Source organism: Tamandua tetradactyla, chromosome 2 (genome assembly GCF_023851605.1).
Source record: "Tamandua tetradactyla isolate mTamTet1 chromosome 2, mTamTet1.pri, whole genome shotgun sequence".
Classification (NCBI taxonomy): Eukaryota; Metazoa; Chordata; class Mammalia; order Pilosa; family Myrmecophagidae; genus Tamandua; species Tamandua tetradactyla.
In genome coordinates, this window is record NC_135328.1 from 94325952 (window position 1) to 95479384 (window position 1153433).

The 1153433-nt window shown below is 37.6% G+C and overlaps 4 protein-coding genes, 1 long non-coding RNA gene, 1 other non-coding gene and 2 pseudogenes across 27 annotated transcripts; 6 read left to right on the forward strand and 2 right to left on the reverse strand.

Annotated features, from left to right (window-relative positions):
* The first annotated feature begins 137813 nt into the window (after positions 1-137813).
* LOC143661110 (uncharacterized) lies at positions 137814-167930 on the forward strand. 2 transcript variants are annotated; one of them, XR_013164411.1, is made up of 4 exons: positions 137814-137919; positions 138580-138796; positions 167628-167723; positions 167818-167930. It is a non-coding gene; the product is annotated as an uncharacterized LOC143661110 (long non-coding RNA). The 2 variants fall into 2 exon arrangements; XR_013164412.1 differs by having other exon boundaries at positions 138580-138790.
* On the forward strand, positions 161961-162172 carry LOC143675119 (U2 spliceosomal RNA; annotated as a pseudogene).
* An 85885-nt stretch (positions 167931-253815) lies between the features above and the next one.
* RFX3 (regulatory factor X3) lies at positions 253816-635887 on the forward strand. 10 transcript variants are annotated; one of them, XM_077148292.1, is made up of 20 exons: positions 300875-300978; positions 370161-370219; positions 423544-423668; positions 491117-491214; positions 516000-516258; positions 536111-536185; positions 543952-544133; positions 547841-547960; positions 559783-559904; positions 561690-561802; positions 572427-572542; positions 572999-573153; positions 577067-577164; positions 580312-580461; positions 594559-594767; positions 611342-611495; positions 624944-625006; positions 625907-625949; positions 628953-629053; positions 630347-635887. In XM_077148292.1, exons 1-20 carry the CDS (start codon positions 300971-300973, stop codon positions 630431-630433), a joined length of 2337 nt encoding a protein of 778 aa, XP_077004407.1. In that variant the 5' UTR covers positions 300875-300970; the 3' UTR covers positions 630434-635887. The 10 variants fall into 10 exon arrangements, with proteins under 10 accessions (XP_077004406.1, XP_077004409.1, XP_077004413.1 ...); XM_077148290.1 differs by lacking the exon at positions 630347-635887 and adding an exon at positions 404681-404741 and having other exon boundaries at positions 300959-300978; positions 628953-630334; XM_077148291.1 differs by lacking the exons at positions 300875-300978; positions 370161-370219; positions 630347-635887 and adding exons at positions 253816-254062; positions 255263-255320 and having other exon boundaries at positions 628953-630334.
* A 17123-nt stretch (positions 635888-653010) lies between these two features.
* LOC143673590 (histone-arginine methyltransferase CARM1-like) lies at positions 653011-959233 on the forward strand. Of its 9 annotated transcripts, none has more exons than XM_077148304.1 (14): positions 653011-653419; positions 655721-655946; positions 781926-782051; positions 839889-839995; positions 841259-841363; positions 858266-858376; positions 913725-913902; positions 919490-919580; positions 937031-937112; positions 938345-938430; positions 941655-941744; positions 944246-944383; positions 954967-955056; positions 957647-959233. In XM_077148304.1, the coding sequence occupies exons 3-14, from the start codon at positions 782030-782032 to the stop codon at positions 957654-957656; spliced, it is 1110 nt and encodes a 369-aa protein (XP_077004419.1). In that variant the 5' UTR covers positions 653011-653419; positions 655721-655946; positions 781926-782029; the 3' UTR covers positions 957657-959233. The 9 variants fall into 9 exon arrangements, 8 of the variants coding, with proteins under 8 accessions (XP_077004419.1, XP_077004417.1, XP_077004418.1 ...); XM_077148302.1 differs by lacking the exon at positions 653011-653419 and adding an exon at positions 653473-653695 and having other exon boundaries at positions 655726-655946; XM_077148303.1 differs by lacking the exon at positions 653011-653419 and adding an exon at positions 653473-653619.
* A 30058-nt stretch (positions 959234-989291) lies between these two features.
* Positions 989292-989398, forward strand: LOC143675198 (U6 spliceosomal RNA). The gene has a single exon (XR_013171441.1). It is a non-coding gene; the product is annotated as a U6 spliceosomal RNA (small nuclear RNA).
* A 23189-nt stretch (positions 989399-1012587) lies between these two features.
* Positions 1012588-1076408, forward strand: PUM3 (pumilio RNA binding family member 3). 4 transcript variants are annotated; one of them, XM_077148308.1, is made up of 18 exons: positions 1012590-1012792; positions 1015379-1015470; positions 1016773-1016988; positions 1019663-1019798; positions 1020403-1020478; positions 1021893-1021986; positions 1022287-1022353; positions 1023352-1023526; positions 1024390-1024493; positions 1025483-1025561; positions 1027866-1027964; positions 1028877-1028930; positions 1031819-1031899; positions 1043472-1043614; positions 1044276-1044498; positions 1047665-1047752; positions 1050450-1050540; positions 1054015-1054317. In XM_077148308.1, exons 1-18 carry the CDS (start codon positions 1012752-1012754, stop codon positions 1054145-1054147), a joined length of 1992 nt encoding a protein of 663 aa, XP_077004423.1. In that variant the 5' UTR covers positions 1012590-1012751; the 3' UTR covers positions 1054148-1054317. The 4 variants fall into 4 exon arrangements, with proteins under 4 accessions (XP_077004427.1, XP_077004423.1, XP_077004425.1 ...); XM_077148310.1 differs by having other exon boundaries at positions 1012773-1012884; XM_077148309.1 differs by lacking the exon at positions 1012590-1012792 and adding an exon at positions 1013339-1013454.
* Positions 1076409-1111597: 35189 nt separating this feature from the next.
* On the reverse strand, positions 1111598-1123029 carry KCNV2 (potassium voltage-gated channel modifier subfamily V member 2). The gene is made up of 2 exons (XM_077134732.1): positions 1121610-1123029; positions 1111598-1112413 (listed from the first exon to the last, which is right to left on the reverse strand). The coding sequence occupies exons 1-2, from the start codon at positions 1123002-1123004 to the stop codon at positions 1112132-1112134; spliced, it is 1677 nt and encodes a 558-aa protein (XP_076990847.1). The 5' UTR covers positions 1123005-1123029; the 3' UTR covers positions 1111598-1112131.
* A 2754-nt stretch (positions 1123030-1125783) lies between these two features.
* On the reverse strand, positions 1125784-1128977 carry LOC143661130 (L-lactate dehydrogenase A chain-like; annotated as a pseudogene).
* Positions 1128978-1153433: the final 24456 nt, after the last annotated feature.

The window sequence follows — 1153433 nt, forward strand, 5'->3', positions numbered from 1 at the left end:
GACACACCCAACTGTGGGTGGTAACTTTTGATTAGATGGTTTCCATGGAGATGTGTTTCCACCCATTCAAGGTAGGTTGCTTACTGGAGCCTTTTAAGAGGGAACCATTTCAGAAAAAGACACAGAGCCCACGCAGCCAGAGACCTTTTGAGATGAAGAAGAAATATGCTCCTGGGGGAGCTTCATGAAGCAAGAAGCCTGGAGAGAAAGCTAACAGACGCTGCCATGTTTGCCATGTGCCTTTCCAGTTGAGAGAGAAACCCTGAATGTCATCAGCCGCCTTGAACCAAGGTATATTTCCCTGGATGCCTTAGATTGGGCATTTCTATAGCCTTGCTTCACTTTGGACATTTTTATGGCCTTAGAACTATAAACTTGCAACCTATTAAATTCCCCTTTTTAAAAGCTGTTCTGTTCCTGGTATATGGCATTCCAGCAGCTAGCAAACTAGAACAGCATGTGACAGAAAAGCCAAGGACCAAGGGTCGCTGGCAGCCAGCTCCGGAATGCCAGTCTTCTGAAAAAGAGCATCACTTTGATAATGGCTTGATTTTGGACTCCTCTTAGCCTCAAAGCTGTGGTCAATAAATTCCCATTGTTCAAGCTAACCCATGGCGTGACATTTGTTTTGACAGCTGGCAAACTGAAACAAACAGTATGTCATTGCCTGGGTGTCATTCTGAATCGTCCTCCTATTATCTCCTCAAGTCCCTGGATTAGGTTAGAGATGAAGCTGTCCCTCCAGTCATTATTAATCCATTTTGGGAATGCAGAATAGCAACGTGCCAGTATTTTCTGTGAAGCTGAAAACAAGAAGAGGGTCCGTTAGCAACACTTCTATTTGACGTGGTGCTCAAGGTTCTGGTCAGCACAGGAAGGACAGCAAAAAGAAAATAAAGACTTCTATTTCCGCTAAGATGGTGAACCACAGGCAGCTGGTTCCCTTCCTCACAATCAAACGTGCAGAAACTATACCTGTGAGAAGAAAACCTGGATTATAGAAACTAACCACAAAACCTGAAACAGAAACTCCTGGAGATGCTAAAGACAGCGTTGAGTGGTGTGATGGGTGGAGCATCGATAGTATGGAAGGGAGGTAAGAATAAAGATACAGCCCTGTAAGAGAGTTTCCTGGTGGAGTGGCAAAGAAATAGTAAGTGATGCTATGATTTGGGGCACTTCATCTTGGGGGCCCCACCCTTGACAAATATCCCTTTTCTACCATGCCCTAGCTTTATTATTACTATTTAAACGCTGGCAACAAGCACCGTGTGTGTGAATGTGTGAGAGAGAGAGAGACAGGGGAAGTTTTAAAGGAGAAAACATTTTTTATTGATTTACTCTTCAAAATGTGTGTGGTGCACATATGTGGTGGGGGAGGAAATGCAAGTAAATACAATCTGGGGCACCTCTCTCAACTACTGTGCCGCGCACACACGGACACACGTGTTATGAGGGAGTAGATCAGGCTTTTTCTGTGTACTTGAGGCCTGAGGCTGAGAGTTGAGAACCCTGCAGGGATGTTGTAAATTATGAAAAAGGCAATGCTGTGATTGTCAAACTTTAGTGTGCATTCGAATTATGTGGAGATCTTGATAAGAGGCACAGCTGATTCCGCAGGGCTACGGAGGGGCCTGAGACTGCATTCCTCACAAGCTCCCAGGTGAGGCTGATGGTGCAGGAAACCGGACCACGCCATGTGCAGCAGGCAGCTGGTAGAAGGCAGGTGTGCCATAATTGTCAGCTAATACTGACGGCTGCTTCCAGCTTCAACAGAAATCAGCCTGGAAGTCCCTTCACCTATGGCCCTTGTCACATTATTACAGATCAGCTTTGGGACAAAAAAAAAAAGATTAACACCTATTCTGATTTCCACATTACCTAGAAGTCCACACTTGACTGAATTTTGGTTAAAAATTCAAACTCTTTCAGCAGTAAGTTGCCAACCTCTATGTTTTTGCTTATATACACAAAAGACTGTGTATAGCAATTTGCTATAGACATTGATGAATGTACGTATAAAAAGATAAACATCTCCCTCTCAGAAAGGAAGACTAGTGCTATTTAAAGGGACGTTGGCCAATGTCTGACATTACAGAGATTGCTTCTTCACATCTTCTCATATCTGTGCTACTTTAGTATCCTTAGCACTTGGCCCAGAGATTTTCTGGTCTCTGTGTTATTTTCCTACAGTGAGTGTCCCCTACACAGACATCAGGGAGCAAAGAGGAAAGAAAGCTACAGTAGACCCATTCAAAGGCTCAGCTCCTCTCTGAAGCCTTCTCCCAAGACACTTGCCCTCCCTAAGCCCAGCAACCATTCCTAAAGAATTAAGTCCTCTCTTCTCCAGGTTTCCACAAGCTTTGAAGCATGCCCTCTAGGAGGACCCATTAAAGTTTCTTATAGTTACTTAGCGACATCTCCTCCACCCCACTATCCTGTGAACTCCTGCATGACAGAACTTGCCACTCATTTATCTGTGTATCTCCTAAGTATAGCAGGGTTCCTGGCACAGTGGAGGCACTCAGTAGACTCTTGAGTTAAACTGAATGGAATTCAATTGCAGGTTAATGAAGAAATTATTTCCAAGCCCTTTGGAGAAAGCAGGCTTTATAGCTTCCGGGTAAGAATGGGATAAGGACAGCTCTAGGATGCAGAGATGTGAGAGGATACCACCTGTGCGGGGAACTACAAGTCTTCAAGCCAGGCTCACGTGCACCAAGTGAGCAGGGATGGGGGAAAGAACCAGGAGACAGCTTCTGAGGGGTTGCAGACACCACTAAAGAACTTTGAATTTCTCCTGTGGGAGCTGGAGAAGCATAAAACAATTTTAGGCTCAGGAGTGATATGAACTTATTTGCCTTATAAACTGTTCTGACAGAAAAATAGTGGATAGATTTGAGTGGACTGAGACTGGACGTAGAGACTTAATGATCAAAACCCTGGTTCTTTGAGAATTGGAAGGATAATGTTTAATGACCCAGGGTAGGCATGCAAATGTATCTGTTTCCTTAATACCAACCTAGGGCTGTCCAGGCAGGTTCCGTTGTTTTTCTAGAATTTTTAGAACCTGTTGGATTATGTTTGAAATACAACAAAAATGGGCCTCTCCTCCAAGGATAGGAGACATTTATTTTGCGTTAAAAGCCCATAAATGTATTTAAGAAACTAGGGGTGGCCATTTTGGCAGGATGAATTTCCCATCAACCTACTTGATTTCACTTCCTGCCTTTCCTGAAATGTATGTATATAGACAGCAGGAGACTCCCCGCTGAGTTCTGCATTTATGCGCATCTGCCGTCCAATTTACAGCTTGCAAAGGAGGTGTTAATTAGTTGGCAGAAGCACCTGAACACGGAGTACTGGGTTGCCTGAGGGGGTGGGAAGGTCTCTGGCATTTCCTTATTCAAATAGGCAGGAAAAAAGAAGAAAGGAAACTCACATTGCAGTCCAAAATGGCAACCTTCAAGCCAAAGTAAAGTGGTGTAATTATAGCAGATACCTCTTTTTCTCCTTAAAAAAAAAGTCTATTTCTGGATTCATGCAATTAATATCAAATTAATATCAAAGGCTCCTAAGAATGTAGTTTGCTTTAAATTACTCTCTAAGTTGTAAAGATCTTTCAGAGTAGCCAGGGTGACTCTATCGCTTTCGAATGGAGCAGAATTACCATCGAGGATGGAAAAAGGCTAAAGCCACAGGAGAAGAAACAGAGAACGTGTCTTATAAGAGGGAAGGCGGTGAGCCAGGGCCAGGAGCATCTAGGTGTGGGAGGGGGAGAGGGGAAGTCACAAATCCAGGTGGTGCTCAAAGAACTTTTCATTCGTGTTCAATAAAAAAAACTTGGCTGAGTTGAAATAGGTGGTTCCAGACAACCATTGGTTGGGGGAAATCAAAGCTAAATAAGGATCAACACTGGCTTTCTTCAATTTGTATGAAAAAAAAAAAAAGAAGCTCATCCTATCTCTGTAATTCAAAATTAACAAATAGTTGAGATAAAACTGTAGACAGGGCTCCAGGGTGTGAGGCATCTTCATTTTAGAGATGACACAACAGAGGTGTAGTAAAGTAAAGTAACTTTCTCAAGAATATTGATGGTAGAATTATAGCTTGAGCCTTGGGTTCCTGATTCCCCATTACTTTTTCCAACACACTGTGCTGATTTCCTAAAGGTCTTTAGAACACTTTTGGGCAAGAACCCACCCTCCACCCCCATCTGATTTGGCACAGCAACTCTTAACAGCAGTGAGATGTACAGTGTCATTGCAGGAAGGGTAGCAGGATCAAAATTTTAAAAGACATGATAAGAAAAAAATGATAATTTGATCCAGCAATCATGCTCCTTGATATTTACACAAATGAATGGAAAACTTAGGTTCGCATTAAATTTAGCATGCAAATGTTTACAGCAATTTTATTCGTTATTGCCCCAAATTGGAAGCAACCAAGGTGTCCTTCAGTAGGGGAATGGATAAACAAAGTGGTACATCTATAGAGCAGAATATTATTCAGCCACAAAAAGACATGGAAGAATTTTAAATACACATTGCTATGTGAAATGTTAGTCTGAAAAGGCTATCTACTGTATGGCTCCGACTGTATGAATTTCTGGGAAAGGCAAAGCTATAGAGACAGTAAAAGACCAGTGTTTGCGGGATGTTGAAATAGGAGGATGAATAGGTGGATCCCAGGGCAATTTAGGGCAGTAAAACTATTCTGTATGGTACTATGAATGGTGGATACATGACATTGTGAATTTCCCAAAATCCATCTAACTGTACAACACAAACTAGGGACTTCAGTTAATAATAATGCATCAATATTGGTTCATCAATTGTAGCAAATGGACCACACTAATGCAAGATGTAATAATAGGGGAAACTATGTGAAGGGATTGCGGGTAGGATGTAATAGGAACTCTGTATGTTCTGCACAATTTTTCTATAAACTTAAAACTACTCTAAAAGAAATAAAGTACAGGTAGTGCAATAGCAACTCAATGGTAGAATCTCGCCTGCCATTTCAGAGACCCGGGTTTGATTCCTGGTGCCTGTCCATGCAAAAAAAGAAAAAATAATAATAATGAAGTATACAATTACCAAAACAAAGTAAAAAAAGATTGGGCACAAGGTGTGAATCACCCTCTTGTTAAGGCCTCTGGTGACCAACAAAAGGAAATCAATAAAACAGTTGGTGAAATATAAACTTGAAGTTAGTTAATAGATACTACATTCACCAATGGAGCAGAAGACATGGTACAAAAAATTCAGAGATTCTCATATTACATTTATAATGAGTATATGAAGGCAACTTACTTTCTTACTCTGAAAAATGCCATTGAACCTTCAAAAAATACAAAGAACTGCTAAAAGGAGAAAGGTCCATAAACTGATCTCTCAGCAGGCTTAGAAAGTACTCTTTTAGACTTCCAAGGGACAAGGTAACTGAACAAAGAGAAGAGACCCTTTTCATTCCATCCAGGGTGGGGCTGCACCTAGCTTCTGATGAGGTTGAATTGTCCACACAGAAAAAGACAGAGTAGAGGAAATTCAGTGAGGGAGGAAAATGTGATCTGAACCTCTCTGGGAAGCTCAGAGGGCTTCAAGCTCTGCTGCTTCCTACAGGAAATCCTAATTAGCCCAAGAGAGGACAAGACATAACCACGTGTGCGTGTGCGTGTTTTCAAGACGCACACCCCCGGAAGGGAGGAATTCTTAAGGTATATATGATCAGAAAGGGCTGCAGAGGAGCTTAGTAGAATGTAGACTGGTTAGTGGTTCATTGATTGGGAGATAACTGCCCCAGAGAATCGTGGTTGGGGGCCAGCTTAGGGCTCTTCTTAGCTGAGTTAGCCTTAGGTCACTGCACTCAAAAGCTTGAGGCCAGAGATTGGAAAATCAAATAGGATTTCCATACTCAATTTTATTGAATACTGTTCTCTGTGAATTGTCTTAAGCCTCCAGTTCCCAGTACTAATCTGGCACATAGTAGAGCTTCACTAAATGTTTACTAATGAGAAAATTAAATGGCAAAGGAAATTCATGCATTTCCTGCCCAGCCTTTACCCCCTATATATAAGCTGTGAGGATGTTGGCAGAGATGGCACAGGCTACCTTTAGTTGAAAATAAGGCCTTTTAAGTTATCTTGTACTAGCCTTAAATAGCCCATAAAGCCCAGTAAAGGAAAACTAGAGTGACATTCCCATTGCTTGAAGAGTTGTAATAGAAGATAATGGAGTAGGGTCTCCTGTGAATTGGAGAGAACTGGGTTAAATCCAAGATCCCCTACTTACTAGCTATGTGACCTTGAGAATGCTGTTTAATCTTTCTGAATCTTGATTTTCTTGTCTGCAAAATGGGCCTGATTTGTACAGGCTAGATGTGGGGATTAATAAAATAATATCCCCTAACTGGCTAAAGTGAACAGCCCAGGGCAGCAGGCCAATACATTCACTTACCCGAAAGTGAACTTTGGAATCAGTTTATCTTGGAGGGCTCACCAGGAAACTTCATTGCCAAAACTAGGCACTTCAAGCCTGGGAAATTTATTAAGATTTTTATGGCCAAGGTGGGTGTTTGGCAATGCCTACTTTTAAAGTTTTTCTAGTTAAATTATTGTGGCTGAGTACTATGGTGTCAAACCTTGGTTCTGTTCATTCATTTTGGGAGTGCTCCTAATTGAATTTTTGAGAAAAAGATTTGACCCTGTCCATAGATACTTCCTTGATCCACCTCTTGTAATAGCTGGGTTGGTTTTCCCTTCAAGCACCTTATCTCCCCATGTTCTTTTCTCTCTTTCTCTCTCTCTCTTTTTTTTTTTTTTTAACTTTTTTATTGTATAGTATAACATATGTAAAAAGCAAAGAAATAAAAAAAAAAAAACAATAGTTGTCAAAGTATTCGTCAACAAGTGGTTACAGGACAGATCCCAGAGTTTGTCATGGGCTACCATATGATCTCCTCAGATTTTTCCTTCTAGCTGCTCCAAAATGTATCTCCCCAGGTTCTTAACATCTCACAAAAAGATGCCAACCCTAACCCCAGCTCAGGCAGTTGCTGAGGCATATGAACTTGCAATTAACAAAAAAAGCACTGGACAGCTGCCTGTGAGGTACTTGCCAGAGTATAATCTGAAATGTAATGTGGCTCAGCACTTTTCAAAATATCAGTTCAAAAACATATCTTGTTACTCTAGAACTGCTTGAAGGTTTACTCTTTCAAATCTATCCCAAATTAAGGCAGACCACCATGGAGTTTAGTAATGGGATTTATTGTCTTAACTCCCACAGAAGTGGTCTTCCCAAACTGTGTTTTGATAAAAGGGCTACACTTGGCTTCATTTTTTTCTCATCTCGGGTTTTATGAAACTATATTGTCCTTACTGAATGGACATTGTTCAGGGTGCTGGTCATGTCTTCATACTTTGCTCTCTTTGGAAGGAAACCATGGCAAAAATTTTTCTTTGATGTGGGTATCAGCCAGACCTTCCTGGAGCTACTGGTTCATTATTTTTTTCTTATGGACATGGAATTGTGTCTGTCACAGATTGTGCTTCCATCATTACTTTGTTTACTACAAAGATTCCTGCCTGTAACAAAAGGCATGAAAATTCTTAATGGGATTTTTGTGTGTTAAAGTCACCTCTGGCTTTGTCCTGCATCATAATTTTCCCTTTGCCATAATTTTCTCATTTTGTTGTTGCAGTTGTGTGTTTGTGTAGATTTAGATTTGCATATATTTAGATTTCTGCAGATGAAGATTTTCTTCCCGAGAAAGGGAGAGAGGAGAAAGGAAAGAAGAGAGAGAGGGAGAGGAAATTTTTGCAAAAAAGGAGAGAGAGAAAAAAAAAAGGAGAGAGAATGAGAATGTATCATTCAGAGTTCTAGACTGGAAACAATAAAAACCAATTCTTCTTAACTTCACCATTACTTAAAGGAATTTGGGGGAAGGCTATCAGGTTAGCTCACAAAATTATTAGGAAAGGTGAAGAACAAGAACTGGGCCTTAAAAATAGGTACCAACACAGAGAAATAGGGAAATTGGCACTACAGGCAAACCCATGTACAGGAACAGTCCAGCAAAACATTGCTGGTTCTGCAGCTGGGTGGTGCGTCCTCTTCTCCCGGCAGGGGGTGGAGACTTGCTTCTTTCATACTAGGATTTTTCTGAAATAAGGTGTGATTTTAGATCATACATAGTCCTAAACAATAAATATCCAGGTATCTACCAGACATACAAATTCACACAAAGAGATTGAGATTCTAAAAAATAAAATAACCGAGGTAGCATGGTGACCTCATTTCAACCTGTTGACATAGAGAAATGATCTAGGAATTAAAATCATATGTAACTATTCTATGTAACTGCCTCCTCAAACTGCCATTTATGGGGAAATTGTAGAGCCAGAGATGGTTATGTTTGCACAGCTAATCATGATAAAAGGGAGAAAATATGCTAAAATTCCAAAGCATGAATTTTGAACCAGTTTTTTTGTTTTTTTAATGCTATCACCCAGCAACCAGGGCAAATGTATGACACTGAAGACCTGACAGGTAAATGAATGCTTATACGTTTTTTTTTTTTTTTCCTCCCTTGGAAAACAAAGATGACCCACTTGGGAGCCTCAAGGACTACTGCCTCTCTAGCTAAAATTCTAGACAAGAAGCGCAAGCAGTCTGCTTCATAGTTTGTCCCTCTAAGAGTCCTGTTTGGTTTCGTCTTGTCCTTCCAAGAGAAAGATAAAGGAGAGGTCTCCGCCTTGTTGGTGGAAACATTGACATTGAGTCCACCTTGTTGCACCAACCAAATGGAAAAGAAAAAGGAGAGAGGGCAACGAGAAGGAAGAGGAGGGGAAGGGAAAAGCAGGGAGGGAAGAAAAGGCAAACCAAAGGAGAGAAAGAGTTCTGAAGAAGCCACAAGGGAAAGAGCACTTGTAGCCCCATGGCTTCTCCATGTGGAACCCAGATACACAGCAACCCTCAGATCTGTGAAGGCTCAGGCATATCCTGGCGGACTTCAAGCTCTCTGTCCCTCTCCACAGCCCCACTGCACATTTTATGATTTGGAGGTCAAGCTTCACTGAAGATTGCACGTGAGAAATAGATGAGAAAATTTTCACTTCATATACCCACTCTTCACTGTTTCAAACAACCTAGAACATCTACGTCAGACAGGCCTGCTGTTTGTAGTTTCCTCTCCAGTATGGGATCCTGTTCTCTCCTTCCCTAGCACAGTGCTTGCTTGTCCTCAACTCAGCTTCTGACTTTGTAAAACTAGAGCCCTGTGTTTAACAGAGCCATATCCCTCATACTCCTTAGAATATAATTTACTGACCATCTGTTGTTACCTGAACACGGCTTTTTGGGGGGTGATCTCTCAGACACACATGCACGCATGCACGCACCCACACCCACACATACTGACATCAAGTGGCTTACAGAATATTCTTCAGTTCTATAAAGATTCTATATAGGTAAAGTAAAATATAAATTTCTCCATCCTTTTATACATAGAAAGCTTTGCTTCTTCGCTCAGTGGCTGAAAATTCCATTATGTCTAGGGCAATTTGAAAGATGCTCGTGCAAAACCTGAGTGTCTAGAAAGTTTCGGGGATACCCAAAGTCTGCCTTTAATATAGTTCTGGAAGTAAGTGATTGTGTATCTAAAGCTTTTGTCCCTGCCCCCTTTATATTCTATACAATCCCCTAAAAAAATATATTATCACAATGGAATGATCTTAGTGGCTACAGAGAAAAGGAACTAAGTAAGGGAATTCCCTGACAGAGAGCTGAAAAACTCATTCCCTTTCATACATAACACTGTATTTTTACACAGCAAAGATGGCTGCATTAAGCTGCACAACTTGAGGTTACCAGTTCTACCTCCTTGCACACCAAGTAACCTCTGAATTAAAACTGATTGCCCATTGTTCTAGTTTGCTAGCTGCTGGAATGCAATATACCAGAAACGGAACGGCTTTTAACAAGGGGAATTTAATGAGTTGCTGGTTTACAGTTCTAAGGCCGAGAAAATGTCCCAATTAAAACAAGTCTATAGAAATGTCCAATCAAAGGCATCCAGGGAAAGACACCTTGGTTCAAGAAGGCCGATGAAGTTCAGGGTTTCTCTCTCAAGTGAGAAGGCACATGGCGAACACAGTCAAGGCTTCTCTCTCAGCTGGAAGGGCACATGGTGAACACGGTGTCATCTGCTAGCTTTCTCTCCTGGCTTCCGGTTTCATGAAGCTCCCCGGGAGGTGTTTTCCTTCTTCATCTCCAAAGGTCACTGGCTGGTGGACTCTCTGCTTTGTGGTGGTGCAGTGTTCTCTGCTCTCTCTGAGTCTCTCATTCTCCAAAATATTTCCTCTTTTATAGACTCCAATAAACCAATCAAGACCCACTCAAACGGGTGGAGACATGTCGTTACCTAATCCAGTTTAACAACCACTCTTGACTAAATCACATATCCAGGGAGATGATCTGATTACCGTTTCAAATATACAGTATTGAATAGGGATTATTCTACCTTTATGAAATGGGAATTTGATTAAAACATGGCTTTTCTTAGGGGGCATACTTCCTTTCAAACCAGCACACCCATGTAGATTGTCCTACTAGAGAAAGATGCATTGGCATGCTGACATGAATGTCCCAGAACAGCCCTCTTGCCTGTTCTAAATCTTGCAGTAAATAAATTTGTCTATTTAATAACTGCGATAATAAACCCCACTCTTTTGTGAATCTGGTCTTTCTGGGATAATCTCTTGGGCCTACTTCTCTGTTATTGTACTGAGGATATCATATTTCTAGATCTACAAAGCTGAGCAGCCCCGCATGATGCTCAAGGGGTCCTGTAGAAGTTTCAAAAGGATTCTTGAATGATAACAAGGTTTATCATTTATTGAGCACTTGTTATGTTGTGGGCACTTTTCTACATACCCTTTTGTAAGAAAAGAAATAACTAATTTAATCTTACACCATCCCTATGAAGCAGGTACTGTAATTATCAGCATATTATAGATGAGAAAAATGATGCACAAAGACAAATTACTTGCCCAAGTGTAGAGTCAGGATTCAAGCCCAAACAATCTGGTTCCCAAGCTTGCACTCTTGAGTGTTACTGATGACATTTATACCTCTTTGTTCTACAACTGAATATTTTGGACAGACTACAAATTGCACATCTGGAAATTGTTCATCTGAAATCATTGGATAGAAGCTATGTCTAGTGGCTTAGAATTGCTTTGATATTGCCAAACACAATGAAAAAAGAAGCGGTGTACATAGTGTATGCTGGGCTGTTTTACAAACTGTTTTGGAGTCTTATCTTTAGCATGGGAATGGACCCAGGAGACAGCAAAAATCCTCATAGATATTGAAAGTCATTCCAGGGAAACACCCTCCTTAGTTGGCTCATAGAATCTTTTTCGCCCTCTACCACTGCGATAACAGCTCTTCACCAGTTATTTCACAGACATCAAATCACAGCATTGACAGACATCATAATTTGAAGATTCAGTTTTCAGCATTCGCCAATGATGCTTTCAAGGTCATTCCTAGACTTGCATATGGGCGAGCAAATATGCAGCAAAAAATTCCCAAATAAGGTCAAACAAGCTGGTTCGATAGCTGCTAATTCAGTATTCCTGGGGGATTTATCAAACATAAATAATGAGAATCAGCTGTCTCTGGTAGGGAGCATGGAGACTGTGTGGTGAGGAAGCCAACCTGAGCAGCCAGCATCAAGCCTCATGGCCTTCAGCAAAGGGAAGGATGATACAGTGGAAGCTTAAGGAGACTGCTGGATGATACTGGCTGGCAACTTCAGCCAGAGTCCCCTTTCTTCAGTTGCTACCCCTCCCCTGTCATGTTCTGTAGGAGTCATGTCTTCTGACTTACTAAGGAGCAACGTTGTTTAGACTTTCTCCATTCAGACACAGCACAGGACTTACGACCACCTAGAGTCTGGTGCTTTGTACCATTCTTCCTTTGCTTTTCTATAGCAAAATCTTGAACATCTTCTGAATTTCAGAGTTAGAGTCTGATAGACTCCCACTCCATAACTGAAGCTCAGGCCAAATGAAATCAGAGTGAAGGTAGAATGTCTGCACCAATACTGAAGTCATTTCTCCCAAAAGGACTTGGCAAAAGCCAAATCATTAGATTGGAGATTTTCTTCTAGAGTCTTCCAGAGTCTTCTAGTTTCAACCCTTTGGCTATATCAACTGAGAAATCCCCAAGTGTAAAGCCCAGGCTCTTCTCCACTAAGCAATACCGCCTCTCTTTCAATGTGTATTTAAGTCTCTCCTTTGTGGGTTTTGTATATAGAATTCTCAGTGTGCTGGTTTGAATCTGTGGTGAGCCCCAGAAAAGCCATGTCCTTTAATTCTCATTCAGTACTGCTGGGTGGGAGCTTTTTGATTATCCATGGAGATGTGACCCACCCAAGTTGTGGGTGGTAACTTCTGATTACATGGCTTCCATGGAGAGTTGTCTCCACCCAACCAAGGTGGGGTTGCTTACTGGAGTTCTTTAAAAGGGAACCATTTTGGAAAAAGCTTTAGAACCACAACAGGCTATGCAGCCAGAGACCTTTGGAGATGAAGAAGGAAAATGCCCCTGGGGAGCTTCATGAAAGGAGAAGCCAGGAAAGAAAGCTAGCAGACTTTGCCATGTGCCTGTCCAGCTGAGAGAAACCCTGAACTACATTGGCCATTCTTGAGTGAAGGTAACCTCTTGTTGGTGCCTTAATTTGGACATTTTCACAGCCTTGAAACTGTAAACTCACAACTTAATAAACTCCCCCTTTTAAAAGCCATTCTGCTTCTGGTATATTGCAAACTAGAACACATAGTTAAAACACCATTTTGTATCAATAATAAATTATGTTAGAAAGTTTACTGTAAGGAAGGGAGAAAAGCATTCCACTATATAACTTTGCAGCCTCCGGTCAGAGCAGCTGTTCCTGAGTGTACAACTCAAGTTCCTGCCTCACAGGCTTCTCTCTCCCTAACTTCTGACCAGAGTCCAGTCGTCCCCACTCATTGCACTGGTCTCCACTCTCTACCTGGCCATATCTTAGCCTGCCTGATCTGCATCTCCTGTGTGATCAAGTCTTTGTTTCTACGTCTCCTGGTGCCTTGAACCCCTCTCATTATTCCATGACCTCCTTCAGCTTCAGCCAAGTGTGACTCTTCTGGCCCCTCTCTGCTGGTCTTCTCATGGAAGACCAAGCTCCTGGCCATTTTCCTTTCCCATTCACCAGATTTTTTTGAATGAATCATTAATTTTCATTTTAGTATCTCTGTTCTGGAGTCACAAATGCCCTTAGGTGATATGGACAAGCCTGCCAATTTCCATCCTATAAATACTGAGGATCCTTACTTGTATGTCCCATGTAGCAACTAATCAATTTGGTTTAATTAAAAGTGTACTTATTTATTGTTTTGCCGCTTATGAAATAATACATACTCTAACTTTTTTTAATTGCAAAAATATATAACAGAAGGAGGCACAGGTTATTTTTACTTACATCCCCATGAGATAGCCACTGTTAACTGTTTGTTGTACAGGGTTGCAGCTTTATATATGTATATATTTATATATATATATATAAAACTGGAGTTTCCTGAAACTATGGTGGAGTCATATTATATATATTGTTTTGGAACTTGCATATTTTCACTTAATAATACATCCTGTACATCTTTTCCTGTCAGCACATATATATCTACCTCATTTTTAAAAAGCTTACACAGTGTTCTATTATATAATCGTACCAAAATTTATTTAACAAATCTCTAATGATAAACATCTGGTTTGTTTTGGACTTATTTGCTGTAACATGTGCAATGAAATCCTTGAATAACTATTTTTGCTTACTTGTGTGAGGATTTTTGTAGAGGCTGGACTTTTGGATATGGTAACACATCCCTGAGTCTCAATTTGCCTTTCAATAATATGAAGACAACTTGCATATTTTTGTGATAATTAAATGAGATAATGAACATTGTAGTGGGCATTTGCCATTCACTCTACCTTCCTTGTATCTGAACTTATATCTATGTTGAGAATTATCTACCTTTATGAGCTTTGATTGGGGACAAAGACTTCCTTTCGCTGAAGTATCAAAAATGCCAAATACTCACCTTCCCAGATTCTCTTGTGGCCAGGACAAATCATCTGACCTAGGCTCCACCACTGAGAAGTCCCTATGATTTGACTTGAAAGCTAGTTAAGCCAAGGGACTAGAAGTTCTCTCTCTCTCTCTCTCTCTCTGATGACCACAGCAGTTATGGTGGCCCTGATAGCAGTGGTGAAATAGCTGTGGTACACACTGTAGGTCTAGTGTTTGGGTGATGAACAGCAGCCAGACCTCTTCATTAGAACAGCTCTCAAGCACAGTTTTGGCAGCTCAGCCTCCAACCTCATTCTTCAGACATCCCACAACTGTGAGTTGCTCAAAAATCTTGTGAATAAAGTCACTTTCTGGTTATATTAGCCAGGGACATTTTTTGTTGCTTTTAATTAAGAACACTGTCTGCTACATTACAAACAGCTGTAAAATCCCATATGAAGATAAGAAATGTGGCAGATGATCTTGGTTGCCTGCTCCCAGAGCCATTCTTCCTTCTTCCTTGGTAATAATAATAGAGTGGGCATTTGACTCAATTTCAGATAAGGTGATATGCAGAAGGGACTTGGGACTTCTGAGAAAGGGCTTTCCTTCCTTCCTAATGAGAGAGAGATTTAGAAAAAGAAAACCTTTGGCCCCTATTCACTCCCTCTCTAAGACTTCTGCTTGGGATGCTGTCATGGGAGAATGAGTTGCTTGGAGATCTGGTAGCCATTTACTTACCATGAGGAGAGAGAGAGAGTGACACCCATGCATTGGGGCTGACAAAGCTCAAGAAGGGAAAGAGCCTTGATCCTTAATAACACCACTGAGTTTCCAAAAAACTGGAGTAGGCTATTCCCAGAACCTCTGTTCAGTTAAAAACATATGGTCATAGGATGGATGGGTGGTTCTATGGTAGAATGTTCACCTGCCATGCAGGAGACCCAGGTTCAATTCCCAGTCCATGTACCACCAACCCATCCATCCACCCCCCCAAAAAAATATCCAGTCACGATTTAAGTCAATTACAATCAGGTATTCTGTTTCTTGTGGCTGCACACACACTAACTGTTGCAAGACATTTTTACTATCATTTTAGCAACTGAGAGAGGCTGGGCAAAGCGTTTTGAGGCTTTAGGATCTCAACTGTCTGACCCTTTCTCCAACTGCATAACAACTCCAAATTACTTATGGCATCTAGATCTTTTTTGTTTGTTCATTTGTTTGTTTTTTGCATGGGTAGGCACCAGGAATTGAACCCAGGTCTTCAGCATGGTAGGTGAGAACTCTGCCTGCTGAGCTACAGTGGCCCACACTGGATCTTTTTAATTCAAATTTAATTTCTTTTTAATTCAAAGAAAACTTAGTTCAGTGCTTTAGTGTTCAAAGCTTGATCTCATTGAAGTACTCTCTTGGAGTCTATTAGATGGTCCTAAATTGGCATAGATCAAAATAATCTTATGGGCGGGCCGCGGTGGCTCAGCGGGCAAGAGTGCTTGCCTGCCATGCCGGAGGACCCCGGTTCGATTCCCGGCCCCAGCCCATGTAAAAAACAAACAAACAAACAAAAAAATAATAAAATAAACAAAATACTTTAAAAAATAATAATAATAATAATCTTATATACACTGAAGCTTAGCATAAGAATATATGGTACTCAGGGTCTCCTGACACACCTGCAACTGACTTCCCAGGTTTTGGGTTCACATCGTATGATCTCATCTTCAGACTATGCTGATCCCATGGAATTTTCAAGATGTGACAATTGTCCAGCTTGACACTATTCTGTCTTCTTTAACTTTTGTCATCTCATTCTAGCCTTGAAACAACTTGATGAGGTAGCTACTATTTCTCTATTTTACAAACAAGTAGAATGATGCTCAGAAAAATTAAGCAACATGCTAGTAAATTGTGGAGATTCTTTTTTCTGCATCTTAGTGGTTCTCATTGGCTGCCCATTGAAATATCCTGGAGATCTTTAGAAAATAGTGGTCCTACACCTGGAGATTCCAGTGTAATGGATCTGGAAGGAAGCCTGGACACTGGAATATTTTTAACAGCTTCATTGAGGTCTAATTTACATAGCATAAATTTACCCACTGTAATTGTACAATTCAATTATTTTCTAATAAATTTGTAGAATTGTGAAACCATCACCACAATGTAGTTTTAGTAAATTTCCATCATCCCAGAGAATTCTCTCATGCTAGTTTGCAGTCTATCCTTGTTCCCACTTCCAGCACCAGAGAATCACTGATCTGCATTCTAGCTCAATAAATTTGCCTTTCTGGACATTTCATTTAAATGGAATCGTACAATATGTAGTATTTGCATCTGGATTCTTTCACTTAGCATAATATTTTCATAATTCATCTGTATTATATCATGTGTCAGTAGTTTGTTGCTTTTGATTGATGTATTGGACAATATTCCACTTGTATGGATATACCACATTTTGTTTATCCATTCGGCAGTTGGTGAGCATTTCTTTTCAATTTGGGGTTATTGTGAATAATGCTGCTATGGACACTGCCTGTGTGATTTTTTTGTGGAAATATGTTTACATCTCTCAGAAATATTTTTAGATAAAGAATTGCTGGACCATGTGGTAACTTTATGTTTAATTTTTTAAACTTTTCTTCTGCCCATTTAAAAATCTGATTGTCTCATTATTGAATTGGAAGATTTCTTTATATATTCTAGAAATAAGTCTTGTCAGATATTGTTAAGGTTTGAAACTGTACATACCCGAGAAAATCATGTTCTTAAAGCTAATTCATTCCTATGGATAGAGACCTATTGTGGGGGGAACATTTTAATTAGGTTATTTCAGTTGAGGCATGCCCTAGGTCTTAATCCTTTTACTGGTGTCCTTTATAAGAGGAGGAAAGACAGAAAGAAACAGCAGAAGCTGGAAGAGGACACAGAATCTGAGAGAGAAGGCCACAGAAGCAGAAAGAAAGCCACTGAAGTAAAAAACTGGAAGCAATGCAACCCAGAAGAGAAGAGAGAGACCAGCAGACAGCACTACGTACCTTGCTATGTGACAGAAAAATCCAAGATTGCTGGTAGTCCAAGAGGAGAAGCATTGCCTATTGATGCCTTGATTTGGATATTTTCATGGCCTCAGAACTGTAAGTTTGTAGGTTAATAAATCCTCATTGTAAAAACTAACCCATTTATGGTATCTGCTTTTCAGCAGCTTTAACTAAAACAGATTTTTGTACTGATAAGTGGGGAGCTGAGATTGCAAATACCAAAAATGCTGGAATGGCTTCATAAATGGGTAAGGGAAACATTCTGGAAGAATTGTGAGGTGCTTGATAGAAAAGTTCTAGATTGCTTTAAAGAGACATTTGGTAGAAACATGGATGCTAAAAGTATTTCCAAAGAGGCTTTAAACAGAAATGTTGAATGTGTCATTGCCAACTGGAAGAAAGGCAAACCCTCATTTTAAAGTGGCAGATAATTTGGCAAAATTGAGTTCTATTGTAGGATGGAAGGCAGAATTTGAAAGTAACAAGCTAGGATATTCAGCTGAGGAGCTTTCCAAACTGAATGTGGAAAGTACAGCCTAGCTTTTTCTTGCAGCTCAGAGTAAAATGTGAGAGAGAAGAAATAAGCTGAGAACTGAACTCCTGGGCACAAAGAAACCAGAAATCGATGGTTTGGAAGACTCTAAGCTTCCAGAAAGTGAATCCCCATAGAATAGTAGAATAGATTCCCAAGTGAAGCTGTAACTGAACATGAAACCAGTTAACCATTTCAGTTCAAGTCAGGACTGGAAAGACAGTTATCCAGAGAGGATCTGTGGATGGTCCTACTATATGGCAGTTGGGAACCATGGGTACTCCATGTGAAACTGACAAGTTTTTTGTGAGATCTGTGTGCTGGTTTGAAAGTATAATGTACTCCAGAAAAAACATGTTTTAATCTTGTGGAGGCAGCCATTTCTTTTAATTCTGTTTCAATATTGTAGGTGGAAACTTTTGATTAGATTATCTTCAGGGAAATATGATGCACTCATTTGTGGGTGTGACCTTTGATTAGTTGGAGATGTAACTCCACCCATTCCAGGTGGGTCTTGATTAGTTTACTGGGATCCTTTAAAAAAGTAAACATTTTGGAGAGCATTAGAAATGACAGAAGCCTCAGAGCCAACAGAGAGAGAGCCAATGGGAACTTCACAACAGAACTGATATAGATGCCAACATTTGTAGAACAGAGACATGAATGTTTGGAGATGCTTGGGGCCAAGCAGATATCACTAGGAGATGTTAAGCAAGCCAGAACCCAGAAAGAGCCAAGGGAAGACAAGAGCTGAAGGCCAGCCCTGGACAAGCAAAGTGAGAAGTCCCCACAGGAACAGAGGCTGAAAGCAATGGAGTCCAGCAGATGCCAGCCCAATGACTGCCCAGCTTACAGAAGTGTGCCTGACCCATTGGCCTTTTTTGAATTAAGGTATCTTTACCTGGATGCCTTAGTTTGGACATTTGTGTAGGCTTAGAATTGTAAACGTGTTAATTATTAAAAGCCATTCAAATTCTGGTATATTGCATTCCAGCAGCTTGCAAGTTAACACAATCTGTGTGAACAGAACCACTGACTGTCTGTACTAAAACAGACAAACTGAAGGAAAAATGACCTCAAAAGCAAAACTATGTATGAGGTCTAGAGTGAAGACATCTTGGGCCAGAAGAGTGGATCCACCCATGTGTGTGGAAAAGGTAAATAAGTCCCAGAGCTTGCAGAGGGCAGGCTATCCCACCTCCTTGTTTAGGATGAGTGTAACCACTCCAGAGTTCTCAGATGCCTGGGGGATTGAAGAGAGATTGACTGCCCCATTGTTCAGGAAGAGTGCTGCCGGCCCCACTTTTAGAGGTGTGGAGCACATTTCCTGGGAATTGGGGAGAGTCCAGCTGCCACCCCACTTTTCTGAGGGGTTGAGACTGTGTTCCAGAGATTGCAGATTCTGGCCATTTTCCCCATGCTTGGATATGTTGGGGTCTTCCTTCACCCCAGTGTTTGGAGAAAGCATGGTCATTATGCAAGTCCTTGGAAAGGGTGGGGTTACCACTCTGTGAAGCCTGATGGAAAAGGCATCATCTTTAGATGACTCTCAGACCCTGAAATCTAATGGAGTTATCCCTGCAGGTTGTAGGAACTGCCTTGAGCCCATGACCCCTGTTTTTCTTCCAATTTCTTCCTATGGAAATGGGAAGCCTTATTCTGTGACTGCCCCACCTTTGTTTTGGAAACAGATTTCACAGGTCCACAGCTGAGGGGAATTGTGCCCCAGGACAGACCACATCTGAAACTGATTTTGATAAGACTTTGTACTTAATATTGTTGCTGAAATGATTCAAGACTTTTGAGATATTGTGATGGAATGAATGTATTTTGCATATGGAAAAACATGTCTTTTTTTGCAACTAGAAGGTGGAGGGTGATGCGTTGGAGCTGTATTTACCCTAGAAAATCATGTTCTTAAAGCAACGCTATTCCTGTGGCTGAAGACCTGTTGAGGGTGGGACCTTTTTATTAGGTTATTTCAATTGAGGCATGCCCCAGGTGGGTCTTAATCCTCCTTTATAAGAGGATGACAGTCAGAAAGAAATACATACAAGCTAACAGAGGACACAGGAGCTGAGAGAGAAATCCACAGAAACAGAGAGAAAGCTACTGAAGCCAGAAGCTGGAAGCAGCAAAACCTAGAAGAGAAGAGAGAGGCCACCAGACAGCACCATGTGCTTTGCCAAGTGACAGAAAAGTCCAAAGTAATTGGAAGCTGTCTTCAGGGAGAAAGCGTTGCCAGTTAATGTCTTGATTTGGACATTTTCATGACCTCAGAACTGTAAGTTTGTAAGTTAACACATCCCCATTGGAAAAGCCAACACATTTTATGGCATCTGCATTTCATCAGCTTTAGCTAACTAATACAGATATATCATTCACAAATATTTTCTTCCAATCTGTGATTGAGTTTTTCATTTTTAATGGAGTTTTTTTGAAACACATAAGTTTTTAACTTTGATGAAACGTGAGATATCATTTTTTTAAATTTTATGGATCAAGATTTTGCATCATATCTAAGAACTCTTTAATCAACCCAAGGTCATGAAACATTTTTCCTATGTCTTCTTCTAGAAGTGTTACAGTTTTGGCTGTTACATTTAAGTCTACAATCCATTTTGAGTTAATTGTTTAGTATATTCTGAGGTTTTGCTTATGGGTATCCAATTGTTCTGTCACCATTTGTTGAAAAGACTATCCTTTTCCCCATTGAATTGTCTTAGTATCATTGTTGAACTGACATTGGGATTTTAACAGCTCTCCTGGTGCAGGCAAAGTTGAAATCCAAGCTTTGTGAAGGCGCTAGAATTTCTAGGTCTCTTATGCCTTTCCATATTAGGCAAAGATCTTAATATGCTCTTGAATCCAGAACACTTTTCTAGCCTGATCAATTCTCTGATTTTTACCCCTGGAATTTTTGCTGTCTTTATCTATCTGGATAGAAACCTCCAGAGGAAACAGACTATGCAAAAGCTATATTACCCTTAGAAATAACACAGCCTACACTTATAGAACTCTTTTATTACACCTTTCATGAGTCACACCCATGTCTACTTCTCTCGTTAGACTATGAGCTTGTCAAAATCAAGGGCTGTGTTTTAATAATACAAATAAAATTAATATCTACCATTTTGAGCTCCTGCTATGTTCCAGTGCTGTGCTCAGCACTTTATGGCTATTATCTCATGCGGTTGTCATTTTCCAGAATTTCAACTTGTATTTCATAGTGGTTAAGTATCTTGCCCAAGGTCACACAGCCAGAAGGTAACAGAACAGGGATTCAAACCATGGAGAGTCTGTCTATAAAATCACACACACACACACAAACACAACAAAACCAAACAAGGATCTCCAGAAAACAGCTCTGGGTTCTCCAATCTGATGCTGATTAGTAACATAAATATAGCATGAAAAAATCTATGTGTAGTCAAAGGGTAAATGGAGGGGCTTACAGAAACCCAAACTGTGGCTTTGGATAAATTAGATCTCTCCATGAGGTGGCACTCATAGGCTTTTTAAAAATTTTCTATCATGATGACAATTTGGAGCTTTCACCCCATTGTCTAAAGCTGTGCTTCATGTCACAATTTACATGGCTACTTTACTGTGCTTTTGACGGTGTTTCTCCCATTTTTGGCAATTGTCAATACTGATCTTTTCTCCGGAATGACAAGCTATTACAGTGAGACTCTGTGGAGGCACGTGTTCCCTCTCCCCAGCTATTCACAGATATGTGATACTTTGTCCATAGCCCTCCAGTGCTGCCCTTATGGCCTCTACATTTCGAAAAATGTGCCTAGGTAATTCCTGACACCTCTGCCCAGACCACCCTGGTGAGGCCATACATCTGTTGCATTCAGAAACAGGGCTTGGTTCTGTCACTTTCTGATTAAAAATGATATTTGTGGATCCAGGGCTGCCTGTACTCAGCAGACAGTATAAGAATATGGGCACTGGATTCCACACCTGTTCTGCCAAGCACAGCTTGAGCTGCTGCTACCCTGTCTGCCTACTGCTTTCCAGACAGCGCCTCTTGCTCTTCTAGTCCAATCCATTGCATAGGGGTTCTGTGTCTCTGCCCAGGAAGTTGGAAAAGTCTTCAGCTCTGGATTCCATAGAAAAAAGCTAAAGCTGGAAAGCAGCTGACCCAACCCAGTGACTCTCAAGTTCTTGTCTTTGTAGCTCTCAGCTATCTGTAACCATTGCCTGTCTACCTTAACAGCCTCATGGAGGTAAATCAGAGTTTCTCCACTTAGCTGTTCTGTTGTTTTTTGTTTTGGTTTTGATGGAAACTAGTAGTCCCTACCCTTACCATGAGCCATAGCTCCAATAATGAAGTAAACTGTCTTCAAACTCAGCCCACATAAATGTAATTAAAATGCAATTCAGTGTCCATTAGTTATTAGATGTAACCTGTGGCAGCATTCACAGGTCTGTGGTGGTCAGTTGTGTTTTACTGAAACAACCTGTACCTGAATTTGAAATCTGTAGTGAGCACTTTTCTGCTTACAATTCTTTAGGGCTAATGAGCTGATAATGCCCTGATCACTTAAGAACTGTGGTTGGTTCAGTGACTTTAGATTGCATCCACTGAAAACCAGGACAAGGCACAGTAATTCTTTTGACCCCTGATACGTGGGATTTTTTTGTGGAGGATCAGAAGGAGCAGTATTTATATAGTCAAGAAGTCTGGGTTTGGATCCCAGCCCTAAAACTCTAGTTGGTTTATTTTGAATAAGCTTTATTATCTGTTTAGAAAGAGGACTGGACTCATTATTCCCAATTGTTATCCTATGCAATGCTATTCTTATAATACACACCAGGAAAATTGAACTCAGTGGCCATTTAGTTGGAAAAACTTCTTTGGGAAACTATCTTGTCTGCCTGGAAATCCCTTTGCCCCCTTCAAAGCATCCCTCTAAAATTCAATGCCCCGTGAAGCTCACCTTGATCAATCCTCCCTAACAGAATCATCTATTCTTTCTCTATTCTACTCCCACACTACTTTTCCAGTTCTTCTATAGTGCTTATCCCATAGTACCCAGTTTATTTTCACATATGTCTATCCAGCAGCAACTTGAACTCTGAAAAGTTAGGATCTTGGCCACTTTTTCTTTGTATATTCAAGACTTAACAGAAGTGTTATACATAGTGGGTGCAAAATCAATGTTGATTTGAATAAATAATATTTGCTGCTATTGGATGACTGGGTTCTGTTTGCACTTAGCTGTACTCCTGTAACCATTTGTGTTGGTTACCCACACACATTTCTTTCTTCATTTCCTTGGGAAACAACTTTCCTCAGCATTTAATTCCGTAATTCTGGTCCATTCACAGTACTTTGCCCTTGTCCACAGGAACAACCATGGTGTGACCTGGGCCAGGCTAACTGTTTTACCTTATCCTCCTTTACCAGATGTTATGAATTGAATTGTGTCCTTCCCACACCCCCACCCCAAGATATATTCAAGTCTTAATCCCTAGTCCTGAAATGCTACCCTATATGGAAATAGGGTCTTTGAAGATGTTATTTGTTCAGATGAGGCCCAACTAGATTAGGGTGGATCCCATCCAATATGACCCGTGTCCTTACAAGGAGAGGAAATTGGACACAGACAGAGGAGAAGATTCCATATGATGACTGAGGTTTGAAACCCAACTGCCAGGGACTGCTAGCAAACCTCCAGAGGAAGAGGCAACAAAGATCCCCATACACACACTGATTTCACACTGCTAGCTCCAAAACTGTGAGACAAAATGTTTCTGATGCTGTAAGCCACCTAGCTTATGGTAGTTTGTTACGGCAACCCCAAGAAACTAAAACACCAATGGTTAAGTAAGGAGGGAGCATGGGACCCAAGCTCCTTCCATCATGATCCTGCTCTGGAGTTTATTCCACTATTTTTCATGAGTGCTTTATCAAGTTCTTATTTTTATGTCAATTAACAATTTTAATATGTAAAATTATAGGGGCAGTCAACCCAATTAATGTACCCAGTTTCAGCTCTGGGGCACTGTTCTAGTTTGCTTGCTGCTGGAATGCAATACACCAGAAACGGATTGGCTCATGTCCACAGCAACAGAACTAGGTGCCTTCACCTGGCCAAGTTGACAACTGAATCTAACTACCACATGTCCACCTCTTGTCAACTTGGCAATTACGTGCATCACCTTAAACAATATTAAGGTGCAAGAAATTCTCTTCTGGCTGTGGACCTGTGAATCTCAAGACAAAGTATCTGATGCCAATATGAAAAGGAGGATAAACACAGGATCCATAGGGAGAAACTGGAAGGAAAACCTGCAGGCAAACACTATTGGATTTCAAAGTCTGAAAGTCATTTATCCTTTGGCTTTAGAAAGTGGCAATCCCACCCTTTCTAGGGGCCTATGCAGTGGCCCTCCTCTTTCCAAATCAACCTCGGGGAACATCGAGGAGACCACCTCTCAGCTCCACTCTCTCCAGACATCAGGGCCACCCCTAGGCTCTCTGCCATTTCTGGGGCACATGCTCAACCCCTCCATGTGGTGGCAGCCAGGCTCTCCCAGTCCCCCAAGGAGCGTGCTACACCTTTTCCAAGGCCTGCGGCTACACAACTCTTCCACTGCCACAAGGTGGGAGGCTCATCCTCACCCTTCAGGGTAAACTCACCCTCTCCATATGTATGGGTGGGTCCACTCTCCTGGCCGAGGTTTCTTGCCTTCAGACCCAAACTTCCATGTTTCTTACTCTGCAAACTCCAATCTCTCCCTTTTGTGTCCTCCTTTGTCAAGATTGGCCGTGGTTTCATTTACACCAACAGTCTCTTCAAGCACTGCAGGACTTCTCAATCATTCTCTTTCACTTCCTCCAAAATCTTCCCCTTAGCCATCCAAAACACCATTCCAACATTTCTGGTATTTGCAAACTTCAGCAGCACCTTACTCCTGGTACCAAGATGTATTAGTTAGGGTTCTCTAGAGAAACAGAATCAACAGGGAACACTTGCAAATATAAAATTTATAAAAGTGTCTCACGTGACCGCAGGAACACAGAGTCCAAAATCCACAGGGCAGGCTGTGAAGACTACGACTCCGATGGATGGTGTAGATGAACTCCACAGGAGAGGCTCACCAGCCAAAGCAGGAAAGGAACCTGTCTCCTCTGAGTCCTCCTTAAAAGGCTTCCCATGATTAGATTAAGCATCACTCATTGTAGAGGACACTCCCCTTTGGCTGATTACATATGGAATCAGCTGTGGATGCAGCTGACATGCTCATGATCTAATTCTATCAAATGTCCTCATTGCAACAGACAGGCCAGCACTTGCCCAACCAGATAAACAGGTACGACAACCTAGCCAAGTTGACACATGTCCCTGACCATGAAAGTTCACCCCTTGTCAACTTGGCAGCTATATATATCACCTTAAACCATACTTAATTTCCAAATGAAAACAATAAAGCACACATTTTTCCTTTTACCTGACAATACTCAATTGTCCTGCATATACTGGAAACACATTAAATCTCTCCAAAATAGGGTGCAAATCCTTGGGCAACATTCATTCTTAAACTTGATATCTTACAACTTAAATAGTATAACATGAACAAAACAGCATTACAGTCCTTGTTTCTGTAACTGATCACGTGGTCAAAGTTCATATTTATCACTACCTTCTTCCACTACCCATTCCATGTTCCCTTAACCCTCAGCAAGCACTTCAGCTGGCCAAGTTGACAACTAAATCTAACTACCACAGGCACCAATATTCAAGGAAAGCACTGTGATATGAATGTCTACACATCCCCAAACTATGGTCACAGATAAATGTGACATTAATTTTTGGCACCTTGTCAGGAACTTTTTCATCACAGTCTACTTGACTGCTCAGTGGTGTTTGATTCTTTTCACCATTGCCTCCTTCTTAAATGCCATCCTGTCTAGTTTCTGTGACCTAGCTCTCTGCTGGTCATTCTGTTTTCATCTTCTCTGTGGACTCCTCTTCTTTGTTCTCTGGGGTTTGTGTCCAAGTGGAGGAAGGACAGGAGTCAGAAGCTGCCAGTGGCCATGTATCTGTGGAAATCTGTTTTTAGCAGAAGACAATGAAGTCAAACAGAGCCAGGTAGGGTGGAGAGATGGAGGAAGAGTGTGCTGGTTTGAAGCTACTATGTACCCAGAAAAGCCGTATCCTTTAATCCTCATTCAATATTGCTGGGTGGAATCTTCTTTATTGTTTCCATGGAGATGTGACCCACCCAATTGTGGGTGGTAACTTTGGCTTAGATGGAGATGTGTCTCCACCCATTCAAGTTGGGGCTGCTTACTGGAGCCCTTTAAGAGGAAACCAGTTTGGAAAGAGCAACCATACAGCCAGAGACCTTTGGAAACGAAGAAGGAAAATGCCCCCAGGGAGCTTTGTGAAACAAGAAACCCAGAGAGAAAGGTGCAGACATTACCATTAGCCTTCCCAGCTAAGAGAGAAACCCCGAACTTCATCGGCCTTTCATGAGTGAAAGCAACCTCTTGTTGGTGCCTTAATTTGGTCATTTTCATTAAAACTGTAAACTGGCAACTTAATAAATTACCCTTCTTAAAAGCCATGCTGTTTCTGGCATATCGCATTCAGGCAGCAAACTAGAACAGAAAGGAAGATTGCAAGTGAGCAAGCTTCAGCTGTGGCAAATCCCTTAAGTCCCGACATTGCTCTTGTTCCTGAAACTCTCCTTTTCATTCTGTTTTCCTCCCAGTGGCTTTCTAACATACCCTTTTATGACTTAAGTGAGTGAGTTTCTGTTCATTGCAACCTAACTTAACTAGACTCTACAACCTCAACCCATCCTTCAGCTCGTGTCATTCTGGGAATAGGAATGCTGAATGTCTTAGCACAGTGCAATAAAGACACAGTCCAGTGTCTCAGCCAGAGATTCCAGGGCCCAGGAAGGGCTTTTCCAGATCACAACGCAGGGAACTAATGTTTTGCAATAATCCTTCATTCCTGGTTGGACTTTTAGAAATCAATCTACTCCTTGCCTCCAGCATAGCCCTCCAAGAAACTGGCAATCCTTTAGAAGGAGTCCTAAATTTGGATGCTGACTCAGCCAAAAAAAAAAAAAAAAATTCTCCAACTAATTTAATTCTGCAAACCTCACCAGCGACTGACAGTGTTCCAGATTGGGAGCACTGTCACTGAAGGCAGCAAGTTGTCTGCTGTTATTTTCTGCTTTGTTCTAGTTTAATTGTTTTTGTACATGTGCCTATTACATGAAGAACTAAGTGAAAACTCTACAGGACTGAAAATAGCACTTAAAATAGCCTTATATCCGTTCAGAGTCTCTTGTTCAATTCTGTTACCAGACAGGTATTTTTCAGAATGCAAGATTGATATATACACACATAGAGTGGGTCTGGGGGAAATGATGGCTACACTTTCCCTTGCCTGCATCCCCTCTGGCAAATTCTCCCATTAAAAGTTAGGTTTCCACCAAGAAGCCTACCAGTTAAACTCTGTGCTTCACATTTCATGGTGGCAAAGCAGATAAAAGTTATGAGAGAATTCCCAAGGTAAAAGCTGTCATCTCCTTAATTGAATGGAGCTGGATTTGGGTAAAGAGAAACTCTGACAAAAATAGTACTATGCTATTTTAATATTGTTACAAACTTTCCTGCATGTTCAAGCGGTAATGTTGAGGCTAATTCACTATGGATGGATTCATTTCTTGCCCATCTTCTCTGTTCTGGATTACAGATGTGGATTCCCACAGGCTGCAGGTTTTTTGGGGGGGGGTGGGGCATGGGCAGGCTCCAGGAATTGATGGGTCTTTGGCATGGCAGGTGTGAATTCTGCCACTGACCACCATTTTTGTGCCTCTACAGGCTGTGGTTTGCAACATCTGTAAAGGCAGCCTTCCTAAAGGGCTTGGCCAGTAGGAGGGATGGGTCCTACTTATCTTGCCACCAGGATCAGAGAGCTTATGTAAGAGTGGAGCCAATAGATGGGGAGCAGAAGCTAGAGATGGAGAGAGAAACTGGGTTCCAGTGGCATTGTCTGAGCTTCTGGATTAAGCTGTGCCTGAAGTGAGCCATCTCTGGGCTTTTCATTCATATGACCCAGTAGGTGTTCTCTTTGCTTTAGCCTGTTCGGATTGATCATTTATTTGTTTCTTTGTTTCACTTGCAACTGAAAGAATCCTAACTGATACCAGCTCACTTCAGTGTTTGGATGCTTTCCCTCTGAAGAGGGATCCTTTAAGGAAGCAGGAGAAGCATGCAGTAACCCATCCTCACCTCTGTGCCCAGGCCACACGTAGCTCCTAGCCCATTTTCCTGCTGCTGTCTCACCTCGCAGCTACCGACTTTGCTATGTCCACCTGGATTCACTCCTGAAGGAGCAAACAAAGTAGGAAGTAGAGAGCAAAGGTTCTCAGAGTATGACCCCAGAACCAGCAGCTGTCAGTGTGGCCTGGGAACTTGTCAGAAATGCAGATTCTCAGACCTTGCCCCAGACCACCTGAATCAGAATGGGAGTGGGGCCTAGCGATCTGTGTCCTAACCAGATCTGCAGGGCGTTCAGACGCTTGCCAAAGCTTGAGAACCGGTGACATAATCTTTGTAGACTATAAAGCAGACATGATTAACATTTATAATGAAGAAAAAAAAATTTACTGGATATTTTGAAAAAAGTAATAGACCAAGATGGTATCTTTTTTTTAAACATGTTTAATTGTTAAATATAACATATCTACAAACAAAAGGAAGAAAAAGCAATGATTTTCAAAGTGAGCTTCAACAAATAGTTACAGAACAGATTTCAAAGTTTGTTATGGGCAACCATTCACTATTTCAGATTTTTCCTTCTAGCTGCTCCAAAACACTCGAGGCTAGAAATACTATTTTTCTTTTTTTGTGAAAAATAACATATATACAAAAGGAATAAATTTCAAAGCACATTCACAAACAGATTTCAGAGTTGGGTATGGGTTACAATTCCACAATTTTAGGTTTTTACTTCTAGCTGCTCTAAGATACTGGAGACTAAAAGTAATATCAGTATATTGATTCAGCAATCATACTCATTTGTTAAACCCAACCTTCTTTATATAACTCCATCATCATCTTTGCTCTTTCCCCCACTCTTTAGAGGTATTTGGACTATGTCCATTTTAACTTTCTCATGTTAGAAGGGGCTGTGGAGATGGAAGTAGTTGATGTTACAGAGAGGCTGGCCCCTTCTGCATTTCAGCACTTCCCTGGTCCAGGGACTCATCCAGAGGTTGTAGGTTTCTGGAAAGTTACCCTAGTGCATGGAACCTTTGTAGACTCTTATGTATTGCCCTAGGTGTTCTTTAGTGTTGGCTGGAATGGTTTTGGTTGAGGTTTGGCAAGTTATTATAGGTAGCAATGTCTAACTGAAGCTTGTGTGAGAGTGACCTCCAGAATAGCCTTTCAACTCTGTTTGAACTCTCTCAGCCACTGATAGCTTATTTGTTAACATTTCTTTTCCCCTTTTTGCTCAGGATGGCATTGTTGCAAGATGGTATCTTATCAGGCATATTTTATGATGCAGAGATGCAAATCTCAAGTGGTGTGGTAAGTTAAATATGACTTTTGGCAATTGTGCAGACCAAAACAGGACTTAATGGATCCCTGAACTTTTCTGTACACAATACAGGTGAACTGGAAAAAAAAAAAAAAACAGGAGAGGGAGGGTTTGGATGTTTCCTCTGTGGAAAAAAGATGATTTATAATGCAGGTATTATATCGAAAAATAAGTTTCCCAGACAATCACTTTTAGAAATTGTCTCTGGTTGCTAGTCTAGTCATTTCAAGATTTGGGGGCAGGAAATGGTAATCATTTGATTTCTTTGCAAAATATATTTAGTTCCTGTTAAAATAACTATTAGTTCCAATAGCACCATACCTTAGAATGTTGCCTGTTTTTGTTTTTTGATGCCTGTATTTTGGAAGAAACTGTGAGGAAACTCATCTCTCCTGGTCACTGGGTATGCTGGTGGCCCTGTTCATTTAGTGCATCGCCACCCCTGGAAGGTGGGTTTCCTTTCTGAACAAAGACTTTCAATAGAGCCCACGTGATTTAACAAAACCCTCCTCACCTGCACACACCTGAGCCTTAGCATTTGCACTCAGCATGCAGGTAAAGAAAGAATGTAACCAGCTCCCTGGGGACTAGGAATGGCCTTGGCTTTTCTGTATTTCCTCCCCGCCTCCTCCCAGCCCAGCCTTCTTCCTAGAGAGGGTGGCTTGGTAGTGACGTCCTTTCAACACTTGAGGACAGTGCTCAGCAGTAACTGGCGAAAGCCCTGGAGCCCAGAGGAACAGCTAAACTGGCCCCGTCCAGCTCCCAAGGGCGGGTGGTGGGGGCAGGAGCGGGTGCGGGGCCTGACCGCCAGGGAGAGTGCAGGGCGACACCTTGCCGAATTCTGAGGCTTTTTCCCTAATGTCAGCTGCGACTCTCAGGTGTCTACAGGGAGCTCCGAAAACAGCCCTTGTTGGCTACACCTCCTTCTCAGAGTCGTCTGTGAATTACCAACATTTCATCCTGTCAGGTGGACTCTGTCCACATCCATCTTGGTCTCTCCCTCTGATGCCTGAGAATTAGTTGGTATTCAATAAAGCTGCCTTTGTTAAATGCCTGCCGAATGATGTAAGGCTCTAGGATGAAGGCCAATGCTTCTACACACACACACACACACACACACACACAGAGGCCCTCTTCTCAGCCATGAGGTTTATTATTTTTTTTATTTTTTTTTTTTTAAAGGAAAGACAGAGAGAAGGAAGGAAGGATAGAAGGAAGGAAGGAAGGAAGAAAGGGAAACATTTTTAAACATTTTCTTGTTTTTATTGTATTCTGTTTCTCCGTTTTTGTTACATGGGCTGGGGCCGGGAATCGAACCGAGGTCCTCCGGCATAGCAGGCAAGCACTTTGCCCGCTGAGCCACCGCGGCCCGCCGAGGTTTATTATTTTAAGAAGTGCTGCAGTAACAAAATTGAGCAAGGGAAGCTTGCTTTCTCCCTTACTGCAGCACCTGCCCTGTTGCCTGCTTCAGAGTGAATCGTGTAAAATCCCACTGCCAGCATGATTATCTCCAGGACGTCAGCTGTTTTTCCTTTCTGACTCAGGTGTGGCAATAAGAGCCCAGGTCTTGCCGTGGGGCAGACCTGAGTCCAAATGCTGGCTCTACTACTTATTTGGTAAATCCCTGCCCTCTAGCATTCAATAAGTATTGATTGAGCACCTCCTATATTCCTGGCACTGATTTACACTTGGAATTCATCAGTTAATGAAATAGACAAGATCTGCCTACATGGAGCTTATAATCCAGGAAGAAAAGACAAATGATAAATATAATGAATAAGAAAATATATACTGTTAGCAAATGGGAATTGCTATGAGAAAAAAATGCTGATTGGGTCAAGGCACAGAGAGTCCCCGTGTGAGGGAGGCTCCGATTGCAAAATCAAATTAGGTGGTCAGCACAGCCTTCAAGAACTGGATCTGAAGATGAGAGGGTTAGATAAGCGGGTTACCTGGAGAAATATTGTTCCAGGCCTACGGAGCAGCTAGAGCAAAGGTCCTGAAGCAGGGGTTGGCCTCCAAGCCACTGGAAGAATGCATCCCCACCCTCTGAGCAGCAGACTGTTTTGTGATGTTAAAGGTGAGGCGCCTCCCGTGGAGACCTGCGCACCGGAGGCACTCACTAAGCTTCTTCCCCCACACCAGGCTCCCAGTCATTCTGTCTCTTCCTCTTCATGCTATTTCCCAATGGCCCAAGGCCTTAGATTCCATAAGCCTCAGTCTCCTCATCTTTAAATTGGCATCAGTGTTAGCACCAACCTGCCAAGACTGCCGAGGATTACATGTGATAAAGCATTTTTGCAAAGCCTTGGCTCAGAGTGGATGCTCAACCAACATTGGCTCTTATTAAAAGAAAAGAAAAACTTACCAAGTTATTGGGTGCTTTGGCATGCATGATTTTGGCCGGTTTTCCCATTTCCTATCCTGCGGCCTCTCAGAGACCCTAACGAACCTTCTCCAACAGCCCTGCTCGTGTCACTCAGCTGCTCACCTTCAGTGGCCTCCAGCGGCACACGGGTGAAGGCCAGAGTCTGCAAACCTGCCACCAACTGACCCCAGCCTCTTCGCTGGTCACTCTCCCAACAACTCAGGCTCCATTCACACTGACCACGCGTTTGTCTTCCCAAACTCTGCAGTCATCTTCAGGCCACGGAGCATAAGCCTGCTCCCTCGGCCTTCTAGAACATCTCCTTCCCCTCTCTCTTCCCAGCTCTCCACTGGGAGATGTCCTATTCTTCCTTTAAGCGCTACCACCTCTGTAAATCGGACTTGATTTCCGTGGAGTATGCACATATATCAGGTACTTCTGGCATATCCCAGAGCAGGAGTGATATTAAAATATTTAACAGCTGTTGTAGCCTGGACATCGACCAGTCAGAATAGTTACTGGCCAGAAGCAGTTTATACACACCAAGGGACTATCAGCCTTCTCAGCCAGTACTAGGCATACACTAGCCTCCACCTTCCATTTGATTTTTTGGGGGTCCGGTGGGAGATGTAGGGTCCAGGACTTGAACCCTGGTCTCCCATATGGTGGGTGAGAATTCTACCACTGAACTACCCTTGCACTGCCCCTGTATTTGATTTTAAGGTCCTGTATGCTAGAGACCACCACTTATTTATGTCCATACCCCCAAAGAATCCCTGATATTAACTAATTTCTCTTTAGATATTTTCTGAATAAACAATCATATGAAAAAGAGAAGCAAAGGGCCTGCTTCCTTAGCTACCACCTCAGCACTAATTTCTCACTCTCGGTGCTGCCTGGATGAAAGAACTCCTCAGCCGCGCTGCTTTCTGCCTGGTGGAAGGCCAAGTTCCTCACCTCTCACCCTCTTCTTCCTTAATGCTGTTTGAATCAAAGACACTCATACTGGAGCTAAAGGTATCTCCCCAAGAGAGTTTTCCCAAATGGTGGAGCCAAAACCCATAATAGCATCCTCTGCCATCCGTTCCAGTGAACACACTTGTGGGCGCTGAAGGCACATGTTTGGGGCAGGCGGAGGTGGTTTGACTTCGCTGCTTCCAGCTCCGCTTAGCTTTGGCACCTTCTGTTGCCTGCTTTTACTCACTAGTACACGCACCTTTGCTACTCTGAACTTTAAGTGGGTTTTGGCAATTGTTTTACGATTTGCTCCCCATCGGGAAAACCAAGCTCCAAATAGGCCAAATAAATTGGCTGGCCATTTGAATAAATGATTGTTTTTCCTAAGTGGCCCCTCATACATAGCCAAAGTCCATAATTTTTGCCAAAAAATAAGCTAGAGGGAAAGTGAGAAAAATTTGATTAAAGAGGGTCAGACAATCTACATAGATCCCAAAGTTGAGGCTGAATTCAAGGTTTCTCGAGTACCCAGGGGCCCCGGGAGTTTCAGGAAGCCCCAGCAAGGGGTTGGTGGGGGCAGAAGCAGGTAGGACTCCGGGTGCCACGACTACTCCCAGCAGAGAGGCTAAGTTTCTGCCTGTTTTGTGTATTAGGCTTCCACCTAAGAGTTTCTTGGAATAAAGAGTTTGGGGGTTAAAAATGGTTATAAATCACTAACCCAAGCCCAACCAGTACATTTTATAATTGAGGAAAACAAGAAAGGTGAAGTGTTTTGCCTGTGTCCTCCCAGCTAAGTGGCGATGGAGCCAGAATTCAGTTTCAAGTCATCTCATTCTAGAGCCAATACCCACCTTCGGTCCCCAGCTGCCTCACTGTATTCCACATCTGTTGTTGCAACTTTCCCAATATTTTTCTTTCAGTCAAGGGGCTCTGCTTCAACTGGTGGCTGGGGGGTGGGGTACCTGACTCGGCTGGCCCCACCCCCACCCCCACCCCGAGTCTCCAGTCCCCAGAGACAAAGTGCTAGTCTCAGGGTGCTGCAGAACCTCAGCAGGGCCAGTCAGCATCCTCCCTTAAGGAGTGATAGGGACAGTGAGAGAGAGAACATAGCTGTCCTTTGATTGAGAGGGCATTAAATCTCATGAAAGCTGGAGCTGCTGGAGGCCCTATTTGCAATCGTGGGGAAGGATTTTTTCAAGAAGGAAAGCAAATTGAAGTGATGGAGAGAGAGAAGCAGGTTCCTGAAGGCATTGTTTGAACCCTTCGACCCAGCCTTGTCTGCAGCTTAGGTTAGCTCTGGACTTTTCAGTCATGTGAGCCAGTACGTATCTATAAAATTTTTTGCTTAAATTAATGCAATTGGGTTTCTAGCATTTGCAATAAACCATCCTGCCTAATTCATGCACTAAGGCAGTGTTTATTTATTGAGTATTTTATAATACACCCAGCTCTTTCCATTATCCCAGGTTAACAGAATTAAGTGGAGCTATACTTCCTTCTCCCAGAACACTATCGCCTGCCTCCTGGCCACAACCTTGCCCTGTCAAGCACACATGAAACCCAGGGCATTATAGCATACCAGAGAGGCTCATTTGTTCAACAGATGTTCTTGGAGAGCTCTGTAAGTGCAATTCCAATTTCTCACACTTGATGTGAGCCCACAGTCTAGCTGGCAGTCAGGTAGAGCAGGAAAAATATTGGCTTTGGGCTAAACAACTTGAGATTGTGTTTGATGACTTGCCTTCCTGAGTAGTGCCATCACAATAAAGGGAAAAATTCATACACATCAGTCAAGGTCTAATTGGGAAAACAGGAACCACTTCCAGGGTTGACAGCAAAGCAGATTTATCCAGGGATTGGTTACACAGGTGATGGACGACCTGAGAAGCCAAACAGGATGGTGAGGCAACCCAGCAAAAACAGGAAGCTACCACTTCTAGGACTGGAAGGACACAGGAGGAGGTGGTGATCCTGGAGCCTTGGAGCCAGGGCTACCTGGTAGAAGTGAGTATACGAGGGGGCCTGTCCCTGGGAACTAGAGGCACAGAGGACAGTCAGCCACCATGGGAGAACGTGGCTATGCAGATGGAAGGTAGGGTGAGGGGAGTGGCTTGAGTGAGAATACCCTGGTTCCTCCCTTTTTCCTAGCTACAGTCAAGCAAGAACCATAATTTGCCCAGCATGATGCATCACAGGGAGAAATACAAGGGTAGGGAGACTGTGATAGCCCCAGGCCTATTTGCTGCTTTTCACAGGATTAAAAAGAGGAGGGAATGTTCAGTCAGTCCAGGGAAGTACAAGGTTCTTCTGCCTGAGTGGGAGGCTTCTTCTGGCTAGTTTTCATTTAGGAAAGCATTGTTCTCCTTTCTTTCTATCACTTTCACACTGAGCAGACACTTGCTACTGAGTTGCATCAGCCATGCCCTGGGAACAAACAGTGGGCGTTGGCAGCAGCCTCATCTCCAGAAGCGGCTGACCAGAGCCTTTTTTTTTTCCCTCTGCTGCTGTGCTCTGGGTGGGTACGTCCCTGGTGATTTTCATTAAGCCAGCAGGAGACAAGCTTTTGGCTGTAGGCACACCCATCTCATGGAACTTCATGGTTCTGAACCTGCCAACGTGTCATTAAAAGAAAGGCAGGCCATCTGTGAGAACCAACAGTTTAGAGATTCCAAGAAAGGGGAAAGAACTTCCTGAAACTCTCTGGTCATCTTCTCTGCCTGGTCTTATTTCTGTGTGGAATGTGCCAAGTTATGAAAGCCAGAAGGTCATTGGGCAAAGTTACTCATTTATTGGTGCTTTATTGGGTCCAGCCCCAATTTTTTACTGTTTGCATCCCAATAACGTTGACCTGGCAAGGAAATACTGCCTAATCTCTGTTGATATTGGGAGGGCCTGCAGTTCATCAAGTGGAAAATTGGGATTTAATGGGCAATGACTGTAGGGAGAAATTGAGACATCTTCTTGTGTTTTGTGTGTTATAAAAAGTGTTATATGACTTCTAACTGCTTAATTATAGTGCTATTCATTCAGCAAACATTTGTTGAGTAATCTATCAGTGTGTCTTAGTTTTTCCTTGGAAAACAAAAAGATGAGCGCAGAACCATGGCCAGTGCCCCCAAAACATGTGAGATCCCCTATTATGGGTTGAAACGTGTCCCCTCAAAAAGATATGTTGAAGTCCTAACTCCCATCACTTCAGATGGAGTTAGTTCAGTTAAAATGAGGTCATATTGAAGTAGCGTGGACCCTTGATCCAATATGACTGATGTCCCTAAAAGAGGAGAAGGGACACAGACACAGAGATATGCCAGGGAGAAGGCCATGTGCAGACAGAGGCAGAGATTGGAGGGATGCTGCCACATGCTGTGGAATGCCAAGGATTGCCGGCCACCCCCAGAAGCTAGGAAGAGGCAAAGAAAGAGGCTTTTCAAAGCCATCAGAGAGAACATAGCTCTTCTGACCCCTTGATTTCAGACTTCCAGCCTCAAGAACTGCAGGAGAATACATTTCTGTTGTTTTAAGTTGCCCTGTTACAGGAGCCTTAGGAAACTAACAGAATCTCTTTGGTATTTGCTCTTTTCAAGAGACCACTAAAGTCTAAGCAATTTTAAAAATAGCTCAATTTTAGATAGAGGAGACAACTTACTAATTCAAGTCTGCAAAAGGATGATGTTGCAGAGTGGAAAGAATACAGACCCTGAAGACAATTGAATTTGAATTCTGATTCTGCTGCATTTCAGCTGCTTAGACTTGGATGAATTGCTTATCTTTTCTGAACCTCAACTTTCCCATCAAAAGAATGGGCCTCACTATACCCATCATATGTGGAAGAATTAGAATAAGGAAATGTCTCACATAGTATCACTCTGGTGGGCACACAGGTGCTCAGTAAATTGTAGTTATGTTTACTTACTCTGTATTGCTCAGGCATGTATCTTCACCAAATTGAAGCAAGCTCACATTATTTATCTTTTCCTTAATCCCAAATCTTTCGCCCTTTAATCCCTAATTAGGCTAGCCAGGCACACACTGTTGTGTCCTTTTCTACAAGGTAGATATTTTGTGATCTCTTCCCCTTCCTACCTCCTCTCCCAAACAACCTATGCTATTGTGCTGTTCTTGGTTTGTGGAATGCACCTAGTATGGTGCCTAGGAGAGAGCAAACTCTCAGTAAATCTTGGTTGAATGCACGAATGAATGAGTGAAAGACCAAGTGATCTAGCTGATCTGATGAATGAAACAAACCATAAGGCTCTATCCAAACATGTTACCAATCCGATGTATCTTGTATATATTTTAGGATGGGATTACTGAAGTTATTGCAAATAACCCAAAACGAAGATCTCTAATGTGAAAATTGCAGGGATTCTCATATTAGAGTTGCCAGGACAATGAGTAGGGTAAATCCTTTTGGGAGGAATACGTTAGGGGGTTCCTCAAATCATATCCTGGATTCTCACCCTTTTGATATCCTCAGTGAAGCATTATCATTACAGTAATTATAGGGATCATATAATTGGGTGTTCAGTGATTTTCAGATAATCATGAGGAGTGGCTTAGAAGCTTTTTAAAACATTGCATGAAGATTGTTTCTAACGTCTCATGATCTCCCCCTGTAATGGTTACCTCCAGTAGCATCCACACTGCTGCAAAGTTTTGGGAGAGCACTGGTGATGGATGGGTTCAGTTGTCTTTGTAATAATGGTAGGACACCAGGTAAAATTTGGTCTGCAGCCTGTGTTCATGTAACACTGGTGTCCAAGCAACTGCATCTCTCACTTTGGCCTCATCAATACGAGGCTTTAAGCAAGAAAGTTACCCTACCACAGACCAGAGACTTGAACAAATGGAAAACCATCCCCTGTTCTTAAATGGGATGACAATATTAAAAATATGTCCATTCTTTGTAAGATAATTTATAAATTCGATGTGATTCCACTAAAAACAAAAGGAAGCTATTTTATGGAGTTACACAATTTGTTAGTAAAGTTCACATGGAGAATCAAACATATAAGAATCTAAGAATCACTAGGAAAACACTAGAAAAGAACATGTACAAGTGGGGACAGCACTACCCGCTATTAAAACATAATGTAAAGCTTCTGTGATTAAACCAGTGTGATACTGGTACATAAATAGATACATGGACCAGAGGAACAGAATAGAAAGTTCAGAATTGGACCCAAATACATATGGCATCTCTGTACTATTTTTGCCACTTTTCTGTAAATATAAAGATAATTCAAAATACAAACTTAAAAACATAAAAACAAACACCGCTATTCATTAGGGAAATGCAAAGCAAAACCACAGTAAGATACCCCTTAGACCCACTAAGGTGGCTATAATAAAAAAAAGATGGAAAATAACAAGTATTGGTGAGAATATGAAGAGATTGGAGTCCACATCTATTGCTGGTGACAGTGTAAAATTGTGCAGCACTGTGGAAAACAGTTTGGCTCCTCAAAAAGAATAACATTGAGTTACCATATGATCCAGCCACTTCAACTCCAAGATATATATTCAAGAGAACTGAAAGCACATGTTCACAGAAAAACTTGCACACATTCATAGTAGCAGTATTCATAATAGCCAAAAGTGAAAACAATCTAAATATCTATCTACTGATGAATAAACAAAATATGATACATCCATACAATGAAATATTATTCATCTGTAAAAAGGAATGAAGTACATGCTATAACATGAATGAATCTTAAAGACATTATGCTGAGTAAAAGAAGTCACAAAAGGCCACATATTCTATGATTCAATTTATATTAAATATCCAGAATAGGCAAATCCATAGAGACAGAATTAGTGGTTGCCAAACAATGAGGGGGAGAAGAAGTGGGAGCCACAACACACAAAAACAAGGTTTCTTTGGGGATGGGGGTGATGGAAATGTTCTGGAATTAGATAGCGGTGAGGATTACATGACATTGTAAATACAAAACCACAGAATCGTGCACATTAAAATGGTGGCTTGTGTTATGTAAATTTCATCTCAATAAAAAAGATAACCAACATACACAAAATCTAACATGCAAGCAGGAAACACTGCCAGCTAGCAATGGCTGGTGCAAGTTCCATTTTCAGAGGGCAGGCAATGAAGACCGCATTTGGTGAAAAGATCAATTGATCACTGGCACAGTCCACCCCTTTAGATCTTCCGTTCTGTATCTACTCTACTACACACATTTGAATTCCTGTGCACTTTGAAAACAAAGGTCTGTATAAATGTGATTTCACAGGATATGCTTTCATTCTTAGATGTTTTTCTCTGTATTGTCTATCTGAAAACAACTCCATTTGAATTCTAAATTATTTTGGATCCTATAGGATAGTTCTACATCACTGCTGTCACAAAAAAAGAAGGAATGTGAAGGCTTGTGGGGTTTTTCTATTTTTAGTGATGCTAGAACAAAAACACAGAAGGAAACCAATGAAATAGGTAATATAGGTGAAACAGTCCTAGAAAGCCCTGAAGTTTTTCCCCACCCGGAATAAAACGGAACCTTGATTTTATTCAACTGGGCTCTGAGTAAAAGTCTTACTCAACTTACTACTGAGTAAGTATGGATAAGAAGGCTGCTTCTCTCTCTCTCTCTCTCTCTCTCTCTCTCTCTCTCTCCCTCCCTCCCTTCCTCTCCCTCCCTCTCTTTCTTTCTCTCTCTATTTTTGGATCTGGACCGCTTCTGGAGACTCTTCAGTTGGAGTAGACTCAGCCTCAGCCTTCCTGAGGAAAGGCAGACTTTGGATGAGTGGTGGGGAACCCAGAAGCAGAAGATTTAGGTGGAAATTTCTGGAATGGTGAGATATATATATATATATATATATATCCTATAGAATGACTGGCTTGAAGAGAATTAATTTAGAGACTTTGGTGTTTAAATCTCCCTCTGTGTGTCTGATGTTGCCATTTCATATAGTGAATTTACTCTGTGAGTAACATATAGTTGCCACAGTAAGGGCTAACTCCACGTGAAGCCCCTTAAAAGATCTGTACTCATCTTAGGGTGTATCCAGTAGTGAATGTTCCTCATAAGCACAGTGCCCCTTCTTGTGGTGAGGTAACAAACAGATGGCTTTGGCACATGGTTCTTGCACCTAAATTGTCAGTAAGCCAGCCGTCATGCTTCGACTCCAGAAACAAACATTCCAGTCCTTGCAAAATGAGGAACACAAGAACTTCATTCAGCACTGCTTTCAGCTGTGAAAAGAGGAAAGTATTTATCCATTTCACACAATAGCAATTACCTAGGAGATGTTGTATTTTCCTTTAAAGATCAAGTTAGGTGATTTAGTTTTCGGTTAATTCTCTCACGGTTAAGGAAATGCAGTCTATTTGAATATCCTAAAGTAAAATTTTCAGCTATAGTTTTGTGTGAACAAGAGCTGGGTAAGTAGAAGAGTGTGGAATTTTGAGTGCTCAAGTTCTGTTTTAACCAGGACCTTCAATTAACTGGAATTTCCCCCTTTTAAGAAGGTATAATTTTAATAACTCATATGAAAGATTTTAAAACAATTTCTGGGGCATGCTTTGGGACAGTTTACCTTCCAGACCTCTAATTCTGTAGAAATAGAACTGATGTTTAAAAAGATGATCCTAAGTAACTAGAAGATTCCCCACTTTTCAGAAGAAAGAATTCAAGTCTGGTTACTCTACTAAACTGAATAAGACAAGAAATAGGATAAATGCATTTACAAAAACGTTTCAAAGGTAGAGATTTTTTAAACAGATATTTTTATTGAGAAATCTTCACACAAATACAGTTTATCTATAGTATACAATCAGTAGCTCACATTATCATCACATAGTTGTGTATTCAACATGATCATTTTTAAATGTAAAAACTCATACATCCTATACCCTTTACTCCTCCTTCTTATTGGCCACTAGTATTTCAATCTACCTAATTTTTTTACCCCTTATTTCCCCCCCCCATGTTATTCATTTATTTTTATCCTTGTTGTTTTTTTTTACTAATCTGCCCATACCCTGGATAAAAGGAGCATCAGACACAAGGTTTTTACAATCACACAGTCACATTGTACAAGTTATGTATTTATGCAGTTGTCTTCAAGAATCAAGGCTACTGGAACTCAGTTCAACAGTTCCTCCAGCCACTCCAATACACCATAATCTAAAAAGGGATATCTATATAATGCGTAAGAATAACATCCAGGATAACCTCTTGACTCTTTGAAGTCTTTCAGCCACTGAAACTTCTCATTTTTCTCTTCCCCTTTTTGGTCAAGAAGGCTTTGTCAACCCCATGATGCCAGGTCCCAGCTCATCCCAGAAGTCCTGTCCCATGATGCCAGGGAGATTTATACTTCTGGAAGTCATGTCTTATGTAGGGGAAAAGGCAGCAAGTCACTTGTCAAGTAGACCTAAGAGAGACAGAGGCCACATCTGAGCAACAAAAGAGGTTCTCTGGGGGGTGACTCTTAGGCATGATTATAAATAAGCTTAGCTTCTCCTTTGCAAGAATAAGTTTCATAGGGGCAAATCCTTTGCAAGAATAACATTCATAGGGGCAAACTCCAAGATTGAGGCCTTAGCCTAGTGAATTGGTTGTCTCCACTGCTTGTGAGAATATCAGGAATTCCCCAGATGGGGATGTTTAATATTTCTTCCTATCTGCTCAGTCCCCCAAGGGGACTCTCCAAATACTTTTTTTTAATTCTCTTTCCAAAGTACTCTGGGGTATATTTGGGGCATCAAACAAACCCATACAAACCAAGAAGATCTCACACCCTATTAAAGATTCCATGTAATTATGGTGTTCGAATAAACTGACCATACAACTTAGATAATGCGCTACCCAAAATATAAATTTTGCACCAAATAAACATCTCTTTCTTTGGTGTCATACAGAAATTGAAGTTTTAAACCATGTATTCTGGTTTACCTTAGTCCTATCCATATCAGCTTCATTCATATCTCTAGTTGAGGTCTGATCACTTTTTCTAACAGTTGCTATATGGGGTAGTGCTGACTTTCATAGATTCAGTGCTCTACCTCTGAGTCTCAGGTGTCACATAAATACCTGAAGTTTCTTGGAATGACCACGTTATACACAAATAGCTCAGTATCTCAGAATTCAGGAATAACAGTTACAACTCCCGAATACATGTGCCTGCTGTAAGAGCTTACAACCTAAGACTCTTTACTATAGGACCCAGCCTGATAACCCATGCTCTTGACTTCAGGTTCTCCAATTTGTATCTTATAGTTAGTCCATATGAGTGAGGCATAATAATATTTGTCTTTTTGTTTCTGACATTTCACTCAACATACTCTCTTCAAGGTTCATTCACCTGGTTGTACCCCTCACAACTTCCTTCTTGCAGTTGCTCAGTAGTCCGTTGTATGTATACACCACAGTTCCGGCTTCCATTCCTTAGTCGTTGCGCCCTTAGGCCACCCCTGCCTCCATAAACACCAGTGTGCAAATGTCCATTCGTGTCCCCCCTCTCAGTTGCTCCAGGTATATGCTCAGCAATGGGGTTGCAGGATGATATGGCAACCCCACCCCTAGCCTCCTGTGGAACCACACACTGCCCTCCAAGGGGCTGCACCTCTCAGCTTCCCTACCAACAGTGAACAGGTACATCTCCTCCACATTTTCTCTAGCACTTGTTTCCCGCTGTTCATTTTTAAACAGTTTTATTTGCACATCATACAATCCAACCTAAGTAAATAGACATGCTTTGCCACCATAAAAAGATAGAGGTTTAAATGAAAAAAAAATTGTGGTTAATGCTTAATTAACTACACAATCCTGTATCTGGACCACGAGATTTCTGGGTAATTGAAGTTTTATGAGTATTCATATATAAAGCTTGTTTTCATACATGCCCTCCTTAAGAATTCTTAGAGTTGTTTATATGTCTGTCAAGTCCTTGCCTTAAAAATGTGGCACGTAATCGAGTTACTTTTTTTCTTCTGTGAAAACACTGTCAGAGACAGTACTCTGTTTCAGTCTGGAAGCATTGTTTGGCCCCTGCTTTGTTTGAGAGAATCCTAGCCTGGCTTTCCTCAATAAGCCTCTGCTTGACTTCCACTGGCCAAAATCCATAGATTAGGAGGTCCCTGTGGGAATTAATGGGGCAAGTGTGGGAGCATGAGGAAAAGAAAAGATGTAATATCCAATTCCCGACAGCAGTCCACTGGTCCAGGCTTGTCCCCCAGTTTTGTGATTAATCATGCTCCTTCACCTGGTCTTTGTTTACATTTGACAGCGCCCCACTGAACAGAAAATAGCAAAAGTAGCCAGGAGAAGGGAATTTGGCAGAGCCCTTCAATTAGTAGCTAATGATTAAATTCATTTGGTATTCTTTGTACCATAATGACATTATTTATAAGGAATTCTTTTGGTGGGAGTGTGGCTGGCTTTTACACTTCTAGCAACATTTCTCATCCATTATCACTAAATAATGTTTAGTTCTGGTAAATCCCTTAGCAAAGGCTTCTTATAAAAGAACTAAAAAAGGAATAAATCCTCTGCGATATTACAGGATTCTAGCTGTGTGCCTCCCACGGACTCGCACGAGAACTGCTCAGCTTTCAACCCTGTACGTTGCTTTGAAGATGGAATCCATGTGCCTATAATTCAGGCATAAAAAAAGGAAGCCATAAATATTTCGAACGGAGCTAACATCTGCATTGGTTCGCAGTATTTTTGTCGTGGTAAAGGAGAGGAGAGTAAAACGCTGACGTTTATTTGCTACCCCTTTTTCTGGGGAACTTATGTTAATCTCTTTGGGTACAGGGAATTAGCATTCACTTGTTCGAGAGCACAGATAGGGAGGGCAAAACCGGAGGAGAGGGGTGGGGGTGGGTAAGAGGAGAAAAATCAAATCATTTTTGATAACTACCTTTTATTATTTAGAAGCCATTTATATATCTGTCCACATAAGCCTCTGAGATGTAGCCTATTGTTCCTCCACAGGGCACGTGGTACGAACACCTGCCACGCCCAGCTTTCTAGCTTCCAAACGGCAGCTGCTGGATTTCAGCTCCTCAAGGTGTGGCTTGTGCAGCTGCCAGATGAGCGGCTTTCATGATTGCGGAGTTCCTATTTTGAATCAGGCTTGCAGGAAATTACGGGTATCTGTTTTATTTACTTGGTTTTAAAATGTTTCTTGCACGACTTTCTTTTTTGCAGCAGAAAAAATAAATTGTAGAAGACGTTATCTGTGCGCTTGAAAGATATTCTGGGTTGGGCAGTGGGTTCCTCTTTTTATAGGCTGTAACGTGGGCCTTGGATGTTTAATAAAAGTCCTCAGTCTTTCACCACCAGTTTCTACATGCAATTTTTTCTTTCTTTCAGAAGTCACATAAATAGCCTATTAAATGGAATTTTACTGAGTGCATGTCAAATAGTATCAAAGAGCTTTTTGCTACAGCATTGAGGTGGCCACAAAGGAGCAAGGGCACCTGCTCTTCATTCCACCATGCTGAGTAAATTCTCCTAATACCCAGTCATCAAATGAAGGGTCAGGGTCAAGATTTTTAATTACTATACTTTATGGAATCCGTGAAGCCACTAAGAAAGAAAAAAAAATACTGCCAATTAACTCTAACACACTATCAATTGTATGACTGATTTCAGAGATATTAAAATGCAACCAAAGTGTGCATCTTTAAATTGATGAAAAGTGGTCATTAGTCCACAATTATCTCCTGAGTACTTTGTGGGTCAGCCCCTGTGGATGCTGTGCACGGGTGTGGGACATGGCCACGGTGTCAGGGAACTTATGGTCCCCTTGGGAAGCTAAGACCATCGCACATGGAAGAAAAGGAAAAACAGGCTCTTCAACATAAGGGACAAGGCTGAAGGCGGTGGTGCTTCAGAGAGGGGGAAAGTGGGAGTTGCAAAGAAATCTTAAGGGAGCGATTTAGAAGAGAAACATAAGCTGAGTGGTAAGGATAGCCTCATGAGTAGAGGGGAGAATTCTGAAGTAAACCAAAGGTTCTGACATCCGTGGAAAGGGCAGGCAATGATAATAGCCTGATCAGGCTTTGGAACCAAACTGCCTGGATTCAAATCCCAGCTCAGCCAGTTACTGGCTGCATAACTTTGGTCAACTTGCTTCGCCTTTTTGCACTTCAGTTCTCCCATTTATTGAGGGACATTAAATTCATTACTGCGGTTAGAACATTACTTAATACACAATAGGCAATCAATAGAGTTAACTCAGAAAACAAGCATAATGGCATTTAAAGGGCTGGTTGCCTAGAACTGGACGGAAGAGGTAGAAATCGGGGGCCAGGGAGCAGCTGGGGGTGTTGGGAAAGGTGAAGCTACCCTGGCCTCTTTGTAATTCCTTAGACATAGGAGCACGCTGTAGCCTTTGCATGAGGCATTTCATTGGCCTAGAACATTCTTCCCCTAGCTAGCCATCTGACTTGCTCCTTTCCATTTCTTTTGGTACTGTGCTGAAATGTAGGCTTATTTGAGGAGAGTTCTCTAACTACACTATATAAAATGTTACCACCACCCCCGATCTGTAAATTTCTATCTCGCTTACTTTAATTTCTACAAGACAGCTCTTATTACTACCAGTTATATTAGAAACATATGCATTTGGTTAGGGGTGCGTATTTATGTGTGTCTTATCGTTCTCCTGCAACTAGAATAGAAGCTCTAGGAGAGCCATGATCAAATAGATAAGAATAGGGAAGGCTAAGTCCTCAAGGCTAGAAAACTTGGGGACTCGGAAACATCTGTATAAATAACCCATCAGTGGAGTCCATTGTTCAGAATGTTAGCCTACATCTTGAAGATATATACATATATACCGTGGAGTATGTGAAGGGAGGGGCTATGTCAATTTTTTATTACCTAAGTTCTTGGCACACCATAAATGCTCATCTCCTCGTCTATGAATGAACAAAGTAACATCTCTCTGGAGAGAGGCACCTCCTCAGGAGACTGATATGTCCTTTTGGCCTCTTAATTGACACCCATGGCTCAGAGGGCTTGGGACTCCTAACCATCAAAATCACTCACTGTGGAAGGCTGAATAACGGCTCCAAAAGGCTGCCAGGTCCTAACCCACATTACCTTGTATGGCAAAAGAGACTTTGCAAGGGTGATTAAATTAAAGATTTTGAAATGGGGAGATTATCCTGGATTATTGGTGGGGCCTAAAAGCAATCACAGGTGTCCTCAGAAGAGGGAGATTTGTTTCCAGAAGAAGAAGAGGATGTGATGGGGTGAAGCAAGATGCTACAGTGCTGGTTTTGAAGATGTAGAAAGAGACCAGAAGCCAAGGACTGCAGCTTTAGAAGTTGGACAAGGCAAGGAAATGGATTCCCCGCTCAGATTCTCCACTAGAGCCTCTGGAGGGAGCATGCCCTGCTGAGACCTTGATTTCAGTCCACTGAAACTGACTTCAGACTTGACTTCCAGAATTGTAAGAGAATAAATGTGGGCTGTTTTAGGCCACTAAATTTATGGTAATTTATTACAGCTGCCACAGGAAAACACACTCACCATCCGGGTTCTGTGGGCATAGCGGTCTGTGTGCTGCCTCACAGCCATCCGACTGGCAGTGCCGTTTGTTTAGGGCAATAGATGTAGCAGAGAGAAAGACTGACGAAGGCCAGGGGGTTTCATGTTTTGTTTAGGCTCAGGACAGAACATAAAAAAAAAAAAATCTCACTCCATCAAAATGTTAAGTTCTTGGCTGTGAATAGTAATTCTCCTGCTTCAGGTTTGTCCTACTGGGGTGGAAAGGACAATGAGAATTGTCCTGAACACCTACTATGTGCCTATATTTGAGGCATAAAAAACTTTTGTTCATTTAGTCTTTTATTATACTGATAAGGGAATTGGCATATGAAGACCCTGTAATAAAAATATAAAAAGGGCTTGTGAACCACAATTCTGTACATGTGAAAGATATTTTTATTACCTAACCTTGTGCTGTGCCCACCCAAGTACAGGTTCAATAAATATGGAATTTAAATGACATTATCCCTGCTGCTAAGAAACTTACAACCTAGGGAGAAAATATTTATATTGGAAAAATAATTTTTCTACATATTAAAAGGTTTTGTAAAACTATGATAATTAAAACAATGTGATCCTAGTATAGGGATCGACCGAGTACCAGAAGACCATAAAACTCTAAGAACAGAAAAATAACTTAATTTCTAATATAAGTGACATCTATTATTTGAATAGAAAAAGAACAGACTATTAAATGAAAAATTGTGATAAAACCAGCTAAACTATTTGGGGGAAAAGTTTAATTCCCTAACACATACTTCATACCTAAAGAAGTCTCAGGTGTGTTGAGACTTTAAATTTAAAGCAAAAATCAAAAAAGTGTGATATAGCAAATTCAGAAGAAAGTACAGGTTAATATTAATTAAACTTTGTAATGGAAAGACAGTTTTAAAAATTATACAAGGAGAAATGTCATAAATTTAAAATTTTATAGGTTTGACTACAAAGCCCATTAAATTTAAAGTTGTTTCCTTGAAAAGAGTAAACAAATACAAAAGATAAAGCCTGAGAAATAATTACGGGGTGTGAAAGAATTCAGCTACAGGAGGTTCCTTGCATTGTATATGTATATATGTATAAAAATCTGGAGAGAAAACATCAATATATTAAAGTAATATTCTGTTAGTAGGATTACAGGGGAATCTGGATGGAATGAACCCAGAGAAAACATAAACTTCTTAGAATTCTCTACCCATTTCCCAATTTATTGCTGGAGATTTCATTGTTAATTTAAAAGCAGAATAATTTAAATGACTAGACATCTGCATATAGATTATCCTTTGATTCCTGCCCTTATTCTACAAAATGAATCTCAAACTTCAGTGTGTTTAATGTAAGTCAATTCTACTTTGGGTGATTTAAAGGATTTTCAATGTTGACTTTAGAAACAAAACCCTATATAAATGCAGCTTCACTATAAAGGTGAGTTTTCCTTTATTTATTTTTTTGCTTGTTAGAGAAGCTGTGGGGTTATAGGCCAATCATGCATAATATACAGGCTTCCCATATCCTTTATTTTTATTTTACTTATTTTAATATGGAAATAAAGCTGGTGTGTTCCTCTTTCTCCTCCTTTTCTTTCCCTTCCTCCTTCTTTGCAACATTAGAACACTCGAACTCATTTTAATTTAGAGAGGGGCAGTACTCCCTGTAGATTGGCCTACAAATACTTTGCCTGGAAGGAGTATGAATATAAAGCCCTAAAGGAAAGGGGGGCCAGTTTTCCTGTTGTTAGTGATTCTGTTGCAAGATTTAATGACAGTAAAAAAAAATTGGTTCCTTTGCTCAGCGTGTGGGGAGGGAATTGGGGATTGGAGGACTCAGGAAAGAAAAAGCAAGCAAGCAAGCAAGCAAGCAACCTGAAGAGTTCCCGTAATCCTGGGAATTAATCCTGGGGAAGGAGGCCAAAAAGTTCTGGGAGAAGGAGATGAGTGAACCTGGACAAGGGTCACTTGAAGGGACATTACACAAATGTCTGGAAGGGTCCAGCGCTCACCAGCCAACTGTCCAGCCCCTAAACAGTGGGAATTTTCTCCTGCCCGTGTACTGGATTCTTCAGTAGCTGCAGGCAGGAGGTTCCCCCCGGCTGGACTGCACCAGCTGCTTGGCCATCAGGGTTTGCCCCCATCTGTATCATGAGACTTAGCTTGGTCCCTGTCCCATTACCCAGTATGAACATCCCCTCCCTGCAAAGTCACAAGACATCTTTAAGCCCAAAGATGGGGGGCGGAGGTGGCAGGAGGGGCAAGAGGTGGAGGGTTGGAAAGGAGATTGGAGCCTTGTCATGGGGATGGAGAACAAGCATGACAGAGTACTTTAGACACCCGGGCTGGGATGTGGTTAGCAACACCCCGACTTGTACATTTCCTAACTTTGTAAAAATTAAATTAAAGAAAAGCCTTAGGCAATGGGATAAATGACAAAGGATGATATAGATGTAATTATATATAACAAAAAAAAACAACTCTGCTTCCAAAAATAACAAAAACCAGATTAAAAAAGCAAACAATATAATAGAAAAGACATTTTCAACAACTATACCTTCCTTTCCCCAGTTTATGCAGCATTACGGCTACCATGATCCAGTAGGACAACGGTGATGTCAATTTGGGGTGATTTAAAGGATTTTTGAAAGGGCCATTTCTTTCCGGCAAATCGTTGCAGTGACTGGGCGCTGGCTGGCATTCTTTGAAAACCTGAATCCAGGGGCCTGCAGAGCTGGGAGGCGCTGCCGAGCTCTGCTCATTCCCAGTGGAGACAGGCCAGGAGGACAGTCTGATGAAGTTTTAACGCTGTCTGTCCCAAAATGGGGCCAACCAGCTGAGACTAAGCAGAATGAGAAATTGAGAAGGTGGACTATTGTAGTCGGTTGCTTTGTCATTAACGTAAATTAGATGGAAGATTTCATTTCTGGACTCTAATTCCTCTGTGTAAATTTTATAATGGGAGGAGTTAATGTAGTCAGTTTGAGCCTTTTTCAATGTTTTCTATAGATATATTTTGAAACGTCTGGTGCCATATATTGGACAAAGTAATGGACATAATTTGAAATCGAAAATTGTAAATATTATGGAAGCAAAATATACCACCGTATTAAGTGCTTATCTCTGGGCAGTAAAGTTATACATGATTTCTATTCTCATATGTGCTATTTTCTTTTTCTATATCTTTGAAATTCTTCAATGTGCATACATTTTTTTTACAATACAAGGAAGCAAAATACATTTTAAAAGCAATTCTGAAATGCATCTATATTCTTCCTTTAATAAATACATTTTAAAAGCAATTCTGAAATGCATCTATATTCTTCCTTTAATAAATACATTCGTCATCAGTTAAATATCATTCTACTAGTTGTGCTTGAGCTGAACCTATTTGTTCAATGAGGGATATTATTTGTTGGAAAATTGTTGTATCTATGCTGTGATACAATCTGAAAAGCATAAGCCTCATAAACTCCCAACCTTTACTTACATTCTCCCTCCTTGCATTCCTTCTAAATGAAGAACTGACCTTGTCTCGGTGTTAATTCCTTTATACTGCCAGATCGCTGAATTTACCCAAGACAGGAGAACAAAAGGAGTGAAGAGGAAATAAAGAAAAAGCGAAACAATTAAAAAACTTTTTTAAAGTCACAGACAAGTTCTTGCTCTCCATTGAGAGCTATTGAATTATCATTTTCCTTTTTATAAAAATGCATGGAAAGAGAAACTTCCAATCTCCCCGTCCAGAGGACTGTGCCTATACTAATGTCATGACTATATGAATTCCATTTCTTTCTGTTTTGCTTCCAAGAAGTGCATTTGCACCAGATGACTCTGGCATAACAAAGGTTACCCTAAAAGCTGGTCAATAATTGATATGAAAGAATTTGTGGAATTTTGTTGTTCCCTGATTTTCTTGTTGAAAGGGAGAACAAAACAAGGAAAAACCCTAAAAGCTTTTCGAAGTAGATGTTACAACAGGTTCCAATTCTCGAAACAACCACTCCGTAATGGGGTGTGTTATAGGACAATGTGCTCCTGTGGTTTGGTCTGTGGCGAAGTTGCCAAAACTCGCTGGCCTGTGGCTTCATTGTTCTCTGTTAAAGAGCGACAGAAAGAATGAAAAGGGGGGTTTTAAATTGTCTTGCTTGTTTTCACAGTTGTTTTCCAGTTAGTGTGTTCTTCCCACTTGGCCACAACCCACCCTTGTTTCTAGAAATGGGGTTGGTCTCCTCACAGGCTTACCATAAAACATAATGCAGCACTCTTCAGCTAGGGCTATCTGGGAAGCTATTATGAATAAAGTCTTGGATGTTTTATGCCAAGTGTTTGGGTATTCAGAGTAATTTCATGTCTTCTCTTTCCTTTAGATGAGCTATGAGGACATGCCCTATTTAACAGGTAAAAGAAACTTCTATAGGATATTGCTATCTGAGAGGCCTTCTGGTATGCACCCCCCTTTCCTTTTAGGACCTCATATGGCTGCAGAGGGCCCCAGACAATGGTCCAGCTCCCACCCCAGCCCTGGCACAGTGCAGGCGTGTGGCTTAGGTCATCCAAGAAGCTGGTCTGTCCTGGGATTTTGCCTCTTGAATGTGACAAGGGAATATCTAATGTCCCTAATTCCTTTCTTCCCATTCTCTCTCTCTCTGGGCCTCTCATTTATCTTCTTAAAAAATCATGTATAGTGATTCTGACATGCGAAAGTGCTAAATTTAGGGGGTGCAAGGGTAGTGTTCAGTAGTAGAATTCTCATCTGCCATGCAGGAGACCCCGGTTCGATTCTCAGTCAATGCACTTCTCCCAAAAACAAGCAAAGAAGCAAAAAGCAAACAAAAACCAAACCAACCAACCAAACAAAATTTTAAAATGGTGCTGCAATAACAGGATACTCACATGGGAAAAGAATGAAATTTGACCCCACCATTCAGCATACAACAAAAAAAGTGCTAAATTGAAAGTTACTTTTAAAGTGAACATGTACAACCAGCACCCAAGTCAAGAAATCGTCATTTGCCAGCCTTCCCCCACAAAAGTCTTTGTTATACCCTGTCTTAACCTCAACTCTCTCCTTCCCCCAGGGTAACCGTTAGCCTGACTTTGTAGTAATCATTGTCTTGCTAAGTTTTAATTTTATCATCCAAATATGAATCTATAAACCGGACAGTTATGTTTTGTCATTTTTTGAATTTTATGTATGTGAAATCAGATAGTATTTATTTGTATCTGGCTTCTTTCACTCAGCATTTCATTTGTGAATTTTATCTGTGCTGTCCGGGTGAAACCAGTGCATTTATTTTCATAGCTATGTAACATTCTATTGTGTGAATATAACAGTATATTCATCCGTTCTACTGCTGAAGGCTAATCTGAGATTTGGGGGCTGATACAAACAATGCTGGTGTGAACAGGCTTGTATATTTTATCCTGAGGTACATAGACACAGATTTATCCAGGATATATAAATGGCTGAAAGCAGAATTGATGGGTCATAAGTTTTATGTCTCTTCAACCTTACCACATAATGCCAAAGAATGTTCTAAAGTGGTTATTCCAGTTAACACTCTGGCCAACAGCAAATGAGCTTTCCTATCAAAAACTGTCCTCACCAACCCTTGGAATCATCAGATTATTATTATTATTTTTTAATTTTTTGCATGGGCAGTCACCAGGAATCGAACCCGGGTCTCCTGCATGGCAGGCGAGAACTCCACCACTGAGCCACCATGGCCTGCCCCATCAGATTATTCTTTAATGGCACTATCAATGATTTGCACATTTATAGCTCTCTCTTTTGCATTGAGTGAAAGTAAGCCAGAAGAGTTTCCTCAAAGTCTCACGTGTGGTAGGGTAGAGTAGTGGTAGAAGCACTGATTTAGGATTTAGTCTGTTTGGGTTCAAGTCCCAGCTGTATGTGGTTAGAGCTAGTTTCTCAATCATTTGGTGCTTCATTCCTCACACCTGCAAATCAGACAATGTGGTGGATTGCATTACGGAAACTCCAAAACACACGTTCTTGGTCTTAATACTTTCCTGTGGGTGTGAACACAATGTAAATAGGACCTTTTAAAGATGTGAGTTTTAGTTATGGTGTGGCCAACTGAATCAGAATGGCTCTTAATCTTAGTACCAGAGGACTGCGCAGGTGGGAGGGGAGGGGAAGGAAGAGGGTGGGAGTCAAAGGAACCGGAAGAGAAAGGAAAGGAGACAACTATCTCCATTGCGGAAAGCCAAGGATCCGAGGAGGGCTGGCCATCGACACCAGGGTGGGAGAAAGCATCCCCCTGCTGATGCTTCCATTTTGGACTTCTAGCATCAAAACCACAAGCCAATAAATTCCCCGATGTTTAAGCCAGCCCATTGTGTGGTAATTGTCTTAGCCTGGAAAACTAAGACAGTAATAATGTCTCATCTCAGAGTTTTTTGTGAACACTATATGACTTAATAAACTTAAAGCATTTAGCACAGTGCTTGGCACATAATGAAAGCTGTGAACAAACAAACAAAAAAAAGTCTAGGATGCAGTTGCTAAAACTTAGAAAGCTTAGTGTTGGAAGGAAATATGGATTATTCATTTGATTTATTACTCCAACAAACATTTGAAGGCCTATGGGTTTGAAAAGGTAAAAGACATGGTCCCTCCCCTCAAGAGAATCAAAATTCAGGGAGGAAAGGCAAGTAACACCAACCACAACATGGTAAGCACTATAATGGTTTCATTAGTGGAATACAGAGGAGGAAGCTATTAATTAGGCCTGGAAGTGGGAAGTTGGAACAAAGAAAACTTCATATTGGTGGTAGCAGTTGAGATAACCTTCACTTTTTGAATAGGAGTTCAGCAAACAGAAATATGAGAGAAAGTTCATTCCAAAAAGAGGTAAAAGCCTGAAGGAAAAATTACAGAAGCAGTAAGAGTAGAGAGCCTGTTTAGAGAATTCAAGTTGGTAGGAGATGGTTAAAATATTTTTTAAAAAATATTTAAAAGTGGCAGAAAATTAGATTAAGGTCAGGTTGTAAAGGAATTTTATGTAATGCCTAAAAGTTTGGCATTTATTCTTTTCCTGAAAGGGAAATCCTAAAGGTTTTAATCAGAGGAATGACCTAGAATGCTGCAATAGGGTGATAATAAATTGTGATAGATGGATTAGCTCAGAGGGAAGAGAGGAAAAGTAGGTACATAACTATATTTGAGTCCATGTCAGAGATTGGGACTGAGTGCACTTTCTCTGCTGGCTCTGTTTTCAGACAAAACTTGCCTCTTGTAGTTGTAAGTCCACTGTAGCAGCTATAGATCTTGCAACCACTTACCTTCAAATCCATGAGAACAGAGAGTTACTCTCTCCAACAGTTAAGCTGCCACTTGTTTATCAGAAGGGTGAATAGATGCTGGGTAGCAAAAAAATAGGAGTCTCCCATTCATAACATGGAGACCATTTAGGAAGTTATTGAATGGATCAGGCAAGACTTTGCTGGAAAGTTAACTGGAAAGAAGGGGGTGAATAGGAAATATGTATGAAGGAAAATGTGTGGTTGGATTTGACAATTGATTTGATATGAGGGAAACCATGTGGGAGGAGAAGGTTAAGATGATTCCAAGGTGGCCAGAAATATTTGGGAGAATGGTGAGGTCATTACAGAGATAAGAAGCACAGGTGGAGGAACAGGTTTGAGGACCAGATGAGTTCCAGTTTGGACTTGCTGAGCTTGCAAGGCTGGCAGTCTATCTGTGGAAAGGTTGACCAGGCAGATAGAAGAGCAGGTCTGTAGATGGCACAGTACCCTGCACACAGCATCTCCATAAATGTTTATTCAATGTGAAATAAAGATGAAACCAGTTTCCATGTTAGTATTCCCACAGTGATATTGACTGCTTGGGTCCTTGCCGAAGTGAAGCTTGAACACATCCAACTTAAAAGTAATTGCTTACCACTTCTGTGCCCTCCCATATGTTTCTTCTTCCAGTTCTTAGCACAATGTTTAAAATAATAATCAAGATTGGGGGGGGGGGTGTACCATTCAAACACATAGTCATTCTTGACCTAATATGATTAATTACTAGAGAGATAGGACTTATCAAAAGTGTTTTCAACTCTGTGCAATGACACACAAGATTGGCAAGGATCCTGAACTTAGCCTTTAAGTGAACACATTTTCCAGCCTCATTGCACCATCACAAATGCAACACTTAGTTGCTTATTTCAAAGATTTCGTCTTACAGTCACACTGTGTTAGATAATGGGTTCCCACTTTTGGTTCAGGAAATGTGCTCAGCATAGATACGGTTGTTTAAATTTAAGAAGGTAGCTTGTATTCCTTTCCTCTGCCCTCAGATTACACTTCTAGTCTAGGGCTTAACAGTGTCTCCAAGAAAACTTCTCATTTCACTGTGGAAGTAGTTGGAGACTGGCAAATTCCATTCTCAGAACGTGTTCCACAAAATCATTCCCCTTTCCCCCATTAGTCTCACCATTGAAATATCTGTGTGTTTATCTCCTCTACCAGTGTATCAGAAGGCAGGCTGAGTTTTGCTCATCTTGGGGTCTCCCACCTAAGTTCAAATGAAGTACATAAGTACACGGAATATATCAGTAAGAAGGATTGTTTATCTGGTCAGGTCTGCATGAAGTCACCATGCTTATCTTCCTTCTGTTTACCTTGTTCAGGGACAGTGGCTTTGCCAAGAACCACTTAGAAGCTGAGATGATTTAATGGACATTGAGTAAAAACAAGGTCACATATTTTGCCTATAGTAATAGAACTGAAGTCTAGCTAGTTTGTTTTACTCAATTGGATTCTGTTTGAAAGATTCGCTGCTAGAGTTCCCTTTTAAACCTTCAATTCAGAGTTTCTCTTTCACCCCCAACCCTACTCATCCTAGCCAGGTGCCCATAACACGGCAACATGGGAATCTCTGACTCATCCTTGCAAACTTGAAGCTGTATAATAGGATACATTCTCCTTTGAGTAATTTTTCCTGTGCAACACATGCTGACACATTAGAAATTGTGAGAAGAAATTTAACAAAAGTCATTGGCTTTTATTGCTTCCTTTGCAAAAAAAAAAATCTTTATAACCAATTAATTGCACACTTGGTACCATATAATTACACCCATTTCAAAAGCACCCACTAGGAAAAAGGCACTGGAAAGTGTTTCCTTTGGAAGTCATAAAAATTAAGAAATTCTCTAGGGAAAAATCTTAGCATGTTCTTTCGGCTGCAAATAAAAGAACTTGGTAAGGCTGAGGGACCCTTTGAAGAGAAATAGGGAACAGACCTCAATGTAGAAAAAAGTTTAAAAATGAACACTGAGTTAGGGAGTGCAGAGTGGCAGAGTACACATATGTGAGCTCTGCCTGTTTACTCTTCTCTGAACTCTGGCAGATTGCTGCAGAAATGAGGCATGTTCCCTCATCCAAAGGCAAAAAGCCTGGGTGTTTGAGCCTTTTCTTATATGTTTGATAAATTGTGGTTTTGCTGTGTACTGCTTCTAAGATAGGGAATGTATTCCTGAAGCAGACCACAGAAACTTTCCCTGAGGACTTACTCATTCTTTTAAGGTTCAGCTCAAATTTCAATGAATCCCTTTCAGATTCCCCCCAAATACTCTATTTCCCAGGTGTTGGTATGGTTTTTTATCTCCCACATCTATTGCCATGTAACTAAGGAAACCACAACTAATGGCTTAAAAAGAATAACAATTTTATTGCCCAGTACTTTGTGAGTCAGGAATTTAAGCAGGGCTCAGCAGGGATGGCTCATCTCTGCTCTGTGTGGTATTGGCTATGGTGGTTCCATTGGGGCTGGAGGATCCAGGAAAGCTTCTTCATGTGTCTGGAGCCTCAAGTGGAGTGTCTGGGGAAAGGTCAAGTGTCACTCCAGAACGGTAGTTGAGCTTCTTCTTTTCAGGGATGCTCAGGGCTCTGATCAAGTGAAAATGGAGGCTTTCAGATGTCTTACAGCCCAGGTGCTGAACTAGCACAGTGCTACTTCCACTGCATTCTGTAGGCCAAGACAAGTCGTAGGGCAGCCTAGATTCAAGGAGAGGGAGACAGTCAACTTTCATTAGAAGGGGAGACATGCTTGAGCAGGGAAGAAAGGAATTGATGGCGGATGGCTTTGTAGACCATCTGTTGCAATCTCTTTTGTAATTTTATAGTGCCCCCTTGATCCCAATATTCTTTTATTATTTTTCTGCCTACCCTATAATAATATGAGCTTCTCAAGAGGCAGAACTGAGGACATATCCATTGCTGCGTCCTTCCCACATTACGGGTGCAGAGACTGGTTGGATAAATAAATCAACCAGTTGGCTGAGGGTATAAGGCAGGGCTTCCCCCCTACTGTAGATATCTTGGAGAGAGCATTGGCTTTGGAATAAGATGGTATGGGTTTGATTCCCACAATTTGCACTTCTCTGTGAGTTCTACTTACTCTTTATTTCTATTTTCTCACTATAAATTGAGGTGGTAATTCACAGTTCATGGAGTAATTGTTAAGAGTAAACAAGTTATTGTTCATGCCAGGAAGTGCTTAGCACATGGGGTGAGGGTGTTGGTTAGAGGAAAGAGTCTTAATCCTGAGTTTGGATTTGAGTACTCTTTGCACTCCTCAAATGGCCTCATGCTTTATCCACACATTTGAGGAGAAAGGGTTCCTCAATAGGTGGTTAAAAGCAGAAGAATAGCTTATATACAGCCCAGGATATAACCCCATTAGAAAAAACTACTGTAATTGGCACTTAGCAGAGTTGCTGATGAAAGACTGCCATCAGCCCCCAAGCACAGATGCACATGTGGATATCAAATAAGGTGTCCAGTTATGCCAGTGGTGATTCGAGTCTATCCAGGCCAATCATTTCTGTTGTTCATTGGGATTACCTCTCACTCCCATAGCTGATTTACCTTTCAAAAAACTGTGATCAGTCCATGGATTACCTTGGCAAAGCGTAACTAATGGACAAAGGAAGCAGGTAGGGAGGTGCTTAAATCTAAGGACCTCGACATCGCAAAGAGCAGAGGGTCAACCAGCCCTAGCTAATGCTAGTTCAGCCAGCCTCCTATGCAAAACCAAGGACAAACAGCAGTCCTTCACCTTTCCTTAGTGTAGTTCTCAGCCTTAGTAGTCCCAACTCCTGTTTATAGAGCATATATTTTGTTTTGCCCCTTTTACTATTCTGAAATTAAATTCATAGAAAAAATAGCTTACCTGTAAACACATTTTCAAAAACATCAGTCTAATGCTCTAACTGTACAATAAAGGAGAAAGAAGAGAAAAATAATTTACAGTGAAGAAATATGTGTTTCGATAGGCACTTAGGTATAATTACACTAAAGAGAAAAATGAAGTGGTCAAATGCACATACTTAAGATTCATAAGTTTGGAATTAAGATAATTTCAACTACTGTGGCAGTTTAAAGCTGTTATATACCCCAGAAAAGGCCATGTTCTTCTATTCCATTCCTGTGGGTACAGACCTATTGTAGGCAGGACTTTTTGATTAGGTTATCTCAATTGACATGTGACCCACCCCATTCCAGGTGGGTCTTGATCCCCTCACTGGAGACCTTTATAAGATGATAAAGGACACACAACATCAGATGGCTCAGAGAATCCTCAGGGGAGCTGAAAGATGAATTTAAGGAAAGCTCATAGAGAAGAATCCCGGAGAAGCTAATAGAGGGCCCACAGATGCCCAGAGAGGAAGCCACTGGAACCAGAAGCTGAAAGCAATAAAACCTGGGAGCGAAGGACCAGCAGACACCAGCCATGTGCTTTCCTCTGTGACAGAGGTGTTCTGGATGCTGGTGACCTGTCTTCAGAAAAGATATTGTCTTGTTGATGCCTTCATTTGGACATTTTAATGGCCTTAGATCTGTAAAATTGTAAGTTAATGAGTCCCCATTGTTAAAAGCCAGCCCATACTGGTATATTGCATTCCAGCAGATTTAGCAAACCAAAACAAGTTGTATAACCCCTTTTAATCTTATGTCCCATATTTTAAAAAGAAGGGCTATGTAGGGGGTGCAGTGGTAAAATTCTCACCTGCCATGTGGGAGACCCAGGTTTGATTCCTGGTCCATGCACTTCCCAAAATCAAAAAACAAAAAAGCAAACAAAAGAAAGAAAACAAGCAAAAATTTAACAAATGGTACTGCAGTAATGGGATACTCACATGGAAAAAGAATGAAAGGTGACCCCTGCCATACAGCATACAAAAAAAGAAAAATAAAGGCTATGTAATAGGTATCAGTGGGTATTTACCTATGGATGTATATAAATGTGCATACACACACATATATATGTGGAAATCTATGAATGTTTAAATCTGTGAAAGTTATAGTTACAAATGCAAACTGAAACAGGCATGTTATATTTGTGACTCAGATACCACAAGCAACATTAATGATTTGAATTTTAAAATGGCGAACAAACCTTGGAAAAGTTCTGAATCAAATTAAATTCTGTATATACGGGACAATTTTTTTTTTATTAATTAAAAAAAGAATTAACAAAACAATTAAAAATCATTCCAATCTACATGTACGATCAGTAATTCTTAATAACATCACATAGTTGCATATTCATCATTTCTTAGTACATTTGCATCGATTTAGAAAAAGAAATAAAAAGACAACAGAATAAGAATTAAAACAATAATAGAAAGAAAAAAAAAAACAAAAACAAAAAACCTATACCTCACATGCAGCTTCATTCAGTGTTTTAGCATAATTGCATTACAATTGGGTAGTATTGTGCTGTCCATTTCTGAGTTTTTATATCCAGTCCCGTTGTACAGTCTGTATCCCTTCAGCTCCAATTAACGGGACAATTTTTTAATGGAGAGTTCAATGCATATTACAACCATGTAAGACTACTTGGTGTTTATATACTGAACCAAGTAAGGATCTACTCTTGGATTATTATGAACAAGTTTTTCACTTGCATAAATGTCCAGCTTCTCAAACTGAAAAGTCTGCAAATTTGAAAATTCACTTGAGGTAAGACAAGTCTTTTGTGTCAGGGCTATTTGCACATATAACGTCTCTGATACCCACCCAGAGAATTCCATCAAAATTATAAGCCTGCAAAATTATTGTGCAAATCAAAGCCCCTGCAAACTTCCTAAAGTGGACCTAGCACTGATGTGACTTTTGAAGTCCATCGGTTTTGTGCAGTGAGTTTACAAAATGTCTCTTTAGTGATATTATCTCACTGGATCATCACAACAGAGATACTATTATTTCTATTTTTTACATTGAGGAAATAGGTTCAAGAGATTAAATGACTCACAACAGGTAGTGAGTAGCGGTGTTGACCCATATTTTCTTATAAATGGTATTGGATTTTGACTCCATGCTCACACTTAATGCAAAGACTGAAAACTTGTTTCCATCATTGTGATATCTTTTCAAAATGTATTGGGACTGTATTAGAGGCTCCTGAATCAGGAATGCAGAAGTTATGGTCCTAGGATTTGCTGACTCACAGAATAGGGATGGAGGGTCACTGTGCAGCTATGACTTCTGGCTTTTCACACCTTTAATCTAGTCTAGACTTGCAGATTTTAAGATGCCCTGAAATAATGAGTTACAGCAGTTGAAACAGGTGAAATGCTTGGAACAGTGCCTTGTACTCAGACAGCACATAGAGTTAGTTTAACAGACATTAGCCATGGTTACTAGAACATTTGGGGGAAAACACAGGTTTATGGAGACGGTGGTAGAGGTGGTGGTGACTGGCTTTCTTATGTGATCAAATTCAGTTCAACATCTTTGATCATTTACTATTTGCAAAGGTTTTTACTAGCTCCTGTAGGACATTTGAGTAGGACCTTAAGTTGTATTGGAAGAGAGGTTGGGATAAGGCAGAATGAACACAAATAAAAAATATGTCAAGAGACAAAAGTCTTGAGAAGAATAAACACAACATTATGAGGCATTAGGACTTCCAGCTTCTGTAATAGCAGGGTTCAAAACAAGGAGAAATCATAATTATCTGGAATTTCAAAAAAGGGAGAAGTTACTCAGAAGAATGGCAATTTGACAGTGAAATTGGAGGAGAGGCCCAGCAGAGCGAGTCCCCAACGGAAAGTGCTGCATCAATGAAACCACAAAGGTGACTTTGAGAAATGGGTTCACCGTCCACTTTGGCTAGAGGCACTGTTTCCAAACCTACTAAACGTAAGAATTACCTGGAGAGCTTTTAAAAATACGTACTCCTGGGTACCAGCCCAGACTTACTGAATCAGCATCTCTGAAGGTGAATCTAGAAACTTGCATTCTTTCGTAAACATCTCAAAGAAATTCTGACGATCAGCCTGGTGTGGACCCAAAGTGTGGCCTTCAGGTCAGCAGCAGCAGTGGTACCCGGGAACTTGTAAGAAATGCAGTTCTCAGATTCCACCCAAGACCTGAGTCAGAGCATCTGGGAGAGGAACTGGGTACCCCACCACTTGTATTTTAACAAGCTCTGAAGGTGATTCTAAAGCACACCCAAATTTGAGAGCCACTATATTAAAGCCAAGTAGAAAGATGTCCTCAACTGTCAATTTCAAGGAGATAGCAACACCACCTTTCACCTTCCTTTCTTTCCCCATCCCCAACCCCAGAATCTTAGTAGCGAAGAGGAGGGAGAAAATTAGGTCTAATTCTTGCCGTCTGTTTAAATTATAATAGTGACAGTGACAGCATTAACAATGCCAGCTACTTCTAATACGTTTTTCTCAAACTCATATAACAACCCAAGAGGTAGATTGGTATTATTTTGCTTCTGCCCTTGAGAAAACACTTAGAGATTTTAAATAATTTGCAAGGTCACACAGGTAATAAATAGCTGAGGGGAGATTTGAACCTCAGGGTTTTTCACACTATGCCAAGCTGTGTCTCCTCTGACCTTTCTTCGATTAAGAGAGTAGAGCTGGCAGGGGATTTAGAGACAATGAATGCCAGTCTCCCAATTCTGCAGCTGAAATCTAAGGCAAGGAAACGTAGAGTGGATCAACCAATTACTGGGAAGATTGGTGGCAGACTTGGGTTTCAGAGGTAGAGATTGTGTCTGTATTTCAGTCCAGGGTTGTTTCCAATACGCCACGTCTTGGTTTGTTCTCAAACTGTTGGGGAAATTGTTACATAATGTTTAAATTTATGTAGGAATGTGACTAATCCACATTTTTGGGTATTAGATCAGAATGTAGAATATAAATGAGGAAAGCACTTAATTGGAAAGCTCAAGAAATGGAAGGGCTGGGAAGGGCTGGGAAACAGAACAACAATGAAATGCAGGCTCTGTGAATAGTTTTTAGGCTATTACGGGTATGAACTGCAGTTTACTACATCTGCTGAGATCAATTCCATGTTACAGCTGAACACTCGCAGAGCCATGCGGCATTCATGTTTGATCAAGTAAAGTATTTGGTAATTACTCATCTGCCCGACGGATCACTGCATGTGTGCATCAAGCGAAAATTAAATGTTTGTTGTAGTTCTACCTGTCTCCAAACAACTGTCTGCATTGTTCAGCAAAGCCCTGATCACAGCAATCTGTTCACCATTTCAGATTTTCTCTCTCTTTTAAAAAAATCATTATTTAAAATTCATTTTTTTCTGTAGAAAAGATAGCAATGAATAGAGCTTCCTTTCTTTAGAAACCTGTCATTTGAAGAAGCACAAAGAATGAAGATGGAAGGAAAATACATATTTTAGTCATAGTTTTGTGTCCTTTTAATTATAATTATCTCAGTGCTCTGATATAAAAATATAGAACATTTAGCTAAAATAGATGAAACAGATTTCTAAATGCTGCAGCTGAGCACTCTGTACTCTTATCTATTAGTGTACCTAGCTGGTTCTAAGTGCTAGACCACAATCACAAAAACCTAAAAGTGTTATAATCTTTAGGCTGTTGTTTAATGTTATTTTATTGAGATATATTCACATGCCCTATAATTACCCAAAGTGTACAATCAGTGGTTCACAGGATGATCAGATGGTTGTGAGTTCATCACCACAATCAATTTTTGAACATTTCATTATTCCTCAAAAAATAGAAATAACAATAAAAATGTAAAAGAACATTCAAAACCTCCCATATCCTTTAACCTTCCCTATTATTTATTTTTGTTTTTGTCCTTACAGAACAGATCCCAGAGTTTGTCGTGGGCTACCATTCCACCATCTCAGATTTCTCCTTCTAGCTGCTCCAAAACACTGGAGGTTAGAGGGAGTGTTAATATAGTGATTCAGCAGTCATACTCGTTTGTTAAATCCTATTTTCTCTGTTATACCTCTTCCTTCCACTTTGATCATACCCCAGTCTATAGGGATCTTTGGGCAATGTCTGTTCTCGCTTTTTCATGCTGAGAATGGGTATCAACACTAAAGGATGGGGAGATGTAATTAACTGATAATCTTGGAGAGCCTGGTCCCCTCTGGAATTCAGAATTTGTCTGATCTGGAACCCTTTGGGAATTATAGGTTTTAGGAAGGCAAACTTAGTGCACGAAACCTTTACAGAGTTTCAGTTTGAGCCCTAGATGTTCCTAAGAGTTAACAGGAGGGATGTTGGTTGGGGGTTAGCAAACCTTCGCAGTGAGCACTATCTAACTGAAGCTTGCATAAGAGTAGCCTCCAGAATAGCCTTTTGACTCCATTTGATCTCTTTTGGCCACCGACACCTTATTTTATTACTTCTTTTCCCCCTTTTGGTCTGGAAGGTGATCCCACAATCCCACAGACTAATCTCTAGGAGCCACGCCCCACATTGTCAGGGAGATTTTCACCCCTGAGTGTCGTGTCCCACATAGGAGGGAGGGTAAAGATTCTCCTTGCAGTACTGGGCTTAGAGAGAGAGAAAGAGAGAGGCCACATCTAAGCAACAAAGAGGCTTCCTGGAGTAACTCTTAGGCCTCGTAGGGAGTGGTCTTAGCTTATCTCCTATGGAAATGGTTCATAACAGAAAGCCTCAAAATCTAGGGCTTCACCCATTTTCTTGGGCATCCCCAGTGGTTGAAGGGATATCCAGGCTTTCCCAGATGGAACAGTTTAATAGTTCCATATGTATTTATGTATTATCCCCTTTGGACCCTATATAAAGTTCTATACCAATACTTTTAAAGTACCAGCCACCCATAGTCTGAGCTGCATCTTGGTGTTGGATTAAGCTATACAGCATCACAAGGTCTCGTTCACATTCTGGACTGGAAGTTCGGGTTGTTTATATGAGCCGTCCTGACAGGGTGACTTAGAGTATGTGCTAGAGAAAATTTAGGTTCAAGACATCATAAACCTCTCTGCCTTTGGTCTCATACAGTAGGTAAAAGTCTAGAGTACATACACTATCATTTTTTACCCTGTATTCTGATTTACTTACCTTAGATCCAGCCAGATTGGCTTTGTTTATATCTCTGATTAAGGCCTGATCTCTTTTTGGGTTACTTCAACTGTTATTGTATATAGCTATGCTAACTTTCAGGGCTGCAGCATTCCATCTCTGGGTCTTAGGTTCACAGAGTTACTCAAAATTCCAGGGGAACACCTGCTGATACACACATAGTTTAGTGTCTCAGAATCCAGAAATACATTTACAACTTCAGACCAAATGGGATTGCTTTAAGGGCTTGTAATCTAGACTCCAATTTTCATGTAAGTATTTTCTAAGAGACCTTAGCATATTTGTTTTTCGGTTTCTGGTCTATTTTGTTCAACACACTGTCCCTAAAGTTTATTCAATTTGTTGTCAGCCTTTTGACATTCTTCATTTTTGTACCCGCTCCATATTCCATCATGTAAATGTGTCACAGTTCGCTATCTGCTTTTCAGTCATTGTATCTTTCAGCCCTTCCCATCTATTGGGCATCATGGATAATGTCCAAAATAACAAGCCATGTCATACTGTAGCCTTGCTTGGTTGTACAATCAGCAGCACTCTCAGATTTAGACAATTTTCATTGGTCCATAATGAAAAGAACTGGCAAACACACTGTCACCAACTATCAAATAAAACTTACCCTTGTCACTTGTCTCTCCTTCCTTCCCCAAATAGTTGCCTCTCGTATTGCTATAGTACAATTGATGTATTTCTGTTAACTATTGGTCATAGTATGCATTTTTTGCTTTCCTACATATCCTTCTACTATTGAATCTTTGTCCACTATTGAACCTTTGAAACAGTTCACACAAGAGCTTATTTATAATTGTAGATTTAATCAGTGGGATACATGGACCTATACATTCCCTTTCAATCATACTTACCATCAATATGGCAATGTTACTTATAAACCTGCAAATTTGTTACTGTCACTTGAATCCATTCCCTTGCATTTAGATTCAGCCTCTGTGGGTAGCCTTTCTTCTGCTTCTAGCTTTTATGTAACTCTAGCTCTGCTATATTCTACAATTTAACCTCTGAAATTACCTTTACCAGAGTCATAATAGCACAATCATACAGTATCTGTCCTTTTGTGTCTGAATTATTTCACTCAGCATTATGTCCTCAAAGTTCATCCATGTTGTCATATGTTTTGGGACCTCATTTCATCTTACTGATGCATAATATTCCATCATATGAATATACCACATTTTGTTTATCCACTTGTCTGTTAATGGGCACCTGGATTGTTTCCATCTTTTGACAATTATGAATAGTGCCCCTGTGAACATCAGTTTGCAAATGTCTGTTCATGTCACTGCTTTCAGCTCTTCTGGGTATATACTGAGTATCGGTATTGCTGGGTCATAGGACAATTCGATGTTTAGTTTTCTGAGGAATCGCCAAACTATTTTTCACAGTGGCTGCACCATTACACATTCCCACCGACAATGAATAAGCATTCCAATTTTCCACATCCTTTCCGACATTTGGAGTTTTTTTTTTATTTCCTAGCAGCCATTCTTATAGATGTGAGGTGGTATCTCATTGTCTAAATTTGCATTTTTCCTTTAGCTAATGAAAATAAGCATCTCTTCATGAGCTTTTTAGCCACCGGTATTTGCTCTTCAGGAAAGTATCTATTCATATCCTCTGTCCATTTCATAATCGTGTTGTTTGTTCTTTTGTTGTTGAGTTGTATAATTTCTTTGTGTACACAGAATATCAAGCCTTTATCCAATAGGGGGTTTCCAATATTTTCTCCCAATGAGTTGGCTGCCTCTTCACATTTTTGACAAAGTCCTTTGAAGCACAGAAGCTCTCAATCTTAAGGAGTTTCCTTTTATCTCTTTTTCTTTTGCTGCTTGTGGTTTAGCAGTGAAGTTTAAGAAGCTACCTCCTGTTATTAGATCTTGAAGATGTTTCCCTGCATTTTCTTTTAGAAGTTTTATGGTACTGGCTCTTATATTTAGTTTTTTTAATCCATTTTAAGTTAATTTTTGTAGGGTGTAAGATAGGGGTTCTCTTGCATTGTCTTGGCTATTGATATTCAATTCTCCCACCCCCATTTATAGAAAAGACTATTCTGTCCCAGTTCAGTGGACTTGGAGACCATATAGAAGATCAATTGCCCACAGATTTGGTGGTCTATCTCTGCATTCTTGGTTTAATTCCATTGGTTGACACTTCTATCTTTGTGCCATTACAATGCTCTTTTGTCCACTGTACCTTTATAGTACACTTTAAGGTCAAGAAGTATTAGTCCTCCCATTTCACTCTTCTTTTTTTAGGCTCTCTCCAGCTACTTGGGGTCTCCTTCCCTTCCAAATAAATTTGATAAGTAGTTTTTCCTCATCTTCAAAGTAGGTTTTGGTTTTATGTACAAGTCCTTGACATCCTGATAGTCTTATTCCTAGATACCTGATTTTTTGGTAGCTATTTTGAATGGATTTTTTCCTTAATTTCTTCCCAGATAGGTCATTGCTTTTGTATAGAAACATTACTGATTTTTGTACATTAATCTTGTATCCTGCCAACTCTGCAGAATTTGTTTATTAGCTCAAGTAACTTTGTTGTAGATTTTTCAGGGTTTTCTAAATATAGGATCATGTCATCCACAAATAATGAACATTTTACTTCTTCCTTTCCTATTTGCATGCTTTTTGTTTCTTTCTTCTGTCTCATAGCTCCAACTGAGACATCTAGTACAATGTTGAATAACAGTGGTGACAATAGGCATCCGTGTCTCATTCCTGATCTCAACGGGAATGCTTTCAATTTCTCACCATTAAGTATGATACTGGCTGTGGGTTTTTCATATATGCCTTTTGGGATATTGAGAAAGCTTCCTTCAATTCCTACCTTTGGAAGTAGGAAAGGATACTGAATTTTGTGGAATGCTTTTTCAGCATCAGTTGAGATTGATTACGTGATTTTTCCCTTTCAATTCATGAATGTGGTTTATTACATTGATTGAATTTTTTGTATTGAGTCACCTCTGCTTTCCTGCTATAAACCCTATTTGGTTGTGATGGTGATGTATGGTTTTTTCAATGTGCCATTGGATTGGATTTGCTAGTATTTTGTTAATAACTTTTGCATCTATGATCATTTGAGAGATTGGTCTGTACTTTCTTATAATGTCTTTAACTGGTTTTGGTATCAGAGTGATCTTAGCTTCATAAAATGAGTTAGGTAGTGATCATTTTTCCTCATTTTTTAGGAAGAGTTGAATAGGATTGGTGTTAGTTTGTTTTGTTTTTTGGAATGTTTGATAAAGTTCCCCTGTGAACTTGGGCTTTTCCTTGTGGGAAGATTTTTGATAACTGATTGAATCTCTTTACTTGTAATTTGGTTTGTTGAAATCTATTTCTTCTTAAGTTAGTAGAGGTAGTTCATGAGTCTCTAGGAAGTTGTCCATTTCATCCAAGTTGTGTAGTTTGTTGGCATATAGCTATTCATAGTATTCTCTCATGGCTTTAAAAATGTCTTCAGGATCTCTAGTAATGACCATTGTCTCATTTCTGATTATATTTATTATTTCTGATTATATTTATATTTATTATATTTATTTCTCGCTTTTTTCTTTGTTAATCTATCTAGGGATACATCAAATATTTTAATTTTCTCTTAGAGCCAACTTTTGGTTTTGTGGATTCTATTGCTTTATCATTCTCTAGTTTGTTTATTTCTTCTTTAATCTTTGTTATTTCTTTTTTTATTTACATTTAGTTAGTTTGCTCTTCTTTCTTTACATTCTCCAAGTGAGCAATTAAGTTCTCAATTTGTTCTCATTCTTGTTTTTTTAATATAGGCATTTAGTGTCGTAAATCTGCCTTTCATCACTGCCTTTGCCACATCCTCTAAGTTTTCATATGTTGTATTTCATTATCATTCATTTCCAGATATTTACTGATTTTTCTAGCAATTTTTCTTTGTTCCACTGATTATTTAAGAGGGTGTTGTTTAATCCTATATATTTGTGAAAGTTCTGGTTCTTTGGTGATTATTAATTTCCAACTTCATTCTACTGAGGTCAGAGAAAGTATTTTGGATAATTTCAATCTTATTAAATTTATAAAGACTCAGTTTGTGTCCCAGCCTATGATCTGTCCTGGAAAACATTCCATGTGCTCTACAGAAGTATATATACAGTAGTGTTTGGGGATATAATGGACTATGTATGTCTATTAGATCTAATTTGTTTGTCTTATTGCTTAGATTCTCTGTTTTCTTGTTGGTCCTCTATCTGGTGGTTCTATCTGTAGTGCAGGGTGGTGTACTGAAGTCTCCCACAATTATCATTGAAATGTCTATAGCTCTCTTCAGTTTTGCCAATGCTTACCTCACGTACCTTGGAGCTCCTTGATTGGGAGCATAAACATTTATGATTTATGATTTTTATTTCCTCTTGATGAATTGTCTCTTTTATTAATATTTAGTATCCCTTCATGGTGTGTCCTATGATATCTTTACATTTAAAATCTGTTTTATCTGATATTAGTATAGCTACTCCTGGTTACAGCTTGCATAGTACATCTTTTTCCATTCTTTCACTTGCAATCTAATTGTTTGCCTGGGTCTAAGATGTGTCTCTTGTAAACAACATATATGTAGATCATATTTCTTAATCCATTCTGCCAATCTGTATCTTTTATTGGTGAGTTTTGTCCATTAACATTTAAAGTTATTACAGCAAAAGTAGCTCTTAAATCTACCATCTTATCCTTTAGTTTTTATTTCTCAGAGTTATATATTCTGTTACCTCTCTCTCTTATTATCCTTTAAATTGCCCTTATTGATACTTTTCAATTCTGTGCCTCCCTCCAGACCTCCCTCTCCTGTCTTTTATTTTCAGCTGACAGAACTCCATTAAGTATTTGTTATACGGCAGTTCTCTTGTTAACGAGTTCTCTCCATCTTTGTCTTTGAAGACTTTAATTTCTCCCTTAGTTATGTTTTTCTTATTTTTTTTTTCCTCTCCCTTAATTTTGAAGGAAAACTTGACTGGATAAAGAATTCTTGGCTGGAATCCACTTTCATTCAGTGTCTTAAATATATCATACCACTGTCTTCTTGCTTCCATGGTGCCTGTTGAGTAGTCTGAACTCTTTCTTATGTATTTCTCCTTGTATGTAGGAGATCGCTTTTCTTGTGCTGCTTTCAAGACTTCCTGCTTCTCTTCAACATTTGACAGTTTGATTAGTGTGAATCTTGAACTAAGCTTATTTGGATTAAACTATTTGGAGTTCATTGATTTACATATTTATGCCTTTTGTAAGAGTTGGGAAGTTTTATCCAATTGTATCTTCAATGAACCTTTGCAGCCCTTTGCTCTTCTCTTCTTCTGAGATACCAGTGACTCTTGTATTTGTGTGTGTTTTATTGTTCATCATTTCCCTAAAATCCAATTCTATTTTTCCATCTTTCTAACCATTTGTTCTTTTGTGTGCCCTAGTTCAATTGTTCTGTCTTCTAGCTCACTTATTCCTTCTTATGTGTCTTTGAATCTGCTATCATGTGTCTCTAGTATATTTCTAATTCGGTCTACTGTATCTCTCATCCCTGTGAGATTTGCCTTTTTTCTACTTAATCCTTCAAAGTCTTCATTATGTTCTTCTAGTGTCTCCTTAATATCCTTTATTTCTTTATAAATACACTTGTTCCATATTCTGTGTCCCCTCCAGAGTTTTGATTTGATCATTTGGCTGAGCCATTTCTGCTTGGATCTTCATGTGCTTTGTGATTTTCTGTTGTGTTCAAGGAATGTGATTATCTGAATAAGGTTATTTTGCAAGTTAGTTTCCTTCATTTGTCTAAAGTTTTTTATTTACTTCATTTTGCTTTGATGGTTTCCTTTTGCATTTGGTTTGTCAGTAATTCCCCACCAAATCAAGGCCCAGATCTCATGTACAGGGTAGAGTTCAACTTGAGGGAATATTAAAAGCTCGGCCAGAGTGCATGGGTATTTTAGTGGTAGAACCGCTGCCTACCACACAGGAGACCCGGGGTCAATTCCTGACCCATGTACCCCAAAGAAGAATAAAATAAAATAAAATAATAATATAATAATAATATGAAAAAATAACAGCAACAAAAAAACACACCTCATTAGTAGTAGGCCCAAATCAGAAGGAGATAGCCCGTGATACACTGGAAATGAACTTAGACTGGTACCCACAGAAGGGAGAGAGAATTTTCTTTAAAAATAAATAAATATATAAAATACATAGAAAAATAAAAATAAAAAGATAATACTACTAAAAATGCATGTAGAAAAAATACATTTAAAAAGAAGGGTGGGCTGGCCATGGTGGCTCAGCAGGCAGAGTTCTCTTGCCTGCCATGCTGCCTCGGTTAGATTCCCAGTGCCTACTCATGCAAAAAACACAAAAAGCTTATGGAGGTAGTGAGTTGGCCTACCTGTACTTACTACTTCTTATCAGCTGGTGGTGCTCCTGAAGTACCTCCTTCCTCAGGCCTGCCCCTCCTGGAACCCTGGAAGCCAGTGTGAGTCAACTAGTACTTGGGGGACCTGCCAACCTGCAGCACCAGGCAATGTGTAACAGGGGATGTGTTGATTTGCTCAAGCAATGACACCGTATCTGGAACAGCAGCTGCAATTAGAGTTACTACCTGGTTAAGATTATGTTAATCCACTGTCATCCTCCAAGTCCCATCTGTTTTCTGCACAGGCTAAATGGGAGAGTTGAATGAGATGTGCTGGAAATCATTACCCCTACATTCTTCAAGTCCATAAGAGTGGCACTAATCTCTGAAATCCTTCCAGGAATACAGTATTGCTTCTGATTCACTATTTTGCTGGGTAGAGGCAGTTATAGTGGCTTCCACTTGGCCTTTCCTACCATAATAGCCCTCACTCCATAAATCAGAACCAATGTGAGGATTCAGCCAGTTGATTTCAATTATGCATTCTGGAGCTGGAGAAATAACCACAGAGTAGGTCCAGGGACCCACTGGATCCACTGTGAGATGGGCCTGAGCTAAAATTCCATCAATCACCTGAACTCCATAAGCCCCTACTTTGACTAGTAGATTAGAGTGACATTTTGTGTCCCCTGGTGTCCGCGACTTCTCGCTCAGCGTCAAGCCCCCGGCCGGCGGGTGAGACAATGAGGAGAGACAGAGAGACGCAGACAAATCCGCGCTGGTGAGAAACACAGATCCAAGACACGCAGCAGTTGTAAGCACAGACCTTTACTGGAGTTAAGCTTGCATTCTCTGTTACAGGTTCCGCGCGGGACAAGATGCCCCGCGGGGGAGCAACCTCTATGCGGCCGTCAGGCACGGCTCCCTGTGGGTCGTCTCCGCCCACCCCGTCCGGGTAACCTCTTATATACTGTGCCCAAACCCAATAGGTTAGTGCCACGTATACAGAGGTGATTGGAAGATAGGGTTGGTGGGCGTGTGCGTCATTTGCAAAAGCAGGATGTGAGCGCCATCTTAGCTCACTCGATGGGCGGGGGGAACTCTAGAGCAGGCTGCAGCGTGTCCACTAGGCCAAACCCGGAAAGCGGCTCTCTACATCTCCCCCTTTTTGTTTTTATAAGAGGCATGGTCCGTAGACCGTATTCTTGTACCCAGTGTCTCTATTGATGATGGTGCTCCCGTGGGCCTGAGTGGCTCACAACATAGTTTGGTGCTTTGGGGAGTCTGGACTAGGCTCGCGTCATCACACGACGGAGCCTCTGGCACCGACCAGAATGCTCACCTCATATAGAGACCGGAGAGTCCGTGAACTGGATACCACGTGACTCCTCCCTGCAGTGCTTTGCCTCGCAACTGGGTCAAGCGGGGATTATGAGAGCGACAGCCAGGGCATAGGAAACGCTGCGGAGGCCTCGGTGCAATGGCTAGAGCCAAGCCCAGTCTGGCCAGGACTGCGGCCGCAGCTCCACCGTCGAGGCGGCTAGGCGCGCAAAATTAACAGCCTCTGGTGTCTAGCTAAACACGGGTAGTGGCCAGGGAGCCTGTAACAAACCTTGCTGACAAGAGCTTTGCCCCAGGTGATTCAGACGGGCTATCTATCGAGGAGGGACGCACACCCACATTTGACTGGGAAGACATAGCTAACATGGTAGAAACACGTAGTTGCTGCTGTGTCTGGAACAAGTGTTCTAACAAACATTTAACAGTGATTAAGCCCACTAATAGTCCCACTGCCACGAGAATCCAAGTAGTCAAATTGGGCCAAGAGAACCATGAGGTGACTCGGTTCCACAGACTTTGTACAGTCTCGCCCAGTTTGGAAAGGTCGAAGGCAACGGGGGTTATTAAAACTGGTCCCCCTTCTAAACAATCGAAGGGTGACCGGCGCTTTCGTTGCCATCTCGTCAGTCGCCGCCGTCATCAGCAGAGTTGGAGGCCTGATCTGATGGTTCAGGTTGAAGGCTTGTTGGTTTTTTAGGCAACAGCTCCGTGGCCTCCTCGGGCGATGTCACGGTTCTCACCAGTCTTTCCGGAACCCACACTGGCTGACGTCCTGGCTCCTGGGGAAAAACACAAACAGAGCCTCTGGCCCAGCTGAGCACTGGGTCAGGGCCTTGCCATTGTCCTGACAGGACATCCTTCCAACGGACTAGACCTCTATGTGGAGGACTCGGAGTGGTGTGCTGTAGGGCAGGTGTCATTCCTTGTGCATTTTCATTAAAAAATTATATGTAAATAAGGCTACAGACAGTTGAGCCTTCGGGGACAGGCCGTGGCCTATTCCCCCTTTCTGTTTTTTGAGCAAGTCTTTAAGAGACCTGTGTGCTCTTTCAATGATTCCTTGCCCTTGAGGGTTGTAAGGGATACCATGTTTTAATTGCACTTCCATATTTGCACAAAATCTTTGGAAGGCTTTGCTGGTGTAAGCAGGTCCGTTATCTGTTTTTAATATTTTCGGCTTACCCCAAGCTGCCCAAGCGGCAAGGCAGTGTGCAATTACTTGGTGGACTCTTTCTCCTGATTCGGCAGAGGCAAATAAAACTTGAGAACAAGTATCCACTGACACATGCAGGTATTTAACTTTACCATACTCTGAGTGATGGGTGACATCCATTTGCCAAATGTCTCCCGGGATGAGACCTTTAGGGTTAACTCCAACTGAAGGGACTACCCTCTGTTCTGCACAATTATTGCAGGCTCTGACTATATCTCTGGCAGCTGCACGCGGTATGTGAAACTGTCTGACTAAGGTGCTTGCATTGACATGAAATTTAGTATGAAACTCTTGGGCCTGTTGACACGGTGTCAGCGCAGGGAAGATATGTGGCTGTCGAGTGGCCACATCCACTACGTGATTTCCCTGTGCCATGGGGCCTGGCAGGCCTGTGTGCGCTCTAATGTGAGTTATGTAGAAAGGATGTTGTCTGGCACATATTGTCTCTTGAAGTTTGATAAAGAATGGTCTTACTGAGGAGGAATATTTTATAATGCCCACCGTCTCTAAAATATTTACAGAATTTACGACATAAATCGAATCAGATATAATATTTAGGGGATCGGTAATTTCTTTCAGGACTGTAATAATGACCTGTAATTCTACCCATTGAGGTCTCTGTGGTTGGAAGAACACAGTTTTAGGAGAACCTCCTTCTACGCAATATGCTCCTGAACCGGAGCTGGAACCGTCCGTGTACACGGTGAGGGCGTTCACTAGTGGCTTAGATGAAGTTACCTTAGGAAAGATTACTGGGTGACGGGTGACGAATTGTAAGAGGGGATCTTTTGGGTATTGGTTATCAATTTCTCCCGAAAAGGTACATCGGAGGATGGCCCACTGATCTATACATCCAGTAAGTATCTCAAGTTGCTGAGAAGAGTAAGGTACTCTGAGGTACTTAGGCTGTTGGCCAAAATGCTGTATGGCCTTCTTGATGGCCTCCAATGCCAACTCTGCAATTGCTGTAGGAAAATGCTCTAAACTTTTCTTAGGGGAAATTCCAGGGTGGACCCAGAGTAATGGTCCCTGTTGCCATAGCACTGCCGTGGGCTGTAGTTTTGTTGGCAGTAAGCAGGCTTCGAATGGCTTTTGGGGGTCTATTCTTTTTAAAGCAGCACTACTGAGCGCCTGTTCTACCTGACGTAGTGCTTGCCTCGCCTCTGGGGTGAGACACCGGGGCGAGTGTAGGTCTGAATCTCCTTTTAGCAAATCAAACAAAGGTGTTAATTTGGCATTGGTGATCTTTAAGTACGGACGAACCCAATTGATATCTCCCATGAGTTTTTGCAGATCATTAAGGGTATGTATGTCATCTACTCTGAGAGACACTTTTTGGGGGGAAACATGCTGAGGCATGATTTTTGCCCCCAGGAAGGTGGTAATCTCTGTCATCTGGATTTTTTCAGGGGCCACTTCCAGGTTGGCTTCTCTAAGACTAAGGACTAAATGTGATAAAGCTGTTTTAAGAAGATCTGTGTCTTTATGGGCTAAGAGAATGTCATCCATATAATGGATGATTTTCACTTGGGGGAACTGCTGCCGAGTGCTGGCTAGCTTTGTAGCAACATACAGCTGGCACATGGTAGGACTATTAGTCATGCCCTGGGGCAGGACCGTCCACTCGAAGCGTTGACAGGGCTCCTCTTGGTTAAGAGAGGGCACAGTAAAAGCAAATTTTGGAGTATCTTCAGGGTGAAGTGGGATGGAAAAGAAGCAATCCTTAAGATCTAGGATGATAATGGGCCAGTGTTCTGGCAAAGCTGAGAGGAGGGGTAACCCCATTTGAACAGGTCCTAAAGGCTCCATACAGTTATTGATGGTTCTTAAATCATGTAACAATCTCCATCTGCCTGATTTCTTTTTTATGACGAATACGGGTGTGTTCCAAGGCGATGTGGAGGGAATGATATGGCTCTCTTTTAGCTGTATAGACACTAGAGTATGCAATGCTGACAGCTTTTCTTTTGGTAAGGGCCACTGAGGCACCCACACTGGGGTACTGGTCTTCCACTTTAGTTTTATAGGTGTGGGTGGGAGTCTCCCCTCAGTGGCCCCTAGGAAAAACCCAGGCCTAGTCTATTAAAATTGGAAGCAGTCTGTACGGGCATGGTGTGTCCCTGCAATGAGGCTCCTAAGCCTTTGCCAGGGACATATCCCATTCCTTTTAAGAGATGCTTAGAGGCCGGAGAGCAGTTACTGGTCAATGTAACATCCATCTGGGCTAGAATGTCTCTTCCCCATAAGGACACAGGCAAGGGTAGTACATAAGGTTGAAAACTGCCTTGATGTCCTTCTTCATCTGCCCAGTGGAGGGCAGTGGCACTCAGCATGGGTGCTGAGACCTGGCCTATTCCTCTAATGGTGTCCTCCGCCTTGCACGTCGGCCAGGTGGAGGGCCAGTCTTGTTGTCTTATAATTGATCGATCGGCCCCGGTATCTAGCAGGCCCAGGAAGGATCTGCCTTGTACCTTAATAGTCAGCATGGGTCGAGACTCCAGAGACATATGGAGGCCCTCAAAAACTTCTCCAGAAGACCCAAATCCCTTATCTCTTCTCTGTCTGGGTCTACTCGGAAAGAATGTATGTAAGCTGGGTAAGAGCAAGAGCTGTGCCAGCTTATCACCTTTTGCAATGACCAGAGTACCTTGCTGAGATTGTACCATAACTTGGGCGTAACCTGTGAAATCTGAATCTACAACGCCTGGTATGACTGTTAGTCCTTTCAGGGCTGTGGATGCCCTCCCTATTATAAGCCCAACAGTCTTCGTTGGTAAGGGCCCTTTAAAGGAGGTCCCTATCAACTGGACACCCATGGAGGGGGTCAGTACAAGCCTGGAGGTGGCACAGAGGTCCAGTCCTGCTGATCCAGGGGATGCGCGAATTTGGACGGGTGTTGTGTCGCCGGATGGCATGCAGGGGGGTCCACCGAAAGGGTGGACCCCCTCTGCCCGTTTTTTGGGTCCTGTTCAGGACGGCCAGAAAGGTGCACACCCTGCGCATTGAAGGCTGACCTACAGTCTTCTGCGCGATGGGGTCCCTTGTGGCAACGGCCACATAGCCTGGTTGCCGCATATGGTCTACCAAACTGTTGAGTGGCAGGTGGTTGGCCTTTATTGGGACAGTTTCTCTTAATGTGTCCCAACTGGCCACAATGATAACATCCTCTTGGCTTTGTTCCTAGGTCTTTGGATTTCTTTGCAGCTACTTGTAAGGAGCTGGCTAGCATGGCAGCTAGACCTGCATTAGTTAACGGGCTACCAGCATCCCTGCAGAGCCGAACCCATTCTGTCAAGCTTTTCCCTCTGTTTTGTGCTAGGATAACTTTACATTCCTTGTTGCACTGCTCAAATATCATTTGTTTAACTACAGTCTCTGCCACTCCTGGATCTGAGAAAATTCTCTCAGCCGCAGTTTGCATTTTGGCTACAAAATCCACGAAGGGTTCTGTGGGGCCCTGATGTATGTTGCTGAGTGAGGCTTGAGCCTCTCCCTCACCTGTCAGCTTTTTCCAGGCTCCTACGAAACAGCGGAAAATCTGGGCGTAGACTTCTTGAGGGAACCCTGTTTGATTCTGGGAGTGGGCACCTTTCCCCAATAGCATATCTGCATTCCACCCGCCATGTCTCCCCGCTGCGTTTTTTGCGGCTTGTTCCTCAGCTAGCTCCTCAAACCATGCTTTCCAATCTATATACCGGCCCTGTGGTAAACAAGCACGGGCCAGCTGAAAAATATCTGCGGGTGTATGATTCAGGGCGGAGAGGTTTTCAATCATGTTCAGGGTATAAGGGGCATTGGGGCCATACTGATGGACAGCCTGCCTCAATTCCTTTAAAATTTTGTAATCATATGGCTCATACTGGTTATTACCTTGGGGATTGATAATAACCGGGTACATCTCTGAGACTGGTTCTGGCTTAAGCGGCTGGCAACCACCCATCATACCGAAAGGTCTAAAGGCTGAAAAGGGGTTCCATTTCCAGAAATGTCTCCCTCCATCACTTGGTGACGTAAGGTCTCGAGGGCTCGCATACGCAGGCGGGGGGTACGGCTGTAACTGCCCCTCCCCCGACCAGCCTGTAAGGGGTTCCGGGTCTCGCAAAGGAGGACCACTGTAATTACCTGATTCGGCCACCAGAGGGAGCCCGTGGTGAGGGTTTTTGGCGAGATCACCAAAACCATTCACCGGAAACTGTTGCATCCCCGGGGGCGCTGGCGGAGCGGAAGGCTGCGTGGGTGAGACAGGGGGCCTCCCCCAATCGATCGGCGGAGGCGCGTCTGCACCCTCGGTCTCATTACTATCTGACTCCGAGTCAGAGTCGTCCGAACTAACGTCTGACTCTGGCGGCTTGCAAGTGGGCGGCTCACTTTCACAGGAGCCGTCCGCTAAAAGGGTCTTTAAGGGAGCTAACAAAGGTGAACTTCCTGACTGCCCCATGCTTGCAGTCGGCACTGTCTTTAATCACTCGGAGAGCTCTTCCGAGTCACTGGGGCTACCTGAACGCCCACAGCCCTTAACTCTCACGTAATAGGAAGCACTCACCTTCTCGCGGTGATCAAACGCGGGAAGTCCGCTGTGAGCTCAGGATGCGCGTCCTCACCAGCTCGAGAAAAGGCAGCAGAAGGGTTCCCCGTACGGGCCACCACTTGTCCGCGACTTCTCGCTCAGCGTCAAGCCCCCGGCCGGCGGGTGAGACAATGAGGAGAGACAGAGAGACGCAGACAAATCCGCGCTGGTGAGAAACACAGATCCAAGACACGCAGCAGTTGTAAGCACAGACCTTTACTGGAGTTAAGCTTGCATTCTCTGTTACAGGTTCCGCGCGGGACAAGATGCCCCGCGGGGGAGCAACCTCTATGCGGCCGTCAGGCACGGCTCCCTGTGGGTCGTCTCCGCCCACCCTGTCCGGGTAACCTCTTATATACTGTGCCCAAACCCAATAGGTTAGTGCCACGTATACAGAGGTGATTGGAAGATAGGGTTGGTGGGCGTGTGCGTCATTTGCAAAAGCAGGATGTGAGCGCCATCTTAGCTCACTCGATGGGCGGGGGGAACTCTAGAGCAGGCTGCAGCGTGTCCACTAGGCCAAACCCGGAAAGCGGCTCTCTACACCCTGGAATTAGTATCACTTCTAAGCCAACGTCTAGTAATCCAGGAAATGTCTGACCATTTCCTTATCCCCAGTGCACAGTTATCCTGATAAAAGGCCATAGGTCTCCTTGGGGAAGGCTAGGAGGAAGGTTAGCAGTGTGAATTTGGGGTACTATAAAAGAGTCCTTCCCTAGAGGTACCCAGCCCTCCCCTCATTCAAGGGGTTCTGGGTCTGTAAACTTTTTCAAGTCTGGAAATTAAGAGACCATAACATTGTTTTTGTAATTAGAGTTCAACTTCTGTTCATTTGACCTAGAAGTCTTCTGCTTATACAACTCAAACAAGAATTTAGGAGACTACCATGTATTTTACTTCTAGGTACCCCATGATATAACAGCCAATGCCACAAGTCTCTAGGAGCCAGATTATTTTGAATGCTGCTTTGAATCTGCTGTCTATTATGGTCATGCAAATGTATCTATAGTGATTAATTGTTGCTACATGGCTTTTGCCAGCTTGGGATCTGATCATCTCCAAGGAGTTTAAAGATTCCAGCTCAGTGACAGCAGTGCACACAGTAAGATCTTACATACAGAGAAAGCTGACTACAGAACTGGTCTCACAAATTTATTCCTCAAAGTCCTGGTAAAGGTCTGTCCTCTGGACATTCCTGGGGTGTGTGAGCAGATCTTCCATGTTAAATCCACTCTAAAATTCCAATCTCTTGAACCTTTTGGATCCCCCATCTACATTGTGCCAGGGCAGTTCTGGCATTTTGACCTCAGGTTAGACATGTTGATCCATGTTTCAGCCAACCACCCACACAAGCTGTTAACACCCTTTCTGACCTTTTGAGCTACAACACTGAATGCAGAATCTCTGCTTAGTGAGCCCATATCAATATTCAGCTTGATTCAACTTTATATTCCTTCCACCATTATCCCACAACTTTAGTATCCATTCCCACACATATTCCCCTGATTTCTGTCTATAAAGATTGGGAAACTCGTGCAGTTCTTTTGAAATATAGCATACCTCCTCATGGATCACATTTTGTATCTCACTTTCCAGGGCCCAGGGGCCTGCTGGGATTTCAGTCTAATTATAGGTTTTGAAAAAAAGGGGGTGGTGGGTGTGGGTCAAGAAAATAATTAGAAATTTCTTTCAAGCCAATTACCTCAGGGCATTCTGTTGTAGTTTCATCTGATGAAACAGGATTAGTCACTCCAGACAGAAGAGTGAGGGCTGTTTTCCCAGGGAAGGCAGTTATAGGTTCAGCAGGCAGTGAAGGGTTAATCTCTTTAGGTAGAGGTAGGATGACCAACTCCTCTGGTCAGGCTGGAGATCAAGTAGTTGTTTCCTCAAGGCAGGTGGGAGGTCAGGAAGCTCTTTCCTCAGGGTAGGCTGGAGGTGGGGCAGTTATTTCCTCAGGAATGACTATTACAGGTCTATCCAGCAGAGACTCAGCAGAATCCAGGGTTTCCATGTCCACATTGCCATCATTTTCAAGCCATGTGTCCCCATCTCAAGTTTCCAGATCCCATTCTTTTCCAATCAAAGCCCTTACTTTAATAGGAGACACACTGCAAGGTTGAGATTTTAGTTTATGTTGTAAATCTGCTACTTGCACAATGAGGCTTTGTGTCTGTTTTTCAGAGATCTCAAGTCTGTAACCAGAGGAAATAAGATTTTCATTCAGTGCACACATAGAAACTTTTACATCTTTCATATGGTACTTAAGTTGCAGATTTGAAACCTTCAGCTCATCCCTTTCCCTCATAACTGTATCCAGTATATGTAAGAGCAACCAACCAGCATCAACATACCTCTTAACTCCACAAAACTCCATTAAGGAGCCAAAAAACATTCTCACCCAGAGCCTTGCCTCGTATAATTATACAATTAGCAGAATCATATGATGATATTTTGTGTATCTCTCTTGCCAGTTCATTCCATGGACTGTCAGTGCCATCTTTTTTTTTTTTTTTTTGCATGAGCAGCCCACGGGGAATTAAACCTGGATCTCCAGCATGGCAGATGAGAACTCTGCCTGCTGAGCCACCATGGCCCACCCTATCAGTGCCATCTTGATTATTGGAAAGAGAGTTGTTAGTTCCTTTAAGTCTAGTCAGAGTAGAAAACTAAATGTAAAAACCCATTTTTAAGACTGTTTCTCAAGAACCACTCCCATGTCAAGTTGTGTTAGTCAAGATTCTCTAGAGAAACAGAACCAACAGGAGATATCCCTAAATATGAGACTTATGAAAGTGTCTCACAGAAACATGGGAACACAAGAGTCCAAAATCCATTAGGCAGGCTGTGAGATGGGCAACTCCAATGAAGGGTCTTGATAAACTCCACAAGGGAGGCTTGCTGGCTGAAGAAGTAGTGAAAATTCTCTCATCACCCCTAAAAGTCTTCAACTGATTGAATAAAATCCAAATGATTGAATTATCTCATTTATGGGAGGCATACTCTTTAATCTCATTTTCTGGGAGGCAGACTTTTAGTTGATTGTAGAGATAATCAGCCACAGCTGCAATCAACTGACTGGTAATTTAATAAACCAGCCTTCTGGTTTATCAGCCAGCCATGAAATATCCTTGCAGTAAAGGTGAGGCCAGTGCTTGCCTTACCAGACAACTGGGCACCATCACCTGGCCAAGTTGACATCAGAACTTAACCATCACAGCCACTCTAGTAGATTTGAGATGATATCTCACTGTGGCTTTGATTTCCATTTACCTCAGTGAAGTTGAGTATACTGTCATGTTTCTGAGCCATTTGCATTTTGTCTTCAGAAAAATGTCTATCCAGATTTTTGCCTATTTTTTTTATTGCTTTTTTTGTTTTGTTTTGTTTTTTTGTTGTTGAGTTGTAGGATCTCTTTATATATTCTGGATCTTAAACCCTTATCTGATATGTAGTTTCCAAATATTGTCTCCCAGTAGGTAGACTGCTTTTTTACTTTTCTGGCAAAGTCTCTTGAAATTCAAAGTGTTCAATTATGATTAGATCTCATTTCTCTATTTCTGCTCATGCATTAGTTGTAAGGTCTAGGAAATAACTCCTATCACAAGATCTTTAAGATTTTCTTCTAAAAGTTTTATGTTCTCAGCTCAAATGTTTAAGTCTTTAATTCATCTTGAGTTAATTTTTGTGTAAGGTGTGAGATATGTGTCCTTTTTCATTCTTTTTGATATGGATATCCAGTTCTCCAAACAACATTTATTGAGGAGGCTGCTGACCCCCAGTTAAGTTGTCTTGACCACCTCATCAAAGATCAATTGTCCATAGATGATAGGGTCTATTTCTGAACACTCAATTTGATTCCATTGGTCAGTATATCTATCTTTATGCCAGTACCACTTTTTGTTCACTGTAACTTTGTAATATGCTCAGGTAGTGTGAGACTTCACACTTCAGTCTTTTTCTCAAGATATGTTTAGCTATTAGGGGCACCCTGCACTTTCAAATAAATTTGATTATTTTTTTTTCTATTTCTGCAAGGTAAATTGGGATTTTAGTAGGTATTGCATTAAGTCTAAAAATCATTTTGGGTGGAATGACATCTTAATTATATTTAATCTTCCAATCCATGAACATAGGATGCCCTTACACTTATTTAGGCCATTTTTTCTTTCTTTTATAAATTTTTGTAGTTTTCTGTGTATGGGTCTTTTGTGGCCTCGGTTAAATTCATTCCTAAATATTTTATTCTTTTGGTTGCAATTATAAATGAAGGTTTTTTTTCTTAATTTCCTTCTCATGTGCCCATTACTAGTATATAGAAACACTACTGATTTGGGGGTGTTGATTTTGTCCTCTGCCACTTTGCTGTATTCATCCATTAGCTCTTCTATTTTTGCTGTAGATTTTTGGGGATTTTCCAAATATGATATTATGTCAACTGCAGTGAAAGTTTTACTTTTTCCTTTGCAATTTGGATGTCTATTATTGCTTTTTCTTGCCTAAATGATCTAGCTAGAACCTCCATCACAATGCTGAATAACAGTGGTGACAGTGGGTATCATTGTCTTGTTCCTGATCTCAGAGGAACAGCTTTCAGTCTTTCTGCATTGAGTATGAAAGCTGCAGGTTTTTCATATATTCCCTTTACCCTGTTGAGGAAGTTTCCTTCTATTCCTATCTTTTGAAGTGTTTTCCTCAAGAAAGGATGTTGAATTTTGTCAAATGCCTTTTCTGCATCGATCAAGATGATCATGTGGTTTTTCCGTTTTGATTTATTCATGTGGTATATTACATTAATTGATTCTTCTGTGTTGAAACAACCTTGTGTACCTGGGTAAATCCCACTTTGACATGGTGTGTAATTCTTTTAATATGCTGCTAGATTCAATTTGTGAGTTTTTATTGAGGATTTTTGTATCTATATTCATTAAAGAGATTAGTCTGTAATTTTCTTTTCTTGTGATATCTTTGTCTAGGTTTGGTTTTAGGATATTAGTTTCATAGAATGAGATAGGTAGATTTTCCTCTTCTTCAATTTTTTTGAACAGTTTAAACAGGATTGGTAATAATTCTTTCTTGAATGCTTAGTAGAATTCACATATGAAAATATCTGGTCCTGGGCTTTTCTTTTGGGGAAGATTTTGATGACACATTCAATCTCTTTATTTGTGATTGTTTTGTTGAGGTCATCTATTTTTTTCAAGTCAATATTAGCTGTTCATGCCTTTCTAGGAAGTTGTCCATTTCATCTACATTGTCTAGATTATTAGCATAAGGCTGCTCATAGTTTCCTTTTATTATCTCCTTTATTTCTGTGGGATCAGTAGTTATGTCCCTTCTCCCATTTCTGATTTTATTTATTTGCATCCTCTCTCTTTTTTTGTCAGCTTAACTAAAGTTCCATAGAATTTATTGATTTTCTCAAAGAATGAACTACAGGTTTTGTTGATTCTATCTATGGTTTGCTGTTCTCAATTTCTTTTATTTCTGCTCTAATCTTCATTAATTTTTCCTTCTACCTGCTTTGGGATTAACTTGCTGTTCTCTCTCTTTTCCCTCCAGATAAACAGTTAGTTCCTCAATTTTTGCTCTTTTTTCTTTTTTTAACATAAGTACTTAGGGCAACAAATTTCCCTTTCAGCAACCCCTTTATTTCATCACATAAGTTTTGATATATTGTACTTTCATTTTCATGTGCCTCAAGATGTTTACTGATTTCTCTTGTAATTTCTTAAACAACCCACTGGTTGTTTAAGAAAGTGTTGTTTGGTCTCCATATATTTGTGAATTTTCTAACCTTCTACCTGTTATTGACTTCCAACTTCATTCCATTATAATCCAAGAAAGCATTCTGTATAATTTCAGTCTTTTCAAATTTATTGAGACTTGCTTTGTGACCCAACATGTGGTCTGTCGTAGAGAATGATCCATGAGCACTTGAGAAAAATGTGTATCATACTATTGTGGGATGTAATGTTATGTAAATGTCTAATTCATTAATTGCACTATTCAAAATCTCTGTTTCTTTAATGATCTTCTGTCTAGATGTTCTATCCATTGATTAGAGTAGTGTATTGACATCTCCAACAGTTATCATAGAGGTGTCTGCCTCTCCCTTCAGTGTTCTCATTGTGTTCCTCATGTAATTTGGGGCACTCTGGTTTGATACATAAATATTTTTTTACAGTTATGTCTTCCTGAGGAATTGTCCATTTTATTAAAACATAGTGTCCTTCTTTGTCTTTCAATTTTTTTTTTACATTTGTAGTCTAATTTGTCTGATATTAGCATATCTACTCCCACTCTTTTCTGCTTGTTATTTCCATGAAATATTTTTTTTCTAACCTTTCACTTTCAATCTATTTTTGTCCTTAGGTCATAATGAGTCTCTTGAAAATAATATAAAGATGGGACATGTTTTTTAATCCATTCTTCCAGTCTATGTCTTTTAACTAGGGAGTTTAATCCATTAACATTTAATGTTATTACAGTAAAAGTAGTACTTTCTTCTACCATTTGGTCTTTTGGATTTTATACGTTATACCTTATTTCTCTCTCTCTCTCTCTTTTTATCTTCCTGATAATCTTTATTTCTGCACTCTTCTCCAAACCTCTTTCTCCTGTCTTTTCATATCTCCCTGTAGTGTTCCCTTTATTATTCCTTGTAGAGCAGGTCTCTTGTTCACAGACTCTCTCAGCATCTGTTTGTCTGAAAATACTTTAAGTTCTCTCATTTTTGAAGGATAGTTTTACCAGATATAGAATTCTTGGTTGGCAGGTTATCTCTTTCAGTATCTTAATTATATCATTCCACTTTCTTCTCATCTCCATGGTTTCAGCTGAGAAATCCACACACAGTCTTATCAAACTTCCTTTGTATATGATGGATTGCTTTTCTCTTGCTGTTTTTAGAATTCCCTCATTGTCTTTGACTTTTGATAATCTGACTAGTAAGTGTCCTAGAGTAGATCTATTTGGATCTATTCTGTTTGGGGTATGCTGTACTTTTTGGATCTGTAATTTTATGGGTTTTTTAAATATAAGAAATGTGAAATTTTCAGTGATTATTTACTCCATTATTCTTTCTGCCCCTTTTCCCTTCTCTTCTCCCTCTGGGTCCCCTGTAATGCATATATTTGTGCACTTCATGTTGTCATTCAATTTCCTGAGAACCTGCTCCTATTTTCCCATTCTTTTTCATATCTGTTCTTTTATGTGTAGGTTTTCAGATATCCTGTCCTCTAGTTCACTTATCCTTTCTTCTGTCTCTTCAAATCTTCTGCTATACATCTCCATTGTGTTTTTCATCTCTTCTATTGTGCCCTTCATTCCCATAAATTTTGCCACTTGTTTTCTCAAACTTTTGAGTTCTTCTTTATGTCCACTCGGTGTCTTCTTTATATCCTTCATCTCTTTTGCCATACCTTCCCTCAATATGTTGATTTGATTTTTTGATGCCATTTTGCACATCTGTTCCAACATACTTAATTAGTGTATCTTGTTTGAAATGTTAATTTATTCCTTTGATTGGGCCATATCTTCATTTTTCCTAGTATAACTTGTAATTTTTCTGGTGTCTAGGTATCTGATTTCCTTGATTAGTTTATTCTGGAGGTTGTTTTCACTCTTTTATCCAGGGTTTTCTTGTTGGTTGGCTTTGTTCTTTATCTGTTCTTTGGCATTCAGTTCAACTTATTCTAGACTTCTCACATTGCTTCTGTTTAAATGATCGGAATTTTTCAGCCATTGTTTTTTGGTTCTTTCTCTGCTTGTATAGAATCTTTTTTTTATTCTATACAAGCCTTCCCAGAAGTGATCGACCCCTATCAGATTTTCCCAGACCAGGCAAGCCCATGTCTCAGCAGGAGGGTATAATTAATATCAAGTTTCCCTAAGCATGAGGCTCAGCAGGTTGTCAGACTTTCCTATGAAGCATCTAGACTCTGTGCTTTTCCTATCTTGACCACCTGTCAGCCTGCAGCTCCCCACCTGAGCAAAGTGATATGGTGCTTTAAATTCTCAGTAGGCCCATCCTACCAGGGGTGTGGTTAAGGTGGATGCTGAAGTAGAAGGCAAGCTTAAGCTGTTTCTGATTTCCAGCTCCTAAGGACTGAATTATCTGAAGGAGTTTCACCACTTGAGCTGGACCTTGCCTCCCTTTTCCTGGGGATAATACAACCTTACAGAATTATCTCCTCTATTTAACTTATTACTTAGTCTCTCAGACATATCTTAACTCAGCTCCTGTAATCAGTTGGAAGCATGGGCACATAACAGAATTATGGCCTTTGAAACTTAAGGACAAATCTGTAAGAGGACTTCCGGGAAAGACCTCTCTAGTCTTACAAAGAGGCAATAGTAGAGATGGCATTTGCAGCCTCTGGTTGTCACAGGCATGAGGGAAGTCAGCTTGAAGAAAGCCAATATGTGCAGAAGGACAGAGATAAGAGAATCAGAATCAGGATCTGACCCTGTTACACCCAGAAATTTCCTATCTTTATACTTCTTGTATAGTGGGAAAATGAATTTCTTTATTGCCTAAAATAGTGGTTTTCAAACTTTAGAGTCCATCACAATGATGCAGAAGGCTTAAAACACAGATTGTTGGTTCCCGCGTCCAGAGTTTCTGATTCATATATCTGGGGTGGAGGCTGATAATTTGTCTTTCAAACAAGTTCCCATATGATGCTGACATTGGCTGTCCAGGGATCAAACTTTGGGAAACATTGATCTAAAAGTAAATTGAAATAAGGTTTCAGTTACTTGCAGCTGAGAGAATTCTAATTGGCATATGTAAGTGGGAAGCAAATAAAAAGATGTAAAGTCCTTCTGCCTTCCAGGAACTTACAAACCTGATTTATATTAACCAGAAAGACATGTTCTATCCTGCCTGTCCTTTCCACTGCAGGTACCAATGCTTAAAAACACGTTGATCAAAATCCTGAAGCATAATATATTTACAGACTAAAAAACATGAACCTTGGAATTAAGTCTTGGACTTAAATTAGAGCTCTCAGTAGTAGCTGCCTACATTTATAAATTATTTAGATTCTGTACATTATCTTATTTATAAATGGGAATTGAGAATTTATCCTAAGGATTTTTGTGAGGATTATATGAAATAGCATGCAAAATGCTTCTATCATAGCCCCTGATATATTGTAGATATTCCAATTCTCTTTCTTTTCCTAACTTCCTAATATAAGGTACAACATACAAGGAAAAAAAATGGAAAGTCTTCATTGTCTAAAACTTTACCTGAAATTGTGTACTTGTAAGACTGTCTATGGGAACAGAAGTCTTCATAATACAAAAAATTTATGAATGAACCATTTATAATGTCAATACTCATTCAAGCATCCCACCCTGCTAAAGTGTACTGTCTTTTTCTACTCATCTGTATTGTAAAATCTAAAATTTCAAGCGCTGTCTTAATGTCTTTTAGACTCACATGTGGGGTCTTAACCTAGTGGATTTCAGTTCTCTGACAGCCTGCAAAATTATTCAAAGACAATCACATCTTGTGGGAACCATGGATCACCCCCACTCTCATCTTATTGCAATGCCTGTCCACAGGCCCTGCTTTTCTTTCTGCTCCAGAGAACAACCCCTATATGGCTTTGCATCCTGTGTGTTGTCCTCCTCCCTGGGCTGTGAGTATGTGTGACTCATACACTGCTGCCAGGCTCAGCTGTCCAGTGTTAGGTGTCATAGGTTCAATGATCCCCAGAACCTTCAAATCACATGAAAGGCCCCCAACAAGGAGGTTCTGGCAAAAGTAGATGTGAAAATTTTGAAGAAGTGAAAAATCTGGAATTTTGATGCTAGGACAGACTCTTTAAGAGAATGATTTGAATATCAAAGGCTTAAGAGAAACCCTCAGTAAAAGTGTTGCATGCTTTTGCACAATGATTCTCTCTATGATCATGCAGCAAAAGAAATATGGAAACAAAGGATGTTTGATCATACTTTTTAAACTTTTTTTTATTGTGAAACATAACATATACACAAAGAAAAGAAAGAAAAAGAAATAATTTTCAAAGTATGCTTCAGCAAGTAGTTACAGAACAGATTTCAGAGTTTGTTATGGGCTACCAAGCCATTATTGCAGATTTTTCCTTCTAACTGTTCCAAAACACTGGAGGCTAAAAGAAATATCAGTATAGTGATTCAGCAGTCATGCTCACTTGTTAAATCCTCTCTTCTGTGTTATGACTCCTCCTTCTCCTTGGATCATACTTCCAATCTATCAGGATCTACAGTGCTGAATAGGGATTAAAAGAAATGACTGCCTCCATAAGATGGATCAGGATTAAAATGTGGCTTTTCTAAGGTACACATCCTTTCAAACTGGCCCATTCCTCTTTTGGTCAGGAAGGCATTGTGCATCCCATGGTGCCAGGGCCAGACTCATCTCCAGGAGCCATACCCCACATTCTCAGGGAAAATTTCACCCCTGAATATCATGTCCCATGTTGGGTGTGGGGGAGATGGGTAATGATTTCCCTTGTAGGGTTGTATTAGAAAGGGAGAGAAACCACATCTAAGCCACAAAGAAGGTTTCCTGGGGGCACTCTTAGGCCTTATTATAGGTAGTCTTAACTTCTCCACTATAGAAATAAGTTTCATAAGGCAAGCCTTAAAATCGAGGGCTTGACCTATATTCTTGGGAGTCCCCAATGGTTGAGAGGGTACCTGGGGTTTCCCAGATGGCAAAGTTTAATAATTCCACTTTTTTTTCCTTTGAACCCTCAAGGGACTCTACTAGTACTTTTTAATTATCAGCCCACCATAGTCTGAGATACATCCAGGTATTACATTAAGCTATGCAGCATAATAAGACCTTTTTCCCACTCTAGACTCCAGGAGTTGGAGTTGTTTAAATGAGTCATGGACAGTTTCATGTGTCAACTTGGCCAGGTGGTGGTACCTGTTTGTCTGGTTGGGCAAGGCTGGCCTGTCTGTTGCTATGAGAACATTTCATAGAATTAAATCATGAGCATGTTGGCTGCATCCACAGCTGATTCCATTTGTAATCAGCCAAGGGGAGGATCTTTTGCAATGAGTGATGCTTTATCTAATCACTGGCAGACTTTTAAGGAGGATTCAGAAGAGACAGGCTTTCTTTCTATTTCATCCAGTGAGCCTCTCCTATGGAGTTGTACAGACACTCCAACAGAGTCCTCAGCTTCACAACATTTACCCTGTAGATTTTGGACTCTACGTTCCCGCAGTTATGTGAGACACTTTTATAAATGTTACATTTACAATATTTCTTGTTGATTCCGTTTCTCTAGAAAACCCTAACTAATACAGCTTGGTACCAGGAGTGGGGTCTTAAGAAAAAGAATCTTAAAAATGGTTTTTTACAATTGGTTTTCTACTCTGACTGGACTCAAAGGCACTAAGAACTCTGATTCCTGTAATCAGAATGATACTGCCAATCCATGGGGTAAGTTGGCAAAAGAGATAGTCAAAATATCACCATTTGATTCTTCTAATGCTTCACTTGTACAAAGCCAGGCTCTGAGGGATAATGTTTTTGACACCTTTATGGAGTTTTATGGAAATAGGAGGTATAGAGATGTTGGCTGGTTGTTGTTAGATACACTGTATACATTAAAGAATGAAAGGATGGACTTAAGGCTTCAAATGAGGAGCTTACGCACTGTCTGACAGATGTAAATGCTTCTATAAGTGTCCTGAAGGAGAATTTTATGTCATGTAGCCATAGACTTGAGATCTCCAAAAATCAGACTCAGGACCTGATTGTTAGAGTAGCAACTTTCTAACATCAACTGAAATCTCAATGTTGCATGGTGTCTGCTGTTAAAGTGAGGGCATTGATTGGAAAGGAGTGGGACCCTGAAAAATGGGATGGTGACATATGGATTGAAAATGATGTTGGTGGCAAGGTTGAAACCCTAGGTCATGCTGAGTCATCTCTAGATAACCCTGTAATAGTCTACCCCTAGGACAGAGCTGCGTGCCCCACCTCCAGCCTGTCTTGAGGAGTTGTATGGTTGGCTGAAACATGGATCAAAAGGTGGCCAACATTACCTGAGGTTAAAATGCCAGAACTGCCCTGGTATAATGTAGATGAGGGGATCCAGAGGCTTAGAGATTTTGGAATGTTAGAGTGGATTTATCATGTACAGCCTGCTCTTTCACTCCAGGAATGTCCAGAGTGAAATACTACCTTTGTGGTAGTTAGATTCAATTGTCAACTTGGCCAGGTGAAATCTCCTAGTTCTGTTGCTGTGGACATGAGCCAATGGTATGTGAACCTTATCTGTTGTTGATTTACATCTGCAGTCGGCTAGGAGGCGGGCCTTCTGCAATGAATGACATTTGACTTAATTGGTTGGTGCTTAAATGAGAGAGCACAACATAGCACAGCAAAAGCAGCTTGGGATAACTCATCTCAGCACTCACAGCTCAGCCCAGGCCTTTGGAGATGCAGAAAGGAATCACCCTGGGGAACATTGTTGGAACCCAGAGGCCTAGAGAGAAGGCCAGCAGAGATTACCCTGAGCCTTTCCACGTAAGAAAGAACCTCAGATGAAGGTTAGCTGCCTTTCTTCTGAAGAACTAACAAAATAAACCCCTTTTATTAAAAGCCAATCTGTTTCTGGTGTATTGCATTCTGGCAGCTACCAAACTAGAACAACCTTTTGCCAGAACAGTGAGAAATAAATTTGTGAGACTAGCACCATCATCCCTGAAGAGCTCTGTAGTTGCACTTCTCTGCAGTTCAGATATTACTGTGGGAACTGCTGTCACTGAGCTGGAGTCCTTAAACATAATGGGATGACCAGATCCCGAGTTGGCATAAGCCAGGTGGCAGCACTTAATCGCTGAAGACAGGGTGGATGTGGCTGTTATAATAGACAGAAAACTCAAAGAAGGAGTCAAAATAATCTGATGCATAGAGATTTGTGGCATTGGCTAGTAAATCATAAGGTACCTACAAGTACAATAGATAGGCAGTCAACTAAATTCTTGCTTGAGCAGTACAAACAAAAGAGTTCTAGGTCAAGTGAACAGAAGTCTAACCTGAATTACAAAAACACAGAGTCATGTCCCCTTAATCAATTTCCAGACTTGAGACAGTTTACAGACCCAGAGCCCCTTGAATGTAGAGGAGGCCAGGTCCCTTTGGGGGAGAATCCTGTTACACTGCCACAAATTTGTACTGTTAATCTTCCTCCAAGCCTTTCCCAAGGAGGCCAATGGCCTTTTAACAGGGTAACTGTGCATTGGGGAAAAGGAAATGATCAGATATTTCAAAGATTATTAGACACTGGTTCAGAAGTGACATTAATCCTAGGGGACCCAAAACATCAGTTTGGTCCACCAGTCAGAGTGGGGACTTATGGAGGTCAAGTGATCAATAGAGTTTTAACTCAGGTCTGTTTCACAGTGGGTCCAGTGGGCTCCCAGACCCATTCTTTTGTTATTTCCCCAGCTCCAGAATGCATAATTGGAATAGACATACTGAGAAACTGGCAGAATCCCCACATTGGCTCTCTAACTCATGGAGTGAGGGCTATTATGGAGGGAAAGGCTAAGTAGAAGCCACTATAACTGCCTCACCTAACAAAATAGTAAATTAGAAGCAATACCAGATTCCTGGAGGGATTGCAGAAATTACTGCGACTCTTGAGGACTTGAAAGATACAAGGGGGTAGTGATTCCCACCACATCTCCATCCAACTCTCTTATTTGGCCTATGCAGGAAAAATATGGGTCTTGGAGGATGACAGTGGGTTATCATAAGCTCAACCAGGTGGTAACTCCAATTGCAGCTGCTATTCTGGATGTGGTATCATTGCTTGAGAAAATCAATACATCCCCTGGTACTTGGTATGCAGCTATTGATCTGGAAAATACTTTTTTCTCAATAGCTGTTAGTAAAAGCCACCAGAAACAGTTTGCTTTCAGCTGGCAAGGTCAGCAATATACTTCCACTGTCCTACCTCAGGGGTATATAAAATTTCCAGCCTTATGTCATAATCTTGTCCACAGGGATATTGATTGTTTCCCCTTCCCACAAGACATCGCATTGGTCCATTATATTGATGATATTATGTTGATTGGACCTGGTGAGCAAGAAGTAGCAACTACTCTAGAATTATTGGTAAGGCATTTGTGTGTCAGAGGATGGGAGATAAATCCAACAAAAATACAGGGGCCTTCCACCTCAGTGAAATTTCTAGGTGTCCAGTGGTGTGGGGCATGTCAAGATATCCCTTCTAAGGTGAAGGATAAGTTGCTGCATCTGGCCCCTCCTATGACCAAAAAAGAGGCACAATGCCTAGTTGGTCTCTTTGGATTTTGGCAACAACAATATTCCTCATTTGGATGTACTACTCTGTCCCATTTATTTAGTGACCAGAAAAGCTGCTAATTTTGAGTGAGGACCTGAACAAGAGGAGGCTCTGTGACAGGTCCAGACTGCTGTACAAGCTTCTCTGCCACTTGGACCATATGATTCAGCAGCTCCAATGGTGCTGGAAGTGTCAGAGGCAAATAGAGATGCTGTCTGGAGACTTTGGCAGGCCCCTATAGAAAAGTCAAAATGCAAACCCTTAGGATTTTGGAGCAAAGCCTTGCCATCTGCTGCAGATAACTACTCTCCTCTTGAGAAACAGTTTTTGGCCTGCTACTGGGTCTTAGTAGAGATTGAACACTTAACCATGGGCCACCGAGTTACCATGAGACCTGAGTTGTCTATCATGAGCTAGGTGTTGTCTGACTCACCAAGCCATAAAGTTGGGCATGCGCAGAAGAACTCCATCATAAAATGGAAATGGTGTATACGAGATAGGGCCAGAGCGGGTCCTGAAGGCACAAGTAAGTTTCATGAGGAAGTGGCCCAAATGCCCATGATCTCCATTCATGCAACACTACCTTCTCTTCTCAGGCCAGAGCTATGGCCTCTTGGGGAGTTCTTTACAGTGAATTGACTGAGGAAGAGAAAACTCGGGCCTGGTTTACAGATAGTTTGACATGATATGCAGGTACCATCAGAAAGTGGACAGCTGTAGCATCCAACCCCTTTCTGGAATGTCTTTGAAGGACAGTGGTGAGGGGAAATCCTCCCAGCGGGTAGAACTTCGAGCAGTGCACCTGGTTGTTCATTTTGCTTGGAAGGAGAACTGGCTGGAGGTGTGTTTGTATACTGACTCATGGACTGTTGCTAATGGTTTAGCTGGATGGTCAGGGACTTGGAAAGACCATAATTGGAAAATTGGTGACAAAGAGGTCTGGGTAAGAGATATGTGCACAGACCTTTCTGAGTGGGCTAAAAACATGAAGATATTTGTGTCCCATGAGAATGCACACCAGAGGGTGACTTCAGCAGAGGAAGGTTTTAATAATCAAGTGGATAAGATGACCTGCTCTGTGGATACCAGTCAGCCTCTTTCCCCAGCAACTCCTGTCATTTCCCAATGGCTCATGAATAAAGTGGTCATGGTGGTAGGGATGGAGGTTTTGCATGGGATCAGCAACATGAACTTCCCAAGGCTGACCTGGCTACAACCACTGCTGAGTGCCCAATCGCCAACAGCAGAGACTCATACTCAGCCCCTGATGTGGCACCATTCCCCAAGGTGACCAGTCAGCTACATGGTGGCAAGTTGACTACATTGGACCACTCCCTTCATGGAAGGGGCAGTGATTTGTTCTAACAGGAATAGATGTATTCTGGATATGGGTTTGCTTTCCCTGCACGCAATGCTTCTGACAAAACTACCATCGGTGGGCTTACAGAATGCCTTATCCATCGTCATGGTATTCCACATAGCATTGCTTCTGATCAAGGAACACACTTCACAGCAAATGAAGTGTGGGAATGGGCACATGCTCATGGAATTCTCTGGTCTTACAGTGTTCCCCATCATACAGAAGCAGCTGGATTGATAGAATGGTGGAATGGCTTTTTGAAAACTCAGTTACAGTTCCAATGAGGTGGAAATACCTTGAAGGGCTGGGGTAATGTTCTCCAGGAAGCTGTGTATGTTCTGAATCAGCATCCACTGTATGGTGCTTTTTCTCCCATAGCCAGGATCTGTGGGTCCAGGAACCAAGGACTGAAAATGGGAATGGTACCACTTACTATCACCCTTAGTAATCCACTAGGAAAATTCTTTGCTTCCTTTCCCTTGACGTTGAGCTCTGCTGGTCTACAGGTTTTAGTTACAAAAGAGGGAGTGCTTCCACCAGGAGAAACAAATTCCATTGAACTAGAATCTAAGACTGCCACCTGGTCACTATGGACTACTCATGTCCTGGATCAACAAGCCAAGAAGGGGATTACATTACTGGATGGGGTGATTGGCCCTGACTATCAGGGGAAAATAGGACTACAACTACGCAATGGAGGTAAAGAAGAGTTTTCTTGAGATATAGGAGATCCCCTAGGGCATCTTTCAGCACTACCATGCACTGTGATTAAAGTCAATGGAAAACTGCAACAACCCATCCAGACAGAACTACCAATGGCTCTGAAACTTCAGGAATGAAGGTCTGGGTCACCCCACCAGGCAAAGAACCTCGTCCAGCTGAAGTGCTTGCTGAGGGTAAAGGGAACACGGAATGGGTAGTGGAAGAAGATAGTGATAAATATGAACTGCTACCATGTGAACAGTTACAGAAATGATGCTGTTTAGGTCATGTTATACTATTTAAGTTCTAAGATATCAAGAATATTATCCAAGGGCTTGCACCCTATTCTGGGAAGATATTATGTGTTTCTGGTTATGTGCAGGACAGTTGAGTATTGTTAGGTGAGGGAAAAATGTGTCTTGTAGTTTTCTATTTAGAAATTAGGTATGGTTTAAGGTGATGTGTATAGCTGCTAAGTTGACAATGGGTGGACTGTCATGGTCAGGTTCATGTGTCAACTTGGCCAGGTGTTGGTACCTGTTTGTCTGGTTGGGCAAGTGCTGGCTTGTCTGTTGCTATGAGGACATTTCATAGAATTAAAGCATGATCGCCTCAGCTGCATCTACAGCTGATTCCATTTGTAATCAGTCAAGAGAAATGTCTTCTGCAATGAGTGATGCTTAAGTTAATCACTGGAAGCCTTTTAAGGGGGATTCAGAAGAGACAGACTCTCTTTCTACTTTGGCTGGTGAGCCTCTCCTGTGGAGTCTGTCCAGTTCCTCCATCAGACTCATCAGCTTCACAGTCTCCCTTGTGGATTTTGGGTTCTATGTTCTCACAGTTATGAGACACTTTTATAAATTTTATATTTACAGATATTTCTTGTTGATTCTGTTTCTTTAGAGAACCCTAACTAACACAATGAGCTACCCAGACAAGTTGATTTAGAGTCTGTGTTACAGAAAATTTAGGTTCTAGACATAATAAACCTCTCTGCCTTTGGTATCTTACAGTAGGTGAAGGTATAGAATACATACACTATCTTCTTTTACTTTGTATACTGATTTACCTTAGTCCCAGCCAGACTGGCTCCCTTTTTTATCTCTAGTTGAGGCCTGATCTCTTTTTGGGTTACTTTAACTATTATTGTATATAGCTATGCCAACTTTCAGGGCTGAAGTACTTCATTTTTGGGTCTTAGGTGTCATAAAGTTACTCAGGGTTCCATGGAAATACCTTCTGATACACACATAGCTCAGTGTATCAAAATCTAGAAATACCCTTATAACTTGAGACTGAGTGTGGCTAATAAAGGCTTACAATCTAGGCTCTAATTTTCTTATAAGTATTTTCTGAATAAGACATTAGCATGTTTGTTCTTTTGTTTCTGGCTTATTTTGCACAACACATTGTCCCCAAGGACATTTATTTAATTTGTTGCATGCCTTTTGACATTCTTCCTTTTTGTATCAACTCAATATTCCATCATACAAATGTATCACAGTTCACCATTCTGCTTCTCAGTCATTGTACCCTTTGGCTCTCTCCATTTATTGGGCATCATGGATAATGTCCAAAATAACAAACCGTGTCTTCCAGTATCATCACTTGTTTGTACAATCAGCTGCATTCTCTATTTCAATTTTGGTCTATAGAGGCAAAAATAATGACAAATCCTGCCTCCCCAAATATCAAATCAAAACTACCCTTTATCATTTGTCCCTCCCCTCCAATTAGTTGCCCCTGGTATTGCTGTGGTACTGTTGATATCTTCCTGTTAACTATTTTCCATAGCATGCATTTTTAGTTTTCCTCATATGCACCTCTACTATTGACTCTTTGTCCACTATTGAACCTTTGAAATAGTCCATGCAAGAACTTATTTATAACTGTAGATTTAATCAGTGGGGCACATGGCCCTAATCATCCCTTTTCAATCATATGCACCTTCAATATGGCAATGTTACTCATAACCCCACTAATTAGTTACCATCAACTTCTATCTATTCCCTTGCATTTAAGTTCAACCTCATTGGGTAGCCTTTCCCCTGTCTCTTGCTTCTGTGTACCTCTAGGTCTGCTATATTCTATAGTGTCACCTCTAAGATTACCTTTACCAGAGTCATAACAGTGAATTTGTACAGTATCTATCCTTTTTTGTCTGACTTATTTCACTTAGCATTATGTCCTCAATGTTCATCCACACTGTCATAAACTTTGGACCTCATTTCACGTTACTGCTGCAATTATATTCCATTGTATGTATACAGCACATTTTGTTTATTTACTCATCTGTTGCTGGGCATTGGATTGTTTCCATCTTTTGGCAATTGTAACTAGTGCTGCTATGAAAATCAGTGTGCTGGTTTGAAACTATTACATACCCCAGAAAAGCCATGTCTTAATTCTTATTCAATCTTGTAGAGGGAGCCATTTCTTTTAATCCTAATTCAATACTGTAGGGCATAATTTTTTTATTAGATTATCTACATGGAGATGTGACATGCTCAATTGTGGGTGTGACCTTTTATTAGATGGAGATGTGATTCTACCCATTCCAGGTAGGTCTTGATTTGTTTAATGTAATCCTTTAAAAGAGGAAATATTTTGAAGAGAGTCAAAGAGCTGACAGAAACAACAGGGCTGACAGAAACTTCAAAGCCAAGATGACACAGATGCCAACACTTGCAGAACAGAGATACGAATGTTTGGAGATGCTTGGAGTTCAGCAGGTGTTATCATGAGATGTTAAGCAATCCAGAACCTGGAGAGAGCCAAGGGAAGCCAAGAAATGAAAGCCAGCCTTGGAGAAGCCAAGTGGGGAACTCCCACAGGAACAGAGACTGAAAGCAACAGAGCCCAGGAAAGGGACCAACAGATGCCAGCCACATGACTTCCCAGTTGACAGAACTGTTCCAGACTCATGGACCTTCCTTGAATTAATGTATGTTTCCCTGGATGCCTTAGTTTGGACATTTTTTGAATAGATTTAGAACAGTAAACCTATAATTTATTAAATTCCCTTTATAAAAACTGTTCCAATTCTGATATATTGCAAAATGGCAACATTTAAGAAACTAAAACAATTGGTGTGCAACTGTCTATTTATGTCACTGCTTTCAGCTTTTCTGGGTATATACTGAATATTGGTATTGCAAGGTTATAGGGCAACTCAATATTTAGTTTTCAGAGGATTCTCCAAACTGTTTTCTGCAGCAGCTGCACCATTATACATTCCCACCACAGTGAATAAATGCTCAAGTTTTTCCATATCTTCTCCAACATTTGTAGTTTTTTGCTTGTTTCAGAGTAGCCATTCTTATAGAATGAGCCATTCTTATAGGTGTGAGGTTATATCTCATTGTCGTCTTAATTTGCCTTTCCATTATAGTTAAGGAAAATGATCATCTCTTCATGTGCTTTTTAGCCCTTTGCATTTACTCTTCAGAAAAATGTCTATTCATATCCTCTGCCCATTTTATAGTTGGGTCATTTGTGCTTTTGTTGTTGAGCTGTATAATTTCTTTATGTGCACAGGATATCAAGCCTTTATCTAATATGTAGTTTCCAATATTTTCTCCCATTGAGTTGGCTGCCTCTTCATGTTTTTGACAAAGTCTTTTGAGGCACAGAAGCTGTTGATCTTAAGGAGTTCCAGTTTACCCCTTTTTCTTTAGCTGCCTGTGCTTTAGGTGTAAAGTTTAAGAAGCTGTTTCCTATTAATAGATCTTGAAGATGTTTCCTTGGATTTTCTTCTAGAAGTTTTGTAATACTGGCTATTATATTTATGTCTTTAATCCATTTTGAATTAATTTTTGTATGGGTTGTCAGGTAGGGATCATCTTTCATTCTTTTGACTATTGATATCCAATTCTCCCATGCCCATTTATTGAAAAGACTATTCTATCCCAGTTCAGTGGATTTAAGGACCTGACCAAAGGTCAGTTGTCCATACATTTCACGGTCTATCTCTGTAGTCTTAATTCAATTACATTGTTTGATACTTCTATCTTTGTGCCATACCATGCTTGCTTTTTTTTTTTTTTTTTTTTTTTTTTTACCACTGGGGCTTTATAGTAAGCTTTAAAATCAGGAGGTGTTAGTTCTCCCACTTTACTCTTCTTTTTGGTATATCGTTAGCTATTTGGAATCTCCTTCCCTTCTAAATAAATTTGATAACTAGCTTTTCCAAGTCTTCAAAGTAGGTTTTTGGAATTTTGGTTGTTATTGCATTGTAAATCCAGGCAAAGATATCTTGGTTCGAGAAAGCCGATGACATTCATGGTTTCTCTTTCAACTGGAAAGGCACATGGTGAACATGGTGACATCTGCTAGCTTTCTCTTCAGGCTTTCTGTTTCATGAAGCTCCCCAGGGGCATTTTCCTTCTTTATCACAAAGGTCTTTGATTGTGTGATCTCTTGTGGTTCTCCTGGCTCTCTCGTTCTCTCTCCAAAATGCTTCCTCTTTTAAAGGATTCCAGTACACTAAACAAGACTCACCTGGAATGGGTAGGGTCACATCTCCCTCTAGTCAAAGATTAACACTCACAATTAATGGGTGCCACATATCCATGGAGATAATCTAATTAAAATATTCCAACATATATTATTGAGTAGAGATTAAAAGAAATGGTTGCGCCCACAAGATTGGATCAGGATTAAAACATGGCTTTTCTAGGGTACATAATCCTTTCAAACCAGCACAGTTGTATTCTCATTATCACTCATCTCCAGATATTTGTTTCTCTAGTAATGATTTCTTTGGCCAACTGATTAAAAGTTACTTAAAATTGTGTTGTTTAATTTCCATATATTTGTGAAAGCTCTGGTGATTATTAATTTCTAACTTCATTCCATTGTAGTCAGAGAAAGTGCTTTGAATAATTTTAATCTTATTAGATTTATAGACTTATTTTGTGTTCCAGCACATGATCTATCCTGGAGAACATTCCATGTACACTAGGGAAGATTGTATATCCTGGTGTTTGGGAGTATAATGATCTATTTATGTCTATTAAGCCTAATTTGTTTATCTCATTGTTTAGGTTCTCTATTTCCTTGTTGATCCTCTGTCTGGTAGTACTATCTATAGTGAAGAGTGGGGTATTGAAGTTTCCCACAAGTATTGTTGAAATCTCTACAGCTCTCTTCAGTTTAGCAATGTTTGCCTCATGTACTATGGAGCTCCTTGATTGGAAGCATAGATATTTATGATTGTTATTTCTTCTTGGTGAATTGTCTCTTTTATTAATATGTAACATCCATCTTTGTCTCTTATGATATTGCTACACTTAGTTTATTTTAACTGAGATTTATATAGGTACTCCTGCTTTGTTTTGGTTGCAACTTACACAGAACTTTTTTTTTCATCCTTTTACTTTCAATCTAATTGTGTCCTTGGCACTAAGACACATCTCTTGTAAACAGTGTATAGATGGATTATATTTTTAATCCATTCTGCCGCTCTTTATCTTTTAATTCATGAGTTTAGTCCATTAACATTCAAAGTAATTACTGTAAAAGCAGTTCTTTAATCTACCATCTTATCCTTTAGTTTTTATTTGTAAGATCTATACATTCTTTTCCATTTCTCTTTTTATCCTTTGAATTACCCTTACTAATATTCTGCAATTCTGTGCCCTCCTCCAGACCTCCCTCTCCTGTCTTTTATTTTCAGCTGACAGGACTCTCCTAAGTATTTCTTGTAGGGCAGATCCCTTGTTGACTAGTTTTCTCAGTCTTTATTTGCCTTTGAAGATTTTAATCTCTCCCTCAATTCTGAGGGACAACTTGGCTGAATAATGGATTCTTGGCTGGAAGCCTTTCTCATTCAGGGTCGTAACTATATCATACCACTGTCTTCTTGCTTCCATGGTGCCTGTTGAATAACCCAAACTCCATCTTACATGTTTTCCCTTGTACGTAGGAGATTGCTTTTCTTGTGCTGCTTTCAGGACTTTCTGCTTCTCTTCAACATGTGACAGTTTGATTTATATGTGTCTTAGAGTAGGCCTATTTGGATTTATTGTATTTGGAGTTCATTGGACCTCTTTGATTTGCATATTTACATCTTTTATAAAAGTTGGGAAGCTTTTATATCTTCAACTAACCTTCCCAGTCCTTTACTCTTCTTTTCTCCTTCTAGGACACCAATGATTCTTATATTTTGGTGGCTTTTATTTTCCATCATTTCTCAAAGATCCAGCTCCATTTTTTCCATCTTTCTTGCCATTTATTCTTTTGTGTGCTCTATCTAGTTCAATTGTTCTGTTTTCTAGCTCACTTATTCTTCCTTCTGCTTCTTTGAATCTGCTATCATGTGTCTCTAGTATGTTTCTAATTTAGTTTTCTGTATCTTTCATCTCTGGGGAATTTGCCATTTTCCTATTTAATATTTCAGGTTCTTCTTTGTGCTCTTCAAGTGTCTTCCTGTACCCTTTATATATTTATAGCTATCCTATATTCTGTGTCCCCCCTGGTGTTTTATTTGGTCATTTGGCTGGGCCATTTCTGCTTGGATCTTTACATGCTTTGTAACTTTCTGTTATTTTAGGGGCATATGATTATCTTAATGAGGTTACTTTGTCGGTTGGTTTTCTTCACTTGTCTAAAGTTATGTGTTTATTTGGTTTTGCATTGAAGGTTCCCTTTTGTACTTGGTTTGCCAGTAATTCCCTGCCAAATCAAGGCCCAGATCTCATGTATGGGATACAATTCTACTTGAGGGTCTATTAAAAGCTAGGCAGGGGTCATGGGTATTTTAGTGACAGAACACTCACCTGCCACTCACCAGACCTGGGCTCGATTCCTGGCCCATGTACCCCACAAAATAATAATAATAAAGTTAAATTAAAAACATCTCAGTAGTAGTAGGCTGTAAGGTCAGAAGGAGAGTGTCCAAAATATATTGGGATTGATCTGAGACAGGTGCCCACAAAAAGAGGGAGGGGTAAGGGATATGTATGAGTTTTTTCTTTTTCCTTTTTATTTCTTTTTCTGGACCGATGTAAATGTTCTGAGAAATGATCTTGGTAATGAATATACAACTATGTGATGATATTGTGTGCCATTGATTACACACCAAGTATGGAATGTTCATACTTTAAGAATGTTCCTGTTGTATGGTGATTGGTTTTGTTAATAAAAATTTTGAAAAAATAAATTAAATTTAAGAGATAAAACAAAGTAAAAATAAATATATAAATAATAATAAAAATATATTTAAAGAAAAAAAAACCCTAGGCAGGTAAGGAGTGTGCCAGACTGTAATTACAGCTTCTTCCCAGCAGGTGGTGCTCCTAAGGCACCTCCTCCTCTAAGGACCACCTTTCCCTGATTTCAGCAGCTGCTGGTAAGATGGCATGCAGGATGGATGGAAGGCTACTCCCGTTGTGTGACGGATGTGCAGGATGCAGGAGCTGATCATAGTGCCCATGGGAGTGGCTAATCCACAGCACCTTGCACCCAGCAGATCCACCGTTCACCATGCCCGACAGGATGGTTTTCACCTCGCTTGGCTGAGCAGCTGCTCCCAGCACTGGGGGTGTGTGTGACTTTTTCCGGTGGATGGCCAGGCTAGCCTCCAGGCTCCCAACGGGCTCTGCTGCCTACAGACCCACACTCAGAGGTTTCCCCAGCCAGCAGCTGGGGAGAGAATGGTCAGTTCTCTCAGAGCTACCCTGTTCTCCCCATCCGGTTCTCCCCATCCCGTTCTCCCCACCTTTTTCCTCCCAATGAAATATTAGAGACCCTCTTCAATCACATATTCCCAGGTCTGCAATCCTGGTCATTTTCTCCCAATCCCCTACCTTGTTCTACAGAGCAGGGGTGAATCCAGTCTACCCTACTCCACCATCTTCCCACAAGTCCCCTGATCTTTTTTGTTGTTGTTGAAATGACTTCCAGCTAAATAATCAACATATTTCAGCCCTAGAAAACTAATACATATTTGGTATTGTTACCTGGATCCTGTTAAACATAAGGGAAAATAAATAAGTTTACACAATTTTAGTATCACATGTAAGGTAAAATTCTAACCAAAATATTTCGCTCACTGTTCAAAGAAAACTTGGCTTCCACTTTAAGTAGATTCACTTTTGATGTTGAGGGAAAGAGAAATCAAGACTTCTTAAAACTGCATTGTCTGTACAATACCTGAAACTTCTTTAAGAGAAACTGCCAGTTGCACCCCAACATCCATTCTTTTCTTCTTCATTAGTGACAGAAAACTGCTTTTTAGCTGGACCAGGGTTGTCTAGGTAAATATCATTATCTAATCTTATTTAAATCTGTGACTCGTCAATGAGATGTAGTGGAAGTGTTGTGCGTGACTTTCCTTAAGATTGGAGCCAAGAGGTGTGATTTCTCTCTCCTTCCTCATTCCTGCTATTTGGAATGCGGTTAGAAGTTCAGCAGCCCTCCTGGGTTGCGAGGTGACACCCACATGGCGAGGGTGGTGGAAAAGGGAAATGTGGTGTCTGGAATCCTGACATCCCCATGGAGCTCCCATCCTGGCCTCGAAATGCCTATTTCTGGATTTTCTTATATGACATATAATTAATAATTATCCCATTAAAACTACTGTAAGGGTCTACTGATACATATAACATAATTCAACCTGCTGTACAATTTAAACTTTGCTGAAGATCTATTACTGATTTTTGAAGTATAATTTTACTCGTTGCTTTAGACTATGAGGATAGGGGATGTAGGCTGACAATGTGTGTAGAAGGGAGGAGAGGAAAGCAAACGTGTCAAGGTTGGATATTAAACAGGGTTACAAAGAAGCAAGCAGTCATATGTAATTTGTTTCACACCTGATTTAGTGCTCAGTATAAATATACTCGATAGGTTACTTCTGTAGATTATTCACATTTCGTTTGTTATGTTGAGTCTACAGCGTTTGAATAGGAAGAGCCTGCTCTGGACAATTGCGTGATCTACCCATTTCAGGAGTCCTCTTTACCACATCCCTGTAAGATGGTCATGCAGCCTCTGCTGAAATGCCTGGTAAAGAAGTCAAGGTACAAGGTGACCCAGTCAATTGGTAGGAGGACTTCCTTGTATTGATTCAGAATCTGCGTATTCAAAATTCCTACCCACTAGGTCATAATCCTATACAGCTGAACTTCCTCTTTGTTGTCCTTTTGGTTATTATAGGAAGCTAATGTTGTAACCTCATGCCTTCTCAGCTGTATGCTGGATGACCCAGTTCATTGATTTATTCTCCTTTTGAAGAAGTCTCTAGACTTTTCATCCCCCTGATCACTTATTGATGCATCCTAGGTTGTCAGCAGTCTTCTTTATTTCATCATACTGTGTTTTACAGGAAGCAGAGGGTCATCATCTGCTGTCATTACATTTTTTATAGTTGACGTCTGCAGTCTGTATCCTCTGCAGCCTTCTCTCCTTTTCACAAAACAGAAGCATACCATTTTTTTTCTCATCTTTCTTTGAAGCCTCTTAAAAATGCTTGATTTTTACTAAATGGGAGGCATGAAATCACCCTCCAAAATAAAAACAAACAAACAAATATAATGATCTGGGTAGAGAGAGCAGAATTCTGCGATATAAATCCAAAGTGTTTAAAACCCCCAAACTAAATGTGATAAGGCATGTGGGTTTTAAAGATAGATTGTATTCCTTATAATGCTCTGTGACCTGTTGGGCTCAATAAAATATTAGTTGACTGACTGATAATGTTCAAGGCTAGAGAGAATTGGGGCAAAAACTGATGCATCTGAGGATAAAAAAATCTACTATGATCAGAGGAAATAATGGAGAACCAAATAAGAAATATTAGACCAGGCCAATTGTTTCTTTTTCCATGTAACTATACACACACACACACACACACACACACACACACACACAGAGAGAGAGAGAAAGAGCTAATAAAGCCTTTTGCAACTTGCAGTGTTTCCCAATTTAAAAAATAAAAGCAATAGGGAGCTCCATGCACTCTTATCTTTTTCACAGATACCTGCCTCCTCTGGGTCCTGGGATTAAACCTCCTTTGATCACTATTTTACCCTTCAGCCATTCAGTTCCCCATTGACAATGTAAATGGCGCTTTGAAATACTCTTCCTGCTACTGAGTTTGAGGATGCTTGAAAAAGTAGTACGTTTGCAGGGGTTGATGTTGGGTTATATGATTTCACATAAAATAGCATAAGATCATGGGACAAGTCCTGATTCTTAAGGGTTAGAAAACCCTTCAACTAGAAAGTTCATTTTTAAGATTTTTATACTAAGAGGGAAAGAAAAAAAGCATGCTGATGTTGACATGGACCACGTTTTTTTCATGCTAGTTCTGTCAGGAGTTTAACAGGCCATAGGTAGTGTTTTTCTAACTTTAAAATCTGGTCCTGCACTGTTTTACATTTTGTAGAAATCTTTGCTCCGAAGTGGTGGGGAGTAGAGATTTCCAAAGGCTTCTGGACGTGTCTAACTAACCACGCCTAACCAGGCTTCTCTGTCTTGCAACAGGTCTCGTGACCTCTCTTTTAATAACTGACTTTAGCCAATTCTTGTCTTTTCTTGAAGCAACCATAATCCCACATGTGCCCTCCTGGTATTGTTACAGCATCACTGACAACACATAGGAAATGACCAGCAGTTGTGGGCCTGATCAGGGGTCCTGAGAGCTGCCCTATGCCCTGGGTTCTCTAAGAATATTGAGAGCTAACATTGTCAACTGTACCAGCTGTCCTAGTGAACTCTCCTCTCCATTCCTTGGTCCTGACAGCTATTTCTGCAGTATCTTCCTATAGTCTGTGACATAAGATTTCTCCACCTTTTATTTGGAAAGAGGAAGAATAGAATAGAACAAAGTGAATAGGTCCATTTTTGTCACCAAATGGCTTGGTGCAGTTACTCACCTTCTCGGGCTCAGTTTCTAAAATGTGAGAGAAAAGGATAGAATTAGATTTTGAAGCCACTTTCAGTTTTCAGATTCTACTTCCAGGACACTTCTGGCTCTAATATTGCATTTTTAAACTGAATCTTAAAGAAATACAGATCAAGCAGTTCCACCTGAATAATAAGGCTCTTGTTTTGAATAATAAGGTTTTTCTTGGTCTACTTTGGGGAAGGAGGAAGGTTGTGGGGAGCCGCCTTTGATTCTTAAACAGGAGTCACACAGCCCTGGGAAGAATTTTATAAGCTGAATCTATTTCTCCTTGTGGCTGAAGCATGGTTCATTTTTGAGCTTTCAAAGGATGTAATTTGGTTTCTTCAGAGGGCACAGGTTAAAAAGAATCAAACTGCCTATAATTGCTTCATACTAAAGACATTTAAGGCTGTTGTCACAGAAAAACTGAGATAAGTACTTTGAGCTGCTCAAAAGGAGGTATTCAGTCAAGATATCATCAGATTCACCAAGGCCTGTGAGATCCTTATCCTTTATGCCAGCGCCAAAATCTTCATCGAAAAGTTTCATTAATTTGTTCAACTGGGCAGAAGAAGTTCCACAGAATAATGCTAACATGTTCCCCCGATTGACCTACTTCGGCCCTCCAGGAATCCAAGTAGAGAGTAAAATCTGACATGAGGGGCTTGTGCTCCACCTGCTTTCCAAGAATGAGATTCAGCTCATAAATCTCAAAAACAGTAGCTTGATAAGCCTTCCATTTTCTAACATTGAAAAAGGGAAGCAATTTTAAAATCAGAAAACTAACTGGATACCATGTTTCCTCTTTCTCCTTTTTAATAAGTTGGTTTAGTTAGAAACGGCATTTCCCTTACCCATTGAAATGACTTGCTTACTGCAGTGTGTTAGTAGAGGTCTATAAAGAGTAAGGTTCGATACTCGATAGTGGGGGATGGCCTGAGTCAGTGGGGAGAAAGATTAGCAGGCTACATTTCCTAATGCACAATTCTAAAGAATTCAGTGGTCTCTGAGTGTACAGTGTACATACATGAGTCAACAAGTAGACAAAGAAAATTCAGACCTTTGATGACCCCTGGTGAATAAACTAAGCACTGCATTGAAATGCAGCTACAGCTGCAGCCTTTCCTTGCAAGGAGCCCCCTGAATCACGCCTCTCTTAGGTAAGGCAAAGGGCTTTTTGTTTTTGTGTCTTAATTTTGTTTTCCCCTAAGTGCCTATTTCATTTCACATGCATTATACACTTGAGGCATCTGAATCCCTCTAAGCGAATCTGATTTTGGCAATCTCTGTCGATTGAAATTAAGAACTATGTGTACAGACACTATTTTATATCTGTGCTTAGACCCTTAGACACTAGCAGTGATATTTATGGAACACTAAAGACTCCAATCACCTCTGTAAAGCAAAGTCAGTAACTTTCAGATTAGGTGTATAGTTAGTATTGTTTTTTGGAGGAGTTGAGAAGAATAACTCAACCTTCTTATGTAACCCAAACTTAAAATCAGAGTTTAAAGGTAATTACTTGTCTATAACTCCTGAGTACCAGCTAAAATGTTTTTCTATGCAGCAAAAGTCTGCATTTTTGTAAACAGCTGCGTGTGACCAGCATGTGGTACAAGTGAGCCAGAAAGCAGGCTGTACTTTGCCAGCTTGCAGGGGAGGAAAAGAATTTGTTACTGTAAAAGAAGGATAGGAAGAAAATTGTAGCCATTTTTGGTGTACACCCCAGGCATCCAATTATAAAAGTGGTAATGCCACTGCCTACTCATAATCACCTAGAATTGAACCCGCCTGATAGTTATAATGGGGTGGAATTCTGAATAGTTTATACCATGAATACAATTTAGTTTATCAGTCATTTGTGAACAATAATCACTGGCTCCTAAAGTCTTCGCTGCCTGGACTGGGGACATTTTTTACATTTCTACGGTTGATGTGTGCAGAGTGTTGAATTGTTGAATTTTATTCTCTTCCCACTACCCCTTTATATCATCACACACTAAGACATGTCTTTAGAAAAAATTCAACTAAATTACATTTTTAAAAATGAGAAACATATTTCCTCTACATATGCTCCGGCTTTGAGGATGGCCATCTTGGTGTCTGGCTGAGAGCTAAGGGGCTCATGCAGACGTGAGCAGTGATTTTCTCATGCGATCAGTAGTAGCACAGTGCTAGGAGGTTGTCCTCCCGTCCTAGACAGAGGACGGCATGCAGAGAATTTAATCATGCCAGAGATCTAGGATTTCAAAGGTGGAGACAATCTTAGACGTAATTTAGTTCCTCCATTGCCTCCTCCACTTTGCAAATGAGAAAACTGAAACCCAGAATTGGGTGATGTTTCTAAGGCAGTGCAGGTGGTCCCAGGATCTGCTGTCTCCCGGTTCTCATCTCCGGCCTTTGCATTGCCCTGCCTTTCTCGCTGCACGGCGAATGTGTCCTGTCTTTTTAGAGGGGAGCCAGGTCATCCTGGGGAGTGTCAGGCAAATTGTTGGATAAAAAGTGAGGTGGTGAAGGGAATATAATGTAACATTGAGAAGAATTTGAGAAACAACTCAATATGAAGGTACATTTATATCTTTTTAAAGCTTTTTTTAAATAACCATTGTATTAGAAAAAGTGTTTTGTTTTTAACCATAGAATCCATCTATTTTAAAATGCTCATTACATGCTTTAATGACTATTCAGCTTATGGCATTATATATAGAACATTATCGTTTGCAGAGTTTGCTAATATATTATAGGTGTGATTGGTGAGCATATGCTTGACTGGACAAACAACTTGATAAGGATTTACCTATAGGTCTCAAGTTACCCAGATTAGAAACTTCAAGGAGTCATAGTAGGTTTTGAAGCAATATTTTTTAACGAATGAATATATGCACACATGAATTCTAAATGCTGTGTCAATAGGTAGGTAGATAGAAATGAAGACGTGGCCTTTATGCTCAAGGAGATTATAATCCTGGGGGAGGAAATAGGCATGTTGCTCATGGTTTCTACTCTAAAACAGATTTCTAAGGATTGTTCTAGAAACACAAAATACTATGGGAACATGTGTACCTAGTAGTAAATATTTTATTGAAAGAATAAGGAAGGAAATAAATATGTGTAGAACAGAAAACAAAGAACAATGATGAGTGTTGTTCTAAAATATTAACAGCAATGCTCGGTTGAAGAGATAGTATTTAAGCCAGGGTTTAAATGGCAAATAGTGGTACAGATCAGAAAGGATGTAAAGTCAGAGGGGCTGCATTGGTGAAGCAAAGGTGTGAGCAGATGCTTCTAGGGAAATGCTGAGTGATCCAGTTTGGCTGTCACATGATGAAATGTAGGATGGGATGGCACAGATTTGTCTGAAGACCGATAATGGGAACACTAGGAAAATCTTGGGTTTTTATGGAGAAGTAATGGGGAGCTGTTAAAGGTTTAGGAGCGGAGAAGTAAAATGATCTGTTAATATCTACCTCATAGGGTTGTGTGAGGATTAAATGAGATGGTACATACAAAGTTTTTGGAACAGTAGCCAGTTCATAGGGAGTGCTCAATAAATGTTAAGTACTATCATCTTACAATAAATGTCAGGTCTCTTTCTGAAGAATAATTATGATAGGAAGAGATTGAAGTCAAGGGAAAAGATAAGCTACAGCAGTAGTCTAGGTAAAAAGATAATAATATCCAAAATTTAGACAGAGGCAGTAGGCAGTAGGCATGGAATGCAATTGCAATTCAATGACATTTTAAAGTAGAATTAAAATAACTTGATCACCAATTGGGGGGAAGCCAGCCCTTCTTAGCCTTGCTTTCTGGGACAAGAGTGATATGAAAACAAGGAAATCAGAGGAGGAGCATGTCTGGAAGGCGGGTGATGGGTGTATGGTGGATGCCTGGGAGACAAAGATGTCCAGCAATGCATTAGATACGTGAGTTGCTTTAACTCACTCTTTTTTCTTTATAAAAGAGGTCTGGCCTAGAGATGTCAATTTGGGAGCCATCAGCATATAGGTGAGAGTTGACACCGTGTGAGTGATTTAAATGATCCAGAAAGAAAGTGTAGAGGAAGAAGAGTACTGTGGGAAGGAACCTTGAGACTGCTGATTTTAGTGGGTGAATGATATAACTTGAGATTTTCAGAATGTCGTTCTTACCAATCATGCTATTTTGCATGCTATTGTCTGTTGCCCACAAAAGCAAAACACAGAACAAGGCAGAGTTATTGCCAATACAAATATTTTTAAATGAGACAACATAATCAATAATTACCTTCTTAACCTAAATTCAGGCAAAATAAGCATGCAGAGATTCCACCATAAACTCCTCAGTTTATTGACATATTTTCAATTAGAGAAGTGCATCTTCATTAGAAGCAAACTTTATTATTTTTCCCTCTTGATTCTAATATTACATGGAAACTACCCTTTAACTATAGGCCTCCTAGCTTTCACTCCATGGCAATTATTTTACACGAATATACCTCGTAATATTTTACGATTTATATTTCTATGCAGCTTATAAAGTTCTCACAGGATTCTCACGGCAATTTCATGAGATTGAATGTAATTATTGCCATTTTACAGATATAAAAATTGAGTTTAAGGGGGTGCAAGGGTAGTTCAATGGTAGATATTCCTTGCCATGCAGGAGAACCGGATTTGATTTCTGGCCCATGCACTTCCCAAACAAACAAACAAAAAACCAAACAAGCAAAAATTCAGCAAACGGTGCTGCAATAATGGGATACTCATATGGAAAAAGAATGAAATGTGTCCCTGCCATAAGCATGCAAAAAATAAATAATAATAATGCATTTCCTAGATCTGACTGCTGAAAGGACCAATAGCTATGACAATGCAGAAGAAAAGTCATCTCTGGTGTCCAGATTTTGGTTTCTAAATACTATTTCATATCGAAAGGAATCACAACTCTTTAGGAAATATCTGATTTCTGGGCCTTGGTTGTACAAGGTAAGCCTGGATCATTTTAAGGCCAAAAAGCTATGAAGTATTTAAAGATGAATGGAGTAATATCTTAAGGACAGACAACACAGATTTCAGGAGCTCCTACAACCGAAATTTGAGACAATTTGAGCATCAAAAAAAAAAAAAAGAAAGAAAGAAAAGAATGGCTAACCAATTGAAGTGCATTGAAAATGTAAAACTTTATAATTCTATATGATACTCAAAAAGAATTTACAAAAACACCAAACCAGAGCAAAAAATTCATCTTGCATCCCCCGGGATGTCTCTTACACAATTCCTTACCTTGAAAATTAGTAATTAAAGGGAGAGAATTAAACATTTATTCTGCCTTTGATGAGAGTAATCTCTTTTTTACAGAAAAAAAAAGCTAACTAATAAATGCAGAAAGAATGAGAGAATCAGCAAAAGACCATATTTTAATCCCTAATGAAATAATTGACTTAGATGAAAGCCATGGACAACTGCCAAAACTATTAGGCACAAGGTTGATAGAGAAGTATGTATTTGCTTGCTACTTGTAAAGGGAGACCCATATCTTTTGAATGGAGAGAGCTGTCTGTTGGCCCCTTCATCCACTGATTAAACATAGAGTCATTGAAAATGGGACAACCAGACAGTAAATTCTTCCTGGTGTAATGCAATATTATGTAATATTAGGAAATCTTCTTGTCAAAATGTTTAACACAAATTTAATCAAGCCTTTAGATCCAAATTCCAGTTTACAGAGAATACAGGGGTTGGAGGAAAAAGTTAAACAATACTGCAAGGAAACAATCAGACTAAACCAGAATGTAGGACGTTCTACAGGACAGCTGATCTGAACTCTTCAAATATTTAATGACATAGGGGGAAAAAAGTGGTGGTAACTCTCCTGTATTAAAGAGACCCAAGACACATAACTAAATGAGTGCACAGTCCATAACTAGATTTTGGTTAGATAAATTCTTGGGGTGACTAGGGGAAATGTAAATATGGACTGGATATTAAGGATCTATTTTTTAGGTATGCTAATAGGATTGTGGTTATGTAGGAGAATGGCCTTAATTTTTGGAAACAGATGCTAAAATTGTTATGGGTGATATATCATGACACCTATAATTTATTTCTAAATGGTTTAGTAAAACATTATCTAGACAGATAAAACAAATATGACAAATTGTTAAAAATTGTTGAATATGAATACCAAGTATATGGGTGTTCATTGTGCTGGTTTTCTACTTTTTTTATATTTGAGATTTTTTTCATAATGAAAATAAAATTCAATTAAAATATTTTAATCCATATTACATATATAGCACATGTTTTCGCTTTCTATATATGTATACAGAACACCTATCACAATTGTAGATGTTCAAATATGTTATTCCTTTCCTTAGACTATAAAAAGAAAAGAAAACCTCTATCTTTGGCTCAGCTTAAATTCTTTTTTTAGAATGAAGTGCAGTTTAAGCAAACATTTCTATAAATAAATAAACAAAAAAGCAAACAAACTTCTCACCCTACACTCCCCTCCACCCCATTCCTCTAATTGATTTACTTGGCTTCCCTTTGTTGTATCAACAGAGAGAGACTTCAGCTTTTAATTCACTCTGGATGGTGCCAGAGACATTTCTGCACTTATTCAAATCATAAGGTCAAAGAAAAAGAAAGTGGGAGAGAGTATGCAATGGGAAGACAGATGGAGTGGGGAAGAGATGGGAGACAGATGGGCCTCTCTCAGAGCAAGCAATGCAGCCATAATAATACAACTATAAAAACAATTCAAGAATGGTGAAAATGCTCAGAGTTTGGCAGCCCAACTTGCTAGAAATAGGACCAGAGGTGACCTAGACTCACCTACCCTGCCTAAAATCAGGTTCTTTCATCCCCATGGAGGATCACCTTGGCCTATTTATGTATAGACGGGCCAAGGTCACTCACACATTAATTCATGTCTAAATTAGGGAATATATAATCAGTCATTCTTTCAACAAATTAATGTACCAAGCTCCTACTATGTGCCAGATATTTTTCTAGCAGTTCGGGATTCAACAGTGAGCAAAACAGACCACATATTCCTGCCTTTGTAGATAGATAATAAACAACAAACAAGTATGTTAAGGAGGGCATATGCTACGATTTAAAATCAGGGTGGATGGGTGGGCCACGGTGGCTCAGCAGGCAGAGTTCTTACCTGCCATGCCGGAGACCCAGGTTCGATTCCTGGTGCCTGCCCATGCAAAAATAAACAAATAATAAATAAAATAAAATCAGGGTAGCAGGATGGGCCTCTCCGAGACCGTGTCTTTTGAGCAGAGGCTTTGACGAAGGTGGAGTCAGCAGTGTTGATGACCGTGGGACGCTCTTTGCAGGCGGAAGGAACAGCAAATGCAAAGGCTCTGTGGCAGCAACGTGCTAAGGAATTCCCAGAATTGGAGCAGAGGCTGGGTGACCAAGAGAAGTTAGTGAGAGGAAAGTAGTAAGAGATGAGGTCAGAGGTAACAGTATTCAGATCACAAAGGGCCTTGAATACTCCGAAGAATGTGACTTTAAGTGAAATGGGAACCACAGAAAGGCTTTGAGAAGAGCAGTGACATGAATGTACACTATTTTCTGCTTCCTTCATTGTGAAAAAATGGGTTTTGTTTATGGAAACATAGCTAAATTGGTCATCATAGATGACCAATTTTTTAATGGTGTATTTTTGTTTTTCCTCTGAGAGATATGTTAAATTGACATATAACTCAAAATTTCAAATGTCAGAAAAAAACATGGATATGGTAGAATTCTTCATGGAACTCAATATATGCAACTTATCTTTAGTCTATTTTCTAAAGGAATAATGGAAGCGTATTTGGGTATTTTCAAGAAAAGGAAAAAACAATGTTGTATGAGGTTAACTAGCTGTCAACTAAGTCTTATTAACAATCTAAAGTGTTATGTATTTTTTAATGAAAATTAAAATTCTAATTTATTTACCAAAAAAAGTAAATAAAAGGAAATGGAATTGGATCAGATGTTTACAGGGTTGCGAAGCAAGAAAAGGAAACAAATGTAGTTTACCAACTCTCAGTATCAAATAATAAGGTGTTAACTTTTTCATCTACAGGGATAAACTGTTTCCATGGTCTAAAGTCTATGCATGAATTACCTTGTGTTTCTTTCTGTAAAGTTCATAGAACAAGATAATGTAAAGTATCTTCAGGGTTGATGAGGGTAGGGATGGAAAAAGTACATATTACAAGGACCCAAGAGCCTAGAAGTCCCAGACCCATCTGTATTGCATGTCAATATAAATCTTGTTTAAAACTGCATGGACAGTCGGCCCTTGGTAGGGTGCCAGAGAAAATGTTTTTGAGCAGAACCGAGCCCATTCTCAGGGGCCTCGCTGAGGCTCTTCAATGGTGGTTATGTAAAAGATGCTGGCCATCTTCCCTGGTTGTTAAAGGCAAAGGACATAAAGTGAAATTGTAATTCTGGAGACACATTTCTAAATAGCTCGCAAGTTACTAAGTCAGAGATTTGACTTGATTCAGAAATAGAGGTTAGAAAATCGAGAGGAAGAAATGAAAAGTGCCCAAGCTTTATGGCCCTCCCATCTCTGAATGATCTAGTCAAGGCTTTTGAATTACATTCAAACAATTCGAGATTGGGGTTGCAGGTGGGTTGTGTTTGCTTGTTTGCTTAATAGTTCTGTGGAGGTATTTTTGACATACAAACTGCACGTACTTAAAATGTGCATTTGGAAAAGTTTTAACATGAAGGAACACACAGAATTAAGATAATGAACAAGATGTGTGGTGATTCAATGGTAGAAGGCTCGCCTTCCATGCAGGAGACCTGGGTTCGATTTCTGGACAGTGCAATCCCCCTCCCCCGAAAAGGTAATGAATATATTCATCATCCCCCAAAGCTTGCTTATTCTCCTTTGCAATCCCATCCTTCCATCCTTCCCTCTATACCTCCTCCTCAGGCACCCCTGTCAATATGTATTTGTTTGTATTTTCTAGTGCACTTATGAAAATGGAATTACACAATATATATTTTTTATCTGATTGTTTCCAATTCAGCATAATTATTTTCAGATTCATCTATATTGTACTGTGTATCTATTAATAGTCCAGTCATTTTTAATTGCTGACCAATATTCCATTGTATGGATATATCATGGCTGGTTGTACCATTCATCTGTTGATATACATCTGGATTGTTTCCTATTTGGGGCTATTATAACCAAAAATGGTATGAACATTCATGTACAAATCTTTGTATTGACATATGCATTTTCTTCTCTTGGATGAATATCTGGAGTAGAGGACAAACATTTGCTAGAAGTATATTAAAATTTTTCAGGAACTTCCAAATTGTTTTCCAAAATGGTTGTACTTTGCATTCCCAATATTGTATGAGAGTTCCAATACTTCCACATCTTTGCTATAATGTATAAGTATCTGTCTTCGTAGCTATTCTAATAGATTTGTAGTGGTATTTCATTGTGGTTTTAATTTGCGTTTCCCTCCTGACTAATGATGTAGAGCATCTTTTCAGGTGTTCAGATGCTGTCCATATATCTTCTCAGGTGGAAAGTCTATTAAAATATTTTGCCCATTTTTAATTTGGGTTGTTTATTTCCTTATTATTAAGCTCTGAGACTGTGTGCACGTATGTAGGTATATAATGAATATATTCTGAATATAATTCTTTAACAGAAATATGTTTTGAAAATGTTTTCCCAGTCTGTGCCTTCTTTTCTCATTATCTTAGTAAGTTTCAAAGAACTAAAGTTTTAAATTTTGATTTAATCCAATTTATCATTTTGTCTTTTATGGATTGTGCTTTTGATGCCATCTCTAAGCAGTCTGTGCCTAAATCAAGGTCACAAAAGTTTTCTCCTTTGTTTTCCAACAAGTTGAATAGTTTCAAGGTTCTATATCTAGGTCTATTATCATCTTGTGTTAAATTTTGTGTATAGTGTGAGATATAGATTTAAATGATTTTTTTCCTTGTATATGGATATCCAGTTGGCCCAGCACCATTTATTGGAATGACTATTTTTTTTCTCATTGAATTTCCATTGCACCTCTGTCGAAAATCAGTTGGGTATACATGTTTGGGTTTGTTTCTGAACTCCCTATTCTGTTCCATTCATCTATTGGTCTATCTTGTTACCCAGATCACACTGTCTTGATTAGTGGAGACTTATAATAAATCTTGAAATCTGGTAATGTTAACCCTCCAATTTTGTCTTTTTTCAAAGCTCTTTTGGCTCTACTACCTCCTTTACATATGAATTTTAGAATCAACCTGTCAATTTCTACCAAAAAAATAAATTTAAAAACCTGTTGAGAATTTCATAGGAATTGCATTGAACCTACTAATAAATTTGGAGCAAATTGACATATTAACAATATTAAATCTTAGGACACACGAACAAGCTATATTTATCTGTTTAAGTTTTCTTTTATCTCTTCCAGCAATGTTTTGTAGTTTTCATTGTACAGGGCTTGCACATCTTTTTAAAGACTTTTCCCAAATATTCCATATTTGTCGATGCTCTCGTAAGTTGCTTTCTTTCATTCTCTTTCTTTTGGGCCAGTCTGGATAGAGGTTATTGGTAGTTATCTTTTTAAGAACTAGTTTTTTGTTTCACTGATTTTTCTCTACTGCTTTTCTGCTTTCTAATCCATTGATTACCATGCTTATCTTTATTATTTCTTTTATTCTAATGTATTGGGTTTAATTTGCTCTTCTTTTTCTAGTCTTAAGGAGATGTTGATGTTATACCATTTATATATAGCATAATAACTTCAGAATAATATACTTCCATTTTTTTACTTGCTGACCTTTATTTATTTGTCATACTTTATTTATACGTGTTATAAACCCAACAATTGTTATTGCTATTTTGCTATTCTTTTGTTTTTTATAGTCAGATATCATCTTTCTCTAAAGAGATTTAAATAGTAAGAAAAAATTCATGTAATTCCCTATGTGGTACCATTTCTGGTGCTCTTCATTCTTTTCTGTACATCAAATTTCCGTATACTATCCTATTCCTTCTCCCCGAAGGATTTTTTTTTTAAATCAACATTTCTTATAGTGTGGGTTTACTGTTGATGAATACTTTCAGCTTTTGTATGTCTGAAAAAGTCTTTATTCCACTTTTATTTTTGAAATTTTTCTGGGTAGGGAATTCTTGGTTTAGTTTTTTCTGTCTTTGTTTTTTTCTTTTAATACTTTAAAGATTTTGCTCCATTGTCTCCTTGCTTGTATTTCTTATAACGAAAACTCTACTACACATTTCTTTTTTCTTCTGTATATGTAGTATCTTTTTACTCTGGCTGCTTTTAAGATCTTCTCTTTATCACCGCTTTTCGGCAATATTGTGGTGTGACTTGGTAGAGTTTTCTTCCTGTTTCTTGTGCTTAGGGGTCATTGAGATTCCTGGATCTGTGGCTATGATAAAGTTTTCATCAAATCTGAATATTTTTGGCCTTTATTTCTTCAAGTATGTTTTCCCTCTTTCCTCTTCTTTAGAGACTCCAGTTACATTTATATTCAGCCATTTGAAAATGTCAGCAACTCACTGATGCTCTGTTAATTTCTTAAAATTGTTTTTCACTTTGTGTTTCATTTAAGTAGTTTCTATTGCTGGCTTTTAAGCTAAATGATGTTTTCTTTTGTAATGTCTAATCTATTAATTCCATTCAGTATATTTTTCACCTGAGACATTTATAGTTTTCATTTTTGGAAGTTCATTTTGGGTCTTCTTATATCTTCCATGTCTCTACTTAGCTTTTTGAATATATGGAATACAGTTATAATAAGTGCCCTTACCTGCTAATTCTAATATCTATGTCAGTTCTGAAGTGGTTTTGGTTGATTAATTTTTCTCCTTATTATGGGTCATATTTTCCTACTTCTTTGTATGTCTCATAGTCTTCAATTCTGTGCCAGACATTGTGAATTCTACTTTGTTGGGTGTCGGATATTTTTGTTCCGGGGTACAGTCAAATTAATTGGGAATAGTTTGATCATATTGGCTCTTGCTTTTAATATTTGTTAGATAGGTCCAAAGTGCATTTAGTCTAGGGTTCATTGTTCCCCACTACTAAGGCGAGACGCTTTTAGGTGTTCTACCCAATGCCGCATGATTTATTTGACTTTCCAGGCTGGCTACTGGAAGTCGTCACTATTCCTGACTCTGTAGAATGCTGGCTCTGTTCTCTCCAATCCTCTCATTTGACTCCTTTCCTAGCCTCAGGTGGTTTCCTCATACACACAGGCACCAATCAGTACAGTACTGAGTTCTTGAGCAGGACCCTTCATATATTTCCAGAGATTTTATCTGTGCAGCAATATCCTCTCTGATACTCCATTCTGAAAACCCCAGTCACCTGTATCTCCCCAAATTCTCAGTTCTGTCTCCTCAGCTGAGAGATAAGAGTCTCCTGGGCTCCACCTGAGTTCTTGCTGCCTATATTGCAGTCTGGCGGTTCTCTTAAGCCATTGAATAAACTTGGGCAATCATAGGTCTCACGTCATTTGTTTACTATCCTACTGCTCCACTTTGGCCAGAGGCAGAGAACACTGGTGAGGTTATTAAGCAGAGGAATTCTATATTGTTGACTGAAAGGATATTTAAGAGTTATAGTGTCTGCACTTTAGGAGCAGAGCTAAAATTTTGTTTAGGAATTAGAGAGACTGCCTTCTTTACTTTTGCACTTAACCTAGGAGTTGTTTGCCAGGTGCCTTGTAATTTCCTTATTTGATTTTTCAATGTTGAACTAAAGCAACTAAACTCATCTGATCTAAGTCACATCTTTTAAAATGCAAACTCCCTTGGGAACTAATGTCTAATAACCTGTAACCTAAAAACTTAATGGCTACCGATTATTGGGAGTTTACTGCTATAATCCAGGCACCTGGCTGAACATTTGACATCTATTAATTAATCTAATCCTCACATTGACCCACTGAGATAACTTTGTAGCTAAAATTACAGCAGCAGTTGAGAAACTTGCCCAAGAATCAAAAGTCCATAAATCTCAGAGGTAGGATTAGAACCTAGATTTAGATGGCTCCAAACCTTTGCTGCTCAAAGTATGATCTGTAGACCAATATCAGCGGCGGAATCTTAGGCACTGTTCTTGAACTGAATTTTAACAATGTCCCAGGGTGATTTGTATGGATTTCAAGTTTGAGAAGCCCTGTTCCAAACCATGCTCAACCTGTTCTCCCTGTCAGATGGTTGAGGGAAGGACATCAAGGAAGAGGATCCTTAAGAGAAGGAAAGCAAAATAATCTGATGGGTTGGAGGACTGCACTTACAGTGCAGACCAGATTGGGGCTATGTGGTATATGAGCTATCAGAGGTAATATCAAAAAGCATCTAACTCACCGTGTATCGAGAACTGCTCTGAAGGGCTTTCCAATATGAACTCACTTAATCCTCATGACACATCTGTTAGGTTTGTCCTCATTTTATAGATGAGAAAAGTGGAGCTCAGAGAGCTTAATTTACCCCATCCAGTTTATAAGTGGCAGAGCTGCGATGTGCCCTCAGGCAGTGTGGCTACAGAGGTTAAGCTCCAGATCATGTTGCCATAATGAAAAAGCATCATGACTTGGGCAGAAGGAGGAAGAAGATGACATAAAACCAGGAAGGGGAGGAGGGATACAAAAGGATCATAAAGGCCAAAGCTGTGCATAGTTGTAGAACCCCAAAGTGTGCAAGGACCTTTAAAATATCTGGAAATGTCTATTTCTTTTGCATATCTTGAATTTAACATGTTATACTTGCGGGTGAGCATAATTAAATAGTACTGAAAATTTCTTGTCTATTAAAAGAAAACACGAGGAAATAGAGAGTAATAACTTTGGCTATGCAATTTTCTACTAATTCTGTGGTGAGCAGAGAGAACAACATATTCAGAGGCTATTTCTGTGTACTGTAAAGTAAAGAGAGATAAAATTTGAGAGCTACTGGTCTTCATTAAAAGGATAAAGCATTGCTGATTGGTATTTCCTTTTAGTCTTTATAGAAGCTTTAAATTTAAAAGGACATTGCCCCTTGCTGATATTGGTGAGGCTTTTTGCTTTATGTGGAGTGGTTTAATTGTGCTCTCACTTATTAGTTAGGTTTACTGAGATATATTTAGATATAATCTATAGTCCCTCCTCCTAGGAAAAATAAAATACAAAAGTACATGTCAGCTGGCTTTGGGGGCACAATTCCAGGCCTGTATCTTTTATTGTGCATTGCCTCAGTTAATTAGCTTTCTAATTATGATTTATTCTAAATTGTTATTTTAAATCCATGCTCAGAGATTGTGTTCAGGTGACATATTACTCCAGAAGTAATAGGGATTTGGTTATCTGCCTTTAGCTTTGAGAGTTACAAGCAAAGCATTGTTTCTGTGCTTTCTTTTTTTACACCAACCCTGGCTCTTTTCAATGTTCTAAGTCACCCACCGGACTTACCCGTCGACCAGAAACTGTGACTATTTGACTTCATTCTCAGAAACTGTCCATTTCACTTTGATTGGTGACTTGTTTTATTCTGCTCCATTTCCATTTAGCTTTTTACTTTGCTTTTGCCCCTTCTTTTTTTAGGCGAATTTTTGGACTCATAGTTCATAATGTTTTCCTCTAACCCTTGGTGTTACATTGCACTTCAGCCTTGACACAGCCTTCTGGCTCCTCCTGCTCTTGGCTGGCTGCCCTGGATTGCATGTCTGCTCACACAGTTTCAGGCTTTGGAGGACGAGTGCCTTGGCTGGGTGTATTAGGAACCCACAGAAGAGGGACAGGCATACCCATCCCTTGAAACTGCCAGGCCAGGAAAATTACAGATAGACCACTTTTAAAAAAAAAATTTTTATCTTTTTTATTTTTTATCATCAAACCAAGACACATACAAACATGAACATTCTTAAAATGCAAACATTCCATGTATGGCAGACAATCAATGGCTCACAATATCATCACATAGTAGTATATTCATCACCATGATCATTTCTTAGAACATTTGCATCACTCCAGAAAAAGAAATAAAAAGAAAAAACTCATACATCCCATAACACTTGCCCCTCCCTCTCATTGACCACTAGTATTTCCATCTATATATTTTAACCTTTGTTCCCCCAATTTTTTTTCTATACCTCTTACCCCTCCCTTTCATTGATCACTAGTATTTCAATCTACTCGATTTATTTTAACATTTGTTCCCCCTATTATTTATTTATTTTTAATCCATATGTTTTACTCATCTGTCAATACCGTAGATAAAAGGAGCATCAGACACAAGGTTTTCACAATCACACAGTCACATTGTGAAAGCTGAGATAGACCACATTTGACTACAGACACTGTCATTCCCCTGTGGGTTCATCTTTCCCCATATATCTAGAAGATTTGATGCTGCTGTATACCAGAAAAACAGCTCTGATCTGTGTGTCATTCTCACCATAATTTGCTCCTTACTAAAGGATAGATATCTGATCTGTCATACCTGAACAGGAATTTGTTTAAAAGATACTAGTAGATTGTAATAATATGTAGATCAAAATAATATATGTGTCTGAAAGAGATCTTCTAGTTTATGTACTTAAGCTGCCATAATTTCTTCCCTGAACAAAATGAGTTGTAAGTACAAACAAAACAAAACAAAAATTAACAACAGTGACAATACCCCTCGTGTTAGGAAGGTCTGATTCTATGGCACCTGTCTTCACTCTCTGCTGCTTTCCTCCAGATCCTTTCTTCCTGGAAACACAGCTGCCAAGCTGGAGATTACATTGCTCAGCTCCCCTTGCAGTTCCATGTGGTCATATGACTGTTTTAAACCATAAGATATTAGAGGATATGGTGTGTTCAAATCTTATTTCATTTGCAGATTATGATAAGCTTCAGGCTCTGGACTTTTTCTCTATTCCCATATTCTGTGTCTGGAAGTTCATAAGTAACAGCAACCTATCTTTGACTACATGGATGCCCACCCCTCCCCAACCAAAACGGATGACAGATCCTCAAGATGGAGGGAAAATGGGTCCCTAAATTATCATGTAGAGCAGAAATGCCTTACCAGTCTTTACTAGCTAAGATGTTACATGAGAGAGAAATGAACTCCCATCTTACTTGGGTTCTCTTTATTATAGCAACTTTGAATTAACAAATAAACAAACCTATGGGTAAAAAGAGTCTGAATCATCACTCTAGGAAACTAGGGTTCAAAGCGCTGGGTTCTAGTTCTTAAACATTTCTCAAAGTCCTGGATCTCACTCCTCCCCAGGAAGAGTAATTGATTTAAGGCCCTCAGTAATTGATTTAGGATTTTCCATCCTTAAAATTCTGTGATTTCAAGCCTTTTGTTCCCTTTAACATCTCATGGGCACTTTCTGGTCTTTCTCTTAAAGGACTGGTTTGATTTACCTCCAAGCCAGAATAGGGTATAGAAGCACCAGGTAAGGCCATGCCTTCTCTCTGTAGGCTGCCATTTCATGTGGAGAGTGTCCTCTCTGAGCTTCCCTTGGTTGGATTTCAAGACTGAGGGCACATAGAAGCTTAATCGGTGAGAGAAGAGCCTTCTCCTGATGCAGAGACCCCATGCTAACCCTCGTCAAATATTTGAAGGGTTTTCATGCAGAAGAAGGATTAGGCTGATTCTAAATCATTCCAAGAGATCCCAAAATAGGATGCATAGACAGGAAGCAGAGATTAAGAGTTGGGCTAGACAGGTGAGTGGCTAGAGCAATAATAAACAGAGGGAGGGGGAGGCAGGCTAACACGCTTGGAAATATCCTGAGATAGAGAACAATGGATGTGCCTGAACTCCTCATAGGAAGGGTATTGCATGTGATTAGAAAGATCTGATACATAAGCAGCTTTCTGTGCACATCTATGTATATGACGGAGGGAGAGGGAGGGGTTGGTTGAGATGGAGTGATTTGAGAGATGGTGAGATAAAAATCAAAGGAAAACATTACCAGATTTAGCAAAGTATATAAAAAAAAAAAGAGCAAGAACCAAGATACCCAGTTAAATTTCTATTTCAGAAAACAGTGGATAACTTTTTAATGTAAGAATTGTAGACTATATATGACCCTGAAGGTGTCTATGGTCTAAGCCCTAGGACCTATGAACATATTTCCTTTCAGGTTGTTTTGGTTTGCTAATACTGCCAGAATGCAATGTCCCAGAAATGCATTGGCTTTTCCAATGGGGATTTATTAGGTTACAAATTTACAGTCCTGAGGCTATGAAAATGTCCAAATTAAGGCATCCAGAGAAATATGGACTCTTTTTTGACTCTGAAGAAGCTCATGGTGTTCCTGGGTTTCTCTGTCACATGGGAAGGCACTTGGTGATGTCTCCCAGCTTCTGGTCTCAAATGGCACTTTCAGTTTCTGGCATCTTCTGCATCTATCTCCAAAGGTCTGTGTCTGGTTTCATCTGTCTGCACACTGTGTCGCCTCTGAGCTCTTTTTCTTCCCATAAGCTCCATAAAGATCCAGTAAACTAATCAAGACCCACCTTGAATGGGTGGGCTCACAACTCCATGGAAATAATCTAATCAAAAAGCAATGCCCACAATTGGATGGATCACATCTCCATAGAAACAACCTAATCAAAAGACCCCACCCTACAATAAAGACAAGATTGGATTAGGATCAAAAGAACATGGCTTTTCTGGGGTACATAACAGTTTCAAACCAGCACACACAGTAAATGGGACTTTACTGGTTTGGTTAAATTAAGGATCTAAGGATCTTGAGAAAGGAAAGATTATCCTGGATTATCCATAAATATCCAATTAATCACAAGGGTCCTTATAGGAAGGTGGCAAGAAAGTCAAAGTCAGAAGAAGGTTGGAGTGATGCACTCTGAGGATGGAGGAAAGGGCCATGAACCAAAGAATGCAAATTGCCTCTGGAAGCTGGAAGAGACAAAGGAATAGATTCTCCCCTGGAGCCTCCAGAAGGAACACAGCACTGCCACCACCTAGACTGCAGCCCTCTAAGACTCATTTTGGACTTCTGACTTTCAGGGCCAGAAAAGAATAAATTCGTGTCATTTTCAACTGGATACCATCCCCTGAGTTGCTGATTCAGGAGGTCTGGGGAGTGTCTTGAGAAACTACATGTCTAACAAGCGCCCAAGTGCTGCTGCTACTGTTGGTGGTCTGGGGCCTCCGAGATCCCCAAGGGCCCTTCAGCCTTTCTTTTAAAAACATATTGAAGATATCTGTAGCCGACATTGGTTTGAAGGGGCCCTGGAAGAGGCACCCATAGGGAACATGGACAGTCTCCCAGCCCAAACTCCTAAGTCTTGCAGTTTCTTACCCACAGGCTCTCTGTATCTCGCAGGTGTCTTACTCAGCCTGCCTGCAGGGCAGCCCGGAAGTGCTGGGGATTTGTCACCCCCATGGAAAGCCCTCAACCAGCCAGAGAAGACTTTGCTAGATTAGTACCCAAGCTTCCCAGGTCCTGAGTAGGACTTTTGAAGTCGGTCCTTCCTGATACCTGAGGACGCTCGACCTTCAATCACCCACAACAGACTGAACACTTCCTTTATGGTTTCTTCTTCCTTCCTATCGCACTTCCTTATCCCATCCCTCTTTCCTACTTCCCAGGATCATCTCCTAATAAACGACCTGCACCCAAATCCTCCAACCAGGATCTGCTGCAGGGGAGAGGGGACCCTAACAGAGACATCTCTCCACCTACTATGTTACCCAGGCACCCACGTATCTTGGTAGGATAGAATTGGAACTGGTTATCAACTGGGCATGGGGCATCGCCTATTATTAGAGGTGAGTAGTGCTTGGGTCACATTTCAGCAGGAACAAAACAAGAGGCAGTAATGAGCAGTCCTTTAGAGCATACGCTCTGAAACCACACTGCCTCGTTCAAACCCTGGCTCTGCCACATGCTGGCTGAGATGGACAAATTATCAAAGCCTTTGTGCCTTAGTTTCCTTCTCTTTAAAATGGGGATAAGAATAGTTCCTATCATATAGGATTTGAAGGATTAAATGAGGCAACACATAAGAAGTTCTTAGAACATGGCACACACTAGTAAGCTCAATAAATGTTAGCTTGTTATCACATTTCTGAGCAGGGGAAGCTTTCAAATCTTTCCAACCCTGATGTACCTTCTCTTCATATCAGGAACAGAACAGCCATCTCTCTGACACTTGCTAGAGCAGACAGCTGGCAGGGAGCTCTGTGTTCTCTCATTGTTTAGTACTTTCTGAAAAGTGAAATGACTCTCTCTTGTCCTTCTGTTAGCCTGTTTTCTTTGTTGATTTTGGTAAATTACCAGTTAAAATTTTAAGAAAGGATAGATGGATGCAATAAAGGACAGTCTTGATCATTCAAAGTTATCAGCAATCTCTGCCTCTAGTCACAACTTTATAGGATATGATATGGAAGAGTAAAAGTACCGTTGTGTTTTTAAATAGTTTTAATACGAACAATGTGTCCTCTCTAACAATGTGGAAAATACAAAAATACAAGAATATAAAGATCAACCATGATAATGCTACTTCTTGCTAAGGTTTTTGGTATATTACCCTATATGGCTTTCTCTATATATGTGTGTGTGAAAGATATATAGACAGATGGGTAGATCGATAGATAATAGAAATAGATAAAGGAAAATACTGGTTGCTTTATAACATTTTTCACTGTTCAATATCGCCTTAGCAGCATTCTAAGTCTTGAAATAATCCTCCATAATATTATTTGATTCTCTCTATTTTCAGAGAGTGACATCTCCCAATCCAAAGGCTATTTTATAATCTAACTAATGACTCTGAAAATGAGACAAACAAGAAATAAGAAAAAAAAATCTATAGATAAATATCCAGATAAAGATTAATGGGATTAGCAAAAACAACCAGTAGGGATATGCTACTCACATAATTTTTTGATTGGAATTAAGATCACCAAACCTTTTCCTAAAGCTGCTATAAAAACAGCACTCAGAGTTCTTTTAATCCCCTCTGTTGGACCCTAGCATTCCATAGGAAGAGTTACTAGAGATGGGTTAAGATAGACATTTTATCAGCATTAGCAAGGAGAGTTATCAAGTTGACTAGAGTGTGAACCACTTCTAAGCCAATACATAACTCTGACTTCAATTGTGGGGAGTAAGGGAGGAGGCAAAAAGTAGAGATGCAATCAATAGTTTCTTCTCTACTTTAAAGGTTATGAATGTGAGTGAATTATGCAGGGTATGTTCCATTGTGGAGCTAGAGAAAGTATAGGTTATTTTTGTCTTTTTTTAGGTATTTGACGTAGTAGATGCAAGACATTTACAGAAGCTTCCCTCAGTCTTTGTTGACAGGGGCACACTGTTCCACTTACCGCCAGAGAGAGGGAGTCTTGCTAATATTTCTCCTTAATGCACCATGGAAAATCAAATGGTCACATACCACCAGGCCCAAGCAGCATAACCCAAAAGCACTTTTTAATATTTATAATTATTCCCTAAGTCATGAAAATGTACTAAGTGTACTAACATATTATACAAAGGTTTTCATAGAAAAGAATTAGGGATAAAAATGGCTAAGGGATTTTAGGTTGATCTTTGAGCAGTTGCTGCCACTAAACTAACTCAATAATTATTTAACTTAAAATAGTGCTTTGAGGAACGGAAAGAATGAGAGACCCCATTCATGTTAGTTCCTTTTTATAACATTCCAGTTGGCAAGGAAGCAAGAATGCATACCAGGAAAGGTCAAGGTAATTTGGAAGGAATGATGTCCCCTCCTACCCCAGCTGAACAGTCTAGTTGTGGAATTTAAAGGGAAATGAAGGCAGAGGGACTTGGAAAACTGCCAATTAAGGGATAATATTGAGAACTTTGAAACAGAAACTTGGATTTTCATGTGGAAAAGACTGGAGATGTCAGTAACGTCTTAAAGAAAAAAAGACTATGATTCACAGTGTAGGAAATATGGGAAATCTCGCTTTAACATACTTTGTGCAGGAAGTAGAAATAGAATACAAGCAGAGAGAATGAAAGGACTTGACATGCTTATTGATAAGTAGAAAATGAGTCTGTGGGCAGGAGAGAAAGGAAGAGAGTTCCTTAGTTGGATCTGAAAAATGAGACTCAGCACTTGCTAAGTATCTAAATATGCAAATATAAGCAACAAAAGGGTAAACTGTTGTAAGTTGGTTTGACTCACACTTCTTTTGTTCAAGTAACTGTTGGGTAAAAGGAAGTGAACCTAGATTAAACTCAAGGGTGGACATTAGTAAAAGCAAATATCTTTACATTTACAAGTGTTTGAATTTCTCACTTCTTAATTTTTGCCTCAGAGAGGCAAGTTTAGTTTGCCAAACCCTTTCATGCGCTAACATCGCAAAGTAAAGTAAACCTTACAAAGGCGAACAAAGGCTTTGCGTAAGCAAAATAGCACAGACAGTCTTGAGACATAAACAGAACCAAAAGTATTAACTTAGGCTAATTTTTCTTTCCTGTTATTTGCTTTGCCTGTAAACAACGATCCACCACCCATCCAATCTGGTCTCCAGCCCATAAGGTCAATTTCCTTTTGGTATTGCTGTTTATTCTTTTCAAGAGGAAGTGAACTATTATTGGTTCATGGCAAGATTCAAATGGATGCTGTTTACTATACATCACCAGCCAAATTAGAAGGGAACAAATTATTCACTAACTCATAACTGTACTGGAAGAAGAATTTTAAACCCAGAGATCCAACAGCAGCAGGATCTGTTAACATTGGGAGCTCAGCCAAGGGAACAGGACATAGCCAATCTAAAAATAAAAAAATTATTGTCTATTTTATCCTTATACGGGGGGGGATTTGGCCCCAGAGCATTTCACTGTATTATCACTACTAAGATCAGAACTAATTTTCATGGACAGACCATTAAGTAGATGGCATGATTATTTATTTGACCAGCAATTGAAGAGCTCAGGTTAGAATCACTCAAAGTATTTTGAATTGATTACTCAACTGAAAAACTAAATTCACGATGCAGGCACCTGATAAGCATTAAACATGGAATTTTAAAAATTGAATTGAAGTGACTGGTAGCTTGATAGATTCATTCAAAATGAGTCATATATCTGTTGTGGAATAATATAGCACAGAATGAAGGAAGAACTCATTCATGACTGCAGAGAGCATCCAGTTTAGCTGAGCTGAGGGGGGTATTTCTCTCTGCTTTAAAATCAAGGGAGTCAGCTAAGCAGAGAGAATCATGTAGAGGGAGAGACTGAGATGGGACTTGCAGGTAGGATAGGTAAGAAGGTAAATGGTGAGTGGACATGGAAGGGGGGTGGGGTTCTCAGACCTGGATGCCCACCTTCCTCTTTGTCTGACTCCCACTACTTGTTTGAAAATCCGCTAACGTTTCACTTTGGCCGGACATTGTTCCTGACCCCTTAGTTGGATGTCCCAGCTCTGCACCCTTTCATTCCTTGGCCTCCCTCCACCAGGTCGGATTCATCTCTGACCTTTGACTTTCTTCTCTGTCTCACCTACAAAATTTTGTTTTCATTCATTCATTGTATAAACATACACTGTGTCCTATGAGCACAATGCTGGGCACCGGGGTTACATGAACAGGACGCAACAAACCCGTGTTCGTGAAGCTTATGTTCTAAGGGGAGAGGCATAAATGTTTAAAAGTAAACAAACAGGGGGTGTAAAGATTATTCAGTGGTAGAATTCTCACCTGCCATGCAGGAGACCCGAGTTTAATCCCCTGCCCATGCATTTCCCCAAAAAACAAACAAACAAACAAAACAAACAGAAATTCAACAAATGGTGCTGCAATAATGGGATATTCCCATGGAAAAATAATGAAATGTGAACCTGTCATACAGCATACCAAAAAAAAAAGTAAACCAATAGAAAATGAAATATATACTAATTAGATAAGGCAGTCAGGAGAAGGCTTCCTGAGAATGTGGCAATTAAATGGAGACTTAAGAACAAGAAGGGGTATGAGGCAGAAGTATGGGGCAAGTGAGGGAGTAGGTGCAGGTGGGTTGGAGGATTCTAGGAAATGGTAATGATAAATACAAAGGGCCTGATGTGGAAAGACTGAGTGCTGTTTCAATCATTCCTTTTGTAAGTATTTGGAAAGGGGGAAGTGAAGGATGATTCCTAGGAGACTGCCTTTAGAAAAGTATGGAGAATTAGGCAGGGCAAGGCTGATAGAGTGGATGCTGTGGCCTGCATGCCTCTCTCCTTTCCCTTCAGACCCGAGACCTCACTCCCCCAGCTGCTGGGAATGTTGGCTGATAAGGGCTCATTGCTCTATCCGTGTCTGGATTTGCCCTCACCCAAGATAATGAATGCCCCTCCTAGGGGGCAGCTCAGAGCCAGTGACTGGTTGATGTGGAGGTACAGAGGCCTGCCACCTTCCCTCCAGTCTGGACCTCTCAGCAGGCCCTTCTCAGCTCCAGAGTTCCCTATGGAATCCAGTGAGGTTTTCATTGCCATCCGACATAGTTCAGCTTCTCCCTCTGCACAATCCTGCTGCACATTTCCACGCACAGGTGTTGGCCCTGAGTGCACCCCCTGATAGCCCGCCTGCATGCAGATCTTCATCACAGGGTCTTTTTCCCAGGGAATCCAACCTGAGATGACTGCCCAGAATCAAGCTGGGACAGAGAAATCAAGAATTCCACTTTGGAAAAAGTAAGTTTGAGGTGCCTCTAAGACATCCAAGTTAGTAATTGAATGTATAAGTCAGGATTCACACAGGTCTGTTTAGAGATATAAATTTGGGAGTCATCAGTATGTAATGTATTTGAAGCCATGAAAATATATGAAATCAATTAGAGCTGCTATTGCATACCTGCAATGTGGTTTAGTGGGACTGAAGAACTAAATTTTAGATTTTATTTAATTTTTAGTAATTTAAATAAAACAACTGATAATTCAATTATGGGTAAATTTTTAAGAATGCTTAAAATAACTTGAGTATGTGATTCTGCTTTTTCAACTGTAAATTTTATGGGATCCAAATAGATCATGTATTTCTGACGAAAATTTAGCATCTAAATTGAGAAGCACTAAGTATAAAATACACACAGGATTTTGAAGACTTACTATAAAAAATGTAAAATATTGCATTAATAATTTTTATATTGACTGCATGTTGTACTGATTATTTTGGATATATTGGGCTTAAAAATTAATTTCATGTTTTACTTTTTAATATTTTTAAGGTGGCCATAGAAAACCTAAAATTAGTGTGGCTTGCATTATATTTTGGTTGGGCATACTAGAAAGAGTATGTACACGGAGATGAGCAAAGAGCCTGCACTGAAATGGGGCAGAGGATAAAACATCAGACAGGGACAGAATGAGTAGCTGGAGAGGGAAAGGGAAAATCTGGGGAGTGTGGTGTCTAAGAGTCTAGCAAAGTGTTTCAAGGAGAGTGATCATTTATGTGGACTGCTGCTGAGAGGGAGCCTTCCATGAGAACAGAAAAGCATCTGCTGGATTATTTGAAGGGAGGATCTGGTATATTTCTGAATCCCCAATAGCTGTTATATAAAAATCACTCAGCAAATAAATGCTTGTTTAATGAATTCTTGAATGAATGAATTGATGAGGTAAAATGAAATACACTAACTAATGGTTTCCAATTCAGAAGGAGAAAACAAGGGAAAAAACCCAAGCAGTTACTTTCTCCTCTTCTACAGAAGACAGTTCTTTAAACTATACAAATGAAAACGTTTTGTGAGCCCTATTATGGGAAACCACCCCATAAATGAATTGATGAGGATGTTTTGGGCAAATGGGTGAACTCAGTAAAATAACATGGCTTCTCTGAACCTTTGTAATTGGAGGAAGTAGTTTCTATATTGAGGCGTCTTTGTGAGGATTAAATAAAATTATTTAATGTTTGTAAAGTACCTACAGTAGTGCCGATAATATAACAAATGCTCAGCAAATGTCGTTGCCTTTATTGCCATTGTTAATATCATTATTGTGAGGTCAAGTTCAAGTTTGGTTCCCAGATAGAGGAGCTAATTTTACTCTATGTACTTGCCTCGAGGTCAGCCATTTCACAATGCTCATTAATAAGCACAGTAATAGGGGGCCAGCCATGAAGTATAGGCCTGAGATGGCAAGTAAGTGGACCTGTATCCGTACCCACTACTCCTACACATCACAGACATAAGTAACCAGTCATGGCACCCTTTCCTCCTGAGCCTCAGCACAGCTTCTCAGAATCCTTCCCAGCTACTCCTTCAGGCAGCTACCAGCACAGTGATCAAGAGTGAGCGCCTGAGATGAAACCTGCGTAGTAAAACCTATATATTAAGAGTTAGCTTAAATATAATAACTCATAGGGAAAAGGTACTCTGGGGGCGAGCTGGCTGAGTGATATTATTTTTTTAGAAGGTAAAATAATGGCCTTGAAGAAAGAAGTGAGTTGACTAATGCAATGAGCAAAGCTTGTTCTGATAGGAAATTTGGAGATATTATCAAAACATCCTTTTTCTCAGGATATTGTTTTGTCATAGTAAGGAAAATGTTGAGGGTAGTTTAGGAAAAAAGACAATTGAGCAAAACATATGCTGAACACAGTGTTTCCAGGAACAGCCACTGAAGAATCAGGAAGATATCATGTCTTGCCTTTAAGCCCTTCACCTCGCTCTTTTAAATGGAAACACAAGTGCCTGAGGATATTTGAAGCATGACAAATATTGGAGCAAGTGCTGATCTAAAGCCCTGTAAAGAATTTCCATGCCTGATCATATAACAGATGGCTCCCTACAAGAATCATTTTAATATTAAACAGACAATTCAGGCCTATGAAAAATTCTGCCATAAATCTGAAATTGAAAATATTAAAAAACATCCATTCAAAAAGACTATAATTTTTACAAAGAATTCCTTATTCACTTCAGAGCTTAGGTCAGGAGAAGGGCTGTCCTGTGTGTGTGTGTGTGTAAAGGTGGGTTTAAAGTCAAAGTAAAGGACTATAGACTTTTTTAAATTCATTTTTTGAGATACATTCACACACCATACCGTGCATCCAGAGTGTACAATCAGTATCATCATCACATTTGTGCATTCATCATCATGATCATTTTTAGACCATTTGCATTATTCCAGAAAAAGAAATAAGGAAACAAAGGAAAGCCCTAAACATCCCGTACCCTTTTTCCCACCCTTTAATTGACCACTAGTATTGGACTCTATCCAATTTTAAGACTTACACTTGAAGTGGGTTAACTAAGACATGCAGTATTGTCAGAAATACATATAATCAGTGGAACAGAAAAAAAAATCCATAAGTAGATCCACCAACACAAGTCACTGACCTTTTTTTTTTTTTTTTGGCTATATAGTTTTACAATCATCATCAAAGACCAGTGCTACTGGATTACAGTTCAACAACTTCAGGTATTTCCTTCTGGCTATTCTAAAATACTGGGCATTAAAAAGAAATGTCTTTAGAATGAGTCAGCAGTCACAGTCATTTGTTACATCCTAATTTTCAAGTTACACTTCCTGCCTCTAATTTGATCTTCCTCTCAATCTTCAGGGAAAGTAAACTCACTAAGAAAAAGTTTTTAGAGACTTAGATAGAGTTTGAGCCCTCCCTAGATTTTCAGAATTACTGTTGATTGGGGCTTGGCATACTGTGGTAGTTTGCAGTATCTGGCTGAAGCTTGCATAAGACCAGAATGACCTCTCGATTCTATCTGAAATCTTTCAGTCATTGAAACTTTATCCATTTCTTTTCTTCCTTTTGGTCAAGAAGGAATTCTTCATTCCACAGTGCTAGGGTCAGGCTCATCTCTGGGAGGTATGTCCCATTTGCCAGGGAGGCTTGTACCTCTAGGAGTCATGTCCCTCATGGGTGGCAGGGGGGAGATAGGGGGGCAGTGAGTTTATTTGCAGAGTTGGCTTAAAAAGAGAGGCCACATCTGAGCAACAAAAAAGGCTCTTTGGAGTTAACTCTTAGGTGTAATTACAAGAGGCCTAGCTTTGCCATTACAGAAATAAGTTTCATAAGGGTAAAGATCAAGGGCTTGGATTATTGAATTGAAAATCCCTAATGCTTGAGAGAGTATTAGGAATTCCCCAATGGGGAAGTTTAATAATTCCTCATTTTTCTCCAATCCTTCATGGGGACTCTGCAAATACTTTTTGTTTTCTACCCACACTACTCTGGAATGTAGCCAAGTATTACAGTCTATAGACTTATTTTTTAGTCTATAGACTTTTAAAAATCTTCTTAGATATGAAGAAGAGATTTGTGTGTGTGTGTGTGTGTGAGAAAGGCCTGTGCAATTGATCTTCTCATTTGCCAGTACTCAATGGACCCTTCCTTACCCCATAGGACCCATAGACTCCCCTGCTTCTGTATGTCAGCCCCTGGTGGATACCCAGGTCTTGTCCAGCCTAGATCCCATACTCAGCCATTGGGGTTTTTTTTGCTTTTTTAAAGGGGAATTTATTAAGTTGCAAGGTTACAGTTCTAAGGCTGTGAAAATGTCCAAATTCAGGCAAGGTTATAAAAATGTCCAATCTAAGGTGTCCAGGGGAAGATATCTTGGTTTAAGAAGACCGATGATGTTCAGGGTTTCTCTCTCAATTGGAGGCACATTCAGCCATTTTTTTAACATAACTTTTTTTATAAGAGAAGTTGGTGATTTATAGAAAAATCATACATAAAGCATGGGGTTTCCATATGACCCCCACTCCATTATTAACACCTTGCTTTAGTGAGGCATACTGTTATAATTGATGATAAAATATTATTATAATTGTACTGTTAACTACAGTCCATGTTTACATTTGGGTTCACCATTTGTGTAGTATAATCCTAGGGGTTTTAAAAATAATTTTATTCTAATAACATATAGACAACCTAAAATTTTGCCTTTTAACCACATTCAAATATATAATTTTGTGGTGTTAATTCCACTCACAATATTTTAGTACCATCACTGTCCCCCATGACCAAAACTTTTCCATCATGCCAAACAGAAATTCTGTACCAAGTAAGCATTAATTTCCCATTCCCTACCCCCAACATGGTCTCTGGCAAACTATTTTAGTTTCTGACTTAATGAATTTGTCTGGCCTAATGATTTCATATCAGTGAGATCATACAATATTTGTCCTTTTTGTCTGGCTCATTTCACTCAACATGATGTCTTCAAGGTTCATCCATGTTGTTGCATGTATCAGAACAGCATTCCTTTTTATGGTTGAATATTGTTCCATTGTATATATAGACCACATTTTGTTTTTGCATTCATTGGTTGATGGACACTTGGGTTGCTTCCATCTTTTGGCAATTGTGAACAATGCTGTTAAGAATATTTGCGTGTGAATATCTGTCATATGGTAATTCTATACTTGACTTTCTGAAGAACTGCCAAAGTGTCTTCCACAGTGGCTGCACCATTTCACACTCCCACTAACAATAATGAATGTTCCTGTTTATCCACATCCTTTTCAATACTTGTTTTTGTGGGGGGGATTTGTTTGTTTTTAACAGTAGCCATTCTAGCCACAAAGGCATCTTGTGCTCTTGATTTGCATTTCCCTAATATCTGCCATTTTTGACACCACCCTTTCTGGGACTCTGGAATCTCTGACTCTCTTGATCTCTTCCCACTCCTCCTGTTACTCCAGCAAGTGCCCTGAGGGTCAAGGTTTGTGAGGGTGCTCAGCTTCTTGAGATCCTCAAGTAGTTGCTGCTGAGATTTTAATTCAGTAGTTAGACATCATTTGGTTGAGGTTTCTCTTATTATTTTTTTTTCATTGCTCCTGTTCTAGTTTGCTAGCTGTCAGAATGCAATATACCAGGAACAGAATGGCTTTTAAAAGTGGAATTTAATATGTTGCTAGTTTATAGTTCTAAGGCCAAGAAAATGTCCCAATTAAAACTAGTCTATAGAAATGTCCACTCTAAGGCATCTAGGGAAAGATACCTTGCTTTAAAAAGGCCGATGAAGTTCAGGGTTTCTCTCTCATGTGAGAAGCCACATAGCAAACACAGTCAGGGCTTCTCTCTCAGCTGGAAGGGCACATGGCGAGCACGGTGTCATCTGCTAGCTTTCTCTCCTGGCTTTCTGTTTCATGAAGCTCCCCGGGAGGCATTTTCCTTCTTCATCTCCAGAGGTCGCTGGATGGTGGACTCTCTGTTTCATGGTGATGCAGCATTCTCTGCTCTCTGAATCTCTTGCTTTTTCCAAAATGTTTCCTCTTTTATAGGATTCCAGTAAACTAATCAAGACCCACCCGAATGGGTGGAGACATGCCCCCACCTAATCCAGTTTAACAACCACTCTTGATTGAGTCACATCTCCATGGAGATAATCTAATTAAAGTTTCAGGCATACAGTACTGAAAAGGGATTAGAAGAAATAGCTGCCTCCACCAAATGGGATTAGGATTAAAACATGACTTTTCTAGGGTACATACATCCTTTCAAACCGGCACAGCTCCCAATACATTTCCCACCAAACTTTAGCCCTGAGCAAACTCTCTCTCTCACCCCACCATTTTCATATCTGCTTTCTTTACAGAGAAATGGGAGAAAAGACCTGCCCAACAGCTAGTCCTAGACAGGTGGCACCCAACTTCCCCTTCCTGCATGGTAATGGCTACAGAGCATCAAGGAGCTGCACCAACTTCTATAGGGTCCAGCTTCTCTTCCATTAGAACTGCACTAGTTCAAGAGGGGGTTTCAGGAGGCACAAGGACATTTAATAGTTGTGCATTTATCTTTATCTTTTTTGCAAATTTCTTCATGAATTTATTATATATGTCCCCAAGCTATTTTATTTCTCCTATTCTCACATTCATGATACATATGAAGCACAATTGATGGGAGGCCCTTTAGTTACCTGAGAGTCCCTTGCATCAAGGGTGCATACCTTGACAGTGTTCTAAAGGCTGGTGCACAGGAAACCCAAGCTACCTTATCACAGTATGGAAAGCCTTGTCTTCTTTTCCCACTAAATTACAGTGAAAATGTCACTGTTTTATGTAGCATTATGGTGCATAACTGTTCTCTTTTGATTACTTGAAGAATTTATTGAAACAATCCTGAAAGACATTTTTTTCTCCCTCTAATGATATGGAAGCTGTATTTTTCTTGTCAGTTTCAAACATCATCAGGTTGATCTGTAGTGGTTAATTAAAAAATCATCTAGACACAAGCTCAGCACATTAGCTATAGCTTGTATCAAAAAGATAAATCAGGGGTAGTGCAATGGTGGCTCAGTGGCAGAATTCTCACCTGCCATGCTGGAGATCCAGGTTTGATTCCTGGGGCCTGTCCACGTTAAAAAAAAAAAAAATAGATAAATCAGTATGTCTCCCCTTAGTTAAAAATATTTAATGCTTTTATTTTTTTTTGTAATGAAAGAAATTAACATCACAGATAGAGATGACTCAGGAAGGGGAAACTACTTACTTCTGAATGTCTGGTAATTTAAACCTATAATTATTTTCCCATAGCATATTTTTTATGCTGTTACTAAAGGAAAGTTCTGAGGGCTATAGTTAAGCATTCCAAGTTCTCCCATCCACTCTTTATTGATTGATTTATCAATTATGTTTTAAAGTAAAATGTAATCTTGGGATATACAAGGTAAATAGGTCTTAAAAGTAAAAGATCCATTAATTTCAAGGTTTGGTTGTTGTATGATTAAATAAAACAAGGCACAGTCTCCAGCCTTTCCAATATGTTGCAACACTGATCCAATGCCTTGATAAAATGACTAATTAGACAGGATGATGGTAACATGAAAGGAAGACTTTGGATTGTCTATAAAAAATCCAGGTGATAAGTAATTAATAAAAAAATTATTTTAAGTGAACTTTCACATGCTTTTTGTCTATAATAAATGACAAACTTCCTAATTTTCTTGCTGTAGCATGTCTATCATTTCATTTGGTCAGATGCACTTTTCCCAGTAAACTTCAAAAAATAACAACAGAAATTCCTGTCTTTTCATATACTAAGAAAGAGGATTGGCTACTGAAATAATTGATGGAAGACAACATACTCTGTGGCATGAGTTGTTTTTAATTTTTTGTACTGTTACTAAAGTTCTGAGGGCTGTAGTTAAACATTCCAAGTTCTCCATTTCCATCTTTACTGATTCTAAAAATTTTACACAGAAAATGCTTTTGAGGCTAGAACAACAGCAATTGATTAACACTGTTTTCAAGACTTCAAGTTTCCAAAGCAAATTTGTACATTTATTTAAATATAGTTTTTAGAGAAAAAACCACCACCACAATTTCATAGATTTTATTGCAGAGGAGATGGCTAAGGAAAAACAAAATGTGTAAATGTAAAGTTGGTTTAAAGGCCCAAGGCAAGGTAAAGGGAGGGAATAAAAAGCAAGGATACCAGATGCTAACCTGAGGCAGACAGTATGGAATCAAAGGACTCTTGATAGTCCAAATAGAAAAATATTTAAAGCAATCATCTGATTCCATGTGTTTGTGCAATCAGCTAACGCTAAGGTATTCTCTCTCTCAAACCATAGACTCTGTCTCTCTCCCTATCCAAACATTGCAAGACAATTTTGCCAAACTCTGCTCTGTTGAACTATGCCAAATAATTCCTTAGCCCTTCTCCTGCACCATGATATCCATAAAATCTCTTTAGAGTTTATGAGTCAACTGGTTTTCTCTTCTTTACAATTATCCAGTTCTTTAAAGAGCCATGGAAACTAAAAGAATGTACTGGTGTTTTGTTGGTGGTGGCAACTTTCTTTTTGTTTTATTTTGATTTATTTATATTATATTTAATGAAAGCAGGAAATGTCAGTGCAAGATGAGGTAGTCAGTCTCAGGTGTCCTTTGCTTCCCAAATAGGAACTCTTTTGTTTCCATCCACCAACATTTCTGGATACTGCCAAGTCAATGTGCCCTTCTTGATTTGAAGAGCCCCCTGGTTATAAGCTATTTCCTTTTGGAGGAGGGTAATAGTTCCACAGTTCTGAATAAGGGAATGGGATTTAGGTTTAAGTTTTATCCTGGTAAAGCCACCAAAATTTTTACTTTAACAAGTCCTACATAATGCTTACTATATGGCAAGAATTACTCCAAGCATTTTCACAAATATGCATTCCTTTATTTTAATCCTCTTGCTAACCCCATGACTACATGGCTTTTTTTTTATATCCCCATTTTGCAGATTGGGAAACTAAAGCACAGAGAAAATGATTAATGTGCCCATGCCCCCACAGCTAGCGAGTCGAGAATCAAACCAGGGTTGAGATGTTTTCCACCACCTCCCCTAGGCTGAAACCCTTGGAAAGCCTCGGGCCTGCTACCTGAGCTGCACAAATTCAGGCAGGGGAATAAATACAACAATATCTTGATCCCATGCAGTCCTCTGAGAAGAATCACACAGCACAGTCCTCAGTGAAATACACACACTCTATAGGTACATGTGTTAGGAGTATTCATTCATCACTTGAGAACAAAATTGTGACTGTTTATTGGTGTATCCCAGGGACAAGCACAGTGTCTGTTTCCAGTAGGAACTAGCTCAGTAATTACCTGTAGAATGAACGTGTGAATGGATAGAGGGATGGTACTTAATATATAAGCTACGTGCGTGCAAGGCACAAAAGGACACCTTTGTCAGAGAGCAACCAGTGCTACATTGGGGCAAATATGCTTATTTTACATCCTGCAGGGCATCAGCAGTGTACTTCACAAACTCTTCTTGTTCTGACAGGCTGACAACAAAAATGGTAAGTAATGAGGTCACAAATTTTAACAAACACCTCAGTTGAGTATAGCTAGTTCCTTTACTTTGTCTATAAAATTAACTGTGCTTCTCCTGAAAATCAATATAAACTAATGGCTCAGAAGGGACATAAATTAACTAAAGTCTGATCTATATTAAATTGAGTTCAACCCAGTTATTGAAATAGTCCTTTGAAATAAACTTTAGTCTCCCTAGGCAAAAGAAGTGAATAGTTCTTCACAGAGCCTACCCTTTCTCCCGCTTCTTTCTCTAAAATGGCATCTGTGTGTTTAGGGGCAAGGGGGCCCATGCATCTTTGTGGGGTATGGAATTGGGTGGGGAAAGGACACAAGCTGCTTCTTGAGTGTGGGCTGGCTAGAGAACATCAGTCTCTGGAATGTTGTTCTTTGCCTATCTGAGTCTTGCTTGCCCTGCTACCCTTGCTGCATTCTATGGCTGATTTAACTTGAGATCCATTCGTTTGACTCAAGCTCCTGCGGTGTTCTGAGCTTGCCTCCTCACTCCATTCCTGCAGCCCTAGAACCCCTAGAGCCCCCTTGAGTGTCCAGCCATGTCTCTGCCGAGCCCTCTGACTTGGCAGCCTGCCCACAACATGTCATCCAGCCACAGCAGACCTCATGGAATGTCCACTGAATTCAACTCAATATCTGCACCATTTAAGAATTAAGGAGGGCTTGGAAATGTGAAACCACAGGAGCCCCTCTTGCTACCCTGTTATTTTTCTGTGGGTGTGCCCTAGGGCAGTGGGGACAATAGCTCTTTGTTACCTTCAAGTTTGTCATTTCTTACCTAGTGCATTTAAGGCATCATTTATTTAATGCAACCCACCTTTCACCCAGAGCACAGACAGTGAAGCCAGGACACTCATGTTGGTCTCCTCCCTGTGTCCTTTCTTTCCCTGTCTTCCTGCATAGTTTCAGGCACCAGAGGGGTAAGTTTTTCTTTTAATTCTTCTATGTCATAGCTTTTTTCTTCCTGACTGCAGATCAGCCTTAAGGACAGGCTTGGTCTTGATATGTTAAATTAGGCATACAGGAATTTGGAAAAATCCTTTATCACAAAAAATAACCTGGCTCACAGGGCATTGTCTTTGTTAGTAAATCCTATTTCTAATGTCAAGAGCTGAATATTACCTCCTCTTTCTCTTTGCATACCTTCCACTTTAATTTCTAATCTTCTCTCAAACAGATGGATACCTGAGGCAAATTAGAGTAAACTTGTACTCAGAAAGGCAAAAGAGTAAACCACTTTAATGTTTAAAATAATCGTGTAAAACTGCATTCTTTATGACTCATTGTGCTTTAAGAGTGCCCAGACTCAGGGATCTTGTTAGAATATGTATCTTTTGCCCTGATTGAGGAAAGCTAGGTGTTGGTTCTATACCTTTGACCTCGTTTCGCTTGCTGTTTTGCCTATAGTTCCAACAGGATCAGAATGTAACACACCCTGTACGCCACTGATTGTACCCAAAGCAAACTTACAAAAATTGATGCCAACATTATCACTTGGGAATTGCATTTTATTATAGCAGAAATAAAAAAATAATGGTCTTAATTAAATTAGGTGTTTGGTTTTTCCTGCCTAATGATAGCTACATTCCTAGCCCTCCTGGCAGTTAGACAGAACCAGATGAATGCTTCTGACCGACTGGCTGAGTGGGGAGATGAAGTGAGACCACTCATGTCAGCTGAGGAGCTGACATGTTCCAGATGTTGCAGCTGCAAGACGACGAAGCCGCCACACCTGGGCCCCTGAATGGTGCGCGGATCAGGGCTGCTCCAGCAATCTGCAACGGACGTGATGTGAGAGTGAGAAATAAACCTTTGTTATCGTAGGCCACTGATATCTTGGGATTAAATTGTTACTGCAGCAGAACCTAGCCTAGCTTGTCAATAAAAATGAGAGGAGCAAAGGACAAAAGGCACAGGCCTGCTTTGTCCTGCCCTCTTTTAAGGAGATTTCATGGAAATTCTGCTCAATATCATTCACTTATTAGTCTTATTAGTCTAAGCTGTGTTACAAGACCACCCCTATCTGCATGGAAGGCTGAGAAATATAATTTTTTACACGTTGTATCCGATAAAATCAGATTTTTGTTAATAAGAAAAAAATGGGAGGATAGCTATTCGGTAGGCAACTAGCATTCTTTGCCACAGTCTACCCCCTTGTTACCTGTCATTCAAATGCACCCTTATTTCTAATGGTGTGCTGGAGCTGCCTTTACTAGTTCATAATAGCTGATTCTTGAAATGTCAGGAGTCTTGTGAGTTCATTGTTAAACATAGCCATTAATAAGAATTAAATTGCATAAACTTATGATTCACTAAATTATGTTAAAAACAAAATTAGCATATACTTAAAACACAACCCTTCCTAGTTACTACATTTTACTATTATCTTTGTCCTTAAGGTTATTTGTGCCTATCTATTGACAGAGTAGGAATACTATATAATGGTGCACTACTGGACATCTTTTTCTAACACTGCTGTCAGTAGAATCGCATCAGTAGCTTGAAATAAACTATATTGACAGTTTTTCCACCATGGAGCTCAGCAAACATTATGAATCAGGGCTTGATTTAGTAGCTTTTGTTGATTGTCCAGACTTAAGAATGATTGAGAAAATGTTAATGATGCAAATTAAACTTTAAAAAGTGTGTTGTGACCACTGCTCCTGTATTATAAATGGCGCAGAAAACTGAGGAAATATATTTCCGATGTTCTAAAACCACGATCCGATTCAACAAAAATGGGGCTCACGTCATTAATAAATAACTAAAGTTCACGAGCATCTTCATTGCTTCATTTCCATCGCACCTGCTGACATAAAAAAATATATATCAAGCAACATTCATGTTCAGACTATACTGTTTGTCAGATGTAGTTTTGTTTGTCAAGAAAATCATTCTGCTTGTCAAAAAAAAAGGAATCTGTGAGCTCTTTCTCCGCCGGCGGCGCTCCCGCCGCCAGCCAGCCCTCCTCTCCCTCTTTCTCCGCTGGCGGTGCTCCCACCGCCATCTTGCCCTTCTCTTTCCCCTTCTGCTCCGGCGGCACTCCATCCACCATCTTATCCTTCCCTTTCTCCTCCTGCTCCGGTGGCTCTCCAACCACCAACGTGCCCTCTTCCGCCTTCACCAGCTCCTCCGCTACCGTCCTCGACAGCCTTGCCACCCTCACCTTTCCTCCTCCAGAACAGCTACTGGGGGAGTGGAGACAATACAGAGCAGCTCCCGGAGCCACGACGGAGATCAAAGGGATGGCGTACCCCATGCTGGAACGGCTGACTGTCTGGGAGAACCAGCTCCGGTGAGATCGCCGAGGGGCGCGGGCTTTCCCGAGCGGGACAGCAAGCGGCCGGAGTCCCTCCCTTCCTCCTTCCCAGGCCAGCTGGCAGAATTGGGCAGGCGGTCCCCTCGGGCCGTGGCGGCTGGCACCCACACCACGCGAGGCCCCCCGGACCAACTGAGAGAGTTGGGTCGGAAATCCCCAGACCGCGGAGAACGGTGACCGGGGGGGTCCCTTCCAAACACGTGACTCCCTGGTCCGGCTGGGAATGGTGCACTCCCAGGCTGCGGCGGCTGGCGCCATCCCGCCACGCTTGGCGCCCCGGGCTGACTAGGAAATTGGGTCAGGCGCTCTCCCGGGCTGCGGCAGCCGGCGACCCTCCATGCATTCGGACCCCCAGGCCGGCTGGCACTCTTCCAAGCCGCTTCGGGTGGCGAACCTCTCCCACGGCAAGAGTTTTCCAAAGTTAAAGGACCCACAGCACCTTTTACTGGTGGAACCCGTAGACAAACGTGTGCCACGAGCGCCACCTACTGGGCAGGATAAGAAAAACAGAACCCAGAGATTTCACAGAAAAATCTTTCAACCTGCTGGGTCCAGCACCCAGGGAAATCGGACTAAATGCCCAGACACCAGCAGAAGATAACGGATCACGCTCAGAAAATTGAAAATATGGCCCAGTCAAAGGAACAAACCAATAGTTCAAATGAGATACAGGAGCTGAAACAACTAATGCTGAATATACGAACAGAAATGGAAAACCTCTTCAAAAACGAAATCGATAAATTGAAGAAGGACATGAAGAAGACATGTGCTGAACAAAAAGAAGAAATAGAAAAACTGAAAAAACAAATCACAGAGCTTATGGAAGTGAAGGATAAAGTAGAAAAGATGGAAAAAACAATGGATACCTACAATGATAGATTTAAAGAGACAGAAGATAGAATTAGTGATTTGGAGGATGGAACATCTGAATTCCAAAAAGAAACAGAAACTATAGGGAAAAGAATGGAAAAATTTGAACAGGGTATCAGGGAATTCAAGGACAATATGAACTGCACAAATATACGTGTTGTGGGTGTCCCAGAAGGAGAAGAGAAGGGAAAAGGAGGAGAAAAACTAATGGAAGAAATTATCACTGAAAATTTCCCAACTCTTATGAAAGACCTAAAATTACAGATCCAAGAAGTGCAGCGCACCCCAAAGAGATTAGACCCAAATAGGCATTCTCCAAGACACTTACTAGTTAGAATGTCAGAGGTCAAAGAGAAAGAGAGGATCTTGAAAGCAGCAAGAGAAAAACAATCCATCACATACAAGGGAAACCCAATAAGACTATGTGTAGATTTCTCAGCAGAAACCATGGAAGCTAGAAGACAGTGGGATGATATATTTAAATTACTAAAAGAGAAAAACTGCCAACCAAGACTCCTATATCCAGCAAAATTGTCCTTCAAAAATGAGGGAGAAATTAAAGCATTCTCAGACAAAAAGTCACTGAGAGAATTTGTGACCAAGAGACCAGCTCTGCAAGAAATACTAAAGGGAGCACTAGAGTCGGATACAAAAAGACAGAAGAGAGAGGTATGGAGAAGAGTGTAGAGAGAAGAAAAATCAGATATGATATATATAATACAAAAGGCAAAATGGTAGAGGAAAATATTATCCAAACAGTAATAACACTAAATGTTAATGGACTGAATTCCCCAATCAAAAGACATAGACTGGCAGAATGGATTAAAAAACAGGATCCTTCTATATGCTGTCTACAGGAAACACCTCTTAGACCCAAAGATAAACATAGGTTGAAAGTGAAAGGTTGGGAAAAGATATTTCATGCAAATAACAACCAGAAAAGAGCAGGAGTGGCTATACTAATATCCAACAAATTAGACTTCAAATGTAAAACAGTTAAAAGAGACAAAGAAGGACACTATATACTAATAAAAGGAACAATTAAACAAGAAGACATAACAATCATAAATATTTAAGCACCGAACCAGCATGCCCCAATGCCGTGAGGAATACACGGCAAACACTGAAAAGGGAAATAGACACATATACCATAACAGTTGGAGACTTCAATTCACCACTCTCATCAATGGACAGAACATCTAGACAGAGGATCAATAAAGAAATAGAGAATCTGAATATTACTATAAATGAGCTTGACTTAACAGACATTTATAGGACATTACATCCCACAACAGCAGGATACACCTTTTTCTCAAGTGCTCATGGATCATTCTCAAAGATAGACCATATGCTGGGTCACAAAGCAAGTCTTAACAAATTTAAAAAGATTGAAATCATACACAACACTTTCTCGGATCATAAAGGAATGAAGCTGGAAATCAATAATAGGCGGAGTGCCAGAAAATTCACAAATACGTAGAGGCCCAACAACACACTCTTAAACAACAAGTGGGTCAAAGAAGAAATTGCAAGAGAAATTAGTAAATACCTCGAGGCGAATGAAAATGAAAACACAACATATCAAAACTTATGGGACGCAGCAAAGGCAGTGCTAAGAGGGAAATTTATTGCCCTAAATGCCTATATCAGAAAAGAAGAAAAGGCAAAAATGCAGGAATTAACTGTCCACTTGGAAGAACTGGAGAAAGAACAGCAAACTAACCCAAAGCAAGCAAAAGGAAAGAAATAACAAAGATTAGAGCAGAAATAAATGAAATTGAAAATATGAAAACAATAGAGAAAATCAATAAGACCAGAAGTTGGTTCTATGAGAAAATCAATAAGATTGATGGGCCCTTAGCAAGATTGACAAAAAGAAGAAGAGAGAGGATGCAAATAAATAAGATCAGAAATGGAAGAGGAGACATAACTACTGACCTCACAGAAATAAAGGAGGTAATAACAGGATACTATGAACAACTTTATGCTAATAAATACAACAATTTAGATGAAATGGACGGGTTCCTGGAAAGACATGAACAACCAACTTTGACTCAAGAAGAAATAGATGACCTCAACAAACCAATCACAAGTAAAGAAATTGAATCAGTCATTCAAAAACTTCCTACAAAGAAAAGTCCAGGACCAGATGGCTTCACATGTGAATTCTATCAAACATTCCAGAAAGAATTAGTACCAACTCTCCTCAAACTCTTCAAAAAAATCGAAGTGGAGGGAAAACTACCTAATTCATTTTACGAAGCCAACATCACCCTCATACCAAAACCAGGCAAAGGTATTACAAAAAAAGAAAACTACAGACCAATCTCTCTAATGAATATAGATGCAAAAATCCTCAATAAAATTCTAGCAAATCGTATTCAACAACACATTAAAAGAATTATACATCATGACCAAGTAGGATTCATCCCATGCAAGGATGGTTCAACATAAGAAAATCAATACCATATCAACAAATCAAAGCAGAAAAATCACATGATCATCTCAATTGATGCAGAGAAGGCATTTGACAAGATTCAACATCCTTTCCTGTTGAAAACACTTCAAAAGATAGGAATACAAGGGAACTTCCTTAAAATGATAGAGGGAATATATGAAAAACCCACAGCTAATATCATCCTCAATGGGGAAAAATTGAAAACTTTCCCCCTAAGATCAGGAATAAGACAAGGATGTCCACTATCACCACTATTATTCAACATTGTGTTGGAGGTTCTAGCCAGAGCAATTAGACAAGAAAAAGAAATACAAGGCATCAAAATTGGAAAGGAAGAAGTAAAACTATCACTGTTTGCAGACGATATGATACTATACGTCGAAAACCCGCAAAAATCCACAACAAAACTACTAAAGCTAATAAATGAGTACAGCAAAGTAGCAGGTTACAAGATCAACATTCAGAAATCTGTAGCATTTCTATACACTAGTAATGAACAAGCTGAGGGGGAAATCAAGAAATGAATCCCATTTACAATCGCAACTAAAAGAATAAAATACCTAGGAATAAATTTAACTAAAGAGACAAAAAACCTATATAAAGAAAACTACAAAAAACTGCTAAAAGAAATCACAGAAGACCTAAACAGATGAAAGGGCATACCGTGTTCATGGATTGGAAGACTAAATATAATTAAGATGTCAATCCTACCTAAATTGATCTACAGATTCAATGCAATACCAATCAAAATCCCAACAACTTATTTTTCAGAAATAGAAAAACCAATAAGCAAATTTAACTGGAAGGGCAGGGTGCCCCGAATTGCTAAAAACATCTTGAGGAAAAAAAATGAAGCTGGAGGTCTTGCGCTGCCAGACTTTAAGGCATATTATGAAGCCACAGTGGTCAAAACAGCATGGTATTGGCATAAAGATAGATATATCGACCAATGGAATCGAATAGAGTGCTCAGATATAGACCCTCTCATCTATGGACATTTGATCTTTGATAAGGCAGTCAAGCCAAGTCACCTGGGACAGAACAGTCTCTTCAATAAATGGTGCCTAGAGAACTGGATATCCATATGCAGAAGAATGAAAGAAGACCCATATCTCACACCCTACACAAAAGTTAACTCAAAATGGATCAAAGATCTAAACATTAGGTCTAAGACCATAAAACAGTTAGAGGAAAATGTAGGGAGATATCTTATGAATCTTACAATTGGAGGCAGTTTTATGGACCTTAAACCTAAAGCAAGAGCACTGAAGAAGGAAATAAATAAATGGGAACTCCTCAAAATTAAACACTTTTGTGCATCAAAGAACTTCATCAAGAAAGTAGAAAGACAGCCTACACAATGGGAATCAATATTTGGAAATGACATATCAGATAAAGGTCTAGTATCCAGAATTTATAAAGAGATTGTCCAACTCAACAACAAAAAGACAGCCAACCCAATTACAAAATGGGAAAAAGACTTGAATAGACACCTCTCAGAGGAGGAAATACAAATGGCCAAAAGGCACATGAAGAGATGCTCAATGTCCCTGGCCATTAGAGAAATGCAAATCAAAACCACAATGAGATATCATCTCACACCCACCAGAATGGCCATTATCAACAAAACAGAAAATGACAAGTGCTGGAGAGGATGCAGAGAAAGAGGCATACTTATCCACTGTTGGTGGGAATGTCAAATGGTGCAACCACTGTGGAAGGCAGTTTGGCGGTTCCTCAAAAAGCTGAATATAGAATTGCCATACGACCCAGCAATACCATTGCTGGGAATCTACTCAAAGGACTTAAGGGCAAAGACACAAACGGACATTTGCACACCAATGTTTATAGCAGCGTTATTTACAATTGCAAAGAGATGGAAACAGCCAAAATGTCCATCAACAGAAGAATGGCTAAACAAACTGTGGTGTATACATACGATGGAATATTATGCAGCTTTAAGACAAGATAAACTTATGAAGCATGTAATAACATGGATGGACCAAGAGAGCATTATGCTGAGTGAGTCCAGCCAAAAACTAAAGGACAAATACTGTATGGGCCCACTGATGTGAATGGACATTCGAGAATAAACTTGGAATATGTCATTGGTAACAGAGTCCAGCAGGAGTTAGAAACAGGGTAAGATAATGGGTAATTGGAGCTGAAGGGATACAGACTGTGCAACAGGACTAGATACAAAAACTCAAAAATGGACAGCACAATACTACCTAAGTGTAAAGTAATCATGTTAAAACACTGAATGAAGCTGCATCTGAGCTATAGGTTTTTTTTTGTTTTGTTTTGTTTTAACTATTATTATTACTTTTATTTCTTTTCTCTATATTAACATTCTGTATCTTTTTCTGTTGTGTTGCTAGTTCCTCTAAACCGATGCAAATGTATTAAGAAACGATGATCATGCATCTATGTGATGATGTTAAGAATTACTGATTGCATATGTAGAATGGTATGATTTCTAAATGTTGGGTTAATTTCTTTTTTTCCCATTAATTAATAAAAAAAAAAAAGGAATCTGTGAGAATCAATTGGCTATGTGGAATTTTCCATAAAGAGTGTTGTATATTTTATTCTTTTTAAATCTCGTGCTACACATTCTCGTACTGGTAAAAATTTATAATAAACATATATAGACACACACAACACCTCTCACCCCTCCCAATCATTCATATATATCAGCACACCATTGTTTCTCTCCATACAAAGGATGTACTCACTGCCATCCTAAGAGAAATAACCTCAAAGTCACTTCCATTTGCACCCAGCTCAAAGTTCAGGCTCTCTGGATGATATGCCGTCTTTCTTTCAAATACAAACATGGTTCATCATGGTCTGTTGATCTATAAACTAAAAGACAAGCGATCTTATGCCCTTAATACACAAGAGTGCAGAAGGAACAGGATAGCTGCAACAACATGCTGCTATTTGGAAAGAGGAGAATGGGAATCATACAGCCATCAATTAGCCATGGCAATGAAGAAAGTCTACTTGGAGAGAAGGGCAGGATTTCCTCTTGTGAATGAATAAGTGCCTTGATCGTATCTGGCTGTGCCTGTCCATGCTCTCCGTGGATCCCTGTTCGGCCTCTGGTTCCCCTCTCTAAGGGGGCTTGGTAGAGATGCCTGTCCTGGGGTTACACCCCTCTCCTATGGCTGGCGTTTCAGGGACCCGCACCGTTTCAGCAGTTTCCTAGTCACGTGCTGTTTCAGGCCAGTCTTCATGAGAGGGAAGCACTTTGGAAACACATTTCCCTCTAAATGTCATAAAATTTTGCTCTATTTGCTTCTGGTCGATTCCAGTTTTAGAAATAACAGGCTAAGAGCTTGTCTAAGTGTAGATTTTAAGCCTGAAGTATCTTCTGCCTTCGGTTATTGGTTTCTCTGCTCTGCATATCTCCCTTGCCCTGGCCTTGATAAGTGGCTGTGCTGAGGAGTTAGAGGTAGGCTCTGTGGAAAGACAGCTTCCTTAATCCCTGCATGGCCAGCAGGCTTTCTGACTTTTTCCCATGGAGCACCAGTGTTTTCTTCTGCTAAAAGCTACTGTTTGTCACCCACTATTTATATTCCACTGCAAGTTTGGAGAACAGAAGCAGTTGGCTTCAGGACACCCTTTTCTATAGCTTGTAGATCACACACAGAGATGAGTCTCTTGAAAAAATAGTGGTTCCTTCCTTATCTGCTTGTTGCCCGAGTAGCTCTACTCCAATGTCATCTCTTCAGTAGGGTTTTACTGGAAGTGATAGAGGTAGCTCTTGCCAATATATAAGGTGTTTGCTTCCATTTCCCCTAATTTTACAGCCTCAGCCCATTGCCTACATTCCAACCACAGCAGAAAACAATTTGATCCAATCCTCTGCCACAGCAAGACAAAGATGATCAGCTTTCCAGCAGAGAACATCCAAGTCTTTTCTTTCACCATGACAATTCCACATACAGGTCTGCTTAAAGCATCCCTCTTTCAGATACCGAATTCCGCTTTCAGTTAAGAATCGTATTCAACTCTGAGTTACAGAAACTTGTAAAGCAGTAACTTAACCATTAGTAATTTTGTGTTTCCCATGAAACGAGGAGCCTAGATAGAGACCACGCAAGGCAGGTGGGATAGTTCCACCACTGTGTCAGGCGGTTGCTCCACCTTCGGAACTGAATCCTTCATCCAGAAGGCAAAAGGCAGAGGGCAGGCTGTATGCCAGAGCATTCCAGTCCCCTTCCAGGGGCTTCCCTGAAATCACCTTTCCAAAGCCAAAGCTTTTTATTATTATTATTATTATTATTATTTATGGTATAATAGATCAGAAATAGAATCTGATCAAGCCTCAATCAGACATAAAGTTCAGATTTTTCTACACCTGTTATTATCTTTTTACTATAACGGGGAAAATTCCTAGATTCAGTTGCCAAGGACAACACTGATATCAAATTTTGGACTTTGGTAACCATAGTAGGGCTTTTGTAAAAGGGGTTATAAAAACCGAAAATAGCTGTTGATGGTTGGATAAGACACCTGCCTCAACTTTACAGTTCTACAGCAATCATTGCATTTCATAGATTTAAAAGACATTCCCAGCTGGGCTTCAGTAATTTCATTTACTCCAAAATATCAGCATAATCACATAAAAGGGAAAAAGGCCCCAGGAGAAGTTCTCGTGCTATTAGCAGTAACGTATATAAAGCTCTTCTCAGACAAAAGCTGTTAATCATGTAATTGGAAAGGGCTAAGAAGTCATTTATGCCATCTTGGATAGATAAATGTATATCCTAACCTTAAAAAAATACATCCAAGGAGGAAGATTCAAACTCTTCTTTTGTTGGCTTAATTATTATGGGCAGTGCCTTGGAGCAATGTTAAAAAGCAGTGATGATTCTAGTCCTTTCAGCCGGTATTTATTGAGCAACTACTGTGTGTATATCACTGCTGGAGAAACAAAGTATGGGATAATGTCTCTGGCAGCAAAAGTCAAAGAAATAAAACAAGGAGAAGGGAGAATGTTCAACGGCATAAAATGGCCTATAAAGGATTCCTGGGGCAGGGAGTAGGGAGTTGGGGGCACCGTTTTTCAGCAATCCATACTCTGCCCTGTAAGAGAATGATCTTTAAATTATAGATCTAATGGCTTTTTCAGGGCTGTACTTACCTGGAGTACAAAATTTAAGGGCTTTTTCCAAAAACTTGACAATCTAAGAATATCTTAATGAAATATTTTTTTAAAAATGGAAATTAATGCAAAAGATCCATGATGAACGAAACACCAAAACTTTAAATAAAAACAGGATCTGATGGTACTGGGCAGAGGCAAAAAAAAAAACGTGTCCCTATATATATTTAAAAACTTTTTTTAAGTGGATATTTTCCAAAACATTAAAGGAGCTGAAAAAAATATTGAAATATTGAAAAGGAAATATATTAAAACTCACATTATTTTAAGTCATAAATATTTTATTTATATCAAAAACATGATTTACTATAATTTTACAGCTCTGGATTTAATGACTGCAAAGTCACCAGTAGTATTTTCAAAATTGATTTTTCACCTCTATACCTTTGCTCACATAACCACTTCTGCCTGGAATGTCCTTGCCCAAATGTATGCCAGGTAATCATTTAAACATTCTCCAGAAATAAACTTTTCTTGAGCCACCCTCCCCTGCCCTTCCTTCCAAATCAGGCAGAATTTTCCACTCTTCCTTTATGCTCTTCACTGTAGCCTATACTTACAATACTCAGAGCACCCCTGTAGCACTTTAAGCATATGTGTTTTATTCTTTGTCTTCCTCTAGAACATGAACACCGTAAAGGCAGGTACTGCTCTCATTCATTGTTGGGTCATCACACTAGCATGAGGTCTGGGATCCTGTCATCAGTTAATATTTGTTGAATGATTGAATTAATGGACAGGAAAGGGTGGAAAAAGGAAAGGAAGCAGAACAGTTTAGTTGGAAATTTGGAAGATCCGTTAGATAAAGCCAAACACTTATGTTCAGACAGCAAAAATTCATAGTACATTACTAGCAAACAACCAAGTCATTCAATTTAGCTGACTAATTAGTTAATTGAATTCGACTTAATCACTTAGCTGGCTATCATTTTAGCAAATCTAATCTGTTGGCCCCCTGTTGAAGGAGGGATGAATTTTAGGCAAGTAGACAAAAGGAAAGTCTATTGCAATAGTTTGTGTCTGACATGTCAGAGGCCTGTAAGAAGATGGTGGAAGAAGAAAAGGAAAGCAGAGGCTAAATGGAAAAGTTATGAAGAAGGAATAGATTTGAATCGATAACTAAAAGGTGGGATGCCATGAGGCTTTCTGTCTCAATGAAATTTCAGAAAAATTATGCAGATGCTGTTGGGGTCCAAGGCCCTTATCTACATCCAAGACCATTTATCCTTTTAGCTCTTGGGCATCAGACCCAGGGTCTGTGAGTTTTTCAAGGACCTATACAAATGTTTGAGGCATTAAAAAAAAAAAGAATCATTGTCTCCAAAATAAGAAAAAAATCGCAATGTTGAAATTAGCAAAAGTTAAATTAAATCTTTATGAAAGTATTTGAAACAGAAGAAATATTTATTGCTCCCAACTATGTGAGGAGGATAACAACATTGAAATGAAATATGAACAAATGTTCAATAAACGTCTAAGCTGTGACATTGGATCAAACCATTACAATTAATGTAGAATGTAGGTGCATTTTATTGTGTGAAATACTCTCCAAAAAGTAAGAGTTCAGGGAGCCTAAGTGCTATCCAACAACCTTGTCTACATGTCATTGTGGTACAGTCCATGTCATGCTGCTGACCAAGTGCCATTATCTCTGTGTCTTCCAGGTAAATTTTGAATGGTAGGTGAATGTCCTTAGGAAATGGCTCCAAGGGCATTGGTTTCTAATGATCTGAGTCTGAATCCCAAGTGAGAACTTGACATGAAATGCTGTATACCTTGGTTATCGTATTTTTTCAAAGTTTGTTTTGTGTTGATTAAAAAAGGAGTTCTTAAGAATGTGTTTCAATGAAAATATGTTCTGTTGATGGTAAATACACACAGAGATGTTTATTAGTAATTGACATTATAAGCACTAGGGGATGAGCTGATTTTATCTAAAGTGCTAATGAAACGTACCCTTTACTCCCCCTGGAGAATACAGTATCTGGTTTTGACACAATGGATAGCAAGTATACCGTGCTGGTTTGAAAGTGCTGTGTATCCCAGAAAAGCCATGTCATTTAATCCTGATTCAGTATTGAGGAGTGAGAACCCTTTGATTAGATTATCTCTGCAGAGATGTAGCGCTCCCAGTTGTGGGTGCAATCTTTTAATGAGATTATCTCCATGAAGATGTGGCATGCCCAACTGTGAGTGTGGCCTTTTGGTTACACAGAGATGTGGCTGCCCATTCAGGGTGGGTCTTGATTAGTTTGCTGGAGTCCTTTCAAAGAGTAAACATTTTGAAGAAAGCCCAGGGCTGACAGAGAGAGCCAATGCAGATGCTTGGAGAGCAGGAGTAACAGAGATGACAGTCAGCATGAGATGCTCGGCCCAGCAGACGTCCCCATGTGCCTTCCCATGAAATGCAAAGCAAGCCAGAACCCAGAGTTGTGTCCCAGAGGAGCTAAATGAATGCCCACAGATGCTTAGGAAGGAAACCACTGGCATCAGAAGCTGGAAGCAACAGAACCAAGAACAAGGACCAGCAGATGCCAGCCATGTGCCTTTCCAGCTCACAGAGGTGTTCCAGACAGCTTCAGCCTTTCTTGGGTATAGGTAACCTCTTGTGGATGCCTTCATTTGGATATTTTCAAAGCCTTAGAACTGTAAACTTATAACTAATTAAATTTCCTTTTTAAAATCTGTTCCATTTCTGGTATACTGCATTCTGGCAGCTTAACAAACTAATACATATACCTAGGCTGAATTTAGTCATTGAATATCAGAATAGTTTGTTACTTCCAATAGTGAAGAACATTAGCCAGTTCTTTAAACTACCTTGCAATATAGCATCCATAAATTGCTACTCCTGTGCCATTTTAAAAGCATAACCTTAGGAACTCCATCTTTAACAACACAAAGAACTAAATTACAGAGCACTGATCTTGTTCAAGTAAAGTTGATTTCTCACTATGACAGTTGCATGTGTATGTGGTAGGGTAGTAATATAAGCAGCTGTGTCTCTTTGGTGAAGACCTGGATTCCTTAGCAGGTGTGATAATTATGCTGGAGAACACCAAAAGTCATCTGCATTGTGATATTAGTGGACGGCTCCACTCCAGTGGGCTAGTATCTGCAGTTACAAGGCACATCTGGAAATGATTCCTCAGGTGCCATTTTCCAGATTAGTATATTTTTGCTTTAAGCAACTGTACCTGGCAAACTGGGGAAATGGAAGTTTAATTCAGAGGAGGAGAAAATGGTCTTTGCTGTTATCCCTGCCAAAGTTCCTTGGAGCATATTCAAGAGGGTTCAACTCTGGAAGGAACGTAATTTGGAGTCGGAACCATTTAATTCTGGTTTTCTCTGCTGCATCAATTGAACCAAGTTAATCCTAGTATTAAATCATTAGAAACAATCATTTGCTTGACTTATTTTGTGCTGCCCCCATGAGAAGCTAACATTTTCCTAGAATTCCTATTAGTGGATGTTTGTCAGAGACTTCATATATCCATAAACCCTTACATTCTGCCAGACACGTGCTTTCTTTTCCTCTCCCTTAAAGCTCAAACAATGGGTGCTAAAGTTTAGACTAGAGATTATATTTTGAGTCTCTTGTCAAAGGAATTTTTTTTCACCTGGATCTCGATGTACCTTAGGCTATTTTTTCTCCTTCTTAATTCCAGTTCTGAAAAGGCCAAATAGAACTGCTAATGTTCATTTCCACAAGAACATCTGTCATAGGCAGTTGCTGACTTACTAGTAATATTCATCTTCTCTGCCAGATCTAAATTGGACCTGGGAGAATTTCCACACTTGCTGGTAAACTATTAAAGTCTCCATATTGGGACATTTTCCTGAGAGAAGATATAGTTCACATATGTCTTCTTAACTCCAAGGAAGAAAATTGCACCCAAATGGTAAGCTGTGACTCCTTTTGGGAGGAAAATGAGGATTTCACAAAAAGTAGAATTTCTCTCACTTTGGCTAAAAAGCAAACTCATTTTCTCACCACCAAATCTAGCAGCTATGTACACAAATGTCCACATATTCTACCTCTCCTCATTACAGTGGACAAGCTGTATCCAATCACATTTAAGGGTAGCAGCTCTAACTGTGCATGGAATCCCATTCTTGTTCTTCTATTCTTGGACTCTGCTCGCAGTTATTCTTTTTCCCCTACATCAGCAATTTTTCCTTTCTCCTTCACATCAGTGTATAAATATGCAATAATATTTACCATTAAAAAAATTAAGTCTTTTCCTTGATTTCCTAAGCCCTCTAGCCACTGCCTAGTTTCTTTGTTTTCTTCGTTACTGTGAAATTTCTCAAGAGAGTCATCTGTGCTTCCTGTTTTCATTTCTCCACCCTCTAATCACACTCAACCCACACCAGTTTGCCACCACCACGTCTCCACTGAAACCTCTCTTATTAAGGTCAGCAATGGCTAGAGTGACTTCATGCTCTCGTTTACCCAGGGGAGTCCCAGTATATTGTTAATAATTTCCCTTTTACTCTTAAACATTATGATTTGGACTATAAATTACATGGGCCATAAGCCATCCTACCAATGGCCTCCATCTTGCAAGCTTTACTGGTCTCTCTGTACTTATCTTTTTCAGTCTCCCCATGGGGCTTCTTCCTGACTTTTAATTCAGCTCTCCTGTTTATTCTCTTCTTTTCTCTTTCTACACCTCTCCAGAAGTCATCTTCTCTAGTGCCATGGTTTTAAATACATCTATATTCTGACAGCTCACAAAATAATATCCACATCTCTGTCCTCTTCACTGAACTGTAAGCTTTTACTACCTATTTGGTAGTTCCACTTCATGTCGATTAGGCATCTCAAAGTTTACATGTCCAAACAGAACTTTTTATTTCCCTCCATCATTTACCTATTCTTCCCCTAGTGTACCCACACTCAGAAAAAGACAACACTATCATCCCAGTTGCTGGACTTGAAAACTATGTGTGATCCTTGATTGCAGTCTTTTCTTCACAACCTACATTCAGTCTTTGGCCCGTCTTGTTGACTACCTCAAAACATACCATTGACCTGACTTCTCATCATCTCCCCATCAGCCCCAATGTCCAAGTTACCTTCATTCGTCATGAAGGTTACCAGTGTTCTTCCTGATTCTGTTCGTGCTGCTTTAAAGAGAAACCTTCATCATGCTTCCCAACTGTACATCAGGTTATATTATTATTCAGATGAAACTCCCCTCCCCCAAAGAATTCCCATATAGCCATGAGAATACAACCTAAATTTCTGCCCATTATTTCTAAGACCCTAGTTTCTCCTATCTCTGTGAATTCATTCTTTATCATTCTCCCCCTTGTTCTCACTGCCCTTCCCAGGTATAGGGCCTTGTGCTATAGCTCATACATGCTGTGATGGTTAGGTTCTAGTGTCAACTTGGCCAGGTGTGGTGCACAGTTGTCTGGTCAAGTAAGCACAAGCCTAATTGTAACTGCAAGGATAATCCATGGCAGGTTGATAAACCAGAAGACTGGTTCATTAAATCATCAGTCAGTTGATTGCAGCTGTGGCTGATTACATCTACAATCAACTAAGGGCATGTGTCCTATCACTGAGATAATCCAGTCAGTCGGATTTGATCCAATTGGTTGAAGAATTTTAAGGGGGATGAGAGAATTTTCACTGCTTCTTCATCCAGTAAGCATCTCCCTGTGGGATTTGTCTAGACTCTGTGTTGGAGTTGTGAGCTTCATAGTCTGCATTATGGATTTGGGACTCTTACATTCCCATGTTTTCATGAGATACTTTTATAAATCTCATATTTATAGATATCTCCTGTTGGTTCTGTTTCTCTAGATAATCCTGACTAATATAGGTAGTACCAGGAGTGGTTCTTGAGAAACAGAATCTTAAAAATGGGTTTTTATCATTGGTTTTCTCCTCTGATTAGACTCAAAGGCACTAATAATTCTGTTTCCAGTAATCAAGATGGCACTGATAGTCCATGGCATGAGTTGGCAATAGAAATATGCAGAATATCATTTCATTCTGCTAATTGTATGGCAATACAAGGGAAGGCTCTGGGTAAGAGTGTTTTTGATACTTTAACGGAGTTTTGTGGAGTTAAGAGGTACAATGATGATGGTGGGTTGTTCTTAGATATCCTGGATGCAGTTATGAGGGAAAGGGATAAGCTTAAGTCCTCAGATTTGTAACTTAAATGCCATATGAAAGCTATAAACATTTCTATGTGTTCCCTGAAAGAAAATCTTACTTCCTGTGGATGCAGACTTGAGATCTCTGAAAAACAGACACAGAGTCTTATTGTGTCTCACCCTTGTAGGTATCTGCTATTAAGGTAAGGGCTCCGATTGGAAAAGAATGGGATCCTGAAACATAGGATGGGGACATTTGGTTTGATAATAATGGCACTGGGGACATAGAAACACTGGATTATGCTGAATCTTTGCTAGCTAGACCTATAAAGAACTGCCCTGAGGAAACAGCTTCCCAACCTCCAGCCTGCCTTGAGTAAACAGTTTCCTGGCCTCCAGCCGGTCCTGAGGAGTCAGCCATCCACCCTCCACCTAAAGAGATTAACCCTTCAGTGCCTGCTAACCCTGTAACCACCTCCCTTAGGGAAATAGTCCTTACTCTTCTAATCCTGCTTCATCAGATGAAACTGCAATGGAATGTCCTGTGGTAATTGGCTTGAAAGACACTTCTGATTCTTTTCATGACCCACCCCCACCACCCATCTTTTCTTCAAATCCTATAACTAGGCTAAAGTCCCAACAGGCCCCTAAAAGTGAGGTACACATTGTGACCCACAAGGTAGTATGCTATACTCCAAAACAACTGCACGAATTTTCCAATCCTTATAAACAGAAATCAGGGCAATATGTGTGGGAATGGATATTAAGGATGTGGGATAATGGTGGAAGGAATATAAAGTTGGATCAAGCTGAATTTATTCATATGGGCCAGAGATTTTGCATTCAATGTTGTAGCTAAAGGGGTCAGAAAGGGTGTTAAAAGTTTGTGTGGGTAGTTGGTTGAAACATGGATCAACAGGTCAAAATGCCAGAACTGCCCTGGTACAATGTAGACAATGAATTCCATTGACTTAGAGAGATGGGAATGTTAGAGTAGATTTATCATGGAAAACCTGCCACACACCCCAGGAATGTCCAAAGGACACACCTTTTACCAGAACTTTGAGGAATAGGTTTGTAAGACTAGTGCCATGTCTCTGAAGAGCTCTGCAGTCTGCCTTCTCTGTAGGTCAGATATTATCATGGCAACTGCTGTGACTGACCTGGAATCTTTAAACGCAATGGGGATGATCAGATCCCAAGTTGTCGAGAAGCCATGTGGCAACAGTTAATGGCTACAGACAAAGTGGGTGTGGCCACCATAATGGACAGCAGACTCAAAGCAGCATTCAAAATAATCTGACTCACAGAGATTTGTGGTGTTGGCTAAGTAGGTCATGGGGTACCTAGAAGTAAAATAGATGGGTCGTCTACTAAATTCTTGTTAGTAGACCCAGAAGGGTTCTAGATCAAGTAAACAGAAGACTAATTAATTACAGAAACAGAGAGTCACAGTCCCTTATGCAATTCACATACTTTAGACAGTTTACAGACACAAAGCCCTTCGATAAGGGGAGGGCCGGGCACCCCTGGGGAAGGACTGTTTCATATTGCCCAAAACTTACACTGTTCACCTTCCTCCCAGCCTTCCCAGAGAGACCTATGACCTTCTACCAGGATGACTGTGCACTAGGGAAAAATAAATGATCAGATATTTCCTGGATTACTAGACACTGGCTCAGAAGTGACACTACTTTCAGGGGGTCCAAAATGTCACTCTAGTCCACCAGTCAGAGCAGGGACTTCTGAAGGTCAGGTGAGCTAAACTCCTCCTTATGGAGGAGGTCCATCTCACAGTGCGTCCAGTGGGTTCCTGGATCCATTCTGTGGTTATTTACCTAGTTCTAGAATGCATAATTGGAATCGACATACTCAGCAACTGGCAGAATCCCCATATTGGTTCCCTGTTGAGATTACCCTTCTAAGGTGAAGGATAAGCTGCTGCATCTGGCCCTGCTTATGACCAAAAAAGATTCACAATGCCTAGTTGGCCTCTTTGGATTTTGGAGACAACATAGTCCTCATTTGGATGTGCTACTCCAGCCCATTTACCGAGCAACCAGGAAAGTTTATAGTTTAAAATGGGGACCAGAACAAAAGGAAGCTCTGTGACTGGTCCAGGCTGCTCTGCCAGCTGCTCTGCCACTTGGGCCATATGATCTAGCAGGTCCAATGGTGCTGGAAGTGTCAGCGGCAAATAGAAATGCTGTTTGAAAATTTGGCAGGCCCCTATAGGTGAATCACAATGCAGATCCTTAGGAATTGGGAGTAAAGCCTTAAAATCCACTATAGATATCTGCTCTCCTTTTGAGAAATAGCTTTTGGCCTGCTACTGGGCCTTAGTTGAGACTGAATTCTTAACCATGGGCCCCAAGTTACTATGAGACCTGAGTTACCTATCTTGAGCTGGGTGTTGTCTGACCCACCAAGCCATAAAGTTGAGAGTGCCTAGCAGCATTGCATCATAAAATGGAAATAGTATATATGAATTAGGGCTAGAGCAGGTCCTAAAGGCACAAGTAAGTTACATGAGGAAGTGGCCTCAATGCATATTCACACACCCCCCCCCCCCCACCAAATTACTTTCTCTTTCCCAGCCCACAGCTATGGCCTCTTGTGGAGTTCCTTATGGTCAGTTGACTGAGGAAGAGAAAACTCGGACCTGGTTTACAGGTGATTCTGCACGATATGCAGGTACCACCAGAAAGCAGACAGCTGCAGCACTGCAGCCCCTTTCTGGGATGTTCTTAAAGACAGTGGTGAGGTGAAACTCACTGTGGGTGAAACTTCTTCAGCCAGCAAGCCTCTCCTGTAGGAGTTCGTTGAGACCCTTCTTCAGAGTTGCCAGCTTTGCAGCCTGCCCTATGGATTTGGAACTCTTGTATTCGCTCTGTTGTTGAGACATTTCTATAAATCTTATATTTACAGATATCTCCTATTGGTGCTGTTTTCCTTAGAGAAACCTGACTCATACATCTACCACACTTCTTCCTGCCTCAGAACTTTTGACCATGCAGTTCCTTCTGGTTGAGGAACACTTCTCCTGGTCTTCCCATTGCCTTTGCTCCCTCACTTCATTCAGTGCCTAACTAGGCGGCTTCAAATTTCTTTCCAACACTTACCATTACACAACTTTTTACTGCCTTTGTACGTGTTTATTTTCTACCCCCTTTCCTCATCATAATGTAAGTTAAAATAAAAGAGCAAGGATCTTGTCTTCTTGTTCATCCCTATATACATAGTGCCTGGTGTAATATTACCATCTAATGGAAGCTCAATAAATATTTGCTGAATGAACAAATGAAACACAGATTTCAATCGAGTGAAATCAGAATTCTGAACCTTTCTCATCATCTCATCAGGGAAAGCCAAACATGAAATCAGGTGTGAAACCAAATTCAAATTTATGCTGCGGTTAGTTACTAGCAGGGAAGAGAATCCAGGAGTGTTAAAGCTTGGGAAGTTTACTTTTTTATAGTTCACATGGATGTGTTTCCCTTTCTAAAAGGGACACAAGTCACCCTGATGTGTAGCTCTTTGGAGGCTAAGTTAGATTAACTAGCTCTTCAACCATTGTCTTCTGTTCAGAAGACAATGGTTGAAGAGCTAGTTAATCTGTTTGCCTCTCTACTTGCTTAATTTTTGTTCCATTGTCTACGTTTTTTATCTGTCTAGCTGAATGATATTCCCATAGCCTGTAAATTCCCAGAAGACAATGGTTGAAGAGCTAGTTAATCTGTTTGCCTCTCTACTTGCTTAATTTTTGTTCCATTGTCTACGTTTTTTATCTGTCTAGCTGAATGATATTCCCATAGCCTGTAAATTCCCAGAAGACAATGGTTGAAGAGCTAGTTAATCTAACTTAGCCTCCAAAGAGCTACACATCAGGGTGACTTGTGTCCCTTTTAGGAAGGGAAACACATTCATGTGAACTATAAAAAGTAAACTTCCCAAGTTTTAACACTCCTGGATTCTCTTCCTTGCTAGTAACTAACTGCAGCATAAATTTGAATTTAGTTTCACACCTGATTTCAAGTTTGGCTTTAGGGGAAGTTTGGATGGGAGATAGAGCAAAAAATACACATATACTCCCCCAACTCCCAAGAAAAATGAAAACTGTATTACAATTGTAAGAAAAATAATAAGCAGTCAAAAGTATATATTAAATATAAATTATGGGAAAAATAGAAATAATTATCTTTTATCAATATGAGTATCTATCAGCTATATCCAAGTAATCCATATCTCCTTCCTTTCGTCAACTTTATTCTTATGAATCTATATCAAGGCGAAGTTTTGTTCTCCCTAATGAACATCAACTCTCCGCTGTGCATTGGTTGAGTCCACCTCTCTTAGTGGCTTATAGCAGCATGTTCTAGCTCTGAAAACCCCAAACCCAGCAGTAGCTCTTTTGCTGGCATTACAGCTGGGAAAAATAAAAACTCTTCATTGATTGCAGGGAGTGATCTAGGTACACGTAGAGTTTCTAAATTGCTTTACAATATGGTAAATACTGCAAGCCGAGAGCCATCTAAATTGCAACATAAGTGAGACTGATAATGATAAAATATGTTAGTCTAAACACATCAGCTGAAGAAGTCATAGATATGAGGTCTCCCTATGAGCTGGATGAAGCATCCGTCAAGACTGTTACCTCTTGCAAGGATTGATTGTACAATCCTTGAAGGAGACTTCTATTTATTAAATTGATTTCCCAGTTACTCTGAAACCAGAAAGGAAATGGAAATATCCCTCAAAGTAAGTTAATAAACTTGTCATTTGATTTTTTATTTTTAAATATTAACACTTTTTGATGCATTAATTTTGTTTTATTTCATTTGGAAACAATTAACAATATAGTAAAAGACATTGTATAAAGATATTATGACAGCTGTAGTTATAATGGTGAAAATTTTGGAATAGCCTAAATGTTATATGCTTAAGAGTGGTCTGATAAATTGCTTGGTGATAAATTCTTATAATGGAATAGAATTTAGTCATTTAAAAACATGTTCTAATGTCTACATGATGATGTAAGAAAATGTTCACAATATAACATTAAGTGAAAAACTCCACTTAGTATTATCCCAACTTTATAAACATTGAGTGTGTGTGTGTGTGTATAAACCACTGGAAAGACACAAAATATTAATGATGGTTACATCAAATAAAGACTAAAAAGATGTTTTTTTATTCTAGTTTATATTCTATTTTTCTTCTATCTTGCATATTTTTGTAATTTCTAAATTTTGTCTGAGTATGCAATACTTTTTAAATCTGAAAATTATACATAAATTTGCATATATTTACATCTATTTATGTAGTATTTTAGTCAAACATGATTTTTTTCCCGAGATATACTGCATTTTTTGTACACACTCTGTCCCTGTCAAAAAAGTAAGTTTACTTCATGGAGACCACTAAGTTCTAAATTAGTTATTTAAATCATTAAGGATGGAGTCCCTAAGAATCTACAATTTGAAGGCGGGACTTAAATGAAGGTATAAGTACAACACTGGAGGACATTTTAAGAATTTTTATCCTTTAGTGTGATCCCACGATGAAATGATGAAATTAAGAGTCTTATTCAAAATCCAAATACCAAGTTGCCTTTTACTCATCAGGTGCTTGAGGAGTTAATTTAAGGAAAAACGAGTATCATGAATTGTGACATATCTATTCTTCTACCCCTCCCCCAATCTCTGAAAATATCCAGAAGTTGCTTTAAAAGCTATGCAAAAATGGCAACCCCCCCCCCTCCACCATACAGAGAAAAGATCAAGGGAAGGAATGAAAGATGAAGCAGCAGATGAGATAATAGACAAGATAATTACAGAGCTTTAAAAGCCTTGGATTTATTTTTAAGATGTAAGAGCTCTATTTAGAAAAGCCCATAGCTAACTTTATGTGAATCTTGAATGAATTGTTCTGAAACATGTGAATAGTAATGAAAAGAAGTAAGGCAAAGTTTCCTTTGTTTTCTCTGCAATACTTATCTTGGCTGGCCCCATGGCTGAGGTGGTCCAGTGAGGTTCTGTTTTCCAGCTAAAGGTCAGTGCCTGACCTTCCCATCAGTAGATCAGGGCTTGGGAATTTGTAGGGCAAGCCATTGCCCTCTCCTTGATATTCCACCATGGCCTACCCAATAAAATTGCTATCCTTTTGGAAGAAGTCGGAAGGATCTTGTCTGTATTCTCTCTCAAACTACTACCCATGAAGTAAAGAACAGACTGAGCCTTTTTCTATATTTTTATTTTTGAGCTGGCGTCTTCTCAAGACAGCATTTGCTCTTCTCCCTGGAATCTGCCCACTGGCTACACATGGCATTCTCTACATTGCCCTGCTCTGGACTACAGCTGAGAGTCCTGCAGCTTTCTAATTTCTCTACCTAGGACTGTATGGGTAAATGGCCACGTGCTCTAGACTCACAGTTGAGAAAATATTTAAAGGCTGATCCTTTGGTCTCTATCTCCAGGTGGTTCCAAATTCAGAGGGGGAAAGGAGTTGGACTGCTACTTCAGAAAAACCCAAAAGGCTGTATTTCCTTCACTTAAATTTATCCTGTCCTGCCCACATTATTTCGGGATGTATCTGTCATGTAAGCAACAAATAAGGTGAATAGCACCAATGTTGCCAGTCAAGTGAAAGGTTGAGATTTCGGTTACAGAACACATTCTAATTGGCATATGTTCTAATTGATAACATTTACAGGTATGATTTACATGAGAGTGGAGCTCTAGAAGCAAAATCTCAGCATTCTTGTGAAGAAAGGATTTATTTTTGATAACCGGAGGATTAGATAAAGTATTATGGCTTCTTGGACAAGAGAATGAATTAGGAGTTTATTTTGGAATTTTAATCTAGTTCAATCCATATTTATGGCAACATGATTATGCTCAAAAATGGTAACAACACCGTTTTTTTTTCAAGACTAATTTAGACCCACAGTACTTGACTAGTGAAGATGTATTTTCTTTAGTGTAGGAATCATAACTCTCCTTTAAAACTAAACAGATATTGATTATCTATCAAGAATGGAATGATCATATGGTAAGAATGTGTTTATATGTTGTTATGTTGAATTAAAAAAACTAATTAATATCTGATACGTTCTCTATCCGAGGACAATATATTAAATGGATTTTTGGAGTTGGGAGATGGAATAGGAGCTTGCTCTGTCCACTCCACGCATCCACCTGGTATTGCAGTACTTCCAGGAACGGTGCAAAAACAAACAAACAAACTAACTAAACAGAGCCAAGTCATGTAGTTTCAATTCCCCAAGAAGGAGGTGCCACAATGGGATTAAACAGACAAGATTTTTCTTAGGGGAACTGCCTACATTTGTGTGAGACAAAATGGGGAGGGAGCCTGAAAAGTTGAGACTCTCCAGAAGGAGAGAAAAAAGGGAAGGTTGAGTGGAAGCATTTAGTCACAGAGCCTTCAGAGAGCTGCCAAGTCTCCGAGGGAGGGCCCTAATTTAGTACCCACCCACCCCGCACGGCCATTGGCCCAGAGTAATGCGGGAGGCGGGGCCTCAGCACAAACGTGGTGAGGGAAATCAGAGGCCCAAGCTGGTGCTGTGGAGAATTCCCTTCCTCATTTTGGTTTCTTAGGGACTCATTACCGTGGTCACCAAACCAGAGATTTGGCAACCAAGAGAATCAAAGCACCATATTTCCACTGTAATTTGCAATTATCCCACCAGCAGAATGTTAGAGAAGACTAAATTAAGAAAGTCACTAATTTTAGCATATTGTGTACATAACTGAAATATCCCGAGAAAAACAATTTGATAAGGAACAAGACAGTCTCAACGGGTATTCAGAATTTGCCAAGAATCATTCATTTGCCCCCCCCCCCCACCAAGGTAAGGTACTCTATATAGTATTCCAGACTGTTCCTTCATCAAAAAAAAAAAGTTTATTCTGCATAGTAAGTTGCTGTTACCTGCTAAATATCCGGATTCCCAGTGTGTGTGTGTGTGAGAGAGAGAGTGATGTCTAGTGTTGGGGAGTGAAAGAGAGAAGCAGAGAGAGGTTTAAGATCCCTAGAGCTCAAACACATGTCAGTATTCAGTCAATAGCTAGCTGGCACATGTGGAGCTAAATTTAAACATATGTTTTGGTTTAAAAAACCATGTTCTGACTGCCAAAGGAAGAGAGGATCTTAAATTTTTGTTTCAACCATCCTGAATTTATAATAGGGCGGTTTTATGAAGCAAAACATAATAAAATGCGTTTATCGGGACCATATTTATGTTTATACCAGAAGAACAGGGGTCATAATTTATCTGAAATTTTATGGTGGATTATTCCAGGAATTTATTTTCCAAAGCTTTTGCATATTTCCACATAGGGCTGTGTAATGTAAGTTTTACAATGAGTTCCTAAAATAAATCAGGTTTACTACCACAGAGATCTTTTTTTCAACTGAGTATGCTAGGATCAAATGACATTTCTTTGATGTAAGGTGAGACCCTGAAATGGCTTCTAGGGTACAACCTCATCAAATCTTTTGACTTCACTATGAAGTGGGATGGGGCACATTTTATCTCTAAAACAGATATGCTGTAGTCCTCCCCATGCAATCCTGGATTGCCAAAATCATCCAGAAGCCGTGTACATATTCGACCCCAAGAACTCTTCACCCTTATTAAATAGTTTTATCTAAATCATGTTCCAGCATTATGCCTTCCTTGCCTTCAGTTGATAGTTTGTAAAAAGTGGCTGTCTGAAGCTTGCCACTTCATATTGTAAGGATAACACTGAGACCACTGCATGTTGTGTTAAAATATCCCTTCCTTGGGGGGAATTTCTCACTTGTCTCAATTCTTGAAAAAACTATGTTTCTCCAATGCAACAGATAGATATTTAACACACAGACTCTTTGAGTCTTGATTCTGACCATGCTTTCCTCTGCTTTGACTGCTAACAATATCAGAGGCAAATTCACAACTGGTCTTTAACCACTGTGTATACCTCATAGTGCATATTTCTGTCCTAAATATAACCAGTTTCACTCCAATTTTCAGCTTTCACCTTTACCTTTTTCTAGGATATGTATTATTATTATTATTATTTTTGCATTCCACAGCAAATAACTTTTGGAAAGAAATACAGTGTCAATAAAAAGATCTGTAAACTTTGAGGTTCTAGAAACCAAATCTAATGATTTGTGAACCTGAAACCAAATCCAATTCTTTCCAAATCCCCAAGGACCTTTCTTTTCTTTTTTGGGTGAGCTCTATGGTAGCTCACCCTCTGGAGAAAAGCAATTAATCAATACCCAGCATCTTGTCAGAGAACATATCCGTAGTTTACTAAAATGAGGATATGAATTGGCCCTGGCACTAGTTATATGGATATATTCAGTGAGTACATGCATGCTCGTGTGTGTGTGTGTGAGCACGTCCAGCACAAGTGGGGAGCTCTGAGATCCATCAGGCGATGTTGTCCTCTGGTTTCCATCTTTTGCCTTCTGCTCCTTCATTTATTGGTTTTCCAAAGCTGTCACCTTAACAAGTTTAATTCTCTCTAAAAGCACACTTCTCATCCTTGTATTCCTGCAGACTCTGGTACCTGAACTCTTTCTTTTATGTGATGCAAACTTTTACTTTTGCACTCCGACCCTTTTCTTCCGTGTCCTTATCAGCTTGGCTTTTCTTCCTCCCTTTTCTTCTGTTCTGCACAGCCTTTGACACCGAGCAAAGTAACATCTGAGACTCTTGTTAACACTGCTTTCTTCCTTCCTTCCTTCCTTCATTTTTTTTTGGAGAGACCATTACAAATTTACAGGGATAAAAATAACAATATGAAGGATGTATTGTGCAAATTTTTTTAAAAGCCTGCAAAACAGCAGAAAGAAATCAATTAGAATCACCATGGCAACTACCAACAATTTTATATGCAAGAACAAAATAAAATAAGAAAAGTAACAAAATAGAAAATGCATAAACTGATTGAATTACAAGTAACCTAGGTGTAGGGACTTTGTTTATATCATGAAATAGACTATTGTTAATGAATGCTTAGTGATATAATTTTTCAGTTAAAAGAAATTTTGCAAGACAAGTTTAGACAGACTGGGAAAGGAAGCAAAATGTATCTATTGCAATGAAAAAATAATATTTTTTTTCTGGGGAAAGATTACCTCTAAGAATATTTAAAGCCCACATATCAAAGAAAAATTTGATAGAAGTAAATTAAAGAAATAGGATGGGATACCAACAGAAAGGACCTGTGGAAGTCAGAAAAGAACAGGGGATTCTAGGTCATGTTGTGATCTGGGTTTCTGTCCTGTTCCCCTAGAGTTGGGATAACAACTCCCATACTACCAGTAGAAGCTGAGAGATGAGTGGGCTCAAACCTTCCTGCACATTAAAATCACCTGAGTTATCTAGATCTGTGTAAATCCAAATTACTATGTTTGGAAAACCATCCCAAACCTATTAAGTTAGAATAGCTGACGGTGTAACTTGGGCGTTAGATTTTTTTTTACACTTTTTATGTGATTATAATATGCACCAGCATTGAAAACTAGGGTTGAGTCCATCTCCCAGCTTGCTTGTGCTCTTTACCCACCTGCCATATTACAGGGAGCTTCTTTAGGTTTCGGTTGGGGTTCTTGGGTAGGAAGAAAACTGGCTTCCCAGAGATGTCTGCTTCTTAATCCCTTCTTGATAGGTTAAATCACATGGCAAAGGGGAATTATGTGTGCAGGTGGAATTAAGGTTACTAATCAGCTGACCTTAAAATAAGAAGATTATCCTGGATTACCCAGGAAAGTCCAAGATATTCATAAAGATCCTTAAAAGTAGGAGATGGTGGTATTGGGGTGGGGGGAGAAGAAAGAGTACCAGTGAGAGGGCAGTATGAAAGACCTCATCCTGATATTGCTGGAGAAAGGGGGTCATGAGCTAAGAAATGCAAGCAGCCACTAGATGCTGGAAAGGCAAGGAGACACATTCTCCTTTAGGACATCTGGAAGGAATACAGCTCTGCTGAGATCTTGATTTTAGGCCTTATTTTAGACTTCAAATGATCTTAGGATGATAATAAAAATTTAATAACTAAAAAAATTTTAATAATAAAATGGTATAAAATTTTTATGTATTTATAAATATAAATTTATTATTAAGATAATAAATTTGAGCATTTTAAGCCACTGAGTTTGGGGTAATTTGTTATAGCAGCAATACAAAACAGATAATATCCTATCTCTTTGGATTATCAAAAAAAAAAAAAAAAAAATCCTGGGCCCTATGTAGTCCAAAGAAAAGTCAATCAGTACAGCATCTATCCTTAAACTGTTTCTTGCTCCCCCAACATGTCGCTTTTGTGACTTTATCTTCACAGACCCAGAGAAGATGCAGGTTCACTCTCAGATGCTGCCCCATTGTCCACATTCCCAGTCAGGCCCTTTTGGGCCTTTAAGACTTTTGGCTTCTTCCATTTTTATCTCAACCAAGCGTCTCCTACAGTTTTTCTTCCTCAGTTGCTTCCTAGGTACCCAGCCCTTTCACTGACGTCTCCTCCTTTCAGGAATCGACACCTTCAGGGTTCATTTAGGTAGCTTTTCCTTTACCAATAGGAAAGCATTAGCTTCCTGATTTTACCTCCATTTTTGGATCAATGGGCTACTTGCCCCAAGCCTTGGCTTTGAGGTAACCCGTTCTCTGTAATTTCTGGATGCACAGGGCCTCGTCTGACCCTTCCCCCTATGAAACAGGTGACGCCCCCTGTACCTACCCCTTGAAGTATAGTCAACTTCACTGATTCCAACCCTCTTTTCTCCTTCCTTTCTAAATGTGAGTTACTCATAGATCAGTAAAAAGCAAACAAACAAAAAATTGCAAATTAAATCATCTCCAGCAGGGCATCCTGTTATATGGGACCTTCTGCGAATGTGCAACCTGAGAATGATGCGGGCTCACAATGAATGTGGTGAGGTTAAGGTTGTATTTCTTGCTTTCATAGGACCTTGTAGGTACTAACAGAATGCTTATGTGTCTCACAGCTTTGTTTGATTTGAAAGTTGGTGCAAGGACTATCAACACTCAGACTTCTCACCATTGTAAACATGAGCCGGAAATCATGTTGGAGTCCACACTCTGCCAACATGGCATTGCGTGTGTGACCATCACCTCCCCTTTTGTCTTGTCACCAGGGGGACTCCATCTCCATCCATGCAACCATCCAAACCCTAGGAGGGAAACGTTTGATATTAATTGTTAACGGTGATGTGAAATAATATACCTCAAATTCCACTCCCTGCCACTTGGTTTCTCTGTGATGAGAAAGGATTGTATGTATTTGTAATTCTGCCCAGATAAGGATGATTGAGTTTCCAAGTATAATAATTTTTTATGATTTCTTCTGCCACGGAGTAAAAAAAAAATCAGTAAAATATTCTTGAGAGCCCATGTGTGAAAACATCAGGTGGATTTGTCAATATTCTGTGTGTAGAACGGTGAGTAGAAGAGTAGTGGGGAGGAAAAATGGGGACGAGAGAGAGGAAAATTATAAGGAGATTAGTTGATTGCAAACTGGTGAATGCATGAAATTTGTGTTTAATATTCTTTTCCTTTCAGGTTTTAGAGTTAGAGATTTTGTTCTGGATAAAAACAGTACTGGTTTATGATATGTAAATTATATCTCAATAATGCTGTTAATTTTTTTTTTTAAAGGCACTGAGAAGCTGCCTCAACTTTAGACCTAGCATCTCCTGTATATTGAGAGGTATTCTGGAACCACAATCCAATTTCAGGGGAAAGCAGCTTAATGTAAGTAGAGAAGTAGATACAATTTATTCCTTATTCTTGTCACTTCAGCCAAATGACATGCAAAGCTGTTTAATTAATCCACTCTCTCTCCTAGAACAAAGCTTATTTAACTTCATGCAAAGTGTTTACCAACGCAAGAATCAGCTTTAAAAGTGATTATCTTTAAGTCCCTAATGAGCTTCTGCTTAGAACTAAAGGTGATGTAGGAAAACATTTTATTTTTATTTTCTCTTCAATATTAAGTGGGTAATATAAAAGCAAATGCTATATGGTGCGAAGATAAACCAGAATCCTAAGGTTTTTTTTTGTTTTTTTGCCAACAGAAAACATGGAATCCTTGTGGGAAAAATTACATTAGTATATTATAAGCTCTAGAATACAGTAAATGAATAAATGGCATGTTGGGGAGAATGTATACACATATACATGTTGGAAAGTTCATCATATGTTCTGTATAATGATTAGTCACTATCAGAGTCTAACAAAAACTATTCAAAGAAGAGTGATACGAGGAAGCTATACTAGAATTAGCAGATTAAAAATATAGGGCCCAATTTTTCATTTTTTATTTGTGATTATAACTTTACATTGACATCAAGGAAACACGTTGCAGTGGTTTTAGTGTTAGCTAGATCTGGGTTTGTGGGCTAGTTTTGCCGCATACTGACTTTTTCACTTTGGGCAAGTGACTTTACCTCTGTAAGTCTGTTTCCATATAAGTAAAAGGGAATGGACAAAAAAAATACCTTGAGTGGTTATTAAGAGAAAATAATATATGTAAAATACCTTGTACATAATCGGTGCTCATTAAATGTTTGTCTCCTCCCTTCCCCTCAGTAAGTCTTTTATGCCTAATAACAATGGAAAATTAGTTTTTCTGGGAAATAAAAAAAGAGAGAAGAATGATAGAAGTTGAATGGGAAATGTAAAACATGTTGAGGAGTTTCCTTTTGCATGTATTTGCTTGGCAGTTAAATTAACCAAGCTAATCATAAACTGATTTTTTTTCTATTTTCTTCCATCTTAGCTAATAAGCTGCTTTTTGTATTTACGTTTGGGGAAACAGATCCCAGCAATGAGAATGAGACCAAATTAAATGCATTTATAACCAACTTGAGGAGGCTTTTCATTCAGGAAAGTAAAATAAGTAAAGCCCTACAGCAGTGGTTTTTGAAGTATAAAATATAAAATCGGTATATTGGTTTCAAATAGCATTTAAAAAAATTAGAGTAGACTAGAACAAATCAGTGTACCTTGAAGGTAAGTTTTAGTCCAAGAAACACACATCCATATTCAATACATCTGTGTGTATTGGGTCACATGCAAAATGTACTTCTTTAAAAGCCTTTGTTCAAAAGGGAAAGAAATAGCTATGTCCCTTTTCAATAAATTAAATTGCCTCTTGGCCTTGCTTGAAGACACAGCATCATTGCTTCTCAGCAAAGGAGATGTCTATCTTAAGATGCTTATCCCTGAGTTAACTCCAGACCAATTATGTATGATTACAGATCATAATGTCCCTTTTATAAATATTTCCATACATTTCACCAGGAAAGAGCTGTTAGAAACATTATAAGTTGAAGTGAAATTAAATGACATTTTCGTTTGCTTCAGATTCCTGATAGCTCTGCTGAAAGGTAGTACCAAAAACCTATTACAAGATGAATACAAAATGAACTTTCTCGTTTTTTTCTAAAGAATATTTTTCCTAAATAATCCAAAAGCCATGGATAGATGAAAGCACTTGTAAAGTATTGCAAGATGTAAAGTATTGCAAAAGAATAGACTCAGAAAGAGATTGGCCCTGAGGAAAAGTCAAAACAAAAAAAAAAGAAAAGAGCAAAACAAAAACCAGAATGGGAGCTAACTAACACTTAATGTGTTCCTGCTCCCCACCAAATGTTCCATCGGGTGCTTTAACATAATTATCTAATTTAATCCTTAAACCCATTTTATAGCTGAGAAAATGAGGCTTTGATTGGTTAAATCACTTACCCATTGCAGCCGCAGTCCTAAACCTGATCTGCCTGCCTAACTCCAAGCGTGAGCTTTATCCTCTTGCATTTGTGTTGGGGTACTTGTTCTCCCAGTTCCGCTCCTTCCTTTTCTGTCTCTGCCCAACGGAAACCACCTCCTCCGCTTCCATTCGTTTCTCATGCTTTCTCCCCATCAGAACCTTTTGTCTGTATGAAGTTATTTATATCAAAATGCTGGTAGCTGTGTTGATGTTAGTCACATCGTAATAAAGATCAAATCTTAAGTTGAAGAACTTCCTCCAAAGTGACGTTTCAAACAACGTGGCAATGGTCACGGAAATTTAGGGGATGGGACAAGAGATGAGAGAGAAGTTCTTTGTGATGCTCCTGTATCTTACCAATAAGAAATTGTTCAGTTCTACCTGTCTTTAAAAGCTAGTCCTGTCAAGCTGATGGAAAGTTAGCCCAACTTCCAGTACCATTCAGGATCAACCTAACGCTTCCATGTCCTCTGCATTCTACGTTTGTTTTAAGTCCAGACCACTTTAATTACATGCTGAGCCTTTTCTTGTTTAAATCTAAAAACAAATTACAGTTAAGTAAGCCACCCCATTTTTTGTTAACTATCAATTTTGCAGAGACTTTATTTTCTTCTCCTTTTGGAATTCCACATTGTACAATCTAGTAAATGCGCACAAGAAATTATTGACAAAAAAATTCAGAATCAGTGGAAAGAAGTAAGCCTTGTCTTTCTTCTGGCAGTGCATGGTTTCCTTGCTGTAAAGTTGATGTCCAGTCCTTACATTATCCACAAATAGTGGAGCTTGGGTTCTTCTTCCTCCATCTCACCAGAAGCCAGTGGTTCCCTTTGGCCTTAGCACCTTATATTCTTGGGAAAGTATAACTTGGTCATAGTATTTGCTTGCATCTTATTTAGATTTTTACATCTATCTTCATGAGTGAAGAATAGCTGGTAACTTCCCCTTCTCTTATTACAATGGCTATATTTTAGTATGAAAAACTTATACTTCAGGGGGTGCAAGAGTAGTTCAGTGGTAGAATTCTTGCCGGCCATTCGGGAGACCCAGGTTCGATTCCCGGCCCATGCGCTCGCCCCACCCCCCCAAAAAAAACAAGCAAAACAAAATAAACAAACAAAAATTCAACAAATGGTGCTACAATAACAGGATACTCACATGGCAAAATAATGACATGTGACCCCCGCCATACAGCATACAAAAAAAAGGGAAGAAAACTTGTGTTACAGGTATAAGGGTAGTTCAGTGGTAGAATTCTTGCCTGCCATGTGAGAGACCTGGCCCATGCACTCCCCCACCCCTCCCCAAAAAAGAAATCAACAACTGATACCACAATAATGGGATACTCACATGGAAAAAGAATGAAATGTGGACCCGTTCCCAACATACTGCATACAAAAAAACAACAACAACAACTATGCTAGCCTCATAAAATGATTTTGAGAGTACACCCTATTTTTCTATTCTCTAGAAGTTTTTTATTCTGTAATAATTTTTTCCTTAAATGCTTGATAGAACCCACTGTTTTATTTATAGGATGGTTTTTAATTGCTGAGCCAGTTTCATGAGACTATTCACAGTCACTACTTCTTGAATGTGTAAGTTAAATTTGTATAGAAATATCTCCATTTAATATAACTGTCAAATTTAATTGACATAAAGTTGCTCATAACAGCATGCCTTTTCATTTGTTTTAATTTCTGTAGGGACTGTAGTGATAATCCCTTACTCATTTCTGATATTGGTTAATATGCCATCTCTCTTCTTTTCTACATCAATCCTGCCAGGGCCTTTTCTCTTTTATCAGTTTGTTCAAAGAACCAACTTTTGGCTTTGATGATCCTCTCTATTGATTGTTTTTTTCTTCATTCATTTTGCCCTAATCATTATTATTTCTCTCCTTATAAATTCTCTAGGTTTAATTTTCTGTTCTCTAATAATATAATATATATATTGTATATATAATATAAATATATTCTTTATATATATGCTTTGTCACTGATATTTTAACATTTCTTCTTTTCTAATATATTCATTTTAGGCTATGACTTTCCTTTTAAGTACTGAATTAGCTGCTTTCCGCAAGTTTTGATTTGGTATGTTTTCATCAGCATTCATTCCAATATATTTTCTAATCTCTATTGTGATTTCTTCTTTTACTCATCAGTTATTTTAAAATATATTCCTTCTGGTGAATAGAACATTTTATCATTAGGTAGGGATGCCATTTCTCACATTTCTCCTCATGCTTTTTGACTTAAAGTCTACTTTGTCTGTTAATATAGCTATAGCTGATTTCTTTGATTTCCTGGTCAAATGCTATATCATAGTTTTATTTTTCTTTATTCTCAAACTTTCACTATCCATGTGTTTTAGACATGTCTCTATAAACGGTGTATAATTGGGTTTTCTTTTGCTTTAAATAGAATCTGTACATCTGGCTTTTAATTGAGTATTTGTTCCTTTTATACTCAATGTAATATTTGAGTCAAATCTGCCATCCTATATTCTGATATTTAGCCCAACTTTTCTACTTTGGTTATTATATTTTAACATTCAAATTTTTCTCTCTATTAGTTTCCAAGTTTGTGATCTTTCCCCATTTTTAAAAGTATTTTAGTTACAAATAACACGTTCTCTTTTCAAATCAAATGTTGGTGTTAATTTTAAAAAATCATTCCTTTGCTTACTAGCTTCCTTGAGAACTATAAAGAAGTCAGTTTTCAGTCTAACTGTTCATTTGAAAGTAATTTTTCTTTTTACTCATACTGCTTATAAGAATTTCTCTTTGTGTATGGTTGTCTGCTGTTTTGCTATGATGTCTAGGTGCGGATTTCTCTTTGTTTATCTTGCTTAGGATTTTTTGGGATTCTTTAAATTGTGGCTTGATGTCTTTCTTGGTCTTGAAAAATTTAGAGCTCTTATTTCTTCGAATTTTACTTCTATCCCATTCTCTTCCTCCATCCTGTCTAGACTAGGTACACCGTTTGTACCATATGCCCCTTAGCCACTCTATCTGTTCTGGATAGTGTCTTCTTCTTGTCTTCCATCTTATAAAATTTTAACTTAGCTACATTTAATTTGTCCATTAACCCATCTTAATTTAAAGCATTGTATTTTTCAGGTTTGGATTTTTTTTAAATCTGCCCTATTACATTTTAGAGTTTCCAGCTCATGTCTGATATTTTTGAGGTTTGGATTTATTTCACAAATGTAGCAAGGCTGGTTACTTTATGAACCATGCCTGATAATTCCAATGTCTCAATTGGAGGTCTTCTGCTACTCACTCATTGCATCTTGTTCCCTTATAAGGCTGATTATTTTTTACTGCAAAGTGAATATTATATTTTGCATATTATTTGGAAGAATTTTTGAGGCCTAGAATGATGGTCTCTTCTTCCTGAGAGGATATTCATTTGCTTCTGCAAAATAGCTGTGGGTGTTTATCAGTCCAGGAATATCTTAATGTAACTTCAAAGTTTGAGGTTGCTTATACCACCAGATGGTACAAAACTGGCTGCAAATCAATGCAAGGGCTAGTTTACTTGCTGTTACTTATCATGTTAGGGTGGGACCCTCCAGATTCTCAGCTTAAAGGGGGGTTAACTTATCAAGTCCTTACTCTTGGCAGGCTGCAACCTTCAACTTCTGTTTGCCAGCCTGGGGACATCACCAAAAGGGAAACAGCTTTGCAGCTGCTTCTCTAGGATTGACAAAAGGAAAAAGTAGCTTTGATCGACTGGACTTATATCTCTTGTTTCTTGTCTTCTCCTTGATCTTGCCTCCACAATTCCTCACTATTTTATAAGCCCTTTGATGCTTTCAAGAAGAAGTTTTTTCAGTGGGGACAACCAATTCAATAGGCTGAGCCCTCGATCATGAGGTTTGCCCCTGTGAAACTGATTCTTGCAAAGGAGAAGCTGAGCCTACTTATAATTATGCCCAAGAGTCACCCCTAGAGAACCTCTATTTCTAAGCCAACTCAGTAGGTGAACTCACTGAGACATAACTCCCAGGGGTATAAATATCCCTGGCAACATAGGACAGGACTCCCAGGATGAGCTGGAACCTGGCATTAAGGGATTGAGAAAGTCTTCTTGACTAAGAGGGAGATGAAAGAAATGAGACAAAATAAAGTCTCAGTGTCTGAGAGATTTCAAACAGAGTCAAGAGGTTATCCTGGAGGTTATTCTTATGCATTATTTAGATATCCCTTTTTAGTTTAAGGTGTATTGGAGTGGCTAAGGGACGTACCTGAAACTGTAGAGCTGTGTCCAGTAGCCTTGATACTGGAAGATGATTGTGTATCTATAAAGCTTTTGCATTGTGACCATGTGATTGTGAAAGCCTTGTGTCTGATATTCCTTTTATGTAGGGTATCGACAGATGAATAAAAAATAAGGATAAAAAATAAATAATGGGGGGATAAGGGTTAAAAAAAATTAGGTAGATTGAAATACTAGTGGTCAGTGAGAGGAAAGGGTAAGGGGTATGGGATATATGCGTTTTTGCTCTTTTTTTAATTTTTTAAATTTCTTTTTCTCAAGTGATGTAAATGTTCTAAAAATGATCATGGTGATGAATACACAACTCTGTGATGACATTGTGAGCCACTGATTGTATACTATTGATGGACTATATGTGTGTGAAGATGCTTTTTGTACTTCATTCAGTTTTTTAGTTGTCATCAGCAAGAAGGTTAGTCTAAAATGCCTAGTTAGCCATTTGGGGAAGTAGAAGTCATTAAGATACTATGTAGAGATATACTATTTTGATATAAGATTTATCTGTGGTCTATAAAATAATATGTAGAGTGTAAAATTTTTTTCAGAAATAAACAAGTGATCAAGAGAACTAAAAAGAAAGTATTGGATTCAACTAGTAGTTTCCTCTGGGGAGTGGTATTGAAGGAAAGAAAGGGATCGTGCAGATAACTGTTATTTTCATAATTAGCCATGTGCACTAGTTGAACTTTTAATCATGGATATGTATGGTAGAGACCACAAAATGCCCCTTCTCCCTTTTAGTAATAGAGGGCCTTTCAGCTACAGCCTACATTTTTTTAGCCTCATGGAAAGTGTGGCCAGCTAAGTGTGGCTGTGTGGCTCAGATTTGGCCAATGGAGTGTGAATATCAATGACATGAAAAACTTCCTTAACGTCATTTTGTTTAAGATGAAGCCGCTTACTCTGGACTTCCTTCTTCTGGAATTTAGACATCAACATGAAATGGCTTTAGCCATGCAAGTAGTTGAAGCTTTAACCACACAAGGCAGAACAACAAGACACAAAGAGCCCAAGTTTGTGGGTGACCTGCGATTTGTGTGTTCTGGGTCACATGTCTTCCTCTAGACCATCCCATGAGGGGAACTTCCATTTCTGTCATATTTAAGCCATTGTATTTTGGGTCTCTTTGCTGCAGCAACTGAGCCCTCTTCTAACTAAAGTAGTGTGGAAAATAGCTGGAAGAAATGAGAAAGCAAAGTATTTCATTAAAAGAATAATAGTGCCAGGAAATATGATTTTAGAAGAAGAAGGTTGGTATGACAGACTTCCTCATGAAAGTCTGGGAGAGTAGATAGCAATATATACGTATCAACAAACAAAGGATGGCCTTTGGGAGCATACAGAGAGAAAAGCATGAGCAGAGTGAAAGGTTTGGCAGCTGTGCTGAGAGGAGAAGCTAAATGTGAAAAGCCTGATTAATGACAAAAGTTCTCTTACCTAATTGACATCAATCAAGTATGAGTGATGAGTCTGAGTACTTATAATCTTCCTAATCAGTATGTAATTTATACAGATCATAATCTGTAGACAGGTAATTTATAGAGTACAATCTAATAATAATAACAGCTGATGTAATTGAGCAATTTCTTAGTGCCAAATACTGTGCTATGTCCTTTACATTTATAATCTCATTTAATCCTCATAGCGCTATGATGTAAGTACATTATTATCCTCACTGTACAAAGGCTCAGAAAGGTTCAGTGTTTTCCCAAGGTCACACACCTGGTAGGTGACACAGCTGGCATTGAGAGTCAAGGTGTTTGGTGCCAAGGTACTTAGAATCAACAACTATGCAATATAGTTTTTTGGGTTTTTTTTTTTTTTGCTCCAGAAAGCTAAGAATATCTAATATGGAAGATGACATTGTAGGGAAGGATATTAAAGAGAAAAAGAGGGGGTAGAGTGTCAGGGTATGGTCTTAGGAGTAGAACACCTGGGGCTGGCAGTAGCAAGTGTACCTATGGCAGAGGTACCTATGGGCAAGGGATTTTTTCCCCCAGTTTGATAAGCCCATTTTAGTAGAGATCCAAACAGCAGCAGGAATGAAAGGCCAGTGTGCAGAATCTACATGGGAAAGGGTGGGACCTAAATCCAAAAGGCAGCTGGGAACAGCTGTGGCAGCCGTGGCAAAAAGTGAGTGATGGAATAGTTGAGACTTCGGGGGAATGAGAAATAAGGTAGAAAAGCTAGAGAAAGAAACAGACGAGGGGCTGGATGGAAGGGACTTTAGGGAAGAGTCAGATGAGAGAGTCTAAGGAGGACAGAAGCAGATTGGTAGCACTCAATTCTCCCCTGAAAAACAGAACTGATGATAGCAATGAAAACAACAGCAGGCAGAGGGACTAGAGAAGGCAACAATGAGAGAGGGGAGAAGGCTTGGCAGGAACTTGGCATTTTACCTACCTGGGGAAAGTTTCGTGTGTCTTTTTTTTTATCTTGTGGGTCTTAGGAAAATAATCAGCCTTGCAGAGATCATTTTACTCAAGTGTCTATCTCTTAGACTGTCACTTTTCTAATTATGTGGTTTATGGAAAAAAGCAGAATGGAAGTCCTTTATAGGGTGATATTTTGATATAAATAGGGCTTGGGCGAAATATTTCATTTTCTGCTTTCTGCAGTTAAATTCTGCATCCTCTGCAGGGTTATAATTTACCATCGAGCCATTCTGCAGAGGGTTTGAAGAAATGGGGCCCATGGGCCAGCTCAACCCCTGACTTGCTCTGTGTCTTGGAGTAACTTCCTTATCTCTGAGACAAAGGGGTTGGGCTAGAAAATGACTTCTAAGATTCCCTCCAGTTCTTTACTTTTGTTTGCCTTATGCCTTATTAGTGAGATTCTGCAGAAGACTGCTTGGAGCACTTACCTTAGATTATGGGTCTGATTTCCCACCACACCCCTAGGGACGCACACACACACACACACACACACACACACACATTCATATCTGCTTATACCCACCTAGATGCTGTGATATATGCCAATGACCTAGTTGTAATTATTTATTAATATTTCCCAACATTTTACATAGCAACAGACATAGAAAATCATACTTGTACTGCTGCTACAAGAGCTAAAGAACACATTGTCTTGGCATACCTGTAACCCAGTCCCAATGGGACTAATATGTCTAGTTTTACATATATATGGAGTTATGCTCCATAGAAACCATTAGAAACTTAATTCACCCATAAGGCAGAATCACACTGCTGGCTGTGCATTAGAATCACCTGGGGAGAGTTTATAAACTAACAATCCCAAGAGTCCACCCTAGGCCAATTAAATCCAAATAGCTGGCGTGGGGTGGGACACAGGCATCAGAATTTTTAAGGAGGTCTCAAAACATTCTCATGTGCAATGATCTGAGAACCATTGTATAAGCATCACATGAACAGTAGCTATGTCTTATGAACCCAAACATAGTCCTTAATACTTTACATGCACTTCGTAAATATGTGCGGAATTGATTAATTAATCCATACCCTAAAAGGCACAGTCCCAGAGCAAATTTTATTGGTTCCACCCTCCCAGGAGGGCCATCCCCATAGTCATTCCTCAGTACTCCCTTAGCTTTCTTCTCTTCCTTCATCCCAGATTGATGCTATGTGCCAACTCTCAATAGCTATCGCTAAATCCATCACAAGATGTTAAGCACTAAGATTCACCTTCACTTTGCCAGTCCCATTAAAATCCCGGAAATACATGGAGGCAGTATGGTACACTGGACACATCGGGGGCTCTGGAGTCTCAGAGAGCTGGTTTTGAATCCCAGCTTACTCATTGATTGATTATACACAAGACACTTGGCAACCCTACCCTTAAATTTTCTCTTCTATTGGATTATGGAAGCAACCTACCTCAGAGTGCTGTGAGTGATGATTAGAAGTTAGTTAAGTGTCCGGGACATAGAGAGTAAAACATAGGTAGCTTCCATTTCTATTATTATTGTAGGAGTAAAACTTTTGGTGGGTTACCTTTAAACCTATTCCTGCAGGCGCAGCTGACGGGGAAAACTTCGTGTGAACCCAAAGGCATTTCTTCAGTCCCTCACAGGTGGGCAAATGGCTTATGTTTCCCTCTTCATGTTCTTTTCCCAACACCCTAGCCTTTTTTTTTTTTTCGATTTCTCTTCCAAACATTGGCTCCATGTTTGGAAATCCTGCCCAAGAAAAGCCACTTTACAGATGGGTCTTGGAGACATAAAATATCAGTCACCAGGTCAGTGGGATTTCTCCACCTCCCGGTAAGGGTGGATCTTGGCCCGAAGGTCAGAAAGGTAATAAGGGGCATGAAGCACGGGTATGGGGAGAGAGCACCGTCCTCAGCCCTCTCATCTCACCAGTCATCCCTGTATTCTAGAATCAGGAGCTGGAGACCAATACCAGCCTCCCCCCGAAGTAGCAATGACTAGATCATGGTTACAACCCTTCATTAATTTCTTTTCGGTACAAATGGGTTCAGGGGGCATCTGCCACTACCCCTGCCCATCAGCAAACATTTCTAGGTAATTGATGAAGATTTGGAATTTTTAAAATTGCATATTGGCCTCTCCCACCTCACGCTTTTATAGTATAATAAACTTAAAATATTTTTTGGAGGGGGGTGTGTGGTCTGGGAATCAGAGCTGGGTCTCCCGCATGGAAGGCAAGCATTCTACCACCGAATCACTGAATTTAAAACATTTTAAAAGAACATGTATATTTACACACATATGTATACATATTCTCATATCTCCTCAGATTTCAATTTGAGAACTTCTATAGAATATTACTTTGGTAAGCAAGCAGCAAGCTAGCTACCATTTACTGAGAATTCATATCTTCTGGTATGTTTTTATTATATAGAGAACACTTTAAAATTTATTCTGCTGTTTTCCGTGCTTTGGCACATGTGGAGGTGATGTTTTAGCAGAGTTATGTAACATCCAAGGCTGGACATGGCAATTCTAACATATATTCTTGGTTTGCCTACACGATAAACCATGTACCTCTGCTCATAGATCCTTGCCAAAATTATAGTTTTCAGAAACTTCTGCAAAACAATTTAAACAGTTTTTTTTTTTTTTTTTTGCCTTGCCACCAAAATGTGCGTTCATTTTTCTACACCTCCACACCTGGCAGTATTTCAGCCTAACATTTGCTACAGTATTTTGAGTTCATCTTGTTTATTTTCTGCTTCATTTTTTCCCTTGATGTACTTTTTATGTGTAAAACCAAAGCTAACATTTCCCATGTATACTGATATACTGCTTAGCCCTGCTACTAAACCATACTCCTCATCATTAAAGTACACTTAAAAGTAACATGAACTACAGGGTTTAGAATTTTTACTTCCAATATCAGTTTTTCTAGCCCTTTTGCAGAATAATATTTGTTAGGTTCAGATCCATGGTACACAATTTCAGAGCTGTACTAAATGTGTGTGTTTGATATGAAATATGATTTCTTGGAAAATCATATTTCACAATATTGATGAGGTATCAGTTTTGCAATAGGACATGGAATGCCCGTTGCTTGTAGCATTGATGAAAGGATACAGTGTGATAGTGTAGGAAAAGCCCAGAACTTGAAATGAGGTAGTCTAGATCAGTTGTTCTCAAAATGGAGTCCCTGGACCAGGAACCTACCTGTGTATCACCTGATAACTTGTTAGAAATGCAAATTCTTGGGCCCTACTCCAGACTTACTGAATCAGAGACTCGGGGTGGGGATCCAGTGATCTGTGTTTTAACAACACCCTCAGGCCCACTACCACATGCCTTGGTTTTGATGCACGTTAAAGTTTGAGAATCAATCTATTCAACACCTTAATTCAGCTGGTCAACTTGTTTTGTGATCTTGGAAACTAACCTCTCTGAGCATTGGTTTTCCGTTCCACCTTCTTTCTTCCTGTTTTCCTTTCCTGCTCTCTGATTATTTAGAGGCAGGAAGGCAGGTCTGCTGGTGAAATGGATGTTTTACTGGGGACTAATATGCCAGCCTCCAGATGCTCCAGCATCCACATGATTGTCTTGGCTTTCTTCGAGTTTGCGACCGGGAGGTATCTCTTCTCATACCCCACAGTGAGGTTTCCTTGGGTGGGTTCTCTCAACTGGCTCTTCCCAGTACATCTGTGAAAAGATGGGCGTGGTCCAATAACCGGGTCCTCTGTACGCAGAATGTAAAACACTTCAGGACCCTTTGTCCTCAGCTGTGGGCTTTCACTATAATTCCAGACCCCCAGGAAAAAATTCCACTTGCTGTTCTGTTATGTGTGTAAAATGTGGATAATTATGCACTGTACTCTCTCCATTTCATGGAATTATTATCAGAGTCAAATGAGAAAATGATTATGAAAGTACTTTGAAAACTGTCAAGCACTATAAAATGCTAGTTTTTGTTGTTATCTAATACTCTTGAGAAATTTTTCTGTTCTTCTCTCTCCATCCTTTGTAATTCTAGTCTCAATAGAGAAAAGGACGCCTCTTCACTTTCCCATAAGTATTTTATCATCAGGCACATCACTCTCATTTCTGTTGTGTGGAGCTATGGTACTCAAGCCTCTTTTGGTTGCAAATAAAAGAAACCCATCACAAACTTGTGTGATCCAGAAGTGGGATTCATGGGAAAGAGACAAGAGCACCCCACAATCAAAGGTAGGGCAGAAGGGGGCGGGCCGGTACCTGCTCATGCAAAAAAAAAAAAAGGTAGGGCTGTGGTTTGGGCCTCAGAGATGGGAACAAGTGTGTCAACTTTGCTCTGACTTTTTCCTCTTCTGCTGTGGCTCTCAGCTCTGTCAGTCTTGATTTTGTTTCTCGGTCTGGCTTTTTTCCTCCCTGAGGAGGGTAGTTACTACCTGGCAGAGAAGCAGCCACCACTTGGCAACCCTTGAGTGAGGAGATGGCATCTGTCTCCCGCTGTCTGTGTGCTCATCCCAGGGGGGATCTCTGAGTGGACCAGGAGACTAGAGCCTGGCCCAGGCCACGTGACCCCCTGACAAAGGGCAAGGTGAGCTCATGGGACACGTAATATGTTACAAGAAGAAATGTCGTAGGAAAGCTCGTTAGGGAGACCAAATCTTAGCTAGCTATCTGTAGTGGTTAGGTTCTGGCATCAACTTGGCCAGGTGATGGTGCCCTGTGGTTCTGCTGCTATGGACTTAAGTCATCAGCATGTGAAATTCTTCTATGACTGATTACATCTGTGGTCGGCTAAGGGGCGTGCCTTCCACAGGGAGTGAGGCTTAAAAGGAGAGGTCAGAAAAGAGCGCAGTGCAGTTCAGCACAGCCTGCCGCAACTCTGCGCAGAGCTCAGAGCAGCTTAGACCCAGATGTTTGGAGATGCAGAAAGGAATTGCCCCAAGGAAAGCCGTTCAAACCCAGGAGCCGGGAGGGAAGGCCAACAAACCCGCATGCCTTCCCACATAACAGAGAAAACCAGAGGAAAGCCAGCTGCCCTTCCTCCAGAAACTATAAATATATAACTAAATAAGTCCCCTTATTAAAAGCCAATCCATCTCTGTTGTGTTGCATTCTGGCAGCTTTAGCAAAACTAAAACAATCAAATCTTTTTTTTTTTTTTTTGGGTGCATGGTTGGGGAATCAAACCCGGGTCTCCCACATGAAAGGCTGGCATTGGAACCACTAAACTACCCGTGAACCTGAAAGAATCCACTCTTAGCTAACTGTCTAAGAGGACTAGTGGAATCATCTGGATATAGTGAGTTCTGTTACAGGGCCTGGAAGGACACTTGTGTCACTTCCTGTGGCTCATGTGAGTACAGATTGGTCCTAGGAAAAGGACTTCTTACAGTACTCACACATGAAAATAATATAAATATCTTTTTCTAGGTAAAATAACCCAGCCATAAAAGGGTTGTTTTTTTTTTTCCAGTTGATTTCAACAAGTAATGTAGTTTATCACTTGTCAATGAAGAAAATCTAGACAAGAAATATAACCCACAACATTGAGATGGTAAGGAGCTAGGAACCGTGAGGCCTCCCCTCAAGAAGCTTACTGACCAGGGAAGGAAGTAGCCAAGCATTGTAATCCATTCCATCATTTTCACAACAGCCTTCATCAAGGGAAGGACAATGAACACCTTATGTTTTTAAGTGGATATTAAATTGCTTATTATATAACTGTATCGCTTCTCTCTGAAATACAGGTAACAAATGCTCAAACATTGTCTCTGCTATTGAAAATTCCAATGTTTTCACTAGGATTTGATCCCTACTCCTTAGATAAAAAATACTTAGCATTTCTTCCATTCTATCTATAACAAGAGACAGCAGCTTCTTCAAACATCAATAGTGCAGTGTAAATTTATGGCTGCAGATGCAGTGTTTGAAAAGTTGAGTATTCCCCGAGAGCCCCGGTGGCAGCAACTTATGAATTTATATGTTGTTACAGATTAAAGTAATTACTTAGACTGGCTCAGAGAAGCCAAATGTAATCCCCACTCTTAAAACAAGCTATGGATTGCAATTTCATCTTGAAAGCCCTGGTTAGACTGGTACATCTTATCAATAATTTTGAACACTATATTTCCACTGAGAAATTATAAAAGAAATAACTACCATGCAATTTCTTCATGCTTTGCATTCTTTCTGAGTCGGCAAACATAAAAAAGTCAGCAGGTGGAGCTCCTATTCCCTTGACAGGTCTGATAGAAGTCCTTCTCTTGAAAGAACTTTCAATTACAGATTGTCTCCTCCGGCAGCCCATTCTGGGCTCCCTATAGACAGTATCAGAATAATACATGAAAATGCAAGACTGTGAGACCTTACAATATGCTCTTTAGGTCATGAAGGAGAAGAGAGAATGAAGAGCCAGGAATCTGGGGTTTTTTTTTTCCCCTTTGCTATTTTCCCTACTTTACATTTATTTTCAATTAATAAAGAAGGTGCCATCCTCTAAGCCTAATCCTGGCAGAATGTCCTAATTCATTTGTTCCCTGGTACTCTGCACTGGTTCTCTGTCCTGTCTGTGATCAGTTACCTTGTCACATTGTGGCACTGGGTTTAGCTTTTGATCTGATCAGGCAAACAGTATGCCGAAAGCAGAACGAAAAAATCATAGATCCGTGAAATGCTTTGGACTCCCCTTCCAAAATGTTTGAGGCTTGGGGCTCAGTTAGCAAGCAAATTTGTGAAACATTTAAGTACTTTCCTGCTAACAACTAAGTCTGACAACTTCTCTAAATTTTTCCATAAGGGTATGTGATTGCCATTTTACAGTGGGGGATTACAATAAAAATTCCCTTTTAATTCACCGCATTTGATATGCACATAATTCTTTTAGTGTGAAACCTACTTAATGTCTTATTCAATTTGCCATTTCTAAAGGAGAAGTGAGAAATTGGGTGATCAAATACATTTCTTATAAGGACCTGGCACGTGGTATCATGTGACAGCAGATGGCATGTGAAAGCCTTTGTGGGAAATATGGGCCTTGTTAAATAGGCTGTGAATGTGCAAGGTTGTGCATGTCTCCTCGGAGTGTCATTCAGTCACCCTAAGCATCTGCAGGGGAATAAGCAGCATCCCGTTTACTTTCATAACGAAAACTAATGTGAACAACCTCAGGAAAGTCATGGAGCGGCAGAGACACACGGCCTGTTGCCATGTGGTCAAATGCAAAGACCAGAGTTAAGAGCATTCACTCCACAGGGGCACTGAGCTTGGACAGGCCATGGACATTTGGAATTTATCAGCTTGTTCCCTAGGAAGCCACAATCAACTGAAATCTCAGGGGCCACCAGTGGAGAAGCAGAAAGAGCATCAAATTCCCAGTTTGTTATTAAAGTTCCTCTTTTACCATCCTACTCTTTCTGGGGAGTAGGAGACGGCGCTTTGTGCTCCCAAAGCTATCTCCTGAGCTGAGGTCTTCAAACTCTTTACACACTGAGCATTTCATAGCTCTTCTCTTGATTCACACCGAGGAGGAGCTAAATTTTGCTCTGCAATACACATCCAAGGCAACATGCTAATGAGAATTATTATTAAGCAATGTAGAGTTGGCACCAGTCTCTTGCAATCTGCTCAGCAGCAGAAGCAGGAAGGGCAGAGTCAGAGTCAGAAAAGCAGCTTTACTGAATGCTCTTCTGGACCCAATTAGTTTTGGTCACTTTCAACACCGGGCAAAGCCAAGTATAATTGTCAGCTTTCACAGACATGGCACACCACTTCCACGGTGATATATCTGGCCTCTCCTTAAAGGGACTTCTAGATTTTACTGTTGCTTTAAAATACCTCTCTATTCAGAATGACAAAATCAATACTGTAGAATCAATTAAACAAGTCACCAGAAAGACCAATTTGCCATGCATTCCTGGATTCCTCTCATTTTAGTAGCCCATCCAGATAGGCCCATCTCGCTCCCCAAATAGGAATTCCGTTTCAGAAGCTTTCCAGGCATAGCTTTTGAAGTAGGCTATGACAGCTTAGCAGATTGAAGAGCCTGTACCACCAATCACTGTCAAACACAGGGGCCTGAAATTACAGTTAATATGACCTCTGAGGTTAGAGTGAACCGCCTTTGTGAAGATGGAGCATAAAGCAAATTATTTGGAACTAAACCACAAGACCAAAATAAAAAGCCATTTTCATGTTTGTATTGATTCGTTATTGAAGATACTTTATCAGGCAGACTTTTACTGGCAAATGTGGGGTGATTTTAAGAATAAAAGACAGGGGTGATATCAGCAAGCTGGTGGATAAGACACTCCTGGTGAATGCCTCTTCCCTCCCCCTCCAAAACAGTGAAAAAGAGGCCGAATCTGCTCATGACTAACTTTTCCAGAACTCTGGAACATGATCAAAAATAGATAACCCAGCAAATACTAAATCCGAAAAAAAAAATAAAACCTAAAATCAGTAGGAAAGCTGCAGGACACATCCACTTGCCCTAGACAAGGATGTCTCCTTTCACCACTGCTGTTGACCACTGGACTGGGAATTCTAGCTAGAACAACAAGGCAAGAAAGGGAAATAATAGGCAACCAAACTGGAAAAGAAGAAGTAGAACTTTCTCTATTTGCAGATATGTTCATTTATATAGCAAATCCCAGAGTCCCCAAGAAACTTACTAGAGTTAATAAAGGAATTGAGCAAAGTTGCAGCCTACAAGAATTAACATGCAAAAATCAGTTGTGTTTCCATACATCAACAATGAAAAATCTGAGCTGGAAATTGAAAAAAAAATGCAATTCCACTTACGATATCATCTTTATTAAAAAAATAAATAAATACACAAGAATAAATTTACCGAAGAAGTGAAGGACTTATATAGTGGAAACCATAAAACACTGCTGCAAGAAAATAAAGAACTAAATTAATGGCAAAATAACTTATATTGGGCGGGCCACTGTGGCTCAGCAGGCAGAGTTCTTGCCTGCCATGCTGGAGACTCGGGTTTGATTCCCAGTGCCTGCCCATGCAAAATAAATAAATAAATAAAAATAATTTATGTTCATGGATAAGTAGATGTAATATAGTGAAGACGGCAATACTACCTGAAGCAATTTACAGATTCAACACAACCTCTATCAAAATCCCAGCAATGTTATTTTGCATAAATGGAAAAACTGATCCTCAAATTCGTATGGAATGGCAAGGGGCCCTGTATAGCCAAATCAGTATTGAAAAAGAACAAAGTTGGAGGTCTCACACTCTGAGATTTCAGAACTTACTACAAAGCCACAGTAATCAAAATAATATGGCACTAGCGTAAAGGTAGACATATAGAACAGTGGACTAGATTGAGTACAGAAATGAATCTACACATCTGTGGCCAAGTGATTTTCCATGAGAGTGCCAAGTACATTAAGTGGGTAAAGATGGTCTATTCAGCAGATGGTGCTGGGAAAACTGGGTGTGCACATGCAAAAGAATGAAATTGGACTCCTACCTCATATCGTATATAAAAATTAAGTCAAAATGGATAAAGGACTTAAACATAAAAGCTAAAACCATAAAGTTCTTAGAAGAAACGTACGGAAAGTCTTAATGACCTTGGACTTGTCAGTGATTTCTTATATTTGACGCCAAAAGCATAAGCAACAAAAGGAAAAATAAATAAAATTGACTTTATCAATATTTTAAAATGTTTGTACTTTAAAGGTCAATATGAAGAAAGCGAAAGACAACAAACAGAATGGGAGAACATATTTGTAACCATGTATCTGATAAGTGCTAAATATCCAGAATATATTTTTAAAAACTGTACAATTCAACAACGAAAAGAAAAACAGCTTGATTGAAAAATCAGAAATGGTCCATTTAATGAGGAAAGAATAGTCTCTTCAACAAATGGTGCTGGGTAAACTATATATCCACATACAAAAGAGTGAAGGTAGACCCTTAACTCAAACAAGAAAACAAGAATGAACTCAAAATGGATAATAACTTAAATATAAGAGCTAAAACTATAAAACTGTTAGAAGAAAAAATAAGGAAATATCTCACACTCTGAGATTTCAGAACTTACTACAAAGCCACAGTAATCAAAATAATACAGCAATTTACAGATCCATTGCCTAATACAAGATTCTTAGACTTTATAACCAAAACAAGAGTAACAAAAGAAAAGAATATATAAATTGGAATTCATAAAAATTCAAAACTTTTGTGGATCAAATGACATCATCAAGAACATGAAAAGACAATCAACAAAATGGGAGAAAGTATTTGGAAACTATATATTGGATAAGGGTTTAATATCCAGAATACATAAATAATGCCTACAACTCAACAACAAATAGACTACCCAATTAAAAAATGAGCAAAGTGCTTTGAATAGATTTTTTTTCCAAAGAAGACATACAAATGGCTAATAAATACATGAAAAGATGCTCAACAATATTAACCATTAGAGAAATGCAATTCAAAACCACAATAAGATACCAGTATATTCTCACCAGGATGGCTATTATTTTAAAAAAGATGATGACAAAAAGAAAAGTGTCGACAAGGTTGCAGAGAAATTAGCACCCTTGTATATTGCTGGTGGTATCTGAAATGGGGTAGCCACTGTGGACATTAGTTTGACATTTCCTCAGAGAGTTGGAATTACCATATGACCTGGCATATTGAGGAAATATTTTGTATTTAGCAGCTTTGGACTTACCCCATTTTGAATAACAGACCCTCCAATGGTTTTGTTAAGAAGCATTAGGAACTTTTAATCCTAGCTGGCCTTACCTGAAAACCATACTGGCCAAAAATGACTCTCTCCAGTGAAGAGGCTACACTCATCCTTAATCTTGCAGACCCTTCTCCAGCTCTGGTCACTTGATCCTGGGCTGAGAGCACATTTCCCTTTCACTGGGTAGTGAGCAGTCAGCTAACTCACGCTGTCATTATCTGATAATCGCTTAATGAATCCCACTTCTTAATTTGCATTTTAATAGGAAAGAGTTCCAAGTAAAAGAAGGAGAAGGAGGAGAAAAACAGTTTTTAATGCTACGAATTTTATATGTATTAGATAGGGAATACAGAAGCAAAAGATTGCTCTGCCAGTTCTTAAGCTTGTGATGTATGTAGGAACAGCTCAACTTATGAAATGAAAAGAAAATTGAGCTGAAGATAGCGTACTCCAGAACGGTGGTGGGGCCTTTGCTACACTTGACTCATTCACAGCAATTGTGTTTCCTGGGGATGAGGGTGGGGGAGTTTCACAACTATTTTGGCTCAGATAAGTGAGGGGAAAAAAAGCTTGGCTGAAGGGATAGACTAGCATGACTCCACAATCATGTAGCAGTGGTGTGCTTGGGAAGGTAGGAAATTATACAATCAACCCTTGACACTATTTCCTTCAGATCGCTTCAAATGTTAAAAAGGAAATCAACAAGTAGAATTAAAGAAGCCTAGAATGAGATGTTAGTAAACCTCTGCTGTGTTTCCATCTGATCCTTACAAAAAATACTTAAATAAATCACCTACAGGGAAAAAAAAGAAGTCACTCAAGGCCTCTTTGTTTCTGTACACCTCTCCTGCCTCATCTTTTCCCTGCTTCACAATTTTTTTCTCCCTAATGTGAATTGCTTAATGATTTCCTCTTACACTGACTGTTTCTTTCCTTCATACCTTTGATCATACTGTCTCTTCTTTCTTCACCCCTTCCCCAACCTTGTCTACCATCCCCCCTTTGCCTGCCTAATGCCTACTCATCTTTCCATGTTCAACTCAAATACCATCATCTGCAAGAAAATTTTCCTTTTGTCCATCCCCAAACTGAAGGTGACTTGAGTATCCCCTCTAGGTAATTCTAAAATACCCCACTTACTTCTCCATCACTGTATTTAACCTATTTTGAAAATTCACTATCCTGTGTGTCAGTCTGTCCCACTGTACTGTGAACTCCTTGGAAATAAGGAATCAGTCATTCCTTATGACTCAGGTCATTTAACTTTTCCCCATTAACACAGCCTAGAAGTCCCTAATTATTATTAGTTATTAATTATTTTATTTGGTTTTAAAATAGAGCCAAAGAAAAAGTACTGAGATTAAAATCATTGAGTCATATAGACATGTTTTTACTTTAAAAAAATAGAAAGGTGGTTTGCTGAATTTAGATGCTACTCCACCCTTTTCAATAGTAAAATACTGAACTCACCATACTTGGCTCATCTATTTCCTAGTTCTAAATTAATGATATAAACAAGCTCACTAAAGAGTGTCAAAAACTTGTCAAACATCAGATAGCTGTTACGTAACATTTTGAAGTCAAGGTTATTATATACAGATTGCATTTCCATTTAAAATTTCTCATGTTCTGAAAAATTAAGGAAATATACAACTCGGATTTTTGCAAACTGCAAATAGTTTGAAAGTGTTCAGAGCCATTTGAGAATTCTAAAGCCTGGCTGGAGATAGAATGTATAATAATAGTGCTAGTCTCACTCAAAATACTATTATCATTTTAGCAAAGGGGAAAGCCAGATGGGAAAAGTCTTGGATCTTTTCTTTCATAATTGTTTAAAAGCTAAGTTCATATGAAAAACTAACTTTATGAAAAAATAATTTCCTGTTATTTTTTGAACCCCCCCAAAGGTTTTTAAAAAGTCTCCTTCAGGTAGATATTGTTGGTTTTCCTCTCCCCAAGAACACTCCAATTTTTGTTCATATATCCATAGCTCCCTCACCTGCAGCTATGTGTTTCAATAACAGCCTCAACCCTTTGTTAGTGAATGATTCAAGAACGGGGCATAAGATACAATACTAGCTAGTGAGATCAAGGATAACTTGTTGGAGACTTCTAGAAAATGTTTCCTTATATTTGAGAGAGAAACTACAGAAGAGGTTTTATGCACCCGTGAAGTTAGGAAGCCTCAGCCATTCCACCAAACCAAGGGCAGAGCCAAAAGAATCTCCTGGATTTCTATAACTTGCAGTGGAAAGAATCCTTATTAACATACAGCAAAACAATTCATTTAAATGACTAATATATCTAATGTGATAGTCTAAAAAATTTTCACTATGAAATAAGTCAGCTTCTCTTTTTTCTGTTCTTGGGCTAATTGCTTAGAGTTTGGAGGGGTGTCAATGTTTTTAAAACTCCATTACTTTACCTACCACAAAGTTGACCATCTATTTATTTCTGCATTTTAATGGACTCTCTTATCAAATCGTGAGAGGATGCCTCCTGCATCTCCTCCTAAGGACGTGGTTCCACTAGCTAATGGTGAGTGTATTAACTCCACACAAAGAAAATTGTGTGGCCGTGACTAAATCCTCAGGAGATTCAACCATCTAGATGCCCCATTAAATTTTGTGTTTTCCTGTGGAATATTGCTGTACTGTGATATTTTTGCCTTATAATCTTGACATTACTCCATTTAAGTAGAGTAATGCCATTTGGTCTTAAGCATTCTATGGTTCCCAATGTTGGTGAGTTAATTAAGGAATCTATAATATAATAAAAATAGAAATACTGTAGTACACCGATCTTCAGGTAAAGGAAATTACTTATTTGGTACGATTTTTTTTTTAATTGAAGAATAGTTTCACCAAGAAGCTGGCAAAATATACCATTTTTGGCCAAAGAAATTTTGAATTATTGAAGGACGTTTAAATGATGCAACCTTCATTATGAAATATTATATGACAATAATAATGATGATAATATCCCAAATTTATTAATTACCAAGAATCAGCACTACCCTCAACTCTTTTGCTGTATTACCTCATTTAACCCTCATAATAACCCTGTGAAATAAAGTTTGGTATTTCCTTCACTTTACGTATGAGAAAATTGAGGCTTAGTGAGGCTAAATTGTTTTCTCTCAAAATCTTCAAAACCCATGTTCTCAACCTCTGTTCTAAATAGTCATCCAGTAACTGTCAACGATGTGGTTGAGTCCAGAAAAGGCAGTGTAGTCTCCAATTGCCATAATAGTGGTGGCAGGTCAGAGATTCTGCCTTGTGTCAATAAGATCACATCTGAGGCATTGCCCTGAATCATGGGTATCACCACTGAGGAAAGATAATAGCAAAAATTTAACTAAGGGAAGATAAAAAGTGTGGCAGGAGTCTGGAAAGTATCTCAGATGGATTGGGCAAGGCATTTAGTCAGGATGATCATCAATTTTTAAAATGATGTCTTATTGTTACAGAGACAACATAGAGGCATTGTAGAAAACATGGAAAATACAGATGTGAGAGAAAAAAAATAACATCACATCCCACTGTCCAGAGACTGCCATTTTTTAACACTTTAGTGTGTATCTTTTGGATTGTATGTGTGTGTGTATGAACATGTGTGGTCCACGTTCTGATGGATGTGGACCAATTGTAAGTAAAATCTCTTCCAGATGTTACTTCAGTGAAGGTGTGGGCCCCACTGAATCAGGTCGGGTTTTAACCTGGATCACTGGAGTTTACAGGCAGAGTGAAAGTCAGATGGAGAGAGAAGCCAGGAGAGACCACCGTGTGCATTGCCGTATGCTAGAAAAGCCAGGGACCAAGGAGTCAGCCTCAGAATATCAGCCACAAAATAATACATACTATATAATACCATTTATATGATGCTCCAGGACAGATAAAATTAATTTGTGGTGAAAGAATTCCACTGACTGCATCTGTTGCAGCGTATGGGAAGGGTGAAAATTAGCTGGGGAGTTAGTTGCATGAGGAACATTTTGTAGTGATGGAAACATTCCATATCTTGATAGTTTTGTGGGTTATACTATTATATACATTTATCAAAACTCAATAAAATATATACTTAAGACTTATGCATTTCACTGTATGAAATTATATCTCAATTAAAAAGGGAAAATAAACACATAAAAATTTTAAATTAAAAAACATAAACAGGCGGGCCGCGGTGGCTCAGCGGGCAAGAGTGCTTGCCTGCCGTGCCGGAGGACCCCGGTTCGATTCCCGGCCCCAGCCCATGTAAAAAAAACAAACAAACAAACAAAATATAATAAAACAAGAAAATGTTTAAAAATGTTTCCCTTTCTTCCTCCCTTCCTTCCTTCCATCCTTCCTTCCTTCTCTGTCTTTCCTTCCTTTCCTCCCTCTCTCTTTAAAAAAAAAAAAAAAAAAAAACATAAACATTAGTAAATCCAATCCAGCAAAATATAAAAGGGATGATATATCATGATCAAATGGGATTTATTCCAAATAAGACCATTTTACCATTCCAAATTAATTATCGTATTTCACCATTTACAGAAAAATGACATGATCAGGGATTGGCAAACCTTTTTTGCAGGGGCACACTGTTTATATTTTAAATTTGGAGGGCATATGGATCTCATTGCAATTACTCAACTCTGCCGTTATATGCAAAAGCAGTCACAGACAATATGTAAGTGAATGAGCATAGCTGGGCTCCAGTAAAGCTTTATTTACAGAAAGAGTCATCCAGCACACGGACTGCAGTTTGCTGACCCCTAACCTAGACAGATGTATTTGTGATCCATGATTTAAAAAAAAATAAATCTTAGCAAATTGGGAGGGTATACAGGTGGTTCAGTGGTGGAATGCTCGCCTGCCATGCAGGAGACCCGGGTTCAATTCCCAGTCCATGTACGCCCCTCCAAAAAATATATAGAAAACCTGGAATAGAAGTAACTACCTTATTGTACAAAAATGTCTGCCAAAAAGCTATACTTAATAGCATACTCATTTGTGAATTCTTGGAAATGTTTCTTGTGAAATTAGGTACAAGACAAAGATGCTTCTTATCACTATGTCTATTCAACATTATACTGGAAATCCTAGCCAATAAAAGGAACGGAGGGAGGGAGGAGAGAAAAAGAAAGAATTTATCGTTGTTTGCAGATAATATGATTGTGTACCTGGAAAATCTAAAAGAACCTAAATGATCAGTGAATTTAGCGAGATTGCTGAATTCAAAGTCAATATAATTTCAAATGTATCTTGCAACATAAAGATAGAAAATAAATATTTGTAAATGATATAATCTACAATAGTATTAAAAAACCATCAGAAACCTAGGAATGAATCCAATCAATAAGTGAAAGACATTGCTGTTAAAAAATACGAAACATTTTTAGAGAAATTAAATAAAACCTAAGTAAGTGGAAGTATATAACATGTTCACAGATCTGAAAACTCATTGATAAATAAAGCCATTACCCCCAAATTAATCTATATATTCAATTCAATCCCAATAAAGATTCCAACAGGTAACTATTATTTCTAGACCACTGAAAAGCCAGTGTAAAGTTTATAGGGGGTGCTATGAACCAAGAAATACAAGGCAGTCTTTACAAAGGGGAAAGATGAAGGGCTTACACTAACTGATGCAATACTTGTTATAAAGCTAAGGTAGCTAACAGCAAACCAACAGAAAAGGGATGAATCCAGCACAGACCCACATATATCAATGATTTATGAGAAAAGAGACACTGTAATGTAGTGGAGAAGGCATTTTTTTCCAGTAAATAGTGCTGCATCAATGTGATACACACACACACATATATATGCATATATATACATATATTGTATATATATATACATATACATATATACATTACATTGATTACATATATATTTATTTGTCATCAAGCAAATTTAAATTAAAACCACAATAAGATACTACTACAACCCAGCCAGAATGGCAAAAATGAAAAAGACAGAAAATACAAATTATTAACAAGGATGTAGAATAGCTGGGACTACCATATACTGCTGGTGGAAATATGTATTTAGACAATCACTTTTGAAAACTTTTTTGAAGTATATGCTATAGCTGAACATAAGTACACTCTGACCCATAAGTTGCACTCCTAGGCATGTACCCACTAAAAATGCAAACATTTGATCACCAAAAACATGTTTATTGCTATTCAGTGCCACACTGACATAGCTAAAAACAGGACCTTACAGAAATGCCCATCAAAACAAACTGTGGTATATTTATACATAGCAATACTAAACAATGATGACAAAGATAGCAATAGGAATGAATATCAGAAATATAATATTGAACAAAATAGTTAGATCTAAATGTACGTTTTACATGATTCCGTTTATGCAATGTATAAAAATAGAAGAAACCAATCTATGCTGTTACAAATGATATTCATTCCTATTGCTATCTTTGTCATCATTGTTTAGTATTGCTATGTATAAATATACCACAGTTTGTTTTGATGGGCATTTCTGTAAGGTCCTGCTTTTAGCTATGTCAGTGTGGCACTGAATAGCAATAAATAGTGGTTCTTCTTGGGGAGTGGGGTTATAGACATAAGAGTATGAAATGAAAACAAAAGTCAGTTGGGAGCATCTGCATTCTTTGTAAAAGGGACAGATATCATATCCTCCTTTTTGTTTTTTTCTATCTTGATGGGATATAAATCAGCCTCGACGCACAAACATATATTCCGGCCCTCAATTGGATAGGGCATAAGTTGTTGTTTACTTTATGTGTTTATGCCTTTATAGTATTTTAAGTGGGATTTCAGAAGGCACTGAATGTAAGTGTGTGTTCAACCTGCTATGTTTAACTGGAACCCTAAATATTGTCTATTCAGGTCTGACATTTTAAATAAGCAACATAAAATGTGCTTGAGAATGATGGGCAGCAAATTCAGGGTGGTGGCTGTGATGTGGGGAGAGAGGGAGAAGAATGGGATTGGAAACAGGTTTAAGGGAGCTTCAGGATTAACTATATCTGTGTATTTTGTGACTTAAAAACAAAGTATGGCAAAAATATTCCATTTGATGGGGCCAGGCAGGAGTTGGATACACAAGTGTTTCTTATGTTAGACTTTATGATTTTAAGTATGTTAAAAATTTAAAAATAAAAAAGACTGTACTGAGAAGGAACTGTTCATAAATGCACACGAAGGTAATGAGGACAAGGGCCCTGAAACCCTGCCCTGTAAGGGCAAGAAAGTGTAATATTAGGAAGGAAATAGGCAGAATCTGGAAGAAAAATCTAGACCAAACCACAGCATGGATATTTCATTTGCCCACGTACAGCTGATTGGTGATATCAGTGCCTATTCTCTAATAAACACACTCATGTAGATATAATTAGGCCTTAATTAGATATAGAATATATATATTTCTCTCATTAAATACTGTGGACTTGATCTTTTTAAAACAAGTTTGCTTCTTGTTTTTAAAAAATCTGGTGTTTTATAACTTCTCCAAATTTTGTTAGGCATAGATATATAAACATGGGCAAACCGTACATCAACATTCCAGAACTTAGTAACCAAAACAGGTAAGCAGCCCCCTTAAAAATATATAGCCTTAATGAGACTGACTCCTTTCTGTGTGGTGTTGTTAGAGAAGCACTAGGTAGAGCGTGTTAGTGATCTATATTTAAAGCCAAATTTTAAATTACATGCTTATACATGTTTGATTTCATTTAGTATAGGCTACACATTAACAACAACAGAAGTACAAATCAGATTTTCATTTGGAAACGTCCTCGAGGAGCTGTTAACTCATTAATAAATAAACTCAAGAATGTGCAATCTATGCACTGTACTATATCTAGAACAGTTACCTCAATACTCAATAGCACATGATCCCAAATGATCTGATAATACAATTGTTTCAATAATTATCATTCAGCCACAGAGATGCTTGCCTATGAAATTGAATCAACCTCAATTACCCAGTTTTGGGATTCATAATGAAATATTGAATGGGTTTTTATCTAAATAAGTTGACTATTTTTCTATTGTAAATGTAGCTCTAAATTATATAATTTTTCCAGATTGCTAAGTGATTTAGTAGAATAAGCATAGCATTTAGAATCAGACCTAGTGTCCAGCCCCAGTTATGCCATTCACCAGAAGTGCAATTTCAGTGGGTTATTAACATCTTTGAGCCTCAACCTCTTCTTCTATAAAATGGGGGCATATGGTTATACCTTTTATAAGGAGTTTAAAATAATCTATGTATAAGTAATCAATATATGTTAGTTCCTTTCCTGCTGTCACAAAATCTATCACGAAAGTTATATCATTAACTAAATGTTTGAGAGTCCTCAGGCCATTAGCAACCAAGCAGTAAGAGACAAGAAATCTTTTACTTCAGCTGCTTGAAACAATTGATTTATTTTTCAAATAACTCAAAAACAAACAGAAAGCAACCTATCAGTTGTAGAAAGGCTTGAAAACTACTTACGAGGCCTCCAGGCAAATTTAGTTGATTAACCGTTTTACTTTTGCCTTCCCACTGATAATGAGTCTGATTAAAGCAGAAGGGAAGTAAGCACTAAAGAATGAAAGATTTAGTTCAGTGGTGGGTGAAAAAGACGGGAGTTTTACAAATGGAATCGCAAGTGTTTTAAACTTGTCCTCAATGGGAGTGATGTCATCAATATGGCAACATAAGACATCCCCTGAAATGTCTCCCCTCAAAATCAGCTAATAAAAATGACAAATCCCACCTCCTTAGAATGTTGGAGGATCAGAGACACTGGAGAAGGACTGCACAGATGTTGAAGTAGAGGAAAAGAAAAAAGAATCTCCAAGATCAAGTAGGAAATTTCCATTCTGGAGCTGCCGTCTGGATGCCTTCCCTGCACTCAGTCCCATGAAGCTTGGGAGTCCTGTCAAGGCACCAGCCTGTATCTTCTTGCTATGATGCAGACCACAGAGACACTCACTGCAAGTTAGAACCCCACACATATCGAGGCAAAGGGACCAAGTGTGCAGAGGCACAGGGTGGATCGTAAACCTCTAAGGCATGCTGCATGCCAAAGGGCCCTCAGGGTGAAAATAAGTAAAGGGAGGCCGTGGCAAACTCTTGGCAAAACATGCAAACATTCAATCCAGTTTCTGTTGGTTGGACCACTTAAAGGTAAGACAGACTTTTCTGGACTAACTCACCTTTCTGGGATGATTCCATCTGACTCCCCAGGGTGAGATAATCTAATGGGGAAGAAACTCAGAGGCAGAAAAGCCTCACAGGAAAAAAAAAAAAAAAGAGGAGGAACTGAATTGCTGTAAGATAGGATAGGTCCCAGAACTGAGCAAAAGAGGACATTGAGTGAGGGAGAGAGAATTTAAGCAAATCATAGGTGCTGAGGAGCAAATTCTGCACAAAAACAAACAGAGCAGATCAAGATTCATAGAGAAGGAACAGAAGAGAGGAAGCTTTCTCACAGAGGTGAAACAATTGCATGCAAAAAGGCAATCTTAAAAGTTGTACCACATATCCAGGGTAAGACTCAGGTGCAGAAGAGCTGAGAAAATCTGAACAATTAAACAGGAGCTACTCTAAAAGTCCAGAACAAGTTGGACCAAGCATCAAAAAAAGAGCCTTAGCACAAAAGTAGGTAACAGTAAGAACCTGGGCAAGAGGAAGAAATGGACCCTCAGATTTAAATCATCAAGATAATCAGATGTCCAGACTTCAACAACAAAAAGTTACAAGCCATACTAGTACACAGGAAGATAAGGTTCAATCAAGGGAACAAATTAAAATGCCAGATAAGACACAAAATTTGGAAACTAATAAAAAAAAGTTCAAAGAAATTTAAATCAATTCAGGGAAATAAAGGAAAATATGGACAGAGCTAAAGAATATTAAGGAGACAGTATTTTAGCATAAAGAAGAATTTGAAAGTTTAAAAAGAGACATAACAGAAATTATGGGGATGAAAGTCATAATAGTACAGACTAGAAAAATACACTAGAGGCAGACAACAGCAGGTTTGAACAGGCAGAAGAAAGAATCAGTGAGCTAGAAGACAAGACAATCGAAACCATATAGTCAGAAGAATTGATAGAGGAAAGAATAGAAAAAACTGAACAGTGTCTCAGGAATTTGAGTGACAGCACAAAGAGCCCAAACATATGTGTTATGGATGGCCCAGAAGGAGAAGAAAATGGAAGAGGGGTTTAAAGAGTATTTGAGGAAATAATAGCCAAAAAATTCCCAACTCTTATGAAAGCATACATATCCAAGTCCAAGAAGTACAACATATTCCAAATAGAATAAATCCTAATAGACCTACTCCAAAACACTTATTAATCAGAACATCAAATACCAAAGATAAAGAAAGAATTCTGAAAGCCACAGGAGAAAAGCGATTCATCATATATTCTCGATAAGACAAGAGTTCTGATTTCTCAGAAACTACAAAGGCAAGAAATCAGTGGTATAATACATTTAAAGTACTGGAAGAGAAAACCTGCCAGCCCAAACTTCTTTACCAGAAAGACAGTCCTTCAAAAAGGAAGGATAGTTGAAAATATTAACAGATGAACAGAAGCTGGGAGAGTTTGTTAATAAAAGACTTTCCTTACATTATAAAGAGATTGTTCAACTCAACAACAAAAAGACAGCCAACCCAATTACAAAATGGGAAAAAGACTTGAACAGACACCTATCAGAAGAGGAAATACAAATGGCCAAAAGGCACATGAAGAGATGCTCAATGTCCCTGGCCATTAGAGAAATGCAAATCAAAACCACAATGAGATATCATCTCACACCCACCAGAATGGCCATTATCAACAAAACAGAAAATGACAAGTGCTAGAGAGGATGCAGAGAAAGAGGCACACTTATCCACTGTTGGTGGGAATGTCAAATGGTGCAAACACTGTGGAAGGCAGTTTGGCGGTTCCTCAAAAAGCTGAATATAGAATTGCCATACGACCCAGCAATACCATTGCCAGGTATCTACTCAAAGGACTTAAGGGCAAAGACACAAACGGACATTTGCACACCAATGTTTATAGCAGCGTTATTTACAATTGCAAAGAGATGGAAACAGCCAAAATGTCCATCAACAGACGAGTGGCTAAACAAACTGTGGTATATACATACGATGGAATATTATGCAGCTTTAAGACAGAATAAACTTATGAAGCATGTAATAACATGGATGGACCTAGAGAACATTATGCTGAGTGAGTCTAGCCAAAAACTAAAAGACAAATACTGTATGGTCCCACTGATGTGAACCGACATTCAAGAATAAACTTGGAATATGTCATTGGTAACAGAGTCCAGCAGGAGTTAGAAACAGGGTAAGATAATGGGTAATTGGAGCTGAAGGGATACAGACTGTGCAACAGGACTAGATACAAAAACTCAAAAATGGACAGCACAATAATACCTAATGGTAAAGTAATCATGTTAAAACACTGAATGAAGCTGCATCTGAGCTATAGGTTTTTGTTTTTGTTTTTTTTTACTATTATTATTACTTTTATTTTTTTCTCTATATTAACATTCTATATCTTTTTCTGTTGTGTTGCTAATTCTTCTAAACCAAGGCAAATGTACTAAGAAACGATGATCATGCATCTATGTGATGATGTTAAGAATTACTGATTGCATATGTAGAATGGTATGACTTCTAAATGTTGGGTTAATTTCTTTTTTTCCGTTAATTAATAAAAAAAAAAAAGACTTTCCTTACAAGAATTACTATAAGAAGTTTGGCAGGTTGAAAGACTAGTGACAGTAACTTGGAATAGTGTGAAGAAATGATGATTTTCAGTAAGGGTAACTAAAAGGGTAAATGCAAAACCGAATAGAATTGTATCCTCAATGTACATCTCTACTCTTTAATTCCTGTAAGAGCCAGAATATGGTTGAACCAGAAAAAGGCCTATTACTTAGTAATGCACATGGAAAATGCAAAATGGGGCTGTCAAAAGGAGATGACACAAATAGATAAAATCAGAAATGGGAAGGGAGATATAACTACTGACTTCATAGAAATAAAAAGGATCGTAAGACAGCAGTTCCTCAGAAAGCTAAATATAGAATTACCTTATGACCCGGCAATCCCATTATTACTTATATATCCATAAGAATTGAAAGCAGGAATTTGAACAGATATTTGCACACTGAAGTTCATAGTGATATTATTCACAATTGACAAAAGATGGAAGAAACACAAATGTCCATCAACTAATTAATGGAAAGACAAAATATGGTATATACATGCAATGGAAGACATGCTGTATGAAATAAAAGAGACACAACAGGAAAATATTGTATTATCTCACTGATATGAAATAATTAGAATGAGCAAATGCATAGAGTTAGAATCTAGAATATTGGTTACCAGAGGTTTGGTTTGGAGTAGAGCATGGGGAGTCAATACTTAATTTGTACAGAATTTCACTTTAGGCTGATTTAAAGTTTTGGAAATGGATGGTGGTGATGGTAGCACAAATTGTGAGTGTAATTAACAGCATTGAATTATGTATGTGAATGTGGTTAAAAGTAGAGATTTTAGGTGATATATAAAATTTATAAAACATAGGACTATATAATGCAGTGAACCCTGGCGTAGAAAATTGGACTATAGTTAATAGTACCAGTATAAAAATGTTCTTTCATGAATTATAACAGATACACCACAGTGATTCAAGGTGTCAATAATAGGATGGAATATGGGGGAAAAATACACCCAATGTAAACTATGGACTATAGTTAATACTGCAATTTTAATGTTCTTTCATCAATTGTAATAAAGGTACGATGCTAATGTAAAGTGTCAACAATAGGGGAGTATATAGGAACATTGTAATTTTTACATGTTCTTTCTGTAAACTTACAACTTCTCTATTTAAAAAAAATTTTTAAAGGAATAACGTTCTGATATCGCTACAATGTAGGTGAACCTTGAAGACATCGTGAAAGAAGCCAGAGACAAAGGTCTCCATATCATATGAAACCATTTATATGAAATATGCAGAATAAGCTAGACTAGATTAGTTGTTGCCTAGCGCTTGAAGGCCAGAAGGACTGTGGGGAGGACAGGGAGGTTGAAGGCTCAAAGTGCAAGATTTCTTTCGAGTGATGAAAATATTCTAAAATTGATTGCGGTAATGTTTGCACAACTCTCTGAGCATACTAAACATCATTGAGTTGTACACTTTAAATGGATGAATTGTATGGTGTATAAATTATTACTCAATTAAGCTGTACCCCACCCCTATTTTTTTAAGTAAACAGTTAAAAAAAAAAAAAAAAAACCTCTTCCCAAATGAAAATGACCCTTGTGCTGTATTGTTTCATGTTGCCTTTAAGTATTTTTACATTTTCTTAGGTAGATTATGTTATTTCAAATCCACATCTTTCCAAAGCATTGGCCAAAAAATACTTGTTACTGAGTAAAATGGCTAGTATCTTTAAGAAAGATACCATTGATACTGTCCTATACTGCAAGCTACTATGAAGCAAAAAACAAAACATGCTATGTACTAGTAAGAGGTAAAAAGGGAGAAGGTACTGCTATATTATCATTTGCCTTTTGATTTAAAAAAATAATTTTCTCTTGAATGAATGAAACATCTTAATGGCCTAAGAGACTTCAATGCCTTTATGAAGAATTAAAATTATTTTTTTTTCTTTACAGTTTGAAGGGTACACTTCATTAGGGATTTGATGAGAATCTCCACAGTGACTTTCTCATATTACAAAAGCTGTGACCATCCTGGCACCACGGGATCAATAATGCCATCCTGACCAAAAGGGGGAAAAGAAGTGGAACAAGTATGGTATCATGGCTGAGAGAGTTTAAACAGAGTCAAGAGGCTACTCTAGAGGTCACTATTACACAAGCTTCAGTTAGACATTGCTACCTACTGTCATTTGCCAAACCCCAACCAAAATCATTCCATCCAATCCTAAAGAACACCTAGAGTGTTATATAAGATTCTACAAAGGCTCCATGCACCAGGGTAACTTTCCAGAAATCTACAACATCCAGATGGGTCCCTGGAGCAGATAAGTCCTGAAATGCAAAGTGGCCAGCCTCTCCAGAACATCAACTAGTTCCATCCCCTTATCCCATATTATAGACAGCCCCTTCCAACATGAAGTTAGAATGGGCATAGCCCAAATACCCCTAAAGAGTGGGAGAAAGATCAAAGATGAAGTTATACAGAGAAGGTGCGGTTAACAAATGAGTATGACTGCTGAATCATTATATTGATATTTCTTTTTGCCTCCAATATCTTAGAGCAGCTAGAAGTAAAAACCTAAAATGGTAGAATTGTAACCCATACCAAACTCTGAAATCTGTTCTATGACTAATCGTTGAGATGTGCTTTGAAATGTATTGTTTTTTAGGATATATATTATTTTTCACAAAAAAAAAAGTACATATATTTCTCCTAGCCTCCAGTGTTTTGGAGCAGCTAGAAGGAAAAATCTGAAATAGTGAAATGGTAACCCATAACAAACTCTGAAATCTGTTCTGTATCTACTTATTGAAGTGTACTTTGAAAATTATTGCTTTTTTATTCTTTGTATGTATATTATATTTGACGATTTAAAAAAAAAATTTTTTCTAAATAGCTGTGGCCATTGTTATGACCACACTCCTGCTCCAGTTCCCTCGGAGAATCACTGAATGGGAGGGAAGTCATGGCTGCTGGGGGTGGTCAGTAAACAAGAAGAAAGGTTTCGGCTCACCAAGAATCATTTCAATTGAGTGTGAAATGGGGCAGATCAACAGGTGTCTTAACTATATTGGCTGCAATCTACAGGAAGAAAATTTCTCTGAAAAAATGTTCTATAAATCAAACAATAAAGATTATTTACATACTCTCAGTCGAGGAACATGTATTGTCAATGAGGCAGGCTGTCTCTGGAAAAATATGACCTACTCATTTTCTAACCTCAGTGAAAAGGTCAGCTGAAATAGTGATAGTCAGAATAGATAACTCTGAATGGTGATTCCCCAAACCAATTTGCAGAAAGATGCTAGGCAGGCTGGATAACAGTCACCTGGGAAGCTTCTTAAAAATACATATACCCAGATTTTGGCCCATGGATTTTGATTCTGTGGGTCTAAAATAGGGCCTAGAATCATGTATGTTTAAAAACTCTCTAGGTAAACTAGTTAATTTATGATGCATCCATATAATGTATGTATAATATATATGTGAAAAGAATGAGGAATTTCTTTTATGTGCCATTGTTGGCCAATCTTCCAGTTGTTTTATTAAGTGAAAAATGCAAGAGTGTGTAACATATGCTAGCTATAGTTGTAAAAAGAAGGATAATTATATATATTTGCTTATATAGGCATGGAATATGTAAAGAAATTTACCCAAAATGTTGACAGTACTGAGTGCCTCTGGTGGGAAAACTGGATGGTTGACAAATAGGTAGGAGAGAAAGATTTTTCCATAGCATAACCCTCTATGCCTTTAGAAATTGGAGCCAAGTAAAAATACTATAAATTCAAAAATGATGAATAAGATATTATTTATATAATACTCATGACAAAATATGGCATTTAAATAACTCTCTAGATAATTCTGATGATCACTCAGAATTTTAACTACTTGTCAAGAAATATGTAATATGCTACATAATACTGGAATAATATGTAAATTTGCAGTATAAAACATTTCCACGTCTCTAAGAGAATAACAGTTTCTCCTTCTGTGAAGAAAAAGCACAATAAAGCTAAATATAGGGCAGTTGCAATAACGTGAATGATACATTCCTGAAAACCTCCCTTATTTCTAGCCTGTGTACTTCATCTGAGACACCTCATAGATGCCACCAAGCTTACCAATAAATGCATTGTTGGAGAAGAAAGAGAGAAAGGGGCAAAAGGAATAATTAAAGAAATAATGACAGAGAACTTCCCAAACTTAGCAAAAGACATGATATGAATGTCTAGAGAAACACCACACAGGATAGATATAAAGAAAAATACACCCCGCCCCCCATTGTATATTGATCACACTATTGAATACAAAGGACAAAGAGAGAGTTCTGAAAGCTGCAAGAGAAAAGCAACATGTTTTGTAGAAGGCAGTCCCAGTTAGATGGATTGCCAATTTCTCATCAGAAACCATGGAGGCAAGAAGGCAGTGTGCTGAAATATTTAACGTTCTAGAGGAAAACAACTGCTAACTAAGAATTTTATATCTAGTGAGACTTTCTTTCAAAAATGATGGAGAGATTAAGACATTCCCAAATAAAAGCTGAGGAAGTTCATCACCACCAGACCTACCCTACAAGCAATACTCAAGGGAGTTCATCAATGAAAGGAAAGGACAGTAGACAGTGGTTCATAATGGCATAAAGAAATAAAGTCCTGTGGTAAAGGTAACCATTTGGGTAATTATAAATGCCAGTGTTGCTTGTATTGTTTGGCATGTAACTCCACTTTTTACTTTCTATAGGTGCTAAAGTGCAAATGCATAAAAAAGTAATTATTAGTCTATATTTTTGGATGTACAATGAACAAAGACATAAGTGATAACAAAGACAAAAAAAGTGAAGGGACAGGGTAAAGGAAAAGTATATGTATGTTACTGAAGTAAAGTTGGTATCAAACCAAATATGATTGTTATATGTTTAGATGATAAATTTTAACATCTTGGTAACCACAAGAAAAACAGATGAGAAATATATTGAGATAGAAAAGAAAAGCCACTCTTTATGGTACAACTCACAAAAAAACATTAAATATATATAAAAAGTGGGCATTAATAGAGGAATTGAGGTACAAAAAAAGTATAGGACATACAAAGCCTAAATAGCAAAATGGCAGAAGAAAGTCCAGCCTTATCGGCAATGACTTTAAATATAAATGCATTAAACTCTCCAGTTAAAAGGCAGAGATTGGGAGAATGGATAAAAAATGATGATCCAACTATATGCTGTCTGCAAGAGACTCACCTTAAATTCAAACATACAGGTAGATTGAAAGTGAAAGGATGGAAAAATTATAATATGAAAATAGTAACCAAAAGAGAGCTGGGGTAGCTATACTAATGTCAAGTTAAATAGACCTTAAGTCAAAAACGGTTACAAGGGACAAAGACAGTCATTATATACTGATAAAGGTGACAGTTCAAAAAGAAGATGTAACAATTACATATATATATATATATATGCAACTAACAGCAGAGCCCAGAAATATATGAAGCAAATACTGACAGATATGAAGAGAGAAATTGATGGTTCTATATTAATAGTAGGAGACTTTAATTCACCACTTTCAATAATGGATAGAACATCTAGGCAGAAGATCAATTAGAAAATACAAGACTTGAATGAAACTTGAAACCAAATAAACCTAACAAGGATGCACAAGTGTCAATAAATTTAAAAATATTGAAGTCATACTAAGTGTATTCCCCACCACAACAGAATGAAGCTAGAAGTCAGAGGGAGAAATGGAAAATTCATAAATTTGTGGAAATTAAACAACATACTCTTAAAGAACCAGTGGGCTAAACACCCTATTGATTAAAAAAAAAATCACAAATGAAATTAAGAAATATCTTGGGGCAAATGAAAATACAAATACCGAAACTTATGGGATGTAGTAAAGTCAGTGCTAAGAGGTAAATTTATAGCTCTAAATGCTTACATGAAAAAAAAAAGAAAGACTTCAATTTTTTAATGAGAAAGTTGAATCAGATCAGTTTCTCACAATTTGGAGTGTACTGTGAATAGAAATTCAAAAGCTATTTCTGGTATTTTATAAAGTCTAATGAAAATAATTTAACTATCCTTGATAAGGTTGTCAAAGTATAAGGTGGGAGACATAGCACTTGCAATTAAAGCAAACAAGAGAGCAACACCCAGGTAAATACTGTAGAATTTTCAAAAATCCTGCAACATCATTATGTGATAGATATTTCCCATGTCATATCACTCATAAACAGAGGCACAAATCCACTCATTAAATAAATCATTGTAAGCTTTTTGTTCAATTCCCCCAATATTATGAGTGGGCCCTCCCAGCTTCAGAGCGCTCTAAACTTTCCATTATCTAGAGGCACTTTCTCCTGTTAGTAGTTGCTCTTTCATTCCTTATTTATCATCCTGTCATAAATGTTTGAGCTTCAGTACCCACTGTTCCACTTTGACCATGACTTTGTTTTTATCTTACTTCATTTTTCAACAGAATTTGACATAGTTGATCATTTCCTCCTTCTTGGCATGATTTCTTCTCTTGACTTCCTGTTTAGCACTGTCTCTTGCCTTTCCTCCTAACTCTCACTGGCTGATTTTTCCTATTCTTTTGTTCTGTTGCCTCCTCCTCCTCTACCCTATCTCTAAATGTTGGACATAAAAGGGCTCAGTAACTGGGGCTTAAGTGATCTCATTGATTCTCATGGTTCAAATAGCCTAGACTCTCAAATCAGTATCTTCCACTTTCTTACCTCTCCCATGAAACAAAGACCCAGATATTTAACTTCATACTTGACAGTTGCTCTTGAGTAACTAATATAGGCATTTTAATTTACCTCAATATATCTATAAGAGAGCTCTTCATTTTTTCACCCAAGCCCATTCCTTTCCTAGGTTCACAGGTGTTTAAAAATGGCACCACTTCTACTTGGTAGCTCAGAACAAAATCTTCAGAAACATCCATAACTTTTCTCTTTCTTTCTCCAATCTACCACCAAGTTCTATCATCTCTACCTCCAGAAGCAACCTCAAATCTATTTCCCTTTATCCTATTTCCATTGTCTCCATAGCAGTCACCACCTTGTCTTGCCTCATATTGCTATAGCCTTCTGCCGGTTTTCCCTGCTTATGCTCTTGCTCTCTATAATTTATACTCCATGTAATAGCAAGAGGGACATATTTAAAATGCAAATCAGATCATGTCACTCCCTTGCTTAAACCCACCAAATGCTTGGCATCCTTTCACAGCTAAAAGCTACATATCTAGCTTTGCTCTACGATATCATGTATAATCTGGACACTGGCTCTCCAAACATTATCCAGCCTGTCCACAACCTTTCAGCTAAACTGGCCTTCTTTCACCTAGGGTCTTTATACTAGGGCCTTTCCTATTCTTGGAATGCTTTTTTATCTCAAGGCTGACAGATCTGGGTCCTTATTATCATCCAAGTCTCCCTTGAGCTATCAGCTCCTTAGTGAGGCCTTCACTGGCCACTCAATTCAAAGCAGCCATTTCCTGTCTTTACATCCTGTTTAGTTAATTCTCTGCCTAAAACTTAATACTCTCTGGCATTATTCTTGTTTGTATATTTTTGTTCTGTTTTTCCCCCACTCTAATTAAGCTCTATAAGAGCAAAGACTTTGTCTGTCCTACCCCTGCTGTTGCCACAGGGCCTCAAAAAAACTTGGCATATAGTTAGGTACTCACTGAAAATTTGTCAAAAAAATATGAAGTAATTAAGAAATATTGGTTCCTTGGATAATAGCCAAAATAACGAGGAGACAGTTGTCCTTATTTTAACCTCAAAAACCTGTTTGAAATTCCAATTACTCTTCTGTACGATAAACTTCACTTATTTGAGGACAACTGTTAACTGATGTCCAAGTCTTTTCTTTATCAAATAAAAAACTCTTGTTTCTAAAATTTTCCGTTTTGGGGAAGAAGATTTAGGACAAAATACACAGTGGACATGAAATGTCAATTGCTCTCCACAGACTTAATTGCATTGGCTTTTTATACAAAGCCCAGTAAATTTGCCCAGGCTTGCTAGATTATTTAGCCTCTTGACAATCCAATTTTTTTAAAAATCAAATATTAATCAGTTTACTGGGTTAGGGATCCTATTTAGAGACCCTGAAATATCCTAATTTTAGCAATTATGATGCATTTTTCTTCAATCAGATTTGCTTCATGATAAGCACAGGCAAACTCAGAATTTCAAGCCTGGCCTTTATACCATTCTTACCTCCCCACCTCTCTCTTTCCTGACTGACCCATCAGTAACAGTGTCATCATTAATTTGCTGTCCAAAAAAAGGAACAATTTCTCCTGTACTTTATTAATTGCTAAAATCTATCAAGTGCTTAGCATGTGCCAGCCAATATTTTATGTTCTTTACATAGCTTAATCCATTTAATCCTAATGAGCTATATGCAGTTATTTAACCATTTTACAGATGTGGAAACTGTGGCATAGAGTGATGATGTTGTAATGTGTGATCTTGGGTGGATTTTGAAAAACCTAAGTGTAGCTTTTATATTTATTCTTAATAAGCTGCATCTTGCTTTATTCAACCTATGCTAAGATGTTCTGGCAGCCTGATTCTCTCTTCAGTTATAACTTAACTAGTTTTAAGTTATCCACAAATCTGATAACCTGCCATTTATGTATTTAGCCAAGTTGTTTATAAAAACATACACCAAGAGCAGGTCAAGAATGGGGTTCAGGGATATAACCACTACATATCTCTTTCTCAATAGACAATAATGCATTTATCAATATCCTTTGAAATGGTCATTTCATTTTCATTGATCTTCTTCCCTAAGGGTACCATCATCTAGTTCACCTTCTTCTATCACTGCTGTTGACATGAGTAGATACACTATTTCAATGGCATTCTTGGGATATGCCCACCCTGTACTCTTTAATGGCACCACAGAATACAGATTAAGATGGTAGATTCTGGAATTTGGCTACCTTGGTTCACATCCATGATCCCCAACTTTTAGCTGTGTGGCCTTGGAGTAGTTACTTCATTAAACCTCTGTTACCTCATATATAGAATTGGAAGAAGAAATGTTTATGAAGAGTAAGTGAGAAAATGCATCTTATCCCTAACATTGAAGAAGTGCTTAGTCAATGTTAGGTCTTCTTACTATTGTTTTAAGTAACCTACACAAGAAGAAATTGAAGTTAGTTTTGTACAGTTGAATCTTTATGAGGCCATGCCCGGTCCTACACTTCCCTTTGTAAGAATATACATGCTCTTCTTTAGTACTATTTGAAAAAACATCCATTTTAATATTCCATTGTATAATTTTGCACAGGGGTCAATGTCAGTTTCAGTAATCTAATGTTGTAGAATTTACCTTTTTCCCTTACTGACAGTTGGCACTGCATTTGTTCTTCTCCAGTCCTTTGACACCTCTTCATTTCTCCATTGTTCCTTAGAGGTAACAGTTGTTCCATCAGAAGTTCGCTCCAACCCTGCAGTGGAGTTAATCTCAGCCAGGGAACTTGATGTTCTTTATCTCCTTACCTATCATTGACGTCAGTTGCTGCCTGAAGCTAGTTTGTTCTACCCTTTCCAGTCTGAGGATCATTGTCTTTGATGCAGAAGACAGGCAGAACAGGGACAGAGTGGTCCTGCTTTCTTTTCGTCGTCTGCTCTCACCATCTGTCTCAAGCAGAGGGCCTACCCCTTCCTGTTTGTTCTACTTGCTCATCCATACAACTTCTGAAATCTCCCTTTTTGCCTTATTATTTTATACAAAGCTTAATCCATGAGAGTTTATGCCTTAACATATTCTTAAAGACTCATATACAAGTATTTTAAATTTACCATTGGTTATGCAGTCTTCTTTCTATCTTTTGTTTATGTCTTTTTAAAATATAGGTTCGGACACTTCCAGACTAAAATGACATTAGAAGTAGTTTCTCCAAGTTTCTACTTAAAATATCTTTTAAGACCCAGATTAAAAACGAAAACTCATACGCAATATGAGATTCTGCAGAGTTTAAAATACTACTATTTTTGAATTGCCTGCCAGCCATGTCTCAGTTTTAAGTGGATTCAGAAAATCAACTTGTGAAGTAAATTTTAAATGAGGATGTGATGTGGGCTAAGATTATAGCAGTGGGGATGGTAGTAAGAGGACAGATTCTCTATATACTGAAAGTTGCACCAACAGGACCTACTGATGGATTGGATGAGGGTTGTGAAAGAAAAAAGAATCAAGGATTCCAAAACCCAGGATTTTTTATTTGAGCATTAAGGTAGTAAATCTATTTAGTAAGATATGGAAGACTTTGGAGGAGCAAATTGGGACAGGGTATTAATAATTCTATTTTGGCTATTTTAATTTAAAGTCTAAGTTTTCCACTGGACATCAAGATTGAAATGCCAAGTAGGATGTAGGAGTTTGGAGCTCAAAAGAGAGGGCCAAGGTGCAGATATAAATTTGAGTTATCTGCTAAAGATGGTATTTAAAGCATTGGGACTAGCTGAAATCATTTAGATGACATCACAGAGGTGAGTAGAGAATCAAAGAAAGAGCATAGGTCACTAAAACATTTAGAGGTCTGGTGGAGGAGGTGAAGGAGTCTGCAGTGAAGCAGCCAAAGAGATGAGAGAAAAGGCAGACAAGCATGATACCCTGGAAACCGAGTGAAGAATTGTGTGTCAAGGAGAAAACAGTCCATTATGTCAAATGTTAATAGCTCAAGTAAAATGATCTCAGAAAAGTGACCATTAGATTTAGCAAGATGAGGTCATTTCATTAGGGAGGCCAGGAGATATACCCAATTAGAAGAGATTTGAGGAGAAAATGGAAGTGGAGAGGTAGAAACAGTGAGTATAGACGGCGTTCACATTTTCTGTGAAGGAGAAAGGATTGGGGTGGTAGCTAGAGTAGGATATGGAGTCAAAGGAAGGTCGTTTATTTGTTTTGATGGATGATTTTTATGCATGTTTGTGTTTGTATAGAAAAGATCCAATTGAGAGGGAGAAATTAATAATCTAGTACAGAATCAAAAGAATGGCAGCAAAAACAGTCCTTAAAAAAACTGAGAAGTGATTATGCTAAGATAAGTGCAGTGTGACACTTCCATTATAACTCAGACATAAGCCAATATCTGTGTACAGATACAAGGAGCTGATGGATAATTTGGTCAAAGGACAAAAGAGTTCTTATTGGAATGAAACTATTTTTATATAAAATATATGAGAAGTTATTATCTTGGAGCAAGAGGGAAAAAGGATGTTGGAGATTTTAAATTACTCTCAGAAAATGGAAAGTAAATTTACTAGAGAAGTGGGATAGGATTGTTTGGCACTAAGTGACCATTTAAGGTGTGTGGTCATGGATTTGAAATGACTTTGGTCAGTAATATATGTTTCTCATCAGTAATATTAAGTGTTGTGAACAAATGTGGGGTGAGTAGTTTATTTAAGGAATCTTAGGATTTTTTTTCTGGGTTATGCCCCAAAATGAGAGAAATGGGCAAGTAAGTTAATGGCAGTTATGAAGGAATAATTATAAGTTTGGACTACAGGATCTAGACTTGGAAACAAGAGAAGAGAAGGAAATAAAAAGGGTCAATATTTTCTTGCTTTTGCTTGCTTTGGGTTTATCTTCCTCTTATTTGTTTAATTTCTTAAGGCAGGAACTTAGATTATTTATTGGTTTGAGGCCTTTCCTTTTTTTCTTCTCCAATTTTATAAGTTTTCAAGTACCATTTCTTCAACTACTCTTTCAACCCACTCTCTTTCTTCTCTCTTTCTGGAATTCTCATGATACAAATTTGGTTTTGATATTGCCCTACTTTTCCCTGAGCATTTGTTTAATTTTATATTTTAATCTATTTTTTCTCTATTGTTCAAAGTGGGTAAATTCTATTGTCTCTCCTCAAGTTCATTGATTCTGTCTGTCACCTCTACCCTACTATTGAGTCCATCCAGTATGTTTATATTTAAATTATTTAAATTTTAAGTTCTATAATTTTCATGTGGTTCTTTTATTTGTAACTTCTGCTTATTTGCTGTAATTTTATTCTGTTTCAAGAGGATTTGTAATTACTTATTGAGGTGTTTGTATGATGGCTGCTTTAAAATCCTTGCTATGTAATTTCAAAATCTGATACATCTTGCTGTTAATACTAATTCATTGTCTTTTTTTTCATTCAAGTTGTGAATTTCCTAGTTATTGGTGCAACAGTGCCTTTTTATTGTATTCTGGACATTTTGGCTATTGTGTTAAAAGACAGTGGGTCCTATTTAGTCTTCATTTTTTGCAGCTATTCACCCTATTTAGCTTCAGCAAGCAGATCTTGTCCTACTCTTGTGGGCTGTGGTTCCAGTGACAATTTAATTTTCAGAGCTTTTGTGGTGCTCTTTTAGTCTGGTTTGTTTTTCCTGTGACACTGGGGTTCCCACAGTTCACTGCTGATTGCTGCTTGAGAAGGCAGAAGGTACACAGGTCAGCCTGTCTGGTCCCTCTACATTGAGGAAGAGTCTCTGACCCACAGAAACAAAGAACACTTTCCAGGCCAGGCATCTTGGTGTGGCAAAATCCCGTTTGTGGTGCCACCCAGACACCTGATTGTCTAAGTGAATGGCATGAACTTCAAACAAAGAGGTGTTTGTACACAAGAGTTCGTTATGAATTACTCAGGCCAAAAACCTGGGAATCATATACAATTCTTTCCTCTATGTCAACCAGAAGTTAATTTTCCAAGAATTAATGAGGCCTAAATTTCAGTGCCACTCACTTGCAGAAGCCCTCTCTAAAATCCCAGAACCTAAGTGTGCTCACATGGTCACATAGTTAAGCGAAATTCACAAAAGTAGCATACTTTAACTTCAATTAGTTAAGATTATGCCTTTTCCTATTCTGACTTCCTCTGTCACATTCCCCTTATGTCCTTGTCACAAACACTTTTGGAATATGGTTAAGGGAATATTGAGCTAGAGATAGTTTTAGTTTGGATTTAGAAGGATGTACTTATGTTGCCCACAGACGCTCCTGTAAATAGTTGAGTTATTGCTAGTCATTCTTGCATAGGTGGTACTTCTAAGAAAGTTCCTAACCACCCTTTATGTGGACACACACAACTTCATGATATAAAGGTTCAGGGCCAGTGGTTGTCTTGCTATATGAGCATGATCTCTGTCAGCTAGAGTTTTGGTTAGGGAGGCAAACTATTTTAAACTTAGGGATTTTAAACTTAGGGAATGAGAAGCTAGTCTGTGGCCAATTTTTCCTATCATCTGACACGTAATATTGTAAGTGGAGCATTTAGAGCACAAAAGGAAAATAGAAGTTTTCTCCTGCTGTTCAACAATGCAGCATAAACAATTATAAACAATCCATTTCTTATTTGATGAAAATTGCATGAAGTAGAATTTATCAGTATTTTTATATGTAAATGATATAGCACAAATATATTTATGTGTGAAGTTTTATGTTTTAATGTATCCCAACTTTCAATAACAAAAACAAACATTTTAATCAACCATGCTAGAAGAAAGATTGAATTATTCTTTTGATTGTTTTAGTCTTTATTTAGAAAGTAAACTCACAAAATCAGTCACGTGAGTTTACAGCAGTATCAAAGAGTTTATAGCCAAAATTAAGCAGTTGATTGATTAAAAATAGAATGTTACTTTTTAAAACTTTATAATGCGTATAGTATTTGGAAGTTTCTTAAAATTTAATTTGTTGTGGTTTCTCTTCTCATCTAAAGAAATACTCTTATTTTTGGCGGGGGTGGGGAGTGAGTGCATAGATCGGGAATCGAACCCAGGTCTCCCGCATGGCGGGCGAGAATTCTACCACTGAACTACCCTTGCACCCTCTCATTTTAAAAATCTGATTTGGTATAATTTTGTATTTTTTTCATAAGGAGAATTTCCCAAAACTTGGATCCAATCCTACTTTCTTTCCACTTTTAAACCTATTTCCAATCTATCTGAAAATCCTGTTATTGTCACCTCTAAAATATTGTCACTTCTCAACTCTGTCTACTTCTCCCTACCTTCTTCTGCCATCGCTATTAGTGACTACTTTTACCTCATAGACAGTGGCACTAGCTTCTCTTCTCTGGGCAGAGATGTTTTAATTTATAATAATAAAATTTATTATTTTTTCTATTTGTTTTTTAAGGCTTTATGGTCTTGCTTGAAGCCTTCTCCATTCCAAGACTTAAAGAAAAAGAAATCCCTTGAGTTTTCTTCCGATATTTTGGTATTTTTTTTTATGCTTATACTTTCAGCAAATGTAGTATACTTTTGTGCTTTTTCAGATAACTCACCAGGAATGCTATTGCTTTCTTCATTTAGATTCCATTTCTACTTGGATTTATTTTGGGTGTTATTTTTTCATTGTACTTATGAATGGAATTTCCCCCATACCAATTTCTAATTCTAGAATGTTAGTAGAAAGAAAAGCTATTAATTTTGTATCCAGCCAACCATGTTTACAAATTCTCTTATTAAATCTAATAAGTTTTAACAGGCTATTTTGTGTTTTCTAAGTATATAATCATAGCAACTGCAAATAAAGATAGTATTATCTTTTCGTTTCCTATAATTCAACTGCTCTGATTTTTTTTAGCTTCATCACATTTAGAAACTCCAAAATAGTGTTGAATATTAGTGATAATATCAGAAGTCCCTATTTATTGCTAATTTTAATAAAAATGACTTTCAAAGTTCACTGTTGAATATAATGCATTGTTGGGTTTAGGTAGAGTTGTTTTAAATTTTCCTTTAGGTAGCTTCCTCTTGTTGCCCCCAGCTTGAGAATTAATTGGTGTAAATTCACCATATAAAACCCTACGTTATGATAAACCCAGTCAGGGGGTTGTTCCTTAGCCTCCATTTCTTAACCAGAGATAGCTTTGTCCGTTGGGGGACACTTGACAATGTCTAGAGATATTTTTGATTGTCACAACTGAAGGGGGCTGTTATTGGCATCTGGTGGGTAGAGTCCTGGGATACTGCTAAGTATGATACAAAGGACAGACAACTTCCCACAACAAAAGTCAGCTGACCTAAAATGTCAGTTCTGCCAAGACTGAGATGTCCTGCCCAGCCAAGACCCTGAAAACCCCCTTCTCCATAGGGAGGACAAGGAAAGAGCCACCCTGAAATTGACTGTAAAACACTCTGGACCCTGGACTGAAAAATGTGGTTCTGTAAGGTGGGAAGAGTGAGGCGCTGGCTCTCTCTAGTAGTTGGTAGTGCAAGACTGTGGCTCTATTAGCCCTTGAACTGAGGCCAGCAGTGAGGTTTTGGTTTTGAGCAGCATGCCATGTATGAAAGAGCTCCACATTTGTCTTTACCATCCCGCCAGGTGGCAGCACGCCTTTAGGGCTGGTGGAGAAACTGGTTCTCTTGTAGTGCTGTTAAATACACCTGCACTTCCTCCCTCCGCTGTCACAACCCCTAGAGAGTTTTGTTTTATTCCTATTTTATTTAAAAGTTTTCTTAGGAATGGTGATTATATTTTTTCAGTGCTTTTTATTGCTAAATATAACATATTTACAAAGAACAGAAAAATGCAATAATTTTCAAAGTGCACTTCAGCAAGTAGTTACAGAAAAGATTTCAGAGTTTATTATGGGTCATCATTCAATTATTTCAGATTTTCCTTCTAGCTGCTCCAAAACACTGGAGGCTAGAGGAAATACTTTTTTTTCTTTTTTGTGAAAAATAAGCATATATACAAACAAGGAATAAATTTCAAGGCACATTGCAGCAATTAGGTTGTAGAACAGATTTCAGAGTTTGGTATAGGTTACAATTCCACAATTTTAGGTTTTTGTTTCTAGCTGCTCTCAGATACTGGAGACTAAAAGAAATATCAGTATAATGATTCAACAATCATACTCATTTGTTAAACTTTCCTTCTCTATATAACTCCACCATCACCTTTGATCTTTCTTCCACTCTTTAGGGGTATTTGGGCAATGCCCATTCTAACTTTTTCATATTGGAAGGGACTGTCAATAATATGGACAGAAGGATGAAAAGAATTGATGTTCCGGAGAGGCTGGCCCCTCTGCATTTCAGGACTTACCTGGTCCAGGGACCCATCTGGAGGTTGTAGGCTTCTAGAAAGTTACCCTTGTGCATGGAATCTTTGTAGAATCTGATATAATGTCCTAGGTATTCTTTAGGAATAGCAGAAATGGTTTTGGTTGGGGTTTGACAAGTTATGATAGGTAGCAGTATCTAACTGAAGTTTATTTAGGAGTGACCTCCAGAGTAGCCTCCAATTCTGTCTGAACTCTCTCAGCCACTGACACCTTATTTGTTTCACTTCTTTTTCCCATTTTGGCCAGTATGGCAGTGTTGATCCCATGGTCCCAGGGCTACATTCATCCCTGGGAGTCATCTCCCACAAGGAATAGTGATTACATTTTATCAAAGGCTTCTGATGGTAATCATTGAAAGAATTGCATGAAATAGGAACTTGTCAGTGTTTCTACATGTAGATGGTATTTTCATCTGAATTGTTGATGTGTTGTATTACCTTGATAGCTATCTTCATTTCAAAAGTAAAAGGAATCTGCAATTTTTTTTAATACTTACCTTTATGGTTTTATATCAAGGCTATTCTAACTTATTTAGAAGTGTTCCTGTTTTCCTACAGACTAGAATTGGTGCACTAACAATGAATATATTCACTAATGATTAGAAAGAATCTCTAAAATCATATGTGCTTGGTTCTTCTTTTAAATGATCAATTTTTAACATTTCTGATTTGTTCTAGAATTACCTTCCTGAGCCAGTTTTGGTAATTTCTTTTTTCACTAGTCTTTTGATTATTCCTTCCTCTTCCAATCTATATTCTAGTGGCCGAAGTCATCTTTTTAAAACGGAAGTTATGTCATGTCACTGCTCTGATTAAAACCCTTTCCAATCAATAAATAAAATAAATTTTGATTTCTTCACTATGGCTTATAAGGCCCTTAATGATCTATCTTGCTCAATACAACCCTTTCTTATGCCACTCTTTCCTTTACCATTTCATTTTAGCCACAACTGGTATACTGACCATTTCTCAAATATAGGAATCTCTTTCCTCAAGATTCATTTTATGGGCTTTTTTCCCCTTTTCTTGGAGAGTTTTCCATTCCTTGCTTATTTTCTTCGGGCTGATCCTTTTTCTTGCTTTAGAAGTCACTTTTTAAATTAGCCCCCTTAGACATATTCCCTGGCCATGTGATTTAGCTAGATTTGCCCCCCACCATAACTCCCACCATTACCTAAAGTAGGCAGAGATATTCTCTTTCTGGTAGCCACAGAGGCAGAATGTAGTTGCCAGAAGCCACTCAATTATATTTTCCTCTTAAAGGAAAATGCATGAAGATATTAGGTTGCTCCCTAAGAGAATTATCCTCCCCCCGTTACTCTGGAAAAAGCACATGGTATCAGATCCCAATGCTTATAACTTCCTAAACATAATTTCTGCCACTAAGAACTTCTCAATTCCTTTTGATTCTCTGAAGACAAACATTTATATGGATTGCATATAACTGCCAGGAATATTTTAGGAATGCAGCCATATAGAAATTAATATGTATACAAGCACATTAATGTTAAGAAAGGGGGGGGAGAGAATTTTTTTTTTAATCACAGTATTGACTACTTTTTTTTTTTTAATTTAGTCTCTCCAAATGGCTTGCTAAGAAATACTATTTGGCAAGATATTTCTCAATCTGGTTTATGTTGTCTGTTGTAATTTTACTAAGCCCAGAATTTTACCAGTTTTGAACGTATTCCCAAATATCTTTAATGATAGATGCAACTTTAAAAAAATCAGCAATAAGGTTCACAATAAGGTAGAAAAAATGAGTCTAAAGGAATACTGAAAATTGCATGAAGAAAATTCACAGTATGAGCAAACAAAGAAGTATACCCATTTGTGATTAACAATGAAGTAAAATGATTACTTTGAAAAAGATTTCCTTTACCAATTTTGGCATGAAGGTATTATCAAATATAGTGAAGGCCCCTGCTCTCTCTCCAGCATTTTAAATTTCTGAAACCATCCTGGATGTCAAATTCCAAAGACAAATGTCAAGACCCGAATAGGTTAGTGACCACAAGATAGTCCAGTTCGTGCGCCATATTTATGGACACACATTATTAGGGCGGAAAACACCTGTTAGGATCTGCCTAGTAAAGATTAATGAGTTAAAGTGTTAAGGATGGGAATGATCAAGACTAGTCCTAGATTCCTTTTCAAATATAACCTCAGATCAGGCGATCCTTTTGCCTTTAAAATGATAAAGTTAGATTCTCATTGAACTTCAAAAGAGGAAGAGCCATTGTGCAGCAGATGCTTCCCTGCTAACTCAGAATCATTCATGGGAATTGTCAATTTGTTCTTCCAAAAATATCAAATATGATGAGAAGAAAGCAAATGTTTTTGCTATCAAAGACATAGACATTTGGTCAGAGCAATAAAATAGCCTCAAATGCCAAAAAATAATAAAGAAAATGTGGAATGGGTAACTTCCAAAGTTATGGGAATAATTTTACTGTGTCTTACTACATGATAAAAGTTGACATGATTCCTAAGTACCCACAGATGGAACACGAACAACTTGTTAGAGCAGAGTCATGATTAGAGGCTTTATTATATTCATGGTATAGCCAGAAATTTTTTTGTCTGTTTCAAAACAATTGTATATGTATATAAAATATGCAGTTTGTGGCTAATTTTCTATTGGTAGTGATGAATTTAAGCCAATACAACCTCTCTTACAGCAAATGTTACACATTTAAAGGATGGCTGAACTGGGCTTCAGGTGGCATCCATAAATATAGCAGTTTCTATTTTGCTCATAATTAACTGGCTTCTTCTATAGGGCTAAGTCTCACATTTTTAGTTTAACATTATACATCACTTAGACATTCACAAACTGCTTCTGCCACACAAATTAACCCTTATTTTCTTTGGCTAAAAGTAGGAATTAGTAAAATTAAAGAAGATATTATTAAAAACACTATAAAGTACAAATTAAATTTTTCCTTATATGCAATTTAATCAGTAAGAAAGTATTATGATGAAATGGTTATATAGGATTGGGGAAAGTGGGTAGAAAAAGGGAAACACATTATTAATGTAGCTTAATGCACTGCTGTGAAAAACATGGACTTTACAGTCCAGCAGATTTGGGTTTGTGTCATTGTTCCCTAATTGTGAGCTCTGTGACATTGAGCAAATTTCTTAAGCAATTTGAGTTTTGATTTGCTACTTTGTAAACTTAGGATAATAGAACTTCAGAGAGTCCTGAAATAAAGAAGACAGAATGGCTGCACAGTATGGGATACATGAACATCTCACAGATGTTCAGTCTGTGAGAGATATTCAAGTGCCTTGTGCATGCCATTTCATTTAATATTTACAAATTTGGTTCCCCATCATTGCTGTGCATTAGTATTGCTAAAAATACTGATAAAAATACTGATGCCTAGCTTCATTCTGAGGTGTGACCGGCATTTTGGAATGTTAAAAAGTTACCCACGTAATTCTAGCATGTAGCAAAGTTTAGGAACCACTTCCTTACAACAATCCAGTGAGCTTAAGTATTAACATACTCATTTTAGAGTTTCAAAAATACAAGACAGGGAAGGCCACAGTGGCTCAGCAGGTAAGAGTGCTTGCCTGCCATGCCCGAGGACCCGGGTTCGATACCCGGTGCCTGCCCATGTTAAAAAAAAAAAAAAAAAAAAAAAAAAGACAAAACAAAGCAGAGTTGGAGCATTGATTTACTGAAAATCACATGGTTAATGGTTGGCAGAGCTGGGCTTTGAACATAAGCTCGACCCTCAAGTTTGGGCTATAGCCACTACACTAGTAGCTCTCAAAGTGGGATCTGCAAATCCCTGGAGGCCCCCAAGACTTTTTCAGAGGGTCTGGGAGGTCAAGCCTATTTTCATAATGAGGCTAAGATGTTATTTGCCTCCTGCACTATGTTACATTTGCATTGTAGAGTAAAGCAATGGTGGGTAAACTGTAGCCATTTAAGCCAAATGAGGTAATAATGCTGTTTGTATCCTAAGTCTTTGCATTCTTCCTCACCTCCCACTTGCAGTAAGGGCAGTGCTAGCATCACTTAAAGATGTCTGTGACAAAGCAATGAAACTTACTAATTTTGTTAAATGTCGACCCTTGAGTCCCAAGTCTTTTTAATATTCTGTGTGACAAAATGGGAAGTATGAATAAAGCACTTCAGCTACATGTCAATGTACAATGGTTGTCGTGAGGAAAAGCACTTGTGCAAATGTTTGAGTTGCAAGCTGATCGCACAACTTTTTCATGGTACACAACTGTTACTTGAAAGAAAAACTTTGGCCATTCAAACTAGAATATTTTCCAGAAATTTTCTCAAAACTCATGAAGTGAACCTGTTACGCAAGGAAAAAGAAGGACAGAATTGTTGCCAGTATAAAAATTTGAGCTTTCCAGTGAAAAATTGGAATTTTGGAAAACATATCCATCACTGCAAGCTCAAATTCTTTCTCTGACTTCAAGGCTTTTCTGATGAGACTGGTAGTCATCTTATTTGAGGTGATATTTTGTATAATAAAATGTATCAATGTTTGGAAGATGGGCATAACTCATTGAACCAGTATTTTCCTAATGACCAATGTGTGATGTTATTAAATCATGTGTGGGTAAAAGATCCATTCAAAGTGCAAGTTAGACCAATGGATTTCAGTACTTTCATGTAATAAAGTACTGAAAGTTCACTGATATGATTTCAGATTACACATTGCAACTAACCATTAAGAAATTACACTTACTGAGTTTGGTATAGTAGCAAAGAAAAATATCCACAATTATCTGATGAGGCTAATAAAATACTCCTCCCTTTTCTAACTATCTGTGTGGGGCTGGATTTTTTCATATACTTCAATCCAAACAACATATTGCACTAAATTGAATCCACAAGCAGTTAAGAAAATCCAGCTGTTTTAGACAGACATTAAAGACATTTGCAAAACTATAAATGATGCCACTCTTCTCACTAATTTTTTGTTTTGTAAAATATAGTTATTTTTCATAAAAATATGTTCTTTGTGCCAAGTTGTGGATTTCATATTATTTTAAACGCATTAATAAATATTTGTTAAATTTCTAAATTTTGATTTCTAATGCGATCAATAATGATAGCTATAACTCACATAAACAAAGGCTTTGATTTGCAGTGCTCAACAATATTTAAGAATATAAAGGAGCCCCAAGAGCAAAAAGTTTGAGAACCATTACTGTAACATAGTGGTTCTCAAACCAGGGTTTAGGAACCTCTCAGGGCCTACAGACATGTTCAAGAATCGTTCGGTTCACTATAAGAATTAAAAAATTTGATGCTTATATCAGATAACAAAAATAATGCAGACATATCTGGATCATCTGGGCATCATCCTTACATGGTCAGATGATTCGAGTCAATGGTTATGCTTGTGTTTAAGGTCAGCTTGCCCCAAAGACCAGTAGAAGTACCTTAATTGTTATAGGTGAATGAGAAAAGAACAGAGACAATTATTGTGCCAATAATAAACTCGTACCAAATGAAGACAAATGACAACCTTGTATAAACAAATGTATTGTATTAGTTTTAATTGCAAAAAAATGGAGAAATCAAAGTATCGCCTACAGTGATATCGATATCCCATGCTCAACAGCTTGTACTATACTGAACATGCAGTCCTCGGCTCATGTCAGAAGCGGCAGTTTAGTAAGAAAATGATCATCTGTTGCATTAGCTGAATGTAATTAATATACATTTTATTGGTTGTGTAGTTTTGTTTATAATCAGTTGGTAATTTTGCTTTGATCTTATAATTATAAAAATGTTATAAGCACGAGTTTTTAAATACTTAATCTTGTGTTTGTACATATTTAAGTAACATCATAATACAAGTGAAGCTAACACTTGCTGTCTGTGAGATTTTTGCTTTAAATAGTTTATATGTATCTCCTTTGAGAAACATCTCACTGTAGCATGTTGCAGGACTAATGATAAAAATTTTAAGCATATCAAATGAATTTTTTGTTATGTTTTTCTTTCTTTCAAATGAGTTTTGCTAACGGCAAATGAATTGTTTTTTTCATAACACATGACTCTATTTTCAATCTAAAATAATATTTTCAACTTACAAAAGTAACAAATACCTATTTTAGAAAATTTGAAAAATACAGGAAAGGGAAAGAAGAAAATTAAAATTACCCAAAGACAACCATTGTCAATCTTTTAATACATTCCCTTAAATTTGTTAATGCATGTGTAATATTTAAAAAAAATAGCATCATACTCTCTATATTGTCCTGTAATTTGCATATCAGCCCATTCAAGCCTACCAGTTATTGGTTAGTTAACAATCAATAAACATTTATTGAACACTCTCAAGTAGGAGAAGTGAGGCAGTATCTTGAAACACCTTCTGAAGAGTGTTATAACAATTTATCAAAATTCTTTAAAAGGTTCCTCTGCATTGAGTAAAACAATTCCACTTCTTGGAATTTATCTCAAGGAAATAATCAGTGCTGTGTGCAAAAATTGAGATGTAAGGATATCCATATAGCACTCTATATTATAGTAAAAAAATTAGAACTGGCCGACAGAACTAACAATAGAGCACTGCTTAAATTATTATAGTTCACTGTTATGATTTTTCCAAATGTTCAACAAAAAATACATATCACTTTTTAACTTTTTTTTTTGGTATGCTGTATAGCAGGATCACATTTCATTCTTTTTCATGTGAAATCCCGTTATTGCAGCACCATTTGTTGAATTTGTTTGTTTGTTTGTTGGGAATTGCATGGACTGGGAATTGAACCCGGGTCTCCCACATGGCAGGCAAGAATTCTACCACTGAACTACCCTTGCACCCCCTATATTTTACTTTTTTAAGACAAAAAGCGCAAATGTTACTTCATTAAAAATTAAATATCTGGAGAATAAGGAGGTTTAAAAGTTCAAGAGTAAACATTCTCAACTGGAGGGGCCTGAGAACATTCAAATGAAGGTATTCAGTAGGCAGGAAGATAAATGACTGTGAAGCCTGAAACAGAGGTGTGTGCTGGACGGCTGATCCTCTTCTCACCGGTTAGAGTGATTTAAAACTACTGTAGCTCCTCCATTTATCAGTAAGTAATAAAGAATTCTAAGACTTCCTTACTATTCTGGCCTCAGGACTGTATCACTTTCCTTCCGTTTCCTCTGCCACTGTCTTAATTTAGCCCTGAATAACTCATGGCTTGAAAATTTCAGAAGAACTTAAATTTGTCTCCTTTATTCCAGATTACCTAAATCTCTATCTATTCTGTAAACCTCTGAAATAGTACTTGTGAAGTGTCATTATGTCATCTGCTTTAAAAAAATCGTATAAGTTTTCCCGTTGCTTACTACCTGGCAGTCCAAATATCTTAGGCTGACTTTCAAAACTCTCCATAATCTGACCCCTCCATTGGTCTAACTTTTCATATGCCAGCCCATTCAAGAACCTTACTCACCTATCAAATGTAGTTCTTTGTTTAACTCCATTTATTTTTCTACTTTAGGCCGTTTACTTATACCTCTCCCTCTGATTCAAATGCCCTCTGTATCCCCACCTTTTCAAATCCTGCCCATTCTCTGAAGTTCAGCTGAAATGCTAGGTCCTCCAAGAAAGTCTCCCAATTGTCCAATCACTTTCAATTAATTCTAACCCCACTGGAAATAACCGCTCCATACTAAAGTTCTCACTCATGTATAGCACTCACATGATATTTATCTCCCACCTGGAATATAGTTTACAGTTCACACTGTACCTTGCATTTGAAACATTATAATTCTCACAAAAATACGTGATTATGTAGATTCACGATATTTAAAAATTGTTAAGACTGTGTAGCCTGAGATCATGCAAGTAGTAAGTAGCATGACCCAGATGTAAATCCACTACTTTCAAGAAAGGGACACAATTCCTGAGAAGACGATTGTTTATATTTTGAGGATTTAAAATAGGAATTAAAAAGTGAAGAGTAGGGTGGGCCATGGTGGCTCAGCAGGCAAAGTTCTGTCCTGCCATGCCCAAGACCTGGGTTCAATTCCCGGTGCCTGCCCATGAAAAAAAAAGAAAAAAGAAAAAAAGTCAAGAGTACACACTTCTCACAAGGAGGTAACAGAGAATAAGTGAGGCAGACTCCGTTAAGATAATCTATGACACTGGACAGTCAGCCTGAGGACACAATGGCCATTTGGAGAGCCCTGCCTTCTCTAATGGGAAGTGGTTACGCAGTTCCAAATAATTACGGCTCCAGCAGATCTTCATGTATTATGTGAAATCTCCACATTCTTAAGCACTGACTAATGGATTTGAGTTTAGAACCCATTACAAGCCGACATCCGCTAGGCAACTAGATTTGTATGAAAGTATTCCAATATAGGACCCTGGGTGTGAACAGAGCCCTTTCCACTCTTGGAGTGAGAATCGTCCCGGTGGACAAGAAACCTGAGATGGTGGGTCTGGAATTGGGGCTGGGGGGGGTCCTGACATCCAGCACTGAGAAGATGGCTGTTATGGCAACTGACAGCTGACGGCTAAGTGCTCCAATACTTGGCGCTGCTGCTTCGCAGCACATAGAGGGACATGCTGGGGATTTGCCTTTCCCTCGACTTTGAAGAGCACGACTTCAACCAGCTTCTGTGCTTTAGACACCTCTACTGGCCAAGATTGCCACTGCTGTTCTGCTGCTACTCTCCTCTGCACAGGTCAGCCCTGAGGCTAAAAGTCACTCTCAGGATTCAGAGAAAACTTTGTGACCCGAGGAGACATATAGGGGATGAGATTGGTCACAGGTGTGTAGATGGGGACAAGAAGATGTTCTCCAGTATATACCCTCTGGAATGGACTGTGTCCTATTGTTACTTCCAGAACTGTGTAGAGCAAGGGTTGGTGAACTTTTTCTGGAAAGAGCCAGATGGTCAATATCTTACACTCTGTGGCCACACATGGTCTGTCACATCTTCCTCTTTGTTTTTGTTTTGTTTTGTTACCGTTTAAAAATGTTTCTTTAAAAATAAATCTTTCTTAGCTTATTGGTTATACAAAAACAGATTTGGCACACGGGCTGTATTTTGCCAACTGCTGGTGTAGAGAAGCATCCCCTGTCCATTGTGTGCACCATGCTTCCACCAGATTAACAGCCATGCAGGAAAGAAACGAATTTTTGCATCTACCACAGTTTGTAGAATAATGCCTTGTAAGTAGATGGACTCAATGAATATTGGCAAATCAAAGAAATCACAATTAGGAAAGGAGTTTTCAAATATTTTAAGCAAGGTGATGCTGTCATATATCAGTTCTAGGATCTATACTTCCTAGAATTTTCTCTAAACACAAAGTATCAGTGTGTTTAAAGAACCTCATCAGAAAGAGATACTAGGACTCATTGTTGGTGGCCTGACTTAATAGAGAGATATTAGAAAATCTGACTTTCTGGATGAAAGGCAAAAGGGAGCAGGAGCTAGTTTCTTCTTTCTCTCTATAAAGAAACCAAACTAGTTCTGTAGAAAATAGGCAAGAAGAGGTAGTAATGGCACCTGTGCTTCATGAAAAGAAGAGACAATAAGCATGAAAACCCTGTAATAACACCATAAATTTGAGATGTTTTTAAAATGTTTCAAATGCAAGGTACAACTATTGGGCAAAACTTACTTTTATATGAATAACTATGGCATGTTTCCAATGAGTACATTATTGCATAAACTCCCTTTGTGAAATTTCTACTTCAAGGGGGAGTTTTATGGTGTTCTCAGGTTTCCAATATAAAATGTAGAACTCCTGTAAGTGTGGAATTTTATCTCTGAGTCAGTAAAATTATTTCCCCTTAATAAATTTCCTCTATTTGGATTTATGCTTGCAGTGCCCACACCACCCCCTAACAGTATGTAATGGAGGTAAATTAACATTCTCAGGTCCCTAGGATACCAGTTTTTATACTGTCTTCATTTGGCTTTGCTATGTGTTAGCAGGGTCGATAGCTCCAAGTGTGATATGAGGGGCTGCAAAAGGGTGTGTAACCTCAAAATATTTTATTACTTGCATTCAACAGCGATAACAGGATTATTTTGTTAAAAAACGTTCTCTTGGGTTAAGGCACAGAATCTACAGAGTAGCCTGTTGAAATGGTACATCCTGAAAAGAAGCAATGACACCTCAATTAGTCCTTTATTAGCAATTAAGAACCCAGGAAGGATCCATTCCAGGTCACTAACCCTCGATTGACCAGCAAAAGCCCTGAAAATGTAAGATTTGATGGTAAAAGAGTTCTGGTGATCCAGTAGAGAAGACTGGCCTGGGTAGGACTGATGTGGGGACTCTTGGAAGTGAAGGTGTGAGAAAGGGACAATGGAAGGAATATGCTGAGATCATTTTAAGGAAATATAAAATATACATGTATCTCCTTCATAAAGCTGACCAGACTCAACCCTGGTGCTGTAAGTGCCATCAGATCAGTAGTTTAGTCTCTTCAGGTACATAATTCACTAAAGGGACTAGAAACTTCAAAAAAGGAAACAAACTAATTTATTAATATATCCTTAAGAGCTTTAAGTGCCTATTATAAATGTTGCCCTATTTCTGGTATTGCTAAGAGAGGAGAGGGAAAAGTAACATGTTCTGAGCACATAATATTGGTCATTTATTTACCTTATTAATTCTTTAGTTACTTCATTTACTCCCCACAACCACCCTGTGAAAGAGGCAGTAATTCCTTCACATTACAGGCAAGAAAATTTAGGGTCAAACAGGCCACATGACTCATACAAAGTCACTAGGCTTAATGTTTAGAGTTTAATAATACTTAGTGCCAAGCATTATTCTAGAGGATTTACATAGTTCTCTTATTTAAACATCAAAGAAGTCCATGTAGTGATCTGATGCTCAGTTAATTACTTTTCTCGAGATAAGAGGGGATGCTGAGATTTAAGCACACACTGTCTGATTCATCCTAGCCCTTACCTGCTCACTGCGTTCCCTTTAGGATAAGAAGCCCCTGCCTTCTGTCCTAGCTATGCTGCCCATTTTGGCATACCACATGCAAAAACATGTTATATAACCCATATAGTGGAGTTAAAATGTAACAAACTCCCTTAGACTGGCAATAATTGTAGATTCCTTTTTTCAGTAACTGATCTAAACCACTTTGTAGACCCTCATTTCCAATTTAAGGTTAGGTAGGGAAAGATGGAAGAGAGGATCCGTAAGTAAGCTGATTACAAATATTATAGACTCATTTCAGATGAGTATTGATTTAACCAAAGTTTAAGACTATCAGCTCTGTTTCTCTTCTCTCTTCCTATTTCCTAAGATGATATCTGTGTTCAAGAAGGAGGCAACTATGTCCTTGTAGTTGGCAGAAGGGGCTTTGGGGTATGAATGGGTGGTTCGCATGCCCTGTCTTTCGGGTTTTCTAGTTATTTTCCCTGACATTTGTCATTCTTGACAACTAGATACTAGAATATCATCTCTGTTGAAGTCCATAGTCTGTTCTTCATTGATTGGCCCTGGCTTCATTCATCTTGATCTGCCCTGATTGATTCCTGCCAAGGGTGGTGTTCAGCAGCTGACCATATCATATGGCACATTTGATGGACATCAGAAACCGATGGGCACATACGAGCAGAGCCTCCTGGCATCAAGAACCTTTAGAGGTGATACCTTTGCATTCCCTAATCTCTGATGGGAGACTTTCTCTAAGGCTTCTCCATGAGGTTCCTTTCCCTGATGGGTGTGGAGAGATGGGGGTGATAGCATCAGAGAGCCAGGCTTTAGACCCATTATGTAATCTTCTTTAGACCACTGGACATTTAGAAATCCATGCCAAGTCAACACTGGCTCCAGTGAAAACTTGGGGATGATTTCCAAGCTTACTGGGTCATGCTATCATTTCTGATAGCCTGGGGAGGTGGGAGGCATCAAGTAGGATGCGGTGTGTCTCTGAAAGGACATGGGACAAATTTACACTGGGATTCCCCCACCACCTCGTGTACTTTTTTTTTCACCACTCTTTCCAGGGTTTCAGGCTTGAAGGTGAGCAAAGACTTTGTGTCTGATTTTCTGGCACTTCCAGCCCCTACTCCAAAAACCTGAACATCTCTTACTTCCCCTTATTGGCTTTCAGAAACGTACTCTATGTTATATCTTCCTCCTCTCCCCTTCCACCGAGATATAAAGGTAGAAGGCAGCAGTTAAAGGAGCCATCTTATCAATAAGGGAGGATATATATGGAAGCATATCACAAATTTTATTCTCAATTACACAAGTAGAAAAAATATAGAGCAGAAGAAAATTAGCACATCTATAGACATAATCATAGACCTTTGAGGATTTTTTAAATTGTGAAATAAAGATACATATAAAAACCACACACAAAACACACATACATACAGAGTTTACTGAATAATTATTAAGTAAATATCTGTGTAACTGCCACCTAGTAAATAAATAGAACATTTCCTGTATCTTAAAAGCCCCCACCTTACCCTGTGTGACCTTCACTGATATAATACTCTTCTTATTCCATAGAGGGAACCCTATTCTCAATTTTGATAGTCACTATCTTGAGTTTTTTCAATTCATTATGGAATTTTAAAGTTGGAAATGGGTTATTGATAGTCTTGTTCCAACACATTTCAGATGAGGACTTTGTAGCTAAGAGAAGAAATATCTCTCCCAAAGTCATGCAAACTGGTAGTCCAGGATCAGAAACCAACTCCTCCAATCTCCATTGCCTTTTGATGTATATAATTGCCCTCTCCATGAGTGCTTTAGGAATGTACGGCAGAGCAGGTGTGTGTATGTGAGTGGGTGTGGGCGTGGGTGTGAGTGTTTGTGTGTGTGTTGGGATACTTGGCAGTAATAATAATAGCTGTACTTTACTGAGTGCTCACTAGGGTTCTTACAACAACCCTGGTACACTTTGGTAGATATTATCATGATCTTTGTTATTGTTATTCCCACTTTGCCGATGAGGAAACTGAGACTCAGAGATATTAATTTGCTAAAAGTCATCCAGTTAATACGTGGGAAAATCTGGATTCCAATTTATCCCTGCCTGATTCCAAAGCCTGAGCTCTTGTGTACTTCTCACTAAAAACATCTATTTATTGTTATAAAAGTAATGCATTCTCATGATTAAAAAATTCTGAGATATATCAGTTAGGAATGTGTTTATAATAACATGAAAGCCATACTAATGGTTTAGAAAGATAGAAGTTTATTTTGTCCACACAATGAGAAGACTAGGGAGTAGATAGCTGGCAGCTAAATAACAACAGGGATCTGGACTTTGTCTGTCTTCCCAATCCATTATCCTTATTGTACAGACTTTGTATTAAAGATTATTGTGTTAAGGTGGGAAAGAATCACTATACTTCCAGGTATTGCATCAACATACCAGGTGGAAAGAGAAGGAAGGGGCTCCTTATGAGTGAAAAAAAAAAAAAGGGCTTTCCAAGAAACCCTTAATTTATGTCTCATTGTCCAGAATTGCATCCTGGGTATCTTCAGGAGCAAGGGAGCCTAGAGGAACATTTTTAGAAAAGCACACCGTTACTCTGGACAAAATTGGAATCCTGCTGTTAAGGATGAAGGGGGATGTGGATTTTGGATAAGCAACTAGCATCGCCTTCTGTAAATATCATGGGAGAATATCAGATGAAATAAATATTTTCATACTTTCCTCTGGAGTCAAATTTAAAGGACAGAGTAGAAATGATGGAAGGAGAGAGTGAAACAACTTTAGTGATGCAAAAAGGGACATGTGCAAAAAAATAAAGTTGAGACTGAGCAAGCAAATCGGGGAGTGGAAGGAAGATGCTAATTGGCAATGGGCCTTAAAGGTTTGGCTATTATACAAAAAGACTAAGAAAGTCATTGTAGATTTTGAACATAAGAGTGGAATGTTTCTAGAATAAGAAAACATATATCTGTTGTCATACTGAGATTCTTAATCTCGTTCCAAGTTGAGTCAATATAGTTATCAACACTTTGCTGCTTACCACCTCCAGAGAATGTGGTAGAGAATATGAATAGATCATTGGAGCATGATTCACCATTAATTAACAGCATTATTCTTTTTAGTGATTTATAAAAGACAAAGGTACAATTACTGTATAGCTAGAAACATGTGTAGATATGAGTGTCTCTTGTTTTCTAAATCGCTTCTGCTCTGAACATCTTTTTAAAAACCACATGCATTTGTTTTAAGCTTTAAAATGATCGGCTAATTCCATTCAGGTGCACGGTATATCTATTAGAAAATACTTCCTTTCCTACAGCCCAAATGACTCAGAAAATACCAATTTCATAATTTTTACTTATTTGAATTGTAAGTGTCAGCAGTGGTAAAAGGGGAACCTGTTCTCAGATGCCATTAAGAAGAGATTACAGTAGTCTCCTGAAATATACTGAGCTAGTACTCAGTGCTGTTGGGGTCTTTCAGCACCCAAAACTGAGAAACTCTTCTGAAAGTTCTTTCTAATTCTTAAGGAATTTTGGCTTTTTTTAGGAAACTCAGGAGGTGACATTTTCATGATTCTGCCTGTACATGTTTTCTCCTCCTGTAATCACATGGTTTTGATGTTCCTGAATTTAGGAACCCCCTCCCCCAACATATGAAACGTCTTAATTTGAAGTCAAAGTTTTTACTATAATATTTTTTATTATTTGCTTTTCTTTTTGCCATTGGAAGTTATGATAAAAATTTGTTTGTGGTACAATTTCCTCTACTGACTTTCTTTATGTTTCCATAATAATTTTTAATATGAACGTTAATTTTCATTATTTGTGTATTGCACTTATTTTAATCAACTAACGTTCATATTATTTAGTGTAAAAGGGTGCACTCATTTCTCAAATTTAGTTGTCTACCTTGATTTTGTGTCAATAAATTATCTCATATTGTTCATGATCAAATTGATAATAGTAAAATCAATTTATAGCCTACCAATTGTATGCATGACAGTTGGACTCCCATGGATTTTAACTTTGAACTATGTGCCTAAAGTTGTAAACATTATTTCATTGAAAATGTAATCTACTTAAGAAAATGCATTTTTTTGCCAGGGCAAAATTACTTGAATAATAACAGCCATTTATATTTTAAAATATGCATGAAGGAATGCCTGGTAAGCTCTTAGTAAAAACATGCCATCTTCCTTAATAAATATAAAAGCTGAAGGAAACAACCCCAAATAATATCCAAATTATATATATATATATATATAATACCTTATTGAAGATTGAAGGATAGCCAAACAAATCTAGGTGATCTGGCTCTAAAATGTTGCTTTTTTTCTAGCCTGTGGCCCATTCCAATTCTGTGGAAGCCTAACTAGGTAGAGTAAAGCTAGCTGCTAATCAGAGAAAGTATCAGATGTTTGACACAATAGATGATTACTTCTTGCTCTTCCCAGGCTCTATTCAAGTGCACCTCTGCAATCTTCCATACATCTTCCAAGGGCCCAGTGTTTGGTTATATCAAATCAGATGGGGAAAAGATTTGGAGATTTGGCTCTTGTGTATTGTAGTCTGGGGTGGGGGTGGGGGTGGAGGTGGGGGTGGGGCAGGTATGGACCATGTGGCAGTTGCTGTGATGGAGAGGGCAGGCTGCAGAGGCAGGGGCTCACAGGCTGCCTTTTGCTCTTGAATGTAAATTAAATCTGTGGTTGAAAGTGGGACATACTCCATCCACACAGGGCTACCCCCACTCCATATTCATCATACTATAAAACCTAGCAAGCTGCATTGGTGTACTCTGTGGCCTTGACTGACCTTCTAATGTCTTTCACTCCCTTCTTCATATCGAGGACTGTAATTAGTTCACAGAAAAGTTAAAACCTTTCTTTACTTTGTTTTTGCACTGTGAAGTTGTTCATGTGAGTATTTATATTTTGCCCATCTATTATACTCTTCTTACTGTTTGAAAACAAAAAAAAAAACTTGACTGAAGCTAGGCAGGCTTAAATCTGAAAGCAAAAGGAAATTTCCCTGTGGTAATGACAGTTTAGTCAGCAGGTAAAATCTTTTTGCTGCCTCTACAGTCGTGGTGGGAGACCAGGATTTGGAAGAGTTTCTGAACTGTTCTCCTTGCATACAGATCTCCTTCTCATTTCCTTCCTCTGGGCCTCAGTCTCTTGGATCCCACTAAAATACCAAAACACAAAAGTTAGAAAGAGGACAAGACATAGTAGTTCATGAAGGGCAGATCTGAATGGAAATAAGAATGAATTAGGAAAAGCATTTTCCCTAAATATACCATATGTAATAGGAATAAATTATCTTGAAAATAGTGGCATGAAATTGATTATCAGAAATAAAAAAAAGGTAGTTACTTGCTTAAAGTATAAAGCAAGATAAAGAAAAATAATATGTTATCCATACCTAATTCTGTCTAGGCGAGAGAGTATTTTGATTTGGTTGACCCCAAATTTTACTAAAGAAATATCCTACAAGGACCTAAGAATACTATGACAGACCACACATCATTGATATGAATTTCTTTCAGGGAACACCCAAAGCTCTTAATTATGGCTCTCCCTAAGAAACTTAGTGGTTAATAATTAATTAATTAAGCAAACTTTTATGGAAGGTCTACTTTAGTAGTAAGTACTTGACCTTTGATCTTTAAGAGCGTCTCAGTTACTGGGAGAGACAGAAAAAAAGATAGGATTAGAGAGAGTGGGGCTGTGATGGCTGGAAATACAGATCCACATGAAGAAGCATCTAAAATCATCCTGGGGAACTGGTAAAGGCTAATTCTAGTAACGAGCTCACATTCTGGAGCCAGACTGTCTGAATTTAATTCCCTGCTCTGTAACTTAATTATTGACTGATATGGTACAAATTGATTCATTCCTCTAAACTTCAGTTTCTTAACTGTAAAATTAGGAAAATAGAGGCACCTTTAAAGGTTTTCATACAGTTGAAATGAGATTATGTACTAAAGCATTTGGCATAGTGCCCATAGACTGTAAATGCTCAATTTATGTTGGCCATTACTATTTACAGAAGCGATGATGCTTGAACTGGATTAAGTAAGGAGTAGGAGTTAGAGAACAGGGAATAGGAAGAGACCATTTCAGGGAGAGTTAAAAACATGTAATAGGCACAGAGACATGAAACAGCATGACATCTCTTGGTAATGGCAAATGGTTTATACCTATCACACTTTGATTTACTTTCATTAAACAAATCTTGCCTCATAGTTTGCTTGGAAATAACATAAAGAGTTGTTATAAACATCTGTAATAGGGATTTCCTTCAAATATACCTTCTTCTGAACACTTCTCATTCATTGGTTAATTTAGTTTCTGAATTCAATTCAGTTCAGTTTCCTACTTTGGTTTGTGCTCTTGATCTAACTCTCACATTTGGAATGTTTACTGCAGGCCTGATTATGGACTTCTAGAGGACATAACTCCTGGCATTTGCCTAGTGGCTTTATGCCCTACACTACATTATAGGTACGGCTTGCCATTGAGCTGCAGCCATCCTTCTGGGTACTCCCTAGCCTAGCCTGCCACCAATCCTGCACCACCAGACAGCACAGAAGACTGGGCAACTTTTCTAGAGAGGTAGGCAGGTACCAAGTTATAATGAGCTTTGTGTATTAAGTTTAGGCATCTGAATATTATCCTAAAGCTCTGAAGAACCATTGAAGAAATTTAAATAAAGGCATGATCAGATTACTATTTTAAGAAGATTACTTTAGTAGCAGTTTCCAGATCAGAGATAGGAAAAACTGTTGGGAGACTCTCCTCAGATAACCCCAGTGAGCTGAGAACCGTTCTAAAATAGTGGCAGTGAGGATGAAGGAAAGCAGTGAGTATGAAAGAGATTAAGGAGATAAAATGCCCTGGACTTGGTGACTTGGCTATAGGAAATAAATAATATAGAGAGGGCTGGGGTTTCTTCTAGATTTCTAGGTCAGGCAACTGGGAGAGTGGTGAAGCCATTCATCAAGAAAGGGAGCACAGGATAAAACAATTAAATTTCAAGGGTGCAAGGGTAGTTCAGCGGTAGAATTCTCACCTGCCATGTGGGAGACCTGGGTTTGATTCCTGGCACATGTACTTCCCAAAAAATAAACAAATAAGCAAAACAAACAAAACCAAACAAACAAACAAACAAAAAAATTCAACAAATGGTGCTGTAATAATGGGATACTCACATGGAAAAACAATGAAATGTGACCCCACCATACAGCTACAAAAAAAAAAAATTAATTTCAGGATAAAATTAATGAGGTCAAATTTTGGATATTTTGAGTTGAAGGTGTTCGTGTGGCATCTAGGTGCACATGCCCAGCAACAGAGGCGTCTGGCCTGCTTGAACATTCAGATTCTTGAATGAACATGGGAAAAAGGATCTACTTTAGGAAGATCATGATTCTCAGTTTCAGACTAGTTAAATATCTTCCAATATAAATGAGTAATTCTTCTGTTCTAGAGAACAGTGTCAGTGATTTTGGATGCATACGTGAATCCTAGAGGGCTGGCTCATCCTTGGATTAACTGGTAGGACCATTCCAAATGGCTTAGTGATCATACAGTTTGCCTTTTTTTCCCCCCTGTATTAATAGGCAAACCTCTTAAGCATTTTTAAAAATCTGGATTCAACATTAATTCAGATGGAACTATTTATTTATTTTGAAAAAAAAGGATTCACATTTGGTCAACTTATACAACTATCAGTAGCCTGAAGGGGCAGCATCGTGGGTGCAGGCTGAGAGGCCGCCTCAAATGGGTGTGTATCTTGGCCCTATATCAGCTACTAACTTATGACCTTGAAAAATTATTTAAGCTCTTTGGGCCTCAGTTTTTTAATATATAAAAATGAGAATTATAATAGTATTTGTCTTATAGGGTTGCTGTGAGGATTATATGAGTTAATCCAAAGAAAGTGCTTAAAATAATGCCTGGTACAAAGACAGCCTTCAATAAATGTTAGCTATCATTATTAACCAAGATAATACAGCCAAACTCTATTGTAAAGCATCTCACTTAACTACTACATAATTTTAGCTTTATTGAAGGTAAAATTATACTTCTGAGCATAGGACTAGAACATTACAAATTTATATGCCACTTTGATTTTTTTAAAGATCATTTTTTTGACTAATGAAGGTTTTATATATATGTCACATTCATAACAGTGTGCATGTAGAGCCACATAAACTTAAGAGAAAAATTGCCACAAATGTGGCTAAAATAAACATGTTAGGATATGTAAATGATACCTTTGATTTACATAGCACTTTTTAAAAAGTCTTCAAAATATTTTATAAGTCTAAATTTTTTTCTGGAAACTTGAAAAATATCAATGACATTAAAAATATCTTAAAATATGCCTAATTTCACAAAAAGAAATGTGGTGACCTTTCCGTGGTGAAACAGACTTTCCCATGGTGAAACACAATGACATTAATTAGATCAATAAAATATATTTATATGGAGGAAGTTACCTTAATAAATAGTTGCTTCATCATTACTTTACTGTTAGAATTTTTATATAAAGTCCAGAGTTTATGCAAATTCAAGTTCTAGCGCTTCAATTGCAATCTACTCATATACATGTTTACTAATGGAAAGTAGCATGTAGAATTTAAACATCTATTAAAATTATAAAACTTCAAAAAGTAGATTATATTGAAATAGGTGTGTATCTATTGAGGAACTCAAACACTGTGGTGCTGAAATAACTACAGTTATTTCACCAATAACCAAGTAGTCCATTTTAGACTATAAACTAATGATGAATCGGGGCTGCATTGTTCACGTTTCTAAGGTAATCAACATCACAGTAAACTATGTGCTAAACTTCAGAAATTGTCTACTCCATTTATAGATCAAACATTGAAGCTCAGTGAGATAAAGTGATCTTTTTCAAAATAGGATAGTAATAAAGCTAGTTCTAAAACCCAAATTCAAAGTAATCCGAGTAAACTCTTGTGACGCTAGACTTCCAGGAGAAATTTGGACAGATAATATGCAACTTTTAAAATAGGATGTACAAAAAATTTCAAATAATTTTGGAGGTGATTAGTGAGAAGTTAAATCTAGGATGTTCTAACACTAATATCACATTAATATGAAAATAAAGGTATGTTTAGATGAAGATTATAAACACTCTTCTTGCTTTATAAGCTCCCATTTGCACACTTCAGAACTGGAAAAGAGAACTAATTATATAACCTCCAAGTTCACTTGAAAATCCATTTTGAATTCACAAAATGTACCCACCTGTGATAGGGAAAACTACAGCACAATGAGAAATTAGAAATCAAGAAGATTTCTCTGTTTTCTGTGGAGAAAACTATATGAAACAATAAGTAATTGCAACAATATTAATTAGAAATCAATAACAGAAAACTCCCAAATATTTGAAAATTAGGCAGCACCTGTATAAATAATGTATGGAATAAAGAAAAAATAATAAGAAATATGTGAGCTGCAGGAAAATGAAATCAAAACATATCAAAATCTGTAGGATACAGCTAAAACAAAGCTTAGAGATAAATTTATAGCTTTGAATGCTTCTATTAGAAAACAACTTCTAAAAGCCATGATATAAACTTCCAAAGTAACAAGCTAGAAAAAGAATAGCAAAAGAATAGAAGAAAAGAAAAAGAAAGGTAACAGCAGAAATCAAAAAGAAGATGGACAAACAATAGAGAGACAGTCAATGAAAGCAAAAGTTTTGAGGAAAGGAAAAAAAGATAAACTTTTAACTCTACTGAACAAAGATACAGACAGAACATATTAGTTTCCTAGGGCTCCTGCAATAAATTATCACAAATTTGGTCACTTAAAACAACAGAAAAATATTTTCTGACAGTTCTGGAAGTCAGAAAGTCAAAACCAAGGTGTTGGCAGGGCTGAACTCCATCTGGAGGCTCTATAGGAAATTTTGTTCCTTGCTTCTTCCATCTTTTGGTGACTCCTGGCATTCTTTGCCACTCATCCCAATCTCTGCCTCTGTGGTCACATTGCCTCCTGTCTTCTTGTGTCTCAAATCTTTCTGTGACTTTTTCTTTTAAGAACACTTGTCATTGGATTTAGGGCCCACGTGGATAATCCAGAACGATCTCCTCTTCTCATGTTCCTTAACTTAGTCATATCTGCAAAGACTCTTTTTCCAAATAAAGTAACATCCACAAATTCCAGGGACATGGATATCCATTTTTTTAAAAAAACTTTTTACTTTGAAGTAATTTCAAACTTACAGAACTATTGCAAAAATAATATAGAACTCATACAGAGAACTCCAACATACTTCCCACCCAGAAACCCAGTCACATCAACTTTTAACATTTTACCACAGCTTTTAGCCATATCATTATATCAACCCCCTCTCTTTCCTATCAATCACTCATACTTTTCTCTCTCTCTATTTTTATCTCTTTATCTCTAAACGTATGTAGAGATAGGCCAAAAACTGCCCTTTCCTGCCTCAAAGATACCCATGTCACAAGGATTTGGACAGATATTTATACATCAGTGTTCTTAGCAGTATTATTCACAATAGCCAAAAGGTGAAAGCAATCCAAATGTTTATAAACAGATGAATGGATCAACAAAATGTGTTACATCCATATAATGGAATGAAATTCTGAAACATGCTACAACATGGATGAATCTTGAAGACATCATGTTCAATGAAATAATTCAAACACAAAGGGAAAGTTATTATATGATTCCATTTATATGAAATATACAGAATATGCAATTTCATAGAGACAGAAAGTAGGGTTCAGGTTACCAGGGGTGAAGGTGGGGAAAGTTGGGTTGGAATGGATAGTTAATGCTTAATGAGTATAGGCTTTCCATATGGGTTGATGGGAAACTTCTAGTAATGGATGGTAGTGATACAAATTACTAGTATCAGGAATTTTAAAAGGAGATATCACTACTAATCCTAGAGACATTAAAATACCGTAAGGCATTAAAAACAGTTATCCCAATAAATTCAACAATTTAGATGAATTGGGCAAATTCCCAAAGGGATAGAAATGATCAGAACTGGCACAAAAAGAAATAGAAAATCTCAATAGCCCTTTATTAAGGGAAAAAATCAAATATATGATTATGCATTTTCTCATTGAGGAAACTCAGCCTGAATTACTTCTCTTGGTAATTCTATCAAATAGTTAAAGAAGAAATATTGGTCCCATAAAATTCTGTCCTTCCAGAAAATAAAGGAAGAAGAAATATTTCCCATCTTATTTTACAAAGCCAGTATTACTCTGATGCAAAAACAAAAGAACAAAGACATTATAAGAAAATAAAACTACAGAACAATATGCATTATAAACCAATATACAAAATCATTTCCAAAATTTTAGGAAGAACAAGTAGGCTTTATCTCATGAATGCAAAATTTAAAACCAGTCAATATAATTCATTATACTAATAGCAATGTGGAGCTATAGAGAAGTTCTTTTTTTTGTTTTTGTTTTTTAATATTTTTGCACAGTAAGGGCTTTCTGAGAAAAATTTACAGAAATTGGGACCTGGGTTTAAAAGATTTGGTCTTAAAAGACAAGCCTTAAAAGCTTGTGAGAATTCCAGAGGGATTTACATTTCGGGGGCGGGGGGAGGTGGGTATGCAGGGACTACTGAGACATCCCTAGTAGAAACACTAGATATTTTTCTATTTGTTTTCTCTTGGAGAGATTTGTTTACATTTCAAAGGATAAGGACCTTCCCATTATATTTCCCCTTCCTCAGAAAGAGAGTTGAGACAGTTGTTCCTCTCACCTAAATAAATGATCAAATTTATTTTGGGGGGTTCTTTTCCTACAGTAGACTTTGTAACTATAGGATGACATCTGATTCACATCACATTGTCCCAGGACTGAGGAGTAGGGGAAATAAAAAACCTGGAATGGTTATGAGTACATAAAAGCAATAACAATCTCCATTACTCTGGCAACCTTATGCCAGACTTTGGGATAATTATAATAGAAATATCAAAAATTTAAGAATAAAGAAGAAAAACCATATGTTCATTTCAATAGAGGTAAAAAAAATGATGATTCTCTCTAAAGTTATCTACAGATTCAATGCAATCCTGATCACAATTCCAGCTGATTTCTTTGTAGAAATTGACAAGCTGATTCTACAATTCATATAGAATTGCAAGGGATCCAGAGTAGCCAAAAACAATTCTGAAAAAGAACAGAGTTGGAGGATTCACTCTTTCCAATTTCAAATTTTACTACATGTGGTAGTTAGATTCAGTTGTCAACTAGGCCAGGTGAAGGCACCTAGTTCTATTGCTGTGGACATGAGCCGATGGGTACATGAACCTCATCTGTTGCTCGTTACATCTGCAGTCTGCTAGGAGGCAGGCCTGCTGCAATGAATGATGTTTGATTTAATTGGCTGGTGCTTAATGAGAGAGCTCAACGTAACACAGCCCAAGCAGCTCAGCATACCTCATCTCAGCACTCGCAGCTCAGCCCAGGCCTTTGGAGATGCAGAAAGAAATCACCCTGGGGAAAGTTGTTGGAACCCAGAGGCCTGGAGAGAAGGCCAACAGAGATCACCCTGTGCCTTCCCACATAAGAAAGAACCTCAGTTGAAAGTTAGCTGCCTTTCCTCTGAAGAACTAATGAAATAAATCTCCTTTTATTAAAAGCCAATCTGTCTTTGGGTGTTGCATTCTGGCAGCTAGCAAACTAGAACACTACAAAACAACAGTAATCAAGATAGTGTGGTACTGGCACAAGGGCAGACATATAGATCAATGGACTAGAATTGGGAGTCCAGAAATAAATTCACACGTCTATGCTCAAATGATTTTCAACAAGGGTGTCAAGACTATTCCATTCAGTGGGGAAAGACTAGTCTGGGTGCTGGGACAACTGGATAAGGACATGCAAAAGGATGAAGTTGGATCCTTACCCCATACATTATATAAAGATTAATATAAAGTGGATCAAAAATCTAAATGTAAGAGCTAAAACTATAAAAATTTTCATGGCCTTGGATTTGGCAAAGAATTCTTAGATATGATGCCAAAGACAATGAGCAACAAAAGAAAAATAAATAATTTAGCCTTCATCAAAATTAAAAACTTTTGTGCTTTAAAGTTTCATTCATTAGGGGAAGTTAAAAGACAATCCACAGGATGGGGGAAGTATTTATAAATCACATAAATGATAAGGGACATGTATCTAGAATATATTAAAAAAACTCTTGCCACTCAATAATAAAAAGAAAAATAATCCAATTTAAAAATGAGCAGAGGATCTGAATAGACATTTCTCCAAGGAAGAAATACAAATGGCCAGTAAGTATGTGGAAAGATGTCCCACTTCATTAGCCATCAGGGAAATGCAAATCAATACTATTATGAGATACCACTTCACACCCACTAGAATGGCTAAAATTTAAAAAGTTAGATAACAGCAAGTGTTGTGAGGATGTGGAGAAATTGGAGTACCCATGTATTACTGGTGGGACTATAAAATTGTGCAGCCACTATGGAAAACAGTTTGGCAATTCCTCAAATGATTAAACATAGAATTACCATGTGACCCAGCAATTCCACTCTTAGAAAATAAAAATGAAAAGTGAAAACACATGTACACACAAAAACCAAAAACTTAAATGCAAGTTTTTATAGCATTATTTTTCACAGCCCAAAGGTGCAATCAATTAAAGAAAATCCTTACTTTTTAACTGTATACTTTTTATACAATTAAAAATTATAATCTAGGAATGCCTAGAGTGTACAATGATAGTGACTAAATGTACAAATTAAAAAATGTCAATCTTGCAGGGTGTTGAAAATAGATGGTAATTCATATTTTAAAGCTTAAAAAATGTCCATCTATAGATGAATGGATAAACAAAATGTGGTAAATCCATACACTGGAATATTACACAACCTTAAAAAGAAATGAAATACTGATACAACATGGTATACATCCTGATACATCCATTTCAAACATGGATGAAACTTGAAGACATTATACTAAGTGTAAGAGCACAGTCACAAAAGCATATACTATGTGATTCCTCTCATAAAAATGTCAAGAAAAGGGAAATCTATAGAAACAGAAATTAAATTAGTGGTTGCATAGGGCCAGGTGTGGTGGTGGGGCCAGGGAGGGCATTGTGGCATGTGGGAGAGACAGAGTAATAGCTAAAGGATATGGACTTTCTTTTTGAGGTCATGAAAAATGTCCTAAAATTGACTGTGGTAATGGATGCACAACTATGTGAATATACTAAAAGCTACTGAATTGCATACTTTAAATGGGCGAATTGTACATTATGCCTTATGTATATAATTATATCTTAATAAAGTTGTTGGAAAAAAGTATATGAAAAATTCACTTATTCATAAGAAGAAACCAGCAAATTAGGAATAGGAGGGAACTTTCTCAAATTACTAAAGCGCATCTACATAAACTTAACATGAAACATCATATGTTATAGTACACAACTAAATGCTTTCTACCTAAGTTTAGGAAGAAGGCAAGGGTATCTTTTCTTACTACTTCTTTCCAACATTTTACCAGAAACCCTAGCCATTGCAATAAGGCAAGAAAAATAAATAAAAGAGAGAAAAATTAGAAAAGAATAAGTAAATTTCTCTTTATTCCCAGATAATATACTCATGTACATGGAAAATCTTATAAATCTACAAATAGCTATTAGAATAAATAAGTAATTATATCCAGGACATATGATAGAAGATCAATATATAAAAATCTGTTTTATTTCTATATACTAGCAATTAAAATTTGAAAAAATAAATTTAAAAATGCCCATTTATACTAACATCAAAAATAAAACACTTAGGAATATGTTTAAGAAAATGCATGCAAGACTTATACACTGAGTATTATAAAATATTGTAATACTTCTTGGAGAAATCCAAGAAGGCCTAAATGCATGGAAAGGTATAACATGCTCACTAACTAGAGGATTCAGTATTGTTAAGCTGTCGGTTTTTCCCAATTGGACCGATAATTTCAATTCAAAATACCAGCTGGGCTTTCTTAGAGAATTTGACAAACTGATTCTAAAATTTATATGGAATTGCAAAGGATCTAGAAGAGCGAAAACAATTTTTTTAATGAAGAACATATTTGGAGGACTTATACTATCTGATTTCAAGACTGACTCTTAAAGCTACAGTAATCAAGACAGTGTAGATTAGTCATTGGATAAAAATATAGATCAATGGAACAGAATAGATTCTGGAAATATACATACAGTTCTGTAGTCAACTAACTTTTAACAAAGATGCAATGATAATTTAGTAAGGAAAATACAGTCTTTTCAAAAATGGTGCTGGAACAATTGGATATCTGTATGGAAAGTTGTGAATCTTGACCTTTACCTAACAGTCAATGCAGAAGTTCTCATGGTTCTAAGCATAAAAGCTAAAATAATAAAACTCTGTTAAGAAAATAGAGGAGAAAATCAAATTATCCTGGATTAGGCAAATACTTCTTAGATTTAAAAAAGGTCCAAACCACAAAACACGATTGACAAATTGCACTTCAAAAAAATTTAAAACTTTTGCTCTTTGAAAGGTATCATTAAAGAAATGAAAAGGCAAGCCATGAACTGGAAGAAATGTTTGCACAATATATATCTGACCAAGGACTTGTATCCAAATATTAAGAACTCTTGTAATTCAATATTTAGAAGACAAAGAATTAAAACAAAAGAAGGGAGGCAAAATATTTGAACAGATATTACACAAAAGAAGATATATGAAAGGCCAATAAGTATATGATATGGTGCCCAATATTAGTATTCATTAGGGAAATGCAAATTAAAAACACAGTAAGATATTACTATGCTAAAATACCATATACTAAAATAGTAATATGCTAAATGAATAGCAAAAATTTTTTAAAAGTTACATTATCGGGCAGGCCACGGTGGCTCAGCAGGTAAGAATGCTTGCTTGCCATGCCCGAGGACCCGGGTTCGATTCCCGGTGCCTGCCCACGTTAAAAAAAAAAAAAAAAAGTTACATTATCAAGGATTGGCAAGGATAGGGAGCAATTAGAACTCTCATACATTCTGTGCAGGTTTGAAATGATGTATGTACCCTAGAAAAGTCATGTTTTAATCCTAATCCCATTTTGTAAAGGCAGCCATTTCTTCTAATCCCTATTCAATATTGTATGTTTGAAACTGTAATTAGATCATCTCCCCGGAGATGTGATTTAATCAAGAGTGGTTGTTAAACTGGATTAGCTGGAGGCATGTCTCCACCTATTTGGGTGGGTCTTATTAGTTTCTGAAGTCCTATAAAAAAGGAAACATTATGAAGAATGAGAGAGATTTGGAGAGAGCAGAGCAGAATGACATAGCCATGAGAAGCAGAGTCCACCAGCCAGTGACCTTTGGAGATGCCTCCCGGGGAGGTTCATGAAACAGGAAGCCAGGAGAGGAAGCTAGCAGATGATGCCGTGTTTACCATGTGCCTTTCCAGATGAGAGAGAAACTCTGTGTTCACCATATGCCCTTCCACTTGAGAGAGAAACGCTGAACTTAATTGGGCTTCTTGAACCAAGGTATCTTTCCCTGAATGCCTTTATTTGGACATTTTTATAGACTTGTTTTAATTGGGACATTTTCTCAGCCTTAGAACTGTAAACTAGCAACTTATTAAATTCCCCTTTTTAAAAGCCATTCAATTTCATTGCTATTGCATTTTAGCAGCTAGCAAACTAGAACACATTCCATTTCCAAAATAATAAAGATACTTTGGAAAGCATTTTGGCTGTTTCTTATAAAGTTCAACATCAACTTAACATAAGACCCAGGTATCTACCTGGATGAAATGAAAATACACACAAACATTCATAGCAGCAATGTTTAAAATAACAAAAATCTGAAAACAAATTGTGGTATATCCAAACAATGGAAAACTCCCCAACAATAAAAAAAAATGAATTACCAACATACAAAATAATATAAAAAACATTCTTCTACTGAGAACCAGCCCAAGAAATTCCTAAATATTCCATGTTTCCATTTTTTATGACATTCTATAAAGGGAAAAATATAGTAATGGGATTACAAAGCTCAGTAGCATTCTTATACCTCTCCTGCTGCTAAAGGGAGCACAACAGAGACTATCACCCTGAGGATTGACTCCTGGTAGAGAGCAGTCTTTCTCAAGAGAAATCTGACAATGAAGTGCACAACTTACCCCTAGATTGCCCAAAATTCTGAGAGGACTCTAGCAGGATGTGGCACAGGGGAAGTTCCTTTGTGACACAGATCTAAATCACTTTCTTGCCTTATGGGGCTAATCACAAACACATTACTAGGAAGGGACTACATTTTAATTTTATAGAGCTTCACAAGTGCTCTCCACAGTACGTTTTTCTTAATTACTTTTAGAAAGAGACAAATTATCAGCAATTTAAAGAATGAACAAAACTTTAACAGATTTTGAGCTAAAATATGCAATGACAAAAAGATTATAGATATTAGAAACCACCAAAGTTTTTCATTTCATTTGCTCTTCCTTTGTTAGTGTTTAGGTTTGCTAAAGCTGCCAGAATGCAATATGCCATTAATGGATTGGCTGTTGTAAATTTGTAAAGTTACAAGTTTCAATTCTAAGGCCCTGGAAATTTCCAAATTACGGCACCAACAAGGGGATACCATCACTCAAGAAAGGCTGATCTAGTCCAGGGTTTCTGTGTCACATGGGAAGGTACATGGTGACATCTGCTGTCCTCTCTAGGCTTCTGGCTTCAAATGACTTTCTCAGCAACTCCAATCGTCTGTGTCTGAGCTTTCTTCAAAACGTTCTCCTTTTAAAGGACTCCAGTAAGCTAATTAAGACCCTTCTTGAAGGGGTGGGGTCACATCTTCATGAAAACAACCTAATCAAAGTATCACAACCAACAACGGGTTTGCCCCAACAAGACTGACTTTTCTGGGGGAACCTAACAGTTTAAAACCAGCACAGACTGTGTAGCACTGTTCCAAATTGAGTTAAGATGCTCTTCTTTGGAGTATAGTTTTCAAACATAACTCTGTTCCCCATAGAGGAAATAGTTGAGTGTAAGGAATACAGACTAAAAGTAGCAGATCAGCAAAGTGGTTAAGAGAGTAGTCTTTGATGTCAGATTCCCTTAGTTTGGCTCAGATCTTAACTCCAGCATTCACTAGATGTGTGGCATAGAGAAAATTATTTAATAACTTTGTTTCTTTAGCCGAAAATACCTACATATAGAGTTGTTACAAAGATTAGATGAAATATACATGTATGAAACTTGAGAACAGTATGTAGCACATAGAAAATGGTTGTATTAATTAGGATTAGGTTCAACTGTGAGACAGAAAACAAGTTTGGTGTCTGTTTCAAATGTAAACATAGCTAGTGCAGGGCAGTACAGTGGTCTCACAATCATTAGGGACTTAGTCTCCTATTTTGTTATTCCATGTGCTTAGCTTGGTCCAAGTGTGTGGCATCCTTGTCCTAAGTAGCAGGATAAAGGAGGGAATAAAAGGATGAAGGGGCAAAGAGGTAGGCTGCCTCTGAAGGAAGATTTCTTGGAAGTGGCTTCATGAACACTTCTGCCTGCATCCCATTAGCCAGAGCCCGGTTATAATACTCAACCCAGCTACAAGCCAGACCAGAAAAGGAGGGCTTCAGGCCAGCCCAAACCAGGAATAATTCTAGTATCAAAATAAAAGGGGAGGATGCAAGGGTAGGTCAGTGGTAGAATTCTTACCTGCCATGTAGGACACCTGGGTTCGATTCCCGGTCCATGCACTTCCCGAAAAAAACAGAGAAACAAAAATTCAACAAATGGTGCTGCGATAACAGGACTCACGTGGAAAAATAATGAAATGTGACCCTGCCATACAGCATACAAAAAAATAAAAGGGAAGACAATTACTAGCAGTCTCTGTCAGGCTGTTCCATAATTGTTAGTTACTGTTACTTTATTACTTAGGTCACTCACATATCAGTCTACAGAACTGGTAGTTCTTCCTAACTCATGTGATTTATTTTAATTGGACCTCTCCATTGAATCTGCCACTGAAATGCACACATTAACACAGAGCTCATTATTTTATTTTCCTCTCTTCTCCCCTTCTAAATGTTCTGCTCAAAGTTTAATACTATCCTCTTATATTCATACCTATATCCATAATTTTGAGATCTTATTTACTAATTTATCCTATCTCTGCCTTCTTCAATTACTCCATGAGCTTATTTGGTATCATCACAGTCCGAAAAGGAAACAGATGGCACACTAGAAACAGGGTAATTTGTGGTGAGTTAAAGTACAAAGGGCCTGTTTACTAAGATGTGGGTGTATGAGAACCACAAAGGATGGAGCAGAAACCCAGAGAGCACTCGTGCTGTTACCACCACCAAACCCAAAGGGAAAAAGGTGATGAAGAATCTTCACTCAAGGGATATAGCTATTTTGAAGCAAAAACCCTGACCTCACTTTCCTCCCTTCCCACCTCTGATCTCTTGCCAGTGGTATCCATCAATGGAAACCACTGCCAACCAGAAGGCATGGGAATGCAATGATATGATCTGTGGAGGTCAGCCTTCTGGAAAACAGGGTGAAGAAGAGTAGTGAATGAATCTGTAGAGACAAATGGAAGATATCTGGGAAAAGGATGGACTCTGACTTGTAGTTCTTTTGTTATCTTCCCTTCCTCCTTGTTCCCTACCTCTATGTCCCTGGAATTGTATATTTTTCATACTCAGTAATTTTCAAGTACTGTAAATATTATTTCCTCCATACAATTTTTTAAAGAATATATTCTCTCACTATTAACTATATCTTGCCTCTAATAGCCCTGCTCCCCTCAATTTATTGGTTAATTCTCCAAAAATGAACATAACAAGCAAATCAAGTCAACCTGTGAATGCACATTACTTAAAAAAAATCCTATAGACCACAGTAACCATTTTAGTTGATTATACTTTTTCACTACATTTCCTCCTTACCTTTATATTACTTCATTATAGTTACACCAGATTGTTTGTGGATATTTAAGCAAGGTTCCTGTCAACTTCCTTTCCAAAAGTGTTACAACTTCAAGTTTACCTTACTTATTTCTGACAGGTATATTTTTTGAAGTCTAAAATAAACTTACAAGATTTTATTTTCCAAAGGTGGTTGTCAAATATAGAGGTGTGGCTTTTTTTAAGAGATGCTAATAAATTGCAGTATTTTTTATTACAACTAACTTAAAAATATTCTAAAAACTTTTATTGAATACTGCCTTAATTTACTCTCATCACTGAGAACTCCCACTCAGAAGAAGCTCCATTTTCAATACACTTATTTATGCATCATTCAGTTTTGCCACCTCTATACCTGTTTCCTTAGAAGCTGAGGTAGTTTCTGGCTCTTCTAGAAACACAGTGTTTTGCATTACACTGCCGGATTACTGAATCAGTGTTGGATCCAAAGAAAATAATATGGACATTTAATGTAATTTTGCTTTAAAAAATCTTTTTAATTGATGTCAGAGAGAATTTAATCTTAATTATTCATGTTCAAAATAGGCATATTTAACCATATGAAAATCCTTTGTCAGAGACTGTTTCACTGATCTTTTTTATTATTCATGAGTAGTTCTTGACTTTCATCAACCTACAGCAAAAATTACTGTTCTTTAAGGGTTATTTCTTCTGGGTGAAGAATGGTATCACAATTAACAAGAAGTCTTTATTTATTTTGTCACACATTTGACAAGTAGGTTATCTCTGAAATATGAATCCAATTGTTTTTACTTGACTTTCACGATATGTAATTTTATGATGATGTAAAGATTGCAGTGCTGAATTAGGGTACTGAGTTCAAGTGCACTTAAGTGATTATCATAGAAAATTTTTGTTATATTGTTTTTTCTGATCTTTGTGAAACTAGTATTCAAAGTTCACAGTAATGTTATCTCAATGGATTTTGATATTTTCTGGTTAATTATCTCCTTCTAAAGGAAGAAGGAAAAACAACTATTTGAGACAAAATTATTTTACTTTTAGTTTTTCTACTGTATTTCAGGGCCATTTTATCCATCAATCAGTATAGTTAGGGATTACATCCAAAGTCCTCTGAAAATACTGGGGACCTGAAAAAAAAAAGGTTTACTTTGACATATGAAAAGAAAGCTCCAAAATAAAAAATTAAGTACCTAGATTCCCATTTATCATATGTAATTCTTAGTTGTGTATATTTTATGTGAAATGTTGGTGCATTTTAATATGTTAGATATGATGTTGAGATGGGTGGTCTCCAAAACAAAGTTTTAGTCAGTATTTTCATATTAAGCCAGATCTTTGAAAGTCTTAAAACTGGCCTTAATCTCTTTTATAGTAAAAGAAACTGGATACAATTTCAAACTGCTTCAAGGCAAGTGTTTTAGATTCCCGTGTAAGACATCTATTTTTGTGTTCCCTGACCTTCAAAATAAAAATGATAGTAAGCAAAATAAAATTTACGGACAAATATTGCACACACATAAATTTCCTCTTTTCAAAACAAACAAAAGGCTCAAAAGAGGCAAATTCATGCAAACTCAATTAATGATTTTTATTTTTTTCTTCATTAGTGGATGTACTTAGTTGGTAACAGTATTTAAAAGGGTGAAAAAAATTCAACTACAAACTGTAACAACTGACATAAGCATACAAAACCAAATTTAAATGTAGGCTTTATGTAGTATTGTGATCTTTGGGGGAGGGATGTCTGACATGTTCCCATGGGAAGATAGTTTTAGTGTAATATTACAACAAGAGTTTTTTTTCCTAGACTCTACATTATATTTAAAAAATGTACTGGAAGAGAGCGCAAATTTGAGAAGAATTTTTAGAAGTTAAAGACTTTGGATAAAATAAAATCACATTTTTGGCAAACAACTTCTGACAACTTTGAGTGAAAATAAAATCCTTTTCAGCAAATACTATTCACATTAATTGGTAATTAAGTTATAGGAATTAATCTCTAACAGTTTCAAATTCATTATCTTGAAAGAAACACTGGTGCAAACATCTATTAATTTTATTTATAGTAGGTAGTTATGCCATCAAAATTTTTTCTACTTTCACAAAAGTACTAAATGGATATATCTGTTTGTATTCTGGATCAGTTCACCTGATATTCCATCTTTGAAAAATCCATGAAAATTAGAATTTTGGAATTGAGATCATTCAGGCCTTTTAATCCTAAAAAAGATTTACAAACTTTCTTTCATCTCCAAAGCCTAGAGTCCTGTTACCTAGACAGTGTATGTGACTTTCTCAACCAGTTCAGAGTTAATATCAAATAGCTCCTAAGTATTTCCAAATGTTACCTCAGAATAAGATTACTTTATGTCCACTACATTTAAGATAATTCAATTCCAATATGAAAATAGGAAAAATTTCTGCCTAATCATCTAGTTCACTTTAAGCCCACAAAAGTGATTCCTTTGGTGTTTAAATGTATTCAGGATTATAAAATAGAAGAAATTTCTCTAGCAGCAAATCAACATAATTTATTGCATGCTCACACTTAATATATACTTGAAAATTTTCCAAGGATAATTTTATTACCTATTATTTATCCTTTTCTCTGCAGTGTTGAGTGAAACTATTAAGGATAAAAATGAGTAACTGGGTAGGTAAATATATTAATAAACAATGTTATTAAGTATTTTAGGGGTTTAAGGGTAGGCAATTTGAGATGTGACTCACCCCATTCCTGATGGGTCGTAATCCTTTTACTGGAGCCCCTTATGAGAGGATAAAGGCCACTGAAAAAGCCTAGAAAGCTCATAGGGAGAAAAGCTCCAGAGATGCTAAGAGAGGACCCACAGAAGCTCAGAGAGGAAGCCACTGTAACCAGAAACTCAAAGCAACAAAACCCAGGAAAGAAGGACCAGGAGACACTGCCATGTACTTTCCATGTGACAGAGGTGTCGCAGATGTCATCCTGTTGATGCCTTAATTGGGACATTTTCATGGCCTTAGAACTGTAAATTTTAAGTAAATAAATCCCTATTGTCAAAGCCAATCCATTTCTGGTATATTTCATTCTGGCAACTTTAGCAAACCAAAACACTCCTTATACCCCCTCTTTTATTGATGCTTAATTTCGTTACAGTTGATGAAAGAATATTACATTACTGTTAACGATATTTGCATTAACTGTATTTACCATACATTAACTACATTTACCATATACCACCCTGCTATTAGCACTTTGTAATAGTGACATATATTTGTTCTAGTTCATGTAAGAACTTTCTTATATTTGTACAATGAACCACAGTCATCTTCCACAACAGGTTTCACTGCTTTATTGTCCCATGATTTACCCTCTAGCTTTCCTTCTAGTGATGTACATGTCCCTAGACTTCCCCTTTCAACTATATTCACATGCAGCACTGAAATTACACTAAATAGGGCGGGCCATGGTGGCTCAGCAGGTAAGAGTGCTTGCCTGCCATGCCCGAGGACTCGGGTTTGATTCCCGGTGCCTGCTCATGTGAAGAAAAAAAAAAGATTACACTGAATAGTATTGTACTACCATCACCTCTATTTATTCCCAAACACTTAAAATCTAGCTTTTTAAACACTCTGTATACCTTAAGCATCATAAATTAGCTTTTAATAGCCATCTGTGTCTAGTGGCTACCAAATTGGACACCAAAGAACATTTCCATCATTGTAGAAATTTCCTCTCCAATAAACACCACTTCACTGCCCCCACCCATCAAATGAAAATACTAAAGACAAATTTTGCCTGTTCTTGCTCCTTATATAGATGAATGCATACAGTATATACTCAGTGTCTGGTTTGTTTGTTTTTTTTTTTTTTGCGTAACATGTTTTTGAAATTCATTCATGTTATTTTATCAGCAGTCCATTCCTTTTAATTGCTCAATAGTATTCCACTGTATGAATGTATCATTGTTTATCCATTCCCCTCTTGATGGACATTTGGAATGTTTTGTTATTTGGTTTTAATGTTGAATATAAATATTATATTTAATGTTCTACATTAATTGAAAGGGAAAAAATTCCATGTGTATATCAAATTTTATCTTGGCCTTAACCAAAGTCAACTTCTGAGTCTATTTTTTGAAAATTAAAATTATTTTAAAATTTTAAAATTAAAACCTGAATTTTAATTCCAGGTTATCTGTAAGGATTGAAGTAATTCTATCCTTAAGTAATTATTTGGTTTGTATTAAAGAAAACACAATTAGAAAGACCAATCTACCAGGGTTAAAAAAAAGGTAATTTTTTCAAAACCAAAATATATTTTGGGAGGGCTGGGCAGGGATGCTCCAGAGAATGGTGACAAATTATTCAGAGTTTTGAATTACCTTGGCCTTAATCATCCTGTCATTCCTGATAATTATCACATGCCCACAGAATTTCAGAACTAGTAAAGAAAATTAGTAATACAAAAATGTAATTTCACAGAACTCTTCATATAATAAGTGTTCAATAAATATGGTTGAAATGAAACAATTCATTTTACATGAGAATTAAGACTCTAGGTATCTCTCAATTGAAGAAAACCAGATATTTTAATCAAATAAAAAATAATTTAAAACAAGTTGTGATCTTCTACTTTATAAAAGGATTCATCATACAGTAGTAAGCTCTCACAGAATATATTAATTTTAAGTCTCATACATATTTTTCAGAAATAAACCAATCATATATCAGTACATTATCTTTTCATATGAATCTTTTCCTTCAAGCATTAATATTGGAACAATTTATTAGTTCTTGAATATGCAGTAGTTATCATTAGGAGGAAATAACTTAATACATAACATTAAAAGAAAATCTATCATTAAGAATATGCTAAAGTAATTTATAAATTATATAATTCAAATATCAGAACTTCCTATTTTTTTTTCAAATGCTTTGGACACAGATGTGTTAATAGATGTCTCTGCCAATCTGAGAGCAAATACACTCCAAGTTCAAAGGACACAACATTTTAAATTGATTTTTGAGCATTTTCATAGACAGGAACTATATCTGGTACTATTTTAGGTACCCAACAAGTAATTATTACATTGACAATTTAAGTTCATTGAATTTTCCAAGGACTGTGAGATATTTATTTGTCAGATACAATTTCTTGTTGGGTCCAGTATGCACAGCACTGTAACTGGTGATAATTGTTAAGCTACTGCTGACCCTTTTCTATGGCTTCTCAACAAATAATTATTTCTTAAATATATGTACAAAATACATGAAGATGTAACTATGCAGCATAGTAAAAGGACCAAAAGGGGATCTTATCAGAACTGACTATAGGCAAAGGGACCTCAGCCTCCTTTTATAACTAATTATAGTACACAATATTATCTGCATACTTAATCAAGTATGTTTCTCAATTTTATAGCCTGAACTGGCAGCTTGATTATTTGATTGAGTGGGGTGGTAACATTGAAAATTTCCTATGATGGTAACCTCACCATGTTTAGAAGTACTATTGTCTGTTATCCTAAAGCAGGGGAAAAGTCTACATTCTAACTTTTCAAGAATTCACTTAGGGAAATTTATCTATTCCTATCTTTGGAGTAGGTCAAATCAGGAAGTAGGCAAAAATGTCTCCAAGAAGCTTAAAACTGATGTTACAACATCCTCGCACAAAGGTCACACACTTTTCTAAAGGAGAGTTCTTCAAAGTACCTATTTATACTCCTCAGACACAGCTTTGAACAGCTTCATTATGTGCTATCCTTGCCTGCAGATTAAAAGCAGTAAATTAAAAGGGTGGGAAGGATAATAGAACTATGTTCACTGACAGTAGTAAGAAGCAACAGCTGACAGTGAGGAAAAGGACAGGCAAACTATGACATACTATTCAGAGCCCTGTAGTGTGAGCAAACAGCCTTGCACACCATTATAGGGACAACTGAGGACTTTATCTGTAAATGTAATAAATGAATATTCATAAGAATGACCACTTTTCATATAGTTGGAATGCATACAACGCATACCTTATTTCCCAAATGTACTTCATAATTATTTTTTTAAATGAGTTTAACTGTAGTTGTTCATCACAGTGTCATCTTCTCAGACCAGAAAACCAACCCTACTGCCACGCTGGATCATGAACTCTTCTTGAGTTGGCACTGTATTCGCCACTGTTCACTATTACATTATGACACATTATTATAAGAACCCATAAATACATGTGATTACCACATGCAACGTTACTTTTTAAAATCTATTGTTGAAATAGTTGGTTCCTAAAATGCCTTTACCTAATATTCCATGGCACAGAGCCATCCAAATTAAACCACTTTTAGGACTCTGTGTGCCCGTTTTCTCTAAAATGAGAGTAATTCCTAGCTAATGGGAGTTTCGTGAGGATCAAATAAGATGATGCATGTAAAACACTTAGCAGTGTCTGGAGCACAGAATGTGCACTCAGTAGTGGTCAGTATTACTATTTTAGCACCCGTGAACTCCTGTCGGCTCAAATCCCTTATTTTGCAGGTGCAACATTAAGCCTCGAGAGAACTGATTTCCTAAGGCGTCTAACGTTATTGTCTTGGATAAGCGGCTTAGCTGCTCGTGTTGGAGGTTTGGGATATTGGCAGGGCCCAGGGGAATGTGCATGCTGGACTCCAGTCTGCATAAAATCGGACGAACACATGTATAATAAGCTGTGCTGTACAATGGGTGTTCTAGATGGCAGATTGTGTACTAACATTTATCACAGACTGAAGCTATTCGTTTATCTCCCTACTGCCGGAAACAGAAAGATCCTGTTAAGATCAAGTAACCAATGCTAAGGACGGGGCAACTTACAGGATTCGGGGTTGATTTCAAATCTCAGTTCAACAAATTTTGTGCTTTAAATTTTCTCTCAATAGGGACGAGTACCTCACTTTTGGGCTTAAGATAACGGTAAATAAAAAACTAACACAATGCTGTTTCAGGCAGGTATGTTACCCCACCCCTGATGTCCTTCGTTGAGCGGGAGCGCCATGCGTTTTCTCATACTCCTGGAAGTGGAATATCTCACTTCTTAACACTTTCTCACAGCCCTTTAGTTAGGGAGTGATGACCGCACCTCTTCGCTCTGGAGGGCCGGACTTGATCGGACTGCTACCTCTGCCCGCCACGCCGCGGCGGGACCGCGGGAGACCGGCCCACTGCCCACACGCGACTCCCGGCTCGCCTCCCCTAAGATGGCGGAGGAGGCATCGCACTCAGGCCCCGCCGCCCGCCCTCCATGGAGTCGTAGCCTCAGGAGGATGGAGCCGGCAGGAGCATGGAAAGCTGGAGGGCCAAGGCGGCTCGGACTCTAGTCCAGCGCGGACCCCGGAGGCCTCAAGCGTCCAGGTACCCGATAAGACACGAAGCCTCTGCCACCAGTGACACCAGCCGCGCCTGCAGAAGCAAAAATCGGCGGCATATCCGGGCCTCAGTGCCTGCCCCGCCCCGGAAATGGCGTTTCGGGCGGGGCGGAGGCAGGAGCCATTCTTCAAAGGGGTTTCTTACCCCGCCATAGCCTGTTTCGGCATAAAGTGCCTAGGGTCGCTCTCTTGCCGTCACCATCCCCCTCTTTGGCATTTGCCGTTACTCTCTCGAGGCTCTGGGGCTTCTCTGCATAAAGCTGGCTGCTAAAACGAGCAGCTCGCGTTTCACGGAGCTCGCACAGCGCCCCAAGACTCTTTCACCCTCGCCCGCGCGTGTAGTAGCGTTCCTCCGAGAAGACGCTTGTTGACCTCAGTCCCGCAACTCTAAGCGAATCTCCGAACGTTCCTCGGATCCCCGAGCTCGAGCCCCCCTAGACCCCGGCCGGGGGACTGTCTGTCACGGCGCGCTGAGCCCACCCCTTCCGGCGGCTTCGCCAGGCCCGCCTCCTCCCCTCTTCCCTCCCCCACCCCTCCCCGTGCGAGTGTCTCCCTCTCCCTCGCTCCCTCTCTCTCTCCCTCTCTCTCTCTTTTGTGAGTTATAGCAACCGTTGCCTTGTGAATCAAGCGCCATAGTCACCGTAGTCCTGGCGACTGTTACCCATCAACAACAACTACTCCTCTCCTCCTCCTCCTCCTCTTCCTCCTCCTCCTCCTCCTCCCCACCACCACCATCTCCATCACCCACCAACAACACCACAATAATCCACAGCCAAGGTGAATATTCTTCGGTCTCTACATGTGTGTGGGAGCGTGGTGGATGCGTGTGAACTCGTGTGTCCGTGCGTGTGTTCGTGTGTGCAGGCTGAGTGTGGCTGTGCGGGGGTCTCACTCCTGACACCGGGGGCTGCCGCTGGGGCGCTGCTGCCGAGGGGCTCGGTCCCCCGGGCTTGTTTACAATGGACCCTGCGCGCCGCGACTGGGTCGGGGGTGTGGGCGCCGCGCCACCAGCCCGCCCGCCCGCCGGCCCCGGCCCTCCGCTCGCCGCACTTCAGGGATGGAGCGGGCTCTCGGGGGGCTGCGAGCCGAGCGGGAGAGGGAGCCACAGTTTCCCGATGCGGATGGTGGAGCTTTCTCTTGGGTCTGGTCTGAGGAGGAGGGTCAGGTGAAGAGAGAGGTTTTTTTCCCCCCTTTCTTTAATTTTCTTCTTTTTCAAAGCTGCTTGTTTCCTGCTTCTTTTAAAATCGAAATAGACAACCAAGTGCAAGGGGAGAGGACCCAAGAGGTGGTGTGTTGTTGTTGTTGTTCACTTGTGGGGCCTTGTTATGGGTTTTGTTATTTTTATCCTCGTACATCGGTGAACTTTTCCCACGTCTGTTCCCCCTTCATGTTTGCCCCTCTTTGCTTGGTGCTAAATGGGCTGCTCTTTCACCATTGTCAGCTTCACGATTTTCTTTTAAAACTGTGTTTTCTTTGTGCTGCAAACAGTCTTAATATCCATTCAGCATTCTTCCTTCCCCCTCTTTCTTCTCCCCCCACACCCCTGGCACACACATTGAAGCCAGGGGCCTCTTCTCTGGACTCTTTTTTGCTGCACTGGGAAAGAGAATTTTTTTTTTTAAGACTATCTCTCTCTCTCTCTCTTTTTGTGTGTGCGTGTGCGTGTGTGTGCTTGTGATTTAAACCGGATGCAGGGCATCTGTGATACTTCGGTTAGTAGTTATTGACAGTGCTTTATCCTTCATGTGGAGGTGGGAGGGGTAGTAGTGAGGTTCCATTTCACTTTGAACCTCTCTCTCTACAGTGAGTGTTAACAATTTTCATTGTGGGTATGAGAGTATGAGACTGTGTGTGTGATAAACAGGGAAAGGACATAGGAAAGCTTTGTGAGAACTCAGTTTACAATGTTATTTGTGACAGTTATGGTACTTAAAAAGGCTTTCCTTTTTTCATCTTCTCTGTTCCTCTTCCTTTGAGAGTTGAAATTGAAGTCAAGTTGTTCATAAAGAATGTATGAAGCTTCTCAACTTGAAACGTGTGTATATTTCACTTTCTTTGTGGTTGTTAAGATCTAGGCATGTGTGTACTTAGCATATTCTTTTTATTTACTTTTTGGTTTTCTTTGGATAGTGGCTTAAATTTGCTCAGGAGAGAGAACTTTTTAAAGTCTTACTAAAATTTAATTTTCTCTGATTTGAGTACTTAGCCCGCAAGTAGTAGGTTTCATGGTTAGAGATAACCCAGTTTTACAGAGTCCCTAAATTTGTTCATTTTGAAGTCTAACTTTTAATTAATTGATTATCACTAAAGAATTTTGATGATGAGTGTGCGCTAAAACACAAAAAATGTACTATTATAGTTGCACATATTTAAGTTTCCAATTTGGGATTTTAAAATACTGATTTAAATATTATTCTACCATGAAACATATTGATTGAACTCACAGTGCAGTGTGTGACAGTGTTAATTATTCTTGAGATTGCCAGTGAGCAGGTTGGGTAACTGTAATGCTGTTAAGGCTAATATTTTGTGGAATAAGAGTTGGGGGTTTAAAGAAACTTTCACCCTTTCAATTCATTTCCTTGTGAATGCTTTTCAAAATGAATATTTTGTTCTGAAAGAAGTCCTTTTCAGAAAAATCAAATTCCTTAATATTTATATTTACCCATCCCCTCCCAACCCGGGTTCCATGCAAATCTCTAATACTAACTTGTATTTTTTTCTTCTGTTCAGATGAGTGTCAAATGCCTGAACACTTTTGGATGGTGAAGCTCCTGGCTCCTATAAACTCTCTCTGAAGTTAATAGGAGTTTTGCTGTCTTGAGGCAGTTTTAGACCTTATGCCATTGACTTTTCAATAGATTTTTAGTTGAGTAGATTATATACTATAACTTAATGGTTTTGTTTATTTATTTACACTGTCTAAAAAATTTTGGAGGGCATTTCATTTATTATACATATCAGGTTTTCTATAAATTTAGGTTTTCATTCAAATCAGAGAGTAGAACTTGAATTCTATTACATGCCTATTTTTCAAAACATATATATAGAATAAAAGTTGCTCTTTGAGATGCTTTGGGCTCAGTAAGTGGCATTATTCATATGGATTGGTTAAATAATTACCAGAAATACTTATAATTGGTAATTTTAAAATTAAACACAATAGTAAATATGTAGCATTAACGCACTCAAAAGGTTTAAGGACTAATAAATTTAATATATTTTAATCCAAAACAAGATATTGATTCTTTTTTAAATATTTTTTCTAACAGGGACCATATTATATACTGGTATTCTCTCATGTTCTCAGTTTTTAGACTAATGGGAGTCTGTGAAAGTGACCAAGCTGGAAACTAAAACTATTACATAGGAATCACTTATAACCTGTTTGCATAACTGAACGAATATCTGTGGTTCAATGCATGTCATAATGTCTGTCTCAATCTTTATGGATTGTTTTGCCTAAGAATTGCTTTAAATGGTATAGGTATATTTGTGTAATGTGTTTACAAGAAATAAACTAAAATGCATTCCTAACAGTTTTTGTATCAATCTACAGTGTTTCTTTAATTGGGATAATTATGCCTAATTTAAAACATTTTGTATTATTCCCCCAGAATTCAAATAGACTTATTCTCTACTTGGGTTCCCAAATAAAAGATTTATAGACTAATAAGGTTAACATACTTTAATCCAAGCAAAAAGAAAGGATTTACCCTAAACAAATTTAATGTAAATTATTTTACTAAAAAATTAAAAAAGAACAAATAAAATCAAGATAGATTCAATCAATGCTTTATTTAAGTGCTGGTGTATGTTACTTCTGGGTAATATTTTTCAATATTGAAAAAGTTGGCATTGTGTGTACTTTTCCTCTAAACTTCCAATGGAAAAAAATCAGTAGATGGACTATATCATTTTGCTTTTCAAATTTTAAAGTGTGTTTGTGTTTAAAAGGATGTATAATTAGCATCAGATCTGTGGGAAGAGTTAAAAAACACTTTAACAATTTAGTAGGAATGCTACTTTGTTCTTGATATCTATAGTGGAGAATATGTTGCAAGAAATGAGAATATACAAGTAAATTTTTAAATTGTGAGGAGTGTGCTAGCTATTTTGATTTACACTGAGTTTAGGCTAAAAATCCTCAATGTTTTCTCTCAGTTCCTTTAAAAATAGTTTCCTTAATTATTGGCATTTAACTCTATTTGCTGTATGCTCTGAGAGGCAAAACAGGTTTTAAATTCTTCTCTGTTCACAGGTGCATAGTGTTCCCATATTTTGGAAATCCAAGATTCAGTGAATATGACTAGATCTAGCTTGTTAGGGACAGATGGCTGCTTTAAACAGGTGTCACTTTCATTTCTAGTGCTTTGTGTTGGGACTTCCAGTGGTTCACAAAAGCGTTGTCTAAAGCAGGTGGCATCCTTTCCTTTTGTTGTCAGTAAAATCTACTTTTAGAGTTAATTATTTTCCTAGCAAGAGGGCCTTTTTATTTTTTTAAGTGAAAGTTCTGAACTGCTCTAATCAAGATTCAGAGACAACAGCTTCTATCGCTGATTATCATTCTGTTTTCAAGATGTATGAGTTATAGGTCCTTTCACAAAACACTTAACCAATTCTTATTAATAATGGTAAATTCACTCTGAATTCAGAAAAAGCGCTCAGAAGCACTTTACACACTCGTGGAGTAAGATTTATTTGATGCAGAAAGCCAAGGCAGATTTGAATAAAGTGAAATTTGGTTAACAGGACAAGTTAACTTTTACCATTCTCATCCTTACTTACAGAATTCTTTTTGACTGCATTGTTTTAATTTGAATTTTATATGTGAAAAATGTTTTCTGTTCTTGTTTTAATGTTTTAAATATTTTCAAACTAACATTTTTTCTGACCTATTTCAATTGATGATATAAAGTTTTTAGTCCTCTTTTAAAATGTAAGTTATTTTTAAGGATTGAACTACAGGAGTAACTAAAACAGTATAAGCCTGTTAAATCTGTAAGGTTCAGTTTTGCTCTATGATTCTATCCCTTTTGTGGGAATTTTATATGTCTTATAACACATGCACCAGAGGGTGCTGTGCTGTTTGCAACATGAGATATTATCACAAAGAATGTGGACTGATTAGAACTTTCATTTAAATAAAAATTTCAATTATATATGCATTCATGCTTATAATAGCCTTGTTTCAATGGAGTTTAAAATTTAATATAGCATCTTAATTGGCAGTTTCATGTTAAAGCCTGTCTCTCTTGTACTAATATATATTAGCACAACATATAACGATATCAAGATTGATCTCTTTGGCATAGTCTGAATATTATCATTAGCCCTAAAGGCACATATGTTTATCATCTTCTTAAGCGGGCATTTAAATTTCTGTCTCAAAAACTTAGTTTAACTTGAGAATCACACTTTTTTGCCAGTATGGCTTTGTAATCCATGAGTTTGACGTTGTTGGCACATCTAAATATATTGTGTATTCTTATCAGGATAATAAAATCAATTATAATGGTAATATCAAAATCTACCTAGAGAGAACTCAATCCCCACTTCATGTTATTGAATAGTCTGGTTTGGTTATTTAGTTTGACTTTATTATTTTAAGAGTTTTAGACTTTTAGCCTTACTCAATGCCGTACACTTCTAAACTGGGAATGGTCATATATTGCTTTCTGTAACTAGTATTTTTTCAGGAGGTCTATTGAATCCAATCTTTTGGGCTTCTTTTTCCATTGACTTTCTTTCCAAGCAGTATATGCTGTAAAAGACATATACTGAAACAGTGATATTTGGTATCTTTGTCAAGTAGGTTTAGACAGATAGTTTCACGGTTATATTGTGGAAATTTTTGCCCAAATGGTGGATTTATCTGTATTGTTAATCCATGCTTAACTACAATCAGCTATTTGGAATATTTCTTAGCTACTTGGGATACTTCTTAAAAGTAACTTCATACTAAGGCATAGCATTTCATGTGTTGTAATGCTGCAAAGAATCGAAAACATCAATGAAAAATAGCAATATTTTAAAATTCTAAAATGGTTTTCTAATGTAATCCTACAATTTACTGGTACACTTATGTCACTAAAATTTTAAAATTTATAAATGACTTGTTATAGTGTTTAAAAACCTTTTTCTTTGAAGTTTTATATTTCATATCAAAGGGCTAGATATATTTAATGAAAATAAATCAGTTAAAAGCTTGAATTGTGTTTAAGGTATCCAGAAATAGATATGTGTTTTGTTTTTTAAATATGGATGGGATAAGTATATTGTTTAAGAACACAGGCTTTGAAGTCAGGTTCCATGTAAGTATATTATCTTGGACAAAATATTTAACCTTCACTGTGCCTCAGTTTCCTCATCTGGAAAATAGGATCACTAGTACTTGCTCTTATGGGGTTTTATGAGAATTAAAAGCAGATAACTCATGTAATGTGCTTTGCTTAGTGTTTCACAGAGAATATGTACTCAATGCATGCTTGCTATTATTTCTAAGGAATACTGAGAAGTATTCTAATCTTTTTGCTGCCCAAGGATCCTCTCAGTATATTCCTCTGACCACCTCCTTTCCAAATGAACCCTAGGTTTTGAAAGACTTTTTTCTCACTCAAGAAATTATTCCTTCTTCCCATCTTTATTGAATAAATCAAAGACATGAAACTATCAATCAAGGATTACCATTTGATAACCAGTTTTATCATCACACAGAATGTTAGCCCAAGTTATGTTTTAGTGTTACTCTGTGGCTTGATTATGGGTTAAAAAAAAAAAACCCAAAAATAATGGAATCCTTTAACTACTTTTGCAGAATTCTTGGTCCAAGGATCTTAGACTAAGAACTAATGATGCAACATTTCATAAACTGTTACACCTTCCTATTGTCCATTTCATTGTCCAATTTATGTTTTCTTTTTCATATCTGCTGTGTGTGAATAAATTTGAAAATATTTTGAACCTTATAAAGTTTATACTAAATGTTGTTATTGATACATATAATGAGGACAGTAAATAGCCTAGCTGGTTGTGTGAAGAGTTCATCAAGAAATTTTTCCTACAATTTTATACTGCTTAGAATGATTATTATTTAACTAAGGGTAGAAAAGTATGTGAAGTTACAACTCATATACCTGCAGCAATAAATAATTTTGGGATAATTTGCAAACTCCCATCTTGAGTTTTGTAAGGGTACGTTGGAACATAATCTAGTATAATATACAATATGAAAATAGGACAAATGTAATCATTGGCGCCTTTCCTTTGGATGTTAAAGATGTTTAAAGAAGCAGTTTCAGGTTGGTTTCTATAAGGTTGCTATTCATTAACTGGCTGTATTTCTATTTTTTGTGTGTGAGCATTTTGATTTTAAAGAGCTCTAAATGGCCCTCATCTTTCTAAAATCAGAAAAATGATTTATACATTCCAAATGAAAATTGACTTGATACTAGGTCATATTTTTTTGCTGAAGCATTGCCTGTTATACAGGCTTTTTCCTGTGGCCCTCATCTTACCCATTCCCATCCTCCCCTTTAATGTTTAATTAATTTTATTACCTCTTTACATTATTTTTATTCATAATTCCCCCAACATATAAATTAAGCTGTCAGCTCAGCCATCTCTTCTGCTTTGTTTCTCCAATGCATATGACAGATTCTTAAAGAAATATTTAGGAAAAGGCTAGGAAATGTGACTTAGATGGTAAATTTATATATTATTCTTGCCATTCCCAAACATTTATTACTTTGAATTTCTATCTATCTGACTACCTCTTAACAAATACCTATCCTTGTTCCAATAGTGATGTAATCCAACCATGTTTTTGGGAAGGTTTTTCCCCTACTTCTGGCTAGGTACTGGCCTTTGGCTAAGTGCCTTAGGGTTAATTCTTTAGTCCAGAAATATTGTGATTGTACAGTCACATTTTCCTGCCTGTTGCTGGCTCTTAACTCCTGGATTTTTCCTTCTCACTTTTTTTTTCTTTTTAATTAGAAGCAGTGGTACCTAGTCTATGCTGTTTGCCTTCGTTTTACAGTGTGTAGTGAAGATGACCAGAAGTTCTTGATGCTTCCTCTTTAGGCAAAATATGGGTAGAGGATAATAGGAGCTGGGTCTAGGAAAACTAAGAGACCAAGACAGCTGGCCTGAAAATAAAAGTGCATTATTTGGTGAGAGGAGATGTATATTTTGAGAGGTAATGGAGACAGGAGAGAGGGGCACTACTCTGAGAAATGAAGGACTTCAAAAGTTCCAGACAAAGGAGGGTAAAGAGGAGAAAAGGTTCTGTCCTGGTACTCAGTCTGTCACTAACTGTAAAATCTTTAACTAGTCATTTAATTCTCTGAGCTTCTCTATCTTTAAAGTGAAACAGTTGGGTTGTGTGATCTCAAGCTTTTCAAGCACTAATAGTTTGATTCTATGGTAAGATTGACACTGGGAAAGGGAAAACATGCTAATAACATGGTTCCAAAAATTGGTGTGTCCTTTACTGATGGTCTCACAAAGCTATAATGTTCCTTGTTTGTTGCTTTAGATGAAAATAATAAAGAATACTCAGAGCTTAGGTCTGAGAATAATACACCACATCTTTGGCAGTGTTTCAGAAGGTCCCACCATTTCAGTGGCCCCTGTAGGGAGCTGTTGCCAGGTGCAACATTTCCGCCCCTACATATGATTAGTTGAGTCTCACAGCTTGAAATCATGTCTAAATCACCTCTGTATATGTGTGCCAAACATGTGTCTGACAGTTGGGGCTCCTGCCTGTTGCTCACCAATGAGATATTTAAAACAGAACATAAATTCCTGAGTATGTGGATATGCAGTTTGAGGGCTGGACAGGGACGAAGGGATGGGGAGAGAAAAGGGGAGAAGCTTTCATTAGAAATAATCAAAATTAATTTAGGTACCTGTTTATCTCATTTTTCAACAATCCTTTCCCAGTTATTAAAGCCTTGGCTTTTTCCTGGATGCTATTCAGCTGGGTTTTGAAAAGAGCTAAAGTCCTGTCAAGGAGTCTGGCAGGTTCTGATGGCCTTTGGGTTACTTTGGAGCCTTTCTCTGGGAAGCATTGTCATGATCTACACTAGTATTTTTTTTGTATTTTTCCATTGAGAATAATTACTGCTTTTTTTCTGAAGTATTTATACTTAGATAAGTATTAGTTGTTTTCAGGTTTGCTAGAAGAAAATTTATGTGTTTTGGTCAAGAAGTATGCCTTTTCATAAAACTTTATTTTAATGTTAATTTGGTGGGTAAACTAATAAAAATTTTTGAGTATGGCAGGCTAGGAGAGGAAGCATTTTTGCATTAATTCAGGGTAAGGTATATATTCTGCTATAGCTCAGCTCTTTTAGCAGCCTAATAGGAGAATGTATAAACGATTACTAGTTTGGAATTACTGTTGCTCTTTGTAATTATTTTAGAGTACTATTTTTTGTTGAATAGTATAAACATTTTCAAGTTTCTGAACTATGTTTCAGATTTGAATGCTTGATAGCATTCATACATTTCAGTGTAATAACAATTATCCTTAAAATGTATCTATCTGAGCCTCTTGAATCTCTGTCAGCAGAGTTACCTTAATGTGCAAAACCATTTTAAAAATTCTTTGCTTGTTAAGTTTCTTTGGTGCTTATTTCACATGGTTGGGGTTGGGAGGATTGCTGGAAGGAGGCAGGAAGTAGCAGATACATTTGGTAATTATATCCCTTTTCCTTTGTTAGATAACAGTGCATTGTATATTCTCTCCAGTTTATTCTCTTGGAGTGTGATGTTTTGGTGGTGGTGGTGGGTTGAGGTTGAGAATTGGGGGCATGGGGAGGAAGAGACAGAAGCCACCCAACTGACCCAGCCTTTCTTCCAGATCTATTTCCATTTCTGCTTCAGTACTATGCAGAGGATGTATACTTTTATGGGAAGAGGTTGGCTGTTATTTTATTTCTGTCAGAGATCCCTTTTCTCCTAAAGACTGACTGATTGTGGGTATGGTCTCCTTTACAACATTAGTGGATATGCAATAATAACCTCTTTCTGAGGAATCTATATTGTGATTTAGTTATGCACAGATTTAGAAAGGTAGAAATAAAAGAAAGTAGTGAGGAAATCTAGTTCATGTGCCAGGTGTGGAAGTGATGCCGTAAATCTACTTCTGTGTATTTGCTTTGGACAGATGGTTTTGTATGTGTGTGTGTGTATTATGTATGTATGTATGTAGAACCCAAGGTTTTCTTTTATTCCTATTTATGCTGCCATTTTGAAGCACCAAAGTACAATCTGTTAAACCAGGCTTTCACTGATGGAAATCTGACTATATCTGACGAAAGTCTTAGAGATGAGTTTTAATGAAATGTTAGCTAAAGGGCCGTTAATTAAAAACAATAAGAGTATTAAGTAATCTGAAACTCAGGTTTACCACTTAAAGGTGCGATATGTATTTTGTCATGTCCCAATGTAAACCGAACATGAGAAATAATACACAGAAACCAAGTAAACTTAAAGATTCTTCATTTTACAACATGATCTTATTGCATACTTCTAAAGGGCATTTTTAAACATTTTGTTTTAAAAAGTCACTTTATGTAGTTTTAGGGTGTACTTAAAAAATTTAGCTTTGTTATGTTGGCTTTACAAATTCAATATAATGTACATTTTGCTTGGTGCATTTTGCTCATTAAATTTTGTATACACATATCTTGAAACAATATTTGGAGCATTCAGTGTTCTCATCCCGATTCTCTTTTCTTTAAAGAGGTTAAAATTAGGGAAAAGGTTTGATTTAAGTTCTTTGAATGACCTTTGTGTGCTTTTGGGAACAATTTTTATTAGTACCTCACATCGTATGATTTTTAGAGGCTACCTTTAGTTAACAAAGGCTATAAATGCTGAGGTTGAGTTCAATTGTAGTTAAACACAAAAATTGTAGTTCATTCCGATTATAGTAACTTAAATTGTATTGCTGAATCAACATTTGATCTGTTCCTTTATTTTTAGAAGTCTGCTGAATTTTGAAACTTAAAACCTTTTAAATAATGTTGAATGAGTAGAGCTGAATAATAGATGTGGATTTATATTTCAGCCAAGGTTTGAGAGTCATATGGCTTGGAAGTGAGGTAGAATTTTTTTCATCTTTGAAGCTGGAAGATGTCTTTGAATGTCTTGTTTGGTTTGACATGCATAAGCTTTTGCTAGGGTGGATAGAAATACATGTGACCATGGACCAGAGATATAGATCAGAGGAGGTCATTGCGGTCATCCTTATAGTCCACTCCTGATATTTGACCTTCAGTCATGCTGCCCTTAATAAAAGCTTCTCACTTGGATAATATTAAGACTCTTCATTAAATTGTGTTTTTGTTAATTTCCATTGTCTTTTAGAATTTCCCAAATGTGCTATAGCACAGTCTTGTGCAATGCAATTCATTATATGTGAGTTTTGGAAGAAGTGCCAGTTTACCATTTGGTTTACAAACCTTAGGAAGTAGGCCAATAGATGGCATACCATGCCGAGAACAATACCTTAATTTGAAGGAATGAAATAAGAATAAGTGTGATTAAGGGGCAGGGTCAGACTGTTGGAAAAACTAGAGTGTGAACAGCGATAATATAATGTTGAGAAAAAGGTCACTTTAGGAGCTATGTAAGAAACTCAGTTTGCCGAATTCAGCATATCTAATAATAATGCTACTACTATTAATGGCAGTCTTGCTAATATTTGATTTAAAAACAGTCTAGCAGGGACATGGAAGATCATTGAATGCATTAGTCTGTAAGCCTTTAGTTTTAAATCATTGCGCTTTAGCTTTCCAATTAAATGGAGAATTGAAGGATTTAAATCAATGTGTATTAAGTGCCAGTGTTATTTTGGCAAATTTAGGAATCCTGAGATGACTCAGACTTCTATTGAATTTGAAGTGATATTGTGAAAGAAGAGAGAAAAATGAGGTATTAAATGCAAAAGTACATATCCTAGCTATGTGGACTTATTTTTTTAAGGTTTAAAATTTAGAAGGCTACAAAAACGACAGATAACATTTGGGAATCAATGAGGATGAAAAAGAAGAGTAGGAATTGGATGAAAGTAGTGGAAAAATGAATGAATAATGTAATTGGATGAAATTAGTGGAGAATTTAGAAATAAAGATTTAAAAAGGTAAAATGGATAAATCAAAGTATGACTGGTGAAATAATGTGTTGGATGAGCAGTCTTTTTGGGCCTATTTTTATTTTAACTAATAGGAAAAGATGATGAAAAGATTAGTTTCTTTATGGGCACGATATATATATTTTTTAATTTGTTGGAAATATTTACAATAAAGCTCTGGGACCCTTGACTTACTGTGTGGGGTATGACTAATATTAAATGTCATATATAGAAAAACAATAAATTTAGATATTGCATCTGGGGTTATCTTGTAATTATTTTATTATTATAAACTAATACAATATTAGTATACATGTTATATAAAATTAATTTATTTAATTGAAATACTACTTTGATAGATGTATCTAAAGCAGTCTACATCTGAGAAGTCAATATATAGTAGAAAACTGTATACTATAAACCTATACAGTTTTAAAAATTTTTTAATTATGGAGCATTTAAAACTTGCATTAATATAATGAACTTCCACTTATGCATCACCCAGGTTTACAATTAGTGCCTTTTATTTAAAGCTGTATAAGTTGAAATACTTTGTTTATTGAAATTAACTTGAATCCTTCTTTATGTTGTGTTGCTTTGAAAAAATTTAAACCTCATGTAGACTCAGTGTAGACTTGTAACAATGCTTACATTATGTTTAAGACAAAAATATTTAAAACTGATTTATCTTCTTGTTTCCTCTTGGCACAGCATTTCTAAATCAGGAAACTTGTTCTCAGTTGCTGGTCAAGTCTTTTGTTTAATAATTCCAAGCTTACTCTAATTGAAATCTGACCTATCACTAAAAGAGGGAGCAAGTAAAAGGATAGCTGCCTATGTTTGCAGGACACAGGAAAAAAACTTGTCTTGAAACATACCTCTCAGGGGTGAAATGTGGTTAATCTTTTGTAAATCATTGTTTTAACTTGTTTGTGGGTAGATTGGGTAAAGTTCGGGGCTCTCTTATAAGTCAATAAGGGAAGAGAACCAACTGGCTCCTGGAATAGCCCCTTCAAAATTAGCTGTCTGGTTAGTGGAACATACCGTGAGTTGTTTGTAATAAGACATAGAGATCCATTGACAGGAGCTGAAAAATTAGCAGCCTGTTAATGGTAATTTACGATATCATTCACTATAGTTTAATATTTTCTGATTCACTGTCTTCAGGGAATGAGGCAATCCCCTTAGTTTTTTGTTTGACTGAGGCCAGACAGGTATGAAAGAAGCTCATTTTCTAATGCTGAAGTCAATTGGAAAAAATCTGCTACTCATGTTGGAAATGATCCTGTAATGAGCAGACAAGTATGTATACCAAATAGTGATTAATGGCATTTTAATAAACCATATAAAATTTAGACCTAAATCTCTTTATTTAATAGCAGATATTTCCTTGTTGTTTGAATCTAATTAAATTTTAAAGCATGAGAAGTACATTATACTATATAGTGTCTGCATTGTCTTTTCTTTTCTTTTTTTAGTTTACATGACTTGACTTTGCTAAACTTTGATCCAGAAGTTCAAGTAGAAAGTTTTAGTATTCAATAGACTTAAGATATTTGGTGCCAGTCTTTTTAAATATTTTTACCACAGACTAATAACTAATACTCAATGGTAAAGTGATATAACCAAAGTGATGCACTAATTAGTGATATTGTCCTGTAACGAAACTACCATTTCGTTTTTCAAAGGGTTATATTTAATTCTGTCTGACATTAGGAAACTTCTAAGTTAAGTGATCCCACATAATAGATTTTCATGTATTTAAGCTTTCCAAAAGTAGAAGCTGTAATATGTGCAAGAGAAAACCTGTATAAAAATCAACCAAACAGTGTTTGAACGAAACGTAAATGTGTAATCCTACAAAACTAAAGATAATGGAGTCTGGGCAGGCAATGGTGGCTCAGTGGCAGAATTCTCACCTGCCATGCTGAAGACCTGGGTTCCGTTCCCGGTGCCTACCCATATAAAAAAACAAAAACAAACATTTAAAAAAAAAGATAATGGAGGGCATTGCGATGGTGGCTCATGGCAGAATTCTTGCCTGCCATGCTGGAGACCTGGGTTCAATTCCAGGTGCCTGCCCATGCAAAAAAAAAAAAAAGATAATGGAGGGGGGTGCAAGGATAGTTCAGTGGTAGAATTCTTGCCTGCCATATGGGAGACCTGGGTTCGATTCCTCGCCCATGCACTTCCCCCCATCTCCCGCCCCCCAAAAATACTACATTTTTATCTGTATCATATGTATTTCCCCTTGCTGTGTATATCATACACAGTATATTTGTGAAAATAATTATCAGGGCTAGCATGCTCCTATTTACTTTTTTGAGGGTACAGGGTAATTCTAATTATTCTAAAAATTGTATAAATCTGTTGAATTATGAAGTTTTGAATTTGAAACATTTGTTTCTGTAGGTCACTCTCTTGTAGAACAAAAGTAAAATACTGGCAACTGAAATAGGTTTAACAAGCTGAGAGTTGTCGGGCTGAGCTTTAAAGATGTTGCAGTGCTCTTAAATAAGAATGAACCAACCAAATGAATATGTGAAGGGACTTTCCTTTACTCCATAGTAACCAGAATCATTACCATCAGCCATGCTATATTATATGACTTCTTCTTTTCCTTATTTGAGTTTTTGGAAGTGTATGTTGTCCACTGATTAATAGTATAAGACTTCGGCAGGAGTAAGTAATTCCAAGATTTTGTCTTATTGCCCCCACCACCACCCCCTTCTCTCTGTGTTTTAAAAGTGAACCTTTGAGGTCAGGGTTGAACTTAGTTTTGCTATTCTGCTTAATGATAAAAATGAAAAATTTGAGTAGTAAGACAGTTAATTATTTGACATAGTCCATCTAAGAAAGATCAAGAAAATGGCAAATAATAGAACTTTCCAGTGGTAACCTGATGACCTTGCCAGTCTCATTTGTGATACCAAATCTGAAAGGATACATTTATATAAAACAGAAGTAGGTTCTCTATAATGGAAAAGCCATTTGTCATTTGCTCTTAACAAGTTAAATCCCTACAGACAGACCTTTCTTGTAAAACTGTTCCCTTTGGATTTATCCTCACCTTCAATAAAAAAGGAGATATGATAAACAAAGGTCTGATGAAATATTAGTTAGCTCTTGCATTTTTGTCTAAAAGTTCCTTATTTTTAATTCATGATTTTATTTAATGTTACTGTTTAGTCTGTATTAAAAGTCTTACAGTACAATGCATTAAATTAATTTTGCTTCGTGCTAATTGAAGAAAAGCAACTTCTAGAGTTAACTGTATTCTTGATCTGCTTTCATAACTACTGGCCCATGAAATAGAACAAAAAATGCATATTAAGAGAGTCTCAGTCAGATGAAAGGAGAACACTAAATATTTACAAGTTTTAAACTGAGATTTGAATACTAGTGGTGACTTCTAAGATTCAGTTACCAAAGTATCTAAATACTAGGCTCTTAATGCTTGTTAATAGAAAGAGGAAGAATCTAAAATATAGAATGTGATCCTAATATCTTAGGAATAAATCTAGATTCATTTTAAACTATTTCTAAATGTGGACTATTAGAATCCTCTAAAAAGTAGGTTTTTTAGATTTTTTTTTCAAATAGCTCAGAGTTTTCTGTTTCTCTGGGTCATAATCTTCAGGATTCCTCATGATATCATTGCTTATTTGGCAAAGGCATTTAAGAAATATTTGAGTGCCACGATGTGCCACAAGACTGCTGTAGGCTTTGCTGTGAGGAAGCTTAAAATTTAGGATACTTCTGAAGCTTTTCACAACTGCATTCTCAAATTTATATTTCAGCACTGTGTTCTATGACTGCTTTTCTGGCTAGCCTGGTTTATGGTATTATGTTATTCCTTAAGAACTTGAACTTTGGAATCAACAACCCTGGGTTTGAATTCCAGCATGGCCGCTAACTAGCAGTTTGACCTTGGCCAAATTACTTAAACTCTGTGGAATAAGATTAATATCACCTACTTTAAAAGATTGTTACAAGAATTACATTAGATTACATAGGCTAAACATTTCTGTGCTGGACATTTAAGGGCTTAGTAAATGGCAGTTGCCTTTGCAATTCTTATTTTCTCCTGAATTTTGCATTGTCCTTTGTTTTCTTTGAAATTTGGTTCTCATCTTTTAGTAGAATGTTCCCCACCCTACTAAAACTCCTCTCTCCTAAAGTTAGACTTTAATATTCCCTAACTTAATGATTTCAATTCTCATGAATTTCTTATTATCCCTGCCACTGATTTGCAATTGTGACTTGGATTTTTGTTTTTTCATTTGTAAATGTTAATCTTTTCAAATTGTAAGCTTCCTGAGGGCAGAAGACTACATAATAAATTTTTTTTTTTTACTCAGTCCAAGGCTCCATGCCCTTTTTTCCCAGTAGAGGCAATCAACAGATAACTGTTAATTAAACCTCAGATTGTTCATTTTATCTCTAATGAAGTTAGAGAACACATTTAACCATTTTATAATTTTGTGTCGCCTCAATTTTATAATGAATATTGGAATAATGCAATTTTATTTTTCTGAATGGATTTACTTGCTTTTTTTTTTTTTAAAAAGGATTTAATGGTACAAATTCATGAATTTTGGTTATTTCTTTAAATATGGCATCATCTAGCAGCCAGTTGAATTTGGACTGACCTTAATCAAGATCTCTTTTTCTCTTACGTTTTGCAATGATGTTTTGTCACCCAGCTCTGTGTGTGTGTGAATTCAAGACTTCTGTGGATTTCCTTACTGTTCGGAAGACTTAATTTCTTAGTATCAGGAATTAGGGGATGCCTTTTAGGATCTAGTTAGTACCTTTTCCCTATTTCCTAGTTGTGGCAGGAACTGCTGCTCAGTATGGGAGAGACGTGGGATACTATGGGAAATTAGCTTTTTGAGGGACTAATAGTGAGTACCCTAAACCTCTTGAGTTTCTCCTTTTGCTACTATACATTACTGTGCCTTCTGGGGCATCAAACCACAGGATCAGGACTTGAGTTCCAGGGTTACACCAAGGCAACCAGGGGTATCAGGATGGAATTATTGTAGTAGTCATATCCAAGGTTGTATTTTGTGATATTTTACTAAGGGTTGTATTATGGAAAAGTTTATCTGTTTTAATGACTTCTGCTGAGACTTCACCTTTAAAAAACTTTTTATATGAAGCTCTCATTCATAAATCCATTCAGCACCCTTGTTAATCAGTGTATTTTCATTCTGTGCCATTTTTTTGAGGTAATGAGTTTGGTTAACTTACTTATGAAGTAATCTTAACCTCTTTCCAGTCTCAATGAGTGCCCCTCCATTTCGATAAGTTTAGGTGTGCTTAAGCTCATTTTCACTTTTTATACTAATTCATTAATTGAGCAGATATTTGCACATGTAATATGGATTAACAGTGAATTGCTATAGAACAGAACAATAAACAAATTCAATCAAACTTCTGTCATTGAGGAGTTCACATTCTAGCAATTGGAGATGAGGGAAATGAGAATGAGAAAATGAGTGTATTATAGCTGATGGTTATAAGTTCTGTGCAGAAAAATAAAGAAAGGGGGCTAGGGATAGTGGGTGATGGGATGGAGTAGCTTGCAGTTTAAAATATAGTGCTTAGGGAAGACCTCACAGGAGCAGGCAATTTTTGAACAAAGATCTGTGGGAGGTAAGTTTTGGATGTTTCTTCAAATGTGGTTTTATATATTTATAATATTTATGCATTAATTGATGCTAACCTTCCTTACATACCAAAGAGTTCTGATTTTTTACATACATCCTCACATGGTAGTTTTCTTTCTACCTTTCTCTTTGCCTTGTTTTGTCATTTTTATATGGCTTCCCTGAATATCCAGCTTTTTCATTTCCATAGATTTTGATGTGATTGACCAAAACTATGGTTTTCTATAAGGAAATATATGGATGTGTTTTTGATGGGACCCTTTCAAAAATTACTTTAGTTAGGGTGTTTTTTTTTTTTTTGAGGGAGTGGATGTTTTAAATCCTTTAAGTCTGCTCTATCTGCTTCTAGATCTGAGATTCTTCAGAAACACTGTATCACTAAAACATATCATAAAAAAATGGACAGAAGTTATACATGAAGTATTACAAATAAAAATCACAATAGGCAAATAGAAGTTAGAATTAGATAGACTGCTAGTTTGGTCACTTATGCACTCAATTTGCTGATATGGCTAATTTAAATTGGAGAAAGAATCTTTGCACTGATAGCTTCTATGACCCAAGTGCACTTCAGTCTCTTAGAAGATGTGAAACTAGAAATTAGTCATTGTATGCATAGTCTAGATACATCTATCATTATCTAGTCATCTTTGATCATGGATTTATGAATGGAATTTATTTGTAAAATTTGGTATATGCAAAAAGACAAGTGAGAGGTTATTTAGATAAATAAAAGTTACTATTGGAGGCAAATTGCCTTGAATTCTGATATTTTGACAAATAAATTGTCATGCTGATATATTTAGAATGGGATTTTCAGTATACTAATGTCAAAATCATATTTTCCATTTCAATTCAATGTCAAATATTCAGCATTATGTGTCTGTCATCCATTATGAAATGCACAGTTTGACAGCATTTGAGGTTTTGTACTGTACTCGAATACTTCAAAACTGGCACAAAATAATATTTTTTAACATTTAATTTAGGGAAGTAAAAATTGTTGAGAGAAGTAGACTTACTCTCAGATTTAACTTATAGACAATATTTATTTCTTATCCTGCTCTCTGTCTTTCTTGATACCTGGTTATTTCTGACATAAAATAAGAGAAGCCAAATTTAGTATTGCCTCTTGTTTGTATCACTGTTATGTTTATGAAAAATTGTGTGAACTGTAAAAGACTTTGCAGAGTGTTGAGTATACTTATCTCATATTTCCCCCTGACTTTGTAATGAGAAAAATTTTAAACATATACCACAATAAACATGATGAAATAATGAATTTTTGTGTATCCATTAGTATAACGATTAACAGCTTGTGATCAGTCTTATTTTAACTATACCCTTTTACTCCCTACTCACTCAATTATTATGCCCTTCACTTTTTTTTCCATTTCTTCTTTTTTTTTACACTGGAGACTAAAAGAAATATCAATTTAGTGATTCAGCAGTCATATTCATTTGTTAAACCCTACTTCTGTATAATTCCACCATCACCTTTGATCTTTCTATCCCACTCTTTAGGGGTATTTGGGCTGTGGCCATTTTAACTTTTTCATGTTGGAAAAAGTTATATGCCCTTCACGTCTAACTACGGAAAGAAATCCATTACGGCTGAGTCAGGGTTAGTACTCTGACTTCAGTTCACTGCTTTGCTTTACCATGTTGAGTCATCTCCCCTATGGATAGAGGGATGGATGTAAAAAAAAAATCATGCCAAGTATGGTTTAGTTTAAAAATGTCATTTAAAATTTTGAATTGTGAACTTTGTATTTCTGGTCTCAGATTTTTAGTTGAAATAAAACAATCTTTCAAATTTGGTGTAGAGCTCCACAAAGATTCTTTGCTAGTACTTTGTGAGAAAAGTAACATTTGCTTCTGCATTAAGATGGTTTCTTTTATATTTTCAAAAGATTTCCAAAGTACTTTTCCATAAATAATTTGAAATATTTATTTGAGTTTTTTGGCATTTATGATGTGATACAACTGAGATTATCCTTTGAGTTTATGACATATTACTTCAAAATATCTTTTCAGCATCCTCAATTATGCATTAAAAAATGATCCTATACTGCTTTTTTCAAAGTTTTTAAATATATAAAAATGAATAGTAATAGTTAAAATAAATGCAAATGATTTTTAATTTAAGACGTTTTTAAAATGTATTTTTAACTGGTATCACTCTCTTAATTAGTTGTTTATGTGATATTCCTTTAAAAAATTACTCAAAGAAATCAAGCTAAGTATAAGTATAAACATCCTTTGCACATCAACATCTTTTTTAACCTTTAAATAAATTATGGAGATAATTTGAACAATATTTTAGGAAATATATTGTCAGGGCAAAGGAGAAATGTGTGACATTTATGAAGGTAATCACAAGATTTAAAAATTTTTACAGTTGGTAAGATCTGAGAATTAATAAAAATAATTCTAACCTGTAAGTCATTGGTTACCAACCTGATTATGTGAGGTATCAGAAAGCCTACAATTCTTGATAAAAAGACTTTGAAATTAATTTTGTTCTCTTCAGCAACTTTAAATGAGGATCTTTTATTTTCATTTTTTAAAAGGAATGTTGGTATGTAGAAATGAATCACATATGATAGGATGTTGAAAATAAAAACACTAGAATTTGCAACTGTCTAAAAGAGGCTTAATTCCATGGGTGAATAAATCAATCTGTGTAGTTACATATGGTTTATGATTTCTGTAAGGATGCCTCACTTTATAATTAGATTGTGGCAGTGTAGCTTTGGAGACACAAAGGCCCAATGAACATCATGAGGCCCTCTCAACAAGACTTTCAGTATGGGATATCCACCCCTACCAGTTTTGTTTTAGTCCCTTTGCCTTTTGGTTAATAGTGCCTGACAGGATCCTAAGTATTAATGTAGCATGTTTAGAACTTAGATTCTTCCACCATTAATTCACTTAACTAATAATCGACCAAGTTTTAAATAAATGAGTTGAAAATTAACAAATTTGTCTAGCCCATGACTTGTGGAACATAGACTCCTAAGTAGAACTGACTTTAACTGTGTTGACATCCGTGTGTGTGTCTGTGTATGTGTGTGTGTCTCTGTGCACCCACATTTTAACATTTTGTTCTTGGTTGGAATACAATTTTCAATTTTACTTACTTTAAAAAATGTTTTCTATGCATTTGGCCCTGAAGCTATGGAATTAAGTTAAAATTCTCTTATCCCAAATGAGAATTGAAAAGTATTTAAATTTTTTTGTAAAATTAAATGTAAAACTCAAGTTACTGATGACTCAGTTGTTAAGTCATAAATGTCTACTGACATCTCTGCATCTTTTAAGAACTTTTTTTTTTCCTGAGTTGATCATGCCTTCTAAGGATGGACCAAGGAAAATAAAATTGTTGAATATAAAAATTTCATGTGTTTTCTCTTTCTTCCTCATCTCTAAAATTAATCCCCAAGATTCTATCTGCAGAATTCTTTCAGTTATTACTTTTCTAATGCATTCTTCTCTTTCTTTGAGATCCTTTCTTCTACCCTTTTCTCCCATTACATTTGCTCTCTTCTGTTCTGTTCTATGTGACTTTACTTATAGGCTGTTTCAGTTCTAAGCATTCTTACCTCACACTAAATTTTTCAGCCCCCTCCCAGGCTATGTCAGCTCTCCTTTATTATTGTGTTCTTATTCTTTCTTTTTTTTGATAGTTGCACATTCTTCTGTTGCTCCTCAGGACTTTTAGAGAAATAATTTCTTTACTCTGCAATAGTGTGTCATGAAAATAGGAAATGAAAGCAACTAGTGAAGGAGATAACCATGGCTATTTTAAAAAGATTGCCTTTTATAATTGACAGATTATTTTAAAAAGTGTTCTCAGAGTAGTTAGATAAGATCGCTAATGTTGTCATGAATATAAAGTACTCCCTGACTTGAAAAAAATATATATTTTAATTTTCAAAAGTTTCAGGCATTGTTAATATAGCTGAAATATCCTTGGGAGGTTCTATAGACAGAGATTTTCAGATTTAAGATGATTCTTGTTAAATCATATATTATTTTTATTGATCTGCGGGTTTTGGTATTCTGTGGTAGAAGACAACTTCATCTTTTTTTTTTTCTTAATTACTTTATGAAAAAGGCCTACCATAAATAAATAAATAAAAGTAAATGCAATTTTAGCTTTTAAAGGAGGTAGAAGTCCTCCCTTAATACTGCCCACTTTTCAAATTCTCTTTCACAAAATTTGAGTTTGGCAGTATCTTATAGATAAAATCTATCCTCATTTACATTAAAGTAATGCTACCTAACTGCAGTGAATGAATGTGAATAATTACTGCGCATTAATCTTTAAAGTTATATATTTGCATATGATTGGATAGAATAGGTTTTAGTTTTAATATCAAATCACTATTGACCAAAGTGAATGAAAAGAAAAACAAAGACACATGTTTTTATAATAAATGAAATTTAGAGTTTCTTCCATTTTTCAGTGATTCTTTTTTGGGGGGAGGGGCTTTTTTTGGTTTTACTAAAACTTGATAACTTCTGGGTTCCGAGATTTAATTTGTTTTTCTATTATTGGAGTTTGTATGAGAGATTGTTTTTTTAGAAATTAAAGTTGGAGCTACTGTAAAGTATACTGCCTTTTTTCCTGAAACTTTCTCCGTTCATTTATATACAGTATAACGTTTCAGGAGACTGTATGAAAATAAAAACCTGTGAGTGGTAGGTGGTATAATTGAAATGTAGGTCATAATCTGTTCTTTGTTTGTTTTACCAAATTAGTTAGGGATTCTGAGGATACATTTTGAATATTTGTGTATGTTTAGCATTTTGTCCCTTTGTTAGAAATCTCTCAGTGTGACTTGCTTTTAATAGGATGTGTCTTGAATTGTGGGCCAATCACTCTTGAAAAGTATTAAGCCCTTTAAACATACTGGTCAGACACATGGAGGGGAGCCTACAGGTTTATTAGCCCTCCTTAGCCTGAAAGCACAGCATACCCTTTTAGGTTGCACAGCAACAGACTCCTAGCAACCATAATAGATTGAATTTCTAAGAGTGACCAGGCCGGATATAATAATAAAGCAAGAGGTACAAACAGTTGTCATGGTTTTCTTTTCACAGTAAGCTAGTTTGATTTGAGCAAGCTTAGCCTTTCAAAAATGGGCAAACTTCTTATAAAACTACTATTGTTTGTGCATAGGGCTTCTGGCATTAAAATAACAATAACAGGACCAAAATTTAAAAGCTACTAGTTAAAAAAATTAGTATGCTCAAAATAAAATAAGACAAAAAAATTGAAAGAATTATGTAAGAAGTTTCCAGAAAGTGTTTTTTTTTTGAGTTTTTACTATAAAACATAAATTGAACTATAGCAAAATAATCAAGGGTATGTTTTTTAAAAATAAAAATTATATTTGCGGTTTCTTTCTCTTTGGGGTTCTCTATTCTTTATTTTAAATTTCTAACAACTCCTTTTATTTTTATTAACAGCAATTTAAGTGGCTGTTAATGTAAAACTGATGATTATAACAGACTTAAACTTTAAGAAAATAGGCTGTTTAAATTATATATAATAGTGTTTTTGAAATTATGAACTAATAACTAATAGAGCAGATAATTTATTTTATAAAAAGAATGAGTTAGTAAGATATGTAGCCCTCTACAGTGAAAGTAAAAGTGTTTGTGTTATTGTGCTGTAACTTTGTCCATATTTCTCATGTGTATCCTTTAAGTATTTGTTTATTCATGTAGCCATGAAAAGATTAATTCAGATATATTCACACCCTGAAACAGGATGCCTCCATCAAAAGAAACAGATCCTCATATAGCTGTTTGAGTTGGGAGTGGAACTGCAGTCTTTGACAGCAATAAGCTGTAAATATACACACATGCTAATACCCTTGATTTGTTCATCTTTTGTGTCAGCATTTGGAAAAGATTGTTAAAGTGGCAGTTATAGTAAAGAGTGGCAATTACAGTAAAGAGCAAAAATTAGGTATTTGTGACCTATTATATTTCATTAAAAGACTTCCTTATTAAAATGGCACCGCTTACTCTGATTACTTGACAGCTGTCCTAAACAGATTAGGAAATACACAGTTTCAGTTAAAGGTAAAATCAACCTCTTAAGCAAGCAAATGGCATAGAACACGTAAATGGTATAGTATAAACTATTCTTTTAAGCAAGAAATTTGCTTTTTGGTAGAGATGTATATCAGTGATTAAGTGGCATGCTCTTTTGCATCCTTATAATAATAGCTTACCCACAGAGCCATTTTCCCATTGAGATATTTTAATACACCCACCTAGTATCATACTAGCTTCCTAGCCAGAAAATGTTATTATGAGGCATAGATCCAGGGATCTGTGTGGCGTCAGTAGAGAAGCTTTTTTTCCTGCTAAGTGATGAATTACTGTTCCAATTCAGTGTAAATACTACCTTTACCAGAAAGAACTTCAACTTTAACAAGTTTCATCACTAACTTAGTAATTTTTAAAATATTTTAAAATGTCTTTTTTCTCCTAATAATTCAACAGTGAGTTTAATACTTGAATTCACAACGTTGAACTGTCTTGCTTTTCTAGAGGAAAACTAATGTGGCTCTTGTTATCTTAAATGCTATTCTGATGTGTGTGTGTATGAGTTTACTGCTGCTTACTTTGTTCCATCTATATTATACATAGTGATTATATATCACTTTATAGAATGGTCATACCTACCAATTATTCTGTATTATAGTTTAGCAGTTAAATAACTCAACCTCTTATGCACTGTAATGATTCATGACTTGATCCTTATTGTTTACATCATAAGGCATGGGACATGTTCTGCACATGTCAGTCTGTGTATATCCTATCACAGTTCACCCTTGAAGATACACTACAGGTTCAGTATGACGCAGATGTGTAAGAAGATTACTTTCCTCAATTAAGTTTGAATATAGATTCCTGACAGAATTGTGACAATATTAATAGAAGCCTGTTGTAGTACTTGCATGGAACTTAAAATTTCTACAGAGATCGAAACTATGCTGTGATACACCCTTATGCTAGTTTTACATATGAAAATATCCATGACTCCTTGTTAAAATATTATTATTTAAAAATATATAATATATAAAATATATAAATATTAATATTTATATAAATAAATATATTTATATATTAATATTATTTATATATTTATATAAATATATAAATATTTTTAAAATAATATTATTATTTTAAAAATAAAAATATCTTATGCATGTTGTATAAGGTGCGTTAGATTGCAAAATTGTTAGGGAAAGATATGAGTCTTGGTCTTTTGAGTAAAACAAACCCGAGTTCAAATTCTAGCCCTATTATTTGATGGTCAGTTATCCTTAAACAGACTTCTTTATAACTTTGATTTCAGATTCCTTGTGTGCAAATGGGGGATATTTCCTACCAAATGGACCTCTGAAATGAAAGATAAAATGAGATAAGTGTATATAGAGAGCTTATAGTGGTATCCTAATATCAGCACTAAACTGTGGTAGCTAATCTTGTTTTTTCTTTATGGTAGGATGTGAGGAGGGTTTTGTGGCAGTAAAGGGTAGCAGCAGAAAATAGTAACATGGAACTGGATTTAACAAAAAATCAAAATTCTTCGAAGAGGGGTATTATACAGTGTATATTCAGTCATTTTCAGTATTTGTCAGTTTGTGAGAATTCTAATTTAGAGTATACGGTTGTAAAGTGAGCCTTCTTGTTCACAAATTCAGTCTTGGGGCAAGATCTTTAAAGATTTCAAGAGCAATAATTGACAGAAAAATATGCACTAATAGATAAAATGCTTATTACCCTGTGCATAGGGTGGAATTTAAAGAATAGAGAACATTTAGTTATTTTAGTATGTATGTGTGGTGAGCTTTGTATTCCTTAAACACTTAGCCACTCTTCAGATTGTTCTTCTATATCAAAAATCCTTAAGAGCAGAAGTGGGTGTACTGCCCAGCCTTCTGTTAGCACCTTAAAATTTTCATGTAAGGGAACTGAAAATGAATATCCATGGCTTCTGCTAAGAATTATGACAACAGTGTATTCATATAAAAAATCTGGTCGCCTTTGGTACTTTTGGCCTGCTCCTCAAAAAATGTCTAACATGCTCATCATTAATTTACAAAACATTGTAGTTTAGATTTTAATATATTCCGTGGGTGCTTAAGGGATAATGCAGGCATTTAATTTAATGAGAGAATCTTGCGAAAGGAATAGAAGTGGTTTGAAATAATAAAGATTTGAAGTAGCTAGAGGGATTAAACTGGTTTAGGCAATGGCTATCCTATTTCAGTCTTTGAGGAAGGTAATTCCAGCCCAAGCTTAAGGAAAGGAAGGGTACAGAATGTGCTCAACATTGCCTTGATATTTTAAGTGTGAGAAAAATACCAGGCTAAAAGCCATACTTGGAACCAGGGGAAATAGTACTTAATGTTACACAGTTACAGTCTTTCAGACAAAAATCACTGTTACTGGTATTTCTGCAAATTTTTAATTAACGATTTTTTCCTGAGCACTACTTATATTCTTATAATTAACTGTCATTTAACAGTTATTATGCTGTTTAATGAATAATTTAAAGAAATGCCAAAAATATTAAATTCAGAAATTTAAAATTTTAGAGTTAAGATATATTCTCTTCTGATAGCGACCATTGCTTGTTATCATTGAATATGTAATGTTGATTTATCTTCTATATATGGTACAATTGTCCACTTGTAAAAATGTAGAATATAACTGTACCTTTTATGCTAAATTGAATATTTATGGCCCGTTTAGTGAGGGTTCATACATTGGCTTCATGAATTCTCTTGCTTCATAGAAATTTTTCTCCATAAATGGTGATGTTCTTACTTTGGAGTTATTTTTCTTTACTTGGGAGAAATATGATAAATAGTGTTTACATATGGATATGTTTATATATATATATATATATATATATATATATATATATATATATATATGGGAAATTATGTTGACTTTCTTTTCAGTGCAGGCTAAAATTACACCTCTTCATATTGAGATTTGTTACGTGAGAAAAAACTAAAACCACCAACTATTCCAAACTCTCATTGTTGGTAGGTCTTTTAGCACCAAAATCTCGTAAGCAAACTGCATACTGTGGTTTTCAAAGTGTGATTGAAGTACTTCTGGAGTTCACCCACCCCATTATATCCCCTCTTTTCAACTACATATCTATGTGAAGCTGAATTTTCTTCGTATACTTCAAAACAGCAGATTGAGTGCAGAGGAAGATTTGAGAACCTAAATGTCTTTTACTAAGCAAGATATAATAGACGGTTAGAAAAATGTAAAACAGTGCCACTCTTCAATAAAATCTTTTTTGTTTTGGAAAACTTAGAGATATTTAGAGATATAAACTTAGAGATATAAACTTAGAGATATTTCATAAAAATAATTTTATGTTAGCATGTAATGGTTTTATTGTGATTTTAAAATTAATTATAAATATTTATTATTTTCCATTATGATGAATATGAATAGTTATACCTAGTGACATGCTAAAGCCTGCTCTTACCAGCTCAAGAAAGCCAGTATTGTTCATCTCTTCCCAATTCTGTAGTCAGTGATGTCACATTGTTAGCTTGAAAGTAATCATGCTGGAAATGTTTACAGTATGGAAACCAACAAATACTACAAATCTGGCTTAAAAATTTGGGGGGAGGGGAGGGAGTGGGTGATAGAACTGGTTATTAAACATTTACCAGCACATTGCTGGATATAACACACATGAAAGTTCTTTGAGGTTCTCAAAAGTTTTAAAATTTAAATGAATTCCAAGACCCAAAACTCTGATTATAAAAGAAGTGCTGCTTAATACCACATGATACAAACAATGCCAGAGTATCTGCAAATATGTAATTGAGGCATTTTCAAATGGGAACTCTTGTCTCTGGAACTATCTTACCACCCTTGACATACTGCCTTCTAACAGGATTAACTCTATAAACTCATTTGAAGTCAAAGGATATGTCATATCTCATGGTTCTCACTATGCTAAGTACATTGTTTAATGTACTATGTAATGATTAAATACTATCAGCATTATGGGAGTATAGACAAATGGGAGAAAAAGATTTTGGGGTTGAGTAGTTAGGGATGCCTGCAGGTAGTAGTTAAGGCATGAAATGGATTTTAGAAGTTACTTGAAGGTAATTGGCTGTGAGGAAGGGGTTAAGCACATGCTAGGAGTAGAGGCAGTTGTGATCTTGGGGTGTTCAGGGAACAACCTCAAGAGTTTGTTGGGAAATGGTGAAGTACATACAGTGGGAAGGGAAATGAGGTTATGGATTTGGAACTTAACTGGATAGAGCATAAACAGCTAGTGTATATTAAAGTGGATCAAATGTGAAGATGAAAACAACCCTTTAGGGAGATTAATCTGGCTTATTTGTATAGGATAGGTTAGCAAGGAGTGAGTCTGAAGCCAGGTAAACGTGTCTTATGCACCTGAAAGGAAGTATAGGGTGAAGAATTTGGGCTTTTAATTCACAAAGACCTTGGTTAGAATCCTGCTGCTGCCACTGTTAGTTTCAGTTCTTCTTTAAGAATAGATAACACTTAGTCAAGGGGGTTGTAAGTGTTACAAAGAGTATGAAAGAGCCTAGCAGAGATGCCTTGTGCTGTGCTAGGACCCTCATTGAGAGGTGTTATCAATACTACTACTATGCTAGGATCCTCATTGAGAGGTGTTATCAATGCTACTTCTACTGTTAAAATAATCATCATTATTTGGTGGGTTATAATAAGGATTGGAGCTGGGGAACCATCAGTGGAAATAGGATGGGACCAGGTTCATCCTTAACACTAGTAGTCAAAAGAATACAATTGGAAGCTTATTCATTATATTCCTAAATGTTTAAATGTTGCAAATCAGCTAACAAACTGTTAATTAAAATTTATTTTCCGAGATTGACCGGTAAACCATTTCAACAAGCTGAATGACCAGATTTGAATTTAGGATAATCAAGATTTTTCAGGCTTATATTCTAGTGACAAAATGAGAACTGGCCTTCTCAGCTATCTTGTTCCTATCTTGCAGTTCATTCCTTTTAGCCATACCCTAGGTTCATTTCTTCTAGCATAACCACACTGCAAGCAACATTGTCCTACCCCTCTGTTCTAGTTTGCTAGGTGCTGTAATACAGTATACCAGAAACATATTTTTTTGCATGGGCAGGCACTGGGAATCGAACCCAGGTTTCTGGCATAGCAGGGGAGAACTCTGCCTGCTGAGCCACCGTGGCCTGCCCCAGAAACGTATTTTTAAAAGTCTTTTAAAAAGGGGAATTTAATAAGTTTTTAGTTTACAGTTCTAAGGCCAAGAAAATGTCCCAATTAAAGCAGTCTATAGAAATGTCCAATCTAAGGCATCCAGGGAGAGATACCTTGATTCAAGAAGGCCGATGAAGTTTAGGGTTTCTCTTTGGACTAGAGGGTACATGGCAAACACGGCATTATCTGCTAGCTTCCTCTTCAGCAACCCGGGAGGTGTTTTCCTTCTGCATCTCCAAAGTTCGCTGAGTGGTAGACGCTACCTTGTGGTGCTGTGGCATTCTCTGTTTTGGCTTTCTCATGGCTCTGTCGTTCTCCTCTGCTCTTTCTGAATCTCCTGGCTTTCTCTCTTGTTGTTCTCTAAATTTTTCCAAAGTGCTTCTTCTTTTAAAGGATTCCAGTAAAACCAATCAAGACCCACTTGGAATGAGTGGAGACATGTATCCACCTAATCAGGATAATACCCACACTGATTGAGCCACATCTCCAAGGAGATAAGCTAATTAAAGTTGCCGACATACAGTACTAAATAGGGATTAGAAGAAACAGTTGCTTTTATAAGATGGAATTAGGATTAAAACATGGCTTTTCATCCTTTCAAACTGGCACACCCTTGCAAGCTATTTCTTGACTGCTTCTGGGCCTAAAGTTGTGCATGCCTACATCTCCTGCCCTGGGGAGAGTAATCTAGGGCTGTGCAAGAGAATTTGGGGTCTTCAGAATCTGCTGAGGTATTCTAGAGGAGTCAGAAAACATGTCCCTGGGCTGTGCAGACTTTTAATTTAGGATGTGATGCTTGGCCAGAGGACAAAAGCGGGCTCTCTATAGTGTAAGAACCAGGGAAGTGGCCCCTCTGGTCTGGGTCTCAGGGTGGTGCTGTAAGGAACCATCTGTGAGGGTGACAAATCACCAGAATTTGTTCACTGTTTGACTAATGTTGAAAATGATTATTGGTTCCAGAGGAATTGTAGAGACACTGAGAAAGTTTAAAGTATTTGGGAACACATAAGTTGGGACCTGAATGCAAAATAACTATTTTACCCACCGTTGTTTCCTCCAGCACTGAATCACCTCTGGGCATATTATCAAGCACAGAATAGTACCTTAATAAATGTTGAAGGGCAAGATAAGGATATTTTAAATAGTTGTGCCAGAGATAAGAGGAAAATCATCATAGACTGTAGAAAATAACAAGGTGGATAAGTTTTCGTGGGGTCAGTGTAGAACACTGGATATTAGGAAGAAAGCATCTGCTGTAATTGACATGGTAGTCTGTGAATGACTTGTGTATAGAACCAAGTATATTGCATTTTTGTTTGTGTGGTGCCCAGCATAGTAGCTAGTCTTAGTAATTGAACAATTAAACAAAAGAAGACTTCTAAGAAATGAATTGGGTTTTAAGGTCAAAATGTTGACAAAGACAAATTTTTATCTTTAGTGCACTGGTATAGTAGCTGAGGAACTATAATTAACATGCAATAATTAACATGCAATAATTAACAGAATGAAGAGATCCTGAGCAACTGTGATAGTATTTGAGAGATGAGGTGAAGAATGAAATGTTTTCGAAGAGGAGGTTTTATTTGTGACCTGTTTAGAGAGGAGTACAACAGATTTCTTGTAGATTAGCCTAAATTTCCTGACTTGATAGTCACAGACACTTAAGAAGTTAAATATAGGGGAGACTAGTTGGAGAAAAGGATTATAATTAAAAGAAAAGGTAGATTTATCTTACAAGCATATTTAGTTGCAGGTATGTATAACGTGTAGAAATTTTGTTCTGAGTTGTCGTGGAATATTGTTTATTCACTTAGTTTATGATAAATGTGTACAATAATATCTCGTGTTAGCAAATACACTATCATAATGACAATAAAGCTGGTAGGTAGAGCTTTAAGATCTCAGTAATAAGTAAAAGGAAAATCTGATTATAGAGTTAAAATTGCCAAGTTCTTTTTGAGAATTCAGTGTGTTAATTAGTGCAAGATTATTGCATTTTTGCTGTATCTGACTTGTAATCACCTAAATACACAGCTAACACCTGTGATTATTTTAGTGATCCTTGTCTTGTTTTGTTCATGCAACCCCAAATTTGTGTATTTAGACTGTTGTCTGTGCATGTGTACTCAGCTGTGCCTGTTAGCTTTGTTAATTTTCTAAGTGAAATGAAACAATATAAAAATTTATGGCAACTGTCACTTAATGTCATCTTTACCTTTAAAGAAAAAGAACAAAACTAAATGATGCCAAACCCTTTGATAATGTTTATAGTTGATTAAATGATCAGATATACCCTGTACTAAACTGATCTCTGGTACTATGGGTCAAATTAAAGGAAAAACATTTTTGAGCACATATAAACAAATACACATAAGTGTATGTTTGTAATTATCCAATACATTTCATTGATTTAAAAATAACCTTCTTTGTTCTTTCCCCCTGAACCAAAGATTTATGGTTTTTTTTCACATTTCCAGAAAATCAAATTCATGTTCATCTTATTTTCCTCAGCTTTGTGATCTTGCTTTTTTTGTTTTAAAGAAACAAATTTTATTTATTTTTAAATAATCAGCAAATGTATGTCAGCAGCTAATCCCTTCTCACTTTTGCTTCTCTAAATACTAGAAGTTAACAGGCTGATTCTCAGGATTTTTACAACTTAAAAGTTTATATTCTTTCAAAGAATTCTTTTCCCCATTACCTTGCCTTACCTATTTTCCTTATTTGAATAACCTGTTTATTCTTTGAATTCTTATTTTTTGAAAAGTAAGATTTTTTCTCTTCTCCTATCTATTTTGGTTAAATAGGAAACATTTAAAAATATAAGTGCAGTTTTGCAGAGAAATACTTTAAAAATAATTCTGTTGTATGGCAGTTAATATTTATCTATAAACTCAATAATTTAAAAATCATCACAATTTCTAGATACCAAATTGTTAGAGAAGTTACAGATTTACAGAAAATTATGCAGAAAATACAGAGCTCCCATTTATACCTCCACCCCACCCCCACACAGTTTTCCCAGTTATTAACATTTTGCATTTGTGTGGTACCTTTGCTACAATAGATGAAACAGTGTTATTATAAGTTTACATCAGGGCTCACTGTATTGTACAGTCCTGTGGTTTGTTTAAAAATATGTTTATTCTAGTAACATATCTACAGCATGTTCTAGTTTGCTAGCTGCTGGAATGCAATATACCAAAAACGGAATGGCTTTTAAAAAGGGGAATTTAACAAGTTGCTAGTTTACAGGTTTAAGGCTGAGAAAATGTCCCAATTAAAACGCATCTATAGAAATGTCCAGTCAAAGGCATCCATCCAGGGAAAAATACCTTGGTTCAGGAAGGCCAATGAAGTTCAGGGGTCTTCTCTCAAATGAGAAGGCACATGGCAAACACAGTCAGGGCTTCTCTCTCAGCTGGAAGGGCACATGGCAAACACGGTGTCATCTGCTAGCTTTCTCTCCTGGCTTCCAGTTTCATGAAGCTCCCCAGGAGGTGTTTTCCTTCTTCATCTCCGAAGGTCGCTGGCTAGTGGACTCTCTGCTCTCATGGCTATGTCGTTCTTTTCTGCTGTCTCTTAACCTCCTATTCTCCAAAATGTTTCCTCTTTTATAGAACTCCAATAAACCAATCAAGACGCACCCAAATGGATGAAGACTGTCGTCATCTAATCCAGTTTAACAACCACTCTTGACTAAATCACATCATCCAGGGAGATGATCTGATTACAGTTTCAAAATACAGTATTGAATAGGGATTATTCTACCTTTATGAAATGGGGTTTTGATTAAAACATGGCTTTTCTAGGGGGCATACATCCTTTTAAACCAGCACACAGTGTAAAATTTCCCTCTTTAACCACATTCAAATATATAATCCAGTGGTGTTAATTATATTCACTATTTTGCCTTACCATCCATTACCAAAACTTTTCCATCACCTGAAACAGAAACTCTGTACTAATTAAAGATTAACTTCCTGTTCTCTAATCCTTCCAGTCCCTGTAATCTATATTCTAGTTTCTGACTCTATGAGTTTACTTATTTTGATTATTTCATATCAGGTCTTACAATATTTGGCCTTTTGTGTCTAGCTAATTTCATTCAACCTGATATCACACGTATCAGAACTTCATTCTTTTTATGGAGAAATAACATCCCATTATACATATATACCACATTTTATTTATCCATTCATCTTTTGATGGACACTTGGGTTGTTTCCATCTTTGGCAATTGTGAACAATAGCATTGTGAACATCAGTGTGCAAATATCTGCCAAGTCCTTGTTTCAATCCTTTGGGCTGGGTCATACTTAACTTCTGTACTTAACTTTGTGGGGAACTGCTAACTGTTTTTCAAACTGGCTGCACCATTTTACGTTCTGTTCAACAATAAATTAATGTTCTTTCTCCATGTCCTCTCCACATTTTTTTATTTTCCATTAAAAAAAAAGTAGCCATTCTAGTGGGTGAGCAATGGTATCTCATTGTGGTTTTGATTTCCGCTTCCTCAGTGGCCATTCATGTTGAGCATCTTTTTGTGCGTCTTTTGGACATTTCCATATCTTCTTTGGAAAAAGGTATATTTTAGCCTTTTGCGCATATTTTAATTGGATTGCTTATCTTTTTACTATTGTAGGGTTTCTTTATGTATTGGGGATATTAAACCCTTGTTGGGTATGTAGCTTAAAAATATTTTCTCCCATTTTATGGACTCCCTGTTTACTTTTATGAAGAAGTACTTTGATGAAGTTTGTAATTTTTATGGCGTCCTATTTATCTGTTTTCCTTTTGTTGCTCATGCTTTTGGTATAAAGTCCAAGAAACTATTGTTTAAAACAAGATCCTGAAAATCCTTCCCTATACTTTCTTCTAAGAATTTCATTATTTTGATTTCTATTATTTAGGTCTTTGATCCATTTTGAGTTAATTGTTCTATCTAGTGTAAAGAAGGGGTCCACCTTCATTCTTTTGCATATAGATATGCACTTTTCCCAGCACCATTATTTAAGAAATTATTCTTTCCCAAATGAATGGACTTGGCATCCTTGTCACATATCATTTGGCTCTGAACTTGTGAATTTATTTTTGAATTCTCAGTTTCATTCCACTGGTCTCTATGTCTGTCCTTAAGCCAGTACAATTTCTTTTTTAAATTTTTTGACCATGCTGTTTCGATTATTGTAACTTTGTAATATGTTTTAAAATCAGTAAATATAGATTCCCTATCTTTGTTCTTTTTTGAGGTGGTTTTGGATATTTGGGTTTTCTACCCATTCATATAAATTTAATGGTTGTTTTTCCCTTTCTGCAAAGAAGACTGTTGGAATTTTTGTTGTGATTACATCGAATCATAAATTGCTTTAGGTAGAATTGACATCTTGACAATATTTATTCTTCCAATCCATGAACACAGAATGCCCTTCCATTCATTTAGATCTTCTTTGATTTCTCTTAGCAGTGTTTTGTAGTTTTCCTTGTATACGTTCTTTACATGCTTGGTTAAATTTAATCCTAGATATGTAATTCTTTTAGTTGCTATTGTAAATGGGGTTTTCTTCTTGATATCGTCTTCAGATTGTTCATTATTAGTTTGTAGAAACACCACTGAGTTTTGCATATTGATTGCGTATCCTGCCGCTTTGCTGAATCTGTTTATTAGCTCTAGTAACTTTGTTTTGGATTTTCCAGGATTTTTTGCATAGAGGATCATGCCATCTGCAATAGGGAGAATTTTACTTCTTCCTTTCCATGTGGGATGCTGTTTTTTTTTTTTCTTTCCTAATTGATCTGGCTAGAACTTTCGGTGCAGTGTTGAATAACAGTGGTGACAGTGGGCATCCTTGTCTTTTTACTGATCTTAGAGGGGAAGCTTTCAGTCTCTTCCACCATTGAATATTATGTTAGGAATGGGTTTTTCATATATGCCCTTTATTATGTTGAGGAAATTTTCTTCTATTCCTAGTGTTCTATGTATTCATTTAAAAAGAGCTGCTGGATTTCATCAACTGCCTTTTCTGCAGCAAATGAGACAATTGTATTTTTTTCCCTTCTTTCTATTAGTGTGGTATTTTACATTAATTGATTTTCTTATGTTGCATACTTTGGATAAATTCCACTTGATCATGCTGTATCATTCTTTTAAAGTGTGTTGGATTTGGTTGGTAGTATTTGTTGAAGATTTTTGCAACTTTATTTTTAAAGGGATATTGGTCTGTAATTTTCTTCTCTTGTGTTATGTTTATCTGACTTCGGTCTTAGTATGATGTTGGCCTCATAGAATGAGTTAGGGAGTGTTCCTCTTTAATTTTTTGGAAGAGATTGAGCAGGATTGGTGTTATTTCTTCTTAGAATGTTTGGTAAAGTTCACCTTTGAAGCCATCTGGTCCTGGACTTCTCTTTGTTGGAAGGTTTCTTATTATTTACTCATTCTCTTGTTTTTGGTCTGTTGAGATCTCCTGTTTCTTCCTGAGTCAGTTTAGGTAGTTTTTGTGTGTTTCTAGGAATCTGCCTCCATCATCTAGGTTTTATAATTTGTTGGCATACAGTTGTTCATGGTATTCACTTATAGTTACTTTTATTTCCATGGGATAGTAATTCCTCCCTTTCATTTCTGATTTTAGTAATCTCTTTCTCCTTTATTGTTTTTTTAATTCTTGATTTCATTGATCTCCCCTTTAATCTTTGTTATTTCCTTCTTTCTGCTAACTTTGGGTTTAATTTGCTCTTCTTTTTATGGATGCTTCAGTTAAGTTAGATCTCTAATTTGAGGTCTTTCTTTTTTAATTTAAGCATTTAGATCTCTAAATTTCCTTTCTAGCACTGCCTTTTTTGTATCCTTAAGTTTTGGTATTTTGTGTTTTTGTTTTTATTTGCCTCAAGATATTTCATCATTTCTCTTGTGATTTCTTCCTTGACCCATTGGTTGTTTAAGAGGTTGATGTTTAATTTTCACATATTTATAAGTTTTTTTCAGTTCTCCAACTGTTTTGGGTTTCTACTTTCGTACCATAGTGTTGTAAGAAGATACATTGTATGACGTCAGTATATTTGAAATTATCAAGGCTTGTTTGTGACTTAATATATGGTCTATCCTGGAGACTGATCTATGTACACTAGAGAAGAATGTGTATTCTGCTGCTGTCAGCTGAATTGTTCTTTATATGTCTCTTAGGTATAGTTGGCTTATATTGTTGAAGTGTTCTATTTCCTTGTTAATCTTCTGTCTACATGCTTTATTCATTATAGAAAATATTGCTGTCTCTTACTATTGATGTAGAATCTTTTGTTTCTTCCTTCAAATCTGTCATTATTTGCTTCATACATTTTGGACTTTGTTCTCATCATTACATCTTGTTGAATCAAGCCCTTTGTCACTATGTAGTGACCTTCTTTGTCTATTCTACCATTTTTTGACTTAAAGTCTGTTTTATCTGATACCAGTATATCAATCCCACCTCTTTTTTTATAATTTATTTTATTTCATTTTTTTAAATACCAAAAAGAACACCAAATAAGTGTAAACATTCCTATTTTGATCATTCCATTCTACATATATAATCAGTAATTCACAATATCATCACATAGTTGCATATTCATCATCATGATCATTTCTTGGAACATTTGCATCTATTCAGAGAAAGAAATAAAACGAAAACAGAAAAAAAAATTATACATACCATACCTCTTACCCCTCTCTTTCATTGATCACTAGCATTTCAAACTAAATTTATTTTAACATTTGTTCCCCCCACCATTTATTTTTATTCCATATGTTCCACTTGTCTGTTGACAAGGTAGACAAAAAGAGCATCAGACACAATCACACAGTCACATTGTGAAAGCTATATCATTATACAGTCATCTTCAAGAAACATGGCTACTGGAACACAGCTCTACATTTTCAGGCAGTTCCCTCCAACCTCTCCATTACATCTTGAGTTACAAGGTGATATCTACTTAATGCATAAGAATAATCTCCAGGGTAACCTCTCGACTCTTTGGAATCTCTCAGCCATTGACAGTTTGTCTCATTTCAGTCTTCCCCCTTTTGGTCGAGAAGGTTTTCTCAGTCCCCTGATGCTGAGTCTCAGCTCATTCTAGAGTTTTTCTCAATCCCTTGATGCTGAGTCTCAGCTCATTCTAGGATTTCTGTCCCACGTTACCAGGAAGGTCCACACCCCTGGGAGTCATGTCCCACGCAGATAGGGGGATGGTGGTGAATTTGCTTGTTGTATTGGCTGGAGAGAGAGACCACATCTGAGCAACAAAAGAGGTTCTCTTGGGGATGACTCGTAGGCCTAATTTTAGGTGGGCTTCACCTATCCTTTGTGGGGTAAAGTTTCATATGAACAAATCCCAAGACTGGGGGACTCAGCCTATAGCTTTGGTTGTCCACACTGCCTGTGAGTGTATCAAGAATTCAAGGTTCCATGTACTCATCCCACCTCTCTTTTGGTTAATATTTGCATGGCATATTTTTTCCTTCCTTTCACTTTCAACGTACTTGCATCTTTGAATTTTTGATGAGTCTCTTTTAAACAGTAAATACTTGGGTTATGCTTTTTTAATGCATTTTGCAGATCTGTGCCTTCTGACTAAAGAGTTTAATCCATTTACATTTAAAGTAACTACTCATTATGCAGGGCTTTCTTCTGATATTTTGCTATTCATAAATCTTCAACCTTTTTGTCCCTTAATTTTTCTTTTAATGCCTATTTTCATATTTTTTGTTGTTGATTTTGTAATGTACCATTTTGATGCCCTTGTAATCTCTTAATGTATGTATATTTCAGATATTTTCTTCATGGTTACCAAGGGGCTTAGATTTCACATCCTGAGTTTATCGTGATCACGTTTGATTTAAAATCCGCTTAACTTCAATGGCATACACATATCCCTCCTATATCCCTTGCCCACCTTATTGTTGTACTTGTTACAAATTATATCTTTATATATCATCTGTCTAAAGCCACCATTACTTTTTATGCATTTGCACTTTAGATCTTTTAAGAAGATTTTTTTTACTTCTTTTTTGGGGGGAGGAGTTACATACCAAAAATACAATACAATAATACTGGCATTTTTAATTACCCTTATTATTACCTTTATTGGAGGTCTTTATTTCTTTGTACTGCTTTGATCCAGTGTCTAGTGTCCTTTCCTTTCAGATTGAAGACCTTTCTTAGCATTTCCTGTAGGACTTTAGTGGTGACAAAATCCCTTAGTTTTTGTTTATCTGGGAGTGTCTTAATCTCTCTCTCATTTTTAAAATACCTTGTCACATGTAAAATTTCTATTTGGCAATTGTTTTATTTCAGCACTTTATTTTGTCCCTCTGCCTTCTTACCCCCATGGTTTTGATGCAAAATTGGCTCTTAATCTTAATGGATTTCCCTTGTCTGGGACTTGTTGCTTTTTTCTTGCAGCTTTTAAAACATTTTCCTTTTCCTTGGTGTTTGCCAGTTTGTCTGCTTGTTTCTGGGTGCAGTTCTCTTCAAGTTTATCCTGTTTGGGCTTTGTTGGGCTTTTTGAATGTGCATATTTATATCTTTCATTAAATGAAAGATATAACGGGACGTTTTCTGCCATCATTTCTTTGAATATTCCATCTACCCATTCTTTCTTACTTCTTCTTTGGGATCCCCATAATTCAGATCTCTTAGGCTCTGTTCTCTTTTTTTTCATTCTTTTTTCTTTCTGCTCCTCATCTTGAATTATTTCAACAGTAGCCTCTTGGAGTTCAGTGATTCTATTTTTGTGTCATCTTCAATCTCCTTTGAAACCCTGTAGGGAATTTTTCATTTTAATTAAAATTTAAACTCCAGTATTTCTGTTTCTTTCCTTTTTATACTTTCTGTCTTTTTATTGAGACTCATAATATTCATTCATTGCTTTCTTGATATCTTTTAGTTCTTTCTCTGTGTTTTCCTTTATCTCCTTGAGCATATTGAAGGTCATTAAAAAAAAAATTGTCATCATGTCCAAAGTCTGGTTTTCTTCACAGACGTCTTCTGGATTTTTGCATTGCTCCTTTGGATGCATCATCGTTTCCTGTTTATTTATTTATTTATTTATTTTTTTATTTGTTTGTTTGCTTTGTATACCATATATTTTAATATTTTAAGGTGTTAACTCTGGGATTTCGTCCCTGAGCTGTCTGTTCCTTGTTTTTGAATCCTGCTAGTGATAATGACAGAGATAGTATGCTTTCCAGTAGCTAACCAAACAAACCAATACATAAACACCTTGGTCTTTGCAAACTGACTTTGCATTGGCTGATGCTTTCCTTGCCTACTTGTCAAGAAAATTAGCCCTGGGCAAAAGTGAATTGAACCTGTGTCTTGTTCTGTGCTTATGCTTGTTTGTGGCCCTAGGAATTCCTCAGTTACAGGAATTAAAATGGTCCCTCTACTCCTTGTGTAATAGACTTTTTCACCTTTCCACTTTGCTCTTTTGTTTGTCTTAAAGCAGGTAATCCTTTGCCTTTGTCAGATTTGATTTAATTGTTTTTTAAAGAACTGCTTTAGCTGACTTGAAGCTGCATATGTATGCAGGATAAGTTCCTGCAGGATGAGACAGAAATGTTGTGTTCTGGTTCAGTCTTTCATGCTGCCATCTGATAGATTGACACCAGGGGTTATTTTGTTCCTTCTATATAGATCCAGGGACCTACAATAGGAGCACAGGCTGGCTCCACATACTACTTGGGAGAGGTTATGGAGGGGTCAGCAAGGGTGCCACTAGCTTCTGTTACCAGTTTTTAAAGCTGCATTTTCTTGATTCAGTGCTTGCCCAGGAACTGCAACCCTTTGCTGCAGCTCTGAGGAGGATGGTGCTGAGTGGTAGCTATTCAAATATTCTTTGGGTAACAATGCCCTGGAACTTGTTACGCTGCCATCTTTATCAATCAAGCTTTTTTTTTTTGCATGGGTAAGCACTGGGAAGTGAACCTGGGTCTCTGGCATGGCAGGCGCCTGCTGAGCCACTGTGACCCTCTCAATCAAGCCATTTTTTAATGTTAAAATCATTGTTCTTTTTTAGAGATTTCAATACACTTGGTCATTCTGGCATTAAAATATAGGCTACATTGACTCATGGAAAGAATATGAAGCAATTTGATTACATGATCTGATTACGTTATGAACTATATATCTATAAAACAGGCTGTTTTAATAAGTCAAGCATGTGTTCTTATGCCAGAAATTTTTCAGTAGCTTTTTCCATACATTAGATTTTGAAATAAATGTTCTCTGTTTTTGATTATTGGCAATTTTTAATATAATAAGAAACTTTCTTTTCTTTCACTTTGTATGTATTAAGAGAATACAGTGTTTGACTGGTTTTTCTGTTATGTGATTGCATTTTATACTTTTTTTTATTAATTAAAAAAAAATTAACTAACACAACATTTAGAAATCATTCCATTCTACATATGCAATCAGTAATTCTTAATATCATCACATAAATGTATGATCATCATTTCTTAGTGCATTTGCATCGATTTAGAAAAAGAAATAGCAAGACAACAGAAAAAAATAAAACGATAATATTCAGAAAAAATAAAAATAAAAAATACAAAAAATATATATAAAAACAAACAAACAAACAAAAAACACTATAGCTCAGATGCAGCTTCATTCAGTGTTTTAACATAATTACATTACAATTAGGTAGTATTGTGCTGTCCATTTTTGAGTTTTTGTATCTAGTCCTGTTGCACAGTCTGTATCCCTTCAGCTCCAATTACCCATTATCTTACCCTGTTTCTAACTCCTGATGGTCTCTGTTACCAATGACATATTCCAAGTTTATTCTCTAATGTCGGTTCACATCAGTGGGACCATACAGTATTTGTCCTTTAGTTTTTGGCTAGTCTCACTCAGCATAATGTTCTCGAGGTCCATCCATGTTATTACATTCTTCATACATTTATTCTGTCTTAAAGCTGCATAATATTCCATCGTATGTATATACCACAGTTTGTTTAGCCACTCGTCTGTTGATGGACATTTTGGCTGTTTCCATCTCTTTGCAATTGTAAATAACACTGCTATAAACATTGGTGTGCAAATGTCCGTTTGTGTCTTTGCCCTTAAGTCCTTTGAGTAGATACCTAGCAATGGTATTGCTGGGTCGTATGGCAATTCTATATTCAGTTTTTTGAGGAACCGCCAAACTGCCTTCCACAGTGGTTGCACCATTTGACATTCCCACCAACAGTGGATAAGTGTGCCTCTTTCTCCGCATCCTCTCCAGCACTTGTCATTTTTTGTTTTGTTGATAATGGCCATTCTGGTGGGTGTGAGATGATATCTCATTGTGGTTTTGATTTGCATTTCTCTAATGGCCAGGGACATTGAGCATCTCTTCATGTGCCTTTTGGCCATTTGTATTTCCTCTTCTGATAGGTGTCTGTTCAAGTCTTTTTCCCATTTTGTAATTGAGTTGGCTGTCTTTTTGTTGTTGAGTTGGACAATCTCTTTATAACTTCTGGATACTAGACCTTTATCTGATATGTCGTTTCCAAATATTGTCTCCCATTGTGTAGGCTGTCTTTCTACTTTCTTGATGAAGTTCTTTGATGCACAAAAGTGTTTAATTTTGAGGAGATCCCATTTATTTATTTCTTTCTTCAGTGCTCTTGCTTTAGGTTTAAGGTCCATAAAACCACCTCCAATTGTAAGTTTCATAAGATATCTCCCAACATTTTCCTCTAACTGTTTTATGGTCTTAGACCTAATGTTTAGATCTTTGATCCATTTTGAGTTAACTTTTGTATAGAGTGTGAGATACGGGTCCTCTTTCATTCTTTTGCATATGGATATCCAGTTCTCTAGGCACCATTTATTGAAGAGACTGTTCTGTCCCAGGTGAGTTGGCTTGGCTGCCTTATCAAAGATCAAATGTCCATAGATGAGAGGGTCTATATCTGAGCACTCTATTCGATTCCATTGGTCGATATATCTATCTTTATGCCAATACCATGCTGTTTTGACCACTGTGGCTTCATAATATGCCTTAAAGTCCGGCAGCGCGAGACCTCCAGCTCCGTTTTTTTTCCTCAAGATACTTTTATCAATTCGGGGCACCCCGCCCTTCCAGATAAATTGCTTATTGGTTTTTCTATTTCTGAAAAATAAGTTGTTGGGATTTTGATTGGTATTGCATTGAATCTGTAGATCAATTTAGGTAGGATTGACATCTTAACTATATTTAGTCTTCCAATCCATGAACACGGTATGCCCTTCCATCTATTTAGGTCTTCTGTGATTTCTTTTAGCAGTTTTTTGTAGTTTTCTTTGTATAGGTCTTTTGTCTCTTTAGTTAAATTTATTCCTAAGTACTTTATTCTTTTAGTTGCAATTGTAAATGGAATTTGTTTCTTGATTTCCCCCTCAGCTTGTTCATTGCTAGTGTATAGAAACGCTACAGATTTTTGAATGTTGATCTTGTAACCTGCTACTTTGCTGTACACATTTATTAGCTCTAGTAGTTTTGTTGTGGATTTTTGCGGGTTTTCGACGTATAGTATCATATCGTCTGCAAACAGTGATAGTTTTACTTCTTCCTTTCCAATTTTGATGCCTTGTATTTCCTTTTCTTGTCTAATTGCTCTGGCTAGAACCTCCAACACTATGTTGAATAATAGTGGTGATAATGGACATCCTTGTCTTGTTCCTGATCTTAGGGGGAAAGTTTTCAATTTTTCCCCATTGAGGATGATATTAGCTGTGGGTTTTTCATATATTCCCTCTATCATTTTAAGGAAGTTCCCTTGTATTCCTATCTTTTGAAGTGTTTTCAACAGGAAAGGATGTTGAATCTTGTCAAATGCCTTCTCTGTATCAATTGAGATGATCATGTGATTTTTCTGCTTTGATTTGTTGATGTGGTGTATTACATTAATTGATTTTCTTATGTTGAACCATCCTTGCATGCCTGGGATGAATCCTACTTGGTCATGATGTATAATTCTTTTAATGTGTTGTTGGATACGATTTGCTAGAATTTTATTGAGGATTTTTGCATCTATATTCATTAGAAAGATTGGGCTGTCGTTTTCTTTTTTTGTAATATCTTTGCCTGGTTTTGGTATGAGATTGATGTTGGCTTCGTAAAATGAATTAGGTAGTTTTCCCTCCACTTCGATTTTTTTGAAGAGTTTGAGGAGAGTTGGTACTAATTCTTTCTGGAATGTTTGATAGAATTCACATGTGAAGCCGTCTGGTCCTGGACTTTTCTTTTTAGGGAGCTTTTGAATGACTAATTCAATTTCTTTACTTGTGATTGGTTTGTTGAGGTCATCTATTTCTTCTTGAGTCAAAGTTGGTTGTTCATGTCTTTCCAGGAACCCGTCCATTTCCTCTAAATTGTTGTATTTATTAGCGTAAAGTTGTTCATAGTATCCTGTTATTACCTCCTTTATTTCTGTGAGGTCAGTAGTTATGTCTCCTCTTCCATTTCTGATCTTATTTATTTGCATCCTCTCTCTTCTTCTTTTTGTCAATCTTGCTAAGGGCCCATCAATCTTATTGATTTTCTCATAGAACCAACTTCTGGTGTTATTGATTTTCTCTATTGTTTTCATGTTTTCAATTTCTTTTATTTCTGCTCTAATCTTTGTTATTTCTTTCCTTTTGCTTGCTTTGGGATTAGTTTGCTGTTCTTTCTCCAGTTCTTCCAAGTGGACTGTTAATTCCTGCATTTTTGCCTTTTCTTCTTTTCTAATATAGGCATTTAGGGCAATAAATTTCCCTCTTAGCACTGCCTTTGCTGCGTCCCATTGGTTTTGATATGTTGTGTTTTCATTTTCATTCGCCTCGAGATATTTACTAATTTCTCTTGTAATTTCTTCCTTGACCCACTCGTTGTTTAAGAGTGTGTTGTTGAGCCTCCACGTATTTGTGGATTTTCTGGCACTCTGCCTATTATTGATTTCCAACTTCATTCCTTTATGATCCGAGAAAGTGTTGTGTGGGATTTCAATCTTTTTAAATTTGTTGAGACTTGCATATGGTCTATCTTTGAGAATGATCCATGAGCACTTGAGAAAAAGGTGTATCCTGCTGTTGTGGGATGTAATGTCCTATAAATGTCTGTTAAGTCTAGCTCATTTATTGTAATATTCAAATTCTCAGTTTCTTTATTGATCCTCTGTCTAGATGTTCTGTCCATTGATGAGAGTGGTGAATTGAAGTTTCCAACTATTATGGTAGATGTGTCTATTTCCCTTTTCAGTGATTGCAGTGTATTCCTCACGTATTTTGGGGCATTCTGGTTCGGTGCATAAATATTTATGATTGTTATGTCTTCTTGTTGAATTGTTCCTTTTATTAGTAGATAGTATCCTTCTTTGTCTCTTTTAACTGTTTTACATTTGAAGTCTAATTTGTTGGATATTAGTGTAGCCACTCCTGCTCTTTTCTGGTTGTTATTTGCATGAAATATCTTTTCCCAACCTTTCACTTTCAACCTGTGTTTATCTTTGGGTCTAAGATGTGTTTTCTGTAGACAGCATATAGAAGGATCCTGTTTTTTAATCCATTCTGCCAGTCTATGTCTTTTGATTGGGGAATTCAGTCCATTAACATTTAGTGTTATTACTGTTTGGGTAATACTTTCCTCTACCATTTTGCCTTTTGTATTATATCTATCATACCTATTTTTCCTTCTTTCTACACTCTTCTCCATACCTCTCTCTTCTTTCTTTTGTATCTGACTTTAGTGCTCCCTTTAGTATTTCTTGCAGAGCTGGTCTCTTGGTCACAAATTCTCTCAGTGACTTTTTGTCTGAAAATGTTTTAATTTCTCCCTCATTTTTGAAGGACAATTTTGCTGGATATAGAAGTCTTGGTTGGCAGTTTTTCTCTTTTAGTAATTTAAATATATCATCCCACTGTCTTCTAGCTCCCATGGTTTCTGCTGAGAAATCTACACATAGTCTTATTGGGTTTCCCTTGTATGTGATGGATTGTTTTTCTCTTGCTGCTTTCAAGATCCTCTCTTTCTCTTTGACCTCTGACATTCTAACTAGTAAGTGTCTTGGAGAACGCCTATTTGGGTCTATTCTCTTTGGGGTGCGCTGCACTTTTTGGATCTGTAATTTTAGTTCTTTCATAAGAGTTGGGAAATTTTCAGTGATAATTTCTTCCATTAGTTTTTCTCCTCCTTTTCCCTTCTCTTCTCCTTCTGGGACACCCACAACACGTATATTTGTGCAGATCATATTGTCCTTGAATTCCCTGATACCCTGTTCAAATTTTTCCATTCTTTTCCCTATAGTTTCTGTTTCTTTTTGGAATTCAGATGTTCCATCCTCCAAATCACTAATTCTATCTTCTGTCTCTTTAAATCTATCATTGTAGGTATCCATTGTTTTTTCCATCTTTTCTACTTTATCCTTCACTTCCATAAGCTCTGTGATTTGTTTTTTCAGTTTTTCTATTTCTTCTTTTTGTTCAGCACATGTCTTCTTCATGTCCTCCTTCAATTTATCGATTTCGTTTTTGAAGAGGTTTTCCATTTCTGTTCGTATATTCAGAATTAGTTGTCTCAGCTCCTGTATCTCATTTGAGCTATTGGTTTGTTCCTTTGACTGGGCCATATCTTCAATTTTCCTGGTGTGATTTGTTATTTTTTGCTGGCGTCTGGGCATTTAATCAGATTTCCCTGAGTGTCGGACCCAGCTGGTTGAAAGACTTTCCTGTGAAGTCTCTGGGCTCTGTTTTTCTTATCCTGCCCAGTACGTGGTGCTTGTCTGTCTGCTGGTCCCACCAGCAAAAGATGTTGTGGCTCCTTTAACTTTGGAAGACTCTCGCTGCTGGGTGTGTGGTGGAGACAGAGGAAAGGGTGTAGGTTGGTTTTAATCCTTCAAATTGTGAAGTCCTGGGATCTGAATTCCTTGAGAGAGGGATTCCACCTGAGTTGCGTTTCACCCCTCCCGCGGGGAAGGTTCAGGTGGCAGAGAGCCCTAAAAACAGCCTGTTTCTGTGTTTGCGGCAGTTGTAACCTATGTAATCCCAGCGTTGAGCCCAGAGGCAATGAAGCCTCCATAGAAACAGCCGCAGAAGTCTCTGTTTCGCCCCCTTTCCTCTTTTTCAGTTAGCCCAATCGGCGACTTCCACCTTGATCAGTTTCGCCTGAGCTAAGGGCCTATTTTTAGTAGTCAGAAGTTGTTCCTTAATGCCACTATTGGTGTTAGGTTGGGCTAGTCTCTACTACTGTTGGAGACTCTTTCCTTTCCCTCTGGGAAGTCGCCTGTGGAGGGGGTTGCCATCTGCCATGGCTTGGGGAACCGCTATTCCGAGGCTACCAGCTGGCCCGGGAAGCCACGTGTGTGGAAGGGGCTGCAGTCGCTGGCCACCGCGGCTTCGGGGACCGCTGTTCCAAGGCTACCAGCCAGCCCAGGAAGCCGCGCGTGGCGGAGGGTCGCCAGCTGCCGCGGCTTGGGGAACCGCTGTTCCAATGCTCCCAGCCGGCCCGGGAAGCTACGTGTGTGGAAGGGGCTGTGGTCGCCGGAAACCGTGGCTTGTGGGACCGCTGTTCCGAGGCTACCAGCCGCCCCGGGAAGCCACGCGTCGGGGAGGGTTGCCGGCCGCCGTGGCTTGGGGAACCACTGTTCCGATGCTCCCAGCCGGCCCGGGAAGCCGCGTATGTGAAGGGGCTGCGGTCGCCGCGGCTTGGGGAACCCGATCCAAAGCTCCCAGCCGGCCCGGGAAGGAGGGAGGGAGGGGCTCCGGCCGCCAGCTGCCTCGGCCCGGGGAAGCACGCGCCTCTCGGGGACCTCACTGCAGCGGAGTCTCTTAGCCGGTCCAGCCGTTCCGGAATGGGTTACGCTGTGTGTCTGGTCTCTGTTGTGGCTCCGGGAGCTGTTCTGTACTGTTTCTATTTCTTTAGTAGTTGTTCTGGAGGAGGAACTAAGACCCGCGCGCCTTACTAAGCCGCCATCTTCTCCGGAAGTCCCTGCATTTTATACTTCTAAATGCTTCAAATATCTTAGTGTTTATGGTACTATAGAAACTGCAGGAGAACTTCTCCTGAAATCCCTTCCCTACCTTTTTACCCCCACTATCCCAGGTAGGGTTAAAGGATTGCTGCATTTAAAAATAATGAATAGCAAACAGACTTTATTGGAAGCAGTGAGAAAGAACACTAAGGCTCCTGTATTGTGAACATTTCCAGGTAGTACTCAGGTTGGTGTAATGATTCATCTGTATGCTTCTATCTAGCATCCTGATATGGCAGTCAAATAAATGGATGTCACATCATTTCTATAGTTGTTTCATAGATTACAAAAAATTAATTCTGTATTAGAGTAAATTCAAATTAAAGGTAGAAAAACATAGCAGTTGTCCTTAGGAAATTCAGCCAATGACATGGCAGCATGCAGATCAGTGGATATTAACTATTCGGTAGAGCAATTGGCTAGCATATTGCTGATGTCATAATTCCCCTACTCAACAATGGGTTGGTTATGCTGGAAGGTACAACAGTTTGAATGTATGAACTTCTGCTTCCACTACAACAGGACTTTAAAGGAAGGCCTGCCATTGACACATGGAAAGGTAAAAAGAGCAGGGGTTGGGGATGGGATGTTTATTGGAGGGATAGGCCCAGTGTTTGTGAATACACTTAAACTAGTCATCATTCATTAGTCCTTGAGATATATTTGTACCCAAATTGCTTCTCTACCTTTACAGGTAGTTAAAATGCAATAGGGAGTTCCTTAAGGATGATCAAACATTGCTGTTTTATCATTTTTTTAATTAAAATGTGAATCTATGTGATTAAAATTGGTATCATTTTAAGATAATCACATGGTTAACTTTTTGTAAGATAATATAATTTAAAGTGTAAACACTTTTAAGTTCATATATTAGTTTTAGCAGCCACATGGTTTCTGTCAAAGATATGATGATGGTGTTGAATCCATCAGCCTTCACTGGGAGCAAACTGCTCCTTGTTTCAATTTGATGTATTGAGTCTTTCTGTTTAAGTAGCCGTTGTCATTTGGGAAAAGTCGTCAGCTTCTGTGGGAAGATAAAAACACAGTCTTCTGATTAGGAAAGAAGGCTCAAGAGAAATAAATTGGAGCTATACCATCCATTTCAAATCTGTGGTTTTGTAAATGTCCTAAACAGGTGCACCTCAAGTTCCCCTATATATTTTTCAAAATTTTATTATGGATGTATGTTTGTAAGAAAGATAAATAGTTTTGTATTTAAAATCTTTGTGACATGATTTATAACAAATAACTATGCAATTGTGTATAGATGCTATAATAATTACAAATAATGTTTCAAGGGTCCCTACCCTTCTCTTTCAACCATATCACACTCTACTTTGATCATTATACTTACAATATTGTCCCAATATCAGATTGTATTGTACTATCCATTTCTGGATTTTTATAATCAATCCTGTTGAACATTTTATACTCCTCCAACATCATATGCTCAAACTACCCTCTTTCTATCTCTTGATAAAATTTGTTCTCAACTTTAAGTCTTAGAATTTGCTTATTAATGTTCATATTAGTGAGACCATACAGTACAAAAGAGACCATTTGTTCTTTTATTTCTGGCTAATTTGGGTCAACATTATGTCCTCAGGCTTCATCCATGTTGTTGCATTTGTCATGACTTCATTCCATCTTATAGCTGTGCAATATTCCATCATATGTATATACCACACTTTGTTTAGTCGCTAAATAAATCCCTTTTTATATAAAAGCCAGTCGTCTCTGGTGTTCTAGTTTGTTAGCTGCCAGAATGCAATATACCAGAAATGGAGTGGCTTTTAAAAAGGGAATTTAATAAGTTGCTATTTTACAGTTCTAAGGCCAAGAAAATGTCCCAGTCAAAACAAGTCTATATAAATGTCCAATCAAAGCATCCATCTAGGTAAAGATACCTTGGTTCAAGAAGACCAGTGAAGTTCAGGGTTTTTCTCTCAAGTGAGAAGGCACATGGTGAACATAGTCAAGGCTTCTCTCTGTTGTAGGTAGAGCCAATTGCTCTACCAAATAGTTAATATCCAGTGATCTACATGCTACCATGTCATTGGCTGAATTTCCTAAGAACAACTACTATGTTTTTCTATCTTTAATTTGAAGCTGGAAGGGTATATGGTGAACACGGTGTCATCTGCTAGTTTTCTCTCCTGGCTTCCGGTTTCATGAAGCTCCCTGGGAGGCATTTTCCTTCTTCATCTCCAAAGGTCGCTGGCTCATGGGCTCTCTGCTTTGTGGTGCTGCAGCTTTCTCTGCTCTCTCCAAATCTCTCATTCTCCAAAATGTTTCCTCTTTTATAGGACTCCAGTAAACCAATCAAGACCCACCCAAATGGGTGGAGACACATCTCCCCTAATCCAGTATAACAACCACTCTTGATTAGGTTACATCTCAGAGAGATTATCTAATTACATACAGTATTGAATAGGGATTATTCTGCCTCTACGAAATGGGATTTTGATTAAAACCTGGCTTTTCTAGGGTACGTACATCCTTTCAAACCAGCATATCTGGTATGTTGCATTGTGGCAGCTTTGGCAAACTAGAGTACTGCATTTCTTGGATCTGTAATTTTATGTCTTTCCTAAGAGTTGGGAGATTTTCAGTGAATATTTCCTCCATTATTCTTTCTGCCCCTTTTCCCTTCTCTTCTCCTTCCAGGATATCAATAACACATTTGTGCACTTCATGTTGTCATTAATTTCCCTGAGACCCTGCTTATATTTTACCATTCTTTCCCCTGTTTGGTTTTTGTTGTAGGATTTCAGATGTCTTGCCCTCTAGTTCACTAATCCTTTCTTCTACCTCTTCAGATCTGCAATCTGCTGTTGTTGGGCTCCATTGTGTTTTTCATTTCTTCTTTTGTGTCTTCCATGCCGATAAGTTCTGCCATTTGTTTTTTCCAGCTTCTGTGTTCTTCTATATGGCCACCCAGTGTTTTTATATCCTTAATTTCTTTTGCCATATTTTCCTTCAGCTCATTGATTTGGCTTAGAAGATGTTTGAACATTTTTAACTAGTTGTTTCAGTTCCTGAATCTCATTTGTAGTGTTGGTTTTTCCTTTGACTGGGCCATATCTTCATGCTTCCTAGTATTATTCATGACTTTTTGCTGGTGTCTATGCATCTGATATGCTTGATTAGTTTATTCATTTTCTTTCTTTTACCTTGGGTTTTCTTGTTTGTTGGCTTTGTTCTCCATATGTTCTTTGCATTCAGTTGAATTTATTGTGGACCTATAGCATAGCTTCTGTTTAACTGATCAGAATTTTTTAGCTCTTGTTTTTCTGGTTATTGCCCTGACTATATGGAACCTTTTTTTTTGAGGAGGTCTTCCTAGATTTGATTGATGCAAATCAGATTTTCCCAGACCAGACAGCCCCAGGTCTCAGGGTTGATGTAATCTGTATCAGCGTTCCCTGAAGATGAGACCCAGTAGGGTGCTATTCTTTCCTGTGAAATCTCTTGATTCTGTGCTTTACCTATCCTGCCTAGCAGTTGGTAGTTGTCAGCCCATAGCCCCTCACTGGTGTAAAGTTGTACAGTGCCTTTAATTCTCAGCAGACCCTGCCCCTGCCATGGCCATTGTTCAAGCAGAAGATGGGCTTAAGCTGCTTCTATTTCCCAGCATCTGATTTCTCTGAATGTGAGCTCCAATTTATTCTGGGCCCTGTAACCCCTCCCCCTTTTCTTGGTTAGTTACTTTGTCTCTCAGACTTATCTTAATTCTGCCCTTTCCTGAGGCAGTGCTGACGGTTGAAAATGCCTGTTTCTTTCTTTAATGGTCTGCTAAAATCTCAAAAAAATAAAACAAAATAAAGAAAAGGAAGAAAAAAAAGTTCTTTTCAGAGCTGGCTCCCAGTCCCCCAATTTGCCAATCAAGAACCAGAATTGGTACCTCATTCTTTGTGCCCCTTTTCTTGGGCGAGAGCCCTTTTCTAGTATTCTGAGCTCAGTTGAATCTAAAAGCCTATATATAATTATTGTTTTTTTCTACTTGCCCTGCCTCCTCTCTGCTGGGAGAGACCTCCCGTTCCTTTTGTTCTTTCTGTGAGTTTATCTGCCTCAGAACTTGTATTCAGCAGTCTGAATTTATTATTTGAATCTGCATTGGAGCTTTTTTTTTTTATATTATATTTTATTTTTTTAATACATGGGCAGGCACTGGGAATCGAACCCGGGTCCTCTGGCATGGCAGGCAAGCGTTCTTGCCTGCTGAGCCACCATGGCCCACCCTGCATTGGAGCTTTCTTGAGCTCTCCTTCCTTTGCTCCTCATAGAGACTGCTGCTTTTTCCCATAGAAAAGTGACTCCAAAATAGCCTGCCGTGCTACTGGGGAAGAGGCACCTGCCTACACATTTTGGGAGCCTTTACTCGCAGTTCTGTGCTATGATTTTGGCTCTTTCATGCACATTGGTGTACAATGTGTGTCTGGTCAGGGAAGTACCCCAAAGAGTTGTTCCAGATCATTCCTGGCTATTTACTAGCTGCCCTGGAGGACAAACTAAATTCTATACCTCCCTATGCTGCCATCTTGCCTTGCCTCCTGAGTATGTTGGTTCTTAAAAGTAATATCCATCAGCAACAGTCTGTTTATAGTGTCTTAACAATGCTATGATATGGTATAATTTGTGAGCAATAATAATAACAGTGTCTAGAAATAATTTATTGTTCATGTTATAGAATTCTAGAATATTTAATAATAATGAATCCAAAAATATGTGCCTTTAAACCTTTTCTCATCTGCAAATAGAAAATAAATCCAATCAGTGGTACATCAAAAACATCATGAAATTTATTAAGAGTAAAATGTTAATTAATCCCACAAATTCAAGGTAAGAGTAATTGTTTGGACTCAAATATAGCATTCTACCAATTGAATATGTCTTCACAATTTTGTACTCTTAAAAATGAGTATGATTCTCGAATTTGTATCCAAAAGCTGACAATTGCTATTTTTCTTAAACTTGACCTTCATTTATCTCTGTAGAGTACTGTGTTCAATCATTTTCTCCAAACTTCTATACATGGAAGAATTGGAGAGGCACTGAAATGTACAGGAAAAATGGATATTGACAGGAGTGAGGAAAGATTCAAGCTGTGGAAGATTTTTAATCTAAGAAAGGAAAGAAAGACCTTAAAAACCTATTTTCAAATTTATTTGTGTTTTCCTTTATATTTTGTTACAAACTTCTGGCTAAAATGAATAAAACAGTATAATGACTTGCATGTTAAAGAGACCTTATCTCCTTAAAAACAAATCTAAAAAGAATCAGTTTAAATTATAGAAAGGGTAATTTTGAGTTATCATAATTAATCCCTAAAAAGTTATAAAACTCTGGAGTAAGCTACAAAGGGGTATTTTGGAGGTCACACCCTTTAAAAATCTGTAAGTCATTCAACTAAATGATGCATGCATTATTCTTTAAGTCTCTACCAGGCTTAAGTTTCTTTGATTATAATTATGTTGCTAATTGCTTGGTAATGTAATGCTTTGTGTATATAAATGTGTAACTAAAGATGATAAATGTAAATTATGAGATTCTTTTATTATTTCTTCAGGATCAAATAAAAATTCCAAGTGCATTTCAAATTTGGAATTATAAAAAGATCTAAAATGCCTTTACTCTGAGATATAAAAATTTCATATCATTTTGTATCCTTTAAAAATATATTAGAAAAAAAAGAAAAAAAAATATATATAAGAAAGCCAGGAATTTGTCAAGAATGAAACTATATCCCTTGAGAAGGTGGTCTGGTACAAACAGTTCATGGCTGCTCAGGTCAGTCAAACCTGAGCTTGAATCCTGGTTCACCCACTTATTATCTCTGTTTCCTTATCTGTAATATGAGGACAACAACTGTTGCCTTGCAGATGTGTGACAAAATAAGGCATGTATGTAAAGGCACTTAATACAGTGCCTGTCACAGAGTAGTGATTAAAAGTGAGAGTTCCCTTCATTTTTCCCGGAAGCCTAAAAGTTTCTCCAGTAGTTTGGATGAGGGAAACCAACAGAAAAAGGGAGGGGATGTAGGGACAAATTTTACTTCAGTCATTTCCATTTTACTTCAGTTACTTCCAAGGGGAGATATTGTTCAATGTATTTCTTGTATTTTTACTTCCCAAATTTTGCTCTATCCCATAAGGTCAACAAAACTTGAATTGCTTTATTACATTAAGGGTAAATCAATTTTGGTTCTACTTTTATCAAAGAGTTCAGTAACAAATCAACTTTTAGGAAGAAAGCTATGCAGAGCTCTAAGTACGAAGCCAAATGTGAAGCATAAAGTATTAAATGTTCTTAGATCTTAACTTCTGGAGAAGCTCTTAGATTTTATCAAAAGAAAGTAAATGAATTTACTTAAGAATTAATGAGCTAATAAGGGATTGATGCACTGCACTTTTTATTAGCATAACTGAGGGGGAAGGGCCCCTCTAAGTCCTTATAATGAATGCAAGGGTCCCACCTTCAGAGGGCCCCTCCTTTGGAGAACACCCGCACTCACCCTCTTTGTAGTGTACTTTAACTACACATTAAACTTTGGGCTGTACACACACATATGCACACACACAAAGAATTAATGTGGCAGATGCATTCTTTTCTTTCGATTTCTTATGGCCAGTGAATTCTCAGTTTGTTTTACTTTGATTGGCAAAATTGTCTCAGATTCTCTTCTGTCTACTACTCACCCTAATCCCCTGCTCCCAGCTTCTATAAGTCTACTGGCTTCTTCAACTTCCTGCATAGTTTTGTATCTCATGTAGAATCTAGCTAGCACTTTATAACAATAATATTTATTAAGTGCTAACTATATGTAGACACTGGGCTAAGCACTTTGTATAAACTCATTTAAGCCTTACAATAACTCTCTCTCAGAGAAGTCAGTGCTGCAGCTCCATGATCCCTTCTACTCATTTCTGAAATTCAAAAGGCTCTGAAAATCAGTTGGGTTTCCCTAAACTTGTGGCAAAGCTACTTTGACTGCAGAACCTGAACTAGATGAAATGAGACTATTTGGGTCTTTATTCTACAATTTGAGCATTCTTTTGCTACAGAAATGTTAATGTGTGTTATTTTGGTTTGCTAGCCTAGATCCAGCTGGGGTGTTACATATAGTTTGGTATTATTCTAACATCCAAACTATTCTGAATAGTTTGACATGTCTGATTCAAGGGTTTAGAATAAGTAGTTTAATTACTCAATTTTACAGATGAGAAGACTGATGCTAGAAGATGTTAAGTAAATTGCCAAGGTCATTCAGATAATAAATGGTAAAGCCAAATTCAAACCTAACAGTCTAATATCAGAGCCCATGCCATCTGATTGTCAAGGCAAGACTTGAACTTAGTTTGCACCAGTATGTATGTCTGGAATTGGCAGCAATTGATGATCTTTACTAATGGAGGAAGGCATATATTTGGAACGATGTAATAGGAGATGATCCCCTTATAATTTGTGTTTGTGGGTAGAGTATGCTTTTCTACATATTTTGAGGATATATGTATCTGCTTATAGAATTCCCATACATATAATGGAGCCAGGCCAAAAGGCTTATCTTACATAGGAAAACTGTCTAGTTTCTTCCTGTCTCCTTCTCACTCCTTTTTACTCTCTGTATTCACTGATAGAAATTGCTTGTTTTAACTTCTGTTCAACTGTTATTGAGTGCCTGCTGTGTAGTAAGCTAGAAATACAGTGTTGAACAAGAAATTCATAATCTCTATCCATCAGGGACACTATTGTCGTCCTGTGTGGGACTGTTCTTAGTGGGTACCCTAGCTTGCAGCATGTATAGCATTTCTGGCCCAGAGTGACATTGAAAAACTGTCCTGCCCTCCCCCAACTTTGTGACATCCAAAAGGACTCCAAACATTTTCCAAAGTCCTCTAGTAGGGAGTGGGGTAGTGTTATTGCCCCCAGGCACCAATCAGAGTCAGTCCTAGGGTCGGATCTACCCACTTGCTCACCCACTGTTGCTCCAAGTTGAATAATAGATTTTAAACATTATTATAAATGAAAATTGTATTATATTCTGATAATAATAACTCTATATTCTCCCCACAATAGTGCATTAGTGTTTGTTTTTTTGCATGCTGTCCAGCACTGGGTATTATCAGCCTATTAGTTTGATTTTTGCCAATCTGATAATTAAAAAAAAAACTCATTTGGATTTGTATTTATTTGATAACTAATGCCAAAATGGACATTCTCATGTTATGAAATGACCTCTAAATTCATGGTGGCTCATAAAATGGATTAAAGATTTAGGAAAAAATAAAGTTGCTAGAGATATATTTCAGTGATTTTTTTGTAATCTTAGAAGAGTATTTTCAGATGGGAAACCATTTTGCAGATGAGGAAGATGATGAAGTGCTTGTTTTAATTATCAATAATTGTGTAATTAGATATGTGTGCTGTGATTACAGTTTTAGCATTTGCTAAAGTGTGAGAGAATATTTTGGTATATATAATTGAAAGACTTTCTTTAAAGCCAGATGGACCTGGTTTTGTTTATTTGTTCTTTAATTTAGACAATCAGTATTTAACAAGTGCCTGTTATACATTAAATACTAATAATGGATTTGCCACTTAGTAGCTGTGTGACCAGGGGCAAGTTACTTAAAGTGGCCAAGACTATTTCTTTTTCTATAATAAAGGATAATGCTTACCTTGTTGATTTATTGTAAGAGTTAGTTTACTGGAAGTGTCTAGCAGCATCTGACATATAATTGGACAGCAATCAATCATAAGTAGATCAGTGTTATTTTTCTTCATAGAAACAAAACATAATATAATGTTAGCCCATTATTATATATAATATCATTGCTTTGGTAGTTATTTAGCATATAGACTAATTACTATGATTATTATAATTTTATTAACAGACAGTAGATCCTAGCTAGGTCAACTAGATTTAAGAGCCTGTCAGGTAAATAATATTTCCTTATATCTGTATAGCAATTTACAGTTTTCCAAACTCCTTCTCATTTCCAGTTTTATTTGTCATACACATGTTCCTATGAGATAGGCAGGGCACATATAATTTTCTCTGTTTTGCAAGTGAGGAAGCTGAGGCTTGGAGAGATTAAATGACTTGTTCAGGGTCATATGGTTTGTAAGTGATTAATCATGTTCATAATTTCCTTCTACCTGTAATTAAGGTTCTAACTGAATGTAGATTGACCCTTGGTATAGATAGGAGCAGGGAATGAAATCTGACCATAATTGCCCACTCTTTATTTAGCTTTAGCCCTTTTATAGTTTTTTGTACTTGTTCCCATTTCAGTCTTTTAAACATTGGCCTTAATGATTTAATAGTCTGTTACACTGATGACTCCCAGTGAACTGTACCTATTGGTGGTCATGCCCTTGTTACTCCCTCTCCTTTCAGTCTGGGCTGGACCTGTGGCTTACTTTGACCAACAAAATGTAGTAGAATTAAAGTTGTGTCAGTTCTGGACATGAGCGTAAGAGGGCCTGCCGGCTTCTGCTTTTGTGCATTTGGGAGAGCTGAACCATCATGTAAGAAATCTATGATTCTATAGAGACCATGTGGAGAAGAGGCCACAAGGAGAGGGAAAGGCTCTGAGAATATGGGAAGAGAAGCCAGCCACCCTAATATCTAGCTGAGCACAGTTCCCACATGCCTGCTGAATGCAGTCACATGAGGACCACCAGCAAGGCAAGCAGAAGAGCTGCCTACCTGAGCCTAGCTCAGATTGCAGAATTTGAGCAATTGAAATGGTTGTTTTATACCAAAAAGTTTTGGGGGGGTTTTGTTACAAAGTAATACATAAGCAAAAGAAATACATCAATGTTTTTGAAAATAAGTTTTGCTTAAGAGCATTCACTTTTCCTGGACTGCTTAGACAACTTTCATCTTTCCCTGGCTTGCCAGTGTCAGCTAGTGTAGAAGAGAGGTGATAATAATGGATGCTATCCAGAAACTCATTTTACTTTAACTGCACAAATTTGGCCTAAACTTCAGTGAATCTGTAGTAAACCCAAACTCTGCTCTGAGTCCCCTCAGAGAAAGAATCTCAGGAGTTAGGTATGCCTCCTTTGTTCAGGTCTCTGATTCTTTTTCTCTGTTGATCTTCCTACTCTCAGTCTTCTGTGAGTGGGAAGACTTTTTTCATCCTTAGTAGTCGGAGTTGAATTGGATTTGGCCCAGGTCAACTGAGTAAAGCAAGATGGAATACACTTTCCTTGTCACTTGAACTTGATTCTGTTTTCCAGAAAAGATTTGGGACGCCTTTTGGGGCTGAAAGTGGATCTCAGATAGGAATTACCTTTATTTTTGGTGATTCACGTATTAATAGGAAAGATGCAATACAGTGGGCATTGCTCGGGGCAGCATGCAGTTTTGTTTTTGTTTTTCACCTCTTCACAAATCAGTTCCCTTCTTATTTAACTTGAATAATTGCAGTATTTTTCAGAACTATACTTGTTTTCAGAAGTTTCTACTGAAGATAAGAATCGATGATGTAAAAATTTATGTGTAATTTTATAATAGAATCAGGTTGTTATTTTGTTTACAACATTAATTGTTTGGTCATAAAAATGACATGAAGAGAGATTTAAGATAGTACCAAGCTTGACTGCCTGCCAGTATGGTGGAGTAAGGACCTCAGTAAACGCACTTTCCTCTAAAACATTGAAGACACAGTCAGAACAACTAAAACCAATAATTTCAGAATCCTGGCCACACAATGAAATGGAATTGTCCATCCAAGAGAAACTATTGACCCTCAGTTAGACAGTGAGGTCTGTTATATTTTAACTTGGGCTATTCCCATCTTCTCTTCCTCCCCTGCTTAGTGGTGTGACTGGCAGTATAGAAGGCATTGGAGAGATCTGACCACTTTGGAGCTCCAGTAAAAGCACCATCCCCAGAGTTCAGTTAATATTTTGGCCAAACTTGCAGCTCCCTGGGAAATCTCTATTCTCAGGATGTGGTGGCTATTTGATTTGACTCAGAGCTCAGCTCAGCTGGGAGAAGAAAAGTCTACTCCCCAGAGCATTACTGAAACAATAGCAAACCGTTGGCAACATCTCAGCTCCCTAGTGCTGGGATTTCATTTGGGGCAAACAAGAGCCTGGCCCGGAATTTAAAAGGAAATCCTGGAGAACTAGCCAACCATAGGAAACTTTGAAAAACTCAGACATATTCCTAGATATCTAAAAGGCTGTATGATGCACAAGGCTGTTTGTGTACATGGCCAGAAAGGACCTGGGAAAGGAGAAGTTCACCTCTGGCTAACCTTGAGGCTCTGTGTAGGGGAAAAGTAAATCTAAGGTTGTCTTGTAAACTGCCTGAGGTTTGAAGGTGTGACTTCCTATACAGATCCCTTTGGCAAAGAATAGAAGACATACAAGCAAAGAATTTTAGGAAATCTGACCAAGGATTCTCTGGCCATTGAATTATATTAACTGAGGAGTTACACTTGGGAAGCCAGGTTTAAAAATACAAAGAATGTTTAAACAAGTGCTAACAGAAAACTCAATGGCAACACACTACAGGAAATACAGAATCTATGGAATTAGTTCATGAGAGTGCTAAAAAAATAAGGAGCAATAAGAAAAAGAAAACAATTCAATGGTAACAGAAAAACCTTGAGTGGTGATAGGGGAATCTGATACCAAAATTGTTAAAATACATGATTTAAAGTTTCCAGTTTTTAATTAGAACTTATGAGACATGTAGAGAAAGAAATTTCCACATAATGTGGGGGGAAAAAAGAAAGAAAATTGTCCCTGAGGGAGCTCAGATTTAAGACTTAATAGACAAAGACTTTAAATCAGTTTTTATAAATATTTTCAAACAGCTAAAGGAAACCAAGTCTAAAGAAAGAAAAGTATGAGAACATTGTTTCATGAAAGAGAATATTAGTAAAAAGAAATTATAAAAACATTTCAGAGTGTAAAAGTAGAATAACTGAAATGTAAGGTTCACTGCTGGGGCTTGTGATGGTTAGGTTCTGGTGTCAACTTGGCCAAGTGATGATGCCAAATTGTCTGGTGGGCAAGCACTGGCCTGACCATTGCTGCAAGGATATTTTGTAGCTGACTGATAAACCAGAAGGCAGATGTATTAAATCATCAGTCAGTTGATTGCCTCTGGCTGATTACATCTGTGGCCAACTAAGGTGTGCCTCCCACTGATGAGATAATTCAATCAGCTGAAGACATTTAAGAGAGACTTTTTCACTGTTTCTTCAGCCTTCAAGCCTTTCCTATGGAGTTCATCCAGACCCTTCATTGGAACTGCCAGCTTCATAGCCTGCCTTGAGGATTTTGTACCCTTCCATTTCCGCAGCTATATGAGACACCTTTATAAATCTCATATTTACACATGTATCCTGTTGGTTCCATTTCTGTAGAGAACCCTGACTAATACAGAGCGCAACAACAGATAACAACTGGCAGATGGGTCAGTGAACTTGAAAATAGGTCAATAGAAATTATTCAGTCTGAAGCATAGAAAAAAAAAGAATAAAGAAAAATTAATAGAAACTTGGAGACCTATGAGACACCATTAAGTGTACCAACATATGCATAATGGAAGTCCCAGAAAGAGAAGAAAAAGAGGAAGTGGCTGGGAAAAACAAAGAATAGTAGAAAAATCCCAAAATTTGATGAAAAATATTACTCTACACATTCAGGAAGCTCAATGAACTCCGAGTATGAGACCCACACCTACACACATTACAGTCAAATTCACAAAAGTTAAAGACAAAGAGAAAATCTTTAAAGCAGCAAAAAGAAATATGACATAGCATAAAAGGGATCTTCAATAAGATTAACAGCTGTCTACTTATCAGAAACCGTGGAAGCCAAAATACATTTTCACATTATTGAAAAAAAAAACCTGTCAACCAATAGTTCTGGTTCCCAGCCAATAGTTCAAAAATGAAGGGGAAATTAAGACATTTCTTGATAAACAAAATCTGAATTTGTTGCTAGAATACCTGCCCTATAAAAAATACTAAAGGAAGGCCTTAGGCTGAAAAAAAAGGACACTAGATAGTAACTGTAATACACATGAAGAAATAAGGAACAAGAGTAAATGTAACTACATAGGTATTATGAAAGGTTGTACACACACATACAAATGTATTTTTTGTGGCAACTTTCTCTCTCCTGTTTGCTTAAAAAGACAATTGCATTAGGCAATAATTATACAATTGTGTTGATGGGCCCATAACATATAAAGATGTAGTTTGTACAACAATAGTACATAGGAATGGGATAGAATGGAAATATGTTTGAGCAAAGTTTTTATATACTGTTGAAATTAATGTTTATCCAAAGTAGAATGTTATAAGTTAAGGTGCTAATTGTAAACTACAGTGCAACTACTAAGAAAATAATTTTTAATATATATTAAGGGAATTTTAAAAGTACACTAGACAATATTTCACACCAAAGAAGGCATGTATATTTTTTCTGTGTAGGTTTAGCTTTCTCTCATCCATTCATTTTTATAGTCTCCTAACTCAGTATGCACATAGTCTTTTTTAGGTCTGTAGGTAACCTTTTTGCCAAGATCTTGAAGCCTGAACTTTGCTTTTAATAACTCCTAGAGATCTCAGTTCCAAACTGGGGAGAAAGCAGAAAACTCAATAGTTCATATAGGAAAGGTGTGCCTGTTATTGTTACCACACCAAATAGGAAACTGTAGCAGCTAATACTTGAAGTAGAAAAGAAATAGAAATTTTTTTTCCTAGCCCAAGATTGCAGCTTTTACCCCAGGTAGCTTATAGTGACTACTTTGATTTTTGGGGAAAGTTAATTAAATGTAGGGAAAAATTAAATTTGGTAGGTTATTCCTACTGAAGTGCAGGTGAAGTATTTGACCACCTTTGAGATCCTTAAGGGATTACATAAATTGATTCAGACTGTAGTCTGTTGAATCAGAACAATTGATCTTTGGCAACATTTTTTTTTTTAACTTTTTAAATTGTATGGTATAACTTATATACAAAGCAAAGAAATAAAAACAATGGTTTTCAAAGTACTCTTCAACAAGTAGTTATAGGACAGATCCCAGAGCTTGTCACCGGCTACCATATGATCCTCTCATATATTTCCTTTTAGTTGCTCCAGAATACAGGTGTCTTAGAGGGCTTAAGTATTTTTTTACCATCACAATCGACTTCTTTTTTTTTGTGAAAAATAACATATATACAAAACTATAAATTTCAGAGCACAGTACCACAATTAGTTAAGATATCTTTCTCTGGTTGCCTTAGTTTGGGCATTTCTATGGCCTTAGAACTATAAACTTGCAACTTAATAAATTCCATTTTTGAAAGCTGTTCCTTTTCTGGTATATTGCATTCCAGCAGTTCAGCAAACCAAAACACCTTAGTATTCATTCTTCAATGACGCAGCAACCTGATCATTCCACTCACAAAATAACTGTTGAAAATCTGATTTTTTAAAAACAGTGAGTGTTTCTTAAATGCTTTAGACTATAAATTTTCCTTAGGGACAGACTGTATTCCATATATTTAATATGCATGGCATAAATTGAGAATTTGTATTTAAATTCCACTTTGCCACCTTGAGAAGTATTTAGAAAAATATTGAAGTTACTAGTTTTAGCTTAACAAAAGTAAAGAAACAGTGAAACGAAACTTAAATTGGAAATCATAATTATTGGATAAATTTTGAGTCGTAATTATAATCTAGTGATAGACATGTATTATTTTATCCTCACAATATCCTCTAGGGTGTTATTATCTAGGTTTCATAGATGAGAAAAATGAATTAAGAAGGCTAGTTATTTGTGTAAGGTCATTTAACTAGTAGATGGGGGAGCTGGTATTTGAATTGTGGTACTCTGTTGGTCTGTTTAAGGCTAAATCCTAGCTTTTAAATATTACTTTATACCTTAATATCCGGTGCTTTACTATTCCTGGCCTCCTTTCAAAAACTTCCCTCTTCCTGTCAATTCCAGAGATAACATTCGATGACTTGACAACAGTGACCTTTCTAAACAAATAGAGAGTGTTACAGAACCAGATGGCCCAAGATTGTATTTTATTTTTCTGGCTCAAAATAAATTGCCTGCTCCAAGACTGATAAAGTCCAAAAAAGACCCTTCTGGGGTTCAGGACTTCATCAGACCACTTGGCCTAGCCAGTGCCATTTAGCATGAGCCAGTCATGAGTACAGAGCCTTTTGCATTTATGCTATAATTTAGATTAAGGTCTAATGAAAGGGCAAGAAGCTGGTTTGCTAAATGAAATCTTGCTGGCCTTCGTAGTGACAGTACATTTGATAGAAAGGCTTTGAGGGGTTGAAGACAGAAGAAACACACAGTACTACTGTCTGTCCTGTTAAATGGATGTGATCAAGGACAAGGCTGATTTATAATTGAACAAGCTCTCAAATTAGGCATCTTTTTTTTTTCCTCCAGGAATTTGAGGAGTATTTTTCTAATGATTAGCAACCTCATCTATTAATACAAAATCTGGGTGGAAATCTTCTTGACAGTCTTAGACAAATATATTTAGAAAATAAATTCTATATTGTAAACATAAGTTATTATGTCACATGTAAACATAAAAATAATGCTTCAGTGACCTCAATTATATTTAGTGTTTTTCAAACTTAGGGAGACCAGGTTACATAGGGTAGGCATAGAAATGTTTCAAAGATATGTTGAAGCCAGTTTATCTAAGTCAACCTCGTAATTAACAGTAAATACAGTAATAAAAGAAGCATGTTTTTGAGACTTGGCTTTGCCATTGCTCTCTGAGGATTCTTGAGTAAGTCATTTAAACTTTCCGAGTCTCAGTTTTCTCATTTGTAAAATGAGGCCAGAATAATATTCCTTGCCTTGTTTCATTACAGGCTTGATCAAAGGGCTGAACAAAGAGACATGTGACATGGGTGCTATTATTCAAGTGGCATCTAGTATATAGTGGGAAAGGTCCTGAGTTGATTTGGAAAGCTCTGTATCCTGCTTTCTATTTAGTAGCTTGTTGATTTGGGGGCAAGTCACCACTATCTTTAATAAGATAATGTACTTTACAGAGTTGTGAGAATTACATTAGTACACATGCTATTTTTAACATTTTTATAAAATATTGATGGAGTAGGAATTAGAACATTATCTTGAACAGATTTCAAAAAGTTAGAAAAGAAATAACCAGAGGCTTCTTGTCTGTTCCTAAATATCGTAGTAAACATAGTCCATAGGATATTAGAATGTTAGTGCTAGAAGACCCTTGAAAGTCATCTATCTGATCCCTTTCATTTTAAGACAGGGACTTCCTCTCCTAATCATTTTTTTGTCATATTTGCCACATTTACATGCATTGTGGTTAACAGTGGCACCAGCATCATTAGTTGTAAAGGTGGCAACAGCTCTCAGTCTCACTAAGGATTTCTAAAAATGTGAAGTCCTGGCAGAGAGGAGCTGTTTGGAGGTAATATCATGCTGTGAAAAGAAACTGGGCTTTGTTGTCAAAAGTTGGGGATGGGGTCTCGATCCTGTCAATTATTAGTTCTAAGACAGTGGGAAATTCACTTAGTGTTTAGTACAGTCTACACGGTACAATTATAACTGCTATTTCTGTACCTACCACCTAGGTTATATCTGCATCTATACCTAAACCATGACTGATAACTCCATATTTGCATGGGGTATTTTGAATCCGACATGAGTTTAATTTTTTTATTGTTTATTCTAATTCTTTTTTTGTTTTAATTTTTAACTAGCAAAGTTGTAGGTTACAGAAAAGTCATATAAAATACAGCATTTCCCATATAGTCGCCCATTGTTGATACTTTGCTTTAGTGTGGTACTTTTGTTACAATTGATGAAAGAATATTAAAATTGTACTATTAACTGTTGTCCATAAGTTTTTATTAGTTGTATTTTTCCCCCACACACCACCTTATTATTAACACTTTGTGTTGGTGTTGTAAATTTGTTATAATTCATGAAATAACACTTTTACTAATAACTATAGTCCATTGCTTAGAAATTGTCATATAGTTTTATGCTTTATCTTTTAATTTTTATTCTAGTAACATGTATACGACATAAAATTTCCCCTTCTAACTACATTCACATATGTAATTCGGTGCTGTTAATTACACTTACAATAATGTATTAATAATGTGCCAACATCCATTTCCAAAACATTACAATCAATCTAAATAGCATTAACTTCACATTCTCTACCCCCAATCTATCCCCTGTTAACCTGTAATCTAGACTCTAACTCTGTGCATTTGCTTATTGTAATTAGTTCATATCAGTGAGATCATGCAATAATATATGCCCTTTTATGTTTGGCTTATTTCACTCAGCACAATGTCTTCAAGATTCATCTATGTTGTCACGTGTATCATGACTTCATTCCTTTTTACAGCTGAATAATATTCCATTGTGATACCACATTTTGTTTATCCATTCATTGGTTGACGGACCCTTGAGTTGTTTCCATCTTTTGGCAGTTGGCAGTATTGCCACTATGAACAATGGTGTGCACATAAATATCTTTTTGAAACTCTATTTTTAATTCCTATGAGTATATACCTAGTTATGGTTGCTGGGTCATGGAATTATGTACTTAGCTTCCTGAGGAACCATCAAAGTATCTTCCACAGAGGCTGCACAATTTTACATTCCCACTGAAAATGAATAAGTATTCCTATTTGTCCATATCCTCTCCAACACATGTTATTTTCTGTTATTTTTTTTAATAGTAGCCATTCTAGTAGGTGTGAAATATCTCATTATGGTTTTGATTTGCATTTCCCCAATAGGTAGTGATGTTGAGCATCTTTTAATGTGCTTTTTAGCCATTTGGAAAAATGTCTCTTGAAGTCTTTTTGCCCATTTTAAAGTTGGGTGGTTGTTTCTTTATTGTTCAGTTGTAGAATTTATTTATATATTTTCGATATGTAACTCTTATTGATTATGTTTTTTCCTGTTGATTAGGTTGTTTTATCACTTCTGTGACAAAATCTTTGATGCTTAAAACATTTTAATTTCGAGGAAGTCCCATTTATCTATTTGTAGCTGGTACTTTTGAGTGTAAAGTCTAAGGAATCATTTCCTAATGCAGGATTCTGAAGGTTCTTCTTTACATTTACTTCTAGAAGTTTTATAGTCCTGGTTCTTATATTTAGTTCTTTGATGCATTTTGAGTTAATTTTTGTATATGGTGTGAGATAGGGGTCTTTTTCATTCTTTTGCATATGGCTATCCTGTTCTCTCAGCAACATTTGTTGAAGAGATTATTCTTTTCCAGTTGCGTAGACTTGGTAGTCTTGTCAAAATCAGTTGGCTATAGATGCCAGAGTCTGTTTCTGAACTCTGCTTGAGTCCATTGGTCTGTATATCTTTCCTTGTGCCAGTACCATGTTGTTTTGACCACTGTAATTTAGTAATAAGCTTTACAATCAGGAAGTATAATTCTTCAACTTGATTTTTCTTTTTCAAGATATTTTTGACTATTTGGGCCCCCCTACCATTCCATTTCTGTAAAGTAGGCTGTTGGAATCTTTACTGGAATTGCATTGCATCTGTAAATGACTTTTGGGTAGAATTGACATCTTAATGATATTTAGTCTTCCAATGCATTAACACAAATGTTCTTTCATTTATTTAGCTCCTCTCTGATTTCTTATAGCAATGCTTTGTAGTTTTCTGTATAAAGTTTTCTTTACATTCTTGGCTAAGTTTATACCTAGGTATTTCATTCTTTTAGTTGCTATTGTAAATGGAAATTTTTTTCTTGATTTCCTCCTCAGATTGCTCATCACTAGTAGAAGCACTACTGATTTTTGCATATTGATCTTGTAACCTGCCCTTTGCTAAACTCATTTATCAGCTCTAGGAGCTTTATTGTAGTTTTTCGGGACTTTTATTGTAGTTTTCAGAATAGGATCACATCACCTGCAAATAGGGTAAGTTTTACTTTCTTTCTGATTTGGTTGCTTTTTATTTCTTTTTCTTGCTTAACTGGGGACAGTATTCCAGTTCAGTGTTGAATACTAGTGGTGACAATGGGCATCCTTGTCTTATTCCAGTTCTTGAAGGGAAAGCTTTCAGTCCTTCACCATTAAGGAGGATTTTAGCTGTTTATATAGCTCTTTATCATGTTGAAGAACAACTTCTTATTCCTAGTTGTTCTCAATATTTTATCAAGAAGGAGTGCTGGATTTTGTAAAATGCCTTTTGTGTATCAATTGAGATGATCATGTGATATTTTCCCTTCCTTTTGTTAATGTTAAGTCTCCAATTACAATTGTAGAGATGCGTTCTTCTCCCTTCAGTTTTGCCAGTGTTTGCGTCATGTACTTTGGGTCACCATGGTTAGATGAGTAAATATTTATGATTGCTATTTCTTTTTGTTGGATTGCCCCTTTTAGTAATATATAATATCCTTCTTTGGAACAGCTTTGGACTTCAAGTCTATTTTGTCTGATATTCATGTAGATATCCCAGTTCTTTTGGTTACTATTTGCATGGTATCTCTTTTTCCACCCTTTCACTTTCAACCTATATGTGTCTTTGGGCAGAATTTGAGCCTATAATTTATATGTAAACAACATCTAGTTGGATCATGCTTTGTTATCCAGTGTGTGTCTTTTGATTGGAGAGTTTAATCCATTAACGTTCAGTGTTACTACTGTGAAGTCAATATTTCAGCCATTTGTCCTTTTCCTTTATTGCAACCTCCTTCCACCCTGTTCTCATTTCTGTTTCTGCATATTTTTAAATAACTTTATTTATTCTTTCCCTGGGTTTATATTACACAACCTACATCTGTAACCTAATTTGAAAAGACACCAACTTAGCTTCAGTAGCAGACATGTTCTCTGTCCCCATATCCCTCTGTTTCCCTTTTTATGTTATTTTTGTCCCACTTTACCACCTTATATTTTGCATGTCCACTATCAGGAAATGTACCTTTTTCTTGATCAGTTGTGTTCTGACTCTTATAAGAATTAGAGTTGTATTCAGGATACTGTCTGTTTCAATTTGATAAATTTGCTGGAAAGCAGTATTTCAGGAATAGCTGTTCCTGAGTGGGTTTTATATGGGGATTTATTAAGTTACAAGTTACAATTCTAAAGCCATAAAAATGTCCAAATTAAGGCGCCAATAAGAAGATAACTTCTTGAAGGAAAGGCAACATCTGGGTTCCTCTCTCACATGGGAAGGCAGATGACAACGTCTGCTGGCCCTCCAGGGTTGGTTTCAAAATGGCTCTCTCAGCTCCTGTGAGTCCGTCTGGCTTCTGCCAGGTGCCTTCCTTCTACATCTCTAGACATCTGTGTCTGGGTGTCTGCTTTCTGTATCAGCTTTGCCAGCATCTCCAAACGTCTGTGTCTGATTTCACTTTTCTGCTCTCTGTGTTGATTCTGAGCTCTTTCTCCATGAGCTCCTTTAAGGACTCCAGACTAACCTTGAATAGGCAAGGTCAAACTTCTATAGAAATAATCTAATCGAATGGTCACACCCGCAAGTAGGTGGGTCACATCTCCATGTAAACAACCTAATCAAAAGAGTCCACTCTGCAATAGGTCTGCTCCCACACGATTGGATTAGGATTAAAAGAACAAGGCTTTTCTGGGGTACATAACAGTTTCAAACCACCACACCGTCCTTGATTTTTGCAGTTACCCTTTTAGTTACCCTTACTGATATTTTTCATTTCTTCACACTACTATCTTGTCCATTCAACCTGCAGAGCAGCCTTTAGTAGTTCTTGTAGGGCAAGTCTTTTGTTGACATATTCTCTTAGTTTCTGTTTATCTGTGAATATTTTTAACTCCCAGAGAAAGAATTTTTGGCTGGTAGGTTTTCTCTTTCAGTTACTGTTTTGTTTTGCTAAAGCTTTCAGAATGCAATATACCAGAAATGGGTTGGCTTTTTCAATGGAAATTTATTAGGTTACACTTCTACAGTTTTAAGTCCATGAAAATGTCCAAACTAAGGCATTAAGAGGAAGATGCCTTCTCTCAAGAAAGGCTGCTGGCATCCGGAGTTCCTCTGTCACATAGGAAGGCACATGGTGACATCTGCAGGTCCTTCTTTCCAAAATATCTCTGAGTGGGTGTTATTCTCCTAGGTTCTGGTTTCAATATGGCTCCCTTAGCCCCTGTGGGTCCTTCTGACTTCTCCTGGGGCATTTTCTTCTTATAAACTCTCTCCAAAATGTCTCTGCCTTGTATCCTCTCATAAAGGACTCCAACAAGGAAATTAAGACTCACCTTGAATGGGCTGGGTTACATCTCCATGGAAACAACCTAAGCAAAATGTCCCACCACAATAGGTCTGCACCCAGAGGGATGGTTAAAAGAACACAGGCTTTTCTGGGGTACATAATAAATTCAAACTAGCATGGTTCCTTAAATATATCTTTCACTGCCTTTTCGCCTTCATGGTTTCTGATGAGAAATCGGCACATAGTCTTATTGTGGATCCTTTCTATGTGATACATTGTTTTTCTCTTGCTACTTTCAGAATTCTCTTTATCTTTGGCATTCTAAATAGTATGTATCCTGGAGTAGGTCTATCAGGATTTATTCTGTTTGTTGTATGCTGTGCTTCTTGGACATGTCCTTCATAAGAGTTGGGAAATTTGAGGCTATTATTTCCTCAAACATTCTTTGTACCCCCTTTTCCCTTCTCTTCACCTTCTAGAGCATCTATGACCCATGTGTTTGTGTACTTTGTGCTGTTACTCAAATTCCTGATACTGTTCAATTTTTTTCTATTCTTTTCTTTGTCTGTTTTCTGACTGTATGATTTTGATTGTCCTGTCTTCTAGTTTCACTGATTCTCTCTTCCTTCTGTTCACATCTGCTGATATGTGCCTGTACTGTAACTTTTCATCTCAACTAATGTATCTTTCCCCATAATTTCTCATATTTCTTTTTGTATTTTCAAATTCTTCTTTGCGATCACACATTGTCTTTTTAATATCCTTTAGCTCTATATCCATATTTTCCTTCATCTCTCTGAATAGATTTAGTTGTTTGAACTTCTTTGATTAGTTGTTTCAAATTCTATCTCCTGGGTACATGGGTAGTTTAGTGATTAGAATGCCCACCTTTCATGTGGGAGACCTGTTCAATTCCCAGACCATGCACCTCAAAACAAAAACAAAAACAAATTCTATCTCCTGATGTTTTCATTTGCTTCCTTGACTGAGCCATACCTTCCTGTTTCTTAGTATGGCTTGTAATTTTTTGCTAATATCTGGGCATCTGATTATCTTGATAATTTAACTCTGAAGGGCATCTCTCTCTCTTGTCTACAGTTTTATTATTGATTTGCTTTGTGTTAAGGCTCTTCTTTTACTTAGTCTAACTTATACTAGACCTTAGAATGGCCCACATTTAACTTCAGATTTTCTCAGCTCTTCTACTGATTATTGCCCTGAATAGGTGTTATAATTTTTAAGGTTGCACTATTTGTGCAAGTGTTTCACCTCCAGGAGAAAGATTCCTTTTCTGTTTCTTTGCCAGAATCTTGATCTGTTTCTTTTTGTGCAGAATTTTCTCCCCAGCTTCTACGATTTCTATCAATTCTTTCCCTCACTCAGTACCCCCTTTCCTTACACTTTCCAAACTGTAAGGACCCATCCTGTCTTATAGCAGTTTAGTTTAAACCCCTCTACCTCTGCCCCCCATTTTTTTCCTTTTGTTTGAGGGTTTACTTCCTCCAGTTTCTTACCTGTTAGGGTATCCCATCCCAAGGAGCCAAAAGGCGTCAGTCCAGAAAGGGGAATTACTATAGAAAATCCGTTCTACATTTAAGTGGCCTGGACAACAGAAACTGGATTCAGTGAACACATCTTTCTCCAACAGTTCTGTCATGGTCTCCCACTCTTCCCACCCCTGGAGGCCCTTTTGTATGTAGCATGACTTAGAGGCATGTGTTCTTCTCTAGGTTTGTGTGGATTTGTGTCCCTGTGCCTGGATATGCATGGGGTTTTAACTTGCTGCTGTGAGTTGCTCTGTAGTCTGCCTCTGCAGCAGGAGGGCCTCAGGTTGCTGCCTCTCAGTGACTCTCAAGCTGTGCAGGATCAAGTGAGAGGGAGCGTTACAGACTATTGGGTCTGGGATGGAAATTTTCTACCTAATATTTTTCTTTTTCTTTGAGCATTTGCAGAGTCTTTCTCTAGTCTCTATCAGCTTCCAGCATTCTAAGCAAGTGGGATTCATCCTTTTATTGGCTGAATCTCTGGGGACACTTTTGCAGGGGATGTCTTCCATTGTCGTGTTGATGACATCACTATACTAATGGTTCTTGACCTTTTCTTTCTTGCTTCCAACAAATTTTAGGCTGTGGAAAACATTAGTATTCCTTAGAATAAGCTGGGAGGGGTTGTAGCAAATCAGAGTCTTGAGGCTGTGTATCAGGTGTAGTTAGAAAAGCCTTCCCTTTAATTCTGGTTTAGGGGGATATGAACATGGAGCTATCTGTAATTTTTGAAACTATAATTCTGTTAGGGTGCATATCAAACTTTTTCTTTATTGATTTTGTAAATTTTGATTTATCTATATTGGTTTGCTTATATTAGGCCTTCCATGTGTTTAAAGTTCATTAGAAAATTAAGAGTGTTGTGTAAATGTAGTAGTTGTAACAAACCGAAAACAGATCAAAATTGGAAGTCAATTTAGTACGTGAAAGCAGATCCAACATCAATCTAGTTTGATTCTCCATGAGAATTCTCTATATAATTTATTTGCTTGCTTAATTGCAAGAAGCTAATACAACTAATGCAAATACATTTAGAAGTGGAAAATACCAGAGACTGTAAATTCCTTTGGTCCTCAGGCGATGGACTGCAGATGGATGCCTTTAACAAGGGGTCTCAGGAGCCAGCTCTGAGGTGAGCTTCAGCAGAGGCTCCAAAGTCAGCAGCAGGAGGCACTGGTCACCATGCTTTAGCAAGAGCAATGAGAGCTTCTTTGTAGTACAGCACAGACACTGAAGCTGGGAATCAGTGACCAGGTGTCAGTCTGCCTCAACCTGATGCCCACTCAAGAAGCATGTGCACTCAGTTTTTATAAGAAGTGCCCATTTGGCTGGCATCAAGCCAATCCATATATTTCTTCACACAAATGTCTGGCTATCAACTTAATATAAAAACATGTTTTTCACAGTTTGTTTGCATTCTGTTTGTGTTCAACATGCTTACAATATTTGGATTTTTTTTTTCTCAATTTGTTTACAATGTTTTTTGGGGATCCAAGATCATTAATATCATTTTGATATGCAATGAAGTAACATTGTTTTAATGTGAAATTTTAAAAATGTGGTCAAGTATATTCCTGTGAGAAGAGTTCTTCTAAGAAAAATAATAGGAAAATAATGTTTTATAAAACCACTGAAAGCTCAGCGCCAATGCAAAAAATATATTCATAATTAAGAAAAGTAGGCTTTGTGTACTTCTTTTTTTTTTGGCATGCTTTGGGAATCAAACCCAGGTCTCTGGCATGGTAGGCGAGAATTCTGCCACTTAGTCACAGTGGCATCCTGTGTACTTTTTTGAACTTAATGTTGAGATTCCCTAGTTTGTATATTGATCAGAACAAGTTTGGTTTTGTTTGGCTTTTTAAAACTACTCTTTTCATCTTTATTTGATATCCTGGAAATTTAAAAGTTGGTTCTTAAATTTGAAAAAGAAATTCAAACAAAACCAATTAGTTATTCAGTTTAGATTCTGAGACTAGATTGGAAAATGGAAGATTGCAGATAAAGAGAATAATATGCTCTCTTTATTTACAAGCCTGTGATTTAGGGTGGGTTTTCTGTCATTTTGCAGCATTTTTTACTTTGGAACATGTTTTTTTCCCCTCTTTTTCTTGAATAAATGAACAGCATTTCTGTCTTCATCATCTGTGTAGCATTTTTTCATTGTAATCAATCTGGGGACTTTCATTGGAATGTTTTTTTAATATGAACTTGTATGGGGAGGCTTTACATATGTCTAAACTTTGGATACATTAATTAGAGAGTGGTTATTACAAAAATTGGCAGATTTTAAAATATTAACATGAATGGGTTATAAAAAAGATACAAGTGTGTAGTTTTACAATTTTCAACTTATTTTTACATTGTCCTTCAGAATGCTTAATATTTTATAATAAAATTATGTGGGATGTTTTTGCAGAAAAAGAAAATCAGGCAAAAATATGAGAAAATGTTTTTGGTTGTCCAAGACTAATGTTGACTTAAATAGGTCTAGGTCTTCATGGTTGGCAGCTGCAGATAATTAGCTTTTTCTTCCTTAACAAAGAAAGCAAATGGAGCCGCAAGACATCCATTTGCCTTTTCTGTCATCATCATAATAATGTATGTATTTAACTTCTGCAGTTCCTTAAATTGATTTAGTGCTAAGCTGCCTACATTACATATAATAGGAGTGACAAGTGAAAGTGGCAGCACATGTTTGCGTGGCAGAAAGGAGCAGTGATTGACAGTATAGTTCCTTGCTATAAGAAATAGCAGTGTATGGCGCTCGGAAAGGGCAAGATACATACTTCTTAAAATTGGAGAGCAGATTCATAAAATGAATTTTGAAAAGTGATTGCCACTTGGTGTATTTTATTGTTTCTGTGTTCTGGGCTGTAGGTGAGGGGCACAGAGGGAAAGAATCTCAACCTGACTGCTTAATATGAGGAAATTCCTTTTAAGCATATTAGTATTTGTAATTGAAGACTGATATTTCCAATTGATAAATCAAATTATGATTTTGGACTAAGCAACTGAAAATGTCCTTCAGCTATAAGTGATTCACCTTTATTTGAGAGAAGCCAAATAATCTATTCAAACAAGGATTTTAAAGCCATAAACTATTCTTCAGTGTGAATATTCATTTTCACTTGTCTCTAGAATTTAAGGCATCATTTCTAGAAAGTAAGCACGTTAGGGTTTGTGGGTTTTTTTGGTCAGACGGTGGCTAAGTGTGAGCATCTTTTTAAAGTACCCAGAATGTTGTCTTTCCTTTGTTACTGGGACACATGCCCAGAAGCTGTGGTTGAAAAGACCCTTGGTAGTTGTTATTGAAAAATGTTCTATGATGAATCCAGAACACTGGGCTTCATATTGTACCTTGAAAATTTTTCTTCTTTTGGTAGCAACTCTTTGTTTCAGGGGGTGTAGGGCATCCCTGTGTGTCCTTATACTCTGGCAGCCTCTACTGGCCATTGCAAAGAGCAGCGCTGACCTCTCTTCTTTTCACTCCAGGTTGCATATGATGTTTTTTAGGTCCTAACTCTTTCGTCACCCCCTTTTAAAGACTGGTTTATCTGTTTGGTGTCTCCACTCATAGTTATTAATATGTTACTAGTCCAATGTTCTCATCAATAAATAATAACATATACGAATGAAATCTTTAAAACCATGGAAGAAGTTAGGAAAATAACCTTGCCTTGAGAAATAATTTCCAACTAAAGAGATAAGACAGTCTTACCTTTTTGTGGATTTTAAAGTACTTTCTCAGATGTAAGCCTTTTAACCAATCCAGAGATTAGGCATTTATTTGTGGTGCAAGAACACACCTGATCTTCTGTAGGAAAGAAAGCCTTGGTTCAATGATAGATTTAATTAAACAGATATTTATTAATTCTTTAGCTTTAGGTGTACCAGCTATCTTAGAATTTTCCAGAAAGTAGCTATATACTCTTTCTAGGCTTTATTATGAATTTGGATAAGCTCTGGGTATGTGTGTGTGGAGGGGTGGAGATTACCATCATTTGCTTTAGATTTAAGTATAGAAAAACATTTACAAATATTTTAAAGTAAAATATCCAGTGGCAGTAAACCCTGGGTTATTTTGGTTTTAAGAGTAAAGACTTTGTATAATGTTTGATCTCATATCTTTATATTGAGGCCAGTATTCTACCACAGTAGATGATTTTCCCAACAAAATAGATCCATTTCTTGACATTTCATTTTTATTAGTGGCTCTACAAATCTGGTTATCTTGGGGTCCCTTGGTATTTTCAAATCAGACACTAATAGTATCTTTTTATACAGAGTCTCTTGTAGGATGGTTTTCCTTCCCACTGCCGCCACTTATTAAACTACTAGTAGATCTCCTTGCTTCTACTTTCTTTGCCTTCTAATTCAACCCATGCAACCTGGTGCTAAGTATTTGACTAAAACATTACTTTTATCACGTTATACTTTTTAACAAAGAATTTATGGTTTTCTTAAGAAAATTGGGCTGAATGGTATACAGAAAGGAGCAATAAAGTAGCACTGGGCTAGGTGAAGTAAGATAAGCTTTTTTTCCCTTTGCTTTAGCTACGTCAATCATAACAGTATACTTTCCCAAGCTTGTTTCTGCATTCTATTGACTAGTTGTGAAGATTAGTTGAGATAATGTATATGAAATTGCTCTGAGCTCTGCAAAACTCTTATTACTTGTATAGGATAAACAGACCAAATTCCTAAGTCTAGAATTCCTTTCCATACAGCTCATTTTATTATACTCTGTGCCTGGCATATAATAGATACTCAATAAATTTTTGTTGAATAAATAAATCCTATCTTTCCAATTATATCTTCTACTTCTCTCTAACCTTCTGTTTCAGTTAAGTGTCTCTACTCTTTCCCCTGAAAGTGTTGGTCACATTGCCACATCTGTATCATTCTCATGTTCTCTGCTGTGGTAAGAATGTTCTCATTTATCTTTTTCAAACATGTTTGAGAATAATCAAATTCCGCATGTGTCACTCTGGGGCACTTTTGCTTTCATTTCGATCTCAGGAATACTTTCTTTATTACTCACCATTCTATTTTGACATATATAGTATCATATTAATAATTTAGTATTATTCATAATAACATCCTGTGTGCATGCCTTCTCTTATGTGTACTATAAGCGCTTGGAGGACAAATAATAGCTTGATTTTCCAGTTACTTTTTAAAGAATATTTAAATTTGATTTGTAATAATTAGATTGACATACTTATGAGAAGTGGTTTATATTCTATTTGTCAGGACTTAAAGCTTAGAATAAGGGTTGGAAAATTGTTATAAGTGGGATACTAAGATGCTGACAGGCTGATAATCTGATTCTTAGGGATGAAGATAATAGATTGTAAGGGATGTGGCGAAAACCCCCTCCTCCCACCCCTGGAAATAAATGATCATGTTATTATCAGTTTGTAATTTTTCTATTTTAATAAAGCATCCCTTTAAAATATACTTCAATAAGTAAACAACTCCTTATGTACTATATAAATTAAGTGAATAATATAAATTATGCCAATATAAATTAAGCAAACAAAGGCATAGAAATTGTAGGGATAAGAAAGAGAGACTTTTCCACTGATAACTTTAAAAATTTCTTTTTAACATTTGCATGTTTACTTATTCAAATAAGTTGCAGTTCTTCTTGGATGGGTTAGTTATCAGACATTCCCACACATGTATAAGTCTTCAACATATATTTGATTCCTTTTATTTTTAATTTATTTTTGGGTGCATGGTCCGTGAATTGAACTCTGGTCTCCCGCATAGAAGAGATTTGATGAGTTTTGACAAATATATGTGGTTCTGAACAACCATCTTGATACAGAATATTTCCATCATCCCTCAAAGTTTGTTCCTGCCCTTTTTTAGTCAATCTTCTATTCCATTCCCTGGCCCTTGGCAACCAAAATCCTGTTTTATATTGCTTTGGTTTCAGTTTTTCTAGAATTTAATGTACATGGAATCATATAGTATGTAGTTTTATTTTTCTTTCTGATTGCAATTATTTTGTCAGAGTTTACTCCTTTTTATTCCTGAGTAGTATTTCATTGTATGGATATGCCACAACTTGTTTATTCTGTTTTCTGGTTGATGGAAATTTGAATTGTTTCTAGTTTTTGGGTATTAAGAACAAAGCTGAATTTCACATTCAGGTATCAGTGTTTATGCAGACATATGTTTTTAATTTGTTCTGATAAATGCATAGGAGTGAGATTGCCAAGTAATATTGTAAGGGTAAGTTTAACTTTATTACTAACTACCAAACTGTTTTCCAAAGTGGCTGTGATATTTTTCATTTGCTCCAGTATATATTAGAGTTTGACTTGTGCTGCATTCTTGCTGACACTGGGTATTGATGGTGCTTTTAATTTTAGCTATAGTGCTGGTGAATATATAGAGGAACTCAATGTAGTTTTAATTAGCATTTCTTTAGTGACTTATGATGTGGAGCATCTTTTCATATGCTTATTGGGCATTTGACTATGTTCTGTAATGTGTCTGTCCAAAACATTAAAAAAAATTTATAAAAATTTTGGGTTTTGGGTAGTACTACGGTGGCTCACTGGCAGAATTCTCGCCTGCCATGCGGGAGGGGTTTGATTCCAGGTGCCTGCCCATGCAAAAAAGGAAAAAAAATTATATTTTTGTCTTCTTATTGGGTTCTTTATATATATTCAAGTCCCTTATCAGAAACATGTTTTCAAACTTTTTTCCCCCCAAGTCTATGGACTTGTGATTTTGTTTTCTTTAGTGTGTTTTTTCAAGAAGCAGAAGTCTTTAATTTTGTTGAAGTTCAGTTTATCAATCTTTTTCCTTGGTACTTTGGGCTTTTCTTTGTATGTGGAGTATTTAAAGTTTTGTTTAACCTATTATCACTTAGATGGTCTTATGCATTTTCTTATAACAGATTATAATCTTATGTTTAGGTCTATCATATATTTTGTGTTAAATTTTATATATATATAATTTTTCTATGTGAGTTGAGGGTCATATCTTTCTATATGGGAATCCATGTGTTCCAGTACCATTTGTTGGAAAGACTATACTGTCTCTATTGAATTACCTTGCTATTTTTATTGAAAATCAATTGACTATATACTTGTGGGTTTATTTTAGTTCCAACTCTCTTACTTTCTTTTTTTTTTATGCCTTGCTTCCTTGATTACTGTAGCTTGACAGTATTGAAATCAGGTAGTATAAAGACTTCATTTTGTCTTATGTTTCAAAATTGTTTTGGTTATTTTAGGTTCTCTGAAGTTTTATATAAATTTTACAATTAGCTTATCAAATTTTGCAAAAAAGCCTACCAGAATTTTTATTTGATTGGAATTGTACTGACTCTATAGATCAATTTCAGGAAAATCAACATCATAATATTAAGTCTTATGATCCAGTAGCATGATAAATCTGTATTTACTTATGTCTTCTGTAATTTTCTCACCAATATTTGATAGTCTTTGGTGTATACTTCTTACATATTTTTTGTTAGATTTGTTCCTAAGTTTATCGTATATTGTGTTTCTTGGTTGCCAAAACAAATACCATACAATGACTTGGCTAAAACAAGAATTTATTGGCTCAGAGTTTTGAGGCTGAAGAAAGCTGAAATTGAGGTATCAGCAAGGCAGTACTTTTCCCCTGAAGACATTCTGGCAATCCTTGGTCAACTGGCAGTTCAAATGGTGGCATCGTCTCCTTTGTCTTCCAGCTTCCACTCTTTCTAATGGCTTTCTCTTTCTGTCTGAATTTCATTTTGCTTATAAAGGACTCCAGTAATCTGGATTAAAACGCGACCTTGTTCATTTGGCCACACTTAACTAAAAATAATATATTCAAGAAGTCTTATTTACAGTGGTTTCATATTCACAGGAATGGATTAAGATTAAGGGCATTGGGGGGAGAGGTTACATAATTCGACCTACCACACTGTTGTGAATGCTATTGTTTGCTAGTATTGAAACATTCTAGTGTTGAAATATGTGACTTTTTATACATGGATCTTACAGCCTTGTGGTGTTACTAAATTTACTTATTTCTAATAGCTTTTTTTAATAGTCTTTAGGATTCTCTGTCTTAACAATCATGTTGTCTGCAAATAGATATTTTACTTCTTCCTTTCCAGTAAGGCTTTTTAAATTTTTCGTGCTTTATTGCATTGTTTAGGAACTACAATGTTGAATAGAAATGATGAGAGAGGATATCCTTGTATTTTTCTTGAGATGAGAGAAAACATTCAGTCTTTCACCATTAAGTATGTTGTTAGCTTTAGGTTCTTTGTAGATGCTGTTCCTTAAGTTAAGAAAGGTTCCTTTTATTCCTAGTTTGCTGACAGCTTTTATTTATCAATGAAGTTAAATCAAGATGATTGTATACTTTTTTCCTTTTAGTCTGTTACCATGGTAAATTATTGGGGATTGCTATTCTAAGGGAAGGCAACTTTGAATTCTGGGATAAATGCCATTTTATCACAGTTCTCTTTAGGATATATTTGCTGGGTTTGACTTGTTAGGATTCTCTTATGGATATTTTTGTGTTTGTATTCCTGAAGGATATTGGTCTGTAATTTAATTTTTTTGTAATGTCTTTTGTTATTATTTTTTTAATCAGGGTAATGCCAGCCACATAACATGAGTTGGGAAAGATTCTCTGTCTCTTATTTTCTGAAAAAGAATGCACCAACTGATTTATGAATTGTGAAATAGAGAAGTTCATTTGTGTTGTAATAATTTATTTATGACTGAAATAAATATTTTAATATGTGGTAAATCCATTTGGATGTTTTCCAATTGTAATTGTATCTAAAACATAACAGAACAAAAAACAGACTCATTTATGCAGATATTTATTCATATGGGTGTTTGTAAAACTCTATATGCATATTCAAAAAATAATAATTTTGGATTTAAATTGGTAGCAACAAAGCATAAATATGTGAATGCATATTTCATAGAGATGTTAATATTTACATTTTTGTTCACTTAGAAATTTTGGGATATCTCCTGCGTATTCTTATTTAATTAGTTTACAGTTCAACTTTTAACAGACTTCTTCAGTGGTAATTGTTATGTTGCAGTGTGGCTGAATTTTTTTTTTTTTTTGAATCTTTGATCTAGAAAAATATTTTTCTTGTAGTGCATTTTCCTAGTGAGAAACTTTTCCTTGAAAATGCAATAGTTACTAAATTCCATCTTTTTTAGATGAGAATACTCCTGATAGATGTGTTCCTGTTTCTTAGTCACTTATTTGACTTGATCTCATTGGATGTGACTTTTTATATGTTTGTGGATCAGAATGAAAAATGCTATTTACCTCAGTATGTTAATATTGTTTTTGGAGGATGGAGAAATTGGATTAAATGAATAAAAATGAACTATACTGGATAATAAAGAAACACAAAACTCAGTTAGTTTCTATGAGATGATAATAGTTTGTCACTCTCTAATGTACTTTCAAGAGTATTAAAATTTCAACTTTGCCAAGAGCTTTATAAAATCTGCTGTTTGTTTTATCTGTCTAGCTTAGATTGTAAACACCCTGAGGAGCAACTCCATGCTCTATTAATCATTTAGCATGACCTTGCTTGGATAAATATTATGTTGTATTAGAATAATGATATTTCAAAACTATTTGAAAAGTTGAAATTATATGAAATAGGATTTCATAAGGTCCTTAAATAGATTCTTTTTCATTTTTCCTTGTATTACAATCATGAACTTGAAAATTCTCTCCTGTGTAAGCTTGCTAAATGATTACTTTGGCATTTAATACCACCTACATAATGACTCAAGATACAAGGATCAATTGCTGTAACTAAATCATTAAACATATTGTTGATAGTTTGCATTATTATATTTTATGAAGTATCTCACCCCATGAGTTCCATTTATATTTATTTACTGTATGGAATGACATAAAAAGCCAAGTTATGAATTACTCTTTTAAGGCAGCAGTGGCACTACTACTGTAATGTATATTTTAAACAAATATTAATGAAGAGAAAGAATAAGAAATTGTAAATGTCAGTGATGTTATAACTCACTAAGAAATATCTGATTTTGTAGATTATGATAACCTGTCATCTTCCAAGAAAAAATGTTCTGTGAGAACATTAAATATATCAAAGTAAGAATACAATAAAAGTACTGACAGGCATTTTTAGTTCTCTGTTGTAACATATAGTAAAAATAGGTTGCTTGCTAGGAAATTGATTGGTTAAGTCATCATCTAAGCCTCCTCTTTTCTCACTGTAGAAACAGTAGTATGTATTCCTGGAAATGGCAAGAAAATAGCAAGAGAATTAAGGAGCATTTTTTTTTCCTTCTTCAGAGTGGACATGTATGGTTTATAACTGACCGTTAATGTTACTAGTGATGTAACATATTGTTTGAAGTTTTTTGTAACTTCTAATCTTCCTGCTAAACCTTAGGGGAAAAGAAGTAAAAAACTAGTTCTGAGATCCTTGAAACCTTGTACTCTTCAGTTAAGATGGACAAAGAATGAGATAATTGATATGAATAAGGTTTTACAGTTACATTTATTTATTAGTTTAATGTTAAATTTTAATGCTGAGAAAAATAAAATTAAACATTGAAAATTATATTTTTGCTTTCTAAAAAGTTGGCTTATTTTGTTCTGAGTGCATATATATAATAGAGAAAAACTGGGCTGATATCAGGCTCATGAGTGTTTTATTAAACAAGAACTTTTTTCTAACAACAATAATAGATGTAATACTGATATTGTCAATATGAAATTTAGTTTTAGGCGTGTGTGTGTGAAATGTAAGTGTATTTGTGTTTTATTTGTATCCATTAATCCCAAGTATAAGTATGTACTGTTTTGTCTCATAAGAAAATTTTGGTGTCTTAGTATAATAAAATTTAATTTTTGGAGCCTAGGGTAGATTTAGTGTCCTTTTTAAGTACTGATGTATTAGTTTTAGGTTCCCTCAGCCTTTGCTTTCCATTGCCAACGTGTCACACACCCTGTGATGAAGCTGTTTGTACGTTCATGTGCTGCTTGGATTGTAAACCAGGGTGATAGCAGAAGGCAAGAGAAGGATCCCAGAACAGAGTCTTGTGCTATATAATTTATCTTTTCAAATTGGGAAGCTATTATAATAAATTTTTATTCTCCATAATGTCACTATTTAATTATTTAAAAACCTTTTTGTCCTGATAATGAAAGCAACACATGTATTATAAAGAGAAAGGGAACTGTTATCGATAATCTCACCACTTATGAATAGAGTGTGCCATCTTTAGGTAATAATATTTAAAATTGTATTTCAGTCATTATTAGGAGATGCCCTCTTTTAAATTCTTTGTTCTGTCAAAATATAACTTATTTAAATAGAATGGGTAATAAATGGTAGGATGAATTGAGGGGGCTGAGGTGACATTTCCTAAGATTGGTGGGTAGGGGAAAGAATCCTGGTCTAGTTACTGAAGCACAGACCAAGAGGGGGAAGCCAAACCATAGCAAAACACTGGTCCTCAGGAATGTGCTTGTCTACTGGAATGTAAGATTGTATAAATACAGATTACTATTAAACATGTTATATATTATTTACCTATACAACAAACCACTTAAAATTCTTTAAATTTATTTTTATTTTGATTGTTTTTCAGTTAGTTTTCTGCACCCAAATAACAATGTCTTCACTATAGAGTAGAGTACCCAGTAAATGTGGCATTTTTATGTTTTTCAGTACGTTATTCTCAGAATTTAGTCAGTAGGATCTTGTTCTGGAACTTCCCAGGTGTTTCTTCCACTTTTTGCAGATTCGATTGGGGTAAAATTCATTCCTGTTTATCTAAGTAAGAACCCTTTGGTAAAATTCCTTTGATTTTGAGATAACTAGATGAAATGTGTTGCATAAATCATTTCACAGAAAACAGTTGTCACCTGGCACTAGAGCTTGATGAAATTTAAAAATGTTGGCTCATTGCCTGCAGTGTTCAGTTGCAGCTCTATAGTAAGTCTGCTTGTACAGATGAAACAGTTCTTGGTAATGCACGAGTCATCTCTCATGTAGTAGGGTTTGTATAAGTTTATATCAGAAACCTCCAATCTGAGGTCCCTAGAGACATACTCAGTGAGAGTTTGTTTTAATCTCTCACTGGTCTTCCTTTAACCTATTTATAAGAAGATGGAACAGGCCCTCGGCTTAGTGGAACCCTTAGTTTTTATGTAGGCTAGTATCTATCCTGGCACAGGAATGTTTTCGATAGTCAAATTTGGACTTCAAGATGCTGCTTTGTTTTGACTGTTTTTGTTTTTTTTTTTGGTAGGGGTTAAGGCGATAGCAACCATTACTCCCTGTTAGACCGTCTCTTCACTTTCATATAGTTCCAAAAATTCTGCATCCATCTTTTCTTTTTGGCAGTTTAGTCTAAAAACTAGCCTTTTGTTACATCACAATAAAGACCTACTCAGCATGTGCAGAAAAAGCGTAATGAACCTATGCTCTTATATTCCAGAAGGGACCATAGCTATAGGGCTATATCTTTCACACTGGGCCAAAATTTATTCCTGAAAATCACAGTAGAATTTGCCATTCTCTTATGTTAAAAATTATCGTCTTTAGCAAAACATACAAATTTCTTTGGCTGCCAAACGGGTACATAGCCCACTAAAAAAAAATCCCTTTATTACCAGTTTCACCTCCCTTATTTTCTCCACTTCATAGGTAACTATGCTGATATTTTTGATCTGAATCTTTTTATTTGTGTGTGTCCTATAAAATGTTCGGAGTTACGTGTGTGCATAAATACTTGTGTATGCATATATTTAAATTTGCAGTACTAGAATTATGCCCTCAACATTATTTTAAAGATCTTTCTTTTGTTATTGGATATATATCTTGCTTGTTTCTTCTAACTGCTGCATAGTATTCTGTAGAGAACATTTGCTTCATTTGATTTATACCAGGAATTTGACACCTAGATTACAGGACCCTTTTGTAATTTACCCCACATTTTCAGACTATCACTTTAACTACACTCCATGCAACTTAAATGCTGGCCACATGAAGCTAATCACTCTTTTATAAAAATAATACACTTTTTCATAGTGCCTTTGCACATGCTGTGTCCTAGGATGTTCCAGCTTTCTGATGGCTACCATTTCACTCCTCAAGACTCTACTTAGATGCCATTTCTTTGATGAAGACTTCAGCAGCTAATTCATGCTGAGCTGGTTGCTCTGCTCTCTGTGCCCACATAGCACTTACTTGTCTTGGCAATATAGAAGCATGTATTTCTGCTGAGATGTCTGTATTTCCCTCTGGATTCCTTGAGGGCAGGGACAAGGTCTTAGGCATATTTGTATTTTTTGCTCTACTTTGGCGAATTGCATGTATTTGGTAAACAATAAAACATTTGTTCAATGAATAAAGTGTTTGGAGGTTCTTTGGAGTGAATGCTGGCAATTAAACACAAATGATTCTCATAAGTAAGAAAAGGTTGGGACACAATTACAAAAGTCCTATAAAACTGAGAGAATGGCATACAGAAGGCTGAATCTTAAAATGAATTGAGGCTTGTAAAGATGCCAAGGACCACAACATGGTTATGTTCAAATCATGATGGAAAAAAGAAAATGAATACACCACTGCTTGGGGCAGATGGTATAATACTAGATGTTGGAGTGAAGTCAGAGTCCCAAAACTCCTGGGTTGGTTTCAATTTCTCTATCAAAAGAAAATCCTACACTAATACAGAAAGAGAAACTACTAATGGTAGGCAAGGGAATTGAAGTCCAAGGAAGGTGAGGCAATGATAAGAAAGCACTGATGCTTTCAATGAGTTAATGTCCAGAATTATATGACTTGCAGATATGAATATGTTTTTGATCTTTGAGAAATTATGGTCAGTACCAGGGTGCTGAAAGATTTAAGATCATGTGGGTTCTGTTTTTATTTTCAAAAAAGAGAGGAGAAATGGAAGTCTCAATTATAAAACAGTGGGTGCCATGTCTAACCTTGGTACAATTCCTTAACTGATTGTTAGATGGTTTGTGATGATTTACCTAGAAAAGAATGAAGTTAATAATACTCCACAGACCATGTAGGCACAATAGGAATGTGTCATGTTAAATTTGTATAATTGTTTTCCTACAGAGGTGGAATAAGTTGATTTTAACAAGACTTTGGAAAAGTGTCTCATGATATTTTTATGAAATAGATGGTCAATTGAGGACTGGATTATGAGCATAGGTAGATTCAGAGATGGTTGAAAGAGTTTTATGAATGGATTGATGTCAGCTTGGAGAGGTATTTCTAGTGACATGAGATGATTCTCTCTTTTATTCTGTCCTGTTAATCATTTTTATCACTAACTTGGATGAAACAGGCTCATCACATTTGCATATCACAAGGTTGGGAGTGAAAGCTAATAGTTTGGATAAGGGAATCAGGATGAAAAACAGCTTAGCCATCTGAAATAATTGATTGAAACTAAGATAGTCTTTTAATAGTAATTAATGTAAAATTCTGCATGTAGGTTCATAAAATTATCACACTAGTCAGAGAATCAAGAAGGCATGTTTTAAAAAGTAGTTTATGTGAAGAACTTAGAATTATGATTTAACTGTCACTGCCATGTTCCAATCGCAGACTGTTTTAATAGAAATGCAGTGTTTGGGACTGAGAAAGTGCAGTCTCTGTGCACTGGTCAGAAAATACCATTGTGTTCATTTATGGCTTCCAGGTTTTAAGATGAGTCTGGGAACTTTGTCATAGAAGGAAAAGTTCAAAGAATCAGAGTGCTTACTTTATTAAAACATAACTTTTTGTATATTTATATGGAGTGAGTGAAAGGATTATCAGAATAATACTTTCAAGTATTTTAAAGGCAAGAAGAGTAATTATCCAAGTTCTGCATTTATTCAGCTTGAAAATACACAGAAACACACAAATATTTAATACCTACTGTGGGGCTGGAAATTGTTCCAGAGACTGTGAATATAATAGTGATTAAAAATAAAAAAGCTGGGCTCATCCTTATCTTTCATGGCACTGATAATCTGGTTGTAAAGGAGGACATTAGCCAAATAATCCCATGAGAAATGCATAGCAGCACAACTATGATAACTGCAAGGAAACAGAGGTACGTGGTAGTGTGAAAGCATATAGTAGAGACATTTGACTTGGTTAGTGAGATCAAGGAAGACTTGTCTGAGGTGAGCAGAGTAGGCATCCACTGGGTGCAAAGAGAAGGGAGGGTTCCAAGCTGAGGAAGCATAGCATGGTGGTTAGGAGGAACAGAAAGTCAGCCTGACTGGTGCACAGAGAGTGTGCTTTGCACTTGAGGAGGCAGAGCCCCTCAGCCTATGAAGGCCATGCTAAGTGTTTATCAACATGAATGGCAGTAGTAGATGGGCCAGTTACTGTGTACATGTGAAAAGGAACTTTTTCTAACAACCCTGTGAGGTGTAAATATTGTTATTCCAGCTTTACATATGAGGAGGAAGGTGGGTTTGGAGAGGTTAAATAACTAGGAAATAGAGAGGCCTGGCACTCTGATTCCAAGACTACTATGCTATCAGGAAACAGCTGACTTCATAGGAATTTCAAAAGAATTTGATTAAAATCATTTTAGACCAATCTGGAGTCGTGCTTCTTGTGATGCTACTATATTAGAAGGAGATAACATGACCGTTGAGCCAATGCAAAGGGAGAAATCAGAAACCTATAGTAATCCCTGTGAAGTAAAGGCTTTTTAAAAAGTATTTAAATGGCTAATACATACACACAGTAAAAAATAATTCAAATAGCCCAAGAATGCATGCATTGTGAAGCATGTTGCCTTCTGGCCTCCTCCTCCTCTCCATGGAGCAACTACTATAGCCAATTTCTGGTTATTCTGTAGATAAAGTAAATATGAATTGATTTTTTTTTTTGTAATGGCACTGGAGTGTTAATTCTAACAGAATAAACTGGAAACAGCCAGATTTAGCACCGGGTTGACATCCTAGTAGGCCAACCCAGGGAGGGCTAAGGCTGATACAAGTGAGACTCTCTCAGTGATGAATATAGAAAGGCAGTCAGCATTAGTTCCTTTCCTCATGGAGGTAATGGAGAGCCCTCAAAGCAGGTTAGCCAGACTTAGTAACCAAAGCTTCTTGTGTCTAGCCACATATGGGATAGAGGCAGAGAACATGTTAGGAGCCAGCAGCATGCTCAAGTCATTAGAATGGGAGTTCTAGGGGAAAGTCAGGGAACCAGTCTGAATTCTGGTCTCAGGGGAGCTGGACTACCAAACAGGGTGCTATGCAAGGGAGTTGGGCCCAAAGGGAAACAGTGAAGGCATTTGGTTTCCAAATGACTTGGGGTCATGCAAGTGCAACAAGATCAGAGAGGGACCAATAGCTAGCTTAACTTGCTGTTATCCACTAAGCCAGTAGGTTAGAGTTAAATTCTTTACTCTGGAATAGCAATGTCTCCAGAATCTGTGGGCTAAACTGGCAGGTTAAGTGAGGTTAACTTCAACTTTGATGACCAAATAGAAGGGCCAGTAGAAGAGCAAGACATTGAAAAGTTCTAGAAAAGCAGAATCATAGTGTTAAAGTTGGAAGACATGTAGTTATCAAATTTGCACTTATCTCCACCTCCACCTCCCAGTATTATAGATGAGGAAGTTGGTTATTTAGGTCATTGCAATGTAAATGATCTCTGGATTTGAGAGTGTGGTAAAGAAATAAATGTACAATTGAAATAATCTAAACCAACTAGAGTTTCTACAGTAAGGTAGGTTGCAGTCTTCAGAGGGCCAAAGCCAATAGCAACTCTCTTCTCTTTCTGTCTTCTCTCTCTTTCAACTTTTTAAATAAATGTCAACTTCAGATAGATTTAGATTTATAGAAAACTTGTGGGGACAGTACCAACAGTTTTCATATTCTCTATACCCAGTTTCCCCTATTATTAGTAGATTTTTCTGCTGTAAAGTTAATCTTTTTCCTCCCTTTCCGCAGTGCACTTTTTGGAAGGCAGTCGCTATGTGCAGTTTACACTAAAGGACTGGAGAATTAGGGTCCACCTGCTTGAGGGTGGAGTAACATAAATTATTTAGAATTCTGCATAAGAGATTTGTCTCTTCACCCACACAATTTATTTCTTCTGTCATTTATTATATTAGTATTGATTCATGTATATTTATTTTAGACTTTGAGGTATGATCAAGTCCTTTGTTATTTATTGGCAAGTTCTTTCCATTGGTTCCTGTGTCTCTTTGACATACCCCATCACTGTGTGTGTGTATTTGTGTGTGTGTGTTTCCTTTTTGAGTTCTTCCTTGCTCTTTTGGCACTGCAGGATGCTCCAGGCTCACCTTATCTATTTCCTGCTCCAGTCCTAGAATCGGCCATTTCTCTAAGGAGCCTTAGTTCCTTTTATTGGAGAATGGTAGTAGAAACCAAGATTTGGATACCAAGTGTAATAGCAGCTCTTTTAAAACTAAATCTTGAGCAGAAAAGAAAGTTTAACTATTGTTGTGAATTAGGTCATTGCAGTACTTTATTAATATTATTGGGATGTGAAATTTTTCTGAGTGAATTGAATGGAATGATCCTAAAAATCTTTAAGGGAATATTCTAAGAAGTATTATTTTGTTATTGTTTTCTGTTCTTTTTTAAAGCAACTGTCCTTGATGTCACTTTATTTTATTATTATTATTTTTTGGTGTCCTTTACTAGAAGGGAAAACTTCAAAATATGGTAATTTGAAACAGCTTGAGATTAACTCGGATATTTGAATGATCTTATACTCCCATTAGGAAAATTAGAAAACACAGAGTCTATGAAGACATGTATTATATTTGTGTGAGGAACAAGACTTTTTTTCATCATTAAGCATTTTAAATTTGTGTTTTTAAGAGAGGATTGGGAGAGAATATTTTCATTTCTTAAAAAAAGAGGAAGAAAAAAATAAAGTACAAAAGAAGACCATTGAGCATAGTTAAAATATTTGCACAGTGGTCCTAACTGATTTATGTTGTGCCAAAGGAACTGGCCTTATTTAAAGATTTGACTGTTCTAACTCCCGAATTTAGATTTTATTAATCTTGGGCACTTGTAGATAGATCAAAAAGCTGTTTTCAAAAGGGTTTTAAAGGGATTTGTGTGCATTTGCAGTCTTGGTAGTACTGATGAACATTTCTTAAAAGCTTATTTTTAATTTTTCATCCAGCCTCGCTAAGCAGGTATTCCCTTTTGTCCTTTGAATCTACTATTTCAACTAGTAAGATGAATTTTTGCAGGTCATGAAATAACCAAGTCGGTAGAATAATAAGGTCTCATAGGTGAAATGCATAAAATGTATATTGATTGCAAAAAAACAAAATCATTTTCTAAGAATTAGCCATATGTTTTTCTTAGCCAATACTCATAATTCTTTTTTCTAATCTATTATATTTTAATTTTATGCTTCAGTTTCTGTAAAGAATACTCTTTTAAATCAATGTAAATAGAAAAATGTGGAATAAAACTAATAGTCTGTGATTGCAATTAGTAAGAAGCATAGCACTAATTAGAAAAAGAACCAGACTATGTAAAAACTGAAGCTAAAGTAAATGAAGTGATCTCTAAAGAAAAAACAAATGTGATTCAGTGCACAGAAAAACTGAGTGAAGCAGAAATGTTCAGGGAACCCTAGAAGAACTGGAAAACCTCAAGCGGGGATAGAACTTGTGTAGAGATGGGGAAATAATAAAAGAAAGATTTCCAAGTAAGGCTTACCAGTGAGTTTTGAGGCTGGCCAAAGCTGACTGGGAAAATGTGAAAAAGTGAGTGTCTTACTCAGAGTTTGGTGAAGGTGTTGAATCCATTCTTGACAAGCCTGTAAACGCTTTGATCTTGGCTACTACATGGTGAGGAAACAAATTTATTGTGTTCACAAGGTGCTAGGGGCTGTTCTCCATGCGGTTTATTTAATTCTTGTGTCAGTTTTCTTTGAAGGAGAGTATTATCAGCTACAGTTTTACAGGTGAAGCAAAGGAGACACAGAGGGGGCTGAGAACATGTTTAAACCACACAGAAATTAACTGGAGATAAACTAAGAGTAGCAGCATCATTTTTATTTCAAAGCAGCTTAGGGACCAAGAGAGATACACAAAGACAAATGTGGCATAGGTGCAAATTCTTAGGCAGTTTCTTGATTGAAATGGTGGCAGGTTTAAGTGGAACAGATGAAAAATGTGGGTTATGATAGGCTACTGTATCTTGAGAGGGCCTGAAAAATGGGAAGAGGGCCCCACTTCTGATAAAGCAAATGGGCTTAGGAACTAGCTGCAAAGGGAGAAGATGAGGTTATTTGGTCCTTTTAATTTGCATTTCACATTTATTCTGAATTATCAAGATCTTTACAGACTGAAGATGGTGATTTTGAAGCTTCTTTTGGAAGGATAAATTTTAGGAGTTATTTTTAGATTCTGGAAAACTGATTGTAGTATGTTGGTTAGTATGTTAGTCCATTTGTGAATGGGACAGGATAGTAGCTAAAATCATTATGAATTGTATGGATATAATGTTTTTTAAATGGTGTGCTTATGTTTACAGAGTAAATCTCAAGAGCAAATTTATTCTTGAAGTTAAGTAGGCTAAGTGGGGAAATGCATGATTTAATCTAGCTTTATTGCTGTCCAAATCTCTAGACTGGCCTTTTCCTTTTAATAAAAATGCTTGTAGTTCCTTGTCTTCCCATTAGCTCATAGTTGAGAGTTTTGTTATGTTGTCTGCAAGATGGGACATATTAGGCTTGCCTGATTAAAATTGTTCATGGGAGATCAAGCAGACAAGGGACTTTTAGCATAATGAAAAACAGAATTGCTAGTCTTCAAAGATGAGATTTCAGAGATTTTTGAATGTATAACCACACCTGTTGTAGGAAAGTAATATGTTTATGTAATTAGATTCTGGTTCATTTCTGAGCACTTATTTAATTCACACATGGTATACTTTCCTTTTATGGACTATTATCTTCTCATGCAGAAAACACAAGAAATGTTGAGAGAAGCCAGAACTTGAATGAACTGAAAGGTTCCTTTTGAAAGATCACAATGTAACAAGTTAAACAACCAGTTACCTACTTAGGTTAACCTGCATATTTATGAAATGAGATGTAGGAGCAAAGTTGAAACTGGTAAATGGAAAAATCAAAACAAATTACATATCCTGTGTTCTTAGTCTAACCTGAGAAAATTACACCAGCTTTTGGAAAATAGTCTCCTTTTGTTTAGTGGACACCTTAGTCCAAAGTTTTTATTTTTTGTCTTCCCATTTTGCAGCCCCAAACTTTCCATTGCTGTGCTCTGAAAGCATTGTTATTATCCTCATTTTACTATCATGTTTGAGAGAGAGAAAAAGATTATACCAAATGTAATTTAAAATCACCTCTTTTTTTGTCTTTTTAAAGTAAAGTCCAAGGCTATAGACTATTTGAATACTTTATTTACTTTATAGAATACTTCAATTTTTTCCTGTATTTTTTAAAAATGCATTTTAGTTCTTCAGAAAGGAATCATTTGTAGCATAAATCAAAATGTTATTGCTATAATGAGGCAGCATTTTAGAAGAGAATTACCAAGGTGTGAACTTTTTTTTAAACCTTCATGTATAAAGCATTAATTTCATAGACTGAGGACTTCTGAACATGTGAACACTTCTTCAGGGAAGGCATTTTCCTCAACAAATAAGTCATGCTTTGTTTTCACCCAGTGGATTGCTTTAGAACATTTCTCATGTAATTAAAATAATTTTTCCATTAGCTGAGAGCGGTTCTCAAAGCTTTTTTACTTTTTTTAAAATTCAATCTTATTTTGCATTTTTTAAAAAAGAATTGTTTCTAGCCTGATTTTAACATAAACAGCAGAAACCCAAGTTATTTCCATGTCAGCTCTGGGCAAGAGAATAAAAAGAGAAAAGCAGACCTCAAACCAAACTCTACCATAAATTACTCCAGTTATATTATGATTGATTTTAGTAATCTTATCAAACATACATTGGCCAGGCATAAAAATGTTTTAATTAAAAGTCATAACGAATTGAGGAAGAAAGGAGCTTGAAATTTTAAATCGTGGGAGTTTTTTTTTGATATCTAATATTATCTACAGAAGGAGAGCACCAAACAAGGTTATGTCTTAAAGCAGTAAAATCTGTGAATAGTTTTGTTTGTGGGAGGAGGTTACAAAAAGGTTATTCTTCTGGTGTTCTTCTTGAACAAGTAATCAGAGTCAGTTCACAGATCTCTTGGTTTCCAACCATTTTATAATCTTGAGAATTATTTTTTGCATCAAATTACATATGACCCTTTTTTTTTAAAATGTAATTTTGAGATACTGTCACATACCATGCAGTCCATCCAAAGTATACTATCAGTGGTTCACAATCACCATTCATTTTTAGAACACTTGCATTACTCCAAAAAATGAAATTAGAAGAACAAAGAAAATCACAAACATCCCATACTCCTTACCCCTCCTGCTTACTGACCACTAGTATTGTAATCTACCTAATTTTAAGACTTGCAGTAAAGGTAGATGAACTAAGACAGTGTAGTATTGACAAATACATATATATCAATGAAACAAAATAAAACATCTGAAGTAGATCCATATAAACATGGGCAACTGACTGTTTTCTTTTTGCAGTATAGTTACATAATCATTACTAAAGATCAGGGCTACTGGATTACATTTCAGCAGCTTCAGGTATTTCCTTCTGGCTATTCTAAAACATTAGACTCTAAAAAGGAATATCTATATAATGAGTTAGTAGTCACAATCATTTGTTAAATCCTAAGTTTTCAGTTATACCTCCTTCCTTTCATTTGGTATTGCTCTCAATCTTCAGGGCTGCCTGAGCAATGACCATTTTAACTTCTTCATGCTGGAAATGGGTATTGACCTTCTGGGTTAGAGAAATGAATCTGGTTGCTGTTCTTGGAAAGCCTAGTATCTTTGGGTTTCAGGATTTATTTGGCCTATGATTAATCCAGAAGCCTTAAGTTTCTGAGAAAATAAACTTACTAAGAAAAACCTTTATAGAGACTTAGAGCCCTGAGCATTCCGTCAGGTTTTCAGGAATACTGTCTGTTGGGGCATGGCATACTGTGATAGTTTGAAATATCTGGCTAAGCTGGATAAGAATAGCCTCCAGAATGACCTCTCAATGGCATTTGAAATCTCTGAGCCACTGAACCTTTATTGTATTCCATTTCTTTTCCCCATTTTGGTCATTCTCAATCGCAAGATACCAGGGCCAGGCTCATCCCTGGGAGTCATGTCCCACAATGCCAGGGAGACTTAAACCCCTGGGAGACATTTTCCACGTAGGGGGGAGGATAATGAGTTTATTTTCAGAATTGGCTTAAAGAGAGAGGCCGCACCTGAGCAACAAAAGAGGCTCACTGGGGGTGACATAATAACATGCAGGCCTAGCTTTGCTATTGCAGAAATAAGTTTTTTAAAGGCAAGTGTCAAGATTGAGAGGTTGGCTTATTAAATTGGGAGTCCTTAATGCCCAAGAGAATATTAGGATTTCCCCTTGTGCAGAAGTTTAGTAGATCCACATTTTCCCTGAGTCCCTCAAGGGGACTTTGCAAGGTTCTTATTTTCTGCCCCAAATACTCTGGAATATATTTGAGTATTACACTAACCTGCACAGAATAATAAGATCTCATTGTACAGAATAATAAGATCTAATTCCATATTCTAGATTTTAGGTCTAAACTGACCAGACAGGTTATATTAGTGTGCTACAGAAATTTTAAATTTTAGGCCAAATAAGCATCTCTTCCTTTGGTCTTCCACACAGGTTGAAATTTTAAAATACAGGCAGTATCATCATTTACCCTCTATTCTGATTTACCTGAATCCTTACCAGGTCCATTACATATATATCTCTAATTGGAGTCTGGTCTCTATTTCAGCTTCTTTAACGGTTACTGTATGAAGTAATACTGGCATTCAAAACTGCAGAACTCTAATTCTGAGTCTCACGTGTCACACAGATACCCAGTGTTCCAGGGAGCTACCAGGTTATAGACAAAGAGTACAGCACCCTAGAATTTAGAAATGACAATTAAAACTCAGGAATAGATGTGTTTGCTGTAAGAGATTACAATCTAGGAACTTTTACAATGGAGCCATTTTTGAGCATTCTGTACTCCTTAATCATCAGTTGCCCAATCTCTGCCCACTTCCTCTCTCCAATAACCTATGCACTGGAATTCGATTCTCAGAGTTTGCTCATTATATTTAGCTTATGTTAATGAGACCACACATTACTTGTCCATGTTTTTCTGGTTTATTTTACTCAATAGAATGTCCCCAAGGTTCATTCCCGTAGTTGCATGCCACTGGACTTCATTCCTTCCTGCAGTGGCTCATTATTCTGTGGTATGTATACACCACATTTTGCCCTTCCATTAATCAGTCAATGTACCCTTAAGCCACCTCCATCCATTGTATGAAAAATGCTGCCATAAACACCAGTATGCAAATACCTATTCATGTCCCTACTGTCAGTTCTTCCAAGACTTTGACTTCTAACGGGGTTACACGATCATGTGTCAACCCTATATTTAGTCTCCCATGGAACCACCACATTGCCTCTAGACGGGCTGCACCATTCTATTTCTCTGTGGTATAATCACACAGTTATCCCTAAGTTATAATCGCATAGCTATACATTCATCACCAGAAGCTATTTCCATTTCTTCCACAAAGAGAGAAGAAAAGGAGAAAGGAAAAAGAACAACAATGAGAATCCTATACTCCCCTCCCCATTACATCCCTCATTATTGACATTCAGCTTTGGTATATTTCACTTGGTATAATTAATGAAACAACACTACAGTGTTACTGTTAGCCATATACCCTATTTTGTATTAATTGTATTTTTTCCATATACCATTCCCCTTTTAACACCTTACAATAGTGACCTTCGATTGTTCTCCCTCAAGTAAAAACTGTCTTATATTTGTACATTTAATTACCATCATTGCCCACTCTAGGTTTCTCTGTTATACGGTCCTAGTTTTTATCCTTTATCTTTCTTTCTGTGGTCATACATGTTGCCAGCCTTCCTCTTTCAACCACCTTCACACACAGCTTTGTTTAATATACTTACAGTATTGTACAATCACTCAGTATTGTGCTATCCACTTCTAGATCTTTGCAATCAGGCTCTGTTGAACATTTTATATTCCTTCAGCATGAAGTGCCTAAACTCTACCCTTTTTCTAACTCTTGATAACCTGTATTCTCAACTTTAACTCTCAGAATTAGTTCATTATAGTTAGTTCATATTAGTGAGACCATACTGTATTTGTTCTGTTCTTCTGGCTAATTTTGTTCAACATAATGTCCTTCAGGTTCATCCATGTTGTTGCATGTGTCATGACTTTATACCATTTTACAGCTGCATAATAGTCCATCATACGTATATACTGCAGTTTGTTTATCCACTCTTCTGTTGATGGACATTTGGATTGTTTCCCTCTGTTGGCAATCATGAATAATGCTGCCATAAATATCAATGTGCAAATGTTGATTTGTATCCCTGCTTTCAGTTCTTCAGAATATATATCTGGGAATGAGATTGCTGGATCACACAGCAGCAGTTCTATATTTAGCTTCCTGAGGAACTGCCAAATTGCCTTCCAGAAGAGCAGTTGCACCATTCTACATTCCCACCAACAGTGAATGAATGTGCCTATTTCTCCATATCTTCTCCAGCAATTTTAGTTTTATTTTTTTGGAAATGGCCATTCTAGTAGGTGTGAAATGGTATCTTATTGTGGTTTTGATTTGCATTTCCCTAATCTCAAGTGAGTTGAGCATCTTTTCATATATTTTTGAACCATTTATATTTCCTCTTTGGAAAATTGTGTGTACATGTCTTTTACCCATTTTTTAAATTGGGTCATTTGTCTTTTTGTTGTTGAGTTGTAGGATATTTTTAAATTTTCTGGATATTAAGCCCTCATCTGATACATGGTTTCCAAGTATTGTCTCCATTGCATAGGCTGCCTTTTTACTTTCAAGTCCTTTGATGCACAAAAGTGTTTAATTTTGAGGAGATCCCATTTATCCCATTTATCTGTTTCTTCTTTCATTGCTTGTACTTTTTGGGTGTGGATTCTAGGAAACTGCCTTCTATCACAAGATCTTTAAGGTGTTTCCCTATATTTTCTTATATGTTTTATCATCTTAGCTCTAATGTTTAGTTCTTTGATCCATTTTGAGTTAATTTTTGCGTAAGGTGTGAGATGGGGGTCCTCTTTCACTCATTTGGATATGGATATCCTATATATATATATATATGTGTGTGTGTGTGTGTGTGTATATATATATATATCCATATATATATATATATGGATATATATATATATATATCCATATATCCGTATTTGTTGAAGAGGCTGCTCTGTCCCAGTTGAGTTATCAAAAATCAATCAAAAATCAATTGGTTGTAGAAGAGAGGATCCACCTCTGCATACTCTGTTTGATTCCACTGGTCAGTACTTCTATCTTTGTGCCAGTACCATGCTATTTTGACCACTGTTGGTAGTATGCTTCAAAGTCAGGTAGTATGAGACCTCCCACTTCATTTTTCTTTTGTAAAATATTTTTAGCTATTTGGAGCACTCTGCCCTTCCAAATAAATTTGATTACTAATGTTTCTACTTCTGCAAAGTAAGTTGTTGGGATTTTAATTGGCATTGCATTAAATCTATAAATCAATTTGGGTAGACCTGACATCTTAACTATATTTAGTCTTCTAATACATGAACATGGTATGTTCTTCCATGTATTTAGGTCTTCCTTGATTTCTTTTAGCACTATTTTATAGTTTTCTGAGTATATATCTTTTATGGCTTTGTTTAAATTTATTCCTAAATATTTGATTCTTTTAGTTGCTATTGAAAATGGAATATCTTTCTTAATTTCCTCCTCAGGTAGTATATTGCTGGTTTATAGAAACACTGGTGTTTGCACATTGATCTTGTATCCTGCCACTTTGCTGTACCGGTTTATTGGCTCTAGGATTTTTGTTGTAGATGTTTCAGGACTTTCTACCTATATGATCATGTCATCTGCAACAGTGAAAGTTTTACTTCTTCATATCCAATTTGGATACCTTTTATTTCTTTTTTTTTCCTAAATGGTCTAGCTAGAACTTCTAGCACTATGTTGAATAATGTTGAATGGTGATAATGGGTATCCTTGTCTTGTTCCTGATCTTAGAGGGAAAGCTTTCAGTTTTTCCTCATTGAGTATGATGTTAGCAGTACGGTTTTCATATATGGCTTTTATTATGTTGAGAAAGTTCCCTTCTGTTCCTAGCCTTTGAAGTTAGTTTTCATCAAGAAAGGTTGTTGAATTTTCAAATGCCTTTTCTGCATCAATTGAGATTATCACATGGTTTTTCTTGTTTAATTTATTGATGTGGTATATTACATTAACTGATTATCTTGTGCCAAACCACCCTTGTATCCCTAGAATAAATCCTACTCGGTCATGGTGTATAATTATTTTACTGTGCTGCTGGATTCGATTTGCAAGTATTTTGTTGATGATTTTTGCATCTATATTCATTAAAAATTAGTATGTAATTTTCTTTCTTGTGGTATCTTTGCATGGCTTTGGTATTAGGGTGATGTTAGCTTCATAAAATGAGTTATGTAGCTTTCTCTCCTCTTCAAATTTTTTGAAGAGTTTGAGTAGGATTGTTACTAAATCTTTCTTAAATGTAATCTGAGAAAGTACTTTGTATAATTTTGATCTTTTAATATTTATTGATGCTTTTTTTGTGCTCCAAAATGTGGTCTATCCTGGAGAATGATCCATGAGCACTCAAGAAAAAATTGTATCATGCTGTTGTTGGGTGCAATGTTCTGTAAATGTCTGTTAAGTCTAGATCGTTTACTGTATTATTCAAGATTTCCATGTCCTTATTGATCCCCTATCTAGATTTTCTGTCCACTGATGAGCATGGTGTATTGAAGTCTCCAACTGTTATTGTAGAAGTGTCTACTTCTTCCTTCAGTGTCATCAGTACTTACCTCAAGTATTTTGGGGCACTCTGGCCTGGTGCATAGATATTTATGTTTGTTATGTCTTCCTGCTATATTGCCCCTTTTATTACTATGTAGTGTCCTCTATTTCTTTTAATGGCTTTATATTTACTCTAATTATTTTGATGCTAGTATAGTTACCCCCACTCTTTTCTGGTTGTTGTTTGCATGAAATCTTTTTCTAGTTTTTCACTTTCAACCTGTTTCTGTCCTTGGGTCTTAAGTGAGTCTCTTGTAGACAGCACATAGAAGGATCCTGTTTTTTGACCCATTCCGCCAGACTATGTCTTTTGATTAGGGAGTTTTATCCATTAATATTTAATGTTATTACTGTAAAGGCAGTACTTTCTTCATCCATTTTGTCTTTTAGATTGTCATATTTTAATTTTATTTTTCTCTCTTTTCCCTATTCATTACCCTTACTTCTAAATTTCATTCTATACTCTTTTCCAAACCTCTTTTTCCTGTCTTTTCCTATCTGCCAGTAGTGCTCCCTTTGATATTTCTTATAGAGTAGACCCTTGTTCATGGCCTCAGTGTCTGCTTATCTGTAAATATTTTAAACTCTCCCTCATTTTTGAAGGACAGTTTTGCTGAATATAGAATTCTTGGTTGGCAATTTTTCTCTTTTCAGTATCTTAAATATGTCACACCACTGCCTTCTCACCTCCATGGTTTCCATTGAGAAATCATATTTCCTTTGTATGTGATGAATTGCTTTTCTTCTGCTGCTTTCAGAATTTTCTTTGTCTTTGACATTTGTCAATCTGATTAGTAAATGTCTTAAAGTGGGCCTATTTAGATTTATTCTGTTTGGGGTGTGCTGTATTCTTGGATCTATAATTTTACATCTTTCCTGAGTTGGGAAATTTTCTGTGATAATTTCTTCCATTATTCTTTCTGTCCCTTTTCCTTTCTCTTCTCCTTCTGGGCCACTCATAACATACATATTTATGTGCTTCATGTTGTCATTCAATTCCCTGTGACCCTGCTCATATTTTTCCATTCATTGGCATGTAGGATTTCAGATGTCCTGTCTTCTAGCTCCTAATCCTTTCTTCTACCTCTTCATATCTGTCATTGTATGACTTCATTGTGTTTTTCATCTCTTCTGTTGTGCCTTTCATTCCCATAAGTTCTGCCATTTCTTTTTCAAGCCTTCACGTTCTTCTGTGTGGATGTCCTATGTCTTCTTTTTTCATCCTTTATCTCTTTATCCGCATTTCCCTTCAACTCATTGGATTGATTTCCAGGATTTATTTGAACATCTTTGGTTAGTTGTTTCAACTCCTCCTCAGTTGAGGTGTTAATTTGTTCCTTTGGTTGGGCCATATTGTCATGCTTCCTGATATGAGTCATGATTTTCTACTGATATTTAGACATCTGGTTTTCTTGCTTAATTTATTCTGGAGGTCATTTTCTCTCTTTTGCCTAGGGTTTTTTGTTGGTTGGCTTTGTTGTCTATTTGTTCATCTCTCTCGCTAGTCACTTGTCAAATTGGCTCTGCCCCTGGACTCCCCCCAAAACCAGATGCCCACTGTAGCCTACCTCAGGGATGGGAGTTAGGCATTGGGCACCACAGCAAGGTTTCTGTGTGTATTAAAAATAAGTCTGCTAGGATGCAGTGGTGCTCTGTTTGTTGCCGGCCCACAAGACCTGGGTTTGTTTTAGGGCACTGCTTTAACAGTTGTGTTGCCTTTATTCTTAAGTCAAAACAGTGGTTTGTTCCCAAGCCAGGGGGTCTAGACACAATATCCAATGGGTCTAACATATTTTTCTGAAGATTCTCTGAAAAAGCCCTTCAGTTCCCTTGCAGTTTCTGGTGTGCCCAGCAGATGGCCCTGTGGGATAATGTAATTGTCCTTAGACGCTATTTGCCTTATAGCCCTGGTTACACCTGTCTGGACAGAGCTGGGAATGCAGGCATCTTGTGCCCTACCCCCCTCTTTTGTGGCCAAAATCTGGCTCAAGTGGGGCTGTGTTCCCCACTTTATTTTTTGCAGAGTACTCTCCCAGCTGACCCAGTCTTTGACCAGCCTCCCAGTAGGAATAACTCTACCTGCTGCTATTTACCTCAGGGTTGGGGGAAGGGCTTTCAGACCCAGAGAGGGAGCTATGGACTCTGTCCATGTTTTCTCAGATTCTTTATCCCTCACTGACCTGTACTTGAAATGTTCTCTCCCATACCCCAGGTCTCCAAACAGTGAGAGTCTGTGTCATTACTGTGAGAGAATTTATATTCTGTGTCTCCAGTGGGAGGTATCCTGACTGCTGTTTCTATGCCCTTTCAGTGCTGTGTATGAGACCAAGTGAGGAGGAGGGGAGAGGACTGGCCACTCCAGTATGGAGGTCTCCTATCTGATAGTATTCTTACTCTTCAATTTGACATTTGTACGTCCTTGTATATCTTCTTCCAGAGTTCTGAAAAATTCAAAAAAAATTTTTTTCATTGGATCTCTAGGGAGAGATTTTCAATAGCTGTTTACCTACACTTACTTTTGAGTAAATTTTTAACATCTCAAATCATTACTGCTCAATCAAGTAGTCTAGAAAATAGTAGTTGCTTCAGTTTTAAGACATAATTTAGGATCAAATCATATAGAATTAACAAGGTTTAATATATGTTGTCATTGAGGCAACTAGTATGTGTCTGTCATATATAGTACTATTTATTTTATATAGCCCTCTAAAATCCCTTAAATTTTCCTTAGTCATGTTTAATTTCTGATCCTGATTAATATATCTATTTCTTTGTTTATTTAATAAACATTTATTGAACCTTTCTCATGTATCAGGTCTTGGGCTTGGAACTTTGAGGAGATGTTTTTTGCAGGAACAAACAAATAATTATCAGAATTTAATAGAATGGTCTAAATGTCAAAAGAACAGTATTTATAATTGAGGCTGAAATTTAGGATCATAGAATCCTAAAACAGAGGAGGTGATATTTAAACTGAGTCTGATGATTAAAATTCGTTTACCAGGTCAAAAATAAGGGGAAGTACAACAAATTCAAATGCATTATATATTTTTAAGGACTTGCAAATACTTTTTTTTTTGGAATATATAGGAGAAGTAACTGGAAATGATGCTGAAATAGTAGGCAGGAAGTGTCCTATCCACCATGTTGAATGAGAACCATGAGAAAGTTTGTATTTGGAAAAATAAATTGGGCAGGTTTGTGGGAAATTGTTAAGAGATGGCAGAAAGAGACTGCATGCAGTGCTTATCAGTTTGCCTACCCACACAACCACCCACACACCCTCTTTTCTTCAGTCAACTAAGAGGCAATCTTATATCATTGGATTTCAGAGACAGACTGATTTGACTTCAACTAAAGATATCTTTAACATCTGTCAGCATAAGATTTTTCATCTGTAAAATGGGGCCAGTAGCTATTTTGCAGTGTTGTAAAGTTCATGTGTTCAAAATGCCTTGCTTAAATTTCTGGACTTCTAGTAGATACTTTTAATGGTAGCTATTATTATCAACTATTGAATTCTAAGGGCTTAACTTAGAATTGCATAGTAAAAATTAATAATGTACCCTACCCTCAAGAACTTTTTAATAATTTACTCTTTGAAAAACAAAAAGAAAAATACACACGCTTTATCTGTGAAGATTTCTTTATTGCTTTCCCTATATGAAAGATAACCCCGCTGAAAATAGACAAATGTGTTCTTTGACCTTGTTCATGTGGTTCCACATATTTAAACCAGAGTGTTTCGATTGGTTAGCTTTAAAGTCCATGATTATATGATTAAGTAAGTTTCTCCCTGAGTAGAAAGTATTTTTTTCTATTCCTCTAAATACTGCTGTTAGAGATCAGGAAATCCTGTCTCCTATCCCAAATAGGAATTTCTTCTATTACCTTGCTAACAGGTGATGAGTTCTCTGCTTAAACTCTTTCTATGAATAAGGAGAAAGCTTTACTGTACAAAAAGAAAACTTTACTACACATTTCATGTTTGGACAGCTCAATTGTCAGAACACTGTGTAGTTGACGCCGTTTCCTTTTAATTCATACTGCTTTGGTACTAGTTTTCTCTTGAAGCCATATAGATTAATTCTAATTGGTCTTTCACTTGCAGTGCTGTCAGCTGTCAGCCAGAAACCAGCATTCCTCTTTTGAGTCTTCTTATATCCAGGTTAAGGATGTCCCAGGTTTTGTTGACGTTTTCTTTTTCTTTTTTTAAACAGCTTTGTTTAGAAATATTTGACATACAGTAAATGACATTAAAAATGTATAATTTGATAATTTTTATGTATTTATATGTATGAAACCATCACAATCAAGATAGTGAATATACTACCACCCCTTAGCATCCTTTATATTCTCATGCCTCTCCCCCACAAACTATGACCTCTCTGTGCCCCCTTTCTTTGTAACCACTTATGTTTTCTGTCATTGTATTAGTTTATATTTCTTAGAACATTATATAAATGAAATCATACTGTATACATTCATTTTTGTCTGACTTCTTTCATTCAACATAATTATTTTGAGATTCATCTAAACTTGTTAACATGTAAAATAGTTCTTTCCTATTTATTGATAGGCAATATTCCATTGCTTGTGTATACCACAATTTTATTCATTCACCTATTAATGAATAATTGTGTTGTGTCTAGTTATTGACTTTTATATTTAAAGCACCTGTGACCATTGGTTTTGAAGACTTTTTATGAACTTATACTTTTTTTTTTCTCTTGGGTAAATTCTTAGGAGTGGAATAATCATATGGTAGGTATATGTTTACTTTTTAAGGAATTATTTTTCAAACTGGTTGCATCATTTTACATTCCCACCATCAGTATATAAGAGTTCTAGTTCCTCTACATCCTTAGTATGCTTGAATGGTCAGCCTTTTAAATTTTAACTATTCTAATGGGAATGTGGGGTTATGCCTTTGTGGTTTTAACTTGATTGTCCCAAATAGTTAATGATGTTGACCATCTCTTCATGTACTAATTTGCCATCTATATATCTCCTCTGGTGAAGTGTCTATTCAGATGCTTTGCACATCTTTAATTTGTTTTCTTATTATTGAGTTTTGAGTTCTTTATACACTGTGGATATCACTACTTCATTGGATATGAGCTTTGCAGGAATTTTCTTCTAGTCTATAGCTTCTCTTAATAGTGCCTTTAAAAGAACACAAGTTTTTAAATTTTGATGAAGTCCAGTTTATCAGTTTTTTCCTTTTCTGGACTGTGTTGTTGGTGTTAAATCTAAAAAATCTTTCCCAAACTCAAGGTCAAAATACTTTGTTTTAGTAGAGTTTTAACGTTTAGATTTAGGTATATAATCCACTTCTTATAAAAAACTTTTTGCATTGGAATAACTTAAGATTCTCAGAAAAGCTGCAAGGATAGTACAGACAGTTCCCATATACTCATCATCCATTTTCTCCTATTGTTAATGGTTATTTTATTTTTTTAATGCTTATTTTAAATAAGTACTGTACATTTGTCAAATTTAGTAAGTAACCTTCATGAATTACTATTAAATAAATTCCAAACTTTATTTGTATTTCGCAAGTGTTTTTACCAATGTCCATGCTCCTTTCTAGAATTCAATCTAGGAAACCACATTCATTTAGACATTGTGCCCCCATAGTCTCCTGTGTTTTGTGACAGTTTCCCAATCTTTCCTTCTTTTTTTTTATGACTTTAATAGTCTCGAGGGGTACTGTTCAGATATTTTATAGAATGTCCTTCAATTTGGGTATGTCTGCTGTTTTTCTCTTAATTTAGAATGGGGTGGTTTTTTGGGTAAGTGCCCGTTTATCTCATCATGTTAAAGATTCATACTATGATGAACATGGCTATTCACTGGTGTTGCTAACCTTGATCTCCTCGCCAAGATAATGTTTGCCATGTTTCCCTATTGTAAAGCTAATCTTTTGTCCCCCTTGCCATATTCTGTTCTTTGGAAACAAGTTAGTATAGCTCATGTTCAAGAATGGAGGATGGAATTAAACTCTATCCCATATAGAGGGGTATCTTCATAAATTGTTTGAAAATCTTAGGTAAGGAAGATTTGTCTCTTCTCCCTCATTGGTATATTTCATCAAGTCCAATGTAATCAACCTGCTGCCATGTAGCCAGCTGATCATCTCGGGGAATGGTGCCATATTGGGGGCTGAGTTTGGGTCTTTGCTTCTGGTGGATTGGACACTCAGCAATGGCTGTAGCCAGATCCACCTTGGTAAGTAGAAGTCCATGTTGCTCAGCCCATGCATAACCTCCATCCCTAGCACTGTGACCACTTTGTTTATGAGCCCATTGGGCGATGAAAGGAATTGCTGGGGAAGGAGGCTGACTGGTAGCCACAGAATGGGTCATCTTATCCACTTGATCATTAAAACTTTCCTCTGCTGAAGTCACCCTCTGATGCACATTCACATGGAACACAAATATCTTCATGTTTTTAGCCCACTCAGAAAGGTTTATCCACATACTACTTCCCAGACCTTTTTGTCACCAATTTTCCAATCATGCTCTTTCCCAGTCCCTGATCACTCAGCCAAGCCATTAGCAACAGCCCATAAGTCAGTATACAAACACACCTCTGGCCAGTTCTCCTTCCAAGCAAAATGAACAACCAGGTACACTGCTTGAGCACTTCCTTTTTCTGACAGTGTAAGATGCTTGAGACTCATATTTTCTGTGCCTTTCAGCCCTGCAATCAACCATTTTATGAAAGAGCCCTTGTTCTTTTTATTGGAGTATGATATTTGGAAACCAGAATCTGGGTACTGCATATGCACAATGATGCTACTAAGGTATCAGTGCATCTAGGTTCTTTCAGCAGACAAAACTAGAAAATACATTTATGCACACTAATCCATGTATTTATATAATTACTACTGCATACCCCATATGTATGATTTTCCATTTGCAACTATACTAAGCTAAATGTGCATTCATGCTGGTGTCTCCTATTCTAATGCAGTACCACATGGTTCATTCTAACATGGTTCATTGCTCATCTGTAACTTCCCTCTCTAACAGTAAGAAGCCTGGGTCCCACCATACACTTTCTATTTACTTATTTGTTCAATCCCTGTATACATGTAAAGTAGTTTTGGAATTGTTAATCCGTGCCCTATAATCCATTTTGAGTTAGTCTTTGTATATGTATATGTATATGTATATGTATATGTATATGTATAGATCAAAAAAGAATATCATATTTGTTAAAAAGACTATCTTTTTTTTTTACCACTAAATTGCCTTGGCACCTTTGTTGAAAATTTTTCATTCATTCATGTGTGGGTTGATTTCAGCACTTTTTTTTTTGTTCCATTGGTGTGTTTGTCTGTCTTTATCCAGATAATTTGATTATTACAGCTTTATAATATCTTCAGAAATCAGGTAATATTAGTCCTCTTTTCTCCTTATTCAAAGTTGTTTTACTATTATAGGTCTTCTGCATTTTCATCTTAATTGTAGAATCAACTTGTCAGTTTCTACAAGAAAGCCTGTTGGGATTTGGATGTGGATTGTTGTCAAATCTTTAGATCAATTTGGGAAGAACTGACATCTTAACTATACTGAATCATCTAATTCATAAACAAGTTAAACCTTTAAACTTAGTTAGGTCTTTAGTAGCTCTCAGAAAAGTTTTGTAAGATTTGTAGGTTTCACAATCTTTTGTTAGATTTATCCTGAAGCATTTCATATTTGTTCATGCTATTATAAACAACATTATTTTTTTAATTGTAACTTTAAATTTTAGTTGTTAATAGACCTAGAATTGACTTTTAAAGTATTGATCTTTTCCCCAAAACCTTGTTAAATTCACATATTATTTTTTTGTAGCTATTTCATAGATTCTGTCTATTTTTCTACTTACAGGATCATGTTGTTTGCAAATAGATTTATTTCTTCCTTTACAATCTGGGTACCTTTTATTTTATTGTCTTGCCTAACTGCACTGACTGATCCTCCAGAGCATTATTGGAGAGAAGTGATGAAAGTAGACATCCCTGTCTGGTTCCTGATCAGAGGGAAAGCATTATTTATCACCATTAAGTATGATATTAGCTGTAGGTTTTTCATAAATCCCCATTATCAGGTTAAGTTCCCTTTTATTATTACTTTCCTGAGAGTTTTTATTAGAAAGGAAGTTTGGATTTTGTCAGATACTTTTTTTGGTGCCTTATGTAAATGAGCATAAGGTTTTGCTTTTTTAGTTTTATAATATTATAATTACATTTAAATCAGCCATGGAGTCCTAAATTGATCAAGTCTTCAAATCCTTAGAAAGGCCTTCCTTGGCCATGGCATATTATTCTTTATGAATGTGTTTGATTTAATTTTTTAAAATAATTTTTCATTGATGTTCCTGATGGATATTGGTCTATAGTTTCCTTTTTTTGGTAATATCTTTGTCATTTTTTGCCTATAGTGCTGGCCTCATAGTAAAGTATAAGTCTCCTTTTCAATTTTTTGGAAAGTATAGAGTTAGTGTTTCTTCTTTAAATATTTGGTAGAATTCACCAGTGAAGCCCTCTGGGCCTGGAGTTTTCTTTGTGAGAAGGTTTTAAATTATAATTAGAATATCTCTAATAGATATTGGTATATTCATGTTAACCCTTCCTTCCTAAGGGTTTTGGTAAATTGCATCTTTCGAAGAACTGGTTATTTCTGTTGTCAAATTTGTTGGCATAAAGTTGTAATATTCCCAGATTCTGCAGTGATTGCAGTTTTCTGATTCCTGACATTACTAATCTTTTCTTTTTATTTGTAATCAGTCTGTCTAGAGGTTTATCAATTTTATTGACTAGCTCAAAGGCTGAACTTTTGGTTTCATTGATTTTTCTTTTTGTTTTTCTGTTCTCTGTTTCATTGATTTCTGTTATTATGCTTGTTTTTTCCTCTTTTCTGCTTACTTTATGTTTAATTTAGTTTTCTTTTTATGGTTTCTTAGATTAGGGAAGCTGAGGCCATTGATTTAAGACCTTCTTTTCTAATATAGATAGATGTTTAGTACTATAAATTTTCCTCTATTTAAAGTCCCCACAAATATTTAAATGGTGTATTTTCATTTTCACCCATTTAAACATAATTTCTAATTCACCTTTTGGTTTCTTCTTTGACCTTTAGATTATTTCGAAGTATCTTAATTAGTTCCCAAATTTGGGAGGATTTTGCAATGATCTATTACTGTTTTTTTTAATAAATTAGGTCATTTGTGAGCAATGAACATACTTTGTACAACTTGAATCCTTTTAAGTTTATTTGGACTTTTTTTTTTACCAAATATATGATATACTTTGGCTTCTTTCAGTTTTTGCTTTGTGTATTTTGAAACTCTTTTATTAGGAGGATAAACATTTAGGATTAATAAATTATCTTGATGAATTGGCCTCTCTGTTATTATAAAATTGTCTCTTCTATCATGGGTAATTTTCTGAAGTCAACTTTTTCTGACATTATCACCATTCCAGGTTTCTTTTGATTGCTAGTATGGTATCTCTTTCTCTGTCCTTTTATTTTCAACCTGTTTGCATCTATTTATTGTCAATTTCTTTTTTTTTTTTTTTTTTTTTTTTTTTTTTTTTTTTTTAGAGAGAGGGAGGAAAGGAAGGAAAGACAGAGAAGGAAGGAAGGGAGGAAGAAAGGGAAACATTTTTAAACATTTTCTTGTTTTATTATATTTTGTTTGTTTGTTTGTTTTTTACATGGGCTGGGGCCGGGAATCGAACCGGGGTCCTCCGGCACGGCAGGCAAGCACTCTTGCCCGCTGAGCCACTGCGGCCCGCCCTATTGTCAATTTCTTATAGGCAGCTTATAGTTTCTCTTAGGAAGAATTTCCTGTTCTTTTAGGAGTTCAATAATCTCTGCTTTTTAATTGAAGTATTTGGATCATTTATACTTAATGTGATTATAGATATGGTTCCTTTTAAATCTTCACCTTCCTGTTTCTTTTTGTCCCATCTAATCTTTGTTCCCCATTTTCTTTTCACTCTCTTTTAAAACATTTTTTTTTGTTTATTGTTTCTTTCATGATTTCTGGACTCTTAAACATTCTAGTTGTCCTCCTGAATTAGTTTCAGTTTTTTTAAGATAGATAAATTGTGTCAAGTTTTTAAAGCCCAAATGTCTTTTTAGTGCTTTTGACTAGGAATTTATAGGGTTATTGTTTTGGAAGTCTTAAAAATTGTTTGCTAATTTTATATTTACCATTCATAAAAATAGATTTTAAAGTATTACATGTTTCAGTTGATTTTGAAAACAGTTTTTTATGGGGAACTGTGTTTCTGTGCTCTAACTCTGTATGCAAGACTTTGTATTAGGAGGTGGTTCTCTTGGGGCCTGAAAGATAGGATCCTTACTCATTGGGACCATATGGATAAGTCAGCTGGGATTCCAAAGCTTTGGAGTATTTATCTATCTTGATATAGTATCTTTGCTTCCTCATTTGGGAGTGAGAGAAAGGAGAAGAGAGAAATTGAAGTCTGTCCTCCTATCCATCCCTACCCATTTCTTCTTAAATAGAAGAATTTATGGAATAAATTTGTCAAAAAATTGAGAAGCATTTCCTTATCTAGTATTTTTAACTTAATAATTTTATTGAGTTATAATTGACATAAATAAACTGTACTTAAACTACATTTATAATTGAATAAATTTTGACATATCTATACACCAGTGAAATATCACCACAGTCAAGATGACAAACATCCATCATGACCCAAACTTTCCTCATTCCCCTTTTTGATCCCTTCCTGGCCGCCAACACTCCACTCTCACTCTATTACTTTTGAGCATTTTATATATCACTGTGCTAGTCTCCAACTATGCTGAGAGCAATCTGAATGGTTCAAATTGCTCTCCATGTGCCAACTACTGTATTTTCTTAAGTTTTGTTTGCAGTTGCATAGGATTTGAATGGTCTGTACACTTATTCTCAAATGGTTTAGGAAAAATACTAGTGCTAGTGTTATAAATTTTCTGCAAGACAGAAATTATTTTAAAATAAAAAATTACGCTATTGAGGGACATAATCATGTATAAAATGTCGTTCTCAAATTAGGTCCTGGTCAAAATGGGAATTTCAGAGTTTTAAAGGAAATTACAAATTACGTAAATATTTACTTTGGGCGTAGCATAAACTGATGCTTATGGTATTAGGAATTTATGATTTAATGCCCACAACCATAGTAAGTAGTGGATGTTATTTTCTATGTTTAGGCTATCATGGTGCCTTTAAGTAGCTTCTTCTCCCTAATAAATCACATATAAAGCATGATCTTTTCCATTGAATATTGCCTACTCTTCATGTAGCCCCTTATATATTATTCCCTTTCTATCCAATTTTAAATAAGTGTATCAAAGATGTCATCCAACATGGAGAGAGGGATAGGTCTTGTGATTTCTGTAGGAAAGGAAGGGAATGCTGTAAAGAAGGGGAAAAGGAGAGATGTGGTTAGGCTTGAGTAATGCTGCAGCTATTTTTTTAATCAGATTTTGAAATAGGCAAATCATCACCTATCTCCAATTCTGGGAAATGGGGAGTTATGAGATCTGTGTGTGAGCTTCTATTCAGTATATACTGGAAATAGTTCCATTCACTTGGCTGAAGAGAAAACTTCTCCTAGTTCCCCCTTGAATGAAGTTGACTTGTTCCTACAGGCTTTCCTTGAAGTGTCTTTTTAGCCCCGGAATTTTGTTGAGGTAACTCTAGTTTCTAGAAGATATATATATATATATATCAGATATTCTTTTTCATTCTGTATTCTAAGTCCATGTCTTAAAATTTCAGAGAAGTAGAATGTGGTTCATCCTATGAAATGTAGGAACTTTCTGCCCTGTTTACTTCAGACAGTTGAGTGTCTGTGGTGGTTAGGACTGATGATTTGTAAGCTGGTGAATGATGCCAAAAATTAAATGTCTCCTGAGGACAGTGGAGTTTATAGTCTAGTATCTGTAAATATTAGGGCATTGTGCCAACTAGAGCTGGCATAATTTTGCAAGCAGGAGCCCTTTGCAGAAGGATCCACAGTAATTAACAAATTCAAAGTGCAATATTTTCCTTCCATTAATTTGGCAGAAAACAACTATATATCTATAGCAAGAAAGCTTTTGACATTTTCTTTTGCCTCTTAGAAAATAATGGATATTTTGAATTGTGATATAAACAACACTGCTGGGATTGTGTCATTTCCATTTTAACTTCCTAACAAAAATGTGTATTACTCAACTAACAATTCTTTTTGCAAAATTAAGTAGGAATAGTTGGCTGCAGGGTTGACCAGAATTGATTCACATTTTGTGGCCACTGGCTTGCAGGAAATTATTAGGAAGTTTATTAGGTCATTGCTTTTTACATCCTAGTCCCTGTATGTCTGAGTTATAGAATTCCAGTTGGGTATGATAGTTACCTATCCTTTCTTCCTTCTCAAATTCACTTTTACTCCAAAAATTGCATAACATTTCTCTTTTCTGATGCTTCTTTTAGGTTAAGGGAATATTTATCTTAAATCAGCTCAATCCAAGAGTTGTTAATTTTTAATTTTAACAATGTACTTAGGCATGAAGTATTTTGAATGATTTAAGAGTCCAGTGATAGCAAAATTTTCACTGGAGGAATTTTATAAATATTTGTTTTCAGATGTGTTGGTCTTCATATTAATATTCTTATCTCTTTGTAGTGTTTATCCTTTCACTAAAAATTAAAACTCTCCTTTTTAATACTCATATAGTGATTGAAAACTTGATGATTCCTCAATTTAACATTTTTCCCTCCTGTAGTTTTTTAATGCAATTTTATTGAGAAATATTACATATTCACTTATCATATAATCATCCAAACTGTACAATCAGTGGTCCACATTATCATCATATAGCTGTGCATTTGTCATCATAAGAGATTTTTGAACAATTTCATTACTCCAAAAAAATAAAAATAAGAATAAAAGTGAAAAAAAAAAAACACCTCAAAACAACCTATACCGGGGGTGTAAGGGTTGTTCAGTGGTAGAATTCTCCATGCCAGAGACCCAGGTTTGATTCCTGACCCATGCACTTGCCAAATGAACAAACAAGCAAAGAAATGAACAAAAAAAACAAATAAACAAAAATTCAGCAAATGGTGCTGCAATGAGGGAATACTCACAGGGAAACAGAATGAAATGTGACCCCCGCCATATAACATGCAAACAAAAAAAAACCCAAAAACAAACAAACAAAAAACATTGCATACCTCCTCCATTATTTATTTATTTTTCTTTCTTTTAATTTATCTGGATAAAGGGAGTGTCAGTCACAAGGTTTTCACAATCACGTGGCCACACCTTAAAAGCTCTATAGTTAGTCATCTTCAAGAATCAAGGCTATTGGATTAAAGTTCAACAGTTTCAGATATTTCCCTCTAGCTATTCCAAAAACTGAAAGGGGATACCTATATACTGCATAAGAATAACCTCCAGAATGACCTTTCAGTTCTGTTGGAAATCTCTCAGTCATTGAAACTTTGTTTCATTTCTCTTCCCCCTTTTGGTCAAGAAGTCTTTCTCACTTCCAGTATGCCAGGGTCAGGCTCATCCCCTGGAGTCATACCCCACTTTGCCAGGGAGGTTTACACCCCTGGGAGTCATGCCCCACGTTGTGGGGGAGGACAGTGAGTCACCTGCCCAGCTGACTTAGAGGGAGAGGCCACTCTGAACAACAAAAGTGGTGACTTTTAGGTATAATCATAAGTAGGCTTAGCTTCCCTTTGCAGGAATAAGTTTCAAAAGAGCAAGCCTTAAGATCGAGGGCCCCAGTCCATCAAATTGGTTGTCCCCAATGACTGTGAGAATATCAGGTCTTCCCCAAATGGGGATGTTTAATATTTCTACATTTTCCCCCAGTCCTATGAGGGGACTTTGCAAATACTTTATTTTCTTCTGCCCAGATTACTCTGGGAGACACTGGGGCATCACATCAACCTGTACAAATTAGATTAGATAGTATGCTATGGGAAATATAAATTTTGTACCAAATAAACCTCTTTTCCTTTGGTCTTACACAGAAGTTGAAGTTTTAAAATACAGTCAATGTCATCTTTAACCCTTTAGTGTGCTTCACCTTAGTCCTATATGGATCAACTTCATCCACGTCTCTAATTGAAATCTGATCACTTTTTTCAGTGTTTCTAACAGTTTTGTGTGGAGTAATGCTGACTTTCATAGCTGCAGAACACTAACCTCTGAGTTTCAGGTGTGATACCAATACCCAAAGTTCCAGGGAATGACCAGGTTATACACAGAGCTCAGCATCTCAGAATTTAGAAATAACAGTTACAACTCTGGAATAGATGTGACTGCTTTAAGAGTTTACAATCTAGGAAGCTTTATAATAGGGCTTCATTGATAACCTATGCTCTCAAATTTAATTCTCAGTTTGCATATTATACCTCCTGTAGTTTTGACATATTCTTTGGGTATATTTTGCTTCTATACAGTCTTTATAGACTGAGTATATTTAGGTCTGAACTTACTGTGCTATTTTTAATATTATTTTGGTCTGGAGTATCAGAAATCCATTTCACTGTATCAAAAACCAGAAATGTGGAAGGATATTGAAATAACTCTAGAAATTCCAGAGGTCAGCTTAGCCTCATGAGGGAATGGGAACCCACAGTCAGAAAAGCCTTTAAGATCTTAGCTAGTACTCTCGTCATCTGTTATGTTTGCTTCTATCCATATATCTCTTTTTCACACACTATATATTTACTTTTAGTGCTTTCTAATTCACATGACCAAACGCAATAGCCCATTAGTCCTTAGTTAATCTATTAGATGTGACCAGCTTAGCAGAGAAACCAACATCTTAGTCCTAGTTCCAAATATCCCAAGAGAGAATTTGGGCTACCTTGTGTCTGGTTTTGACCCTTGATCCAATCAGTGGTTGCTGATTCAGGTCATAGAGTACAAATTTGGCTCCTGGAACCTGCTCAATAAAAGGCAGTCTTTTTTAGCTGGGCAGATAACTTAAAAGGTAACTGTACTGTAAAAATAGGACAACTAAAAGAAATCCTATGTGAGCGTAAATCATTATCTATCCATTTATTCCATAAATATTTTGTGCCTACATGTCAGCAACTATGATAATAGTTAGGGATCTGGTGGTGAATGAGGTAAATGTAGTTCTGAATAGCCTGCATTCTAGTGGGGGAAACAGAATTTTGAAAAGGCAGCATGCAAATAAAGTAAAATAATTCTAAAATTTGATAAGAGTTTGAAGAAGACATGAGGGTGAGACAGAGAACCATATTTGGTGTGGGATATAAGGGCACTTGCTCTCTGCACTTGTTTTCTGAAGAGCTGACATTTATGTTTGGGCTTGAAGTGATTAGAGAAGACTGTTCTTATTAGGAAAAATAGAATGAGGGACCTAGAATAGTGAAAGTAGTAATGATGGTCATTGTGGATGAAACATGTTTCAATAAGAGAAAAACTTGGAATGAATTTGTCAGTAACAACTAGTTTCTATTTTGTTGACTTTGATTTAATTCAGTGATATTAGAAAATCTACCGTGTTAATGAAGCTGATAGGTTTGGTAGACCATAATGCTAAGATGAACATCACACACTTAATGACATAGCAGAACATGACATTACATTAGAAGTTTATTCTTGGTTTATTCATTCATTTCTTAAACATTCATTGAGTACTTTATTATGTGTCAGGCACTGGCTCAGGCACTGAGGCTACATAGTGAATAATATGGTTAGGGGCCCTCTTCAAATGAAGCTTATAAGAACCATCCTACTCAAAAAATGTGATTCTCTGACCAGCATCATCAATCATCCGGAAGCTTATTAGGCCCCACCCAGACCTCCTGAATCAGAATCTTAACATTAAGATTCCCATGTGGTTAGTATGTACACAGAGTCTGAGGAATACTAGCGTGAAGGTTGGCAAACTATGGCTCTCAGATCAAATCCAGCTGACAGCTTATTTTTGTAGGTAATGTTTTATTGGGACATAGCCATGCTCACTTGTGTACGTATTGCCTATGGTTACTTTAGTAGTACAATGGCAGATTTGAGTACTTGCAACAGAGACCCTACAATCCACAAAGTGTAAAATGCTTGCTGTCTTGTGCTTTACAGAATAAATATGCAAAACCCTTTTTCTGGAGTATAAACAAATTGCTTGGAATGCAGAACAGAAAGATTAATTTTTGTTTTATTGTTAAAAGCTTTTTGGAATAGTTAGTGTTGAACTGTTCTGAAAAGCAGTGATTTACTTCACAGCCTATAACTTGTAATCCAAATGAAGTCAGAGCCACAGAACACAATAAAAAATTTAAAAGTATAAGTCAAACTTTGAAACTGATAAGATCATGAAAAATTGAGGAGCAGGCCTAGGAGATTTAAGAATTTTGGTGTCATTGTGATGAAATAAAATAATAATAATAATAGTGTAAATTAGCCTTTAAAACTTACTTTAACAAGTGCTTTTCAGGCACAATTGTTCATTTGATAACAGTGTTGGAGATTGCCAGGGCATGTGTTTATATATCTATTTTGTCTATGAGAAAACTGAGACTAAAAACAATCAAGTGTTTTGCCAATAGTGGAGCTGGATCTGAGCCTTCAGATTAAACTGATTATATTTCACTGAAGAAAATATCTCAGGAGATTTGATGGTTAGAATTTAGCATGCTAGCTATATACTATTCCAAGCTTTAATTCACAGTACCCCCTGTTCTTACATATCCTAAGTATTAGATTTACATTTAAGATTTCCTTTGTTACTGAAATTTTTTTCTCTTAAATGCCACTTTCTTTTGTTGAAAATTATGCTAGACACTGTGAATATATGGAGTATTTCTGTTGTTATAAAACTGTGATGATTTTAGTATAGAAAATCATTTGCTTGATCAGCCATGAGTGAGGAGGGAAAAAGAAATAAAAATTGAGAGAATAAGTGACAGTAAGAATAGTTCAAAATAATGTGGACAAGAACTTCTACTACTGGCCTTTATAGTAACTGATACTGGACTAACATACATGCCATGAACAATGTTATTAATGAACAAAATACAAACAATTATTAATAGGCACTGGACAACAGCAGTCCAAAAATGTGATCATTGAGAGGAGAGAAACTCATAATAAGAGCCCCATATTTGCCCTGGCTCTCTGCCGATGAACGATTTCTTGACTGTGTCATAGGGACTTGAAGTCCACGTAGAGATAGTGGCCCTTCTGAAGCAGTTGGAACCTATGGAGCAGGGCACCAGAAAGGTGATTGCTGCACAGAGAGTGGGGCATCTAGAATTCAGAGTGTTGGTTCTCTGTGGTTCTCTGAGTCCTTGACTGAAGGATAAACTGCAAGACTTTGCAAGCTTACCAGAGAGTGTTTACTAAGAATCTGAAAATGTGAAGAGATATTCAAGGTTCCTGGGAGATTAGAGTTCAGTCCCAAGTAGAATAGAGAGACCTCAGTAACATTCCAGTCATCTAGCTGAGAAACAAAAAAGTCCATACGATAGGAGTAAAGAACACATCCTAGTGTAAGGCTTACACAACATCTACCCTAACAAGTCTAAAAGCAGACTTCAACAAATCTTCAGGGAAGACACAGAGATAGAAATTTGATCCTACCAAGCTAGAGGAGCTTGAGAAACACCTTGGGCTTTCCTGAAAATCATCCTAACAAAACGTAATCTCAAGCCTAAATAAGTTCAGGGTGTTCAGCCAGTAATTGTACTGCCTAAGAACAAAGGTTTCCACATCTCAGAGGAACATAGCAGGAATCAGGTTCTATATATTGTTTCATCCGCAATGTCCAGCATTCAATACAAGATTATTAGACCATGCAAAGGAACAGGAAAAATGTGATGCCTAGTCAAGAGAAAATAGTCAGTAAAAGCAGTCCTTGAGATAACATGGATGTTGGATTTATCAGACAAATGTTTTAAAGAAACTAATACTAATACTCACACACAACACACACTCAAGGGCTTTAAGACCTTGGTCTTAATGAGTTAACAAACAAGAAATCTTGTCAGAGAAATTGAAACTAAAGAGCCAGATTAAAAAAAAATCTGGGAGGAAAAAGAACTGTAGTTAAATTTATACTGGTTGAATTAACAGCATATTGGAGATGGCAAAAAAAGTCATTGAACTTGAAGCACTTCAATAAGTTTTATTCACTCTGAAGAGCAGAGAGAAAAAAGATTGAAGAAAGATGAACAGAGACTCAGGGATCAAGAAGCTTAGCAAACTCCAGAGGATAAATATACTATATTGGGCTATAGCAATGCACATTATAGTTAAATAACTGAAGTATCCAGTGGTCATTATTCAGGTGGTGAGGAGACTGTCAAGGGTCTCTAAGTATTCCATCATTCCTTCAGAAGGAGCATTTAACTCCATCTTCCATGTGGAAGGATATGGTTCAGGGAAGGTAGATTTTTTTATACATTTAAAAATTAGGGAATGTGGTATTTTTACATACATAGGCCCATTTTAAAATAAATGGTTTTGTTTTTCAGATTATAAAAATAATGCATGGTGGGTGGTGCAACAGTGGCTCGGTAGCAGAATTCTCACCTGCCATGCCAAAGACCTGGGTTTGATTCGAGCCTGCCCATGCCAAAAAAAAGGAATGCATGGTCTTGTGGGTTAAACTGTGTCCCTCCAAAAGATATGTTGAAATCCTAACCCCAGTTTCTGTGAATGTGTTTTGGAAAAAGGGCCTTTGCAGATATAATTATGTACGATGTAATTAAGTTGAGATCCATGTAATTAGATTACGTGGACCTTAGGTCATATGACTGGTTTCCTTATAAGGAGAGATTTAGAGACGTGGAGAAAAAAAGGCCATGTGAAGATGAAGGCAGAGATTAGATTTATGTTGTGACAAGCCAAGAATAGCCAAGGCCTGCTCTCAACCATCAGAAGATAGAAGAGGCAAGGAAGCATGCTTCCCTCGAGCTTTTGGAGTATGGCCCTGATGATATCTTGATTTCAGACTTCTAGCCTCCAGAACTGTGAGAGAATACAGTTTTATTTTTTGTTTTAACTTTCTCCACACAGTTTGTGGAACATTGTTATGGAAGCCCTAGGAATCTAAAACACATGGTGTTTTGTCACTGGGGAAAATATGGAACAGTATAAAAATAAACTAAAAATTGCCTATGATCCCATGGCTTTTGACCCTTTCATTCTACTGTGTTTATTTTTTTGTTGGTTTGTATTGCAAAGTGGTGGGAACCACAAAAAAAAAAATGTACAAAGTTTTCTAGGAATCTAATACACATGGCCATTGGAGAAAATATAGACCAGTATAAAAATAAAATAAAAATTGTCTGTGATTCCATGGGTTTTAACCCTTTCATTTTACCATGTTTATTTTTTTGTTGGTTTGTATTGCAAACGGGTGGAAACATAAAGAAATATACAAAGTTTTCTTATTTAAGGTATTTTACTTTCTAAAACAAATCCTAAAAGCTTAATATCTACCTAAGGTTTTTAATCTTAAATTAAATTAAGACTAATATTATCCCCTTTATGAGAAAAACTTGGGTTGATTTCAGTCTATATATATAATTTTAGAGCTAATAAAATTATGGTTGAGAAGTTATTGATAGAATTTTAGAGGGAGAAAACCTGCTTTATAATTTCTAGCTGTCTATTATGAAGTCTGAATACATAATTTCTTTTTAAGTTAATAAGCTAGTCAATTAAATGTTAGATTGACTGAAATATTATTTATCATTTTTCATCCCCCATTTCTTGATGATTCTGCCCTATATGAAATTTTCCACTAATGTCTATGAGTATTTAAAATCATTTTTTTCATTCAAGTAATATTTAAACAACATTAAATTAAAGTGATTTTGTATCTGAAGGTTACCAAAGACAGCCTCCTATTTTTCTTTATTCAGAGATTTTTATCAGAGGAATAAAAACTGGAGTCTGCAATGGTTCTCCAAGTTCCAAAGTGGTAAGTGAGACCAATCAAGTCTTTTCTTACCAGTATTTACTGATTATTTTTTTCTGTACAGTTCTTAAATATTTAAAATGATGAGTCTGGGCAGGCCACAGTGGCTCAGCAGGCAAGAATGCTCGCCTGCCATGCCAGAGGACCCAGATTCGATTCCCAGTGCCTGCCCATGTTAAAAAAATAAATATATAAAATAAAAATAAAATGATGAGTCACTTTAACCTGAGATTCTATACTTTTTTTCCTTTTAGCTTTTTTATTGTATAATATAAGATATATACAAAGCAAAGAAAGAAAAATGTAATAGTTTTCAAAGCATTCTTCAACAAGTAGTTACAGGACAGATCCCAGAGTTTGTCATGGGCTACCATATCACCATCTCGGGTTTTTCCTTCTAGCTGTTCCAGAACATTGGAAGCCAGAAGGAATAAACATTTTTTTATCATCGCAATCAACTTTTTTCCTTTTTTGTGAAAAATAACATATATACGAAAAAGCAATAAATTTCAAAAGCACAATGCAGCAGTTAATTATAGAACAAATTTCAGAGTTTGGTATGGGCTACAATTCCACAATTTTAGGTTTTTACGTCTAGCTGCTCTAAGATACTGGAGACTAAAAGAAATATCAGCATAATCATTCAGCAATCATACTGGTTTGTTAAATCCTACCTTCTCTGTCTAGCTCTACCATGACCTTTGATCTTTCTATCCCATTCTTTAGGGGTATTTGGGCTATGTTCATACTAACTTTTTCGTTTTGGAAGGAGCTGTCAGTATTGTGGGATAGGGAGATGGAACTAGCTGATGTTCTGGAGAAGCTGGCCCCTCTAGGTTTCAGGAGTTATCTGGTCCAGGGATCCATTGGAGGTTGTAAGTTTCTGGAAAGTTACCCTAGTACATGGAACGTTTGTAGAATCTTACATATTGCCCTAGGTGTTCTTTAGGATCAGCTGGAATGGTTTTGGTTAGGGTTTGGCACCTTATGATAGGTAGCAAATGTCTAACTGAAGCTTGCATAAATGAGAGTGGCCTCCAGAGTAGCCTCTCGACTCTATTTGAACTCTCTCTCAGTCACTGATACCTTATTTGTCCCACTTCTTTTCCCCCTTTTGGTCAGGATTACATTGCTGATCCCATAGTGCCAGGGTCAGTTTCATCCCTGGGAGTCATCTCCCATGAAACATCCAGTTTTCACCCCTGGATGTTATGTCCCATGTAGGGGGAGGGCCATGATTTCACTTGCAGAATTGGGCTTAGAGAGAGTGAGGCCGCATCTGAGCAACAAAAGAGGTCCTAAATCAGTATTTTTTTGGAATGTGGGGGAGTGCATGATCTGAGAATCGAACCCTGGTCTCCTGCGTGTAACGTGAACATTCTACCACCGAACCAGCCATGTACCCTTCCTTTTTAGTGGTTTTACCATCTGGTAGTTTTTTAGTCTGGTTGTTAGAAGTTCTATGCTTGTATCCTCCGGACTTACTTATTTTGAAACTGTTTCTGAGAATAATTGTGCAAAATTTTGTGGAACAGAAGCTACTTCCATCTTGTCAACATTTTCCTTGTACTTTTGGAGCTAACTACCTGAAGTCCCAAAAGTTGTGCTCTTTGATCCAACTTCTAATTGATTGTGGTAGTTTGAGTATAGAGATGGTATCATCTTGTTTTTACCCCACCAATCCAATACCACTTAGACTCATTAACTCTGGAAATTGATGAGGAGGGGGTAACTGAAATGGATCTAAAGCATTTAAAATAATTGCCCATAGGAAATATCCATGTTGGACAAATAAAAGATGCTTAAAGAATAGGGACTTATATCATCTCTGTGTTAGCATCAGAATTTATTTAGTTTGTAGACCTGGCTACAAAGTCCAAAACCAGTTTTTGAGTCTTATTGACATCTTTTGCCTTCTAGTCTATTTTCCTTTTCATAAAGTTCCTGCTTTCTCATTTTTATGGCACATTAAAAAAAAAAATTTGTAATTCAGAAAAAATCCCAACTCAAATAGATTTAAGCCATAATGAAATACATTAGTTTATGTAACCTAAAAGTATAAAGACAGGGCTACTTTATGAATGATCCAGTAGCTCAGTGACTTCCATTTCTCTGTGCTGGATTCCTGGTGTTGGTCTGACTCAGATATTCCTCTTTTCATTACAATATGGCTTCCAGTAGCTCTTGAGACTTATTTCCATATTTACATTCATTAGGAAAAAGAGTATTTGTCTCAGTATTCCTAGCAAAAGTACTCACATATTCTCTGATTCGACTAGGATAGGCCATATTTTAACCTCAGAACAATCACTTTGGCCATGATGATGGAAAGTCCTAATGGTGTATCTTGGATTGTGTGTTCCATGCCCAGAGATAAGGGTGAAGTCACCTTTTTTGGAATCCTTGGATCCACAAATGAAAGTGTGAGCCTTGGGAAGAGAAAAGAGGAGATTAACTGTAGAAGGAGATGATTAACATCCATTACTTATGCCCTAGTTCTTTTCATCCCCCTGTAGTTTAACCTTTAAGATCTACCTTTAAGTCTCATCTTTGTCTTCTATCATACCTGGCGACTGTTAGGGAATGCTTTTCCCCCTGAACGTAGGGAAGAACACTATTGTCCTGGCTAATCATTCTCTATTTACAGGCTGCACAACTTGTCATATTTCTCTGTGTCAACCCTTTGGGTGTTAGGAAGTACTTGAAATTGAATCAGAAAGTGAATTACTGTAATGTGTATTGTATTTTCCCATAGGATAGGTTTTCACTATTAGGTGGTTTATACCAAACAAGAATTCTGCTTTGTGTTGTGATGTACAACAGAATGTTTAAAAATGCAAAGCACAATTTAATTAAAGGGTATTTATTAAACACCCAAATATGGAAGGCATGATAGAAATAGAAACTATAAAATTCAATAGTTTAAAATTTTGCTTCAAGTTTATAATAGGAACAAAATACACTCCAGTTATTAGGAAAACAAGAGGGTTTAATGTATGAGAAATTGTACTTATACAATAAATGTATAATTCGAATATGTCAAATTTTATTATGAAACTAATATGCTAGCTAAAATGATATTAATCTGATATTTAAGTCACAGTGATTTCACTTATTGCTGTAGAATAGACAGTTGCTTTGTTTTCAAATCTGTTTAGGTGATACTTAAAATTAGGCCTAAGGGTCACCCCTAGAGAACCTCTGTTGTTGCTCAGATGTGGCCTCTTTTTCTAAGCCAACTCGGCAAGTGAACTCATTGCCCTCTCCCTCCACGTGGGACATGACTCCCAGGAGTGTAAATCTCTGGGGCAATGTGGGACAGAAATCCCGGAATGAGCTGGGACCCAGCATCATGGGATTGAGAAAGCCTTCTTGACCAAAAGGGGGAAGAGAGAAATGAGACAAAATAAAATTTCAGTGGCTGAGAGATTTCAAACAGAGTCGAGAGCTTATCCCGGAGGTTATTCTTACACATTATATAGATATCCCTTTTTAGTTTATGGTGTACCGGAGTGGCTACAGTGTAGTACCTGAAACTGTTGAGCTGTGTCCCAGTAGCCTTAATTCTTGAAGACAATTGTATAAAGATATAACTTTTACCTTGTGACTGCATGATTGTGAAAACTTTGTGTCTGATGCTCCTTTTGTCTAGGATATGGACAGATGGATAAAAAATAAATAAATAGGGGGTACAAGGGAAATTCAGTGGTAGAATTCTAGCCTGCCATGTGTGAGACCCAGGTTTGATTCCCAATCCATGCACTTCCCAAAACACAAACAAGCAAAACAACAACAAAAAAAAAATTTTTAAAATTTCAGCAAATGGTGTTGCAATAATTTAATACTCACATTGAAAAATAATGAAACCCCACCATATAGCATACCAAATAAGTAAATAAATAATAGGGGGGGACAAAGGGTAAAATATATTGGGTAGATGAAAATACTAGTGGTCAATGAGAGGAAGGGGTAGGGGTTATGGCATATATACATTTTTTCTTTTTGCTTTTTATTTCTTTTTCTGGAGTGATGCAGATGTTCTAAAAAATGATCATGGTGATGAATATACAACTATCTGATGATATTGTCAGCAATTGATTTTACACCATTTATGGAATGTATATGTGTGAAGACTTATCAATAAAAGTATTTTTAAGAAATCTCTTCATTCTTTTGATCAGTCCAGAGGATTGAGATCGGGCCTTTTTTTTCCCTCTTGCTAAAATTTCCATTGGCAAGCAGAGATATGCAAAACTGTTGTGTTGTTTTTAGAACTACCTTACAGTGATAGGCCTTCAGTAAATATTTATTGATGGTAAAATATTCAGTAAATATTTTATTTCTTTCATGGAAATACATTGCTTTGAAAGCAAGGAGTGGCCTAATTGATTTTTTCCCTTATCACTTTATTTTATTCAAATTACAACTATTGCTGCTCAATTCTGGGTTAAATAAGGGACCCTGGGACACAGCAAATTCTGTGGAGTCACTGTTCCTGACAATTTGTTGGCTATCAAAACCCTTCACACTTCACTGGAATGTTAGCAAAAAATAAACAAAAAACCTGACTTTCAAATGTCATAATATATATAATTAAATTATATATTATATATAATAACATGTATAGAATTGTTTTCCTTCTGTGCAAGGAATAAACTACAGATTGAATGGATGAAGACAGGATAAATTGTAAGTAGGTATTAGTTGGGACTCTTATAGTGATTGGAATATTTTATTCTAAGTTGCAATAAACTGGGAGTTTTCTTATAGTATATTCTTTATAAATCAGTGTCAGTGCCTATAGTGAAGGACCAAATATGCGTTATTCATTACTATATACTTGTGTCTTGGATTCAGTTAGGTACTCATTCAAATGTTTGTTTGAATAAGTGATCAACCTAGTTTATAATACTTGAGGGAAATTTCACTTCAGACTCCTAAATGATTAAATTTTAGGATTGTATGGGTTCTTAGGGAACATCTAATCCATCCTTTTATCTAATGCCCTCTCCAGTAAGAGTGACAGGAAGAATTCACAATGAGAACTCAATAATAATCTTATCAGAAAGCCCACATTATGTTGTATCGAGGAGATAGTAAATATTCAATGAGTGATTTGATTTTTAAATCTGAGCTCTAATTACAGCAATTGTCTTCTATATTTAGAGCACATAATTTGCTTCTATGTAACTTCCACCCCTCTATATGTAACTTCCACCCAGTAGGAGTAATTTCTTTTCCTGAAAAGATAGCTCTTCATGCATGTGACGGCAATGTATTTGCATTTTGTCTTCTCATCACCAGGCTTAACATTCAAGCATTTCTCACATATGGTAGTATTGTTAGCCACTCAGCATTCAACATACCCTTAATTTTCTTTAGTTTTTATTGTTTCCCTTAAATTATTTATAGGAGTAAACAATATACACCTAAAATGATCAGAGCAGTGGGGATATTTCTTCTCTTGTTGTAAATATGCCACTTCTAAAATTTTAAAAAATCAACCTAGTTGAGGTATATATATTATAAAATATCTAATACCTATAGTAAAATGCACCCTTTTAAAGTGTTTATTTCAATTGAGTTTTAAAAATATATATCCATATAACTGCCACTACAATATATTGAGCATTTTTCTACTCCCCAAATTTCCCTTGGGCCCTTTCTCAATCCCATCCACATTCCTAATCCCCAGCCTCAGGCAAACATTGATCTCCTTTCTGTCACTGTAGATTAGATTTCTGTTTTCTAGAAATTTCTGGAATCACGTGATATTTAATTTTTGTGTCTGACTTCTCTTGCTTAGCATAATTTTATTGATGTTTATCCATATGTTGTGTGTATGAACAGTTCTTTTCCTTTTATTGCTGATTAGTATTCCATTTTATGAGTATACCACAATTTGTCATGTCACCTGCTGATGAACATTTGGTTATTTCTAGTTTGGAGCTATTATGAATAAAGCTGCTGTAAATTTTTTTCACACAATTCTTTGTGCAGAGAGATGCTCTTAATTTTATTGTATAAATAATGAGGAGTGGAAATATGGAGTTGTATGATCAGAGATGTGTCATTTTCGAAGAAGCTTCCAAACTGCTTTTTGAAGTGGTTGTACCATTTTACACTGCCACCAGCAGGGAGAATGTCTTCTGGTTGCTTAGATGCCATATTCCACAATATATATTATTAACTGTCTAATCAAATAGTTAAATTGGGCAGAAATATAAAGTATTGAGTCTGACTTACTCTGAAAAGTTCTTAACTGACATAATGAGTGATGCCTATTAAATTTTATATGTAAATAACTTGGAAGACTTGTTGTTCCCAGGAACATCAAAGGACACAGAAGATGGGCTTCTGATAAGGCAGTAGAAGGGTTTCTCTTTAAATGACTCAAAATTGATTTCTATGGCAAACCCTGAATCCTGTGAGGCTGGGCACATCCACTCCATGCCAGAGCAAAATAGCCACCATGTTTCTGCCTTTGACTTTAGATCATCTTTTCTCTTTAAAACACATGCATACACGCATATACACATATGCAAACACGTACACCTCTACCACCATCACCATCAATCACAACAACCCAGATGACCCAAGTTTGTTTCAGGATCTGTTCTGGCAATGGAGGGAAAAGCCAATGTTGACTTTGGAATCAACCCTGCTGGGCTGAAACAAAGCCAGCCTTCTCCTGTGAGAGGGATGCTATTCATTGAAATATGTGCCGTGATGATTTAGCTTAAGATTTTTTTCATCTGGGATATATACCATTAATTAAGTTTTGTTCTCTCACTTCCTTTCTATAGCTGCTGCTGCCCTCCCTTAACATCTTTTTGACTCTAAAGATCTTTTTCAAATCAGATCTTCTTATCCAAATGCCACCTTATTTTTTTTCCCCAGTCATCATCAACAACTCTATCATGGTTCCCAGGAAACTGTAAAAAAGCACAGACTTTTGACTCTCAGAATAAATAGTTCCCATCAACAGCATCATAGATCCTGGTGATAAGCTAAAATTGCCTGGTGGAGTTAACTTGTTAAAAGGTATTCTTATGTGCATTGAAGGATTGTTTTAGAGATAGAAGAGCAGAGAGGCAGGGAAAGAGAAAATATATTAGAAGGAGGTTTGAAAGGAAGACAGCATTACTCTATCAGGGTTGCTTCCGATATGTGATATCCATATCATACAATATTAAATCTAAGACACAAGTGTATAGTAATGAATAACGCATATTTGGTCCCTTCACTGTAGGCACTTATACTGATTTATAAAGAATATACTATAAGGAAACTCCCAGTTTATTGCAACCTAGAATAAAATACTCCAATCACTATATATGATATCCATGTCATACAATATTTCGTCAATTAACAGTAAAGAAGCCCATGTCTTGATGTCTCCATTTGTAGAGATAATAGTACTACTTCTGTCATAGAGTTATTGAGTTGATCAAATGAATTAAAATTGCTGAACGACTTGGAATGCTGTGAATTTTAATCTGCTGTTATCTTGTGTAATAATAAGCACTGAAGTATTTGCTTTATAAAATGCACACACCTTCTGTCATACATTTTCATAAAATAGACTAGAAAATGTTAACAGTGGTTCACTCTTCTTTTTGTTTTTATGTATTCAAGTTTAGATGAAAGGAGAATAGTCAGCTCTTAGGAAAAGAAGTGATGAGGTCATGGTCTTCAGTAATACTGTGTAAGCAACTGCATTTAATCAATAGGGATTTCTTTTCCATTGTTTTTGCTAGTTTCCTCCAGTGACTTGGTTTGAAGTACTCTGTAAGCCTTGGTAAGCTTTGAGTTCAGAATATATTGTATATCACACTTAATATGGTGATCTGGGTAGATCGTCAGATGTTCATTAATATCTTATTTTGTAATTTATTATGGCTCTAGTTGACTATTCTTAATGTTTGTTCTGGCCCAGGTACTGATGTGACCAGTTTGCAGGGGACAGTCAATCCAGGGCCAGGAGATATTGTATTGATCAGTCATGGCCTGTTGTCTTTTTATGCACATAGTAAAAATATTTACCTCTGAGGCTTCCACAAATTTCATTATTCCTTAGGCAAGTTTCTGAGGTAGTCATAGAACTTCACAGAAGAGAAGGATTCATATTTATTGATTTCAGGTATCTTTGGCTGTGGGGATCAGGATTTGAGGGATTTAAATGGACAAAATGATTTTTTAATGTCTTCAGTCATTGAAGAAAAGAACCAGGAATATGAAGAGGTAAGAAAGTCAAAGAAGGACTAATGAAGAAAGGTGGCTAGGGAACAATATAATGGGTCATAAGAAGAATTGATGACTTTGTCCATGTGAAAACTGCCTCCTTCAGCTTATCTCTCTTCTTTCATCAGCATGGGATATAATGAAGTCACTAAACATCTGCAGTTAGTTTAGGGAAAGATGGAAGTCAAGTTTCTGTTTATTTACTGGTTAATGTGACCTCAAGTAAGTCTCTTAACCTTCTTGCTTCAGTTTTTTCACCTGAAAGAAGGAATTATTAATAAAAATTCCTGTATTGCCTTTTCACAGGGCTGCCGTGAAGATCAAATAAAATAATGTATGTAAAAATACTTTATATAAATCTCTAAGTATTTGATGATGATGATGATGATGATGATGATAATGATGTTGATGATGCCTGAAATCGGCCTTTAAAGCCACCATAACTTATTTTACTTTGGGCTTCTGTTTTCAGGTTTCTGTTGTCTTAATGGTCTACTTTTGGTGAAGTGAACTATATTATGTCCCATTAGTACTCCACCCATATTCAAATATCTTTTCTTGGCCTTGCTCTCTCTCCCAAGTGGTAAAATCTGCTGGTTGATATAGTTCATTGCAAAAACTTGAAGAAGGCAGTATAAATGCTAAGAGCTTTAATATACTGCTGATTAACTGAAGGATGGACGGGGCTGGGAGACACCTCAGAGGAACAAGTGGTGCTATGGACTCCTTTTGTACTTTCTGCCTTGTTTAGACAATATTCCTAATTGCCTTCATGTACTGTAATGACCACTTATAATTTGGGATGTGAAGAAGTGTCTATGTGGTGTTTGGAGAAATGAAAGGTAATTTTACAAGTGCAAAGGATGATATTAAAGATATAAGAAACTCTAATCATCTACTTAGTTCTCAAAACGGTAGAATAGATTGTCACATTGATGTGATATTTTATTACTATATTGATTCAGCCTTATGCCTATTTAGCCCCCCATTTGAGGAAGGGCTTTGCTGTCAATGTCAAAAAAGACAGAGCATGCATTGCAAATAGTAGTTTTATTAAAATAGGAAACTTTTGAGATACGTAAGTGAAAATATACTTGTTTTACCTTATTCTGGAGAACAGATAAGAAACTCAGATTATTTTAATTTGAAAAAACTTGTCCTTTTGATACTTGGAAGAAATTACAAAGTATAATTATATCAATTTGGTAGTCTTTACAATTTGATAGTACAGCATCTATTTTTGTGCTTTTAGTAATGTATGCAGTGTTGAAAGCATTGAAGTTGCATAAAATAAAAAAATATGAAATGTGCTCCACATTTATTTTGTTGTTTTTTTTTTATACCAAATGGAGTTTGTTCAAGTGATCTACTGCTGAATGCTGTCTTTTTAGCCATTTAAAAACAAATTTAGAAATAAATGTTCTGTCTTTAAAAAATTATAATATTTAAGCCATAAATTCTGGTTGAATGGAGGACATAATAAGGAATAGTTGAAGGCAGCTGGATATCCCTAACATGTAACTTTAGTATCATATTTATGTGATAGTCTTAAATTTGTTGTTTGATCCAAAAACATTCCATATAATAGGTAATCTTTCTTTGGATCATTGTCTCTTGCTTCGAAAAGAAATTATACCAGCTTTGTTTTGACATTGGTTTTCAAATAATTTCTAAGCCTTTTTTTTTTTTTTTTTAGCATTTATGGATTGGAAGCAACCTATTTTTCTGTGCTCTCCTAGTTGTAGCCACCTAATTAAAAAAATTCAAGTCACTGTGTTGACATATAATCTTCAAGTCTATTAAATCAATTCTGTGTAATAATAGCCATCATTTAATTGAGTTTTGCTATGCATCAGGCACTTATAAACCCATAACGGGTGTTATAGGAGTTAGGCACTATTTATTTCCATTTTACAAGTTATTCTCATTTTACAGGTGAGAAAATTGAGGCTTTGGCAGTGAAATAACTTGCCTAAGATTATGGCTACTAGCTGTTGTGAAGCCAGGACAATGAATCCAGGCAATATAGCCTGAGAATTCCATTCTCTTACCCATTATGCTAGGCACTCAAATACAGAAAACTTGTGTATGAATTACAGAATGTTTTCCACAGGTGGTGTGGTGTGCTTTATAAACTCCAGTTAGGTCATGTTGGTTGAGAGTGTTGTTCAAGTTTCCATATCTTTATTGATTTTCTTATAACTTTTCAAGTATTGAAAGGGGGCTTGTAAAAGCTCCATCTTTGATACTGCATTTGAATATTTCTCTGTCAGGTCAATTAGTTTTTGCTTTATATTTTTGAAGTTCTGATAGTAGATGCATAATATTTAGAATTGTTATGTTTTCTTCCTTAATTAATCCTTTGTTATTATGAAATGACCCTCCTTATCCCTAATAATATTTCCTGCTTTGAAATCTATTTTGTCTGACATTAAAACAGCTCAGTACAGTATGTCTTTTTTTCATCATTTTACATCTGTGTCATTTATATTTAAAGTGGATTTCCTGTAAACAACTTTTAGTTTGGTCTTGCTTTATTATTTGATTTGACAATCTCTGCCTTTTCATTAGTGTGTCTAAACTACATATTTTGTGATTATTGAAATGGTTGGGTTTAAATCTACCATGTTGCTGTTGTTTTTTATTTGTCCCATTTATTCTTTCTTTTATTTTTTTTTACATATTTTAATTTAAGAAAACAAACAATGCACTTAGAACCACCAAAAATGGTTATAGTTAGCTTAACCATAGGCATATTTAAATAAAGTATCCCTATAATCATTGTAAGGCCTGTGTTTGCACAGTAAGTTTCATAAGCCAATTTAAAATTAAGGCACGAGGAAAAAATCTACATATTCAGATAGCAAAGTTCTTAAATTCTAAACATTAAAAACTAACTTAGATGCCATTTGATCAGCTGTCAAAACTGTGAATGTTCTCAAAATAGCAAGTAGAAAGTTCTTACAAATATCTGCATTGCTATAGAAATGACCTATAGTACTAAGTGATTTCCTTATTTCAGGAAAATATGAAGATACAAATATTTTTACAATTAACATATGGAACTCTTAACTTAAAATGGATATCTTATTTAACTTATCCATAGGCGTATTAAAAAAAACTCTAAGTATCATCATAAAGCCTATTTGTATAATGTGTTTCATAAACCAATTTAAATTAAAGCAAGGAAGGAAAAAAATCTATAAATATAGGTATCAGAGTTTCTTGAATTCTAAATATTAAACATTATCTTAAATACCATTTGATTAACTATCAAAACTGTGTGTGTTCTCAAAATATCAAGTAAAAAGTTATTACAAATATCAACTTCACTATATTAGTGAGTTATGTTACTAAATATTTTCAAATTTTTGATTTCAGGAATTTATTTTATCTAATATTATTATAACTGCCTATAGTTTTTGTTTTAAAATATGTGTATATACTAAGAAAAGAAAGAAAAAAATCAATAATTTTCAAAGCACACTTCAACAAGCAGCTATAGAACAGGTCCCATAGCTTGTCATGGGCTACCATGCCCTCAACTCAGATTTTTCCTGCTAGCTGCTCCAAAACACTGGCAGCTTTATCAGAGTCACAATACTGGAATCAGACAGTATTTGTCCTTTTGTGTCTGACTTATCTCGCTCAGCATTATATCCTCAAGGTTCATCCATGTTGTCATATATTTTGGGACATCATTTTTTCTAAATGCTGCTAAAGATGAGCAGCTCTTCATGTGCTTTTTAGCCATCTGTATTTGCTCTTCAGAAAAGTGCCTATTCATTTCCTCTGCCCATTTTATAATTGGATTGTTTGTTCTTTTGTTGGTGAGCTGTATAATTGCTTTATGTACGCAGGATATCAAGCCTTTATCCAATATGTGGTTTCCAAATATTTTCACCCATTGAGTTGGCTGCCTCTTCACCTTTTTAACAAAGTCCTTTGAGGCATAGAAGCTCTTGATCTTAAGGAGTTCCCATTTGTCTTATTTTTTCTTTCACAGCTTGTGCTTTAGGTGTAAAGTTTAATAAGCAACCTTCTATTACTAGATCTTGAAAATGTTTCCCTACATTTTTTTTCAAGTGGTTTTATGGTACTTGCTCTTACATTTAGGTTTTTGATCCATTTTGAATTAATTTATGTATAGTGTAAAGTAGGGGTCCTCTTTCATTCTTTTGGCTATTGAAATTCAGTTCTCCATACCCATTTATTGAAAAGACTATTCTGTCTCAATTCAGTAGATTTGGGGGCTTATCGAAGATCAAATGTCCATAAATTTGGTGGTAAATCTCTGCACTCTTGATTCTATTCGACTGGTCAGTCCTGTCTCTGTGCCAGTACCATGTTGTTTTGACCACTGTGGCTTTATAGTAAACTTTAAAGTCAGAAGTGATGGTCCTCCCAGTTTGCTCTTCTTATTTAGGATATCTTTAGCTATTCAAGGTCTGTTTCTCTTCCATATAAATTTAATAACCATTTTTCCAAGTTCTCAAAATAAGTTGTTGGGATTTTTATTGAAATAGCATTGAATCTGTAGATTACTTTGGGTAGAACTGACATCTTGACAATACTCAATCTTCCTATCCAGGAGCATGGAATATCTTTCCATCTATTTAGGTCATTTTTTATTTCTTTTGGCAATTTTTGTAATTTTCTGTGTATAAGTCCTTGACATTCCTGGTTAGGCTTATTCCTAGATACCTACTTCTTCTGGTTACTATTCTGATTTTTTTCCTTAGTTGTCACTTCAGATAGGTCATTGCTTGTGTATAGAAATGTTACTGATTTTTGTACATTTATCTTGTATCCTGCCATTTTGCTGAATTTGTTTATTAGCTAAGTAGTCTTATTGTAGAGTTCTCAGTGTTTTCTAAGTATAGGATCATGTCACTGCAAACAATGGAAGTTTTATTTCTTCCCTTCTTATTTGGATGCCTTTTAGTTTTTTCTTCTGTCTAATTGCTCCAGCTGGTACATCTAATAGAATGTTGAATAATAAAGGTGACAATGGGCATCCTTGTCTTGTCCCCAATCTCAAGGAGAATGCTTTCAATTTCTCATCATTAAATATGATACTGTGTATGGGTTTTTCATATATGCCCTTTATGATATTGAGGAAGTTTCCTTCAATTCCTAACTTTTGATGTGTCTTTATTGGGAAAGGATGCTGGATTTTGTTGAATGCTTTTTCAGCATCAGTTGATGGGATCATGTTATTTTTTCCTTTCAATTTGTTAAAATACATTGATTGATTTTCCTATGTCAAACCATCCTTGCATTCCTGATATGGATCCCACTGGATCATGTTGTATAATTCTTTTAATGTGGCATTGGATATGATTTGCTAGTATTTTGTTAAGAATTTTTGTATCTGTGTTTATTAGGGAGATTGGTCTGTAGTTATCTTGTATTGTCTTTATCCAGTTTAAGTATTATAGTGATGTTATCTTCATTAAATGAGTTAGATGGCATTCTTGTTTCTACAGTTTTTTGGAAGAGTTCGAGCAGGATTGATGTCAGTTCGTTTTGAAAAGTTTGATAAAATTCTCCTGTGAGTCCATCAGGTCCTGGCCTTTTTGTGTGTGTGTGAGAAGATTTTTGATGACTGATTGGATCTCTTTACTCGTAATTGGTTTATTGAGATCGTCTATTTCTTCTCAAGTCAGTGTAGACAATTCATGTGTTCCTAGGAATTTGTCCATTTCATCTAAGTTATCTGGTTTGTTGGCATATAGTTGTTCATAATATTCTCTTATGATTTTTAAAATTTCTTCATGATCTGTGTAAACCCTTCTCTCATTTCTGATTTTATTGACTTGTGTCCTCTCTCTTTTCTTGTTAGTCTAGTTAGGGGACCATCAATTTCATTAATTTTCTCAAAGAACTAACTTTTAGTTTTGTTGATTCTTTCTGTTGTTTTATTGTTCTCCAGTTTGTTTATTTCTGCTTTAGTCTTATTATTTCTCTTCATTTATTTGCTTTGGGGTTAGTTTGCTGTTCGTTCTTGAAATTCTCCATGTCCCATTTATTCTTTGGTCATTTTTTCTTCTTTTTGGTTACTTCAGTAATTTTTATGCTCTGTATTACTTGCTTTATTGGCTTATTGCTATACTTCTTTGCATTGTTCTTTCCGTAGTTGCTATATGGTTTACATATGCCTTTTTTTTTTATTTTTATTTTTATTTTTTTTTATTTTTATTTTTTATTAACGGAAAAAAAAAAAAAGAAATTAACACAACATTTAGAAATCATACCATTCTACATATGCACTCAGTAATTCTTAACATCATCACATAGATGCATGATCATTGTTTCTTAGTACATTTGCATCGGTTTAGAGGAACTAGCAACACAACAGAAAAAGATATAAAATGTTAATATAAAGAAAAGAAATAAAAGTAGTAGTAATAGTAAAAAACAACAACAACAAACAAACCAACAAGCAAACAAAAACAAAAAAAAAACCCTATAGCTCAGATGCAGCTTCATTCAGTATTTTAACATGATTACTTTACAATTAGGTATTATTGTGCTGTCCATTTTTGAGTTTTTGTATCTAGTCCTGTTGCACAGTCTGTATCCCTTCAGCTTCAATTACCCATTGTCTTACCCTGTTTCTAACTCCTGCTGAACTCTGTTACCATGACATATTTCAAGTTTATTCTCGAATGTCCGTTCACATCAGTGGGACCATACAGTATTTGTCCTTTAGTTTTTGGCTGGATTCACTCAGCATAATATTCTCTAGGTCCATCCATGTTATTACATGGTTCATAAGTTTATCTTGTCTTAAAGCTGCATAATATTCCATCGTATGTATATACCACAGTTTGTTTAGCCACTCTTCTGTTGATGGAGATTTTGGCTGTTTCCATCTCTTTGCAATTGTAAATAACGCTGCTATAAACATTGGTGTGCAAATGTCCATTTGTGTCTTTGCCCTTAAGTCCTTTGAGTAGATACCTAGCAATGGTATTGCTGGGTCGTATGGCAATTCTATATTCAGCTTTTTGAGGAACCACCAAACTGCCTTCCACAGTGGTTGCACCCTTTGACATTCCCACCAACATTGGATAAGTGTGCCTCTTTCTCCGCATCCTCTCCAGCACTTGTCATTTTCTGTTTTGTTGATAATGGCCATTCTGGTGGGTGTGAGATGATATCTCATTGTGGTTTTGATTTGCATTTCTCTAATGGCCAGGGACATTGAGCATCTCTTCATGTGCCTCTTGGCCATCCGTATTTCTTCTTCTGGTAGGTGTCTGTTTAAGTCTTTTTCTCATTTTGTAATTGGGTTGGCTGTCTTTTTGTTGTTGAGTTGAATAATCTCTTTATAAATTCTGGATACTAGACCTTTATCTGATATGTCGTTTCCAAATATTGTCTCCCATTGTGTAGGCTGTCTTTCTACTTTCTTGATGAAGTTCTCTGATGCACAAAAGTGTTTAATTTTGAGGAGCTCCCATTTATTTATTTCCTTCTTCAGTGTTCTTGCTTTAGGTTTAAGGTCCATAAAACCACCTCCAGTTGTAAGATCCATAAGATATCTCCCAACATTTTCCTCTATCTGTTTTATGGTCTTAGACCTAATGTTTAGATCTTTGATCCATTTTGAGTTAACTTTTGTATAGGGTGTGAGAGATGGGTCTTTTTTCATTCTTTTGCATATGGATATCCAGTTCTCTAGGCACCATTTATTGAAGAGACTGCTCTGTCCCAGGTGAGTTGGCTTGACTGCCTTATCAAAGATCAAATGTCCATAGATGAGAGGGTCTATATCTGAGCACTCTATTCGATTCCATTGGTCGATATATCTATCTTTATGCCAATACCATGCTGTTTTGACCACTGTGGCTTCATAGTATGCCTTAAAGTCAGGCAGCGCGAGCCCTCCAGCTTCGTTTTTTTTCCTCAAGATGTTTTTAGCAATTCGGGGCACCCTGCCCTTCCAGATGAATTTGCTTATTGGTTTTTCTATTTCTGAAAAATAAGTTGTTGGGATTTTGATTGGTATTGCATTGAATCTGTAAATCAATTTAGGTAGGATTGACATCTTAACTATATTTAGTCTTCCAATCCATGAACACGGTATGCCCTTCCATCTATTTAGGTCTTCTGTGATTTCTTTTAACAGTTTTTTGTAGTTTTCTTTATATAGGTTTTTTGTCTCTTTGGTTAAATTTATTCCTAGGTATTTTATTCTTTTAGTTGCGATTGTAAATGGGATTCGTTTCTTGATTTCCGCCTCAGCTTGTTCATTACTAGTGTATAGAAAAGCTACAGATTTTTGAATGTTGATCTTGTAGCCTGCTACTTTGCTGTACTCATTTATTAGCTCTATTAATTTTGTTGTGGATTTTTCTGGGTTTTCTACATATAGTATCATATCGTCTGCAAACAGTGATAGTTTTACTTCTTCCTTTCCTATTTTGATGCCTTGTATTTCTTTTTCTTGCCTAATTGCTCTGGCTAGAACTTCCAACACAATGTTGAATAATAGTGGTGATACGGACATCCTTGTCTTGTTCCTGATCTTAGGGGGAAAGTTTTCAATTTTTCCCCATTGAGGATGATATTAGCTGTGGGTTTTTCATATATTCCCTCTATCATTTTAAGGAAGTTCCCTTGTATTCCTATCTTTTGAAGTGTTTTCAGCAGGAAAGGATGTTGAATCTTGTCAAATGCCTTCTCTGCATCAATTGAGATGATCATGTGATTTTTCTGCTTTGATTTGTTGATATGGTGTATTACATTAATTGATTTTCTTATGTTGAACCATCCTTGCATACCTGGGATGAATCCTACTTGGTCATGATGTATAATTCTTTTAATGTGTTGTTGGATACGATTTGCTAGAATTTTATTGAGGATTTTTGCATCTGTATTCATTAGAGAGATTGGTCTGTAGTTTTCTTTTTTTGTAATATCTTTGCCTGGTTTTGGTATGAGGGTGATGTTGGCTTCATAGAATGAATTAGGTAGTTTTCCCTCCACTTCGATTATGTTGAAGAGTTTGAGGAGAGTAGGTAGTAATTCTTTCTGGAATGTTTGATAGAATTCACATGTGAAGCCGTCTGGTCCTGGACTTTTCTTTTTAGGGAGCTTTTGAATAACTAATTCAATCTCTTTACTTGTGATTGGTTTGTTGAGGTCGTCTATTTCTTCTTGAGTCAAAGTTGGTTGTTCATGTCTTTCCAGGAACCTGTCCATTTCTTCTAAATTGTTGTATTTATTAGCGTAAAGTTGTTCATAGTATCCTGTTATTACCTCCTTTATTTCTGTGAGGTCAGTAGTTATGTCTCCTCTTTCATTTCTAATCTTATTTATTTGCATCCTCTCTCTTCTTCTTTTTGTCAATCTTGCTAAGGGCCCATCAATCTTGTTGATTTTCTCATAGAACCAACTTCTGGTCTTATTGATTTTCTCTATTGTTTTCATGTTTTCAATTTCATTTATTTCTGCTCTAACCTTTGTTATTTCTTTCCTTTTGCTTGCTTTGGGATTAGTTTGCTGTTCTTTCTCCAGTTCTTCCAAGTGGACAGTTAATTCCTGCATTTTTGCCTTTTCTTCTTTTCTGATAACGGCATTTAGGGCAATAAATTTCCCTCTTAGCACTGCCTTTGCTGCGTCCCATAAGTTTTGATATGTTGTATCTTCATTTTCATTTGCCTCTAGGTATTTACTAATTTCTCTTGCAATTTCTTCTTTGACCCACTTGTTGTTTAAGAGTGTGTTGTTGAGCCTCCATGTATTTATGAATTTTCTGGCCCTCCGCCTATTATTGATTTCCAACTTCATTCCTTTATGATCCGAGAAAGTGTTGTGTATGATTTCAATATTTTTAAATTTGTTAAGACTTGCTTTGTGACCCAGCATATGGTCTATCTTTGAGAATGATCCATGAGCACTTGAAAAAAAGGTGTATCCTGCTGTTGTGGGATGTAATGTCCTATAAATGTCTGTTAAGTCAAGTTCATTTATAGTAATATTCAGGTTCTCTATTTCTTTATTGATCCTCTGTGTAGATGTTCTGTCCATTGATGAGAGTGGTGAATTGAAGTCTCCAACTATTATGGTATATGTGTCTATTTCCCTCTTCAGTGTTTGCAGTGTATTCCTCACGTATTTTGGGGCATTCTGGTTCGGTGCGTAAATATTTATGATTGTTATGTCTTCTTGCTTAATTGTTCCTTTTAATAGTATATAGTGTCCTTCTTTGTCTCTTTTAACTGTTTTACATTTGAAGTCTAATTTGTTGGATATTAGTATAGCCACTCCTGCTCTTTTCTGGTTGTTGTTTGCATGAAATATCTTTTCCCAACCTTTCACTTTCAACCTATATTTATCTTTGGGTCTAAGATGTGTTTCCTGTAGACAGCATATAGAAGGATCCTGTTTTTTAATCCATTCTGCCAGTCTATGTCTTTTAATTGGGGAATTCAGTCCATTGACATTTAGAGTTATTACTGTTTGGATAATATTTTCCTCTACCATTTTGCCTTTTGTATTATATATATCATATCTGACTTTCCTTCTTTCTACACTTTTCTCCATGTCTCTCTCTTCTGTCTTTTTGTATCTGACTCTAGTGCTTCCTTTAGTATTTCTTGCAGAGCTGGTCTCTTGGTCACAAATTCTCTTAGTGACTTTTTGTCTGAGAATGTTTTAATTTCTCCCTCATTTTTGAAGGACAGTTTTGCTGGATATAGGAGTCTTGGCTGGCAGTTTTTCTCTTTTAGTAACTTAAATATATCATCCCACTGTCTTCTAGCTTCCATGGTTTCTGCTGAGAAATCTACACATAGTCTTATTGGGTTTCCCTTGTATGTGACGGATTGTTTTTCTCTCGCTGCCTTCAAGATCCTCTCTTTCTCTTTGACCTCTGACATTCTAACTAGTAAGTGTCTTGGGGAACGCCTATTTGTGTCTAATCTCTTTGGGGTGCGCTGCACTTCTTGGATCTGTAATTTTAGGTCTTTCATAAGAGTTGGGAAATTTTCAGTGATAATTTCTTCCATTAGTTTTTCTCCTCCTTTTCCCTTCTCTTCTCCTTCTGGGATACCCACTACACGTATATTTGTACGGTTCACATTGTCCTTGAGTTCCCTGATACCTTGTTCAAATTTTTCCATTCTTTTCCGGATAGTTTCTGTTTCTTTTTGGAATTCAGATGTTTCATCCTCTAAATCACTAATTCTATCTTCTGTTTCTTTAAATCTGTCATTGTAGGTATCCATTGTTTTTTCCATCTTTTCTACTTTATCTTTCACTTCCATAAGTTCTGTGATTTGTTTTTTCAGTTTTTCTTTTTTTTTTTTTTTTTTTTTAAGAGAGAGGGAGGAAGGGAAGGAAAGGCAGAGAAGGAAGGAAGGATGAAAGGAAGAAAGGGAAACATTTTTAAACATTTTCTTGTTTTTTTTTATTATATTTTGTTTGTTTGTTTGTTTTTTACATGGGCTGGGGCCGGGAATCGAACCGGGGTCCTCCGGCACGGCAGGCAAGCACTCTTGCCCGCTGAGCCACCGCGGCCCGCCCCTGTTTTTTCAGTTTTTCTATTTCTTCTTTATGTTCAGCCCATGTCTTCTTCATGTCCTCCCTCAATTTATCGATTTCGTTTTTGAAGAGGTTTTCCATTTCTGTTCGTATATTCAGCATTAGTTGTTTCAGCTCCTGTATCTCATTTGAACTATTGGTTTCTTCATTTGACTGGGCCATATGTTCAATTTTCTGAGCGTGATCCGTTATCTTCTGCTGGCGTCTGGGCATTTAGTCAGATTTCCCCGGGTGTTCGACCCCACAGCTTGAAAGATTTTTCTGCGCAATCTCTGGGTTCTGTTCTTCCTATCCTGCCCAGTAGGTGGCGCTCGTGGCACACGCCTGTCTGTGGGTTCCACCAGCGAAAGTTGCTGTGGGTCCCTCAACTCTGGAAAACTCTCGCCATAGGGGAGGTTCGGCAACCTAAGCGTCTTGGAAGAATGCCAGCCGGCCCGGGGTTCCAAACGTGGGGAGGGTCGCCGGCCGTCGCAGCACAGGAGAGCGTCCGGCCAAATTAGCCAGTCGGCGCGGGGCACCAAGCGTGGCGGGAGGGCGCCAGCTGTCGCAGCCCGGGAGAGTACACTGTTCCCAGCCGACGAGGGAGTCACGTGTTTGGAAGGGATCCCCCGGTCACTGTTCTCCGCAGTCTGGGGGTTTCCGACCCAACTATCTCAGTTGTTCCGGGGGGCCTCGTGTGGTGGGGGCACCAGCCGCCGCGGCCTAAGGGGACCGCCTGTCCAATTCTACCAGCTGGCCCAGGAAGGTGGAAGGGAGGGACTCCGGTCGCTTGTCGTCCCACCCAGGAAAGCCCGTGCCCCTTGGTGATCTCACCCGAGCTGGTTCTCCCAGATAGCCGTTCCAGGAAGGGGTCTGCTGTCCCTTTGATCTCCGTCGTGGCTCCGGGAGCTGCTCTGTATTATCTCCACTCCCCCAGTAGCTGTTCTGGAGGAGGAAAGGTGAGGGCGGCAAGGCTGTCGAGGCTGGTGGCGGAGGAGCACGGTGAAGGCGGGGGAAGAGGGCACCGTGGTGGTTGGAGAGCAGCCGGAGCAGGAGGGGGAAGAGAGGGGAGAAGGAGGTCGGGCGGCTCGGCTGCTGCGGGGCTTGGGCGCCGCGCGGCGGGCCGGCGGAGAAAGAGAGGGGAGAAGGAGGTCGGGCGGCTCGGCTGCTGCAGGGCTTGGGCGCCGCGCGGCGGGCCGGCGGAGAAAGAGAGGGGAGAAGGAGGTCGGGCGGCTCAGCTGCTGCCTACATATGCCTTTTTAACATATCACAATGTGTCTTCGAATAATGTACTCTGATGCATATAGTACAAGAAAAAACATTGATTCTTAATAAAAGATAGGGCAATGGAAGGGAGGACCATATTGAAATCATGTTGGAATGTATGTATGAGAACGTTTGAAAAATGCCTCACCCAGATGCTCTTCTGTGGGTTGTTCATGCATAGAAGCATTGATAAAACCCCCTTTGTTCTTCTATATGAGAAACTGCTGCTCAAGTTAAAGTGAGTTTACTAGATGGCAGAAACAGGTCCAACATAGCAAAATACTGGTTTTGAAGTCAACTAGACCTAGCACTATCACTTACTACGTATGTGATCTTGTAAAAGTTACTTAACCACTCTAAATTTCATGTCTGAACTGGGGAGGATAATTATCACCTCATATGGTTGTTGTTCTGTGTGTTCACATAGCGTTTGATTTCTATCTTGGTTGTCAAAATTAAATAGTATAGTATTTATAAGTCATCTATTTACTTGGCTTGACATTGTAGGGCTTCAAAAAATTTTTGTCACATAAGGATTATGGATGTTGTTGCTTGCCTACTAAGCAAGTCCTTTTATTTTATTTCCAGAGTAAATTATCTCTTCAAAATTTAGACCCTCCTTCAAACTTTGACCATTTTGTGCATATGCCAGGATAGAAATAGTTAATGTAGATGAGGTTACTATATGGAGCTGTGATAATTAAGCCAAATAGGTTCAGAGTTTGAGGTAATCTAGGCAGTAAATAAATCTTCAGACTGTTTAGAGGCTGGACATTAGGTGGCTTTATCCCCTACATTCTAGGTGGTGATAGAAAGAGAGAGAGGTTGAGGTCTCAGCAGTGATGTGGTGTGAGGGGAAGTATCTCCTTGAATCTCATTGTGTTGCATTTGCAAAGATGCAGCTGTTATTATGGAACTAGAACTTTCGTAAATGAGAAGAACCTGGGACAATAGATTTTAAAGTCATCATGATATACAAGTGGAAAGTTGAAACTGCAAGTATTATTTGAGGGCTAGTGTGTGCATAGAAATATAAAACCACAGAAGGCTGAGGATGTTTCTGAGGGAAATAGTCATTGTTGGAGCCAGAGAAAAAGAGGAGGCCGCCAAGGGAGTTAATAATTTCATTATCTTGAGCTCTTTCCCATCATTGAATGGCAGTGATTTGCAATCAGTGAGGATATTAGGTTTCCCGGTGCTAAAACAAGTATCATACAGTGGATTGGCTTAAAAACAGGAATTTATTGGCTTATGTTTTCTGATGCTAGAAGGCTTGCTTCCTCCTGTGGTCAGTATCTTCTGTCTGGCAGGTAATCTTTGGAGTTCCTTGGGTTTTCTGTCACATGGCAGTGCACATGGTGGTGTCTTCTTTCTCTTTCAGGTTCTGTTGGCTTCTAGGTTCTGACTGCTCCCCTTGTCTTCTCTTTCTGTGTCCATTTCCTTTGCTCATAAGGGATTCAGCCATATTATATTAAGGCCCACTGTCATTCAGTTTAGGCACACCTTAACTAATATCATCTTCAAAATTTATAAATGGATTCACGCTTAGAGAACCAGGGGTTGGGACCTGAACATGCCTTTTGTGGGGGACGTGATTCAATCCCCAGCAGTGAATGCCTGTTTATTGAATTTGTGGTAGACTTCAATCGTGAATCTAATTTATTAGTTTCATTTCATTCATTCTTAAATAGATCAGAAACTATTATTGTGCCTATAAAATGCAAGTGATAACTAATGCAATGTGATTCTTTGGTAAGGCAGCAAATATGTCTTTGGGTTTTTCAAACTAGCATGTATTGAAAACTAAAGAAGTCCTGTGGTATTTTATACTTTCTCACTGCCTTTGCAAGACCATGATTTTACTCTTGAGTACCATTGTCATAACAGTTGAAAATTTCATTCCCTTGGAAATATGAACAACAAAAAAACATAAGCAAACTGGAATATGGCAAGAGAGAGCATAGGTTTTGCAGTCCGATAGAGTTTGATGTTTATACCAGTGTTATCCCTTACTTGCATTGAGGCTTTTTGGACCTCAGTGTCCTTTTCAGTAAAATGAAGAATAAGACATATTTCATATGATTGTCATGATAATTAAGTATTAAGTTTAATAACAGGCATATGGTTGGCACTCATTAAATGGTAGCTTTTTATTTTTGGCTTTTGTTTTTAATTGAGGAGGTGAAATTGGGAAAAAAAATCCCAATTATTGAGAGAATCTTTCAGGTACCAAACACCAAGGCTTGTTTTTCTTCTTGTTATCTAGGTGTGGAGCCTATGTTTTTTTCTGTTCTTGATTTATTACTTAGTATTTTACTCCCACACTGAGATATGCAAAAAAGCACAAAAGGTTTTTGACTTGTAATCTTACTCACAGTTAAAGAGAACTGCTATAGTACAGAACATTGCTTGTATTTGCTCCAGCTACTTTGACTCCGTGAATAAGTTAAAAGCAATGAACTGTTAGGTTAAACTCCAGATTCAGGAAACATCTGTTCCTTGTCTTCAGAGAAAGAACGTGAAACTGGCATGGATTCTTAACATTGTATCTAGAATCAGCTGTAGTTTTAAATCTTTTTCTCTATTGAGTTTAAGTTAAACCAAAACATGAAAAAGCATATAATATAAAGGTGGGCCATAAAAATAAGAGTTCACTTCTGAGAAGCTCAAAAATTATAATTATATGATATCCCTAGGATAGTGATTAAATTTACATTTGCGAGGGAACATAAATCACCTAAATTATAAATTGTTAGTTATTGTTGAGCCTGCTTATAATATCTAACAAAATAATTTACTGGGTAAATCAAGTGCACATAAAGAGTGCTACTTGATATATATTATATTATGCTTTAACAAATATTTTAATAATATTCTCTTAGGAAGATGTAGATGTTTCTATTGTGGGCAAGTTGGACTGAAAAGCAGGGTATAGCTTCCTTAGGAGAAAAGGTTAAAACTGAAAGAAACGTAGATGTTGCCTAAGATGATAAATTTTTTAGAAATTTCTGTATGTTTTCCAAGAAAAAACGTTTTTCATTTTTGTTATTGTTAAACTGAGATAAATTTTCATTAATATAAAATGAGCCAATTTTAAGAACCAACTTAAGAAATTCCATTTGTAGATTCATCAATAGAAAACATAATAATCCTGTGCCCTGTTGTCTCTGTTTATTGATTTTTATTCAGCTCACTATAGACACAGATTTTCAGCATTGGTGGTAGCTTTATTAATATTCAATTTGGAAGAAAATGAATTTACTATTATAATTACCAATATCAATAATAAAAAGTAGGAAATTTGTAATTGTTTTCTGTGAGTTCAAATATATCAGAACTTCATAGATTTGACTCTTTCTGGAAGTAACATTGTAAATAGGGCTGGCATTTTTAAAAAATAGGTGTTTTTTGTTTTTCCCTTTTTTTGTGAGCCAAGTTACAGCTTTTGCTGCAACTACATTGCATCCCCTGAAGCCACCTTAGGGACTCACAGGTCTCCCTGGCTCACATGGGTTTGGAGCAATAGCTGTTGAACTTCAGAAATGCCAGTTTTACTCTTTGCACCTTTCTTTTATGTTCTTTTACTCCATGTATTTACCTTAAGTAAATGATATATTTGTTTAGAGCCCTCACAAGAAAAAAAGACAGCTACCTGAGTTAATCTTTACATATTAAGTTGTCTGAATCTTTGCTTCTTTTACTTTTCTCCTGCTAATGACTCTTTGTGCACTTAAAATAAAAAATAAACTAGATTACTTTGAGGTCACGTTAAAAGCTAAATTCTATAATATATGATATCTCTAATAAAGTGGTACGACAGAGCTTCATTATGGAGTACAAATAGAGCATGGTACAAACCCTGGCACAGATCATGGCCGTTATTTGAAGGGTCTGTGAGCCTACATTTCTTTGGATATGGCCATGTAAAATAAAGTAATGTGACATGACTAGTATTGTTGCAGCATAAAATTCTTGAAAGTTCAAGCCAGGAATATTCAGTACTGCTAATCTCATTTCACAGTTAACTTTGTTTTGAGCCCCTATATATTTTGTCTCTGTGGCATATGTGTAAGTATTGAAAAGTAGTTTATTTGTCATTTTGACATCTATAATGATTGACGTGATGTGGGTATAAGGTTGGACGTATGTGTTATGACAAAATTAGTTGTCAAGATGTGCAAAAATAATTGAAAAGAAAAAAATAGTTGATACAACTACGCCACTTGCTGAGTCAGCCTAAATACTTAGCAACTTGGAAGAGCTGTTCTGTAGGCAGCTTTTTAACTATGGGTCTTAGTAGGTCCTTATGTTGGGAGTGGGGAGGTGGGGAAGAGAGAAAGAGAACAGAGAGGGAGCAGAGAAAGAGGAGAGAAGGAGGATTAGCCTACATTAACAAAAATCCTGTTGCTGTTTTAATTGAAAAAAATAGTATATTATTCAATGTTGAATAAGCCTTATAAGGGAAGGGAACAGAGTTTTCATATGTAAATAACCTTTCAGTTGCCTTTAGAAAACAACATCCTTGTAAATCTGGTTTGTGAGAACAGTGATTCGATGTAACCATGAAAAGTAATTGGGCCATATTTATGTGCATTTTGAATATAATATGTAAATGTTAGCTCACTTTTATGGTACAAGAAAAACATTTACATTACCTTCAAAAGAAAGGCTACTTAGAAAATATGATTTCTGAGTCGGTTATAGGTGGTGTTTGTTTCTGTCTTGTTTTAATATCCCTCACTATTGCAGAGTACTGTTTCTATATAAATTAGGTGTGGACATGTTGTGAGTTAATGTGTAAGCTAATAAAAAGCATTATATGATTAAAGAAATCAAGCACTATGGTTGGTTTAGGAATTACATTCGTACAGAACAACTTTTAAGTTTTTTTAAAAGAAAGCATGAATATGTAAAGAGGTAATTCTAAAATATTTTAACATGAATAAATAGTACAAGCTGTGGAAAGCTTATAAACCTGCAATCTAAAACTGATTATCCTTAGGAGCATCTAATGCTGTTTGACAGTGAAAGTGGACCACATAAAAGCTGTTATGCAAACCATTACATTTAAAAGTTGTCTATCTCATATGCCAAAATAACACTTTTTTGCCCCAAGTGAAAATCCAAAATTTGTTCTGTTTATTCAACACACAATTACTGTGTGTTGAATCTCTTCCCCTCCTTCCTGGCAGGCTAGAAATTAATCTTTTTGGTTTACAGTGTAAATACTGTAAGTCAGTTTGTGCATTGTAGGTTGCATACAGATGTAATAAAAGTCTAAGCTTGAAACGCTGAGATGCTATATAATAATACTGAGCGTGGAACACTCAGATCCTCCATGTGTCTGAGAAGAACACATTTTGCAAAATGATCCAGAACCCCTGGAGAATATAAAGTCTGGTGAACCATTTTAGTTGATATTTCCACACACACACACACAGAGTTTGTCTTACTTGAAATATTGTTAAACACCCCAAAAACAGTGGCTTATTCATTTATGTAAGAAAGAAACTTGGAAACATCTAAGAGACTCTCTTATTTTCAGATTGCATTCTCTATTTTATGAGTATTTCTTACATTGTGTAATAAGCACTTCAAGCTCCTGGCAGACCTGGGTACTTCTTTTTGAGTGTCTGCCTTCTTTCTCACAAAGCAAAGAAAGAACTTCTGGCTGGAAATTAGGAGTCCTAATTTTAATGCCAATTCTGATACTAACTAATGGACATTTGATTTATTGGCCTACGTTTCCCTGTGAAATGGAAGCCTTATCTATGTTCTCCTAGATGTGTTCTAACTTTAAAATGCTGTGGCATTGGGAAGCAGTTCAGTTATCTAAAAACTGGTTATCTCTCACTCCCCAAATTTACTGAATGATCAATTCACTGAATGGATAGTTCACCTAGAATGAGTTTGCTAAAATGAAAATTTGCTGAATATCCATTTTGTTAAATATACCACATATTCTGATTTATCAGTTTGCCTAATGACCAGTTTTCCAAATTGTCAACTGTCCAAAATGTGTTTCTATTAACAATGTAAGTTTATCACAAATCATGTTGCATAGGATAGTTGCAAAAGCCCATGAAATTTTTGATGAAAAGCTTTAATCTGGTTAAATTTTTCTTTAGCAATTTCACTCCAGACATTTTGCATCAGAAATATTTTTTTAACTTTTTTTATTGTATAGTATAACATATATACAAAGCAAAGAAATAAAAAAGCGATAGTTTGCAAAGCACTCTGCAACAAGTAGTTACAGGACAGATCCTAGAGTTTGTCAGGGGCTACTGTATGGTCCTCTCGTTTTTCCTTGTAGCTCCTCCAGAATATAAGAGGCTAGAGGGCTTAAATATTATTTTGTCATCTCAATTGACTTTTATCCTTCCCTTTTTATGAAAAAATAACATATATACAAAAAAGCTATAAATTTCAGAGCACAGCACCACAGTTGTAGAACATATTGCTGAGTTTGACATGGGTTACAATTTCACAATTTTAGGTTTTTAATTCTAGCTTCTCTAAAATACTGGAGACTAAAAGAGATATCAATTTAATGATTCAGCATTCATATTCATTTGTTAAATCCTATCGTCTCTGTATAGCACCACCATCACCTTTGATCTTTCCCTCTCTTTAGGGTGTTTGGGCTATAGTGATTCTAAATTTCTCATATTGGAAGGGTCTGTCACTAATATAGGGTAGGGAGATGGAACTATCTGATGTTCTGGAGAATCTGGGCTAGGTTTCAGGACTCATCTGGACCAGGGACCCATATGGAGGTTGTACGTTTCTGGAAAGTTACTCTAGTGCATGGAACCCTTGTGAACTCTTATATATTGCCTTGCATCAGAAATATTTTATCAGTTGAGTCCAAATTTATTATTTATGCTCTTTCAGTTGTTTAAAACACAAGCAACATATTCATCTAGTTGAACTGGCTAGCAAATTTTTCAATTAAGAGAAATACAAAATGAATTTAACTGGATGGAACATGTGTTTTAAGAAAAAAAAAAAATGCCCTACTGTCATTTGTAGTCACCATGGCCTTCAGGATAAACACGGTCCTTTTGATTTAAAATAAATTCTTTGTCAAAGTCATTGGTCCAGAGAATGGCAGAATTACAGAATATAGTTATAGGAATTTGACCATAGTACTAGGGTTACAGCAAAATTTCAGATAAATTAAAACTTTGAATTCATAATCTTGAATATCAAAGAAAGCTTCACGATTCTTTTAAAGACTTATTTGTATTGTTTTATTCAATACAAACGTCTATGAAGAATGTAAATGGTTAAAGGAGACAAGTTTTGAGTGATTATAAAATTTGGTATATTGGCCATTTGGTAAAAAATTAGTGAGTTAATTTTTGGCAAAGTAGATTTAGTGTCATGATACTCCCATTATCATTTCTGGTGAGGGTGGGGGATTATGAAGCTATCATGCAAGAGTAGCCATTGAAATTAGAGTCTTTTTTTTCCCTCAGTGACCCCTATAGCCAAAGGTGGGACCATTTGGAAGATCTCCTTCCTCTGTGTGAATTTGAGTGTGTGTTTTATGTTCTGTGTGTCCAACCTAACTTTTGACACTAAAGACCCATCATCTGTGCACATAACTGTGTATGTGAGTCATGGCTGCTGCAATACAGAATTTTTGAGTTATTAAAGAACTACAATAAAAGATCAGCATGAAAATGGAGAAATTTATTCTTTTACTTTTCTCCATTCTTCTTGATCACAGTAGCAAATATGTTTCATATGAGCATTTGACTGAAGCAACCAAATAAATAGGTCAAGGCACATAATCATTTAGTTGGCATATGTCAAGGAAAGATGACACTGTGTGCAAGTAGGAATATAGATGATAATTGGACTATAAGACTGTAAACCTCTATGGCATTCTATGGGCCTTAGTTTCTCTGTATACTATCTTTGGCCCACAACCTTATTAAAGCACTGCCTGCTTCTCAATGATTGCCCTGAATTGCAATGCCATTAGGTAGTGAAGTTAAATGTTTTTTCTTTGACATTACTAAACACAATTTGTGGCTATATATAAAGGTCAAGGGACAACAATTCCTAGCTCATGTACCAAAGAGCACCTGAGAGCTCAACTCCTAGCTTTTAGAAAGAAAAGACATTGCACTTTGGTACATTCACTTTTTAACATTTTCTGAGGCCTGATTTAAATTTCAACAAGGCTACCTGTGTTGATCCCTCAGCAAAGATGGTATAGACTGCATAATTCAGACATTTTGATTAATTTTAGTTGCAATACATAGAATAGATAACCATTTTGTCAATACAGGTATTCTGAATTGCTGGAAATGAAATTAAGACAGTTTTTTCAGAGGATAGTATTATCATGGAAAATTATTAAGGGGTTAAAAAAACTGCAACATTTCCAATCCCTACAACATAGAAGGTTAAAAATGTAGAAAAGACTGCTGTTCTAGACAAGATCACATAGTAGTTGGTCTGTGAAACATTTTAATTGTCATATTAAGACTAATGCTCCAAATGGCCAAGTTAAAAAAAGAAATAAAAAATTTTGCTCCTGGAACCTAAGAAGTGATATGGTATATTCATGTCCTCATTCTGCCTGTTTCTAACTATGTGACCTTGGGCTTGTTTTGTTTCCTAGCTACTAAAACAAATAACATATATGGGGATTGGCTTAACAACAGGAATGTATTTGCTCATGGGTTCAGAGGCTAGAAGGCTTGCTTCTTCCTGGGGTTCATATCTTCTGGCTGGCCAGCAGTCCTTTGAATTCCTTGGCTTTTTCATCACCTGGTGATGTCCTTTCCTTTCTAGTCTGGGTTCCATTGACTTCTGGTTTCTAGCTTCTCCCATGGCTTTCTCTTTCTGTGTCCTATTTCCTTTGCTGATAACTTCACCCATATTGGAATAAGGCCCATTCTCATTCAGTTTGATCACACCTTAACTAATAGCATCATCAGAAGTCCTATTTACGAATGGGTTCACAACCACAGGACCAGGGGTTGGGACCTAAACATGCCTTTTGTGGAGGACATAATTCAACCTCCATCAGGGGTTTGAAACAATCAGAGGTGTTTAAGCTTTCTGTTTGCTGTTTATGCCTCAGTTTTCTCATCAATTAAACATTGGATGATAATACTACCTACCCCTGAAGATTTCTGGATAGATGAAATAATGCATGAAAAGTCCATACATAAAATGTATTAATTGGTAACTAGAGGCTTCCTAGTATACCTATTTTTTGTGTGTATGAAAAGTTTGAATGATTGCTAAGAAAACAGAAGAATGTCAGTTGAATGTTGCTAAGCTCAAATAAGTTTCAAGTGTCAAATTAATGATGCAGTTAGAACAGTTACTTTTAGAATAATTACTTGCTCTTAGAATTTTAGCTATGAAGATTAAAGATCTGAGTTCTTCTATCTCATAAAAACAAAGGAAGCTTACCAGGCCACCTTTTCTAAAACAACATGATATCAGAATTAGAACAATGGACCTGAATCCACAATTCTGTAAGTCAGGTTTACTTATTAAAACAAAATAAATGATGTTAGAAAGCTCAGAGCAGTAAATTGCTGAAGACTTAATTTTCTTATTTGAGTTTATTTTACCCTTATCTTGTTTCTTTATAAAAAATTATATACAAAATCTTTTGAGGTTTACAAATCTTGGGATATTGGTGTTATAAAGTTCTGTCACAATGGGAATTGAAAGTGAAGTCACATTAGGAAATTAAAAATAACGTTCTTAACTTGATTGGAAATACTATAATAGACAATTGAATGTATAGGAATTTTCAAAGTGTTAAATGGCTTCATTACAGCAGGCTCTTGTAGCACATTCAAAGGTGAAAAAGATGTATGCATACTCCATGTGTTTGTGGAGTTTATAACCTGTTTGGTGAGACACTTACGTTACAATAGGATAATTTCTGTGCACCGAGTAGACCTAGGGTACTATAGGACCACGCAGGAGTTATACAGACCCAGGCTAGTTAAAAGGAGTGGGGAGAAGCGGTGGTGGTTTTGGGGACTTTCTAGAGGAAGTGGTATTAATGGTAGAAGTCTTAAAGGTGAGTAAAGTTGAGAGGAGGTGGGAAGGAAAAATTGTTTCAAGCAGAGGGAACATCTTTTTCAAATGCCCCAAGCAACAGTAAACAAGACAGGTTTGGGAAACTGAGGACAGTTCCATAAGACTGGATTGTTCATGCTTTTGGGAAGGTGATAGGCAGGAGCTCTATTTTAAAGAACCTTAAAAATTTTGTTTGCACTTCATACTGAAGGGTTTGCAGTTCATACTGAGGCCACTGAGGACCTATTGTAGGGATTGGTCCTAACTCTAGGATCTACAAAACAAATGGAGAGATGTGGGTAGATTTTTGAGAGGTAATTAGGAAATGAGTCATTGGGCTCAATGATTAAATTTGAGGATGGAAGACAAAAGAGGACCGGCTTTACTTTTTGGCTTCTTGGAGAAAGAAGCCAAGATCACTACTGCTGCCTTACGCCATTAGTAGATTTTGTACTCATTGAGGGCAGAGATTGTGTATCCCCCACCTCATGTAACAGCAGTTAACTGGCAGAAGGCTTTTATATTATGAAAACTTTAACTGGGCTTTGATGATTTCATTTGAATGATTGGACTTGTAACAACAGGTTATTGAAACAGGGTGTTCTAATTTGCTAGCTGCCAGAATGCAATGTACCAGAAACAGAATGGCTTTTAAAAAGGGGAATTTAATAAGTTGCTAGTTTACAGTTCTAAGGCTGAGAAAATGTCCCAATTACAAGTCTATAGAAATGTCCAATCAAAGTCATCCAGGGAAAGATATCTTGGTTCAAGAAGGCCAGTGAAGTTCACTGTTTCTTTCTCAAGTGGAAGGGCACATGGCAAACACAGTCAGAGTTTCTCTCTCAGCTCGAACACACTGTCATCTGCTAGCTTTCTCTCCTGGCTTCCTGTTTCATGAAGCTCCCCGGGAGATATTTTCCTTCTTCATCTCCAAAGGTCGCTGGCTGGTGGACCCTCTGCTTTGTGGTGCTGCAGCATTCTCTGCTCTCTCTGAATTTCCCATTCTCCAAAATGTTTCCTTTTTTATAGGACTCCAATAAACCAGTCAAGACCCACCCAAATGGGTGGAGACATGTCATCACCTAATCCAGTTTAACGACCACTCTTGACTAAATCACATCATCTAGGGAGATGATCTGATTACAGTTTCAAACATACAGTACTGAATAGGGATTATTCTACCTTTATGAAATGGGATTTTGATTAAAACATGGCTTTTCTAGGGGCATACATCATTTTAAACCAGCACACAGGGTTTATCAGGTTCTTTAAAATCCAGAACTGTAGTGCAGTAGAAGAAAAGGTATTGGCTGGAGATTTGGGGGAATTGCTTGTACATAGGTAATACTCGTTAGAGGCTAAATTCTTCAAAACTGAGTATTGAGAGAGCATAAGAGACATCCCAAACTCAACTCTTGTTTTGGGCTCAAAGGGAAGAAATCAGAACTTTAAGGGAAACAGACAGGTAGGAAGAAAATCAGAAAAACAATGTCTTCGAAGGCAAGGAGGAAGAACTTTTCAAGCAGAAAGAGACTATCATTAATTTCAAGTATAATTTGATAGCACAATGAGTCTGAGAACTAAGAAAAGGTCATAGAGTTTGTAGATTGAGATGGTTTCTTAGTAGCTTTAGAAAGAATTATTCGAGTGATGTGGCCGAAACCAAATAGCAAGCATCAGTTGTTGAGTAGAACACTCAACACTCTTGTGAGCAAGTTTGGTGATAAAAGGAAAGATTAGGATAAGAGCAATTGTTGCCTCTCCACTCCCCCAGGGAAGACCAGCAAAGTAAAAGAAAAAGAGTACAGGAGGAAAGTGAAATTCATGATGTGAATTTTCATAGTTATCCAAAATATTACATGATGACAACTGCTTTTAATAACTTATGGCTGATTTTAAGCATATCAGTAACTCCAGTTAGGGATAGTAACTAAAGATTTATAAAATAGCCTAAGATAAGTTACTTTAGAAGATAAAAGTATATGGCAAGGATTTATTTCAAGGAGTCAAAAAATGCCTTAGACTAAATCATAAGGACAGCCATACATTACCAATTCCCATAGAATAAGCTCCAAGGGAGCAGTGTCTTTAATTTGGTATAATTAACTTATTTCAAATATTACTAGGTTTTACAGAGAAGTATTTTTTTTTTAATTAAGTGTGTGAGCTTATAGAGTTGGCTAGATTCTTCAACCAGTTTTTTGTTTTTTTTGCTTGGTAGGCACCAGGAATCAAACCCAGGTCTCCTACATGGCAGGCAAGAACTCTGCCTGCTGAGTCACCATGTCCTGCCCTCTTCAACAGTTTTAAATTTAATCCTTTGGCCAAGTTGTTGTTCTAAGTGTATACTTATATACATTTTTATAATGAAAATCAATGTAAAATTTTATTTGAGCAATACCACTACATTTTACAGCAAGTGTTCCAGAATTTATGTGTATGTGAATACATAGATTTTTAGAGAAATCCTCCCACACCCGTGTTCACTGCATTAACCAAAAAATGGCAGTAATGAAAATTCACTTCTCTAAGATACTATACATTTAAAGTGGGATATATTGTTCCATTATTAGCAATGTTATTATACAGTATTATTTTCCCCTTTTAGATATGATGAACTCTTTGAGCCTGTCATTAGAAGAGTTAGAAACTACAAAAGCCTATTCTCCACTTTTATAAAAAGGAAAAGAAATGAGAGACCAATAAAAAAGATAGAGAAATAGAAACAATTCTTGTGTAGGCACAAGAATATAAGAAGAAAGTTATCATTGGAGCCTTTCCTGGTGTGAAGAAAATTGAAAGTTCCTATTCTTGCCTTTTTTCCCTTTAAAATCCAAAAGAATTATTGTGTTGGAGCAACATTGCCTGCTTATTTTTTTCATTACTCTCTTTAAGTAACATTGCCTTTTAAGCTAATCTTTACCTTTCCCTTGCTCTTGTACCTTCTAAAGTGAGACCCGCTGAAGCCGTAGTTGGCAAGCTTATTCTTATTTATATGTCAGCCCAAAACAAGGTAGTTTAGGTATTTTCATGGGTGGGAAACCCACGCTAGTCAGTGTATGGGAAAAAAAAAGAGAGAAAAGTTTTGTATTTAGATGTTAGGAGGAATGGACAGCTGACACTAGGGTTAGTTTAGAAATGGACTAATTGTTTGCTTGGTGTGACTAAACACCAAGATATTCCCTACCTATATCTTCTCAGTTTGAGGTATTTGGAAAGAGGTACCACTGCTGTTGTCAGTTTGTATATAAAGGAACAGAATTGAAATTCATGTACTGGCTCTGGGCAATAGTTATCAGGCAGCGTCATAAAGAAAGGATCGCATCTGATCTCTTGGAATGTGTTTTACAGATTCCCTTACTGTGACACAAAATGACAAGGGTTATGGAGCTAGCAATGAATGGATCTATAGGTAAAAATTTCTAGAGATATTTTTAAAATAGCCCATTCTATTAGAAACATTGAAAGGATTATTTTTTCAACCCTATGCGCCCTGCATAGTATATGGTAATTGATTTAGTAAAGCTCATATTTCAGAAGCCCTTGTCTCCTCCCTGGCCCAATTTGTCAAAAAGAAGATAGTGGAAGAGTCACTGCATGGGTGTTCTCTCTCTCTCTCTCTCTCTCTCTCTCTCTCTCTCTCTCTCTCTCTCTCTCTCCCTCTCTCTCTCTCCCTCCCTCTCCCCCTCTCCACATGCACACACACACAGAGACATACATGCACACATTTTTTGATTCAAAATGAATTTTCACTATAAAAAGTTAAAAAGAATGTATTAATATATAAAATAGAAACTTAATACTCCTATAATCAAACTCCTCTAAGGTAACTACTATTTAGTTTATAGTATATGCCTCAAGAATTTTTCCTAAGCATTTAATGATATGTCTGTGAATAAATTTGCATCATGAGCACATATTGTTTGGCAACTTGCTTTTTATGTTTATGACATTGTAGATATCTTTCCATGTTGGTTTTTATAGACCTGAATGTATAAGATTCCATTATAGGGATATAAATTATAATGGTTTATTGGTTTTCCAATTATGGTTGTTTTGAATATTTATTTGCTATTATGAGCAATATGTAAGTGAGCATCCTTCTGTTTGTGTATAGTATTACATCCATGTACTCACTTAACTGGGCCCTTCTTTGATTTTTTAATTAAGATACATTTAAATTCTTACAACAACAAATCTTTGTATTATTTTCTATTGCACCTGTAAATATTTTTTAAACACAAGATTAGTGCTGGTCTCTTAACCCATGATATGCTTTTTCATATTGTACAGCTGTAGCTTTGATGACTTCGTAAGAGAGTGTATTGATACCATTATAGGCACGATACATATTTGCAATTCATATGATGTTAGTGTCTGTTTGCTCAAATTTAAAATTCCTTGTGTCATCACCCAAAGTCTCCATAAACTGCATTGTCTATTTAAAGTTGATTTCACTAAGAGCACATTAGCAGGGTGATGACAGGAAGCCAGTGATGGAGTGAGGTAGACCTGGACTGGAATCCTGGCTTAAGCTCTCTCTTAATAGCTCTGTGACCCTGGGCAAGTTACTTCATCTCTCTAAACCTTATTTCCCCCTTCTATAAATGGAAATATCTACTTCAAGGAGGAAAGTAATGAGAATTAAATATATGCAAACCATCTATCACATCGTATGTTTTCAATAGATGGTAGCCATTACTATCTGTAATAGTGAAGATTACAGATTTATTATGAAACTCTCAGTGTTCATCATCTTTCAGTTCTTAGTGCTATTATTATTAAATACTCCATTCTGTAGATCCTAGTCACTCTCAGGATTGAGTTGACTAGTAGGGAGAAATATTTAAAACTTTATCTCATAGAATTTGTAAGAATCTTTCTGAATATTGCATTATTTTATGTTTAGGCCCTCCTTCTAGTAGTATAGCACGCAGGGCGGGGATGCTTAGAGAGTTTTTTGTTTGCTCATTTGGCTTTGTTTTTCTTTGTTTTTCGGCTATTATCTGGACACTATCATCTTTTAGCATATAATGTCTAGGTTAGACTGATTTGCCTATTAATTTCATTCATGAAATTGGGTGAGTAAGAGAGTCACATGAGTAAGAGAATGTGCTTGGTATCAGTGTTAGACTGGGCAAGAAATTGGTTCTCCTTTCTTCAAGATTACCTCTGTGCCTGATGACAATTTAATTGGAAGTAAATAGCAGATAAAATAATTATTATATGATTTAGCAGTGTGGCACCAATGGCTTTTTTCATTTTATTTTATAAAGTAGTTATTCCTTTAAGATAAAAGTTGTTGGAGAAAAAAAAAATTTACCAAAAGAAACAGTTTTTCATAATCTTTTCTGAGTCAGGAAAAGAATTAGTTAAGAGAAAACCTTTGTTTGAAAAGTGAAAAAAGTTACCCAGGCAACCTGTATTTGTCACCAGTGTGCTGATTAATCTTCACCAACATTAATCACTGTCATCAGTTATCACAGGAAGATGACTACTGAGCCGTCTGCACTATTATCATTCCATCATTTTTCAGCAGATCAATTTAGTACAAAAGATTTATTGTACACAGTCATGAGAATTATAACTTCATACCTAAATAAAGGGGCAGAGCTTTTATATTATAGAAAAATCGTGAGTTTTCTTTTTCATGCCTTCTTTTGCTTGATTTATTGATTTGATACAGGCCTTTTTTTTTTTTTTTAATGAATGAACTTTTCATAGAGCTGTGTTTTAAAGCAGGCTTGATATTTGACTGGTTTATAGCCTAACCAGTTTCTTTCATTTGTGCTAGGTGAAGGGCAAAAAATGCCAAGCTATAGTATTTCGTATTTGTATGTAAATTAATAAGCTCAATGAATTTTTGCCAGTTTCATAAAACTAAAATCATCACATGATTACTTATAACTAAATTCTAAATAAATATTTGCAATTTCTAAAATGGCCCATTAATATTATATTGTCTTTGAGAGTTTGCTTAATACCCTTCAATTTTTTTAAAAAGAATCAAAGTGATCAATATTTTTTCATCATCTTCTCAAGAATAGTCAGAAATGTATACTGCATACTAATTTTATGCTTAAGAAAGTTAATATTAGCAATTTTTTCCCAAAAAGCAAAAAATAGTTGTCTAAATTTTAAGGAAAAGAAATTTTAGAAATTTTAATTGCAATGGGCATTATATAAAGTAATATGTGTTTCCTAACATTTATTCAAGAATGCTGATGCCTAGTCAGAATATTAGAAATAAATGTTTTATGCTGTGGAACTTTAATTGTAATGATTTTGGGTCTTTCTCTGTGTAAAAGCACACAGATGTTAAACTCCTTGTTCTGTATTTTTAAAACAATGATTTTCAATTGTGAAAAATTTATTCCTGTGATGTTATGTTGAACCAGGTTCCTAGTACTCTCATAAATGTTATTTTTGTGTGGTAACATTTTAGATGTAATTTATTTTTACTGTAACAATTAGTGACTATCATAAGAATTTTGGTTAATTTGGCTCAAGTAGAATGTGTAACTAGGATATTTTGTGTTTCTGCTAAGGAAAAAGGAAGGAAATTCTCTGGTGTACTTGGAATTAAACTATAGCTCTTGATTTTCTATACTGAATTAAAACCTGTTATATTCTTCAATATAAAACACAATACAGGCAATGTAGTGGAACAAAATTTTACAAACTTCACTTTTTAGAAGAGCAAACTATTTTAGGATGAAAGACTCCACTAAAAAATTAGATGGATACTACGTATTTTTAAAGCTATCCCAGTTATGGAGGTCTGTTTGATAAGTAATTGGTTAGGCCAGACTGTTAAATCATTTAATCTGGCATGTATATTACATGTAACAAAAGGAATCCTACTGTGATTTGAGTGTATTAAGTAATCTTCAGGAAGTTCCACAATGAACATTTGAATAACTAAAAACTTGCAGTAAGGCATGTTTGTTCCAAACACATTTGCTATGCCTAGGTTTTGCCCATCAGGTTAAAGAAATGCTAATCTTGTCACATTCAGCAGCTGGGTTTTACAATATTCTTTTCCTTCTTCTAGGGGTTAATTAGCCTTCTTTCAAAATGTGGCCTATTTAGCTGTAGATTCGCATGATTCAACCAAAGCTGGCTGTACAAAGCAGAACCGTTAACAGGCGGGTGTGTCCAACTGCTTAATTAGCCAGAATAAAGAGGTCCTTTGTCAAACAAGCATCTGTTGCTCATGACACACCTGACAGCCACATTAGGCAAGGATGACTAGACTGAAATTGTGCATGTCTCTCCTGCAAGAAAATGCAACTCATTTACATATGGGCTACATCATTGACAAACTGTAGGGGTTTATTTAGCTTATCAAAATGGATTAATGTGACTGCATTTGTGACTGATAAACAAATATCACTTGAAAGGAGGCTGTAAAGGAACTAAACTAACCAAATTACTCCCAAACATAAACAAAACACCAGAAACCACTGCTGGATGAATGGGAACACAACAAAGTACGCATAAACTGTTAGCTGGGTCTGAAACAAAACCTACCAATGGAGTATGCTAAGACATTACCCTCTTATGATGATCTTTGCTTTGCAGAAATGTTGGAAATCTACCAGAATACTTTTAATGTGTCAATGGGTTTAAATGATCTGTTTAGCAAAATTTGGCAGGAGGGTTATTCTCCTTAAACATGCTTTAACATTCTGATTGATTTGCTATTAAATCAGATTTTCAGAATTGATCAGTTAATTTGCCTCTGGCAAAATGCTTATTAGTTGAATTTTATTATAATATGGCCTCAATAGAAAGAGAATACTTCCCAACTTTAGTATCAGAGGGAGAGGGTATGTCTGCCCATTGTTATTGGAAGTATAGAGCAAATACAATGACTTGAGAATCCCAAAGAGTTTGCTGTTCTGGACCAACAGTCTCTAATTTATCATTTGGAAGCCCTGTCATCATCACGATACTACAAAGCAGTATATGTGATGGTTGATACAGATTTTTAGAGTCTCGAAGGCATAGCTTTGAACTTAGATTCTTCTTCCCCTTACTAATTCTGTGGCTTTTGGCAAGTTATTTAATCCTTCTGTGCCTCAGTTTCTTCATTTGTTAGGTGGGAATAATAACACCTCTGTTATGGGGTACTTCTAAGGATTGAGTGAGCAAATGTGCTTAAAGCAGTAATTGCAGTGCTTGGTGCCTGGAAAAGATTTATTAAATGAGATCTCTGATTATGATTATAACATTTTGTGTGAATCTCTGGAAAGGATGTGATTGAGACCCATTTGCAGGGTTCCTTCCAAGGCATGAAAGCTGACAGAGAGCTTCAAAATCAGAGGATAATGAAGTTTGTGTCCATTAGGAAAAATGGAGATGAAAATGAGAGGCCAAGTTCTTATCAATTGGTGGGACCCTATAATTCAGGAGCCAGGGGGATCATATCAATATGCAGTGATTTTGGAGTAAACAAATATTCTAGGACAATTGTTGGTGGTTCTGGATTAGGCTTTATGTACCTATTTTGGTGTGGTATGTAGACAAAGCTAGAGGCTGGATGGAAATTCTTCATTGAAAGGAAAGTGAAAGAGTGTAGAGGAGGAGAGTGCTTGAAAAAAAGGAACAGATAGACCTCAACAGCTCAAGGCAAGCTTTATTAGAGAACTTGAGAGGAACAGCCCAAGAAGCAGTCAAGCCTGGAGGACTGACTGAACCAAGAGCCACTCTAAGGGGAGGGAGAGTGGCATATTTATAGAACAGGGCTTGCTGAAATCCACAAAAGAACAATGTCTTTGTGGTTAAATATCTGTGGTATGTTTTGGAAATTGTTTGGAATAGGCAGGTGGGGCTCTCTAGTTCACCAGGGTGGGTGAAGTTCAATTAGCCGCAAAAGCTTAGGTCAGTTTTCACAGGTCAGGTCAGTTTCCTGTTTTCTATTAGTTCCATCATTCCAGACTCTGGAGGAGTATGAGAAGGGAGTGGGGCGATGTCATCATAATGGCTGCTTCCTGCTGATCAGGGGACATCATGAGGGGAGGTCCTTGGTGAGCCTGGAGGAGGAACATTGCTTTCACATGATCTGGAGTTGCGGCTTGGGAGATGGCAGTGACTTGTCTGGCAAGAAATTTTTGCAAGAGATTAATAAAACAGGGAAGGAAAGAGAAAATTAATATAAGACACATGAGGGGAGTTATAAAGGGTATGAGCCAAGAGGGGAGATTACCTAGGGCCCGTAAGGAGTTAGGTGAAGTTTGATCCCTGATTCTAGTAGCTAGGTCTCTAAGGCATTGGACTCCATCTCAAACTAAGTGAGGTTGGTTAGTATAAAAACAGCACTGTTCTTGGAGTAATGCATAGATGCCTCTGTGTGCAGCTATCAAGAGGTTGAGCCCATGCCTGTTTTGTAAGACTACTGCAGCTAAGGAGTCTACTTGGTCCTGTAGAGCAATAAGCTGTTTTGAGATTTCCTGGAGGCTTGAAGCCAGTTGTTGTGACAGGATGGTAAAGCTATGTAACGGCACACATAGTCCTGCTGTTCCAGACTTACTCCCAAGTGTGGGGTCATGTTAGAGGGGCTGGTGGACAGAAGGCTGTAAGAGTTGGTAACAACAGGATGGGTGCGAATGATAGCAGAATTAAATTTTCGAAGGTCTTGAACTAAGCGGTACCAACCCGAGGGTTTTCATATTCCCAGAATGGATGTGTTGTGGGGGGAATGGACAAGAATCAGAAGGTGAGATGTGAGAAGGTGGGAGATTAGAGGCTGGAGACCCTTAAGGGTAGAAGGAGAGAGGGGTATTGGGGCACTGTAATGATGGAATTGATGTTTTAGAGCTTAATAAGGATGAGGGGATGATGAGAAGCAATTTGAGGATGGTCTTTGTCCCAAATGGCAAGTTTGATATGGGGGTCAGACAGTTGAGGGGGCTCATGGGGGTGTAAAGGCTTGGGGAATTGGGAGTCAGTCTGGGATTGCTGTCCTGGTTCTACTGTTTGGAGTAAAATGATGGCCGTTTCACATAGGGGTGAGATGTGAAGGGAAGCTCAATGCTTACGGAGGATATCTCTTCCTAAAAGGGAGATTGGGCAAGTGGGGATGATAATGAGTGAGTAAGTGAATGTGTGGTTTCCGAAGGAGCAAAGGAGGGAAGGGGTTTTGTGGGGATAGGTAATAGTTTCTGATACTCCTACTATGGGCTGGGTTCCTTTTATCGTGAGTCCCTTCCATGTATTCAGGAAAGAGAGAGTTGCCCCAGTGTCAACCATGAAGGAAACCAGGATATGCCTGGCCACTGTCCCTACTACCCTGGGCTCCCCGGGATTGTCACGCTCAGTGGCAAGGCCAGTGGAATCTGGGTTCCCTCCAGTAACTATGGAAAGGGGTTTTTTGGTTCTGTAAATGGGAGGCCTGAGGGGCGGAGTGTCCACCCCTGAGGACAATCCACTTTCTAATGTCCCCATTGTCCACCACTACTGGGGCATGGCTTGGAGGGAGGTTTAGGGTTTGGACAGGCTTTTGCCCAGTGCCCCTGGTTGCCACAATGGAAGCAGGCCCCAGGTGGGTCTGTGGTTTTATGTCCCAGGGAAATGAGAGGCTGGGGTGTGGGGCCATGTTGAGGACCATGTAGGGTTGTGGCTAAAAGCTGGTATTTGGTCTTGAGGTTTTTCTCTCTTTCTCTCCTTGCCTCCTTGTCCCATTGTTAAACACTTCAAAGGCTACATTGAGGAGTTCATATTGTGAAGTCTGTGGGCCTTGTTCAAGCTTTCTTCAGATGTTAGGGGCAAATTGGCTGATAAATTGTACAACATGTAAGAAGAGGGTGCCTTCTGGTGTGTTGAGGTCCAGATTGGTGTATTTTATTACAGCCTTGGTTAGTCTGGCCATAAAGAGGGAGGGGTTTTCTTCAGGCTTCTGGGTAATTTCCCAGATTTTTTCATAATTTACCTGGGTATCGGTGTTCTTGAGCATTCCTTTGGGTGAACAGGCTATCATGTGGTCCCTATTCCGTATTTCGGGGTCCCCAGGTTGGTATGTCCAATCCAGCTCACTGTTGGGGAGTGCCAGATCTGCAACTGGGTTAAGGTTTCTGTTTTCACCATGAAGGCGGTGCGGTTGCGGTGGGCATGAGGATGTAATAAAGATCTGACCATTCAAGGAGGTAAGCCGAGTAAGGTGGAAGAATTCTTTGTGATATTTGGTAGGATTCTCAGAGAAGGAGCCTAATTTTTCCTCAATTTGGGACATGTATGCCATTGAGAAGGGGACATGAAGCCGAACTGGTCCCTCCACTCCCGCCACCTCTTAGAAGGGAAATATGTGGTGAAGTAGGGTTTGGCCTGATAAAGATTTGGAGGGTATATAAGGAGGGGAGGGCAAGGCTGCCTGGGGTGTTGCAGCTGGGGGTTCGATGGGGATATCCAGTGGGGGAATAGGAGGGGCGGGTTAGGGTTTTGGGGAGGGGGTTGGTATGGAGGGGGATCATCAGCAGGGTCTGGGTTGGTAAAGGTGGGGGTCAGATTGGGGGAGTGTTTTCCTGGTGTGGCGGTGGGGTTACCAGCTAGGAGTAGTTGGAGTGGAGAGCATGATTTACATGGGGAAGGTCTGGAGCAGAGATAGTAACAGGCCTGGAGATATGGTACCTCAGACCACTTGCCATTTCAATGGAGGAAGGAGTCTAGTTTGTTTAGAATGATAGGGTCAAAAATTTCAAGTTCTGGCCATCGATGTTGATTGTCTAAATTGTATTGGGGCCAGGTCTGGGAAAGTTGGAGGAGTTTAGTGGCCTTTAAATCAGGAATTAAGCCTGAAGTTTTTAGATTTTTTTATGAGACAGGCTAGAGGTGAGGCTGCCGGGATGGTGGTCCCGGTCCCCATTTTGAGGGAGAGATAGCAGGGAGAAAGGCTAACTCTGAGAGGCCAAAAGGCTGGGGCCTTCAACACCAGGCAGGGTATCCCCTATCTGGTGAGAGGCCGAAACGGAAACCTCGTTGGGCAGGGAGGATGTCCCCTACTCCACCCAGCTGAGGGGACCCCCGGGGTCTATGTCAGGAGAGAGAGAGAGAGAGAGAGAGAAAGAAAGAGCCCATAGAGCACCTCCGTGGGGAGACAGTGAAGGAGGGAGACTCACCTGCCAGTGATGTCTGAGGGCATTTTTAATCAGTTGGTGATGGATGCAGTGGCTGAAATGACAAGGGTCCACTGATCCAGATGTTTTAATGAGAGAACAGAGGGCTAAAGGTTGCTCAGGCTCGGGGTGTGCCGAGAGGACCAATAAAGAACACACAGAGACCACAGTAAGACCACAAAAGCCACACACTCCTAAGAGAGGTGAGCTTCGGGTCGCTTTCCAGCAGCCATTTAGCCTATAGTAAACTCAGAGGGTCACTCAAGTCCCATGGAGCCAGGAGTCGAAAATGATAGAAAAGGAAGGGAAGGTTTTAAGGGGAAAGGTTCGAATGGAGGGGTAAAGAGCCAGGGATTGGGGGGGTTCCTACCTTAGCCCTCTCCTGGGTTTCGGCACCAAAATGAAAGGAAAGTGAAGGAGTGTAGAGGAGGAGAGTGCTGGAAAAGAAGGAACAGATAGACCTCAGCATATCAAGGCAACTTTATTAGAGAGCTTGAGAGGGATGGCCTGAGAAGCCCTCAAGCCTGGAGGACTGACTGAACCAAGAGATGCACTAACGGGAGGAAGAGTGGCATATTTATAGAACAGGGCTTGCTGAAATCTACAAAAGAACAATGTCTTTGTGGTTAAATGTCTGTGGTATGTTTTGGAAATTGTAGTTCTCCAGGGTGGGTGAATTTAATCAGCCGCAAAAGGTTAGGTCAGTTTCAACAGGTTGGGTCAGTTTCCTGTTAGTTCCATCATCCATCATGCTCTAGCTTTAAGTCATATAAGCCATTCTTTCCTACATATCTTATTTCCCTCACTTTATTCTGTAAAAATTGCTCCCGTTAAACATTGGTATCTGGAAAAGATTTATTAAATGAGATCCCTGATTATGATTATACCATTTCTTTCTCATTCTTAAAGTTCACCATTTTGCTTTTCTTTACTTTCCTCTCTTTTTTATCATTGTTATGTCTGTTATGAAATACAAGACTTCTATCATGGTCTAGTTTCATGTGTGCTTTGGTGTTGTGTCCATACTCTCCTTTCCTATTTCCTAGCTGTATAAATACTTCGGTGTGATTGAATATCTCTAGCTCTCAGCTGACTCAGTGGGAACTATGAGGAAACTCATAGTTCCAATTACTTAGTTACACATTTCTGTTTTAGGTAGTCAAAGCTAAAGTATTATTCTTCTGCATGAAATAGGTGAATTATTACAAATGTCATCAATATTGTCATAAAACCCAAGAAGTAATTTGCTACTTTAAATCTGGATATTTGTACTAAATTTCTGGTTACCTCAAAAGAAGTCACAACTTTAACTGCCTATAGAGTCCCAAGCAAGTAATTTAGTAAAATATACCCATTTAAATAATTTGCCAATAAGGCACATAAGCGATACGGGCTCAGGTTTTCTAAATTTTCAAAAATTTTAAGAGAATATGGAATTCTTTTTTAACACAGAGTTTTCTGATTCTTTCATTTGCACTCATTCTGAGCCAAACAAAACCTGTCAGGTCCAATGTAGGCCACAGGAGACCATATGTCTTGTATCTTCTTACATGCTCTCTCAGGTGTATTACTGGCAGTTTTTAGGAATTGCTTCAAAAGTAAATATAATTTTCAAGAAACTTTCTTTGTATCAGTGCATGCCTTTTGTCTTAAACAGTAGATGTCAAAGTATGGGTCATACCAATGAGGGAGGGGTGTCAACTGGTCTGTAATACAATGTATGGGTACATGAGGGAGCCTCAGAAAGATTCCCTTCCAGCACTTGGGGAAATAAGAGGAGCAACTTTTTTGAATTGAGTGACTTTACTATTAGAAACTCACCCACCATTGATTGAGCAACTTAATCGAGAAGCCATAATTAGCAACCTTGTCTCCCCTATCTGTCCACTAAGCTGACAAAGGCTACCAGTCATTATGGAGTTGGGAGGAAAGACTGAGAAAACTTTACTGAAAAAGATATCTAACATTGGCTCATTCCTTCCTGCAGAAAAACATTGCATCACCTTCACTAATCTCTCCTCTGCTGTAGTTCAAATGACATCAACAGTCTATAAGTATGTAATAAATCGAAGGACTCTGCTTTTGCTTTCTTTTTTGGGAGGATGGTTTTTTGTTTTGTTGTTGATAAAGAGGAAGTTTGGGATCCTAATTTGTGTTTCTCTTACTCCAAATTTTGAAAATCATTTGTCCTACAGTAATGTTAATTAGGCAAGAATTTGATGTAGTGAATACTGTCACTCTGAAACATTTCCAGACATATATCTGTTGTCGTAGTGCCAGCTCACAGGATATATTTGGGGTCCTATATGCCAATCTGAAGCAAGATATAATGTGTGTGTGTGTGTGTGTGTGTGTGTACCTGTTTTGGAGATCAGTACTATGTTTCTGTATTTTTTTTTAATAAACCAGCATTTAACATTTGGGAGATTTGCATGAGAACCTTGTTTTCAGCTCTTTTAGAAAAATTGGCAGCTTCAACTTGACTTTTCTACATGTCCACAATTGTCTGGAGCTGTACATTAGCTGATCCATATAAATGGGATGTTAGCTATAGTCTCCATCACTTTCCTTTTAAATATTTTTAATTTTTTTAAACTTTTTACTTTGAAATACTTTCAAACTTACAGGACAGTTGAAAAATAATACAACCCCCATACAGAGACCTTCAACATACTCTATCACTCCCCACCCTGATACCCACCTAACCACCCCATACCTAAATCCACCAATTTTAACATTTTGCCACATTTGCCATGTTTTTCTATCTGTCCGTTTGTCTATACATCTATGTATCCATCTGTCAGTCTACTAGTCTATTTATCAATCCATTTTCTGAACACTTGGGTGTAGGTTATATACATCATGCTCCTTAAATACTTAATAATACTATATATATTTCCAAAGAACAAAAATACTCCCTTATGTAACCACCTTAAATGTAGTTTTCCTTAACATTGATATAAAGTTTACACCCTATATTCCAGTTTTTTCATATGTCCCAATAATGTCCCTTTGAGCCTTTTTCCTCCTTTGCTAGATCCATCCAGGATCCTGAATTGCATTTAATTGTGGTTATCTTTTTAGTTGCTTGTTCTCCCCCCTCCTCCCTCCTTCTCTTCCTCTCCCCCCTCCCTCTCCCTCTTTCCCTGTCTTCCTCTCTCCTGCCCTCCCTTCCTTTCTTTTCTCACATATACAACATATACTTTCCCATCTCAGCACTCCCAAGTATTCCTTTCAATGGAATTAATCACATTTACAGTGCTGTGGTACATTCATCATCTTCCCGAACAGAAAACCTACACCTGTTATTTACATTAATTCATCATTCTTCCTTACCCTGGGGCTCTGGTAACCTGTACTTTAATTTCTGTCTCTGTGAGCTTGCCTATTCTCTAATATTTTATTTGTGGTTAACAGGGGGTTTAAATTTAACATCCTAAATCTCTAACACTCTCGGTTGCTTTGAAAGCAACTTAACTTTTTTTTTTTACAATGAGAGTAGTGTTTTATTTCGTAAAGTGGGTGATAAGTAAATGAGTGTTCATTGTTTTTTTTTTTTTACATATGCAATCAGTAATTCTTAATATCATCACATAGATGTGTGATCATCATTTCTTAGTACATTTGCATCGATTTAGGAAAAGAACTAGCAAAACAACAGAAAAAGATATAGAATGATAATATAGAGAAAAAATAAAAATAGTAATAAAAATAAAAAATAAAAAATATATAAAAAGAAAAAAACAAAAAACACAAACAAACAAAAAAAGAACTATAGCTCAGATGCAGCTTCATTCAGTGTTTTAACATAATTACATTACAATTAGGTAGTATTGTGCTGTCCATTTTTGAGTTTTTGTATCTAGTTCTGTTGCACAGTCTGTAACCCTTCAGCTCCAATTACCCATTGTCTTACCCTGTTTCTAACTCCTGATGGTCTCTGTTACCAATGACATATTCCAAGTTTATTCTCGAATGTCCGTTCACATCAGTGGGACCATACAGTATTTGTCCTTTATTTTTTGGCTAATCTCACTCAGGATAATGTTCTCTAGGTCCATCCATGTTATTACATGCTTCATAAGTTTATTCTGTCTTAAAACTGCATAATATTCCATCGTATGTATATACCACAGTTTGTTTAGCCACTCGTCTGTTGATGGATATTTTGGCTGTTTCCATCTCTTTGCAATTGTAAATAACACTGCTATAAACATTTTTGAAGGACAATTTTGCTGGATATAGGAGTCTTGGTTGGCAGTTTTTCTCTTTTAGTAATTTAAATATATCATCCCACTGTCTTCTAGCTTCCATGGTTTCTGCTGAGAAATCTACACATAGTCTTATTGGGTTTCCCTTGTATGTGATGGAATGTTTTTCTCTTGCTGCTTTCAAGATCCTCTCTTTCTCTTTGACCTCTGACATTCTAACTAGTAAGTGTCTTGGAGAACACCTATTTGGGTCTATTCTCTTTGGGGTGCGCTGCACTTCTTGGATCTGTAATTTTAGGTTTTTCATAAGAGTTGGGAAATTTTCAGTGATAATTTCTTCCATTAGTTTTTCTCCTCCTTTTCCCTTCTCTTCTCCTTCTGGGACACCCACAACACGTATATTTGTGCGGTTCATATTGTCCTTGAGTTCCCTGATACCCTGTTCAAATTTTTCCATTCTTTTCCTGATAGTTTCTGTTTCTTTTTGGAATTCAGATGTTCCATCCTCCAAATCACTAATTCTATCTTCTGTCTCTTTAAGTCTATCATTGTAGGTATCCATTGTTTTTCCCATCTTTTCTACTTTATCCTTCACTTCCATAAGCTCTGTGATTTGTTTTTTCAGTTTTTCTATTTCTTCTTTTTGTTCAGCCCATGTCTTCTTCATGTCCTGCCTCAATTTATCGATTTCGTTTTTCAAGAGGTTTTCCATTTCTGTTCGTATATTCAGCATTAGTTGTCTCAGCTCCTGTATCTCATTTGAACTATTGGTTTGTTCCTTTGACTGGGCCATATTTTCAATTTTCTGAGCATGATCCGTTATCTTCTGCTGGCGTCTGGGCATTTAGTCAGATTTCCCTGGGTGTTGGACCCAACAGGTTGAAAGATTTTTCTGTGAAATCTCTGGGTTCTGTTTTTCTTATCCTGCCCAGTAGGTGGCACTCGTGGCACACGTTTGTCTCCGGGTCCCACCAGTAAAAGGTGCTGTGGGTCCTTTAACTTTGGAAAACTCTCGCCGTGGGGGAGGTTCACCAGCCGAAGTGGCTTGGAAGAGTGCCAGCTGGCCTGGGGGTCTGAACGCGGGGAGGGTCGCCGGCCGCCGCAGCCCGGGAGAGCGCCCGTCCGAATTTCCTAGTCGGTCCGGGGCACCAAGCGTGGCGGGAGGGCGCCAGCCGCCGCAGCCCGGGAGAGTGCACCGTTCCCAACTGGTCTGGGGAGTCACGTGTTTGGAAGGGACCCCCCCCGTCACCATTCTCTGCGGTCTGGGGATTTCCGATCCAATTCTCTCAGTTGGTCCGGGGGGCCTCGCGTGGTGGGGGCGCCAGCCACCGCAGCTTGAGGGGACTGCCTGCCCAGTTCTGCCAGCTGGCATGGGAAGGAGGAAGGAAGGGACTCTGGCTGCTTGCCGCCCCACCCCGGAAAGCCCGCGCCCCTCGGCAATCTCACCAGAGCTGGTTCTCCCCGACAGTCAGCCATTCCAAGATGGGGTACGCTGTCTTTTTGATCTCTGTCGTGGCTCTGGGAGCTGTTCTGTATCGTTTCTACTCCCCTAGTAGCTGTTCTGGAGGAGGAAAGGTGAGGGTGGCAAGGCTGTCGAGGACGGTGGCAGAGAAGCCGGTGAAGGCGGAAGAGGGCATGGTGGTGGTTGGAGAGCTGCTGGAGTAGGAGGAGAAAGGGAAGGATAAGATGGCGGATGGAACGCCACCGGAGCAGAATGGGAAAGAGAAGGGCAAGATAGCGGCGGGAGCGCCGCGGCTGGAGAAAGAGGAAGAGGAGGGCTAGATGACAGCGGGAGCGCCGGCGGAGAAAGAGAAAGAAGAGGGCTTAATGGCGGCGGGAGCGCCGCTGGGGGAGAAAGAGGAAGAGGAGGGCTAGATGGTGGTGGGAGCGCCGGTGGAGAAGGGGGAAGAGGAGGGCCAGATGGTGGCGGGAGCGCTGGTGGAGAAAGAGGAAGAGGAGGGCTGGATGGCGACGGGAGTGCCACCAGTGGAGAAAGAGGAAGAGGAGGGCTGGATGGCGGCGGGAGCACCGGCGGAGTAAGAGGGAGAGGAGGGCTGGATGGCGGCGGGAGCGCCACCAGCGGAGAAAGAAGAAGAGGAGGGCTGGATGGCGGCGGGAGCGCCGCCGGAGAAGGGGGAAGAGGAGGGCTGGATGGCGGCGGGAGCACCGGCAGAGAAAGAGGAAGAGGAGGGCTGGATCCAAACCTATTGATTTATCATTACATTTTATGTATTTGCCTTTTGGATCCTATAGGAAGTAAGAGTGGAGTTATGAACAAAAATACAATGGTGCTGGCATTTATATTATCCATGTTGTTACACTCACTGGAGATCTTTATTATTTCATTGGACTTTAATCTATTGTATATTGTGCTTTCCTTTCAACCTGTAGAACTCTCTTTAGAAAGTCTTGTAGGGCTGGTCTAGTGGATGATGAACTCCCTCAGGTTTAGGTTATTTGAGAATATCTTAATCTCTCCTTCATTTTTGAAAGACCGTTTTGCCAGATGTAGAATTCTTGGTTGTCGTTTGTTTTCAGCACTTTAAATATGTAATTTCTCCTTGCATTATTGCCTCCATGGTTTCCAATGAGAAATTAGCACTTACTCTTATTGAGTATGAGATGTTTCTTCTCTCTTATGGGTTTTAGAATTCTCTTTATCTTGGGCATGTGACAGTTTAATTATAACCTAGCACAGTGTGTCATTTGGACTTACTCTGTTTGGAGTTCACTTATTGGATGTATATATTCATGTCTTTTGTGAAATTTGGATAGTTTTCAGTCCTTATTTCTTTGAATATTCTCTCTGCCCCCTTCTCCCTTTCTTTTTTCTGAGACTTTCACATGTGTATATTGGTATACTTGATAATTTTCACAGGTTCCTCAGCCCTCTGATCACGTTTTTGTCATTCCTTCTTTTTGCTTTTCAGACTGGTGATTTTAATTGTCTTGTCTTCAAGTTCTGTGATTTTTCTGCCAGCTCCAATCTACTGATGACCTCCTTTAGGGAATTTTTAATGCCACTATAGTCTTCAGCTCTGTTTGGTTCCTTTTTATAATTTCAATCTCTTTGTTGATATTCTCTTTGTCTTCATCTGTCGTTTTCCTGCTTTCTTTTAGTTTGTTATCTATGGTTTCCTTTGGCTCTATAGCATATTTAGACCCGTTTTAAATTAAAAAAAAAAAAGCTTGTCTTGTATGTCCCAGGTCTGGTCCTCCTCCCTATGGTTTCTAATGCTTTAATCTTCTCCTTTGTCTGGGCCACTACTTCCCAGTGGAAGGAGGAGAAGATTTTTTTTTCTTTGTTTGTTTGTTTTTTAAGTTTCATAACCTTTTGTTGAAACCTGGACATTTTGATAATATAATGTGTTATCAGTGGAATGTAGACTGTGAGCTCTCTGTTCCTTAAGCTTATATCCAGTTAGCATTATGCTAGAGCTTTTCTTGAATGCTCAGAACTAAAAAAAAGAAAGAAAAGAAAAGGAGAAGAAAAAAAGAAAATGACCATTCCAGTTTTTGCAGATTGACCTGTGTTAGCACTCACCTTCAGGACTTATCTATATGATGAGTTTAGAGAATAGCTCCAGGCCAAAGTATAGGGGCTCTCCTGATCCTTTCTGTGCACGGGACTTATCCTGGACCTATTGCTTATTGCCCTTGAAATTCCCCTGTTTATATGGTTCTAAATGTCTCCTCTTCCCTAGGAAACAGTTTTTCTCATTGTCCTTGGCTCTACGCTGTATGTAGAATCCCTTGCTCCAAGTGATGTAACTTGACTGTTCTCTGACATCTTTCTGTAGGAGACGGCTGTGAGCTGCCTTCTATACTCAGGGCAAGTTCTGAGAAGGTGACCCTCAGGCCACCACCAGACAGATTAGGCCAGACATATATGTTCCCAGTGTGTGCACAAGGGTTACTGTGCTGCCTCGAAAACCAGGACTTGGGATCTGCACTGAGAATGCAGGCCAGTTTGGAGCTGGTGAAGAAGGGTGGGGGTGGTGCTAGCCTAGGTGCCAGGAAATCTGACAACTTTTAAGTAGACTTGTTTTTTCTTGGTGCTCACCCTGTTACTGCAAACCATTAACTGTTTTCTGGAGCTTTGAGAAAGATGTTTCTTCCAGTTCTTGCTGATTGTTCAAAGCTTCTGTCTGTTCTAAACCATTTTTTATGACATCCTTTCATGGAGAATTCAAAGAATGGTTTTGAGACTAGGAGAAGTCCAAATTCAAAGTATCAGCAAGGTAATGGTTTTCCCCCAAAGTTTGTAGCATTCTGGTGTTGGCTTGGTCCTTGGGGTTTCTTGGCTTGTATCCCTGCCTTGTGTCTGGTGGCCATGTCTTCTCCTTTTACTTCTTTTTAGTCTCCTGGCCACCCTTACTCTCTATGTCTGAGGGTTCTTCATCTGTAAAATGGAGACCATAATGGAACCAACCACCTTGGGTTATCACATGGATTAATTTATTTATGGATTAAAATGTAAAGCATTTAGAATAGTCCTTAGCATATGTGAAGCAATCACTGCTATTATTGCTATTACCTTTTGTATGTGCTAAGGTTTATTGTGATGCTTTAGGGTCTTGACTAAAAATAAAAAAATAAGAAAATACTCAATCACCTTAAGTGATGTCGATTTCAAGGTCTAGAAGAAAAAATAAGCATAGATTCATAGTAAAAAGGTCTAGTCCTTACTTCTATCAACTTGAGTGAGTCTGTTAATCTCTCTGGACTTTCCTTTCCTCTTTGATATTTTCAGAAGTCCATTTCTAAAATTAAATGAGATGATAGAAAAAGTTTGTGAAGAAATTGAAAGAGGTCATGCTGTAGCAAAAGAAGCTGAGAGGGGTAAATTTTCTCCTTGAAAGAACTGAACACTTTCAGAATTTTCTTAAGGAAAATTAATGTTCAGCATATTTTTCACAGATTTAAATCATAGTCCCGTATTATTTAAATCATCGTGCAGTTTTCGTCTTAAGCTACCAAATAAATATTGTCATCCCCTACCCTCCACCCCAGGAAAGAAAATTAGAATCTGGCACCTGCTCAACAGTAAGGAAATTCATGTTTTGTCTATTGAATGTATAAGTAGCAAAGGGGACTGTCAAGGAAAGGAGGCCTGAGGAAACACTGCAAAATGTAATCTTGGATTGGTAGATCAGGCATGAGAGAACTAAGAAATGTAGTACAGTGAATTGTGTATGAGAGAAAGGAAAATTTCTTTTTTTTACACAGAAAAAGGTATCCTTCTGTGTAAAAGTATTATTATACTTTGACTTTAATATATCATACCATAGACAGAGAAAATTAGTGAACATGTTCCTTTGGCTAAGTTTAGGCTATATCAATTTGTTTTGGGATATACATTAATTTTTTTATGATTTTTATATAGTAAATTTTTAAACAAGAAAGGAATTTAGAATTAATTTATTCTAAACTGTACAGTTATAGTAACATCCTAGTAGCCTGTAAAAGGGTCTAGAAAGTACAGTCCATAACATATTTACATCCATTTAGGCTTTGTGCCCTGAGAATTAAAACTATCTTCACATAATTTCAGACCATAGCTTGTAATGCTATTAAAACAGTTTATATATAGATGATACCTAAGGAAGTTGAATTTCAATTAAATTTAACCTTTGTAGCCTCAGTATAGGAGGTACTAAAGGGATTTTTTTTAATGTGAATTAGACATTTTTTGTATTTGTTTGAAAAGCGATCAGAATTTATATAATGGCTATATGAACATATATGGAATATCATGTCAGTATGTTGGAGTAAGAGATATTCTGAGAATTGAAAATTACTCTCAGTCTAGAATGTTAAGAACAAATGTAATAAAGCAGTTCATGCAAAGATAAAATTTTCAACTTTATTGTTACTTATTATATTTCAGAGACCATCATGCAGACATCAGAGACTGGGTCAGACACAGGTTCGACAGTGACTTTACAAACATCTGTGGCTAGTCAAGCCGCAGTGCCTACACAGGTGGTACAGCAGGTACCCGTGCAACAACAGGTAAGGAGCTGCTGTTCTTAAGGAAGATGCTGACTCTTGGGGATAGCTGAGTCAGAAGATTATTTGGATTATACTTTCTTTATTCACTGGGGGCTAGGGAAGGTGTAGTTTTTAGTTCAATTCAGTAAATGTTTCTTAAGCATTTCTTAGATTTGCCAGGTTCTGTGCTATGCTGTAAGGTTACAAAGGTGAATACTCAAACTATCATCCCTATTCTGAAAGAGCCTCCCTTAACTCCTAAGGTTTGTTTTTTTTTTTCTGACTTGACCACTCTAAGAGGGCTTTCTCTTCCTCTTCTCCCTCTTTCCTTTATCATAGCTTCCTATTTCTTTCATATGTAATGTCAGCAATAATATATTTTATATAATTGACTCACAGTAATACCTAATAAAAGGGAGTATTATATACATTACAGGCAGGGATTTTGCCTTTATAGGTTTGAGAAAATGCCTTGTGGATTATGCTGGCTGATAAATACTGTTTAATGAAAATAAAATTATCTTAGAGGTGTGGAGATGTGACTCATCACATTTTAAAAATTAGGAATGAATTCATCATCAGCTGTTTACTACAGGTCTTATTCATACTCTGGGCAGTTTGCTTGTTTTGGAAAGATATGGACAGAATAATGCCATTCATGCCAGTTAACAGTTCTGCATGTGAATTTTGCACACATTGGCCTGTCATTTCATCTAAAGAGTGGTGAGAAAATAAGTGAGAAAGATCATATGTAGTAAAGCAATATCTTGAGACTAGATTTGCCTATAATTTCTTTAGTATCAAGGAAAATCTTCCACAAATAATACTCTTACAATTGTAAATAGGTAGTAAATTGTAAACAGGGAGAGAGATATCTTCCTAAATGATAGACAGAGGGACTTAAGAGTTTTTTTTCTTTTCGGGAGAGAAAAAGAGTAGGATGCTTGGTGGGCAAGGGTTGTGTGCTAGAATCACAGAGAGAGCCTTTGACTCTCTGGGTAAGTAAAGGCATCTGAAATAACTGTGGGGTTTTTATTTAGTTTGTTTTGTTTTTTAACCTTAGCATGTTTGTCTTCCTGGCCCCTGTCATACATTGACATGTGTCATGCCTAACCCTCATGCTCCTGATACATTAGGTTGAGCCATATGTAGTTTTGAACTACAAAAACAATGATTTCATATGTTTCAAGCTAGTGGTTATGTTTCTTATCCTTCACATCTTTCTTTCCTTTTTACCATTAAAACAAGTCTCCCAAAGTGTTGTTTTAAAAGATTCTGGTCTTATTTATGTCATAGCCAATTTAAAGACTCTGAATGTTATTTAGAAAGATAGCTTATAAGGAAATGTTGAACTGTTAAGCTTGCTCTGGTTTGATTTTAGACTCATTTGTGGAAGAAGAATGGCCTTGAGAGTGCCTATTTCTAGCTGTTCCTATCTCTAGAAAGTGACTCTTAGGACATTAACAAGTGTGTAGTACATGCCTGACCCTCTTTGCTGGGCTCTGACTTTTCTTACTTCTTTTCCTTTTCTTCTTCTCTTCCTCCTCCCTTCTCTCTCTCTCTCTCTCAAACTTTTTTCTTTTTATCTAAGTTTTATGTGTATATAAAGAATCAAATAGTTCAAGTTTTTTTTTTTAAAGCAGTCTTCATCCTCTCTCTACCCCATAATCCCTCTTCAGAGGCAACTACTTTGAGCTCTTTTAACCCATTATTTTACTGATTTCCTCCATGTCCTTAAATAGCATACTTACTGCTTTTTAAAACTTTTTTAGTGTTAAGTGTTATCTTAGCATGCTTTTCTCTTTGGTCCCTACCATATACATGCATACAAATGTACATCCTTCCCATTCCTCATGCTCCTGGTACCTAGTATGTTAGGTTGTACTGTATGCAATTTTTTATCTACAAAGACAGTAATTCCATATGCTCTAACATAATAGTTATGCTTTAATTTTGGTAGATTGGTATTCAGTGCTTACATTACCTTAACTATAAAAATCCTACTCAAATCTAGCTACACAGTAAATTGTGATTACCTCCCTTTCCTGCAAAACTTACTTATTTTCTCTGAACTTAATGATTATATTCGTTCTTGAAGAATTCCTGCTCAGTTCAGTATGATCTGCTCCAGTCTGGATTGCAAGACTTTTGCTCAAGTCCCATCCTGATATCTCCTGTCGTCCTGGGGATTCCCCTCTTTTCTTTAATATTGGCTTTCCTGGTTCCTTAATCTATGTCTTAACTTCTTTTTGGATTTATTTCCTTGGTTTGGGGGAGCACAACTTCCATTGACTTCCTAAGAAGTGGTAAATATTTGAGCTCTTGTGAGTCCAAGAGCCGATTTATTCCATCTTCACAGTAATTTGGTAGTTGGCGGGGCATAGAATTTTGGCTTGGAAGATGACTTTTTTCAGAATTTTGAAGATTGCCCCATTTTAGTTTCTGGGGTTGCTATTGAGAAGACAAAAGCCATTCTGATTTCTGTTCCCTTGTAAGTCATCTATGTAATTTTTTTCTTTCTAGAAGCTTATAGAATATTCTTTTAAATCCAGTTTCTCAAAATTTCCTCATAATGTGCCTTGATGTGGGCCTGATTTCATACACTGGGGGCTAGAATCTTGATGGACCTGTTTTATCTGGACAGTCTGTTCTTCAGTTCTGGGAAATTTTTCTTCAATTTTTAAAATTTATGATTATGTCTCCTCTGTTCTATCTTTCTGGATTTTTTTTTTGTATTTTGAACTCCATCTTCCACCCATCTATTATTTTCATTTATTCGCTCATGTTTAATTTTCAAAAGCTTTTTAAAAATTCCTTTTATGTTCCTTTTCATAACACCCTGTTTAATTTTGTGTTTGTCTTTTATTTTTCCCCACCAAATAGTTTTCTTCTCTTTCCATGTTTCTTTCCTTCAAGATGCTTTGCTCTGTTTGTTTCTTACAGTCTCTGTCTTTCCCATTAAAAGCTTTTCTCAGATGTCTGGTAATCTTGGGGTGTTTATTCATATTTGAAACTGTGGGGATAAAAAGCTGATTTGAATGCATGAGTGGGTCTTGTTGACATCAAAATAGGTCATCTGACTGGGCTTTTAAATTAGGGCCCTTCTGATTTCTTTGTTTTTCTTCTTGGACTAGTCATACGTTTTAGAGACTTGTCTGACTCCCTGCGTGGTGGGTGAAAGCTTGGTTGACAGCATTCTAGGAGCTGAGTGGGAGAAGAGAGCTGGATATTTCCTGCACTTAATCCTGCTCTTTTCTGTATGTTATTGCTCGTGCTCATTATTCTTCAGGGCAGAGATGAAACCTCCAAACTTAAAAATCAGGGAAGGCCAGTTACCTCATTGCATGAGGTTGGTACAGGGAATCTGGGAATCCAATTGCTTTACAAATAGAATTACTTTTTATATTAAATATATATATTAACCAAAATTTATATTGCTATTATAAGTGGAAAACCAGTATCACCAGTCATAAACAGAAGATTATATGCAAGTACACATGTGCATACACACGTATATTTCATCATGTCCTCATGAAAAATAATTTGGACCAAACTGTGGAAAACAATGTACTATGCCATAAGTCTCACCCTCAACAGACAAATGTATTTTCCAGTTCTTAAAGTTAGCTCTATCCTCTGGGACATTTAAGGCAGATGATAACCTTACACGCCCTTACACCAAATGAAGATGGTGAGAACTCTCATTATCTTTTTGTCAATGAAGTGTTTTATTTCACATAGTTGGTTGATATGATATTTGCCTGAAAACTCCTGTTAAGTTGTACTTCCAGGCTTATTGGGAAGGATTTTTTTCCCTTTGTCATTTATTATTTTTTTCTTTCTTTTTTCCCAGTTAGAATAGTAGCATCTTTGAATCTCCTCAGTGTATTGTAATGGTATCCATGTGAACATCAGTTGTCTGTAAGTGGAAAGATTAGTGCTATATTAATTTCTTACAGGTGAAACATGTCTATAGCTTGGTATTGTTAATGCGTAGATATCATCTTGAGTTTTTAAACTATAGTGGAATACCTTTAAACACTTCCAGTTTTAGTCAGTCATTCATGCTAGATATTAAAATTTTGGCATTGGTCATCAAAAGCCATTAGGTTTATGGATTCAACTTTTCATTGTGCTCTTGCTTTGCCTACTTTGACATAATACCATAGCTATTTTTTGTATGCTGAGATGATTAATATTAAATGTATTAGAATGTTGAGAGACCATTCTCTCATATTAGAATTATTGAGAGAATTTCAATAACCTAGTGTTATATAGCATTGTTTCTTCAAACCCTGAGAGGACTAATTTCACTATGTAAGCGCTAAGTAAAATGTTCTTTTCTAAAATGATTTCTATGGTATTTATTCTGTATGACCTCAAGAATCAATTTTTCATCTTTCCTTAGACAATGTGGTTCAGGAATGGAGAATTCTGAGCAAAGAATAGCAAGGTCTGGTTATATAATACCTTATCAAACATCTTATCTTACACAATTTTCCATTATTCCACAAAACAGCATAGAGTTTAGCTTCCAAATATAGATGGAAAAGAAGATGTTGTTTTCCAATTCAATAAAATCTATAAAAATATTCAAGTTGAATATCTTAATTAGAAACTACAACTTTGACATTGCCCATCCTATCATCTTTATTTTTAAAAAAAAGATATTTTGGACTTATGAGTCTCTATAGAATATGACTTAGCTAGAAATTGACCATTTACCCTCCACCCCTAATAGTGTCCTCTACCTTGAGAGATTTGTTAGAGCTTCTTGCAGATTATTCTTATTTATGCCACATCTGAGGGGTCTTTCTATGTCTCCTACTAGACCTAGAAATTAAATTCCAGGACAAAAGTCCAGGAGAGGGAAAAAGGGAATTGTCTTCCAACTTCATATTTGCTCACATAGCCAGTCCAAAATAGGTTCTTCTCAAGGTAGAACCTAGACAAAAGTAGGAACTTTCATTCCCTAATGTAGTCCTGGGCTCCTGTTTCCATGAAAACTGCTAACAATGAGGATGATTCCTAAATCATTGTGAACCAGGGCTCCATACTTTTTTCTCCCTTTGAAGTTCCTAGTTTTCAATGCCATTGTAATTAGTCCATGTGTTATTCAGGGTTCTCAAAAGAAATAGAAGCAACAGGAGAGCTCTGTAAATATAAGATAAATATACACATTTATGATTGATAAATGTGTCTCACACAACTGTGGGAATGGAAGAGTCCAATATCCATAGGGCAGGCTGTGAAGCTGGCAGCTCCGATGAAGGGTCTGGACGAGCTCCCAGGAGAGGCTCGCTGGCTGAAGAAGCATTAAAAGAGTCTCTCCTTTAAAAGCCTTTAACTGATTGAATTCTCTCATTGTGGGAGACATGCCTTAGTTGATCACAGATGTAACTGGCCACAGATGCAGTCAACTGATGATTTAATACACCAGCCTTCCAATTTATCAACCAGCCATGGAAGATCCTTGCAACAACAGTCAGGCCAGTGCTTGCCTAACCAGACAACTGGGCCTCATCACTTGGCCAAGTTGACATCAGAACCAAACCATCACAGTTTACCCCTTGACAACTTGGCAGCTGTACACATCACCTTCAAATATGCTTAACTTCCAAATAAAACTCAATAACAAACATATGTTTTGCCTAACAATAACCAGAAACATACCACATCATTCTAGAATAGGTGCAAGTCCTTAGATATCATTCTCTTTTAAGCTTCATATCTGTTCTAGTTTGCTAGCTGCCAGAATGCAATATATCAGAAACAGAATGGCTTTTAAAAGGGGGAATTTAATAATAAATTGTTGCTAGTTTACAGTTCTAAGGCTGAGAAAATGTCCCAATTAAAACAAGTCTATAGAAATGTCCAATCAAAGGCATCCATCCAGGGGTACCTTGGTTCAAGAAGGCCAGCGAAGTTCAGGGTTTCTCTCTCAAGTGAGAAGGCACATAGTGAATACAGTCTGCTAGCTTTCTTTCCTGGCTTCCAGTTTCACGAAGCTTCCTGGGAGGCATTTTCCTTCTTCATCTCCAAAGGTCACTGGCTTGTGAACTCTGCTTCGTGGTGCTGCAGCATTCTCTGCTCTCTCCGAATCTCCATTCTCCAAAATGTTTCCTCTTTTATAGGACTTCAGAAACTTATCAAGACCCACCCAAATGGGTGGAGACATGTTGTCACCTAATCCAGCTTAACAACTGCTCTTGATTAAATCAAATTTCCGGGCAGATGATCAGATTACAGTTTCAAACATGCAGTATTGAATAGGGATTATTCTGCCTTTACGAAATGGTATTTGATTTAAACATGGCTTTTCTAGGGTCCATACATCCTTTCAAACCAGCACAATATCCTACAACTTAAAATAGTATAACATGAACAATACAATTTATGTCATATAAGAAGATAACAAGATATTTGCTTATGTACAAATGTAAATATATTCATAACAAAATAGGGAGGAAATATTACTACAATCACAGTCCCCATTTCTGTAACTGGTCACATGGTCATAGTTCATATTTATCACTAGCTCTTCTACTACCCATTCCATGTTCTCTTTACCCTCAGCAGGCACATCAGCTGGCCATGGTTCTTTGCCAGGTGGGGTGACCCAGACCTTCATTCTTGAAGTTTCTGGGCCATTGATAGTCCTGCCTGGATGTAGTTATTGCAGTTTTCCATTGATTTTAATCACAGGGCATGGTAGTACTAAGAGACGCCCTAGGGGATCACCTCTATTCCAGGAAAACTCTTCTTTACCTCCATTGTGAGGTAAAACTCATTACCTCCTCTTGATAGTCAGGATCAGTCACCCCAGACATAGTAATTAACCCAATTTCAGGTCTGTTGATTCAGTGGCATGAGAACCCCAAGGTTCCCAGGCGGCAGTCTGAACTTCTAGTTCATCCTTATGTCTCCTAGTTGTAGCACTCCTCCTTTTAGAACTAAGACTTGTAGAACCATAGAGCCTAAGGGTTCAGGGAGAGGAAGCAAAAATTTTCCTAGTGGATTTCATGGAGTGATAGTGCGTGGTGCCACTCCCACTTGCAGCCCTTGATTCCTGGCCCATGAATCCTGGTTGTGAGAGAAACAGCACCATTGAGTGGACGCTGATTCAGAGCATATGCAGCCTCCTGAGAACACTAGCCCAGCCCTGCTAGGTATTGCCACCTAGTTGGCACCATATTTGGGTCTTCAAAAGGCCATTCCACTATTCTGTCAACCCAGCTGCCTCTGGATGAATGGGAACGTGGTAAGACCAGAGAATTCCATCATCATGTGCCCATTCCTGCACTTCATTTGCTGTGAAACAGGTTCCTTGATCAGAAGGAATGCTGTGTGGAATACCATGATGGTAGATAAGGCATTCCGTAAGTCCACATATGGTAGTTTTTGTGGAAGCATTTGCATGCAGGGAATGCAAACTCATATCCGGATAATGTGTCTATTCCAGTTAGAACAAGTCACTGCCTCCTCCATGATGGAAGTGGTCCAATGTAATCAACCTACCAACAGATAGTATACTGATCACCTCAGAGAATTGTGCCTTATCCGGGACTGAGTATGGGTCCCTGCTGCTGGCAAACTGGGCAGTCAGCAGTGGTCATGGCCAGATCAGCCTTGGTGAGTAGATGTCCATGTTGCTGAGCCCATGCATAACCTCCATCCTTACCACCACGACCACTTTGTTCATGAGTCCATTGGGCAATGAAAGGAGTGATGGGGGAAGAGGATGACTTGTATCCACAGGATTGGTTATCTTCCCATTTGATTATTAAAATCTTCCTCTGCTGAAGTCATCCTCTGATGAGCATTATTCCCATGGAATACAAATATCTCCATGTTCTTTGCCCACTCAGAAAGGTCTATCCACATACCTCTTCCCCAGACCTCCAATTTTCCAATCATGCTCCTTTGAAGTCCCTGACCATCCAGCCCAACCATTTAGCAACAGCCCATGAGTCAGTATACAAATGTACATCTGGCCAGTTCTCCTTCCAAGGAAAATGAACAACCAGGTGTAATGCTCAAGTCCACCTACCTGGAGAATTTCCCCTCACCACTGTCCTTTAAGGACTCCCAGAATGGAATTGTAGTGCTGCAGCTGTCTGCTTCTGGGTGGTCCCTGCAGATAGTGCAGAGCCATCTGGAAACCAGGCCCGAGTTTTCTCTTCCTCTGTCAGTTGACTGTAAGGAACCCCCAAGAGGCCATGGCTAAGGTTTGTGAAAGAGAAGGTAATGTAGCAGGAGTTGGGGTCATGAGCAGTTGGGCCACTTCTTCATGTAACTTACTTGTGTCTTTAGGACCTGCCCAAGCCCTATCTCTAATATACCATTTCCATTTTATGATGGAGTGCTGCTGTGCATGCAAACTTTATGTCTTGGTGTGTCAGGCAACACCAAGCTCATGATAGGCAGCTCAGGTCTCATGGTAAGTTGGTGGCCCATTGTTAAGTGTTCACTCTCTCCTAAGGCCCAGTAGCAGGCTAAAAGTTGTTTTTCAAAAGGAGAACAGTCATCTGTAGCAGATGGTAAGGCTTTGCTCCAAAATCCTAAGGGCCTACATTGTGATTCTCCTATAGGGAACTGCCAAAGGCTCCAGACAATGTCCCTATTTGCCACTGACACTTCCAGCACCAATGGATCTGCTGAATCATATGGCCCAAGTGGCAGAGCAGCTTGCATAGCAGCCTGGACATGTTACAGAACCTCCTCTTGTTCTGGTCCCAATTCAGAAATAGCAGCTTTCTGGTGATTGGGTAAATGGGCCACAGTAGCACACCCAAATGAGGAATATTTTCTTCAAAATCCAAAGAGGCCACTAGGCATTGTGCCTCTTTTTTTGTCATAGGGGCCCGGGGCAACAGCTTATCCTTCATCTTAGAAGGGGTATTTTGATATGCCCCACACCAATGAATATCTAAAAATTTCACTGAGGTGGAAGGCCTCTTATTTTTGTTGGATTTATCTCCCATCCCTGACACTCAAATGCCTTACCAATAAGTCTAGAGTAGTTGCTACTTCTCACTCACTAGCTCTAATTAGCACAATATCATCAATATAATGGACCAGTGTGATGTCATATGGGAGGGAGAAATAATCAAGATCCCAGTGGATAAGATTGTGACATAGGGCTGGACAGTTGATATAACCCTGAGGCAGGACAGTGAAGGTATACTGCTAGCCTTGCCAGCTGAATGCAAAATGTTTCTGGTGTTCCTTACTGACAGCTATTGAGAAAAAGACATTTGCCAGATCAATAGCTGCATATCAGGTACTAAGTGATGTGTTTATATGCTCAAGCAGTGATACCACATCTAGAACAGCAGCTGCAATTAGAGTCACCACCTGGTAAGTTTACAATAATCTTCTGTCATCCTCCAAGTCCCATCTGTTTTCTGCACAGGCCAAATAGGAGAGTTGATTGGGGATGTGGTGGGAATCAACACAGCTGCCTCCTTCAAGTCCTTAAGAGTAGCACTAATCTATGCAATCCGTGCGGAAATATGGTATTGCTTCTGATTCACTATTTTGCTAGGTAGGGGCAGTTCTAGTAGCTTCCATTTGGTCTTTCCTACCATAATAGCCCTCACTCCAAGAGTGAGAGAACTAATGTGGGAATTTTTAGTATGTCAATTCCAATTATGCTTTCTGAAACTGGGGAAATGGCCACAGAATGGATCTGTGGACCCATTGGACCCACTGTGAGACAGGCCTAAGCCAAAACTCCATTAATCACCTAACCTCCATAAGTCCCTACTCTGACTGGTGGACCAGAGTGATATTTTGGGTCTCCTGGAAATAGTGTCACTTCAGAGCCAGTGTCTAACAGTTCCTGAAATATCTGATCCTTTTCCTTTTCCCCAGTGCACAGTCACCCTGGTAAAATGCTGTAGTTCTCCTTGGGGAAGGCTAGGAAGAAGGTTAACAGTGTAAATTCTGAGCAGTATAAAAGGATATTCTACAAGGCCACCTGGCCCTCCCTCATTCGAGGTGCTCTGGATTTCTAAACGGTCTCAAGCCTGGGAATTAAGAAGTTGTGACTCTCTGTTTTTATAATTCAAGTTAGACTTCTGTTCACTTGACCTAGAATTCTTCTGCTTATACAGCTCAAACAAGAATTTAGTATACTGCCCATCTATTTTACTTCTAGATACCCCGTGATCTACTTGTCAAAACCACAAGTCTCTGAGAGTCAGATAATTTTGACTGCTGCTTTGAGTCTGGTATCTATTATGGTGACCACGCCTACCTTGTCTATGGTGATTAACTGTCACCACATGGCTTCTGCCAACTTGGGATCTGATCATCCCCATTGTGTTTAAGGATTCCAGCTCGGTGACAGCAGTTCCCACAGTAAGATCTGACCTACAGAGAAGGGTGACTACAGAGCTCTTCAGGGATGATGGAGCTTGTCTCACAAATTTATTTCTAAGGTTTTTGTGAAAGATGTGTCCTCTAGACATGCGTGCAGTGTGTGGCAGGTCTTCCGTGATAAATCCACTCTAACATTCCCATCTCTTTAAGCCTCTTGATCCTCTCCTCTACATAGTACCAAACATAGTACACAACATAGGGCAGTTCTGGCATTTTGACCTCAGGTAATGTTGGTCACCTTTTGATCATGTTTCAGTCAATCATCCAAACTGTTAATATCCTTTCTAACTCCTCAAGCTACAACATTGAATGCAGAATCTCTGCTTAATGGGCCCATATCAATTAATTCAGCCTGATCCAACTATTTATATTCTTTACACCCTTAATACCCCACACATGTTCCCTTGATTTCTGTCTATATAGATTGGAAAACTTATGCAGTTCTTTTGGATTATAGAGTACCTCCTCATGGGTCACCTTTCTGGGACTATTGGGATTTTAGTCTAGTTATAGGTCTTGAAGAAAAGAGAATGATGGGGTTGGGTAATGAAAAGAAATAGAAGTGTCTTTCAAGCCAATTAACCTCAGGGCATTCCATTGCAGTTTTATCTGGTGAAACAGGATTAGTTGCTCCAGACTGAGGAGTGAGGGCTGTTTCTCCAAGGGAGTGGTTATAGGGTTAGCAGGTACTAAATGTTTAATCTCAGTAGGTGGGGAGGTTGAATGGCAGAGTCCTCTGGGGAGACTGGAGGCTGAGAAGCTGTTTCCTCAAGGCAGGCTGGAGGTCTTTCCTCAGGTCAGTCCATTACAGGTCTATTTAGCAAAGGTTCAGCAGATTCCAGGGATGCTCATTACTATCATTATCAAGCCATATATCGCCATCATTATCAAGCCATATATCTCCATCATTATCAAGTCATATATTATCATCCCACATTACAGGGTCCTATTCTTTTCCAATCAGAGCCCTTACTTTATCAGCAGACACCCTGCAAGTTTGAGATTTTAGTTTATGTTTAAATCTGCTACTTGCACAATGAGGCTGTGTGTCTGATTTCCAGAGATCTCAAATCTGCGACCACAGGAAATAAGATTTTCTTTCAAGGTACACATGATGAAGCATCTAGATGAACTCCACAGGAGAGACTCACTGACTGAAGAAGAAGCAGTGAAAGAGTCTGTCTTCTTCCTTAAAAGCCTTCAACTGATTGGATTTTCTCATTGTTGGAGACATGCCCTAGTTGATCACAGATGTAATCAACTAACTGATGCAATCAACTAACAAATGCAATCAACTGACTGATGATTTAATATGCCAGCCTTCTGCTTTATCAACCAGCCAAGAAATATCCTTGCAGCAATGGTCAGGCCAGTGCTTGTCTGACCAGACAGCTGGGCATAATCACTTGGCCAAGTTGATACCAGAACCTAACCATCGCAGTCCTCCTCTCTCTCTCATCCCTGCCTGTCTTACCTTTCTCTTGGAGAAGAACACTAATATATTTGCTCGAGTGGTCTCTATACTGCTTCTTCTAAACCTAATATCCAGGTACAGTGGCATTCTGGGTTGAGGGGCTTCTATTTGAGTTCAAAGAAGGTTCCCCCCCCCCCCTTCAAACAAGCTTCCAATGTTCTTCAAATTCTTTTATTATCACAAGCTGTGATAAAAGCTTTACTTTTTCCTGCCCAGGGATGCAGAGTTTGCTTAAAAGTAATTGAGATGTTTAAAACACCTTTTTATTTGATAAAATCTCATTTCAAGATTATATTCATGAAGTAATCTTTGATTTTATATAAATCACCTAGTTAGGCTGTGATATTTTGCGTATAATTTGAGTTGTTGAAATAGAATATCTACACAGCTATATTTTTTTCTTTTCATTCAGATTCCATCTCTCACATATTCAATATTTCCACCTAAAGTTATGATACATTCTGCAAAGTTGAATATATTATCTTCATGATCAAAGAGATAAATGTCATTTTCTTTGGAGAATAGATCCAACCAGAGCTGTCAGTTAGGTTTCAGGTGAAAGGAAATCTTCAAAATGTGTAAATTTTAAATGAATTCTCTTCAATAGATCTATTTTTTATGGCTATCTTAAAATGATTCTTCAACCTTTAAAAATAGATTTTAGGAATTGACATTTGATGTGAATACTCCTGAGGTCTTTACACTCCTTAATAGTGTGGGCTGTTTCCTTTCTGACTTCTGTTTGTCGTGTTCTTGGTTGGATAATATCACAACCAGAAAGAGAACATGATCATTATCAGTGTTTTCATGAGAAATCTTCTTTGTTGGTTTAAATAGTGATTTTAAAAAAAGTGCCTATAGTTTGTTAATCTTATAACAGAATATTCTATTGGATCAAAATTTGATCAGTGGAATCTACATGAATCGCTTTGCTTATTTGTGGAGCTAATCCTGATGTAATGCATTATATTGTTCCTGTCTTTATCTTCTTTTTCTGTTCAGGGTCAAGAGGCTTGCTTTCTGCGCTTTGTAGCTTTGATGGACATGAATGGAATTCTTTTCATTTAAGACTATTATCTCATATAATCAACTGAAACAAAGATATTTTTCTCTGGTTGGCTCTGATCTGGGACTTCGTTCCCATTGGCTTGGTTCCCTGAGAGGACAAGGTTCTTACAATTAAGACTGTGGCAGACATCCTAAAAGATGGGGTTACATTTTTAAATGAATTCTGGTTGAATGCTTTTTTTTTTTTTAACAAAAGACAGTGATTTTAGCTCTTGAAAAGCACATTTATTTTTAGAACCAGAGATGCTAATTTTTAGAATCCATTATAAAAAAATAAGGTGTTTCAAAGGAACATACAGATATACAATGGAAATAAATATTTCTGTGCCAATCCAATATGAAGACCCTTAAAGTTGACCATCTCTACTGAGTATTTGTTAAAAATAAGAGGTCTCCTGTTTACATAGTTTAGCAGTAGTATTCTCTGCTTCTCCATTGAATGATTTAAAATATATATATATTCTTACCTGGAATTTTATCATTCTGATTCAGTTCTAGATACCATATTTTAAGACGAATATGCAGACACTATGCTAAGAGCTGGAATATCAAAGGTAATTTGACATAGAACCTGATCTCAGGAAACCAACTTTTGAGGGCAATAAACATTATTATAGAATTGGATGCAAAGTGCCTCAGGAGCAAAAATCATACATGATATTGGGAGTGAGGGTCAGGGATGACTGCACCAGATATTTGACACTTGAGCAGTTTACTGAAGGGAAATTTGGAGTTTGCAAGAAAAACATATTTAAAGAAAGCATTTGGGGTAGAGAAAGGAACGAAGGAGCTCAAGGGAACTCAGAGAATCTGTACATGGGGAGCTTGGGAGATGAGGGATGTGGAACAGTGTTGCACAAGAACATCCTGTGGGAGGTTGTTGGGTCTATTTGTGGTGTCCTCACCTGTGTCCCCTACCTAGTATTTTTATTTTCTTTCCTCTTCAGTTGATTTATGTCTTTATGTATTCTCCCACTGCCAATTTTCCTGATGCTTTTATCCCTTGTCTCCTCTACTGGTCTATTGCATTTTCTATTCTATTTGCCTTTTGTTTGGCCACTTCTTAACCCTGTGAAATTGGATGCCACCATATAACTATTGATACTGAGCACTTTGGACAAAGCCAATTCCAACAGTTATCTGTGGTATCTTTCTGGACTTTTTCTGACACTTGATACTGTTGGTTATCAGATATGTCTCTCTTCCATGCCTTTTAGACTTCCTCTTTTATTTGTGTGAGTGCTTTATCATCAACTGAAGTAGATTTTGTAGAGGTTAAGAGAGTGGGCTGCATAGGTAGAAGGTATCAATTCAAATCCTAGCTCCAGCCTGTTCTTTGGGAAAATTATTTAATCTTTCTGATACTTAATTTCCTCATCTATAAAATAGGGATATCTGAACTCCTATGTAGCTCACATATTAAATAAGATGTATTTAATTTAGAGCGGTGTCTGGTATATACTAAGCCCTTAATGCTTTTATTATATTTACTGATTGTTGCTATTTTTATTCTAATTATTATTTTAAATAATATTTTTGGTTTACTTTAATGGGATTTTTGGGGGGATTTTTTGATCACCTTTTCTGTAAGGTTTGGCCTTTGACCTTCTCTTTTTTCCCCAAGTCTAAATAATTTAGCATATGTGACTGTTTAGTCTTAAAACTAATGTTGCTTTCATCATTTTTACTGAGCAAGAACCTCTGATCTTTCCCTGTAGCACACTGGATTGTGGAGTCAGGGAGGCTGGGGTGCTAGATCAGAACCAACAACCAACATAGTCTGACCAGCAGGGAAAATGTTGCTGTTCTCTACTCTGGGTGGGCAACCAGTGCAGTCAATATGGTAATTAGAGAAATGCCAGCAGATTTCTTAATAAAGATCAGGAATACCTCCAGTATTTAGTCAGCTCCTGAAATAATAATTTTGGATCAAATATGGTGTTGTGGTAGGTTATAAATCTTTAGAAAATAAAGGTGAGAATAATATATTAATATCTTAGCTAGCTTGATTAGAATTAGGGTTTTTAATTAGAAAAGGCATTTAGTGTAACTGTTCCAAAGACTTTCCTGTGTTGAATTGCAGGGATATTTTTCTTCAACAACGTACCTAGTTGTATAGAGTTATTTTAATTGATCCCATAATTTTATTCTTAGAGTTATATAATTTGTTTCCTATGAATGTCCAATCTGCTTATCAAATTTTCAACTTCAGTATCAGTACTCTTTTTGCTTGGAAAGTTCAACTTGACCTATAAAAATTTTCACAGGTAGAAAGTAGAAACCATTGGATAGTTGGTACTCCCGTTTAGCATATAATCTAAACATAGTTTAAACAGACCCCCTCTGCTCTTGCCAAAGCAAATCAGAGGAATTCCTTATGCTAAAAATGCGTCTTCAGTATAGTAGATTTCAATAAATGGCTGAACCAATTTGCTGTTGGTGTCTGAAAGTACAGAGAAATTTTACCATCTAAACCAACATTTTACCATCCAAAGTAATAACATTGTTGTTCTTGGTCTGAGAGGGTCAGGGAAAGGCTTTGCAGTGGAAGTGCCTTTTAAAGCTAAGATTTGAAGTGTATTGATGGGGTGGGAGTGAGGGTTGTAGGAGGGAGAAGAAATGTTTTCTGCAGCAAGTGTGTATGTGAAAGCCCTGCATGGGAGAGAACTTATTGGGTTTGTGGAGCTGAAACAAAGTCTAAATGGCTGGAGAACAGAGTGGGTGTGGTGTTAGGTGGCAACTGGTCAGGAATCCTGATATTTTAAGTTTATAGATTGTATTTCAGTCTTCAGTAAGCTATTTAAGTTTTCAATAGCAACTTCATTTTGAAATTGTCCACAGTTGAAACAACTAATCAATAATAGCAGCTACTATCTACTGAACACCTTTCAGGTGCCATGCCTTGTGCTAGATGTTTGACTCCTTGTTTCTAAAGCTTACAAATCCTGGAAGGTAGTTGTGGTGTTATCTCCTTTTAATAGATGAGGAATTGGTAGCTCAAAGAATTTGAATAACTTGCTTTGCTTCAACAGTCAGTTGGCCTTGGCATTCCATACTTACATTCAGAAGTATACTCTGAATCAGTAACTACAAAATATATGTGTGTGGGTTTGATGTTATGTTTCTCTCAGGAGTGTGAAGTATTTGTCAATACCCTTTTTTAGCAAATGAATCTCCTCTTTGAAGATGTTTTTTATAGAAAATAGAAAGTGCTCAATATGTATCAAAGGAATATGCTTAATAATACAAAAGCTGAGCTGTTCTGATTGAATTATTATGTGTGTGTTGGAAAAACGATATGGACTTAGTTCACTTAGCTTCTTCTTGTCCCTGACAGTACTCCTGAGATGGCTTTATGGAACACAGTTTGAGAATCATCTCTTCTCTTGGTATCTCTTGTATGCAGATGAATTATTCATTAAGATTCTTCAAGCTCTATATGTGTATGAAACTGGTGTGTCAGCAGGTGACTATCATTGAACACTTATGTGGTATAACCCTTCTATCCATAATAAATAGTCATTTGCTCTTTTAATCCAAAGCTGATTTTAGAAATAGACACATAGGTAATGCCTCTTTATTTTCTTAAAAAAAATTTTTTTTTGACATTAATCAGAGTAAATCCTGCAAAGACTTCTCATGGTTCATTTTCCTTACAGCTCTTATGAACTGATAGACTTCCTATTTAGAGAAATCAGAGCCTTTCTCTTTGCTTTGGCTGCCTGGTAGCTCATTGGTAAATCTGATGCTGAACGAATATACTTTTCTTCAATCAGGATTTCTTTTTTATGATTTTTTTTCTCTGTCTCATTTTTATACTTGTTGGTTTTGGGTTATTAAGTATTGATAATTTTTCATCCTATTCTGTGCTTTTTTATTATTAGCAGTTTCAGCTTTTTGGTTTTAGTTTCAGCTTTTAAAAATAAGATTAAAGAAAAGAAATGAAATAAAAAACTATTCATAAGAAAAGTTAGTTCTTCAAATGTAAGAAGGTAAGGTGATTCTTAAATATAAATGTTTATTAATATAATTAAGTTTAAAGCAGCAAATAACAGGTTAACTTTGTATCACGTCACTAGTAGAATTAAATGGTAACAGAGTCTAAAATGAATTCATATCTGTAGGTTGAAATGATCAAAGCAAAACAATTTCTGAAATTTTTGGAAAGTGATAGTAAATAAGTTAGTTGTACTTGTAATGAACAAACCTAAGCTTTAATTCCCAGCAATAATGATTTTTCTGAATTTCCTATTGAACTGACCATACTATAGATTACAGTCCTGTTTTTGACCTTTTTTGTTTTTGACATTATTATAGGCAAAGCCTTTTTACCAATAATTTGGGGGTATTTTTCACTTTCTGTTTTTGTGTTTATTTTCAAGTTTTTATGTTTACTTTGAAGTTCACTAAGGTGATAGTTATAATATTTAAAAATCATGACTACTCTTAATTTTTTCCTAGAAATTTCATAAATACGTTTTATAAGAATTGAGTTTTTTAAGCTACTCATTTTAATTAGGTATTAAAAATTACTCAACAAAGCAAAAGTGCATCAGAAAAGTTGAATAACTCTACTTATTATTTGAGTAAATAATATGGTCTAGAAAAGCTAATATAATAAACAGTACCTATATTCTTTAAGTGTTCAGTAAAAAAATAGATTACTGACAGTGCTAATTAGGTTCTTTAATAATTTTGGTTTTTAATATTGTCTTAGATCTCAGGAAATTTATTTAATAAATTTCTCAGTAGAAAATATATTTAATGTTTGAGTTTAAATTATATTTGTAATTATATTTGATTGGTGATTAAATTAATATCAAAAGGATGTATTTTTATTCTGGTGCTTCCTAAGAAGCAAAAATTATATTGCCCTAAAATATTAATGCGAGGCAAAGGGAAGGTGACTTGAATTTGAAGCTTTCTGGCATTGAGCAAGTCACTTTAACCTGTTGAGTTACAGTTTCTGTGAATGATTATGGAGATTCATTTGGCAAACCAGTTGAGCATCTGTTTGTGCCAGGAACTGTGCTTGGTTCTAGGAGACTGGCAGGTAAACAGAAGATTACATAGAGAACGATAATGCCTGAAGTATACAGATGGGGCTGTAGAAACAATAACATAATATAATATATAATTTAATATAACTTGGAGGTGAGTCAGGCATTGGAGGGAGCATTCATGGGAAACTTCCTAGAGAACGTGGTACCCTGAAGAAGTGCCCCCAGCAGCTTTGTTATCCTTATCTTTAAATGAGGAAATGATTTGCTCAGAATTGTTATAAGAATCAAATGGGTTAACCTATGTCATAGTGCTTTGTAAATTGAAAGGCATTTTATGGATATGAAGACAAATTATTTATTTGTATATTAGACACTCTGCTAGCAACTGAAGATAGGAAAATGATTACAAAGGGCAATGTTGCCCAAAGTCTGCTATATAGATGTATTCTCAGGCATGTGCTAGTTCGCTAAGTTGTTTTTTTTCCTCTTTTGCTTTGTATTTAGAAAATTTTTATAACAAGCCTATGAATGTATTCAAGATTGTCTAAAAGAGTACTTTATTACTGAGATTACCACTCAATTTCAGTGCTTTTTCGTGTGTTTATGGCCTCTTTGGTGCTACATGGGGAGCACCTTGGGCTAATGGGAAGGAAGAAGAGAGTCAGCCTTAAAAGGCGAATGATGAAAGTTAAATTATATCACAGGTATGCAAAAAAAACCTCCATTATACAAGTCTCCTCCCCCCCCATTATCATGTTTACATCTTGGTTTATGTCTGTACATGTTTACATAATATTTTATAGAATACTAGAAGTCACCAGTCCTGTCCCAGAGAAACCTATCTGGCCCCCCAAACTAGATTGAGTTTCCCTGTTATGCCTTCTTCTAATCCCAAGTATCTTTTCCTCACAGATAGTTTCATATTTGGGACTTTAATTGCTTTATGAAATTAGTATTTTTCCCCAAAAGTAGATAATAAATTGATCACCCAGGGACCATGTCTCCTTTTGCACCCACAGTAGTCGGGGCTCCTACACTCTGTCTGACATATATTATTTACTGAAAAAATGTTTGTGGAATTAATGAATTAATGAACTAGTGAATACTGAAGTGCCTTCTTAACTGCTATTGATTGAAAATATTTTAATCACATTAGTGTTATGATTGAAAATATTTTAATTACATTAGTATTAAGTATACACATGTACTCACATCCAGTTTTTTTTTAAACAGTATTATTAGCTGTTTCTAAAGTGAACTATCTATAGCCCAGGTTTGAGCAAGATAATCTGTTATAGTACATGAGGAAATATTAGAATTTCTATTTTTATTTTTTTCCCTAAAAAATAAGAAAGAAATGTGTCTAGGATATAAGAAATTACGTATATCACATGTATAACTGAGATGTGATTAGGAAAGAAGGATTAGTGATACCTCCCTTATTTGTTCATTGCATTTTCTGTATTTCTAGCAATGTGGATTAAAGGATATAGCATGTAAACGTAATTAAATTAATTTCATAATATGCACAGGTGGTTTGAGAATTTCTCTCATAGAACATACAAATGGAAGATAAGACTAACATTGCAAGCACAAACAAATAATAAGATGGCAGAATGGGTACCTCTCCATTTCTTTGACACTTACATGACAAATTAAAGACACTATATAAATGATAAGAAGTTAGCACCAAAAATTCTAAATACTTTAAAATTTTTTACATGAATTTATGAATTTATTTCCCTATCTTTAGTGATGAACTTCTCACTTAAGTATATATTGTACCATAATATTAGCTTATTATGTTGTATCAATTAAGAGGACATTTAAATATTTCATCTTTAGTTCTTTCATTTATAATTCCGATTTTCATAGGTTTTGTAAAGTCTATAATTCTATTAATATACTAGAACATGTATATAATTTATAAGCAATTTTATAAGGGAAAATTATCAAAAAAATTTTGGGAACTACTGAAGTATTGACTACCATGCTATAGCTTCCAGAAAGAAGGTGTAATTTATGTAGAATAAAATTCACTGTATTTAAAACAATCAGTTTGATGAGTGTTGACAAATACCACACTTTTATAAACACCATCACAATCAAGTTACATACTGTTTTCCATCACTCCAAATAGTTCCCTGTGCCTCTACTCTCAATACCTTCCTTTGCCCATTCCCAGCTTTAGAACAATACTGTCTTCTGTCATTTAGATTGTTTTGACTTTTCTGAAATTCAATATAAATGAAATCATACAACAGGTATTCTTTTGCGTGTGGCTTCTTTTCCTCAGCATAAATTTCACACTGTATTTAACCGCATGGCCTTTTCCTTTGTGGTGGTGAATAGTTTTCCATTGTACTGATGTGTATCACAAATTGTTTGTTCATTTACCTGTTGTTGGACATTTGGGTTGTTCCTGCTTTTGAGCATGCATAGATGTCTTTTTGTGGGCACATGTTTTTATTTCTCTTGGGTAAATATCTAGTAGTAGACTTGCTGGGTTCATGTGGTAAATGCTTGTTTAACAATAAAAGAAACTGCTAAACTGTTTTACAAAGTGGCTATACCATTTAATATTCCCAGCAGCAATGTGTCATAGTTCTAGTTGTTTGACATCATTGCCAGCCTTGATATTATCTATGTTTTTAATTTTAGCCATCGTGTTGAGTTATACAGTGGTATGCCATTGCGTTGTGTGTTTCTTATTTATTTTTTAAAACTTTTTCCTTTGAATTTAGCTGGAGAATCTGTCATTGTGGTTTTCTGATGACTAATGATGTGGAATATCTTATGTGTTTATTGGCCTACCATATATATTTTAATATGTTTGTCCACTGATAGTTTATTATTCTTCCATTTCTGTTTTTCTTAAAGCCAGTAAGTACCGAATTTTTGTGAAATTAAATTTCTACCATACACTTGGATGAGGTCAAATAGTTTCTTAAAAAATTTTAACTTAAAACCAGGGAGGACAAGAGCAGATAAAATTTAATTATGAATTAACTAGTTGGGCTATATGTTTTTGTTTGTTTGTTTGTTTGTTTATTTTATTTTATTTTTTATTAATTAAAAAAAAAGATTAACACAACATTTAGAAATCATTCCATTCTACATATGCAATCAGTAATTCTTAATATTATCACATAGATGTATGATCATCTGGGCTATATGTTTTTAACAAGAAATAGAATTATGCAATAAAATTATATGAACTTTAATTTTAGAAATTGTCTTATCAGCTTGTAACATTAAGAAATCTGAGAATTTAAGGATAGTTGGAATGCTAATAAATTTAATAAACAGAGTGGCTGCAGTGTGCCATGACCAGAACTGAATAAGATAAACTACTACAAATAAAGTCCTAGTCACTGAAATTGTGAGCCAAAGCAAGCCAAAGCTCACCTGGTATAGGTGCAACAGTGAAAGTGCTGTAATGTGCACTGTGTGAGCAGAGGAGGAACTGTCATTCATTCTGCTGGGTCTTCAAAGAGGAGGTGACAGCTTTGCAGAGAGATTAAAAGTCATCTTATATCTTCTGAATTTTCTATTTGGCCTTCTGATTTTCATCAATTAGGTGATGCTTTAATGAAATTCTGTAGAAAGCATGTATAAGTTTTAGTTGCTGAAGTTCATTTCTGAGGTCACAGAGATTAATGGTTATAATACACATACAGCAAATATGTGTAATAGTTATGGAATAAATAACTTTTTTGGGTCTAATGTGTTCATTTACCTTGTCTCAAGATCATAATAAATTAAATGATTGTTGTTAATTTTAACTCAAATTGTGGAGCCATAAAAGATCTTAAATGTCATCTAATATAGTGGGATTTTTTTACCTAGGTCTTTTTTTTCCCTAATCCTCCTCTTCCTTCTTCCTCTTCTTCTTCCTCCTTTTTCTCCCCTTCCTTCTGACAAACAGCTCTCTCTGTTTAAGTGATCTTCCTAGAACTCATTTGGAGGAATGAGGTTGGAAAACCTAGAGCTTCACCTTTCCCCACCCTGTTTATCCCTTAAGGGGATACGAAGAGAAAAAACTGACATAGTATGACTTTTTAATTTTATGCTTGAGGAAATTGAGGCCCAGATAAATGTAGGTACTTGGCCACAGCCACTCAGGAAATTAAGACATGAGTTCTTAACAATTTATTTAATATTTTTCTTAATCTGTATAGGTCAAAGAAAACTTGAGAGATCTTTAATAATTTTTTTCTTAATAGAAGTATACTCAGTGTTATCTATTCTGTAGTTTGATATTTTTTGAATTGGAAACTTGTATTTCATTGGTGTGATTTTGAACATGGAATGTGAATTCCTGTTGGTGGGATGTGAAGTGATTTTAGGTGGTCTGAGATGTTAATAGAGGACTTCAGATGGTTCTGAGAAACAGTTAAGTAAATATTGAATCACAGAGGGAGAGAATTATTTCCTCCTGCATCTTTAACTCATTTGGAATAGTTGAAGAGGTCAGTTTGGTGCAGTATATCCATAACACCTCAAAAATACTTGCTAATATTTCTTCACTCCTATGTACGCATTTGAAAATAAAAAGAGCAAGCTTTTGACTCAGAGATAACAGGTAGTGATAGATAGCTAGTATGAAATACCTTTGATTGGATAATATTTATTATTAGTGTTATTATATAACAATAAGAGATAGAAAGATAGTTTCCCATTTCCTGTTGAATTATATATTTTTTTCAAGAAATTTAAGTAAAAATTGGGGATAAATTTAAAGGAGCTATTTAGAATATAAGAGGACAAGTACTACATGGAAATGGCATATCTGTTGCCTTAGTTTGGGTACCAAAGAAACAGACTCTACTAGAAGGATTTGATGTATGTAGTTTATTTCAGAGGCAATCCCTGGAAAATACCAGTAAGGTATTGGGCAAGTGAGACCGGGACGCGATTTTATTAAATCAAGCTTTTATTGTTATACAAGTTCTAAGTATAGATAACTGGAGAGTGTTCATATTGGGGAAATCTAGGAGCCAGTGTTGCACCCCTGTCTCAGAGGTATCCTACCGGAGGGGTGAGGTAGCCTGGAGTATTTACACACTGACTCCTTTCAATCATTGTCAGAAGCACAGTGGTGGGTGTTGGTGGTGGTGTACTTTCCTGGCTTTTCTGGCTGATGAGCAGGTAAGCAACGAGGGTACTAATTGTCCTCAGGTAAAGGAATCCAGATGCTGTGATGAGAAGCTGAATTGTGTACACTGAAGTGGGAAGGGGAAGGGTGTACAGGCCTGGCACACTGCATTTGTTACATGTGTATTAGGAGAATGACTACCTTTAGGAATTGCTATGCTGGCTTAACGTTTTCAGACATGGCTTTTATAGCTATCTTTGTTGTAAGGCTCTAAAATCTTAAAACCTCAAAGGGACACTTTCTTGGACCTAAACATATTCCTTCCAGTTGCCATTTCATTCTATCTCCTTTGATTTTTTTCTTAATGGGTACAGAATTCTGAAGTTCTCTGTTCACATAGTAGTACTTCATCTAGTTGAATGAACACTATTATTAATTCCAACCTCAACTTACTGTTCTCTACTGAGCCAAATTATTTTAGCCTTTCTTTGTTAAGCCATTTCCCAATTGTTTAATAATTTATATTACTCTTTCCTGGGCTTTCTCCAACTTTTATTCATCTTATTTAAGTTGATGAGTCTATTTTGCATAAGTGCTTTTCAAGGTAATACATTTATTGAAGAGAAATATTAATATAATTTATATTTCTGGCCACAGTAAAATTTCATAATTTATTAATTATCATCATTTGAATGTCAATTTAGATTATTTTAGTTATACAAATTACCTGAATTATCATCAAAGTCATATTGTATCTCTATCAATTATTTGATAATTACTATAATGTATTTTTAAGGTAAATGAAGACACTGCTTTAATCCAAAATTCTTTGATCTAATATAAAGTGTTGACATTAAGCAGTAGAAATGAACTCTGCTAAAGAAATTGAATTGGTTACATTATTGTAAGTTTCTAAATTTGCTTCATCTTATTGATTCTTTTGGCTAAAAGTATTTTATTGCTGGCACTGAAAACAGGGATATCTGGATTTTAGAAATGAAAACCACTGTAGACTATAAACAGATAACTGATGTTCAGAGAACGCACTCTTGATAGCACCTAGTAATATCCCATTTCCACGGTGTATGAAAAATAGCAAATCAAATTGAACTGGTTTGCTTTTAATCAGTTTTTCCCTCAGGGAGAATAAAATTATTCAGTTACTACTTTGCTTCATTTTTTTTTTTTAAAGTTTCATTTCATGTTAAAGCACAATGATTTGAGGAATCATTGTTTCTAATTATAATCTTGGACATTATTCCTACCAATGTTTTATTGTACTAACTAATATAGTTAGTAATTTTTAAACCTTCCTAAATTTCACTTTATATGTATTTTGTAATTTGGATTAATAATCACATTGAATGCTACATATAGCCTACATGTACTCATTGGATAATTTGGTTTGGTAATCAGTTCAGTCCTTTGGAAGACATCAAATGCTTAACTGGCAATATTAAAAAAAAAAACAACTTGTCTGTAAACCCAGTTGGCAATTAATTCAGCCCAAAATTACCCATCAGCCATTTTTGTAATCCATATATTTTTGGTTGTTTATCCTTGGCTTCAAAACATTTTTTGCTTTTGCTAGTGTAAAGATCTTCATATAAATAATTATCTGATGTGTTGTCAGTGCTTAGAGGGCTCATTTTTTTTTCTCTTGGAAGCAACCATTTCATGATAAAAGTTCAATTTCTACTATTTTCATGAATTTCATTTTCGTAAAATAATATATTGGGGGTGCTGTTAAATATGGAAGTCATGAAATAAGGAAAAATAAAACTGATTTACTTAGGAATACTATGAGAACTGAATTTTTTCCTCTCTTCATTGTCATCATTTTCTTCTCCTTTCTCCCTTTGTGTGCCTTTTGTCTGCATAAGTTTCTGTTCTTTGGAGGGTCAGAGGTATTTTTCTAATTTCAATTTGTGCCTCCCTTCTTTCCTTCACCACATCCCTATGAAAGATTTACCATGCACCAGGCATTGTGATAAATTGTAAAGAAGAAACAAGCATTGTTGCTGCCTTCATGGAGCTTACTTACAAAACCAAATTCTTTCTGTCCATCATTTCAGAATTAGTATTGTCTTTGTAGGAAAGATAGTTATACTACGATGTAAATGGATGGCCAATTTATAATTATAAGCTATAGTGCTTAGAAATGGCAAAGCATTCACTCAAAGGAATCATTCTCCATTGTGAAGTTCCAGGCAGTTTGGCAGGGAGGTGAGAAATAAATTTGGGGTGGCTGGGTTTTCCAAACACCTGTCAAAACTGACTGCAAACCTAGTCTACCAAAGTGCAGGTGCAGCTTGGTAGTTGGATCAATAATACCTTTTATTTACTGAATCAAAACCATAGTGTCATCAAAGAAAATCAGTTAAGTAAATCAAGATCTCTGTTCATAATCCTGATAAGATTTTCTATCAGCACTTTGAGGCAGGTACTGGTTCCACCTCTGGGTCTATCACTACCATTCTCTAATTTATAATCCATAGAAACTGGAGTTTTGAGACCGGTAATATTGGGCAGGCCAGTAATTTTAAAAATCAATTTTGAGAAAGAGTCAATTTCTAAAATTTACTCCATCAGTGAGTAAATGTGTTTTCCTTTAATCAACCCTTATAATCTTGTTTATTTTAATAATTCTAATAGCAGTGAATCATTCCATATTATATTATTTTCTTATCTTTAAATCATCACAATTCTCAATCTTGTTTTCCTCTAATTTTTAGATTCTAAAACTTAGTATCTTGCTTTCAGTATTCTGTTGAAATTGAAATAATATTCACTACTTAATATTTTTCTTTTTTTACCTTATTTATTCCTTTGCTTTTCAATTTTACACAAGTATTACATGCACTATATTTTATTTTAAAGGATTTAAATAGTATAGATGCATGAGGGCAAAAAAAGTGATGCTTATTTTATTCTCAGTCTTGTCATCCTAGCATCCTTTCAAATTTTCAAGATTTTTTTTTAATTATATAATTTAGCCATACATCTGTTCAGATTTTTCTAAGCTGATTTCAGAGTATGAATAATTCAATATTTCTTAGAGTATGAAGAGTTTTAGAAATTTAATATGTTTTTCAGTTAAGATAAAGGCAAAAAGTAAATGGTGGAATAATTTATGCTACTGGAATTGAGATTGCTAACTAATTCCTGTCTTACCAAAAGCCTCTATTCTCCAAGAAACATTTCCCAAAATACTGTGTTCTCTTATAATATATAGTTACTATTATACGTAATAGTGACTATAATATATAATGTATAGTGTATGTAGATAAAATACTGACTTTCATTAATGTTACATAACATGAAATAGATTTGGGATTTTCAGAGCTTGAGAATCGTTATTAATATCCTAAGTTTTCATTAGGTGCTTTACCCAGTCACTTTAAGATTCCTTCTTGTGCTTTGATGTTTTTGTTTTTTTGATTTTACTCCATACCTTATAAGAAATTAGCTTTTCATTTCCCCTAAAGTCTTAAAATTCAGCAAGAAGGAAAGGATTTAGATCGGCAGATGTGTCAGTATCCGAGACTATCAATGAGAGTAAAAGTGAGGAAAGGGAATGAGGTTCTGACTTTATTTTCCTCTCCCTGGATGAAAACCCATGCCACAGATGATGGTAAAAATTGCTTTGGCACCTATCTGGATAACCTTTCTAGTGCTGTATAACAAATTACAACAAATTTAGTGGTTTAAAACAATACCCATTTATTATCTCAAAGTTCCTATAAATCAGAAATTTGACAAACTTGACTGTGCTCTCTGCTCTATGACTAACAAGACTGAAATTAAGGTGTCTGCTATCCCGAGCTCTTATTGAGAGGCCCTGGGGCAGAATTTGCTCAAAGCTCTCAGGTTTTTGGCAGAATTCATTTCCTGTTTTTGGATTATGGATTGAGGCCCTGATTTCCTTGCTGGCTGTCAGCTGGCCTCTACTTTCTGCCCCTAGAGGCTACCCACATCACTTCCTCTGTGTCCCCTACCCCACTCCTTCTTCAAAACGGGAATGGAGTGCTGAGTCCTTCTCATGTTTTGATTTTCTCTGACTTCCTCTTTTTCCTCCAGTGGGAAAAGCACTCTACTTTTAAGAGTTTGCATGATTAGTTAAAACCTACTCTATTTTCAAGTCAGTTGTGCCATATAGTGTAACATAATCACAGGACAGATATTTTAACCACATTCACAGGATATGAGTATTGGGGTTTGCAGTGGGCTGGGGGAGCATTTTTAGAATTCTGCCTCCCATACCACTTTATACATCAATCATCATAATAGCTCACTCATAACCAGTGAGCTGGGATGAAGCTGTAACTTACATATAAAAGGCTATTTAAAAGGTCTAAATTTTAAAGTGAGATTTTTGCTACAATGGATGTATGGTGAGACTGCTATACTTTGGAATGATGAGATGACTCATTGTAACGAATTCATTTTTCTTCAATCTCACTGTGTAATTTAGTTGCATATAATCCAACTAAAATATTCAGCATTGTTTTCTTGAAATTTGAAAAGCTGAATTTGAAGTTCATGGAAAAGAATACACACAAGAATTGGGACTTGGAAAGAAAGAATAGTGGTGAAGGAAGGAAGAGTGCCTAATCTCAGAAGATACTCTGAAGCTATAGTAATAAAAACTGAGTTGAATGAGGAAAAGAATAAACAAGAAGATCTATTCATAAACGAGAACTTAGTTCATGATAAATACATCTTTCAAATTAAAAATGGATAGTTTAATAAATGGTATTGGAGAAAATTTTATATACCTATATCTGAATACCCAAAATAGATTATAGATTTCATCAATTTTAAAACTATAAAGTCAATAGAAATACAGGAGAATTTTTTAATATATAATCTTGAAAAGGGAAGATTATCCTATGTAGAACATAAACCACCACAAGGCTCTCCAGCTATGTGTGTTTGTATCTGTCTACAAGTGCATGCTGCATAACTGTCTTTATTTACTCCATAGGAGTCCATAGTACAGATAAAGCTTAATTTATTTAACCATTCTACCATTGATGAACATTTAGGTGCTTTTTCCTATTATAAAAATGCTTTAAAGAATGAATACATCTTGTTTTATTTCTACACGCTATAAGGTTGATCCTCAATATGTTTACTAGCCATTTGCTTTTCACCTTTTGTGACTGTCCTATTCATATCTGTTCTTCATGCATTTTTCTACCGCATTGTTTGTCTTCTGTTAAAAAGTTGTAAGATATTGTTAAATATACTGACATTTTACTTTCCATGAATCTCATGTCTTTTTCTTTTAACTTTATTTATAGCGTTTATTATTTTTTACTTGACAAAATATATCGGTGAAGAAAAGCAAGGAACATGAAAACATGCATAATATTCGCCTGGTTCATTTATGCATTCCTCCTCCCCAGACCCGCCATCAAAGATACTGCATCAGAGACATAAAATGCTCACCTATGTTTTTTCTCCCTTTATATTTAAATGGGAGTCCTATGGCATTTTCTGGATACTGGATTGTGAGCAAAAGTGACGTGTATCATTTCTAGCTAAGGCATTTAGGAGCTACTATGCCACCTCTACAATTTCTTAATTCCTGCAAGTCTATATCAGGATGAAAGACAAGATGGCAGAGCTTCTGTTAACCTTGGTCTCTAATTGGCCATATGGAGCAGGGCCCCCTGTCCACCTGTATTAGATAGGCAACAGGTATTAAAGCACTGAATTCTGAGGGTTGCTTATTGTGGCGGTTAGCATTAACTATTCTGATTAATACAGAAACATATGTACACATAAATGTGAATTCATTGGTAGGGGATTGAAGAAATGCTTACCATCCTATGGGGAATCAATATGTCTGGGGGGGATTAATAGGAAGTGAGTGTGAGCATAAAGGAGATGCAATCGCATTTTAATCTGATTATTTCCTCACTGTTTGACTCCTTTATGAAACTATATTTATATATACATTTTATTATTAAAATATTGGGATAAAGAAAGTGAACCATTGCTAAAAAAAGTAGGTAATATATCAACACTTTTCTTCAAAATTAATCAAGCATTGATTGTGATATGATTATGACCGCTACTCATTTTATTTGTGGATTTAGGTAAAATAATAAATGATACCATGAAGTAACTACTTCTGTTAAGTCATGTATAAAATGTAAATCTAAAGTGGAGAGTTTTTGGTGATGTCTTTATTAGCAGTATGTCTTATAGTGTGTCATATGCAGTACCATATTTTCTAATGTTTAGTCTTTTGCAAGCTGCCTCATATTTTTGTTATAACCAAGTTTGACTGATACTGTTATATTTTTACTTAGTAGTTTTCTATAGAATTACTTAAATAAATTAATTGAAACTGAAACTCTCTCTCTACTAAAATGAAAAGACAGTTTCGTTAGCCATAAATACAAGGTAACTGTAAAATTAAATAGTGAAAAATAAAATAATGCTATATAATTTGGCTGTTGCTCTTGCTTAATAAGACACTAACCCCGGGGCCTACTTTCCACTAAAAAGTGAGACCGTTAAGTGTGAGAGGTGGTAAAGACCGAGACTTTCTCCTTGACATACTAGAATGATTTAAAGAGAATTGAAAATGGAGTAAATTCTTAATTTATTTTTCATTGTTATTAAATGCCCTGTCTTTGTACCACCATGATCATTTCCACATTTGAGGAAACACTGGTGTTGTGTGTGGAAAGTCAGATTTGGAATCACTTCCAGCTATCATTTACTGTGACTTTGGGTTGTCACTGTGTCTTTGGGCTTATTTTACCATTTGTAAAATGAAGATAAAAATGCCTACCATCTTTACCTCACCTCATGATCGTTGTGAGGATCAAATGAGGTATTTTGCGTATAACTTTTATTAGTTGTATTAGCAATAGTTTAATACTATTCTGTTCTGTTACTTATAACATGTAAGTTTAATGTGCTCAACCTCTTAATTCCTAGTACCCAACATTTTTGCTCTCTTGCAAATATGCATAATTACCATAGATGTTGGAAGCCAGTGTGAATTTGCTTCTATCTATTCCCACTACAGGAAATACATTTAAAGTGCATATTCTAAGAGTCTGTCTGGAGTTGCAAAACTTAACATTATCTTTATGTAGAGTTAGACTTTTTTAAATGTGCTGTGTAATTATACTTATATTTTAAGTTTCTTTAGTTACTTTTATTACTGTATAGGCTAGAGCCTTCTGTTCCAAGGACCTCTACTAATGCTACAATAAGTTTGGTATGCTTATTATGTTTGCTTTTTCAGGGCACCATTATGTTTTTTTAGTAAATTCCTTTCCACAGAAATTATTAGTTTGGTAGAATCTTAGTATTGTCTGGGCTTGCTGGGCCCCGAGGGAGATACTATTTAATACAGTGTTACAATTATGACAAAATGTTATTCACTTTGTAGGAAGTAGTTGTTACTTTGTTCCTTTTGAGTCACACACAAAAAAATAGGCTTATAAACTTTTATGTAATATCCATCATTTTGTCATGGAGAAATCATTCTAAACTAAATCTTTGGTGAGTCACCTCCTTGTTCTCAGAGATATCTTCCTCTTGTCATTGGAAACCTGCTTTCACCTCTTCCAAGTAGCTTCTGCTCTTTCCTGCTAATCCAGTACTTTGGAGAGATAGTTGATGAGCAGTTGGGATTTATTTTGCTAATTCAACCTTACCATTATATTCTACTTGAAAAGTCTAAGTGTTTAAATATTTACACTTTCCTAACAACTTCGAATTGCCTATGGGGTCGCATAGTTTTAATAAAAATAATTCCTATAAAGCATACACTTCATGTGTTTGGCTGTAGCCTTGTTGAAGAACCAGGCTTTGTGCTGTTTATTGGGTTTGAATCTGCTAAAGCATTATTTATTTACTTAAAGTCTACTAATAGAACACTATATCCAAAAGATCTGAGAATGTCTAAAAATCAGAAGAAGTTACACAGTTTATAAGTGTCAACACAGGGATAGTGAGTTTACAGTCTAAATGAACGAATTGCATTTTCTACATAAAATGAATTCTGTAATTTCCAATCATATTTATCACATGCTTTGGTTTGAAGTTTGAAGGGCTTCCATTCATGGAAGGTTAAACAGGAATTTTGTAGTTAACATTGAATATCCTAGGAAGAAATTGTAAATCAGTGTTAAATATTCAGGGAATCTTGCTCTTTCTCTCTAAACACAATAGAGAATTTAAAGAACACTTTTTTCCCCCACCTGTGTTATCTTTTAACCATGTCTTTTGCTCACTGTGCTTCTATGATCATAAAATATAAACTTCCTTTACCTGAAGATTGCTTTCAACATTCACAGTACTTGTAGGGTTGTTTCTTGCAAGATTCATTGCGTACCCTTGTGACATATAAGTTCTTTTACTTTAAGCCTAAAGACTGAAAAAATGTTTTAGGGTTATGATTTCGATATCCAAAATCCCTGCCTGGTTGAGGAGACCAATTTTTCTTTTATGGTTTTTCTCATCTTGCATCTTCTCTTCTAGTATGCCCATTTTGTACTTTCTAAATTTACTCATCTTCCATCAATTCCTTTATTTCCCTATAGTTTTTCTGGTTCAGGAATATTGAATGGGTTCTGTTTCTTCTTTTCTCTCACAGGGTAGATTTTCTGATTAACTCTTTGTGACTACTCTGGATGTCTTATGTCCTTATTGCCGTTTTATTAATAGTGGTTGCAATTTGGATCCTTTTTTTACCCCTCTGCTTCTCTTTTGGTCAGTCACATCACAGCCTCTCACATAGCTATTTATACAAGACCCATCCTATTTACTAAGAACTTTCTCATATCTCTTCTGTATCTATTGAAATCATCCTGATTCAGTTTTTGACAGTTCTTTGAAATCTTGGGGGCCAACTAAATATGTCAGGGATGTTCTTATATGAGAAAGGCAACGAAGATCTTAACATAATAAACAAATATTACAAAGATACTAGCATTGTTCTTAACTGACGGTAAGCTTAACAATTATAAATCATTTCATTTTCTACTAAAAAGGATTTCTGTTTTGAGATGTGATTCACTTTATTTTTCTTGAAGCACATCCAAAATAACATATTGTATAACTTTTTCCTCAAAATGTATTAATTCATTCTGTTAAACTAGCACATTTCTGTGTTAGGTAATTTGTTTTGCTGTTCATTTCTTTTATAAATATTGAAACTTATGAAAATGTACACAAAATAAGCAAATGCATTTGTAATTCTACATTTGAATACTGAGATGAGGTACTTTCATTTATTTAAAAATGTATCAGTAAGAGAGCATTTATTGACTTAATCTATTTAGTGTCTACAAATGTAAGTACATTACTGCATATATTTATACTGGTTGGGATAAGGTTTTTTTCCTTCAGTTGACAAGGACAAATTTCTGGTACAGAAAGTTACAATGGTTAGACCTCATTGTTGACATATTCTTATGTACCAGGTAACCTTTCAAAATAAGCCTAAGGTTATTTTTAACTTGGTATATTCAGGTCATCTTTATTCATTGAACACTTAATTATAGAAATTGTTGAAATTTCTCCCTTTGTCTGTCTCTTTTTAAGCTGACATTTTGGCCACTTCACTGATTATTAAAATTCAAAAGTGGTTAAAAAAATTGTTCATTTTCTTTGGAAGCATGTCTGAGAATTTATTTTGGAAAGTAGATTGAAATTGAAACAAACACATTTCCCATACAGTTTATTTAATCATCTCCTTCTTCTTTCACTAAGGGCTTTGGTAGGGTAGCCAGTAAATGTATCAGTTTATAGATTTCTCAGAGATGGGTGGGAAATGAGCATTACTGGAAATAGTAGTGAAATGCCTATGGGACCCTAGTTTTCCCATGTCTTTTAGAAATGCTAATCAGAATACTTTCTGTACTAAGGTAATGGCAACTAAAATAGAAAATAAAACTTATAATACATAACAGTTTAGTTATTATTTAAAAACAAATGATGTTTACCATAAAAACAGTATCAAATAGTATTTGAACAAATTTGAAGCACAATTATTTTAGGAAAGAGCAAGAGCAAGATCATTTTAAAATTTTATCTTTGTTCTTTCATGGTACATTAAAGGACATTAAAATTGATAGAATCAATCCAAGAAGTGCAGTGTACCTCAAACATAATAGATCCAAATAAATGTATTCCAAGACACTTGCTAATCAGAATGTCAGATGTCAAAGAGAAAGACTCTTGAAAGCAGCAAGAGAAAAGCAATCCATCACATACAAGGGAAGCTAAATAAGACTATGCATAGATTTCTCAGCAGAAACCATGGAGGCAAGAACACAGTGGTATGATATATTTAAGATAATAAAAGAGAAAAACTGCCAACCAAGAATTCTGTATCCAATCAAATTATCCTTCAAAAATGAGGGGGAAATTAAAACATTTTTGGACAAAAAAATCACTGAGAGAATTTGTGACCAAGAGACCAAGCTCTGCAAGAAATATTAAAGGGAGCACTATAGACAGATAGGAAAAGACAGGAGAGAGAGGTGTGGAGAAGAGTGTAGAAATGAAGACTATCAGTAAAGGTAAAAAAGAAGAAAAAATAGATATGGTATATGAAATCCAAAATGCAAAATTGTAGAAGAAAGTACTGCCTTACAGACATAGCACTAAATTTTAATGGATTAAATTCCCCAATCAAAGACATAGACTGACAGAATGGATTAAAAAACAGGACCCATCTATATGCTGCCTACAGGAAATGCATCTTAGATAAGGGTAAACATAGGTTGAAAGTGAAAAGTTGGGAAAAGATATTTCATGCAAGCAACAATCAGAAAAGAGCAGGAGTAGCTACACTAATATCTGACAAATTAGACTTCAAATGAAAAACAGTTAAAAGAGACAAAGCAGAACACTATGTATTCATAAAAGGAACAATTCAACAAAAAGACATAACAATAATAAATATGTATGCACCAAGCCAGAGTGCTCCAAAATACATGAGGCAAACACTGAAAAGAGAAATAGACACATCTACCATAATAGTTGGAGACTTCAATTCCCCACTCTCATCAAATAAATAAAATCAGAAATGGAAGAGCAGACATGACAACTGACCCCAGAGAAATAAAGGAAGTAATGAGAGGATACTATGAACAACTTTATGCTAATAAACTTGACAATGTAGATGAAATGGATAACTTCCTATAAAGGCATGAGCAACCAACGTTGACTCGAGAAGAAATGGACGACCTCAACAAACCAATCACAAGTAAAGAAATTAAATTAGTCATTAAGATGCATGATCATCATTTCTTAGTACATTTGCATCGATTTAGAAGAAGAACTAGCAAAACAACAGAAAAAGATATAGAATGTTAATATAGAGAAAAAAATAAAAATAATAATAATAGTACAAAAAAAAAAAATTAGTCATTAAGAAGCTCCCCAAAAAGAAAAGTCCAGGACCAGATGGCTTCACATGTGAATTCTACCAAACATTCAAGAAATAATTAATACCAATGCTGCTCAAACTCCTCAAAAAAATTGAAGTGGAGGGAAAGCTCCCTAACTCATTCCATGAAGCCAACATCACCCTCATACCAAAGCCAGACAAAGATATTACAAGAAAACTACATACCAGTCTCTCTAATGAATATAGATGCAAAAATCTGCAACAAAATTCTTGCAAATTGAATCCAGCAGCATATTAAAAGGATTACACACCATGACCAAGTAGGATTCTTCCCAGGTATGCAAGGATGGTTCAACATAAAAACATCAATTAATGTAATACACCATATCAACAAATCAAAGCAGAAAAACCACTTGATCATTCCGATTGATGCAGAAAAGGCATTTGACGGAATTCAACATCCTTTCTTGTTGAAAACACTTCAAAGGATAGGAATAGAAGGGAACTTCCTCAACATCATGAAGGGAATATCTGAAAAAACCACAGCTAACATCATTCTCAATGGGAAAAAACTGAAAACTTTCCCCCTAATATCAGGAACAAGACAAGGATGTCCACTATCACCATTGTTTTTCAACATTGTGTTGGAAGTTCTAGCCAGAGTAATTAGACAAGAAAAAGAAATGCAAGTCATCAAAATTGGAAAGGAATAAGTAAAACTCTCACTGTTTGCAGATGATATGATACTATATATTGAAAACTCTGAAAAATCCACAGCAAAACTACTAGAGCTAATAATTGAGTACAGCAAAGTAGCAGGTTACAAGATCAACACTCAAAAATTTGGGGAGTTTCTATACACTAGTAATGAACAATCTGAGGGGGAAATCAAGAAAAAAATTCCATTTACTATTACAACCAAAAGAATATAATATTTAGGAATAAATTTAACTAAGGATACAAAAGACCTATATGCAGAAAACTACAAGAAATTGCTAAAAGAAATACAGAAGACCTAAATAGATGGAAGGGCATACCATGTTCATGGATTGGAAGACTAAATATAATTAAGATGTCAATTCTACCTAAACTGATTTATAGATTCAATGCAATACCAATTAATATCCCCAAAATTGATTTTCAGAAATAGAAAAACCAATAACCAAATTTATGTTGAAGGACAGGGTGCCTGAAATAGCTAAAAATATCCTGAGAAAGAAAAATAAAGTCAGAAGTCTCACAGTACCTGACTTTAAGGCTTTTTACGAAGCTACAGTGGTCAAAACAGCATGATACTGGCTTTAGGACAGATATACTGACCAATGGAATTAAATGGAATGTTCAGATATAGACCTTCTCTTCTATGGACAATTGATCTTTGATAAGGTAGTCAACCCATCTCACTTGGAACAGAACAGTCTCTTCAATAAGTGGTACCTTAGGAACTGGATATCCACATGCAAAAGAATGAAAGAAGATCCATATTTCACATCCTATACAAAAATTAACTCAAAAGTAATCAAAGACCTAATCATTAGGTCTAAGACCATAGAAGTTTTGGAAGAAAATGTAGGGAAATATCTTATAAATCTTATAATAGGAGGTAGTTTCCTAGATCTTACACCCAAAGCATAAGCATTGAAGAAAGAAAGAAAGAAATGGTAGCTGCTCAGAATTAAACACTTTTGTGCATCAAAGAACTTTGTCAAGAAAGTAAAAAGACAACCTACACAATGGGAGACAATATTTGGAAACGATATATCAGATAAAGACCTAGTATCCAGAATATATAAAGAGACTGTTCAACTCAACAACAAAAAGACAAACAACTCAGTTACAAAATGGGCAAAGACATGAGCAGACACTTCTCAGAAGAGGAAATACAAATGGCCAAAAGGCATATGAAAAGATGCTCAATGTCCGTGACTATTAGGGAAATGCAAATCAAAACCACAGTGAGATATCATTCACACCCACCAGAATGGCCATTATCAATAAAACAGAAAACGACAAGTGATAGAGAGGATGTGGAGAAAGAGGCACATTTATCCACTGTTGGTGGGAATGTCAAATGGTACAACCGCTGTGGAAGGCAATTTGGTGGTTCCTCAGCAAGCTAAGTATAGAATTGCCATATGATCTGGCAATACCATTGCTAGGTATCTGCTCAGAGGACATGAGGGCAAGGATACAAACGGACATCTACATACCAATGTTTATAGCGGCACTATTTACAATTGCCAAGAGATGGAAACAGCCCAAATGTCCATCAACAGACGAGTGGCTAAATAAGCTGTGGTATGTACATGCGATGGCATATTATGCAGCTGTAAGGCAGAATAAAGTTATGAAGTATGTAACAACATGGATGGACCTTGAGGACATTATGCTGAGTGAGATTAGCCGGAAACAAAAGGACAAGCACTGTATGGTCTTGCTGATATGAACTAACATTAGTGAATGAACTTGGAGAATTTCAGTTGGTAACGAAGACCATCAGGAGATAGAAATAGAGTAGATACTGGGTAATTGGAGCTGAAGGGATATAGATGGTGTAACAGAACTGATTCTAAAAATTCAGAAATGAATAGCACAATACTACTTAACTTCAATATAGTAATGTTAGAATACTGAATGATGCTGAATGTGAGAATGATAGAGGGAGGAGGCATGGGGGCACAAATAAAATCAGAAAGATAGATGATAAAGACTGAGATGGTATAATCTAGGAATGCCTAAAGTATACAATGATAGTGACTAAATGTACAAATTTAAAAATGTTTTTGCAAGAGGAAGAACAAAGGAATGTCAGTATTGCAGGATGTTGAAAATAAATGGTAATTCATATTTTAAAACTTTATGTGTGAGACTGAAGCAAAAAGGTTATTTGGTAACAAAATTTATATTTTGACTAGTGCATTTCCTAATATAACTTATGTGGACAGCTTAATTGAACATCATAAGTACATGGAACCTTGAGTAGGGCATGAGATTTTGTAGGTTTGTCCAGAGTGATGCCATGATAAATCCCAGAGTGATTTGAACAGTGAAAAAAAATTTTTTTTTCTTAGTCCCCATGGGGGAGTGGTGAGAAAGGGGGAAAATTCAACTACCCTATGTGGAGAATTCCTAATATTCTCACAAGCAGTGGGGACATCCAAAGCAATAGGCCAAACCCTCAATCTTGGGGTTTGTTCATATGAAACTTATCCATGCAAAGGATAGGCTAAGCCTACTTAAAATTAGACCTATGTTTCACCCCCAGAGAACCTCTTTTGTTACTCAGATGTGGCCTCTCTCTCTCAGGCAACACAGCAAGCACACTCACTGCCTTCCCCCTATGTATGTAGGACATGACTCCCAGAAATCCTAGAATGAGCTGGGACTCAGCAACAAGTGATTTAGAAAACTTGATCAACCAAAAGTTGAAAAGCGAAATGAGACAAAATAAAAAGTCAGTGGCTGAGAGATTCCAAACAGAGTCGAGAGGTTATCCTGGAGGTTATTCTTACGCATTAAATAGATATCACCTAGTTAGTCAAGATGTAATGGAGAGGCTGGAGGGAACTGCCTGAAAATGTAGAGCTGTGTTCCAGTAGCCATGTTTCTTGAAGATGATTGTATAATGATATAGGTTTCACAATATATGATGTTTTCTTCATGGTTCTTAAAGATGATTGTATAATGCTATAACTTTCTGTGATTGTGAAAACCTTGTGTCTCATACTCCTTTTATCTATGATATGGACAGATGAGTAAAACATATGGATTAAAAATAAATAAATTATAGGAAGAACAAATATTAAAATAAATTTAGTAGATTGAAATGCTAATGATCAATGAAAGGGATTGGTAAGAGCTGTAGAAAAAAATAGGGGAAACAAAAATTAAAATATATTGGGTGAATGGAAATACTAGCAGTCAATGAGAGGGAAGGGTATGTATGAGATTTTTTTTTTTTCTGAATTGATGCAAATGTTCTAAGAAATGATCATGATGATGAATATGCAGCTATATGATGATATTGTGAGTTATTGATTATATACCAAGAATGGAAGATCATATGGTAAGAATGTTCATGTTTGCATGTTGTTATGTTTAAAAAACATTTTTTTAAAGTGATACCTTTTTTTCAGTTCACTTTGTAATAAACATTTTTGGTGATTCTGTTATGTTTTTTATCTTTTTTTTTTTTTTTTTTGCATGGGCAGGCACCAGGAATTGAACCTGGGTCTCTGGCAGGCGAGTACTCTGCCTGCTGAGCCACTGTGGCCCACCCTGATTCTGTTATTATTATTATTTTTTAAATAACACAGTTGTCTACATTTAGAAGATACTATAGATTATACAAACATTCAATAGGCATTTATTTTGCTAGTTGCAGGGGAGTATTTAATTATTCAGTAATTTTAAATATTTAAACTTTATTTACACTGTGCTGGGCTCTTTGGGAATATATAATAAATATTAAAATGTTGCTGCTTTATGTATGCATTTGGGCCAGGGTTGAAGATGGGCTGGGATTCCTCCATTCTCATTTTCCATCCTGTTTGTGGGTTTGAAAGTCATGGTAGATTCATTCTGTGGACAGCTCTCTTCCTGGATTAACTGGCTTTAATTTGAGGTGTAAGAGAGCATTTCTGTAGCTTTCCGAATGCAGCTTTCCTAATAATAGAGCTCTCATTGCTAAAAAATCAAATGACAAACCCTAAAGTAAAACCTAAATAATTAAAAGACTTTCAACAATCTTACTCTTCGGTGAAATGAGACATATAAAGTAGTTATTTTTCCTTTTCTTCTTCATCATTTTTCCGTTCTTTTTCTACTTTTTAATTCTCCATTTTTATCGCTTTCAAAGGAATACCTTCTCAAATTTCAAGCAGTATATGCAGCTAACATTTCTCAGCATCACTAAACAGTTTCAAAGATGTCTTCAGAATTGTTTCTTAATGTTATTAAAAACCCATGCTTACTGGGGAGTTATAAAAATTTTAGTATCTCAAAAATATGCTTTAATGTAATCTTTTTTACTATTTGATTTGGTCTCCCATTCATTTTGCCAGTTACTCAATTTGGTAATATAAATAATTATGCCCTGTTTTTTACATTGTACTTTAAAGTTCCCATGTGATCAAGGGACATGTTTATATATTGCTGTCTTAGAATAGTTGGGCAGTACCTATTGAGACATTGTATCCAAGACACTTGATACTTTCTAAGTTTTATTTGTACTTTAATTGTACAAGCTCATGGTATGAAAGAAGATTTATAGAGCCTATTTGTAGCTGAAACCAAGTGAGATCTAAAGGTGAAATTTGCACAAAAGTGGAAAGCAAAACTCTTATTTCTGTAATATCTAATCATCTCACTAATTATTCAGGATACATTTTCAGATGTGCATACATGCTTTGTATTTATACTTAATTGCTTTGGAGACTCACAAAAGTCCTTTAGTATAAATCATATATCATTATTTTTATTTTACATATGAGGAATGACTACTTTAAGAAATAAATTGACTAGCCTAGCACACAAACAGCCGGTAAGTATCAGTATAAGAACCTAGAATGAGTTCTTCTAATTCCAAATTCACTGATCCTGCCATTTCACCATATTGCCCCCCCACCCCCACAGGAAACCAATTGAAAACAAAAGCTAATATTAAACCATGTATTACCACCTGTATTAATGAGTGGTACTTTTTAGAGAAATTAAATCTTTAATTCGGTCTAGAAAAAGAAGTGCATTTGTATTGGTTGATGAGAGAATATATTTGGAGAAAACAACCTGAGCAAGGACAAAGTAGTTACAATGAGCAAAATCTGAATGTGTGATATAAAGTAATAGAGAGGTTCCATTTAAAAATACCCATCATGGGTTGAATCGATTTAATAGGAGGATATTGTGTCCTCCTCTCAGTTATTTGTCTTCATCTAAAATGCGGTAGGGAGGAACTTAAGAATTTAAACAAAAGGGTTATAATGTGAAAAAAGAACAAATATTTTTAAAAAGCTAAAGATCAGTCTTCCAGTATTAAATATAATATTTTGGTTTTGTTCTTGTTGTTTTTTCATAGATGCCCTTTGTCAAACTTAGAAAGTATCCTTCTGTCTTTAGCTTACTGAGAATTTTTGTCATGAATGGATGTTGAATTTTATCAAATGCTGTTTCAGCATCTATTGAGATTATTGTAAGTTTTTTCTTCTTTATTCTATAAAATATTGCAGTGGGTTGAAGCTGTATATGCCCTACAGTAACATGTTCTTAAATTTAATCCATTCCTGTGGTTGTGAACCCATTGTAAATAGGACCTTTTGCTGAGGTTACTTCCATTAAGAAGGTATGGCTCACCTTAGTCCTGGGGTCCTTTATAAGCAGAGGGAAATTCAGGCAGAGAGAGAAAGCCACAGGAAGGAAGAGACTGGACATCAGTGGAGCCCAGCAAAGAAGGGAGAAACCCGGAAACACCACCAATCTGCCTTGCCCTGTGACAGAGCAGCCAACCCCAGAATCCCATCCTGGGAAGAAAGCATTGCCTTGATGATGCTTTGGTTTGAACTTTGTTTTAGCCTCAGAACTGTAAGCAAGTAAATTCCCATTGTTTAACCTGATGCATTTGGTCAGTATTTGCTTGAATAGCCTAGGAAATTAAAACAAATATCATAGGATTATATTAATGAATTTTCTGATATTAAACTGACACTGCTTTCCTGAGCACAATCTCAGAGATTGTGATGTATTATCCTTTACATACATTACCAGATTTGATTTACTTGTGTTTGGTTAAGGATTTTTACATTTATGTCTGTACTTTTCTTTCAATTTTTTTTCTAGTTTTAGTATCAGTGCTAAACTCATACAAATAGTTGGAAGATGACCCTTTATTCTCTGTTTTGTAAAATATTTATGTTAGGTTTGTATTTTTTATTTTTTTGTAGTGTTTGATAGAACTCAGCAGCAAGCCTGGAGTTTAATTGTGGGAAGGGTTATAATAAAAAATTCAATTTTTGTGTGTATATGAATATATATATATGGGATATATATATTTATTGGCATTAAATTGTCTATATTTTTATTATCCTTATGTCTCAGGATATATAGTGATATTTCCCTCTTCATTCATAATATTCATAACTTATATTTTCTTCCTTGCTAATCGTGCTTAGATGTTTATAACTTTTTTTATTTTTTCTTTTGCTTTGCAGATACCTGTTTCATTGATTTTTGTTTTTTATTAAATTTCTTCTATTTAAGTTTATTGTCTTCTAGTTTCTTAAAATGGAAGATTAGAGTATTATATTGGGGGAGGGTGTCTTTTTTCTAATGTGTAAGCATTTCAAATTGTAAATGTCCTTCTATTCAAGGCTTCAGCTATATTCCAAAAATTTCTCTGTATTACGTTTTCATTATCATTCAAAATTTCTTAATTTTCTTTGTGATTTCTTCTTTAAACTATGGATTACATGAAACTGTGTTGTTTACTTATAAATATTTGGGGGGTTTCCAGACATCTTTTTATTAACAATTTCTAATTTAAATCTATTTTTGTCAGAGAACATTCTATTTATTATTTTAATCCTTATGTATTTGTTGAGACTTGTTTTTATGGCTTACCATGTGAACTGTCATGGCAAATGTTCATGTGCATTGCAGAGCATATTCTGCTTTTGTTTCGTGGATCATCATGTAAAGTCCTTTATCAAGTTGGTTGATGATTTCCATACCCTTACCAAGGTTTTGTCTTTTTCTTCTATCAGTCATGGAGAGAAGCATGTTGAAATATTCAATTGTAAGTGAATTTTGCTATTCTTTCAATTCTGTCTGGTTTTGCATCATGTGTTTTCAAAACATGTCTTTTGGTACAAAGACATAAGATTTTTAAATTTCTTCTTGATTGTTTTATTAAAGAAATATCCCTCCTTATCTCTGATAATTTTCCTTGTATTGAAGTCTACTGTGATATTATTATTATAGCTGTTTCATCTTTTTTATGGTAAGTGTTTGCAAGGTCTGTCTTTTCACATCCCTTTATTTTCAACCTATCACTCTACATTTAAAATGTGTTTCTAATGGACAGCATATAGTTGGGATCTCACAATATTACCCATTCTGTGACAATCTCTACCTTTAGATTGTAGTATTCATCTGGTACATTGAGTGTAATTATCAATATAGTTTCATTTAGTTTTAGCGTCTTGCTATTTGTTTTCTATTTGTCCCAACTTTTATTTTTTCTACATTGCTTTCACTGGATTTATTTAATATTTTCTAGTATTATATTTTATCTCCATTATTGGCTATATTATTTTTTCTTCAATATTTGTTCAAGGGTTTACATATTTATCTTTAATTGATCACAGCCTATATTCAACTAATATACCACTTAACATATAAGAATCTTACAATAGTTTATTTACACTCTCCTCTCCCATCTCTTTTACTGTTTTTATTATACATACATTTCACATCTATACATATAGTAAATCTTATGATATATTATTATTATGTATCAGGATGCTGATTACCTTTTATATAAATTAAAATACCAGAAAACAATAAAAATATCCATTTGTATTCACGTGCAAATTTTCCACTTAAGTGCTTTTCATTCTTTATATGGGGCCCAGTTTCTATCTGATATTATTTTTCTTCCAGAAAATAGCAAACTTTCTCATTACCTTTACTGGAGGTATGCTGAAAGAAGAGCTCTCTCAACATGTTTGTCTGCAGAAGGATTTCACCTCTAGTTTTGGAGATTTTCGCTGATTATGGTGTTCTAAGTTAACGTTTTTTCTTTCAGTACCTTAAGGATGTTATTCCATTGTTTTGTGGCTTTATTTTTGACCAAGAAGTTTTCAGTCATTCTAATATTTAGTTTCTTATATGCAATGTGTGTCTTATTCCCGTCTGCTTTTGAAGTTTTCTCTTTATTATTATTTGTTTTTGGCACTTTGATTGTAATGCACTTTTTTTTTAGTTTTCTTTGTTTATACTACAGTGTCTGTTGAATTTCTTAGATCTGTGCTTTGGTAGTTTAATCAAATTTGCAAACATGTCCTCTATTTTTTTGCATATATATACTGTTCCTCCTTCTCTCCTGGGATTCATGTTTTGGTAGACAACTTGATATTGTCCCCGTAGTATACTGACCCTGGGTTCCTTATTTTTTCCTTTTTTTTTTTTCTTTTTGGTTTGTTCTTTACATCAAATAGTTCATATTAGAAGTTTTTAAATTCACTGGTATTTTCTTTAGCAGTATGTAATCTACTCTTAATCCCATCCGGTGAATCTTTAATTTCAGATACTGTATCTTTCAGCTCTACAATTTCATTTGTTTCTTCTTTATAATTTCCTCTTTTTTGTCATATGTTTGTATTTGCCATTAAATCCTTGAGCAAATTTATAATGGGTGTTTTAAATTATTAATTTTTATTTCATCTCTGCTATTTCTGGATCTTTTTTTATTGGTTAATTTTTCTTTTGGTTGTGAAACACGTTTTTTTGCTACTTCACATGCCTAAAATTTATTTTATTGAGGTAAAATTCACATAACATAAAATTAATCATTGTAAAGTAAATAATTCACTAACATTCAGTACATTCACAATGCTGTGTAATGAGAACCTCTATATAGTCCCAAAATATTTTCATCACCTCAAAGGAAAAAGCCATACCCATTAAGCAGTTACTCCCTAGTCCCTTTTCTCCCAAGCCCCTGGCAACCACCACTCTGCTTTCTGTCTCTATGGATTTACTTACTCTGGATATATCATATAAATGGATCATATAAGTTACCTTCTGTTTCTGACTTCTTTCACTTAGCATATGTTTTCAACATTCATCCATGTTGTAAAATATGTCAATACTTTATTTCTTTTTTCTTTTTCCACATGGGCAGGCACCAGGAAATGAACCCGGGTCTCCAGCATGGCAGGCAGAAACTCTGCCACTCAGCCACCGTCGTACCGCCCATATTCATTTCTTTTTAAGGGCCAGTAATATTACGTTGTACATATATATCACAAATTATCTGTTCATCACATGATGACCATTTGGGTTGTTTCTACCTTTTGGCTATTGTGAATAGTGCTCTGTGTATATTTGTATACAAGTATTTATTTGAGTTTCTGTTTCAATTCCTTGGGTTATATGACTAAGAGTAGAATTTCTGGGCCATATGGTAATTCTGTGTTTCATTTTTTGAGAAACTATTTCAGCAGCTCTCCAGTCTTCAACATCCTCATCTACACTTTTTATCTTCTATTTTATTAATTACAGCCGTTTTAGTCAGTGTGAGGTGATATCTTACTGTGGTTTGTATTTGTATTTTCCTAGTGAATAATGATGTGTTGAACACCTTTTCATGTGTTTTTTTTTTTTTTTTTGCCATTTGTATATCTTCACGGCAGAAATGCCTATTCTAATTCTTTGGCCCATTTTTATTGGGTTGTTTGTCTTTTTGTTAGGTTATTGAATATACAACATATATAAAGAATCTTATGTGTAGCTAGACCCTTATCAGATACATTATTTGCAAATATTTTCTCTAATTATGTAGGATGTCTTTTCATTTTCCTGATACTATCCTTTGATGCAAAAGTTTTTAATTTTAATGAAGTTAAATTTATATGTTTTTTCTTTTGTTACTTATGCTTGCGTTACTTCAAAGCAACCAGGGTCAGGCAAATTTACCATTATGTTTTCTTTTAAGAGTTTTATGATTTGAGCTTTTATGTTTAGGTCATTGATCCATTTTAAGTTATTTTCGTATATAGTGTAAGTTTGGGTTCCAACTTTATTCTTTTGCATGAGCATACCCAGTTGTCACAGCAGCATTTGTTGAAAAGACTATTCTTTTCCCCTTGAATTGACTTGGCACCGTTGTGAAAAATCAATTGGCTATACCTGTATGGATTTATATCTGGAGTTCCAGTTCTATTCCATTGCTTTCAACCATGTGCCAACCTTATGCCAGTATCTCACTGTTTCGAATACTATAGCTGTGTAGTCATTTTGAAAAAAGAGAAGTATGATTCCTCCAACTTTATTCTTCGTTTTCCGTATTGTTTTGGATAGTCATATTCCATTGCAGTTCCATGTGAATTGAAGATCAGCTTCTCCATTTCTGAAAAATAAAAAAGGGACATGGGAATTTTGATAGGGATTGCATTAAATCTGTAGGTCCCTTTGGGTACTATTGCCATTTTAACAATATTAAGTCTTCCAGTCCATGAACACACAATGTCTTTAATTTAGGTCTTTAATTTCTTTCAGTAGTGTTTTGTCATTTTAATGTACAAATCTTTCACCTCCTTGGTTAAATTTAATCCTATGTATTTTATTCTTTTGAATGCTGTCGTAAATGGAGTTGTTTTTCAAACCTATTTTTGGATTGTTCATTGGCTTTTTGTAACTTTTTAAAAATATTTTATTGACAGGTCTTCACACACATGTATTCCATACATGATGTACAATCAGTAGCTCACAATATCATCACATAGTTGTGTATTCATCACTATGATCATTTTTTAGAACATTTGCATCACTCCAGAAAAAGAAATAAAAAGAAAAATTCATACATACTATACCCCTTACCCTTCCCTCTTATTGACCAATGGTATTTCCATCTACCCAATTTATTTTACCCCTTATCCTCCCAATTATTTATTTACTTTATCCATTAATTTTTTTTTTACTCATCTGTCCATGCCCTGGATAAAGGGAGCATCAGACACAAGGTTTTCACAATCCCACAGTCACTTTGTAAAAGTTGTATCTTTATACAGTTGTCTTCAAGAATCAAGTGTACTGGAATACAGCTCAACATTTCAGGTACTTCCTTCCAACTACTCCAATACACCATAAACTAAAAAGAAATTTCTATATAATGCATAAAAATAACCTCCAGGATAACCTCTTCACTCTGTTTGAAATCTCTCAGCCACTGAAATTTTATTTTGTCTCATTTCTCTCTTCCCCCTTTTGGTCAAGAAGGCTTTCTCAACCCCTTGATGCTGGAGCCTCGTTTATCCTAAGAGAGTTAGAGATTTACACCCCTTGGTGTTATGTCCCATGTAGAGGGGCGGGCAGTGAGTTCACCTGTTGAATTGACTTAGAGAGAGAGAGGCCACATCTGAGCAACAAAAGAGGTTCTCTGAGGATGACTTTTAGGCCTAATTTTAAGTAGGCTTAGCCTATCCTGTGCAGGAATAAGTTTCATAAGGGAAAACCCCAAGATTGAGGGCCTAGCCTCAATCTGAATTTGGTTGTCCCCACTGCTTGTGAGAATATTAGAAATTCTCCAAATAGGAAAGTTGAATATTTCCTCCTTTATACCCTGTCACCCAAGGGGACTTTGAAAATCCTACTTTATTCACTGCCCAAATTACTCTGTGATATATTGGGCATCACACTAACCTAGACAAACCAACAAAATCTCATGCCCTATTTAAGATTCCATGTACTTATGGTGTTCAACTAAACTGACAATACAAGTTAAATTAGGAAATGCACTACTCTAAATATAAATTTACACCAAATAAACATCTCTCCCTTTAATCTCACACAGAAATTGAAATTAAAAAAAATGAACAATATCATCCTTTACCCTGTATTCTAATTTACCTTAGTCCTGCCAAATCAATTTCATTCATTTATCAACTCAAAGTTTGATTACTTTTTCAACTTTTTAAACAGTTCCTCTATGGGGTAGTGCTGACTTTCATAGCTTCAGAGCTTTAACTCTGAGTCTCAAGTATCACATAAATACCCAAAGTTTCTGGAAACCACCAGGTTATATACAAAGAGCTAAGTATCTCAGAATTTAGAAATAACAATTACAACTCCTGAATATATGTGACAGCTATAAGAGCTTACAATGTAGGATCCTTTACAAAAAACCCCAACTGATAATCCATGTTCTTGACTTCAGTTCACATAGTTTTTATATTATAGTTAGTTCATATGACTGAGGCATGATAGGTAATATTTGTCTTTTTCTTTCTGAGATTTCATTCCTTAAGTTTCATTCACCTAGTTGCACGCCTCACAACTTCATTCCTTCTTGTGACCGTTCAGTCATCCATTGTGTGTGTATACTACAGCTCCCCTTCCATTTCTCAGTCATTGTACCCTTAGGCCACCTCCATCCATTGTGAATTGCAAACACTGTCACCATAAACACCAATGTACAAATGTCCATTCATGCCCCCAAACTCAGTTCCTCCTGGTATATACTGAGCAACAGGGTTCAGATCATGTGGCAACCCCACCCCTACCTGCTGTAGAATCATCACACTGCCCTCCAAGGGACCATACCTTTCAGTTTCCCTACCGATAGTGAATAGGTATACCTCTTTCTCTGCATTTTCTCTAGCACTTGTTTCTCTCTGTCCATTTTTTTCTCTGTGTCCATTTTTAAACAGTTTTATTCATACATCATACAATCTAACCTAAATGTGTTTGTCACCATAATCTATATGAAGACATTTCCTTTTTGTTCTCGTTTGCTAGCTGCTGGAATGCAATGTACCAGAAATGGAATGGCTTTTAAAAAGGGGAATTTAATAAGTTGCTAGTTTACAGTTCTGAGGTCTAGAATATGTACCAATTAAAGCAAGTCTATAGAAATATCCGATCAAAGCCATCCAGAGAAAGATACCTTGGTTCAAGAAGGCCGATGAATTTCAGGGTTTCTCTTTCAAGTGAGAAGGCACATGGTGAACACAGTAAAGGTTTCTCTTTCGGCTGGAAGGGCACATGGTGAACATGGCATCATCATCTGCTGGCTTTCTCTCCTGACTTCCTGTTTCATGAAGCTCCCCAGGAAGCCTTTTCCTTCTTCATCTCCAAACTGCTGGCTGGTGGACTCTGCTTCATGGTGCTGCAGCATTCTCTGCTCTCTGTGAATTTCTCCCTTCAAAATGTTTCCCCTTTTTATACGATTCCAATAAACTAATCAAGACCCACCTGAATGGGTGGAGACATGTCTCCACCTAATCCATTTTAACAACTACTCTTGACTGAGTCACATCTCCAGGGAGGTGATCTGATTACATTCTGAAACATGCAGTACTAAATAGGGATAAGAAGAAACAGCTGCCTTTACAAAATAGGATTAGGATTGAAACACGGCTTTTCTAGGGTACATAAATCCTTTCAAACCAGCACATTTTTCTTCTATAAAAAATCCATTCCCCATGCCTCCTGCCTGTTGACATTTAGTTTTGGCATAATGACTTTATTACATTCAGTGGAAGCATATTACAATGTTACTGTTGACTATAGACTCTAACTGTACAAGTGGTTTTTGTATTTTGATCTTATACCCTTCAACTTTGCTGAATTCCTTCATTAGCTCTTGAAGTGTGTGTGTGTGTGTGTGTATTATTTGGGATTTTCTATATATAGGATTGTGCTGGTTTGAAATTGTTATCTACCCCAGAAAAGCCATGTTTTCTTTTGTAATCCAGTCTTGTGGGGCCAGACCTATTGTCTTAGATAGAAACATTAATTGGATTGTTTCTGTGGGGATGTGACACACCCAGTCATGGTTGTGACCTTTTGATTGGATTGTTCCCATGGAAATGTGGCAGACCCAGTTGTGCATGTGCTCTTTTCATCAGATGAAGATGTGATTCCGCCCATTCAGGGTGGGTCCTGACTGGTTTAGTGGAGTCCTTTCAAAGAATGAAAAATTTTGGAGGAAGCTCAAATGCTTAGAGAACAGTTGCTTCAGAGCCAACAGAGATGCAGACATTTGGAGATACTTGGAGTGCAGATGCCAAGACAGGGAAATTTGGAGATGTTGAGCCCAGCAGATGTTGCCATATGCCTTCCTATGAGATGTTAAAAAAGCCAGAACCCAGAGTTCCGTCCCAGAAGAGCTAAGTGAAGGCCTATATACACTTACAGAAGCAACCACTAGCATCAGAACTGGAAGCAGTAGAACCAAGAACAAGGACTAGCAGATGCCAGCCATGTGTCTTCCCATTTGACAAACATTGGCCTCTCTTGAGTCAAGGTATCTTTCTCTGGATGCCATTTTTATGGCCTTAGAACTGTGAACTTGTAACTGAATAAATTCCCTTTTTAAAAGCCATTCCATTTCTGATATATTTCATTCTGGCATCATTTAACAAACAAAAGCAAATATCATGTCATCTGTGAATAGAAAGTTCTACTTCTTCCTTTCCAACTTGGATATTGTTTACTTCTTTTTCTTACCTAATTGCTCTGGCTAGAACTCTCCATACAATGTTGAATAGCTAAATGAATGCAGGCATCTTGTCTTGTTCCTAAACTTAGGAAGAAAGCTTTCAGTCTTTCACTATTGAGTATGATGCTAGCTGGGAGTTTTTCATAAATGCCCTTTAACATGTTGAAGAAATAAAATTCCCTTCTATTCCTTGTTTTTGGGGAGATTTTTTCTTGTCATGAAAGATTGCTGTCTTTTGTCAAATGCATGCATGCAGTTAATTGAGATGACCACAAGTTTTTTTCTTTCATTCTAATAGTGTATTACATCGATTGATTTCCTTATTTTGAACCAACCTTGCCTTTTTTGGGTAAAGCCTACTTGGTCATGTTGTATACTTTTAATAGGCTGATGGATTTTGTTTGCTAGTGTTTTGTTGAGGATTTTTACATCCATATTCTTCAGGAATACTGGCTTGTAGTTTTCTTTTATTGTGGTTATCTGCCTGGTTTTGGTATCAGAGTAATACTATGTTCTCTATTCTACTTTTTGTAAGAGTTTGAAAAAGATAGATCTTAATTATTCTTTAAATGTTTGGTAGAATTTTCCAGTGAAGCTTTCTGTCCTGGAATTTTCCTTTTGGGAAATTTCTGATTACCAATTAAATCTTATTTTAAGTTGCTAATATTTTCTATTTCTTCTCGTGTAAATTTGGTACTTGTGTGTACTCTCTAGTGAATTTTTCATTTCAGTTATTGCTTTGTTTTAGCTTCAGAATTTCTGCTTGGTTCCTTTTTATAATTTTTATCTCTTTATTCTTGATTTGTTCATGCATCTTTTTCCTGGTTTCCTTTAGTCCTTGGTCCATGGTTTCCTTTAGCTTTGGGGGCATATGTAGGACAGTTGATTTAAAGTATTTGTCTAATAAATTTAGTGTCTGTATATGGTTTGGGAATTGAACCTGGATCTTCTGCATGGAAGGTGAGCATTCTACCACTGAACCACCGTGCACCGTCAGAGTTTGTTTTTATTACTTACTGTGGGCTATGGTTGTTTGCCTGTTTAGTGGCTTTTCTAATCTGTTTTTGTAAAGTTCATATTCTCTGTCCTGTGTGGTCTCTGAACTGTATGTTTTATGAGCTTGGGCTCTGCTAGTGTTTTGACAGAGGCTTCCTTGAACATCAGAAGTTAAAAAAAATTATGAAAGGAGTAAAAACTCCCCCAGCTTTGCAGATTTGGTTTCTTCTGAGCTTCTCCTTTAATGCTTAGCCAGCCTCATATTTATAACTTTGCCTTAGTCTTAACTTCCTGTTTACAGTGACTCCAGAGGTGAAATTTTCACATTTTCAGATGTGAAAGCTTAGTTAGGATTTTCTCAGGTCTTTTTTGAGCATGTGTCCAGCCCTGGACATGCACATGGCTTGTCAAATTCCCCATTATGTGGGCTATTTTGAATGCCCTAAATTTCCAAAGATACTCTGTCCCCAGTTTTTTTTCCAAGAAGTCGGTTCATCTATTGTTTGCCTCAACTGTAATCTTTTGCCCCAAGCAGCAGTGGGTTATTTATTTCTCTTACAATGCTATGGAGAAATGCTCTGGAGTCCTAATATTTAATTCTGACAGATTTTGCCTGAAGTTTTTGTGTTTTTGTGAAAGGATGGGCCCTTGGAGCTACCAACTCTGCCATTTCTCCTGATCAGTCATATACTGATTCTTATTTAAGCACATGAAAGTGTAACCACGTTTCCTTCCTGAGTAAGGAAATGTATATAGGATAAATAAAGGTAAGTGCCTGGTGTTCCTGTCAGCAACCTCAGACAGTTTAGAACAGATAAACATAATTCTTTGAGAATAAGTTCTGCTGTATTTCCTTCAAAAGTATGGTCTCACACTGGTAATGCTAGCTGCTGTCTTCAAGACCACCGAGCCATGGAAGGGGGTAGAGTAAGGGCAAATACAAACACTGCAAATCTTTTCCACAGTTTTTTAGTTGCATTTTTCTTCATTCATTGTTTATTTGGTGACTATAAGCTTTTGACTGTTTTTGGAGTCCTAATACTTGATTCTGACAGATTTTGCCTGAAGTTTTGGGGTTTTGTGGAAGGATGGGCTCTTGGAGCTACCTACTCTGCCATGGTTAAGTGCTCAGCCTGTACTAAGGCCAAGTAGCAGACTAAAAGCTGTTTCCAAAAAGGAGGGTGGTTATCTGTAGCAGATGGCAATGCTTTGCTCCAAAATCCTAAGGGTCTGCATTGTGATACTTCTATAGGGGCCTACCAGGGGCTCCAGACAACATCCCTATTTGCCACCTACACTTCCAGCACCATTGGATCTGCTGAATCACATGGCAGAGTAACTTGCACAGCAGCCGGGACATGTTGCAGAGCCTCCTCTTGTTTGAATCCCCACTCGAGAAACAACTTTTCTGGTCACTTGGAAAATGGGCCAGAGTAGTATACTCAAATGAGGAATATGTTGTCAGCAAAATCCAAAGAGGCCAACTAGGCATTGTGTTTTTTTTTTTTTTTTTTTTTTGGTCATAGGAAGGGCCAGATGCAACAGCTTATCCTTCACCTTAGAAAGGATATCTTGACATGCCTCTTCCACTGTACACCTAGAAATTTCACTGAGGTGGAAGGCCCCTGGTTTTTGTTGGATTCCTCTTCCAGCCCCTGACATGCAAATGCCTTAAGGTAGTTGCTACTTCTTGCTCACAAGATCCAATTAGCATGATATCATCAATATGATGGGTCAGTATGATGTCTTGTGGGAGGGAGAAGTGATCAAGGTCCCTGTGGACAAGATTGTGACATAGGGCTGGACAGTTGAAGTAACCCTGAGGCAGGACTATATACTGCTAGCCTTGCCAGCTGAAGGCAAACTGTTTCTGGTGGTTCTTACTGACAGGTATTGAGAAAAAAGCATTTGCCAGATCAATAGCTGCATACCAGGTACTAGGCGATGTGTTGATTTGTTCAAGCAATGATACCACATCTGGGACAGCAGCTGCAATCAGAGTCATCAACTGGTTAAGTTTATGATAATCCAATGTCATCCTCCAAGTCCCATCTGTTTTCTGTACAGGCCAAATAGGAGAGTTGAATCACCATGCCTGTATCCTTCAAGTCCTTAAGAGGGGCACTAATCTCTGCAATCCCTACAGAAATATTGTATTGCTTCTGATCCACTATTTTGTTAGGTAGGGGAAGTTTTAGTGACTTCTGTTTGGCCTTTCCTACCATAATAGCCCTCACTCCATGAGTCAAAGAACCAATGTGGGATTCTGCCAGTTGCTCTTTATGTTGATTCCAATTATGCATTCTGAAACTGGGGAAATGACCACAGGATGGATCCGTAGACACATTGAACCCACTGTGAGATGGACCTGAACTAAAATTCCATTCATCACCTGACCTCCATAAGTCTCTACTCTGACTGGTTACCACAGTGCTGTTTTGGGTCTTCTGAAATTAGTGTCACTTCTGAGCCAGTATCCAATAATCCCTGAAATATCTGATTATTTCTTTCTCGCCAGTGCACAGTCATCCTGGTAAAAGGCTATAGGTCTCCTTGGGGAAGGATGGGAGGAAGGTTAACATTGTAAATTTTGGGCAATGTCACAGGGACCTTCCACAAGGGTACCTGCCCTCCCCCTCATTGAGGTGCTCTGGGTCCATAAACTGTCTCAAGTCTGGGCATTGATTAAGGGTTTGTGACTCTCTATTTTTGTTTCTCAAGTTAGACTTCTGTTTACTTGACCTAGAATTCTTATGCTATACAGCTCAAATAAGAATTTAGTAGACTGCTCATCTGTTTTACTTCTAGGTACCCCATGATCTAACAAGTCCCTGCAAGTAAGGTTATTTTAATTGCTGCTTTGAGTCTGCTATCCATTATGGTGGTCACACCAACCTTGACTATAGTGATTAACTGTTGCCACATGGCTTCTATCAACTCAGGATCCAATCATCCCCGTTGTGTTTAAGGATTCCAGCTCAGAGACAGCAGTTCCCATAGTAATATCTGACCTATAGAGAACAGCAACTATAGAGCTCTGGAGGTATGATGGAACTAGTCTCATGAATTTATTTCTCAAGGTTCTGATGAAAGGTATGTCCTCTGGACATTCCTGGAGAGTGTAAACAGCTCTCCCATGATAAATCACTCTAACATTCCCATCTCTGTAAGCCTCTGGATCCCCTCATCAGTATTATACCAGGACAGTTCTGGCATTTTGACCTCAGGTGATGTCAGTCACTTTTTCATCTGTATTTCAGCCAACCATCCAAACAACCTTTTAATGCCCTTTTTAACCCCTCAAGTTACAACATTGAATGCAGAGTCTCTGCTTATGGGCCCATATCAATAAATTCAGCTTGATCCAGCTTTATATTCCTTCTACCATTATCCTATACCTTTAATATCCATTCCCACACATATTTCCCTGATTTCTCTCTGTATTAATTGGAAAACTCCTGCAGTTCTTTTGGAGTATAGTTTAGCTCCTCATGGGTCACACTTTGTACCTCACCTTTTGAGGCCCGTTGGGACTTTAGTCTAGTTATAGAACTTGAAGAAAAGAGGAGTGGTGGGGTTGAGTTATTAAAAGAAGTAGAAGTGTCTTTGAAGCCAATTACCTCAGGGCATTCCTTTACACTAATCCTGGTAAAACACGATTAATCTCTCCAGAGAGGAATAAGGTCTGTATCCTCAGGGGAGGTGGTTACAGGGTTGGCATGTACTGAAAGATTGATCTTGTTAGGTAGAGGTTGGATGGCAGACACCTGTGGGGAGACTGGAGGCTGAGAAGCTATTTCCTCAAGACAGGCTGGAGGTCGGGAAGCATTTTCCTCAGCCACTCCTGCCATCACCTAATGGGCTCATGGACAAAGTGGGTGTGGTGGCAGGGATGGACGTTATTCCTGGGCTCAGCAACATGGACTTCCACTCACCAAGACTGACCTGGCTACAGCCTCTGCTGAGTGCCCAGTCTCCCAACAGCAGAGACCCATACTTGGTCCCCGATCTGGCAACACTCTCTGAGGTGATCAGCCTGTTATCTGTTGGGAGATTGATTATATTGGACCACTTCCATGATGGAAGGGGCAGCAATTTGGTCTTTCTAGAACAGACACATACTCCTGATATGGGTTTGCATTCCCTGCATGCAGTGCTTCTCCAAAAACTTCCATACTTGACTGGGGAAAAAGGCTGGGGCCAAGATGGTGTGGGACTTTGTTTGTCCTCCAGAGCAGCTAGTAATTAGCCAGGAGCAGTACAGAAAAACTGGTGGGGCCATGTCAGTGACTGGACAAATGCCGTACCCCAGTCTGAGCAAGCTGGAATGACTGCGAGCCCACCCAGAACTGTGAGATCTTCAAACCATGGTGGCTGGTGCCCCTCCCCCACAGGCTGCTCCCCAGAGGGGATAGGAAAGAGACTTTACGAGCAGCAGGGGCTGAGCACAACCAAACTCTAATTGTGGAATTAATTAACAAATTCTGACTACTAAAAATAGGCCTCCAGCTCAGCTGAACCTCGAGTAAAAGCGGAGGTTGCTGGTTTTGCCCAGGTGCAGAGGGGTCAGGGCTGATGGAAAAAGAAAAAAGAGAAAAAAACAGAGCTTTTTTGGATCGTACAGCACATAATACTTAAAAGCATCTGGGCCCTGAAGGAAAAGAGAAGGTACATAGCACCTGGAGATACACAAAGCAAACATACCAATTTAAGCTCTTGATTGGCAAACCCGAGGAACGGGGGTCCTGCTCTGAAAAGGAATTTTCTTTTTCTTTTTTGTGGCTGTGTTTCTACTGCTTGACTACTCTTTGGATACAAAGGCTTTTCAGGCTCCAACTGCTCCAGGCATAGGCAAAATTAAGCTTGTTAGAGTGTTTGTCTGATGCTTCTGCCTTCCTTGGAAGAGGGGTGGATCCCAGCAAAGGTGGATTCCCTCCCTCAAGGAATTTAGACCCCAGGGTCTGGAAAAGATTTGAAATGAGTAAAGCCAGTCTACAACCTCTCCTTTGTCTCAACCTAACCCCCAGCAGAGAGTTTGCTGAAGTTAAAGGTACCGCATCACCTTATGCTGGTGGAACCCACAGACAGAAAAATGCCACATAGGAAAAATGCAGAGTCCAGAGGCTTCATAGGAAAGTCTTTCAACCTGCTGGGTCTCACCCTCAGGGAAAACTGATGCAGGTGACTCTTTCCTCCTGAGAGGAGGCCAGTCTGGTCTGGGAAGATCTGGCTGGGGTCTATAATACCTAAGTAGATCCTCCTATGGGTGGGGAGGGTGGGGGGTGGGGGGGGAGAAAAGGCACCATGCAAGTAGGGCAAGAAACAAGAAAACCAGAACTGAAAAATTCTAATCTGTTAAACAAAACCTAAGCTAGAGGTCTAGACTAAGCTGAACTGAATGTCAAAGAACAGATGACAACAGTCATCCAGCAAGAAAATCCTAGGTAAAAATATTGAAACGAATCTCCAAAAATACTAATTAAGGAAATTAAATGCCTAGACGTCAGTAAAAAATAACAAATCATACTAGGAAAATTGAAGATATGGCCCAGTCAAAGAAACAAACCAACAATTCAAATGAGATACAGGAGTTGAAACAATTAATTCAGAGTGAATAACAGTGGGAAACCTCATCAAAAATAAAATTGATGAATTGAGGGACGATATAAAGAAGGCAGGGAATGAACAAAAAGAAGAAATTGAAAGTCTGAAAAAACATAATAGAACTTAGGGGAATGAAAAGGACAGTAGGAGAGATGAAAAAAGCAGTGGAAACCTACAATGTTAGATTTTAAGAGGCAGCAGATACGTCTGAAATCTGACAAGCAAAAGAAAATATAGGGAAAAGAATGGAAAAATATGAGCAGGGACTCAGGGAATTTAATGACAACATGAAGCGCATGAATATACATGTTGTGGGTGTCCCAGAAGGAGAAGAGAAGGGGAAAAGGAGGAGAAAAACTAATGGAGGAAATTATCACTGAAAATTTCCCAAATCTTATGAAAGACTTAAAATTACAGATCCAAGAAGTGGAACATACTCCAAACAGAATAGATCCAAACAGATGTACTCTGGACACTTACTAATCAGAATGTCAGATGTCAAAGAGAAAGAGAAAATCTTGAAAGCAGCAAGAGAAAAACAATCCATCACATACAAGGAAAGCCCAATAAGGCTATGCATAGATTTCTCAGGAGGAACCATGCAGGTGAGGAGACAGTGGGATTAAGATACTTTATTTAGTATCTTAAAATGTCTCCTTAAGATATTTTAAGATACTAAAAGAGAAAAACTTGCAAACCAAGAATTCTGTATCCAGATAAATTGTCCTTCAAAAATGAGAGGGAAATTAAAACATTTTCAGGCAAAAAATCACTGAGAGAGTTTGTGACCAAAAGACTGGCTCTGCAAGAAATACTAAAGGGAACACAAGAGACAGGTAGTAAAAGACATGAGACAGACGTGTAGAGAAGAGTGTAGAAATGAAGACTATCAGTAAAAGTAAAAGAAGAAAAAGTAGATATGACATATAAAATCCAAAAGGCAAAATAGTAGAAGAAAATACTGACTTACAGTCATAACACTAAATTTTAATGGATTAAACTCCCCAATCAAAAGACATAGACTGCAGAATGGATTAAAAAACAGGACCCATCTATATGCTGTCTACAGGAAACGCATCTTAGACCTGAGGATAAACATAAATTGAAAGTGAAATGTTGGGAAAAGGTATTTCATGTGGATAACAATCAGAAAAGAACAGGAGTAGCTATTTTAATATCCAACAAATTAGACTTCAAATGTAAAACAATTAAAGGAGACAAAGAAGGACACAATGTATTAATAAAAGGAACAATTTCACAAAAAGACATAACAATCATAAATAATTAATATAATAAATACATAAATATAAATATTTATATTTATGCACCAAGCCAGAGTGCTCCAAAATATATGAGGCAAACACTGAACAGAAAAATAGACACATATACCGTAATAGTTGAAGACTTCAATTCCCCACTCTCATCAGTGGACAGAGCATCTAGATGGAGGATAAATAAAGAAACAGAGATTTGAATAATGCAATAAATGAGCTAGACTTAACAGATATTTATAGAACATTGTACTCCACAACAGCAGGATACACCTTTTTCTCAAGTGCTCATGGATCATTCTCAAGGATAGACCATATGCTGGGTCACAAACCAAGTCTCAGTACATTTAAAAAGATTGAAGTCATACAAAACACTTTCTCAGATCATAAAGGAATGAAGTTGGAAATCAATAGTAGGCAGAGAGCCAGAAAATTCGCAAATATATGGAGGCTCAACAACACACTCTTAAACAACCAGTGGGTCAAGGAAGAAATTACAAGAGAAATCAGTAAATATCTCGAAGCAAATGAAAATGTAAACACAACATATCAAAATTTATGGGATACAGCAATGGCAGTGCTAAGAGGGAAATTTATTGCCCTACACGCCTATATCAAAAAAGAAGAAAGAGAAAAATCGAGAAATTAACTGTCCACATGGAAGAACTAGAGAAAGAACAGCAAACTAACCCCAAAGCAAGCAAAAGGAAAGAAATGATGAAGATTAGAGCAGAAATAAATGAAATTGAGAACATGAAAACTATCGAGAAAATCAACAAAAGCAGAAGTTGGTTCTATGAGAAAATCAATAAAATTGATGGACCCTTAGCGAGGTTGACAAAAAGAAGAGAGAGGATTCAAATAAATAAAATCAGAAATGGAAGAGCAGACATAACCACTGACCCAACAGAAATAAAGGAAGTAATGAGAGGATACTATGAACAATTTTATGCTAATAAACTCGACAATGTAGATGAAATGGATAACTTCCTATAAAGGCATGAACAACCAACATTGACTCAAGAAGAACTAGACAACCTCAACAAACCAATCACAAGTAAAGAAATTAAATTAGTCATTAAGAAGCTCCCCAAAAAGAAAAGTCCAGGACCAGATGGCTTCACATGTGAATTCTGCCAAACATTCAAGAAACAATTAGTACCAATCCTGCTCAAACTCTTCAAAAAAAATTGAAGTAGAGGGAAAGCTCCCTGACTCATTCCATGAAGCCAACATCACCCTCATACCAAAGCCAGACAAAGATATTACAAGAAAACTATATACCAGTCTCTCTAATGAATATAGATGCAAAAATATGCAACAAAATTCTTGCAAATTGAATCCAGCAGCATATTAAAAGGATTACACACCATGACCAAGTAGGATTCTTCCCAGGTATGCAAGGATGGTTCAACATAAGAAAATTAATTAATGTAATACACCATATCCACAAAATCAAAGCAGAAAAACCACTTGATCATCCCGATTGATGCAGAAAAGGCATTTGATGGAATTCATCATCCTTTCTTGTTGAAAACACTTCAAAGGATAGGAATAGAAGGGAACTTCCTCAACATCATGAAGGGAATATCTGAAAAAACCACAGCTAACATCATTCTCAATGGGAAAAAACTGAAAACTTTCCCCCTAATATCAGGAACAAGACAAGGATGTCCACTATCACTATTGTCATTCACCATTGTGTTGAAAATTCTAGCCAGAGCAATTAGACAAGAAAAAGAAATACAAGTCATCAAAATTGGAAAGGAATAAGTAAAACTCTCACTGTTTGCAGATGATATGATACTGTATGTCAAAAACTCTGAAAAATCCACAGCAAAACTACTAGAGTGAATGAATGGGTACAGCAAAGTGGCAGGTTACAAGATCAACACTCAAAAATCTGTAGAGTTTCTATACACCAGTAATGAACAATCTGAGGGGGAAATCAAGAAAAAAAACTCCATTTACAATTGCAACCAAAAGAATAAAATATTTAGGAATAAGTTTAACTAAGGATACAAAAGACCTATATGCAGAAAACTACAAGAAATTGCTAAAAGAAATACAGAAGACCTTAATAAATGGAAGGGCATACCATGTTCATGGATTGGAAGACTAAATATAGTTAAGATGTCAATTCTACCTAAATTGATTTATAGATTCAATGCTATGCCAATTAAAATCCCCAATCTTACTTTTCAGAAATAGAAAAACCAATGACCAAATTTATCTGGAAAGGTAGGGTGCCCTGAATAGCTAAATATATCCTGAGAAAGAAAAGTGAAGTCGGAGGTCTCACGCTACCTGACTTAAGGTGTATTACAAAGCTTCAGTGGTTAACACAGCATGGTACTGGCATAAAGATAGATATACTGACCAACGGAATCGAATAGAGTGCTCAGATATATACCCTCTCATATATGGACAATGGATCTTTGATAAGGCAGTCAAGCCAACTCACCAAGGACAGAATAGTCTCTTCAATAAATGGTGCCTGGAGAACTGGATATCCACATGAAAAAGAATGAAAGAGGATCCATATCTCACACCTTATACAGAAATTAATTCAAAATGGATCAAAGACCTAAACATTAGACCTAAGACCATAAACTTTTAGAAGAAAATGTAGAGAAATATCTTATAAATCTTATAATAGGGGGTAGTTTCCTAAACCTTACACCCAAAGCATGAGCATTGAAGAAATAAAGAAATAAATGGGAACTTCTCAAAATTAACTTTTGTGCATCAAAGAACTTCGTCAAGACAGTAAAAAGACAGCCTGCACAATGGGAGCAATATTTGGAAATGATATATCAGACAAAGGTCTAGTATCCACAATATATAAAGAGACTGTTCAACTCAGCAACAAAAAGACAGACAACTCAATTCCAAAGTGGACAAAAGGCATGAACAGACACTTCTCAGAAGAGGAAATACAGATGGCCAAAAGGCACATGCAAAAGTGCTCAAATTCCCTGGCTAATAGGGAAATGCAAATCGAAACCACAATGAGATATCATTCACACCCACCAGAATAGCCATTACCAATAAAACAGAAAACGACAAGTGCTGGAGAAGATGTGGAGAAGGAAGCACACTTATCCACTGTTGGTGGGAATGTCAAATGGTATGAGCGCTGTGGAAGGCAGTTTGGCAGTTCCTCAGCAAGCTAAGTATAGAATTACCACATGACCTGGCAATACCATTGCTAGGTATCTACTCAAAGGACATGAGGGCAAGGAAACAGACATTTGCACACCAATGTTTATAGCAGCATTATTTACAATTGCCAAGAGATGGAAACAGCCCAAATGTCCATCAACAGAGGAGTGGCTAAATAAGCTGTGGTGTATACATACGATAGCATATTATGCAGCTGTAAGGCAGAATAAAGTTATGAAGTATGTAGCAATATGGATGGACCTTGAGGACATTATGCTGAGTGAGATTAGCCAGAAACAAAAGGACGAATACTATATGGTCTCACTGATATGAAATAACATTAGTGAATGAACTTGGAGAATTTCAGTTGGTAGCGAAGACCATCAGGAGATAGAAATAGAGTAGATACTGGGTAATTGGAGCTGAAAGGATACAGATGGTGCAACAGAACTGATTCTAAAAATTCAGCAATGGATAGCACAATACTACTTAACTATAGTATAGAAATGTTAAAACACTGAATGATGCTGAATGTGAGAATGATAGAGGGAGGAGGCGTGGGGGCACAAATAAAATCAGAAAGAAAGATAGACAATAAAGACTGAGATGGTATGATCTAGGAATGCCTAAAGTATACAATGATAGTGACTAAATGTACAAATTTAAAAATGTTTTTGCATAAGGAAGAAGAAAGGAATGTCAATACTGCAATGTGTTGAAGATAGATGGTAGTTCATATTTTAAAACTTTAACTTATGTGTGAGACAAAACAAAAAAAATGTTTATTTGGTACAAAATTTATATTTTGACTAGTGCATTTCCTAATCTAACTTATGTGAACAGCTTAAGTTAACACCATAGTACATGGAACTTTGAGTAGGGCATGAAATTTTGTAGGTTTGTCCAGAGTGATGACCCGATAAATCCCAGAGTGATTTGAACAGTGAATAAAAAAATATTTGCGTAGTCCCCATGGGAGAATGGTGAGAAAGGGGGAAAATTCAACTTCCCCAAGTGGAGTTTTCTTGATATTCCACAAGCAGTGGGGACAACCAAAGCAATAGGCTAAGCCCCCAATCTTGGGGTTTGTTCATATGAAACTTCTCCCCACAAAGAATAGGCTAAGCCTACTTAAAATTAGGCCTAAGAGTCACTCCCAAGAGAACCTCTTTTGTTGTTCAGATGTGGCCTCTCTTTCTCAGCCAACACAACAAGCAAACTCACCCCCCTCTCCCTTCTATATGTGGGACATGACTCCCAAGGATGTGAACCTTCCTGACAACATGAGACAGAAATCCTAGAATGAGCTGGGACTCAGGATCAAGGGATTGAGAAAACCTTCTTAACCAAAACTTTGAAGAGTGAAATGAGACAAAATAAAGAGTCGATTGCTGAGAGATTCCAGAGAGAGTCGTGAGGTTATCCTGGAGGTTATTCTTACGCTTTTCTTATGTTATTCTATCTTATATAGATATCACGTTTTTAGTTAAAGTGTAATGGAGAGGCTGGAGGGAACTGCCTGAAAATGTAGAGCTGTATTCCAGTAGCCATGTTTCTTGAAGATGATTGTATAATGATATAGCTTCCACAATGTGACTGTGTGATTGTGAAAACCTTGTGTCTGATGCTCCTTTTATCTACAGTATGGACAGATGAGTAAAATATATGGATTAAAAATAAATAATAGGAAGAACAAATGTTAAAATAAATTTAGTAGAGTGAAATGCTAGTGATCAATGAAATGGATTGGTAAGGGGTGTAGGAAAAAATAGGGGAAACAGGTTAAAATATATTGGGTGAATGGAAATACTAGCAGTCAGTGAGAGGGAGGGGTAAGGGGTATGGTATGTATGAGTTTTTTCTTTTTTCTTTTTACTTCTTTTTCTGAATTGATGCAAATGTTCTAAGAAATAATCATGATGGTGAATATCCAACTATGTGATGATATTGTGAGTTATTGATTAAATATCAAGAATGGAATGATAATATGGTAAGATTGTTTGTGTTTGTATGTTATGTTTAATACATTAAAAAAATAAATAAAACCAAAAAGCTTCCATACTTGGACTTACTGAATTCCTTATCTACCATCATGGTATATTCCACACAGCATTGCTTCGGATCAAGGAATCCACTTCACAACAAATGAAGTGTGGAAATTGGCACATTGTCATGGAATTCTCTGGTCTTACCATGTTCTTCATCATCCAGAGGCAGCTGGTTTGATGGAATGGTGGAATGGCCTTTTGGAGGCACAATTACAGTGCCAATACCTAGCAGGGCTTGGCCAGTGTTCTCCAGGAACCTATGTTTACTCTGAATTACTGTCCACTCTGTGGTGCTGTTTCTCCCATAGCCAAAATTCATGGGTCCTGGAATCAGGGGCTGGAAATGGGAGTGGCACCACTCACTATCACCCTAGTGATCCGCTAGGAAAATTTTTGCTTTCTGTCCCTGAAACCTTAAGCTCTGCTGGTCTACAAATCTTAGTTCTAAAAGGAGTGCTCCTACCAGAAGACACATCATTCCATTGAACTGGAAGTTAAGACTGCCACTTGGCCACTTTGGACTTCTCCTGCCATTGAATCAACAGTCCTGAAATGAGATTACTGTTCTGTCTGGGGTGATTAATCCTTACTAGCAAGGAGAAATAGGATTACAAATGTAGAATGGAGGTAAAAAAAAGAGTTTTCTTGGAAAACAAAAGATCTCCTATGGCATCTCTTAATACTGCCATGTTGTGTGATTAAAGTCAATGGAAAACTGTAACATCCCAATCCAAACAGGACTACCAATTTGTCCATAAACTTCAGGAATGAAGGTCGGGGTCACCTCACCTAGCAGAGAACCATGGCCAGCTGAAGTGCTTGCTGAGGGTAAAGGAAATATGGAGTAGGTAGTAGAAGGAGGTAGTGATAAATATGAACTATGGGCGTATGACCAGTTACAGAAGCAAGGACTGTGATTGTATAAATATTTCCTCCCTGTTTTGTTAGGAGTATGTTTGCATTTGTACATAAGCAAATATCTTGCTTTCCTCTTTTCATTTGACATAAGTCGTATCATTCATGTTATAATATTTAAGTCATATGATATGAAGTTTAAGAGTGAATTTTACCCCAGGACTTGCACCTTATTCTGGAGAAGTGTAGTGCATTGCCGGTTGTGCGTAGGACAATTGAATATTGTTAGACAAAACATATACCTGTTTTTGCATTCTATTTGGAAATTGAGAGTGTTTCAAGGTGATGTGTATAGCTGCCAAGTGCCAAGGGTGAACCATGATGGTTAGGTTCTGTTGTCACCTTAGCCAAATGACACTAGTTGTCTGGTCAGGCGAGCACTGGTCTGACAGTTGCTGCCAGGATATTTCTTGACTAGTTGATAAACCAGAAGGCTTTTATATTAAATCATCAGTCAGTTGATTGCATCTGTGGCTGATTACATCTGAGATCAACCAAGGTGCACCTCCCACAAGGAGATAATCTAATCAGTTGGCTGGCTTTTGAGGAAGAAGAGAGACTCTTTCATTGCTTCTTCAGCCAGCACTCCTCTCCTATGGAGTTTGTCCAGACCCTTCATCAGAGCCCCCAGTTTCACAGCCTGCCTTCTGGATATGGGGCTCTTCCATTCTCAGAGTTGCATGAGACACTTTATAAATCTCATTTTTACAGATGTCTCCTGTTGGTTCTGTTTCTCTAGAGAACCCTGACTGACATAAGTTTGTACCCTTCGATTCTACTTTCTATGCTTTGCATACATGTGCACACACATGCAGATATATATTTTAAGCATAAAACAAATAGCATTTTAGGTATTGTTATACAACATACTTTTTCACTTCATGATATGTCTTAGAGATCTTACCATTTAGGTACATATCAATATTACTTTATTCTTTTACTATCAGCCATGTATTCTATAGAATCACTTACCATAATTTAATCACTCCACTTTTCATAGTCATTGAGGTTTTCTTTCCTTACTTTTGTATCTTATAAGCTGTTCTTTTTTTCTTTTTACAATATTGTACAGCATCTCTAAGCCATTAGTTTTTCTGTAAAAGAGATTTGCAAAAGTGTCAAATGATGTGTCCATTTATAAATTGCCTGACTAAAAATCTTTTATATATTCATATTACTCCTAAAATTGTGTAAGGATGCCTGTTTTCATACCCGTTGATAGAATTCCTTTTGTAATATTTGCAGTTCTGAATAATAAAAATTGTAATTCTCTTATTCCTCTTGATGTTGAGCTTTTAAAATCTATGTTTATGGTTCATTTATAACTGTACTTTTGTGACCTGCTTTTTAATACAGGTTGTCACTGTTCTATGTTTTAATTAATTTCTTGTTGATTTATGAGCTCTTTATTATCAAGATACTAATCCTATATTACGTGTGTTCCAAATTATTTAACACAGTAGATTTCTTGTCTTTTAACTTTGTTTATGGTGTCTTTTTTTGTGAATTTTAGGAAGCTGTCTACATTCTAATGTATATATTTGCATGGTTTTATGTCATGCTAACCTTTTTTTTAAGATTTAGCTCTTTAGTTAACTAGAATGCGTTTGTGTGTTTACAAGTATGCGTATGTTTGGCCATTTTTTTTATAGAGCCAGTAGCCTTTCCTGAAAATGTGAAACCTCATTTACTTATATTTATGGCTGTGCAAATGGTTTTAGCAGCATAGTCTTTTATCATCTGAATTTCATAGCGTAGGAAATTTTTCTGTAATCCTAAGGAAAAATAAATTCATTCATTTTTAATTTTATGACATAGAAACTTCAAAGGAGTGATCTCCAGTATATATTAATTTTTAAAAAAAGAGCAAATTTGCATGTAGTATGCTAGTTTTTATCTCAGAATAGCTTCATGTGAGCATGTGTAAATATATATGTGGGTATCCATATAAATACACACACACACACACACACACATATGCATATATTTCCAAAACAATATAAAGAAAAGAAAAACAGTGAAGGAGTAAAACCAAGAATTAAAGAAAATGGTTAACTAAGGGGAAGAAAGAGTAAGCATTGTATAGGAGAACAGTCATGGAAGCAAAATTTTCTATAAAACAGGTGTTCCTTGTTTTATAGTTTTGACTTTGGAACCATGTGAATGCTTTACATAAATCATGAAGCAAAATTAAATCAAAATGAAATAAATACAGCAAATTATAAAAATGAAAACAAAATGATAAAAATTAGTCTAACTGCATATCAGTTTAGTGTCTTATTTCAAGTGACAATGCATGGTAATAACCAATTATCCATCCTTAGAGGCATATATCCTAAGGGAAAAATATAGCAGGAAATATTAAATGTTTTTTAGTTTTCATATTGTTAGGAATAATAGTATTATTTTTCTTTTGAAATTATTAGACTTATAAATTAAGTAGGAATGATAGAATTAGACAACCACAATTTTCCAACCTCTATTTGAAATAACATGACTGTATTATGATCATAAATAGCTACTAATATCCTCAGGTAAAATGCTGAAAGTGGGAGCATTATAATCAATGGATCTGGCTGACAACACTTAACTCCATCACTGATCAAATTTAGTATTGCCCAAAAAAGCGCCAATCAGTTGTTATGTCCTAACTGATATGATGCAGTAGAAAGTATACAGCACCTCTATGAAGTTTTCTTGTTAAAAAAATGACCCTGTTAAAACGCCTAGATATCTACTTGCCAGCTTATTTAACATAAATGGGATAAAGGAATATAATAAATAGCATCTCAGAGATGCTGTCAGCTACATCTGAAATACTGGAAACTCTATAAGACAAATGACACATTTCCTTCAGTAAGTAATAGGTAAGAAATAAAAAGGACAGAAGAGCTTTTACACATTAACAGAGAAAGATAATGTCAACCAAATGCAGTATTTAGACTTTGGATCCTGATTTGAACAAACCATCTGTAAGAAGACACTACGATGATAAGGGAAATTTGAACAATGACTGGATTTCATATACTATTAAGAAGTTGTTAATGTTTCGTATGTGCCTTAGTATTGTTTCATGCTAAAAAGAGTTATCTCTTAGAAATACAGATTGAGATATTTCTGGGTAAAATGATAGAATCTCTGAGATTAATTCAAATAATCTTGTTGGAGAGTTGAGGGGGAGATCTGGTAAGGATTATTGAACTTGAATGATGAGTACATAGAGTTAATTTTTTTTAAAATATGTTTATGTATGTTTAAATTTTTCTATTATAGAATTTTTTAATTTTAAAAATAGGTAAATTTAGCTTTAATCAACCAGGTTAACTGAATTTGATAAATCATCATTTTCAAAATTTTACACCTTAATGTTTTTTTTTTTTTTTTTTTTTTTAGAAGGAAGGAAGGATAGAAGGAAGGAAGGAAGGAAGAAAGGGAAACATTTTTAAACATTTTCTTGTTTTATTGTATTCTGTTTCTCCGTTTTTGTTACATGGGCTGGGGCCGGGAATCGAACCGAGGTCCTCCGGCATAGCAGGCAAGCACTTTGCCCGCTGAGCCACCGCGGCCCGCCCCACCTTAATGTTTTAAGAGTGTATATATATATACACACATACATATCTGCAAGAATGTTGTAAAATTCACAGTATTCAGTGTAACTACTACAGTTGACCTAGACCCAATATGCCCTTATCTTCAAATTACATGAATGCAGTAGTCTTCATGAGAAGCCAAACTCATATTTATCAACATTCTAGACTCACTTTTAAACTAAATATAGCACTGTATTCTGTCATATCTACCTCTCACCAAGCTTCTAATATTTGTTTTTCAGGTACAGCAGGTACAGACTGTACAGCAGGTACAACATGTCTACCCAGCTCAGGTGCAGTATGTGGAAGGAAGCGATACTGTCTATACCAATGGAGCAATGTGAGTTTATGTGTCAGAGTCTTTAATTCTCCAATTTAGGGTGAAATAGTGTACTTTCTGACACTGTCCATTGTTACCAAATTGTTTTCTGTGTTTTCATAGGAGTCCTCTACTAGAATGGAATTTAGATTGAGCTATATTTAGAGCCTCGTCTATGTTTATTAACAATGTGTGTTTACTTTTTCTCTCCCTTCACCCTAGTAGAATAGTTTAATAATTAAAATTTTTATGTCTTTAATAGTTTTTCCTAGTCAAGAAAGAATTAATACCTCTTGTTGGTGATTTTAATAATACTATATAAAACCTGTACAAGAAATATATGTTCATTTGAGTATAAACTAATACAAAACCAGTCAGTGTGTTAGGATGGTTTAAAAATATTTTTAAAACTAGGTACTCCACTTAAAAGTACTTGATACTCTGTAAATCTCATTTTTCCTTTTTGAACCCCTCCTCTTAACTTATCTTCTTTGTCTAACTTCATTTGAGTTTTCAACCACTGAGATTAAGATGCAGGAAGTTATTATAAATAAAAAGATTAAGAATAATTACAAGTCAGCATGATTGTTTTCACTTACCATTTGGGTTTTTATAGGTTTGCAATTTTTTGACACTGAATGAGTCAAAATGAATTCACCTAAATGAATTCAGATTTTCTCACGGATTTTTCCACCCACCTCTCCTCATTGTTTGTGTTTCTCAGGATGATAATCTCTGTTTTCTTTGTTCTTACTGTACCCACAAGGGCCGGGATTTTTTAATCTGTTTTATTCCCTGTGAAATTTCTAATACCAATGTAGGAATTCAATTATTGTTATCTATTATTTTGATTAAGAAACTTAAAATCCTATCTTAACTGTGTATTAGCTTGATACTCTTGGTCAAGATACTTAATCATCTGAGTTTTTAGTATTTTTCATTGGGAAGTGGGAAGATAATAATCTCAGTCTTCTTGGGTTGTTGTGAAAGTTTGGAGAAATATATTTAAAGTGACTAACATTGGACCTAGTACATATGGTACATACATAAGAGCTCTTCATTGACCTTGACCCTTTTTTCCTCATTGTTTTTGGTCATTCAATTTATCCATATCACCATTGCCTTAAAACCTCCCATAACCTTTAAAGTAAAATCCAACTCTCTACTTAGGCATTCTCCCTATTCCTGCCTCTCTAGTTTCACCTTCTGCCTATTCCAGGCACAGTCAATTTTGTCACTTCCCCAAAATGCTCCACTTTAATGTTTCTGTGGTTTTGTCATGTGGTTTTCTCTGCTAGAATACCAACCTTCTCTTTCTTCTTCCCAGCCGCCCCCCGCCACACCCTTCAGCCTAATGTGATCTTTATAGACGGGCATCAAGCATCTTCTCCTGTGTGACAATCACTTCCTGACTCTCTGCTGCAGCTAATTATCTCTCCACATCCTAACTTTCACTTCCAGCATTGTATTGTGAATCTTGTTTATGTTTCCCATACTAAGAAGAACTTTCTCTGGATAGGAACTACTGTTCTTTCGTTGTTTCTTATATCTAACTAATAAAGAATTAACACATTTCTGTTATTCTATTAAATGTACAACTCTTTACATATTTTAGACAAACTGTGGATATGTTTTACCTATTTTTAGGTAGACCTAGGACTTCCATGAGCCCGCCTTTGGAACCTTTACCATAAACCCACACTATTGTTAAAATTTATGCAAGGTAACAGAGATGCCTGCCATTTTGACTTTTATGCTATGTAAGAAAATCAGCGGGTTTCTAGACATTGCTAGAGATTACCGAGTCATCAGTTATTATTTCATTCTTTTCTATAGTATATCTGCCACAAGATATCCCAAATAGCTACAAGTATATGGATTTTTTTTTCTAAAATACAGCCTTCTTTTAAGCTTAGTCCATTCCCATCTTTGTTCATTTACCACCCAATTTGATCTACTCGTCCAAAGACATACTAGGTAAAATCATACTAGACACTCACTGGAGGGCTAAGTTACCACTCTGCCATCTGTAGTATTTAACCTTGCATTCATAACCATGTAACTGTAATCTTACATTCGTTATAGCATTCCTATCAGCTGAGAATCCCAGAAATTCTGACAAACAGAGGCTTAAACAAATTAGTACTGTTATTTTTCTCAGGTAGTAAGTTTGAGGGTAGTGTATTATGCAAATCACTAGCATTGTGTGGTACAAAATAAGCCTCATTGGACAAACTCTTACAAGCTGCCATTAGGCAGAGGGAGCATAGCTAAACTGGATGCACCCTGGAAATTGCTACAGTAGAAGGGCTCTGCCCCTACAATGTGCTATATATTTCAGGGAGCAAAAGCAGGGAATATATAGCTGGTTATGTGATATTAGAGCATCCTTGTAGAGAAAAATGCCCTTCTTAGAATAGAGTTGATAACTTTGGAATGTAGCTTCTGCTATCTGCCTGTTCTTCCATTGAGCTAACTCAGAGCTGCTGAGCCAGCTAATTGCTAAGCCATCAAATGAGCCTCTAGAACCATCCAGAATTGTGTTTTCTCTTATATTGCCGACATTGTCTTAGCAGCCCAAGAATTTTAGGGTCAGGCTTTTTTTTGCATGGTCACAAGATGTCTGCTTTAGTTCCACCCATCACATCTGCAAAAAAAATTTCTGGCTTTCCCAGAAATTCCCAGCTGACTTTTACTTTCAACCCATTGGCTAGGACAATATCATATAGTAATGGCTAGCTGGAGGACAATCTGGGGATGTGAATTTGTAGCTTTCAATCTGTATGGTAGAAGAAGGCGAGGAAAAAGGGAAGTTAGAATGGCTATTGAGAAACTTAACCCTACAGTATCTGTCATGGTCACTTGTCATATTTGTGTTGGTCTAAGGTAGAGTGGAGAGATTAGACTCTGCTACATATTACTGTATGACTTAATGTCTAACCTGTTTTAGTTACCTAGCTGCTAAAGCAAATACCATACGGTGGGTTTGTTTAAACAATAGAATTTATTGGTCCAGAATTATGAGGCTAGAAGAAGTTTAAAATTGAGTCACCAACAAGGCAATGCTTTCTTCCCAAGCTTTGTGGCTTTCTGGAGCTGCTGCCAGTAGTCCTTGGTCCTAGACTTTTCTGTCACTTGGCAAAACACATGGCAACCTCTTCTGCCTTCTCTACTTCATCTGACTTTCACTCTTCTTACAGAGAATTTACTAATCCGGATTAAATCCCAAACTGATTCAGTTGGGCCACACTTTAACTGGAATATAGTCTTGAAGAGATCTTATTCACAATGACTTCACACCCACGATAATGTGGACCAAGACCAAGGATGTGTCCAAACTGTGGTACACAATTCAGTTCACTGCAGTCAGACCTCTGGCCTCCAAAAGACATGTTTTTGCCTCATGCAAAATATATTCATTCCATCACAACATCCCCAAAACCTTAAGTCATTTCAGTAACAATGCTAAGTATAGAAAACTTTACCTATTTGCTTCCCTTTTTCATCTGTGAAATAGAGATAATTAGCTTATTAAAAGTGCTCTCATAGCACGTGAGAAATAATGAGTACTCAGTAAACATTAGCTATTGTTGTGATATTATGTACTATTTGTTTACATTTTTCTCTCCTACCTATGATTCTGAATGCTGTGTATTGTTTGTAGATGTTTAAATTATACCATCATTGTACTTAGGGTCTTCCACATAGTAAGTAAATGAACTGTATGAATTCATTCATTAAAAAAATCTTAGAAAACTAGTATCTTCAGGGTTGGTGCTTTTAAATCATGGGGTCTATTTAAGTGCAGAAATTATTCAAAATAATATATCTAGTGCCCACATGTATTTTCTGTGGCCTACTAGTTCAGTTTGTTAGATCATGACTAATGACATCTAGGTCATGAGTTCATTTGTTACAAAGTCTAATTAGCTTTGATTTAATCTGTGGGCCTAGATTTTATCCCTAAATCCAATCAATCTTGTCACAAATGTGCACCCTTGGCCAAGAGGAAGAAGATGCAGCCTTAGAAACCTTTTATTACTATCAGGTATACTTTTTAAATACAGGTTTTGTAGCATCATTTTCATATTAACTAAAGAAAAATCATTGTGCTGCCATAAATTTACTAAAAATTTCCATAATGAGAGGTCTATGAATTTTTTTTTCAAATAAAACATTTTCCCCAGCCTAATCTAATACAATCTTTCTGAAATTTCATAGTTCTGAAATTTTTCTACTTATAATTTTTGTCTGTACTTTTTTTTTTTTTAGGGATTTTATTTTCTCACTTTTTATCTTATATACCTCTATGTGTATTAGGAAAGAGTATTTCATTTTCTTCTATTTTACCACATTGGATTATTAGCTTATGTTTGATCCCTGACTGGGATCATAGTCGGATTCCCACTTCTGTGTGCTTCTAAATGCTTTTTGCTAATAATATTCTCAGAAGATAGAGATTCTGATCTTTAGCCTGAACTGTCAAGCACCAGCACCTGGCCTTGCAACCTATGTGTGCTTTCTAAGAACACAGCAAGGGGATGCTATTAAGAACAGGTATGAATGAAGCTAATCTGGATAGGACTAAGGTAAATCAGAATACAGGGTAAAAGTGCTATATTTAATAGCATCCCCTTGTTGAGTAGCCATAATTCATGGGATCTCTCTCAAGAGGTGATGATAGTCTTCACAGAGATGTGTTATCACTTATAAAAATGTGTAACCAATGCAATTTGATGATAGTAAAGGATTTTACTTGGTTCTTGCTATGAACATGTGCAATTATTGCCTTCATAACAGTTTTAACAGCATGTTAGTCAGTGAGCTTTTATTCCAGTGGAACAATTGAGACTGCTCTGAAGTGCTTGGTATTGAAGTACTATAGCTTTTATAAAAAAGAGTTTTTATTGACAAATCCTCACACACATACAGTCCATACATGGTGTATAATAATGGCTCACATCATCATCACATAGTTGAACATTCATCACCATGATCACCTTTACAACATTTCATCACTCAGGAAAAAGGAATAAAAAGAAAAAACCCATACATCCCATATCCCCACCCCTATTTCTCATTGACCATCAGCATTTCAATCTATCCAATTTATTTTACCCCTTAGCTCCCCTATTATTTATTTATTTTTTATCCGTATTTTTTTTACTTATCTGTCTATACTCTGGATAAAAGGAGCATCAGACAAAAGGTTTTCACAGTCACACAGTCACATTGTAAAAACTCTATAGTTGTACAATCGTTTTCAAGAATCAAGGCTATTGGAACACAGCTCAACAGACTCAGGTACTTCCCTCCAGCCACTCCAACACACCATAAACTAAGAAGGAATATCTATATAATGCATAAGAATAACCTCCAGGATAACCTCTCTACTCTATTTGAAATTTCTCAGCCACTAAAATTTATTTTGTCTCATTTCTCTCTTCCCCCTTTTGGTCAAGGTTTTCTCAATCCCACGATGCTGGTTCCCGGCTCTTTCTGGGAGCCCTGTTCCATGATGCCAGGGATATTTACATCCCTAGGAGTCATGCCCCATGCAGCAGGGAGAGAAGTGAGTTCACCTACCAAGTTGGCTTAGAGAGAGAGGCCACATCTGAGCAACAGAAGAGGTTCTCTGGGGGTGACTCCCAGGTACAACTACAAGCAGACTTAGCTTATCCTCCGCCGGAACAAGTTTCATAGGGGCAGACCGTTGGACCATAGGGGCAAATCAAGGACCCAGACCATTGATTTTGAGGTCCCTACTGCTTGTGAGAACATCAGGAATTCTCCAAATGGGGAAATTGAATACTTCCTCACTTCTTCCCAGCCTCCCAAGGGAACCCCATAAATAACTTTTCTATTTACTGCCCAAACTACTCTGGGACATATCAGGGCATCACACTGACCTGGACAAACGAATACGATCTCACACCCTATTCAAGATTTCATGTATTTATTGTGTTCAACTAAACTGACCATAAAATTAAATTAGTTAATATACTACCCCAAATATAAATTTTACACCAAATAAACATCTCTTCCTTTGGTCTCAAACAGAAGTTTAAGTTTTAAAATATGGACAATATCATCCTTTACCCTGTATTCTGATTTACGTTAGTCCTATCCAGATTAGCTTCATTCATATCTCTGGTCAAATTCTGATCACTTTCTCAACTTTTCAAATAGTTCCTGCTAACTTTCGTAGTTTCAGAGCTCTAATTCTGAGTCTCAGGTGTCACATAAATACCCAAAGTTTCTGGGAACGACCAGTTTATATACAAAGATCTCAGTATCTCAAAATTTAGAAATAACGGTTACACATCCTGAATATATGTGACTTCTGTAGGAGCTTACAGTCTAGAACCTTTACAGTAGGCCCCAGCCTGATAACCGATATTCTTGACTTCAATTCACTGAGTTTTTATATTATAATTAGACTATATGATTGAGGCATGATAATATTTGTCTCTCTGTGTTTCTGACATTTCATTCAACATACAGTCCTTAAGGTTCATTCACCTAGTTGCATGTCTCACAAATTCATTCCATCTTGCATCCACTCAGTAGTCCATTGTATGTATACACCATAGTTCCCTCTTCTTTCCCTCACCTTAGGCCACCTCCATCTATTGAGAATCCCGAACACTGCCACCATAAACACCAACATACAAATGTCCATCCCTGTCCCCACACTCATGTATATATACACTCCATGTATATATTGAGCAATGGGGTTACAGGATCATATGGCAATCCCACGCCTGGCCTCCTCTCGAACCACCACACTGCCCTCCAAGGGTCTGCACTTCTCAGTTTCACTACTAGACAGTGAATAGTTACATCTCTCTCTGCACATTTTGTCTAGCATTTGTTTCTCTCTGTTAATTTTTAAGCAGTTTGATTCATACACCCTACAATCCAAACTAGGTAAATAGACATGCCTTCACCACCATAATCTGTATGAAGATATTTCCTTTTCCACTGAGAATCCATACCCCTCCCACAGGCCCCTCCCGCCACCTGTTGATATTTAGTTTTGCCATAATACTTTTGTTAACATTCAGTGGAAGTGTATTACAATATCACTGCTGACTATACACCCTAGTTTGCATTGATTGTACTTTTTCCTATATGCCATCTATTTAATACTTTGCAATATTGATATTAATTTGTTTCCCTTCAAGCAAAAACATTTTTATATTTGTACATTTAATCACCATCATTGTCTACTCTAGGCATCGTAAGTTATACTGTCTCAGTCTTTATCCTCTATCTTTCCTTTTGGTTTTATGTGTGCCCCCAGCCATTCTCCTTCAATCATACATTCAGCTTCATTTGGGTACTTATATTATTGTACTACAGTCAGGTAGTATTTTGCTATCCATTTCTGAATTTCAGTCCTGTTGCACAATCTGTATTCCTTCAGCACTAAATGCCCAATCCCTACCCTACTTCTATCTCCTGATAACCTGTGTTCTTAACTTCAACTCTCAAAGTTCACTCATTAATGTTAGTTCATGTTAGTGAGACCATGCAGTATTTGTCCTTATGTTTCTGGCTAATTTCACTCAGCATAAGGTCCTCAGGGTTCATCCATATTGTTACATGTTTCATGACTTTATTCTGTTTTACAGCTGCATAATATTCCATCATATGTATATATTATGGCTTTTTTAGCCACTAGTCCATTGATGGACATTTGGGCCATTTCTACCTCTTGTCAATTGTAAATAATGCTGCTACAAACATTAGGATGCAAATGTCTGTTTGTATTTATACTATATATTCAGTTCTTCTGAATATATACCTAGTAATGGGACAGCTAGATCTATACTTAGCTTCCAGAGGAACTGCCAAACTACCTTCCAGAGTGGTTGTACAATTTTACGTTCCCACCAGCAGTGGATAAGTGTGCCTCTTTCTCCACATTCTCTCCAGGACTTGTCGTTTTCTGTTTTTCTTTGTTTTTTTTTTTTCATAGTGGCCATTCTAGTAGGTGTCAGATGATATCTCATTGTGGTTTTGATTTGCAAAGTTGAGCATCTTTTCATTTGCTTTTTAGCTATTTGTATTTCCTTTTCTGAGAAGTGCCTGTTCTTGTCTTTAGCTCATTTTTTAATTGGGTTGTTTGTCTTTTTGGTTGTTGAGTTGAGGAATCTCTTTATATATTCTGGATACTAAACCCTTATCTGATATGTAGTTTCCAAATATTGTCTCCTATTGCATAGCTACTTCTTTACTTTCCTGACAAAGTTCTGTGATGCACAAAATAGTTTAATTTTGCAGAGATGCTATTTATCTGGTTCTTCTTTCAATGCTCATGCTTTGGGTGTAAGGTCTAGGATACAGCCTCCTATCAGAAAATTTAGATTTCCCTATATTTTCTTCTAAATGTTTTATGTTCTTAACTCTAATGTACAGGTCTTTGATCCATTCTGAGTTGAGTTTTGAATAGGATATGATATGGATCCTCTTTCCTTCTTTTGTGTATGGATATCCAGTTTTCTAAACATCATTTATTGAAGAGGCTGTTCTCTTCCATGTTGGTTGGTTTGACCACCGTATCAAAGATCAATTGTCCATGGATTAAAAGGTCTATTTCTGAACACACAATTCGATTCCATTGATCAATCTGCCTATCTTTATGCTAGTATCATGCTGTTTTGACCACTGTAGCTTTGTAATATGTTTTAAAGTCAGGTAGCGTGAAACCTCCTACTTCGTTTTTATTTCTCAAGATACTTTTAGCTATTCAAGGTACCCTACCCTTCCAAATAAATTTGGTTATTGGTTTTCCTATTTCTGCAAAGTAAGTTGTTGGAATTTTAATTGGTGTTGCATTGAATCTATGAATCAATTTGGGTAGAATTGACATTTTAACTGTATTTAGTCTTCTGATCCATGAACATGGTATGTCCTTCCATTTATTTAGCTCTTCCTTGATTTCTTTTAACACTGTTTCTACTTTTCTGCATATCTTTTGTATCCTTAGTTAATTTAAATTTAAATATTTAATTCTTTTGGTTGCTATTATAAATGGAATGATTTTCTTGATTTCCTCCTCAGACCACTCATCACTAGAGTAGAAACTCTACTAATTTTTGGACCCTTCCACTTTTATGTACTTGTTTATTAGCTCTGGTGGCTTTGCTGTAGATTTTCTGGAATTTTCGACATATAGTATCATGTCACCTGCAAACAGTGAGAGTTTTTCTTCTTCCTTTCCAATTTGGATGCTTTTTATTTCTTTTTCTTGTCTAATTGCTCTGGGTAGAACTTCCAACACAATGTTGAATAGCAGTGGTAACAGTAGGCATCCTTGTCTTGTTCCTGGTCTAGAGGGAAATCTTTCAGTCTTTCTCCATTGAGAATGATGTTAGCCATGGGTTTTTCATATATTCCTTTTATCATGTTGAGGAAGTTCACTTCTATTCCTATCCTTTGAAATGTTTTCATCAAGAATGGACATTGAATTTTGTCAGATGCCTTTTCTGCATCAACTGAGATGATCATGTGTTTTTTTCTGCTTTGATTTGTTAATATGGTGTGTTACATTAATTGATTTTCTTATGTTGAACCAGCCTTGCATACCTGGAATAAATCACACTGGTGTATGATTCTTTTAAAGTGCTGCTGTATTGTTTGCAAGTATTTTGTTGACAATTTTTGCATCTATATTCATTAAAGGGATTGGTCTGTAATTTTCTTTTCTTATAGTATCTTTGTCTGGCTTTGATATTAGGGTGATGTTGGCTTCCTTGGATGAGTTAGGTCTTTTTTCCTCCTCTTAAGTTTTTTTGAAGATTTTGAGCAGGATTGGAACTAATTCTTTCTTGAATGCTTGGTAGAATTCACATGTGAAGCCATCTGGTCCAGGACTTTTCTTTTTGGGGAGCTTCTTAATGACTGATTCAGTCTCTTTACTTGTGATTGCTTTACTGAGGTCATCTATTTCTTCTCAAATCAATGTTTGTTGTTCATGCCTTTCTAGGAAGTTGTCCATTTCACCTACTTTGTCTAGTTTATTAGCATATAGTTGTTTGTAGTATCCTCTCATTACCTCCTTTATTTCTGTAGGGACAGTGGTTATGTCTCTTTTTATAATTCTGATTTTATTTGTATCCTTCCTCTCTCTCTCTCTCTCTCTCTCTCTCTCTCTCTCTCTCTCTCTCTCTCTCTCTCTCTCTCTCTCTCTCTTTGTCAACCTAGCCAAGGGTCCATCAGTTTTATTGATTTTCCCGAGAACCAACCTCTGGTTTGTTTGATTTTCTTGTTTTCATAATCTCAATTTCATTTATTTCTGCTCCAAATTTCATTATTTCTTTCCTGTTTTTTGCTTTGGAGTTATTTTGCTGTTCTTTCTCTAGTTCTTCCAGGTAAACAATTAATTCCTCGATTTTTGCTCTTTCTTCTTTTTAAATATAGGATTTAAGGCAATATGCTTTCCTTTCAGCACTGTCTTTGCTGCATCCCATAAATTTTGATATGTTTTGTTTTCATTTTCATTTGCCTCAAGATATTTACTGATTTCTCATGTAATTTCTTCCTCGACCCACTGGTTGTTTAAGAGAGTGTTGTTAAGCCTCCATATATTTGTATGTTTTCTGGCCTTCTGCCTGTTAATGATTTCCAACTTCATTCTACTATGATCTGAGAAAGTGTTTTGTTTGATTTCACTCTTTTTAAATTTATTGAGAGTTGCTTTGTGACCCAGCATGTGGTCTATCCTTGAGAACGATCCATGAGCACTTGAGGAAAAGGTGTATCCTGCTGTTGTGGGGTGTAATGTCCTGTAAATGGCTGTTAAGCCTAGTTCATTTATCATATTATTTAAAAATCTCTGTTTCCTGATTGATCCTCTGTCTAGATATTTTATCCATTGATGAGCATGGAGAATTAAAGTCTCCAACTATTATGGTAGAGTGTCTACTTCTCCCTTCAGTGCTGTCAGTGTTTGCCTCATGTATTTTGGAGTACTCTGGCTTGGTTCATAAATTTTATGATTACTATGTCTTCTTGTTGAAATCATACCTCTGCCTTCTTGCCTCCATGGTTTCTGCTGAGAAATTCACACAAAGTCTTATTGAGCTTCCTTTGCTTTTCTCTTGCTGCTTCCAAAATTCTCTGTCTTTGACATCTGATAATCTGATTAGTAAGTGTATTGGAGTATACTATTTGGATCTATTCTGTTTGGGGCATGCTGGAGTTCTTGGTTTTGTAATTTTATGTATATCATAAGAGATGGGAAATTTTCAGTGGTTCTTTCCTCCATTGATCTTTCTCCTCCCTTTTCTTTCTCTTCTTCTTCTTCACCCATAACATGTTTATTCAGGCACTTCATGTTGTCATGTAATTCCCTGAGACCCTGCTCATATTTTTCCATTCTTCTTCCTGTATTTTCTTTTGTGTGTCAGAATTCAGTTGCCCATTCCTCTAGGTCACTAATTCTTTCTCATGCCCCTTCAAATCTATTGTTGTAGGTTTCCATTGTTTTTTATCTCTTCTGTTGTGCCTTTCATTCCCATGATTTCTGTGATGTTTTTTTGAACTTTCTATTTCTTCTTTTTGTTCACCCAGTGTCTTCTTTATATCCTCCCTCAACTCATTGATTTGATTTTTGATAAGATTTTGCATGTCTCTTTGAACATCCCAAATTAGTTGTTTCAATTCCTGTACCTCATTTGAAGTGTTAGTTTGTTCCTTTGACTGGGCCCTATCTTTGATTTCCCTGGTATGATTCTTTTTTTTTCTTTCCTGGCATTTAGGCATTTGATTTCCTCAGTAAGCATATTCTGGGGGTTGTTTTCCCTCCTTTACCTAGAGTTTTCTTGCTGGATGACTTTGTTCTCTACCAGTTCTTTGACATTCAGTTCAACTTATTCTAGACCTCTGGCATAGGTTCTATTTAACTGATCAGAACTTTTCAGTTCTTGTTTTTCTGTTTCTTGCCCTGCCTATATTGAGCCTTTTATTTATTCATTTATTTTTTGAGGAGGGTCTCCTTAAATATTATAGACCCCAGTCAGATATTCCCAGATCTGACAGGCCCATGTCTCAGGAGGAAAGAGTAGTCAGCATCAGTTTTCCCTCAGGGTGAGACCCAGCAGATTGTTAGAGTTTCCTATGAAGCCTCTAGACTTTGTACTTATCCCGTCCTGCCCAGCCTCTGGCACTTGTCTGTCTGCTGCTTCCCACCAACATAAAATGATGCAGTGCCTTTAATTTCATCAGACTCTCCCGCCAGGGTCATGGTTGACACAGAAGTCAGGGAGTAGGATGGCTTTAATTGCTTCTGTTTTGTAGTCTGTGGGGCCTCAATTCCTTGATGGAGGAATTATGCTTGAGCTGGGCCCCACCTCCTTTTCTTGGTGAAGATATATCCTTTAGGAAATTAACTCCTCTCACCTGACTAGTTATTTTGTCTGTCAGACAAGCTTAATTCTAACTTTGCCTAGGACAGTGCTAGAGCCTGAGAATGCTTCTAGTTCTATTTAATGAGCTGTTTAAAGGGTTAAAAAAAAAAAAAGAAAAAGGTCTTTTCAGAACCTGACCCTGCTCCTTGGATTTGTCAATCAAGAACTTGAGTTGGTCCATGGCTGTATGTATCTCCAGGCTGTATGTGCCCCCTTTTCCTCGGGATCCAGCCCTTTACCAGTATTTTGGGCTATCCAATTAAAAAAGCCTCTGTTTGTTTGTTTCCATCAGCCCCACCTCCTCTCTCCTGGGGCAGAAGCTCCTAGTTCCTTAGTGTTTATTCCTGGTTTATCTGTGGTAGGGACCTGTTTTCAGTAGTCAGAACTTGTTAATTCATTCCGCAGTTGCAGCTTGGTTGAACCAAGCCCTTTCTACAAGTAAAGTCTGTTTCCTTTCTACTTGCTGAACCAGCCTGTTGTGTTCGTGGGGGAGGGGCACTAGCCTCTAGAGCTTAGGAGACTTACAGTTCTGTGTGGAATCTCATCCATTCCACCTGGATGTGTGTATGCTGTGTGTCAAATTACTGATGTTCCCCCAGCAGTTGTTCTATACTCTTCCTGGCTATTTACTAGCTGCTCTGGAGGACAAACTAAATCTCACACCTCACTATGCTGCCATCTTGATCCTTGTGCACTGTAGCTTTTTACTCAAGGGAAAAGGTTACTTAATTCTCTTTTGCTCCTATTTATTTGATCTTTGCTTCTGTAGGAACCCAGTCTATACCTATATCTATATAGCACTTTTTACAGTAATTTTCCCAAGTGATTTGCACAAAGGCTGGATCATGGTCTTGTCCATTTCTAAAGATTCTTATAAATTATGATCTCTAATCATTTAGAGCACTATGATTAACCAAAGTGGAAATATTGAAAACCATGTAAATAAAGATGGTCCATTTCAATAAAAAGATCTCAGTAGAGCTAAGAAATTAAATTTTTAAATGCAGCTTTTTCTTCCCCTATTCTTTTTTTGATCCATATCTCTCCTATCTACTCCTCTTATCTTGCCAGTCAAAGTAGAAATAAAGACAACATAATCGAATTAAGAAATCTGTTTTTATTTTCAAGGATTATCTTATATCACTCTAAAGCTGATCCAAGGTTTAGAGATGAACACTGTTTTAAAATGCAAAATGTTTATTCTATGGGTATATGTCATAATGAGGTTTCTTATAATCCATCCTATTTAGTAGATTATAGATTTCTTATGAACCCAAATATAGTATTTTCCAAAGTGTATTCCAAAAAAACACGTTAATCCCATAAAAGGGTTTTGTGTCTAAACAAGCTGGAAAATACCACATGCAGATCTTCCTCCTTGAGGATGTGATTTCTAATAGTCTTTTAAAGGCTCTGAGAAGTCCTATAGCAAATACATCCAATGTTTTAAAATCTGAACTTCAGAGTCCTTTTATCTGAATAATATCCAATAGTATCAGATAGCACACTTTGGGAGATGGTACATAATATGTTAACATTGAATTGATATATTCAGAATCCATAAGCATATCAATAGGACTCACACTCACATTTTTCAAATAGTCATCTCTTGAGAATTATATATTTAGTCCATTTTATGAGATCATGTAGTTATTTTTTCCATACACTTCTTAAAAAGTAAATAAGATTTTTAAGTGTATCGAAAAAATAACTACATGATCTCATAAAATGGACTAAATAAGGAGCCTTCAAAGTGATGCTCTTCAAGTTCTTTTTTCCTCTTTAAGTAAAGCATGAAGTTGCAGTATTTGGAGATAAAGTTTATGCTTTCTTACTGTGCATCAGATGGTCTGCTTAAACTAAATGGTGATATGAAATTTCTGTGATTGAGATGGAGAGGATACTTTCTATATACTTCTACTGGATATACATTCAAATTGCTATAGGATTTGGCTTGTCATTTGTGTTTCAGTAAGTTTATCACTCCTTAAGTGATATCCAAGTCCTCTTGGATAAGCAATTGCTATTTTTCAGAAAAGAGCATGGCGATCTTTCTACAATTAGAGAAAGGGCCGTTTTGTTAATCACAGAAAATTCCTCACCTCTCCAAAAAGCATTCTGGTTTCTCAAAATGTCATCGTTATAAAGGTTATGGAGATCATTTATTACAATCCTTCCACTTTAAGGTTAGTAAACTGAGGCCCAGAGAGGTACAATAGCTTGCCCATGTAGTTAGTTTCTAGAGTTCATATCATCTGACTCTCATCACATAGTCCTTTCCAGTGACCTATAAACACTAGTGTTTTGATCCTGAGTTATTTAGAGAAATGGAATTAAGTAATTTAGCTGATAACCTCAGGCAAAGAACATATTTGCACACCTAGGTTTCCTAATCTGTAAAATAGGCATTAATAGTAAAGAGCATTATTTTATAACTGAGTCAAGTTCCAGATGGGGAGGATGGTAATGTGGGGGCAGCAAGTGGGAGATTTGTATTCTCTACAGTTTTTCTTAGTTATTCTCATAAAACAAACTGCAGAAGTAAAGTTTCATAGACATTCTTCTCTGCTAGGACAAGTATTCAGAAACTAGAATGTAAAATCTTTGTTGGGGGTATAAATTTTGAAAGGTTTAGAATCATGGTATGGTGCTTTACAAAGAGACTGAAGTTTTCCAGGATCTGAGTATAATCCCCCAGCCATGAAGAGTCTAAGTCTGGTTCACAAATGGTGAACTTCTTAATGACCAAATGGTTCTAGAAATGATGGTACTAGCAAATCCTAGTCTGGCCTTCAGAAGCAGGCAGACTAATAGACATGTCTCCCAGGAAGGGCTCCAAGGCTCCAGACTGCCCTTCTTCAGTACTGTGAGTGGCTCTGAATAGGGGTGTTTTAGTTTGCTAATGTTGCTGGAATACAGTATACTAGAAATGGGTTGTTGGCTTTTATAAAGGGCATTTATTAAATGATAAGTTTACAGTTTTAAGGACATAAAAATGTCCAAACTAAGGCATCCAAAGAAAGGTACCTTGACTCAAGAAAGGCTACATGGGAAGGCACATGGATGGCATCTGGATCTTCTACCAGCTTCTGGTTTCAACCAGCTCTCTCAGCCCCTGTGAATCCTTCTGGCTTGCTTAGCATTTCATTGGAAGGCACGTGGTGACATCTTCTGGGCCCTGCATTTCCAAACATCCATGTCTAGGTGTCTGCTCTCTCTGTTAGTACTACAAGCATCTCCTTCAGCACTCCAAGCATCTCTACATGTCTACATCTATGGGGCTTCTGGTTCCTGTCTAGCTTCTGTTGGCTCTCTCAGCTCCTGACATCTCCTAGGGCTTCTATATTTCCAAACATCTGTGTCTGCATCTACATCTTAGATTTCTCAAAATGTTTCCTCTTTTAAAAGACTCCAGTAAACTAATCAAGACCCACCTTGAATGGGTGGAGCCACATCTCTGTCTAATCAAAAGATGACACCCACAATTGGATGTGTCACGTCTCCATGGAAACAATACAGTCAAAGGTCACACTCACAACTAAGTGAGTCAAACTCTATGGAAACAATCTAATCAAAGGTTCCACCCTAAACCATGGGTCTACTCCTCAAAAGATTAGATTAGGAGAAAGAATACGGTTTTTCTGGGGTACATAACAGTTTCAAAGTAACACAAGGGGGTATACCACCTATTTGCTTGAACTTAGCATACTTCTCAGCTTCGACAATATACATACAAGCTTTAGCTTCCTTTATCCTTTTAAAAAGTTCCACTTGACATTATTCCCTTCCATATCAAGTGCATTTCTTCATTCCTCTTCCTAGCAAAGCCTCTCAGGATTGACCATATGTTCAGGCTGCTTCTTTATCCACGTTTCAGTGAAATTGGTCTTACTACAGTCATCAGTGATCTGCGGTTGCTAAATCCAATAGACATTATTCTAGGTTAAATTTACTAGAAGTCAGCTAATCAGCCATTCCATCCTTGAATCACTGTCTACTTTTGGCTTCTCTGACTTTATGTTATCCTGTTTTCTCCCTACCTTATTGGCAATCCCTCAGCCTCATTATCTTGCCAAATAATTTTTCTTTGGCCTAAGTGCCAGAAGCAAATCTGTATGTTTACTTATAACTTCACCCCACTTTTTCCTCTCTTGCAAGTTTTGCACTTTGTGTATTTACACTTCCCGTGTACCTTCATATCTGCTCACTTCTTCTGTTCACATTCTTCATGTCCCCACCAAAACGTTGTCCTGTTGGAGGCCTTTCTTGACCAGCTTATCTAAAGTAAGTCTCTGTCTGTACTAGTCTGTAATGTAGGCCGCATTTCTTTCACAGCGCTTATGATTACCAGCCCCTTATCTGTGCTTTTTTCTATTGCATGGGCTGGCTCTGGGAACTGAACCTGGGTCTCTGCCATGGCAGGTGAGAATTATGCTACTGAGCCACCACTGCACTGCCCTTTCTGTACATTTTTACTTATCTTTTATTTGTCCTTGCCCCAGTAGAATGTAAGCTTCATGTGGGTAGAGACCTTATTGATGCCCAGTCTATCTCTAACAGCTATGTGGTAGGTGCTTAATATCTGCTGAATGAATTAAAGAACACAATTTATGACAGGTGAGACAGGATCAGTCTACTTGGCAGTTTTAAGTTCACGAGGTAAAACAAATGAACTGAACCTGGAGATGGTGCTGACGTTACACTTACACAGCCTTTGCTGTTCAGTTTCTTTTCTCTTTTTTTCATGATGTAAATCTTATTGGGACTTATGCACATGTAATTGATTCCTCAATTGTTCTGCTTGTAAATTTAGAATGGTATCTTTGAATCAGAATCTTTTGAAATGTCATTTCTACAAAAGTTGATTTAAGTCCATATTCATTTCCCTGTCCTCTATTGTCAGAAAATGACCAGTATATGTACTTATTATGTGCACCTTTTCAGGTATGGCTCAAAAACTATTAACAACCATGGAAATTTTGGTAATGCTTTCTTGGGTGGCTGCCACAGAATATAAAAACCCCTTTATAACTATTCGGAGACTTGAATTTCTTTTAACTCAGACCTTAAGAACTTATCATGAAATAGCATTTCTTTTCCCTTATACCTGTGAAAATTGGGCTTCACATTTTTAGTATCCTCTACTACAGTGTTTCTCAAAGTATATTCCCCAAAATAGCAGCTTGTTAGAAATGCCACCTTTTGGTCCCCACTCTGGTTCTACTGAATCAGAAACTTTTGGTTAGGAGTCAGTATCTATGGTTTAACAAACCCTCCAGGTGATTCTGATGCGCACTCAAGTGTGAGCACTACCACTTAACTATGTAGAAATAACTAATGTGGATGCAAAATGCAGTATAAATATCCAGATGTCCTTACATAATGATGGTAGGATGATATCAACTTAGTTATGATTCCAGTACTCTGTACATTATCAACATATAGAATAATGAAACTATAACTTATGAATGAGAAAGCCCATTTAGTTATTGCAAGAATTATTATTGACTTTTTTGGTTTTTGATGCATGGTCTGGGAATCAAACCTGGGCCTCCACATGTGATTGACTTTTAACGTTCATTCTGATATTTCATACTTAGTAGATGCAGCAAAAGCCCAATAAATGCTTCTATATTTTACTTGTTATTACAGTTAGCAGTCACAGTTAGCAGAAATAGATATATCTGCTGACTTTAAAGCAAGGCAAATAATTTACTACTGATATTAGGTAGTATTTACTACTTTTCATTCAAGCGATAGGGTTTTTTTTTTAATTTCTAGGTAAAAATAAGAGGTTACATGTTATGTTACTTGATTTCCTTTCTGAAGTTCTGTTTTCCCTTTGATGTCATTTACAAAATGGACATGTCATATTTCTGGTGTATCTTCTCCCTTTGGTCTAACTTAATTGGAGCATTCATGAAAATATCTGTTTTGAAACTCAAATGGAAGTGCATGCTGGCCAGCCAGAGTTTATATACCATGGGAATACAATTTACTGAAGTTTCCAGATAACGTAGTTACTTCTCTGCAGAGCTTTGGTGACCCACCTAAAGACTTCATAATGGTAAACTGTTTCAGACAGAGGTCTTGAATCAAGACAACAGAAACCAACTCTGGCTGATTTAAGCAAATCAGAGAATTTATTGACAAACTATTTGTGGCTCACAGAATTTCCAGGAGGCTCAGGCTGGACAAAAGGCAGGTATTGGGCAGGTTTAAGCAGCAGCCAGACCATAGACAAACATACCACAGGGACAGTTCAGTGAGGATACCACACTACTGCAGCCATCTCAAATACTATCTGCCATTGCCACCACTGGTCAGTGAACCTGGCACCACTAATAAATGGGTGTGACTACTACAACCTGTCATGGTTGCTCTTTTTTTGTGCCAACTCCTGAGTTAAGGCAAGTGCCCTGGTTATTTGAGCCCTAAGCCTATTTCCTCTATCCTATTTGGAAAAAAAATCGGGAAAGTGAGTATCTGGCCTTCTGGGTCTTATAGTTGGAAGTGAAATTTGCCTCCCACCAACATTCACAAATTAAGGAATAGATTTTATGACCCCTACTGAATCATGAGCCATAGTTTAAAATATGTTTGTTTATACTACCCTGCATTATAGTTTTTCACATACTTTTTTAACCTCATTTCTTCTCATTCGTTATACCCAGCCACTCTGAACAGAATTCTAATTTCTTCCCGAATACCAGGATATTTCCTCTGTTGTAGCTATTGTACATGCTATATTCCCTTCCTGAGATATTCTTCTGTCTGTTTTCCATAAGGATGACTCCTTTTCGTCTTTTTGTTTCAATCTAAATCTCTCTCCTTTAGGTGTGATATTCATTGTCTACCATATCTAATGTGCCCACCTTCCATTTATTCTGCTCCATTATTCTTTTTTTCTTAGCACTTAAGGAAACTTATAATCATCTTATTTCATTTCTTATTTTTGACCATCTACTCCTTGATGGTAGAGGTAATTATCTATTTTGCTCCTTTCATTCTAGGTGTCAGAAGAGGTACTTAGTCAATGTTGTTAAAAGAATGTATCCAGAGAGACCCTCAATGCAATAAAACATTGTACCAATGTAAGATACTGGTACAGATATAAGATATTGTAGTAGCGTAAGATCTTATTATAATACAATATAATATAATGATCAACATTACTATATTCTATCATCAAAATAAATTTTATGATGTGAAAGTTACAAACATTTTGACTCCCTTAATTTACCACTGTCATACCTTGCTTATTTTTATTTATTTATTTATTTATTTATTTATTTATTTATTTATTTATTTATTTATTTATTTGGCATGGGCAGGCTCCAAGAATCAAACCTGGGTTTCTGGCATGGCAGGCAAGAATTCTGCCACTGATCCACCATAGCACTGTCCCTTGCTTAATTTTTTAATGACTAGCTTATTAATGCAGGATGTTAAAAACCTAGGTAAAATACAAAATATATAATTAAGAGGTATTATATATCTGAACTTGTGGGTAGCACCTGAAGCTAAAGAAATAAAATAGTTATAACTGAGGTAAACTGACATAATTATCCTAGTGACAAAGTCAGTAGGGAATATTCAAGGACCTGCTTAGCCAAGGTATATACCCAGGCATGACATGATGCAAACAACACTAATGTACTGAATTTTACAGATCAGAGTCTTAATATTTACACAGAACCTCATAATAGAGTCAACTATGGAGATGCTTCTGTGTACAAGTTTGTGTATTTTTGTGTGTTTATGTTCAGTATCGGATACATAATGCAGACCAATGGAAAGATTTCTCTTGTGTTATAGAAATAATATGATGCATTATTTTCATGTCCTAGACTATAGTAACAGTATAGGACAAACAAAGCAAAAACAGCATCTTTTAAATGTGTATAAAACTGTTTGGAATTTAGCTGTTTGGGGACTGTACAGTCCAGAAATAGCTAGCTACCTTCAATCTGATATGGCAAAACTTGAATAATTTTCAAGAATATGTTTGGAAATTTCTGTGGAAAATAATGTGCAAGCAGTAGCTCATATGCAGGATGTAGTCATTATGCAATATGAATGAGAAGCTGATTTGAGCTATCAGAATCACTGAATCTTGATTTCCAGTACCTAAGAAAGAGCTGTTTGTTTTTGCTTTTGGTGCATCTTATTTTTATAAATTCTTTCATATTTATTCAAGAGTTTAGAGCATTTTGACTTACAGACATGGAAAAGATCTTCACAGATTACCTGTACATGGTTCAGGCTCTGGCTCCGGCTCCAGACAGGACTCCAATCAGTGGGCTAAGTCCTATCTACTTACCTTGAAAGAATAATGGCTAAGGACATTATGGTCTGCCTCTGTTACCTAATCCAGTGTTTGAAAGTTGCCTCTGTTTACCATTGCAAATGTGTATTTGTGATAGTCAGAGACACAATTCATGACCCTTTATCTCCTAATAATGTGTGTGTTTTCTTTCCTAGAAATTTCCATTCTTTGCCCCAATGTGTGCTTCTGCACAGTTCCAAGGGGCACAATTGAGTAATGGGGATGGTTTATGGATTAGACATATTCTTCAGTGTCTACTTCTCTTCTGTTAGTCTTTGATCATTTTCTGCCTCATGAATAATTGCCAACTAGAGGGCAATAAGAGACTTATAATAGTCTGTTTTGCTTTTTTACTGCCATATTTTCATACTGGCTTGAGGGCAGTATGTAGATTTTACATATCTGTGATGCATTTATTTACATTACTATTGTTCATTGAAAATTAATTAAATAAATGGGATATGTTTCAAGGATGAAGTGATTCAAATCACTTGGTACATTCTTTTGTGATAAGGGTAGTGACTTCAATGATCATAGAACTTCTAAAACCCATGTATTCTGGATAAGAGAGGAGAGTAATATGGCATTAAGGTATAAGGAAATCCCAAACAGATAAAGAAAGCTCATTTGGCCCCTGTCCCACCTGTCAGGATTATTCCCCAATAGTCATTTACCTCTTGCATTGACATGCATAAAATGGATATATGGAAGTCAGATTCTTTTTTTCTAACATAATGGTTGAAAGCATGGGTTAAATTCGGATTCTAAATCCAAGGTTTACCAGCTGTTTTCTTGGGATAATCTACTTAACCTACCCATGTTATTCACTTTATCTGTGAAATTAGGAATTATAACAGTACTTCCCTTATAGAGTCGTGATGAGGATTAAATGAGTTTACACCTGAAAAGCACATAGGATAGTGCCTGCTGCTTAATAAATGTTCAGTAAATATTAAAGATCATTACCTTTAATTATTTTTCATTTTTTAAATCAAATTATTAATAGGGGACATATTTTATCATTTTGCAATGGGACTGTGAAGGGGAAAGCCAGTACCATGTCCTGCATCTGTCAAAGTATTTATTATCCTCTATCTATTTGTATATCCTACATGGCTATACTTAAATATGACTATCAGATTGTATTTATTTTAAGCACAGTTAAATGGAGTCACTGTCATATTCAGTGTATATGAATTTAAATGCTCTCGTTCCTCTTTTAATCTAAATTTGAAATCCAAATGGCTATTGTTTTATTTTATTTTTATTAAATAAATATTTCATAAAATAAATATATAAATGAGATTTCCAATTGGGAAATACAGCAGTGATGAGAAGAATGAATCATATGTATTTTAAAGGATATGTATTTTTTTTAATTGTAAGAAAATATTCTCAGTGGGGATGTTTCTGTCCCCACCCAAACTGAAGTTTATTCCTGATTTGCTGTGGCTCTTTTGGAAAGTAGCAACTGTAACCAATGTGGAATACTTCCAGAGTACTATTATTATTATTATTATATTACCATTATTGTTATTTTACTAAACAGTTACATTATAAATTTTGCTGGATTAAAAGTGCCTCATTAAGTTGGTACAAAAGATCTTAGAATAGTTTAGCATAATTTCTTATTTAAGTTGTAACAAAGCCAAAAAGGATTTGTGTTTTAGGAACTTGTGGAACTAGCTAATATGTCAAAAGTACTTTTAATACATTTGTTATTTGTTGACTTTTTAGTGTATCCATTATCTGCCAACAATTGTGCTAATTGTTGATGGTACAGATGGGAATAAAACATAATTACTTGGAAGTGTGAATACATGAGAACATTAGCAATAAGTATATTGAATGTTTTAGTTCAGGTGTGCACAGAGTGTTAGGAAAGTACAGAGAACAAAATCTAAAGCCCTACAAGAGTGGCCCTGGAAGCAAGGGTATAAAGAAATAAATCTGAATTAAGGTGATGCTTGAGCTGAGAATTTAAGGATGTCTGAGTCAAAGAAAGGGGATTGAAGACAAATATAAAGGCGTTCTAGGCAAAGGAAACTGTATGCAGCAAGGCAGGGAGGCAAGAGAGCATACCACTTTGGATGGACCAGCAAGAAGGTCATTATAATATGAGTGAAGGAAGCATTTGAGGACATGGCTCACACCAAGTCCAGAAATTATTTAGGCACTAGCCCTAGAAGTCCAGAAATTATTTAGGCACAAGGTCTCTTACAAGGCAGGTTAAGGAATTTGACCTTTGTTCAGAAAGCAAGAGGGAATCATGAAAAGGTTTTTAAGAAAAGTTTTATTTTCATAATTGCACTTAGGAGAATTTCCCCTGGCAGCAGAGTTGAAGATCTTCTTCAGCAGAGAAGAGTTTGGAAAGGAGTCTGATTAGAGGAAGGAAAGCAATTAAGAGGCAATTATTACAGAGGGCATTATGAGTTAAGGCAGTGAGTATGAAAATGGAAAGTAGATTGAGAATTATTTAGAAGGTAAAGTTTTTAGGACTTAGTAGCTAATGTCAGTCTGAGTGAAGAAGGAGTTGACAATTATTTCCAAAGCTGAGAATGGTGGTGCTGCCCTCCTCTGAGTGGGGGAATATAGAAGGGGCAAGGGAAACACTGTTAATCATAGGCTGAATTTCACATATAGGACTTCCCATATGTCATGCTGTGTCCTAGGAGAGCTAGCCAGTTGGCTGTTAGAAACCCAGATTTAAAATTTTAGAGCTATAATTAGAAAGTAAAAAGAAAGGGTATATCAAACCTATAGAGGATTGTTTACTATGAACATGTATATGATCACACAGTATGTAGTGAAGGTATGTGTTCTGCATAAAAATAAGGAGAAGAAAATAAGTGCTAAAGATGAATCTCAGAAAATACCAGTATATAAGGTGCCAGAAAACTAGAGACTCCTAAAGTTTCTTGAGAGGTAGTGATAAAAAAACTTTTTAAGTGGAAAAGAAATGCCACAGAAACTAAAAACAAGAGAGGTTAAGATAGAAAGACCTTCATATATACATAGAAAATGTCTGAAAATTGCATTCCATATTTCAGTAGTGGCAAGGTCTGGGATGTGGGGTTGAAGAGAAAGTCAAAAGAACTGGAAATTTTAGTTTTTTAACCCTATACCCTTTGATATAAAATTATATTATGCCTTTCTGTACTGTTTTAGCAACCACTAAGAGCTGATAATTATTTCAAAATAAAAAGCTAAAAATGTTATTTTAAGATGCAGGTTATATTCAGTTGAAAATGCAAAACAAATCAGTCAAATAAATTTAATCAGAACAGGAAAGAAGAGGGAAAGGGCAACATGAAGTGGTTAACAATGTCATACTACAGATAGGTCAAAGAAGATAAGGACCGGCAGGAGCTTTTTAGCTTGGTATTTAGATTTGGTCACAAGTGACCTTATTAAACATTCTAATGAAAAGGTAAGTGCAGAAGCTTGATTGCATTTGTTGGGAAGTAGAAAGTGAGGACATGAAGAGGTGACAAGAGAAGAAACTTCATTCTGAAAGGAGAGAAAGAAATCCTAGATAGGGATTTAAGGTCCAAGGTTGAGTGAACAATTTGCTCAATGTATGGTGGCAGAAAAGACCCATCCTAGCTACCTTAGCCATGAAGATTTATTTCAAGCCACCCAAGATGAAATAGTATGGGTAGTTGACTTGTCAGCCCTCAGTCATTTCAGATCCTTGCTTGTCTAAGACTGGGGGATATTGGAGGTTTGAAAGAAATCAGAGAAGTCGTTCAGCAAGATTTCTTGGCAGGGAGAAACCTGAGCTTATTTATATAGTGAAAGTAGGCAATGGTAGAGGGCTAGAGCTCTAAAGTACAGGAAAGAGTTGAGATACTTATTAAAATTGTATGTATGTTTAATTTAGAAGTTAAGCTCAATTATATCTGGGAATGAAGTTTCAAGCAAAATGCAAAGCTCACCATGTTCCAATGGATAAGTTAACTGATATATTTTAAATATACATTCACACTAGAAAAATTAAATAAAATGATATAAATAAGCAAGTAAATTTCTTCTTTTTTGTTCTTCTTCTTCTTCTAAAGCCGAACAACAACTTATCCTTATACAGAAACACAGATGTACAGCCAGAACACTGGAGGAAATTACTTTGATACTCAAGGGAGTTCTGCACAGGTGACCACTGTGGTCTCGTCCCACAGTATGGTGGGCACCGGTGGGATTCAGATGGGTGTCACGGGAGGACAACTCATCAGCAGCTCTGGAGGAACCTATCTGATTGGCAATTCAATGGAGAATTCTGGTCACTCAGTAACACACACAACTCGGGCCTCTCCAGCGACAGTAAGTATTTGAATTTTAACTTAGTAGCTTCTATTGTACATTTTCTTCTATAGGGGAAAAAGAACAACATAGACAGGGCTGGAAAAGAATATGTTACGCAGTTTTAGTATTGTGGTATTACACAGTACATAGTATATATATAGCATTATGCAGATTGTCCCTGATATATGCCCCCTCCATTACATGAATTAGGAAGTTCTTATTAATAATGGGAAGTAAAAGAGGTAATCTTTATTCATTAAACTGCTGATTTTAATAGGCTTTCCTCAGTAGTATTCAGTAAAATGCTTTAAATTTCTAAGGAAAGGAAATAATACATTATTATTAATATATTAATAAGTAAAGTTTAATTTCATTGAGAAGTTTTATAGCTGTCAGCAATATTATTTATGGTTATTCATCCCCAGATATATTATCTTATTATGGACAGCATTTCTGAAACCTTAGACATCTAAGTTTTGCCGTATCCACATTCCAACTGTAAGATTATTTACTTAATATATATTTTAAATGGACTCACTTTTAAAATAGAAAACACGTATAATTTTTCTAATGTGTATTAAAGTCAATATATAAATAGTAAAATGAAAAGTGTTTACCCATGTACCATATAGGAAGTCATTTTGCATTCTACCAGAGATATACTTTGGAAAGTTTTGATTTAGGTGATTCCAATGAAAAACATTTGTGTTGTATCTGTTCATATCTAAAAGCAAATAAATAACTTAGGAACACGTTTGCATATTTGAGTTTTCAAGTTTTTGAAAGTTAACAAATATATTTTCTTTTGACACGCTATTCAATAAGTGGCATTGTCTTATAAGGTTGTCCAGAATTTGATATCATCGAACTTTGTACTTGAACTTCCTTCTTTCACTTAAACTAAGCAGATGATGAAAAATAATCATTTAAAGCCATCTAGCTATAGTATAAATGGAACTGATTTTCTAGGTGTTTCATATAAAAAAGAATTGGGGATTTGAATTAAATGGCCACACCCCTTTTAATTATCTTACCAGTACTTTATTCTTATGATAAAATAGAGATAGAAATAAATTTGGGAGAAATTAATTTGAGAGACTTTATTTTTCACATTTTATGGATTTTCTTCAGAATATTTATGTACTTGACAAATACTTTGTATATACTTTATATGTTTGTAGTGATTACATGTGTTCATAATTTCATCATTTAGTGCCTTTTCCATAATCCATTTTTAAAAGACCTTTATTTTTAATTTACTATTGATTACTAATATCAGAATAGATGACTAGCTGTTATGAGCAGATAGTTGTTTTTTTATACTTTTTGTTGTCTTATTAAAGTATTTCTTATGTGTATATTTTTGTCTTTCATTCTTTAATAACATTAAATACAGCATTTCTAAACTTTTCAGTCATACTAGTATATGTATGTGGATTCGAAATTAAAAGGAATTACTGCTAGTCAATCATAGCCTCAGTGGATCTCAGTTCCCTCATTAATAAAATAAGGGGTTAGACTTAAATGATCTGATTTCCTGTCAGCTTTAAAAATCATATGAGACACTATTATGAAGGGATTGTAAAATATTTTAGATATAACCCTAGCTATATCTTTAGTAGAAATGAAAAGATATAGAAGAGATGCCAATACTTTATAGCACTCCTATTAAAGACCACCCCGAATGTCATTCTCAGTGAAAGGTGAAGGACTTGCCATTAAGGCCTTAGGAAACTGGAAAGTGGAGAGACTATGTCCTTTGCCACCTTCATTTCATCCACCCTCTCTCCCATGCCGGCATTCCTTCTCTAGCCCCCCATCCTTTCCCTACTTCACCCTCGCCAGGCTTTCCAAATTGCTTTCACAATGATTTTTCTCTTCCCAGACTGAGTTTGGGTTTACTGAATTTACAAGTTCTATCACTGTATTAGCTAAATTGTTTTATCTCAGGTCATGTAAATACCATTTCAACATTAATGGTGTAAATTGTATAGTTTGAATTTTTCCTGTAAGGATACACTTTGGTTTTTTTATATAAAGCTTGAAAGATTGTATTACTTCTTAAGGTATCCATTATACAAATTCGATGTGTGATTTTTTTATATTGATAAACTAACACTTAAAATACTGAAAAATAATTGGAAATAGTGGGAAAGTATAGTAAAAACAAACCATCAATTCATTATATCAATTGTACATATTAATTTTACACTTGAGCTTTCATATTCAAGAGTCATATTCATATTAAGAGTAAAAGTTCTGTAAGGGTTTTGATTTGTTTACAAGGGAATTTCCTTTTTAGCAAAAGGAGTTTAAAAATTAAATAAAAATAACTTTTGTATAGAAAAATCACAAGGTGCCCCCATCAAAGCCCACTTGATTAGTGGCATACTTATCTATATATACTTCGGCTGGTGTTTATGGTGTTACTTTGCACTTATTAACAATATTTATATTTGATTTAGAGCCCCTTTTCAATTGCACTGAAAATCTTCATTTGCTTAGTCCACAGTGAAGTTGTGTATCTCAGTTTGCAGTTTCATACCCATTACTGTAGAAGAGTAACAAAGTTTAAGTACCATAAAGCCTATTTAAGATTTCCTACCATCCTCCTCTTGCTGTATATTAGGAAATTGAAGGATTTTGGTTGTTTCAACTCTTAGAAATCAAAATATTTTAGTAGGTGCCATTTTATTAGAAGGAATTTGCTTGATTTTACATACCTTTTTCAATTCATTGTAGAACCATACAAAAATGATATATATAAGCACAAATCTTTAATGACTTGTTGGCTAAGACTCAAACCATTTCTTCCCCAACATTGAGCAGATTGTGCCATATTAGTTCAGTTTTCCTGGTTATTCTTTAGCATTTGACCTACTACCTACAGCATGGGTGATGCAGCTGTGTTGGAGTGGCCTATTGTGTGACCAAAGTACCTGACGGAGAAAGTCAGGTATGCCTTCCCTTAATAGCCTAGAATTAAATAGAAAAAATGTTCATGCAGCTAAATTCAGGTTATGTGAAACTAAGCTTAGATACTTGGAAACAACACAAACCAAATACCGCTACTCAATTTCTGAGTAGCAAGTTTCCCTTGCATACTTCCCTTGACTCTTTCATACATTTGATCTATATCTATGCAGAAATGCTTTAAGTTTATTAGGAATAAATTCCTGCCAAACAGAAAAGCTTACCCCATTCTGTAAATCAGTTTCTAAAGATATGTTAATGTAAATGTAAAAAAGTTAATGGTTTGAAATCGAAGTTACTACTGAAATATTAATAAATTAAGAAATATTTAACACTTGACATATTTTCTTACCTAGTGTAGTATTCAGTGTAAAATCATCTTTCTTATACTAAAGGATCTCTGAATCATTACCAGAGAATTATTATTTGAACATATGTTTTACTTCAAGTTTTATAACTTCAAACGAAGAAAACATTTTAAATAAAACTGCTTTAGTGTTTTATTTTTGGCTTATGCATTGTAAATTTTTTTAGTTTTCAGGTACATAGAAATGTTAGCATTTTTCAAAAGATTATCATGGTAACAAATTAGACTTTATATGATTAACATATTATGGTACAAATTACCGATTTTCAGATTTGGTCAAAATACTATTTCTCCTTTTATTTACTGTTTTATTTGGTCAATAGAATCCATGTATGTTTAAAAACTAAATATATATTTATTTATACATACACACAAATATTTAAAGGCATTTCCTGCTGATAGTATTTTATGGGAATTTTCAGAAAAATTATGTAACATTTCAGAAATGAGTTAGTAAGTTGCAACTTTAATAAATGTTTCAGATTTCATGAAATTAATGCTAGGGATCTATTTATTTTCAATATTTCAGTAGCACATAGACATTAAAGTGCAGAGTTGGCTACAGTCATAACTCATCTCATGTATCCTTTGACCTTCCTTTCTGACTACATGATCATGTTTCTTTCTGTGTCTTAATTCTTTTGAAACTCTTATATGTTTTTCTTCATTATTTTTCTATATAACCATGTAATTTATAGAATGTTAGAATTTTGGAGCCTGAGCATAACTTGCATTTGAGGATTAAAAGTCTGTTATTATAGTTGGTGATATTTTTGTGCTCTTTGCAATGTAGTTTGTCTTAAAACCAGACTCTACAATAATTAGCAATTTGCTTTAAGTAGTTTTTTTATTCCTCCATTAAGTAGCTTTCTTATTCTTTTAATTATATGATTATTTATGGAGTTTTTTCCTTCTTGATAATAAGAATACGTTAAACATTTTAAGCCTGTGGTATGAAATTTTTGCACCTGTGTGTATATACACTTAGAAATTATATATATTAAATGACTATTTTTAAAATTAGATCCCACTATGGGGCACAAGGGAAATGTCTTGGGATTATTATTGTTCATATCTCCTTTATCTCTTTTGATTAATATAAAATATTGTAATTTTTTCAGCTACTAGGAAATTTTAAACATCCATCTGCTGCTATATAAGATAAAATTTGGCCTAGCTTATATAATTTATAAAAAGTGAAGAATCATTTATGAATTATTAATGCTTTCATTTCCATACTCTGGGGTTTACATGTTTATGGATTTGATGTAAACACTTGGTTTTTCTAAGAAGGTGAATTTATTAATTCCCCAGAAAAAAATTTCGGCTTTCTTATTCCTTTGTTGAGGTGGACCAATGGCCATTTGTTTTATTTTAAATTTGTTATTAATTTATATGAATTAGTTTTTCATTCTTAAGGTGAACATTCAAAAGAGATAAAGTATATAATTCAGTCTTTCTCTCACTCATTTCCCAGTTCTCTTCCTTAGAGGCAACCAATGTTATCAACTTGTTCAAGTATTATTCTAGATACATTCTATGTATATATAAGCAGAATGATACTTTCTGTCTCTCTCTCATTACTATTTTTTGACCAAATGTCAACAAAAATTACTATCACTTCCTTTTTTTGCCTAAAAATGTGCCTTACAAATTTAAAAAATTTCAATACATAAATTACTTTCTTATTTTTATGGGAAATGACTGTGGTTGAATAAGCTGAACTACCAGTCTGTCTTGCCAAAGCAAAACAAATTTTAAATAACTTAGTATGGTGATATAGAGATAGAAAAGTAATACAGTCATGTGAGATGAAAATTCTATTTAACTATCATATGCTTGAAAGAAAAAAATTTAAGTTAGAAGTGCATATAAATTATGCATATATCACAGATCTTATATTACAGAAGTAATAATTTCTATTTTAAATAAAATTTACTTAGTCTTACAACTAGCCTCTGATTAAAAAAAATACCTTTTCCACTTATTTTAGCAGAAGCATAATTGCCGTAATGGTCTTAGTATTTTCTGTTTTCCTAAACCAACGTCAGTCCTCAAATGAAAACTCTTCAGAGTACCATTAATCTTCTGCTTCCTGCACTGACTGCTAAATTGACTATGAGGTTCTGGAACCTCATTTTCAAAGTACTTAATAAAATGGGACTTTGAGTGACTTGTAAGTCTCCATCGCTTCATCTAGATTCCATTTGACTGTCAGTCAGTTCTCCATTGCTCCAGCATTGAAGCTGATAAAATCTGGAGGCAGTAAATTTATGGTTAAAGCTGTAAGATATTCTACTCTTAGAAATCTTGATAAACTGGATGGTTAAGACAAACAGAATGACAGGGGCCTTCAACCTCTCTTAAGGATAGCCTAGAAGAAAATTTTGTATAACTAAAATAATGGGGGAAGGGTAGGGATAAAATAGCTCTACCAGTCATTAAAACATTATACAATTAATACTAATTAAAGCAGGATTGTCTAGGCATATGAATAGGCCAACAAGTAGACTAGAGACCATAAATAGACCAAATTGCATATAGGGATATAGTATATGAGAAGGTAGCATTGCATGTTTTTGGAAAAATGATGATTTGGACAACTGGTTAATCATTTAGAAAAGAAAATTAGTATGATTTATACATAACTTTTTTTTCAATAATACAGGGACACAATTTAATGATTTTAAGTTTTTTTGTAGTTTTCTTTTTTTACAAATCAGGGGCCATAAATATTTAAATAATCCATCTTTTAAAAAGTACCTTTACAACATCCACAGAATTAAGATGAAATATAAACCTTTCTACTTACAATTTTTATACAGCTTAACCAAATCACAAATGCCACAAATAAATGTTAAATTGTAGCAATGTAATGAATAAACATTCAGATTCTTAATAAAATCTTCCTGTAATATTTTTAAACTTACTATGCAGAGTTTCAGGATACAATGCCAAGAAGGCACCAACAGTACAAAGCATTTTCAGTAGTTTCTTGAGTGTGGTACATGAATAAACAGCACAAACAAAGGCAATGAGCTTTAAATTAACCTGGTGCAACCCTTGAGAACTTGCTCTGAATTCCCAGTTCTTTCTGAGCTATCATGCCAAACCAATTGTAGGAGGAAACAACCACACATTTACTTGATTATTACATGCTTCTCTTCATTAGATGAAAACCGTATTTCAAACATCGCCATTACAATTTTAAGCACAAATGTTTTAAGAATATATAAGTGAAAGGATTTCTCAGAATTTCAAAACCACATTTACAAAAATATTTTCCTTAAACTTGGGTTTGCTCTGAAACAGTGATTTATAAATATAAAAGTATCATGGAATGGCTCAGAAGCAGTTGTGCATACGCATGTGTCTGTTAATATACTTGTCAGCATACTATATAAAAGTTACCAATTTTAAAAGTGTATCAGAATTGAAGCAAATAGACATGGAACAGTATCCTCATAATGGTGTGAATACCAGGTAGCAGGTGGAGCGGGCAGTATATTTTTATGGGTCCTTAACTACTACTGGGCCACAGGTGACTTCTGAGAGCTAACAGTTCCTTCCATACCCAATCACCCATGCCCGAAAACAAAAGGAGTTTGTGTGAACTCACCATGCCCTGGATATTGCACACAGAATACAAGGGTGTTCTATCCAAACCACCAAGCAGCCTGCAGGTCTCTAAGAGCTTTCAGGACTGCGTTCAGCTGTCATCCTAATGAATTCCTTCAGCTCCATCCTACTTCCTCATGGACAGTATGTTTCACACTAAGTGAAAGGGCTAGAATGTTTCACTTGGGATTTTTTGCTTACATTTTAGATACCAAAAAAGCCATTATTCCTGAAAGCTTATCTGAGAACATAACTAATGGAGGCATTCGGTATCACCAATATGAATTTAGATGACCTAATCTCTGAATTTTTAGAAATGTTAGAAGATCCAAAATGATGAGCCTGTTTCACATCATAGCTAGCACTTTTCACAGGTACTCCGGTTATGATAATCTTGAGCTCATTAAATTACATTTGTCATGATCAATAAAAAGCACACAACTTATGGCTACAGTGATTCCAGAATGTAGTTAGTGGTTTTGTTTCAATCAAACCCTGCATATGTTACTTCTTATAATAAAATTAATTTCACTTAGGTGTTGGAATATGATTTTTATTATTATTCTCGAGGTGGGAAAGCATGATGAAAAATCCAGAAGATTTTTAAAATATCTTGACAAACTCAAGTACATAAAAGTAAAAATACTCCACATGACATAAACTATAATAAACAAAGGCAACAGTGACACAACAAACGTTCATAAAGTTTTGAGGCATTGTATTCAAAGGACTAACATCCTTAATACGTAGACCACTCTTACAATTCATCATCAGTAAAAAGACCCCAAATGGGAAAAGTGCATGCAGTTCACAGAAAAGGAAATGAAAAGTAAAACTCCAAAGCAATACCTTTTTTCATCTCTTATATAGGCAAAGCTAAAAAAAGATAGTAAGCCTTGGCAAGAATGTAAGGAAACTGGCACTCACATTCATTGTTGATAGGAAGCTAAATTGGCACAAGCTTGGAGAGCATCGTAGAAATTTTAATCAAAATTGAAAACACATGTATTTTTTCACCCAGTGTGTCTATTTCTAGGAATTTATGCAACTGTTAATACTTTTACATATGTGAAATCCTGCATAAACAACTGTTTTCTTTATCGTGGTATTTGTGAGAGAACAAGATTGGAAAAAGCTTAATTGTCTATCAGCAGGGAAATAGTTAAATAAATTTTGGTGCGTTCATCCATTCAGTGGGATTCTATGGACCTTAAAAAGAGTAAGGCAGCATATGTTTACATTTATTTAGAAAGATCTCCAAGACATGTTGCTAAGTGAAAAAGCAAGGGATAGTGTGTGTGTGTGTGTGTGTGTGTGTGTAAATAGAAACATACATTTGTATATGCTTATATAAGCATTAAGATATCTATAAAAAGAATACATAAAAACATGAATTGTGTGAATATTATCTATTCAAGAGTAATATTTTTAACACTTAGACAAGTCATTGATGATGATAATATATATATTTGTTCATGTTCCCCAAATGCATGTAGCTGAAATAACCCTTTCTTGATGTGCCCAGCACAAAGATTTTCTGTGAGATGTCACAATTCGAATTAAACCAAGATTTCAGTTAAGGTCCTCTTTTATTAGACTGTTTGAAATCTAGAAATTGAAATTTGGCATTAACCTTGTTAAATTTTTAGAGCCATCCTGATTATGCGGAATTTTTGAGTGCATTTTTGCATCCATGCTTTCTCAAAATTTAAGCAGTCACTATTGACCAGGTAGTATAAATTTATAAATACAGAGGTTTACTAAAATGACTAGTGGAGCTAGCCCCAGAACTGATCCTCCAAGGCAAAAAAAGGAAATCCATAAATAGTCCCCATACTCCTTTTAATTGGTTAGTTTCATCTTCTCTTCCAACACCTTATATTTTTAAATCACAGTTGTTAATATGTTGTAAATTGATTAATTTTAGATTCACCAAATTGTTCTTTCCTTCTGATTATGTTGCTAACATGAGTTGCAAAATTGCCTAAAGGTTGAGTAGTAAGAGATTGAAAAAGCTGCAAAATCCAAATAGGCAGACTACAAAACCACCTTTTAAGTAGGATTAGATACAATCATTGTGGGAATGCCCATTATCTCTCTTCTTCTCTCTTAAGTGGCACTTGCAGTCTGACTCTGGCAAAAACAAATATTTTAATTTTTATCATATTTTAGTGTAATAGTTCTCAAACTTGAGTGTGCATCTTCTGGAGCATTTATTAAAACATGGATTGTTTCTTCCCAACCCTAGAGTTTTTGATTCAAGATACAGGGTAGGGTCAGAGAATTTTCATTTTAACATATGTCCAGGTAATTCTAATACTGCTAGTCCAGGACCACACAGAGAAAACCTGTTTAGTGATTATATATACTAAATTAAAACTGAAAATATTCTTAGGATTCAAAATAAACTGCCAGAAGCAGAGAAACCATTTGAAAATACAAACTTTGCCTTAAATTCCATCACTTAATCCTAACCCACGAGATTTCAGAGGAATTGCAAAAGAAAGAATCAATCTTGCTTTTAAATCACCACCTGAATTTAAGCAAACCAAATGTTCTCAGAACATATACATTGATGCAGACTTCTTATCGAATTGTTTTTTTTTCATAAATATTTCAGAATAGCTTCAGGTGGTACAAAATTGCCAAAGCTTAAGGTTGAAAGCATAATAATTTAGAAGTATTCTCTAGGTGTCATAAAATTATGAGTGACTAGAAAGGAAAAGCTTTCACGTGGTTAAACATTTGCAAGATCTAAAACTTTTGTGCTCTAAATGCCTAATGTGTAAGATCAAGATTCCTTCTTTAGCTATTTTAGAAGATCAAAAGCAAAGCTGGCTAGGTGTGTTTCCTAGGAATTTTTATTTTTTGAGTTAGAAGAACAACCTGTCCTGGATCTCTCATAATTAAGATTCTATTCATCATTGCTATGGAGATAATATATTCACACGCTGAGTTCTATATAATCTGAATATATGACTTAAAGAGCAATATCGTAGCCAGAGCCTTAGCTTGAGTAGGGGTTTTTCTGTCTGCATTTGTCTGGGCATCTGGACCTAAGAGAGACCATACATTCTTAGAAGGGAACCAGTTTAACTTCTTAGTATGTGGGCAAAGTTTTTTGGCTATACCCTACAGTGAGAACTATCTTTACATACCCAGCACTCATGTATACAAATATAAGTGGACATCTATTTATATATACACATTCATGTATGTATATGAATATGACTGAAACCAAAACTTCACAAAGCAACATTTTTCCATACTGTGGGTAATGAACTCTATTTTCTACTCTATTCTATTTCTTTAACTTTCTTAAATTGCTGGTTAGTACTCACATAATTGATTTCATGACACACTGATAGGTTGTACCTTATGTTTTCAAAAGCACTGCTTTGGGCAAATTGAAGAGGAGATCAAAGTAGTAGCAGTACATAGATGAGAGACCCAGGTACAGAGTCTCTATTATCTGTTGTTATTGCTGTTGTAATACTGTCCTTTATTGTTCCTGGTTGGAGTGATTACTACAGAAAGTAACCCCCCACATACCCACAACAGCAGGCTATCATTTCAAACAGGTGTAAGGGTGCTGGCTACATGTTCATGCAACCAACACAATTGCTTTTTTTTTTTAACAAAAGCCACCAAGTACAAATGTTTCTGTCTTACCTGATCTCAAATGCAAACAAATTTTAATGTCCTAGAGTTCAGAAGAGAGATTATTCAAGAGGAAATGTGCAGTGTTAAATGTATCCTCCACATTGGGTTTCTCTAAAGAATTTGCTGTCATTTTTCCCTAGGGAGTAGAAATGCTATTTCTCTGAGAACATGCTATTCATGAGGTTAGCATAGTGACTTGCATTAACAAGAAAATGCAGTCATTATGCCAGGGTGACTGTTTTTATGATGATTAAAATTTAATTATCCATTTAAAACTTTTTATTGCCTTGTAACTTGGATCACTTTTAAATCACTTCAAGTAATGTTTATCAATCATATAAACACTTTCCTGGTTTGAATCTTGTTTATTAACAGTAAGTCATTTAGCAAATTTTAATTTAACCTGTCACTCTCAGAAGATGATTTCCTTAAAGCAATTTGAGATATCTGTGGACACTTTACATTTACCTTATATTTGTATATGCTAAAAATGATATTGAATTTAGGGCAATAAATATTGGATTCCAATCTCATAGTAATATCTATGTAATCTCAAGAGCGCTCCTCAATCCCAGAGATATTTAGTTTTCTAATATGTAAAAAGGAGATGCTCTTGTTTGCCTTTCCTGTTTCACAAAGTTGCTGTAAAGATCAAATATAAACTAATGTAAAAAAAGACTCTGTAAATCATAAATCATTGTACTATTACTCCTATTTTCTAATTACTTTAACAGTTCTAGAAAGGAAATAGTTTCTACCATGAGAGCATTTTAATTATAGTGATAGTTGAACTTATCTGTCTTAACTTCGTTTCAAAAAAAGATGAAAAAACCACTTCACAGTCAAGAGAATATGTCTTGACCCATAAAGACAATGAAGAGGATGATTTAATAGTTCTTTTTCCATCTGTCTTGTTAGCTGGAATGGAATGACTAGTAGATATTTACATTAAGAGAAAGTCCTAATTGTCAGCATATTATATTAAATGATATTCTGTTTGGGCTACTGCATAGATGTGTTATCAATGTGTTATAAGCCAGAAGTCCAGGGGAGTCTCTTTTTGCCCCATGTCACTCATACATAAGACTCAACACTTCTTTACATCTCCCTGCATTTCAAACTGAGGTTTACCTTTTTGTCTTTTTTTTTTTTTTTTTAACATGGGCAGGCACCGGGAATCGAACCCGGGTCTCTGGCATCACAGGCAAGCATTCCTGCCTGCTGAGCCACCCTGGCCCACCCTACCTTTTTATCTTTATCAGCTGCCCCTAAATGAACCCTGTGCTCCAGTCAGTCTTGATTACTTGTACCAAAAGCGAATGGTGTAGATTTTACTGAAGATTTTGTAGAGGAGAGAGCTGAAGTCTTTCTAAAGTAGTTACACCAAGCCTCTTTGCACCACTTTATTCTCCCCTGTCTGTCATTCATTCTATCAAAGATCATTTGCTTCCACTTTTCCCAGATCTAGGATCATTTGGGCCTCTTAACATCTTTCAACCCTTCAGCATGGTCCATATTTAAGTCTGGTTGCAAGTCTACCAGACAATGGGCCATCCTACTGTAAAGATTCTCCTTCCTTAGAAGTCAACAGGGGAATTATAAATAACGGGAAAAAAGTGTTGTTGTTGTTTTATTACATTTTTCTCTTAGAAAAATATTCACTCCCCTGGGGGGAAAAATACAATTCTTGATCTCTTCTTTGAGCATGAGAACAGAAATTATGAATACAATATTTACTGGACATCCAGCCCTCATACTAAACCCCCATCTTCCCACTTCAATCATCTTTTCCTAAAGGCTTCCTTATGTGGGATTTTCTCTGACGCCCATTTTTGGGATACTGATTTTTGGTCAGATTCTGTGGGACCCTCAAGGTGGCCTTGGCTGTTTGGAGACTGTTTACCTATCTTTGATTCCTACAGGTAACATTAGCATTTGAATGACCTCCAGAGAGTTTCAGTCTGAGCTTTAGGCCGTAGTAAATTTATCGCACTCTGTCTCCCTCTTCCATCAATAGGGGTTGCCCCACTCACTTTAGTTCCTTCCTCTGTGGGGTTGCTGTATCTTTTCAGGAGCTCCTTTGAGATTTTTTTTTTTCTTCTGAGTGTGAAATGCAGCATTTCCCTGGCCTCTTCTGAGTTTCTGTTCCTCATTCCAGGAAAATCATGGAAAATTCCTCACACTGGTAGTCTACCGCAAGATGTACATACATATTTGCTACACTCAAAACATATGTAGGTACTTTTGCCTTAAAATCTGACACATTTTTCTTGAATCTACTCCACAGAAGTTAAGGTCTGCTTGCTGCCATGTGGTCATATTTTTATCACATTTGTGTTCAAGCTGCTTTTAACAACAAAAGTGAATTTAATTACTGTAATTTCTGACCAGCACTCTAGGCTTAGTGGGGAGATACTTTTGCTCAGTGAAGGAAAACCCAGTAGTCCATTCCCTGGGATTGGATTGGAAACGTTTGTAAATTCAACGTTTGTTTGGCTGAGCCAAGTCACACCTATGTCTATTTTAATTCCTAACTGGTGCTCTGATCACAAACATTATTTCCTCATAGTAACTGGCATTACCTCGCTTTCTTCTCCCCAATAAGCTTCACTTATTGCAAAAATTCAGGGAGCATACTACTATCGGATGAAGTCTAAGTTTCTCTGAAACTTAGAGAAACCCCTCAGCAAGTTGCTACAACTAGGTATGATTTTTCAAATGATGCTAGCATTTTTGCATATTGTACACTGCACAGGCTTTAAGACTCTTTAACACCGAAGTTGAGGAGAAATCTTTTTTGTCTTGCTAATGTGTAGTCAGAACCCTGGCATATGAATGTAGGAAGCTCTCCACAGTATCTGAGCTTAAACCTTTCAAATTTTGACAGGCATTGTGTTAGAGTAGCACTTGAAGCTTTGAGGCCACATATGCCTCCTAAGACTCGGTTCTGCATACTTTTCACTGATCTTCATCACTCCCTCAGAGGGCTGCAACTCCTGTAATATTTCAGTAAACTATCTAAACACAATGCAAAATCCTCCTTACCAGCCCCTGACAATGACAGTGGCTTCCAGTAGCTGGAAGGTTTCCCATCTTTGTCTGACTACCAGACTCAGAATAGGTTTCCATTCTCTGGTAATCCATTTTCAGAAGTGGAATCTACAGGGTTTTAAATCATCCTAAATATATTGCCAAGGGTCTTCTTCCATCTTTCAGAAAAGACTCCAGTTTTTCTAAGAATCTTGTGCCTAAAAAGCTAGAATGGATGTCAGTTTACTATCTGCTCTTTCTAAGTCTCACTCACTCTAATAATCTCACTTAATGCTCTATAAGCCTGTCTTTCCAGGCCGAACATCTCAACTCAAATGAAGTATCCTACCATTTGATCTCAGAGAAGTTGCCATGCTTCTATCTAGTTATAAGGCAATAGTCCAGTACCATTATGAGCCAGACTAAACTCCCAAGCACCATGTGTCCTAGCATTAAATAACTTTCAGAGGGTGTGTACACTACTGGCTCAGTTCTAGGGTGATTATTTAATGAGATGCATCTAGGAACTACAACTTAATTCAGAGAATTAGTATTTTAAAAAAAAAGCAAATGTACACCCATAATCAAAAGACTTTACAGTCATTTTTAATTAATTTAAGGAAGAAATGGAAAACATTTACCATGCTCACTTTTTGATTGAAAAAAATGAATCCTTTAGTCATTAAAAAAGTTCAATTCTTTGACTTTTTAACCATTAAATAGGAAAAGACATAAGATCCTTTTTTTAAAAAGGAAAAGGAATTAAGAGTAAAGGAAAGGATGTATAGAGAGAGAGGAGCAACACTCAAGAAGGGCTTCACTGAGGCCTCAAATTAGTCTGACTATCAGGTTGTCACTGGGCTGCTGCTAATCTGATTACCAATCCTGGGCACTAGAGTTGAAATTTCAATGACAAAATGATCAGTATTCTCAGACAAAAGATCATGCAGTAGAGACATAAACAGGAAAGCATTTTAGAATCGTTTCATGTCAGTGTGTTTGATATGCACATTTGAAATGTTCTAATCACACAGAGATGAAATAAAGGCTGTTGTGTTGATTTCAAGTAAAAATAAGGCATTGCCAAGCTTTCTGTCTGAGACTCCCACCATTAGGTCTGTAATTCTAAAAATGTGTTTATATTCATTCCTTTTCATTCTCAGTGCTACCTCATTGCTAGGCTTTCACCTCAGTCCTGGACTGTTACTATAGCTTTCAAGGTGGTTTTCTGTCTCTTGATTCTCTCTCTTCCTACATTATATCCCAGATTAATATATAAAGTGCTGTTGGATCAGATCATATTCTTTGCTCAAAGCTTTTCAACAATGACCCTTCACCTATTTAATTGAAAATAACAGGCAAGAAATTACAGTCTGTCTTTCTAACTTAACATACCCCTGAAGAAACTTTAGGCTTCAGACATTCCAACCTTTCCCTGAGCATACATTGTACTGTTTTATCTCTGTTTCTTCATTCATTCTGTTTGATCTACCTAAAATGTTCTCTGACCTGCCCCATCAGAATTCCACATACTGAATTTCTTAGGTCATTGGTAAAAAGCCTCCTTACCCATACTCTGTCTATAAACAAACAAACCAAATGATTATCCCCTACCCCATATTCCATTAACATTTAATCCATCCTGGTATTTCTTTAATTAGTTGCAAATATACATATATTACAGTTCCTTGTATATAAATAGACTCATTGTGTCACTTCTACCAATTGGTCAGCCCATGATTTATTGTGAGCTTCTAGTTGGCAGGTTTATATTTTGAAAGTCTTTGTAACCATTATATCTCACTTTTGCTTTCTCTATCTGTCATACTGTGACACACAAACACACACACCTCAAACACTCATACACGTAGGGCTAACACTGCGTGGAGTTTTATGTTTGCTAAAATGGAAAGAAATCACATGAAACTTGACTAGTGTAATCAAGTTCCTGTTATCAGTAGCAAGCACCATGATTATTTTATACCAGGGGAGAAGGGAAGTTTTTATTTATTTTATTTTTTACTTATTTTAACTTACAGATTCCTTAAATTTGAATCACTTTTAAATTCTAGCTAGCTAGTAATCTAGCAGTTAAATCATTTTCATTGTTGAAGCTACAGTGATGTGTAATATCCTTATTGAGGTTGGAAACATTTCCTTAGTGAATATATGAGAATATCATGTTGAATATTTAAGTCAGTAATCTTGGTATCAATGAGCCTACTTTTAAGACAGTTTTCCATCTGTCTTTCCTGACTGTCATTTCGTATCTTACATATGACAAATTATAGGTACTGTGGAATATCGCTTAGTATATTAAGTATAATTCTATCTAGGAGATTTTTTTAAACTTCTCCTAAGGATTAAATTTAATATTTTAAATGCTGTATATTAAGTTGGAAGCAAATGATCTCACCAGTACACTTTGGTTTCAGTATTTCAGGTAAAAATGCTGAAGTTTCATCTTTTTTTTTGAGATTGACCAAACCCTAGAAGTATGAACAAAAACTTGGGCAAATATCTGATCCACAAGAAGGGAAAAATTAAAAAATAATTTCATAATTAATTTGAATCATTCTCATAGAAATTTATCCTAATTCAGTCTTTTATCTAGTCTCCATTCCTCTTTCTACTCAGCCCCTACCCATATGCATAGGTCTTACACCCATGAAATTATGACAAGACCAAATCATGGGCTGATTGATAGGAATGTCATCAATATTCCATGTTAGAGTTGGTTTATCCTGTATAACTCTCTAATATCAAAATCTTGCCTCATTATTACTCCTCCTCATTTTTAAAGTATTCCTCTATCCTCTCTTTCACCCTAATTCCCATCCTCAAACATATTCCTGTGGGTGTTAATCTCTTATTCTTGTCCCTGAAAGCTTCAATTCTATTCACAAACATTCACTGGGTTCACTTCAGACATACCCTGTTTTAACCCTTAACCTTACTGCTGACACCGTCCATTTATACCTTGTAAAACTCATCTCCTGGCTTTATCTGAATACTGAGACTTTTTCAGAGGTCCACACACTTCACTTAAAACCCTTTCTAATGGCATTCTAATGGCTTTGCTTCTTCCCTGACTTGTACCTATCAAGATATAATTCCAACCTGTTTTTTCACCCTCACCTCATAGTACTCTTATATACATGCCACATCCTACAGACAAACTGAACTCCTTGTTATTCCCCAAAAATGGACACTCCCTGTGCTTTCTTATTTCCTCGCTTTATTGAGGTTGATCTTCCCTACAATAAACACCCTTTCCCTAACTTCTACCCACCAATACTCTTCCATCTTTTGAAGCATGGAGATCTGAATCTTAGGAGTCTATCAGCTATAAAATTGAATGCAGAATTTATAGGTGTATTAAATTACTCTAAGTAGAGGGTTCTCAGCTTTCATCAGATCCTCAGAATAGAACTTAGACTCCCCTAAAAGTTAGAATACTGTTTTCATTTTCTAAACTATACTTTTATTTTTGTCACAGTCTTTTTCTTGTAATTATGAATTTACACATATTTATAAATGTATGCTGTATCTCTCTTAAGGATTAAGGAGGATGTTTTTGTTTTTTTTTAATCATGGTTCCCTTTATATACAGTCACTGTGTAATAATAAATAAAATCCATCCTTTAACATATAGACTCAAAGCTGTGATCCTTTCATGAAATTAGGATTTTCTTCAAGGATTTTATTTAATGTATATGGTGAATACATGTTAACTTTTATGTATGCTTCTTATCAACTAGGTAGTAACTAAATGTGGTTAGCCCTTTGGACTAATCAAGAGTCTCAGAGAATTAATAGATATCTGGAAAACTCTGTGTTTCGTGTAGGCTCCAACATGCTTGTTGTGAAGTTGGTTTATTTGTTGGTTTTCTTATCATTCCATGTTTCCTTCTGTTGTGCCCCTGGGCTCCACAAATCCAACACAAGCTTAGCTCAATTAAGGCAAAAGATTCTCACAGCAAAAACAAACAGAAAGCCCAATTATTATCTATATTACAAAGTGACATAAAAGAACCAAAATTGTTGAGATCCAAAGCATCCTGGTAAGTATGTCTCTAGGCAACACATTTTGATCCAGTCATCTCTCTTTCCCTTTTCCTCTCTTCCAAAACTCTTCAAAAACTGGTTAGAAATAAAAGGACCATTTTCTAGCAACCTGGCCTTCTAGGGAATTGTTTGGAAATATGGAACCTGAGGGTAGCAACCTCTTCAGTAGCAATAGAAGCAAATTGTAGGACTTTTTTTCCACAAGGAATGCTGGTTTATCTGATTTTAAATTGCTGATTTATAAAACCAGACAGTGGACATCTCCCTCTGTGTTATTCAGCTGTTATACTTCCAATCATTTTAATCTTTCATCTAAACTTATATACTCACAAGATAGATATCATTTTATTTTTATTTAGTAGATTAGAATCTTGCCTGAAATTCCCCACATTCAAACTTTAAAGAAAATGTAGCCATTTAGCAAATTAGACTTTTGAGCAAATTATTTGCTCAAATTTTGAGCAAAAATAGATTTCTCATGTGTGTTTTCTCTTTGAGTTCAAGAATGCTTATTGATACCCTTTTTAAAAATGTAATACTGAGATACTTGACAGTTTGTACAATTTAACATTTTGATAAATGTTATATTACTCTTTCTATGATGTATCTTTTTTCACTTGTGCACTATCACTGTCTTCAGTTTGCTTTCAAGTATAATGATAAACTGTATTAACATCCTGTTTGGCAGACAGAATGCTTTAGAAATCCATTTATTTAATTTTGTGATCTAAAAACAATAGAATTTAACAATAGAGTTAGAATCATACCTTCTTATGAATTAACTTAATATCTATTTTAAGAATATTTTTCTACAGTTTCTTAATCTCACATGTTCTTTTGGGGATTATATTTAATTAGCTCTATGGAAGAAACAGTAACTTGTGAAAATAATATAAAATAAATTTAAAGTTATTAATTGACAAGTAATTTAGGAGAAAGGAGAAAGTTCTTAATGTTGATTTTTATTAATACTGAAAGTTTCATGTATAGTTGTACTATTACCTCATAAAGAAATTAGTAACTTGATGGATTTGCTATGGCTATTACCATTCATGATTTTTTTTTTGAAGGAGGCAATATGTTAAAACTTCGAGGCATCATCAATTTTCATAGCTGATATAAAGTAAAGAAAGACTTTGTAAAACACTAAAATATTTTTATAACTTCCTGTTCTGAATTATTGATTTGATCAGATTGTTAAAATATAATGAAATCAATTTTCTCCCTTAAATTATAAAATGTGATTTTTTCTAACTTTAGTTTTTATTGTTAATATAACCCAATAACTAAATACAGTGACTCATTACCTATTTTCAGAAAATGTGCTATAGGGCCAAGACCTAAAAGATAGGTATCTTTGAAAAGGAGTTTTATCAGGAGCTCATAACATTTACTCTTGGCATCTGCTACTGAATTAGTTAAGCTTTTGTGATTGCTCATGGCATGCTGGGGTTCTGTAGAATAAAATTGTTTCTGTGGTTGCCCTTTTCTTTGTTGGCTCTGAATTATTTTCTCTTCTACCTTCTATTTCTTCTGTCATTTCTGATACCTCTGCCTCACCGCCACACTCATTGTTACATCTTACTATTTGTTCATATTAATAATCTTGCACTTCCAAATTTTAATACAGAATTAAGAGAAGAATGGACAAGTTTAGTAGCCTTTTGAACATTAGTGAAGGTATCTTTGCTCATTTGCATTAAAATATTAATGCATGTTAAACACGCAATATGCATTATGAGTTTCCTTTCATGACAGAAAAAAATATTACATACTCTTTAGGCATGAAGCTGTAGAAAGAAAGTGGTTTCTGTCCCACATCTGTGAGTTTGAACTGTGAAAGTCAAGAATGTTTTCTCATAACTAGAAATATCAGCTGGGGTCCCTACTCCTCAGGTCTCCATTCTGACTATAATTAAAGAATGTTCAAAAAGGTTTACTTTTGTGATTGAGGTTATTATTAGTGTTCATATTTTTATTTTATTCTCTGGGGGTGGAGGGAAGGAGGGAAAATACACATTTAGTGAGAACTATTCATTAGCCACCACTGAAGAAAAAAATTGAACTTTAAAGAATCTATCAAAATTTCTCTGGTCAGCCTTTTATTACTATCTTGTCTTGAGCCCTTTTTTTAATGACATCTATTATCAGATTGAAATGGCGATTGAGACGCTGCAAAAGTCTGACGGTCTGTCCACTCACAGGAGCTCTCTTCTCAACAGCCATGTAAGTTGTCTCCTCTTCATGTAAACTAATCTCTTGCTTGTTCTGCATGTGTTGCTTGCCTCTAAATGCTTGTTTTATTTATTTGCTTATTTATTTTGCTTCTTAACCTTCCTTTCTCAGTCCGTTATTATCTCCATATCATTTAATGACTACTTTTTACAGTGGAATACCTAAAAAATAGAGCCCCCAATATACTGCTTTACTAGGTTTTTGCACTATTTTGGTACAGATGTAACATTTTTAAGTTAAAAACAAGCGGCCATTTATTTTTAAAAGTAAATAATGGAAATTTAAATATTGAAAAATTCCCTGTCTGATAGTGTTTACTATGGAGCAAATGCTTTTAACCAGCATCTCCTTGTCCGAGACAGAGAAATAGTCATATCTATTTGTGTCAACAGTAATATTCTTTAAGTGGAAAAAAATCTTATTGCCAAATTCAGTGGTAAATTGTTTGAAAAGGTTTATTTACCAGTAAAACCATATAACATGAGCAAGAAATAGCTACCTAATATGAGATCAGGTAACAAGAACTAAAGAAAAATGGACGTGGACTAAAAGAAGAAATGAGGTGAAGATAAGTCTAAATTGCCAATAATTGAGATAAAACAGAATTATTGTTATTATTTCTTCAAGCTTTTAACTGATGTCAGATGCAACATCACTGTGATACTGGTAAGTGTGAGAAGGATGAGTTTTGTGAAATTATAAACCTTTTTATCAACTGTTCAAATCTGGGAAACCAAGGCAAATGCTGATTTAAAATTACTTTGTTAAGGTGGTTTCTGAATATATGGAGAAAAGTAAAAAGACCTATGTGCTAATCCATTCTAGTAAGAATTAAAGCTTCCCTTCTCCAGTGATAGTATGTTCTTAGATTTAGGGATAACATTATTAAGATTTGTTAACTGTTCCCCATATTCTGTCACTGAAAATCATTCATTTGTCCTGCCAAATGAAATATCATTATTTTTTCAATAAACTTAAAGCCTTTAGCTCACAGAAATTATTTTCACTATGGTTTTTGCATATTTGGATTTTGAAACATTAAAACCTAATGTTCCAAAATAAGACTAAATGCCATTGCTGTATTGTAAATATACAATTTGTTTTTAGATGGGCTCTTTTGTCTTATTTCTTTTTTAAAAGGAAATAACATGGCAAGTAAAAATGGGTTAGTCAACTTCAAAAATGCCTGTAATTTTGGTGAAGATTATGGATGTAAATTTAAAAGTAGTATATCTTCTGGCCCTTCTTTTTGAAGCAATATGAGAAACATGATTTTTTTCCCTTTCTGAAAATTTTTATTTATATTCAATATGTCACTCTTTTATATGTTTCCTAAGTATATCCCTTTTGTGTTGGCATCAATCTGTGGTTGTGTGTAAAAGTTTATTTACTGTGTACTATTAGTGTGGGGGGAATGTAATAACTACCGGTGTTTGTGTTTTGAAAATGGCAAATGAAAATATTCTTCACTTTCAGTCAAAAATGTGTAGAAACTTAAGGAAAAGACTCCTGAAGTTTCCAGTTACCACTTTTGAACTTTCAGACTTATAAGAAGTTGTGCTGTAATATTCAATTCTCATTTCATGTATATGGGAGATATATAGTTAGTAAAAAATGTGATACGTTTAATTGAAATTTAACTTCAGTTACCCATCAGTATTTTCATGATCAATAATGTAAAGAAAGTGCTTTGTATATTTTTATTTATTTATTTCTGTGTTTTATTCTTCCCTGCCACTTTGCTTGACTTATTTTCCCCATGAATAAACACCTGTTAGGGTAGATGCGTTATATCAATATCGCTATCACGCTACCATTAAATAAACATAATGATTTAATTATTTTTTTATTTTTTTACATGGAAATTGAATGTGGGTCTCTGGCATGGCAGGCGAGAACTCTGCCTGTTGAGCCACCATGGCCCACCCTTAATCATAATTTTTGAGCTGAAAGTGAAATAAAGTGAAAGTCTGTTCTCAGTCTATTTGGGATATGGAATAGAAGGGATCCCCTTTTCTTTTTATTTTTTATTTACTCACAGTAATTAAAAAAACTCTTGATAGGGTCAAATCAAGTAAATAAGTAAATAATTCCCTCTCATATAATCCAACTCTATTGCTTTCCTTTTCACATGCCTTTCTTCATACATTAGAAGACAGAGTGGAAAATTAAATTTGTCTTCCTTTTCCAGAATGTTCTCAAGAGCATTTGGTGTTTATCATTATCATGCTATTATCACCCAGTTTGAAATGCCTGTAAAACTTGTCTATTTTATATCCTATACAGTGCCTTACTGTAACTAAGTACAGTTACACTGAATGCAGCGTTTTATTCTATTAACATTACCAGCACAATAACATTTATTTAAGTACTGGCACTTCATAAGAAGTCAGTAAGAGAGTCAGGATTTTTATATATTTTGTTCCTGATGTATCGCCCTGCACCTCCATCCCTCCCCCCACCCCACCAGCCCCAGTATTTAGAACAGTCTGGTACATAGTAGGTGCTCAATAGTTTGCTAAATGAACGAATGATGTAAGAAACAAGGAATAGAGGGAAACAGACCTTATCTTTCAGTATTCTAGAGCCTTTGCCAACCATGTGTGAGATTATGATTTGGAGACTCATATGAATTATTGTATTATTTCCTTTATTTTCAAGTATGATTTAGTAATTCTATGTGGGACCACTGTGGATAGAAAGATTCATAGTACTTAAGTGGAAGATTATATGGTCTCTCTATCACTTTCCCATGTACCTTATTTGCAGCCTTCAGGTTAAAAGTAGACAACATTTTTTCTTTTTTTACCAAACAATCTAGTCCTAGCCAAGGGTGACATCATTCATATCCTTATATTTTTGAATTGTGCTTTTCATTTGGTTTTATAGAATTCTGTCTATTAGTATAATAATTTTTATTTAAATAATTTTACTTACAAATTTTTGTATGTGCAATGCCAGGAAAAATAATGTCTACTCTGCTTAAACTAAATTAGGATATCTTAATTCTACCTTGATGCAGACTTTATTTTATTCTCTTTCTCAGTTGTAAGTAATATAAATTGGCATGTAATGGTTGCATCGTATCCAATTTTAGATATTTTTAGATTGTAAATTGAAATTCAGAAATGTTAAATCAGTTGTTCCTAATTTTCTCATAGTTTTAAAGCTTACATGCTTTTATTAAATTCTGTTTAAAGTTTATTAAAAAAGCTTTAGGCATGTATTTTATTTGCTTTTCACAATATACCAAATAATTGTTTCATGGTTTTTGCTGCCGTTGTAGCTACTAAAATACTCAGCTCAAAGCAAAACCTTTGATTTATACCTATTCTCTCTTGACTCTGCTGTGTTACAAGTTATAAAGAAATAAAAAAATAAGCTGTGACAAAATGTATATCATCAATGAACTAAACTTAAAATGAATCCCAATGGATAATAATCCATCTTGGATAAAATGCCAAATGTTGCATTTAGATGATAATTGAAGAGTGCCATATATATATTTTTTTAATTTGTCAATCAGTATTTCCCTTTGGGAAAATAGGAACCGTTCATCTTTCTTAATCTATCCTGATTAATATAGATTAAATGCAAAGGTTGAATGATGTAATTATCTTGGTTTCCACCCTTAGATGAGTTTATGTTTGTTCATTAGTAGAATAATCAGGTTCTTAAAGATAAAGGTTAAAAGTTCTTTGGTATTTTAAGGGATTTTAAATCATAAATGTGAACAAATATTTTGCAAGGCATTTTTTAAATGAGTAAAAGAAATAATAGTTTAGTTTAAAATTATTGAACTGTTAGGGTTTTGAATTCTTGCGTCCAAATATTTTTTTTTAAAGACAGTACCTAAGGCAACAATATATTTTGTAACAGGCATGTATGCCTCTAGGTTACATTTAACTTCCAAGTTTCTCTTATAATAAAATTAATATTTTCTTATCTAATATTTTAAACTTGGATATCTGATTCAAATTTCATCATTGCATCGAAGTTTAAAGTTTAAATACCATCATATAAAATGCTATTGTAGGGCAGGCCACAGTGGCTCAGCAGGCAAGGATGCTTGCCTGCCATGCCAGAGGTCCCGGGTTCGATTCCCAGTGCCTTCCCATGTTTAAAAAAAAAAAAAAAAGCAATTGTAACCCCCAGCTAAATATTGCAGTTTTATCTGGGCGATCCTAAATCAGTTTCTACTTATATGGTAAGTTTTCTGGGTAACAGAGTGGTTGACAGATTTTCTAGCTGAAACAGGCTAGTCTGCACCTTCATCCTTTCAGGTCTTTTTCTTCCCTTTGACTTCCAGGCTCTGAGAAGGAATAAAAGTCCCTCCTCTTGCAAACAAGGGGTTGAGAATAAAATGTAGCTTCCCTGCCATTATAGTCACAGAATTACCTACTCTTGTGGAATTTTTCAGGCCAACTAGTGATTATTATATGTACTACATACAAATTGAGGTTTTAAAAAATGCTAGTTTAGAAATAAAGAATCTTTAAAAATGTAAAACTGTATGAAGGAGCAATCTGTTTGTAAAACAAACCAGTTCTTTTGACTTGTTAAGCTTTGTGGGATCAATAGCCAGCCCAATAAAAGCTTCATTTTCTCTGAATTATTCAGTTTAGGGTTGAGTAATATTATTTGGGCTTCTGAGTAATTTAAACCCACTTTTTCTATAATTACCTCACTATTAGTGTGAAAAGTTTTCTTTTATTAATAATTGATCAACTTTTTCAATATGTAAACATACCTTCAGACTTAAAATATTTTATATTGAACTTTATTTGCAGTGGTTTTCCCTTTTATGAAAAGCAGTTTATTTTAGTACCCTTCAAATATTTTATTAGATTTGCCTTTTAAAATTCTTTTATACACTTTTTTTCTCTACTCGAACCTTTCTCTTGATCATGAAAAATTAGCAAACTTTTATTTTCAGGTATTTGTCTTTACTTTTAAGTAATTGAATACTGCAAGAAAACTAGTACACCATTAAGATAGTTTTCAGAACATTTTTATGTTTGGTTAAGTAAACAGATTATTTTCATTTATTCTATATGCTATTAAAAGCATTTCACATCAGATCTCTTTTAATTATTTGTATGCTTTTGGCTATGAAGTTCATGTTATAAAATTGATTATTTTCCATTTCTGAAAAAAAAATGCCTTCTAAAATTAAGATTTTTCTAGATAGCTGACTGTTTTCTTCATTAGAAAAGGAAAGAAATATCTTATTTTTTTCCACACATCTTTGTTAAGAAGTCATACCTTTATCCCTTTGACAGTATGCATTATTTTATGAGGATACATATGTATGCATGCTGGTGGATATGTGCACTTCATTGGTTCACTTGCAAAATATTACTGTTTTCCAAAAATTATTTACAGTCCTTATTTCTTTGACTTTCTAGACATTATTTTTCTTAGTGTTTTCTTAATACCAAAGACCGGTATTATTTTCTTTCATATATTAAGAATACTAATGGAAGGCAGTCAACTCTTGCTTTGTCTAGTATGTGAACACAAAACAAGAGCCAGCAGTTTGTGCAATATGGTTTACTAGGGCTGCCCGAACACCACTGAGGTGAGAAAACAGTGCTTCCAGATCCCAATCATCTTGCTGAGGCATGTGGATGAAAAAAAAGCAGGTTGGTATTACAGCATTTTAAGTGTAGCCTCCGTCAGTTGCATTCATAACTTAACAGTCTTAAAATTTGAAAAGAAATTCTGAAAAAAAACAACCTGACCTCTTGTAGGCAGCTTACTGCTCTGAGCCTCTATAACTTCAATTCCCAACCAGTTTACCTCATCTCTTTTACACTAAATGGATATCTATCAATGAAACACTTAAAATAATATTCAGAAGTCGTATTTGAGTACCTCTAGAGAACTTGTTTACTAGCAGTAAAGTTGCAGGTGATTCGTATCAAAATAGTTCTTTTTGACCTGTAATATTTTTTCAGTCCTTAGAAAAATGAATAGTCTTTACTTTCTGTGACCTTTTAAAAATCTTCTAAAGGAGGGTTTAATATGTTACAGAAGCAATGTATCTGTTTAAATATGCATATTCATATGATATGTGGTCCACAGAGAACTTCAGGTCTTCCTAACCAGAACATTAATTTTATTTTTCAAAGTACTCTATCTTGAGTCTTTAGGTGGCCGTATTCTCTAAGCCAACAACCAGTAAGGTTTAGTGACATAAGTTTTATTGTGTAACGGAATGTAGGAATATTTGAAATTAAAATAGTTCTCAAAAGCTCAGTTGTCATGGTTAAAGGCAATAATTCTGAAAATATTTATTATGAATTTTCTTATTAAAAGTGTTCAGTTCAGGTTCTTTGATCACAAGTTTTTAAATAGGTTAGCAAAATGGAGAAATGCTTTAATATATTTGAGTTGACATATCATTTTTAGGATTTGGCTGTAAATATAGAGGACAGGGTTGAAATCACATTCATGTTTGCATCATTAGGTACCCAGCACAGTGCCTGGCTTATAATTAGTGCTCAATAAATGAATTCTTTGGATTCTATAATTTATGGTTAATTGAATTGCACATTAAATAGTCACTCTCTCATGCCTCATATGGAGTGTGGAAATTTTGTTGAGACAAGTATTGTGAAATATTGGGCAAGCTATAAACTATAGCTTTTATTTTCCTAAGATATATGTATATTAGGAAAGTGATATATATATACACACACATATATATGTATACACACATACATATATATGTAGAGAGAAATATGAACTACTTCTGTGAAATAACAATAAGTATGCAAGTTATCAGGAAATGTGAGTTGGAAACCAGTTTGAAGTACTGAGACACTAGGTGACCTTAAGAAAATATTTTGTCTATTTCAGCTCTCTTTTTATAAATAATAAGTAGTTACATAATATTGCTAATGTTGAAACACAGCAATATATAACTAGATTAGGTTTTCTGAAAGTTCCTTGCATACTCTATATTTTTAAAGGTTATTTTTTTTAAAAAGAGACACATATGACAGCATAAAATTTTAAATTGTGAACTACAGACAGAAAATATTGTTTTGCCAACTACCATTGTGGTGTGTCTTCCAAGATCATGAAAAAAACCACAGCTTTGGAGTAGAATAATTCAAATGAATGTAGTAAAGCAGTATTTTGTGAGTTTCTTTCCTTCTGAGGAAGAAATGACTGAATTTTTACCTTTCTACTCACAGAATTCATCCCAGTAGAAATGCCATTATTGTATTATCTTGTGTTAATTTGAGATAAGTAAATTAGAGTTCTTTAAAAATGAACAGAGCCTTAATATGAAAACCCATACAAGGCAGCCTGCTGTTCATTTATTATAACAGTCCAAAACTGAAGACATATATGTGCCATGCTACCAGGTTTGGCAATGTGTTTTGTTCTGCAGCGTTTATAAATTATATTTATGACAAGTTGATGGGATTATGTGAATTCCCTGAAGAAGTGTTTGTCTCTGAAATAGCAGTAAATACAGGGGATAATAGTATGTCCCTATATGTCCTTGAATATTTGAAGAAATGGACATTGTCCGAGGTCATAAATGATGTTCGGCTACTTACAGTGTTTCTGAGAGTTTTCAAAGCCAGATTATGTTGGCCTCCAAATGACAACAATTTACCCCAACACAAGGCATGATGAATAATTTTTATATATCTCTGTATATGGTATTTACAGTATTTTGTAAAAATTTTGGTAGATTATATGGTTTCTCTATGTTTACTCTGTCTTATTTACACTAGCTTCAGTGGCTATTGGACAACTACGAAACAGCAGAAGGAGTGAGCCTTCCCAGAAGCACCCTATACAACCACTACCTGCGACACTGTCAGGAGCACAAACTGGACCCAGTCAATGCTGCCTCTTTTGGAAAACTAATAAGATCAATTTTTATGGGGCTACGTACCAGGAGATTGGGAACTAGGTTAGTACTGAAAAAAATCATATACTATTCTCTGTTTTTCAACCTATAGGAACTCTGTATATTGTTGAGCAAAAGTGCTAGATTACAGATAACAGCTAAAGAAAAAAATAATTAGCTCAGTTTATAAAATCCTTCAGAAGAGGAAAGGTCATCATTCGGTGCTACCAAATCAGAAGTAAATGTTATTCCAAGCATTAAATAGTAAATGTTATTCCAAGCATAAATTCTCAAGCAAAGCTTTGAGAAGAGCTAAATCTCAAGCCACACAGAGTTTAGCAAAACAGCCTCTAAATGTATGATTTGCATGTGGTGCTTTAAAAATTAATATGTATCACTTTTTTCTCTTTTTGAAAATAACCAGACTAAAGATGATTTGTAAAATGATGTAGTAAATGGAAAACTTTTGTATCTCTTGACTCTTGCAAAATTACATTTGAATGTCTTGATAACTTCTGTTTCAGTAGAGTAAAAAAATTAAAGCTGAGTTTTTCATTTCATTCTTGGAGACCAATTAAAACTCACTTGGTAAATTGAAAATATGGGTGTTTGAAGCCTTTAGCAATGATAGTCTTATTTTCCTTCTTGTGACCTTTTAATTTTGATCTTGAATTGTGAAAGCATACATGTGTGCAAGTAAAAGTATGGTACAATTCCATTTTATAGAAGCAATAATGTGTAGAAGACTTAGCTTCCTTCATTTTTTTTCTTACCTTGGAATGTATAGGAATGTTCTTATTAATCAAATGTGATGAAAAGAATACATAGAATTGTGGAGTTTCGTTTTTCCAACTCTATAATTTCTAAAAATTATCCTAACAAACATTTTAAGTAGCTGGGCAGAAAAGTATAGATGCTTTTGATTTCCTAAATCTTACAGAAATCCATATAAAAATATAAAATAGAAGTGCCACCCTGTGTAACATTGTGTGATATACCTTTAATGAGTTGTAAATCATAGTTTCATAGTATTCTAGAAAACATTTTTTAGTATTCTTAATAAAATAAAGCCTTTGTAATTAACTTCATCACAAATGTATACTGATAAGAGGAATATCAGTTTTATGAGTCTTACAAGGTCTGTGGTATTAAAAGTGTGAATTATTCTTCATTTTAAATTATCACATAACTTTCAGATTGCTGGAGGCTCAGTTCTCCCTGAAATAACATTTTCACCTATCTATACTTCAAAAGCATATATATTTTAAACTGGAGAATATGATTAACTCTATTCAGACTAAGGAAACTAACATTCAGTCCCTTGAAAAAAAAAAGGGTTTTGATTTTCTAGTATTTTTTTTTCCCCAGAACCATGTAAGTCATTATTTGGGGACCTAACCTACTATCTCTTAGCTGATGGCTTAGTAGTTATGCATACCATGCCAATATTTTGATACTCTGGGCTTTATTCAACATTCTAATAGCTATATTGTTGTGCTCCTTTTATTGCTGAAAGGAACTTCAGTGGGTCCTTTTCTGAGGCTCCATTCAAACATTGAAATACATCTTTATAATAGAAAGGGACAAAATTGGGGTTGTTTAGGTTTGTGAATGAGTAGAATTCATACTCTATAAGTACATTTTTGCGATATTGCAGCTTTTGCTTTCTGATGTTCTCCCCCCCCCCATTATGGAACAGTTATGTTTCCTGATCCTTTTAAAATTGTATGTAGTCTTCACAATTAGTGATGGAAATAAAGCCTAGAAGAACAAGGAAACTTTAAACAAGTGCTGTGTATGAAGATAGCAGAACTCTAATGTCAAAAAGCTGACAGTGTTAGGGGTGAGGTACTGCAGACTCTTTCTACCATGGAAACTGTTTTAACATTCCCTTACTATGCCTAATGCAGGGACAGAAGAAAAATTTGTATGTTTTGAGTCAAATTAAATCAGATCCTTTTTTTTAAAGTGAATTTTATGCTGAACTATTATTTATCCATTAACAAAATTATTTGGTTGATTCTATTCAAACAAGAAACAGACATATTCTCAAATTTTTTAATCTAAGTATACAAAAAATAAATAAAATCACCAAGTTTTTAAACAAAGGCAAATCAGAAGATACATTTTGTTAAATACCACTTCAAACTTAAATTTGAGCAACAAACACCATGGGACATTTTGTTCTCCCCCACTTTTTCCAATAGAATAGAAAGCACCCCCAGCCCCACCCCAACCAAAATGCCGATTTGTAAGAAACCAGACAATTCATCAATTTTGAGTCTTCACAAGAGAGACATCATTTTACTCTCTAGTTTTTTTCCATAGTAGTGTCTCCTTCCTACCACTACTCCCTACTGTATGCCAGTTTGTACAGAAGAACACTACTAATTGGGTTTTGGCATTTTTTGTTTTTGTTTTATATTCTATTCTGCAGTGGATTTTGCAGGCAGGAGCTAATCTCTGCAAGTGGAAGGCCTTTCTTTATATGCATTCTCTTCATTGCTAGCTTATTTTGATGAAAGCATATAGGTTTCCAGATACCCTACATTTTTTTAACTAGCATTATTATATATATAATATGATTTTAATGTTTTTTCAAGAATATACGGTTTATCTATGTTCCTTAATCTTAGAAGTAAAGTTCTGCCATATCTTTATATAAATATTTAATCCACACCACTCTTGAATTTTTTTTGTAAATGAAATAAAAATAGTTGGAAGGAGCACTGATGTCTTGCTATATTTTTGTAAATGAAATAAAAATAATTGGAAGAAACACTGATGTCTTGCTATTTTTTTGTAAATGAAACAAAAATAATTGGAAGGAGCACTGATATCTTGCTATTTTTAGACCTGTGAGAAACTACTATTTGCAAGAATTTATGTATTTAAAATTTCTTTTAATTAAATTTTTTTTAATTTAAAATTATTTTTGCAGGAATTTGAAAATTCATTCAGGACAAAACCCTGTCATTTCTAATAGCAAGCATGATTTTTCTCATGAGCATGGAAATCATGAAATTTTTATTCTAGGTGGAAATTTGCCATTTTCACAGGAGAAATTTTCCCATGTCTGTTGTGACACATCTTATTCAGCCTGCAAAACTGCTATGAATTCATAAAAACAGAAACTAATAAAATGTGTTTAAAAATCAATAGATTAAGTGCACATATTTTAATATTTATGCCTTTTTAGGTTTCAAAATATTAAATAATAGACTTTACCACATCTTATAATAATGAATTATGTTGTGCCGCTATCCCTAAAGTAAAAAGAACAGTAACAAAAATTGTGGAACTTATCCAAGGCAATAGAATTAATTTTTTTCTTTAATTTGCTCTGCATAGCCATTTCATAATAAATGCCTATAAACTGTACAACCTTTTATCCTGTTAATAAATTTTTATTGGCCAGAAACTTTGCTCTCAGCACTACTGCTTCTAAATTAATTTGAGTTTAAAATATAAATTTGAAAATAAAACATAACTTGAGAAGACTGAATTGATGTTTGACTTGTATTTAAGTGAAAGCTTACAAGATTTTTCTTAGGGCCTGAGCTGATTGATTCAGAATCCTGTTTTGATTCTTTACGTGTAGCCACCATTAAAACATACAGGTATCAAGAACAGGTAAATCATAAATATATTATGTTAACATTCTGCTTTTACCTTATTTTTCCAAACTTGAAGTTAAATAGATATCCCATGTGATTAATATAGTTTGACTGATTTCTTGTGTTTCCAATGTTTATTGTTCTTTTATGAAGAGGGAACTCAAAGTACCATTACTATGGGATTCGTGTCAAGCCAGATTCTCCACTTAATCGTCTGCAAGAAGATATGCAGTATATGGCTATGAGACAACAACCCATGCAACAGAAACAAAGGTAGACTTCAGAGTTATCATTGACATGTCAAAGCTGTGTATTTCTTTTGATGTTCAATCTCCTTTTTTCTGAACAAATAACCAAATGCACAAGAATGTTGCTACTGTTGGCATGCTTTCATTATGGACAGTTCTCAATATGATTTAGAATTTCAGTAATCCTGTCTTTTCCAAATCTTTTAATATTACTCATTATTAAAATGAGTAAGGCAGCCTGTTTGGCCTCTTTTGAGTAAAGTGTGATGTCCCAAATTTTTCAGAAAGGAAAACTAAATACAAAACAATAATTAGCACACCCAAGCAAGTACCAACCGGAGAAACTTGCCACCGTATTCATGAGCTTCTGACCTACTATTCTGCACATCCCTCAAGTCATTCTTTTTTACACAGTATAAATGTTTACATAATGTTTGGGACTTCTTACATTTTCCTGGAACCCAACTTCATAGACATAGAATTGTAGGTATTAGAGCTGTAAGAGATCTCAAGTATTCATGAATGGATGGATGGATGGATGGATGAATGAATAGAATCATAGAACTTAGAACTGAAAAATGCCTCACTCTATTTTGGCCCCACAGTCTTATAATCAACACGTAGTTAAACCTGTTTTTAAGATGGGTCCCAGAGAAGTTAAATGATTTGCACAAGCCCGCAAAGCTGTTCAGTAGTCCAGGGTTTTCTAGCCCCGTGATTTATGTCCCAACTTAGAATAAATAAAATGAAAATACCCTTCTTTATCAGTATAACTCATCCGTGACTGTAATTATAGTTTTCCTTTTCAATTGAGCATGCAATATGAGGTAGGGGAAAGGAAGCCTCCACAGAAATAGTCAGATAACGTGCATCAATCTGCCAAATCCTGTGATCTGGGATGATTAGTTGCCTTGACCAGATCGACTCTACATTAGACTTTGGCTTTTCTCAAAACCATTTGCTCTATATCACTACTGGAGAAAGAATATACCACACGGTAGTCCTTTATCCATTTGTCACCAAACATTGATTGAGTCTCTACTATGTGCTAGGGCCTACATGCAGGGATAAGACAAGGTCCCTGCCTTTGAGGAATTAAGAAATTAGAGGGGCAGGCATATGGTGAATTTTTAAAAAGTGATGAAATATGAGAGGCACTGAAATAAAGCTTTGATCAGGGAGTTGTTGAAATGCAAAGGAATTTTCAGTAAATTCTAGGAGAGGGAGGATCGAGAAGAGAGATTAGAGAAACTGCTTTTTTTTTTTTTTTTTTTTACATGGGCAGGCACCGGGAAGCGAACCCGGGTCTCCAGCATGGCAGGCGAGAACTCTGCCTGCTGAACCACCATGGCCCACCCAGAAAGTGCTTTTTTGAATAGAGATTTAAAGGAGTCAGAAAAGAAGAGGAACATTCAGGGAGACGAAATAATGTAAGCAAAAACACCTAGAGGTAAAGTTCACGATGTCTTTGGTAAATAGCCCATGATTTGGTGATTCTGATATTATTTCAGGAGAATTAAGGAGATAGTTGAGGAATTTACTGGAAGATGAGATTAAAAAGGTAATTTGGATTATAGATTAAAGAAGTTAGTTCTATATGAAGTTGTAAATTTATTTGCACACTTGAAGCTATGTAAGGAATTTTAAGCAAAACAATGAATTTTTTCAAGTTTTTTTCTAGGAAGATGACTTTTTGATTTTGGGTAAGACATAGTTAATGGAAAGACATGCTTCCCATTGATGGTAAGGATACTTATTAAGCAGTTTTTTTTTTGAAATGCATAATTTCCAGTGAAAGTATTCCAGATTGAAGAGTCAGTTTGATTGGCTATTTATATGCAGTATCTCAGGGCTTTTAGATTTTTAATTCACAGATTATCCATCTATTTTTTTTTAATTGCTGGTCCTTATTTTTTTATGTATAGCAGTGAAACATAGAAGGGCTTCAAAAAAATAGTAAAACAAAGAATAGTACCTTAAAGATTGAGATGAAGATAAAATTAGTTTGATTTATAATCAACTGTCATTGTCTTGGGTTACAGTGATTTTTTTCCTTCTCTTGGTGGCAGGACTATAGCTTTTACTTTCTCGGGTGGTCTCCTCACTTCTGCATAGCAGTACCACACAATGGAGATGACTGTGAGATGAAGTGCTAGAAAAGAGAAAAAAAAGAATTTGCTTCCAAAAAAAAGACATATTAAACTTAATTATGAACAAAAACCTGCTAATTTGCCTCTAAGGCAACTGAAGCCCAGTTCTACTTCTGAATCAACTGAAAGGAATCGCAGCAAGCTTTCATGAAAATGAAGCTTAAAAAGCCTAGGTTAGGTGACCAAGACCTAGGACTTTCTTTTTTAAAAATCCTTTTTTTTTCAATGTATTCTGATAACGTATATACAATATAAAATTTCACATTTTAACCACTTCCAAGTTCCATATTTCTTTTTAATGCCATTTTGATATGTGTTATATATTCACATCTCATATCATCATCCAAATGTACAGTGATTCATAGTATCATTATATGTGATGATTTTTTAACATTTTCATTACTCCAAAAAATTAAAATAAAAGTAAAAAGAATACCCAAAACGTCTTGTTCTAGTTTACTAGCTGCCGGAATGCAATATGCCCGAAACAGAATGGCTTTTAAATAGGGGAATTTAATCAGATGCTAGTTTACAGTTCCAAGGCTGAAGAAAATGTCCGAATTAAAACAAGTTTATAGAAATATCCAATCTAAGGCATCCAGGGAAGGATTCCTTGGTTCGAGAAGGCCGATGAAGTTCAGGGTTTCTCTCTTAAATGAGAAGGCACGTGGTGAACACCGTCAGAGTTTCTCCCTCATCTGGAAAGGCACATGGTGAACACAGTCACGTCCCTTACACCCCACATCTCTCAATTATTTATTTATTTTTTCATGTTTATTTTCTTACTCCTCTGTCCATACTCTGGGTAAAGAGAGTGTCAGCCAAAAGTTTTCACAATCCTACAGTCACACACTGAAAGCCACATAGTTATATAATCATCATCAAGAATCAAGGGTATTGGATTATAGTTCAACAGTATCAAGATCTAGGACTTTCTGTATGGTATATGAAACAAATTCCAGAGATAAAAAGGTTAATGAGGGTGGGCCACAGTGGCTCATCAGGCAGAGTTCTCGCCTGACATGCCGGAGACCCGGGTTCAATTCTTGGTGCCTGCCCATGCAAAAAAAAAAAAAAGTTAACAAGCTATTATAAAACCCTGCAATCTCAGTGAGTAATTTGTTTTAGAAATGGATGCATTTGAAAAGTGATATAAATACTCTTAGTACTATTAATAAATTGTGCAGACTTTGGTTTCCTATAAAGTTTGCTTTCTTATGACACAAGAATGTTAGAGAACCAAAGAAATACAAACTTCCCTCAATTCCATGTGGTTTTTTTTTTTTTTAACAATACTGGTGGCAGTGTGTTAGTATTTTCAGCTGTGCTGAGCCTTCATTGGATTAGCAGAAGGGCAGAGGGAGACTGCTTTTTTTTGTTGTATCTCTGAAGGAATCATGGACTGGCAACATTGATAGGCCTTCACTGAAGCCAATTACCCCATTGTGCTGAAACACTTGGATAGGAGAGGAAGAGTTCATCTTCATGAGTCTGGATGTAAGGTTAAGAGTATTTGCTGAAAATAAGAGGAAATGAACTTACTGTATCATTTGTTTTCAGCCTTAAAAATTTTTAAATGATGATTCCAGGCAAAGGTAGTTTGGTGGTAGAATTCTCGCATCCCATCCGAGAGACCCAGGTTCGATTCCCAGCCCATACATTTCCCAAAAAACAAACAAGCAAGCAAAGAAGGAAGAAAAACAAAAATTCAACAAATGGTGCTGCAGTAACAGGATACTCCTATGGAAAAAGAATGAAATGTGACCCTGGCCATACAGCATACAAAAAAAAAAATGATTCCAAAATTCAAATGATTATACTGAATATTTTAAAATTCACCCAGAGACTGCCATTCTCTTTTAAAAATACAAATGACATGACAAGTTTAAAATATTTTATAGCAGCTATTAGCATTTAGTATTTCAGAATATTGAAATTGTTTAAATACATTAAGATTTACTATATGCATGTATTTGTGCTCATTTTCCATGAACATGTTCCATGTGTTCTTATAGAGAGAATTCAAATATATCCAGTGATTATTTTATCAAGTAAAAGAGGTTTGGGAGCTCAACTTATAAATTTTTCTGATGCATTTGGTATCATAGGAGTTGGAAGGGTAAGATAATAATGATTATCATTTTGTGTAGCTTTACAGTTTTTAAACTGTTTTAAATATAGTATCTCATTTGAAGATTTTGTGTGATAGTGGAAGAAATTTCCACTTGTCTACAGATCAGAGTTCCACAACATCACCTTATGGAGTATAGCTATGAGTCTGGAAATAAATGGTAACAAATTCTGTTGAAAAACATGTCACTAAGCCTATAGCTTAGCTTAATTGAAAATTTACTTCTGTGTTGTCCAATATAACACCCTATGGACAGTGCAGTGGAGGGACAAATAGACTTAGGCACTCTGATAGGCCCTTCATGTATCCCTCGCATATCTAGATTCTAGTCTAACACAATGTAATAACAGCTTTTCATATTGATATTATGGGTAATCAGAAGGTAAAATACCCTGGTTAAGGAAGCAGAAGAATGTGTAATAGGGTTTTAAATAAAATATTTCATATGAAAATAAGTTTTGTACTTAGATGATGTGTTTGTACTTAGATGATATACTCTTCAGTTTTCAAGAAAATTCGCTTATGGACTAATTTGCTTACCCTATTTAAACCAATGGATAAATTAGGTTATTGTAGAGCAAGATGGGAATCAGTAATCTTTAGTGCAGTTCATTTTTAATATTTGAATGAAGTACATAGAGTGTGATGGTACTTATATATTAGTTACTCTTCCAAATCTTAGTGGCAAAAATAATGCTTTAAAGCCAAGTACTTTTGAAAGTGTACTTGGCTGTGTTGATTCCAGTAGCCATTCTCAAAATATTAAAGTACATTTATTATTTCCTCAATAAATATTTATCAATTTGTAATTGCCTACAGGGTGTGAGCATCGTATCTAAAACAGTTATCACATGATCTCAGAATGTTAGAATCAGAAGAAAGAGATACCTAGTCGAACCCATCCTCTTGATGAGAAAATTGAAGCCCATAAAGAATAGATAATTTATTCATGACTATATAGCAACCAGGACAAGAACCCAATCCTCTTGTTCTTATTCTTTTATTTTTTTAATAACTCCACCCTCAATGAGGCAAGATAACCTAATTAGAAATATACACATGATACAAATGCACGCATATGAAATAAAGACATCACATTTTCATGAGTGTGTCCCAAATAAGTGAGGAAATAAGATGCCACTTCCTACTTCTTTTCATGCCACTCTTGCTTTGCATTGTCACTTTATAGGAATTGGATTCTGTAAAAGAAGGATTCTTTGGTAAATAGAGGTCAATAGGAAAGATGATATAGAAAGGCTTCTTTTGCTTTGGCTGTGGACAGATGTTCCTAAGGAATTAGGAGGAAATCTAAGAAACTTTATCATTAGAAGACTATTCTTAACATAATTCTCATACAGCAGTAGAAAGAACCCTATATTTAGGATTAGGAAATATGAATTTGAGTACACTTTGTTTTGATACTTCTGCAAAATGTGTGTCTTAACTTCACTGAGCCTTGTTTTCTTCATCTGCAAAATGAGGATTAATAAAAATAGACTACCTCACAAATTGTTCTGAGATAAGTATGTTAGGTGTTTTTTGTAACTAGAAACATTCTCTATACATTAGAGAAAGAATATTTCTTTAGGAGTAAGGGTGTTTCCAAGGAGAGTGAAGCCAGGCAAATGGGTAGGGTTCGCTACCATTTCCCTATTCCTCTAGGCCAGTGATTTTCAACTTTGGTTGATGTTAATAGTTCACCATTCCTTTCTTACACCATGCATTCCCAGGGGTCATTACAGAGCTTAGTAAGCATCAAGGGCTGGTAAATTGCTCTGAGCCACTCAAGGGTGGTGGGAGTGTTTAGTGGAAAGATAATTAGGTTCCTGTGTATTTGGCTTGCAGAGACAAATTAGGAATGATGGTGCTAAGGCATTTAATATTCACTATACAACTGCAGCAGTCCCTGATGTAATGATCATATTTTCCATTAAAGACAAGAGAATTGCAAATAATCACAATTTTTTCATTTAGAAACTTTACCAATTCATGTAAAGTTTGATAGGATAACCACTTATCCCTACTAATGAGCATTTATTGAACATTTTTAATGTTGTTCAATAAGTGCTTTTTATGCAAGATCTTATTTGGCAAATAAATTGTTATTCACTGATGAGGAAACTTGGACTCATCTAATTGTATTATATAAAAGGGTCTCATTAATTCATTTTTTCTAAATGAAATCTCAGATGCCCTTTTTTTGTTTTTGTTGTTGTCCTGGCATCAAGCAGAACCAAGGTGTCACTCTCCAAATAAAGAGGGGCACATCCCTCTAGAATCTGTTTAACAGAATAGACCAACTGTGGATAACAGAAATGATCATGGAAGTACCATGCATATTTGAAACAAGAGTATGTCAGTTAAATACAGTAAACCATAAATGACCCATGCTAAGATGATTCAGTGGTGAAATTTAGATTAAGATCTGTGAGGGGAAGGAATCATGCCTGCCATGTTCAACATTGTGTCTTCAGCACCAAGGAGAGCGCTGAGCATATTGTCAGTGATCTAGTAATATTTGTTCAATGAAAGATTGATCCATAGCTTTTATTTTCACCAACAGCTTCACCCTCTTTTCCCTATATTTCCCCAATTTTTTACTAAAACTACTGTCAGTTAATTCAACTATCCCATTTAAATTTAGTTTTTTCCTCCATTTCTTTTCCCAATTATAGATGTACAGCTGATGGAAACTTGTAAGACAAACACTCAGATGGCCACCAACAAGAGTTGAAGAGATGGACTAACTATCATTAACCAGCAGGGTTGATGTTAAAACTCATTTGGATATATTGTAGATATATTCAGTGTGACCTTAAGGAGTCAATTACTTTTCTAAAAGCACAGAACTCTTTCCATTCACTATTTTGTTCTGATTTGTTTATGTTTATATTGCTGGGTTCATTTCAGATATCAGGTTATCTAAGGGCTTTCTGGGACAATTATACCAAAGAGGATTTCAAGATTACATAGAAAATATTAGCCTCTTGTCTCGATTGTGAACTCAATTCTTTGATTTGTTCATGCACATCAATGTTTATGCACTTTTAGAGTTTTAAACATTGTAATGACTCTATTTCTCTTTGTAGTTCAGATTTTGCATGTGCATTTATCACTTGCTCCATGAAAGTTTTTCCAAATGCTTCATTTAGTCTTTTGAAAATTCTTTAACCTGATACCATTAGTTGAATGTAATGGCAAATGTATACTATTTTTGTTACCTTTCATTGGATTACTTTGGTATCTACATGTGGGATTATTGACACAATTAGATATTACATTTACAGTATTGTTACAACTGTCCAAGACCTAAATAACAGCTATGACTAACCCTAAGAGGGATGATTCCCAATAATTTCCAAGTTTTCTGTATTAGTGACAGGTCTCATGCATACACTCAGCTATTAAAGTGTTAGCTTTTCTTTGATTTCTTAATTATTAACAACTTTAGCTCTGATTACCCATGGAGTTGCAAGCTGTTAAAATTATCATTTGCTTCTTACTAATTTTGAAATTAAGAGCTCTTTCTTCATTTGTTGCAGTGCAGGTCTTTCTTGGAGCACAAACAACCTAATCTAAATATATTGCATTTGTGAAAGAAGGAAAAGAAGGTGAAGGGAGAGAATACTCTTAAACACTGAAGAGTTTAGTTTTTAAAAGTATTCAACACAGAATTTTGTTGGCTGTTTTGGGGTTTTATTGTTGTTTAAGAGATAGTTGCCCTAGTTTTACAGTTTAGTGTTTATGGTGATTATTTCATGAACAAAACAGAGAGGAAGGAAATGTAAGAACTACCTTTCAAAGGTAAAAAGCCTGACCAGTTGAAATTCAACCAGAGTTGAAGGTAATATAATGTTGAATGATCACGTGTCAATGGAACATAAAAACCATCTTAGAAAAATTCTATTTATACGCAGTCTTTTCAAAACCGTGTACCTACAGTGTCTACACATAGTAAATTCTCAATAAGTATTTGTCAAACTGATTGATATATATTGAGATCAGTTGATGGTAAGATAAAATGAAATATGTTACCTTCAGCATTCATTCTTTTATCCATCCATTCAAAGATGTTTGTCATGCATTCCAAACCTAGTTTATTGGAAAAAATTGATATTTAGTCTATAAAAATTACTTTCCTTTGATGTTATGGATATATTTCTACTGCATTCGACTGAATGAATCTGTATAAGGTCAAGAGGTTCTCATGACTGGTGCTGTACAGACTACTTTAAGAACATCTCAGAAACTTATTAAAACAATCAATTTGTAAGCTCCATTCTCAAAGATTCTAGTTGAGTAGATAGAGGAGTGTGCCTAGGCATTCAAAGATTTTTTGAGAAGCTGTCCATATACTTATATACAATCAGGTTTCAAGGCCACTAATGTATCATCTGTAATCATTTCTTACAAGGAGATTAAATTACCACAGGTGTTTGTTTAGACTATTTTTAATGTGATTATTCTTTACCTTCTTTAAAACTGCTCCTTCTCTGGGAAGGCCCGAGCCTCTGAGATAAAGGTAGAGAATGATTGTTTCCCTCATACAGGCTATCAGGAGAAGGAACATCTAGCTTTTCTCAGTCTAATATTTTTTACTTTCAATTACCAATACCAGGCAATACACAGTGGATATAACACTAAATGACTCATTACTTCAAAATTGGCTAAGAAAACAAAAGGTCTGCACTACCTGGACATGCTCTCATACTCTGAGGCTTATACTAACACTCTGTGTGTGAGCCCCATTCCTGGTTTTCCTGGTGTCATTCTTTTTGGTACAAACCCCTCCTGAACTTTGCTCCAAGATCTTCTCCCAGGAACAACATAAGGTACTAGCTTCTAGAGGTGCTTTTGCCGGGCAGCCAAGAGTGGATACACATAGACCCTATCTTTTGCCCTATATATTTTTCGTTTTGTTTTGTTTTTTTTGTTTGTTTTTTTTTTTGCCCTATATTTTCACCAAGCTATCCTTACTCTTAAGTTTAGAATTAAAATATCCATTTCCTGCTTCTGACTATATTTTCATTTTTTTCACCTCTCCTATATGACTTTTTTTTAAGTTCTGACCTATACGTTTTCTCCAGAATTTATCAACTTAGCTCCTTTTTTTTTCCTACAAGCTAATCTTGATGCATTTTCCATTTTCATCTTTTACAGCGTACTTCTAATCAGTGCTTCCCACTCAATGTCCTCATTGTTATTAAGCATAATAATATATTGTGGTGATTATGATTTTGATTACTTAATAGAAATATAATATCTCTCTCCTTTAGGAACTTCCACTGTCTACAATACCAATAGCTGACTCTGTAATCCTAAGGAGGCAGAAAACTTTGCTTGCAGGCTACTGTGTACTTGCTAACCATTGTGTACAGGTAGATTGTGACAGAACATCTGGCCTCTAAAAACTCACAGTCTAAGAAAAGCTTGTCATTTTCTTCCTTTTTTTTTTTTTGTCAGATTCCATTTGCCCTTGAAATATGTGTCTATTAAGCATCCATAGATTCATAGTGTACTGGACGCTGTAAAAAGGAAATTTAATAAATCACAGTTGGGCAAAGTCTCATAATTATTCTATCACATATTAAAATGTAATATAATTGAAGTCTATAGGAAATTATTCGCATTTTCTCTTCTTCAAGGTAAATAATTTAACTTCTTTTAATCATTTGTTTAAACACCATGAATCTCAAGCTCCATTAACTTAAATGAAGAAACATGATTAAACAATTTTAACCTCTTTTATTAGTGATAAAAAATTTCATAGCTGAAAAAAACGGAAAGCTCAAATGAAATGAAACTTGGAATGAATCACTGTGGAGAAACTTCCCTAAGTAAAATAAGGATAAAACTGTTTAAGTCTGCTAGAACAGAATGGTTAGCAAATGCTCCTCCATACAGGTACACAGAGTACTTGCCTCCCAAAGTTTCTTTGCCTCTGTAAGATGATTCTTTGAAGAGGAAAAAAAATCAGAAAAAATTCAACTCTTTATAAATGGCACTGCAGTACATAATAATATTAATTTCTTCTGACGTCTCTTAGAATGGTCCCAATTGAAAGTACTTTCCAGATTTTTTTCCATTAAATAAAAGAGCAGGGTTGAGATTTTTTATATCTTTATAAAATTACAAGCAATATTTTTGTGATGAGGTATCATTAAAATTGTAACCTTAAAGATGAAGTGTGTTGTACCCTCTTTTCACTCTCTCATCTTCTAACTTTATTTTTGCTTTACATAGTTCTTTGCAAGATCATGTCACATATGAAATAAATGTAAATATCATTTGAGTGGCTTTGTGGTCGTCTTGGAAGTTTATTTTTCTAGTTTATAATTAGTAACATTCAAATTTGAGTCATTTCCTGAGGTAACCTGAGCATTAGTTTATGTGATGTTCACTAGGTCCATCCATTTCTTACCCATTGTCGGAGTACAGGCTTCAGTGGGTATTTCCTGTCTGTGTATTAGGAACATTCTTATTCATAATAAATTGGTGTTAATGATTATGTTGAGTAACAGTATTACTGTAAGAGTCAAGCATCTGGATAGTTAGACTATTTCTTTGCTTTGTTTATAGATATAACTAGAAATAGGAAAAGAAAAAAGAATGGAAGGACAGACACTATCATGTAATTGCTATCTCTTATAGGTTTTAATGTTCTTTCTTATACATGTTATATCAAAATTTCTAAAATGAAGGAGAAATAAGTGAAATTTTAGAAAAAGAAGAAATGATAGTTGTGCTCACTTCTTGTTTTGTATTTGCTAGTTCTAGGAAACTTGCCCGGGCTTGTTTTCTTTCTCTCCCAAGCATTCTTCCTTCCTCGCTTACCGATACTGCTGAAACCCATTTTCTCTGCCTTAGTAATAAGAAGTATACATAATGTGCACTACTAGGACCTAAAGATAAATATAGAACCATAGATTTCTATTCTTTTATTAATTTGGTTTTTCTAAGGACATAAACTTCAGGTAGATTCTTGCATGTATTTTCCTGTAAGCTGTTTGCTTGTGGCCTTTGTATTTGTAGATGTGGGAAGGAGTTGAGGGAGATGAATACACTGAGATACATAGATTTTAGGAGAGTCGAAAAACAGTATGGCAGATTCTATAGGCTGAATCAGATTTTGAATCAGATTTCATCAGCAATTCACAGACCCTAGCGCTTAGATTTTAGTTCAGATTGAAGTTCAACTTATTTAAATATTTCTACCTTGATATGTTGGCCATTTAAAATTATGTTCCAACTGTGTACTAAGACTATAGTCAAGGTCATCTTTGTCACTGCTGTCCAACGAAATACCTCATAACTGTTTCATCCTTAAGTAAATTTCTGGGTTTTCAAAAGTGGATCCCCTTCTCACATACCCATCCCCTTTTAGTTCTTTTCACTACTGAAAAATTCTGCATCATAATTTTATGAAACTGTCAAGGAAAAAGGCTACAATTATCAAGAGACAATAAAGAAGATAGAATAAAATGGAATGCCTTGGGAGTTTTTGGGTAGTACAAAAAAGCAAGGAATAATTTGGTTTATTTGTTTTTTCTCATCTAATATTTTTAGGTACAAGCCTATGCAGAAAGTGGATGGGGTTGCAGATGGTTTCACAGGAAGTGGTCAACAGACAGGCACATCTGTTGAGCAAACTGTAATTGCCCAAAGTCAACATCATCAACAGTTTTTAGGTATGTTAAGGTGTAATGCATATTAGTTGCTTTTAGGATTTTGAAAACAAGAGAGCAATAGTGTTTTCTCGAAGTACAATGTCTATTACAGATGTTAATTACATAGAAAGATTTTTTTTTTTGCATGTGCTGAAGCTATGCACATCATGATAATTCTAGTTCATGTCTGCTTTCTCAGGAAATTTCTTATTTTTAGAAATCTCAAGCTTCGTAGGGTTTTTAAATGCATATGCATTAAAAACATAGTGTTTGTTGCTATGAAATTGTTTCCCAGAATTTGTATTAATGGGGCTTTTGTGATTAAAATTGTGTTGTGTTTATTACTTCCAGTAGTAGCTTCAGGTACCAGAAAGAATTCTCATTTCCTGTGTATAAAGTTGTTTACAGTCTCAGATTAGAAAATAATTGTTATAAATTTTAAAGAGTAACCTACTCTTTTACATCAGTTGCAGTACTTTTTATAATTTTGTAAATGGTATGCGTTTTTCTTGTTAATAAAAGAGTTAGGAAGTGAAACTCTTTTCATATTCCTGCCATAGCCAAAGTTATAAAAATGGCACTTTAATTTGACAAGTCTCCTAGAGATGAGCATGCATAGTTTCCATACAACAGAGCAAGTAGAAGCTATCAGAGTGTGTGTGTGTATGTGTCTGTGTGTGTATATATATATATATATATATATATATATATATATATATATATATATATATATATGTATGTATGTATCTATGTATCTATGTATAGTTTCTGACAAAGGCAGCTAAAATGACTCTCAGATTGGAATAGCTACTGAAGTTGATAACGCTATGGCAGTATTACCAAAACTAAAATCCTCAAGTATATACGCAGGAGCCCTTGAGTTCTCAACAAGAATTTTTTTGTTTTACATTGCATTTTTATTTCAATTATAATCTTAAAATGATAAAAGCATATTCTGCATTCTAGAAGACAAACTGAATACTGCCCTGCAATTTTAGTTTCCACACTTGTGTTTGAATTTGTGATCAAGCAGGCACTAATTGTCCACAACTAATGCAAAAAGAATAGATAATAAACTGTGCTTTTATCAATTGGGAAGGCTGAATGATGTCCTGGTGCTCTGTGTGGAGGGAAGTTTCACAGACATTTGAATACAAGAGACTAACAGGAGAACCAGCCACCAGGGCAGTGCATGTTGGTTTAGGCCTGTCAAACTCAAAAGAGCATGTGCTGCAGTAGTTAATACTGTATTCATGTTTTGAGAGATAATTTAGTTACAGACAGCAGCATAATCCATCACATAAAATTAACGTTAAGCTTAATGTTACTTTTGTAGTTTTATTTGTATTTATTTTGTAGCTCTTTTGGTTTTTTGATTATATGAGGCATGAGCATAATGAATTTAAAGCTAGATTTATATATTACATATGTAAGTAACATAATAAAAATCACTAAAATTGATAATGGCAAGTTTGAGATATTTACCTTTAATAGTGGCTCTATTTTGAGGGACATGTGATATGCTGTTTCCAATATAATTATAGTGAAAATTTAGCTTCTATAAGGTTTTTAGGAGTTTTGCTTCTATTTGAAAAATCTCATAAATTATCAGTCTGGTTAAAGCTTATATTTTATGCTGATGATGTTGTTAAGTTTTGCTTGCAAAATGCTAATGTGAAAAATCTTTGCTCTTTGGAACTCTGACCTTTAATTTTTTTTTCCTTTTGAGTCTTAAATTTTCCCTCATTAATGTGTAATTGGCACCATCCACAATAGCTTTTTTCTGTTGTGTTGTCATGGTAACAGATGCATCTCGAGCACTTCCAGAGTTTGGAGAAGTTGAAATCTCTTCTCTGCCAGATGGCACTACCTTTGAGGATATCAAGTCATTGCAGAGTCTTTATCGAGAGCACTGTGAGGTAAGTCTTTTCAGACATAGTACAAACACATGCTAAATTTTGCCAGGTACATGCTAAAACAAAATAAGTTTATTCTTAGAGAACAAATAAAGTTGCTTCTCATTTATTTGAGCATTAGTAAACTGATTTTTTCTTCTTTCTTATCTCAGAGTAGAGAGATGAGAAATATAAGAAAGGGAGAATAAATTTTACTCCCCATCTTCTTAGTCTATATTCGTAAGAATCCTTTGATTCAACACTTCTGCTTCTACCTATTTATCCTTTAAATATATTCTTACAAATGGGTAAAGAGACAGATGTATAAGGGAATTTGTTGCAGTGTTTTTAATGAGAAAAGAAGGATCATAATTTCAATATCTAGACAGAGATTGAAGAAGTTATTATAGAGTAGAGCACTATGCACCTACTAAAAATAATAAGCAACCATAAATGTACTAACTAATGTGGAGCAGTCTCCAGGATATAATGTTAAGAGAAAAAGCAAGGGGTGCAGAGGTAGTTCAGTGGTAGAATTCTCACCTGCCAGGCAGGAGACCCAGGTTCGATTTCTGGCCCATGTACTCAAAAAAAAAAAAAAGAAAAGAAAAAAGAAAATTCAACAAATGGTCTGTGATAATGAAATATTCCCATAGACAAAAATGAAATGTGACCCCCACTGCATGGCATACAAAAAAAAAAGAGAGAGAGAGAGATAGAAAGCAAGTGCCCAACAGGATGTATAGCATATGCTGTTAATTGAGTGAAAAAGAACATGTATACATCTCCAGAAGGAAGAACCAAAAGATGATAATGGTTATATTTTGTAAAGGAAACTAGGAAATTGGAGACAGGGTTGAATGACTTACTTTTTCAGTATATCCTTTTTTTTTGTTTAATTTTACATCAACAACATACATTTCGATTAAAAAATAATTTCTCAAAATATTTAATAAAACGTTGTAGGTGTTCCTACCTGGGATAGTGAAGCTCTAGTTCTGTTTATTTTGGTTTGTCTTGTTTTGTGGTTTTTTCTTGGCATTTTATATCCCATACTCCTATTCCCCTTGAATACCCCACATCAAAACTGTCTATATTGTCTAAGGGGTGAGCTCTCTCTACTTCAGCATGTTAATGTACCTGCAGCTCACCTAGAAAAGGGGGATAATGAATTGAATAAGCATTTCCCTAAGTGCCTCTCTTTTTGAAAGAAAATTCTGTTTAGAATCTAAGTAGCTTTTTTCTGGGGGAGTTTGCGATCTCCTTAGGGGGGATAATCCTGACGATTTCATGGGCAGTCCTTCTGACTGCTGACAATGCAGTATGCAGTGAGAAGTTTCAACTCATAGCATTCACAGATTTTTTCCTACTCCAGAAATAGCAACTGTTTGAATGTATCTGAGTACTTGTCAAGGGTGCTAGAATATTACCAAGCAAAGGCAAATTCTTTCTTTATTAACATAGCATGTTCCAAAAGTGTTCTTTAACAAATCCTGCCAGTTTGTTCCCAACATTTCTTGAAATGATGAAAGCCACTTATTATTCATTTCTCTTTGACTACTGTGCTTTTCCCATTATTTGAGAATTTCTGGCTGACCCTCATATCTAGGAAAAAATGTTTTTCTTTCTGTACCTACCATTTTATGCAATAAAGATTCAAAGTCTCCAAGCAGTTTCTCACTTCTCTGTGTTCGGGTGAACCTTTCTTTAAGCTAACCAGCCTACACAAATATGATTAGGATTTTTTGGAAAGTTTCTCATATTTATTCAAAATAAAAATTAGAGCATAGTTATTTTGCTTAAGAATGTATAGTAAGATTATTCTAAGTTACAGACTCCCTAGTAAGATTAAAATATTCTTGAGATTACAAAATTTTCATTAACGTACCAATTTTCAGAAATAAATATACTCTACATGAACATATATGGACATATAAATTATTCTGTATGGGAAATGGCAGTCCATGGATTGATTTATTTTAAAGTTACCATGCCATACCATCATTCATGGGACATAGCAACATATATAAAAGAGAAGAACTCATTATTTTTTCCTGTTAAACTACTAAACTTTTGAAGTACAGATGCCTGAGTCTCATATCCAATCCTGCAAATAGTCATTTGCCCTAGACAAGTAGAATATGGATTATTTTAACATATATTTGTCTTACATATTTTAGTCTGAACATATTTGGATGTGGGTGGATGAATGATAAAATGTTTTATTCATTTGTAAAACTGCTTTAAATTAAGCTGATGTGAATGTTCTTTTCTAAGAGTTATTTGTGATTATTTAATTTGAAGTGATACTGAATTTAAGATGCATTGAAAATATTTACTTGCCTCATTTTATTTCAAATTTCCTAGTTTTTATTTTTAAAATTAATATACCTGATTTACCTATTATTTGGAATTCCTAATATTTGTTTAATAAAGATATTTTGTATCACTACTTTTGTTATGTAAGGAACAAATATAATTTTCTCTACAATTTGCTGGTACTGTAATTTTTTTTTCTTTTAACAAATGCGGAAGTGTTCTTAAGGCGATCTCATGGACTGAAGGCCTTATGTAAAGTATTAATAGTTGCTTCACACTTAGAGATGTCTCTTGGGAGGTACCAAAGCTTCAATTGAAAAAGTAGCCATAATAATTTGCCCCTTGAGAAGATACAGGTTTTGTCTGGGGTTAGGGACATGTATGAACCCTTTATTTTCAGGACTTCCGCTCTGCATTTTCAATGATGCTAACATTAAAGACTCAGAAGTCTGTTAATGCATGTGTTCCCTTCCATCCGTTTTCATTATCCAACTACTACTTGCAACATTTCCTCTTACTTTCCAGAAATTGTCCCCAAACAGATTTTATTTAATATTTGGATTGGTCTCAAAGTGTTTTTGTATAGAACATCAGTCATTCTCTGTGTGTCATGCATAGACCCAGATCTAAAAAGGTGGAGAATACTCCAGAATTATGAAGTTATAATTTGCTCTTTTTGCCTGCAATACCTGGAATGGCTTTCTAGATTGCCATCTATTACCTCTTGCCTTCTGTGAATTTTGTAGTCTTGATGGGGCTGCTTTACATGTTCTCATCCTCATTATTACCATCAAAGACGTTATACTGACTAATTCTGGCCTTATTCTCAAAATAATCAAAGAATCAAGTGTTCTTTACTCAATGAATTATTCTTTGGTTTTATGCCTTTTTTATCAAAAGGCAAATTTAGAAACTAATTGGTATGGCAGGGTAAAATTAAATATAGTCATTGAAAGTTAATGGGGAAAGGCAGTGAAACAGTGTCTCGGTGGCAGAATTCTCATCTGCCATGCCAGAGACCTGTGTTTGATTCCTGGAGCCTGCCCATGCCAAAAAAAAAAAAGAGTTAATAGGGAAAATGGCAGGTTTTAATATCATCCAAAAAAATGCCCTTGCTGCGTGGCTCTAGAAGACATAATTAAGGCAAAAGAGGAGGTAAGGTGCCCCCTCTCCCACCCCAAGGTTAGGACAGGGGGTAGTCTTAAAACTTGCTCCAAAGAGTGTACTAAGATAGGATGGGTTTCTTTAATACTGAATGGAATGCATTGCCTAACCAAAGAAAAGTGTTTCATGTACCCATTCCCTGCACCATCCTCTAAAGGGCATCCTGACTCTGTCATTTGTGCCCAATTATATTGGCTGAAACATCATGGAATCCACAGATGGCAACCTAAATAGATCTAAAATGCAGCCCTAACTCCATCTGCTACAAAGAGCACCTCCATACACTTCTCTTCTGTCCTCTTTGATGGCCCATGGAAACCTACCCCAGTGAACCTGAAGAGGGCAGACGTGATTTGAATCTCTGTTCTATACCTTGCTCAGTCTGAGAAAGGGAAATCTACAGCAACCTTGGAGGCAAAAGGATGGGGAAGGTGAAGAATAAGAGGAGAGTAAAAAGAGGGACAGGAAAAGAAGGAAGCACAAAAATAGAGGGAAAAGTGGTAAAAGTGAGGGTGGGAAATGAGGTCCTTATGAGTTTCCCTGATTAATTTTTTGTTTTATTTTTATCCTGTCCCCATTACCACCACCCCCAAAATATCTCTCTGCTTCCACAATTTCTAATGATAATATTTAGCTCTGTTTGACTATGGTTTTTTCAAAAACTTTTTTTATTAGCTAAGTTGTAGGCTTAAGAAAAGTCATTCAGAAAATACAGTTTCCGTATACCCCATACCTGTTATTAACACTTTGATTTGTGTGGTACCTTTGTTACAATTGATGAAAAATGTTAATATAATTGAAATATTAACTATAGTCCATAGTTTACATTAGGGTTTACATGGTAGACAGTAGACTGTGTTGCAGTCTTATGTGTTTTTCTTTATTTTATTCTAGTAACACATATATATAACCTGCATTTTCCCCTTTTATTCACATTCGAATGTATAATTGCATCCGTAGCATTGTGTTACCATTACCACCTTCCATAACCAAAACTTTTCCATCAACCCAAATAGAAACTCTGTGCATTTTAAGAATTAGTTCCCCATTCCTTACTGCTATCCCGGCTCTTAATGGCCAGTCTTCTAATTTCTGACTCTATGACTGTTTATTCTAATTATTTCATATCAGTGAGCTCATATTATTATTGTCCTTTTGTGTCTGGCTTATTTCATTCGACATGATATCTTCAAGGTTCATCCATGTTGTTACATGTATCCGAACTTTATTCCTTTTTACGGCTGATTGATATTCCATTGTATGCAAATACCACATTTTGCTTATCCATTTATTGGTTGATGGACATGTGGGTTGCTTCCATCTTTTGGAAATCATGAATAATGCCATTATGAACATCAGTATGCAGATGTCTGAGTCCCTGCTTTCAGTTATTTGGGGTATATACCTAGAAGTGGGATTGCAGGTCATATGGTAATTCTGTGCTTAACTTTCTGAGAAACCATTAAACTATTTTCCACAGTGGCTGCACCATTTTACATTCCCACCAACAATGACTGTTTCTAGTTCTCCACATCCTCTCTAACATTTGCTATTTTCTGTTTATTAATAGTAGCCATTGTAGTGGGTATGAAAAGGCATCTCACTGTGCTTTTGATATGCATTTGCCTAATAGCTATAATGTTGAGCATCTTTTCATATGTTTTGGCCATTTATGTATCTTTTTTGGAGAATTTCTTTTTAAGTCTTTTCCTCATTTCTAATTGAGTTGTTCGTCTTTTGAGTTGTAGAATTTCCTTATATAGTCTGGATAGTAAACCCTTTTCAGACGAATGGTTTCCAATTGTTTTCTCCCGTTTTGTTGCTTGTCTTTTTACCTTCATGATAAAACTCCTTTAATGCACTATTGTTTGTAATTTTAATGAAGTCTCATTTATCTGTTTTTTTCTCTTGTTGCTCATGGTTTTAATGTCTTAGGAACCACTCCCTAACACAAAGCCCTGAGGATGTTTACCTATATTTTTTTCTAGGAGTTTCATAGTTTTGTTTCGTATGTGTAGGTCCTTGATCCATTTTGTTAATTTATGTATGTGGTGTGAGATAAAGGGAGATAAGGGTCCACCTTCATTCTTTTGCTTATGGAGATCTGGTTTTCTCAGCACCACTTGTTGAAGAGACCTTTCTTTCCCCATTGAGTGGACTTGGAATGCTTATCAAGAATCAATTGGCCATAAATGTGATGATTGATTTCTGAATTCTCAGTTCATATCCATTGGTCTATATGTCTTCTCTTTTGCCAGTACCATGCTGTTTTGATTACTGTGACTTTCTAGTAAGTTTTAAGATCAGTAAGTATGAGTCCTCCAACTTCATTCTTCTCTTTTGAGATGGCTTTGGCTATTTGGGGCCCCTTACCATTCCATATAAATTTGATGACTGGCTTTTTCATTTCTGCAAAGAAAGCTGTTGGAAGTTTTACTGGGATTGCATTGAATCTGTAATCACTTTAGGAAGAATTGACATCTTTCCAATATTTAGTCTTTCAATCCATGAACATGGGATGTCCTTCCATTTATTTGGGTCTTCTTTTGATTTCTTTTAGCAATGTTTTGTAGTTTTTTTGTATGCAAGCCTTCACATCTTTAGTTAAATTTATTTTACAAAATTTGGTTCTTTAAGTAGCTGTTGTTAAGTGGATTTTTTCCCTTGATTTCCTCGTCAGAGTGTTTATTACTAGTTTATAGAAACAGTGCTGATTTTTGTGTGTTGGTGTGTTCCTCGACTTCTTTGCTGAATTCATTTATTAGCCCTTTTGGTTTTATTGTAGATTTTTCTGAATTTTCTGTATATAGGATCTTGTCATCTGCAAATAGGCAGTTTTACTTCTTCCTTTCCAGTTGAGATAACTTTTATTTCTTTTTCTTGCCTAATTGCTCTGGCTAGAACTTCCACTATAGTGTTAAATAACGCTGTTCACAGTAGGCATCCTTGTCTTCTTCCTGATCTTAGAGGGAAAGCTTTCAGTCTTTCATCATTGAGTATGATGTTAGCTGTGGGTTTTTCATAGGTGCCCTTTATCATGTTGAGATAGAAAGTTCCTTTCTATTTCTAGTTTTCTAAGTGTTTTTATCAAGAATGGCTGCTGGATTTTGTTAAATGCACCTTTTTGTTTCAATTGAGATAATTGGGTGTTTTTTTTTTCCTTTGTACTATTAATGCGGTGTATTACATTAATTGATTTTCTTATGTTGAGCTACCCTTGTACACCTGAGATAAATCCCACTTAATCATTGTGTATTATTATTTTCAGGTACTGTTGGATTTGGTTTACTGGTATTTTCTTGGGGATTTTTTCATCTAAACTCATAAGATAATGGTTTCTATTTTATTTTCTTGTTTTTTTTTTCTGTGTTGGCCTCATAGAGTGAATTTAAGGAGAGTTCCTTCCTCTTCTATTTTTTGTGAAAGCATTAGAGCAAGATTGGTGTTAGTCCTTCTTGGAATTTTTGGTGAAATTCACCTATATAGCCATCTCATCCTGGGATTCTTTTTTTAGGTGGCTTTTTGTTACCATTTAATCTCTTCGTATGTTATTGAACTGTTGAGATCTTCTATTTCTATTTGAGTCAGTGTAGCTAGTGTGTGCGTTTCTGGAAATATGTTCATTTCATCTAGGTTATCTAATTTTTTGGCATACATTATTCATAATATCCTCTTATTATCTTTTTCCTTTCTGTGAGGTCAGCAGAAATGTCCCCTCTTTCATTTTTTTATTTTCATTCACATCCTCTCGCTTTTTCCTTTTTCAGTCTTTTTAAAGGTTTTTCAATTGTAATGATCTTTTAAGAGCCAACTTTTAGTTTCATTGAATCTTTCTATTGTATTTTTTCCTCTTTTTCATTATCAGCTCTCTAATCTTTATTTCCTTCCTTCTGCTCACTTTGGGTATAGTTTGTTCTTCTTTTTCTATATCTGCCTCTTGTGAGGTTAGATCTCTGATTTGAGATCTTTCTTCTTTTTTAATGTACGCATTAAGAGGAGTAAATTTCCCTACTAACACTGCCTTTATTGTATCCCGTAAATTTTAGTATGTTGTGTTTTCGTTTTCATTCACCTCAATGAAACTTCCCTTGCCATTTATTCTTTGACCCTTGTTTCAGAGTATGTTATTTAATTTCCACCTATTTATGTATTTTCCATTTCTCCCTCTGCTTTTGATGTTTAGCTTTATTCCATTGGTGAGAGAAGATATACTATGTGATTTCAATATGTTTTAATTTATTGGAACTTGTCTAGTGGATAACTGTCCTGGAGAGTTATCTATATACACTAGAGAACAGTGTATATTCTGCTTCTGTTGGGTGAAGTGTTCTATTAGGTTAAGTTGGGTTATAGTATCATTTATGTATTCTGTTTTCTTATTTCTCTTCTATCTAGATGTTCTATCCGTTATTGAAAATGGTATATTGAAGTCCCTTACTGTTAATGTAGAACCATCTATTTCTCCCTTCAAATCTGTCAATATTTGCTTCATATATTTTGGGGCTCTGACATAAGGTATATATATATATTTATAATTGTTATATCTTCTTATTGAATTGACTCCTTTATTATACAGTGACTCCTTTATTATACAGTGACCTTGTTTGTCCCTCATAAGACTTTTTTACTTCAAGTCTATTTTACCTGATATTGGTAGAGCTTCCCCAGCTGTCTTTTGGTTATCTTACAAGGTATATATTTTTTCCATCATTTCATTTTCAACCTACTTACATCTTTGAATTTAAGGTGAGTCTGTTGTAATCAGCATATAGTTAGATCTTAAAGAACTACTGATAATGCAGGGCTTTCTTCTGTCATTTTGCTATTTGATCTTTATAAGTCTTGTACCTGTTTTTTCTCTCAATTCTAACATAAATGCCTACTTTTTTGTTTATTTGATTTTTTGTATTATACCACTCTGCATCCCTTTTCATTTCTTTCTCCATATATTTTTCATATATTTTGTCTGTGGTTACCATGGGGCTTAAATTTAACATCCAATGTCTATAACAATCATACTTGATTTCATACCAACTTAACTTCAATATGGTGTGTGTGTGTGTGTGTGTATACATATATATATATACTATTCCTATACCTCTCCATCCCCTAACCTTTATATTGTACTTCTTACAAATTATATCTTTTAACATTGTAGGTCCAAAAGCCCCAAACCATAGATTTATCATTATTTTCTTTTAATTTTTATTACATGGGTGGTCTCTGGGAAAAGAACCCAGGTCTCCGGCATTGCAGGCGAGAACTCTGCCACTGAACCACCATGGCCCGTCCTATCATTACTTTTTATTTTAGAGCCTATAAGAAGTAAAAAATGGAGTTACATACCAAAAAATACACTACAACAGTACTGGAATTTATAATTACATTTATTGCTCCTTATATTGAAGGTCTTTATTCTATTGTGCCTTGTTAATTCACTGCTAGTTTCCTTTCTTTTCTGTCTGAAGAACTACCTTAGCATTGTTTCTAGGGCAACTTTTATTTATCTGGGAATGTCTTAATTTTCTCATCTCTTTTGAAAGAAACTCTTGCTAGATATAAAATTCTTGGTTGGCAGTTGTTTTCTTTCAGTACTTTAAATATTTCATCCTACTGCCTTCTTGTCTCCCTGATTTCTGATTAGAAATTGGCACTTAATTTCAGTGTGACTCCCTTGAACATAAGCAGTGCTTTATCTTGTGGCTTTCAGGACCCTCTTTTTGTCCTTGGTTTTCTACAGCTTGACTGCTCTGTATCTGGTAGTAGTTCTCTTCAAGTTTATCCTGCTTGTAATTCATTGGGCTTCTTGAATGTGCATATTCATGTCCTTTTTTAAATCTGGAAAAGTTTCTCCCACATTTCTTTGTATTCCCTCTGCCCCTTTTCCCTCTTCTATGACTCCCAACACACATATATTGCTATGCTTGATGGTGTCCCATATGGCTCTTAGGCTTTGTTTGTTTTTTTAAAATTCTTTTTCCTTTGTGCTCCTCCTCAGCCTGAATCATTTCAATTGTCTTGTCTTTTTGTTCACTGATTAGTTCTTCTGCCATCTCTAATCTACTGTTGGAACCCTCTGGGGAATTTTTCATTTGAGTTTTTGTCGTCTTCATTCCAGTATTTCTGTTTGGTTCTTTTTAAAAATTTCTCTTTATTAAGATTCTCATATTATTCATTCTTTGTTTTCTTCATATCCTTTATTTCTTTTCCTTTGTTTTCCTTTTTTTGTTGTTGAGCATATTGAGGTTCCTTTTTTTTAAGTCTTTGTCCTATCAGTCCAAAGTCTGATCTTTTTCTTAATGGTTTCTGAATTTTTATCTTGTTCCTTTGGATGAACCATCATTTCCTGTTTCTTTGTTTTCCTTGTAGTCTTTTGTTGCATACTGTACATTTTAGTATTATTAACTGTAGTATTTGGTCCCTAAGCTGTTTGTTCCTTAAGTTGGTGTCCAGCTAGTAATATGTCAGAGATTTCCATCTTCTCTGTGCCTGCATATTTTCCTAGGCTTTGTTTGTCTGTCTTCAGGAATTCCCGTTTACAAGAAACTAAGTGCTTCCCCTACTCTCTATGAAATAGACTTTCTCCTCTTCCTGAGTACTCTCTTATATTACTTGAAGCAGATAATTCTTTGCCCCAGGCTTTTTTACTTAATTGTTTCTTATATTGATGTAGTTGTCTGCAAGCTGTCTCTGCCTGAAAGGCAACCCCTAAATGAGTTTCCTTGTTCAGTCTTTTAGGCAGTCATTCATTAGATTGGCACTGGTGCCCCAGTATGCATATACTTACACCCTAGGGAATAGGGCCAGGGACCCACAGGAAGAGTGCAGGATGGCTCCACACTGCTATGGAGGAGTCAGGGCAAGCAGCAAGGGCATCATGAACTGCTAAAGCTGTGTTTTCTTGAGTCAGTACTCCCCCAATTACTGCAAACCTTTAACTGTTTTCCAGAGTTTATAGGAAGATGCTGTGCCAGGTTTTGCTAGTTATTCAAAGGTTCTGTAGGATATTGGCACTACATTACCACTTTGGTGCTGCAGAAGCCCTCACCATTTTTTTAACTTAAGGAGTTAAAAAAAAAACTTGATCATATAAAATCCTGTCATTAGGCTCTCTTCCACAAAACCACAAGTAAAGTTGGAATACTGATATCCTTTTGTTTTTTAGGCAATATTGGATGTTGTTGTGAATCTTCAGTTTAGCCTGATTGAAAAATTGTGGCAAACATTCTGGCGCTATTCTCCCTCTACTCCAACAGATGGCACTACCATTACTGAATCAAGGTCAGAATCAATATGCTTTTCAATTCATTTATATGGCTAAGTTGATGTCAAAGCTAATAAATTAGAAACATGTATACCAGTTGTGAACCTTACCTGATGACATTAAATGAATTGATTGATGCTTAAGTCATCCTAGAAATAAACCACAAACTGCTCTCTTTAGGTTTCAGAGTTGTAAATAGCTCCCATTTTTATTCATTTGGGGGTCTGTGGTAGAGTTATTTTCATCCTCATGGAATTATTATCATATCTGCCTTTCATACCGTCAGAAAGTATCAACGTGCATAGGCAATTCTGGGGGAGTGTTGTATAAATATCCAGCCGTATGGCACCAGTGCAATGGTGATGTAGTTCTAACCTCAGTAATATTTGATAAATTAAAACTATTTTTAAAGTCCATTTTCTTTTTTTATCCTCATTTGCCATCTATTCATTTGCTACATTTATTCACACCAGCAATCTGAGTGAAATAGAAAGTCGACTTCCGAAAGCAAAGCTGATAACTCTGTGCAAACATGAGTCAATCCTGAAATGGATGTGTAACTGTGACCATGGGATGTACCAGGCTTTGGTGGAGATTCTCATCCCCGACGTCCTTAGACCTATTCCTAGTAAGTTAAATGCAGAAAACTACGGATGCTTTTGTTCTCATACATTCCACCCAGGAAGTTTTGGGAAGTGACCTTGCAATCTACAGTGATTCTTACCTCATTTAGATTTGCCAACTAAAAAACTTGAAACACAGAGTATTGCATAAACCTTGAGCAAAACTTTAGTAAAAGGGAACAATTTTATCTGTTTTCCAATCTTTCTTCTCCTTCTATTTTTTAAATAGGAAAGACTAAATATAGATGTGCCAGTCCCAATAACTAATTGCAAGAACACTCCCAGGCCAGTCAGCACTGTCAAAATTGTAACCAAGAATTCAGTCTTTTCTGAAAGCAAAAAATTGTTGAAATATGCCATTGCTAGACCACTCTTTTTTATGGTTACTTTTGATTTGAGATATCTAGGCTTCCAATGAAGTTGAATTCCTTTATAAAAGCATTTACTTTGTCACCTATATCATGTTAAAACTACAAATGCAGGTTCCATTAATGGTAATGGTTAACTGGCACTTTAGAAGAAAAATCTGTGTAACTACACAAGCATTGTATTCCCACTATGAAGCAAATAGAATCACATAGATAAGTTAGATAAGTTTTTAAAGTGATGATGCTTTTTAAACTACCATGTAGCAAACAAAGCTATTTTCTGCAAGTGCCGATATAAATGCCACTAAGAATTCTCTAGTGTTGGAGAGCTGAAATTATTTTATGCCTACATCTTTAGGTGCACATACTACTTACCTTAACTTTTAAAGATATGGGTCAGAGTTCCTACCCCCCTCTGATATTAATAAAGTAAAAGCAATCATTTAGCTTGTGAAATTGGCCACTGTCCTGTCCACAGATGATTTGTATTGTTATTCCAGAAAATATTTAAATAGGGATTTAGTAGAAGAAAAGAAGAAGACATTAACATTTGTAGTCTTAGACTTTAATTTTTCTAAATAAGATAGACAACACTGGAAGGTATGAGTATTCTCATGTGTTCCCTGTCACCTCAAAAGATATATTTAGATACATACTTACATATAATTTCAATGAGCATGTGTATACATTTGTATAGAAATAGGTAATAAAAAATAAAAATGCAGCTGCCATTGTCTCACAATTTTATTAATTGGTAGTAAGCACCAACTTTCCTGACTAAAGATTGATTAAAGTATGTTGTCATAGGAAATTTCAATGAGTAAATTCTCTAGTGATTTTATGTTCCAGATCTGCTTTTCCTTGTTTTTCTCTTGTTCCCTGTGCTCTGAGTACCTCTAGAGATATTTAAGAGAAGTTTTGCATAGGGTAGCTCATTAGCCTGTGACATTTTGCCATCAATGTACAATTTCTCCTGTGAGATGTAAGAAGAGATGTCAGTGAGGCACATCAATGCCAATATTCACTAAACTATTCTAGAATCCTTTGCTTCTGTCTTAGCTTCGCAAGACTTTAACTTGTGAACTAAATAATCCCCAAACTTCAGTCATATTATCAGTTTTTGTTGTCTTTGATTCCCTTAATTTTCAGTACACAGTCCACTTGAACTTTCTCTTGAAGATTTTATTTGAAAGCCAATTTGTTCTGTCAGCTTATTCTCACTCTAGCTTTAGCAAACATCTCAGCTTCAGATATGTTCACATGAGTAAAGTTTTATAGTTTCTCTGAATTTATGAAATGTGTTAATATTCCACCCTACCATGAAAATTGGAGAATTTCATTCCCATTCTACAATGAGGCGTAATATTAATCTTGAGCAGATTGAGACATGTCAGGTTTGGAATGGATTTTAAACTCTAACAGTCCATTCATGAGCCTTTAAAAGTTGTCAAAGTCAATCTACCAAAATCTTTATTTTAAATGAGTCCCTATAGAAAGAACATACTTACTATATTTGAAAATAATCTGTCTGTTTCCCTGGCTACTAGTTACTTCATTCTACCATTTTCTGTCCAGATGGGATTCCTTTATTTAGCCAAAAAAAAAAAAAAAAAAAAAAGGTCTGTACATCGCACTAATTTAAAGTCAGACTAAAGCTACTGTATTCTAAAATACATTTATCTGAAAATAAAAAAAAAAGTTAAGTATAAAGAATTATATAAGACTCTACTGGTAACACATAGGTGTACAATCATGAGAATAATTAGAAGTGTACCAGAATGTCATTTAGTGTAAAAACTTACAATTATTTAGTATATAAAATATCTTTTTTATTATATAATCTCCCTAGCATAAAGTCTCTCTGAGTAAAATAAGACCCAAATTCAAACAGTTTTTAAGTGACATTTATCAGTTCTTAGTTGATTTTTTTCCCTAGATTAAATAACTGTATATTAATTGTAGGAAAAAATGGAAAATGCAGATGACCAAATTAATCTTGAACAAAATTTGAATTTCAAAATGGGTTATTAATTTTTTTTCACTTTTTCATTTCCATTCATGCCTGCCCTTCATGATTCCAGTACATAATAGAGCAGAAAAATATTTTTCATTCTTTTTTCTTTTTGGCTAAAATGGGAAACTTTGGAAATTTCAAAAATAAGATTATTTCTCAAAGAATTTCCAACTTGGTGTTTCTATTAGATGATTCTCATGGTTAAGAGTCCAGCCTTGAGTGTTTTTCCTAATCAAAATTTAAGCCATCTCAATCTCTTTTGTCGTTTGACCAGTTAAATTTTTTTTATTTTTATTTATTATTATTTTATTATTAGAATCGTAAACTGTATTTGTTTTTCAGCTAACTTGAATGAATTAAATTATTTCCATCTCTACTTTAATAAAAGCGATAATTAGAAAAACACGTCAGACTTGTTTGAGCGCAGAAAGAAAAACCAAGGAATTTAACTTTATTGTTAAAATTAATATACTTGGGAGCCTTAGGCAAAAATGTCACCTCCTTGTGTCTTACAGTAGTTTACAGATTCTAAGATCTACAGAACCTACATTATAGGAGGGAACCTACATAGGTTAATTTTATGTTATGGTTGTTCCAAAAACTATTAAATGTCTAAAACTGTCCCCTATAATGTGGAATCTTGGACACAGATGAAGTGAAATAATAATGACTGAATTACTGAACAAAAGAAGAATTCCATCTACTCCTGTAAGGCTAAAGCTACTGTGAGCATATCCCTTGTTGTAAATAGTTATAGTTACCCCTAATAACTGAAGATATTTCTAATCATTCTATGACCAAGATAAAATCTGTTCTCATGGACCTTATTCTCTATTTTGGGTTTTAAAAGATATGTGAAAAATACAGAATTGGCAATTTTAGGAATATTTTAAGAATATTGGTCTCAATTTTATCTTTTATCTACATCTGTCAAGTGAAATGGAGAATGATTATCCAGAATTTTCAAGTTGAACAATTTTTATTTTTACCTTGCTTTTCAACAAGAGTAAGAGATGTTTTAGATTGTTTTGTAGATAACTATTCCAATTCATATGTTCTAAGTAGATGTATAGAGAAAGGGAGAAAGCTTTGTATTATTTTTCTTTTTAACTAAAAAAATGAAAATAGGTTAAGAGCTTGAAAAAATCAAGATGAAGAATTTATAAAGAACATACTTAGCCTTTAAGGACAAAACCTTTAATGAAGTGTTTTGTCTAAGTAGAAAATTCTCTAAACAACCTATAAGTATATTCACAACTGGTATATGTTGCTATAAGCAAAAATGCTTGAATGTTTTTGTTTCCCTACAAAGTGTGATAAGTATCTGGAAATAAAACCACTTTTAAAAAAAAAAAACCCTAAATATAATTCTTGGATGCTTTCAGTGTTGGGAATAATGTTAAAGTCTTGGCGATGAGGGCAATGAAAGCCCTGTGCTATTTCAGATGTTGTGTACATGTGTTTTCCCTTATCCTAGCATAACAATTAATATTCTTTGGCAACTTTTTCATTCTACTTTTATTCTTTAACATTTAGGTGCCTTGACCCAAGCCATTCGAAATTTTGCTAAAAGCCTTGAAGGTTGGCTTTCCAATGCCATGAACAATATTCCACAGAGAATGATACAAACCAAGGTACACTGTTTGTCTTTACCTCTTGTGCCTAAGAAATTGTTCTGAACCACTGTGAACTTTATGTCTATGCTATCAAATAGTATCATGCATAATGCTTATATTATATGGAATCTTTTAAAACTGATATTTATATTTTTATTTTATAGTCGCATAAGAACTTGCGCAAGAGATATATGGTTATTTTTCTTTCAAGGAGATTAAGGACGCGTTTTTAAAACATTTTTATTTAGACAAAACATAACATACAAGCATGAACATTCTTAACATATGAACATTCCATGACTCACAATATCATCACATAGTTGTATATTCATCGCCATAATCATTGGATTAAAGAAGCATTTTAAGTGTGGTATATTTACAAGTCCTTTTCCAAACTTTATATTTCAGATGGCTTAATTTCAAATATTACAAATAGAATAGAATTTTCAAATGATTTCCATATGAAGGAGTTTTCAATTTAAAAAAGGCCCCTACTTTACTCACTGAGCTCTGTAATGTTCATATAAATAGGCCTTTTGTGTTTCAGAATTTTCTTTTTTATTTGGCACCAGAGAATACCTTTGTAAATCAAGTAATCATTTCTTAAAGTGAACAGTTCATGTCATAATTTATCAGTGTATATAAGAAATACAGATTCTTTTGTTAAAAATATGAATTCTGGTCTCCACTTTGTCTTCTGCTAGTCATATTACTTAAAGTTGGTCTGTGAACATATCCCCATGGCAAGATTGGAATGATTCTTCCTAAATGTTGGTATTAAAAATTACATTTGTGGCTTTTCATCAATGACTGTATTCACTATGAGACTCCAGCAGTATACCTTGGCTTTCAATATGGACACAAAGTTGATAGATTGGAGCTCTTGCAAGTGACAGGTCTCTATGGGAAAACAAGTAGCTCTTTCTGCTATTGGCTTAAGGTTTGCAATAAGACTTTCTCCCTCTGAAATGTAAAGAAGGGAAATTTTTTTTATATGCCCATCTTAGATTGGTGCTATAGAGCTTTACTATCCAATATAGTAGCACTAGCCCCATGTGGCTATTTAAATTTGAATTTAAAATTAAAATTAAATTAAATTGTAGTTCCTTAGTCACACTAGCTATAATTTAAGTGCTCAATAACTCCTTGTGGCTAGTGGCTACAATATTAGGCTGCACATATTCAGAGCATTTCCATTATTATCGTAGCTTTATTTGGCAGCACTGTTCTAGAGTGCCACAATGAAATGGACAACTAAGAAGGTGCTATTTGATTATTGCAGAAGTCATTCCAACTTGCAAAGTCAGTCACATTCATAATAGCACTCCAAACAGCTGAAAACACCTCCTTCCCACTTTCGTCAAAGTGAAGGTGCTGGCAGTCCACCTGCAACATTGACATCTCATTGATCTCCAGAATCAATTTGGATTATTTACCTTTGTGGAAAGTGTCTTTTGCTCTTTTTCTTTTACTGATACACAGCCATTTTTCAGCTTAGCACTAAATCAATGAAGGCAATCTACCTTGACAGAGCAAACACCATAATTAGGTTAAGACTGTGGCAATTGGAATCGCAATGCCTGGCTTCAGATCCCACCACTGTCATGTAATTTCTGTGTAACTTTAAGCAAGCTTCTTAATGCCTTTAATTCATATGTGTCTAATAGGATTGTTGTGAGAATTGAATAAAGTAGTATAGGTAAAATACCTAACAGTACCTAGCACATAGTATGTACTCTCTTAATATATACCACAAATGGAAAAAGGAAGACTTTTCTTTGATGAGGATATGCCAGCTTCTTCCCAAGTTCCACATAGTTTTAGAACATCTTTTTCATCGAGATAGAGTATCCATTGCCCCATGAACCCCCTGTACCACTGAGTCAATTGACTGGTAATTCACTTGCTTCTTATATACCCATTATAACTAAATGCGACACCATATGAATATGTTAGAGCTACTTGAGATCCTTGAGGTCATGAGATTTGGCTCTTTACCTAGAATTTTTTTGTATTCTCTTTGATATCTTTCAGCAATACCTGGTTCATTCAGGGTCAGGATCCCAACAGGAAGCAAATGTTACATCCAAAGAGGAGATAATTGAAGACAGTTTAAGAAGGGTCTGTTTCCAAAGGTGAAGACAGAGTTAGAAAAACCATCTCTACACAGGAGAGATGTAAAATACCCCAGGACTAGGAATAGCAGGAAGTCCTAACCACCGCTTGGTCTGAAGGGGCAAGGAGTAAAAGCCATAGCTTCTCTTTCTGCCAGAACTGTAGCTTTAGAAAAGGAAATCATGTTTTGCCAAAACAAAAAGAGTCAACATATGTTGTGGGGGAGTGAAATTCACTGGCCAATCTCTTTACCCGTCCTCAGTAATCTAGCAGTGCCTATCATTGGCCAAACGCATTTGGAAGCCAGATAGCAAGGGAGGTAGTTAATTTAGTCCACTCAGGACAGCATCCCTGAGCATGGACCAGGGTGGAGAAGAATAGAAAAATGTTTTTGAGAGGCAAATGGAGACTTCCTTGGTAGCCTTTTTGCAGAAATTCAAATTATGAAAACCAGTTCTTCTAGTTGCTTGTCTCTGATAAGTTTATTAATTATATATTTGCCAGTAAAGGCTATGAACTCTCTTGTTTTACTCCCAAATTACCTAGGTGATAAGAATGAATCTTAATAATATTGTTCTAGAGAGTAAATTTTTATCCAGTTAAAAAATTGGAACTCTATGTATAGTTCAATATTCCAAATAAAAAGAAAAAAAAAGTTATTTGCCTAGTTTCTAATTGACTGTCCTGCAGAAAATAAAAAAAAAATAAAATAAAAACTAACTAGTATTTTTCCTGCTTCCCTAGACAAAGTCATCTCTTGCTACGGATGAATAATTTACTTGCAAGGCGAGTTTAATTAGTGCTGCACTCAGATGTCAAAGAATGTAGGAGTTTGTTTTAGGCTTGACCTCAACCTACTCAAAAGGAAAATAATACTTGGTTTAGAGATTTAAATGCTATAATTTACAAGCTCTCTCACCAAATGAATTCAAAGTATGTGTCATAAGAAAGCATTTAAAATTTGGCAAGGGAAAATAGATTTGAAGATTGCAGTGGTTTCTTTTACTAGAGGGGAAAAAAAAATCCATGTTTAATTTTATCTCTTTACAGGTTGCTGCTGTAAGTGCCTTTGCCCAGACTCTGCGAAGATACACATCGCTCAATCACCTGGCCCAGGCGGCTCGTGCAGTGCTTCAGAACACTTCTCAAATCAACCAGATGCTCAATGACCTCAACCGTGTTGACTTTGCCAATGTCCAGGTACCCTGTTTTCTTTCAAAACATGTTTTAAGAAAAGGTACCCATCTGTTCATAATTAGGTTGATCAAATGTTTTTTCATCTCTACACAGGAGCAACTATGTTTACAATGTCCTGAAAGGGGAGTTTTACTCAGATGTGACTTTACTGGGACTCTGTTTTGGTTAAAGTCAGCTAGAGTCAGAGAATAAAAAAGAATTTGCAAATTCCCCTTGGGAGACTGGGGAGAAAGAAAGAAACATTAAAATTCCCCATCTGGGGAATTCCTGATAGTCTCGCAAGCAGTGGGTACAACCAATTCAGTAGGCTGAGCCCTTGATCTTGTAGTTTTTCCCTATGAAATTTATTCATGAAAAGGAGAAGCCAACCCTACTTATAATTATACCTAAGTCACCCTCAGAGATCCTCTTTTGTTGCTCAACTGTGGCCTTTCTCTCCAAGCCAACTCAGTAGGTAAACTCACTGCCTTCCCCCTCTACATAGGACATGACTCCCAAGGGTGTAAATCTCTCTGGCAACATGGGACAGAACCATGCGAGCTGGGACCCAGCATCATGGGATTGAGAAAGTCTTCTTGACCAAAAGGGGGAAGAGAGAAATGAGGCAAAATAAAGTGTCAGTGGCTGAGAGATTTCAGACAGAGTGCTGAGGTTATCCTGGAGGTTATCTTACCCATTATATAGATATCCCTTTGTAGTTTATGGTGCATTGGGGTGGTTGGAGTGAAGTACCTGAAATTGTTGAACTGTGTTCCAGTAGCCTTGATTCTTGAAGATGATTGCATAATGATATAGCTTTTACAGTGTGACCGTGTGATTGTGAAAACCTTGTGTCTGATGCTCCATTTAGCCAGGTATGGACAGATGAGTAAAAATATGAGGATAGAAAATTAAATAACAGGAGGGATAAAGGGTAGAAAATTGGGTAGATTGAAATACTAGTGGTCAGTGAGAGAGAGGGGTAAGGGGTATGGGATGTATGAGGTTTTTAAAATCTTTTTTATATTTACTTCTTTCTCTGGAGTGATGTGTATGTTCTAAAGTTGATCAAGGTGATGAATACACAACTAGGTGATGACATCGTTAGCCACTGATTATATACCATGTATGGACTGTATGTATGTGAAGATTTCTCAATAAAAATATTTTTTAAAAGTCTGCTAGAATCATTGTCCTATAAGGCAACATAGGACTTGCAGTATATTTAATAGAGTAATGAAGATCAGAGTCAAAAAAAAAGAAAAAGATCAGATTCTTTGAAATTAGACAAGCAAGAGATTAAACTCTTCTATCAGCTGTGGGGTCTTGGGCGAGTTACTTAACTATTCTGTGCTTCACTTTCCTCACCTAATGACACTTACCATAGAATATCTTTAACATAATTAGTAAAGCATAAAGACTATGCACTGTGATACAGAGTAAATACTTAATAAATAGCTATTTCTGTTATTAATAATGCTCCACCTTGAATGAGCTAAGAAAAACTATGTTTCAGAATTTACTGTAAGTGACTAGTAAATATTTGTTCATTTGAGTAGAATTAGGTATAGTATATTTGGCTATTTTGGTGGTTCAAATGAAAAAATATTGTTTAACCTTGTGATCGAACTATTGTACTTGAAAATATACTTAAAAATAGATAATGTAGAGGCTATTATAGAATTCCAGAAATTTATTTCTGATACTAACTAAAGAATGAACTAATTGTTAGCACACAAAAACAATATTATTGCTTACCCAAAGCATAAACAAACAAACAAAAAATACATAAACTGGATATAATCAAAATTTTAAAATTTTGTGTTTCTATGAGACCATTAAGAAAGTGCAGATAACCCACAGAATGCAAGAAAATGATTGCAAATCTATATCCGGGGACTTGTATCCAGAATAAGGATCTATTACTGTATTTTCAGGGTTCTCTAACAGAAGAGAACCAACAGGAGAGATCTGTAAATAGGAGATTTATAAAAGTGCCTCATGTAATTGTGGGAATGCAAGAGTCCAAAATCTGTAGGGTAGGCTGTGAAGCTGGCAGCTCCAATGAAGGGTCTCAGCAAACTCCACAGGAGAGGTTGACTGGCTGAAGAAAAAGTGAAAATTCTCTCTTCTCCCTTAAGAGTCTTCAACTGATAGGCTCCAATCCAGCTGCTTGTATTATCTCATTTGTGGGAGACACTCCCTTAGTTGAGCATAGTTGTAATCAGCCACAGCTGCAATCAAGTGTTTGCTGATTTAATAAACCAGCTTTCTGGTTTATCAACCGCCACCAAATATCCTTGCAGCAACAGGTAGGCCAGTGCTTGCCTGATCAGAGAACGGCGTATCAGTTCTGGCCAAACTGATACCAGAACCCAACCATCACAAATACCAACAATAAAAAGATAACCCAATTGAAAAATGAACAAAAGGATCTGAATAACATTTCTCCAAAGATCTACATATAGCTGATAAGCACATGAAAAGATGCTCATCAGTGCTCATTGGGGAAATGAAAATCAAAACCACAATGAGAGGGGGGATCCAAGATGGCGTCTTAGTAAGGTACATGCGTCTTAGTTCCGCCGACTCCAAATCAACTAATAGGTGAACAGAAACAGTACAAAACAACTCCCGGGGCTACAGCAGGGAATGGACACACAGCGTAACCAAGTCTGGGCTGGCAGGTCTGACTGCGAAACTCAGCTGCAGTGAGTGAGATCCCCGAGCGGCGGGCGATTTCCCGAGCAGCCGCAGCTGCGGCGGTCCGAGCTAATCCCTCCCTCCTTCCGGGGCTGACTGAGAGACTGGGAGAGACAAGCTTCCCAGCCAAGGCGGCCGGCGCCACACTTTTGCGGGCGGCTTCGAGTCCGCGACTACAAGTCTTGGATCAGAGGGCTATCCAAAGTCTGGGCTGGCAAGTCTGATTCCGAGTCTTGGCTGCGGCGAGACCCCCGAGCGGCCGCAGCTGCGGCGGTCCGAGCTAATCCCTCCCTCCTTCCGGGGCTGACTGAGAGACTCGGAGAGACAAGCTTCCCAGCCAAGGCGGCCGGCGCCACACTTTTGCGGGTGGCTTCGAGTCCGCGACTACAAGTCTCGGATCAGAGGGCTATCCAAAGTCTGGGCTGGCAAGTCTGATTCCGAGTCTTGGCTGCGGCGAGACCCCCGAGCGGCCGCAGCTGCGGCGGTCCGAGCTAATCCCTCCCTCCTTCCCGGGCCGGCTGAGAGTATCGGAGAAGTAAGTTCCCCAAGCCGAGGCAGGCGGCGCCCTTCTTTTGCGGGTGGCTTCGAGTCTCGGCTTTAAGTCCGCGGCTACGAGTCCCGGATCAGAGGGCTATCCAAAGTCTGGGCTGGCTAGACTGACTGCGAGACTCGGCTGCAGTGAGACCCCCGAGCGGCGTGCGATCTCCCGATCAGCGGCAGCTGCGGTGGTCCGAGCTACTCCCTCCCCCCTTTCCGGGCCGGTTGAGAGTATTGGAGAAGCAAGTTTCCCAAGCCGAGGCAGGTGGCACCCCTCTTTTGCGGGCGGCTTCGAGTCTCTGCTTCGAGTCCGCGGATACGAGTCTCAGATAGGAGGGCTATCCAAGCCGCGGAAGCCCCCCCCCCACGGGAGGCTTCCTGGTCCGGTGGGGAATCCCCCAGGCCCGCTGCGGCCCGCAACCAGCCACAGGGTCCCCTCAAGCCACGGCAGCTGACGCCCCCACCACGCGCAGCCCCTGAACCAACGGAGAGATTTGGATCCGAAAGCCCCAGGCCACGGAGATCGGTGACTGGGGAGACCCATTCCAAACACTTGAGACAAACGTGTGCCATGTGCTGGGCAAGATAAGAAAAACAGATCCCAGAGATTTCACAGGAAAATCTTACAACCTTGCTGGGTCCAACACCCAGAGAAATCTGAATAAATGCCCAGACGCCAGCAGCAGAAGATAACTGTCCACGCTCAAAAGATTGAGAATATGGCCCAGTCAAAGGAACAAACCAATAGCTCAAATGAGACACAAGAGCTGAGACAACTAATCCTGAATATACGAACAGAAATGGAAAACCTCTTCAAAAATGAAATCGATAAATTGAGGGAGGACATGAAGAGGACATGGGCTGAACATAAAGAAGAAATAGAAAAACTGAAAAAACAAATCGCAGAACTTATGGAAGTGAAGGATAAAGTAGCAAACATAGAAAAAATAATGGATAGTTACAATGATAGATTTAAAGAGACAGAAGATAGAATTAGTGAGTTGGAGGATGGAACATCTGAATTCCAAAAAGAAACAGAAACTATAGGGAAAAGAATGGAGAAATTTGAACAGGGTATCAGGGAACTCAAGGACAATATGAACCGCACAAATATACGTGTTGTGGGTGTCCCAGAAGGAGAAGAGAAGGGAAAAGGAGGAGAAAAACTAATGGAAGAAATTTTCACTGAAAATTTCCCAACTCTTATGAAAGACCTAAAATTACAGATCCAAGAAGTGCAGCGCACCCCAAAGAGATTAGACACAAATAGGCGTTCTCCAAGACACTTACTAGTTAGAATGTCAGAGGTCAATGAGAAAGAGAGGATCTTGAAAGCAGCAAGAGAAAAACAATCCATCACATACAAGGGAAACCCAATAAGACTATGTGTAGATTTCTCAGCAGAAACCATGGAAGCTAGAAGACAGTGGGATGATATATTTAAAATACTAAAAGAGAAAAACTGCCAACCAAGACTCCTATATCCAGCAAAACTATCCTTCAAAAATGAGGGAGAAATTAAAACATTCTCAGACAAAAAGTCACTGAAAGAATTTGTGACCAAGAGACCAGCTCTGCAAGAAATACTAAAGGGAGCATTAGAGTCAGATACAAAAAGACAGAAGAGAGAGATATGGAAAAGAGTGTAGAAAGAAGGAAAATCAGATATGATATACATAATACAAAAGGCAAAATGTTAGAGGAAAATATTATCCAAACAGTGATAACACTAAATGTCAATGGACTGAATTCCCCAATCAAAAGACATAGATTGGCAGAATGGATTAAAAAACAGGATCCTTCTATATGCTGTCTACAGGAAACACATCTTAGACCCAAAGATAAACATAGGTTGAAAGTGAAAGGTTGGGAAAAGATATTTCATGCAAATAACAACCAGAAAAGAGCAGGAGTGGCTATACTAATATCCAACAAATTAGACTTCAAATGTAAAGCAGTTAAAAGAGACAAAGAAGGACACTATATACTAATAAAAGGAACAATTAAACAAGAAGACATAACAATCATAAATATTTACGCACCGAACCAGAATGCCCCAAAATACGTGAGGAATACACTGCAAACACTGAAAAGGGAAATAGACTCATATACTATAATAGTTGGAGACTTCAACTCACCACTCTCATCAACGGACAGAACATCTAGACAGAAGATCAACAAAGAAATAGAGAATCTGAATATTACTATAAATGAACTAGACTTAATAGACATTTATAGGACATTACATCCCACAACAGCAGGATACACCTTTTTCTCAAGTCCTCATGGATCATTCTCAAAAATAGACCATATGCTGGGTCACAAAGCAAGTCTTAACAAATTTAAAAAGATTGAAATCTTACACAACACTTTCTCGGACCATAAAGGAATGATGTTGGAAATCAATAATAGGCAGAGTGCCAGAAAATTCACAAATACATGGAGGCTCAACAACACACTCCTAAACAACGAGTGGGTCAAAGAAGAAATTGCTAGAGAAATTAGCAAATACCTCGAGGCAAATGAAAATGAAAACACAACATATCAAAACTTATGGGACGCAGCAAAGGCAGTGCTAAGAGGGAAATTTATTGCTCTAAATGCCTATATCAGAAAAGAAGAAAAGGCAAAAATTCAGGAATTAACTATCCATTTGGAAGAACTGGAGAAAGAACAGCAAGCTAACCCCAAAGCAAGCAAAAGGAAAGAAATAACAAAGATTAGAGCACAAATAAATGAAATTGAAAACATGAAAACAATAGAGAAAATCAATAAGGCCAGAAGTTGGTTCTATGAGAAAATCAGTAAGATTGATGGGCCCTTAGCAAGACTGACAAAAAGAAGAAGAGAGAGGATGCAAATAAATAAGATCAGAAATGGAAGAGGAGACATAACTACTGACCTCACAGAAATAAAGGAGGTAATAACAGGATACTATGAACAACTTTACGCTAATAAATACAACAATTTAGAGGAAATGGACGGGTTCCTGGAAAGACATGAACAACCAACTTTGACTCAAGAAGAGATAGATGATCTCAACAAACCAATCACAAGTAAAGAAATCGAAGCAGTCATTCAAAAGCTTCCTAAAAAGAAAAGTCCAGGACCAGACGGCTTCACATGTGAATTCTATCAAACATTCCAGAAAGAATTAATACCAACTCTCCTCAAACTCTTCAAAAAAATCGAAGTGGAGGGAAAACTACCTAACTCATTCTATGAAGCCAACATTACCCTCATACCAAAACCAGGCAAAGATATTACAAGAAAAGAAAACTACAGGCCGATCTCTCTAATGAATATTGATGCAAAAATCCTCAATAAAATTCTAGCAAATCGTATCCAACAACACATTAAAAGAATTATTCATCATGACCAAGTAGGATTCATCCCAGGTATGCAAGGATGGTTCAACATAAGAAAATCAATTAATGTAATACACCATATCAACAAATCAAAGCAGAAAAATCACATGATCATCTCAATTGATGCAGAGAAGGCATTTGACAAGATTCAACATCCTTTCCTGTTGAAAACACTTCAAAGGATAGGAATACAAGGGAACTTCCTTAAAATGATAGAGGGAATATATGAAAAACCCACAGTTAATATCATCCTTAATGGGGAAAAACTGAAAACATTCCCCCTAAGATCAGGAACAAGACAAGGATGTCCACTCTCACCACTATTATTCAACATTGTGTTGGAGGTTCTAGCCAGAGCAATTAGACAAGAAAAAGAAATACAAGGCATCAAAATTGGAAAGGAAGAAGTAAAACTATCACTGTTTGCAGATGATATGATACTATACGTCGAAAACCCGGAAAAATCCACAACAAAACTACTAGAGCTAATAAATGAGTACAGCAAAGTAGCAGGTTACAAGATCAACATTCAAAAATCTGTAGCATTTCTATACACTAGCAATGAACAAGTGGAGGGGGAAATCAAGAAACGAATCCCATTTACAATTGCAACTAAAAGAATAAAATACCTAGGAATAAATTTAACTAAAGAGACAAAAGACCTATACAAAGAAAACTACAAAAAACTGCTAAAAGAAATCACAGAAGACCTAAACAGATGGAAGGGCATACCGTGTTCATGGATTGGAAGACTAAATATAGTTAAGATGTCAATCCTACCTAAATTGATTTACAGATTCAATGCAATACCAATCAAAATCCCAACAACTTATTTTTCAGAAATAGAAAAACCAATAAGCAAATTTATCTGGAAGGGCAGGGTGCCCCGAATTGCTAAAAACATCTTGAGGAAAAAAAACGAAGCTGGAGGTCTTGCGCTGCCAGACTTTAAGGCATATTATGAAGCCACAGTGGTCAAAACAGCATGGTATTGGCATAAAGATAGATATATCGACCAATGGAATCGAATAGAGTGCTCAGATATAGACCCTCTCATCTATGGTCATTTGATCTTTGATAAGGGAGTCAAGCCAACTCACCTGGGACAGAACAGTGTCTTCAATAAATGGTGCCTAGAGAACTGGATATCCATATGCAAAAGAATGAAAGAAGACCCATATCTCACACCCTATACAAAAGTTAACTCAAAATGGATCAAAGATCTAAACATTAGGTCTAAGACCATAGAACAGTTAGAGGAAAATGTAGGGAGATATCTTATGAATCTTACAATTGGAGGCGGTTTTATGGACCTTACACCTAAAGCAAGAGCACTGAAGAAGGAAATAAATAAATGGGAACTCCTCAAAATTAAACACTTTTGTGCATCAAAGAACTTCATCAAGAAAGTAGAAAGACAGCCTACACAATGGGAATCAATATTTGGAAACGACATATCAGATAAAGCTCTAGTATCCAGAATTTATAATGAGATTGTTCAACTCAACAACAAAAAGATAGCCAACCCAATTACAAAATGGGAAAAAGACTTGAATAGACACCTCTCAGAGGAGGAAATACAAATGGCCAAAAGACACATGAAGAGATGCTCAATGTCCCTGGCCATTAGAGAAATGCAAATCAAAACCACAATGAGATATCATCTCACACCCACCAGAATGGCCATTATCAACAAAACAGAAAATGACAAGTGCTGGAGAGGATGCGGAGAAAGAGGCACACTTATCCACTGTTGGTGGGAATGTCAAATGGTGCAACCACTGTGGAAAGCAGTTTGGCGGTTCCTCAAAAAGCTGAATATAGAATTGCCATACGATCCAGCAATACCATTGCTGGGAATCTACTCAAAGGAATTAAGGGCAAAAACTCAAACAGACATTTGCACACCAATGTTTATAGCAGCGTTATTTACAATTGCAAAGAGATGGAAACAGCCAAAATGTCCATCAACAGACGAGTGGCTAAACAAACTGTGGTATATACGTACGATGGAATATTATGCAGCGTTAAGACAGGATAAACTTATGAAGCATGTAATAACATGGATGGACCTAGAAAACATTATGCTGAGTGAGTCTAGCCAAAAGCTAAAAGACAAATACTGTATGGTCCCAATGATGTGAATCGACACTCGAGAATAAACTTGGAATATGTCATTGGTAACAGAGTTCAGCAGGAGTTAGAAACAGGGTAAGATAATGGGTAATCGGAGCTGATGGAATACAGACAGTGCAATAGGACTAGATACAAAAACTCAAAAATGGACAGTACAATAATACCTAATTGTAAAGTAATCATGTTAAAATACTGAACGAAGCTGCATCCGAGCTATAGGTTTTTGTTTTGTTTTGTTTTGTTTGTCTTGTTCTTATTATTATTACTTTTATTTTTTTTCTCTATATTAACATTCTATATCTTTTTCTGTTATAATGCTAGTTCTTCTAAACCGATGCAAATGTACTAAGAAACGATGATCATGCATCTATGTGATGATGTTAAGAATTACTGATTGCATATGTAGAATGGTATGACATCTAAAAAAAAAAAAAAATGGTCAGCACAATACTGCCTAATTGTAATGTAATTATCTTGGAACGCTGAATGAAGCTGCATCTGATCTATAGTTTTTTTTTGTTTGTTTTTTTTCTCTTATATATTTTTGTACTTTTTATTTTTATTTGTGTTTTCTCTCTGTGTTATCACTTTATTTCTTTTTCTGTTGTAGTGCTATTTCTTTCTCTAAATCGATGCATATGTACTGAGAAATGATGACCATACACCTATGTGATGATATTAAGAATTACTGATTGCATATGTAGAATGGATTGATTTCTATTGTTGTGTTAGTTAATTTTTTTAATTAATAAAAAAAAAAAAACACAATGAGATACCACTTCACACATACTAAAATGGATGTAATAAAAAAGACAAGAAACTTGGAACTCACATACTCTGCTGCATGGCGGGAAGATAAGATGCTGCAGTCGCTTTGGAAAATAGCCTGGCTGTTAAACACAGTTAAAAGGGTTAAACATAATTCCATATGACTCAGCAATCCCATTCCTGAGAATATGTCCAAGAGAAATGAGAAAATATGTCCACACGAAAATTTGTACATGAATGTTCACAGCTGCTTTATTCATAATAGCTAAAATGTGGAAACAACTCAAATGTTCATTAAGTGATGAGTGGATAAATGAAATGGGATATAGCCATACAATGGAATATTATTTAATAAAAATATATGAAGTACTTTTACATGCCACAATATAGATGAACCTATAATTGAAACCATTATGCTAAGTGAAAGAAGCCTTCACAAAGTACCATATATTATATGATTTCATTTATTTGAAATGTCCAGAATAGGTAAATCTGTCAAGACAGAAAGTAGATTAGTGATTGCCTAAGACTGCAGGGTTGGTGGAATTGATGGCTAAGGGGTAGGGGATTTTTGTGGGGACTAATGAAATCATTCTAAAGTTGATTTTGGTGATGCATGCACAACTGTGTGAATATGCTGAAAGCTATTCAACTGTACACTTTAATAGGTGAATTGTATGGTATATGAATGGTACTGTTTACAAGTACCATTGCTGTAAAAATAATTATTAAATATTCCATCTCCAAGACATTTTAATTTCCAGTTCTAATTTAGTTTTTGTAATGTAAAATATATAAAAAAAATAATATTCAGGCTTTACCCATTTTAGGATACAATAAATTAGTGAAGTTCATTCTGATTTTCATAGTGTAGGCTCAAACTTCTCATGTATAAAAAATTTTCTTAGTATACACATGTGCATACACATACAAACATAATTTTTACAAAAACAAAATATCTCAGGTTTACAAAGTCATAGCTTTATGTATTTCAATGAGATTTGCATCAACTGATTTTAGTGAGAATATTAAATTTTCATTTTGCCTTAAAATGTGTGCTGTAATGTTTATTTCATATCTCATTCAGAAAAGATAGGCTTAAAAATACATTAGGGGGCAGGCCACAGTGGCTCAGCAGGCAGAGTTCTGACCTGCCATGCCAGAGACCCAGGTGCAATTCCCAGTGCCTGACCATGCCAAAAACAAAATTAAAAAAAAAAATTTTAAAGTACATCAAGGACAGGGTGCAAGGGTAGTTCAGTGGTGAAATTTTCACCCGCCATGTGGGAGACCTGGGTTTGATTCCCAGCCTGTGCACTTCAAAGATATATATATATTATGGTGCTGCAATAATGGGATAGTCACATGGAAAGAGAATAAAATGTGACCCCCACCATACAGCATAAAAACAAAAACAGTACATTAGGGAAAGTTGAAGTATTCTGACTTCCATTCCACCTTTATCACCATTTCTTGCTTTTCATTTGATTTGGAAGTCTAATCCATGCCCCTGCATGACAAATACAAAGGTGATGCTTTTGTAATAAAATCTTCCCTTACCTCTTAGTTCTCCTCTAATTAAGAACCTCTTAGTTCTTCCTCATGCCACCAACATTCAAGATAAGTTTTCTATTACAGTGTAATTGGTTTTCTGTTTTATTTAATTGATAGCATTACAATGGTATTTTCTTTTTGTTAATTTTTGTAAGTAGTTTTTTTTCTATATTATGGGCTAAATAAGTTTGGGTGGGCTGACTTGATAAACTAATGAAGGTCCTGACTTCTAATCATTTTGAACATAGTTTATTTGAAAGTTAAGAACATTTCTAAATGTTCACCCTTAGTTTTTCAATTACAGAATTGAAGTATCCAAATTTCTTTCCCTAGGTAATATTTACAGTATATGCTACTGTTAATACATCTTCAGTCATGAGAGTAATTATTTTATAAGTGTTTATAAATAGTTTGAAAAACAGGGTAGTATAATGTGCTGTGTTTTTATTTCTAAGGTAGGTTTTTGATTGTTATGTCCTCTCAGCAAAAACTCACTGCCAAATGAATACTGAGTTTTAATTTATGCTAAAAAATGAAGTCAAATTCTTAAAAGAATACCAGTAAGTTCTTCCTCCCCCTTATCAATAATAAAAATAAAAACAAAATTTAAAAAAACAGCCCCTCTTATCCTTTCCCTGATGCTTGAAATTCTTCCCCATGTATCTCATGGACTCTTGATCAGAGTAAAAAGTGATAAAAAATTTCTAGAAAAAATTTGACACAATATGTTAAAAGATCTTAACTCTTCCTCTTCTATAAACCTGCCATACAGAAATAAATGTAAAACTAAGCAAAAATGTAACTGCAAGATTGTTAATTGTAGCATTATTTATAACTGAAAAAAATGAAAGAAATAAATGTTTAACTATAAGGATAAGTTATATAAATAATGATATATTCATGCAGTGTAACAATTTCAATTATTTAACGGTTAATTTGACTCTATATTTGCCCACATGGGAAGATGGTTACCATATGTTGTTAAGTTAAATTAAGTAGCATATCTACCAGTATGTATATGTTTCCTTTTATTTTGAATGTTTTCATGTACATAAGCATGTACCACATGTGAAAGCTGGAAGAGTAAATACACCAGCATGTTGTCTTAACGTTTGTATTTTAGGTATTCTTATTTTTTTCTCCTTTTTGCTTAGTTGTATATTCAATTTTTCTATCATCACATTTTTGTATACTTAAAGTATTTAAAAATATTTAGGAGGTAAAATCTGAAAGACTTTGTAATTAATTAGATGAGAGAAAGAGAACATACTGAATGATATTATCAGCTGAAAACATAAATGATACAGTAGATTTACCTGGGGAAATAAAATTAATTACGCTTAGGGCATTTTGTATTTGAAGTACATCCAGCTTAAAATATCCCATGAGTAGGATCAGGAAAGAGGCTGAAACTAGGGAATGGAGATTAGGAATTTATTTACTATGTGAGCAGAAGTTGAAATTGTCTATTTGCATGAATTTATCCCCTGAGAACATACAGAACAAAAATTATAGACCCTGTTCAAAAAAAAATACACATAGCCACATATTTTATGTATAGAATTAGGACCCTCACAGATACCTCTCCACAGAAGTCCATCTTTAAAAAACTCTCTTGACACTTGAACTCCAGCCTAAAAATTTTTGTTAAATTTCATCTCTCTAATTTTCTGCTCATGGAAACTGAGATTCATGTAAGTTAAATGAATTGCTTTTAGTCAGTTTGGTTGACTCAGAATAGTGTAGAGTTGTTTTTTTTTTTTTTTCTTTCATTTTAAAGCACAATATACAGAGTCAAGAGGTTACCCTGGAGGTTATTCTTATGCATTATATAGATATCCCTTTCTAGTTTATGGTGTATTGGAGTGGCTGGAGGGAAGTACCTAAAACTATAGAGCTGTGTCCCGAGTAGCCTTGATTCTTGAAGACAATTGTATAATGATTTAGCTTTATATAATGAATGTGTGATTGTGAACACTTTGTGTCTGATGCTCCTTTTATCCAGGGTATGGACAGATGAGTCAAAAAATAAGGATTAAAAAATAAATAAATAATGGGGGGGGGTAAAAAATGGGTAGACTGAAATACTAGTGGTCAATGAGTGGTAAAGGGTATAGAATATATGACTTTTTTGTTTTTATTTCTTTTTCTGGATGTTACAAATGTTCTAAAAATGATCGTGGTTATGAATACATAGCTATGTGATGATATTGTAAGCCATTGGTTGTATACCATGTACAGGACGTGTGTGTGTATAGATTTCTCAATTAAACAAAAAAACACAATATAGCATGGGAAACGTCGTGAATCTTATGGCAACTTAAAAGTTCCTATTTTCACTACTATTACCAAATTTGAAACTTCCCAAGCAGAACCAGAAGGAAAATTGCAGTAATCAAATTTCTTGGCAAGTAGCATGTCTATATTTTCTCAAGTGTGTTTTTGTTGTTATTTTTATTTTCAGTTCCATGAATTAATTTGCATTCATAGCCTTGTCTTGATAGCCCTTGAGATTTCAGTTCCCAATCCATAAAATTCGTAGCATACGCTTGTACCATTCCAGTTGTTTCTGTTTCAATCTTGAGGGATCCCTTTTGGCCTTTTGAATCTTTTTATCCATTCTGACATCCCTAAATCTTCTCCAATGAATTAGCTTTAAAGTTTTATCTGATTGGAAAATAGAGAGCTTTTGAAACCAGTGTAAAAACTGAAAAACTGTAATGAAAGACTGCATGCTGTAGGTTCAGGCCTATTCTTCTGAATTAATCATATATTTTATTCTTTCACACAGACTAGCTGGTGTAGGAAAACCAAGTCATGCTCATATGTCATATTGCTTTTTCATGTACCAGAATGAGCAAGGAGGAACATTAAACCCTGAAAACTAATAAAAGGGATGTTTCCTTAACAATTGACAAGCAATTATTCATTTTCTTGCCTCATTTGTTTGAAGCTTGCACTATAATCTTCCATTAGTGCATATGGTTTGTTTGTTGACATTCAATGGAAAAATGCTGAGTTTAACTTCTCCACTGATTTCTGTGTTCTGTCCCAGGAGCAGGCTTCCTGGGTGTGCCAGTGTGATGACAACATGGTTCAGAGACTAGAAACAGACTTCAAGATGACTCTTCAGCAGCAGAGCACCCTCGAGCAGTGGGCTGCCTGGCTTGACAATGTAATGATGCAAGCACTGAAGCCCTATGAAGGAAGACCCAGTTTTCCTAAAGCTGCCAGGCAATTTCTGTTAAAATGGTCTTTCTACAGGTAACACCTTAATTTTTCCTAAGCTTAATTTTGAATATTTGCAAATATGTGTGTGTGTACATGCTCCTCACACAATAGAAAAGAAATGAGTGAAAACTTTAGTTTGCAGAAACTCCCTATTAGGACTATCATCAACCCACTTCAAGGATTACAGCATCATGGAATTATACCAGATGGGTCAAAATTAACTTTCTATGAAGAAATAAAAACCTCTTGTTCAAAACCCTAGAAGTTCTTGGATGGGAACTTTTATTATTCCATTCTAGATAATGTGTTTAACAATAATTAGAAAAGGTTTCAGCAAATATTCCTCATGTGGGCTTCTGTCTTGAGGCTGTACCACAACTCTTCTTTTTGTTCTCTAGTTCAGTGACTCTCAAACTGTGGTCCCTACCGGTAGCATCAGTATCACCTGGAAATATGTTAAAAATGCAAATTCTCAGGCCCTTCATCCAAATCTACCTGAATTAGAAACTGTGAAAGAGGGATACTGTAAGCTCTGTGGTTCTGATGCATGCTTAAAACCATCTAGTTTATTTCTTAATTTTATCTATTATAAATGTTTTCAATCAGAATTGTCTAAAATAAAAAAAAACATTTGATGCTACTGAAGATCTAAATCAAAATCTAGGTATCAAGGGACAAGGATTAGAAATGGATGGTCAGGAATTTTTATTCAAAAAGCTCTCTTGGTAGTTCTAATACACAGCCAGTTTAAGAACCAGTAATCTAGTAGACAGTTTATAATATGGCTTCCTAATAATATAAATCACCTTTTGATTAAAATAATGTAAATATAAATGTATGTTTTTTGTAGACATAAAAGAACCCCAGAAGAGAAAGGCTTTCTGATTACATGGTAAACGATATCAAACGATGAAGTAAACTGTTGACCACAGTTCTGCCACAGGGTTAAAAGGCAGGGCCTGCATAAGTCAGCATTTATATTATATGTATGTAGGATGGAATTGAAAATGGAGTTCCATTTCATAAGATAAGTTTGATTAGTTGGATTTTTAAATCTAGCATTTGGTCTTATGGCAGCAGTTCATCTTTTTGCTTCTTTAAATAAAGGTGATCCTGCTGACTTGAGCCTAAAGTGTTATCTACTTTGACATTTAGGCAGTCCTTCATTTAGATCCTGTGCAGTCATGTACATATGAGAAAGTAGTAACAAACAGGTGTGCTACTGACCGTGACTACTGATACACTTTTGTTTGGATATCACTGGTGAATCCAAAGTTAGCTGTGAGTAGAGGAAAAACAGGAAAAAGTAATAGAGTTTAGAAACTTGTAGGGCTTGTGAACCCAATAAAGCCAGACTATGTAATTGCCTTCTTGTTTTGACAACCTTTATAAAGATTAAACTAGAGATCTTTTGTGATAGTAGTGGCTGTGGTTTTTATTTCTGTCTCAATGATTTGGTTTAATCCGTATTTTTTTTTCTTTTTTTTGTCTTAATATAGATTTATAGAAAAATCATACATGAAATACAGAGTTCCCATATACTACCCTATTATTAACACCTTGCATTACTGTGGACATATGTTAAAATTCATGAAAGATCAATTTTATAATTGTACTATTAATTATAATCTATCATTTACAATAGGGTTGTCTGTGTTGTACAGTCCTATGTTTGTTTTGTTTTTTAATTTCTATTCTGTTAACACATCTACAATCTGCCCTCCACTATCACCATTACCAAAATTTTTGAACCCAAATAGAAACTCAGTGTAATTTAAGCTTCAATTGCTTAACCCCCACCCCAGCCCTTGGTAACCTAATATTCTAATTTCTGACCCTATGACTTAGCTTATTCTAATTATTTCTTATCAATGAGATCATACAATTATTGTCCTTTTGTGTCTAGCTTATTTCACTCAACATGATGTCTTCAAGGTTCATCCATGTTGCACGTGTTTCAGAACTTTATTCCTTCCTACAGCTGACTAATATTCCATTGTATACAAATAACACATTTTGTTCATCCATTTATTGGTTGATGGATACTTGGGTTGCTTCCATCTTTTGGAAATCATGAATAACGCTGTCATGAACATCGGTGTGCAAATGTGTTCCAGTCCCTGCTTCCAGCTATTTTGGGTATATACCTAGAAATGGTATTGCAAGTCATATAGTAATTCTATACTTAACTTTCCGAGTTAAAACTCTATTTTCCACAGTGGCTACGCCATTTCACATTCCCACCAACAATGAATGAGTGTTCTTATTTCTCCACATCTGGTCTAACATTTGCTTTTTTTTAAATAGTAGCCATTCCGGTGGGTGTGAAAAGGAATCTCACTGTGCTTTTGATATGCATTTACTTAATGGCTAATGATGTTGACCGTCTTTTCATGTGTTTTAGACCATTTATATATATTCTTTAGAGAAATGTCTTTTCAAGTCTTTTGCCCATTTCTAATTGAGTGGTTTGTCTTTTGAGTATTAGAATTTCCTCATATATTCTGGATAGTACATCCTTATCAGATGGGTGGTTTCCAGTGATTTTCTCCCATTCTGTTACTTCGATGATAAATTATGATTTTGATGGTCTTATTTATCCATTTTTTCTTTTGTTGCTCGTGTTTTTGATGTTTTAGGAACCATTGCCTAACACATGGTCATAAACATGTTTCCTAGTGTTTATGTTTACAAGTGTTATAGTTTTGTTTCTTACATGTAGGTCATTGATCCATTTTGTTAATATTTGTATATGGTGCAAGGTAAGGGTCAACCCTCCTTCTTTTACATATGGATATCCAGTTTTCCCAGCACCATTTGTTGAAGAGACTGTTCTTTCCCCACTGAGTGGACTTGGCACCCTTGTCAAAAATTAGTTGGCCATAAATGGGAGGATTGATTTCTGAGCTTTCAATCTATATGTGCCAGTACTATGCTGTTTGGATTACTGTAGCTTTGTAGTAAATTTTAAGGTCAGGAAGTGTGAATCCTCCAACTTCATTCTTCTTTTCCAAGTTGGCTTTGGCTATTTGGGGTCCTTTACCCTTCATATATGAATTTGATGATTGGCTTTTCCATTTCTGCAATGGATGCTGTTGGAATTTTTTAATGCAATTTTACTGACATATATTATATATACACATATCATATAACCATTCAAATTGTACAATCAATAGTTCACAGTGTCACTATGTAGTTGTGCATTTGTTATCACAATTGATTTTGAACATTTTCATTACTCCAAAAAAATAAAAATAAGAATAAAAATTAAAATAAAGATAAAACGATATTCTGGTTTGCTAGCTGCCAGAATGCAATGTACCAGGAATGGAATGGCTTTTTAAAAGGGAGATTTAATAAATTGCTAGTTTAAAGTTCTAAGGCCAAGAAAATGTCCCAATTAAAACAAGTCTATAAAAATGTACAATCAAAGGCATCCAGAGAAACATACCTTGGTTCAAGAAGGCCGATGAAATTCAGGGTTTCTCTCTCAAGTGGAAAGGCACATTGCAACATAGTCAGGGCTTCTCTCTCAGGTGAAAGGGTACATGGTGAACACGGTGTCATCTGCTAGCTTTCTCTCCTGGCTTCCTGTTTCATGAGGCTTCCCAGGAGGCATTTTCCTTCTTCATCTCTAAAGGTCGCTGGCTGGTGGACTCTCTGCTTTGTGTTACTGTAGCATTCTCTGCATTCTCTGCTCTCTCTGAATCTCCTAGCTTTCTTACTTGTTGTTCTCTTTTTTAGGACTCCAGTAAACTAATCAAGACCCACCCAAATGGGTGGAGACACGTCTCCACCTAATCCATTTTAACAACCACTCTTGATCACTCAGGATCACATCAAGATCACATCAAGATGTGACTCCCTAAGTCACATCTCCAGGAATATGATCTAAATGCAATTTCAAACATACATTACTGAATAGGGATTAGAAGAAACAGTTGCCTTTACACAATAGGATTAGGATTAAAACATGGCTTTTCTAGGGTATATACATCCTTTCAAACCAGCACAAACGAGGACATCAAAACATCCCATACTCCCTTCTGCCCCATTATTTATTTATTTTTTTCTTACTCATCTGTCCATACACTGGATAAAGGGAGTGTCAGTCACAAGGTTTCCACAGTCACATAGTCACACCTTAAAAGCTCAGTAGTTATTCAGTCATTTTTAAGAATCAGGACTATTGGATTACAGTTCAACAGTTTCAGGTATTTCCCTCTAGTTAATCCAGTACACCAAAAACTGAAAAGGGATATCTGTATACTGCATAAAATAATTTCCAGAATGACCTCTTGACACTGTATGAAATGTTTTAGCCACTGAAACTATTTTATTTCATTTTTCTCCCCCCTTTTAGTCAAGAAAGCTTTCTCAATCTGATAATGCCAGGGCCAGGCTTATTCTCAGGGGCCATGTCCCACATTGCCAGGGAGATTTTACACCTATGTAAGGATGAAGGCAATGAGTTCACCTAAAGAGTTGGCTTAGAGAGAGAGGCCACATCTAAGCAACAAAAGAGGTTCTCTAGAGGTGACTCTTAGAATAATCATAAGTAGGCTTAGCTTCTCTTTTGCAGGAATAAGTTTCATAAGGGCAAGCTCCAAGACCAAGGACCTGGCCCATCAATTTGGCAGTCCCTAATCTTTGCGAGAATGTCAGGTCTTCCCCAGATGGGGAAGTTTAATATTTCCGCCTTTTTCCCCAGTCCCTCAAGGAGAGTTTGCAAATACTTTTGTATCTTCTGTCTAGATTACTCTGGAATGTATTAGGGCATCATATCTACTTGTACAAGTGAGGCTGTTGGAACTTTTTAAAAACAATTTTTAATTGTTAAATATAACATATATACAAAGAAATGGAAAACAAGCAATGATTTTCAAAGTACACTTCAATAAGTAGATATAGAACAGATTTCAGAGTTTGTTATGGGTTACCATTCCACTGTTTCAGATTTTTCCTTCTAGCTGCTCCAAAACCCTGGAGGTTAGAAGAAATATTTTTGTGTGTGTGTGAGAAATAACATATATTCTAAAAAGCAAAAAATTTCAAAGCACATCACTACAGTTAGTTGCAGAACTGATTTCAGAGTTTGGTATGGGTTACAGTTCCACCATTTTAAGTTTTTACTTCTAGCTGCTTTAAGATACTGGAGACTAAAAGAAATATCAGTATAATGATTCAGGGCTCAAACTCATTTGTTAAACCCTAACTTCTCTATATAACTCCACCATCACCTTTGATCTTTCTCCCACTCTTTAAAGGTATTTGGGCTATGACTGTTCTAACTTTTTCATTTTGGAAGGGGCTGTCGATAATATGGGATGGGAAGATGGAACTAGTTGGTGTTCTGGAAAGGTTGGCCCCTCTGCATTTCAGGACTTATCTGGTCCAGGTACCCACCTAGAGGTTGTAGATTTCTGGAATGTTACCCTAGTGCATAGAACTTTGGGCTGTTGGAATTTTGATTGGGATTGAATTGCATTGAATCAGTAAATTACTCTAGGAAGAGTTGACATCTTAGCAATATTTAGTCTTCCAATCCACTACATGGAATGTTCTTCCACTTATTTAGGTGCTCTTGGATTTCTTTTAGCAGTGTTTTGTAGTTTTCTGTGTACAAGTCCTTCACATCCTTGACTAAATTTCTTCCTCAACTTTTGATTCTTTAATTGGCTCTTGTAAATAGATTCTTTTTTCTTGATTTCCTCTTCAGATTGTTCATTACTAGTATATAGAAACTTCTGATTTTTGCATGTTGATCTTTTACTGCTCCACTTTGCTGAATTTGTTTACTGTTTCCAGTAACTTTCTTGTGGGTATTTGAGGATTTTCTGTATATAGAATTTTGTCATGACAAAATAGGGAAAGTTTAAATTCTTCCTTTCCAATATGAATGCCTTTTATTTCTTTGTCTTCCTTAAATGCCCTAGCTAGAACTCTCATTAGTGTTGACAGTGGGCATCCTTGTCTTGTTTCTAATTGGAGAGAGAAAGATTTCAGTCTTTCACCAATGAGTGTGATGTAAGCTGTAGCTTTTTCATATATGCCCTTTATCATGCTGAGGAAGTTTCCTTCTGTTCCTAATTTTCTGTGTTTTAATCAAGAAGTAATGCTGGATTTTGCCTAATACCTTTTTTCTGCATCAAATGAGATGATCTTGTGCTTTTTAAAATCTTTGTTCTGTTAATATGGTGTATTACCTTTATCGATTTTCTTCTGTTGACCTACCCTTGCATACCTGGGATAAATCCCACTTGACCATTGGTGGTGTATAATTCTTTTGATGTGTTCTTGGATTCAGTTTGCTCGTATTTTCTTGAGAATTTTTTGCATTGATATTCTTAAGGGGTATTATGTAGTATAATTTCTGGTATCTTTGTAGTATGAGGGTGTGCTGGTTTGAAAGGATATATGGACCCTAGAAAAGCCATGTTTTAATCAAAATCCCATTTCATAAAGGTAGAATAATCCCTATTCAATACTGTATGTTTGAAACTGTAATCAGATCATCTCCCTGGATGATATGATTTAGTCAAGAGTGGTTGTTAAGCTGGATTAGGTGACAACATCATTTGGGTGGGTCTTACTGGAGTCCTATAAAAGAGAAAACATTTTGGAGAATGGGAGATTCGGAGAGAACAGAGAATGCTGCAGCACCATGAAGCAGAGAGTCCATCAGCCAGCGCTTTGGAGATGAAGAAGGAAGATGCCTCCCGGGGAGCTTCATGAAACTGGAAGCCAGGAGAAGAAGCTAGCAGATGACGCCATGTTCACCATGTGCCCTTTCACTTGAGAGAGACCCTGAACCTCATCGGCCTTTTTGAATCAAGGTATCTTTCCCTAGATGCCTTAGAGTGGACATTTCTATCAACTTGCTTTAATTGGGACATCTTCTGGGCCTTAGAACTGTAAACTAGAAACTTATTAAATTCCCCTTTAAAAGCCATTCTGTTTCTGGTATATTGCATTCTGGCAGCTAGCAAACTAGAACAGAGGGTATCATATTGGCCTCATAGAATGAGTTAATGAATGTTCTCTCCTCGTCATTTTTTGGCAGAGTTAGAGGAGTATTGGTAATTCTTCTTTGCATATTTGGTAAAATTTACCTGTGAAGCCATCTGGTCCTGGGCTTTTCTTTGTTATTGCTTCAGTCTCTTTACTAGTTATTGGTTTGTTCTGATCTTCTATTTTTTTCTTGATTCAGTGTAGGTAGTTTGCATGTTTCTAGGCATTTGTACACCTTCTAGATTATCTAATGTGTTGCTGTACAGTTGTTCATAGTACCACGTTATAGTCCTTTTTATTTCTGTGAGGTCGGTGCCCCCTTTTCATTTCTGATTTTAGTTATTTTCTCTCCCTATTTTTTCTTTGTCACTTTAACTAAAAGTTTGTGGATTTTATTTATCTTTTCAAAGAACCAACTTTTTTTTTATTGATTCTCTCTGTGTTTTTTGTTCTCTATTTTATTTATCATCGCTCTAATCTTTGTTACTTCTTTCCTTCTACTTACTCTGGGTTTAGTTTGTTCTTCTTTTTCTACATCTTCCAGTTTTGAATTTAGGTCTTTCATTTAAAATCTTCTTTTTTAATGTAATCATTTAGAGGAATAAATTTCCCTCTCAGCACTTCTTTTCCTGCATCCCATAAATTTTGATATGCTGTGTTTTCATTTTCATTTGCCTTAACATATTTCCTACTTTACCTTATAATTTCTTCTTTGGCTCATTGGTTGGTTGAGAATACATTGTTTAATTTCTGAATTTGTGAATTTTCCATTTCTCCCTCTGTTATTGATTTCTAACAACATTGTGTTCAGAGAAGACACATTGTATTATTTCAATATTTTTTTAAATTTATTGAAATTTGTTTTGTGACTTAATAAATGGTCTCTCCTGGAGAACCATGCATGTGCAGAATGTGCATTTTTGCTGGTTTTTCGTCTAGCTGGTTTAGAGTATCATCCAAGACTTATATTTTCTTACTGAGCTTCTGTCTAGATGTTCCATCTGCTATTGAACATGGTATATTTCAAGTATCCTACACTTAATGTGGAACCATCTGTTTCTCCCTGCAGATCCTCAGTATTTGCTTCATATATTTTAGGGCTCTGCTGTTATGTGCCCTAAATTTATATTTGTTACTTTTTATATTTATAATTATGTCTTCCTGTTGATTGATCCTTTATCAGTACATAATGATCTTCTTTGTCTCTCTTAATGGTTTTATGTAAAGTCTGTTTTATCTGATATTTGTTTAGCTACTCCAGCTCTCTTTTTGTTCATACTAGCATGGCATATTTTCTTCAATCTTTTCACTTTTAACCTACTTATCTTTTAATTTAAAGTGAGTCTGTTGTAAATAGCATATATTTTTAAAGTGAGTCTGTTGTAAATAGCGTATATTGGTTCATGCTGTTTTATCCATTCTGCCAATCTCTGCCTTTTGACTGAAGAGTTTATTACATTTACATGTATAACTACTGATAATGTGGTACTTCTTTCATTTTGTTATTTTCTCTTTGTAAGTCACATGCCATTTTTGATACTCAATTTTTTTCATTAATCTCTACTTCTATATTTATTTGGCTTTTTTGTATTGTAACATTTTTGAGTTCCTTTTAATTTCTTTCTGAATATATTTTCTTTATAGTTATTAACAGGTTAAAATTTAACATCTTAAATCTATAACAATTGTAAGTGATATGATACCAATTTATCTTCAGTATGCTACTGAATTTACTGAAGATAAATTTGTATCAATTTATGCACTATTTTTGTATTAATATTGGTATCTATTTATACACTATTCCCATTTCTCTCTCTCCTCACACCTTTTTTGTACTTGTAACAAACTATATCTTTATATAGTGTATACCTAAAACCATAGATTTATCATTACTTTTCATGCATTTGCCTTTTACCATCTGTAAGAAGTGAGAAGTGGAGTAACATAACAAAAAATGCAATACAATTGTACTGACATTTAAAATTACCATTTCTTTATTTCTTTTAACTGCTTTGATCTACTGTCAGTCTAGCGTCCTTTCCCTTCAGTCTGAAGAATTCCATGGACATTGCTTATAGGACAGGTCTAGTGGTGATGAACACCTTCAACTTTTGTTTATCTGGGAATGTCTTAATATCCCCCTCATTTTTGAAAATGTATCACAGGATATAAAATACTTGTTTGACAGTTGTTTTATTTCAAATATTTTTTGTACTACTGCCTTCTTGCCCCATGGTTTCTGGTGGGAAATCGATGCTTAATCTTACTGGGATTTCCTTGTATTTAACACATTGCTTGGCATTGGACAGCTTTATTACTGTGTGTCTGGGTGTGGTTCTATTTTAGTGTATCCTGTTTGCAGTTCATTGGGCTTCTTGTCTTTTGTCAAATTTGGGAAGTTTTCTGCCATTATTTCTTTAAATATTTCTTCTGCCACTTTGTCTTTTTCTTCTCCTTCTGGACTCCCATTATGTATATATTGGCACCCTGCATGGTGTCCCACTGTTCTCTTGGGCTTTCTTCTCATCCTTTTTATTCATCTTTCTTTCTGTCTGCTCCTAAGCCTGAATTGTTTCAGTTGTCTTGCCTTCCGAGATCCTGATTCTTCTGGCAGCTCCAATCTGCTGGTGAAACTGTCTAGGGAATTTTTCATTTTAGTTACTCTGTTCTTCAACTCCAGCATTTTTATATAGAGATTTCCTATATTGTTCATTCATTGTTTTCCTCAAATCCTTTAGATTTTTTTCCTCCAGCTGTTCTTTAATATGCTCCTTGAGCTTATTGGAGATCTTTTTTATTTAAGTCTCTACCTGGTAAGTTCAAAGTCTAGTCCTCTTCATTGATAGTTTCTGTATTTTTATCTTGTTCCTTTGGATGGGTCATCACCAGGTAATGTTAATATTTTAAGGTGTTAACTCTAAGATTTAGTCCCTAAACTGTCTGTTCCTTAACTCTGTGTCCATCTAGTGATATGACACAGATTTTCTAAAATGCCAGCCTCTAATCTAAACCAACCAAGGCAAAAAGCACCTTTCAGTGTCTTTGCAAGTTTGCTCTGCTTTGGCTGGTGATCTCCTTCAGACCTTAGCTCTCCTATCAAGACAATCAACATGAGACAAATGGAGTCCTTTCTTTCTTATCTGAGCCTGTGTGGAGCTGGAACCACAGAGCCTGCTTGGCTTATTAGATGCCTTAGGAATTCCTCATTTACGTTTTACAGAGATTCAAGTGAATGCCTCCTGTACTCACATAGAACTCCTCTTTCACATAGACCTCCTCACCTCCTGATACTTTCTTGAGTGACTTAATGCAGGTAGGTCTTTGCCCTAAGCCACTTCAACTTAATTGTTTCTCACTGTCCCAGCTATCTGCATGTTGCTCTTCTGTCCTTAGGACAAAAGAGGCAAAGTTCCTTTGCTCAGTCTTCAGACTTCCACCAATAGTTTGGCACTGACATACTTGCACCCCAGTATCTAATCAGAGACCACTCTGCTGTCTCTGGAACAGGACCTGAGACCCACACAATGGAAGCGCAAGCTGACTCCACCCCATGTTGTGGAAGGTATGGGGGAGAAGTCAACAAGTGTGCCAGGAGCTTCTTCTATGGCTTTTGAACCTGCATTTTCTTGATTCAGCACTTGTCCAGTTAATATAACCCTTTATCTATTTCCGTAGTTTGGAGGAAGTTTACTGTCTTTAAGATTCCTCTGTTGCCTTTGCCTGAGGGAGGATGGAACAATGGCAACCCTCAGAGCTGGCGCCACAGATCTAAGAGTCAAGTACAGTGAAAGGAAGCCCGCCAGTTTTGTCATTATTGTCATTTTGTTTTTTAATGGGTTAATGCCACAGTTCTCTCATATATTTATTCCATGTGATTTGAGAAGCACCTTATTAAGATTTTGTGTGACTCTGCAATCTACTGGTATGGTTCAATGAAACCAGTGTGAGGTTTGGATCTAGGTGTTCAAGAAAAATATATTGGCAAAAAATCTGCCCTCAATCCATGGGAAAGATTTGGAAAATGTGTCAGCATTCTCAGAGTAGATACAGCAGCAGTGGTAATGGTAGGAAAATCAAAATTCTAATTTGCAAAGATTTCTAAAGAGATTTCAAATATTCTCTTCTTTGCTTGTGATTTGTTTCATCCTTTTTTTTTTTTTTTTGCCCTGTAAATAATATATAGATGGTCTATGCACTTAAAGAATGACTGATGAAACAAGAGGTCACACCAGCTGGTTGTTCAAAAACCTGCATGGCCAGAGGCAGAGCCCATCCTCTGTATAACAAAAGCAAGGTGTTTTATTTCTTTCTACTGCTTTCTTATGTTGTTGATGTCAGACTTGTCCTTACTCTTTACTGTGTTGTTCTTTTTTTCCCCTATATTTAGTTGATATCATTTTACAAATACACCCCTGGGGCCTTCATCTCTAACGGGGTCTGTTGCAGGTATCTTAAAAAGAGAGAAAACTGCTTATATTTCTTGTTCTCTGAAAATATACAAACCCAGTAGATCATTACTTGCCTGCCCTCTGTCTTCCCTGAGCTGGGATAATTGGCTTGTTATTATTAGACACTATTATGGTTATTATTTTTATTTCAAAAAGACTTGAAGGCATACAATTTAGGACCACAAAAGGAAAGGCATATTCAGACAGTTGCATGCCTCCTGCTGGTAGGTAGAGTCAATGACTTAGAAACTTAAGAGCCTTTAATATATGAACTGTTTTTTTACTGAGGCATAAGAACATACTGTGTAATAAAAACTGCATTCACAGAGTATCAGAGAAGGAGAATCATATTATTTTTTAAACTTTTGGTTTGCAATAAGTATTTGGCAGTCTTATGTTCTTCATATTCTGACATTGGATACTCAATTTCATCATTTCTAAATTTTATGTATATATTTACATGCACTAAAGTATATTTTAAATGAACTGGCAGAGAATCATGTTAGCAGCAATTAATATATTGCAGCAAATACCCTCTCATCCAAAGGGGGGACCTTTCCTTGACTAACCTGGTTTTGAACGCTATTGTTTATTTCCTAGAAGGTAAAAAAAAAAAATTATCCCTTTGTAGGGGTGAAATGGAGAAATTACATGGGCCATTTCTCAGCATTACTCAAGGCCATCCCAAGAGTCATCCAGAAATCTCATTTTAAAAGAGTGAAATGTGTAGTTTTGATACAGTGACTTTAAAGAGGGCTCAGAGAACCTAGTTTGCCTATAACTGAAAATATATGCCTCTTTCAAGAAGTAGGGTTCTTTTTTAACCCAATGTAAGCACTTTTGAAAGGGAGAGTTCATAAAGAGGTCACAGGTATTATGTTCTCACCTTTCTCCTTAGGAAGGCTGTGATCCATCCGTAAATACAAAAAAATGCCTTGAGTATCACGTTAGGGTATTTATTTCAATTTCCACACCATGAGTTAGAAAGGTATTTCTAATCCATTATAAAATAATTAATGTTTACAACTCTGATTTTAAAAAGAGTTGAATGCACGGTAACTTAGCAACATGAAATTCAATGGAGTCAATTTTGCAACATATCTTACAGAAGTCTGAATTGAACAATAGGTTTCCAATTAAATTGTTAATTGCATCATTTAATTCTTGGCATGTAGGGCAGAAGCCCAGAACAGTGAGAATATAGTCGACATAGTATTAATAATATAATTCGACTGATTCTTTTCTAAACATGTGACAATAATTTTATGACATACTTATCAGTGTTTAAAAAAAATAGCCAGATGTTATAATTGAAGGTCAGCAGATTTTTTTGTTTGTTTTCCAACAAAATTTAGTAATATAAGTACATTTTATGTTGAAATATGGTGATTGCTTAACTTCCCAAAAGTTTCCACACTTGGAATAAAATCTGAAGGCCTGACATGCCTACCAGATTCTCTGTGGTCCATCTCCTTCTGATCTCCCGGATATGTTTTTCTTTTTGATCACTGTCCTCCAGCAGTGCTAGTCTCCATGTTGTTCTTTGAATACATCAAATGTAGTTCTACTTGAAGATCTTTGCATTTGTTCTCCCTTCTGCCAGGAAAACTCTTTGTTTCTTCATATGGTTCATTCCCTTACTTTAGTCCAATTTCTGCTTAGATAGTACCTCCTCAGAAAGAATTTCCTTGACACCTAAACTAAAATGTCTGCCCCTGTCACTCTCTATCCTCTAACCCTGATTTATTTTTAATGAACTTTATCACATCTAACTTTATATTTTATATCTGCTTGTATGTGTATTGACTGTCTTTCCCACTAGAATCTGAGTTCTGTGGAAATCATAATTTTGTCTGACTTGTTCTAGAACAAAACCCAGAAAAATAGCATGATAAATATCTGTGGAATGAATTAGTGTGATTCTCTTTGAAAAAAATCACTGACTTCGCATTTCTATAATGATAACAGAAAACTTCTTGTCAATATAAAGATTTATGTGATTTCAGGGTTATATCTTAAGGGAAATAAAAAAGCCTAATATTTGAATTTAGGAATAGATAGAGAACAAAACATATTCCTTATATATACAAATTCTATATGTGTGATAATTGTCCCTGCAAAGATTTATCATCATTCAATGGACCTAGGGGTTCTTCTTCTATATGATAATGAATATCATATTTTAAATAAACATTTTACTGATAAAATTAATTGCATTGAATTTGAAATTTTGAGAAATAACATGTAATACACAAAGAATAAACTGAAATTATCCATAATTTTACTATACGGAAATAACCACTGGTAAAATATTTTCCTTTGCTGTTAAATAAAATTGAGATTCAGTTGTTTACCATAGTTTTATTGCCTATGTTTTTCCCTTAACATTTTTCATTTAATTTTACTTCTTTTTTGTCATTATTCATATTCTTTTTTTGTTAGAGAAGTTGTAGATTTACAGAAAAATTAGGCATAAAATATGGAGTTCCCATATATCCCTCCCCAATTATTAACATCTTGCTTTAGCACAATACATTTGTTACAGTTGAAGAAAGAGCATTATTGTAATTATACGATTAACTATAGTCCATGGTTTACATTGGGGTTATTACAGTAGGGTTTTTTGGTATTTGTATTCTAGTAACATATGTATACAACCTAAAATTTCCCCCTTTAGCTACATTTCAATATATAATTTAGTGTTGTTAACTGCATTCTCAGTGTTCCACCACCAACTTAAATTGTACAGTTTCTGTTTGGGATGATAGAAAAGTTTTGGTAGTGGATGGTGATAATGTTGCATCTTGAGCATTTCTTGTCATTAGAATCATAATTTTTAAGGTCATCAAAATATTCCATTTGTTATGTGTATGTCTCAAAAACTAAACATTTCCTTATTCCCTTATTTTTGAGCACTTAGGTTTTGGTGTTTCGACATTAGAAAAAATATTGTAACGACTATCTCTGTATAAAATTGAATGCATTTCTTCAGATAAATTCTGGTAAATGGATATAAACTATTTTAGAATAACTAATATCATTTTAATAATATGTGCTATCTCAAAACTAGAAAAGTAGTCAACCTTCCCATGTATTTAGGGGCAGGATGTTTTAAAGATAATTTTTATGTAATTTTTATACATTTTGATTCTTTAACTTAATATCATAGACATCTTCTATGTTACTACTTGTATGTCTGCCTCATCTTGTTAACTATTGCATAAAATTCCATATGTGAACATACCATGTTTTTATTTAACCAGCATCCTACTAATAGATAGTTTATCCCCCTAGTTTCTCACCAGCACAAAGATCTCTGCAATTAAAATAATCTTTTCTCACTTGTACAAATTTCTAGAATTAGAATTGCTAGGTCAAAGGATTGGGGCATTTTAAATTTTGACAAATATTGCCAAATTACCCTCCACAAAGATTTTGTGAATTTATGCTTGCAAAAACATTAAATGAGAGTTCTTACTTTAATTTACACTTATTTTATTTTGAACGAGTCATCATATTTTTGTTTGCTAGTCATTTGTCTCTTCTAGATGGTATTTTAAATATGTATCTGTTACTTCAGCAAGAGAGATGCAATCCAGAGCAAATATTCTGCTCCCACATTATTTTTTCACAATTATTTACTTCACATGATCGAGTTTGGATTATCTCATTTACTCCTCAGTCTAAAATTGAACCTTAAAAAAGTTGAATGCTATGCTTTCAATCAAGGTCACAGTATGTGTAGCCTGGGTCTGTCTGACTCTAAATCAGATGAGAATGAGAAGCTTAGCTTCTCCTATTCTATATATTATAATCACAATTACTTAAATTAGAGCAGCATTCTACTGACTCACAATAGAACAGTGTTCTATTGATTTTAAGTCCTTTAACTCATTTTATCACTGAAATAATCCTGTAAAGTAGATAAGACCAAAAATATTACTTACATTTTCACCCAAAAGGAAAAACACTCTCTGGGAAATGATTTGGTTGGGGTCAGCGTTCAATAGTTTCTGATTTTCAGGTGTACAGTGATTATTGTTTGCCAAGTCAAATATACAAATGTGACATATTAGTAGTATAAACAATGTTGAAAATGAAACAGAAAACTGAGGTACATTTGCCTGATGTTTTACAGTTTTCATTGCAGAACAAGAGTTTGTAATAGCAACATGTACCTTTGTATGAATCTCTGTCTTCCTTCTATCTGAGAATATAATGGTTGTTTAATGTTTTGAAGCCAAAAATCTGTAGAGTAGGCCACTAAATGAAAGATGGGAAACCTACCCACCCAAATCATTCTGGTTCTAAGAAATATTAAAGAGGTTTGAATTCAGTGCACGAACAACCTCAATGATTTGCATGTCTTCAGTGAGGCCAAAATTTTCTTTCATTTCCATTTTTAATATAATGGAGTTATCATTAGTATTTTATTATTATTCATATTTTAGTGCTACTGTTTACATTTTATGAATTAATCATTCACATTATTCAAAGATATGCATTCTTAATTGATTTTATTATACTTATTTCTAGTGGAAAATAATCTTAATTTAAATAAAAACCAGTAAGAAAACAGAAAAATCTATTTGCCTTTCAACACAATTTTCAGGGATACCTGTTTATACTCACCTTACATTCTACATTGCTGCATTTGGAAATGTTGTTTATATATTTTGTGCTTTTACCTGGCACAAATACATATTTTTCCCAAAGCATACTCTAAAGGTGGTTATCATCGAGTGGTGACACAGTCTTAATCCATCATCAATACATTTTTCACTTTGGGTTTCTTTTAATTTTGGTGGTAATGAGCTGTCTGCTTTTCAAAAGCTTTTTTATTCCATTCTGACCCATTTGTGAGTTTAGAAAATTCAGCAGATTTGCCTATGACAGCAAAATGGTTTTTCCCAATGCAAACCTGTGTAGCTCTAATAAGGTTTAAACCTGAGTGAGGATTACCTTCTTAGTATCCCTTTTGAACCACTTGAGCCAACCACTTTCAATTATCAGATTGTTCCAGGGCAGATTTCATGTTCTTCAAAAGTTATAGATCCCTAACTTAACTTATTTTAAGAGGAAAAGTAGGTTGATCTCTAATCTTGGTCACTGACATTAGCTGTATATGTGTCTTTTCTCTTGAAACAGCTCGATGGTTATTCGGGACCTAACCTTACGCAGTGCTGCTAGCTTTGGCTCCTTTCACCTGATTCGTCTACTCTACGATGAGTATATGTTCTACTTAGTAGAACATCGTGTTGCCCAGGCAACAGGAGAGACACCCATAGCAGTCATGGGCGAGGTAAGAGAGCTATGACTTGCTGTTTTTTTAAAAAAAGAGCCTGAATTGCATTTCAGTCTGAATATATTAATTACTAATGAAAGCAGTGCTTCTTAACCTGCGAGGCTTAGACCCTGGAAAGACTGTGAAGTTATTGCAAAGGGTCCTTAAATTCCTCTGTTCATATTTATTTTCCTAACCCGAGGATACTAAAATTATAAACTGCATTATGTGAAAGTTCATGGAATGTTTTGATATATTATGAAGGTGTCTGTGTAAAAGAAAAGTTGAAGAGCCAGGGGTCTAAAAAAAATACCCATTGAGTGGGAAATAAGAAAGATTGATGATTCTAGTAAGGTTAAGGCTAGGGTATTCAGAGAAAAAAAATTAAATGTATATTTTGTAGATTATTATCTCAGTGTCCAAGAAAAAAATTATTTCTTTTTCAGAAAGATAATAGCAATAATGGTGGTGGTGGTAGTGGGGATAATAGGTGACATTTTAGGCACTTACTAAGTACCAGGAATATTTTTAAATGTTGTACATGTAATAAAACATTTAATATTTATAACAAAATTTGAGATAGGTACTATTTATCCTGTTTTACAGAGAAGCATCTGAGGTTCATACAGGAAGCTTAGGAAAAGAGAAATTAAGTGGTTACAAAGCTAGGAAGTATTGAAGATCTCTTTTGAATACTCAGTCTGGTCTTTGAGACTATGCTTCTAACCATTAAAGATATATTTAAAAAAATTACTGTTTTCTTCAGAACTTCTGGACAGTAATCAAAATGTCTTCAACAAGTGTCATTGAGCTAAAACTCAAGTTGTAAACAAGGGTAGGTTAATATAATTATGGATAGATGCAAATGTTCAAGAGAATTCAGCAATGGCTCATTTTATTATATGGAATTAATTGGATATATTTCATATCTTGCTGGATTATACCAGGTTAGACAATATAACAAATTACCAAAATTATATTAAGCAGTAAAGAAAACATGTTCAATTTAAGCTATATATAGTGTTTATTTTAAAACGAAGTATGGGGGTACGAGGGTAGTTCAGTGGTAGAATTCTTTCCTGCCATGTAGGAGACCCAGGTTCGATTCCCGGCCCATGCACTTCCCAAAACAAACAAACAAACAAAAGAAACCAACAAAAACAAACAAGCAAACAAAAATTCAACAAATTGTGCTGCAATAACGGGATACTTACATGGAAAAAGAATGAAATGTGACCCCGCCATACAGCATACCAAAGAAAAAAGAAGTATAAATAAAATTAGATACTTTTCCAAGTTTAATAAATACAATAATAAAAGTATAAATTAAAGATATGTTGAAATACAAGGATTTCCATAAGTATTCTAGGATAAATAAAAACCATATCAAACTTGTTTGGAATGTCAGTTGAAATATTCTTTTCTTTTATTTAAAATCCATTGGTTTTTACTAATCTGTATTTGATTGCATGATATTCTCCAATGACAATTATGCCTAAATGATGCCGTATACATATGTGTGTGAGATTAAGCAAGAATCACTGGAGCTTTTAAACTGTAGGCAGGCCCTCATGTGACAAAAAAAAAAAAAAAAAAAGCCCAGGACTTGTCTTCCCCTCATTGTCTCTTTCTTTAGTTGTTTTTTAGATGCCTGTAGAGTACATAAATGTAAAATTTCTCAACTCAGGGCTCAAAACATCTGAAATGGACATGACTTTTGAGTATTTAACACATTTGCCATCCACCTCTTATTCTCTGTGGCTTCTTTAACAAGATAAGCAGGATGGTAATAACAGAGGCCCTCACTGACCCCATCTGACTAACCCTTGTGTGCAGTCTTTGCTTCCCAGGGAACAGAGGCATGAGCATGAGCCGATCACACAGTGGAAAGGCTTGGCAGCCTCCTCATGTGCTTGGACAGGCAGTACCAGCTCACCAGCATTAAAATGGGCTACATAGCTGGTACTGCCAACTCATCATCCCAACAATGTAAATGTGTATGACAGATTGCCACGTGAGGCTAAGATATTATATGAATGAAATCTAGATGAGAAAATAAGGTATAAAATACCTTCTGTAAGATCCAAGATCTAAGCACACCTATTGATTTCTTCACTTACTACCCCCTTACTCAATTTATAGGGAAATCCTTTGAGCTGCCTGTACTCATCTATTATTTAACCCAGAAGGCCAATTAAGGCTAATTCCGTAGGTTTGATCTCCCCATACATTAGTGCCTCATACACCTGTGACCTGATAGACTGGTCAGCCTTGGTCACGTTTTCATATCCAAAATGTCTTGATTCTGAAGAAAAGGAGAATGAAATTAAAGAAAGTAGGTAGCTGTTTGCTTTTATTTGCCTTATAGTGTTATCATAGGCTATCCTGGAAACCAGGTTGAGATAAAAAAGGCTTTCATATGATGAAAGTCAGTTGCATTCTTAGCCCCTTAGGTAACTTCCCTTCCCAAACCCCATATCCAGAATTGCCTGTGTTCATCGTGGACAGAACACATCAGACTAAACTCCATTGAAATCCATAAGAATCACCATTATTTTTTATGGCTAAAAGTGGTTTTCAATCATCAGTAACAACAAAAAACACAAAAACAATAAAAACTGTCACCAGTTTTTGAAAGCTCATGCTTCACTTAGTGAAATTAAACTCTTGGTCTATCTACTGGCGGCCCTTTCTCAGTAAATGGCATCATGATCCTCCTGTTGATCATGCGGACTCCCGTATCCAAGCACTTATGAAGTCTGTGGATGTCTCTTAAAAATCTCACAAATCTATCCATCTTGCTCTCACTCTCCACTGTCATAATCCTGACGCAGTGCAAAGTTTATGCTCATTCCCAAACCTCCCATATTGCCGTTAGTATCATCCATGAAAAATGCAAAGCTTACTGTATTATCACCTTTTTAATACCCTTTAGTGGCTTTCTCTTGCTGTTAAAGAACAAAATTGTTTCCTTATTACACGAGGCCATGCATGATCAGGACCTGCCTCTCAGATCTACCTCATCCTCCCACTTCCTGCTGCTTCTGTTGCAGTCATGGTAGCCTCATCTCTGTTCTTATTCACCAAGCCTTTTTATCATGGACCCACTGCACAAGTGGTTCTTTCTACCTGGAATACTGTGCCCACCTTTCTTTGCCCAGTCTGACTCCTACTTATCCTTCACGTCTTAAATATCAGTTTCTCAGGGAGGTCCTTGGATACTCCTATTATGCTATTTGTAGTCCTACTCTTCATTCTGAAACTTGTGTGGTGCTAATTGCATGATTCTTTGATTTGTGTAATTGGATATTTAATGCCTATCTTCATGTGGAAATAATAGAGGACTTTAAGTAAGAAGAATGGAATTCTACTTCTAGTTCTATCATGTATCTCTCGGGCAAATCGTGTTCCATATTGAAACCTAGATTTCTCATCCCTGAAAGTAAATTGTTAATTTATTTAACAAATATTTGACAAGTATCTACTTTAGACAAACACTGTAATGATTGGGATACAATGATGAACAAAATGGATTTTGACGCTGCCTTCAAAGAACTTACATTTTAGTATGGGATGCATATTTATTAAATAATCATCTAATTACATAGTTAAAAATTCTGTTCAGTGCTATAAAGAAAAATTAAAGGGAGCTTAGAGAGCATAAAGCGTGAGGCACTTAATGTAGCCTGGGAGGGCCAGAGAAGGCTTCCCTAAGGAAAAGATGTTTGAAGTGAGATCTGAAGGGCAAAAGGAGTTAACTATGTGGAAATACTGAGTGAGAATCTGAAGCTAAGAGTTGGAGACCCCTCCAGGCCAAGGAAAATGTGTATGCAGGTCCTTCCTGAGATGGGAGGGAGCACAGCTAAGGGGGAGTTTTCAGGTGAAATCTGAGGTTCAAGCCCCAGGGAAACCAAATACAAACTGTCATATCAAACAGACAAGAGGCAGAATTGGCCTTTCTTCAACTTTTCTAATTAAAAAAAAAAGCAGATTTGGATTAAGATAGAAATCAAGTTAAAGTGATAGCTAGTGCTCACATGTGCTTATATGCCAGGTACAGTTCTAAGTACTTTATGTATATTAACTTATTAACTTATAACCACCCTATGAGTGAGTATTTAACCATTATCCCTGTTGTAGAGATGATGAAATAAGACTCAGAGCCATCAAATCACTTACCCAAGATCACATAACTGCAAAATTGTGAAATCAGATTCTGAAGCCAAGCACCTGATGCCAAAGTCCTCACTTTTATCTACCAGCCTTATTACCTACTGCAGGATGGAGTAGGGTTGGAGCAAGAAACAGCTCAGAAATCAATAAAGGAAAACAGTCACGGGCTTTGGTGGGCATTCATTTTGACTTTATGGGTGTTTTGTTTGGGGAGAGGTATCAGGCAACTAAAAATACCCAGAAGCAAGGAAAAGGGCTTTCCTTTTAAAGTAAGTTAAGAACAATTAATGTGTTTTCATTCATTTGAGCTCAGTAAATGAGTTTTTAAATTAACGTTATTTTCATTATTTGAGCAAGCATGTGAGGCCAATACATGTTTGACATGTAAACAAAGTATACAAGCCTATAACACCATGGTTTAAATTGTTGAAATGAATACTATCATATAATGGCACCCTCAAATTAGAAACAGAATCACAGTTCCCAAAAGCTTTCTTCTAAATTTCCTTCTAATGCTTCTATGTTAATATCAACTAATAAATTATTTAAACCATTTGCAATTCCAGAGTTTCATTGTTTTGCTGTGGGGGTGTGTGTGTATGTGTGGGTTTTTTTGTCTAGATCATAAAAAGGAAACAGGATTTATTTACTGTTAGATTTTATGCAGCTTTTGGATTTTTATTTAAGTATTATAAATGTGTCTGCAGGCTTTCTGGCAGTGTTGAAATTTTAAGAGTAGGAATAAAAGAAAATAAAATAAACAAGTTGCATCTGTTTGTACACCTGTTAAATTAAAACAAAAATCCTAAGGGTTACTATGCAATTCTGATAAGAAAAATTGAGCAGAAAAAATACCCTTTTATTTGAATTGTATGCCTATTTGGAATCTTTCTAACTGGGAATTTATTTGGTATACATGCTTCATCTCTTTAACATATACATAGTCCATTAATGTGTTTACTGAAATTATAAAACTTTGACTGCTTCCTAGATCACTTTCTGTTACTTTTTTATATTTAATCTATTATCTATATTTACATATTTATCAATTTGATTATACTTATTTAATAGTTTATCTAAGCTATACCTCTATAGCCAGCTTTTTAAAATAAAAAGTAGTACCAAAAGATGCTTTAATTATTCAATTGTGAATATCAATATAGGAAAGATAGTACTTCAGTAATATTTGGAGGGAAAAAATGAACAACCCCTACAGATTTCCCATCAAAGGAAAAATGTCTTGGATTCATCAAAATTGATACTTAAGTAGAAGGAAAAAACAGCTACAAAACCTTAAAACTGGAGAAGGGCAGTAATAATGAAACACAAGCTTTTGGGATAAAAGTTCAGTGAAAGAGTTCCTACTTGGTAGAAGTACAATTGTAGTAAATGAGCATGGATGCTTAAAGTAAAATCAAATGAAAGAAAAATTTCAGTGAGCCTTTTTCTAGGGCAGCTGGGAATAGACTGAACAATGTGCTTGTGGAATAATAAACTTATTATAGAACGTTTTTAAAGGAATGAATTACATCACAAGGTAAGATCATTTGCAAGGAAAAAAACATCTTAGAACAGTAGTAGCTTAAAAAATGTAAGGAATATTTGGCAGGGGTAATATTGTTTATTGTTATTTCTGGAAAAGCTTATTATTTACTGTGTTAATATTTTTCTAATTGAGCACCAGCCTTGTGACAACCACTTTACTAGGTATTTTATATTATCATTTCATATTCAGTGGAAACCTTGCAAAAAACGTGTATCTCCATTTTCCTCCATTGAGGAAAACAGAGGCTGAAAGTTGCCCAAATCAGAACCAGCAAGTGATAGAACTAACTTTAGAACATAGAACTGCCTATATTAAATAGCCAGAGAGGCTTAATCCACATTTTAATTTTTCACTATATGAATTATCAAAAGTTTCAAAATAGGAACTGATTTTTCTGTACTAGGTAACTTTCCAAATGCACATGCGCGCACGCACGCGCGCGCGCACACACACACACACACACACACACACACACACTTGCTCATAATCAGACACAAACCAGGTGCCTAGCATATAAGCTTTCATTATTTTGTTCCAGGGCTTCTTTCCTCTGCCTAATAGGATGCATCTTGATACTCCTACCACCCTTTCCCCTTCCACTTTTTGCTAGTAGATGTTGAGAATATGCAAGCTAAAAGAATATTAGTCTAAGCAAATTGTAATTGGAAAGATAAATTTGCCAGAAAACAACAACAACAAATTACACCCTTCAATTCCTCTGTGCCCACCCACAGACCAGACATAAGTCAACATTATTTTTCTAGAATGTTTAGTTTGGTTTTAGCTGTAAATCTGCTCCCCTACATTGGCACAGTTTCTCACAACTTGAAAATAAATTATAAAGTGACCCTCTGGAGGAGAGATGAAGGAGGCTGTTCTCCTGTACCTTCATCCTCCCGGTTCTTAAGAATTGACTCTGTAGGAGCTCTCCCATTTTGTCCTCTTTTTTTCCTGGTGTCTTATTCTGTTCCTTTTTCTCCCTGCATTTGAAAAAAGAACCTATTGACTCAGTGGCCTGGGCCACAATCTTCTCCCTCTGGGATCCCTGCTTATCAGCTTCATATATTGATTTCCTTCCTTGCTGGCTCTGGGCCATAACCTCCCCTCTCATCCCCTTCAGGGAATGATGCAATCCAGTCACAGTCCCCCAAAAGATGCTCAAAAAATATTCATGCAAAGAAATATGAAAGAGTGGTGGAAGTACAGATTACCATTTTATAGAATTTCTCATTGGATTTCATAGTTAACATACCCGATTTATTTACTCAGGAAAATAAAGCTTCTAGATCAAAAGTGCACCTTCTCCCTAGAATATGCCTGTCAGTAATATTTCAGAGAGCCTTTGCACAAAGTTGGGTTTTCATAAGTGCTTTCAACTAGAGAGCAATTTTCCTAAAGAGTTTGGAAGTGGGAAAAGAGAAGAAAATAGAAGTTCAAGAGTTCTTAAAACATTTCAAGAACTAAAATGGGCACTGTCGACATCAAGAGAGAAATCTCAGCACACAGTCCTCTTCAGCAAAGTCCACCTCTGAGCTATTTGTTTAGAAAAGAATAGACACTCTGTTTCTTGGGCGGCCTTAACCTGGAAGCTTGCTATATACATTCCCTGGCATAGATTAAGCATCATAGCTCCACCTGCTGGTCTCTTTTTTTATATTCTGTTATATTGTGCCTAGCCCAAGTGGCTCTGGCTTTAAGACTGAGTTCTTTGGTATTTTGCTTGTGGCCACAATTAAAAATGGTGGTTGTTGGTCCTGCTGATTTAAAAAGTGGCCTTTATTTGAGATGAGCAGGTTTCTAAATTCATAGGAATTGTTTCCTGCTTTACTTTATACTGCCATTGTACTGCACTGCTATAAGATATGTCACAAAAATATCTTATCTTCTATAAGAATATGGGCTTTGTGTGATGGTAGTACAAGTAGTTCAAACCTGTTTCATGCTTGTAAAGGTTTTCTTGGTACAGAGAGAACATGTTTCCACACATGCCCCCATCGACTGTCCAGTGGAGTGATAATGATTTCCAAAAAGAGAGCTGGGTGTTTTTGTAAGAAATTAAGAAGTACTCCGCTGATGCGACAAACTAATTCCTTGTCTTTCTTTTGACTAATGCCTTGCACAAGAGAAGGCAGTCTTAAGTTAGGAGCCTCAAGGTTCTTCCTCTTCCACCTTTAGTTTTATTTATATATAAGATATGCTATAGGTCCAACCCTGACTTTTGCAGGGCCCAAGTTACCGTATGTCTAAATATTTAAGAGTTATGAATCAAACAAATCTGCTCTGTCCACCTACCTTGATACATATCTTGATAACAACTTGGAAGGTCACATTTGAATTTTAAATTCTCAGGGTGCTTCAAGTTTCCATGTCAGAAAGTGGAGACGTAGAGCCAGACTCCGGGGTCTAGACTATCTTCTCTTACATTTCATCCTCCATCCCGTACTGTGAGAAGCTTCATGCTCATTCTTGTGGTCACTTCAGCCCAATGTTCAAGCCTCTGCAAATGCTTGCCTTTTGTCCCTTCTTTCCCCTGAAGAGCAGACCTGGAGAAGAGTGAACTCAGGACCTTTGGGCAGGGAATTTTAGATCTCAGGTAATAGGAGTATAACAGGCAGAATTGTGGGGACCGAGGGCACAGTTCAATAGGGCACATCTACTTGGCCTTGTGAACTCATGTTGCAGGAAGGGCCATGCCACAGGGAAGCCAAAGCTGACCTCTCCAAAGTGTGGGCCTCAGCACAGGGCCCCAGCTATGTCTTGGGCCTAAGGGTGGTACTGAATGTGCTGTTTTTTTGAAGCTACTTTTCCCCAAAAGCAACTAAGGTCTGTGTTCTTACTTACATAACCAATTCTCACTCATGAGTGCTTTTAAAACCAACATAAAGGTACATGCCTTGCTGTATTCCAGAGGAAAGGGGGCAATTAGAGTCATAATGGAAATATTCTGCGTTGCATATGACAGTCCAACAGCACACATCATCAGGAGAGCTGGCTAGCCTCAATGAGCAGGGCCAATGGTGATTTTAGGGTAGGTTGTGCCTTGTATAAAACAAACTGCCAGAAATCTTGTATTTCTCAGCAGGCTTCAATAAAAGCTATTTGGAAATGTACAGAAAAGTAAACTTTCAGGAAAAGACAAGAGGGAACACAAAATTTTTATCAAATGGAAAATTTACATGTCACACATTTTATAAAATTGGAAATTAAAGTCAGCAACTGTTTTTCCTTAATTGTGAAATGCTTTGATTAATTTGGTTCTCATTTGGAGACATTTAAAGAAATTAATAATGCTCTGAAAACACTTACGGTTGAAATTTCAAGAAGTTTCTCTCCACCATCAAAAACATCCAAAATAGTTGTCACTACCTAATCCTAATAAAGCACACTGCCCAGCTATATACGATTTGTAAAATTCAGAGCGTTACAAATTCAGGCTGACCATAAAGTGCTGAAAAGATTAGGTTTGGATCAGGAAGTTCCAAATTTGCATTGCGAACTCTCTTACTGCTTCCGTGGGGAAAATGTATGCCTTTTGGATAGCAGAGACAGAAGCAAACAAAAACACAGTTGTTAAAAAAAAAAACACGCAGTTGTAGTCGTTCAGACAGGATCTCCATGTTGATGTGCATCTGAGCTCATCAGCCATTTCCACACACACACCTTCCTCAGCCCTTCCCTCCTCTCAGTGTTCATTTGAGTCATAAGGGTTTGATCATTATATAAATCACCTCCAACTATTGACCTAGATTGTGTCTATAGTACCACCAGCCTTACCTTAAGTAAAGCCTAAGGCACACTTCCATTCCCAGACGAAGCTTCTTGTAGCCCTACTCCTCTGGAGGCATTTATTTTGAAATGACTTTTATATGACATTATGGTGGAATGGAAATTCTTGGGTTTTATCAATGTTCTTTTTTTCTTTTTCTGTGGGGGGCGGGGGATAAGGGTAGGGATGGGGAGTACACGGGCTGGGAAATTATCAATGTCTTCAGCACCGTTGTTTGTAAAAATCTGTTTTTAAAAACTGAATTTTGAAGACAGTCTGACTTGATGATTCTATCTAGGTCCTTTTGCAGTCATGAGCACATTTTCTGTCTATTCATACATAAGGAAATCAAAGGTTCAAAGAGTTTAACTTGTCTGGGATCGCACAACTGATAGTGGAGGAGTTGTGACTGCACATCCTGGGTTGTTCCTCCCGTGCCATGCTTCACACCAGAATTTACATTCTGTCTTTCCCATTTAATACTTTTTCAGCCCGTCAAGTTATATATCCTCTCTTGAGTCTTAGTTTTCTTATCCACAAAGTAAGGATATGAATAGCTTCTTCACATGGCTTTTGTGAAGATTAAAACTTGATAGGTAGGTAGGTTGGTAGGTAGAGTGGACAGGCAGGCAGGCAGGCACATTATAGGTACATGAATGTTGTTAATTTCATTTCCTTCCCCTTTCCTTTCCATAAGTATTTATATAAATATTGAAGCCATGTGTATTACATAGGATGACTATATTTTATTGCCTCCTACTGTGGGTTAGATTTTGAAAGTTGACTGTACCCTGATAATCCAAATAATAATATGTACAATTAGTCTATCACTCCATTGCTTTTTTGACCATGCAAAAAATTTTAGAAGTTGAAGTAAAACAGATAAAATGAAAGTGCATTAAGGCTTTAATAAAACTACTGTAGGGGGAAACATAGCCTGTAGACAATTTTTTAGTGTTGAGTCAAATGATTCATGGAATTACAAAGAATCCAAAAGCATTCTTTGGGATGTGGCCAAAGTGCTAATCAGAGGCAAAGTAATTCCGTGCTTTGAAAAACAGACTACAAAATCGAATGGAGGAAGAAAAAGAAAACTGAATGGCGTAATTAAGTCAATTTGGGAAAAAAAAGAAAAATTAGGGAAGAAACACAAACATAATTGGGTCCAACTAGACATTCATAACTAGACTTTAATTAAATCTTAACTAGTTGGAATGAATGAAAAACTTTATAAGTACCTGTGAAATGTGGTTAATGGATTATATATAGCATTAATGCAATATAAAATGTAAAAGCAAGTTTTAAGGAGACATCCCAATCATAAGAAACTACTTTAAAGATTTTAATGGTTGTCTATGCTTAGTGCCTGGATAGTCTTAAAGATTTTCTTTCCTAGAGCAAGTGATTCATTGGCAAAAGCTGGTGAAATGTATGCATATATGCATACATACATATATTCTTTCCTACACACATTTATCAGAAGTTACCACTACAGGCAAAACTGTTCTCCAGTCTGAGACCAGAGCATCACTTTATTCTGAATCTGTGTAGGCTGTTCCAAAAGTGAGTCATTTTTTCTAGTTAAAGCTTTTAACTATTTGGCCTATCAGTTGCTACTGATCATGGTCCCTAAATTGGTGGAAATGCCTAAGGTCATGTAGTAAAGTTTATTGCATGTATTCTTCTCTATATGCTTTCTGTAGTCACTTCCCATAGCTGATCATATGCCAACATCTTGGCGCCTGGTGGCCAGCCTCTGTGCAACTTGGACCCTCCTGTTACCTTCAGACAATGCTAGCATGCTTAGGCTTTCTGAGCTCCTGGGAGTGGCTTATAATGCAGTTGGTGATACAGGTTGACCTTCATGAAACTGTCCAAAGAGCAGGGTGTGTCCTCTTCCACAATGTAAAGCTTTATCATTAAATTTGCCTGGTAGCCTTCTTTTGGTGTGCAGCTTAGGGCCATTCTGGTCCCAGTACCCAACAGCTTTTGGTTTCCTCATTTTGATTTCTACTACTTTATCTTCAGTGACTTCCTTATGTATCATTAACAGCTTTCAGTTCTGTGATCCTGGTAAATTTTTTTGATACATGCATGTTATCAACAGGTGTACACCTTGAAATGCATTATGTAAAAAAAACTTTCAGAATGGTAGGGTGTTGTATACAGTTCAAATTCTATAAATGAAAGTAAAATATAAATGCCCAAAGTGACAAATATATCATTGAAGATGAATTGAGTCCTATATTCCCCACCCATCAGTGAAGACCATAAAACAAACAAAAATGAGCAACATTTACTATGATCTATTGTGGTTTCCTCCAGTACTAGCAAAAGAAAAAAAAAAAGGAGTAATGTCAAATGGTCTTACTCATGCAAATGTGACATGTTGAAAAGTAACTTTGGCATGAAGACGATATTTCCTACGATTCCATGGATCGTAGACTCTTTTTCCAGTATGTGATTTTTTTCTTGCTTCTTTCCTCTCATCATCATATATCTCACTATTATTTCTCCATTAATGATCCCACTCTGAAAACTATCCTCATCAGGAATTGCTCATTTACTATTTACCTCTAGCAATTTGTGAAGTGCATATAACACCTGTTTTCAGCTATATAGGATCATAATTTTACCTCTTAAGATTTTTTATTTTAAATCTACACTCTTTCTTTGCTGTACATGTGGAACTTAGTCATTGATCCCAAATGGTAATACCTGGAGGCATTGACTGTGTCTCTGAGATTGTTTGGTGCATGGTGGAGAGCACATGGCATTTAGTATGCAAATAGTTTCCTAGTAATCATAATAACAATCACTGAGATTTTGGTTTAATTTTTATTTTCAGCATTCTAAATGGTCAGATGTATTCCTTCAGATTATATAGAAACTTTTTAAGGATAATCTTTGTATTAAGAAAGTTGTCACATTTTCAAGGTTAAGTAGCAATATCAACAAAGTTTTTTTTAAAAAAATGCTCAATATGAGTCCAGAGTTTGAATTTAGACACTTTAGGTTATATTATTGCTCACCAATGACAAAAGTATTTTAATCACAAACAACTTTAAGAGATTTTTCAAAAATAAATGTAATTTACTTTTGATAGGCATAGAGGTAGATTTAGAGTCATCACTGCCTACTGGTTTACATAATTAGCTCTTGTGTTAAGTATTAATTTAAAATAAATAAAAATCTTATTGTATTGTATCAATTAGAAATACCTTATAAATGATCCTTTGACTTTGGGCATTCTATGTTTATAGTTCCAGTGTATTTAAATAATAGCAAAAATGGGTAAATAGTCCTTTTGGATTTCTTTCCCTTAGGTTATATTCTTAAATTTAAGAAATCTTGCATAATTTATATTGTGATTTTTATGTAGAATAATACAAGTTTCTGACCCATATGAGCAAGAAGAACTTCAAACAGCATTTCAGTATTTATGATTTTATATTTGTTGCCCATTAGGATATAATTATTAAGTAACGGGACAAACTTTCATAAACCTACTAGAAGTTATATATCCAGGAGGGCCTTGTCCTCTTCAAAGCAGTCACCTAGGAAGGCTATGCATTTGTTCCAGTCATGCTGCCATGGCCCCTAAATTGTAGAATACCTCTTTTTAAACTGCCTTTGAACTAAGAAATAATAAAGAGTTATTACTTTGAATATCCTGAATTATGGCAAAGGGAAATTTGATTTTGGTGAGTAGTCAGAAATCATTCCAGGGCTAAGAACAGTGAATCAATTTGGAATGTGGTTTGGAGTTATACCTGGATATAAAATACTAAGATGGGTTTTCTTGAGAGATACTCATAAACTAACTCTTGAAATTGATTGTCAAAGAGGAATTCCAGAACCTTGGACCTTGGAATAAATGTCTATGCTCCCTAGGTAGCTACTATGAAGAGCGGTATTTATTTAGGTGAAAAAAATATATGTGTATGTTTGCAAAATAAGATCAGTTTTATTACTTTATAGACATACCTTGTAGATGAAAAAAATACTCCTATCATGGAACTCTTTATAAGCAAACTTCCGAATGTAAGTAGAATTTCTGTCTCATCCTTTTAAGCGTGTTGAGAAATCTGAATTTTCAGCTTTTAAAAAAGTAACTTTCACCATTTAAAAAGCGATGCTTTGAGTTTCACTTCATCTTTTTCTGATTAGCTTTACCTCTGCTGTTCAGTTTTTTTATTTAGTGTGTCCATCTTTGTTCTTGTAAACTTATCATCAAGCTATTGAACCAAGGTAGAGAATAATGTCTAAGATGAAGGTTACTTTTTCCTTAATTGCTTCATATTGTTTTAAGCTCTTGTTGTTTGCATTAGTAACAATCAAGATGCCTTTCTTTTTTAAGGCAGGGCCCTATCACTTTAGCAAATAATAAGTCACAGGAGAGTTCTCACATTAAAAGTTTTGTAAAAATAAATACTCTCAACTTTGGGACTCCTAATATGTTTTTCAGTTTTACTGATATAAGCTTAAAAAACTACATTTAACAAAAAAGCCAAGCCGTAATTCTGTAAGGTAGAAACCCCAGATGGACTGGCGCATGGGGGATAGAGCTGATGCATCCTGACCAAGTGGGACTTTTCCAAATTTATTCTACCACATCCACCTTCATCCACGCCATTTGGTTTAAAGTACCCCCTCTTTTATCATTTCTAAGTTAAAATAATAAGAGTAAAATGGAACATGGAAGGCAGAGAAAATTGTTATTCTTTTGCAAAGCGGCTAGGACAGCTAAATTATGACAGTTTGAACTGTTCAAATCTGACAAGTTTGATTGGAAAAGTATGTAACCCATGTAGTTAAAGATCAAACTGGTCACTTGTTTACAGTTTTAAAAAGTCATAGTGTGCTGTTTTTACTGCAGACTAAAAGAATATTATTTTATTCTGCCTGAAATTTACTGTTGCACAAATGACTATTATTTTGCAGTTTGGCGATTTAAATGCTGTGTCTCCTGGAAATCTGGATAAAGGTAAGAATCAAAAATAATGTGCATTTTTAAGGACTTTCTTTAACTGAGAAACTCTCATAAAAAATGTAATGTGTATCTACAGCACTGTATTTTGTGGGAGTGGCATGCAGTTCTAGATGAATATGACAGGTCTTTTTGGAATCTCTCACTATTTCTCTCTTCATTCCTGTGCCTTCTTTGTGTGGGGTATGTGAATACAGAAAATTGAATTTAAGTGCAATTTTGAATTATTTTCAACTTACTGCCTTAAAATTCATTATAACAAATAACAAACAGTTATTTCTGGCCATCTCCAGAGTCATCGAGAGGAGTGATAAAACTGGACCACACATTTTTATTCAGGGCCCACCAGGCAAAGCAAAAGATCCTTCAGCCTACCATCTCACCACTTTGCACTTTTCAGTGGGAAAAAAAAAAATCAGAGGCAACAATGAAATTTACTGTCAAATCAAAAATCAGTGATAACACAATTTACAGCCCGAAGAACCTCATCATGATCTACAAAATCACACAGTAAAAACAACAGGGCTTGGGGGGAAATGGGGTTGGGATAGAGCACACAAACTTACTCAACTTTTCAAGCAGAGAACAAAGACAGTCCTGGTAAAAATGCTGGCAAGGTTTTATAGAACATGTAAAATTCTTAATAAACACTAAAGTAAATATTAGCCTTTCGTTTTTTTAAAAAAAAAACAAAAGTGAAAGTATCTTTCTGGAAAAAGTTATAAGGAATGGTTATGGCTGTTGAGCTCTGGAAACAGTGGGAAAATGCACAAAGATTGGGGAGAACCACATGACTAAAGTAGATGGGCCAACACAGCCAGCGCCTTATCTGAGAGCACTTCTTTATTTACTTTATAATGCATTACAGGGTGGGCCACTGTGGCTCAGCAGGCAGAGTTCTCTCCTGCCGTGCCAGAGACCTGGGTTCAATTCCCGGTGCCTGCCCATACAATAATAATAATAATAATACATTACAGACATAATTTCTAGTCAAAACATATTAATCTCAGCCTTTTAAATCACACTTCAGCTCTTGCCGCCAGCTGCTACTCAACCTCCACAGCCCTATGTGCAGACCCTAATACTCCCCCTAACTTTTCTATGGAGCCATCTTTTCCCCAGTTGATGATAAGAGAAGAAAAATCAAGGGGGCCATATTTCTATGGGGAGCTGTATTGGCAGCAGTTTCTGCTATGGTTGTGCCCAGGTGGTAAAACTAGACTCAGTAACTGCCTAGAAAGAGTTCAACTTAATCTGATTGAAGAGATACTTGTTGCACACTCACTATATGAGACATGCATAGAATATGATATGAAAAGCTGATTCTTTTTATACTGATATTGTAAGAAGCCAAAAATTTAATTATAAATATTTTACCTATGGGTGAGTTCTTTGATGTTTGATATATGGATATCTCCTTTTTTGGGGTAAGCTATAAAACATGTTGAAATCTTTCTTCAGTGTTTAAAAGGTGAGGTAGAAAGATAAAAATACATCCCCACTGTTTAAAATTCCTCACTCATGAAGTGGTATTCTATGCACTCTCCTGCAGAGAATTTTATGTGATGGTAAAGTTGTTTCTTAACATTTTCTCTCTCTGCTGTATTTTTGAATTTTAATAGTGCAACCTGAAGAAAATTAAATGGTATTCCTTTGTAATGAGGTTTTATTTATTATAAAATGTATTAAAATTTGGGGGGAACCCTGACTGTTTAATTAATTTCCAGAAGTGAATACCAGGTATTCATCACTGAGTATCAATGTTGCTAGAAATAGAAATTCATTATGCATTTCTAATCAAATACTGCTGCCTCAGTCTTAATAATTTTTTTTTTTAAATGGGCAGGGACCAGGAATCAAACCCAGGTCTCTGGCATGGCAGGCTATCTGCCACTGAGCCACCGTTGCCCGCCCTCAATAAATTTTTGTAATAACAGTTAAAGACTCATATAATATCAAGATCTACAACACCAATGTATACTAAAAAGTCTGTACAATAGTCCCAGTTTGTTTATACATGCTGTCTTAGTTTGCCACAGCTGCTATGACAAATATTGCAGAATGGCAAGGCCTTGTTTTCTCCCAGAGATGGTAGGATTCTGGTGATGGCAGTCCTGTCACATCGTGATCTCTTTCTTCTTTGTCTTCTTTTTTTGGGGGGGGAGGGGGTGCGGGGGGGTGCAGTGCATGGTCCAGGAATCTTTGTCGTCTTCTGATTTCTGTCTTACTCCGGTTTCTGGCTTCTGGCTCCTACTGACAGCATCTGAATTTCTTCTCTTTACAAGGTCTCTGTTATATGGATTGAGGCCCCCTCTGATTCCGTTTTGCAACACCTGAATAGTATCTTTAAAGATCCCCTTCACAAAGAAGTCCACAACTTAACTAATAATAACATCTTCAGAGATCCTATTTACAAATAAGTTCACACACACAGGAATAGGGATTGAGGCTTAAACCTGTTTTTGGAAGGAAACGTGATTTAATCCCCAACACATATAGATTTTTATTTTGTGAGTCAAAATAGGCCTTACATATATTAACACCAGCACAGTTGAAATTTATAGCCAGTGTAGACATAAACATTTTTGGAGGAGACTGAGAACGTTTTCTTTTTTTTTAGTTAGCAGTTCTCAGCTCAAATACATTCCCCAAAAGCCAGCAGTGTACCAAAGTGTGATTACTTTATCATGACATAAATTATGCCACTCTTTTTTTTTAGAAAATTCCAAAAAGTTCTTATTAAAATAACTATTAGAGGCATCAGTCAAAAATTACCCCAAAATAAATTATCTCTGCTATGTTTAAAAGGATTATAGACATATACCAATAGAGCATTGATACAAGCAAAGTCATTTGAAAGGAAAACCTACAAGCTTTGCCCCTTAGGAAGAGCTAAGAAGTTGCTTTCCTAGCATACTATATTAAAGTGTTTCTAAAGGAGCTGTTGATTACCATTTTCCAATTTGTGGTATAATAATAGTTTGGGTATTATCTGTGCAGATGAAGGCAGTGAAGTGGAAAGTGAAATGGATGAAGAACTGGATGACTCTTCGGAGCCTCAAGCCAAAAGAGAGAAAACAGAGCTGACCCAGGCATTTCAGGTGGGCTGTATGCAGCCCGTTCTTGAGAGTGGTGTGCAACCAAGCCTCCTGAATCCAATTCACAGCGAGCACATCGTCACAAGTACTCAGACTATCCGACAGTGCAGCGCCACAGGAAATACCTACACTGCAGTCTAATGAACATTAAAGCTTATTTTTCCAGCTTACGTTAACCCTATTGATACTGGGCTTAAGTTGAAAAATTAATAAGCCTGAAGGTCGACTGTTGTCAAATTCTGTCTGTACTGAACATTACTTTTTGGAGTTGTGAAATGGAATGGGTGTATGTATTTTGCCAGGTCTTTTGTTTTTAATGTAAACAAATTATTTGCCTCTTAATAATTAGAGTTGTTTTTTTTTCCTTAGTTTCAGGTATCAAGAAGGAGTTTTGCAACACATAATGTTAATGTTTTTGTTTTCTTATAATTAAAAGTAATTTACAGTTTTGTAGCTTAAAATATTTTATTGTTGATTGTTAGTCTTGGTGTATGATTTCATGTGTAAGTTTTTAATTAGATGCACTTCTGTGAAATATCAAAAGAAATGAATTTCTTTGATTTACACTGGAGGCATGCCCATTTGACAGCAGATGCATCAAATTTGTTTTTGAAAGGTGCTTTTCTTTGGACAGAACCATAAAACACTATTTTGATAACATTTTGGAGTATGGACAGAGAATACAGAGCATTTTTATTATAGTGCTAGAGGGTTGGGAAGGTCATCTATTTTTCTCTGAAAAGAAAGTTGAGCTGTGCATTTATCAGCTCAAAGTAAATAACAAAACTGCAAGAGATTATGCTAATATGTACATAATTTGTGTACATAATCATTAAACCACATTAACAATGCAAGCTTCCGTTAAACATTGAATTTTAACTATTATTTGCATACCAATTCCTCTGTTTAAAGACTACTGATTCTGTATTTGGGACCACTGCACAGATGCATTCTGCTGTTAAGTGGGGCTGTTATAGTTAGATACTAAAGCTGAAAGAAATGACTTGACTTTTTTTTTTTTTTAAGTGTACATGCTACTTATGCTGAGCTGGATATACAGGAAACCATTCCATTTGGATGACTTTCTTTTATTCCAGGTCTTTTTCCTAATAGTAGTTCAATATGCTGCTATTATAAAAGAAAATTTATAGAATGCAAGGAATGTAGCAACCTGCATATCATTATTTCCTTCAAAACTATTTCCTGGTTTCTAAAGTATGTGGATTTAAATTTTAAACAGAACCTGAAGGCAGTGTAACTGGCACACCTCACCGTTACTTATTCTCAATTCTATAGGATTTGGATAGGTGGCTGGATGGACCATTGCCATTGAAGAATGTACATCAGGGATCATCGTACCTCGGCTATTACATGGTGCCTTAAAACAGAACTGAAGCTAAGGTTTAGTAAGGTTTATTTTGTTCATGTGAATAACTTTTCAATCCATTTGACAAGGTGTGCCTGTCATATTCAGATTCCCGAAGTATGGACAGGTTACATGTTCTTCAAAGGAAATTTAGGAAAAACAAAAAGACAAAAACTAATTCCTTTCTTTGAGTGACCATGAACCTATTTTTTATTCTTAGAGCTGAATATTACTTGATTACAAATCAGATTGCTTAAGGGTGTGGAATAGCAGGCTAGTTTTAATACCAACTTGTTACATAAAATCATGTATCTTTTAAACCATTCTTATCTGTTATAATTTTAGAAAGTTAACAGAATAAGCAGGTACTTATTGAAGTGCATCTTTTCAGTCTAAATGTTTGTCTGTGTGTCTATGTGTCTGTGTGTCTACACAAACACACCAGTGCCCCCGGGGCAGGAGTCTGCTACGAAGTCAGAAGGTGAGATCCTAGAAGTCTACACCCACCCCTGTTTTCATTTACGCGAAAAGCCAAGGTTCTTTTAAGCACTCAATTATTTTTTAAAAACGGGCACATCCATTCATTTAAATAATTATTTTTAAAAACTAATCAGCAAAAATAAAGCCAAAAAAAATAAGGGAAAGCACAAAATGATTTACAGATTATTAATGAGGCCTATATTAAACTCAAGATGTTTATCTTACCAGTTTTATTGGGGTGAGGGGTGGGGGGGTTGGAAAGAAGAGGGTGAGCCCATCTGTAAAGTTAAAAATACCAAATGGCTTATCGGGTAATAACAGTGTATTTAAACTGTTGTTACTTGATTGCCTTAGACTACTCGAATAACTAAGATCAATAAAGTTTAAGTAAAATTTAAATGTTTTAGATGTAATTTTTAAAATTGATTCGAATTTTGTATTGTACAACTCATATATTTGAAAGTCTTCACTAGCCTCCTATCATCTTTCATCTAAATATCATCCAAATGATCATCCCTTTTTTCCTCCCAAAAAGGCAATGAACTTGCACCATTACAAAAAAAAGAGGCAAACAAACAAAATACCTTAAGCTACAAAGACCATGTATTTACTTAATTGTGCATTAGGACATGTTTACAAGTAAAATTAAAATCAAAAAATGAAAAATTACTCTTCATTTTGACTCTCCTTTCTGAATTTTTTCAGTTTCCTGTCTCTACCCACCACCCATAGAACTATATCTTTATTGGACCAAATGTTTTTACTGATTTCATCGTTTTTTATTGAATGATTTTAAATGTATTTATTATCATTGTTTCCTTTCTTTTTAATGTTGAATATATTTGTATCATTAGAGGGATCTGATTATAATGGGAAAATTTAGATTGATGAGAGTTAGGGATTGGGGACCCTCCAGGATTCCATTTTTCTTCCTATTGTTCATGGTTTGCTCTAAATTAGAAAAGATTAGGAATTAAGAATTATTACATTTCATCTTAATAACTTAATCTGATCTTCTTTATGAACACAGCTAGCAATGTTATCTCCTTGTGACTAGTGTAGATAGTTCTGATCAATATATAAAATAAGACCTATTGTTTATGCTACTTTCAATTTTTTATAGTCCATAGTAAGACACACACATACACTCACACCAACATTTTAAAAAATTTTGAATTTAATTTGTGAATTATATTTGAAAATGAAACCATTTACATATTTGAGCAAATTGAGGCAGTCAACATTTATTGAATTTATTGAACATTTTATTCCCATTTTTTTCATTCATTGAAACTATAATTTTTCTAAATAATATTTATTTGACCTCATGCTCTCAGAGTAGATTTATTGACATGACGCAAATACACTTTAAAGAAGAACTTCTGTAATATTTTCTGGCATTGCAATCAAACACTAGTCTTGAAAATGTCTACGCAGACCAAATTATTCATTACAGTGAGGAGGAATATAAATTAGGTATATTGGCTGTCATAGGTTTCAGAAAAGATATTTCCATGTAAAAGGATTGAGTCTCATAAGTATAGTTTGGTCTTCATATATATACTTTGATAGTCATACCAAAAAGGTTCGTGTTCATGAAACCAGTGAACAATAGGGTGAAGTGGTTGAACCAAATCCTGGGAACACAGGGCCTAATTTTCAAATTTTTCAGTGGATATCAAATTGCTGGTCATTTTTTCAGGATTTTCATCAGAATTATGTTCGGACTGACTATATAAGTCTTACTGCCTTTCCGGAAACCTGCATTCCTATTTGTGCTTTTTCTTGTACTGTATAGCACGGTTCATGCACCTCTCTTTAGTGGTGTACTTTAAAAACAAAAGTAAATTTTAGAAAACGGTTTCAACACTGCATACCTATAACTGGTAGTGTGCAACAGTGACTGCCTTTAATTTATAGTAGATGAGTACAAATGAACACGTTCTTGTAGAATGCTGAAAAAGTCATTCAGGAATGAATGGTGTCTGTATCGCAGTCATCAGCCTTTTCACATGCACACTCTAGAAGTACAAAACATGATGCATTTTCAATTTTTTTAAGATTCTTCAGATGGCATATTTGAAATGTCTAAAACAATGCTCTGCTTGAAACATCAGTATAAAAGAAAAAAATGGGTGTCACTGTGATGTTGGTCCTCCTTGTGTGGACACACATAGAAAGTGAAAAATTTGGCAAGTCACCTTTGTGTACAACTTGAGGCAGTGGTTATATACAGCAAATTGACCTTTGTTATACCCCTCTCCCCAAGTTCTTTACTGAGAAAATAACCATCAAAATACTGAAATCACAATGTTTGTGATCTGTGTGAATCACAGGAGAACACGGAAGAGGGGATTGGTATGCAGTGCTATTGAAAATCGGGCTTCTCTCTGGGTCAGAACAACTTCCATGTATATGGTTAGAACAAATCAATTAATGGAATCCTAGTATTTCTGCAAGTTTGGTGATTTAAAGAAAACTGGAATAGAAGCATTAATTAAGTGCTTAGTTCTAGTATTAGAAAACCCCTTTGATGTAATGCCTTGTATTAACCCTTTGAGCATTGTAAGATATACAATGGGGGACAAAAGCCTTTCAGATCATTTATTTAGACTAGACCGGTAAAATATACTCTATATCCAAATGTCTAATTATGCTGTGTTTTTTTTAAGGGGGGTTAGGAAGAGAAAGTGTTTCCACGCCGAACACTTTCATTTTATATACAACTCTTAATTTTCTTCAAGAGGGCTTGATATATTTATTCCCAAATATTCACTGCCATCTAAGTAAGTGTACTGTTTACAGAAAAAAAAAATCTTTTCTAGCTTCACATAATGACTCTCTAGAAAAGGAGGACAAATACATGGGCTTGTAGACCTATGTCATAACTGATTTCTGCACATTGAAAGTACCTAGATTGCCTTTAAAAGGTAACATAAAGAAAGAATTATGTTTCTTTTTTTTCTTTATCCAAAACAAAGCAAAAGATCTCATTTATTTAGTTTTAGAAAGTACAAATGTAAGTGAAGCCTTAGGAAGAATTGAGTGGATAAAGAAAAACTGAACTCTTTTGAACAGTTAGGCTATTTGGAGTTAGATCTCTCATAAAATATTATTTGGGAATTTCATAAAGGGCATAATCTTATCTGTGCTCTAAAACATTAATACTTTCTCACAAAATTATATATAGATAGACTGGGGAGCAAAGCACTTGATTTTAAGCTCATCTGCCAGGAGATGCTATAACTACAGCTTCTGATATCTACAAATGTCAGTCTGCCTACTCAATTGCTGATTTTGTTCAAGGCATTACTCTTCGTGCACTTGATCCCCTTTGTCCCGTGTGATCAAACATGAGAGCAGTGTTGTCTGCAGATGTGCTTGCGCCACCCTAGCGGGGTGCAAATAAGAGTGTAACCTATTCTGATGTCTAATGAAAGGACATCCATAGCATAGTGCAAGTAATGCCGTTAACATTGCTTTTTAGGCAGTCTAGGAAGCCAAACCATGCAAATTACTCATGTGTTAACATGCAATACTCAAAGGGTTTTAATTTAACGCTCTTCTTTTGAATTCTTCATGATGATTTACTGTAAATGCTTCTCAGTTTGCATGCCTTGATCATTGCTGCTAGTGATTTTATGTGCCAGTAGACCTGAGTTTAGTTTACCAATTTTACTTAAATAGTAAAAGCCACTTACAAAGTGACTGCTTAGGTTGTTTTATTTCTTTTGTTTGGAGTAATTGGTAATATGTCTTATTCTTTTTAAAAAATGTGTTTTGTCTCTTCTTTCATTTGGTTCTGGTATTTGATTCTTTTTTCCCTCTTTTCTTTGTTTTTAAATAAATTATGATGTTGGGATTGGAAGCCCTGAGTAATGAAATATTTGGTAAGAATTGTTTATGTGGCTCAATAATGAGGACAATAAATCTTTGTGTTAAGAGAATTATGATTCTGGGGAGGGATTGAAAAACACCTCCTTTTGACTGTCGACAACCAAGTAAATTTTTCCTTCAACAAATCAGTACTTTTGAATGAATGAATTGCCTTGTTTTAACCTGCTAAACATAATTATAAATGACCCAATAAAGAAGGTATTGAATTTTATTAGTTTAAAAAGCATCTTTTGTACCAAAGCAAATTTTTTTCTCATCTCCATCATCAATTTGGACCTATGGAGGTAGCCAGTGCGTTGGTTACAGAAACTTTAAGTGCGTGCCTTGAGAACACTTGGAAATTTGTGCCTGAGGTGGTAAACTTTTAATTAGATTAATTGTAGTGCTTACCAATCAGCAATTCTACTATCACTCAGGGCTTTCGTACCTTCTAGGTAAAACTTCTTTCATTGTGTTTTTTTAAGATGCTGTATTTTTTTTTTAAGTGCCATCATTTAAATTTCACTTAGTAAGTGGCAGATTACATTATTCAGTCCCACAAGCACAGAAACATAGTAACACTAGGAGATATTTGAACATTTATTTTACAATCGACTGAATATATTATGTAAATGAGGTAAGCAACTTTTGTAGAGATTGTATGTGTGAGATAATGTAATGTTCTTTTCCAGTTTTTGGACTACAGTTGAATAAACTTTTTAATTATTTAAAAAACATCTTTACAGAATAACATGTGATGGTTTTTTGTATAATGTATTTGATTTTGTAAATACGTATTTCCTGATGTGATTTTTGTGAGAAATGCTAAATCTTTTAGTATATCATGTCCTCTCAAAATTGGCAGGAGCTAAATGATAGTTTGTGGGCGATTTGTATTGTGTACTGTACAATAACTGGGGAACTTTTATAATTATAAAAAATATATTAACTTTTAGTGTGTTGTTTAAACAAATGACTGGAACATACTAAAGATATTAGTAGGATTTTTCTGAATATTTCAGACTTGAACTCAGGCTAGCTTTCTTGTGTTTTTCAAAACAAAATTGTGTCTTGTCTTTTAAAATCAATAAATTTGTTTCCTTGTTACAAATACATTTGAAATGGCTTGGTTTTTCCCCCTCATTATTGCCAGGAAGCTCATATTACACTACCTCATCTGGAGATCAGTCTTTATGCCATTCACTCACTAAAAACAAAATTGTTTCCCTTTTTTGTGTCAAATGAAATTGGCAATATTTACACATGAACAGCACAGAAAGAGAAAACAAAATTACAAGCCCAGCAGGGTACAAATCTTACCCTCAAAGAAAATTAGTGATTGAGTGCTGTTTAATTTTGGTAGCTGTCAACATTTCCATTGTAAATCCAGATTTTTGGATGTTCATAATGTGTTTGTTTTATGTCACTTCACATTGATAATTGGCACCCAAGTTCCTTGCTTAGATTAAAATAGCTTATTAAAATTCAATTTAGACCATATAAATTATTTTAATTCATATGTGGAGAAATTGGAACACTTATTCACTGCTGGTGGGAATGTATAATGTTAACAGCTGCTGTAGAAGACAGTTTGGTGGTTTCTCAGAAAACTAAATATAAGTTGCCCTACAACCTGGCAATACCACTAGTTGGTACATACCCAGAAGAGCTGAAAACAATGTCATGAACAAGACATTTGCACACAAATGTTCATAGCAGCATATTCACAAGTGCCAAAAGATGGAAACAATTCAAGTGTCCATCAACAGACAAGCAGATTAACAAAATGTATTATATACATATGATCGAATATTACGCAGCAGTAAGAAGAAATGAGGTCCTGAAGCACATGACAACATGGTTGAACCCTGAGGACATAATGCTGAGCAAAATAAGCCAGACACAAAAGGATAGACACTGTATGATTTCACTAATACGAACCTCCTGGAAAAATGTAAACTCAGAGTGTTAAAATGTAAAATACAGGGAACCTAGGGATAGAAGCTAGAGAAAGGGGAATTGTTACCTAATATGTACAGACTAGTTAATGAGATTAAACTTAAAAGGATGTGAACGGATAGAGATGATGGTAGTTCATTAGTGGATTTATAAGAAATAGTTCCATATTGAAGGTGAATATGATTGAAAGATGTTGTTTAAAGCCATGTACCTCACTGATTAGTGCTACTAATATAAATAAGTTTTTGCATGAACTGCTTCAAAGGAATGACACTGTACAAAGAGTTACTAATAGAGGGGTATATAGGAAAAAGTACTTATTGCATTCTATGGTCTACATTTAACAAGAATACATCACTAGTAACACGACAACACTAATGGTAAATAACTTGGGATGGGGGACAAGAGCTAAGGGGAGTTTGGGATTTTCTCTTTGGTGTGGATGTATCTGTCATTTTTCTCTCCGGAGCAATGAAAATTGTCTAAAAGTGAGAGTGATGATTATACAACTAAGTGAGGACACTGAGACATTGTTTATTTTGGATAGAATATATGCTATATGACTATATCATAAAACCTGCAGATTCAAAACAAACAAAGACAAGTGCTAGAGAAGATGTGGAGAGAGAGTCACACCCATGCAGTGTTGGTAGGGTGGCAGAATGGGGCGGCCCCTCTGGAGGATAATGGGGTGGATCCACAGGATGCTAAATATAGAATCACCATATGAGTAGGCAACCCCGTTACTGGTAATATAATCAAAAGAACTGAAAGAAGGGACTCTAATAAACATTTGTGCACTGATGTTTATGGAGACATGATTCATGATACACAGTGGATAGAGGTGGCCAAAGGCTACACTGACTGAGAAACAGAAGGGGGAACTGTGGTGTATACACATGATGGAATATTGTGCAGCTACAGAAAAGAACGAAGTGTGAGGCATGTAATGAGTTGAATGAACCCTGAGGACATTATGTTGAGCAAAATAAGCCAGAAACAAAAGGACAAATATCATAACAGTCTCTTTTAGAAAATACTCATAAAGAAAATTGGGGTCTAGATTGTAAGCTCTTAGCAGTCACGTTTATTCCTGAGGTTTAAGTGTTATTTCTAAATTCTAAGATGCTGTGCTCTGTGTGTATAACCTGGTAGCTCCCTGGAACTTTGGGTACCTGTGTGACACCTAAGACTCAGAGATGGAGTTCTGCAGCTCTGAGAGTCAGCATTCCTACATACATCAACTGTTAAAGAAGCTGAAAAAGAGATCACGCTTCAATTACAGATAAGAACAAAGCTGATATGGTTGGGACTAAGGTAAATAAGAATACAGGGTTAAGGATGCTATTGTCTGTATTTTAGAACTTCACCTACTATATGAGACCAAAGCAAGAGGTTTATTTTGTCCAAAACTTAAATTTTCAGTAACACACAAACTAACAACCTGTCTGGTCAGTTCAGTTAAACAACCTAAACACATGGAGCCTAGAACTGGGAACGAGTTCTTTAATTCTGTATAGCTCAATATAATACTTGGATACATTCCAGAGTATGTTGGGCAGATAAATGAAAAAGTATTGGCAAAGTCCCTTGAGGGACTGGAGGAAAAATATGCAACTATTGAACTTCCCCACCTGGGAAATCCCTGGTACTCTCTCAAACATTAGGCACCCCCAAGTTAATAAGCCAAACCCTTGATCTTGAGGTTTGCCTTTATGAAACTTGTTTCTATAACAGAGAAGCTAAGCCTACCTATAATTAGGCCTAAGAGTTATTTCCAGAGAACCTCATTTGTTGCTCTGATGTGGCCTCTCTCTCAGCCCAACTCTGCAAGTGAAACCATTGCCCACCCCTATGTGGGAAAGTCTCCCTGGTGGCATGGGAGATGACTCCCAGGGATGAGCTACTGGCCCTGGCACCATGGGACCGACAATGCCTTCCTGGCCAAAAGGGGAAAAAGAAATGTAACAAAATAAGCTATCAGTGGCTAAGAGAGTTTAAATAGAGTCAAGAGGCTACTGTGGAGGTCACACTTATGCAAGCTTCAGCTAGATATTGCTAATTGCCAAGGTATGCTAAGCTCCAACAATTTTATAGCCTCTATCTGAGACCACAAAAGTTTCACTAAGTTTTTTTGTGTTTTTTTTTTTTCAGAAACCTAAAACCTCCAGATTGTTCTAGGCCAGATAAGGTGTGAAACCCAGAGTTACTGTTCTCTCTGAGAGTATCAACCAGGTGCAACCCTCTCCCCATAATATCAACACTCCTTTCAACATGAAGAAGTTAGAATTGCCATTGTCTAAATATTCCTAAAGATTGGGAGAAGGATCAAAGGAAAAGGAGGAGTTATGATAGAGAACATAACATTTAACAAATGACTATGACTATTGAATCATTATAGTGATTTCTTTTTAGCCTCCAGTGTCTTAAAGCAGCTAGAAGGAAATACCTGAAATTGTGAACTGTAACCTATTCTATACTTTGAAATTTGTTCTATAGCTAGTTGTTAAAATGTACTTTGAAATCTATCACATATATATGTATATATTTCACAATAAAAAATATTTTTAAGATTCAGTTTAATACACTTAGGGAGATATTGTTACCTAACTTTTTTTTGTCCTTTTAAAATTATGGTGTAGTTTACATACAAGAAATTCACCATTTTTAAAGTACAGTTCTGTGAGAGTTGACAAACATGTACAGTCATGTAACACCTCCACAAACAGGTTTAAATTTGTTTCTAACCTTGCTAGCATTCAATCATTTTTTAACAATATAATATATAGGACCCCCTAGAATATGAAATAGCCAATTCATTTGGTAATTCTTTAAAATAAATACAAGACAGATGAGAGATCCTTTTGGGAATCCCTAGCATGGTGCTTTTATACTAGAGGACAAAGTTGCTTCTAAAACTAAAATATAGCTTTTAAAAAAACCCAATCTGCTAATTTTTGAACTTTAGTAGGTAAATTTAAGCTCCTTACATTTGTGATGTTTACACATACCTTGTTTTTCAGTTTTTCTACTGAACAAGATATTGATCATGGGAGGCTTTACTTACCCACTGAACACTATTTCATCTTGTTATTGTTCTTGTGTTAGAACACAAGAAGTTTTCATTGGTCTACAATTTATTTAATTGGCAAGATTATTTTTAGTTTTTCTGTATATCATGCTTTCCCTCTCATTTTCTTTTTATCACACATTTAACATTTCCTTCAGTAATATTTATGGGTTGTAAATTCATTTTTATTTGCCTGAAGAAAAATCTTAATTTTACCACCCTTCTTGAATGATAGTTACCTTTCCCTATTTTTGTACTGTTGTTATTGTTACTATTATTTAACATTAGCGTAAGGTTACCTTTGCCTAATATTACTATTATTACTAAAATTTAACCTTTATTGTCTAGCCTCTCTTTTGGCTGATGAGATTATCCATCTAACTACAGATCCTTTCTGAGCAATCTCTTTTTCTCTAATAGATCTCAATATGTTCTTTCAACCTCTTATGCTCTATGTTTTTCTTTATTTTTCTTGCTTGATTAAGGAAACACTTTCAAACTGAGAAATCATGTTTCTTCTCCTCTGGATTTTTCTCAGATACTCTTTCCATTCCCTCGATCATCTTTTTCAGGAACTCCTGATAGATATATTGTAAAGTCTCTTAAACTTTCCTCTATATGTTCATCTGTTGCCAAAATTTGCTATGTACATTTTTCAGTTCTTCTCATAAATCATTAAAAAAACAAACAAACAAACATCAATGAGGATAAAGTTAAGAACAGCACCTAGAACCTGCCTCTAGACTGAAGACTCAACCCAATCAAATGCAAAGACTGTTTCTCTGACGGAGACTTAAGAGCATGAAACAGGTTCAGGAAATAAGGAGCTCTGATCTCAAGTGAAATAATCAATCTAAAAAATAACGGTTCATCAGAGCCAAGTAGATGCAGAGACTCTTAAATTGCAGTAAATTACTAAATGACTGCAGCCTCCCTAGGCACAGATAGAAAGAGGGTTTATGTTATTGGGATTATGAATATTCCTTTTGTTGTTTTTTTTTTCCAAATTTAATATATTCCTATTTTTATAACAGGCAAAACCAGTTTAAATTTAAAAAAAGATCAGATATTTCTTAAATCAAGTTAGTCTTAAAAGTCAAATAGTTCAAACCCTTCACTAATTTGAGAAAAAGAGAAGGGAGGGCTTAGTCTTGCCCAGGATCACACAATATGTAAATGGCAGGCGGAGGGCAGAAACTTTACATTTGTCCACCACTTTGCAAAGCCTACGGACATAGATTATTTCATTTATTCTACTATGCTAATCCTGTATATATTTTCCCTAATTTACATCCAAGGAAACAAACTGTAACAGCTGGGATCTGTGCTCTTCCCATGGCACACACTAGCCAGGAATTAGCTTCGGTTAGAAGAACCACCGTCATACTTGCCCCCACGTTATCGGTCTTTTTTTCACCTCCTACAATCGGGCTTGGCACTTTCTCCCCTAAGTGTCTGGCACCTCACCTTTTCACAAGCTTCCTTCTACCCTATGACAAGCAGGCATCTCCTGGCTGAGTGAGCAGCACTATGTTAGAGAGCCAGGTGGAAACTCTATCAGGAACTGTCACTGCTGAGACCTGGCTACAAGGCCACAGGTAGAATGCACAGGTGCTGCATTGGCTGGGCACCAAGACCCGCGGTGAGGGCAGCTCCGGTGTGGAGAGTAAAGGGACTCACTCACAATTAGGGAAGAGCACTTGAGGCCCAATGCTGGGCAGAACCCAGGCTGGCGGTACCTCAACTTCTAAGGCCAACTTGGAAAACCGTCTGCACAAAATTCCTCTGCAGGTGCTCAGAACCAGTTTACAGAGAAGAGGGAACAAAACCAAAGCAAGGAAAGCAATCAAGCAGTTTAACTGTTTGCATAACCATCAAATCATTTGCATAGCAATTCACTCATTCACTCAAACATTAAATATAAAGAGATTTCCGAGGATGCCTTTTAATTCCAGGAGACTCACAGGTTTCCAAGTATTTATTTATTCCTTTTTCTCCCATGTCTCTGGATATTTAGCACATGAGCAAATTAAACATGACTGAAATTTTTTGTTAAATTAATTCACCATAATTTAGCTAATATACCAGTATATGATGGAGATTGGAACCAAAATGTATAGATTCATTTCTAGTATGGAAACAGGAAAAATATGAAACTAGAAATATTAGTCCCCCTTGTTGAAAAAAAAGGGATCACATTAAGCTTTAGGGAAACTATGATATAATTTCCCAGCACTTTTATTTGCCTGTGTTCCATACAACATATTGCTTTGTTTTGGAAAATGTATGAACACCTTGTGAGCTATAGAAACTGGCTATCTGGAATTAAGAAGACCTGGCCTAATTTCCTAAAGCTGGTTTACCTGTAGGTCATCACCATCCTTCATTTTCCTGACTCTAAGTTCCTAAGTGATAAATCCTTCCTGAAAATTGTAGCCTGTCCTTATCTCTTACAATACAGCTCTTGATCTCATGTCTTGTGGAGATGGCTCCCTCAAATGTAGTTAGAAATTGTTCGGGTCTTTTTCCCCTCTCTTTCTATTTCATAGGCTTGAAAGCAGTGACCTAACGCAAGCTTCTGATGTTTCTCTTTTCCTTCCCCATGTCCTTGTGTATGCTGTGAACAACACCCCTGAAGTTGTGTGATATGGTGGCCCTGGTCAAGCTAAAGCTAAATGCTGTTGTTGTCCAGCAATTTAATTCTAGCTACTAATTCTGTATACACACATATTTGGCATTATTATTATTGTTTTGCACAGTCAATGTTTGTTTTAGATTTTATCCACAAATTCACCATCTCTTGTACCTCAAACTTTTATTCTGGGATCATTTTCCTTCTGCCTGAAGGGAATCCTTCTGAATTTCCTTTAAGGAAGAAATGTAATGTTGCTTTAAGTAGCTGCTTATACAAAATAATACATGTTCTCTCTGGAAATTTGGAATACAAGACAGACCAGAAACAGAGCAAAACATCCCCCAGAATGCCACCACCAAGAGAAAACCATGAAAACAATTTTTTAGCCTATTTCTACATTATGTAAACACATACACACATAAACACACACACTAAGAGCTGTACATATAAGTAGGTCCTGATACATATCGGTTATTGCATTTCTCTGTTGTCTTTACACAAATGGGAACATATTATAATTGCTGTTTTCTAACTTCCTGTTTTCATTTAACCCCTTGTCCTTTAACATTCGTGATGGTCTGACGCTTTATGGACCCCAGAAGATCATTTCTTAAAGCTAACCCCTTCCTGTGGGTGTAGACCTATTGTGGATGGGAAATTCGATTGTTATTTCCCTTGAGGCATGTCCCAGGTGGGTCTTAGTCTGCTCACTGGGGTCCTTTATAAGAGCATGAATTCAGAAAAACACAGGGAAGCTGAGAGAGAAAGCCACATAAAGAGAGGAAGCACTGAAGCAAGAAGCTGAATACAATGAAGACCAAATAAGGAGGGAGAAATCAGAAGATGCTGCCATGTGACTTGCCATGTGACAGAGGAGCCCAGATCTCCAGCAGCCTATCTTTAGGAAGCAGGTATAGTCTTGATGCTATCTACATTTGGACATTTTCACAGCCTCAGAACTATAAGCTTGCTAGTTCTAAGTCCCTATTGTAAAAGCCAACCCAGTTCTGGTATATTGCATTTCAGCAGCTTCAGGGAACTAAAACAACATTGTTCTACAGAATTATTTCTTAAAAATAATTTAATTATAAACATTGACATGAAGGCTCTCATAATTATTTGCGGGTGTGTCAATGCTTATTTTATTACTATGATGTATACTTTACTCATATGCAATAAATATTTGTATGTCTATTTTTAATGTCTTTTGAATTGTAAATGTTAACCTTATGGACAACATAAGGCTTATTCTAGGCTTGCCCTAGAATGCTAGTTTCCTGGTAGCTGTGTGACTCATTTTAAAAAAATAATAATTTTCATAATATATTTTATTTATTCCACTATATCAAAAATGTTAACATTTCAGGGTGGCAGCAGTGGCTCAGTGACAGAGTTCTCACCTGCCATGCCAGAGACCCAGGTTCGATTTCCGGAGCCTGCCCATGTCAAAAAAAAAAGTTATAATTTCAATAAGTAATCAATATTTTAAAATATTTTTTATTGAGATATCTTCACGCACCATACATCCATCTAAAGTATACAATCAGTAGCTTACAATATCATCACATAGTTGTATATTCATCCCCACGATCATTTTTAGAACATTTGTATCACACAGTAAAAGAAATGAAAAGAAAAAAGAGAAAACTCATACTGTTGCACGAAAAGAGGGACAAGGCTTTAAGCCTCCTGGAATATCATATAGACATAGAATAAACCAGGCTGAGGCTGCGAAGTTTCAGGAAGTAGGTTTTATTTTCCATGGCCATAGGGCTCAGCCGAGTAGCCTCTGAAAGTCTGAGCCCCAAACAAAAGGAAACCTTAGCTTTTATAGACTGTATTACAGGCTATAGATAAGGTAAGCTTAATATGGCGACCGGCAATATTAAAGGACAAACAATTGGTCAGTTTAAGGAGCAAAACGGGTTACAGAAGCAGATGAGCTGTTAGGGGAGGGTCCCCATCCCAGGTGTCTTATCTCACTTGCCTGCAGTTTTACCCGGTCCTGAAGGCTAGGAGAGGGGATTTTTATCCCAGGAATGTGTCTTATCTCACTTGCCTGCAGTTTTACTCGTTCCTTCAGGTCAGGAGAGGGGGTTTGGGGATTTTCCACAGAGAAGGCAGCTGAACAAGAAGAGGAAGCGGGGGAGCAGGGTGTCTGCATTAAAGCCTGCCTGCTACAATACATACCATACCCCTTGCCCCTCCTTCTCAATCCACCCATTTTTTTTTTTACCTAATCCCCTCTCCATTGTCCTTATTTTTTTACTAATCTGTCCACACTCCAGATAAAGGAAGCTTCAGCAACAAGGTTTCAGTGACTGAGTTTTACCTGTGTTCAGTCTATGGAAAGTGTTTTCAGAGAACTTCCCGGAGCACCTGCCCTGGGCCCTGGCCTCCCCTGTTCCCCATCTCCCTCTTTCCGCAATACACACTGTCAAGGAATTGGCTTTGGTTAGAAGAACCTCAGTACCTCATGGGTTATAAAAAAAAAATCACAATGAATAGTAAGAAATATTTAAAAATGAACAATAATACATGTACTGCATATCATAAACTATGGGATGCTGCAAAGTAGTTCTTAGAAGTACATTTATAGCCTTTTAAGTATATTTAAGTGCATTTAAGTACATTTGTAGCCTTGAATGCATTTATAAAAATACGAGAAAGACTCAAACCAATGAGTTATGTTTTCAAATCAAGAAGCTAAAAAAAAAAAAGACAACAAAAACAAAGTAAGCTTTAAGTAAATAAAAGAAAGAAAAAATGTTGCCGGCTTTCTGTCCCTGGTTGGTATCCCCTTCTCATTCCCCCTCCCCCCACCCCCAACTACTCCAGCAGCCCTAGAAATTTCAGTCATTCTGACAGAACTTTATTCCTCCTCCATTTTATTTGGAATTAATGAGTTCTCACCATAGTGGTAATTGCCCTGGAGTTCTCTGGAGACCCATCTGGCCTGTGTTTAATTCTGAACATCTCAATTGCATGCAAGAGGCTGGAGAGACTTGCGAGAAGCTTGCTGAACATACTTGGGGGGTCCTGGAGGCACTAATTTAGGAGCAGGTTGCAAGACATCCATGTGAATATGTCAGCTTGGCACTGACTCAGCAGGGACTGTGGGGAAAACAGCCTTCCAGTTTATGAAGAAGGTAAACACCAGCAGCATCCCACAGGGTAAGCAAGACCCCCTTAGGAGGGCAGGGCGCAGGGGCTGGGCAGGTAAGGGTATGGCCTGGAGACTTGGGGCAGGACACTTCTGCTGCAGCGTGTGCTCACCCCAGCTTGGCCACACCTTGAGACAACATTCAACAAAGCGAACGGGGATGAGTGAGAAGTTTGGACAGTTTGGCTGATGGCGTGATGTAGTACAAGTCCTCAAAAGAACTTTTTAAGAGTCTGTCAGGAGTGCCTTTATTCAAAGTAGCCTGGAACCAGGACCTGAAAAATCACACAAAGGGGAGGAGTTTGGCATAGGGAGGTGGAAAAAGAATGGAATGTAGGGCCCCACAGCTCTTGTTTTTGATAACCTCTGACTTGTAAGAGCCCTCGTATGAGCCTTACTTTCCCTATCTAGAAAAATAGTGATGTCACACCTCTGACACTGGGGCTCAGCCTTCAGCCAAGTGGCTTCCAAAACAGGATGCGACACCAGAGGTCAGGCTTGAATCATTTTATTTAGCTGCAGCAGGACACAAAGCTTTGAGGGTGCTGAGGACCAGTTGGGACAAAGGAGGTACAAGCAGCTACTAGTTTTATACATAAGATGCAGAAAAGAAATGTTCAGGCAAGGCACCGTAGACCAATCAGCAGACAAGTTAGGAGTTATGACCATATTTGGGCTAGACAGAGAAATGCTTTTACTGATTCATTGACCCTTATGTGCTGCGCATGCGCCAGGGACCTTCCAGCTTGTATACGTGACCGTCTGGCTTAGAGTTAATGTCAGCCAGCTGGGTTACAGGACTGCCTCGCTTAGATTTAATGGCTTCCAGTTGACTATGGCTCATTTTGATAGCCTGTAGGTAGTTCCACAGATCCCCCCTCACGAGGCACAGGTAGCTTATATGAGGACCAAGCTGCAGATAAGAGAGATGGATATGACGTTTGTGTAGGTGTTTTTGTGTATAAAACCATAATTTTAGGAGAAGTGAGATAAGTGGGGACAATGTGCATAACCTCTACGTTGTGCATAATGAGCTGCCGAAAGCTGGGAATGAGTCAAGGTAAAACTAACAGGGCAGCGAGCCGGCACAGGATGAGGAGCCCAATGTTTCCACCATTCAGGGGAGAACAAAGAACCAAGAAAGCTGTTATTTAAGTCTAGGACCCCTGTCCAGGTTTGGACAGGAACGTGGGCAAGTTTTTTTATTTGGTCTATAATTGCTTCAATGGCTTTACCCTGATTATCAGTTTGTAGGCAACAATTGGTTAGATTAAATCTTCCACAAACACCATCCTCCTCGGCCAGCACATAGTCCAAGGGGAGGCAGTGCTGGTAAATGGCAGTACCCAGCTGAGTATTCTGTTTGGCGAGTAGGTTAAGAGCAATAGAGGTTTCATTGGTCATAATTTCAAGGTCAGCCTGTAAGTAGATAATTCGGTTAAGCATATAGATAAGGGTGCGGTACCCCCAGGATTCATCCTCAGCCCAGGTAGCTGGACCATAGTAGTGGATAATTCTTTCAGGTGCCCATTCATTGTCCTTCCAGTGGCCAATATGGAGTGAGCATTTGGCCCACTCCCCCAGTTCATCAAATACTGGGATTCCCAAGCATTCCCCAGTTTTAAGGGGAATAAGAAGAAACTTGGTTTTAGCATACCTAAGACACAGGACCAAGTTCAATCAGGTTGTAAGGTGGCATAAGCGAACTTTCTACAAATCCAGAACAGGTTATCTGGGGCTTGCCATGTTGGGTGGAATTTGAGGGGTTGTTCCAGAGAGAACAAAGAGAAGGATTATTTCCCCATGGGCAGGTGTCAGGAGCACTGAAGTTGCAAGCTGCCCAAGAGTTGGTGTGGGTTCCAAGGAGTATGGCCTGTGATCAGACCCGTGCTCCTCCCACATGTTGATGAACCCATACTGCACAGGTTCTGGTGGGAACAAGTGGCTTTGGGTCATAGCAGACAATGTTTGACCAGTTTTGCAGGTAGGATAGGTAGCTCTGCTATGTACACATGACCCAATGGTGACTGAGCAGGTACACAGGGTGTGGTAGATTAAGGTAGAGGTTACCTTTGCTCCCTGTTTCACCTGAGAGATGCAGGGGGTACAGGGGTACTGGAGCGAGGATGGGTGGCCTGCAGGAAGATCAGGATCAGGTACCATGGACTCAGGTTGATGACTGGACAGCTTGGGCATTTGAGCCAGATTCTTTTGGCGGAACAGGAACAGGAAATCTCCAGAGGCTGAGCCAACCAGTGCTCTGGCTGAGGAACTTTCTCGACTCTGGAGTGATGAAGTCAGAAGCTATGTCCAACTACCTTGATGGGGGAGTCAGCAATTAGCAGGAACTGGTGAGGTTCTGACCACTGGGGCTGCAGTGGCTGTGTGTCCCACTTTTGGATGATGACTCAGTCACAAGGCTAGAGAGAGTGGACTGGTCCTTCAAGGCTGCAGGGTTTTTATACAGACTACAGACAGTATATGGGATAGAGACTGTATATATTTAAATAGGAGTTTATCGCCTATTATTTCCTCCCCCCTCAGGTGATTACAGAAAGGCCAAGGTCTGCCAAACACTCGCTCAAAAGAGGAGAGCTTGAGTTTGCCTTTGGGGGATAGGCAGACTGTGGTCAGGCTAGGGGCAGCACTTTGGACCATTTAAGGCCTGAAACTGACAGGTATTTTGCTAGGAGAGTTTTTAAAGTCACATTCATTCTTTCAACCACGGCACTGGCCTGTTTTAGGGAGAGTGCAGTTTCCAGTCGATGTCCAGGGCCTTGGAAGTTTGCTAAACAATGGAGGTGACAAAGTGGGGTCCTTGGTCAGAGTTTAGGTGCTTGGGAAGTTCCCATCTGGGGCAGATGTCTTCTAACAGATGGTAGCATGCCTCATGGGCTTTTGTAGTCTGACAGGGGAATGCTTCGGGCCAGCCAGAAAACTGGCAGACAAATACCTGGAGGTAGCAGTAGGTGAGGGCATGAGGCAGTTCAGTGAAGTCTACTTGCCATAACCGACCTGGGTGTATGGATGGGTTGAACATGTGCTTTCTGACTTCTTGGGACTCCAGTCAGGCCAGCGGGTTGGTTTTCTAGAAGACAGGGCAGTGTACAAGCAGCTGCTAGAGAATGGTACATACTGGTGCTAATGATGTCAAGTAGTGGAGACACGTTTGTAGAAGTTTTTCTTTTCCCAGGTGGTATAAATAATGCATTCGGGAACAGAGAGCCCAGAGGAGGAGCTTGGGAATCCAAGTGTGTTGGTGTTAGGGTGGATTAGCCGTGAGTCTGTCACTTTGAAACCTTCGTAAGCCTCCGGCTTTAAATTTTCAGCTGAGTATTTAGGGAGCTCTGAGGAAAAAGAAATGACAGGATAGGCTTAGGCCCTTGGAAGTGTGGCAGTGACCCATGCTGCGTGATCTGTGACATTGTTGCCTCTGGACTCTGGGGTATCAACTTTTTGGTGGCCGGGTAGGTGAACAAGTCTGACTTCAAGCAGGAGAAGAACTGCCATGAGGAGGCAAGACACTGCCTCAGCATGTTTAATTAGGGATGTTCGGTGATGGAGCAGTCCCTTTCTTTTCATAACTAGGCAAAACATGCAGGACTCCCCAGACATATTTGCTGTCAGTGCACAGGTTTATTCAGCGGCTCTGTCCAACATGTAGGGCCCGGATGATGGCCTCAAGTTCTGCCCTTTGGGCAGATGCATTTGGGGAGAGGGCACTACTGGCCACGGTATTTAGTGAGTTATTTACAACTGCCCATCCAGTGTACCTGGTGCCATTTTCAATGAAACCAGAGCCATAGGTGAATAGCTGAAGATCAGGATTAGGAATGGGGTGTTCAGAGAGACCCTCTTGAGGCTTAGTTTGCAGTTCAATGCTGCAGGTACAGTCATGACTGGGAATTCCTGGATCCACTGACTACAGAGGCAAGAGGATGGCAGGGTTTAGTTGGTCAGAGGCTTGTAAGGTAACTTCTGGATGTTCAAGAAGAATGGCTTGACATTTGAGGGAGACGGCTGCTGGTCATCCAGGTGGGTCCTCGGGTTTCAAGAATAGTCTGAATAGCATGGAGGGACAGGATGATGAGAGGTCCTCTGAAGGTGAATTTCTGAACTTCCCACACAAGCAGGGCAGCTGCAGCAATGGCCTGTAGGCAATAGGGCTATCCACTGGCAATGGAGTCCAGTTCTTTGCTGAAGTAAACAATTACCTTGGAGCTCTAGGATGAGTCTTGACAGAGGAATGATTCCTCCAGCCAGCCCTCCTCCTTCCGCCACAAAGAGCTGGAAAGGTTTCGATGGGTTGGGCAAGGGCAGAGCTGGAGCTGAGGAGAGATGTTCCTTAAGCTGGTGAACCCAAGGAGGAACTTTGGTGGGGGCCGGTAGTGTTGGTGATCATAGGCTTTCTGCCTTAGGATGTTGTAGAGGGGCTTGACCAGAGTTCCACAGTCCCAGATCAGTCAATAATAGCTGGTTAGGCCAAGAAAGGACTTGAGTTCTTTTGTTGTGGATGAGATAGGGATGCTGCAGATGGCTTTTAGCTGTTCAGGGGCTAGTAGGTGTTTTCCTTGGCCAAGGTCATGCCTGAGGAATTGGACTCTGGTTTAAGTGATTTAAGCCTTTTTCTGGGACATCTGGTATCCTCGTTCACATAAGAAATTTATCAGAGAGATGGTGGCCTGAGCACAGGTGGAAATAGTAGGAGAATCCAGGAGCATCTATATACTGAAGAAGTTTGAGTTCCAGTGGAAAGTCCCACTCCCGAAGATCAGCAACCAGAACCTGGCCAAACAAAACAGGAGAGTTTTTGAATCCTTGGGGCAATCTGGCCCAGGTGGCTCAGAGAGGGCAGTCAGGCTGAGAGACGTAGGTGAGTGCAAAGACGGGATGGCTTTCAGGGTCCACCGGAATGCAGAAGCAGGCATCCTTCAGATCTAACACCATGCAGTAGTGAAGTTGGGGGCTCTGGGTGCTGAGTAGAGTGTAGGGGTCCAGAACCAGGTGCAGAAGATCTACTGTCCAGACAAACTGACTGCTCTTAGGTTATACACCATGTGGACGTCACCATTTTTTTTTTTGTTTTTGGTTTTTTGTTTCTGCATAGGCAGGGTCCAGGAATCTAACCCAGGTGTCTGGCTTGGCAGGTGAGAATTCTGCCTGCTGAGCCACCACAGCAATGCCCACCATTCGGTTCTTTGACGGCCAGTATGGGAGTATTCCATGGACTGTGAGGGACAGGTCATGATTCTAGGACCCCTCCTTCAAGCAGGGAGGCCAAGGATAAGGTCACTGCAGAGTGGATACTGGTGAAGGCGCATGGGTTGAGCTCCTGGCTTGAGAGTGATGCCAATGGGAGCGGCAGTGACAGCTAGTCCAGGGAATCCTATTTCCCAGGTCTGGGGGTTGCCTTGGTCGGACACCAAGGACAGGGAGGAGACTGTGACTGGGCTGGGGTGAGGTGACCCTATTCAGAAGCCTGTTCCCTGCTGAAAAGTTACAGTGATGTGGCCATCAGACTCACAGGAGATGAGAGCTTGAGTTTCAGTTTCCCCAAGAGTTGGGCTGTAGATGGGGGTGCTCTTGAAGAGGGAGACCGTTTGGCTTCCCGTGGCCCCTGACTGATAAGGTGGACTGTACAGGCACTGTAAGGGGCCAGCAGACAGCAGACATGGTGGCGCCAGTGTCTATGAGGAATGGCAAAGTTTTTCCAGTCATCTGCAAGTTTACTAGGGGCTCAGCAGGTGATCTGGGTCCCTGACCCTGTCATTCATCTTCTTCCTCCGTGAGGGCCATTAGGTTAGGTGGGGCCTGGGGAGCTCCCTGTGCTGGGATATGCTGGTTTCCCTGGTCAGGGACTTTTCTTGGAAAGGTCCTGTGCCCTGGCCCCCCTGTGCTTGGCCAGGAAAGAATTTTTCCAGTGGCCCGTTTGTTTGCAGTAGGCACATTGGTTGGGTGCCAAGAGGGGGCGACCTCCCTCTTCCCTTTTTGACTGATGGGTGCTTCCCCAGAAGCTGACAGTCTACTGCTGGCCTCCTCTATTTCCCTGATTGGAGACTTGGACCACCATTACCAGGGCCTTCTGGCCCTTCTGTTTTTCTAGCAGCCTATTCTGGAAGCTTTTCTGAGCTTCTTCTAAATGAGCTGGCAGCACATTTCCGATATCATCAGGCATTTCAGTTATTTCTAATGGATGTCGGAGGTGGAGTGGATTAAGTACAGGTGTTTTAAATTTGGCTCAGCTACCAGGCCATCGGGATCTTGGCTGTATGGGTGCGGACCACATCCCTGAGTCTCTGGAGGAACTGGGTTGGGGTTTCTTTTTCATACTGATAACATCCATCTACCCGGGACCAGTTGTTGGTGAGAACTATGCTGGCTTCTAAGCCCTGTTAAAAGGGGGCTAGAAAATGAGCCTAGCGCTGAACAGGGGAGACTTGGGCTTGGCCATTTTGAGTTCGGGAGTCTTTGTTAACATCCCAGTCCAGATTGACCTCCCAATTGAACTGGTCATCCACTGGCCCATACAGGGCAATGCTGGCTTGGGAGCTCGCTAGTTGGTGGGCATCTGAAACAGTGTGGGAGATTTCTACTTCTGAAAATACCAGACTAGCTAAGGCCTTCAGATCCCTCCCCTCCATGTTGGCTTGTGAATGGTGAAGAGTGTTTGGGTAAGTTTCTACCACCAGTCTGGGCTGGGTAGAGAACTTATCCTTTAATTCAGCTGGCTTGGCTACCTCTGACGGTGCCCATGAATGATGTGAATACAGCCTAACCATGACTGGAGCCCCCCTGCCCTGGCAGAGGGAAATAATTTGGTTACGGGGACTAAGGGGTACAGTCCAGTTGGCCCCGGATTGGGTTTTTCAGAGGTTGAGGCCAATGGGTAAGGTGGTGGGGAACTGGAAGACTCAACGGGAGCTGAGGGTTGTGCCACTGGCACCGCTGGGGGACTGCAGGCCTCAGCAGGCTGGAGATTTCCACAAAGACTCAGAAGGGCTGTGTGGGAGGGAGCTGAACTGGAAGCCATAGGAGGCGTTCCAGAAAGCCATACAGTAAGGCTCTCCCTCAAACTTTACAGTTTCATCTACCCACACTAGCCAAGCATTCAACAAATTCATATCAAAAGACCCTTTTGGCTACCATCTTGGCAGACCAGCAATATCATTATTTGGCCATATTACAGTACATTTTTTTTCTTAGACCTTCCCTTTCCTAGTTTCCACCAGTTTTTGCAACACATATTCTAGGGGCACGATAGGTTCCCCGTGTCCTGGAAAGGACTGGCTAGCTCCCATTTTAGCCACAGGTTAGTTACAGAACAGTTTTTTCCACAGGCAAAACGGTTCAAAAGAGGACCCAATTCCTCTGTTTTATTCGTAGGGTCCGTGAGAGATCCTAGGGCGTCCCCGAAAACGGATCTACTCACCCAGTCAGGTGGAGCCACAATCAGATAACAGGGACCGGCGGTCCCCACAGGAATGGTTCACACCGGCAGAGCCTGACAATCCCCGGGTGTCTCTGTCGCCCGACTGGTCAGAGTCGCCTCAGGTCCGCTCCACCGGCCTACGGATGCCGGCAATCCCAGGGTCTGGCCGATTGGATGACGAAGGCCGGGACCAGAGGCATCTGGTCTGGTGTCACAGGCAGCGCACCCGTCAAGCCCCGGGCGGGCACCTCTGGCGCTGGGGCACAGCCTTCAGCCGAGAGGCTTCCGAGACAGGACGCGACACCAGCGGTCAGGCTTGAATCATTTTATTTAACTGCGCAGCAGGACAACAAAGCTCTGCGGGTGCCGAGGACCAGTCGGGACAAAGGAGGTATAAGCAGCTACGGGTTTTATACATGACAAGATGCGGAAACGTTCGGGTTAAGGCTCCGTAGACCAATCAGCTGGCAAGTTAGGAGTCATGACCATATTTGGCTACACAGAGACGTGTTTAGAGACTGACTCATTGACCCTTATGCTGCGCATGCGCCTGGGGCCGACCAGCGTGTGTACGTGACTGACGCCTCAGAGGTAATGGCTGCCGGCTGACTGCGGGTAGTTTTGATAGCCTGTGGCAAGTTCCACAGTGAGATAGACTCTTTGAACGGTGGGTATGAAAATCAAGTTAGGTTGTACATACACATTCCCAGGGCTTTGGCCTCTAAAGAGCACCATTTTAGGGGATTCAATTCCTAGTGGTTGGTGACTTTACATGCAGGTGCTGAGGGGAAAAAGGGACGAAGCGTTCAGCTACCATATCCTACCCTAAACCATTTTGCTGCTTCTCCTTCAGTTTAGGCTAAGTGCTTACCGATCTAATTTTGCTGGTTCTTACTGACAGCTGCGGTGAACCCCATCACTTGGGGAGCTTTGCTGAGGCTCGACCCTCAAAAGTTCTGTTTTAGGAAGGGACGGAATCACTAGTAGCTTTTTAAAAGCTTCCGTGGTGATTCCAATGTGCAGCCATGGTTGAAATACACTGATACAGTGGGATGAGCATGGGGAACACAGCCTGGAAATCAAAGTACAAAAAAAAGGGAGTACAGTGGAAGATAAGTCTCTTCCATTCTCCCTACCTAAACGCTTCCAGTTCCTCTATCAAGAGGTAAACACTTAAAAAAAAATTAATTTCCTTTTTTCCTTTCAGAGAGTTCTTAGTATATATAAGAACCTGAACTGCACCTTCCTTTTTTAACTTAACATATTATGTAGATTAATCCCCCCATTTTAAAAAGTTACGTTATATTCCATAGTATGGTTGAACCGAATTTATTTGATCACCTTGTTCATTTAAATTGTTTTCAGTCTTTAGGCAGTGAATATCCTTTTGTATCCATTTCCTGCACTTGGGTGAATAGTGAGTTGCATCAGAAGCACACTTAAGTGAACTTAATTATATGCATCCCCTACCCTTTGATACTAATGAAAAGAAAAAGATTCCCACATATTTAGGAAATGATTGATTTTTTTGTAACTGTGATGACAACCACCAGAACTGTTGCAAACCTGTTCATTGGCTTGACAGTGTGAACATGGTTTTATAAGCCAACCAACCAGTGTCAACCCCGCCTTTCTGAAAGGTGGCAGACCAGTCAATAAACTCACTTCTAAGTGCCCCCACCCAGCACTGTCTCACTCAATAACCACACTTCTACAAGTGCTGTCAACCCACTCACACGTCTGAAATTTTGCTAATCCTTAAACTTCATGCTTTCCAAGAAAACCTATATAGAAGCAACAGAGAGTCAACTCAATGCAAGACTGTGCTGGACCAGAGTAGCTTCCCCTTACTATAATAAGCAATTCATTCAGCTTTGTCTTCTTAGTTCAGTCATTGGGTGGTGATATAAGAGTACTGTAAAAGTATATTTGGCATAGGTATTTCTGCACATTGATGTATTTCTTACATGCGGATAACATTATAACATAATGTATACTGTGCTTCAGAGAGGTTGAAGGGATTTTAAAGTAAATTTGTGAATTTTGTTTAAATTTTATCTTAAAATCTAACTTCCTCTTAAGCTTTGACACCAGTGCATCGGTAGCCCTTTTTAGAAGTGAAATTGCTAGATGATAAAGCATAAGTATTTTCAGTTTTTAAAGATACTATCCTCCAAAAGGGATTTTACCAACTTACACATCAGTCATCAATGAGTATGATGCTTATTTTTCTGTTCTTTAGCTAAAACAATTTTAAAAATCTTAATGCTATTTCATTACGTGAAGAAGAATTTTCCTAATATTTTTATTTCACATTTTCCAAACCAAATGAAATCGAGCATCTGTGCCTGTGTAGAAAAGCATTGGTATTTCCATTTTTGTGTGTGAATTAACCTTGCAGACTGAATGATTTTTTAAAATTATCCTCAAGGCTGATTATTTCTATCAATTGTAGAAATAAATACACACACAAACTAGGAAAGGCTGCAGCAATTCATTTTTCTTTATAGCTGGGTTACCAATAAATGTTCTATTTAACTGATTCATTTCTAATCATCAGAACAATAATTCATTCTTATTTGAAGAAAAAAACATTGTTTTAAGAGAAAAGAGAGGAGCAAGTTCTCTATTAGTAGTACTACCTTACTTGTGGTAAGCCTACCTAAGTTAAAGTGCTTTTCTATTTTTAAAGAACAGAGATTGCAGCTGCTGTAGAGTGCAGCCCCTCTTAGCAGGTTCCTGGGGAAGATAATTGGCAGGTACCACTGAAGGTCGATGCGAAGCACTGAGCATTGCCCACTCTGAAAGACCTAATGAGGCCTGGCTCAGCGAGCCTGCAGGAGACTCGGCCCACAGATGAACATTTGGAGCTGTTTCTACCAATGGTCAACAGCTATGCTATTCCCTAATTGGGAAAGGTATGTAAAATAACATTAGTAAAATTGTTCGTGCAGTTGTCGTATTTCTAAGCACGTTTGCATATATTATTCCCGTTGTCATACCTTTGTTAGAGAAGTATGACTGTGGGGAATCAAAACTAAATTGTAAATAAAAGTAAATAAAAATGAAGAGAATCCTGGCTATTCCCCTGTGAAGCTCCCTTTATTGCTTCACCTCTTTTATAAGGACTTTGAGGATATAAGGTACAGAGAGATTAGGAAAGTGTGCTAGCTTGCAAATAAGCGTGAGACAGAAACACAGATCTGACTTGGAACCCACTTTAATAAACTGAGAACTATATATATATGAAATACCTGAAAATATTATCGCTTCAACATGCAAGAGGAATCCTTTTCTTAATTTTGATGCCATTTCCCAAGTGTAAATATTAGTGGCAGCAGAAGAGTAAATTTTTAATGACAATCTACAGAAGATTTGAATCTATCCTGAAAGTGTCCCAAACTAATGCTATATTTGACAAACAGCACAAGCTCAGCAGGCTTAGTTCTGGTTTCAAAGCTTAGGAAAGCTGTCTAAAATGGCCTACTTTGGATTTAAGTGGATATAAAATTTGTTTTAAGATTTATTTTATTGTCTGCAATTAGTTTGTATATGTTATCTCCACATGCAACTGCTGTCTCAGGATCTGAGCTATTTATTTCTCCTTCATTCAAGAAAATGCATACTACCATGCCCCTCTCCTGAGAGTGCAATGATATAGTGTCTTGTCCTATTATGCAATTCCTACTTTTAACTTGTACAGTAAAACTATCATATTAATAATGTCCTCATACCAAAAAATTAAGTTTTATCCCTGAAAGGTAAAAATATATGTGCTATGTGTGTGTCAGTGTTCTTGGTAATCTAATTGAGCAGTTTTTCCCCCAGACTATATTATAAATTTGACAAATTTGGCAGACCTGTAGGAGCTATTGCACTGCAAATCTGCATAGTGCTTGTAAATTATAAGATTCTGTGCTTATCATTGATTTAAATTTCCCATTAAGGATAATGCTGAAAGAACAGGTTATGCATTTAAAGAAAACAGAGACAAAATATATTCTTAAACAAAAAAGGAAAATCCAAGAGATCAGTGGCTCAGCAGGATGTCTCTAGTAGGAATTGATCCAACTCTTAAACCTAAGAATTGTCAATCTTTGCTTTCCAATTGCAGGGAGGAGCTAGAAACCTCAGCAGTTCCCTGCTAATATGGTGTTAGCTTTGCAGTCAGTTCTAGTGTCATATAAAATTCTCAATTCTTAAGAATATCTTCCTTTTTTTAATTTATCATTTTGATTGAACCTAAAATTTTGAATGTATCCATTTTTAAATGAACACTTACTGAAATTTTACCTGGGTCAAACATTGTCATTCATTCAACAAATATTTTCTAATTGCCTACTATGAAACGGAATTGGGTTCAAGAGTGAGCGAAACAGATGCTCATGGGATTTATAATAGTGTGGGAAAGACAGACATGAATTACAGCAACAACACCACCTCCTAATATATTGTTAAAATTTATGATGTATGCTCTGAAGGGAAAGAATGAGGTTCCCTGAGAGTGGAGATTAGCTTGTAGGCAGCTCAGGGGTGATTTCCCTGGGCAGAGTTGTTCCTTTCATTCACATTATTCATTTAATGTTTGCATCAATATGTTGATGTAGATATTACCAACCTCACTTAGCAGATGTGGAAAGGGAAACATGGAAGAGGTGAAAACACTTTTTGTCTTATAACCGCCCCTTCACTCCAGCTGATGCTCATGTAACAATTAATTATCAATGAAGGAGAAGTGCTGATTGATTGGTTTACAAGCATGAGTTAGGGTTCTTTAAAATGGTCTTATTCTCCTTTACTTGCCCCTTTTTAGTTGTGTCAACCTATCCCTAATAAGATGACAAACAAGCTATTATTACAGCTTTGAAATGATGTGGAAATAGTTTCAAAATGCCTATAGTGAAACCAACCACTCCTTTTTAAGTACTGCACATACAGTTACCCTCTGTTTTGCTTTGATAAAACTACCAGAAGGCAATATACCAAAAATGGAATGACTTTTAAAAAAGGGAATTTTTATGTTGCAAGTTTATAGTTCCCAAGGCTGTGAAAATGTCCAAATTAAGGCACCAACAAGAGGCTACCTTCACACAAGAAAGGCTAATGCAGTCTGGAACACCTCTGTCAGCTGGGAACAATGTGGCTGGCATCTGTTGGTCCCTTGCTCCTGGACTCTGGCTTTCAGCCTCTGTTTCCTATGGGGGTTCCTCACTTGGCTTCTCCAGTGCTGGGTTTCATCTGTTGGCTTCCCTTGGCTCTTTCCAGGCTCTGGCTTGCTTAACATCTTCTGGGAAGGCACATGACGACGTCTGCCTGGCCCTGCATCTCCAAATGTCTGGATCTCATGTTGGCTCTGTTAACTCTTGTTTCTGCTCTCTAAGCATCTGCATCTGAGGTTTCTCCAAAATGTTTCCTGCTTTAAAGGACTCTAATGAACTAATCAAGACCCACCTTGAAGGGTGGGGTCACATCTCCATCTAATCAAAAGGTCACACCATACAGTTGGGTGTGTTCCACTTCTGTGGAGATAAGCTAATCCAAACACTTTCCACCCTACAGAATGAGGATTAAAGAACATGGCTTTTCTGGGGTACATGACAGTTTCAAACCAGCACACCCTCCATTACCTGTTTGCAATTCATTAGCTTCTTGGATGTGCTGCTGCCCATTTGAACAGGCAGCCTAATTTTCTAAGGCAACAAATCCCTCTCGAGGTAGACCACAGGCAGCAGACCAGCCACACCAGAGTCACCTGAGACCTTGTTAGAACAATAATTAGAAATAAAAGTTCTTGAACATCGCACTAGATTGGCTATATCAGACGGCTGGGAGCACTCTCCCGCAATCTGCAGTGTAACAATTTCTTTGGACGATATTCTTATACATGATAAAGTTTGACCAGCAGGGTCCTTCAGCGTGTAGGTTAGTATTAATATTAGCCTGAAGACAAAATTGTAACTCTATGATGCTAATAAATGAGCTGATACCTGTAGAGCAATAAATAAATATTAGCTATTTTTCTCTACATGTAGAATATTAGAACTGGAAGGAAACATTAAGATAACTGGTGAAACAACTTTCTTTTGAGTATGAAGAAATTGAAAAGGCTATGAGTGCTTTAGTGAAGTACAGGCAGATGCATTTTTATATCATTATCTATTTTATTTTTTCTACTATGTTCTCGAATAAACCAGATAATTAAGCATATTCTGGTGTAAGGTCAGATGCTGAGAGAAAAAGAGATGGGTCTGTTAACTTGCTATGTGTGCCTTGCAATTCTGGGTTGAAGATCAAAAAAATGAGACTGAGAAAGTGTGCGTAGACCTCATACAAACCCATTACTTGTCTGGGAAGAACTCCAAGCTGATGATCAGCAAAATAATTTCTTTGTAACTGCTTATTGCAGGCATCTGACCGTAAATTTGAGTATATATTGACAGGTTAATAAGAATCCCATTTGTTTTTCAAGATGCCCCTCTCACCCTCCAACTCTTTTCTTAATTTTCCAACTTCCTTTCTCAGATCTATTTTTTATGAGTGCTTTCATCTCCATACAAAAGGGTCTGGAAATACAGCTACTCTTTATTTATTTGATAGATTTACAAAACATGCCAGGATGCCTCTGGGCATGTGAACAATATAAATCACAAGCCATAAATAAATGACGGAACAACGACAACAACAATAAGTAATAGCTGAAACTCATATGCCTTCCTAAGTCTTTTTTCTTTTTCTTATCAGAGGAAAACTGAGTCAAATCCAATATATATATACCTCTCTTACACGTGACACTGTTTTTTTCTCTTTCCCCCCTTTTCTTTCAGTAAAAAAAGCTGACAATGTCTAGATTAAATGGCTTAAAGAAAAAAATATTATGAATAAATAACATAAAATAATTCTAGCAGTTGCCTTAAAGGCCAGGGAATGTGGAGGATTTAAGATTTTTTGTCTTTTTGCTTTTCCATATTTTCTTTAAGAAGTTATAATACTTGTAGTCACTATATATTAAGTACTTACTACATAGTACCTTTAATTTTCACAATAAGTTTATAGGGTGATTGTAACTTTACTGTGAAAGTTTCTACTAATTCAAAGCATCTAAGTAATACACCTGGATTACACAGGTAATAAGGTTAATTGGACCCCAAGGTCCAGTTAGGATTGAACCCCAAGCCTGCCTCCTCCAAAGCCTGTTAGCATGCTCCCCTCATGGCTTCTCCTTCCTTATACTCCAAACCCTGCACGGTGCCTTTCCCTTCCTGCTGCTACTATTGACCTGTAATTCTAGGCACAGACCTGTAGAGGAAATGCCACTTCTTCCCCATGGGCCAGCAGAGGCACAGGACTCCTCTCCCAGAACTGTGAGTCAGGCCACAGTTCTCTCTATTGTCCTGTGTGACTATTCCCTGTCACCCGACCACAGGAAGCTGCAGAAGTATGCCACACAGACTGAACTGTGGAATTGGGGGCGATAAAGGAGATTAGAGCCTGGGGTGGGAAAAACCGTATACCAAGTGAGACTTTCCTCATAATCTAAGGGAGGCTTCTCTCAGGATGTCCACATCCTAAATTGACTTGTCTCATCTCAGGTTTGCCCCACTTTTCAAGACCAACCTACCTTCCAATTCTAGCTTTGGCCAACCCCATACATCTTTCCCAGAAACCTGACCTCTCTCACAGGAGTTGGTTTTACCTCAGGGTTCGTTCCCTCCCCACCCAGCCCTCCCCCCTCCCCAGCAAAGACCATTTTGTCCCAAGTCTATGGGACTGCTATTCAGGTTTCCCTGGGAAGAGCAAGGTGGGCAAAATGCTGTGCGTCAAGGTACCCCCTCAGTGGGAGCTACTGGCATGCCTCTGTATTCTCATTCTCTACAGTAGAGTGATTCATTTTATTTTATTTTTTTGCTTGTACAAACCCTAAAGGAATTAAAAGATTACCTTGGGCAATGGGGGCTCAGTGACAGAATTCTCGCCTGCCATGCCGGAGACCCGGGTTCCTTTCCCAGTGCCTGCCCACGTTAAAACAAAACGAAACAAAAAGATTGCCTCGCAACATTTAAAAATTGATATCTAAAATGTGTGATTGTGCTTACGTATTTGCAAGAATATAATATCCAGCACACCTTAAATATTGGCATTTAAAAATGAAATAGCTACAGCACATTTTAATTAAATCCAGCGATGCTAATTAATATGGTTGTTTGATATTCATTAACATCCATTTAAGAATATACAATCAAGTTCTTTATTTTTTTTTTGCATAGGTAGGCTCCAGGAATCGAACCTGGGTCTCTGGCATGGCAGGCAAGAATTCTGCCTGCTGAACCACTGTCGCACTGCCCTCCTGTTCTTTTACAGTCAGAAATTATACATTTTTTATCTCCTTCAAAATTTACTGCAATTGTACTTCCCCATAGAAGTTTTTTTCTTTTGAATGCATGGTCCGGGAATCAAACCCAGGTCTCCCACATGGAAGGCAAGCATTCTACCACTGAACCACCCATGTACCCCTGAATTTTATCCTAGTGTAATGTATTTTATGTTTAAAAATATTTTATGCTAACCTTATAATTTCTGCAGCTAAAAACATCTAAATTTAAATGCAACTTGAAAAAATTTCTATGCCCACAAAGCCCTGTTTAAAAACTTTGATTTACTTAGTATTATACTTTTTGTATTGATAAACACATATGAAGCTTATACCTGAAGGTAAGGAAGCTTAAATGCCAGGGCCCCTCATTTACATGGCCCCTGTGATTGCTGGGAATTGCCAAAAATCATAGAGTAATCTATCCTCAAAAATCACTTTTGATACTTCTCAGTTAGCAACTCAATTAGATCTCCCTCAAATTTATTAAAAACAAGGAACTGAATATCACCTGACTTTTGAAATAATTATTTTATTTGCTTTCTTTACACTTAAGGCAATATTTTGAATTGTTCTGTTTGCTGTCCCATGGCAATTAGCCATAGTAAAATGCAGAATGAATGAGAGGTATGCCTTTCCTTAACAAAGTGAGCAACAGGGAAGGAGAATCAGCATCTCCATTATAGGCATTTCTCAGATCATTTTTTGAAAAAAATTAGAAGTAAAAGTAGTGGATCTGGAAGTTGACTCCGTTCAAATGGTCCATGCTGGGTCTCCATTTTCCTATGCTTGAAGACCACTGGTGTAGAGAGTAATTGGTTTGTCTGTCTGCCTCACTCTCAATCACATACACACACATTTCTTTCCGGGCAAATACTCATGCGTAGAAATGATATAGATTTTTTCCAAGGGAAGATGATATGCCTTCCCTAGCATCTCCTCCCCCAGGTCCCCTCACTCAACCTGTCACCTCTTATCCTAACCAAGAATTAGAGGTGGGCCCCTCGCCAGATCATCTCTTAATAACTAGCCCCTTAGGTACACAGAGGTTCGGTCTAAACTTTGAAATGATATTTTTTAAGGAATTCTCCTCCAAAGAATGTTTTGGAGGGTAACGGGAGTAGTTTGAATCTTCCAATGTCCATTGCATTAAGTGATGGCACCCCAAAGATATGTCTATGCTCTAACCCATAGAACCTCCTGTAGAAGTGACCTTATTGGGAAAAAGGGTCTTTGCAGATGTAATTAAGGATCTTAAGATGAGATCATCTGGGATTATTTAATGCCAGGTGTCCTTATAAGACACAGAAGAAAATCCAGTGACAGGTGTCCTTATAATATACAGAGAAGAAAAAGACATAGACACATGAAGAGGAGGAGGCAGTGTGAACACTTGGCCAAAATTGGAGTAATGCCACCAAAGAAGTCAAGGAATGCCAACTACCACCAGGGGCTGGATGGAATACACAAGGAAGGATTCTCCCAGAGCCTCCAGAGGGAGCATGGCTATCCTGACAACTTGATTTTGGACTGCTGGCTTCCAGAACTGTGAGCAAATAAGTTTCTGTTGTTTTAAGCAATGAAATTTGTGGTAATTTGTTAGAGCAGCTCTAAGCCACTAATATACCCATCTAAAGAAAGAGTAAATGAAATGCAAAGAGCCAATTTCACTATCAATAAATGATGTTAACATTATCATAAAGCTCTTGTAAAGGATTTGCTTTGAGGAATCTCAGAATAAAATGAAGCCCTTTCAGGATGAGCTGGTTTTCTTCTTGGCTGTAAACTACTTATCGACAGGATTTAAGAGGTCCTTGAGGAAGCACTTTCCATTTGAAGTCACTTGTGCTTGTGAAAGGGTCCAGCCCTCCATTCAGGAAGGTCACGGTTAGTCATGTATTGGAGTCTCCAGCAAGGGCCTGAGACTACAATATTGAGTCAGCTTCTCATTTTTATGACCAGGTCCTCACCTATGACAAGGCAGAAAAGGTGAATCATTGTATGGCATTTGATCTGAGATACTGGGAAGTCCATAGGCCAAAATACTTTATTTACCACTATCTACATGGCCTACAAGTCCACCAGTAACGAGCCATCCTTTCAAGTTAAGGCAGAGGCTCTGGAATGACTTTGGGAGATTACCTGGCATTTACAGAGCTCTCTTTGCCAAACATGGTAAAAAATGCATTGTTGTTGTACACAACTATTTAATGGGCTGAATCTCAGGTGCAGGTATTATATTCTTCTTTAACTACTTGTGAGTGCCCTCAAATCTCCATGACAGGTAGGAATTTGTCATTTCGCAGAGGCACGGATTTTTCTTTTGAATACTATAATATGAAGTGAAGTTGCCATATTGCTGGGGATCATGTGCTTTGAAAGTTGAGGAAGGAAGAATGAGGGCACTCTCATCTGAGTCTCTGAAGCAACATTTGGACCAGGAGGTGGTGTCTGCTATCAGGTAAGTGGAAGAACTTCTCAGTAGTTGAAGAGCCTTGTCTAGACTTAAAGCTATTGAATTGTAATTCTTTAACAGATTGGGCTGCTTGCTTCCTGTAGAAGGCAGGAGATAGACAAAGGAGCATATGCTCACTCAAGCAGACACCCAGTTCTGGTCAACCCTGCTCTTTCTCACCTCAGCATTGGTCTAATAATATCCTCTGGGAAGCTGAAGCTGAGGCTGAGCTGAGCTGGCTGCCACAGGCCCCTTTCCATGTATTACTTGGGGAAAGGAGTAGAAATAACCTCTCTAAGCTTTGGACACAGATCACAGGCATGGAAATAAAAGTCCAACACTTTTTGCTGCTTTATTGACAAAAAAAAAAAAAAAAAAGCAAAATCAGGAGATGGAAATGCTGTGAGCTGCTTAAGAAAAACAAAACGAACAGAATCAGCACATGACTAGGGTTTCCCAGTTTGACCCTCTGTCTTTCATTTAGTCTCTACTTCCATTTAGGCTAGTGAAGCACATGCTGAGGCTGCCTGACCAGAGAGAGAAACTCAGCTGACAAGTCTGCCTAGCTGCTCACAATCCACATGGCACTCCATGCTGGCAGGCTGGGGTGTCTCCTCCTTCTCAGTAACTCTCCTGAATTGATTTTAAAAAAAGTTTAGTTCTTCAATGGAATGGCCCTGAAAATAAAGTGCTGGTGACAGAAATGAAGAGGTGGAAGAGAGTGATGGCTGTTAGACCAAAAATAAAATTTTGTGACAAATTAAAGATAGAAAGCTGAATTCATTTGTGGTTCAGATAGATGATGAGGGCACATCTGATTCATGGAACTTCTGCTACTATTTGTGCCAGGGCAAAAATTGCTCACCAAGGGTAAATACAACTAGTGTAAATACATCAAATGTAAATTCAACTCAGTAGAAGGTAAATACTTGAGAGAGGGGAAGTGCAAGGAATTTTTGCATGTTGGAAGGGGGAGGGGAGATGAAAGAGAGCCAGGAGCATTTTTAAATATTTCTGTGCTCACTCATAAATTCTTGGAACTTGTAAAGGTCTTGAGCTGGATCCATTTGGAAAACCAAGATATGATTGTACTTGCGTCTATGTTGGAGAAGTGCTAGTAGGGGATATTCATGGACTTACTTTTGTGTATGAGCTGATGTGGAAGACCTACTCCACTTCTAAACTGTAGCTTTAGGTAAATTAATTAATCTCTATGCCTCAGTTTCCTCATCACTAAAACTAGGAATGATAAATAGTCTCCTTCATAGGGTGTTGGGGAGGAGTAAATGAATTAATGTATGTAATGTGCTTAGAACAGAGTCAGGTATATAATAAGCACTCCAAGAGTCTTAGATGACTTGATTATAACTTGTCATTCCATGTATCTTCTCCCTTTCGTTACTTACTTATCCCCCATTCAGATTATGTGAATTTGGTAAGACTTGCAGGCTCTGTAGTCCTTGTTTGTCAGACCTATCATGACAACTTATTTTCATATGATCCAGGCTGATTTGGAATTAGAGGAGAAGTGGCCTTGCCATTGCTGAAAGGTTGTAAATCAGTGACTGCTGGTGCCCATCTTCAAGCTTGTGTCTGAAACTTTTCTGTAAGAAAAAGACAGGACTATCTGGGGTGATCCTAAATGTAGTCATGACCAAAACTTAGACTTCCAAGCTTTGTGGTGATCATAACATTTTGATTTTTGCTCGTTAACCTGAATTGGATTTCTGTCCCCTACATCTGTATTGTAGACGACTTACATTTTTTTAAAATAACAGAAATTCAGATTTCTTGAGACTATGGTGAAAATACCACTATGGCCAAGAGATTATTCTCTTAGAAGTACTCTATGAGCCACCTTCATCCATCGACATTTTAATGTGTCAGTTATTTTTGTCTGAATTTACTTTCCAATATGCCAGCTGAGGGCATATGGAGGCTCAACAGGCTTTTTTGAAGGGAGGATAAAGAAGTCTGAGTGCTGCTCTGAAGGGTTTGGGGTAGCATGAAAGTACTCAGTGCCATCAAGGGAGGGCTTGGGAAAAGGCAGAAAAAAAGCCTTGAGGAGGTTGGAGACAGGAGAGGAAGAATGCTACAGGAAAGGTAGAGTGAGGCAGGACACAGGCCTTCCGAGGCCCTCACACCTGCAACCCTCTCCACAGCTCAACTCTTTAAAGGATATTGGATTCTCAGATACTTCCAGGGTACAAATCAAAGGCATGAGGCAACAGGAAGTAAGAATGAGATCAACGAAAGGAAGAGCAGGATACCAAAGAACTTAGAAGATAGAGACCAGAGAAAGAGATAAGTCTGGTGAGGCAAGAAGAAGCCACAGGAAAGAATAAAATATGAAGCCAGAGAGATCTGATCAGGAACTAGGAGAACATCGGGGACCAAATGAAACCTGCAATTTCACAAATCCTGGCTGGGCTTATCTGCCGGGAGTATGAAACTCTGGGAGTCACAGACCCCATGGCCTCTTGGGAAGCTTGTTCTCCTGAAGCCAGCTTGCTTCATTAAGAAAGGCACTGTCTTCATGGAATCAGAATGGATTTATAAACTGTGCTTTCTGCCCTCAATCTATTCTGTCAGGAGGTTACAGTATGGGGAACCACAGAAGTTGGTTTTAAATTTAAAGAAAAGTCCAAAAAATAAATAAATAAAAATTTAAAAAGTCTCCCTTATGTCACAGGAGCCAGTCAATGCAGGATACTCTTGTTTAAAAGAGGCTGGCCCATGTTCTTAATCCCTGCAGCAGAAGATCTATTTCTCTGCAAAAACGACTACCAAATGGGAATTAGGTCCTCAGACTTGGAAGACTCCACCCTTGACACTGGGGACAAGTGACTAGGCTAGGTATCTGCTGGGCGTCAGACGTCAACTTCAGAGCAAGAGTTAACTGGCCCAACTGACTTATTCTGGGGAAACGGTTCACAAACCCAGATAAAAGCTCAATTCTGAATTAAGTGATGGACACAGCCTATCTTGCACAAGCGTCTCCGGGCTTCCCCCACTGCATCGCTGCTGCTGTCGCGACTGTTAGTGAAAAAAGGATTCAGTACAGTGGAACATCGTTCACACGTGGGTTTTTGCCCCAGATCCGCCCTGGTGATCGCCCACCCTGCAGGGAGCCCTAGCCAAGGCGGTTTCCAAGCCCACGCCCACCCCGCAGAGCGGTTCCAGTGAACAGCAGGTGTCACCCTTCTGCTTCCAAACCCCAACTGCCTCCAGTTGCCACGCGCTCTTTCCAAACTTGTGTGGTCGGAGCTGCCGCCCGGCGCGGTGGCTGCGCGTCTCTGCACGTCTACAGCGCGCTCCTTGTGCCGCGTTCCGCGCGCTTTCCTTTGCGGGACTGAGGGCGGTGGTAGTGGTGGGGTGATCAGGTGGGCGGCAGGTGCCAGCAGAAGCGCGCGGGAGTCTCAGGTGTCGGAGGTTGAACCGGCAGTTCGGGTGGGGAGGGAAGCTTGCGCTTACAAGACCCTCCCCTTTCCCCGTGCAGTTTCCCAGCGCTTGGGGGAACTTGGAGGAGGCGTCGCTAGGGCTGCGGGGAAGAGGCGCTCGGACCATGGCCGGTGTCCCGGAGTGCCTGCAGTACAGGGTGCAACTGCTCTTTGTGACCGAAGAGCAGCTCCTCGGGGTGATGCCGCTTTGGTCTTCCAACCCCGAATCCCTGCGGCTGGAGGTGCGCCCGGCAGGGGAGGAGGCGGACGCCACGGTGACAGACGGTGAAGTACTGGGCGCGAGCCTCTCGCGCCGCGTCGGGCTAGCAAATTGGGGTCCCGGTGTGCGCGAGTTGTGGGTGTAGGAGTGGGGCGGTGTGTATAAAGTAGGCGTGAGGCCCAGCGCACGTGGGAAGAAGTGCGAGTGTGTATAAAGTGCGGGTTTGTGCTGCGGCGCGCGTGTGTAGGGGTGCGGATGTGCGCCCGACGCGCGCGCACGTTAGCCTGGGTTGCGCGGCCCGGTCGCCCTGGGCAGTTGTGCAACCCCAGCCGCCGGTTGACGTGAAATGCGGGCCTCCGGCTCGGGTCCCGGGAAGGCCCCGACCACCCAATGACGTCTTCATTAGGAGAACTTTGTTGCTGCAAGCAGACAGGCTTTGGATCCGGGCATTGGGTAACATTGGAAAGTCTAACTCACATCAACTTGCGCCTCAGATATTTACTCTCTTCACACACATTTGTGGGGAAGAAAATTTTATAGATACCGAAGGTGAGATTGCAGGAAAAGAGGCGGGGATTTCCACGTTGGAAACTTATTCAGGGGCAGAACAGGACCGAAACCGAGATGTAGGTATCCCCAGGCTTGCGGGTGTCTCGTTCCCTTTTCGAGACGCTGAGCCACCTTCAGTCGCACCTGAAAGCTTTCTGGTGGGGAAGTTCTCAAGTTTAGCTGAGTGGCTATGGAGGCCAGCGTGGCACCCATTTGGCATTACTTTTCAATTCAAAAAGTGATTTTATCCGGGAAATACAACCAGCATTCCCTGGGTTCTGAGAGCTATTGGTATGTTAGGGGAATACTTCTAAGCTTTGTAGGGTTTAAATCTTCATTGAGAATTCGAGGAAACCCCCTGCACCCATGTCCCAGAAAATGCGCATACTTGCGCATAGACTTTGCATATAAAATATGAGTTCACACACACACCGCTCATATAAAATACCCCATCTTAGCGAGTGTAGTGAGAAGAGGCTCCCAGGGCTCTAAGGACCCTTGGGGTTTTTTCTAGTTCTAACATGCAAAGAGTTTAAGAAGAGTTGAGTGTGCTCTGTGCTGTAGTTTGGTTCCTATGGGAAATTTCAAACCCCTGAGAGGTACTGTCCTCCTGGGACAAATAGGATACAAGTTCACTGCTGTATCTCTGAGGCCTTAATACTAGGCACATAGTAGGTACTCATTAAATACTTGATGTGGAATGAAAGAAAGCCTTGGGTTGTCTCCTTTCCCTTTCCCTTAGATTGGGACAGTCAGGTTTGAGTCTTAAAAAAAAAGTTAAATACCATTTCACTAATGTGTTAGGAAACTTAAGTCTTGAAAGCTATCAAAAACCATTGTCGACAACTTACTCATTTCTCTTTTGGATGCAAAAAGGGAAAGGAATAGCTTTCAGTGTTTGCATTGGGGACTGAAAACCTCCAGGTGCCAGAAAAGAATTCGATTTGCCTACTGTGGTAATTTTCTTTATTCTGTAGCCATACCTGTACAGCAACAAAAGAGCAGATCTGAGATTTACATATTACTTTGTATCCTGTGATTTTCCTTTCTCACCAATGTGTGTTAAGAGAAGAAGTATTTGAGATTCAAATGGATTGGAGTTGTAGACTCCCCACTACTTTACCCAAGGCCTGGCCTATGAGAATGTAATTATTTTATGGAAAATAATCAGCTCCTTCTCAAAACAGTAAATCAAATTTAAAGATAACTGTTGTGATATATATGGCGTTCTAGTTATTATATATATATAGGACCACAAAATGGAAAGAATAAAGCCTGGCAGGCAGTCGCTGACACAAGATGTTGACTAAATTCCTTGGGAAATATTTTCTAATAAGAAAGCAGAGAACTCACTCTAGTAACAGCTTGAATCCTGAAATGCATTCTGTATATTAACACATTATTAAAGCTCAGTACTCTTTTATGGAGAATTTTTGGCAAAGAACTCTTCTTGAGTTTTTTCATTGCTTTATCATCAACTAGACCCTGGCAGATGGTGGTTTAAGAAAAGCAGGCTTAGAACCAAGTTCTTCCTGATGAACCATAGGAAGGTAGTCTTGTGTATTGAAATGGACATTTAGTAGCAGAATTTTAAGTAGACAGATTCTCCTGGGATGAAGATAAGCTTAATGTTTTTAATGTTCCTTAGGAATGGGTCTAAGCAATGCACCTTTAGAAAATTGTAAAGTTTCTTAGCTCATCTTCTAGAGTTTGTTTTTAAACAGGTTAGACTCTGGAGTAACTCTGTGGATTCAGATCATAGCACTGCCTCTTACTAGCTGTGTTACGCTTAGCAAGTTATTCACCGTCTCTGAGTTTCAGTTTCCTCATCTGTAAAATAAGATTAGGGAATAAAGGTATAATGATGATTAAATGAAATACAAATGCACCATGCGTAGCACAATGCCTGGCATGTATTTAGATCTCAGTAACTGCTAGCTACTATTATTAATTTCATATTTACTTTCTATACCCCAAACGCAGTTTCCTCAAACTCTTCTGAGGATTCTCTGGGCTATATTTTTGTGAAGACTTTCTTAAAGGGACTTAATTAAATCTGGTAAATAATAATTTGGACATTTTGAATAATCCCATGTCAGTAGCTTGTCCTGTAAAGAATGGAACAGACCAACCAGTTTATTCTAACTTTAAGCTCTACAAAATTGACAAAGATTTTATGAAGTGCTCTAGCTTGTAGAACTTTAAAGACATTTATTTATTGCTTCTTTTCTTCAATATATTTTGAGTCACTCTCCTGCCAAGAGTCTCCCTGAGGGCAAAATTAATTCCTTCCACAATCTCTAGTACACATCAGATGTCAATGAATGTTTCTTGAGTGAAATCAGTGCTTTAAACCAACTTTTAAAATCTTGCTTGAATAAACTTAAGATACTGTGCACTGAAGGTACAGAATCAGTTTCACAGAGATAAATAAGACATTGACTGTCCTTCCAATCTAGGAGGATGGTATGTGTTGAACTCTGTCCACCCAAAAGTTATGCTGAAGTCCTAATCCTCACTTGGTGTGAATGTGGCCATATTGGGAAATTGGGTCTTTGTAGATGTAGTCAAGCTGAGGTGTCCTTATAAGAAGAGAAGAGACATGGGCACAGAGACACAAGGAAGGAGGCTGTGTGGAGTCAGGTAGAGTTTGGAGTGATGTAGCCACAAGCCAAGGATTGCGGGCAAACATCAGATGCTAGAGGAGGCAGGAGGGATTCTCCCCAGTAGGTTTCAGAGGGCTCATGATCCTACTGACCCCTTGATTGTGGACTTCACATCTCCAGAACTGAGACAATCTATTTATGTTGTTTTAAGCAGTCTGTGACACCTTATTACAGCAGCCCTAGTAAACTGAGGTAAGGCCTATGGGCAGGCCCCTGAAGTTAGTCCTCTGCATAGGATATAAGCATTCATTATTGAACATATATTCTCTGCCAATTACTGTGCAAGCTGTAAATGAACTAGACAAAGACTTGCCATCATAGAGCTAATTTTTTTTCATGGAGCTAATTTTTAATCAGGGAAAGACCAAAGTCAAGGACACAGGCAAGACAATTTCAGATGGAGATAAATGTTTTGAAGAAAATGAACAAAATGATGAGAAATAACCAATTTAGAGAATATGGTCAAAGAAGGCCTCTCCGAGGAGATGATATTTCTTCTGAGGCAGAAAGGTTGTTAAGAGCCCATTAAAGAGCTAGAGGAAAAATGTTATAGGCAGAAAGATTAGCAGATAGAAAAATTGTGAGGCTTGGAAGGAGTTAGTGTGTTTAAGATGCACAGTGTAGGTGCAGCTTATTGGAGATGGGGTGTAATACGAGTTACAGTTAGTGTTCCAGTCATTATCGTAGCCTGACAAGCCATCTGAGACTCGGTCATTTAAAATAACCACTTTATAATGTTCCCAGTTCTCTAAGTTAGGAATCAGATGAGGCTTGGTCGGAAGATTCTTTTGCTTCACGTGGCATCAAGTGGATTGTTGCTGGAGGCTTTATAAAGGAAAGAAACGTGAAGCTAGGAGTCAGAGCAGGCCCCGAGAAGGTGCCTGAAGTGGGAAGTCAGCAGAAACCAGAAGTGCAGACGCAGACGCAGGAGTGGGAGAGCCCCACATGACCGGAAACAGAATACAAGCCAAGAAACCCCAAGGCAAACCAGCCCCTGAATGCTGCAGACTTGGGGAAGAAAGCATAGGCTTGTTGGCACCTTGATTTTGGATTTCTAGTCTTCCAAACAGTGAGCCAATAAATTCCTCTTGACAAACCAAGATATTTGCTTTTTATACATATACACATAGTCACTGATAGGGTTTCAGAGGGGGTATAATGATATGGCTCTCCATCCTGAATTGGAAACCAGCTGAGAATCGACACAGGAGACAGTTATATAGAAAATGGCAAAATAACTGAAATTGCTGATTGGAGAGCACAGTAATACCTTTGGGTGACTACTCTGGAAAACACCTCTGCAGGCAGATAGACCAGGTGGTGAAAGGAAGGGACCTGAGTTGGCTGGCCTCCTGGACTTTCTCCTCCCAGCTCACCAATCAGAGAATCTTGCGGGGCAGGAGGTAGGGATGGGGGTGGGGAGAGAGGCAGAATTGTTACTGGAACACATCATGTCTCAATAGGGGCACAACTAGTGTTTATGCTGAGGAGAGTCTTCATTGTGAGGGACATTGCAGAATGATTAGTATCGCTGGCCCCTTGGCAGTAAATGCCAGCAGTGCCCCCTCTCCCTCCCCAGGAAGAACGTGGTCCGTGCACTGCTGCTAGAACTCCCTTCACATGGACATACATAAGGGAGGGAAAATGCAGCTTTCCCCTAACAGTCACAAACACAGAAACCTCTCGAACACTTCTCCATCAAAATTATCTGAGATCACCACTTTTATCTTTGGCACAGTCATCTCCTCTCCCAAACAGCAGATTCATTCATTCTGCATTCATTCATTCTCCCCCTCGTTGCCGCCCTCTCTGCCCCCCTTTCTCCCCCTCTTCCCCCACCCCCCACATACACATACAGTCAAATCCAACCTTGCTACCACTTAATTCCAGCAATTATTTAGATATTTTTGTTGCACTGAGGAGTTGTTTAAAAATATGGGATGTGGTCAGAATCCTACCAAGTAACTTCTTTCTTTTATGGTTATTTTACCGAGAGCAATACTTTCATAGCTTAATTATAACCTTACAAAAGAAATGCTTAATGTGACTAGACTGAGGCTTTTGAATATGTAATCCAGCATTATGGGATGTATATCAGAAAAGGGAAAGAGATTCTTTCCTCTGTGAGGCAGAAAAGGTACCTTAAATGGATGACAGGTACAGAATCGTTCAAGGCATTTGTGCAGCTGAGTCTAAAGTCACCTGTGGTAAAAACAGATGAAAACACTTGTTTTCCTGACCAAACAAAGGTCACTTAAGATTTCTTTTCTCCCCCCATTTTCACCAGTTGTACTTATTTGTAGTTTCATGTTCGGTACCAACGAATAGGCCGGTTCAAAGATAGGCAATGCACTGACTGATACTTACATCAAATGGCACCTGGAAGAGAAGAGGGGCTCAGGGAGCTGTGAGTCAACCGTTCACAGCATGATTTCTTCTAATCTTTAGAAGCAATCTTTGAAACAAAGAGGTTATTGAGGCAAGAAAATTAAATATCACAGACGATATATTTGTGCTTTGCATTGTGATTGACCAAAGCACATTAGAAATAATTACTTTAAAAGATGAGGCTCATACATAGAATCCTCGCCTGACATGTGGGAGACCTGGGTTCAGTTCCCAGCCTATGTACTTCCCAAACAAGCAAACAAATGAAAAACCAAACAAACAAACAAAAATTAACAAGAGGTGTTGCCATAAGGGGATACTCACATGGAAAAAGAATGAACTGTGACCCCTGCCGTACAGCATACAAAAACAAAACAAACAAACAAAAAAGTAGAAAAGACTGAGGCTCATACAAATGTACCAGATTAAAATAGTCCTGAAGATGAAAATCCCCTCTTTCCAGCCTTGCATGCATCACAGGTGCAACGCACATGCTGTCCCCTGGCAGTTTGAAGAAGTAGGAAAGGAGCACATTCTCTCATCTGTAGCCACCGCCTCCTTTCCCAATGGTTCTCCTCCCTTATAAATTCTGGTGCCTGGTTGTTTTTTCCATACTCCTCACGTCCCTCTCCAACATAACCTGGATTCACCTGATGCCAGTAAAGGCTGAAGCGGTTAGGTTTTCCCAGTGTATTTGTATTTTAATAGGAAACAAATATTTCAGTCAGAGTAATGACTTTAAATTCTTGAATATGGTCTTCAGGTCTGAGAAATCTCTGAGTATCCACCATCACTCTCTAATCATAATATTTAGCTAAGCTACTCCTTCATGTTAGGTGTGAGACACATTATCTGTAACCTTTGCAGTAACCTGAAGAATAGGTCATTTTGGTGTCATTTTGCAGGCCTACATTATGCCAGGTATATTGTCCTCAAAACCTGACTTCTTCCTCCATTGCATGATGCCCCCTGGGCTCAAGTTGGGCTTTTTGCCACAAACCCAAAGCTTGGCTTGCTCACAGAATGAGGGAACATTTGCTCCTGGTGTTTAGAGGGAGCTGGACCCTTCAGTGAGCTCACAAAGCTTCCCAGTGAGATCGCAGAGTGACTGACAGTGTTGAGTGATCTGTTGCCATATTTTAGAGAATAGGTTTTCATTTTTGTTTTTACCCCCAGGCCTATCATCTAAATAAGACTTTACATGACGTTCTCCTGTTAATTGCTTCTTCACATTTTCACCTCTATTTTAAAGTCAATGGTTTGGCTGGCATGGTTTGGGTTAACCAGATCAGATTCTCTCTTGTACTAACTCTGTGACCTGGGGCCAGCTTTATTGAACCTGTCTGAGCCTTCATTTTTCTCTCCTGAGAAAAGCAGGGATAATGCTTACCTTGTAAGGTTATGTGAAAAATAAACAGAATAAAGAAAAATGGGGGGGGGGGGAATGCAAAATACCTTCATTAATTTTCTATTAGCAGGGAAAAAATTATTAAGTAAAAAGAATACAAGCAGTTGTGTGGTCGTCTTCACGATATGGACAGCTCTTTCAGATCAGCCTCTCTACTGAAGAAGCTTTATGTGCTGTTCCTTCTGCTGGAAATGCTCTTCTACCAAGCCCACTCCCCCACCTCAACTCCTGGCCTACTGCTCCTTCTCATCCTTTACTTCAAGATTGAAAGGTCTTGTTTGTCAGAAAGCACTTTTCATCCTGCTCAGCTCTCACTGGCCCTGCTGCTCCCCCCATCTCTGATCTCAGCCCTCTCTCTCCTTCATAGCAATGACCTAATTTGTAACGAGAAATAAAAACATTTTTGATTGGCCCTTGGTTAAAATTGAAGTTGGAGTCACAGACCACAAATCTCCAGAGTATTTAATGGGGGACCTTGAGAGGAAGGGAAAACACTGACCAAATGCTTTCAGAAATGTGAGGGAGAAGGTTGGAACCTATTTTCCGATCGTGAACTATATAGATATAAAGAATAAAGAGCATTATCTAGGTCGGGTGAAAATACTTTTTAGGGAGAGCTATGCATATTCTGAATCTTGTTATCATAAAATTGAATTCCTGGCCACTTTGTTTGCTAAGAAGGGTGCAAAGGTCTCTAGTAATATTCTGTTTTTAACCATGGAAAGTTTATTTTTATCTCCTAGAAAATATAAGTCAACCTTGAGGCTATGATGACTATGGAGGAGCTTGTTTAACACGCTTTTTAAAGGAAATTGCATTTACTATACGTTTGTTTTAGAAAATTGCATTTGTTAGAATGCTTGTTGTAGGAAATTGAGTTTATTCAACTAAGTTGTGTTGTACAGAGCAGGACTGCAATGAACAGCTTATTAACTTTCTTCAGGAATTCTCCTCATAAGTTATAGGAATTAATTTCAGTTGTTGACTCATAAAATGCATAATTTTTTCAGTTGTTGACTCATAAAATTCATATTTTTTACACACCCACTATGTGACAGGCACTTATCTAGGCACTGAGGAAATTGCAGTATATTAGTTATCTATTGCTATGTAACAAATTACCACAAATTTAGAGGCTTAAAACAAACACATTTATTATCTCCAAGTTTCTGAGGGTCAGGAACTGGGGCTGGCTTAGCGGGGTCCTCTGTACGGTAAAGGTGCTGGCAAGTGCTGAGGTCCCCTGCCAAGACCTGGCTGGGGAAAGACCCGCTCTGGGCCTCGCTTGTGTGGTCATCAGCTTCATTCATTTTTTCAAAGGCTGTTGACTGAGGGCCTCAGTTCCTTGCTGGTTATTTGCTGGAGGCCTCCCTCAGTTCCTTGGCACATGAGCCTGCTGGACCTGTCAGCTTGCTTCATCAAAGCCAGCAAGAGAGAAGTCTGATAGCAAGATGCAAGTCTCAATCTTAAGTAGCCTAATCACAGGTGTTACAACCCCTCACCTTGGCTGTGCTCTTTTGGTTAGTCACTTAACTGAGGAGATTCCACTCAGGGCATGGATATTGAGAGGTGGGGTTCACTGGGGCCACCTTAGAATCTGCCTGCCCCAAGCAGTGAACAAAACAAACTTGCCACTTTTTTTTTTTTGTATGCTGTGTGGTGGGGTCACATTTCATTATTTTTCTATACGGTGTCCCATTATTGCAGCACCATTTGTTGAATTTTTGTTTGCTTGTTTGTTTTGCTTGTTTGTTTGCTTTTTTAGGAAGTGCATGGACTGGGAACCAAACCTAGGTCTCCCTCATGGCAGGTGAGAATTCTACCACTGAACTATCCCTGCACCCCACTTTTGAGCTCATAATTCTAGTACCGTTTAAAAAGCATCAGGATCCTTTATCTGTACTGGACTCCCTGCAGGCCTGTTTGAGAAAAATGTGCTTTGTGATTCTAACAGATTCATTACTAAATAGCACCTGAAGCACTTTTCTTTTTGAAATTAGGAATCAGATATAATCCTACCCTGAAGCCCTCAAGGTGTTTGGAGTTGAGTTAGGAAACTAAAGTGCATGCATGAAAGCATGTGAAAATTTCTCAGCAAAGCTGTGATGATCATAACAACAGAAAACCAGATCCAGTGTGATTTTGGGTTCTAGGTCCTTGGCTCTGCATTGAAAAGCTGGATGGGAGAGGCTTCTATTTAGGAAGAAGGCAGGCCCTGTTGTGGTAACTTCTATTTAATTTTTTGTTGAGCTTTGTCCTACCAACTACTTTGTCTGGAGGCTTCACTAACTATTCATCTTTGTAGAGAAGAGATGTACTGAGGTTAAGCTTTGTCTTGTGCTTAGGTTCAGACTCTGTTCAAAGCACTTTTTTTTTATAACTCGCAGGGGGTGGGGTGGAGGTGGGACAGAGTGAGCTGCTGTTTCAAATACCACCAGAAATTACAGTGAAGTTGTATAAAGTGAAATAAAGAACTTTGTAGAAAGGAGAAAGAAAGAGAAAGGAAAAAGAAAGAAGGAAGGAAGCAAGCTGGAGACTCCACACTGGCTTTGTGGATTTGCTCCATTTTAGGGGATGGAGGGTACACTCTATGGGTGGTGGTGTCATCTGAACTGGCTATGTTTATGGCTCTAAGTTAATTCACAAACCTTGACATCTACATAGTTAGGAGTTTAAGATTTATATTTTAAGAGATGGAGCTCACTCATGGGTATATTCTCTAAAGAATTGAAAACCAAGACTCATACAGATACTTGTACACCAATATTCATAGCAGCCTTTTTCATGATAATTAAAAGATGGAAACAACCTGTGTCCATCAAAAAATGAATGGATAAGCAAAATAATATATGTAATATAATAATATATAAATCCATATCAGCGTTCACCAGAGAAACAGAACCAATAGGAGGCTTATAGCTATATATCATGACTATCTATATATTATAAGGAATTAGCTTGATTGAGGGGGCTGAGAAGTTTGAATTCCACAGGACAGGCTGCTAATACCAGTAAAGCTAATGTTGAAGTCTTGAGTACAGATTCCTTAGGGAAAGCTGCTGGCAGGCTGGAAATTCCAGTAAGAGTTGATATTCAAGTCTTGAGGTAGAAATTCTTCTGACTTCTGGAACCCACAGTTCTTGCTGTTAAGATCTTTAAGTGACTGGATGAGTTCCACCCACGTTATGGAAGATTATCTCCTTTACCTAAAGTCAACTGAGTGTAAAGGCCAATCCCATCTATGAAATACCTCCACAGAACAACTAGGCCTGTATTTGGCCAAACAATTGAACACTGTAATCTAGCTAAGTTGACACATAAAATTAACCATCCAACATAGAATACTATTCAGCCATAAAAAGGAAAGAAGTGTTGATATGTGCTGCAGTATGAATGAACTGAAAACATTATGCTAAATGAAAGAAACCAAACACAAGAAGACAAATATTATATGATTCCACTTTTATGAAATATCTAGAAGAAGCAAATTCCTAAAGATGGAAAATGGCTTAGAAGTTACCAGGGGCCAAGGGCTAGGGGGAGGAATGGGGAGTTTTTGTTTAATAGATAAAGAGTTTCTGTTTGGGGTCAAAAAATAAAAGTTTTGGTAATGGGTGGTGATGATAGTAGTCCAACATTTCAAATGTAATTAACACCACTGAATTGTACATTAAAAACAGTAAAATGGCAAATTTTATGTTTGATATATGTACCATAATAAAATTTTAAAATGTGTACATAAAAACTAAAAGATGGAAATGGACTCTATAAGGCTTGAGAGAACACCTTGGATCTTGTAAATCAGAAAATCAAAGATTAATAAAAGCCCATAAATTAGAATGGGGAAGAAGAAAATGAATCTGAATTGTATGTATTGATCTGACCCTAACCAAGTCCAGCTAATGACGTTGTAAACCCCAAGATATTTGTAAATATTGCAAATTAACGTGAGATACTTTGCTGCACTTGAAAAAACACTGAGGCACAGTGCAGTAACTGGCCTAAGACAATGAAAGGAAAGAGCAGAACTGAGCTACAAACCCAGCCTTCTGGTCTAGAGTCTGAGCTCTCATAATCCTACTCCGTATTTGGAAAATAAAAGATCCATGCAATCACTTCATGAATTTCCTTTGGAGAAAGTTGAATTTTGCTCACAAGAAAACCTCCTCCCCACCTTTCCTTTCCCCACTTCCTTGCTGGCATATTTTACTTCATATAATTGAAATCATATGATATTTGTCTTTTGTGTCTGGCTTATTTCATTCGATATGAGGTCTTCGAGATTCTTCCATGTTGTTGCATGTATCAGAACTTCATTGCTTTTTGTGGTCGAATATTACTCCATTATATGTATACCATATTGTGTTTGTACACTTGAGTTGTTTGCTTCCAACTTTTAGCTGTTGTGAATAAAGCTGCTGTTAAAATAGGTGTGCATGTATCCTTTTGAGTCCCTGTTTTCAATTATTTGGGGGTTTGCCCAGGTCATATGGGATTGGGAAGTGGGATTGGCAAATCATATGGTAATTCTATAGTTAACTTTTTGAGATACTGCAAAACTGTTTTCCACAGTGGTTGCACCATTTTATATTCCCATCAGTAATATCCAAGGGTTCTTCTTTTTCTGAATCCTTGCCAACACTTGTTATTTAGCACTTTTAAAATAATTGCCATTCCGGTGGGTGTGAAGTGGTATCTCAATGTGGTTTTGATTTTTCAGGAAACCCATTTCTAATTTCCTAATTTTTTCTTCCCCAGAGAAGTAAATTTTATTATCCTGCTTCCACAGATGGCAAGGCCTTCAGGATATGAATTCTGTTTCTTAGATTTCAGGAATATTGGATCAGGAGAGCAGAGAATACGTAAAATACAGGCAATGAATATTAATTTTTGAATCTATAGAATAATAGAATTAGAAGAGACTGTGGTTCAGAGGTGGAATAAATTTGTAGTTGGTACATCAAAGAGCTAGAGCTGAAGCCCAGGCCCCCCAGTGCCCATGCAGACCCCTCTCCACATATCCACAGACAGTGTTTAGAGTGGTTTCTCTTAACCAATTTATATGATTTTTGTCTCTTGTCTCCCAGGAATGGTTGTGAGTTTTCTTTCACATTTACAAAGAGTTTTTTTTTTTTAAATTTTATTTTTCCACAAAGCTTTTGATACCTTGATGTTTATTTAGAATGGTAATATATTATTTGATGCATTTCAATAGGACTGCTTTCTTTGCATTTTCCCAAATTATGAAATGAAGCTTTCAGCTTCTCTTGAATGTGAGCTCAGAGATTGTGTCTTAAAATTATCTGTATTTCTAGGATGATACGTAGTAGGGCCTAATTCTATGCAGAAAGTTTAATCTTTCCTTGGAATATGTGGGCCTAGAATCCATACCAAAATTCCCCAGCCATTACAGTGAACTAATTTATCTATAACTTTTTGTGTAAACGAATCAAGTGTCCCTTTGGTTTTCTTAGTTAATTTTATTCCTCTTGCGAATAAACTCTTTCTAATCAGAATGTGCACCTGGCCTTTAAAATAAGAAGACAAATGAAGGGAAACAGCTAATTTTCAATTCTTACTATAATAAAACATAATTTAGTATTTTAGAAATCATCTCTAGGTTCTCCCACATTTTTATTTCCGGACTTCTCTCTTAAATGTGTTGTTATGTTTTTAGTTGGTGCAAGCCACATGGGGCAAAGCATATTTTCAGTTTGTTGATAGCACTCACCCTTCAACAATTCCTGTGATTCTTATTAATTCAGTTCCCTAGAAAGCTGGAGAAGACATTTTTTTCTACGGAGCTTAGATGCAATAGAGACTTAATACTGTTTGAAGCAAAGCATTAGCCATTAAGTAAACCTTTCAAAGCAGCATATTTTGTTCATTAGCAAGTTTCAAGATAAAATGTCATAGTCATTTTCATTATATCTGATAGTTATTCATTTGCAGTTATTTATTAGGCACCTTTCTGTGCCTGTACCATTATACACTCTTGCGAGTAATCAAGAATAACCAGTTATTTTGTGTGATTTTTACTCTTGATAATTTGACAAGATTATTGTCAGTAGCTGGTGGACCCAAAAGCTCCCAAACATGCAAAGATACATTCTTGTCCTTAAAGCTTTTGACTTGGTCCTCCTGGTTATCCTGTGGAGACCACCCCCTTTTAAACTAAGAGATTAAAAAAAACTGGTAACACAATATTAATAGAATAAGAGATTAGAGACATAAAACACAGAGGAACCAAGGCATGAGAGGTTGAGTAGTGACTTCTAGAAAGAAATGTGCACATGTCCATCATTTTTTAACAGCCTTAAGAGAATAATTACCAGAACTCACATTTTCTATTCAGCAAAAGTCTCCCGCTGGGACCTGTGTACCACATAACTATTCTCCAACATTCTGCTCTTCTTTGTCGCATAGTTTTTACTGTCAGCTACTCAACTCTTGGAGGAGGGGGGGTCCATCCTTTTGGAGAGACTCTTAAATACACATTAAGTCTTCTGACAGTTCTGAAGTACCCAGTCTTCTCATGTCATTTCACGCATTATAGTATATTCTAATCCTTTACTACAGTATTAGCAAATGTGGTGTATATTATAAATGGGGTCTGTATTATAACAGGGACGGAAAACTAGTACTCTTACAGCTGACAGTCAGCACAAGTGTTTTAAATGGTGGCACAATATTTTTATACGTTTTGATCTGCAGGGTAGCTAAGATAATGGTGATGATATAAATCTTAAAATCTCAACATGTCCTCCTCCAAATGAAAATAACAAGAAAACAACTAAAAATTCATGCTCTCAGCATAACAAGGAGACAAACAATTTTCAAGCTTAAAGATGCTTGTAATTACAAAAATAAACACCAAATCCCAGTGAGTTATCTTTCATCCTTCTGCTGAAAGCCATTTTCGAGTATAAGAGCAGTGCCTGAGAAATTGCATGGAACAGAGAAGGAAGCGTTAGCAGGAGGCCTGATTTTTATATAAAATTAGCACCATGAAAAAAAAACAAAACTTCACCATAACAATTAAAATACTGAAAAAAACTTGATCTGATAGGTCAGCAAATTATGACAGGGAAGGAACTTAAAATTGTACACAGTTTGTAAAGAGGGAGTCATGAAAATTTAATGGTTTGGAGGAGAAGAAGGTATAAAGTGAGAGATACCCTTTGAAAAACATGTACTGTAGAGAAATAGAAGCAAGAGAACAAATATGTCATCCTGCAAGGCAAAAGAAAAAAACAAGAGGAAAAACAATTCCCCACCTCCCAAAATAAATGCTATTCAGTATATTAACCACATTTTACTACCCTGATAGAAGAACGCCCTTTTCAACTAGAAATTTCTTAACCCACTCCTAATTTTAAGTTAATTTACAAATTTAACACCATAGCAATACAATGCCAACTATATCAGCTCTATGCACAGAAATTCAGAAGCACAAGCTGTGTTCATTTATACACAACCACTATAAAAATATGGCAGAGAATGAGAATCAAGTTAACTCATTTGATAAAAATTCTATCCACTAAATGGAACTGAATTAAATATTCTCAAACAAGGACTTGAGGGTATGAAAAAATTTAAAACATTTTGAAACAGAAATGCAAAAATCAAGAACAGAAATGGACACAGAAAGAAATAAGAGTTGATTGAATTTAGGAAAGACGTAGAAGAAAAAGTATAAATCATGTATAAGAAATGAAAACTAAGTTAAAAGGTTCCTAAGCAATAAGGAATTCTAATGAAAAATTAATAATGGCATTGAAGAAAATCAGGAAAACAACCAAGAGAATAAAAAAGAAATTAAGAAAGAAAATAGTAAGAGAGGAGGTATTTGAAATGAAATGTAGGCAAAATGATCCAAAATTAGGTGTAATTGGAGTCCCTAAAAGACAGACAAAATGATGGAATGGAATTAATATTTAAAATGATCCATATAAGGCTTATTTTCTGCAAATAAAAGATCAGAATCAGCCCTTTGAAAGGGCTCACTGGGTACCAAGGAAAACTGACCTACAAAAACTAACTCAAGTCCTAGCTTAGTAAATCTGTTAGACTTTGAATATTTAAAAAAATCCTCAGAGCTACAAGGCAGAAGGATAAATATCTCTCAATAGCAAGAGTATTAAACTGGCTGTAGATTTCTCAAAAACAGCATATAAAGTGTGGTAAAAATAGGACAGCAGTGTTGTATTCTCTTAGATATGCAGCTTAGAGATTTGTATCCATGAGCCCTTCTTGTGAATGTTCTAGAATCTAAGACATGATTAGGTGAGCTTCAACTAAAGACTTATGAGCATATGGGCGGGCCACGGTGGCGGGCCACGGTGGCTCAGCAGGTAAGAGTGCTTGCCTGCCATGCCCGAGGACCTGGGTTTGATTCCTGGTGCCTGCCCATGTAAAAAATAAATAAATAAATAAATAAATAAAAATAAAGAATTATGAGCATTTAATACCCTTAATTGTACACTTAAGATTAAAACAAAAGTAGGTATGAGGATGAAGAATAATTTTTTATATTGTCCATGTTAAAGTAGTGACTAGAAGAAAATTCTTAGACTTAAACAGGTTTATCAATAAAATGGAAGAGAGAAAAATAATAAATTCCCAACTCAAAAAGCTAGAGTCAAAGAAGATAAACCAAAAGAAAGCAAAAGGAAATAATAAAAATGCATCTAATTGATAAATCAAGATGTTGTTTTTTGAAAAAAATTAACAAAATATACAAATCTCTAACTAGCATAATGAAAAAAAGGGAGAAAGCACAAATGTCCAAAATAAGAATTGCCAAGGTGGTGATATCACTGAAATAGAAGACTTTTTTTTTTTTAGTATCAGAGAATCCTTTGTCAAAATCTGTGCAAATAAATTTGAAAACCTATATGGAATGGATGATTTCCAAAGAAATTGACTCTGTTAGAGAGAAAAGTTTAAAAAGACAGATTTCCATCAGAGAAATAGAGAAAATTATAGGAGAGCTACTTCGCAAGAAAGCACCAGGGCCAGCAGATTTTCAAGGGGTATTCTGTCAAACCTGCAGGACCAGATTCATCCAATGCTTTATGGCTTCTTCCAGAGCACTGAAAACTTTTTAAGAAGTAATATGCTAATTAAAATATAAAAAGGAAATAAAGTTATTACTAATATCATCTGTAATATTGATGTAAAAATACTAACGAAACATTAGCAAATACAATCAACACCACAATAAAAAACTGATAAACCGTAATCAAGTGAGATTTAGTCCAGGAATGCAAGGTTGGTTCACTATTAAGAAGTCAAGTAAGATATTCACCGTATTAACAGATCTAAGGACAAGAAAATCATATGATTATCTCCAGAGATGCTAAAAGTCCTTTGACGAAATCCAACTTAATACAATATATACAACTTAATCTTAAAGCCAGCATCTTTTTAAATGGGAAAGCAACTAGAGGCACTTCCACCAAGAGCAGGACAAGAAAAGTATGCCACCATGTCCGCTATTTCTCACCAATGTCCTGGAAGAATTACCTAAAGACAATTAGAATTATAAGAACTGGAAAAGAAAAAGTAAATGTATCTCTGTTTTCAGATGATATTATCATGTCTGGGAAAACCCTAGAGAATGTTAATACTTTCTCAAATAAAATAATTCAGTAAAAGGGAAGACTATAAAATTAACATGAAGAAATTGCTAGTCTTCATGTAAGAAACCATAACCAGTTAGACAATGTAATGGTAAAGAAACCCCATTTATATAGTAACAAAGAAGATTAAATACTTAAAAATAAGCTTAATGTTACAATTACAAAGACAGTGAGGCAGTCTTGAAAACACACAGCTACATGAATATATTGAAAGCCCCTGTTTCTTTTTCTTGGAGAAAAAGTCATCCGACTAACATAAAGATGTCAGTACTCCTTAAGTTGATCTATAAATTTAACACCATCTCAAAATGCCAACAAACTTTTCTCAGAAAGAAATTAGACAAGTTGCAACTAGAATTTATATGGAAAATAAATAGCCAGGGAAGCACTAAAAGAAAAGCTGTGCAGGACCAAATAGCCTTACTGTATATTAAAACACACCTTAGAGCTTCTATAATTAATACATAAAGAAACAGATCAGTGGACTAGAATAAAAAGTTCACAAATAGACCCAAGAACACATGGAACTATATCTCAACTATTAGATTTGAATTGCATCTCAAATCATTAGAGCAAAAGTGGACTTTTTAATAAATGGTTCTGGACAACTGGTTACCATTAGGAAATGGTAAAATTGGGCACAAACATCAATATACAAGAATAAACTCCAAATGGATCAGAAGTCTAAATGTAAAAATAAAATAATAGAATTACTAGAAGAAATTAATGAATTATTCTTTCACTGTGTGAAAGAAAAGGTTTTCTAATTTTCACCCCAAGTCCTGAAACAATGAATAAAGTTATTAATAGATTTAAATACATTAAAAATGAATATTTGCAAGTCAAAATATGACTGACACTGACAAATATTTGTAACATGTCACAGATAATATGCTAATATTCATCATTTATAAAGATACCTTAAAAAATATGGGGAAAGATTCCTGGCCCTTGCACCATGGGATCAACAATGCCATCCTGGCACAAAGGGGGATAAGAAGTGTAACAAATATGGTATCAGTGGCTGAGAGAGTTCAGATAGAGTTGATAGCCTACTCTGGAGATCACTCTATGCATGTTTCCGTTAGACCAATCCTAAAGAATACCTAGGGCACTATATAAGATTCTACAAAGTTTCCATGCAGTAGGGTAACTCTCCATAACCTACAACCTCCAGATGAGTCCTGAGACCAGATAAATCCTGAAATACAGAGCAGCCAGCCTTTCCAGGATATCAACTAGTTCCATCCCCATCCCATGTTATCGACAGCCTCTTCCAAGATGAAAAAGTTAGAATGGGCATAGCCCAGATACCCCCAAAGAGTGGGAGAAAGATCAAAGGTGATGGTGGAGTCAGATAGAGAAGGTCAAGTTTAACAAATGAGTATGAGTGCTAAATCATTATACTTGATATTTCTTTTAGCCTCCAGTACCTTAGAGCAGCTAATAAAAATAACCTAAAATTGTAGAATTGTAACCCATATTAAACTTTGCAAGCTGTTCTACAACTAATAGTTGTACTGTGAAATTTACTGCTTTTATGTATATGTGTTATTTAAAGAGAAGGGGTATAACAGAGAAGATAGGATTTAACAAATGAGTATGGCTGCTGAATCATTATATTGATATTTCTGTTGGTCTCCAGTGTTTTGGAGCATCTAGAAGAAAAAACAAAAACTCGTGGATCTGTAACCCATACCAAATTTTAAAATCTGTTCTATGACTACTTATTAAGATGCACTTGGAAATGTATTGCTTTTTTTGTATATATGTTCTATTTCCCAATTTAAAAAGTGTTAAAAAATACAAAAAAAATATGGGGAAAGATTAAAAATGGAAAAATGTGCAAAAGACATAAGCAGAAAATTCATCAAAAAAGATATAAAATGGCCTTTCAACATATGAAAAATTGTTCAACCACATATTCATATGAAAAATGAAAGTATATGGAAATATATTTTGTCTATTGGATTGGCAAAACGAAAAAGCATAAAAGCACATTCTGTTTTTAGGTTGTGAGGAAACAGATGCTCATAGAATGGATAGTGGAGATGCAAACTTGTACAATTCTAATGGCTCTTTTGTGACATCTAGAAAACACTACATAAGTATTTACCTTTTGATACAGCAATCCCATTTCCACTTTAAGGAATTTATCCTGAAGGTAACTTTCTAACAATATGAAAACTCATGCCAAGATATTTCACTGTAGTATTATTTGTAATTGCACAATATTGGAAACTACCTGCATACTCAAACATGATTAAATTAATGTTACATACACTCAATGGATAATTATGTAATTGTAAAAAAAAAAAAAAAAAAAGAAGAATGAAGAAGAGCTCTATGAACCAGCATGGAGTAATTTCTGGGATAAATGAAAAAGCAAAGCAGAAAAGAATATCTATAATACATTACCTTTTGTGTAAGAAAGAAGGGAAATAAGAAAATATGTTCATCTGCCGAGTTATACCAAGAAAAGACAAAAGAAAGATAAATCTGAGACCTTAATGGGGAACAGGGAGAAGAGGGTAGGAATGATGGCAGAGGGTTGATAATTTTTGAAATACTTCTGATCTTTGGAAATGTGCTGATGTTTTATATAAAATTAACATATGTGGAAGGAAAGACAAATAGAAATTCAAACAGAGAAATAAACTGAATTTTATTTCAAACAAATAATGTAACTATATTAAAGTTGTCTGAGTGGGACAGGTTGAGAAGATTAAAAAACCATATTGGGGCACTGTAAGTTTGAAAATAATGTATGCTGTCTCTTGTTTTGGATACCTTCATACTGTAAAGAATTTTGCATTTAAGGAGAAAGCCACAGAGGTTTCAGGGAAAAAAGAAAGCCCTTATGTACTCTGAACCAGAGGTGTGGGCATTGGTCAGAAAACAGCAGGCAAGGAATGAAAAGTAGTGTAGGACCAGGTATGTTGGTCTGATTCAAACATTTTGATCTGGTGGTATAGTTAATCAGTAGCTTAGACAATCACTCATAAAGGTGGCAATACATAACTAAAATAATAACAACACAATAAAAATACAGCATTCAAGAGTTTTTACACTACATTTTGCACTCCACTTTAAGACAACAACTGTCTTCATATATTGTTTCTTGAAACTGGATCATAATATTTGGAAATAAATATTCAGAGTGTATGAAAATAAACTAAATATAACATCCTTTATCTTATCTTGGAATCATATTCTTTTCACAAGGTAAAAAAATTTCTTATTGGATCTACTGAAGAATTAGAAGTAAATAATATATAATCTGCAAGAACAATCATCAAACAGGCAAGGAAAACAGATCTTGATTGTTTAGTTTTAAAAGATTAATGTATGTTTTCTTCAATCATCAACTTATAAAAGTTACCCTGAATGAGTAAGACATTAAGCTGTTGCAGATTACAATAATTTCCCATTAAGATCATGAGCTAATTTCTTAGGGATTATGTTAGTTGTTCTCTTTGGGGAAAAGGAAAACTATTTATATTTCATGGGTTATTTAAACCAAAATGTAGCAGGCTGAATAGTGGCTCCCACTATATGTCCAGTCTTAATCCCCAGAATCTGTCATTATTACCTTACATGATGTTTTAGTTTGTAAACTGCCAGAATGCAATATCCCAGAAATGGAATGGGTTTAAAATGGGCGAATTTAATAAATTACAAGTTTACAATTCTAAGGAAGTAAGTGTCCAAATTCAGACACCAATAAGAAGTTACCTTCACTCAAGAAATAAGACCTGTCAATTTTAGATGGGGAATGTGCACTCCTGATCGCCTCATCTGCATTTTCTCCTGTTGTCCTCATTATCTCTATTATCTCTTTGCTCTTGAGGCCAAATGTCAGTTATCGTTTATCATTGCATTTTGTTCTTTTTCCTCCAGGTGTCTTTGAGCACGTACATCATACTATCTCTTACCTCCTTAGGCATTTGGGTTTGCAAAATTCATCCTAGACCTTGGATTTTCAAGTTTCCATAATAATTCTTTGATCTGTTCAAGAACCTGAGCCCTTGGCCCCTTTTTCCTCCCATTTTTTATAAATCCATTCCTTGTTTTCCTTTTTTAATCTACTGTTCACAATTTTCATAACTTCATTTTATCATTGCTCTCAGTTTCATTGAAGGATCATAAAAAAGGGCATTCTCCATAAAAATTTAAAAACAAATGAAGGAAACATACAGACTATTAAACAACTCTGAGGTCATAGAGAAATACCAAACAAATTTTAAAATTTTTTGAAAAAAAAAAAAAGAAAAGATGACAACATAGCCTGTGGGATACAGGTAACGCAGCAGCCAAAATGTAATTAATAAGGGAGTGCACGGGTTCAGTGGTAGAATTCTTGCCTACCATGCAGAAGATGCAGGTTCAATTCCTGGTCCATTCACTTCCCAAAAAACAAACAAGCAAGCAAAATAAACAAACAAAAGACAAACAAAAATTCAACAAATGGTGCTCAATAACAGGATACTCACATGGAAAAATAATGAAATGTGATCCCACCATACGGCATACAAAGAAAAAGGAATTAATAGCATTGACTTACTATATCAATAAAAAGAAAAATGAAAATAACTAAATGAAATACTCAACTCAAAAGTTAGAAAAATAACACTCAAAGTAAAAGAAAATAAAAGGAAGTGAAGCTAAAAGTAGCAATTTGTGAATTAGGAAGCTGAAAAACTGGTTTCATTTTCAAAATCTTGTTCTTTGAGGAAAATAAAAAGTGATAAATCATTAGCTAATCTAATCTAGAAAAATAGGAGAAAACCCAAAACTGAAACTGACAAGGAGAAGTAGATATTAAAAGAGAGGAAATTATAAAAAAATAAGATAGGGTGGTGCAATGGTGGCTCAGTGGCAGAATCCTCACCTGCCATGCTGGAGACCCGGGTTCGATTCCCAGAGCCTGCCCATGCCAAAAAAAAAAAAAAGATACTACTTTGCACTACTTTATGGAAATAAAATTGAAAACCTAAATAACATGAATAATTTTTAAAAATGCAGACTAGAAATTTAGTGATTTTATAAAATTGATACTATTAGAAGCAAAAACTCTAAACAGACCAGTTATCATTGAAGAAAATAGAGGAAATATTTAAAGAGCTTCCCCAGTAAGAGCACGAGGCCCAGAGGGCATCATAGGGGAAGTTTAACAACTTCTTAAAGTTCAGACAATATTAGAATACTTAAATTATCCCACAGAGCACAAAAGGATATCTTTCAAATTTGTTTTATGAAATATATATGTCATTCATCCCCAAAATTGATAAAGATTGCATTAAAATTTTCTAGACCAAGCTTAGTGTGATGACCATTGATGTAAAATCATAAATAAGATAAAAATTAATAAACAGATTAAATTAGTAAACAGATTCCAACAGAATATTTTAAAATATGATCAGTAAAGGTTTACTGTATGAATTTTAGGTAATCCATGAATTTGATTCATCGTTTTAATGGAAAAAGATTGTGTGATCTCCATAGATATGGAAATGACATTTGTCAAAGTTCGACACCATTCATATTAAAAGCAAGCAAATAGGAATTACTTTATATTTCATTAACTTGAAGAAAAGGATATGTACCTCAGCTCAAAGCCCATATCTTAATGAAGTAAAAGAAGAGGGGTTCCCAGGGATTCTAGTCCATCTTCAGCCTTTAAAAATGTATTAAAATTTCAGGTTTTTCCCTCTGTTTTTAAAGTTGACGCCTTTCTCCATAGTCTGTTGCAAGTGAAACAGCTGTGTGTCTCACATCTTCCTTCAAAGGGGCTTGTCCCCTGTTGAATTCAGTCCATCTAATTGCCTTGTAACCTCAACACTTTAAAGGGCTAAAATACGTTGTTAGGGTGAGAGTGATGTTCTCTTGTGGCTTTTTACATCCTAAGCTCAGGAATTTTTTCTTGTTCGTCAATGTATATCCCAATATGGTTATCGTATTAGCTAAACAAATTTAGCTCTCCTTTAGCATCCTCACTATTGACATAAACTAGGCACATTAAGTTACTTAAATATTGGAAGATTTTCTATTTTTTCCCTTCTGTGTACAAATTTTCTCAATATTTACTCTTGGTTATTCTCTAGTGGCAGCAATTTTAAAACAACTGACAGTATTTGTAAATGACCTGACAGTATTTCAGGAATGAAAGAATAGTAGTAATAAAGAAGCTGTAACTGATAAGCCAGTACACAGAACAGAAACAAATCCTTTGGGAGACAAATAAATATTGCTGTATTAAAGAAAAATGAAGAAATAATCACTAAGTTTTTTCTAAGCAAGATACATGTCTGACAAAAGTTATCAACCTCAGATTTTCACCCCAGAGACTTTCTAAAGACAACCAGGGCTCTCTTTTTTCTTGTCAAAGTTCCTGCCTCTAATGAATGTTGAGTTTAGGTTCAAGGAGAATACAAAAATGAGCAAAATAGATGCCAAATTAAATGCTTGGCTGTGAGAATGTAAGCCCCATTCCTTTACAACTGTTCACAGTCAGTGAGACTGTTGAAATTAATTGGGCATTTCCTTTTCTCTTTATCCTTCCTAGATTCTGTTCTATAATTTCTCTCAGTTTCTGATTTTTGTTATTCATTCATCGCTCTGTCTTACTTTTTTTTTTTAAACTTTGGTTCTGATTTTGGTTTCTGCCAGCCGTTGTTTGGGTGCTTGGTATTTGCTGTTAGCTTCACTATTTACCTAGTTCCTGTTTCCCTGAGGGTATCTGACAGTCCCAAATTCTTCTGCAGACAACCACCTCTGATATCAAGCCACATTACCTGGCCAGCATTCCACAAGAGATAAAGACAACTGCATTTATATTCTTTCTTCTGATGTCTCACTTCTCTTTCAATTTTTTTCTAATGTTCACTCATAAATGAATGGTATCTTTTTCTGGGTTAGTTTATCTTACTCTGGATAAGTCTACATCTCACACTTCCTCATTCACTCAAACTGACTAATGTGTTAATGAATCTAAGTTATGTGTGTAAATGTTCATATTTTCCTGTGTCAGTGGAACCCATGTATGTCTCTGGTGAATGATAAGTGGTTTATTTGTAGTATCCCTGTCCATTCTGCTTCTTTAGTAGGTTATAAATTCAACACAGGCAAGATGCAGATATAACCTATCTCTAAACTTTAGAACAGAGCTCAATTTCATGCTTCTTGGGAGGATGCAATAAAGACTTTCATGATTCTTTGGCCTTCACTGTGAGCTTTAAGTATTGTATAGCCTTCAGCAGGTGTTAGGAAATGCCTGAGAGTTATCATGCTAGCGATGGTAATATAAAAACCAATTTATAGAGTATTTGGAAGATTAAGTACATGGTTATCTCAGCGTATTGACTTCTTATCACCATCATCATTCTTTGCACCATTTTCTTTGATGACTGAAAAACTCTTGTCCGTAATTGTTTAACCACTGTGGACTCTGATCATCCACATCTATCACTGACAATCTAGGTGACAAGATTCTTGTTTTTATTAACTAAAACAAATCCATTGTTGACCGTTGGCAGATTTCTAAAAGTGCTGCATCATCCTTTTCTTTTGAATCTGCTAGTTCTAGCAGAACATCCTCTGAGTAAATGATATTAAGTAGAACATATATATACTATATCTATTTTGCTTTGCGTCTTCTTTCTAAGCTGTCTCCACCCCCTTGATTTTGCAGATTCTGTTTCCCTCAAATTTCTTGAATATTGAGCTTTTTTAGCTTTTAAAATGGCAGATGTTATATTTTGCACCAACTAGATCTTGAGTTATGTGAAATCTTGGGGTCTATGTAGCACCCTAAACTTCAAATATCTTTAAAGAAAAATTGCCTTAAAAATCAGTTTTGGTTGTCTAACACTAGATCCATTTTGTGTTGTATAATCTAATTTTTTTAATCCTGGGTTTTTTTTTTCTCTCTAGATCATGTCATATCAGTTTATACTTCGAGAAGTTTTGCTGTGTGAATTAAGAAGAGTGTTATTTAGCAGAGGCAATTGTTTGATTACCTCCCCAGTGCTAGTCACAGCCTGGCATTTAATCTGGCTGAGGCCCACAGACGGTGATTTGAACAATCAGGGTAGTTTTCCATAATTGCAATAAATCATGTCATTAACCATGACAGACTTTTCCTCCCACAGATTTTTTTTTTCAGTAGCAGTTAACTCCTGAACCCCTCCTAAAGGCCATATTTCACTGCAGGCAAGTGAATTTCATAGTCAGTTGGCAGAATATAAAGACCGAGTCTGTGTTGGAAAAACACTGATGTCCCAAGAGGAGGAGCCTGAAGAGGTCACTCTAACTTTAAGAGATGTAAGGATCAAATGAATATGCCTCACACAGAGGCCATCTGAAAGAATAATTTCTGAAAGGATTATCTGCCACAAGTCTGTTTAATTTTCTAACAGGGAAACAGATGGAGATCAAGATGGGAGACATACTTATATTGCTACATTTTGGTCATTTATATAAAATACACCTGCTCCTGTATTGAGGCTGTATTGAGGCTGAAAAATATCAAAAGAAAAACTATTTTTGAAAAGAACGTTTATTGCCACCTTATGTAAGCTTATTGAACTACATGTAGATTTTTAAGAATTTAAAAAGTGGACTGTGTTTGAGGCTCTGCCATCTTAAAAGCATCACCTTTCACATCTGCTCTGTCTTATTCGCCCCATCCTATCCACTTTTAATACTTTATAATGTCAAAGGGTATCCTTTTCTTTGTTATCTACTTGGTGTTCAAAGTGTTGGTCTTACTATCAGAAAGTGAGAAATTTAGTGCAGTTTTCTTCTCACTTTACTTCTCCTTTCATCCACTGATTTGTTAAGCATGGATTTTTTCACATTATTGATACTTCTACCATTTATACCCTGTGCCTCATCTCTAAGTCTCCTTTGTTTGTCTATAAGTTTAATAAAATAGCACAAAATTATGATCATCTAAATTGTACTCAAATCAGAACTATGTACTAATTAGGATTTACAAAGAAAGAAATGTAATGCCAAATCCTTAATACTCTCCTAATTGAGGGTGAATGTCTCAAACATCAAGAGCCCATTGATTATCTTTAATTTCTTTTGAGCTTGCTGTCTACTTTTAAGTCATTCTTGGCTGCCACTGAGCCTTATGTTGGGAAGTAAATTTTCTGAGTCTTATTATTACTCAAAATGTCTTTATATTTGCCTTCAAATTAATTTCTATCTTATCTGCTTATCAAACTCTAGCTTCAAGATTATTTTCCTTCAAAAGTATGAATGCATTTCTCCTTTGTCTTCTAATCTTCAGTGTTGTGTTGAGAATTCTTTTCTCAGGTTGACCTAGTTTTTAATAGGTAACTGTTTTCTTTCCTTCTGAAAGGCTTTTTCCCTTGTTATTCTGAAACTTCACAATAATGACTCTAAGTGAGAATCATTTTTTAAACTTTTCTTTAAAAATTTACTTTCCACAGCAATTGGTGGCCTATCAACTTTTTGGTTTTTAGGTCTACTCACCCTAATATCCACCCCATTTCATTTCATTTTTTTTTCATTTTAGCATCATATTTTTAATCTCCAGGATTTCTTTCTTGTCTTTTACTTGTCCACCATATTAACTGTATTAGCACATCCTTGTCTTTGTTTCATAGATGCAAACTATCCTTTTGCCTACCAACTTAAAAGAAAACTTTTTGAACACAGGGAAATGTTGAAAGGCAAGTGCAATGATGACTCAAATTCTCGCCACCTAGATTCAACCATTGCCAACATTTGAGGCAATATCCTTTTGAATCTTTGTGGATATCCAACCTTCTAAAATAACATCTTCTGTTTCTTAAATTATTTCCATTTCTTCTGGTTTCAGTAGTTCTGAATATTTCTCTTGGTTCTCTTTCATACCACTGATTTTCCTTAAATATCAAGTGATCCTTAGTAAGCTGTTGATATATTTAAAGACTAGATTAATTAGTGTACATGGCTGGCAAGGGTTTCCTATGCAAGTGTGCATTGATTATTTTATTAAGCCATCATTCTATAATGACATTATTCTCAAATGTCATTGAGTTTTTCGGGTCTGTTTCTCTAACACATTTTGCTTCTTAATGAGAAGCCCATTGGTAGGCTCTATATAAAAGGGCAAGACTTTGTTTATTGGCAGGCTTCACTTTAGAGCATGGATGTAGAGCAGGCAATCAGCCTGGGAACCTCTGCTCCAGTTGCCATCTTTGGTATATTTGTTACTGGGCTGAATGATCTTTCCTGTTTTCCTTCTGCATAATCTGTGTGGTTCCAGAAGTATCCTCACCTTAGTTTTGCTTGTCTCTCAGACTTCTATATCCAGGGATACTGCTGAGTTAGAAAAAGGTTTCTCTCTTTGGTCAGATACAAAAGATTTGGCTAACAGAGTGTGGACTGGAATTCAGCCCCTGTTAAATCCCATGGCTGGGAATTGATGTGCAGAGCATATCACATACCTGTATGTAGTGGATCTATCCACGTCCCAGACTTAAAGAGTCCTCCCCAGATAGGAGTTTGATTTTTGTAGAGCTCTGTAGGGGTGAGTGGAAGGAGAGAGCGGGTGGTTGGTAGCCTTTCTAGTTTCCACCCCAAATCCCACCTAAATATAATTTCTACCAGCAAGATTCTTCTAATATTCATTAACATAACTCCTTTTCACTCGTCCAGCAGGAGCTGGAGATATGAGTTTGAGGCTTCAATCTTTAGTGAAATTATTCTATTAATACATATTGGTAAATCATGAGGGGGAGCTACTAGGGAGTTAGGAGTTAGGACAAGAGAAGGCTATTGCAAAGGCACAATGCCCAGATGGAAGTGAGAGGTATGGGAGTAAAACTCAAGAAAGTGTACAAGGTTAGAAATCGCATCTGAGGAATTAGCTCAATGGAGGGAATTCCTGAAGCCTCAGAGGTAGGAAGAAGAATTTGTGAAGTTGTGAGAAGAGTCCTCTTGGCGATAGAAGAACAATCTGTGCCATTTTATGTCATATTTGTCCCACAATTGTCATTATCCAAAGTTTCCTCTTTGTCCATAGGATACAGTCAGAACTGCAATTTCCTTAGGATCTGACCACTGCTTACCACCTCCTCTCCACCAATGCTCAGCATATATTGCTATACGCCTGCATTTCCTAACCATTTGTGGCCCTTTGAACACTCCATGTGCTCCTTTTTATTTTGAAAATGAGATTTTATCTGTCTTTTCCCCATCAGCCTGAAAAATGCATGTGCCTTTTCAAGACTTAGCTAGAGATCTCTTTTCACTGAAGCCATTCCTAACTACCACCCATGTTGATTTGGCTCATCTCTCCATCTTCCTCCCCCTTTGCAAGCCCTTAAATTGTATTCCATTTGTTTAGTTAGTCACAGCAGAACTGATTTCTTTTAGAATTGCTCTCATCATCACATCCACATTGCTTGATATTTCATTAGGAGGTGCCCAGTGATTGTCAGCTAACCAGATAAATGTAGTCTGTGGTCCATTCTTTTCTAACCCTCCATTCTCTGCCACATCCCCTCTCCTTTGGGTCCTCTTTCATACTTGAACAGTTTTCATTCTTCAAATCCACAAAAACTTTCCTTAAAGACTTATCTGCTCTGAGGATCTGACAGAAATCTGTTTATCACTTCTTTCATTCAATTCATAGTAAGTGCTGACTACTTAGCATAAACACTGGGGATAAACAAAAGCAGATTTGGTTATTAAAAATTTAGAGCTGATTGTTTAGAGGGGCAAGCTGATACTGCAATCTTGTACTCTGAAGGAGAAAGGCATGGGGTTGGGAGAACCCACTGGGGAAGTAAGTAATTCGGGAAGCCACGGAGGGCTGCTTCTGGGAAAGTAGCCCATGAGCCAAGGCTGAACAGGCCAGAAGAAAAGAGTGAGCAGGTATGTGCAAAGCCCCTTCAGCTGGCAGAGGGAGCAGAATGGACTAAAAGAGACTAGCGTGGCTAGAAGTGAGAGAACAAAGGTGAGAACGTGGCGGAAGAGGCTGGAGAGAAGCAGGCATCAGCACAAGCAGGGTCTGCCCTCTGGGCTGTGCTAAGTAGCTTTTGCCTTTAGTATGCTGACCCTGGGATCCCACTGTCTGGGTTCTCATCCTGACTCTAGCATAGACATGCTGTGTGCCCCTGGGCAAGTCTTTGTGCCTTTACCCCTGTAAAATCGGAATCATATTAGAACTTACCTTGTAAAGATTGAGTTAGCATAAAAAGCATTTAGAACAGTGCTTAGCACATAGCCTGATGATAATTGCTAGCCATTGACATTATTCTAGAAAAAATGGCTTCCCTTTGAAAAGTTTGATGGGGTGTGTGTGTGTATTTTCAATGACTTAGTGTAAATATTTTCCCCATATTTATTTTGGTGATATGTCTGAGGAAGACTGTCTGTATTGGAAAGGAGAGGGTAAAGGGAAATTGGATTATTTTCCTCATTTTCTCTTCTGAAGTTATAATTTTGAGATTTATGAAGACTTGATACAGATAAAAATCTCTGTGTATAAAGGATAATTTTTTTCTTTCCATTTGTCCCTATTTAGAGCACGAGAACCCTGTAGGTTGCATTTTGCTGCGGGCTCAGAAAGAGTGTGCACCATGCACCTAAATCCATTGATCCAGCACCTCTGGACCCTTAAATTGATGTGCAGGAGCAGCGTCTTTGCTCATAAATCCCCCTTTTTTCCAAGTCCCTACTATTAAGACACACTTGCATAAAGGTGATAAAGATATTTTATTTCAAGCATCATTGAGTTGTGAAGGTAAAATTACATATAATTTGTTTTGTTGGAACTGCTATTTAAGACACTTTATTGATTTTCATTGGTGACCACATATAACTTGTAACATTTCCTCCAATGATCGCTTTGATTGCAATTGTGTTGAAAAAGCCACCAATGTACATACAGGGGGACAAAAGAGATTTCAGCTGGAACTCTTTATTGACTGCCTGCTTTGTGCTGCTTGGTGAAAGTGGAGCTTGATGTGTGTGTGTGCATGGGCGTGTGTGTGTGTGTGTGTGTGTGTGTGTTTTCTGCAAGCACCACCAGGCATAATGACTCTTAGACAATATTCCCTTTGGAATGCATGTGGACCCTGAAACGGTATTTCCCTTTGTCATTGTTAATTAGGAAAAACTGCCAGATTCCTCAGTGGTGGCATGTCTAATTTAATAACAGGAGAGCCTGATGCTTGAAAATATAATGAAATGTACTAAAAACCCTGTCAGTTTCTAAATTACTGATACAAAACATATTGTACCTAATCTTTACTGATTAGAAGAGACTTTTTATAAAATACAGAAAATAGAGGTGAACTACAGCACTCTCTTCATAATTAAATATAATTATCAATCGTGAAATTTGTCATGAGCATGGGCTAATTGGCCAGAATTTGTTTAGAGGAAGAATATCCATCAACAGCCACCCCCTCTAGATTTTTTTTCTTAATTCCATAAAAAAGCAAAGAATTAAATTTTGTGGGAAGTCTCAACCTCTCTTTTTCTTTAGAAAAGTTTCTATGGTAGTCATTAGCAACCTAAGTGATCAGCTTAATAAAATTGGTACTGATGATTTTACCTGATGTTTTGGTTTCTAGTACGTACTACCTAAGCCAGTATTTCTACATATTTTCAAAACGCAGTCTCTTTCACTGCATCCTTACTTTAAAAACCATATAAGTAATAATGTGGAATAATGGACCTTTTTTTGCATGGAATCCCAGTTTGAGAAAGGTAGCATTTGGCAGGTGACTTAAACTTGGAATCTCGATTTCCTTACATGAAGACAGGATATGTTTATTGTAAGGATTAAATAATATTCCACTGTAAGGCACTTTATCAGACATATCATAGTTCTCAATATTTGACACATCATAGCTCTCAGCATATATTCTCCTTCCTCACCCACCTTTTACTCTTGAGAGACAGCTTGAAGTTGGAGCGCTGCCACAGGAAGACTTAATGTGTGATGTGTGACTTGAAAGCAGTGATTATTTATGCTGTCCTTTTAATTTTGTGAGACATGGAGTTAACTATTTTTATCTGGAGGACCGGTCAGTATGGTGATTAAGAGTTTGGCTGTGTGTCAGACCTGAGTTTGAGTCCTTGTGACTCAGGAGAGATTGCTTAATCTCTCTTGAAGACTTACTTTCCTGATTTGTAAAATGAGGATAGTAATAGTGTCACTCCTGAGGGATTAAAAGTGAAGGTTAAATAAATTTAACCTTGTGAAATAGTCATACAAGCAGACATCCTGGATTTTTTTTATGTCGTTATATTTTAGATTTGTCTCTTATAATTCATACTCCTGGTTGGGCCTTTTGTTTCCCTGTTCTATCCCTTATGTCTGGTGTTGGTATCTGAAATTCCTTTAAGGTTTTTATTCTTCATTTGGCAACCAATTTCAGTATTCCAATTCTGTATGTATGGTTTAGCTAATTGGTTTAAGTGGGTTTGCGATTGGTGGTGGAATCAGACGTTTTCCTATTAATGATGGCAACAGAGAGGTTAGAAAGCAGGGAGAAGTTGTGGAGGTAAAGAACACAGGTTCTTCTAAAGAAGAAAAAGTCTCTTTAAAGTTTCTCCAAACTGACAAATTTCAAGGTAGTTTCAAGGAGCAGAGGCTAGAATCTCCAAAGTTTTTGCTTGTTTGTTTGTTTTTTAATTAAAAAAATATAACAACAAATAAACAAAAACATTCTTAACATGATCATTCTGTTCTACATATATAATCAGTAATTTACAATAGCATTACATAGTTGCATATTCATCATCATGATCATTTCTTAGAACATTTGCATCAATTGAGAAAAAGAAATAAAAAGACAACAGAAAAAAAATTCATACATATCATACCCCTTACCCCTCCCTTTCATTGATCACTAGCATTTCAATCAACTAAATTTATTTTAATTGTTGTTTCCCCTATTATTTATTTTTATTCCGTATGTTTTACTTGTCTGTTGATAAGGTAGATAAAAGGAGCATCAGACACAAGGTTTTCACAATCACACAGTCACATTGTGAAAGCTACATCATTATACAATCATCTTCAAGAAACATGGCTACTGGAACACAGCCTCTCCATTACATCTTGACTAATAAGGTGATACCTATTTAAAGCACAAGAATAACCTCCAGGATAGCCTCTCGACTCTATCTGGAATCCCTCAGCCATTGACACTCTATTTTGTCTCATTTCACTCTTCCCCCTTTTGGTTGCGAAGTTTTTCTCAATCCATTGATACTGAGTCTCAGCTCATTCTAGGATTTCTGTCCCACATTGCCAGGGAGTCATGTCCCATGTAGACAGGGGGAAGGCAGTGAGTTAAATTGTTGTGTTGGCTGAGAGAGAGAGGCCACATCTGAGCAACAAAAGAGGTTCTCTTGGGGGTGACTCTTAGGCCTAATTTTAAGTAGGCTTGACCTATCCTTTGTGGGGTGAAGTTTCATATGAACAAACCCCAAGATTGGGGGCTCAACCTATTGCTTTGTTTGTCCCCACTGCTTGTGAGAATATCAAGAATTCTCCACTTGGGGAAATTGACTTTTCCCCCCTCTCTTACCATTCTCCCAAGGGGACTTTGCAAATACTTTTTTATTCACTGTTCAAATCCTTCTGGGATTTATCAAGGCATCACGCTGGACAAACCCACAAAATCTCACGCCCTACTCAATGTTCCATGTACTTATGATGTTCAATTAAGCTGTCCACATAACTTATATTAGGAAATGCACTAGTCAAGATATAACTTTTATACCAAATAAACATTTTTTGCTTTAGTCTCACACATAAGTTAAAGTTTTAAAATATGAATTACCATGTATTTTCAACACCCTGCATTATTGACATTCCTTTGTTCTTCCTCATGCAAAACATTTTTAAATTTGTACATTTAGTCACTATCATTATACATTCTAGGCATTCCTAGATTATACCTGCTCAGTCTTTATCGTCTATCTTTCTTTCTGAAAATCTCCAAAGTTTTACATGTTTACATGCCTCAAAATGATTTCCTTGACATAGACCAAGTTCTCTGTGTATGTCTTTTGTCTGTTTTATTTAATTTTCTCTGAGCACTTATGGAACACTACTATGATACAAAGGTTTACATATGATCCCCGCCACCAAGATGAATTCATAGAGGAGGCCATCAGCCTTGGGGACAGATACACAGTGGTTAATGCTAATGCACTGCATAAAGGACAGTGTTAGAGAAATGCAGAGGTTTTGGGGGACATTAGAAGGAAACCCTAACCTAGCCTGAGGATAAGCAGAAGGGAGTACTGGAGGAGGTGAGGAGTAAGGAGTATGTTCAATAGGAGATGGTTCTGTATTGTGGAGTGGTTTATAAGAATAGAGGGTGGTAGTTTTTGTTGTCACAATGACTTGGGGGGTGGCACTGCTGTCCTATGGTATATGGGGACCAGTAATGCTGAATGCCTTGCATTGTATAGGACAATTCTACACATCAAAACTTTCCTTTCTTCAATGCCAATGGTAACCCAGTTGAGAAACACTGAAAAATGATATTTTAGAAGTGGCATTTCTGTCCTATATGTGCTATAGGGTGGGGGTAAAAAAAAGGTTTGGTCTTTGAAAATAAAGACAATTGTCAAGAATATTCTTTTACTGTCTATTTCTCCTTGTTGGAAGGCATTAGGCTAGTTTTTCCAAAACCACGACCTTCTCAAGGCCTAATGTAATGGCTTTAAATGTGCCTGTTGGTGAGGCCCAAGCTTCTCAAGCACCTTGGGAATGAGTCCACCCAGATCTCCATCAGAATGATGAAAACCCCATGGAAGAACATGTCCCGCTTTTTTTTTTTCCTTCCCAGCAGATCACCAAATTAAGAGGGCCAACTATAAAACAGTGGTGACATTCTGCACCAGATAATGTTTTTGTTTTTTTTTTTGCTTGATACATTTTGAAGTAACATGAATTTGCTCAGACACCTGGAGCAGTTAATAGACCTGTCCATGCATATGGCCTGAAAGCAGCAAAGACACTGGCGGAAATAATTAAGTTACTCTCAAGCAGGAGCAAGAGAAAAGGAAGAGGACGGGGACTGTAAGTCTGGGAGCTCTTGGCCCTGGGGGTGCACTCAGGGATCACAGTGGGAACAGCCTGAGGGTGAAGGAACCCCAATATTTGCAGCAAGAAAAATGGAAGCTCCCTGAAGATAAGTAAAAAGTTTTCAGAATCGGTTCCCTTAAACCCCAGGCTTTTGCGGAGGAGCAGTGCAGGCCAGGGCTGGATGGGGAGGAGAGAGAAGACAAATGGGAAGAGAGGTAGGAGAGCTGGGTCCACCTGCTCCCGTCCTGGTCTGTATAGGGGAGGTCTGTGTAAGAGTTCATTTAAAAATAATGAGAAAGGTTCTGTTTTGAAATCCATTTGTAAATATCGAGTATTGAGAAACAAACAAACAACCCAGCACTAAACTGAGAATCAAAAAGCTGGTTCCTTGTGTCAAAATAATCTGCTCTGCAGGGCGGCGGGAGCGGCAGTGGTGGCGGGCACGGGTGTGAATCGGCAGAGCCCGAGGGCCTGGGCGGGCCGGGCAGTGAGGGCCACGGCCGGTGAGGATGGCCGTGGAAGCAAGCGACCATGGGTCGGCAACGGCCGCGAGCAGTGCGGGTGTAGGAGGGATGGCGACTGCAGCAGGTCTGACCGTTTATCAACGGAAGGACCAGGGCCCGGTCAGCAAGTTTTGGGAGGGCTCAGAGACAGTGTCCCAGTTGGATTTGGTGTGCTTCTGGCTGGCAAATGCTAGAAGAGGTACGTTCATGCGGATGCCCATACCAATAAAACTCTGGCTGGGCTGGTAGTACAGCTTCTGCAGTTGCAGGAAGATAGCTTTGGGGAACATGTCACCAACCCAGCCTTCACCAAACTCCCTACAAAATGCTTCATGGATTTCAAAGCTGGGGCTATCTCGTGTCACATTCTTGGGGCTGCTTACAAGTATAAAAATGAACAGGGATGGTGGAGGTTCGACCTACAAATCTTTCCTGAATGGATCATAATGTTGAAATATGTATGAATATTGAAAAAACATTGGTGCAGAACAATTGTTTGATCAGACCCAAGACCTACCTCATTCCAGATATTGACTTGAAGTTGGCTAACAAATTGAAAGATATCATCAGACAACATCAGGGGACATTTACTGATGAGAAGTCAAAAGCTTCCCACCGCATTGGTCCATATCCTTCCTCCCAAGAGGATGAAGAGTGGTTGAGACCCGTGATGAGAAAAGACAAGCAGGTGCTAGTACATTGGGGGTTTTATCCAGACAGGTTGAGTTAATTAGAACAAAATCAAGTTTGTCCAGTGGATAGCAATAACTACCAAAGAACGAGAACATTCACAAATATATGGAGATTAAATAACACACTCTTAAACAACCAGTGGGTCAAAGAAAAATTGCTAAAGAAATCAGTAGCTATCTGGAGATGAATGAAAATGATAACACAACATATCAGAATTTATGGGATGTGGCAAAGGCTGTGCTGAAAGGGAAATTTATTGCCCTAAATGCCTGTATTAAAAAACAAGACAGAGTAAAAATTGAGGACTTAATTGCTCACCTGGAGGAACTTGAGAAAGAACAGCAAACTAACCCCAAAGCAAATAGAAGAAGAGAAATAACAAAGATTAAAGCAGAGATAAATGAATGGGAGAACAAAAGAACAGTAGAAAGGATCAGTAAACCCAAAAGTTGGTTCTTTGAGAAAATCAATAAAACTGATGGACCACTAGCAAGACTGACAAAGAAAAAAAGAGAGAGGGTGCAAATAAACATAATCAGACATGAGAAGGAATGCTTTACCACAGTCTCTGAAAATAAAAATCTTAAGACGATACTATGAACAACTGTACTCCAACAAACTAGACAACTTAGATGAAATCGACAAATTCCTGGAGACACACGAACAAGCTACAGTGACTCAAGAAGAAACAGAAGATCTCAACAAACCAATCACAAGTAAAGAGATTCAATCAGTCATCAAAAATCTTCCTACAAAGAAAAGCCCAGGACCAGATGGCTTCACAAGGGAATTTTATCAAACATTCCAAAAAGAATTAACACCAAGCCTGTTCAAACTTTTCCAAAAAATTGAGGAAAAAGAAACACTACCTAACTTAATTTATGAAGGTAATATCATTTTAATGCCAAAACTGGGTAAAGATGCTATAAGAAAGGAAAACTACCGCCAGTCTCCTTAATGAACATAGATGCAAAAATTCTCAACAGAATACTAGCAAATTGAATCCAACAACACATTAAAAGAATTATACTCCACTACCAAGTGGGGTTTATAACCAGGAATGTGAGGGTGGTTCAACACAAAAAAATTACTTAATGTAATATAGCACATTAACAGATTGAAAGGGAAAAATCACATGATCACCTTGATTAATGCTGAAAAAGCATTTGACAAAATTCAACATCCTTTTCTGATAAAGAAAACACTTCAAAAGACAGGAATCAAAGATAACTTCCTCAATATGATAAAAAGAATGTATGAAAAACCGATAGCCAGCATCATACTCAATGGAGAGAGACTGAAAGCTTTCCCCCTAGTATCTGGAATGAGGCAAGGATGCCCTCTATCACCACTATCATTCAGCATTGTACAGGAAGTTCTAGCTAGAGCAGTCAGGCAGGACAACGAAATAAAATGCATCCAAGTAGGAAAAGAAGAAGTAAAACTTTCATTATTTGCAGGTGACATGATAGTATACTTAGAAAATCCTGAGAAATCTACAACAAAGTTACTTGAGCTAATAATGAAATTCAGCAAGATGGTGGAATATGAAATTAATGTGCAAAAATCAGTAACATTTCTACATACAAGCAATAACCTAACTGAGGAGTCAGCTAAGGAAAAAATTCCATTCAAAATAGCAACTAAAAGAATCAGGAACCTAGGAATGAACTTAAATAGGGACATAAAGGACTTGTACACAGAAAACTACATAACATTGCTAAAAGAAATCAAAGAACGTCTAAATAGGTGGAAAGACATTCTGTGCTCATGGATGGGAAAGTTTAAATATAGTTAAGATATCAGTTCTACCCAAATTGATCTACAGATTCAATGCAGCACCAAACAAAATTGCAACAACCTATTTTGAAGGCTTGGAAAAGCTGGTTACCAAATTCGTCTGGAAGGGAAAGAGACCCCAAATAGCTAAAAGTATCCTAAAAAAGAAGAACAAAGTAGGAGGATTAACACTGCCTGACTTTAAAAATTATAAATCCACAGTGTTCAGAACAGCATGGTATAGGCACGAAGACAGAAATATCGACCAGTGGAATCGAACTGAGAGTGTAGAAATAGACCACCAAATCTGTGGTCAACTGATTTTTGACAAGGCCCCCAAATCCACTAAACTGGTACAAAACAGTTTTTTCAGTAATTGAGCATGGGAGAATTGGATATCAACAGCAAAAAGAATGAAAGAGGGCCCTTACCTTATATCCTATACAAAAATTTACTCAAAGTGGATCAAACACCACTATAAGAACTAGCACCATAAAGCTTCTAGAAGAAAATGTAAGGAAACCTAGTTTCCCTTCAAGACCTAGTAATAGGAGGTAGCTTCCTAAACTTTGCAAGCAAAGCACAAGCAACAAAAGAAAAAATAGATAAATGGGAACTCCTCAGAATCAAATGCTGCTGCACCTCAAAAGTCTTTGTCAAAAAGGTGAAGAGGCAGCCAACTCAATGGGAGAAAATATTTGGAAATCATGCATTGGACAAAGATTTGATATCCTTTTTACATGAAGAAATCATACAACTCAACAACAAAAGAACAAACAACCCAATTATAAAATGGGCTAAAGATGTGAATAGGTATTTTTCTGAAGAGCGAATACAGATGGATCAAAAGCACATGAAGAGACGCTCATTTTCGTTAGCTATAAGGGAAATGCAGATCAGGACTACAATGAGATAATATCTCACACCTATAAGAACGGCTGCTATTAAGCTAACAGGAAACAACAAATGTTAGAGAGGATATGGAGAAATTGGGACAGTTATGCACTGCTGGTGGGAATGTATAATAGTACAGCCATATGGAAGACAGTTTGGTGGTTCTTTAGGAAACTAAATATCGAGTTGCCCTGTGACCCAGCAATAGCACTACTTGGTATATACCCAGAAGAGCTGAAAGCAGTGACACAAACAGACATTTGCACACTGATGTTCATAGCAACATTATTCACAATCGCCAAAAGATGGAAACAATCCAGATGCCCATCAAAAGACAAGTGGGTTAATAAAATGTGATATTTACATATGATGGAATAATATGCAGCAGTAAGACAAAATGACATCCTGAAGCACATGAACAGATGGTTGAACCTTGAGGACATAATGCTGAGTGTAATAAGCCAGACACAAAAGGATAGATACTGCATGACTCTACTTTTATGGCCATGTTAAAGGTCAAATCAGAGGCTTATAATACAGAATATAGGGGACTTTGAGATACATAAAAGCTAGAGATGGGTGAACAATTAGCTAATGAGGTTGAACTCAATGTGAGGGAATAAATAGAAGTGAATGCTGTCCTCTAGTGGGTCTATAAGTAATATTACCACATTGAAGGTGAACATGATTGACAGGGGTTATATAGATCTATGTGTCCCACTGATTAACACTAGAAAAATAAGTTCTTGCAAGAACTACTTCAAAGGTATTAAAAGAAAATCAAGTCTGTTTGGCAATCAATTTCCTCTGAACTGTAATTGATAACTTTAAGTGAAGTATACTAGTTTTTCATAGCAAACATTTAAATAAATGCTTTTTGTAAAACGTTAAAAAAAAAAAAACTGCTCTGCAACTTTGGTCAAGTGACCAGGTTTCTCTGTGTCCTTATTTTTTACTTTTCTCTTCTGGGTATCGTGGGAATAAGACTGGAATCTTTAAAGGCATTTTCAGCCCTAACATTTTGTGAATTTTCATATGTATTCATAAATGTACTGCACAGTTGTGAAGGAGAATTATTTGGTAACCCAAGTAACCCAAGTATATATATTCATAAATGTACTGCACAGTTGTGAAGGGGAATTATTTGGTAACCCAAGTTCATCATACTGGTAGATGAATCACAAAGGAGAGTGTAGATTTTTGATCTCAAAGTAATGAGGTGTGAAATTCAAGTGAGATTATTTATGAAATTCACACTTTCCTGCATTCACAGTTGCTAGTGGTTTGACCTAGGCAGAGCATCTTGACAAAGAACTGAAGCCCCAATTCACTAATTCACTCAATGTTCTAGATCCGGTCTTTTAACTGGGACAGTAACTAGGCCAGCTTTCCACCGGGCCTATATATTGGTTTTTATGGAGTAACTAAAACTTTCGCAATGGGATAGTCAGAAAAGAGTCCTGTCAGCTCGTTTGGTAAATATTTATTGTGAAGTTGGACACAGTTGCACAGGGTATAAACTTATTTTTCTAACTATCATTCAGTTAAGCTATACCCTTGATATGACTGTGCTTCCAATGCAAGGATTTAGAGAGCTCATGCAGCGTCTCTAGTCTGTCAGTTCCATAATTTGCTTTCCATTTTCCTATTGGCATTTAAAGAATTATGTCATTTGTTTGGCCTCCGTTCAGTTTGAGTGTATTGTGCCAACTGCAGGTTCAAGCTGATCATTAGTGAGTATGGCCTCCAGGTCCCGCTGCCATCTCTGTTTGTCTGTGTAGGCTCCTCAGCCATTTTCCAGTCATTTAGAATGATTTTGCAGGATTGCTGGATTCAAGCTAGCTCTCTGCTTATTTTAAAATATACTGGCTGACATTGTAGTAGTTTATTTAGAATGAGCTCCCCATTTAAGATAGAAATGAAATGGCCCAGAAGAAGGGCAGACCCTGGCATATCTTCATGCAAAACAATTTCAGAACCACATTTGGGTGCTGTGGTCCTGAGTGTGTTAAATGGTGGAGGGTGTATGCACATAACATTCATAGAGAACTGGGGGTGGGGCAGGTGTTATGCTAACTACTACATGAATCATTTTATCATATTTAAATTTCAAAAAACCCCATGAGACGGTATCATCATCATCATCATCGTCATTGTCATCATTATCCCAAAATCATAGTTGAGGAAACTGAGACTTAAGTGAAATAACTCCTCCCAAGTCTTAGGAGCTGATCCCTATTGCTTATGAAACTTACTTAGTGTAACCTCTACTTGATTGTTGTTTGGAGAAATCATAATGATATATGTAGTATATTCCTTAATCACAAGTATACTTCTGCAGTCTTATGTTTCAGTTTGCTAAAGCTATCACAATGCAACATACCAGAAATAGATTGACTTTTTAAAAAAGGGATTTATTAGGTTACAAGTTATAATTCTAAGCCCATGAAAATGTCCAAATTAAGGCACCAAACAAGAGGATACCTTTTCAAAGGGAAGGCAGCATCTGGGTTCCTCTTTGAAATGGGAAGGTACATGGTTATGTCTGCTTAGGCTCCTTGCTCCAGGTTTGTTGTTTTTAGCTTCTGATTCCAGTGGCTTTCACTCTATGCATCTGTGGACCTTCACTTAGCTTCTCTGGGGAAAACTCTGGATTTCATCCCACCTTAGCATCTCCACAGGTCTATGTCTTGGTTTCATTCCTCTGTTCTCTGTGTCAGTTCTGAGCTCTTTCTTTCTCTGTGAGCAATTTTAAGGATTCCGGTAAACTAATTAAGACTCACCTTGAGTGGGCAGGGTCACATCTCCATGGAAACAACCTAAAAAGATCCCACCTACAATAAGTCAGTCCCCACAAGATTGGATTAAAAGCGCATGGCTTTTCTGGGTACATAACAGTCAAACCAGCACATCTTATATCCCAGTTTTTGTGCTAATTTAAATTGCAATGGGACTGCTTGACTTTTATTAGATTAGTCCACCCATGGGTCCAATTGAATGTGGAGACAAATGAAGTTTGACTTTTATTTCATAAGAGTCTTTGGGACTGAATTGCTAATACATCCATCACTGTGGAATGATAAGGCAAAGTGACAGCCTCACCAAAGGTGTGGATGGCCAGTGTTGTCTGTCAGTTATGGCAGACTCTCTACAGTGGTAGAGAGTCCAGTTCTTTTTTTTATTATATCTGAAAGTGGTTTAAAATAAAATACTTGAATTCTTTATTTCTTTCATGAGCATATGTAGATCAGGGATTCATTAGACATTGTTTTTCAGCCTTCCTAACAAGGAAGTAAAGCGAATAGGTGGGTTCAAGAGATGTCAAGTATCGATGTTGGTTTGTTTTTCTGGCCCAGCACAATCCCTCCTTTTAGAATGCTGTCAGCATTTAACGTTGCCTTGACTCAGAACTCTGTGCAATTCTAAGGGTTTCAACAGTTCATGGGGTCACAGTAAAACTACGCATCATTAAAGCATTGTGGCAGATGTATGCGGAGTTCACCAGTGCTCTCCAAGGAAGGCTTGTCACAACTTCCCCCTCTTTTGACCTCACTGAATCTTACAAACAGCCTTAAATCCTTATCAAAAGTGGGTAGAGGTATAAATCATGCATGAATAATTTCTACTAACTGTGTACTCTGCTTTACAGACACTTCTGCTGCATTTCTGTGCTTCAATTTATACTCATTTCTGCCTTTTTTTTCCCTCCTACATGTTGCTTGGTAATTATTTTCATTGCATTTCATGCATGTGCAGATTGTCTTTTAAAGTTCTTGAAAGCACTGAATTGTATTCATTTTACAGCTTAAAGGTATTTTTCTTTCCTCATTGTAGAAGTACTACAAAACTCATTATGAAAAGAAAAAAGGAATCTATGTTCCTTGAATAAGGGAAAACAAAAACAAAACCACCCCTAAGATAATCATCACTAATATTTTCTGTTTCTAAGTCTCTTTGTTTTAAGCATTTAAGAAATATATCCGTGTTTTAAAATTTACATGAAACTGCTATAGTTTTCCATTTGTCATAGCATAGCACTTTTCCATAGTAAAAGTAACTCTCCAAATATCAGTTTTTAGTAACTGTGTAGTATAGTATTAAGAAGTATCCATTACATTTTTGTGCTATTAAACTAAAGAAGAGAAAGATCCTCTCGTAATATTTCTAGGGGTGTATTTCTTCACTCACACCCTATTTCATAATGATGAGATATTAGAAGCTTTAAGTACTGTTAAGTATAGTGCAGTTACTCGGGATGAGAATGGCCAGGAGCCTTTGGGCTAGAGCTGAGGCCCTTGGAGCACTGCCCTGTGGGGCAGGACCTCGGGAGCAGGGAGGGGTTGTTTCCTGACAGTGCGCTGAAGCTCTTTACCAGCGTGTATGGCTGTGCCAACAAATGGCTGAAAATTGGTTCTGACTTTCCCATTAAAGTCAGGACCAGGACAAGGACACCTGCTATAATGATTTATTCTAGAAAATTCTAACCGATTCAGTGACAAGCACAAAAAGATTGCGTCTTTTTTTTTAAAGGAAGAAATAACAACAGTTGATTTAATTGTCTATCTTAAAAAAAACTGATGAGAACGATTTAAATATTGCACTTATTGAGAATTTGGAGCCGTTACCAGATTCAAAACAAACACATAAAAATAAATGCCATTACCACAGATGAACAGAAGCGTGATATTACGTAATGGAAAAAGATTCTGTTTAAATAGTTGGTTTTTCACATAAAATTCCTAGGAATAGCTTTAACAAAATGACTAGGGATCTATGTAAAGAAGCTATGTAAAGAAACTTAAAAATTTTAAAAGCCATGAAAAATTTGAATAGATGAGAAAACATACTCTGTTTCACACAGGAAAAACTCATTATTATAAGATGCTGACATTAAAATTTGCTCTAAACTAAAATCAACAAATTGATCAATGGGAGAAAATATCAGAAACAGACTTAAGTATCTAATTTCACCTACTTTGAGAAATTGAAAATTAGTCAGTAAATGGTGCTAGGCCAACTGGTTAGAAGGCATAAGAAAGAATTAGAGAATTACGTTTTACTATGTCTAAAAATCACTTCCAGATAGAATAAAAAGTTAAATAAAAAAATGGAAATAATAAAAACATGAAAATCATAGGTAATAGTTTTCCTGGCTTTTTCCATGTTTGCTTCAAATACTTTTATCTTGTTGCCATTAACTCTTTAACTTTTCTGCATAATTTTTACATATGTTGCATATGAGACATATTTGTTCAAATTTCTTTTTTAACTCAATCTGAAAGTCTTTGGCACTGCATTGAAATCTTAAACTACTGTCATCTTACTTTATGCTTTTTAATATTTGCTTGTCATTTTCTTTTCCTATATCAACGATATTTTTGTTATATGTTATTGTGGAGGGAGTTAAGATCATACATTGTGGAATCAGACAGGCATAGATGCAGACTCCAAATTTGGTAAGTTTTGAAGCTTCCCCAGGTGTAATATAGGGCATAATAACTGGCATGTCATGGAGTTGATCTGAGGATTAAATGAGAGTGGGTATGTATAGACATATCAACACAGATTTTGATGCATCGAATGTTGGCTATATACTATGAATTGGAAATCAGGGACCCAGATTTTTCCTGATATGTTATCTTTATAGATTTTAAAATGTATTCTTAAATCTGAATTTATCTGATTATTAAAGATAAAGAAAATATAATAACTTTTGACTCTTATGGAAATCAAAGGACTTAATGTAATATTTTCCCTGTCCCCACTGTTCATCCCATCACTGGTTTTGTTTTTGTTTTACCTGGGTTCTGGGAACATTTTAGAAATAGATCACGTATTTCTATGGTTCAGTTATACAAGTGTAAGGTCTGTTATTTACTACAATGCTATATGTAAACAATCCTTGATATTATAGTAATGATTGTCTATTGTGAGAAGTTTGAAAACCACAAACATTTATGAAGAAATTTAGAATGACCCATAATTTCATCACTTGAATATGATCATATTTAATAGTCTTGTGTCTTCCCTTCTAGATTTTCTTTTCCACCAACATGAGTATTTAGGTTTCAGAATTAATCTAAATTTAATGCAACTTCAACAGAAACCTCAATAGAATATGTTAGATGGTTATTTTAATTTAATAGATTGATTCTTAAAATTTTATGGAAGAATGAAGAATATTTTTAAAACATTTTGAAAAAGAAAGCTTTCAGGGAGGACTTTACCTACCAAATGTCAAACTGTGTCATTAAACTCTCAAAATTAAAACTTGTGTTTTACTGATGCAAGATTGGACAGTAGATTTGTCATTTTGTAAAAGATCCAGAGACAGAATTTAGTGTTTGGAAGAATTTGGTATATGATATAATTTGCCATCTTTATCATTGGGAGAAGACAGATTATACAGCAAATTTTGCTGGGACAAATAAAGTTAGAACCTTACCTCACACATTACTGCAAAATAAATTTCCCATGAATCTAAGGTAAAACTCACTATAGTTTTTAATTCAGTTATTATGTTTGTGATTTTCCACACAACTTTTTAAATCTTAGCCTGTGTACGTCTTGTGATAGTCTGCCTTACTTTAAACAGGAAATTTCTTCTTTTATTTAATTGAGAACCTAAAGTATGTAGTTAAAGCTTCTTTTTTTCTTACAGTGACTCTTTATTTTTTTTTAAAGGTGATTCTTTTATGTAGGAGCATTACCATCACCATGCTTTTCTAATGCTGCAGAATAATTTCATAGGCCCAGGTCAATTTTTCACTTTACTTAACCTTTTCAGAGAGTATAATTATTTTGTAGGTGAGTACATTTTTGATGCTTTGTAGAGGGTTTTGTAGGGCCTTGTATTAGTTAGGGTTCTCTAGAGAAACAGAATCAACAGGAAACACTCGCAAATATAAAATTTATAAAAGCGTGTCACATGGCCCTGGGAACAGAGTCCAAAATCCTCAGGGCAGGTTGTGAAGCCGACGATTCCAGTGGAGGGTCTGGACAAACTCCACAGGAGAGGCTTACCAGTGGAAGCAGGAAGAAAGCCGGTCTCTTCTGAATCCTCCTTAAAAGGCTTTCAGTGATTAGATTAAGCATCACTCATTGCAGAAGGCGCTCCCCTTTGGCTGATTACAAATGGAATCAGCTGTGGATGCAGCTGACATTATCATTATTTAATTCTATGAAATGTCCTCATCGCAACAGACAAGCCAGCACTTGCCCAACCAGGCAAACAGGTACCACCACTTGGCCAAGTTGACACATGAACCTGACCATGACAGGCCTTTAAAGGAGAACTCAGAAGGAGCTTTTCATAGCACACACCCAGGTGCTCATCCCCTCTTACTTATTTTGTTGCTTTTCTCTTTATATACTAGATGCTCACTGAGTTCTTCTTACTTCGTGGTTCAGTTTAATGGGGAGAGGATCATGCTGGTTTGAAACTATTATGTACCCCAGAAAAGCCATGTCCTTTAGGCCTCATTCAATACTGCTAGGTGGGATCTTTTTTATTGTTTCCATGGAGATGTGACCCACCCATTCAAGGTCTTAATCCACTTACTGGACTCCTTTAAGAGGGAACCATTTTGGAAAAAAGCTTCAAAGCCGACAGAGCTGACAGAGAGCCAACAGGAGCCCCAGACATTTGGAGATGCAGAATGAAAACACCCCTGGGGAAGCTAATTTGAAATCAGAAGCCAAAGACCCTAGAAGATGCCACCCACATACCTTCCTAGCTGACAGAGGTGTTCTGTACCCATTGGCCTTTCTTGAGTCAAGGTATGTTTCTCTGGATGCCTTACTTTGGACATTTTTTACGGCTTTAGAACTGTAAACTTGCAACTTAGTAAATTCCCTTTATAAAAGCCAACCCATTTCTGGTATATTGCATTCCAGCAGCATTAATAAATGAAAACAAGGATTCTGGTCATTTGGATTTCTCTGGCTTCTTTAATAAGGATTTTGCTTCGTGTAGTGCATTTAAATGTTTCATCAAATAACAAGCGAAAATGCATACAAAGTTGCTGACACCCTAACCTTTAGTTGTTTTAAAGGTAGAGATATTTCCTAAGATTACCCAGGAACTCTGTGGCTGAGTAATTGTTCCTTTGGAATACTCCGTTCACTTCATTTGATTGCACTATATAACCTGCTGCATGATAGAGCAGAGCCACCAAGAGCCACTATGAACCGTGACATTTGTCTAATCAACTAATGAATTCTATTCTTGGTTTGTGACAAACTGAGTATATTCAGTGTTTCAGGGGTGTTAGAATATTCTAGAAACAATTCTTAAGGTAAAATTAATTGGGACTTAACTACAAATAATGCCTGTCAGATGGCTTCCAGGAGAATGATAGAGGAGGTTGTTATAATTAGTATAAAAAATAATGAATCAGCAATCTGATAATAAACACTGATATTGAAGTCCAATAAATACAATGAAATTTCAACCTTTCTTTATGGTGTGAAATGGTTTTTGTACTACCCCCTCCTCCTTTTTTTTTTTAAAAAAAGTGAAGCTTGCAATAAAGTCATTGTTTACTTTTCCTTTTTCTGCAGTTGCTGAGAGAATTCAGTTGCTAGTAATGCCTTTTTCTATTTTTAAACTGTGTGAGAGTGTGCTTTAGAGATATGAGTGTATTTCTTCTTCAAATTACTCCTGTAATAATTTTCATTATGCTAATCTGATGTTTGGTTGAATTTCCAACACGTTATAATAGTGGTAATATAATCAGTATTATACCCTATACAATAAGAGTTATACACACCCTTAAAGGTCTTTCTAATTACCTATTGATTGAGATAATGTGGTAATTGATTGACTTAATGGACTTAGGGCATTCATTTGGACAATATTAGGTTTTGAACAAAACTTTTTAAAGGGAATATACTATAGTCATAGTGCTGCATCACTGATATGCATAACCCTTAGTTTTCTAAGACGGTAATGTACACCATTTGTTAACGGATTTAATTTCAGTGTTCCATAGTATTAAATATTTATTTAAGTAAAAAAACCATAATATATATTCTGGAATGGAAAATAGACCAAGGAAATTTTTGTCATAAGATAGCTAAAAAAGAAGAATTAAGATGGCCATTGGTTGTTAATCTGTAAAAATGTATGAATTTCCACTTCTAATTCAGGATGCAACTAGAATAATTCTAGAATGTATTCTCTTGAAATGAGAAGGAACTTTTCTGCATGGATCTCCAATTTCAATAAGTATGTCATAGCTACTTAAGATCTAAGATGATCTATCAATTTATATTGGAAAGATTGTTTTCTGAAGTTTTTGTGAAGTTTTCAGAAGTCTTTGCTCTTCATGAAACAGTATGGCTTGAATATCTCTGTGGTTTCCTTCTGAACTGTACTTGGCAGGTTTTGTGAAAATCCCATAAGGAAAGCAAATGCAGGCAAAAATCCCTGTTTTACAGAGAAGAAACTAGCCTCACAGAGGGTTACCTATGCTGCCCAGAGTTACTCAGCTAAGTGGCACAGCTAGGACTAGTAGCTATTCATACAATGAAATGACAGAATTCATGTTTATTTCTTCTTATCACTGATTTCTGTCCCAATCAGTTAGCTCATCTCTGTGGCCAGGTCAGCATGGTTGGCATGGCTGGAAATCCAAGCCTGACTGTTTGGGGGTGCTGAGCTCTTTGGGTCTGTGCACAAGATCTTAGGAATAGCACATGGTGTATTCATCACTTATTGTGGCAAACATTCCCACTCCCACGCCCGTCAGACCTGACGATTCTTCCTCTGTTTAGAATGACCAACAATAAATTTTGAATCCCACCCAGAAATTTCTGAATCCCAGATTTTCCATGAATAAGAAATCAGAGTCAGCCAAACAGAGCAGGGCCCATGCAGGCAGGACGTGTGAGGTGGGGGCTGGCCTTGGGGGGCTGGAGAACCTGAGGTTCGCAGAGCTTGTCCCCTGAACCTGGCCGCCTCCTTCACAGAACTGGACGCTCTGCAAGGGCCCTTTTCAGAAAACCTCCTTCTCCTTCTGTGTCTTTATCAAATAAATGTTTTTGCTTAAATTCAGAACTGTTTTCCCTCATCTTGAAATGCTAAAAACCTAACAGTCATTGAATATGACAGATCAGTTTCCCCTGGTATAGTTCTCAGGGGTGAGGATTGTGGGAGCCCATGTCCCACCTGACCCCAAAAGGTTTACTTCTCTCAGCTTTATATTCTAAGTGTAACTGGCCAGCCTGAGTTTCCCAGGAGTTGGACCCTTTCTGTTTGGTGACAGCTAATGTCTTCTCTACAGATAGTTAAGTCAGTCAGTGAGGATGTTCCAATCCCAGAACTCCTCACGTTCTGCTCTGACCTCTTAGAGTTTATCTGTTTCATTCTACAGGCATAATGGGGTGGAACCCGGATGGGATGGGGCCCTTGTAGAGTCTGTTCATTTTTACTTAAAGGACAGTTTTATGTTACCATCTTATCTCCAAATTATAAATCCATTAGTTTATGGGCCATCCTATCCAAATTGTATTCCAAGTCACCTTGGCAAATCAAATTTGTGCTTCTTGGGCTAAAATAATGCAGTACAGAGTAGAGCATGACTCTGAAAATTAGACTGCATGGCTTTGAAGTTTGTTATGCCACCTGCTGGTGGTGTGACTTTGGGAAGTGATTTCATCTTTCTGTGCCTCAGTTTCATCATCTGTAAATTGGGTTATAATAGTACTTAACATATAGGGTTGTCGTGAGACGACTTTAAAGTATATCATTGCTTATCAAATGTAAAGTAACTAGAGCATTACTTTCGGGTGGTGGAAAGTCAATGTTTGTTGACGAGTGATTATTGCACTTGAGTAGCAAGTGTGCTTTGGGTAGAAATAACGTACAATAGACCCCTAAAATGTTCTTTATGACTTTATGGAGAAGTTGGTAAGGAATTATATGTTTTTCTGGATTTTTATTGCTCTTTCCTCTGTCTTCGACTCTGTGTTCAGGAACTAGCTAACCTGTTTAACCTCAATAAGAACATAGAGCTTGAAATTTATCCTCAGAAAATTAACATGAACAAGGAAGAGGCTCTTGACAGAGAAAATAATCATTCCTCATGCTATAAAACTGGGAAAAGTTTGGCTACTTCCTCTCTTATCCTTAACTTGAGCTTAAAGATGTCAAACAACTTTTAGATTACATCCTTTTAAATAGAGAAGAAAAATATAAGAGAGACAGTTTTAGTGCCACAAAGTCGGATTGAACTCATCTGACAGCTGGTCCTACTTGATGTCTAATTACTGTCAGAACAAGGTGTGGCCCACAATAAACTACTTCTCAATAAAAATAAGTATTTTGGACATTTGTTCTAAAACATTTGTCTGATCTCCAATGACGTAATAGATCAAGTCATAGAGTGGCCTTAGGGTTAATTTTGCAACTAATTCATCATGGAGGCTCACCAGGAGTTTGCATTGCTTACAATCTATAATGCCTCTTTTGAAAATTTTCCAGGATAAAAATATCAAATCCATTCTGGGTTTGGAAGAAGTATGGGTCTGCCATCCTTTTTTTCCTCCCTTTGAGAGAGAGAAGATCTAGCTGTTTACCCACTTATATGTTATATCCACTTGTTCTCCACCAACTTCTTGGTCTTCCCGTGTGAAGGTGGGGTGGCTTAGTCTTGGACAAGGATCCTCTTTAGCTTCTCAGTTTTCAATATCAAAGCTTGCAGATCTCCCCATTTTTGATGACAAGAACATAGGCATGCTAGTCTCTTGAGAAAGACTAAGACAACCATCAGCTGCCTAGAATTTAACAAAACTCAACAATGGAAAATATTCTTGGATAAAACTAGGCCATGTATGACCAAAGAATGTTATTTTCTTCTCTCGTGGAAGAGCTTTTCACTTAATTATAATTTGTCCTGAAATCCTCATGTTCAGCTGAAAGATGTAAGTAGTAGCTGCATGAAACTTACCCTTGCATTCCCTGTAGGTTGTGTCCACCACATCACTCTGTTTCCTCCTAATGAAAATCTAGAGAACTTCTTTAGGCATACCTACTTTCCACACGTAGCTACCACGTACTTGCCTCTGGATACTATGATCCAGAAACTTTTAGTAATGGTTGATAGCAAGCACTGAGACAAATTTATAGCCCATGCGTAGCAAATCCATAAGACTTTGTAGAATCTACATCTGAACTCTTTTTTTTTCTAATTAATAAAATAGCCTATTGATTAAGAGTATGGTCTCTGAAGTTGAAAGTTTGAGTTCAACCCTCAGTGCCCCCATGAACTAACTCTGTGACCTTGGGTTAGTTAATTTCTTAATTTTTTTGACCCTCAATCTCCTTTTCGGTAGAAGGGAGAAAATAGAAATTTTCTCATTTGTTTGCTGTGAGAATTAGAGTACCACATATAAAGCGATTAAAACAGTTTATGGCTCATGTAATCTTCCAATAATGTTACATATGATTTTTGCTCTCCCACCCTTGTTTTTCATTTTATTTTATCAAATTATGTGTGTGTGTTTATTAGAACAACAGTGTACCTCTGAGGATCCTTTTTGTTGTAGGTCTGAAATACATCTTAAACTGCAATAACTATAAAAGACTAATATAACAAAATTCCAAGAGTATACTTGCTTCAGGCATAACAGGATTCAGGAACTCAAATAATGTCTTTGTTTCCCATATTTGATTAGTTCTAGTTCTGGTCTATATTTAAATGGATTCAAAACTCGCCCCTAGTTCATTTTTTCTAATCACAGGTAGTCCATCCTGTGGATTTATGTGGAGGCAAATGGAAATAAATACCTTGGCTCCATCACCTTTAACAAGAATTTCCTCACTAAAAACCACACGGTTCAGTGGTAGAGAGCTCACCTTCCCTGTGGGAGACCCAGGTTCGATTTCCGAACCATGCACCCCGCCACCCCAAAAAAGAAACACACAAAAGAAACTAAAAGAACAAAAGAAAAGCTCTTGTACTATAGACTTCTCAAGGACGTTCAAAACCTTTTGGGAATGAGGGAGAATATGTTACTAAATGGAATATAATACATGCTAATATCTTCAAACTTTAGTTTTCTTGGTGAATATTACTTTCAATGCTGCACAAATTAGTTCTGATGAAAGAATAGCCTTATTTCACCTCTAGCATCAGAGAATTTTTCAGCCTGAGAGTTTGGAAATTCCTCAACAGTCTAGCCTCTATTTCCAAAGAGAGTCCTCTGTAGTCAGCAGAATTCAATTATGTGACGATGAAGTCATGTTTGGAGGCAGCAAAAATGTGACTGCTACGCCCATGACCTACACCAGGGACTGGGTTCTTCTTTCAAGTCATTTCTGACCAATTAGTGATGCCTGCTCAGCACTGATGTGAAAAGTATTCTAAGACCGTGTGGGTTACTATGGTCTGCATTGAATAAAAATGAGTGCCATGTATTTGTCATCTGCTTTATACTCAGTCCTGTGGAGCTACAGATTATATTTTAAAGAGCTGCATATAGTTCTCCTATTCCTACATAAAACACTTCCAAGGTGTTTATAAGCTGTGTCATACTCAAAACCCTGAAGAGGTAGAAATTTTGCAATCTTTCATGGTAGCTTTATTAGCAATTAAAATCGTCATTTAGAAATTCTACCTTAACATAATGGTCTCAGTTTAAATTTATTTTCTTTGATTTCTCAATATAGAGAAAGTCGAGTAAAGATAGTTGCTTGATTCAAAACAATTCAAAATAGAAAGCCATTATATTTCCCAGATGATTAGAACTTGACACATACTGATATAAAAAAAAGTTTGGGTAGAAGTAAATAATTATCTATTTTAAAGACAATTATTCAAAGCCAATTCATAGCTGGCTTTCAAAATACCCCTTTCAAAACTATGTTGTGTGTGTAGATATAGCTTGAATATTCAGCTGCAGTTTTAATAAAATATTGGATAATATAAGGACAGTTTTTCAAAAAATAACTTTTAGGTTATATCTCAGATGAATATGCTTTGACTTTATTAAAGTGATTATGTCCACAAATCCCCAATTTTTAAAGATAATACCGCTTTCAAATATTTTCACCTAAATTTGCCACAAACATATATATATATATATTTTTTTTTTTTGCATGGACAGGCTGCGGAAACCGAACCCGGGTCTCCGGCATGGCAGGTGAGAATTCTGCCACTGAACCACCATTGCACCGCCCTCCCGCAAACATTTTATAGTGTGTGAGTGAATATCCATATACCCAGTACCTAGATTCTAATATTAACATTTTATTATACTTGCCTTATCATATATCCATAAATCAGTTTTTCTCTCCATTCATCAACCCATCTTTCTGTTTTTGATGCATTTAAAAGTAACTTGTATATGTGAGCACATTTCCTCCTGAACATTTCAGTGTGCATACCGTTAACTAAAATTCAACACTTATTTATGTTTTTTTCTTCTGTGGTGCAATTTACATGAAGTGAAATGTAGAATCTTATGTGTACCATTTGATGAGGTTTGTCAAATGCTTCCACCCGTGGAACCCCAAGCCCTATCAACATAGAGAACATGGACATCACCCCAGAAATGTCCTCACGCCCCTTCTCGGTCTCGTACCTACTCATCCTCTCAAGGTGACCACTAGCTTGTATTTTCTCCCATGGATGAGTTTGGAATTCTTGTATATGAAATTCAATAGTACGAACTCTCATGTAAAGCTTCATTCATTCAACATAATATTTATGAGATTCAACCTTGCTGTTGTATCAGTAGTTTGTTGCTATTTGTTGCTGGGTTGTATTCCATTGTATCAGTATACCTCAGTTTGTTTACCCATTTTTGTTGCTGACACCTGGACCCTTATGAATAAAGCTGCTATAAATATTCTTGAGCAAGCCTTTTGGGAATGGAGATATATATATACACACACACACACACACACACACATACACACACATACACATATATATATATACACACACATATATACACACACACACACATATTTATAAATGTATATATGTTAATTTCTCCTGGGAAAATACCTAGCATTGGAAATACTGGGTCATAGAGTAGGTGTATATTGTATATTGAAGTTTGTAAGAAACTGCCAGACCTTTTCTAAAATGCTTAAACCATTTTATACTGTATGGTTATATAATTTTACACTCTCATCAGCAATGTGTGACAGTTCTTGATGTTCTATATCCTCACCATTGGTGATGCCAGTCTTTTCATTTTAGCCATTCTGGAGGGTGTTTAATAGTATTTCATTGTAGTTTTAATTTAATTTTTCTGATGACTAATGATGTTTGGCATTTTTCCAGAGCTTAATCTGTCACCATGCATATATTTTTTCTGAAGTGCCAGTTCAACTCTTTTGCCATTTTGGAGGGAGTTGCTTTTTGATTATTGAGTTTTGAGCGGATTTTATTATCCCAGGTACCTGTATATTGACAAATGTATGTTTTGAGAATATTTTCTTCCAGTTTGTGGTTTGCCTACTCCTTTTTTTAAAACCTATCCAGTGTGATGTTTGTGGTATGCTTTATGATCAGATTGAGGAATTTTGCTTCTATTCCTAGTTTGTTGAGGGTTTTTACTATCAGTGGTAATTGAATAATATCAAATGCTTTATATGTGTCTATTGAAATGATCATCTATTATGCTGTTTATGTGGTGTACCACAGTGATTGCATTTTTTTTTTTTTTTTGCATGGGCAGGCACTGGGAATAGAACCCAGGTCTCTGGCATTGCAGGCGAGAACTCTGCCTGCTAACCACCATGGCCTGCCCTCTGGATTGAATTTTGAGTGTTAAATAGACCTTACATTCCTCGGGAGCCCTACTTGGTCATGATGCATTATCCTTTTTACATATAATTGTGTTTAATTGGCTAATGTTTATTTTTTTTTATTTATTTATTTTTTAATTTTTTTTATTAATCAAAAAAAAGAAAAGAAATTAACACAACATTTAGAAATCATTCCACTCTACAAATGCACTCAGTAATTCTTAGTTTCATCACATAGATGCATGATCATCATTTCCCAGTACATTTGCATCGATTTAGGAAAAGTACTAGCAAAACAGCAGAAAAAGATATAGAATGCCAATATAGAGAAGAGAATTAAAGTAATAATACTAATAATATATATATATATATATATATATATATATATATATAAAGGAAAAAGAAAAAACAAAAACAAAAGATACAAACACACAAACAAACAAACAAAAAACCATATTTCAGGTGCAGCTTCATTCAGTGTTCCAACCTAGTTACATTACACTTAGGTATTATTGTGCTGTCCATTTTTGAGTTTTTGTATCTAGTCCTGTTGCACAGTCTGTATCCCTTCAGCTCCAATTACCCATTATCTTACCCTGTTTCTAACTCCTGCTGGTCTCTGTTACCAATGATATATTCCAAGCTGATTCTCGAATGTCGGTTCACATCAGTGGGACCTTACAGTATTTGTCCTTTAGTTTTGGGCTAGACTCACTCAGCATAATGTTCTCTAGGTCCATCCATGTTATTACATGCTTCATAAGTTTAGTCTGTCTTAAAGCTGCATAATATTCCATCGTAGGTATACGCCACAGTTTGTTTAGCCACTCGTCTGTTGATGAACATTTTGGCTGTTTCCATCTCTTTGCAATTGTAGATAATGCTGCTATAAACACTGGTGTGCAAATGTCCGTCAGTGTCTTTGCCCTTAAGTCCTTTGAGTAGATACCTAGCAGTGGTATTGCTGGGTCGTAATCCATTCTGCCATTCTATGTCTTTTGATTGGGAAATTCAGTCCATTAACTTTTAGTATTATTACTGTTTGGATAATATTTTCCTCTACCATTTTGGCTTTTGTATTATATATATCATATCTGATTTTCCTTCTTTCTACACTTTACTCCATACCTCTCTCTTCTGTCTTTTCGTATCTGACTCTAGTGCTCCCTTTAGTATTTCTTGCAGAGCTGGTCTCTTGGTCACAAATTCTCTCAGTGACTTTTTGTCTATAAATGTTTTAATTTCTCCTTCATTTTTGAAGGACAATTTTGCTGGATATAGGAGTCTTGGTTGGCAGTTTTTCTCTTTTAGTAATTTAAATATATCATCCCACTGTCTTCTAGCTTCCATGGTTTCTGCTGAGAAATCTACACATAGTCTTATTGGGTTTCCCTTGTATGTGACAGATTGTTTTTCTCTTGCTGCTTTCAAGATCCTCTCTTTCTCTTTGACCTCTGACATTCTAACTAGTAAGTGTCTTGGAGAACGCCTATTTGGGTCTATTCTCTTTGGGGTGCGCTGCACTTCTTGGATCTGTAAATTTAGGTCTTTCATAAGAGTTGGGAAATTTTCAGTGATAATTTCTTCCATTAGTTTTTCTCCTCCTTTTCCCTTCTCTTCTCCTTCTGGGACACCCACAACACGTATATTTGTGCGCTTCATATTGTCATTCAGTTCCCTGATCCCCTGCTCAAGTTTTTCCATTCTTTTCCCTATAGTTTCTGTTTCTTTTTGGAATTCAGATGTTCCATCCTCCAGTTCACTAATTGTAGCTTCTGTCTCTTTAGATCTACCATTGTAGGTATCCATTGTTTTTTCCATTTTTTCTTCTTTGTCCTTCACTCCCATAAGTTCTGTGATTTGTTTTTTCAGATTTTCTATTTCTTCTTTTTGTTCAGCCCATGTCTTCTTCATGTCCTCCCTCAATTTATTGATTTGGTTTTTGAAGAGTTTTTCCATTTCTGTTCGTATATTCATCATTAGTTGTCTCAGCTCCTGTATCTCATTTGAACTATTGGTTTGTTCCTTTGACTGGGCCATATCTTCAATTTTCCGAGCGTCATCCATTATTTTCTGCTGGTGTCTGGGCATTTGATCAGATTTCCCTGGGTGTGGGACCCAGCTGGTTGAAAGCTTTTTCTGTGAAATCTCTGGGCTCTGTTTTTCTTTTCCTGCCCAGTAGGTGGCGCTCGTGGCGCTCATCTGCACGGCAGTCGGCCCGGGAAACCGCGCGTGGAGGGGGGGTCGCTGGCCGCCGCGGCTTGGGAGAGTGCCGGTCCTAATTGCCCAGCTGGCCTGAAACGCCAAGCGTGACGGGAGGGCCCCGCTATCCAACGTTCCCAGTCAGACCGGGGAGCCACGTGTGTGGAGGGGACCCCAGTCGCCAGCCGCCCCGGCCGGGAAAACGCGCGCCCCTCGGGTATCTCACCGCAGCAGATTCTCCCTGCCCGTTCAGCTGTTCCAGAATGGGGTACGCTGTCTTTTTGGTCTCTGTCGTGACTCCGGGAGCTGTTTCGTATTGTTTCTATTTCTTTAGTTGCTTTTCTGGAGGAGGAACTAAGACCCGCGCGTCTTACTAAGCCGCCATCTTCTCCGGAAGTTGCTAATGTTTATTTTAAAAGAATTTTGCATCTTTGTTGATGAGATATTGGTCCATAACTATCTATATTTGTTACTACTTTCTCTGGGTCTGCTATTAGAGTTATGCTGGCCTCGAAAATGGTATGGGAAGCTTCCTTTTCCTTTACATTCTAAAAGTTTATGTGAGATTGGTATGGCTTTTTCTTTAAGTGTTTAGCATTGAATTCACCAAAGAAACTGAGTATGTGAAGATGCTGTTTTTCATTTGGAGAAAGGTTTTCTATAACAAATTCAATTTCTTGATTATATATGTGTCATTCAGATTTTCTATATCATCTATAAATATCAATTAGATTATGTGGTTGAAGTGTTTAAATCATCTATGGTTTACTAATTTTTATTTTTTAAACATTATTTAAAATTTGTCAATTTTTGCTACATATATTTTGAAGCTCAGTTATTAGGCACATATACATTGATGATTGTTACTTCTTATGAAATGGCCCTCTTGTTATTAAGATACCACTCTTATTTGTTTTTGATAATATCTTTTTTCTCTGAAATATACTTAATCTAATATCACTATGTCCTCCTATGCTTACTGTTTGCAAGATGCATATCTTTTAAAATATATTGTCCCAACATATCTTTATATTGAAAATGTGTTTCTTTTAGGCCCATATACTTGGGTTTTGGATTTTAATCAATTCTGATAATCCTTGCCTCTTAATTGGAGTGTTTAGTCCATTAACATTTTGTGAAATTATTGATATGATTGGATTTAGGTCTGTCATTTTATCATTTCTTTCTTCCTCTGATTCACGTCCTTGCCACAATAACATTTAAAAAACAAACAATATCAAGTATTGAGAATTAGAAGCAAGTGTTTCATACACTTCCGTTGGAAGTGCTTTTTGTAAATCACTTTGGGAAATTGTTAGGCAGTAACTACTAAAATTAAACAGATGCATACCCTATAATCCAGAAATTTGACCTCCCAGTTATTTATCTAACAGATACACACACACACATACATCAAAGACATGTATAAAATGTGCACTATTTGTAATAGCCCCAAACTGGAAACAGACCAAATGTGTATCAACAATAGAATTGATAAATATAATTGTGAACTTTTCATACAATGAATATTATACAATAATAGGAAGAAATGAAATATTCTTACATATAACTCTTACTAAATTAGTACTGAGGGAAAAAAACACAGGTACACAAGAGATTCAGTTTGTGATTCCATTTATATGGCGTGTAAGGCAGGTAATATGAATCTATGGTGATAGCAATTGGAACAGTAAGGGAGGGTTAGTGATAAGAGAGGGCATAAGTGGGGCTGGTGGCAGTGCTGGAATGTACCATTTCTTTATCTCAGTGCTGGATACATGTTTATTCTGTGAAAATTCACTGAGTTGCACACCTAGAATTTGTTCACTTACCTTTTGTATGCTATACTTTGAATTTCTTAGACCATAGATGAAAAGATGATTTTTTCAAAACTATTCCTTGATAATGAAATAACATTTTTAAAATATTATGGCCCTGGAAAATATTTTACTATTGCCCAGCAAACATTCATACCTTAATCTGGGAAAAGCAAAGAAGGAAACAAGTATATAATGAAATTCTGATGACATTTATTTCATGTAGTGATAGCCAATAATGTTTTAAATGATTTGGATTTTCTGTTTATTTTAGTAACTGACTTCTGTAAAACCTAGTAACTCAGGTAAACACATCTGATTCAGTCAATAAAATGAACGTGGCTCTTCCCTCCCTCCCTTCCCTCCTTCCTTCCTCCGCCTCCCTTTCTTTCCCTCTTCCTTTTATCTTTCCTTCCCTTCCTTCTTTCCTCCTTCCCTCCCTTCCTTCAGTGTGTGCTTGTCAGAGGATTTCTGTGTTTTTTTTTCATTGAGTAGTTAGGACTTCATTTCATTAATTGATTTTGCAGTGGACCAGTTGAGGGAGAAACTTGTAAATGCATTGGTTCTAAAGATGTCATGGCCATGTACTCCTCATTGGAACAATGATCTTGATGTGTAATGGGCCACAGATAGCATTTGCAGCTGCCAGTAGCTCCCTCGAAGATGCTGTATACTGGTAGTGAGACAGAAAAGGGGGAGGAGGTGTATATACTTTGGAGGTTGATCCAAAGTGACTGTATCACACTGAGGCCTGCAATAATGTAAATCTTCTGTGAAGAAGAGTTCATTCTATTTAGTTAACTGTAAAATTTTCCTGTTAGAAGTTTTCCACACCTTGGTGAGGTTGTAATTTTGAGCAGTTTTCAGGGGACTAACATTATTAATATATGATGTACTTGTATACAGTCTATAGAGAGACCAATTCAATTTACTTAGAAGCAAACACTCATCCAATATGGGCATCTCCAGTTATAAATGAAATGAAATGTGAATTGTTATTCATTTGATCTCCATAAATCTCAACATATTATTGTAGTGCTTGCTAAAACATAATCTGATTTGTGTCCCAACAAACCATTAAATGTTTCTCCTTTATTACTTTTCTTGAATTCCTTCTTTTGCTTATGTTTCTTATTGCCAGTACAGTCATTCACTCATTCATTCATTTATTGAAGCTTATCAAATATATATTGATAGCTTACTCTGTGCTAGTCACAGTGCAATCTGCTGGATATATAATGGTGATTAGGTAACAGTCTTGGGCCTCTAAGAGTTCCCCATTCAGTGGGAGGGACAGATAGATTAAATACTGTTTGAAACGCAGGAGCTGAGTGCTGTAATACAGGACACCACAAAGTAGTGGTGAGAGAAATACATATTCAGTTCAGATTCCCTGGCCAGGCCGTGTGGGCAGGTGGAGAGAATGGGAAGAATGCTGTTTTAAATTATTTCAAAGTAATAATTTATTATTTTATGATTATTGCAGAGGAGAAGATACTTGAGTTAGGTCTGGCAAAAGCAGAGTTTACATGCTAGAAAAGATAAGCAAAGGCTGGAGGTATAGTGTTGACTGTTGTAGAAATTGTTTAACATAGAGGGAACATAGGTAACCAAATAGTTTGCCATAGACAGAACACAATAATGAGGAAGGGAGTAAAGACTAATAACAATAGGTAATAAGTTTTAAGCACTTAGAAATGGTTCATATATATATATATATAAAAACATATAACTTCCACAACCTCTGCAATAGTTACTATTATCCTCTTTTCACAGATGAGGAAACTAAGTAACAGACAGCTTAATTAATTTGTCCAGTTAAGAATACAGTAACTGTTGAAGCCCAGATTTGAACTCCTAAATCCTGTGACCATATTGCCTCCTAAATAAGAAATAAGAGCAAGAGCTCTGAGAGACCTGGCCATGCCGTGCAAATGAACTTGGAATCAGTTCTGCATGTGATGGAAAGTGCTACAAAGAGTTTTAGGGAAGACAATAATGTGTTAAAAAGTATGTTAGAAAATTCTCGTGACATCCATGTGGAGGATGAATATTAGGGAGGCAATTTCAGAGGCAGGGAGAGCAGCTATTTACTTACCTGTTCCTTAACTTATTCCAAAATTAATTTAAGGTGGCAATGATTTGTGTAAAACCTGTGAAAAAACTAAATTAAAAGTAGGAGAGAATATGAAGAATATGAAATGGAGCCAGTTCTAAGGCAAGGGCAGAATACTTATAGTGCTGTATTATATATTTGATAAGGGGATACCACAAGTTTGGCTCTTGGTTTTTTTTTTTTTTTTTTTAAAGGAAAGACAGAGAGAAGGAAGGAAGGATAGAAGGAAGGAAGAGGAAGAAAGGGAAACATCTTTTTTAAACATTTTCTTGTTTTATTGTATTTTGTTTCTCCGTTTTCGTTACATGGGCTGGGGCCGGGAATCGAACCGAGGTCCTCCGGCATAGCAGGCAAGCACTTTGCCCGCTGAGCCACCGCGGCCCGCCCTGGCTCTTGGTTTTTTAGTAGCCAGCGTGAAGATGAAAAAATTCACAGTCTTACTAAAATACGTATGGGGAATGGTCTGGAGGAACAGGATGGATATAGAAGGAAGGATGGATTTATGATACACATCTTTTTGATGATATTTCTAAACATTGAGGTAGATGTTAGCATGTCATGGCTGGAAGCCAATATTTTATAAATATTGTTAGCACAGATTTTGAGAGATATTGCATAGTAAAGAATTCAGAGTTCTTTTTCTGGATAATTTGCTTTCATGCAGTCATTAATGTAGCAAGTTGAGTCATATGCTTTGTCAAGTGAGATGGGGATGCAACTGACATTCTCGTATGAAAATGGCATTGCGGCAGAAGGTTGTATTTCTAGATAAAACTGGTCTCCATGCCTTACCCCTTTCAACTGCTCACCCAGACACTCATGCACATATGCTCCACTTAGAAGCGAACTGTGGGGGAAGGGGTTTGAGGGTCGAGACACAAGGCAGGATCAGTATTATCATGGGAAAAATCTTCCATCTGTTCTAGCATACAGTCAGTGTGCACAGACCAAGAGTTCTACTCCATATAGCGTGACCATGAAAGTTTTAGTCTGTAAAACTTATTAAAGCAGGTGCAGCCAAATACCTACCACAGCCAATAACTCATCAAAGCATCCAGAAAGCTGGACCTGAGGAGGGCAGCCTCCTGGTGTGTCCTCCAAGATTAATTATTTGAGAAATGTGAATGAAAGTGACTGAATGAGGGAATGTGCTAAATGGAATTATTTGCAATAAACTATTTATAGTTCATCTGCAACTTTTCATGGTGGCACTATTTAGACAGTAGGATCTGTTTCTTTTTAATGCCTATCTTCATCAAAATTAGAAAAAAAAATTGAGGCAATAAATCTGGTGACTTCAAAAGTGATATCAGATTATTAAGGAACAAGTTAAAAAGAGAATGGTGGGCGGGCAATGGTGGCTCAGTGGCAGAGTTCTCACCTGCCATGCCTGAGACCTGGTTCCGTTCCTGGTGCCTGCCCATGCAAAAAAAAAAAAAAAAAAAAGAGCATGGTTTAAAAAATTAAAAAGAAGCATCTTGATTTATGGAAGGTATTGACTGAATATATTCCTTAAAACCCCGATTTCCTTGGTAGCTGAATGTCCAGGACTGGGGAGTCTATACTGAGAGCAAGTAGTTTTTAATCCATAACTAAGGCCTGTTTTGGTTTGCTAAGGCTGCCGGGACGCAATATACCAGAAATGGATTGGCTTTTATAAAGGGGATTTATTATGTTACAAGTTTACAGTTCTAAGGCCATGAAAATGTCAAAATTTAAGGCATTAACAAGATGATACCTGGATTCTGAAGAAAGGTCCCCAGCATCTGGAACACCTCGGTGAGCTGGGAAGGCACATGGGTGGTATCTGCTGGGTGGTATCTGCTGGTCCTTGCTCCCAGTTCACTGCTTTCATCTTCTGATTCTGGTGGCTCCCTCTCTGTGTCTGGCAGGTCTTCTCTTTGTGTCTTCTGGGTGTTTCTCTCCTAAGCGTCTGTGGGTCCTCTCTTAGATTCTCTGGGTCAAACTCTGGATTTCATCTCTTAGTTTCTCTTGGCTCTCTCCAAGTTCTGGGTCCTTTGGGTTCTGTATGTCCTTGTTTAGCATCTCCTGAGGCATTTTTGTCTCCAAACTTCTGTGTTTTCTCAAAAATGTCTCCTTCTTAAGGGACTCCAGTAAGCAGATTAAGACCCACCTTGAATGGGTAGGGTCACGGCTGCATGGAAACAACCTAATCAGAAACGTCCCATCCACAATATGTCTGCCCCCCGTATTGAGATTAATTAATCTCAATTAGTTTAAGATTGAATTAAAATTAATTAATTAATCTCAATTAGTTTAAGATTGAATTAAAAGAACATGGCTTTTCTGGGGGTACATAAAAGTTTCAAACCAGCACAAATCCCTATCTCTAGACACAAATGACATGGGCATAAAACACTAAACGTCACAAATAATCTTGTATTTATCCTTTCAGATTTATTTCATAGTGAGAAAGTATTATATGACTTGAAATGGAATACCTATATGTTTATCACCTTGCTTGCCTGCCCTTCCATGCTTTTCCTTGTTTTGGAGGAAAGCATGGATCTGAGAAACCCTAGTTTGCAACTTTATCAAGCAAGCAACCAGTGCATTTTTTTTTCAAAAAAAAAAAAAGCCAACAAAAACTATTACAGCTAATAAGTGAGTTCAACAAGGTTGTAGGACACAAGCTTAGTATACAGAAATAAATTGTATATCTTTACACTGACTGGCAATGAACCATCTGAAGATGGAATTAAGATAACAATTCCATTTGCAATAGCATTCAAAATTTAGCATTGCACACATTTAATAGATTATAGGAAATATAATCTAAATGATGCTGACAATTTAATACATTTGAACTTCGCTTGCAATAAAATTGTTAAAATAAACACTATAAGAAAACTCTCTTAATCTAGTAAAGAATTTGTATCATAAATCTCCAGAAAACATCATACTAAATAGTCAAACTAAAGAGATATTAATCTAACAAAGATGCTGTGCTGGTTTGAAAGGATTTATGTACCCTAGAAAAGCAATGTTTTAATCCTAATACCATTTTGTAAAGGCAGCCTTTTCTTCTAATCCCTATCCAGTACTATAAGGTTGGAAACTTGCCTAAGTTATTTCCACGGAGATCTGATTCAATCAATTGTGGGTATTAAACTTGATTAAGTGGAGATGTGTCTCCGTCTGTTCCAGGTGGGTCTTGATTAGTTTACTGGAATCCTTTGAAAGAGAAGCATTTTGGAAAAGGCTGGCAATTCCGAGAGAGCAGAACCGTGACAGTGTAACAAGAATGATGAGCAGTGACAGGAGAACTACAGAGTCCACCAGCCAACGACCTTTAGAGGCGAAGAAGAACATCCTTGGGGGAGTTCATGAAATTAGAAGCCTTGAAAGAAAGCTAGCAGACATTGCCATGTTCGCCATGTACCTTTCCAATCGAGAGAGAAACCCTGAACTTCATCGGTCTTTCTTGAGTGAAAGTAACCTCTTGTTGGTGCCTTAATTTGGACATTTTGATAGACTTGCTTTAAATGGGACATTTTCTCATCCTTAGAATTGTAAACTAGCAACTTATAAAATTCCCCCTTTTAAAAGCCATTCGTTCCTGGTATATTTGCATTCCAGCAGCTAGCAAGCTAGAACAGATTTCTACTCTTGCTATTATTCCATGGTGTCATTGAAGTTTTAGGTAATAGAGTGAGTTTTTTGGAAAGGTATTGTGATAATTAGGGTGCAGGTGTCAACTTGGCCAGGTGATAATGCCCCTTGTTCAGTTGCTGCGAACTTAAATCATCAGCATGTGAAATTCATCTATGGCTCGTTATATCTGTAGTCAGCTACAGGGAGTACTTTCCACAGATAGGGAGGTTTAATTAAATTAGCTGGAGACTTAAAAGAGATTGGTGAGAAGAGAACTCAGAGGCTCATTGTATCTCATCTCAGCACTAGCAGCTCAGCCTAGAAGTTTGGAGATGCAGAAAAAAATCATCCCAGTAAATTCTTGGAACCCAGAAACCAGGAGAGAAGGCCAGCAGATGTCGCCCTCCCATGTGACAGAGAAACTCAAAGCCTTTCCTCTAAAGACCTATACATTTGTAACTAAATAAATCCCCTTATTAAAAACAGATCCATCTCTGTTGGGTTGCATTCTGGCAGCTTTAGCAAAACTAAAACAGGTATAAATGCTGGAAAGGAAATCACAAAGTCATCATTGTTTACAAATGCTAGGTTGTTCACCTGGAAACACTAAGAGAATCAACTGAAAAAAATACTAGGCATATTAATAAAATTCAGTAAAGTTATCAAGAAAAGGAAATAAAGTTCCTGATAAATTTTTTAATGTATGGCTTATAATATATTAATACATAAATAATAGAAATATCAGATGATGACGATGTAAAAAATTTTAAAAGTGCTATGTGATGGGGTTGCTGAGGCACCCTTGAAGACAGAATGGCCAGGGAGGGTCGTTATTAGGTGACATTGAAGCTGAGGAGAAAAAGGAGTCAGTCCTGAAGAAAAGGACTTCTCACTTACCAAATTGTGAATGAATAAATTTGAACTGCACATTTAAACTGCTAAACTGGTGGTAATTTGTTATGCAGCCAATACATAGGGAGTGTCAGAAAAAAAAAAAAGCTTTCAATTGAGAAGCCTACAGCAGAAATGGGCTCATTGGGGTCAGCCAGATTTCTGTTACAAAAGAAGGTGAGAGCAACCTCATGCAAAAGACTGTGGTGATGGAGGAATAGACAAAAACGTAGAGTACAAAGGAGTACAAGAATTTACAGGCTACTGGGTCAGATTAACAAGACGTCTTGGAGGCTTGAACTTCTAGTGCTTTCTGAGTTCACAGGGGAAAGTGCACAACCACTTTGAGCGGAAAGGTACGAGGCCTTCCCTGACTGTTATTTTCTACAGTTCCTGGTGGGGCCTGTAGGCCTCTTGGAAAACTGCTCTCTCAGTGGCTGAACTATGAGGTGATGTGTTAGTCTCTCCAGAGAGGTGGCATGGTGGGCTTGGAGAGAAATGATCTCACTAGAAACAGGCTAGGGACTGCTCCTTCCTTGTAGGGAATATAGTGTGGAGAGACAGTGTATTAAAAATTCCAGACCAAAAAACCCCAAAACTCTAGACACTAAACATAAGGACAATGTAATTGGTTTTACTTTAAAAAGCAGAGAAAGTAACCCTTTCAATGTACTGCTTAAAATTCTTGGCGGATTCAGCTAGCATCATACCTAATGGGGAAAGACTGAAAGCTTTTCCCCTATTTTCAGGAATAGGAGGAGGATATTCTGCTCTTGTTACTCCTATTTAACATTGTATTGAAGGTCTAACAAGGCAATTAGGGAAGAAAAGGAAATAAAAGTCATCTAGATTAGAAAGAGAGAAGTAAAAGTGTCTATTGCAGATAACGGTTGGGATCCTGCAGAATCCACACAAAAGCAATTATAATTAATAAATGAGTTTAGCAAGGTTGTAGGTAACAAGATCAATATATAAAAATCTGTATATTAGCAATGAGTAATCTGAAAATGTAATTAAGAGGATAGTTCTATTTACAATATGATTCAAAATAATAAAATACCTAGAATGAATTTAACAAAAGAAGCTCAAGACTTTTACACTGAAAGCTACAAAGCACTGTTGAAGGAAATTTTTTAAAAACCTAAATAAATGGAAACACACCCTGTGTTCATGAATTGGAAGACGATGTTGTTAAGGCAGTACTATTCCTCAAATTGATCTGCAGATTCAATGTAAAATTCCAACTGCCTTTTTTATTGAACTGGAGAAGTTGATGCTAACATCCATATGGAAATGAAAGAGATCCTGAATATTTAAAATAATCTTGAAAAAGAACAACATTTCGGGATTCACATTTCCTAATGTCAAGGCTTACTACAGTTACAATAATCATGACAGTGTACTCGTGGCATAAGTTTAGATACCTAGATCAATGAAACAGAATTGACGTTCTAGAAATAAACTCATATATCGATGGTCAATTGATTTTCAACAAGGGTGCCGAGATAGTTCAATAAGAAAAGAATAGTTTTTTCAATAAAGGGTGCTGGTATAACAGGAAATCTACATGTGAAAAAATGAATTTAGACCCCTACCTCAACCCCATACAAAAATTGACTCAAAATGGGCCAAATACCTAAATGTAAGAGGTGAGCTATAAAAATCTTAGAGGAAAACAAGCATAAATCCTCATGATCTTGAATTATGCAAAGGTTTCTCAGATATGACATCTAGAGCAGACGCTGTGGGAGCTGAACCAGAGAAACAAGCAAGGATGAAAAATATCGCCGCAGAGAATCAATATCTCGAGACTCTGGCCTCCTCCAGCAGCTGCATTTTTGTGATAAAACCCCCTTGCTCAAGCATCTGCCCTCCGGCAGTTACAACCTGGCAGCATTCTTGTTATAAACTCCCTTGCTCCCAAGAACCCACCAATGAAAAACCCACCTAACTCTACACCGAACTCCCTTTTAAAACTCCTACTTGAATCTAGGTGGGCGGGAGTTGACTTTTTAAATCAACTCTCCCTGCTGTCCCCCTGCTAATAAAACTTATTTTTCCCACTGCCGGTATTGTGTCTCTGTCTCTGTTTCGTGTCTCTGATCTCCACCCAATCTGAGACTTTCAGAACGCAACTAAAGAAAAACTAGGTAAACAATTTTGTATGTCCAATGGCACATCAAAAAAGTGATGAGACAACCCAAAGAATGGGAGAAAATACTTGAAAATCATATATATGATACAGTCTAGTATCCCAAATATATAAAAATAACTTAACAAAAAATAAATAATTCAATTACAAATAACCCAATTTAAAATGGCAAAAGATTTGAGTAGACATTTCTTTGAAAAAGAAGCAACAACCAATGGCAACTAAGCTTGGTTAGTAACTAACCACAATGAGATTCCACTTCACACCCAGTAGGATGGCTATAATAATAGAAAAAAAAAAGGAAAATAACAAATGTTGACAAGGATATATAGATATTAAAACCCTCACACATAGCTAATGGAAATGAAAAATGGTGAAGTCATTGTGGAAAACAATTTGGAGTTCCTGAAAAAGTTAAACAGAGTTACCATATGACCCCACAATTTCATCTCTGGGTATATAGCTCCAAAGTGGAAACAATCAAAATGTCCAACAGCTGATAATGAATAAACAAAATATAGTATAGCCATACAATGGAATATTATTCAGCCATAAAAAAGGAATGAAATAATGATACCTGCTACCACATGGATGAGCCTTGAAAACATTATTCTAAATGAAAGAAGTCAGACACAAAAGGCCACATATTTTATAATTCCATGTATACGAAATGTCCCAAATAGGCAAATCCACAGAAACAAAGTAGATTAGTGGTTACCAGGGACTGAGGGAGTGGTGAGTGGGGAGTGGACTTCTCATGAGTACATGCTTTCCTTTTCCTTTGCGGATGATGAAAATGTTCTGGAATTGGGATGGTTTCACATCTTGTGACTATGCAAAAACCACTGAATTGTACATTTTTAAATGGTGATTTTATGGTATGTGAATTTTATCTGGAAAAAAAAAAATCCTTGGTGAAACCCAGGCTCATTATCATGATCTGATCACAGTTTGCAAGCCTTAGTGCATGCTAGAGGCTGGAGAGTTTCCCCTAAGCAGGTAGGTCTGGGGAGCTCTTGAAAGCCAGAATTGGTACAGCGGCTCCCTTATGCTCTTTCTATAGAGAAAATATTTGAATTTTAGATTTATTATGTGTTTTTTAGAAACAGAGGCAGTAGAATTCCCAGAGTCTGTTCCTTAGTTTCATGGCTGCTGAGATCGAGGGCTGGGGCTCCCGCTTGCTGGCATTGATTGCAGCCGAGGGTGTGCATGGCTCTGGAGCCAGCAGGTGGCACTGTAGCTTCCTGATTCCCCAGTTTCTGATCAATGCAGAGGTGGTAGTGACATTGGAGGGCCAGTTTGGGGGGATTTTGTGGGGATCACTCCTCAAAGATCAGCCTAGAAGTTGTTTGCGTAACCCTTACAATGATTTTCTGAGCCCCTGTTTTTCTTTATTAAATCTCATTTTGCTTGATCTAGCTAGTGTGGTCTCTGCTGCCTTCAACTAAAGCCTAATGTACACACTTGGCAAATGAGGCCCTGCCAACTCCTCATTCTATCGGTCTTGGCTCCCCACTTTTCTTTCCAGATAGCTGGTATAGTTTCCTCCAAATCATACCCAGCTTTTTATGCCTTTGCTCCTGCTGTTATCTCTGCATTGTTTCATCCTCACCTCTTGGCCGTTTTTTAGCCCTTAATTCAGAATCATCTCCTAGAAATTTCTGGGAACACCCACTCACCTCCCAGCCCGGGCAGGTGCATGCTGTTGTTACAACACCGCGTGATATAGCAGTACTTTTCTTAGGAGTTGACTATCGGCACCTTGAGGGTAGAAGAACCTCTTCCTATTCTTCCTTGTTACCCTCTTACTTAGCAGAGCCTGGCACATTATAGGGCCCCATCATTGCTTACTTTTCAGAACTGAACTGATGCCTGTGAATATTCCTACATTATATAATGATTAAATACCAGCTTGAGAAAGTAAATGAAAATACCACTATATATACATATATATATACACATACATATATATATAAAGGAAAAACTAATAAACTGGGGCTCTATTTATAGGTCCATTATGGCGTCCATTTATTTCTTAATTTAAGCAGCTCCTCAGGATAATTTAAATGCTTATTATAATGAGAAATATTTTCCATAGATTTGCAAATATGTCAAAATTAGGGTGCATTTTAATCTATACAGATGGTAGTGTCAGTAATAAGGTAAGGTGATTGAAGTTTAAAAATATGTATGATTTGATAATTGGATGACAAATCCATTCAAAATTACCATCAATTATTTTCTCTTTATTGTCAAGTACTACTTTAAGCTCACATACGTTGCATATTCTTATGCATATAAATATATGTATATATACGTATATTTCAGAGGAAAGAATTTCTAATGTCACAGATCTACAATCTGAAGAGCCTGGTCCTCACAAGATGTTGCAAGTGGTGAAAGCTTTAAATTAGAAATATGGCAGAGGAGGAAAAATAGGACAGAGAAATTTTTGGCCTGGAGGATCTCAGAGGGTAGCCTTAGTCTGTGGGTGGCTGAACACTGAGGCGGTTTCATTTGTGCACAGGAGTCAAGTCCCAGGTTTATCAGAGAAGTTAAATAGATGAAGATTGAGTTAAGGAAAAAAAGAAGACAGGTGGTCAGGTCAGAAAAGCTCACAACTTAAAATACAGCATGGTATTTTTAAATGAGAGTGAGTTTGGAAGACATACATACATATCATACTATTTATGAACTTACACTCATTTCTTTGGAAACCTATGTGATTTTTTTTTTAAGGAAATGTGGGAAGATAGGCACATTCAGCCTTGATGCTCTCATTCTTTATGATGAGCTTACCAAATTCAGTGTCTAAATGCATTCTAATAATCCCCTAGTGTGCAAAATCAATATAGTCTTATGCATATATATGTGATTCCTTTTCTATGGCTTTCAATTCTGCATAATACTTTGTTGTTATTACCACGTCAAGGCATATGCTATGTTTCTCCCATTTTATAACAGTAGTTTTTATTGTCTTTTTAAAGCAATGCCTGTTAATTACTGGAAAAATTGAAAATAGAAATGTGCAAGAAGAAGATAACCTGTAATTGTACCTGCCAGATAAAACCCTTTTAAAACTTTACTGCATATCATTTTGGATAGTTTTCTAGGCACATAATTTTTTCCTTATAAAATTAAGGTTATAAAATACGTTTTATTCTCTTTAAAATATATGAAGGGTGCACATGTAGTTCAGTGGTTAGAATGCCCGCCTTCCACGTGGGAGACCTGTGCTTGATTCCTGGACCATGCACCCCCCAAAAAAACAACAGCTGTCTGTTTTTTTGTTTGTTTGTTTGTTTTTTTGTATGCTGTATGGTGGGAGGGGTCACATATCATTGTTTTTTCCTGCGGGTGTCCTGCCATTGCAGCACCATTTGCTGAAGTATTGTTTGTTTGTTTTTTGGGACATGCATAGGCTGGGAATTGAACCTGGGTCTCCCACATGGTAGGCGAGAATTCTACCACTGAACTACACTTGCACCCCAGAACAGCTGTCCATTTTAACATTATTTTTAGCAATTTCATGGTGTTCCTTTCTGCAGATATATTATAATCTATTTAAGTAATCTCTTCCTTGAGATTTAAGTTTTTACCATTTTTCAAAATGTAAACAGTTCTGTAATGAATAGAAGTGTAAATAACTCTTTCTTCCTAATCTTTATTATAAGGTTAGGCTCACACTGGAGACTGAATCAGGTCTTCCACAGAAGGCATGTTTGGGTCCCAACCTCTGGCCCTGTATAAATAGGACCTTAGAAGATGTTATTAGTTCAGGTGTGCCCAAAATGAGTGAGGGTGGGCCTTTACCCAATAGGGCTGAAGTCCTCTAAGCAAAGGAAATTGAACACAGAGAAGAGAAACCATGGGAGCCTCCAAAAGTAGAAGTCAAAGAAACCCGGAGAGAAATAAGAGAAGACACTGCCGTGTGCATGGCCACGTAACTGAAAAGCCAAGGACCAAGGACCACTGGCAGCCAGAGATGACAAACATTGCCCCAAAGCAGAGAAGTCAGGATTAGAATTGTAACTGCAGTAAAAATACAAAGGCTGAATTATTAAATCAAGTCTTTTAAATCCATTTATTTGACTGCCATTGATCCTTCCTAATACAGTCATCTTTTAACTCTTACTTCAAGCCTAGGGATTCTTGGTAAGTTCCAAGGCTGGGAGGTTAAGATTGGCTTCATTGGAAGGGCATTAGAAAGCATTTCCTAATTGCTCCCTAATTGTAATAGAGTGCTTTACATTTTTTAGTTTTAGCTAGTTTATCTATCTAGTAACCATTCTGGAAAAGAAAATATTAGCTGCTTTTGTACTTCTTAAAAAAAAATTAAAACCATTGAGGAAAATTGGAGATGCTGCCTAAATCATTGATTATTATGAAAGCTGGTGGAACTGAGTTGAATTCATTCTATAACTGACTTGATTTTTCTTTTGTCTATATGCACACAAAAAAAGCAAAAAATTAAATTATATATTAAGGGTTATTGAAGTAATCATTGCATTAAGCATAATTTAATGGTGTTATAAATTATTTTTGAGTGAGATAAAGATTGAGTATTGGAACTAATGATACTTTGAGGTCTGTTCACTTCTAAGAATTTTATTTTTCAGCTAGCAAAGGTGCTGAGATATAGACTTGTGTTATAAAGGAATAGAACAAAAAAGGAACAAGAAAAGGAAATTTATGTAGTGTTTTAATGACTTATAAAAAATAGGATGGATGATCCTCTCATCCAGACTTGGGTGTGAATATGAATCCCCTAATTTTCCAGTTGTAACATTTCCCAATTGTAACATTGGGCAAGTAGCTTTACCACTTTTAGCCCTAACTATCTCTGAGTAATGCCAGCCTGGTAGGGTTATCGTGAGAATTAATTAATCTATGTCCAGTGCTCTTCATGTATTAGGCACTCAGTCAATGGAGACTTTTATTTCTGCTGGCATTGTTATTGGTATTATTATCATGATTATTTAACTTATAAGTCATAATGTCAGAACAGCAAAGGGTGGTTTCTAGAGTGGCCATGAGGTGGTGGAGAAATTCAGGATGAGGTCTTTGATCTGATGGGCTGTAACCCACAGACAATCAAGGTGATTAATTGTGAAATATTTTTCCTTTAAATATTTTCATCTGTTTTATTGAATAGCTTTTCTTTAACTTTATGTCAGACTGCAGCTATTCCCTTGAAAATGAATACGTAGCATAGCCAGGGGACTTGTTAAAGTGTGGTAAGGTACTTTATCCAAGTGGAACAAGCACAGTTTCTGGGGTGAGACCAGAGGACTGGGTTCTAATCCTGGACTCTCTGCTTTGGGGCAATGTTTGTCAGTCTCTGGACACTCAGTTCCCTCATTTGTGACATCAAACATGTTCCATGAATTCAGTTTTACTGTAAGTATTAATTTATTCCCTGCTGTGTTTAGTAAGGATGTAAGATGATTTGCAAAGATATATGAAGAGCAATAAAATTTTAAAAAGTGAAGTTGCAAGTGTTATTTATTGATATTGTAATTTCTGATCATCCTTTCATTCTCTGTATCTTTATCGAGTGTAAGGGTCTATGGTTGGGCCTAAGGGATATAAAGATAAAATAGTCAAGGAGGCAGACATGTAAATAATGAGCTAGCATTTCAAGCCGAGTTGAATATTTTCTACAACAGAAATATAAACCATTGGCCCTGATTTGTAATTGAGAGCACTCTAGAGCACATGTGCTGAAAGTCAAATAAATAAAACTTAGGGAGACAGAGAAGGCATGAATGAGTCGGGTGAGAGGCAGAAGGATGGAGGGACTCTCATGAGCCCAGACCTGTATGTGAGATGCATTGCAATATTCTGGAAATGAAGAGTAGTAGGATATGGCTAAAATTTGAGGTGACATGGAAAATAAGCCTGAGAAAGTAGGCTCCCACAGACCATGGAGCATCTTGAATGCTGTACCTGGTATTATGAGCATTCCCTAAAAGTGTCTTAAACATAATTATAGCCCTTAGGAATTCTCTCTGATTGAAGAATTTTAGGTAACTTTGGGAAATATTGCTTCTTAGAGAGAGAATCACTTAGACTATTACAGCTCTGAGAAGTCCCAAAACAAAGAATAGCCCAACTGAGCATTCTCAAATCCAACATTCTCAAATCCATTTTTCTAAGAAACTCTTTTCACAAAACACTTAACATCCCATGAAATACTCTTCTAAAGAACAAAATATGGAAAACATTTCTGTGGGCAAAGTGGAGGTATAAAAGGATTCTACCACTTACTTTGCAGCTACCGTGCTGACACCTCCCATTTTGTTCTCAAAAACGCCTCTTAGCCACCCTAAAAGATGATCAAATCTATTTTACTTTTGAGAAAACAGCCTTGGAGTGGCTGCATAAGTTACTAAGTCCAGATAGCTAGTAAATGATAGATTTGAGCTTAGGACTCTTTGTCTCTAAATCCCATAATATTTGCTCCACGCACTATCTTGGGGGGATAGCGAAAAGGATGAATGGGTGCCAGGAAACTCAGGCAGTGAAGAAGTTTGGAGGGTATCTCAGCAGTGCAGGTGAGGAGTGATGAGGATCTGAGCCAGGGGAGGCAGCTGTGGACATGGAGAGAAAGCCATAGATGGGGGAGACATAGGTGTGATCCTGAACTTATGTGCTGTGCACTCTCCTGTTTCCCTGGTAACCGCCTCTTTGGGGGTCCTAAGCCTGGTGGTTGGAGTTGCTGCACCTGCATTTTGAGATTTCCCTTAAAGCCTGGGACGACTTCTGCCTGAAGCTTTCTGGCTTCCCTGAGTTGATGAATAAGTGGCATTCAACTTGGATTCTCAGGACCCTTTGACCTGGTTGCATTAACCATCTATTGCATGCCTTACATTTGGGGCCATTTATTTTCTCTTCCTTCTGTCTCCCTGGGCACGGTTTTATTGCTGTTATTAATGATAGCGTGGAGGATGCCCTTTGGATTTGACCCTGTGCACACTGCATCAAAGTGCTTAGTGTTTGGTCTGGCTACTTTGGAAGGAATCCTCTGGCATATACTTTTCATTGGGTTGAGCTGGGCTATATCACTTATTTATATGACAATCAGATTTAATTTCCTCTCTTTTTAGACTTATGTGGGTGTTGGATCCAAGAATATCAGTCAAACGCCTCCATGATAAACTCAGACAGTTTATTGCTTGAACAGACATTCTGCTCACAGAATAAGTTGTTGATTTGCAATCCTGGCTACTCCATCACTTTCTGTCCCTCCCTTTGAGATTGCACTAGAGAAGTCCTTTGGTGGAAACCAAACTCTTTAAAGAAAAAGTTTGCATTATTTTGATTGCAAGTGAAAGGAACTTATAACATCAAGAACCATATTCTACCCTTATTCAGTACAAAATTGCCAGCTGGGTCTGATGTTTTATAAAAAAAAAGGCTGTAGTGGGTTGAATAGGGGTGCCAAAATCATATTTCCAAGTCCTAACCTCAGGACCTGTGAATGTGACTTTCTTTGGAAATAACTGATCTTGTGATGAGAGATCATCTTGGATGTTGGGTGGAACCTACATCCCTTGAATGATGAGTGTTCTTATAAGAGACAGAAAAAGTTAAGATAAAAGGAGAAGACACAGAAACACCCAGAGGGAAAGGCCATATGAAGACAGAGGCAGAGACTGGAGTGATGCATCTACAAGCCAAGGAAAAACCAAAAATTCCCAGCAGCCACCGGAAGCCAAAAGAGAGGGGCATGAGACAGATTCTCCCTCAGAGCCTCTAGGAGGAGCCAGCCATGCTGGTATCTTGATTTCAGACTTCTGGCCTCCAGAACCATGAGAGAATACATTTCTGTTCTTTTAAGCCACCTTGTGTGTACAGAAGACCCGGGAAACTAACACACATTCTTAGTGACAAATATTGGCATCTAGCTCTAGGCCCTTCATTGGCAAAGATTCTCGATTCGGGCTTTCAGTATTCTTTCTGCTGCTATTAAACCTTTTTTAACTTATAAATTTAATATATGTTATCAGCATAAAACTTTCAAAAATACATCAAACACCCACCCACACAAGAAAAAGATCATCACATGCAGCTAACTACTTCTTGATATGTGTTGTATATATTACATTACAAAAAGCGTAAAAAAGGATTACCTTGTAAATAAATAAATCGTAATTTGTCTTTTATATTAAAATATATTGAGAATACTGTCTCCTGACATTATTTTTTTACTGCATATTTCTAATGGTTAAATGCTGTTTTTTCATGTGGAAGGACCATGTTTATTTCACCAGTCCTATTTGAATATTTAGGTTGCTTCACAGTTTCTCTTTTATATACATTGTTATAGAAAATGTTGTAACAAATACCCTCACACATGACTGTAATGAATGATTTCCTTAGGACTAATTCCTGTAAATAAAGCTGCAGGATCAAATGTAGTGAGTATTGTTAAGATTTTTGATAGCTATTGATAAATTTGCCTCACAGAAAAAGTTGTAATAAGTCATACTTCTACCAGTGCTGTATGAATACCCTAAATCCCTTCTGATCCTGTTTATTAAACATATTTAAAATAGTTAGCAGCTTTATAAATAAAATGGCATCATTTCTTGAATACTCATGTTTTTTATATGATTCATATGTGAACAAGCCAATTGTAATTCTTCTTTAAAAATGGCCTGTTAATATATTTGTCCATTTAATTGGGGTGCCTTTTTGTTGATTTAGACAAATCTTCTTATATATTAAGATACTCTGAGTGCTTTTGTGTAAATATTTTCCCCAGGTTTACATTAGCTCTTTGTTTTCCTAATTTTTATATTACAAAAAATTTAATTCTTATGCAATTTTTCTTGGCATGTTTTGCCTTTGCATGAAGATTTGAGAAATATTTTTCTGCAATCTGGCTAATTTTTATTTTTATGATTTTTTAGAATAATTTCTTTTTATTGAGGTGAAATTCATATAACACAAAATTCAACATTTTAACTGTTTTAAAGTGTATGATTCAGTAACTTCCGGCATATTCTTAATGTTGTACAACCATCACAATTTGATTACAGAACAGAACGTTTTCACCACCCCAAAAGGAACGCCATACCCATCAAGCAATCACACCAATTACCCCTTTGCCCAGCCCATGACAATTGCTAATCTGCTTTCAGATTAGCAATTTGATTTGCATATTCTGGACAGTTCATATAAATGGAATCCTGTAACAGATGGCCTTTTGTAGCTAGTTTCTTTCACATAAGGTTCCTATGTTGTAGCATGTTATCAGTAAATCATTCCTATTCATGGCTGAATAATATCCCTTTGTATGGATATGTCATATTTTGTTTATCCATTCATTAGTTATCCATTCCCACTTTTTTGCTGTTGTGAAAAATGCTGCTATAAATATTTGTGTACAACTTTCTTTTCAGTTCTCCTTCGTATATATTTCAGTTAAGAATTACTTAGTCATGGTGTATAATAATCCCATTAACATGCTGTTGGATTGAGTATCCTAGTATCCTAGTATTTTGTTGAGGATTTTTGTATATGTACTTGTTAGGGACACTGGTCTGTAATTTTCCTTTCTGGTCTTATTTTTGATTAGGGAATAAGTTAGGAAGCCTTATAGAATAAGTTAGGAAGCATTCCCTTCTCTACTTTTTTGGCAGAGTTTGAGAAAGACTAATGCTTTTCGTAATAGATTCACCATCAAAGCCAGATATCTGGTCCTGGACCTTGTGCTTCGAGGGTATTTGATTATCTGTTATAGACCTATTCAGATTTTCTAATTCTTCTTGAGTCAGTTTTGACAGTTTGTTTTTAGGACTTTATCCATTTCTTCTAGGTTATCTAATTTGATGGCATACAGTTGTTCATAATATTTTCTTATATTGTTTTATTTATTCCTGTAAATGCTGGTAGTAATGTTCCCACTTTATTGCTGATTTTAGTAATTTGCGCCTTCTTTTGTCCTTGATCAGTCTAGCTAGAAGTTTGCCAATTTTGTTGATCTTTTCAAAGAACCAATTTTTTTGTTTTATTGATTCTAATGTATTCCTATTTCACTTAGCTCCACACTAAACTCTATTTCCTTTTTCCTGCTGCCTTTGGGTTTGGTTTTCTTTTTCTGTTTCATCAAGGTAGGAGGTCAGGTTACTGATTCATGAACATTCCTTAATATAAGCATAGCTAAAATTTCTGGGACCATTGTTTTTGCTTAATTCCATTAGTTTTTGTATGTTTTGTTTTCATTTCCATTAACTTGCAAGCATTTACTAACTTCTTTGATGTACAGCTTAAGAATATATATTTTTAACTTCCACATATTTATCAGTGTTCCATCTGTGAATCACTAATTTCATTTCATTGTGGTCAGAGATAGTATTTTGTATGATTTCATTCTTTTAGAATTTTTTTTATTTTTTTATTTTTTTATTAACGGAAAGAAAAAAAAATTAACACAACATTTAGAAATCATACCATTCTACATATGCACTCAGTAATTCTTAACATCATCACATAGATGCATGATCATTGTTTCTTAGTACATTTGCATCGGTTTAGAGGAACTAGCAACACAACAGAAAAAGATATAAAATGTTAATATAAAGAAAAGAAATAAAAGTAGTAGTAATAGTAAAAAACAACAACAACAAACAAACCAACAAGCAAACAAAAACAAAAAAAACCCTATAGCTCAGATGCAGCTTCATTCAGTATTTTAACATGATTACTTTACAATTAGGTATTATTGTGCTGTCCATTTTTGAGTTTTTGTATCTAGTCCTGTTGGACAGTCTGTATCCCTTCAGCTTCAATTACCCATTGTCTTACCCTGTTTCTAACTCCTGCTGAACTCTGTTACCAATGACATATTTCAAGTTTATTCTCGAATGTCCGTTCACATCAGTGGGACCATACAGTATTTGTCCTTTAGTTTTTGGCTGGATTCACTCAGCATAATATTCTCTAGGTCCATCCATGTTATTACATGGTTCATAAGTTTATCTTGTCTTAAAGCTGCATAATATTCCATCGTATGTATATACCACAGTTTGTTTAGCCACTCTTCTGTTGATGGAGATTTTGGCTGTTTCCATCTCTTTGCAATTGTAAATAACGCTGCTATAAACATTGGTGTGCAAATGTCCGTTTGTGTCTTTGCCCTTAAGTCCTTTGAGTAGATACCTAGCAATGGTATTGCTGGGTCGTATGGCAATTCTATATTCAGCTTTTTGAGGAACCGCCAAACTGCCTTCCACAGTGGTTGCACCCTTTGACATTCCCACCAACAGTGGATAAGTGTGCCTCTTTCTCCGCATCCTCTCCAGCACTTGTCATTTTCTGTTTTGTTGATAATGGCCATTCTGGTGGGTGTGAGATGATATCTCATTGTGGTTTTGATTTGCATTTCTCTAATGGCCAGGGACATTGAGCATCTCTTCATGTGCCTCTTGGCCATCCGTATTTCTTCTGGTAGGTGTCTGTTTAAGTCTTTTTCCCATTTTGTAATTGGATTGGCTGTCTTTTTGTTGTTGAGTTGAATAATCTCTTTATAAATTCTGGATACTAGACCTTTATCTGATATGTCGTTTCCAAATATTGTCTCCCATTGTGTAGGCTGTCTTTCTACTTTCTTGATGAAGTTCTCTGATGCACAAAAGTGTTTAATTTTGAGGAGCTCCCATTTATTTATTTCCTTCTTCAGTGTTCTTGCTTTAGGTTTAAGGTCCATAAAACCACCTCCAGTTGTAAGATCCATAAGATATCTCCCAACATTTTCCTCTAACTGTTTTATGGTCTTAGACCTAATGTTTAGATCTTTGATCCATTTTGAGTTAACTTTTGTATAGGGTGTGAGACATGGGTCTTCTTTCATTCTTTTGCATATGGATATCCAGTTCTCTAGGCACCATTTATTGAAGAGACTGTTCTGTCCCAGGTGAGTTGGCTTGACTGCCTTATCAAAGATCAAATGTCCATAGATGAGAGGGTCTATATCTGAGCACTCTATTCGATTCCATTGGTCGATATATCTATCTTTATGCCAATACCATGCTGTTTTGACCACTGTGGCTTCATAATATGCCTTAAAGTCAGGCAGCGCGAGACCTCCAGCTTCGTTTTTTTTCCTCAAGATGTTTTTAGCAATTCGGGGTACCCTGCCCTTCCAGATAAATTTGCTTATTGGTTTTTCTATTTCTGAAAAATAAGTTGTTGGGATTTTGATTGGTATTGCATTGAATCTGTAAATCAGTTTAGGTAGGATTGACATCTTAACTATATTTAGTCTTCCAATCCATGAACACGGTATGCCCTTCCATCTATTTAGGTCTTCTGTGATTTCTTTTAACAGTTTTTTGTAGTTTTCTTTATATAGGTTTTTTGTCTCTTTGGTTAAATTTATTCCTAGGTATTTTATTCTTTTAGTTGCAATTGTAAATGGGATTCATTAGTTGATTTCCGCCTCAGCTTGTTCATTACTAGTGTATAGAAAAGCTACAGATTTTTGAATGTTGATCTTGTAGCCTGCTACTTTGCTGTACTCATTTATTAGCTCTAGTAATTTTGTTGTGGATTTTTCTGGGTTTTCTACATATAGTATCATATCGTCTGCAAACAGTGATAGTTTTACTTCTTCCTTTCCAATTTTGATGCCTTGTATTTCTTTTTCTTGCCTAATTGCTCTGGCTAGAACTTCCAACACAATGTTGAATAATAGTGGTGATAGTGGACATCCTTGTCTTATTCCTGATCTTAGGGGGAAAGTTTTCAATTTTTCCCCATTGAGGATGATATTAGCTGTGGGTTTTTCATATATTCCCTCTATCATTTTAAGGAAGTTCCCTTGTATTCCTATCTTTTGAAGTGTTTTCAGCAGGAAAGGATGTTGAATCTTGTCAAATGCCTTCTCTGCATCAATTGAGATGATCATGTGATTTTTCTGCTTTGATTTGTTGATATGGTGTATTACATTAATTGATTTTCTTATGTTGAACCATCCTTGCATACCTGGGATGAATCCTACTTGGTCATGATGTATAATTCTTTTAATGTGTTGTTGGATACGATTTGCTAGAATTTTATTGAGGATTTTTGCATCTGTATTCATTAGAGAGATTGGTCTGTAGTTTTCTTTTTTTGTAATATCTTTGCCTGGTTTTGGTATGAGGGTGATGTTGGCTTCATAGAATGAATTAGGTAGTTTTCCCTCCACTTCGATTATGTTGAAGAGTTTGAGGAGAGTAGGTACTAATTCTTTCTGGAATGTTTGATAGAATTCACATGTGAAGCCGTCTGGTCCTGGAGTTTTCTTTTTAGGGAGCTTTTGAATAACTAATTCAATCTCTTTACTTGTGATTGGTTTGTTGAGGTCGTCTATTTCTTCTTGAGTCAAAGTTGGTTGTTCATGTCTTTCCAGGAACCTGTCCATTTCTTCTAAATTGTTGTATTTATTAGCGTAAAGTTGTTCATAGTATCCTGTTATTACCTCCTTTATTTCTGTGAGGTCAGTAGTTATGTCTCCTCTTTCATTTCTAATCTTATTTATTTGCATCCTCTCTCTTCTTCTTTTTGTCAATCTTGCTAAGGGCCCATCAATCTTGTTGATTTTCTCATAGAACCAACTTCTGGTCTTATTGATTTTCTCTGTTGTTTTCATGTTTTCAATTTCATTTATTTCTGCTCTAATCTTTGTTATTTCTTTCCTTTTGCTTGCTTTGGGATTAGTTTGCTGTTCTTTCTCCAGTTCTTCCAAGTGGACAGTTAATTCCTGCATTTTTGCCTTTTCTTCTTTTCTGATAAAGGCATTTAGGGCAATAAATTTCCCTCTTAGCACTGCCTTTGCTGCGTCCCATAAGTTTTGATATGTTGTGTCTTCATTTTCATTTACCTCTAGGTATTTACTAATTTCTCTTGCAATTTCTTCTTTGACCCACTTGTTGTTTAAGAGTGTGGTGTTGAGCCTCCATGTATTTATGAATTTTCTGGCACTCCACCTATTATTGATTTCCAACTTCATTCCTTTATGATCCGAGAAAGTGTTGTGTATGATTTCAGTCTTTTTAAATTTGTTAAGACTTGCTTTGTGACCCAGCATATGGTCTATCTTTGAGAATGATCCATGAGCACTTGAAAAAAAGGTGTATCCTGCTGTTGTGGGATGTAATGTCCTATAAATGTCTGTTAAGTCAAGTTCATTTATAGTAATATTCAGGTTCTCTGTTTCTTTATTGATCCTCTGTGTAGATGTTCTGTCCATTGATGAGAGTGGTGAATTGAAGTCTCCAACTATTATGGTATATGTGTCTATTTCCCTCTTCAGTGTTTGCAGTGTATTCCTCACGTATTTTGGGGCATTCTGGTTCGGTGCGTAAATATTTATGATTGTTATGTCTTCTTGCTTAATTGTTCCTTTTAATAGTATATAGTGTCCTTCTTTGTCTCTTTTAACTGTTTTACATTTGAAGTCTAATTTGTTGGATATTAGTATAGCCACTCCTGCTCTTTTCTGGTTGTTGTTTGCATGAAATATCTTTTCCCAACCTTTCACTTTCAACCTATATTTATCTTTGGGTCTAAGATGTGTTTCCTGTAGACAGCATATAGAAGGATCCTGTTTTTTAATCCATTCTGCCAGTCTGTGTCTTTTAATTGGGGAATTCAGTCCATTGACATTTAGAGTTATTACTGTTTGGATAATATTTTCCTCTACCATTTTGCCTTTTGTATTATATATATCATATCTGACTTTCCTTCTTTCTACACTTTTCTCCATGTCTCTCTCTTCTGTCTTTTTGTATCTGACTCTAGTGCTTCCTTTAGTATTTCTTGCAGAGCTGGTCTCTTGGTCACAAATTCTCTTAGTGACTTTTTGTCTGAGAATGTTTTAATTTCTCCCTCATTTTTGAAGGACAATTTTGCTGGATATAGGAGTCTTGGCTGGCAGTTTTTCTCTTTTAGTAACTTAAATATATCATCCCACTGTCTTCTAGCTTCCATGGTTTCTGCTGAGAAATCTACACATAGTCTTATTGGGTTTCCCTTGTATGTGACGGATTGTTTTTCTCTCGCTGCCTTCAAGATCCTCTCTTTCTCTTTGACCTCTGACATTCTAACTAGTAAGTGTCTTGGGGAACGCCTATTTGTGTCTAATCTCTTTGGGGTGCGCTGCACTTCTTGGATCTGTAATTTTACGTCTTTCATAAGAGTTGGGAAATTTTCAGTGATAATTTCTTCCATTAGTTTTTCTCCTCCTTTTCCCTTCTCTTCTCCTTCTGGGATACCCACTGCACGTATATTTGTACGGTTCACATTGTCCTTGAGTTCCCTGATACCTTGTTCAAATTTTTCCATTCTTTTCCGGATAGTTTCTGTTTCTTTTTGGAATTCAGATGTTTCATCCTCCAAATCACTAATTCTATCTTCTGTTTCTTTAAATCTGTCATTGTAGGTATCCATTGTTTTTTCCATCTTTTCTACTTTATCTTTCACTTCCATAAGTTCTGTGATTTGTTTGTCAGTTTTTCTATTTCTTCTTTATGTTCAGCCCATGTCTTTTTCATGTCCTGCCTCAATTTATCGATTTCGTTTTTGAAGAGGTTTTCCATTTCTGTTCGTATATTCAGCATTAGTTGTTTCAGCTCCTGTATCTCATTTGAACTATTGGTTTCTTCGTTTGACTGGGCCATATGTTCAATTTTCTGAGCGTGATCCATTATCTTCTGCTGGCGTCTGGGCATTTAGTCAGATTTCCCCGGGTGTTCGACCCCACAGGTTGAAAGATTTTTCTGTGCAATCTCTGGGTTCTGTTCTTCCTATCCTGCCCAGTAGGTGGCGCCCGTGGCACACGCCTGTCTGTGGGTTCCACCAGCGAAAGTTGCTGTGGGTCCCTCAACTCTGGAAAACTCTCGCCGTAGGGGAGGTTCGGCGGCCGAAGCGTCTTGGAAGAATGCCAGCCGGCCCGGGGTTCCAAACGCGGGGAGGGTCGCCGGCCGTCGCAGCACAGGAGAGCGTCCGGCCAAATTAGCCAGTCGGCCCAGGGCACCAAGCGTGGTGGGAGGGCGCCAGCTGTCACAGCCCAGGAGAGTGCACTGTTCCCAGCCGACGGGGGAGTCACGTGTTTGGAAGGGATCCCCCGGTCACTGTTCTCCGCAGTCTGGGGATTTCCGACCCAACTATCTCAGTTGTTCCGGGGGGCCTTGTGTGGTGGGGGCACCAGCCGCCGCGGCCTAAGGGGACCGCCTGTCCAATTCTACCAGCTGGCCCGGGAAGGTGGAAGGGAGGGACTCTGGTCGCTTGCCGTCCCACCCAGGAAAGCCCGTGCCCCTTGGTGATCTCACCGGAGCTGGTTCTCCCAGATAGTCAGCCGTTCCAGGATGGGGTGCGCTGTCCCTTTGATCTCCCTCGTGGCTCCGGGAGCTGCTCTGTATTATCTCCACTCCCCCAGTAGCTGTTCTGGAGGAGGAAAGGTGAGGGCGGCAAGGCTGTCGAGGCTGGTGGCGGAGGAGCACGGTGAAGGCGGGGGAAGAGGGCACCGTGGTGGTTGGAGAGCAGCCGGAGCAGGAGGGGGAGGAGGGGGAGAAGGATGGCGGGCGGCTCGGCTGCTGCGGGGTGTGGGCGCCGCGCGGCGGGCCGGTGGAGAAAGAAAGAGAGGGGAGAAGGATGGCGGGCGGCTCGGCTGCTGCGGGGTGTGGGCGCCGCGCGGCGGGCCGGCGGAGAAAGAAAGAGAGGGGAGAAGGATGGCGGGCCGGCGGAGAAAGAAAGAGAGGGGAGAAGGATGGCGGGCGGCTCGGCTGCTGCGGGGCGTGGGCGCCGCGCGGCGGGCCGGCGGAGAAAGAAAGATCATTCTTTTAGAATTTATTGACACATTTTGTGGCCTACCGTGGTCTATCTAGACTGTTTCATGTGCACTTGAGAATGTTTTCTGCCGAGTTGGATGAAGTGTTCTCTGTTAGGTGTAGCTGCTTTATATGTTATTCAAATCTTCTATTTCTTGATATATCTTTTGTGAAGTTCTATCCAACAGAAAGTTAGGGTATTGAAGTCTCCAATCATAGCTGTAACTTTCCCTTCCACCTATCATTTTTACTTCATATATGTTGAGAGTCTGCTTATAGGTGTGTTTGTAATTGTTTTATCTTCTTGATAGACTGACCCTTTTGTCAATATGTAATGTCCTTCTTTATCGCTTATAGCAATTTTTGCCTTACGGTCTTTCTTGTCTGATATTAGTGTGGCCACTCCTGTTTTCTTTTTGATAGTGTTTGCATGAAATATTTTTTTCATTCTTTCACTTTCATCACGCTATTGTCTTTGGTTCTAAAGTAAGTCTCTTAAAAGCAGCAATAGTTGACTCATGTTTTCCTTTATCTGTTTTGCCAAATTCTGCCTTTTAATTAGAATTTAACTTATTAATGTTTAATGAAATTACTGATAAGTAAGGAGTTAGGTTGCGTTTGTTATTTGTTTCCTAGGACATAATTTTGTTGCTTATTTCCTCCATTGCTGCCTTCCCATTATACAAAAACTGCCCTTCATGGATCATTTCCCCACCCCTCCTGTTATTATCACAAATTACATCTTAATATGTTGTATCTCCACTGACATTGACTTTATTTTATGTAGCTATGTTTTAAATAATGTAGAAAAAAATGTACTGACCAGAAATACATTTATACTGACTTTTATATTTACATATATATACTATTTACATATATATTTACATATATAGCTATTTTCTTCTAGGAGCTATATGGCACTGGTTCTTATGTTTAAGTGTTTGATCCAATTTGAGTTCATTTTTGTTTAAGGTATAAGGTAAGGGTCCTCTTTCATTCTTCTGGGTATTGATATCCATTTCTCCCATGCCCATTTATTGAAAAGACTATTTTGTCCCAGTTTAGTGGTTTTGGGGGCCTTGTCGAAGATCAGTTTACTATAGATTTGGCATTCTATTTCTGTACTCTCAATTCAATTCCATTGGTCAATACTTCTATCCTTGTGCCAGACCATGCTGTTCTGATCACAGTGGCTTTATAATAAGTTTTGAAGTTGGGAAGTGTTAATCCTTCCCCTTCATTCTTCTGTTTTAAGATGCTTTTAGTTATTCAGAGTCTCTTTACTTTCCAGATGAATTTGATAACTAGCTTTTACAAGTCTTCAAAGTAGGTTGATGGAATTTTGATTGGTACTGTGTTGAATCTGTAGATCAGTTTGGGCAAACTGACATCTTAACTACATTGAACCTTCCAATCATGAGCCTGGATTGTTTTCCCACCTATTTAGATCTTCTTTCATTTCTTTTAACAATGTTATGTAGTTTTCTGTGTATAAGTTGGTTACATCCCTAGTTAAGTTCATTCCTAGATACTTGATGCTTTTAGTTGGTATTTTGAATGGAATTTTTTTCCTTAATTGACTCCTCAGTTATGTCATTGCTTGTGTATAGAAATATTACTGATTTTTTGCACATTAATTTTTATAACCTGCCACCCTGCTGAATTTGTTTATTAGCTCAAGTAACTTTGTTGTAGATTTCTCAGGATTTTCCAAGTATAGTATCATGTCATCTACAAGTAATGAAAGTTTTACTTCTTCCTTTTTAATTTGGATGCCTTTTTTTCCCTTTGTCCTATCTGATTGCTCTTGGTAGAACTTCTAGTATGATGTTGAATAATAGTGGTGAGAGAGGACAGCGTTGTCTTGCTCCCTATCTTAGCAGGAAAGCTTCCACCCTCACACCATTGTGTATGATGCTGACTATGGGTTTTTTATATATGTCTTTTATCATGTTGAGGAAGTTACCCTTGATTACTACCTTTTGAAATGTTTTTATAAGAAAAGGATGTTGAATTTTGTTGATTGCTTTTTCAACATCAATTGAGATAATCATGTAATTTTTCCCTTTTGATTTGTTAATGTGCTATAGTACATTGATTTTCTTGCGTTGAACCATACTTGTGTTCCTGGTATAAACCCCACTTGGTCAGGGTGTTTAATTCTTTTAATGTGCTGTTGGATTCAATTTGCTAATATTTTGTTGAGAATTTTTGCATGTATGTTCATTAGGGAGATTGGTTTGTAGTTTTCCTTTCTGGTAGCATCTTTACCTGGTTTTGGTAATAAAGTGATGCTAGCTTCATAAAATGATTTAGGTGTTTTTTCTTTTTCCTCAAATTTTTGGACAAGTTTGAGCACAATTGGTGTTAGTTCTTTTTGGGATGTTCAATAAAATTCCCCTGTGAAACCATCTGGCCCTGGGCTTTTCTTCGTAGAAAGATTTTTGATGGTTGATTGAATCTCTTTACTTGTGATTAGTTTGTGGAAAATTTCTATTTCTTCCTGAGTCAACTTGTTTGTGTGTTTCTAGGAATTTGTCGATTTCATTTAAGTTGTCTAATTTGTTGGTGGATAGTTATTCATAGTATACTCTTATGATTTCTTGTATTTCTTCAGGGTCTGTGGTAATGCACCCCTTCTTACTTCTGATTTTATTTATTTGCATCCTCTCACTTTTTTTCTTTGTCAGCCTTGCTAGCAGCCAATCAATTTTATTGATTTTTTCAAAGACCCAGCTTTAGGTTTTATTGATTCTTTCTATTGTTCTTTTCTTCTCCCAGTCATTTGACTCTGCTTTAATCTTTGTTATTTCTCTTCTTCTATTTACTTTGAGATTAATTTGCTGTTCTTTCTCAAGTTCCACTGGGTGAGCAGTTAAGTCCTTGATTTTTGCTCTTTCTTGTTTTTTAATATAGGCATTTAAGGTAATTTCCCTCTCAGCACAGCCTTTGTCACATCCCGTAAGTTCTGACATGTTGTACTCTCATTTTCATTTATCTGCAATTAGCTACTGACTTCTCCAGCAGTTTCTTCTTTGAGTCACTTGTTGTTTAAGAATGTGTTATTTAATCTCCTTATATTTGTGAAAGTTCTTGTTCTTTGGTGGTTATCGATATCCAGTTTCACTTCATTGTGATCAGAGAAAGTGCTTTGAATAATTACAGTGTTTTCAATTTATAAAGACCTGTTTTGTGCTCCAGCATATGATCTATCCTGGAGAATGTTCCATGAACAGTAGAGAATAATACATATCCTGATGTTTGGGGGTGTAATGACCAATATATGTCTGTTAGATCTAATTCAATTTATCACATTATTTAAGTTCTCTATTTCCTTGTTGATCCTCTGTGTGGTAGTTCTATCAATAGAGGAGAGTGGTGCATTGAGGACTCCTACTATTATTGTTGAAACGTCTATTGTTCCCTTCATTTTTACATGTCTGTCTCATGAACTTTGGAGCTCCTTGTTTGGGAGCATAGACATTTATGATTGCTATTTCTTTTTGGTTAATTGTCCATTTTGCTTATATATAGTGTTCTTATTTGTTTCTTACGATGTCTTTGCATTTAAAGTCTATTTTGACTTTCTTTTGGTTACTGCTTGTGTGAAACATCTTTTTTCCATCCTTTCACTTTCAATCTATTTGTATTCTTGTGTCTAAGATGAGTCTCTTGTAAGCAGCGTGTAGCTGGATTATATTTCTTAATTCATTCTGCCTACCTGTATCTTTTAATTTGTAAGTTTAGTCCATTAACATTCAAAGTTATTACTGAAAAGGCGTTTCTTGAATCCACCATCATAGCCTTTGGATTTTATTTGTCAGATCTATATGTTCTTTTCCTTCTATCTCTTTTTATCCTTTAGGTTACTTTTACTGGTACTCTTCAATTCTATGCCTTCCTCCAGACCTCCCTCTCCTGTCTATTTTTTTTTTCAACTGGCATAATTCCCTTTAGGATTTCTTGTAGGGCCAGTCTCTTGTTGACAGATTCTTTCAGGACTTGTTTGTCTGTGAAAATTTTAATCTCTCCTTCAGTTGTGAAGGACAGTTTGTCCAGGTACAGAATTCTTGGCTGGAAATCTTTCTCTTTCGGAATCTTAAATATATCATACCACTGCCCTCTCGCCTTCATAGTGCCAGTTGAGTAGTCTGAGCTCAGTCTTATGTGGTTTCCCTTGTATGTAGTAGATTGTTTTTCTCTTGCCACTTTCAGGATTTTCTGTTTCTCTTCAACATTTGACAGACTAATTAGTATGTGTCTTGGGGAAGGCCTTATTTGTATTTATTCTATTTGGAGTTCATTGAGCTTCTTTGACTTGCATATTTTTGTCCTTTATAAAAGTTGGGAAGTTTTCCCCCATTATATCCTCAACTAATCTTCTTAGCCCTTTACTCTTCTCTTCTTCTTCTGAGACACTAATGATTCTTATATTTGTGTGCTTTGTTTTGTACATCATTTCTCTCAGATCCAATTCAAAATTTTCCATCTTTTTTGCCATTTGCTGTTTTAAGTGTTTGAAATCAGTTGTCCTGTCCTCTAGTTTGCTTATTCTTTTTTCTGCCTCTTTGAATCTGCTGTTGTGTGTCTAGAGTGTAGCTTTAATTTGGTCTACAGCATCTTTAATCTCTGTGATGTCTACTATTTTTCTACTTATTCTTTCAAATTCCTCTTTATGCTTCTTGATCTCCTGTATGTCATTAGCCATCCCATTAATTTTATTTAGTAGCGTTATATGAACATCTTTGATTAGTTGTTCCAAACTCTGTGTCTCCTCTGGTGTTTTAATTTGGTCATTAGGCTGGACTATATCTGTTCAAATCATGATATGATTAACAATCTTCTGTTGTCTTTGAGTCATGTAAATATCTTAATAAGTTTACTTTGAAAGTTGATTTCCTTCAGTAATCTAAAGCTTTGTATATGTGGGATGGATGTGGAGCAAGATACGGGGTGCCGGGTGAAGCACAACAGTGCAGTGATGTGTTGCAGCACAGGTATAGGCGCAGGTTGGGCATACTATGCTGGTGCCTGTGAGCATGGGTTGCAGTCCATGGGGTTTTGGAGGTGTGATGCAGGAGCTGTGGCTATGGAGTGAAGCTTAGGCAGACCTTGGAGCACAGGAGCAGGGTGCAGCATGGGGGACACAGGGGTAGAGCATGGTGGGAGGCAGATCAGGAAACTGTGTGGATGCATGGGAGCTGGTGTGCAGGCAGGATGTAGATGGGCATGTGGATGTGGGGATCATGGGTACCAGGGAGTAGGGTAGATGGCACAGAGGTCAAGGCATGAGATGGGCAGGGTGTGGATGTGTCTTTGTGCAGGGGGATTGGTCTAGAGAGCCCTGGATGTGGATGTGGGAGTGTGTAGGAGTGGGCAGAGGTCACCGGGGTAGCAGGAGTGGAGGGAGGGTGGCACTGTGTGGGCAGTGCCCTGGTGCAGGTGTGCAGATGTAGAGGGGGTTGAGGCCAGTGTGCATGCATTCACAGGGTGTTGGCTATGTAGCACAGACTTGCCCATGAGCACCTGCCAGCTGTGGGAACAGGGCGCTTGTGCTGGGGGGGTGGGGCAAGTATGCACATTTGTGGGGCAGGGGATTGGGGTGCCAGGGCCAAGAAATCAGTGCATGAATGTGTGGTCACCAAGTGGCGGGGGGATGTGGCTGTGTATAGCTGGGGGAGCAGTGCCCTGGTGTGCTCTAGTCTAAGGGGCATGTGTGCATGCACAGAGCTCAGGGGCAGTGGGCCAGGGTTGTGTCTGCATGGGCTGGGGACAGATGTGGCCCAACTATACAGGTCAGTGCTTGCCTAGAGCTGGGGGGGAGCCTCTGTGGGGGGCATGCACAGATCTGGGAGGGCTATAAACTGATGTACACATGCACAGAGCTCAGGATAGGTAGAATGGGGTTGCCTGACTGTATGAGCTTGGGAAAGATATAGCCTGGGTATGAAGGTAACCTTTATGTGCTGGTGACTGCCTGCAGGGATCAGGGAGGGGAGGTGGGTCTCAGGAGGGGTAGGGTGAGACTGCGCTTGTGCAGAGGAGTGGGTTGGTCTGGGGCAGGTGTGCTTGGGGTGGTGGTGTATGGCAGGTACACATGCAGGTCAGGGGAGGTGGGAGTGCTTGGAGCATGGCGGGGGGTGACTAGGTTCAGATACGTGGGGTGTGGGGTGAGTCTCGGGTCATGGGGCTGCACTGGTAAGGGTAGTATGTTCAAGGGACATGGCTTGGCTTACTTCTTAGATCCCGTCTCCTGATCCATGCACTCCTGTGAACTCTGGGCTTCCATTTGGAAAGGGGTGCATTAGGGTGTGCACCAGCCAGGTAGTCTTCGGTTCTCTGCATCTCGGTTCTTCAGCTTTTGCAACCAGTGCCTCCCTATGTGGTCTAAAAGACCCTCCCAGGTCACTTCCACCCTAGAATCACCATCTCAGTCGCCTTCCTGTCCCTTCTCTAGCTGTTCCTTGAAGTGGGGGTGAATTCTACTTATCCTATTCTGCCATCTTCCTGGAACTCAGAATTCTTTCTTTATATTTGACTTTTGACAGTTTGATTATAATATGTCTTGGTGTGGATCTCTTTAAGTTTATACTATTTTAAGGTTCATTGAGATTCCTGAATGTGTAGATTCCTGTTTTTCAAGAAATTTGGGGAATTTTCAACCCTTGTTTCTTCAAATATTCTTTCAGCCTCGCTCCCCATCTCTTCTCCTTCTGGGACTCCTATTATATGTAGGTTGGTATGCTTGATGGTGTCCCACAAGTTGCTTAGGCTCTCTTCACTTTTCTTCCTTCTTTTTTCATTCTCAGATTGGTCATCTCAGTGGATATAAATTCAAATTAGTTAATTTTTTTGTTGTTGGCCTAAATTTGTTATTCTTCTTTGATGAATTATTTCTTTTAGTGGCCTATCATCACCAGTTCTACTTTTGTTATTTGAACTCTTTGGGACATTCTCTTAGCATTTCTGAGATTTTCCCTAATGCACTTCCCATTGTTTCCTATAGCTTTTTGAGCATATCTACAATATTGGAATATTCAATACTAGAGATACCAAGTTCTGATGCCTGGGATTTTGCAGGGTGAGTTTCTGTTTTTGTTTTTTTTTCCAGAGTATAGCCCATATTTCACTGTATGTTTGCCTTGTAATTCTTTGTTGGAAACTGAACCTTCTGAATATTATAGGAATCAGAGTCTTCCTTCTCCTCAGTTTGCTGTTGCTGCCTGTTGTAGCTCTTGTTCATTTGAGTGACTTTTCTGAGCTAGTATAGTAAAGTCTGTATCCTATTTTGTGTGGTACCTGAGGTCTCTGGTTTGTTAGCTTAACAGCTTAGTGATTTGACAATTTCCCTAAAGCACCTGATACTGAAAAACAACAGCAACAACAATAAAAGCCTCCCAGTCTTTGCCAGTGGACTGTGTTTGTGTTTTGGCACTCCATTACTGAGCTGGAAAGTTTACAACCCTGCCTTAGCCTTCACTTGTTGCTTGCATAGAGCCAGAAGGTCAGTCAAAGGTGAGGATTTAGGGCCTTTCCAGGTCTTTTCTTAGCAATGTGCTCCACTTTGGGCATGCATATGGCTTTTTAGCTTCCCAGTAGTTAAGCGAGGAGCTTTTAAAAACCCTTATTCTTAAAAGTTTTAAAATTCCTAACCTATCTTCCCAGACATTTTGGTGTCTACTGTTTTTATCAACTGTTATTCTTGCATCCGGGTGGCAGTGTCTAATACATTTGCTTTTAAATATTTTTGAAAAATGGCTCTCAGACAATCACCTCTCTCTTGGGAGAGTTCCAAGTTAGGTGAAATAAAGGTACACCTAACTCTCTCTGCACAACTCCTTCAAGTTGTCACAATGCAGGTCAAAACAACCAGCCACAATTCTTTGATAAGAAAGTCTGTTCCGCTTCTTCTGGCACCAGGAATCCTCACTGGGAATGTGGGTGTTATCTTCAAGCCTGTTGCCAAGCTCCGTGGAGCTGTTTCTTGAAGTGCATGAATAGGTTGCAGTAGAGTAGAAGATGATGAGTTTCTCAGATACTAATGAACATGGTCGTAGAAGCCCCCAGCCTGTCACCAGGGCATGTGCTCCACGTCTGGCATGAAGCAGGTGCCCAACCCTTGGTTCCGGCTCCATAGAGGCAGTGCCTTGCTTTCCTGAGAGCAGCTTCTCAGGGCCTGGAGACCCTGGCTTCAAGCAGGCCCCTCAGCGAGACTAGCCCAAAATAGAAATGCTGGCTCTGGACATCTCTGGCTTATTTTTTTAAGTAGCTGTTTTTTCTTTTAAAAGCAAATGTTTATTTTGGTGTCAGTTGTTAGGTAGAAATTCATATCAGGTAGGATTCAGTCCAGCTGCATATAACAGGAAATTCCCAAATAGCAATGCCTTAAAAAAACAAAAGTTTACTTTTCTCTCATGCAAAAGAAATCCAGCAGGAACCAGTCCAGAGCTGGCTCCAGGAAATCTTCAGGGACTTAGCTTCCTTTTAACTCATTACTGTGCCATTCAACTATTCAGACTCATTGGTACAAAGTGGCTGATAGAGCTCCAGCCATCACTTCTACTTTCCAGATAGCAGAATGGAAGAAAGGAGAAGAATGGTAAATAGCCTCTCTTTAAAAAACAAACACTCACCCCAAAATGAAAAAATTACTTCCACTTGAATATCACTGGCTGTAACTTAGTTCTGTGGCCAGACCTAGTTGCAGGTGAGGCTGGGAAATGTGGTCTTTTAGCTGGGTAACCATGTGCCCTGCTAGTACTGAGACTCTACTACTAAACCATAAGGAGTGGGTAGATTTGGATAGGCAGTTAGTGCCTTCAGCTATGGAACAAAAACCTTTTTGAGCAATTTTGCTACACCATTTGTTTAAAAAGTAAACGTTTCCACATTGACATGAAATGCCATCTTTTTCAAATACTTAATTCTTGTATAACAATTTCTGGAATTTTTCCTCTGTTACATTTATTAATCTGTTTATGGAGAAATAGAGAGTCATTCAAACTCTTTGAACTTATTTGTGACTTTAAATGAAATTCAAACTTAAGCCCAATATTGACTTTTGGTTCAGCATAAATATTCTTCATTAAAATAAGGATTTATCCCAGACCATGTTTTTATAGCAAGGGCTTTTGTTTTTCCTTCTTCTCTTTTGCTTTCTATATATCAACAAAATGCATCACATATTTTTCCTTTGACATGATAATATGATATTCATCTATTAATGACTAGAGGAGTGGCTAAAAGTGTGGGGTCTGCAGCCAGACTGCTTGTGTTCAAATTCTGTCTCTACTACATGCAAGCTAAGTAACCATATTACTATTACTAGTCTTGGTACCTCTGTTACTTCACTTGGGGATTAGAGTAATACCTACCTCAGAGTTGTTGTGAAGACTAGAAGTTAATGCATATAAAGGTCTTAGAACAGGTTAGTCACTTCCATAGGAAATATGTACATGATTATTATTATTTTTTGTTGAACCTGGACTAACCATAACTTGTCACAAGGTACTATTATTATGTTTATTATATTATCATTAATAAAAATCATAGCTATATCCCTGCCCCCCCCCCACGTGGAACATGACTCCCAGGGATGTAAACCTCCCTGGCAATATGGGACAGAAATCCTAGGATGTGCCAGGACTCGGCATCAAGGGATTGAGAAAAACTTCTCAACCAAAAGGGGGAAGAGAGAAATGAGATAAAATATAGTGTCAGTGGCTGAGAGATTTCAGAGTCAAGAGGTTATCCTGGAGGTTATTCTTATGCAGTATATAGATATCCCCTTTTTAGTTTATGGGGTATTGGAATGGCTGGAGGGAAGTACCTGAAATTGTAGAGCTGTATTCCAGTAGCCTTGATTCTTGAAGACGATTGTATAATGATAAAGCTTTTACAGTGTGACTGTGTGATTGTGAAAACCTTGTGTCTGATGCTCCTTTGGTCTAGGGTTTGGACAGTTGAGTAAAAAATATGGATTAAAAACAAATAATAGGGGGAACAAAGGTTAAAGTAAATTGAGTAGATTGAAATAACTAATGGTCAATGGGAGGGAGGGGTAAGGGGTGTGGTATGTATGAGGTTTTTTTTTTTCATATTTATTTCTTTTGCTGGAGAGTTTCAAATGTTCAAAAAATTTATCATGATGAACAAACAACTATGAAATGATATTGTGGGCCACTGATTATACACCATGTGTTCTAGTTTGCTAGCTGCCATAATGCAGTATACCAGAATCAGAATGGCTTTTAAAAAGGGGAATTTAATAAGTTAGTAGTTTACAGTTCTAAGGCTGAGAAAATGTCCCAATTAAGTCTATAAAAATGTCCAGTCTAAGGCATCCAGGGAAAGATACCTTGGTTCAAGAAGGCCAATGAAGTTCAGGGTTTCTCTCTCACGTGAGGAGGCACATGGCGAACACATCAGGGCTTCTCTCTCAGCTGGAAAGGCACATGGCAAACATGGCGTCATCTACTAGCTTTCTCTCCTGGCTTCTGGTTTCATGAAGCTCCCTGGGAGGCGTTTTCCTTCTTTATCTCCAAAGGTTGCTGCCTCATGGACTCTCTGCTTCATGGTGCTTGCAGCATTCTCTGCTCTCTCTGAATCTCTCTCATTCTCCAAAATGTTTCCTCTTTTATAGGACTTTAGAAACTAATCAAGACCCACCCAAATGGGTGGAAACATTTGTTTCCTAATCCAGCTTAACAATCACTCTTGATTAAATCACATGTCCAGGGAAATGATCTGATTACAGTTTCAAACATACAGTATTGAATAGGGATTATTCTGCCTTTATGAAATGGGATTTAGATTAAAACATGGCTTTTCTAGGGGACATGCATCCTTTCAAACCAGCACACCATGTATAGAATGTTTGTATGTCAAGAATGTTTGTATGTTTGTTAAGGATTGACAATAAAAATATTTTAAAAATAAACAAAAAACCTATTTATAGAAAGAGTAAATAATATACCCAAGGAGCTAAAGCTAGTAAATGATCTACCCAAGATTTAAACTCAGGTTGTCTCTGTCTTATCTCTATACTCATAATGGAATTTAATCTTTATTTTGGGAGAATCTTTGTTAAGTTTTACTATTGGGTTATACTGGCATTGTAGCTTCATCTAGGAAGCTTTCTGTCTTTTCTCCTGTTCTGGAGTAGTTTAAGGAGTATAGAAACTACTTTTTCCACAAATAATTGATAAAAAAAAATTGCCTGTAAAGCCATCTGGGCCTTCATCATTCTTTTGGAGGAAGTTCTATGGAACCATTTACAATTTTTCTCAGAGCCAGGCTAAAAAGTTTTGAATTACACTTAGGGAACTGACATTTACTGAAATATATTGAGTGTAAGACATTGACTATGTTGTGGGGAGGGGGAAGAGATGAGTAAGGCATGTTAAGAAGCTTGCCAGTTAAGGGGGAGATAAGATTGTCTCAAAACGAGATCAACAGTGTAGGGCATGAAATGAAAGTTATGCAAGAAGACTATGGTTAAGTAATTCCCAGCAAGGCTGACCTCATGGGCTTAAGTAACCCAGGTGAGATGTGAAATGGGGATTTAAGACTGGCTAAGATTCAGGTAAGAAAAAGGAGCATTCTTATATCCGGTTACAAACAAAACGTTCATTTGAGAACAGAATCCCAGAGCTTGTGTACCAAATAAATTTTGAAATTCCTTTTTTTATCCTTTTCATTTTACTTGTCATTGTTTGCTCTGCTACATAATCAGGTCATCTCAGTCAACCCTCCCATAACTCTGAGCATCTGGTTTCTTGTTTAGAGTGAGTATGAGGAACCTCATGACTTAGCTGTGAGGAGCAAATGAGATAAAGGATTTGAAAGGTTCTGACACAAGGTAGCTAGCTGCTCATGTGCCTCATTTCCTTCCCTAGTAATATGATAAGTTGTCAGTCAAAATGGGAATACTAACTAAATTGTGGCATATCCAACCTTTTTTAAAGCCCTGCTCCAATATCCCTGTGCAGACCAATTTCCTAGGACTCGTTACCTTACCTACAAACTACATGAAACGATGCTCCTTCCCTAAACAGGCAGGCTTGTTCATGCCACGAGGGCTCCATACAGGCCATTCTCTCAGCCTGGACTGACCTTTCCTCTTTTCTTCTTCACCATGCCATGAGCTCTCACTTTTCCTCAAAGTCTTAGGTCCAGTGTAATGTGTCCTGGAGAGTTCACCCTATCAAAGTTAGTTGCTTATTTTTCTAGGGTGCTGTGGCACTCTGAGCAGAGTGCTTTTCCTGGTGCTGTGAGTTCCCTCAAGTCTGTGGCTACAGATTAGTTATTTTGGATCTTCCTAGTGCTTCTCAAAGTGACTGGGCTTATAACAGATGCTCATTAATGTTCGTTTGGTGTGCACGTATGAATGAATCACAAAAGCAAGGCTCATAGACTCTTGGTTCTGCCATGTCTGCTGCAGACTGAAGAAAAAAAAAATGAACCTGTAGAGCAACTCTTGACAACAGTATTGTTATTTTATGCTGTTTCATCAGACTCTCTGAATTTTTGTTGTTATAGCTGGTAAACACCAATTGGAGCAATTATTCCTGACTGAGTGACTACAAAAAAATAATGTATAGTCTATGGAAACCACAAAAAGAAAGCTGGTCTGAGAAAACTCTCTTCAGGGCGGGCCATGGTGGCTCAGCAGACAGAGTTCACGCCTGCAATTCCCAGTGCCTGCCCATGCAAAAATAAAGAAAACTCTCTTCAAACAGGACATAGATCCTATAACACTTTGGTTGCCTTAAAGAGATTTTCACAATGAAATTAAATTCAAATTTGAGAGCAACATCATTTTCATAGAAAGTAGCATTTTACATTCCTATGGAGAGAGGAGAAATTGACCTCTTATCATAACTGCAAAGACTTTTTTATAGACCAAATGACTGAAACTATTCACCAAAGTTTAAAATAAATGTCAACAAAGAATAATCAAATTTCTTGATTGACACTTTGATATCTGTAATGCCCTGAGGTTTTATTCTCTTTATTTTTATGTGATTTAAGTAGCTAAAAGGTTTCTGTGGCTGTGCAAGTACAATGGTTTTACCCAGTAAGCGTTTATCAATCATATTCAAGGTGCCGAGCACTCTGTTGGAAATAGTGGATATGTATCTGAAAGGAAAGAGTTGAGATTTGATAAAGAAAAAAATGCTTCGTATTCCTTTTACTGAAAGTTCTAGCAACAATCTATCTGGTGCCTAGTTGCTTTCCCACCTTGAGAAAAGGAAAGGTTCCCATTTGAAATGGACACTGATAAATTAGGTAATATTTTCAGTCGCAGAAAGGGACGTGTATCACTTCACAATACTTCCTGCTGTTCCAATTCACATCTCTACTGTCACCATATTTCAAAACCCTTTTTTGGAGGGCAGCTGGGAGCTAGTTTAGATATGGAGTATGGCATAAGTTTAGGGGGCAGGGTTGGCAAGAAGTAGGAAAAGGTAGATTGGGAGTTTATATTTTGAGGTATTCCGTCGGGGAATTTTTGAAGGTTAGAGCAGAACATTTCAATGATTGCACCTGTGCTTTGTTCATTTTAATTGGATGGCTCTGAATTGTGTGGTTCCAGACTCAATTGCACAGAGCAGATAACAGTGGAGAGGCTATCACAGTCGTCCAGGTGAGATGTAATGAGACTACAGATTGGCCAAGGTCAGGGCTCAGGCAAAGATCCTTTTGTCAAAAGCACACTCCATAAAATGAAAAATTGACAAATTGGAACCCATCAAAATTGATAAGTCTTGTTTTGTGAAGTATACTGTTAAGAGGATAAAAACACAAACTACAGTGTAGGAGAAAATATTTTCAAACCACATATCTGACAAACATTACTCTCTAAAACATTACTCTCTAAAATATATAAAGAATTCTTAAAACTCAACAGAAAATCAAGCCAAACAGTCCATTTCAACGTAGGTAGAAACATGAACAGACATTTACTGAAGAAGATATACAGATGGCAGATAAGTATGTGAAAGGATGTTCAACATCATAAACCAACAGGGAAATGCAAATTAAAACCATGAGCTATCACTATGCAACTATCAAAATGTCTAAAATAGAAAATAGTGACAACATCAAATGCTGAGGAAGATGCAGAGAAAGTAGATGACTTGTCCATTGCTAAAGTGAAAGTTAAATGAAATGGTTGCTCTGGAAACCTAGTTGTTACTTATAAAACTATGAATGTAATTACATATGACTCAACATTTTTACTTTTGGGTATTTATCTCAGAAAAATGAAAATTTATGTTCACACAAACATGTACATGAATGTTCATTGCAACTTTATTTATAATAGCCCCAAACCAGAAATGGCCCAGATATCCTTCAACAAGTGAATGGTTACATAGCGGTATATCCATATTGGAGAATACTGAGAATATTGCTCAGAATATTGAGCAATAAAAAGGAGCAAACTATTGATACATGGAACAATTTGGATAAATCTCCAGGAAATTATGAGTGAAAAAAAGCCAATCCTGAAAGGTTACTGTGCTAATTTGAAAGGGTTTGTGCAGCCTAGAAAATGTCTTAATCCTAATCCAATCTAGTGGAAGTGCTGTGCTTTGTGGATTAATTAGATTACGTCCATGGAGATCTGACTTGCCCAATTGTGGCATTAACTTTTGAAGAGAGGGCGATGTGTCTCCACTCATTCCACATGGATCTTGTTTAGTTTACTGGAATCCTTTAAAAGAGAAAATATTTTGGAGAAAGCCACAGAATGATGAGAGAACCACAAAGTCCAGCTGCCAGTGACCTTTGGAGGCAAAGAAGGAGAACATCCCTGGGGAGCTTCATGAAGCAAGAGGCCTAGAGAGGAAGCTCTTAGATGTCACTGTGTTCACCATGTACCTTTCCAGTTGAGAGAGAAACCCTGAACTTCATCAGCTTTTCTTGAGTGACGGTAACCTCTTATTGGTGCCTTTATTTGGACATTTTTATAGACTTAGTTTAATTGGGACTTCCTCAGCCTTAGAATTGTAAACTAGCAACTTATTAAATTCCCCTTTTTAAAAGCCATTCTGTTTCTGGTATATCGCATTCTGGCAGCTAGCAAACTAGAACAGTTGCATACTGTATGATTCCATTCATTTAACGTTTTTGAAATGACAAATGTTTTTAAATGGAAAACCAATTAGTGGTTGCTCGGGTTTATGAACAAGGGAAAGGGAAGAGTTTGTGTAAGTGTAAAGGGGTAACATGAAGTATTGTTTTGGTGATGAGATTGTTCAGTATCTTGACTGTGGTGGTGAATACACAAACCTTTCTCTCTGATAAAAGTGTAAAGAGCTAAATACTCGTAAATATACTTCACACAAAAATTTAAGTAAAACTAGAGAAATGTGAATAGGATTGGTAGATTGTAACATTGTAAATATCCTGGTTGTGATGTTATTTTATAGTTTTGCAAAATATTACTACTGGGGAAACTAGGTTAAGTATATATAGGAACTTTGAATTATTTCTTACAACTGCATATAACTTGAAAATTATCTTAATAAAAATTTCAGTTAAAAAATAGATGTTGATGAAGTTTTGATAGAATATCTTATCCTCCAAGTGGTAGAGGCTTTCATATAACACCTGATTGACTTTACTGCAATCTGGATCTATGCACATATAAGAGAACAGACATCATCCTGCGTTATAGAGACTGAGGCAGCCCTGAGATGGAGAGGGAATTGCCCTGAGTGAAGATCCTAATGACCTGTATGTAATATGGTCCTTCTTCTGCCACACATTGGTGTCTGTTCCAAACGAAATGATTTCACGTCTTGGAGATAGTGTCCCCATCTGTGAAATCGGACCAGGCTGCCTCTGAGGTCTTACAGCTCTGACATTCCAGGGTGGTTAAATACGTGCCGAATGATCCAGCCAGCAACCCCCCGGAAGCTTCTCATTTCTCTTTTAGTCCCTCCACCACCAGCTCTACCCACCCCACACATACTTTATTCTCCTCGGGTATCCATTTTTCTTTAAGCTATTAAATAAACTATTAATTAAGCTATTAACTATTAATAGTTAATTTAATTAATTTAGCTATTAATTAGTTCATTTTCTACCCTTTTACACATCAGCCCTCTACCCAGGCTTAAGGTGTTACCTCCTCTCCCAAACCCTGCTGAAAAAGCAGGCTTGCATTCTAGGTGCAGAAGTCTCTTAAAGAGAAGAAAGCTTGAAAAACTAAAATTTTAATAGTAAAAATATTAGATATCAGATTGGACATGATTGTTTTGGCCAAGGTCCTCTTCCCAACTTGTAGCCATTATTTTAGGATCATGGACAAGTTATACAAACCTGCATGAGCCTCAGTTTCTTGATGTGTCATTCTGAGGTATTATGACTTACCTCACATGAATCATTTATACGAAGTACCCGGGATAGTACCTGAGCCATAGAGGCACTCATAACAATGTGCCTTTAATTTCCTTATGCCTCTCCCTTAAATGACCCTCAAATGATAGTAGCTGATACAATTAGCTTCACTAGCCTTAACTTGAAGGTTATGGTCACATCACTTTCATTTCTCCAGTTAATAATTTGAAGTTCTTTCTAACCACATTATCAAAAATTTCCCTCTCATGTCTCTCTCTATCTCTCAGTCTTTAGATTATGTAAAAACTAAAGGGACTTTCTTATTATAATGGGATTGTACTGAGTTGATTAATGTTCCCTTAAAATTTGTATCCTAGATACAAAAACTCAAAAATGGACAGCACAATAATACCTAATTGTAAAGTAATCATGTTAAAACACTGAATGAAGCTGCATCTGAGCTATAGGTTTTTTTTTTTGTCTGTCTGTTTGTTTGTTTGTCTTTTTTTTTTTGCTATTATTATTATTTTTATTTTTTCTCTATATCAACATTCTATATCTTTTTCTGTTGTTTTGCTAGTTCTTTTCCTAAATCGATGCAAATGTACTAAGAAATGATGATCATGCATCTATGTGATGATGTTAAGAATTACTGATTGCATATGTAGAATGGAATGATTTCTAAAAAAAAAAAAAATTTGTATCTACCTGGAGCCTGTGAATGTGATCTTATTTGGAAATAGAGTCTTTGCAAATGTAATTAAGTGAGATGAAGTCAGAATCCAATATAACAGGTGAGGAACCATATAACAGGGAAATATGAACACAGGCAGACAGATACACAGGAGAGAAGACCACGTGGAGCTGGAGGCAAAGTTAGGAATTGAGTGCCACAAGCCAGGGGATGCCAGGGACTACCAGCAACCACTAGTGACCAGAAAGAGGCAGGAAGCATCCTAGAGCCTTCAAAGAGAGCATGGCGCTGCCAAGACCTTGATTTTTGGACTTCTAGCCTCTAGAACGGAAAGACAATGAATTTCTGTTGCTCTAAGTCATCCAGTTTATGTAATTTTGCAGCACTTCTAGAAAAATAATACAGGGGCAAACCCTGCTTTTAGGTTTCAGACAATGAGTGAAACAGAGTCTGACCCATCCACTAGTTGGCTTGCACTTTTGACTGCAAAAGCATGATGGACATGGACAAACAGTTACTGACACGCAGGAATTCAGGGATTATTATTCTCCTTACATTTCCTGAGGAACCTAGTAAAGAGTTTTTTTCAATAAGTCCTTCCTAAGGGCTCTACTAGAGACTGGCTTTGGGCAACCAAAATGATGAGAGGAACATCTACCTATGGACTGGTGATGAGCTTTAACTATGTAGTTACTAAATCAGGATTTTTAAAAGGCAGTGATTATGGGTGGTTCAGTGGTAGAATGCTTGCCTGCCATGTGGGAGACCCAGGTTCGGTTTCTAGACCATGCACCTGCCTCCCCTCCAAAAATGGCAATGATTATACGATGTGATGGCTAAATGATTTGACAGTGTAGATTTAGTATAACTATAAAATGAAATGGAGGAGAAATGGGTTAGCATTTGCCAAAACTTAAAAAAAAAATAGAAAAAATAAAACCAAACAGCTGTTTCAGTAATCATAACTGGTGTTGATATTATTATTGTTATTCTGAGACTGATAATATGCTCTTTAAAAGCACCTATTCCATCTCTCTGTCTCTATTTCTTGCCTGTGGCAGAGGTCCCAATTGTAAACCCATCATTCTGTAAGTCCCTTTCTTCCTGTTTTTGTTTCCTTGCTGCTAAAACAAATACCATGCAATGGGTTGACTTAAACAATGGGAGTTTATTGGCTCATAGTTTTGAGACTAGAAGTTCCAAATTGAGGTGCCAGTAAGATGATGGTTTCTCTCTGAAGACTGTGGCATTCTGGTGCAGACTGCCAGCTATCCTCGGTTCTTGATTTTTCTATCACATGACAATGCACATAGCAGTGTCTTTTCTTTTTGGAGGGGGTTCCATTAACTTCTAGCTTCTGGCTGCTCCTTGTGGCTTCTTTTTCCATCTGACTTTTATTCTGCTTATAAGGGACCCCACTAATAAGGATTAAAGCCCAACCTGATTCAGAGGGGTCACCCCTTAACTGAAGCAATGTACTGAAGAGATCTTATTGACAAGGGGTTCACAGCCACTAGAATGTGGACAAGACTAAAAACCCGTCCAAAGTGGAGCATACAATTTAATCCACCACGCTTCGTTTTCCTTCTTATGCCTGTCTTCCTATCCTCTCCAATTCTTTCTGCCATTAACTTTTTTTGGGGGGGGGCGGGGGGTGCAGTGGGGAAGTGGTGAGCCAGGAATTGAACCCTGGTCTCCCGCGTGGCAGGAGAGAATTCTACCACTGGACTGCCCTTAACACCCTTCTACCATTAACGTTTGCCCCTTTCAATCTAAATCAGTCAGCTCTTTTTCAGTTTTTCTTCATTACCAGTATTCCAGCAGGCAAAAACCTATAATCTAATTTGTCAAATATAAAATTCTCTCTACCAAGTAGAGGAAGTGAAGAAGCTGTAAATATGTCATTTATTGCTATTTTGTCATATCTTATAGGAAATTGTACTGTTCGTATGATCGCTGTTGATGCCTAATTTTAGTATTAGATTTCTTGGAGTTCCATAATCTTTTCCTTTACAATCATTTTCTCTAGTTAAGTATGTTAAAAAATATATCAACTGCACAGCTGCCTATATGCTTTACTACATCCATATAGGTGCTACCTATGGAACCATTTTTTTTTCTTACCCATCTCTAGGAAACACACCTCCTTAGGTAGACAACTTCCTATTTCTAGCTAGGAAAAACTAAAAGAGTCAGTTAGCTTAGGGCTGGTATAGGAGCCATATTAACAGGTCATGAGTTCTGTTCTGTCTCTGAATTTATATATAAAAATATTTCAGAACCTTCTGTGTGGGGCCTGAATTGTAATGTTCTTGGTCAGCTAAGGTTATAGCTTTCCTGTGGTGACTGGAAATCAGTCACCATTTGTATTTGTATCAGCTGCAAGGAAGGGGCGGGTGCATGTGGAAAAGGAAAGTATTGGTTAAGAAAGGCAAGGATAATCTCTTGACCTTAACCAATGGCATCTTCCGTGTTTCCTTGTCTGCATGTGTAAACTGGGTAGATCTATTTTTTTGTTTTTGGTGTTCCCTGGAAGTTTTGTCACATGAGGCAGAAGAGAAAGGTAGAGTTAGATGTCTGGATCCACCATCATTTTTTTGAGAGACCCCTGGGAGAACAAGAAACTTTTCATTAAGGAGGAAATGACAGGGCTCTGAATTTCCTAAAGCTTCTAAATTCTGTTCCTTTGATGCTACCAGCACCTCAGGCCTTGTTCTTTGAAGAAGTAGCAGAATGTGTCACTGATGAGAGCACAGTTCAAAAGCAGAACGATAGTAGATTCAGAGAACAAGTCAGCCTAGCTGGGTCACTGAAAAAATGGCTGAGATATTTATAAGAAGATCAGTTGTTCTGTGACTATAGTTAGTAATAGTAGAAGCAGCACTAATAACTTAATAGAACGATAGATGCCCTCTGCATTAGTACATCATACATTGGAAATTATCTCTGTGCCATCCATGCTCTCCACCAAAGTTGTATTTCTTCACCTTAATTTATATGTCTCTCAGTGGTTTTCAAAAAATCATATTCTGTCAGTTTTCTAATGAAAATTCTTTGAATTAAAAAAGACGCACTTCGCAGTTGATAATGCACTCCCCCGTGAACTAGTTGTTCTTTAATAATAATCCATTTGTTAAGAGAATTTATTTAGAATGTTTGTTGCACCAATATGGTCAAAAGACAGGAAGGGGAATTGATACAAAAGTTGCAATGTTAACAAACAAAGAAACAAGGGAAAATATTCATTTCCGTGAATAACTTAAAAATTTATTGTTATCATTTATCATGATATATATTTATCATTTAAAATAATGGTGATATTGGATGCAGTAACACCTCAATAAATATGTTTGAGTGAATGGAGTAACATTTTATACTATTAAATGTGAAAACCTTTAAAAGAATGATAATACCTACAGAAAATGAGAATGTGGTGAAATTAGTAATGGTAATGTGTTTTTTTATGCAATTTTATTGAGATATATTTACATACAATACAATAATTGAAAGTTTGTAGTCAGTGGTTCACAGTATCATCATATAGCTTTACATTTATCACAATCAATTTTTGAACATTTTCATTACTCCAAAAAAAAAAGTTAGAATACAAGTAAAAAAAGAACACCCAATGTGTTACCCAAAGTAATGCCTTTTTACTTTCCTGACAAAATTATTTGATGCATAAAAGTGTTTAATTCTGAGGAGCTCCCATTTATCTATTTCTTTTTTTTTCTTTGTATGCTGTATGGTGGGGGTCAGATTTTGTTCTTTTTCCATTTGAATATCCCCTTATTGTAGCATCATCTATTGAATTTTGGGTTTGGTTTGGTTTTTTGTTTGTTTGTTTGTTTTGCTTTGTTTTTTGAGGAGTAAGTACATGGGCCAGGAATTGACCTGGGTCTCGTGCATAGCAGGTGAGAATTCTACCACTGAATTACCCTTGCGTCCCCTCTATTTCCTTTTTTTATTGCTTGTACTTTTGGCTAAGGTCTAGAAAACCATGTACTATCACAAGATCTATAAGATATTTACCTATATTTTCTTCTAAAAGTTTTATAGTCTTAACTCTAATGTTTAAGTCTTTGAACAATTTGAGTTAATTTTTGTATAAGATGTGAAATATGGTCCTCTTTCACTCTTTTGTATAGGGCTGTCCAGTTTCCAAACACCATTTAATGAAGAGGCTGCTCTGTCCCTGTAGAGTGAGCTTGTCTGCCTGGTCAAAGATCAGTTGTCTGTTGATGAGAGAGCCTATTTCTGAACATTCAGTATGATTCCATTGGTCAGTATATCTATCTTTATGTCAGCACCATGCTGTTTTGACCACTGCAACTTTGTAATATGCTTTAAAGGCAGGTAGTGTGGGATCTCCTACTTCATTTTTCTTTCTCAAGATATTTTTAGCTATTCATCGTACCCTGCCCTTCCAAATAAATTTGGTTATTGTTTTTTCTATTTCTGCAAAGTAAGTTGTTGGGATTTTAATTGGTATTGCATTGAATCTATAAATCAATTTGGGTAGAATTGACATCTTAACTATATTTAGTCTTCAAATCCATAAACACAATATGTCCTTCCATTTATTTAGGTCTTCTTTGATTTCTTTTAGCAATTTCTTGTACTTTTCTGTGTATAGGTTTTTGTGGCCTTGGTTAAATTTATTCCTAAATATTTTATTCTTTTGGTTGCTATTGTAAATGGAATTTTTTTCTTTATTTCCTTCTCGTATTGCTCATTACTAGTGCATAGAAACTCTAGTGATTTTTTTTGGTGTTGATCTTGCACTTTACCATGTTACTGTACTCATTTATTAGCTCTAGTAGCTTTGCTATAGATTTTTTCTATATATAGTATCATGTCATCTGCAAATGGTGAAAGTTTTACTTCTTCCTTTCCAATTTGGATGCATAACTTATTTCCTTGTCTAATTTCCCGAGCTAGAACTTCCAGCACAATGTTGAATAACAGTGTGACAGTGGGCATCCTTGTCTTGTTTCTGATCTTAGAAGGAAAGATTTCAGTCTTTCCCCATCGAGTATGATTAACTATGGGTGTTTCATGTATTCCCTTTATCATGTTGAGGAAGTTCCCTTCTATTCTTATCCCTTGAGTTATTTTAATTAAAAAAAGATGTTTTAATTTTGTCAAATGCCTTTTCTGCTCAATCAAGATGATCATGTCGTTTTTCTGTTTTGATTTATTGATTTGGTGTATTACATTAACTGAAATTCTTGTGTTGAACCAGCCTTGCATACCTGGAATAAATCCTACTTGATAATGGTGTATAATTCTTTTAATGTGCTGCTGGATTCAATTTGCTAGTATTTTGTTGAGGATTTTTGCATCTGTGTTTATTAGAGAGATTAGTCTCTAATTTTCTTTTCTTGTTATATCTTTCTCTGGCTTTGGTAGTAGTGTGATGCTGGCTTCATAGAATGAGTTCTGTAGCTTTGTCTCTTCTTCAGTTCCTTTGAAGAGTTTGAGCAGGATTTGTATTAATTCTTTCTTGAATGCTTGGTAGAATTCACATGTGAAGTCATCTGGTCCTGGACTTTTCTGTTTGGGGAGCTTCTTGATGACTGACTCAATCTCTTTACTTGTAATTGGTTTGTTGAGATTGTCTATTTCTTCTTGAGTCGATGTTGCTTGTTCATGCTTTTCTAGGAATTTCTCCATTTTGTCTACATTGTCTAGTTTATTAGCATATAGTTGCTCATACTATCCTCTCATTATCTCCTTTATTTCTGTGGGATCAGTTGCTATGTTATATCTCTCGTTTCTGATTTTATTTATTTGCATCCTTTCTTTCACTTTTTTTTTTTTTTGTCAGCCTAACTAAGGGTCCATAGTTTTATTGATTTTCTCAAAGAACCAACTTCTGGTTTTGTTGATTCTTTCTATTGTTTTAATGTTCTCAATTTCATTTACTTATGCTCTTATCTTCTTTATTTCTTCCATTCTGTTCACTTTGGCATTAGTTTGCTGTTGTTGAGTTCCTCCGGGTGAGCGGTTAATGCCATGATTTTTACTTTCTTCATTTTTACTACAGGCATTTAGCACAGTAAATTTCCCTTTCAGTACTGCCTTTGCTGCAACCAACAAGTTTTGATATGTTGTGTTTTCATTTTCATTTGCCTCAAGATATTTGCTGATTTCTCTTGTAATTTCTTGACCCACTGGTTGTTTAAGAGTGTGTTGTTTAGCCTCCATATATTTGTGAATTTTCCTGTGTTCTGCCTGTTATTGACTTTAAACTTCATCAGATTATGATCCAAGGAAGCGTTTTGTATAATTTCAATCTTTTTAAATGTATTGAGTCTTGTTTTTTGGCCCAACATGTGGTTTATCCTGGAGAATGATCCATGAGGACTTGAGAAAAATGTGTATACTACTGTTGTAGGCTGCAGTGTTCTATAAATGTCTGTTAAGTCTCATTCATTTGTCATATTATTAAAAATCTGTCTCTTTATTGATCCTCTGTCTAGGTGTTCTATCCATTGATGAGAGTGGTGTATTAAAGTAGAGATGTCTACTTCTCCTTTCAGTGTTGTCAGTGTGTGTCTCATGTATTCTGGGCACTCTTGCTCAGTGCATAAATATTTATGATTATTATGTCTTCTTGATTAATTGTTCCTATTTATTAATACATAGTGTCCTTCTTTGTCTCTTAATTGTTTTACATTTGAAGTCTAATTTGTCTGGTACTAGTATAACTACCCTTGCTCTTTTCTGGGTGCTATTTGTGTGAAACATCTTTTTACAACCTTTTAACTTTGAATGTTTTTGTCCTTGAGTCTGCAATGAGTCTCTTATAGACAGTATAGAGTTGGGCCCTGTTTTTTAATCCATTCTGCCAGACTGTGTGTTTTGATTAGTGTTCTAGTTTGCTAGCTGCCGGAATGCAATATACCAGAAATGGAATGGCTTTTAAAAAGGGGAATTTAATGAATTGCTAGTTTACAGTTCTAAGGCTGAGAAAATATCCCAATTAAAAAAAGTCTATAGAAATGTCCAATCTAAGGCATCCATCCAGGGAAAGATACCTTGGTTCAAGAAGGCCAATGAAGTTCAGGGTTTCTGTCTCAAGTAAGAAGGCACATGGCGAACAGTCAGGGCTTCTCTTTCAGCTGGAAGGGCACGTGGTGAACATGGTGTCATCTGCTAGCTTTCTCTCCTGGCTCTACAAAAAGGGACTCTCTCCAAAATGTTTCCTCTTTTAATGGATTCCAGTAAGCAACTCCACCTTCAGTGGGTGGAGACATACCACCCACTAGACATCTAATCAAAAGTTACCACCCACAATTGGGTGGGTCACATCTTCATGGAAACAATCAAAATGCTCCTACCCAACAATATTGAATGAGGATTACAGGGCATGGCTTTTCTGGGGTCCAGCACAGATTCAGATCAGCACGATTAGGGAGTTTAATCTATTAACACTTAATGTTATTGCCATAAAGGTAGTACTTTCGGGGAGACAGGTCCAAGATGGCAGTTTAGCAAGGTCTGGAATTTAGTTCATCCTCCAGAGCAGCTAGTAAATAGCCATGAACAGTACAGAACAACTGCTGGGACCACATCTGTGACCGGACACACAGCATACACCAGTCTGGACAAGCTAGACCAGCTGCAAGCCTCCCCAGAACTGTGAGTCTCCCAAGCCATGGAGGCTGGTGCCCCTCCCCAACAGCCTGGTTCCCAGAGGGGAAAGGCAAGAGCTTTACTAACAGCAAGGAGCTGAGCTCAACTAAGTTCCAATTGTGGAATTAATTAACCAATTCTGACTACTAAAAATAGACCCCAGCTCAGCTCAGTAGGAGCTGAGGTTGCTGGTTTTTTGCCTGGTAGAGTGGGGGCAGGGCTGACAGAAAAAGAAAAAAAAAAAAAAACAGACGTTTTTTCCAGATTGGACAGTACAAAATACTTGAAAAGGTCTGGGCCCTGAAGGAAAATAAAAGCAGTACTGTCTTGTACCATTTTGTTTTTTGATTTTATATGTCGTATGTATTTTTTCCTTTTGTATACTTACTGATAGTCTTCCTTTCCACACAGATCTCTCTCTCTCTCTCCTCTATTTCTTATCTGCCTGAGTGTTCTCTTTTGTATTCCTTATAGAGCCGTTCTCTTAGTCACAAACTCTCTTGGTGACTGTTTTCTGAAAATATTTTTAACTCTCCCTCATTTTTTTTTTAACATGGGCAGGCACTGAGAATCGAACCCAGGTCCTCTGGCATAGCAGGTGAGCATTCTTGCCTGCTGAGCCACCGTGGTCTGCCCTCCCTCATTTTTGAAGGACAGTTTTTCTGGATATAGAATTCTTGATTAGCAGTTTTTCTCTTTCAGAATCTTAATATCATACTGCTGCCTTCTTGCCTCCATGGTTTCTGTTGAGAAATCCACACATAATCTTATTGAGCTTCCCTTGTATGTGATGGATAGATTTTCTCTTGCTGCTTTCAGAATTCTCTCTTTGTGTTTGACATTTGACAATCTGGTTAGTATGTATCTTGAAGTAGGTCTATGTGGATCTATTCTGTTTGGGGTATGCTGCATTTCTTGGATCTGTAATTTTATGTCTTTCATAAGAGATGGGAAATTTTCAGTGATTATTTCTTCCATTATTCTTTCTGCCCCTTTTCCCTTCTCTTTTCCTGCTGGAACACCCATAATGCCTATATTTTGTTCACTTCATGTTGGCATTTAATTCTCTGAGAACCTGCTCCTATTTTTCCATTCTTTTCTCTATCTGTTCTTTTTTTGTGTATAGGATTTCAGATGCCCTTTTCTCTAGTTCACTAATCCTGTCTTCTGCTGTTTTCTATTGTATTTTGTATAAGTTTCCATGGTATTTTTTATCTCTTCTGTTGTGCCTTTCATTCACATAAGTTCTGTCATTTATTTTTTCAATCTTTCAAATTTTTCTTTATGGTCACCCAATTTCTTCTTTATGTCCTTTGTCTCTTTTGCCATATATTTCCTTAACTCATTGATTTGATTTTTGACTTGATTTAATATTAATTAGTTGTTTCAACTCCTGTATCTCATTTTCAAGTGTTAGTTTGTTCCTTTAACTGGGTCAGTGTTGTTAATATTATTTTTCCTGGTATGACTCATAATTTTTTGTTGGTGTCTGTTTCTGATCTCCTTGATTAGTTTGTCCTGGAGACCGTTTTCACTCTTTTACCTAGGGCTTTCTTGTTGATTAGCTTTGTTCTCTATTTCTTGGCATTCAGTTCAGTTTATTTTAGACCTCTATCATATCTTCTATTTAACTGTTTAGAATATTTCAGCTCTTGTTTTTCTCATTCTTGCTCTATCTAAAATGGAACCTTTAAAAAATTTTTCAGGATGATCTCCCCAAATATCATTGACCCTAGTCAGATTTTCCCAGACAAGACAGGCCCAGATCTCAGGAGAAGGGTGTAATCAGTATCAAGTTTCTCTGGGGATGAGACCCAGTAGCTTGTTAGAGATTCTTGTGAAGCTCCTAGACTCTGTGCTTTTCCTATTCTTCCCACTGGGTGGTAAGAGAGGCATAAAGTGGTGTGGTGCCTTTAATTCTAAGCAGACCCTGTAACTGCCAGGAGCATAGTTGAGTCGGAGGCTGAGGTAGAAGGTGGGCTTAAGTTTTAGCCCCTGGGGCCAGATTTCTGTGATTGAGGGCTACCACTTGAGCTGGACCTCACTCCACCCCTTTTCCTGGGGAAGATAAGTCCTTGAGATATATATATATATATATATATATAGAGAGAGAGAGAGAGAGAGAGATCCCTTCTCAGAGCCAGTATCTGCACCCAAGGTACACCTGTCAAGAGCCAGAGTTGATACCTTGGCTGTATGTACCTTGGGCTATAGTTCTCTTCCAGTATTCTCAGCTGGGCTGACTCCAAAAGTCTTGTTTTTTCTTTCTTTTTTTTTCCCCATCAGCACCACCTCCTGTCTGTCGGGGGAAACCTCACAATTTCTTGCTTGCTCTTGGTTTATTTGTGCTTGAAACTTGCATTCATCATTCCACATTGGTTCATTAAAACCACAGTTGGAGCTTGTGTGGGTTGCCCTCCCTTGCTCCCAGCACAAACCTCTTCTTTTCCCGTGGGGAAGTGTTTCTGACGGAGCCTGCCATGCCAGTGGGAGAGGTGCCAGCCTCCAGCTTTTGGGGGCTTTACTCGCAATTTTGTAGTATGATCTTGGTCCTTCTAACATTCCATATGGTGTATGATGTGTGTTCTGTCACGGATGTCCCCAAACAGTTGTTCTAGACAGTTCCTGACTATTTCCTAACTGTTATAGATGACAAACTAAATTCCACACCTCCCTGCCCCGCCATCTTGCCCCACCTTCCTTCATTTAATTGCTTTTTATCAAATGAAAATAGCTTTGTTGTTTTCTCATATTATAAAATATTATAAAAATAAGTAGTCTCACAGAAACCCAGGCAAGTCGGCATACTATAAAGGGGAAAATAAAAATTGCCCAAAATCTCTCTAGTCAAAAAAAAATCACTGATGACATTCTGGTGAATATCTTTTTAAATAGCTTTTTATGAAGGTAAACATAACATTAAATTGCTAGGGTTATAGTATACATGCTGTTCTGCAACCCGAACATGGAGGGACCATATTTTACTTTAGCAACCTTCACTTTGAATATGTGTTATATTATACAATAAAAAAAGTTTTAAAAAATGCATATTGCTTTGCATTTTTTAAACTTTTTTTATTGTATAATACAGCATCTATACAAAGCAAAGAAGGAAAAAAGCAATAGTTTTCAAAGCACTTTTCTACAAGTAGTTAGAGGACAGATCCCAGAGTTTGTCATAGTCTACCATATCATCATCTCAGATTTTTGATTCTAGCTGCTCCAGAACATTAGAGGCTAGAAGAAATAGATACGTTATATATTTTATCATCACTTTTCTTTCTTTTTTTGTGAAAAATGACATATATGCAAAAAAGCAATAAATTTCAAAGCATAGTGCAACAATTAGTTGTAGATTCCAGAGTTTGGTATGGGTTATATTTCCATAATTTTATGTTTTTACTTTTAGCTGCCCTAAGATAGTGGAGACTAAAAGGAATATCAATATAATGATTCAGCAATCATATTTGTTTGTTAAACTACCTTCTCTGTATAACTCCACCATCACCTTTGATCTTTCTCCCACTCTTTAGGGGTATTGGGGCTATGCCCATTCTAACTTTTTCATGTTGGAAGGGGCTGTCAGTAATAAGAGATAGGGAGATGGAGCTAGCTGATGTTCTGGAGAGGCTGGGTCCTCTAGATTTCAGGACTTATCTGGCCCAGGGACCCATTTGGAGGTTGTAGATTTCTGGAAAGTTACCCTAGTACATGGAACCTTTGTAGAATCTTATATTTTGGGTGTTCTTGAGGACTGGCTGGAATGGTTTTGGTTGGGGTTTGGCAAATTATGGTAGGTAGCAATGTCTAATTGAAGTTTGTGTAAGAACAACCTCCAGAGTAGCCTCTTGACTCTGTTTGAACTCTCAAAGCCACTGATACCTTATTTGTTACACTTCTTTTCCCCCTTCTTATCAGTATGGCATTGTTAATCCCATGGTGCCAGGGCCAGAATCATCCTTGGGGGTCATCTCCCACACTGCCAGGGACACTTTCACCCCTGGATGTCATGTCCCATATAGGCAGGAGGACAGAGATTTCACTTGCAGATTTGGGCTTATAAAGAGTGAGGCCACATCTGAGCAACAAAAGAGGTCCTCCAGAAGTAACTCTTAGGCATACCTATAGGTATGATAAGATTCTCCACTACATACATAAGCTTCACAAAAGCAAGCCTCAAGATCAAGGGCTTGGCCTATTGATTTGGGTGTCCCTAATTTTTAGCACATTATCAGGGGTTTCCCTGGTGGTAAAATTTAATAGTTCGATATTTTTTCACCTATTACTTTGCATTTTTTGGTTGTAGTAAGCAACTCTAGGATCAGTGTCCTTGAATATACATTCATCTACAGTTGATAAGTGCTTCCTAGAATGAAGAATTACTGCAAATAGAATATCCTGCAAAATACAGATTTTTAAATTCTGATCCATAAAGGCAGAATACATTCCGGAAATAGACAAGTTTATAGCCCAATATTGGTCATTTACAGTTTTTTCATATCCTGTCCAACATTTGCTATTGTCAATACATTTTTAAAAAATTTTGGCAATGTGAGATAAGTATATTGTTTTGTTTTTTTACACATTGCTTTAATTATTACTTAGATACATTTTTTTCTACCATCGACATTTTTCTCATTGCCAATTGCCTACAAATACGTTCTACTATCTTTCAATAGGGATGCTTTATTTCTTCTTAGTTTTTAGAACTCATTACTGTAATATTAGGGATACTGAGACTTTATGTGTGTTTCAAATATTTTCCTAGCTACTTGTCAATTTTGTCATTAAAATTTTTCCCATAAGCAGATTTTAAAATTTTGAGTGGTAACCAGTACTTTATGAAATTAATATCCTATTTTAAAAAACCTTCTCCACCCATTTTAAACAGAGTAGGGAGAAAGTGAAGCAAAAGAGATGAATGGGCAGGCAATTTCATCATTTATAAAAATAGTAAAAACAGCAACTTATTTGCACCCTAATGAAATCACACACACAAAAAAACAAGCAAACAGCAAAGCAAAATTTCTGAATTTCACCTTTCGTCTAGACTAGACGAAAGGTGAAATTGTATGTATTGTGAGATAATATGCAATCAACACATAGAGAAATGCCTTCATTGGTTCAACAAATATTTATTAAGCTTCAGACACTGTGCATTTCAGAGATGCAATATATTGACTCCAAAAATACAGTAAAATTTACCCTGCTGCAAAGAGCTCACAGACTGTAACAGTTATATATGTGCAAGAAAATGTAGAAGCCTATAATACTTCTCCCTTCATTGTTCTATCTTGGTACTACTTCTAAACCATGAGAACATCAATTGGTAAAATGCTAAAATCCTAATTTCTTGGAAAAAAAATTCTTGTGATTTCAAGGGAAAATATGTTTTAAAGAGCCCCTCAAATCCTTTCTTCTGTATCTGCATTCATGATTACCTCCCTGTAAGGACGGACTAATGCCTTGGAGACACAAACTGGGCTGTAGTAATTAAACCTGTAAACTTGTTTGCACCAAGAAAATATTTTGAAAACATCTGCACTATTTAACTAGCCAAGACATTTTGTGAAAAATATTTATGAATGTTTCCATCAGGACGTACTTATTCATTTGAAGTAATGGATGGAAATATTTGAAAATATTTGGTCATTTTAACTGCATGTGTGTGTTGAATATGGGTGCATGAATTTGTATTTGCTTATGTATAGCAGTAGAATTTTACTTGTAATAGTGTTTTTAAGTCAATACACATTATATTTGACTTTGTAAGGGAGAATAGAAGACATGAAATATAGGAACCTAATAACTGTCTTAAAATGAGAGAAATAATGATAGTCCCTTATTTTTGTAACAATATTTTAGAGTTTAAGAGATTATTTTACCTCTATTATCCAGCTTTCACAAAAAGCCTATGAAATAAGAATCAGTATTTTCATTTTACACAATGAAAAACTGTGACTCACTGTGGTTAAATGATTGACATTCTTCAATTAGTAAATATCAAAGATGAAAGCAAAACCCCAAGTTCACAGCTCTTTCCATTACACTATAGCTGGACCAATGCTTAAAAGGTCTATATGACCTGCCAAAAGAGAATTCGTGAGTTAGTTCCCATTCATCTATGGATGATGCTAATGGTACCTGAGCCACTTAATAGTGCCCCACATGCTGTAACTAAGCTCTGGCTATATTGCATTTGACTCGGCACATTGTGGTAGAAGTTCACTCCAAAACAAGGGTTTTGAATTCAAATACCAGATTTTGAATTCCAGTTCTGCCACTTATTAGTTGTGCATATTTGTGCCTCAACTCCCTGCCTTGTTGTCTTCACCTAGGAACATGGCATTGATAATACAACAGAGATTTGTTTGTTGTATCCCTGGCACAGAGCAGGTGCTCAAGAATTGCCCAGAGGGCCATTACTGTACTCTCCTGGGATGGTATCAAGAGATACAAAAGTTGACTTGGGGGAGTATAAAAATTGTGCAAAAAAAAGGGCTCTGTACGTGACAGGTAAAGGCAAAACTCCAGAGTCAGTGCCCAATCCTGCCTGTAACCCACATGCAGCAAGTTGGTATTTTGGCCATTGGCAGATTCATCTCTTATTCACATATGTCCCAGAAGAAGACAGAAAAAAGCATCCTTGAAAACATGAGAGCAATGTAGGAATGGTATTCATGAATAGTTTTTACAGTGCTCAAAATGAATTTTCCTAATCCTTTTTTTTTTTTTTTTACCCTTTACAGCTGATGGTGTTTGTATCTTTAAGTGCTTACTCAACAGAGACACTGAATGTTGCCGTGTGGGAAGAGAGTCCATTGTGATTACTCTAGGGTCCAACAGTGTTTTGATGAAGTTTGAATCTGATACTGGTGAGTTTTAACTGTATCCTGACCCCCTATATTTTCTGAAGACCTTGAATCTCTTCATCAGCTTTCAGTTGTTGCTGATTGGTTGGCTTTTGGAAGCATACTTTCCAACACAAGTCATCATCCATTCATGGAAGGACTTAAAAGTGATTCTAATGCTTACTAGCTTCTGTGGCTACAGAGCAATCAGCCCTTTCCTAGAGTACCAGAACTTTAAACTCCAAGCTCCATCCCCTTTTGGTCCTCCGTCACCCAAAGCTACAGGAGAAGTCAACAAGGACTGTCCAGATTTCACCATGTTGTTGATTCTCCTTGAAGATGAGCTGGTTTGTAGAAACCTGATTTTCAGTTTGTCGCTCAGCATGCTTTCATCCTGTTTTTGTTTTTAAGTTATTTGTTGAGTATTTTTAGACTCTGGACAATAAATGTCAAGCAGCAGGGAGATAAACAAAAGTAGAAGTAGAAGTCTTTTAAGAAACGATTAAAAAGGCATACTAATTAAAAAACATATGCTAGTGGTGGTGCAGGGGTAGTTCAGTGGTAGAATTCTCTCCTGCCATGCCAGAGACCCGGGTTCGATTCCCGGCCCTGTACTACCCACCTACCCACCCAAAATTTAACAAGTAGTGCTGCTATAACGGGATAGTCACATGGAAAAAGAGTGAAACCCAGATTTCCAGGCTGATAAATAAAATAAGACCCTATGACTACTTGATAGCCATTTGTCATTTCTTTAGCCTTAGATATAGATTGTTTGCTTATGGTGTTAATCCAGATAAATGTAAAGTATTAACAGTGGTACAGATTCTTCCCTGGTGAGCCAGCATATCCAAAGCTGTTTTATTATTGATATTGGGTTAAAATACTTAAACTGGCTTCTTGTGCCTCTAAAAAGTGGGTTCCATTATATTTATCCTGTCAACCAAAGTAAGGGCTTGTTTCATCACTTATCTATCCAATTGTCTATTCCCCTATCCATTGTTAATCCATCTTATTTTTTGTTGCATTTCAGAGTAACTTATAGTAATCAGCACCCTCCACTCCCATATAATATTTGAACCTATATATCTTTAACTAGAATTTAAAATTTGTTCATTTCTTTTATTTTCCTACTGAGGTTAAATTTACATACATTGAAATGCACAAGTTTTAATAGTACTGTCATTCCTGAAAGTTACTTCATACTTTCCCAGTCATGCCCCATTCCTGTTCTCCTGGAGGTAACCACTATTCTGTCTTTTTCCCCCACTGTATGTTATGTTAACTTTTTCACTTCTAGAACTTCCTCTGTTCAATGAGGTCAGTCACCATAACATTTTGAAGTTTGTTGGTAGTGTTTCAAATATGAGTAGTTTGTTCATTTTTATTGCTAAATAACAGTCGTGATTTTATAAATATACCACAGATATTTACCCATTCTCATTTGGATGTATATTGAGACTGTTTCCAGTTTTGTGTCATTACAAATAAGGCTGATATAGTCTCATAAAATATTTTTGTACACATATTTTTCTCTTTGTCCTTTGCATCAATACCTAGGAGTAAAATTGCTGGGTCATAAAGAAAGTGCATGTTTAGTTTTACAAGAAATAGCCAGAATTTTTCTGATGTGGTTTTATCATTTTACCCTCCAACTAGTAATGGATGAGGGTTCTGGTTGCACCACATCATTGCCAGTATTTAGTCTTTTGGTCTTCTAAATTTTGTCCATGCTTGTAGGTATGTGGTTATATCTCATTTTGACTTTAATTTACATTTTCCTTATGACTAATGATGTTAAGCACTTTTTTGTGTGCCTGTGAATTCAAATCATTGGCCCATTATCAGTTGGTTGCTTGTAGAGTTCGGCCTTTGTCAGATATATCTTGTATGGATGACGTCTTCAGGTTTATCGCTTGCTAATTCATTTCCATGTTGATGTCTTATTTTGAACAAGAGTTTTGAAAATCTAGTTTCTCTATTTTGTTTTTTTTAATTGCTTTCTATGTCCTAAGAAACCTTTGCCTATTGTCAAGCAGTGGATGATTTTTCTTACGTTTCCTGCTAGAAGTTTCGTATCTTTAGCCTTTATATTTTAGGTGTATGTTCCATCATAATTATTTGCATGTAGTGTGACAAATGGCACTGTGCTTGTTTGAAACTGTATCCCAGAAAAGCCACGTTCTTCTAACCCAATCTTGTGGGGGCAGACCTATTAGTGGGTGGGACCTTTTGGTTAGGTTGTTTCCATGGAGATGTGACCCCTCCCATTCAGGTGGGTCTTCATCATTTTGCTGGAGTCTCCTAGGAAGAGAATAAAAGGCAGAAAACAGAGAGCGCTCAGAAAAGACCTAGAGCAGAGAGTTGAAAGCAAGACACGGACATTTGGAGATGCAAAAATAGCTCAGAAAGCTGTTTGTACCCAGAAACCAGGAGAGAACAGCAGATGTTACCATGTGCCTTCCCATGTGACAGAGAAACCCCGGACATGATCAGCCTTTCTTGAGAGGTTTCCTCTCATTGGTACCTTAATTTGGACATTTTCACAGTCTTAGAATTGCAACTTGTAACTTAACATATTAAATTGATTGCTTGGCCCAATTATAATTAGGATTGATCATTTGGTGAGAATTGTCATTTTTGCTATTGTCATTTTAACAGTCAACCACTGGTAAGGTGAAGGTGGCTCATACCATGAGGCAAAGTATTACATTTCAGGAGTTTTCCGTTTGTTTTTCATAGCTACTGGAAGTCTTTTTAAAATAATTATTGGGTGATGAATTCTGTCAACTATTTTTCTGGATTTATTGAGATGGTCGTATGATTTTTTTCACCTTCATTCTGTAAATTTGATGAGTTTCTTTGAACGAAATAGTTTATATAGAATTGGTATTAATTCTGTCTTACATACGTAATAGAATTCACCTGTCAGTCCATCTGGGTTTGAAGTTTTATCATGGGAATAAAATTTCTTTAATAGATGTAGAGTTCTTCAGATTTTTAATTTCTTGTCAGCTTTGTATTTTATATCATTCCATGTGTTTTTTCCCCTTTTCATCTTAGGTGTTGAATTTACTGGCAGAATAATTCATAATCTGCGTATTATCTTTAAATGTTGTAGGATTTGTAATAATTTCTCCTATTGTTTGATTTCTTTTTTGCATTTCTCTATTACTCATCTGTCCATACACTGGATAAAGGGGGTGTCAGTCCCAAGGTTTTTACATCACATGGTTACAAGATGAAATGTATACAGTTACTCAGTCATTATCAAAGAGCATGGCTACTGGGTTACAGTCCAACAGTTTCAGGTATTTCCCTCTGGCTATTCTAATATACTAGAAACTAAAAAGAAATGTCTATATAATGAGTCAGTAGTTATAATCATTTGTTAAATCCTAACTTCTCAATTATAACTCTTCCTTTTCATTTGATCATTCTCTCAATCTTCAAGGATATCTGGGCAATGAGCATTTTAACTTCATGTTGAAAACGGATGTCGACATTATGGGGTAGAGGAAACTTCATTCCTTTTTACAGTGGAATAACATTCCACTGCATGTATTTCCAAATTTTATCCATTCATCAGTTGATGGGCTGCTTCCACCTTTTGGCAGTTGTGAATAATGCTACTATGAACATTGGTGTGCAAATATCTGTTTAAGTCCCTGTTTTCAGTTCTTTTGGATATATACCCAGTTGTGGGATTGCAAAGCCATATGGTAAGTCTGGACTTAACTTTCTGAGGAACAACCAAACTTTCTTCCACTGGTGGAAGACATTGCCACCATTAGTGAATGAGTGTTCTATTTTTCTGTATCTTCTCTAACACTTGTAATTTTCCATTTTTAAAATAGTAGCCATTTTAGTGGGAGTGAAATGGTATCTCGTTGTGGCTTTGATTTGCATTTCCCTAATGGCTAATGATGTTGAGCATGTTTTCCTGTGCTTTTTGGCCATTTGTATATCTTCTATGGAAAGAAGTCTAGTCAGGCCTTTTGCCCATTTTTAAATTGGGTTGTTTGTCTTTTTGTTGTTAAAGTGAAGAATTTTTTATAATGATATTGGTTATTATTATCAACTCTGATTTTTCTTGATCAGCCTAGTAAGAGGTTTAATACATTATATCAGTGTTTTCAACGAATCAGCATTTGGTTGCATTGGTTTTTGCACTTGTTTATCTGTTTTCTATTTCATTGATTTTCCTCTTATCTTTATAATTTTCCTTCTTCCACATTTTTGGGGGTTACTTTGCATTTTGTTCTAGCTTTTTAGCATGGAACTTCAGGTAATTAATTTTATTCTTTATCCTTTTCTAAAATAATTTCTTAAAGCCAAATTTTTCAATAAGCATTACTTTAGCTATAATGCCAAATTTTTAAATGTTGCATTTTTATTATCACTTCATTCCAAATATTTTCTAATATCTCTTCAGATTACTTGATCCCTGGAATACTGAGAAGTTTTTTTTTTTTAATTTTCCATTTATTTGAGAATTTTCTAGATATATTTCTGTTATTTATTTCTAATTTCATTGATGTCAGAGAATATACTCTAAATGATTTCAACTCTTTTAAACTCACTGAAACTCATTTTATTGCCCTGCAAATGGTCTACCATGTTGAGGTTCCATGTGCAGTTGAAAAGAATGTTTTCTGTGGTGGTGTTGGGTGGAGTATAAATGGTCATGTTGGTTGACAGCAGTGTTCTATATCTTTTGTTCTGTTGATTTGTTCTATCAATATCTAAGAAGGAAATACTAACTCTCCAGCTATAATTTTTCTACTTCTTTTTTCAATTCTATCATTTGTTCCATTAATTTTTCTGTGTTAACAATACATTTATGTATTTAAAATTAAATTATTGGGCGGGCCGCGGTGGCTCAGCGGGCAAAGTGCTTGCCTGCTATGCCGGAGGACCTCGGTTCGATTCCCGGCCCCAGCCCATGTAACGAAAACGGAGAAACAAAATACAATAAAACAAGAAAATGTTTAAAAGATGTTTCCCTTTCTTCCTCTCTTCCTTCCTTCTATCCTTCCTTCCTTCTCTCTCTGTCTTTCCTTAAAAAAAAAAAAAAAAAAAAAAAAAAAAAAAAAAATTAAATTATTTATCCCTTTTAGTATTGACCAGCATTATTAATTGTTTCCAATTATTTCCCCTTATATTGTTGTTATGAGTATTTTTATACATATAATCTGATGTAAGAGATTTAGTAGGATATTGAAATAAGAATCAAGTTGTTGAGTCATAAGGTATGTACATAATCAACCTTACTAAGTAAAAGGAAATTGATTTTCAAAATTAGTTAAACAAATTTACATAAATTAATTGATAACTTACAGTAATCAGTTTTTTAATATTTAACCACAAAAACCATGCGTTCCTCTAATAAGTTCCTCCAACTTAATTATAATGCATTATCATTTTCTTTTAAATTGTTGACTTTAGTCCGCTAATATTTAGAATTTTTGCAACTGTGTTTATTAGTGAGAGTAGTCTGCAAATTCTACTTATTTCTGTAGATAATTCCAGAATTATCTAGCCTAGGAACCTCTGGAGATAGTGGGTTTCAGGAAAGTAAACTTGGTGCATGAAACTTTTATAGACTCTCAGAGCCCTAGGTGTTCTTTAGGATTAATAGGCACAATGTTGGTTGGGGTTTGGCAAACCACGGCAATTAGTATCTAGCTGAAGTTAGGTATTGAAGCTTGTATAAGACTAACCTCCAGAATAGCCTCTCGACTCTATTTGAACTCTCTTAGCCACTGCTAAGGGAGTTACATTTGTTATATTTCTTTTTCCCCTTTTGATCCAAAAGGCACTATCAATTCCATGGTACCAGAGCCAGGCTCACCCCTGGAAGTCATGTCCCACATTGTCAGGGAGACTTTTAATCCTGAATACCATGTCCCCTGTAGAGGGGGAAGGTAATGATTTTCCTTGTAGAGTTGGGCTTAGAGAGAGAGAAGTCACATCTGAACAAGTAAAGAGGTGTCCAGGAAGGAACTCTTAAGCATAATTGCAGCTAGTCTTAGCTTCTCCACTATAGAAATAAGTTTCATAAGGGCAAGCCAAAATATCAAGGGCTTGGTAATGTTTGAGAGAGCACAAGGGGTTTCCCGGATGGGAAAGTTTAACAGTTCCATATTTTTCTCCAGTCCCTCCTCTACCGATACTTTTAAATTATCAGCCCACCATAGTCTGGGATGTATCCGGGTATTACATTAAGCTGTACAGAATTCCAAGGCCTCATTTCTGTTCTAGTCTCTGTGTGTTTTGGGTTGTTTATATGAGCTATCCAGACAGATTGATTTAGACTGTGTATTACAGAAAATTTAGGTTCTAGATACAATAAACCTCTCTGCCTTTGAACTCATACAGTGGGTGAAGTTCTAAAGTACATACACTATCATCTGTTGCCCTGTATTCTGATTTACCTTAGTCCCAACCAGATCAGCTTCATTTTTATCTCTAATTGAAGAATGATCTGTCTTTCAGTTAGTTTAACTGTTATGGTATGTAGCAATGCTGAATATCAGAGATGCAGAGCTCTAGCTCTGAATCTTAGGTATTACAGAGTTACTTAAAATTCCATGGAAATATCAGCTTTTACACATATAGCTCTGTATCTCAGAATCTAGAAATACACTTACAACTTCAGACTAAGTATGGCTGCTATAAAAATTAACAATCTAGGCTCCAATATTTTTATAAGTGTTTTCTGAAAGAGACCATAGTGTATTTGTTCTTTTGTTTATGTATGTATTTTGTACAACACGTTGTCCCCAAGGTTCATTCAGTCCATTGCGTGCCTCACAATGCCATTCCTTTTTGTAGCCTCACAGTATTACCTATATATCATAGTTCACCTTATAGCTTCTCAGTTATTGTACCCTTCAGCCTCCTCCATCCATTAGGTATCATGGATAATGACCTAAATAAACCATGTCTTACAGTGTTCTCACGTGGTTTTATAGTCAGCAGCACTCTCAATTTTAGACAATTTTCATTGGTCCAAGAAGACAAATAATTGATAAACACAACCTCACCAAATATCGAATCAAAACCTCGGCTAATCTTTTGTCTCCCTCCTGCCCCAAACCCCCAGTTTTCACCCCTGGTATCGCTGTGGTACTGTTGATATTTTCCTGTTAACTATAGGCAAAAACATGAATTTTTAGTTTTCCCCCAGACCCCTTTGTTTTTGATTCTTTGTACAAAATCAGTCCTTTGAAGGAATTCACGTGAGAATTATTGATAATTGTAGAGTTAATCAGTGGGATACATGGCACTATACATCCCCTTTCAGTCATATTCACTTCAATATGACAATGTTACTTATAACCCCACTAATTAGTTACCATCACTTCTCTCCATTCCCTTACATTTAAGTTCAATTTCTTTGAGTAATCTTCCCCCCATCTCTAAGTTCTGTCTATCTCTGGGTCCCCTATATTCTACAGTATAAATTCTGAGGTTACCTTTACTAGAGTCATAATAACAAAATCAAACAGTATCTATCCTTTGTGTCTGACTTATTTCACTTAGCATTATGTCCTCAGGTTCATCCATGTTGTCATATGCTTTGGGACCTCATTTTATCTTACTGCTGCATAATCCATCACCTGTATATACCACATTTTGTATATCCACACATCTATTGATGGGCACTTGGATTGTTTCCATTTTTAGCAATTATGAAAACTGCCACTATGAACGTCACTGTGAAAGTGGTTGTTTGTGTCACTGCTTTCAGCTTTTCTGGGTATATACTGAGTATTGGTATTGCTGAGTTTTAGGGCACTTTGATACTTAGTTTTCTGAGAAGCTGCAAACTGTCTTCCACAGTGGCTGTACCATTATACATTCCTGTCAGCAGTGAGTAAGTGTTTGAACTTCTGCACGTCCTCTCCAACATTTGTAGCTTTCTGTTTTTTTTCAATAGCATCCGTTCTTATAGGTATGAGGTATATCTCGTTGTCATCTTGATTTGCATTTCCCTTATAGATGATGGAGGCAAACGTTCTCTTCATGTGCTTTTTAGCCATTTGCATTTGCTCTTCAGAAAATGTCTATTCATATCCTGTGTCTATTTTATAATTAGGTTGTTCTTTCTTGTTGAGCTGTATAATATCTTTATCTATGCAGAATATCAAGCCTTTATCCTATACTTGGTTTCCAAATATTTTCTCCCATTGAGTTGGCTGCTTCTTCACCTTTTTGACCAAATCCTTCAAGGCACAGCAGCTCTTGGTATTAAGGAGTTCCCATTTATCTATTTTTTTCTTTTGCTGCTTGTGCTTTGGGTGTAAGGTTTAAGAAGCAACCTCTTATTATTAGATCTGGAAGACATTTCCCTATATGTTATTCTAGGAGTGTTATGGTACTGGCGTTTATATTTAGGTCTTAAATTTTAATGTTGCATAGGGTATAAGGTAGGGGTCTTCTTTCATTCTTTTGGCTATTGATATCCAGTTCTTCCATACCCATTTATTGAAAAGACTGTTCTGTCTCATTTCAGTTAATTTGGGGGTATTATCAAAGATCAATTAAGCATAGATTTGGTGGTCTATCTCTGTACTCTCGATTCGATTCCATTGGTCAGTTTATCTGTCGTTGTGCCAGTACCATGCTGTTTTGACCACTGTGGCTTTATAGTAAGCTTTAAAGTCAGAAAGTTAGTCTTCCCACTTCACTTTTCTTTTTCAGGACATCTTAACTATTCAGGGTCTCTTTCCCTCCCACATAAATTTGAAAAATAGCTTTTCCAATTCTTCAAAATAGGTTGTTGGAATTTTGATTGGTATTACATTGAATCTGTAGATCAGTTTGAGTACAGTTGACATCTTAACTACATTCAACCTTCCTATCCTTGAGCATGGATATCTTTCCATCTATTTAGCATTTCTTTGATTTCTTTTAGCATTGTTTTGTAATTTTATGTGTACAAGTCTTCACATACCTGGCTAGGCTTATTCCTAGATACTTGATTCTTTTGGTTGCTATTTTGAATGGAATTTTTTTTTCCTTAATGGCCTCCTCAATTGGGGCATTACCTGTGTATAGATACATTACTGATTTTTGTACATTAATCTTGTATCCCACCACTTTGCCGAATTTGTTTATTAGCTTAAGTAGCTTTGTCATAGATTTCTTTTTCAAAATATAGAACCATTACATCTGCAAATAATGAAAGTTACTTCTTCCTTTCCAATTTGGGTGCCTTTTATTTCATTCTCCTGCTTGATCACTCTAGCTAGGACTTCCAGTACAATGTTGAATAATAGTGGTGATGATGAGTGGTGCGTTGTCTCATTCCCTAACTTAGGGGGAAAGCTTTCAGTCTGTCACCATTAACTGTGATGCTGGCTATGGGTTTTTCATATATGCTCTTTACGATACTGAGGAAGTTTCCTTTGGTACCTACCTTTTAAGGTGTTCATAATGGTAAAGGATTCTGAATTTTGTCAAATGCTTTTTCAGTGTCAATTGATATGATCATGTTATTTATCCCTTTTGATTTGTTAATGTACTGTATTAACTTCATTGATTTTCTTATGTTGAGTCACCCTTCATTCCTGGTTCATACCAAACCCCACTTGATAAGTGCATAATTCTTCTAATTTATCATTGAATTCAATTTACTACTATTTTATTGAGAATTTTTGCATCTGTGTATATTAGGGAGATTGGTCTGTAGTTTTCCTTTCTTGTAGCATCTTTATCAGGTTTTTGTATTCGAGTGATGGTAACTTCATAACATGAGTTAGGTAGCGTTCCTTCTTCCTCAATTTTTTGGAAGAGTTTGAGCAGGATTGGTATTAGTTCTTTTTGGAATGTTTGATAAAATTCCCCTGTGAAGCCACCTGGTCCTGGGCTTTTCTTTGTGGGAAGTTTTTTGATGACTGATTGAATCACTTTACTTGTGATTAGTTTGTTGAGATCTTCTATTTTTTCTTGAGTTAGTGTAGGAAATTTGTGTGTTTCTAGGAATTTGTCTATTTCATCCAAGTTGTCTAGTTTGTTCACATATACTAGTTCATAGTATTGTCTTATGATTTTTAAAAAGTTTCCTCAGGATCCATGGTAAAAACACCCCTCTCATTTCTAATTCGTTTATTTGCACCTTTCTCTTTTTTTCTTTGTCAGTCTGGCTAGGGGTCCATCAATTTTATTGATTTTCTCAAAGAACCAAGTTTTGTTTCTGTTGATTTTCTCTATTGTTTTTCTGTTCTCCAATTCATTTATTTCTGCTCCAATCTTATTATTTATATTCTTTTATTTGCTATGGAATTAGTTTGTTTTTCTTTCTCTAATTTCTCCTGGTGAGCAGTTAAGTCCCCAATTCTTGCTAGTTCTTCTATTTTAATATAGGCATTTAGAGCAATAAATTTTTCTCTCAGCACTGCCTTTTTCACATCCCATAAGTTCTGAAATGTTGTATTCTCATTATCATTTGTCTCTAGGCATTTAACAATTTCTCTGGCAAGTTCTTCTTTGACATACTGATTATTTAAGAGTGTGTTATTTAATCTCCATATATTTGTGAAGCTTTGGTTCTTTGGTGATTATTAATTTGTAACTTCATTCTGTTGTGGTTGCAAAAGTGCTTTGGATAATATCAGTTGTATTAAATGTATAAAGAACTGTTTTGTGCCCCAGCATGTCTGGAGAACATTCCATGAGCACTAGAGAAGAATATATACCCTGGTATTTTAAGGAGTAATAATCTATGTAAGTCTATTAGGTCTAATTCATTTATCACCTTGTTTAGATTCTCTGTTTCCTTGTTGATACTCTGTTTGGTTGTTCTGTGTATAGGGGAGTGTGGTATATTGAAGTCTCCTATTACTATTGTTGAAATGTCTGTTGCTCCCTTCCATTTTGCCAATGTTTGCCTCATGTACTTTGGAGAGCCTTGATTGGGAGCATCAACATCTATGATTGTTATTTCCTCTTGGTGAATTGTCCCTTTTATTAGTATGTAGTGCCCTTCTTTGTCTCTTATGATGTCCTTACACTTGAAGTCTATCTGATATTAGTATAGCTATACCTGCTTTCTTTTGTTTGCAGTTTGCATAGAACATCTATTTCCAGCCTTTCACTTTCAATCTGTGTCCTTGAGTCTAAGATGCATCTCTCATCAGCAGCATATAGATGGATTATTGTTTTTAATCCTTTCTGTCAATCTGTATCTTTTAATTGGTGAGTTTAGTCAGTTAATGTTCAAAGTTATTACTGTCAAAAGCAGTTCTTTAATCTACCATATTATCCTTATTTTTTGTTTGTCAGATCCGTATATCTTTACCCTCTTTCTTTTTATCCTTTAAATTTCCCTTAGTGGTACTTGTCAATTCTGTGCCTCCCCCTCTTGTATTTTTTTTCAGCCCACAGGTTCCCTTTAGTATTTCTTGTAGGGCAGGTCTCTTTTTGACTAGTTCTCTCAGTCCTTGTTTGTCTTTGAAGATTTTAATCTCTCCTTCAATTTTGAAGAACAGCTTGCCTGGATAAAGAATTCTTGGCTGGAAACCTTTCTCATTCAGGATTGTAAATATATCATACTACTGCCTTCTTGCCTCCATGGTGCCTGTTGAGCAGTCTGAATTCGGTCTTATGTGTTTTCCCTTGTATGTAATAGATCGCTTTTCTCATGCTGCTTTCAGGACTTTCAGCTTTTCTTCAACATTTAACAGTCCAATTAGTATGTGTCTTGAAGTTGGCCTATTTGGGTTTATTCTATTTGAGATCTGTTGGGCCTTTTTGATTTGTATGTTTATGTGTTTTATAAGGTTATGACATTTTCCCTGGTTATATCTTCAACTACCTTTCCCAGACCTTTACTCTTATCTTCTCCTTCTTGGATACCAATGACGCTTATATTTGTATGCCTCTCGTTGTCTACCACTTCCCTAAGCTCCAGTTCCATTTTTTCCATCTTTCTTGCCGTTTGTTCTTTTGTCTGTTCTAATTCAATTGTTTTGTCATTTAGCTCACTTATTATTCCTTCTGCTTCTTTGAATCTGCAGTCATGTGTCTCTAGTATATTTCTAAATGATCTGCTGTATCTTTTTATCTCTGTGAGATCTGCCATTTTTCTATTTAATGTTTTGAATTCTTCTTTCTGATCTTCTAGGGTCTTCCTGATATCCTTTATTTATTTGTAAATATCCTTGAGTAGTCGTTCATATTCTGTGTCCCTTCCTGTGTTTTGATTTGGTCATTGGCTGGGCCATTTTTGCCTGAATCTTCATGTACTTTGTGGATTTTCTTTTGTGTTTGGGACATTTGATTATCTTAATAAGGTTATTTTGTGAGTTGTTTTCCTTCACTCTTCTAAAGTTTTGTATTTACTTAGTTTTACATAGACGCTTTTCTTTTGCACTCGATTTGTGACTAATGCCCCACCTAACCAAGCCCAGATCTCATGTTGGGGTTACAATTCTACTTGATAGTCTATTAAAAGCTAGGTAGGGATGCACATGTATTTCAGTGGCTGAACATTTGCCTGCCATGTGAGAACCCCGGGCTTGATACCTAGCCCACACACCCAAATAATAATAATAATAATAAAAGATTAAAAAAACACATCTCAGTATTAGTCAACCTCAAACTCAGAAAGAGACATTCAAAATATATTAGGAATGAACTCATGCTGGTTGCCCACAGAAGAGAGAGAAAATTTAAAAAATAAAATAAAACATAATATTTAAATAAAGATAATAATAATAATATATAGAAATATATACTTTTTAGAAAGCCTAGTTAGTAGGGAGTTTGCCACACTGCACTTACTGCTTCTCCCAGCAGGAGGCACTCCTGAGGCACCTCCTCCCCTCAAGCCTACCTCTTACCTCTCCCCGACTACAGTGGCCAGCTGGGAAGATGGTGTGTGTGGCAAGGGAGTGGGGGGGAGGGTGCTGCTCTCACCTCACAGAAGCAGGTCCTGGAAGCCCACTGCAGATTAGTGCCTGGCACCCAGCATATCCACCATATACCATGCTGGATGGAATGGCTATTTATGGCACCTGGCTGAACAGTTGGTCCCAGTGCCAGTGGGCATGGCTTTTTTCAGTGGACGCCCAGGCACCCTTCCAGACCCATACCAGTGCTGCCAACTGGAGCCATCCAGATAGGTTGGAATAGTCCACTCCTTCAGATCTGCACTTCCCCACACACCTCCACCAGTCCTAGTAGGTGTCATGACTGATCAGAACCACCCTGCTCTCTCCTTTCCTATGAAATGTTTAAGACCTGCTTTCATCACTCACTTATCCTGGGACTGCAGTCCTAGTCACTTTTTCCCTATCCTCTATCTGGTCCTCCAGAACAGGGGTGAATCCAGTCTATGCTGCTCCACCATCTCCCTGTCCTTTGACGCTTTGAAGCCACGCAATGACTTCTCTCTATTTAAGAAAGTCCTAAATGGCATTTCTTCCAATAGAAGGTGTTTCATCTACCTTGCAAAGCTGTTGCTTATTACAGCCACCACCATCAATGATCTTACTAGCTTCTCTTGTTAAGTTGCTGCAGTGTCTACATCAGTACTTGATGCTTCACCTTACATTTTGATGTTATAAAGATGGCTTCTTTCCTTTAACCTCATGAACCAATCCCTGCTAGCTTTTTTCCCTCTCAGCCCTCATAGACTTGAAGAGAGGTAGAGCCTTGCTCTGGACTAGGTTTTGGCTTAAGGGACTGTTGTGGCTGCTTCGATCTTCTGTGTGGACTACTAAAATTTTCCATATCAGCAATAAGGCTTTTTCACTTTATCATCTATATATTTTCTGGAGTAGCACTTTTAATTTCCTTTAAAGACTTTTTCTTTGCATTCACAGCTTGGCTCACTGTTTGGTGCAAAGCGCCTAGCTTTCAGCCCATCTCAGCTTTCAACATGCCTTCTTCACTAAAGCTTAATTATTTCTAGCTTTTGATTTAAAGTGAGAGACGTGAGTCTTCCTTTCACTTGAACACTTAGAAGTCACTATTGGGTTAATAATTGGCTGGTTTCAATATTGTTGTATCTCAGGGAATAGAGAAGCCTAAGGGAGGGAGAGGGATGGGGAAACACTTAGTGGGGCAGTCAGAACACACACAACTTTATTCAGTTAAGTTCACCGTCTTCTATGGGTGCAGTTTGTAGCACTCCAAAACAACCCTAGTAGTGACATCAAAGTTCACAGATCACCATAACGGATATAATGATAATTTAAAAGTTTGAAATAGTGTGAAAACTAGCAAAATATGACCGGGAAACCAAAGTGAACATATGCTCCTGGAAGAATGGTGCTGATAGGCTTGCTCAATGCAGTCTTGCCACAGATCTTCAATTTGTAAAAAATGCAATATCTGTGAAGCCCAATAAAGCAGAGCGCAATAAAATGAGGTATGCCTGTGTTCTAGTAGTCCAGTTTGCTGGAAGGAAAAATGACTGATGCCAGGAATTGCAGACTCTATTTAAAGTTTTTCTCATGGATCCCTCATAATACCTTTCTACATTAGAGTTCATTCTGACACTTGATCTCTGCTTAGAGTGAATCCCAGCACCAAAGGGATCGCAAATGCAGATGTTCACATATTGATGGTCCTGCTTGGCTTACTTTAATTATAGTTTTCAGAATCAATGAATGTCCATGGAGAGTTTGTTGCCTGTTTTCCTAGCCCTGACACTGAACAAGCCAAGCAGCTGATCCCTCATTGTGGATCTGTCAGGGCAGGTTTGTGATCTGAAGTTCAGAGCCCACAGCTGCAGGAAGAAGGGGCAAGTGGGTAAAAAGTGGCTGTGATGCAGGGGCTCCCAGATGGCCCCGATCCCAGGTGGCAGGGGATCTTGACTGTCACTTGTCAGCCGGGGTGTTGACAGAAAGCTGTCTGCGTGTGTCACTGCCCATCAGACACAAGTGTTGAGTTTTTGAAATGTGCTCTGCTTTCCTGAAGTAAGAAGATGTGGAGTTTGAAGTGTGGGGCTGCTATTTTATTTTTAGAAGTGAGTGAACAGCTGCCGAGTATCTGTAACTTGAGTAAAAAAATCCAATTGTGTGTGTGTGTGTGACCCAAATTGATAATTAAATGGTACCACTAGAAAAGAAATAATCAAATATCCAAAAATGTCTATGTGAGGATTATTTCTTCCTTCACTCCCTTCCCTGTGGCGCAGTGATTGCCAACCCTGATTTGATAACAAGTCAAATAATCTCCAGTAATCTCAAAGACCACTGTGAAATTGTAAATACCAAATAAACTTTAATTCATTAAATTTTAGAATCAGTGGATACATTTAATAATGAATATCAACAAAGAAAAATTTTTTAAGTAAAAGGACTTAGAGTAATATCTATGAAATATTGACAATGTGTATATTAGAGACTGTACCAGGGTTTTTTCCTGTTTATTCATATATTCAATTAGCAAATACTTACTTAGTATCTCTTATGTGTTAAGCACTTACATGCTGAAGATAGAGTACTGAACAAATAGAAGTTCCTACAATCAAATACTGACATTTTAATGGAGGGACACAGACAATAAATAAACGAACACAGAGTAGGTTGTGTGAGAAAGTACCAAAAAAGAAGAATCACTCAGAGTAAGATGCAGAGAGTAGCTGAGGACTGAGTGTGTGTACTGTTTGCTGGTATGTTCTAGGGGAAGGCCTTGCTGCTGCGATGACTTGGAGCAGAGGCCATGTCACGGGCTGGCAGTGGGTGAAACCAGGTGTGTCTGGGCTGCGGATGGATGGAATGGACTGGGAATGGATGTGCAGACACCGAGGCAGGATGTGCTCAAAGATTGGCCTAGGAGCAGAGGACCTAGGGTGAAACGAGTGAGGAGGGCAGTGTGGGAGATGAAAGCAGGGAGCCAGAGGCCAGGCAGATGAGACTTCAGAGACCATGTGAGGGTCTTGTGAGGGTCTTGGGTTTTATTCTGAGGGTGAAGGGAAGTTTTGGAGGGCTTGGAACAGAGGCTTGACACAGTCTGAAAATTATATTATTTTTCTATACTTTTTTAAGGTATGTGTTTATAACTGTTCCCACTTTAATTCTCCTGGAAGCCCTGAGAGGTTGGTTTGTTTATTGTTATTATTTTTTTTTATTTATTATTCCCATTTTCAAGCAAAGCCAATAAAACTCAGAGACATTAAGGAAATTGCCCAAGTAATAAAAAGAGAATCCAAGTTCACACTCTTTCTACAGCTTTCAGACTGCCTTTTCACTCTTTCACTGGACCAGCTCTTGACATTTAATCTAAATAATTCTTATAATTAATTGGGATGATATCACAAAACATGGGAAAGCCAACTTTTAAAAACATTTCAGGGCGTTCAACGGCGGCTCAGTGGTAGAATTCTTGCCTACCATACCAGAACCCAGGTTCAACTCCCATAGCCTGCCCATGCCAAAAAAAAAAAAAAAAAAAAACCAAAAACAAACAAAAAAACCCCCCCACAAAAAAAATTTCACTAATTGAGAAAAACTAAATGAATGTATCAGTGGACTTTATTCTGGAACTTTAAGAATCATGGGAAGGTTTCTCCATCCTTCTTTTAACATTTTACTATGAAAAAATGTCAGACTTACAGAAAAGTTACATGGCCATAACAGAATCTTCTGAATACTCTTTACACTGATTCATCAGTTTATAATATTTTGTATTATTTGATTTCTCTCTTCTTCTGTATATGTGTGTGCCTATATATAAACACATTGTTTTTTATGAACCATTAGAGTAACTTGCACTTATCATACTCTTTTACACCTTAGTATTTCACCATATGTATCCAATGAACATATGAATATATTCTCTTATATAACCATGGTAGAGTTATAAAATTCAGAAATTTATCATCTATACAGTATTTCTACTTAATCTCCAGTCTATAGTCAAATTTCATGTCATCCCAGCAATGTCCTTTGTAGCACTTTTTCTTCTCCAATACTGAATCCAGTTCAGGATCATATATTGCATTTAGCTGTCATGTCTCTTTAGTCTTCTTTAAATTGGAACAATTTCTAAGTCTTTTTTTTTTTCCTTCATGACAATGAGATTTTTGAAGAATGTGGACCAGTTATTTTATAAACTATTCCTCAATTTGGGTTTTTCCGGTGTTTGTTCATAAAAAGATTCAAGTTATGCATCCCCTGCCAGCTAACTACTTAAGCGGTGTTGTCTTCTCCTCAGAATATCCTGTCAGTGAGCACGCAAGGTCCTTCTTCCCATCACTGGTCATGTTATCCCTGGTCAAGCTGTTGTCCAGTTTCTCTGCTCTCTAATCATTGCTTTTCCTATTAATATGTTATTAATAAGCAGCAGTCTTTGAGCCCATACAAATATCCTTCTTCTCATCAGGCACCACCCCCACCCCCCAAATATTTAGTACCCATTTATTGTCCATTGATTTGGAAATCAGTTTTTGACATTTTGTATTGTAGCCTTGCATCCTGCAAGTTTGCTAAAGCCCTTTAGTTCTTGTAACTTTTTGTGGATTTTCTTAGGCTTTTCTACATAGACAATTATATCATCTGTGTTTAGAGACAGTTATATTCTTCCTGTCCTATCTGCGTGCCTTTTCTTTCTCTTGGCCCTCTGGCACAAGTTGTACAGAAAAAGTGAGACTGGACGTCCTTGCTTTGCTCATGATCTCATGATTCAGTCTTGCACCATGTCAGCTGCAGGTATTTTTTGTAGACGTCCTTTATCAGGTTGAGAAAGGTCCGTCCTGTTCTTACTTTATCTTGAATACGTAACATTTGTCAAAACATTTGTGAAATGCTTTTTCTGAAACTATAGAGATGGCTATATATCTGAAACTAGGAAGAAAGTTTTTTTTTTATTTTTAGTCTGTTAATGTGCTGAACTAAATTGATCAATTTTTAAATTTTGAAACAACCTTGAATTTCTGTGACGAATCCTGCTTGCCATGATATATTATCCTTTTTATGTATATTGCTGGCCTAGATTTGCTAGAATTTTGTAAATAATTTTTGCATCTGCATTCATCAACATAGTGATGTGTAGTTTCTTTAAAGATCTTGTCTTGGGTATCAGAGTAATGTTGTCATGAAATGATTTGAGACATTTTCCCTTATCTACTTTTGGCAACTAATATAAAATTGGCCTTATTTTATCCTTAACTGTTTGATAGTATTCACCACCGAAGCCAAATAGATCTTAAGTTTTCTTTGTGAGAGGATTTCAACTAAAAAGTTGATTTCTTTGATAGATATAGAGCTATTTAATTTATCTATTATTTATTGGGTGAGCTTTATTGTGTCTTTCAAGGACTGTGCATTTCATGTAGGTTGTCAAATTATTTCGCATTGAGGTTGTTCATAATATTCCTTTACGTCTGTGGTATTTGTAATAATATCCTCTTACATTTTTTTTATTGGTGATATGTGTTGTTTCTTTTTATCGATTAGTTTAGCTAGAAATGTATCCATTTTATTGATCTTTTTCAGTGAAAGAGCTTTTGGTTTCATTGATTTTTTTCTCTATTTTTGCCCTTTTTTATTTTATTGATTCTTTCTCTTGTCTTTTTTATTTCCTTCCTTCATATTACTTTTACTGTCTTATTATTTTTCTTTCCCTTCTTTAACTTTTTAAGGTAAAAAGCTTAAATCATTTCCTTGAGCTTCTTTTTCTTTATATTTTTTCTAACACATACATTTAATGCTATATTTTTCTTCCTACCCACCACTTTACCTGCATCCCACAAATTTTGGTATGTCATGTTTCTTGACATAAAGTAAAAAATATTTTCAAATTTTCCTTGTTGTTTGTTCTTTGATCTGTGAATTTCTTGTTTTGATCCATGGATTATTTAGAAGTATACTGTTAATTTTCAAATACTTGGGGATTTTCCAGATGTCTTTCTGTTATGATTTCTCATTGAATTCTTTTGTGGTGTGAGAACACATGGCTTGTATGATATCAGTGGTTTTAAATTTGTCTTTGTTTTATGGCCCACAATATAGTCCATCTTAGTGAATGACCCATGTGCATTTAGAAAGAATGTGAATTCTGCTGTCGCTGGGTGGTGTTATCCAATTAAATTAAGCTTGATCTTTAATGATTCTTAGTCTTGTTCTATAAAATATTGAGAGAGGAGAGTTGGACTCTCCAAGATGCATTTGTCTATATCTTACACTCTCCAAGATACATTTGTCTGTATCTTACACTCCTTTGCCCTGTGGAAGTTGAGGTCCCTTTGAGAATAACTGAATATATTATAGAGAATTTCTCAAGAAAACAAGAAGTATAGTTTCCAAAGTTCTACAAGCTGTTTTTCCATTTTTTCTTTTCTGGGGAAAACTCATGCTTCACTTAAACCCACCCAGAGCATAGCTCTTCATGCTTCCCTACTCACAGTATTTATTATTGGATCATTTTCTCTAGTTCCTGTTTCCTGTTGAACATATGCATAAATGTCTGCACACTACTGAAATATGTATGGATGAAATGACATGATGTCTGGGATTTGCTTTAGAATGTCCAGTCAAAACGCAAAAATTGGGATGAAATAAGATTGATAAAATCTTAATAAACTTTGAAGCCTGGCAATAAACATTCATTGTATTAACCATCTACTACTTTATAAACATTTGAACATTTCCATAACAAACTTTAAAATGTAATAGAATGGAAGAGATCATAAAAACCGGATTTGGGAATATCAGGAGCTACTAACTTTTCTCCGAGAAACTAAGACCCTATATCTGCACATTAATAAATCTGATGCCTATCTAGGGTTTATTAATCAAGAGTTCTGGGAGCTACTTTGATATACACTCTTACATTTATAGCAGTAAGGAATGACAGGAAGTTGAGGTCACTGTGCGATAGGACTTGATAATCTTTATAGTTTGGGTTTTACTGAATTTGGCCAATGGCTCCTGGACAAAACAGCAGTTATTTATTATAGACAAACTGTGCTCGACGTTAATGTTTACATTTTCCCTTCATTCTTCTTTAAAGTGCTTTAATAAGTTAGCGCAAAAGAAAACATTTAAATACAAAAAATCATTTAAATTTATCTATCCTTAAAAGAGTTGTTGGTTTACTGTATGGATGATCGTGTGGGAAACAGGCATGGCCACACCTTCCTGGTACAGTATAAATTGTTACAGCCACTATAGAGGGTGATTTGGCAATATATTTAAAAATTAAAATGTTCATGCCTTTTGATTTCACTGCTAGAAATTTAGCCTATGAAAATGTTCATAAATGTGCAAAATGATATTTTAAAAAATTTTACATTAATTTATTGTTTGGAGTATCATGCAGCTATTAAAAAGATAACTTCTTTATGAACTCGTGGAAAGAATTTCTAGGTATACTGTCAAGTTAATTTTTTCAGATGGGGTATTATTTATACCATCTGTCATTCAGTTAAAAATATTTATTCAGTGTTTGAAACCCCCAGTCACTCAGGAACTATGCTAGGAATAGGCAATACAACATTCCTTGTATTGATTTTGTACTTTTTGGGCATTTTGGTGCCAGGAAACTGTTCCCCCAGCCTCTATACCTCCTCTTTGGAGTCAAGCCACTCTGTGATTCCCAGGTAAGGCAGTGAAGCCAATCTGGATCTTGGCTTCTTAGGAGATTGCCCTATATCCTTATGAAGCCTCTGACCATGTAGGAACAGGCATGTGATGTATCAAACCTATGTCAGGGAAGGAAACTCTATATAAAAATAATTTATTGATGAGACACTATGTAGGACCTCCACACTTAGTAGGTTGTGTGAAAAATGTCAATCTTAGGTGGGAGTTAAAATCTCCTTCTGGTAATTTGAAATTCAGAAATCATTTCTCTGCTGAATTAACTTGCAGGTGTTAAATGTTCAGGCCACTCTGCACACACCACAGCATACCTGAAGCATAGCAACCAATCTTTTTTGAATAACTAGTATTATAATGTCCATATTCAACAGCAAGAATGAGAATTTGGGTAAAAGTTTCTAAGAGGAAAGAAATTAAGATACCAAGAGACTTTCTCCAGTGGTTTATGTGCTAATAGATACAATTTCCCAGCAACTCACAGATGCAGTAATGGTCCCTGTAGCCAGTATATGAGATTGTACATGTTTGCAGACAGGAGAGAGGGTAGGGCAGAACTTCAGGGCTTCTCCAGCTGAGGAGCAAGACCAGTCATTTGCCTGTAGTTCTTTGCTTACATCTCAGTCACCCCTTTCACTATGCTGGGGCTAGAAATTGGCTAGCCCTTCTTCCTTTTTACCATCCACATCTAGAGGTACTGCCTAGATTTTAAGGTTTCTCTTCACATCAAGCCCAGTAGTCTCCTTTCTCTTTTTCTAGCCTTGTGACCTCCTGCGTCAGTTAATTCTTTATTGTGGGGGGCTGTCCTGTGCACTGTAGTATGTTTAGCTGATGCTGGCCTCTACCTATCACGTGCCAATAGCATCTCTGTCCCCAGTTATGACAACCAAATGTCCCCAGTGATTGCCACATGTCCTCTGGGGGACAACATTGTCCTTGGGTAAGAACCAGTGACTTAGAAACCCTTTTGCCACATGTCCTCTGGGGGACAACATTGTCCTTGGGTAAGAACCAGTGACTTAGAAACCCTTTTGCCACATGTCCTCTGGGGGACAACATTGTCCTTGGGTAAGAACCAGTGACTTAGAAACCCTTTGAGATTTCTAAGGGTTTTGACTGCTAGAAACAGTAGGAGAGTTAAGATATAGTAAATAAACTGTATGCTATACGTTTATGTCATCACTCATTTGACCAAAAACCAGAAATTGCAAATTGGTGCACAGAGGGATGAATTTACCAAAAGATGAATACATTTAGCCTACAGGGTGATAATTTAAAAACCAATAATAAACTCAAAGGCATTTAAGCTTGGCCTGTATGCTCCAGTCTAGTGTTTGTGGTCCCACCTCTTTTTAAAGATACACAATTTGGCCCACTTCATCCACTTAGAAACCCTGAAGGATTTGAGTGTGCCACTCCTTTCTAGGGTAGACCATGAAGGGTAGGCAAGGACTAATATGTGTGTTTATTGAGCAGACATCAGAGCCGCTACAATCCACGTGGCCCTTTGTACAAATCAGCAAACAAAGCCCCTCCTGAAGACACTTTTTCTTTCATCTGTCTGAGAGTTGTTGTGATACACTCAATTATGGCCATTTCCTAAGGAATGTTAATAAATAAATGTGATTTTTTTTTAATGAATAACGTTGCCTCAGGGTTGTGCAGGCCACATCCTGCACAACTATACATGGCAGCCCTGCATGTTTAATGTATGTATGTACCGTTTATATTCCATAGGGGAACCTAGATTTAGGTTTTCCTGCTCATTTCACTAAACAATATGAGTTTAGAGCAGATCATTTTAAAAACCGGGCAGATCACAGTGTGAAGGTAAGCTCATCATGATTTATCTTCCCTTTGGTTGACAGAAAACATCTGTTTTTTTCTAATAGGCAGCCCTTCCAATTCAGACTTTGTCCTGGACCAGATTTGGGGGTAAGAGGGGAAGACCTAGGGGGAGGGAGTTGCAGGAGAGACGCAAAAGCAGAGAAGACTCCTGAGTGGTGACATCAAGAAGGAAAGAGATCGCCGTGGTTACTGTCACCATGTCACCCACACAGAGCTGCTCCTGGGAGCCTCTTCCTTCTGGGTCTGAAACCATTCCTGTCCTCAGTGATCAAAGTTATCTAGTCTGGGTTCTTCAGAGAGACAGTTCCTCCATTTTTATCTGCGCGGTTCTATAGCCATTTACTCCTTTTTAGTTTTCTTTTCTTTTTTCAATATTTTCATTTATTTATACAGTACATGTTTTTGAACCCCTACTATGAGCAGCCACAATTGTAGATCCCTGCTCTCATGGAGATGGTGTTTGTTTTGCTTGCTAAAGCTGATAAAATACAATATACCAGAAATGTGTTGGCTTTTAACAATGGAAAGTTATTCATTTACTAGTTCACATTTCTGAAGCCATGAAAAGGTCCAAATCAAGGCATCAGTAGGCAATGCCTTCTCCCCAAGGACCGACTGCTGGCAATCCAGGACTCCTCTGTCACAAGAGGAGACAACGTTATTCATTAAAAAAAAAAATCGCACATTTATTTATTAACATTCCTTAGGAAATGGCCATAATTGAGTGTATCACAAGGCACATGACCAGCATCTACTGGTTGTTTTTTCCTGGGTTTCACATCTCTCAGCTTCTGGCTGCTTCTCTCTCAGCTTCTTGTACCAAGGACTCCAGTAAGAGGATTAAGAGCCACCCTCGGTGAGGTGGGATGCATCTTAAGATCTTCTCACAGTGGGTCCACACCCCCAGCAATGGATTAAATTTAAGAACGTGAACTTTTCTGGGGCACATGCAGCTTTAAACCATCACAATGTTCTAAATGTAGCTTCTACCCAGCATCTGCTTCAGAGAACCCCTCTCAACGGGAGATACTTTGTAGTTTTGCTCAGATACCATTTTAAGGCTTATTGTGAGCATTATGGTTTATTGTCAGTATTTTTATTTTGTAGTCATTTTTTTAAGTAGTTGTGATCATTATTTACATATTACTTCATATCATTCTTTTTTCTTTTAACACTCTATCATTAGCATTTCCCCATGTATGTTAGACTTTATAAGCGTCACTGGAAATAAATAATATCCCACAAATGAATTCCCAGAGTTTACTTAGCCAATTCCCAAGAGTAGGGCATTTAGAATAGGAATTTTTTTTGGAGCTATTATAACAACACTTTTTCTATGTCATAAATAAATATATGCCCTTGGATATGTTGTTTTTGGATGGTTTCATTCAGACCCATCCCCAGAAGTTGAGCAAATGTGTCAAAGGATATGAACTGTATGTAAACATCACTGAAAATAAATAATATTCTATATATGAATTCCCAGAGTTTACTTAGCCAATTCCCAAGAGTAGGGCATTTAGAATAAGAATTTTTTTTTGGCTATTATAACAACACTTTTTTTATGTCATAAATAAATATATGCCCTTGGACATGTAGTTTTTGGATGGTTTCATTCAGACCCACCCCCAGAAGTTGAGCAAATGTATCACAGGATATGAACTGTTTTCATTGGCTCTGATACATACTGACAAGTTGCTTTCCAAAACACACGTTCTGATTTAAGATGGCAAGGAGTGTTTGAGTATATCATTTCATTGCAACCTTATACAAATTGGATGTTGTTGATTTGGAAAAACCGTTTTGTTAATTTAGCTGTTCTAAAAAAATAGTGACTCATTTTTAATTTGCAGTTCATGGCTTTCTATGGATGCAGAATTGAGGGAGATTTAGTGAGAATCCCAGCATTTGATCTCAGGTCTCTGGGTGGCCTCATCTCTCTACCGTTATGAGACTGTCTGCTCAAGAGATGGCAATCATCACAGCTGTTCAGATGTTCTGATTCCTTCTTCTAGTCACATGGGAGGGTCCCTGGCAGTTAGGGTGTGGACGTAGGACTGGCTTTGACCAATGAATGTGAGAAAGAGAGGTGTCACTTCTCAAAGTTTCACAAGCCACTGTGTGAATCTCCTGTTCTTCCTCTCTCCCTGCCACAGTCCCAGGCACTTTCTGGATGGGGTCCTCAAGTGAGGATAACATAAAGCAAAGCCCCCCTCTGAGCTATGATGGGTGTATAACATACATGTTCTCCTAAGCCACTGAGATTTGGGACTTTTGTGTTACAAAGCATAACCTGACTGTCCTGACTGATCTGGGCAGTGGGGCAGTCCACCATCTGCCTGATCCACCTGTCTGCATTCCTGGCCCATTTCCACAGCCCCAAACATTGCAGCAGATCTCAGAGTTAGGTGCTTTTCCAAGCAGGCGAAGAGTTCAGTGGTATTTATGTATAATCCATTAAATTCTTAGCAACAAAGTGGGTGACAAACACTCTGCCATCTGCCAGCTCAAATTATTTTTGTCATCTCAGATTAAAAATTCCTTTTTAATATTCAGCAGGGAAATGACTTAATGCTGGTTGGCTTCAGGCAACTTTTTAAAAATGACTTTTCCTTCGCAACAGGCCCATAAAAGCTACTAAAAAGAGCTAACATTTATTGATCGTTCATTATGCTAGAGGGACTGTGACAAGCATCTTACCAACACAGTCTCCTTTATTTCTCCTCGCAAGATGATGAGGCCAGTGCTGTAATCCTCACTGGTTTACAAATGAGAAAATGATCCTCAGATGTCACTAGTCGAGGTCATTTGCTGGTTAGTAGCAGCTCCAGGATTTGAACCATGTTCCATGTAATTCTACTTGCTGTGCACCAGCCAGTACACCTCAGGGACCCACTGGTTCTTTCTAGGCTTTTCCGAGTACCCAAATTTGGCCCATCTTGGTTTTGCCTGATCCTCATCCTATGCTACTATCATCTTTCCCTCTCGCATGCCTTTGCGATATTGTCATCAAGGCTTTTATCCCGTGTTTGACTGTCCAACCAACACTGATCACACAGGCACCACAGGTACGAGAGACACCTGCCCTCCAGGGGCTTACTCCCTAGAATAGCACTGATCAAAAGAAGTAGAATGTGGGCCACAAATGCTAGCCACATATGTCATTTTCTTAATTGAAATATAATTCACATACCATAAAAGACACCGTTGGAAAGTGTATGATTCAGTTGTTTTTAATATATTCACAAAGTTGTGCAGCCATCACCACTATATAATTCTAGAAAGTTTTTATCCACCTCAAAAGAAACCCTTTACTCTCCTGCTTCAGGTAGATATTGCTAATTGCTATGGTTTGCCGAACCCCAACCAATATCATTCCTGTTAAGCCTACAGAATACCAATGGTTCTATCTGAGATTCTACAAAAGTTCCATGTACTGAGTTTATTTACCAGACACCTGAAACCTCCAGATGGGTTCCTAGGCCAGATAAGTCCTGACACCAGAGGGCCCTGCTTCTCTAAGAGCATCAACTAGTTCCCATCTCCCTACCCATAGTGTCCACACCCCTTTCCCACAGGAAAAAGTTAGAATGGCCAGAGCCCAAATACCCCTAAAGACTGGGAGAAGGATCAAAGGAGAAGGAGGAGTTATAACAGAGAAGGTAGGATTCAAAAATGAGTGTGACTGCTGAATCATTATATTGATATTTTTTTTATCCAGTGTCTTGGAGCAGCTAGAAGGAAAAACCTGAAATTGTGGAACTGTAATCCATACCAAACTCTGAAATCTATTCTATAACTACTTGTTACAATTTTATAGCTTTTTAAATATATGTTATATTTCACAATTAAAAAAACATTAAAGGAAAAAAGAAACCCTATCCTCACTAGCATTGAATCCCTATGCTCCCTCCCCTCTGGCTCTAGTAACCACTAATCTATTTTCTGTCTCTGTGGATTTGCCCACGTGTGTAATTTTAAATGTACTAGTAGCCACATTTTTTTAAAAAGTAAAAGGATGTAAGTGAAAATTGTTAAAAGTGAAATTATTTTTAGTAATTCTCTTTAATCCAGTACATCAAAAATTCTATTGCTTTAACATGAAATCAATGTAGAAACCATTACTGAGGTATTTCAGGGCTATATATATTTTTTGCACTGTGCTTTTGAAACCTAGAATATTTTATTTTAAATTTCACAGTATATCTCAGTTCAGACCAGTAACATTTCAGGGGCTCCATAGCTATATGCTACTTATGGCTGTTGTATTGCCCAGCCCACATATATAGAGTTAAATGGAGGCTTAGACTGAAGATTTCAAGGTAATGAGGAGAATGCTGCAATAACATATCTGCAGAGCACTGTGGAAGCACAACAGAGGGACACAGTCTAACCTGGGGACCTAGGAAGTTTCTAGGAGAAGACAACACCTGGACTAAAAAGAAAAGTGAAAAAAGATGTGATCAAAGGCATGAAAGCAGCCCATACAAGAAACTACTGGTGGATGGATCTCTCTGAGGAGCAGAAAGCACTAGGCAGAGAGGAGTGGAAGCAGATGAGGCTCTTCAGGCAGAATGGGGCCCAGTCACAAAGGGACTTGTATGGGAAGCCAAGGAGAGTGGATTTTATTTGTACCACCCTCTGCAGCTTTACAATGACCTTTCCTATATACTAGGTTATTTGGAAACAGCATTAATCGTTTGAGGTATGCGTTAGTGGCCAAGACTGCTAGTTGCTTCCCCATTCTGTTCTCTCCTTCCACACTAATAGAAGTCCTATAAAGTACTGTACTTCCAGCCTTCTTGCAAATAAAGATGGCAGATGAGGTTGCTGGGTAGGGTTTTGGTGGACTATCCTTAGCAGGGGCTGGCTCAGGTAGACATGCTATTTATCATTATCCTTTCTAGTTTCTTGCTGCCTGAAATGTAGACATGGTTGCTAGAGCTATAGCAGCCACTTATGACTCTGAGACTCCTCTGAAGATGGGAAGTATGCTCTAAGCACATCAGAGAAGGAGGATAAATGACCCCTGTGTCATCTGGCCATGGAACTGCTACACTAGCCCTGAGCTGCCTAATTCTGGACTTCTTTTATGTGAGAGAAAAATAAATCATTATCTCATTGAAGCCACTATTATTTGAGGTTTTTTTCTTATAGGGAAACAAACTTAAATCTATTAACTCATTTTGCAAAGGAGTTTTCCAAGAACCTGACAAAGCGTCAGAGTCAAAAACTGAAGTCTGAGGCTTCTGGCCTCACATCCTATACTTTATTCACTGTACCACGTTATTTTCCAAGAAGACCTCCTCTGGCCTCATGCTGTGCTGAGCATTTTCAGGATAGTTGTCATGTGGAACCAAAACTAAAAGGTATTAGGTCAGAATTAAATCTGTGACATCTGTATGGATATCTGGTAGCAACTGGTGGGTAACTGCTTCATCCCAGGCCCTATTTGGACATGGGTATCCTTTATCTTGACCGTATGGCCAGAAACTCAGACTATCTAAAGTGAGTGATCAACTCCATTCTCCTGACCCCACACTCTGGCTTGTTTTTTGTTTGGTTGGGTTTTGCTTTCAGTGTTTCCTCTGGTTGTTTCCACTGGGTTCTCTTGGCTAGGCAGAAAAAAGGCTCAACTAGACCCTTCTCATCTCTCAGGTACAGCATTGCATAAGCATCTGGCTTGCACCTCTCCCTTCCTGCTCTCTGCCTCCTGGCTATGCCACTGCTCAATTAGTATCCCTAGCAGAGAGTGGTAATACTCAAATCTGTCAATTCTGCAACTTGTTGGCAGCTTTACTCAGGGCTCAGTGGGAGAGGAGGTTGCTGACTCAAGGCTAAGTGTGATTTTATGTCATCTGCAGAGCTCAGTCATCCGCAGTATCCTTATTCCTTGCAAGTTGGGCAAGACAATCAGCAGTTTATTGAGCATCCTCACTGACCTTCAGAACTCTGGTGAGCTCTGCCTTCTCTGCCAGCGAATGGGCCAGAGCCCAGCACCTGGTGTTTATTCACTGATTCCAGGTGTGACCACCTGACTGTAGCCATGGCCTTCAGGATGGGAAACTTCCTGTCTGACCTGACACTCATCACTCCATGCTTTCTCAGACCTTGTGTGCCAGTGTGTCTGTGCAGCTGGGCAGAGAAGAGTGTCTTCTCCTTACCTATGTATCTAAAGCAGGAGTCAGCAAATCTTCTCCATAAAGGGCCAGGTAGTAAATATACTAGGCTTTTCAGGCCATAGGATCTCTGTGGCAACCACTCAAGCTCTGCTGTTGTAGCATGGAAGCAGCCATAGACAATATGTAAGCGAATGAGCATGGCTGGGTTCCAACAACACTTTATTTATGAGCACTATAATTTTCATTTGTTGCAAAATATTTTTCTTGTTTTATTTTTTTGAACCATGTGAAAATGTAAAAACTACTCTTAGCTCATGGGCTGTCCAAAAACAGGCAAGTGGCTGTACTTGGCTCATGAGCTCTGGTTTATCGACCCCTGATCTAGTGTAGTGGTTAAAAACTGGCTTTTTTGGTACAAAGCCTACTACTGGCACCAATCAGGAGTGTGACAACTTCAGATATTTCATCTTTCTTAGCTTCGTTTTCCTTATTCATGAAATGGGTATAATTCCAATGCATATTACAGGGGTTTGCTGGTTGATTAAATGAGATAACAGGTATAATGTACTAAGCCCAGTCCACTGTTGGGCTCTCCTCTGGACTACATACTGGGCTAGGCACTACAGGGGATCCAGAAATGAACCAGACACAGCCACTTCCCAGCAGCTTAGAGGTCAGTGGGGAGTGTGACCCAATAACTGTCACATAAGGCAGAGTGACCCTGATGGCCATTGGAGAGGCATGGCAGCGACTATTTGTCACTTCACTGTAATACTGTGTCCCCAGAGTTTGGAGTGCTCAGGGTGTTTGCTTAAAGAGAAAGCACCCACCTAGGACTGCGACGGTAAGGCCAATCCATGTGCTTCTGTTAATTCCTTGTAACTCACAACTGAGCTTCATCATTTGAGGTCCAGCTTCACCGTGGTCATTGCCAGCCCCCCTGCTTTTCCTTCTGCTTACAGTTCCTCAGCAGCTGCAGAGGTAGAACTTCCAGTTTCCATCCTTTGTAACGTAGCACAGAGGAGCTTATGGCAGAGAACACTTTGTCAGTGGTGAATTTCTACTAAATAGAGGACATTCTAATCAAACAAACGATTTATTTATACATCATTTGCAAGTGAGGTGGGAAGTATGGTAATATGTGCTTTTATGTGTTTGCATTCTAACTTCTACTCAAAAACCAATCTTACCCTTCCCTCTTTGAAAGGGCACTGACTACTTGTTCTGCCCAGGCTGGCCCCCAACCAGTATCCTGAGTGGACTCATCGCTTGGGGCCCAGCTAGGCTGTGTTCCTGTCTTGAGTTATGGGTTTGTTTGTTTTTTAACTCAGCCCTTAAAGACAAAAGATAAAAAAGGAACTCATCATGAATGGGTTGAACCTCCCTATGGTTTCAGTGGCATACAATTTTCTATATTGTTTTCCTTTATATAATGTATAAATCACAGGCACACTTGAGACTATAATAATAAATAGTGATGTTCAGATACTAACAGATGATCCTGCCTTTAGAAAGAATCCATAAATCCCTTAGCAACAGCCCTGATGCTTTTTTAATTGTTTGCTGAAGTTCTCTTGAATCTACATCACCCATAGTCCATTTAAGTCCCACATTGCTCATGTCCTGTTTTGCCCCATTCCAAATTGACCTCTCACTCCCTTGAATCACTCTGCAGAGCTTCCTTGGTATCTTTGACTACAGCTACTTTAAGTTTAAACTTTTTTTAAGCAGTTTTATTGAGATATATTTACAAACCATCCAAAGTGTGCACTCAGTGGCTTTTAGTGTGATCACAGAGTTGTGCAGTCATCATCACAATTTTAGAACATTTTCATTACTCCAAAAGGAAAAGCCCCAGACCCCTTAGCAATGGCCTCTCAATCCCCCTGTGCTTGCCCATCACTATATAACCACTTATCTAATTCCATCTGCATAAGTGTGTTTATATTTACATTCTATATAAATGGAATAATACAACATATAGTACTTTGTGTCTGGTTTCTTTTACATTGCATAATTACTTTATTGTTGTATATGTATTTATTTTAATTAGTTAAGTTATAGGTTTACATAATAGTCATGCAAAATTACAGCATTCCCACCAACCCCTCCATTGTTGACATTTTGCATTGCTCTGGTACCTTTGTTACACTTGATGAAAGAATATTAAAATATTACTGTTAACTATAGTTCATAGTTTGTATTAGTGTATTTTCCCATATAGCACTCTATTATTTACACCTGGTAATAGTGTTGTATATTTGTTGTAGTTTGTGAAAGAATATCCTTAACATTTGTTCTACTAACCACAGTCATTGATCCACAACAGGGTTCACTGAGTTATATGACCCCATGTGCTATCCTCTAGCTTTCCTTCTAGTAACATACATGACCCAAAACTTTCCCTTTCAACCAAATTCTTACACATAACTCAGTGCTGCTAAATATACTCATGATAGCATGATGCCATCACCACCATCCATTTCAAACATTTACAATCAACCTAATCAAAAATTAAAATTGAGCACCACTTCCCTATGCTCTACCCACATTCTCTCTCCTGGGAATGTATATTCTATATTCCAGATTCTAACTCGATGAAGTTACTTATTATAATTGATTCATATTAGTGAGATAATATACTATTTGTCCTTTTGTGTATAGTTTATTTCACTCAACATGATGTCCTTGAGGTTCCTCCATGTTGACACATCCGTCAGGACTTCATTCCTTTTTACAGCTGAATAATATTCTATTACATGTCTTTGTCACATTTTGTTTATCCATTCATCAGCTGATGGCCACTTGGACTGCATCCATCTTTTGACAGTTGTGAATAATGCCACTATGAATGGTATGCAAATGTCTGTTCATGTCCCTGCTTTCAGTTCTTCTGGCTATATACCTAGCTCTATGCCTAGCTTCCTGACAAACCACTAAACTCTTCCACAGAAGCTGCACCATTTTACATTCCTACCAGCAATGAATGAGTTTTCCTATTTCTGCATGTCCTTCCTGATACTTACAATTTTCCATATCATTAATAGTGGCAATTCTAGTGGTTATGAAATAATATCTCATTGTGGTTTTGATTTGCATTTCCTTAATAGCTAGTGATGTCAAGTATGTGCTTTCTAGCCATTTGGAGAAATGTCTATTAAAGTCTTTTGCCAATTTTTCAATTGGGTTGTTTGTCTTTTTTATTGTTGAGTTGTAGGATTTCTTTAAGCATTCTGGATGTAAAACCCTTACCAAGTATGAGGTTTCCAAATATTTTCTCCCATTGAGTAGGTTGCCTTTTTACCTTCTTAATAAGTCTATTGAAGCACAAAAGTTTTTAATTTTGAGGATATCCCATTTATCTACTTTTTCTTCTGTTGCTTGTGCCTGGGTATAAAGTCTAAAAAACCATTGTCCACCACAAGATCGTGAAAATAATTTCCTATATTTTCTTCTAGGAGTTTTGTGTTTCTTATATTTAGGTCTTTGATCCATTTTGAGTTAGTTTTTTTGTGTCAGATGTGAGAGAAGGGTCCTTTTTTATTCTTTTGGATATGGATATCCTGTTGTCCCAGCACCATTTGTTGAAGAGACTTTTCTTTCCCAATTAAGTGGACTTGGCAGCCTTGCCAAATTTCAATTGACCATAAATGTGAAGGTCTGTTTCTGAACTGTCAATTCAATTCCATTCATCAGTATATTTATTTTTATGCTAGTACCATGCTGTGTTGACCACTAAAAGCTTTGTAATATGCTTGAAAGTCAGGAAATATGAGTCCTCCCAACTTGTCCTTATTTTTCAAAAGGTTTTTGACTTTTTTGGATCCTATCCTATTCCCTTCCAAATAAATCTTACAATTAGCTTTTCTATTTCTGTAAAGCAGGCTATTAAAATTTTGATCAGAATTGCATTGAATCTGTAAATGACTTTGGGTAGAATTGACATCTTAACAATATTTAGTCTTCCAATCCATGAATATAGAATGTTCTTCTTTGGTTTCTTTTAGCATCATTTTGTAGTTTCTGTGTACAAGTTCTTTGCAACCTTGGTTATATTTATTTCTAGATATTTTATTCTTTTAATTCAGTTGTAAATGGAATTCTTTTCTTGATTTCCTCCTCAGATTGCTCATTACTTAGTGTATAGAAATACTACCAATTTTTGCATGTTGATATTGTACTCTACCACTTTGCTGAGTTTGTTTTTTAGCTCTGGTAATTTTGTTGTAGATCTTTCAGGGCATTCTAATTGTAGGATCCTGTCATTTCTTCAAATAGTGGAAGTTTTACTTTTTCCTTTCCAATTTTGATATATGCTATTTCTTTTTATTCCCTAACTGCTCTAGCTAGAATTTCTATCCCAGCAGTAATTAACAGTGGCGACAGTTGGTGTCCTTTTCTTGTTCCAGATTTTAGAGAGAAAGCGTTTGGTATTTCACCATTGAGTATGTTAACTGTAGATTTTTCATATATGCTCTTTGTCATGTTGAGGAGCTTTCTTTTTATTTCGATTGTTCTAAGTATTTTTATCAAGAAAGGGTGCTGGATTTTGTCTAATGCCTTTTCTGTGAGATGACCATGCATTTTCCCCCATTTGTTTTGTTAAGATGGTGTATTACATTAATTGATTGTCTTAATCTTGAACCATCCTTGCATACCTGTGATAAAACCCACTTAATCGTGGTATGTAATCCTTTTTAATATTCTATTGGGTTCCATTTGCAAATATTTTTGAGGACTTTTACATCTATATTTATTAGAGAAATTGATCTCTGATTTTCTTTTCTGTAGTGTCTTTAGCTAGCTTTGTTATAAGGTGATGTTGGCCTCATAGAATGAGTTAAGCAGTGTTCCCTTCTCTTCAATTTTTCAGAAGAGTTTGAACAGCATTGTTGTTAATTCTTTTTGGAATGTTTGGTGAAATTCATTAAAGAATTCATCCTGTACTAGGCCTTTATTTAGACCCTTCAGGTATGTGGTTAGGTCTCTGATTTTAGCTCTTTCTTGTTTTTCAATGTGAGCATTAGGGCTATAAATTTCTCTCTCAGCACTACCTTTGCTGCATCCCATAAGTTTCAATATGTTGTGTCCTCATTTTCATTTATCTCCAAATATTTACTGATTTCTCTTGCAATTTCTTCTTTGACCTACTGATTGTTTAAGAGTGTGTTGCTTAGCCTCTATATTTGTGAATTTTCCAGTTCTCCACCTATTATTGGTTTCCTGCTTCATTCTATTTTGGTCAGAGAAATTGCTTTGTATAATTTCAGTCTTTTTAAGTATATTGAGACTTGCTTTTGTCTGAAAATTTGGTCTATCCTGGAGAAAGATCCATGAGCTCTTGAGAAAAATATATATAGTGCTGTTTTGGGGTATAATGTTCTGTCTGTGTCTGTTAGGTCTAGTTCATTTATCGTAATATTCAAGTTCTCTGTTTCCTTATTGTTCTTCTGTTTGGATGTTCTGTCTATTGATGAAAGTGGTGTACTGAAGACTCCAACTTTTCTTGTAGGGACATATATTTATCTCTTTAGCTTTGTCCCATGTATTTTAGGGCACCCGGTTAGGAACAGAAGTATTTAAGAATGTTATTTCTTCTTGGTAGATTGCCTTTTATTAATATATAGTGTCCTTCTTTGTCTCTTATAACAATTTTGCATTTAAAGTCTATTTTGTCTGGTATTAGTATAGCTACCCCAGCTCTTTTTGTTGTTGTTGTTTACTGTTTGTGTGAAACATGTTTTCCAGCATTCACTTTCAGCCCATTTGTGTCCTTGCTTCTAACTTGACTCTCTTCTAGACAACATTTGGATGACTCATACTTTTTTATCCATTTTGCCAACCTGTGTCTTTTGATTGTAGAGTTTAACCATTAATATTCATTAGTTTTACAATAAAGGCAGTACTTATTTCAACCATTTCTTCCTTTGTTCTTTTAATGTCATCTTCCATTTTTGTCTCTTTTTTGCTCCTTTAGTTACCCTTACTGATAATCTTCATTTCTGCGTTATCTTCCAAGCCTCTCTCTTACTGCCTTTTCCTTTCAGCCTGCAGAGCTGCCTTTAGTATTTCTTGTAGAGCAGATCTCTTGTTGATGAACTCTCTCAGTTTCTGTTTACCTGTGAATATTTTTTTTACTCTTTTAAAAATATTTTATTAACAAAACAACATACAAATACAAACATTCTTAACATACAAACATTCCGTACGTGGTGTACAATCAATGGCTCACAGTATCACCACATAGTAGTATATTCATCACCAAGATAATTTCTTAGAACATTTGCATCACTCCAGAAAAAGAAAAAAGAAAAAACTCATACATACCATACCTCTTACCCCTCCCTCTCACTGACCATTAGTGTTTCCCTCTACCCAATATGTTTTAATTTTTGTCCCCCTATTATTTGTTTATTTTTTATTCATATTTTCTACTCATCTGTCCATACCCAAAATTAAGGGAACATCAGACACAAGGTTTTTACAATTAAGGGAACATCAGACACAAGGTTTTTACAATCACACAGTCACATTATAAATGTTGTATCATTGTATAATCATCTTCAAGAAACAAGGCTACTGGAGAACAGCTCTACAGTTTCAGGTACTTCCCTATAGCCATTCAAATACACCGTAACTGAAAAAGGATATCTATATAATGCATAAGAATAACCTCCAGGATAGCCTCTCAACTCTGTTTGAAATCTCTCAGCCACTGACACTTTATTTTGTCTCATTTCTCTCTTCCCCCTTTCAGTTGAGCAGGTTTTCTCAATCCCTTGATGCTGAGTCCCAGCTCATTCTAGGATTCCTGTCCCACATTGCCAGGGAGGTTTACACCCCTGGGAGTCATGTCCCACCTAGAGAGGTGGAGGGCAGTGGGTTTGCTTGCCATGTTGGCTGAGAGAGAGAGAGAGGCCACATCTGAGCAACAAAAGAGGTTCTCTGGAAGTGACTCTTAGGCCTGATTTTAAGTAGGCTTAGCCTATCCTTTGTGGGGAAAAGTTTCATAGAAACAAACCCCAAGATTGGGGGCTTGGCCTATTGATTTGGTTGTCCCCACTCCTTGCGAGAATATCAGGAATTTTCCAAATGGGGAAGTTGAATTTTTCTCCCTTTCTCCCCATTCACCCAAGGGGACTTTACAAATACTTCTTTATTCACTGTTCAAATCACTCTAGGATTTATCAGGGTATCAAACTAACCTGGACAAACCTATAAAATCTCATGTCTCATTCAAGGTTCCATGTACTTATGGTGTTCAATTAAACTGTCCATATAAGTTACACTGGGAAATGCACTAATCAAAATATAAATTTTGTACCAAATAAACATTTCTTGCTTTAGTCTTACACAGAAGTTGAAGTTTTAAAATATGAATGACCGTCTATTTTCAACACTGTGCAATATTGACATTCCTTTGTTCTTCCTCATGCAAAAACATTTTAAAATTTGAACATTTAGTCACTATCATTGTATACTCTAGGCATTCCTAGATTATACCATCTCAGACTTTATCATCTATCTTTCCTTCTGTGACCTCAGCCCTCCTTCCTCTATCATTCTCACATTCAGCTTCATTCAATGTACTTATATTATTGTGCTATACTCAGATAGTATTGTGCTATCCATTTCTGAATTTTTATAATCATTCTTGTTGCACAATCTGTATCTCTTCAGTTCCAATTACCCAATCTCTACCCTATTTCTATTTCCTGATGACCTCTGTTCTTAACTGAAATTCTTCAAGTTCACTCACTGATGTTAGTTCATATCAGTGAGACCATACAGTATTTGTCCTTTTGTTTCTAGCTAATCTCACTCAGCATAACATCTTCAAGGTCCATCCACATTGTTACATGCTTCATGACTTTATTCTGTCTTGCAGCTGTTTAATATTCCATTGTGTTTATATACCACAGCTTGTTTAGCAACTCATCTGTTGATGGACATTTGGGCTGTTTCCATCTCTTGGCAATTGTAAATAATGGTGCTATAAACATTGGTGTGCAAATGTCCATTTGTGTCCTTGCCCTCATGTCCTCTGAATAGATACCTAGCAATGGGATTGCTGGATCAATAGCAGTTCTATACTTAGCTTCCTGAGGCACTGGCAAACTGCCTTCCACAGTGGTTGTACCATTTTACATTCCTGCCAATAGTGGATAAGTGTGCCTCTTTCTCCACATCCTCTCCAGCACTTGTCATTTTCTGTTTTTTATAATGGCCATTCTGATGGGTGTGAGATGATATCTTATTGTGGTTTTGATTTGCATTTCTGTAATATCCAGGGAAGTTGAACATCTTTTCCTGTGCCTTTTAACCATTTGTATTTCCTCTTCTGAGAAGTGTCTGCTCATGTCTTTTGCCCATTTTTTAATTGGTCTTTTTGTTGTTGAGTTGAATAATATCTTTATATATTCTAGGTACTAGACCTTTATCTGATATATCGTTTCTAAATATTGTCTTCCATTGTGTAGGCTGCCTTTTTACTTTCTTGACAAAGTTCTTTGATATACAAAACTGTTTAATTTTGAGGAGTTCCCATTTATCTATTTCTTTCTTCAATGCTCATGCTTTGGGTGTAAGATCTAGGAAACCACCTCCTATTACAAGTTTTATAAGACATTTCCCTTTATTTTCTTCTAGAAGTTTTATGCAAAAAAAGAAAAATGTTTTATGGTCTTAGGTCTAATGCTTAGGTCTTTGATCCATTTTGAGTTAATTTTTGTATAAGGTGTGAGATACGTATCCTCTTTCATTCTTTTGCATGTAGACATCCAGTTTTCCAAGCACCATTTATTGAAAATACTGTTCTGTCCCAGGTGAGTTGGCTTGACTGCCTTATCAAAGATCAATTGTCCATAGATGAGAGGGTCAATATCTGAACACTCTTTATTTGATTCCATTGGTCAGTATATCTATCTTTATGCCAGTACCATGCTGTTTTGACCACTGTAGCTTCATAATACACCTTAAAGTCAGGTAGTGTGAGACCTTCGACTTCATTTTTTTTTCCTCAAGATATTTTTAGCCATTCACGGCACCCTTACTTTCCAAATAAATTTGGTTATAGGTTTTTCTATTTCTGTAAAGTAAGTTTTTTGGAATTTAATTGGTATTGCTTTGGATGTATAAGTCAATTTAGGTAGAATTGACATCTTAACTATATTTAGTCTTCTAATCTATAAACTTTGCTGTACTCATTTATTAGTTCTAGTAGTTTTGCTGTGAATTTTTCAGGGTTTCTGACATCATTTCATACCATCTGCAAACAGTGAGAGAATTAGTTCTTCCTTTCCAATTTTGATGCCTTGTATTCCTTTTTCTTGTCTAATTGCTCTGGCTAGAACTTCCAACACAATGTTGAATTAAAATGGACACAGTGGACATCCTTGTCTTGTTCATGATCTTAGGGGAAAAGCTTTCTGTCTTTCCCCATTGAGGATAATGTTAGCTGTGGGTTGTTCATATATTGTCTTTATTATGTTGAGTATGTTCCCTTCTATTCCTATACTTATAAGTGTTTTCATCAAGAAAGGATGTGGAATTTTCTCAGAATCCTTCTCTGCATCAATCAAGGTGATTATGGGGTTTTTCTGCTTTGATTTGTTGATAATGGTGTATTACATTAATTGATTTTCTTATGTGGAAACATCCTTGCATACCTAGAATAAATTCCGCTTGGTCATCATGTATAATTCTTTAAATATGCTGCTGGATTTGATTTGCAAGAATTTGTTGAGGATTTTTGCATCTGTATTCATTAGAAAGATTGGTCTGTAATTTTCTTTTCTTGTAGTATTTTTCTCTGGCTTTGGTATGAGGGTGATGTTGACTTCATAGAATGAATTAAGTAGTCTTTCCTCTTCAATTATTTGAAGAGTTTGAGCAGGATTGGTCCTAATTCTTTCTTGAATGCTTGGTAGAATTCACATGTGAAGACATCTGGTCCTGCTGAAGGGATACAGACTGTGCAACAGGACTGGATATAAAAACTCAGAAATGGACAGCACAATACTACCTAATTGTAATGCAATTATGTTAAAACATTGAATGAAGCTGCATGTGAGGTATAGGTTTTTTTTTCTCTCTATTGTCATTTTAATTCTTATTCTGTTGTCTTTTTATTTCTTTTTCTAAATCGATGCAAATGTACTAAGAAATGAATATGCAACTATATGATGATATTAAGAATTACTGATTGTACATGTAGAATGGAATGATTTCTAAATGTTTTGTTAATTTTTTTTAACTAATAAAAAAAATACAAAAAAAAAAAAAAAAGACATCTGGTCCTGCACATTTCTTTTTTGGGAGCTTCTTAATGACTGATTCAATTTCATTACTTGTGATTGGTTTGTTGAGGTCGTCTATTTTTTCTCGAGTCAATGTTGGTTGTTCTTGCCTTTCTAGGAAGCTGTACACTTCATCTACATTGTCTAGTTTATTAGTATAAAGTTTTTCAAAGTATCTTCTCATTACCTTCTTTATTTCTGTGGGCTCAGTGGTTATGTCTCCTTTTCCATTTCTGATTTTATTTATTTGCATCCTCTCTTTTCTCTTCTTGTAATCCTTGCCAAGGGTCTATCAATTTTACTGATTTTCTCAAAGAAACAGCTTCTGGTTTTGTTGATTTTATCTATTGTTTTCATGTTCTCAATTTCATTTATTTCTGCTCTAATCTTCATTATTTCTTTCCTTTTGCTTGCTTTGCGGTTAGTTTGTTGTTCTTTATCTAGTTCTACCAAATGAACAGCTAATTCCCCAATTTTTGCTCTTTCTTCTTTTTTTGATAAAGGCATTTAAGGCAATAAATTTCCCTCTTAGCACTGCCTTTACTGCATCCCATAAATTTTGATATGTAGTGTTTTCATTTTCATTTGCCTTGAGATATTTACTGATTTCTCTTGTAATTTCTTCCTTGATCCACTGGTTGTTTAAGAGTGTGTTGTTGAGCCTCCATATATTTGTGAATTCTCTGGCCCTCTGCCTGTTATTTATTTCCAACTTCATTCCTTTATGATCTGAGAAAGTGTTTTGTATGATTTCAATCTTTTAAAATTTATTGAGACTTACTTTATGACCCAGCATGTAGTGTATCCTTGAGAATGATCCATGAACACTTGAGAAAAAGATGTATCCTGCTGTTGTGGGGTGTAATGTTCTATAAATGCCTGTTAAGTCTAGTTCACTTATTGTATTATTCAAATTGTTACTTTATTAGTCTTCTATTTAGATGTTCTATCCATTGATGAGGGTGGGGAAATGATGTCTCCAACTATTATGATAGAGGTGTCTATTTCTCTTTTCAGTGTTTTTGGTGTTTGCCCCATATGTTTTGGAACACTCTGGCTCAGTGGTTAAATATTTATGATTGTTATGTCTTCTTGTTGAATTGTTCCTTTTATTAATGCATAGTGTCCTTCTTTGTCTCTTTTAATTGTTTTTCATTTGAAGTCTAATTTGTTGGGTATTAATATAGCTACTCCTGCTCTTTTCTGATTGTTGTTTGCATGAAATATCTTTTCCCAACCTTTCAGTTTAAACCTATGTTTATCCTTGGGTCTAAGATGCCTTTCTTATAGACAGCATATAGATGGGTCCTGTTTTGTAATCCATTCTGCCAGTCTATGTCTTTTTATTGGGAAGTTTAATCCATTAACATTTAGTGTTATTACTGTAAGGGCAATACTTTCTTCTACCATTTTGCCTTTTGGATTTTATATGTCATATCTATTTTTTTTTCCTTTTTTTACCATTTATGATAGTCTTCATTTCTACACTCTTCTCTACACCCTCTCTCTTCTGTCTTTTCCTATCTGCCTCTAGTGCTCCCTTTAGTATTTCTTGCAGAGCTGGTCTCTTGGTCACAAATTCTCTCAGTGATTTTTTGCCTGAAAATGTTTTAATTTCTCCCTCATTTTTTGAAGGACAATTTTGCTGGATATAGAATTCTTGGTTGGTTGTTTTTCTCTTTTAGAATCTTAAATATATCATACCACTGTGTTCTTGCCTCCATGGCTTCTGCTGAGAAATCTACGCATAGTCTTATTGGGCTTCCTTTGTAGTTGATGGATTGCTTTTCTCTTGTTGCTCTCAAAATTCTGTCTTTCTCTTTGACAGCTGACATTCTGATTACTAAGTGTCTTCAGGTATATCTATTTGGATCTTTTCTGTTTGGGGTATGCTACACTTCTTGGATCTTTAATTTTAAGTCTTTCATAAGAGTTGGGAAACTTTCAGTGATAATTTCCTCCATTAGTCTTTCTCCTCTTTTTCCCTTCTCTTCTCCCTCTGGGATACCCACAATATGTATATTCATGTGTTTCATGTTGTCATTCAATTCCCTGAGCCCCTGGTCAATTTTTCCATTCTTTTCCCTATATGTTCTTTTGTTTGTCAGATTTCAGATGTCTCTTCTTCCAGTTCACTGATCCTATCTTTTGCCTCTTGAAATCTAATGTTGTAGGTTTCCATTGTTTTTTTTTCAGCTCTTCTGTGCCCTTCATTACCATAAATTCTGTGATTTTTTTTTTTTTTACAGATTTTTGGTTTCTTCTTTTTGTTTGCCCATTACCTTCTTGATATCTTCCCTTGATTCATTGATTTGATTTTTTATGAGATTTTTCCATGTGTGCTCAAACATCCTGAATTAGTTGTTTCAACTCCTGTATCTCATTTGAAGTGTTGATTTGTTCCTTTAACTGGGTCATATCGTCAATTTTCCTAGTATTTTTTTCCATTATTTTTGGGGGTGTCTAGGCATTAATTTCCTTAATTAGTTTATTCTGGAGATTGTTTTCACTCTTTTCCCTAGGATTTTCTTGCTGAATGGCTTTGTTCTCTGTTTGTTGTTTGACATTCAGTTCAGCTTATTCTAGACCTCTAGCATAGGTTTTGTTTAACAGATCAGACCTTTTCAGTTCTTGTTTCTTGCCCTTTTTTCCTTAGGAGGGTCTACTTAGATATTATAGACCCCAGTCAGATTTTCCCAGACCAGACTGGCCTCCTATCAGGAGGAAAGAGTCACCTGTATCAGTTTTCCCGGAGGATGAAACCCAGCAGGTTGAAAGACTTTCCTATGAAGCCTCTAGACTCTGTGCTTTTCCTGTCCTGCCAGTATGTGGCACTTGTCTGCCTGAAGCTTCCCACCAGTAGAAAGTGATATAGTGCCTTTAACCTCAGCAGACTATCCCTGCTAGAGTATGACTGAGACAGAGGGGAGGTTGTAGGCTGGAATTAATTGGTTCAGTTTTCCAGTCCCTGGGGTCTGAATTCCTTGAGAGAGGGATTCAACCTGAGCTGCCCCCACCCCTCTCCTGGGGAAGGCACAGCCTCCAGGGAATTAATTCCTTTTACCTGAACAGCCTCTTTTCCTCTCAGACAAGTTTAATTCTGCCCTTGCCTGGGGCAGTTGGAGCCTGAGAAGCCTTATAGTTTTATCTAAGTAGCAGTTGAGCAGTAGAAACAGAAAAAAAAATCCTTTTTAGAGCAGGACCCCATTCCTAGGGTCTGTTAATCAAGAGCTTAAGTTGGTACTTTGCTTTATGTACCTCCAGATTCTATGTGCACCCCCCCCTTTTTTTTAGGGTCCAGCCCTTTTCAATTATTTTGTGCTATCTGATCAAAAAACCTGTTTTTTGTTTTGTTTTTCTATCAGCCCTAGCCCCCACCCCCACCCCCCATGTCAGGGCAAAAACTCCTAGTACCTTTAGTAGTTATTCAAGGTTTATCTGAGCTGGAGGCCTATTTTCAGTAGTCAGAATTTTCTAATTAATTCCACGATTGGAGCTTGGTTGAGTTTAGCCCCTTGCTGCTAGTAAAGTCTCTTTCCTTTCCCCTCCAGGAACCAGCCTGGTTGGGAGGGCCACCAGCCTCTGTGGCTTGGGGGACTTATAGTTCTGGGTGGGATCACAGCTGATCCAGCTTGTCCAGACTGGTGTACACTGTGTGTCTGATCACTGATGTGGCCCCACCAGTTATTTTGTACTGTTCCTGGCTATGTACTAGCTGCTCTGGAGGATGAACTAAATTCCACACCTCACTAAGCCACCATCTTGGCCATGCCCTCTTCCACCTGTGAATATTTTTAACTCACCCTCATTTTTGAAGGAAAGTTTTGTCAGATAAAGAATTTTTGGCTGGACGTTTTTTTCTCTGTCAGTACCTTAAAGATATTGTACCTCTGTCTTCTCTCCTCCATGGTTTCTGATGAGAATTTGGTACTTAGTCTTATTCAGTTCCCTTGAAGGTGATGAATTGCTCTTCTCTTGCTGCTTTCAGGATTCTCTCTTATCTTTGGCATTTGACATTCTGATTAATATATGTCTTGGAATAGGTCTATTAGGATATATTATGTTGGGAGTATATTGTGCTTCTTGGACATGTATATTTATACCTTTCATAAGATTTGGGAAATTTTGATCATTATTTCCTCAAGTATTCTTTCCCTTCTCTTCCCTACCTGGGACACTCATGACACCTATGTTTGTGTGCTTCATACTCAAATCCCCAAGATCTTGCTCAGTTGTCTCCATTCTTTTCTCTGTTCTTCTGCCTGTGAGGTTTAGATTGTCCTATATCTTGGTTCACTGACTCTTTCTTTTGCCTGCTCAAATCTGTTTTATATGTCCTTAGTGTATTTTTAATTTCCTCCATTGAAAATGCCTTTCATTCCCATAAATTATGGTATTTTTCTTTGCACGCTCTCAAATTCTTCTTTACGCTCACCTAGTATCTTCTTTATATCCTTTTTTCTTTAGCCATATTTTTCTTGTCTCCTTGAATTGATTTAGGAGATTTGTTTAAGCAGCTTTGATTAGTTGTTCCAAATGCTGTGTCTCCTCTGAAGTTTTAATTTGTTCCATTGACTGGTCCATATCTTCCTGTTTATTAGTATAGCTTATAAATTTTTGCTGATGTCTAGGTATCTGATTATCTTGATGAGTTTACTCTGAAGTTCCGTTTTCTCTCTTGCCTAGGGTTTTATTGTTGATGGGCTTTGTGTTAAGTTTCTTTTTGTCACTTGGTCCAACTTACTCTAGAGCTTTAGAGCAGACTATGTTTAATTGATCAGATATATTCAGCTCTCCTTCATACAATTCTTTTCCTAGGTATGTTGTAGATTGTTAAAATTGCATTTTTATTCAATTATTTCACCCCTAGGAGAATGCTTTATTCCTTTTCTTTTCCAGGAATCTTGGTAGTTATGTTTGCTTTTGTTTTACCTGTATAGTTTTTGTTATTGTTGTTGTTATTGTTTTAGCTCTCCTTCTGCTGCCTTTAGCTGCTTTTGCTTGGAGGATAAATTCTGGGAGGAGAGTTACCCCAGATAGGACTTTCCCAAGTCTGTATTTCCCAGCCAAAACAGGGCCAGAGACCCACAGCGGGGGTGAAGGTCACAAAGAACTCTGTGTAGAGGGTCAGGAAAGATGTCAAATAGCCTTTTTGATGGCTCCCCAAAGCTGCATTTTTTTTACCTACATAACAGATGGCACTCTTCGGTTCCCCACAGCCCTAGGGAAGTACCTTCGCCCCTGTTGGGGCTGGGGTTGAAATGATGGCTGCTGTGGTCCCTATCCAGGATGGGCTAAAACAGTGGTTCAGAGCCAGGAATTAGATTACAGGGACCCAGTAATCTAAATTCACCAGTCAAAAGCCATAATCAGTACTCAGCCTTGCCCCTAACTCCAATTCTTGGAGAGGAGGGCTTCCACATCCCTTTAAGTCTGCAGCAGCCAGCCAAGGACCAGACCTGAGGTGGCTAGCCTCAAAAGAGGGAGATGGGTGCTGTCAGTCACTGTGGAGTGAGTGACGTTTTTCGCCACAGTTTCTTAGTCTCTTGGTCTCACTCTTCCCTGGATTTTGTGCAGTGTTCTCCTGGGCTCTGAAACCCCAGAACTGTTTCAGAGAGTTTCTTTCTGCCCATTATCTGCTTCTGGAGGATGAGTGAGTCCTGGAACTCCCACTTTGCATCTTCCCTGAAAGTTCCCATCTAAATTCAGGCTTGTAAAGTTGCGATCTTCCCATTCTTCCTTTTTGCAAACTCTTTAGGATGAGAGCTTTCTTCTAACCTACTTTAAAAATGCCTGTTTTTTTTTTTAAAACTACCAGTTGCCTTGGAAATTACTTCTCTCAGTTTTGTACTGTTACAGTTTCTTTCTCTTCTGCCCGCTCTTTGATCTGCCTTCTGTTGTGACAGTGGGAAGGGTCTTTGAGGTTATTCTAGAACTTTGAAGTATGAAAGGAACTTCCAAGTTGGATATGACATGAAAAAGCTTTCCTGTGCCAGGCTGCTGTGTAACACAGCTCCGGAAAACACTGTCCTCTTCATAGTCTATGTGAAAGGTGTTTGCTGGAGTTATGCAGTGCACAGCCTGCATGGCATTACTCAGCTGCCTTGGCCCAAGGGAAGGGACCTATTGAGGCTGTGTTGTAGACCCTGTAGATATTCCCTGCATTAGTCATTAAGGGGGAGGTGGAGGAGGAAGAGGAAGAGAATAAAGAACTTGTATAGAAGACAGAGGAGAAGAATAATATCAAGTATTTTTATGGAGCTCCTTTTGTACTAGGCACTCTTCTAAGCATTTCATATTTATTGGCTCATGTAATTGCTAAACAGGAGATTTTTACGTTTTCACCGTGAGAGTGATTGTCTCCAACAATGTACCAGTTGCTGTCCTAGGCAACAATGAGCATACCAGAAACAGGTTTCCTTCCCTTGTGGAAATTGCACCCCAATGAATTTTGGTGGGAGTGATCAAAACACAACCATGCCATTCATTGGGCAGGATCAAAGCTCAATGCAAATAAAACTGTTAAATTTGTCCTCTCCAGACTATCCTCGATAGCCCACACAGGCTATCAGTTGCATGAGATAACAAACTGAACCCACATTGAACATTACACCATCAAGTGGCCTTTTTGGTCAGCTTTAACTTGTTCTGTAAATCCATAACTGTGCATTGCCTGCAAGGGAGACTTAAATCTCTGTAGGAGTTGCGCTGAAGGCTGTTACCTCCCTTCTTTCTCTCTGCCCATCCACGTTCTTCTCTCTTTGGCTCAACAGTTCACCTCTTTCGAGCAGCCCTCTAGGATGGTGTGCACAGCCCCTTGGCTCCTTAGATCTTGTGAATGCAAATCAGCTCCCCCATTTGTGGGTAACAATGCATTGACTTGTAGTAGTTCTCATGTGTATCCGCTTGCTTCTCTCACTACTCACATATTCCTTGAGGGCGGGAACCTCGTTTATCATTTTCTTTGTAACTCCCTCCAGTGCCCCCACTACCATGCCTAGCAGACAGCAGGTGATCAGTAAATGCTTTTTAATAAGGAGCTGATTTACTGCCAGCTATCTGACTCCCTAAGTTCGGGTTGTTCTGAGGCATAAGGGCTTCCAAGAAGAACTGGCTTTCTTGGCTTCCTTCCATAGTGCTGGTGTGTATTTCAATACTAGACCTTCAGGGAAAAACCTCAGAAAGGGCCATCTTACCCTTGGATAATTGTGAAAGATACAGATTCCCAGTGGAGAGAGTCCTGGACTTGGATGAAATTTACACCTATGATTACTCATTTTCCTTAGCAAAATAAAATAGTCTGCAGTCTAAGCTAACACTTAGTACTTATTACGTGTGCAACATCTATTTATAATTCCACAACAACCCAGTGTTTTTGGCATTGTTGTTATTGCTATTATTATACCATCTGAGTTGGTTTTCAGGTGTACATACCCCAGAAAAACATGTTCTTTAATCCATTCCTATGGATTTGAACCCATTGTAAATAGGACCTTTTGATGAGGTTACTTCAGTTAAAGTATGGTCCGCCTCAATTCGAATAGGTCTTAATCCTATTACTGGAGGCCCTTATAAGAGAATAAAATTCAGACAAAGAAAGAAAAGCCACAGAAGCAATAAGCTGAACTCACCAAAACCTGGGAGAGACCAGCAGGTGCTGCTATATGCCTTGCCATGTAGCAGAGGAGCCAAGGATTGCCAGCAGCTGGTCTTCAGGGAGAAAGCTCATCACCTCATGATGCCTTGATTTGGACACTGTTTCAGCCAACCCGTTTCATGGTATTTGCTGAAGCAGCCTAGGAAACTAAAACTCCCTCTTTATTTTACAAATGGCAAAACTGAGGCACAGAGAAGCTAAGCAACCTGTCCAAGGCCATACAACCAACAAATGGTAGAAACCAAAATTAGAACCCAAGCAGGCTGCTTCCAGAGCTTGTGCTTTTGTCCTCTACACTGGATACTTCTACATTGTATTTTTTAGATTAACTTGTGTCCTTGTTTGTGTGAGTGTAGGTGTGTGTCTGTGTACATATGTGTTTGTGCTCTCAACATAGGAAAGAAAAATAAGGTGTAATATTTTTTTACTTGTTCTTGTTGCTTTACTATTGAATAATTAATTAGTATCTAATTTGTAAGGACAGCGAGGGCTTTGCTAGGGTATTTTTTAAAATAAATTTCTGACCAAACTTTGCCAGTTTAGAATAATAGATAAGTGGTCTTCAAAGAAAAATCCTCAAAATCCAGATATGTTGGCTCCATTGAATGGCAGCCGACATCTCTGTATTCAGCAGCTACACACCAAGAATGCTGTCAAGATTTTGTAAAACTTTAAAGCAGAAACATTTTTCTACCTAGCAGGTCTATGTGGTTGCAGCTGAAGACGTTTATTTCCCTCTTATTCATGTTATATCGATATGTTACTCTTAATTTTGTTTTTACTTCTTTTATTCTCAGCCTTCCTTGATTAGTACATACACAAATGATTCCAAGGTAAAGCATGCCCCTCATAGATTTCCTATGTTTTATAAGTTTCTGCTTTCTGGAATACAGATATTGGCACTGAAATGAGTACCAAACTTCCTAGTTTGACTCTGAGCAAACTATATCTCTGTCTCTTCCCCGATCTTACAGTGGAGACTGTAATACCTCCTGGGTGGGAACTGAACTAGATGACACTATAAATGTGAAAATATGATAAACTAGAGCACTCCGTAGCATATAGTTGACCGTGCATGTATTTTAACTGTGGCTGAGAGTGGTAGCAGAAAGAATTTCTCTTCTTTGCTGGTTGCTCTTTTGTGTTTCTCTCCCCTCGTGCTCCTTTCCCCTCAGCCTCCTCCTCTTCACTTTGGTTCCTGGGCAGCTGCTACTGTGAAGACAGTGCAACTCCCATCTGCTTCCAGCATATGGGACCAAGGCTGTTGCTTCAAAAGTTCTTGTGTTTGTTGCTTAGAGTAGGGTGGGTTATCCTATGGAAAGTGAGACAGCAAAATGTGTGATTTAAGCAGTCTTTGTTAGGTCTTCATATAGTATTGATCTCTGTGTCTACTTATCCATCCATCCATCTATCCAGCCAGCCAGACCTCCATTTGTCCATCCATCCGTTCCACAACTTTTACCACAGAGAATTTGAGTTTCCTCACACAGCTATATAATGTAAATATAAATATAATAAAATATTAATAGATAAGTAGATACAATTTAAAATCAGGGAAAATACAAAAAGCACAGATGACTGAGGCCAAAAGGAAGTCAAAACATGACGGTTTATCTTGCAGGACCTGTAAATGTTACCATTGACGCTGAGCATCTTGGCACCCAGCAAAAGGGGGGAAATACTGTCAATTTACAAGCTTTCAGTATCATGCAGAACAGAGCAGGGCCAGGTGGGTTGGAATATATGAAGCAAAACTTCTCTTGGCACTTAGAGCTGAGGAAAAATTTTCATGTGGGTTCCTGATAAGACATGAAACATCTATCCCTGCATTCTGGAGTATCAAGAGGATTCTGAACTCAGGGCAGGGTGAGCCTGCTAGATGTAATTATTAGATCATTGAATGGCAACCAGCATATCTGGATTCAATTTCGTGAATTTTGTCTGTACTATGCCCCATTCCATATGAGGAAAGTACAGATGGATGCCAGTCAGGAAGCATAATTCAACTATTGCCGAGTCCATTCATTGCTTGTCATAGGAGCAAGTGGTTGGATTGTTATGTGAGGGAGAATGATAATGCAATGGCAGCTATGGAATGTTCTTCCTGAGTGGTATTGCTCCTTCACTGTAAATGCCACACTCTTGCACCCCACAGATCATCGCTGATCACAGGGGGAGGTTAGGAGAGGTGAATGGCCCAATGAAAACCCAGCTTTGCAGCTGAAAACACACCATGGGTCATTCAACAGTGTCATATTCATATTAAAATATGTTTTGGGGGAACAAGATTGACCAATTTACCTGAACATACCTAATGCCTCTAGACATGGGAATTAGAACCTGCCCCTTATGAGGGTTTGCACCAAAATGACCAAATTAGGTCATTACTAGGAAAGTCCATGGCTTCTTGGACTGACAGTCTTCTGTAAACATAAAATAAAATTTTCAGTTGAATGAAAAGGCAACATGATAAAGTGTACTTGACCATTGTTTCACTTAGCTTTTATGAATTCATGGTATTTAGAAGTAGAAGGAAAGTGCTTGATATTTTAAGTTGTGACTTATTATCCACCATATTGTCGAAGAGGGCCTTGAGTATCTGGGGGCACAGATTCAAACACCTACCAGGGCCACGTAGGTCCTGGAAATGCATCAAGTGGGCTGATTGCAAATTATAGAGAATGGCAGTAGCTATAGGTGAACAGGAGACTTGTGCCCATTCAAAAGGTGGCAGCAGCGACTTCCCTCATGCTGGCTGTTGTCATACAGAAATTCAGACCCAGGTGTGCTGTCTTCTATCATTTGAGCCAGAAATCCACGTTTCCTATGAGATTTTTCCAATTTTTAAAACACATCATGGTCAAATGAAAACATGCTTAGTCATTTTGCAATCAGTGGAGCAGCTGTGTAAATATGAGAGAGAAAGCCAGAGAACGGCCAAGAGATTGAGCTAAGAAGGTGCCATGTACATCCATGCTTCTAGCCAATGATTACAGATTTTCTTCATTGAGAACTTTGGTGGGTCCTTTTTGCTATCTAAAAAATGAAGACAAGAGTAATTTCTTCAATAGGTTTATATAGCACAACTTTGTAATATTATTATTAATCCATGTTTGGATTTGGAAGAGAGCTAGATCTTAGAAACTGTATTGCAAAGCCAACAAAGCTGCTACTTATCATGCAAACTGGTCTTTTTATGTGACAGAATCTCAACTCTGCCAGATACAAAGTACTTTCTTTCTTCTGTCTTACAAGTACATAATTTCTCAACTATGTTAATCGATGCTTTCTCTCATTCATTTAGAGATAATGTATAAAGAGGAAGGCCAGACAGATTTTTATGTTAACCTATTATGCTAAATTTTTAGTTGGCAAAATAAAGTGTCCCAAACATTATGTAGTGAAGGTGCAACCTATGATTTCACATTTTTTTTAAAGTTTAATGTTAGATTATGTTAATAAGCTTCCTCAGAGTTAATTAGTTTGATAACGTAGAGAGTATGGCATGCTATGCCATAAAAATGTTGATTTCAAGTGTCAAACATCATTTTAAAAACAGTGTAAATGAAATCAAATTGGAACTGTGCCTCTAGACCTCCTGTTCAGTGTTCACCTGTGCTTTTTTACTGCTGGGAAGCAGGCAGAGGCCCAGGAGAGCTATAAGAACTAATTGAATAATGGCTCATGCTGCCACACAGATAAATTAGTCCCTATGTGAATATATGCTAAATGCTCCAGAAGGTGCTTTCTGGCCTCATTTAGTGAACTGAGGCATCATTTGTCTTTCTACAATCTGGTGACCTTCAAATGATTAGGTAATTTTGGAATTGAATCTTTGGTCCCAAGTAATGTGAACATGGGAAGGTCCTCACTATAATTTAAAGCACAGTTGTAGAAATGGGCCCAATTGCAAATAGACTGATTCATCTGGGGAAAGAAAACCCTGGTTCAGATTTTTAAAGTACTTGAAATGACTAAAATATGCAAGTAACAACAAAACCCAAAGCAAAACACATTTTAAAAAACATACAGTAAACCTGAGTAAACAGGCAGTGTCTCGGCAATATACTGCTGCAAACTGGAGGAATTTGCCTTCCAGTCAAGGCAACCTATACAAGGTAGCTCAAGGCAAAAAGGGAAAGTTACTGTAAGGAAGGATCTCATGGCATTTAAGAGAAACAGTTTCCTGGGACCACAGCGGGTAAGCAGGAATTCCTTCCCCACTTTCAGATGTTGGATGGTGTCTCTTATGTGCATTTTATGTTCCCCCCATCTCCCTTAGGTCTCTCTTCTTCCCTTGCCCTTACCCTATCATGGCCACCCGCCTCCCCCGCCCCCCCCCCCCCCCCCCCCCCCGTCTATGGGATCCTATAGTTAGAGAAAGGAAAGGGAAAGGAGGGAATGGGGCAAAGGAGGAGACCAAAGGATACTACTAAGATACAAGAACATTATTTACATTCCTAGACACAGCCATTCTTGAAAACAGAATTAACCCTGGATTTTTATTTGTGTGAGCCCTGAAATTCCTATTTCACTTAGTTGAGTTTTCTATCCCTTAGAAACAAAAAAGTCATAATGAATATACCTTCCTGTGAATCTGTTTCTGCTCTGGATCAGCCAGTTATCCCACTGTCCACAGCTGAGTCTTCCCTCTGACGTTGGCTCTGGTCCAGTATGCTTATTGAAGACCACACAGTGCTTAGATCTTGGTCTTTATGTTGATGAGTAGAATGTCAGGGCATGTGGGCTTGGATCTCATAGAAATTAGGGACTTGGCTCAATATACAAACAAATAAACGAACTCCCCATTCCTTCATAAATGGTGGCACTCACTATTTTCCTAAGGTTTAGGTCCCTGCTGGTCATCACTTATGTGTTTAATTGGTTTTAAGGCTATGTGTGAACATTGTGTCTGAAATTTGATAAGACTTGTGACCTGGTTTGCAGATGGTTTGGCCCACTTGTTTTTGCTTATGATTCTTAATATTTAGAGATGTGGCAAAAGATCATGAAATACTCTTCAAATCCTCTCTGGTGCTTTGTACCAGTCTTTTGGTTGAATAAAAATAATATTAGCTAAGTGTTATGTAAACCATGAATTAAAGTTTGTTTGCTAATTGTAAGGCTTTGATAGAATAAATCCCAATCATGCATTCAATTTCTTGGAGTTCATAAGTACCTTTGTTTTAAGAGAGGCTGATTTGTCAGTTCCTTTCAAGAAGAAATGAAGTTTGGTGAAGCTATCCATTATTGTAGTTTTTTCATTCATGCAATAGAAACAAACTGCTATTTTATAGTAATGCTACTTATGTTCAGTACTCAGAATCTGCCTTATATCAAAATCCTTTTCCTATGTACTGAGTAAACCCATTTATGGAGGTTTAAGAAGTGCTATCTTTATGCTCAATTCCAGTCAGCAGCAAAGATGCCTGCATGTGTATATGTTTGGGTATATTCATTTTCTATCCCACTGCAACCCTCACCACCTAAGATAGCTGTGACTCTCTATATAACTATATATGCATGCCATGTCTGTAAGGGAAAGTTCTTAAAATTTGGCTTGTGTTCATCTAACTTTGGGAGCTAAAATGAAGATAAATCTAGTATCAGCCTGAGGATAGAGATTCTTTAATGCAAATATTATGTTCTTCTCCTTTAAAAAAGGAAAAGCAAAACCATATTGTCCTATTTAAGGATTCGGAGAGTGAACAGATCTTGGATTAGATGTACCATAGATGAACGATTAATTTGTTTTTGTCAGTACTACCTAATTAGAAGAAAATTTTTGATTGAACTTCTCTTGCTAAGTAAGATAGAGCAACTGACTGCAAATCATTCAAGTCACAATCTTCTGACTGGGGAAAATAGTGACAAAATAAATTTTTGAAGTACTCACTTAGGGAGATCTGAACTGGTCAGGAGGGGATACAAAAGGAAGGGAGGAGGGAGGGAGGGGACCTAAAATGATGCTTTCAATCATTCATTCACTCTGTGAGTATTCATTGGATACCTACAGTGTGCTAGGTATTGTATTTAACACTAGGATTTAATGAGGACTATTACTTCTTACTCTCACAGACCTTATATTCTACTGGGCAAGACAGAATTAAAATCTCTTTTTAACTCTCTTAACGGTTTAATATCCAGAATATATAAACAACAACTGCAAGTCTATAGCAAAAAGACAAATAACCAAATTTAAAAATGGGCATAGCACTTGAATAGATATTTCCCCAAAGACAATACACAAATGGCCAATAAGCACATGGAAAGATGCTCAACATCATTTATCATTAGGGAAATGAGATACCACTTCACACCCACCAGGATGGATATTATCAAAAATAAATGGACAATAACAAGTGCTGACAAGGATGTGGAGAAATTGAAACTGATGTGTTGATGATGGGAATGTAAAATGGTGCAGTTGCTATGGAAAGCAGGTTGGTGTTTTCTCAAAAGTTAAACATAGAATTACCATATCACCCAACAATACCACTCCTAGGCACAAACCCAAAAGAATTGAAAGCAGGGACTCAGTCACTTGTGCAACAGTGTTGACAGCAGCATTAAATATTTTAAAGTAACTAGATAACTAAAATAGTATTATACCATATATTATGCAGAAAGCTAATAGGAGCTGACAGATCAGCTTTTTAGCATTTGGCATCACTTCCCTCCTGTTTGAATGATACCCCAAGATGCCATTTCTCCAGCTCTGACAAGATAAGAAATGGGGCAGGGGTGGGGATCAAGGCTGTCTATGCTGAGCCATATCTATCTCGAGGGAAAACACACCCAGTGCATGAAACTACGGCAAGGAGAGTGAAATGGGGCAAGTGGCCACAATGGTTCTTTTCTTGGTATACTGGCTACAGAAAAGGAGGTATAAAGAGAGCATAATTTAGCAAAGTTGTGCTGATAGACTAGAGGAACCTACAATGGGCTGTCTGGAAATTTTTCAAGATAACCCTGAAGCAGCTCTGCAACAATTTCTAGAATTTGACATTATTATTTTTTTGAGATCCACACTGTAATTGTCATATTGTCAGTCGTGTATTTTCTGGTATATTTGGGGACATGTGGCCAGAACAGCTGAGGCAGTCAGACAGGTATTGCCCTTTCCTGGCACAGAAAGATGCTAGAATCTTGGTAAATAAACTCTCTGTATGGAAAGCACTGCAGACAGTATTGCTTGTAAATAGCAGCTATTTAGGAGAAGTAAACAAGAAACAGATCCCTTCAATCTGGTCTTTTACAAGTAACAGAACAAAAAGAAAACGGTGTTTCTAAGTGGACTGCATTGATTCATCTCTTCACTCCCCCTTGCCTCACCTTCCCCCAGCTCCCTTCCTGCCCCAACCTTTCTGATTTGGAGAGGTGAGGAAGATAGAAAGTTAACTTATTATTGCTCCATCTCATTTTGATTCTCCAATAAATGTCTTTAGTGGTGTGAGTTCTTTCTTCTATAAGCTATGGGAAGGGGAGAGAGCAACAATATCAACAAATTATATTGTTATATCAACAATATAACAATATCAATATTAAGCTGCTTTTTCTTTGTAAAGTATTTGTCTCTGCATCTTTGTATATCATGGGGAAATACAGGCACTTTCTCTATTCATACACATTTATTTTAACTATTAAAATAAATTTTGTGAAGAAGACATTATCCTGACACTCACTGTGACAGAATTAACCATGGGTAAAAGTTCACTGATAATGAGTCCTGTACTTTCCAGGCTACTCCTTATTTCCCAAATTCTATAGCATTATAGAATTTATCCCATAAATACATCTCAAGCTTCTGAGGCAAGAGGCCCTGAATTTTGGTTTGTCAAATATTGTCCCTGTGTCAGAATTTTATAAAACATTGTGGCCGTGGTGTCTATAATGTAAGACTGTATTTTTAAAATAGCACACAAAGTTGAGTTTATCCAGATTAGTCTTCATTTCAGCAGGCTTTTTGTGTATTACATGGATGCTGGTATAACAGAAGACTTCATTGAAGCTTCTCTTTTACATTTTCTCTTGGAGATGGTTAGAGATTGAATCATGTCCCCCATAAGACATATTCAAATCTTGGTCTGTGATCCTGGGGGTGTAAATCTTTGAAGATGTTATTATTCCCAGACTCATCTGGGAATAGGACCTTTAAAGACCCTCTTTAGCTGAAGCCAAACTGAATCAGGGTGGACCTTCATCTGTATGACTGCACTCCTCAAAAGTTAGAGGAAATTTGGAGTCAAGACAGCCAGAGAGAGCGACAGGAGGAGACCAGGGAGGCAGCTTGCCCTGTGACAGAAGCAGCTGTGCAAACCAAAAAACCCTCAGGGTTGCAACAAAACCAGCCCTAGAACCTTATAGGCTCCAGGAGAAAGCACGACCTGTTGAAAACTTCATTGTGGATTTCTGGCCTCCAAAACTGTGAGCCAATAAATTCCTGTTAAGCCAACCAGTCTGTGAAATTTGTCATGGAAGCTCTGGCAAAGAAAGATAATTGGTGAGCCACACAGGAAAACCAGTTGTGTTACTTTATGGTCAGTCTTGTTTTTGAACTAAAAACTATACTTTTCAACTTTTTGCCATATATTCTATACACCAAGTTAGACAAGCATCATTTTTGTCTTTTTTAAAAAAACTCAATTTCCCCCACGAGAATGGAGATTTACTACTATAGACAATATTCAAAAGACTATTTGTTGAACAAATGAATTTACCATAGACTTTGAAAGCCCAAACAACTGAGAGCCCCAGGACTTAAAGAACTCACAGATGGGTGACAAAAAAGCACTGTTGGCAATCTCTGAGAAATCAGAGAGAATTGGAGAGGTGCCAAGAGGCTAGAGATGGGTAAATATTATTCAGATCTCCTTAAGGGAGAAAAATGGAACATAGGAAATTGTAGTTGAACAAACTTGGTATTTTTGACCTCCCAATAAAATTTGATATGCAAATAATTAGGCACAGAATTTGTCAAAACCTTCTTGAAATTAAGATCTGTGAGTCTCTATGTTTCCTCTGAGAACAATATGAGGAAACCAGAGCAAAATGACAGTACAATTAAGGAGGTTTGCAGCTTTATGTGTAGTCAAATGATTCTATGTGAAAAAGTGTTGACACAGAAAAAGTTAGAAATATATTGTTCAGTGAAAACTCAAGTATTAAAAGAGTAGAGTACAATCCTATTGTAAAAGAAGAGGTAGATATTTATATACAAAGAAAAATTACTGGGAGATTATATCTCAAAATGTTAATGGCGGTTTTATTTCAGTTCTTTTTCTTCCTTTGCTTCCTTTTCTGCATCTCTAAATTTTATACGATTATGTTATACAAAAATTGCAAAGGAAAAAAATCCCAAGAGTACAGAAATATTGATTAATGTATTGATTTCAAGTTAGGAGGATGAAATAAAGGAATGATGTCTCTTTTACTGTACTGTGGAGTTATTATTATATGAATGTTAACAATATTCTATTGACTAGAGTTTCCCAAACTGTCTTATCACTAAAAAGCAGATGCTGGATTTTTACCATAAAAGATTCTGACACAGGAGGCCTGCAGTGGGCCTGGGAATCCAGGGGATTGGATGAATTATGGCACATGCATAAAAGTTCAGGGCATATACCTGTTCATAGTGACATGGAGGAGACAGATTAAAACCTGAAAAGTTATTCATAGTATCTTAAATGAGAAGAATTGGTTACAAAACAATGTGATGAAATTTTGCAAATGAAAGGAATTTTTACATACACAAACATACATAAAGACCAGAAGCACATGTACCAAAATGTCAGCAATAACTTATGACTCGAGTCGTGGGATTCTATGTGATTTTTATCTTCTTCTTTATGATTTGTTGCATTTTCTAAATTTTATGAAGTCCTCATGTTCTGGTTTTGTAGTTATTTTAAAATCATTTAGTCACATCATTTCCTTCATAAGGGCATAATGGCAAAAGATAAAGAGTTGATAAAAAATTTCAAAATGGACAGCAATATTTAACCAAGGAAACATTCTGTTTTCATAACAGAGAGATCCACATGGAAACACCAGCTAGATAAGGACTTACAAGTTGCAATAAGCCCTTACAAAGTTGGTGAAATATTAGTTGTTTATTTGTTTGATACAAATCAAATAAAACCTGATTTGTATTTCCACTGAAGAATTAATCTCTTCATGTACCTCCAAGTTTCCTTGGAGTAGATTGCATTCTTTTGAGGAGGAAGGGCTGTGGTATGGCGTGTTTATATATGTAGCTCCACTGAGATCTTTTCAACCTATTTGTCCTCACGTGGGACAGTCCCAAGCCTTCACAGGGCTGTCTCACCAACTGTAGCCAGTTTCACCAAGTTGATTAGGTATTTCCCCAAATATCTTGGATTTATATTTCAGACCTATTTATTGAGTGGCTACTACATTTTGGAGAATAGAGATGAATAAGGTCCAAATAAAAGGGTACATAAAAAAAAATCAGTTAAATATGAAACACAGTGGTAAACTGAAAGCATGATATTAGAGCAACAGTTCTCATCCCTGGCTGCTCATGAGAATTAACCCTGAGACTTTTGGAAAAATAGAAATGAGATACCTTGTCATCCAGCCCCAGAAAATTGAATTACAAGGTGAGCAGCCACATGCAAAAGTAAAAATTTCCCCAGGTAATTCTGACTCATTCCCAGGTCACAGTGGCAGTGGTGGAGAAGGAAGAGGCCATAAGCAAGGAAACTATTGGTTCGAGTTTGAGAGATATTTCTGTGGTAGAAGTCACAGAATTTGGTATCCATGCATGTGGCGTTACTTACCAGTAACATGACTACTGGGGTTTTCAAAGTCTTCACTTCTCTAGTTTTTCCTGAAATCACAGAAAGCCTTCCCTTCTGTTCACATACCCCCAATTATTTTACCTTTTCTCTTACATCTGCAAAATACTAAATACTGTGAAGAAAACTGCCATTATGATGATAAAATGAGTATATATATAAACTACAAATATATGTATATTCATTTTAATCTTTATTTTAATTGAATATATATTTTCCCTTATCATCACAGTCATTTTACCCAAAGCACACACTGGGTATGTCTGTGAGCTTTGTGATCACAGATAATTACAGGAGTCCACTTTTGGCCTGTGTTCGTTAAGCTCTCTCACTTGACATTTCCAAATGCAAATATGTCTGACAAGTGTAAATAAGGCGTCACATCTCTGAGCGGTGCCCATTTCCACCGTGCCATTTCCTCTCAGGCCTGTGTTCAGGGAAGGGCATGCCATTTCCATCTTCTAATATTTTCTCAGTTGGAAATTTTTGAAGAGGACATTGGTGAGTTGTCTGTCTTCCCAGATGTACAAATGCATGTGTTTCTTCTCCTTGTAGATTTCAATGCCTTCTCAAATACCTTGAAAAGATGTCAGAATCAGAAAAAAGAATGCTCAGCGTTCAGCCAGCGGACAGAAGATGCCTCGGCTGCACAATACTTCCAGGTCAGGTAGTTGCCCCAGGAGGAATGTCACTGTTTCAAGCTGATACACACATGTGGCCAGTGGTCAGGGCAGGTGGAGATAAGACATTGACGTTCTAGTGCAGAACTTCTCAGTGTGGGACCCCCAGACCAACAGCAGCTGTGATACCCTGGGACTTGGAAATGCAATTTCTCAAGCCCCAATCTCATCCCACCCTACTGAATTAGAAACCCTGTAGGTGGGCCTAGCTGTCTGGGTTTAACAAGCCCTCCAAGTGATTCTGAAGTGTACTGGAGTTTGAAAAAAATGGTTCTACTGCATCCTACCCTCTGTTTCCCCTCCACCACCCATCTCATAATGTAAGAAGCAGGGCCAGGCAGAGTTCTCACCTGCCATTCTGGAGACCTGGGTTATATGCCCGGTGCCTGCACATGCCAAAAAAAAAAAAAAAAAGAAAAAAGAAGCAGGGCCAGGGTTAGGAGGAGGCGAGGAACATTGGCACAAACTGAGGGCAAGTTGCTCCTCAGGTTTTGTACCCAAGTTGCCCCTCTTGCGTCACTCTAGTCCCAGCCTTCTGAAGAAAGAACTAGATTTGACTCCTCATTCTGTCACTTATGAGGTCGTCATGGCTTAAGCATGTTGCTGTATCTTCTGAACCTAGCTTCCTCAGCCAAGGAGCATAATTCATCTCATTATTGTGATGATTTAACTTTATTATAGAATGTATGTAAAGCAGGTAGCACGGTGCCTGATGCATATAAAATCTTCGGAATGGTGGCCATGACGATGGTGATATTTATTACTAACTGGAGGCTAGTGGATTTAACTGCACCACATCACCTGGTTGGTGGGACCTTTGCCTGTTGCCATCAGGTCTCCCACTGAATCCCCCTACTTTCTAACCACTCCTTACCTGAGAGTTCTGTCAGAGTTCTATTTTCCTCTCAAGCCTGATGGGCTCAGCAGGGCAGGCCATCTCTTTCAGTGTTGGCCTTTTTCTCCCTTGACCTGTCCTCTCTCATAGCCTCTGCTTTGGGGAGGGACCGTGCACAGCTTTCCTGTCACTATCCCAGCTGAACCCATGGTAAGGACCAGCAGTTGGAAGACTAGGGCTAGCTGGAGTTGAATCCCTTACAGATAGGGCCAAGATGGACATGCCACTGTGTCTCGGAGCCTCAGCTTCCCTGTGTGTTAAATGCTTTGCCTGTGACCAAGAGAGCAGCAAGGACCAGGTGCTCATGACGATGCTGCTTGACTCTCCCTCTCCTTCTCTTTCCATTTCAGTTTTATGGCTGCATCTCCCAGCAGCAGAACCTAATGCAAGATTTTGTGAGGACAGCCACTTACCACAGAGCCATCCTCCAAAACCACAGTGACTTTGAAGACAAGGTAATAAAGGCAGTGGTTTATTAACCTCACACCATTTTTAAAAGCTTTGTCAGGCGGCAGAGTCAAAATTAAGCTTTTGACTTAACATGTCAGGAACTCCAGAGACTAAATGGCACTCTGTTTTGGTGCATAGAACCAGTCAAGAGCTTTATTGCTACATAATGAATAGCTCTTCATGAGTCAACCTATTTCAATTTCTTCATAGACTTGACAAGTTCATGTACTTAATCCCTTCAGAAAATGAATATGAATGATTGCTAACACATTTTACTACTGTTGTTCATTATTCTCCTACCTGTTAAATAGCTAAAGTGTTCAAAATACTTTTCAGTTCATCTCATAGGCAAGATTACTGGCCAGAAGTCTCATCAGTCCTGGGATCGAGTTTTATATTCCTCCCTTAATTAGCTGTGTGACCTTATGCAAAGCACTAAACTTCTCGGAGCCTCACAGTCTGTTCCATTGCATTAGTAATTGTAGACCCATGGCTTTTTGATCTTCGCATCATTAATTTCCAGGAAGGGTGTGGTAGAAGGTTAAAACACAGATCTTATTGAATCATGCCTCCTTGTATCCCTACCCCTCTCTTTAGTGATGTAACTGTTCCTTTCATCAAGAGATGGAGACTAATTTTTCACGCCTTTTGTCTGTCCTGGCCTTGTGACTTGTTTTGACCAAGGTAATGTGACAGAGGTGATAGTTTATGAGTTCAGAGCCTTGGTGGGCCTTGTGATTTCTGTTCTGACTCTATTGGAACCCTGAGACTGTTATCCTGTGAGGAAGCCCAGGCTGGCCAACTGGGGAGGGAACACTGACACACCCCAGCCAAGAGACAGCACCAACTGCTACGTCTTAGACCTGCCAGCCCAGCCAACCCGTCAGCTAAATGCAGAAGTATGAATGAACCTAGGCAAGACTAGCAGAGAAACTGCCTAGCCATCTCACGGAATGCTGAGAAATTGTTTCCAGTTTAAGCCATTGCATTTGAATGCGGTTCATACAGCACTGCTTAACTGAAATGGAAGGAAAGAGGCATGATAAAGAACTGGTAAATAGGCCTCTAGGTAGAAGTTGGTTTGCCCATGGCTTTCTTTCCTCTGTCATTTCCTTAATTAGACTATTTTTTTCAAATCTAAAATTTCAATTTAGCTCTTTATATCATTAATTTCTTTGCTGAGACTTTCTATTTTTCCACTGTTTTCAAGGAGTGTTGATTATTGCTGTCTGGAGCTTTTTTTTATATAGCTTCTTTAAAGTTTTTACAATATAGTGCTAATACCTGTGTTTTTGGCATCTGTTGATGGTCTTTTCCCATGTGAATTGAGATTTTCCAGGATTTTCATTTGCTGAGAAGTTTTTTTTTTAATTGTATCCTGAATGTTTTGAATATCATGTTGTGAGACCCTAGGTCTTGTTTCAGTCCCATGGACCAGTAGGTAATTGATCTGGTGGGTTCTGGTTGCAAGTTCCAGCCCACCAGTGGTCTCATGTTGGCTGTGGTCCCTATGTCAGTTCAGTTTTCAAAGACTTCACAGTGCTGTTTGTATCTGTCCTGGGTGCATGTGCCACCCGGCAGTCATGGCGCCTGCTGATTAAGATCAGACCCATGTGTGTACAGGTTGAGTGTGAGTCCAGGAATTAACTAAAAAAAAAAAAAGAACTCAATGGGTTGCTTTCCCAAGCTCCTCCCTCTCCAATTCCTGGGCTTCCTCTTTTCCAGTTCTGTCCAGAAAACTCACAATGCCATGTACTTCCATAACTTTGCCTGCATACGGGCCAAGGAGAGCGAGGACAGGTAGAGAGAAAAACAAACAAAAATGATGGGCTTAGCTCCAGGTTTTGAGAGCAATAGCTCCACTGAATAGAGAGTTGGCTTCCCTCCCCCAAAATTTTGCCTCCTATAGGCTATGGCTGTTAACATAAGATTTCTTGGGGCTGGAGCATGAAGAAGAAAGGAAAGAAATGAGAAGAGAAAATAAAAGGAGAGAAGAAAAGACAGAGGATCTCCACCCTTTGAGCATTAGGCATTCCTTTTCCCTCTGCTAGAGTCAGAACTAGAGGGAGTCCCCTGATTTTGGGGGTGTTGCATTCCAGCTGAGGGGATGCTGGAGGAGAAGCAGGGGATAACCTGCTAGTTCAGAAGAATTTCTAATTCTGGTCTTCATCCCCAGTCCACCTGGTATTATTTACTTCTTAGGACCCTCAAATAGCTCCTCCACCCATTCTCTCCAGGTTTTACAGCTGTATTCTAAATGAGAGACAGAGTGAAGGGGGCTTTCTCCATCTTACCCATGACCAAAAACTTTTAAAAGCCAGAGGCAGACACTGTGTTGGGTGAAGGTAAAGGGTAAGAGACAATGACTAGACCTGAAACTTATGTGCCTCCAGGTGCCCAGGAGCCTTGTCTGACAGTGAGGCCTGCTTGGTTAATAACTTGGTAAGCATTTCTAATGAGAGCATCTGGTTATGATGGGCAGCGGGATGAGGATAGATGGGCACCGCTTGTTTCTCATAACACCTCATTGGGCATTCAAGGAGTGAGTAAGCGGTCTTGTTGACTTAAGGTAGGTTTCTTTCCAATTAGAAAAAAGAATCTGCCCTGAACTGCTTGGTTGCCAACTGTTTCTTTGTGGTTGGAGGATGTTTCCGGAAAGGATAGTTTAATTTAGGTAAACTTCTCTGCTTTGGTGGGGGCTTACTTTTAGTCTACAATCTGTTTTCTATATTAGCTATAATCTATGTTTTTTTGGGGGTGGTGCATGGTCTGGGAATCAAACTCAGGTATCCTGCATGAAAGGTGAGCGTTCTACCACTGAACCACTATAATTTATTTTTAATTCTGATTACAGTTTCCAAAAAAAACAACAAAAAACTAATCCCCAAACAATCATAACCATTGCCTATATTAATCATACTATAGCATACTAATAATCATACTAATAATCATACTAATAATTTCTATTATATGACACCTTTACAATTTTCATTTGGATTATGCCACTTGATCTTTCATTTATGTATTTTTTCATCTATAAAAATGAAGATATTGGACCAGATAATCTTTAAGGTCAACTCAGCTCTAATCTCAGCCAAGTCTAAAAAATACCCTTTTCCTGCTAGTCTGCAATGGGTTTATATGCCAACAAAATAAAATAGGCATCCATCTGTTGGGGCTTTTGAAGGTGATAATTAATCACATGGTTGATAATTAATTATATCCCTTTCCCCTCTGAGTTCTGAACCAATTTAGAAATAGACACAGATGTCAGGTAGAAATCACAATATCAGCTTTATTGTTGGTAAGGCTGGTTGGAGAACAGGGCTTGGATCAGTGCCCAAATGAGGCTTCCTTCTCCTTCTTTCCCCACGTGGAACTTTTCCATCCACTTGTATGCTGAAGACTGTTTCCCCCTCACAGGGGACTGAAGAGCACATGCTTGAGTGGGGAGTGGGCAGGCTAGCCTTTTCCAGGTGCCAGGACTATGTTTCCTCAGTCCTATTTCCAGTGTTCGCAGTGGGATGGGTCACACCTGCCATGGGGAGGAAAGAGGAAGGGATAACGAGCACACTTACCTCCAGTGTTACCCTCTCTTGGGAGTGAATGTCCTGTCCCCTCTGAAGGAGCCAACTCTCCCCATGTTAGTGTTACAGGAACTTCCTTAGCCTTAGATTAACTGGAATGGTTGTTCACCCTAATTCCTTATCACCATGAATGCAAAATCCTTTTACTCCTTTTTTGCTTGCTTAAATTATAATGGAGGCCATTTTAGAGCAACTCCGCTGAATCTGTGGAATAAGTAACCTTTGCACTAAGCCCCTATATTCGTTCTCATTGAAACGGACTAACCAAGAGGGGGAGGGTTTAGAATGAAAAATACCAATAGCTTTTATTTGGTGAGGAGCTTCGTGTGTGCAAGCACCATGCTAAGGACTTCCCATGCATTATTCCCTTTCATCTTCACTATAATTTTACAATTTAATTACTATTGTTACTGCTTTTTTAGAGAGGAGAGAACTGAGGTCTGGGAAGGTTAAAATTTTGACCTGATTTTATACAACTAGTAAATGGAAAGGTTAGGATTTGAAACCAAGAAGTCTTTCTTTAGAATCCCATAATGTGTTTTCAAATTTGAATTCAAGGATTTTGGAGTTGGCCAAGAAAAAAGATTTGACCACTAGAAGGCACTAACACACAAGTTATTTAGTGGAGGCATCACCTTACCAGGTTCACATGAGAGGGGAAGACTCTTCCTTACAGAGAATGCCTTTAGGAGGCCAGCACACAGGGGGCCACCAGAGAAGGAAGCAGGGCAAGGAAAAGCTCCTACAGTCATGGTGGAGAGGAAGAAGGAAGCGGGAGGATACTTATATATTGAGGTGAGGGTGCAGAGTCAGCACAGCAAGGAGCCTCTGGGCCAGAGAGCTCCAAGGGGCTGAAGTGATTTGGGATCTTATAAGTGCAGGGTCTTATCAACTGAATGCAGATGCTGGGTGAAGTCTTGTGGCGTATACAAAGCAGATTAACTCTACTGGCTAAAAATGGCTTATTTAGGCTATTTTTAAAAACAATGGTTGGGGAGAGGTACAAAGGTAGTTCAGTGGTAGAATTCTTGCCTGCTGTGCATGAGACCCAGATTCAATTCCAAGCCCATGCACTTACCCAACAAACAAACAAGCAAAGAAAAAAAGAAAAGCCAACCAAACAAAAATTCAACAAATGGTGCTGCAATAATGGGATACTCACATGGAAAAAGAATGAAATGTGACCCCGCCATACAGCATACAAAAAACCCAAAAAACCCAAAAAACCCACCAACAATAGGATGCTTAAAAATTTGAATTTGGTTCTTTTGGGCTCTTCTGAGAGACCCAGGCTGCTTCGAAGAAGTAACAACCACACAGGGCCATGAAAAAGAGGGCATCTTTGGCTCATTCATGTAACAAGTACACAGATACTACCTCTGAAAGTTATTGCCTGCGATGAGGCTGGCTGAGATTGCTATGGGAAACTTTTGTTTTTCCCAGCCTAAGGATGCGGTGCAAACATTTTAGCTGTGACCATGCATGTATTAAACAGCACTGAACAGTGGATTTGTTCATGAGTCCTAGAGCCAAAGAGCTGTGTTCAAACTCCAGTTCAGTGGCTTACCAGGAACCTCCCGTAGGCCTCTGTCTTGTTCACGTGGAGATCTCGAGCAAGTTATCTACTGTCTCTGGGCTTCATTTTCCTTATCTGTAAGATTAAAGTGGTATCATGAGTAACAACTACTTCCTAGGACCCATGTAAGGTCAGGATGACACAGTGTATATAAAGTGCTTAGTACAACACCTGACCTATAAAATAAACTCAATAAATATTTGAAGTATTACTGTTATTGATGGTTATGCAGATGGTGCTACAGTTTCCATCTCTGCTGTAATTTTAGATCTTTCAGATCTTGAGTTTTCATTCTGCATTATCCATGCAGTGTTGTTGAAAATCCTTTCTTGGCCAGAGCACTGTTGGCTGAGAACCCCATTTGGAATCCATCCAGGAAACTGACCCTGCTGGAACCTATCCCATCGCCCCTCCTTGGAGTTTCTGTTAATTGCCATCTGGCTATTTTTAGTTTATTCAAGTGTGTGCTGGGTACAAGCAGGGAAAGTCCATCCTGCTGAGGGTGTGGGGCTGTATGAGCTGTGGGATTTTAATTTGGAAATGTTTTGACACTTCATTTGTCAGGGCACCAGTTGCTGGAAACTTGTGAGAGTAAGCAGGAGCTGAGAGCTTATTATTTTTTTAAATCAGCGTTTTCACAGAGGAGAGACTCCCCAGTCATAACAGCTGCTTAGTGCATCCAAATGGGATGTTGGCTGAGGCAGAAGGGATTTAGGGATTTGAAGGCTTAAAAAAACATAAATAACAACAAACATGCGAAGCAACCTGTTCAGATTGTCAGCTGATATTCACATTTGCAGAGCCTGAGCTTCAGGTTCCTCACATATGAATTTTCTTTGGTGTGAGCTTATCATCAGTTTGGTCCAAGGCCCTCACGTCTGTCTCTAATGTAGCTCTGGAATTCTCCCACTTTAAGACACTGCACACCCTGGATTAATGGTGTGCTCTAACAAGGCCTGAACTTAATTGTTGGCTAGAATGAAGGCTGCAACGCGGACCTGCTGCATAGTCCTATCTGCAGGAAAGGAAACATCTCTTGCTTCCTTTCATTTCTTCTAACCTTCCATTTCTTACTCCGAGTGTCATCCCTAGACCAGTGACAGCAGAGTCCTTGTTTGGAACTATTTAGGGAAGAGGGAAGAGAAGGAGATGACTGATGATTGCTACTAAGTAGTTTGCAGATCCTATCTCATTTAATCCCTGTGCACTAGGGATCTTAGCTGACAGCACCAGAAACAAGTTCTGCTAATTAAAAAAAAAATGTAAAAAGAGTTTACTAAAAGGATATAGGAAGATCAGAGAATAAATTTGAGGCTGTATAACCAGAAATAATTTCCAAAATCAGGTGACAGAATTTTTCTCAGGAAGACACCAGTGCGGTACAATGTGCACCCCCTTCACCCCAGTGCTGATCTTGGGTGTCTTCCTTAGAACCTCTACTCTGCGACTCTAGAAACTGGATGTAGCTGTTACTTCACTGCTATGACTTGAGTTGGGGGTTGTCCATAGTACCTCCATTCTGTGACTCTGGGATCCGGACGTGCAGTTCTTGTATTTTCACACTCAAAGCTTCCCATATAAAATGCATCTTACTGATAGAGCCTTGGTCATGCCCGCACTTGAGTTGCAGAAGTGCTGGAAAAGAGCAAACCCCAAATAGAAAGGGGGTTTAGATGCTGGGAGGCACAAAAGAATAGCACAATAACCCCCTGCCACACTGTACGGTAATATAGTAATATGGATAAGGGAACTAGAAACTCAGACATTTCACTAACTTGTTTTAGGAGACACAACTACTAAGTGGTAGAGCTGTAGGTAAATTCAGGTTCGTTTGTATCCAAGTCCTGGACTGCATGAGGAATTTGGGGAGAGACAGAAAACCATTCTTTATATGTTCTAGGTTGATAATCAAACTGTTAAATTTTAATGATCTGTGTGTATTTTGGTATGTGTGTGTATTTAGGGGTCTGTGTGATAGTGAAAAACAGTCTCTGCAAACAACAAAAAAATTCTTTTCTTATATTTGGGCTTTGGAGGCCAAAGGTGAGGTAAGATACTAAATCATTAGAACTCACCCCTGAATTATATCTTTGTGATAGAAGGGAAGAGAAAGAGCTAGAAAATAGGCTTGGGCTCTAACTAATTTCTTTGCCCCTTAAGTCCTAGGAGGGATATCTACATGGATTTCCTGATTTTGAGTGGGAAGCAGATGGCACATCTCTGCCAATGTTCTTCTGAACTCAAATAGAATCTACTCCTGAAAGGTTACTGTAGAAAGATGCCGGAGTTCAGCAAAAGAATACTTTGTTTTTGTATGATCTTTTTCAGCAAAAGCAAAGTAAAACTTCCAAGGAGAGCTAAGAAAACGCTGAATAAGCAAGGACCACAAACTAATTTTAGGGCATTTGAGAAAAAAGGAATTGGGGTCTTTAGGAGATAAGAACACTTAACCAAATAGTTGCTCTAAGAATTTAGTGAGGTATAGAATGCTGTAGACATAACTGGGGAGTTTGAATAAGCAAGTCGCCAGAGCTTCAAAGAAATGACTTACCCAGACTTTTGAGTCAGGATGGACTGTACCCTTTGCTACTGTAACAGTTAACTCCCAAAGCTCACTTGCTTAAACCAATGGAGCTTTATTTCTCACTCACATTACTTGTCCATGATGGGGTAACTAGAGGCTCTGCTTTGTTTTGTTCTCACTCCAGGACCCAGCCTTGGTGTGAAACATTACTAGTTCATGTTGCAAAATAAAGGAGAAAATGGCACATCACATGTCTATATCTTAAATTGTCTGCTTGGAAGTACCCATATTTCTCTGATTATTACATGGGGCATAGCAAATCATATGGTCACTTCTAACTTCAAGAGGGCAGGGGAGTGCAGTTCCACATATGCTCATAAGGAGAACCAGCAATATTTGGTAGATGGCAGTAATGATTATCATGTCAGATGTCATTTTGCAAACTCATTAAAGAAGGAGCAGCTTGCTAAGATGCTATTCTCAGTGTGCATGGGAGGGGTCTAGGAAGGAAAAAAGGTTTGGAGGATTAATCTGTCACTAACGTGGTTTTGTTGGTTAACTCACCTTTAACTTCCACCTGGTGGATTACCCATCCTTTGAATGCAAGGCATTTTTGGAAATTCCTAGGGTTGAATTTTTAAAATTTTTAATTGCCCTCCAAGACAATGCCATCAAGGGCCAATCTGGGACAACTGCTGACTTTGCTAAAGTCTTATATGGGGACCCTGGTCAACAATAACTTCTAAAGTAGGTGGCTTTGTTTCAATACCTGCTTTCTAGAATAAGAGCGTAAGTAGATGAAGAGGACAAGGTCAGTAAGAACCAGTTAAATCAGACAAAACAATCAACTAAAAAGTGGTTCAAAGTACTACACCTAGGGATATAATGAATAAGGCTTGGCTTTTTCTAACACTGAACCAGTTATTTGGCTTGGATGAACTTGGAGCATTTCTCTAAATCCTTTCTTTACTTCATTTTCCAAGACTGAGATACTGACACAGTCGCTCAACTTCAGAGTGGTGGCTTAGGTTTAGGATTTCGAAGTTCTAAGAAATCCAGAAATATGATCCCAGAAAATTTCCAATTAAATATGTTGAATTTCCAATAATTACCGTGGATTTCTTAGCCTGGGCTCCCTAAATCAAAGAGCACATAGCAAAGGTTAATATGCTAAAACTTTATTATAGTGTGCAGTCTCAAGACAATAGCGGTAACAGGAAGGGGAATGAGGCAGGGCAGGAGGAAGAACAAATATAAGGGAGTACAGTACTCAGCAGGCCATAGTTTTTTGCAAAACTGATTTCTTGGTGTCACAGAGAATCTTCAAAGAGACCATATGAAGCCACGACATCTTAAAATAGTTCATCCAGGGGGAAACAGAGAGCAATGCTTTTTCCCAGTGGTCCACATAAGCTGCCGCAGGGTCTTAACTCCAAGGTTGCTCACCCGTGAGCACCAAGTGGGTTCTGTAGTGCTTCCTTCGTACCTCAACAGAACAAGGAAACTCTGTAGTAGGAGACAAAGGAAAAGAAGCATGTGGCATGAGTGAGGAGGATACTGTTTTGTTTGGCCCACAAGTAATAAGAGGAAGAAGGAGAAGAGCTCCTGGGGTGGTTTCCTTAGGTAGTAATGACTTTGGCGACAGCATCAGCAGTGAAATACAGCTTCGTGTTTGAAAGAACGGTGCAAGCAATTTCTAGGGCTACTCTGGCCACATAATAAGGCAAGTGTTCATTCTGAGGTGAATCAGAAATTGAATGTATTATAGCCAGTCAGCTAAGGCAATCTAGACTTTTTCTTCTCCTTTCTAGTTTCTAAGTCCTTTAGAGTCTACTAACTCAGCATTTCTGAAACCCTTCCACTCCTCTCCAACCCCACAGCTAAATTCTTAATTCTCATTCTTATTGTTTCTCTCCTGGATTTTTGCAAAAGTCTCTCAAATAGTTTCCCTGCTTGTAACTGCTAAGAGGTCTTTGGCTTCGATTAGGAGAAAATCCAAACTCAAATTAGCTAAAAACAGTAAGGAAAGCCATTGTCTCATATGGGAAAAAGGCAACAATAGTGTGATTCCAGGGTGTTTTAATTCTGTCATCCTGGGCATCACATCCAAATTTAACCATGTCTAGAAAAAAAAGAGGCATCTTTTCATACGTGTCTTTCTTTCTCAGTACCGACTGAGAACTTCCCCGCGGTTTCATTAACAAAAGCACGTCACATGCCCAAGCCTAAACCCATCCCTGGCGAGACGAATGGAGTCACCTTTGATTGCCTTAGACCAGTCAGGAGCCATGCCCTGAAATAGGGAATGGTTAGTCATGTGGAAGAGTGTAAATATCTCAACAGAATAGAAGTTTTGATAGGAAGAAGGAAGGGCGAAGGGAGAGATGTTGATTTTGAAATACCAGTTTCTGCTTTGCTTACTCTGATCTTGTAGGTACCCCCCCTAAATCCATCCTTCTGTCCATCTGCCAGGTTGATGGTTCTGAAATGCAAATACAGTATGTCTCTTCTGTTTAAGACTTTTCAACGACACTTCTCTGCTTAAGGATCAGGTCCAATTCCTCAGTAGTAAATACTCTCCTCCATGATCAAGAATCTGCTAATTCCTTCAGCTTTTACCCTTGCCAGTTCATGCCTCAACCACAGCTCTCCTTCTGCCTCTAACACCCACATCGTGCTCCTAAGGAAATTTGCTGTCTCACAAAGGGGATGACTCTATTGTCCTTAGACGCCTTTGTTCATACTGTTTCCAGTATGGAATCTCCATCCCACAATTCAAATATCGTAACATTGATTCATCTTTCAGTTTTCATTACAGTAGTCACCTCCATGAAGTCTTTCCTTTCCTTCCTTCTACTCTATGTCCTTTATATAATTGTATCATTGTAGTTATAACATGTTGCTGCACTTCTTTCTTATGCAACTCTTTCTTACATATCTTTTCTTTCTTATGTGTCTTGCTTATTGTCTCTTCCTTCCTACCAGATTGCCATGCTTTATTCATCTTTGTATCCCCAGCACCTAGAAGTGCCTGTCACAACTGGTGCACAGGAAGCACTTAATAAATGCTTAGTAGATAAATGAGGGTCTAAGGGCTTAAATCTGGGTGATCTAGTCTGAGTCTATTGGCAGTATATAAAGGGTATTAATCATGGGGAGATAAGTAAGAGTGATCAATATATTTTGTTCCATAATCATAGAGAAAATGGTTGGAGAACCGTTAAAGGGTGGTCAAAAGATCAGTGATGAATTTGTTGGTCCTCAGCCAGAACGCCAGACAGAATGAAACACAGGTGCGCATAAGCACCAATTTTGCATTATTTAAATACAGGCAACCCTCTGGTTGAAAGCAAATTTGCACAGCCACTGTGGAGTCCTGTCTTACCAGGAGCTATCACTGCAGAATTCTCCTTTTCTAATGAAAGTGCTAATTATCTGAACAAGATAAAAGTCTAAACTGCAAAGGCTATGAAGGGGGCATCTTATGCAGTCTTTGAGAATGCTATAAAATTTTTCTTCTCTGACAAAAGCCAGAGTACGAGATATAATGGGGCTGCTAAAGTCTGTGCAGCTCAATAAGTACTCATTCCATTACTAACGCAGAGCTTCTCGGTCAACCTGCCTGCCAGTAATTTGGAAATCGGAAGAGGTGGGTATAGTCTGTAGAGGTAGATGCCCACCGCCAGTAACAATGATGATTGAGGACACACGCTGTACAGGAGCAGGTGGGCACATGTACAACTATGTACAACTGAGTGGGCCAGTGTTGCTGACTACAGATGTAATAAAATGATGGCTGGAAGAAGCAGTGATGGCTGTGAAAGTGGGAGTATGGGCAGAGCACAAATCTTAGAGGCATAAGGCATATGAAAATGGCAGTTGGGGCATTGGGCTTGTGCTGTGTAATTCAGAACCGCCCTGATATGCTCAAGCAAATAAATAAAGAATGAATAAAAAACAACTGTTCTAACTTGAAGAATTGATAGTGATATGATCAGGGCCTTGATATCTGAAAACAGGTATAAAACTGCTGAGGTGAAAAGAAGGCGAAATGTGGCCAATGTTATTATAGTCTGGACAGTACAAAGAATAACATTAAATTGAAGGCAGAGTGAGTGACTAAGAGCATAGTTTGATTTGGAGAAATCTGTTGTTTTTTTTAACATCATCCCTGCCATTTGTTTTATGCATGACTCCAATCCCTCTGACCTTCAGCCTCTTTATCTATAACATGAAGAAAATAGTAGCATCCATGTTTTATAAAGTTGTTACCATGAGTTTGCTAGGCTTGCAAAGTATGAGGCAGGCATAGAACATAGTAAATATACAACAAATGGTAGATATTTATTTTTACTCTGTTATTCAAAGGTTGTTTTGCTTCATGTTTCCATAAGGGCTTGTATATTCCTTTTCATTTTAAGCTAATAAATTCAAAAGACATGGCTTTCAACCGTCTTGGAGGTATATTAGCCCTGTCTAGACATTTTGCAGGATTTCTTTCCTTGGGAAACCACAAGAGCACATAATTAAAATATTCTGTGCATGTGAAATGCATGGTATTTTTCTGATACTTTTTAAAAATAGTTTTGTTTACAAATAAATTCACAAAACATTTGGTCACTGTCGCTTGGACCAATTGTTGACTTTTCTCTGATAATCCTGGGAGGGAGCTCACAGAACCATTTTCTGGTGCTGTCCCATATGAGCCAAAGAATTAACCATGTCTGCAGTTATTGCCTGTGTTTCCAGTGGGCGGCTGAAAATGAATCCACTCTCTAGAGGGAGACTGTATGCAAGAACTAATTGGATTGTAATGTAATGACAATATGCCAATGTCAAAAGAGAGTCGTCATTTAAAGGATTCTTAAAATCACTAGATCTGGGAATGGAATGGGCCAGTTAGTACAAGGTGCCTTCCTAGGGAAGTAACAGATTGACATTATATCTTTTGAATCCTGTATCTGTTCCTATTTGTGGTAGTGAGACACATTTTCGTTTACTCAGTTTGTCCAACAAAGATGTAGTGAGTTTCTCTACTATGTGTTAGACCCTGGGCTGTTATGTCATATTCAATACTAAGTGAGAAACAGATGTCATCTCTTCTTTAATGATGCTTACTGTCCAGGAGGAGGAGCATATATTAATCGAATCACCATTCATTGAATGAAAAATTATAACTGTTATGAGTAGTTATGAAGAAAGAGTTTGGGAAGGTGGTAAAAAGAGAACATACACAACAGGCAAACTTAGCCTGGGAAGTTGTCCCTGATAGAGTGACATGTGAGATCTGAAGGATGACTTGGTATGTCAGTAAGGGTCCATGCAAGGGAGATGGATACACAGCAGAGTGTTTTAAGAGAATTAAATAACAGGGCTGTTTAAAAAGATGTGGGCAGAGTTAAGGGAAACCAACAAGAGAGGGTGACATACCCTAGGATGATCAGCAGTGACCACACTTAGACTTAAAGGGGCAAGGGGAAGGAGTCATTCCTGGAACCCTAAGAGACAGTCATAGCTATAGGAGAAGATGGTTCAACAAGAGCTGTGGCTCTTAGTATAGGAAATAAAACCAATTCATGGAAACCTAGGAAGGAGGAAGCCAGGAAAATAAATCACGTGACCTCACTCTTCTAACTCACTCTGATTACCAGTTGGTTTTTCTCTTGACTGATCCCAACTAATGCCCTATGGTAAAGAAGCCCATTGATATAGTCCATATAGGACAAACAGCAGGATGGAGAAGAGTAGAGAGTACATCTGGAGAAACAAATAACATGTATCTAGAATAGTAGGCTTTGACTAGGTTTAAAAAACAACAACAGTCTAAACAATAAAACCAGCACCACCATAGGTAAGCAATGGGAACATCTGAGGCAAAGGAAGCAGCATGTGGCAGGAAGGAGCACCAGACCTTCCAGGAAGGCCTGTGTCCCAGCAGAAGGACTGGGCAGACAAGGCTACCTCAGACAATCAGAAGACAGACCCATAGGACCTGTTTGGATCATAGGCAAGGAGGAAGGGTAGAGATCATGAAGGAAGACAAGTATAAAGTTTCAGGTCTGTGAGGTGACTTGGAGTCCAAGAGATACAAGAAATAGGCCAGGAAGTAGAAGATGAAGTTTGTGTGAAACGGTTCAGAATGCAATTTTTGAGTGAAGCAAGGATGACCTGAGCTCCTCCTGTTTGGGTGATAGCTTTGTGACATAAGAGCACTCCCAGAATCCAAATGGCTGGCAAACTCTTAGGCCTTTTCCAGAGATATTTCAATGTTGGAATTAGGGTAGTACCATTTTGGTGCCATCCATTCAGTCATTTAGTCAACTAATATTTGGTAATGATTTGTATGTGCTCAGTGTGCTAGGTGGTAACAGTAAATAATGTGATTCCTGTTTGCAAGGATCTCATAATCGAACACGGAAGATAAACATGTAAAGAAATACGTGTACTATCCTTTACTGAGTGCTATTAGAGACTATTATGAGGTAATCCCAGCCCCAGAGGAGCTCATTGTCTAAGTGAGCCAAGGAAAGCTTCTCTGAGATAGTGATGGCTGAGATGGATCTTGAAGGATGTTTCCCAGGTAGGGTAATGAGGAGAGGGAATTTCACCCAAGGAAAATAAAAGCATTGGTCAGCACATGCCAAGTACTGATTTCCCCCAGGGCATGATAGTATAACAATGTCTGTCAAGGTCCTAAAACATTCCCAGTTCTGTGATGATCTGCCAGTAGTAGAATTTTAAAATGAGCTCAATAAAATCTTCAGTGAGGACAAGGAAATGCAATTATAGGTAGTGTTAAAGCTCCAAGTCTTCCTCAGGTGCTATGTAAGAAAACATTTTATGCATGAAAATAAGAATTATCTGTTGTAGGGTCTTCTTTTCTCCCACAGTTTTGGAAACCCCAGCTGGAAATATTTAATATTTAATATTTGCATTAAAACTGGTGATTTTCATCATAGAATTATTCTTGGCCCTCTGAGGCTTTGTTTCCAAGGTCTCTTGGCTCACGTAGACAAGCAAAATATCCCTCTACCTCCTCACTTTCTGTTCTCTGTCTCATCGCTGAAAATTCTCATGGTAAGCTTTTTAATACACATGCAAGCATGCAGCTGATGGAGCTATCTGAATAATGCTAACAAAAGATGAGATTCTTTTTCAAGGTCTCAGCTTGGTTTTGAAATGGCCAAATAGGAATACTTCAGCTTGATATATTTGGCAGCTGCCTCAGTTTGTAGTTTTCTCACTTAGTTTCTAGATATGCTCTGGGTTTGGAAAACTATCTTCCAATCAGATGTACCAAGTTAGCCTAAATTTAAGTCCCCCAGGCTCTTTCTCATGTCTGTTTATTTTTTTTTTTTCCCATTCCCTTTCTCTTGTGTCTCCTTCCTGGAGGTAAAGCATTTCTTTGGTTTTGATTCTGCAGAATAAAGAGAATTTAAAAACAGTGTTTTGAGATGGGCTTCCAGGGTCCTAATAAATTAGACAAGGAACTTCCATGCATGCTTTTCTAGGGCAGTTGTTACCAGAGTACCAAGCTACAATTTTCATTGTCTCTTAATTTTGCAGCCATATCTGGGTGAAATTTGGAATCTAAGGTGCTTTGTTTTTAATTGAAAAAGGCTCTGGAAAGGTTCTTCTGAACATGTCCTTTTTTTGGGTCCCATGTTGTGCTCTTCAACTTAACCGCCTCCACCCCCTAAACAGCAGTCTTATGTTCTTACAATGGACCACGGTCACATGAAGATGATTTATTCCTGGGGAAGACAAGAAGTGAATACTGGTATTTCTAAAAGTATAGACAGCCTAACGGCCAATTCTGGAGATTGGGTGACATTTTAAATTGGTAATGCTCCTAATTACCCAAACCCTAGGAAACCATATGGAATACAGCCACAGCTCTAGAATTAATATAAGTGAGCACTGTGAACCCATTACTAACAGCATGTTCTCTTAGAATAATGGCACAGTATCTGTGTCAGCACAGTGTGATATTGTGGTTAAAACACACACAATTTCTTCCCTTTTACTTTCTATTTTATGGAATTTTTTTCCCTGCCATCAAAGCAAAAAAAAAAAAAAACAAGCAACCTTTTCCAATTTTTCTTACAGAAAATACTTCGTTTCCTTTTCAGACATTGCCTTTTGGCATTGCTGTGTTGAAATGTCAGATTTGTAGAGGATAAATATAAATAAACAAGGTATGAATATGTGGAACATGACCTCAAAGGCAGCTTCTGTCCTCTCCCACCCCACCCCACTTACTGCGAGCTGAACTTGTGCTAGTTATTTAATGGCTCTGACTTTCAGCTTTCTCATCTATAAAGTGGGTACTACATTAGTATTTATTTGCAGGGTTATTTTGAGGATTGATTTAAAGCCAATTAAAATACATTGCTCAAAGTTAGTGCTTAAAAACTAAAAAAGAGAAACGCTAAAAATAAGTCACTAATGAGACAACAATTCCAGTAACCTGAAATTTCCATGATCTAACTGAGATTCAGACCTCAGCTTCAGCAGTGCTTGGGGCCACGGGTCCAACGCACCCCTGTGCTTCTCCACACATAAGTCCCAGCTTCTCGGCCCTTTGTGCCAGTAGATGATGTTTTTCTTGGTTTATATTCTAGGTCTGAACAGAGAGAGGAAGAAAAGTTTCTGCGAATAGTATTAGTCCATTGCCTTAATACTGCCCCACCTTCCAGATAAAACTCCCGACTTGTTAGAGGGACCTGGCAAAAAAAAAAGCACATACCTTCCTTTTGACTTTTAGGAATTTTATTTTCAGTTATTTCTGAACACCTGTTCCAAACATTGTTTGAGACGGATTTCATCTCGTTCACACTGATAGATGGTGGAGCAAGCTCATTAGTGACACTTTTCCTGATCTCTAAATGTCCCAAAAGTAGTCCCTGCTACAAAGAATCAGTAATAACAATAGCAATGGTTTGAAGCACTCCAATTATGAGCCAGGTACTCTGCATGAATCTCGTATTATTTAATCCCTGCAGCAAACCTAAAAACAGTTGGCATTATTAACCCCATTTAACGAGAGAATAACAGGTCTCACAGAGATTCATAACTCTGCCGAGATTGCACCCTTAGTAGACACCAGAGCTGGTATTTAATTGGGTCCGACTGCACTGCCCAAAGCTAGCATTGTGCCAATAGCTGTATGCCCATTTGTGTTTTCATCCCCTGTCTTTGTCTTCTGCTCTCCTTCCAGGTGGTTCTAGATGTTGGTTGTGGATCAGGAATATTGTCGTTCTTTGCTGTACAGGCTGGAGCCAGGAGAGTTTATGCAGTTGAAGCCAGTTCAGTGGCACAGTATGCTCAGGTGAGTGGTTGGATTTTTGAGGGAGCTGTCAGTTAGGTCTGCAGGGTACATTCAGGGTACTGAATGATAAACTCCTCCAGGTAGGTCTTTTTGAAGAAACTTTTTTCCAGTAGTGAGTTTTTCTGTTTGAATGTTGATGCTCACAGATTCTGACTTCACTGTACTGATTGATATGGAAACTATCGAAAATTTCCCTGGTACAGAGAACATAGCAAAACCATGTCCCTCATCTAACTGGGAAGCAGGTAGGACTGGGGGCAAATGTTTTCCTCTCTTTAATGACCTACGAGAAGAGTCAGATTTGGTTGGAGCTAGGGCTTTTCTTTTTCTTCTTTAGTGCTGTGCTGCCCGAACCTGCACTATCCAATAGATTTCACTTTTGGTATAAAGGGGTTATTGCTCCATGCATACAGTCAGATCAGGAGACAGGCCTCTGTTTTTAAGAGGCCTTTTTGTTCAGATTCAGGCTTTGATTGGAGGGCAGTGAAATGCTTTGTTTTAAATGCAGTTCTCTATTATTATGAAATATGCACAAATATTAGAGAACAAGTCAAAGTCATGAGTCAGATCATAACAGCCTTCAGTGATATTTAGACATAATAATAACTCAGCCAAGCTGCGGAGACTGGATGTATCAGTGTGTGTATACATGCATGCATGTGGGACAGGGCAATGTGTTGTCATTCACATGGAGGAGGCCTGGATTTTAGTTAGGGATGAGGTAGCAGATGGAGAGAAAGCTTCACTTCTTTTCCTCTGGCATGTCATGGAACTTTCCTTCAGTGGTCACTTGGAAGCTCTGAGTGACACCTGATTTGAGAATGAGTGAGCTAAGAGGAGGCAAATGAAGTTAGCGTGCTGGGTTTGGAGGGAGAGCGCCTGGGCCTAAGCTTGTTTTGTTCCCTCTTCTTCCAACCAAGTCTTGGGGAAAATATTTTCACTTGTTTTCTTCTTCAATGTTTCTTTAAAGTCGTTTTTATTAAATATCAGTACACACAAGAGAATATTTATAAAGCTTGCACAGCATAAAGAATGACAATATAAGGAATGCCTGTACCCACTACCCTTATTAAGAAGTAGACCGTTAACATTTCTGCTGAACGCCCGCGTGCCTTCTAATCACATCTCTTTTTCTCCCTGCACAGAGGTAACTGCTGCCTTGAATTTTTATCATTTTCTTCTTGCTCTTTATAGTTAGCACATATGTTTCCACCCATAACAGTAAACTATTTATGCATTTTCTATAAATGAATCATAATGTTTGTATTCTTCTCTCATTGCTTTTCTCATTCAAAACTATGTTTGAGTCATCTTTGTTGATGCATATAGCTGTTGATTATTCATTTTCAATATTCTATGGTGCCCCATTGTATGATCTACTACAAGCTATTAGCCCATTGTGCTGCTGACAGCTTTTGAACAGCTTCCATTATAAAAGTACTGTTGTGAACATTCTTGCACACAGCCCCTGCTGAATCTGTGCAGGTGTATCTCAGTTACATACCTGGGAATGAAGTTGTTGGGTCATAGTGCATACGTGTCTTCAAATTTGCTATATAATTGTTTTCCAAAGTGAATGTGCCAATTTTCACTCCCACCAGCAGTATCCGGGAGGGTCCATTGTTCGACGTCTTTGTCAGCATTTGATACTGTCAGACTTTTAAATTTTTGCCAATCTAGTATTTATGAAATATCTCAGTGGGTTTTAATTGATAGTTTCCATTTACTACTGGATTAAGCATCTTTGTAAGTGTTCTGGCCATTTGTGTTTTGTAGGCTTTGAAGTGCCTGTCAAGTCTTTCTACAATTTTTCTTTTGAATTGTTTGTCAATTTCTAATTATTCATAGTAATGATTTATATATACTGGATATTAATCCTATATAGGTGGCAAATATCTTCTTCCAGTTTGTACTTTACCTTTTCTCTTTATGTATTAATAAATCTTAAATATAGAATTCTAAATAAGACTAGAGAAGAGGAGTGTGTGTGTGTGTGTGTGTGTGTGTGTATTTATAGAGAGAGATACCCACAGAGTAAAGTACCTTCTGCTTAGATCTTAACAAATCTTAAAATCTGTTCTTAAGGATGTAGAATTGAATTTAAAACATCATCTCAGGTGCTGCTCATTTATTCATAATTTCATTCTATTGTGCCCTACAATTTTGCTTATTGGGCAATAGAGAAGAAAAAATGATAATTAAGTTCTATTTCTATATTTAAAGCGCTTCTATTCTAATAAGGAACTGATCCTATTATATCTTTTATAAGAGACTAAATTAAAAAAAGAGTGGCATACTTAATTTAGATTTTTTCTCATTTATTTTAAGGTGGTTTGAGACTTTAGATGCTTGTTTTAAAAAACTTAAAAATCCAATTCCCTTGGTTATAGTGTTTTAAGGGAAAAGAAGAAATTAGCTATAGATATTCTTCAATCCCTTGGCCATAATCCTAATAATTAGAAACCTCAACATAAACTCTTAATAGTCAGAATCACAGAAGGAGCTGTTCTAGAACCATCTATGTGATTGGCTTCTGCAAGAGAATTTTCCCCCTGGTTAACACCTCAGCAGGATTGTTGCCTTCTCACAGGTTGGGTCTACTATCCTCAGGGACATTTTTACCTAGAATGTGGCTGCTGTACAATTATAAGGGCCTCTGGCAATAAGCCAAGACAGAAAAGAAAAGGAAAAGAACTTAAAATCATAAAAATTTTTTATTTGGAAATAATTTCAAACTTCAAGATAAGTTGCAAAAAAAAAAAAATAGTTAAAAAATTATCCAAATTCCCTTGACCTAGATTCTCCTACTGTTAACATTTTTTGCCCCATTTTCTTTTTCATTTGTTCTTGCTTACTCTCTCGTCTCTCACACACACACACACACACACACAAACATTTATACTCACTCACACACTTTTTTTCCTTCTAAAGTTCAGTTATATACTTCAGAGCCTTTTATCCTTAAGCATTTCAGTGTGTGTTTCCTAAGAAATAGGGCTATTCTTATATATAGCCAAAGAATAACATAATTTAAAGATGAAAAAGAAACTGTGCAATGACATATTCATAGAGTTTTTCTGTTAGTGATAAAAAAAGGTGTTAGGGGAAACCCTAGATGAGTGGAGAGATTATCATCATGAGCATTCAGTGTAGAGGCGTCTATACTTAATAGCTTCTTCTCTTGCATGGCATTTCCAGGAAGACTTGATGTTTAAAGCATTGAAACCAATGTTCTAAGCTATTCCAAAGCACCCTAACTTAATTTTATCTTCGGTCTTAGCTTCTGTAGAGAATACTTATGTCTCAATAATCTTTCTTTCCTGTGTACAACTGGGGCAGGTTGGGGCAGAAGTGGCTTCCCAAATGCTGTCAGCTCTGCAGGGAGTCCTCGAGGTCTGCTTTGAGGCCAAGAATGATCAGACTCTTCTCAGGCAGTGGATTTAAAGACAGCTTGATCTGTCCTGATGAGAATCGTAGCCTCTCCCCTGCCCACCGCTCCTGCCGTGGGTGTCACGAGATGCTTATGGGGCACCAAGCCCCCTTTGCCCTTGCCGAGGACAACCTGTATCAGCTCGGGTTTCTGCAGCTAATGCTGACACTCATCTGGACTGTTTGTAGATGGCAAAATATGAGTGTGAACAGCACACAAAGATTTCTACTCTAAGAATAGGCTACGATAGCAGCTCAGCACACAGTGCATGATGCTCCTTTCAACCTTTTCATTATTTGGTAATTGAACCACCAGACATTTAATCCTTTCCTCTGGAGTATTCATTAAAGTGCTCAGAAAAGATAAACTTGCAACAAGGAAGAAAAATGTACAAATTTAACTACCATGGCCTGTCCCTGGATTCTTCGTCACAGACCAGGCTTTTGGGCTTTAAGTAAACAGACTATTTTCAAATTGCACTGAATTCAATTTCAGTTGCACTTAGTGGCGGAGCCTGATTTAGTGAAGGCTAGTCTTCCAATGACACGATGATGCAAATGTCTCCTAAGGGCAAGCACTTTGAGTCATTTTTTGCAGGAGTGCTCATGAACTTGCCCTGATGCAGCCATGTGCTCTCACCCAGGGTCCCATATGACATTTATGGGTCAGTAATAAGAGAACATCCCTGCCCAAGGAGCAGGGCAGAACTAAATGTCTCCCATGAGTAGCCAACCTGTAAACCTGTCTACCTCACACTGACAACTATCGTTTGTTTTCTTCGTTTTCTTTCCTTTCACGTTGTCTTAGTTTGCCAGGGAACTGTAACAAAGTACCACTGTCTAGTTGCATTAAACAACAGAAATTTCTTGTCTCAGTTCTGGAGACCAGAAGTCAGAAATCAAGGGTTGCAAGTCCAGGCTTTCTGTTAAATCTACAGCCAAGAATCTATTCTATGTCTCTCTCTTGGTTTCTTACAGTGGCTTGCCAGCAATGCATGATGTGCCTTGGCTTGTAGCTTAACTGAATCTGCGTCCATCCCATGGCCATTTCTTCTCTGTGTGTTTGTGACTGATTGTCCCCTTTTTATAAGAGCCCACTCTAATCCAGTTTGGCCTCATCTTAGCTAATAACCTCTTTCAAAGTCCTGTTTTCTTACAGGATCATATTCACAGGTCCTGGGGTTAGGACATGAATTTATCTTTGGGGGAGACACAGTTCAATTCATAGCATATATGAAACATAAAGCTAAGGCCCCCAGAGCATAGAGAACAGATGGAAAAGAAAAAGGTATTAATCAAATTTATACTCATGTACACTTAAGGAAGGGGGTGTTCCATAATTTAAAAATATATGCAGATGTACTGCATGTCCCTCCAACCAGATAATAAACTCCTGGAAGGGCCAGGAAGACAGTGGACGATGACGGTGGTTATAGGTTGAACTGTGTCCCCCCAAAATACATATTCAAGTCCTAACCCCTGGTCCTGTGAATGTGGCCTTATTTGGAAACAGGATCTTTGAAGACTGCATTAATTAAAATGAGCTGGACTTGACGATAGATTAGGCTTTTATCCTATGTGACTGGTTTCCTTATAAAACAGGAAATTGGACAAAGATATGCAGACAGAGGGGAGAATATCATGTGGTAATTGAGCAGAGATTGAAGCCCGGGAATTGCTGGCAAACCAACAGAAGCTTGGAAGAGGCGAAGAAGTATTCTCCCCTACAGATTTCAGACTTTTAGCCTCCGTAACTGTGAGAAAATACATTTATGTTGTTTTAAGCCATCCAGCTTGTGGTACTTTGTTACAACAGTCCCAGGAAATTAAGACAAGGGTGAGCAATGAATCACTGGTACTGAGAATGACATCATGCCAATTGATGATATGAGCTTAGTATGTAGTTCCTATATATGCCTCATGAGGATGATTTTTAAGTAGTCAGACAAGCATTTCTGGGCCAAGGGGTATTGAAAGTAAAGTGGGGGGAAGGCAGGTAGAATGGAAGCTATTATGATGTTGCCTCTGTAGACCTACTTGCCTTATCTTCTAAAACTGCTGTGTCTGACACAGTAATTACTAGACATGTGTGGCTATTTACATTTACATTTAAATTCATTTAAAATAAAATTTCAATTCCTTAGTAGCATTAGTTGCCCTGCATGTGTGCTCAATAATCACAAATGGCTAGTGGCTATCGTATTGGGCAGCCAGCAAAGGAACATGTCCATCATGGCAGGAAGCTCTGTTGGGCAGTGATGATGGAGAGGATACTTTTCTGGCATGGGATGGCCACGGTGATGGCTGAGTTCACTGTCAGGGGTTGGCAGCCATGCCGGATGGAACTGGTCTGACTTTGGGGGAGGCTGTGGTCCCCAGTCCATTTTGTTGTGGGCATTGTTTGTTCTTCGCTTCCTTGTGCAGGAGATCAAAGGACAGGTTCCCTAGGAAACAGATTCTGATGTGGAAATTTGCATGCGGAAATTGACTGAGGAGGGCTCTTGGGTACCTCTCCTGGTGGAGAGTGAAGGAAGCAGGTAGGTTTGGGTGAGGGAGAAGTTAAGTTGCAATATTGTCATAGTGAAGGCCTCAGCCAATCCTGCAGAGCATTCTGGAGCCAGCGTAGCCCTTCAGAATTGAGCCACCTTGAGGCAAGGGCATTCTTGTTCCACATTTTTTATGTGGGCTCCCCAGGAGTGGGTGTGGCTTTAGGTCAAGTGGCTCTCTTAGGCTGAGGGCCACAGAACATGGCCACCAGCTGCCAACCTTCCCAGCCTTGTCCTAAAGGAAGGACCTGTGTGACATGCCAAAGCACTACAAGGTCAAAATTCAGTTTCCTGACTTTGGACTGCAGACAAGAAGTTGGTAGAAGATGACGTTATGATAGTAAACCAAGGAAGGAGGTTGGAGTGAGGGAGCAAGCAGGATGATACAAGAAGCTTGGGAAAGACCAGTGTGTCACAGGCCAATTTGTTGTGGATGCTCTAGGTATGGGCAAAAAGCTTTCTGGAAACTAAGTACATCACCTGATCTGATATAATCCAAACTATTCCGAACTACATGAAGATATACAGAGCACAGGTAGTTATGATCTCTCTCTTCAAGCAGATTTCAATTGGATTTCAAACAAATGAAATTCTTAATGCAAAATGGTGATTGCTAAGTGCAAGTGACTGGCAGAGGTGAAAAGTGCCTGCACTGAGAATGGTTCTCTTGGGCTGGGCTGGACTGAGTAGGGAAGCCTTCAGAGAAGAGGTAGAGCTAGAGTTGGATCCTGAAGGATAAAAAGAAATTAAATGAAATGTTCTTCTTTTAATTTTTTACCTCCTGTCCCTGTATCTGCCAACAATGAGACTCTTTAAAGCCCCTAGTTTCCCCCCAGGATCCCCACCATAAATGTGTTTATAGTCTCTTCACAAATGTTTTGAAGGCCAGTTATTGGAAAAATATATCTGATTTCCAACCCTGAGCACTAGAAAGAGCATATACTTTGGAATTTCCTCATATGACCATTTCCTAATTTCAGCTCTTCCAGCAAGGGTTTTTCTTCAATTTTTTTAGGTGTCTCTTTTACTGACCTGTTCTTCCTCCTCACTCTCCCACAGATACCAAATGCTTGAGTCACAAAATTCCATCCAGTGTCACACTGAAAAAAGAAATTAAAAGGTGGCAATAGAGAATCTGCTAAGAAAACAATAAAAGCATTTGCAGAGCTGAAATTTTAGGATTTTTCCCATAGGGATAAACTCATAGATCTTTAGGAAAATAATCCCACCCCCATTTCACAGAACCTCCAAGATGATGAAGAAGGGACATGGCTTGTGATACCCAAGTCCTCGCCACTTCCATCTGGATAAGCAGTGGTTTCCTTTGAGTGAAGAGGTGAATGCGTTTGACGAGATGCTGGAGGGCTTATCCCTCTAGATAATTCATCTAAAGACCAGCAGAGAGCATCTTTCTCTTGTCAAGGAACCTATGGTGAAGCACTTAAACAGGGTGGCAGGTATGCTGTATAAGAAGGAAACATACCTTCTTTGGCAAATTCAGCTTTTAGATTTTACTTAACAGAGGAATGATTTATAACAGTCTGTGTGGAATGCCTATAGTTTACCACAAAGTCTCTCCCAGGAAAGAAGAGCCTTTATGGTGGCTGGATTAATGATTGACGAGGCAAGAAAACAACTGGGAGAGAGTCTCCACTCAATACATGCTTCACTGTAAGGTGGAACCTAAACACCTTTGCCAAGACTAGATATGAAGATTCAGATTCTGGAATTAGCCTGGGATTATATCCCTGCCCCATGACCTAATAGCTGTGTGAGGCTGACCCGTTTATGGTTCCTCTTACTGCTGTAACAAGTTACCACAAAAATAAGCTTAGAATGACACAAATTTATAGTTTTACGGTTCTAGAGGTCAGAAGTCTGAAATGGGTTTTGTGGGGCTAAAATAAATAATAAATAATTCACAGAGCTGAATTCTTTCTGGAGGCTCTGGGGGAATCCATTCCTTGCCTTTTCCAAGCTTCAAAAGGCTACCCACATTCGTTCGTTTATGGCTGCACCATTCCAATATCTGCTTCTGTCATTACATATCCTTCTCTGACACTGACCCTTCTGCCTGACTCTTATAAAGACCCTTGTAAATACATTGGGCCCAGCTTGGTAATGTAGGATAATCTTCCCATCTCACGATTCTTAACTGGATCACTTCTACAAAGTCCCTTTTGCCATATGAGGTAACATATTCTCAGGTCTCAGCAATTAGAATTGGGGAGTCATTATTTTGCCCACAAAAAGTTTTGACCTTTGCATCATTTTCTTCACTTATAAAATGATCAATAATAACAGTAATTTTACCTTTTAAAGCTACTATGAGGACTAAATGAGAAAATCTATATAAAAATTACCACAATGTCTGATATTCCCTAACTGTTGTTATTCTCGCCACCGTGGTTACCATCGTTTCATCCTTGTCTCTACAAATTGACTGAGTGGACATCACGGGAAGAGGGTGACCAGACAGCAGTGAGAAGGATGGGGCCAGGCTGAGCACATTTGTAAAGGCTGTGCAAAGGAGCTTGAGCGGAGGCAAGCCCACCTCCTCCAGCCCCCAAAAGTGAGAGCAGTGTCCCTGTATCTGTTTTATTTATCGGGCTTCTGAATCAACTTTTTTGAAGAAGGGGTCTGGAGATCAAAAAATCTTTTGAAACCAAGGTCCAATTTCTTCATTTTACAGAGGAGACCTAGAGAAGAAGTTAAGAAATTTGCCCAGATCCGCCATTGCCTCTCTTTTGTCATGGAAAGTTGTCCTCATTTCTAACCTTGGTTTGTCTATCATGTAGACATTTAAGCCATAATTCACAGCAACTTCTTAGCTCCCCCCCCCTTTTTTTTTCAATTTATTAAACTCGTTTTATAAAGCTTTTCGTTATGAAATATAACTGTTTGGTTTGCTAATGCTGCCAGAATTCAATATACCAGAAATGGAACGGCTTTCAAAAAGGGAATTCATTAAGTTGCAAGTCTACAGTTCTAAGGTCATTAAAATGTCAAACTAAGACATCCGGAGAAAAATATACCTTGATTCAAGAAAGGGCCAATGACATTCAGAATTTCTCTATCAGCTGGGAAGGCACATGGCGATGACTACTAGCTTTTTGTCCTGGCTTCTCATTTCAAAAGGTCTCCCTTGGGACGTTTTCCTTCTGCATCTCCATAGGTCTCTTGTCTGTGTCAGCTCTGTGGACTCTGATGGCTCTGAAGTTTTTTCCAAAATGGTTTCATCTTAAAACACCCCAATAAGCGACCGTCCTTGAATGAGTAGAGACATATCACCATGGTAACCACCTAATCAAAAGGTCCCATCCACAATTGGATGGGGTACATCTCTATGGAAAAAACTTAACCAAAAAGATCCCACCCAACAATACTGAATGAGGATTAAAGAACATAGCTTTTGTAGGTGGTTGAAACAAGTTTCAAACCAGTACAATAACATACATACAAAGAAAAGAAAGAAAAAGCAATTATTTTCAAAGTACATGTTGACAAGCAGTTGCAGGACAGATTTCAGAGTTTATGGGTTACCATTTCACTATTTCAGATTCTTCCTTCTATCTGGTCCCAAACACTGGAAGTTAGGATAAATATCCAGTATAGTGATTCAGCAGTCATTCTCATTTATTAAATTCTATTTTCTCTGATATAACTCCTATTTCTCCTTTAATCTTTTTCTCACTCTATAGAGGTCTTTGAGGAATGCCCATTCTGATTTTTTATGTTGAGAAGGGGTGTTGACGTTAAAGGATAGGGTGATGTAATTAGTTGATAATCTTGGAAAGGCTGGTCCGTCTGAGTTTCAGGATTTATCTGACTGAGAAATCCTCTGGAAATTATAGGTTCCACCAAAAGCAAACCTAGTGCATGAAACTTTTAGAATCTGAGTTTGAGCCCTAGGTGTTCTTAAGAGTTAACAGGAGTGATGTTGGTTGGGGTTTAGCAAAACATGACAATTAGCACTATCTAACTGAAGCTTGCATAGGAGTAGCCTCCAGAATAGCCTCTTGACACTATTTGCCTTGTCTTAGCCACTGGTGCTGTACTTGATTACATTTCTTTCCCCCCTATTGGTCAGTAAGGTGTTGTTAATCCCACAATGCAAGGGCAAGACTCATCCCCAGGAGTCACGCCCCATGTTGCCAGGGAGATTTTCACCCTTGGACATCATGCCCCACATAGAGGGAAGGGTAATGATTTTCCTGACAGAGTTGGGCTTAGAAAAAAGAGGGCACATCTAAGCAACAAAAGAGGTTTCTCATTATAGGTAGTCTCAGATTCTCTACTATAGAAATGTAGTCTCAGATTCTCTACTATAGAAATAAGTTTCATAAGGGCAAGCCTCAAAATCAAGGGTTTGACCTATTTTTCTTAGAAATTCCCAATGGTTGAGAGGGTACCAGGGTTTCCCAGACGGGAGAGTTTAATATTTCTATTTTCTTTCCTTCAAATCCTCAAGGAACTCTACCAAAACATTTAAATTATCAGCACAACATAGTCTGAGATATATTTGGTTATTACATTAAGGTATACAGAATTACAGGGCTTTGTTCCGTTCTGGACTTCAGGAGTTTGGGTTGTTTAAATGAGCTATCCACATAGATTGATTCAGATTGTGTTACAGGAAATTTAGGTTCTAGACACAATAAGCCTCTCTATCTTTGGTAAAGGGGAAAAAAAGGTAAAGTTCTAAAGTACATACACTATCATCTTTTATCATGTATTCCAATTTTACCCTGAGTCCTAACCAGATAGGCTTCATTTTCTTCTCTAATTGAGACCTGATCTCTTTTTCTGTTACTTTAACTGTTGTTGTATATAGCTATGCTAACTTTCATGGCTGCAGCAGCTCCATTTCTGGGTTTTACGTGTCAGAGTTACTCAAAGTTCCAGGGAAATGACAGTTGGTACACATGTAGCTCAGTGTCTCAGAATCTAGAAATACACTTACAACTTCAGACTATGTGTGGCTGTTGTAAGGGTTTACAATATAGGCTCCAATTTCCTTATAAGTATTTTCTGAAAGAGACTTTGGCATATTTGTTCTTTTGTTTCTGGCTTATTATGCACAACACATTGTCCCCAATGTTTAGTCAGTTTATTGTGTACCTTTCAATACCCTTGCTTTTTGTAACTGCACCATATTCCATCATATAACTGTGTCACAGTATGTATGCCATTCTGCTTCTCAATCATTGTATCTTTTGGCTCCTTCCATCTATTGAGTATCATGGATAAAGTCCAAAATAAACAAACCACTTTCTTACAGTATTCTCACTTTGTTGTACAATTAGCAGCACTCTCAAATTTAGACAATTTTCACTGGTCCATAGAGACAAAGAACCAATAAACACAGACTCACCAAATTTCAAATCAAAACAGCCCCTTATCGACTGAATGTAAAAACTCAGAGATGGACAACACAATACTACCTAACTGTAATACAATTATGTTAAAACACTGAATGAAGCTGAATGTGAGAATGATAGAGGGAGGAGGGCTGGGGGCAAAAATGAAATCAGGAAGAAAGATAGACAATAAAAACTGAGATGGTATAACCTAGGAATGCCTAGAGTGTATAATGATCATGACTAAATGTACAAATTTAAAAAATGTTTTTGCATGAGGAAGAACAAAGGAATGTCATTATGAGGTGCTGAAAATAGATGGTAATTAATATTTTAAAATTTCAACTTATGTGTGAGATTAAAGCAAAAAAATATTTATTTGGTACAAAATTTATATTTTGACTAGTGCATTTCCTAATATAGCTTATATAGACAGCTTAACTGAACACCATAAGTACATGGAACCTTGAGTAGGACATGAGATTTTGTTGGTTTGTCCAGAGTGATGCCCCAATAATCCCAGAGTGATTTGAAAAGTAAATAAAAAAGTATTTGCCAAGTCCCCTTTGGGGAATGGTGAGAATAGGGGAAAATTCAGCTTCCCCAAATTGAATTCTTGATATTCTCACAAGCAGTGAGAATATCACAACCAAAGCTCTAGGCTGAGCCCCCAGTCTTGGAGTTTGTTCATATGAAACTTAACCCCACAAAGAATAGGTCAAGCCTGCTTAAAATTAGGCCTAAGAGTCACTGTCAAGAGAACCTCTTTTGTTGCTCAGATGTGGCCTCTCTCTCCAGCCAACACAACAAGCAAACTCACTGCCCTCCCCCGTCTACGTGGGACATAACTCCCAGGGGTGTGGACTTTCCTGGCAACGTGGGACAGAAATCCTAGAATGAGCTGAGACTCGCATCAGGGGATTGAGAAAACCCCTAGAATGAGCTGAAACTCAGCATCAAGGGATTGAGAAAACCTTCTCAACCAAAAGGGGGAATAGTGAAATGAGACAAAATAAAATGTCAATGGCTGAGAGATTCCAAACAGAGTGTAGAAGTTATCCTGGAGGTTATTCTTACGTATTAAATAGATATCACCTTGTTAGTCAAGATGTAATGGAAAGGTTAGAGGGAACTTCCTGAAAATGTAGAGCTGTGTTCCAGTAGCCACGTTTCTTGAAGATGATTGTATAATGATATAGCTTTCACAATGTGACTGTGTGATTGTGAAAACCTTGTGTCTGATGCTCCTTTTACCTACCTTGTCAACAGATGAGTAGAACGTATGGAATAAAAATAAATAATAGGGGGAACAAAAAAATAAAACAAAAAAAAAACTGCTTGTCATTTGTCCCTCCACCCCCAATCAGTTGCCCCTGGTAGTGCTGTAGTACTGTTAATCTCTTCCTGTTAAATATCGGCCCTAGAATACATTTTTAGATTTCCCCTATACCTCTCTACTAATGACTTTTTATTCAATATCAAACCTTATAAATAGTTCATGTGAGAACTTATTTATAATTGTAGATTTAATCAGCGAGATACATGGCATTATACATCCCCTTTCCAATCATATGCACCTTTAATATGGTAATGTTAACTATAAATCCACAAATTAGTTACCATTACATCTATCTGCCCCCTTACATTTAAGTTCAACCTCACTGGGTAACCTTTCCCCCATCTCTAGCTTTTGTGTACCTCTGGGTCTGCTATATTTTATAGTGTAATTTTTGAGATTATCATTACCATAGTCATAACAGCAAAATCATACAGTATCCATTTTGTCTGGCTTATTTCACTCAGCATTATGTCTTCAAGGCTCATCCATGTTGTCATATGCTTCAGGACCTCATTACATCTTACTGCTGCATAGTATTCCATCATGTGTATAGACCACATTTTGTTTATTCACTCATCTGTTGATGGGCACTTGGGTTGTTTCCATCTTTTATCAATTTTAAATAGTGCCACTATGAACATTGGTGTACAAATGTCTGTTCACTTCACTGCTTTCATCTCTTCTGGGTATATACTGGGTTTTGGTGTTGTTGGATCATAGGGCAACTCAATATTGATTTTTCTGAGGAACCACCAGACTGTCTTCCATAGCAGCTGCACCATTATATATTCCCACCAGCAGTGAATAAATGTTCCTATTTCTCCACATCCTTTCCAACATTTGTAGACTGTTTAATAGCCATCTTTCTTATAGTTGTGAGGTGCTATCTCATTGTCATTTTGATTTGCATTTCCCTTACAGCTAATGAAAATGAGCATCTCTTCATATACTTTTTAGCCATTTGTATTTGCTATTCAGAAAAGTGTCTATTCTTATCCTCTGCCCATTTTGTAATTGGGTTATTTGTTCTTTTTTTGTGGAGCTGTATAATTTCTTTATGTACACAAGGTATCAAGTCTTTATTCGATATGTGGTTTCCAAATATCTCTCCCATTGAGTTGGCCGCCTCTTGACTATTTAACAAAGCCCTTTGAGGTACAGAAACTCTTGATTTTTAAGGAGATCCCATTTATCTATTTTTTTTCTTTCACTGCTTGTGCTTTAGGTGTAAAGCTTAAGAAGCTACCTCCTATTAACTAGATCTTTATGATGTTTCCCTGCATTTTCTTCTAGAAGTTGTATGGTCCTGGCTCTTATATTTATGCTTTAATCCATTTTGAATTAATTTTTGAATAGGGTTTAAGGTAAGAGTCCTCTTTCAATCTTTTGGCTGCTGGTATCCAATTCTCCCATGCCCATTTATTGAGAAAAGAGTAATCTGTGACAGTTCATTGGATTTGGAGGTCCCATCAAAGATACAATGTCCATAAATTTGGTGGTCTGTCTCTGCACTATTTGATTCCATTGGAAGAAACTTCTAGCATTGTGCCAATACCATGCTATTTTGACAACTGTGGCTTTATAGTAAGTTTTAAAGTCAGGAAGTGATAGTTCTCCCACTTTGTTCTTCTTTTTTAGGGTGTCTTTAACACATGGAAGGGCTCTCTTCCCTTCCATATAAATTTGATAACAACTTTTCCAAGCCTTCAAAGTAGGTTGGTGGGATTTTGATTGGTATTGCAGTGAATCTCTAAATCAGTTTGGGTAGAATTGACATCTTAATGGCATTTAGCCTTCCTATCCATGAGTATGAAATGCCCTTCCATATACTTAAGTCATTTTTTTTTTCCTTTTAGCAATTTTTTTTTGTAATTTTCTGTGTGAGTCCTTGACATCCTTGGGTAGGCTTATTCCTGGATACCTGATTGTTTTAGTTGCTATTTTTAATGAAATTTTTTCTTTAAATATTACCTCAGGTAGGTCATTTCTTGTGTATAAAACATTACTGATTTTTTTTTTACTTTTTTTTTTTTTTGTATGCTGTGTGGCAGGGGTCACATTTCATTCTTTTTCCCTGTGAGTATCCCCTTATTGCAGCACCATTTGTTGAATTTGTTTGTTTGTTTGGTTTCATTGCTTGTTTGTTTGGGAAGTACATGGGCCAGGAATTGAACTTGGGTCTCCTGCATGGCAGGTGAGAATTCTACCACTGAACTACCCTTGCACCCCCATTACTGAATTTTGTACATTAATTTTGTATCCTACCACTTTGCTGAATTTGTTTATTAGCTCCACTAGCTTTTCCATAGATTTCTCAGAGTTATTAAGTATGGAATTGTGTCTTCTGCAAATATTGAAAGTTTTACTTTTTCCTTTCCTATTTGGATGACTTTTATTTCATTCTCCATTGAATTGCTCAGGCTAGTACTTCCAGTACAATGTTGAATAGTGGTGGTGGCAGTGGGCATCCCTGCCTCATTCCTAATCTTAAGAGGAAATGTTTTCAATCTCTTACCGTTAAGTATGATACTCACTGAGGGTTTTTCATATATGCCCTTTATGATATTGAGAAAGTTTCCTTCAATTCCTATATTTTGAAGTATTTTTATCAGGAAAGAATGCTGAATTTTGTCTCATGCTTTTTCAGCATCAATCAATATGATTGTGATTTTTCTCTTTTGGTTTTTTAATGTGCTGTATTACATTGATTTTCTTGTGTCGATCCACCCTTGCATTCCTGGTATAAATCGCACTGAGTCATAATGTATAATTCTTTTAATGCATTGTTAGATTCAATGTGCTAGTATTTTTTGGAGAATTTTTGCATCTATGTTTATTAGAAAGATTAGGCAGTAGTTTTCCTTTCATGTAGTATCTTTATCCCCATTTTGGTATTAGAGTGATGTTAGCTTCAGAAAATGAGTTAGGTAGCATTCTTTTTTCCTCAATTTTTTTGGAATAGGTTGAGCAGGATTGGTGTTAGTTCTTTTTGGAATGTTCGAAAATATTCCCCTGTAAAGCCATCTTGTCCTGGGCTTTTCTTTGTAGGAAGATTTTTGATGGTAGATTGAATCTCTTTAGTTGTAATTGGTTTGTTGAGGTCTTCTATTTCTTCTGAAGTCAGTATAGGTAGTTCGTGTGTTTCTAGGAATTTGTCCATTTTGTCTAAGGTGTCTGGTTTGTTGGCATATAGTTGTTCATAGTATATTATCTTATGTGTTTTTCTAATTCCTTCAGGATCCATGATAATGACCCACTCTCTTTTCAGATTTTTTTTCTTTGTGTCCTTTGTCTCTTTTTCCTTGTCAGTCTAGCTAGGTAGGGGGCCATAAATTTTATTGATTTTCTCAAAGACCAACTTTTGATTTTGTTGATTCTTTCTATTGCTTTTTTGTCCTCCAGTTCATTTATTTCTGCTTCAATCTTTGTTAATTCTCTTCTTTTTTGCTTGGGGTTAGTTTGCTGTTCTTTCTCTAATTTCTCCAGGTGAGCAGTTAAGTCCTTGATTCTTGCTTGTTCTTGTCTTTTAATATAGGCATTTAGGGCAATAAATTTCCCTCTCAGTACTGCCTTTGCCACATCCCATAAATTATGATATATTGGATTGTCTCCAAATAGTTATTGATTTCTCTAGCAATTTCTTCCTTGGCCCACTGATTATTTAAGAGTATATTGCTTAATCTCCATGTATTTGTGAAAGCTCTGGTTCTTTGTGAATTATTAATTTCCAACTTCATTCCATTGTGATCAGAAAAAGTGCTCTGGATAATTTCAATCTTAGTAATTTTATAAAGACTTATTTTGTATCCCAGCATATCGTCTATCCTGAAAACATTCCACGTGCACTAGAGAAGAATGTATATCCTGGCATTTGAGGGTGTAACAATCTATATATGTCTGTTAGGTCTAATTCATTTATCTCATTGTCTAGGTTCTCTGTTTTCGCTTGATCCTCTGTCTCATTGTTCTGTCTATAGTGAGAGTGGTGTATGAAAGTCTCCCACTGTTATTGTTGAAAACTCTATAGCTCCTTTCAGTTTTGCCAATGTTTGCCTCATGCACTTTGGAGCTCCTTGACTGAGAGCATAAAAATTTATAATTGTTATTTCCTCTTCGTGAATTGTCCCTTTTAACGTGTAGTGTCCTTCTTTGTCTCTTCTGATGTCTTTACACTTACAGTCTATTGTACCTGTTAATAACATACTGATTCTTGATTTCTTTTGGTTACAGCTTGCATAGAACATCTTTTCCCCAGCCTTTCTCTTTCAATCTATTTGTGTCCTTGTGTCTAAAATGCATCTCTCATAAACAGCATATGGATGGATTATACTGTAATCCATTCTGCCAATCTGCAACTTTTAATTGGTGAGTTTAGTCTGTTAACACTAAAAATTATTACCGTAAAAGCAGTTCCTGTGTCTGCCGTTTTATCCTTCAGTTTTTGTCTGTCAGATCAATATGTTCTGTACCCTGTCTCTCTTTTTATCCTTTTTATTACCCTTGCTGGTACTCTTCAATTCTGTGCCCTCCTCCAGACCTCCCTCTCCTGTCATTGTTTTTTCAGCTGACATGACTCCCTTTACTATTTCTTGTTGGGTGAGTCTCTTGTTAAGTAGTTCTCTCAGTCTGTGTTTGTCTTTGAAGATCGTAGTCTCCCCCTCAATTTTGAAGAACAAATTGGCCGGATAAAGAATTCTTGGCAGGAAGGCTTTTCTGTTCAGGATCTTAAGTATACATCTGCCTTCTTGCTTCCTTGGTGCCTGTTGAGTAGTCTGAAGTCAGTCTTCAGACTTCCCCTATTATGTAGTAAACTGCTTTTCTCATGCTGCTTTTGGGACTTTCTGCTTCAGTTCCACATTTGATAGTCTGATTAGTATGTGTCTTGGAGTAAGCCTATTTGGTTTTATTCTATTTGGGGTTTGTTGGGCCTCTTTGATTTACATATTTATGTCTTTTATAAGACTTGGGAAGTTTTCCCCAATTATATCTTCAACTAACCTTCCTAGCCCTTTACTCTTCTCTTCTTCTTCTGGGACACCAGTAATTCTCATATTTGTGCACCTCTTCTTGTCCATAATTCCCCTAAGATCCAGTTGCATTGTTCCATCTTTCTTGCCATTTGTTCTTTCATGCGTTCTAGCTCAATTGTTCTGTCTTCTAGCTCACTTGTTCTTCCTTCTGCTTCTTCAAATCTGCTATCATGGGTCTCTAGTATACTTCTAATTTGGTTTACTGTATCTTTCATCTCTGTGAGATCTACCATTTTTCTATTTAATCTTTCAGATTCTTCTTTATGCTCTTCTAGTCATAAAAGAAGATAGTCATCCTGATATCCCTTATTTCTCTAAAAATATCCTTGAATAGTTGTTCCATATTTTGTGTCCCCTCTGATATTTTGACTTGGTCATTTGAGTGGGCAATTTCTGCTTGGATCTTCACATGCTTTGTGATTTTTCTATTGTGTTTTAGGCATTTGGCTATCTTAATAAGGTTATTTCACAAGTTGGTTTCCTTCACTCATTTGAAGTTTTGTATTTACTTTGTTTTGCGTTGAGAGTTTCCTTTTGTGCTTGGTTTGTCAGTAATTCCCTGCCACACCAAGGCCTGGATCTCATGTATGGGGAACAATTCTATCTGAGGGCCTATTAAGCACTAGGCAGGTTCAGTGACAGAATGCCTACCTGCTGTGTGGGATACCCAGGCTCAACTCCTTGTGCATGCACCCCCCAAAATGAAAATAATAATAATAATAAAATCAAATCTAAGATTCCACAAGGGTTCCAGTTACTAGAGTAACTTGCCAGAGACCTACAACCTCCAAATGAGTCCTGGGCCAGATAAGTCCTGACATCTAGCCCAACCTCTCCAGAACATCATAGTTCCATCTCCCTACCCCATATTAGTGACAGACCCTTCTAATATGAAAAATTTAGAATTTTAATAGCCCAAACAACCCCAAAGAGAGGTATGGAAAGATCAAAGGTGTTGGTGGAATTATACATAGAAGATAGGACTTAACAGATGAATATGAATGCTGAATCATTAAATTGATATCTTTTAGTCTCCAGTATTTTAGAGCAGCTAGAAGTAAAAACCTAAAATTGTGAAATTGTAACCCCTGTCAAAATCTGAAATATTCTACAACTAATTGTGGTGCTGTGCTTGGAAGTTTATAGATTTTTTGGTATATATGTTATTGGTCACAAAAAGGGAAGAAAAAAAAGTTGATTGTGATGATAAAAAAGTATATAAGCCCTCTAGCCTCCTGTTTTCTGGAGCAGCTAGAAGGAAAAATATGAGAGGATCATATGGTAGCCCATGACAAACTCTGGGATTTATCCTGTAACCACTTTTTGAAGAGTGCTTTGCAAACTATTGCTTTTTTATTTCTTTGCTTTGTATATATGTTATACTATACAATAAAATTTTTTAAATAATAATAATAATAAAATAAACACACCTCAGAAGTAGTAGGCCATGAAGTCAGAAAGAGATACTCCGAGATATATTGGGAATGAACTCAGACTGCTGCCCACAGAAGGGAGAACCAATAGTAATGATAGTAACATTAAAAATATGAAATAAAAATAAATTAAAAATCTAAATTTCAAAAAATATATATATATACAACCAATAATAATGATAATAAATGTAGAAAAAAATTTATTTATGAGAAAAACAAAACCTAGGCAGATGGGGAGTTTGCCAGCCTGCACTTACTGCTTATTACCAGCAGGTGGTGCTCCTGACGCACCTCCTCCCCTCAGGCCTGCCCCTCCGTGACTGCAGCTGCCTGCTGGGAAGATGGCATGTGCCAGACAGGGGAGCTAATCCCAGCACGTGGGGGAGCAGCACCCTGCACCTGGTGGATCTACGTTCACAGTGCTGGACAGAATGGCTATTCTCAGTGCCTGGCTGAGTAATGTCTCCCAGTACCAGGGGGTACCGCTTTTCCTGCTGGACAGCTAGGCACACCTCCTGCTCCCCACAGATGCTGCCAGCTGCAGAGCTGCACGGTGAGGATTCCCTGGAGTGGAGGAATTGTCAATTCCCTGGGATCTACACCTCCTCACACACACTGGTGGGGGTCACAGCTGCTGCTCTCCCTGTCCCAATCTCCCAGCCTCTTCCCTCTCCAGGAAACTCTGAAGACCCTCACCTTCTAGGACTACAGTTCCAGTCATTTTTTCCCCATCCCCTATCTTGTTCTATGAAGCAGGAATGAATCCAGCCTACCCTGTTCCACCATCTTCCCAGAAGTCTCACACATAGCTCTTTTTTTTTTCTTTGTATGCTGTATTGTGGGGGTCACATTTCATTCTTTTTCCATGTGAATAACCCATTATTGCAGCACCATTTGTTGAATTTTTGTTTATTTAGTTTTTAATTTGTTTGTTTGGGAAGTGCATGGGCTGGGAATCGAACCCAGGTCTCCCGCATGGCAGGCAAGAATTCTACCGCTGAACTAACTACCCTTGCACCCCCGCCTTAGCTCATTTTTTTAGTTTCAGAAATCTATTTTTCTTTAGCCAAAGTCTTTGCTCACAGCCACCACCACCTCTAGTTCCTTTGGTTTCCCATCTGCCCCTAGCACTAAATTGGGCCAGTTTGACTCTGGGCATTAGCAAAAAGAAGCAGCATGTTTGGAGAAAGTGCTTGTTGATCTAAAACAGTTTTTTGCCACCAGCCGCTACACATTTTAGGGGAATTGTGATTAGGCTATGTATTTTCTTGGCAAGACGTGCAGGGAAGGTGCAGCAGACTGTAATTTCAACATGCCAGATAAAGAAGACACCATTTGAGCTCTCCCAGGGAATGAAACTAAAAAGCATTCAGATGGTTGATCATCAATCATAGCCAATGATGGCTGAGAACTCTCTTCACCCTAACAGAGAATTTGTGTCATGCACTCCCAACTTTACCTTTCTCAGTGAGTTCTGGGTATCTCAGGAGTTTCACGGTGTGGGAGGTCTCACAAGGAACAAACAATAACAACAACAAAAACAAGCTCAGTGTATTTTGCTGTGTGAGGCTCTTCCAGACTGGATCAAAGTCTGAATAACAAGAAATCCAGCCTAATCAACAGGTTAGCTTCTCTGCACAATGCCAAGTAATCACTACGACTCCTTATTTTCCACTGAATTGATAAATTCGCTTTCACTCTGCGCTGATGGTTTTACCGTTATGTAGCCTCAGATTGGTGTCCAATCTTGCTCTTTCATCAACTGTACCTGAGGAAATGATAACTGATTTTGCCACCTGGGTTACTTTTTAATGATCTGAAAGACCACAAGGAGCTGGCATTTCTTTTGTACAGTTCCTCATTCAACAACCTAATAGCTATCTGAAAAGGACTTTATTGAAAAGAAAAAAAAATATCTGTTCCTTTCAGGCAGGCGCAATAATACCTCCCGATTCTCTGATTAAACTGTCACACTGTGCATCTTATTAGGCAACTGACCTCCTTGAAACTGACTTACCGCTGAGGTTTCTTGATATCCGCATTGCTGCTTATCTACCAAGAAGATGTGAAATGACAGATGAGTGTCCCCAAACTTTAGTGTGAATGGCAAGTAAAGTATCCAAGAACCTGCTGGGACCTAGCCATCTCCCGGTGCAGTGTTGGAAAGGGAAACATGTTTTTCTGTAGGGTCACCCCCTGTGCAAATGAACTTCAATCATGGGCGAAATAAAAGCTCTTACTGCAGGGCATGCAACACTGAAGCCACGAGCTTGTTGCTTCATCTCCCCACTGCCCCGAAGGCCAGGCAGCCTCTTCTAACAGGCATGAGACTTAGATCTGAAAGCAGGAAATTGTTCTCTCTTCTGCCTAACCTCTTTTAAAATTATAACACTTTAAACCTCAAAACCTCTAGATTGTACTGGCTAAAAAAAGGGGCACTTCTTAAATATTGGAGTGCCAAGCACTGAAAGCAATGACCTGGTCATTACTACATATATGCATGTACAACCGTAGATAGTAAAATTTAAACGACTGATAATACCAAATGGGTGAGGTCATGGAGTCAGTGGAACACTCACATGTTACTGGGAGGAGTGTAAAATGATAAACTTCTGAAAACAATTGGACAGTTTCTCGTAAAGTTGAACTACACACTCACTGTTCTAGTTTGCTAGCTACTGGAATGCAATATACCAGAAACAGAATGGCTTTTAAAAAGGGGAATTTAATGAGTTGCTAATTTACAGTTCTAAGGCCAAGAAAATGTCCCAATTAAAACAAGTCTATAGAAATGCCCAATCAAAGGCATCCAGGGAAAGATACCTTGGTTCAAGAAGGCCAATGAAGTTCAGGGTTTCTCTCTCAAGTGAGAAGGCACATGGCGAACACAGTCACAGTTTCTCTCTCATCTGGAAAGACACATGGTGAACACGGTCAGGGTTTCTCTCTCATCTGGAAGGGCATATGGCAGATACCACATCATCTGCTAGCTTCTTTTCCCAGCTTCCTGTTTCGTGAAGCAACCTGGGAGACATTTTCCTTCTTCATCTCCAAAGGTCGCTGGCTGGTAGACTCTACTTCTCGTGGCTGTGTCGTTCTGCTCTGCTCTCTCTGAATCTCCCATTCCCCAAAATGTTTCCTCTTTGATAGGACTTTAGAAACTAATCAAGACCCACCCAAATGGGTAGAGACATGCCTCTACCTAATCCATCTTAACAACCACTCTTGATTGGGTTACATATCCAGGGAGATGATCTGATTACAAACAGTATTAAATAGGGATTATTCTGCCTTTACGAAATGGGATTTTGATTAAAACATGGCTTTTCAAGGGTACATACATCCTTTCAAACCAGAACTGATTGTGACCGGACAGTTCCAATACTAAGCATTACCTAAGAGAAACTAAAATATATTTCCACGCAAATATTTGCAGTTGAAAACCTGGAAAGAGCCCAAATGTCCTCAGCAGTTGAATGGATAAACAAGTTGTGATGTATTCAAACAATGGAAAGGTACCAAGCAATAAAGCTGAATGAACTAGTGAAACTCATAACAGTATGGCTGAATCTCAGAAACATTATGCTGAATGAAAGAAGCCAGACACGAAAGACCTTATACTATATGACTCCATTCATATGAATTCTAATACAGGCAAAACTAATTTACAGAGACAGAGAGTAGATCAGTGATTGCCTGTGGATGGGTAGTGAAAAGCAGGGTGGAGGTGGCAGGACTGATTATTAGGAAGGAAATTTGAGGTATGATGGCTATTTCCTATACCTTGATTGTGGTGGTGACTACATGGGTATACATATTTGTTAAAACCTATCAAACTATAGGCTTAAAATGCATGAGTTTCATTATATGTAAACCATATCTCTGCAAAGATAAAAGTAAACTTTCCTTCGACATCGTACAGAAGTCTCAGTACAATGACAAGAAAAAAAAAACAGAAAGATTGAAAAGGAGGGAAAGATGAGATAAAGATAAAATAAGCAGCATTTTTTAAAATATGTTTTTTACTAATGGCACATGAAAACCTATAGAGTTATCGTGACTGAAAATATTGATTAAATATTTTGTAATAATGTGATTTAAAGGTCTGGCTGTATCTGAAGCTTATGTTGAGACTTGATTATGAGGACTGTCACCTGAGGAAAACAACATGCAAAGATATATAAATTCAAATGGAAAAAAAGTAAATAAATTGGGCTAAGTAAATCACTATGTGCTTTTTTCAACTCATCCACCAATTATGCAAAATATTCAAAATTCAGTTAATACATGTCTTTTTTCCTGATGTCATTAGAAGGTCTGACAAACTAATCAGAAGGTGTTGCATTAAAAATTTTTTTTTTTTTAAGAAACAAGTTTAAAATTGCTAAACTTCTTTTGGGAAGATTTTTTTTAACAAGTTAGAAAATTGTGTTTCCAAGTTTTTTAAATTTTGCAGATATGAGGCTTTTTCTGTCATTTTCATCAACAAGATCATGCAACAAAGAAACAGTCCCAAATAACCATTTTCAAAATGTTCTTTCCATAGCATGCTTTTTAAAAATAATTCCTTTCTTGTTCGTTACTAAAAATCATCTTTATCTTGGGAGGGCAAATTATGTTTATTTTTTTCAATAATATCTGCTAGGTAGAAATAATTCTAACAGTTATTTGTTGTCACAGAAAATTTCAAAAAATTGCAACTCTTTTCTTTTTATTTTAACTAGTAAATTCCATGATTTGGCTGTGAGTGGAACAACTCTTCTAAATACTTTGTTATAGAGTAACCAATAATGAGCCATTGCTATAAAAAATTTCAAGGATATTCCCATGTTATTACAAAGGACTATAAATTATCCTTTAAAGTTATTTTTCACATATAAAATTAACCATATTGATGACATTACATAGTCCTATGTTGACTTTTAACTTAAACTACTTGCCTCTCATAACTTGTTGATACGTGGAGCTGTGAATGAATTTCACATGTGGTGCTATTTCTGAAACCTTCTCTTTATGTAAATGTTTAAAAATACTCATCAAAGCAACCGCTTCATCAGTGATGACATTTACACAGTTTTCCCATGAAACACTGATTTTATTAAAGATTATTTGATCTTCTCCAATACATCATTCCTTTCATTGGCTCTCAGAAAAGCAGTTCTGGGATTCGTTATTGAAACAGAACCTAGAATATAATGTAACTCAAGTTAGAAACATCTGTACTTAATACACATGTATAGTAAACCTTCCACATAGCATATTTTTCTGAATTCCTTTTAAAAATCATCAATAATCTCTGCTCAGCATTGTCAATAACTTTATTGGTTTATTAAAGCTGCCAGAATGCAATATACCAGATACAGAATGGCTTTTAAGAAGGGAATTTATGTTACAAGTTTATAATTCTAAGGCCATAAAAATGTACAAACTAAGGTATTCCTGGAAATATACCTTCACCTAAGAAAGGTTGCTAGGTCCAGAAAGCTCTGTCAGCTGGGAAGGCACATGGCTGGCATCTGCTGGGTAATTTGGCTCTGGTTTCAAACTGCTTCCCTGGGGGAACTTACTTTCTGCATCTCCAAACGTCTGGGCCACAGATTGGCTCTGTCACTTCTGTTAGCTCTCCAAAATGTTTCCCCTTTTAAAGGGTTCCAGTAAACTAATCAAGACCCCTCTGGAGTGGGCAGAGTCATATCTCCATCTAATCAAAAGGTCAAACCCTCAGTTGAGTGGATCTCCATGGAAACCACTGAATTGAAAAGACCCCATGCGACAATATTGAATCACGATTAAAGAACATGGCTTTTCTGGGGTACGCAGCAGTTTCAAACCGGCACATTAACATTTGCTGACAAATGAGGATCTTTTCTTTTTTTTTTTTCCATGCTGTTTCCATGTATTCTTTCAGCCATTTTTACCACAGTGGGAAGAACAGGTATTTGGCATGTGGCTTTTATCTTTTGTTATTATGTAAGAAACCTTAAAAGTGGCTTGTAAAGTTTGGTAAAATTTTAAGAACTAGATTGAGTAATGCATAACTTTAAGCATTGCCCAAAAATTTATAAAAGTTTGTCTATCTCAGATGCTGAGTTGTTTAATTATCTTACAAATCCTGTGTTTTTAACTAGCATGATTTATATCCTTAATGATATTTGGTATAACTATATATTTCAAATAGTCTTCTTGTTAATTTTTAACTTTTTAAACTGTCTTCTTGTGAGAAGTAGATATCCATTATATTTGCATCAAAATAGACCTGAGAAGAGCTAGTTTTGAGAAGTGTCAACCCTGCTATTTTCTTGTTTATGCTTATGTTTGTGTTATGATTCGATGGACATGTCTTAGAGCCTGAAAGAGGATGGAAAATGGTACTACATGGGGAGAGCAAGGGTGGCTGGCACTCCCCAGTTGTTTCTTACCCTCTACACTGACGCTTCCAGGCCTGGGAGTAGCAATAAAATGCAGAGATTAAGAGTATGGGCACAGGAATCAGAGTGTCTTGGGGACAAGTCTGGTACTGCCACTTACTATCTATTTAAATTCTTTGCACTTTGGTCTCCTTGTCTGTAAAATGATGATAATAGTACACTCCATTTTCAACTCCTTTTCCTCATTCTCTATATCCAGTCCGCCAACAAATCTGGTCATGTCTATCTTCAAAATATATCTGGAATCTAGCCATTCTCGCCCCTCCCCCACTCTCTTTCCAGGTAAGCTGTCCCCTACCTAGAATATTACAATGCTTAACTAGTCTTTTTGTTTATACCCTTGGTCCTCTTACCTATTCTCCATACAGCTGCCAGAGTAATTCTTTAAAAGTATAAGTTAGAACCTGATACCTCTCTGCCACACCCCCAGTGGCTTCCTGTCTCATGTTTAATAGAATCCGAAGTCTCGTTGTGGCCTGCAAAGCCATTTCCAGTTGGCTTCCTGCTTCCTCTGTGACCGTGTTTCCACCCCTATCACCCTTGTTCATTCTTTGCCAGTCTTTCTGGCCTTTATCGCTATTTGCAAAAACAACAAGCACACTTCCAACTCATGACCTTTGCTCTAACGGTTGCCTCTTATGGGAAAATTCTTCCCCCCAGTAACCATAGGCTTAGAGCTCACTTTGTTCGCTTCTTTTCCAATGTTATACTTAAAAGAAAGGACTTCCCTAACCGTGCTATCTAAAGCAAATCTCCTTTTGAATCATTTCCTGTCCCTTTACCCTGGTTTACTTTTCTTTATGGCACTTTTATGCCTAACATATTTCAAATCAGTAGCCTGCTTGTCTGTCTCCTGTGACATGCCCAGAGGTTCACAGCCCACCCCCACCCTCAGGGAACATTTGGCAATGTTTGGAGATGTTTTTGGTTGTCGCAACTGGGGGAAAAGGTGCTCCTGGCACTGTGCTATCCATTTCTGAATGTTTGCAATCAGTCCTGTTACAAATTCTGTATTCATTCAGCACCAATTGTCCAATTTCTATCTCTTTATAACTTCTCCCAGCCCTACCCCTACAAGGAATTATCTACTCCAAAATGGTAATGGTACCAAAATTAAGAAACCCCACTGTAGACTATGAGTGGTGTGAAAGCAGGGACCTACTACCTGATCTGTGTTATCCCAGTGTTTTCAGCTGTGACTGTACACGAGATGTGCCATGTATGTCTATGAGTGAATGAATACAAGAGTGTGGTAAAACCATAGAATAGTGTCAGGCAAGTGGTAACTATCCCTTCAACACTCAACAAATACTAATTGAGCTTTATAGTGTTCCATGCACTGTGCTAACTTCTGAGGATATAACAGCAAGACATCCTAGGTTCCTATTATTCTGAAGTTTAGCTGTTAGTGGGCATTAGTATTAACTGTTGTTACTATTATTATTATTATTGTTATTAGTGTTTAGTTTACATCAGTCATCCTGACACTACATAGGGTTTGTCATGAAGCCATGGTTTTTTGTTTTATTTTGTATGTTATGATCTTTATTCTCAGAGATGCCCTGGAAAACTTGGGGAATTTAGGGTTGCTCATCACAGCCTGGTATAGTGTAAATAAGAACTGTAACATTTGGAACCAAAAAGCCTAGGTTAATATTTGGACTGCAGGACTTAAACGGGCATATCAGCCAGGATAGGTAAGTGTTCTAGTTTGCTTGGCTACTCAAAACAGATACCTTGAAATGGGATGGCTTTAAACAATGGGAATTTACTGGCTTACAGTTTTTGAGACTGAGAAAACTTCCACATCAAGGCATCATCAAGGCGATGCTTTCTCCCTGATAATGAGCTGCCGGCAATCCTTGGCTCCTCTGCTACCTGGCAAGGCACATCGTGGCATCTGCTGGTCTCTCCCTTCTCTTCCAGATTTCACTGCTGTCACCCTCTTGCTTCCAAATCTTATTCTCTCTTTGTCTGAATTTCATTCTCTTATAAAGTCCTCCAGTAAGAGGATTAAGACCCACCCTGGGCCCCACCTTAACTGAAGTAACTGCCTCAAAATGTCTTACTTACAAGTCTACACCCATAGGAATGGATTAGCTTTAAGAACATGACTTTCGGGGGTACTTAGAGTTCCAAACCACCACACTCCAGCCTCTGGACCTCAAAAAACACATGTTCTCACTCTCCAAATGCGAAGGCATACTCACCCTTTCCACACACAAGTGGGTCTGCTCTTTTGGCCCAATAAGAAGTCTTCTATCTCTAGAAGACACTCAGCTTCCAGGGTCCTGCCCTCAAGAAATCACCCTTAAAGTGATTTTTCATTCAATCTTTTTTCTATCCCTTTTAGTCTAGGCTGGCAGTGGTTCCATTTATACACATCTTGCAAAAACTTGTCAGTTTCAGACATTAGGACTTTCCACAGATCCTTTCTGGGTAACTGCCCTCCTGAACCCTGACTTGCACTGAAATGGATGACAGGATCCGTGCTCGGTTAAACCTCATGTGGGGCACTATTCTCTGGGGACTAGCTTTCCAGAAGCTCAGAATTTTCCAAGCCATCAATTTCTGGTTTCTTTGTGCCTAGGAGTTTAGTTCTCAGCTTATCCCTTTCCTCTCGTATTTTTCTATAAGCTGCAAAAAAAAAAAAAAAAAGCCAGGCTGTACTTTCCACACTTAGCTTGGAAATATCCTCAGATAAATATCCAAGTTCATTGCTCTTAAATTCTGCCTTCCATTTGACATCAAAATTCAATTATGCCAAGTGCTCTGACACTTTAAAACCAAGGATCGCCTTTCTTCCAATTCCCAGTATAACACGCTCATCATTACAACATCTAACGCCATGTTGAGAGTACCTTAAAGTCTATATTTCTACAAAGAAGTCTAAGCCTTTTCTGTCAAACAGCTCACAATTCTTCCAGATTCTACCCATCATCACTCAACTCCAAAGCCATTTCCACATTTCTGTTATTTGCAATAGCAACACCCCACTCTACTGGTATCAAAATCTGTTCTAGTCTGCTTGGCTTCTCAAAGCAGATATCATGAAATGGGCTGGTGTTTAAACAATGGGAATTTATTACCTTACAATAAAGTAAAGCTGAGAAAATATCCAAATCAAGGCATCAAGACAATGCTTTCTTCCAGAAGACTGGCTGCCAGGGATCCTTGCTTGGGTCCTTGCCACATTGCAAGGCACATGGCAGTGGCTGTTGGTCTCTCCCTTCTCTTCTGGGTTTCATTGTTTTCAGCCCTTTGCTTCTGTGGATTTTCCTCTCTTTGTCTGAATTTCATTCTCTTAGAAAGGATTCCAGTAAGAGGATTAAGATCTGTCCTGGGCCATGCAGTAACTTGAAGTAACCTCCTCGAAAGGTCATACTTACAAGAGGTTTACACTCACAGGAATGGATTAACTTTAAGAACATGACTTTCTGGGGTACATATGGTTCCAAACAACCACAGCAACGTTATGCTACAGTAACAAAAGACTCCAACTTCTTAGGGATTATAACAATAAAAGGTTTATTTTTTTGCTCATTGGACACACTCATGGCTAGGGCTCATTTTACTGACTAAAGCAAATCATATAACCAAGACTGAACGAGGCAAGAAAATGTAATTTTACCCCAGGAAGGAGAAATGAATATTTGTGAACAGTAGGCTAACAATTTAGTTTCCTCATCTCCAAAATTTAGTCTAATTTTGATAACAATTGAAAGCGATGGGTTCTCTGCCCAGTGCTCAAAATAGCCAGTCCATGACACCAGGGTTTCAAAGAGAGAATAGGTTTAATGCTACATATGAAGCAGGAGTCCAGAGGGTCTACTGGTCTAAAAATCTGTCTCCCTCAGTCTAAGGAGTCCAAAGTTTTTATGAATTCAAGCAAGGGGAGGTGGAGTCATTATAATCTCAAGAACAAGTATAAGCAGAAACAATTTACAAGTGTAAAGAAGTGGAGCTATGCCGGAACCAAATTAACCATTATAGGAACAAGTTAGTGGTTAGTTTTGAGCTGATTCAAATAAATCTATTAGCATCAGGGGGTTGCCTTTGAGATTATAAGACTCTAAAGTTGAAAGGAAAAGGATAAAGGGGGTACAAGTGATGAGGTTTTTACAATCACATGGATACAAGATAAAGGCCATCCAATCATCGTCAGTGATCAAGGCAGCTGTATTACAGTTCAGAAAGTTCAGATATTTCCCTCTATCTAATATACCACAAAGTAAAAAAGGAATATCTACATAATGATTCAGTAATCATAATCATTCCCTAAATCCTAGCCTCTCAGTTAAAATTTTATAGTCTATTGGTCAGTCATCTTTTGGTTGCAAACACAATGGGAATACTCATATTGACTTAAAAAAAAAAACACAAAACGGTGTGGGGGGGGATTTATTGCTTCAGACAAGCAGGCGGTCCAGAGGATGAGTGGCCTCAGTGATTCTCCCTCCCGCCTACCCCACCTTAGCTCTGCTTTTCTGTGTTGGATTCTTCCTTCTACACATGAAGGGGAAGACCAGTGGCAGCCCCTGCAGCAGATCTCGTCTGATCCATGGCTCCTCCAGGCCTACAATGAAAAAATCCCAGGGAAGGGTTTTGATTGGCCTGCCTGTATCGTTTGCCTACTGTGAACCAATCATTGTTGTCAGGGGAGTACTACGGTTGCCAGGGGGTTGCCAGGGTCTGGGTCGCATGCCCACATCTATGGCTGGGGTGGGGCCAGCGGGTGTAATCAGCAGCCTCATCCTTATCACGGGATCTGAATGGGGGAGTAACAGTATGCCAGAAGAAGAGAGAGAGACTCCTGCACAGGTGAAATCTTCAGAGGGCTCAGCACTATACATATCTCATGTTATCAGTTTAAATAAAAGAAACCATGGTGTTAATTGTCCAAATGCTAACTGCTGTTGTTATTCCTTTCAAGTTGAATAAAAAGCCATATTTACTAGTTAGGTGAATGTAAAATTCCAATAAATAGGCAAGAGGTTACCAGCAAATCAAGTAAATCAATGACAAAAGCAGTTTAGTATTGAACCCAGAGGTGGTGCTTGTTACTTAGGAATGTCACTGCATCTATAAGACAGCAATTATACAGCCCTAATGTGAAGAATTCTGCAATATGCAATTTCTGTGTGCTTCTATGTCCCTGACTTGGTGCTACGGGGTATTCTAGAAGAATAAGATACAGCCCCTCTCATAAAGAAATTTTCTACTCCAACCAGAACCCAATAGTCCCAAATATGCAGATTATGTCAAGGAAGGATTTGGACAAATTGACTGAATTTTTCACTTTTCCTCCTGATGCCTTGACAGTCTGTTTCTCATACTTACTGAGTGATGTTTAATTTAATTCATGTGCTCAAGGCAGCATGCTCTGCGTTGCAGCTGTGCACAGTTTGTTTGAAAGGGCTTTCACGGCACGGCCAAAGGCAGGAAGCACACTGCCGTGATGCCTTGATGAATAGATCCCTAGGGAAGGAAGCACCTTTATAATGAAGTCACAAATGAAATCTTCATAAATCCTTGGAAGCCTGGCAGCTTGCAAGTGTGAGTGCAACCAAAATACTTCCAGAACATCCCTGTTGAAGGTAAATAAGACCAAGATTAGGCAGAATGTTTTAAAATCTGACTGCTTTGTCTCCATGCACCATTCCTATAATCATCTTCCCATGCACACACAGACACACACACACACATGCATGTGCACACACACATGCACGTGCACACATATGTGCATGCACATGCATGCACACACACATGTGCATATGCACACACACACAAACATACACCTCTGTTGCAACCCCTGTTCCTACTTACAGCATCAGATACTTTCTGCTTTTCCCCAATTAAAACAGGGAAAAAATAATTGCCACCTTCCTTTGCTGATTGACCAGCTGGGTTGCTCTTGTGTTAATGAATGTCGCCCACTCAGTCAGGACTGCATTTGTAGGTCTTCAGCTTGAACTGTGGTAGATGACAGCTTGTGAGAAGAAGGGTGGGAGGTACTGGGATTATACATAACCTTGTTGTGGCAACAGTTCCGAAGCTGTGGGCTTCCGTCTTTTTAGCAAGAGTGGGGCACACTGATGTGAGATCCATCTCTTGATGAGACCCCACTTCCCAGAGCCTTAATTGGCTGGGGGCTTTTTTCCCACAGAGCTGACATCCAAAATAACCCAGTCACTTGATCTTTATATCACTCCAGCACCCAGAGTTGCCTTCCCTTAGAGAGGATTCGCTGACAGATGTGCCCCTTTTCTCCTGTCACCTGTCTCCCCTTCCCTAACCCTGACTGATGACCTGGATCCTGGCCTCTCTTAACTGCCTGATCCAGGGCAGTTGGATGGTCCAGGTCCCTACTTGCCAGATGCATGGAGCCAGAGGGAAGAACTAAGTGGTCCCCTCCTTCCAAATGCTGAGGGACAAAGCCAAGAAGTGTTCCCAAGCAGGGGTGAAAAGCTTGGCAGGCTTGAGATGGTCATCTGGAGCTGCAGTTTAGATCTGGGGAGTGAAACAGCCAAGAAATGGCAAATTAAATGGTGACCAGGGTCTTCTGGGCCAACACAGGAGTTAGGAGGCCCTAACCCACAGCTGACTTCTCCAAGTTTGTGGCTCAAGGGCTAACATTGAATGGGCATTAACCAAAGCTTATGAGATTTATTCGAAATCTGGGCTTTCCCTTTCCTGTCTTGATGTCTTGTCTGGTTCACGATTTTGTGACATTACCCACATTTGCTTTCTCTGCTCAAAATGTCTTCTGCCCCCACATTTAGCTGATGAGCTCTTGCATCTTTCTAGATTTTACTAACACGTCACTTCTGATGTAAAACCTCCCTAACTTGGTACATTTTAATTTAGCTGTTAAGACATCCAACACTGCATTATTAAGTTCCATGTGAACAGAGACATGTCTTTGCACTTTCTGAATCCCGAGTTCTCAGTCAATGCTTATTCACTGACTATTTTGATTTTCATTGGTCAGAATCCTTCTTTGAAGTCATTTAGTTTATATGCCCATTCATGTGTCTCTCACACTCTGCCTTTCATCTGGGGAAATGTATGGTGTGTAGCTCAACGTCTTAAGTAAGACAAGCCGTCTAGTTAAATGGTTAAGAATGCAGACTTAGGCACCAGACTTCTTGAGTATGAATTCTGACTGCACTGCTTACCGGCTCAGGGATCCTTGGAAAATTACCAAACCTCTTAGAATTCCAGTTTCCATGTAAGTAAACTGGGAAATAATATAGTCTAGTTTATAGGGTTGCGTTTGATGAAATAAATTAATACACTTAAAGCCCATAAGATGGGGCATACACACAAGAGCCCTGCATTGGCAGTAACTATTCCTTTTGACTCTGCATGTTTGTCTCCATCACCAGCTATCATGGGTGTGAATTGTGTTTGGTCATATTTATAATGGCATCGCCTCATATATAGCATAATATATAGCAGAGCATTTTGTGTCTGATACATAATCTTGGGATTCAATTGATGAAACTGTGAGGCAGAGACAATTCAGGGCAATACTGGGGCTGGAATTTAAAGTCTGCCTGTATTTGTGAGATGATGTGTTTGGTAGATTTTACTTGATCATGCCAGTCACATAGTTGGACCCCAAAGACTTGCCATGGGAGGAATTTGAATCCATTCCCTTTTTTGCTTTCTCCCTGAGGTTTCCTGCTTTCTTAGAAATGCTTAGGGAATTTTGGTATTATACATACAAATGCTGCTTTGTCTCCAGGTATAGAGAGAGCATTCAGTCTGTGCATCTTACCTTTAGTCACTGGCATAATTGAAAGTTGCAGTTCTTTGGTTCTCTCCTCAGTTATGATATTATCAGTGAAAGGCAAAATAAAAAAGAAGAGAAAGGCAATATAATATTTCTTCCTTGGGAGGCCTGGGTGGGCCATCTGGCAATCTTTAAATCTGAGTGCCAGATTGAATGACATGCTTTGGGTGACTTTTTAAATGTATTATTCAGGGGAGGTGTTGTTTTAACCTCTGAACTTCAGACAACTTCCTAGCTGATGGAAATCTTCTCTCTCCTGTGCTTGAAAATTATGTGGAACACAACTCAACAGAGACCAGTAAATCAGCATGAGAATTCCTCAGCTGGTCTGAATAGCAGCTAGTGATGGAAAAGGTGGTTGAATTATTTTGCATCAAGCAAGGACAAGGAAAAGATGTGCAATTGTTAATTCAGCAAATTTGTGGGGCACAGTCTAGGTCCCAGCTGATCCAGCAACCTCAGCTCCTCGTCTTGTTCTGACAGAAGAGGAGGTCATCTCCAGGCGGGAGTCTGATGGTGGAAGAAGGAAACGCTTGCCTGGGGTACAGTGAGCTCAGCTTCTAGCCTCGACTAAGTTGCTGACTGATTTTATGAAATCAATAAGTCACTTCACTGCCTGGGCCTCAGTTTCCCCTTCCTTCCTTGTATGGTCAGATTTTTGAACTATGGATCTCTGAGGTTCCCTGTATGCTTTTATTTCCTCCATCACATTTTATAACTTATAGACCCTCAGTCTTCTGTCTGCAGGCTAAATAGTTACATTCACTTTAGGCTCTGACAATCCAGCATTTAATGATTCTGTTGGAGCTGGGTGGTGATAAATATTCTAAATTATATCTTAAACTGAACTCAGGGTTGAATGAGACCCTGATCCTGTTTTCCAAGCAAACCACCTGAAAGAAGGGACCTGTGTGGTCACCTCTACTTCTTAATACTGAGAAATTATCTGATTGCCTCAGTGAAGAGGTTTCTCCCACATGTAAGGTCAGAGACTTTTCATCATCATCATACATGTCAGTTTTTGGAGTAAAACAGAAATTGAACACAGGAGATGCAAAGACTGAGGGACATCTGTGGACTTCACCTTTCAACTCAGGGCTTTTTACCAAAAGGTCACTGGTAGCTGACAGAAACAGATGCTGTGTTTATTCCTTAATCCCCAATTACAGTCATTTCATAATGGAGTTCCACATGAGCTAACACTTTTTCTTTAGATTTGTTTTTAATTGTCATGAAAATTTCCATCCATTGATAACACTGCTTGCTTCACCGTTCAAAGGTAGGACTTTTGTTATGAGCAGCTCTCTTAGACCAAATATTCTTCTTCTTAAGAAAGATCTTGAGAATAGAAAATTCAGAATGGTTTGGCTGCATTTTTGTGGCATATGCATTTTATCATCTCTCACTATGGAGTGGCAATTCCATTTGCTCAGCTGCTGTCTCAACAGAGCTCTGCGAAGCTGGCTGTGGATTCTGCCTGTAGAAATTCCCAAATCGCTGGTCGCCCTTAAAGCCAGGGATGAGCTAATTAGCTGAATTTCAGATTTGAGGCGAAGCCATTTGAGAAGATGAAAGATTTGAGGTTTGGTAAAACCTGAGCCAGTTTTTATAATCGCATGATTTGGGGTGGAAAATGAAATCCAAATAACCCAGATTCCTTCAGGTTTAAATTGTCAAAATGTTGCTGTATCAGAATTATTTCATAGACACATAGATTTTTTTTCAACAAACCTCCTCATTTTATTTTTACCTCTCAAGTTAACTTGCATTATTTTTATAACAAATAAGCCAACAAAATTAAGCTTATAATTTGCCAGTCATTTATATACATTGCAAACTGTAACTTCAGTTAGTCCTTTGGTTTAAAATTTTTTGCATGGGCAGGCACTGGGAATTGAACCCAGGTCTCCAGCATGGCAGGTGAGAATTCTGCCACTGAGCCACTGTGGCCTGCCCAGCCCTTTGGTTTAAAATTTTAAATCACTTTTGCTATTTAAAAAAACTTCAGTTCAGCCAAGAAATTCTTTAATGACCAATTGCTATATAGAAACTGTGTAACCTTGATAAAATTACCTAATCAATTTGAATTTCAGTTTTCATATCTATAAAGTGGAGATGATAGGATGATAATGTCTCTGTCACAGTGTTGTTGGTTGGCATGAGATGATAAATGGAACACACTTTTTGAAAGGTAAAGTTCTAATATTATAATTGACTTTACCAAAAGCAAAATCTCCCATATACTCATATACATATACTACATATTGTTGATGTATCTGCCTTGAGGAGTCAAATAAGGAATTCATTTTTTCATTCATGGACTAATACTAGCATTCCTCTAAGCCCATGATTGAACTGGAGACTCGTGGCCCTCCACATCTTGAAGATTTCTCATGGATGGGGTGAAAAATTCCCAGTAAGGAAATTTACACACTTGTATCAAAGGGAGGTGTAGGTTGAAGAGGAGACTCTTCAGATTCCACCTCGCCTTCCAGCACTGCTTACTTCCTTGTAACCCAATGAGGGAGATGGAGGGGTAGCAAAGGGTAGAAATTGATCTGAGTTCCTAAACCACATGATGCTGTTAGTTACCATGGTTGAGAATCCCCTTGGCCTGGACAAGATATCCAGTGTCTACTTGTGGTCCAGCTACATGTAACAGAAAACTGAAAATAACAGTGGCTTCACAGTCAAAGACTTTGAAAGGTAGAGAGTCTAAGGGAATATGGCAACTCCATAAAATTTGTAGAGCCCCAGACTCCTTACAACTTCCTGCTCCACTGTTTTGTATATGGTCTATATCCTGTAGGTCACCTCATGTTCCCAGATGGCTGCTAGAGTTTCAGCCAACAATCTGTGTTCCAGGCAATAGAAAAGAAGAGAGAAGACTAACACATGTCTTTCCTCACCTTTTTCTTCCCTTTTTAAGGACATTGCCTAGAAGTCCCTCCTGATAATTTATGCTTATATCTCATAAGTCATTGTCATTAGTGAGTGTCATGGTCAGGTTCATGTGTCAACTTGGCCAAGTTGTGGTACCTGTTTGTCTGGTTGGGCAAGTGCTGGCCTGTCTGTTGCAATGAGGACATTTCATAGAATTAGATCATGATCACGTCAGCTGCATCCACAGCTGATTCCATTTGTAATCAGCCAAAGGGGACTGTCTTCTGCAATGAGTGATGCTTAATCTAATCATGGGAAGCCTTTTAAGGAGAATTCAGAAGAGACAGGCGCTATTCCTGCTTCGGCTGGCGAGCCTCTCCTGTAGAGTTCGTCCAGACCCTCCATTGGAATCGTTGGCTTCACAGCTTGCCCTGTGGATTTTGGAACTGCATTCCTGCAGTCATATGAGACACTTTTATAAATTTTATATTTGCGAGTGTTCCTGGTTGATTCTGTTTCTCTAGAGAACTCTAATACAGTGAGTTAGTCACATTCAGCTGCAAGGGAGGCTTGGAAATGTAGCATTTTAGTTGGCACATTAATGCTCCTAGTAATATAGGGGTTTTGTTAGTAAGAAAAAAGACAAGAATGAATGTTGTATAGACAACTGACATTTGTCTTAACAAGTATCAATTATTTGGGGGTCTCTGGGGAGGGAGTGAAAAGGAAAACATGGCCAAGGAGGATCACTGCCTAGTGACCTGACCAGGTGCATATATCCACACTCCCACTCCTGCTGGAAATTGACCGCTAATAGTCCAGCTCACCCACCATAGGTGAAAAGAAGGAATGATAGCTAGCATGTATTCTGCGCTTGCTATTTGCCAAGTAATGTGGCAGTGTGTAAGCACTTCGTGTGCATTGGAAGTGAAGAGGCACAGGCGTGAACTCAGGTCTTTCTTTCTCAGAAGCAAACACTCTTAACCACCTCATTGGAGTACATCATACACACACATACACAAAGAAGAAACGAAGAAGTGACAGAATAAACCAAGTCCCTAAAGAAAAGTGGAAAAAAATGTATATTAAAATAGTCAAAGATAATTTTTAAATGTCAAATTATGACACAAGTTTAAAATGAACATGTCAGATTTTCACTCATTAATTAATGGAGACACCAATAAGGGGTTATAACATGTTCAAAGGAGAAATTCAAAGAATTATAAACACACACATATATATACTTATATATAGGCAACAAGGAATGCTGAAATTAATTTACTAATAAATACAAAGCTGGCCTGTCCACCGGGAAGTAATCAGTTGTATTTCACCAGGCACAGTTCATTTCCAATTCTAAGGACAAGAATCACTTGCATTATTATCAGCTTTTTACAATTTACAAAGTTGCAAAATAGCTCCCAAACAATGAGAGGCAAAGATAGCCTGGAAGGAGGTGCTCGATGAGACACACAAGAACCATTTTTGTGCGCTTCAAGTTTGTTTTAAAAAATCAAATTTTTTTTTCCTCACACACCTAAATTATCCTCTCCTACTTGCCAGATAGGCCAGCATGTACTATGGAGACATAAAGAATATCCCAGAAATTCCTTTTACCCACTCACCCTCCATTTAAGGACCGGCATAGAGTGAGGGAACGGTAACAAATGGTCTTTTTCTTTTTGAACTGTCCCAGAGCTTTCCCAACTGACAGGAAACGTGGAATTCCAAGAGCTGCCACCTTACCCTGTGTGAGGTGATTAACAAATATTTATTGGATGCCTTTGATATGGCAGATACTCTGCTAGATAAGCAAAATAGACATGAAACCTGCTGTTGGAGACTTACAGTCTACAGGGGGAAATTCACATTCAAAAAAGTTGGTCAGTATAATATACAAATAATGCATGCCTTACCCCCCATCCCCAGCTGTGTGAATTGCTTCTGTGGACATTGCATATTTCTTAGTGCTTACTTTATCTTAATTTATAACTTTGTCAAAGCATCCTTTCTAAGCCGAGACAGCTTGTGAGCCTCCTTGATGTTCTTCTTCCCCAGTTGAGCATTTTGGAACCTCATCAGAGGAAAAGTACTATGTGAATTAGAATTGCCAGTGTGGGTTTTTCTGGCAGCCAAACTATAGGATTGGCAGAATTTCCCTCATAAAAGCTTCATGTGACTTCTTTCTGTCACCTTTGGAGATTCTGCAGTGATCAAGCGGTGTAAACTTGCTCAGCACAGAAAGCCTCTGGATGCCTCAGACCTGTCCTTAAATCAGCCAGAAGAGAAACAGAGTAGAAGTTTCTTTGTATTTTTTCCCTCCCTCCGTCTGTGTCTCCCTCATCTGAATCCCCTGTCTTGCTCACTCTGTTGAGGGGGGTGTCCTCATTGCCATGGCTACTAGTTCTTATGATGCCTGTGCCCATTTACTCATTCTTGGCAGCGGATTCCAGGGGCCTTGCTTTCTGCACACTGCTGGTGATTAAGCACCACTGGCCTGAGAGGGGCGTATATGCGGGGCGTATATGCATTCACCTTGATTATGGGCGGGAGGCAGGTGTGCACTGGGAGAGGCAAAAGAGAAAGAGAGATGTACAGTAATCATATGTTCTTTCCCTTCATACCATTTTTAGAAAGTAGCCAAGGCATGATGTTACTGTCTCTAGTAATATTTATGAACTAATCTTATTTAAACTCATTGATAAATATAATCACTTTCCTCCAAGTCTCTCACTGCCTTGTGGACACTGACCTCATATTGGTATTTGTTCGTGCATGTTAAGGCATTATATCTCCTGATTTATAAAACAAAGGGATCAGAGCAGGTAGTTAGTGAAGAACTTTAGCCCAAGTATTTTATTTAAGTAAACTAAAGCCATTAACGTTTTGAAACAGCAAGATTAATGTTGCTTTTTACAAATGTTTAAGTTGATGTTCAGAATTACCCATTAAGGAGTGGGGTTTGAAGGGAGGGAATGAAAGAAGGATTGGCCAGCTATCCTGATTTGAGGGACACTAACAGGCTTTGTTTTATTTCTTTAAAATCAAAATAATGTTGGTATCTAGGAAAGGTCCTAAATGAGAAGTCCCACCCAACTTACTCCCAATTATGTTCCCTCAATGTTAACCACTCTGGATAATTTCTGGTTTTTGTTATTGTTTTTCTTTAAATGAATAGTGTGATAACTTTATATCAAAATACCCAGATTACTCTTCCCTGAATTATCATCTTTGGATATATAGTTGACTTCTACTGTAATAGAGGAAGAGCTTAGCCCACTTAGCCCCTTCTGGTGCCTCTCCCAATTTTTGGTTGGTTTTATTATTTCTAGATTGTCAAGGTTTGGAACATGTACATTAAATCTTTATTGCTTTGTCTGGAGGTTGCTTCTAGAAAAACAAAACAGAAAACCATATGAAATATCATTATTGTATAAACATCTTTCACTATGGCACCAAATAGTTTCATTGGGCCCATGTTCATTTACTTTCTATCAATCAAAGTCCATTGGATAAACTTTTTATTTCTTTTCATATTTCTTCACTTCTTCAAAGTCATGCTCAGGTGTAACTATTTCTTTTGTCTTTGTTATTTACTTACTTATATACTTTCCTCTTGATGATTTCTTATATTTTGTCATTTGTGATACACAACTAAATAAAACATTGAGGCTTTTCATATCTGAAAATCCTTTTTATGCCTTCATACTTTATGGATTTGGGGCTGGATACAGAATACTAGACTCAGAATAATTTTCCTTCAGAACTGGCTTCATACTTTGCTAATGTCCTTGTTCTAGTTTGCCAGCTGCTGGAAAGCAATATACCAGAAACAGAATGGCTTTTAAAAAGGGGAATTTAATACGTTGCTAGTTTACAGTTCTAAGGCCAAGAAAATGTCCCACTTAAAACAAGTCTATAGATATATCCAACCTAAGGCATCAGGGAAAGGCACCTTGGTTCAAGAAGGCCGATGAAGTTCAGGGTTTCTCTCTCAAGTGGAAAGGCACATGACGAACACAGTCAGAATCTCTCTCTCATCTGGAAAGGCACATAGTGAACACAGCACCATCTGCCAGCTTTCTCTCCTGGCTTCCTGTTTCGTGAAGCTCCCTGGAAGGCATTTTCCTTCTTTATCTCCAAAGGTCTTTGGCTGGTGGACTCTCTTTGCTTCTCGTGGCTGTGTCATTCTGCTCTCTCAGAATCTCCAGCTTTCTCCAAAATGTTTCCTCTTTTATAGGATTCCTGTAAACTAATCAAGACCCACCCCAAATGGGTGAAGACACACCTCCACCTAATCCAGTTTAACAACCACTCGGGATTAAATCACATCTCCAGGGAGATGATCTAATTACAGTTTCAAGCATACAATACTGAATAAGGATTAGAAGACACAGCTGCCTTTACAAAATGGGATTAGGATTAAAACATGGCTTTTCTAGGGTACATACAACCTTTCAAACCAGCATAGTCCGATTACCAATGAGAATTCTGTTACCACTGTAATTCTTGTTTATTTGAGGATAATATGATTTTTTTTTAAGTCTGAAAGCTTTGAGGATTTGTCTCTTTATCCAAAGGGTTGTCATATATTACCTTGATGAATCTAAATATTGATTAATTTTTAACTGTCCACTCCTTTACTTACTCAATAGGCTCTTTCAGTCTAAAGGCTAATGTCATTCTTGAGTTTTAGGAATTTTTTCCCCTATATTTATGTAGGTTCTATCTCTTTGGGTTTGTTGTACTTTCTCAGATTTCCTTGAAGTTTACTTTACAGAGCACTGTCTTGGCCTTAGCTTTGATAATTCACCAACAGAATTATCACCTAGTAATGCAATCATAGTTGTATAGCAGCCTGTTCTTGTTTTCTGGCTATAAGAGCTCTCTTAACTCTGTAAGGTTAGTAAAAAAAAAAAATATATATATATATATATATAAATCTTTTGTTTCCTTGGAGTTATTTGCTTATTTGTTAATCTCTATAGTAGTCAGGTTCTCTAGAAAAACAAAAGCAACAAGAGATGCCTGTAAATATGAAATTTACAAGGTTTATTATGCAACTGTGGGAATGAAGAATCCAAAATCCACAGGGCAGGCTGTGGAGCTGGCAGCTCCGATTAAGGGTCTGGATGAACTCCACAGGAGGGGTTCGCTGGCTGAAGAGACAGTAAAAAAGTCTCTATTCTTTCTTAAAAACCTTCAATGACTGGATTATAGTTGATTGTTTATGTAATCAGCCACAGATGCTGTCAACTGACTGATGATTTAATATGCCAGCCATTCAGTTTATCAACCAGCCACAAAATGTCCTTGAGCAATGGTCAGGCCAGTCCTTACCTGACCAGACAACTGGGCATAATCACTTGTCCCAGTTGACACTAGAATCTAACCTAACACGGTCCACCCCTTATCAACTTGGCAACTATATACATCATCTGGAAACATGCTTAATTTCCAAATAGAACACAATAACAGACATATATTTTGCCTAACAATACTCAACTGTCCTGAATAAACCAGAAACACACTACCTTTCTCCAGAATAGGGTACAAGTCCTTAGGTGACATTCACTCTTAAACTTCATATCCTATGACTTATATACTGTTAACATGAATAACATAATTTATGTCACATGATAAGAGGAAAACAAGATATTTGCTTATATATAAATGCAATACTCATAAAGCAGAGAGGAAATATACAATCACAGTTTTTGTTTCTGTAACTGATCACGTGGTCATAGTTCATATTTATCACTACCTTCTTCTACTACCCATTCCATGTTCCTTCAGTAAGTACTTCAGCTGGCCGTGGTTCTTTGCAGGGTGGGGTGACCCGAACTTTCATTCTTGAAGTTTCTGGGCCATTGGTAATCCTGTCTGGATTGGGTTGTTACAGTTTTCCATTGACTTTACTCACGGGGCATGGCAGTACTAAGAGATGCCCTAGGAGATCTCTTGTATTCCGAGAAAATTCTCTACCTCCATTGTGTAGCTGCTATCCTATTTCCCCTTGATAGTCAGGATCAATCACCCCAGGCAGAACAGTAATTCCATTTCAGGCCTGTTGATTCAGTGTCATGAGAAGCCAAAAATGGCCAGGTAGCAGTCTAACTTCCAGTTCCATGGAATCATTGTTGTGTTTCCAGGTAGGAGCACTTCTCCTTTTGGAACTAAGATCTGTAAAATAGCAGAGCTTAATGGTTCAGGGACAGGAAGCAAACATTTTCTTAGTGGATCACTAGGGGTGATTGTGAATGGCATCACACCCATTTCTACTCCTTGAGTAGACCTATAATTTTATGGGCTATGGGAGAAAAAGCATTGTATAGTGGATGCTGATTCAGAGCATATACAGCATCTTGGAGAACACTATCTCCACCTGCAAGGTTTTGCCACCTAGTTGGCACCGTAATTGGGTCTTCCCAGCCACCTCTGGATGATAGGAAACATGGTAAGACAAGAGAATTCCATGAGCATATACCTATTCCCACACTTCATTTGCTGTGAAGTGTGTTCCTTGATCAGAAGCAATGCTGTGTGAAATACCATGAGGGTAGATAAGACATTCTGTAAGTCCACAGATGGGAGTTTTTTTGGAGGCATTGCCTTCAGGGAAGAGAAACCCATATCCAGAGTAAGTTTTTTTTCCAGGTAGAATAAATAGCTGCCCCTTCCATGATGGAAGTAGTTCAGTGTAACCAATCTGCCACCTGGTAGCAGGCTGATCACCTTGTGGAATGGTGCCATATTGGGGACTGAGTGTGGGTCTCTGCTGCTAACAGATTGGGCACTCAACAGTGACAGTACCCAGTCTCTGCCTTGGTGAGTGGAAGTCCATGTTGCTGAGCCTGTGCATAACCTCCATCCCTACCACCATGCCCACTTTGTTTATGAGCCCAGTGGGCAATGGCAGGAGTGGCTGAGGAAAGAGGATGCTTTGTATCCACAGGATGGGTCATCTTATCCACTTGATTATTAAAACCTTCCTCTGCTAAAGTCACCCACTGGTGAGCATTCACATGGGACACAAATATCTTCATGTTCTTTGCCCACTAAGAAAGGTCTCTCTACAAACCTCTTCCCCAGATCAATTTTTTGTCACCAATTTTCCATTCATGCTCCTTCTAAGCTCCCTGACCATCCAGCCAAATGATTAGCAACAGTCCATGAGTTGGTATACAGATGTACCAAATGTAGCTCTGGCAAGTTCTCCTTCCAAGCAAAATGAACAACCAGGTGCACTGCTCAAAGTTTTGCCCACTGTGAGAATTTCCCCTCACTACTGTCCTTTAAGAACATCTCTGAAAGGGGTTGTAATGCTGCAGCTGTTCACTTCTGGGTAGTCCCTGCATATCATGCAGAATCATCTGTAAATGAGACACGAGTTTTCTCTTCCTCAGTCAACTCTCTGTAAGGAACTCCTTAAGAGGCCATAGCTCTGGTCTAGAAAGAGAAGGTAAAGTGGTAGGAGTGGGGGCCATGGGCATTTGGGCCAATTCCTCATGTAACTCACTTGTGTTTCCTGACCTGCTCTGACTCTTATCTTGTTTATAACATTTCCATTTTATGATAGTGTGCTGCTGTGCATGCCCCACTTTATGACTTGGTGGGTAAGACAATACTGAGCTTATGATTGGCAACTCAAGTCTCATGGTAACTTGGTTGCCCATGGTTAAACATGTCTCTATTTAAGGCCCAGTAGTAGGCTAAAAGCTGTTTCTAAAAGGACAGTAGTTATCTGCAGTTGATGGTAAGGCTTTGCTTCAAAATCTTAGGGGCCTGCATTGGAATTCTCCTATAGGGGCCCACCAAAGGCTCCATAAAGCATCCCTGTTTCCCACTGACACTTCCAGCACCATTTGATCTGCTGGGTCATATGACACAAGAGCAGAACAGGTTGCACAGCAGCATGGGCATGTCACAGAGCCTCCTCTTGTTCCGGTCCCCACTCCAAACTAGCAGCTTTTCTGGCCACTCAGTAAATGGGCCAGAATAACACACCCATATGAGAAATATGTTATCTCCAAAATCCAAAGAAGCCAGCTAGCATTGTGCCTCTTTTTTTTTTTTTTTTTTTTTTTTGGTCATTGGAGGGGCCAGATACAACAGCTTATCCTTCACCTTAGAAAGAATATCTCAACATGCCCCACCCCATTGGACACCTAGAAATTTCACTGAGGTGGAAGGCTCCTACATTTTTGTTGGCTTTATCTCCCATCCCCTGACACATGAATGCTTTACCAATAAGTGTAGAGTGGTTTCTACTTCTTGCTCAGTAAGTCCAATCCACATGTTGTCATCAGCATAATGGACCAGTGTGATGTCTTGTGGGAGGGAGAAATGATCAAGTTCCCTTCGGACAAGATTGTGACATAGGGCTGGTGAGTTGCTATACCCCTGAGGCAGGACAGTGAAGGTATACTGCTGGCCATGTCAGCTGAATGCAAACTGTTTCTGATGGTCCTTACTGACAGCTATTGAGAAAAAAGCATTTGCCAGATCAATAGCTGCATACTGGGTACAAATCAATGTGTTGATTTGCTCAAGCAATGATACCAGGTCTGGAACAGCATCTGCAATTGAATCCACTTAACCTGGTTAGGTTTATAATAATCCACTGTCATCCTCAAAGATCCATCTGTTTTCTACACAGGCCAAATAGAAGAGAGGAATGGGTATGTGATAGGAATCACCACCCCTGCATCCTTCAAGTCCTTAAGAGTGGCACTAATTCCTCCAGGAATCCAATATTGCTTCTGATTCACTATTTTGCTAGGTAGGGGCAGTTCTAGTGGCTTCCACTTGGCCTTTTCTACCATAATAGCTCTCACATCATGAGTCAGAGAACCAATGTGGGGATTCTGCCAGTTACTGAGTATGTAGTTTCCAATTATACAGTCTGGAACTAGGGAAATGACCACAGAATGGGTCCTGGACCCACCGGACCCACTGTGAGATATACCTGAGATAAAACTCCATCGATCACCTGACCTCCATAAGTCCCTACTCTGACTGGTGAGCCAGAGTGATGTTTTGGGCCTCCTGAAATTTGTGTCACTTCTGAGCCAGTGTCTAAAAATCCACAAAATATCTGATAATTTCCTTTTCCCCAGTGCACAATCACCCTGGTAAAAGGCTGTAGGTGTCCTTGGGGAAGGCTGGGAGGAAAGTTAACAGTGTAAATTTTAGGCAATGAACAGGGTCATTCCCCAAGGATACCCAGCCTTCCCCTCATTCGATGTGCTTTGGATCTATAAACTGTCTCAAGTCTGGAAATTGATTAAGGGGCCATGACTCTCTGTTTTTGTAATTCAAGTTAGCCTTCTGTTTCCTTGACCTAGATTTCTTCTGCTTATACAGTTCCAACAAGAATTGAGTAGACTGCCCATCTATTTCACTTCTGGGTACCCCATGATCTACTAGCCAATGCCACAAGTCTCTATGAGTCAGATTATTGTGACTGCTGCTGTCCATTATGGTGGCCATACCCAACTTGTCTATGGTGCTTAACTATTGCCATATAGCCTCTTCCAACTCCAGATCTGATCATCCCCATTGTGTTTAAGGATTCCTCCTCAGTTACAGCAGTTACCACAGTAATATCTAACCTACAGAAAAGGGCAACTACAGAGCTCTTCAGGGATAATGGAGCAGGTCTCACAAATTTATTTCTCAAGGTTCTGGTGAAAAATGTGTCCTCTGCACATTCCTGGAGTATGTGAACACGTCTTCCATGATGAATTCACTCTAAGATTCTAATCTCCCTAAGCCTCTGGATCCCCTCATCTACATTACATCAGGTCAATTCTGGCATTTGACCTTAGGTAATGTTGGCCACCTTTTGATCCATGTTTCAGCCAACCATCTAGCAAACTGTTGATGCCCTTTCTAGCCACTTGAGCTACAACATTGAATGCAGAATCTCTACTTAGTGGGCACATATCAATAAATTCAGCCTTATCCAACTTTATATTCCTTCCACACCTTTAATATCCACTCCCACACATAGTCCCCTGATTTCTGTCTATATACATTGGAAAACTCATACATTTCTTTTGGAGTATAGCGTACCTCCTCATGGATCACACTATATACCTCATCTTTCAGGGCCTGTTGGGACTTTAGTATAGTTATAGGTCTTGAAGAAAAGAGTTTTGGTTGGGGTTGGTCATGAAAAGAAATAGAAGTGTCTTTCAAGCCAATTACCTCAGGGCATTCCATTGCAGTTTCATCTGGTGAACAGGGTTAGTCGCTCTAGACAGAAGAGTAAGGGCTATTTTCCCAAGGTTGGTGGTTACAGAGTTAGCAGGCACTGAAGGGCTAATATTCTTAGGTGGAGGTTAGATGGTTGACTCCTTTGGGCAGACTGGAGGCCAGGAAGCTGTTTCATTAGGGCAAGTTTGAAGGTCAGGAAGTTCTTTCCTCAGGACAGTCCATTACAGGTGTATCTAGCAAAGTCTTAACAGATTCTGGGGATCCAGTCTCCCTGTCACCATCATTATCAAGCCATATATCATCATCCTACATTTCAGGATCCCATTATTTTCCAAACAAAGCCCTTGCTTTAACAGCAGACACCTTGCAAGGTTGAGATTATAGTTTATACCGTAAATCTGCTACTCATACAATCAGGCTCTGTGTCTGGTTTTCAGACATCTCAAGTCTGTGGCCAGAGGAAATAAGATTTTCTTTCAGGGCACACGTGGCAACTTTTACATCATTCATATGGTGCTTAAAGTGCAAATTTAAAGCCTTCAGCTCATCCCTTAACCTCATCATTATATCAAATTTATCTAGCAACAATCAGCTAACATCATTATACCTCTTAATTCCAGAAAACCCTGTAAAGGTGTGAGAAAACATTCTTACCCAGTGCCTTGCCTCATATAAGCATACAATTAGCAGAATCTAATAGTGATATTTTGAGTAGCTCTTCTGCCAACTCATACCATGAACTTTCAGTGCCATCTTGATTATTGGAAACAGGGTTATTAGTGCTTCTGGGTCTAATCAGAGTAGAAAACCAGTTGTAAAAACACATTTTTAAGATTCCATTTTTCAAGAAACAGTCCCTGAACAAAGCTGTATTAGTCAGGATTCTCTAGAGAAACAGAGCCAATAAGAGATATCTGTAAATATGAGATTTATAATGGTGTCTCATGCAGCCATGGGAATGCAAGAGTCCAAAATCCACAGGGCAGGCTGTGAAGCTGGCAGCTCCAATAAAGGTTGTTAGCTGAAGAAGCAGTAAAAAAAGTCTCTCTTCTTCCTTAAAAGCCTTCAGCTGATTGGATTATATTGTTGGTGGGAGACATGCCTTAGTTGATCCCATACGTAATCAGCCACATGTACAATCAACTGACTGATGATTTAACACACCAACCATGTGATTTATCAACCAGCCATAAAATGTCCTTGCAAGCAAAGGTTAGGTCAGTGCATCATCACTTGGCCAAGTTGACACCAGAATCTATCCATCACAATCTCCAACTTTCTCTTTCATGCTATTTGTTTTCCTCCAATGTCTGGTGATCCTTGGTTACTGGCTCTTAGTTAATGAATAAGACCTAGGTTGCTTATATAGCTAGCTAGAGTAGTTTCTGTTCCCGAAAAGCCTCTTTCTAAAGAGAGAAGGTGACTACAGCCTTTTCCAAAGTTGGGGCCAGGGATGGGGATGTGCTGCTAGGTGAGCTTTCCCTGTAAAACACATGGATTTGTCGTTCACTGGTAGCTTAGGGTCTCTTACTATTGCTGAAATAAGTTTTATCCTTGGGTGTGGACCCTTGGGTGGCACTACCTCACTGTTTTTCTCAAAGTCTGAAATTGGAACCAAAAGTTACCTGAAGCTTTTCTCTGTTTCTCTTTATAGCTTCAGTATCCACACTAGGATCTCTACTAAGACTTATTACAAAAAGCAGTGCTATGAACATTAGCCTGGGCACAAAACCTAGTGATATCAGCCTCATATTTCCCATATATCCAAGGGAGGGGAAAAGGGGGCTATAGCCCCCACCCCTCAAATGGTAGTCCCAGTGGTTTCTTCTGTACTTGGCATTTGCTGACTCAAGTTTTGGATTTTTCTCCTAAACTCCCTTATGGGGAACCTTCCTTAATGCTGCTATTTAGGAGTGGAGCATAATACGCTCTTTTTTTCGCCATCAATTCAATCCAGTGTTTTTCTGCTCTCAAGAGTGTTCTCAAAATGTCTCCTCCCCTGCTAACTTCTTTTATTGTTCATGCATATTGACGTTGCTTTCTGATTTATATCATTTCCTATATTTCTGTAGAACCTCAGAAACAATGGGAGGTAGATATGTTTGCGTAGGTTCCTGCTTTCACTAATATTTTCCTGTAAAGAAATATCACTTTGATGATTTTGTGAAAATTGTACCATATTAGAAAGTAATGAACAATTCAGAGGCTAACAAAGAAGAAAAATTTTAAGCCATCATAAACAATTATCATTAATATTGGGTGAACATAATTCCAGGTATTTTTTCCATGCAAATATACAGAAAGAAGAGTGACTAGAGAGAAATACTTTTAGATAATTGGGATCATCTGAACTGTGGTATTTAAAAAATATTAAATCAAATTGTATTGAATTTAATAGAAGGAAAAGAAACTGAGATGAAAAAAAAAGAAGGAATGTTAAACTTTATATAAATGTTTCTTCACCAAAAGAGATATAACTTTCTAAAATATGACTCTAAAGTTAAGAAAAACATTTGAAATTGAAAATTTTTTCATCATGATAAAAACCTACTCCTTCCTATGAAGGAGGTATAATCATTAATACTCTCATTTCTTCTCCTTCCTCTTTTCTCTTTTGCTAGTTATATGTTATTTTTCTATTGTCAAGATATAAGGTTCCCATTGAAATATAACCACAGTTCATGCAATATTTTGGTGATTGTTCTATAATTAGATAGATTCATTTCTTACCATCAGTGTTTTATTTGTAGTTTCTTTATTATCCAGGTTATTTAGTTTAGATACATCCTTTAATTGCATTAATTTCATTTTCCTTGCATTCTTGAAGAAGGTCTATGTGTGCTATATACACTGAGGTTTTTTTTTTTTTTTCCCACATTAAAAAATGTTCACTATTGACTTTCTGCATGAGCTCTACCTTCTCTAGATTTAATATCTCTTCTTTTGGTCACTTTTTTTTTCTTCTAAATTTTGTAGACATTTTTCCCATTGTGTTTTTAAAAATGAATGGGAATATGAAGTAGTTTTATACTGGCCTGAATTCCTTTACTTTGAAAGCAACTTATTTTTCAGTCTGTCTAGACAAGGAATTCATTCTTTATCCCTTAAGATCTTAAAAACAATATATTTTCATATTACTAGGATAGTGTCCAATTTTCCTGTGACTGATGTGTATTTTTGCAATCAGCAGATTCAATTTTTTATTTCAGAAGAATTTTCTTTTAATATATCTTTGAATGATGTTTCTGTTCCATTTTTCTACACTTCCAAGACATTAACTTTATGCTGCATTTTTTTATATGTCCTTATGCCTATTAGCTTTTCTTCTGATTGCAGTTATCAGTTTTCCTTTTTAAAATCTACATTCACTCCATCAGCTGAAACGTTTCTGTTAATAGTATAATCTGAAAAAATTATATTATAAAATATTTCATACATAAAAAATATAGGTTGCATAAACATAAGATGTGAAGGTAATAACCAAGTAAATACCCGTATTCCTTCAACCCCACTTAAAAACTAGAAAAATATAACTCTATGTTATAATTCTTGTTTTCCTCTCCCAGATCCCATGTCCCTTCCTTCATCCCCACAGGTTATCAACAACTTGAGTTTTATGTTTAGTATTTTTAAAAATAATTTTACTCTATCCAAAACAATTCAATTTATTGTTGAATACTTTTAGCCACTTTTATAAAAGAAATAATACTATATATTCTTCAGTGGTATCTTATAGTATGGATATACCACCATTTATTCACCCACTTCCCTGTCAATAGTGGAGTTACTTTTCATTTTTAAAATTTTTTTATTTTACTACCACCAATGCTACTATTACCCAGGGCTCATGTTCCAAAATTTCTCTAGAATGCATATTTCTAGGGTGGTACTTCTAAGTTATCTTCAACTTAATGAATAGTGCCAAATTGTTTTTCAAAATAATTGTATGACATTTGGATGTCATACATGCTCTTTCTGGATATTGGTAATGTTTTATTCCATAATTATATTGCTTTGCTTCTTGATATGTGTCCTTGGGTCTGTAATTTACCTTTTTTTAATACTTTTTTTGTTAGAAGTTGTAGGTTTACAGAAAAATAATGCAAAAAATACAGAGTTCCCATGTACCCTCCCTCTAGTAATAGTTTGCATTTGTATGATATCTTTGTTACCACTGATGAAAGAATATTATAATTATACTGTTAACTATACCACATACTTTGTATTAGAGTTCACTGTATTGCACAGTCCTATGTTATTATTTTTTTTCATTTTTATTCTGGTAACATACATACAATCTAAAATTTCCACCTTCTAGCCACATCCAAATATATAATTCAGTGCTATTAATTATGTTCACAGTGTTGTGCTACCATCAGTTACCATCTGTGCCAGTTTGAGTCTCTGGTGGACCCCAGAAAAGCCATGTCCTTTAATCCTCATTCAATATTGCTGGATAGGAGCTTTTGACTGCTCCCCTGGAGACATGACCCACCCAATTGTGGGCACCACTTTTGATTAGATGGCTTCCATGGAGATGTGTCGCCACCCATTCAAGGTGGGGTTGCTTACTGGAGCCCTTTAAGAGGGACCCATTTTGGAAAGAGCTACAGATCCTAGGCAGCCAGAGACCTTTGGAGATGACGAAGGAAAATGCCCCTAGGGGAGCTTCATAAAACAGGAAGCCAGGAGAGAAAGCTAGTAGAGGTGGCCATGTTTGCCATGTGCCTTTCCAGTTCATAGAGAAACCCTGAACATCATCAGCCATCTTGAACCAAGGTATCTTTCCTGGATGCCTTAGACTGACATTTCTATAGCCTGGCTTTAGTTGGGACATTTTCACAGCCTTAGAATTGTGGACTTGCAACTTAATGAATTTTCCCTTTTGAAAGCTGTTCTGTTTCTGTTATATCACATTCCAGCAGCTAGCAAACTAGAACACCATCCATTGCCAAAACTTTTCCATCACCCCAAAAAGAAATTCTGTTCCAATTAAGCATTAACTTCCTATTCCCTAACCTCACCTGGGCCTCTGGTAAACTGTTTTCTAGTTTCTGACTCTATGAATTAGCTTATTCTAATTATTTCATTTGAATGAGTTCATATAACACGTGTCCTTTTGTCTCTGGCTCATTTCACAAAACATGATGCGCTAACTCATGCAACAAGGTGGATGAACTTTAAAGATATGGTGTTGAATCTAATCATGTTGAATTTTATCTCAGTCTTGTCTTTGAACTTTTGTTTTTATTGGATCTATATTCTCTTTATCTTAAATATAGCTTTGCACTTTCTCATTTCATCTGATCCTTGGAATAACCCTCAATTATAGAAACTATTATTTCCATGTTATAAGTTAAAAAATGGATTTTTAAGAAACTGTTAGTCTTGGACACAGTCTCACAGCTAATAAGTGGAAGATCCAAGATTGGCATCCAAGTCTTTCACCTCCTAAATGTCCACTCTTTCCATTGCTTTGAGCATAGTATAATTAAGTGCTGTATTGTATGGCAGAGCCTCTAAGCCCAATTTGACTTCCAAATTGAACAGGGAAAAATAAACAACAGTCTTTAACACATTTAATTCAATGAAACACCTCCCAAATGAGACAAGAACCATAGCTTCAAGTACTATCCTTGAAGCTAAAATAACTGCCCTAATTGATTTTAACAGTTACGGTGGGACATAGAAGAACTAATTTCTGCTGTTGCCTCCGCCTAATGTGTGTGTGTGTGTGTGTGTTTATACACAGTTGATAGACTCTCTACTGTTGGCACGGGCTTTAGATACTCAATTTAAGTGGAAGCAAGAACAAAACAAAAATATGATATGGACTTATTTGTGCATTGATGGTATTTGGGGAGAAGCCCCATTATGTGGAATCTCCCTCTATCCTAAATTCTTAGTGAAGGACTAAGTTACTGCAGAGCAATGAATGTGGTAGATGATGACATCTCGCTCTTGGCTATGGACCTTTGCTAGCACCTAGAGGTCCATTTTGAGGTTCCTGTTTTTCCTAGAAAATGATATCTCTACTGAGTTTCAGTTTTGGAAGGATAGTACTTGAAGCGATAGGCTAATAAAAAATGATCTGCCTCTGTAACACTGGGAAGGTTGTAAACAAGGGTGAGTGGTGACAGCAAGACTGAATCAAAGAAAAGAGTGTGTTTTAACCTGGAATTAGCTGCTGTTATGTCTTAGAGCTATTGTTGGATGAGTTTATAACTTCTTTTAAAATATCTTTGTCAAGCAATTGTAATCAAACAATTAGCAAAGAAGTATTTCTACTATTTCTTAAAGATCTGTGGGAGATAAAAAGAAGTTCTTTGAAAAAAAAAATCAAAGCCACGAGGTATTCAAATAAGTCTGGATGTCATTAAATTTAACCAAGCCAAAGCGTTTTCTGCAGAATTCCTCAAAGCTATTAATATGCTAATGTACTCTGAATTTGTAAGGATATATATTATAAAGAAGTTTCAAAATTATTTGATCATGGAGCCCTTCTTTTCATGAACTTCTGTAACAAATTTTTGGAAATTTTGCTTTCTTCTAATCATAAAATGTTGTAGCTGTAAGGAACCTTAGAATAACTCCAGTCTTAAGCCCTAATTTTATAAGGCAGAGGTGGAGAAGACCAAAATTTAGAGGGTTTAAGTGTCTTACCCAAGATTACACAGCAATTTAGTGCTAAAGGAAGGACTAGAATCCATATCTTCAGATTTCTAATCCAGTACACTTTGAAGCTGGGAAAAGAGTAGGTGAAGTAAAAAAATAAAGGGGAAATTTAGAGAAATGGTTAGTTATCATTGGAAAACAGAGTTTCTCTCTTTTACTGCTTGATATTGAGGAGATGACAAAGCACACAGATGATGACGGCTGGAACTCAGGTTAGAGGGTGAACTAAAAATGAAGTTTGAGAATCATCACGATGGATCCTTATAGCTGTGTGGCTGAATCTACCCTTCTGGGAAGAGAATGTAGAGAAGTGGGGTACAAAAGACTTTAACCCTTAGCTCAGACTTTGTCCCCACAGAACTCCATAAACTTTATTCCTGCAATGATGATAGAATGGAATTCAAAGAGTCCTTGTGCATGGGTAAACATCGAAAGTGGCTAACATGTTCAAATGGTTTTCTTTGTCCTTCTTCCTCAGTAATCTCTGATTAAAGGAAATACTTATGCTACTTAAGCAGAAGAGACATTAAGGTTATGAGTGACGAGATGGTAAGAAAGGCCTTAGATGATGGTTACATGTGAAAGGTATCTTAGCCATTTGTAAATGTGGTCAGAAATTGAAAAAGGACAGCTGAATCATGACAAATGCATGGCACACTGCACCTAGGATGAGGAAGAGAAGCAAGTAGTGAAAATAGAAAATGGAAGGTGTCTGGTCATGTATAAATACAACAGACAAAGAACTACAGGGCTGCAGGGAACCACAACTTGAAAAGCAAAGTGCTGTATATATTTCTGCTGCTGTATGTCAGATGTTTATTAGGAAACATTTTTAAAGCATTAGAAAGACAAATGTATTGATGCAATTACCTTGTCATATATTACATTAAGAAGAAATATATTAGAATTATTGGAAATACGTATTAAGAAATATATTAGAAATGTGATAAATATATTTCTCTTTTGGTTCTCTCTTTTAAGAGAATTCAAAGTTATTAAATAGAATATGGGGCACATCAAAGAAAATGAGTACATGACTGTAAAAATGTACTTCTAAAGGAAGGCTAATGAACACGATATTATTTATTTTCGAAATCAAAAGATCAAAGGATAATTTAATAAGGATCTGGATCATTAATTTGTGAAAGTTTTTGTACAGAGCTGTTTGACATCTCTATGGCACATAGAAAAATGAGAAATGAGCTGAAACCATTAATAATCTCTCAAAATGTGTACACACACTCACACAAACCACATAAACATAACGTATCTATTTGTATAGAATCTGGAAGGCTACTGTTCTAATTTACTAGCTGCTGGAATGCAATATACCAGAAACAGAATGGCTTTTAAAAAGGGGAATTTAATAAGTTGCTAGTTTACAGTTTGAAGGCCGAGAAAATGTCCCAATTACAAGTCTATAGAAATGTCCAATCAAAGGCATACAGGGAAAGATACCTTGGTTCAAGAAGGTCGATAAAGTTCAGGATTTCTCTCAAGTGATAAGGCACAGGGCGAACACAGTCAGAGTTTCTCTCTCATCTGAAAGGGCACATGGCGAACATGGTGTCATCTCCTAGCTTCCTCTCCTGGCTTCCTGTTTCATGAAGCTCCCTGGGAGGCATTTTCCTTCTTCATCTCTAAGGGACACTGGCTGCTCCCTGCTCTCTCTGAATCTCCTGTCTCCAAAATGTTTCCTCTTTTATAGAACTTCAGAAACTAATCAAAACCTATGAATGGGTAGAGACATGTCATCACCTAATCCAGCTTAACAGGCACTCTCGATTGCATCACATCTCCAGAGAGATGATCTAATTAGAGTTTTGAACATATAATGCTGAATAGGGATTAGAAGAAACAGCTGCCTTTACAAAATAGGATAGGATTAAAACATGGCTCTTCTAGGGGACACACATCCTTTCAAACTAGCACAGCTACACATCAAAATATTAAGTCATTTGTATGCAATAGGATGAGTGGTGTTTTCATTTGCTCTTATCTATATCCTGTAAGTTATCTATCATAAACATGCAATATTTTTGCAATAAGAAAAATAAGTTAATTTTCTTTAAAAGTACTTCCAGGAACAACAACTGCATCACTTCCCTCTCGTACCTTTCACATTTCTCACTCCTAATCTATAAAGCTTATTTTTTCAGAAGATTCTGTATAACAACAGTACTGGTACTCTATTTATCTTTTTCAGATTCTAGTGAAAAATAACCACCTTTCAGACAAGATCATTGTTTTGCCAGGGAAAATTGAAGAAATCTCACTTCCTGAGGCTGTAGATGTGATCGTTTCTGAACCAATGGGGTACATGCTGTTCAATGAAAGGATGCTGGAGAGCTATCTGCATTCCAAAAAATGGCTGAAGTCAAATGGTGAGTCAGTTAATTCCTGGTTTAAGAAAACAGGGTAACTTTTTAATTTTATTCAACATAACGACATACAAACACAAACATTCTTACCATATGATCATTCCATTCTTGATAAATAATCAATAACTCACAATATCATCACATAGTTGTATATTCATCACCATGCTCATTTCTTAGAACATTTGCATCAATTCAGAAAAAGAAATAAAGAGAAAACAGAAAAAAAAATCATGCATACCATACCCTTTACTCCTCCCTTTCATTGATCACCAGCATTTCAATCTACTAAATTTATTTTAACTTTTGCTTTTTCTATTATTTATTTATTTTTAATCCATATGTTTTACTTGTCTGTCAATATGGTAGATAAAAGGAGCATCAGACACAAGGTTTTCACAATCACACAGTCACACTGTGAAAGCTGTATCATTATACAATCATCTTCAAAAAAACCTGGCTACTGGAACATAGCTCTACATTTTCAGGCACTTCCCTCTAGCCTCTCCATTACACCTTAACTGAAAAAGTGATATCTATATAATGTGTAAGAATAACCTCCAGGATAACTTCTCGACTCTGTTTGGAATCTCTCAGCCATTGACTTTTGTCTCGTTTCGCTCTTCCCCCTTTTGGTTGAGAAAGTTTTCTCAATCCTTGGATGCTGAGTCCTAGCTCATTCTAGGATTTCTGTCCCATGTTACTTGGAAGGTCCATGCCCATGGGAGTCATGTCCCATGTAGAGAGGGGGAGGGCAGTGAGTTTGCTTGTCGTGTTGGCTGAGAGAGAGAGAGGCCACATCAGAGCAACAAAAGTGGTTCTCTGGGGGTGACTCTTAAGCCTAATTTTAAGTAGGCTTAGCCTATCCTTTGGGGGATTAAAAAACAGGCTAACTTTTGTCTATAAGTTTGCTGCCCTCTCTCCTCTACTTTTGATTCTAGGCAGCTAGGATGAGAGAACATTCCCATTACATGCAATTCTTTGCTGTTCTCAGCCTACTCCTCCATAACCAATGAGCAAGTCTCCAAAGGTGAGAACCCAGGTGGCAGTGCAATGCATAATATTCAGTATGGTATAGAGCACTAGTTCAGAGATATGAGTTTTTGTCTTGGTTCTATCATTTTCTTTAACAATCTTGGGCTGACACTTGACCTTTAGACTTCAGTTTCCTTATCTATGTAAGGATAGATTATTGAAAACAATCTCTAAAATTCTTTCAAGTGTTGGCCTCCTATTATGTGAGAAACTCTTTGGGGTCTGCCTGTTTTTTTCCAATCATTCTTTTCCTGTTTTTTTCCCCTTTCTTATGACCACTATATATCATTGAGGTAATATAAAATCCAGTATCTTTGACTGCTTTCCAAGTGTCCACTTGTGCTAAGCAGTTTGCATAAATTATTTTATGAAGTCCTTACAAATGCTGAAGGATAGAGGGTTTTAATGTATTTAGGGAATGAGTGCTAAGGATTTACACATTTTGGCCTCCCTGTTCCAGAGGCATTTGACAGTGTCTGGAGATATTTTTGACTGTCGCAAGCGAGGGAAGGGTTGCTACTGGCATCTAGTGGGTAGAGACAAGGAATGCTGCTAAATATCTTCAGTATATAGGAAAGCTCTCCACAATAATTACCCAGCCCCAAATGTCAATAGCACAGAGGTGGGGACATGGGTTACCAGCAGGCACTATTATGATCCCGTTTAAAAAGGGAAAACAGGCTAGTCAAGAGGAAGTGAGTTGGCAAAGACACACTTCTGATAAGTGACAGAGCCAAGATTTGAACCAAGATCCTCTGAGCACTGAAATGACACTTGAGGGCTCCCGCACACACGAGCTTTCCACTTTTCACCAGGGAGAGCAGACATGCTTCAATAGCACATTTCTTTAGTTACTACTTACAAGGCAAGCAATCAACGTAAAACATCGCTAGCTCTTTTCACTTCATATACTGCTTAGGTCTTTCTGACATGGAAGGATCTTGATACTACATTGTAATAAGAGATTGGGGGAAGGAAATAGTCCAATGCCAATTTTGTTAATCATTTTCTCTATATTGTATTCCATGTAGGCACAACAGTCTGGAAAGATATATAACCAAATTGTCATTCTCGTTTTTCCCCAAAGTGTAGGAGTTTCTAAGTCTTCTGCAATGGACATACTTTACTTTTGAAGCTGGGTTTTTTTTAAATAGTTGCTTCTCTTGTGAGAATTGCAGTCCCAAATTTTATGTACTTTTAAATTACAAATGGTGTAGCTCCATACCTTGATATCCAATGTAGACAAAAACAGAGAGAGTAAGAGAGCAACTCAGACCTGTGCACCAAATTACACAGAATATGCATCTAAATAAAGTTTGGGGCTCACCTATAATTTCATAATGTAGGGGTTCAGGAATAGGCACTAACAAAAACTCATTCAAAAATAAATAAACTCAGGCAAAGTCTACCTACTGTGAAGAACTTCATTAGCATTCCTGTTGTAAAACAGCCCAGGATGATCTTGGAAGCCTTGTGTTCATAGATAAAATTGAAATGTGGGAGATGAAAGTAAAGGAACAAAGCTACTTGGATTTCTTCCTCGATGCCCACAAGGATGATTTTTTATGGGATTTTTTCTGGAAATTTTAACAAGTTTAGGTGCTTTTATATGATGAGATTTTGAATATAGTTAATTAATGTGTCTCTATTGAGCCCCTCTGAGCTGAATATTTAGATTTAATATCTGGGCATCCTTTTATTCCCTGTGGTTTGAAATGGATATGAAAATTTGTGTTGTGCCATGTATCTTTAACTAGGCAAGTAGATATGAATATTGATTTTATCAACTTTCTAACCTGTTTATTCTTGAGGGAAGGGATGATTGATTTTTTCCTAATTATTTTTGTGTTTCATCAAAATAAGACCATTTAAAACATCAAATAATTAAAAAAAAAGATTTACAGTGAAAAATAGTGGCCCTCTACCACACCTCTCCCCATCTCCAGACTGCTCCCCAAAGGCAACCATTTTCAATTCTGTTTGTTGTTTCTTCTATTATTTACCTGCATATTCCTATATAAGATTATTATATTGTTATTCTAGATTATCTCTGTTTGAGAATTTAGTTGTACATAGCAGTTACTTTCCTTCTTGATTCACCCCCCCCCCCCCCATAAACACTGTCTTCTCAGTATATTAATACAGGTCTTCAGTTCCTTATCCAAACCCTTGGGGCAAGATACTTTTCAGAATTCACAGTTTGGAGGACTTTAGAAAGCTAATGCAATCATATGCCATATATTACTTAAATGCCCTCATTGGGATCTGAGGTGACACTTGGTAATGAAATGCATTATACTTTGGCAACAAAACATATGAGTATTGATACCAAGTAGGATAAATAAAGATTATAAATAGACTTATGTCAGTCCAGGTGAGGTTTTACCATCAAGAGATATTGCTGCAAACTTACAAAAATCTATTGCTTTTCAGAGCTTTTTGGATTTCAGAATTTAGAATAATGAAATATGGGTCTTTATCATTGTTAGGTTAAATCAGTAATCGGTGTTTGCTTTATTATGACCATAATTACTTTATTATTGTTCAGTGGTATACCGTGGTTATGTTTATTTTCTCGAATAATCTTTTTTTCTCCCAAGAGTTAGTTGCCTGTGCTTTCATCAGTTTTCCATATACTCATAGCTAATTCTTTCCGTGCTCCAGCAGATATGACTGTCAATAACTATTCTCTGGGGGCCTCTTCCTGTAATCCTCCTTCCTCCTCCTGGTCACTAGACATGGCCTGGTCACTCTCCAGACTTATTGCTGAGCGGCCTTCCCTGGACTTTCCATTACTATTCTTTAGTCTTCCTTTTGTATGGTGTACATCATCATTTCAGCAAAGCACATTCTCTAATAGTATGGAGAACCTTTGAGAAGTTGCTTTTTACTGAGTCCTTGTATTATCATTTTTTGGGGGTAGAGAATTCTGAATTCAAAACAATATTTTCTCAGTATTGTTAAGGTATATATTTTTTCTTTTAATTTCTGGATTCCAGCATTATTATTGAGAAGCTCATTTCCATCCTGATTCCTGATCCTTTAGCATGACATACTTTCCTCCTCTGGAAGCTTTTAGCATCTTCTCTTCATTTCTTGTGTTCTTGATGTGAACCTTTTCAAATTATTGTGCTGGACATTCATTAATCAGAAAACATAGGACCTTCAATTTTTAGAATTTTTCTTGTATATTTTAATTTTGATGATTTTTCTCCCTTCATTTTATCTGATCTCTTTCGAAGTCTTATTAGACTTCGGACTCAGAACATCTCCCTATGAAGCTCACCAAGTTTATCCAAGTAGTGGCACATGGGTTTTTTTCTGACATTGTTTAATATCCTATCTTGACGTTGAGCAACCACCAAGCAATCATTATTATTTAGCTACCAGTGCATGAGATTTAGATGGGGACATATGAATGTTACAGTAGTACTTTGTTTCTGACCACCTCTGAAAATGCCCCAAATAAAATTTGATCTTCTATTTTAACAGACCCAGAGGACAGTGTAGTTAAAATATGGAGTCATTGACAATTAGATTAAATTTGTGTCCCTAGATTTTTCTCTTACATTTATTAGCCATGTGATCTTGCCTGAGTCATTTAAATTTCTCTGGACCTCAGTTTGTTTTTTTATAAGATGGGTATAATGATTGGAGTAACTTCATATTTTTATGAGAATTAAATGAACTGATACACATAAAGACCATAGGAAAGCACATGGCATATTTGTCCTGGTCAATAAATTTTAGCTATTTTTATTGCTATTATTATTTTATGATAGCATCTCTGGTTTCTTAGGCCATCCTCATTTCTGAAATATGATTAATATTAGTCTTTTTTCCTGTGCAGTTTGATAAATGGCTATGAAAAAAGGGGTCTCCCTAAAATGACAAAAATAATAATGCTGATCACCAGGTCTTCCTGGTAAGACAGTCCTGACTCCAGGCCTGCCAGTCTCACTGCTTGTTTGCCCACTGATGAATCCACCTTTCCCCGCGTGATTGTAGAAGGGACAAACAAACACAGGTGTGTGCTTCCCAGCCTAGAGTATGAGAGCCCCCATATAAGCATAGACTCTGATAGCACACGTGTATATGTCAATCACTGATCTGGTTATATAGAGACAAAGACAGAATGAAAATAATCATGTGATGGGTGGATGACATTTTCATTATTTTCAAAGCTAAGGTTTTTTTTTACAATAAATAAGAGAAAAGATAAATATGAAAGCTTGCCTAGAACTCTAAGCAAAGACAGCCACAAAGGATAAAAGTCAAGGGTTGAGAAGGTAAATATGCCAATCCCAATGCCTCACCTAAGACTGTACAAGTGCTATTGGCAAACAGCTTTGTGACTTGCTTTAATGTTGTCTTTTCTATCCCTTCTAATCTTATGCCTAATCTTCTTTTTCCCACTTTGAGGCAAAATTTTATTTTAGGTTGCCGTATAATATAATAACTAAGATGAATTAAGAATTGACTTGTCTTAGCAGGTGAGAGACTCCTTTCATGGAAAGTCAAGAAGTCAACTTCTGGGTCTCTTGTCTTTTGCTATTAGGAAAGCTGTTCCCGACATTCGGCGACATCCATTTGGCCCCCTTTTCTGATGAACAGCTCTACATGGAACACTACTCCAGAGCCAACTTTTGGTAATGTTCTCTTCTCTCCTCTCTTCCTTTCCTCTTCCTTCAGAGTAAATCAGGGTTTCTCAATCTCAGCACCATTGACATCTTGGACTGGATAATGTCAACTTGGGCTGGATAATGTGAGGCAGAAGGGAAATCATCACAACCAAAACTGTCTCCAGACATTGTCTGATGTCCCCAGTTTTGCCCCCACTTGAGATCCACTGGAGTAGACAAATTGGGAAGCTGCTCATGCGGTATCTGCCATCCAAAGGGCTCCCTGCTGCTGAATGACATCCTTGCCCTGCTTACTGTCCCTCCCTTTCCACCTTCCCCATCTGTGGCCATGGCTTCTGTTAGAACATGCCTTTGATAGGGAACATATTAATCATTACACCTCACATTAAATGAGTTGATCAAATCCTTTTTGCAGTTTTCCACTCATTCCCTATTAGCCTTTGAACAACTCACTTCACCTCTTTGAGACTTAGTTTCTTCATTTGTAAAATGAGAGCTAATACAAACCCCCTGCCAGTTCTAAACCACCATTCCTTCTGGGATTCTTCCCTGAGAACTGGTTTGATAAAGAGAAGGTGGGAGGGAAAATGAGGCTATTGTCGTCCATGGGAGGGAGAAAGAGAACAGATGTCACCCATGTGGGAATGTTATTGGCAGGGAGAAAAGAATGGATGCTAAAATGTAAGGTTTGAGTTCTGGATGAGGTGCACAGGACTGTGCCATCGAAGATGTCCAAATTGAGTTCTGGTCTTTGCGCTTTGCAGTCCTACCAATACCCTTGGTGAAGGGACTTCAGATAGGAAACTTTGGTTTCCTGGGGTAAGAAGTTCTTCGAGCAGTAGGAGTCAGAGGACAAAGATTCTTCTCTCTCCCCCTAATTTTCTCTTGCAAAATAGGCTTTTCTTCCACAGATAGACAGCATTTCTTGTCTTCTCTAAGTCTCAGCTTCCAAGCCACAGACATTGTCCAGTGGGGTGAATGATCTCTTAGTGTGTAGAGGAATGGGGGCTGAACTTAGTAATGGTCATTGCTCTGTGAAGTCATGCTGACCCTAAATGTTTACATTTTAGATGTGACCTCCTAAGCCAATAGAAAGCCTGAAGATTTACAAATTTCAGGCAATGGACTAGAAATTCCATTTCTAGAGTAGTGGGGGAGGTTTTGTTGTCCTGGCAGTCCTTGTGTAACCTGTCAACCATTCCATCTATGCCTTCTTACTGCCTTCAGCATAGTAATAACCACTGGGGATTGGCCATGCTCCTCATCAGCAGACAAACATGCTGCTATTTATTCCATCTATAAAGGAAAAAAACAAAAACAAAAACTTCTCTGACCTCTCTTCCTCATTCAGCTACCTCCCATCTCTCTAAGCCCTTCTGCAGGTAAATTCCTCAAAAGAGTTGTCTATACTCTGTCTCCAATTCGTCCCTTCAATTTTGCTCCAAACCCACTTTTATTAGCATCACCTGTGCTCTGACCTCCACATTGCTTAATCCAGTGGTCAATTCTCACTTCTCAATATACTTAACCTTGGGCAGCATTTGAGCAACATTTGAATGCTTTTTAGCCCCACACTCTTGAGTTTTCTCCTGCTTCACTCGCCTCTTTCTCAGCCAGGCCTTCCCTCATTCTTACTGGTCTTGCTGATCTCCTGCTGTTGGAGTGTTTGGGGATGCCATCATTGGACCTCTCCTCTGCTTTGTCCACATTTACTCCCTGTGAGCTCACCCGTTCCCATGGCTTCAAATACCATCTCTATGGTAATGACTCCCAATTGCGTATCTCCAGCCCAGACCTGTCACCTGAACTCCATATTTTCATAATCATCTACCTCCTGAACATCTCCCTTTGCAGAGACCTTTCGTGTCCCACACTATACTTCTGATCTCCTCTACCCCCACCCAAGTCTGCAGTACTCATAGTCTTTCCATCTCAATTGCTAACAACTTGATCCTCCTAAGTATTCAGGGCCAACACCTTGAAGTCTTCTTCTGCTCTGTCCCCCACTTCCAAACCATTAAGAAATCCTATTCCTTCTACCTTCAAAATATATCAAGTGTCTGACCAACCCTCCTTATATTCCCTGCACCCTGGTGACCCAAACCTCTAGGTTATTGCAGTGGCCCCCTAACCTGTTCTCAACATAACCAAGTCCTTACAGTAGCCTGTAAGGTTCTATATCGTCTAATTCCATTTCCTTCTACTGATTCTGCTGGAGCCACACAAGCCTCCTTGCTGGTCCTTAGACACATCAGATATGTTCCCCACCTGAGTCTTTGTATTACCTGATCCTTCTACATGTAATATCTTTTCTGCAATATTCACGTGGCTCATTCCTTCACCTGCATTGAGTCTTTTCTTAAATATCCCCTTCTCAATGAGACCTCCATGACCACCCTATTTAATATTGCAGCCACCTTGTTCTCCATCCCTCTTTTTCTGCCATGCATTTTTCCTCTACCACTTAACCACCTTCTAAAAGACACATGAATCCTTTATTTACTAGTTTTTATCATCTTTCTCCCTCCTGATAGAATATAAGTACCACAGGGCAGGGATTTTATCAGTTTTCACTCCTACATCCCAAGCTCCCAAAATAGCACCTGTCACATAGTAGGCTCTCAATACAGACTTGTCGAATGAATAAAAACTGCAGTAGCCTCAGGTTTACTCAGTGGTGGCTCAGTGGCAGAATTCTCACCTGCCATGCCTGAGACCCAGGTTCAATTCCTGGAGCTTGCCCATGCCAAAAAACAAAAACAAAAACTGTAGTAGCCACAAACATGTGCAGAAATAGTTAAAATTTTAGTTGATACTTTATAATTTTTCTTTTCTTTCTCTTTACAAAATCAGAGTCATACTATAAATAATGTTTTGTAAGCTGATTAAAAATTTGTACAATGCTTTGTTATGTTCTTATATCTTTAAAATATTCTTTAGCTGAATCATATTCCTTTTTTAATGCAATTTTATTGAGCTATATTCACACACCATACAAATGCAAAGTAGACAATCACCGGCTCATAGTATCATCACATAGTTGTGCATATATCCCAATGATTGAGTTTAGAACATTTTCATTACTCCAGAAAAAAAGTAAAAAGAAAAAAAGAAAACCCAAATTTTCTCTTACCCTTCTACCCACCCCCCCCCCCATGTTTGACCTATAGTATTGGTGTGGTACATTTGTTACTGTTAATGAAAGAGTATTAAAATATTACTATTAACTATAGTCCATAGTTTAGAATAGGTAAATTTTTTCACATACCCCTCTATTATTAACTCCTTGTAATAGTGCCATATATTTGTTCTAGTTCATGAAAGAATTTGCACAGTGTTTCTTTTATGACTCTATCATACTTCATTGACTCAAGCTGTAATGTAAGAAATAGCTTTAAGATTCACATTCTTTTATAGAAATCTTTGTGTGCATTCTGATTATCCTCTTAAGATAAATTGCAGAAGTCAGAATCACTGAGCCAAAAGGTGTGAGGTAGGAACTTTTAAAAAATTATTCTTATATGTTGCCAAATTACCCTCTTTTAGAAAAGTTTTACCAATTAACCCTTTCCCCCAGTGGTATATGAGAATGTCTGCAGTCTTGCCCATTGGGATGTTTTTTTAAGTGCTGATTTGATACATAAAAATGGTGGCTAGTTTATTTTTAATCACTATTTCTTTGATAGCTGGTAAGTTTGAATGGTTTTATTTTTAATCTGCAAGGATTAAAATATATATATATTTATCAAAATTCACAGCCGTCCCTCTCCTTCTAATTCTCTCTCCTTTCTGAAGGGATTTCTGCATTAGACTGCTAGTATTTGGGCCTTCTGTTGCTTTGATCCAGGAAGCAGGTAGTAAAGATTATTAAAAGAATCTCAGAAAGCTTATTTGCTTTCCATTACCAGACACAAAGAAGTAGAAAGTCTGGTTGGGAGGAAAATGAGGAGGTTGAAAAAAAAATGAATGTGGGTGAGTTCTGAGGGAGTAAACTGAGAGATTGAGAAACAGCTAACAGCCTGAATGAAACCATCAGATATGAATTAATCAGTTTTCAGCCCTCCCCTAACTTTCTTGTTGATCACACTTGATGCAGTTGATTCTTTCCTCATTCCCTCTGAAGTCTAAACCTTGTTTTCCTCCTACTGAACTGGCCCCTACTTCTCAGTATCCTTTGCTAATTCTTCCTCATGTCTCGAATATTTAACAATAGAGTGATTCCAGGTTTAGTTTTAGCTGTCTTTCTTCTCCTTTCTGACTATACTCATTTCTTTACCGATCTCTTCCCATCCCTTGGGTATGCTTATTGACTTTATGCTGACAACTCCCATAGTTACAGTTCCAGCCTGAACCTCTCCCCTGAACCAAAGACTTTGGATACCCAACTGGCTGTTTGACATCTCTACTCGGAATGTCTATTAGGCATCTCACTTTTCACATTTACCACATTTAACAAAGCAAAGCTACTGCTCTTCACACATGCCACCCCTCCCCAGGTCCACCATTGCAAAACAAACAAAAACAAAACTAAACAAAAATCCCCTGCTTCTCCTAGAGTCTTGCAATAGCTCCCTAATTTATTTCCCTCTTTTAAAGAGCAGCCAAAATTATCTTGATAGAAGCCTCATCATCCTATCTATAAAACTTCTTTATGCATTGATTTGGGGTTTTAAACCAAAGCCTTTAAATATAATTTTTAAATGGATTCTCATATCAAGAAAAGTACAGTCAATTCTGTTAGCCACAGCAGCTGTGTTCTGTTAAGTCACTGCGAGCACTGGATTGGTGAACATGGAACCACTGCTCACAGGGGGGAAATAGAAAATTAGCTTCCTCCCTGTCTCTGGTCACAATATTTTCGTCAACTGATCAATCCTTAACCTTGTTTTATGTGTGTTTCTGTTAAAAAACGTCTTTATATATATATATATATATATATATATATATAGTGGATTCATTGAGACATTGAATGCACTGACAACAGCACTATAACTCATTCCAGAATTAAGCTTAATCTAACACACGTATTTTCTCCATAAATATGTTTAGGGACCCTAGATAGCACTTTAGGACTGCACCTGGGACCATTTTAGATAGTGGAATCACCAAGAAAAAGCACAAAGATGCAAACACCGTGGCGCTAAATAGGCTACAAAGAGGATGTTTGTTTGCAGTGTGAAAGCTGAAACAAGAAGCTAGAGCATCACCTCACTCACCCCCAACTGGGACCACTGCATCAGGACTCACAAATTGTTTGCCTCTCTGCACATGGTTGTGAGTGACCAGGAAAGCAGTCATGGGTGCTGATTTGGGGGTTACAGATAAATTCCAGCAAGTCGGCAAATTTGCCAATACGGGATCTGTGAATAATAAGGACCAACTATATATAGATAGCATTACTTAAGAGGACCAAGCAAATAGTCTCAAGAAGTTTGAGATGGGAATAGTTTGTCATATCACAGTTATTATGGTTCTATAACATAAAAGCATAGGCAGAGTAGCATGGTAATTAAAAGCTGAATGAAAAAGTCTCTAGAGCCAGACTGAACTGGGTTGAATTCTCGGTTATATTAATCAATTTATAGCTTACTAGCTATAAAACCTTTGCCAAATCAATCTCTCAAAGACACAATTTCTTATTCATAAACTGAAGAATAATATTCTTCTATTAGATAGTATTACCTTCTAGATAATATTATCTTCTAGTAGGTAATATTACCTACTTCAGAATGTTGTTGTGAGCATTAAATGACATAACCCATGTAAAACTAAGCTTAATACTCCAACTGGTAAGAAGCAAATGTTACAGGAAATGCTTCTTTTCATTATTAGTACTAATACTATATGTTGGAATTACCAGTGTCATCAAGTTGCCCAGCAAACCCACCTGTCTTATCCTGGTTTTTCCAGAAAGCAGAACTCAAGATAAAAGCTTATGTGTTACTACTTAATTAAGAAGACAATCCCAGTGAAGCAGGGTAAGGGAAAAGGGAAATAAGACAGAAAATTCTAATAGACCACCCTGCCAAGCTGGTCACCTCCTCATATCAAAAGCAGCTAAATCCTTACCCTCACGGGACAGTCTTTTGAGAGGTCTTTGAACTACTTCATCTCAGTATAAGCAATCCAGAGGTAGGAAAGGAGAAGACTTTATGTGCTGGTTCCCACCTCTCTCTGTCTTAGTGAGAGGTGATATGACGTAGAGGGAATATCTCAACACACTCTGGGCCACTGAAGCTCTAAAAATGTCACTGAATCTTCTTTGGGTTTATCACCCAACTTCTGGCACAGATGTGTCCTATTAGAAAAGCCTATTAACATTTTAGGCCAGATAATCCCCTACCAGCTAGAGGATTAGATGCCAGTAGCATTCCTTCTCATGGTCTGCTGCATTGTGACAATGAAAATTGTCTCCAGACATTGTCAAATGTCCACTGGAGAGAAAAATTGCCCCCATTGAGAACAAATGTACTAGAGCAGCTGAGCTACTTGCCATTTCTTGCTCACCAGGTCCAAACCAATGTGCTGTTCATAGGAATATCAAAATGATTAAGGTCCCTAGGGACACCCAAATCAATAGGCCATGCCCTCAATTAGGAGGCTTATTCTTGTGAAGCTTATGTAGGTGGCAGAGAAGCTTAGACTACCTATAGGTATGCCTAAGAATTACTTCTGGAGGATCTCTGTTGTTGCTCAGATGTGGCCTCACTCTCTCTAAGCCCAACTATGCAAGTGAAATCATTTCCATCCCCCCTACATGGGACATGACATCCAGGGGTGAAAGTCTCCCTGGCGACGTGGGAGATGACTTCCATGGGTGAATCCAGCCCTGGCACCATGGGATCAACAATTCCATCCTGACCAAAAGGGGGAAAAGAAGTGTAACTAATAAATATCAGTGGCAAAGAGAGTTCAAATAGAGTCAAGAGGCCACTCTGGAGGTTGTTCTTATGCTAGCGTCAGGTAGACCTTGCTACCTATCATAATCTGCCAACCCCAACCAGGACCATTCTAGCCAATCCTAAAGAACACCTAGGGCAATATATAAGATTCCACAAGGGTTTCATGCACTAGGTTTCCAGAAACCTACAACCTCCAGATGGGTCGCTGGTCCAAAAAAGTCCTGAAACCTAGCCCAGCCTCTCCAGAACATCAGATAGTTCCATCTCCCTACTCCATATTAGTGACAGACCCTTCCAATATCAAAAATTTAGAATTGCCATGGCACAAACACCCCTAAGGAGAGGGATGGAAAGATCAAAAGTGATGGTGGAGTTATACCGAGAAGACAGGATTTAACAAATGAATATGAATGTTGAATCATTAAATTGATATCTCTTTTAATCCCCAATATTTTAGAGCAGTTAGAAGCAAAAACCTTAAATTGTGGAATTGTAACCCATGTCAAAGTCTGAAATATGTTCTACAACTAATTGTGGTGCTGTGCTTTGAAACTTACAGCTTTTTTGTATGTATGTTATTTTTCACAAAAAAAAGAAGGAAAAAAGTTGATTGTGATGATAAAAAAAATATTTAAGCCCTCTAGCCGCCTATATTCTGGAGCAGCTAAAAGGGAAAACATGAGAGGATCATATGGTAGCCCATGACAGCCTTTGGGATCTGTCCTGTAACTACTTGTTGAAGAGTGCTTTGAAAACTATTGCTTTTTTATTTCTTTGCTTTGTATATATGTTATACTGTACAATTTAAAAAGTTAAAAATAAAAAAAAATGATTAAGGTCCCTACAGATTGTATAATGCCAGAGAGCAGGAGAGTTAACACAGCCCTGGGGCAAGACACTAAATGTGACCTGATACCTTTGCCATGTAAAGATAAACAGCTTTTCCTCTTCCTTACTCAGAGAGAAAATGACTTTTCCATATCAATAACCATAGATGCTAGGACTTGTGTTCTTCATAACGATGCTGTGTCTGATATAGCAGCTATAATTAGAACTACCACCTAATTTAGTTTACACTAGTCCATCATAATCTACCATAGTCCATTTGATTCTTTGAGGAGCCAGACAGGTAGTTAATCTGAAAATGAGTATATTGGGGTCCATCATCACTGCATCCTTAAGTTTTTTAGGGTAGCAGTACCCTCTGCAGTGTCCCCACTGCCCAATATTGCTTCTGTTTCACTCTTTTCATTTTGGGTGGGATAGGGGACAGTTTCACTTTCAGGAATAGGGGCTTCTGCTCATACTTTCCTATCATGATGAGCCTTTCTTCACAGGCTAGGGTATGCCAGTGTGAGGGTTCTGCCAATTACTGAGCATGTCTATTCCAGTTACACACTCAGGGATTGGGGGATAACCCAGAGTCAGTAAGTCAGTATTTGAACCCTGTGAGATGGGTTTGGTCCAAAATTCCAATGGCTACCTGACTGTTAGCCCTCACTAACCAGAGGCATTCCAGATTCCCTGGTATCAGCATCAGCTCAGACTTCTTGTCTAATAGTTCTCAAAATATCTAGGTATGCTTTTTTTTTTGACACACTAGCCTTGTCATAGAAATACAGGTACCTTTGAAAAAGGATTGGGGAATATCTAGCATAAGTGCTTGCAATGGCACTGCAGAGTGCTTTCTTAAGGGTGCAGGGTCTCCACTTCAGTTCTAGACCAGTTTTCTCCAGATCTGTAAACCACTTGGATCTGGAAATTGGGTGAGCGATTTAATCTTTCCTCTGTGGCAGCTGACATTGTCTGTACGCTCACAACCACTCAACTGTTTCTTCTTTTAAAAAGAAAATTGAATACTGTTCCAGTTGACACTCATCCATTTCACCTCTCTTGTAAAAACTGGGATTTATTAACAACCACCACATATCCTTGTGGGCCAAGGTACAGTGAATGCCTCTCTCACCTTGCAACCCAATACTGAAATTATCATTTTCATCTATAGCAGTTAATTACTGCTTTCCTGCTTCTGACATTCTGAAATTCCACCATCTTCAGTGACTCTTGGGGTCACAATTGAATGGCAGCATCACCTACCATCATTTTTGGTCTACCAAGAATGGCCACCCTACACTTCTCAAAGATGCTGCTGCCCTCTCATCAGTTGATTCTCTATTGCTTTATGAGAAGAGTGTTTTCTGGGCTCTCCCTGAGAACATAGTTAGATGAAAGTTTCTCAAGTCTTCCACAATAAATCCATCTTGCATTCCTACCTCTGGAGCTTTCCCAATGCTATCCTGCAGATGTTTGGGAATTTCCATCTTATTTACTGTCAACAATCATGATGACAAATCTTCAAAGAGATATCCCAGAAGACTGTAAGGACTGGCTCTGGTTGTCTTGCTAGAACAATGAACCTTGTAAGTGTTCCATGTCAATGAATTATATCCTATCCTAGTCAAACACCCTCAAAATCCACTACTGCACAAATTCTCCTGGTTCTCAGCAGCAAATACTATTCAGCATTTCTTAGGTATGTAAGTTATCTCCTCCTAGAAAAGGAATTTTACTTACTGCTCAGGCTGTGATTGAGTTTTCATTCTGACAGCAATGTTATTGCAAGGTATGTGTTTCAAGGGAGGTTATTGTGCAGTCTCCAGGCAGGGGGAGATTGGTACCTCCTCTAGCACGAGGGAGGAGATTCTGCTTCTACTTCTGCTGGTCTGAAGTATTCAGGGAAGGTATTTTCTACCCAGTATTCCAGTCCCAGGTCTCAGTGCCCTACTTTTCCCCTGCCAGGATGCTGACTTTGATGCACAATACCTGACAAGGTTGCATATCCAATCTCCTTTGCAGCTCTTCTGCTTTTACTATTTAGCTATCTCGTTTGAGATTGGGGGAACAGGACAATTTCAGTTTCGTGGATAGGGCTTCTGCTTGTTAAATTCTGTTTCAGATTTTCTGCATAATTTGCCTTGATATTCCAGAAGATAGGAATTTCTTTAAATTTTGCTAGAGAGGCATGCTGGATTTCACAGTGAGTCTTAAATTGGGAGTTGGCTACCCTAAAATTGTGTATATATATATATATATATGCGCAAGGTTTCCAGTGCTGTTGACAGAAGCCAGACAAATTCTAAACCATTTAATTATCATCATCCCAAAACTTTCAATCACATAGCCCCTATATAGTCCGATGCTTTATCTTCTTCCTTTACTGCATCCCTATTAACTACCAGTGAGAAAATTATTAATTGTGAGGACACTGCATACCAAAAGTTATCACCCCCACTCAGCACCAGGACTGAGGATTCTATTGTCATCAAACTGGTGAGTAACCCCATCTTGAGAATGTATTCGTATGGCTATACCTGGTATCAATTGTTTGGGCCTGGGTTCCCCAGAAAGCATGGTCTGAGGCAAAGCTTTTGAGCTGCAAACTCCTTAGGTAAAGAAAATCCAGAAAGGCAAGAATGGTGAGAAAGGAGATCAAGGCAGAAAAGAAAGAAGAACTAATGCAAAGATGCATTCCCAAGATGACCACTACTTGGTGTCAAATGCCAAGAGATTGAGTGATCTCTCAGGACCATCCGTAAGAGATCGCTAGAGTTTTAGGCCTTCTGGTCTTTCTCCAAAATACGTTTTTCCATGATAGTCACTGGTTTATAGAAATACTATGTGGACCAAATAAGAACATTTCGAATTACCATGTGATATACCCCAATTTTTGTCACAACCCTAGTATATGACACAAAGTATCACAGAGAAGCTTTTCCAGTAATTCTACCATAACCAACACAATCATGTTTGGATTGTCATATGCACCTGTCATTGTCTCATTTATATTTCAATGATTCCTTGAATTTTAATCTTTCAGCTACCAGTATTCATTCTTGACGTTTCCTTTACATCTCTGTTTATATCCACAGCTCTTGAGTTGCAGAATAAACTTCAATTTCTATATTCATCTTTTTAAAAAACGTACTTCAAACACATGACTTTCCCATAATATTCTGCTCCTGGACCCATACACATGCAGACCTATGTAGTCATGGATACAGTGTTTTGGTTTCTGGATCCTTCTGGGATCAGAGTTGCCCATTACTGGACAGAATTGCCAAGGCCAGCAGACATCCATCTCACTTTCACCTGTCGTCGTTACATATCCCCTGAGTTACAACAATTTAGTTCAGTACTGATAGAATTAGGCAAAACGATTTTCTCAAAATAATGCTCTTCGCATATATACATGCAGATTCTTATTAATTTTCTTTTCACTTAAGGCATTTGTGGTTTTAAATGACCAAAAACACAACAGAAAATGGCTTAAGAAAAAGCATATTTTTGACAAGTGTATCTGAAAAGTCCAAGGGCAGAGTTAGCTTCTCAGGCCAGATGGATTCCAGGGTACAGAGACTGTCATTGGGTCCTGGTCTCTCTCTGCCCCCCAATTCTGCTTCTGTTCTTGCATGGGCTTTTTCCTCAAGGTAGCAATGTGGTTTCCAACAATCCAGGTTTATAGCCACAGAGATCCATGTCTCTTTCACAACACTTTGAACAGTAGTCGTAGACTTGCCCCTCACTGAGTCAGGCACTTAATCCTGCACTGCACACAGAGATCAGGGTGGGGAGGTGCTCTGATTGGCTGGGACTGAGCCACCTGCCAACCATAGGAGCCAAAGGCAGAGTCAAGACCATTCAAATCACATGACCGATGGTGGGAAAGTGGTGCTTCTCCAGGATAAGGGCAGCCATTTTCTGGATAGAACAAATGAGAGATATCTACCATAGTTGTCTTGACTAATGCACTTTTCCCTCTGATACAGGTTTCCATAGTTTAAATTCTTAGACAAACCACTAATCTCTAGATTTAGCTTTTGCACACCTAGGGATGCTCTGTGAATTCCTTTACAAAATCACAGACTTTCTCTTCCGTCCTACAAAAGAAGACACCGTCTTATGTTGGATTTCTTTCAAAGGACTAGTTATCCATTCATCCCTCTCCTTAATACTACAAAATTTATAACCGTAGCACATATAAAATATAATGCACACTTCTCTGCTGGTGTTTAACCTAGAAAACCATAGGCATAATGAGCTGAGTGTCTTTACACAGATACCACTTTACACAGTGGTGTATTTGCATTCCACTCATGCAGACAATGGTGAAAAACAACCTAAGCTTCACGTCCTGCTATATATAAGGAATGGATAAGTAATCAAAGATGCAATTTTTTTCTTGGACAATCATTCTTTTCTTAACAAGAGCTCCCACAAGGCCATCCCAATCATACTCTTATTCTACATATTCAGCACCATGTATGGCTTGGATACATTTTTGCGTCCTCGCCCTCCTGGTTTGAAAGGACTATGTACCCTAGAAAAGCTATGTTTTAATCCTGATCCATCACGTGGAAGCAATTGTTTCTTTTAATCCCTATTCAACCATGTAGGCTGGAAACTTGATTAGGTTATCTGGACGGAGATGTGACTCACCCACTTGTGGGTATTAAACTTGATTAGATGGCAATGTGACTCCACCCATTTCAGGTGGGACTTGATTAATTTACTGGAATCCTTTAAAAGGAAGCATTTTGGAAAAGGCTGGAGATGCTGGGAGAGCAGAAAATGATGACAGAATGATGAGAGAACCACAGAGTCCACCAGCCAGTGACATCTGGAGAAGGAGAACACTCCTAGGGAGCTTCATGAAGCAAGAGGCCTGGAGAGGAAGCTAGCAGACCTCGCCATGTTTGCCACATGCTTTTCCAGCTGAGAGAGAAACCCTGAACTTCATTGGTCTTCTTGAACCCAAGTATCTTTCCCTGATGCCTTAGGGTGGACATTTTTATAGCCTTGCTTTAATTTGGACATTTTCGTGGACTTAAAATTGTAAACTTACAACTTATTAAATTCCCCTTTTTAAAAGCCATCCAATTTCTGTTATATTACATTCCAGCAGCTAGCAAACTAGAACACTTGCCTCTACTCGTTCATCTATGTATGTGTGTGTGTGTGTGTGTGTGTGTGTGTGTATGGATGTGTATATGAATGTACACCCATATATGTAAGATCTTTCATCGGGTCATGTCCATGGTTGTTAATTCTGGTAGAGCCTGGTACATTAAGACACATGAAAGCTGCTTAATTGTTGAACAATATAACAGGATTTTCTGTTTCTTTCATATGCTTGCTTGCTTTTTATTTCACCCATTTTTTTTTCCTTCTTCATTTATGGACTGATTGATTGATCAATTTTTGGTCTTTTTAAAGGAAGGAAGCTTCTTAATGGAGATGAGTGGATTTTTTGATAGGATAGATTGAAAATTCAGATTTTTAGTAGAGTAAGATACATGGGCTATTGTGTGAAAGAGTTCATATTAGTTAGAGAGAGGTGTGCTTGTGTTGAAAGTGTCCTTCTTTTGAGTCTGAAAGACCAGTGCTTTTCTCCACAGCAGAACCTCAGGCTGTACCATCAGCCTTTTACCACTGACCCAGGACACCGGTGAGGAGAGCAGAAGAAGGAGGGGACAGAGGAGCAAGGTGAACTAGAGGAGAGACGATAAGAAGGAAAGAGACCAGAGAAGGAGGATTCTCCTGGGGGGGGAATTAATGTGATGAGAAATGGTTTGCCTCATCCCCTTTACTCTGAGTATGTTTAGGAGTAACTTACTGTAAGATCGTTTTCCATCTGGACCGTATTCTCAGGTCTCTCCAGATGTTGCATGCATTCTGGTGGTGGCGGCAGGGGGAGTACATTTGGAAATATGATGTCAGTAGAAAAAAGAAACATGCATAGACTCTTTCCCTCATGCACTCATAAAGAAGCAATAAGTTAACATGGTAAATAAAACCCACATACCGTGAGAACAATAGACATTATTCCAGCTTCCAAGCATTGTTTCCTCTTCCATCCTCCCACAATGTCTCTTAGGAGACCCAAAGAAATGCCAGCTCCCATCTGCTTTAATTATTTCATGATGCATTTCAGAAGGAGACTTGAGATTTCTAAGAATTAGAAGTATGGTGCAGCCAGAAATTTTTCAAGACCCAGGCAGTGGGCTCTCTTCCCACGGCTCTCCCGTCTGTCCCAGGAATGCTGCCCGTTTGCACACACTGACAGTGACTGCTGGGTTTTAATTGGTACCTAGCACACACAGCACATGGCACAGACTCATTCCCCTCTGGGAGCTGAGGCTGGAGTCTGCGAATACCAAGCAGTTTTCAAACTGGGTCATTGCCAGGTGGACGACTTTCTTTGCCCCTCAGGGTTTTCTGTTTCACCTACTTGGGATTTGGGGAGCAGCTAATTTAGTATATGCAAACCTGGCTGCTCATTATAATCACCTGTTGTGCTTTCCAAACAAACAGGCACTAGGGCTTCCCACCAGGTCAGCCCACCAGGTCAGATCAGTCCCCACAGTTTGGGAAGATTGCAGCCCAGGCATCAGCACTTAAAAAAGCTTCCCAGGGGTTCCTAGAGTATGAGCAAAGTTGAGACCTTTTGGGCAATTTGGGAAATCTCCCTCCCTCTCTCACTCCTCTTTCTCCCTCTCTTTCTCTCTCTTTCTTTAAAACATTTTTCCTCTCCCGCTCCCTCAGTAGGATTTTGTGACAATGATTTATTTCCCCTGAGAACATTCCCTCTCATTCTCAATACTGAAAAGATTGTTTAAACCTAAGGTGTTCTGTTTTCAAGCATTTTCTTTTACTAGTATTATAGGAGCCTTGTTTTCAGTATTTGTATTTATAAAATTATATGCAGACACAGCTTGGCTTTACCTGTGGGCCAGTTTGACTCTGGTCCTTGTTGGAAGGACGAGATTACAGAACAAGTAATGAAACTGAAGAAATTTAGATGAGCAATTTCCTTTTCTCTGTTACACTTAGTGTCACCTGTGCCAACACATAGGGCCATTTAGGACATTAAGCTCTCCAATTCATCCATTGATTAAAAAATTCATTAAATAATAAATATACGGAGATATTTTTAACCTTAACGATATTCTAGACCCCATGCTAAGAGCCAAGTATAACTGATGAATAAAAAAAATAACTTATTTTAAGTGCATGAATCCTAAATATTGACTGTAGCACAGGTTTTTAATTTTTAAATGGAGATGTTTGAGCTTAGTCTTAAAGACTAAGTACCAATTAACAGGACAAAAGAAGTTGCTGGGCATTCCAGGGGGAGGGAAAACAGCCAAAGGTTTAGAAGTGAGAAGTGGTTCAGGCGCTTTGGGATTCTGTACGTGGGTGGGTGGAGCTTGAGTTTCCCTTGCATTTTGAGGACTTGGCTGTTGATTTCAAATTATTGGGACTGCCCTGCTTCTCTGCTGTCGGGAGAGTGAGTGAGGGTTTGACCTCTGATTTAGATCCTTACTTTAGCTGATCCTTCTGTCAACATGTAACTTGCCACAATGTTTTAATGTTTATTCTGGTGGTTTTAATGTTTATTCTGGGGTGGGGAGGGGGAAGGATGGGGACAGATGATTTACGTTCCCATCTGATACATCCACTATCCTCAATAGGGGAACCCCATTCAATGTCAGAATAAAGGCTTTCGAACTTTGGTGATAAGGGGCCCTAGCATTTCTGGAGTTGGGCCTTGAATCTGAATTTTTAACAAGGTAACCCCATGTAATCCTGAACTTCAGGCAGACTGGGAAGCACTGCCCTAGGCCCCAGTGCTGATCTCAGAGGGTAACATTCAGAGACTAATCAGTAACACTTATAGTAGTTATAAAAGATCAGATACTATTCAGAGTGCCTTACTTGTAGTAACCATTTAAGCTTTACAACCACCCTACAAGGTAAGTTTATATTAATTTTCACTTTAGAGATAAGGGAAATGAGGTACAGAGGGTGTAAATAAGTTGGCCAAGGTCATACAGTTGCAGAGCTGGACTCTAAGTCACTCTTTATTCATATACTGGCTCTCTTAACCATCAGGGCCCCTTAACCAAGCTAACCTGGAGTACCTGCTGTGCTCCAGGCATGGTCTGAGTTGCAGCAGGTACCTAAAGGTAAGACATAGCCAGAGGTGTGCTGGTAAATGCTTTGCCTCTGACTCTCTAGGAGGAAAAGCAAACAACCTTGATCTACAGTTTGCCCATTTTTATGGTATAAATATTCCCTGCTGTTCTGGTTTGAAAGTATTATGTACCCCAGAAAAACCATGTTTTAATCCTGATCCAGTCTTGTTGGAGCAGCCATTTCTTTTAATCCTGATTCAATACGGTAGGTTGGAATCGCTTGATTAGATTATCTCCGTGGAGATGTGGCATGCTCAATTGTGGTTGTGACCTTTTGATTAGATGGAGAGCTGACTCTACCCATTCAAGGCAGGTATTGATTAATTTACTGGAATCCTTTAAAAGAGAAAGCATTTGGGAGAGAGTCAGAAATGACAGAAACCTAAGAGCTGACAGAAACTTCAGATCAGAGCTGACACAGATGCCGACATTTGGAGAACAGAGACACAGATGTTTGGAGATACTTGGAGCCAGCAGACATTGTCATGAGATGTTCAGCAGCCCCAGATGCTAAGATGTTCAGTGAGAACCTGGAGAGAGCCAAGGGAAGCCAAGAGATAAAAGCAGCCCCAGAGAAGCAAAGTGAGGAACCCCCACAGGAACAGAGGATGAAAGCAATGGAGCCCAGGAGCAAGGGACCAGCAGATGTCAGCCATGTGGCTACCCAGCTGACAGAGGTGTTCCTGACCCATCAACCTTCCTTGAATTAAGGTGTCTCTCCCTAGATGCCTTAGTTTGGACATCTTTATAGGCATAGAACTGTAAACTTGCAACTTATTAAATTTCCCTTTTTAAAAAGCTCATCCAACTCTGGTATATTGCATTCTGGCAGCTAGCAAACTAGAAAACCAACCATGGCTGATTTCAAGTTATCAAAGTGATGCACTGAATGTGGATTTGGAAAGAGATGTGCACAATTAGCTCTGACTAACCCAAACACACTGGCTGCAGGACACTACCGTATACAACCCTTGTCACTTGTGACTCACTGTCCAGTGTCTTCCATCATGAAGGGGCTGGGGAAGAGCAGGAAAAGGAAATCTGTTTCCCAAGAAGCTTTGGAGATCAAAAGTCGTGCTCTGCGTTGGGGTAGTGAGAGGGCTAAGAAATTGTATTTCAGGACGGAGGCAGCATGGCACAGAGCAAGTGGTGGTGACTTAAGGGCCATGAGGTCAAGGGTGGCAGCTCAAAGTCCTTCCTGCCCCCAGATATCCTTCTCAATAATGTCCTCACAAGTCATTTCCTCCAGCTCAACTACCTTCCTTTCTCTCCTCCTACCTCAGGTCTTGTACTGCTCTACAAATACTCTGGAGAGAATTTCCTCCTCTGCCACTCCCACCTTACCAGTTAGCCTTCACCTGTCCTAACACTCACTCCAGGGCTGACTTAGATGCCCCCTGGGGCAGCTCACAGCACATCATAACGGGGGTGGGGGTGGTGGGCTTGGGGACTTGGGTGAAGGGCAAGTTGTGTGGTGAGTCTCTCCATTCAGCATTGTGCTTTGTGTTGTCTATTTTAGGCACCAGCAGTCCTTCTATGGAGTCGATCTGTCCAGTCTCCGGGATGCTGCAGTGGATGAGTATTTCAGCCAGCCAATAGTGGTAAGTGTGCTTTCTCTTTTACAGGCTTTCTCCCTGGGTGTTTCCACATTGATTCATGCACTCATTCACTCACCTGGTGTGCACGGTGCTGCCCAGCTCTGTGCTAAACCATCATCAGAAGAGAGGAAAGGGCTCCTTGGAACACCAGGTTTTCATTTCCTCCAGCTCTGATCTCCCAATCAATTTATAAAAATTGTCAGAGGGTGATACTGTTGGAAACAAGGAGATTTCCTAACTACCTTTCATTAAGTAACTTCTAATTCCCCCACTACTGTACTACCTGTACTACCCCAAATGTACACTCAGCCTCTGCCCATGTTCAATAATTTTCATCTTCCCACTGATCCTGATGGCCTAAAGAATAATAGAAGAGGTAGTATTGTATAATAGTTAGAGTGAGAACTTTGCTGTCAAGAAAATTTAGATTCTACCTGTGTAATCTTGGGAAAGTTTTTCACTTCTCTGTGCCTGAATTTTCTCATCTTTCAAATGGGAAAATAATAGTATCTATATCATAAATTGTAAGTGGAAGCAGACCCAACCCCAACTGGCTTAAGCTAAAATGGAATTATTGGCCCTCAAAAATTGCCAATTAGACTTGAGAGAGACTTGCTTCGGGGACCTATTGCAGGAGCGCAAACATTGATCTATCCCCAACACTTACCTCTACTTCCTTCAGTTTGATTTTGCTCCTAGACAGTCTCTCCATTCTCCTGGCTCCAATTATCAGAACTTTAAGTCACTCCAGAGAGCCTGCCTCTTTCTAATGTCTTAGGCAAAACCTCAGAATTAGTTTAGATAGGAGCTCATTATCCTACCTTGGCTCATATGCCCAGTTGTGAACCTTCAGGGGAGAAAATAATGCTCTTATTGGCCAAGCCAGTGTTACATGCCCCTGGATTTAAGGTGGACTAAGTTCCTGTGGATAGGATGTGGGGAGGAAGTAAGTCATCATGCCTGATGGAATTCTGGATGGTCAAAAAAAAAAGGCTGATCCAGAGACACTGTGAGGATAAATGAAATAACATGGTGAAACAGTCAGCATAGTGCCTGGCACATGGTAAGTATTCGATAAACATTAGCTTTTATTATTATCATTATCAGTTGGCTTGTGCGTCTTTTATCCTAAATCCTTGTTGACTTGAAATTGCAAGAGGAAAGCTAGACTTCAGTCTTGCTTAAGTTTAGTTTATCCTGACACAGAGATAACACCTTTGATTTTTTTTTTCAAGGACACATTTGACCTTAGGATTTTGATGGCTCAGACAGTCAAGTACACAGTAAACTTTATGGTTGCAGGAGAGGAAGATCTACACAGGTTCGTACAAATCAGTGTTGCTGCTGATTTTCAAAATCTGCTCTCGACATCTTCCAACCCCAAAATTCAGGACAGGGGAGAGATTTTAAGTATGAGTCATGCACAGGAATGAACAGTGCTTCAGTACTAGTTCCATTTACTGGAAGATGAAAATGATGCCTAATTTTAAAAGTTGTTTTAACAATTGAATGAGAAAAGATATATAGTAATAGCTAGTACTTATGTAGCCCAATATTATTCTCAGTAAGCCCTTTTCATTAAATAACTCATATAATCCTAACAGCAGTCCTATGATATTGTTTTTATCCTGATTTTACAATTGATGAAAATGAGGCAGAGTAGTGTAATAAGTTGCATAAAGTCACATAGTTAATACACATGTTAGAAATAGGACTGGAGCCCTTTAGAAGGTTCTAGAGTCTGGGCTTTTAACCAATCTGCTATAATGCCTCTCAAATGAGAGTGTGTATATATATATATATATATATATGAATGCACCCAGATGAGTGCGTGGTAATAATGACAAAAAAGAAGATCTACAATGTGTTGAGTGCTTACTATCTAATGGACACTGTGCTGAAGGATTTCAAGGCTCTGGCTTTTTTAAAAAAGAAACATCTGTTATTGTAAAATATATACACAAAGCAAAGAAAGCAAAAAGCAATAATTTTCAAAGCACACTTCCACAAGTCAGTTACAGAACAGATCCCAGAGTTTGTCATGACCTACCATTCCACCATCTCAGATTTATCCTTCTAGCTGCTCCAAAACACTGGAGGCTAGAAGAAATATTAATATAGTGATTCAGCAGTCATACTTATTTGTTAAATGCTATTTTCTCTGTTATACCTTCTCTTTCTCCTTTAACTCTTTTCCTAATCTTAGGGATCTTTGGGCAATGCCTGTTCTGACTTTTTCATGTTGAGAAGGGGTGTCAACACTAAAGGATAGTAGGATGTAATTAAAATCGATAATCTTGGAGAGGCTGGTCCCTCTGAATTTCAAGATTTATCTGACCTAGGAACTCTCCAGGAATTATAGGTTGTCCAGGAAGGCAAACCTAGTACATGGAACTTTTATAGAGTCTCAATTCAAGCCCCCAGTATTCCTAAGAATAGGAGTGATGTTGATTGCTGTTTAGCAAACCATGGCAATTAGCACTACCTACCTGATGCATAAGAGGGGCTTCCAGAACAGCCTCTTGACTCCACTTGACCTCTCTTGGCCACTGATGCCTTATTTTATTACACTTCTTTCCCCTCTTTTGGCCCAGAAGGCATTATCTGGCTTATTTTTGCAGAGGGCCTCAATAAATGTTTGTATCTTCTTTCCTGCCACTTAAGAGACTCTGAAATGAGGAATCATACCTTGACTTGATTCCATTTTCTTAAATGGAAATATGAATCCCCTTTGAGTAAGTTTTCACTAGCACTTTGCCCTATTTTTCCTGAGAAGATCAACATTAGTATTTTTTTTCTAAGAAAGTTAAGGCACACCACTTTATGACTTGCCTGAATCTACTGCCGAAGCAAGGGCCACACTTTTTTAAAAAAAATGCAGCTGGCTTATTCCAACTTTGACATAACAATGGACCAAGGATGTTGTATCAATCAGGATAGGCTAGAATGTGCTACAGTAACAAAAATAAATCTCATTGGCTAATAATAACACAGATGTCTTTCTCTCCTACACTATTTATCTATTGTGGGCCAACTTCAGCTCAGCTTGGCATCTACTCCAATGATGAAATCTGATGAAGCCTCACCTATCTGGAACAATGCTGATCACTGAGGAAAAAGAAAGCATAGCAAAGGATGCACTGGCAGTTAAAGCTTCTGTCTGAAAGTGTCACAAGTCATTTCTGTTCACGTTTAATTGATAATCATATGGCAGTGCCTAAGTCAAGTTGGTGGAAATGAAATCCTACTTATAAGCTCAGAACAAAATTACTGACATTGGAAACAGCTCTAATAACTACCCCAGGCCCCACTAAAATTGACTTCTATTGAGTTTATTTGCTGCTTCCAGGCTATCTCCTGAGTCCAGGGAATTTTTTTGAAAATTATGTCTATGTTCACTTTTCAGAAGCATCATTCATTCATTTGTGCATTGATTCAACATATATTAATTGAGACCCTATTATGTCAGGTACTGGGTTGCACAGGTACAAGAAATAAATTTTCATGTTTCTGTCCTTGAGGAGATCATTGTCCATTTAGGGGACGCAAAAAATGAGAAGAAATTATTATATTGCAATAACAATAAATTCAATGTGATAAATGTAGTGGAAAAATCTCTAAGTACTCTCATTGCTACAGAGTAGAAGGCTAAGCCTTTGGGGACATCAGGAATGCAAATTATCTCCTTTGTAAGCCTGTAGAACACTGACTAAAATAAGCCTTTTCCGAGTGATATAGCCCCAGCAATGAACCAATAACACCATCTTTTAACTGTAAAACACTTCGAAATTTGCAAAGCACTATCATATACATTTTTCCATTTGACATGCACAAAAACCCTGTGTGGGAAGTAGGAGAGAGATTTTGTCACCCTTCAACAAATGGGGAAATTGAAGTTCCAATAATTTAAGTGACTTTCCAAGGCTCCAAAGCTAAAAAAAAAAAAAGTCCAGCATCTAGATTTTGTTGTATGTTTTCCAATATTTTCTCTATTCCCATTTCTTCTGCTTTTGACATAAACCCTGACCACTTCAGCATTACTCTGTAGCCAAGTGGGATGTTAAATTGCCTCCCTGGAAAATAAATGAACTAGAACAATGACCTTCTCGTCCTGACAGTCACCCCATGATCCACTCTCTTTTTCAGAAGCCTGAATAGCCTTTTCCTGCTGAACAGCTGCACTGGGGACCTGCCACAGCCCAGGGTTTAATTTCTGAAAGGCTGGCTGTCACCTGTATACTGAGTGATCCTCCTCTTTAGGAGTCAAAGCCAGCTCCAGATGTTGTACTCACCCCATAGAGTTGTAGGGCATCACAACACAGCTGTGTGGCCCTTGCAGGGTTTTGTCAAGATGCAAGCTTCTGCAATCTGTCGTGTCACCCTCGCATCCCTTACATACTTAGAAAACCTTGCTGCTAAGGCAAAAGTGCTTAATAAGAAATGCCAGTGTTCTGTGACTTTTCCCACTGATCTCACCAGTGTATCTAGTATGTCTGTCAACAAAAAACAATTCCAATTGTTTCTTTTTTCTTTCTTTCCTTGCAGAATAGAAATCCCCTTTGTGTTTCAGATGGCGCGGTCCGGCCTCATTCACGGCCTGGCCCTCTGGTTTGACGTGGCCTTTGTGGGATCCCTGTATGTATCCTTCCCCCGCGCGGCCTACGCTACCCCCGTGCTTTTCTCTCCTATTTGCAATTACTGTTTTAAAATCTTTAAACATTAATAGCAACAACAATAATGCTTGTTTCTCCAGTTTTCAATTAAATTAGCACTGATGTTAATGCTACTGTTAAGATTTTAGGGTGAGGTGAAAATGAGGTGGTTTCCCATTGTGAATTAGTCAGGGTTCTCCTGGGAAACAGAACCAGTAGCAGGTGTGTATGTGTGTGTGTGTATGTGTGTGTGTGTGTGTGTGAGAGAGAGAGAGAGAGAGAACACATGATGAGATTTATTGTGAGTTGGTTTATGTGACCATGGAGATTGGCAAATCCGAAATGTGTAGGGTAGGTCACAATTTGGGAACTCCAGTGAGGTTTTTGATGAATTCCACAAGAGAAGCTGTGTGGCTGAAATAGAGATTGAAATTCTTTCTGACTGCTGAAATCCTCTGTTCTCTCTTTAAGACTGTCTACTTATGATGAGATTTCTCTCGTTGCTGAAGGCTGTCTCCTCGGTTGATTGTACATGTAACCAGCCATAGATTCAGTCAACTGACAAATAATTTAAATCCACAAAATACCCTCACAGTAACAATCACAACAGTGCTTGCTTGACCAAACAACTGGACACCATAACCTAACCAAGTTGACACAAGAACTTAACTATCACACATAGAATCAGATCAACTCTAGCTAGAAATACCATGGAACCTCCTAAACCAATTGGATTAGAATTTGGAGGAGTGAGAACAAGTCTGTGTTTTCCACTTCCATGACCCTCCAAATCTCTGCTCTCCTGGCTTCCCTAGTCCTTCCCAGGCTTCCTGTTAGCAAAAAGATTGAATCTGTATCGCAGAACCAGGCAAAAAGGCAACCTTTAAAAGCACACAGTCTTCGACTTCTTGTGAAAGTCTCCAAACTCATCTCTGCCCCTGCTTAGAAGGGAGTGCCTGTGGGTCTATTAGTGCTCAGAGGAGACTGGGGGGATGCAGTGGAGGAGCGGAGCCCTAGAAGCCTAGTCCAGTCTGATAATCAGAAAGAAATAAAATGATGCACAGGCCAGTCCTATATCACATAAAAGGAATGCGGCTCAGGGAACCCTGCATGTGTTTCTCAGAGTTTCCCCAGTAGAACCAAAGTAAATGCTTTGGTTCCTGCAGGGAAAACAGCGACAAGCTTGAAGAGGCCTGCTTCAAGGGAGAAATTTCTTTGAAGTTAAATGTTTTATCTTTGAAACAATTGTAGAAATTTTGTACTCTACTCCATCATGTACTCAAGTATATTTTGATATAAAAGTGATTTACATTTCTTAGCTGTTAAACTATATAAAATCAACCCCCCCAATCTTCAACTCAAAATTGACCCTCAAGGAATTTGCCTCACACTTAAGGTGCCCCCTGCTCCTCCCAAGCCAATGCCACTGCCGAGCCCCAGGCGGATGACCCCGGGCTTAGCAGCATGCCACAGATGTCCTCGCTTCATTACATGGAGTGGAGAACCTCAGGACAAACACACACATCCCCATGCAGGGGGTCCGAGCTGGGAGAGTAGAGGCCGTCTACTCCAGAATATCCTTCTGGATTCCTGAGCAGGTGGGATGATATAGTCAGAAGTCAGACTCCATATTTGTCACCCTGCCAGACTTTTCAAACAAGATAGGTGCCAAATCAAACATTTTGCCTTGGGGCTTCTTATAAACTCGTTTTCAGAGGTCCAGATTGACACAATGGTCAAATCCATGGGTTTGAAGTCCAGCTCCCTAGGTTTCCTCTGTGTGACTCTAGACAAATGATGTGACGGTTCTGGGCCTACCATAGGGTTGCAGTATAGATTTAATGGGATAAGGTACATAAAGCTCTTAGCCCAATACTCAACACATTATAATTACTCAGTACACTGAGATATCCTTATCTTAAAAGGGTGCCACAATGGTAGTGACATTCACGGTGTTGTGCTCCCACCATCACCATCCATTCCCAAAGCTTTTCCAACACCCCGAATGGAAATTCTGTACAATTCAAGCAGATGCACCATTCCCCATCCCCACCCTGGACCAACTGCACTGAATTACATATTTGAATGAGGTTAAAAGGGAAAATTTTAGGTTATATATGTGTTACTAGAATAAAAATGATTTTTTTAAAAAACACCCTAAGACTGTACAACTCAAACAGTGAACCCTGATGTAAACCATGGACTGTGGTTAATTATAGTATAATTTTAATCATATTCCTTCATCAATTTTAACAAATATACTGCACTAATGCAAAATGTTAATAATGAGGACTTGTATATGGGAATGTTGTAGTTTCTATATGATTTTTCTGTAAACCTATCATTTAATTTACAAAGGGGAGGGGGTGGGGGTTCCACAAATTAAAAGGAGTGAAAAATCACTTATCAACCTAAGTTCTTAAAACAATCCATAAATGTGGGTCGGGAACATAATTGACTTTTAACTCTTTCCTTGCCCCACAGGGCAACGGTTTGGCTGTCGACAGCCCCAACCGAGCCTCTGACTCACTGGTATCAGGCACGGTGCCTTCTTCAGACTCCTCTCTTTGCCAAGGAGGGGGAGACTCTCTCAGGGAAAGTGCTGTTCGTAGCCAATAAAAGGTAAGCAGACCAGTGCAGACAAGATTTCCCCTGGGTATTAAGGGATGAGAGTGAGGGGAAATGCATACTGGGCATTGAGGGATGAGGGTGAGGGGAAACTGGCAAGCTCCGGAGATTCTAACACCTAGAAATGGTCAGCGAGCTTTCCAAAGGCTGAGCTGGCCCCGGTGCTCTTTGAGAGAAACCCTGCAGCGCGGATTTCACCTCCCTGTGAGGGTGGCCAGGGTAGGGTGGGGGGAGGAGGAGCTTCAGAAAGACTAAGGACAGTGAGATCTACCTGACATCGGAGGAAGAAAGAAATCCATCACCTCAAGGAACTTTAAATCTCCAGATCAGCTTCCTGGACTGCCCTATATCTGTCTAGCTTCAGCCCCTCTAACTTAGAATAATAAACTGCATCTGTACTGCAGGGGAAATAGAACTGCAGGGGTAGAATATGATGCATCAGGCAGCACTGACTGCTTCCCTATATTCATTTTTAAAATACTCTGTTTTATTCCATCATGTTGGAGCTTCAGCTGGGTGACTTAGAGGTGGGAGAACTGGGGTGGCCACAATATTTTCAGGGTATGAAGGGCACTCAGAGGTCATCTTGTTCAACTTCCTTTCCTCACCCCCACACCCTTCCTTGAGCCTGTGCTTGAATACTCCATTGGTGGGGAGCTCACCACCTCACAAATCAACCCTTCCATTTTTATTTTTATTTTTTTTTGCATGAGCAGGCACTGGAAATTGAACCCAGGTCTCCAGCATGGCAGGCAAGAACTCTACCTGCTGAGCCAACGTGGCCCACCCCAACCCTTCCATTTATAAAGTATTGATTTCTTTAATTGCAAAAATAATCACAAATAAATTTTAAAATGCAAAAGTGATATAGTCAGATGGAACTTCTGCCCCATCTACCAGCCCTCGCCCCACCCCCACGATCAGAGAGTTTGGTCCATATCCATTCAGATTATTTTTTGTGCATATGCTAACAAAATTGTTTTTTTTTAAAAAAAAAAAAAAAAGTGTTACACTAACATTCTGCAACTCTAGTTTTCAGTTAGTAACAAACCCTGAATCTTTACATTGCTTTGTGCTTTTTAATAGATACATAAGAGCAGAGCATGCATATATCAGAATGTATTTTTTTAAATCCTTGATTGATTAATATTTAGGTGCTTCCAATTGGTTTGGTTTGGTTTTGCTTGTTTGTTTGTTTGCCATTGCAAAAAAATCTGCAATAAGTATCCTTGAACAGGTAGTGTTTCAGTTTCCTTAGCCCTTAAGCCAATAGTATACAATGGGTTGGCTTAAAAAATGGAAATTTATTGGCTTATGGTTTTGAGGCTAAGAAAAAGTCCAAATCAAAGTGTCATCAAGGCAGTGCTTTCTTCTCAAAGACTGGTGTTCTGGCTGCTGATGGTCTTTGGTTTGGGGCTCCTCTGTCACATGGCAATGCACATGGCGGCCTCTCCTTTCTCTCCCTGGTTCCATTGACCTTCACCTTCTTAGTTCCCATGGTTTTCTATCTTTCTGAATTTCACTTCACTTATTAAGGGCTCCAGTAATGAGATTAAGACCCATCCTGACTGAGGTGGGCCACATCTTGAGTGAAATAACTTCATCTATTTGCAATGGGTTCACACCCACAGGAATGGATTGAGTGTAAGAACATGTTTTTCTCAGGTACAAATCTCACATATGGCTTGCAAGGTTACATGGGTATTTCCAAATGAGATGCTTATAAATGGAGAAGCTGGATTAAAGGGTGTGTACATGTTATTCTGTGATTGATGCTACCTTTCTCAATGGAAGCAACAACTTACACCATTTATCCGGCAGTGGATAAGCATGCTCATTTCTTCCCGTCTTTCCCTAATTGAATGTTATCAGTCTCTCTAGTTTTTGCCAATCTGATTGACCCAAAAATAATTTTTAAAAATAGCATCTTGTTACTTTGGCTTGCATTTCTTTAATTATCAATAAGGCATGAATGTCTTCTCCTCCATGGTCCTTGGCTATTAATGTCTTTCATTTTAGACATCTCAACTTATTAGAAAATTATTCTTGCTATTGATCCTGTATTTTACTTTTTATAAATTCTACCCATTGTTCTTAGTTCTGTTTCTGAATTCAAACCAAGTAGGAATGTTCCAGCCTCCAATGGCAGTGGTTCCAATATTTGGAGAGTTCTGTCAACTATCCTCTCTTTCTTCCTGTGTTCAGTCTAACATCCCCAACTCCTCCCTCCTAGAAGAGTGGTTTTAAAATAGTTTGAAATCCTAGGTTGTCCCCCCTGGAAATAACCAAGTTATCAAAGCGCCTTTGAAAATATTTCTCCAGAACTAAACACAGGACAGACTAATAAGTGCTGGATACAGAGGGAAAGTGACCACTGCTGCTTTGAATACCATACTTCTAATAATGTAATTTTAGTTTGAATTGGGTTTGGAGGCCATTTTACTTGACCCACATTAAATTCCTAGTAAATGAAAAGCAAAATATATACATATATTTTACATCATCTTCTCTTGTATCGGATTTCCCCCATAGCTTCGTATGAAGCTGATTCCTGTCAGCCTTGGTACAAATCTTTGTACCTCTTCCATTCATGTATTTAACATTCTGTTTGGAACCTTTCTAGAGCCAATAATTTCATTTTTAATTTTTTTGTGTATAGTATACACAAAATATATAGTGGCAGTGATCCCTGCCACTTTGCATCATTTGCAAATATAATAGGCAAATTTTTGTTCAAAAAATATTAAGTGAGAGAAACCACAGGTGTAATCTGCCTTCAAAATTAGTGTAGGTCCAGCCTAATTTGTACCTTTTGGATTTGGTCATGGAAGTTGTGCCAGTTTGGAGGGATTTAGATACCCTAAAAAAGCCATATTCTAATCTTAATCAATCTTGTGGAAGCAACTGTTTCTTCTAATCCCTATTCAGTATTATAGGTTGGAAAGTTGATTAGGTTATCTCCACAGAGATGTGGCTCAGTCAGTTGTGGGTATTAATTAGATGGAGATGTGTTTCCACTCATTCTACATGGTTCTTGATTAGTTTACTGGAATCCTATAAAAGAAGTATTTTGGAGAAAGCTTCAGAACACTGCAGAACCACAAAGCAGAGAATCCATCAGCCAGCGACTTTTGGAGATGAAGGAAAATGCCTCCCAGGGAGCTTCATGAAACAAGAAGCCGGGAAAGAAAGCTGAGAGACTTTGTCACATGCCCTTCCAGCTGAGAGAGAAACCCTGAACTTCATCAGCCTTTCCTGAGTGAAGGTAACCTCTTGTCAGTGCCTTAATTTGGACATTTTTATAGATTTGCTTTAATTGGGATGTTTTCTCAGCCTTAGAACTGTAAACTAGCAATTTATTAAATTCCCTTTTTTAAAGGCCGTTTCATGCCTAACGCCTCCCCTGACTCCATCATATTACCACTGTTTGTGTTTTTTTGCTTATCCCCTCAGAATTTCATATAAATGTATAATAGGCACATAGTGTACTGGTAGGAATATACCACCCTGTTTTTTATACCTAAATGGTAACATTCTATTTCTATTTTCTACATCTTAGCTTTTTCACTTAACAATACACCTTACAGATATTTCCAAATCAGTGCTTTGAGATCTTTCTTATTCTCTTCCTTGGGCTACTGTATTTTTCACATCATGGTCTTCCTTTATGAAGATGACTGTTTCTTTCATAGAGTTGAAGGCTTCACTATGGATTTGTGTGTGTGTGTGTGTGTGTGTGTGTGTGTGTGTGTGTGTGTGCGCGCGCGCATAGGGAGGCACCGGGAATTCACTGTGGGTTTTTAAATCTGTAACAAAATATTTATTCACATCTTTTATCTTTCCCATGGCATCATTTATCTGATGTGTATTTTTTATCTGTGAGTAAATTGTCTTACTCTTTCTCGACTTTTCTCTATTATATTGGCATTGATGCTATGGTAGTTCATCATCAAACTAATGGGGCTTTCCTGGATGGCTGTTTACAAGAAGTAAGTTCCTGAGATAAAGAGAGGTGTAATAGTCTTCATGCTATCTGTTTTTCTCAACCCTTAAGTCTCTCCCCATCTATGCTGTCATGAGGCCACACTGCTTTTCCTGCAAGTTAGGCTCCTCTTATGGTTCTTTCGTTAGCTCCACTTCCTTTGCTTTTCTGAACAAGCCCCAGGTCCAGGAACGTCTCTACCAATAGTCCTGCTCAGCCCAGTTCCTGCACAAGATCTTACAAATAAGGAATGTACCTTTTACTTCTCGTGTTTGGATACTGTGTTAGTTTGCAAGCTGCCAGATTGTGATATACCAGAACTGAAATGGCTTTTAAAAATGGGAATTTAATAAGTTACAAGTTTACAGTTCTAAGCCTATAAAAGTGTCCTAACTAAGGCATCCAGGGAAAGATACCTTAATTCAAGAAAAGCCAATGGGTCAGGAACACCTCTGTCAGCTGGGTTCTGCTGGTCCCTTGCTCCTGGGCTCTGTTGCTTTCAGTCTCTGCTCCTGTGTGGGTTCTTCACTTTGCATCTCCGAGTCTGGCTTTCATCTCTTGACTTTCCTTGGCTCTCTCCAGGTTCTGGTTTGCTTAACATCTCATGACCTTGTCTGCTGGGCTCCAAGCATCTCCAAACATCTGTGTCTCTGTTCTCTGCCTGTCAGCTCTGTTCTGGAGTTTCTGTTCTCTCTGTTGTTTCTGGCTCTCTCCAAAATGTTTCCTCTTTTAAAGAATTCCAGTAAACTAATGAAGACCCACCTGGAGTGAATGGGATCACATCTCCATCTAATCAAAGGTCACACCCACAGCTGGGTGTATCACATATCTGTGGAGATCATCTAATCAAATGATTCCAACCTACAGTATTGAATCAGGATTAAAATAAATTGCTGCCCTAACAAGATTGAGTGGATTAAAACTTGGCTTTTCTGGGGTACATAATAGATTCAAACTGGCTCAGACACTGCTTTTTCTGGTACTTTGTGTGATATGCTTGCCCTCATACCCCACTTTCTGTACTTTCATGTTTTCTTCCATGTGGCTTCTAACCGACCTCAAGTGCTTTTGCAGCCTGTACACATATGTTGGCGACCACAGATTATATCTTTCCCCTGGTTTCACAGAAAATGAGATCTGTACTGTCCTTTTCATTCTCCCTGTTTCTGGATGGCTTCCATGGAGAAAAATGTGAAATGCTGACTTATACCATGTTTATCCTAAAAGTTACTACTTTCTTCCTAAATGCTCATAGATCTGTTTAATGACCAGTTCTAAAAATATAGTAAGGCTATTTTAGGCAACATCTGCCTAGAGTTTTGGAGTTTGCCTTTCCCCCTTTTTTGCAAACAAAAATACTATTTTGTCTTCCAAAATTCATTTTTTTTTAGGGATCTTAAGGTGGAATTAGGAAAGTACATTTAGGTATTCTGATTGTTCCATTGCATTTTCCTGGCATCTTAGGTTTCATTTTTTACCATGTATTTTCTACCCTTCTCTCCTTTGATCCCTCCAATAGGAAAGAAGGAAGCAAACCACTTTCCTCCCATACACCTGCCTAATGATTCCCAGGGTTCCTCCAGCTTTAGTATAGCACCGGTGTTGTACCGCCATTATTTCTATATATGAGCTTCCCAAGAGAGGCATTGAGTCTTATTCTGAGCTTATCCTTCCTCTCTTAATACATGGCAGGGACCCAATTATATTGTGGAATGACTGGATGAATGAGTCACGAGCTGACGATCCCTCTCTTATTAGAGTACAGCACATTTGAAAGAAGCAGCCTAAGGTACCACAGGTGTGTGATACATCACAGGAAGAAGAAAAGAAGGAAACAAGGGAGGAAATCCTTTATCTTACCAGGGAAAAGAGAGCAGGTTTTGGAGTCTGATATATCCTTGCTTGATCCAGTCTCTTCTACGTACTGGTTAGTACTTGAGTGACCTGGGGCACGTTAATCTATCACCCCAGTTTACTCAACTTCTGTTCTACAAAGTAGAGTTTATACTAATTGTCTGGCCAGGCTTTTGCGAACATTAAAGAAGAGAACCTAGTATAGTGCTGAACACATAATAGGACCACAGTAAATCTTAGTTCCATTTCCTCTTCTCTTATTCTACTTTTTGAACCCTGTGTACCTCTTGAGATTTTTTAAAAATTGTTTTCCACAGTATTTTCTAGAAACCTCAACAGTTGCCCAATGTTGGCATTTTTCAGTAAGGTGCTACCCCAACCTCAGATGTGATCCCCTTCTCCCTTACTGTCAAACAGTCCTTTGAACTCTGAAATATGGGGAGAGTTCCCTGGGTAACCACTCTGGTGTGAAAATGACTGCCCTCTTCTTCCCCACCTGGACCATTTATGATGGTATTGTAGCATTTTATTTTTGACAGCCTCTCATCACTCTTGAGCTGTCAATCATTTATGGCTCAGATGATAACATAGAACCTGCCTTTTTTGTGGACTCTATGAAATTTATATCTCTAAAGTTCATAGAAGTGGTCTCCAAAGTTTTGTGATCATAAACACCTAGGAGCAAAACACTTTACATATGTCCTCCCAAGTATATGAATATTTATCTTTTAATTATGTACCTGTACTACTACAGTAATAATAATAATAGACAGCTTGAAATTAAGTTTAGTCTCCCTCTTTTTCTCTTCTCTCATTCTGTACATATACATATATGTACTCACATATATGTGTATGTACATATATGTATCTATGCATATAGATGAGTTTATAGAGAGAGAAATTCACATATGTTTTTCATAAGGCATACAAAAATAGAAATTAAAAAGATGAATTTAGAAAGTAAATATAGGCTGATTGTTGAATTTAGCTCAGCCACTTGCCTTGTACCAAAATATTTTGAAATATTATTTTAAATTTTTTAATAACTGTGAAGACCTACTATACCTAGGTTTGCCAGGGGGGTTGCCTTGGGGTTTGCCTGGGAGAGAGTTTGATGAGCCTATAAAAACTAGAAGGAATGCTGATAAAACAATTAAAGCTTTGCATGCTTCAATCTTACTTCTAATGGCCATCTCTAAACTGCTTTCCTTGGATTGCATGTAAGACAAACATCTCACTGGCTATATCCATGGTAAAGTAGCTGCATCAGAAGGAATTATGGGAAGACACTGTTGTATGTGGTCAGGTACAGTGAACTAATAGTGTGTACTGGTCCAACAGTGTTAAATGGCATTTCTTTATAAAACAATGTTACTCCCATTCTTCTAGCTCTGACCACGTGCCCAACATACTGTTGTACTTACCCGGTAATGTTGTCACATTATTTAAGAAATGGTGTCTTACATGAACCATCTCACCTTTGCAAAACCTGAGGAAGTAGGTGAACATACTAAAAATCTTAGCTCAGTTGATGATTAGAATACAGCAGTCACCTAGTGAATTAACTAGTGTTCAGTATATATTTGGTAAACAACTAACTAAAAAATTACAAAATCATGGTTCAGTATTTTCATTCTACACCACAATGTCTTGTCCCACCTTTTCTCTGGGGCACACTCAAAACCCTTTGAAGAATACTAGCCTAGAATCTGTTCCCTGTTAAGGTTCTCATTCTTTCCTTTACGGATTGGTAAATCCCAGTGACTTGGATCATTCTTTCTCAAACTTCCTGCCAATTTTGTTCCTTCATTTCATTCTACCTTGATGGTCAGCACTAAGTCTAGCAAAGCAGTACCCACTATTGTATCCTCTGTTTTCTATCAGATGGAATTATGAATTTCCACATTCTTTGGAAAGACATGTACACCCTGTATGTGGTATTCCTGAGTTTCCAGGATCATTTTGGATATTGCAAATGAAATGTTTGTCTTTTGTATCCAATCCTAGAACCAAGATAATGTCCTCACTTATGCCACTTGCTCTGTCTTTAAGATTTAGATTGAATAAGGCTGGTAGAGTACTAGGTTTTCTGAATACACATTGCCAAACAACTGGTACAAAAGAATTAATAGTTATTTGGGGTCCTGTAGACACAGTTTTGGAAGCTTGCCCATTATTCATTGCTTCATAAACATTGCACATTAATTATCGGGTTAGGGATTGGCCTCCTGGATGTGTTGGCACTTGAGTGACACGGCCCCTTGGGGTAGAAAGTGCGTTATTTAACTACACTTTTAGGTGAAGACACATTCTTCCCCGTTAGGTGAGTCATGATCAGACCCAGCCACCCCACCCCCACCCCCACACACAATAAAAGCCTTTAGAAACAAATCTCAGCTTTTTAGTGACCAAATTGAGCCATGCCTATTTTTCCTTTCCATTACAGAAGACAGGACTTTGATAAATAAAGAAGAGGAGTGGGTTCTGAAAAGTGAGTGTGAAGTAGCAATGTTAGCATACTGAGTATTCTGAAAAAAAAAGCCTTGCTAATAACCCCATAGGAAGAATTTACTGTTTTTTCTTCTCAACCTCAGTAGGAACTATTCAGTCATTACTTGTGACAAATCTGGTTCAGATGTGCATCCACAAACAACACACTCACATCTACTGTGTATTACTCAATTTCTGCTCTAAGTTCTGTATTGATGACCTCAGATATTGTTAAGAAGGCATCATCCATTTGGTAAAATGTGTAGGTCTCTGTTTCCCAACTTCCTTCCCAGACTGCTCTCTGGGCCCGCTGTGATCCCAGCAAGTGCTGCCCCTCTCCTGAGGAGAAATCTCAATGCCTAGTTTCCCCCAAACCTACCTGCAGGTGTCGCCAGCACAGTGAGCTACAGGATGTGGTAGCATGGAAGAAAAATTTAAAACAAAACATGGTGTGGATCAATTAGGTGGACATAATTTTGATTGATTTTTTTTAACTTATGGCTATGTTCCCCCATTATTTGGTTTGAGTTCAATAAAATCTAGAACTTGAAGTGGTTTCACAGGCTCTAGCATGATATTTAATCCTACCCAAGCTACTGTTAGCAATGATCGGTGGGAGGGGGTACAGGCATAGCCATTGTTCATTGGGCATCTGGCATTTTAAAAAGAAGTTCATCTTCTCTAGTAATCAAGGAAACTCAAAAAATCAATATTTTAACCCCAAATATTTAAATATCAAGGATTGGAAAGGGTGCAATGAAATTAGCACTTCCATCTTGTAATTTAGGAAGTGATTTGGGACACTTCCTGAAAAACATTCTAAAAACAGTAAGAAAGAAGAATCTTAATTATGTCTACGTGTGTTAGCTCAGTGAATCTGGCTCTAGGTATTAAAAAAAATTATTAGAGAAATTGTGGAGTTACAGAACAATCATGCCTAAAATACAGGATTCTCCTATTCCATCCTATATTAACACTTTGCCTTGGTATGGAGCATTTGTTACAATTGATAAAAGCACATTTTTACAATTTTGCTATTAACTATAGTCCATGATTTATCTTAGGATTCACTGTGTATGCAATTTCATGGATTTTTATTTTTATTCTCTTATCATATATACAAACTAACATTTCCCCTTTTAACTATATTCATATATATATATATATATATATATATATATTTCAGTGCTGTTAATTATAGCTCTAGGAATGTATTCCAAGGAAATAATCATAGATAGGAAATAAAAATGTATTACAAGAATGTCCTTTGCATCATTACTTTCAAAAAGCTAGGTTTTTGTTATAAATAATAATGTTATTATAAAATCCAAATATTCAACAATAGAGAGTTATTAAATAAAAGTGCTATTGCTATTCATACTATTGGAAATATATGTTCAAGCAGTGTCTTATGACATGAGATAAATGCTTGCTATAAAAGCAAGATAAGAAGCAATATTGAAGCATCATTTTGTTAAAAATTTACATCTATAAATACTTACAGTGAAAACCCATGGAGAGAAATATTCCAAGTATTAGCTGAGAGAATCTTTGTCTAGTAGCATTATGGATGATTTTATTTTCTTTAGATTTTTCCTTAGTTTCAATTTTTTTCTACAGTGAATATATAACACAAAATCAGAAGATATGTGAATATTATTAAGAATGATAAATGAAAGCCCCACAAACCTGGCCCCTTCAGATTAGTCACCAGAGATATATGATATCACTTATTCTTATCAGCCAATGCCTCTTATTATAATTGCCTGAGCCTTCATTTGAGACCTCTTAAGATCAGTCACAATTATTAGCTGTTTTCTGCCCATTTGGGATTGGAGCTCAGACAGTTCTTCCTTGATTAAGATTATTTTGTTACCTCACTAATGACACATATAGTGTCTCTGGCACATAAAGCCATTCTCTATCATGGGTATCAGCAGAACTTTTTTCCTGAAAAAATGAAAAAAAAAAAAAAAAAAGATAAAGATTCCTTGATTAACCAGAAGTAGCATTACCTTTGCAAATTTTAGATCAAGAAATTGTTGCTATCAGCTTCCTCTAACAAATAAACAAAGCCTTCAGTTGCTTCTACTAATATTAATAGCATCCACATAAACAGACGTGTCACATGTAAGATGCCAAACACATAGACTCAATACCTCCATGAAGGAGGCATGTGTAAAAGATGCCATAGACATGTGTGACTAGCTAACCAGCCTTGTGAGATGATGTGTTTTTCTCTGAAATACAGACAAAGCTATGACATTCAGATTGTGGCGCTGGTGAACCAGACAGGCTTCAGGTCTGGGAACATCCTTGATCTCAAGAATCCATTCTTTAGGTAAGAAAATTCTCTCAGCCACTTCACACCTATGTGTATAAAATCTCAATTCCCCATATGACCAAGTAAATGGTTCATGTCTTTCCTAAAAGGAAGAAGAGTTAGCCGCTAGTTCTCTCCTTCTCCAAGGAGACTTAGATTCTGATATAAAGTCAGGTGATTTACCTTCCATTAAACAGAAGTCAATATATAACAATCTGACACCACGCACACACAAAAAAAGAGAAATGATTTCTCCTCCTAGCTGAGCTGTAACTCTGACAAAGTCACTTTCCCTCTCTGGCATTTGATTTTCTCATCTGCAAAATGTGGGGTTTAGCGATGATCTCCTTTGCCCTTCATTCACCAACGGATGGCTTTATGAAGCAGTTACTCTAGTGCATCGAAAACACAAATCCATTTAAATAACATTTTTTTGAGTCTCATCTCTCATGTAAATCATGTAAATCAAAACATAGTTCTCTTTAGAAGCTATGCAGATTTTTGTCTGAGGCAAAGAACTTGCCACAATGAAATGGATATAACAAATGCTTCTGGAAGGACTCTCAATCTTTATACCTATTCAGAGTGAGCCAATTGAAAATCCACAGGTGAAGTCAACCACACAAATAACACCACTGGACACTGTCACTCTTGACTTCCTTATGAAAAGAGAGAATTTTTCCTTGTATTGTCATGACTCCCCAAGGCTTTTATTCAAGAACCTGTCTCTCTGGTATTGAAAAGCTTGAGGAGAAAAGGGAACTCAGGAAACAAAACTGAGAACCCCTTGGCAGAGATGAGAAAATGAAATTTTGACCTTGAAACATGGGAGGGGAAAGAAACAAAAACAGGCAAAGCTGCAATTGTATGTGTTGTGCCCAAGTTGTCACACACGGTGTGAGTCTTTGAAATCCATTGCCGGTTAGGACTAAAGATCTGATCTTTCTTTCTGAGGGAATGGAGGAATCCGCACTCCCACGATACACAGTCAGGCCGTGTCACACAAGGGGCACAGGTTTTGTCCTCAGAGATAAAGGACTGCACTATTCACTAATGTGCAGACTGACTTGTGAAAAAGTATTTAACCTGCCTAGGCCTCAGTTTTCTCATCTTTCAACTGGGAAAGACAACATATACCTCACTGAGATATTGCAAGGATTATAAAACATGTTCAAGTACTTAACAAGTCACGTAATTGTTGCCCAGTAAATGCAATGCAATCAAATACATTTCTTTTCTTTCTCCCCTTTCTTCCTATTTTCCTTCTCCAACTCTCTCAATAAGGTAAATAGATGATGATTTATAATTCATTCCAAAATAGAATCATTTGGATTTTAATGTAGGAAATTAATTTTTTGAGGGATTTTTGAGAACTCACCTTTTGAATACAAAGAACCATGCAAGATGTTAACTCTTGAGTCCCACTTCCACTTCATCTTACAAGAACAAGGATTCTGCCAGAAAGCCACCCAGAGAAGGCTCTGGCCAGGACCAAGGCCTGCTTTGCTGACACAAGTGCAGTGGTTTCAAGGTGAAAATGAATGCTTACCAGAGGTCTGGTGAGATTCAAGTCAGCCATCACCCCATCTAAGCTGACAGATTGTTGAGTGAGGGGCAGGTACCTTTCCTTTCGCCTTTTTTCTTTTGCTCAGCAGCAAGTCTATGACTGACATTGAATTAAGTTGATGAGGATGCTTAAAAATATGACTCCCCTTAGAATTCCAGGTATCAATTATATCTCTTCATGAACTCTTCCCTGATATCTGGGCCTCACTGTGGTCAATGGAGCAGTGGGCCAAATGACAGAATCTTTGAAGAGTGTTTAGGATAAAGTAGATGCTCAGTTAAATGTTGAACAATGATAATGCCCTTCTGTGCCTCCACCCCCAGACAATTCCAACTTGAATTTGCTACTGCAGCAATGCATAAGCAGCCCAAGTGCATATGTATGTATGAGGATGGGGGCACTAAAATAAATGGTGCTACGTAACTGTAGGCATTTGTCAAAACTCCCAGAACTGTACATTAAAAAGAGTGAATTGTACTGTACATAAAAAAATTTAAATCACATAAGAACTTAAAAGGAAACTATTTCAGATGGCTCACAGATGGAGCAGGAAAAAAACCACCTAGAGTGATAGGCTAGAAAGTGGTAGGGCCAGGAAAGTAGGAGGTGGGTGTTATTTGCATTGAGTGGTCTGAGCAGCCTCTTGGAAGAGTCAGCATTTGAGTGAAGACCTAAACGACAGCAAGGAGCTACTATGGGTAGTTGCACAAGCAGAGTCTTCCAGAGGAGAACAGGAGGGCAAAATGAGCCTATGGCATGCCAAGAAGAGAAATAAGTCAGTGCTGTAGTCTTTGTTATAAATCGTTTTCTTGCCATGAAGAAAAATCTGGATCATCATTTCAGATCTGAATTTAGGCTATGCATAATCAAACGTACTAAATATAGATCTAAGGCTGCCCATAAAAACTCTAGGGAGGGGAGGGATTGGGAAGAGGGAGAGGAAAAGGAAAGGACATGAAAGCAAAACCTGCTTGCTTCAAGCATTAAATCTGGGTAGAACTTATTTTACTTTGGTGTCACAGAATCACTTCTCTGTTTTAGGTTGGCTTAGAAGACAGTGACAAGCCAGGCAATAAGTAGAATGAACGCCTGTGAAGTCCCTCGACATCCAAGTTCACACTTCATAGTCTAACCATACAGTCTATCTTAATTTTGCAAGGCTCTTTCTGTTTATTTAAATTCTTTTTTTTTATCTAAAATCTGCATCTTAATCTTATTGACACATCTATTTCTTGGCACTTCTTAAGCTTTTTACAGCTTTCTACATGCCACTGAAGAACAACTTTTAAATTTTTTACTTTTTTTAATTTTTATTATTAGTTTAGAAGAGCCAGCAGCATTGCTTTAATTTTTTGAAGTATTTTAAATGAAATTTAACAAAAGCCTACCTCGTGTTTTTATGTACGCACACAAGACAGTGACATGGGAGCATGTTAGGAGTGAGCCTCTATTACAGTTTTAATCTGACTTCTTTTTGTAAATATTTTCAACAAATCAGCAGCTACTTTCTAGCTCAGCAATGTGTTAGAGAATTTTTGCCTCATTCAAGTGATTGAATAATATATCAGGAATATTCTTCATTGGCAATATTTGATGACTATATAGTTAAGACAATAAACATGGAACCTTACTCAGTGTGAGATGAAGCTCTCATGAAGCCTCTCCTTAAATTTAAGACATTTGTGGTATGTCACACATCAAATGGTGAGGAAAGATGATCTTTCCAAGGTTCAGGTTTTCCCCTGGCCCAAACGACCCTTGGAGAAATGGATGTCACATCAGCACGACAGTCTAATGAAGCCTACCAGGCAACCTGCTCACTCAGTGGGGAAAACTGGAATAAACAGGAGCTCCATATTCTCATCAGTCAGTCAGCCACCCGAGCTTTTAGCTTTCCACTCGGTTGCTTTTGCTCATCCTGACCATTCAGTCTGAGATAGTCTTTTTCCTTCTAGCTATAAAAACAATTTTGCTTATCCCCCTCACTCCAAAGTCCTACTACAGTGCACACTCTCCAAGATAGCTTGCTGAGCACCTTCCATGTGCACTAGAAGTGCCCTTTCTCACCTTTGACTTCTCCTCCAGCCATTCCCCCTTCTCCAACCCTTTCTTTCAGCAATTTTATTACTTCATACCCTAAACAGATACATGCTTTTATTCTGTTAGACTTATAGTTCCTTGTACGGTGGATCTGTTTCCAATTCATTTTGTAATCTCTCACAATGCCTAACAGTATGCATTCTGCACTGAAGATGCTAAATAAAGGAAAATATTGATTCAATAAAATTTATCCTGAAGTTAAGATAACTGGAATTTAAAAATCAGGCCTGATGATGTTCTGATTGCCCTTCAGGTAGGGTAGGCAGAAACTGTGTATACCCTGGATTGCAGAAATGCTGCACATCTACTGCCACTGTCTTCACCCACACCCAGGGCAGACATGCATAATCAATCCCAGCACTCCTTCCCGATGAAGCCTGAGATGGCCTCACTGTCCTGATAACTGGGAAGCTGTTATCAGTCAACAGAAGTAGCACAAGAGAGGAAACCCATGACTTTTAAGGATTCAAAAACTAAAAAATCTTCCCTATCTTTGAACAATCCTGAAGATCCATGGTATTTATGAATTTGTAATTTTGTTGACGCACAAGTTTGATATAGATAAATACTACAAGGCAGGTGTGGAGGAGTGAGTGTCTTTTTCCAAGTGAACTCCATCCATCACTTAGGGGATACAACTCCATACAAGCAGTTATTCTCCTGATGTGTCCTTTTAAAACTGCAATTTATCATCTTTATCTTGGTTTTGAAATTTTAAGTAGGTTTTTAGTAAATGTTACTATAAGAATGGCATAATGTCATATAGAGTAGGGTTTATTTTAGTAAATTTATTAAACTACTCCTAGTCCTGTATCTACAGAATTATTAAGAATCAAAGGGAATTGCTTACTGAAGTATTAATTTCTTATATTGTATAGGAAAATTCCATTCCTGCAGTATTTGCAAATCTGCAAATTGCCTCAATGCATGTCCCTCATAAATATCAAGGATATTTGAATCTGGGGAAGACTTGGAAATCTCCCTTTCATCAAACCATCTCATCATAATTAAGATAAGTCCATAACCAAGGGCAGTTGTAACAAGTTGAACCATACTGGTGTCAGGACCTGCTCTAAGATAAACCACGTCTTTGGGTGCAACTAGGACTTCTGTGTGACGTAAAAGCTACACAGGTTGCAGCAGGACACACACTGGGAGGTCATTGTTGAGGTTAGTTTATTTAGGATGCCTTTGGCTGCCAGTAATGGACAACGCTGATTGAAAATGCTTTAAACAATAAAAAATTCATGGGTGGGCCACGGTGGCTCAGCAGGCAAGGATGCTTGCCTGCCATGCCAGAGCACCCGGGTTTGATTCCTGGTGCCTGCCCATGTAAAAAAAGAAAAAAAAAAAATTCATCATATTCCATACCCAGAAGTCCAGAGGTGGAGTGACCTCCAGACTGATGACTTTGTGACTCAATGATTTCATCAAGAACCGAGGTTCTTCCCTCCCTTTGCTCTGTCATCCACAGGTCAGCCCCCTCATTGCACAAGGTGACCATGGAATTTAGTAGTCTCATTCCGACACAACAGTGTCCAGAGTCATAAAAATGGGCACTCATTTCTGATGTCTCTTCTTAAAATAATGAAAAAGATATTGATAATTATATGCCAGGCTCCATTCTAAGTGCTTTACAAATATTAGCTACTTTTGATATTCACAACAACCCATTAGTACCTAATAATACATTCAGTACAATGGGTATTAACCCCATTAACAGATGAAGAAATGGAGACAGAATAGTTAAGTAACTTTCCTAATGGCACCAAGTAAGTGGTGGAGCCAGGATTATACACCTAGCAGTCTGACTCCAGAGTCTCTGCCCTTAATTAACCACAAGAAAACTTTTCCCAGAAAATTGCCCTCATGTTTCATTGGCCAGGACTGAGTCACATGCCTTCCTCTAAACCAATCACTGGCAAGGACATGGGATAGCCACAAAGGGCTAAACCAATGAAGAACTTATCCTTGAGCTAGAGATAGGCTCATTTTTCCCAAAAGATAAACTTTGAAGAAAACTAGACCTCTATTCCCAAACAAAAGGAATGGAGATAGGGCAAGCAACCAACAATGCCTGCTGTGAGAGACTACTATGAACAGTCCAGCTTCACTACTGATCCCATTTCTTTCTGCTCTCGTAAAGGAAGGTAGCTTGATATCCACAGTCCTCCATACATGTGTTTCTACCTCTTCCCACTTGCTCATAAGCACTTTGAGTATAGGAACAAATCTCATATTTGCATATTCCCCGTAAGGCTTGGCATGGGGACATGCACATAGAAACAGTTTTCATTGTAATTGCATTTCATTCTCAAATATACTTAATTTGAGAGGTCAACAATTGGCCATGCTCAAAGCAGGCAGATAATATATTTTCACATTGATCTAGCAATCAAATGAACTCTGAGAAGCTTCCTTTGCCATGCAAAATGGCATGAAATCACACATTAACATAGGTCAATGAAAAAGCCCAAACTTATTAAATTGTTAGTGTCTTGCACTCAACACCCTTGGAGGTGACATTAACGTCACATTTTTGTTATGACTTGACATTTTCTCTAATATTTAAAGAATATTTTAAGATTGGAAGTGCAAAGACTCTAGATAGGTAGATCAACTACATTCTACATCAGCCGTTAACTGGAAGTGACACTGTACACAGGGGTTAAAGTCTTTGGGTTTTTTAGTTAGTGATACCTGGATTTAAATCTTGGCTCAGCAATAAATGAACCTGGGCAAAGCCCTCACCTTCTCAAAGCCTAATCTTCTTTATCTGCTTAAACAAAGTAATACTAATAAGAGCTCCTGTGGTTGAGTGAAATGATATATATGAAGAACTTATGTACAGTGCCTGGTCTTTAAATGTAGTTATCATCGCTACCATATGATATGGCTCCTTATTGACTTCTCTTCCCAGGTTCATGCTCTTTCTGAAACCGTTGCTCTTCCAATCCGCGAGGGGGAGGGGTTCACATGTCTGACAACTCCCAACTACCTACCTGTCTCTCTCTCTGAACAATTCCTTTGGGTAGAAGGGGTGGCTATCTATTCCTTTCCTACCTCATAATCTGTTTCCACCTTAGGGCAAAAACCTCAAAAGCTAGATGGCAAGAACGCAATGGTGTCTTACCTACTTCAGTAAGCATCCCTGGTGTATGAAAGAAATTTAGAAAAATCCACCTTCTGTTCTTAGACTAATTTTAGACACACTGGCTTGCTGAAGAGAGCATTCACTTATTTTCTCATCTCTTCATTCATTTATTCACCTTCTCTTGCCCTGGGTAGAAAAGCCCATGTGGAAGAACCATAGATGATGATTTAAGGGTGAAATAAAAATACATTAGTTTAATATTTGCGGATTACTGTCGGCACTAAAAAAGATAATTTATCGGGCGGGCCGCGGTGGCTCAGCGGGCAAAGTGCTTGCCTGCTATGCCGGAGGACCTCGGTTCGATTCCCGGCCCCAGCCCATGTAACAAAAAACGGAGAAACAGAATACAATAAAACAAGAAAATGTTTAAAAAATGTTTCCCTTTCTTCCTTCCTTCCTTCCTTCTATCCTTCCTTCCTTCTCTCTGTCTTTCCTTTAAAAAAAAAAAAAAAAAAAAAAAAAGATAATTTATCATTGTTTAATAATGTAATAAGGGAAGTAATTTATGGAAATCCCACTTATATTAAAATTATCAGGATTAAAGTAATTTGGGGAACATAACAAAAGCTATTATACCTTGGAAGCATCAGAGGCTACTGGCACTTTTCCCAGGTGCTAGGAAATACCTAGAAATTAGAGTGAAAGAGTGTGTTCATCAAGATAAAACTCTAGTGCCATGCTCTCCAAAAAAATGGGGGAGCTAACACCATGAGCTTTAGAATCAGACACACCAGATTTGTGTGTGTGTGGAAAGGGAGGGGAGAGGGAGTCAAAGATCAAACTGGCAGAACCTGTGGAGGGTTATTTTAGTGCAGTTGGAATTGCTCCACCAGCCCTGTTGTGTGATGACTGCAGAAGAGTAGGTGTGCTATACTTTGCCCTCATTGGCCCTAAAGGTCAGTTAACAGGGTGCTGGGCTGGTGCAGGAGATGTGGCTAGTCTCTGGGTGCTACTCTTCAAACTTTAATGCATATATAAATCCATTGGAGATCTTGATAAAATGCAGGGTCTGATTCAGTAGGTCTAGTGCGCTGCCGAGATCCCGCGTGTGTATCGAACTCCCCAGGGGCACCATTGCCACTCTCCGGACCACACTTTGAGTAGCAAGTGAGTGTGCTCTGTTGAACTCTCCCATTTGTGACCTCCATTACAACTTTTTTCTCTGAAGTTACTCTCTTGTTCTCTTTCTTTTTCCTCAAAGCACTCCCGTAGTCTTAATTCTGAGCACTAGAGCTATAATTTCAGGAAAGAATAGGCACACATTTTTATCATCTTCCATATATCAGCTCATTAATTGGCACACCACTAGGTGCTAGGTTCTTGTCACTGGTCCAGGAAATCAGTCTGACTCTCCCACACATTGTTTTTTTCTATTTGCCCCTGAAGCCAGTTCTCCTCCTAGTTAGGAAGTTTGAGGAGCTCTGATTCAATGTACATGGTGACTGAGTGCCAAGTTAGCTTTGCTACTTGCCCTGATTGGTCCTCCAGTTTTTTAAACTGTTTTGTTGTGAATGGAACTGTTCTAGTTTGCTAGCTGCCAGAATGCAATGTACCAGAAACAGAATGGCTTTTAAAAAGGGGAATTCAATAAATTGCTAGTTTACTGTGCTAAGGCCAAGAAAATGTCCAATTACAAGTCTATAGAAATGTCCAATCTAAGGCATCCAGGGAAAGATACCTTGATTCAAGAAGGCCAATGAAGTTCAGGGTTTCTCTGTCAAGTGAGAAGGCACATAGCGAACACAGTCAGTTTCTCTCTCATCTGGAAAGGCATGTGGCAAACACGGCATCATCTACTAGCTTTCTCTCCTGGCTTCCTGTTTCATGAAGCTCCCCGGGAGGTGTTCTCCTTCTTCATCTCCAAAACACTGGCTGATGGACTCTCTGCTTCGTGGTGGGGCAGCATTCTCTGCTCTCTCTGAATCTATCATTCTCCAAAATGTTTCCTCTTTTATAGGACTCCAGTAAACGAATCAAGACCCACTCAAATGGGTGGAGACATGTGGTCACCTAATCCAGTTTAACAACCACTCTTGATTAAATCACATTTCCAGGGAGATGATCTGATTACAGTTTCAAACATTACCGTATTGAATAGGGATTATTCTGCCTTTACGAAATGCGGTTTAGATTAAAACATGGCTTTTCTAGGGGACGTACATCCTTTCAAAGCAGCACAGGAACCCACCTCTCCACCTCATACCTACATCTGGTAACTGGCTCTCTCACATTCTCATTCAGTTCTTTAACAGATATTTGTGGAGTACTTACCATCGTCTTGCATCTAGAATAGATGTCAGTGCCTCCTGTCAATAATTCCAGTTTTCTTCTTCCAGTCACAGGGGGTTTGCATTTATCTCAGCCCCTTGAAGTTCGGCATAGCCTTGTGTCTTGCTTTTATCTATGCCATATGAGCAGAAGTGATGCATGTCACCTCCTGCAAGAAACATGTAAGAGCTGCCATAGGATTCTCCAAGCCTTTTCTTCCCCACCCCTCTGTAATTGTGGAAGTACTCTTGAGACATTTTACATGGGAAAGCCTCCCACAGCCGGGTCTTGGCGTATCTGTGAGGATCAGAACTCACCTGTTGGCCTGTATTACACTTGTAGTTTGAGCAAAGCATAAATTTTCATTGTTTTAAGCCACTGAGCTTTTGGGGTGTTTGTTATTGCATCCTTATTTAGCCTATCCTAACTAATAGAGCACCATCCCAGGAGCTAAAAATACAGAAGTAAGCAAGATAGACAAAGCCTTCGCTTTTATATTTTAATGAGAGGTATACATACAATAAATATAAAATATTAGAAACTGATAAATGCTATGAAAAAAATACTGGGAAATGGAATTTAGCGTGCCTTCAGGGTTGCTACTCAGGCAGTCATGCTCAGGAAAACCTCAGTGCAGTGGAGGTAAATGAGCTGATGAGAACAGGGTATCCACATGAAGATTTAGAGAAAAGAACTCAGGCAGAGTGAACAGCAATTGGAAGGTTTGAAGCAGAGGGGTGATATGATTGGATTTATCCTGTGTGATGTTCACTCTGTTTGCTTTTGAGAAGTAGTCTGTATATGGGCAAGAGTGGAAACAGGAAAATCAAGAAGCTATTACAATATAATGAATGGAAGATAGGTATTTGGACTCAGCTTTCAGTAGTTAAAATGCTGAGAGGTGATCAGATTCAGAATTTATTTTGGAGACATTTGTAATAGAGTTTGTTAATAGACTAGCTGTAGATAAGAGAAGAAAACAAGAATCAAGGGCTAGTCCCAGGAAGCTGTAGAGAAAGAGGTATACCCATTTACTGCTGGTAGTAAAGTAGATCTGTGCAGCCCCTGTGGAGGGCAGCGTGGCAGTTCCTCAGGAAGCTAAGTATAGGGTTGCCAAAGGATCCTGCAATCCCGTTACTAGGTATATACTCAGAAGAACTGAAAGCAGGGACACGAATAGACATTTGCACACTGATGTTTATAGCGGCATGACTCATGATTGCCAATGAATGGAGGTGGCCCAAGGGTCCAGCGAATGACGAGTGGAAGGACCAGCTGTGGTATATACATATGATGGAGTATTGTACCACTGCAGAAAGGAATGAAGTCGTGAGGCATGCAAGAAGGTGAATGAAACTTGAGGACATTATGTTGAGTGACCTTAGGCAGACACAAAAGGACAAATATTGTATAGTCTCACTAATCTGAACTAATTTATAGTGAGCAAACTCCAAGAGTTAAACCTGAGAATGTAGATTATCAGGAGATAGAAAGAGGGCAGAGATTGGGCAATCAGTGCTTAAGGAGAACAGAATGTTCCATAAGGTTAAGTGTAAAGGTTCAGAAATGGTAGCACAATACTGTGTGATGGTAGTAGAATACTGTAAGTGTAATTAGCAAAGCTGAGTGTATGGTTGAAAGAGGAAGAGTAGACTTGTGTATGTCACCAGAAGGAAAGCTAGGGAATAAAAACTAGGACTACATCCTTTAGTGAAACCCAAAGCAGACAATGATGGTATTAATTGTATAAATTTAAGAAAGTTCTTACATGAGCTAGAACAAATGTACACCGCTGTTACAGGGAATTAATAATAGGGTGTTATATGGGAAAAATACAATTAATGTAAACTAAGGTCTTTCATTAATTGTAACATTGTAATATTCTTTCATTAATTGTAACAAAGGCACTATACCAAAGCTAAAGGTCAACAAAAGAGGATTATATAAAATGTATGGGATTTTTTTTTCTTCAGAAGAAATGAGAATGTTCTCATATTGACTGTAGTGGTGAATGCAGAACTATGTGATTATACCAATTGATTGTACGCTTAGGATGGATTGTATGGTGCGTGAATAAAACTGTTTAAAAAAAAGAAAGAAAAGGACAATTCCTAGGTTTGATCTGGGCAACTCGGTGCCATTTGCAAAAATGGCGAAGACTAGTGGAGGAGCAGACTTGAGGGGGACATCAAGTCTGTTGTGCATATGTTGGGTTTGTGGTGGCCACTTGATTGTACATGGAGCTGTCAGCTAGTCATAGGCATCTGGAGCTCCGAGAGAGTCATATATGGAGACAGGGTCTGGGAAGTCAGGGAGCATACAGATGATATTTAAAGCACAGGACTGGATGAGCTCTCTTAGTTGGTGGCACAGAAAAAAGAAGAGAGGCAAGAATAGAGAACTCTAACATTTAGAAGTTGGAGAGAAGAGAAAGGGTCAGCAAGAGAGCCCAAGCACTTTGCCCTGGGTGGGTAGGAGGAGGTCAGTGACATGCAGTCAAAAGAAGAAATTGCTTCCAGAAGGAAAGACGAACAATTGTGTTAAATATTGTTATGAGATAAATAAGAAGGAAATAGAGATTCGGCCATTGGAAAAAGATATGGAAGTTATCAGTGACCTCGAGGCGAACCATTTCAGGTTGAAGAGTGAAAGGAACATGAGAAAGAGGAGGAGGCAACTCCCTTTCCAGGAGTTTTGTTGCAGAGAACAGCAGAAAAAATGGAGTGGGAGCTGAACCCCTATGTTTGTATCTCTGCCTTGATAATATGCATAAGATCTCAATCCCTCTAACCCATGGGCCCAACTTTGTCGACCTGGGGGCTGGAGCCCTTCCAAAGCCTACCAGACCACTCAGAGGACAAATTTTTACCTACCACAATCTTATAAAGTAGTAGTAAACCACAAACCTAGAAAGATAGAGACAAAGAGAGAAATAAATAAATAGTTTTCTTTACAAAATCAGAAAGGTTCTATACACTAGATGGCAATCAGTGACAATGTTGGGTCCCCAAAAACGGGAGTCATCAGGAAGGTTAGTGGTGATGGTCAGATAGCCAGAGACCTCCTATTATCAGCCTTTGTAACCAGCGAGACAGACCATCACAATGCTGGGAATTGTTTCAATTTAATTTTCGAATTATCAATACATTCACATGGCTCAAAATTCAAAACGTTAAAAGATATACAGTGAAGTCTCCATGCCACCCCTACCTCTAGCCTTCCAGCACACACCCCCAAGGTAAACTAATGTCATTAGTTGCTTGTCCACTCTTCCATACAGACAAGCAAATACACGTTCTTCCCTCCCTCCATCTTTTGGCCCAAATGGTATCATACCCCACATGCTTTTCTGCCTCCACAAAGCCAGGAATTTGACAACATGGAGAGCCAAAGACTTTTGCAGCATCACCTAACAGTCACTGAATTCATGTTAAATACTTTTTTTTAGGGAAGCAATTGTTTGCTAGATAGTAGATATGACCAACTGAGTCTAAATGGGTTTCTTAAATGTCTGGGACAATTTGTTGAATGGGGTAGACCTAGGAGGAAGTGAAAGGTACCTGGGAGAATCAAGGTAGGAGATGAGACATTTGCGTTTAAGCATCTTGCACAAGTTCCCCAGGGACATTCATGGAACATTGCCATCAATGATGTGCCAACCCTTCTGGGAAGGCTCTGCCCTCCTGCCAGTACACCCACGGGTCCTTGGCTGGCTTTCTCTGAAGTTAAATCAGCCGCCAGTATCACCACCTGTCCCCTGTCAAAATTGGTCCTTGTATTCCAAACCCCTCCTTCTTGGTTGGGCATTCTTGTAATGCCTCCATCAGGGCTCACCTTGTAACCAGGCCCCCAGACTTATGGTTTGATGTCCCATCACCAGCTGCATGCCTGAGCCCCCATCCTAGCAGGGGGCAAATGCCTCTTGAATATGAAACTAATTTGAATATAAAAAAATAGGATCCAGTTTTTTAAATTACCATCTGATATGCCAAGTGAATGAAGCTCATTTTCAAATGATTCCCAGCTGTCATAATAGCATCATGCTTGGATGATTTAGTCATCACAGAAGCAAGGAGGGCAATTTTCTTTCATATTTGACCTGATAACAAGAATTGTGATTGGAAATCAACTTGAGATACTTAGAACAGCCACTTATAATCACATCAATTAACATTTGTACATTGCTTTACTGTTTATAAAGCACTTCTGTGTACACTGTCATAATATATTAGTGGAGTGCTTGTGGCTCCAAGGAGAGAACAAAACTGGATTATTTTACCTCCTAAGTTCAGAAGTAGGAAGAAAACCGAGTGGTTCTTACAAACAGCACTATCAAAAGCAGACCACAGAGGGATGCACAAAAAATCACCATTACCAATGTGAAACCAGACAGGGTGAAATGAAGACATTGCCAATTCAAGACAGACATGGAGTCGGGGAGGGGATCCAGCCAAAATGAGGTCCTACCACAAAGTGTTCAAGACTGAGCACTGTTCTTCAACTGTTTGGACAGAGTAGATTGTTATTTCACTTATTATATAGGCAGTACCTAACTCTGCATTTAAAAATAGCAGTTGCAGATAAGCCAAAAGAAAATGAGCTGATGATTTTGGGTTTCTCTGCCCAACTTCTTTTATGGCCACATTCTTGGAAACAACTGCCTGATACTCATCTCCACTGATGCTGCCTTTTGCTGCTTCCTTCCCCTTTGCCCCGACAAGTCCTTGCTTAGTCTCCATCCAACCTGTTCCCTCTCCCCATGATGTGAGAATAAAGGTTTTCCTAGCTGTTGATAACTTAGTATTGGACTTAACTGATGATAACTGCATTTCCTGGAAGGTTATACTCACAGTTATCTTTTGCCTTGAAGACTGAATATGTCCATAGAAATTGTGAAATAATTCAGATTGAGTAACGTCATGACTTTTGCCAGTTTGAAACAAATATTCTCTTTATGGTGCTTTCTGCGAAGAATCTTAAGAGACTGGTTTGAACACATCTTCGTGTTTCTACCACCACCCTCACTCTCATTGCCTATCAGGCTCCCTTGAACACAGTAGGTACTCAATGTCTACTGCAGGAAAGCTTTCTTTCATAGAGGGAAATGAGGCTGTGCTTTTGCATTAAGCTCAGTGGCTTGGTTTTCCATGAACTCTCTGTATGAAGCCATTGCCCTATGAGAAAGTGAGAACTGAACTGTTAGAAAGACTCGTCCCCCCACTTTGAGATTCAATCTATGAGTATGTGTGTGAGTACAGGGCATGGCTACACTGTGATGAGTCTGATTGTGTGGACATGGCATTAGTACTTTATTCCTGGACTATTTGAAGTTTCCCATATATGACCCTTCTCACCAGAAGCAACCACTTTGCATTCTTTCTTCTCTGATAGTTCTTTTCTCAAGACTCCCCTTTTTCCAGAATTCTTATCCATTGTATTATAGTCATATGCAATTGTATCAAGGAAAAATTGATCGAAATGTTTAGAGAAAAGCAGTCTCAGGACACGCCGAGCAGTACACAGGGCCGGCAGGCGCTCTCTGGAACAGATTTGACACGTGAAGGAAAGAAGTGTCAAGAAGTTGCCAATGAGACTCTCCTAGTGTTTCTGGAACATGAGTGAGGGGATTTTACCCTCCCTCTGGAAAATCCTAATACTCCTAAGTGTGCTGCCGCTCCAAACCCTACCTGGGCCCAGAGGTGAGACAAGGAGCAGGAATGGGGCACAAGAGACAGGAGATGGGAATGAGCACAAAACAGAAGTTCGATTAGAGGGAGAAAAGAAGAGAAGGAAAGTATGGAAATAGTAAGGATTTATCAGTTGCAGTTTCCCTAGGTGGTGACTCAAGAGTATCCATCTGTCTGTGTCTGTCTCTCCATCCGTCCATCCATCCACCCACCCATCCACCCATCTATCCCTCCATCCTGTCTCTTTCTAAAAGGATTTAAGTTAGTCCTTGAGGATAAATTGTATATGATTATACGGTATTAATTAAAATAGGGGAAAGGAAAGGAAGAAACACAAGGGTGGGGAAAAAGCAGAGCCAAGAGCGGGTCTAACTGTGCCCTCCTGTGGCTGGATGACTGTCCCTCCCTGAGGGTCTGCCTGGGACAGTGGGAGGCAGGGATACACTCAACTAAAGCAAGCATCTTGCTAAACTTTGGCCTGTGACATGTGTCTTCCTTTCTAGATTTGCCTCTCCAGTTGTGTGTTGCTCAGCCACACCCAGGGGGGTCTTTGTGTGGAGTGGCCTATATGGGCAGTGGATGGCAGGGGAAAGCGGGCTGCCCATGTGAGCTTGTGAGCACTATATATGTTAAAACCCAAATGCAAAAATTGCTTCCCTTGTGTAAGACAAATTAACAGAAAGAACCTGCCTAACTATAGAAAAGACCTTGTCAGGGGTTATAAAACGGCAAAAGCAATTTTTTTTCAGAACTCAAAAAATAGCAGATTTTAAAACCCAAGTAGAAAGACCGGAATAAAAAGTGTCATGACAGGACCAATGAGATTTTTTTCTTAGCTGACATCTCCCTCTACTGACAGCACCTTCTCTCACTTTTCCTTTGCAACCCAGCAGGGGAGCCCTTTGTAAGTGTCACGCCTGTGAAATGCCTGTGAGACCTTGCTCACAGACTGGAGAAGGACCGAGTTTTGTGGGGGAAGCTCACAGGTTCTTTTTGGGACTTGGGGAATTGGAGCCATTCACGTTCAGTCAGCAACAGGATCAACGCGTCTAGAGTTGCCAAGACAGACCTCAGACAAAGAAAGAAGTTTGTGTGTTGTCAGTGACAGTGGGTGAAAGAAAAGAGGAGGAGGCATGCCGAACCTTGAGCATCTCTCATATCTTAAGGTCAGGCAGAAAGGGAAGAACCAAACTACATGCGTTTAGTTATTCATTCCTCGGAAGACAAGAAACCTTTTCACAGCATTTCTGACTGGGGCCATCCATCTTTGGTGTGAATAATGTCAACATTTGCAAGCTCACTCCTTCCTCACTGTTTACCAGTTCTTATGGTTAGAAAGTTACTGCTTAGGGTAAGTTGGAATGTGCTTCCCTACAATGCCCTTTTTTTTTTTTTCTCATTCTGCCCTTCTGTATGATGAAAATGGAATCTGTCACCACACACACATTTACCCAACAAATGTTTCCGATGAGACTCAAATGAGACAAATATTGCTAAATGATGATTAAGCTTTTTTTTTTTTTTTTTGCATGGGAAGGCACCGGGAATCGAACCCGGGTCCTCTGGCATCACAGGCAAGCATTCCTGCCTGCTGAACCACCGTGGCCCACCCATGATTAAGCATTTTGAAGTCTGTTTCCACCCCTATCTGCTTCCCTCCCCAGCATCCAAGCCTACCTTTCTGGGAGGCTGTCTGTATAGTAAGTGTTTGGCATCTGTGATTTCTTTAGATTTCATGTCAGTCGTGTAAATTAGAACTCACAGGCATCCCCATATGTGGGTGAGGAAACTAAGGGCCAAAGAGAGATGCATGGCCATATATACACCTGGCCATGTAGCAGTGGGTGGCAGAATTTGGCTGGGAACCCACATCTATCTGCTATCAAAATAGAAGAAAAGGCCTTTCCACAGAAAAGGCCCATGGTATTATTTCCTGGACTGAACCAAATTGTAATAATACATACTTTGAAGTTGGTAAGTTGGGACCACAGGTAGCTGACTTACAGGTCAGACAAATAAGACTTTGTTTTTGGACACAAGCTACTCCTCAATTGGCACTATTGACTCTTTTTTTAAAAACACCTTTATTGAGATATAATGCACATTCCATACAATTTGCCCAGAGAAGTCTACAATTCAGTGGCTTTTTGTATCTTCACGAAGTTGTGCATCCATCACCACAATCAATGGTGTTTTTTTTTTTGGGGGGGGGGGGGTGGTACATGGGACAGGAATCAGACCTGGTTCTCCTGCCTGGCAGGTGAGACTTCTACCACTGAACCATACCCCAATCAATTTCTAAATGTTTTCATTACCCTAGAAAGAAACTTCCCTCCCCTTAGACACTATTGACTGTTAACATATCTCAATGCCCATAATACAGGATTCTTGTCGTCCTAAAGGACTTTTAGCTACTACTGCTCCAGATTCCTCCAGAAGGCAGCAGATTCCTGTTGACCATATTTGGGATATAATTGGTTCCCCCACTAATCAGTTCTTTAACTTTAGGCAAGTTATTTCACTCCTTTTAGCCTCAGATTTCTTATCTTTAAAATGAGAATAAGTAGTAGTACTTGATGGAATGTTGGCAGTTAACTGAGTGTTTGTCTCCAACATAGTACCTGGCGCACACCAGGTCTGCTCAGAAACAATAACTATTATCAGTCTGAGGATGGAAATTGAAAAATTGGATTATCCTTACTACCTGGAGAAGATGTACAAGTAGAGAAAATAGAGCTTGCAAAGGACGAGAGATGTCACAAGAGTAAGAGAGTAAATAAAAGATGGCTTCATGGAAACAATAGGAGAGTGCTACTCTCAACTCCTATTTCCTAATAGATGTTCAAGAATCTTTTCTTGCATTTGGCAAAGATATTCAGGAGACTTTCAAGACTTGTCTTTTGTTTGTTTGTTTTGGAGAAATGGGGATAGGGACAGAGAACAGAAAAATAGAGAAAACAAGATTGGCAGGAAAAGAAAAGACAGGAGAAAAGCAGCACTCCAAGAGCAACAGGTTTATTTTAAGTAGGGGATAGGAAAATTCTCGCTCAATCAATAGCCGAGGGAACAACATCAATAGCCAATGAATCTGTGAGTAAAGACGCTTGAAGTTTGAGTAAACAATTTTGATAATGTTGACATTATTAAGTCTGTGGCATCTGTAAGCCTTTTTGGTAAAAGTGGGAGGAGGAAAATTGGATTTTACAATGTTTTCAGCCAGAAAAAGCACACAAAAAAGAAAAACACCCAGAAGAGCATAAGCTAAAAATCCTTTCCCCTGCAACCATCTGTGGCCCTCTAAACTGCCAGACTTTTTCTGAGCCTCTTTCAATTGCATGACACCTGAAGTAAGGTGTTAGAGAAGACCCAGGATTACCAGTTCTTGGCTGAAGCTGATCATCAAGGATTTGGAGCTGTAAAAGGTGAGTCTGGGAAACCATTTGGGAGCGGCTCTTGAGATTCTTTCTTTTTTTTTTTTTTTTTACATGTGCAGGCACCAGGAATTGAACCCAGGTCCTCTTGCATAGTAGGCGAGCATTCTTGACTGCTGAGCCACTGTGGCCCGCCCTCTTGAGATTCTTATAATCAGGTTGACTGAGGGCAGGATGAAAGCCCATTTATCTGTTCCCCTTGGTCCATTACCTGCATCCAGACTTGGACTCCCCAGTAGCTCTTGGTTAGAAATAACCTAAGCTTGGCAGGGGTGTGATGGAGAGACAGACCTGGTGGATACCAGGAAGCTTGTTTCCTATGGCTCAGAGCATCTCACACTTTAACACATGCACGAATCACCTGGGGATCGTGTCTAAATGTAGATTCTGGTTCAGTTTTCTGGGGTGAAACCTTCGAATCTCTCTTTTATTTTTTGGCATGGGCAGGCTCCAGGAATCAAACCCGGGTCTCTGGCATAGCAGGCGAGAACTCTGCCACTGAGCCACTTATTGCACTGCCCAGAATCTTAGAGATTTTTAACCAACTCCCAGGTGGTGCTGATGCTGCTGGGCCATGGAGCACAATTTGAGTAGTGAGGCTAAGCTTTCCTGGTTTTGCCCACACCCACCCTTGCTGTCTGCTCAGTTTCTAGGGTGCTTATCTCCCCGTCCTTTCCCAAGACCTGGAAAATGCAATGAAAATAAAAATAGTAGTCACAGTTGTTTTGAATCCTGAATTTACAACTTAAAGATACTCTTTCCTGTTTCTTATGCCAAACTAGAAAACCAAAAGAGTTTGTTCTTCTTTTTTGGATCCCAGAATTCTTTTGACTTTTGTTGACCTTAAAGATTTGGCAGAAACCAATTTTTGTTGATCTGGCATTTCCTCTGTGGATAAACTTCTGCTTTGGAAAAAGCCTCCTTCTTTTATAAAGTACTTTCAAACTGCAGGATTTCCATTTAGCTTAATTGGCATATTTATGTATTGAGATGGGTGCCTAGAGGGCTTGGGCCACAGCATCTCTTGTATAAATTGAAAAAAATGAAATGAGTTGTTCTCACAGTTGTGTGCCCTTCAGTCATGGGGTGCAGTAAAAGGCTCATCATTTACAGGCTGTGAAAGCTCAGGAAGATCAATAGACATAATGCAACTCAGAGCCATTTATAAAAGCAAAACTTGGGATTTTCAAAACCCAGTTATTTCAGGAATTTGACCACTGCTAATTCCCTGCTAAATCCTGACTGGGCCTTCATTTCCTCTCCCTGTTAAGGAATGGCCTCAACTCCTGATGAATCATCCTCCCAAGATTGAGCTGGAGAGCCTTCTCCTCAGGGCGACAATTTGTAAACTCTAGGGAGCTGACTGCTCCAGGCCAGCTCCATCCGATCACACATCCAGCTGGAGATTGTCACTACTCAGGTCACACCTGAAACTCAGCATGCTTTGAAGGCAAGTGTGGGAATTGATTCTTATTGGTTTAATAGAGCTGTGGTTAATGGTTTATAGATTTTTACATAGCCCAGCTCCACTAGGCATGTTTATTAAGTCTCTATTAAGGTTGACAGAGGAGAGAGAAGGTCAAAGGGTGAGGGACAAATGCCTGGCTTCCCTCCAAACCAGAATGAGAAATGTCTCCTTAACAAGAGTTCCTGTGACCTCCTGAAAACTTGAGCGGGATGGAGGGAGATTTTAGTGGATATCAGGAGAGTTCGGTGTCTGAGCTTGAGAATGCATGTTTTACAAGAGATGAAGGTGGTCTCATAGGCCAACACAAATACCCCACGGGGAGAAGGCATTTTTGAAAACAGGTGCAGGTGAAAGCTTGGAGCTTTCAGCTTCTACCCCAATGGCCAGGCAGCTATGTGGCTGTCTCACTTCTCCAAACTAGGCCCTGGAGAAATAGTAGCACAAAGACGAAGACATGGATCCCAGAAATTAGTGATAAAAGTGTGAGATGTGCCTGAAGAGACAGAAGGCTGTCATGTTTTGGGATAGGACAGTGGGTGGATACAGCTGCAGAAGGCGGGTGACCCGAGTCAAGAGCAGAAAGAGAAGTGGAGGAACACATTAAATCCTGCACTTGCCTCTCCCTCAGGTACCCTGAGCAATCGCTGCCTGACTCTTTCCTACAAAATCCCTTATGCTTGCCCAGATCTCCTCTGCCAGTGTCTACAGGGCAATACAAAAGCCTCACCGTGGGAGGGCAGTGAAAAGAGGACGCAGCAACTGTGGCATATTCATACCCCCACCCTTCTTCCTCCAACCCCGTAACTATTGATTGCAACCTAGAGAGGAGACTCCCTGCCCCCAGGGCCATTTCTCCCTAAGTTTGTAAAGGTGCAACCCTGCCCTGAAGCAGCAAGTGACAGCGGTCCACCAGGGGCTCATTTTTCCCCTCTCCTCCAACTTACCTGATCTCATACAGAGGGGCCCTGCGAAGACCATCTCAAGCAGGATTGCTGGGATAAATGGACCAAAAATTTTAAATGAGCGTGAAAAATGCTTGTGATAAGGGAAGGTGTAAGTTATATGAAACAAGAGCAAGAAATCAAAAAAGAACCAAGTGAAAAATACATTTGAAATGAAGAATAAAATAGATGGACTATCTATCATAGGATGGCTAGAGCTCAAGTGTGAATCAGTGAGTTGGGAAATCAGTTTGTAACAAATATGATAAACATTAGGCTGATATCCTTAGTATATAAAGAGCATGAGTAAATTGAAAATATAACGCTAGCTACAATTTATAAGTATGCAAAGGATATGGGCAAAAATTCACAATAGAAATTTTAAATCCAATGAACGTGAAAAAAGTTCAAGCTTATTAGTAAGAAAATAAATATAAAGTGAGACAACAGAATACTGTTTTTTAGCCCCAGCTTGGAAAAGATAGAAAGCAATAACAATATGCAATTCTGGTAAGGCCAATGAGTAAATGCTGTCATATATTGCTGGCTTCCTCTCTGTAAAGCAGTTTTAAAATATGAATAAAATCCTTTTGATCTATCAGTAGTCTGGGAATCTATACAGGGATGTAGGCACAGAATTATAGCATCCATTGACTTTCAAACTCTGCCCTGTCAAGGGAAAAATTCTCTACCTCTTCTCTCTTATTGCCTTCAAAGGCAAGCTCTCTCCATCTCTTCTATTCTGGGACTTACCATAACCTCTGTTCTAGTTTGCTAGCTGCGGGAATGCAATATACCATAAACAGAGTGGCTTTTAACAAGGGGAATTTAATAAGTTGCTAGTTTACAGTTCTAAGGCCGAGAAAATGTCCCAATTAAAACAAATCTATAGAAATGTCCAATCAAAGGCATCCATCCAGGGAAATATACCTTGGTTCAAGAAGGCCGATGAAGTTCAGGGTTTCTCTCTCAAGTGAGAAGACACATGGCGAACATGGTGTCATCTGCTAGCTTTCTCTCCTGGCTTCCAGTTTCATGAAGCTCCCCTGGAGGCATTTTCCTTCTTCATCTCCAAAACGCTGGCTGATGAACTGTCTGCTTTGTAGTGCTGCAGCATTCTCTGCTCTCTCCAAATCTCTTTCATTCTCCAAAATGTTTCCTCTTTTATAGGACTTCAGAAACTAATCAAGACCCACCCAAATGGATGGAGACATGTCGTCACCTAATCCAGCTTAACCACCACTCTTGATTAAATCACATTCTGGGGAGATGATCTAATTACAGTTTCAAACATACAGTATTGAATAGGGATTATTCTGCCTTTATGAAATGGGATTTTGATTAAAACGTGGCTTTTCTAGGGTCCATACATCCTTTTCAAACCAGCACAATCTCTTTACTTAATTCAGGTTTTCCTAAACTACGAGAAGAGTGATTGCCTTCTGGAGCCCTCTTGGATCATGAGGTAGCATCCTTGAGCATACAAACTGTGACTCAGGATCATGAGACTGAAAGAATGAAGTTACCTGCATCCCTATTGGCAGTGAATCACTACACCAGCCTGGTGCTGCCTGCTTCTGGACATTTTTATATCAGAAAATATACCCCTCATCTATTTAAGCTACTCAGGGCAAGTTTCTGATTAGCAACAATTAAATGCATTTCAGAACGCAAAGCTTTTTTTTTCTTTTTAAGAGAAGTTTTAGGTTCACAGAAAAAACATGAGGAAAATACAGAGGTTCCATGTCCCACCCTCCCCTGACATTGCCCCCATTAGCAAGGCTCTCAATAAAGGCTTTGAGCTTAGTCAGCTCTATTCACTAAACTTGCCCTAATTGTTTTGTGTCTTTAGTTGGAGGCATTTGGGTGAATCTGCCCTCCATTTGCTGAAATACTAGAAACTTCCATTAATCATCAAGTAGTTCACTTTTCCAACTAAATTTCTCAAATCCAGTTGTTCTGGCCCAGCTCTGAGTCAGTGTTTGATGATGTAGGGAAAAGCCTTTCCAAGTAATACACAAGAGTGACCAGATGGGGACTTGAGCATTTAGAATGAAAAGAACATCTATAAAATACATGTTCTCTGGTTTTACAAATTTTGACTCAGTCTCCCTTGAATGATTCAGATTTGCCGCCAGTCTTATGTGAAAAAAACAATAAAAGATGGGCCCAACCAACTTCAGTGGCCAAACATAGAAGAAACCTAAACAGAAGATTAAGGCGAAGCTGCCCTCAGGGGTCGACCACTGCGCACATAGTGTGGCTTCAGAAATGCCAGGAAGACCTTGTTTCCTCTTAGACTTCTTGGGTCAGTGCCTGGGCTTCCTGCCACTTAGTTAGATACTTGCTAGGAAAAGGGCTGGAAGGAGAAGGTTCAAATTGATCCAAATATTCAGGGAGGAGAAGTTCATTACTAAGACCCACTACATAGGTCCGAGGAACTTGGAGACAATTGTATGCCTAAGCAAAAAACAGCAGCTCTGAAATACACGGTTACTAGCCTTATGTGTCTCTTTTGACATCATGTAATTAACCAGATATTCTTCCCTTTGTAGGTGCATCCTTCCCTCCCCACTGTTAGGAGTATTTATGGAATCAAATTCATTAATATAATTTATATTTAAAGTTTCTTTACCACCTGGTGTAGTGAGAGCTCTTATGCCTAAGAGATTCCTCTCTTGCCTTATGGGACATTATTTGAGGGAATAAGAGCCTGTGTCTCCTTGTTCCTTTTATCTGTCAAGATTTCCTTGGGGATGCTCAAGATATGTATCGCTGTGTAGCAGTCATACTGGTTGACGCATAGAAAAGCAGAGCTGTCTCCTGCATATTTTACCCCATTTTTCCCGATGCTAAATTATGTCAGGATTCATCTATAAAGACAGCATATAAACACCTTTTAGGCTTATAAAACTCTGCTGGATGTCTTTGATGACTGTTTAAATACTACTTTCATTGGGACAGTTATGGGCTTTATCAGTAATATAGATTTTAGAGTAATACTTTAATAGAATGCTTAGACTTAATAGAATACTTAGAAGGGAAAGCGTAAGTGCACTGGGTGCCTAGAGAGATGTGACGAAAGGAGGGGAGGGGGGCTGAGAGGAGAAAAAGGTGGGGTGACTAAACCACGAAGGGGCTGTCACAGGTGTGCTAGGAAAAGCAGGCACTGTGACACTTTGGCACTCTGCTGTTTTATGTCATCTGTTTAAATTCACTTGAAAAGCAAAATTAATGTGAACGATCACTGGTTTCATTTGTAAATGACATAGGAGAGAGGATATATTCTCTTTTCCATCCTGTTAACTATGTAGGAACATGATTTTTTACTGAAAAAAAAATGAGACAATTATTTTACAGTTTGCATCTTCATTTCATTTCCTGGAGGAAAATAACAGGAATTACATAGGCAAGTTTGTTGTTGTAAAGTAGATATGGATGAAAAGGTTCCGAGGAGCACACAGTTAGTGAGAAGAAGGGGCAGAAAAATAAATGAAACCAAGTAGTTCTGTGTTTCCAGTACTGAAGACTCAACGCAAAAGCAAAGGACAAAGACTAGCCAGGACATTCCTGAAAGAGATTAAGGTTGGAGAACTTGCACTATCAGATAGCAAGTCTTATTACAATGCTAGCGACATTAACACAGTGCGCTTTGGTTCAAGGATAGACAAGGAGACCAGTGGTAAAAACAGAAACTCAGATGCAGACCCATAAAAAAAGAATCACTTAAGTTATAACCGAGGATCCATTGCAAAGTCATAGAAAAAGGATAGGTATTTTTTTTTAATGTGCTATAACAATTATCATTAAATGAAAAAAAAGAGGGAAGGAAGGAAGAGAGGAAGTACTTCGTACTGTACTTAAAAATCAATCTTAAGGATTAAAAATCTAAATGTGAACCAAAGCAATAAATCTTTCAGAAAACGTCATAGGAGGTGTTTCTTCATGATTCTCAGGTTATGAAAGTGTTAAACAGAACACAGACAACTAATAAAGGAATGGACTGGGTGGGCCACAGTAGCAGAGTTCTTGCCTGCCATGCCAGAGACCCGGGTTTGATTCCCAGTGCCTGCCCATGCAAAAAAAAGATAAAAGAATGGACTGACAAACTGGAGTATATTGAAATGAAGACTTCTGTTAATCAAAGGACACCATAAAATAAAAAGGGAAACCACAGAGAGGGAGAAGATATTTGCAACAAATGTAACACACAAAGGGTCTTTATCTAGAATAAATGAAGACGTGATAAGAAATCGTCAGTTCAGTAGAAAGCATGAGCAAAAGACATAGGCACTTAATAAACAGGGAATCCAAATAAAAAAGTGCTCAGCTTCATTAATGCAGAGTGGAAATATATCAAAACTCCAAGGAGATGTCACTGTTCATTCCCTAGATTGGCTAAAATTTAAAGGTCTCACAATATCAAATATCAGTGAGAATGTGGAGCAGTGAGAACCCACATGCACTATTGGTGGGGGTGTAAATGTGTGTAACATGTTGGAACATAGGCATTATCTAGTAAGGCTTTAGAGATGCGTCTCTCCTGCTCTAGTAGTTTTACTCCTATATATGTAGCCTAGAAAATCTCTGCATGTATGTATCAGGAGACATGGAAAAGTATGTGCAATGCTGCATTTTTCATAATAGCAAAAGACGGGGGAAGATAGCTATCAGAATAAAAATGATAAATCAATTGTGGAATATTTATACAATGGCCTGGTCTACATACGGCAACAAAAATCAGTAAACAGCAAGCTGCACCCAACAACTTGGATAGAACATTAATTTTTTTTTTTTTTTTTACATGGGCAGGCACCGGGAATCAAACCCGGGTCCTCTGGCATCGCAGGCAAGCATTCCTGCCTGCTCAGCCACCGTGGCCTGGACATTAATTTTTAAATGCTGAGCTAAAGAAGGCACATACAAAGTGATACATACACTATGAATTCATTTCTGTAGAGACCACAAATGGCAAAAAATAAATTATATTTTTTGGGTGTATATCTATGGGGTGAAAGTATAAAGGAAAAGAAGGAAGTGATGAGCATAAAAGAAGCAAGGGAGGGGGGCCTAACATGTAGTAACACCATTCCACATTCACTAGGAACGTAAATCAAGTGCATGAGAATTGCACTCCTTAAGGATGCTGAACAATTAGATCCAGAATCTTAGCATCTCAGGATTGGAAGGGACCTTAAAGTTCACAAAGGTAAGGAGTGCTTTGATTTTTTTTCATTTCAACTTTTATTATCAAGTTTCAAGAAAAATCAAAGAGATCAATATAGGGTTGCCAAACATTTTAATTTTCCAGGTAAGGTCTATTTTTAAAACCTACTATATCTATCGTTACCATTATCTCACAAAAGACGTGGCATTTCACAATCAAAAACCAGGAAGTAAATAATTCCAGAATAAATGATAAATCCTTTAAATTGAATGAAGTCAGATGTGTGAATCATATTGCCTGTGTCTTCCCAGGGACTTAGTAAAGCTTTTATAATGGACTGGCCCCAACCTCTAGAATGGCCTAGGGTGAACTTGACTACCACTCATCCAACACTCTAACCATCTTCCCCACATCTGTGAACAGTGGTGCTAGAGCCCATCTATGCTTTCACACTTCTGGCAAATGAGGACTCTGCCTCCTGCGGACATCTCTTCACCTTTGGACATCTGTGACTCTCTGAGCATTCTTCTGTTTGTTGAACTTGATTCCAGTTTCTCCCCTTTCATTTATTGGTCCTAGATGACTTCCAACGACTGCACAGACTGTACAGTCCTCGAGTTGTCAGCTTCACGGTTTGAGCAACATACCTCATGCTCCTCCCTTCCACCCTGCAGGGCTCCCACTCCTCATGTTTCAATATCCTTAGGTCTCTTACATGTATTTTGTGTGCATATCCCAAGCCCTCAGCATCCTTGTCAGGCTGTTTGTTCCAATTTCTATCTGCTTTGAAACTATGATATTACAAAGTGACTACAACTGCTCTAACCCGGAGGAGGGTAACCAGTTCCCTCTCTTATCCTGGACATTCTTCTTCTTGGTTCAATGCAGCCTAAAATTGCCCAAATAAATCAACCTTCCTATTCCTAATAGCACATTTGGTGAGAATGAGTATATATGCCAGTGTGAATCTAAAAGGTTGGTTGATCAGCAAAAAGAAGGGAAGGGCGGTAGAGTTCTTTTACAATTTAGAATATGAGAATGGCCAATTATTTAATTTTTAGATGCTCCAAATTCATCTAATTTGTAGCTAGCCTGTATCTCTTCACTTGTCGAGAGGTATATCATTAGGGAGCTCTTCAGCTGTCTCACAGGTGATGCATGCCTTGTCTTGATAATGTCAGTCCAGTCTAGTAAGCTCCAGAAAAAGAAAGTGAAGTTACTGTGCTGTGATTTGTCCTTGGCGACTGCCTGTTAGCTCCACCTATTAGCACCAGGAGTCTGAAACTGAGACTGGGCTCCCCAATCCGTAGTTTGCAGGTATTCTTTTCTTCCTTCTTTAAAGAATGTAAATAATGTTGCTGGCCCCAATCCCTAGAACAGCCTAAGGTGAACTTGACCTTGTCTACCATTCATTCAACACTCAAACTGTCTCCCCCACATCTGTGTCTCTGCATTCCAGTCTTCTGATCTCTCCCCTGTTATGCACGAGGTTGCCAAAAATAAAAAAAACCCCACCAGTAGCAGTTCAGTGATCTCATTTAAATGTTTCTTTCAATAAGCTGCATCTTGATTCACCTAGGCTAAGAGACAGAAAGTTAAAATGATTAAATATCCTCACCCATATTGTGTTCAAAGGAATGGCATCTCATAACCAAATAAATTAAACTATTTACCCCTGAAAGTTAGTTAATATATATTTGGCTTTTGTTTATTCCAGCCTCTGTTATTCAGCAAAACAGGTTTATACTTGTTTTCATATTTAATAAAAATTCACTCATGGCCCACACAAGTATTTTTAAAAGAGGTAGTATGAAATACAGGGTTTTTCCCCCCATAATTCCAAAAATATAGAGAAAGAAGAAAACATTTTTTATCAAATGTCCTCTGGTCAGTAGAAAAGGCAAAAATGTATTTGCATACATAAAATTAAGATATTTGTACCTATCGTATTATTTTTAATTACCAAATTTTAAGTCAGCTTCTTTACAGACCACCATACCATGCCATTAAAATCACACAGTGGAACTTACACAATGTGTTTTTGCATTTCTAGAGTCAATAAAATATAATGGTGTTAAAAAAAAAAAGACTGCAAATTGAAAATTCAACAGTTATTTGCACTGCCATCCCATTTCAATCTGGCTCCTTCTTTAACAAATATTAACTGAGCTCTACTGCACACCCAGCCCTATTCTAGCACTAGGGAAACCAAAGTGAAAAAGACAAACCCTAGTTCTTGTGGAACTTGCTTTCTAGATGGGAAAATCGACAATAATTAAATAAAAATAAACACAAATAAATGATTTCAGATAATGATAAGTGCTATGAAGCAAATAAAGCAAGGTGAGAGAGAGGAGGGGAGGAGGGTATTTCAGAGTAGAGTGAGGTAGAAATTCAAAAGCAGTCATATTTTCTGTTACTCTAACTGGTGGGTTTTGGTGGGTTTCATCGATCACTACATTCTCTCTCTTCCTCCACCTCTAGAGGGAGAGGAAAGGGAAAGAAAGGCCAAGTACAGATAACTGAGTGGTAGTTGTGGGATTGAATGGGACTACGCTTGGTTTTGAATTAAGAAACAGAGGGCTTAGGCTTTAGCTGCCAGAGAAGCAAGGATAATTTCAAAGAAGAAAAGGTGGTTAAAATAATAATAATAGTAATAAATCATCTTCATGCTTCTGAGGTATGACAAAGAAAGGAAGACTAGGAGAAGATTTATGGCTGTGACCGAGATACTGGGGTGAGGGAGGAAAAAGGAATGTCAGATCTAAGTAATCTACTCTTTCTTTTTCTTAAGCTTGTGTACGGCTCGCTTGAGTTGGGCTTTGCATTGTTCAGGTGGCAAAATGGGTCATAAACTCACTAAAAAGAGAACCAAAGATCGTTAACCTAGGGTCTTTCCATCTCCAAGGTATTCTTGGACAGAATTCACAAAGAAAAAGGAAAAAACTACATCTTTATGTCCACTAACCTCTGACAATTTACCAAATATGAATATAGGTCACAAACATCCCATTAAAGTTGTTGTAGATATCTTGAAATAATGTTTTATTCTCATTACTACTTCAAAATTTTTGGTGGATAGGAAAACTGCCACTGGATCTTGTTACTTACTACATTACATAAAGAAGCACATGTATTACTATATCTCACATTTAAAAAAATATTGTGATAACTACATGTCAATATGTGACTTGCTTTTTAATGCTCTGCACCCTATTAAAACGATGTTAAGAAGTTCAGAAGCTTCATTAGGCTGCCCAAAGGCCTTAGAATCCTTCTATTGACCTCTATTGAGAGCTTGATTGAAAAACAAAACAAAACAGAATCCTTTAGTCAGCCTGCACAGTTGTGTAAGGACAGACAGGACCACATCCACCCCTTGCCTTTGGAGCTTCATGCACTTGACTTTGGAAGAAATGTTAATAATAATCTCAGTTCTCCTCTAGCCTGTTAAGAATTCTCAGTCTTGTGGGTTTGGGTACCTCAAGCATTCCAGGAGAAATGGTGCCATCTGGTGGCAGAGATGGACTCTGGCACGCAGTCTGTGCCTTGCCATTAGGATCAGTCACAACAAAATACATTGCCATTTGCAATGATCAGTGCATAGCTCTGCCATGTTTCTTTCTATTACATGGTCCAGTCTTGTCCTTTCCCAGATTTTACAGATTCACTGCACAATAGTACCCAATTCTTGTCCTTTCCCAGATTTTACAGATACCCTGTACAATAATATCCAACTCAATACTCAAGGTTCTGCAATTACATTTTATGTTTCCTTTTAAAGAAATGTTCAGCAGGGGGCAGTGTTCGGCAATGGTGAAATTGCAATTCTCAAAAGGCTCCAAAGAATATGAATGTGCCTGTAGATTTCAAATGCAAGGTGCACAAAGAAATAGGGCTGCATGGGAAATCTGTCTTTCTGTCTAGAGGCGTCGAGTGAATTTGACCTTAGTGGACTCTGTCTGGCACACTGCCCCTGGGTTTTCTCTCACATTGTGGTCAACTTGGCCTTGACTGGGAATTTTGATGCTGGCTGTTCACCTGGGCTACACACTTCTCACCCATTCCTCAGCCACTTCTCACAACTTCATTGCTATCTTCCTGATCCAGGCCACCGGCCTTCCCTCTATGGTTATAAAAATAGCTTCCTAACTGGTCTCCCTTTTCCCACCTTTGTCCTCTTCAGTTGGACACCAAGAGCGAGCCTGTTAAATGAGTCAGAACAGAACAAAGGAAAAAACCACATGATCATCTTAATTGATGCAGAAAAGGCATTTGATGAAATCCAGCACCCTTCTTGATAAAAACACTCAGAACACAAGGAATAGAAGAAAACTTCCCCAATATGATGAACAGCATTTATGAAGAACCCACAGCAAACATCCTACTTAATGGTGCAAGACTGAAAGCTTTCCCTCTAAGATCAGGAACAAGACAAAGATGCCCACTGTCACCATTGTACAACAAGTTCTTACCAGAGCAGTTAGGCAAGAAAAAGAAATAAAAGGCACCCAAATTAAAAAGGAAGAAGTAAAACCTTCCCTTTTTGCAGATGCTATGGCCCTATATATAGAAAACCTTGGAAAATCCACAATAAAGCTCCAAGAGCTAATAAATAAAATCAGTAAAGTGGTAGATTAAAAGATCAAACATCCAAAAATCAGTAGTGTTTCTATACACAAGCATTGAACAAGAAGAAGAAGAAATCAAGAAAAAAAATTCTATTCAAAATAGCAACTAAGAATCAAATATCTAGGAATAAATCTGGTCAAGCATGTAAAAGACCTGTACACACAAAACTATAAAACATTGCTAAAATAAATCAATGAAGATTTAAAGAAATGAAAAGGCATTCCATGTCCCTGGATTGAAAGACTAAATATCATTAAGATGTCACTACTACCCAAGGCAATTTATACATTCAATGCAATCCCAATCATAATTCCAACAATTTTCTTTGCAGAAATGGAAAAGCCAAACATCAAATTTATATGGAAGGGTGAGAGGCCCGAATATCCAAAGCCTCCTAGAAAAAGAAGAATGAAGTTGGAGGATTCACATTTCCTGATATTAAGATTTTTATAAAGCCCTGGTAATCAAAACAGCATGGTACTGGCACAAGGAGAGGCATATAGATTACTGGAATACAACTGAGAGCTCAGAAATCAACCCTCAGATTTATAGCCAACTGATTTTTTTACAAGGTGGATAAGAACATTCAATTAAGGAAGAATATTCTCTTCAACAAAGGGTGCTGGGAAAACTGGATCTCCATTTGTAAAAACAAGAAGGAGGACCCCTATCTCAACGATACACACACAAAAAAAACAATTCAAAATGGAGCAAATACCTAAATATAAGAGCTGGAACTATCAAACCTCCTAGAAGAAAACATAAGGAAGCATCTTTAGGACCTTACGTTAGACATGGTTTCTTAGACTTTATACCCAAAGCACAAGCAACAGAAGAAAGTATAGATAAATGGACCTCATCAAATTTAAAAACATTGTTTCTCAAAGGACTTTATTATGAAAGTAAAATGACAACCTATACAATGGGAAAATATTTGGATTTTTCTCACATATCTGAGAGTGGTTTAAGATCCAGAATATACAAAGAAATCCTTCAACTTAAAAAGACAAATAATCCAATTTTAAAATGGGCAAAAGATTTGACTAGATATCTCTCCAAAGAAGACACATAAGTAGCCAGAAAGCACTAGAAAAGATGCTCAACATCATTAGCCATCATGGAAATGCAAATCAACACCACAATAAGATATCATTTCACACCCATTAGAATGGCTATTACAAAAAAAAAGGAAAGTAACAAGTATTGGAGAGGATGTGGAGAAATAGGGACACTCATTCATTGCTGGTGGCAATGTAACATGTGTAGCCACTATGGAAGATAGTTTGGCAGTTCCTCAGAAAGCTAAGTAGGAAACTATCATATGACCTGAAAATCCCACTACTAGATATATACCCAGAAGAACCGAAAGCAGAGACACAAACAGGCATAAACATTCTCACACAGATTTCAATCTTGGCATTATTCATGATTACCAAAAGATGGAGGCAACCCATTATCCATCAACTGATGAATGGATAAACAAAATGTGGTATATCCATACAATGGAGTATTATTTAGTCATAAAAAAAGAATGAAGTCCTGATATATACAACAATATTGATGAACCTTGAAGACATCATGTTGCATGAAACAGGCCAGACACAAAAGGGCAAATATTGTATGATCTCACTGGTTTGAAGTAATTAGAATAAGCAAAATCATAGAGTCAGAATCTAGAATATAGGTTACCAGGAATGGAATGGGGGTAAGGAAAGTTAAGGCTTAAAATGAATAGAATTCCTTTTTGGAATGATGGACTTATTTTGGTAATGGATGGTGGTGATGGTAGCATAACATTGTGAATGCAATTAACAGCACTGAAATATATATCTGAATATGATTAAAAGAGGAAATGTTAGATTGTATATGTGGTAACAAAAAAATTTTAAACATCCATGGAACTGCACAACATAAACAAGGAACCCTAACTTAAACCATGGACTTCAATTAACAATTATTTTTAAAATGTGCTATCATCAATTCTAACAAATGTTCCACAGCCATGCAAGGTGTTTATAATAGGGTAGTTTATCAGAGGCCTGTATTTTATACACAATTGATCTATAAACTCACAACTTCTCTAATAAAGGGAAAACACATGTCAGATCATACAACTCTGTACCCAAAATCCACCTTTTGCCCCATTGCATTTAGACTAAAAGTAAGTCTTCATAAGGCACAGTAATCAGGCCTTCCAGATTACTCTCTGATTTTGACTACTACAATCACCTTCACAAACAGTTCTGGTTTCCTTGGTGTTCCTCTTCTGCCCCAGGACATTTGTGCTTACTATTCCCTCTACCTAAGATACAGCTCCTCCTGCTGCCAACATGGTTCATTTTCTCACTTTTTTCACAGACCCAGAGACACTGAACTCCTTCCTTCTTTTATTTCTCTCCAAAGTACTTATCACCATCTAGATCTAACATTTTATTTATTTCACTTACTATTTTTTTGTCTTCCTACCCACTGCTAGAACATAATCTGCGTTAGGGTAGAGATTGTTGTCTCTTCAGTTTTCTGCAAGTATACCCAGTAACGAAACAGAGACCGAGTCATGGAACGAAAACTCAGCTGTGTGTTGGATGAATGAATGCCTCTGATTTCCTGCCGTCAGATGATCGTGTCCTGCCTGTTGGATGGACTTTCTTGTCCTGCGCTTGCAGCACGATTTGTTCCCTTGGATTCTCCTGGCCCATGAGGGTCAGTGGATGATTCTCAAGTATCTTCTGAACTATGGCAGGTCTCCATGCTGGTTAGAACATTAAAACAAGACCCCTGGAAAGCAGAATGACCCCAAATCTACGTCTCAGGTCAAATTTGCTCCAACTCTGGAATATAAGAATCAATAAACTACAAATTTTGACCATGATGATTACTTCAGGGGAAGCAACAATATACAAATTTACAATTTTTGCATAATTATTCTCAACCCTGACTGCACTTTAGTTTCTCCTTTAGAGAGTTTAAAAAAAAAAAGTAGCAATGCTTGCACCCCACCCCTAAGAGATTCTGATCCCATTAGTCTGAGATGGGACTTAGGCACTGGCATTTTTAAAAAGTTGCCAGGAGTGGGTCACGATGGCTCAGCAGGTAGAGTTCTTGCCTGCCGTGCCAGAGGACCCGGGTTCGATTCCCGGTCCCTGCCTGACCCAGGTTCAATTCCCCAGGGTGGTTCTAATGTGCAGCTGACATTGAAAAACACTAACTTAGTACTTTACAGCCGACAAAGCTCTTCTGTGTATTATTGTGTTTGCTTATTACCACAACTCTGTGAAAGAGGTGGGATGGCATCTATTTTGTCATCATTTTACAGCAGAGTGATGTGAAGATCTAAGAAGGTCATTGACTTGGCCACACGTGATATCCAAGAGCTGGGACAGGGAAGGTTGCCCTTCTCAGGACATATTCCCCAGAGAAGTCCTCCTGGCCACATAGACCAAAAGCCGGTAGAGGCGGCGATAAGCCCTGAGAGGTGTTCCCTTTGCATGATTCAGTTGGAGTTTTTCCCAAGTCTGACATGACAGGGGTCTCAAGGAATCCTTAGAACATCTTAAGCTAAAATTAATCAGCTTAGCATTGAGAAGTAACAGTCTCTCATCTAGAAAAACTGTACCACATATGCCTGGATTTTATTTCAAAGACACACAAAAATTGGGACTCACCTTTGAGTCCAGTCTTTACCAGTTCCATTTACAGGATTCTCTCTCAGTCACTCTATGTTGAGACAAAGCATTATTTGAAGACGGGCCATAAACTATCTAAATCAATGCAGATTTTGGATCCCAATAGAGGGCACCAGAGAGAATCTGTTAAAAATTTTGAAAAAAATAATACAGTGCTCGCTTTGGCAGCACATATATTAAAATTGGAATGATACAAAGAAGATGAGCATGGTCTCTGCTCAAGGATGGCACACAAATTCGTGAAGCATTCCATATTTTTAAAAGAAAAAAAAGTAATACAGTCATTGTTCCTGAGCTGTATGCTTTAGTGTTGCAATTCTAATGGATTAAAGTTTAAAGGCCCCTTTCTTCAACTTTATAGGCTGTTAAAGTCACATAAGACTCCATTAGACTCCATTATGATCCATGAGGGAGGGAGAGGTTTCGACAAGCACAACTGAAAGCATTCAGTTCTCTCACCTCTGATGGGTGGGAGTTTAACTAAATCTCCCTAATTTGGAAAGATAAAAAAATATTTCTTGCTCCTGAATATCAATCAGAGAGCAAATTTATACCTGCAGTAGGAGAAATAACTAAGATAAACTCTTTTCTGATTTTTTTTTTTCCTTGTGTGCTTTGTTGAAATTATGTCCCAGGAAGCACCATTTTGAGATTTATATGAGCCGGTAGTTGAGTGACATTTGGATTAGTTTATGGTTGCAACCATCCTCTGCATGTCTGTTTGCATTAGAATTGCCTAGGAAATGCTCATTTCCCAAGGGCCGGCCCTCTAAAGGCAGACTGCACCCCCCACCATAGTCCCCCACAATCTAGGAATTCCACCCTCCCTTCCCCTCTCTTCATCCCACTTCCCGGTACTCCACCCCTTTCCCCTCCGCACACCTGGAAAGCTGTCCCTCTCTGACGGTTCAGCCCCATTCTTCCAGGCATCTGTTCTGTGTTGCCTACAGGCGAGAAAAGCCAAACTTTGATTGTCCTTGGCAGGGTAGGGGGGGGCTGTGGTAAAGAAAGGGAAAGACACATTTCATTCTTATATTTATAGCTGTAAGAATAAAACTGAATCAATGCCTCAATATATTAGTCTACCATGCTTTTATTTTCTGATTTTCAGACTTTGGTGGGTTTTCTCAAAAGCTCCTGCTTGAAATATTAGCACAAAGTGTTAGGTTGTACTTACCTTATTTTTTAATCTCAGTTGTTCCTAGGTAATGTTTCTTGGGTTTGTATTATTCCTTAATTATTTTCTTTTGTTTCCATGAAAAAAATATTCTGGCTAAAATGAACAACTTTGGACTTTGGATGTAAGTTAACACTACTATCCAATCATTATATTTATAAGATTTAGCCCACTTTTCTCCAGACCCCTTCCTAATATATATAATTCATAAGACTTTTTAAAGATAGCCTTATGAATAAGTTTTCCTTCAATGTTTTAAAAAGGAGACATGTGAGACCAGGTCCACTTTTTTTTCAGACGTTAGCTCCAAAGTCACTAAATGGCCAATATCATCTGTGGCCTTATAAGGTAAGGTTCTATAAGAACAATCCTTGCAATTCTTTCTTCATGACAGCCCTCAACTCTGTTCCTTTCTTTCAGTCTCTACTGTCAGCTCAGTGGGCCAGGTCCATGTGGCTTCATGCACTGGGCACCCTTCTCAGATCCCCCACCCTGACCTCTTCACTGCACACTGGCCAGACCCCCACTCCCATCAGATGCAGCTTTGTATGAGAGTTTTCTCCGGTATCCCCAGAGGCCACCTTGATGCCAACCTGACAGGGGAACTATAATCCCTGCCCCCAGGGGCAGCCCTGAACCAATGAATGGGAGAATTCCCGGTCAGAAAACCCTGCTACTGCTCACTGTGGGCAGGTTACCTCTGAGTTCTGTGCCCTACACTCACTCCCAGAGTTTCCCAGCATGATTAAACGCCATTTCCCCACGATGGTAAATCATTTGCTAGTGAATGCTTTATCGGCGCCTTCTGTTCTCTGTCTTTTTCCCCTGGTACTATATTAGTGTTTCCTGGAATCAACTCCAAAATAAGCTATTTGCACTTGAACTTGTGTTTCAGGGTCAGCTTCCAGCAGAACCCATCCTAAGACAATGCCTACCATGTCTATTCCCACAACGCCATTTAGACACCGTCCTGTTGTATTGATCTTTCTTAGAAAGTTAAAAGAAATAATAATTTTTTAAAAACCTCACTGTGCAAACCTCCACACAGAAATCACTGGTAACTTCCAGTGGAGATCCTACATAATCTGGCCTTTTACTACCTGCTCCAATACTGTTTCCTACAAATTCCGCTCATAGTGAAGTTGTGAATGCCTTGAGTCTACTCACCCATTCCTGGGGAAAGCAGGCTCACCTTGACACCAAGCATCTGCTGGCACTGTGCCCTCACCCCTCTGGACACGTCCAAGGTCACCAACCATCACAACTGCCCCTCTTTGTGGACCTTGTTGCTGAACACACCACGACTTGGGCACTTTGCCTCTATTTCCTTATTCTGACGTTTACCATGTTTTTTCTTTATTTCTATCCTGGCCTCCCGCTAGGACTGTAAACCCTCCTAGGGTAGCTCAACCCCTTTCTATCTTTGGGACTTAGAATAAAGCCCTACAGACCCTAGGTGAAGAGGCAAAATCTGAATTCCACCACTTATTAACATGTGACTTTGGGCAATATATGTAATCTCTCTAAACTTCCATTTCTTTATTCGTGCTATAAAGGTAATAATATCAACAACATATAGCTGCAGTGATGATTTTAGTGAAATAATAAGTATGAAAAGTTCTTTAAAGAATTTAAAAAGCTATATAAAAATTAGTCATTATTTAAGTTGGGTAGATAATTCCTCCTGCTGCTGCTGAAAGAGGAAATGATCAAGTTAAATGAGATTAACAGTGTCCTAAAGATAAACAATGTAAGTGTCAGGAAAACTATATATATATATATATATATATATATATATATATATATATATATATGTACACCATTACACCAGTTTTGTAGGCCTTGGACAACAGAATAGCATGATCATCTCTACTTCAGAGATTCATTCATTCTATAAAATGTATCGTTTTAATGTAAGTCAGATCATTTTACTCCCATACTTAAGACCCTCAAATGTTCCCTCTCTTCAAAATGAAAATCAAAGTCTTTAAAAGGGCCTAAAACTCCTTTCACCATCTGCCACCCCTCACACCTCCCACTCACTCCCGCCCTCCCCTTTCTGATCCGCCTCCCTACTCCTCTTTTCCCTTAGCTAGCTGCCTCACCGTTCTTCATGAGGTCCCTACCTCAGGACCTTTGTTTTAGCTCTTCCCTCTGCCTGCAACTTGCAAATGCCAGCACGTTTCTTCTGATCTCACCTTCCCAGTGAGGCCTGTTCTGACAATTCTCTTTAACATTGTAACACGTCCACCCAACCTGGTTCTCCCAGCCTCTTTAGCCGGCTTCATTCTTTCAAATTGTATTACTTCTAATATATTCTATCATGCACATATTTATCAATTGCTTATTGCTTTGAGAACATTGGCTGGGAATCTTTGTTTTGTTGACTAATATGTCCCAAGTGCTTAGAACAGTGCCTTGGACAGAGTAGCCACTGAATAAATATAGTTGCTGAATTTGTTGAATTAAGTTTTTCCTATATGACAGGCAACGGATAAAATGTATACAATATCAATGCTTATAGAATTATAGTTTAGCAATGACGGTCACTTAACAAATATTTATTGACAGTCAAATATGTGCCTGGCAATCTTCAGGACCCTGGAGATACTACAGCAAACAAAAGACAAAGTCTCTTTTCTCACAGGGCTACATTCTAAGGAAATGATATAATGACATTAGAATAACACAGTTTTTGATATATATGAAATCCTGAGTCACCCAAAATTAAAACTCTAGATTATTATTTTCATCTACCTGTCTGAGTACAGGTATTGAGAATGTCCTGTCTCCAGACACACTAAATCTCAACAATAACATGTATTTAAACAAACACTGGATTTGGGACCACTCCAAATCCTAATTTGTACTTTTAAAGCTAAAACAAATTTTGATTCAATAGTTTATGCAATTTATCATCCAAGGAGGTTTTGTTGAGGGCCTATTGCATTGAGTTGCTAAATACTAGATTAAATACATCTAAGAATTATGGCAGGAATCAGTGTTGTACATAAAGGAGTAAAAAGGCGCAGAGAATTAGGTTTCCAAAACCCTGGTGATGGTTCTGATTTTTGTATTGGTCTATCACTGAGCTACTGGATCAGTGTGGCAGGTAGGGAGTGGATTGCTCAGATCTCCCTTCAAGAGAGGACCTGCTGAGAGAGATAAGAGATGTAGTGGTAACAGCCTCCAACTCTCCCACCTTCACGATCCCCCTACAGCGTTAAAACGAAGACCATGCTCACTCGGGGCTGCACCAAGCCAATGGCAGAGCATGGCCAGGCTCTAAGAGCAAGGTCGTTTCTTTCTAATTCAAGGTCAGTCTTACCTCTGGGTAAACTTGGCCTAGTCAAGAAAGTTTGGCCTGGTCAAACTTTCTCAGAACCGCATCACCGTCCGAGGCTCTTCCTGCACAACCCTACCTTTCCACATCACAGAGTTTGAGTTTCTCCCACTTAACCTGCTCCCTCTTTCCTTTATCTTTCATGGGCAATTCTGTGGATACACCTCTTACATTTCTAATTTATCTTTGCTTCTGATTTCCATAAAACTTGAAATAATACAGTTGGTACCAGGAGTGGTTCTAAAAAGCAGGGATTAAGATAGGGTGTTGAGACTGGACGGCTCATCACCAGCTAGCAAGGAGGACACAATCCAGGGGGTATGGAGGGCAAAGATAGTCCCTGGCACAAGCTAGATGCCCAACTGCTAAAAACTCTGCCACTGATGACCTTGGCGACATCTTAGTGGAAAGGAATGCCCTTGACAATGAAATAGTTCAGGTATTTAAAAGTTGTGGGGATACAATACCTAAGGGGAGTGGAATTGAACGATTCCCTGCAGAGTGATAATGAGAAGCTACAGGCAGTTAACAAATAGTTAAAGGCTAAGTGTGAGCTCCAGAGGATCCTTTGGTAGATTACAAAGAGGCTCATATCTCCTGCACTGGAAGGGGAAAATGTGAGGAGTAATCATGAGATTTAAAAGAGTCATGAAACTCCAGAATCTTGTAAATGCTTAGCTAAGGTGATGACACTAAGGTCAGGCCCTGGTTGGGAAAACTTGAAACCCTGAAATATGGGATGGAGACATGGGAGGATGTGTCCAAAGATTTGAGCTCCACTGACTTGCCTGAACATACAGAGCCTGCAGAGGTGGCCCATACCTCCCTATTAAGAACTAGATTTCCTTCATGCAGGAAGATGCTGCAGAGACCTCTCTCACAAGGTAGCACATGCCCACCCCCTCTAGAAGTTCCCCCCACTTCCTCCGCTGGCTACCAGGCCAATAACTAGGATTAAATTCCAGCATAACCCACCAGGGGACACACTAGAACTGATAAGGTAGAAAAAAGATTACATCCCAAAGAAACTGCAAGAATCAACAAAAAACACTGGCAAGAGCAGGGAAGTTATTCAGGATTGGCTTATGAGGTTGCTTGACCAAGGAGTTAGAATATAAAAGTGGATAACCATGAATACATTGACTTGGGGTTACTCAGGACATGGGAATTAACACCTTGGCAAAGATCCCAGGGTATGGGGCAATCATGTTCCTATGGGTTTTTAGAAGCACTGCCCCATTACTGATGGAAAATGACATGTATGAGTTGCCAAGGTAAATGGTAGAGAAGTTAGAATTAAAAGGTTCAGGAATGTGGGTCTGCTGGAGTGCATATATTATGGGGACGAGAAGACCCACCTGAGGATAACATTCCACGAGAGGGTCCAGAGGGCTGACATCATTCCCCAAGGCCATCACGAAAACACCACATGGAGGGCACCAGCATTTCTAGGATATTCTGTGGTGCTCTCCTCTGCCAACCAGGGACAATGGAGGAGAAGTGGTTACGGAGCTGGACTTGTTAGTGGCGATGGGGTTGATGGGAGCAATAGAGGCCAGATGGTGGCACTTAACCTCTAGAAGTGGGGCCAGCAGTTACTGGTATAACTGGCAAGGTTTTTTGACCTAGGGGGCTTGACCCATAGGGTATTGTGGAAAGGGTTAATAAGATGTAGTGTCAAATTTTGCCTAGGGACAAAATAGAGGGGCAGTCAATTAGCAAGCTGTTTAACATTTATAATGAGCATCATCAGAAATGGGGATGGAGGAGCAAGAGACTGAGGGTAGTTTTTCCAATAATGATCCCAATACCTTGCTCAGTTCCTGGACCTAGGCTAAATTTCAGCCCTAGAAACCATGGACTGAAGAGGTGGTCAAATTCCCAGGAGGAAGGACCCTACCAGATCACAACAAATGTATACTATTAATATTCTTCCTGTCCTTCCCCATAGAGTTCTATGGCCATTTATTCAGGTGGATATGGAGAGTGAGGAATCCCCACATATTTAAGGGTCTGGATTCAGGTCTGAGCTGACTTTAGTATCAGAAAAGCATTATCACGGTCCTCCTGTCAGAACGGGGATATGTGCATGTTGGAGCCCAGGTCTGCCTTTTCATGAAGCAGACCCCTGACTGCTGGCAAGGTCACATCAGTAACCTTGGAGGCAAGGCCCCTTGGTCTCCTGTGGAATGAGGTCTGGCTTGGGCTGTGCCATGTCTAATCTGGCCCTAACTGTGGGAAAACTCTGCCTGTGCAGTTTCGGGCAGGCTAGTTTATGTTCATTTTATTCTCAAGAAGGTTCTATATCCCTATTCATCACGTCAAGCACATTCTTAAGTACTGCACTGCCTTATCCGGAAGTCTATTGTTAAACAGTATATAATAAACTTGCGCTGGCTTCTCAAGGTTGTTGCCTTCAGTCAGGCAATGAACCACCTAGCCCCTGGTTTCTCTTAACTCTGTGTTGTGTTTTTCTTAATCTCCCACTGCCCCTTCTGACCCTGTTTGGACAGTTGCGTGAGCTGGACTCGGCATGTGGGGTCTAGGTAATTGTGCCAGTTTGAAGCTATTATGTACCCCAGAAAAGCCATGTCCTTTAATCCTCATTCATATTGCTGGGTGGGACCTTTTTGATTGTTTCCATGGAGATGTGACCCACCCAGTTGTAGGTGGTAACTTTTGATTAGATGGTTTCCAGGGAGATGTGTCTCTACCCATTCAAGGTGGGTTGCTTGCTGGAGTCCTTTAAGAGGGAACATTTTGGAAAGAGCAACGAGAGCCGCTAGAACCAACAGGCAACAGAATGGACAGAGCCCCAGGGAAGCCATTGAAAAGAAAGCTAGCAGATTTCGCCATGTGCCCTTCCAGCTAAGAGAGAAACCCTGAAAACCATCAGCCTCCTTAAACTAAAGTATCTTTCCCTGGGTGCTTTAGATTGGACATGTTTATCGCCTTGCTTTAATTTGGACATTTTCATAGCCTTAGAACTGTAAACTTGCAATTTATTAAATTCCCCTTTTAAAAAGTTATTCTACTGGTCCATGCACTTCCCCCAAAACAAACAAAAAAAACAAAAATTCAACAAATGGTGCTGCAATAACAGGATACTCACATGTAAAAAGAATGAAATGTGACCCTGCCTTACAGCCCACAAAAAAACAAAAAAGCCATTCCGTTCCGGTATATCACATTCTAGCAACTTTTGATATTGGAACAGTAATAAATAGAGTTCTGGACTAAAGTGTGGCTGACAATGAATCAACTGTATCTTCAGAGCCAATCAGTGGTCATTTCTCACATTCCCATGTGCATAATTGAGATCGACTCTCTTGGCAATAGGAATAATCCCCACATTGGTTCCTTGGCCTATGGGGTTAAAAGTTTCATAGTGAGGAGAGTCAAGTGGTAGCCTCTGTAGCTGGTCTTCCTACTTCTAGCCAAAATAGTAAATCAAAAGCAGGATTGCATCCTTGGGGGGAAGGCAAAGACTAGTGCCGCCATGCAAGATCTAAAGGATGCAGGCGTAGTGAACCCTATCGTATCTCCACTTAATTTGCCATCTGACCACTGTGAAACCAGATGGATCCTAGACAGTAACTGTAGACTGCTAAAAGCTTGGCCAAGTGGCTACTGTGCCACACATGTATTGTTGCTAGAGCAGAATAATGAGGGCTCAGGTACATGGTATGCAGTTACTGATTTTCTGAATGCCGAATCAGAAACAGTTCACATTTCTTGGAATGAACAGCAATATTCACTTGCAGTTTTGTCCCAGGGCTATGTTAACTCAGCAGTCCTCTTTCTTAATAAGATTCAGAGATCTGGTCAACCTGGACATCCCACAGACTATGACACTGATCCTCTGTATCAATAAAATACAGAGACGGCTAGTATGCTAGAGACCTGGACAGAGGATGGGAGGCAAATCTCTGTATGGAGATTCAGAAAGGCCACTTCAGTAAAGCTTTTAGGAGTCCAGGGGTCAGGGACATGCCAGGATAGATCCTCCAAAGACACGTCGCTACATTTTGCATCCCCTATTTCAAAGAAGGTGGTACGGTACTTGGTGGGCCTCCTCAGGTAATGGAGGCAACACATTGTGCATCTAGGAATACTGCTCTGGTCCATATACCAGGGGACATGGAAGGCTTCTACCTCTAAGTGGAGCCTGGATCAGGAAAGGGCTCTGCACAGATTCATCTGCAGTGAAAGCAGCCCTGCTGCTTAGCCCAGACTGTGTAGCAGACCCCACTGTATTGGAGGTGTCTGTGGTGGGAAAAGATGCAATATAGAGTTTATGGTAAGTCCAAAAGAGGAAAATCACAATCCAGGGCCTTGGGGTTGTGGAGCAAGTCCATGGCATCTGCGGTGAAGAATGATACACATTTCAAGAAACAGCTCCTGGTATGTTACTGAGCCTCGATAGAGATTGAATGCTTAAAGGCAGAACATCCAGAACTGCCCATTATGAACTGGGTACATAAAGTTAGGTCCAGAAGTAATCCGCTGTAACATGGTGATGGTATATCAGGGACTGAGGACAAGTAGGACCAAAGGACATGAGTAAGCTACATGAACTGGGAGCCCAGACTTCCACATCACCCACATAATTGTACCAGCCCCCTTCCTCAGCTCCCACCTATGGCCATATGGTAGGGTGCCATACAACAAGCTGAAGGAGGAGGGAAAAGCCCATTACGGATGGTTAGCTAAGATGTGGGTGCAAGCTGAAAATAGCAGCATAACAGCCTTATTCAGACTGAGAGACAGCAGAGATAGAAAATCTTCCTAACAGGCACACTTGCAAGCAGTGTACCTAGTCATCCACTTAGTGTGGAAGAAGTGCCCCAAGGTTAAGAGTACAGAGATATTCTTATTCATTAGCCAATGGCCTGAACTTGCTAGACAGGGGCGTAAAAGGAAAAGGACTAGAAGATGGGAGGTCCCAGTCCCAGGGAGCGGCATATGGATGAACATATGGCAGTGGACACAAAATGTGAAAAATTTTGTATCACATGTTACTACCCATCAAAAACCATCCACTGAGAACAAAGCATTGAAAAACCGAGTAGACAAAAATGTCTCATCCAGTTGGTATTAGTCAGCCTTCGACATTAGGCATGATGGGTACATGAATATGGAGGGGCCACGGTGATAGAATATGGAGACTGCACATGACCAAAGAGTATAAACTTCCAAGGCCAGTCTAGCTACTGCTGCCAGCAACAGCAGTAGCCCCTGAGATGGCAGTGTTTCCACAAGAGACGCATGGTGGCAAGTTGATGACATTGGTTCCTTTCATCCTGGAACAGTCAGTGGTTTGTCTTTACAGGGATAAATTCATATTCCAAGAATGGGTTTGTCTTTCTTATCCACAGAAGCATAGTGTTCTAGTTTGCTAGCTGCCAGAGTACAATATACCAGAAACAGAATGACTTTTAAAAAGGGGAATTTAATAAGTTGCTAGTTACCATTCTGAGGCCAAGAAAATGTCCCGATTAAAGCAAATTAATTGTTTTTAATTATTAGTTGGACAACCCAAGGCATCCAGGGGAAGATGCCTTGGCTCAAGAAGGCCAGTGAAGCTCAGGGTTTCTCTTTCAAGTGGAAAGGCACATGGTAAACACAGTCAGGGTTTCTGTCTTGGCTGGAAGGGCATATGGCGAACATGGCATCATCTGTTAGCTTTCTCTCCTGGCTTCTTGCTTCATGAAGCTCCCCAGGAAGCATTTTCCTTCTTCATCTCCAAAGGTTGCTGGCTGGTGGACTCTCTGCTTCTTGTGGCTATCTCATTCTCTGCTCGCTCAGAATCTCCCTCATTCTCCAAAATGTTTCCTCTTTTATAGAACTCCAGTAAACTAATCAAGACCCACCCAAATGGGTGGAGACATGCCTCCACTTAATCCAGCTTAACAACCACTCTTGATTAAATCACATCTCCAGGGAGATGATCTAATTACAGTTTCAACATACAATACTAAATATGGATTAGAAGAAACGGCTGCCTTTACAAAATGGGATTAGGATTAAGACATGGCTTTTCTAGGGTACATACATCCTTTCAGACCAGCACACATATAAAGTACCTAACAATAGGCAAAGAATCTTAAATAATAACCATACAAACTGGGAGCCTACTTCACTGTAAAGAAGTGCAAAGTATAGGAGTGGGCCCATGTCATAAGATTCACAAGTCAGCCTACTGCACCATCCAGAAGCAGACAACCTAACAGAGCTTTGCAGTGTGAAAGGCTTGGCTGAAGCACCAACTTTGAAGCCATAGTCTGCAAAATTGGGGTGCAGTCCTGATCACTTCCTCTGGGAGACTTTGTGATTCCCATTCTGACAACTATGGGCTCTTCAGGGTTAGAGGTCCTTATTTCCAAAGGAGACACATTCTTGACAGAGGACAAAGCACAGTCCCACTGAATTACAAAAATCTCCTAGATGTTTTGGACTCCCTGAGTCCAGGGACCGTCAGGTGAGATGAGGAATCACCATCTTGGCAGGGGTGATTAACCCGGAATGGTAAGAGAGGCAGGACTGCTTTTGTACAAGGGTCTCATGGAGGAATATGCATACAATCCAAGTGATCCACTTGATGCTTCTTGGTACTCCTTTGTGCCCTTTGTAACCATAAAGGGACATGTCAGGAGGGTATGATTACCAGGGTCTCAAATCCTTGAGGAATGAGGGTTTAGGTCACACCACCAGGTAAACCACCAAGACCTTCAAAGTTAATAGCTGAGGGTGAAAGGTGACTTTAGAATGTATGATGGAGGAAGGAAAAGGTGAGTACCAGCTGCAGCTCCAAGGGAACGATAGCTAATCCCACCAATCTTTCTCTCCTAACTTTCCCCTAAGAAGGACACAGCAATGGGAACCTTGGTAGAGATGCTGCCAGAACAGGATGGAGAAGCAGGTGTGTGTGGTGGAAGGGACGGGCTGTGGCAGCCATGGGAGTGAAGCATTCTGATCTCCTTTCAATAGAAACCCTGCTGTGAGAAGTGTAGTTAGTTGACACCACAGCTTTCATGCTGAGAGAGCCATGCTCTCTCTGGGATGCTTCCATTTAAGGACTGAGCACCACAGAGATAAGAGAGGTAGGTCATTCCTACCCAATGCAGAGTTCCCTTAATGGGCAATCTTTGCTCTGGAACTCCACATTGGCCTAGCCAAGACTTCCTCAGAGCTGCACTGCAGCCTGAAGCTCTTTCTACCAAATCCTCCTTCGGTCTCTCTCTCTTCACAGGTATTGGACCAGCATCATTTTCTGAAACTCTTCCCATTTATTCCTTTCCTCTCCCCTTGTCCTTCACAGGCTTCTCCCCTAGTAAATCTCTTTCCCTTCTAATTCTACTTTGGCATTTGCTTCCTGTAGAATCAAACTGACATGATCGGTTTGGGAGAGTCAGTAAATCTTTTCTTCAGGAAAGGAGAGGTTAGGTAGGTGAGTAGAGCTAAGTCATCTTTGTAAGTCCAAACTTAAAATTTCTGTAGTTTTATAAAAGTTAAATGGAGAGACAGAACCAAGATGGCAGCTTAGAGAGGTGTGGAATTTATTTCGTCCTCCAGAGCAGCTAGTAAATAGCCAGGAACAGTACAGAACAACCGCTGGAGCCACAGCAGGGACCGCACACACAGTGTACCCCAGTCTGGACCAGCTGACTGGCTGAGAGCCCCCCCAGAACCATGAGTTCTCCAAACTGCAGAGGATGGCGCCCTTCCCCCACAGGCTGCTTCCCAGAGGGGAAAGGAAAGGAACTTTACTAGCAGCAGGGGCTGTTCTTTTTGTTCATTCCTTGCCTTCTTTATATCCTCCCTCAATTCATTGATATGATTTTTGATGAGGTTTGCCATGTCAGTCCAAACATTCTGAATTAATTGTTTCAACTCCTGTATCTCATTTGAATTGTTGGTTTGTTCCTTTGACTGGGCCATTTCTTCAATTTTCCTAGTATGATTTGTTATTTTTTGCTGGCATCTAAGCATTTAATTACCTTAATTAGTTTATTCTGGAGGTTGTTTTCTTTTTTTTTTTTTTTACCTAGGATTTTCTTGCTGGATGACTTTGCTGGTTATCTGTTCTTGACATTCAGTTCAGCTTATTCTTGTCCTCTAGCTTAGGTTTGATTAATAGATCAGAATTTTTCAGTTCTTGTTTTTTTTGTTTCTTGTCCTGCCTGTATGGTGCCTTTTCCCCACCCCTTAGGAGGGTCTACTTAGGTATTATAGACCCCAATCAGATTTTCCCAGACCAAACTGGTCTCCTCTCAGGAGGAAAGGGTCACCTGCATCAGTTGTCCCTGAGGGTGAGACCCAGCAGATTAAAAGGCTTTCCTATGAAGTTTCTGGACTCTGTGTTTTTTCTATCCTGTCTAGTATGTGGTGCTTTTCTGCCTGCAGGTCCCACCAGCATAAGGTGCTGGTGGGACCTGCACCTTTAAGGTGCAGCACAACAAAACTTCAATTGTGGAATTAATTAACAAATTCTGACTACTAAAAATAGGCCCCCAGCTCAGCTGAACCTCGAGTAAAAGCAGAGGTTGAGGGATTTTGCCCCGGTGCAGAGGGGGCAGGGCTAACAGAAAAAGAAAAAAGAAACAAACCAGAGGTTTTTTTTTTGGATCTGAAAAGGTCTGGGCCCTGCAGGAAAGGAGAGGGCACATAGGACCTGGAGATACACAGAGCAACATAACAACTTAAGCTCTTGATTGCAAACCTGAGGAATGGGGTCCTTCTCTGAAAAGGATTTTTCTTGTTCTCTTTTGTGGCTGTATTTCTATGGATTGATTAATCTCTGGATACAGCGGCAAGGTTTCTTGGGCTCCACTGCCCCAGGCATAGGCAGAATTGAGCTTGTTTGAGAGCTTGTCTGGAGCCTGTGCCTTCCCCAGGAGAGGGGTGGGGCCCAGCTCAGGTGGAACCCCTTGCTCAAGGAATTCAGACCCCAGGGTCTAGAAAAGTCAAGTGATTAAGCCAGACTACAACCTCTCCTCTGTCTCCACCATGCCCCCATCAGGGAGAGTCTGCTGGAGTTAAAGGTACCGCATCACCTTATGCTGGTGGAACCTGCAGGCAGAAAAGCACCACATACTAGACAGGATAGAAAAAACACAGAGTCCAGAAACTTCATAGGAAAGCCTTTTAATCTGCTGGGTCTCACCCTCAGGGACAACTGATGCAGGTGACCCTTTCCTCCTGAGAGGAGACCAGTTTGGTCTGGGAAAATCTGATTGGGGTCTATAATACCTAAGTAGACCCTCCTAAGGGGTGGGGAAAAGGCACCATACAGGCAGGACAAGAAACAAAAAAAACAAGAACTGAAAAATTCTGATCTATTAATCAAACCTAAGCTAGAGGACAAGAATAAGCTGAACTGAATGTCAAGAACAGATAACCAGCAAAGTCATCCAGCAAGAAAATCCTAGGTAAAAAAAAAAAAAAGAAAACAACCTCCAGAATAAACTAATTAAGGTAATTAAATGCTTAGATGCCAGCAAAAAATAACAAATCATACTAGGAAAATTGAAGAAATGGCCCAGTCAAAGGAACAAACCAACAATTCAAATGAGATACAGGAGTTGAAACAATTAATTCAGAATGTTTGGACTGACATGGCAAACCTCATCAAAAATCATATCAATGAATTGAGGGAGGATATAAAGAAGGCAAGGAATGAACAAAAAGAAGAAATCAAAAGTCTGAGAAAACAAATCACAGAACTTACTGGAATGAAAGGCACAGTAGAAGAGATGAAAAAAACAATGAAAACCTACAATGTGAGATTTCAAGAGGCAGAAGATAGGATTAGTGAACTGGAGGATGGGATATCTGAAATCCAACAAACAAAAGAAATTATAGGGAAAAGAATGGAAAAATGGGAGCAGGGACTCATTGAATACCAACATGAAGCACATGAATATATGTGTTGTGTGTGTCCCAGAAGGAGAAGAGAAGGGAAAGGAGAAGAAAAACTAATGGAGGAAATTATCACTAAAAATTTCCCAACTCTTATGAAAGACTTAAAATTAAAGATCCAAGAAGTGCAGCATACCCCAAACAGAAAAGATCCAAATAGATATACCAGAAGACACTTAGTAATCAGAATGTCAGATGTCAAAGAGAAAGAGAGAATTTTGAAAGCAGTAAGAGAAAAGCAATCCATCAACTACAAGGGAAGCCCAATAAGACTATACATAGATTTCTCAGCAGAAATCATGGAGTCAAGAAGACAGTGGTATGATATATTTAAGATTCTAAAAGAGAAAAACAACCAACCAAGAATTCTGTATCCAGCAAAATTGTCCTTCAAAAAATGAGGGGGAAATTAAAACATTTTCAGACAAAAAAATCACTGAGAGAATTTGTGACCAAGAGACTGGTTCTGCAAGAAACACTAAAGGGACCACTAGAGACAGGTAAGAAAAGACAGGAGAGAGAGGTGTGGAGAAGAGTATAGAAATGAAGACTATCAATAAAGGTCAAAAGAAGAATAATTAGATATGACATATAAAATCCAAAATGGTAGAAGAAAGTACTGCATGTACAGTAATAACACTAAATATTGATGGATTAAACTCCCCAATCAAAAGACTTAGAATGGCAGAATGGATTAAAAAACAGGACCCATTTATGCTGTCTACAGGAAACGCATCTTAGACCCAAGGATAAACATAGGTTGAAAGTGAAAAGTTGGGAAAAGATATTTCATGCAAATAACAATCAGAAAAGAGCAAGAGAAGCTATACTAATATCCAAGAAATTAGACTTCAAATGTAAAACAGTTAAAAGAGACAAAGGACACTAGGTATTAATAAATGGAACAATTCAACAAGAAGGCATAACAATCATAATTATTTATGCACCAAGTCAGAATGCTCCAAAATACATGAGGCAAAGACTGAAAACAGAAATAGACACATTTACCATAACAGTTGGAGACTTCAGTTCCCCACTCCCATCAATGGACAGAACATCTAGACAGAGGATCAATAAAGAAACAGAGAATTTTAATAACACAATAAATGAGCTAGATTTAACAGACATATATAGAACATTACACCCCACAACAGCAGTATACACGTTTTTCTCAAGTACTTATGGATTATTCTCAAGGATAGACCATATGCTGGGTCACAAAGCAAGTCTCAATAAATTTAAAAAGATTGAAATCATACAACACACTTTCTCAGATCATAAAAGAATGAAGCTGGAAATCAATATTAGGGAGAGTGCCAGAAAATTCACAAATATATGGAGGCTTAACAACACACTCTTAACCGGTGGGTCAAGGAAGAAATTACAAGAGAAATCAGTTAATATCTTGAGGCAAATGAAAATGAAAATACAACATATCAAAATTTATGGGAGGCAGCAAAGGCAGTGCTAAGATGGAAATTTATTGCCCTAAATGCCTATATCAAAAAAGAAGAAAGAGCAAAATTCAAGGAATTAATTGTCCACATGGAAGAACTAGAGAAAGAACAGCAAATTAACCCCAAAGTAAGCAAAAGGAAAGAAATAATGAAAATTAGAGCAGATATAAATGCAATTGAGAACATGAAAACAATCGAGAAACTCCACAAAACCAGAAGTTGGTTCTATGAGAAAATCATTAAGATTGATGGGCCCCAGCGAGGTTGACAAAAAGAAGAAGAGGATGGAAATAAAATCAGAAATGGATGAGGAGACATAACCACTGACCCCACAGAAGTAAAGGAAGTAAAGAGAGAATACTATGGACAACTTTATGCTAATAAACTAGACAATGTAGATGAAATGGACAACTTTCTAGAAAGGCATGAACAACCAACATTGACTCGAAAAGAAATAGATGACCTCAAAGCCAGACAAAGATATTACAAGAAAAGAAAACTACAGACCAATCTCTCTACTGAGTATAAATGCAAAAATCCTCAACAAAATTCTTGCAAATCGAATCCAGCAGCACATTAAAAAAATTATACACCGTGACCAAGTAGGATTCATCCTAGGTATGCAGGATGGTTCAACAAGAAAATCAATTAATGTAATACACCATATCAACAAATCAAAGCAGAAAAACCACATGATCATATCAATTGATGCAGAAAAGGCATTTGACAAAATCCAACATCCTTTCTTGTTGAAAACACTTCAAAGGATAGGAATAGAAGGGAACTTCCTCAACATAATAAAGGGAATATATGAAAAACCCACAGCTAACTTCATCCTCAATGGAGAAAAACTAAGAACTTCCCCCCTAAGATCAGGAACAAGACAAGGATGTCCACTATCACCACTGTTATTCAACATTATGTTGGAAGTTCTAGCCAGAGCAATTAGACAAGAAAAAGAAATACAAGGCATCAAAATTGGAAAGGAAGAATTAAAACTTTCCCTGTTTGCAGATGATATGGTACTATATGTCAAAAACCCTGAAAAATCCATAGCAAAACTACTAGAGCTAATAAATGAGTATAGCAAAGTGGCAGGTTACAAGATCAGCACTCAAAAATATGTAGTGTTTCTATACACTAGTAATGAGCAATCTGAGGGGGAAATCAAGAAAAAAATTCCATTTACAATTGCAACCAAAAGAATAAAATATTTAGGAATAAATCTGACTAAAGATACAAAATAGCTATGCAAAGAAAACTACAAGAAATTGTCAAAAAGAAATCACAGAAGACCTAAATAAATGAAAGGGCATACCGTGTTCATGGATTGGAAGACTAAATATAGTTAAGATGTCAATTCTAACTAAATTGATTTACAGATTCAATGCAATACCAATTAAAATCCCAAAAACTTACTTTTCAGAAATAGAAAAGCCAATAACCAAGTTTATCTTGAGGGGCAGGGTGCCCTAAAATGTCATGAGAAAGAAAAATGAAGTTGGAGGTTTCACACTACTTGACTTTAAGGCCTATTATGAAGTTACTGTGGTCAAAACAGCAAGGTACTGGCATAAAGATAGACATACTGACCAACGGGATCGAATAGAATGTTCAGATATAGACCCTCTCATCTACGGACAATTGATCTTTGATAAGGCAGTCAAGCCAACTCACCTGGGACAGAACAGTCTCTTCAATAAATGGTGCCTAGAGAACTGGATATCCACATGCAAAAGACTGAAAGAAGATCCATATCTTACACCCTATAAAAAAATTAACTCAAAGTGGATCAAAGACCTAAACATTAGATCTAAGACCATAAAATTGTTAGAAGAAAATGCAGGGAAATATCTTATCAATCTTATAATAGGGAACGGTTTCCTAGACCTTAAACCCAAAACATGAGCATTGAAGAAAGAAAGAAAGAAATGAGAACTCCTCAAAATTAAACATTTTTGTGCATCAAAGATCTTCATCAAGAAAGGAAAAAGATAGCCTATACAATGGGAGTCAATATTTGGAAATCATATATCAGATAAAGGTCTAGTATCCAGAATATATAAAGAGATTGTTCAACTCAACAACAAAAAGACAGACAACTCAATTACGAAATGGGCAAAAGACATGAACAGACATTTCTCAGAAGAGGAAATACAAATGGCTAAAAGGCACATGAAAAGATGTTCAACTTCCCTGGCTATTAGGGAAATGCAAATCAAAACCACAATGAGATATCATCTCACACCCACCAGAATGGCCATTATCAATAAAACAGAAAACAGAAAGTGCTGGAGAGGATGTGGAGAAAGAGGCACACTTATCCACTGTTGGTGGGAATGTCAAAGGGTGCAACCGCTGTGGAAGACAGTGTGGTGGTTCCTCAGGAAGCTAAGTATAGAATTGCCATATGATTTGGCAATACCATTGCTAGGTATCAACTCAGAGGACATGATGGCAAGAACACAAAAGGATATTTGCACACCAATGTTTATAGCAGCATTATTTATAAAATTGCCAAGAGATGAAAACAGCCCAAATGTCCATCAACAGACAAGTGCCTAAGGAAGCTGTGGTATATACTTAGAATGGAATATTATGCAGCTGTAAGACAGAATAAAGTAATGAAGCATGTAACAATATGGATGGACCTTAAGGACATTATACTGAGTGATATTAGCCAGAAACAAAAGGACAAATACTGTATGGTCTCACATATGTCAATATGAACTGACATTAGTGAATAAACTTGGAGAATTTCATTGGTAACAGAGACCATCAGGAGATAGAAATAGGGTAAGATATCGGGTAATTGGAGCTGAAGGGATACAGATTGTGCAACAGGACTGATGGTAAAAACTCAGAAATGAATAGCACAATATTACCTAACTGTAATACAATTATGTTAAAACACTGAATGAAGCTGAATGTGAGAATGATAGAGGGAGGAGGGCTGGGGGCACAAATGAAATCAGAAAGAAAGATAAAGGATAAAGACTGAGATGGTATAATCTAGGAATGCCTAGAGTGTATAATGATAGTGACTAAATATACAAATTTAAAAAATGTTTTTGCATGAGGAAGAATATAGGAATGTCATTACTGCAGGGTGTTGAAAATAGATAGTAATTAATATTTAAAAATTTTAATTTATGTGTGAGACTAAAGCAAAAAATGTTTATTTGGTACAAAATTTTTATTTTGACTAATGCATTTCCTAATATAACTAGACAGCTTAATTGAACACCATAAGTACATGGAACCTTGAGTAGGGCATGAGATTTTGTTGGTTTGTCCAGAGTGATGCCCTGATAAATCCCAGAGTTATTTGAACAGTGAATAGAAAAGCTTTTGCAAAGTCCCCTTCAGGGAATGGTGAGAAACGGGGACAATTCAACTTCCCCAAGTTGAATTCTTGATATTCTCACAAGCATTGGGGACAAACAAAGGAATAGGCTGAGCCCTCAATCTTGGGGTTTGTTCGTATGAAACTTAACCCCACAAAGGATAGGTCAAGTCTACTTAAAATTAGGCCCCAAGAGAACCTCTTTTGTTGTTCAGATGTGGCCTCTCTCTCTCCAGCCACACAACAAGCAAACTCACTGCCCTCCCCCTGTCTATGTGGGACATGACTCCCAGGGGGGTGGACCTTCCTGGCAACGTGGGACAGAAATCCTCGAATGAGCTGAGACTCAGCATCAAGGGATTGAGAAAACCTTCTTGACCAAAAGGGGGAAGAGTGAAATGAGACAAAATAAAGTGTTAATGGCTGAGAGATTCCAAACGGAGTCGAGATTTATCCTGGAGGTTATTCTTATGCATTAAATAGATATCACCTTGTCAGTCAAGATGTAATGGGGAGGCTGGAGGGAACAGCCTGAAAATGTAGAGCTGTGTTCCAGTAGCCATGTTTCTTGAAGATGATTGTATAATGATACAGCTTTCACAATGTGACTGTGTGATTGTGAAAACCTTGTGTCTGATGCTCCTTTTATCTACCTTATCAACAGACAAGTACCACATATGCAATAAAAATTTAATAGGGGGAACAAATGTTAAAATAAATTTAGATTGAAATGCTAGTGATCAATGAAAGGGAGGGGTAAGGGGTATGGTAGGTATGAATTTTTTTCTGTTGTCTTTTTATTTCTTTTTCTGAATTGATGCAAATGTTCTAAGAAATGATCGTGATGATGAATATGCAACTATATGATGATATTGTGAATTACTGATTATGTAGAACGGAATGGTCATGAATTAAGAATGTTTGTGTTTGTTGTTATATATATATTTTTTAATTTAAAAATTATTAAAAAAAAAAGTTAAGTGGAAATTTAATTTTATAGTTGAACCAAACCAGTTTCTTACTGTCTATCTAAAACGATATGTGCTTGGTTATCAAGTCACTATTGCTCATAAATTAAAGCAATCATAAGACAAAATCAGTCTCTGTTTCCCCAAGGAACTACCTCTTATCACTCCTAAAATAAAATTAAAAAAAAAACAATTTAAACTACACACATAGTGTTTTCATTCTACTAAAACCTGGAACTGGTACATGTTACTTGAGGAACTTTAGCTTACCAAAACCAGAGTTTGTATTGTAATTTTTTAAATTTATAAGTGATAATTTATGGGTTTTAAATGATAATCACTAATGCTTACTTTTATTTCTCTTATCACAGGCTGAAATCATCTTCATTAAAGGAGGTACTTATCCCACAATCATACACTTTCATTGCGGTCATACTATTTTTCTGCTACTTTATAGCATGTCACTAAGGAAAGTAAATTAAGACAAGGTCAATTTTGTGTTTACTAGACATTAGCCAGAACATTATGAATATTCAATTAATGTGTAGACTGTATTAGTGTATATTTTGGCAGATTTATGGTATGTGAACATATAATCCATGATACTCAGAGACAGTTTTTTTTCACCAAAGGAAAATGAATTGGCAACTACTCCGTTTCCATGGATTTATGATTCTAATAGGTCCTGAAAATAAAACCTTGTTTTTGCCAAAATCTCATTTATGCTTTATATCAGTAATATGCCCTTTATCCTTGCTTGTGCATTTGAGAAACAGAAAAATACTTCCAATTAGTTATAAATCCACTAATTAGAACTCTAAAGAACTGATTTTGGGGAGGGGAGATGTGTGGGAGCTGACACATACTTTATTTTTATGAGAAAGAGAAAAATGGTACGAAATTACAGGGAATTAAAACAAACAGCGAACCATGTTCCAGAATACATGTGGAAGTATATGGTCCAAATTTAAACCACTTTCAATTTCTAATGTAAAATTCACTACAAGAAATCAATCAGCAAGAAAGATACAGTTATATCCAAGATGGTCTCCTTACAGGAGCAAGTATATACATTGAAGTCTTTAATTCTGGTGACTGCAATAAACAGATGAACTTGGGATCTGGTGTTACAGGAATTAACCCTCAGAAAATTAAACTAAACTAACAACTTGAATTCCATTCCTCAAACAAGGGGTTCTTGACCTTGGCTGTATATTAGCATGGGGAGCCTCCCAAAATCTCTAGCCCCAGGTCTTACCCCAGACCAGTTAAATCAGGATCATGGATAATTTTTTACAGTTCCACAGGTGATTCTGATGTTCAGCGAAGATTAAGAACCAACTCCTTGGGTACTACAGTTTTTTCAAGTTTTAACCTCTCTCCCTCCCTCTACCTTTCTTCCTTCCTCCCTCCCTCCCTCCCTCTCTCTCTCTCAGAATCGTACAGATAATATCACTTTTGAGCCCAAAACAACTCCAAGAGATAAAAGTGCCATTATTCCCATTTTATATATGTAGAAACTGAGGTTCATAGAAGTTAACTATCTAGTCCAGGGTTTTACAGAGCTTGGATTCCAAGACAGTTTAACTTCATCAATTTACTAATATCAATGCACTTAACCGCATTGCTACTATACTGTTAGTAGCCTCTTGGATATATGCAAATCTAGTTGCTCTGATTAAATTTAGGCTATAGCATGCGAGAACAGCATCTTATCCTTGTAGGAACACACAGTGTTCTACATTTAGATCCTTCGATATTTGAAGAATAAGTTTAACTTAGCTAATTGCAAAATAACAGGATAAACTTTTATTGTTGTTCTGTGAAGCAAGATATTTTCAATTCATTCAAAACAAATAAAACACTTAAGTCAATACACTGTTTTGAAAGCACTGATTCTTTGATAAAAAACATAATAATAACTTAGGACTTTTGCAGATGATAAGTTTTTACTCTCCCTGGCCAAAAGCACATGAATAATAGCATTCATGTACGTGTTTAAGGCAACTATATGGATGTGCCTGCAAGAATACGTATTGTTATCTGTGGAATTGAAGATAGGAATGTATTCTTGCCAGTGATCATGTGGTAGGGTGTGTTTTGTGAAGATTGCCGGAGAGAGGGAGGCAGCATTTATTTGTCATGTATGTCAAGGAGTCTAATATTGCCACTACCATACTATTTGCCCAATAGGCACTGCAGATGAGCCTCATGCGACTCTTATTTGGTATTTGTTTATTTTCATGAGAATGAAAATTAATGGATTAGGGAAAGCAGTCCAGTGACAGCCATGTTGAAAACAAACATGAATTTTGAGTCAGGCTCACCCAATCAATCCTATTCTATACGTTTCCCTTTTTTCCTAAGATGAGAGGGAAAGCCATGCTTCAAAAGCTGTTCTCATGAGACTCAAATGAGCTAAATGTGAACATACTTGTAACAGCAAAGGCAAACAAGCACTTAGGAAACATCTACCATGTACTGGGTAGTGGGACAGGTGCCTGGAAAATAACGATGGCCCTCGTCCTGAAGAAGCGTAGTCAATTTCCTCTCAAGCATAATGGCTTAAAAGCATAGGAAACGTCAGTTAGAAGGTAGTGTAATATGAAGCTTGACACACTTGGGATGAAGTCCCATCTCAACTTCCCAGATTTATGTTATTGGCAAGTAAACTTTTCCACGCCTCAGTTTCTTCAACTGTAAAACGGGGATAACATCCTAATTACAGTCTCTTTTCCTGAAGTGGAAAATGAGGATAACCGCAGTCTCTCAAGGAATGTATAAGACAGTAATGGCACACATTTATTTAGCGCTTCGCATGCTCAGTAACTGTGCTAAACGCCTTGTATGTCTGACTTGGGTATCCATTTGATTAGAAAATAGAGGTTCAGAGAAACTTCGTCATTTTTACAAAACCACACAGCTGGCAAGCAGAAAAGCCAGGATTACAATTCCTGTCGAATCTCGAAATAGCCCTATATTGCTAGAGAGAATGCAAATGAATGCACTCTAAAAACGAATAGTTCATTTAGTTTAGGCTACACGACTAATCGCCTTTGACCGAGACCCCAATGTGCCAGCCAAATCTATTCATCAGTGACCACCCCTCACTGAGGAACCTTCGTGAGGAAACGACAGGGTTAATGACGTCACTTTCCGGAGCCGCCTACATTTCCTCGGCTCGACGGAGCCTTTCAAGGGCCAAAATCCGTGTGTGGCATCTCCGTCGCGCCTCTAAATGGTTTAACAGAAACCGACCAATAGAAACACAGCATTTCCGTTTTTCCTCCCAATCCTCACGCTTTAACCCCGGCTCTGTTCCGGAAAGAGGAACTAGGCGGTGTTGCTGGAGGCTCCGGAGGCGTGGCAAGACGAGGAAGCGGAAGCGGAAGCGGCGGTGATGGAGCTGGGACCCACGCAGGCCTCGGCCCCACGTGTGCGGTGAGTGGGGTGGCTCCGTGATCGCTCTGGGGAGAGATTCGTCTCCAGCCCCGTGCCGCAGCCGGGAGCGTCTCGCGACGCCTCGGGAGAGGGTAGGAGTGGACTGGCCTGTCGCCCTCTGGCAGCTTTGTGTGGCTTTTTTGTCTAAAGGGTTCCTATCCTGGAGTTCGGGGATTGGCTGGAGCCTGTCAAGGGGCGTGGGGGCATTAACTGTACAACGGCTCTTCCCACCCAATTGCCCAATTGTGCTGGATTGAGTTGAACTATCTTCACCTCTAAAATCCGATCCCGTACAAGTTTCGTTCACCTTATCTATCAAATGTTTGACACAGATCCGCTCTACACCCGATCCTGTGCTAGACGCTAAGTGAGACAACTGCTCACTTTCCTCAGAGTTTACAGCGGAAATGTATAGCCTAAATGCAAATTGTAAGCACCTGAAGGAAATGAATTGGGTCTTGAGACAGAGGATAGGGGTTCCTGAAAGAGTAATTTTTAAGCTATGACCTATTATAGTGCAACAGGAGAACTCAGACTCTTCCTGAGTTCTGGAAGCCGAAAGAAGACTGTTAAGCAGTGGTAGTAACACCCAACGTCCCTCAAGTGGGAGTTACAGAAAGGGGCCCAGTGTCGTGAGCTAGGAGTAAACAGTACAAGATGAAGTGAGAGGGGTCCGGGTGGAATGAGGTTCTGTAGGGCTTGGAAGACCATGGCAGAGGAGTTTGGATTTTATTTCTATAAATGGGAATCCATTGCAGGCTTATAAGTAAGGAGAATCAGGATAGGTCCTGGATGCTCCTCAGAAAAAAAAATATATTGTATATAATTTGAAGTCCAGTAAGGAGTTTAATAGCAATGGAGGTAGCAGTTGGAAGGTTAAAGGGGGGACTTTATTTTTAAGGGGGACTTTAGAAAGCTTACTAATAGATTGAATGTGGCAGACATAGGAGAAAGTAATGTCAAACCTAATTCTTGGATTTGTTACTTGGGCAGTGGAGTGGATGATGTGCTATTTACAGAAATGGAAAGAATAGGGTGGGAAGAAACAGATGGGGATATTGCTGTTTGGGGATGGTTTGCAGTGGAGATACAGTTAAAGAATATATTTCAGACATATTAAGAGTAAGGTACCTTTTAGATAGGAGCAAAACTGTCAGGCAGTTGGATATACAGGTCTGGAGCCCAAGGAGAAGATCATAATGGAGAAACAATTTGCTTGTCCTCAGTACAGAAAGCACTAGATTGAATGAGATCATCTAGGGAGAAGAATGGAGAAGAAGGAAAGTTTGCTAGGGCAAAGACTGGAGAGATGCCAACATTTAAAAGTTGGATATTGGATGTTTACCACTTTAAAAGCACAGTACTAAGCCTGAAGGGATCAATCACACATCGCTTTGTCTGGGACATCTCTGATATTTCCCTTCACAAGGCAAAATTGGGCTCTCTTAACTTGGTGACTTCTTAATGTTGAACACATATTTCAATATGTGTTAAGTTATAAGAAGGCTATAAAAACATACCGTAGGAATAAGAAGAATAATTTGGTTAGTAAAGAAGAGAGGAATATAGAGGAAGCATTATGAGAAATAACATTTAAACTGGGTAGGTTACTGTTGGTGAAGAGAATGACTTTATTAAAGATTGGAGCCTGAAAATAATGAAATAGTAAGTTGGATTGCTGTATGCTGTTTGTTGGGGGTTAGGTTAGGTCCAAGCTTAACAGTAGCTGTAAATGCCAGTCTGAGCCCAAACTTTTTCCTGTTGGCAGCGGGAAACTATTGGAGCAGTAAAATGGCTTAAATAGATATATTATTGAAACATTAATCATGCAGTAGGGTATGTATCACAGCAAGTTCAATGTAAAGACCAGATAGTCTAAACAAGAAGTAACGAGATAGTAAAGAGATGGGAAAAAGAAGGAAAAATTCTGAGAATCCTTATGGAATGTGATGTTAGATATAAAAGTACAAGGTCATGAAACAAATGCATTTCACTAACAGAAAGAAGCAAGACCCAAAAGGCTACATACTATTTGGTTCCATTTATATGACATTCTTGAAAAAGCAAAGCTAGAAAATTGGAAAATAGATCAGTGGTTGCTAGAGGTGGGGGGAAAGGTTGACTGCAAAGGAGCTACATGGGAATTTTTAGAATGATGAAACTGTTCTGTAAGGTTTTGTGGTGATATTTAATTATATATTTGGTTATGTGGTATTCCTGGCTTTTTAGGACAATAACCAAGAAATCAAATGATAGTGTAGTCAATTATTCATCACAAAGTCGTTCTAGGTTATATGATATACAAACACTGATCTTTATACTTAATGTAAATAATGATCTATTTTTATCCGTTATTATTGCTGACGTGTTGCTTCTGTATATATCACATTAGTCAGTGTATTTGAATATTCTTAGTTTTTGTATTATACCTTATTAATTTCCAATTTTACAATAATAGAGGCAGTAACTGTAATTGCTGGATTTGTATGGGTGCCCATGCTGTACCCAGATTTTGTACTGCCTCTGGGAACTGCTTTTTCATAAGGAACAATTTAGTAATCTTTGTTTTGTTTTTTATTTTCTTAGAGTTGCTGTGATGGAAGTCAAGGGGAAAAAAAAATTCACAGGAAAGGGAACAAAGGCATCACAAGAAAAAAGCAGATTTCGTAAAAACAATGGTAAGGCAGTCTTAGCAAAACATGCTTCATGGTTGTTTGGGCTGTTATGATTGGAGCATGGGGGTGGGGTGAGGGGGTATGTAGCTGTTCAGATGTATTCATGAGTTAGGATTAGAATTAAAATAATAGGAAGGAGTAGACATTAACACGAGTTAACATGTTCCCTCTGAAATTTAGGTGTTTGAGAAGTTGCCTGGATAATTGGGTAATGAGATGTAATACACACAGAAGATCCTTTTTCAACCAGTGATACTGCTGCCTCATTTTATTCACACTGGTTTACTACAGCATTTTATTTTAATATTTTTTTTTTTTTTTAAAGAAAGACAGAGAAGGAAGGAAGGATAGAAGGAAGGAAGGGAGGAAGAAAGGGAAACATCTTTAAACATTTTCTTGTTTTTATTATATTTTGTTTGTTTGTTTGTTTGTTACATGGGCTGGGGCCGGGAACTGAACCGAGGTCCGCCGGCATGGCAGGCAAGCACTCTTGCCCGCTGAGCCACCGCGGCCCGCCCTATTTTAATATTTTTGGTAAATTGGGCTGTTAACTAAATACTTTTACTTTAACATTTATAATTATGGTATTTTTATTGTTCCATCACGTGTCAGTATTGCAAAATAAAAAAATCAGGGATGGTAAATGCTTATGTGTTTCCTAGAGATCTTTGTTTTTTTCTTGTAGTGTTCTTAGGCTACAACTGCCTGAATTTTTTATCTCATTTGTTAGATACTTAATATGCAAGTTTTGAGACCAGAGAGGGTTTTTGTCAAATAACATTCTTACAGGCTTTGAAAACATTTTTCTCAAAGCTAGAATTTTTGCTTTGTCTTTAATATACTTTCTAAAATTCAAGTGTTCATTTTATTCTGAGAATACTATTATTTTATTGACCACTGACAATTTTGTGTAAAGACTTTAATTAATGACATGGATAGAATAGAAAAAGTATATAAATAATATTTCGTCTGTACTCTATGCCTAAAATTAGAGAAATACACAAAACTGTCAACATTCTCTCTAGGTAAGAGAATTATGGGTAGATTTTGTTATGCATTTCTCTATTTTCTAGGTTTGCTATAAGGAACGTATATTATAATTTTATAATCAGGGAAAGACTCTATTTTGTTTTGATTATTTTAAATCCTACTCTGTTTGAAAGGGTAAATGTTGCATATTTGAGACTACAACAAAGTAAGTATTATTAAAGAAAGTGTAACTTTCTGTAACAAATAAAATCTAGTGGGTAAAAGAGGTCTAGGCCCAGGATCATTGAACTAATAGTTATTTATTATTGTCATTAGATACTGTTCCTTCAAAGAAATTCCCAAGGAAAGTTGCTAAGGAAGGTGGGCCTAAAATCTCATCTAAGAACTTTGAGAAAGGTGCCACCAAACCTGGAAAGAAAGGTGTGAAGCAGTTCAAGAATAAGCAGCAAGGAGATAAAGTACCAAAGAACAAATTCCAACAAGGAAATAAATTCAACAAGAGAAAATTCCAGCCAGACAGTAAAAGTGATGGTAAGCTCTACTTCTGTTGGGATAGTCTGCAAAGACTTTGTCCTGCCTGAACTTTTCCTGAACTATTGTGAACAGGAACTCTAGAAGTCCATTAGAGACATCCCAGTCTTGTTCCTTGGCAGGTGGCCATCCATTGGCTTACTAAAAAACAGAAAGTTTCTTCCCTGGATAAAATTTCTCTCTGTGCTTAGAGTTGCTCATTTTGTAAATCTTAACTGAGCTACTTTAGCTCTGGAATTAAGCCAAGTTTTGATGGCTTACTGCAGTAGAGTAATGGCTAATTATAGTAAAGCATTTCTTTTGGTAAGCTAAAATTCATTAATTCATTCATATAACAAATATTTGAGTTTTCCATGTGCAGTTGTAGGGGCTTGGATGGAAAGAAAGTTAACGGTATGTAGGGGTACAGACCCCAACTAATAAACATAAAAGTTGACCTTTAATCACCACTGTCTTCCAGCTAAGAATCAGCCTGGCTAAGGATGTCTTAGTGACAAAGAGACATCACTGGTCCTCACAGAGCTAGGACCTATTTTAATAAACCTATCAGGTAGCTCAGCTCCAATAGGCAGTTCCAGTGAAGATGTTTATAAATTTCTTTTTAACTGATTCAGCACAAATTGGTGAACGATTGAACATGTTGGCATGGCAGGGCTTCTTTTTACCTACTGAAACAAACTGCTAATTTCTAAATCACAGTATTCAAGAAATCATTCTAGCCCAGAGTATCTGCTCTGTTGTACAGCTTACCTCTGTTGTGCATTCCCCTGCACTGGTCTAAAACAAGCAGCTTCCGAGTTACATGTGCTGACATACATATTCCTTCTCTGCAATGCTGAGAATTACTCTGTTGTCTTTCATTCTCTTTCCCTCCAACATGTCATATCCTAACCTGCTGCTGTGCTGCCAACTGAGACCACTGCCATGGGGCCTTCTCAGTTTAGTCCCCTCGCCCTTCTTCCTGCTCTCTATTCTGCCTCAGTGCTGTACGCTGGAAGATACTTATATCTGGAAGGGCAGCAACATTAAGGGGTGAAAATAGAGGAAATGTCATTGTCGTCATGCGTATGGGATCCTTTTCCGCTCCAGACCCCATCTTTCTGTTTTCCTTTCTCTTCCACTTCCTTCCCCCTCCTCTAATAGTTTCTCTTCCAACCTCTCTTTCCTACATCTTCTTTACTGGCCTTTCTGATAGCCCCCAAATCTTCCTTTCCCTATGGGGGTTCTTGACACTAGCATGCGTAACACATACACACACATTCTCACATTAAGACTCTGTCCTGCTGTAGCCTGATTTCCTTTCTTTGGAAGGTGTGTTTTCCTACATCTCAAAATGAAACTCTGAGTTCATTTTCTAGAGCTGAGGGGGATTCGATACTAGGCATCCCCAAAACTGATGAATCTTTTACAAACTAGCACGGCATTTATCATGGGTGCCCAGATATTTGTGAGATCCAGGTAGCTCTGAATTATTTATTACCCTCTATTGTATAGTACAGTCATGCCCTAATATTGATGGTAAATTCACTCTCCATTGCTTATAATTCACTGTGTGACCAGGCTGGAAATAAATAAGTAAACAATAAAGAAGAAGATTAAATAAATTGGAATATATTATACAGCCATTAAAAATTATATTTCTTATAATGTAATAATGTTAGTTGAAAAGACAGTAAGATCCTGAATTTCTAAGGAAGATTTATATTTTTTTATTTATATAAATTAAGTGTGCAGAGAAAAAAAAGCAAGAAGGAAATAAACTATTGTCACTGTTTGATTCTGGGTTTAGGGATTATAGAAGAATTTTCCAAATTTTTTAAACAATGAATGGGTTTTATATTCATAATCAGAAAAGGCAGTTATTTAGAAGTAACTCTCCAAAGGATTCTCTAAAGGTACACGTTTAAGTAATAGCCATTTTATCAGGTTATTCTTTGTTTAGTCTCATTGGGTTTTGGGTTCAGTTGATAAATTGCTCAAATTTTGAGAACAAAAAAAACAGTAATTGCAAGTATTTGACTTCTATAAGATTAATCTGTTTGTAAAGAACTTAGAAATTTAGACGGTATATTTTCATAAGTAAGTGGCATGAAGTTTAAGAGGACAGTGTCCGGGTTTGATTCCCACCTCTTCCACTTAGATGTTGTGTAGTCTTGAACAAAGTACTTAATTACTGGTGCCTTTGTTTCCCCAGGGGAGATGGTAATAATACCCGCTTCATAGGATGATTGTGAAAATTAGATGACTTCATCCATAACAGCACTCAGAGCAATGGATTATAGAATCAGTTATTTTCTTCTTCTAATTTGAACTAGTTTTTATTTTTGAGAATACCTAAATCTAATTGTTTTACAATTGAAAATGATGTGTAAGAACTTTCAGTTGTTTTTTCAATCCTTTTAATTTATGTTTTCTCTTACTAGGTATCCTGTTAAGATGTAATAAATAGCTGTTGAGTGAATGAATGATTAGTTTTAAATGATTAAATTTAAAATGTGCAAACTACTCAAAAGGTGAAATAAAGCATAAATTTGCAGGGGATGATACTGCCTCCATTCTAGTTTCCATAATAAGTATTGACCCTGTTTAGAGATAGCCCTATGTACCTGTTTTGTATTTGTTTATGGCATCCAGAATATTAAATGTAATTGGAAGTCACTTCTATAACAATTAGAATCAGCAGCCAAGAAACCCAAATGGGATGATTTCAAAAAGAAGAAGAAAGAACTGAAGCAGAACAGGCAACTCAGTGATAAAACGAACTATGATATTGTTGTTCGGGCCAAGCAGATTTGGGAGATCCTAAGAAGGTAATGCTACCTGTTAGCATCTCTGTTAGTCCTTTGGAGATGATGTAAAAGTATTAGTGTACCTTACAAATAATGAGATGTCCTAAAATAAATGACATAGTACTTGGGTTCAGGGAGTACTTATAACAATCCAGTAAAGGTGTTGGTTACATGGATGTCTGCCCATTGCAGAAACATATAGAATCATTTGGATGGTGTAAAAAATGTTTATGAAAATTCATGAGTTAAAATGGATTTGGCATCCTTCCTGAGAGATTTTTGAGAAAATGGAGACATTTTCTTATCAGCTTAGTCTTGAGATGCTATTCAAGTATTTGGTATCTTGTGTTTGTTTTGTTATTTCCTTTATTTCTGAAGTGCTGGCTGTTAAGATTTAGATTGAGGCATAAAATTACGCCTTATGAGATGAGTTTCTGCCTTTGTGAAAATTACTTTTCTTTGGCTGTTCTGGAATAGTAATTCTGATATCAGAAGTTTACTCCCTCCAAAGAAGAAAATTATGCTGAATTGGGTAAACACTTACTAGTGTAGCTTTTAGTTTAGCATGTTTAAAATTATTCTTTTACTCAAGTTTGTTTCCTCTCTCTTTTCTTCTCATTTATAGAAAAGACTGTGACAAACAAAAAAGAATAAAGTTGATGAGTGATTTGCAGAAGTTGATTCAAGGAAAAATTAAAACTGTAAGTAGGACATACTCATAATTGCAGTTTTAAGCAGTTGAAATTTACTCGCTCTCAGGGAAGGGTAATTGACCATTTGTGACAGATGAACTTTTGTTATTTCAAATGTATTTGGCCAAAAGCTTCAAATACTATTTACAACACAGATTAAATTAAAAAGGTATAGTGAAAGAACTTTACTGAGGAGGAGTTGTAAAAAAGGCTATTAAAAAGTGACTGTAAGGGAGTGCGAGGGTACTTCAGTGGTAGAATTCTCACCTGCCATGCAGGAGACTTGGGTTCAGTTCCCAGTCCATGCCCTTCCCCCCAAAAAAACAAAGAAGCAAACAAACAAAAATTCAACAAATAGTGCTACAATGATGCACAAAATGCATGAGCCAGCCATTTTTTAGGAAATGTAACCCAACCTCAGATATAGGAGAAAGACCAACAAATTGACCTCTAGTGTTGAGTGAAAAAAAGGTCAATGAAAGAAATTTTTTAATAACCATCTCACAAAAAGAGCCGTCTTTTTAAGAGAAAATTATCATAGCTGGTCTACACAATTTCCCTTAGAAAAGTTCTTCTGAAATCCATGACTTTGATGGAAATGTTCTTCACTCCCTGACTTGTTGTGGTTAAAAAAAAAATTTTAAGACAGAGTGAGCAAAAAATAAGCACTTTTAAAATAGACAGATACTATAGCTAATATCAATTTTGCATAGTTAATTATCTGGTTGTTGCCATAGAGAATTGATCAAGAGGACCTTGAATACAGATCTGATACATCCTAATATTTGCAAGGGAGGGGTGGATTGGAGAATCAAATTTGAAATACAACAGCTTTTCTAGGAATATAACTGGATATGTGTATAGGGATTATAATAAAATATGAGAAATGGAGTAGCTAGCTGATAATATAGCTGTCGTATCAATATACTTATTTATACAGCAGGACTTTTTAGATAGATTGATCTTTATCTATACCTTTAACTGTCAAAGCCAAGCATTCTTTGGTCATTTGAATAGAATAATACAGTTTTTGAACTTGAAATATTCCCTTTTAGGGAAGGCAACTTTCAGAGAAATGAGATATATAGTGCATGTCACTAGAGAGTCTCAGTTTGGTTTGGTTTGAATTAAAACAATGGGAATCTTGCAAAATGGTTAAATATATCCCTGTCTAAATACCATTTTTAATTATGCTTGTAAAATGTATTAAGTAGTAAAAACTAAAGAATGCTGATTTTTTTCTTGTGTACAGTTAAAACAAGTATTTCTGTATCAAGTAATTTAAATTTGATGTTATCCGCAAAGATCCTACTTTCCTTCTAACAGAGAATTCTAAAAGAAATAGAAATAAAACAAATAATAAGAGGGGATCAAAAATCTTTAGAGCGCATTAGTCTAAAGGCCCAAACTATTTTTCCTACAGATTGCATTCGCACATGATTCAACACGTGTCATCCAGTGTTATATTCAGTATGGTAATGAAGAACAGAGGAAAGAGGCTTTTGAAGAATTGCGAGGTACTTGTTACACATTGAAGTTGAAGATTTGCTGTAATCATTTGTAATGAATCACTTGCTTTCTCTTGAAATATCCAACACTAGCCTGGAAAATAATTCTGTTGAGATAAAGGAGTGGGTACTCACAATGCCTTTTTTGTTTTGTTTTGTTTTCTTTGGTTTTACTTGTTCTTTACCTGGACCAAATAAAGCAGCGTGTTATTTGTCTTCACAATATTGTACCTTAATTTAGTTCTTTCCTTTGTTTTAGTAGGTCTGAAATAAGAATGCCATATCATTTTAATTTATTTTGTTTTTCAGATAACTTGGTTGAATTAAGTAAAGCCAAATATTCCAGAAATATTGTTAAGAAATTTCTCATGTATGGGTAAGTCGTTTTTTAAAAAAAGAAAAACATTTTTTTCTTCATTTCCTAAAGGTGCAGCAGATGTTGATGGTATACAAATATTACTTATTATGTCATCATTATAATAGCCCTAAGCAGATGTTTGTTTCCAAGGATTGCAGACTTAAAAACAATTATTGAAATTAAGTGAAATTAAGAATTTACCATTCTTAAGGGTGTTTGTTCATATCTTGAAGCTCTGGAGGAAGAGAAATGGAGTACGTAACCTGTATTAATTTCCAGAATTATAGAGGAGACTCAAAGGTAGGGAAAAATAAGTTAGGAAATCCCAAGATTGGAGGATTTTCTAAATTAGGTGGAATTGATACTTATTTTGACTTACCTTTTTTAGTTAATAATATGTGAGAAGATGATAACGAAAGAAAAGTGCAGTACACACAGTGGCAAACATTTTTAAAAATCTATTCCTGACTGATCATCTGCTGCTTAATTATTTTAGAATATAATGTAAATACTTTTGATGAAGTCCTATTTTCAAAGAGATTTCTAGAATGTTTTATTCATATTTCCCTGTATCTTTGACTTTTATATTCACTTTTGTCTTTACACCCTACTGTTTTTTTAGTCTGAAAGTTTGACGGATAGGAATTGACATTGAGTGGTTACCATGTGCCAGACACTTCTTGGTGCATGCTATCTCATTTGATCCTCAGATAAACCAGATTCTTTCTGTTTTTATGAATGAGGAAGCTGAAGCATAGAGAGGTTAAATAACTTACTCGTGGCTTTCAGCTGGTAAGCAGAGCCACATTTCAAGCCTTGACAGGTTGGCTTCTGGGTAATTTAGAAAGCTTGACGTGGAAAGAGAGGCTATTTGATTTTTCTACTCATCATCATTTCTCTATGGAACCTATCCCACACAGGTTCGTGAGTTGGTCTCAGGAGAAATAGGATATTTTTTGTAGCCACCCAGCTTTCCCTTCGATTGTTTATTTTTTCTATAATTGTGTTGCATCTAGAAGTAAACCACAGATTGCAGAGATAATCAAAAGTTTTAGAGGGCAAGTGAGGAAGATGCTACGTCACACGGAAGCCTCGGCCATCGTGGAGTATGCCTATAATGACAAAGCCATTCTGGAGCAGAGGAACATGCTGACAGAAGAACTCTATGGAAATACATTTCAACTTTACAAGGTGACATTTCAAGATTTTTAAAAGTACTTTTCTATTTCTGTATGCTCTTTCTTCTTTAGCTTCTTCCAATACCCTAGTTTCAGGATATATTTTTACTTTGGCGGGTCATTTAAGAGGCCATCGTATATCCTTTATTTTGTTAGTTTATTTTGTCCGTGGTAGAGTGCACAAATGATCTCTCGTTCTTTTTCTCTCAGAGCACTATCTTTAAATCCCTTTAAAGTAAATTACTTTTGTTGCTCTCTTCTGAATGCTCTTTGTGTCATGCTTCAGTACTTCTGTTTCTACAATCAGTTAAACCAAGGTAAAAGGTTCTTCATAGCCAGCAAAGCTTTGTCGCCACCGCTAACCAGCTTTGGCTTAAGAGCATTGGACTCTCTGTTGCTGCTGCTTTGACTCACATTTCTTCTTGTGTGTAGATTACCCTTTTCCAGATTATATCCAGAGAGGATAGGGAATAGAGAAACCAACTCTTAGTATAGTTCAGTGATTAAATCTGTGAAAGGCCAGTAAAGGGACTAGTACAGTTAAAGGATCCGTTTCAAACCATGGGATATAAATTCACACATTTATCTGAAGGAGTATGTACTTTGGAAGTACCTTTCGGTTCAGTGAGTCGGTTGATGTTTACCCTGGCTCTTAGATTCATTGCTGGGTGTACAGACTAAGAATCAGATAATCAAAAGTTATGCCATTAATATTTGCTGTTAGGAATTACTCCTAATAGCAGGGCTTTTGTTAGGTATAGATGGCATATCTCAGATTTACTTAGTTTGTTTAAACTGTGTGTAATTGATTTTCTTTGTTCTAAAGTTGAAGAACTTGATTAAATTTGGAGGGGGTTGATTTTTCTTTTATTGCAGTCAGCAGATCACCCAACCCTGGAAAAAATATTAGCGGTACAACCAGAAAAACTAGAGCTTATTATGGATGAAATGAAACAGATTCTGACTCCAATGGCCCAAAAGTAAGAAGAATTTTTTTTTTTTTCTTAACAAGTGGCATTTGAAAAAGGAAAGTTTTATGTAACCCTTGCATAGGAAAGGTGAATATTTCCTCCTTGTTATTAATCTGTCCTGAATAAGAGTGTGTGAAAATTTTTATTTGAAATCATTCTTTGTATAAAAGGAGATGTCTTTCTCTTGTGTTATATGCTGCAAAAATGGTTTTTATAAATATACAGTAATGGTTTATAAAGTTTATAAATGGTTTTTAAAGCAATGAACTTTTTTTTTTGCCTCGATATTTTATGTTGGAGCCCTTTTTTATTAAATAGTTTCACAAATATAGTCAGTTATTTAAATTGATTAGAAGCCCATGTATGGGGACTTCTAAAATCCTCAGTGCAGTGGCATGGCAAAAGCAACTTAAGTTTTTGTTTCCTACTTGGATACTCCAGAGTGAGCCTGTAGGTCTGTTGAGCCTGACTGTCACCCTCTGCTGTACACCTGGATTAACCAACTTGTCACACTAGGAGGCTTGGATTAGGTAGGAGTCATTGTAGTTGCTAGTATTGTTTTGGTCCATTCATGTTTTAATTCTGTTATTTTCATGAAACTGGTGCATTGTGAAGGATGCTTGACAGAAAGACAGCAGCCATTAAAAAAACAAATAGGTCCACCTGGATGAATTTCTAATCATGTGACCCACTTAAAAAAAATACAGATGTTCTGTTTAAGAGGATAGAGCATATTTTGAATTAGTCCATCTTTACTGATTTGATACTAGAACTTTATTACTCTTGTCTTTGTTGTAAATGGCATGAAATCAGTTTTGCAGTCTAAAAGTTAAAAAAAATAGTATTGCTGAAATAACTATCTTCTAATGAATTACATTTGGAAAACTATTTTACTTGTTTTGATTGTTTCAAAGGACAATCAAGGTTGTCCTGTCTGTATTTCTATAGTGTCAGATCTGATGGTTTTCCTTTTCTTTTTTTTTTTTTTCTGTTTTCAGGGAAGCTGTTATTAAACATTCATTGGTTCATAAAGTATTCTTGGACTTTTTTACCTATGCACCCCCAAAACTAAGATCAGTAAGTTCTATGTTTTAGTTTTTAACTCAAAGCGTAGAGGATGAGCCGTGTAGAAATGTGAAACATTACTTTTGAAAATACTGAAAGGCTATTTCCTTATTTAGAGAAAATAATTCATTAAACTTCTTAAGAACCAGTCTGCCAGTTCCTGTAGGTCTCTATAAAAACATTAAGAGGGCGATGCGATGGTGGCTGAGTGGCAGAATTCTCACCTGCCATGCCAGAGACCTGGGTTCGATTCCTGGTACCTGCCCATGTGAAAAACCACAACAACAAAACACTAGAGAGTTGGCCTTAGTTTTATTAATTCTATTGGATTTTTATATTTTAATTAATATCCACTGAGTATCCTCTAACCTAAACTAAAAATTAACAAATGGGGAGGGATATTTAGAATCCAGGTAGTTTTAAAATCAATGGTGTAGACTTTAAAAAAAAATGTTGGTGTTAGAAGGTAAGGGGAAGATACTTGTATAAAAATAAATGGACTGAAAAAAACAAAAAATAAAAATAAATGGAACAGACAGGCCATGGTGGCTCAGCAGGCAGAGTCCTTGCCTCCCATGCTGGAGGCCCAAGTTCAATTCCCAGTACCTCCTCATGTGAAAAATAAAATTAAATGGACCATGAAAAACTGGACTTTATATGAATAGAAGGAATAAGAAACAGAGAGTGAAGGTAAACTGCGCTGCCCTTCAAGTCAGTGATGGGAATATAAATGAGAATTTATCATTTAGGGGCCTGAACTTTTCTTGCCTCATCATATAGTGAGCTCATTGTCCATTTGTCCTCATTTTCTAATCACAAGGGATAGCTGAAATAATGAGGCTGACATCTTTTTAACAAATAAGCCAAATTGCGTACATTCATATGAATTTTGACCCTATCAAAATTGGCATACAAGGTGATTTTCCAAGAACAGCCACCTAGCTGAGCTTGTGGTTGAGTGATCATAGCAGCTTCTCTTTCTCTCCCTCTCCTGCAGAGGACAGTATCTCAGAGTTCAGGATTTACCAATGCAAACTATGTTCAGAACTGACAAGATAAGCCTTTGTAGCTTTCAGTGTGGATGGTCTTTATCATTTAATATTGAATGTGTGGGCGGGCCACGGTGACTCAGCAGGTAAGAGTGCTTGCCTGCCATGCCCAAGGACCAGGGTTCGATTCCCGGTGCCTGCCCATGTAAAAAAAAAAAAAATATATATATATATATATATATATATATTGAATGTGTTTTAGTAACAGTAAAAAATCATTTAGAACTTAGTGTGAATATAAAGTAATAAGACAAATTTTTTTCCTGGCCCTGGGGGCATTTTCAAAAGAAACTTAAACCTCTGGGGATAATGGAAGTGTAATTGGAATATATACCTAAAGCTCCAACTGGATAGCTTTGAAGAGTAGTAGTTTTAGAGATACATAAGTTTAGGAGTGTAAATGGAAAGCTGAGTTCTTTCTTTTTTTTTTTTTTTAATATGGGCAGGCACCGGGAATCGAACCCAGGTCCTCTGGCATGGCAGGCAAGCATTCTTGCCTGCTGAGCCACCGTGGCCCGCCCAAAAGCTGAGTTCTTGACATTTGTTCTGGAGAAGGATTGTAAGATAATTGAGGGTAAAATTGCTTTTTGCATGTTGGTGAAGACAAGCACCTACCCTTCTCATTCCTGGTTTGAGGTTTTGGGCATTTTAATCTATTTAATACAAATTCTTAAATTGGGAATATACTAAGATGGGGCCCTGTGGCTATTAACTACCAGAACTTATTTATGTCCTATATGCTCAGACTGCCAAATATATTTAAGAAATTATATACATTGAGAATGAAGAATAAAGATTAAAAATAAGCTAAACTACCTTGTAAGATTAAATTTTTATTGCAAGGTTATTTATAGGTGAGGGCCTATTTAAATGTTAATACAGGGATTGGTTTTTCTTAGATAAATGTTAAATATTTTTATGATGGAAAATTAATATGATTTCTGAGGTAATCCAGTGGTCAACTCAAAAACAGAAAATTCAGCCAAAATTAGTGTTTTGTTCTCTGCTGATTTTCTTTTAGAGAAAAGTCTATTATTAAAAATTCCCTTCTTATTACAGCTACCTCATAGACTTCTTTTTCTTGGAAAATCATTTAAAATATCTTACACTGTATGGATAGCCTACAAAATCTTATGGTTTCTTCCATTCATGCTCTGTGCGTATTTTCCACCCTTCCACCACCATCCCGCTGTAATAGACAGAAAGATTAAAAAGTAGAAAAAAAGAAAAAAAGTTAAACAAAGCCCTGACGGCATTTGTTCCCTAGGAAATGATCGAGGCCATCCGAGAAGCGGTGGTATACCTGGCACATACACACGATGGCGCCAGAGTGGCTATGCACTGCCTCTGGCATGGCACGCCAAAGGTATGTCCTGCAGCAGCTTTTAGATACAGTTTGTCAGACAGCGTGGCTTTATCTGCAGGCTTTCCTTAGATTTTCAGTCTCCTTTGGTCTTTGCCCCATTGTACATAAACAATGTTATCTTGATAAAGTTATGCCTCAGGACTTCACTGGAGTTAGCTATTTTCTTTAGGCCTAGTGTTTCTTTGTTTTTCATGCGTTTTCATGGAAGTATGGTAAAAACTCTTGAGCAAGTAATCCATATTTGTGTTAAGCTAAATTTATAGTTGCTCTGGTACCTGTTGAGGCTCTTTAGTTCCTCCTTTAATGATCTTAATAGGGGAAGAGATAATAAGACAGCTCTGAATATGCTCTTGTGGATATTAAGTATTTTTAAGACAAAGATCCAGATTCATCACAGAAGTTTAAATAAAAATGATGGTCATTTCCTTGATCAGTATAATTTTACTTTAAAAGATAGTTAAAAAAATAAGTAAATTAAAAGAAAAGATAGTTAAATTTTACCTCCTTTTTGAGTATCAAAAAAGATATAAATTTTATTCAACAAATATGTATTGAATGCCTTCTGTATTTTAGACCCTATTATGCATTAGAAAGACAGATCAGACCTTGGAAAAGAGATCTCTCAGGTCTAGCTCTAAAAGATGGTTTAACTCAGTTTGCCTTGCTACTTGCAAATTTAACAGTTCCATATCTGTGTCTGATGGAATCCTTGCATAGAAGTCTAAGATTATAATAGCTTTGAGAGGACTTGTAAAAGTATATTGCAATTTTTTTATTCTGGCTCCATAACAGATTTTCACTAACCAAAAGTATGCCACTCAGATAGTAATTTACACTCATAAAAATTTCAACTATGAAGTACCATTAATTCATAACTAAAAGTTCATTGAGGCAATTTTTCTTTTTTTTAAGGACAGGAAAGTGATTGTGAAAACAATGAAAACTTATGTTGAAAAAGTGGCTAATGTAAGTATAATCACACATTTCTTTTAAATGAAAATTACTTCTCTTTTTACAGTCTCATGTTACAGTCTGTAACCTTAAAAGAAGTTTTTTTATTTTTTTGCATATCTAATTATTTCTGTAGGCTAATTTCATAGAAATATGACTACCTCATTAAGGCATATTTATATATATTTTAGGCTCTAGGTAAGTAATTCAAAATTGCACTTCAGAAACTTGGTGCCAATTTTTATTAGTACCAAAAATATATCAGAAAGTACAATTTGTCTTTCTTTTTTTTTCTTAGAATAAATTTGTAGTGTGATCACAGAAAATTCTGGTTGTTATGCTTTGTAATCTTTGAACTTCTTTGGAGACACAATTACAGCTTTCCTCATGAATTTAGTTCATAGAAAGTTTTGCTGAGGAATTAATTGCCTCAAAAATACTATTTCTGTGTATTTAAATACTAAGTAGTTTTCCAGGTTTTATCTATGGAATACTATAACTAGAATATATGTAATATCATTTTGATTTTTGAGTTATATTTTACATATTATATTTGACAGCTCCTAATTTGCTAGTGAACTAACAGTGGTATCAACTACTTTTTCCTGTGAAAAATCCAGTAAGAACTACTAGCATCTGGTGAACATGTAATATAACAAATGCTAATTCAAACAAAGATTGTGTGCATACCTCTTGTCCTCTGTTAGGGTTGGAGACTGGGAGGGAAGTTCATATAAAATCATTGAGAGGGTAGCTAGCTTTTCCATAACAGTGAAATATGGAATTCTCTAATGAGTTGTTTCTGGAGTATGAGAATATTTTATGATTCATAATTAATCATTAGGTAAATATTTAAGTATGACATGTTAATCTGAGTATTTTAAATTGGAAATGAGTGAAATTACAGTTTTAATGGAAAGTGCTAAAAGGTAGTAGTAGATTTTTTTGTCAAAACTATTGCATTATTTTAATTATGCAGTTTGCTTATGTCAGGTAATTCAACAGTAATATTTTTGAGAACCTAGTCGCAACAAAGCATTGTAATGGTGACAGAAATTAACAACACACGGTTTTTTTTTTAACCTCAAGGAATTGGTTCTAAAGGGGAGAGATAAGCTAACAAACCCAGGGATTTGAATATCAGGTATTTAGTAGTATTGTTTACTTTCCAGATATTAGGGATTTATTGATAAAATTCCAGTTAAGTTTTCTGACTAGTTTTGTGGCCCAGCATATGGTCTATATTAGTAAATGTGCCATGACCACTTGAAAAGAATGGCAGTTGTTAAGTATGATACCTGTATATGTCGATTAGATCAAGGTACCTATGTTTTACAATTTGATTTCTGGCAGAACGTTGGCCAGTCTTGTTTAGTTTTATCATTTACTAAGAGAGGTATGTTAAAATCTCCAACTGTGATTTTGAAATTGTCTATTTCTCACTTAATTTCTCTTACCAACTTCTTTCATATTCACCCAGAGATATTTTGTGCTTGAGCGTGCTTTGAGCATATGAATTAAGATAACAGAAACAAATGGTTGAGTGCTATGCATATTATACTCTCCTGTGGTTTTTCACATAATTCATTTTTATTTCAATGCATGTACGTCTATTCACCTCATTCTTTTTTAATGACTTTATAGTAAAATTTCATTATACAGATGTACCATAATTTATTTAACTAATACCCTACACTTGGATACTTGGGTATTTTCTAGTTTTTTGCTCTTTCAAATATTACTTCAGAGAATATCCTTATATATGTACGTCTTTATGTTTCTGTGGAGGCATATCTATAGGAGACATTCCTAGAACTTGTCAATTTAGTATTTATTAAAGGTTTTCGTCTTTGCCTGTAGGACAGGTAGAAAATGGTATCTCTTTTTAATTTGTGTCCTTAGCTAATGAATGAGTTTAAGCATTATTTTCATGCATACAAAGTCATTTGTGCTTTTCTGTGAACTGACACTTCATTTTCTTTGCCCATTTTTAGTCAATTGTTGGTTTTATGTATTAAGAAAGCTAACTCTTTTTACTTTTCTCCAGTGTGTTATTTGTATTTTGACCTTATAATTGGCATTTACTCCTTGTTAAGAGGAAAATGGCATATTCATCGGGCCTGGCTCTGAATGAGTTTAGGCTTTTATCAAAAATTGAATCCTCTCCCCACAAAAAGATTTATATCATCATCCAGGATAGTAAAAAGAATAACAAACTCCAAAAACTTTTTTTTTTTTTTTTTTTTTTACAAAACATAGGTACTCTTTAAATGTTTGTTTAAATGTTGTCAGCATCTTGGAAGTTTATAATTTCAATAGATGACTTTTGAAAGACCTGTGTGTATTTGTATAATTTTATGCTGTTATACTTTTTAAAATCAATTTTATCTTATTCTCATATTCAGAATATAAATATAATCTTTATTTTTCAATACTGCTATTCTAATTGTATAGATCATTTTAAGGAAATTGGAAAACATACAAAAGAAAGTGAAAAATAATTTGTAATCTTTCAACCTAGAGAAGGCTATTGCAGTGTTCTTTCTTCCAGGACTTTTTATGTACACATAGTATGTGTATTTTGTACATGTATAATTATATGTACTTATATCTGTGTTTATATATTTTATCTGTTAATTTTTTTCATGATTGGAATACTATATCCTACATAGTTTTATATTTTGTTTTTCCCTTAACCTGATCACATATATTTTCTTGAATTTACTTTTCAAGTAGCTATTCATTAACAGGATAGCTATTTATATAGACATTGTCATTTTTTTTAATAGAAAATTACTCCATGGGCAGAACAAAAGGGAAATAAAAAATTACTCCATGGGCAGAACAAAAGGGAAAATCTGTGCTTTTTTTTTTTAACCTTTACTGGCCTCTATTTCTTACAGGGCCAGTACTCCCATTTGGTTTTATTGGCAGCATTTGATTGTATTGATGATACTAAACTTGTGAAGCAGATTGTCATATCAGTAAGTAATTCTGATGGTCTTTAAATTAAGTTAAATTGTTGTGCCAGTTGTGGGTGTGTAAGTTTGATTTCACGTCTACATCTGTATAAAGACTTTCACATATGCCTTCTACGTAGTATTTTCTGTTACTTTTTAGTTGCCTCAACTCTTGTCAGAGGTTACATTATTCCTGTGTTAAACCGTAATCTTGTGGCTTGTTTTAAATATTTAAAGAACTGTGGTTAAATTAAGACTTTAATATTTTTATATTGGATTATACATAGGATAACATGGCTTTTTAGGCCATATGAGATATGAAAAAGAAAAAAGATACATTTGCAAAGTGGTGTTTAAATTTGATCAGAAGTTAGTTTACATAGTAATCTTCAATTATTCAGGAGCTTATATCCAGGCAGAAGATATCCATGACCTTTTTAACTCTCTCTTCCTATGGAGAAACTGCCTCTGCATGATTATCCTGCTTTATCAATACATCTGATGGAGAAACAACTCTGATAAAATGTACTCAGTTGTTATACTTTTAGTGCTTTCATGAATGCTTCTGTAGAGTCAGATTAAAAGTTATTAAAATTAAAAATCACATTCTGAAATTATTCCTTCATCTTGTAATGAGTACCCGTTTGTCTGACTTCTGATTCTGTGGTCCTCTCTGCAAGTAGTTTTGTGTATATGATAATAGAGTTTGCAGGGGTGAGAATAAGAAATTTCAACACCGGTAGCAGTGACTGAACATTGTTTTAAAAGTGGCATAATTTGTATAGACATGGCTTATTCATCTGAAAATTACACAGACCTTTCTCTTTGATACACATGGATGGGCCCCTTAGAAGAATTTTAGTGACAAACACGGCTTTCACATCATTGGAAGGGACAAGTATATGGACGGTGCCGGAAGGTAGTGTTGTCATGGCCCCTCTCTATAGCCTGTCTGGACCAGCAGAGTTAGGTGTAGCAGAAAAAGCAGATCCACCAGCAGAGGGGAAGGAGATTTCTTAGACACCAGCTGTAGGTTCTAGGGTATGAATTTCTCATGCCCTTGCTTTGCCCTTGACTATTTTAAGATTGTGATGACTTTCTTTGGAATAATGTTGTGGGAAGAAACACATTGGCAAGATTTTCATGTCAAATTGAGTATTTTGACATGTTCCTTGTGACTTTATTACCCTTTTGACTCCAATCAATAATGATTGTTTTTTATTCCTGTGACAGAGATGTGAGGCCATAGAATTAGCTAATGAATAAAGCTGTTTCATGAAAATGGAAACAGACTGGGCTATTGAAAGTTTGCTTTTGTTTAATATTTTCACTACAAGTAAAATTTGCAGAACTGTTCTAAATGGATATCAAGAAAAACTAAACTTAGGTTTTGCCATAATCAGTCGTCTGCCAGATTAATTTTTTTTCTAAGATTTTATCTCATTTAAAGTCACTGTTAAAACAGTTTTAATTTCTTAGGCATTACTTTGCTTATGAATTTGATTCCTACAACTATTTAACCCACAGTCCTAATGACTTTCTCATACTTAGGGCCAACTTCCTTGAAAAGAGCTGCACTGCTGCTCTTTCTCCTCTAACTGACAAAAGCTCAGCTGGTTCTGTGTATCATTAAACTATGTAGCTAATGATATAATTCTGGAATGCTAATTGCACTTGCATTTTTCCCACCCTTCCACCACAAAACCTGTTGCAGTTGTGCAGTGCTTTTAAAAAATAACCAAGAAAGCTTACTGTGTTGCTAGGTATTTTTTCAGGGCAACTAGGTTTCTTGAAATGTCAGGTTGAAATTACAGCCTGATCACCTGAGCCCTTCACCTTTCAAAATGGATACACAGCTTCCTACCTGCCATCTTTCTAAGATAAACATACTTACAAAATTTGATCCATTTTACCCTGAAATCATTGGTATAATGCACTGGATTTAACGGCACTGTTCCTCTTGAAATGAAATAAGTGCACTAGCCCATTGCTGTTTGAGAGTGAGTAAATATTGATGTATATTTAAAAATGTATTATCTTTAAAATATGCAGAAAGATATAAAGAATAATACAGTGAACACCCAGCTTCGCACTGTCTGAGATAAGTAAAACATGACAGACACAAAATGAAGCCCTTGTGTACTCATCCTTGATTGCAATCCTACCCCCACCTCAAAACCACTGTGCTTATTTGAGTGCATTTCCTTATTCTTTCAACTACATGTAGATACATGTAATGTTTTGCCTGCTAATATATTCTGTATAAGTGATGTTATATTGTATATATTCTTCTGCAACTTGAGTTTGGCATTATGGTAATGAGATTCCTCTTCAGGAGTAGACAGATCTCTTTTGCAAAAGGCCAGATATTAAATATTTTAGGCTTAGTTGGCCATATTCTTGCTTATTTTTTCCTGTCACATATTCTTGTTTGTTTTGTTTTTGCTTTTTAACAGCATTTTAAAAATGTAAAAACCATTCTTAGCTTGCAGAGTGTACAAAAACAGACTGCAGGCTAATTTGACCCATGAGCTGCGGTTTGCCCAACTCTGTTCTAAATCATTCCTTTTTTGATGTCAAACTGTATTCCGCTATATGAGTATACCACAATTTATCTTTTCATTTTCATGTTAATGGTCATTCAAGTTGTCTATAATATTAGCATTATCTTTAAATTATTAGTTTTTGCTATTCCAAATAATTCTTTGAACATTCTTGCATATATATGTCCTTATATATACATTAACAGTTTCTCTAAGATACTTACGTAGCAGAATTGCTGGATTACCAAATATTTGACACGTATGTTTATATAGAGTCAAGTGTGCATATTTCCCACCCAGCCACTACAAAACCTGTGGCATTATGCAATGCTATGCAATGCTTTTAAAATAGCCAAGAAAGCTTAGTGTTGCTAAGCATTCTGCTCAGAGTAACTGGATCTCCTGAAATGTCAGTTTGAAATCAAACCATCTTCCAGTTCATTTTCCAAATAGTGTGCTCTCATCTCCCATCCAGACCGATCTCCCCATCCTATCAGTTCCTGTAATTTTTGTCTTTGCCATCCATTCATTTAGCAGTTAATCATAATCTGACCAGGGTTCACAAACTCAAAAATGATCATTGACAAGGTAAGTAAAATGAGTGAGGCAGGAGGAAGAAGACAAGTGGAGTGGTGGACTGTGGGGAATGGATCCAGTATGTGCGTTTTCTAAGGTGGTGGCCACTATGTGGTTCCCGTCTCTGGAAACATATGCTCCTTGTTGATAGGCCTTGCAATTTTTTGAGGTAGAATTTTAATAAAATCACCTTATTTTTAAAACAAACACCAGGAAGCTGGTGTTCACTGCCTCTTTGTAACTAGTGATCTTGTGTTCCCTCCACAATTCTGTTATTATCTGTTATTTAAATCTTATATTTTTATTTTATTTTATTTCAAACTTTAAATCTGTCTTGCGTTTTCTGCTGGATTTTAGCTCCTTGAAGTTAAAGGCGGTCTGTGTTTCTTTTTGTACCCACATACAACTTACGATGGACGTGTGTATGCTGTAGGCTTTGTTCTCAAGAAGTGTATGCTGTTTCTTGCTTCTCCATTCTGCTGATAACGCATGGGTACACTAACCCTGCTTCCTGAGTGTACCCTTTGATCTCTTTACCTTTCCTTTTTTCTTTTAATTTTTTATTTTGAAATAATTTCGAACTTACAGGACAATTACAAAAATAATATGAACTCTAAACTGAGAACTCCAAGTACCCCACCCACCCACCCAGATACCCAGATCCACCAACTTTAATATTTTGCCACCTTTGCATTATTATTCTATTTTCTGAACTTTCAGAAACATGTTACATTCATACTACTCCTTGAAATTGTAATACTTCCATTTACATTTCTTGCAAGCAAAGATACTCTCTTATGTAATTTCCTTAAGAGCAGTTATCAAGTTCAAGAATTTTAACATTGACATAAAACTTACATTCTATATTCCAAAATTATTTTATATTCCATTAATGTCCTTTTGATCATTTTCTCTTCTGTTCTTTGATCCCATTCAGTATCATGTATATTGCATTTTGTCATTTTCTTTCGTTTCTTTCTTATTTTTTTTAACTGTGGAAACATATATAAAACATAAATCTTCTAGGTATCTACTCAAAGGACTTAAGGGCAAAGACACAAACGGACATTTGCACACCAATGTTTATAGCAGCGTTATTTACAATTGCAAAGAGATGGAAACAGCCAAAATGTCCATCAACAGACAAGTGGCTAAACAAACTGTGGTATATACATACGATGGAATATTATGCAGCTTTAAGACAGAATAAACTTATGAAGCATGTAATAACATGGATGGACCTAGAGAACATTATGCTGAGTGAGTCTAGCCAAAAACTAAAGGACAAATACTGTATGGTCCCACTGATGTGAACCGACATTCGAGAATAAACTTGAAATATGTCATTGGTAACAGAGTCCAGCAGGAATTAGAAACAGGGCAAGATAATGGGTAATTGGAGCTGAAGGGATACAGACTGTGCAACAGGACTAGATACAAAAACTCAAAAATGGACAGCACAATAATACCTAATTTTTAAGTAATGTTAAAACACTGAATGAAGCTGCATCTGAGCTATAGGTTTTTTTTTTTTTACTATTATTATTTTTATTTTTTTCTCTATATTAACATTCTATATCTTTTTCTGTTTTGCTAGTTCTTTTCCTAAATCGATGCAAATGTACTAAGAAATGATGATCATGCATCTATGTGATGATGTTAAGAATTACCGATTGCATATGTAGAATGGAATGATTTCTAAATGTTGTGTTAATTTCTTTTTTTTCTTTAATTAATAAAAAAAAATCCAAAAAAAAAAACAAAAAACATAAATCTTCCCATCCCAACCCTTCCCAAGCATTCCATTCAGTAAGATAAATCACATTCACAATGTTGCAGTACCCTCACCATTTGTTACTAGAACTTTCCCTTCACCCTAAACAGAAACCTTACACTTATTTTGTATAAACTCCCCATTGCCCCTGGCCCCCATCCCTGGTAACCTGTACTCTACTTTCCGTCTCTGATAGCATATTCTCTGATGTTCTCTTTGTGGTTACTGTGGGGCTTAAATTGAATATCCTAAATCTATAAAAATCTTGTTTGCTTTTATACTAACATAACGTCAACATTATGCACACGGTATGTTACTATATCCCTCCATCCCTCCACCTCTTTGTAATTCTTGTCACAAATTACATATATTTTCTACTTATGAGTCCAAAACCACTGATTTATCATTACATTTTATGCATTTCCTTTTTAGATCGTATAGGAAGTAAAAGGTGGAGTTACAAACCAAAACTATAATAGTACTTGTATTTATGTTTATCTGTGTCATTGTCTTTACTGAAGATCTTTATTTCCTCATGTGGCTTCAGTCAGTTGTCTGGTGTCCTTTCTTTTCTACCTGGAGAATTCCCTTTACCATTTTTTACAGGGCTGGTCCAGTGGTGACAAAATCGCTCTGCTTGCATTTATTTGAGAATGTCATTTAATTTATTAATTAAAAAAAATTTAACAAATGAAATAAAACATCAACATATATAATCAGTAATTCACAATATCATCACTTAGTTGCATATTCATCATTTCTTAGAACATTTGCATCAATTCAGAAAAAGAAATAAAAAGACAACAGAAAAAGAAATAAAATGAAAACAGAAAAAAAAAAAGATTATACATACCATAGCCCTTACCCCTCGCTTTCATTAGCATTTCATACTAAATTTATTTTAACATTTGTTCCCCCATTATTTATTTTTATTCCATATGTTCTAATCGTCTGTTGACAAGGTAGATAAACGGAGCATCAGACACAAGGTTTTCACAATCACACAGTCACATTGTGAAAGCTATATCATTATACGATAATCCTCAAGAAACATGGCTACTGGAACACAGCTCTACATTTTCAGGCAGTTCCCTCCAGCCTCTCCATTACATCTTGAATAACAAGGTAATATCTACTTAATGCGTAAGAATAACCTCCAGGATAACCTCTCGACTCTGTTTGGAATCTCTCAGCCATTGCCACTTTGTCTCATTTCACTCTTCCCCCTTTTGGTCGAGAAGGTTTTCTCAATCCCTTGATGCTGAGTCTCAGCTCATTCTAGGGTTTTTCTCAATCCTTTGATGCTAAGTCTCAGCTCATTCTAGGATTTCTGTCCCACATTGCCAGGAAGGTCCACACTCCTGGGAGTCATGTCCCACGTAGACAGGGGGAGGGTGGTGAGATTGCTTGTTGTGTTGGCTTCACTCCCTCATTTTTGAAAGATAATTTTGCCAGATACAGAAGTCTTGGTTGGCAATCTTTTGCTCTCAGCACCTAAGTATGTCTTTTTGTGCCTTCTTACTTCATGATTTATAATGAGAAATCAGAAATTAATCTTATTGTGGCTCCCTTGTAAGTAACAGATTGCTTCTTTCTAGGAGCTTTCAGAATTTTCTCTTTTTCTTTGGCATTTTGACAGTTTGATTATAACATGATACAGTGTGGATCTATCTGGGTTTATCCTGTTTGAAGTTCATTTTGGATGTGAATATTCATGTCTTTCATTAAATTTAGGACATTTTCAGCCATTATTTCTTTGTATATCCTCTCTGTTCCTTTATCTCTTCTTCTGGGATTCCCAGAGTTCATGTATTTGTACATTTGATGGTGTCCCACAAGTTCCTCAATCTCTGTTTACTTTTCTTCATTCTTCTTTCCGCTCCTCATACAGTATGATTGCAGTTGTCTTATCTTTTCTAAAAGTGTTTAGGAGGTCCCAGGTGTTATCCTCTTCATTGGTAGTTTCTGATGGTTTCATCTTTACCAGGCCATCATTTCCTATTTCATTGTGTGTTTTGTAATCTTTTGTTGAAATCTGGACTTCTTTTTTTATTGACGAATTTTCATGCACATACAGTTCATACATGGTATATACTCAGTGGCTCACAATATTATCACATAATTGTGTATTCATCACCATGAACATTTTTTAGGAACATTGGCATCACTCCAGAAAAAGAAATAAAAAGAAAAAACTCATGTATCCTATATCCCTCCTCTCATTGACCACTAGTATTTCCATATACCCAATTTATTTTACCCTTATCCACACTATTATTATTTTTTATCCATATTTTTTACTCATCTGTCCATATGCTGGATAAAAGCAGCATCAGACACAGATTTTCACAATCACACAGTTATGTTGTGAAAATTATTTCTTTATAAAGTCGTCTTCGAGAATCAAGGCTACTGGAACACAGCTCAACAGTTTCAGGTACTTTCCTCCAGCCACTCCAATACACCATAAACTAAAAGGGATATCTATATAATGTATAAGAATAACCTCCAGGATAACCCCTCACCTCTGTTTGAAATCTCTCAGCCACTGAAACTTTTTGTCTCATTTCTCTCTTTCCCCCCTTTTGGTCAAGAAGGTTTTTTCAATCCCTTGATCCTGGGTCCCGGCTCATCCCTGGAGTTCTCTCTCATGTTGCCAAGGAGGTTTACACCCCTGAGAGTCATGTCCTTTGTAGTGGGGAGAGTAGTGAGTTCACCTGCCAAGTTTGGCCCAGAGAGAGGGACCACATGTGAGCAACAAGAGAGGTTCTCTGCGGGTGACTCTTAGGGAAAATTTTAAGTAGGCTTAGCCTATTATCCTTTGCAGGAATAAGTTTCATAGTGGTGAACCCCAAGATTGAGGGCTTGACCTATTGATTTGGTTTTCGCCACTGCTTGTGGGAACATCAGAAATTCTCTAAATAGGGAAGTTGAATATTTCTTACTCTCTCCCCAGTCCCCCAAGGGAACTTTGCAAATACTTCTTTATTCACTGCCCACATTACTCTGGGATATAGCGAGGCATCATACCAACTGGGACAAAGCAATAAAATCTCACACTCTCTTCGTGATTTCTTGTACTTATGGTGTTCAACTAAACTGACCCTAAAAGTTAAATTAGATAATGCACTACCCAAAATATAAATTTTGCACCAAATAAGCATCTCTCCCTTTGGTCTTACACAGAAATTGAAGTTCTAAAATATGGACGATACCATCCTTTACCCTGTATTCTAATCTGCCTTAGTTCTATCCAGATCAGCTTTCTTAATATCACTAGTCAAAGTTTGATCCCTTTTTCAACTTTTTAAACAGTTCCTATAGAAGTACTGCTGACTTTCATAGCTTCAGAGCTCTGACTCTCAGTCTCATGTGTCACATAAATACCCGAAGTTTCTGAGAATGAGAAACCTGGACATTTTGATATTTTAATTTGTTATTGCTGGAATTTAGACTGAGGCATCTGTACCTTAAACTTGTATCCCGCTAGTATTAAGACAAAATTTTCCTTTAATGCCAGGAGGTAACAAAAAAAATAAAATGAAAGAAGCACATTGACCTGTGTATGTGCTCTGTTTTCAGGGCTTATCCATACATTGAGTTTAGAGAATAGTCTAGGCCAAAATATAGAGGCCTCTCTGGTCCTGCTTCTTTCTGCACATGCATCTTGTCTTGGGCATGTGTCTTGTCTTGGCCCTTGGAATTCCCCATTTGCACAGATATGAAAGTCCTCTCTTCCTTGGGAAACATTTTCCTCACTGTCAGGTGTACTGCACTACATATCCTACAGTCAGCCGTTCCTTGCCCCAGGCAGCCACTTAACTGCTGTCCCATAGCATTTTGTAAGAGAGTTCTGTGAGCCTCCTTCTACATGCGGGGTGAGTTCTGGAACGGCAAGTTCCCTTAGGCCACCACCAGACAGACTGGGCCAGATATGTTCTCAATCTATACTTGAGAGTTACTCTGCCCCTCTGGAACTGAGGCCAGGAACCTGCACTGGGAGTATGTGCCCAGCTGGTAAGAGGTAGTAGAGGAGCCACCCAGGGCCCCATGAGATCCTCCTACTTTTAAGTAGCTATTTTCTTGGTTTGGTACTCTCCCTATTACTGCAATCCTTTATCCACTTTCTGGTGCTTTGAGCAAGATGTTTCTGCCGGCACTTGCTAGTGGGTTGTAAAAAGCTTCTTTGAGGGGACAGAGTCCTGAAGCTTCTCACTGTTCCATCTTGATCAGGGTAAGGCTTACCTTTCCTTTTTAAAAGAGGTTTGGCAAAACAAGAATGCCAAAGAATATGGCTAGGAGTTAACAAGGAGGTCAAAACTAGACAAAGGTTTAGAAGAAAAGTATTTTGTTCTTGTGCCGCTTCTGTTCACATATGTTCTATAGAGTACAAGAAGAAGAAAAAATTAAAACAAATTGGCTCTGTTGTGATTTTCGCTAAGTTAATTCTTAGGGGTGGAGATAAGGGGTAAAAGCTAAGCAGAAAACCTTTAAGACTGGAATTTTGTTGGTATTCTTTCTCGTGCAAGCATACCGAATTCATGGCTCCATCAGCTTTAATTAATCTCAGTTGTTAAGGGTGCTATATATTGAGAGGTGTGTTTTTATTTTGAAAATATTTATTTTATAGTAGTTTACAGTATGGCTTTTAGGATTATCTAGTTTGCACTATGTAATTGCCCATAAGACAGACAGGTGTGTCATTTCCTTTACAGATAAGGGAATTGGTGTGCAGAGAAGTATAAGAATTTGCCAAAGTCTACATAGTTGAATTCAAGACTCCAGAGACCCAAGTCAGCACAAAATCAACTATACCGTAGCTGCCTCTTAACCTATTTCTACATGTTATTGTAATTGTTAGTACTCTCCAGGTGATAGTCTAGAAATTTCTCTCCCCTTCCTCTGTAACCCAGATTAAGAAAAAATGGATTAGTACTCCATAACATAACAGCACTCATATTGTTTCCTTTTATTTATTTACTTTTCAAAGATGTATATTTTCGATGATAGGGAAAGCTGGAACCAAAGAGAATTAAATAAGTAAACATTTTTAGTTCCTTAAAATTCTTAATTTATAAACACTGAATTCTTGTAGAAGACTTAAATAAATGTAAGTTGAGATTCTGAATTCCTTAATGATAACCCACAAGGCACTAAAGTTTGATGAGTTAGAGGACTATTCCTTTATGCATATCATGAAGCCTATGGTTCATGATATGGTTTCTCCTATTAAAGAAAAGCCATTTCTGCCCAAGCCAGTTGGTTGGAATAGTCTTTATGTATAATCTATAGAGAAAGTAAAGTACATTGAGGAATACATTGCCCACTTTATGCCACTCCTTTTCCTCACACCAAGGAAAAATGTTAATTAAAAATGAAGAGTTATGCCCATGCAAAAAGAAAAAGAAAGAGTGGTCATTTATAGGTGTTCAGTGCATCAAAATTTTTTCTCATGAAAATGAATGTTAAAATGATATTATACCCCAGGGCGGGCCACAGTGGCTAAGCAGGACGACTTCTCGCCTGCCATGCCGGAGACCTGGTTTTGATTCCTGGTGCCTGCCCATGTAAAAAAAAGATGTACCCCAGAGTGTTTTTTTTAAGGATAGAAAATCTGAGTGAGTACATCATCTCATAAAATTTCTTTCCATAAGGGAAGGTTGTATGTTTTATTTGAAAGAATCAGGATTGAGAGTCAAGAAACCAGGACCTGTTGGAGCTCTGCCACTGTTACTATATGTCATGGGGCAAGCCACCTCTCACTTTCTGGATTCCTCATTTGTAACTCTTGGGAGTTCAACTGAATTCTTTCTGTGACCCCAGCCAGTTCTGAAGAATCCCTGGGTGCTCAAACATACATGCATTTGAATATCTATAAAGTTTGTGACAAGAAATAGAAATATAGAGTGGTGGAAAAACGGATTATTTTTCTCTTGCACATTCTCTATTAAGAATAAAAGAATTTTTAAACAGTGAAAACATCAGCAAATTTACACAAGGGCTTAGTTGGGGTGGAGAAGACATTGCCTTTGTCACTTAAATTCAAACAACTAGAAAAGGAGGTTACTGTTCTTGGGTAAGTTGATTGAAAATGTCATACAGTGTAATTGGTAACTGCTCAGTGGAGTCTTTCTGGATTTATTTCCCTTCCCCCTCTGTTTTTGTTTTTCATTGCAACACTTGAACAGCCTTCATTTGCCATGAACAAGTAACCTAACTTTAAAAGCCTTTATCCTCTTGTTCTGTTTAACAGAGTTTCTTTATTTCCTTTCATATACATCTCAGTGGGGACATTCTGAGAGGAATGTTCTTCATTGCCTGCTGCTATGTTTAAGTGCAGCTGCAAATTAACTATGTCTGTCCGATCCCAGCAAGCAATATCCCTAATAGTAGCCCAAGAAATATTGGTCATAGTGAAGGAGAATATCTCCTTAAAATAATTTTTTAAGTCCTTGAGCGTGGTCAGTTAAAAATAAGTGGATTGTTCAGTAATGCTAGCCCATAGTAGAGAATCGATTCTTTTTTAAAGATTGAAATCTCTTTGGGCTTTAATGAGATGATTTCAGAACTAGGACCACGTTTTCCATTAAGTACATTAGGGAAAATAGTTACATATGTATTCTTCTTTACCATTCAAATCTCAAGTCTGTTTTATTTTTAGAACGTAGATATAGAGTAATTTTTTGTTTGTATGCTTTTACAGGAAATTATCAGTTCCTTGCCTAACATAGTAAATGACAAATATGGAAGGAAAGTCCTGTTGTATTTACTGAGCCCCAGAGACCCTGCACATACAGTTCGAGAAATTATTGACATTCTGCAGAAAGGAAATGGAAATGCGCACAGGTAAGAGCAAGAAGAGTTGCTTAAGCCCTTTATTCTTCTGTACTTATTGCTCATTAATTTTGAGTAGCACATACTTCCAGAAATTCATTCATGCACATACTCTCTCTTGTGCTCCCCCTCTCTCTCAAACTTCCCAAAGAATAAATTCCACTTTTAAGTCTACAGTTTTGGTAGGTTTTTAAAGTTTTTATCTTGAAAAGGGAATAAAAGCAGTGTCATGCCAAAAGAAAACCTTTGAGCGCCTGGCACATATTCAGCACTTAGGTTTGTACCATGTTTTGTTTTATTTTTCTTTGTATTTAAAGCTACTGGCACCATGTATTAAGTACTCTAGATAGTAGAGAATAGAGTCCATAAAGTATTCTAAACATTTGTTGTCTTGTAGGATTTTTGTTGTTGCTGTTCAGGTTTTGTTTTGTTTTGTTTTATATTTATTGTGTAAGGCAAGCTTCATGTATTTACTATTCAAATTCTGGGGACACTAAGCCAGACAGAGCCACTGTCATCACTCACCATCTACATGGGTAACAGAAAATTAGATAATTACAGTAGAGTGTGACAGAGACTATAAATAGCTCTCTGAGATTTTTTTGACATAAGACCACCATATTTCCTTTCTCATTTATCTCACCTTAATACTACATCCAACATATTCTGACAGCAAGAAAGACACAGAGATCCGCCGGCGAGAGCTCTTAGAATCCATTTCCCCAGCCTTGTTAAGCTACCTGCAAGGACACGCCCAAGAGATGGTGCTAGATAAGAGTACCTGTGTGTTGGTGACCACCATTCTGGGATCTGCCATTGGAGACATCCAGCCTGCCATGAATGCCATCGCCAGTGTGGCAGTGGCAGAACTGCATCCTGGTGGCAAGGACGGAGAGGTAATGTGCTACTGTACAACAGGCAGGGAAGCTGCAGGATGTGCCCAAATCCCAGTCAGTCAGAACATTGTAAAGATAATTATCTCAAGACTCACTCTATCCCAACAGCACATTTGAAAATTCTGACTTTAGAACACAATGCCATGACAGCACTGTCTTTCTCAAAAACTTGCAATGACTGTATCTTACCTATGGAGAAAAAGAAAATCCTCTTAATGTTGTTCTCAGTTGTCTATGATTAGTCCCGGCTGTCTTTCTAGCATGTTCTTCCTTTGTGCTTTTACTCCATTTTTAATTTGCTCTGGACTTTGACACCTTCCTGCATTTGCACAGAATTCTTTCCTCACCCTAGAATGTTGCCCATTTCTCCAGTTCCCTGTGCTCGGCCTTTTGATAGCCTTATTTGTCCTTGAGGGTCTCCAGAATCTTCCACAAAACCTTCCCTAATTTATACTCGTTAAAATATATTTTCTCCTTTTGCTAGCTCCTTCCGTTTTATTTGGACCTCATATTATTCTGTTTGCATCTTAATTTCACTAAGGTTTATGCTAGGCAGTGGTCAATACTGCTCCAACCAAAGCTTACTGTCTTTGGGAGGATACCATATTTAAATAATTGTTTACACAAAGCATTATATAAGTTAGAATTGAGATAAGTACCATAAAAGAAAACTACAGATTCTATGAGATTGTATAAGAGATGGAACCACCCTATCCAGTGAAGGCTTCCCTTGGACAGTGACAGCTAAGCTGGGACCCAAAGGATTAGTAGTTCAGTGAAGAATGGTGGAAGGTTCTAGGTGGAGGGAACAGTATGCACAGCAGCTCTAAGGTAGGAAGGAACTAGGTATGTTGGAGAACAGAAGGCTCGGGGTGTTGGAAATCAATAAACAAGGGGAGAGGAAGGCAGAGGTCAGATCTCACCGGGCCTTTGTCCCATGCTGGGATCTAACCTTCCTGACAAATAGACATTTATTATGCAGTGCCTGTTATTTTCTCAGGTGGGAAAATAACACCTCTGCTTTAACTTAATTCTTATCTTATTTAATGCTCAGAAAAGCCTTTTGTTATTAACCCCATTATTACAGCTTGAGGATGTGTAATTCAAGTTTCATGCCTTTCATTCATTAATCAAAAAGGCAACAAATCCCTATTGGATACATAGAAAAGTGTTGAGACATGAGGTGACAGGGTCCCTGCCCTTAAAGGACTTGGAAGCCATTGAAGAGACACATGCAAGCAGGGTGTTACAGTACAGCAAGATAATTGCTATGACATGTCGTGGTCAGGATGCAAAGGGAACTAAGTGATATCTGAATATTATCCAAATCTAAAGACTTCTAACTTTATTACTGTGAGCAATTGTTTTAGTGAGAAATGCTGTGGCTGCAACTAGTAAAATACCTATTCATAACATTTAAGACATTTAATTACCACAATAAGAAAAATGATGAGTAGACATCTCCAAGTATGGTGCAGCAGCTCAGGGCCATCAGCTCCCTGGCCTATTCTTTGTTGTTGGGCCATCTTTGTGACTATCTTGTTATAGTCTCAAGCTGGCTTCATTGCCTTAGACACACATCCCCTCACCCTGACCCACACAGGAAGAAAAGGACAAGATCAAATAGGCTTTGCCTCCTGTAACTGGGGAGAAAACCTCTGTGGTAATTAGATTTAGTTGTCAGCTTGGCCAGGTGAAGGCACCTAGTTCTTTTGCTGTGGACATGAGCCAATGGTATGTGAACTTCATTTATTGTTGATTACATCTGCAGTTGGCTAGGAGGTGTGCCTGCTGCAATGAATGACGTTTCACTTAATTGGCTGGTGCTTAAATGAGAGAGCCCAACGTAACACAGCCCAGGCAGCTCGGCACACTTCATCTCAGCACTAGCAGCTCAGCCCAGGCCTTTGGAGATGCAGAAAGAAATCACCCCAGGGAAAGTTGTTGGAACCCAGAGGCCTGGAGAGAAGGCCAGCAGAGACCATCCTGTGCCTTCCCACATAAGAAAGAACCTCAGTTGAAAGTTAGCTGCCTTTCATCTGAAGAACTAATAAAATAAACCCCTTTTTATTAAAAGCCAATCTGTTTCTGGTATGTTGCATTTCAGCAGCTAGCAAACTAGCACAACCTCCAAACAGACTTCCCTTTCATTTTATTGATGAGAATTGAGTCCCATATTCACTCCTGCACCTAATCACTAGCAGAATAATTTAATTACCAGAACTGGTTGAGACCAGTCAGGATATATCCCCTGAGGTTGGGGAGGAACCTTTTGAAATTAACAGAAAATTGGGGGTCAGAGGGTAGAGTAGTGCTCAGTTGAGAAGAAAGCTGGGGGAGGAAAATTCCAAGAGCCTTTCCCACTATAGCAAGTATATGCTATTCATCTTTGATTCCCTCTAACCATCTGGGTCAAAGTCTTGCCTTGAAAATGTTTTTCACAGTCATGTATTTGGATATGAATAAAATCAGTACCAAGTATTGAATACCCCAGGTGTTTCTGACATGGAATTAGAAAAGAGAAATGAGCTGTGGATCTCAAAAACTAGGTTGTTAATAAATCAGAAAGATGAGTGTTCAGTGAAAATTTTCTCTATAAGGAAATTATATCTATTGTCCCCTGTGCTTAATAAGGAGAGACTGTAGCCCCTAAACATGGTCCTTGAAAAAGAGTAAGGTTGAGTTGAAGAGTTGTTTTGTTGGTCGTCTCATCATCGGTTAATATTCCTTATTATATAGTCATAGGTAGATAAATAATATGCAGAATTAGGTTTTAATGTTGCTGCTGTGTTCTCTCTGTCATAGAACTACATATTACAATCTTAAATAAAGATCTTTATTCTTCTTTAATAAAGAAGTTAATTCAGGATCTTAAGATGGATATTCTAGTGGGGCTATTTAAACTGAAACTCATGAACCTGTGTTTGAACTACTGAGTTCTCAGTGGCTATGTTATCATGGATAACCATTTTCGTTTCAGTCTGGGGACTGAACTAGACCTCTGGTCTCTCCAAGGGTAATGGTCATTTTACATAAATCCTTAAATCTGTGAAATTTTTAACTTGGTTGGGTCCTTAACTATATGTAGTGATATGGAATGGGTTGTAGACCAAATCATGGATGAAAACGGTTTTTTAAACTAACTTGTGTTCTTGACCTTTCATAGCTTCATATTGCAGAACATCCTGCCGGACATCTAGTCCTGAAGTGGTTAATAGAGCAAGATGAAAAGATGAAAGAAAATGGAAGAGAAGGTAGGCTGTGAAACTTTATCTTCTTATGTAGAATTTCAGTAATGCCTGGTTTCTTTGAACTTTATGTTGGCCATTTAAGTTCAAGTGAAAGTTTGTCAAGTGTTTAGAAATGGTTCAGTAGTAGCAAATCATGCTTATTTTCCTCTGAAATTTGTGCCCTAGAATTTTCATTTCATTTTTCTCCCCCACCCCTACCATCCTTCTCTCCTTTCTCCTCTACTACTTCAGACTTCTAAGTAAGCTTGGCCAGTACCCTAAAATGCCATAATACTCTTTGGGGATGGTGAGATTGGGGAGTGGGGGGAGTTAACAGGGGGTAGTTATAGTGTCTGCAGAAGATGGCAGATCATGGATTCATGTCTTGAGGGAAGTTGCAGTTCTCATGGATAGTAAGGAAATCAGTAAAGTGGTAGAGCTGTCACTTCGTACTCTACTCTTAAAGATAGGGATGTGACAATTTTTCACTTAATTTTTGTAAAAGATGAAGCTTCTTAAAAAAAAAAAGATGAAGCTTCTTGTGATAAATATTGATAAACAATGTTTTGAATCTTCTTTTTCTTTAATAAAGAAGTTAATGCATGGTTGAACTGAGTTTAGTTTATTTTGGAACAATTCTTTGGCTTACTCTTAAGATCCAGAGAATCTTCTAGTGGCTCTCTCTTTCTTAATTACAATGCATTGAGTGCCCTAAAACATGCCTCTTCAGGCCTAATGTCTTTGTCGTTTTCATGGCATAGCAAATGAGTGTGTCTAGGTGTTTTGGTTATCTATTACTGTATAACAAGCTACCTCAAAACTTAATAGTGAATAAAACAAGTCAGGATCTTGTATAGCTTGTCTTTGTTCAACTCAATCATCTGGAGCTGCTCAGTTTGGGATTGGAAGATCCATTTTTACAATCACTCACTCACATGGCTGGCAAGTTGCTACTGGTTGTTGGCTGGGATCCAACAACCTCAATTCTTCCTAGGCTGCTTGAGCTTCCTCACAGCAAGGTGGCTGAGCTCCAAGAGACAAGCATCACCCATAAAACAAGGCAGGTGCGTGTTATTTTCTTGATTTAGCCTCAAAAATCATATGCTTTCACGTCTGCCATATGCCCTTGGTGCAAGTCAGTCACAAAGACCCATCTAGGTTCAAATAGGGAAGATATTGTTCTAGTTTGCAAGCTGCTGGAATGCAATATACCAGAAACAGGAGCTTTTAAAAGGGGGGATTTATTAAATTGAAAGTTTACATGTTCAAAGGCTAGGAAAATGACCAAATTGAAGGCTATAGAAATGTCCAATCTAAGGCATCTAGGGAAAGATAACCTTGGTTCAAGAAGGCCAATGATGTTCAGGGTTTCTCTCTCAACTGGAAAGACAGATGGCAAATATGGCAGAGTCTACTAGCTTTTTCTCCAGGTTTCTTGTTTCATGAAGCTCCCCCGGGGGCATTTTCCTTCTTCATCTCCAAAGGTCTCTGGCTGCTTGGGCTCTAAAGCCTTTTCCAAAATGGTTCCCTATTAAAGGGCTGCAGTAAGCAACCCCACCTTGAATGGGTAGAGACACATCTCCATGAAAACCATCTAATCAGAAGTTGCCACCCACGATTGGGTGAGTTACATCTCATCTCCATGGATAATCAAAAAGCTCCCACCCACCAATATTGAATGAAGATTAAAAGACATGGCTTTTCTGGGGTGCACGAAAGATTCAAACTGGCACAAGCATAGATTCCACCTCTTGTGGGGAGTGCCAGTATTGTAGAGGAGCACAAAGGACAGGAGATGATGTTGTGATCATCATTGGTAAATATAGTCTGTCTCACTGGCTCAGCTACGTCCCTCTTTAGCAGGTACTATGAAAGGCAGAATAGCCGTAGGCCTTCTGGCTTTTTAAGGGTCCTTACATTTGGATCTTTGGTTTTTCTTCATTTCTTCACAAATTTACTTTAAAGGCAAAACATTTTTGTTACTGTTTGGATTTTTTTTCTTGATTCAGGGCGGCAAGTTTATAAGTGTGTCTTTGAATGCGTTGTATGTGCTACCTTACTTTATAAGATCAAAATGTTCATCTTCAAAATAGATTCTCCCTACCTATCTGCATTAAATCTTAGCCTTCACAATTTCTCTCTTTGTACAAGAATTTGTTGTACTTAGATGGCACAATGAATAAGATAAAATACCAAGGCCTTGAAATTCAGATTGTGGGTGTTGTTTTAGCCTTGTGGAGAGAAATTGCCAGGCACAAGCTGGAATGGTCATACTTCAACCACTAGTTATGTTTGTAGTATGACCTGGGTGAGGTGAGTATTCCTCTTTGAGGGAGAACTTGATTTCAACTAAACAGAGGTGTTGCTGTCAAACATTTACTTCCTGAATAGCTTTCAGGTCAGGGTTAAATCATTAAATGGTACAAAGAAATGCAAACATGACCAGCTGAGGGTTTTATAAGAATTCATTGTTTCTCTTGAGTAATTACTGCTAAACATAGCTTAGGATTTGGATCAGAGTTGAAAGAAATAGCTGTATTAGAAACACATTGTTTACATCTGTGCTGAAATTTTTTTTTTTTCATTAAGGGAGATTGAGTGAGAGCTCTTTTTATTAGCTTTTTTATTAAAACAGAGTTGCATGTTTAAGAGCAGTAGAGAGGGTACTGGGAATTTAAGTCTTGGTATATAACGTTTACTAAGTTCCAGTTTATTTTACAGATTGTTTTGCAAAAGTACTCATAGAGCATGTTGGTATGAAAAACTTGAAGTCCTGGGCTAGTGTGAATCGAGGTGCCATTATTCTTTCTAGGTATGTATACCTTGTGCCTTTCTCAGCTCAGGGTCTGTGTCCTGAATTCCTGGTCATGCAAAAGATACTTCCTTCACATTTATTTCTCAAGTCTAATATTTGTTCTCAATGTCCCAATGTTATCCTTAGCCACTCATGGTCTAGACAAGTATGCCAAGTATTAGAAAGCACATGTAGTACTTACAGTACTAAATTTTTTTCTCAGTTGCGTTCTTTTTAAGGATGTCAAGGATAAAATTATGACATTCACAAGATATCAGGATTGTTTTACCACATTTATGTTTTTGACAACAGTTCAACTATATGGTTTTTAATGAATAATTCTTGACCCTATGAAAACTGACAAAGTTGTTTTTTAAATTATGGCTGAATTTACATGTAATTTTCTTAATTTTTTTTCAACTATTCTGCAAGTGCTCTCCTTTTAAGATTCACTTTTAGAGGAAAAGCATTTGCTACTGAAGTCTGCATGCTAATTTATTTCTAATTAGACTGATAGAACACTGATGATTTATGAATCATAGCGTATTTGTATATTGTTGTCTGGACATCATTATGTTGAATATATGATTTGCACATCATTGAAATTTCATGATGTCTATGTGCAGATGAAATCCCTCTGTAAGAACAATTAGTTAAAATAGATTTGTGTGTTATTTTGAAGCAATCGCTGTTAATTTTGTTCCCATTTGTATTATTGCAGGTTCAGGAAAATAGATACCAATCCTAGTTTGAATTTCCTACAGTGTTTTATATGCAACATGGTCTTCAGTCTGTATTGTTTATAAATGTTATGTTAGATATTTCATCATTGTATAATTTGGCCTGGCACACACACACACACTCATATGCATTTCTTCAAGTACATCAGTATTCTGAATATATGGGTAATGCAGATCATTTTGTTCATGTCTCATTAAAATTAGTTAATTTTCCAGTTGATGTTGAATGGCCAGAATCCATTAGCTGAAATATGAATTTTCTTGATGTGAATTTCTTTACCGGGCATTTGAAGTGTTAACACCTAATGACATGTTTTTCATTATACTCAATTAACTAAAAATTTCAGTGATGCCCTGAACTCAATTTATAAAGATTGCTCATCAATCAGAACTCCTCTTGGGTGAGTTTCATACATATAATCGAGGAAACCATAGGTTTATTATGAGGCACCACTTAGAATTGAAACAGGAGCACATAAAACATTTGAGGTTATAAAGGGAAGTTAAACCATAGATAATTGATTAACATGAATCATTTTTGTGTAGTTTTGGAATACTGTAAAATGTTTGACCTCTTTGGTAAAATTCCCCTCCTTGTTTATATTTTATTTAAAACATATAAACATTTTATTTTCTGCATTATGTATTTATTTAGGCTAAGTCTTTTGACAGTAGGTAGAAAAGAAAATTTTTTTAACATGTTTTTTTGTGTGTGTGTGAAATACAACATATATACAAAAAAAAAGCAATTTCCAAGTACATTTTTACAAGTAGTTATAGAGTAGATTTAAAGTTTGGTATGGGTCACAGTTCCACGATTAGAAAATTTTTAATGCAGAATACTCTAGCATTAAAAAGCATGGATTTTAGACTTTATTGTCTGGGCTCCAGTCTTAGCTTATTGTTGGGCAAATCATTAAGCTTTTCTGAGTCTTAATTTCCTTGGTTGTAAAATGACATTAATGATAATCCTAGGGTTGTTATAAAGACTAAATAAGATGGTACATTTAAAATGCTTAGCATTATGTTTAATACACAAGTGTTCAATAAATGTTAACTTTATTATTAATATAATATATTATGTGACTGTATTTAGCCAGGTTATATAGAATAGCACCTGATGAGTCACAAATCCGTTAAAAGGGGACTTTTGCTTTTCAGCTTTTTCAACATTGCGTGTGGGAAGCTGTATTTGTCACTTACCTCCCACAAACAGTGAAATGCTGCTTGGTGCTAATAACTTTTCCTCCTCTTTACTGACATGATGGAAGTTATTGGGGCCAAGGACTTAGAAAGTGCCAAGTGATTTCTTTCTGGAATGTGTTTTCAGAGATCAGTATTTAAATGTGGTGAGGACCAAGAACGGGAAAGTCAGACGTGGTGTTCTGTTGTCAGATTCCTGTGACTCAACCCCTCCTTTGAAAAGAGAAATGAACCTGCCTGTTACCAGCCACTAGGGCTCTATTCACTTGTAGTGATACAGCACTCAGGCAGGGTTGCAGAAAGCAGAGGCTGGAAATATTTTGTTTAAGAGCTAATGTTTATTGAGCACTTAACTAAGTGTTGGCTCTGGCTAGGTGATTTAGATACAAGAGCATGTAAGCTCCAAGCAGCCTTTGGGGTGAAAGATGGATTGTGTTGTTATTCCCATTTTGGAGATTAGGAAATAGAGTCTTAGAGAATTTAAATGGCATACTCTTGGATATACAGTCAGGTGGGTTTTAAACACAGGAATTAATCTTCAAGGAGCATTTATCGGTCATGTGCTCTGTACATGTGGTGCTGTGAAGCCTGAAAGAGAAGGACGCAAGGGTCCCTGCTTTTAGCTTACCATCTAGATGGGGAAGAAAAAATGGAATACAGGTAGCAACCAGTAAATAATTCTAAGGCTGGATGTAAGTCCTAAGGTAATTAAAATGACAGTGTGACCTGTGTGGAGTGGAGTTGGTCCTATGAATGTCTTGAGTGAGTCCACCAGCTGGATTCTTTTTTTTTCTTTTTAACTTTTTTTATTGTGTAATATAACATATAGACAAAGCAAAGAAAGAAGAAGCAATAAGTTTTTTAAGCACTCTTCAGCAAGTAATTACAGAACAAATCCCAAAGTTTGTCATGGGCTACCATACCATCCTCTCAGATTTTTCCTTCTAGCTGCTCCAGAACATTGGAGGCTAGAATGAATAAAGAGTTTTTTGTCATCACAATCGGCCCTTTTTTTTTTCTTACAATAAATTTCAAAGCATAGCACAACAGTTAGTTGTAGAACAGATTTCAGAGTTTGGTATGGGTTACAATTCCATAATTTTAGGTTTTTACTTCTAGTTGCTCTAAAAAATTGGAGACTAAATGAAATATCAGTTTAGTGATTTAGCAGTCATACTCATTTGTTAAAACCCTACCTTTTCTGTATAATTCCACCATTGCCTTTGATCTTTCTGTCCCACTGTTTCGGGGTATTTGGACTATCGCCGTTCTAACTTTTTTATGTTGGAAGAAGCTGTCAATAATATGGGGTAGGGAGATAAAACTATACCAGCTGGATTCTAAAACATTTTCTTTGTGATTTTAAACTAAGAGTGGCTGTCCTCCATCAGTTCATCTGGTGAAAGAAAACAAAACACTTTATATATAGTTATAGGACTTGTCTCACAAGTTAACGAATTTTGTATATAGGTGATAGTTGCAGGTGACTGAGTGGGGATTTTATGATATTTAATTAATTTTTTGTTTGTTAATCTTTTTTCCTCTCCAGTCTTCTCCAGAATTCTGATCAAGAAGTTACAAACAAAATCAAAGCTGAACTGAAAAGCCTCATTCCCACATTGGAAAAAAACAAAAACACCAGCAAAGGAATACAAACTCTACTTGAAAAACTGACAGCCTAGGTGGAACACAGTTAAGAACAAGAAGGAATTATTTTTTCCTTTTCTGTTCTGTTTTTCCCAGTGTGGGAAAGAAGAATTAGAATTCACCTAATATAATATAGAGTTTGGGGTACTCTGTATATGTGTTTATTCTTTGTATAAGAATATGTTTATAAACTGCTTTCTAGAAATGGTCTTTTCTTTTTGTTTAATTCCAGCCATCTTCTCGGTCATACTGAATAGTAGGAAATCATGATGTAAGGCAGTAATGTAGAGAGTTTAACAATCATATATGGGGGACCAACCAAATATATATAAAATGTGGTTACATGAATTGATTTGGGGGAGAAGCAGCCTCCAGTGAACATTGTTCTGAGAAGGCTTCATGAAGGAGATGGGACTTGATAGAACCTCAAAAGGAAGGCAGGCTGTGAAAAAAAGCCATGGGAACTTTCTGGTGGAAGCAGATTGGTGGAAGTCGTGGTTTTGAGTTCAACTTTGGGAAACCTCAGTATCTTGATGGGTGTGAGGAGGGAAGCCCTGCAACCCAGGCAGCTACATTCCCAGCTGCCCTCTGGATTGGATTTCATGTTAGATTTTGTTTGAAAGCCACATTTAGAAAGTTAAGGTTCATAGAGGGAAGTGCTAGATGAATTAGGGAAAATCGCCCCGTCTCTGGATCTAGTACCTCCAAGTAAATGGCTCCTCATGGTGAGACTTTCTCCCTTGGGACTGTTCCCAAAGTGATTTAAGCCTGTAAGGTTTGATTTAAAAAGAAGAAGATGCAAGTTTGCTATAGTGCAGGCCTTTAAATTTAAGGGCAGTTAGGATGTTTGAACTTTAAAACTCTGTTGCCTTTTAGCAACAAAGCTTGGAAAGATTGTTAGATGCCTTAGTTTGCCAAGTCTGCTGTGACAGATACCACAGACTGGTTGACTTAAACAGCAGGGATTTATTGTCTCAGAGTTGGCTAGAAATCCAAAATCAAGGTGCCAACAGCCATGGTTTCTCCAGAGTCTGTGGTGTGCTGGTGGTAGCTTGATGGCAGTCAGCCTTTGTGTCTGTCATTCGGTGATCTGTCTTCTTCAGTCTTTCTGTGACTTCTACTTCCATGTCCAAGTTTCCTTTGCTTATAAGGACTCCAGTCATGTTGGATTAAGGCCCACCCTGATTCAGTTTGGGCTCATCTTAATAGGATCTTCAAAGATCATGTTTACAAATGAGTTCACACAACAGGACCAGGGATTAGGATTTGAACATGTCTTGTGGGGGACATGAAGTCAGTCTCAAACAGTAGATCAGTTAGGCTATAGTAGCCCTGTCTAATTTGACTGCTTTTGATACAGAGCCTTGATTATATCCCATGCTTGCTGTTTCTTTCTCTAAGTAGCCTGGTGTAACAGGATACCCACTCTTGTCTGTAGATTCCCAAGACTGCTCCCAACCTGTAAGCTACCAGGACTCCAGCCCTTTTCCTGCTGGGATGCATTGAAGCCTTCCTAAAATATAGCAGAGCTGATACCTGCAACTGCCTTTTGGCATGGATTCTCTCCCACCCCCGTGGGACTAAAGGGTAGGGGTGGAACAGCTGGGGGAACTGAGGCTAGGGTGAGAAGAGGTGAATGGGGAAAAAGACATAAGAGCTTGTTCTTGTTTGACTAATGATAGATAGTTTGTGTTTTCCATAAAAAGGGCCCATTTGGCAGGGAGGGTGTGGTGGGGGAGAAACCCCTGCAATTTATTCCATCTTTGAAACAACAAAAAAAAAAGAATGTACGTAATTTAAAAAGTTAGAATACTGTAAAGCTTATAACTAAAGCAGCAATCATCTACCCCCTCCTCCACACCCCTGCCTTTCCATCCTCAGAAGCAACTAGTTCCAATTCTCTTAACTCTGCTAAAGTTCTAAGTATATGGCTATTTTTTCACATCTATCAGTTTTAAACATTTTCCTTAGACTTCCTGTTATGAAAAATAAAGATTTAGAACTTTCATCATCACCATTTCCCTACTTCCTTTCCTGATAGAATTGTTTTGTTTTTGATAAACCAGTGATCAGGGTTTATAGTACTTTGCCTCCGTAAATTGTTAAATATTGAATCAAGTAGTGAATTCTCAGTACATTTCCTATACCATTTTATTTATCCTGGAATTAATAATTGCCTCATTTATTTTTATTTGCTTCATTTCTACATTCCTATTATTTTCCTACACTTTTCATTAGAGAAACTCTTCTCTATCAGGCACCATTGACCACCAAGAATCCATTTTTCCTTTTTTTTTTCCCCTGGCCTAGAAGGGCTCTCAAGTTATTTTAGAGCCTACTCCTTTCAGTGGCTCTAGTAAATCTTGACTGGTATGACCCATTGTACCTTGAATGGGTCATAAAGAGGCTGAGATATTGACAACCTCAGAACAACGTGAGTGAGGCAATCCTGGGCTGGTTGCTTCCTGCCTCCAGCAGCCTCATTCATTCTTGTGTGCTTTGTACATGGGTACTGGCATGAGCCTTTTCCTTAAGTCAGTGATAGATTTAGGAAGCAGCCTTGGCCAATGAACAATGAAAGAAATATTCCTGGGAAAGGTTTCTTTAGACTGAGGCATACAAAGAAGAGAGTCTCCTTTCCAGCAGTGGCCTTTGGCATGTGCAGATAGGATGCCTGGAGTTGTTGTTCCATCTTACAGCCTTGAGCCTTGAGAGGAGAGCACACATGCTGAGGACAGCTGAGCTAAAGGGTGAAAAGAATCTGATGATGTTGAGCTGCTGAATAGATCAACGCCCGAACTGCCCCAACCTCCTGGACTTCTGCTCATGTGAGAGAATAAACATCCATTTATTGTTAGGGCATTTTGATTTGGGTCTTTAGAAAGTTGCAGCCACGAACACAGTAACGTAACGATGTCTCTGAAGACTGGTTTTTATACTGCTTGACACATAAAGTTCATTAGAACTTCCATTATTTTCTGGGTCTGCTTGACTTTCTGGATGCCATGTAGAACTGCCACACAGACCATCATTATCATCCTGGATATTTCTTTAATTCCTCTCCTGTGAAAAGCCCCAGTTTCTAGGAGCCTATGCAAATTTTCTTTCTTGTTTAACACCCTCTTTTGAATGGGTGTCACCCCTAGTTGCTTCTAGAGAAAGAATGTATGTGAGTAAAATTTTAAAGGTACCTAGTTTAGCTGGATATAGAACTCTAGTTTGAAATTAATTTTGCCTTAGAATTTTGAAAGCTTTGGTCAATACTGTCTTTGGCTGGTAAAGTTGCTGTGGAAGCCCAGTAACATCCTTATTCTCAGTCTTTTACTTGTGGCTTTTCTGTGGGGGTGGTTGGAGGGAAAGTCTGAAAGGTTTCAGGACTTTTTTAATGCCCAGCCTTGCTCATATTTCAGAATCTTGAGCATTTCTGTGTAATGCATGTCCATGTCTCATTCTTCATACTGAGTACGTAATGAACCATTTTAGTCAGAAGAAACTAAGCCCTTCGGTTATAGGAGATATTTTTGTATTTCTGATTATTTTTTTCCATCTATTCTCTCTATTCCTTTTAGAACTCTTTTTATTCAGATATTGAATACTAATTTAATCCTCTTCTGTTTTTCATTTATTTGGCTTTTTGTCTTGTTTCTGGATGAGATATTTTTTCCTCTTACTCTGCCAGTGCTTCCACTGAAATATCCTTTTCTTGTTTCTTAGATGTAATGTATCTTATATCTCTGGGAATATAGTGTTTTAGGTTTATTTTTAAATTCTTTGTTTTACTTTGCCTTGTTTTTCTCTTTTCTGTTGTCTCCTCTTTCTGTTTCCTTTGGGATGTTTAATGTACAAGGCAAACAGGTTTGGATCTTGCTGTTTCATTGAGGTCCTCCAGATGTCAGCATCTGTAGGTCCTTCAGTGCCTTCAGAGAGGAGTTCACCTGTCAGCCAATGTTCTGGGAGCTTAACACTTGGTTAAGACCTTAAGACTTTAATTCTTGGTTAAACACCTTGGCAGGATTTTAATGAAACCCATGTGTTTACTAAGGGCCTCTCTCTCTCATGTTCTTTTTTACCTGATGCCACCTAATCTAGAGAAACTGAACCAGCTTGGCTCCACAAAATACATAGTAAGTCTTCTGCCATGGTGAGGAGCAGTAATCAGCATGTCTGCTTAGCAGATGTTGTTCAGTCGATCTTTTTTTCCATCCCAGGCCTTACCTCAGCTTTCCCCAGGACCTGTCACCTCTAATTGCTGGAACTTTTTGGTATATCGTGGTGAGATTTGACTTGTTTCTCTGCATGCACTTGGTATTCAGCTTTCTCAGCTGTGCTACTGTTTCTCCTGCTTCCTGTTCTTCCAGAAACTTACTGCTATCACTCATCCACTGGAGATTCTCTCCAGCTCCCTTTGTTCTTGTGAGTTTATACAATTTTTATTCTTTTACTCTATGTTACTCTTTCTGGAAGTAAAGATAAACTTGTCTGTTCAGTGCAGCCAGTTTTAAGCAGAAGTCTACAGATGACTTTAACCAAACTAAAAACAACAGTCCTGGCTGAATGTACTGAATTTGAGAATGTCCATAATTTTAAAATCTTGGTAATTGTAGTTTTCAGCTTGCACCATCCCTATATTTACCCCAGGGATCTGATGTTGCTTAGAAGGAAGGAGAATCTCATTTACCTTTAAGTTTGATGTAATAAGCACTTGTATAACTAAATAAGAACCTCTTAGAGAAAATATTGGCCTGCATGACTGAATTCAGTGGGTTAGAGCTTTAAAATAAAAGACAGCACTTCTGTTTCTATTCTCAATGAAATTTTTAAAAGATTGCATCTTAATTATAGCAGATTAATCACACTTAAATCTCATGAAGAGGTGTGTGTGTGTGTGTTTAGAATAGTGGTTAAGCAGCAGCTATTAATATTGAGGCAATAATCTTATGACTGGTATTATGCTATATTTCTAGACCAAAACTAACCTAAAAAAACAAAAATCTGCTCTAATTTTGCTTAATCTAAGAAACCTAATAATCATCTCCATAACACTTTTTCCTTTTCTTTCTATTCTAAACTTAAAAACAGCAACACCAAAGTGCCCCAGATGCCCTAATATTTTCTTCCCAATGAATTCTTGGGTCTTAGCTAGGAGATATAGTTTATTCTTTGGGATTGCATGTCTTTAATGAATAGTATCTAAAATAGCTTCTCTGCTGTTTTGAAGTGTGCAGACAAACACTGATTGATGTGTATATATCTGTACCCAAAATAGTGCCTTGAAAGACACTGCTAATTTTCCATTCTCTTCCCTATAAAGGAATAGTGTTTGGAATCATTTATCAAAATGTTTTATCTAATATTTAAACATGGATGCATGCCTGTTGCTGATTATGTGGACAAATAGAGTTGCAAAACATGGGAATGAGAGATTTTGGTCTGGGCTCTCTTGTTCTTAGGGTGTTGATTATATCTTGGGGCAAAATGATTAACTCTTGTTGTGCGTGATATATGGTGACCGCTGGAGTGGAAGGTGATAGGAATCTGGTAAGGTTATGAGAATCATCTGACTGAGTTCTTGATGACTATAATTAAGCATAAGGAATAATTTAGATATTTTAATGGCTTCCAGATGCTTGAAAACAGACTTTTAGGTAGAAATCCTCTTGCATTTAAAACTCATATTATTGATTCACCTACCAGTAAATACGTACACCAGTAAATACTCACAGTAGGCAGTGATGGAAAGAAGAAATGTGAATCTTAAGAATCTGTGTAATAGCACTTTTGAGGAATTTGTCAGGACTTGGGTTTTGCTTTCTTACCAGATCAGCTACTCTGCACCAACTCTATTGCTTACTATCTAAGTCTAGTTCTAAATATAGATCTGTCAGAATTCACTCTCCTGGTAATAATAACCTGGTGGACATACTCTTTTTCCTAGCTGGCACCTCTTTCTTTGGGGATTCCTCTCCTCCCACATTTCACAGTTGTCCTGTTTGGTTGAGGTTAACCCAGCATGACCTGCCTTGACCAGGGGGACCTGACCCAAGTCTCCCAAGTCACAACACACCATTTCTTTGGCCACAGTAATTATTTAAAGAATGAAGTACTCTAATATGTAGCATCAAATCAGGATCTGGCATGGACCAAAATCAGAGCATTTTGAGTTTACTGGGCCTTCTAGGAGAAAACTCATGAACGTTGCTCTCCCTTTCCCTGGGATCTTAAGCTCCTTGAACCATGATCTGGGGCTCCCTGCCAGCATGTTACTGTATTTCTTCAATTCTCAAATGCATATGTTTTTTACATTTTAACAGATCTGAAAGCAGGATGCATCTTACAGTTGATGGCATCTTAGGATGGTCATGATTAATAGGGAGCTTTTTTCCCCCCCTTTCTTAATGATACATAAAATAATGGTGGGCAGGCCATGGTGGCTCAGCAGGCAGAGTTCCTGCCTGCCATGCCAGGGACCCGGATTCGTTTCCTGGTGCCTGCCCATGCAAAAATAAAAAATAAAAAAATAATGGTGAGTTTTGTGTCAAGGCATGTTCCAGTTGGTAAAATGCAACATCCATCTCTTCTCCATTGAGGATTGAATCATAACCCCCACGAAAGGTATATCAACTCCCAACCCTTGGTCCTATGGATGTGAACCCATTTATAAATAGGACCTTTGAGGGTGTTTTCAATTATGTTTTGCCCTAACTGAAAGAGTTTGATGTGGCCAAAGTCCTCATAGACAAAGGAAAATGGACACTAAACCGGAAGTGACGGGGAGCAGCTAGAAGCTGGAAGTCAGCCAAAACCCAGAAGAGAAAGAAGACACTACCATGTGCATTGCTATGTGTTCGAATAGCTAAGTACCAAGGATCTCTGGCATCCACCCTCAGAATGCCAGACTTCAGGAAGAAAGCATTGCCTCTCTGATGCTGAGATTTTGGATTTCTCCTGGCTTCAAAACTATGAGCCAGTAAATTCCTATTTTTTAAGCCAACCCATTGTGTAGTAGTTGTTTTAGCAGCCCAGAAACTAAAACACCTTTTAACTCTGTCATAGCCTGTACAATCCTGGTTTGCTTTTCTGTAGTAGCTTTTTACCCCTCTCAAAATTTTTCTTTATTGCTGGCCCCTTTTAAAGGTGAGCACAGTTAGGATAAGTTTTTTGCTACATATTTGTACAAATCACACCTTGCAGGAATATGAAAATCATGTAAATCTAGAGGCAGAATGGCAAGTAACTAGGAGAGCAGACTTGGAACCATATTGTGACTTGAAGACTGACCCTGTAGCTCAGTGTCTTTGGGATGGTTGCAAAACCTCTCTGCTTTAGTTTCCTTATTTATAAAATGAAGATAATAAACACTTCACAATGTCGTTATGAGGATTAAATTTTTTATATATGAGTAGTACTTATTACTGGGGCTACCACACAGACAGAACTCTCTTCCAGGGCCAGTCTTCCACGGGGGCATGTAGAATCACATGAGATTTGGGCATTGCTGGAAAAACCCCAGTGCCAACTCTGAAAATCATGACTTTGAAAACAAGTAAAGTTCTCACCCTTGATATTTTTAATATCAAACATTACGGGGACCCTCGAACCTACATGCAAAATTTCAGTTCTATTTTGAGCATCTGTTGGCTGAGAATCCCATAGAAACTTCCATGACTTCATTAACACTTTTAAAGATACACTTTACAATTTAAAACACCAGCTGTAGGGTGGGCGATGGTGGCACGGTGGCAGAGTTCTCGCCTTCTATGCCAGAGACCCGGATTCGATTTCTGGTGTCTGCCCATGCCAAAAAAAAATTCAGCTATATACATTTACTAAGTTTACTTTCCTGAAACCCATTACATCCTGAGAGTTCCTATATAAGATAAGCCCTAAAACCCAGAGGCTAGCCTCTCCAAGAATATCAACCATCCCCCATCCTATATTATTGACACTCCTTTTCAACACAAAATTTAGAAAGATTCTTATAGAGTGGGAAAAGAAGGAGTTATAACAGAGAAGATAGAATTTAACAAATGAATATGACTGCGGAATCATTTCATTGATAGTTCTTTTCGCCTCCAGTGTTTTGGAGCAGCTAGAAGGAAAAAACTGAAACTGGAATGGTAACCCATGCCAAACTGTGAAATCTGTTCTGTAGCTGCTTGTTGAAGTGTACTTTGAAAATTATTGCTTTTTGGGGTACATGTGTTATATTTCGCAATAAAAAAAAAACATCAGCCATGTACATTTGAAAAATAGTTAAGCATACGAGACATCAAATTGCAGTTAAGTGCCTGCAGTACAATAGGATTTGCAGGCCCTGCTATGGACTGAATCATGTCTACCACAAGGGCGTTCAAATCCTGAACCCTTGTCCTGTGGATGTGAACCCATTTGTAAATAAGATCTTCATCATCCTGTTATTAATATGGGGCCAGATTGAATCAGGGTGGGCCTTACTCCAATATGATTGGAGTCCTTATAAGCAGAGGAAATTTGGACACAGAGGAGGAGACAGACGGGGAGCGAGATGGTCATGAGACAGAAGCAGAGACTGAGTTATGGATTGCCAACAAGCCACCACCTGAGCACTACAGACTTTGGAGAAAACACACTCCTTTGGACACCTTGACCTTGGATTTCCAGCCTCCAAAATCATAAGAAAGTAAATTCCTGTTATTTAAGCCATCTGTGGGTCTTTGTTACCGCAGCCTGGCAATCAAGAGCCTTGCAGTCTCTGGCCCAGAGGAAGCTGCAACAGGATTAAAGCACTTGAGCCAAAATTGGCCCCTTTTAAAATGCGAATAACCCTGCTAGGAATAGCACCTTTTGCGGTTGCCAGTTAACATCACTTTCCTGTGAAGACTATCAGCTTGCTTAAGGTTGAGAGCTAAGGCTGAGAGCTAGAAAGGTTAGAAAGGGAGTGTGTTTACTGGGGAAGAAGAAAAAGATAATCTGAGGTCATTTACCTGAATGATAGGCCTAGGTGGAGCAAAGAAATGGGGGGGGGGGGGGCGGGGCGCAGGGGCTTCAATTTGTATATATGGTGGTCTTGGCGTATAGAAATGGAGTGTGGGTTAGAAAGGGATTGTCTTAGAGAGGAAATAGCTTTGGACTATGGAAAACTTGGGTGCTTTCTTGGGTTCTGGCACTTTCTAGGCAGGTTTCTTGCTACTGTTTTCTCATCTGTAAAACCTCCTCCTGCCCCCTCAGTTTGCAAAGTGCTTTGTAAACAATAAGATTCTCTATAACTGGACCTGGTGAGAATAACACCACAGTGAAAAACAGCACTTGGGGGCTGTTTTCACAGGATTTGGCTTTCAGGCTTGACCCTGGCTCTGGGAATGTGGGAAATTCACAACCGTTAGGAACCTCTGTTTTCTTATTTGTAAGAGTTGGGATAATACCTGAAAATCTCAGAGGATTGCTGTCATAATCAAATTAGATTGTGTATGTGAAGGTGCCTTGTAAAACCCTGTAGGTGTTTATGGTTCCACAGTATGCTGGTTTGAAACTTGTTTCAAGGAAAAAGCCAAGTGCTTTTGATCCTAATCCAATCCTATGGAGGCAGCCATGTTCTTTTAATCCTGATCCAATATTGTAGGGTGGTACCTCTTAATTAGATTGTTTCCATGGAGATGTGACACACCCAATTGTGAGTGTGACTTTTTTTTTTCGGGGCGGGGGTGTGTGTGCATGGTCCAGGAATCGAACCCTGGTGTCCTGCATGGAAGGCAAGCATTCTACCACTGAACCACCAGTGCACCTGGGTGTGACTTGATTAGGTTATTCCATGGAGGTGTGGCTCCTGCCCATTTAAGGTGGGTCCTGATTAGTTTTAGTGGAAAAGGGGAAACGTTTTGGAGAAGCCTCACATGCAGCTCTTTCGAGATGCTTGGAGTGCCAACAGAGATGCTTAGACTTGCTGTATGAAACCAGGATGCAGAGGCTTGAAGAGAAGAAATCTCAGGCCCTTGGCAATGCTAAGCTAAGAGATAAAACCCAGTATTTTGCCCCAGAGAAGCTAAATGAGGACCCACACATGTTTGGAGAGAAAGCCACTGGAATCAGAAGCTGGAAGCAATAAACTAGGAGCAAGGACCTCTGACGCCAGCCACGTGCCCTCCCATGTGTCAGATACCAGCCTTTTTTCTTCAGAGTCAAGGTATCTTTTTCTGGATGCCATAGTTTGGACATTTTTAAGGCCTTAGTATTGTAAACTTATAACTTAATAAATTCCCTTTATAAAAGCCAGTCCATTTCCGGTATATCATACTCCAGCAGCATTAGCAAGCTAAAACACACAAATAATATCAGATATATACAAAGGCAATCTTCCTTGCCTTGTTTAGTTCTCAAGTCATGAGGTTGCAGTGAATAGTAAAAAAAAAGAGTCTCTACTAATAATCTTAAGCAAAGTTACCCAAAACCTAGAAATAGGATGAAAAGATTTGTCCCCTTCAAAGACATGCTAGAATACTGTCTACGAAATCATAAGGCATTTGATTTTCCAAGGGGGATAACTTTATTTAGTATACTGTTCTATCAACCAGGGCCCAGATTCTGAAAGGATGGATGATAACATGTAGAATATCGATAAGTTGCAAACAATTTCTGTCTAGTAATAGAGACATCTCCAATGATTAGTTGTATTGTCCTATAGAACATTAACTAGTTTTGATCTAATTTTGCAAACTTATTTTATTTATTTTACTTTTATTTTCATACATATATGTAGGTATATGTGTGTATTTATTTGTTTTAGTCTGTTGTATCCTTTGCACCAGCTTTAACATCTTGCTCGTTTCCTCATTAATGAGTTAAATAAATCTTTGACACATTTTATATATTTATATGAATTTATATTTTTATGTAAATTTTATATAAATTTACATTTATATGAATGTCATATTTTAACTTTCAGAAAGTACTTTAGCTATAAAGTAGCTTTGGTTTTTTCTACACTGCACTTTAGATGTAATTGCCATTTAGTACAACAAAACCTAGGAGATATATTCACTCTTTTTCTAAAAGGTCACAGCCAGTTGATGCCATTTCCCAGATAGGAGAAGAAAATTATTTGTAGTTGCCATTTTGTTGTCAATTGTAGCAGCAATACGACTACTCTATAGAAAGCAATTCTATGTTTAGTTTTGTTTTAAGTTTAGTTGTTTTAAAGAAAGCTTTAGAGATTTACAACTTCAATCAGGGAATAATGTTAAGACTTCCTACCAGCTTGAGATCTTTCAGGGACAGTCTCTGTTGGGTATTGAATCATGTCCCCCCACAAAAGGCATGTTCAAGTTAAGATGTTATTAGTTCACGTGTGCCCAAACTGAGTGAGGGTGGGTCTTAATCCAGTATGGCTGAGGTCTTTATAAGCAAGGAAATTGGACAAAGAAGAGATGCTAAAGGGAGCAGCCAGAAGTTGGAAATTAGAACCCAAAATTGAAAGAAAAATACTGCTGTGTGCATTGCCATGTGATGGAAAAGCCAAGGAACCCCAAAGGCTGGCTGGCTGGCCAGAAGCAAGAGGAAGCAAGCCTTCTAGCCTCTGAAACCGTGAGCTGATAACTTTCTGTTGTTAAGCCAACCTAATGTATGATACATATATTTTGGCAGCCAGAAAACTTAAAACATTTGATAATTGAGGAAAACCAAGGGACTGATGGAAGAATTTCTCTGATATTGTCTAAGTCAGGTAATATTGGCCATATACAATTTACTTGAGAATTGTTTGAATTCAGAAAAGCCATATAAGAAAAAGTAGGCAGCATCATGGAAAAGTTCATTTTAGGAATTAGGTGGGCAAAAACGTAAAGCAATACTTCAGTGAAAATGAGTAGCCAGTTAAAATATCTCTCGGGAAATTTCTTGAGGCAAAGTTCTGCCAAGACCAGAAGGACAGCCAGAAAAACGAAATTTCAGGAAGTGAGTAGGAACAAGTTTGCAGCCCACATTTAAGTCAGTCATTCATAAAAATCAAAGGTGGAAAAAAATTTATGTGCCTAAGTATATATATTTTTAAATCTCTTTTTAGGTGGGTTTTTCCCCTATATTATTAAGATAGTTCCTATCTATACCCCACTTATATCACAGACCATGCACCCAAAAATATAAAATAGAAATAAAAATATACACCACTTATAAGTGTACTTTATGTCCCCATGATCCCAAGAATTCCTGTCCTTTTCCTCCAATAGTGTAACCCACACTCACTACCTCCATTCTCCCCTGGGGACTGGGCTACTGGTGCATGGTGAGCCAAGAGAGAAAAGAGGACCAGCAGTTCGGAGAACAGAATAACCTCCAGTGACATACGCTGGAGAGTATCTACCCCTTCTTTACCAGGTCTGCAGAGAAAGAGAGATATTCTGACTTTTCCTGTGGAAGCAGGTAATACTTTATGGTTTGATGCTACTACATTTGTAGAACTACAGATACTGCATTTCAGATAAGGGGAAAAGCTAGGCCAGAGGCTTTGGGGGCTGGCCTAATAACCAAAGGATTACGATGTAGGGAAAAGATGTAATTAGATATGAGTTCTAGTCTCCACCCTGTCAAAAACTAGCTGCATGACTAAGTTAAGCTATTTAACCTTTCTGGGTCTTAGTTTTCTCCCCCATAAGAAAAGGGGTTTGGAATAGATCAGTGGTTTTAAGATGGTATTGTTGAAGAATGAGGGTGTCCAGAGATGCTTTGGAAGTTGCAGTAGTGACGGCGGTAGGGGCAGAGCTAATGGGACTCTTGACCAACCTCCCTGGCTACAACCAAAGTGACCCACATAACTGTTTAACAAGTTCAGATTTTTTGTTGTTGTTGTTACAGGGTTCTGCTATTAAAACCAAACAAACCAAATTAGGAACCCATTGATCAACATCTATCTCCAGTGTCCTTCTAGATGAAGCAGTCTGTGATGTCACTATTGCAAAATGCTTGCATTTTGTCCTCAGTGCACCTACCTATCAGCACGCAGTCCTGGGAAAGAAAGCCTATGCCATTAGTAGAAGACAGATCTCCCATGAAGCCAGTGAAGCTTTTAAGCATAAGGGCCCTTTGCACGTTGGGCATTCCAAAGCCCAATACCTAATTTTATACTCATAATTACAAACAAAAACAGAAACCTTTTCTTAAAGGGGGATCTTTGTTATATATTAGCTTCAGGCCTCACAAACCTAGATCCATCCTGGATTAGGCCCATACTTGTTAATGGGCAGACATCATTGCTGCCTTGTCCCTAAAGATTTGAAATTGTAGTCTTAGAACAAACCAGCTCTGGAGTAGAGTAGATGCTGCTTTGCGAACTTAACCTTATTAAGTGATGACAAAACCAATGTTTTATTATTCTTGTTAATGAAAAACAGATATAAAATAAGTGTTACTCATCCTCTCCACCCAATATTTTTATCAGGGAGCAAGCATAGCTAAGAGGCTAAGAACACATGCTTTGCAGATGACCTGCATGGGTGGAAATTCTACTCCATCACTTTCTAGTGATGTGACATCAGGCACTTTAACCAACCTCTTCAAGCCCCAGTTTCCTCATCTACAAAAATGAAAATAACAATTCCGCATAAAGTTGTGAGGGTTCAAGAGGATACTGACATATAATGTATTCTGCATGATGCGTGGACACATAGAAAGCACGTGTAAGTTTTCGTTTTCCTTATTACCACCATTGATCAGTTAAGGCAGAAACAACTAGTTTCCTAATTCAATACCTTAGTTCAGACCCTGATTTTTATTTGGGCAGATATGTGCCCAGCTAAAGGACATTTTCCAGCCCTCTTTACAGAAAAGTTGTTGCCAGTGAGATGTAAGAAGTATTGTATTTAAGCAGGGAGTCACCTTAAAGGAGAGTGAGTGCCCTTCGCTGATCTTTTCTTAACCCTGCTCCTTTGAACTTGGATATGATGGCTGAAACTTCAGCAGTCCTCTTGGATTTTGCACAAGGATTGTACCCTAGGGATGTAGGAGCATGGAACTGCTATACCAGCCTTGAACTGCTTAGCATCCAAATTCGTTTTGGGCAGTGCCTCTCAATTCCTGGGCTTCACCCCCAAAGTTTGTGATTCAAAGGTTTGGTTTGAGTCAAGAATTGCTTTCTAGGAAGTTCTCAGATGCTGTTGATGCTGATACTAATGATCTGAAGACCACTATTTTGAATGCTTCTGTTTAAGTATTAGAGAAGTAAACTTCTATCTTGTTTAAGCCACTATTAAGGGCTATTCTATTATTAAAGATTAATAAATTATTTATATTCAGTACCTCACTCTCCTTGCTCTGCTAGGTGATATTAAAAAGCAGCAAAATGGTTAGAATGCCTGTCAAAAGTGAAGCGGAGAGATGCAGTGAACTGCAAATTGAATTGTTGACCTCTGCACAATTCATTCTTCAAATGGGTATTGAGCATCTACAATGTGCTAGGCACATACACCAATCTTTAATACATAGACCATAATTTAACAGCAGTTACCGCCTAACTGCTACCCACGTGAAATTCACTTAAGACAGACTCATTACCACCAATGTCTGCACGAGAGTGATGTACGAAGCAAATGATTTCCCATCACCCAATTAGTCTATTACTGAGGAGAGGGACATAAAGAAATAAGGCTGGAGGGATCCTTAGAGACCATCAAATGCAGTGATACTCAATCTTGCCCACACATTGGCATCACCTGAGGAACTTTAAAAATATTGATGTCTGAACCCCACCTCCTCCAGAGATTTTGAGTTATTTGATCTGGGGTAAGGCCTGAGTATCTACAGTGTTAAAATTTCCCCAGGTGATTCCAGTGTGAATCCACTAATCTAACCCAAAACCCAAACCGGAGAGGATGAGGTGACTACCCCAAAGCCGCATAGAGGGTCAGAGGCAGGTTTCTGGCTATGGGTTGAGGGCTTTTTGATGCCTGGCTGCCTGTGAAAGCTGCCTGAGTCAGGTACATCACCAGGTTAGTTCTCTCTGACCTTTAATTGTCAGTGACTCAGGCCCATTGGTGCTGTAAGACTCATCCACTCCCAGCTCAATAATAGAGAGCACACTGCAGCTCATCAGTTTTCCTAACAAGATTTTCCTTGGTGACAGAGAAACAAATCATTTTAATTAGCATTAGATAATGAATTTAAATGGCATTGAAGTAATTCCAAAATCTCCCTTAACTGCCCTAAATAACATCATGCAGGAGATATTCTAGTGGAATTTATTGCTGAGAAGTAACTGACATAAAGATATAGCCGAAAAGACTCCTTACATGGGATTATCTTTGAATTTTGATTAGACCCAGAGGCTGTCAGAGCTGAAGGAAATTGATATCATCAGGTGTCCTCCCTCTCCTACCTGGGATACACATTTCCACATTCATTCATTTCCTGTTTCCTTACACTTAGCTGAGAAGGTCCCCCTATAACTTATACCCTTGATTCCAGACCTGCTCTCTTGGAATTCATTGCCAGCCCCTCCCTGCCGTGGGAATAGGGCAGTATCTCAGGGGAAATCAGAAGGCATTGAATAGATGTTGTGTTTGGGCTGAATACTGCTGCTGTTGAGCCTCTGACTGAAGGCACTGGGAAAACAGCACATTGTCTTTGGGGTCTGAATTTCTGGGAAACTGGCAATGGATATTTCTGATTCACATTTCTCTGAGAGAAAAGAAAGGGGAGAAAAAAAACAAAAACTCTTAATCACCTAAGCTGTCAGGCCAGGGGCATGCTCACATGTTCATCTTGTTATTAGAGTGATAATGTCACCTGTTCTGATTCAGAGACAGGGCCTTTGACTTCTCTTCTCACCTGGCCAGGCCATACTGTGGACAAGAATTCCTTCACTAGGCCTTAGCTACTTAAATGGAAATGTCGATGGTAAAATGAAATTACATGACCTAAATGCTCCTACATTCCAGTTTTCTTGCATCTTTTTAACAAATTTTATAAAGTGAAATAGTAAAAAAGATGATCTAATATCTTTCCTATGGAATAAAAATGATAACTTTATTAGATTCTCTGCTAAGAAAAACAGAAGATTGGAGTTATAAGGATCTTTAGAGGTAGATCTAAAGATTATATAGTTATATCCATGTTCATGTACAGTTATATCATGTTCTTTTAAGTTAGGATGATTCAACCACATGTGCTTGGTGGGAAGGGGGTCAGTAGAGTGAGATGTTCACTCAATGAGTGAGCACTCCAGAGTGTGAACTGGAGACTTGATTGCTTTGTTTGTTCCCACATACCCCTCACAGGGTTTTGGGTTGCCAATGTTGAGAAATGGCACTTTATTGTATTGTGCATTACTAAATATTTTAGACATTTACATCTATATATCACATGTGCAAAATCATGTTTCATAGTTCCATACTTTAAAGATGATTTTTGAGGTGTTGTTGGCTATACATGAGTTTTGCCTTACTCACTGACTTTAGAGCTTAACTGCCATGTAAAATGATGCTCCACGATGTCCCAAACAGACTCTTCTATAGCTTTCCACAAGGTTGGTCACCCCAATTCTGTCTGAACAATTCCAGTGATGAAGAGCTCCTCATTCCATTGTTGGAGAGCCATCAAGATTAGAGCTAATTTCTTATGTTGAGACTAAATCTGCCTCCTGGTCTTTGTTCTACCCTATTGATATTTGTAGACAGACTTCCTGTATGCCCCTAAGGTGTCATTTCTCCAAAGCAACTGTCCCCTGGTTTCTTCCACCATTTGTCATAGAGCTTGGTTGTAAAGAAACCTCATCAGTTTTCTCTCAGATGTTTAATGTTCCTTGTAAAGTGTAATGCCAAGAAAAGAACACAGTATTCTAGGGTGGTAAAGGCATGATAGCAGAGATGTTGCATTTCCTGATCTATTCATGAATTCAATCATCTTTATATTGCATTTGTTTCTTTTTACTAGTCCATGTTGAATTAAAACTGCTCAATGTTTACACAGATCAAGTAAATGTGCTTCATGGACAAATGTCTTTGCCTGCCCAACATACACTCCCCTTTCTCCTGGCAACTGCATCATGATTTTTCTTTGGCCAGACACTTCTCCCTACTCTCTCTATGGACCCAGAGATGAGAACATGACCCAGGGCTGGGCAATAAGAGGATTCTATTACCCATACTCAAGTGACCAGATCTTTTTCTTAAATTATTGGGAAAGAGGGGCTCTCTTTCCTCTGTGGTTGCTGTGCTAATATGATAAAAGCCTGGGGTTCCAGGATGGAGCCAATATGAATGAAAGAATTGAGCAATGAGGAGTGCAAGACCAAGTCTTTGTAACATCATTTGAGTCCAGTATTTAACTGTGCCTGACCTGGACTGTTCAGTTATTCAAACAACAGGTTGCTGGGATTTTACTTAAATCAATTTTAATTTTAGTCAAGAGTCCTAACTAAATACCTGTTTTCTATGCAGTGATGTGGTGGTAACAACCAGCTGTTGGGGAAAGAAGGAGGAAAGGCCCTGATTTGTAGTGCTTGTTAATTTCATTAGTCTAAATACTCTCATCCTAGCCAATTTCTAGCTAACAATGTGATGTCACCTGGTTCACAAATTTTCTGAGGATTTAACATTCAACTCTCATAAGCCAGTTTCACTCAGTACGCCACTGCTTCTATGTATTTATTTAAGTTATCAATAAAAATTTTGGTCAAGATCAGACTAAGAACTAAGCCAGACACACCTACTAGAGAACTCTTCCCTGTTACCCAAGTTGCGTGAATCCATCAATCAATATTCTTTGGGAAAACATTGTTCAAGTTACAAATTTACCTCCTTAAACTCATATCCCGCCCATGTTTCTTCCTTGTCCAAATCAAAATCATAAGAAAATATCAGAAACTTTGCTAACAGCAAGTCTGTTGTACTGCTCTGCTCTATCAGTCCAGTCACTGTCGGAAGTAGAAATGAGGTCACTTTGTCAAGGCTTGATCTTAGTGACCCCATGCTGGTTTCAGAAAGTCACTGCTTTCTATTCTTAGTGGCAAAACCATCTGCTAAATACTCCAGGCTAGGATTTTAACTGTATGCCAGTGGTCTATTGTTTTTGGAGCCTGCCCTTCTCCCCTCTCTGACAAGTTGCCTGAGTAGAGTCTTTCATCACTTTCACAGATTATTTTGTATATGAGCCATGGGAGAAATCAGAAATGACTGGAGTTGGAATTTTGTCTAACCTTTTTGTTGTTTGTGGTTTTTGCAATTTTGGTAACATCTGTTCCTGATACCCACCAACAGATCTGCAATTTCATTTGGGTCTAGAAGCCTGAACTTATTTAAAGAAACTAGAGCAATCTCCTTATCTGTTCTTCAATCTTGAGACTTGTATCTCTTCATAATGTTTGCTATAGCCTTTTTGATAATAAGTATACTCTCACTGGCAGGATTTCTATTTTTCCCTTCCTTTGCCTCATCTAAATGCTCTTCACTGTGAGTCTACTTTTAGGTCTATGGCTTCCACCTAACAAAACACTCTCTTAACGTTAACATTTCAAGTAACTCTCCTTTCCCTCCTTACAGATATTTCTCTTAACTAAGGTCCAACTTTCTATACCAAGATGGTAGTGTAAAATGCCCAAGGATTCCAGTCCCCCACAGAAGCTTTGAACAACTAGCAAAAACTGGCAGAGCCATATTCAAGAATCCAAAAGAACAAACTTGAAGCAAACCATACCCAGACACATAGTAGTCCAAGGTTGAGTACTAAAGATAAGAGGAGAGTTCTGAAAACTGGAAAAGCAATGTTTTATATACAAGAGAGCCCCATTAAGATTAAGGTCCAATTCCTCATCAGAAGCTAGAAGGCAGTAGTATGAAATATTTAAAGTGCTGGATAGAAAAAAAATGCCAATCAAGAATTTTATATCCAATGTACTGTCTTTCAGAAATGAGGGAGAGATTCAGACATTTCCAAATAAACAAAAGCTGAGGAAGTTTTTCATCCCACTAGATTATCTCTACAAACAATAGTTAAAGAGTTCTTCAGACCGAAAGAAAAGGACTCTAGTCAGTGGATTGAAGTAGCATATTTGATTATCATTTAATATCCAGAATATAAAAGGAAATCCTACAATTGAACAACAAAAAGACAACCCTATTAAAAAATGGGCAAAAGACTTGAATAGACATTTCTCCAAAGAAGATACACAGATAGCCAATCAGCATATGAAAAGATGCTCAACACCTTTGGTCCTTAGGGAAATGCAAATCAGAATCACAGTGGGGCACTTTTGGAAGCAGTTGGCTGTATCAACATGAAGCTGAACATCTCCTTCCCAGCTACTCGCTGCCAGAAGCTCATTGAAGTGTACAGTGAATGCAATCATGTACCTTTCACCAGAAGCAAATGGCCACAGAAGTTACTGCTGATGCTCTGGGTGAAGAGTGGAAGGGTTATGTTGTCTGAATCACGGTGGAAACAGCAAACTAGGTTTCCCATGAAGCAGGGTGTCTTGACCCATGGCTGTGTCCACCTTTTACTGAGTAAGGAGCATTCCTGTTATAGACCAAGGAGAACTGGAGAGAGAAAGCACAAATCTGTTTGGAATTGCATTGTGGATACCAATCTGAGTGTTCTCAACTTGGTTATTGTAAAAAAGGGAGAGAAGGAAATTCCTGGACTGACTGATACTACTGTGCCTGGTCACCTAGAGCCCAAAAGAGCCAGCAGAATCTACAAACTTTTCAATCTCTCTGAAGAAGATATCCACCAGGATGTTGTGAGAAAGCTCCTGTACTAAGAAGGAAAGAAACCTAGGACAAAAGTATCTAAGATTCAGCATCTTGCTACTCCATGTGTCCTGCAACATAACCATGAGTGCATTGCCCTGAAGAAACAGTGTACTAAGAAAAATAAGGAGGAGACTGCAGAATATGCTAAACTTTTGGCCAAAAGGGTGAAGGAGACCAAAGAAAAATGCCAGGAACAGATTGCCAAGACGGAGGCTCACCTCTGAGAGCTTACTAAGTCTGAAACTAGTCAAAATAAATAAATAAATAAAGATTTTCTAAGAATTACAAATAAATAAGATCACGCATTAAAACAAACAAAAAAGCCACAATGGGATACCATTTCATGTTCACTAGAATGGCTACTATAAAAAACAAAAAACAGAAAAGAACAAGTGTTAGAGAGGATGTGGAGAAATAGGAACACTTGTTCACCGTTGATGAGAATGTAAAATGCTGCAATTGCTGTGGTAACAATTTAGCAGTTACCAAATTTTCTAAATTCCTCAGAAAATTAAGCATAAATTTTTCATATGACCTGGCAATCTCACTTCTAGATCTATAACCAGAAGAATCAATAGCAGGGACTAGAGCAGATATTTGCACCTGAGGTTCATAGCAGCATCATTTAGTTTTCAAAAGAGGAAACAACACATTTCCATCAACAGATGAACGGATAAACAAAATGTAGTACATACATATATTGGAATATTATTCAGCTGTAAAAAGGAATGAAGTTCTTGCTGGAGACCCAGGTTCAATTCCTGGTACCTGCCTATGCAAAAAAAAAATGGAATGAAGTTCTGATATATGTAGCAACATGGATGCACCTTGAAGATATCACGTTGAGTAAATTAAGCCAGACACAAAAAGATAAGTTTTATGTGCTCTCATTAAAATGAAATAATCAGAATAGGCAAATTTATGTAATCAGAAAACAGAATACAGGTTACCAGGGGTTGGAGTGGGAGTAGAGAATGGGTAGTTAATGCTTAATTGGTAAGCATTACAAATATTTTTATATATATTACAATTTTATATATTGTTTTATATTTTGGTAATGAATGGTGGTGATGGTAGCACACCATTGCGAATATAATTATTACCACTGAATCATATATTTGAATATGGTTTAAAGGGAGAAATTTGGGGTTGTATATATGTCACAAAAATAAAATTTTTGAAAACCATAGGACTATACAACATAAACAGGGAACCCTAATGTAAACTATGAACTATAGTCAGTAGTATAATTATAATAATATTGTTCCATCATTGTAACAAAGGTAGTCCACCAATATAGAGTGTTAATGTAAGGGGGGGTATTTATGGGAGATCTGTACTTTCTGTATGATTTTTATGTAAATCTGCAACATCTCTAATAATAATAAAAATCCAACTTTCCATTAGGATGTCTTTCTTGTAAGATCCCTACCTGTCATGTCTCCTTGAAACCTGTAACACTGTAGTTACCTCCTTGGATTAACATTCCATATTTACTATGTTCATTTCTACTCTTTCTTAATCAATATATAGACCTGTGAGGTCATAAGCATTATGACTGAACCTGTTCTCCATGATTTCCTAGTGTGAATTATTATTATTTTATTCAGTCATTTTTCTTGTTTGCCTTCCCCTTTAGGTTTAAGGAACACTTCAGGTTAGAAGTCATGAGCTGGCAAATGCATTCTGATCTTCTAATGATGTACCCACCTTTCTGGCCTGGAACACAGAATTCTGAGCTCTGATAGTCAAAATCCCATTCCTTTACATTATCTACTAACCTAGCTCTTCACTTCCCAAATCCTCCTTACTCCAGTGGCTCTATGGGAGAAGGACATGAACATGAGACCTATGCAAACAAGCCCGTCAGTTGCCAACTAAAGACCAACATGGTATAATGGCTATAGCATTCAAAGGGTATCATTTTTCTTGAATTCCAGTCCCACTTTGGCTTCTGACTGAAGCTGTGTCCTTGGACAAGCCACTTTAACCTACTGAGCCTTGCTTTTCTGATTTGACAGGTAGAAATAGTAATGCATACTCTTCCAGTATCTGACTTAAGAATGAAATAAAATGATTGCACATGAAAGTATTTGTGAATTGAACATTTCACATAGGTAAGATACAATTACTAGCCTTACCAAGGTTTCTTGTAAAATGCAAGATGTAAAATTGAATAGGAGTAGTGAAATTTCATCATATTATCATCTACTTTCCATCAAAAGGTCTTATTTCACTGATCCAACATGGCAATGGAAAAAGAAACAAGACTGACCAATTTGCCAAACTCAATCTTCATTTCTTCTTTAGTTCATATCTCTACTAATAAAGTTAGGCAACTAAACAACAAATGAGCATTAGAACTAGCACAATTGTTTTTACTTTTAAACAAGCCTAAATAAAACAGTGCCCTCTGATAAACATTGCAATTAAGTGCTTAGCTGTCACTTTAAACAAACCTTCCTCTTCATCTCTTGCCCCTGGGGAAAGGAGGGAGGAGGGGGAAGGATAAAAATAGTGGCTTGTTCTCCTGTTGGTAATTTAATGTTGGTAATTTACAACTAATAAAATTAATTGCTACCCTTATTAGTGGGTTGTCTAGAAAGTATTTTAGAATCCATTGGTTACTCATAAAGTCTCAAGGAAGGGAGACGTGCAGTTTACACGCATATGTATATTGTAACCTTCTTTTCCTCCAGAAGGATTTCAATGACTCTGAACTCATTGACCATGAATTTGCCATCAGATCTTCTTCACCACTCCCTGGTTTCTTCCCTAATTTAGCAGGAGATTTGGGAGTTCACACCCCAGAGGCTTTATATAGGCATGAGAGGTGGAAGGTAAGGCTGCGTCTTTGCTATGCAAAATGCTATCCATTCTTTAATTGTACAAACCTGACCTCCTGTAGGCAGCCTCCACTGACATCTCAGTCCCTCAGAGTAGCAATCCTCTGTGCTTCACTTGACACTTATTAAAGGCTTTCAAGAGGTAATAATATTGGCTTAAAATTCTCATTTCACTTCTGGTGACTTATCTTTTAAAAGTCAAATATCACAGTATAGTTAAAACAGGATACCGTCTGCAGGTTCAAAGTTTGCCTCCACCACTTAACCAGCCATGAGATCATGGCCAGGAACAATGCCCTGTCTGAGCCTTAGTTTTCTGACTTGAAAAATAGTAACCTACATTCCTTGATTGATTGAACAAATATCTCAGATTTAGTTTCCTACAGGCTTTTCATTTTCTGCACAAGAAGCCAACATTATCTTCCTGTGGAATCAACTATCATATATATAATAAACTGGTCTTTCCTTGTCCTTATTTTATTTTATTTATTTATTTATTTTTGCATGCGCAGGCACCAGGAAAGGAACTGGGGTCTTTGGCATAGCAGGTGGGAACTCTGCCTGCTGAGCCACCGTGGCCCACCCCTTATTTTATTTTTTTTAATTTCTTCATATATATATATGCAAAGACATTTAATTTGACATAAAAATATTAATGTGATTATAACTTGCTTTAAAAAAAACATGTAGCCTATTTTTGTTTGCTTTTATTCTCTCCTCTCATATACACAAATATCATATATCACATTTTTTTGTATGCTGTATGGTGGGGTCACATGTTATTTTTCCATGTGAGTATCCTGTTATTGCATCACCATTTGTTGAATTTTGTTTGTTTGTTTTTCCTTTCTTTGTTTGCTTGTTTGTTTTTTGAGGAAGTGCATGGACTGGGAATTGAACCCAGGTCTCCTTCATGCAGGCAAGAATTCTACCACTGAAATATCCTGTACCCCCACTCCCATATATTACATTTTGTTGGCTATTATATGTTTTACCAAAATTTAATATACTTTTCTCCTTCTTGCTGTTTTTGTTCAACAAAACCTCACTAAAATCCTTCCCGGTCTACTGGTATAACCCAACCATTTCCCAGTTGATGGGCATTTATCATATTCCTCTTCTTGGACCCTGAATAATACAGTGTATTTTCAAAGAGCAGCCAGAGTGATTCTTTTAAACATAAGTCAGATAATGTCATTCTCTGTTCAAAACCCTGCTGTGACTTCCTGTTTTACCCCCCAAATAAAAACCAAGTCCTTACGGTGGTCTAAAAGGTCCTACATATTATAATCCCTACCCACCCACCCGTGCCCCAACCCTTCCCTCCCTTACTTCATCCCACCCTCCTACTTGTTCAGTCTGCTCCATACCTACCACACTGGTCTCCTTGATGTACTTTGAACATGCCAGGTAGGCTCATGTCTTAGTGCCTTTGCACTGGTTGTACCCTGTGTCTGGAATGCTCTTTACTCAGTTTTCCTCACTGTCTTCAAGCATTTGCTCCAGTATCTTCTCAATGAGAACTCCCATATTTGTCATTGCAAACAACTTCCACCTCCCAGCACCATCTTAGCACTTATAGTAACCAGCTATACTCTTTTTTCTTAACAGGTTACTTTCTAACATATCAAAATTTGCATATTTTTTATCTATCTTCCTCAACTAACCTGCACAAGCAAGAATCTTCACCTTTTTTTGTTCATCTAATTCCAGTTCCTAAGACAGTGTCAGATAGATGAATAGTAGCTGGTCAACAACATTGTGAATTGAATGAATGCTGCAGTAAACATCTTTTTATGTCCCTCCACAGTAGTGGTTTCATTTATATGGCATGGAAATCCCAAGAGTAGAATTGCTGGGTCAAAGGAAATATTTTCGATTATTGATTTTTAAGGCTAGTGTTCTAGTTTGCTAGCTGCCAAAATGCAACACACCAGAAACAGATCGGCTTTTAATAAAAGGGGATTTATTTTGTTAGTTCTTCAGAGGAAAGGCAGCTAACTTTCCACTGAGGTTCTTTCTTACATGGGAAGACACAGGATGGTCTTTGCTGGCCTTCTCTCCAGGCCTCTGAGTTCCAACAACTTTCCCTGGGGTGATTCCTTTCTGCACCTCCAAAGGCCTGGGCTGAGATGAGGAATGCCAAGCTGCTTAGGCTGTGCTACATTGTGCTCTATCATTTAAGCACCAGCCAATTAAGTCAAATGTCATTCATTGCAGCAGGCACGCCTCCTAGCCAACTGCAAATTTAATGAGCAACAGCTAAGGTTCACGTACCATTGGCTCAAGTCCACAGCAACAGAACTAGGTGTCTTCACCTGGCCAAGTTGACAACTGAATCTAACTACCGCAGGTAGGTCTCACGTTGCTTTTCAACAAAGGAGTGTGTGAGTCCAAGTCAGTACCAGGTTAATATGATGGTATGAGAACTCGACTACAGAATGGACTGAGAATGAGAATGCATACCTGCTCACATTCACTGGGTCCATGATCACATCTTTTTTTTTTCTTTCTTAGAGAAGTTGTGGGTTTACAGAACAACCATGCATAAAATATAGGATTTCCATATACTCCTGTGTTATTAACAACTTCTGTTGATGTGGAACATTTGTTACAATTGAAAGCACATTTTTTATAATTGTACTATTAATTATAACTCATGTTTTAATTGAGGGCTCATTGTTTGTGTAATGTAGTTCTATGGATGTTTTAAGAAAAATTTTATTGTTAGCATATATGCAATCTAATATTTCCCTTTTAATCATATTCAGATATATATTTCAGTGCTGCTAGTTACATTCACAATGTTATGTTACCATCGTCATCATCATCCATAACCAAAACATTTTCTTCATTCCAAATAGGAAGTCTTGTGCATTTTAAGCCTTAACTTCCCATTCCTTATTCCCACTGTGTCGCCTGGTAACCCATATTCTAAATTCTGTCTATGAGTTTGCTTATTCTCATTACTTCAGACATAAGATCATACAATATTTGTCCTTTTGTGATATCTATGAGGTTCATCCATGTTGTCACCTATATCAGGACTTCTTTCATTTTTATGGCTGAGTAACATTCCATTGTATGGATATAACATTTTGTTTATCCATTCATTGGTTGATGGATACTTGTGTTGTTTCTATCTCTTGGCAATTGTGAATTATGCTGCTGTGAACATTGGTGTGCAGATATCTGTTTGAGTCCAGCTTTCAGTTCTTCTGGATATATACCTACTAGGAGGATTGCCAAAGCATATGGTAGTTCTATACTTAGATTTCAGAGGAACTGCCAAAGTTTTCCACAGAGGCTGCACCATTTACATTGCCACCAGCTATGAATGAGTGTTACTATTTTTCCACATCCTCTCAAGTGTTTTTAGATAACAGCCATTCTTGTGTTGGTGCTGGATTTTGTCAAATGTCGTTTCTGCATCGATTGAGATGATCTTGTTAGTTTTTTTTCTTTCATTTGTTAATGTGATGTATTACATTAGTTGATTGACTTATGTTGAACTAACCTTACATAGCAGGGATAAATTCCACATGATCATCATGGTGTATAATTCTTTTATTATGCTGTTGAATCCAGTTAGGTAGTATTTTGTTGAGGATTTTTGGATCTGTATTTGTAAGAGACATTGATTTGTAGTTTTCTTGTGTTACCTTTATCTGGCTTTGTGTGAAGGTAATGTTAGTTTTGTAAAATGAATTGGGGAGTATTCCCTCCTCTTCAAGTTTTTTAAAGAATTTGAGCAGAATTGGAATGAAATCTTCTTGGAATGTTTGCTAGAATTCCTCTGTAAAACCATCTGGAACTGGACTTTTCTTTGTTGGGAAGTTTATTCTAGTACTTTGTTTATTGAGATCTTTTATTTCTTTTTCAGTCAATTGTAGGTAGTTTGGGTGTTTCTAGAAATTTGTCCATTTCGTCTAAGTTATCTAATTTATTGACGTATAATTGTTCATAGTATCTCTTATATGTTGTTCATAGTACCTCTTGTCGTTCATAGTACCTCCTACAGTCCTTTTTGTTTCAACAGGGTCAGTGTAATATCCCTCTTTTCATTTTTGATTTTTGTCATTTGTATCCTCTCTCTTTTTTTGTCAGTCTAGCTAAAGGTTTGTCAATTTTATTGATCTTTTCAAAGAACCAACTTTTTTTTTTTGTTCTATTGTTTTTCTGTTTTCTTTCTTTCTGCTTGCTTTTGGTTTAGTTTGCCCTTCTTTTTCTAGTTCTTACAGTTTTGAGGTTTGTTCTCTGAAATGAAGTCTTTCTTCTTTTTATATGTAGAAGTTTAGTACTATACACTTCTCTCTCAGCACTGCCTTTACTGCATCACATAAGTTTTGGTATGTTGTGTTTTCATTTTCATTTGCTTCAAAATATTTCCTATTTCACTTGTGATTTCCTCTTTAACCCCTAGTTGTTTGAGTACAATGTTTAATTTCTACATATTTATGAATTTTCCATTTCTCCCTGTTATTGATTTCTAGCTTCATTCACTTTATTTTTTATTTTTTTATTAATTAAAGAAAAAAAAGAAATTAACACAACATTTAGAAATCATTCCATTCTACATATGCAATCAGTAATTCTTAACATCATCACATAGATGCATGATCATCATTTCTTAGTACATTTGCATCGATTTAGGAAAAGAACTAGCAAAACAGAAAAAGATATAGAATGTTAATATAGAGAAAAAAATAAAAATAATAATAATAGTAAAAACAAAAAGAAAAGAAAAAAAAGACAAACAGACAGACAAAAAAAAAAAACCTATAGCTCAGATGCAGCTTCATTCAGTGTTTTAACATAATTACATTACAGTTAGATAGTATTGTGCTGTCCATTTTTGAGTTTTTGTATCTAGTCCTGTTGCACAGTCTGTATCCCTTCAGCTCCAATTACCCATTATCTTACCCTGTTTCTAACTCCTGCTGGACTCTGTTACCAATGACATATTCCAAGTTTATTCTCGAATGTCGGTTCACATCAGTGGGACCATACAGTATTTGTCCTTTAGTTTTTGGCTAGACTCACTCAGCATAATGTTCTCTAGGTCCATCCATGTTATTACATGCTTCATAAGTTTATTCTGTCTTAAAGCTGCATAATATTCCATCGTATGTATATACCACAGTTTGTTTACCCACTCGTCTGTTGAGCTTCATTCACTTTTGATTGGAGAATATGCATTGTACAATCTCAGTATTTTAAAATGTAATGCCACCTGTTTTGTGGCCTAAAATAAAGTGTATCCTGGAGAGTGCTCCATGTGCACTCGTGAAGAACTGTATTTTGTTTTATTGGATGAAATGTTCTATATATGTCTGTTAGGTCTAGTTGGTTTAAAATATCATTCATGTCTTCATAAGGCCTCCAGTAATCTGGATTAAGATTCATCCTCATTCAACTGGGTCACCTCTTATCTAAAAACATCTTTAAGAGATCCTATTTACAATAGGGCCACACTCGTGCCAGTGTGGTCTAAGATTAAGATCGTGTCTAAATTGGGACACATAATTCAATCTGCCACACTTTTCTTTCATCTATACTCCCCACTCACTTCTCTCACCCTCATTTGATTATTTTGAAGCAAATCTTAGATACCATGTTTTACTTATTTACATTTCAATGTGTATCTCTAAAAGATAAGGGATCATTTAAAAATATAACCACAGGGCAGGCAACAATGGCTCAGTGGCAGAGTTCTCGCCTGCCGTGCCAGAAACCTGCGTTCAATTCGTGGTGCCTGCCCATGTAGGAAAAAAAAAAAATATATATATATATACAACTGCAATATTATTACCATATCTAAAATACCTAAAAATCATCAAATATCTACTGCTCTGATTTCCTTGATTATCTTATAAATTGCTTTTTTTTTTTTTTTCTATCTCGATAAAGTGTACAATGCATCTTCCACCTGTCTCTTATAAATTGCTTTTATAATTGGTTTGTTCAAGTCAGGATCCAAACAAACATTAGTTGTTTTTTTTTTTAAATAAATATTTTTGAATCTATAGGTTTTTCTCACTCCCTCTTTTTTCCCATGCAATGCTTGAGTTGACAAAGCCGGGTCATTTGGCCTGTGGAGTCTCCCACTTTGTGGATTTTGCTGATGGCATCCCTGTGGTGTTTAACATGCTCCTCTGTAAATTGATCAATCTAGAAACTTGGTTCAATTCAAGGTAAAATTTTTAGCACAACTACCTCGTAGGTGGTGCTATGTATTTCTATCCTGGTGCTGTTAATGTCTGCCAATGCCATAAACATTATTAGTGGTTATTAAATTTTTCTCTCTCTCTCTCTGCAGTGGTCACTAATGATCACTGCACAGATCTGTTATTACACTGGAGGTTTTCAAAATGGCAATATTCAAAAATCTATAATTTCTTCTTCATTTGATAGCTGGAATACTTCTATAAAAGGAAACGTTCATCATTTATTTTGATACCCTGAAAACCAACTGCTTGATCTTTCCTTCTATCATTTTCAGAATGTTTTTATTTTGTTTTATTTTTACAGTGTTATTGTGAACTCATGGTTTTAACATATTTGATGTGTATCAATCTATGGCTGTTGTTAGTCTTATTGATGGACAAATTGGGAACCTCTTCAAGTGAGTCCTTTGAACACAACCCACTTAGTTTTTGATAGCTTCCTTGCTTTTTGATGGGATTACGATTCTGAATCATTTTGTAGATTTCCTGTGTCAGACCTGGAATCAGCTATTTCTCCACAGAGCCCTGGTTTCAGTAAGATATATAAACCCAAGTACCAGGGTTGGGTACTCTTAGTAGACTGGTCGTTGTTTCTTGACCTTTTCAGTGACAGGAAATAGGTAATATGCATTTTTTTGTTTGTTTTTTAGAGAGATGTATCATAAGTTCAAATTTAGGTTTATCTTCTTGACTGAAAGGGGGAAGAGAGAAATGAGACTAAATAAAGTGTCAGTGGCTGAGAGATTTCAAATAGAGTCGAGAGGTTATCCTGGGGGTTATTCTTACACATTATATAGATAACCCCTTTTTAGTTTAAGGTGTATTAGAGAGACTAGAGGAAGTGCCTGAAACTGTAGAGCTGTGTTCCAGTGGCCAGTTTCTTTAAGATGATTATATAATGATATAGATTTAGCAAGTGACTGTGTAACTGTGAAAACCTTGTTCTGATGCTCCTTTTATCTATAATATGGACAGATGAGTAAAAAATATGGATTAAAAATAAATAAATAATAGGGGGAACAAATGTTAAAATAAATTGGGCAGAGGGAAATATTAGTGGTCAATGAGAGGGAGGGGTGGGGGTATGGTATGTGTGAGTTTTTTCTTTTTTCTTTTTATTCCTTTTTTTAGAGTGATGTAGATATTCTGAGAGATGATCATGGTGATGAATATACAACTATGTGATGATATTGTGAGCCATTGATTGCACACTGTTCTAGTTTGCTAGCTGCTGGAATGCAACACACCAGAGATGGATTGGCTTTTAATAAAAGGGGATTTATTTTGTTAGTTCTTCAGAGGAAAGGCAGCTAACTTTCCACTGAGGTTCTTTCTTACGTGGAAGGCACAGGATGGTCTCTGCTGGTCTTCTCTCCAGGCCCCTGGGTTCCAACAACTTTCGCTGGGGTGACTTTCTTCTGCCTCTCCAAAGCCCTGGGCTGAGTTGTGAGTGCTGAGATGAGGAATGCCGAGCTGCTTAGGCTGTGCTACATTGCGTTCTCTCATTTAAGCACCAGCCAATTAAGTCAAACGTCACTCATTGCAGCAGACACACCTCCTAGCTGACTGCAGATGTAAATCAGCAACAGATGAGGTTCACATACCATTGGCTCATGTCCACAGGAACAAAACTAAGTATGCTCACCTGGCCAAGTTGACAACTGAATCTAACTACCACACACACCAAGTATGGAATGTTCATATGTTAAGAATGGTCGTGTTGTATGTTGATTGATTTTATTAATAAAAATTTAAAAAGAAGAACTCCCCCCAAAAAGTAACCATTGGGCTTTATTGAAAATTAAAAAGATTTTAGTTATGAGTCTGTAAAAAATGGTTTATTTTTGTAACATAATCTGGCCTCAAAAATATTTAAAATTAAAATACTACATTACAGTTAAAATTAAAGACATTACATTTAAAATTATTCTGCAAAAAGGTAAAAATGGAATGAAATATATTCAATTTTTTATTTATCCCTCTCAAAAGTATTTCTGTGTTTCTGTTTTTTGTGTAACTAACATTCTATTTGTGTCTGTTTGCCTGTCCAATGTATATTCTCATACCTCTGGATGGAAATAAAGTAATAAAAATTCTTTAAAAAAGAATTTAGGTTTATAAGGTATTTACTTATGTGATTTTATATTTGTATCTCTTTTCATTTACACTGAAATTTTTGGTTCCTGATGACTTCAACATGATTTTTTATTTGTTTTATCCTAGAAAAATATATTTGATAGTTTTGGAATAACAATGCCAACATTATCAGTAATAATATGTTTATTGAAAACAATTTAAGATTTTTTATTGCAGTTTTTTTGGTCTCCTAAGGACATATTCTATGAGAAATGTATAGTCAAATTACTGTATTTTAAAGCCATTTGAAATACTTCCATTCTGGTATTATGCTGCCAACTAGATACACAAATTTATTTGTTTCCTATTGTTTAAAGATTTTCAAAAATTATAATTTTGGGTTACTTTTGCTTTAAAATTATATATATATACATGGTTAAAATCAAATCTTAAACAGCGTATATAAAGAGAAGTCTATAGTTTACCTCTGTCTCCTCTTTCACTTTATAGTAACCATTAAAAAATTATGGTTTAGCCTTCTGTTGTTTTTTACAGTATATTATGGAAATCACCAACAGCGGTATACAGAGGTTGCTCACTTCTATTTATAGTTGCATGATATTACATTTTGTGGTTGTGTTTTGTTTTATTCAGTCAATCCCCTATTCATGAACATTTGGATCATTCTTTGGCCTTTATAAATAGTGTAATAATAAATAGTCTTGTGCCTAAGTTTGTATTTTTTGCCTTTGCAATAAATTTCTAGAAACAAGATTGCTGGGTCAAAGGATAAATGCATATGTGTATTTTTCTAGGTACACCACTGACCTTTAAAAAGTACAAAAACATTAAAGCATATTTGGAGAGGGGAAAGCCATCCGTATTCACAGCAAATTAACCACCCTTTCAGCTCTTATTCATGTGCATAAATATTTTCCACATGGTGAAAATAAATTTGTGCAACACTATAATATATATATATATATATTTTTTACTAAAACACATTAAAGCTGTTGTCAGGATAGAAAAAATTCAAATTTTAGCGATTATTAGGGCTCTGTGACCTCAACCATGAGTCCACATGAGAATCCTCAACTAAGATGGTGCCAGAAATCAGGAAGAGCCCATTCCTAGGCCAGTGGTGGTCACCATCGTCCTCAGGGGTCCAGTCGAGCACAGTCCTCTGCCAGCTGATGAGCTGTGCTCTCCAGGTCTCAGGGAGGTCCCTTTCAGCAGAACTCCACCCTGACTGTTAAAGCTGCTTTCAAAATTCAGTGCTTAGAGCCCACATGCCATAAGTGTCCCACAGGTGACCCCCCTGAGGGGCTCTGTGTATAGAAAGTGAACTGTGGAAACACAGGTCTCTCACTCTGTTTCCAAACTTCTTAGAAGTCGTTATCTCCCCATCAGACTAACCAGTTGCACCTTTCTAACTCAAAGCATCAGTTTGTATCCCCTTCTTCTTTGGGTCCCAGCATAATCCCACTCCCTTGACTTCCACATAAAAGCCTGAACGGTGGAGTGTGCTGGTAATTCTTGATTTTGATCTGAAATACAAAAGTTATAAGCAATACATGGAGGTAAGAGACTCAAAACTACAAAAATAAATAATAAACAGTACACAACAATAAGTAAATCTTTGGTATCCTACTCTGGAGGAGGGAAGGAGCAGTACAAATTACCTTTTCATTCTTCTAAGAATATCCCATATTAGCAAAAAAAAGTTTAAAAATCATCAAAATAGATCATTCTAACATATACAAATAAATCCAGATAAAGTAACCATGCCTTTTGGTGCCCTGTCTAGCAGTTTGAGAAATGAGGAAAGAGAAAAACTGTAGAGGGAGGTCAGCTTGTGGCCAAGAAAGGACCCTAGGGAGGCATGTCCTTGGCGACGTCATGAAAGTTCACGATTTTCAGCTTTGTTAACCCTGAATCATAATTCTGCCACTATCCAGAAAATGGTTGCTCTCTCTGGCTATTGCTGACCAACCTCACGGAGCCCAATGCATAAATGCACCCACTTCTGATTCGTATCATGAAGGTATAACAGTCAAGCAAATCATAGCTTGTGTTCAGTGCCTTAATGAAGATTTATCAAGTGTCTGCTATGAATCAGGTGTTGGGAATACAGCAGTGAACAACATAAGCAGGAGCTCTGCTCTCTCAAAGTTAGCATCTGTTGGTTTGTTCATTCTCTCCAAGTGAGGAAACCACACAAAAAGCCAGTTTCTGACCAGAGAGCTGCGTTGTGAGCCTGACATCCAAGCAAAAGTGGTGACATATGTGGCCTTGAACAGCTGTGGTGTCAAGTCCTGGTAGTCCAGGAGGGCACATCTATCCACACGTGGGTCTATGAGGCAGGACCCCTTCCCCTGGAAAATGCTGGAAACAGTGTCTAATATGGGATCCCAAATCCCTTTTTCTCAGCACCATCTAAAACTCTCATTTAAAAAAAATAAAAGTAAATTTTGAAACTAAAGAATCATGTCATCATACAGACTCCCGTCAATCACCACCATTAATCACTGATTACATCTCGGTCCATTTATTTTCAAGCTTTTCTTCTGTTTAAAAGAAAATCATTCAATTAAATAATAATAAAAATGATGTATACTCATTACAAAGAATGCAAATAATTCAGAAAAGTGTAAAGATGAATGTTAGAAACAATCACCCCCAAATATGCCACCCAGAAATTCTTGTCACTAATGTCTGTTGAACACTTTCCCATGAACACAGTCTGAAGGAAAGGTAGATGTAAAATCCCTTTTATAAAGATGATATCATGCTACACATTATTTTTCAATGAAAAAGATTTAATTTAAGTTTACCTAAATTAACAGCAAAATAGAAGACTATAAAATTAAAGGAATTTTTGAATGTCAGAATCATTTATTTTAACCATGATATATTTCTTGGAAGATCACTTAAGGTTAAAAAAAGCAATTGTAGGAAATACTGAAAATTCGGAGGTACTTTTTAAAGCTTATCTGTCGGTTTTAAGTAGTATCAACTGACTTGCTATTATGAAATACAACATTTGAACACACATGCTTCATCCTATCTCCCCTTCTCCAAACTTGTGGTTTTTGTTTTGTTTGTTTGTTAAGCAATTTAATTACTAACTAGTTTTATAACATTCATATTTTGTCTGTAACCATTGCTCCCTGGGCTTGCTGGTATTCGCTCCATATTTAAATCAATTCAGTGATTAGTACTTTTACTAAATTAAATTTTTTTTTTATTACAGAAGTTGTGGGTTTACAGAGCAAACACCCACAGAACAATCATAGCTTTCTGTATTGGGAAACATATGTATTTGTATGGGAAAGCATAGTATTCCCGTATTTCACCCCATTACCAACACCTTGCATTGGTGTGGAACAGTTGTTACAATTGATAATAGCACTTTTTAATAATTGTGCTTTTTTTTTAAACAGGGGTTACCTTTGTTACAACTGGCAAAAGATTATTAAAATAGTACTAGTTGTTTATTTGGTACAAAATTTGTATTTTGACTAGCGCATTTCCTAATTTAACTTATATAGACAGTTTAATTGAATACCATAAGTACATGGAACCTTGAATAGGGCATGAGATTTTGTAGATGGATACATTGTGTGATACCCCAATAAATCCCAGAGTGATTTGAACAGTGAATAAAGAAATGTTTGCGAAGTCCCCTTGGGGGAATGGCGAGAAAGGGGGAAAATTCAGCTTCCGTATTTGGAGAATTCCTGATATTCTCACGAGCAGTGGGGACAACCGAATCAATAGGCTGAGCCCTCAGTCTTGGGGTTTGTTCATATGAAACTTATCCCCACAATGGGCTGAGCCTACTTAAAATTAGGCCTAAGAGTCACTGCCAGAGAACCTCTTTTGTTGCTCAGATGTGGCCTCTCTCTCTCAGCCAACATGGCAAGCAAACTCACTGCCCTCCCTCTCTCTATGTGGGATATAACTCCCAGGGGTGTGGACCTTCCTGGCAACATGGGACAGAAATCCTAGAATGAACTGGGACGTGGCATCAAAGAATTGAGAAAACCTTCTCGACCAAAAGGGGGAAGAGAGAAATGAGACAAAATAAAGTGTCAGTAACTGAGAGATCTCAAACAGAGTCGAGAGTTTATCCTGGAGTTTACTCTTATGTGTTATATAGATATCCCCTTTTTAGTTTAAGGTGTGTTAGAGTGGCTAGAGGGAAGTACCTGAAACTGTAGAGCTGTGTTCCGGCAGCCATGTTTCTTGAAGATGATTGTGTAATGATATAGCTTTCGCAGTGTGGACTGTGTGATTGTGAAAACCTTGTGTCTGATGCTCCTCTTATCTACAGAATGGACAGATGAGTAAAAAATATAGATAAATAAATAATAGGGGGAACAAATGTTAAAATAAATTGAGTAGATTAAAATACTAGTGAACGATGAGGGGAACAAAAGCTAAAATATATTGGGTAGGTGGAAATACTCATGGTCAATGAGAGGAAGGGGTAAAGAGTATGGTACGAATGAGTTGTTTTCTTTTTCTTTTTATTTCTTCCTCTGGAGTGATGCAAATGTTCTACGAAATGATCATGGTGATGAATATACAACTTTGTGATGATATTATGAGCCATTGATTGTACACCAAGTATGGAATGTTGATATGTTAAAAATGTTCGTGTTTGTATGTTGTTTTATTTTGTCAATAAAAATATTTTAAAAAATAGTGCTAGTAACTATTGTCCATAATTTACATTAAATGTACTTTTTCCCTCCTATATACCACCCTATTACTAACACCTTGTATTAGTGTCATATATTTGCTATAATTCGTGAAAGAATTATTAATCTTTTTCTTATCACATCTTCATTCCTGAATTTTTCTCTTGTAGTCTTTTTTAACTAGCTAGAGCTGGTGCTATATTTCTGGAGTTTTTTCATATATAAAGATGCTGCTGGGAGTGCAAGAGTAGTTCAGTGGTAGAATTCTCACCTGCCATTCAGGTTTGATTCCCAGTCCATGCACTTCCCCCAAGCAAACAGACAATAATTCAACAAATGGTGCTGCAATAATGGGATACTCAGATGGGAAAACACTGAAATGTGACCCTGCCATACACTCTCCTTGGGTAAATATTCTTGGGTCACACATTCTCTTCTGCAAAACGTTGTAAAAACTGCTTCACTGTTTTTCAGCATTGAATAGTACTTTGGAGAAGGCTGAAGCCAGCCTTTGTAGATGAGTTATTTTCTTCTTGGCTCATTGGATTCTTAATTATTGATATTTAACAACTTAACTAGGCTATATCAAGAATTCTCTTAATTATAGTGTGCTCTGTTGATGCAAAGATTTAGTTTTATTCATTTCTTATATATTTTTATACATCTCCTATTTCCTGTATTGGATTCTCCATTTCAGCTAACTAATTATCTTAATGTTGGATTACCTCTGTCTGTCTTTATATTATTAGCTTCTCTCTAATTAACTTGATATCTTTGTATTCATAATATGCATTCATTTTATCATTATCCCAAGCCTTTCCTCTCATTTTTAGTGTTGTCTTGCTATCTCTACTTTGCTAGTTTTACAGTTTATTTGATCCCTAATGCATTGTCCTATTTCTTATTTCTTGTAATCTTCCCTTTCATCTAATTCTGGTATTTTTTAAATCTCATTTTTGAGTTGTTATATAGGTGAATAAATATTCATATTATATTAGTCTATAGAGAAAAGAAAGGAAGAATTTTCCTGGTGCTTATTAAGCCACACCCCCACTGCTCCCCCCAGATGGAACTGATAGGCGGTTTTGCTTCCCTTCTCCCTCCCTCTTTCCCTCCCTCCCCCCTCCCTCCCTCCTTTCTGTCATTCTTTTCTCCTTGTGGTTGGCTTTATTTGTGTGGGTGATCTGTTGACTTCTTTCCACAGTGTGCAAGACTGGCTTTTATTCTCTTTAAGCTAGGCTTTGGGTTCTGATTATTTCTTATCTTTAGCCAGTTTTCTGAATCTGAGGAATGGGCAGACTTGAAGGCACATGGTTTGGTGTGTGAAAGAGAGATGTTTGTCTTGGGCTAAAGGCAGTCTTTTTGGACTAGCTTAGTATACATAGAGTCTGTTCAAATTGCCTTACTAGAGTTACCCCACCTATGTGAAGATGGGATAATTCGATGGGATAATACCTCAGTCTCCAGATCTCCTTCCTTCACTTTCATCAGAGCGAGCCAATCACCTTTATATACATTTCTCCTCTCTCTTCTTGCTACTTTCCTACCTTTAGTCAGTGTGCTAATCTGAAATCAGAAGAATTTTTAAAAGCTGAAATCCACTTGTGGTAGGCAGAATAATGGCTCCCAAAGAGGAACATGTCCTAATCTCTGGAACCTATGATTACTTTAAGGATATGGAAATGGAGAGATTATCCTGTATTATTGTGATGGACCCATTGAAATCACAAATGTCTTCTGAAGTAAAAGAGGAGGTAGAGTTAGAAAGAGATTTGAAGACGTTTTACTGATGGCTTTGAAGATGGAAGAAGGGGCCGCAAGCCAAGGAATGCAGGCGACCTCTAGAAGCTGGGAAAGGTATAGAAATAGATTCTCTCCCATTGCCCTCAGAGGATCACAGCCCTGTTAACATCTTGATGTGTTTTTTCCCCAAATGAAACCCATTTTAGATTTCTGAACCCCAGAACCATAAAATAATGCATTTGTGCTGTTTAAGCCACTTAGGTTGTGAAAATTCTTTACAGCAGTAATAAGAGACTAATATATTACTCATTTGCTTCTCTTCAGAGTTTAGGGTATTTGTGAGAATTCCCCAGGATTTGTAAACTCACTAGTATAGTTTTTGGAAGAGTAGCAGTGGGCCTTCTACATTGCTCCACAGGGCAGCTTTTTTTTTTTTTTTTTTTTTTCATTTTCTTGCCTCCTAGTTTTTAAAGTTTATTGCATTATTTTATAAGCTTTTCTTGTTTGGCTGATTTTTTTTTTTACTGGGTTATTCAATTTTTTTCATTTAATAAGTTTACTTGGAAAGGAATATCTATGATTCAGTTTCATTCTTTTGGTCAAGAAGGCTTTCTCAGTCCCATGATACCAGGTCCTGGTTCATCCTGGGATTTCTGTCCCATGTTGCCAAGGAGATTTACACACCTGGGAGTCAGTCATGTCCTATGTAGGGAGGAGAGCAGTGAATTCACCTAAGGCCTAAATCTCTCTTTTATAGCTCAATAGTGTTATAGCCACTGTCAATGATGTTAAATTTGGGGAGTTTAAGTGTTCCCTTGTTTGTATTTTAAGAGACACTGCCAGCAAGCTAATATGAAGAAAGGTCTATGGATCAAGGCTGCCTGACCCCTCTGAGATTGGGCAGTAGTCTCCTCAGACAGAAATGCCGTGATGTCAGTAGTCCTCTCTAGTAAAGGACCATATTTCCCATCTCTGTTTTGCTCCCTAAAGAGCAGCAGAAGAAGCGCTGGGCATCCTGACATATCTTGGCAAAACTTCCCCCAAGACACAAAATTGGTCCTGTTAGCCCCAGCATCCCTTGAAGCAACAAGCATCCCTCTACCTGGTCCAAGCCGAGATGAGAAACTCAAGAGCAGCTGACTTGATCTAGTCTGGGAGCTAGGGAGAATAGAGGAAGCCTTGGAGACGAAGGCTGCACCTGGAAACATGAATAGCAATATCCCAATAGGTGAACATAAAATCTAGGCCTTGTCGCTTTGGCAGCCTGTGCTAACTCTAGGTCTTTAGATGCCTACTTCACACGTGTGCAGATGAAGCATCAGAGGACTAGAGAGAGAAATGGTTTAGACCAAAATCTCCCAACAAATCCTTGTTGGATGTGAGGATTGTAACCTGATTTCCTGTCTTCAGACTCGTTCTCATTTTCCCATAGTTTTAGAGCAGAGAGTAAGGAAATGGAAGGATGAAGAGTTTTTTCTGGGGGTTGGAGGTGGTGGTGAAGTGAGGGATAGGGATATAATTTGAAATTTACAAAAAAGTTGCCAGAATAATACAAATACTCTTTACCCAGACCCACTAATTGTTTATATTTCTCCCATTTTTTTCTTATTCTCTTCTAAATATATTTACATGTACATGCATATTTTTGAATCATTTGAAAATCAGTTGGAGAATTTGTCCCCTTTATTCCTAAATATTTATGTGTCTTACCTGGCAACAAGGACATTTTCTCACATAACCATGATGCAGTTATCACAATCATGAAATTTAGCCCAGACACAATACTATTCTGTAATCCACAGCCCATGTTCTAATTTTGTCAGTTGTCCTAATGATGTCCTTTAAGGCTTTTTTCCCCCCTGGTAGAGTCCAGCAATGGATCAGATATCGTGTTTAGCTGTTAAGACTCTTTATTCTCTATTCTCCTTTATTCTGACATAATTCTTCAGCCTTCTTTGTCATTCTTGACTTTAAGATATTTGAAGACCACACACCAGTCATTCTAGAATGGCCCTCAACTCAGGTTTTCTAGACTGAATTCTGATTTTGTGCCTTAGGCAGGAATAGTACAGAAGTGATATTTCCCACTCAGTACATCAGGAGTCACCTACTGCCAGTTTGTTCCAATATTGATATTATTTGATAACTTATTTAAGGATGATCTGCCTTCTTGCCTTTAAAGTGTTTTTTCTTTTTAATTTTAATTAATTTTTAAAATAACTAATTTGTATGGAAATGCTCCGAGACTATGTAAATTTTATTTCTCATCAAATTTTTGCCCATTGGTTTAAAATTTAAAAGAGTTTTATAGCAGCATTATTTACAATTGCAAAGAGATGGAAACAGCCAAAATCTCCATCAACAGACGAGTGGCTAAACAAACTGTGGTATATACACACAATGGAATATTATGCAGCTCTAAGACAGAATAAACTTATGAAGCATGTAATAACATGGATGGACCTAGAGAACATTATGCTGAGTGAGACTAGCCAAAAACTAAAGGACAAATACTGTATGGTCCCACTGATGTGAACCGACATTAGAGAATAAACTTGGAATATGTCATTGGTAACAGAGACCATCAGGAGTTAGAAACAGGGTAAGACAATGGGTAATTGGAGCTGAAGGGTTACAGACTGTGCAACAGGACTAGATACAAAAACTCAAAAATGGACAGCACAATACTATCTAACTGTAATGTAATTATGTTAAAACACTGAATGAAGCTGCATCTGAGCTATAGTTTTTTTGTTTGTTTGTTTGTCTGTTTTTTTAGATATTTTTTATTTTTTATTTTTTATTTTTATTTTTTCCCTCTATATTATCATTCTATTTCTTTTTCTGTTGTTTTGCTAGTTCTTTTTCTAAATCGATGCAAATGTACTAAGAAATGATGATCATACATCTATGTGATGATATTAAGAATTACTGATTGCATATGTAGAATGGAATGATTTCTAAATGTTGTGTTAGTTAATTTTTTTTTTAATTAATAAAAAAAAATTAAAAGAGTTGCCCTTTAAGTACCACTGGATAACTTTTGGAATATTCTCTGATGCAATTTTTGTTCCTGTGTCTCGCTTTTCTGGGATATTTGCTTTACTGCAGTGGTCCGGAACCAGCCTGCAATACCTCTGAGGTGTGCCTGCACCCTAGATGGGCTCTCTTGTGATCGTAGGAAGATAGGAGCCAGAATGACTGTGGGTTGTCAGAGACACTTTGCGTGGGGATGAGAAAGGCACAGGGTGCTCTACATTGAGCAGAGACAGGCTCTCCAAGCAGGACAGGGGCACTTGAGCAGGGGACACTTTGAGGTTATGAGACAAGGAGTAGAGAACAGATGTGATGAATTATTTTGACAGATGAAGAACCACAGCCGGACGCCCACCTACTCCCCCCCCCGCCCCCCCCTTCAGGATGTTACATAATTCTCCTGTGAGCCCAGGTGTCACCTCTAGGAGGAGAGCAAAGTAGAGAACAAGTTGAACTGATTAATATTTTCCCACTTAAGACTGAGCTTAAATCAAAAGTGCAATGAGTTACCTGAAACTAGCTAGTGGATATGGTGATAAAGGGCAAGCTACATGTAGTTACATATCAGCTAACTTAAATCTATGTTGAAAAAATATCAAAACTTTTTAAAACAAAACTTCTAATATTTGTGTTGGTAACAAATAAAAATTTATGCCTGTCCTTATTGGTCAGCTAATAATAACTAAAAGTAATCACTAATCTGATTCTAAACGCTTTGAAATATATAGATTTTCTGTTTATTTTCTTGAGGGAATAGCAAAAGGAGGATAATATAGCACAACAGAATTTTAAAATCCTTTTTAGTGATTGCTTCCTCTTTTCGAAAGTCCGTACTTCCTGGAAGCTCCACAAATCTCTCTTCTCTCCTTTCTAAACTGGAGCTGAACTGTCCAATACCCGGGCTGCTAGCCACCTGTAGCTACTGAGCACTTGAAATGTGGCAAGTCTACCTGAGAAGCTGAATTTTTTATTTTATTTCATTTCAACAGATTTAAATTTTAAAACTGAAACCATGTAAAATATTTTCCCATTAACCACAAATGTTTTGTTTTGGTAGGTCTGCACTTCACGTTAGCCATTGAATAGCTTAAGATATATTTTAGGAAGTGGGCTGGGCACATGTGTTTTCCAGTATTACACATAAACACATCACCCATCTAGTTAGTACCAAGGGATTGTTCAAATGAGTTTTTTCTAATGGTATGTATGGTAATGTGTTTTTTGAATATTTTATACACAGCATGAGTTATAAAATTAAAGAATTTATTATTTTCATTATAATATACTTACATTATTTTTCTAGTTAAAAATACATATGGACACATTTTTTTCTTTTGTATGCTGTATGGTGGGATCACATTTCATTATTTTTCCATGTGAGTAGCCCATTATTGCAGCACCATTTGTTGAATTTTTGTTTGTTTTGTTTTGCTTGTTTGTTTGTTTTTGGGAAGTGCACGGACCGGGAATTGAACCCGGGTCTCTCACATGGCAGGTGGGAATTCTACCACTGAACTACCTTTACACCCTCTTGAACACATTTTTAAATAAAAAATGAAGGTATACTACTCAGGCAGAATTGAGTGTAGTTATAGAAACAAGTATAATGACTGAACAGTTTTTTCTTTTTTAAAGGGCTGAAAAAAAAATATGTAGCAAATTTCACAACCAATGGAAATTGCAATTTACTGCAGCAGAGCAAAATGAAAAAGCTGTTTGCTGCGTAAAAAAAATTTTAGGATAATAAAATGTATACTATTGAGACATTTTAAACAAATAATAGTGAATTTGATAAGATATTTCCTCTCAATAGTCAAAAAAGAATTAGTCACCTGAAATCAGAATTAAGCAACAAAAAAATTTCCAACAAAAAGCAATTTTAAATTATTTTTAACAAAATTAGAGCTTGTAATGTTGGCCGAATAAAAACTATTTAAATTTAAATTCTTGCATGCACATTACACACAGAGACACACAAACAGCTAGTTGCTGGAAAGATGGTACAAGACATCATTATTTCAATTATGGAAACTTTATCAGATTATAAGAAGACTATAAATAATATTTTACAAAGGTATAAGATCTTGAATTAAGCCACCAAACAACTGCCTATAGAATACAAGTCCTTTCTCACAATATCAAAAATGAGTTAATTCAAAACTTAAAAATATTGTAAGTACTTTTGTTATTTTAGATGAGATATGCTATTTTAAAAATATTTTTATTGAGATATCTTCATGCACCATATAGTCCATCCACAGTATACAATCCGTGGCTCATAATATTATCATATAGTTGTGTATTCATCATGATGGTCATTGTTAGAACATTGCATCACTCTAGAAAAAGAAATAAAAAGACAGAAAAAAATCCATATATCCATACCCCCTACCCCTCCCTCCCATTATCATTAGTATTGTAATCTACCCAATTTTTTAACCCTTCTCCCTCCCTAGAATGTGTTATTAAAGACATTTCCTAATTAATATTTTGGGTATATTTTATACTAAAGGACTTACAGATTTACAAAGAAATGTCAGTTCAGTGCTTGAAAATTTTAATTCGTGGGATAGATAGATATATTTGGATCATTTATTGAAAGAAGAACTTCAGCTAAAATTAGTTTCTCTCATGATGGGTAGTGTTCCAGCTTTAATCAAAATAGAAATCTGGACTTAACTGAAATTTTAAAATAGGAGATGGATGTTTTCCTTATTGCTTCATTCTATTGTATGATATTGACAAAGCTGAACTTTACCTGAATCCTGAAAGGTTCCTGAAAGAGGATAGCTGCACAGGACCCCTTGGCTCTCAAATATTCTGAGATAAAACCCACCTTCGCTCTTCCTCAGTGATTACTGTTTCCTTATTTACCTGTCTCTATAAAACCCAGGCCTCCTTCCTTTTTTTTTTCTTTTTTTTTTTTAAATGCTTCTTCTTAATGAACATTCTCCCTGTTGCAATATCCTGAATAAAATCATGCCCTTAATTGTCTGGTGTATTGGGTCTTTCTCAGTTTGGTGCGTTGCCTCAGATGTGGTTGGGCCTTGCCTATTTCTGTTGGACAGTGCTGCTGTACACTTTTCTTCCTTAATTTCCCTCCTTTCTCTCCCACCAAGCTCTCCCAATTTTCACCCCCATCTGGGATTGTTTTCTTTCTCTGATGTTTGCAGCCCATTCATGAGAATATCAATTTATCTTCTCTCTTCACTCAGTAGCTCTCCCATTACCTTGAGTAGTACCACAAAGTTGTTGCTGAACAAGTAAGGATCATTACTTCTTAGGATGCAGAGAAAGGGGAATGTCTGTGAATTTACACTTCAGTGTTTTTGCCCAGGTATTACATAAGGATACAGCTCGTCCTTTCATCTCTATTCCCATCTTTGAAAGACTTTAATGCAAACAGAAGATGCCCACCCCTCTCCCTTTTTGATCCTTCTATAGAGAGGGACATTTACCTCTTTGGTCTTTTCCTGGGATTCTTGGGAATCAGAATCTCTGCAGCTGGAGCCCAGGTATCAGTATTTTTCAAACTCTCTCAGATGATTCTAGTTTGCATTCAAGGCTGAGCAAAGCTGCATTTAAGTTGTAAAACTCTTCTGAAAGCAAAGGCTTCTTTTAAACTGCTTTGTAATCCCTGAGCAGGGACACATATCTTATACAAGTTAGGAAAATGGGATTTCATCATGGGGATCATTATAGGGTGATTAGATTAAACGGAAATTTAGTCCAGGAAGAAGGTACTTATCCAAAGTTATTCGTGAAAAGAATGGCAAAGCCTGAAACGGAATCTAGTGCAGGAAGAGTCAGAATTTTAAGATGGCCCCATGACTGTTGTATTCTTGTGGTTGTGTTATGTTATATGGCAAGAGGGAAAACATCTGGGTAGGCCTAGTCTAATCCCATGAGCCCCTGTAAAAGCAGAGAGTTTTCTCTGGCTGTTGGCAGGAACAGAAGTTAGAAAGATTCAAAGCATGAGGTGGATTTGACATGAAGGAGGTTCCCCATTGCTGAGATGGAGGGACCCACGTGGACGGACCTGAGAGTGGCCTCCAGGAGCAGAGAGTCATCTCTGGCCAGTATCCAGTAGGAAGACAGGGGCCTTGGTCCTACAACTGCAAGGTACTGAATTTAGCCAACATCCTGAATGAGACTGGAAGCAGTTGATCTTCAGAGCCTCCAGGTAAGAGTCCAACCAAGCTGACTCCTTGTGAGACTCTCAGCCCACATGGACTTCTGACCTACAGAACTGTGAGACAATAAATGGATGTTGTTTTAAATCATGAAATTTGTAGCAATTTGAAACACAGAAAAGAAAACAGATATATCCAGGTCTTGGTGCCTTTTGTCTTCATGGCATTCTGTATCTTCACCGACTAGAAGTTGATCCTGCCGTTTTCCTTAGGAGGACAAGAGTGTCTTAGAGCAGTGAAGGAATGTGAGTTGAGCTGTCGTCTCTGCTAACGATGACCTATTACAAGCCAGGCATTATAACTGGATGCTTTGCACTCGTTACTTTGCTTAATTCTCCAAAAACTATCCTTAAGATGTACCGATGATCAAGTATATGAATTATATATCTACACGCATATTACTATGTATCTCTATATATCTATATCCATACATCTATATCTATATAGGATCTACATGTAAATATATATGTATCTAAATATATGTCTCAAATATTTAAAATATTTGTCTATAAAGTATATCCATATCCATCAGCTATGTAGATATCATTTTACAGAAAGGGAACCTCAGGTCCAGTAAGGTTAGTAAGTAACCCGAAGTCATGCTGCGAGTAAGCGGCGGGCCTGACCCCGTGGTTTTGTGCTGATGCCATCCACAGACCTCAGAAGTTAATTCTTACCATAAAAGCCGGAGACACACACCTGTTTGCGGATGTGTATTGTCTTGCCCCATTAATTCCAGCGTTGGAGGAGGTTGAAACAGCACTCAGCCCTGGGCAGAGGGATAAAAGGAACCTTTGTGTTTCTCTCCCTGCCCTTTCAATCTTTTTTTTTATTATTAATATTTTCATTGAGAAATTTTCACACATGTACAGTCCAACCATATTATACAATTAATGCTTCTCAAACTTCCTTTTCCTTCTTGCTTCTCCCATGCCTTTAGGCTGCCCCAGTCTCCTCAGATCCCAGCTAGAGGAAGTTGTCAAACTCTCCCAGCCTGTTGCCCCCTGCTTTGTGATTCAAATCCTGCCTGTATCCTGACAGAGCTGTGGAGAGGCTGCCAGTTCCCACTGGGGGGCCCTGTGGGGGACTTTGGGGCATTGATGGGAGGAAAATGGTATTTGGGCACAGGCCAGAAGTCAGGAACCCCCTGCTGCTGTCACTTGCATCTTTCTCATTCTACCAGAGAAAGAGAAGCTTATCAATTGTAATGAATCCTACTATTTGTTAAACTTATATTGCTAGCCAGACCCCATTCTAGAGACTTTATATACAAGATCTCATTTTATCTTTATTATCATATTTAACATTTGCACAGTGTTTTATAGGTTGAAAAGCATTTTCTCATCTGATCTCTACCATACCCCTTTGAGAGAGTAGGGTAGGTTTGGTCTTGTTTCCATTTTACAGATGGAGAAGTGACCTGCTAGATAACACACACTATGTTATGTAGGTAAGACTGAAACCTAATTCACAGAGGCAGCCAGGCTTCTCCATGGGAGCTGCAAAAGGGGAGACATTTAATCCCGTGAGTTGTTGGGGACCTCTTAGGACTTGTTTCCTTCTAATGCCCGTGTGGAAGCTGCCTTGTCTTAGAGCCCTACCCCATCCTGACAAACACATATGCTTGTCTCTCACACATACATCTATACCAGGCACACACAAAAGACCCTATCTCATTTTTGGAAAGAAACTGTGGCTTTACTTTGTGTCCTAGTTTGCTAGCTGCCGGAATATGATATACCAGAAATGGAACAACTTTTTAGAAGGGGAATTTATTAAGTTGCAAGTTTACAGTCCTAAAGCTGTGAAAAATGTCCAAATTAAAGCAAGATTATAGAAATGTTCAATCTAAGGCATCCAGGGAAAGATACCTTGGTTCAAGAAGGCTGACGACGTTCAGGGTTTCTCTCTCAACTGTAAAGGCACATGGTGAACATGGTGACGTCTGCTAGCTTTTTCTCAGGCTTCTCTCAGGCTTCTTGTTTCATGAAGCTCCCTGGGAGGCATCTTCCTTCTTCATCTCCAAAAGTCTCTGGCTGTATGGGCTCTGTGGTTCTTGTGGCACTCAGGCCCTCTCCAAAATATTTCCTCTTTTAAAGAATTCCAGTAAAGTAATCAAGACCCACATTTCCCTCTAATCAAAGGTTAATACCCACAATTGGGGTGTCACATCTCTGTGAAGCTAATCTAATCAAGCTCCTGACCTACCATGCTGAAGGGATTAAAATAAACAGCTGCCTCCACGAGATGGATCAGGATTAAAAATGGCTTTTCTAGAGTACATAATCCTTTCACACCGGCACACTTTGATATGCCCCTTCAGCAGGCTACATCCTTCCCTTCACTGTGTGCCACCCTCTGGCTCCCATAGGACCAACTTAAGGGAGGCCTCAACCCAAAGCTGTCAAATTCCCAGTTGGAGTTTCTGCCTTCAGTCTTGACTGCCTAGTCTTTGGGAGTGCGAGGCTGAGCACACAGTAGGTGTGCTCTGTAAAGAATGATGATGGTTTATTTTTGCTATCATTGCATAACAAATTCCCCAAACCTAGCAGCTTAAAATAACATACATTTATCATCTCCTAGTTCCTGTGGGCTGGAATCTAGGAAGACACCACTCGTTCTGGTGGAGGGCCTCTCGTGAGGTTGCAGTCGAGCTGACAGCCGGGCCTCCGGTCATTGGACTGCTTCCTTCCCAGGCTCACTGGTGTCGTTTGTCAGGCCTCATTTCCTCTCAGCTGGATACCTCGGTTTCTTGTCATTGGGCCTCTGCATAGGTTGCCTGAGTGTCCTCATCACATGGCAGCTAAGTTTCTCCATAGCGAGTGCTTAGAAAGACAGACAGGAAGAGAAAGATGCCTAAGACAGACCCTAACGTCTTCTATAACCTCATCTTAGCAGTGCACACCCATCACTCCTGCCTCCTCCATTGGTCACAGACCAGCCCTGGTACAGTGTGGGAGAGGACTCCACGAGGATGGGAGCACCGGAGGGCCAGGTCGCTGGGGGCCATCGCGCAGCCTGGCTACCACAATTTGTCGACACAAACATTTGACATTTTTCATAGAACTTCTCATACGTTGTCTCAGTTTTAAAAACATTTTTAAGCATGAACACATCTTGTTTTCCCAGTAAATAAAAAGTCACTTAAGGAAAGAGAATGTCACATTTCCAGATCCTTTTCTGCCTTCCCACCTTAACCCCCTCCTAACCTATAGCAGTAAACAAAACAAAACAAAGTAAAAATAAACGTAAAACAAGCTTCTGTTGATTTGGAAGCAGTATTGATTGCACTAATTAGATAGGCTGGTCTCTATTTTCTTTTCTCAATTTTTACCTGTATAACATGGGATACAGAGGAGAAAGGTTGAAGGAGATGTTTTCTAAGGGCCCTTCTAGCTCTTTTTTTTCTCTAAAATGGATGGAACTGCCCCCATTTGACAGATATTGAGATGAAGGCAGATGGTTGGAGGCTAGCCCAATGTTACCACAGCAGTCTGTGGCAAAGCTGGGACCTGAACGCCGTTCCCACAACTGTTAGGTCAGAGTGTTTTCTGCCTTCCTTGCTGTTTACCTAGGGACTGATTAAAGCTGGCCCAGCCCCCAGGGTACCTTAACTGTTATCTTCATATTACTACTATTACTGTAGTATGACTAGTACTATACTACCCCACCATTTCAAGGATTTTACATATCCACATGATTCACACAATCCTATGCCATAGGAATTATTTCCTTTAACAAAGGAAACAGTTAACCCTTAACCAGTTTTACCTGAATGACTGGCCATAAGTCAACCAAAGGAGTGTGTAGAAAATGAGGGTTTAAAATTTGGAGGCCAGGTTGAGGGTAAACTGAAGCAGAAGGTATCACATACAAGGTTTCTTCATCCCAGCCCCCCTCAATGTTTGGCAAGGCAGTGCCCTAGAAGCAGCTGCCTCCACCCCACGCCAAAAGGGTGACATGACCTCCAGGGACACCTGTGTAGAGGGCGACCTTGATCCACAGCTATCTGATTGTGTCTCAAGCAGGTGGCCTGCAACACTCTGAGCCAAGAGCAAGATAGAAAAAATTCAACATGCTGGCTCTATGTAAGACTTGTTGCCCTTGACTTTACAGGCCACAGAAATAGCCGTGAAAGTGATGGTGTTGGAGATAGAAGGAAAGGCTTTGCACACACAATCCCAGTGGCAGTCCTCCCACCTACTTCAGCCTGTGTTAGGATGCTGTAAACGTTTCTGCCACTTGAAGTATTCTCTCTTCCATCTCAGGCATTTCAGCTCTCCTTTCCTACTTTGGGCTGCCCATGACCCAACATCAACTTCAAACTCTAGTGGCTGTTGCCTCCTTGTTCCTTTGAGTGCTGAATGTTCCCTTCCTTTTCTAACTGTTCTACTGTTATGCAATGGGAGTATTAGTGGATGGAATTGTGGGATTATTCTTTGCCTGGTAGGGCATTTAGAATCTTTGGTCCACATGCCCATTAAATTCCAGCTGTATTTCCCAGCAAAAGAGCAATGAATCTGTTATCTGGCTTTCCCCTGAAGACCCTGTTCCCCTGCAATTCTCTCAGGTGGTTATTTTCTCTCCCTAACTCACTGACCCTGGCATGGGATAGGTATTCTTGCTCCTTACTACTGCTTCTAAACCATTCCACCTCCCTAAATGCTCCAAACCAGGTATGAATCTAAAGACTTATTACAATCATCTACTGAGCTCCAGATCCTCCTCCTTAATCTGTGAAGATTAGAACCTGGTCTCACTGTCATTCTCTCCAATACCACTCCATCTACTTCTTGGTGATTTCATCTTTCCATAGGTGATACTTCCAATACTCGTGCCTCTCAGTTCCTTCACCAACTGTTCTTTCATGTGTTTATCTTCTACCCTACTTCTGACACTCATTTCTGTGGTCTTACCCTGGAACTTGCCATTAAGGGAACTGCAACTATCCCATAAAATCAGTTTCAAGTGTCTTCCTTTTTAATAATCACTTTCTTTCCTTCCAGTTCACTCCAACAATTCTCTGGCTGCACCAGGACCTACAATCCATTGTTCCTTCTATTTTTCTCCTGTTCCTCATCTCCTGTGTGACCTCCTGGTTGTTCCTGGACACATTATGTGAGTTCTCACACAAGGGCGTTTGCACTTGGAGTTGCTCTTCCCCTAGATACCTGCATGGTTGACTCCTCACCTCTTCAAGGCTTTGCCTGAGAGTTGTCCTTCATAGGGAGGCCTACCCTGGTCATTTTGTATACAATTCCCCATCATTGTTACTCCTTGTCTCTCTCCATGATTTATTTTTCTCCATTGTTCTCATCACTGAAAATGTGTGTGTGTAATTAAAAATTAGAATCTAGAATGGAAGCTTTATGAGGAAAGGGAATTTGGCTCATTGCTGTAACCCCAAAGCCTAGGATAGTGCTTGACACATATATGATTATCAATAAGTATTTGTTGAATGACTGAAATATGCTGGGGCTGTGTCTTGAACCCAGACCCAACCGGACTAGAAAGTCCCTCCCCTTCATTACTCTTCATCATTTCCAGATAACCACAGCTATGAACTAGACTGAGAGAACTATTGAGTTAGAGGCTTTTCTTTGGGTGTTGGGAGTGCAAGGAAGAAGGGCTCTCTAAAACACTTGGATATTTGGCAATAGAGTGCCAAATTAACTTTTGAAACTTCAGTTGCATTGCTGTTACGATGTAGGCACGGACCCAACGTCATTGCCATGCTGCTCTGTTCCTGCTCTTCTTTATCCCCTTCTTCCCCTATTCTACATGTCTTTCTCCTTTCCCTGCCTTCCGTTTTCCTACCTTTCACTTCTTGGCCCCTTTTCTCCTTTCTTCTCAAAGAACAAAGCAAATTATTTTTGGGAAAGAGTTTTAATTTCCAAAGTGCATGAAGAAATGAACTTATCCCTCTCCTGAGGTTTCCTTGAGCATCCTGTGCTTTAATGAAATAAATGGCCTAGAGGAAGACGTGGTGAGAAGAAGTTGGTTGGTGGCTCAGTCTGTGTTTGGATTCCTCTCTCTCCTTCCCTATTTGGCCTCTGCAGCTCTAGGGGGGAACGGGCAGGGTGTGGTGGGGCAAGCTTCTCATTAGCCCTTCACCGTATACTACTTCTGAAATAGAAATAAATGACAGAGGAGCCTAGAGATTTTGAAGAAAATGAAAGAGGGCAGCAGAAACCCCACTGGTAGTAAAATGACTGCTCCTGAAGCTTGTAGAAAGCATAATCTACTTCCTGAATGCCAAGGTTTAAATTCCATGTATATGTTGGCCTAGGGAAATCCAATTTTTCTCCCTTCTAAATGAATTAGCCTACAACAACTCTAAGAGGTGGAATCTTTAAACACAGTTCTGGTATTGGAGCCCCCCTCTTCTACCACTAGTGGTAAGCGTAGGTGCCCCAGTATGTGTATGCTCAGAATTTTGCAGTCTTTGTTGGGTAATGTAGGAGCATGGGAAAGACAAGGACTTTGGTTTCAGGCATATTTATGTTCAATTCCTGGTTGCATTATTTTTTTCCTCTGAAATCTTGGGCATATAGTACTTAATCACTTTGTGCCTTAGCTCCCTCTTCTGTACAATGAAGCTAAATATAGGCACTGCTTCATTAGTTTGTTGTAAGATTTGGAGATGAATTATAATAACAAGAACAGTAACAACAACAACCACCATAATGGTGATGATAATATGAGCATGAATTTGAACACTTACTGTGTGTCAGACATTGTGCTAAGTGTACACATTCACTCACATAAAATGTCTAGGACAATCGTTGGTACATAATTAGCATTTGATACATTATAAAGAGCATTATTATCCAGCACTGTGTAGCAAAAAGAGAACATGAATTTGGGGGACCAGAACATTTAAGACACATGAATATTTCAGTGAACCTCTCTGTTAAGAGATAGAGAAGTTTCAGCTTCCCTGGAAACTTAATATAGAGAGAAGTATTCATCAAGATGGACTAGGTTATACTGCAGTAAGAAACAATTCTAAAATCTTAGTGCCTTTACCCGACAATAATGCGGTGGTCAGTCTGGAATTCTCTGCTCAACACTGTCACTCAGGGACCTTGGTTGATGGATATTTCATCTTGACATCTCTTTCCACAATTACCAACACAGAGAAAAGGAGGACGGTAGTAAAGATGTAGCAATTAAGCACTTCCACCAAAAATAATACACACCTCTTTTTGCTCACATTTGTTTGGCCAGAACAAATCACTTGATCACATGTAACTTCAAATTGGTGGGGAAATACCACATACCATGCTCATACTCCAGGTGAACTAAAATATTTGTGAGCAGCCTTATGACTTAGTGTCAGAAGTCTTGGGAAGTCTTAATCCATATTATAAGGTACAAACTGAGGCTCAGGGAAGTTGACTTACAAAGGCTCAGTAGGTGTTAAAGATGTATGGGCATAATCATCACAGGTTTTCTGGCATTATAGGGAAATCCTTTAAAACGAACAGTGCATTTAGAGACTAGAGACCTAATTTCTAGTCCCACTTACTAATTTTTCAAGTCTGAGCATCTGCTAGGATGGCAAACAGGTTCTGAGCCACAACTCTGATGGATCTATCTTGGCTGCTGGAGAATTGTGATGAGAAGACTTTCTAATAGAAAAGACTGATGTGATTGATTAAGAATATCTGCTATGGGCATGGAAAGGGGAATGGCAGAAGGCAAAACAGATGCTTGCTGTCTCTGGACATTTTTCTTAACCTCTTTGGGTTTTGGTTATATCATATATAAAATAAGGTTAATAAGACCTTGTTTGAATGAAGACAGGAGCTTGGACAACATAGTTTCTTCAGGTTCTCAGAAATAATCGACTTCTGTTCCTTGCTGCATATATTCCAACTTATTTTATGCACAGTGTTCCATTGTGTATTCATAAAAATCCATTTGTATGTGTGAGATGGGGTTGGGTAAGGCAACTTAACAGATGGAGTCATTGAAAACTATTCCTGAGGAAGGCAGAGCTGGAAACCCTTGACAGGAAAGTAGGATCATTTATTGGCATGTAAGCATGACAATCATCTGTGTGCCAACTATACCTCTTGTTCTATAAACCTAGGGACTGTATTTCTCTTTGGAGTAATATGTCAGAGAGGCATGAATTCTCAGATAAACATGACTCATCTTTTTTATAGCGATCTATGGACTATGAGCAATTTATTTTCTCAAGATAGACAAAGTATATTAATCAGTATATAAGTAGATTAATTAGAAATTAATCTATTTCCCAACAGGAAATAGATGGTACACTCCAAGTGTTTATTTGAAGACATTTTAATAAAGGTTCCATTTATAGATATGTGGTCGGGATTAAGGGAACCAACAATAGGTGTTGTAATAGTCAGTGACTAGCAACAATAAGAGGTCTCTCCCACTTCTAAGCCTGAAGGGACAAGAGGAGAGAACAGTGTTAGAGAATCTACAAGAGCTATAGTCAAATAAGGGGGCTAGTCAACAGAGCTGTGGCTGTAGGAACTTGGGTGCTGCCCAAGCTGCAGCCAGACAAGGAGATGGTAGGGGACAAATAACCTGAACACTGCCCCCTTCTTCCACCCCTCACTGTCACCCCTCCAGATGGCAAGAGAGTTTGAGGGATCCCGTCCATGGGGACAACCCCTTTAAGCCACACAGCAGGGCAGAGAGAGGTAAATAATGACTCTGGAAGAGCAAATGGAGATGACCCAGCAAATGAGAGGAGAAAAACAAAGTAGAATACAAAACTCACATGAGTTTAAATATGTTTCATCAGAGGAGAAGGGCAGAGAAGAGGGAGGGAAGGAAGCCAGGTTGAAGCTCAGCAGATGACATTTCATCCTCATCTTTGAGGACCGGGATATAGGCTAGAGAGAAGGCAATTTGGAGTGCCACAAAATTTTAGCCTACTTTCCTGGAATTGTGGACCCAGAATCTTTGAAAATATGGCTTTTTTCTTTTTCTTTTTTCTTAAGTAATAATCCAATGTTTTCCCTTAATTGTTGAAAAAGTTTCTTGTGACCATGTCCACTTATTTCCATGAAACTGAGGTAAAATAAGGCAAGCATAAGTTTAAGTAGATTGGGTATGACCTCAGGCTTGCGCAATGGAGGAGCCCAGCACTCCCTCAGGTAAATGTTGGCTCCTTGGACCCACTTTCGTGATGGTGTATTCCTACCTGGATATGGTTCTTTGCAGAGATTTTTTTCCCCTGTTCATACATTGGAAGGTTTCTATCCTCTTTCTTCTTTATCATGGTAGGCCTGCCAGTCCACCTACCAGATCCACACTCTCTACTTCCAGTGTGTATGTGTTGTCCTGAAAACTCTTCCAAGCTTCTGGGCCATGGCTTCTTCCTTCCCTTGGTCCCACTCCTCCACACAAAGCCAGATACCCCTCTTGACCTCAGAGCTGCTGCTCAGCATGAGGCAGAAACAGAAAGTTCTGATCTGTGTTGTCCAATATGGCAGCCACTAGCCACCTATGCCATTTAGAAGTGAAATTAATTAAAACTAAATAAAATTTAAAATTTAGCTCCTGAGTCACACTAGCCACATTTCAAGTACTCAAGAGTCACATGTGACCAGTGGCTACCCTATTAGACAGTATGTATGCCAGTTTGAAAGGATGTATGTACCCTAGAAAAGCCATGTTTTAATCCTAATTCCATTTCATAAAGGCAGCCATTTCTTCTAATCCCTATTCAGCACTGTATGTTTGAATCTGTAATTAAGTCATCTCCCTGGAGATGTAATTCAATCAAGAGTGGCTGTTAAACTGGATTAGGTGGAGACGTGTCTCCACCCATTCAGATGGGCTTTGATTAGTTTACTGGAATCCTATAAAAGAGGAAACATTTTGGAGAATGAGAGAGATTCTGAGAGAGCAGAACGACGTAGCCACAAGAAGCAGAGAGTCCACCAGCCAGCGACCTTTGGAGATGAGAAAAGAAAACGCCTCCTAGGGAGTTTCATGAAACAGGAAGCCAGGAGAGAAAGCTAGCAGATGACGCCCTGTTCGCCATGTGCCCTTCGCGCTCAGAGAGAAGCCCTGCCCATGTTTGCCATGTGCCTTCTCGAGAGAGACAGACCCTGAATTTCATTGGCCTTCTTGAACCAAAGTATCTTTCCCTGGATGCCTTAAATTGGACATTTCTATAGACTTGCTTTAATTGGGACATTTTCTTGGCCTTAGAACTGTAAACTAGCAACTTATTAAATTCCCCTTTTTAAAAGCTATTCCGTTTCTGGTATATTGCATTCCAGCAGCTAGCAAACTAGAACAGTATGTAATGTTTCCATCTTTGCAGAAAGTTCCATTGGATAGACTGAGCCAGATGCTTGTGCATGGTCCTGGGTCAGTTAGGGGGCTGGTAACAGGATTCAAAAGCTGTCTTCACCCACAGTGTCCTCTCCTCAATGATAAGTGACTATCTGGCCTATGCAGCCAGCATGATAGTAATAATAGTGATGATGACGATGATAAGAGCAGCCCTCATTTATAGAATTTTTAACATTTGCAAAATACTGTTTTAAATAATTATATCACCTAATTATCATCATAATCCTGAAGAAGACAATATTATCTCCATTTTACATGCAGAAACTGAGGCCAAAAGAAATTAGGTGGCCTGCTCAAGGCCACACAACTGTTATGTTGAATCATATAAAATTGCCAATATTTGGCTGTTTTTGGACTATAAAATAGCCGTTTCATATGGTTCAGCCTCACAGTAAATTCAGTGCCAGGTTTTAAGTCCAGATTGACTCTAAAGCCTGTGCCAAGTTGAACGTGGCTAAGTGTTTGTAGGTGACCACTCTGAAAGCTACTTCATAGGGCTGTTGAATGATTGAATGAGATAATGTCAGTTTTATGCCTGGCATACAGTGGGGCTCATGCAAAGTTAGTTCCTTTTGTTTGAATTCCTTTCCATCTGTCAATTTCCCTCACAGCTGCTTGAGCAGGTATGGCCAGTGAGATTGGGAGGAGGGGACTGCTGCCACTTACCAGAGACCCTCCCAGGGACCCAGAAGAGTTCACTATCTTCACCATGACCTCCCTGCGTGCTAACCCCCCTTCCCATTCCCCTCCCCTTTCTCTCAGGGAATCTCTTCTGCGAGGTGACTCTGGGTCAATTTCTCTGGGCCTTGAGTAAAGAAGGCGTGATGGACACTGACCCTTTCTGATTCCCCACATCCCTTAAAAGCCTTGGCAGCCAGCATTTCCTGAACAAACCCCTCCCCTGGAAGACCTCAGAAGGAGCAGGAAGGTTGCAGGAGGGGAAGCAGGGGGTGGGTGGGACAGGAAGGAGTGGCTGCTGCATCGAGTGCGCTGGAGGTCGCTTAAGCTGTGCTCTAGTCCTATTGCACACATAACTATTTTTGTGATTGAATCTGTCCAGGATCCTCGTTCAAAATTTCTTTCCTTTCCATTTGGCGATAGGGGAAAGAAGTTCCCCTTGGCTGAGGGGCCTGCCGTCTGGGCTGGGTTTTAGGATTTCAGAGTAATTTCCATCCGTATGAGGAAACTTTGTCTCCCAAAAGCAATAGTACAGGGTTGCCATATTTAACAAATGAAAAATACATTATGCCCAGTTAAATTAGAATTTCAGGTAAACAACAAATAACTTTTCAGTAGAAGTATGTACCACGCAATATCAAGGACATGCTTTTATTTAAAAATTATTTGTTTATTATGATGATGATGATGTTAAGGAGGCTTGGGGGTAATAGAGAGATCTAGTTCCCCTTTGCCAACCACACCCTAGATTTACCATCCTAGCTCCTTGTGGGAGGGACCCAGTGACATGATTAAGACCTCTGATTCTCAGGGGTGGTGTCTGGACGATATATCACCTGGTACTGGTTAGAAATGCAAATCCTCAGGTCCCACCCCAGAGCTACTGAATCAGAAATTCTGAGGGTGGGGCCCAGGGACCGTTGCTTTCACAAGCCCTCCAGGTGATGCTGATGCTGTCTGAGACCAGAAGTTTAGATTCAGAGCAACCACTGTAGGGATCAGATAGATCTGGGTCTGAAACCCAGTTCCACCACCGACTGGCTGTGTGAATTTGGATAAGCTATTTAACCTTTCTAGGTCTCTGTTTCTTCCTAGAATACAATACATTATTCAGGTATGTACTGAGGATTAGATGAAGTTATATGATATATATATATATATATATATATATGACCCACCTGTCATTTTAAGAACTCATAAAATGAGTATGCTTATTTTTATGACACAAGTGTAGGCCCTCTGAGACTGATATGATGATCAGCATGCTCAGCCCCACTGACAAGGGCAATCACTGCTCAGGTCAAATGAGGCTTAAATTTCCAGTACCTACATTTCTAGTAGTCCTGTAGAGAGTAAATGGAAGAAAAAGAAACAAGTGACGGGGAGAAAGGACCCATTTCCTGTGGGAATTGGGAGACTCTCTTTCTTTGCTCAGTGCTTGGCCCAGACCAATTTTCCGAAAGGCAGGGTTTTCCTCATGGAAAAGAGCACTGAGAAGTGAGGACAGTGTGGGAACTCCTTGCAAGGGTAGGAGGGAGCAGCACACTTTGGAGTGTTTCATAGCCCCAGCATTCGGTCAAGTCTTGGGGTTCCCAGGTTAACTCTAGACCCAGATTTCGTAACCTCAGCACTGCTGACATTTTGGGTCAGGTCATTTTTTGTTGGAGGGGGACTCTCATGCATTGTTGGAAGTTTAGGAACATCCCTGCCTTGACATACTAGATGCCAGTACTACCCCTATCTTCTCCCCACAGTCATGACAGTTAAAAATGTCTGGACAGTGCTAAATGTTCCCAGGGGTCCAAAATCACCCTATGGTTGAGAACCACAGGTCTAGAAAATTGACTAGAAAACACATTCAAATAATGTCAACTGTCTCAACTGTTTATTGAGAATTTACAAATATTATCTCCAATCCTACCTTGTAAGGTAGGTCTTATTAACTACATTTCATAGTTTGAAGAAACTGAGGCTCAGAGGGTTAAAGTAACTTGCCCCAATCATAGGGCTAGTCAATCTGGGATTCTGATCAAGGCTGGTTAAATTCCAAAGGCCACAGAGTTCTTGCTGCAACACTCTCGCTCTCTGGAAAACTAATATTTTTTTTCCTTCAAAGCAAGGAAAATATTCTGAAGCCTAAAAACATTTATTGAGCTAGGTGCCAAGAGAAGTTACAAGAGAAGTCTAAGATATGGCTCCTGTCGAGGAGTATTCAATGCCATTGCAAAGATCAGACTCTCACATAGAACTCAGAGGAGAACAACAAGAGACAATCTGAGTTTGAGCCTAGAATGACCATTTCTAGAGGCAGAACTCTGTGAACTGAATGCCCTTTATGTATGTTTGTATCAAGTGTGTTTTCACTGCCAATTCTAATAATTAAAAAAAGAAGGAGCGAAATATTCTCAAGTCAACTGAAGTCCATGGGATCTGTATGTCCTATGAAATATTAGTTCTCTTGTCTTGGGGTGGACTGTGAGTTGCTTCTAGCTAAGAACTCAGCCATCTTCTTCTTGGCTCTCTGCATGAGGTCCACCTTTCCCCTCTCCCTCCGTATGGTGGTGTACTCATATGCTTTGAGCTTGCTGTAGTAATCTGAGAACTTGTTGTATAGGATGGAGATTGGCATCCCATTGAGGATGATCCCAAAAGCAATGCAGAGAAAGGCAAAAAGCTTGCCCAGGTGGGTCTCCGGGTACATGTCTCCATAGCCTACCGTCGAAATGCTCACCTGCATAGGAAGGAAGAATGGAATTGTTAGCACCATGAGGGAGGAGAGAAATGAGAAAAGCTGACGGGGAACTGTCCCCTCTCTGTGAAGGTACCTGCGGGTTGTATAATGCTACCCATGGAGTCACCTTTAGGAGGCACCAGAAACTTTACCTACAGGGCTTGTGTCAAAGAAAGAACAAAACAAAAAATTTTGAGCTGGAAGACTTGGGTTTATGTCCCAAATATCCTTTACAGGTTTTCTTATATATAATATGGGGGAAATAATACCTACTTTAAAGAATTGTTAAGAGCATATAAAGTAACCAATAGAGTGCTTGGTAAAGAATTTGTTCAATAAACATTGGTCTTTGCCTCCCTTCAGTTGGGACAGCTTTTGGACAAAGGTCTCTGGGTTTGCCTACACGTTGTTATGTACTGGTAAGAGCTCAGGCTTAGTGCCAGCCATTTCTGTTCAAATCTTAACTCTGACTCTTTCCAGATAAGTGATGTTAGGAAAGACAATCAGATCCTCTAAGCCTTGATTTCTTTGTCTAAAGCAGGAGCATGTATCAAACTCTTAGGATTTTTCTGAAAACCAAATATGATACTGAATAAAAAGCACTCAAGAAAATATCAGGCACACAGAAAGTAAACTCCGTAGTCCTTCTTTCATCTTTAAAATGGAGATGATTATAATATCTCTCAGTTGTTATGCAGTTCAAATGAGATATTTTATATGAAGAAGCTTTAATTGCAAATGTCCAGAAAAACACACTTGTTATTTTGTGAAGGGACTTTTGTGAGACACCACTCACCAGAAAAGATGTTCACTGTGCATGAAATTCTTCCTACCACTTTACACTGCTGTAAATTCCACTAATTAGAAATTTATTTAGGTTAACAAGCTGCTTTTAAAAATGCAGTTACCAGAGGGACTAGTCAGTCAATGCAGTAGACAAAACCCTGGGAAAATCCCTCAGGGCCTGTTTTTTATGCCTCATGTACTAAGATTCCCATTGGTCCCAGACTAGTGGCTAAATTAACAGAAGCTTTCAGGCTGAGCTGTTGTTCACAACCCTTGTGCACTGCCCAACTCCAGGGGACATCATTTGCTTCCTCCATTTGCATGGTTATTGCCATGATTTTGCAGCAGATGGCGGTGTACAAAATCACCTTATTGACCAGTAGTAAAATGGTCATTGGCTTTAAAATGTAAACACATTTGCTTTGATGATGTAGGGTTAGTTTGAATTAAGAAGAAGTGTGATTGACAGTAAGTGTACTTAGAGTGAAATGGAGAAGTGAGCTAGCTGGGTACATCTGGTGGAGCTGATAAGAACCACAGTCCATAAACAAGGAAAGGCTGCCCCTCCTCTTCGGGCATGACCTGCTGCGGGATGTGCTACCTCTTCCTATGGTGGTAGAACATAAGCAGACATCTAAGAGAGGCAGGATGGGGAAGACTACGTCAACGAAGTAGGTATGGTGCGAGACTACATGGGTCTGAATCCACTTCCCAGCTACGTGTCTTGGGCAAGTCACCCAAACTCTCTATGCCTCAGTTTCTACTTTTGAAATGAGGGAAAATAATTGTACCTTCCTCATAGGGTTGTTACAGGAATTGAAGGGGTCTGGCACAGGGTGTGTGAGCAATGATGTTAGTTCTTATGGTTATCAGATCCACAGGCTGTTGAAACCGGCACCTCCCAGGCTACTGCCAAGTGCTGAGTGAAGGAGTTTGAGTGGGGCACCCTAGAACTTGAGAAGAGAATCTCCTTTTCCCACAGTCTGGACCAGAGGGTGATGAGAGGTAGTGATAAACTCAGATCATAGGTTAACTTTAAAGTCTATCTGCATTTGGGTGTATGTGTGTGTGTGCACGCACAGGCATGTGTGCTTCTTGTCATTGGCTCCAGCCAAAAAGAGAAAGAACCTGAGTCAGATTTCTGCCCAGGTGTATAAGCTGAGTAATAGCTTTCATATATCACCAACACCATCAATCACACCTTTGAATGAATGTTTAGTTCAGCCTATTTTTCTCCAGAGGAGGCTTAAAGGGAGTTTGGATTTAGGGGTGAGTGTCAAGAAGGGGTAGCTTTAGAACTTGAGACATTCATGAAAGGCCAAAGTAGAAGCCTTGGAGTAAACCAGTTCCTCACAGTTCTAGCATGTGGGGGTTGAAAGAAGAGAGGAAAGAAAATAATTACGATCAAGTGCCTATTTTAAAATTCTGCTCAAATTTCACAATGGCTGCTTCATTTCACCTCCAATCTCACTTTTCTTTTTCTCAAAAGAAAGAGAATTGGCCTAAAGAATAGTATATATTTAATGTGCATAATATGGTATAAATATCTTTGCATATCTTGGGTCTCTCGTTCAGAAAAAATATCACTTCTGCCAGAAGGCTTTGTGTGACCAGTCCCTACAAATTCATTCCCAATATATTTTATGTATTGTCTGTTTTGTGGACTCAACAAATATTCTGCTTCTTGCTCCTTGTCTCTGATAGGAACTTGGGGTTCCTTGGTTTTAGGGAATCTTTTCTCATTTGTTCCACAGGCCAACCATTTCACCCTGGATAGGCCTTAAAAGTTGAAGGACCCAGGCTGATCCAAGTGACCTCATGGAGTGAGTTCTCATATTAGGAGGAGTTGAGTTTGGAACCGTGAGCAAAACTTCTGCAATCCATCTTATCTTGGGAAAAAAACTGGCTGGCTCAACTACTCTGTAAACTGGAAACTTACCATTCTGTTGAAAACTTACATATCTCCCCTAGCCTTTGTGTCCCAAAAGTCAGAATATGGCCTGCCCCATCAGTTCACCCACTAATAAGCAAATCCTGGCCTGCCAAACATTACAAGGAAGACAAGAATCCAATTTTTCTCCAACTTTTTAGAATGACTATAGTCGAATTTCCCATGCAACAAGGAATACTTATTTCCCTCATAATGAACTAGGCTTAAGTCTCAGTACCCAGTAGCCTGTGCCTTTAGGAATTATGATCCTAGGAAATAAACCTGATTTTTCAAAACTAACTAATATCCTTTCTAGTTTTCCCAAAGAATGTGAGATGGTAAAGACTGATAATTTTGGCTAAAATTATTACACGCCTAAATATATAACTGTCCTTCAAGGAAGTCAGCTTTCTAAAGCTTATACTCATCCCATCCATGCTGTTGTTGCTACAAACACTTTGGGAATTCCTCTTTCAATTGCACAGAAGAACCGGTGGCATGACCCTGATACAAGTGATTTTATCTACCTTGATAGTTAACTCTTGATCCCAATCTTAAATTCAACTGGACCTTGAAAATTTAAAAATATTGAAATCACCCTCAAAATGGTAAAGATTTAGAAGAAGTAAATGGACTTGTCACAGGCTTTGAAGATAATTCCTCAGCGGGATTTCAAGCATGTTTTCATCAGTGGAAGACCCGTTAGGATGAAGTGATGGGTGACCACCTTGAAGAGAACAGCCCTCATCTAGATATTCAAGTTCTGACATGTACGTAAATGGTGCAGTTAGGGGGAAATGTGCAAAATGTAAGGCAAAACCACAAATGCATGTTTGGGGGCTCTATTAATCTAGCCATAGCAATGTACACAATAGAGATACAGTCAGCATCCTCAGCATACTTGGTACTTCTCCCCGCTCTCTACAATTGCCTCATGCCCTGGTCAACAGGAGGATCATAATTTAAAGAGCTAAAAGGCCGTCCCCCCACCCCCTAATCAGGAACTCACTAGATAAAAAGTCATAAAAGCAACTAAGAGTTTTTGCTTCATTTACAGCTCATGTACTATTTATGGAGTTTCCAGGAAAATGTTTAATGCTTTCACTGCCAGATATTTATCTGTTGTTCTTCCATCCCAAACCCAACCCCCTTCTGTAGGTTTTTCTGTAATTCTCCAACTGGAGGCCTGCAGACTATGTTTCCCAGACTCCCCTGACCGCTGTCTTCTGGTTACGTTCTGCCAATGGGAAATGGGCCTAGGAAACTGGAAGTGGGGAAGGGGAGATAAAGGTCTCCATACTTGCTTCTCATTTCTGCCATCATCCCTCCAATAATAGCAGATTAGCTATAGCTCAGGCATCTTAGAGCAGCCCCAGTACCAACACCTTATGGTGTCCTCTTCGGGATCCCTGTAACAGTTACACAGTGGCTCCTCCTCTGTGCTCCAAGGTTCTACCTTCTCCCCTTTTCTAGGGGAGATACCTATTTTCCTCAGTTCCCTCAGTTCTAGGGCTGGTACCTATTTTTCCAATTTACCAATCTTTGGGTTATCTCAGCTTTCCCCTTTTGCTCTTCCAGCTTTCTAATACCTATGTATCTATTTCCCTATCCCTGTTTGAAATACCCAGTATGGTTTGTTTCCCTGACTGTAACCTGACTGATTCACTTTCCAAAGGAGTCTTCTCAAAATGTTCAACCAATCAATAAAAAAAAAAGAAAAGAAAAAAAGGAAAGCATCACAATAATATTGTAAGAGTCCCCTATTTGCAAGGGAATGTTAACATATTTTAGGGAAACAAAGATGGTAGCAAATTCTTTGTGGGTACAGGCACCTGATGCCTCAGCTAAAAGGTAAATTTTTATTTTTGAAGGGTTTTTGTTAGTTTTTGCAGGAATGAGTTTATGACATAGTTTCTTTTTTGGTTTCTATAGTTCTAGCTTGTTCTGCAAAACTCAGAAGGAAGTGGTTTGTTGAATGGTCCAATTGCCCTTTCTACTTCAAAACATACCCACATAGGAGACCAGTGATTGCAGCTTCATCATAGAGCTCATTGTTCTTGCTGAGCTGTGCCATGCATTTCCCACACCCATGCAAGCTGGGCAGCCCCACCATGGCTGGACATACTCCAGACGTAGGTCTGTTTGAACACTCAGAAGCTCTCCCAGGCAGGAACAGCTGGCCCTTTTGTATGTATCACAGTCTCTCTCTTTTCTCCAGTAGAGAAGGAATCACTTCTGCTATTTTCCCTACAAATAAATCTGGAAGCAAAGGTTATTGCTTCCCCGTGATAAAGACTATGAACCATTCAGATACAATAGCTTCTATTTATTGCAGACCTACTACAGACTAGCATTTTACATATGTTTCCTATTGCATTTATGCTCATAAATAACCTCCACTTGATAGACCCATAAGACAGGTCTATCTTATATTCTAATGCGTGAGCATTTGTAGATGTAACAGTCCATGGTGGATTTGACTTGCAGCTGTAGGGAAATTCACAAAAATGAAAATCACTGTATTTCTTTTAAAACCCTGAGTTGAATTACAGGGGAAGGTTGCAGGATCCTTGGCATAGAGAGAGCGACAATTGTTAAAAGCAAGTCAGATTTGGAGTTGTCTGTGTGTACTTAAAATAGAGTACTGAAAACACAGAAGAATAGATTAGAGAATCTGTCTCTCATGCAGGTTGAATATGCCAAAATGGGTACAGCACTAGCGGGAAAGAAGAAAATACCAAGCATGTTTTTCTTTATCTCATCTTTAAAATTTCAGTTTATGAGTATAGTTTTCTGATGTGCGTAATGTATCTGAGCAGTAGGATATTACTGTAGCACAATGATTGTATCACTGGATCTAATTCTTCCTCTATCCTCTATCTCAGTTCTTTGTCATATAACTTTGCAGTGTCCTCCTACAGTGGGTGGGTTAACATGCCCTGCCCCTTAACTCTGAGTTTGATCTTGTGACTTGCTTTGGCCAGTGGATCGAACAAATGGCATAAATAGAATCACATAAAGTGGTTGCATGATTGGGCTTACCGCCTCTTTCTTGCCCTTTGCCACCACCACGGATACATGCCTGCTGAAGGATGAGAGACATATGGTCCCATCTCCCCCTCCACCCTGTTGTAAGTCAGCTTACCATCAGACATGTGAGTGGGACCAGGAACGTTAGAATTTTCTAGTTGACCTCACCCTAATTCACCGACTTGAAAACTCATAAGCTAAATAAACGCTCACTGTTTTAAGCTACTGAGATTTTGGATATGATGCAGCATTACTGTGGCAATAAATAACTAATAAAATTATATGATTTGTAAAACACATTTATCACAGGTGTTCTGTGCTTGAAATTGTTTACATTGTAAGGTATATGATCAATAATTTGGTTGGATACCATTGGATCAGCGTAACTTGCAGGATTCTACTTCTCAGATTCTTATGTCTGTTTAGACATGTGCATTCAGACAAGTTTCTTCCTATTGTTCAAATTTCAGCTCACATACCATCTTCTCCCAGAAGACTTTCTGATTATGCCATTTTTCTACTACCCAAGTCATTCTCTATCTTATTATCCTACAAAGGACACATCAATATCTGAAATTACTTATTACTGGTTTTTCTCCACTAGAATGTAAGCTGAACTATGGAAGGAACCTCATTCTTATTTTCCTTCCTTCTGCATCCCTAGTGTTTAGAACACTTGGCACATTGGAAGTACTCAAAAAGATTTTTTTGTTCAGTGAATAAAATGGTTTTTGGTGAGTTACATAAAGAATTGGTCCTGATGTCTTGCATCTTTTCACTTTGCATCTTTATATAGGAAGAAAGGCATTTTCTCCATGTCTTTTGACAGTGTTCTTCTCTCTTTGTTCTATAGTGTTTATGAACCCTTGGTACACAATATAAAATGTAATCCAAAGTATAGAGAAGAACTGGAGTAATAATATATCAGCCATGGAGATTAAAGCAGTCTTAGAATTTTCTAGAGGAGTTCCTCCTATTGTTTTCCTAGTATAGTTTAGAAAAAATACAAAATTATCACTCTTTTATCTAAGTTTTAATGATTTTTACTGGTATAAATAATTCTTGGAGAATAAAAGGGACAAAGGCTAGAATTGCACATGCTAAGGATGGAACATGCAAAATTTGGTCTGTGAAAATCGTGTCTGATAGAAGTAATGGCTTCAAAAAAAAAAAACCTCACATTGGCAAAAACTGTAAATGGCAAAACTTTTTATGGATAAAATGTGTAGGGCCAAGCAATTTTTGTTGTAAAATTTATGGAAAACATTGATTTATTTTATTTTTTTTCAAAACATTGATTTTATTTCAGTCAAAATAAAAAGGTGAAATTTTGGAAGTTTTAAACTTTATTGTCCACTATACAAATCAAGAAATAAAATGGAATCAATGGGCACTTACTTCAGGAAATTCTGTTTGTTATTTTATTTTAAATAGAAACCTAATATTAGTAATTGAATTTTTTTTTGTATGCTGTATGGTGGGGGCACATTTTATTCTTTTTCCATGTGAGTGTCCTGTTACTGCAGCACCATTTGTTGAATTTTTGTCTGTTTTCTTGTTTGTTTTGGGGAAGTGCATGGGCTGGGAATTGAATGCAGGTCTCCCACATGGCAGGTAAGAATTCTACCACTGAATGACCCTTGCATTCTTTAGAATTCTTATCAAAGTCTTCATATTAGTATACAAAAGTAAAAACTGCAGCCTTGTAAGATATTCTGATGAATGGAAATTTGACTCTGTAAAACTTTGTCTTATATTGTTAGCAGGTGGATTTGCTCTTTCTCCTTCCTGCTTTACTCACCCAAAGTAAATGCCACTTTCTAGGGACAAATCATCTTCCATCAGCTCCATCTGTAGACACAGTTTATCTGCTATGGGATGACCTTCTGCCTTTTGGCATATGATCGGCACTTGGCTAGCTTTTGGGAGGAGCCTAACGTCACCCTGTCACTGAAGAAAGTGCATAAATCCTGGTGAATGTATGAGCTCTCTGCTTTCAAGGAAGGAAGACTAACTGAATGGTAGAGCTCTACAAGTTCAACCTCCCTTTTAGAGATGAGGAGACTGAGGACAGGGGAGTGGTGGGGCATAGTGTCATAGTTAATTACCCAGGGTCACAGTTAAGTATTGGCAGGTCCAGGATTAGAATCAGGGGCTCTAACACTTCCCCCTACACTGTAAATAGCCCTAGGTTGTTTTTTCTCAGAAGTTCACTCCAGACTGTAGGTTCTGACATATCCAATGTTAAATGTGAAAATACCTGCTTTCTATATGGGAAAATTGGTTGTATTTGTTTAACATCTTTAAATTATTATAAATAATCTATTTTTAAAAAAGAGAAATAAGGAAGCAATACATCCATTTTCTTTCCTATGCACACATGACAACTTATACAGTGATATAGCAAATCCAAATCAACATTTTATTTCTAGAGATTGAGTCTAGCACACCAGAAATAGAAATATTTGAGTAAGTGGCATAAATTGTTATTAAAAAAGGCTGTCAAAGAAAATAATGACAAATAAAACTGATCCATTAAGTGTACAAATTAAGTAAAGTATGCAAAAGAACTAAAGTTTCAAAGAAGCAGTGCTGGGGTATGGAAAGGGCTTGGATTTTGGGGATGGACAGGCTTGAGTTTCAAATCCTGGCTCTGCCACCTCTGGCTGTGTCCACACTCAAACTTTCTGCCCCTTAATTCCTCAAGTTATAAAATGGGGTCATAATACCTGGTCCTGAAAGAAATTTCATGAAGTTGGAGCAATTTTCAGCTTTAGATGTTTCTTTCCACACTCAGATTTATCTACAAGTAGGGACAGTAGATTTTTAGTAGGGTCAATTTTTCTGAGCAAGTTTTACTTCTTTCCTGCCTAAATGTACCACTGAACTGTGACCCTGGACCCTCCCTGTGCCCGAGTTTCCTTCAGAAATGGAAGCCATGTCTAGCTTGCTGTTCCCTGATTTTAAAACCGTAATGGCAACCACCACACAGTGTTGTGATGCTGAAATGAGATGAACTTTATAATCTACTTAACACAATAGGTGCTCAGTAGCGGCAAACAACGACAAATAATGATAAAGCTTCCAACGTACATGAATAATCATCCTTGTTAAAATGCACCTGTTAAAGGGTTTAAGACTAAATCTAGGTTTGGAGATTCCTAGGAGCAAATCAAGTTTAATTACTTACTGGATTATAGTATTTCTGCTTTTTCTAACCCTTTACCCCCACTGCTACTTCCAAATGACTCAACTGCCCCTGACCGCACTTGCCTTGCTCCCTTGGCTTGTAAACTAGAGGCAGCTATGAAGTCGAGAAAGTAGCGGTCCTTCTGCAAAGCAGGGGAAAGGATCAGGGCTTTGTCCCAGCGGCTGATATATAAGGAAAGGGAGGACCAGAGTCTGGGGCTGGGGAGGACGGTGGGGAGGGCCAAGGGCCGAGAGACTCACCGCGGCCCACCACCAGGCGTGGGGGATGCTGGTGAAGTTGGTGCCGGGCACATCGTGTTCCACAGAGTAGACGGCTGCAGAGAAGGCAAAGATGCCCACAGTGATGAAGAGCAGCAGGCAGCCCACCTGCTGGTAGCACTGGCACACCGTGAAACCAAAGGCGCGCAGGCCAGTAGAGTGGCGCGCCAGCTTGAGGATGCGGAAAATGCGCAGGAGGCGCATGATGCGCAGCACCTGACCCACCTTGCCCACGCGGTCCATGGTCTCGAGGTCGTGCTCCCGCAGCGAGCCCTTGCTGTGCCGCTGGTCCTCGCCCGTGAAGCACTCGAGCAGCAGCTGCAGGTAGAGCGGCAGGATGGCCACCAGATCCACCAGGTTGAGGGCGCTGCGCGCGAAGCGCCGCAGGTCCGGCGTGGAGGCAAGGCGCAGCAAGTACTCGAGCGTGAAGAAGGCGATGCACAGCATCTCCACGTGCTCCAGGATGGGCCGCGGGTCGCCTCCACTCAGGCCCTGCACTTCCTGCTGCCTCATCTCCTCCACAGTGTTGAGCACCAGCGCCATGACGGAGATGAGCACGAAGAGGCTGGAGGCCACCCCTACGGCCTTGGCGGCCACGGACGAAAAGGGCTTCTCCATGAGGTTCCAGAGGCGGCGCCGCTGCGGGCCGTAGAAACGCATGTCCCGGAAGAGCTCTTCGGCCTCCTCGACCTGCGCCTGAGCGCGGAGCTCGCGCTGGATCTTGAGCTGCTCGTTCAGCTCGTCCCGCCGTTCCTCGAAGCAGATGCGGCAGCAGCGTGGCGTGTACTTGAGGCGCACGCCCCAGTACCCTAGTTCCTCCACGAAGTGGAGCGGGCACAGTTCGTCGCGCACGAGTAGCACACCGGAGGCGTAGAAATTGTAGACCAGCTGGAAGACCGCCGGGTCCCTGTCGAAGAAGTATTCGTCCGCCTGCGCTTCGTAGTCGTCGCACAGGCCTAGCTGGCGGCTGAGGCTGGTGGCGGTGGCCAGGCGGCCCAGGCGCGTCTTGGGGTAGAAAGCCAGGTCGCGGTAGTCCAGGCGGTAGCTGCGGCCGCCCACGTTCACGTTTAGGGTGGACGACAGCACTGGAGGGTCGGTGCGGCGGTCCGGCTGGGCTGTGGTGGCCTCTTCTGCCTGCTGGACCTCCTCGTCTGGGTCGTCCTTCCACTGATCCTCTTCCTCATCGTCCTCCTGGATGTAGTAGTTATAGTTGCCCTCGGTCCACAGTTGGATGCTGGCCTGGGAGCCGGCGGATTCTCCCACGGAGCAGATGCTCCTGCGGTGTTGGCTGCCCTCTGCGTGGAGCTCCTCTGCACTCTCGGGAGTGTTCCAGGGTTTGTAGTTCCAAGACCGCCTCCTCTCGCTCGGTTTCAGCATGGCCAGGAGAGGTGGGCCCTTTGCTTTGCCTACCTGGTTGTCCTAGGATCCCTGCCCTGCTCACTGCCAGAAGGGTGGCTGATCACGTGCCTTGTACTATTTCAGGGAGGCCAGCCTGGACCAGCGCATGCAGGGTCCCGGGCATAGCGCTCAGAGCTGCTCTTCCCCAGTCCCAGGGCTTACGGGATCTAAACACAGACACGGACAGCTGTTGACTGCTCTAATCGTGCTGATTGGGAAGAAGCAAGTGTTAGGAGGGATTTGGAGCCTCTTAGCCTGTTTCCTCCCCCTCTCCCTCCATTCTCTGAAGGAGAGGAGGATTATGTGGTCTTAAATCTGTAGATAATCAGAAAGCAGAGATTATTGCTAATAAAAGTGTTGGCCAACCTTGCCCTTAGGAAATGCTTAATGCTAGTGTGCAGAGATGAATGTGGAAACCTGTGTCTTTAGGCCCAACACCAAAGCTCTTGTTTCTCACATTTTCATTAGAGAAGTTGTAGGTTTACAGAAAACCATGGAAAAAATATTGTACCATATACCTCCCCTACTCCATTAGTAAGATTTTGCATTAGTGTGGTTCCTTTGTTACAATTGATGACAGAATATTAGAATTGAACTATTACGTACTCCATAGTTTATAATTAGGGTGTATCTTTTTTTACATATACCACCCTATTCCTAACATCTTACATTAGTGAAGTACATTTGTTACAATTGATAAAATAACATTTTGATTTTATTTTTATTTTACCATAGTCTATTGTTTACAGTAAGGGTCACTGTGTTATATAGTCCTATTTTATCTTTTAATTTTTATTTTAGTAATATATGTATGATCTAAAATTTCCCCTTTTAACCATATTCACGTATATATTTCAGTGCTATTAATTACACTTACAATGTTGTGTTACCATCACCACCATCCATTTCCAAAACTTTATAATCAGCCTGTATAAATTAAGCATTAACTTCCCATTCCCTACTCCCAACCCAGACACTGGCAACCTATATTCTATATACTAACTCTGTGAGTTTGCTTATTCTAACTAGTTCCTATCAGCGAGACAATACAAGTTGCCCTTACAGTCTGGCTTACTTCACACAAAATAATGTCTTCGGGGTTAATCAACGTCACATGTAGCAGGACTACACTCCTTTTTATAGGCTGAATAAATACTCCATTGTATGGATATACCACATTTTGTTTATCCAGTCACTGGTTGATGAACACTTGGGTTGCTACCATCTTTTGGTAGTTATAAAAAATGCATCCATGAACAATGGTGTGCACATATCTGAGTCCCTGATTGCAATTCTTTTGGGGTATATACCTAGTAGATGGCTTGCTGGGTCATGTGGTTATTCTATGCTTAGCTGTCTGAGGAAGTGCAAAATTGTCTTCCACAGCGGCTGCACCATTTTACATTCCCAACGACAATGGAACAATGTTCATATTTCTCCAATACTTGTATCTTTCTGGGCTTTTTTCAGTAGCCATTCTAGTGGGTATGAAATGGTGTCTTATTGTACTTTTTTTTTTTTTTTTTTTTTTTTTTTTTTTTTTTTTTTTAAGGAAAGACAGAGAGAAGGAAGGAAGGATAGAAGGAAGGAAGGAAGGAAGAAAGGGAAACATCTTTAAACATTTTCTGGTTTTATTGTATTCTGTTTCTCCGTTTTTGTTACATGGGCTGGGGCCGGGAATCGAACCGAGGTCCTCCGGCATAGCAGGCAAGCACTTTGCCCGCTGAGCCACCGCGGCCCGCCCTGTACTTTTGATTTGCATTTCCCTGATAGCTAGTGATGTTGGCCACCTTTCATGTGGTTTTTAGCCATTTGTATTTCCTCTTCTGAGAAATGTCTACTCAAGGCTTTGTCCATTTTTTAATTGGGTTGTTTGTCATTTTCTTGTTGAGTTGTAGGCTTTCTTTATATATTCTGGATGTCAAACCATTATTGAATATGTGGTTTTCAAACATTTTCTCCCATTGCGTAGGTGGTCTTTTCACTTTTGTGTTTAGACTAACGACGTACAAAACTTTTTAATTTTGATGAGATCTCATTTATCTATTTTCTTTTCTTTTGTTGTTTTTGCTTTGGGTGTAAAGTCAGAAACTATTGCCTAAGATGATAATCTACATTTTCTTCTAGGAGTTTTATAGTCCTGACTTTTATATTTAGGTATTTGATCCATTTTGAGTTAATTTTTTCTCACTGTTCATGGTTTATTTGGTGTTTTAGAAGGTGTGGCATTTGGATAGTTGGTTGCATTGCTTATAGGTAAATCTATATACATTACATGGCAGCGCACACTATGATACATTTGGTACACAAATAAGATCCTTTAGAACAGTAACGCACAAGACGTGCAATATTGGATTTAAACCTTGGAATCTAGAATGTGATTGATTTGGGGGAAAGAAGATGGACCCAGCTGGTTGGGTGAAGGAACAAAAAGATATATAACATACAGTAACCATACTTTCTTCTGATTTGAAAGGCAGCTGCAGTATTTGCACCATTGGCACTGGGCCTCAGAGGTGAACTGTTTTATATTAACCAGTTTGGGACTAGACAAGATAAGTATCATCTCCAGCATCAGGATATAGCTGTAAGGTTTTATGAAATATTCTTACTTCTAACTTTAAGAAATTGATGTTTTCCCTACATCATGTTAATACTACTACTTTAATCATAGATCAGATAAAAAGGATAACATGCACGAACCCCAACTAAAATCCCGTGTAACCTAGATAGTGAAGTGGTACAACATTAGGAGACTTTAAAATTGCAGCTTTTTGGGGATCCTCCAAAGTGTATCTGCACTTTTCTTTTTCTTTTTCATTTTGGTTTATCTTCTTTTCCCTTTTAATTGTGAAAGCTTGCAACATAAATCTTCCCATCCCAGCCTCTCCAAACATACCATTCGGTGGGATTGATTACATTCACGATGTTGCAGTACTCTCACTACCATCCCTCTCACTTGCCCTTCATCCCAAACAGAAACCCTACACTCGTTTTGCCTTAATTCCCCATGGCCCCTTACCCCACCTCTGGTAACCTGTACTCTACTTTGACTCTATGAGTACATATTCTCTGATATTTTCTTTGTGTTACCATGAGACTTAAATTTAACATCCTAAACCTATAACAATATCGTTTGCTTTGATACTAACTTAACATCAATAGTATACAGAAGCTATATTGCTATACCCCTCCGAACTCCCCATCTTTATGTAGTTCTTGTCATGTATTACTTACATTATGAGTCCAGAACCCCTGATTGATCATTACATTTTGTGCATTTGCCTTTTAGAGCCTGTAGGAAGTAACAAATAAAAAAATACAATCGTACTGGTATTTATATTTACCATGTCATTATCTTTTGTGGAGATCTTTATTTCTTCATATGGCTTCAATCTATTGCCTCATGTCCTTTTCTTGCAACCTATAGCATGCCTGTTAGCATTTCTTGTAGGACTGATCTAGTGATGACAAAGTCCTTCAAATTTTGTTTATCTGGGAATGTCTTAATCACTCTTTCATTTTTGAGGGGTTTTTTTTTTTTTTTTGACAGTTTTAGATACAGAATTCTTGGTTGGCAGGTTTTCACTCTCAGCACTTCAAGTATATCTTCACATGGTACACATTGGTATACTTAGTGGAGTCCCATAAGTTCCTCAGGCTCTGTTCACCTTTCTTTACTCTTTTGGCTCTTTCTTCTTTTCAGTAGAAAGGATGGTGTCATCTTCAAGTTTACTGATTCTTCTGCCAGCTCCGATTTGCTGTTGAACCCTTGTGGGGAATTTTAAATGTCTGTTACTGTAGACTTCAGCTGTGTTTGGTTCCTTTTCACAATTTCCATCTCTATCTTTTTGGTTTCCTCTCTTGTATTACTTTGTTTCCTTGAGCTCTGTGAACATTTTCTGACCTTTTCTTTTATGTCTTCCTTTGGCATGTTCCAGGTTTGGTTCTCCTCACTGATGGCTTCTAAGGCTTTAAAATGCTCCTTTGGTCTGGACCATCACTTCTTGTTACTTTGGATGTTTTGCCATCTTTCATTGAAAGCTGGACATTTTGGTATTTTAGTGAGTTATCACTGGAATTTAGACTTTGAAGAGTCTATTCTTTAAGCTTGTATCCAACTAATGTTATCACAGAGCTTTCCTTGAATGCCAGAAGCTACCAAAGAAAAAAGGAAAAAAAGGAAATACCTTTCCCACTTTTTGCACTTTTACTTATGCCAATGCTCTCCTTAAATGCTTAAGCATGCAATGAGATTAGAGAATAGCTTCAGGTCAAAGCTGGTGCTTCCGTGGTTCTTTCTGCAAGTGCCTGTTGTCTTGGGCATGTACATGTGACCCTAAGAATTCCCCTTTTACATGGATATAAATGTCCCCTCTCAGGAAACAGTTTCTTCGCGGTCCCAGGCACTACACTTTATGTTCTACAGCCTGCAATCCCTTGGCCCAAACACCATGATTAGACTTTCCCACAGCATTCTGTATGACGCCTCTGTGAACTGCCTTCTGCACACAGGACAAGTTCTGGGACAGCTAGTCCCACAGGCTTCCACCAGACAGATTGGGTCAAACACACATGCTCCCTGTTTGTGGGTGAAGCTTACTTTGTTCCCTCCTGAACTGGGACTAGGAATGTGCACCAGGATCATGGGGGCTGGCTCCATGCTGAACTGGTGAGGGACTGGGAGGGACTGGTGAGGGACTGGGCGAGCTATGGTACCACGAGATCCCACCTCTCTTAAAGATATTTTTCTTGATTCAGCACTCACTCTATTTCTGCAGTCCTTCATGTATTTTTTGAAGTTTTTAGAACGATGTTGCTGCCATTTCTTGCTGCCTGGTCAAAGCTTCTGTCAGAGTATGGAGCCCTGATGCTTGATCGGGGTGGGGGTTGATTGCTCTCTGCTCTTTATTTGTAAACACTCTCCTGACTGTGGCCAGATTGGGACTCTTTGGCAACAGGCAGACATTTGTGAGCATGGGAATCTCTGCACTTCTCTTTAATCAGGCCTCTTCTTCAGGAATCAGAGTCACCTGGACAACATCTGAGATTCAGTCTGTCCCAAGATGTAGGGAACACTTAGGGATGCGATTTTTTTTTTTTTAATTTCCGAGACCATTAATCATGGTGAAAACTGGATGCACTTGCTTAAGATTCTTCGTCATGCTTTCTGCCAAATCTACCACAGTCAGCCCATTGGCCCAGGCGGTGTAAGTAACCGTTCAGTTTGATCAGTTCATAAGCACTGTTAACCACCTGTTTGTGAACCTCTTTCCGCTGTTCCTTATTGGCATCAGCACTTGAATCAGGGTGCAAACTCAGGGAGACCCCAGCAACATTCACTCCACTCCATACAGGCACACTAGAGTCTCCACACCCCATACTCCCCGAGAACCCAGCTATGAGAGCTAAATGAGTGAACTCCCCGCCTCTCTCACATTAGGTAACAGAACCGGGCTGAAGCCAGATTGCAACAACTTCCAATAACATGGTTTTGGAAAAGCCACTTATTTTCCAAGTCACATAGGTCAAGATATCTACTGGATTGGAAACAATAAGCAACTTGTAGTTTGGGCTGTATTTTACATGAAGAATGATGAATTTAAAGATGTTCATGTTACATTGGACTAAATTAAGATGGCTTTCTCCTTACTGATGTATCCCAGCTGTGATAATAACCAGCTTGGAGTTTGCAGTCACACTATAGTCTTTGCCAGAGACAATTTTTGGTGTTCTAAGGAAAAGGCTACTGTGTTGGAGAGCCATCATCTTTCCCTTCAATTTGTGTTCCATGACATAAACAAGTGCAAGTTCATCTGCCAGTGTCTTCATTAAGATACTGATGGTACAGGGCATGCCAGAATCACCAACCCCAACAACTATATTCTTATTCTGAGGAGTCTGTTCTTCCGTAAGAAAATTCTGATTCAGCTAATCTTTGAGAGTTGTCATTTTAGACTTGTAATGGAAAGGAACTGGGACTACATGTCAAGGTGACATCTGTGGCACTGGGTGGGTAAATCCAGACTCAGCAACAGCAGCTTTGGACTCTTGAGTTAATTTCTGTATAAGGTCTGAGAAAGGAGTCCTCCTCTATTCTTTTGCATATGGATATCCAAGTCTCCCACCACCATCTATTGAAAAGACTGTTCTTTCCCAATTGAATAGACTTGGCAGCCTTGTCAAAAATCAATTGACCGTAGATATGAGGGTCTATTTCTGAACTCTCAATTTGATTTTATTGATCAATATATCTATCCTTGTGCTAATTGCATACTGTTTTGATGTCTGTAGTTTTGTAATAAGCTTTAAAGTCAGGAAGTGTGAGTCCTCCAACTTCATTCTTCCTTTTCAAGATGTTCTTGGCTATATGGCATCTACTACTTATTAAAATGTACTTTGAAATTTATTGTTTTTTTTTGTATGTATGTTATATTTCACAATAAAAAATGTTTAAAAAATAATCTATTGCATACTTTCCCCTCTTTCTTCTACTCTTCTACTTGATATTAGTTGATAATATAATTTTTCTTAGGGTTACAATATTGCTATTACTTTATCAATGCTAATGCTCTGCTTTGATCTTGAGATGTAAAAGCTAAGGGACTCTGTGAGCCTTAAACTTCTCACACTTTCTTTCCTCATAACTTCCCAACTATTGCTATTCAAATGTTTTATAGTCAGCATTTGTGACTGTTTCATTTTGACTTCGGGTTGTATCCTAAGTCTTTCAATAAAACAGCTTCATGTTTACCACCAGTATCACTACCAAAGTCTTGGATTCATCTGTTTGTTGGCTGAAGTACATCCTATGATAGTGTCTTCAAGTAGGACTTATAGGTACAAAAATTACTAAATTCTTGCACCTTCAAAAATGCTTTGCTGTGGACATTTGGGTAGTTAAAATTCTAATGTCATACTTTCCTTGAATAATTGTAGACATTGCTCCCCTGTTTGCCAGCTTGCATATTTTGGTGGTGAAGTCTGAGAACAGTCTGATTCTCCTCACAATATATGCCATGGCCTTTTGTCTAAATGTGGACCAGATTTCTTTTTCTTTATATTTGAAATCCAATAATTTTCCTAGGATATAATTTGTTGACTATTATATGTCAGATTTTTCTGAGTCCTATGCTCTTTCAATCTATAGATCTAATTCCTCTTTTATTTTATTATACCTTTAAATATAATCGTTCTGATGCATTATTTAGTTTCATCTATTTTTAAGTGCAATTACATGGATATATTTACACATCATACAATCCATCTAAAGTATACAGCCAATGGCTTACCATACCATCACATAGTTGTGCATTCATCACCATAATCAATTTTAGAACAGTTTCATTACTCCAGAGCAGAAATAAAAATAAAAAGGAAACCAAAACATCCCATATCCATTCTGATGCATTATTTTTGATTCACTCAAATATTCATATGTTGAATCTCCTATGTATGTGTGCTGGTGTGAAAGGATGTATGTCCCCTAGAAAAGCCATGTTTTAATCAAAATCCAATTTCATAAAGGTAGAATAAGCCCTATTCAATTCTGTATGTTTGAAACTGTAATCAGATCATCTCCCTGGATGATGTGATTTAATCAAGATTTGTTGTTAAGCTGGATTAGGTGATGACATGTCTCTACCCATGTGGGTGGGTCTTGAGAAGTTTCTGGAGTCCTATAAAATATAAAAAAAGGAAACATTTTGGAGAATGAAGGAGATTTGGTGAGAGCAGAGAATGCTGCAGCACCATGAAACAGAGAGTCCATCAGCCAGTGCTTTGGAGATGAAGAAGGAAAACGCCTCCCAGGGAACTTCATGAAACAGGAAGCCAGGAGAGAAAACTAGCAGATGACACTGTGCTCACCATGTGCCTTCTCAGATGAGGGAGAAACCCTGAACTTCATCGGCTTTCTGAACCAAGGTATCTTTCCCTGGATGCCTTTGATTGGACATTTCTATAGACTAGTTTTAATTGGGACATTTTCTCGGCCTTAGAACTGTAAACTAGCAACTTATTAAATTCCCCTTTTAAAAGCCATTCCGTTTCTGGTATATTGCATTCTGGCAGCTAGCAAACTAGAACAGTATGTTTTTTCTTTCTATTGTCTTTCTCTTTAATCCTTATTTTCAGTTATTCTTCCCACCTTTCTTAATCCCATCTTTCACGTCTGTACTTCTGTATTTGTAGGTTTGTACTACTTCCAATTTGGTCTTCATTAATATATTGTTGTTCTCAATCTCTCTCTTGTGCCAGCTCATGTTTCCCAGTCTTTCATCATTTTACAATAACTCCTGTGAACTTCTGCATCTCTGCTTTGTGTTCTTATTTTATAAAGGTGATTTTTTGTTGTTGTTTCTTACATTAAGACTCTTATCATTTACACAGTTCTCTTTAAATATGGCAAGACTTGTTTTATTCCTTGTATGATCCTTCTTCATTTGCTTCTCCTTGGTTCTAAACCTGGTCTAGGGAAGTTCCTCCTAACAGCATATGCATTTATTTATGTTGTTGCAAATAAGAGATAGCTTATTTTCACTTCCAAGCATGCCACTTACTTGAAAGAGAATAATTTTAAAATTTATTTGAAACTGAGAAGCTGAAGAATTCTCTTTTTACAGCTTCTTATCTCCTATTTACACAACTCTGCTTTTGGAAACTGTTTTCCTCTGTTATGTGGTATATGATTTCATAAACAGATCTGCTAAGATCTGTTTTTTTTTTTTTTTTGAGGGGGGGATAAGGAAAATATCAACCTTACCTTATTAAACCCCAAATTCCTTGAGCAGGACTTTTCCAGGTGGATAAGAGAGGAGGAGATTCTAGGTGAAGAGACCAGCCGGTGCAGAAGTTGAGAAACTTGAAAACAGCAAGATGTGTTTGGGGAATTGTGAATGGTGCGTTATGGCTGCTGTATAAAGCTTATGATGTAGAATAGCAGAAGATAAATTCAGATAGGTAGGTGAAGGCTAGGTTGCAGAGGACTAGTCAAATTACAAAATGACTAAAAGTTCATAGACTCCAGAGATATTGCCACCAAACAGGAGAAAGAACCATCCTTTGAAACTTTGAATGAGGAATATGATCTCTCCTTTTGCTGATACAAATTCTGTTGGATGTTCTTTTATTTAAATTGATAAATTTTAACTATACGTAAAAGCTGGTGAAACAGATTACAGTTGCTACAGCATCTGTACCTGCTACTAATGTTATTCAGCTTCCAATGGGCTTCAGACCTACAGGCTTATTATAAAGCCTCTCGCCAGGCTTAACCTTTAGGTTCCTAACCATATCTTCAGTTTTCTCCTGTTGGCATACAGTATTGATGTGGTTTGTCTGGCACACACTCAACCATTTTCCTATTCCATCTTTTTTAGATTATTGTGGTCATAGTGTCATATTTTTCACATGTTGCATAAGTTCACTTTTCTCATTAGAACCAATTATAGTTATAAAAAGTAAAAGTGTTGCTTTTATCAAACTTTTAATTTTCTCTCTTTCCATTGAATTCATATACTACTTCTTCACTAAACATACAGCTTTCTCATGGCTTTTGCATGTAACACAAACAACAAGGTTCGTGTTTGTAAGGCATTTCAAAGCTAAGCACAGTCACTACAACCATGCAATAGATTGAGGAACATTGCTTTAATGGATCACACTTAAGTGACAATTACATCCCTGAATGCATCTGTCATTGGGGGCATGTTGACTGTACTTTGCTCTGATGTATAGGTATATAAGCTCAACAGTAGATGTATATCCATTTATGAAAGCAATTTCTAACAAAGATAACTGTCCAACCGTGGACATCCTGCTCTCTGAATGCATTCAGGAATCTGTGAGGCATACTGCAAAGAGCACCCTGCATCAGGTGTAAAGTTGTACCAGATGATCTTCAAGCCCCCTATTACCTTTAACTTCCTAGAATTGTAAGTCTTTGCTTGTTTTCTCACTTGTCCTGAATTCCTTTCTGCGCTTCTCCTCTTTATCCTTGTTTTTCAAAAGTCAACTTAGGCGTTATCCTTTTCTTTCTGTAATCCTTTTTTGACATCACTCTATTTTTTTCCAAGATGGGTTAGTTGCCCCCTTCTTGGGGCATCTTATCTTATATGAGATAGTGCATACCACTAGCTTACAACATGAGGTACTTATTTTAACTGAGTGATTAAAATTTTTTCCTAATATAGAAGTTATATAAATTTCCTATTTTCTATAAATAGACAAATTTAAAAATAGAGAGAATACTAGTAATATAATAATAATAGTAGCTAGAATGCCCAGATACTGTACTATGTTCAATACTCATAACAACCTCATAACAAAGGCACTATTATTATTCCTATTTTATACATGAGGAAACTGAGTCATGGAGAAGTCAAGTGAATTGCCCTAACTTATATAAAAAGTCAATGTTGGAGCTGAGTTTTGGTCCAGACTAAACATCATGCTCCAATGTATCCTATACCACTTATATCCCAACACCAAAGACAATTTCTGTTAATATTTTAATGTTTTTCCTTTCAGTTATTGTTTATGTTTATTTTACATAATTGCATATTTTACATAAGTGCAATAATATTGGATGTAAAAATGATGTATTCTGCCTTTTTCATTTAATGTTCTAACATAGCCATTTTTAATATCTTTAACAACACTTTGTAAACATCATTTTAGATGCCTGCAAAATAGTCTATATTATGAATGAACTATATATAACAACAGAATCTCTTTTATTGAAACATTTTCCAATTTGTGCTATTATAAAAATAATATGCAACACTAAAAGACAACCTGGTTTAAAAATGGGCAATAGACTTTAATAAACATTTTTCTAAAGAAGATATACAAATGGCCAATAAGCACATGAAAAGATGCTCAACATCATTAATCATTAGGAAAATGCACCACAATGAGATACCATTCACACTCAGAATGGCTAGTATTAAAAATGCAGAGAATATCAAATGTTGGAGAAGATGTGGAGAAATAGGACCACGTCCATTTTTGATGGGAATGTAAAATGGTTTAGCTTCATGTGCAAAACAGTCTGGCAATTCCTCAGGAACTTAAGTACAGAATTAGCAAATGACCTGGCAATGCCGCTTTTAGGTAGATACCCAAAAGAATCAAAAGCAGTGACTTGAACAGATATTTACACATTGTTCATGGTGGCATTATTTTCAGTTGCCAAAAGATGGAAGCAACCCAAGCGTCCATCAACTGATAACTGGATAAACAAAAATATACAATGTAATGTTATTCAGCTCTTCAAAGGAATAAAGTTCTGATGCATACTACAAGGTGGATGGACCTTGAAGACATCATGTTGAGTGAAATAATCCAAGCACAAAAGGACAAATACTGTTATGAGCTCCCTGATGTGGAATAAACAGAATAAGGAAATTCATAGAGTCAGAAACTAGAGTGCAAGTTACCAGGGGATGGGATGGGGTTGGGGACTGGGAAATTATTGCTTAATCGGAACACAGTTTCTGCTGGGAATAATAAAAAAGTTTTGGTAATGGATGGTGGTGATGGTAGCACAACATTGTGACTGTAATTAACACCACTGAATTATGTATTTGAATGTGCTTTAAAGGAAAGTTTACAGTTGTATATTTGTTGCTAGAATAAAATTTTTTAAAACAAGTCCCTGGGACTGTACAACACAAACAGGGAACCTTAATGTAAACTATGGACGATAGTTAACAGTATAATAATAATAATATTGTTTCATCTCTTGTAACAAAGCTACCACACTAATGCAAAGTATAAATAATGTGCTTATGAGGGGGTATATGGGAACACTAGAGTTTCTGCATGACTTTTCTATCAACCTACAACTTCTCTAATAAAAAGTATTGAAAAAACCTGATATGACAAAAATCGGGGTACATGGAAGTTGGTGTATGTGTTCTGGGTTGTTCCTTGAAATAGTTTTGCCAGATTTTAGGCTCTTTTCCCCCTTAATTCCGGGTGTGCGTATGTGCTGTTCATTCTGTTCCTTCTGCTGAAGACGTCCCTCTGCGCGTCTTTCTTCCGGCTGACTCCCTTTCATCGTTTAATGGATGGAAGGCTCATTTATTCTTACCCTCTAGGATAGGCTTTCGTACCCACTGAAGTCTGAGTTATGAGCTTTTATAACACTTTTTACTGTGCCTACCACAGCACTTCTTGCACCACCTTATCTGCCAATAAAGAAGACAAAACTGTATGTTCTGTGCGGGTTGGACAGAGTTCACTTTGTTCACCATTTTATTCTCAGGACCTAGCATAGCACCTGGAATATAGCAGACGCCCCCAGAATACTAGCCAAAGATTGAAATATTTGACGCATATTGCTACCTTGCTTTCCAATTTGTTTCACTTTATATTCTTACCCACAAAGTATGGAAGTCTGTTTCACAGTAGATTATTATTCTTATTTGCAACTGATAAATGAAAACAGCATTGCAGTTTTGTTTTACCCCACTCTGCATTAATTATTCATTTATATATTGCCCACTAGCCTTGAAGGTCCTCAGAGGTGAGTGTGAGCTTGTCTCTGTAGTCCCAGCACTAACTAGAGGGTCTAGTACATAGCAGATTTTTTTTAATTATAAAAGAGTATGTGAGAACTCTCTGTATTCTTTCTTTTGTATTTTTATTTTTTAAATATTTTATTGATAAATATCCATGCACATACAGTCCAATCAAATTATACAATCAGTGGCTCACAATATCATCACATAGTTGTGTATTCTCCATGATGATCATTTTTAGAATATTTGCATCACTCCAGAAAAAGAAATAAAAAGAAGAAAGAAAAAGACTCACGTCCCATACCTCTTACCCCTCCCTCTCATAGACTCACATTATTTCAATCTACCCAATTTTTACCCTATATCTCCCCTATTATTTATTTATTTTTGTCCTTTTTTTTTTTACTCATCCATCCATACCCTGATAAACGAAGCATCAGACACAAGTTTTCACAATCCCACAGTCACGTTGTAAAAGCTTTATCATTATACAGTCTTCAAGAAATAAGACATTTCAATAGTTTCACATACTTTCCTCTAGCCACTCCAATACACCATAAACTAAAAAGGAGTATCTATGTAATGCATAAGAATAACCTCTGGGATAACCTCTCGACTCTGTTTGAAATCTCTCAGCCACTGAAAACTTATTTTGTCTCATTTCTCTCTTCCCCTTTTTGGTCAAGAAGGCTTTCTCAATCCCATGATGCCGGGGCCTGGCTCATCCCAGGAGTCCATTCTCATGTTGCCGGGAGACTTACACCCCTGGGAGTTCCCACATAGTGGGGAAGGGCAGTGAGTTCACCCGCTGAGTTAGCTTAGAAGGAGGCCATATCTGAGCAACAAAAGAGGTTGTCTGGGGTGATTCTTAGACATAATTATAAGTAGGCTTAGCTTCTCCTTTGCAGGAATAAGCTTCATTATAGGTAAGCCCCAAGATTGAGGGCTCAGCCTATTCAATTGGTTGTCCCCACTGCTTGTGAGAATATCAGTAATTCCACAGATAAGGTAGTTGAATATTTCCTCCTTTCTCCCCAGTCCCCTAAGGTACTTTGCAAATACTTTTTTATTATCAGCCTAAATTACTCTGGGATATATGTGGGCATCACACTAACCTGTACAAACCAATAAGATCTCATGCCCTAGTCAAGATTCCATGTAATTTTTATGTTCCAGTAAACTGACTATACAAGTTAAATTAGATAATGTGCTACTCAAAATATAAATTTTGCACCAAATAAACCTCTCTCTCTTTGATCTTGCACAGAGATTGAAGTTTGAAAATATGGGCCGTATTATCCTTTACCCAGTATTCTGCTTTACCTTAGTCCTATTCAGATCAGCTTCATACATATCTCTAGATGAAGTTCTGATCATTTTTCAGCTTTTTAAACAGTTGCTAATTGGGGTAGTGCTGACTTTCATAGCTTCAGAGCTCTAACTCTGAGTCTCAGGTATCACATAAATACCCAAAATTTCAAGGAACGACCAGGTTATATTCTGTATTCTTTCTTAAAACTGCATGTGAATCTACAATGATTTTAAAAAGTAAAAAATATTATTTATTGTTCTGCACTAACATAGCTCAAAGCTTCAGTGTGAAGGGGAAGGAAATTATGGAGTTTAGGAAGAGGAGCTGGGAGTCCTGGAGCTGGTTTTGCTTCAGATTAAACATGATGCTACAAAATAACATATACATATTTATGCCATTTATAATTCCAACACCAAAGGCAAATTCTGTAATAATTTAATGTGTATCTTTCCAGTTATTGCTTATGTATATTTTAACATAATTGTAATAATATTGGATTATTTTATCTACCTGCTTTCTTTGGTGACATATTTATAGGCAGCATGGTACAATACAAAGAGAAGTTGAGGTTGTGAAGAGTTGATTTTGGATCCTGGTTTGAAAGTTTTGGGAAAATTACTTAACATCTTTTAGTCTCAGTTTTCTCACCTGTGAAATGGGTTGCTGGAGAATTTCCTCTGATAATAAAAAGAGAATGCCCCTCTATTTTATCTTCAATTTGTCTACCTATGCCCAAACACTGATATATAATAGGTATTTGCTGGGGAAGTCTGGGACATCCTGCCGCTCCCCAACCCCCACCTCCTTTTCAGTTGTGTGCAGATGTTTCAGTATGTTTTCATTCCTGCAGAAGCAGGGAGTTGTTAGGTCTACTGAAAAGGCCTGACCAAAACTTAAACCTGGAAACCAGGGCCAAGTAGCCCCAGCTGCTAATCAAGGTAGGTGCCCTCTGTGGTAGGGCGGCCTTCCCCTGAGTTGTATAAATACCCTGTGCTCAGCCTGACCTTAGCTTTTGGCGTCTCCGAGCCCTCAAGAGATCATCATGGAGGGATCACTTCCCACTGCCGTCCTCTTTTGGATCCTTCATGCTGAGTAAAATAAGAGGTCAGTTGCTGAAAGTTTTTGTTGTGCTTAAGCCTGTGTTCACATGACACACCGTATAGCAACATGCTCCACAGATGTCATCAAAACACAGCCCTCTCGCCATGTTCCAGCTACCTAAATGCATCTACCTCGTACCCGAATTCCTGATTATATGCCTTGGCAACCGAGAAGTTCCAGGCTGAGCTGCAGGCATTGTGATTTGGGGAACACAGAGTCAGGTAGCCACCCAAACTGTGTCCCATCTTGGGGCTTTCAAGAAAGGCTTTGGTTTTTATTTGCTTGTTTGTTTTGAAAAATGTCACAAGTTGTTTGTAGAGAATCATGGCTGGTGGATATTTGGGGCTTGTCGAATGTCCTTCAAGTTGGACAGTTTATTGATTCTTTATCTTGTGGTTGGTTTACGGTATCCAGATATCTTCAGAAACATTGCTGCTTTTGGTTGCATACCTTGGTAGTTTCTCATGTTTGGCTGAGATATGCATAAGAGTAGCTTCCAGAATGGCTTCCCAATTCCATTTTAAATTTCTTAGCCATACTCTCTCCATTTTGTTTTATTTCTTTCCTCAATCTGTAACACCCAAGCGTGTTCACTGTTAGCACCTGTAGAGTTTCTCAGCGTGGAAGTAATATTCACATTCATAGCCATTTAAGATTAGTTCCTTTATGTTAAGGCAGTGTTGATTAATCAAGCTTTTTATGTTGATGGAAATATCTTGATGGTTATTGAGGGCTTGAAATGTGATACTATCACTGAAGAATAGAATTTTAAATTTTACTTGATTTTTAGTTAATTTATATGTAAACGAAAATAGCCACATGTTACTGGTGGCTACCTGTTGGAGGGACAATGTTAAGGTGTTATCTGTCTGGTTGAGACTCTTTTAAATATGCAGTACCCCAGGAGCAATGAACTTTTAAGATATTAGTCAAATGAATTTACCACCATAAACTCATCTGTCATTTTCTAAGACTAAAAGGGAATGAGACCGGGAAAAAGTACTTTTGATGAGACAATGAATGGGGTTCCCCAGACAGGACTGAGAAGGCTGAGTTAGCAGAGGATAGGTTTGAGGATAAGGGTATTTCAGAATGGATTCAGAATGGCTTAGGAGATGATAATATTAGAAGATGGGAAAGTAAGGCAAATGGTAATAAGAGCAAGGTTGCTGAATACAAGCACTTTTGCAAATTTACCCAGATCTAGACCTGAAATATGAAGATGGGAGAGGGAGAGGCACTTTGGCATTTACTTGGGAAGCTGTTTTTCCTTTCAAGTTTTGAATACCCTGTCAATAAATATCTAACCTTTTAATTGTAAAGTGAGGAGTTGAGCATCTGGATAATTCAAACCCAAGCCAAAGCAAAGAAATTACAAATGAACAACAATCACCCTAACTCTCCATAAAGGGAAAAAGAGTAGGTTTTGTTTGTTTCGCAAAGGTATTGATAATCCTGGTGAATTTCTTCTGGTAATTGAATTCTTTGGGTATTTGTTCACCTTTTCTTCAAATGTGCCTGTCTAGCCACAGGAGAAATGTAGAATGAATGGAAATAGGGATTGATTGTAAAGTGTCTCGGTCACTTGAAAACCTTACCATATTATAGTTGACTGTGAGTTTTTGTAGCAGGAAGAATGAGTGCCATGGAGAAGATAAGGCAGTAGGTAAACATTCTTTTTCTTTTCATCAGGGCCCTGTAATCAGAACTAATTTTGGAGGATGCATCCACTTTCCCAAAGCACACTCATGCATTTTAATTCCCTTTGTTTTAAAGATAAAGAATCTGAGACTCAGATTTGGAGTCTCTTGCCTGTTGTTGCTCTGTGAGTGGCTGCAGAGTTCAATCTAGAATCTGGGTCTTATCTACCTGTGCCCCAGGCACTGTCCTCGCCATCACACTGCAGTGGCAGAACATGTAGCTCGTATCTAGGTGTCCTTTACCTAGAAAACTTTAGCTTTGACTTCTCTGTTCCTCCTAATAAGCATAGACAGTCTGTCAACATTGTTCTTTTTACCTCAGCTGATGCAGCAGAGCTTATCATAAGTTATGCCCTTTTGGAAGTGGATACAGTCTAATTCTATCTACTGTTGATAAGGTACTGTGCTACTTTCAAACTGGGAGTGACCCAAGGATTCATCTAGTCACTCACTTTTTCTTTTTTTTTTGGCATGGACAAGCACCGGGAATCGAACCCGGGTCTCCGGCATGGCAGGCGAGAACTCTGCCTGCTGAGCCACTGCAGCCCGCCCTTTTTTCTTCGTTTTCTTTCTTTTTTTTTTTTAGTCACTCACTTTTGAGTCAAGGAAACCAAGGTGTCTGGTGGGTCAGGTGACTTGCCTGAGGTCTCAGCCAGAGTTACATTAGTAGTATGCTGGGCTCTGCAATCCTCTTCTCCCAATTCCAGGGTCAGTGCTCTTTTCTCCTAACTTGACCTTGTTACAGCACGTTTCCAGGTATATTTTGTTTTCAAATTGTGTCTATGTGGAACAAGCAAGTTGTAGCTTTGAAAGGAATGTTTTTGAGTAATTTAAATACCAAATCCTGGCACTTAACAAAGAGTGGGTATTAATTATCCAGATTGCCTCTACTGATCTGATTTAATGGAAAAATTTCTCAATTCTCCAGTTCTTATTGCCTGGTATTTTCATATACCTTTCAAAGGCAAAATGTTTTCTTCTGCCCAGACCAGAACCTTATTTACTCTCCACTGAGGAGCAGATCCAGTTGACCTTTATAAAGCTTATCCTTGTATGTCTTGATGTGATTTTGCTCATAACTTCCTTTGGTTTTCCACTGTTTTCTCTGACTGTCTCAAGATGTCTCTATCTTTTTACATGTGCAAAGAGGCTCTCACCAAGCCTTCAGAAGAGCAGAAATAATGTTACTCAGCACTGCAGTCTAGAGAGAAAGCATTTGGAGAAAATGAGTTCTTTCAAAGTTTAAAAAAATTTTTCGTTGCAAAATTTGCATTTGAAAAGAAATATACCAAGGGAGGGAAGCATGCCAGAAACTGTGGAACATCTGCTGACACTGGTATTACTGCAATGACTGGGGCTCCCGGGAATAGGGGTGGCGGGAGGCAGATGATGCTCCTGAGGAGATTTGCTGACTTAAGAAGCAGCATCTGTGAAAATCTAGTAAGAATATAAGGAATGTGCTTGAACAGATGGTATATGAAGAACATTGGAATAGAGCCATTTTCTGAAAATGTTCAAGGATTAATAAATGTGGCAAAGTGGAAGGATTAGAAATGATTAATTATGAGTCAATTATATTATGAAAATTGGCTATATATTTTTATTCCAAAGACAATTTTTTGTACTATTCAATGGTTATCAGTCATGGCAAAACTATATATTTTCTGAGCAGCTTTCCAAAATATCTGTATGCTGCAATGCTTATTCATAAAGTCAGACCAGAAAAGTTAGATTTATATTCAGGGGCATTACATCCACTGAAGAGCATAAATAATGAGTTTAAGTAAATATATTTGAGATTACATTTTTCTTATGTAGATGTGGATTAAACTTAAAGTAGTGAAGCTGATTTCAGAGAACTTCATGAAAAAAGTCAATATTCTTGACTGAAGAGCAAACTGGAATTGGATTAGCAACACATTACACAAAGAGTTTATGGAATAGGAAAATAACTATAGTTGATGGATCAACTACTTGTATGTACCCCCGTGCTGCTAAAAGGGTTGGCTAACGGGGTGCTGTTAAAGGACTTGAGCTTAATTAGTTTATTCTTTCAAGGCAATTTTCCTTGCCCCTGTGATTTCACTTAAATTAATTTTGCAAAAGTTAACTTTAACTTTCCTGGTTATGTAAGAATATCACAAACAATGACTAATAAAGTCAGTATAAGGAGATTTTATTGCACGTAGCTTTTACGGTTACATTTAGCTGCCTGTAATTGAATGATAGGGGCTTCTCTATGTAGGATTTATTTTCTTCCTGTTATAAGATGCACAAAGATTGGCAGTTCAGGGCCAGTGGATGCTAAGTTTGCCATCAGGGACTCAGGTTCCTTCTATGATTTGTCGTCAAAGATCTAGTTCTGTTTGATCATCTTAAGCAAATAGTTTTTGTCTTTTTACGGTTGCAAGAAGGTTTCTGCACCTACAAGGATGGAGCCTCTATCCCAGGCTATTAGAAGTAGGAAAGACAAAGAGTAATGGACAAAGGGAGAAAGGGATCCTTTTTTTAAAAGGAAGAATGCTCTACCCAGAAATTTTTATTTATTTTCACTGGCCCAAATTAGGTCATAAGTGATTATTTGACTTTACAGGCTTTATAGTATATTTGGACTATAGATATTTGGGACTGGATATTGATGTGCCAACTTGGATTATCTGTCACCTAGTGTAAATAAAAACTTTGACTCTCTTTAATTATTGTCATAGACACTTACAGAGATAAAACCCAGATTATTGGTGAACTTTATAAGGTGTATCAGTTGGTTCTAAATACAGATGCTCTCTCTCGTTCCTTTATCTGGGTCAGTAGATCCTGCTGTGTTCTCTATATCCAATGTCCATGTCCTAATATATATATTTATATATTTAATTACACATTCATTCTCATACACATGTGTTTTAATGCATGCACCCTTTTGCACATATGGGATGATGTTAAACATAACATCTCATACCTTTTTGTTCACTCAGTTATAAGTCTTTTTTCCATGTATAGATCTATCTACATCTACATCATTTTTTAAATGGCTTCCTGGCATTCTATTGTTTGTTTCCTATTAATTAGTCTAACAAAATATTAAATTGTAAGTTCCATGATTGTGCCTAGTTTTTCATTGAGTCCAGTGCCTTCAATCATGTGTCATAATTGTGCTATGAAGTCTCTCCAAATTACTGGACTCTACCCAGGCTGTAATCTGTAAACCAGAATATGCATGCTGAAGTCAAAAGAAGCAAACTAGTTGCAGTTTGGCTAACACGTCTCCTTCCTGGGCTTCAACTCCCTCATCTGTCAAATGAGGGTCTGAGTAAATTGACATTCAAGGTCTATTCCACCAGTCCTCATGTTTTATGATTTTATAAAACCTTGTCTCCCATTATTATTACTATCAGTTCCTTTGAGAACAGATCTAGTTTATTGTTTTCATGCACATGTGTTTCCCCGGTTCCCAGAGCTGGGGAAGAGCCCAATAAATAATTGCTGAATGATTTAATAGAAGTACCAGATTAACTTGTGTTCTGAATTCTCCAAATATGTCAACCTCATTCCATCCTTCTTGCACTTACCCAGACAGAAATATAGTGGAATTGTCCAGCATAGTTTGTCTTTCCCTTTGGTCAGATCTTGTTTTAGCAGGCTTGGTAAAATTTATAGATTTATTCATGGAAGTCCTGAGCTTATCTTGTTAAATTTCTTCTGAGATACTTAATCTACCTTCTTGGCTATTACAAATGAAATAGTGCCCACATTTGCATTTCTAGGTACTTATTGCTAGTATGGAGAAAAATGATTGATCTTCGTATATTTATCTTGTATTGAGCTGTCTTACAAAATTATCATATTAAATCTTATAGGTTTTCTGACCTTTACTAGAGTTTCTAGGGTTTCTGGAAATAAAATTATGGTCATTAATAAATCAAGAGTTCTATCTTTCCTATTTAATGAAGATACCGATTATTTTGTATTGTCTTTTGAATTAGTCCATAGCTCTAAGACAATATTGAAAAATAAAAGAAAAAATATGACTAGGAAATTTACAAAATGGCAAAGAAAAAGCCAACAAATATATATATATATATATATATAGCTATTTCAACTAAATCAGAGACTAGAAAAGAATGTCACCCTTTACTTTTGTATGGCAAAAGATTCCATATGACAAACATAAAAAACTATTCAATTTCAGTATCAGACATTATTAAAGAAGCACCCCCCCCAAAAAAAAATACACAACTAAAACATTCATTGCTGGTGAAGATGAACCCTCTGAATTGAGAACAACTTCTTCAAACACTCTCTACCTATATTTATTAAAATTAAAAAGTTTTTTTTAACTTTTTAAAATTATGAAATATAACATATAAAACAGCAATAAATTCCCAAGTACATTTTAACAAGTAGTTTTAGAACAGATTTTAAAGTTTGGTATGGGTTACAATTCCATGACTTTTCATTTTTTCTTCTAGCTGCTCCAAGACACTGGAGACCAACAGAAATATCGATATAATGATTCAGCAGTCATACTCATTTGGTAAATCCTATCTTCTATTATACTCCTCTTTCTTTTTAAATAACAAATATACATAAAAGTGATAAATTTCAAAGCATATCTCATTGCAACAATTAGTTGTGGAACATATTTCAGAGTTTGGTAAGGGTTATAATTCCACAATTTTAGGTTTTTAGTTTGAACTATTCTAAGGTACTGAAGGCTAAAAGAAATATAAGTATAATGATTCAGCACTCATACTCATTTGTCAAACCCAACCGTCTCTGTATAACTCCAGCATCACCTTTGCTCTTTCTCCTACTCTTTAGGGGTATTTGGACTATGCCCATTCTAATTTTTTCATGTTGGAAGGGGCTGTCAATAATATGGGATAAGGGGATGGAACTAGTTAATGTTCTGAAAGGGCTGGCCCCTCTGCATTTTAGGACTTATTTGGTCCGGGGACCCATCTGGAAGTTGTAGGTTTTGGAGAGTTACCCTAGTGCAACGAAACTTTGAAGAATCTTATAAAATGCCCTAAGTATTCTTTTGGTTGGGGTTTGGCAAGTTTTATAGGTAGCAATGTCTAATTGAAGTATGCGTAAGAGTGACCTCCAGTGTAGCCTCCTGACTCCATTTGAACTCTCTCAGCCACTGATAACTTATTTGCTACACTTCTTTTCCCCCTTTGGACAGTATAGCATTGTTGATCCCATCATACCAGGGCCAGGCTCATCCCTTGGGGTCATCTCTCACTCCGCCAGGGAGACTTTCATCCCTGGATGTCATGTCCCATGTAAGGAGGAGGGCAATGGAGAGTTGAGCTCAGAGAGAGAAAGGCCACATCTGAGCAACAAAAGAGCTCCTCTGGAGGTAACTCTTCAGCATACCTATAGGTAGGCTAAGCTTCTCTGCTACATACATAGGTTTCACAAGAGCAAGCCTCAAGATCAAGGCTTCAGATGTCCCTAATATTTGGCATAGTGTCCGGGGTTTAGTTGGTCATAAAATTTAACATACACATTGACCCAGGAATCCCACTGTTGTGGATGGAGGAATAACTTTATATTCAGGATACCAATAATTTGTTATTTATCTTAAATATTCTCCCAGTGTGTGGTTTGTCTTTTTACTTTCTTTATGGTCGTTTTTTTTTTGTTTTTTTTTTTCTCACATGGGCAGGCATTGGGAATCGAACCTGGGGTCTCTGGCATGGCAGCTAAGATTTCTGCCACTCAGCCACTGTTGCACCACCCTCTATGGCTGGTTTTTAATGTGTAATTTAATTAAAATTAATATAGTTTAATTTATCAATTTTTTTATGACTAGAATTTTTTGCTAGTCTAAGGAATTTCAGGGTCATTAAGATACGGTACCATATTTTATAACTTTTGAAGATTTTGCCTTTGACATTTAAGTTTTAAATCTATATGAATCCATTGATTAGGAGGTATGGATATGGATGTTGATTTGGAGGTACGGATATCCCAGAGAAATGGAAACAATTTCACTCTTTGCTTGAATGGGATAGCCAGTTGTCCCAATGCTATTTATTGAATAGTATACCCTTTCTTAAGTGATCTGCAATCTAGTTTGTGTCCTATATAAAATGTTAATACATATAAAGGTCTGTATTTATGCTCTTCTTTCTATTCCATTGCTCAATTTGTGTCTGAGAAAATACCAAGATGCTTCTAACTGTGATTTTATCAAACTTTATGCAAAGTCCCAACATATGGGAGACATGCCCTACAATCTTTCATTTTTATTCTCCTTCAAGAATGTGTTTAGGAGGGAACTGCCTGAAAATGTAGAGCTGTGAAAAAGAAAAAATGAATGCGTTTACTGTTTTGGGTCTTTGAATTTCCATTAGAGATTCAGAGTATACTTCTTAAGTTCCAAAAATACAAAAAAAATTAAAATTTCTGTTGGGCTTTGATAAAAATTGAATAAGTACATCAAATTGAGGAGAATTGCTACTGAGTGTTCCTATAATATATTTTTCCCTTTATTTAGATATTTTTTAGTGTCTTTCACTAAAGTTTTTCCATAAATTATTTATGGTGAAATTCATATAATATAATTCACCATTTTAACTATTTTAAAAAATGTACAATTCAGTGGCGTTTAGTGCATTTACAGTGCTGTGTACCCATCACTATTATCTGGTTCCAGAGCATTCTCATCACCCCAAAAGGAAACCCTGTACCCATTAAGCAGTCATTACTTCATCTCCTTCTCCACCCCCCTCCCCCCACCAGCCCTTAGCAACTACTGATGTACTTTCTGTCTCTATGGATTTGCTTATTCTGGATATTTCATATAAATGGAATCATTCAATATGTGGCTGTTCTAGTTTGCAAGTTGCTGGAACATGATATACCAGAAACTGAACAGCTTTTAGAGAGGGGAATTTATTAAGTTGCAAGTATTATATGTTCTAAGGCTATGAACATGCCCAAATTAAAACAAATCTATAGAAATGTCCAATCTAAGGCACCCAGGGAAAGATACCTTGGGTCAAGAAGGCTGATGACATACAGGGTTTCTCTCTCAGCTAGAAAGGCACACGGTGAACATGGCAATGTCTACTAGCTTCCTCTCCATGCTTGTTTCAGGAAGCTCTCCCAGGGGTGTTTTCTTTCTTCATCTCCAAAAGTCTCTGGCTGCGTGGGCTGTAAAGCTTTTTCCAAAATGGTTGCCTCCTAAAGGGCTCCAGTAAGCAAACTCTACTTTGAATGGATAGAGACACATCTCCTTGGAAATCATCTAATCAAAATTACCACCTACGATTGGGTGGGTTACATCCCCATGGGAATAATCAAAAAGCTCCCACCTAGCAATATTCAATGAGGATTAAAGGACATGGCTTTTCTGGGGTCTATAACAAATTCAAACCGACACAGTGGCCTTTTATGTTTTGGTTTCCTTTATTTGATATATTTTCTATGTTCATTCATGTTATAACATGTATCAATATTTTACTCCTTTTTATGGCTGAATAAATATTTTATTGCAAGGTAAATTTACATGTTTTGTTTGTCTATTCATCACTTGATGGATATTTGGGTTGTTTCCACCTTTTGACTCTTGTGAATGGTGTTGCTATAAGCATTTGTGTATAAGTTTTCATTGAACATCTGTTTTCTTAGTTTTCCTTTGCTATAACTACCAGAGGAATTGTGGGGTTGTGTGGTAATTCTATTGAACTTTTCGAGGAACCATCAAACTGTTTTCCACCACAAAAACTTTTACATTCCTATCAGCAAGATGAGGTTTCCGATTTCTCTGCATCCTTACCAACACTTATTTTCCTTTTTAAAAAAGATTATTTCCATCCTAGTAGATTTAAAGATTATCTCACTGTGGTCTTGATTGCATTTTTAATAAGTAATGATACTGAGCATCTTTTCACATGCTTATTAGCCATTTGTATCTGTTCTTCGGAGAAATGCCTATTCAAGTCTGTTGCCTATTTTTAAAATGGGTTGTTTGCCTCTTGTTGAGTTGTGGGACTTCTTCATATACTCTGTATACTGAAGACCTTTATCAGATATGTGATTTGCAAGGATTTTCTCCCAGTCTGTAAACTGTCTTTTTTTTTTTGACAGTGTCTTTAGATGCATGATAGTTTCTAATTTTGATGAAATCCAATGTACCTATTTTCTTTTGCTGCTTGTGCTTTTGTTGCAATATCTAAAAAACCATGACCAAATTCAAGGCCATAAAGATCATTCCCCATGTTTTTTTTGAAGAGTTATATTTAGGTCTTTGGTCTGTTTTGAGTTAATTTTTGTATGTGCTGCAGAGTTGCATTTAACTTTCTTCTATTTCATGTGGCTGTCCAGTGGTCCCATTAGTGAAGAAATTATTCTTTCTTCTTTGAATGGTCTTGGCAGTTTTGTTGAAAATCAACTGATAAACCCATATATCTGTATTTGCAGACTTTCAGTTCTATTCCGTTGGTTTATATGTCTATCCCTATACCAGTAATATACTATTTTGATTGTTGCTTTGTAGTAAGTTTTGAAATTGGAAAGTGTGACTCCCCTAAGTTTGATCTTCTGTTCCAAGATTATTTTGGCTATTCAGGGTCCCTTACAATTCCATGTGAACTTTAGGATCAGCTTCTCCATTTCCGAAAAAGAGACTTTGGGGATTCTTATAGGGATTTCATTGAATCTATAGATGCTTAGGGGAATAGTGCTGTCTTCACAATATAAGGTCTTCAATCCATGAGCATGGAGTGTCTTTTTAATTACTTAGGTCATGTTTAATTTTTTCAGCGGTGTTTCAAAGAACAGGTCTTTTCTTTTTTGTTAAATATTTTCCTAAGTGTTTTATTCTTTCTGATAAGATTATAAATACAGTTATTTAATTTCCTTTTCAGGCTCTTTGTTGCTGGTGTATAGAAATACAACAGATTTTTGTGTGTTGATCTTGTACCTTGCAACTTTGTTGAGCTCATTTATTGATTGGAAAGTTTCTCTGTGAATTCCTTAGAATTTTCTATATGTAAGATAATGTCATCTGAGAATAGGGATGGGTTTACCACTTCTCCAGTTCGGGTGCTTTTATTTATTTATTTATTTATTTATTTTTAACTTACCTAATTGCACTGGCTAACACTTTCAGTGGAATTTTGAATAGAAATGGTGAAAGTGGGTATCCTTGTCTTTTTTCTGATCATAAATGGAGAGCTTTCATTATATCCATTGAGTATGATGTGTTTTTTTCATACATGCCCTTTAGCAGATTAAGGAATTTCCCTTCTATTCTTAATTGATGAGTAGGGATGTTGGGTTTTTTAAAATGCTTTTTCTGTGTCCATGGGGATGTGTCCTCTACCCCCTTTTTCTACTAATGTGGTGTATTTTATTGCTTTTCATATGTTGAACCACTCTTGTGGCATAAGTCCTACTTGGTCATGCTGGGTAATCTTTTCGATATGCTGTTGGACTTGGGTGCTAGTATTGTGAGAATTTTTACATATATATTCATAAATGGTATTGGTCTATATTTTTCTTAGCAGTTTTGGAGTCCCCTTCTGCTTTCTTCAGTGTTATCATGCTCCATCCATACATTTTTGAGCTTCATTTATTAGATTTATTTTTAAGTAACTTAACTATTTCTACTATTGTATATGACATATTTGGTAGTTCAAATATGTCCTTAAATGCATCTAAAAGTGAATCTTAATTCCCCTTCAGTTGAGTGTGGGCTGGCCTTAGTGACTCATTGCTAAGGAATAGAATAAAGCAGAAGTAATTCAGAGATGAGGTCATCACAGGTATTGTGGTTTCCTCCTTGCTATTTCTCAGCTCCCTCTCTGTGTGGGGCACACACTGCTATGGTCTGAGGACACTTAAGCAGCCCTCTGGAGAGGCTCATGTGGCGGTAACTGAGGCCTCCTGCTAATATCCAGCAAGGATTAGGACTAAAGTCTCTGGTCACATGAGTGACTCATCTTGGAATTGGATCTTCCAGCCCAAGTCAAAGCTTCTGATGACTACAACCCCCACCAATACGGTACTGCAGCCTTTGGAGAGACCCTGAGCCAGAACCATCCAGGTAAGCTACCCCTAGATTCCTAACTGTCAGAAACTGTATGAGGTAATCAATGTTTGTTATCTTAAGCCACTAAGCCTTGAGATCATTTGTTATATGACAATAAATAACTAATCCAACATCTTCTTAAATTAGGTTTTTTATTTGTTGCTGGTATATAGAAATGGAATTAATTTGTATATATTCTTTAGCTAGTCGCACTGCTAATTCTGCTAGTTTCAAAAATAACAAATTTTCTATAGAGTCTATTGAGTCTTTTATTGACAACCATCCAAAATTCACATAATCACAGCTTTGTTTTTTCTTTTTCAATCCTCATATATTTATTCTGTTACCACATGTGGTTTGGTCCTCAGTATGATATTACCTAGAAGCAGTGATAGTGGGTAACCTTGTCCTGTGGCTGATTTTTAAGGTGTTTATTTTTTCCAGTTTTTCTATTGAGAATGTTGTTAGGTTGCTTGTAGATACTCTTAGTAGATTAAGGAAGTTCTCTCTTACCCTGGAGGATCCCTCAACACACACAAACACACACACACACACACACACACACACACATGTCTATCTGTAGCTTACATTCTTTGCATAGAATTGATGAGTCAGAAGGCACTCATCATTTAAAATGTTGGATGTTGCCAAATCACCCTCTAAAAATTTACATCAGTGTAAGACCTCATCAACAGTACATATGTAAATGCCTGCTCTCTCACATTTCACCTGCCCATTTTTCCAAATGTAATCTCCCTTTTTCTTAATACTACTAACAAAACTAGCAGTTTAGAGCTATTAATATATTCTAGGCATTTTCCCAAGGTTTCATTTATATTAACTCATTTAAATCCTCACCACAGTGGTTGCGATTGGCACTATTATTATCCCCAGTTTAGAGGCAAGTATGTGTGGCACTGGGAGGTTAAGTAAATTGCCTAAAGTCACATCACTAGTAAGTAGCATAGTCAGGATGTGAACCCAGGCAATCTTGCTCTCAGGTGTATGTCCTGACCTGTTATACTGCTACTGTCATTTACAGCTGTTATTTGTGCGCTTGCTATGTGGTAAGTGCTACTCTAACTCTTAATAGTCACAGCATCCTTCTAAGGTAAGTATTATGATTATCCCTAGTACTTTGCATATAACGCACTTGTTACTGAGTGAAGGCAATGGTTTGGTGGCTTGATCCAGTGATTGATCCTCCTATGCCCTTTGATTTCCCAAGTAGTGGTTCCTACCGACCATCAGGTTTTGCCATAGGGCTTGGGGTTAAATTGTGATATGTTACACGATTTGGGCATGTGGTTGTAATTTGAATATAATTAGGATAACTTCCATATCCATATTGAACAAATGGTCATCAGAAACAGTGAGGGCTCAGGAGAGAGAAAGTCTTGGATTTCATCTTTCTTTCACCACTTACCAGCTCTTGCTCTTAAGCAGATTATTTAAGTCTCTGAGCCTTAGCTTTTCTCATCTCTAGACTGGGGACAATACAGTCACCATGTGGTGGTGGTGTGCGAATAAAGTAAGATGAAGTGTGTGAAGTATCTTGTCTAGTGTCTGGCACAGTGCTACATGCTCCCCCAGGGGCAGCTGAGCATGCAGGTACCTGAGCTCCACATGTGGAGGGAACAGCACAAAACCAGCCCCTAAGTAAAACCTAAAGCCCATTGATCCACAACTAAACAGCTGGCGGTAGATTTTGTGCAAGCATACCTTTCTTGGGGGTGTGGGAGTAGGGTGTGGGACAATGTTTATTCACATAGAGAAGAGCCAAAGCAAGGTCAGCTTGAAGAGTGGGCACTGATCCCCTAGGTCTCAGCCGTGTCCCATAGGGTCGTGATTGTGCACACTCGTGTGCTATTGTGGAAGGACACAGGTCCCTCCCCGCCACGAACAGATGTAGCAGCTTAGAAAACTTACATACTTTTGCCAGGCTGTCTCCAGTGAATGTTTGCACATGTTTCCCTACAAAAGAGAAAGTAGCATGCCAGCAGGCTGCTAGGGGATGTGATTTACTTCAAATTGATCCTGAGAAGAGCCAGCTGACATTTATCATTCCATCCTAGGGGCCAGGCTAAATAGCTAGTCCCACGTACAGGCCTTGTATGTGGGTTCTAAGAAAAGGTGGCAGGCTGGGCTTAGACTGCCCTCTACTATAAATGCTCTCCTCTCAAAACCCTTCAAGTTTCAGTGGCTGAGAAATTTCAGATAGTTGAGAGGTTATTCTTATGCATTATATAGATATTCCTTTTTAGTTTTTATTGTATTAGAATAGGTAGAAGGAAATACCTGAAACTGTTGAACTGTATTCCAGCAGTCTTGATTCTCGAAGATGATTGTAAAACTAGAGCTTTTACTGTGTGACTGTGTGATTGTGAAAACCCTGTGGCTAATGGTCCCTTTATCCAGGGTATGGACAGATAAGTAAGAAAATCAGGACAAAAAAATAAGTAATAGGGAGGTGATTGGGGGTAAAAAAAAAATTGAGTAGATTACAATACTAGAGGTCGATGAGAGGAAAGAGTAAGGGGTATGGGATGTATGAGTTTTTCCTTTTTATTTCTTTTTCTGGAGTGATGCAGATGTTCTAAAATTGAGCATGGTGATGAATACACAACTATGTGATATTGTGAATCATTAGCTGTATACTTTGGCTGGACTGTATGGTACATAAAGATATCTCAATAAAAATATTTAAAAACATCCTTAAAGTAATCATATCTTTGAACAAAATTTTTATTAACGTAAAAGAAATGTATGTATAACTTGTGCCAAATACGCTTGTAAATATATGTAATATAATTAAATATATTTAATTCTTTTAATACTCATACAACTCTCTAATTTAGTCCAATTATTATTTCCATTTTGTCGATGAAGAAACTGAGGCACAGAGAAGTTAAGTCGGCTTGCCCTGGGTTGCATGGCTGGTAAGTGACTGAACTGGAATTCAAACTCCGCTGTCTGGTTCCAGCATCCTTGCTCTTGATTACTATGTGATGCTTCTTCTGTGAAAGCTCAGAAGTTAGATTCCATACAAATGCCTCACTGAGAAGAGACCAACTAACAAATTCACACAGGGTTTTTTGTTGGGCAGTCTATTTCCAATGCTGACTTTTGTTTAAATTTAGGTATTGGTGTTTCCTTTGTACTATGTACTATTATGCAGTGTACATAACCTTTATGGTATATAAAGTTTAATTTGAACCTTTCACCATTGTGTTTGCTTCATAAAGGATGATCCATCCATCCATCATTTCACTTCCGCATTCAGCCATGTTTGTGAGGCTCTTACAGAGGCAGGACAATTGCACGAGAAGACTTGAAGTCCGAAGAACTGGTTCCAAGTAGTTAGTGCTGCTTCCATTTTCAGACCCTGACTGAGCTTCAAACTTTTAAAGTTAAATCTGGGCAGTATTGTCTCCTTCTCTGGGCTATTCTAATGATTAGATGAGACAATAATGAACAGGAAAATGATTTGGAAACTGTAAAATGTCATGCAAATGTTAACTGATGTGATTATTTCACAAAGAGGGGCCAGACAGAAGCCTCTGTTAGTTAAGCAAAAACTTCACCTTGGGAATAGGAAGTGAATTAAATTGCTCACTGTCATTATTTTATTGTTGATTTTAGCTAAGGTTTGAGCTTAAGCTCAAATATTCTGCATGTGACTAAATAGAGAAGCTCTATGGAAAGCTGGCTCTGGGATCTTGC

What these genes read in the sequence shown, in the direction of transcription:
- RFX3 (XM_077148289.1), top strand. Translation starts at nt 300,912, where the DNA reads ATGTATGAACTTCTGCTTCCACTACAACAGGACTTTAAAGGAAGGCCT. An exon ending in TTTATCGAGAGCACTGTGAG is followed by an intron (nt 561,803 to 572,426) that starts GTAAGTCTTTTC and finishes TTTGTTTTTTAG; the next exon opens with GCAATATTGGATGTTGTTGT. An exon ending in CGTCCTTAGACCTATTCCTA is followed by an intron (nt 573,154 to 577,066) that starts GTAAGTTAAATG and finishes TTTAACATTTAG; the next exon opens with GTGCCTTGACCCAAGCCATT.
- LOC143673590 (XM_077148299.1), top strand. Translation starts at nt 667,417, where the DNA reads ATGGCCGGTGTCCCGGAGTGCCTGCAGTACAGGGTGCAACTGCTCTTT. An exon ending in GGACGCCACGGTGACAGACG is followed by an intron (nt 667,577 to 781,925) that starts GTGAAGTACTGG and finishes TACCCTTTACAG; the next exon opens with CTGATGGTGTTTGTATCTTT. An exon ending in CGGCTGCACAATACTTCCAG is followed by an intron (nt 839,996 to 841,258) that starts GTCAGGTAGTTG and finishes TTTCCATTTCAG; the next exon opens with TTTTATGGCTGCATCTCCCA.
- PUM3 (XM_077148308.1), top strand. Translation starts at nt 1,012,752, where the DNA reads ATGGAGCTGGGACCCACGCAGGCCTCGGCCCCACGTGTGCG. An exon ending in TTCAAGGAAAAATTAAAACT is followed by an intron (nt 1,020,479 to 1,021,892) that starts GTAAGTAGGACA and finishes TTTTTCCTACAG; the next exon opens with ATTGCATTCGCACATGATTC. An exon ending in CTGGTGGCAAGGACGGAGAG is followed by an intron (nt 1,044,499 to 1,047,664) that starts GTAATGTGCTAC and finishes GACCTTTCATAG; the next exon opens with CTTCATATTGCAGAACATCC.
- KCNV2 (XM_077134732.1), bottom strand. Translation starts at nt 1,123,004, where the DNA reads ATGCTGAAACCGAGCGAGAGGAGGCGGTCTTGGAACTACAAACCCTGG. An exon ending in ACGCCTGGTGGTGGGCCGCG is followed by an intron (nt 1,112,414 to 1,121,609) that starts GTGAGTCTCTCG and finishes CTTCCTATGCAG; the next exon opens with GTGAGCATTTCGACGGTAGG.